The 1,040,000-nt window shown below is 46.2% G+C and overlaps 3 protein-coding genes, 2 long non-coding RNA genes and 1 pseudogene across 13 annotated transcripts in view; 3 read left to right on the top strand and 3 right to left on the bottom strand.

The window, feature by feature from the left end:
- The window catches only part of INPP5F (inositol polyphosphate-5-phosphatase F), a 248,256-nt gene extending 60,509 nt beyond the window's left edge, over nucleotides 1-187,747 (top strand). Inside the window, exons 4-20 of one of the 4 annotated variants that reach the window (XM_073564275.1) lie at nucleotides 24,460-24,588; nucleotides 49,817-49,984; nucleotides 50,755-50,811; nucleotides 63,985-64,180; nucleotides 112,968-113,147; nucleotides 117,631-117,698; nucleotides 117,777-117,901; nucleotides 118,172-118,249; nucleotides 118,321-118,441; nucleotides 162,246-162,374; nucleotides 182,829-182,946; nucleotides 183,320-183,518; nucleotides 183,734-183,805; nucleotides 184,153-184,226; nucleotides 184,399-184,527; nucleotides 185,911-185,998; nucleotides 186,088-187,747. In XM_073564275.1, coding sequence (XP_073420376.1) covers nucleotides 24,460-24,588; nucleotides 49,817-49,984; nucleotides 50,755-50,811; nucleotides 63,985-64,180; nucleotides 112,968-113,147; nucleotides 117,631-117,698; nucleotides 117,777-117,901; nucleotides 118,172-118,249; nucleotides 118,321-118,441; nucleotides 162,246-162,374; nucleotides 182,829-182,946; nucleotides 183,320-183,518; nucleotides 183,734-183,805; nucleotides 184,153-184,226; nucleotides 184,399-184,527; nucleotides 185,911-185,998; nucleotides 186,088-187,144 — 2,988 coding nt within the window. In that variant the 3' untranslated portion in view covers nucleotides 187,145-187,747. Of the gene's footprint in view, nucleotides 1-24,459; nucleotides 24,589-49,816; nucleotides 49,985-50,754; nucleotides 50,812-63,984; nucleotides 64,181-112,967; nucleotides 113,148-117,630; nucleotides 117,699-117,776; nucleotides 117,902-118,171; nucleotides 118,250-118,320; nucleotides 118,442-162,245; nucleotides 162,375-182,828; nucleotides 182,947-183,319; nucleotides 183,519-183,733; nucleotides 183,806-184,152; nucleotides 184,227-184,398; nucleotides 184,528-185,910; nucleotides 185,999-186,087 lie in introns of those variants that run through there. The other 3 variants (XM_073564276.1, XM_073564277.1, XR_012227544.1) reach the window with 3 other exon arrangements.
- A 258,839-nt stretch (nucleotides 187,748-446,586) lies between these two features.
- Nucleotides 446,587-639,522, bottom strand: MCMBP (minichromosome maintenance complex binding protein). 4 transcript variants are annotated; one of them, XM_073564273.1, is made up of 16 exons: nucleotides 639,407-639,522; nucleotides 586,900-586,982; nucleotides 569,147-569,287; nucleotides 567,963-568,004; nucleotides 567,305-567,406; nucleotides 566,693-566,816; nucleotides 566,187-566,326; nucleotides 565,628-565,725; nucleotides 508,285-508,460; nucleotides 508,079-508,202; nucleotides 472,672-472,789; nucleotides 472,402-472,567; nucleotides 472,135-472,268; nucleotides 448,836-449,000; nucleotides 448,562-448,650; nucleotides 446,587-446,880 (listed from the first exon to the last, which is right to left on the bottom strand). In XM_073564273.1, exons 1-16 carry the CDS (start codon nucleotides 639,441-639,443, stop codon nucleotides 446,754-446,756), a joined length of 1,866 nt encoding a protein of 621 aa, XP_073420374.1. In that variant the 5' UTR covers nucleotides 639,444-639,522; the 3' UTR covers nucleotides 446,587-446,753. The 4 variants fall into 4 exon arrangements, with proteins under 4 accessions (XP_073420374.1, XP_073420373.1, XP_073420372.1 ...); XM_073564272.1 differs by having other exon boundaries at nucleotides 566,693-566,810; nucleotides 639,313-639,510; XM_073564271.1 differs by having other exon boundaries at nucleotides 639,313-639,509.
- LOC141077377 (uncharacterized) lies at nucleotides 539,256-580,066 on the top strand. Its single transcript, XR_012227542.1, has 3 exons — nucleotides 539,256-539,297; nucleotides 579,043-579,229; nucleotides 579,671-580,066. It is a non-coding gene; the product is annotated as an uncharacterized lncRNA (long non-coding RNA).
- On the bottom strand, nucleotides 572,748-574,768 carry LOC141077378 (uncharacterized). Its single transcript, XR_012227543.1, has 3 exons — nucleotides 573,397-574,768; nucleotides 573,254-573,309; nucleotides 572,748-573,000 (listed from the first exon to the last, which is right to left on the bottom strand). It is a non-coding gene; the product is annotated as an uncharacterized lncRNA (long non-coding RNA).
- A 132-nt stretch (nucleotides 639,523-639,654) lies between the features above and the next one.
- SEC23IP (SEC23 interacting protein) lies at nucleotides 639,655-974,699 on the top strand. 3 transcript variants are annotated; one of them, XM_073564268.1, is made up of 19 exons: nucleotides 639,655-639,818; nucleotides 674,842-675,371; nucleotides 676,353-676,572; nucleotides 678,444-678,637; nucleotides 709,223-709,312; nucleotides 718,174-718,291; nucleotides 751,618-751,707; nucleotides 753,856-753,997; nucleotides 754,332-754,540; nucleotides 841,546-841,667; nucleotides 841,841-841,984; nucleotides 842,412-842,507; nucleotides 878,993-879,163; nucleotides 919,009-919,164; nucleotides 919,246-919,348; nucleotides 919,439-919,624; nucleotides 919,705-919,864; nucleotides 958,656-958,750; nucleotides 974,425-974,699. In XM_073564268.1, the coding sequence occupies exons 1-18, from the start codon at nucleotides 639,707-639,709 to the stop codon at nucleotides 958,735-958,737; spliced, it is 2,925 nt and encodes a 974-aa protein (XP_073420369.1). In that variant the 5' UTR covers nucleotides 639,655-639,706; the 3' UTR covers nucleotides 958,738-958,750; nucleotides 974,425-974,699. The 3 variants fall into 3 exon arrangements, with proteins under 3 accessions (XP_073420369.1, XP_073420371.1, XP_073420370.1); XM_073564270.1 differs by lacking the exon at nucleotides 878,993-879,163; XM_073564269.1 differs by lacking the exon at nucleotides 958,656-958,750.
- Nucleotides 974,700-1,001,391: 26,692 nt separating this feature from the next.
- Nucleotides 1,001,392-1,001,560, bottom strand: LOC141077382 (U2 spliceosomal RNA; annotated as a pseudogene).
- Nucleotides 1,001,561-1,040,000: the final 38,440 nt, after the last annotated feature.

Genomic DNA, 1,040,000 nt, shown 5'->3' with positions numbered 1-1,040,000 from the left:
CCTTGGGTTTGTCTGGTGAGATGTCACTTGGGCGTGGTAACCGGTGAATCCTATCTATGTTTAGTTCGAGGTTGGTTAGAGAAGGAATAGCTTTCCTAAACATATTTTTCGCATAGTCCATTAGTTCTGACTGAGGGACGCTTTCTGGGATGCCCCTGATTTGCACACAGCATTTTATTTTTCCTGACTGTTTTGTCAAAGCGCATGGTTTTCGAAAATTTTTTAGTTTCAACGTTTTTATTGGGAAGAGAACATCAGTGTCACAACTGCGTACGCAGCCGAGCCGGCACCTCCACGTCGACCGACCACGCCGACCACGCCGACGTGGGGCGAGCCTCCCAGGTGGGGACGGAATGTGGACCCACTGGACCACAGAGTAACCTGCCACAGAGTAACCTGAACCTACCCAGACTAGGGAAGGGTAGCGAGCAGGATCTGTGGCAGCTGAGCATGTGGACAAGGTGGCAGAACGACATGACACCGCACAACTTCAGGTATAAGACATAAAGTTTACTCAAAGACGTAGTACAGGAATGAAACAAATATGCCAGGCTCCCGGTTCCGCACATCAGGGAAGGGTAAACGTCTCAGGATAACAGACGAAGGCAGGAGGACATCACGGGTTGATGCAGTCCAGGGTCATCTGGCACGGGCACACTAGGACGGCCTCTCTCAGGCGTAGCACAGGCTCAGCAGGAGAACATCAGACACCGATCCCAGATAGACGTCATTACCGGGTGGACCTCGGGGAACTGGCAGAACATCGGGACACAGGCAAGACAGGAACAGTAAATCCGGCTTGGCAACACAGGTCATCAGCTGGTTAGGTCCATGCAGAGTCATCACCGGGAAACAAGGTTGGAGACTCTCCAGGAACACAGGCTGGACCGACTCTGGACCACGGGCTGGACAACCTGGACCACGGACCGGACATCGAGACACATCGGGACTCAGGCAGGACATCAGGAACACGGACTGGACACCAGGTCACAGGCAGGAAATCTGGACATAGGAACACCAGGCGGAAATCAGGACATCAGGTCTCGGACAGGACACCAGGCGGACATCAGATCTCAGGAAGGATATCAGGACACCAGGCGGACATCAGGTCTCAGGCAGGACATCGGGACTCGGATCTCAGATAGAACATCAGCACACTGGCATTGGACTCCGGACATCTGACCACGATCGACAGGCTCCAGACATCAGGCCGCAGTCATCAGGCTCTGGACCTCTGGCAGCGATCGCCAGACTCCGGACATCGGGCAAGGAAGCATAGGATCCGGACATCTGGCGGAGGACATCAGGCACAGCACATCTGGAAGAGGTCGTCAGACACCGGACATCAGGCCATGGTCATCAGGCTCCGGACGAGAGGCCATGGTCATCAAGCTCCGGACATCTGGAAGAGACCTAGAAAGGAACTCAAGCGGTCGTGTGCAAACCCCGCCGGATTGGACTGGAACCGGCAGGGAATTGCACCGAATAACCAGCTGTGCACCGAGTAGCAGAAACTCAGCGGACACACCGGACTCCTACTTCCAATATGAACCCAGGTTAAATGACAGCAAGTGGGGTAGCAAAGAGTCACAGTCACTGGGCACAGGGTTCAAGACACGGAAGGACCTCAGGAACATAACACAGAGGACACAGTTCAGACAGGTACAGGAACAGATCCAGGATTCAGGAAACAAGACACCTCAGGAAACAGGTACAAGGCAAGACTCCAAACATTAACACAGGGACCAGGATATTCTGCCTCCTGGAGGGTGGACATGAACAAGCTCCAGGATATTCTGCCTCCTGGAGGGCGGACAGGAACAAGGGCCAGGATATTCTGCCTCCTGGAGGCGGATGCGGACAGGAACAAGGACCAGGATATTCTGCCTCCTGGAGAGCAGCAAGACAGGCATCAGCTCACCTAGAACTGCAGGAAAGCAGGTCAGGTGCTGATCACCACACAGAGACCTAAGGAGAAGCTCTGGCAACACCCCACAGGGCAGGGAACTTTTTTATAGGAGCTGCCTCATAGGGATAGACTGGAGCAGCAATTGTAGCACACACCCATTCCTCATAAAAGCAGGGGAGGTGTGGCTGCGCGCACCCTAAGCACAGCCAGACACTAATCAGCATTGCAAAGGACACCTGGCAGCGGCCGCAAGCCTGAACATGCGTAAGTCATGCACAGTGCAGTGGACCTAAAAACCCACGGATAGCTTTACACAGCGGCAGCTAGGGACCGCACCAGCGGGTGGACATGCTGGGCAGCGGAGCCACACACGCATGTACAGCTACGCAGTGGAGCAGGGAACTGAGCAGCATCCATAGAGGTAACAGACAACAGTATCCCCGCTAGTTAGGGGGAAAGGAGCAAAGGGTTAATGCAGAGACATGCAGAGTAACGCCGGAGAAACAGGATACAAACACCGGCGTTACAATCAGTTACCATGAAAAACATTCATTTTAGAGTACAAGGATCCCCTCGCAGGGGTAAATGCATAAGAAAGAACATGGAAAACCCATATAGTATCCTTTACTTCATAGTCTTAGTTTTAAAAATTTGCAAAACAACAAGTTTTTTGGGGGGGAGGGGGAATAGGGAGTACATGGTGAGTGTCAATAATAAAAGATGAGAGGACGTGAGATAATAGCGTAAAGTTTATAACTGTAGACAATAGCTACTATGAGGATATATAAAGATATCGTCCTGGAAAGGTCCTCGCCATTGTCTCAGGATCCAAGGATCCCACATACCTTAGAAAGCATTGAAAGAATCAGATCTGATGGCTTCTATTTTTTCATAAAGCATTATCAAAATAACCCTGCTTTTCACCTGCGTTATTGATAACGTATTAGTTTTCCATCTGCTAGCTATGGTTTCTGGTTGCCATAGTAATAAAATCAATGAGATGGCAAGACTTATTATTGGTATTGATTGTTCTGTCCCCCAGAAGTAACACTGACGGCGATAGAGAGAAGTTCCTGTTTAGGACAGTGTTGATTAATTATACCACATCTTTCCAGAGAGCCTTCACTATCGGGCATGTCCACCGTATGTGGAGTGTATCCCCACTATCAGTACACCCCCAAAGCAATTGCCTGGGACTGTGTGACAGGTGTTGTGTAAGAAGCTAGGTACATAGTGAGTTCTATGGAACAATCTAAGGGATGTTTCAGTAAGCGAGATTTGATTCCTACCCTTCACTCTATTTTCGTAGCACCTATACCACCTTTGTGGTGTAAGGGAGATTTGTAGATCGGTTTCCCGTTGCTGCATAGCCTCCAGGTTCAAGCATTCCCTAGGTTGGTTAAATATATGGGATATAAGGCCGTTCCCCAATGGGTCGTATAGACAGTTTAATTTGAAAGTTGTAGGCTTTGTATTTGTGGAGTCTACTGTTTTGCAAATAATGAAAAATTTCTACCAGTCTGAAAGCTTCAGACTTCGGTACTTGATATTTTGTGATGAACTCTTGCTTTGACATTAGTTTAAAGTGAGTAGATAGACTTTGCCGTCTAACTAATTTATTCTGTTGCCACCATGCATGATTCCGAGACGTAACTCCTGGAGGAAACATGGGGTTACTAAACACGTTCAAAAGTGGGGAGGGGTGAGATTGTAATGCAAATCTGCAGACAGGTAGAGAATGAAAAGTGCATGGCGAGTGTAGTGCTAAATCTTTCGTTGAAGGTCCTGTAGCCCAAATGAGGCTTTCCAAGGAGTAAGGTGCTATATGGGCGTTTTCTGTTTGCGGCCAGATGAGGGCGTCTTGCTCTGCGTTTACCCCTGCCAGTTGCCTTATAATAAAGATTAAAGTTCGGTAGTGAGACTCCTCCCTGTCTTTTATGACTGAATAGAATTTGCTGGGAGATACGAGACTTTTTATTGTTCCAGATAAAACGTGTTATGTGCGAGTTTATCAGAGGTATTGGAATGGGGAGAGATCGGAACAAATATAGAAATTGAGGCAATGTAACCATTTTTATTGAGTGCACGCTTCCCAGGAAAGAAAGAGACGGAGAGGACCATTTCGATAGGGTTTGCTTTAGTTTTTGAAGTAGGGGGTATGGTTATGCTTAAACAGGGTGGATTTGGACAGCGTAAGGTTGATTCCTAGGTAAGTGATAAATCGCTTTGCATGTCAGAAATGGAAGTTCTCTATTATTGAGGCTTGTTCAACAGGAGGGGTGTTCAGGAACATAATTTCTGATTTATCAACATTGACCTTTAAACCAGAAAAAGGCTTTGAGCTCTTGCTCAATCATTATTCTTGTTTGGGGGTCGGATAGCAAACATTCATTCGACCTCCATGTATATGAGCGCGTGGTTGCTACTTAAACACAAAGTCCACTGTCATGATCAGACCATGAGGAGGGGACATGTCTGGAATACATCAGTGACTGTATATTTTCAGAGATAGTAGGGATCCAATCTATCCTGTAGTACGAATGGTAAACACTAGAGAAATGGGTAGAACCTCTTGCTTGACGGTGGGATTCTCGCCATCTATCAGCTAAATGATGGTCATGGAGGAGATTTTCAAGTATAGTTTTCTCCTTCTTTGACATATCAGGCCTCTTAGGATAATCAAGAGTTGGGTTTATAGTCAAGTTAAAATCGCCGCCCCATATGATGGTATCATAGGAGATGGAATTTAAGGATCTTGCAATAGATTTAATTGTTTTCATTTGTAATGTTGGAGGGGCATAGCAGTTGACAAGACAGATTTGCTTTTCTTGTCCCGTTCCCCATAGACTTATATATCTACCCTCTGTGTCCACAACTACACCCTCTTGTATAAATGGAAACCAGTTATGAAGTAAAATAGCGACTCCCCTCATTTTTTTTATTGTGAGAGGCTAGAAAAAATCTTGTGTAAAGTTTATGAAAATATTTGGGAAATTAATTATTGGAAAAATGGGTTTCCTGTAGGAATAATCAATAAAGGCGCGTTTTCTTTTTGTCGGGGAATTGAACCCCCCTAACATTGTGTGATAGTGTCTAATACATTTGGTTTGTTTAAAGAGGTCCCAATTGAATCACCAAGTAAGGTGACACATGGAGCAGGTTGTTTCACGACGACTAACACTCTGATTACGCATTCAAATCTCATCAACACTCTTTTAGGGAGAGAAGGGGAAGGTAGGGTAGTAAAAACTTAAGACAATAAGAGAAACGGTCACAACCATTGACCAGTGTGCGGGTTAGGGTGTGCCGGCCCAATATCAGTAGGACCAAAAACAACAGGAGCCCAAAATGGAGTGGCATACTTACTCCTGGGCACAGCACTCCACAACTAGAGAAAAGAGACAATATCATTCGTTACTCGTCATGAAAGACATCAAATACTAGTGCTGTCAGAACCACGTCTCAGCATTATGATTGCTCTTTAGAGCTGTTCCAGGACATTCGCTGACAGAAGTCTCAAGGAGCAGACTGCTTATACATTGATCAAAATTATGTTAACTAAATACCCTTATTATTACTATTATTACTACCTCATGCAATTTTTGCAATATATTTTTTTACTTTTTTATTCCAGGATATTTGTTTTGTTTTTGTTTTTTTTTTTTTGCTTATTGGGCCTGGTCCGGCGTGCTTCTATCCATTCTCTGCGAGGCCTCTGTCTCTGAGGTGATGCTCCCGAATCTAAGATCGGGACGCCTGCTTTTTCCAGTGCCCTTCTACCTTCCTCTTTATTTTTTGGGGAATAGGTGGCGTTGCCATGTGATAAGATTAGAGCATGCGGGAATCCCCACCTATATTTGATATTTGCTTTGATTAAGGCCAGTGTTATATCTTTCATGGCTTTTCTCAGTAGCGTTGCTGGGCAGGTGTCTGGGAACAAGGAGACAGTATCTGGAACCCCTGGTAAATTTTTCATTTTACGAGCTGCTGATAAGATCAAGTCTCTGGATTCTTCATGATGCATTTTAAGTACAACGTCCCTTGGTGAGGCATCCGGTTTGGAACCTCCCAGAGCTCTGTGAATTCTGGTTATTTTTAAAGAATTAGGATCTGCGTGAGGCAGAAGGGTGCAAAAGAGGCTTGAGGCAACCTCCATTAAATTGGTACTACTTACTTTCTGGCAGTCCTTTGATTCTGATGTTACCTCGACTTGAGTGATTTTCCAAATCTTCACACTTAAGCTCTAGAAACTCAGTTCTAGCATCTTGTTCCTGTAGTTGTTCTCTATCACATTCAATGGCGTCAGCGGTATCATAGATTCTTTTCTCTAAATCATTGGTTCTTTGGGCAATATCTTGGATTTGTTGTGTGAAATTGTCCACAGCAGATGATGATTCAGCTCTGAACGTTTTCTGAATGGTAGCCAGCAGATCCTCCATCGTCATTGGGATCATGTTTGCTGAAGTAACCGGGTCGGACTGCTGTGTCTAATGAGGGAGGCTCCTGGAGCTCCATGTGGCTGATTGTGAAGTTGACATAACGTGGCTTGTCGGTTTTGTACGTTGAGACAACAATTGTGTGATCGATTGGGTGTTGATTTCAGATGAAATGGATTTTTGGGACGCATTGCTCAGAGACCTCCTGCGTTCTGTAGGTCAGCTCATGACGGTCACTTAAATAATTGAGTGCATATTAGTGCCCACGGTGACAGACCTAGTGCACCATGGTTATAGTCCACCAGGGCTGTCCATGCCCTCCGTGTTTGATTTTAGCAGAATACGGGGTAAATCTTGTGGGACGTAATACGTCTCTAGTTAGGCTCTGTTGTAGGCTCTATGGGCTATGTACCCCTTTAACCCCTTCCCGATCTGTGACAGCGTATGCGTCATGAAAGTCGGTGCCAATCCGACCTGTGATGCATATGCTGTGTCATGGGGGGATCGCGTTCCTGCGGGTCGGGTGACCGGGGTCACTGAAAGGTCACTCAACCCACAGGCACAGGACCCTTTGTACTTCACCCCGGGGGGTGGCTTAGCCCCCCGTGGCTTCGATCGCTCTGGCTGTTAAAAGTGAAACAGCCAATCAGAGCAATTGTAATATTTCATCAATGAAATTTGGTGAAATATTACCATCCAGCCATGGCAGATTCTGCAATAGCATCGGGCATGGCGGGAGACCGAGATCCGACCCCCCCCCCCTCACCGTCTGATGGGGGAGAACTGCCCCCACCACCAACTGACGGCGGCGATCTGCCGCCGCTCCCCCTGCTCCCATCTGCTCCTCCCCTTCCCTCTGCTCCCTCCCCCCGGTACCTTCCAAGGCCCGCTGTCCCTCACGGTGTCCCGCCGCCATCGGTGATGGGCGCCAGCATTTTACAAAATGGCGGGTGCATGCGCAGTGCTCCCGCCGAATCTGCCATTCGGCAGATTCATTCAGGGACATTTTGATCACTCTGATAAACTCTCACACAGTGATCAAAATAAAAAAAAGGAAATTAACCCCCCGTTTATCACCCCCATAGGTAGGGACAAATAATAAAATAAAGAAATTTTTTTTCCGTTAGGGTTGGAATTAGGGTTAAGGTTAGGGGTGTGTTGAGGTTAGGGTTAGGTGTTAGGGTTGAAGTTAAAATTGAGGTGTTTCCAAACGCGACATGGCGCCACCATTAATTCCAGCCAATTTTTTGTTCAAAAAGTCAAACGGTGCTCCCTCCCTTCCGAGCCCCGATGTGTGCCCAAACAGTGGTTCCCCCCCACATATGGGGTACCAGCGTACTCGGGACAAACTTGGCAACCACTTTTGGGGTCCAATTTCTCCTGTTACCCTTACGAAAATAATTTTTTTTTTTTTTATTTTCACTGCGTTATAAACTTCTTTGGGGTTCAGAGTACTCACCACACATCTAGATAAGTTCCTTAAAGGGAATCTGTCACCCTTTTTTTGGCCTTGCAGCTGCCGGCATAGACATCGGGGGCTTATCTACAGCATTCTGTAATGCTGTAGATAAGCCCCCGATGTAACCTGAAAGGGAAGAAAAACACGTTATATTATACTCACTGAGGTGGGCGGTCCGGTCCGATGGGTGTTGCGGTCCGGTCCGGCGCCTCCCTTCTTCATGCGATGACATCCTCTTCTCCCGTCCTGTAATGGCTCCGGCGCAGGCGCATTGCTCTGCCCTGTTGAGGGCAGAGCAGAGTCCTGCAGTGCGCAGGAGAGGTCTGGCGCCTGCGCACTGCAGAATTCTGCTCTGCCCTCAACAGGGCAGAGCAATGCGCCGGAGCCATTACAGGACGGGAGAAGAGGACGTCATCACATGGAGAAGGGAGGGGCCGGACGGGACGGCGTCACCCATCGGACCGGACCGCCCACCTCGGTGAGTATAATATAACGTGTTTTTCTTCCCTTTCAGGTTACATCGGGGGCTTATCTACAGCATTACAGAATGCTGTAGATAAGCCCCCGATGTGTATGCTGGCAGCTGCAAGGCCAAAAAAAGGGTGACAGATTCCCTTTAAGGGGTCTAGTTTCCAAAATGGTGTCACTTGTGGGGGTTTTTCACTGTTTAAGCACACAGGGGCTCTCCAAATGCGACATGGTGTCCGCTAACGATTGGCTCTAATTTTCCATTCAAAAAGTCAAATAGCGCTCCTTCCCTTCTGAGCCCTGCCATGCACCCAAACAGTGGTTTATGACCACATATGAGGTATCGGTGCACTCAGGAGAAATTGCTCAACAAATTGTAGGATCCATTTTATCCTGTTGCCCATGTGAAAATGAAAAAACTGAGGCTAAAAGAAAACTTTTGTGAAAAAAAAAAAAAGTGTTTTCATTTTTACGGATCAATTTGTGAAGCACCTGGAGGTTCAAAGTGCGCACTATGCATGTAGAGAAGTTCCTTGGGGGGGTCTAGTTTCCATAATGGGGTCACTTGTGGGGGAGCTCCAAAGTTTAGGCACACAGGGGCTCGCCATACACGACATGGTGTCCGCTAACGATTGGAGCTAATTTTCCATTCAAAAAGTCAAATTGTGCTCCTTCCCTTCTGAGCCCTGCCGTGCGCCCAAACAGTGGTTCCCCCACACACACACACATATAGGGTTTCAGCATACTCGGGACAAACTGGACAACAACTTTCTCCTTTTACCCTTAGGAAAATAAAAAAATTGTTGCTAAAAGATCATTTTTGTAACTAAAAAGTTAAATGTTCATTTTTTTCTTGCACGTTGCTTCTGCTGCTGTGAAACGCCTGAAGGGTTAATAAACTTGAATGTGGTTTTGCGCACCTTGAGGGGTGCAGTTTTTAGAATGGTGTCACTTTGGGGCATTTTCTGCCATATAGACCGCTCAAAGTGGCTTCAAATTTTGTTGTAAAAACAAGAAATCACTGGTCAACTTTTAACCCTTATAACTTCCTAACAAAAAAAAAATTTGGTTCCAAAATTGTGCTGATGTAAAGTAGACATGTGGGAAATGTTATTTATTAACTATTTTGTGTCACATAACTCTCTGCAAAATGCTGTAGATAAGCCCCTGATGGCGGTGTCGGCAGCTGATAGTCCAAAAATGGGGCGACAGATTCCCTTTAACAGAATAAAAATTAAAAATGTGAAAATTGCAAAATTTTCGCCAAATTTCCAATTTTTTCCCCCACAAATAAGCGCAAAAATTGTTGACCTATATTTACCACTAGCATGAAGCTCAATATGTCACGAAAAAAACAATCTCAGAATCGCTAGGATCCGTTGAAGCGTTCCTCATAAAGGGACACTGGTCAGAATTGCAAAAAATGGCTAAGTCATTAAGGTCAAAATAGGCTTGGTCATGAAGGGGCTAATATTCTAGGAGTGAGGGGGGTGGTTAGTTCAGCAAATCAGAGCAACAGGAGATATTGTAGCACAAAAAAAGAAAAGTCGATGTGGGCAATAACGCCAGGTGGCCAGCAGATGGAGCCCCCAATCTTATATATGCAACGTGAGGCAACAATGAGACCCAACTGGAAATAAGACAAAACAAACCAAAAAAACCCAGTTCTCTGATTCTGGAAGCCAGTAAATAATTCTTTTAGGGTCTCTGTGAATTAGCGAGGTTCCTGCAAGGGAGTTATAATATGGATCCTGTTACACTCCTTTAGTCCGGAGCGGCTTCGGGTACTCCCACAGCCCAGCAAGTCACCCACCTTCGGGCTATAGCTTATTGATGCCCCCTTCTGCGATTCCTTTCCAGCACCACCTTTGCATCCCCCGCCGTCCGCGTTGTCGGCCATCCACCCGCTCCGAGGCGTGGCCTCACCGGAAGTCCAGGCCTCAGAAGGCGCCGCAGCCTCTCCTGATCCACCTAGGGGTCCGCGAAGGGTTACCCCCGCGCCTCAGCTTGGATGATGAATAGGGGTGTCCTGTTCTCTCCGCCATCGGTGGCCCAGGGAAGGGGCCCCCGGCCCGCAGTACAGCAACGGGTGCGAGTCGTCTCCAGCAGGCCTCAGGTGTCAGGAACACCGCATTACACTCGCTCACTGAGCCAGTGCGCATGTCCTGAGTACAAAAAACCGTGCTCAAAGATACCTGTGGAGCAGGGCAGTAGCGGTGGCGATGCGTGCTTCAGACTATCAGGACCTGAAGCACATGACTGCTGGGGGCGTGGCCTAAGCATCACAGAGCTAGCAGCTGCAGGGAAACTCCTAGAAAGGTAACTACGGGACAAGTTACCAAGGGGCATAGACAGGGACGTAAACCAGATCAAGCCGGGGTCAAAGCACGAGATAGCAGGACAGTACCAAAGGGTTAGACAGAACGGATAGTCAGGACGTAGCAATAGATCAGAAAACCAGAACGGGCAATGGACGGTACAATAGGGGCAAACGGTAGCGGAGTAACAATAGCCAAGCCAGGAGGTCAGAACCAGAGAAGACAATAGTACCTAAAACGGAGTTCAGAGTGAGGGGACGGGACGGGTCAAACACAGGAATCAAACAAGCCCGGCAGAACAAACGCACACCAGGGGTCAGACACACAGCCAGAATAACAGTATAGCTGACAGAATGCTAGTCTGGATTAATAATAATAATAATAATAATAATAAATTTTATTTTTATAGCGCCGACATATTCCGCAGCACTTTACATTTCAGAGGGGACTTGTACAGACGATAGACATTACAGCATAACAATAATCACATACAGTAGATTATAACAAATACCAAGAGGAATGAGGGCCCTGCTCGCAAGCTTACAGTCTATGAGGAAAGAGGGAGACACGAAAGGTAGGTGGTAACAGTTGCTCTGATTGTATGGAAAAGCCATAATGTTAAGTGTGTAACAGTACAGACACAGAGGGCTAATGGATGCATAAAGCATGTGGGAACATGATGCTGGGAACCTGGTTATGGTAAAACTTTTGGCTCTGCCACACAGGGATAGGTTAGGTTAATGTGTTGAGGCGATAGGCCAGTCTGAATAAATGCGTTTTCAGGACACGCTTAAAATTGTGGGGATTGGGGACTAATCGTATTGACCAAGGAAGTGCATTCCAAAGAATTGGCGCAGCACGTGTAAAGTCTTGGAGACGGGAGTGGGAGGTTCTGACTATTGAGGATACTAACCTCAGGTCATCAGCAGAACGGAGGGCGCGGGTAGGGTGGTATACTGAAACAAGGGAGGAGATGTAGGGTGGTGCTGAGCCATGGAGGGCTTTGTGGGTGAGGGTAATAAGTTTATACTGAATTCTGGAGTGGATGGGTAGCCAGTGTAATGACTGGCACAAGGTAGAGGCATCGGTGTAACGATTGGTGAGGAATATGATCCTGGCTGCAGCATTCAAGACAGATTGGAGAGGGGAGAGTTTGGTAAGAGGGAGACCGATTAGAAGAGAGTTACAATAGTCGAGACGAGAATGAATAAGAGAAACTGTAAGAGTTTTTGCAGAGTCAAAAGTAAGAAAAGGTCGAATTCTAGAAATGTTTTTGAGGTGCAGATGACAAGAGCGAGCCAGTGATCGAATGTGGGGGGCAAAGGAAAGCTCGGAATCAAGTATGACCCCAAGACAGCGGGCATGTTGCTGGGGAGTAATAGTGGAACCACACACAGAAATAGCAATGTCGGGTATAGGTACATTAGTAGCGGGAGGAAACACCAGGAGTTCAGTCTTTGACAGGTTCAGTTTCAGATATAGTGAGGACATGATATTAGACACAGCATTTAGACAATCGCCGGTGTCTTCTAGAAAGGCTGGCGTGATGTCAGGAGAAGAAGCGTATAATTGGGTGTCATCAGCATAGAGATGGTACTGGAAACCAAATCTACTGATTGTTTGACCAATAGGGGCAGTGTACAAGGAGAAGAGGAGGGGGCCGATCCTTGAGGAACCCCAACAGTAAGGGGAAGGTGAGAGGAGGAGGAACCGGCAAAAGAAACAGTAAAGGAGCGGTCGGAGAGATAGGAGGAGAACCAGGAGAGAACGGTGTCCTTGAGGCCAATGGAATGGAGCATAGTGAGGAGCAGCTGATGATCCACAGTGTCGAATGCTGCAGAGAGATCCAAGAGAATTAGCATGGAGTAATGACCATTTGATTTAGCTGTTAGCAGATCATTAGAGACTTTAGTGAGGGCAGTTTCAGTGGAGTGTAAAGAGCGGAAACCGGATTGGAGAGGGTCGAGAACAGAGTTTTCTGAGAGATAGCGGATAAGACGGGAGTGGACCAGGCGTTCCAGGAGTTTAGAGATGAAGGGAAGATTGGAGACAGGTCTATAGTTAGCGGCACAGTTTTGGTCGAGGGATGGTTTTTTAAGTAGTGGATGTATGATGGCATGCTTAAATGAGGAGGGAAAAATACCAGAAGAGAGAGAGAGGTTAAATATTTTAGTTAGGTGAGGGGTGACAGCAGGGGAAAGGGACTGGAGGAGATGTGACGGAAATGGGTCACTGGTGCAAGTAGTTGGGCGAGAAGATGCAAGGAGCCTGCTTACTTCTTCTTCTGTGACTGGTTCAAAATCAGAGAGTGAGTTAGATGCAGTGGGGGAGGGAGGACAGTGCATGGTATGAGGGGATTTGGAGATAATTTCCTGTCGGATCTGGTCAATTTTTTCTTTGAAGTAATTGGCCAGATCGTCAGCTCGGAGCTCCGTGGTTGGGGCCTATACTCTTGGATTGAGTAGAGAATGAAAAGTGTCAAAGAGACGTTTTGGGTTATTGGACAGTGAGGTGATGAGGGTGTTGAAATAGGTTTGTTTGGAGAGGTGAAGGGCAGTGTTGTATGTTCTAAGCATAAACTTAAAATGGATGAATTTTGGATTGAGTATAAAATATTGATGGATTGAGTATAAATACCCCTCCAGGATCCAAAGAGAGGCCGGCAAAAGTTATCCCTGTGAGAACCGGACATTAACCATGTCCTAACCATGACATCAGGCCTATAGGTAGACTGCGAACACCCGCCCCTCCCCGTGAGTCCGGACGGATCCGCATACTGCAGGAGTCACCTGTCGGGTATCCTCCAGAACCTCACAGCCCTAGGTGAGGGTGGATGGGTCACAGGGGGTTCAGTATCGGGCGGATTATTGCAGCCCTGAGGGGAGCTCAAGTCGGCACGTCCTTCTCCTCCGGTCGCTAGCCACACGCCCCCGTTTTCAAAAATTTATATAACACTAATGCGCCAAAGAAAATAAAGGACAAGAAAACTCCAAAATATTTGAACCACTGAAAATGGAAGAAACAAAGACTTCCGAAACACTCAGTATAGTCCAAAAAAATGTATATTAAAAAAAAAGACACAATACAGTAAAAAAGTTTGCTGATTACCAAAATGCTGGGACCGAGGTCAAACATTTATAATGTGTTCATAAAAAAATATTTAAGCCACACAAAAGTTGGAAAATGACAGCAATACCTATTGTAAAAATACAGAAAATGTGCAAAAATGCAAAATAGATGTGTCACTTTGATCAGTTTACTCTAAATGTGCAGGGAACATACAATCGTGCAAACATTAGTGATTCACACGAAATAAAGTGCACAGTGCAAATGTTTGGTAAGTGTAATTAAACACTAAATATTAGTGTGACACAAAATCCATTAAGAAAAGTACACTATCACACAAGCAATCGAATTGCCTATCGGCATAATTCTGCCAATCCAAAGAGGGTAAATGAAGCCAAAGTGTCATGATGCCAAGGGCTAATGATCAGAGCGGACAGAAACTCAAGCAGAGATAAATACTGCACTTACTGGGTTCAGTGAGTGACCTCGGGTCACAAGTACGCCCATTTTTTCCAACTCCATCGTATCTTGGACTGGCACATTCGCCCTGGAAACATGAACTTTATTATACTCGCGGTCACGTGATCACTCGTTTATGCACGCCCAACCTCACCACCTGTTCCTTTACATCCTGGATATAAATAGCTGGTCTTTTTACCTCTTCCAACTCACGTCTCCTGAGGATGATCAACGAAACGTGCGTTGGGGCGACGGGGTTATCGAGGTCATTTGCTTGTTGACACTGCAGACTACAGCCAGATCCTTTTCATAGTACAGCGTGAAAATCCAGCTATTTTAAACTGAGTGCGCAGAAAATTCTGCCATTTTTGTGGTACTGTAAAAAAATTATACAACTTCTTGACACCATTTTGCTGCCAAAAAAATTGTTAGCTATAGGGCAGATATTTTACACTGGGTTTTGTTCACCACATGGATCACATATCATTGTGGTAAAAAATTTGCCATTTCAGGCATCCATAGACTTGTTTTTGTTGTGTCATAACCTACTTATTGACACAATTTTACTGCCCCCCTCAAAAAAAAAATACAGGCCAGATATTTGAAAGTGTGGTATCTCCGTCACCCGCCTCATGTATCTGTGGGCTAAAAATGGTGGCAATCCAGACCTCCATTCAACTGTTTTTGCTGTGTGCTACCCTAGTTAGTGACACTTTTTCTGTAAAAAGCAAAAAAATACAGGCTGTCATGAACTGGGGGTGTGAGGTTGCCCCCCAGTTGTCAGATTTATTATATCCCACCAATTGTCACAAATTTACTATTTGTTAGTGGTCGTGGGTCCTATAACAACTTTTGTTTCCACCTTCAATTTTGGTTTTGGAAGCTGCAGCTCTCTGGCACCCCCTTTCTCTCAGATCAGTCAGGGACCTACATCTAGGATAACGAGTCACCAGAAAGGCTGCCTTGCCGTGTACTGACTATTGGGCACTCTGCAGTGCAGCGGCTTGTATGTCCCCAGACCCTGGGTGGGTAATACACCCCCAAAACTACCGTTCCGTAACTGTCAATGTCTCCCAAATCCCCAAAACACTGTGCTGCCACCAGCTCCTTGTTCTACATTAATATGAATATCTGGTCAGGAGCCAACCCACTAGGTAGCTTAATTTAGCCCAGAGGACGTGGCGGTACGTTATAGAGCAAGGGGAAACTAAACTAGTAAATTTATAGATTGGCTCCAGAAGGGATAAGCAGTGTTTTCAAAAATATGCAAGATGTTACAAAAGAGCCAAGATACAGTATATACAGGCAGTTGCAAAATAAAATGGATTAATATAAGAATTTACACTTATGAGTCCATGGCACGCTGTGTGGAGGAGGGGGGCACCTTCCCCAAGGGAAAATGGTCCATCAGCACAGCTTCCTAGCTGGCACCCCGGGCAAATGACAACTTCCTCATTGGGCATCCTATCCTTATACTTTCTTCTGGCTGACTTCACTGGGTGGGCATAGCTAGGGAATGTACTCCCTTTTTAAAGTTACTAGAAAACTTATAAATGCCATAACTATGGCTGCGAGGCTCACAGCGTTTTGACAGACGTATGATGTTTTCTCTCACAACTTTTTCTTTCTATTGATACCAAACAAGAACTACTTGCCGGCTATTGGACGCTTTTCTCGGTTCATGATGGTCTCATAAGCCAGGAAACGCCACTGTGGATAGCTCTAACCATGCAGTTTCCAAAAGTATAAGTTTCCCGCCTCTATGAATATTCTGTGTTATTATATTCGATCCTGAATGAACAAAGGAACTTCCAAAACCCTGTGCTGCAGACAGACCAGATTTGCCTGGTCAAAAGCCACATTCCCGCGGGAGGGGGGAAAGAGTGGGGTAGAATTACACAGTGCAGGGGGAGAGAGAGAACTGCAGCTATGTGCCTGTAGAAATGAAATGGGGGAAAGGCAGTAGGTCCTCTTACAAACCAAGGAGATGCAGCAGAAAGCACTGTATGTGTAATCCAAACCATGAAAAATGAGTCATATTTTCCTGACACAGGCTACATATTTTACAGTGTGGCATCTCTGTCACACACCTCATCTATATGTGGGCTACAAATTGTGGCATTTGAGGCCTCCATTCAACTGTTTCTCCTGTGTCTTAGCCTAGTTATTGACCCCAGTTAGCTGAAAAGAAAAATTACCTACAGACCAGATATTTTAAACTGTGGTTTTCCCGCATACGGATCATATATAAGTTCGCTCCAAATTCAGCCATTTGTAGTGAATGTGGAAAATATTGTAGTCCATTTAAAATGGACAAGGCGCGTGGCAAGGGACAGGGAAGTGGACGTGATGATGATGGTGCATGCAGAGGCTGAGGCCGTGGGTAAGCTAAAATTGGGCAACAACAAACACCCACATCTTCTCGCTCGAACTTTCACCTAGTTTCCTCAAAGCATGTTCCATATTCTTAAGAATAAACTCCACAGTCCCCATTCACCCTGGTGTACATCGGCATAGTAGACATCTCCAGCTGCTCTCATATGATTTTTCAGATCCTGCCAATTTCCTGATGAGGGTAAACCCTGAGACGAGGACTCTGTATTCATTTAGCTGGGATAGGGGTCTGTTTCTCCTGCGGGGTCCTCCATATCTTCTCTGATTCCTGGTTTGACCAGGGAAACTCCACAGGTACCCGATGAGAATCAAACTTGTATCCATTGCTTCCAACCCAAGAGTGCTGACCCCCAGCTATGTGGATAGTCACTTGGCAGCCTAGTAAATAGTGTTCTGGGGGGGACAATATTTTGGCTGACCAAGGTGATGGTAGAACCACAGTTTGTTCTGAAGTCCATGGACCCTCCTCATTGATGTAATTTACCTCCCCCAGCTCACGTTCTTTAATGGTAACAGTCGTTGTATTTTGTGCTTTACTCACCACTGGCAGGGTGGTAGTCGGCATGTTGAGATCGCTCCGGCTGACGGAGTGTGAAATGTTCAATTGCTTCGGGTTATGACATTGGCCCAGTGGCACACCAACCCTGTTCCTAGGTTGTTTACCAGCAACACATCTACTGGTAGGGGCCACACTACTCCTACATCCACCATTCCATGACTGTGACCCCAGTTGTTGTGAACTGGCACCGAGGAGGATAGCAGGCCCAAGCTAAGCCACAGAAAACCACAGAGGTTGGTAACTAAGTGGATGCAGACCCCTGATCCTGTCCACACAACTAGCACTAACCGTGGAGCGTACCTACCATGATCCTAGACGCCTCGGCACAGCCGGAGAGCTAACTAAGCCTAAAGCAAGAAAGGGGAAATCTAAACTGCCCCGGAGCAGACCCCAAAGGGATAGATAGCCCCCAAACATATATTGTTGGTGAGACAAGACACAAACGCAGGCAGAAAAATAGACTGAGCAAATGATGGGGCCCACACTGACTAGACAGGACAGGAAAGGAAAGACCCTGTCTGCAGTCACGCAAAAAACCCTGCAAAAAGTCCAACACGTCTGATGCACAAAAACACTGAAGTCGCACGACTTCGCCCCCACTATATCAGCACTCTGGTATATACTGAAAGCAGAACAAAAAAGAGACCAATATAACGGGACAAAGCAAAGTGGCACATGCAGTAACATGGGCGGTGATTCAGCACAGCCCATCCGGAGCTGGCTGACCCGCACAAAGCAGAGATAAACAAAACCAGATCAAATGCAAACAGAATAACAGATGATCCACTTAGCTGAACACTGCAGGGAAAGAGCAGGAGACATCAGACCTCAGCGGGCACAGGAAGAAAATCACCAGCAGGGATAGAGGGAGTCAGCTGTCTTAAATCCCAATCAGAAACCCCAGATCTCCAATCGTCTTCCTCATTATCGGGTGGCAAGCCTCTCTCAATAAGATCAGCTCCACTACCTCCAGTAACCACCAGAGGGAGCCCAAAAGAGAACTCACAACCCCTCTGTCAATCTGACCAGCTCCACTACCTTCAGTAATCACCAGAGGGAAGCCAGAGAGAGAATTCACAGCACCCAGTCTAAATGTAGTTGGGCCCTCCGAATGTTCAGAGATTCTCTTCCGGCTAAGTTGACTAACATCCGGCTGCAGGGAACAATACCCTGGTCCGGTAGTAGATGTTCTTTGATCAATGGAACAGAGCCTCCATGACCTCTACCCAGACCAGCTGCAGGTGCTGGTTCATGGTTGCTGAGGTGTCCCATCTAGTCCGAGACACTTTTCCTTGTACCACATACCACATATGCCTCTTCCGGTCAAGAACAAAATACTCCCATATGTGTAATACCCATGGGAACATGAAGAGATCCTATGCAAACTAGTATTAAAAATCAACTTTATTAAATGTTAATTACAAAATACCATGTAAAAAGCAAAATGCCAAGGGACACCAAGCAGAGAAAAGGGGTAATATTGCAACAAAATTAATATTAGTAACCAAGGGCATGGAATTCAAAAAACAAATGAAAAACAAAAATAGTTTAAATATATTACACAATATGTACACTATCTCCATGTGGTTACCCCTTATAAGTAGGTACAACCAATAACCAGTGTAGAACTACATGTGAACAATATCCCAGTGAAGTTTCCCCTTATAAATAAGTACCGGTAAATAGATGAGACATAATACAGTGTCAATCCCAATTTCATAACACCCAAAAAACAGATGCAGTAATAATGCTAAAGTAGCTGTGAAAGAGATTGTCTATTGTGCCCAGGATAGTTAAACTCTTATTAGTAAAGGTAACATAACCGGTAACAAGAGATCACATAGGTCTGCTCGGTATCCCCTCACCCCAAGTGGGAGTTTTTGTTGTTGAATTTAGTTGAAGTGCCTTCTTTGGCCAAACATTTTTATATAACTCTTCTGGTCAAGGTAGTGGGACCCTCTTTCCCTCGACATTTAAGTCCCATAGCAGCACATTGTTCACCGGCTAGGGACGTGGATGATGTGGGCTAGAACGTTACTGGCATTTCCTGGCATTGTGTCCACAGTTATGGCATCTTAACCCCTCTCGCCCCGATGGTGGTAGAAAAACCTTGAGAAACCTACCCCTACTTGTGATGTCTGAAATCTCCACAATTCCTCCTCTCTTTGGTCCATGGGTCTCACTGGCCTCCCTCTAAGCTCCTGTTGCCGTCTCACTAGGGTTGTAATTCCACGTTGTCCGGGTCAATTAGCAGACTAATTATCAGCCAATCTTGCAGCCTCATGCAGACTGAGTGGGTGCCAGATAGAAAACCATTCTTTTAAGTCACCTGGGAGCTTGGAAAATAAATTGTTCCAGCATGAATATATTCAAGACAATTTGTGCCCCCTAGTCCTTCTATCCACTTCATGCCGTACGTAAAGTGTTAGCAAACTCCCGGTGTGTGTGTGTACCGGTCTGGTCAGTGTTTCGAATCCTCCTCCTGTAGGTTTCAGGCATGAAAGCATACCTCTCTAGTAATGCGCTACGAACAGTGTGGTATCATCTCTGATCCCCTGCTTCTGACTAAGTCGCCGGTCCAGACTGACTAACCTGGCCTTCTGACTTCCCAGTTGTGAAGGAAGCCTGCAATGAGGTCTTACCTGGGAACCCTACCTTTCCTGAGACGGCTCCACCCTCAATTGCATGTTCCCTCTCCTCAGCTATCTACCCCCTGTCTGTGACAACGTAACAGGACTACTGGTTCCAGCATGCCGACTGGTAACACTCTAAGGCATTATTAAAGCTTGCTTGATTGATCTCCTCCCCCCTGAGGGGAGAAGAACACAGTATATTTCCCACCCCGACATCCCCATCAGTAATCATGTTAATCACATTGACATCAACAGGAGTGTACATTACGTTGTCTGGATGATCAGGATTTGGGGGTTCAGTGGCCACATACTGGGATACTAGCCGTCCCAAGCAATACACTCCCAGGAATATTCGAGGCTATCCGCACTCCCTTTCCAGTGCCCCAGCGCAAATACGCCTTGGCAAGAGGCAGTGCCGGTTCAACGTCTCTAAACTCGGAAACGGCAAGTGTTTTTCCGGTTACCAAATTCTGTGGTGAGACCAGCTCAGGCGGCACAAGGGTCATCTCAACTCTGGTGTCCTTGGCCTGGCCTATGGTGATGGGCTGAAGGTTATCAAGGGACCTCCTACTACCCCAACTCACAAAACAGTGGACGGTTTCTTGGCCGTGGATGGGCCCTTCTGGCGCTTGGGACAGATGACTTTGAAGTGTCCGGGCTGTCTGCTGAGATGACAGTTGGGTTTCCCCTACCGACATGGAGAGGGAAACTGTTATGATTGAGTCACTGTAGGAGGCAAAAACAGAAATGCTAGCTAAGTCCTGAAAACCAGAGAAGTTGGCAACTATCAGATTGCAGACCCCTGAACCTATCAACACAACTAGCAGTAGCCGTGGGGGGTTCCTACGATGACCTAGACCCCTCGATCACAGCCGGAGAGATACATAGGCCTAAAGAAGGAAAGGGGAAATCTAACTGCCCCAGAACAGACCCCAAAGCAATAGGCAGCCCCCCACATATAATGACGGTGAAGCAAGATGAAAACACTTACACAGACAGAAAGACAGGCTGAGCAAAGACGGGGCCCAAAAACTACCTAGATAGGAACGGATAGGAAGGCTGATGTCTGCAATCTGCCAAAACCCTATCAGAGACAAAAGCCAACAAGCTGATAAAAAATGGCCCTGAAGCAACTAAGCTTCAAAAACTAAATCAGCACTCAGGTACTTTCAGAAGACAGAGCTCACGGAACACTGCACACTCCAGCAGGGAGTGGCAGAATCCAAAAAGCAAGAAAAACAAAAACAAATCTTAGATGCAAAAAGGCAAAACAGAAAACTTAGCTTTAGGAGAGCAGGAATCAGACTGGTGTCCAAGAGTCCGCAGAGAAATCACCCGCAGGGCAGAAAGGGCGTAGGCTGCCTTAAATCCAGTCAGTGACTCCACTCAGCCAATCGTCTTCATTAGTCCCAGGTGCCTGATAATCAGGCTCACTACCTTCCTTCACTAGAATAGGGAGTTCACCAGGCCTCAGTGACGGAGGGGAAAATGAACTCACAACAGGAAACATGGGCAGGTGCCCGCTTGGGGGCAAGGACAACAAGCACCATGTGTGCCTTGCTCTTTCTCCACCCGGCAGGCTTCTTGTCTTTTTGGAGCCGTGTTGTTTTAGTACTCGTTGGCAAGTGTTGCTGTTGCCAAGGCTTCCAGTCACAGAGATACAGTTGAAGGTCCTCTGGGCAGATTCACAGAAACTGCTCCCTCCCTTTATACTCCTTCAGCTGCTGGACTTTGGTGAGCTCCAATCCTGTGGTCCTTTGGTCGACGGCTCTCAGTAGGGTCTGCATGAGATCGGCCCAGCTGTCTGCAAGACTCTGCTGCATACTCCGGAGCTTCTTCCGGTACATCTCAGGGGTCAAGTTGTACTGCCAGACCAGACCCTTCTTGATGTCCTCATAGATCATGTACCCAAAGATTTCCAGGGTTTTACCCGTGAGGCGAGGGATTAGAAACCGGACCTAATGGTCCTCAGACAGATGTTACTGATGTTTAGCACAAATGTCTCAGATTACATAATAAAGACAAAAAACTCATGAGTACATTGAACCACTATGAAGAGGAAGTGTATAAACCACCACCGGAGATTATAATCCTTTTTTAAAAATATTCAATTTTTATTAAATATATCAGTTAAAATGGACACTAAAAATGAGAGAATGCTGGACTCCAACAAGCAGGGGCAAACGTTACCAATAAAATGTGAAGTGCATAGAAATATTCAATAGACAGATAAGTTGATGTTTTAGCATGCAACCAAAAGCAAACATTAAATTAGCCGAAAAATTCCAAAAAGTGCAATGTGCAAATGGAAGAAAGAATAAATGGAAAGTAAATGATGCCAAAGAACAAAGATGTCTGACATTTGTGATTCTAGTGGAGCAAACCAAAATACAGCTTTGGCAAAAATTAAGGGACCACTTTCAAGTGTTCAGTTTTTCTGATTTTCCTCTTAATATTTTTGAGTAAAATGTAAATTGCTCTTTTATTCTATAAACTTGTGACAACATGTCTCTGAATTTCCAAGCACTAAATTTTGTATTTTTTTTCTGACAAAGAAAATGGTCAAAATTAAAAAGTGTTTTCAGATCACAAAAAATGCAAAGAAAACAAGTTCATAATAATTTAGAAACAACAATACTAATGTTTTAACTCAGGAAGAGTTCAGAGATCAATATTCTGTGGAATCCCCATGATTGTTAATCCCAGCTTTCATGTGTCTTGTCATGCTTTCCACCAGCCTCTCAAACGGCTTCTGGCGCTAAAATTTAAGCCGTTCTTCTTTGTGTGATGGCTTGTGACTGTCCATCATCCTCTTGATTACATTCCGGAGGTTTTCAATGGGGTTCAGGTCTGGAGAATGGGCGGCCATGACAGGGATTGGATGTGGTGGTGTCTTAATTTTAGCCAGAGCTGTATATCAAATGCCAAAATATGCGAGAGGCCGCTAGATGTTTGAGTATATGAGTACATAAATGCATATGTCAGTGACAGTGCTGAGTAGACAAATTATTAGCAGCAAATAAAGTGCAAAGTGTTAGCCAGATGTAGCTGAATAAAGGTGTAATCCTAAGCATAAGAGATGGCTATGGCAAGCCTATCCATGGAATAAGCACAAAATACTAGCAGCACACAGAAAAAAGTGCAAAGTGCTGGCCGGATATACAGTAGCTTAGTAAGAGTGTAATCCTATACATGGGAGATGGCTATGGCAAGCCTATCCATGGAATAAGCACAAAATACAGCGAGTAAACTTACTAGATTGAATGAGGTAACCAGAATGTCCCCGCCGCCCCAACGCACATTTAGTTAAGAACTTCTTCAGGAGGGTGTGTGTTGGGGAGGGATTTCATACTATTTACAGGACACCCATCCAACGGCTGTGGCCGTATATGTGTGGAGAATAGAGAACAGGTGCTCTAACTTGTGGAGAGTAGTGTACGCAGTAATATTAGCCAAGTCCCAGTGGAAGCGGCGCATGCGCACCCGACCTAGCATCAACAAGGATCTTCCAACACACGGAGCTGGACCGCAAACAACCCGCAGCCGCCATGGAGACAGCGCGTACGTCGCGCGATCCTTTGTCCATCCGCCCAAAGATCAGATGCTGGGCCAGTGGCGCATGCGCATCGGGGAGTCAGCAGGAAATGGAAAGATGACTATGTAAATGAGGATCCGTGAATGAGTTAATTGTAAGAGATACATGTGAAACAAAGGTTTTAACACAGCATTTCATGGATGTGGGGAATAGATCTATACTGTGGGGAAGTGCTGAATAAAAGCAAAATTTAAAAGGGGCTGTAGAAGGTTTACACAGTAAAATATCGATATTTGCAGATGATACAAAACTATGTAAAGTAGTCAATACAAGAGAAATAGTATTCTGCTACAGATGGATCTGGATAAGTTGGAAACTTGGGCCGAAAGGTGGCAGATGCGGTTTAACAATGATAAATGTAAGGTTATACACATGGGAAGAAAGAATCAATATCACCATTACACACTGAACGGGAAACCACTGGGTAAATCTGACATGGAGAAGGACTTGGGGATTCTAGTTAATGATAAACTTACCTTGAACAGCCAGTGCCAGGCAGCAGCTGCCAAGGTAAACAGGACCATGGGGTGCATTAAAAGAGGTCTGGATCCACATGATGAGCGCATTATACTGCCTCTGTACAAATCCCTGGTTAGACCGCACATGGAGTACTGTGTACAGTTTTGGACACCGGTGCTCAGGAAGGATATAATGGAACTAGAGCGGGTACAAAGGAGGGCAACAAAATTAATAAAGGGGATGGGGAACTACAATACCCAGAGAGATTAGCAAAACTAGGATTATTTAGTCTAGAAAAAAAGAGGACTGAGGGGCGATCTAATAACCATGTATAAGTATATAAGGGGACAATACAAATATCTCTCCGAGGATCTGTTTATACCAAGGTGACGGTCACAAGGGGGCATTCTCTGTGTCTGGAGGAGAAAAGGTTTCTCCACCAACATAGAAGAGGATTCTTTACTGTTAGAATTCCCTGCCTGAGGAGGTGGTGATGGTGAACTCAGTTGAAGGGTTCAAGAGAGGCCTGGATGACTTCCTGGAGCGTAACAATATTGTATCTTACAGTTATTGTTAGGTTCTTTAGAAGGACGTAGATCTGGGGATTTATTCTCACGGAATATAGACTGAACTGGATGGACACATGGCTTTTTTCAGCCTTGCTAACTATTCTGCTATGTTACTACTTCCTCTTTTTTTTTTAGCTGTGTAAGAAGCACCATTTTGGCATCAACAAACCAGAGAAGATCACGCAATCACCGGATGACTCCAAGTTTCTCCTCAAGACCTTGACACAGATCAAATCCAATGCGTCTGTCCCCAATAAAAAGAAGGTAAGATGCTGCCTGAAGAGCACCACCAGCTGATGATATATGGAGGCTGTGACGAGCGGCATTCTGTAGCCGATACACACTCGCACCATGTCACACAAGTGTAATGACGGTGCAGCACAAATCAGCCGCCCGAGACAACAGCACTTATGGTCCCCATCTCCTGTTTCGATATCCCGTAGTGACCGCCAATACGTCTTTTTACTAACCTGAGATATTAGAGAATAGCCTCCCCATACAGGTGACAATCCAGCAGCCGTCTACTGTCCACTGTAGCTGACAACTTGCTGCATCAGCCACCGTCAGCATTTGGGCACGGTACACATCTGTTTAACCCCTTAGATGCTGCTGTCAATAGTGACTACATCATATAAATGGGTGGGGGCTTCCTCTTTAACCCCATTGACATTCTGTGATCATGATCTTGTGGTCCTGATGTTTGCCATGGCAATTCACGACCAAATAGCAGCATTAGAGTCTGCCGGCTATAGCGGCCTGTTCAGAAGTTACCGACATTTAAGTGGTACAAATACACTCTTTCATTCCTGTCACGCCACTCTGCATTCATTTCTTAACGTCACCTGAAGGGTTAATAAAATACCTAACAGCAGTATTCAATATGTTGAGGGCTTGCTGTTTTTAAACTGGTGTGACTTTTGGAGCTTTTCCAATATATGGGACCCGAAAAGTCACTTCAGACCTGGATAGGTCCTTCAAAAAATAAGTTTTGGAAATTTCCTTGAAAAAATGAAAGATTACTGCTACATTTTTAAACCTACCTCCTAAAAGGCTAACAAAATAAAATAACATTTTACAAATGGTACTGATGTAAAGCTGACATGTGGGAAACCTTATTAATGTTTTTGTGTGGTATGACTATCTGGATTAAAGGGATAATCAATCAAAGTTTGAAAATTGCAATTTTTTTTTTACAATTTTGTCAAATTTCTGATTTTTTTTTTTTATAAATAAACACAAAACAAATATAGAAATAAATTTACCTTTAACATAAAGTACAACATGTCATGAAAAAGCAATCTCAAAATCATTAGGATCTGTTGAAGCATTCCAGAGTTATTACCACTTAAAGGTAAAAATGTGGCCCCGTCACTAAGGGGATATAGATTGTAAGCTTCTATGGTCAGGACTCCTCCTCCTGTATCTACAGAGTGTAAGCTCCTATGGTCAGGACTCCTCCTTCTCCTGTATCTATGGAGTGTAAGCTCCTGTGGTCAGGACTCCTCCTCCTCCAGTATCTATAGAGTGTAAGCTCCTATGGTCAGGACTCCTCCTTCTACTGTATCTATGGAGTGTAAGCTCCTGTGGTCAGGACTCCTCCTCCTGTATCTATAGAGTGTAAGCTCCTATGGTCAGGACTCCTCCTCCTCCTGTATCTATGGAGTGTAAGCTCCTATGGTCAGGACTCCTCCTTCTCCTGTATCTATGGAGTGTAAGCTCCTGTGGTCAAGACTCCTCCTCCAGTATCTATAGAGTGTAAGCTCCTATGGTCAGGACTCCTCCTCCTCCTGTATCTATAGATTGTAAGCTCCTATGGTCAGGACTCCTCCTCCTGTATCTATAGAGTGTAAGCTCCTGTGGTCAGGGCTCCTCCTCCTCCTGTATCTATAGAGTGTAAGCTCCTGTGGTCAGGACTCCTCCTCCTGTATCTATAGAGCAGGGGTGTGGAATCTTTTTTCTGCCAAGGGCCATTTAGATATTTATACCATCCTTTGGGGGCCGTACGAATTCTGCCCACAAAGTACATCCTGACTCTGGCACTGGTTTCATGACTTAATCTTTCATTGCATGCCCCCAATGTTCAGTAGTAAACACTGCGTGTGTGCTAACAGAGCAAGAAGAAATTAATGAGATTGTGGCAATCAAAATAGAGCTCCCTGCCCAAGAATGTGGTCCCTGATAATCTGCTTGGGGCCTGATAAAAGGTCATCGAGGGCCGTAAATGGCCCTGGGGCCTGAGGTTCCCCACCCCTGCTATAGAGTGTAAGCTCCTGTGGTCAGGACTTCTCCTCCTGTATCTACAGAGTGTAAGCTCCTGTGGTCAGGACTCCTCCTCCTCCTGTATCTACAGAGTGTAAGCTCCTGTGGTCAGGACTCCTCCTCCTCCTGTATCTATAGAGTGTAAGCTCCTGTGGTCAGGACTCCTCCTCCTCCTGTATCTATAGAGTGTAAGCTCCTGTGGTCAGGACTCCTCCTCCTCCTGTATCTATAGAGTGTAAGCTCCTGTGGTCAGGACTCCTCCTCCTCCTCCTGTATCTATAGAGTGTAAGCTCCTGTGGTCAGGACTCCTCCTCCTCCTGTATCTATAGAGTGTAAGCTCCTGTGGTCAGGACTCCTCCTGTATCTATAGAGTGTAAGCTCCTGTGGTCAGGACTCCTCCTCCTGTATGTACAGTGTAAGCTCCTGTGGTCAGGACTTCTCCTCCTCCTGTATCTATAGAGTGTAAGCTCCTGTGGTCAGGACTCCTCCTCCTGTATCTATAGAGTGTAAGTGTCAGGAAGACCGCACTGCACTTGCTCACTGAGCCAGTGCGTGTATCCTGAGTACAAAAACAGTGCTCGAAGATACCTGTGGAGCAGGGCAGCAGCGGTGATGATGCATGCTCCAGGACCTGAAGCACGTGACTGCTGGGGGCGTGGCCTAAGCTTCACAGAGCTAGGAGCTGCAGGGAAACTCCTAGAAAGGTAACTACAGGACAATGTTACCAAGGGGCATAGACAGAGGCAGAAACCAGATCAAGCCGGGTCAAAGCACGAGATGGCAGGACAGTACCAAAGGGTTAGACAGAGCGAATAGTCAGGGCTTAGCAATAGATCAGAAAACCAGAACGGGCAATGGACGGTACAATAGGGACAAACTGCAACGGAGTAACAATAGCCAAGCCAGGAGGTCAGAACCGGAGAAGACAATAGTACCAAAACGAGAGACTGAGTACAGAGTGAGGGAACAGACCGGGTCATACACGGGAATCAAACAAGCAATGCTGAATACACGCACACCAGGGGGTCGGTCAGACACACAGCCAGAATAACAGTATAGCTGACAGAGAATGCTAGTCTGGAGTGAGTATAAATACCCCTCCCAGATCCAAAGAGAGGCCGGCAAAAGTTAACACTGTGAGAAAAGGACATTAACCATGTCCTAACAATGACAGTACCACCCTTTTAATGGGGTCCACTGGACCCCCAGGTTTCTCAGGGTATCTGGCATGAAAAGCCCGCACCAGTCGATCAGCGCGCACCGAATTGGCTGGAACCTATGACCGATCCTCAACAGAATATCCCTTACAATGAATAAGGTACTGAAGTCTCCGGCGCACCCACCGTGAATCAGTGATGCGCCCTACCTCATACTCCAGTTGACCCTCTACCAACACTGGATGAGGGATCTTCTCTAACTGTCCCCACAGGTTTTAATAGGGACCTGTGGAAGACGTTAGATATTTTGAAGGAGGTGGGCAACTGTAATCTGTATGCCACCGGGTTGATCACCTCTACAATCTTGTATGGGCCAATAAATTTTGGGCCCAACTTCATAGAGGGTATTTTAAGTTTGATGTTACGGGTGGACAACCAGACTTTTTCTCCCACTGTTAACGCAGGACCCAACCCCCTCCTCCTGTCCGCAAAATGTTTATACTTCTTCTGGGCTTTGGAGATATTCCCCTGCACCTCCCTCCAGAGGGTTTTTAACTGTTGTACCATCCCTTCGGCACCAGGGCAATCCGAATCCATACGGGAAAATTCCCCAAACTGCGGAACAAACCCATAATTGACCTGAAAGGGAGACTTTCCGGTAGACTGATTAATACGACAGTTGAATGCAAATTCTGCCATGGGAAATGGCTTACACAAGTCTTCCTGTCTGGAGGAGGCCAGGCATCTCAGAATCTGCTCCGACGACTGGTTGGTGCGTTCAGTCTGTCTATTGGATTCCGGGTGATAGGCAGAGGAGAATTACAGCGTGACCTCCAACTTCATACAAAACGCTCTCCAAAACCTGGCCACAAATTGCACACCCCTGTCCGACACCACGTTCACGGGCATTCCATGCAATCGAACAATGTGCTGTATAAACAAGCGGGCCAAGGTTTCAGCAGATGGTAACGCAGGTAATGGCACAAAGTGGGCTTGCTTAGAAAATCTATCAACCACTACCCATGCCACTGAGTTGCCCCTGGAAGATGGAAGATTAGTGATAAAGTCCATGGACAGGTGTGTCCATGGTTTATCCGGAATTGGCAAAGGCACCAATTCCCCAGCCGGACCTGAGAGCTTTTAGAGCGCGCGCACACCCCTCAAGAATTTACAAACCTTTTTATATCAGTACCCATAGAGGGCCACCAAAAACCCCTAGCTACTGCCCCCCGGGTAGCTGCAATACCAGGGTGTGCACTTAACACAGAATCATGAAATTCTTGAAGGAGTGTGAGATGGAATTGTTTGGGTACAAACAATTTAGCTATGGGTTTATTCCTGGGAGCTTGTGCTTCCAGAATCTCTCTCTGTAACTCAGAGGAGAATTCAGTTACAACCACTCCTGGTTGAAGAATGGAGGAAGGAGGTTCTGGAGGGGACACAGAATCAAAACTTCGGGATAAGGCATCTGCCTTTACATTTTTAGACCCTGGAAGGAACGTGATGGTAAAATGAAATTGAGAAAAAAAAAGTGCCCACCGAGCCTGTCTGGGGGGTCAATCTGTTATTAGACTCGATATAGGCCAAGTTTTTATGATCAGTGATGACCGTAATGGGATGAGCGGCCCCCTCCAAAAAATGCCTCCATTCTTTGAAGGCCAATTTAACCGCTAACAATTCCCTGTTACCGACATCATAGTTTCTCACTGCCGATGAGAACTTCTTAGAGAAAAAGGCACAGGGTTTGAGGTTAGTTAGGGTAGAGGTATGTGACGAACAGCCCACGGCCGTTCGTCCACTTACGGGCGACTAACGGGGGTCCCGCTGCCACCAAAATGCGACGGACAGCGGACCCTGTGTCACCACTATGTCACAGTCCCACCACTGACACGGGTGTATCAGCGGACGGAGGGACGAGACACACTGCCGGCACATGGCTATCACAGGCACAGTTGGCGCTTATCTTAGTTATCCCACCACTGGCACCATGTGACCAAAATATCCAGCAAGCTACTCTCGCTCTACAATTTGCCGCGGGGGGGGTTTAATTTGGATGCCCCGCCACTGCTATCAATCTTCCAAGTATTGCGGGGATTTATGTATATCCCACTTTCTCAGTTCCACTTTGGAACTCGCAGCTCTCCGGCGCCCCCCTTACCCTCAGGTCAGTCAGGGAACTGCACCTAGGATAATGAGTCGCCGGACGGGCTGCCTGTTGTGAACCGGCAATCAGGCTTCTGCAGTAAGGGAATTATCAATGCTGTGGCCGCAGCCCCTCATTCAGCAATATAAGACCCTTCTAAACTGCAGCAAGCCGCAATAGCCGTACACAACGCGCTGCCACCAGTCACGGTTACTTAATTCACAGTGTAAAATTAAGAGGGTCCGTGGCAAACCCCTTGAATTAGTAGCGATTATCTATCAAAGGCGTATAGTTCGATTCTTAGAGCATGGAGACAGATCTAAATAATTATATCATTTATTTTCCGAAAGAGGACAGTGATTACAGATAAAAGTTGCTATAAAGTTGAGACATAAAATATGTACAGTACAGATATAAAATAAAAGGATTAAAAGGATAGAAAGTCACACTCACATGTGGTCAGTTGGCATCCCATGTGGCTTTAAGGGGGGTGGAGGCGGAGCTGCACGTCTCCGCTCATCTGCGGGTCTTTCTTGCACGACGACTTGAGCTGTTCTGAGCTGGTTTGCCCAGGGAATGCCTTATAAACTTTCCTATGTGACATCACGGAGAGGTGCATTCTGGGTTGATCCCACCTCTCTCTCCAAGTTATGTTTTGGCTACAAAACTTAGATTAGCTATAACTTTATGGGAGAAGCTGGTATGGACTCATCAGTGGTATCATGTTTCCCAGCGTAATGAGCCTATCCAGAAAACATCAAACATCTATGCGATATGACCGTCCATTTGGGCGCAAATCCTATCTCATGTTCTGGACAGGGTAGAACTTCGAAAGATACGCGGTATCGAAGCTGGGACCGCTCAGGTTACAAAAATATGATTTTCATATCTCTACTTGGTACGGTTTTCGCAGGGCAGGCTCTTAAAGGTTTACTACTAACCTTTATTTCAAACAAAGACCTTTTTCCCGCATTTTTTTCCAGCTGAGAGAAGGAAACAAATGGTTGTAACAGCAGGGGGTCTCCTATTACTAGTGCGAACACAGGCTGTAGAGGAGGGGGGTGGCACTGCTCTGTGTGTGTGTGAAGGGAGGAGGGGTGAAGCTGCAGAGCTAGCAGCCTGGATTGTCATATGTGCCGGATCTTTCTGGAAAGTTACAACAGAAAACATCATATTTTGTAGACAAAACTCCATACCTCACAGACATTGTACATCACAGAGGGGCCCTGTGACAATACTGCCCCCACCTCCACCTCCGAAGCGTCGACCTCGACGATAAAAGGTCTTGACGAATCGGGTTGTACCAACACAGGGGCTGTGGTAAAACAGTTCTTTAGTGTAAGGAAGGAATTTTTTGCAGCCACGAACCAACTTTTTACATCTGCCCTTTAAGAGTGAGGTCCGTCAAGGGTTTCACCACCTGCGAGAACCCTTTAATGAACTTCCTATAATAATTAGCAAAGCCCAGAAATCGCTGCAACCTCTTCAGGTCATGAGGCTGCACCCAATCGGTAATGGCCTGAACCTTCCCTGGATCCATGCGGAATCCCTCCCCGGATACAATTACACCCAGAAAAGACCGTTCTTGCATAAAAAATGAGCACTTTTCCAGCTTAGCATGCCAATGGTTCTCCCGGAGTCTCATAAGAACCGTACATAAATGGTGTGTGACTGACTGTCCTCAGAGTGTATCAAGATGTCATCCAAGTAGATGACTACATAACGCCCAATCAAGTCAGAAAAATCAACATTAATGAAGTTCTGAGAAACAGCAGGAGCGTTAGTGAGGCCGAAGGGCATAACCAGGTTTTCAAACAGCCCCTCAGTTGTCAGGAACGCTGTTTTCCATTCGTCCCCCTCCCGTCCCATTATAAGGTTATAAGCCCCTCGTAGATCGAGCTTAGAAAACCATTTGGCCCCCGTGAGTTGGTTGCATAGATCAGGAATCAACGGGAGAGGGTACGTGTTCTTAGCAGTAATTTTGTTCAGTTCCCGAAAGTTGAGGCATGGTCGCAACCCACCATCTTTTTTCTTTACAAAGAAAAACCCCATTGCCACGGGTGAGACCGAGGGCCGAATATGCCTCTTGCGAAGGCTCTCTTTGATGTACTCTTTCATAGCTTGGCGCTCAGGCCCCGACAAATTAAACAAACGAGCCTTTGGTAATTTGGCTCCAGGTACTAAATCGATAGCACAGTCAAATGGTCTATGTGGTGGGAGCTCCTCAGCCTTGTTTTTGGAAAACACGTCTTCAAAGTCTCTCAGGTACTCCGGAATACCCTCCAGACCGTCAGACGGCACAGATACAGATCTTATCGGATTGACAAAAGGAACCGGGTTACAACACAGACCATTATCATTACATCCCCATCGGATGATCTCCCCCTTCACCCAATCAATGAGAGGATTGTGGCGTTGCAGCCAGGGCATCCCCGATACCAGTCCTACAGGCAGATTATTCATAATAAAACAACTTAACTTTTCCACATGAGTGGAACCCATTTTCATAGAAAAAACTTCAGACATAAAGCAAATTCCATCCTGGGTAAGAGGGGATGAATCCACAGCCACAATTTTAACAGGGTCTTTTAACCTGACTGTCCCTATCTTATTAAGAGTCACAACTTGGGCATCAATTAGATTAAAGGAGGAACCACAGTCAACAAAGTCGGTGGTCATAACAGGACCGCCAGCAAGTTCCAATTCAACCTGGAGCACCATCTTTGTACATGAGAAAAAATGTACCTGGGAGTCTGGACAACCTCCTCAATTGTTGCCCAGACTCATCGTTTCTCTGATGGTTTCTCTGAAGAAGGGCAGGAGGGGTGTTATGTGTTACAGAACCACTCAGCACCCAGAATATGTTGTGCAGTTATATGTATGTATAATAGGTTCTATGTGAGATGCATGTCCCTAATGCATCAGCCTACAGGCTGCGCCCCTGGGCAGAGGGGACACGATTTTCTCCTTTTGTCCGCCCTCCCCCCACCTTTGTAATTCCCACAGTAAACATCGGCAGGCTCCGGCCACCTGCGGCTTTTGTAATGCATGTCTGGCCTTCCGCTTTTCTATTGGCCTGCCCTCTGTATCTGTGTGATATATTCTGTGTCCTGTGAGTGAAGTGTTGTTAGACTGGAAATATGTGGAGAAGCAGTGATCTTTTATATGCGCCCATGTAACCAAGGAATTCCAGCCAGCGTCATTCATTTAGACTCCAGCCAACGCAGAGCGGACCTCTGAAAACACGGGGTGGTACTGAAAGAGGTACTCCAGCTTGTGAGACACCGTTACAAGGGGCAATTCCTTTTCCAATGTCCAGAGGCTCCACAGTAAAAGCATAGTAGGTTGTCTCTACGGTGCCTTCTCTCTTTCTCCTTAACCGAGACTGACCCAACCTCCATGGGCTCAGATACATGTGCAGTGTCACACAATTTGGGGTACAAGGGAGACTCTTGTTGCATCATTCCTCTAGCACGGAGTCTCCGGTCCATACGGACCGCCTGCATCATGGCATCCTCCAGGGTATCGGGGAGGATGTAATGCCAGAGCGTCCTGCAGATGGTCAGACAGGCCCCTGCGGAACAACCCTCTCAAGCCAGTGTCGTTCCAGGATACTTCGGCGGTCCAACGTCTAAACTCTGAGCAGAACCATTCAGCAGAGTGCCTCCCCTGTGTCACATTCATCACCATATTCTCTGCCAGACGCACTCTATCAGGCTCATCATAAATGTGCCCCAGAGCCTCAAAGAACAAATTCACAGACATAGATTCAGGAGCAGAGGAAGAGAGAGAGAGAAAGCCCATGCTTGTGGAGCCCCCCGAAGTAGAGAAATGACGACCCCCACCCTCTGGAACTCATCCCAGGAGGAACGGGGCCTCAGAGAAAAAAAAAGCTTGCATCCTTCTCTGAACGACCTGAACTCCCTTTTATCCCCTGAGAAAGGGTCTGGCAATTTGACCGGAGATTCGGGGGAGGCTAATGACACATCTCTATCCCCAGCACTAGGAGCCCATGCATCGACAGCCCCCTGTACAGTATCCACCAACTGTTACTGGGTATGGGCCATCGTGTGCTGTTCCACATTAAGTTTGTGGAACATTTGGGTCAGGTGCTTGACCTGATCAGCCAAAGCTTGTATGGCATCCATGAGGATAACACACTTTTTTTTTTTTTTTCTTCAGAGAAAAAAAAACTGAAAGGGTCAGCTATAACGTCAGGAACACCGCACTGCACTTGCTCACTGAGCCAGAGCACATGTCCTGAGTACAAAAAACCATGCAAAAAAATACCTGTGGAGCGGGCAGCGGCGGTGACTATGCATGCTCCAGGACCTGAAGCACGTGACTGCTGGGGGCGTGGCCTAAGCTCCACAGAGCTAGGAGCTGCAGGGAAACTCCTAGAAAGGTAACCACAGGACAATGTTACCAAGGGGCATAGACAGGGGCGGAAACCAGATCAAGCCGGGTCAAAGCACGAGATAGCAGGACAGTACCAAAGGGTTAGACAGAATGGATAGTCAGGACGCAGCAATAGATCAGAAAACCAGAACGGGCAATGGACGGTACAATAGGGACAAACTGCAACGGAGTAACAATAGCCAAGCCAGGAGGTCAGAACTTGAGAAGACAATAGTACCAAAATGAGAGACTGAGTACAGAGTGAGGGAACAGACCGGGTCATACACTGGAATCAAACAAGCAATGCTGACTACACGCACACCAGGGAGGTCGGTCAGACACACAGCCAGAATAACAGTATAACTGACAGAGAATGCTAGTCTGGAGTGAGTATAAATACCCCTCCCAGATCCAAAGAGAGGCCGGCAAAAGTTAACCCTGTGAGAACAGGACATTAACCATTCGGCGCGCGAATTTTGACTCATATTTCATCGTTTTTAAGAAATCTCAATATGGAAGAGGCCAGGAGCCATTTGGTGAGCTGCATTTCTTGCTACATGTTCACAGACTTACCAGTGGAAAAGCCAAACTTCACATGCCACAAATGCAAGCTTGTGTCCCTGTTGGAGGAAAAGTTGCAAAATCTTGGAGAGGTTAGCTACGTTGAAGATCATTAAGGAAGGTGAAGAGTTCTTGGACAGAGCAGAATTATCTCTTCATGTTACAGAAAAAGAAGAAATTCGAAGTGCACCTGAAGAAACAGAGGAATGGAGACGTGACCCAGAGAACCAGGAGGATCAGGAGGCAGTCAGCACCCATACTTCTCAGGAACAAGTACCAGGCTCTCAGGCAGGAAAACGATGAAGAAATACATCAGGATAAGACTTTGACAACAAACAGCAACCTTGTACGCCTTCAGAGTCCTCCTGGATGGAGGAAGAAAAATGTTGTGAAGAAGAAACGGAGAGTGGTGGTCATGGGGGATTCCCTGTTGAGAGGAACAGAGGCCGCTATTTGCAGACCGGATATAACCTCAAGAGAAATGTGCTGTCTTCCAGGTGCAAAAATTAAAGATATGTCTGACAGGATATCAGGACTCTTCAGACCTACAGAGGACTACCCATTCCTGCTACTACATGTGGGGACAAATGACACCGCAAGAAATGACCTGGAAACCATCTGCAGAGACTTTGAAGACTTAGGCAAGAAAGTGAAAGAACTTGGAGCGCAGGTGGTCTTCTCTTCCATCCTCCCAGTGGATGGCCATGGAACAAGGAGGTGGCATAAGATTCTGCAGGTGAACAACTGGCTACGTCGATGGTGCCCTCAGCAAAGATTTGGATTTCTGGATCACGGAGTGAATTACTTATACGATGGACTACTTGCTAGAGATGGGGTGCACCTTACGAAGACTGGAGAACATGTATTTGGAAGTCGCCTTGCTACACTTGTAAGGAGAGCTTTAAACTAGAACAACATGGGAAGGGAAGCAAGAGACCAGAAAAAGCCATACACCTGACAAATGCTATTGAGAACTCTGCTATTATAAGTGGAAAGGAAGAACAAAGACAAAAGAATCTAATTAATAAAAATATTGGAGAAAGAGGAAACAATCACAAACTAAAATGTTTCTATACTAATGCACAAAGCATGGGCAACAAACAAAGAGAATTGTAACTACTAACACAGGAAAAGAAATATGATGTCATTGGAATCTCTGAAACTTGGTGGGACAATACACATGATTGGAATACAAGACTAGAAGGATACAACTTATTTGCAAGAAACAGACTTGATAAACGAGGAGGAGGTGTCGCATTGTATGTTAGAAACGCGTATATCTGCACAGAGATTGAAGCTTCAGAGACTGGGAGTTCTGTGGAAACTGTTTGGGTAAGACTACAAGGACAGAACAATGGAAAGGACATCATTGTAGGCATTTACTACAGGCCGCCTGTGCAAGCTGAAGATATGGATGAACTCTTTATGCATCAAATGGCCAAGTTCTCCAAAAAATATGACATAGTTGTCATGGGAGATTTCAACTATCCAGACATTTGTTGGGAATCTCTCTCAGGCAAAACTAACAGGTCAAGGAAATTCTTATCTTCTCTTGCTGACAACTTTATCTTCCAAAAGGTAGGGGAGAAAACAAGGGGAACTGCTACCTTGGATCTAATCCTTATAAACAGGGAGGAAATGGTTGAGGAGGTAAAAGTGGCTGGGACCCTAGGAGGTAGCGACCATGCTATTTTAGAATTTTGGATAACTAGAGGAGGAAGACCTCTGAAGACTCAGACTTCAAGGTTAGATTTCAGAAAGGCAGATTTTAAGGGATTCAGAAAGAGAATTGGAGGGATCCAACGGCTGGATATCCTTAAAGACAAAAATGTCTAGGATTTTTACAGGATGAAAATGATGAAATGGTAAGACAGGATGTTGAGAAGGCTGAACTTTTAAATTCCTATTTTGCATCTGTTTTCTCTCAGAAAGGAAATGTAACATCAACTGTTCTTCACTGTCCTATTAAGGGAATAGAAGAATCCAAGATATCTATAAACAGAAAGATAGTGAGGAAACACTTAGCTAACCTAAATGAATTCAAGTCTCCAGGTCCAGATGAATTACACCCCAGAGTAGTGAGGAGATAGCAGAAGAAATTTTTGAACCCCTCTCCATAAACTTTGAAATTCTCGGAGAACAGGAGAAGTGCCAGAAGACTGGCGAAGATCAAATGTTCCTATCTTCAAAAAGGGGAAGAAGGTGGACCCAGGCAACTATAGGCCGGTGAGTCTGACTTCTATACCAGGAAAGATCTTTGAACAAATTTTAAACAACATGTCTGTCAGTACCTGGATAAGAATGAAGTGATTAAACAGAGTCAGCATGGGTTTGTAACTAATAAGTTATGTCAGACTAACTTAATTTCCTTCTATGACGGAATCACTGATTGGGTGGATCAAGGAAATGCTGTAGATATAGTATATCTTGACTTCAGCAAAGCTTTTGACAAAGTCTCTCATACAATCCTTATTGAAAAAATGACTAAGTATGGAATGGACAAGGCAACTGTTAGGTGGATTCATAACTGGCTTAGTGATCGGACGCAAAGAGTGGTCGTAAATGGCTGCACGTCCAGTTGGAAGAATGTCTCAAGTGGGGTACCACAGGGCTCTGTCCTGGGCCCTGTATTGTTCAACATCTTTATCAACGATTTAGATGAAGGAATTGAGGGTAAACTGATTAAATTTGCTGATGACACAAAGCTAGGAGGGATAGCTAATACTAGAGGAGAGAGAAGATTCAAAAAGATATAAATAAACTGGAGAAGTGGGCAGCAACTAACAAAATGGTTTTTAACAGGGAGAAATGCAAAGTTCTACATCTGGGCAATAAAAATGAAAAAAGCATATACAGAATGGGAGGAATAGGGCTAAGCAACAGCACATGTGAAAAAGACTTGGGTATACTAATAGATCACAGACTGAATATGAGTCAACAGTGTGATGCAGCAGCAAAAAAGGCAAATCCAATTCTAGGATGTATTAACAGAAGCATACAGTCTAGATCACGTGAAGTCATTATTTCCCTCTAATCCTCTTTGGTCAGCCCTCATCTGGAATATTGTGTCCAGTTTTGGGCTCCACATTTTAAAAAAGACATCAACAAACTGGAGCAAGTTCAGAAAAGAGCGACCAGAATGGTGACCGGTCTGCAAACCCTGTCTTATGAGGAAAGGTTGCAGGATTTGGGAATGTTTAGTTTGCAAAAGAGAAGACTGAGAGGAGACTTAATAGCTGTCTACAAATATCTAAAGGGCTGTCACATTGTAGAAGGATCACCTTTATTCTCATTTGCACAAGGAAACACTAGAAGCAATGGGATGAAACTGAATGGGAGGAGAGACAGATTAGATATTAGAAAAAACTTTTTGACAGTTAGCGTGATCAATGAGTGGAACAAGCTGCCACGAGAAGTGGTGAGTTCTCCTTCAATGGAAGTCTTCAAACAGAGGCTGGACAGACACCTGACTGGGATGATTTAGCGAATCCTGCTTTGAGCAGGGGGTTGGACCAGATGGCCCAGGAGGTCCCTTCCAACTCTACTATTCTATGTCCTAACCATGACAGTAAGCTCCTGTGGTCAGGACTCCTCCTCCTCCTGTATCTATAGAGTGTAAGCTCCTGTGGTCAGCACTCCTCCTCCTCCTGTATCTATAGAGTGTAAGCTCCTGTGGTCAACACTCCTCCTCCTCCTGTATCTATAGAGTGTAAGCTCCTGTCGTCAGGACTCCTCCTCCTCCTCCTGTATCTATAGAGTGTAAGCTCCTGTGGTCAGGACTCCTCCTCCTCCTCCTGTATCTGTAGAGTGTGAGCTCCTGTGGTCAGGACTCCTCCTTCTCCTGTATCTATAGAGTGTAAGCTCCTATGGTCAGGACTCCTCCTCCTGTATCTATAGAGTGTAAGCTCCTGTGGTCAGGACTCCTCTTCCTGTATCTATAGAGTGTAAGCTCCTGTGGTCAGGACTCCTTCTCCTCCTGTATCTATAGAGTGTAAGCTACTATGGTCAGGACTCCTCCTCCTCCTGTATCTATAGAGTGTAAGCTCCTGTGGTCCGGACTCCTCCTCCTCCTCCTGTATCTATAGAGTGTAAGCTCCTGTGGTCAGGATTCCTCCAGTATCTATAGAGTGTAAGCTCCTGTGGTCAGGACTCCTCCTCCTCCTGTATCTGTAGAGTGTAAGCTCCTATGGTCAGGACTCCTCCTCCTCCTGTATCTATAGAGTGTAAGCTCCTGTGGTCAGGACGACTCCTCCTGTATCTATAGAGTGTAAGCTCCTGTGGTCAGGACGACTCCTCCTGTATCTATAGAGTGTAAGCTCCTGTGGTCAGGACGACGACTCCTCCTGTATCTATAGAGTGTAAGTGCCTGTGGTCAGGACTCCTCCTCCTCCTGTACCTATAGCGTGTAAGCTCCTGTGGTCAGGACTCCTCCTCCTCCTGTATCTATAGAGTGTAAGCTCCTGTGGTCAGCACTCCTCCTCCTGTATCAATAGAGTGTAACCTCCTGTGGTCAGCACTCCTCCTCCTGTATCTATAGAGTGTAAGCTCCTGTGGTCAGGACTCCTCCTCCTCCTGTATCTATAGAGTGTAAGCTCCTGTGGTCAGCACTCCTCCTCCTCCTGTATCTATAGAGTGTAAGCTCCAATGGTCAGGACTCCTCCTCCTCCTGTATCTATAGAGTGTAAGCTCCTGTGGTCACGACGCCTCCTCCTATATCTATAGAGTGTAAGCTCCTGTGGTCAGAAATCCTCCTCCTCCTGTTGAGTGTAATCTCCTGTTGTCAGGACTCCTCCTCCTCCTGTATCTGTAGAGTGTAAGCTACTGTGTTCAGGACTCCTCCTCCTCCTGTATCTATAGAGTGTAAGCTCCTGTGGTCAGGACTCCTCCTCCTCCTGTATCTATAGAGTGTAAGCTCCTGTGGTCAGCACTCCTCCTCCTCCTGTATCTATAGAGTGTAAGCTCCTGTGGTCAGGACTCCTCCTCCTCCTGTATCTATAGAGTGTAAGCTCCTGTGGTCAGGACTCCTCCTCCTCCTGTATCTATAGAGTGTAAGCTCCTGTGGTCAGGACGACTCCTCCTGTATCTATAGAGTGTAAGCTCCTGTGGTCAGGACGACGACTCCTCCTGTATCTATAGCGTGTAAGCTCCTGTGGTCAGGACTCCTCCTCCTCCTGTATCTATAGAGTGTAAGCTCCTGTGGTCAGCACTCCTCCTCCTGTATCAATAGAGTGTAACCTCCTGTGGTCAGGACTCCTCCTCCTCCTGTATCTATAGAGTGTAAGCTCCTGTGGTCAGGACTCCTCCTCCTCCTGTATCTATAGAGTGTAAGCTCCTGTGGTCAGCACTCCTCCTCCTCCTGTATCTATAGAGTGTAAGCTCCAATGGTCAGGACTCCTCCTCCTCCTGTATCTATAGAGTGTAAGCTCCTGTGGTCACGACGCCTCCTCCTATATCTATAGAGTGTAAGCTCCTGTGGTCAGAAATCCTCCTCCTCCTGTTGAGTGTAATCTCCTGTTGTCAGGACTCCTCCTCCTCCTGTATCTGTAGAGTGTAAGCTACTGTGTTCAGGACTCCTCCTCCTCCTGTATCTATAGAGTGTAAGCTCCTGTGGTCAGGACTCCTCCTCCTCCTGTATCTATAGAGTGTAAGCTCCTGTGGTCAGCACTCCTCCTCCTCCTGTATCTATAGAGTGTAAGCTCCTGTGGTCAGGACTCCTCCTCCTCCTGTATCTATAGAGTGTAAGCTCCTGTGGTCAGGACGACTCCTCCTGTATCTATAGAGTGTAAGCTCCTGTGGTCAGGACGACGACTCCTCCTGTATCTATAGTGTAAGCGCCTGTGGTCAGGACTCCTCCTCCTCCTGTACCTATAGAGTGTAATCTCCTGTGGTCAGGACTCCTCCTCCTCCTGTATCTATAGAGTGTAAGCTCCTGTGGTCAGCACTCCTCCTCCTGTATCAATAGAGTGTAACCTCCTGTGGTCAGCACTCCTCCTCCTGTATCTATAGAGTGTAAGCTCCTGTGGTCAGGACTCGTCCTCCTGTATCTATAGAGTGTAAGCTCCTGTGGTCAGGACTCCTCCTCCTGTATCTATAGAGTGTAAGCTCCTGTGGTCAGGACTCCTCCTCCTCCTCCTGTATCTATAGAGTGTAAGCTCCTGTGGTCAGCACTCCTCCTCCTCCTGTATCTATAGAGTGTAAGCTCCTGTGGTCAGCACTCCTCCTCCTCCTGTATCTATAGAGTGTAAGCTCCAATGGTCAGGACTCCTCCTCCTCCTGTATCTATAGAGTGTAAGCTCCTGTGGTCACGACGCCTCCTCCTATATCTATAGAGTGTAAGCTCCTGTGGTCAGGACTCCTCCTCCTCCTGTATCTATAGAGTGTAAGCTCCTGTGGTCAGAAATCCTCCTCCTCCTGTTGAGTGTAATCTCCTGTGGTCAGGACTCCTCCTCCTCCTGTATCTATAGAGTGTAAGCTCCTGTGGTCAGGACTCCTCCTCCAGTATCTATAGAGTGTAAGCTCCTGTGGTCAGGACTCCTCCTCCTCCTGTATCTATAGAGTGTAAGCTCCTATGGTCAGGACTCCTCCTCCTCCTGTATCTATAGAGTGTAAGCTCCTGTGGTCAGCACTCCTCCTCCTCCTGTATCTATAGAGTGTAAGCTCCTATGGTCAGGACTCCTCCTCCTCCTCCAGTATCTATAGAGTGTAAGCTCCTGTGGTCAGCACTCCTCCTCCTCCTGTATCTATAGAGTGTAAGCTCCTATGGTCAGGACTCCTCCTCCTCCTGTATCTATAGAGTGTAAGCTCCTGTGGTCAGGACTCCTCCTCCTCCTGTATCTATAGAGTGTAAGCTCCTGTGGTCAGGACTCCTCCTCCTCCTGTATCTATAGAGTGTAAGCTCCTGTGTTCAGGACTCCCCCTCCTCCTCCTATTGAGTGTAATCTCCTGTGGTCAGGACTCCTCCTCCTCCTGTATCTATAGAGTGTAAGCTCCTGTGGTCAGGACGCCTCCTCCTCCTGTATCTATAGAGTGTAAGCTCCTGTGGTCAGGACTCCCCCTCCTCCTCCTATTGAGTGTAATCTCCTGTGGTCAGGACTCCTCCTCCTCCTGTATCTATAGAGTGTAAGCTCCTGTGGTCAGGACGCCTCCTCCTCCTGTATCTATAGAGTGTAAGCTCCTGTGTTCAGGACTCCTCCTCCTGTATCTATAGAGTGTAAGCTCCTGTGTTCAGGACTCCTCCTCCTCCTGTATCTGTAGAGTGTAAGCTCCTGTGGTCAGGACGCCTCCTCCTCCTGTATCTATAGAGTGTAAGCTCCTGTGTTCAGGACTCCTCCTCCTGTATCTATAGAGTGTAATCTCCTGTGGTCAGGACTCCTCCTCCTCCTGTATCTATAGAGTGTAAGCTCCTGTGTTCAGGACTCCTCCTCCTCCTGTATCTATAGAGTGTAAGCTCCTGTGGTCAGGACTCCTCCTCCTCCTGTATCTATAGAGTGTAAGCTCCTGTGGTCAGGACTCCTCCTCCTCCTGTATCTATAGAGTGTAAGCTCCTGTGGTCAGGACTCCTCCTCCTCCTGTATCTATAGAGTGTAAGCTCCTGTGTTCAGGACTCCTCCTCCTCCTGTATCTATAGAGTGTAAGCTCCTGTGGTCAGGACTCGTCCTCCTGTATCTATAGAGTGTAAGCTCCTGTGGTCAGGACTCCTCCTCCTGTATCTATAGAGTGTAAGCTCCTGTGGTCAGGACTCCTCCTCCTCCTGTATCTATAGAGTGTAAGCTCCTGTGGTCAGCACTCCTCCTCCTCCTGTATCTATAGAGTGTAAGCTCCTATGGTCAGGACTCCTCCTCCTCCTGTATCTATAGAGTGTAAGCTCCTGTGGTCAGGACGACTCCTCCTGTATCTATAGAGTGTAAGCTCCTGTGGTCAGGACGACGACTCCTCCTGTATCTATAGTGTAAGCGCCTGTGGTCAGGACTCCTCCTCCTCCTGTACCTATAGAGTGTAATCTCCTGTGGTCAGGACTCCTCCTCCTCCTGTATCTATAGAGTGTAAGCTCCTGTGGTCAGCACTCCTCCTCCTGTATCAATAGAGTGTAACCTCCTGTGGTCAGCACTCCTCCTCCTGTATCTATAGAGTGTAAGCTCCTGTGGTCAGGACTCGTCCTCCTGTATCTATAGAGTGTAAGCTCCTGTGGTCAGGACTCCTCCTCCTGTATCTATAGAGTGTAAGCTCCTGTGGTCAGGACTCCTCCTCCTCCTCCTGTATCTATAGAGTGTAAGCTCCTGTGGTCAGCACTCCTCCTCCTCCTCCTGTATCTATAGAGTGTAAGCTCCTGTGGTCAGCACTCCTCCTCCTCCTGTATCTATAGAGTGTAAGCTCCAATGGTCAGGACTCCTCCTCCTCCTGTATCTATAGAGTGTAAGCTCCTGTGGTCACGACGCCTCCTCCTATATCTATAGAGTGTAAGCTCCTGTGGTCAGAAATCCTCCTCCTCCTGTTGAGTGTAATCTCCTGTGGTCAGGACTCCTCCTCCTCCTGTATCTATAGAGTGTAAGCTCCTGTGGTCAGGACTCCTCCTCCAGTATCTATAGAGTGTAAGCTCCTGTGGTCAGGACTCCTCCTCCTCCTGTATCTATAGAGTGTAAGCTCCTATGGTCAGGACTCCTCCTCCTCCTGTATCTATAGAGTGTAAGCTCCTGTGGTCAGCACTCCTCCTCCTCCTGTATCTATAGAGTGTAAGCTCCTATGGTCAGGACTCCTCCTCCTCCTCCAGTATCTATAGAGTGTAAGCTCCTGTGGTCAGCACTCCTCCTCCTCCTGTATCTATAGAGTGTAAGCTCCTATGGTCAGGACTCCTCCTCCTCCTGTATCTATAGAGTGTAAGCTCCTGTGGTCAGGACTCCTCCTCCTCCTGTATCTATAGAGTGTAAGCTCCTGTGGTCAGGACTCCTCCTCCTCCTGTATCTATAGAGTGTAAGCTCCTGTGTTCAGGACTCCCCCTCCTCCTCCTATTGAGTGTAATCTCCTGTGGTCAGGACTCCTCCTCCTCCTGTATCTATAGAGTGTAAGCTCCTGTGGTCAGGACGCCTCCTCCTCCTGTATCTATAGAGTGTAAGCTCCTGTGGTCAGGACTCCCCCTCCTCCTCCTATTGAGTGTAATCTCCTGTGGTCAGGACTCCTCCTCCTCCTGTATCTATAGAGTGTAAGCTCCTGTGGTCAGGACGCCTCCTCCTCCTGTATCTATAGAGTGTAAGCTCCTGTGTTCAGGACTCCTCCTCCTGTATCTATAGAGTGTAAGCTCCTGTGTTCAGGACTCCTCCTCCTCCTGTATCTGTAGAGTGTAAGCTCCTGTGGTCAGGACGCCTCCTCCTCCTGTATCTATAGAGTGTAAGCTCCTGTGTTCAGGACTCCTCCTCCTGTATCTATAGAGTGTAATCTCCTGTGGTCAGGACTCCTCCTCCTCCTGTATCTATAGAGTGTAAGCTCCTGTGTTCAGGACTCCTCCTCCTCCTGTATCTATAGAGTGTAAGCTCCTGTGGTCAGGACTCCTCCTCCTCCTGTATCTATAGAGTGTAAGCTCCTGTGGTCAGGACTCCTCCTCCTCCTGTATCTATAGAGTGTAAGCTCCTGTGGTCAGGACTCCTCCTCCTCCTGTATCTATAGAGTGTAAGCTCCTGTGTTCAGGACTCCTCCTCCTCCTGTATCTATAGAGTGTAAGCTCCTGTGGTCAGGACTCGTCCTCCTGTATCTATAGAGTGTAAGCTCCTGTGGTCAGGACTCCTCCTCCTGTATCTATAGAGTGTAAGCTCCTGTGGTCAGGACTCCTCCTCCTCCTGTATCTATAGAGTGTAAGCTCCTCCTCCTCTTTATCTGAAGAGTGTAAGCTCCTATGGTCAGGACTCCTCCTCCTGTATCTATAGAGTGTAAGCTCCTGTGGTCAGGACTCGTCCTCCTGTATCTATAGAGTGTAAGCTCCTGTGGTCAGGACTCCTCCTCCTGTATCTATAGAGTGTAAGCTCCTGTGGTCAGGACTCCTCCTCCTCCTGCTGTATCTATAGAGTGTAAGCTCCTGTGGTCAGCACTCCTCCTCCTCCTGTATCTATAGAGTGTAAGCTCCTGTGGTCAGCACTCCTCCTCCTCCTGTATCTATAGAGTGTAAGCTCCTGTGGTCAGGACTCCTCCTCCTGTATCTATAGAGTGTAAGCTCCTGTGGTCAGGACTCCTCCTCCTCCTGTATCTATAGAGTGTAAGCTCCTGTGGTCAGGACTCCTCCTCCTCCTGTATCTATAGAGTGTAAGCTCCTGTGGTCAGCACTCCTCCTCCTCCTGTATCTATAGAGTGTAAGCTCCTGTGGTCAGCACTCCTCCTCCTCCTGTATCTATAGAGTGTAAGCTCCTGTAGTCAGGACTCCTCCTCCTGTATCTATAGAGTGTAAGCTCCTGTGGTCAGCACTCCTCCTCCTCCTGTATCTATAGAGTGTAAGCTCCTGTGGTCAGGACTCCTCCTCCTGTATCTATAGAATGTAAGCTCCTGTGGTCAGGACTCCTCCTCCTCCTGTATCTATAGATTGTAAGCTCCTGTGGTCAGCACTCCTCCTCCTGTATCTATACAGTGTAAGCTCCTCCTCCTCCTGTATCTATAGAGTGTAAGCTCCTGTGGTCAGCACTCCTCCTCCTCCTGTATCTATAGAGTGTAAGCTCCTGTGGTCAGGACTCCTCCTCCTCCTCCTGTATCTATAGAGTGTAAGCTCCTGTGGTCAGGACTCCTCCTCCTGTATCTATAGAATGTAAGCTCCTGTGGTCAGGACTCCTCCTCCTCCTGTATCTATAGAGTGTAAGCTCCTGTGGTCAGCACTCCTCCTCCTGTATCTATACAGTGTAAGCTCCTCCTCCTCCTGTATCTATAGAGTGTAAGCTCCTATGGTCAGGACTCCTCCTCCTCCTGTATCTGTAGAGTGTAAGCTCCTGTGTTCAGGACTCCTCCTCCTCCTGTATCTATAGAGTGTAAGCTCCTGTGGTCAGGACGACTCCTCCTGTATCTATAGAGTGTAAGCTCCTCCTCCTCCTGTATCTATAGAGTGTAAGCTCCTATGGTCAGGACTCCTCCTCCTCCTGTATCTGTAGAGTGTAAGCTCCTGTGTTCAGGACTCCTCCTCCTCCTGTTTCTATAGAGTGTAAGCTCCTGTGGTCAGGACTCCTCCTCCTGTATCTATACAGTGTAAGCTCCTCCTCCTCCTGTATCCATAGAGTGTAAGCTCCTATGGTCAGGACTCCTCCTCCTCCTGTATCTGTAGAGTGTAAGCTCCTGTGTTCAGGACTCCTCCTCCTCCTGTTTCTATAGAGTGTAAGCTCCTGTGGTCAGGACTCCTCCTCCTGTATCTATAGAGTGTAAGCTCCTGTGGTCAGGACTCCTCCTCCCCCTGTATCTATAGAGTGTAAGCTCCTGTGGTCAGAAATCCTCCTCCTCCTGTATCTATAGAGTGTAAGCTCCAGTGGTCAGGACTCCTCCTCCTCCTCCTCCTCCTGTATCTATAGAGTGTAAGCTCCTATGGTCAGGACTCCTCCTCCTCCTGTATCTATAGAGTGTAAGCTCCTTTGGTCAGGACTCCTCCTCCTCCTGTATCTATAGAGTGTAAGCTCCTATGGTCAGGACTCTTCCTCCTCCTGTATCTATAGAGTGTAAGCTCCTATGGTCAGGACTCCTCCTCCTCCTGTATCTATAGAGTGTAAGCTTCTGTAGTCAGGACTCCTCCTCCTCCTGTATCTATAGAGTGTAAGCTCCTATGGTCAGGACTCCTCCTCCTCCTGTATCTATAGAGTGTAAGCTCCTGTGGTCAGGACTCTTCCTCCTCCTGTATCTATAGAGTGTAAGCTCCTATGGTCAGGACTCCTCCTCCTCCTGTATCTATAGAGTGTAAGCTCCTATGGTCAGGACTCTTCCTCCTCCTGTATCTATAGAGTGTAAGCTCCTATGGTCAGGACTCCTCCTCCTCCTGTATCTATAGAGTGTAAGCTCCTATGGTCAGGACTCTTCCTCCTCCTGTATCTATAGAGTGTAAGCTCCTATGGTCAGGACTCCTCCTCCTCCTGTATCTATAGAGTGTAAGCTTCTGTAGTCAGGACTCCTCCTCCTCCTGTATCTATAGAGTGTAAGCTCCTATGGTCAGGACTCCTCCTCCTCCTGTATCTATAGAGTGTAAGCTCCTGTGGTCAGGACTCTTCCTCCTCCTGTATCTATAGAGTGTAAGCTCCTATGGTCAGGATTCCTCCTCCTCCTGTATCTATAGAGTGTAAGCTCCTATGGTCAGGACTCTTCCTCCTCCTGTATCTATAGAGTGTAAGCTCCTATGGTCAGGACTCCTCCTCCTCCTGTATCTATAGAGTGTAAGCTCCTATGGTCAGGACTCTTCCTCCTCCTGTATCTATAGAGTGTAAGCTTCTGTAGTCAGGACTCCTCCTCCTCCTGTATCTATAGAGTGTGAGCTCCTATGGTCAGGACTCCTCCTCCTCCTGTATCTATAGAGTGTAAGCTCCTATGGTCAGGACTCCTCCTCCTCCTGTATCTATAGAGTGTAAGCTCCTATGGTCAGGACTCCTCCTCCTCCTGTATCTATAGAGTGTAAGCTCCTGTGGTCAGGACTCCTCCTCCTCCTGTATCTATAGAGTGTAAGCTCCTGTGGTCAGGACTCCTCCTCCTGTATCTATAGAGTGTAAGCTCCTGTGGTCAGGACTCGTCTTCCTCCTTTATCTATAGAGTGTAAGCTCCTGTGGTCAGGACTCGTCCTCCTCCTATATCTATAGAGTGTAAGCGCCTGTGGTCAGGACTCCTCCTCCTCCTGTATCTATAGAGTGTAAGCTCCTGTGGTCAGGACTCCTCCTCCTCCTGTATCTGTAGAGTGTAAGCTCCTGTGGTCAGGACTCGTCCTCCTCCTGTATCTATAGAGTGTAAGCTCCTGTGGTCAGGACTCCTCCTCCTCCTGTATCTATAGAGTGTAAGCTCCTGTGGTCAGGACTCCTCCTCCTCCTGTATCTATAGAGTGTAAGCTCCTGTGGTCAGGATTCCTCCTCCTCCTGTATCTATAGAGTGTAAACTCCTGTGGTCAGGACTCCTCCTCCTCCTGTATCTATAGAGTGTAAGCTCCTTTGGTCAGGACTCCTCCTGTATCTATAGAGTGTAAGCTCCTGTGGTCAGGACGACTCCTCCTCCTGTATCTATAGAGTGTAAGCTCCTGTGGTCAGGACTCCTCCTGCTCCTGTATCTATAGAGTGTAAGCTCCTGTGGTCAGGACTCCTCCTCTTCCCGTATCTATAGAGTGTAAGCTCCTGTGGTCAGGACTCCTCCTCCTCCTGTATCTATAGAGTGTAAGCTCCTATGGTCAGGACTCCTCCTCCTATATCTATAGAGTGTAAGCTCCTGTGGTCAGGACTCGTCTTCCTCCTTTATCTATAGAGTGTAAGCTCCTGTGGTCAGGACTCCTCCTCCTCCTATATCTATAGAGTGTAAGCTCCTGTGGTCAGGACTCGTCTTCCTCCTTTATCTATAGAGTGTAAGCTCCTGTGGTCAGGACTCCTCCTCCTGTATCTATAGAGTGTAAGCGCCTGTGGTCAGGACTCCTCCTCCTCCTGTATCTATAGAGTGTAAGCTCCTGTGGTCAGGACTCCTCCTCCTGTATCTATAGAGTGTAAGCGCCTGTGGTCAGGACTCCTCCTCCTCCTGTATCTATAGAGTGTAAGCTCCTGTGGTCAGGACTCCTACTCCTCCTATATCTGTAGAGTGTAAGCTCCTGTGGTCAGGACTCGTCCTCCTCCTGTATCTATAGAGTGTAAGCTCCTGTGTTCAGGACTCCTCCTCCTCCTGTATCTATAGAGTGTAAGCTCCTGTGGTCAGGACTCCTCCTCCTCCTGTATCTATAGAGTGTAAGCTCCTGTGGTCAGGATTCCTCCAGTATCTATAGAGTGTAAACTCCTGTGGTCAGGACTCCTCCTCCTCATGTATCTATAGACTGTAAGCTCCTGTGGTCAGGACTCCTCCTCCTCCTGTATCTATAGAGTGTAAGCTCCTTTGGTCAGGACTCCTCCTGTATCTATAGAGTGTAAGCTCCTGTGGTCAGGACGACTCCTCCTCCTGTATCTATAGAGTGTAAGCTCCTGTGGTCAGGACTCCTCCTCCTCCTGTATCTCTAGAGTGTAAGCTCCTTTGGTCAGGACTCCTCCTCCTCCTGTATCTATAGAGTGTAAGCTCCTGTGGTCAGGACTCCTCCTGCTCCTGTATCTATAGAGTGTAAGCTCCTGTGGTCAGGACTCCTCCTCTTCCCGTATCTATAGAGTGTAAGCTCCTGTGGTCAGGACTCCTCCTCCTCCTGTATCTATAGAGTGTAAGCTCTTTTGGTCAGGACTCCTCCTGTATCTATAGAGTGTAAGCTCCTGTGGTCAGGACTCCTCCTCCTCCTGTATCTATAGAGTGTAAGCTCCTTTGGTCAGGACTCCTCCTGTATCTATAGAGTGTAAGCTCCTGTGGTCAGGACTCCTCCTCCTCCTGTATCTATAGAGTGTAAGCTCCTGTGGTCAGGACTCCTCCTCTTCCCGTATCTATAGAGTGTAAGCTCCTGTGGTCAGGACTCCTCCTCCTCCTGTATCTATAGAGTGTAAGCTCCTGTGGTCAGGACTCCTCCTCCTCCTGTATCTATAGAGTGTAAGCTCCTGTGGTCAGGACTCCTCCTCTTCCCGTATCTATAGAGTGTAAGCTCCTGTGGTCAGGACTCCTCCTCCTGTATCTATAGAGTGTAAGCTCCTGTGGTCAGGACTCCTCCTCCTCCTGTATCTATAGAGTGTAAGCTCCTGTGGTCAGGACTCCTCCTCCTCCTGTATCTATAGAGTGTAAGCTCCTTTGGTCAGGACTCCTCCTCCTCCTGTATCTATAGAGTGTAAGCTCCTGTGGGATTTTATGTTTTAATTTCCTTCTCGTGATTCTTTTTTGTTAGGGTAAGGACGATAAGGAAAAGGAGAGACTTGAGCGTCGCTTACTTGAAGAATTATTTAAGATGTTCATGGACTCTGACTCCTTTTACTACAGCTGGACATATAACCTGACCAACTCTGTGCAGCGGCAGAACACCACTGAGGTTCTGGATCTGCCGCTCTGGAAGAGGGTGAGTGGTTGCTTTGTTCAGAGCGGGCTTCGTTTTGTTTTAGGGGATTTATGGGGACACCAAGATCAGGTACCATACTATGGTGGTGCGCTATCGATACACAAAAATCAAGGAGACTCCGTCCTGAGAAGAGTGATGAAGATGCTGAGGTCAGTTGGGTCTCTGTCCTGGGGAGGAGAGTGGTGGGCACGGTGAGGTCAGGGGCGTTCCATCTTGTGGTGGAGTGTTGGAGAGAAACTGAGATCAGGGGCCTTTTTACCATGGTGGTGTTTTGGAAATGCCGTGATCTCACGGGCTTTGTACCATGTTGAAGTGTTGTGGGAACACTGAAATCACTAGGTCTTGGTAACATTGTGGAGTATTGTGGGAATATTCAGATCTGGGAGACTTTGTACCATGGTGGAGTGTTGTGGGGACGCTGAGATCAGGGGGCTGTGTAACATGGTGGAGTATTGTAGGAACGCTGACATCAAGCTGATTTCTACCATGATGTAATTTTGTGAGAACACTGACAGTAAGGCGGTGAAGTGTTGCAGAAAATGGGGGGGCTCTGTACGATGGTGGCCTTTTATTGGGACTCTCAGGTCATTGTTCCATGGTGGAGTGTGTGGGAACGTTGAGATCAGGGGGTTTTGTACCATGGTGGAGTGTTGTGGAGATGCTGTGGTTAGGGGGGCTTTGTACCATGGTGGAGTGCTGTGGGAACTCTGAGATCAGGAAATCCGTACTTGACCCTGATTTTCTCATTTATTTGATGTGTTACTTTTCAGGTGGATGAGCGCTTCTTCTGGAACAGGCAGATGCTGCAGGATCTCATTGAGCTCGAGGTTAGAGACTAAAAAGGCAGTCGCCCTACTGTCTGTTTATATGGGGTGTGAGTGATTTAATGGTTAATGTCATCATAAAGTTGGGGTGTATAGAAGTACACACTCGGTGACCCAAGAAATTATTTGTGATTTCATGACAATGATTTAATGTGGTTATTCCAAATTTTCACTGGAGAAGTCCATCCATCTTTAGAAGGTCCTGACTCCAGTGAGGGGGGTGACTACTGCTCCATGTATACTGATATATTTCTGCCGCTAACAGGCGATTGATCATATAACTAGATGCACTCACACGGGAAGATAAGAAGAATACAGATCTAACTAATCATGAATATATTGTCCTCATACATCTCGCACATCATACAGCAGCGTGTCCTGTGTACACGGGGGATATACACTGTATGGAGATGAGGGGTCATTAATACGATGGTCCTGTCCTCATACATCATACAGCACCGTGTCCTGTATACACTGGGGATATACACTGTATGGGGATGAGGGGTCATTAATACGATGGTCCTGTCCTCATACATCATACAGCAGCGTGTCCTGTATACACTGGGGATATACACTGTATGGGGATGAGGGGTCATTAATACGATGGTCCTGTCCTCATACATCATACAGCAGCGTGTCCTGTATACACGGGAGATATACACTGTAACGGGGTCTACCAAGCTGGGGTAACTTTCAGTACCACCCCGTGTTTTCGGAGGTCCGCTCTGCGTTGTCTGGAGTCTGAATGAATGACGCTGGCTGGAATTCCTTTGTTACATAGGCGCATATAAAAGATCACTGCTTCTCCACGTATTTCCAGTCTGACAACACTTTACTCACAGGACACAGAGTATATCACACAGATACAGAGGTCCGGCCAATAGAAAAGCGGCAGGCCAGACATACATTACAAAAGCCGCAGGTGGCCGGAGCCTGCTGATGTTTACTGTGGGAATTACAAAGGTGGGGGGAGGGTGGACAAAAGGAGAATATCGTGTCCCCTCTGCCCAGGGGCGAAGCCTGTGAACTGATGCATTAGGGACATGCATCTCACATGGAACCTATTATACATACATATAACTGCACCACATATTCTGGGTGCTGAGTGGTTCTTTAACAAGTAACACGGCTCCCCTTTTCATCGACGCGATCGACATACACAGTCTGATCCTCAACGGATTGGTTTGGGGATGACCGAAGTTTATGGGGTTGATACAAGTTCCGTTTGTCGACTTAGTCCATCGGCGTTACCGTTTAGTTTGCTGGGTCTGTGGTGGATGGTGAAGTCCAGAGGTTGTAGGGCTAAACTCCACCGCAGCGATCTGGCGTTGTCTCCGGAGACCCGATTAAGCCTCACTAGGGGATTATGGTCCGTTAGGAGGGAAAACTGTCGTCCTTACAAATATGGTTGCAACTTCTTGAGTGCCCATACTACTGCCGCCAGGCACTCCTTCTCAATGGTCGCATAGCTTACTTCACGGGGCAGTAGTTTCCGACTCAGGTAAGCTACTGGGTGTTCTTGGCCGCCCGGCCTGACTTGGCTCAGTACTGCCTCCAATCCAAACATAGAAGCTTCTGTGTGAACAAGGAAACGTTTAGTTGGATCGGGTGCGGCCAATACAGGGGTATTGGTGAGGGCGTCCTTTAGTTGGCGGAAGGCTTCCTCACACTCTGAGGTCCAGGCTACCTGGCGGGGTTGGTTCTTACGGGTCAGATCAGTGAGGGGCTTGGCTACGCTGCTGTAATTGGGAGCGAATTTCCTGTAATACCCCGCTGTCCCTAGAAACGGCCTGGTGGATCCTGTCCAATACTGTCTCTAGGTGATTTAGATGCTCTTCCCATGTCGCAGTGTAGATGGCGATGTCGTCCAGGTAGGCACAAGCATAGTCCTGGAGACCATCCAGAAGCCGGTCAGCCAGCCTTTGGAAGTCGCCGGGGCATTCTTCATCCCGAATGGCATAACTCGAAACTGGAATAAGCCGAACGGGGTGACAAATGCCGACTTGGGAATAGCGTCAGGACTAAGGGGAATCTGCCAGTAGCCTTTGCATAGATCGATGGTGGTCAAATAATTTGCCCCCGCCAGCCGGTCTAACAACTCATCCACACGCGGCATGGGTATGCATCCGTCACTGTTTTCTCATTGAGCCTACGATAGTCTATACAAAACCGTGTAGTCCCATCCTTCTTGGGCACTAACACTACGGGGGATGCCCAGGGGACTATCTGACTCTTCAATGACCCCTAAACTCAACATCTCTTGTATCTCTTGTCGCATCCCCTCTCATACAGACTCAGGGACGCGGAAGGGGTTTTGTCGCAGGGGGGTCTGATCCTGGGTCTCAACCTTGTGTTGTGCCAGGCGAGTGTACCCCGCTCTCCCCGAAAACATCCTCTGTCGCAGCCTCAACAACTCCTCAGCCTGCTGTCTCTCCCGGGGGCCTAGGTCTTCACCCAAGTGTACCTGGTCCCATGTTTTAGACTGAGTCCTTTCCCCTAAGACTTCCGGCAAGGGAAGTCCGGCTAAATCCTCTGCTTCAGGTGCACAGATGGCCACTACCTCTTCAGGGCGCTCCCGGTAGGGCTTCAGCATATTCACGTGGAACATGCGGATAACCCTGGGGTCGTCACAGTCGGCAACATTATAGGTTGTGTCGGCTATTTTCCCCACTACCTGGTAGAGCCCACTAAGCAGAATAAGTTTCAAGCTGCATGGCAGGGGCCCTAACACCAGGACCTTCTGTCCTATTTCCAAAGTGCACTCTATGGCCCTCCGATCGTACCATATGCGCTGGCGCCGCTGGGTCGCCTGCATGTTCTCACGTACAGCCTGAGTCAGCTCCTGTAGGCGGTCCCGGAATTCCAGCACATAGGGTACAATAGGTACTCTGTCATGATCCCAGTGCAGGTTTTTGAGCTGCACACTGGGGGTTAATGTCTGGAGCTCTGTGCAGGTTTTGACCTGCACACTTGGGGTTAATGATTGTGGCCTCTTTCTGGGAGAGCTTCTTAAACCCCTGGGAAGCTTCAATCCCTGCCAGTTATACTTTTGGCTTTGGCCTAGTGTGCTGACCTCTGTGTGCCTGTGTGTTGCTATAGCTTGTTTATATGGTTCTGACCCGGTTCTGTTTCCCGTTGTGAGTTTGCCTGTTGATTTTGTACTGCGTTATTATCTGTGAATGACTCATTGCCTGTGACCTGACTACTCTCTGCTCGCCCCTTTGGTACTTTGCAGCTATATCTGTGTGTGACCCATTGGCTACGTCCTGACTATTCTCCCTGTCTATGCCCCTTGGTAACTTTGTCTCGCAGTTACCCTGCTAGGAGTTCTCTTGCAGCTCTTAGCGCTCTGGAGTTTAGGCCACGCCTCTAGCAGTCACGTGCTTCAGGTCCTGCGGCTCTGAAGTACGCATCTACTCGGTTGCTGCCTTCTCCACAGGTATCTTTGAGCACTGTTTCACTTTACTCAGGACACGCGCACTGGCTCAGTGAGCAAGTTCAGTGCGGTGTTCCTGACATTATAACTGGCCTACAATTTTTTTCACTCCTCACTTCTGCAGCATGGACCCAATGTATGCTTTATCTGAGCTGGTGAAATGCTTGACTCAGTCACTGCAGAAGCTTAGTTTGGAACACCAAGCTCTGGCCCAGTCCCATCGGCGGATGGAGGACTCGGTTCAGGGGGTACTTTCCGCAGGCTTCCAGCAGGTGGGGAATAGAGATGTCATTTTAGTCCCACCTGAATCCCCGGTTAAATTGCCAGATATATTTTCTGGTAACAAGGATGATTTCAGGGCATTTAAGGAGGGCTGTAAGCTTTTTTTTTCTTTGTGACTCCGCTCCTCTGGGGATGAGAAACAGAGGGTGGGGGTGGTGATCTCCCTTAGGGGGTCCCCACAAGCCTGGGCATTTTCGCTTTCCTCTTTTGCCCCTGAGAGAATGTCTGTGGATGCGTTTTTTGAAGCCTTAGGGCTTATTTATGATGAGCCTGATAGAGTGCGGTTGGCTGAGGACAAGGTGATGAGTGTCTGTCAGGGGGAGCACTCGGCCGAATGGTTCTGTACTGAATTCAGACGTTGGGCAGGGGAGATTTCCTGGAGTGATGCCGCCCTTTCGGGGGCTTTTCCACAGAGGCCTGTGTGAACGTCTGAAGGATGCTTTGGCACTTCATCCTCAGCCTGACTCCCTGGAGGATGCCATGGTCCAAGCGGTTCGCATGGATCGCAGGCTGCGGGCTAGAGGCATTATGCAACGGGAAACGCCCTTATTCTTCAGTGGAGATGAGACCCCGTACTCTTCCTATGGCTATGGAGGTGAGCGCTGTCACCTGTGAGGGTAAGGAAAGAAGACGCCGCCGTGAAAAGCAGTTGTGCTTCTATTGTGGGAAATCTGGACATTGGAAGAAGGACTGCCCCTCCTGTCCGTCATCCTCCAAGATGGTGGGAAACGACTAGGTCTGGGTAGTAGTCGAGAAGGCTACACAGACCTTCAGGTACAATTTTCCTCATGTGCAAAAATGGTGCTGCAGGTGGAACTGGAACTTGGTTATGGTCCTGTTCAGACTACTGCTTTTATTGACTGCGGTTCTGCTGTGAACCTGATTGCTACCAAGGTTATGACAATAAGATCGGGACAGTCAGGCTTCACGATCCTGTTAAACTTGTGGCAATTGACTCATCTCCTTTAACCCAAGACGGTATCTGTTGCAGGTCTGAACTTTTTTCTCTAACAGTGGGTTCCACTCATGTGGAGAAACTAAGTTGTCTGGTGCTAGATAACTTGCCTGCAGGACTGGTACTGGGGATGCCTTGGCTTCAACGCCATAATCCTACCATTGATTGGGTTACAGGGGAAATCACTCAATGGGGATGCAATAATAAATGTGGTAACGGGGGACATCTTGTTAACGCTGTTAAATCCGTGTCTGTGTCGTCTGTCAATCTGGAAGGTATTCCGGAGTACCTGAAGGATTTCGAAGACGTATTTTCCGAAAGTGAGGCTGAGGCGCTGCCACCACATAGACCCTATGATTGTGCCATTGATTTAGTACCCGGAGCCAAGTTACCTAAGGCTCGATTGTTCAATTTGTCTGGGCCTGAGCGCCAAGCCATGAAGGAGTACATAGCTGAGAGCCTCCGCAAAGGGCATATCAGGCCTTCTGTGTCACCTGTGGCAGCAGGGTTCTTCTTTGTGAAGAAAAAAGATGGTGGTTTGCGGCCGTGCCTCGACTTTCGGGAACTGAGCAAGATAACGGTTAGGAACTCTTCCCCTCTTCCCCTCATCCCAGACTTATGTGACCAGTTAGCTGGGGCCCAATGGTTCTCCAAGTTAGATCTGCGGGGGACCTACAATCTGATAAGGGTTCTGGAAGGGGACGAGTGGAAAACGGCATTCCTCACATCAGAAGGACTCTTTGAGAACCTGGTAATGCCATTTGGGTTAACTAATGCCACCGCTATTTTCCAAAATTTCATCAATGTTGTGTTTTCTGATCTGATAGGCCGTTTTGTTATTATTTATTTGGATGATATTTTGGTGTATTCCCCGGACAGTCAGTCTCACTTGCAACATCTAAAGACAATTCTCCAGAGACTCAGGGAGAACCAATTGTTCGCTAAATTGGAAAAATGTTCATTTTTTGTACAGGAGCTGTCTTTTTTTGGGGTTGATTGTGTCCTGTGAGGGGTTTCGTATGGATCCTAAGAAGGTGCTGGCGATCGCTGACTGGGTTCAGCCTCGAGATCTCAAGGGGCTCCAGCGCTTCTTAGGATTTGCGATCTATTACCGGAGATTCATTAAAAGTTTCTCACAAGTGGTTAAACCACTCACGGATCTTACCCAGAAGGGAGCTGATGTGAAAAATTGGTCTGTACTCACTAAGGAATCCTTCTCAGCGATTAAGAAATGTTTCATGTCTGTCCCGGTGTTGGTACAACCTGACCCGTCCAAACCATTCATTGTGGAGGTGGATGCTTCTGAAGTGGGGGTGGAGGCTTTGCTGTACCAGGGTCCGGCCACCCTTACCAATCTCAAAACCTGTGCCTTCTCCAAGAAGTTCTCTTCAGCTGAGAAAAACTATGATGTAGGCAATAGAGAACTTCTTGCGGTCAAGCTGGCGTTAGAGGAATGGAGGCACTTTTTGGAAGGGGCGGCTCACTCTATCACGGTTGTCACGGATCACAAAAATTTGGCATTCCTTGAATCTGCTAAGAGGCTTACTCCTAGACAGGCCCGTTGGTCACTTTTTTTTTTTTTCACGATTTCAGTTCTCAATTACTTTTCGACCGGGGTCCAAAAATGTCAAAGCGGATGCCCTGTCCAGAAGTTTTGATCCAGTGTCTCCCCCTGAGCCGCCGTCCTCCATTCTTCCCCGAGGGGTGGTTGTGGTGGGGGTCTCAACTGAGTTGGAACAAGAAATCCTAGGGGCTCAGGCCCTAGCTCCGGCAACCAGGCCAGGCGATAAACTGTTTGTTCCAGATTCATTGCGGCCTAGACTTCTGCAGGAGTTTCATGATTCTAGGCTGAGTGCTCATCCAGGTATCACGGCCACTAGAGAGGCAGTAGCCAGGGGTTTTTGGTGGCCTTCTTTAAGGTCCGATGTCAAGGAATTTGTTTCTGCTTGTGACATATGTGCCCGTTCCAAAAGCTCGCATAACCGACCGGCTGAGGAACTCATACCTTTAATGGTTCCTGACAGGCCATGGACTCATCTTTCCATGGATTTTATTACCGGCCTTCCAGGGTCAATACCGTGATCTGGGTGGTGGTGGATAGGTTTTCTAAACAGGCCCATTTCATTCCCTTGGCAGCATTACCTTCAGCAGAAACATTGTCAAGGTTGTTTGTGCAGCATGTGGTCCGATTGCATGGGGTACCCCTGAATGTTGTGTCTGACAGAGGTGTGCAGTTTGTGGCCAAATTTTGGAGGGCGTTCTGTATGAAATTGGGCATCTCACTCTCTTTCTCGTCGGCATATCACCCGGAGAGCAATGGTCAGACAGAACGCACCAATCAATCCCTGGAACAAATTCTCAGGTGTCTGACCTCCGCCAGACAGGAGGATTGGTGTGATGCGTTACCGTTGGCTGAATTTGCTTTTAACAACCGGGTGAGTTAGTCCACCAACATGTCCCCATTCCTGATTAACTATGGCTTTAATCCGCATTTTGGGGAGTTTTCTCGGGTGGATTCCGGTTGTCCAGGAGCAGAGGGGTCCGTTCAACGGTTAAAAAACCTCTGGGCTGAAGTCCAGCGTAATATCTCTCGGGCCCAGGGGAGATACAAATATTTTGCGGACAAAAAGAGAGCCTCGGGAGACATGTTTCAGGTGGGAGAGAAGGTTTGGCTCTCCACACGTAACATCAACTTAAAAGTACCATCAGTTAAGTTGGGACCAAAGTTCATTGGTCCGTACGAGATTATGGAGATAGTCAACCCTGTGGCATATAGGTTGCATCTCCCCTCCTCCTTAAAAATATCTAATGTGTTCCATAAGTCTCTGTTGAAACCCGCAGGATCTGTCAAAGAGAACTCTGAGACTGTTGTTCCTCCAGTGTTGGTGGAGGGTCAATTGGAGTATGAGGTCAGACATATTGTGGACTCTCGGCGGGTGCGCCGCTCTTTGCAGTACCTGGTCCATTGGAAGGGATATGGACCAGAAGAGCGCTCATGGGTCCCTGCTCGCTCGGTACATGCAGATCGCCTGGTTCGGGCTTTCCATGCCAAGTACCCGGGGAAGCCTGGGGGTCCAGAGGCCCCCCGTGGAGAGGGGGGTACTGTCATGATCCCAGTGCAGGTTTTTGAGCTGCATACCGGGGGTTAATGTCTGGAGCTCTGCGCAGGTTTTGACCTGCACACTTGGGGTTAATGATTGTGGCCTCTTTCTGGTTCTGGGAGGCTTCTTAAACCCCTGGGAAGCTTCAATCCCTGCCAGTTATACTTTTGCCTTTGGCCTAGTGTGTTGACCCCCGTGTGCCTGTTTGTTGCTATAGCTTGTTTATATGGTTCTGAACCGGCTCTGTTTCCCGTTCTGAGTTTGCCTGTTGATTTTGTACTGCGTTATTAGCTCTGTGTATGACTCATTGCCTGTGACCTGACTACTCTCTGCTCGCCCCTTTGGTACCTTGCAGCTATATCTGTGTGTGACCCATTGGCTACGTCCTGACTATTCTCCCTGTCTATGCCCCTTGGTAACTTTGTCTCGCAGTTACTCTGCTAGGAATTCTCTTGCAGCTCCTAGCTCTGTGGAGTTTAGGCCACGCCTCTAGCAGTCACGTGCTTCAGGTCCTGCGGCTCTGAAGTACGCATCTACTCGGTTGCTACCTGCTCCACAGGTATCTTTGAGCACTGTTTCACTTTACTCAGGACACGCGTACTGGCTCAGTGAGCAAGTTCAGTGCGGTGTTCCTGACATACCCCTTCTATGAGGCCCTCCCCTTCCCAGTGTTCCAACACTAAGTCTAGGGGTTCCCCTACCCGTCTCCCGTATACCAGCTCGAACGGGGAGAACCCCGTGGATTCTTGGGGCACCTCCCGATAGGCAAACAGGAGGTGTGGCAAGAATTTCTCCCAGACCCTGTATATCCTGGTAAAAGTCCCAATGAGCTGTTTTAATGTCCCGTTAAAGCGTTCGCACAACCCACTGGTTTGCGGGTGGTACGGGGCGCTTCTAATGGACTTTACGCCTGGTTGGTCACCTCTGCTGTAAACTGGGTACCCTGGTCCGAGATAATCTCCCGGGGAAATCCAACCTGTGAGAACACCTGGAGCAGGGCGGCCGCCACCGTCTCTGCCAGTATGTTAGGTAATGCAACCGCCTCTGGATACCGTGTGGCATAATCTACCACTGTCAATATATACTTTTTCCCTGACGGACTGGGTTTGGCTAATGGCCCTATCAGATCGACCGCTACTCGGCTAAATGGTTCCTCCACAAGGGGGAGGGCACGTATTTTGGCCTTGCAACGATCCCCCCTCTTGCCAATGCGCTGGCAACTGTCACAGGTCTGGCAGTACTGACGAACATCATAGGTTACCCCCGGCCAAAAGAAGTTTTGTGTCAGACGATGCCTGGTGCGACTGATGCCGAAGTGCCCGGCTAAGGGTATCTCATGAGAGATTCGCAGTAGCTCCTGCCTATACTTCTTGGGAACTACCAGCTGTCATTTTATAGTGGGGCTCGTCCCTGTGTGGTGCTGCTCTGTGATCCGGTAGAGGAGTCCCTGCTTCCATGCAAACTGTTCCCGTTCCAGTACCCCTCTCCCCTCCTGTGCCTTCCCACGATATCACTCTAATGAAGGATCCTCAAGTAAGTCCCTCTTAAATTCATCTGGGGTGGCCCAAGAAATGTGTCTGGCTATGGGAATACGTGTAGGGCTGGGATGTCTTACCTGGGCCTCCTCTGAGTGTGATTCCGCCTCCTCAGCTCGAGCTTGTCTCCGGGTGGTCACAGTATATGTCTCAGCTAGAGGGGCCACCGAGAATGCAGACAACAAGGGCCCCAAGTCATTTCCCAGCAAGACGTCTGCAGGCAAATCCTCCATCAAGCTGACCTCAACAAGGCCATCCCCGACTCCCTAGTTCAGGTGAATCCTGGCAGTGGGCAGTCGATGTATGGCTCCCCCTGATACACGGACTGCCACTGTCCGGTCCGTCTTCTCTTGGTCCCGGACGAGATAAGGCTTCACAAGGGTCAAAGTTGCTCCGCAATCTCTTAGTCCCTGCATACGTTGCCCATTAACCCACACGACCTGTCGATGCTGTTGTCGATTATCTGCCCGGGCTGCCTGCACGGGGTCTACTTCATGCAGCACTTCCTCCATCTCTTCCCCCCCTTGGTTAGTCGTAGCCCCCAATGCCGGGTCAGCTTCGCCTTGGTAGCAGTGTACAGCAGCCCGGCTGAAGGTACCTGTCCCGCCTTTGGCCACTGGGTATGCTGAGTCCGGTTGGGACATTGTCTTTGCAGGTGGCCCAGCTGACGACAGGTGTGGCATCGCGCCCCAGGGGGACTGGTAGGCCGGGTTTCTAGCTGGTCCCCCTACAATCTTCGGTGGTTTGGGGCCCTCCAGGTCCATGGGCGGGCCCCTAGTGACCATCTTTGATCCGGACGACTGCGGCCTCCTGGCATCATGATGTTCATCGGCCAGACGAGCGGCTTCCTCAAGAGTCGTTGGCCGCCTGTCCTGAAGCCATTCCTGTGTCTCGGGGGTTAGTCCATTAAAGAATCGTTCTAACAAGAAGAGCTGGAGGACGTCCTCCTTAGTGGTTGCTTGGCTCCCTTGTACCCACTGTAGCAGTGACCACCGTAATTTACAGGCCCATTCAGCGTGGGTATCGGTTACGCGTTTTATAAGTCCGCGGAACTTTTGGCGGTATGCCTCTTGTGTCAGCGCATATCGGGCCAAGATCACTTCTTTGATCCGCTCATACTCCATGCAGTCCTCATCAGGTACCGTGCGATAGGCGTCCGCTGCCCGGCCTGTCAGCTTGCTGGCCAGAATCTGAACCCGTTCCTCCGGCTTCACTTGATGAAGGGCACACTGCCGCTCAAAGTCCTGCAGAAAGCCATCAATGTCTTCCTCTGCCTCCCCCAACTGTCGGAAGGCATTATACTGGATCTTTTTGTGGCTTACTGTTAAAGGTACCTGGTCGAAGGCCAGAGCTCCCCCTGCTCGCTGACTCTCCTCTCTCAGCTCTGCCATCTCCATCTTGGCCAGCTCCACTTTGGTCCGCTCTGCCATCTCCATCTTGGCTAGCTCTATCCTGGTCCGCTCGGCCATCTTTTCCTTCAGATCAGTACGCACATCAGCCATCACCTCTCGTATGATCTCTACCACAGGGTTTGGGCCATAGAACGCCAATCTGTTCTTTACCTCCCTCTGGAATTCGGTCTCCTCCACGTTCACATTGGGGGGAGCTGCACTGTTGTGTTCCATGATGGCTGCTATCAAATCCGCTTTTGTTTTGTTGCTGGCGATCAACCCTCGGGCTTCCACCAGATCTTTTAATGTAGTCCTCTTTAACTTCTGGTAGTTGTTTTCCATTCATTCCTTTCCTCCTGTAGAAGGGGCATCATATCCCGCTGCTGCTACCAGTGTAACGGGGTCTACCAAGCTGTGGTACCTCTTTCAGTACCACCCCGTGTTTACGGAGGTCCGCTCTGCGTTGGCTGGAGTCTGAATGAATGACGCTGGCTGGAATTCCTTGGTTACATGGGCGCATATAAAAGATCACTGCTTCTCCACGTATTTCCAGTCTGACAACACTTTACTCACAGGACACAGAATATATCACACAGATACAGAGGGCCGGCCAATAGAAAAGCGGCAGGCCAGACATACATTACAAAAGCCGCAGGTGGCCAGAGCCTGCCGATGTTTACTGTGGGAATTACAAAGGTGGGGGTAGGGCAGACAAAAGGAGAATATTGTGTCCCCTCTGCCCAGGGGTGCAGCCTGTGAACTGATGCATTAGGGACATGCATCTCACATAGAACCTATTATACATACATATAACTGCACAACATATTCTGGGTGCTGAGTGGTTCTGTAACACGTAACATACGCTGTATGATGAGGGATCATTAATACGATGTTCCTGTCCTCATACATCATACAGCAGTGTGTCCTGTAAACACGGGGGATATACACTGTATGGGGATGAGAGGTCATTAATATGATGGTCCTGTCCTCATACATCATGCAGCAGCATGTCCTGTATACACGGGAGATATACACTGTATGGAGATGAGGGATCTGTTGTGAGTTCATTTTCCCCTTCACCATTGAGGTCTGATGAACTCCCTCTTCTGGTGAAGGAAGGTAGTGAGGCTGATTACCAAGCACCTGAGCAGGATGATGATGACTGGGTGACTGGATATAAGGCAGCCGACGCCCTTCTGCCTTGCTGGTGATTTCTCAGAGGGATTCTAGGAGACCAGTCTGATTCCTGCTCCTCAAAAGCTAAGTTTTCTGCTCTGCTTTTTGCATTTGTGTTTTGGTTTTGTTTTGCCTTGTTTTTCTGGATTTCTGCCATACCCTGCTGGGGTGAACTGAATTCCTTTTTGCTCTGTCTTCAGAAAATACCTGAGTACTGATATAGTCTTTTTGAAGCCTAGCGTCTTCAGGGCTTTTTTCCCTATCAGTCTGTTGGCTCTTGTTTTGATAGGGTTTGGGCAGATTGCACACAGCAGCTTTTCTATCCTGTCCTATTTAGTTAGCTTTGGCCCCATCATTTGCTCAGCCTATCTTTCTATCTGTGTGAGTGTTTTTTCATCTTGCTTCACCGTCATTATATGTTGGGGGCTGCCTATTGCTTTGGGGTCTGCTCTGGGGCAGTTTAGATTTCCCTTTCTGTCTTTAGGCTATTTAGTTCTCTGGCTGTGATCGAGGGGTCTAGGGCACCGTAGGAACCCCCCACGGCTACTGCTAGTTGCTGTTGTTAGGTTCAGAGGTCTGCAATCCGATAGCTGCCAACTTCTCTGGTTTTCTGGACTTAGCTAGTATTTCTGTTTTTGCCTCCTGCGGTGACTCATTCATAACAGGGGTCATTAATACGATGGTCCTGTCCTTATACATCATACAGCAGCGTGTCCTGTGTACACGGGAGATATACACTGTATGGGGATGAGGGGTCATTAATACGATGGTCCTGTCCTCATACATCATACAGCAGGCTGTCCTGCATACACGGGAGATATACACTGTATGGGGTTGAGGGGTCGTTAACACGATGGTCCTGTCCTCATACATCATACAGCAGTGTGTCCTGTATACACGGGAGATATACACTGTATGGAGATGAGGGGTCATTAATACGATGGTCCTGTCCTCGTACATCATACAGCAGCGTGTCCTGTATACACGGGAGATATACACTGTATGGAGATGAGGGGTCGTTAATACGATGGTCCTGTCCTCGTACATCATGCAGCAGTGTGTCCTTTATACACGGCCAGACAGTGATGATCTTTTGGGTTACTTTTGCCCCCTTCAGCTGACTTTTGTTGATTAGTGGACCTACCATGGTCCCTTTTGTTTGTTTCCCTTCAATGACTGTCGTTTGGAATAAGTTGCCTTTAGTCCCATGTTTTTGCTACATTTTTCTTGTAATTTTGCTCTCTTCGTCCTGTGGGTCATCTTGTGGCTATGTTGTTCCTAACATTAGTGTTTTTTACAGGAGGACCTCGGCTTCTGGATTCTGCCCATCATTCAGGGCTTTGTGCAGATTGAGGAGCTAGTGGTCAGCTACAATGAGCCTTCGGATGATGAGAAGAGCAGCCCTGAGACTCCCCCGCAAGAGGCCTCCTGTGTGGATGATGTGCACCCCCGATTCTTGGTGGCCCTTATATCTCGAAGGAGCAGACATAGGGCAGGTAAGTCCCAGCTTATCTCTAGCATTGGGTACATGTTTCTGGGATCTAGTGGCTGGATCCATTCGGGGTCGACATGTGGAGACATGGTGTGGATTAACATACACTGCCTGGTTTCAGTGTTTGTGAGGACCCTACATCTTCGACTCAGGTTCTCTTTTGGTGACTGAGAGGAAACTAGAGACCCTGCCTACAAGGCAATGAGCGTAAGAGCTGTAACATGGACCTGGTGTAGTCTTGGAAGGGACTGTGAGGAATAACTCTCAGCCATCTTTGGCCTTGTAGTTTCATTATCTCCAGAGGATTTTTCTCAACAATGAGATAAAGTCTGTTTCCCACCTGGTGATGAATGGATAGATGAGGGTTAGGATATAAAGCAGGGAAGAGCACTCTGTAGAAGGCCTAGTCTCTGCCTGGGCACCGTCCTGTGAATTGTTGTGGATAAGGAGATTTCCATCTAGGTCTTCACCTTTACTCGTGTACTGTTCTGGTTTAGCAGATCTTAAATCTTATTGCCTAATGGAGGGACAACATTTATCAGTTCTTGATGAATTTCATACTCGCCCTTGATCTGCAGTGTGATTTCACTGCGCCCTTATCTGAGATCAGCCTTGAAATTTCCATTAATTGGGCAAATAATATATTGCATCTACCTTTCTGTGTCAGATCTTGGAAAGGAGTGATGTCACTAAGCTTAGATCTGTCTCATAACGTCACTATGATGTGATCTCGATAAAAGTTAGTGCGTCCTCCTAACTCAGTCTGAAACCAAACTGAAGTTGGATCTTTTTTTCTGATTAATGAGTGTTACGTGTTACAGAACCACTAAGCACCCAGAATATGTTGTGCAGTTATATGTATGTATAATAGGTTCCATGTGAGATGCATGTCCCTAATGCATCAGCCCACAGGCTGTGCCCCTGGGCAGAGGGGACACGATATTCTCCTTTTGTCCGCCCTCCCCCCGACCTTTGTAATTTCCACAGTAAACATCGGCAGGCTCCGGCCACCTGCGGCTGTTGTAATATATGTCTGGTCTGCCGCTTTTCTATTGGCCTGCCCTCTGTATCTGTGTGATATATTCTGTGTCCTGTGAGTAAAGTGTTGTCAGACTGGAAATACATGGAGAAGCAGTGATCTTTTATATGCACCTATGTAACCAAGGAATTCCAGCCAGCGTCATTCATTCAGACTCCAGCCAACGCAGAGCGGACCTCCGTAAACACGGGGTGGTACTGAAAGAGTTACCCCAGCTTGGTAGACCCCGTTACACAGGTGGCAGCGGCGGGATATGATACCTCTTCTACAGGAGGAAAAGAATGAATGGAAAATAACAACCAGAAGTTAAAGAGGACTACATTAAAAGATCTGGTGGAAGCCCGAGGGTTGATCGCCAGCAACAAAACAAAAGCGGATTTGATAGCAGCCATCATGGAACATGACAGTGCAGCGCCCCCCAATGTGAACGTGGAGGAGACCGAATTCCAGAGGGAGGTAAAGAACAGATTGGCGTTCTATGACCCAAACCCTGCGGTAGAGATCATACTAGAGGTGATGGCTGATGTGCGTACTGATCTGAAGGAAAAGATGGCCGAGCGGACCAGGATAGAGCTGGCCAAGATGGAGATGGCAGAGCGGAGAGAGGAGAGTCAGCGAGCAGGGGGAGCTCTGGCCTTCGACCAGGTACCTTCAACAGTAAGCCACAAAAAGATCCAGTATAATGCCTTCCGACAGTTGGGGAGGCAGAGGAAGACATTGATGGCTTTCTGCAGGACTTTGAGCGGCAGTGTGCCCTTCATCAAGTGAAGCCGGAGGAATGGGTTCAGATTCTGGCCAGCAAGCTGACAGGCCGGGCAGCGGACGCCTATCGCACGGTACCTGATGAGGACTGTATGAACTATGAGCGGATCAAAGAAGTGATCTTGGCCCGGTATGCGCTGACACCAGAGGCATACAGCCAAAAGTTCCGCGGACTTATAAAACGCGTAACCGATACCCACGCTGAATAGGCCTGTAAATTACGGCGGTCACTGCTACAGTGGGTACAAGCGAGCCAAGCCACCACTAAGGAGGACGTCCTCCAGCTCTTCTTGTTAGAACGATTCTTTAATGGACTAACCCCCGAGACACAGGAATGGCTTCAGGACAGGCGGCCAACGACTCTTGAGGAAGCCGCTCGTCTGGCCGATGAACATCATGATGCCAGGAGGCCGCAGTTGTCCGGATCAAAGGTGGTCACTAGAGGCCCGCCCATGGACCTGGAGGGCCCCAAACCACCAATGATTTTAGGGGGACCAGCTAGAAACCCGGCCTACCACAGTCACCCTGGGGCGCGATGCCACACCTGTCGTCAGCTGGGCCACCTGCAAAGACAATGTCCCAACCGGACTCAGCATACCCAGTGGCCAAAGGTGGGAACAGCTACCTTCAGCCGGGCTGCTGTACACTGCTACCAAGGTGAAGCTGACCCGGCATTGGGGGCTACGACTAACCAAGGGGTCGAAGAGGTGTAAGAAGTGCTGCATGAAGTAGACCCCGTGCAGGCAGCCCGGGCAGATAATCGACAACAGCATCGACAGGTCGTGTGGGTTAATGGGAAACGTATGCAGGGACTAAGAGATTCTGGAGCAACTTTGACCGTTGTGAAGCCTCATCTCGTCCGGGACCAAGAGAAGACGGACCGGACAGTGGCAGTCCGTGTAGCAGGGGGAGCTATACATCGACTGCCCACTGCCAGGATTCACCTGAACTAGGGAGTCGGGGATGGCCTTGTTGAGGTCGGCTTGATGGAGGATTTGCCTGCAGACATCTTGCTGGGAAATGATTTAGGGCCCATGTTGTCTGCATTTTCGGTGGCCCCTCTGGCTGTGACCTATCCTGTGACCACCCGGAGACCAGCTCGAGCTGCGGAGGCGGAATCACACTCAGAGGAGGCCTAGGTAAGACATCCCAGCCCTACACGTATTCCCATAGCCAGACACATTTCTTGGGTCACCCCAGATGAATTTAAGAGGGAGTTACTTGAGGATCCCGCATTAGAGGGATATCGTGGGAAGGCACAGGAGGGGAGAGGGGTACTGGAAGGGGAACAGTTTGTATGGAAGCAGGGACTCCTCTACCGGATCACAGAGCAGCACCACACAGGGACGAGCCCCACTATGAAACGACAGCTGGTAGTTCTCAAGAAGTATAGGCAGGAGCTACTGTGAATCTCTCATGACATACCCTTAGCCGGGCACTTCGGCATCAGTCGCACCAGGCATCGTCTGACACAAAACTTCTTTTGGCCGGGGGTAACCTATGATGTTCGTCAGTACTGCCAGACCTGTGACAGTTGCCAGCGCATTGGCAAGAGGGGGGATCGATGCAAGGCCAAATTACGCCCCCTCCCCCTTGTGGAGGAACCATTTAGCCGAGTAGCGGTCGATCTAATAGGGCCGTAAGCCAAACCCAGTCCGTCAGGGGAAAAAGTATATATTGACAGTGGTAGATTATGCCACACGGTATCCAGAGGCGGTTGCGTTACCTAACATACTGGCAGAGACGGTGGCGGCCGCCCTGCTCCAGGTGTTCTCACGGGTTGGATTTCCCCGGGAGATTATCTCGCACCAGGGTACCCAGTTTACAGCAGAGGTGACCAACCAACTGTGGAAGCTGTGCGGCGTAAAGTCCATTAGAAGCGCCCCGTACCACCCGCAAACCAATTGGGTGTGTGAACGCTTTAACGGGACATTAAAACAGCTCATTGAGACTTTTACCAGGACATACAGGGACTGGGAGAAATTCTTGCCACACCTCCTGTTTGCCTATCGGGAGGTTCCCCAAGAATCCACGGGGTTCTCCCCGTTCGAGCTGGTATACGGGAGACGGGTAAGGGGACCCCTAGACTTAGTGCTGGAACACTGGGAAGGGGAGGGCCTCATAGAAGGGGTACCTATTGTACCCTATGTGCTGGAATTCTGGGACCGCCTACAGGAGCTGACTCAGGCTGTACGTGAGAACATGCAGGCGACCCAGCGGATATGGTACGATCGGAGGGCCAGAGAGCGCACTTTGGAAATAGGACAGAAACATGGGACCAGGTACACTTGGGTGAAGACCTAGGCCCCCGGTATAGACAGCAGGCGGAGGAGTTGTTGAGGCAGCGACAGAGGATGTTTTCGGGGAGACCAGGGTACACTCGCCTGGCACAACACAAGGTTGAGACCCTGGATCAATACCCCCCTGCGACAAACCCCTTCCGCGTCCCTGAGTCTGTACGAGAGGGGATGCGACAAGAGATACAAGAGATGTTGCGTTTAGGGGTCATTGAAGAGTCAGTCCCTGGTCATCCCCCATAGTGTTAGTGCCCAAGAAGGATGGGACTACACGGTTTTGTGTAGACTATCGTAGGCTCAATGAGAAAACAGTGACGGATGCATACCCCATGCCGCGTGTGGATGAGTTGTTAGACCGGCAGGCGGAGGCAAAGTATTTGACCACCATCAATCTATGCAAAGGCTACTGGCAGATTCCCCTTAGTCCTGACGCTATTCCCAAGTCGGCATTTGTCACCCCGTTCGGCATATTCCAGTTTCGAGTTATGCCATTCGGGATGAAGAATGCCCCGGCGACCTTCCAAAGGCTGGCTGACCGGCTTCTGGATGGTCTCCAGGACTATGCTTGTGCCTACCTGGACGACATCACCATCTACAGTGCGACATGGGAAGAGCATCTAAATCACCTAGAGACAGTATTGGACAGGATCCACCAGGCCAGAATCACCCTGAACCCAAACAAGTGTCACGTGGGCAAAGCAGAGGTTCAGTATTTAGGGCATTGGGTGGGAAGTGGGAAACAGCGACCAGAACCAGCCAAGATTGAGGCCATAGCCAAGTGGCCCATCCCACGCACTAAAACCCAGGTCATGGCGTTTCTAGGGACAGCGGGGTTTTACAGGAAATTCGTTCCCAATTACAGCAGCGTAGCCAAGCCCCTCACTGATCTGACCCATAACCTGGACCTCAGAGTGTGAGGAAGCCTTCCGCCAACTAAAGGACGCCCTCACCAATACCCCTGTATTGGCCGCACCCGATCCAACTAAACGTTTCCTTGTTCACACAGACGCTTCTATGTTTGGATTGAGGGCAGTACTGAGCCAAGTCGGGCCGGACGGCCAAGAACACCCGGTAGCTTACCTGAGTCGGAAACTACTGCCCCGTGAAGTAAGCTATGCGGCCATCGAGAAGGAGTGCCTGGCGGTAGTATGGGCACTCAAGAAGTTGCAACCATATTTGTATGGACGACCGTTTTCCCTCCTAACGGACAATAATGCCCTAGTCTGGCTTAATCGGGTCTCCGGAGACAACGCCAGATTGCTGCGGCGGAGTTTAGCCCTTCAACCTCTGGACTTCACCATCCATCACAGACCCGGCAAGCAAAGCGGTAACGCCGATGGACTAAGTCGACAAACGGAACTTGTACCAACCCCATAAACTTCGGTCATCCCGAAACCGATCCGTTGAGGATCAGACACTGTATGCCGATCGCGTCGCTGAAAAATGAAGCCGTGTTACGGGTTACAGAACCACTCAGCACCCAGAATATGTTGTGCAGTTATATGTATGTATAATAGGTTCCATGTGAGATGCATGTCCTTAATGCATCAGTTCACAGGCTGCGCCCCTGGGCAGAGGGGACACGATATTCTCCTTTTGTCCGCCCTCCCCCCACCTTTGTAAATTCCCACAGTAAACATCGGCAGGCTCCGGCCACCTGCGGCTTTTGTAATGCATGTCTGGCCTGCCGCTTTTCTATTGGCCGGCCCTCTGTATCTGTGTGATATATTCTGTGTCCTGTGAGTAAAGTGTTGTCAGACTGGAAATACGTGGAGAAGCAGTGATTTTTTATATGCGCCCATGTAACCAAGGAATTCCAGCCAGCGTCATTTCATTCAGACTCCAGCCAACGCAGAGCGGACCTCCGAAAACACGGGGTGGTACTGAAAGAGGTACCCCAGCTTGGTAGACCCCGTTACAATGAGCAAATGATTTATAATGAAATGTGCAAGAAAACCAAAGGGAAGCTAAGCCCCACCATCACCTGTACGAGAGGCTCCATCACACTCAGATGACTCCTTCTGAAATATGGCTCAGGCAGTCTCAGACATCTCTATGCCAGCAATTGACATAGGACTGCTGTAGCTGTGTGCCAGTGCCACCCCTTGTCTGTTGGCATACACTAACAGGCAGTCAGTCCTCCTCTAGCCTCTCCTGTCTTGCATCTTGTGGGGCCATGTGTGTCTATGTTCCTCTCTGCAGACTGGCCTGTGTCAGGACTTCATTGAACCTCTTCCATGCTTTGTGTTATATGGAAATGATGTGTTAGGGGTGGGTTGTGAGCACCTCTGCCCACCCAGGGGTGGAAAAGACATGTTTGAGGTTCTTGTGTCCTCTGATAGGTGAAGATCTGCTGCTGAGGCCAGATCCTGGTACCACCCTAACCCTGCCACCTCATACTATGTCACTTATTTTGGTTACCCTGCTGGATTTGAGAAACTAATTTAAGGAGCAGTGTTTATTTTTCTTGGCATTGGATTACAGGCTAGTGCCCACAGATTTGTTACTGACCTTGGGGGAAATACATCTAATTGAATATTCTCCAAGTGGCATAGTAAAGTGTGTCTGGTTATTCCCCTGTGTGCACTGTCACAGTGTCACACACCCCATCATTGTCACAGCCTATCCGTGCCTCCTTGGAGCTCATTGTGACAACTGAACATATAAACTATTCCAGCGATTGGACAGAGGATATCAGACGTGGAGGATGCGGTGATCCCTAATGCAGCAGATAAAGGGCAGCAGCTTCGTCATGTAGCAGAAAAATGTGATGATCTCAGAATCCGCAGCCAAGGAAACAATCTACTAACTGGGATTCCTGAATTGGTAAAATACTTTCTACAACTTGGCTCCCAAACGCTCTACAGCTGCCACTTACAATCGAACGAACCCATTGACCAGCAAAACTCCACAGAACGGGCAAGACCAATTATTCTAAGGGTAGCGACCATGCTATTTTAGAATTTTGGATTACTAGAGGTGGAAGACCTGTGAAGACTCAGACGTCAAGGTTAGATTTCAGAAAGGCAGATTTTAAGGGATTCAGAAAGAGAATTGGAGGGATCCAATGGCTGGATATCCTTAAAGACAAAAATGTCCAGGAAGGATGGGAAATCTTGAAAAATGAAATTCTCAAAGCACAGTTGTTAACAATTCCGAAAAGAGGGAAGAATAGGAAGCATTTAAGGAAACCAGGATGGATGAACACAGAACTTAAGCACATGCTAAAAAGGAAGAAAAAAATGTTTATAAAATGGAAAGAGGGAGGCATATCTAAAGAAGAATATAATGCTGTCTGCAGAACCTGCAGGGCACAAATCAGATTAGCTAAAGCTGAAAATGAACTGAGGCTTGCAAGAGATGTCAAAAGCAATAATAAAGGATTTTGGGGATATGTCAAAAGTAAAAGAAAAGTCAAAGATGCTATAGGATTTTTACAGGATGAAAATGATGAAATGGTAAGACAGGATGTTGAGAAGGCTGAACTTTTAAATTCCTATTTTGCATCTGTTTTCTCTCAGAAAGGAAATGCAACATCAACTGTTCTTCACTGTCCTATTAAGGGAATAGAAGAATCCAGGATATCTATAAACAGAAAGATAGTGAGGAAACACTTAGCTAACCTAAATGAATTCAAATCTCCAGGTCCAGATGAATTACACCCCAGAGTACTGAAGGAGATAGCAGAAGAAATTTTTGAACCCCTCTCCATAATCTTTGAAAATTCTTGGAGAACAGGAGAAGTGCCAGAAGACTGGAGAAGAGCAAATGTTGTTCCTATCTTCAAAAAGGGGAAGAAGGTGGACCCAGGCAACTATAGGCCGGTGAGTCTGACTTCTATACCAGGAAAGATCTTTGAACAAATTATTAAACAACATGTATGTCAATACCTGGATAAGAATGAAGTGATTAAACAGAGTCAGCATGGGTTTCTAACTAATAAGTCATGTCAGACTAACTTAATTTCCTTCTATGACGGTATCACTGATTGGGTGGATCAAGGAAATGCTGTAGATATAGTATATCTTGACTTCAGCAAAGCATTTGACAAAGTCTCTCATACAATCCTTATTGAAAAAATGACTAAGTATGGAATGGACAAGGCAACTGTTAGGTGGATTCATAACTGGCTTAGTGATCGGACCCAAAGAGTGGTCGTAAATGGCTGCACATCCAGTTGGAAGAATGTCTCAAGTGGGGTACCACAGGGCTCTGTCCTGGGCCCTGTATTGTTCAACATCTTTATCAACGATTTAGATGAAGGAATTGAGGGTAAACTGATTAAATTTGCTGATGACACAAAGCTAGGAGGGATAGCTAATACTAGAGAAGAGAGAGAGAGGATTCAAAAAGATTTAAATAAACTGGAGAAGTGGGCAGCAACTAACAGAATGGTTTTTAACAGGGAGAAATGCAAAGTACTACATCTGGGCAATAAAAATGAAAAAAGCATATATAGAATGGGAGGAATAGGGCTAAGTGACAGCACATGTGAAAAAGACTTGGGTATACTAATAGATCACAGACTGAATATGAGTCAACAGTGTGATGCAGCAGCAAAAAAGGCAAATGCAATTCTAGGATGTATTAACAGAAGCATACAGTCTAGATCACGTGAAGTCATTATTTCCCTCTACTCCTCTTTGGTCAGACCTCATCTGGAATATTGTGTCCAGTTTTGGGTACCACATTTTAAAAAAGACATCAACAAACTGGAGCAAGTTCAGAAAAGAGCGACCAGAATGGTGACCGGTCTGCAAACCCTGTCTTATGAGGAAAGGTTGCAGGATTTGGGAATGTTTAGTTTGCAAAAGAGAAGACTGAGAGGAGACTTAATAGCTGTCTACAAATATCTAAAGGGCTGTCACATTGTAGAAGGATCAACTTTATTCTCATTTGCACAAGGAAAGACTAGAAGCAATGGGATGAAACTGAATGGGAAGAGACACAGATTAGATATTAGAAAAAACTTTTTGACAGTTAGAGCGATCAATGAGTGGAACAGGCTGCCACGAGAAGTGGTGAGTTCTCCTTCAATGGAAGTCTTCAAACAGAGGCTGGACAGACATCTGACTGGGATGATTTAGCGAATCCTGCTTTGAGCAGGGGGTTGGACCAGATGGCCCAGGAGGTCCCTTCCAACTCGACGATTCTACGATTCTATGTGCACACGTTGCGGATTCGTCTGGCAGCAGTTTTCCATGAGGTGTACAGTACCATGGTATCCTATGGAAAACAAAAACCGCTGTGCACATGCTGCGGAAAAATCCGCGCGGAAACGCAACGGTTTATTTTCCGCAGCATGTCAGTTCCTTGTGCAGATTCCGCAGCATTTATACACCCATTCTATTACAGAAATCCGCAGGCGAATTCCGCACTAAATCCACAGGTAAAACGCAGGTCGTTTTACCTGCGGGTTCTGCAGATTCCGCTCGGAAAAATCCGCACAGGAATCTGCAACGTGTGCACATACCCTAAAGCTACTCAACTACAAAGATAAAATCTAAATTCTGAAGTCTTACAGAAAACGATCCCATATACAATACAATGAACACAATCTCTTAATCTTCCAACCAGAAAAGGAGGAAATAAATGGTTTCTGTGCTTTCCAAAATCTGCTGTCAGACCTGTGCGATCCCGGGGATGGGGGTGGAGAATCACTGACACACTTCTGTGCTTTCCAAAATCTGCTCTCTGCACTGTCAGACCTGTGTGACCCCGGGGATGGGGGTGGAGAGTCACTGACTCACTTCTGTGCCTTCAGGAATCTGTTCCCTGCACTGTCAGACCTCTGTGATCCCGGGGATGGGGGTGGAGAATCACTGACACACATCTGTGCCTTCAGGAATCTGCTCCCTGCACTGTCAGACCTGTGTGATCCTGGGGATGGGGGTGGAGAATCACTGACACACTTCTGTGCCTTCAGGAATCTGTTCCCTGCACTGTCAGACCTGTGTGATCCTGGGGATGGGGGTGGAGAATCACTGACACACTTCTGTGCCTTCAGGAATCTGCTCCCTGTGCTGTCAGACCTGTGCGATCCCGGGGATGGGGGTGGAGAATCACTGACGCACTTCTGTGCCTTCAGGAATCTGCTCTCTGCACTGTCAGACCTGTGTGATCCCGGGCATGGGGATGGATAATCACTGACACACTTCTGTCCCTTCAGGAATCTGCTCTCTGCACTGTCAGACCTGTGTGACCCCGGGGATGGGGGTGGAGAATCACTGACACACTTCTGTCCCTTCAGTAATCTGCTCCCTGTGCTGTCAGACCTGTGCGATCCTGGGGATGGGGGTGGAGAATCACTGACACACTTCTGTGCTTTCCAAAATCTGCTCCCTGCACTGTCAGACCTGTGTGATACCAGGGATGGGGGTGGAGAATCACTGACACACTTCTGTTATGAGCTCATTTTCTGCTCCACCAGTTGGGAGTTCTCCTTTCGTTCTCCCTCTGGTGGTGACAGGAGGTAGTGAGGTTGGTTTAGGTGGTGGTGATCTGCCACCTGATGAGGAAGATAACGATTGGATCTCTGGAGTATCAGACTGGATATAAGACAGCCGACAACCTATGCTGGTGATTCAGTCTGCTTCTCAGGTCTTGGACTTCAGCTCTCTTCCATTCTTCTCAAGTTAAGTTTGTTTTTTGCTAATGTTCACACTTGCGCTTGTTGGTCAATTCAGTTTCTTGTGTGGTCAGCTTGCCCCTGCTGGGGCTATGCTGAACTTCCACTCCTATTTATCTGTATTTGCCAATTTGCCTTTTTGTCCCTTATTAGATTGGCCTCTTTTTGCTCTGTTTCAGAATATTTCAGAGTGCTGATATAGTGGGAGAAGTCTAGTGACTTCAGGGTTAATTTTGCTATCAGACGTGTTGGACATTATTTTGGTAGGGTTTTTTGGCAGATTGCGGCTTTCTTTTCCTGTCCTTTCTAGTTAGTCGGGCCCCATCGTTTGCTCAGCCTATTTTCCTGCCTTTGTTTGTGTTTTCATCTTGCTTCACCGTCAATACATGTGGGGGGGTAGTTTTCCTCTTTTCCTGGTTTAGGCATATTATGTAGCTCTCCGGTTGTGACGAGGCGTCTAGGACCATCGAAGGAACGCTCCACGACTGCTGCTAGTTGTGTGGTTAAGATCAAGGATCTGCAATCTGCAGTTACCAACCTCTCTGGTTTTCTGAGACTTAGCTTGTTGTTTTTTTTCCTCCTCGGTGACCCGTTCATAACTCACTTCTGTCCCTTCAGTAATCTGCTCCCTGTGCTGTCAGACCTGTGCGATCCCGGGGATGGGGGTGGAGAATCACTGACACACTTCTCTGCCTTCAGGAATCTGCTCCCTGCACTGTCAGACCTGTGTGACCCCGGGGATGGGGGTGGAGGATCACTGACACACTTCTGTATCTTCAGGAATCTGCTCCCTGCACTGTCAGACCTGTGTGATCCCGGGGATGGGGGTGAAGTATCACTAACACACTTCTGTGCCTTCAGGAATCTGCTCTCTGCACTGTCAGACCTGTGTGACCCCGGGGATGGGGGTGGAGTATCACTAACACACTTGTGTGCTTTCCAAAATCTGCTCTCTGCACTGTCAGACCTGTGTGATCCTGGGGATGGAGAATAACTGACACACTTCTGTATCTTCAGGAATCTGCTCCCTGCACTGTCAGACCTGTGTGATCCCGGGGATGGGGGTGGAGTATCACTAACACACTTCTGTGCTTTCCAAAATCTGCTCTCTGCACTGTCAGACCTGTGCGATCCCGGGGATGGGGGTGGAGACTCACTGACACACTTCTGTATCTTCAGGAATCTGCTCCCTGCACTGTCAGACCTGTGTGATCCCAGGGATGGGGATGGAGAATCACTGACACACTTCTGTGCTTTCCAAAATCTGCTCCCTGCACTGTCAGACCTGTGTGATCCCGAGGATGGGGATGGAGAATCACTGACACTCTTCTGTGCTTTCCAAAATCTGCTCTCTGCACTGTCAGACCTGTGTGATCCTGGGGATGGGGGTGGAGAATCACTGACACACTTCTGTGCCTTCAGGAATCTGTTCCCTGCACTGTCAGACCTGTGTGATCCTGGGGATGGGGATGGAGAATCACTGACACACTTCTGTGCCTTCAGGAATCTGCTCCCTGCACTGTCAGACCTGTGTGATCCTGGGGATGGGGATGGAGAATCACTGACACACTTCTGTGCCTTCAGGAATCTGCTCCCTGCACTGTCAGACCTGTGTGATCCTGGGGATGGGGATGGAGAATCACTGACACACTTCTGTGCCTTCAGGAATCTGTTCCCTGCACTGTCAGACCTGTGTGATCCTGGGGATGGGGATGGAGAATAACTGACACACTTCTGTATCTTCAGGAATCTGTTCCCTGCACTGTCAGACCTGTGTGATCCTGGGGATGGGGGTGAAGAATCACTGACACACTTCTGTATCTTCAGGAATCTGCTCTCTGCACTGTCAGACCTGTGTGATCCTGGGGATGGGGGTGGAGAATCACTGACACACTTCTGTGCCTTCAGGAATCTGCTCCCTGCGCTGTCAGACCTGTGTGATCCTGGGGATGGGGATGGAGAATCACTGACACACTTCTGTGCCTTCAGGAATCTGCTCCCTGCACTGTCAGACCTGTGTGATCCTGGGGATGGAGAATCACTGACACACTTCTGTGCCTTCAAGAATCTGCTCCCTGCACTGTCAGACCTGTGTGATCCTGGGGATGGAGAATCACTGACACACTTCTGTGCCTTCAGGAATCTGCTCCCTGCACTGTCAGACCTGTGTGATCCTGGGGATGTAGAGTCACTGACACACTTCTGTGCCTTCATGAATCTGTTCCCTGCACTGTCAGACCTGTGTGATCCCGGGGATGGGGGTGGAGAATCACTGACACACTTCTGTGCCTTCAGGAATCTGCTCCCTGCACTGTCAGACCTGTGTGATCCTGGGGATGGGGATGGAGAATCACTGACACACTTCTGTGCCTTCAGTTCTCTGCTCTCTGCACTGTCAGACCTGTGTGATCCTGGGGATGGAGAATCACTGACACACTTCTGTGCCTTCAGTTCTCTGCTCTCTGCACTGTCAGACCTGTGTGATCCTGGGGATGGAGAATCACTGACACACTTCTGTGCCTTCAAGAATCTGCTCTCTGCACTGTCAGACCTGTGTGATCCTGGGGATGGAGAATCACTGACACACTTCTGTGCCTTCAGGAATCTGCTCCCTGCACTGTCAGACCTGTGTGATCCTGGGGATGGGGATGGAGAATCACTGACACACTTCTGTGCCTTCAGTTCTCTGCTCTCTGCACTGTCAGACCTGTGTGATCCTGGGGATGGAGAATCACTGACACACTTCTGTGCCTTCAAGAATCTGCTCCCTGCACTGTCAGACCTGTGTGATCCTGGGGATGTAGAGTCACTGACACACTTCTGTGCCTTCAGGAATCTGCTCCCTGCACTGTCAGACCTGTGTGATCCTGGGGATGTAGAGTCACTGACACACTTCTGTGCCTTCAGGAATCTGTTCCCTGCACTGTCAGACCTGTGTGATCCCGGGGATGGGGGTGGAGAATCACTGACACACTTCTGTGCCTTCAGGAATCTGCTCCCTGCACTGTCAGACCTGTGTGATCCTGGGGATGGGGGTGAAGAATCACTGACACACTTCTGTGCCTTCAGGAATCTGTTCCCTGCACTGTCAGACCTGTGTGACCCCAGGGATGGGGGTGGAGACTCACTGACACACTTCTGTGCCTTCAGGAATCTGCTCCCTGCGCTGTCAGACCTGTGTGATCCTGGGGATGGAGAATCACTGACACACTTCTGTGCCTTCAGGAATCTGCTCCCTGCACTGTCAGACCTGTGTGACCCCGGGGATGGGGGTGGAGACTCACTGACACACTTCTATGCTTTCCAAAATCTGCTCCCTGCACTGTCAGACCTGTGTGATCCCGGAAATGGGAGTGGAGAATCACTGACACACTTCTGACTCTGGAAACCCCCAACAAGTGACCCGATTTTGGAAACTAGATCACTCAAAGGATGTGTTTAGATGTCTGGTGAGCACCTTGAACCCCCAGATGCTTCACAGAAGTTTATAATGTTGAGCTGTGAAAATGAAAAAAATCCCATTTTCCCCACAAAAATGTTATTTTGGCTCCAAATTTTGCATTTTCATAAGGGTAACAGGAAAAATTGCACCATACGACTGGTTGTGCAATTTCTCCTGAGTACGCCGATGCCCCATATATGGGGGAATACTACTTTTGAGGCACAGTGTAGGAAAAAGCAAATGGTTGACAGCACCATCATATGTATATCTTCCAACGCCAATATAACACAGTTACTTACCGTATTTTTCGGTCCATAAGACGCACCGGACTATAAGACATACCCAGGTTTTAGAGGTGGAAAATAGGGGAAAAATATGTTTGAACCAAAAAAGTGGTAAAATATTTAATAACATAAATAACATACTATTATATGTGGTGTTAATAAATATATATTAGTATGTTATTATGTTGGGAGCTACAGGTAGAAGATGGTGCTGCGGGACTAATGTGTTGTCTGTAAAGTACTGTATGAAGACGCTGGAGGGTGAGTATAGAATGGGGGCATAGGGCTTATATTTAAAGCACCACTCCAGCACTGAAAAAATAACACTGGAGTGCTGCTTTAAGATCCCATGGGGGAACTATAACTCCTAGCATGTCCTGCAGATCCTATGGCATGCTGGGAGTTATAGTTCACCACAGGATGTCAGAGTGATTTTTATGTGCTGCAATTACTAACCTTATAATTCATTCTTGTACAGGCTGCCGCTCACTGTGCTCAGTGCAGGTCCTGCAGCTAGGAAGCCACGCTGTAGTGAGGTAATGCAGGCAACATTTTCATGCCTCCTGCGATCCCAGTGCGGTCTCACTCCACCGCTGCCCCCTCTCCACATGCTACATTCTGACCATAAGACGCACCCACACTTTCCTCCCAAATTTGGAGGAAAAAAAGTGTCTTATGGTCAGAAAAATACAGTATGTAATATTTGCTGTTGTGTACTCCCTTTCTCGGATTTCTGAGCCGAAGCTCCCTCTGCTCCCTCTGGTGGTTACTGAGAGTAGTGGAGCTGGCCAGGTTGTTGGCAGTTCCCCACCTGGCGATGATAATTGGGAACCTGGGATTACTGGCTGGGAGCATATAATTGAGCTGGCTGCTCTTGGTAGTTGCTGGTGATTTCCTCTGTGCATTTGAAGTTCTTTTGTTCCCTTCCTGATCTGCATGGTAATCTGGTTGTGCCTTTTTTTTTTTGCTTTCTGCTTTGTTGCTAGGGTTCAGCGTGCTCCCTGCTGGGGGCAGCGCTGGGACCTGCTTCATATGTTACAGCTTGTTCAGTCCCCTGTTATGTTAGTATCTTTTTGCTTTGCTGCCAGTTTATACCAGAGTGCTGATCTAGCGGGGATGAAGTCGTGTGGCCTCAGGTTTTTTGTATATCGGAAGTGTTGGACTTTTTTAGGGTTTTGTGCGTGATTGCAGACAGTATATTTTCTGTCCTGTCCTGTCTAGACAGCTTGTGCCCCACCGTTTGCTCAGTCTGTTCTCTGCCTGTGTTTGTGTCTCATCTTGTCTCACCAACAATATGTTTGGAGGCTGTCTATTCCTTTGGGGATCTGCTCCTGGGCAGTTTAGATTTCACCTTTCTGTCTTTAGGCTTAGTTAGTTCTCCGTCTGTGACGAAGCGTCTAGGGGCATCGTAGGAAGGCTCCACGGCTACTGCTAGTTATGTTGATAGGATCAGGGGTCTGCAATCCGCTTAGTTACCAACCTCTCTGGTCTTCTGGTGGCTTAGCCTGTTCCTGCCATCCTCCTGGGTGACCCATTCATATCAATTTGCTATCAAATGATGGACCATAATGTGGATCAGTCGCTAATGAATAGCTGAAAGCAAGGGAGAGTGTGGAAACCAAGGATCCATAAAATATAAAACAAGTTCTTTTTATTGAGTATTTTTGGACAAACAACGGGGTTCGTGAAGAACGCGTGCAAGACAGGCACAAAGTGCAACAGTGCAAAGAACAAAAGACGCTTTGACCCAAGGCCAACCACAAGTAATATTCAAATATGCATAAGTTGCTAGATTGCATTTTATTCAAACGGTCACCACAATGGTTGCAATAGAAATATATATTGCAAAATATCATAAATAAATAAATATATATATATATATATATATATATATATCATTGCACCTTCGCCAGAGGGCATGGTAATGAATAGAAACCAGGGGTTTAAATTGCCGTCGACCCGGAAGTGACGATGCTGCGGACTGGAAATGGTGCATCCGCATCCATGACAACCCGAGATGCCAGGTGACGTCATGTGGTGCGTGCTGTCAAGTGTGTTACCAAGACAACCAACACCACAGACGCCGAAAGCCGGCAAGTATGCCGGGGCAGGGCGCGCATGCGGCCGCTGTACCGCCAAAACATATGTCATGAACACCGCACTGCACTTGCTCACTGAGCCAGTGCGCGTGTTCTGAGTAAGACAGACTGTACGCAAAGATACCTGTGGAGCGGGGGAGCAGCGGTGAAGATGCGTGCTTCAGGCAAACAGAACCTGAAGCCCGTAACTGCTGGTAACGGAGCTGGCCACAGGTCTCTCAGAGGAAGCAGGAGCAGAGAGAGATTGCTTGAGGCCAGATAGGACCTAAAGCAGCTGGGGGCGTGGCCTAAACTCTGGAGAGCTAGAAGCAGAAGGAAAACTCCTAGAAGGGTAATTACGGGACACATTACCAAGGGGCACATACAGAGACGTAAACCAGATCAAGCCAGGTTCAAAACACGAAATAGCAAAACTGTACCAAAGGATTAGACATAACTGATAGTCAGGACAAAGCAAGAGATCAGTAAACCAGAACGGGCAAATACAGTACCAAGACAGTAGACAAACTCACAACGAAGAGACGGACCGGGTCAAAACCAAACACGAAACAAGATATCTGGCACAGGGCATGCAAGGGGTCAACTAACTCAGCCGAGGGCAGGAGTATAACTGACACCGGACCTAGATCAGTTGGCAACTAAATAGCCGCCCTCTGCCAGAGAGCGGCAGAAACAATTAACCCCTGTCTGACCAGGACGGAACAAAGACAAAACCCTGTCCTGCATCATGACAGTACCCCCTCTCAACGGGGGGCCACCGGTCCCCTGGGTTTCTCAGGATACCTGGCATGAACGGTCCTGACCAACCGATCTGCTTGAACTGATCGGGCAGGAATCCACGACCGGTCCTACGGACCGTAGCCTTTCCAGTGTACAAGATACTGAATAGCACGACGGACCAACCTACAGTCATCAATTAGTTCCGCCTCGTATTCAGACTGCCCATCTACCAAAACCGATGGCGGGGAAGAAAACAATCCGTCCCCACAGGACCCCACAGGTTTCAAAAGGGCCCTAAAGAAAACGTTGGGGAGCCGCAGAGACGGCGGGAGACGCAACCGAAAAGCCACCGGGTTAACTGCTTCCGTAATTTCATAAGGACCAATAAATTTAGGTCCAAGTTTCGCAGAGAGGACCTTGAGCCGTATATTCCTAGTAGACAACCATACCTTATCCCCAACCTGGAACACCGACTCCACGGACCGTTTTTTGTCTGCAAAAAACTTATATTTAGTCTGAGCATTCATAATGTTCCTTTAGACCTCCCGCCATAACTCCCCCAACCGCTGGATTGTCCCATCTGCCCCAGGACACCCGGAGTCCAAATGGGACAACTCCCCAAAATGTGGATGAAACCCATAGTTGCAGAAAAGGGGGATGTGCCTGTAGACTGGTTAGTGCGGTTGTTAAACGCGAACTCTGCCAAAGGTAACGCAGTACACCAATCCTCCTGTCGGGCTGAGGTCAGGCAACTCAGGATTTGCTCCAGAGACTGATTGGTCTGCTCAGTCGGCCCATTAGTCTCTGGATGATAAGCGGATGAAAAAGACAGACCAATACCCAATTTCTTACAAAATGCCCTCCAAAATCTGGAAACAAATTGTACCCCCTATCAGACACCACATTCAAGGGTACCCCATGCAACCGCACAACATGCTCAACAAACAACCTGGACAATGTTTCTGCATTAGGTAAAGCCGCCAAGGGTACAAAATGTGCCTGTTTATTAAACCTGTCCACCACTACCCAAATGACAGTATTACCCTTGGAAGGAGGAAGATGGGTGATAGACCATGGACCCATTTGTCCATGGATTTTATCAGGAATTGGCATTGGCACCAATTCCACGGCCGGACGGTTATGGGGGGTTTTCGCACTGGCACATACCCCTCAAGCAGATACAAATTCCCCAACATCAGAGGCTAAAGAAGACCACCAGAATATCCTAGCGATGGCCCTCCGGATAGCCGAGATCCCTGGTTATCCACCCAGAACTGAGTCGTGGAATTCCTGAAGGAGCCTGAGAGGAAATTGAACTGGTACAAAAAGTTTATCCACCGGCTTAGCCGGAGGGGCAAGAGACTGAGCTTCCCGAAACACCTGCCAAAAGCACCCCAGGCTGAAGAACGGAGGATGGAGGTTCTGGGGAAGACACCGGATCCAGACTGCATGACAAGGCATCAGCCCTGACATTTTTGGATCCTGGCCGAAAAGTGATGGAGAACTGGAATCGGGAAAAAAAGTGACCATCTCGCCTGTCTAGGAGCCAGCCTTTTAGCAGACTCAATGTATGCTAGGTTCTTGTGGTCTGTGACCACGGTGATAGGATGGACAGCCCCCTCCAAAAAATGCCTCCATTCTTCAAAGGCCAACTTCACGGCCAGAAGTTCTCGATTCCCAACATCATAGTTTCTCTCCGCAGGAGAGAACTTCTTAGAGAAAAAGGCACAGGGTCTCAAATTAGTCAACACAGCCCCCGCTTCCACCTCAACAATAAATGGTTCAGACAGGTCCAGTTGAATAAGAACCGGAGCAGACATGAAACATTTTTTAAAAACTGAAATGCCGCCACTGCTGCGGCTGACCAATTCTTGACATCAGCCCCCTTTTGAATCAGATCTGTGAGCGGTTTAACTACCTGCGAGAACCCCCTTATAAACTTACGATAATAATATGTGAATCCTAAGAAACGCTGCAGAGCCTTCAAATCACGAGGTTGAATCCAATCAACAATGGCCTGCACCTTGTTAGGATCCATGCGATACCCCTCAGCAGACACAATGAACCCCAGAAAACACAGTTCCTGAATAAAGAATGAACATTTATCTAGCTTAGCAAAGAGATAATTCTCCCGGCGCCTTTGGAGAACTGCCCGAAGATGACCAATGTGAGCCTGTTTATCAGGGGAGTAGATCAGAATGTCATCCAAATACACAACCATAAAACGCCCAATAAAGTCAGAGAACACATGATTGATGAAATTTTGGAAGACTGCTGGTGCATTGGTCAGACCGAAGGGCATGACCAAGTTATCAAACAACCCTTCAGTAGTGAGAAAAGCAGTTTTCCACTCATCCCCCTCCCAGACCCGGAAAAGGTTATATGTCCCCCCGCAGATCCAATTTCGAAAACCTCTTAGCCCCAGACAGCTGGTTGTACAAATCAGGAATAAGTGGGAGGGGGTAAGTATTTCTCACAGTTATCTTATTTAACTCTCGAAAATCGAGGCATGGCCGTAAACCACCTTCTTTTTTCTTTACGAAAAAGAACCCCACTGCCATGGGAGAAACAGAAGGACGAATGTGTCCTATACGAAGACTATCGGAAATGTATTCTTTCATAGCAGCCCGCTCGGGACCAGAGAGGTTATACAAGCGGGCCTTTGGCAATTTAGCACCTGAAACCAGGTCAATGGCACAATCAAATGAGCGGTGTGGTGGTAAAACTTCAGCCTCTTTTTCAGATAAAACGTCCGTATAGTCCTTCAGGTACTTCCAGACCAACGGACGACACAGACACAGTAGCAAGACATCTTTCAGAACAATTAGATCCCTATTTAACAATATCCCGGGAACCCCAGTCAATAATCGGGTTATGCCGTTGCAACCAGGGAAACCCTAACACCAGGCCAGCAGAGAGGTTATCCAAAACAAAACATGACATGACATACACTTCTGGTAAAGTGCCCCCACCATGAGGGTAAATTCTTCAGAAACAAAATGGAGACCATCCTTGGTGAGGGGTGTAGAATCAATGGCCATTATTTTTATAGGAGTCTCCAACCTAACTGGTCCCTAATCTACAGCTGGCCACCAGCTTAGAGTCAAACAGGTTCAAGGATGACCCACAGTCCACACAAGCCTAAGTAAGGGAAAAGCAGTTATTAACACCAAGTTCCACCTTTAACAGTATCTTAGAAAATGAAGAAAGGGGTACCTGAGAGTCTGAGTGCCCTCCAAGAAGATCACTCAGACTCAGCCGCTTGTTAGTCGGTGGGCAGGAGGGACAGGCCTTTTTCCAATGTACAGGATCACCGCAGTAAAAACACAGCTTTCCTAAGCGTCGCAGTCTCCTTTCTTTCTCTTTGAGGTCGATGGTTCCCATCTCCATGGACTCCAATGTAGGACTGGCTCCCCTTCCACTGGAGAATAACGGGGTCTCAATCTGCATCACACCTCTCACCTGTAGCCTGCGATCCATTCGGACGGCCTGCGTCATAGCATCCTCGAGAGAATCAGGCGGAGGGTTAAGTGCCAAGGCATCTTTCAGACGTTCAGACAGGCCTCTACGGAACAAGCCCCGGAGGGCGGCATCATCCCAAAAGACCTCAGCAGCCCAGCATCTGAACTCTGAGCAAAACCAATCGACTGAGTGCTTCCACTGACATACACTCATCACCATGTCCTCAGCCATACACACCCGATCAGGCTCATCATAAATATGCCCCAGTGCCTCAAAAAATGCATCAGCAGTCATTCGCTCAGGGGCAGTGGTTGGAAGGGAAAAAGCCCAAGCCTGGGGGGCTCCCCTTAACAGAGACATAATGACCCCCACCCTCTGACTGTCATCCCCAGAAGAGTGCGGTCTTAATTAGAAAAAAGCCTACAGCCCTCCTTGAAAACTTTAAATACCTTTTTATCTCCAGAAAAGGTATCCGGCAATTTAACCAGGGACTCAGGGGAAGCTAATGTAACATCTCGAGCCCCAGTCCTGTGAGCACCAGATGATAAAGCCCCCTGCACAGTGTCAGCTATCAGCTGCTGAGACTGAGCCAGAACTCGTTGTTCCTCATTGAGTTTCTGAGTCAGGTGCTTTACCTGCTCAGAAAGAGCTTGCATAGGATCCATCAAACACACAGGTCACTTATAATGTCAGGAACACGGCACCACACTTACTCACTGAGCCAGTGCGTGTGTCCTGAGTAAGACAGACTGTACTCAGATACCTGTGGAGCGGGGTAGCAGCAGTGGAGATACGTGCCACAGGTGTCTCAGAGGAAGCAGGAGCAGAGAGAGATTGAGTCAGGCCAGATAGGACCTGAAGCACCTGACTGCTGGGGCCGTGGCCAGCCACATGTCTCTCAGAGGAAGCAGAAGCCGAGAGACATTGAGTCAGGCCAGATAGGGGACCTGAATCACCTGACTGCTGGGGGCATGGCCTAAACTCAGGAGAGCTAGGAGCTGAAGGAAAACTCCTAGAAGAGTAACTACGGGACAAAGTTACCAAGGGGCATAGACAGGGACGTAAACAGATGAGGCCTGGGTCAAAGCACGAGATAGTACGACAGCACCAATAATATTATAGGTAGATGGTTGACCCAGCTTAGGGGAAGGAATTTTTTTCCCTATGGAGAAAATTGGCTTCTACTCTGTGGGTTTTTTGCTTTCCCCAGGATCAACAATGCAGAACAGCTGCACTAAAAATAGGCTGAACTAGATGGACATAAGGTCTTCCTTCAGCCTTCAAAACTATGTTACTATGTTACCAATGGATTAGACAGAACGGATAGTCAGGACAAAGCAAGAGATCAGTAAACCAGAACGGGCAAATGCACAGTACCAAGACAGTAGACAAAGTCACAACGAGGAGACGGACTGGGTCAAAACCAAACAAGCAACAAGATATCAGGCACAAGGCACGCAAGGGGTCAACTAACTCAGCCGAGGGCAGGAGTATAACTGACACCAGACCTAGGTCAATTGGCAACTAAATAGCCGCCCTCTGCCAGAGAGAGGCAGAGACAATTAACCCATGTCTGACCAGGACGGGACAAAGACAAAACCCCGTCCTGGATCATGACAATATCAAGCTTCCTAACCTTAAGAAGCCTCATAGACCACTTGTAATGAGTCATCGCATATCAAAGAAACCATCAAATATGGCTCCATGATCAGCCAAATGTGCCAACAGGAGATTGTTACAGTCAAAACTGCTCATCTAAGGGTCCCGTCACACTTAGCGATGCACCAGCGATCCCGACAACGATATGACGCGGTCAGGATCGCTGGTGCATCGCTAAGTGGTCGCTAGTGAGCTGCCAAACAGGCAGATCTCACCAGCGACACAGCAGCAGTCGGTGGCCGCTACTTACCTGTCAGATGCGGCGATGAAGACGTCCTCCCGCCCGCGTCCACACGTCGCTCGTCTCCACAGCAGGAAGCCCAGCAGGAAGCAGATGACGAGAAACGGCCCAGGACGTTCTCGCGCGATCAGCGATAACCAGCTGGGGAGCCAGTCGGAGATAAGTATCACACATAGGGATATCGCTGCTGCGTCACAAAATCGGTGACGTTATAGCGATATTGCTAGCGATATTGCTTAGTGTAACGGGCCCTTAAGATGCTAAATACCTGCAGCACCATATCAGCTCATCATACGACCCCATCCTTGATACCCTCGTTTGCACATCATATATAGCTCCACTCCATTATACCCTCAATACTGCTATGTGCCTTATATAAACATTTAGTGATTCAAATTATACAGTACATATATAATGACCACAAATATAAACATCTATATAATGAAAGGATCACTTTATATCCATGGCATGAACATTAGAATTGTACAAAATGCAGATGTATGATTCACCGCATATGACACATAATCCATAGCTTCAATATGGCTATATCCACAAGTGTTGTTACACAAGAGGATAGGAGAACAAACAAATGCTACAAAGCCGACTCCAGTCCGCGTAGAAGTTGAATAGATAAAATCTGAAAAATAAAATTTTTTAAAAAATATGAAAAATAAGCAGAGTAACACCAGTGCGTGTGAATGCACCGCTCAATCCGGGGCGGCAGGGACATCTGTGCTATCCCACATATCCAGTAAGTCTATTTCTAAGCCCTTGTGTATGTGCATTGTACCTTTTTTAAATCCCTTGTGGGTTGTAAACTTGCTCATCATTAACCTGTTAGCGTCTATGTGCAATCAGTATTTAGCACTATAGCACGTCATTTTCTGAAATTTGCACGGTTTGGTGTACTTACTTGCACATTGCACTTTGCTGCTATTCTATAGTATATTGGGACATAAATGGCGCTGTACTTATCTGGTTTGTTGAATTTGTCTTTATTGTTGTAATTTTTGGATAGCCTACTTATCCAGTAAGTCTGGATCAACATGTTAGGGCAAGTTAGGATAGGATATGGGGTGAACTAGATGGACTTAAAGTCTCCCTTCAACCTTAATAACTATGTTACTATGTTATTTTATGTTCTTATGTGTGTGCATTGTATCTTTCCTAACCCCTTGTGGATTTTAAACCTGTCTATCATTAATCTATTAGCACCATATGTGTAATTAGCATTTAGCACTATAGCATTTTATTTTCTGATATTTACAGTCTGGTCTATTTACTAGCACATTGCACTTTTCTTTAATTATTGCTGCTATTCTATACTGTAATTTCAGCTGTAATTACCTGGTTTTCTTACATTTGTCCTTATTGTTGTAATTTTTTGGATTACACTTTGTTCCTCACTAAATGGGTGTCCAGCAGTTTGGCATTGCCTATTTTAATTGTTTATGGATTAATACAATGTTATTTTTATGGATTATACTCTGGTGGCAGTTTATAGACTTCTTTCCTCTTTGTTGTGGTTTAGTTATCATTGTTAATTATGAATCGCTCAAAAGGATTGGGAATGGCAGACAAACTAAAAGAATTTTGCAAGGATTGATCCATCTGATAGTGCACTCTCTCTTAGGAACAATTCTAAGGCTGGAGATCTGCGTAAAAACCGTACCTCTGATAGTGAGGAGGGTGGTGAAAATGAGGATCTAACTCTTAGACAGGCATCCGAGCAGTTAATGCAGGCCATATCCCTAACTAGAACATCTCTGTCTGGGAAAATAGAGGATGTGCACTCAGAGATGGGACGTCTCCGGCAGGACATGCAGGCCATGAGGGGGTGCATCACAGAGGTGGAGTCGAGGGTGTCTCACCTGGAGGACAACCTTCCACCTATGGCCAAGCTCACAAAAATCTCTGGCTCTATAAATGCCTGGAGACAGAAGGTGGATGATCTAGAACAGGGATCCCCAACATGTAGCTCGAGAGCCACATGTAGCTCGCAATCTCATGAATTGTGGCTCGTGGCTGTCTGCTAGCTTGGTGCATTAGCTCCACGTCTAGTAAAGAGCTATGAAGAGCACATCTCAAAATGGTGAATTTTGTGAGTAGTCTGGCACAGAAGAGCAGATCTGGATACACATATACTGGTCTTAGGGGTTTATAGATTATTTAAGGATGGTGTGCTGGAGACAGGATGATACTACTGGTCAGATGGGGAGCTTGAAGCTGGATACAACAGTGTGGTGGGAGTGCTGGATGGTAGAATACTGAAGGGAGGGGATTATGGAAACCCTTGGATCTTGGTATACTGCTTCTGTGAAAAAGCTTTGACTGTCATTATACCCTTAATAGGGGCTTTGGTTGCAACTAATGTGTGGGAGCCGGATGTGGCTCACGACCATCTTTCAGAGCTGGATGTGGCTCTCAAGGTCAGAAAGGTTGTAGACCACTGATCTAGAAAATAGACTACGCCTCAATAACATTCAGATCATTGGGTTGCCGGAGCGCTCTGAAGGCCAGCAGCCTGAGCAATTCCTTGAAAGTTGGCTTAAGGACACTCTGGGGGATGGATTCTCCTCTACATTCTCTGTGGAGAGGGCTCATATGGTCCCTAAAAAACCACTTCCTCTGGGCGGTTCACCTAGACCCTTTCTGGCGAGGCTCCTTGATTGCAAAGACAGAGATGCTATACTGCGCATAGCGCGGCAAAAAACTCCCATCAAATTCAACAACGCAACGTGTTACGAATGAGTCACCGAAGGAGGAAAAAACAAAAATACAAGCTAAGTCCAGAAAATCGGAGAGGTTGGTAGCTATCGGATTGCAGACCCCTGATCCTATTCACACAACTAACAGTAGCCGTGGGGGGTTCCTACGGTGCCCTAGAACCCTCGTTCACAGCCGGAGAACTTAATAAGCCTAAAGAACGAAAGGGGAAATCTAAACTGCCCCAGAGCAGACCCCAAAGCAACAGACAGCCCCCAACATGTATTGTCGGTGAAAAGCAGATGAAAACACAAACACAGACAGAAAGACAGGTTGAGCAAACGATGGGGCCCAACTAACTAAATAGGAAAGGACAGAAAAGTTGCTGGCTGCAATCCGCAAAAATTCTGCCAAAATAATGTCCAACACGTCTGATAGAAAAAAGGCCCTGAAGTCACTAGCCTTCAAAATCACTATATCAACACTCAGGTATATTCTGAAGACAGAGCAAAGAGATCAACTTGACCAGAGACAAAAATGGAGCTCAACCTGTACCAACAAGGGCAGGCAGAACACAAACACTAAGTAAACAGACACAATCTCATGGAAAAATAAGAGAGCAAAAACTTAGCTTTCAGAAGACAGGTACTGAACTGGTTTGCAAGAGCTCAGAGCAGAAAGAATCACCAGCACCCCTGTAGGGCATCGGCTGCCTTATATCCACTCAGTGATTCCGGGTGTCCAATCAGGCTCCACCTGTTCAGATGACAGGTTCTTCCCAACCCAATCAATTTCACTACCTCTCCTCACCAGCAGAGGGAGTTCATCAGACATCAACGGTGAAGGGGAAAATGAACTCATAACAGTACCTCCCCCTTGAGGAGGGGTCACCGAACCCTCATCCACGCCACCAGGACGATCAGGATGGGCCCGATGAAAAGCACGAACCAATCTTTCGGCATGAATATCGGATGCAGGGACCCAAGAATTATCCTCCTGGCCATAACCCTTCCACTTAACCAAATACTGGAGTCTCCGTCTAGCCAGGCGAGAATCCAGTATCTTCTCAAACTCATATTCCACATTACCCTCCACCAATACAGGGTCAGGAGGTGCCACCACAGGAACTACTGGCTCAACAAACCTCTTTAACAGAGACTTATGAAACACGTTATGGATCTTAAATGTAACAGGAAGAGCCAATCGAAAAGAGACAGGATTAAGAATCTCCAAAATCTTGTAAGGTCCAATAAATCTAGGTTTAAACTTTGGAGAAGCCACCTTCATAGAGATATTCTTTGATGACAACCAAACCATATCACCCACCTTAAACTGGGGACCAATGGTCCTATGACGGTTGGAAAACCGCTGGGCCTTTTCCTGGGAGAGAGACAACCTATCCACCACTTGGTCCCAGATCTGGTGCATTCTCTCCACCACAGTGTCAACATCTGGGCAGGCAGAAGACTCCACCTGCCCTGAAGAGAATCGAGGATGAAACCCAAAGTTACAAAAAACAGGTGACATCAAAGTGGCAGAACTAGCTCTATTATTTAAAGCAAATTCGGCCAAGGGCAAAAATGAAACCCAATCATCCTGATGAGCAGAAATAAAACATCTCAAATACGACTCCAAAGTCTGGTTTGTTCTCTCCGTCTGCCCATTGGTCTGAGGGTGAAACGCAGAGGAGAAGGACAACTGAATTCCCAGCTTGGAACAGAAAGTCCTCCAAAATCTAGAAACAAACTGAACTCCTCTGTCAGATACAATGTTCTCAGGAATCCCGTGCAAGCGAACCACCTGTTGCAAAAACAAGGGCACCAACTCTGAGGAAGATGGCAACTTAGGGAGTGGTACAAGATGGACCATCTTAGAGAATCTATCACAAATCACCCAAATAACAGTCATTCTCTGAGAGACAGGCATATCAGAGATAAAATCCATTGAAATATGGGTCCATGGCCTCCTGGGCACCGGCAAAGGCATCAGCAACCCACTAGAGCGAGAACAAGGTTTAGACCGGGAGCAAGTCCCACAGGACTGCACAAAACTCCTGACATCACGAGACAAGGCGGGCCACCAAAAAGACCGACTCACCAAATCTCTAGTACCAAAAATACCTGGATGACCAGCCAATGCAGAGCAATGAACTTCAGACATCACTCTCTTCCTCCACTGGTCAGGAACATACAATTTTCCAATGGGACAACGCTCAGGTTTGTCCTCCTGAAACTCTTCCAGAGCACGTCTCAAATCGGACGAAATGGCAGAAAGAACTACCCCCTCACCTAAGATGGTAGCAGGCTTGGTCACAACAGGAGAATCAGCAAAGAAACTCCTAGAGAGGGCGTCTGCCTTGATATTCTTAGTGCCCGGAAGAAAAGAGACCACAAAATCAAAACGTGTGAAAAACAAGGCCCACCTAGCCTGTCTAGGATTCAAGCATTTGGCTGTCTCCAGGTAAATCAAATTCTTGTGGTCAGTAAGGACCACGACTTGATGTTTAGCTCCCTCCAACCAATGTCTCCACTCCTCAAATGCCCATTTCATGGCTAACAGTTCCCGATTCCCCACATCATAGTTACGTTCAGAAGGGGAGAACTTTCGGGAAAAGAAAGCACAGGGATTCATTTTAGATGTTACCGGATCTTTTTGGGACAAAACAGCTCCTGCACCAATCTCAGAAGCGTCCACCTCTACCTGAAATGGGAGTGAGACATCAGGTTGCCGCAAAACCGGAGCAGAAGTGAACCTTCGCTTCAGCTCCTGAAAGGAAGAAACAGCCTCCGGAGACCAATTCAGCACATCAGCACCTTTCTTAGTCAAATCAGTCAATGGTTTGGCAATACCAGAAAAATTAGCTATAAATTTACGATAAAAATTAGCAAAACCCAAAAACTTCTGGAGGGCCTTCAAAGAAGTGGGCTGAACCCAATCATAAATGGCCTGTACCTTGGCCGGGTCCATTTCAGTAGTTGACGGAGACAAAATAAATCCCAAAAATGAAATCCTCTGTACCCCAAAAAGGCATTTCGATCCCTTTACATACAGGGAATTCTCCCTCAAAATCCGGAACACAGTCCGAACATGTTCCACATGAGTCCCAATCCTTGAAAAAGATCAAAATATCATCCAGATAGATGATCAAAAATTTATCCACAAAGTCTCGGAAAATATCATTCATGAAGCACTGGAAGACAGAAGGGGCATTAGTGAGCCCAAAAGGCATCACCAGGTACTCAAAATGTTCCTCTGGAGTATTAAACGCCGTCTTCCATTCATCCCCATGCTTAATGCGAATAAGATTATACGCCCCCCTGAGGTCAAGCTTGGTAAACCAGCAAGCACCTTTAACTCTAGAGAATAGATCAGAAATCAGGGGTAACGGATACTGATTTTTAACAGTAATTTTGTTGAGGGAACGATAGTCAATACAAAGCCTTAATGAACCATCCTTCTTGGCCACGAAAAAAAACCCAGCACCTAAGGGTGAAGAGGATGGTCTAATATGACCCTTCTCCAACGACTCCTTAATGTAGGATCGCATAGCCTCGTGCTCGGGTACAGATAAATTGAAAAGTTGACCCTTGGGAAATTTACACCCAGGGCTCAGCTCAATTGCACAGTCATAACTCCTATGAGGAGGCAAAGACGCAGACTCATTCTCACTAAATACATCATAAAAATCAGCCAAATAGTCAGGAACATCATGCGACTGGGGAGAGGTGGAGAAAACAGGGGCGTCACTAAGGGCACACCGACAACCTCAACTCACCACAGACACAGATTTCCAATCCAAAACTGGATTATGGATTTGTAACCAGGGAAACCCCAGAACAATAGTATCATGCAGGTTATGCAACACCAAAAATCTGCAATTTTCTTGATGATCTGGGGCGACCCGCATTACCACCTGGGTTCAAAACTGAGGTTTATTCTTCGCCAAAGGAGTAGCATCAATACCCCTCAAAGGGATGGGCGTCCGCAGAGGTGTCATAGGAAATCCACAACGTTTAGCAAAATCCAAGTCCATTAGGTTCAGAGCTGATCCCGAATCCACAAAAGCCTTAGCGGAAAATGTGGACAGGGAGCAGATCAGAGTAATTGCCAGAAGAAACTTAGGTTGAACACCACCCACAGCAAATGTGTGTGCAAAACGTCTCTCTCGCTTAGGGCAGACAGAAATAACATGCAAGGCATCTCCACAGAAAAAAACACAGCTTACTACGCCTTCTGAACTCCTGACGTTGCGCCCTAGACAAAACTCTGTCACATTGCATAGGTTCAGACATTGTTCAACAGGTGGCAACACCTCTCGTGCAGTTTTGCGTTCGCACAAACGCCGATCAACCTGAATGGCTAATGACATAGAATCGTCAAGACCAGAGGGAACAGGAAATCCCACCATAATATCTTTTACGGTTTCTGACAAACCCTTCCGAAAGAGAGCTGCCAAGGCATCATCATTCCAAGTAGTAAGGACCACCCACTTTCGGAATTTTTGACAGTGCAACGCTGCAGAATCCTGACCTTGGCTCAATGCCAACAGGGCCTTTTCAGCCTGATCAATAGCATTAGGTTCATCATACAACAGCCCTAAGGCTTGAAAAAATGCGTTCACATTAGCTAGAATAGGATCATCAGGTTTCAAAGAAAAACGCCAAATCCTGAGGATAGCCACGCAGCAAAGAGATGATAATTTTAACCTGCTGCGCAGAGCTCCCTGATGAGTTAGGCTTCAAGGCAAAAAATAATTTACAATTCTTAAAGTTCAAAAATTTAGACCGATCCCCAAAAAACATATCAGGAGTAGGGATCTTTGGTTCAGCAACATGTGAATGAGCAAGATAGGCGGAAATTCCCCGCACTTCAGCAGCGAGCTGCTCCACACGATCAGACAATTGCTTCATCTCCATTGAGAAGAAAAAAATTCCCCCTACGGCCTCAAAGACATAGAGGAAAAAATATACACAAAAAAAAATTGACCCTTTTTTTTTTTTTTACAATTCTTTTCTGCTTTTGAGTACCCTAGAATCTGCGGTATGGCTGGTGATTCTGTTATGAATGAGTCACCGAAGGAGGAAAAAACAAAAATACAAGCTAAGTCCAGAAAACTGGAGAGGTTGGTAGCTATCGGATTGCAGACCCCTGATCCTATTCACACAACTAACAGTAGCCGTGGGGGGTTCCTACGGTGCCCTAGACCTCTCGTTCACAGCCGGAGAACTAAATAAGCCTAAAGAACGAAAGGGGAAATCTAAACTGCCCCAGAGCAGACCCCAAAGCAACAGACAGCCCCCAACATGTATTGTCGGTGAAAAGCAGATGAAAACACAAACACAGACAGAAAGACAGGTTGAGCAAACGATGGGGCCCAACTAACTAAATAGGAAAGGACAGAAAAGATGCTGGCTGCAATCCGCAAAAATTCTGCCAAAATAATGTCCAACACGTCTGATAGAAAAAAGACCCTGAAGTCACTAGACTTCAAAATCACTATATCAGCACTCAGGTATATTCTGAAGACAGAGCAAAGAGATCAACTTGACCAGAGACAAAAATGGAGCTCAGCCTGTACCAACAAGGGCAGGCAGAACACAAACACTAAATAAACAGACACAATCTCATGGAAAAATAAGAGAGCAAAAACTTAGCTTTCAGAAGACAGGTACTGAACTGGTTTGCAAGAGCTCAGAGCAGAAAGGATCACCAGCGCCAGTGTAGGGCGTCGGCTGCCTTATATCCACTCAGTGATTCCGGGTGTCCAATCAGGCTCCACCTGTTCAGATGACAGGTTCTTCCCAACCCAATCAATATCACTACCTCTCCTCACCAGCAGAGGGAGTTCATCAGACATCAACGGTGAAGGGGAAAATGAACTCACAACAGCCACGATTTTGATGTTCTCTGATTTTTCCATGGAGCTCCAGAAGCAGAGGGCACAATTCACAGAGGTCAAGAAATGGCTTAGAGAAAAGAATGTTCTATATTCCATGATTTATCCAGCCCGACTCCGAATTGTCCATGAAGGTTCTTATGTATTTTTACAGATCCGGCAGAGGCATCTGAATGGCTACAGTCCCATTTGGGATCTCGTGACAAGAAGTCCTGATATGTGTGCTGACATTTGGAATTCTCGTACTAGATATAAGAATGGAGCTCTTTCCACTAGCGTCCAAATCAACAACATATAATTTTAGCCGATGTGAAAATATATATCATATCTAGATGGGTATCATGGGTTCTGATATTATATGCATGACCTGGTACGTAAGGGGTCTTAAGTCCCCCCCTTAAAAGAGTCAAGGTATTTTCCCAAATTAAACGATCCTGTCCTCCTATTATAGCCCAAGTTGAGACACACTTAACCAGAGATTCCGTTCAGTATGTACAGAAGCCATGGGTACAATAGTCCATTCATGCGTTCCATACTAGCTACTCAAGGGGGGTTTCATCACTGAATCACAGGGACGTCAGATGGGAGGTCACAGAGGCTCGGAGGGACCCTGACGGTCGTTTTGTATTCATACACGCATTGATAAACCCTAAAAGATATGTGACACTGTGTATTTATAATCCTCCCCCAGCGAATGTGTCAATTCTTCAGATGGCATTGAGTTTTGCTCTAAATTACCCGGATGCACACATTATATGTATGGGAGACTTTAACCTGGTAATGGACAATGGCGTTGACAGAACTAGATTGGATGGTGGGATCTCTGGGTGACCCCCTCTGTCTTCATCCCAGCTAGCACTGTCATGGAGGGCAGTGGTCGGCTTGATCTATGGAGGATGCGTCACCCCATGACACAGGAGTACACTTGTCACTCGTCCACTAAACGCTCATTATCTCGCATAGATTACATATTTGTCTCCAGCAGTCTGGCGATGTGGGTGGATGACACAGAACATGGCAATAAGGGGATCTCAGATCACAGTCCGATTATACTGACTGAGTTTTGGCCAGTTAAACCGCACTATAGTCTGGAAGTTAAATCCATTCTGGCTTAAGCTGGATGGACGCTAATGATAGAACTGTGGATCAACTAAACAATTTCATCTTATTCCATCCTGAACCCCGAGATATTAACCTGTTTAGAGATGCCTTTAAGGCGTACTTGAGAGGATGCCTATCATCTACAGTTTCCTATATTAAAAGGGTGACTTCGGGGGAGGACAACGACATGGAACAACGACTGAAGGACTCAGAAGCAGCTTACATATCTAGTCAGACTACCGAGAATAGAGTTGCATACTTGACTTCCCATAGGTTATATTCCAAATATATGGACACCAAATCTAAACGCAAACTACTTTTTACCCGTCAGTCCTACTTTGAATTTGGGAAACCAGAGAGGTAAATTTTTGGCCTTCTTGTTGCGCCAACATAATACAGCTAACACTATACTCCAAATTCGGAAACCAGATAATTCAATAGCAACCTCCACTGAGGGTGTACTCCATTGCTTTTCTGTCTATTATAGTACATTATATACTTCTAAGAGTGGTCTTGGTGTCCCAGAATGTCTGGACTAGTTATCAGACATAAAATTCTCCTCGTTGGACTCTACTCAGCTGGCTCTTTTGGACGCTGACTTTACTATAGAAGAAATAGAAGGTGCTATGATGGCTATGGCCTCTGGGAAGGCTCCTGGACCGGATGGGTTCCCTATTGAATTGTTAAGAAGTACAGAGATGTATTAGTGCCACTTTTCTTAGAGGTGTTTCAGGGGATTTGGGGGGGGGGGTGTATGCCGTGCTCCTTCTATGAATCTAATATTATTGTACTTAAAAAAAGAAGGGAAGGACCCCCTTGAATGTGGATCATATCGCCCCATATCACTGGTAAATGTAGATTGCAAAATCTTCACTAAGGTTCTGGCCACCAGACTGAATTTGGTTATACTGGATCTCTTACACCTTGACCAAACTGGTTTCATGCCTCGCAAAAGCACTTCTATTAATATTACGTGGGTCCAGTCAGTGGTTCAGTATAGTTCTTTGGTGTTGGATAATTCTTGGGCTTTGGCGTCATTAGACGCTGCTAAGGCCTTTGACTCCCTTGAATGGCCTTTCCTATTTGCGTGTTTGCGGAAATATGGTTTTGGTGATAGATTTCAAAAGTGGATTGGCACAATTTGCGCAAAACCTAAGGCCCGTATAATTATAAATAATTCGATGTTGGATCCATTTTCCCTGTCTAGGGGGACGCGGCAGGGATGCCTCCTCTCCCCGGCCCTCTTTGCCGTTGCGAAAGAGGTGTTAGCAATACACGTAAGGTCCTCTCTGAATCAATGGCATAAATATAGCAGATCGTCTAGATATTATTGGCCTCTATGCCGATGACATGGTGATATTCATGAATAACACAGAAAAGACGCTGCCATATGTAATTGATACCATTGATAAGAAGTCTGTCCTTCTGATAACCCAGGAGCCCACCTTTATACTTTATCTTTGTTGCCTATACTGTCACATTTTAAATATTTAGGAATTAATATTCCAATAAACAGTGAACTTGACCTACAACGTAACATCCTTCCATTATTGGATCTAGCTAAGCTTAAATTTGCATCTTGGAGTAAACACCCGCTCTCTGTTGCCAGCCATATAAACCTTATTAAGATGATTCTACTCCCTAAGTTTAGTTATTCCCTCCAACACAGTGCGGTGTTGATTCCGAAGTCCTTTTTTGTAAGTTTAAATTCTCTATTACGTCCTTTATATGGGGGGAAAACCAGACCCAAACTTAAATTATCTACTCTGCAGAGACCTAAACAGATGGGTGGGGCGGCATTGCCTGATTTTTATTTATATTATCTTGCCGGGCAGATTAAGGCCTTGAGTAGATGGATGCCTGATAGTCTACTGCCTAACCCTAAGAGTCACCTGGCCCATGCTGCGAGAGTTGACTGCCCGCTGGGCTTTTTGGAAATGAATAAGCCTGGCATCCCCAGAAATCAACAGACCTTTACTCTGTTTAGCAAGGTCAGTTTGGAGACAAATTAAAAAGGTGTTCCATTTTGGGATATCGTAGCTGAAATGCTATTATGGAACAATGCTTATTTCCCGGTGCATATGAACCCACCCGTCCACTGAGTTCTGGATTGTACATGGGGTCTCCCCGGTCAGAGATTTATATGTAAACTAGATGGTGGCCCGATTCTAACGCATAGGGTATTCTAGAATATGTATGTAGTTTATTTATGAAGTTTTAATAATAGTGCAATAATGCACCCCCCAATCCTGATATGCATGGTCCTCTCACCCCCCAATCCTGATATGCATGGTACCCCTACCCCCCCATCCTGGTATTCATGGTCCTCTCACGCCCCAATCCTGATATGCATGGTCCTCTCACCCCCCAATCCTGATATGCATGGTACCCCTCACCCTCCAATCCTGATATGCATGGTACCCCTCACCCTCCAATCCTGGAATGCATGGTCCTCTCACCCCCCAATCCTGGTATGCATGGTCCCCTCACCCCTCTTTCCTGGTAATCATGGTCCCCTCACCCCCCTTTCCTGGCATGCATGGTCCCCCTCACCCCCCTTTCCTGGCATGCATGGTCCCCCTCACCCCCCTTTCCTGGCATGCATGGTCCCGTCACCCCCCTTTACTGGTATGCATGGTCCTCTCGTGCCCCAATCCTGATATGCATGGTCCCCTCACCCCCCAATCCTGATATGCATGGTCCTCTCACCCCCCATTCCTGATATGCATGGTACCCCTTACCCCCCAATCCTGGTATGCATGGTCCCCCTAACCCCCATTTCCCCGTATGCATGGTCCCCTCACCCCCCTTTCCTGGTATGCATGGTCCCCCTAACCCCCCTTTCCTGGTATGCATGGTCCCCTGTTATGAATGAGTCACCGAGGAGGAAAAAAAAAACAAGCGAAGCCACAGAAAACCAGAGAGGTTGGAAACTAAGCAGATTGCAGACCCCTGATCCTATCCACACAACTAGCAGTAGCCGTGGAGCGTACCTACGATGATCCTAGACGCCTCGTCACAGCCGGAGAACTAAATAAACCTAAAGCAAGAAAAGGGGAAATCTAAACTGCCCCAGAGCAGACCCCAAAGCAATAGACAGCCCCCAAACATGTTTTGTCGGTGAGACAAGATGAAAACACAAACACAGATAGAAAAATAGGCTGAGCAAACGATGGGGCCCACACTAACTAGAAAGGACAGGGAAGGAAAGATGCTGTCTGCAATCACGCACAAAATCCTGCCAAAAAATGTCCAACACTTTCTGATAACAAAATCCCTGAAGTCACTAGACTTCAATTCCCTATATCAGCACTCTGGTATATTCTGAAGACAGAGCAAAAAGAGACCAATCTGATCAGGGACAAAAAGCAAACTGGCATAAACAGAGACATAAGAATGGAAATTCAGCACAGCCCCAGCAGGGGCTGGCTAACCACAAAAACTGAGTAAACAAGACCAAATCTCATGTGAAAAAATAGCAGAGCACACTTAGCTTGAGAAGGCAGGAACAGAACTGGAAACCAGAACCTCAGGGCAGGAAAAAATCACCAGCACAAAATTAGGGAGTCGGCTGTCTTAAATCCAGTCAGAGACTCCTGATGTCCACTCACAGTCCTCCTCCTCAGGTGGCAGGTCTCTGCCATTTAGATCAGCTTCATTACCTATTGTTACCACTAGAGGGAGCCCTGATGGAGAACTCACGACTCCTCTATCAACACATCCAGCTCCACCACCCTCACCAGAAGCCAGAGGTAAACCAGAAAATGAGTTCACAGCAGTCCCCCTCACCCCCCTTTCCTGGTATGCATGGTCCCCTCACCCCCCTTTCCTGGTATGCATGGTCCCTATCACCCCCCTTTCCTGTTATGCATGGTCCCCCTTCCCCCCCCTTTCCTGTTAAGCATGGTCCCCCTCCCCCCCTTTCCTGGTATGCATGGTCCCCTCACCTCCCTTTCCTGGTATGTATGGTCCCCCTCACCCCCTTTTCCTGGTATGTATGGTCACTGTTGCGTGTTACAGAACCACTCAGCACCCAGAATATGTTGTGCAGTTATATGTATAATAATAATAATAATAATAATAATAATCTTTATTTATATAGCGCCAACATATTCCGTATGTATAATAGGTTCTATGTGAGATGCATGTCCCTAATGCATCAGCCCACAGGCTGCACCCCTGGGCAGAGGGGACACGATATGCTCCTTTTGTCCGCCCTCCCCCACCTTTGTAATTCCCACAGTAAACATCGGCAGGCTCCGGCCACCTGCGGCTTTTGTAATGCATGTCTAGCCTGCCGCTTTTCTATTGGCCTGCCCTCTGTATCTGTGTGATATATTCTGTGTCCTGTGAGTAAAGTGTTGTCAGACTGGAAATACGTGGAGAAGCAGTGATTTTTTATATGCGCCCATGTAACCAAGGAATTCCAGCCAGTGTCATTCATTCAGACTCCAGCCAACGCAGAGCGGACCTCCGAAAACACAGGGTGGTACTGAAAGAGGTTCCCCAGCCTGGGTAGACCCCGTTACAGTCACCCTCACTCCCCTATCCTGGTATGCATGGTCACCCTCACCCCCCTATCCTGGTATGCATGGTCACCCTCACCCCCCCTATCGTGGTATGCATAGTCACCCTCACCCTCCTATCCTGGTATGCAAGGTGACCCTCATCCCCCTATCGTGGTATGCATAGTCACCCTCACCCTCCTATCCTGGTATGCATGGTCACCCTCACCCCCCTATCCTGGTATGCATAGTCACCCTCACCCTCCTATCCTGATATGCATGGTCACCCTCACCCCCCTATCCTGGCATGCATGGTCCCCTCACCCCCCTATCCTGATATGCATGGTCACCCTCACCCCCCTATCCTGGCATGCATGGTCCCCTCACCCCCCTATCCTGGTATGCATGGTCAACCTCACCCCCCTATCCTGGTATGCATAGTCCCCTCACCCCCCTTTCCTGGTATGCATGGTCACCCTCACCCCCCTATCCTGGTATGCATCGTCATCCTCACCCCCTTTGTTGGTATGCATGGTCCACATCCCCCCCTTTGCTGGTAAGCATGGTTCCCCCCCCTTTGTTGGTATGCATGGTCCCCCTCGCCCCCCTTTGCTGGTATGTATGGTCACCCTCAACCCCCTTTCCTGGTATGCATGGTCCCGTCACCCCCCTTTCCTGGTATGCATGGTCTCTGTTAAAATAAAAAAAGTTATACTCCCCTTCCGACGGCGTCCTATCTCCACTCCACGCACCCGGCCTCGCGGTCCCAGTAATGCATTGCGCGAAACACCGCTGATGACGTTGCGCTCTTGCGAGAGTGACGTCATCTCCGGTCTAAGGCGCAATGCATTACAGGGACTGCAAGGCCGGACGCGTGGAGTGGAGACCGCGGGCCGTCGGAAGGTGAGTATAACCTTTTTTTATTTTAATTCTTTTTTTACAGAGCCCTGCGCCTGATTGAGCGCTGCGCCCGACTACGCCTGGCGGCCGCGTCCTATCAACGCCGTGGGATTTCGGTTACAGACAGACAGACACGATAAGACGATTATATATATATATATAGATAGATGGTGTCTTAATGTCCTTCAAACAAATTCAATCTAAAAACAATATCCCAAGGTCCCAATTTTTTCGCTACCTTCAACTTAGATCAGCTTTCCAGTCACATTTACGCTCCGCGGGTGGGATCCAGACTATCTCATCTTTCCCTTTAATAGGAATCCTTAAGTCGCAGGGGCCCCGGGTCTCATTTCTGCTCTGTACACTTATATGCTGTCTGTGGGAACCGTCTCTGCCATGGTGGCAGTCAGGAGGAGGTGGGAAGGTCTTATTCCTGATGCTCAGGATGAGGATTGGGAGGAGTTTCTTGAGTCTCCGATTGGTGTGTCTCCATCAATCAATATCACGCCTGCCTTTCTAGAAAACACCAGCGATTGTCTAAACGCTGTGTCTAACATCATGTCCTCACTATATCTGAAACTGAACCTGTCAAAGACTGAACTCCTTGTGTTTCCTCCCGCTACTAATGTACCTATACCCGACATTGCCATTTCTGTGTGTGGTTCCGCCATTACTCCCCAGCAACATGCCCGCTGTCTTGGGGTCATACTTGATTCCGAGCTTTCCTTTGCCCCCCACATTCGATCACTGGCTCGCTCTTGTTATCTGCACCTCAAAAACATTTCTACAATTCAACCTTTTCTTACTTTTGACTCCACAAAAACTCTTACTGTTTCTCTTATTCATTCTCGTCTCGACTATTGTAACTCTCTTCTAGTCGGTCTCCCTCTTACCAAACTCTCCCCCCTCCAATCTGTCTTGAATGCTGCAGCCAGGATCATATTCCTCGCCAATCGTTACACCGATGCCTCTACCTTGTGCCAGTCATTACACTGGCTACCCATCCACTCCAGAATTCAGTATAAACTTATTACCCTCACCCACAAAGCCCTCCATGGCTCAGCACTACCCTACATCTCTTCCCTTGTTTCAGACTACCACCCTACCCGTGCCCCCCGTTCTGCTGATGACCTGAGGTTAGCATCCACAATAATCAGAACCTCCCACTCCTGTCTCCAAGACTATACACATGCTGCGCCAATTCTTTGGAATGCACTTCCCAGGTCAATACGATTAGTCCCCAATCCCCACAATTTTAAGCGTGCCCTGAAAACTCATTTATTCAGACTGGCCTACCGCCTCAACACATTAACCTAGAATCATAGAATCATAGAATCGTAGAGTTGGAAGGGACCTCCTGGGCCATCTGGTCCAACCCCCTGCTCAAAGCAGGATTCGCTAAATCATCCCAGTCAGATGTCTGTCCAACCTAATCTATCCCTGTGTGGCAGAGCCAAAAGTTTTTACCATAACCAGGTTCCCCACATCATGTTCCCACATGCTTTATACATCCATTAGCCCTCTGTGTTTGTACTGTTACACACTTAACATTATGGCTGGTCCATACAATCAGGGCAACTGTTACCACCCACCTTTCGTGTCTCCCCTCATAGATTGTAAGCTTGCGAGCAGGGCCCTCATTCCTCTTGGTATCTGTTATGATCTATGTGATTATTGTTATGCTGTAATGTATATTGTCTGTACAAGTCCCCTCTGAAATGTAAAGTGCTGTGGAATATGTCGGCGCTATAGAAATAAAATGTATTATTATTATCAATAATAGAATGATTCAATTATATATGATACACCAGTCATATTTAACCCCGTCACGACTCTTCAGACTGGGTTGACTCCAGTCTTCAGAATGTTTGAGATGTCACTCAGCAGAGGCAGATTTTGCTCATATGGTGTGGAGTTGTCCCTGTGACGAGGTCAGCTTACGCTGAGTCGACTTTTTCTTTAGAGTGGACCCTCTGGGTCGTGGCACCCACCCACCTAGGGCGAGCTGACCTTGTGAGGAACCCCCCCCTATACAGGGAATGTCAGGGGCAAGACCAAGGAGGTGAGCCACCACGACTCCTGGAACCAGACGGCCGGCTCGAGTAGACACTAGGTACGAGTGTCTGACGACAAAGGACGTGCAGGAAACAAGACAAGACAATACGTGAATTCAAGGTATCTTCATTAAGGCAAATTCAGGATAACATTAAGTGCAAAACGTGATAACAGATAAACACAGCAAAGTGCGTGCGTGGCACGCCAAGGTCCATGGCGTAGTACGTGCTAGAAGGCAAGCCCGGTTACCGGCATGGACGATGGCATCGGACTCCGGACAACTGGCAAGGATCAGGGCATCAGGCTGTAGTCTTCATGCTTACGATCTCTGTCAATGATGACAGCTTCCGAGAATCCAGCAGGCAAACCAGGGTACAGGCAAGGAGGCACGACAGATCTCCAGATATGATGCGAGTTAGGGAACACGACGAGGTCCAAGGCAAGATTCCAGGCAGGGTGCGTGCTATAGGCACACCAGGGTCCAGGGCAAGGGGCAAGGTGCGTGTGTAGGGGACACGCCAGGTTCAACGTGCAAAGTACGGTGCGTGTTTAGGGGACACGCCAGGGTTCAAAGTTCAACATACAAGACGGTGCGTGTGTAGAAACACACCAGGGCTCAAGGTCCAAGGCAAGCTCCTGCGCGTGCCGAGGGACACACCAGGGTCAGGGTACAAATCTCCGGGTCCGGATGGCATACACCCACGAGTACTAAGAGAACTAAGTAATGTAATAGACAAACCATTATTTCTTATATTTAGAGACTCTATAGCGACGGGGTCTGTTCCACAGGACTGGTGCATAGCAAATGCGGTACTAATATTCAAAAAGTGCTCTAAAAGTGAATCTGGAAATTATAGGCCAGTAAGTCTACCCTCTATTGTTGGTGAGATATGTGAAGATTTTCTGAGGGATGTTATTCTGGATTATCTCAATGAGAATAACTGTGTAACGCCTTATCAGCATGGATTTATGAGGAATCGCTCCTGTCACACCAATCTAATCAGCTTTTATGAAGAGGTAAGCTATAGACTGGACCAAGGTGAGTCATTGGATGTGGTATATCTTGATTTTTCCAAAGCGTTTGATACCGTGCCACACAAGAGGTTGGTACACAAAATGAGAATGCCGGGTCTGGGGGAAAATGTGTGTAATGGGTAAGTAACTGGCTTAGTGATAGAAAGCAGAGGGTGGTTATAAATGGTATATTCTCTAACCGGGTCGCTGTGACCAGTGGGGACCGCAGGGGTCGGTGTTGTGACCTATTCTCTCCAACACATTTATTAACGATCTGGTAGAAGGTTTGCACAGTAAAATATTGATATTTGCAGATGATAGAAAACTATGTAAAGCAGTCAATACAAGAGAAGATAGTATTCTGCTACAGATGGATCTGGATAAGTTGGGAACTTGGGCCGAAAGGTGGCAGATGCAGTTTAACAATGATAAATGTAAGGTTATACACATAGGAAGAAGGAATCAAAATCACCATTACACATTGACCGGTAAACCACTGGGTAAATCTGACATGGAGGACGTGGGGATCCTAGTTAATGATAAACTTACCTGGAGCAGCCAGTGCCAGGCAGCAGCTGCCAAGGCAAACAGGATCATGGGGTGCATTAAAAGAGGTCTGGATACACATGATGAGAGCATTATACTGCCTCTGTACAAATCCCTGGTTAGACCGCACATGGAGGACTGTGTACAGTTTTGGGTACCGGTGCTCAGGAAGGATATAATGGAACTAGAGCGGGTACAAAGGAGGGCAACAAAATTAATAAAGGGGATGGGAACTACAATACCCAGAGAGATTAGCAAAATTAGGATTATTTAGTCTAGAAAAAAGACGACTGAGGGGCGATCTAATAACCATGTATAAGTATATAAGGGGACAATACAAATATCTCTCCGAGGATCTGTTTATACCAAGGAAGGTGACGGTCACAAGGGGGCATTCTCTGCGTCTGGAGGAGAAAAGGTTTTTGAACTGAATGGACTAATGTCTTTTTTTCGGCCTTACTAACTATGTTACTATGTTACAAGGCAAGGTCCTGCGCGTGCCGAGGGGCACGCCAGGGTCAGGGTTCAAGGCACAGTCCTGCGCGTGCAGAGGGGCACGCCAGGGTCAGGGTTCAAGGCAGAGTCCTGCGCGTGCAGAGAGGCACGTCAGGGTTCAAGGCAGAGTCCTGCGCGTGCAGGGGAGCACGCCAGGGTCAGGGTTCAAGGCAGAGTTCTGCACGTGCAGAGAGGCACGTCAGGGTTCAAGGCAGAGTCCTGCGCGTGCAGAGAGGCACGCCAGGGTACAGGCTAGGGCCTGTGCGTGCGAGAGGGCACGACAGGGTACATGACAAGACCTGCGCGTACTTTTACAGAAGCACGGGGAGGTACGCCAAGGAGCAGGCTAGGGCCTGCGCGTACTATTAGAGGAGCACGCAGAGCACAGTGCAGAGACAGTGTGGGTGCAAGAAAGCACAGAGAGCATGGCTGGGGCACTGGCTAGCTGGTCGGGGTGAAGCACAGACAGACGGGCAATACTCCGGCGAACCCGGCTGGGGCATAACAGGCGACACAGCTGTCACTGACCGATGAGCACGGCTGAGGCACAAGCAGGCGGGCACGGCTAGGGAGGGCACGGCTGAGGCACAGACAGGAGGCTAGGAAGACCAGGCGTATGCAAAGGGCACACGAAGAAACAAGGCAAGAAACAAGGCAAAGCTAGACTAGGTACGGAACAAGGAGCGGAACATAGGCAGAAGCACAGAGCGGGGTCAGAGAGAGTATAGGGCTAGCAGCGGAGCGTAGGCAGAAGCCCAGAGCCGGGCCAAGGGAGAACCTTGAGACTAGCCATGAAATGTGCTAGAGATCACGATAGGACAGAGTCTAGCAGCGGAGAGTAGGCCGAAGCCCAGAGACAGGTCAAGGCAGAACCTTGAGACTAGACATGGAATGTGCAGGAGAGCACCATAGGCAGAGTAAGGAAAACCAGACAGAGAACGTGGAAGTACTACAAGGCAAAGCATAGCAAGGACAAGACATGGCGAAGCAGGCAAAGGCAGAGAACATAGGAAGTACTACAAGTCCAAGGATAGCAGAGACAAAACATGGCACAAAAGACAACACAAGCCATGGCACAAGACGAGGCAGAATACAAGCACAGAGCGTGTGCAGAGAAGCACTACAGGGCAAAGTGCAGGGGCACAGACTACAGGGAGCGACCGAGCAGACCAAGCAGCCATGCAGGGAAGCAACATGATACTCAGGTCCCGACCATAGGAAGGGGCGGTCTGATATAGGGCATTAGCACCTGCACTTCCGGTCAAGGACCAGGGAAGGACTTCTGGTTCAGATCCTCCAGGGTCATAGAGAGCGTTGCTAGATCAGACTGGGCTGGATCATAGAGAAGGTCACATGATCAGGGGCTCCACAAACACTGAGAGGTTAGCTGGGTCAGACAGTGCTGGAACATAGGAAAGGTCACATGATCAGGGGCTCCAGGAACACAGAGAGGATTGAAGAATCAGGGCAGAGACGGATGGTTACCTAGCAACGGCGTGCAGGCATGAGGTAAGGCGCGCGTGCTCACCGCTCCAGTCATCCTGCAGCATAACAGTCACGAGGCGCGTGTGCACATTGCCTCCAGGGATCTTGCAGCATGAGACACAACGGGCATGAGAATTTAGTGCACGTGCACACTGCTCCAGGGGTCATGCGGTATAACAGACATGGCGGGCATGACAGGCCCATTATCCTTTCCTACTGGAGTGAGGTAACATCGCTGCTGACTTCATTACTACAAATCCCGGTTCCCCTTAACCCACTGGTCTGTTTATTTGGGGTGCTGGACTGGGAGATGTGGGGACACTGTTAGAATTTTCTTGCAGGAGACACTCTTTCTGGCTAGAAAGATGCTGGTGCTACGTTGGATGGGTGGTGCACATCCTTCTCTTGGAGCCTTGATTGAATTGGTAAATTCAGTTATACCGTATGAGCGAACATTATATCCGAACCGGGGCTGTCCAGAAAAATTTGACAAACTTTGGCATAGGTGGAACTCTTCTCATCTCACTATTCTAGTACCGTCTTTCCCCGAATATAAGACACCCCCGAATGTAAGACGTACTAGGGGAATAATGGGGGATGCCTAATGTAAGACATCCCCCGTTTATAAGACATAGCGGATCAGCGGTGCCCCGAAAGTAAGACGTTGGGCGGTACCGGTATAATGCATTAGGTTTAACATACCGGTACCGGTGCCTGTGTCCCCCTGTGTCCCCCGGGCAGAAGTCAGGGCCTCTGATTGGCCCAGCGGCTTCTGTGAGCCCGCCCGCCGGCCGCCGCCCTGACGTCACCGCTCATTGGCCAGTGTCCCCCTGCACGAGGAAGAAGAAGCCTGCCCTGCCCTGTCCCGCACCGCAGAGGAATCGCCATCCGGTAAGCAATGGCTGTGGGATACTGTACCATACCGTAATGGCAGGCTGTGGGATACTGTACAATGGCAGGCTGTGGGATACTGTACAATAATGGCAGGCTGTGGGATACTGTACAATGGCAGGCTGTGGGATTTTTTTCTAATATAAGACATACCCCAAAAGTAAGACATAGTGGGACTTTTGGGGGTCAAAAGAATGTAAGACACTGTCTTATATTCGGGGAAACACGGTATGTAGTGGTTCAGTACCACCGTAACTATTATGCTTAAAATAATATTTTGGGTTATCCTATGGCACCAAATGTCTATTAATAATGCATAATTGTGCTTGGCAGTGTGTTAATAGTAGTTGCAGTTTAATTAGATGTGTAGTATCATTTTGAGATCTATATCGCCAAATAGTTATAAAGACAAATTTTCTGCTGACTTGTCAGTTTGGTTTATTATCCCTACAGCATTACATGGACTTATGAATTCAAAAGATGTATTAAGGATCTACTATGCAAGGTTGCTGTTCCTTTATAGTTGTTTGGACAAGTGTATGTGTATTACTTTGGCTATATCCATGGATGTATATGTTGTGTTACGGTTAATAAACGAATTAAAAAAAAACAAACCCAAACCATTCTGTTAGTTGCTGCCCATTGCTCCAGTTTATTAATATTTTTTTTGTATCCTCTCTCTTTTTAGGCTATGTACCGAAGTATGCCGAAAATTTCTGCATAAAAACAGGACTCCTTCCCAGAAAACGCGCTTTTTTGCCATGATTTTTTCCGCGCGCCCCCAGACACATAGAAAATAGCCAGAAATGCGGAATTTTCCGCAAAATTAATGAGCATGCCGCATTTTTTTTACCGCAAAGCGTTTTTTTTCGCAGAAAAAACATCAATATGCACAAAAAGTGCAAAATGCATTAAAATGAATGGGAAGCTTCTTTTAAGCGTTTTTTAAGTGGATTTTTTGGTAAATCCGTGAAAAAAACGCAAAAAAAAACGCTGTGTGTGAACACAGCCTTAGTATTAGCTATCACTCCTAGTTTGTGTCATCAGCAAATTTAATCAGTTTACCCTCAATTCCTTCATCTAAATGATAAAGATGTTGAACAATACAGGGCCCAGGACAGAGCCCTGTGGTACCCCACTTGAGACATTCTTCCAACTGGGTGTGCAGCCATTTACGACCATTCTTTGGGTCCGATCACTAAGCCAGTTATGAATCCACCTAACATTTGCCTTGTCCATTCTATACTTAGTCATTTTTTCAATAAGGATTGTATGAGATACTTTGTCAAATGCTTTGCTGAAGTCAAGATATACTATATCTACAGCATTTCCTTGATCCACCCAATCAGTGATTCCGTCATAGAAGGAAATTAAGTTAGTCTGAAATTAAGGTAGTCTGACATGACTTATTAGTCAAACACATGCTGACCCTGGTTAATCACTTCATTCTTATCCAGGTACTTGCTTACATGTTGTTTATTAATTTGTTCAAAAATCTTTCCTGGTATAGAAGTCAGACTCACCGGCCTATAGTTGCCTGGGTCCACCTTCTTCCCCTTTTTGAAGATAGAAACAACATTTGCTCTTCTCCATTCTTCAGGGACTTCTCCTGTTTTCCAAGAATTTTCAAAGATTATAGAGAGTGGTTCAAAATTTTCTTCTGCTGTCTCCTTCAGTACTCTGGGGTGTAATTCATCTGGACCTAGAGACTTGAATTCATTTATGTTAGCTAAGTATTTCCTCACTATCTTTCTGTTTATAGATATCCTGGATTCTTCTATTTCCTTAATAGGACAGTGAAGAACAGGTGATGTTACATTTCCTTTCTGAGAGAAAACAGATGCAAAATAGGAATTTAAAAGTTCGGCCTTCTCAACATCCTGTCTTACCATTTCATCATTTTCATCCTGTAAAAATCCTACAGCATCTTTGACTTTTCTTTTACTTTTGACATTTTCCCAAAATCCTTTATTATTGCTTTAGACGTCTCTTGCAAGCCTTAATTCATTGTCAGCTTTAACGAATATAATTTGTGCCCTGCAGGTTTTGCACACAATATTATATTCTTCTTTAGATATGCCTCCCTCTTTCCATTTGATAAACATTTATTTCTTCCTTTTTAGCATGTGCTTAAGTTCTGTATTCATCCTTCCTGGTTTCCTTAAATGCTTCCTATTCTTCCCTTTTTTCGGAATTGTTAACAATTGTGCTTTGGGAATCTCATTTTTCAACATTTCCCATCTTTCCTGGACATTTTAGTCCTTATGGATATCCAGCCATTGGATCCCTCCGATTCTCTTTCTTAGTCCCTTAAATCTTAGTCCCTTAAAATCTGCCTTTCTGAAATCTAACCTTGACGTCTGAGTCTTCACATGTCTTCCTGCTCTAGTTATCCAAAATTCTAAAATAGCATGGTTGCTACCTCCTAGGGTCCCAGCCACTTTTACCTCCTCAACCATTTCCTCCCTGTTTATAAGGATTAGATCCAAGGTAGCAGTTCCCCTTGTTTTCTCCCCTACCTTTTGGAAGATAAAGTTGTCAGCAAGAGAGGATAAGAATTTCCTTGACCTGTTCGTTTTGCCTGAGAGAGATTCCCAACAAATGTCTGGATAGTTGAAATCTCCCATGACAACTATGTCCTATTTTTTGGAGAACTTGGCCATTTGATGCATAAAGAGTTCATCCATATCTTCAGCTTGCACAGGCGGCCTGTAGTAAATGCCTACAATGGTGTCCTTTCCATTGTTCTGTCCTTGTATGTTTACCCAAACAGTTTCCACAGAACTCCCAGTCCATGAAGCTTTAATCTCTGTGCAGATATACGCGTTTCTAACATACAATGCGACACCCCCTCCTCGTTTATCAAGTCTGTTTCTTGCAAATAAGTTGTATCCTTCTAGTCTTGTATTCCAATCATGTGTATCGTCCCACCAAGTTTCAGTGATTCCAATGACATCATATTTCTTTTCCTGTGTTAGTAGTTCCAATTCTCCTTGTTTGTTGCCCATGCTTTGTGCATTAGTATAGAAACATTTTAGTTTGTGATTGGCTTCTCTTTCTCCATTATTTTTATTAATTAGATTCTTTCGTCTTTGTTCTTCCTTTCCACTTCTATTAGCAGAGTTCTCAATAGCATTTGTCAGGTGTATGGCTTTTTCTGTCCTTTTGCTTCCCTTCCCACATTGTTCTAGTGTAAAGCTCTCCTGATGAGTGCAGCAAGGCGACTTCCAAATACATGCTTTCCAGTCTTCGTAAGGTGCACCCTATTTCTAGCAAGTAGTCCATCGTATAGGTAATTCACTCCGTGATCCATAAATCCAAATCGTTGCTGACGGCACCATCGACGTAGCCAGTTGTTCACCTGCAGAATCTTATTCCACCTCCTTGTTCCATGGCCATCCACTGGGAGGATGGAAGAGAAGACCACCTGCGCTCCCAGTTCTTTCACTTTCTTGCCTAAGTTTTCAAAGTCTCTGCAGATGATTTCCAGGTCGTTTCTTGCGGTGTCATTTGTCCCCACATGTAGTAGCAGGAATGGGTAGTCATCTGCAGGTCTGAAGAGTCCTGATATTCTGTCAGACACATCTTTAATTTTTGCACCTGGAAGACAGCACATTTCTCTTGAGGTTAAATCCGGTCTGCAGATAGCGGGCAGGACCGCTTTAATTTCTTTGCAACTTGATTGTGGTTGCTTATCCACCATCCGGACTATCCTGCATTGCAACCTTGTAGACTTTGAGCCCTCGCTAGAAGGGTCCTCTCTCCTCTTGTACCAGTCGGTCCCTTGATTTGTTCAAGGTTATTGTGCTTGTTTTTAATATGTATACCACTTTTCACATGTAAAGCGCCATGGAATAAATAGCGCTGTAATAATATTTAATAAATTTTTCTTTGCCGTCGACGTCCAGGGAGATTATATACAGTGCCATTATGGGTTGTAAACCTCATGATTATGTTGCGCACCATGGAGAAATGAACATTAAGATCTCTGGAGATGGACTTGTAACCTTGAGATTGTTATATTTTTAACATTTTTGGTTCTCAAGTCCTCAGATAGTTATCTACTCCTCTTTACGTTCTCCATGCTTAGTGTGACTTACAAAGACACAAAATGCGAAGAATGAGTCAGCCTCCACTTTTTATCTGGTTTCAAGTGTGATTTTTATATTGCCCACACCTGTTACTTGCCACAGGTGAGTGTGAACGAACATCACATGATTGAAAAAGTTGTTAACCCACAATTTTGGAAAGGTGTCAACAGTTTTGTCCAACCCATTTTTGTGTTTTATGTGAAATTATGTCCAATTTGCCTTCTTTTTCCTCTATTTTTTGTGTTGTTCCAATACACACAAAAGAAATAAACATGTGTATAACAAAACATGTGTAACTGCCACAATTTTCTGGGAGAAATACAAGAACAATTTCAAGGGTCTTAAGACTTTAGGCCAAGATTTTAGTGTATACACCTGTATGCAGACTTCAGGCTGGATTTATAGTATTAAAGGATGAGATGTGGCTGCAGCAGCCAAGTCATTTACATCGAAAATTGCTAAACTCTTCTCAGGAATGCGATACAAACGTCGTGGGGTCGATAAGAACGGAAATGTCGCAAACTACGTGGAAACAGAGCAGTTCATCCATGTCCACAACCACACGCTGTCCTTTGTGCAGACCCGGGGCTCAGTGCCCGTGTTTTGGAGCCAAGCTGGATATCGCTACAACCCCCGACCTCGACTCGACAAAGGTAAGAGCCCCGTATATCCACACACATCCCCCATCATGGCCTCTGTACATCATCTACAGCCCCCTACGTCCACACACATCCCCCATCATGGCCTCTGTACATCATCTACAGCCCCGTACATCCACACACATCCCCCATCGTGGCCTCTGTACATCATCTACAGCCCCCTACATCCACACACATTCCCCATCGTGGCCTCTACATCATCTACAGCCCCGTACATCCACACACATCCCCCATCGTGGCCTCTGTACATCATCTACAGCCCCCTACATCCACACACATCCCCCATCATGGCCTCTGTAAATCATCTACAGCCCCGTACATCCACACACATCCCCCATCGTGGCCTCTGTACATCATCTGCAGCCACGTACATCCACACACATCCCCCCATCGTGGCCTCTGTACATCATCTACAGCCCCGTACATCCACACACATCCCCCATCGTGGCCTCTGTACATCATCTACAGCCCCGTACATCCACACACATCCCCCATCGTGGCCTCTGTACATCATCTACAGCCCAGTACATCCACACACATCCCCCATCGTGGCCTCTGTACATCATCTACAGCCCCCTACATCCACACACAACCCCCATCGTGGCCTCTGTACATCATCTACAGCCCCGTATATCCACACACATTCCCCATCGTGGCCTCTGTACATCATCTACAGCCCCGTACATCCACACACATTCCCCATCGTGGCCTCTGTACATCATCTGCAGCCCCGTACATCCACACACAACCCCCATCGTGGCCTCTGTACATGATCTACAGCCCCGTACATCCACACACATCCCCCATCGTGGCCTCTGTACATCATCTACAGCCCCGTACATCCACACACAACCCCCATCGTGGCCTCTGTACATGATCTACAGCCCCGTACATCCACACACATCCCCCATCGTGGCCTCTGTACATGATCTACAGCCCCGTACATCCACACACAACCCCCATCGTGGCCTCTGTACATCATCTACAGCCCAGTACATCCACACACATCCCCCATCGTGGCCTCTGTACATCATCTACAGCCCAGTACATCCACACACATCCCCCATCGTGGCCTCTGTACATCATCTACAGCCCAGTACATCCACACACATCCCCCATCGTGGCCTCTGTACATCATCTACAGCCCCGTACATCCACACACATCCCCCATTGTGGCCTCTTTACATTATCTACAGCCCCGTACATCCACACACATCCCCCATCATGGCCTCTGTACATCATCTACAGCCCAGTACATCCACACACAACCCCCATCGTGGCCTCTGTACATTATCTACAGCCCCGTACATCCACACACATCCCCCATCGTGGCCTCTGTACATTATCTACAGCCCAGTACATCCACACACATCCCCCATCGTGGCCTCTGTACATCATCTACAGCCCCGTACATCCACACACATCCACCATCGTGGCCTCTGTACATTATCTACAGCCCCGTACATCCACACACATCCCCCATCGTGGCCTCTGTACAACATCTACAGCCCAGTACATCCACACACAACCCCCATCGTGGCCTCTGTACATGATCTACAGCCCCGTACATCCACACACATCCCCCATCGTGGCCTCTACATCATCTACAGCCCCGTACATCCACACACAATCCCCATCGTGGCCTCTGTACATCATCTACAGCCCCGTACATCCACACACATCCCCCATCGTGGCCTCTGTACATCATCTACAGCCCCCTACATCCACACACATCCCCCATCGTGGCCTCTGTACATCATCTACAGCCCCGTACATCCACACACATCCCCCATCGTGGCCTCTACATCATCTACAGCCCCGTACATCCACACACAATCCCCATCGTGGCCTCTGTACATCATCTACAGCCCCGTACATCCACACACATCCCCCATCGTGGCCTCTGTACATCATCTACAGCCCCCTACATCCACACACATCCCCCATCATGGCCTCTGTACATCATCTACAGCCCCGTACATCCACACACATCCCCCATCGTGGCCTCTGTACATCATCTACAGCCCCCTACATCCACACACATTCCCCATCGTGGCCTCTGTACATCATCTACAGCCCCGTACATCCACACACATCCCCCATCGTGGCCTCTGTACATCATCTACAGCCCCCTACATCCACACACATCCCCCATCGTGGTCTCTGTACATCATCTACAGCCCCGTACATCCACACACATCCCCCATCGTGGCGTCTGTACATCATCTGCAGCCCCGTACATCCACACACATCCCCCATCGTGGCCTCTGTACATCATCTGCAGCCCCGTACATCCACCCACATCCCCCATCGTGGCCTCTGTACATCATCTACAGCCCTGTACATCCACACATCCCCCATCGTGGCCTCTGTACATCATCTGCAGCCCCGTACATCATCTACAGCCCCGTACATCATCTACAGCCCCGTACAGCCACACATCCCCCATCGTGGCCTCTGTACATCATCTACAGCCCCGTACATCCACACACATCCCCCATCGTGGCCTCTGTACATCATCTGCAGCCCCGTACATCCACACACATCCCCCATCGTGGCCTCTGTACATCATCTGCAGCCCCGTACATCCACACACATCCCCCATCGTGGCATCTGTACATCATCTACAGCCCCGTACATCCACACACATCCCCCATCGTGGCCTCTGTACATCATCTGCAGCCCCGTACATCCACACACATCCCCCATCGTGGCCTCTGTACATCATCTGCAGCCCCGTACATCCACACACATCCCCCATCGTGGCCTCTGTACATCATCTGCAGCCCCGTACATCCACACACATCCCCCATCGTGGCCTCTGTACATCATCTACAGCCCCGTACATCCACACACATCCCCCATCGTGGCCTCTGTACATCATCTGCAGCCCCGTACATCCACACACATCCCCCATCGTGGCCTCTGTACATCATCTACAGCCCCGTACATCCACACACATCCCCCATCGTGGCCTCTGTACATCATCTACAGCCCCGTACATCCACACACATCCCCCATCGTGGCCTCTGTACATCATCTACAGCCCCGTACATCCACACACATCCCCCATCGTGGCCTCTGTACATCATCTGCAGCCCCGTACATCCACACACATCCCCCATCGTGGCCTCTGTACATCATCTACAGCCCCGTACATCCACACACATCCCCCATCGTGGCCTCTACATCATCTACAGCCCCGTACATCCACACACATCCCCCATCGTGGCCTCTGTACATCATCTACAGCCCCGTACATCCACACACATCCCCCATCGTGGCCTCTGTACATCATCTACAGCCCCGTACATCCACACACATCCCCCATCGTGGCCTCTGTACATCATCTGCAGCCCCGTACATCCACACACATCCCCCATCGTGGCCTCTACATCATCTACAGCCCCGTACATCCACACACATCCCCCATCATGGCCTCTACATCATCTACAGCCCCGTACATCCACACACATCCCCCATCATGGCCTCTGTACATCATCTACAGCCCCGTACATCCACACACATCCCCCATCGTGGCCTCTGTACATCATCTACAGCCCCGTACATCCACACACATCCCATCATGGCCTCTACATCATCTACAGCCCCGTACATCCACACACATCCCCCATCATGGCCTCTACATCATCTACAGCCCCGTACATCCACACACATCCCCCATCATGGCCTCTGTACATCATCTACAGCCCCGTACATCCACACACATCCCCCATCATGGCCTCTGTACATCATCTACAGCCCCGTACATCCACACACATCCCCCATCATGGCCTCTGTACATCATCTACAGCCCCGTACATCCACACACATCCCCCATCGTGGCCTCTGTACATCATCTACAGCCCCGTACATCCACACACAAATCTTTGGTTCATTGCCGGGGGTTTGGTAGTTTGTTTTGGGTGCTGCTCCCCTCCTGATGTCTCCTGATTTTACATTACTCTTGAGTCCATCACCGCACACTCTTGGTAGATGCTTGTGAGAATTTTATTGCACAGGTACAGATGCAGCAATATCACAATTCATGAGTATGGAATTGGTGAAGGGATAGAGAATGTGATGAGGCGACAAGAACATAACGTTTCGACCCCCCCCCCCCCAGGGTCTTATTCATATTGTCGCTGTTGGCAAGGTTCACTGAACGGTATAAAGGATATTCTGATTGCAAAGGACACCTGGGTCCCGGGGAGGTCTGGTACACCTGCACCTTGGATTATAGGCTACAACAGGCCATTTTCTCTATCCCTTCCATACTTATGAATTGTGTTTTTGCTGCATCTGTATCTGTACAATAAAATTCTCACAAGGATCTAACAAGAGTGTGCGGTGACTGAAAATTACTCTACTGCGGGGATTGCCTGCCCACTTCACCAGCACCTCGGTACTCTCCAGGCAAGAGTGCTCGCCACACTACCCGCCGTGTTTGTACTCATTCCTGATCTTTTGGTTGCAGGGGAGGTTGAGACTAATCTGTACTTCTGCTCACACTTCAACAAGGAGCTGGAGATCTATAAGAAGCAGGTAAGTATAAGAATGGCGGCAGCAGGCGTTTTAGTACATTTGCTCTTTCTCATGATGACCTCTTCTCTGACCCTGCAGGTTCTCATTAACCTGGTGGACCAGACCGGCCGTGAGAAGATCATTGGTGATGCTTATATGAAGCAGGTTCTGATGTTCAACTGCTCCAACCTGACTTACGTGACCTTTGACTTTCATGAGCACTGGTAAAGTATGCAATGGGTTCTCCATATTCCCTAGAAATTACTGAACGGTGCCCCCTCAGTCAGGTGGTGTCATCCGTGGATGTCCAGGGTCATCTTCCCCATGTTCCTGCTGAGCTCTTTGTCACATCGATTCTTTAATCGAGTCATGGCTTCTGCTGATCTTGTTCTTCCATCTGATGGGTTCACTCATCCCTGGGGTTCTGACCAGACACTGAAGATTAGTGTCTATACATTTACAACTTGTCTGACTCTTTTCTCTATTTCTGGCAGTCGAGGGATGAAGTTTGAAAACGTGCAGACTCTGACAGACGCCATCAGTGACATCATCATGGACATGAAATGGTGCTGGTGAGTGGCGACCCAATGACAGGGAGACAAGCGATGGCGCTGTCTGTTTATGCTGGATTTTATCTTTGCAGGGTGGACCAGGCCGGCGTGATCTGCAAGCAAGACGGTATCTTCAGAGTAAACTGCATGGACTGTTTGGACCGGACCAACGTAGTGCAAGCCGCCATTGCCCGAGTGGTCATGGAGCAGCAGGTGAGACCCTCTTTCATTTAGCCCCCTGTGAGTGGACAGGTTCTTGACAAAGTGAGGGGTGACGGTTCTGTGCCTGGGCACACAGGGATAGTGGGCAGGTGTACACTCAAACAGGCTTTATTTCGTCACTAAGACAATATTGATATAATTCCTGAGTCTTTAAGACTGCAAACGGCAAAAGGAACAAATCTGGTGGTGTCACACGGTAATCCAATACCACGGAGCCTAAAAAACACCGGTCCTCAGAATTGCTCCTGTAATCCAGCTGAATATCCAAAACCATGTGGCAGATACTCCCCAGTCTCCTATAGTCCGTATGCTGGTACCAGGACCTATCTTCAGCAACAGATCCCCTCGCCCTTCACAAGACACAACACACAACAACCCCCAAACTTGTGTCTTTCCCTCCTACTTGGGATTAGCTCCCCACTTCCTTAATCATCAGTTAGATTTCATTCAAGGCATTGAAGAGGAGGCTCCATGAAGTCCTGCCTCTGACCAGTCTGCAGGACTGTATATCATGGAAGCCCCCTGCAGGAAGGAACAAAAAAATCACATGGTCCCACCAGATGCAGGACAGGCAATGCTAATGTAGGCTGATTGTTGCAACCCATTTCCCCCCTCAAAGTATGTACAGATAAGTGACCTCGCTTGTCAAGCACAAGTAGTAATGGCTGACTTGACTCATGGCTTCTCCTGCCAGGACAGTCCATCAGCACTTGGATGTTTGCTTTGGTTTTTATTACAGGTAAAGTTGCATAATTAAAGGGAAGGGCTCCACGTTTGCTTTCTCGTTACCTGAAACTCTGCTTTCTGCACCTACAAATCGGTATTGTAGATCTCCCACATCATTTCCTAGGAGAATATCTGCAGGCATGAATGAATATCCCTCCATTTGTCTCCAGCTATTTCAATGGTAATACTTGTTGCTTGTTGTATCGCCTCCATGCCGAACCACTCAGGGATCAACTATGGTGAGGCTCCAGAGTAACAAAAACTAAGAACTCTCCGTCCATCCAACCCCTTTCCCCCTCAAAGTATGTACAGATAAGTGACCTCAGCAGGTCGCTTGTCAAGTGCATGTAGAAATGGCTGACATGGCTCCTCTTGCATGGGCAGTCCATCAGCATGACCTCCTGTGAGAGCTTTGCTTGGTGATTAGAGGACCTTGTCGCTGTGTCCTGCACCCCATAAACCCCCTGTGTTCAAGCATGGGTGTCTGAGTCATTTGGTAAGCCAACTCTGAGTGTTGACACCTCTTCCTCCATTGTAGTTTACTGTAGGTAATTAATAGACTGATTTTGTGCAGGCTCATTCCTTAATCAGCAGTGCAGGTGTCTTGCAGGTGACCAGGCTGCCCACTGGAGCAGTGAACTCTTGAGGAGTGGGCCAAAATACCTGTCGAGAGGTGCAGCAGTCTCATTGACAGTTACAGGAATCGTTTGATTGCAGTAGTGATTGATTTAAAGGGAATCTGTCACCCCTTTTTTGAGATATCATATAATGATATCATTCAATTGTGTGTCACGTAAGGATTCTCTTAGTACTTTTGCTTCCCCCTGACCCCGCACCTTTCAGGCATAAATACCTTTTTTATAACAGTTCAGATGTATGTAAACTGCCGCTGTCCGCTGGGCGGGGCTTATTCACCTGCTCCTCCCTCCCTGTCTTGCTCTATGCATTTCTTCTTGTCTAGAGCAAGACAGGGAGGGGTGAGCAGGTAAATAAGCCCCGCCCAGCGGACCGGACAGCGGCAGTTTACATACATCTGAACCGATATAAAAAAGGTATTTATGCCTGAAAGGTGCGGGGTCAGGGGGAAGCAAAAGTACTAAGAGAATCCTTACGTGACACACAATTGAATGATATCATTATATGATATCTCAAAAAAGGGGTGACAGATTCCCTTTAAGAGGTTATGCAACAAAATATTGAGTTAAGGGAACCATCCTTTCCGTCCAGACCTTTTTCATGAGTTTTATTTTTTTTTTAAATTCTGTGGAAGCATGGCTGAAAAGCAATGTCTGACTTTCATTTGTTCATTTTCATAGATTTTTTTTTATTTATTATTACATTTGTCAGATTCATGTTATTTCTGTGACCATTGTGGGTTTATATGTCATTAAATGAGGGGTACCAACGACTTTGACCATGTGTGTATGTGTGCTGTGGCACTCCTTCCCATTTTCAGGTAAGAGATCCAGGAGGCTGATATCCATGTGAAGGTGCATGAGTTGGTTGTTGGGGTTGAGTATGACTCCGCCACTGGATAGCTGGGCATGTGGCCTGCAAATGCCCATAACATCTGCGCTCTACTACTTTCTCTCCCAGTTACATTCCGGAGGATGAGGTAGGACTAGCTGGGAGGTGGTTCACATGGGTAGAAGCATGGGTTGGTGGTCTAGTTGGAGGGTGAACATTGTGGATTGAAGGACCGTGGACCAACGATGGTAAGTAGCTCTTCATCCTCCAGCAGCTTTTTCCACTGAGGCTTAATAGTGAGAATGTCATCAGCTAAAGTTGGTTTCCTCTCGCGCACCCATTCCTTTATCTCAGCAGGGCATAAAACTGCTCTTTTAACATGATTCGTAGGACAGTCTCCAGAGTTATGGCCCCTTCTCCCTCCAGCCAGCGATAACATACTTGTTTGATCCTATAGGCATACATTTTAAAAGAGCCTTCCCCATTACAAGCTATTGATCGGAATGGAGTCCTGTAAGTGGAGTTACCGCATAATGTACAAGGACGATGTGCCTAATGTCCTCATACTCGCCGTGGTTATACCAAGGGTCCATAGCTCTACACTTCTGTATCTCAACCCTCTAAGAGCCATACCCATTGCCGGACCCACAACATTTTGGAAACTTCCAATAAATTACATTGGTCTTCAAAGTCCTTGAAGATTCCCTACAGTCTCAATAAATGGCTTAAAGTCTTCACGGGACACTCTTGGAGATTTCCTCATGGTGGGCAGTGATGAGGAACTGGTGGCAGAAAAGCGTCCTGGTGGTATTGGTAAACCATGGCAGTGACGGATCGGAGGTTTATGAGTATATTCCCTGCCTGGGACTAGTGATACACACACCAGTCTCACTGCAGAATGTTTAATAGCCAGTACGCAACAAAACAGCCTTTCCGGCGACTACTTATCCTAGATGCAGTTCCCTGACTGACCTGAGGGTAAGGGGGCGCCAGAGAGCTGCAAGTTCCGGACAGGAACTGAAAGTGTAGACATACAGTGGGGCAAAAAAGTATTTAGTCAGTCAGCAATAGTGCAAGTTCCACCACTTAAAAAGATGAGAGGCGTCTGTAATTTACATCATAGGTAGACCTCAACTATGGGAGACAAACTGAGAAAAAAAAATCCAGAAAATCACATTGTCTGTTTTTTTTTCATTTTATTTGCATATTATGGTGGAAAATAAGTATTTGGTCAGAAACAAAATTTCATCTCAATACTTTGTGATATATCCTTTGTTGGCAATGACAGAGGTCAAACGTTTTCTGTAAGTCTTCACAAGGTTGCCACACACTGTTGTTGGTATGTTGGCCCATTCCTCCATGCAGATCTCCTCTAGAGCAGTGTAGCAGTGGAACTTGCACTATTGCTGACTGACTAAATACTTTTTTGCCCCACTGTAAGTCTTTATATATCACCCGACCTTATATATAATATAAAAATTCCTGACAACTGGGGCAAACCTTCCCCCCCGAGTCCCTGACATATTGGTGGCAGAGCTGTGGGATCATAGAGCATTAGTGATCTGGTTTGAGCAATCATTCCTCTCACTAAAAACTTGCACAGTTCTTGCGAGGACCCTGCACAAAAAGTTTTGAAGATCGAACTCAGTGTTTATTAGATCTGAGACAATACTGTGTTTGTAGCAGTTAACCCCCTCACCTTCTCTTGGTTTTTCTGTCCTATCTTTTATTTGGCAATTGTGGCTGCAAGGGGTGAATCCTAGTACACCCAGCAGAAATAGGATATTCTTGTTGGAATATGTATGTTCCAAGACCTTGACCCCCATGGCAAAACCAAGGACCAAATGATCGCGAAACTGGTGCAACTTGAAGAGGATCAAGCCTGTTCCCAGAGCCCAGCAGAGGCAGGGGTCAGTCAAAGTATGGACGTTGTTAAAACTAAAAGAGAAAGAGCACAATAGGGTCTTACCCAGGTAAAAGAGATTTAGTTCAAGCTGTTATACTCACCAATAACGGGAGAGTTTAAGGCACAAGCTGTTATACTCACCAATAACGGGAGAGTTTAAGGCAGTATGGACGTTACCGGACCAGAGGTCCAACCAATGCAGGCCGGCCCTACACACAACCAGGATAGCGTGGACTACTATCTGCAAATGGCTCTACAACACTGCTCCGCAGATTATCAGGAGAGACGTCTGCAGCTGATCCAGTAATACCAGGAGTGAGCTGAGCAAGAGGCCCAGGCCGAGCGGGAGAACCAGCTGGAGTTAGCCCGAATCCAGGCGCGGAGGTGTTCCCATCCCAGCTGTGAGTCCAGCAACGCCAAGTTTCTTCAGTCCTGGCCAGAGCACTTTCCTGTGATGGGAAAGGATGGGGACTTGGACATTTTTCTGCGGGGATTTGAAAAAATCTGCAGACAGTAGGACCTCAGGGCTCAAAGGAAAAGCTCTGGAGGCATTTGCTTCTCTTCCTCGAGACCAAGAGGGAAACTCTGAGGCCATCAAGCAGGCCCTGATAAAAAAAAGTACCAACTGACTCCTGAGGTTTACCGTAAAAAGTTCCGGAACCTCCAACGTGGCCCACACGACAGCTACAGTGATGTGGTGCATGGGCTCAGAACCAACTTTGACCAGTGGATCCAATGACTGTCAGTGATCACCTTTGAGCAGCTGAAGGATCTGATGATAAAAGACAAGTTCTTGCATCTTTGTCCAGCTGAGATGCGACAGTTCGTGATGGACCGGGAGCCCAAAGACACAGACAAAGCAGCGCAGATCACCGACATCTGCGAGGCCAACCATAAACCGGTGGTGCTTAAGCCGGTCACCACCAGCTGGAAAGGGGGTAAGCCATCAACCAGCCCCAGTACTCCTGCCAGCCAACCCACCGGAGGCCTCGTCCCCTTTGCCAACGCCAGGCCTACATCCTATCCCCGCAAGTGTTATTTCTGCAATCGGACTGGACAAAAAGAGAAAGATCATGCCCATATAACAAGGGAACACCACTATTATATAGAAAGCATAAATGTAACACTTTGACAATTGTAAACAAACAAAAAAGCACAGGATTACAATTAAAAACATTTAAAATACAAAAAGAGGACCTATATGGGTCATACCTTTAATATAGAGGTAATCACACCCACACAAAGAAACCCCAAAGCCAGGTGAATCTTACAATTGCATTAAAGACCAATGTCAGTTCTATATAATGAACTATAACAACCCCATGAAAGAAAACCCATGAATAAATCTTGAATGGCTGTAAGATATAAACAGTACCATATGGGTCCAGGAAAAAGCATACAAATAGTGGCATGTGGGGAAAGAAAGTGTATACCCAATCAATCCGGGCTCCCCATTACATAGCCACAATATTTTAGATGGCAAAGTAACAAATTGAGAAGGACAACAAACCCATTCCTAGGTCCTAAAGTGTGCACATACCAAAATGGGTATGGATCCTGAAATTTGAATAAAAGCCATGAAGCAAGGGGAAGAGAAGTGTGGGATAGCTTCCCACGCATATCGCCACTCAGGTGTGGCTTCCTCAGGGAAAAGAGTACATCTCAGAGCCAATTGTCCGGAGAAGCAGAAGAACACACCAGCCAAGGCCTCTGTGCCTAATGCAGCAATTCTTTTTGTGTGTGGGGCCGGTGGGAGGGCCTGTTAAAATTTGCAGAAAGTCATCGTGGGAAACAAGGTCGCTATAGGCCTCAAGGACACCGGGGCCAAATGAACCCTCATCTGACCTGAACTGGTGGCCCCTGAAGAGATTATCCTGGGGAAAACCTGACTGTCACCGGGATTGGGGGCGTCCGTTGTCCCTTGCCGATGGCCCAGGTTTTTATAGATTGAGGTGCCGAGAGCAGGGTGAAGGAAGTGGGGGTGTCTGAAAATTTGCCCACACACGTTTTGTTGGGAACTGATTTGGGGAGGATATTCGCTTATTATGTACCTGACACCCCTCCCCAATCTGATAGTGAGAGTAATATTACTGTTAATGCTAATAATGTGACTGCATGCTTTACCTGCTACAGGAGTACTCAGCCACCTCACGCTGCGGGGTGCTCTTGCTGAGGAACCCCTAACAGGAGCAAGTGACAGTGATAAGGGAAATTGGGAGAGGCACTGGAACCATGAAGCTGATGATGCCGTGCAATTGACCAGTGCCACAAAGGAAAGTGACCTGGATAAAGGTAACTGTAAAAAAGGGAAAAAATTGGGCAATACGCCCTAGGCAGCTCACCGTCAAGCCATGGATCTCAGAACCCTGTCCAAACAAGACGTGCAGCATCCAAGAAAATGAAGAGTATATGATCCAGCTCCTTAAAATTGCAAATTCTTTATTGATCCATAAAATAGATGAATTCACCAAATTCCTCAATAGTGAAGAGTGCTCATGCAGCATACAGCGACGTGTTTCGTTTTCAAGGAGGTAACTGGTGGATGGGGAGGTAGAACAAGGAAGGTTGTACCAGGAGATGGTTCCCCGTAAATCCCAAAAGGAGTGGTTGAGGGAATGATAGCTGGTCATACCCTACCAATTTAGGGGTGAGTTGCTACGGATTGCCCATGAGATTCCACTCGCTGGACACTTGGGGATCAGCAAAAATAAGGCCCCGCTGTCTCAACACTTCTATTGGCCCAAATTGGGGACAGATAGAGCAAACTAATGCTGCTCCTGTATCACCTGTCAAAGAGTGGGAAAGTCAGGGCCTGCCCCCAAGGCTCCCCTGATCTCTTTTCCAGTGATAGACAAGCCTTTCCAGAGGATTGGTGTGAACCTTGTTGGACCACTGGCCATACCCAGCAGCTCTGGAAAGCGTTATATCATTACTGTGGTAGACTATGCTACCCGGTACCCAGAGGCAGTGGCTCTGTCCTCAACTAGGGCGGATAAGGTAGCGGATGCCCTGTTGGCTATCTTCTCACAAGTAGGATTTCCCAGGGAGATGCTTACCGACCAAGGGACTCAATTCATGTCTCGCCTCATGGAGGCTCTCTGTAAAAAAAAAAAAAATGCAGGTGAAGCGTTTGGTATCGAGCGTGTATCCTGTTCCCCCTGGTCTGGATGATCCTATGTCATTAGCCATTCAAGTTGATCGGCGTTTACGTGAACGTAAAACTACATGGGAGGCGCTGCCACCTTTTGAACAAACGTCTGAACCTATGCAATGTGATGGGGTTTTGTCTAGGGCGCAACGTCAGGAGTTTAGAAGGCGTAATAAGCTGTGTTTTTTCTGTGGAGACGCCACTCGTACTATTTCTGTCTGCCCTAAACGAGAGAAACGTTTTACACACACATTTGCTGTGGGCAGTGTACAAACTAAGTTCCTTTTGGCAATTACTCTGATCTGCTCCTTATCCACGTTTTCCACTAAGGCTTTTGTGGATTCAGGAGCAGCGTTGAATCTGATGGATTTGGACTTTGCTAAACGTTGTGGTTTTTCCATGACGCCTCTGCGGACGCCTATTCCTTTGAGGGGTATTGATGCTACTCCTTTGGCGGAGAATAAACCTCACTTTTGGACCCAGGTGATAATGCGAGTTGCCCCAGACCACCAAGAAAATTGTAAATTTTTGGTGCTGCATAATTTGCATGATACTATTATTCTGGGTTTTCCCTGGTTGCAAACTCATAATCCAGTTTTGGATTGGAAATCTGGGTCTGTGGTGAGTTGGGGTTGTCAGTATGTTCTTAGGGACGCTCCTGTTTTCTCCACCTCTCCTCAGTCTCATGATATTCCTGATAATCTGGCCGATTTTTCTGATATATTTAGTGAGAGTAAGTCTGCATCTTTGCCTCCTCATAGGAGTTGATGCCTGGGTGTAAATTTCCCAAGGGTCGGCTTTTCAACTTATCAGTACCCAAACATGATGCTATGCGATCCTATATTAAGGAGTCGTTGGAGAAGGGTCATATTAGACCATCCACATCACCTTTAGGTGCTGGGGGGTTTTTTGTGGCCAAGAAAGATGGTTCATTAAGACCGTGTATTGATTATCGTTCCCTTAACAAGATGACGGTTAAATATCAGTACCCGTTACCTCTGATGTCTGATTTATTCTCCAGAGTTAAGAGTGCCTGCTGGTTTACTAAGCTTGACCTCAGGGGGGCGTATAATCTTATTCGCATCAAGCATGGGGATGAATGCAAGACGGCGTTTAATACTCCGGAGGGACATTTTGAGTACCTGGTGATGCCTTTTGGGCTCACTAATGCCCCTTCTGTCTTCCAGTCCTTTATGAATGATATTTTCCGAGACTTTGTGCATAAGTTTTTGATCATCTATCTGGATGATATTTTGATCTTTTCTAGTGATTGGGATTCTCATGTGGAACATGTCCGGACTGTGTTCCGGATTTTGAGGGAGAATTCCCTGTTTGTTAAGGGATCGAAATGCCTCTTTGGAGTACAGAGGATTTCATTTTTGGGATTTATCTGGTCTCCGTCGACTATTGAAATGGACCCGGCCTTGGTACAGGCCATTTATGATTGGGTTCAGCCTACTTCTTTGAAGGCTCTCCAGAAGTTTTTGGGTTTTGCTAATTTCTATCGTAAATTTATAGGTAATTTTTCTGGTATTGTCAAACCACTGACTGATCTGACCAAGAAGGGTGCTGATGTGCTGAATTGGTCTCCTGAGGCTGTCTCGGTATTTCAGGAGCTTAAGCGGAGATTTACTTCAGCTCCAGTTTTATGGCAACCTGATGTCTCACTTCCATTTCAGGTGGAGGTAGATGCTTCTGAGATTGGTGCAGGAGTTGTTTTGTCCCAAAAAGACCCTGTGCCGCCTTTTCTCGAAAGTTCTCCCCATCTGACCGCAACTATGACGTGGGGAATCGGGAATTGTTGGCCATGAAATGGGCATTTGAGGAGTGCAGACATTGGTTGGAGGGAGCTAGACATCAAGTTGTGGTCCTCACCGATCACAAGAATTTGATTTATCTGGAGTCGGCCAAACGCTTGAATCCTAGACAGGCTAGATGGGCCTTGTTTTTCACGCGTTTTAATTTTGTGGTCTCTTTTCTTCCGGGCACTAAGAATGTTAAGACAGACGCCCTTTCTAGGAGTTTCTTTGCTGATTCTCTTAATGTGACCGAGCCTACTACCATCCTAGGTGAGGGTGTAGTTCTTTCTGCCATTTCGCCCGATTTGAGACGCGCCCTGGAGGAATTTCAGGAGGATAAACCTGAGCGTTGCCCTATGGGAAAATTGTATGTTCCTGACCAGTGGAGAAAGAGAGTGATGTCTGAAGTTCATTGCTCCGCATTGGCTGGTCATCCAGGTATTTTTGGTACCAGAGATTTGGTGAGTCGGTCTTTTTGGTGGCCTGCCTTATCTCGTGATGTCAGGAATTTTGTACAGTCCTGTGGGACTTGTTCTCGGTCTAAACCCTGTTCTCGTTCTAGTGGATTGCTGATGCCCCTGCCGGTGCCCAAGAGGCCATGGACCCATATCTCAATGGATTTTATTTCTGATCTTCCTGTCTCTCAGAGAATGACTGTTATCTGGGTGATTTGTGATAGATTTTCGAAGATGGTCCATCTTGTACCACTCCCAAAGCTGCCATCTTCCGCTGAGTTGGTGCCCTTGTTTTTACAACAGGTGGTTCGGTTACATGGGATTCCTGAGAACATTGTGTCCGACAGAGGAGTCCAGTTTGTCTCCAGATTCTCTAAAGCCTTTTGTTCCAATGTGGGAATTCAGTTATCCTTCTCATCCCCAGACCAATGTACAGACTGAGAGAACAAACCAGACCTTGGAGTCTTATTTAAGATGTTTTATATCTGCTGATCAGGATGATTGGGTCTCATTTTTGCCCTTGGCCGAATTCGCGCTGAACAATAGAGCTAGTTCTGCCACTTTGATGTCACCCTTTTTCTGTAATTTTGGGTTTCATCCTCGATTCTCTTCAGGGCAAGTGGAATCTTCGTCCTGCCGAGGTGTGGACACTGTGGTTGAGAGAATGCAGCAGATATGGGACCAAGTGGTGGATAAGTTGTCACTCTCTCAGGAAAAGGCCCAGCGATTTTCCAACCGGCATAGGACCATTGGTCCCCGGTTTAAAGTGGGTGATATGGTTTGGTTGTTGCCTAAGAATATTCCTATGAAGGTTGCATCTCCAAAATTTAAGCCAAGATTTATTGGACCTTATAAGATTTTGGAGATTCTTAATCCTGTTTCTTTTCGATTGGCTCTTCCAATTACGTTCAAGATCCAGAACGTATTTCACAAATCACTGTTGAAGAGGTTTGTTGAGCCATTAGTTCCTATGGCAGCACCTCCTGACCCTGTATTGGTTAAAGGCAATGTGGAATATGAGGTAGAGAAAATATTGGATTCTCGTTTGGTTAGACGGAAACTCCAGTATTTGGTCAAATGGAAGGGTTATGGCCAGGAGGATAATTCTTGGGTTTCTGCGTGATATTCATGCCGATAGATTGGTTCGTGCTTTTCACCGGGCCATCCTGATCGGCCTGGTGGCGTGGATGGGGGTTCGGTGACCACTCCTCAAGGGGGGATACTGTTGTGAACTCATTTTCTGGTCTACCAGTTGTGAGTTCTCCTTCCGGGCTCCCTCTGGTGGTAACAGGAGGTAGTGAGGTTGATTTAATTAGTAGATATCTGCCACCTGATGATGAGGATAACGATTGGATCTCTGGAATCTCAGACTGGATTTAAGACAGCCGACGCCCTATTCTGGTGCTGGTGATTCCTTCTGGCTTTTCAGGTCTTGGTTTTCAGCTCTGTTCCAGTCTTCTCAAGCTAAGTGTTTCTGCTAATGTTCACACTTGATTTTGTTGGTCTATTCAGTTTTTTGTGTGGCCAGCCAGCCCCGGCTGGGGTTGTGCTGAATTTCCACTCTTATTTATCTGTATTTGCCAATTTGCTTTTTGTCCCTTATTAGATTGGCCTCTTTTTTGCTCTGTCTCAGAATATTTCAGAGTGCTGATATAGTGGGAGAAGTCTAGTGACTTCAGGGTTAATTTTGTTATCAGAAGTGTTGGACTTTTTTTTTAGGGTTTTTTGGGCAGATTGCAGACAGTGTCTTTCCTTTCCTGTCCTTTCTAGTTAGTTAGGGCCCCATTGTTTGCTCAGCCTATTTTCCTGCCTGTGTTTGTGTTTTCAGCTTGTTTCACCGTCAATACATGTGTGGGGGCTGTCTATTCCTTTGGGGTCTGCTCTGGAGCGGTTAGTTTTCCCCTTTTCTTGCTTTAGGCTTATTTAGTCCTCCGGCTGTGACGAGGCGTCTAGATTCATCGTAGCAACGCTCCACGGCTGCTGCTAGTTATGTGGTTAGGATCAGGGGTCTGCAATCTGCATAGTTACCAACCTCTCTGGTTTTCTGTGACTTTGCTTGTTTAGTTTTCCTCCTCGGTGACCCATTCATAACAGCTCCCCTCCTAAATGAGGTTCAATATCTTATACCCTCGTGTCGTGACATCACTGAGGGGGGCGGAGCTATGTGATATGCTCCCCTTTTTTCAGAGTTACTAAAAACTCATAACCGTCGTAACTCGTTCATTTAAGTCTAAACATGAGGTAGCAGGATTACCCGTGGAGGAGAAATCCATTTCTCAGCTCCCGATAGGCGCTGAGCCCCCAAAACTCACCAGTTGGGAGCTCTTACCCTATGGTTTCAGGAAATATGAGCGTCCTAATTTTGTGAAACTTCTGGGTTAAGATATTTGGGTTTTAAAGGAACAGTCTACCCATACAAAGGACACACGTGTTTCTGAAAAAGGACTGGTTTCTGATCACCAACACATTCTTGGGGGAGGGGGAAGGAGTATAGGATTACACAAGCAGGCAGAGAGAGAAGGAGGGGTGAGGGGAATCACAGCTGCAGCTTTTGTGCTGGGCTGCCTGTCATTTGCAACAACCAAAACGTAGCAGAGCTAGGTGTGCTAGTAAAGCAATGGAAAGTTCTAGAAGGGTACTTTAAATATGAGCATATTCGTAATATCGTTACAAGGCTACACACCGCAACATTTAGCGACTTCTGGGGTAATCAGAAACCGTAAAAACAGTTTCTGCCCCCCTGTGACATGCTGATGTGTCATATTTGGTCTCAAACAAAAGATAATTTTGTAAGAGAAAATATGATACCCCTGGCGTTACTCTGTGAGCCCCCCAGCTAGAGATGTGGCAAGTAGAAGTTTTAATAACTTTTAAAAAAGGGGCGTACATCATGTAACTCAGCCCCCAAGTGAGGTCAGCGAGAGAAAAGCATAAAGTTCATACGCTCAATCAGGGAATTGTTCAGACCTGGGGAAGACAGCTACCATCCATGCTGCGGACTGAATCTTTGTCTTTGGGAACTCCCTCCCCTTTATCAATATGTCATATCTGTGACTGAGATAGAGTAAGTCTCTTATTTTAAACTTTTATTTGCAACTGTCTGTACATACTGTATTTTGTGTCTTTTTTGTAATATCATCGTTTGTATTTTCTCTGGAAGCAATTGCCTATCTTTTTCTGAAGTAAACTTATAAATTTACTAGTTTCGTTCTTTTGGCTCTATGATCACCCAACACATACTCTGCGCCAGATTGCGCTACCTGCGGGTTGGTTCCTGACCCGATTTAGTCTTTAGTATCAAACGAGGAACTGGTGGTATTGGTAAACCATGACCGTGACGGACCGGAGGTTTATGGGTGTATTCCCTCCCCGGGACTGGTGATACACTCACCTCCCTCACTGCAGATTGCCCGATAGCCAGTACACGACAAGGCAGCCTTTCCGGTGACTGACTATCCAAGGTGCAGTTCCCGGATTGACCTGAGGGTAAGGGGAGTGCCATAGAGCTGCAAGTCCCGAATATGAACTGAAAGTGTAGACATAAGTTGTTTGGATTTATATATCATCCGACCATATATATAATATATAAATTCCTCACAACTGGGGGTCAAACCTCCCCCCGAATCCCTGTCAGAGTGTTTACCTCCAGGTCCCGTCTTTCCTTCCATTGCTCTGGGAACCTTTCTCCAGTGTCTTCCTGAAGGTTAACTTCTCCAACACCTGAATTAGTTCCTCCTTTGACAATGCTATGTTTCTGACCCCTAATTCACGAGCCGTTGCTTGTAGGTTCACCACAGTCCAATTCCTGTATCCTAAGGTTCTGATTCCATATGTTGCTGGACTGCTGTTCTCCGTTCCTTGTGCTCTTATGCCTTCACTGCCAACCAGTTTGTGAGTAGGCAGGGTAAGCAGACCAGTGATGTACGATGTGACAGGGTGTGTGACAGAGTGTGCAGGGATAGTAGATTGGTGAGGTACGGTGTGACTGGGTGTGTGACCGAGCAGGCATAGACAGTGGAATAGTGATGTATGGCGTCACGGAGCAGGCAGGGACTGTGAACCAGTTATGTACGGTGTGACGGGGTGTGTGCCACCAGGCAGGGACAGAGGACCAGTGATGTACAGTGTGACTGCATGTGTAACTGAGTAGGCAGAGACAGAGGACCAGTGATGTACGGTGTGACGGGGTGTGTGATAGAGCAGGCAGGGACAGAGGACCAGTGATGTATGGTGTGACGGGGTGTGTGACAGAGCAGGCATAGACAGTGGACCATGTAACGCGTGTCCCTCCCTCGGCCTGTGTTCCTGGACTGTAATTTAATCAGGCCTAGGTCCACATCGCTTGTGGGGGATTCTGTCTTTGTTCTTCTCAGCATGGGACTCATCCAATAGCTTTGGAAGAAAGTTCTCTGGTCAGATGAGACAAAAGTAGAGCTTTTTGGGCAAAGGCATCAACATAGAGTTTACAGGAGAAAAAAAGAGGCATTCAAAGAAAAGAACACGGTCCCTACAGTCAAACAGGGCGGAGGTTCCCTGATGTTTTGGGGTTGCTTTGCTGCCTCTGGCACTGGACTGCTTGACCGTGTGCATGGCATTATGAAGTCTGAAGACTACCAACAAATTTTGCAGCATAATGCTGGGTCTCCCTCAGAGTTTATTGGTCTTCCAGCAGGACAATGACCCAAAACACACTTCAAAAAGCACTAGAAAATGGTTTGAGAGAAAGCACTGGAGACTTCTAAGGTGGCCAGCAATGAGTCCAGGCCTGAATCCCATAGAACACCTGTGGAGAGATCTAAAAATGGCAGTTTGGAGAAGGCCCCCTTCTAATATCAGGGACCTGGAGCAGTTTGCCAAAGAAGAATGGTCTAAAATTCCAGCAGAGCATTGTAAGGAACTCATTGATGGTTACCGGAAGTGGTAGGTCGCAGTTATTTTGGCTAAAGGTTGTGCAACCAAGTATTAGGCTGAGGGTGCTAATACTTTTGTCTGGCCCATTTTTGGAGTTTTGTGTGAAATGATCAATGTTTTGCTTTTTGCTTCATTCTCTTTTGTGTTTTTTCATTTAAGACAAATTAAATGAAGATAATAATACCAAAGAATTTGTGTTTGCAATCATTTTCAGGAAGAAACTGAGTATTATCTGACAGAATTGCAGGGGTGTCAATACTTTTGGCCACAACTGTACCTCCCCCATCGATGAGCTGATCACAGGACAATATACTCATTTGTGGGCTGAGTTCAGTTGTGTGATGAGCTGTGAAGGGCTGGGATCTTATCCTGAGGCAAGATCCCAGTGACCGTGTGTATTGTTAGAAGCTGCCATGTGGGATTGTGTTGTCCCTCATCTGTTTAATTCATTGAATTCACCCAAGGACTATTTCTATTTTCCTGGCGTCGGATTGCCGGGTGGAGGCCCCGGGTCTGCTCCCTTAGTGTGGACTCATTACGGACGCTGCAGAATTACTTTCATTGGTGTTGCTCCAGTTCACTGTTCCAATAAATCTTGCTGGATTGTTTATCGGCCTGGCGTCTCTCCCTGCTCTGTCACATACCCCGTCACAAACTGGTGGCAAGCTGTGGGGTCAGAGCAGAAAGAATGGAGGACAGCGGCCCATCAATGTCTGGAACCGGAACCTCAGGATCCAGAAACTGGACTGTGTTGAGCTTACAAACAAAGGCCCGTGAATATAGGAGTCTGCTACAAAGGGCTGTCCAAGGACCAACTAATTGAGGCTCTGGAAGAAGCTTGCCTGCAAGAGGGCACAGAGGAAGAATTTCCACAGCAAGGGGAGGAAAGATGAGAGCTGGAGGTAAATACCCCAAAAAGTCAGTGGTTTGTGTGGTATGAGGAGGAGATGGCATTGCTTGGGGATGAGACCACCATAGAGGATAAGAGGGAGGCCATTCGCACAGCTAAGGAGAGACAGCGCATGGTGGAAGCAGCTAGAAGCTCCAGACAGACTGTAACCACAGCACCCACCATGAGGGAGTTCCCAAGGGTGTCCCGTAAGGACTTGAAGCCATTTAACGAGGCTGCAGGCGACATTGAGGGTTTCTTCCAGGACTTGAAACACCAATGTCGATTAATGGAAGTCCCGGAAAGGGAGCGAGTCAGACATTTAGGTAAGCTCTTATAGGGTGGAGCTGCTGAAGCCTATAGAGCTATGGACCCTTGGGGGAACTGCAATTATGGGAATATTAAAGAGACCATCTTGTATTGTGAGGAAAGAGGGAGACACAAGCGCAATATAGGGTCTTATCCTACAAATAAAGTAAGCCGTTTGACAAAAAACTGCTCACCTGGTAGTAGGTATTCAAAGCATGTATAAATAAGGGCTGCTTTGTCACCTAGAGTGGCGACACGCGTCGGGTCTCTGGCTCTCCCTGTCCCACTTCACTTCTCATGGGTTTTGTATTGTGCTGATTTGTATGTGTGGTTATCATTTGGTGTGGTTATGGAGATTTTCTCTGTCCACTTAGACCCTCTCTAGCCCCTAATTGTCTGGCTGATCTGGTCCTTGATGTTCCCTATGCCTGATCTTGGGCTGGGGTTCCTCTATGCATATATGAGGTCTATTTAGTGTGCATTTCTATCTTTTTTGCACACCTCATAGTGATCTGCATCTTCTTGGGTTTACATTATGCCTTGTTCTGTGTTTTGTAATTATTGGGTTGGAATTGCATCATTTTTTCATTGTATTTGTATATTATTGGTGTTTCTGACTCCTATGCTCTATATTACCTATGTGTGGGCTTATTAATTCTCCTATTGAGAATCCTGAATACATGGACCTAGGGATATAGGCATCATTCTCGGGGAGGGTGATAGTTGGTAGCAGGTGGGCTGCTCTATTATGAGCATTGTATTATTTGTGTATGTGTCACATTTGTGACCATTTTTAATGTTTTTAAGCATTTTTGCTGTTTGCTGTGTTTAATAAAATTTGTATTATACTTCCGGTTCCGACGCTGCCCTGGAGGACGCAAGGTGAAGGAGCTCCCGCCTGACCCGCCACATACCGGTACATACTTCACCGCCCGCCGCGATCCCAGGCCACAAACAGGAGCAAGTGGTGTGACAGGAGCAGGAGTGATGGATCGCTACGTCCTTAGAAGTGCGGGGAGAGAGGAGGAGGATGGAGGGCAGAGGAGAGAGCGAGATGAAGAAGCGTCTGGCAAGATGGCGCTGACACACGAGGAGAGTGGAGGAGTGCAGGAGGGGGAGGAGGGAGACGGAGCAGCAGTGTGCAACGCTGCAAAGACAGAGGTGAGACGGAGACAGGACATAAAAGGGAGAGGAGGAAAACTACACAAGCCAGGGATATACTAATCGATTATAAATTGCTGGCAAGAGAAGTAGTTACCTCACTAAAAGAAGATGTAATGCTAACAATTAAAGAAGTGGTACACAATTCATTGCTTGAGCTTCAAAATGCCTCACCACAGCAAGAGGTCAGAATTCAGGAATCTGAACAGGGGGTGTCAGGAGCGGAGGATAAGATAGAGGAGATGAAGTCACAGATAAATGACCTGCAAAAACAGTCCACCTATATGGCAGGCAAAATAGATGACTTGGAAAACCGTTCCAGACGGAGCAACTTAAAACTGGTGGGGCTGCCGGAATCACTGGGACCCAGAGCACTTGATGAGATATGTGAAATTGACCTCCTCAAAGCGCTGGGGCTCTCGCACCATTGCAGAGTTGAAAGAGCTCACAGGGTGGGCCCATCTCGTGAACCGGAGACAGTAAACTCTCGGAATGGCATACCACAGCGTCCTAACATCACAAAACCCCGCCAAGTGGTGGTGAAATACCTTGATTTATAAGGATAAGGAAGAGGTGCTTAGAGCATTTAAGAGCAGGCGGCAGCCGCTATTAATACGGGGTCATAAGACACTGGTATACAACGATTACTTCATAGATGTCTCCAGAAGACGTAAAGCGTTCAGCGAAGTGTGTACAATTTTGTTCCGCAAAAACATTCGTTTTCACCTGATGTATCCAGCCATACTCCATTTCAGAGCACAGGACGGTAAAATGAAAATAGTATCTGATCCCAATGAGGCGTTAAACATTATACAAAGAAGTGGAACACAAAACGGACATGAGGAGAAAGACGCTATGAGATCAAACAGTCAACTAGATATGAGAAAACAACGCAAAGACACCAACGTAACAACAAGAGAAGAGGAGCCACGCCAGGAACTTCGCATAAACTCTGATAATGAAGAAATGGACTTGGACAAATCGGATCAGGAACATAACAACCGCTGAAAGATTTCACTCCCCGTTTCATGTCCCAGAAGAGGAGGTGGTCAATCAGTAGGGCGATCCAGAAAAGATGGGATGCGACGACCAGCGGAGAGACGAAATTTCGCCATTAATTTGCTAATTGAATTCTGATATTTTCACTCCCCCACGTACTCTCTTGTGCGTGGCTTTCCGTTTCCTCTTGCTTCCTTTTCGCTTTCTGTTATCCTTCTAGTACCCCCTGCGGGCTCTAGCCCCCCGTCTTTTTTCTCTTTCCCTCTCCCTACCCTTTTTTCACATTATGCACATTCTTATTGTGGGTAAGAGTGACATGTGATCAAACAACCGGGGGAGGTTTGGGAGGGTAGACAGGGTACAACTGAAATTTGTTATAGTTACAGAAGATCACATATGTAAGATATATTGCAGAGAGGTTGGTCATTCTTGTTTATAGGCGGGTCAGTTAAAAGGCTCTGTAGGGGAGGCGGGAAGGGGTTGTCGACGTTTGAGGGGTAGAAAAAATGGAAGTGGAAAATGGGGAAAATAAGTGGAGGAAAATAGAGGAGAAATGTGAGGGGAAGGGTGGGGAATTTTCTTTAAAAGAGGGTTTTTATATGTGGTTCCAAACTGAAAGAAGGTTGGAGATCATGACAAGAATGGGTCGCGAGCTCAGGTCCTCATATGGAGAAAATTATAAATTGAGATATAAAAACAGCGGAGGAGGAAACCCTCCCAGAGCTCAGATATGCCAAAGATAGTAACATGGAATGTGAAAGGCCTAAGGTCCCCTAACAAGAGAAGCATGGTTCTGAGACATTTAAGAAGACTGAAGGCGGATATAGCCCTGCTTCAGGAAACACATTTGGGGGAGAGCGAAGCATTTAGGATGCATAAGGCTGTGTGCACACGCTGCGGATTCCGCTGCGTTTCCGCAGCGGTTTTGGCCGCTGCGGACACGCAGCAGTTTTAGCTGCGGTGTACAGTACCATTCATTTGAATGGGAAAAAAAAAACGCTGTGCCGACGCTGCGGAAAAAACCGCGCGGATTTGCTGCAGTTTTGAATACGCAGGAAGAATTGCATGTCAATTCTTTCTGCGGAAACCGCTGCGGGTTCCTATCTCCACCATTGTGGAGATAGTGAATCCGCAGGACCAAACCGCAGGCAAAACCGCAGATAATCCGCAGGTCTTTGGACCTGCGGATTATCTGCGGTTTTTGCAAAATCCGCAGCGGATTCCGCAGCGTGTGCACGTACCCTTAGATGTGGGTAGGCGCAGTGTTCAGTTCGGGGACCTCAGCTAGAAAGGGGGGAGTAATGATCCTAATAAACAAATCACTTGCTCATAGAATAATACAAAAAGAAGGGGATGAGGAAGGGAGACTCTTACATCTCCTCATCGAGGTATGCGAGGAAAAATTCAGCTTATACAATGTTTATGCACCTAATATATCTCAAAAAGATTTTTTTACAGAGTTACAAAACAGAATCCTGAGGGATGCAGAGCCCAATGTGATATTAGGAGGCGACTTCAATCAGGTTATGAGAGAGGGAGAAGATAGAAAGAGATCATCGTGTAGAGAGGGTAATACTGGGGAACAGGTAGGAATTATCTGGAAGATATGACTTCGCACCTACACATCAAAGACATTTGGAGAGTGTTACATCCGCAGGAGAGAGAATATACCCATTATTCACACGCTCAAAATTCATGGTCTAGAATAGATTTGATATTGGGGTCCGACAACGTGATACAAAGGACACGGCGGGTGACCATAGAAGATATGGTCATATCAGACCACAGCCCAGTAGCGATAGAATTGTCAGAAAAATTTCAGAGGGGGCAGGATTTTTTATGGCGCTTCCCCTCCTTTTTACTAAAAGATGGAGACTTTAGAAAACAACTCAAGGAATGGTGGACAGAATATGCGTTGTTAAATGCCGAACATGAACAGAACGCAAAATTATTCTGGGAAGCAGGGAAAGCGGTAATACGGGGAAGGATCATAGCCTACACGTTAAGGCTGAAGAAGAAGATCAGGGAGCAATATGTATTAGCGAGTAATGAGGTAAGGACTAGGTACACAGCTTTTAAAACTTGTCCAAACGGTTCTAACAAACAGAAATGGGTAGAGGCCAAAAATAAATATGAGGAATGGGCGGAGAGGAGGGAGCAATTGATATGGGGCAAAGAGAAGTGGAATCGAACAGGTATGGTGATAAATCTGGCAAACTCCTGGCTAATCTAGCGAGAGGCATACGCGCGCAAACTCTAATAACAGCTTTAAAGGGGAAAAAAGGGGATATGGTAACTAATCCCAAAGACATTAATGTGATTTTGGGTACACACTTTGCAAAGTTATACAAGGATGAATCTGATAATCTCGCGGGGGGGGGAGGGAATGGCTAGAGAAAATAACATTGACCACACTTACAGAGGAAGACAAATGCTTTCTAAATATGGACATCAAAGAGGATGATGTACAGTCCTCAATAAGACACTTGGGAGCGCATAAAGCCCCCGGCCCGGATGGGATGAATGGGGAATTCTATAAAGAACTTAGATCGCAGGTAACACCCACCCTGACACGAATGTTTAACAACATATTGAAAGGGGAAAGCTTGTCAGAGGACATGAATACGGCTTATATCAAACTGCTCCCAAAAGGGGATAAAGATAAAGATTCACCCTCGGGATACCGGCCAATATCACTAATTAACCAGGATATCAAGATATTATCTAAGATACTGGCTGATCGCTTAGCGATGCTGTTACCAATAATCTCAAATCACCAGACGGGTTTTATCAAAGGTCGATCGGCAGTCACGAACGTGAGAAAAACTCTACTGATCCTGGACGCAATTAGAGCTAGGAAATTAGATCCACGTGCCGGCCCAGCCATGGTCACATTGGATGCAGAAAAAGCATTTGACAATGTGAGGTGGCTGTGGCTGGGTATGGTACTGGACAAAATGGGAATGGTGGGTCCATTCAGAGACTATTTAACGACCTTGTACAAAAACCCCAAAGCCAAAGTATACACACCGGGATTTTTGTCTGACGCTTTCAAATTGTATAAAGGAACCCGTCAGGGATGCCCTTTATCGCCATTGTTATTTAACCTAGCGATAGATCCCCTCTCTAGGTTCCTTAACTCGCAAGATTCACATGAGGGGATTAGAGTAGGATCAATGATAGTTAAGTCGGCGCTTTTCGCTGACGATATTATCCTATACATGAATAACCCAAAAAGAGATTTGCCACGCCTATTAGGGGAAATCGAAAAATTCGGGGCTTTCTCTGGATTTAAATTAAACAGGGCAAAATGTGAAATATTGATGTTAAGGGAAGGGAAAGAAAGTCAGGGAAGAGATAACTTGGTAGGGATCCCGATAATGAAATCCTCACTAAAGTATTTGGGCATACAAATTGGGAGATCCCCAGGTCAGGTATATGCGCTGAATTATAGACCCCTCATAGACAAAATTGAAAAAGAGTTGGAGAGATGGAAAGGGCTACCGCTGTCATTCTTGGGGAGATGCCATCTATTGAAAATGGTGAGTTTTGCCAGACTGTTATATCCCATGCAAACCATACCCCTTCTGATCAAACATGTAGCTTGTAACAGAATTAATAGGGCTTTCTCAAAGTTTATTTGGGGGGGCAAAAAGCCGAGACTACGCTCCAGAATATTGATGGGTCATAAAAATAGAGGGGGGGTAGGTCTACCCAATGTGCGTGGTTATAATTTGGCTTGTCTGACACGCCATATAATTGATTGGATAAAGGGCACATCGAGGTATTCAGATAACGCTCTGGAATCCCAACTGTGCAAACCGTGGGATAAAGTTTCGCTACTGCACGCTTCCTTGAGTGGGGTGCCGAGCGAAGTTAAACACTCATTGATTTTTAGAGACACTCTCATGACCTGGAAGGCGGTGAGGAAGAAATTCAAATTGTCTTGGTCAATTTCTAAACACCTGAACATATGGGCACACACAGATTTCAAGTTAGGACGTGAAAATGCTTTGTTCGAGGAATTGAAGAGGAAGGGGGTGAGAAACGTGGGTGACCTGTTACATGAGACGGAAGGCAGGTGGTTGAAGGGGGCAGAGGTAATAGAGAAATTCAGTCTCAAAGAGTCTCAAATCCTCCAATATAACCAAGTGAAATTTCAAATTATGGGAAAACTTCGGGAGGTGACCAAAGAAATAGGGACTAACGAATTTGACACAATGACCAAATGGGACATACAAGAAGTGAATATCTCAAAAATATATAGTTATGCAAGGGAAATCCTGTTACCATCAGGGTCAGACAAAATGTTTAGCTGTTGGACTCGAGAATTACACTCAGAGGACGTGATGGAATGTGTCTTGGAGGGCTGGGGAAGAGTAAGGAAACACATCATCTCCGAGAAATGGAGAGACAGCCACTTTCGAATTATGCACGGCCTAGTGCTTGGTTTTAACATTCCTCCTTCAGCAAATTGCCCAAACAGAAGAGAGAAATGCCCTAAATGTCAGAAAGAGAGAACTGACATGATCCATGGGATGTGGCACTGTCAGTATACACAGAATTTTTGGGCGATGGTACAGAGGCTCACCGAGGAAATTTGTGGGGTTAAGGTGAAACTTGAACCCATATGTTGGATACTGCACCATACGGGAAATAGAGGGAGGGAAGAGAGTGTTCCTAAATTATTTCATGTTATAGCATTACTGGCCAAACGATTGATCCTGATGAACTGGCTAACGCAGACACTCCCAGACGAAAAAGATATGATACTGGAATTTAAAAAAGCATTGGACATTAATAAAAGAGAGGCGATGAGAAACAAAGACAGGGAAACAGCTAAATTCATGGGAAAATGGAGGAGGTTTATTGAGAACAAAATGACAAAAGACGAAAGGATAGAGGTAATGAACCCATTTATACGCTCGAACTGGTATTTACTCGAGAGCATAGGGGGAACGTTGGGGAATCTGAAGGTCTGAAACAAGGTGAATGAACGCATGCCTGAAATGAGGAGGGGGGACCTGGGCTGCGCGTAAACATGATTTTAATCTCTTCATTATTTTGGGGATTTTGTTATTATGGGGATTCGATCACATACTGCCTTTATCTGTGAGATAATATGTAAGTTTACAGAAATGTTCAACTGTATGAAAAACTTGAAAATGTAATAAAAATGATTTTGGAAAAAAAAAAAATTTGTATTATATATGCTATGTCCCATTCAGGGTGATCCCCTGCTCATGGCCTATTTCTTTCTCTACTTTTTGTCAAATATCCAGACACTTATAGAGTGCAGTTCCGCTCCTTAGCCTGTGAGGGGGAAGTGTCTTTCAAGATATATGCCCACAGGCTCAAACAATTATGTCATCGCTGGCTGGAGGGAGAGGGGGCCTTAACTTTGGATACTTTCTTCCAGGTCATCCTAAAAGAGCAGTTCTACACCAAATGCCCCTCTGAGATTCGGGAATGTGTGCATGAGAGGAAACCAGCGACAGTGGAACGAGCTGCTGCTCTAGCTGATGAGGTTCTCACCATCAAGCCTCACTGGAAAAAAATTACTGGTGGATGGAGTAAAAACTACCTTCCCCCCTCCACCTGTGGTACCTTGTCCTTCAATCCTCAAAGTTTGCTGTCCCACTAGACAACCACCTCATGGTGATACCCATGTTCATCACTTTTCAAAAAGTCCTGCCTCCTCCTCTGAAATGTGACATGGAGAGAAAGTGGTAGAGTGCAGGTGTTATAGATGTGGGCATCTGCATGTACAGTGGAGAAATCAGTCTCAACCCCAACAACCACTTCATGCACCGTCACATGGATATCATCCTCCAAGTTCCATTACCTCCATCCCTAGTGTGCACATGGGAAGGAGTGCGACACAGTTACATGTTACCGTTGTGGGCGGCCTGGGCATCTGCAAGACACCTGCCCTCTGGGTCAATTGAGAAATGACCCCGCACCAAATCAGCCTATCAGTTATTTACGGCCAAATTATAGAATCGTAGAGTTTGAAGGGACCTCCTGGGCCATCTGGTCCAACCCCCTGCTCAAAGCAGGATTCGCTAAATCATCACAGACAGATGTCTGTCCAGCCTCTGTTTGAAGACTTCTATTGAAGGAGAACTCACCACCACTCATTGATCACTCTGTCAAAAAGTTTTTTCTAATATCTAATCTGTGTCTCCTCCCATTCAGTTTCATCCCATTGCTTCTAGTCTTGCCTTGTGCAAATGAGAATAAAGATGATCCGTCTACAGTGTGACAGCCCTTGAGATATTTGTAGACCGCTATTAAGTCTCCTCTCAGTCTTCTCTTCTGCAAGCTAAACATTCCCAAATCCTGCAACCTTTCCTCATAAGACAGGGTTTGCAGAGAGGTCACCATTCTGGTCGCTCTTTTCTGAACTTGCTCCAGTTTGTTGATGACTTTTTTTTAAAGTGTGGCGTCCAAAACTGGACACAATATTCCAGATGAGGTCTGACGAAAGAGGAGTAGAGGGCAATAATGACTTCACGTGATCTAGACTGTATGCTTCTGTTAATACATCCTAGAATTGCATTTGCCTTTTTTGCTGCTGCATCACACTGTTGACTCACTGACCACAAGAATTTGATTTACCTGGAGTCGGCCAAGCGCTTGAACCCTAGACAGTCTGTGATCTATTAGTATACCCAAGTCTTTTTCACATGAGCTGTTGCTTAGCCCTATTCCTCCCAATCTGTATATGCTTTTTTTCATTTTTATTGCCCAGATGTACAGATGTAGTACTTTGCATTTTTCCCTGTTAAAAACCATTCTGTTAGTTGCTGCCCACTTCTCCAGTTTATTTATATCTTTTTGAATCCTCTCTCTCTCTTCTCTAGTATTAGCTATCCCTCCTAGCTTTGTGTCATCAGCAAATTTAATCAGTTTACCCTCAATTCCTTAATCTAAATCGTTAAAGATGTTGAACAATACAGGGCCCAGGACAGAGCCCTGTGGTACCCCACTTAAGACATTCTTCCCACTGGATGTGCAGCCATTTACGACCACTCTTTGGGTCCGATCACTAAGCCAGTTATGAATCCACCTAACAGTTGCCTTGTCCATTCCATACTTAGTCATTTTTTCAATAAGGATTGTGTGAGATACTTTGCCAAATGCTTTGCTGAAGTCAAGATATACTATATCTACAGCATTTCCCTGATCCACCCAATCAATGATTCCGTCATAGAAGGAAATTAAGTTAGTCTGACATGACTTATTAGTTACAAACCCATGCTGACTCTGTTTAATCACTTCATTCTTATCCAGGTACTGACATACATGATGTTTAATAATTTGTTCAAAGATCTTTCCTGGTATAGAAGTCAGACTCGCAGGCCTATAGTTGCCTTGGTCCACCTTCTTCCCATTTTTGAAGATAGGAACAACATTTGCTCTTCTCCAGTCTTCTGGGACTTCTGTTCTCCAAAAATTTTCAAAGATTATGGAGAGGGGTTCAAAAATTTCTTCTGCTATCTCCTTCAGTACTCTGGGGTGTAATTCATCTGGACCTGGAGACTTGAATTCATTTAGGTTAGCTAAGTGTTTCCTCACTATCTTTCTGTTTATAGATATCCTGGATTCTTCTATTCCCTTAATAAGACAGTGAAGAATAGCTGATGTTACATTTCCATTCTGAGAGAAAACAGATGCAAAATAGGAATTTAAAAGTTCGGCCTTCTCAACATCCTGTCTTACCATTTCATCTTTTTCATCCTGTAAAAGTCCTATAGCATCTTTGACTTTTCTTTTACTTTTGACATATCCACAAAATCCTTTATTATTGCTTTTGACGTCTCTTGCAAGCCTCAATTCATTGTCAGCTTTAGACAATGAACACGTGTACTTCACCAGTAACCTGTGGAGGTTACTAATCCGTACACAAATTGAGGGGGGAAGGGGTTGTAACAGAGTGTCCCTCCCCCGGCCTGTGTTCCTGGACTGTAATGTAATCAGGCCTAAGTCCACATCGCTTGTGGGGGATTCTGTCTTTGTTCTTCTCAGCATGGGACTCATCCAATAGCTTCTGGAAACTTCTCAATGTAGCCACATGTTAAAAATTGGTGTGTACCTCCCTCATTGTTGGCTGATCACAGGACACAGGACAATATACTCATGTGTTGGCTGAGTCAGTTGTGTGGTGACCTGTGAATGGCAGGAATCTTATGCTGAGGCGAGATCCCAGTGACCGTGTGTCTTGTTAGAAGCTGCCATGTGGGACTGTGTTGTGTACCTCATCTGCTGGATCCTTTGAATTCACCCAAGGATTATTTCTATTTTCCTGGCGTCGGATTGCCGGGTGGCGCCCCCGGATCTTCTCCCTTTGTGTGGACTCATTATGGACTCCAAGAGACGCTATTGATATTTTATGTTCTATGCTCCCTGTCTCAATAAATCCTGTTGGATTGATCTTCGGCCTGGTGTCCCTTCCTGCTCTTTCGTACACACAGTCACAGATCAGTGATGTATGGTGTCACGGAGCAGGCAGGGACAGAGGACCAGTGATGTACGGTGTGACTGGGTGTGTGACATAGCAGGCATAGACAGTGGACCAGTGATGTACGGTGTGACTGGGTGTGTGACATAGCAGGCATAGACAGTGGACCAGTGATGTACGGTGTGACTGGGTGTGTGACATAGCAGGCATAGACAGTGGACCAGTGATGTACGGTGTGACTGGGTGTGTGACATAGCAGGCAGGGACAGAGGACCAGTGATGTACGGTGTGACTGGGTGTGTGACATAGCAGGCAGGGACAGAGGACCAGTGATGTACGGTGTGACTGGGTGTGTGACATAGCAGGCATAGAGAGTGGACCAGTGATGTACGGTGTGACTGGGTGTGTGACATAGCAGGCAGGGACAGAGGACCAGTGATGTACGGTGTGACTGGGTGTGTGACATAGCAGGCAGGGACAGAGGACCAGTGATGTATGGTGTGACTGGGTGTGTGACATAGCAGGCAGGGACAGAGGACCAGTGATGTACGGTGTGACTGGGTGTGTGACATAGCAGGCATAGACAGTGGACCAGTGATGTACGGTGTGACTGGGTGTGTGACAGAGCAGGCAGGGACAGAGGACCAGTGATGTATGGTGTGACAGGGGCAGTGATGATAGACAAGTGATGTAGTGTTAAATATACTTATTTTATATATTTGTTTATTCAGGACTTCTTACCAGGTGTGATACTCCAAAGAAAGTGTCACGATAATTCTTATAAAAAATGTAGTGGTTTATTGGATTGTTCACCAAAAATAATTATTGCAGTAAAACATAAATTATGTGAAATATTTACCTTATAACGATATTGTCCATTATTATCGCATTAGTGGAAGTTCATCCATCTTTTCCTGGATTTTGAATGGTAGTTTAGTTTGCGTCTGTGTCAATATCATGGCTGAATAGGAACAGGTGTGTCAGGCCTTTATCCATGAGTGAATGTATCAAGCGAGCACATCTCCTCTGTTGCACGTAGCCTCTTCTAATGAATGAAGTGAGTAATGAGCCAAGCGACTCCCCTCTCCATGTGTCACGTGGTTTATTTATATGTCTCACATAGCACCTCTCTCTATATATGGCGCTACCATCTACCCTGAGCTAAGTGTACAGAAATAACCTAAATGTCATATCAGCTAATTTACCTATAATTGACGGTGTGTGACAAAGCAGGCAAAGGCGACAGACCGATGAATCATAGAATGGTAGAGTTGGAAGGGACCTCCTAGGTCATCTTGTCCAACCCCCTGCTCAAACCAGGATTCACTAAATCATCCCACACAAATGTCAGTCCAGCCTCAGTTTTAAAACTTCCATTGAAAGAGAAATCACCACCTCTCGTGGCAGCCTGTTCCACTCATTGATCACCCTTACCGTCAAAAAGTTTTTTCTAATATCTAACCTGTGTCTTCTCCCTTTCAGTTTCATACCATTGCTTCTAGTCTTTCCTTGTGCAAATGAGAATAAAGATGATCCTTCTACAATGTGACAGCCCTTGAGATATTTGTAGACAGCTATTAAGTCTCCTCTCAGTCTCCTTTTTTGCAAGCTAAACATTCACAAATCTTGTAACCTTTCCTCATAAGACAGGGTTTGCAGACCGGTCACCATTCTGGTCGCTCTTCTCTGAACTTGCTCCAGTTTGTTGATGATGTCTTTTTTTAAATTTGGTGCCCAAAACAGGACACAGTATTGCAGATGAGGTCAGACCAAAGAGGAGTAGAGGGCAATAATGACTTCACGTGATCTAGACTGTATGCTTCTGTTAATACATCCTAGAATTGCATTTGCCTTTTTTGCTGCTGCATCACACTGTTGACTCATTTTTAGTTTATGATATATTAGTATACCCAAGTCTTTTTCAAATGTGCTGTTGCTTAGCCCTATTCCTCCCATCCTGTATATCCTTTTTAATTTGTATTGCCCAGATGTAGTACTTTGCATTTTTCCCTGTTAAAAACCATTCTGTTAGTTGCTGCCCACTTCTCCAGTTTATTTATATCTTTTTGAATCCTCTCTCTTCTCTAGTATTAGCTATCCCTCCTAACTTTGTGTCATCAGCAAATTTAATCAGTTTACCTTCAATTCCATCATCTAAATCATTGATAAAGATCTTGAACAATACAGGGCCCAGAACAGAGCCCTGTGGTACCCCACTTGAGACCACCTTCCAACTGGATGTGCAGTCATTTACGACCACCCTTTGGGTCCGATCACTAAGCCAGTTATGAATTCACCTAACCGTTGCCTTGTCCATTCCATACTTAGTCATTTTTTCAATAAGGATGGTGTGGGATATTTTGTCAAATGGTTTTCTAAAGCCAAGATATACTATATCTACAGCATTTCCCTGATCCGCCCAGTCAGTGATTCTGTCACAGAAAGTAATTAAGTTAGTTTGACATGACTTATTAGTTACAAGCCCATGCTGACTCTGGTTAATCACTTCATTCTTATCCAGGTATGTACATACATGTTAAGCAAAGCTATAAAAACTCGCGCTGTAGTGTATAACTAAGGGTTAGGGGGTGACCTGTGTATTTTTTGCAAATATTCCGCAAATGTTCTCCAATCCTAACATGTAGCGGACGTTTAGTGGGTCCTATATACAACTTTTCACAGGGGCATGTAATACAATATATCACACCCTTTGTATCACACGTAATAAAGTCCTTAATCACCACTTCTGTAGATCCGTTGGAAATAGAAAACTGTTTTCTCATACCTAATTTCTTACAGGGAGTACATTTTCTACAAGGAAGGAAACCATGTGGATGTTGTTGCAAATGGAGGCTTGAAGTCATTGTGGGATTTAAAATAGAGGGAGCTATTATGTTGCCCAAATTATTAGCTCTTCTAAAAATGAACCTAGGATGTGCTGGCAATGCTTCCCCAATGACTTTGTCATTCTTCAATATCCTCCAATGTTTAGTTACTAAACGTCCGCTACATGTTAGGATTGGAGAACATTTGTGGAATATTTGCAAAAAATACACAGGTCACCCCCTTTCTAACCATTTTCTGTTACATCATGGAGGCTCAATAAAGGATACTAAATTTACTGGGATTAAAGTGGTTAACAAAAGTTGGAGGAAAGGCAATTTCTTACACCAGATGTCCAGAGAAGAGTGCCGATGGATATTTGAACTGGACACTTTGATCCCGAATGGTCTGAACAGTGAGATCGAACTATTTGCTTTTAATGTATAAAGTTTTTTTTTTTGTTTTTTTTTTTTCTTCCAAGGTGATGCAGGATACAGTCATATGTAAAAGTTTGGGCACCCCTATTAATGTTAACCTTTTTTCTTTATAACAATTTTGGTTTTTGCAACAGGTATTTCAGTTTCATATATCTAATAACTGATGGACTCAGTTATATTTCTGGGTTCAAATGAGGTTTATTGTACTAACAGAAAATGTGCAATCTGCATTTAAACAAAATTTCACCGGTGCAAAAGTATGGGCACCCTTATCATTTTCTTGATTTGAACACTCCTAACTACTTTTTACTGACTTCCTGAAGCACTAAATTGGTTTTGTAACCTCATTGAGCTTTGATCTTCATAGCCAGATGTATCAAATCATGAGAAAAGGTATTTAAGGTGGCCACTTGCAAGTAGTTCTCCTATTTGATTCTCCTATGAAGAGTGGCATCATGGGCTCCTCAAAACAACTCTCAAATGATCTGAAAACAAAGATTATTCCACATAGCTTTTCAGGGGAAGGATACAAAAAGTTGTCTCAGAAATTTAACCTGTCAGTTTCCACTGTGAGGAACATAGTAAGGAAATGGAAGAACACAGGTACAGTTCTTGTTAAGCCCAGAAGTGGCAGGCCAAGAAGAATGGTGAGAACAGTCAAGGACAATCCACAGACCACCTCCAAAGACCTGCAGCTTCATCTTGCTGCAGATGGTGTCACTGTACATCGGTCAACAATACAGCGCATACATAACGCCTTTTTGTATGACCAAACAACTCAATCTTTGTTTCATCAGTCCACAGGACCTTCTTCCAAAATGTAACTGGCTTGTCCCAATGTGCTTTTGCAGACCTCAGGCGACTCTGTTTGTGGCGTGCTTGCAGAAACGGCTTCTTTCTCATCACTCTCCCATACAGCTTCTCCTTGTGCAACGTGCGCTGTATTGTTGACCGATGCACAGTGACACCATCTGCAGCAAGATGATGCTGCAGGTCTTTGGAGGTGGTCTGTGGATTGTCCTTGACTGTTCTCACCATTCTTCTTCTCTGCCTTTCTGATATTTTTCTTGGCCTGCCACTTCTGGGCTTAACAAGAACTGTACCTGTGTTCTTCCATTTCCTTACTATGTTCCTCACAGTGGAAACTGACAGGTTAAATCTCTGAGACAACTTTTTGTATCCTTCCCCTGAAAAGCTATGTTGAATAATCTTTGTTTTCAGATCATTTGAGAGTTGTTTTGAGGAGCCCATGATGCCACTCTTCATAGGAGAATCAAATAGGAGAACTACTTGCAAGTGGCCACCTTAAATACCTTTTCTCATGATTTGATACACCTGGCTATGAAGTTCAAAGCTCAATGAGGTTACAAAACCAATTTAGTGCTTCAGGAAGTCAGTAAAAAGTAGTTAGGAGTGTTCAAATCAAGAAAATGATAAGGGTGCCTATACTTTTGCACCGGTGAAATTTTGTTTAAATGCAGATTGCACATTTTCTGTTAGTACAATAAACCTCATTTGAATCCAGAAATATAACTGAGTCCATCAGTTATTAGATATATGAAACTGAAATAGCTGTTGCAAAAAACAAAATTGTTATAAAGAAAAAAGGTTAACATTAATAGGGGTGCCCAAACTTTTACATATGACTGTATATAAGGAGGATCTGTGCTGTATGGGGCTATCCCTGAGGATGGAATCCGAGATTCTGAAACGCGTAGGATTAGCAATCTAGCCCCCTGAGCGCTCTGTAGTGCTCCTTAGCCTGTCACGTGATTAATCACGTGTCTGTGACGTCACGCAAGGTCCTGCAGCATCTCTGCACCTTGCAGGCTTTCCTAACCCGGCCTCTGTACTCTATGCAGACGGCTGTTACAGATCCACAGATAGACGATAGTCACCGGCCGGGACTACGCCTTCTTTCAACACCTTGCTCACCTTTGATCCAAGATTGTTAATTTTATCTCACTGGAATTTTCATGAGAAGGACCTTCTGACTCCCTGTCTGCTAAACACCGTTCTTGGAATTCCAGCGCCATTATGCCAGTGCGTGCCTGAAAGGTAACACATCCTTTATCTCAGTCTAGTTTGAGACATTAGTCTTGGCATATAAAAACTGGTTTGGTGGAATTTAACCCTTAGTTATACACTACAGCGCGAGTTTTTATAGCTTTGCTTTTTATGGTTTATTATATTGGACAAATCGAGTGGTTTTGTCCTTAAAACTTGCTGCTTGTGTGTGATATATGTAAAGCGTAGCGCCGATTTGTTGTTACTATTGATTTATGTACAGACATGTTGTTTAATAATTTGTTCAAAGATCTTTCCTGGTATAGAAGTCAGACTCACCGGCCTATAGTTGCCTGGGTCCACCTTCTTCCCCTTTTGAAGATAGGAACAACATTTGCTCTTCTCCAGTCATCTACTCCAAAATAAAACTAATAAAATTACAGACTCTATCATTATAGAAGACCTCCCCATCATTACCCAATTCAACGCTAACACTCATATTTTACGGAAAATTGTAGGTAAACAATGGGGAATTTTAAAAGAGGACAAAGCAATAGGAGAAAAACTACCAGCTCACCGCAAATTCACATACAGAAAAGCTAAAAATCTGGGGAATTTAATAGCTCCAACAGCCCTTAACCCCTCAATGAAACCTCCTTTTCATCACTTAGAAAACTGACCTGACTTTTTATCCATGTCTTAAGCTCAAGACATGCAAAGCACTACAAACACGAAAGCAATATAACATCTCCAATGGCAACACAGAATTCAGCATCAAGGATTCAATTACATGAACTACTCCGGGAGTCATTTACTCATTAAAATGCCCTTGTGGCAAATTTTATGTGGGATGTACCAAACACCCACTTAACACTAGAATCGGCGAACATTTGAGAAACATCAAAAACAAATTTGTTAGTCATCCACTTTGCAAACATTATTTAGACTATCATTGGGGTTCATCCCATGATACAACAATTACAGGTCTCCAAATTGTTAGAAGAAATTGGAGAAAAGGGGACTTCATCATACAGATGTCCTATGCAGAGTGCAGGTGGATCTTCGAGTTGGACACTTTAATACCAAAGGTCCTCAACAGTGAAGTCGAAATGTTTGCTTTTACTGACTATTCTCTTATCACATGATGCACCTTAGAGATAAAAGGCAGCTCTACCATCTAATGGACCATCCCTGACGAAGGAATCAGAGTATTCCGAAACGTGTTGGAATTGGTCCATATCGCGCTCTGTACATCATCACGTGACTGCCGACGTTACGCAAGGTCCTGCAGGCCTTACACACACCGCAGGTCCTCATCGTGAGTTATTTATACTTGCGCACCGTTAACTATATGAGTGACAGGAGCATCTGTTACCGGACAGGACACCGCTCCGAAAGATCACGTTTTTTCATCTGCAACTATTGTGAAGCTTGCCGGGAATATCCACCAATGCTTCTACTGCCTTGTCTATAAGAAATTAGAAATTGGACACTGGATATTCCTGCCATCCGCCACTTAGAGGTAATCATTGTGCCAGTAACTCCTATTTACATATGCAATTGATTTTCTATGACTCTGACCTTTCATGAAAATTCTATGAGAATTTTGGATAACTAGAGGCGGAAGACCTGTGAAGACTCAGACGTCAAGGTTAGATTTCAGAAAGGCAGATTTTAAGGGATTCAGAAAGAGAATTGGAGGGATCCAATGGCTGGATATCCTTAAAGACAAAAATGTCCAGGAAGGATGGGAAATCTTGAAAAATGAAATTCTCAAAGCACAGTTGTTAACAATTCCGAAAAGAGGGAAGAATAGGAAGCATTTAAGGAAACCAGGATGGATGAACACAGAACTTAAGCACATGCTAAAAAGGAAGAAAAAAATGTTTATAAAATGGAAAGAGGGAGGCATATCTAAAGAAGAATATAATGCTGTCTGCAGAACCTGCAGGGCACAAATCAGATTAGCTAAAGCTGAAAATGAATTGAGGCTTGCAAGAGATGTCAAAAGCAATAATAAAGGATTTTGGGGATATGTCAAAAGTAAAAGAAAAGTCAAAGATGCTATAGGATTTTTACAGGATGAAAATGATGAAATGATAAGACAGGATGTTGAGAAGGCTGAACTTTTAAATTCCTGTTTTGCATCTGTTTTCTCTCAGAAAGGAAATGTAACATCAACTGTTATTCACTGTCCTATTAAGGGAATAGAAGAATCCAGGATATCTATAAACAGATAGTGAGGAAACACTTAGCTAACCTAAATGAATTCAAGTCTCCAGGTCCAGATGAATTACACCCCAGAGTACTGAAGGAGATAGCAGAAGAAATTTTTGAACCCCTCTCCATAATCTTTGAAAATTCTTGGAGAACAGGAGAAGTGCCAGAAGACTGGAGAAGAGCAAATGTTGTTCCTATCTTCAAAAAGGGGAAGAAGGTGGACCCAGGCAACTATAGGCCGGTGAGTCTGACTTCTATACCAGGAAAGATCTTTGAACAAATTATTAAACAACATGTATGTCAATACCTGGATAAGAATGAAGTGATTAGACAGAGTCAGCATGGGTTTGTAACTAATAAGTCATGTCAGACTAATTTAATTTCCTTCTATGACGGTATCACTGATTGGGTGGATCAAGGAAATGCTGTAGATATAGTATATCTTGACTTCAGCAAAGCATTTGACAAAGTCTCTCATACAATCCTTATTGAAAAAATGACTAAGTATGGAATGGACAAGGCAACTGTTAGGTGGATTCATAACTGGCTTAGTGATCGGACCCAAAGAGTGGTTGTAAATGGCTGCACATCCAGTTGGAAGAATGTCTCAAGTGGGGTACCACAGGGCTCTGTCCTGGGCCCTGTATTGTTCAACATCTTTATCAACGATTTAGATGAAGGAATTGAGGGTAAACTGATTAAATTTGCTGATGACACAAAGCTAGGAGGGATAGCTAATACTAGAGAAGAGAGAGAGAGGATTCAAAAAGATTTAAATAAACTGGAGAAGTGGGCAGCAACTAACAGAATGGTTTTTAACAGGGAGAAATGCAAAGTACTACATCTGGGCAATAAAAATGAAAAAAGCATATATAGAATGGGAGGAATAGGGCTAAGTGACAGCACATGTGAAAAAGACTTGGGTATACTAATAGATCACAGACTGAATATGAGTCAACAGTGTGATGCAGCAGCAAAAAAGGCAAATGCAATTCTAGGATGTATTAACAGAAGCATACAGTCTAGATCACGTGAAGTAATTATTTCCCTCTACTCCTCTTTGGTCAAACCTCATCTGGAATATTGTGTCCAATTTTGGGCACCACATTTTAAAAAAGACATCAACAAACTGGAGCAAGTTCAGAAAAGAGCGACCAGAATGGTGACCGGTCTGCAAACCCTGTCTTATGAGGAAAGGTTGCAGGATTTGGAAATGTTTAGTTTGCAAAAGAGAAGACTAAGAGGAGACTTAATAGCTGTCTACAAATATCTAAAGGGCTGTCACATTGTAGAAGGATCAACTTTATTCTCATTTGCACAAGGAAAGACTAGAAGCAATGGGATGAAGCTGAATGGGAGGAGACAAGATTAGATATTAGAAAAAACTTTTTGACAGAGTGATCAATGAGTGGAACAGGCTGCCACGAGAAGTGGTGAGTTCTCCTTCAATGGAAGTCTTCAAACAGAGGCTGGACAGACATCTAACTGGGATGATTTAGCGAATCCTGCTTTGAGCAGGGGGTTGGACCAGATGGCCCAGGAGGTCCCTTCCAACTCTACGATTCTATGATTCTACATTTAATTGATATTTCTGCATTTTATATGCATCTATATGCATTTATGACATACATGTTATTCTACTAACCAACATAGGGGATATATTCTAGCGCAAACAGATGTATATATATATATATATATATATTTTTGTTTAATAAGTTTTTCAAAGCTCTTTCCTGGTATAGAAGTCATACTCACCGGCCTATAGTTCCCTGGGTCCACCTTCTTCCCCGTTTTGAAGATAGGAACAATATTTGCTCTTCTCCAGTCTTCTGGGACTTCTCCTGTTCTCCAAGACTTTTCAAAGATTATGGAGAGTGGTTCAAAAATTTCTTTTGCTATCTCCTTCAATACACTGGGGTGTACTTCTTCTGGACCTGGAGACTTGAATTCATTTATGTTGGCGAAGTATATCTTTCTGTTTGTAGGTATCCTGGATTCTTCTATTCCTTTAATAGGACAGTGAAGAACAGTTGATGCTACATTTCCTTTCTGAGAGAAAACAGATGCAAAATAGGAATTTAAAAGTTCGGCCTTCTCAACATCCTGTCTTACCATTTCATCATTTTCATCCTGTAAAAATCCTACAGCATCTTTGACTTTTCTTTTACTTTTGACATATTCCCAAAATCCTTTATTATTGCTTTAGACGTCTCTTGCAAGCCTTAATTCATTGTCAGCTTTAGCTAATCTAATTTGTGCCCTGCAGGTTTTGCACACAATATTATATTCTTCTTTAGATATGCCTCCCTCTTCTCATTTGATAAACATTTCTTTCTTCCTTTTTAGCATGTGTTTAATTTCTGTGTTCATCCATTCTGGTTTTCTTAAATGCTTCCTATTCTTCCATCTTTTCGGAATTGTTAACGATTGTGCTTTGAGAATCTCATTTTTCTAAATTTCCCATCCTTCCTAGACATTTTTGATGTACGGTGTGATGTGGTGTGTGATAAAGCAGGCAGGGTTGACAGACCAATATGCGGTATGACAGGGTGTTTAACAGGGCACGTAGGGACGACAAACTGGTGATATACGGAGTGACAGGGTGTGTGACAAAGCAGACAGGGACGACAGACCAGTGATGTGCAGTGTGATGGGGTGTGTGACAAAGCAGGCAGAGAAGACAGACCGATGATGTAGGGATGACAGACGGGTGATGTATGATGTCATTTGGTGTGTGACAGGGCAGTTAGAGATGACAGACTGGTGATGTACGATGTGACGGAGTGTGTTACAGGGCAGGTAGGGTTGACGGACCGGTGATGTGTGGTGTAACGGAGTGTGTTACAGGGCAGGTAGGGTTGACGGACCGGTGATGTGTGGTGTGACGGGGTGTGTGACAGGGCAGGTAGGGGTGACAGACAAACAGACCGGTGATGTGCGGTGTGACGAGGTGTGTGACAGGGCAGGTAGTGATGACAGACCGGTGATGTGCGGTGTGACGAGGTGTGTGACAGGGCAGGTAGGGATGACAGACCGGTGATGTGCGGTGTGATGGGGTGTGTGACAAGGCAGGTGTAGGGATGACAGACCGGTGATGTGCGCTGTGACGGGGTGTGTTACAGGGCAGGTAGGGTTGACGGACCGGTGATGTGCGGTGTGATGGGGTGTGTGACAAGGCAGGTGTAGGGATGACAGACCGGTGATGTGCGGTGTGACGGGGTGTGTTACAGGGCAGGTAGGGTTGACGGACAGGTGATGTGCGGTGTGACGGGGTGTGTAACAGGGCAGGTAGGGATGACGGACCGGTGATGTGCGGTGTGATGGGGTGTGTGACAGGGCAGGTGTATGGATGACAGACCGGTGATGTGCGGTGTGATGGGGTGTGTGACAAGGCAGGTGTAGGGATGACAGACCGGTGATGTGCGGTGTGACGGTGTGTTACAGGGCAGGTAGGGTTGACGGACCGGTGATGTGCGGTGTGGCTGGGTGTGTGACAGGGCAGGTAGGGATGACGGACCGGTGATGTGCGGTGTGACGGGGTGTGTGACAGGGCAGGTAGGGATGACGGACCGGTGATGTGCGGTGTGACGGGGTGTGTAACAGGGCAGGTAGGGATGACGGACCGGTGATGTGCGGTGTGACGGGGTGTGTGACAGGACAGGTAGGAATGACAGACCGGTGATGTGCTGTGTGACGAGGTGTGTGACAGGGCAGGTAGGGATGACAGACCGGTGATGTGCGGTGTGACGAGGTGTGTGACAGGGCAGGTAGGGATGACAGACCGGTGATGTGCGGTGTGATGGGGTGTGTGACAGGGCAGGTGTAGGGATAACAGACTGGTGATGTGCGGCGTGATGGGGTGTGTGACAGGGCAGGTAGGGTTGACGGACCGGTGATGTGCGGTGTGACGGGGTGTGTAACAGGACAGGTAGGGATGACGGACCGGTGATGTGCGGTGTGATGGGGTGTGTGACAGGGCAGGTGTAGGGATGATAGACCGGTGATGTGCGGTGTGACGGGGTGTTACAGGGCAAGTAGAGATGAGAACAAATTCAGGGTGACACAGGATAATCTGACACCAAGAAAATATGACACTGGTCCTTAGAAAAGCGTCTTTAATCCAGCAGGGTGACCAATTCCACGTGTCCCATCATCCCCCGTCTGATAGTCCGAGTAGTAACTGCACTATGATCTGTCCTCAACAGCGGAGGTGCTCACACCCCCTTAACCATTTGCTACAGGTAGCTCAAAGTATGAAGAAGGTTCCAGGAGCCCATTCTCCAGCCTGTCTGCAGGGTGGCATATTAGTGAAGTCCCCTGCAGAGAGGAAGAAAGACATTACTGAACTTGAAAGGGTTCAAAGGCAGGCTACTAAAATGATAAATGGAGTTGGTTCACTACAATACCCAGAAAGGTTATCAAAATTAGGTCTATTTACTCTAGAAAAGAGAAGACTTAGGGGAGACTTAATATATATGTACAAGTATATCAGAGGGCAACACAGAGATCTCTCCAGTGAACTGTTTGTACCAAGGACTGTGACAAGAACAAGGGGGCATTCTCTTCGTTTGGAGGAAAGACAATTTCTGCACCAGCATAGAAGAGGGTTCTTCACGGTAAGAGCAGTGAGGCTCTGGAATTCTCTTCCTGAGGAAGTGGTGATGGCCAACTCACTGAATGAATGTAAGAAAGGAATGGAGGATTTTCTTGTGAGTAACAGTATAGAAGGTTACGAATAACAGAATATTATAGGTAGATGATTGACCCAGCTTAGCGGAAGGAATTTTTTTCCCTATGGAGAAAAGTGGCTTCTACTCTGTGGGGTTTTTTGCCTTCCCCAGGATCAACAATGCAGAACAGGGGGGGCGTGGCCTGCTTGCTAATGGCACCGGTCACTTAGCTGCTGAGCTCCAGCCACTTCGACTCCTAAATCGGCTCATGGGGGAGCTGACAAAGTCACACAATAGCCTCATTGATGCCAATGCAGCACTGGAGGAACAAGTGCAAAAGCTCCATACCAAGGTCTTGGATTTAGAGGACAGGTCCCGCCGAAATAATATAAGAATCAGAGGAATTCCAGAGGCCATACCAGACAAGGGGCTGCAGAGTTTTCTGGGCTCCTTGCTGCAGGAGCTGCTCCCAGACCTGACTGCAACTGATTTCCTGGTGGACAGAACACACAGAGTCCCTAAGCCTAAATCCCTCAGTGCTGATGTCCCTCGGGACACTTTAGCTCGCCTGCACTTTTACAAGACCAAAGAAGCCCTGCTGCAAGCCCTGAGAAAGAGACCCCCTCTGTCTGAGCAATTCCGGCACCTGTCCATTTTTCCAGATCTGTCTGCAGGAACCCTGGCAAAAAGGAGGGAATTTGCTCCTTATACCAAAGTTCTCAGGGATGAAGCTATATCCTATAGATGGGGTTTCCCTGTAAAGATCCTGCTTTTCCGAGCAGGAAATACCCACGCCTGCCATTCCCCACAGCAGTTGGCAAAGCTCCTATCCTCATGGAACTTGGCAAATCTCCCGGCCAGATCTCCAAGAGCTACAGGATCATCCCAACAGGATAAAGTGAATGAAGATTGGTCCGTCGTGTGAGTTATGTGATATGTTTGAGTCGCGGCTGAGACTTAGTTGCTACTTTTAAGGTCCGCTGGTTCTGTTCAACCAGGACCCTGAACCCCCATGGCGGTAAATTTCCACCATACCGCAGGCCCCTTTTTTGGGCTTTTTTCTTTGTGGACTGATGCTCCCTACATCAGTAATGTTAGTGATGTCAATATTGTTAGTGTTATCTCTTTCCTGCCTAACCTTCCTTTTCCCCCTGCAGCTCTAGGCAAGAGACTTTTTTTTCATGTACAATGGTACTGAACTGTATGTCTATAAATGTTAGGGGTCTGAACTCGCCAGCCAAGAGATCCATGTTTTGGCGGGAAGTGGTTAAATCCAAATGTGATGTAATATGTGGTCAGGAGTCTCATCTCCTCCAAGGGGACTCGCACAGGTTAAATAATGCTAAATTTCCTTTCATACTGCTGGCTTGTGGAAAAAAAAAAAGGCTGGAGTATTCATTTGTGTAAAAAATACTGTTGCGTTCACACTACATTCACAACATTTAGACCCTGACGGTAGATACGCCATTATTAATTGCTCCATAAATGGATCTAAGTATACTATTGCAACCGTTTACGCCCCCAACTCTGGTCAGATCAGCTTTTTGCGGAGGTTTCTTTCCAAGCTTTCATCCGTTAAAGAGGGTAAGCAAATAATCTGCGGGGATTTTAACATGGTAATGTCCAGCACTCTGGATTGCTCCAATACTGCTGTAAAGAGGAAGGAGATGAGCACAATAATTTCAGAAAGGCATCTCCATGATATATGGAGATACCAACATGCAAATGAGAGGGACTACACATTCTTCTCGCCTCGGTTCACCTCTTACAGCAGATTGGACTACTTTCTGGTTGATAGCTCACTTATTATGGATTGCTCAGATTCAAAAATTGGACTTATAGCTTGGTCGGACCACGCCCCCATATACCTGACAGTTCAGGAGCAAAACCGCGCGCCTGTTTTTGCCCGGTGGCGCATGAATGACTCCCTCCTAGCCTGTAGACAAATCTCTGAGGAGTTGCAGGCCGACCTCGCAGAGTTTTTTAACTTTAATGATAACAAGGAGGTGACAGAGGAAACGCTTTGGTCTGCACACAAGGCCTATATTAGGGGGTCATTCATCAAAATTGCCACTAGGGAGAAGAGGAGGCGTCAGGCAACTTACAAAGCTCTACTGTCCCACATAGTACTTTTGGAAGCCCACAATAAATCTGCCCCAAACTTGTCGACATCTGATGAACTCAGGAAACTAAGAACACAGCTCCGCCAGGTGTTGATGGCAGACTATGAGAAAAACTTAAGATCCCTCAAACAGCGGTACTATGTGATGGGTGACAGGGCGGGTGCCTTACTAGCCAGGAGGGTTAAAAAACGAGAAATGCAAAATAAAATTGAATACCTCGTGACGGGTTCTAATGCCACAATACGCAACCCAACGGAAATAGCCAACGCATTCGCTGACTTTTACCAGTCTCTCTACAACCTTAAAAATGACCCCACTGCCCCAAAGCCTACCCAAACGGCAATTAATTCCTTCTTAAACAATATTAATCTTCCTCGGTTATCTGCAGTACAGCTGGAGCAACTAAATTCCCCTTTTTCTCTGGAAGAGGTTCGCCAGGCGGTGACCACAGCCAAAAGAAATTCAGCTCCAGGCCCAGACGGCCTCACTAACTCCTATTATAGGCAATTCACTGAAACCCTGTCTCCTTTCCTCCTGAGACTTTTCTCCTCTTGGCGAGCCACAGCAGATATTTCACCAAATAATCTAGAGGCCATTATAACTACCCTGCCAAAACCAGGAAAACCCCCTATTTCACCAGGAAACTTCAGGCCAATATCCCTCCTAAACTGCGACTTAAAATTGTACGCCAAAATAATCTCAGCTAGAATACATAAAGTTCTTCCATCACTGATTTCCCCGGATCAAGTGGGGTTTGTGGCGGGGGGAGGCAGGCGAAAGATGGGACGAGACGTATGCTGGATCTGATTGCGGTGGCTGAGGGGAGGAAAATCCCCAGTGTATTCCTGTCCCTGGAAGCAGAGAAGGCGTTCGACAGGGTGCACTGGGGATATCTGAAATCTGTTCTGGCCAAGTTTGGTTTCAAAGGCCCCATACTTAATGCCATAATGGCGCTGTACTCTAACCCTAACGCCAAAGTTCTGGCATCCGGATTTATATCTCGGAGTTTTGAATTAACCAATGGGACACGCCAGGGGTGTCCGCTCTCCCCTATCATCTATGCCCTTGCTATAGAGCCTCTGGCGCAGACTATCCGTGAATGCCCTCGGATCTCGGGGATTCGAGTGGGGAGTATAAATCATGTGGTCAGTCTATATGCAGATGACGTGATTTTATCTTGCACTAATGTAGAGGTGTCCCTACAACACGTAATGGAGATCCTATCCTCCTTCGCTCAAGTCTCGTATTACAAGCTTAATATTACCAAGTCCTTAATTTTTCCGCTCTTCTTGCCAGCCTCTACCAGAGCCACTCTTTCTCATCTTTACCCTTTCAAATGGGAAGACGAGGGAATCCCCTACCTGGGTATTATACTGGCCCCGCTACACTCCGTGATCCGGAAAAATCTGCTGACCCTGCACACTTCATTGGATAAAGAACTTACTCGCCTTTCTCTTCTCCCGCTCTCTTGGGTGGCGAGAATGCAGACTTTTAAAATGATCAGTCTCCCAAAAATTATCTACTTACTTCGGTGCCTGCCCCTAACAATTCCGCAACGGTATCTCACCAAAATTCATTCGCTAATGAGTAAATTTATATGGGCTGGGAAAAAACCTAGAATAGCCCTGAGATGTATGCATGCCCCGTTCAGTGGTGGAGGAATGGGTATTCCTAATATTCTAACATATCACAGAGCTGCTATCCTGGAACCGGCTCGAGATTGGTGGAAGAATGATTCAGACTTGAGATGGTTACAGATTGAGTACACCTGGGCACAGGCCCACTCCCCTAAACAATTCATAGACTCCCTGCTCCTAACCCCTTCGCCCCCTGGCGATCTTCTACCCACCACAGCAGCTCTAAAGAAAGCTTGGTCCTTATGGAGCAAGCCAGTGTCACAGGCTCTAGGTCCCAGCCTTCCCCTTAGATCGCTGGAAGCCTTCATTCCGAATTTGAATCTTGCCGCCTGGACACGTGGAGGTCCAATTACCCTAGCAGATCTCTATAGAGAAGGCGTCCTACTCCCGTACTCAGAAATGTGTGTTAAATTTAACCTCCCCCGACACAGTTTATTCCAGTTTTTTCAAATACGTCACTTCCTTCAGTCCGCTCCTCACCTACCGGTTCCCACAACAGCCGACCACGCCGCAATTAAAAAATTCTTTCAAAATAGCAAAATCAAAGGCCTTTCATACATCCATAACCTGCTAAACTCCCCGGAACCGGACAAACAATTGCCGTATATGCTCAAATGGGAAAAAGATCTAGCCTCTCAGCTTCCGTCGCAAGAATGGTTTGCGGCCTCAAAATGGATCCACAAATTCTCTTCATGTCTCAATCACATAGAGCAATTAAAAAAGGTTCATCTGCGGTGGTACAACTCCCCTACTAAACTGGCTTCTTTTTCCCCACATATGTCACCTTTGTGCTGGAGGGGATGCAACCACAGGGGCACCTTGTGTCATATGTGGTGGTTTTGGCCTAAGTTATCTAACTTCTGGCAGGAGGTGTTCAATCTAATCCATGAGGTTACTAGTCTCCGTCTTTCCCCAAACCCAACCTTAGCGGTGCTACACATTGGCCTAGATGGGATCCCGGGTCTTTTAAAAAATATCATTTCTCACATTCTCATAGCCGGCAGGTACTGTGTGGCATACAAGTGGAGGTCGGTGAGCCCCCCTACAAAAACAGAACTAATTGAGAGGACCAACCTACACTGGCTATACGAAACCAACTTGACCCCCAATCTAGACAAGAGAACGGTGAGACTTAAACAATGGCATCCGTGGGCCACTTCCCTTTATGCAACGGCCCTCCGCCAGATACAGACACCTACACCATAAATAAATTGATTGTGCCTAAGAATGCCATGCATGTAGAGCTGCTTCCCCTTCCCCCCCCCCCCCTCTCCCCGCTTCTATGTTCAAGTTGTTGTTGGAAGGGGTATTTAATGTCCCAGATTGATATTCTAATAATGGCTCGAGGTTATTCCACCTCTTGCTACTCATTGCTCCTGTTCTTGATGTTTTTGTATGAGAAGTTTGTATTTTTTCTGAAAACTCAATAAAAACCTTTATGATAAAAAAAACAATGCAGAACAGCTGCACTAAAAATAGGCTGAACTAGATGGACATAAGGTCTTCCTTCAGCCTTCAAAACTATGTTACTATGTTACACAAGCCCCCTGATGGCGGCAGGGAATGCTAATGGGGGCTGATTTAAGTGCTGTCCATGGGGGCCACCTACGGTGACATTGTTACAGGTTCTGGTATTTTTTTCAGCTGAAGAAGCTGGGGGTCCTGCCCCCCGAGGAGTCGCTGCCCTTGAAGTGCTACCGACTGTATCAGATGATGTGGGCCAACAATGGTGATGCCATCAGCAGGCAGTACGCCGGGACCGCAGCATTAAAGGTACAGCGCCGCCATCCATCCCTGCATAGATCTCCAGCTGACGCCATTGTGTGATCACGGTGTGAAAAGATAATGGGGGTTATTTCTAGACATACAGAGGTTAACCCTCATTATCTCTATATACACAGAGGATAACCCTCATTATCTCTATATACACAGAGGATAACCCTCATAATCTCTATATACACAGAGGATAACCCTTATTATCTCTATATATAAAGAAGATAACATTCATTATTTCTATATATACACATTTGACTTGATTTGCAAAGAGTATTCACCATATGTATTTGTGCCATTTGTGTTCTGGCTGCTGCAGTCACTGACAGCTACCATCCTTTCACAAACTCTACACTCCATTCATATCAGCCTCTTTCTCCACTCTTCTCCTATGTATGGCTCTCATGCACAGATTCATTCACTCCCACCATACAACAGAAGAGACGCTTTCACAAATCAATCAACTATCTAAATAGAATGTTAGAGTTGGAAGGGACCTCAACTTATCGTGTCCAACTCCCTGCTCAATGCAGGAGTCACTGAACAATCTCAGACAGATGTCTGTCCAACCTCTTTTTGAAGATTTCTATTGAAGGAGAGCTCACGACCTGTCCAACTCATTGATCACCCTCACTGCCAAAAAATTTTTTCGAATATCTAATCTGTATCTTCTCCCTTTCAGTTTCATTTCATTGCTTCTCGTATTTCCATGTGCAAATGAGAATAAGGATTTTCCCTCTAATCTGTGACAACCCTTCAGATATTTGTAGGCGCTATTAAAGTTCCTCTTAGCCTTCTTTTTTACATGCTAAAAATTCTCAGATCCTTTAACTATTCCTCATAGGACATACTTTGCAGTCCGCTCACCATCCTGGCAGCTCTTCTCTGAACTTGCTCCAGTTTTTCATTGTCGTTTTAAAATGTGGTGCCCAGAACTGGACACATTATTCCAGATGAGGCCTGATCAAGGGGGAGTAGAGGGGAATAATTGCTTCACATGATCTAGACTCTGTGTTTCTCTTAGACTAGGTTCACATTAGCGTTTCTGTGCAAAGCGTATGCCTGAATACTCCTTTCCCAAGATTTGCATGCGTATTGCTTACCTATATTTAACATTGTGTACGCAGGGACAAGCGTTGGCATCAGTTTGTATGCAGATGCGTCCCCGGGCGTCGTTTCGCGGTGCACGCCGAACGCAACATGTTGCATTTTTTGAGCCGTCAATATGCGCAGGATGAATGTGTCAAAACAACACATTAATGGCTATGGGAACGCATTAGTATGCAAGGACATGCGTATGGATGTGTTTGATGCGCATGCATACTTCAGACTGAGCATGTCCAGGAACTGATTTCAGCCCCTCCAAAATCCCAGGTGTATAAAAGGGGGTGTGGATCTTAATCAATCTTAATTAAGATTGAAGCTCTCCACGGATCCATCTTGCAGCTGGATATAGCAGCAAAAGAAGAGGATTTCATTTGTGCAGGGTCTATATATGGAAATCCCATGAGCCACGCCCATTGTGTGTGGCTTGTGTCAAGAAAATTCTACTGGAAAAGCATTGTCCGCATACCAAAATTCTGGAAATATCGAACGCATGCGCATAAAAAACGCAAACGCATGCATACACAGCGTTTTTTTGGCGTCATGTGTAAGCTGATGCAGATTTTAAAAAAATGCAGCGTAAGCATGCGTTTAAATGAGTTTTGGCATGCGTTTGCGCATGTAGATGATACGCTGCGCACAGAGAAGCTAATGTGACCCCAGCCTTTATACATCCTAGAATTGTTTGCTTTATTGCTTCTGCATCACACTGTTGACTCATGTGCAGTCTGTGATCTATTAGTATACCCAAGTCTTTCACACGTGTTGTTGCTTAGTTCCATTCCTCTCATTCTGTAGATGTAATTTCCATTTTTCTTTCCTAGATATAAACTCTTTAATTCCTCCGTTAAATGCCATTCTATTAGTCGCTGCCCATTGTTCAAGCTTATCTAGATCCTTCTGAATCCTCTATCTTCTCTAGTGTTAGCTATCCCTCCTAGCTTTGTATCGTCTGCAAATTTAATGAGTTTACCTTTAGTTCACTTATCTAGATCATTAAGAAAAAATGTTGAACAGAGCCTTCTGGTACCCCACTTGTAACACTGGGGCCAGGACAGAGTCTTGTGGTACCCCACTTGAAACACTCTTCCAGTTGGATGTGCAATCATTTATTATCACTCTTTGAGTACAATCACGGAGCCTGTTATGAATCCACCTAACCATAGCCTTCTCAATCCCATGCTTGGTCATTTTTTCAATAAGGATAGTATGAGATACTTTATCAGCTGCTTTGCTGAAGTTGAGATATACTATATCTACCACATTTCTCAGATCCACCCAGTCAGTGATTCCATCATTTAAGGATGTTAGATCAGTCTGGCATGACTTGTTTGCCACAAACCCATGATGCTTTGGTAAATACTGTATTATCCAAGTACTTAAATACATGCTGTTTCATAATTTGTTCAAAGATCTTTCCTGGTATAGAAGTAAGGTTTACTGGCCTGTAATTTCCTGGCTCCGTCTTCTTTCCTTTTTTGAAGATGGGGACAACATTTGCCCTTCTCCAATCTTCTGGGACTTTTCCTGATCTCCAGGATTTTTCAAAGATTCAGGCTATTAGTTCTGCAATTTCCTTTGCTGCGTCTTTCAGTACCATAGGATATAATTCATCTGTACCAGGAGATATAAATTCCCGTAAATTAGCTAAGTGTTCCCTCACCATCTCTCTGATTATAGCTGTTGTAAATTATTTTATTCCTTTGATGGCACCTTCAGTTGATGTTACAATTGCTTTCTTAGAGAACACAGATGCAAAATAGGAATTTAAAAGTTCAGCTTTCTCAACATCATTTTTGACCACTTCACCCTTTTCATCCTGTAAAAATCCTATAGCATCTTTGACTTTTCTTTTGCTTTTGACTTATCCCCAAATCCTTTTTAATTGCTTTTGGTCTAACTTGCAAGCCTGAATTAATTACTGGCTTTAGCTCTTCTAACTCATTCCCTGCAGACAGCATGATATTCTTCTTTATATAGGCCCCCCTTTTTCCATTTAATATACATCTTTTCCTTTTAAACAAGTAATTAAGTTCTGTGTTCATACACCATGTTCTCTTTAAATGCTTCTTTCTTTTCGGCATTATTACAGATTGTGCAGTGAGAATTTCATTTAGTAATCTCCCATTCTTCTTGGACATTTCTGTCCTTTAGAACATCCGGCCATTGGACCTTTCCTACCCTCTTTCTGAGTCCATTAAAATCTGCCTTTCTGAAGTCCAATCTTAAAGTCTGAGTCCTCGCTGGTCTTCTTCCTCTTGTAATCCAAAATTCGAGGATAGCACGATCACTGCCTCCTAAATTCCCAGCCACCTTTACTTCCGCAATCATTTCCTCCCTGTTGGTAAAAATTAGTCTTGAAATTCCAAACAAAGCAAAATGATCCGCACCACTGCAGCACATATGCCAGACTAATTATGCATGTCCAATCCGCTTTATGGCTGCCCAAAACAGACTCCTGGGTGCTCACTCATAGAAAAAACATAACTGTGGTCCATGTAGCTAGTAGAAAGAGAGTGGCACTCACTGTCCTTAAAATTCACTTTATTTCGGCAATTTTAAAAACATCCAGGCCAGGAGAGTAAATTGTGGAGCAGAAAACTGGACAACGATCGTTTCGCGCTCACGCGCTTCAACAGGTCCTATGAGAGGAATGAAGTGACGAGGTATATACCTGTCATAGGTGAAAACACCTCCTACCTCCTCCTGAAACATAACGCATGCTAAATAGAAAATGCCTCAAAGATACATTTACAATAGACGACATTTCCAGAAGGAATAACATAAGACTATTACAAAAAAACTGACTTACCTATTTTGTCATTAAACCCCGTTGGACCCAGTGCGCATGATCCATCTTGCCTCCCTTCTTAATAGCAGCTTATGAAGGTCGTCACCCTGTTCAGGTAACACCACCCTCTCAAGGCCTCTGCATTTCCTCCGTGAACATCTCTCATATGTTTTATCAAGTGTGGGATTCTTTTACCCCTTCGGACCGAATTAAAATGTTCCCTAAATCTGACAAACAAAGTTCGTGTTGTCTTTCCAATGTAAAAGTACTTGCATCGACAAAACAATACATGCACTATATATTTGGTTCTACACGTGATGAAGTCGCAAACATAATGCAAAATTGGCCCAATCTGTAAACGATTACCTGTCATGTAAAAGGAACAGTGTCCACATTTGTGATTGCTTGTTTTCAACCAGTCCCTCTGATCACTCTTAACTCAGTTCCGCACTAGAATGTCCCTCAAACTAGTTAAACGTCTGCATGCAAAAAGAGGACCCCTTGCCACAATTTCCGATATGGCGCCATCGTTTTCAAGTATGTGCCAATTTTACCTAAATATTGAACGTATACTATTGTCCATGGGACCAAATTTAAAGCTGAAAACATCTTTTCTCTTTTTTGCTTACTATTTCTCTGTTGGTTAACTTTGTAATTATCTTTCAAAGGGATCTGCGCAATATTAACTGTTCTGTCCAAAGCTGTATCAAGGATTGATTTTGGGTATCCTCTTTTTTGGAATTCTTGAAAAAGATCCAAAGATTGTCTATTGAAACCATCTGAACTGCTATTGATTCTCTTAAGGCTGCGTTTTGCGTTTTCACGGCGTTTAACGCGCGATTTTGCCACGAAAAAGTGAAAAAAACAGCATCCCGTGCAATCCTATGGGATTCCGCAATGCTGTGCTAATGCTGTGGATTTTCCCGCGGCGGAATCGCATCGTGGAAAAATACACAGCATGCTCATTATTTTGTGGAATCGCGGTGATCCCGCACCCATAGGATTGCATTGTTCCGCTTACTTCCCGCATGTGGCTGTGCCCACCATGCGAAAAGTAAGCAGAACATTTGTGGATGGTACCCACGGTCCGGAGGAGAGGAGACTGTCCTCCGGGCTGTGGGTACCGTATCCCTGTAAAAAATAGAATAAAAAAAAAATTGGGTTATATTCACCTTTCGGCATCCCACGCAGCCTTCCCGGGCCTCAGCGATGCTTCCGTTCCCAGTAATGCCTTGTGAGACCTTTGATAATGTAGCGGTCCCTATTAATCGCGAGACCGCGACGTCATCAAAGGTCTCGCAAGGCATTACTGGGAACGGAAGCATCGCGGAGGCCCGGGAAGGCTGCGCGGGGCGCCGGAAGGTGAATATAAATCGATTTTTTTATAATATTTTTAACATGAGATCTTTTCACTGCTGATGCAGCATAGGCGGCCTCAGTAGTAAAAAGTTTGTCACACTAGTCAAACACTATGTTTAACGAGTGTGACCAACCTGTCAATCAGTTCTCCAAGCGATGCTACGGATCACTTGGAAAACGCTAGCATTCTGCAAGCTACAAACGCTTGAATTTAAAATGCGATTTTCCCGCGGAATGGAATTCCGGAATTCTCGCGGTAACTTCCGCGAGAGTTCCGCTACGTGTGCACATAGCCTTATTCTCAGAAATTGACTGTATGGTAGTGATTGTTTAGTGTAATGAGGATGGGCACTATTGAAATGTAAGGGGGCATTGCTTGAAGACGGTTTACGGAAAACCTCTGTAACAAGGATCCCTCCTGAATCTTAATACTGACTTCTAAAAATTCCAACGACGAATCCCCAAATTTGGATGTAAATTTCATGTTCATGTCGTTGGAACGGTTCAGGTGTTCCACAAAATCCGTGAAAACGTCCTGAGAAACGTCCCGAACCATGAAAACATCATCCACAAAACTTAAATATAGTTTTATATGTTTTAAATATTGGTTACTTAAAGAATACATGTACCTTTCCTCAAAAACTGCGAGGATTAGATTTGCAGAAGTACATGCTACCAGGGTCCCCATCGCGGTACTCATCCTTTGTATATACCTTGTATCACTAAAATTGAAAGCATTATGTTCAATTATAAATTGCAGACCCTCCCCCACAACATTTACAAAATCTGAACCCTTTTCTGTATTAGTTAAAATTGATCTGACAGCCTCCACTCCTTCTTTTTGTGGTATACGAGTATAAAGACTCCTCATCTATGGAGGTCACAAAGAATTTGTCCTGCCAGACAAAGTCATGTAGACAACTTAAAAATTCTTTAGTATCCATTATATATGAGGGAATGTCCCGCAGCAACGGACGCAGCAACCAGTTCATGTACTGTGAGAGGGTTTCCGTGATGGATCCTATCCCAGATACAATGGGACGGCCTGGAGGAGATGTGTGTCCTAGGAATGTAATACCAGTAGGGTTTACGGAGAAATTCAGGTAGAAGTTTTTCTGCCTGCTTTTTGGTTAGAACACCCAATTCTACTTGTCTACTGAGGAGCGATCGCAATTCACCCTTAAACCTGAATGTGGGATCTTGCTGTAATTTACAATACGTGGTTACATCTGACAATTGTTTATTTGCCTCTATTAGATATTGTGTTCCCTCCCTTGTCTGCTGTTCTGACAATGGTATCAGACCAACTTTTTATGTCAGATAAAGCTTGCTTTTCTGAAAACATAGCAAGGATCGGAGATCGATATAGACAACATTATAGAAAAACGAGATACTCTCCAAGAGCTTACAGCCCCATGAGAATCAGTAAAAGTGCATGGAAAACATAAGTGACAAGTCCCTAGCCTCGTTTATGAAAAAAGTGCAAATAGCTCTATTTACTCACATGATCAAACAGGGCATAAACAAATCCATACAAATAATGCCATACACATAAATAGACAGCTGTAAAAACCAGTGGACAATGGTGCAACTATGGTGTTACCAAAGAGGCATCAAACTTATGGTCAAAACAGGGAAAAGGGAAAAATCTAATAACCACACATAGTAAGTGTATATTCAAAAGTTCCCTAGTTATGTATGCGTGGGCAAGAAAGTGACCAGGAAGGGTGTAAAAATGTATTAGGCGGGATAACAATTACAATGCTCACAAAAAGTTCTTACCCATAATGGGATGCCTGTGTGTCACGCCTCGGCGTGACAATTGTGGTTTTTTTTGGCGGGGTCTTTGCTAATATCTGGGGTTACTGGGACTCTGAGTGAATCATACATACTTTGATGATCCCTTTTTAGGACCGGATTGGCTTTGTTATCCCGCCTAATACATTTTTACACCCTTCCTGGTCACTTTCTTGCCCATGTATATATAACTAGGGAACTTTTGTATATACACTGTCACGATAATGTAAATATGACGTATGGTTTTCCTTATTAACACACCTTTCCAGAACTTTCTGCTACATTCATAGCTGCCCAGAGACAAGAGACCCCCCTTCTTCCCCCTTGTCAGCAGGCTGTTCTCCCTAGCTCACTTCATTCCTCTGCCTGTAATCCAACACTAAACCTCTCACCCCCCCCCCCCAGGAATGTGTTAATTAGCAGAGAGAACTTCTTTTGTCTCCAACATGTGCTCTGTGGCTAAAATGGATGGGATTTAGAATCTAACCATTCGGCATAACTCTACGCCAGTTTATGTTATGAAAATGAAAATTACATATTTGGGACCGGCAATACTTAATCTACACCACAGCGACTTTTTCTAAACTCTAGCAACAACAGAATCCGAGAAATGGATTTCTCCTGTTGAATATACAGTCCTTGTTTAGAGTCGATAGGAAGCTAATTCCAAGACAAGATGAGTGATGGTTCTGCCGTTATTCTGCTAGGTTCGCCAGCCCAGTTATGTAGCTTTGAAGTTTTCTTAACCAAGTTGCAACTTAGAGAAAAGGGGAAGGTGTTGGTAACTCAACCCCTTTAGTGATGTTACAAGCCCAGAAGTATAACTTACTGTCACTCAGTCTGCAGTCAGTCTTGCCTGGGGAAAACTGAGATACAGAGCCAACTCTGTGATGCATTGCGACATATGGCTCCTCCCACCTGCCTGGTCTGCTTGAGATGATCTAAGCAATTGTAAGTGTTTTTCTTCTTTAATCCCTGTTATCTTGTAATTGTCTTTTGCATACTTTAATAATTGTCTCATATTGTAAAATCTTTTTATACCTTCAGTAAACACTGCCTACCTTTTTGGAGTAAAATATAAAATTACTAGTTTTGTTCCTCCTTGCTCTATAACGATCTGTACGTTTCCGAAGTGAATTACGCTACTAATTTGGGTTGGCTTCGGACCTCTTTATTAATTTAAAAATATTAATAGAGAAATCGGAGCTGGTGGCAGCTAAGTGTGTTTTGGGCGAGTTGGGTAAGGGTGGCAGTGACGGAACGGGGTTTATAAAGCTCATCGTCTAGCTGCGGCTAGGATTAATTATAATTCCCTCGCTGAAGCGCACCTAACAGCCAGTCCACATTGAAGCAGGCCTATCTGGCGACCAATTATCCTAGGTGCAGTTCTCTGACTGACCCGAGGGTAAGGGAGGCGCCAGAGAGCTTCGAGTTCTAAAGCGGAACCGAAAAGTGGGATATACATAAATCCCTGCAGTTCGTGACATATTGTTGGCAGCAGTGGGATAACTAAAATAAGCCCCTGCGGCAAATTGATTGGTCAATAGACTTGTTTGGGGTTTTTCATCACATTTGGTGGCAGCGGTGGGATAACTAAGATAAGCCCCCCTGCGAATGTGATAGCCGTGTGCTGGCCAAGGTGGGTTTCGTGACATATTGGTGGCAGCAGTGGGATAATAGTGCATTAGTGATCTGGTCTGAAAAATCATTCCGCTCACTAAAACTTGCACGGTTCTTCCAAGGACCCTGCAGCCATAGTTTGGAGAATGAACTCCGTGTTTCGTAGTCCTGAGACAATTGTGTGTACTTGCGATTACCTCCTCCCTTCTCTTTGTTTTTCTATCCTATCTTTTATTTGGCAACCATGGCTACGATGGGAGAAGAGTGGTATAAGTAGCATAAGAAAGACGTTCTTATTGCCCTTTGAAGGTAGAGGCGGATTGACGCCACAAACAAAACCAAAGACCAACTGGTCGCGGCTATGGTGCAACTGGAAAACGCCCAGAGCCCAGCGGGAATGGTTCTGCAGCAGTGGTCCAACCACCGAATGCTGGCCCCCCATGCAACCAGGGTGGATTGGACCCCCACCTGCAGGCGTCCTTGGAAGAACTCCCTGCCGAAGACCGTGATGGACGTTTGAAGCTGATCCAGTAATACCAGCAGGAGGTCCAGAGAGCCGAGCGGGAGGTCCAGCGAGCCGAGCAGCGGGAGGCCCAGGCTCAGAGAGACCATGAACTGGAGATGGCCCGTGGGGGGGGATACCCTCCAGAGCCCGGAGCAGTGAGCCCAACAGCGCTCAGATTCCGAAGCCCCGGCCTGAGCACTTTCCCTTGATGGAAAAAGACGGGGACTTAGACACTTTTCTGCGGGCCTTAGGGTACCAGCAGACAGTACCAGCTGCCTGCGGACCAATGTGCCAGCTAATTGACCCCAGGGCTAAAAAGCAAAGCTCTGGAGGCGTTTGCTTCTCTCCCGCATGACCAAGATGACAACTATGAGGCTATCAAGCAGGCCCTGATCACCAAATACCAGCAAACCCCTGAGGTATACCGCAAGAAGTTACGGAACCTCCAACATGGCCCACACGACAGTTATAACGATGTGGTGAAAGGACTCAGGACCCACTTTGACCAGTGGATCCAAGGACTGTCAGCGACCTCCTTTGAGCAGCTGAGGGACCTGATGATCAAAGACCAGTTCTTACATCTTTGCCCAGCTGAGGTACGACAGTTCGTCCTGGACCGAGAACCAACGGATGGGGACAAAGCGGCGCAGATCGCCGACACCTATGAGGCCAACCGGAGACGCGGAAGCCAGTCACCGCCAGCTGGAGAGGGGGTAAGCCTGCAACCAACCCCAGTGCCCCTGCCAGCCGACAGATCGGAGGCCCTGTCCCCTTTGCTAATGCCAGGCCTACATCAGACCCTCGCCAGTGTTTTGCCTGTAGACGGACTGGTCATATCAGCGCCAACTGTCCGGAGAAGCAGAAGAACCCCCCAGCCAAGGCCTCTGAGCCTAACGCATCCGTTCTTTTGGCGGGTGGGGTGGTTGGGAGGGCCGATGACAATGTGGAGCACGTCCACGTGGGAGCCCGTCTCGCTAGAGGCCTCAAGGAACAAACCCTCATCCGACCCGAACTGGTGGCCCCTGAAGAGATGATTCTGGGAAAAACCCTAACTGTCACTGGAATTGGGGGAGTCCGCTGCCCCTTACCGATGGCCTGGGTTTTCATTGATTGGGGTGCCGGGAGCGGGGTGAATGAAGTAGGGGTGACCGAACACTTGCCCACTAATGTTTTATTGGGGATAGATTTGGGGAGGATGGTTGAATATTACGTCCCTGACACCCCTCCCCAATCTGATAATAAGGGAAATGCTAACACTGATGATATTGATGATGGGAAACTGAATGTGTTACCTGACAATGCTTTATCGAGTAATGATGCATCTGATAACCATTTTTTCCCTAGGAATGATGCTGATAATGATGGTAATGTGCCAGTTGAACCTGATAACCATTTTTCTGCAAAGGCTGATGTGTCCACAGGTGCAGGAGTGGTCAGCCACGTCGCTCTGCAAAGTGAGTCGGCTGAGGAACCCCTAGCAGGGGCAATCGTCGGTGCTAAAGGAAATGGGGAGATGCATGGGAACCGTGAGGAAGGTGATGCCATGCCACTAACCAGTGCCACCGAGGAAGGTAACTGGCCCATAAGTAGCACTGCTCCTGAAATGTTGGGGGTGGATACGAAGGTAGAGCCCATAGCAGCACCGGCTGATGGCTCTGTTGAAATCCCCGGAGAGACAGCCTACGTTGCCGCTGTCACCTGCAGTCAGAGTGCCCGGAACGCAGGGAACGCCCTGCCTTCTGGACCCTCCTCCGCCACAGGAGAACCTGAACCAGAGGTGGACCCAGAGGAGGTCCCAGAGGGTCCCAGTGAGGAGGGCACCTTGACGTCACTTCTGGCTGCCTCCAGCCAGGAGTTCCAGGCCGCTCTGCACTCAGATGCGAACCTGTAGAAATTGAGATACCTCGCCGAGACACCCACCTCCGTGACTGATAAGGAAAGGGTGTTCTGGGAACGAGGAAGGTTGTACTGGGAGACAGTACCCGGAGAATCCCAAAAGGAGTGGTTGAGGGAAAGACAGCTGGTCATCCCCTTTCAATTCAGGGGTGAGCTGTTGCGGATTGCCCATTAGATTCCACTTGCTGGACACTTGAGGGTCAGCAAAACTAAGGCCCGGCTGTCTCAACACTTATATTGGCCCAAGATGGGGACAGATGTAGCCAACTACTGCTGCTCCTGTATCACCTGCCAAAGAGTGGGGAAGGCAGGGCCTGCTCTTAAGGCTCCCCTGATCCCTTTGCCAGTGATAGAGGAGCCTTTCCAGAGAATTGCGGTGGACATTGTGGGCCCGCTGGCCTCCCGGGCAGCTCTGGAAAGCAATATATCCTCACTGTGGTAGACTACACTACCCGGTACCCAGAGGCAGTAGCTCTGTCCTCAACCAGGCCGGATAAGGTGGCGGATGCACTGGTGACCATCTTTTCAAGGGTAGGATTTCCCAGGGAGATGCTTACCGATCAAGAGACCCAATTCATGTCTCGCATAATGGAGGCTCTCTGTAAGAAAATAAAGGTGACGCGTCTGGTATCGAGTGCGTATCACCCACAGACTAATGGCTTGTGTGAGCGCATCAACGGTACCCTCAAACAGATGCTCCGCATGCTGGTTGAAACCCAAGGACGCGACTGGGAGCGGTACCTCCCACACCTGCTATTCGCTTACCGAGAAGTTCCGCAGGCCTCGACGGGTTCTCCCCCTTCGAGCTCCTGTATGGCAGGCGAGTCCGGGGACCCCTTGGGTTGATAAGAGAATCCAGGGAAGATGAGCCGAACCCTTCTGAAGTGTCCATCGTGAATTATGTCATGCGCTTCCGTGACAAGATGCAGACCTTGACACGGTTGGTGCATGACAACATGGCTCAGGCTGACCAGAAGCACTGGTACGACCAGAACTCCCGGGAGCGGACCTACTAGGTGCGGGGGCTACCGGTTTGCAACCTGCCCGAGGACGGGGAGGAAGACCCCCTTTTGGACATGCTGGCCCAAGCCAAGGCCGGTGGGTCCATCAAGGACATGGAGGTAAGCGCCTCGCTATCCGAATCCCAGTGGTCGCAGCTGCAGACCACGCTGGAACCCTTCCGGGCCGTGTTCTCCAACCGACCTGGAAGGACTGAGTTAGTGGTCCACGAGGTGGACACCGGGAATCATGCCCCTCTACGGCGAACACCCTCTGAGGAGGTGCAGCAGGTTATGCGCCAAGAGATCGATGAGATGTTGCAGCTGGGGGTAATTCAACGGTCCAAAAGCACGTGGGCCTCACCTGTAGTTCTTGTGCCCAAAAAGGATCGGACCACCCGGTTCTGCATGGACTACAGGGGGCTCAACGCCATCTGTTGTGAACTCATTTTCTGGTTTACCTCTGGCTTCTGGTGAGGGTGGTGGAGCTGGATGTGTTGACAGAGGAGTCGTGAGTTCTCCATCCGGGATCCCTCTAGTGGTAACAATAGGTAATGAAGCTGATCTAAATGGCAGAGACCTGCCACCTGAGGAGGAGGACTGTGAGTGGACATCAGGAGTCTCTGACTGGATTTAAGACAGCCGACTCCCTAATTTTTTGCTGGTGATTTTTTTCCTGCCCTGAGGTTCTAGTTTCCAGTTCTTTTCCTGCCTTCTCAAGCTAAGTGTGCTCTGCTATTTTTTCACATGAGATTTGGTTTTGTTTACTCAGTTTTTGTGGTCAGCCAGCCCCTGCTGGGGCTGTGCTGAATTTCCATTCTTATGTCTCTGTTTATGCCAGTTTGCTTTTTGTCCCTGATCAGATTGGTCTCTTTTTGCTCTGTCTTCAGAATATACCAGAGTGCTGATAAAGGGAATTGAAGTCTAGTGACTTCAGGGTTTTTTTTATCAGAAAGTGTTGGACATTTTTTGGCAGGGTTTTGTGCGTGATTGCAGACAGCATCTTTCCTTTCCTGTCCTTTCTAGTTAGTGTGGGCCCCATCGTTTGCTCAGCCTATTTTTCTATCTGTGTTTGTGTTTTCATCTTGTCTCACCGACAATACATGTTTGGGGGCTGTCTATTGCTTTGGGGTCTGCTCTGGGGCAGTTTCCCCTTTTCTTGCTTTAGGTTTATATAGTTCTCCGGCTGTGACGAGGCGTCTAGGATCATCGTAGGTACGCTCCACGGCTACTGCTAGTTGTGTGGATAGGATCAGGGGTCTGCAATCCGCTTAGTTACCAACCTCTCTGGTTTTCTGTGGCTTAACTTGTTTTTGTTTTTCCTCCTCGGTGACTCATTCATAACAGCCATCACTACCTCTGCTGCGCACCTTATGCCGCGCATCGAGGATCTGCTTGAGCGGTTAGCAAACGCAAAATACCTATCCATCATGGACTTGAGTCGGGGATACTGACAGATTCCCCTGAACCCCAAGGCGCAGGAGAGATCCGCCTTTATCACCCCCTTTGGACTGTACAAGTCCATGGTCATGCCCTTCTGCATGAAAAATGCCCCTGCCCCTTTCCAGCGGATGGTCAATCACCTGCTTCAGCGACTGGAGAAGTACGCGGTGGCGTACCTGGATGACATTGCCGTCTTCAGTTCCACCTGGGAGTAACACCTTCATCTTCAGGAGGTGCTTAAGCGTATTCACCAAACAGGTCTGACCACAAAGCCGGGAAAGTGCAAGATGGGCATGAGCAAGGTCCACTACCTGGGGCACCGGGTAGGCGGGGGTTCCATGAGTCCAGAGCCTGAGAAAGTGGACGCGATCATGTCCTGGCCCACCCCCAGGACCAAGAAACAGGTGATGTCCTTCTTGGGCACTGCAGGGTACCATAGGCGATTCGTACAGAATTATAGCAGCCTTGCAAAACCCTTGATGCACCTCACCAGTGGAAGCTACCCCAAACAGTCGACTGGACAGACGGCTGTGAGGCGGCCTTCCGTGCTTTGAAAACAGCCCTGTGCAGCACTCCCATGTTGAAAGCAGTCGACAGCAGTCGGCCATTCCTAGTACAGACCGATGCCAGCGAGTTTGGCCTCAGTGCTGTGCTCAGCCAGGTCGACCTAGCCATCGAGAAGGAGTGCTTGGCCATGGTCTGGGCACTGCAACGTTTGCAGCCCTACCTGTACGGGCGCACCTTCACGGTGGTGACCGACCACAACCCTCTGAGCTGGCTGCACACCGTGTACAGAACCAACAGAAGGTTGCTATGCTGGAGCCTTGCTCTCAGCAGTACGACTTTACCGTGCAACACAAAAAGGGTAGTGAGCATGGCAACGCTGATGGGTTGTCCTGCCGGGGCGAACCCGCTGAGGTGCGCATGGAGGAGTACCGAAAGGTCCTGCCTCCGTAGCGCACTCCAGAAGGGTGAGGTGTCACGATAATGTAAATATGATGTATGGTTTACCTTATTAACACACCTTTCCAGAACTTTCTCCTACATTCATAGCTGCCCAGAGACAAGCGACCCCCCCTTCTACTCCCCTGTCAGCAAGCTGTTATCCCTAGCTCACTTCATTCCTCTGCCTGTAATCCATCACTAAACCTCTCACCCCCCTTCCTCAGGATGTGTTAATTAGCAGAGAGAACTTCTTTTGTCTCCAACATATGCTCTGTGGCTACAATGGATGGGATTTAGAATCTAACCATTCGGCATAACTCGACGCCAATTTATGGTATGAGAATGAAATTACATATTCTCTCATCTGGTATCTTTCCCTCCTCATTTAAACATGCCACTATGCATCCATTACTTAAAAAAACATCCCTTGACCAAAAGTTTGCAGCTAACTATAGACCTGTCTCTATTCCCATCATCTCTAAACTCCTGCAACGCTTGATCCACTCCCATCTAATCCGCTTTCCCTCAGATCACTCTCTTCTCAACCTTTTACAATCCAGTTTCTGCTCTTTACTCTCTACTGAAACTGCCCTCACTAAAGTCTTTAATGATCTACTAACAGCTAAATCTAATGGTCACTACTCGATGCTAATTTTCCTGGATCTCTCTGCAACATTCGACACTGGATCACCAGCTCTTCCATAGTGTTCTCTCCTGGTTCGCCTCCTACCTCTCTGACTGCTTTTCACTCTGTCTTTTGTTTGCTCCTCTCCCCTTCCCCTTGCAGTCGGGGTTCCTCAGGGTTCAGTCCTATGCCCCTCCTTTTCTCCTTGTATACCACTCCTATTGGATAAACAATCAGTAGTTTGGATTTTCATTACCATCTTTATGCTGATGACACCAATCATACACATCGTCTCCTTACATCACTCCTGCATTGCTTCAAAATACATGTGATTGTCTGTCTGCGGTCTCTAACATCATGTTCTCCCTCTATCTGAAACAGAACTTGTCAAAAACTGAACTCCTTGTGTTTCCTCCCTCCACTTTCCTACCTATGCCTTTTGTTGCCATTTCTGTGTGTGGTTCCACTATTACTCCTCAGCAACATGCCCACTGTCTTCGTGTCATCTTTGATTCAGAACTTTCCTTCACTCCCCCCACATCCGTTCCCTCACCCGCCCATGTTTTTTACATTTAAAAAACATCTCCAGAAAACGACGTTTTCTTTCCTTTTGACTCAGCAAAAACCCTTACTGTAGCTTTTGTTCATTCAACTCTCCAGCGATCGGTCTCCCTCTAAGGCCTCTTTCACACTTCAGTTATTTGCATCAGTTAAAATCCACCAAAAAGGCAGACAAGCGGATACGTTCTCAACTGATGTGAACGGATGGCACAGGATAGAGAGAGAGAGTCGCCGGCCAAAAAAACATTGCAAGCTCCGTTTTGAAATCTTTGAGGATGTTGACGGACACTAACATTGTGGCGGATCCTCACAAAAACGGATGCAACGGACGGCAATCAGTCAGGATCCGCCAATAATGAAAGTCAATGGGGAAAAAAACGGATCCTCAAAGAAAAATGGCGGATCCGTTTTTTTTCATAATTGGCGGATCTTGACTGATTGTCAAAAACGGAAGTGTGAAAGAGGCCTTACTAAACCAATCCATCTGGAATTTATAGAATGGTAGAGTTTTCAAGAGACCTCCAGTGCCATCGTGTCCAACCCCCTGCTTAAAACCATCTCAGACAGATGTTTGTCCAGCCTCTGTTTGAAGACTTCCATTGAAGGAGAACTCACCATCTCTCGTGGCAGCTTGTTCCACTCATTGATCACCCTCACTGTCAAAAAGTTCTTTCTAATATCTAATCTGTATTTTCTCCCTTTCAGAAAAATACTTGAAAATAGATGTAGTTTACAAGGTTTGAACCTGCGTAGAGACTCCAATGGATTTCAAGTCCATTGCCTTAACCATTCTGCCACAACTACTTAGATGATTCAGCAGAGAGGATCATATTCATTGCCAACTACTACACCAACTCATGTACCCTGTGCCAGTCATTGCACTTGTTACCCATCCACTAGACAGTTCAATATAAACTTAAAGATGAAGGAATTGAGGGTAAAGATGAAGGAATTGAGGGTAAACTGATTAAATTTGCTGATGACACAAAGCTAGGAGGGATAGCTAATACTAGAGAAGAGAGAGAGAGGATTCAAAAAGATTTAAATAAACTGGAGAAGTGGGCAGCAACTAACAGAATGGTTTTTAACAGGGAGAAATGCAAAGTACTACATCTGGGCAATAAAAATGGAAAAAGCATATATAGAATGGGAGGAATAGGGCTAAGTGACAGCACATGTGAAAAAGACTTGGGTATACTAATAGATCACAGACTGAATATGAGTCAACAGTGTGATGCAGCAGCAAAAAAGGCAAATGCAATTCTAGGATGTATTAACAGAAGCATACAGTCTAGATCACGTGAAGTCATTATTTCCCTCTACTCCTCTTTGGTCAGACCTCATCTGGAATATTGTGTCCAATTTTGGGCACCACATTTTAAAAAAGACATCAACAAACTGGAGCAAGTTCAGAAAAGAGCGACCAGAATGGTGACCGGTCTGCAAACCCTGTCTTATGAGGAAAGGTTGCAGGATTTGGGAATGTTTAGTTTGCAAAAGAGAAGACTGAGAGGAGACTTAATAGCTGTCTACAAATATCTAAAGGGCTGTCACATTGTAGAAGGATCAACTTTATTCTCATTTGCACAAGGAAAGACTAGAAGCAATGGGATGAAACTGAATGGGAGGAGACACAGATTAGATATTAGAAAAAACTTTTTGACAGTTAGAGTGATCAATGAGTGGAACAGGCTGCCACGAGAAGTGGTGAGTTCTCCTTCAATGGAAGTCTTCAAACAGAGGCTGGACAGACATCTGACTGGGATGATTTAGCGAATCCTGCTTTGAGCAGGGGGTTGGACCAGATGGCCCAGGAGGTCCCTTCCAACTCTACAATTCTATGATTCTATGATTCTAAAGCTCCACAGTTCAGCACCCCCCCTACATCTCCTGCCTCGTCTCCGTCTACCACCATACCCGTACCCTCCGTTCTGCTAATGACCTAAGACTAATATCCTCAATTATGTGAATATCAGGGCGCTCTCAGCTGATGGAGGGACCCCGCGCCCGACGTCACCACTTCTGGTACCGCAGGCGCACCTCTCACACCTAGTCCCATGGCTGCGCAATGTTGCTAGTGCGCATGCGCGCTCTTCCCGGCTCTTTCTGCAGCCATGTCATCTCTATGGTCCTGGAGGACCTGACCCGGAAGTCTCTGTGCTCTTGCCGTTTATCAGGCTACCTCTTCCTATGGGAGGGGCCTGATTATTGTTGTGCTTCCTGGCTTGGTCTGCTTGGTCCTTTCTTGGCTGCGCACTGTATTCGGGTCCTCTTGTCTTGTGCTCCGCTCCTCCACTCTGCCTTGCCGTGCTTCCTGGCACATGCTCCGTTCCTGTACTGTGCCTTGTGCTCCGTTCCTGTACTCTGCCTTGACGTGCTTCCTGGCACATCCTCCGTTGTCTTCCATGCTGTCGTGACTCTTGGCACACGCTCTGCTCTGTGCTCTGACGTGCTTCTTGGCACACCTGCCTAGCCTGGCACTCAGGCGTGCTTCCCTGCGCGCGCTCTGTCTAACCCTGCACTCAGGTGTGCTTCCCAGCGCGCGCTCTGTCTAAGGCTACTTTCACATTAGCGTTTTTTAGCGCTGCGCTTTGTGCGCAATAGAAATGCATGCAAAAAACTGCATCATGTGTTTTGCATGCGTTTTGCTTTTTTAGGCGCATGCGTTTCTAGCCATGTTAACTCTTAAAATGCATGCGATTTTAAACGCAGGCGTGCGCATGTGCATGCGCACGCCTGCGTTCCCATAGACTATAATGTGTTATTTTGGTGCATTCCGTGCGCATGGGTTTTTTTGACACAGGTTGGATGGACCAAAAATGCAACAGGTTGCGTTCGGTGCGCCTAGGCTCACACTACAAAAAACCGCATGCGCACGAAAATGCATACCAACACATGCAAACGTTAGACCATGTGCCCCCATGTTAAACATAGGGGCGCATGGATGCGCAAAATGCGCTGCGCTAAAAAACGCTAATGTGAAACCAGCCTAACCCTGTACTTCTGCGTGCTCCTTTGCACGTGCCCTGCTTTGCCCGCACCCGGGCATGCTTCTCAGTGCGCGCCATACTCCATACTCGCCTTGCACTATCCAGTAGCTAGCGCACTCCCATGTACACGCCCTGTATTGTCCTGACCCTTCCATACACTCGTCCTGTACTGTCCTATACCCTGCGTGCCCCTGTGTCCACTCTTTGCACACTCCCAGTTGCATCCTGCAGACACAATCATTCGTGTCTCCTGTGAGCCGGCCACCTGGTTCCAGCAGTCGTGGTGCCTCACCCCCTGGGGCTTGCCCCTGACACTCCCTGTATAGGGGGTGGTCCTCACTAGGTCAGCTCGCCCTGGGTTGGTGCCACGACCCGGAGGGTCCACTCCAGGAGTCGTCACTGTGCATTTTTGTAGACTGGCCTATCACCTCACTTATATACACCACGTTTTGCCCATACAAAAATTTTTTCCAAATCATGATCCTCGTATCCTCTGTTCTCACACCCTCCATGCACTTACTAGCCCTCTGTCTGTACTGTGCGCACGCTGGCCGGTGTATTGTATTGATGGCTGCTGCTTAGTAGAAGCTCATTTACCACTCACCTTTCGTGTCCCCCATTTCTTCATAGATTGTAGCTTGTGTAATAATGTGTTTTCCTTTAATGTCTTCACATTTTAGAGGGGACTGCTGCCAAATATTATTATTATTATTATTATTACCTGATGACGTTGCTATTGCAGAATCAGAAAGCACTGTTTTTTTAGATACATTCTTGGGCTATGTTCACATGTGGCGTTTTTGCCTGGTTTTTTGTTCCTGCAGAAAAGAGTCTGCTTTTTACAATACCAGCAAAAGCCCTGAGTTCAGAGATCTCCTGCACACACTTTTCCTGACTGTATTAGAGATCTGCGGCATCAATTCTAACTTCATTACATATATACTGTAAACAAATCACCCATATGATTTGCACCAAAGACCGCAAATAGCTGCTGTTTATATGCAGTGTTTTCTTACTGCCGACAGGGAAGGTTTGAATGTAGAAAAAAACACTGCAAATTGCCTTAGGGTATGTGCACACATTCAGTATTTGTAGCATAAAAATCTACTGGAGTGTTGATAGAAAATGTTAAAAATGCTGCACAAACGCTGAAGAAATTGGCTCTGCAGCTATGAAACGGCTTCAAATCTGCAAGGAAACAATAAGCCGCGCGTGCACCACACTCCAGGAATCTTTCACTGTGCTGGGACTGCAGAACACAGCATTTTTTTCATGACTGCGCGGGATAAAATACGGCAACATATGAACCCTTAGTATGTTTTATTTCAGACTGATTTATAAACATAGAAATTCCTCCAATGTTTTTTAGCTGAGACTGTTCTTAAGAACGAGCACCGGAAACTCTCCTGTTCCATAAAATATTTTTTGACAGAGATTAGACCAGGGTTCCCCAACTCCAGTCCTCAAGAGCCACCAACGGTTCATGCTTTCAGGATTTCCTTAGTATGGCCCAGGTGATGGCATTATTGCCTGTGCAGGTACTGCAATTATCACCTGGGCCATACTAAGGAAATCCTGAAAGCATGAACCGTTGGTGGCTCTTGAGGACTGGAGTTGGGGAACACTGGATTAGACAGTCCCCTGTGGTGGCGGGCAAGGAGAGGTGGCAGAGCTGACAGGGTGAAAGTCTCAATATTTCATATTCTTTGTATATCCATGGCGCCGGATGATGCCACAGAGGGCAAGGCCTGGTTCCCCTCTTTGTTATGGTATCATTGCTGCCCCTTCTAATGCCTCCTCTCCTCTCTGTCAATACATAGGGGGACTTCACACGAACTGGTGAAAGAAAGTTGGCCGGTGTGATGAAAGATGGCGTCAACTCTGCAAACCGTTACTACATTAACCGCTTCAAGGATGCCTACCGGCAGGCTGTCATTGGTGAGGCCTCTGCATCATGCAAGTTCACATTTCAATGTATAATTTCCACATAGGAAAGTCTTAATTCACTTTGTAAGCTATAGAACCTGACCCTATAGAATGGGAGGGGCAATCTGTCCCATGGTCTATAGGGGCAGCATAGGAGTTTCTATCTAGTCTTTCTCATCCTCTGGATCCTCTCAATTTTTAAGTATAAAATGTCAGCCTGCTATCACCCAATGTGAGGTGAGGGACCTGAAGCCACTCCAGTTGTGGCTTCTATGGTGGAGCTTTGGATCAGTTTGTGGCAGAGTTGCATCATGGAGCTGCAAACCCTCTCACAGGAGGGTTATGTCGCAAAAAATAACCAGAGCTGGGGTCTCTCTTTTTGCAGATCTTATGCAGGGCATCCCGGTGACCGAAGATCTTTATTCCATCTTCACAAAAGAGAAGGAGCACGAAGCATTAGAGCGGCAGAGTCAGCGGAACCACCAAGAGCTGATCAATCAGCTCCTCCAGAACTACATGCAGATGCTGCTGCCAGTTGATGAGAAGTTCCATGGAGGATGGGCGCTCATAGATTGCGACCCCAGGTGTCATGTGATCTGCACCAAAACTATCGCTGGATCATCCAGCATGACATCTGTTGTCTTAAACAGTTGCCTCATCCTTGTGGGAATTTATTTAGCCCTGCCCTTGTTATGGCTCTGCGTGGAGATTTGTTTAGACACATCATTTTAGGGCACTAGGTGTGAATCTGTTAAGACTTGCCCTTATTAGTAACGCATTGTTTTTTACTCTCTTATAGTCTGATTGATGCAACTCATAAAGATGTAGATGTCCTGCTGCTGCTCTCTAACTGTGCATATTATGTGGCTTAGTAAGTGACACCAACTGGTATCTAGACCTGACTCATATTCTCTATCTGTGCAATCTCCTGCGTTAGCTGCTTTTCCCTCTCTTGTGTTAGCTGTTAGTCCATCTCTTGCGTTATCGGTTTGTTCGCCTCTTGCGTTAGCTGGTTATTCACCTTTTGTGCTAGCTGGTTGTTCGCCTCTTGCGTTAGCTGTTTGTCCATCTCTTGCGTTACCTGCTTGTTTGCCTCTTGCGTTAGTTGTTTGTTCGCCTCTTGTGTTAATTGTTTGTTTGCCTCTTGCGCTAGCTGTTTGCTCACCTTTCGTGCTAGCTGGTTGTTTGCCTCACTGGTGACACTACCTTCTCTTCCAGTTACGATGATGAGGTCGATAAGGTGAATCAGTACCAGCGCCTCAATCTGGAAGATCTGGAGAAGATCGAGATCGGTGAGTTGTGTTCTTGAATAAGTACAATGTGGCTATCCTTGTACGTTGGGACCTCTGCGCTATGTTGTAGAGGTTCTGGTTGCTGAGGATGTCCATGAGTCATTAATAATGTATAAAAGCTCCGGCTGTAATATTGTTAGCCAGTCTGGTATTACAAGTTCTTGTCACTCAGGACCTGAACCCACCTTTTTTGGGAAGCCGAAGTTTTCATGTATGCGCCTTCACTATAAGTACCAGGGAAATGGAGGCTACTTCCACACCCTGCGAGCCGTGACGCGGAGCCTGGATGAGGATGGGAAAGGTAAAATAGGAATGTTGGTTAAACTTTACAGTCCACCAGAGTGTATAGATTTCACAAACCCTTACTTATCCCTTCACAAAATAAATGGATATTTGGTGATGAAGGATAGCTGTCCCCAACGTTACAGCGGAGGGTAGCGGGCCCCAACGTTACAGCGGAGGGTAGCGGGCCCTAACGTTACAGCGGAGGGTAGCGGGCCCTAACGTTACAGCGGAGGGTAGCGGGCCCTAACGTTACAGCGGAGGGTAGCGGGCCCTAACGTTACAGCGGAGGGTAGCGGGCCCTAACGTTACAGCGGAGGGTAGCGGGCCCTAACGTTACAGCGGAGGGTAGCGGGCCCTAACGTTACAGCGGAGGGTAGCGGGCCCTAACGTTACAGCGGAGGGTAGCGGGCCCTGACGTTACAGCGGAGGGTAGCGGACCCTAACGTTACAGCGGAGGGTAGCGGACCCTAACGTTACAGCGGAGGGTAGCGGGCCCTAACGTTACAGCGGAGGGGTAGCGGGCCCTGACGTTACAGCGGAGGGGTAGCGGGCCCTGACGTTACAGCGGAGGGGTAGCCGGCCCTAACGTTACAGCGGAGGGTAGCGGGCCCTAACGTTACAGCGGAGGGCAGCTGGCCCTAATGCTACTTTTTTGGAGGAGCCTGAATAAAAGCAGATCAGTTCTGTCTGCACTGGGTGACTTGAAGATCCGGTCTTCTGATTGCTTTCATAGTACTCTGCATTACTTCAACATTGCAGTGATTTAAACCTGGCTTAGCTGTACATAGCAGACCCAGGGCCATTGTTAGGCTTTCAGTTCTGTTCCTGACAACTCATTAGCACATTACTATACTATCAGAGTACAGAGTAGGAGACAATGGAGTGACGTTCCCTTGTCTAAAAGCTTAGACAATAGCAACTGAAGAATCAAAAGGGTGAATGCCGGCTCCAGCAGTTGAGACATGAGCCTGGCTATGTCTACTAGACCTGCTTCTACTGCTGACAAGTTACAATGACCGCTCACAATATATCAATAAAACATACTGTATGTCATTATGGAGTGCAAAGTAAGGCATGCTCATGACACACATACATTATGGAGCAATAGGGGTTATATTTAACAGTTAGGATACTAGAAATAAACCTATTTAATTAGAGTATAAAGTAAAACCCTGAGTAAAAAATCCTCTGCGACTTCGCACGTGTGGTTAATAGGGAAAGTTCAATCTCTGGGCAAAACTCCGGAGTGTAGTGCTTACAGTAGGAGTCTGACGTACTAATGTGAACCTCCAGTAGGGCGAGCAAGGGACGCCACCCTGCTGCCCACAGCAAATCTTCACATCACAGGCCCTTACAGAAAGGCTTGACTTTATTACCCGTACTCTTGTCTGATTTGCAGATACGCTGTTGTGTATAGCAGAAATGCTGCGGATCACAAAACAAGCCCTTGGATCAGATGTTTTCATCTTTGAGAAGAAGTTGGAGAGGTGAGAACATTGGCCATAAGGATTTGATGTGTCAGTCACGGAGAACAAAAATAATACATTTTTTGTTATCTTTTTTTTTTTTTTTCTAGGAAAAGCAGCAAACCTCATGTGGAAATAATGGGTATACGCTCCAGAGGGCCAAAGTTGGGGATCAACCCTGTGGGCCTTGCTCAGAGTAAAAACTTCCTGATGAGTAAATTCTCCTCCCTCAACCAGAAGGTCAAACAGACAAACATTGGAAGTTTACGAAAGTTAGGAACCTTAAACAAGGCAGAAGTGAAAGGCTTCCTGAAGCCAAATCTGCAGGTCAGTCTGTGGAAATCCGATAGCAGCTTGGAAAATCCTGGCAGCGATGGTAAAGCACACATCGAATCGGACCTGGACCTTTCTTCAGACAGTGACTCTTACCATTCCGATGACTACATTCCCAAGTCTGACGACGAAGGGCAAATCATTGGCTCTTTGGAGAACATTGGTCAAGTAGATTACATCCTTCCCAGTTGTGGAATCATTGCCTCCGTCCCTCGTCTGGGGAGCCGCTCCCAGTCAATCACCAGTGCTGAGATTAATGTCCACATTCCTACTCAGATCCAGGTCACTAAGTGTGAAGCCTCCCCTGAAGAAAATGTCCTCATAGATTTTGGGACCCCTATTGATGTTTACTGTCATCAGTTTGTTCAAGATGCTCAGACCAAAAACAGCCTTACACAGAGTGACAAGAAAGAGAAGGTGGATCATCTCCCCCTGAGCAATAATCCTGGGCAAGACTCGCCCTCCATGAAGGCATCTGAAGCAGATCTACTTAACCGGCCATCTCAGCTTGATGTGTCTATAAATGACCCTGTTCCACATCTGTTATCTGTAGACCCAGCTCCCGCCTCTCTTTCTGGACGATCAAGTCCTGGCTCCGGTTCTACAGCCTCTCCAGCTGATAGCAGCAGTAGTCGAGCTGTGTCTCCATTCGCAAAGATTCGTAGTTCAGTGGTCCAGGTGGCGAATATAACTCATGCTGGACTGGCTCAAGGAATTAACTTTGCTGTGGCAAAAGTACAGAAGTCTCCAGATCCCGAAACCATTGTGGTTGCACAGAAAAATGATTTTAAAGAAATGTTCACCCAGTGTCAAACACGAATCATCCAGATTTGAGTGAGCATCGGTAACCAGAGGGCATCAGTGTTCTCCTTCCCACGGCCCAGTGTGCAGGGAAGTTTACAGGTTTTAATGGTTTCCCTTTTTTTAAGATCTCTATTTTTGCAAGCAGAATTTGACATTTGTTCGTGAAATTCCTTTACTTGACACATTTTCAGACTGGGACATTTGTTTCATTTTTTTCATCGCAATGTTATTTATTTTTGCTCTTACACTGTACAAATGCACACAGCCACCTGGTACTGATACGTTTTGTTTTGCACAGTCTTCCCTTCTTTTTGCCTTAAAGTATTACAGTCCATTCTATCTATCCGGTCACCTGATCAGCGAGACTTTACACTGGAACAAACTCTGCAATACAAAGACAACTGCTGTTAGCTGTGTGGCTCGGCCATGTCTGTGGTCGCCCATGCCTGACGTCTGTCGTGTGTAGTTGTATGTACATTGGGATGTGCTTGTTGCCTTTGTCATGTATTTATTAATGTTTTTTTTCACCGTTTAGAACTTTGTCTGTCCTTGGTTTGTAGTATTTTAAAAGGAATACATTAAGATATCTATAAGAAAGGGACTTATTTTAATAAAAAAAGATCCGAGACTTCATTTTTCAGTGGAATATTCCAGCTTTGTGTGTCTTCAATACAGGGATTTCTATCTAGCGTACAGTAAGGAGGGAAAAAGGGAAACCAAAATCTGCAACTGACCCAAATCCTGTGCTACACATACGGACCATGTGAAGTTCTTCATAAGAGTGAGCTGAATTCATTCTATATTTCACTATACTCTGAGTATACAGAGCGGCCACTGTAGCCCTGCCCCCAGCCGGGACTGACACTGGCTCTACATTGCGGCCGGCTGTCAGTCAGGGTTGGGGGCATGTATACTCAGAGCATGACTGAATTGGTGCCACCCCCACCCCTGTGATTGAATACCGAATACTGGCAGGGAGAATAGAGATCATTTTCTCCCCACTGAATTCGGCTGCGTGCAGGCGCTGGACGGCATCATAACGTGATCACCTGCAGATTAACTACATATCTTCAAGTTAACAGAGTTAAATTACAGCAGTATGACTGGACATCCAAATGAGATCATCACCAGTAGGAAATACTGTCACAATCCCGCCGCTGCCACGGGTATGTCAGCGTACGGAGGGATGCGACGCACTGCTGACACACGGCTATCACAGGCAGAGTGGGGGCATATGTTAGTTATCCCACCGCTGGCACCATGTGACAAACCTCAGCAAGCCAGTCTTGCCCTAACAATTTATCGCAGGGGGGTTATTTTGAATGCCCCACCACTGCTAACGATCTTCCACGAATTGCGGGGATTTATGGATATCCCACTTTCTCAGTTCCACTTTGGAACTCGCAGCTCTCCGGCGCCCCTCTTATCCCCAGGTCAGTCAGGGAACTACATCTAGGATAATTAGTTGCCGGACGGGCTGCTAGTTGTGAACAGGCGATTAGACCGCAGCAGTATGGGAATTATCAATGCTTTGGCCTCAGCCACCCATTCAGCATATAAGACCCTTCCATACTGCCAGCTAGCCCAACCAACCAAAACACACCACCCTGCCACCAGCTCCCGATTTCTCTGCTTAAGTTATAGACTTAAGAGGGGTTCGAAGCCAACCCAATTCAGTAGCATAATTATCTAAAGGCACGTGTTCATTTCTTAGAGCATGAAGGCAGACTGATAATTTTATGATTTATTCCCCAAAGGCGGGCATTGATTACATTGATAAAAAGTAGTTACAAAGTTGAGACATTAGATATGTACATTGCAAATATAAAATAACAGGGATGAAAAGCAGAAATTAAAACTTACAGTTGCTCAATTGTCTTTAGGCAAGCCATGTGGATGGGCAGCCAGCCAGCCAGACATCTCCGGACATCTGGTGCGTCCTTTCAGCATGAAAACTCCAGCTTAACTGACTGGTTTGTACACTGGCATGCCTTAAGGTCTGCTGTGTGACATCACAGAAGAGGTTGGCTGGGGAGGTTCAGCCCCCCTTTTCTCTAAGTTGCAATTTAACTAAAAACTTATACTAACTATATCTCGACGAGGAATGCTCGTATAAACACGCAGATGGTATCATTTTTCCCAGTTTATTGAATACAATAATTAAAAACCAAACATGTAGTAGTTAGGACACTCCATTTGGGAGTAATCCATATCTCTGTTTCGGGGGGGTTAGAACTTCGCAAGAGCCACCGTAGGGAAGCCGGGTCCGCGCAGATCACAGAAATGTCCGTTTCATTTTTCTGTCGCAACCGGAGCCCGTGCTAGGCTTATTTTAATATCTCTCATAGTTTTATTCAGCCGCATGGTGCTTAAACAAAATATATCCTTTCACTTAGCTAACCAACATTCCTTGCAGGGGAGAATGGACAGGAAATGGCCGGTGTCCTATTACAGCTGCAGGCAGAGCAGATACACACAGCTGCGCTGCTAAGGAGTGAAGGGGGGTGGGGGTCACCTCTGCAGTGTGTGACAAGCAGATTTTCTCATTGAATGGAAGATTCTGGAAGGTTCCAGCAAAATCATACTTTACAGACATATCTTACTTACCCTAACCCTAACATTACAAATACCAAGAGGGGGAAAAAATATAAAGCCGCACCAGGAAGGTGATGGGGCAGACACATGAGCAAATGAAAACCTGTTACCCTAAAAAGACTGCAGCAAGAATAACAAACTAAACACCACAATGCACAGGCTCAGTGGTTCAAACCCAAATGCATAACAGTACCTCCTCTTCTACGAGAGGCCATTGGACCCATTGAGATCCTCAACCGCTGACACAACTCACTGGGCGATTCTCATGCAAATATTCCACATCAATCCAGGATTAATCCTATGGACCAAAACCTTTCCATTTGATGAGATATTGCAGTCGACGTCTCACACGTCTGGAACCCAAAACTCCTTCCACCACATACTCCTTATCCTCCTCCAAATTAACCTCAATGATATCTTGAGGACCTGACTTCCTCTTAAACTTTTTAAGAAGAGAAGAATGTAAGCAATTATTAACCTCTTTCCAACATTGGGCGTAATAGTACGCCTACGTCGGAATCCCTCTCTTTGATGTGGGCTCCGGCGCTGAGCCTACATCTTTCTCCGCACATGTCAGCTGTTTTAACAGGTGATATGTGCCTCTAACAGCCACGGGGGGAATCGAGATCCACCCGCTGCTGTTACCTGTTAAATTCCGCTGTCATCTCTGACAGCAGCATTTAACTCGCGCTTACCAGAAGGGCGCTGGAAATCCCACCCATCAGTCACCCTGTCATGTGATCACAGGTCATGGATGGGTTGGCATGACAACCAGAGGACTCCAGCAGACCTCCATTGTTGTCATAGCTGGATTGCTATGAGCGATGACTGGAGGTCAGCGCTTATAGCAAGTGAGCATTTCTGCTAAACACAGGCAATCTGATTATCGCCTGTATGTAGCACAGGCAATCAGACAACTGCAGCTTCTTGTCTCCCATTGACACTATTGAAGTATGCAAAAAGTAAAAAAAAAAGTTTTTAAAAATATAAAAAAATGAAAGTTCAAATCCACCCCCCTTTTGCACCATTCAAAATAAAGCAATGAATTATAGAATGGTAAAGTTGGAAGGGACCTCTCTGGGCCATCTGGTCCAACCCCCTGCTCAAAGCAGGATTCACTAAATCATCCCAGACAGATGTCTGTCCAGCCTCTGTTTGAAGACTTCTATTGAAGGAGAACTCACCACCTCCCGTGGCAGCCTGTTCCACTCATTGATCACTCTAACTGTCAAAAAGTTTTTTCTAATATCTAATCTGTCTCCTCCCATTCAGTTTCATCCCATTGCTTCTAGTCTTTCTTGTGTGCAAATGAGAATAAAGGTGATCCTTCTACAATGTGACAGCCCTTCAGATATTTGTAGACAGCTATTAAGTCTCCTCTCAGTCTTCTCTTTTGAAAGCTAAACATTCTCAAATCCTGCAACCTTTCCTCATAAGACAGGGTTTGCAGACCGGTCGCCATTCTGGTCACTCTTCTCTGAACTTGATCCAGTTTGTTGATGTCTTTTTTAAAATGTGGCGCCCAAAACTGGACACAGTATTCCAGATGAGGTCTGACCAAAGAGGAGTAGAGGGCAATAAGGACTTCTCGTGATCTAGACAGTATGCTTTTGTTAATACATCCCAGAATTATATTTGCCTTTTTTGCTGCTGCATTACACTGTTGTCTCATGTTTAATTTATGATCTATTAGTATACCAAAGTCTTTTTCACATGTGCTGTTGCTTAGCCCTATTCCTCCTATTCTGTATATCCTTTTTCATTTTTATTGCCCAGATGTAGTACTTTGCATTTTTCTCTGTTAAAAACCATTCTGTTAGTTGCTGCCCACTTCTCCAGTTTATTTATATCTTTTTGAATCCTCTCTCTCTTCTCTAGTATTAGCTATCCCTCCTAGCTTTGTGTCATCAGCAAATTTAATCAGTTTACCCTCAATTCCTTCATCTAAACCATTGATAAAGATGTTGAACAATACAGGGCCCAGGACAGAGCCCTGTGGTACCCCACTTGAGAAATTCTTCCAACTGGATGTGCAGCCATTTACGACCACCCTTTGGGTCCGATTACTAAGCCAGTTATGAATCCACCTAACAGTTGCCTTGTCCATTCCATACTTAGTCATTTTTTCAATAAGGATTGTATGAGAGACTTTGTCAAATGCTTTTCTGAAGTCAAGATATACTATATCTACAGCATTTCCGTGATCCATCCAGTCAGTGATTGTCATAGAAGGAAATTAAGTTAGTCTGACATGACTTTACACACCCTTGCTGACTCTGGTTAATCATTTCATTCTTATCCAGGTACGTACATACATGTTTAATAATTTGTTCAAATATCTTTCCTGGTATACAGTTGTGGCCAAAAGTATTGACACCCCTGCAATTTTGTCAAATAATACTCAGCTTCTTCCTGAAAATTATTGCAAACACATTCTTTGTTATTATCTTCATTTAATTTGTGTTAAATGAAAAAACACAAAAAGAATTGTCCTAAAGCCAAATTGGATATAATTCCACACCAAGCATAAAAAAGAGGGTGGACAAAAGTATTGGCACTATTCGAAAAATTATGTGATGCTTCTCTAATTTGTGTAATTAACAGCACCTGTAACTTACCTGTGGCACCTAACAGGTGTTGGCAATAACTAAATCACACTTGCAGCCAGTTGACATGGATTAAAGTTGACTCAACCTCTTTCCTGTGTCCTTGTGTGCACCACATTGAGCATGGAGAAAATAAAGACCAAAGAACTGTCTGAGGACTTGAGAAATCAAATTGTGAGGAAGCATGAGCAATCTCAAGGCTACAAGTTCATCTCCAAAGACCTGAATGTTCCTGTGTCTACCGTGCACAGTGTCATCAAGAAGTTTAAAGCCCATGGCACTGTGGCTAACCTCCCTAGATGTGGACGGAAAAGAAAAATTGACAAGAGATTTCAACGCAAGATTGTGCGGATGTTGGATAAAGAACCTCGACTAACATCCAAACAAGTTCAAGCTGCCCTGCAGTCTGAGGGTACAACAGTGTCAACCCGTACTATCCGTCGGCGTCTGAATGAAAAGGGACTGTATGGTAGGAGACCCAGGAAGACCCCACTTCTTACCCCGAGACATAAAAAAGCCAGGCTGGAGTTTGCCAAAATTTACCTGAAAAAGCCTAAAACGTTTTGGAAGAATGTTCTCTGGTCAGATGAGACAAAAGTAGAGCTTTTTGGGCAAAGGCATCAACATAGAGTTTACAGGAGAAAAAAAGAGGAATTCAAAGAAAAGAACACGGTCCCTACAGTCAAACATGGCAGAGGTTCCCTGATGTTTTGGGGTTGCTTTGCTGCCTCTGGCACTGGACTGCTTGACTGTGTGCATGGCATTATGAAGTCTGAAGACTACCAACAAATTTTGCAGCATAATGTAGGGCCCAGTGTGAGAAAGCTGGGTCTCCCTCAGAGGTCATGGGTCTTGCAGCAGGACAATGACCCATAACACACTTCAAAAAGCACTAGAAAATGGTTTGAGAGATAGCACTGGAGACTTCTAAGGTGGCCAGCAATGAGTCCAGACCTGAATCCCATAGAACACCTGTGGAGAGATCTAAAAATGGCAGTTTGGAGAAGGCACCCTTCAAATATCAGGGACCTGGAGCAGTTTGCCAAAGAAGAATGGTCTAAAATTCCAGCAGAGCATTGTAAGAAACTCATTGATGGTTACTGGAAGCGGTAGGTCGCAGTTATTTTGGCTAAAGGTTGTGCAACCAAGTATTAGGCTAAGGGTGCCAATACTTTTGTCTGGCCCATTTTTGGAGTTTTGTGTGAAATGATCAATGTTTTGCTTTTTGCTTCATTCTCTTTTGTGTTTTTTCATTTAAGACAAATTAAATGAAGATAATAATACCAAAGAATTTGTGTTTGCAATCATTTTCAGGAAGAAACTATTATCTGACAGAATTGCAGGGGTGTCAATACTTTTGGCCACAACTGTAGAAGTGAGACTCACCGGCCTAAAGTTCCCTGGGTCCACCTTCTTCCCCTTTTGTGAAGATAGGAACAACATTTACTCTTCTCCAGTCTTCTTGGACTTCTCCTGATCTCCAAGAATTTTCCTTTCAAATGATTTTTATTGAAATTTTATCTTTAAAAGGGAAAGAAAGGGGAAACAAAAGGGACAAGGGAAAATAAAAAGCTAGAGAGCTCCACTCTACTTCCAGACACTGGTCATTAAAATACACTTACAGATATTTTTATAATTCAAACTATAGACATATTAAATAAAGATAATGAATAAAGGCAGAATTATCGGAACCTTAAATTGCCCACTTCAAGTAATACTTATTTAAGGTACCTAGGTTGAAAGCATTTTTCTCTTCCATCCAACAAGAGGTCTATGATAGCAGTAAGTTTAGGCACATCAGGTTTTTTCCACCATGTGGCAACGCAATTTTTAACTGACAGGAGGATATGTAAGATCACAAATTTGATGGATGGGCTGACATTCTCAAAGTCCAAGGACAAAAGCGCCATTTGTGGGGTGACCTCAATAGGAGTCTGCGAGTTTACATGAAAGTTGACATGTGACCATAGACTTCGCAGCTTCGGGCAGCACTAGAAATTATGATATACAGCCTCTCCAGCATAAAGGCGAAATATCTGTACTATTATGTGACACACGTAGGCGTGTAATACCACTTAAGCATAACCGTCAAAAAAGTCTCATGTAAACTCATCGATAAAGTGGATTTATATGAGAGTTTGATCGCGTATTCCCATTGGTCCAACTGTATGGATGACTTCAAATCTACCTCCCATCTAGCCATGTAATTGTTTTTTAAAAACTCAGTATCCCTGTTAAAATTGTTAAATGCTTTTAAGAGACCATTTGGTTTTGAGGTTAGGGTTACCCACTAATGCAGAGACAATTTTTAAATAGGAAACTCTATTGCGAAGTAGCTTTTAGATATGATCTTTTAACATCAAATAAGGCATAAACTCTGCCGAAGGAAGATGGTATTTGTCCTTGAGCTCAGAGAAAGAGAGAAGATGACACCCATCCCACACACCCCCGACCTTTGTAACATGAGTCATACCATATACTTGATAGTGGAAAGTTATATATGTGCGAGACAAATTTGAGGGGAAGAGATTTCAGAATGGCAATTGTATCATCAAGTTTTTTAAATTTAGCAAGTTTCCTCCAAGCATCAAAAATTAGGTGACTATGAGTTTTGGACATCCATTCCAGCATAAACTTGAAAAACAGGGTCTGTAGAGAGCTATAATTATTATGGGCCAAGTCCAAATCCATCCATGAAGGACAACCCCCCTCCCTATACCATTGGTGACTATGCTTGATCAAGGTAGCTCGGTAATAAGCCCATATGTTCGGTAAGGCCACTCCGCCATTGTTTTTGCATCTATATAAAATGTTATTTGCTATTCTTTTTTTTTTTTGGCCAAATAAATGAGTTTATCAAGTTTTGTAGCTTGATAATCAGTTTCATGTGCACTTTTAAGGGGATTGTCCTAAAAATTTACAAGATCTTAGGTAAGATAAAGGATTTGACCGCCAATACCCTGCCAAGCTATGTAAGTTCTAAAAGCCCAAAATGGATAAAGTCTTTAGAGATGGTCTTAACCAGAATATCAATATTTTATGGGATAATCGTTTGGAGATCACAGGTAATATTGATGCTTAGGTATGTCAAGCGCCTCTCCTCTAGCTGAAATTTAGTCTGGCCTATAACGTCCTCAATATCCGTTCGTGTTAAGTTAAAAGGTAGAATTTTGGACTTAGCTTAGTTGATTTTAAAAAAAGGAATGTTAGAAAACTGTTTCAAGCGGATTTGTGACTGATATAAAGGGATCATCAGCAAATAGATGAATTTTATGTGAATGGACTTTAGTTTCTATCCCTGATATGGAGACTGATGCCCTAATGGCTTCAGCAAGAGGCTCTATAGCGATTGCGAAAAGCAAGGGGGATAAGAAGGGACACCCCTGCCTGGTGCCATTTGTAATAGCTAAGGGTTTAGAAAGGTGATTATTCATGTATACTCTAGCATTGGGCTCTACATATAAAGAAAAGACACTAGAAATAAATTTATCATTAAATCCAAACTAAGATAAGATATTTTGGAGGTATACCCAATTTTCTCTGTCGAAAGCCTTTTCGGCATCTAGGGACAAGAACAAAGAGGGGACATTAGAAGACCTAATCATGTTCAAAATATTTATTATCCTCCTTGTGCCGTCGGACGCTTGCCTGCCTACAATAAACCCTACTTGATCATCTTTGATCAATTTCGGTAATATGGTCTTAAGCCTATCAGCCAGGATCTTAGCATAAATCTTAACATCTCCATTAATCAGGGAAATAGGCCTAAAATTTTCAACCTTGTCAAGTTCATCCTTCCCTTTGGGTAACATTATGATCGTAGCTTCCAACATATTTTTAGGAAAGGCACCACAAGTCTATACATGACCAAAAAGAGATTGCAATTGTGGGGACAAAAGCTTAGAGAATAGTTGGTAATATTCATTAATAAAGCCGTCCGGGCCTGGGGATTTCAGTGGCTTAAGGTGACTAATAGTGTTGGTTATTTCTTCCGTACTAATAGGGCGATTAAGAATCTCTAACTCCAATTTATCAATTTGCGGAAGGTTCAAGCCAGAGAGAAATGAATCAATAGACAACTGGCTTGGGGCAGGAATTGTGGGATCAAGATTTAAATTATGCAATTTTTCAAAGAATGCAGAAAAGACATTCACAATGTCCTGTGCATGTGTTTTCATGACTCCCGATGAGGAACGAATTTGAGATATTCTTTTACGAATACGATCTTGTTTAAGTTTGTTCATCATATATTTAGTTAGTTGATTCTTTGAGTAAGAAGCGAGTTCTGAGGCTCTGAGAGCCGAGACATACTCAGTCAAAATGTGTGCTGAGCTCTTGTCTCAGTTTCAGAATTTCCATATGAGTAGCGTGAGACGGAGTACTTAATTTAGACTGCTGTTCCTCTTTTATTTTAATACTCGCTTGTAGACTAGATATCTTTTCCCTATTTTCTTTTTATGTCTGGAGGAAAGCTGCATAAGGCATCCCCTGATAACTGCCTTATGAGCTTGCCAAAGAGTAAATGGATCTATGGTTCCAGTAGAGTTTTCATTGAAGTAAAGTAGTTTCTTATAGAGTCTTCTAAAGATTTTTGATATTTTGGGATTTTGAGTATGGTTAGGTTTGTTTTCCACAAAAAGGTGTTATTAACCGGGGGCCATATTACAAATTTAGCCATTAGGGAGTATGGTCAGAAAAGGATTTAATAAGGATTTCAACCTTTTTGAATTTAGGTAAGGAGAAGATATTTGTAAGAAATAAATCTATCCTGGACGAGGAGCCATGAACATCAGAATAGTAGGTATACTCATGGGAGGACGAGTTTAGGCACCTAAAAGCATCAAACAGCTCATTCTTGAGCAACCAGTTACCCAAGGATGAGGCCAATAAGCGTGCAGGAAAGGAGGAGTCCATACGCTTGTCAGGCACCATATTAAAATCTCCCAATATCAACAGTTCACCCTGTTTGATATTATTAATTTTTCAAATTACTTTGTTGAAAAAAGGGAACTGTTTTGTATTAGGTGCATAGATGTTAGCAATGGTGAATATTTTGCCATTAAGTTTACATAACAATATGTGAAATCCAGGGCTGTGGAGTCGGTAAGCCAAACCTGCGACTCCGACTCCTCAATTTCCCTTCCACCGACTCCATGACTCCGACTCCCACACATATTGCTTATATTTAAGTGAAAAATGTATTGTAGTACAATGTGAACATCAGACATTTAATCATTTTTATGATACAATAATCAAGATATTTAGATAGAACATAATATATATTTATTGGAATACAACTTCAGAACACAAAAAACTAATAAATTGTAAATATGTAATACACTACACTATGTAATATCAATATTTTATATATATATATATATATAAAACACTATGTAATAAACTATGTAAGTGGCAAAAAACAGTTTTCAACAAAAACATACTAAACAACATTTGTGCAGTCTATGAATTTGTTCTAAGAAATAGAATTGCCTCCATCAGATCCTCCTTCATAGATGACCTAAAATCTGACCTAATAATTTTAAGGCCAGAGAACAACCTCTCTACAGTAACTTGGGTTGGAGGCAAAGCCGTAACCACATGGGCAACATCTCTTACAATTTCCAAGTATAAAGGAATTGTCTCGTGCACAGTCAGTTTTGATGAACGGTTGAATTTTTCTTTGAGAGCAAGTGAAACATTTTGCTGAAATATGGTCAATCTGCTTGCTATAGGAGACAGAGTGAAATCTTTTTCCTTGCAGCAATGCTTTGCCTGCTCCATATCATCCAAATACTTGTCAAAGTCAAACTCCTCATCTGATGAGGATGAAGATATGGCAGCAGTAGCACTGTCAGGACCCAAGTCCTCTTGCGCCTGGCAGTCCTCCTGTAGGCCACTCATCCTAACTGCTACTTCAGTCAGAGCTTCTTTTCCTTTAGTAAGCTGTTGATCATCAAGCAATATACGATGACTTGGGTCCACATAAACAGCTGCCAGAGAATTTTTATTTTCCAATAGCTGTGTCTCCGTTTCATTGAAGCAGAAATGCCATCTGCGATTAAATCTCCTCTTTGGGACAGGCAAAATAGCAAATTCTTCCACTCCCTTATGAAAATGCCAGGAGTTAAATCCTCAGCTTGTAATTTTTTAGTCACGCTAAATAGGTGTTTAAGCAATTCCTTCAATTCAGCCACCTGTGTCCATTGACCTTCATTTAGGGTTACCAGAGGGTTCGCCATATCTATAAGAAACAGTTTTAGCCAGGATCAAAACTAGGGGCGGGCAGAACCTCATACTGTTCCGCAGAATCTCCTACTGCACACCTCAGCTGCTGCAGAACCTTATACTGCACACCCCTACACTTGAAAATAAAGCCTGCACCTTAAGATGTGATGAATGCAGTCTATTTATTCCAACTATCAATTGATGTTGATGTGTTACTGAAGGCGAGCAATGCCTGTTCTGGGCGTCCTTTTGGGCAGCTATGAGCTGTACCTGACTGGTGCTAAAAAAAAAAGGAGTGCTAGTTTGTGTGCTACCCGACTTTCATTCTTTTTGGTACAGATACGATATGGATAGACAGATATGGATAAATGGATAGATAGAGCAGATTTCTAATTGCTTTTGCTATTGAAAACATTATCTATGAGCTCAAAAACCTTTCAGGTGATGCGGTTTTTTAAAAAGCTGATCTGCTTTTGCAGCTGAAAAACGTATCCTCAAAAAATGCAGCAAAAATGCTGTGTGTGAATGTAGCCTTAGATCAGGAATAGAACAGCCATTTATAGGACATTTCGTAACTTTCCCAAATTCCTATGAAAAAATATTCAGCACATTCTGCATTGACCTACTGTACCCAATTTATTATATATTTTAGGAGTCGGAGTCGGACCATTTTATACCGACTCCGACTCCACCAAAATGAGCTCCGACTCCACGACTCCGACTCCACAGCCCTGGTGAAATCTCCCCCTTGGGTCAACTACCTCGCTGATCAACTGGAATGGTATTTTATTACTGATTATGGTCATAACCCCAGCTTTCCTCTTTTCACCAAATGCTTCAAAGGTATGGGTATAATGTTTGTGTTGAAACACTGGATGGTCATCCCTAGCGAATTTCTTGTAGGCATACGATATCAGCTTGGTATAATTTTATTTCCCTCCATGTAACATGTCGTTTGTATGGGCTGTTAAGACCTCTTACGTTATAGGACAATACATTTATTTCCATCTGTATCTAAAATTCAAACAAGAAGACCAAAGTCTAGAAGAATTCTTATATAGTTTAAAAATCAAGCAAAAACAAGACAAACAATAAAAGGTTTAAAGTAAATTGTGAAACTATGGAGTTCTCCTGGGAAAAACCAACCTTGGTTTCCCTCCTTAGTTTTGGGGTAAAGAAAATGTGGCGAAGGTCCTACGCGACCAGCCAAAACTCTATTAGAATAATTTATACCGTCATTAGAACATAGTTTATATCTTAGATTCCCTATATATAACCTCTAACACGAAAATCATCCTTTATCTTTATGCTCATTTTGAATAAATGCAACAAAATCACGTCCCTCTTCAGTATTAAGTAACGAGACATTGTTTCCCTTGTACCACACTATTAATTTGGTAGGGAAACCCCACCTGTAAGATATTCCCTAGTCTCTCAGTTTAGTGGTCACTTCTTTGAATGATTTCCTAGCCTCCATGGTGTTTCTGGAGAAATCTGAGAAAACCTTAATGTGTTCATAGTGGGCTGGAAAAACACCTCTATCCCTTATGAATTTTAAGATCCCTTCCTTAGTCTCGTAGAAAAGTAGACGTAAGATGATGTCCCGAGGCTTATCCAAAGGGATACCCTTTGGGCGGGGTGATCTGTGAATCCAATCTATAGTTAACTGGATGTCTGAAAGAGAGGGGATTGTCTTCTTAAAGAGGGTGTGACGAACAGCGCGGCCGCTGCCACCAATATAATAATAATAATAAATTTTTTTTCTATAGCGCCTACATATTCTGCAGCACTTTACATTTCAGAGGGGACTTGTACAGACGATAGACATTACAGCATAACAATAATCACATAGATCATAACCGATACCAAGAGGGAAAAAGGGGAGACACGAAAGGTGGGTGGTAACAATTGCCTGAATTGTTTGGACCAGCCATAATGTTAATTGTATAACAGTACAGACACAGAGGGCTAATAGATGCATGTGGGAACATGATGTGGGGAACCTGGTTATGGTAAAAACTTTTGGCTGTGCCACACAGGGATAGATTAGGTTAATGTGTTGAGGCAGTAGGCCAGTCTGAATAAATGAGTTTTCAGGGCATGCTTAAAATTGTAAAGATTGGGGACTACTCGTATTGACCTGGGAAGTGCATTCCAAAGAATTGGCGCAGCACGTGTATAGTCTTGGAGACGGGAGTGGGAGGTTCTGATTATCGAGGATGCTAACCTCAAGTCATCAGCAGAACAGAGAGCACGGGTAGGGTGGTAGACTGAAACAAGGGAGGAGATGTAGGGTGGTGCTGAGCCGTGGAGTGCTTTGTGGGTGAGGGCAGTAAGTTTGTACTGGATTCTGGAGTGGATGGGTAGCCAGTGTAATGACTGGCACAAGGTAGAGGCATCGGTGTAACGATTGGCGAGGAGTATGATCCTGGCTGCAGCATTCAAGACAGATTGGAGGGGGGAAAGTTTGGTAAGAGGGAGACCGATTAGAAGAGAGTTACAATAGTCCAGACGAGAATGATTAAGAGAAACAGTAAGAGTTTTTGCAGAGTCTAAGGTAAGAAAAGGTCGAATTCTAGAAATGTTTTTGAGATGCAGATAACAAGAGCGAGCCAGTGATTGGATGTGGGGTGTGAATGAAAGCTCAGAGTCAAGTATGACCCCAAGACAGCGTGCATGTTGCTGGGGAGTAATAGTGGAACCACACACGGAAATGGCAGTGTTGGGTATAGGTGCATTAGTAGAGGGAGGAAACACAAGGAGTTCAGTCTTTGACAGGTTCAGTTTCAGATATAGTGAGGACATAATGTTAGACACAGCATTTAGACAATCGCCGGTGTTTTCTAGAAAGGCTGGTGTGATGTCAGGAGAAGAAGCGTATAATTGGGTGTCATCAGCATAGAGATGGTACTAGAAACCAAATCTACTGATTGTTTTACCAATAGGGGCAGTGTGCAAGGAGAAGAGGAGGGGGCCTAGAACCGATCGCTGAGGAACCCCAACAGTAAGGGGAAAATGAGAGGAGGAGGAGCCGGCAAAAGATACAGTAAAGGAGCGGTCCGAGAGATAGGAGGAAAACAGGAGAGAACGGTGTCCTTGATACCGATGGAGCGGAGCATAGTGAGGAGGAGCTGATGATCCACCGTGTCGAATGCTGCAGAGAGAACCAAGAGAATTAGCATGGAGTAGTGACCGTTAGATTTAGCTGTTAGTAGATCATTAGAGACTTTAATGAGGGCAGTTTCAGTAGAGTGTAGAGAGCGGAAACCAGATTGGAGAGGGTCGAGAAGAGAGTTATCAGAGAGATAGCGGATCAGACGGGAGTGGACCAGGCGTTCCAGGAGTTTAGAGATGAAGGGAAGATTAGAGACAGGTCTATAGTTAGCGGCACAGTTTTGGTCGAGGGATGGTTTTTTAAGTAGTGGATGTATGATGGCATGCTTAAATAAGGAGGGAAAGATACCAGAAGAGAGAAAGAGGTTAAATATTTTAGTTAGCTGAGGGGTGACAGCAGGGGAAAGGGACTGGAGCAGATGTGACGGAAATGGGTCACTGGTGCAAGTGTTTAGGCGAGAAGATGCAAGGAGCCTGCTTACTTCTGTGACTGGTTCAAACTCAGAGAGTGAGCTAGATGCAGTGGGGGAGGGAGGAAAGTGCATGGTATGAGATGATTGGGAGATAATTTCCTGTTGGATATGATCAATTTTTTCTTTGAAGTAATTTGCCAGATCGTCAGCTCGAAGCTCTGTGGTTGGGGCCTGCACTCTTGGGTTGAGCAGGAAATGAAAAGTGTCAAAGAGACGTTTCGGGTTATTGGACAGTGAGGTGATAAGGGTGTTGAAATAGGTTTGTTTGGAGAGGTGAAGGGCAGTGTTGTATGTTCTAAGCATGAACTTATAATGGATGAAATCTTCGTATAGATTGGATTTTCTCCATAGACGTTCAGCACACCTGGAGCACCGCTGCAGGAAACGTGTTTGCAGGGTGTGCCAGGGTTGTCGCCGTCTGTGTTGTGGTCTATTTATAGGGGGTGCAAAATCATCCAGGGCAGTTTGAAGTGTTTCATTGTAATGCTTCAGCGCAGAATCAGGACATGAGAGGGAGGAGATAGGGGCCAATGAAGACCGCAAGTTAATCGTAAGTTTCTTGGTGTTAATGGCCTGTATATTTCTATAAGTATGGACAGTGGGGGTGACCTGAGCGGCCTGGCAGTTCTTGATAGAGAATGAAAGAAGGTTGTGATCAGAGAGCGGGAGAGGGGAGTTTGTGAAATCATCCACTGCACAAAGCTGAGAGAAGACCAAGTCGAGGGAGTTTCCGTCTTCATGCATTGGAGAATTAGTAAGCTGTGAAAGGCCAAACGAGGAGGTTAGAGATAAAAGGTGAGTAGCAGATGGGGAGAGGGGAAGAGCAATGGGGATGTTGAAATCGCCCATGATGAGGGTAGGGATGTCACAGAAGAGAAAATGTGGAACCCAAGTGGCAAAATGATCCAGGAACTGATGGGAGGGGCTGGGAGGACGATACACTACCGCCACTCGCATGGAGAAGGGGGTTTAGAGTCTGACAGCATAGACCTCAAAAGAAGGGAAGACTAGTGAGGATACTTGAGGGATAACCTGAAAGGTACATTTTGGTGATAGAAGCAGACCAACGCCTCCACCTGCTCTTTTGTCTGATTTTGGGGTATGAGAGAAGTGTAATCCCCCATATGAAAGAGCAGCAGCGGTAGTGTCTGACTTCTGGATCCAGGTTTCAGTAAGAGCCAGGAGGTTAAGAGAATTAGAAAGGAAGAAGTCATGGATGAAGGAGTTTATTACACACTGAGCGAGAATTCCAAAGGGCACAATTAAGAGACAGAAGGCATGCAGGGAATATTAATAAGATTAGAGGGGTTTCTGAGTGTAGCAGTTGGGGGGTTTGACTTTCTATAACATGGGGGACCAGGGGTGGGAGCAATGTCTCCTGCGACTAGCAGAAGGAGGATAGAAAGAGTGAGCAGATGGTTAAGTGATTTGTGAGAGCGTCTCTTATGTTGAATGGTGGGACTGAATGGATATGTGCAATTTAACAATGTGAAAAGAGTGTGAGTGCTATAAATAGGAGAGGAAAGAAGTGAGGGGCCGATATGGATGGAGTGTAGAGAGTTAATGCCAGGGCGGTGGATGTGTGTGAATGCAGCGGCCAGGATATAAATTACAAGGCAACTGTTAGGTGGATTCATAACTGGCTTAGTGATCGGACCCAAAGAGTGGTCGTAAATGGCTGCACATCCAGTTGGAAGAATGTCTCAAGTGGGGTACCACAGGGCTCTGTCCTGGGCCCTGTATTGTTCAACATCTTTATCAACGATTTAGATGAAGGAATTGAGGGTAAACTGATTAAATTTGCTGATGACACAAAGCTAGGAGGGATAGCTAATACTAGAGAAGAGAGAGAGAGGATTCAAAAAGATTTAAATAAACTGGAGAAGTGGGCAGCAACTAACAGAATGGTTTTTAACAGGGAGAAATGCAAAGTACTACATCTGGGCAATAAAAATGAAAAAAGCATATATAGAATGGGAGGAATAGGGCTAAGTGACAGCACATGTGAAAAAGACTTGGGTATACTAATAGATCACAGACTGAATATGAGTCAACAGTGTGATGCAGCAGCAAAAAAGGCAAATGCAATTCTAGGATGTATTAACAGAAGCATACAGTCTAGATCACGTGAAGTCATTATTTCCCTCTACTCCTCTTTAGTCAGACCTCATCTGGAATATTGTGTCCAGTTTTGGGCACCACATTTTAAAAAAGACATCAACAAACTGGAGCAAGTTCAGAAAAGAGCGACCAGAATGGTGACCGGTCTGCAAACCCTGTCTTATGAGGAAAGGTTGCAAGATTTGGGAATGTTTAGTTTGCAAAAGAGAAGACTGAGAGGAGACTTAATAGCTGTCTACAAATATCTAAAGGGCTGTCACATTGTAGAAGGATCAACTTTATTCTCATTTGCACAAGGAAAGACTAGAAGCAATGGGATGAAACTGAATGGGAAGAGACACAGATTAGATATTAGAAAAAACTTTTTGACAGTTAGAGTGATCAATGAGTGGAACAGGCTGCCACGAGAAGTGGTGAGTTCTCCTTCAATGGAAGTCTTCAAACAGAGGCTGGACAGACATCTGACTGGGATGATTTAGCGAATCCTGCTTTGAGCAGGGGGTTGGACCCGATGGCCCAGGAGGTCCCTTCCAACTCTACGATTCTATGATTCTATGATTCTACACAAATGCATATGGTATATATTTGTTGTACCCCAAATGTACAGGGAGTAGATGTATATAAATGTCTTACCTGTCTCCTGCCCTGTCTAACTGCCATGTTATAACTGCCAGTACTTTGATAAACTGTACTTCAATAAAGTGTGCATAAATGCTCCCCCAAGCTAGGTCTGAATATATAGGAATCTAAGGCTTAGATTTTTTTTTCTCTCTCTCTTCTCTCGTTAATCAATCAAACTAAACTAAGACAGCAGGGCACAATAAAGGTAATTATCAGACAAACCAATGTCCAGGCCAACATGCATCATAAACCACTTTGAAAAGTTTCTTGACCTCAGAGCAAAAGGGGACAAGCAGAGTAAGTTGAAATAAATATATACCAGATATAAGCTTGCAGAGTTGAAAAGACATAGAGCATTCAGGATTAACTGCTTGCTGACATTGAATGGAGGAGTTGATTCAGAGCAGAGATTGAAAGAGGTGGTTACCTGTATGAAGAGAATAGAGATGCGTGTCACATTTCATCCATGTTATAACTGCCAGTACTTTGATAAACTGTACTTCGATAAAGTGTGCATAAATGCCCCCTGCAATATGTCACGATCCCACCACTGACACGGGTTTGTCAGCGGATGGAGGGACGTAACGCACTGCCGGCACATGGCTATCACAGGCACAGTGGGGGCTTATCTTAGTTATCCCACCACTGGCACTGTGTGACCAAAACACAGCAAGCTAATCTTGCTCTAACAATTTACCCCAGGGGGTATTTTGGATACACCACCACTGCTAACAACCTTCCAAGAACTGCGGGGATTTATGTATATCCCACTTTCTCAGTTCCACTTTGGAACTCGCAGCTCTCCGGAACCCCCCTTACCCTCAGGTCAGTCAGGGAACTGCACCTAGGGTAATTAGTCGCCGGACAGGCTGCTTGTTGTGCACGGCCAATTAGACTACTGCAGTAAGGGAATTATCAATGCTGTGGCCGCAGCCCCTCATACAGCAATATAAGACCCTTCTGGACTGCCAACAAGCCTAACCAACCGCACACACCACTCTGCCACCAACTCCTGGTTTCTCCACTTAAGTTATAGGCTTAATGGAGGGGTTCGAAGCCAACCCGAACAGTAGCGTAATTATCCAAAAAAGGCGCATAGTTCGTTTCTTAGAGCATGGAGACAGAGCTAATAGATTTTATCATTTATTCCAAAAAGGGCAGTGATTACATAGATAAAGAATTGATACAAAATTGAGACATTAAGTATGTACAATGCAGTATAAAACAAAAGGATTAACAAAGAGTAACACTTACATGTGCTTAGGTGATATTAGGCAGACCATGTGGCTGGGGGGGATGGGCCGCATAGCCAAATGTCCCCACTCATCTGGGGTTCTTGTCAGCACGGACTCTGTAGCTCCAACTGACTGGAATTTGGTAGGGAATACCTTATTGCCTAGGATCTGTGACCTCACGAAATGGGCGGTCTGGTGAGGTCCAACCCCCCTTTCTCTAAGTTATGATTTGGCTACAAAACTTAGAATAACTATATCTAAACAAGAAAAGCCTGTACCAACACACATAGGGCATCATTGTTTGTGATTTATCGAATCCAGCAATACCAAGCATGCCATAATTAAGACACCCCATTTGGGAGCAATCCATATCTCAGTTTCTGGGGGGATTAGGATCATGAAAACTAGGGCTTGGTAAGCTGGTTTCGTTGCCTACTCAATGATATGGTTATTATATCTCTGTCCCATATGGTTTTTGCGATATGACTTGTTTTAATACTACTCATATTGATCCCAGCACATTTCTAGAGAACAAAGGACTTCCTTTCCTGGCTGTGCAAAGAGGGGGGAAGGCTACGAGAGGAAATGGACAGTATCATGTTTCAGATGCAGGCAGAGAGCACACACACAGACAGCTGCTAAGGGGGACAAAAGGAGGGGGCTGCAAAAGCTGACAGGCTACTTTTTCATAGAAGATTACAGAAAACATCATACTTTATAGACATTTTACATTACAGAGGGTTTTAGCATACCCAGCGAGATCATCCTGAATTATGGACTCCGGGATCCCTCCAAGCTTAAGATTGCTGCGATGGCTCCTATCTTCTATGTCCATCAACTTTTATTTCATATACAAAACCTCCTCTTTCAAGTTTTGCTGAATGAGAGTTTCTGTTCTATCCTCCACTTTAGTGATCCTGCCCTCGTTTATTATTTGTCACACACTTCCTGAATGAGATTTCTCTAAGTCTCGAAGCTTATAGTAATAGAGTCTTTGAGCGACTTGCAAGAATTGGCTAATATACCCTCTGACACCTGCTTATTTGAAGAGAGGAATATCTCCTAATTGACTAAGGCTAAGTTCACACGTTGCATTTTTTCGCGTTTCAGCGGCGGTTTTAACCGCGCGATTTTGCCGCGAAAATGCAAAAAATAAGCAATCCATGCATTCCTATGGGATTCCGCAATGCTGTGCTAATGCTGCGGTTTTTAAAAACCGCAGCATGCTCATTAATTTTGCGGAATCGCGGCGATCCCGCACCCATAGGAATGCATTGTTCCGCTTACTTCCCGCATGTGGCTGTGCACACCATGCGGAAAGTAAGCAGAACATTTACGGATGGTACCCACGGTCCGGAGGAGAGGAGACTGTCCTCCGGGCTTTGGGTACCATATCCCGGTAAAAAATAGAATTTAAAATTAAAAATATTGTTATTCTCACCTTCCAATGTCCCGCGCAGCCTTCCCGCCTCTCCACGCTCTCATTCCCAGTAATCCTTCGCGAAAATGCCCGCGATGGCGTCCATTCTCGCGGGATCGCGAAGTTTTGCGGTCATTCACGCGACTTCATCGCGAATTACCGCAAGACGTCGCGATCCCGTGAGAACGCACGTCATCGCGGGCATTTTCGCAAAGGATTACTGGGAACTGCTGGGCGGGACGTCGGAAGGTAAGAATAACACCATTTTTTATTCTTTTTTTACATTTTATCTTTTACTACTGATGCTGCATAGGCGGCCTCAGTAGTGAAAAGTTGGTCACACTTGTCAAACACTATGTTTGACGAGTGTGACCAACCTGTCAATCAGTTCTCCAAGTGATGCTACAGATCGCTTGGAAAATGCTAGCATTTTGCAAGCTAATTACGCTTGCAAATTGCTAGTTTTTCCGTGGGAAAATCGCGGGAATTTAAAATGTGATTTTCCCCCGGAATGGAATTCCGGAATTCTCGCGGTAATTTCCGCTAGAGTTCCGGTACGTGTGAACTTAGCCTTAGTCGAGTGAAGGAGTACTTATGCATGAGGCCCCAGGACGACCCTTCTTGGGAAGAGGTGGATTATCATTACTAGAAAGTTCTTCCGAGGTGCTGTCCAAGTCAATAGTTGTTACCCCTTTACTTCGGTACCCTCCCTCTAAAGTTTTCCTTTTATTTGATTGTGACAAGTCCATCTCATCTAGCTTATCTGTTTTATTGGCCAGATTAGTTTGTTGAGATAAGTCGTGAAAGTCAGGAAGTAGATCTCTTTGAGACTGTCTCCCCTGTGCCAATTTCCCATGGCATGCATTGAAAGTAGTTGGAGAAGACCTATGTTTCTCCTCTGTTCTGTCTATATAGGATACCTTGACTTAGTTGGGCTGACTGAATTAGGGGATTCTCCCAAAGATTTGGGTTTTGTGGCACCCCCATGCCCTCTGAGATCTATTAGTTTGCCCTTTAAATTTGGAATTTCCCGACGCCATATTAGAATTTGACAACAAAGGGCAAGAAACGCACAAATCTGTGGTCGTATGTATAGACCAGTATACAGTTGTGGCCAAAAGTATTGACACCCCTGCAATTCTGTCAGATAATACTCAGTTTCTTCCTGAAAATGATTGCAAACACAAATTCTTTGGTATTATTATCTTCATTTAATTTGTCTTAAATGAAAAACACAAAAGAGAATGAAGCAAAAAGCAAAACATTGATCATTTCACACAAAACTCCAAAAATGGGCCAGACAAAAGTATTGGCACCCTCAGCCTAATACTTAGTTGCACAACCTTTAGCCAAAATAACTGCAACCAACCGCTTCCGATAACCATCAATGAGTTTCTTACAATGCTCTGCTGGAATTTTAGACCATTCTTCTTTGGCAAACTGCTCCAGGTCCCTGATATTTGAAGGGTGCCTACTCCAAACTGCCATTTTTAGATCTCTCCACAGGTGTTCTATGGGATTCAGGTCTAGACTCATTGCTGACCACCTTAGAAGTCTCCAGTGCTTTCTCTCAAACCATTTTCTAGTGCTTTTTGAAGTGTTTTGGGTCATTGTCCTGCTGGAAGACCCATGACCTCTGAGGGAGACCCAGCTTTCTCACACTGGGCCCTACATTATGCTGCAAAATTTGTTGGTAGTCTTCAGACTTCATAATGCCATGCACACGGTCCAGCAGTCCAGTGCCAGAGGCAGCAAAGCAACCCCAAAACATCAGGGAACCTCCGCCATGTTTGACTGTAGGGACCGTGAATGCCTCTTTTTTTCTCCTGTAAACTCTATGTTGGTGCCTTTGCCCAAAAAGCTCTACTTTTGCCTCATCTGACCAGAGAACATTCTTCCAAAACGTTTTAGGCTTTTTCAGGTAAGTTTTGGCAAACTCCAGCCTGGCTTTTTTATGTCTCGGGGTAAGAAGTGGGGTCTTCCTGGGTCTCCTACCATACAGTCCCTTTTCATTCAGACGCCGACGGATAGTACGGGTTGACACTGTTGTGCCCTCGGACTGCAGGGCAGCTTGAACTTGTTTGGATGTTAGTCGAGGTTCTTTATCCAACATCCGCACAATCTTGCGTTGAAATCTCTTGTCAATTTTTCTTTTCCGTCCACATCTAGGGAGGTTAGCCACAGTGCCATGGGCTTTAAACTTCTTGATAACACTGCGCAAGGTAGACACAGGAACATTCAGGTCTTTGGAGATGGACTTGTAGCCTTGAGATTGCTCATGCTTCCTCACAATTTGGTTTCTCAAGTCCTCAGGCCAGTTTCACATTTGCGCTTTATAGCGCAGCGACGGCCTGCGCACGGCCGCCACTAAGCCCCGCCCCCTGCCGGCTCCCTGCCCACCCCATCCGGTCATTGCTGCCTACTAGTGCACATGGACGCTTGCGATCTGCGCACCCTATCTTTAGCATAGGGTTCGCTGGCCGTGCGCTAGCAGGATTTTGCCAGCGCTGCGCACTTTTGAAGGTGCGCCCGTGTGCGCCGAACGCAGCATGTTGCATTTCGGCGCGCACGGCGCACCTTCAAAAGTGCGCAGCGCACGGCAAAATCCTGCTAGCGCATGGCCAGCGCATGATCTACGCACCCTATGCTAAAGATAGGGTGCACAGATCGCAAGCGTCCATGTGCGCTAGTAGGCGGCGATGACTGGATGGGGCGGGCAGGGAGCTGGCAGGAGGCGGGGCTTAGCGGCGGCCGTCGCTGCGCTTTAAAGCGCAAATGTGAAACCGGCCTCAGACAGTTCTTTGGTCTTCTTTCTTTTCTCCATGCTCATTGTGGTACACACAAGGACACAGGACAGAGGTTGAGTCAACTTTAATCCATGTCAACTGGCTGTAAGTGTGATTTAGTTATTGCCAACACCTGTTAGGTGCCACAGGTAAGTTACAGGTGCTGTTAATTACACAAATTAGAGAAGCATCACATGATTTTTCGAACAGTGCCAATACTTTTGTCCACCCTCTTTTTTATGTTTGGCGTGGAATTATATCCAATTTGGCTTTAGGACAATTCTTTTTGTGTTTTTTCATTTAAGACAAATTAAATGAAGGTAATAATAACAAATAATTTGTGATTGCAATCATTTTCAGGAAGAAACTGAGTATTATCTGACAGAATTGCAGGGGTGTCAATATTTTTGGCCACAACTGTAGTTGTTAAAACTATAGGGCAGTTAATAACAATATACAATGCAACCCTGCAATATATGACCGGAAAGAACTAGGTTGTGATATCTTATGTCCTCCCCCGTTTCATTCAGAGCGAGGACCCAGACATGCGCCCCCGAGTTCCAACACCTTACCACTGTATACCAGTGTATGTACAGTACAGGCCAAAAGTTTGGACACACCTCGTTCAAAGAGTTTTCTTTATTTTCATGACTATGAAACTTGTAGATTCACTCTGAAGGCATCAAAACTATGAATTACCACATGTGGAATTATATAATTAACAAAAAAGTGTGAAAAAACTGAAAATATGTTTTATATTCTAGGTTCTTCAAAGTAGCCACCTTTTGCTTTGATTACTGCTTTGCACACTCTTGGCATTCTCTTGATGAGCTTCAGAGAGTAAATTTGCACACAAAAATAAATGTCACCTGCAACTTGAAGAGGTTTTAAAGCTCTTGCTCAGCCCCAGCAGGGCTATTGGTCAGGTTTAAGATAGCAACTCTTGCTTCTGCCACACAGCTGCAATATGTAATGTAGATCCAGCGGCTATTCCCGGTACCTCCGATCCCTCTGCTGCGGCTCCGGTATCTTCCCGCTTTTCTCTGTGTTGTCTTTGTCTTCTCACCATCCTCACCGCTTCTTCTCTCTATCCGCTTCTTTCTTCTTCTTGCTTCTGTCCTGTCGGCGGCTTCCTACGTCCGGCTCCGTCGCAGCTCCTTCTTCACTCCGCCTCTTGTTTACCTCAGAGCACCGGTTTTCACGCCTTTTTGCTTTGCAGGGGCGACTCACTTTGCTGTTCTTGTAATGGCCGCAATGAATCTTCTTTACCTCACAGCAACGGCGGACCTGCTGGACTCTTCAGGATTTTTCAGCACCAGATGCAGCGACGGGATTCTCCCAGCTCCGACTCCCTGGGCCACCACCGGAACTTCACAGAGGAGGGACTCCCGGACTCCTGAATATTTTCCCTCCACCAGCAGCTTCACTCGCCACATCACCGCTGAATCCCCCGCTTGATTACCTCAGAGCAGTGGTTTTCGTGCCTTTTTTCTTTGCAGCGGCGCCTCGCTTACCTGCTCTTCTAATAATAATAATAATAATAATAAATTTTATTTTTATAGCGCCGACATATTCCGCAGCACTTTACATTTCAGAGGGGATTTGTACAGACAATAGACATTACAGCATAACAATAATCACATACAGTAGATTATAACAAATAACAAGAGGAATGAGGGCCCTGCTCGCAAGCTTACAGTCTATGAGGAAAGAGGTAGACACGAAAGGTGGGTGGTAACAGTTGCTCTGATTTTATGGACCAGCCATAATGTTAAGTGTGTAACAGTACAGACACAGAGGGCTAATGGATGCATAAAGCATGTGGGAACATGATGCTGGGAACCTGGTTATGGTAAAACTTTTGGCTCTGCCACACAGGGATAGGTTAGGTTAATGTGCTGAGGCGATAGGCCAGTCTGAATAAATGCGTTTTCAGGACACGCTTAAAATTGTGGGGATTGGGGACTAATCGTATTGACCTGGGAAGTGCATTCCAAAGAATTGGCGCGGCACGTGTAAAGTCTTGGAGACGGGAGTGGGAGGTTCTGACTATTGAGGATACTAACCTCAGGTCATCAGCAGAACGGAGGGCGCGGGTAGGGTGGTATACTGAAACAAGGGAGGAGATGTAGGGTGGTGCTGAGCCATGGAGGGCTTTGTGGGTGAGGGTAATAAGTTTATACTGAATTCTGGAGTGGATGGGTAGCCAGTGTAATGACTGGCACAAGGTAGAGGCATCGGTGTAACGATTGGTGAGGAATATGATCCTGGCTGCAGCATTCAAGACAGATTGGAGAGGGGAGAGTTTGGTAAGAGGGAGACCGATTAGAAGAGAGTTACAATAGTCGAGACGAGAATGAATAAGAGAAACAGTAAGAGTTTTTGCAGAGTCAAAAGTAAGAAAAGGTCGAATTCTAGAAATGTTTTTGAGGTGCAGATGACAAGAGCGAGCCAGTGATCGAATGTGGGGGGCAAAGGAAAGCTCGGAATCAAGTATGACCCCAAGACAGCGGGCATGTTGCTGGGGAGTAATAGTGGAACCACACACAGAAATAGCAATGTCGGGTATAGGTGCATTAGTAGCGGGAGGAAACACCAGGAGTTCAGTCTTTGACAGGTTCAGTTTCAGATATAGTGAGGACATGATATTAGACACAGCATTTAGACAATCGCCGGTGTTTTCTAGAAAGGCTGGCGTGATGTCAGGAGAAGAAGCGTATAATTGGGTGTCATCAGCATAGAGATGGTACTGGAAACCAAATCTACTGATTGTTTGACCAATAGGGGCAGTGTACAAGGAGAAGAGGAGGGGGCCTAGAACCGATCCTTGGGGGACCCCAACAGTAAGGGGAAGGTGAGAGGAGGAGGAACCGGCAAAAGAAACAGTAAAGGAGCGGTCGGAGAGATAGGAGGAGAACCAGGAGAGAACGGTGTCCTTGAGGCCAATGGAACGGAGCATAGTGAGGAGGAGCTGATGATCCACAGTGTCGAATGCTGCAGAGAGATCCAAGAGAATTAGCATGGAGTAATGACCATTTGATTTAGCTGTTTGCAGATCATTAGAGACTTTAGTGAGGGCAGTTTCAGTGGAGTGTAAAGAGCGGAAACCGGATTGGAGAGGGTCGAGAAGAGAGTTTTCTGAGAGATAGCGGATAAGACGGGAGTGGACCAGGCGTTCCAGGAGTTTAGAGATGAAGGGAAGATTAGAGACAGGTGTATAGTTAGCGGCACAGTTTTGGTCGAGGGATGGTTTTTTAAGTAGTGGATGTATGATGGCATGCTTAAATGAGGAGGGAAAAATACCAGTAGAGAGAGAGAGGTTAAATATTTTAGTTAGGTGAGGGGTGACAGCAGGGGAAAGGGACTGGAGGAGATGTGACGGAAATGGGTCACTGGTGCAAGTAGTTGGGCGAGAAGATGCAAGGAGCCTGCTTACTTCTTCTTCTGTGACTGGTTCAAAATCAGAGAGTGAGTTAGATGCAGTGGGGGAGGGAGGACGGTGCATGGTATGAGGGGATTTGGAGATAATTTCCTGTCGGATCTGGTCAATTTTTTCTTTGAAGTAATTGGCCAGATCGTCAGCTCGGAGCTCCGTGGTTGGGGCCTGTACTCTTGGATTGAGTAGAGAATGAAAAGTGTCAAAGAGACGTTTCGGGTTATTGGACAGTGAGGTGATGAGGGTGTTGAAATAGGTTTGTTTGGAGAGGTGAAGGGCAGTGTTGTATGTTCTAAGCATAAACTTAAAATGGATGAAATCTTCGTGTAGATTGGATTTTCTCCACAGACGTTCGGCGCACCTGGAGCACCGCTGCAGGAAACGTGTTTGCACCGTGTGCCAGGGTTGTCGCCGTCTGTGTTGTGGTGTTCTATTTATAGGGGGTGCAAATTCATCCAGGGCAGTTTAAAGTGTTTCATTGTAATGCTTCAATGCAGAATCAGGACATGAGAGGGAGGAGATAGGGGCCAATGAAGACTGCAAGTTCTTCATAAGTTTCTGGGTGTTAATGGCCTGTATGTTTCTATAAGTCTGGACAGTGGGGGTGACCTGAGCAGCCTGGCAGTTCTTTATAGAGAATGAAAGAAGATTGTGGTCAGAGAGCGGGAGAGGGGAGTTTGCAAAATCATCCACTGCACAAAGCCGAGAGAAGACCAAGTCGAGGGAGTTTCCGTCTTCATGCGTTGGAGAATTAGCGAGCTGCGAAAGGCCAAATGAGGAGGTTAGAGATAAAAGATGAGTAGCAGATGGGGAGAGGGGAAGAGCAATGGGGATGTTGAAATCTCCCATGATGAGGGTAGGGATGTCACAGGAGAGAAAATGTGGAAGCCAAGTGGCAAAATGATCCAGGAACTGACGGGAGGGGCCGGGAGGACGATACACCACCGCCACTTGCATGGAGAAGGGGGTGTAGAGTCTGACTGCATGGACCTCAAAAGAAGGGAAGACAAGTGAGGGTACTTGAGGGATAACCTGAAAGGTACATTTTGGTGATAGGAGCAGACCAACGCCTCCTTCTAATGGCCGTGGTGATTCTTCTTTACTTCACAGCAACGTCGGACCTGCCGGGCTCTGCAGGATACTTCAGCTCCAGATGTAGCGACGGATTTTTCCACAGCTCCGACCTCCCAGGCTGCCACCAAAACTTCACAGAGGAGGGACTCCCGGACTCCTGAGCAATTTATCACCAGCAGCTTCTCTCACCACGTCACCGCTGAGTCTTCCAGGGTCCCAGTCACACAGGTATAGTGGCGATAGTCTTTTATTCTCTGCAGATTCAAGTACCCTTGGACAGGCCTGCGGTACCTCACCAAGGAGGGACTCCCAATGCCGGCTTCCCGCCAACAGCTCCGCTCCGTTCCCCGCTACTTGTGGTCAGCTGTAACAGGAGAAATATTAGTCCCACTTTTAGGAAATCGTTCCAGTCGACTTCAGAAGGGTTGTGCACACTTTCAGGGACTTTTTTAATCCAGGTTCCTCATTGGTTTTATATTTTTCGTCACTTCACTGGCTGGTCACACAGGAGCTTAGATCTCACATGACCGCCACCTTGCTGCGCTCAGACCACGCCCCCCATCTCCAAGAATTTTCAAAGATTATGGAGTGGTTCAAAAATTTCTTCTGCTATCTCGTTCAGTACTCTGGGATGTAATTCACCTGGGCCTGGAGACTTGAATTCATTTATGTTAGCTAAGTATTCCCTCACTATCTTTCTGTTTATAGATAACCTGGATTTTTCTATTCCTTTAATAGGACAGTGAAGAACAGTTGATGTTACATTTCCTTTCTGAGAGAAAACATATGCAAAATAGGAATTTAAAAGTTCGGCTTCTTAACATGCTTTCTTACCATTTCATAATTTTCATATTGTAAAAATCCTATAGCATCTTTGGCTTTTCTTTTACTTTTGGCATATCCCCAAAATCCTTTATTATTGCTTTTGATGTCCATTGCAAGCCTTAATTCATTGTCAGCTTTAGATAATCTGATTTGTGCAGGTTCTGCAGACAGCATTACATTATTCTTTAGATATGCCTCCCTCTTTCCATTTGATAAACATTGCTTTCTTTCTTTTTAGCATGTGCTTAAGTTCTGTGTTCATCCATCCTGGTTATCTTAAATGCTTCTTATTCTTCCCTCTTTTCGGAATTGTTAACGATTGTGCTTTGAGAATCTCATTTTTCAACATTTCCCATCCTCCCTGGACATTTTTGTCCTTAAGGATATCCTGCCATTGAATCCCTCCAATTCTCTTTCTGATTCCCTTAAAATCTGCCTTTCTGAAATCTAACCTTGACGTCTGAGTGTTCACAGGTCTTCCTCCTATAGTTATTCAAAATTCTAAAATAGCATGGTCGCTTCCTCCTAGGGTCCCAGCCACACTTGCCTCCTCAACCATTTCCTCCCTGTTTATAAGGATTAGATCCAAAGTACCAGTTCCCCTTGTTTTCTCCCCTACCTTGTGGAAGATAAAGTTGTCAGCAATAGAGGATACAAATTTCCTTGACCTGTTTTGCCTGAGAGAGATTCCCAACAAATGTCTGGATAGTTGAAATCTCCCATGACAACTATGTCCTATTTTTTGGAGAACTTGACCATTTGATGCATAAAGAGTTCATCCATATCTTCAGCTTGCACAGGCGGCCTGTAGTAAATGCCTACAATGGTGTCCTTTCCATTGTTCTGTCCTTGTATTCTTACCCAAACAGTTTCCACAGAACTCCCAGTCTCTGAAGCTTGGATCTCTTTGCAGATATACGCGTTTCTGACATACAATGCAACACCTCCTCCTCGTTTATCAAGTCTGTTTCTCGCAAATAAGTTGTATCCTTCTAGCCTTGTATTCCAATCATGTGTATTGTCCCACCAAGTTTCAGTGATTCCAATGACATCATATTTCTTTTCCTGTGTTAGTAGTTCCAGTTCTCCTTGTTTGTTGCCCATGCTTTGTGCATTTGTATAGAAACATTTTAGTTTGTGATTGGTTTCTCTTTCTCCAATATTTTTATTATTTAGATTCTTTTGTCTTTGTTCTTCCTTTTCACTTCTAATAGCAGAGTTCTCAATAGCATTTTTCAGTTGTATGGCTTTTTCTGGCCTTTTGCTTCCCTTCCCGCATTGTTCTAGTTTAAAGCTCTCCTTACAAGTGTAGCATGTTTTTACATGTTTTCCAGTCTTCGTAAGGTGCACCCCATCTCTAGCAAGTTGTCCATCGTATAGGTAATTCACTCTGTGATCCAGAACTCCAAATCGTTGCTGACAGCACCACCGACGTAGCCAGTTGTTCACCTGCAGAATCTTATTCCACCTCCTTGTTCCATGGCCATCCACTGGGTGGATGGAAGAGAAGACCACCTGCGCTCCTAGTTCTTTCACTTTCTTACCTAAGTCTTCAAAGTCTCTGCAGATGGTTTCCAAGTATTTTCCTGCGGTGTCATTTGTTCCCACATGTATTAGCAGGAATGTAGGTCTGAAGAGTCCTGATATCCTGTCAAACACATCTTTAATTTTTGCACCTGGAAGACAGCACATTTCTCTTGAAGTTATATCCGGTCTGCAGATAGCGGCCTCTGTTCCTCTCAGCAGGGAATCCCCCATGACCACCACTCTCATTTCTTCTTCACAACATTTTTCTTTCTCCATCCAGGAGGATTCTGAAGGCGTACAAGGTTGCTGTTTGTGGGCAGAGTCTTATCCTGATGTATTTCTTCATCGTTCTCCTGCGTGAGAGCCTGGTACTGGTTCCTGAGAAGTATGGGTGCTGACTGCCTCCCTATCCTCCTGCTTCTCTGCGTCACATGCTTCCTTTCCTCTGTTTTTTCAGGTGCACTTCTTTCTGTAACATGAAGAGATAATTCTGCTCTGTCTAAGAATTCTTCACCTTCCTTAATGATCTTCAATGTAGCTAACCTTTCCTAGATTTTGCAACTTTTCCTCCAATAGGGACACAAGCTTGCATTTGTGGCATGTGAAGTTTGGCTTTTCCACTGGTAAGTTTGTGAAGATGTAGCAAGAAATGCAGCTCACCAAATGGCTCCTGGCCTCTTCCATGTTCTTATTGTTAATGATATATGAAAGCGGTGAAAAACGTGCCAAAATTCACGCGCCGGTAGGCGCATGGTTTACCGATGTCCTCCTTTCAGCTGCAACGGCCAAAATCCAGTGTTCCTTGAGCTCGCGGAGACTCTTCACTTATCCCAGAATGCACTGGGAATATGCAAATTATCTCCTCAGGACTCCTCCCCTGGCTTATCGATGTCTTCCTTCCAGCTGCCGAGTAAGATAAATTGGCTTGCACTCTGTCCAAAAGCGAGATGCTGGTGCAATGGGCCCTTGGGACCCTGAATCCGGATGAAGAAAATTCACCGCACACTCAATCCGTGAAGTGATGCCAAGAAGAAATGTATTTATATGTTCACATATGATATTCGTGGAGCAGAGAAGGAAAAAACGTGATATAGCGACTCTGACGTTTCGACCGATCACCGGTCTTATTCAGTATGTCGCCTAGTATTGAGTAATGTCTCTCTCTCTCTCCCCCTCTCTCCCTCTCCCCCTCTCTCCCTCTCTCCCTCTCTCCCCCTCTCCCTCTCCTTTTCCAGGCTGCGATTCCTTTAAAATTCTTCATTTGTCAAAAAAACGGACGGGTGGCATCCGTTGTCATCAGTACTAAAACGGATCCGCCATCCGACCTTTTGGCGGATTTTGACTGAAGTGTGAAAGAGGCCTTAACCCTTGACCTCATTGCTAAATAGTTGTTCAAACAGAGTACTGGGCATGCCATCAAGGCTTGTAACAGAAACACATTTATAATAATAATAATCTTTATTTTTATATAGCGCTAACATATTCCGCAGCACTTTACATTTTGCACACATTATCATCCCTGTCCCAGATGGGGCTCACAATCTAAATTCCCTATCAGTATGTCTTTGGAGTGTGGGAGGAAACCGGAGTGCCCGGAGGAAACCCGCGCAAACACGGGGAGAACATACAAACTCCTTGCAGATGTTGTCCTTGGTGGGATTTGAACCCAGAACCCCAGCTAACCACTGAGCCACCATGCTCCCCCATCTTCCTCTACCTTCTTGATCAGTTTTTGATCTCGCAAAAAAAAATTTTAAACCGTCCTAAAAGCAGAAACATCTGCAGGTAACTATGACATAGTGGAAATAACCGAGACATGGTGAGATGAAAGCTATGACCGGGCAGGTAACTTACAGGGTTACAGTCTGTTTAGAAAGGATCGTAGAAATCGGGGAGGAGGAGGGGTTTGTCTTTATGTAAAGTCTTGTCTAAAGTCCACCTTAAGGGAAGATATTAGCGAAGGGAATGAGGATGTCGAGTCCATATGGGTCAAAATACATGAAGGGAAAAACAGTAACAAAATTCTCTTTGGGGTCTGTTACACCCCCCAAATATAACAGAAATCATGGAAAGTCTACTACTAAGGCAGACAGATGAAGCTGCAACCCATAATGAGGTCCTTGTTATGGGGGACTAACTACCCGGATATTAACTGGGAAACAGAGACCTGCGAAACCCATAAAGGCAACAGGTTTCTGCTAATAACCAAGAATAATTATTATCCTTCACAATTGGTGCAGAATCCAACCAGAGGAGCCGCACTTTACACCTAATACATCTAACAGACCTGACAGAATAACAGATTTGCAGGTCGTCGGCATCTAGGAAATAGCGACCACAATATTGTACAGTGTCACTTGTGTTTCGCTAGGGGGACTTGTCAGGGAGTCACAAAAACACTGAACTTTAGGAAGGTAAAGTCTGACCAGCTTACAGGTGCCCTTAATCTGGGTGACTGGGACAATGTCCTCAGAAATAAGAGTACAGATAATAAATGGGAAATGTTTAAGAACATCCTAAATAGGCGCTGTAAGCGGTTTATACCTTGTGTGAATAAAAGGACCAGAAATAGGAAAAACCCAATGTGGCTAAACAAAGACGTATGTCATGTCCGCCATGTCTGTTATGCTGCAAGTTGCCTGGAGCAGTGTGCACTCGCGCCTTACCTCATGGCTGCACGCTGTTGCTGGGTATCCATCCATCTGTCTGACTCTGCAATCCGCTGTACTCCTGGAACCCCTGATCATGTGACCTTTCCTATGTTCCAGCCCTGCTCTGGTTCTGCAATCCACTGTATTCCTGGAACTCCTGATCACGTGACCTGCTCTATGGTTCTACCCAGGCTGTTCTAGCGATGCACTCTATGATCCTGGAGGATCTGAACCCAAAGTCCCTCCCTGGTCCTGACCCGGAAGTACTGGTGCTATATCAGACCGCCCCTCTCTATGGTCAGGGCCTGAGTATTGTGTTGCTTCCCTGCATGGCTGCTTGGTCTGCTGGGTCGCTCCCTCTATTCTGTGCCCCTGCACTCTACCCTGTCGTGCGTCTCTGCACACGCTCCGTGCTTGTACTCCGTCTCTTATCCCGTGCCTTGTCCTATGTTTGTCCGTTGTGCCATGTTTCGTCCCTGTCCTGCTTGGACTTGTCCTTCCGGTGTTCTCTGCCTTGCCGGTTTCTGCCATGTCTTGCCTTCGCTATGCTCTGCCCTGTGTTCCTTCCTATGTTCTCTGTCTTTGCTTGTTCTGCCTCGCTCTCTTCCTATGGTGCTCTGTAGTGCCTCCTGGCACACGCACCATTCCTCCTCTCTTACCTTTTGTGCTCTCTTGCACATTTCTATGTCTAGTCCCAAGGCTCTCCCTTGGCCCGGCTCTGAGCTTCGGCCTACGCTCCGCTGCTAGCTCTGTTCTCTCTCTGACCTGACTCTGTGTTTCTGCCTATGTTCCGCTCCCTGCCTTGCCTTGTTTCTTGCTTTGCTTTGTCTTGTTGCTTCGTGTGCCCTTTGCATGTACCTGGCTTTTCTAGCCTCCTGTTTGTGCCTCAGCCATGCCCGCTCTAGCCGTGACTGCCTGCTTGTGCCTCAGCCGTGCTCGTCGATCAGTGACAGCTGTGTCGCCTGCTATGCCTCAGCCAGGTTCGCTGGAGTCTTGCCCGTCTATCAGTGCTGCAGCCCGTCCAGCTAGCCAGTGCCCCAGCCGTGCTCTCTGTGCTTCCTTGTACCTTACGCTGTTTCTGCACTGTGTTCTACATGCTCTCTAAAGCACGCGCAGGCCCTCGCCTGCTCCTTGGCATACCTCCCCGTGCTTCTGTAAAAGTACGCACAGGCCTTGCCATGTACCCTGTCGTGCCCTCTTGCACGCACAGGCCCTAACCCTGTTCTTGAACCCTGGCGTGTCTCTCTGCACACGCAGGACTCTGCCTTGAACCCTGACCCTGGCGTGTCTCTCTGCACACGCAGGACTCTGCCTTGAACCTGGGCAGTGCTCTAGAATCACTGCGTTGAGAAACACGTGATGGTGTCTCCGCAGTGTCGGATGTTGATCTCCATGAGTTCATTCATCCTCATTTTTCACAGTCTTTTACTAGGCATTGCTCCTACCAGCCAGTTTCCTACTCCACACTGATGAGGGGCAATACCCCGAAACAGCTGTATGTGGATGGATACCATGTTTTGGCATAGGTGGTTTCCTTCATTGGAGACTGCCCTTCCCGTGGTTGTTCCTTCCCAGGCAAAGACCTGGCTGGTCATTGCTTGCGTTGAGAAACACGTGATGGTGTCTCCGCGGCTTCTGTTTTGCATGTTTTACATATTTCCCATAAGGGATGGGGGCAGTGCTCTAGAATCACTGCGTTGAGAAACACGTGATGGTGTCTCCGCAGTGTCGGATGTTGATCTCCATGAGTTCATTCATCCTCCTCTTCTGCCTGGAACCTGACCCTGGCGTGTCCCTCTGCACGCGCAGGACTCTGCCTCGAACCCTGACCCTGGCTTGCCTCTCTGCACGCGCAGGACTCTGCCTTGAACCTGACCCTGGCGTGTCTCTGCACACGCAAGACTCTGCAGGCCTCCGTCCTTGAACCTGACCCTGGCGTGCCTCCTAGCACGCACCCTGCCTCATATCCTGGTTTGTCTGCCAGATTCCCGAAGCCTGCCAACCGCTGCCAGAGGTCCGGAACCAGATGACTACATCCTGATGCCTGGATCCTATCAGTCCTTGCCAGTCATCCGGAGTCCGATGCCTTCGCACCCGCCTTGGACCCTGGCGCGTCTTCTTGCACGCACTCTGCCTTGGACTCTGGCGTGTCTCTGAGCACGCACCTTGTCTTGGACTCTAGCGTGTCCTAGCACGCATCCCTCCTAGGAACTCTGATGTGACCCCTAACTCGTACCCTGCCCTGGACCCTGGTATGTTTTCGAGCACGTGTTATGTCTGGAACATTTGGCGTGCCCTTGCACGCACCTTGCCATGTTTCTCCATTTGTGCCCTGCACCTGATTCTCTGTTTATGCCTTGTATCTGATTAAAGTGTGTAACCACGTTTGCTGAAGAAACCCTGTGACCTCGCTTATGTTTCATATCCTGTTCGTCCTGTTGCCAGACACAACAGTGTCTCCCTGAGCCGGCCATCTGGTCCAGCTACGGTGGTGGCTCACCCCCTTGGTCTTGCCCCTGACACTCCCTGTACAGAGGGTGGGTTCTCACTAGGTCAGCTCGCCCTAGGTGGGTGGGTGCCACGGCCCAGAGGGTCCATTCTAAGAAGAAAAACAACTCAGTGTAAGCTGACGCTCGTCACAACGTAAGAGGGGCGATTAACAGTAAAAAGAAAGCATCTACACTACTAAAGCAGGATGGCCCTGCTGAAGATCTAAAAACTATAAGGGGAAAAATACTAAAAAAAAAAACTAAAGCTGCCAAAAGGGAAACAGAGAAGCACAAAGGAGAGTAACACTAATCCCAAGCTGTTCTTCCCCTATATCAATAGTAAAAGTGAAATAAGTGAAAGTGTAGGCCCATTAAAAAATTGTGAGGAAAGTATGGTTGTAGATGACGAGGAAAAAGCCAATATATTAAACACCTTCTCCACGGTATTCACGGTGGAAAATGAAATGCCGAGAGACGAAGAAAACCCAATATTAAGGGTCACCAATCTAACCCAAGAAGAGGTGCGAAACCAGCCCAATAAGAGTAAAATAGATAAATCTCCGGGTCCGGATGGCATACACCCACGAGTACTAAGAGAACTAAGTATTGTAAGAGAAAAGCCATTATTTCTTATATTTAGGGACTCTAAAGCAGCAGGGTCTGTTCCACAGGACTGGTGCATAGCAAATGTGGTACCAATATTCAAAAAGGCTCTAAAAGTGACCTGGAAATTATAGGCCAGTAAGTCTAACCTCTATTGTTGGTGAGATATGTGAAGGGTTTCTGAGGGATGTTATTCTGGATTATCTCAATGAGAATAACTGTGTAACTCCATATCAGCATGGGGTTATGAGGAATCGCTCCTGTCACACCAATCTAATCTAAGTTTTTATGAAGAGGTAAGCTATAGACTGGACCAAGGTGAGTCATTGGACATGGTATATCTTGATTTTTCCAAAGCGTTTGATCCCGTGCCACACAAGAGGTTGGTACACAAAATGAGAATGCTGGGTCTGGGGGAAAATGTGTGTAAATAGGTAAGTAACTGGATTAGAGATAGAAAGCAGAGGGGGGTTATAAATGCTATATTCTCTAACTGGGTCGCTATTTATTAACGATCTGGTAGAAGGTTTACACAGTAAAATATCGATATTTGCAGATGATACAAAACTATGTAAATAAAGCATTCAATACAAGAGAAGAAAGTATTCTGCTACAGATGGATCTGGATAAGTTGAAAATGGGCCGAAATGTGGAAGATGCTGATTAACAATGTTAAATGTAAGGTTATACACAGGAAGAAGGAATCAATATCAGCATTACACACTGAACGGGGAACCACTGGGTAAATCTGACATGGAGAAGGACTTGGGGATCCTAGTTAATGATAAACTTACCTGGAGATGCCAATGCCAGGCAGCGGCTGCCAAGGCAAACAGGATCATGGGGTGCATTAAAAGAGGTCTGGATACACATGATGAGAGCATCATACTGCCTCTGTACAAATCCCTGGTTAGACCGCACATGGAGTACTGTGTACAGTTTTGGGCACCGGTGCTCAGGAAGGATGTAATGGAACTAGAGCGAGTACAAAGGAGGGCAACAAAATAAATGGGGGAGCTACAATACCCAGAGAGATTAGAAAAATTAGGCTTATTTAGTCTAGAAAAAAGATGACTGAGGGGCGATCTAATAACCATGTATGAGTATATAAGGGGACAATACAAATATCTCTCCGAGAATCTGTTTATACCACGGAAGGTGATGGTCACAAGGGGGCATTCTCTGTGTCTGGAGGAGCGAAGGTTTTTTCACCAACATAGAAGAGGATTCTTTACTGTTAGGGCAGTGAGAATCTGGAATTCCTTGCCTGAGGAGGTGGTGAAGGCGAACTCAGTCGAGGGGTTCAAGAGAGGCCTGGATGTCTTCCTGGAGCATAACAATACTGTATCTTACAGTCAACTTTTGATCCTGGTCATTTGGATGTTTTGGGTTGTCATTATGATTTAAAAAGAGAAAACACAGTAGTCTGACATTAACTGGCTTCACCGAACCACTAAGCATGAGTGGAGAAAAAGTTTTGGTGTAATCATTCATATTCTCTGAAAAAAGGACAGGAAAGCAAAAAGTTCTGTAGCGGTATGTAAACTTTTTTAGCACAACTTTGTCACACAAAAACAATCTCAGAATCAGTGGGATCCGTTAAAGCATTCCAGAGCTATAACCTCATAAAGTGACAGTGTCGGGGTAGCTATTTAGGGAGGGCTAAATTAACCGTTCACAGTTGAGCCAGTGATTTCCAAATTAATCCACAGAGTGTTGCTAGCAACTCAAATGACCACACAGAGACGGGGGTCTCTGTACGGGAGGATCGAGACAGATCACTAGTCCCCTTTATTTTAGTCACTTCTTTTATAATCTTTTGCTTAATTATGCAAAGTTCTCCACTACCTATAGCATCATGGTTATACTTCACTTTATAAGCCAATAATATTGCAAGAAAACCGGAAACTACATATATGTCCTTATCCAAATAGAAAGTAGTATAATGGCATATTCTTCAGAGTAATACACCCCCTGTTCCCTTATCTTGCACCTGATGGGAACAGTCTGGTTTCATGACAGCCCATCCCAATTACAAAAATTTATCTTACAGCAACAAAAATGGAGAAACGAAACCTTCAGAGAATGGATAAAACGAAACTTCAACTCTGATTTTAGTTTTAACCCTTCACATTCCCCCCAGATAAATTTTTTTTAACACATATGCAGCATCAGAGGTGCTATCCCAAGCTAACAGTTTGAGGATTACTGGTCTTCACATGACTGATGCCGTGTTACCAGTCATGGCTGTCGCGGCGCACCCGTCCCCCCCTGTATACTGCAGTTCACGAATAACAATTTTTGATAACGGTGGTGGAGATCTTTTGTAGGTAGCCATGTGCTTGGCTTCAACATCTTCATCAAGTAGCCTTTTGAGATCGGTGCAGAGAAAAGCAGGGGCAACAACACCTTTGGTATCATCATTAGCTGTCTAAGTGCAGAATTTCCTAATACATACAAAAATACACCAAAGAACAAGTTTTAGTATCACATATGAAACAAGGATACAGGCAGCAATGTGTAACAAGCTTTGCAAGATCCCAGCTACCCAGCCCCCAATTCCCTTAAATCAATTGGCTGGATTGAGTAAAAAGAAAGTGTCTGACCACCAACTGTCCTTATTACGATCATTATCTTTATCGTATTAATCTGAGTCTTTGAATGTCTTCTATCTTTAACTTCTACAAATAATAATATGGAAAATGCGAAAATGCAAAACATTATGCCCCCCCTTTATTTGCTATTGGCTTGTTGGGTGATGAGAACTTGATAGGGACCGTCATACAAGGGTTCTAGTCCATGCTTTCTGACATGCCTTTTCACGACTACCAAATCACCAGGCTTCAGGTTATAACAGGTGTCGGTTTCTGCTGAATCTGGAAGAGAAGAAGAAACTAGAGCATGGGTGTTAGCAAGATTTTTACTAAGCTGAATAACACATTGAACAGCACGTTCAGTTTCTTCTGATAACTGCTGAGGCTGGAAATTTGCAACTGGGGGCCTAGCACCAAACAATATCTCATATGGGGACAGGCCATGTTTTGCAATAGGGGTAGTACGAATGTGGTATAGTACAATGGGTAGGAGCTCTGGCCATGGAGCCATAGTCTCCTGCACCATTTTGGTCAATTGTCCCTTCAGAGTGCCATTAAACCTCTCAACTTTCCCACTGGATTGTGGGTGGTACGGAGGGCTACAGTGGATCCAAGCATTGTCAGAACTTCTTGGTACACATGAGAAGAAAAGGCCGGGCCTTGATCACTTTCAACAACTTCTGGAACCCCATATCTGCATATGACTTCCATCACCAGTTTCTTCGCTGTGGTCTTTGCAGTCATATTGGTAACAGGGAATGCTTCCGGCCAACTGGAGAACCGGAGCCCAGTAGAATTTTTGCACCAGTGCGAGGGCCTGATTCTTTCCTTGATATATAGGTCCATGTGCCCATATGGCAATAGCAGGGTACATCCGCTTAGGGAGACACACAAGTCGGTCCTTTTTCCAGAGACCATTATCCATTTGTGCCCCATCAGTCTTCCACTGCTTCACCTCTTCCTTTGGAGACATTCTCTGCATCGTCATTAAGCGGTCTCGCGGGGTCCAACAGAAAACTTCAGTCTGTTGTAGATCATCAGGTTCTTGTAGGGTCAATGCTTCTTGTAACTGTTTACGCTGAGAGCGTGTGGTCACCATAGTTGGTATGATTGGTTCAACGGCTAAGAGAGCGGCGGCTTTTGCTTGCATGTCTGCAAATATGTTGCCAACAGTCTGTGGACTGTTCCTAGGACTGTGCGACTTCACTTTGATAATAGCCACCTGAGTAGGTAATTTGATCGAGTCCATGAGGGTTTTAACAGCTTCAGCATTTTTCACTGGGGTTCCGGCAGTAGTAATAAACCCTCGATTGGCCCATAGAGCCCCAAAATCATGAGCAATACCAAATGCATACCGTGAGTCCGTGTATATATTAGCCCGTCTGTTCTTGGCCAAAGTACATGCAGTAGACAGAGCCTGGAGTTCTGCTTCTTGTGCTGACTGTGAGGGCGGGAGTGCAGCTGCGTGTACTACAGTGTCCTCTGTGGTAACAGCGTATCCGATGTGGAATCTACCAAACTCATCAGCATATCTTGAACCATCCGTGGATAACACCAGATCAGGATTTGGGAGTGGATTCTCACTGACATTTGGTGGAGTAGCTGTTTCTTCAGTCAAAAGTTGGGAACAATCATATTGGAGGTAATCCTCATCACTGCCATCTTTCCTTATAGTTCATTATACCGTCTTTCAAGGCATTGCAAAGGGGTTGCATTATGCGGGATACATCCGGTATCCACTTACAAAAATAAATGCATAGTCCAAGAAAACGCTGGAGTTCAGTTTCATCTTTTGGGAAAGGAAGGGAGCTGGCAGCTATTTTTCTTCTGCGAGGTGTCTGGCACCCTGAAGGAGACAGTGACCCAAGAATATCACTTGACCAAGGCAGAACTGAAGTCGCAAGGCCGAAACTCGACAGTTCAGTGCTGCCAGATGCTTGAGGAGGCTAACAGTGGCAACAATGGCAAAAGACACCTGCTCATATTTTTTGCAAACTGGTTGGGGCTGTTTTGGGCCCCTTGTGGCATTACTGTCCATGTTAACTGTTGTCCCTGATAAGTGAATGCAAATAGAAACTGGCAGTCTGGGTGTAACGGAATGCTAAAGAAGGCGTTGGTAAGATCAATAACTGTAAGCCAAGCAGCATCCTGGGGTATTTGGGACAAAAGAGTATGAGGATTAGGCACCAGGTTTGAGAAACACTGTTACTGGTTCTACAGGCATTTTCCCTATATCATTTGGCCCTTTTGACCAGAGTTTAGATGGTATCTCTGAGAGGTATGGGGTGAGTCGTTGATCCTCAGGCATTATTGGGGGTGGATAAACACTCATATACAAAAGATATAACACGGAGGACCGTGAGAACTGCACATGGAAAAACACAAAAAAGGGTCCTCCAATGCAAATAAAGGTTTTTAAATTTTATTTAGACATATACCAAAGGCATAAAATGGAGCCAGCAAACCGTACTGGAAAAAATAGTAACAAAACACAACCCCTAGGTGAGACGCATTTGGAGCAAGTAATTACATGTATCACATCCAGAACACAAGAGACTAATACATATATATGAATGTACTAACAGTAAAAAAATTTTAATACATTTCACTTGCATGAAAAAACTGTTTAACATTGCTGGTTTTTCACATTTAATTATTATCCAAACGGGAAATAATCCACCAGAAAAATCTAAACAATAAAAAATTTTTATAAGGAAAATATAACTGTGAAAAAAATATATCACGTGCACACGAAAGTTCTAAACATCATAAATTTCTCACATCTATCCATACTCCACAGGGAAAATATCCCACAGTATAATGAAATAAATAATAATGCATAGGTAGAGGATCAAATGTGAAAAAAACGTGAAAAGAACGCCTCATGGTTCCATAAGTAGCGTGCTAATAAAAGTTGTTACCAGAGCAGAACACCCAGGGTCCCCCTGACGCGCGTTTCGATGCAAATATCTTCCTCAGAAGGGGTGGTAACCTCCCATTTCAAGCGGTCACCTCTATATAATCATTTAAGAATAAATAATGTCATTCACCTGTGGAATCCACTCCCTAGCGTCCTCATGGCTTTACAACAGGGCGGAAGTGTGTTCACATAAAAATACGCCGACGCGCCACCAGCGCGAATACCGGAAGTGCGCCTTCAAGAACAAAGTCTGGCAACAACTCACACATATGCTGGAGGTACCCGCGTCACCTTAATTCCCCGAAATCAGGAAGTACAAATCTGTCTCCTAGGAGACGCGACGTCACCAAACACGTCATCCTATCCACCCTCACAGCAAGGAAGGATCACAACCGTTTCAAAACAAGTTACATAGCGCAATGCATCCGCACTTCTCATAGAAAAAACATCACATGTTCTAAACCCAATCGGATAAAAATGTATAATGATCACTCTGCACATACCAAATACACATCAGATAAATTCCCCCATTCGAAACAAACCCCGAAGGGGTTGAACCACCAAAGTTCATTCATGCAACACCATAAAATCATACACACATACATAATGATGAATGAGTGATTGAACAGGTGGTGTATGCGGGCCCTCATGCACCACACAAATCATCAAAAACATATCTCTCATCTCAAAAAAGAAAGATTTCTTTTATTTTAAAAAACTTATTTTTTTTAAAAATATCTTTAGTGATAAAGTGAAGTTTTATTTGCATAAACAAAAATAAAATGCATAAAAGTACTTGCACCAACATGAAATAATAAATCACGTGAATAATGTGATGGTGATAAATAAATCATAAGTGAGTATAAAAAAAATAAATAAAAAATAAATATACATATAAAAAATAACCACCAAGGTGATAAATGGTGAAGGTGAATATAGTGAAAAAAATATTACTTAGTGATGAAATAAGACACCAACGACGTGGTGAAGAATAATAAATCAATTTAATTTATTACAAATAAAGACCACCACATCATGTTTACATACAAAAACACGAAGTAAAATTCACACATACATCCTACATACACAAGCACAAAAAACAAAAAAATATAAAAAGACAATAATGAATAATAAAAAATAACAAGTGAATGTGTCAAAATAAGAAATAAATGTGAATAAAAAATAGTGCACATTATTGGCTCAATAAGAACCTCCTATATAAAAAAAGTCAGAGTGGGAAGGTGCTCATTATTGGATCCATAAGGAACCCCCATATCCAAAAATAATGTGTAGAGATTGATATAAAAAAGCAAAAAGTAAATATATTAATAAGAAGATGCAACACATACACCCATAATACACATGCATACGTGAAACACCAAACCACAAATACCCATATATATATATATATATCCGACAATTGTGTTAAACCTTTATTCAGAATGAATTCAGCCCCAAACTGCTATACACAAATGAATCTAAAACCCCATACACACATAAATTCACCATTTATAAATAAAGGAATTTATATGTATTAGCATAAAAATATACTCCAGCAATGTCACAAAATACAGAGCTAAATAAATATATTATTATAGCAACAACTTGCAGAGTAAATCCTAAACAAAGGAACAATTCATTACAAAGAGAAGCTCAAAACATCCATCTCAAGGGAGTAGAGACTTCCAAGGGGAGGGATACGGCATTTTGAAGGCTTAGACCAAAAAGGTACAATTCTCCAAGCATATAATTAAGTGAATTGCATCGATGGAAAAATAAAATCCAGATGAATATCACAAAATGTTCTGTATGATAGGATCTCCAAATTGTAAGATAATAATATGATCCCACAAAAAAGAACGTTTCTCTCAGAAGTAAGGGTGACCAAGACTAAAACTAAAAATCACAAATAAGAACAATTACACAAAAAGAATAAAAACATTTAAAACTAATTGTTTCACAAAAAGGGAGCATAGCTCAGAATTTCATTTAGACCCTTGGGGCGTACTGTCTGTAATTTCCAGAGCCATCTGGATTCCATCTGCGAGAGTACCTTACCAACATCTCCTCCACCATGATCCATCGAGACACAGTCAATGCCTATTACCTTCAAAAGTTTTGAGTCACAATTGTGCACCCTTTTAAAATGTTTAGGGATTGGTTTCAAAGATTTCCAATCCGTGATTTTTTCCGCATTGATAATATCCAACACGTTCTCGAATCCTAATATGCAGTTTCCTTGTAGTCAGTCCTACGTAAATAAGATTACACGGACACTTAGCATAATAAATAACTCCTTCCGTGTTGCATGTAATGTGTTTTCTTATTGTAAACTGTCTTTTCCCATCACTTGTATAAAAGACAGTTTCACGTTTCATATTTGGACATGCAATACACGTACTACAGGAAATAAACCTTCCTTTGGATCACTAGCACCAAAAATATTTTTTGGTGCATCACCAGCAAAATTATTCTTTACAAGGTGATCTTTAAGATTTTTCGATCTCCTGTAAGTAATTGAAGGATACGAAGAAATGTGTTCTTGAAGCACAGAATCTGTGGTCAATAGTGGCCAGAACTTTCCAAGCACCAATTTCATGTCATGCCAATTATCGTTGTACTGAGATATAAATCTCACCTGTTCCTTTGTCGTTTTATTCTTCTTCTCTTTACATGGTCGTAATAAAGAACTTCTTTCTGTATTCAAGGCTCTTCTCAAGCCCTTCCTAATAGACCTACGGCTATACCCTCTTTCAAGAAATCTCCGAGAGAGTTCACGTGACTACAAACAGAAGGAGTTGGCATCAGAGCAATTACGTTTTAATCGCAATAATTGCCCCATAGGAATATTGTTAATCAAATGACTTGGATGCGAAGAAGAGGCATAAAGCAAAGAATTCACTGCAGTATTTTTCCTATATATGCTTGTCTGTAGGCAGTTTTTCTGATCCCTATATAACAAAATATCCAGGAATTCGATAGCGTCCTGGCTTTGCCTACTAGTTAGACGAATGTTGTATTTATTTCTATTAAGTTCCCCAACGAACTCCTCTAAATGGTCCTCAGATCCTTGCCACAAAAACAGGACGTCATCTATGAATCTAGTCCAAATTAAGACCTTTTCAGAATGTTTCACTGGATTCGTCAGGAAGCATTCCCTCTCCCACAGCCCCAGGAAAAGGTTAGCATAGGAGGGCGCGAACGCCGCTCCCATGGCCGTTCCCTGGAGCTGTAGGTAGGGGACCCCCTTAAATAAGAAAAAATTGTGACTCAGACAACTCCAAAGTCTCGAGCAGGAATGCCTTGAGTGGAGCTTCCATATCCATGGTAGAAAGAAAAAAGGAAACTGCTCCAATTCCATCTACATGACGGATAGATGTGTAGAGAGCCTCCACATCCATGGAGACCAAACATATCTGACTCCAAATGTATGCCTTCGAATCTCCGAATGCAATCAGTTGAATCTTTCAAGAATGAGGGCAAAGTCTCTACCAAAGGTTTAAAATGCTAGTCCAGAAATTTACAAAGTGGTTCACATAGACTGCCATTTCCAGAGACTATAGGTCTCCCAGGGGGATTTAACTCATTCTTGTGAACCTTAGGGAGTAGATACAGGCATGGTGTCCGAGGGTGCTCCACTGTCAGATATTCCCTCTCTGCTTACTAATGACGCCATTCTCAAAAGCCCTCAATAAGATCTTCTGCAACAAAATACGGAAAGAGTTAGTTGGATTGTACGTTAATCTTTTATAACATTCAAAGTCACGTAATTGCCTAAGGGCTTCTTTTTCGTACATTGCCGTTGGCCAAACAACCACGTTACCGCCCTTATCCGCTGGTTTTATCAGGGCCCCTTTCATTTCTTTAAGCTCTTTAACCCCTTCACTACCAAGGGTGGTTTGCACGTTAACTCCCGGGCCAATTTTTACAATTCTGACCACTGTCCCTTTATGAGGTCATAACTCTGAAACGCTTCCATGGATCCCGGTGATTCTGACACTGTTTTCTCATGACATATTGTACTTCATGTTAGTGGTAAAATTACATTCAAATAACTTGCGTTTATTTGTGAAAAAAATGGAAATTTGGCAAAAATTTTGAAAATTTTGCAATTTTCCAAATTTGAATTTTTATGCCCTTAAATCACAGCGATACGGCACACAAAAAACTTAATAAATAACATTTCCCACATGTTTACTTTACATCAGCACAATTTTGGAACCAAAATTTTTTTTTTGTTAGGAAGTTATAAGGGTTAAAAATTGACCAGCGATTTCTCATTTATGCAACACCATTTTATTTTTAGGGACCACATCACATTTGAAGCCACTTTGAGGGGTCTATATGATAGAAAATACCCAAAAGTGACACCATTCTAAAAACTGCACCCCTTAAGGTGCTTAAAACCACATTCAAGAAGTTTATTAACCCTTTAGGTGCGTCACAGGAATTTTTTGAATATTTAAAAAAATGAACATTTAACTTTTTTTCACAAAAAATACTTCAGGTTCAATTTTCTTTATTTTACCAAGGGTAACAGGAGAAATTGGACTGCAAAAGTTATTGTGCAATTTGTCCTGAGTACGCTGATACCTGATATGTGGGGGGGAACCACTGTTTCGGTGCATGGCAGAGCTCAGAAGGGAAGGAGCGCCGTTTGACTTTTTCAATGCAAAATTGGCTGGAATTCAGATCGGACGCCATGTCGCGTTTGGAGAGCCCCTGATGTACCTAAACAGGGGAAACCCCCCCAAGTGGCCCCATTTTGGAAACTAGACCCCCCAAGGAACTTATCTAGATATGTGGTGAGAACTTTGAACCCACAAGGGCTTCACAGAAGTTTATAACGTACAGCGGTACAATTAAAAAATCATATTTTTTCCACAAAAATGATCTTTTCACCCCCAATTTTTATTTTTCCAAGGGTAACAGGACCCTAAAAGTTATTGTGCAATTTGTCCTGAGTACGCTGATTCCCCATATGTGGGTGTAAATGACTATTTGGGCGCATAGCAGAGCTCGGAAGGGAAGCAGCGCCATTTGACGTTTTTGGCTAGAATTGAGATCGTACACCATGTCGCGATTGGAAAACCCCTGATGTACCAAAACAGTGGAAACCCCCCACAAATGACACCATTTTGGAATCTAGACCCCCCCAGGAACTTATCTAGATGTGTGGTGAGAACTTTGAACCCCCAAGGGCTTCACAGAAGTTTATAACCTACAGCCGTACAATTAAAAAATCATATTTTTTCCACAAAAATGATCTTTTCACCCTCAATTCTTATTTTTCCAAAAGTAACAGGACCCTAAAAGATATTGTGCAATTTATCCTGAGTGCGCTGATACCCCACATGTGGGGGTAAACCACTATTTGGGCACATGGCAGAGCTCGGAAGGGAAGCAGCACCATTTGACGTTTTTGGCTGGAATTGAGATCGGACACCATGTCGTGTTTGGAAAGCCCCTGATGTACCAAAACAGTAGAAACCCCCCACAAATGACACCATTTTGGAAACTAGACCCCCCAAGGAACTTATCTAGATGTGTGGTGAGCACTTTGAACCCCCGAGTGCTTCACTAAAGTTTATAACGCCCGGGCGTGAAAATAAAAAAATCGTATTTTTTCCACAAACATCATCTTTTAGTCCCCATTTTTTTATTTTCCCAAGGGTAACAGGAGAAATTGGACTCCAAAAGTTGTCCTCCTATATAAAAAAAGTCAGAGTGGGAAGGTGCTCATTATTGGATCCATAAGGAACCCCCATATCCAAAAATAATGTGTAGAGATTGATATAAAAAAGCAAAAAGTAAATATATTAATAAGAAGATGCAACACATACACCCATAATACACATGCATACGTGAAACACCAAACCACAAATACCCATATATATATATATATATCCGACAATTGTGTTAAACCTTTATTCAGAATGAATTCAGCCCCAAACTGCTATACACAAATGAATCTAAAACCCCATACACACATAAATTCACCATTTATAAATAAAGGAATTTATATGTATTAGCATAAAAATATACTCCAGCAATGTCACAAAATACAGAGCTAAATAAATATATTATTATAGCAACAACTTGCAGAGTAAATCCTAAACAAAGGAACAATTCATTACAAAGAGAAGCTCAAAACATCCATCTCAAGGGAGTAGAGACTTCCAAGGGGAGGGATACGGCATTTTGAAGGCTTAGACCAAAAAGGTACAATTCTCCAAGCATATAATTAAGTGAATTGCATCGATGGAAAAATAAAATCCAGATGAATATCACAAAATGTTCTGTATGATAGGATCTCCAAATTGTAAGATAATAATATGATCCCACAAAAAAGAACGTTTCTCTCAGAAGTAAGGGTGACCAAGACTAAAACTAAAAATCACAAATAAGAACAATTACACAAAAAGAATAAAAACATTTAAAACTAATTGTTTCACAAAAAGGGAGCATAGCTCAGAATTTCATTTAGACCCTTGGGGCGTACTGTCTGTAATTTCCAGAGCCATCTGGATTCCATCTGCGAGAGTACCTTACCAACATCTCCTCCACCATGATCCATCGAGACACAGTCAATGCCTATTACCTTCAAAAGTTTTGAGTCACAATTGTGCACCCTTTTAAAATGTTTAGGGATTGGTTTCAAAGATTTCCAATCCGTGATTTTTTCCGCATTGATAATATCCAACACGTTCTCGAATCCTAATATGCAGTTTCCTTGTAGTCAGTCCTACGTAAATAAGATTACACGGACACTTAGCATAATAAATAACTCCTTCCGTGTTGCATGTAATGTGTTTTCTTATTGTAAACTGTCTTTTCCCATCACTTGTATAAAAGACAGTTTCACGTTTCATATTTGGACATGCAATACACGTACTACAGGAAATAAACCTTCCTTTGGATCACTAGCACCAAAAATATTTTTTGGTGCATCACCAGCAAAATTATTCTTTACAAGGTGATCTTTAAGATTTTTCGATCTCCTGTAAGTAATTGAAGGATACGAAGAAATGTGTTCTTGAAGCACAGAATCTGTGGTCAATAGTGGCCAGAACTTTCCAAGCACCAATTTCATGTCATGCCAATTATCGTTGTACTGAGATATAAATCTCACCTGTTCCTTTGTCGTTTTATTCTTCTTCTCTTTACATGGTCGTAATAAAGAACTTCTTTCTGTATTCAAGGCTCTTCTCAAGCCCTTCCTAATAGACCTACGGCTATACCCTCTTTCAAGAAATCTCCGAGAGAGTTCACGTGACTACAAACAGAAGGAGTTGGCATCAGAGCAATTACGTTTTAATCGCAATAATTGCCCCATAGGAATATTGTTAATCAAATGACTTGGATGCGAAGAAGAGGCATAAAGCAAAGAATTCACTGCAGTATTTTTCCTATATATGCTTGTCTGTAGGCAGTTTTTCTGATCCCTATATAACAAAATATCCAGGAATTCGATAGCGTCCTGGCTTTGCCTACTAGTTAGACGAATGTTGTATTTATTTCTATTAAGTTCCCCAACGAACTCCTCTAAATGGTCCTCAGATCCTTGCCACAAAAACAGGACGTCATCTATGAATCTAGTCCAAATTAAGACCTTTTCAGAATGTTTCACTGGATTCGTCAGGAAGCATTCCCTCTCCCACAGCCCCAGGAAAAGGTTAGCATAGGAGGGCGCGAACGCCGCTCCCATGGCCGTTCCCTGGAGCTGTAGGTAGGGGACCCCCTTAAATAAGAAAAAATTGTGACTCAGACAACTCCAAAGTCTCGAGCAGGAATGCCTTGAGTGGAGCTTCCATATCCATGGTAGAAAGAAAAAAGGAAACTGCTCCAATTCCATCTACATGACGGATAGATGTGTAGAGAGCCTCCACATCCATGGAGACCAAACATATCTGACTCCAAATGTATGCCTTCGAATCTCCGAATGCAATCAGTTGAATCTTTCAAGAATGAGGGCAAAGTCTCTACCAAAGGTTTAAAATGCTAGTCCAGAAATTTACAAAGTGGTTCACATAGACTGCCATTTCCAGAGACTATAGGTCTCCCAGGGGGATTTAACTCATTCTTGTGAACCTTAGGGAGTAGATACAGGCATGGTGTCCGAGGGTGCTCCACTGTCAGATATTCCCTCTCTGCTTACTAATGACGCCATTCTCAAAAGCCCTCAATAAGATCTTCTGCAACAAAATACGGAAAGAGTTAGTTGGATTGTACGTTAATCTTTTATAACATTCAAAGTCACGTAATTGCCTAAGGGCTTCTTTTTCGTACATTGCCGTTGGCCAAACAACCACGTTACCGCCCTTATCCGCTGGTTTTATCAGGGCCCCTTTCATTTCTTTAAGCTCTTTAACCCCTTCACTACCAAGGGTGGTTTGCACGTTAACTCCCGGGCCAATTTTTACAATTCTGACCACTGTCCCTTTATGAGGTCATAACTCTGAAACGCTTCCATGGATCCCGGTGATTCTGACACTGTTTTCTCATGACATATTGTACTTCATGTTAGTGGTAAAATTACATTCAAATAACTTGCGTTTATTTGTGAAAAAAATGGAAATTTGGCAAAAATTTTGAAAATTTTGCAATTTTCCAAATTTGAATTTTTATGCCCTTAAATCACAGCGATACGGCACACAAAAAACTTAATAAATAACATTTCCCACATGTTTACTTTACATCAGCACAATTTTGGAACCAAAATTTTTTTTTTGTTAGGAAGTTATAAGGGTTAAAAATTGACCAGCGATTTCTCATTTATGCAACACCATTTTATTTTTAGGGACCACATCACATTTGAAGCCACTTTGAGGGGTCTATATGATAGAAAATACCCAAAAGTGACACCATTCTAAAAACTGCACCCCTTAAGGTGCTTAAAACCACATTCAAGAAGTTTATTAACCCTTTAGGTGCGTCACAGGAATTTTTTGAATATTTAAAAAAATGAACATTTAACTTTTTTTCACAAAAAATACTTCAGGTTCAATTTTCTTTATTTTACCAAGGGTAACAGGAGAAATTGGACTGCAAAAGTTATTGTGCAATTTGTCCTGAGTACGCTGATACCTGATATGTGGGGGGGAACCACTGTTTCGGTGCATGGCAGAGCTCAGAAGGGAAGGAGCGCCGTTTGACTTTTTCAATGCAAAATTGGCTGGAATTCAGATCGGACGCCATGTCGCGTTTGGAGAGCCCCTGATGTACCTAAACAGGGGAAACCCCCCCAAGTGGCCCCATTTTGGAAACTAGACCCCCCAAGGAACTTATCTAGATATGTGGTGAGAACTTTGAACCCACAAGGGCTTCACAGAAGTTTATAACGTACAGCGGTACAATTAAAAAATCATATTTTTTCCACAAAAATGATCTTTTCACCCCCAATTTTTATTTTTCCAAGGGTAACAGGACCCTAAAAGTTATTGTGCAATTTGTCCTGAGTACGCTGATTCCCCATATGTGGGTGTAAATGACTATTTGGGCGCATAGCAGAGCTCGGAAGGGAAGCAGCGCCATTTGACGTTTTTGGCTAGAATTGAGATCGTACACCATGTCGCGATTGGAAAACCCCTGATGTACCAAAACAGTGGAAACCCCCCACAAATGACACCATTTTGGAATCTAGACCCCCCCAGGAACTTATCTAGATGTGTGGTGAGAACTTTGAACCCCCAAGGGCTTCACAGAAGTTTATAACCTACAGCCGTACAATTAAAAAATCATATTTTTTCCACAAAAATGATCTTTTCACCCTCAATTCTTATTTTTCCAAAAGTAACAGGACCCTAAAAGATATTGTGCAATTTATCCTGAGTGCGCTGATACCCCACATGTGGGGGTAAACCACTATTTGGGCACATGGCAGAGCTCGGAAGGGAAGCAGCACCATTTGACGTTTTTGGCTGGAATTGAGATCGGACACCATGTCGTGTTTGGAAAGCCCCTGATGTACCAAAACAGTAGAAACCCCCCACAAATGACACCATTTTGGAAACTAGACCCCCCAAGGAACTTATCTAGATGTGTGGTGAGCACTTTGAACCCCCGAGTGCTTCACTAAAGTTTATAACGCCCGGGCGTGAAAATAAAAAAATCGTATTTTTTCCACAAACATCATCTTTTAGTCCCCATTTTTTTATTTTCCCAAGGGTAACAGGAGAAATTGGACTCCAAAAGTTGTTGTCCAATTTGTCCTGAGTATGCTGACACCCCATATGTGGGAGAAAACTACTGTATGGGCACATGTCGGGGCTCGGAAGGGAAGTAGTGACGTTTTGGAATGCAGACTTTGATGGAATGGTCTGTGGGTGTCATGTTGCCTTTGGAGAGCCCCTAATGTACCTAAACAGTGGAAACCCCCCACAAATGACCCCATTTTGGAAACTAGACCCCCTGAGGAACTTATCTAGATGTGTGGTGAGCACTTTGAACCCCCAAGGGCTTCACAGAAATTTATAATGCCCAGGCATGAAAATAAAAAAATCGTATTTTTTCCACAAACATGATCAATTAGTCTCCAATTTTTTTATTTTCCCAAGGGTAACAGGAGAAATTGGACCACAAAAGTAGTTTTCCAATTTGTCCTGAGTACGCTGATACCTCATATGTGGGAGAAAACTACTGTATGGGCACACGTCGGGGCTCGGAAGGGAAGTAGTGACATTTTGGAATGCAGACTTTGATGCCATGGTCTGCGGGTGTCATGTTGCTTTTGGAGAGCCCCTGATGTACCAAAACAGTAGAAACCCCCCACAAATGACACCATTTTGGAAACTAGACCCCCCCCAAGGAACTTATCTAGATGTGTGGTGAGCACTTTGAACCCCCGAGTGCTTCACTGAAGTTTATAACGCCCGGGCGTGAAAATAAAAAAATCGTATTTTTTCCACAAACATCATCTTTTAGTCTCCATTTTTTTATTTTCCCAAGGGTAACAGGAGAAATTGGACCCCAAAAGTTGTCCAATTTGTCCTGAGTACGCTGACACCCCATATGTGGGAGAAAACTACTGTATGGGCACATGTCGGGGCTCGGAAGGGAAGTAGTGACGTTTTGGAATGCAGACCTTGATGGAATGGTCTGCGGGTGTCATGTTGCCTTTGGAGAGCCCCTAATGTACCTAAACAGTGGAAACCCCCCAACAAATGACCCCATTTTGGAAACTAGACCCCCCACGGAACTTATCTAGATGTGTGGTGAGCACATTGAACCCCCAAGTGCTTCACAGAAGTTTATAACGCCTGGGCGTGAAAATAAAAAAATCATTTTTTTCTGCAAAAATTATATTTTTGCCCCCAATTTTTTATTTTCCTAAGGGTAACAGGAGAAATTGGACCCCAAAAGTTGTTTTGCAATTTGTCCTGAGTAGGCTGATACCCTACATGTGGGGGTAAAACACTGTTTGGGCGCATGGCAGAGCTTGGAAGGGAATGAGCACCATTTGACTTTTTCAACGCAGAATTGGCTGGAATTGAGATCAGACGCCATGTTGCCTTTGGAGAGCACCTGATGTGCCCAAACAGTGGAAACCCCCCAATTATAACTCCACCCCTAACCCTAATCTGAGCCCTAACCCTAGCCCTATCCCTAACCCTAGCCCTAACCCCAATGGGAAAATGGAAATAAATACATTTTCTTTTAGTTTTATTATTTTTCCCTAACTAAGGGGGTGATAACGGGGGGTTTGATTTACTATTTATGGCGGTTTTTATGTTTGGCGGCTGTCAGACGCTAAAATACGCTTTTTATTGTAAAAATAGTTTTTGCATCACCACATATTGTGAGCTATAATTTTTCCGTATTTTGACCCACCGAGTCATGTGAGGTCTTATTTTTTGCGGGACGAGTTGATGTTTTCATTGGTACCATTTTCGGGCACGTGACATTTTTTGATCGCTTTTTATTCCGATTTTTGGGACGCAGAATGAACAAAAACCAGCGTTTCATGAATTTCTTTTGGGGGGGGTGCGTTTACACCGTTCCGCGTGCGGTAAAATTGATAAAGTGATTTTATTCTTCGGGTCAGATCGGTTACAGCAATACCTCATTTAGGTCGTTTTTTTAGGTTTTGTCGTTTTTTTGCAATGAAAACAATTTTATATAAAGAATAATTATTTTTGTATCGCTTTATTCTGCGAGCTATAACTTTTTTATTTTTTTGCGAATGATGCTGTATGGCAGCTCGTTTTTTGTGCGACAAGATGACATTTTCAGCGGTACCATGGATATTTGTATACGTCTTTTTGATCGCGCGTTATTGCACTTTTTGTTTGGTGGTATTATAATAAATCATTATTTTTTGCTTCGTTTTTTATTTTTATTTTTTAAGGGGTTCGCTAAAGGGGTTAACTAATGGGACAGTTTTATAGGGCGGGTCGTTACGGACGCGGCGATACCAAATATGTGTACTTTTATTGTTTTGTTTTTTTTTATTTTGAAAAAATGGATTTATTGGGGAATATTTTTTTTTTTTTTACTAATTTATTTAGCGATTTTTTTTAAATTATTTTTAACACTTTTTTTTTTTTTACTTTATTACCTTGTCCCAGGTGGGACATCACTGTCCTGTGACAGATCGCTGATCTGTCACATCACAGATCACTGTGACAGATCAGCAATCTGTCACAGGCAGTTCTGCAGACTTCCTCATGCCTGCGCTTTGCAGGCAATGAGGAAGTCAGCTCCCTACAGGCCCCCGAAGGCCCCCGTCGCCATCTTGGATCCGGGGGCCTGTAGGGAAAGAGCCCCCCGCAGCAGCGCTGCACATTGCGCTGCCGTGGGGGGCTCAGGGAAGCAAGGAGGGAGCCCCCTCCCTGCCGATGCTTCCCTTTAATCCCCGGTACACAGCGATCGCATTTGATCGCGGTGTACAAGGGGTTAACGTGTCGGGGGCGGTCCGTGACCGCCCCTGACACATTGTGCCGGGTGTCAGCTGTGATAATCAGCTGACACCCGGCCGTGATCAGCGGCGCTTACCACGTGGGCGCCGCTGATTGCTGGGACGTAATATTCCGTCCATGGTAATTAGGTCCAGGGTCACATGGACGGAATATTACGTCCATTGTAGGTAAGGGGTTAAGAGCTTGACGTTGGTCTTTAGTGAGATTATCTTTATTTAATCTCCCAGATATTTTATTTAAATATTTTTATTAACGTTTCAGAATTTTTTAACAGGAAAGGAAAAAAAAGTGGGAAAAGGTTAGGTGAGAAAAGGATACCCCCTGTAAGTACAGGGAGACCCCCAGATGGGGGATAGACAGGTATACAAACAAAGTACCATATTACGTCATATGTACAAAAAGCTATAGTTGCATGTTACCTGTCCCGTCCGTAACCACTAAGTGGTCTAGGACCTGTTTGGAGGCTTTACCCCCCCATCCTAAACCACACATGGTGGCTCTAGGACCGATTGGGGTAAATAAGGTTCAAACAAAGCTACAAAGCAGATACCTGCTTATTCTACATAAATATAATATATATATATATAATTATAATTATACTTCTTAATCTTCCTAGTTCTAATCTGTTAAACACAAATAATTTGCCCTGTTAAACGTACTACTATTATTAGTGCCCGAATCTTTGTAGATTTAAAAACATGAATAATTTTACTCCTAAAAAGATAAAATAATATAAAGAAGAACAAGTCTGCCACCATCTTAAAGTTTTGTAATCTTTAGACATCTTCACGGAGGGTTGATGTCTGCTTTAAGAAGTCTCGAGATCCCAGGTGAGTCCGCCGAGGGCAATCTTCCAATATTTTTCAAAAATTTCATACCCTCTTCCAAGGAAGAAATGACAAACATCTTTGCTGCAAACTTTATCTGGAGGGAGGAATTTTGGGTCCAAGTATAAGAAATATTAGCACAACGAAGTTCCTTCGTTATTGATTGGAGTGATCTTCTTTTCTTCCATGTGTCCTTGGAAAAATCTTTATAGAAGGATAGGTGGCTGTAAGATGACGAGAGAAACAGCGGATCTTTAGCAATGTTCAGCAATGTATCTCTAATCCAATTAGGATAAAATGAGACAATGACATCTCTGGGAACGTCAGACGGGAGGGAAGGAGGTCTGCGGACTCTAAAGGCTTTCTCGATCAGGTTTATCTTGCTTGTGTGAGGGATAATTTGATGAATCATTGAGGAGATATAATTGTTTAATTGAAAGACAGGAACTTTCTCTGGGATTCCCCTAATCTTAACGTTGTTTTTCCTCTTAAAGTCTTCATATATAGCCAGATTATTTCTGAAGAAGTCTATGTCTTCTTGAATTTTTTCTACAGATTTTGCAAGTGAAAATAAATTCTTGGTTTCTTCAGGACGTAGAGTTTCGAGTTTCAACTGAGAAATATCATTCGTTCTGAAATTTTGAGTAGGAATAACTGAGGTTGTTGTAGGTTCAGAATTAAGTCCTTCCAGGAAGGAAAGCAGCACTTTTTGGAAGAGTTCTTTTAAGAAAAGCTCTGACGTACAAGTTGCTTCTGAATTTTTCCCTATAATAGAATTCCCCCTTAGTGTTTCAACAGATATTAATAAAGCTTTAACTAATTTAATTAGGAAATCCTCTGTAGGATAACCATCAGATGCAGGTATTGTGTCAATTAATGATGTGATAGGTGTACTATATTTTTCCTTCCTATGGTCATTCCCTTCATAATCAGAGTTAACCTCTTGCCCATCTTCTGAAGAAAAATCTGAAGGATTAAATTCAGAATCTGTACTAACAGATATATCACTACGTCTATGTTCAGGTGACCCCATCTCCGAAATGCCCTCTAAATGTATATCTTGCAAATCCTCTAATGAGTTATACGAATTATTTGCTCGATCAGATAAATCCCCTGAGTGGTCACTGGGCCCAGAAAATTCAAAACTTTGAGTCTCTATTTCTTCCCCTTGCCATGACCCATAAAGTACCTTCTCATCCTTTTTTGGGATAAATATTGGTGCTTCGTGTCTAAGTCTACCATCAATAATTAAAATGGGTGAAAGGGGCCTATGCTGGTTATGTCCTATTAAGGTTGTAGTGTAATCCTGCTGGTCTTCGTCCCCCATCACCACCTTGTCACATAACTTAAAGCTATCCCCTATGCCAAAGCTTATATCATTAGAAACATTTAATTCCTTCCCCCTCCTCTTGGGATCATCTCTATTATTATGTGTCTGTTCCACTGTAATAGAGCTTATCATGTCCATTGCCTCCGTTAATACTAATCTCTCCCTCTTAGCCATCTCGTCCATTATATACAATGCTGTTTCACCCCACCTTTCCTCCATTCCCTTCTCATCTAGCTCCCCCATTGAATTAAGTGTTATTCCAGTAGCTGCTTTAAATTTTGTTATAAATTCTCTTTCAGCTTCTTTCATAATATATGTAATTCTTTCTTCATTTGTAAAGCTCCCATCTGATTCTTCATTAGCCTTTAAATTTACTGTAAAGTCTCCAGATCTTGTATCTGTCACTACTTTCGTGTTTTCCATTGTTCCCACAGCCACTTTTGGAACTGCCGCCATTACTACCGGTTTCACCGCTATTGATGACAACGCTGTCTTCCCCAGTCTCCCAACAGTTCCATCCTCCATTTTTAAATTTCTCGCCAATACCTCCGTTTTTAAATTTCCCGTCATTTCCTCCATTTTTAAATTTGCCGCCATTTCCTCCATTTTTAAATTTCCCGCCATTTCCTCCATTTTAAAATTTCCCGCCATTTTCGCTAATCTTCTGGGTGCTCCGGCAGTCTCTGTAATCGACACCACCACATCCCCTGGGTATCTTGCTGCTCCCGAAGCCCCAGACAGACTCACCTCCACCTCTCCAGCAAAGCCAGTTTCTTCATCAGCCGCGGACACAGTTCCCGCCGCTTTTCCCCGTCTCTTGATAGCTCCCGTCGCTGTCGGCGGAGAGACCGCCGCTTCCTTCAAGTCCCCGGCTGCTCCCGCGGTCACCGACGCGTTCACCGCTGTCAATTCTGGATCCCGGACCTCCTGTGACGCTGCCTCCACGCCGCCGACCGCTCCCGCGGCCGCTGACGCCACCGCCGCCTTCTTCGGAGCCCGACCTGCACCTGCTACCGGCTTGATAGAAGCGGATTCATGCCGGTTTCTTCTTCCCACCGGCGCTGGTGCTTTTACTGATCCCGCCGCTGGTCCTGCTGCTGTACTTGGCCTCTTAGGATTGTCTTCCCTCCCTGCATTAGGCTTTCCTCCTCTCCGGCCCAGTGCCGACCCCGGGGAGGATTTTCCTGTACATCTCCCCGGGATCTCCCAACGCTTCAGCAGGCTTGACCCTTGAAGTACTGGGGTCGCTGTCTGCGATGTTTCTTTAGCGTTTTCAGCCCAGGGAGTCTGCTGGTCAAGCTGAGTCATCTCCTTCCACTTCTCTTGGCCGGGTGCTGTAAATCCAGGCCGCGGCTTTGTTTTGGAAGGCAGGCCTCCTTCAGATCTCTTCAGAGAGCTTTTTAATCCAGTAATAAAGTTGTTTTTCTTCGGATCCGGGTTCTTCTTTATTCCAGGCATTCTTAGAAAGTTTAAGAGTCCAAAGTTCTGCTTTTAAAGTAAGCTTTTGCAGGCTTAAATAGGGGAAATAACAGGAGCTCAGCAAAACACGTCTGCTCCTGTCCCCTGCAAACCACGCCCCCCAATCTCCCAGATATTTTAGAGAATTCATCCGATATATGTCTAAATAAAATTTAAAAACCTTTATTTGCATTGGAGGATCCTTTTATGTGTTTTTCCATATTGGGGGTGGATCTGAGCCTATCAGGGCCATCATAACCATAAGAAGGGCATGCAAAATACAGATTTCTTCACTGTCTTCATCTACATAGGGATTATATAACGTAAGAACCATCTGACCATCATCTTGGAATTGTATTCCGGAGCGGAACTGTGATAATAAATCTGCCCCTAGTAAATTTACTGGACATGTGGGAGAGATTACAAACTGAGCAGCAACCTCGGGGAAGGGTCCCATAGGGATGGGGTTTATAAAAGTATATTAATTGGGTCTGCCATCTACTCCGATTAAAGCAGCAGGGGAATGACAATCTCTGAAAGTGTCCGAGTCGGGCACAGCGCCAGAATTGCTGACGAGAATTAGCAGGGTCCCCAGTCATAGGATTGGAAGAGATATTGGAGAGCGGGAGTTGCAGTTTGAAGGGGAGCTGTGTGTTCACAACTGCAGTGGGGGCGATGGGAGGGGGCTGGAGCAGCTACAGCTGCTAGCTTGTTTTCTTTTTTTCTTTTTCTCTCTCTGCTGAACAGAGCGGGTTAAAGTCTTCTGAAAACTTTTTTTTTCTCTGGATCTGGTAAATGGAAGGGGGTGGATACTCATAACCACTAACAAAATTAGGCATAACAGGGACTAAGGCTGGCGGCAGATGATAATAGGTACCGTCAGCAAAGGTGGGGGCTGCTACTCCCGGTCTCCTTGTACAATTGTCATCTAGCAGGGAGACCTCTTCTTTCAAATCATCACTTTTAACTATTTGTCTGCCTGACACATTAGTATAAATCTTCGTTCCTTCTTAACCAATCACTTTCTCACACCACAGTCACTTTCTTGAACCACAATACATCCAGTCCTTGCCATAATAATAGACCATTTTTCCTTCTTCAACATAGCAGTTACAGAAACAATCAGAATTCACTTCCTCTGTTCTTCCTAACACCTTCGTCACACAATTCTTGTGCCAAGCCACAAAATTCTTCTTTTCCTTCCACGGATTCTCTCATTTAGAGCTACATATCCTTACTTCAGTTGTGCACAGTACTGGCGGCCGTTTCAGTCTCTGTTCCATTGGGTCAATAATCCCCCTCTGGGAAGCCCAAAATTCATTGCAGTACTCAGTGAAAGGAGGAGGGCATCTCAGACTATCCCTCCGGACATCTCTGGTTATATATATCTATCCATATATACCTGAGTTACGTATCCTACCCAGTCTTCAATCACCTCACCACGCCTGACTCTAACAGTGAATTCAGGATAGTTTGACTATAAAGAGAGACACAATCACCGGTCAATCCGGGGTGTCCGTCCCTTATGAGGTACGGTTCGAGCACTGGGCCCCCAACGGGACTGCACCTCTATATGATTCCACCCATGAATCACCCCACCACGAGGACAAACCTCAGATCCTCTTTGCAGCAACAAGCACAGGAAAACCACACCAATGGTCAGTCTGAAGAGTATAACTGCCAACTTACCGTGGTTGTTGTGGAGGATGATCAGTCCCAATTTTCCAGCACCTGTGTGCTTTGTCTTGCTGTCCTCCGGGGGGCAGAGGCATCCCTATTCAAGGGCCCCACGTTGGGCGGCCAGCTGTCGGGGTAGCTATTTAAGGAGGGCTAAATTAACCCTTCACGGTTGAGCCAGTGATTTCCAAATTAATCCACAGAGTGTTGCTAGCAACTCAAATGACCACACGGAGACGGGGGTCTCTGTACGGGAGGATCGAGACAGATCACCAGTCCCCTTTATTTTAGTCACTTCTTTTATAATCTTTTGCATAATTATGCAAAGTTCTCAACTACCTATAGCATCATGGTAATACTTCACTTTATAAGCCAATAATATTGCAAGAAAACCGGAAACTACATATATGTCCGTATCCAAATAGAAAGTAGTATAATGGCATATTCTTCAGAGTAGTACACCCCCGGTTCCCTTATCTTGCACCTGATGGGAACAGTCTGGTTTCATGACAGCCTATCCCAATTACAAAAATGAATCTTACAGCAACAAAAATGAAGAAACGAAACCTTCAGAGAATGGATAAAACGAAACTTCAACTCTGATTTTAGTTTTAACCCTTCACAACAGTGGTCAAAATTGTAAAAATTGACTTGGCCATTAAGTACAAAATTGGCTCTCACTAAGGGGTTAAGTTTGACAATAGCATAAAGGGAAAAGGACCTGCCATGCGTCCAAGATAAATTTCCTGTTCCAGGTTTTTTGAGACTGTCAGGGAATGTTGAAGCTGATCCCAAGTTGTGTAAAAACATTTCAGGGGGGCCAGGTGTAGATGGGATGTTAAACACGCTTTCAAAACTCTCCCACAGCGTTTAAACAGCTTCACTATATGGATATCTGCTTTAAATCCTATGTTCTCTAGGAACTTCACTGGCGTTTCCCCCTTTTGGTTAATCTCAGCTGTTGTAATCTTATTGTGTTTGAAGCATCTTGTGGACCTGTGATTTCTGCTGGAGAGCGTGCAGACATGTATGTACTTGCATGCTTCTAGAAACTTGCAACGGCTATCATTGAACTGCCAGAAGCAGGCCCGGATTGGTAATAATACCAACCGGGCATTTTCCCGCTGGGCCGCTGTCATGTGGGCCGCGGGCGGCAGCGCCCGCTCATCTGGCCGCTTGACAGCTGTCTGTTGTTCCTGCCGCCGGCCCTCTATGGGCACGGCGGTTATAGTTTCCAACCCTCCCACACTGCTGGGAGATAAGCCGCCACACCTCCCCACGCACCCCATCCTCGCCCTAGCTTGAGACCTCCCCCCCAGCGTCGCTTGCCTGCTCTCTTCTCTGTACACAGGACCTGTGATGAGGTCACAGGAGGGGAGGAGTTAGGGGTCACATGATCAGGAGCCTTTGTCCAGACCCCTGATCATGTGACCCCTGACTCCGCCCCTCATGTGACCTCATCACAGGCCCTGTGCACTCAGACTTGCCTCTTGGTGTCTGCCAGACTCTGCTGTGCTGGTTTTCATGGTGCTGGATGAGGTAAGTATGTGTGGGGTCAGGAGGGGTTTACAGGGTAAATGTAGCAGAGCTGTGTGTGTATAAGGTGTATGGAGCGGAACTGTGTGTGTACGAGGTGTACAGAGCATAGCTGAGCCATGTGTGTAAGAGGTGTACGGAGCAGAGCCGTGTGTGTAAGAGGTGTATGGAGCAGAGCCGCGCGTGTATGAGGTGTACGGAAAGGAGCCGCGTGTGTATGAGGTGTACGGAAAGGAGCCGCGTGTGTATGAGGTGTACAGAATGGAGCCGCGCGTGTACGAGGTGTACAGAATGGAGCCGCGCGTGTACGAGGTGAGCGGAGCTGGATGTGTACAAGGTGTGCGGAGCTGGAGGTGTACAGAGTGGAACCGTGTGTGTGTATGAGGTGTACAGAATGGAGCCGCGCATGTACGAGGTGTACGGAGAGGAGCCGTGTGTGTATGAGGTGTACAGAATGGAGCCGCGTGTGTACGAGGTATAAGGAGAGGAGCCGCGTGTGTACGGAGCGGAGCTGGATGTGTACGGAGAGGAGCCGCGCGTGTATGAGGTGTACGGAGAGGAGCCGTGTGTGTATATGAAGTGTACAGAATGGAGCCGCGCGTGTATGGAGAGGAGCCGTGTGTGTATGAGGTGTACAGAATGGAGCTGCGCGTGTACAAGGTGTACGGAGAGCAGCCGCTTGTGTACGTAGCGGAGCCGTGTGTGTACGAGGTGTATGGAGCGGAGCTGTGTGTGTACGGGGTGTACGGAGAGGAGCCGCATGTGTACGTGGTGTACGGAGCAGAGCCGCGTGTGTACAGGGTGTACGGATAGGAGCCGTGTGTGTACGGAGTGGAGCTGGAGGTGTACGTAGCGGAGCCGCATGTGTACGAGGTGTACGGAGAGGAGCCGTGTGTGTGTACGAGGTGTACGGACCGGAGCCGTGTGTGTACTTGGTGTATGGAGCAGAGCCGCATGTTTATGGGGTATTCAGAGCAGAGCAGTGTGTGTATGGAGTGGAGCTATATGTGTACGGGATGTACGGAGCGGAGCCAAGTATGTACGAAGCATACAAAGCGGGCTTTTCCCACGGACACAGGAGTACACGGCGGAGCCCCGTGGAGCATTTTAAAACTCACGCCTTGGAATCAGGGAATTCGGCCATGTGAGCGGATCATGATATGTCCTGCACCGGGAGGCTCAGGTGGGCACTACAATGGGAGCCGGGCTGCTATAGTATCTTTATAGAATCTTTCTTTATTTCTTTCTCTCTTTTTCTTTCTCTGTTTTTTCTTTCTCATTCTCTATTCTGTCTTTCCCTCATTTTCTTTCTCTCTCTCTGTTCTTTCTTTCTCTCTCTAATCTTTCTTTTTTCTTTCTCTCTCTCTCTGTTCTTTCTTTCCCCTCATTTTCTTTCCTCTCTTTCTTTCTCTCTGTTCTTTCTTCCTTTTCTTTACTTCTTTCTTTCTCTCTGTTCTTTCTCTGTTCTTTCTTTCCCCTCTTTCTTTCTCTCTCTGTTCTTTCTTCTTTCTCTCTCTGTTCTTTCTTTCTCTCTCCGTTTTCTTTTTTCTCTCTCTCTCTGGTTTCTCCCTTAGTGCCAGTCAGTGTGCCCATAATGCCAGCCACTGTGCCCTCAGTACCAGTCAGTGTGATCAGCAGTGCTAAATGGGTGCAGTTGGGCGTGGACATGGGTGTGACTAGTTGCAAAATGGATGTGGCTTGGGCGTGGCCTAAAATTTGCAGCGGCGCACGCCGCTGGCTTTCTCCCTCTTTCCCTTCTTCAAAAGTTGTGAGGTATGATAGGGGCGGCTATGACTACATGTTATATAGTCGTGTTAATCTCCTCTCACTTCTTGTAACCTACAAGTGTACAAAGATATGACCATGTGACTAGTGGGCCTGTGTAACTTCAAATGACAGGGCTGAATTTTAGTCCCAATCCGGCCCTGGCCAGAAGCAACCTTGTATGTTTGCTGCCAACAATCCGGTTCATGAGGACTAGGGTATGGACAACTGAACACTGCACTGGGACAAGGAAGTGGACGTGTTTGTTGATGGTGCTATTTGAGTGTGTGCAACAGTATGTATATGCAGGGCAGTAGCCATCTTCACAGACACCATGGACAGGGGATTGGCTTCTATGCACATCGGAAGAAGCAGTGGTGTCACCTGCAGACCGTGTTCCTGGACCCTGGAGTTTAGCCCACAAAGTTGGGTGCTTTGCTGCCATGTGACTTATCATGCTGGTGGTGGTCAGGCTGGTAGTTTTGCTACCCCTGCTGATGCGGGCATGGCAGGTGATGCAAATGGCCTGTTGTACTGGCAACTTCCATTGTGTTGGTGCTGCGAGGAACGGTTGCCCATCTTCTGTCTGCGGCCACCACACTTCTTCCTGCCTGTTGGGGTGCTTCACCTCCCTCTCCCTGTGTGCTGTTGTCCTCGCTCTGCATATCCTCCTGCCAGCTTGGGTCAATTACTATATCATCCATCACCTCCTCTTCCACTTCTGCACCCTGGTCCTCCTCTTGACTTTCAGGCAATTGTGTCTCATCATCATCCACCTCTTGTGACACGTTTCCACTGTCACCTTCGTGTGAACGTGGCTGCTCAAATATTTGGGCATCGCTACATGCGATGTCCTTTTGCCCAACTTCAAGTGCACTGGGAGAGAGGCCCAAATCTCTAAATGAAAAAGTGAGCAGCTCTTCGGAGTGTCCAAGTGTGGGATCAGTTGTCTCTGGGCACTTGGCATGGTGGGAGGAAGGAGGATCTGGGTGAGGAATATGCTGTCCAGACTCACGGCTACTGAGACTTGACTGTTTGGAAGACAGGGTGCTGGTGGTGGCAGCAAAGTGACTGGAAGCATTGTCTGCTATCCAACCAACAACCTTTTGACACTGCTCTGGGTTCAATAGTAGTGTGCTGCTGCAGTCCCCTAAAAATTGTGACAGGAAAGTCGAGCGAAAATATGTGAGTGGCCTGTAGGTAACACCTCTTTTGTAAGCAAACTGGAGTCAATAACTGGCAAAACCAGTTCAATTGAGCCCAAAAAATGCGCCAATTTTTAGCCCATAGAAAGGTGAGGAATGTGACGGAAATCCCCCGCTTTTAATTATCTGGTCTGTATTTTTTTAAACAGCAAAAGAGCGTGAATAACTAGGTTAAGACACAGCAACAACAGTTCAATTGAGTCCAAAAAATGCCCCAGTTTTTAGCCCACAGATAGTTGAGGCCCGTGACGGAGATCCCCCACTTGTAATTATCTGGCCAGTATTTGTTTAAAAACAGCAAAATAGTGTGAATTACTAGGGTAAGACACAACAAAAAAAGTTCAATGGAGCACAAAAAATGACCCAATTTTCAGCACACAGATAGGTCAGGCGTGTGATGGAGATACCAGACTTTAAATTATCTGGCCTGAATTTTTTTTTACAGCAAAATTGTGTCAATAAGTAGGCTAAGTCTCAGCAAAAAATATTCAATGGAGCCCTGAAATGGGACAATTTTGAGCACAATGATATGCGATCCTAGTGTAAAATATCTGCCCTGTAGGTAAAGAATTTTTTTAAGCAAACTGGTGTCAAGAACTTGTATAAGACACTCCAAAATTTTTTTACAGTAACACAAAAATGGAAGAATTTTATGCACACTCAGATGTGATCGCTGTGAGGGCCAAACCCCTGTTTAAAATAGCTGTATTTTAACGCTGTACTATGAAAAGGATCTGGCTGTATTCTGCAGTGTCAACAAGTAAATGCAGAAAAAAAATGTGTGCTCTGGATTGCTTTTAAATAAAATAATCAGGATTAAGATGCAAAAAAATTATTCCTGGCCACTGATACCTGGGGCTATATATACAGTCAATATCTGTAATAGGCAGAAGCAGACGGTAATGGAATGGACCCGCTTGCTGTATGCAAAAAAGTATGCCACATACACTGCCTGCCTACCTATCACTGATATCTATATACCCCGTAATTAGTCCTTGGAAGGACTGTTGGTTTAGCTAGATTTGTGGATTCAGCAATGGTATACCCTCAGTAACTGATACCCCACCTATTCTGTCCCTATCTCTACACTCTCTACTGGAGCTGAGTGGGACGAGCAGGGCGGCGCCAGGTCAAATATAGACCTGATGTTGTTGCGCAGCAGCCAATCACTGTAATGCCACAACCAACATATTATTGTTATTTGACTTTGTCACATAGTCTTATAATGTTTCAAAAACTTCACTTTTGTTCTTTATCAAGTACATGACTGTGTATCTTGAGTAAAAAAGGAAGCACACTGCGGCGCCAAACCATGCAAACATGAAAAATGAATAATGAATTGCATTACTGCATTAGAAGTATGAAAAACTGAGAAAGTTCAGCGCATAAAATGTGTACCTGGAATCCAACGTTAAGGCATATCTATCTATCTATCTATCTATCTATCTATCTATCTATCTATCTATCTATCTATCTATCTATTGTGAGAATCATGTGGGAATAGTGGATGAGGGCAGGTATATCTCGCCCAGATTCCTTTCCTATGTGGCCTAGTCTGGTCAGTATCGCACCTGGTGACTAATGGATAATGGGAGGTGGATATAAAAGGATGCCAGGTGGTTGTGTGAGTGTCTCAGCCTGGGAACACAGAGAGCCTGTCTGTGTGAGAGACACACGTGAGTGGAAGCAGTGCCCACTGCAACTGTGTTTTGGCTGGACAGGAGAAGCCCGCCAGTTGGTAGTTAGGTTGTCCATTGTTTAGTTAGTGCCGGACAGGCAAGGATTTGTTTTATGTTTTATTTCCTTTTGCATTGCTTTCACCGTTAATAAACCTGACCCAGTGTCAGTTAGACCCGAATCCCAGCTCTGCGCCTGAGTTTCATGCTGAATGCACGTGACCTTTGACCCCAGCAAAGGCGATCCCGGAGTGTTTTATCACAATATATATATATAGACTTCAGTCCTAACAGAGGATTTTTCATAGGTTCCCATTCAGATGGAGGCTACAGTCTTAGTGAAGATTGGCATAGAATAGGGACCTGGAAAACGAGAAATGCCTTAACGTTGGCTTCCAGGTACACATAACTTGGCCATTTTATGCGCTGAACTTTCTCATTTCTTCATACTTCTAATGCAGTGATGCAATGCATTATTCATTTTTCATGTTTGCATGGTTTGACGCTGCAGTGTGCTTCCTTTTTTGTTTGAATGTATATGAGTTGGTGACTCTGGGTTAAGCACCTGTTCACACTATGCTTATGCTGGGATGTGACGGTCAGTTTTTGAAATTTGTGTATCTTGAGTCTATTACCTCCTAATATGGTCACTTTCATGGATCCACATACATCAGTGTGTACCAAATCAAATGGTCTTGTGCTTTTTACTTTCTGTTTATTCTCTTTTTGGTGTAATTTCTGATGTTCTGCTTTCCATATAGTACAGTCTTTCTTTAAATGTCCTTTTTTCTTACATCTGAAACATTCTCTTGTTTCTGTATTATGGGGATTCTTATCATTTTGAGAGCATTTTCTCTATCCCTTTCAGAGGAATTGTTTGTTTGCTCTTTCCTTCTATGATATTCATCTATAAGTCTGGTCTTTGCGAACTTTAGTGCAATGTCAGCTTCAGGTCTTGTCTCTAGTGCACTTATCAGAGCAGTATATGAATCTGGTAAACTGCACAATAATATTGGTGTTATATGGCTTTCCTTAACCCCTTTACCCCCAAGGGTGGTCTGCATGTTAATGACGAGGCCAATTTTTACAATTCTGACCACTGTCCCTTTATGAGGTAATAACTCTGAAACTCTTCCATGGATCCCGGTGATTCTGACACTGTTTTCTCATGACATATTGTCCTTCATGATAGTGGTAAAATTTCATTCATGTAACTTGCGTTTATTTGTGAAAAAACGTAAATTTGGCAAAAATGTTGAAAATGTCGCAATTTTCCAGATTTGAATTTTTATGCCCTTAAATCACAGAGATATGGCACACAAAAAACTTAATAAATAACATTTCCCATATGTTTACTTTACATCAGCACAATTTTTGAACCAAAATTTTTTTTTGTTAGGAAGTTATAAGAGTTAAAAGTTGACCAGCGATTTCTCATTTTTAGAACACCATTTTATTTTTAGGGACCACATCACATTTGAAGTCACTTTGAGGGGTCTATATGATAGAAAATACCCAAAAGTGACACCATTCTAAAAACTGCACCCCTCAAGGTGCTCAAAACCACATTCAAGAAGTTTATTAACCCTTCAGGTGCTTCACAGGAATATTTTGAATGTTTAAAAAAAATGAACATTTAACTTTTTTTCACAAAAAAATTACTTCAGGTCCAATTTTTTTTATTTTACCAAGGGTAACAGGAGAAATTGGACTGCAAAAGTTATTGTGCAATTTGTCCTGAGTACGCTGATACCTGATATGTGGGTGGGGAACCACTGTTTCGGCGCATGGCAGAGCTCGGAAGGGAAGCAGCGCCATTTGACTTTTATGGCTGGAATTGAGATCAGACGCCATGTCGCGTTTGGAAACCCCTGATGTGCCAAAACAGTGGAGACTCCTCACACATGATACCATTTTGGAAACTAGACCCCCAAAGAAACTTATCTAGATGTGTGGTGAGAACTTTGAACCTCCCAGGGTTTCACATAAGTTTATAACGTACAGCCGTAAAATTAAAAAAATCATATTTTTTTCCACAAAAATGATCTTTTCACCCCCAATGTTTAATTTCCCAAGGGTAACTGGACCCCAAAAGTTATTTTGCAATTTGTCCTGAGTATGGTGATACTCCAAATGTGGGGGTAAACCACTATTTGGGTGCATGGCAGAGCTCGGAAGGGAAGCAGCGCCATTTGACTTTTTTGGCTGGAATTGGGATTGGATGCCATGCCGCGTTTGAAAAGCCCCTGATGTGCCTAAACAGTGGAAACCCCCCCACAAATGACACCATTTTGGAAACTAGACCTTCCAAGGAACTTATCTAGATGGTGGTGAGCACTTTGAACCCCCCAGTGCTTCACAGAAGTTTAAAGCGCCCGGGCGTGAAAATAAAAAAATCATATTTTTTTTCCATAAAAATATTTTTGCCCCCAATTTTTTATTTTACTTAGGGTAACAGAAGAAATTGGACCCCAAAAGTTGTTTTGAAATTTGTCCTGAGTAGGCTGATACCCCATATGTGGGGGTAAAACACTGTTTGAGCGCATGGCAGAGCTTGGAAGGGAAGGAGCACCATTTGACTTTTTCAACTCAGAATTGGCTGGAATTGAGATCAGACGCCATGTTGCGTTTGGAGAGCACCTGATGTGCCCAAACAGTGGAAACCCCCCAATTATAGCTCCAACCCTAACCCCAACACAGCCCTAACCCTAGCCCTAACCCTAATTGGAAAATGGAAATAAATACATTTTTTTATTTTGTTATTATTCCCTGACTAAGCGGGTGATAACGGGGGGTTTGATTTACTATATATGGCGGGTTTTTATATTTTGCAGCTGTCACACGCTAAAAGACGCTTTATATTGTAAAAATTGTTTTTTGCATCACCACATATTGAGAGCTATAATTTTTCAATATTTTGACCCACCGAGTCACGTGAGGTCTTATTTTTTGCGGGACAAGTTGATGTTTTTATTGGTACCATTTTCGGGCACGTGACATTTTTTGATCGCTTTTTATTCCGATTTTTGGGACGCAGAATGAACAAAAACCAGCATTTCATGAATTTCTTTTGGGGGGTGCGTTTACATCGTTCCATGTGTGGTAAAATTGATAAGGTGGTGTAACGGGGTCTACCAAGCTGGGGTACCTCTTTCAGTACCACCCCGTGTTTTCGGATGTCCGCTCTGCGTTGGCTGGAGTCTGAATGAATGACGCTGGCTGTAATTCCTTGGATACATGGGCGCATATAAAAGATGACTGCTTCTCCATGTATTTCCAGTCTGACAACACTTTACTCACAGGACACAGAATATATCACACAGATACAGAGGGCCGGCCAATAGAAAAGCGGCAGGCCAGACATGCATTACAAAAGCCGCAGGTGGCCGGAGCCTGCCGATGTTTACTGTGGGAATTACAAAGGTGGGGGGAGGGCGGACAAAACGAGAATATCGTGTCCCCTCTGCCCAGGGGCGCAGTCTGTGGGCTGATGCATTAGGGACATGCATCTCACATGGAACCTATTATACATACATATAACTGCACCACATATTCTGGGTGCTGAGTGGTTCTTTAACACGTAACACAGCTCCCCTTTTCAGCGACGCGATCGGCATACACAGTCTGATCCTCAACGGATCGGTTTGGGGATGACCGAAGTTTATGGGGTTGGTACAAGTTCCGTTTGTCGACTTAGTCCATCGGCGTTACCGTTTTGTTTGCCGGGTCTGTGGTGGATGGTGAAGTCCAGAGGTTGTAGGGCTAAACTCCACCGCAGCAATCTGGCATTGTCTCCGGAGACCCGATTAAGCCAGACTAGGGGATTATGGTCCGTTAGGAGGGAAAACTGTCATTCATACAAATATGGTTGCAACTTCTTGAGTGCCCATACTACTGCCAGGAACTCCTTCTCGATGGCCACATAGGTTACTTCACGGGGCAGTAGTTTCCGACTCAGGTAAGCTACCGGGTGTTCTTGGCCGTCTGGCCCGACTTGGCTCAGTACTGCCCCCAATCCAAACATAGAGGCGTCTGTGTGAACAAGGAAACATTTAGTTGGATCGGGTGCGGCCAATACAGGGGTATTTGTGAGGGTGTCCTCTAGTTGCGGGAAGGTTTCCTCACACTCTGAGGTCCAGGTTACCTGGCGGGGTTGGTTCTTACGGGTCAGATCAGTGAGGGGCTTGGCTACGCTGCTGTAATTGGGAATGAATTTCCTGTAATACCCCGCTGTCCCTAGAAACGCCATGACCTGGGTTTTAGTGCGTGGGATGGGCCACTTGGCTATGGCCTCAATCTTGGCTGGTTCTGGTCGCTGTTTCCCACTTTCCACCCAATGCCCTAAATACTGAACCTCTGCTTTGCCCACGTGACACTTGTTTGGGTTCAGGGTGATTCCGGCCTGGTGGATCCTGTCCAATACTGTCTCTAGGTGATTTAGATGCTCTTCCCATGTCACACTGTAGATGGCAATGTCATCCAGGTAGGCACAAGCATAGTCCTGGAGACCATCCAGAAGCCGGTCAGCCAGCCTTTGGAAGGTCGCCGGGGCATTCTTCATCCCGAATGGCATAACTCGAAACTGGAATAAGCCGAACGGGGTGACAAATGACGACTTGGGAATAGCGTCAGGAATAAGGGGAATCTGCAAGTAGCCTTTGCATAGATCGATGGTGGTCAAATACTTTGCCCCCGCCAGCCGGTCTAACAACTCATCCACACGCGGCATGGGGTATGCATCCGTCACTGTTTTCTTTTTCTCATTGAGCCTACGATAGTCTACACAAAACCGTGTAGTCCCATTCTTCTTGGGCACTAACACTACGGGGGATGCCCAGGGACTATCTGACTCTTCAATGACCCCTAAATGCAGCATCTCTTGTATCTCTTGTTGCATCCCCTCTCGTACAGACTCAGGGACGCGGAAGGGGTTTTGTCGCAGGGGGATCTGATCATGGGTCTCAACCTTGTGTTGTGCCAGGCGAGTGTACCCTGGTCTCCCCGAAAACATCCTCTGTCGCTGCCTCAACAACTCCTCCGCCTGCTGTCTCTCCCGGGGGCCTAGGTCTTCACCCAAGTGTACCTGGTCCCATGTTTTAGACTGAGTTCTTTTCCCTAAGACATCCGGCAAGGGAAGTCCGGCTAAATCCTCTGCTTCAGGTGCACAGATGGCCACTACCTCTTCAGGGCGCTCCCGGTAGGGCTTCAGCATATTCACGTGGAACATGCGGATAACCCTGGGGTCGTCACAATTGGCGACATTATAGGTTGTGTCGGCTATTTTCCCCACTACCTGGTAGGGCCCCTGCCATGCAGCTTGCAACTTTTTCTGCTTAGTGGGCTCTAACACCAGGACCTTCTGTCCTATTTCCAAAGTGCGCTCTCTGGCCCTCCGATCATACCATATGCGCTGGCGCCGCTGGGTCGCCTGCATATTCTCACGTACAGCCTGAGTCAGCTCCTGTAGGCGGTCCCGGAATTCCAGCACATAGGGTACAATAGGTACCCCTTCTATGAGGCCCTCCCCTTCCCAGTGTTCCAGCACTAAGTCTAGGGGTCCCCTTACCCGTCTCCCGTATACCAGCTCGAACGGGGAGAACCCCGTGGATTCTTGGGGCACCTCCCGATAGGCAAACAGGAGGTGTGGCAAGAATTTCTCCCAGTCCCCGTATGTCCTGGTAAAAGTCCCAATGAGCTGTTTTAATGTCCTGTTAATGCGTTCACACAACCCATTAGCTTGCGGGTGGTACAGGGCGCTTCTAATGGACTTTACGCCGCACAGCTTCCACAGTTGGTTGGTCACCTCTGCTGTAAACTGGGTACCCTGGTCCGAGATAATCTCCCGGGGAAATCCAACCCGTGAGAACACCTGGAGTAGGGCGGCCGCCACCGTCTCTGCCAGTATGTTAGGTAACGCAACCGCCTCTGGATACCGTGTGGCATAATCTACCAATGTCAATATATACTTTTTCCCTGACGGACTGGGTTTGGCTAACGGCCCTATCAGATCGACCGCTACTCGGCTAAATGGTTCCTCCACAATGCGGAGGGGGCTAATTTGGCCTTGCATCGATCCCCCCTCTTGCCAATGCGCTGGCAACTGTCACAGGTCTGGCAGTACTGACGAACATCATAGGTTACCCCCGGCCAAAAGAAGTTTTGTGTCAGACGATGCCTGGTGCGACTGACGCCGAAGTGCCCGGCTAAGGGTATGTCATGAGAGATTTGCAGTAGCTCCTGCCTATACTAATTGGGAACTACCAGCTGTCGTTTTATAGTGGGGCTCGTCCCTGTGTGGTGCTGCTCTGTGATCCGGTAGAGGAGTCCCTGCTTCCATACAAACTGTTCCCCTTCCAATACCCCTCTCCCCTCCTGTGCCTTTCCACGATATCCCTCAAATGAAGGATCCTCAAGTAACTCCCTCTTAAATTTATCTGGGGTGGCCCAAGAAATGTGTCTAGCTATGGGAATACGTGTAGGGCTGGGATGTTTTACCTGGGCCTCCTCTGAGTGTGATTCCGCCTCCGCAGCTTGAGCTTGTCTCCGGGTGGTCACAGGATTTGTCTCAGCCAGAGGGGCCACCGAGAATGCAGACAACATGGGCTCCAAGTCATTTCCCAGCAAGATGTCTGCAGGCAAATCCTCCATCAAGCCGACCTCAACAAGGCCATCCCCGACTCCCCAGTTCAGGTGATTCCTGGCAGTGGGCAGTCGATGTATGGCTCCCCCTGCTACACGGACTGCCACTGTCCGGTCCTTCTTCTCTTGGTCCCGGACGAGATGAGGATTCACAAGGGTCAAAGTTGCTCCGGAATCTCTTAGTCCCTGCATACGTTTCCCATTAACCCACACGACCTGTCGATGCTGTTGTCGATTATCTGCCCGGGCTGCCTGCACGGGGTCTACTTCATGCAGCACTTCCTCCATCTCTTCCACCCCTTGGTTAGTCGTAGCCCCCAATGCCGGGTCAGCTTCGCCTTGGTAGCAGTGTACAGCAGCCCGGCTGAAGGTAGCTGTTCCCGCCTTTGGCCACTGGGTATGCTGAGTCCGGTTGGTACATTGTCTTTGCAGGTGGCCCAGCTGACGGCAGGTGTGGCATCGTGCCCCAGGGGGACTGTAGTAGGCCGGGTTTCTAGCTGGTCCTCCTACAATCTTCGGTGGTTTGGGGCCCTGCAGGTCCATGGGCGGGCCCCTAGTGACCATCTTTGATCCGGACAACTGTGGCCTCCTTGCATCATGATGTTCATCGGCCAGACGAGCGGCTTCCTCAAGAGTTGTTGGCCGCCTGTCCCGAAGCCATTCCTGTGTCTCTGGGGTTAGTCCATTACAGAATCGTTCTAACAAGAAGAGCTGGAGGATGTCCTCTTTAGTGGTTGCTTGGCTCCCTTGTACCCACTGTAGCAGTGACCGCCGTAATTTACAGGCCCATTCAGCGTGGGTATCGGTTACGCGTTTTATAAGTCCGTGGAACTTTTGGTGGTATGCCTCTGGTGTCAGCGCATACCGGGCCAAGATCACTTCTTTGATCCGCTCATAGTCCATACAGTCCTCATCAGGTACCGTGCGATATGCGTCCGCTGCCCGGCCTGTCAGCTTGCTGGCCAGAATCTGAACCCGTTCCTCCGGCTTCACTTGATGAAGGGCACATTGCCGCTCAAAGTCCTGCAGAAAGCCATCAATGTCTTCCTCTGCCTCTCTCACCTGTCGGAAGGCATTATTGTTGTGAGTTCATTTTCCCCTTCACCATTGAGGTCTGATGAACTCCCTCTTCTGGTGAAGGAAAGTAGTGAGGCTAATTACCAAACAGCTGAGCAGAATGATGATGACTGGGTGACTGGAATTGCTGACTGGATATAAGGCAGCCGACGCCCTTCTGCCTTGCTGGTGATTTCTCTGAGGGATTCTTGGAGACCAGTCTGATTCCTGCTCCTCAAAAGCTAAGTTTTCTGCTCTTCTTTTTGCATTTTTGTTTTGGTTTTGTTTTGCCTTGTTTTGCTGGATTTCTGCCATTCCCTGCTGGGGTGAGCTGAATTCCTTTTTGCTCTGTCTTCAGAAAATACCTGGGTACTGATATAGTCTTTTTGAAGCCTAGCGTCTTCAGGGCTTTTTTCCCTATCAGTCGGGTGGCTCTTGTTTCTATAGGGTTTTGGCGGATTGCAGACAGCAGCTTTTCTATTCTGTCCTATTTAGTTAGCTTGGGCCCCATCATTTGCTCAGCCTATCTTTCTATCTGTGTGAGTATTTTTTCATCTTGCTTCACCGTCATTATATGTTGGGTGCTGCCTATTGCTTTGGGGTCTGCTCTGGGGCAGTTTAGATTTCCCTTTCTGTCTTTAGGCTATGTAGTTCTCCGGCTGTGATCGAGGGGTCTAGGGCACCGTATGAACCCCCCACGGCTACTGCTAGTTGTTGTTGTTGTTAGGTTCAGGGGTCTGCAATCCGATAGCTGCCAACTTCTCTGGTTTTCTGGACTTAGCTAGTATTTCTGTTTTTGCCTCCTACGGTGACTCATTCATAACAGAATCACCCGCCATACCGCAGATCATAGGGTACTCAATAGCAGGAAAGAATTGTAAAAAAAAAAAAAAAGGTGTGTATATTTTTTCCGCTATATCTCTGAGGCCGTAGGGGGAATTTTTTTTTCTCTCAATGGAGATAAAGCAATTGTCTGACCGTGTAGTGCAGCTCACTGCGGAAGTGCGGGGAATTTCCGCCTACCTTGCTCATTCACATGCTGCTGAACCAAAGATCCCTACTCCTGATGTGTTTTTTGGGGATCGGTCTAAATTTTTGCATTTCAAAAATAATTGTAAAATATTTTTTGCCTTGAAGCCTAACTCGTCAGGGAGCTCCGCGCAGCAGGTTAAAATTGTCATCTCTTTGCTGCGTGGCGATCCCCAGGATTGGGCGTTTTCTTTGAAACCAGATGATCCTATTCTGACTAATGTGAATGCATTTTTTCAAGCCTTGGGGTTGTTGTATGACGAACCTAATGCTATTGATCAGGCTGAAAAGACCCTCTTGGCGTTGAGCCAGGGTCGATATTCTGCAGAATTGTACTGTCAAAAATTCTGAAAGTGGGCGGTCCTTACTACCTGGAATGATAATGCCTTGGCAGCTCTCTTTCGGAAGGGTTTGTCAGAAGCCCTAAAAGATACTATGGTGGGATTTCCTGTTCCCTCTGGTCTGGACGATTCTATGTCATTAGCCATTCAGGTTGATCGGCATTTACGTGAACGCAGGACTGCACGAGAGGTGTTGCCACCTGTTGAACAAGTGTCTGAACCTATGCAATGTGATAGAGTTTTGTCCAGGTAGCAACGTCAGGAGTTTAGAAGGCGTAATAAGCTGTGTTTTTTTTTGTGGAGATGCCTCGCATATTATTTCTGTCTGTCCTAAATGAGAGAAACGTTTCGCACACACGTTTTCTGTGGGTGGTGTTCAACCTAAGTTTCTTCTGGCAATTACTCTGATCTGCTCCCTGTCCACATTTTCCGCCAAGGCTTTTGTGGATTTGGGAGCAGCCCTGAACCTAATGGACTTGGATTTTGCTAAACGTTGTGGATTTCCGATGACACCTCTGCGGACGCTTATCCCTTTGAGGGGGATTGATGCTACTCCTTTGGCGAAAAATAAACCTCAGTTTTGGACCCAGGTGGTAATGCGGGTCTCCCCAGACCATCAAGAAAATTGCAGATTTTTGGTGTTGCATAATTTGCATGATACAATTGTTCTGGGGTTTCCCTGGTTGCAAATTCATAATCCAGTTTTGGATTGGAAATCTGTGTCTGTGGTGAGTTGGGGTTGTCGGTGTGCCCTTAGTGAGGCTCCGGTTTTTTCCACCTCTCCTCAGTCGCATGATGTTCCGGACTATTTGGCGGACTTTTATGATGTATTTAGTGAGAATGAGTCTGCGTCTTTGCCTCCTCATAGGAGTTATGACTGTGCAATTGAACTGAGCCCGGGGTGTAAATTTCCCAAGGGTCGGCTCTTCAATTTATCTGTACCCGAGCACGAGGCTATGCGATCCTATATTAAGTAGGCATTGGAGAAGGGTCATATTAGACCATCCTCTTCACCCTTGGGTGCCGGGTTTTTTTTCGTGGCCAAAAAGGATGGTTCATTAAGGCCTTGTATTGATTATCGTGCCCTCAACAAAATTACTATTAAATATCAGTATCCGTTACCCCTGATTTCAGATCTATTCTCCAGAGTTAAAGGTGCTTGCTGGTTTACCAAGCTTGACCTCAGGGGGGCGTATAATCTTATCCGCATTAAGCATGGGGATGAATGGAAGACTGCGTTTAATACTCCAGAGGGACATTTTGAGTACCTGGTGATGACTTTTGGGCTCACTAATGCCCCTTCTGTCTTCCAGTGCTTCATGAACAACATTTTCCGAGACTTTGTGGATAATAATAATAATAATAATAATAATAATAATAATAATAATCTTTATTTATATAGCGCCAACATATTCCGCAGCGCTTTACAGTTGAACAGTTTCAAACACAACAGTCATAAGTAACAACGTTAACAATACAATAATTAAAGCGAAATAAGACGACCCTGCTCGTGGAGCTTACAATCTACAATGAGGTGGGGGAGATACAAAACACAGGTTTGTATTTACAATGATGTATTTACAATGACGGTCCAGCCATCTTCAGGGGGTGGGGGTTAGATGGAGATAGTGAATGGGCTACACACACACAAACATGACTTTGATTACTGAATGTGATAGGCCGCTCTGAACAAATGTGTTTTGAGCGAGCGCCTAAAACTATGCAAATTGTGGATGGTCCTAATATCTTGGGGTAGAGCATTCCAGAGGATTGGCGCAGCACGGGAGAAGTCTTGGAGTCGGGAGTGGGAGGTACGGATTAGGGCAGAGGTTAGTCGAAAGTCATTTGCAGAGCGCAGCGGTCGGTTAGGCCGATAGACAGAAATGAGGGAGGAGATGTAAGGGGGTGCCGCACTGTGGAGAGCTTTGTGGGTGAGAACAAGTACTTTGAATTGTACCCTGTAATGAATTGGCAGCCAGTGTAACGACTGGCGAAGAGCGGACGCGTCTGAGTAACGATTAGCCAGATGGACAACCCTGGCTGCTGCATTAAGGATAGACTGGAGAGGGGAGAGTCGAGTGAGAGGGAGGCCAATTAATAGAGCATTACAGTAGTCCAGGCGGGAGTGGATCAGGGCGACAGTGAGAGTTTTTGTTGTTTCCATGGTGAGAAAAGGGCGGATTCTAGAGATGTTCTTTAGGTGTAAGCGGCATGAGCGGGCAAGAGATTGTATATGGGAGGTGAAGGAGAGGTCGGAGTCGAACATAACACCCAGACAGCGCGCCTGCTGTCGGGGGGTTATTATGGTGCCACCCACAGAGAGGGAAATGTCAGATTTAGGGAGGTTAGTAGATGGTGGGAGCAGAAGAAGTTCAGTTTTGGAGAGGTTGAGTTTCAGATAGAGAGCAGACATGATGTTGGAGACTGCAGACAGACAGTCAGTGGCGTTCTGTAGTACAGCGGAGGTAAGGTCAGGGGATGATGTGTACAGTTGTGTGTCATCAGCATAAAGATGGTACTGAAAGCCAAATCTGCTGATGGTCTGTCCAATTGGGGCCGTATAGAGAGAGAAGAGAATGGGGCCAAGGACTGAGCCCTGAGGTACCCCAACAGTGAGAGGAAGAGGAGATGAAGTGGAGCCAGAAAACAGAACACTGAAGGAGCGGTCGGAAAGATAGGAGGAGAACCAGGAAAGAGCAGTGTCCTTAATGCCTAGTGACTGGAGCCTAGAGAGTAGGAGAGGATGGTCAACAGTGTCGAAAGCTGCAGAAAGGTCGAGAAGAATGAGCAGAGAGTGGTCACCATTACGTTTTGCTGTCAGAAGGTCATTGGTCACTTTGATGAGTGCAGTTTCTGTCGAATGTAGGGGGCGGAAACCGGACTGTGAAGGGTCTAGGAGGGAGTGAGTGAGTGGAGAATCATCTATCTGGATGATATTTTGATCTTCTCCAAGGATTGGGATTCTCATGTGGAACATGTTCAGACTGTGTTCCGGATCTTGAGGGAGAATTCCCTGTATGTCAAAGGATCGAAATGCCTTTTTGGGTACAGAGGATTTCATTTTTGGGATTTATTTTGTCTCCGTCAACTATTGAAATGGACCCGGCCAAGGTGCAGGCCATTTATGATTGGGTTCAACCCACTTCTTTGAAGGCCCTCCAGAAGTTTTTGGGTTTTGCTAATTTTTATTGGAAATTTATAGCAAAATTTTCTAGTATTGCCAAGCCATTGACTGATCTGACTAAGCAGGGTGCTGATGAGTTGAATTGGTCTCCAGAGGCTGTTTCTCCCTTTCAGGAGCTGAAGCGAAGATTCACTTCTGCCCCGCTTTTGCGGCAACCTGATGTCTCACTCCCGTTCCAGGTAGAGGTGGATGCTTCTGAGATTGGTGCAGGAGCTGTTTTGTCCCAAAAGGATCCTGTAACATCTAAAATGAATCCCTGTGCTTTCTTTTCCCGAAAGTTCTCTCCATCTGAACGTAACTATGATGTGGGGAATCGGGAACTGTTAGCCATGAAATGGGCATTTGAGGAGTGGAGACATTGGTTGGAGGGAGCTAAACATCAAGTCGTGGTCCTCACTGACCACAAGAATTTGATTTACCTGGAGTCAGCCAAACGCTTGAACCCTAGACAGGCTAGGTGGGACTTGTTTTTTACACGTTTTGATTTTGTGGTCTCTTTTCTTCCTGGCACTAAGAATGTCAAGGTTGACGGTCTTTCTAGGAGCTTCTTTGCTGATTCTCCTGTGGTGACCAAACCTGCTACCATCTTAGGCGAAGGGGTAGTTCTTTCTGCCATCTCGCCCGATTTGAGACGTGCTCTGGAAGAGTTCCAGGAGGACAAACCTGAGCGTTGTCCCAGTGGAAAATTGTATGTTCCTGACCAGTGGAAGAAGAGTGATGTCTGAAGTTCATTGCTCTGCATTGGCTGGTCATCCAGGTATTCTTGGTACTAGAGATCTGGTGAGTCGGTCTTTTTGGTGGCCCGCCTTGTCTCGTGATGTCAGGAATTTTGTGCAGTCCTGTGGGACTTGCTCCCGGTCTAAACCTTGTTCTCGCTCTAGTGGGTTGTTGATGCCTTTGCCGGTGCCCAGGAGGTCATGGACCCATATTTCAATGGATTTCATCTCTGATATGCCTGTCTCTCAGAGAATGACTGTTATTTGGGTGATTTGTGATAGGTTCTCTAAGATGGTTCATCTTGTACCACTCCCTAAGTTGCCATCTTCCTCTGAGTTGGTGCCCCTGTTTTTGCAACAGGTGGTTCGCTTGCACGGGATTCCTGAGAACATTGTATCTGACAGAGGAGTTCAGTTTGTGTCTAGATTTTGGAGGACTTTCTGTTCCAAGCTGGGAATTCAGTTGTCCTTCTTCTCTGCTTTTCACCCTCAGACCAATGGGCAGACGGAGAGAACAAACCAGACCTTGGAGTCGTATTTGAGATGTTTTATTTCGGCTGATCAGGATGATTGGGTTTCATTGTTGCCCTTGGCTGAATTTGCTTTAAATAATAGAGCTAGTTCTGACACTTTGATGTCACCTTTTTTTTGTAACTTTGGGTTTCATCCTCGATTTTCTTCAGGGCAGGTGGAGCCTTCTGCCTGCCCAGGTGTTGACACTGTGGTGGAGAGAATGCACCAGATCTGGGACCAAGTGGTGGATAAGTTATCTCTCTCCCAGGAAAAGGCCCAGCGGTTTTCCAACCGACATAGGACCATTGGTCCCCAGTTTAAGGTTGGTGATATGGTTTGGTTATCATCAAAAAATATCGCTATGAAGGTGGCTTCTCCTAAGTTTAAGCCTAGATTTATTGGACCTTGCAAGATTTTGGAGATTATTAATCCGGTCTCTTCTCGTTTGGCTCTTCCTGTCACATTTAAAATCCATAATGTGTTTCATAAGTCCTTGTTGAAGAGGTTTGTTGAACCAGTTGTTCCTGGGGTGGCACCTCCGGACCTTGTATTGGTTGAAGGTAACATGGAATATGAGGTAGAGAAGATACTGGATTCCCGTCTGGCTAGACGGAGACTCCAGTATTTGGTTAAGTGGAAGGGTTATGGTCAGGAGGATAATTCCTGGGTCTCTGCCTCTGATATTCATGCCAAAAGATTGGTGCGTGCCTTTCATCGGGCTCACCCTGATCGCCCTGGTGGCGTGGATGAGGGTTCGGTGACCCCTCCTCAAGGGGGAGGTACTGTTGTGAGTTCATTTTCCCCTTCACCATTGAGGTCTGATGAACTCCCTCTTCTGGTGAAGGAAGGTAGTGAGGCTGATTACCAAACAGCTGAGCAGAATGATGATGACTGGGTGACTGGAATTGCTGACTGGATATAAGGCAGCCGACGCCCTTCTGCCTTGCGGGTGATTTCTCTGAGGGATTCTTGGAGACCAGTCTGATTCCTGCTCCTCAAAAGCTAAGTTTTCTGCTCTTCTTTTTGCATTTTTGTTTTGGTTTTGTTTTGCCTTGTTTTGCTGGATTTCTGCCATTGCCTGCTGGGGTGAGCTGAATTCCTTTTTGCTCTGTCTTCAGAAAATACCTGGGTACTGATATAGTCTTTTTGAAGCCTAGCGTCTTCAGGGCTTTTTTCCCTATCAGTCGGGTGGCTCTTGTTTCTATAGGGTTTTGGCGGATTGCAGACAGCAGCTTTTCTATTCTGTCCTATTTAGTTAGCTTGGGCCCCATCATTTGCTCAGCCTATCTTTCTATCTGTGTGAGTATTTTTTCATCTTGCTTCACCGTCATTATATGTTGGGGGCTGCCTATTGCTTTGGGGTCTGCTCTGGGGCAATTTAGATTTCCCTTTCTGTCTTTAGGCTATGTAGTTCTCCGGCTGTGATTGAGGGGTCTAGGGCACCATAGGAACCCCCCACGGCTACTGCTAGTTGTTGTTGTTAGGTTCAGGGGTCTGCAATCCGATAGCTGCCAACTTCTCTGGTTTTCTGGACTAAGCTAGTATTTCTGTTTTTGCCTCCTACGGTGACTCATTCATAACACATTATACTGGATCTTTTTGTGGCTTACTGTTGAAGGTACCTGGTCGAAGGCCAGAGCTCCCCCTGCTCGCTGACTCTCCTCTCTCCGCTCTGCCATCTCCATCTTGGCCAGCTCCACTTTGGTCCGCTCTGCCATCTCCATCTTGGCTAGCTCTATCCTGGTCCGCTCGGCCATCTTTTCCTTCAGATCAGTACGCACATCAGCCATCACCTCTCGTATGATCTCTACTGCAGGGTTTGGGCCATAGAACACTAATCTGTTCTTTACCTCCCTCTGGAATTCGGTCTCCTCCACGTTCACATTGGGGGGCGCTGCACTGTCGTGTTCCATGATGGCTGCTATCAAACCCGCTTTTGTTTTGTTGCTGGCGATCAACCCTCGGGCTTCCAGCAGATCTTTTAATGTAGTCCTCTTTAACTTCTGGTAGTTGTTTTCCATTCATTCCTTTCCTCCTGCAGAAGGGGTATCATATCCCGCCGCTGCCACCAGTGTAACGGGGTCTACCAAGCTGGGGTACCTCTTTCAGTACCAGCCCATGTTTTCGGAGGTCCGCTCTGCGTTGGCTGGAGTCTGAATGAATGACGCTGGCTGGAATTCCTTGGTTACATGGGCGCTTATAAAAGATCACTGCTTCTCCACGTATTTCCAGTCTGACAACACTTTACTCACAGGACACAGAATATATCACACAGATACAGAGGGCCGGCCAATAGAAAAGCAGCAGACCAGACATACATTACAAAAGCCGCAGGTGGCCGGAGCCTGCCGATGTTTACTGTGGGAATTACAAAGGTGGGGGGAGGGTGGAAAAAAGGAGAATATCATGTCCCCTCTGCCCAGGGGCGCAGCCTGTGAACTGATGCATTAGGGACATGCATCTCACATGGAACCTGTTATACATACAAATAAGTGCACAACATATTCTGGGTGCTGAGTGGTTCTGTAACACGTAACAGGCGGTTTTATTCTTTGGGTCAGTACGGTTACAGCGATACCTCATTTAGGTCTTTTTTTATGCTTTGGCGCTTTTATGCAATGAAAACAATTTTATATAAAAAATAATTATTTTTGCATCGCTTTATTCTGCGAGCTATAACTTTTTTTATTTTTTTGCTGATGATGCTGTGTGGCAGCTCGTTTTTTTGTGGGACAAGACGACGTTTTCCGTGGTACCATGGTTATTTATATCTGTCTTTTGGATCGCGCGTTATTGCACTTTTTGTTCGGCGGTATGAGAATAAAGCATTGGTTTTTGCTTTGTTTTTTATTTTTATTTTTTAAGGGGTTCGCTAAAGGGGTTAACTAATGGGACAGTTTTATAGGGCGGGTTGTTACGAACGCGGCGATACTAAATATGTGTACTTTTATTTTATTCCAAAAAATGAATTTATTAGGGAATTTTTTTTTTTTGTATTTAGCGATTTTTTTTTTTTTTTTAACTTTATTACATTGTCCGGGGGGACATCACTGTCATGTCTGAGATCGCTGATCTGACACGTCACACAGGGCTGCGTCAGATCAGCGATCTGACAGGAGCTGCACAGGCTTCCTCACTGCCTGCGCTCTGCAGGCACTGAGGAAGCCGCCTCCCTGAAGGCCCCCGAAGGCCACTACATCCATATTGGATCCGGGGACCTGCAGGGAAGGAGGCGCCTAGAGCAGCGCAGCACATTGCGCTGCGCTGGGGGTCTCAGGGAAGCATGGAGGAAGCCCCTTCCCTGCTGATGCTTCCCTAATCCCCCAGTACACTGTGATCATGTTTGATCGCAGTGTGCCAGGGGTCAACGTGCCGGGGGCGGTCCATGACCGCCCCTGACACATAGTGCCTGGTGTATGCTGTGATAATCAGCTGACACCCGGCTGCGATCAGCATGACATTCCCCCCGGGAGCGCCGCTGATTGCGATGACGTACTATCCCGTCTCCGGTTATAGGGGTCCCTGTACCATGGACGGGATAGTATGTCAGATGTCAGGAAGGGGTTAATGTCTTCACCGACTGATCTCAGCTGTGTTACCACCTCCATCATTTCTTAAGGGTTAAAAGTTGACCAGCGATTTCTAATTTTTACAACACCATTTTATTTTTACAGACCACCTCACATTTGAAGTCACTTTGAGGAGTCTATATGACAGAAAATCCCCAAAAGTGACACCATTCTAAAAACTGCACCCCTCAAGGTGCTCAACACCACATTCAAGAAGTTCATTAACCCTTCAGGTGCTTCACAGTAATTTTTGGAATGTTTAAAAAAATTAACATTTAACTTTTTTTCACAAAAAATTTACTTCATGTCCAATTTGTTTTATTTTACCAAGGGTAACAGGAGAAATTGAACTGCAAAAGTTATTGTGCAATTTGTCCTGAGTTAGGGTTGGTGCATGGCAGAGCTTGGAAGGGAAAGAGCGCCATTTAACTTTTCAATGCAAAATTGGCTGGAATTGAGATCAGACACCATGTCGCGTTTGGAGAGCACCTGATGTGCTTAAATAGTGGAAACCCCCAATTCTAACTCCAACCCTAACCCCAACACACCGTAACCATAATACCAACCCTAACCACAAACCTAACCCTAACCCCTATCCCAACCCTAACCCTAATCCCAACCCTAGCCCAAATTGCATCCTTAACCGTAATCCTAACTTTAGCCCCAACCCTAACTCTAGCCCCAACCCTAGCCCTAACCCTAATGGGAAAATGGAAATACTTTTTTTTATTTTATTATTTTTCCCTAACTAAGGGGGTGATAACGGGGGGTTTGATTTACTATTTATGGCGGTTTTTATGTTTGGCAGCTGTCACACACTAAAAGATGCTTTTTATTGCAAAAATAGTTTTTGCATCACCACATTTTGAGAGCTATAATTTTTCCATATTTTAGCCCAGAGACTCATGTGAAGTTTTTTTGCGGGACGAATTGACGTTTTTATTGGTACCATTTTCGGGCACATGATATTTCTTGATGGCTTTTATTTCGATTTTTGAGAGGCAGAATGAACAAAAACCAGCAATTCATGAATTTCTTTTGGGGGGGCGTTTATACCGTCCCACGTGTGGTAAAATTGATAAAGCAGTTTTATTCTTCGGGTCAGTACTGTTACAGCGATACCTCATTTATATCATTTTGTATGCTTTGGTGCTTTTATACAATAAAAACTATTTTATATAAAAAATAATTATTTTTACATCGCTTTATTCTGAGAGCAATAACTTTTTTATTTTTCTGATGATGGAGCTGTATTGGGGTTTGTTTCTTGCGGGACAAGATGACGTTTTCAGCGGTACCACGTTTATTTATACCTGTCTTTTTGATCGCGTATTCCACTTTTTGTTCGGTGGTATGTTGATAAAGTATTGTTTTTTTGCCTTGTGTTTTCTTTTTTTTTAATGGTGTTCACTAAAGGGGTTTACTAGTGGGACAGTTTTATAGGGCGGGTCGTTATGGACGCGGCGATACTAAATATGTATACTTTTATTGTTTAGATTTTCTATTTAAATATTTATTTATTGATGGAATAAATATTGATTTTTTTATTATTATTTTTTTAAATATTTTTACAAATATTTCAAATTTTTTATTTTATTTAATTCTTACTTTTACACTGTGTCCCACTATGGGACACTCATTTCGTGCAGGTTGATCGCTTCTATAGCATGCAGATCTGCATGCTATAGAAGCTGTCAGCGCTGCAGCTTCTATATCACTAACCTGAAAGCCTTCCTGACATGCTCTGCGCATGACAGTAAGTCTCAGCTCTGGAGACCCGGATGTCATCATGACTACATCGGGTCTCCATGGCAACCATCGGGACCCTGCGTCATGACGCGGGGTCTCCGATCCAAAGGCAGACGGGCTGTCAGCCCCTCTGCTGGCTCCGGAACACTGTGATCATGTTTGATGCAGTGTTCCGGGGGTTAAAGTGCCGGGAGCGATCTGTGACCGCTCCTGGCATTTAGTGCCGGGTGTCAGCTGGCCGCGATCAGCCGCATTCCACCTGTGAGCGCAGCTGATCACACATAACGTACTATACCGTCCATGGGCATTAAGTCCCAGGGCACATGGACGTTATAGTACGTCAAACGTCACACAGGGGTTAAGCTGGATCTTTCATGTAGCTTTCTCAATGCTTCCCACATTCCCTTTGCTGCATTATCATTCCTTATATGCATTAACTGATCATCCTCCACTAATAAGCGGATAGCTTTTGCTTGTCTGTTTTTCTTATCCCATGTCTGATTATTATCATTGGGTCTGTCTGTAGTGATTACCTCCCATAAATCATCTTTAGACAATCACATCTCCACTTTGAACTTCCATAACTGATAGTTCTCATTGGTCATCTTAGCTACTGTGAGTCTCAGCTCTGAACTGCTGCTCATCTTTAACTTATTTGTCTTACTTGTTTGGAGAGAATTGCTCTGAAGTATTCTTTTGCATTCACCAAGTCCTTTTTTGCCTTCTATGCTGGGCCCAGAACCTGTTGTATAGTTTAGTTGCAGAAGAAACTTGTGAGAGTAGATTATATGGTGTAATTTAACTTTTATCTTCACAGAACAAGAGGTACATGCATCAGCTTCTTAATACAGCATAACAGGAAGTCTGAAAGGTCCTTTTACCAGAGAGAAAATGAAGCCATGCAAGTATATGCATACATCCCTGTTGTGAGTTCATTTTTCCCTTCACCAGTGAGGTCTGATGAACTCCCTCTTCTGGCGAAGGAAGGTAGTGAGGCTGAATACCAAACAGCTGAGCAGGTAGATGATGACTGGGTCACAGGAACTGATGACTGGATATAAGGCAGCCGACGCCCTGCTGCCTTGCTGGTGATCTTCCTGCTGGATTCTTGGAGACCAGTCTGATTTCTGCTTCTCAAAGCTATGTTTTGCTTTGCCTTTTGTACACTTTAGTTCTGGTTTTGTTTGCCTTGTTTTTTGGAGTTCAGCCTTCCCCGGCCTGGGGTGAGCTGAATTCCATTTTTGTCTCTGATCTGTTGATCTCTGGCTCTGTCTTCAGAATACACCTGAGTGCTGATATAGTCTTTTTGAAGCCTAGCGACTTCAGGGCCTGTTTTTCCTATCAGTCTGTTGGTTCATTTTTGGATAGGGTTTTTGCGGATTGCAGTCAGCAGCTTTTCTATCCTGTCCTATTTAGTTAGCTTGGGCCCCATCATTTGCTCAACCTATCTTTCTATCTGTGTTAGTGTTTTTCATCTTGCTTCACAGTCATTATATGTTGGGGGCTGCCTATTGCTTTGGGGTCTGGTCTGGGGCAGTTTAGATTTCCCCTTTCTATCTTTAGGCTAATTTAGTTCTCCGGCTGTGATCGAGGGGTCTAGGGCACCGTAGGAACCCCCCACGGCTACTGCTAGTTGTTGTGGATAGGGTCAGGGGTCTGCAGTCCGATAGCTTCCAACATCTCTGGTTTTCTGGACTTAGCTATTATTTTTGTTTTTTCCTCCTTCAGTGACTCATCCATAACACCTCCCAACTTTTGAAGAAGGGAAAGAGGGACAAAGGGTGTGGCATGTGCAGCGCACTGCGGTAAATTTTAGACTACGCCCATGAACACACTCATTCCACAACTAGTCACACCCATGTCCACACCTCGACCACACCCATTTAGTGCTGCTGATCACAATGACTGGCATTGTGGGCACAGTGGCTGGCATTGTGGGCACAGTGACTGGTACTGTGGGCACACTGACTGGTACTGAGGAAAAGAAAGAACAGAGAGAGAAAAAAGAAAACAGAGAGAGAAAGAGAGAGAAAGAAAGAAACAGAGAGAAAGAAAGAGAACAGAGAAAGAGGGGACAGAAAAAAAGAACATAGGGAGAGAGAAAGAAAGAGGGGAAAGAACAGAGAGAAAGAAAGAAAGGGGAGAGAAAGAACAAAGAGAGGAAAGAAAGACAAGAGAGGAAGAAAGAAAGGGAAAAGAAAGAACAGAGAGCGAAAGAAAGAGAGAATGAACAGAGAAAGAAAGAGGAAAGAAAGAAAAGAGATAGAAAGAAACAACAGGGAAAGAAACAACAGAGAGAGAGAAAGAAACAACAGGGAAAGAAACAACAGAGAGAGAGAAAGAAACAACAGGGAAAGAAACAACAGAGAGAGAGAAAGAAACAACAGGGAAAGAAACAACAGAGAGAGAGAAAGAAACAACAGGTAAAGAAGCAACAGAGAGAGAGTAAGAAACAACAGGGAAAGAAAGAACAGAGAGAAAGAAAGGGGAAAGAAAGAAAGAAAGAACAGAGTGATAGAAAGAAAGAACAGAGGGGAAAGAAAGAGAACAGAGAGAGAAAGAAAGAACAGAGAGAAAGGAAGAACAGAGAGAGAGAAAGAAAGATTAGAGCGAGAAAGAAAGAACAGAGCGAAAGAAAGACCAGAGAGAAACAGAAAAAGGGGAAAGAAAGAACAGAGAGAGAGAGAGAAAGAAACAGAGAGAGAAAGAAAGATTCTATAAAGATACTATATACCAGTCCAGCTCACATTGTAATGCCCACCTGAACCTCCTGGTGGAAGATATATCATGATCTGCTCACATGGTCGACATCCGCGAGTCCAAGGCCATCACGCTGTCCGCGTGTCGGAGGAGGACACAGTGATGGATCTGAAGCATTTCCTGAAGTGCCTTCATGGTTCCGTTGCAATCTCATCCCGAAATTACCTAATTTCAGGTCAGCTACCAGGACATCACTTCAGATGGAACATCACGTGCGAGTTTTCAAGTGCTCCTCGGGGCTCCATGGCGTCCATGGGAAAAGTAAGCTCCCAGCCGGGGCAATGGCAGACTCTCAAAATCAGGGCTGTCCAGCTGGATCTGGGACGGTTGGGAGGTATGAATGCTCTCCATCATACACCTTGTACACACATGACTCTGCACTCCTCATACACACATGGTTCCGCTTTGTATGCCTCATACACCCATGGCTCCGCTCCTTACACCTCGCACACACACGGCTCTACTCAGTACACACATGGCTCCACTCCGTAAACCTCGTACACATGCGGCTCTGCTCCGTACACCTTGTACACACAAGGCTCCACTCAGTAAACCTTGTACACATACGGCTTTGCTCCATACACCTCGTACACACGCGGCTCCGCTCCGTACACTTTGTACGCACAGAGCTTTATTCTGTACACCTCGTACACACGTGGCTCCGCTCCGTACACACACACGGCTCCACTCCGTACATCTCGTACACATGTGGCTCTGCTCCGTACACCTCGTACACGCACGGCTCCACTCTGTACACCTCGTACACACGCGGCCACACTCCGTACACCTCGCACACACACGCAGCTACATCCACCCTGTAAACCCCTCCTGACCCCACACATACTTCCCTCATCCAGCACAATGACAACCAGCACAGCAGAATCCTACATACATCGTGTAAAGTATAGCGTGGCACTACTACAGGGTGCACAAGTAGTAGCAGCGGATACTGCGTCCAGGTCTACACGCCAAGGCACTACACCTGCACGCGTCATATGTAACCTTACCCATCAATACAAGCCTAGTAAAAGGCCAACAGTGCTGCATGAAACCTGCTCTTCCAATACAAGCCTGATAAAGCAACAACAGGCATTAACCTGTACTAACCAGGCATATATTCCTACAGGCACAGAGCCTCAGAGATTCAATCTCCATGACCAACATTAATTTCTCCTTGATTTACCAGAGCACAATACGTCTCATAGACGGTGGGATATTGCAGTAGCTTCCAAACCACTGCCTCATAATAGCAGTCAGGTAGGTCGCCATTTCTCATTAATATATCTATTTTTTCTCCCACCTGGTTCTCTTTATGTATCATCACAGGGTTAACGTGTTTCGATTTTTATTTATGGACCTGTGATGAGCTCACAGGGGGAGGAGTCAAGGGTCACATAATCAGGGGTCTCGGGCCGGGGGCCCCTCATCATGTGACCTCCTGACTCCTCCCCTCCTGTGACCTTATGTGGGGGTTTGTTTACTGCAGGACAGGTTGACTTTTTTGTTGCCATTTTCCGACATGACATTCTTTGATCGTTCTCTATTCCGATTTTTGGGAGGAAGAATGAGCAAAAACCAGCAATTCAGGATTTTTTTTGTTAAGAGGGTTTATGTTGTTCCGCTTGTGAAAAAATTGATAAGGCAGTCTTATTCTTCGGGTCAGTACAATTACAGCAACACCTCATTTTTTTAAATGTTTTGGTGCTTTTACACAATAAATACTTTTTTTATTGAAAAAAATAATTATTTTTCCATTGCTTTATTCTGAGAGCTATAACTTTTTTTATTTTTCTGCTGATGGAGCAGTATGTCAGCTTGTGTTTTGCAGGACAAGATGACTTTTTCAATGGTACTATGATTATTTATATCCATCTTTTATCGCTTTTTATTCCACTTTTTGTTCGGCAGTATGCTATGGCATAGTTTTTTGCCTTGTTTTTTTATTTTTTATGGTGTTCACTAGAGGGGTTAACTAATGGGATAGTTTCATAGGTTGAGTCCTTGCGGATGTGGCGATACCAAATATGTGTACTTTTATTGTGTATATGCTTTTTTCATAAAAATTTATTTATGGATACAATTTCTTTTGATTTTTAAAAAAAATATTTTTACAATTTAATTTTTTTTTCACTTTGTCCCACTATGGAAATATCATTTTTTGCAGCTGATCGCTTGTACAGAATGGGGAGTGCAGCAGCATCCCTCTGCTATGCAAACTGTCAGCTCTGCACTGCATCGGATCACCATGGCAATGATCGGGACTCACAATGATGCTGCGGGGTCTCCAATCCAAGGGCAGAGGGTTGGTCTTCCCTCTGACTACTCCCAGAATGCTGTGATAGAGTTTGATCGCAGCAATTAGGGGGTTAAAGTGACAGCAGCAGTGCATGACTGCTCCTGGTGCTTATTGCCAGGTGTCAGCTGTCAGAATCAGCTGAAACCAGACGGTAAGCGCACAGTGTGTGTACGCGCACAATTGCATGGGCGCAATAATCCGTCCCGTGTCCATAAGTACCAGGGCGCAGGGACATATTATTACAGATCACGTTGGAAAGGGGTTAAAATGTGGACAAAATCAAGAAAGCGATTTAGGTCCTTCCCAAATAATCAAAATGTTGTCAATATAATATGCCCAAAGTAATATGTGACTGGTGTGAAACAAAAGATCCTCATTAAACACAAATTGATCCTCCCACCAACCCAGGAATAAATTGGCATTGGAAGGGGTGTAAGGGGTGTGCAGGGACTAGTTGTGCCCACTCTCCCTTGTCTGTGTTTGTACGTCCCTGGATAGCTGGTAAATTTAATGTGAAATGTAATGCCTGCTATATGTGCTGTTGTGTAGTGTAAGATATATATACAGTGCCTTGCGAAAGTATTCGGCCCCCTAGAACTTTTCAACCTTTTCCCACATATCATGCTTGAAACATAAAGATACCAAATGTACATTTTTGGTGAAGAATCAACAAGTGGGACACAATTGTGACATTGGAGGAAATTTATTGGTCATTTTAAATTTTTGTGGAAATTCAAAAACTGAAAAGTGAGGCGTGCAATATTATTCCGCCCCTTTAACTTAATACTTTGTTGCGCCACCTTTTGCTGCGATTACAGCTGCAGTCGCTTGGGGTGTGTGTCTATAAGTTTTGTACATCGAGAGACTGTAATTCTCGCCCATTCTTCCTTGGCAAACAGCTCGAGCTCAGTGAGGTTGGATGGAGGTCGTTTGTGATCAGCAGTTTTCAGCTGTTTCCACAGATTCTCGATTGGATTCAGGTCTGGACTGTGATTTGACCATTCTAACACCTGGATACGTTTATTTGTGAACCATTCCATTGTAGATTTTGCTTTATGTTTAGGATCACTGTCTTGTTGGAAGACAAATTTCCATCCCAGTCTCAGGTCTTTTGCAGACTCCAACAGGTTTTCTTCAAGAATGGTCCTGTATTTAGCTCCATCCATCTTCCCATCAATTTTAACCATCTTCCCTGTCCCTGCTGAAGAAAAGCAGGCCCAAACTATGATGCTGCTACCACCATGTTGGACAGTGGGGATGGTGTGTTCAGGGTGATGAGCTGTGTTGCCTTTACGCCAAACATATATTTTGGCATTGTTGCCAAAAAGTTCAATTTGGTTTCATCTGACCAGAGCACCTTCTTCCACATGTTTGGTGTGTCTCCCAGGTGGCTTGTGTCTCCCCGGTGGCTTGTTGCAAACTTTAAACAACACTTTTTATGGATTTCTTTGTGAAATGGCTTTCTTCTTGCTGTAGGGAAGGTGACCTGACGGACGGACTGACTGGTCAGATTTCAAAAGGGAAAACAGCTAGGAAAGTGTAGGTGACGTGCAGTACCTTGAACTGACATTAGAGTGCAGGGAGGAGTGTGAGCATAGGACTTGACATCAGCTTAGGGCTAAGAAACCGTTGGTCATGGGGGGCGGAGTTACAGGGAACCGGGAAAGCTATAAATTTGACAGGAGGGTTCCAGAAAGTTCCAGTCCCCAAGGGGATTTCAAGTGACGAGGAGACTGTGACAGTTGCTACACTGTGAGGAAAACCCAACCAGGGGGACTTTGGAGAGAGAAAGTCAGGGGGGTGGTATAAAGTACCGCAGTATAGATGAGTTTCCAGGTGTAGGACACCGTATTTGGAACAACGTTTGACCAGTAAAATTACTGTTGGTGCACAGGCCTACGGCGGCCACAGTGACGGAGCTGTCAGAAGCGTCGCAGAGTGTAAAGGGGGACGGTACGTATATATACGTCCCCAGAGAAAGTACGATGTTATAATGTGCAGTGAGGCCGTCTGGCGGACGGCGAGAGAGAGAATAAACTTGGACCTGTTGCACCCGAAACTTGCCTCCAGCTTGTGTCTGTACGTCACTGCGCGGTATACAGAGGGACCACCCCCCAGCCCGGCCTGCGACCCTACACTTGGCGTAGTCGGCAGGATCAACGCCGCTAATACAAAATCTTCTGCGGCAAGCCTGCCTCTGAGGAATGGGAACAGACTTGGACTGCACTGTGTGGATTATAAACACCTGTGGATTACAAATTACCAACCTGTGGATAACAAATTGGGAGCGCTGTGGAGTATCTGCGTTGCCAGCAGAGGATCCGGGGCGGTACCAGGTCCGGAGCAAGATGGCGGTGCTGCTTCAGCGCAGAGGAGATATCCAGTTGTTTGCCGTTGTCCCCAATGGACTGGGGCCCCCTCCTACGTACCCCTGGGGACTGCGATATGTACCAGGAGGCTGATGCTCCCACATACTGGACCCTGTCAAGTGGGTGGAAAGGCCTGCCGTCGCCCCACCCAGCAGAGGGAGTGGCACAAAGGAAAAGGTTGGCTGCGGCTGTCTGGCGCCATTCGATTGCTGCCCACTGGACGGGATGTGACGCTGTGGTTGTAGAGGCAACGGCCGCCTGGAGTGGCGATGGCGGCGGGAGGTCGAGCTTTGCCAGAAGACCTATACCTCGGAGTCACGAACAGCCAGTCCGGTCTCGAGTGGAGGAGCGGAGCCATGGCGGATCCTATGGGAGTGGCCGCCCAAGATACCAGCAGAGAGCACCTCCGCGGAACCTCTGAGCCTGGAGGCCAGCCCCACCAGAAGGTGGAGTGAAGAGCGGAGACTGTGGGAGCAGCCGCGGAGAGATGTGACGGAGACCGCAGCGCCAAGGAAGGTGAGAGTTCCCCCGGCTCTGCCAGCGGTTCCGCAAGCGGCCCCCACCACTCAGCCGTGGCACGTGGCCTCCTGTGACCCCGAAAATCTGGCCACGAAAGACCCCACTGTTGCGGAGCTGAGCGGGGCCTCTACTCCCAGCCCCGAGCTACCCCGCCCGGTGACGCCATGCCCGGTGTCGCCGGTGCGGAGCCTGTTTTCAGAAGACGCTGTTGCGTCCCCTGTTGTGAGTTCATTTTCCCCTTCGTCACTGAGGTCTGGTGAACTCCCTATTCTGGTAAAGGAAGGTAATGAGCCTGATTATCAGGCACCTGAGACTAATGAGGATGACTGGCTGATTGGAGTCACTGACTGGATATAAGGCTGCCGACGCCCTTCTGCCCTGCGGGTGATTTCACTGTGGACTTCTAGGACACCAGTCTGATTCCTGCTTCCCTAAAGCTAAGTTTTCTGCTTTGCCTGTTTGCATTTATGTTTTGTTTTTGTTTTCCTTGCTTTTCTGGATTCTGCCATTCCCTGCTGGGGTGAGCTGAATCTCCTTTTGCCTGTTGCTCTGTCTTCAGAATATTCCTGAGTACTGACATGGCTTTTTTGAAGCCTAGCGTCTTCAGGGCCTTTTTCACTGTCAGTCTGTTGGCTCTTATTTTCATAGGGTTTTTCAGGGATTGCAGACAGCAGCCTTCCTGTCCTTTCATATCTAGGTAGTTTGGGCCCCGTCTTTGCTCAGTCTATCTTTCTATCTGTGTTAGTGTTTTCATTTTGCTTCACCGTCATTATATGTTGGGGGCTGCCTATTGCTTTGGGGTCTGCTCTGGGGCAGTTTAGATTTCCCCTTTCTTTCTGTGGGCCTATTTAATTCTCCGGCTGTGATCGAGGGGTCTAGGGCATCGTAGGAACCCCCCACGGCTACTGTTAGTTGTTGTGATAGGATCAGGGGTCTGCAATCCGATAGCAGCCAACTGCTCTGGTTTTCTGGACTTAGCTAGCATTTCTGTTTTTGCCTCCTACGGTGACTCAATCATAATAGAATCGCCCGCCATACCGCAGATCCTAGGGTACTCAATAGCAGGAAAGAATTGTGTTTAAAAAAAAAAAAAAAAAGGTGTGTGTATATTCTTTCCTCTATATCTCTGAGGCCGTAGGGGGAAATTTTTTTTTTTCCTCTCAATGGAGATAAAGCAATTGTCTGATCGTGTGGAGCAGCTCGCTGCGGAAGTGCGGGGAATTTCCGCCTACCTTGCTCGTTCGCATGCTGTTGAACCAAAGATCCCTACACCTGATGTATTTTTTGGGGATCGATCTAAATTTTTGAGTTTCAAAAATAATTGTAAATTATTTTTTGCCTTGAAGCCTAACTCGTCAGGGAGCTCCGCGCAGCAGGTTAAAATTGTCATCTCTTTGCTGCATGACGATCCCCAGGATTGGGCGTTTTCTTTGAAACCAGATGATCCTATTCTGACTAATGTGAACGCATTCTTTCAAGCTTTGGGGTTGATTTATGACGAACCTAGTTCTATTGATCAGGCTGAAAAGACCCTGTTGGCATTAAACCAGGGTTGAGATTCTGCAGAGTTGTACTGTCAAAAGTTTCGAAAGTGGGCAGTCCTTACTACCTGGAATGATAATGCCTTGGCTGCTCTCTTTCGGAAGGGTTTGTCAGAAGCCGTAAAAGATACTATGGTGGGATTTCCTGTTCCCTCTGGTCTGGACGATTCTATGTCATTAGCCATTCAGGTTGATCGGCGTTTACGTGAACGCAGGATTGCACGAGAGGTGTTGCCACCGGTTGAACAGACGTCTGAACCTATGCAATGTGATAGAGTTTTGTCTAAGGCACAACGTCAGGAGTTCAGAAGGCGTAATAAGCTGTGTTTTTTCTGTGGAGATGCCTCGCATATTATTTCTGTTTGTCCTAAACGAGAGAAACGCTTTGCACACACATTTTCTGTTGGTGGTGATCAACCTAAGTTTCTTCTGGCTATTACTCTGATCTGCTCCCTGTCCACATTTTCCGCCAAGGCTTTTGTGGATTCGGGAGCAGCGCTAAACCTAATGGACTTGGATTTTGCTAAACGTTGTGGATTTCCGATGACACCTCTGCAGACGCCTATCCCTTTGAGGGGGATTGATGCTACTCCTTTGGCTAAAAATAAACCTCAGTTTTGGACCCAGGTGGTCATGCGGGTCGCCCCATACCATCCAAGAAAATTGCAGATTTTTGGTGTTGCATGGTCTGCATGATGCCGTTGTTCTGGGGTTTCCCTGGTTGCAAATTCATAATCCAGTTTTGGATTGGAAATCTTTGTCTGTGGTGAGTTGGGGTTGTCGGTGTGCCTTTAGTGAGGCTCCGGTTTTTTCCACCTCTCCTCAGTCGCATGATGTTCCTGACTATTTGGCGGACTTTTATGATGTATTTAGTGAGAATGAGTCTGCGTCCTTGCCTCCTCATAGGAGTTATGACTGTGCAATTGAACTAAGCCCGGGGTGTAAATTTCCCAAGGGTCGGCTCTTCAATTTATCTGTACCCGAGCACGAGGCTATGCGGTCCTATATTAAGGAGGCGTTGGAGAAGGGTCATATTAGACCATCCTCTTCACCCTTAGGTGCCGTTTTTTTTTGTGGCCAAAAAGGATGGTTCTTTAAGGCCTTGTATTGATTATCGTGCCCTCAATAAAATTACTATTAAATATCAGTATCCGTTACCCCTGATTTCGGCTCTATTCTCTAGAGTTAGAGGTACTTGCTGGTTTACCAAGCTTGACCTCAGGGGGGCGTATAATCTTATCCGCATTAAGCAGGGGGATGAATGGAAGACGGCGTTTAATACTCCGGAGGGACATTTTGAGTACCTGGTGATGCCTTTTGGGCTCACTAATGCCCCTTCTGTCTTCCAGTGCTTCATGAACGATATTTTCCGAGACTTTGTCGATAAATTTTTGATTATCTATCTGGATGATATTTTGATCTTCTCCAAGGATTGGGATTCTCATGTGGAACATATTCGGACTGTGTTCCGGATCTTGAGGGAGAATTCCCTGTATGTCAAAGGATCGAAATGCCTTTTTGGAGTACAGAGGATTTCATTTTTGGGATTTATTTTGTCTCCATCAACTATTGAAATGGACCCGGCCAAGGTACAGGCCATTTATGATTGGGTTCAGCCCACTTCTTTGAAGGCCCTCCAGAAGTTTTTGGGTTTTGCTAATTTTTATCGGAAATTTATAGCAAAATTTTCTAGTATTGCCAAGCCATTGACTGATCTGACTAAGAAGGGTGCTGATGTGTTGAATTGGTCTCTGGAGGCTGTTGCTTCCTTTCAGGAGCTGAAGCAAAGATTTACTTCCGCCCCGGTTTTGCGGCAACCTGATGTCTCACTCCCGTTCCAGGTAGAGGTGGATGCTTCTGAGATTGGTGCAGGAGCTGTTTTGTCCCAAAAGGATCCTGTAACATCTAAAATGAATCCCTGTGCTTTCTTTTCCCGAAAGTTCTCTCCATCTGAACGTAACTATGATGTGGGGAATCGGGAACTGTTGGCCATGAAATGGGCATTTGAGGAGTGGAGACATTGGTTGGAGGGAGCTAAACATCAAGTTGTGGTCCTCACTGACCACAAGAATTTGATTTACCTAGAGTCGGCTAAACGCTTGAACCCTAGACAGGCTAGGTGGGCCTTGTTTTTTACACATTTTGATTTTGTGGTCTCTTTTCTTCCTGGAACTAAGAATGTCAAGGCAGACGCCCTCTCTAGGAGTTTCTTTGCTGATTCTCCTGTGGTGACCAAGCCTGCTACCATCTTAGGCGAAGGGGTAGTTCTTTCTGCCATCTCGCCTGATTTGAGACTTGCTCTGCAAGAGTTCCAGGAGGGCAAACCTGAGCATTGTCCCAGTGGAAAGTTGTATGTTCCTGACCAGTGGAAGAAGAGAGTGATGTCTGAAGTTCATTGCTCTGCATTGGCTGGTCATCCAGGTATTTTTGGTACTAGACATCTGGTGAGTCGCTCTTTTTGGTGGCCCACCTTGTCTCATGATGTCAGGAATTTTGTGCAGTCCTGTGGGACTTGCTCCCGGTCTAAATCTTGTTCTCGCTCTAGTGGGTTGTTGATGTCTTTGCCGGTCCCCAGGAGGCCATGGACCCATATTTCAATGGATTTCATCTCTGATATGCCGGTCTCTCAAAGAATGACTGTTATTTGGGTGATTTGTGATAGGTTCTCTAAGATGGTTCATCTTGTACCACTCCCTAAGTTGCCATCTTCCTCTGAGTTGGTGCCCCTGTTTTTGCAACAGGTGGTCCGCTTGCACGGGATTCCTGAGAACATTGTATCTGACAGAGGAGTTCAGTTTGTGTCTAGATTTTGGAGGACTTTCTGTTCCAAGCTGGGAATTCAGTTGTCCTTCTCCTCTGCTTTTCACCCTCAGACCAATGGGCAGACAGAGCGAACAAACCAGACCTTGGAGTCGTATTTGAGATGTTTTATTTCTGCTGATCAGGATGATTGAGTTTCGTTTTTGCCCTTGGCCGAATTTGCTGTAAATAATAGAGCTAGTTCTGCCACTTTGATGTCACCTTTTTTTTGTAACTTTGGGTTTCATCCTCGATTTTCTTCAGGGCAGGTGGAGCCTTCTGCCTGCCCAGGTGTTGACACTGTGGTGGAGAGAATGCACCAGATCTGGGACCAAGTGGTGGATAAGTTATCTCTCTCCCAGGAAAAGGCCCAGCGGTTTTCCAATCGACATAGGACCATTGGTCCCCAGTTTAAGATTGGTGATATGGTGTGGTTATCAGCAAAAAATATTGCTATGAAGGTGGCTTCTCCTAAGTTTAAGCCTAGATTTATTGGACCTTACAAGATTTTGGAGATTATTAATCCGGTCTCTTTTCGTTTGGCTCTTCCTGTCACATTTAAAATCCATATTGTGTTCCATAAGTCCTTGTTGAAGAGGTTTGTTGAACCAGTTGTTCCTGGGGTGGCACCTCCAGACCCTGTATTGGTTGAAGGTGACATGGAATATGAGGTAGAGAAAATACTGGATTCCCGTCTGGCTAGACGGAGACTCCAGTATTTGGTTAAGTGGAAGGGTTATGGTCAGGAGGATAATTCCTGGGTCTCTGTCTCTGATATTCATGCCAAAAGATTGGTGCGTGCCTTTCATCGGGCTCACCCTGATCGCCCTGGTGGCCTGGTTGAGGGTTCGGTGACCCCTCCTCAAGGGGGAGGTACTGTTGTGAGTTCATTTTCCCCTTCGTCACTGAGGTCTGGTGAACTCCCTATTCTGGTAAAGGAAGGTAATGAGCCTGATTATCAGGCACCTGAGACTAATGAGGATGACTGGCTGATTGGAGTCACTGACTGGATATAAGGCTGCCGACGCCCTTCTGCCCTGCGGGTGATTTCACTGTGGACTTCTAGGACACCAGTCTGATTCCTGCTTCCCTAAAGCTAAGTTTTCTGCTTTGCCTATTTGCATTTATGTTTTGTTTTTGTTTTCCTTGCTTTTCTGGATTCTGCCATTCCCTGCTGGGGTGAGCTGAATCTCCTTTTGCCTGTTGCTCTGTCTTCAGAATATTCCTGAGTACTGACATAGCTTTTTTGAAGCCTAGCGTCTTCAGGGCCTTTTTCACTGTCAGTCTGTTGGCTCTTATTTTCATAGGGTTTTTCACGGATTGCAGACAGCAGCCTTCCTGTCCTTTCCTATCTAGGTAGTTTGGGCCCCGTCTTTGCTCATCTTTCTGTCTGTGTTAGTGTTTTCATTTTGCTTCACCGTCATTATATGTTGGGGGCTGCCTATTGCTTTGGGGTCTGCTCTGGGGCAGTTTAGATTTCTCCTTTCTTTCTGTAGGCCTATTTAATTCTCCGGCTGTGATCGAGGGGTCTAGGGCATCGTAGGAACCCCCCACGGCTACTGTTAGTTGTTGTGATAGGATCAGGGGTCTGCAATCCGATAGCTGCCAACTGCTCTGGTTTTCTGGACTTAGCTAGCATTTCTGTTTTTGCCTCCTACGGTGACTCAATCATAACAGTCCCCCCTGCAAGTGGTGACATCCTCCTCGAAACCAGCGGTTACTCCGGTTTTGCCGGCTCCGGCTGAAGCTCCGGATGCAGTTCACCCTGCGGCCGCGGTTATGCCGGCATTGGAACTGGCTGCAGCCTATTTGTCAGGCCCTGTGGCCCAACATCAGGAAAACCTGTCTGCCCCTATCCGCCACCCGGCCCCAGCGGCTGCTGGGCCGCAGACATCATCAGCTGCCTCTGCCCTGTTTTCATCCCCGGCTAAGTCCCACCCACCGGACTCCCGGGCTCACACCGGACTCTCCGTTTGGGTCGCAGAAGTGGTAAAGAAGAAGAAAGCCAGGGAGCAGGAAGTATGGAATCTGCTTCATGCAAAGGGGGAGGCTGGCATGGCAGTGACACGATCTTTGGGACGGCTCGTGTATACAAATATACCCAGGGGGTATGGGTTCATACGCGATCTGGCTACCGGCCAGAAGGTTTATATTAATGTGGCCTCTATTCGCCACGGCCGGGCTCTACATGAGGGGGACTTGGTGTCGTACTACAAAGAGTACTGTCCCCGCGGCTACTACGCGGTAGCTGTGATTTGCTGAACCAGAGGACCGATAGCCCCCATAGTAAAGACTCCTAGGACACTCCTTACATCCCGGGAGCTCCACGGCTGTGGGGCCCCTCGCTGCCGGCCACTAGGAGGTGGCTTGAACTTTCGAAATTTCGTTGCACCGTTGTGCAAATCACAAGGACAGTTTGCGTCCAAGTTAAAAAAAAAAAAAAAAAAGAGTTTAATATAAAAGTTTAGGTTTTTTTGTATTAAGCCTGGCAAAGCGGGGATGTAATGAGAGAAGGAGTGTCCATGTCAAGGGAAGGGGGAGAAAAAGAAAATCTGTTATGTTTTATTGTTTTTGTGTGTGATGGTTTTAAAGCAATAGTAAAAGAAAAAAATGTAAGAAAATGGGGTACTTGTGATATTATAGTGTTGTTCTGTTGTATGATATGCACAAGAAAATGCAACAGGTCCGGGTAAGGCAAGGTCTGTGTGACCGAAGGAAGCGTGAGACCGAAGGGGTCTATGAGTTGAGAGGGTCTGGGAGACCGAGACGTCGACCATGACTGGTAACCAAAAGAAAGACAAAGAGATGGAAGATGTGAAGCAGACAGTAGTCCTAGGTCAGGTCCCAGACACCACGGACACCCCAGGAAAAGGAAGGCGGGCGCCGGCGATGATCTGGTAGGTGTAAGGCCTCGATCATGGTGTACCAGATTGTGAAAAGTGACAGAAGGGAAGAGTAAGAGAGTAAGATTGTCGGGGAAGACAATAGACAAAGGAAGGGAGAGTGTAGGGAAGGTGACCTGACGGACGGACTGACTGGTCAGATTTCAAAAGGGAAAACAGCTAGGAAAGTGTAGGTGACGTGCAGTACCTTGAACTGACATTAGAGGGCAGGGAGGAGTGTGAGCATAGGACTTGACATCAGCTTAGGGCTAAGAAACTGTTGGTCATGGGGGCGGAGTTACAGGGAACCGGGAAAGCTATAAATTTGACAGGAGGGTTACAGAAAGTTCCAGTCCCCAGGGTTAGCTCAAGTGACGAGGAGCCTGTGACAGTTGCTGCACTGTGAGGAAAACCCAACCAGGGGGACTGAGGAGAGAGAAAGTCAGGGGGGTGGTCCTGACATAAAGTACCGCTGTATAGACGAGGCTCCGGGTGTAGGACACCGTATTTGGAACGATGTTTGACCAGTAAAATTATTGTTGGTGCACAGGCCTACGGCGGCCACAGTGACGGAGCTGTCAGAAGCGTCGCAGAGTGTAAAGGGGGACGGTACGTATATATACGTCCCCGGAGAAAGTACGATGTTATAATGTGTTTTGTAACCGGAGAGCTGTGAAGAGAAGTGCAGTGTGCGGTGAGGCCGTCTGGCGGACGGCGAGAGAGAGAATAAACTTGGACCTGTTGCACCCGAAACTTGCCTCCAGCTTGTCTGTACGTCACTGCACGGTATACAGAGGGACCACCCCCCAGCCCGGCCTGCGACCCTACATTGCCACTCTTCCATAAAGGCCAGATTTGTGCAGTGTACGACTGATTGTTGTCCTATGGACAGACTGTCCCACCTCAGCTGTAGATCTCTGCAGTTCATCTAGAGTGATCATGGGCCTCTTGGCTGCATCTCTGATCAGTCTTCTTCTTGTTTGAGATGAAAGCTTAGAGGGACAGCCGGGTCTTGGTAGATTTGCAGTGGTATGATACTCCTTCCATTTCAATATGATCGCTTGCACAGTGCTCCTTGGGATGTTTAAAGTTTTGGAAATCATTTTGTATCCAAATCCGGCTTTATACTTCTCCACAACAGTATTACGGACCTGCCTTTTGTGTTTCTTGGCCTTCATGATGCTCTCTGTGCTTCAGACAGAACCCTGAGACTATCACAAAGCAGGTGCGTTTATACGGAGACTTGATTACACACAGGTGGATTTATTTATCAACATTAGTCATTTAGGACAACATTGGATCATTCAGAGATCCACAATGAACTTCTGGAGGGAGTTTGCTGCACTGAAAGTAAAAGGGCTGAATAATATTGCACGCCCCACTTTTCAGTTTTTAAATTTCCAAAAAAATTTAAAATAACCAATAAATTTCGTTCAGCTTCACAATTGTGTCCCACTTGTTGATTCTTCACCAAAAATTTACATTTGGTATCTTTATGTTAGAAGCATGATATGTGGGAAAAGGTTGAAAAGTTCCAGGGGCCGAATACTTTTGCAAGGCACTGAATATATATTTATTGTATTAACCCCTTCATGACCAAGCCTATTTTGTGACCTTAATGACCAGGCCATTTTTTGCAATTCTGACTAGTATCCCTTTATGAGGTAATAACTCTGGAATGCTTCAACGCATCCAAGCGATTCTGATAGTTATTTCGTGACATATTGGGCTTCATGTTAGTGGTAAATTTAGGTCGATAATATTTGCGTTTATTTGTGAAAAAAACGGAAATTTGGTGAAAATTTTGCAATTTTCAAATTTTGAATTTTTATTCTGTTAAACCAGAGAGTTATGTGACACAAAGTGGTTACTAAATAACATTTCCCACATGTCTATTTTACATCCGCACAATTTTGGAAACAACATTTTTTTTGTTAGGAAGTTATAAAGGTTAAAAGTTGACCAGTGATTTCTCTTTTACAACAAAATTTACAAAATCATTTTTTTTAGGGAGCACCTCACATTTGAAGTCACTTTGAGGGGTCTATATGGCAGAAAATACCCAAAAGTGACACCATGCTAACAACTGCACCCCTCAAGCTACTCAAAACTACATTCAAGAAGATTATTAACCCTTCAGGTGCTTCACAGGGACTAAAGCAATGTGGAAGGAAAAAATGGACATTTTAATTTTTCCAACAAAAATTTTTTTTTAGCATCAATTTTTTCATTTTCATATGGGCAACAGGATAAAATGGATCCTAAAATTTGTTGGGCAATTTCTCCTGAGTGCACAGATACCTCATATGTGGTCATAAACCACTGTTTGGGCGCACAGCAGGGCTCAGAAGGGAAGGAGAGCCATTTGACTTTTTGAATGGAAAATTAGCTCCAATCGTTAGCGGTTGCCATGTCGCATTTGGAGAGCCCTTGTGTGCCTAAACAATGGAGTACCCCCACAAGTGACCACATTTTGGAAACTAGACCACCCAAGGAACTTATCTAGATGTGTGGTGAGCACTTTGAACCCCCAAGAGCTTCACAGAAGTTTATAACGCGGAGCCGTGAAAATAAAAAGTAATTTTTTTTCCTCAAAAAATGATTTTTTAGCCCGCAATATTTTATTTTCACAAGGCTAACAGGAAAAATTTGACCCTAAAATTTGTTGTCCAGTTTGTCCTGAGTACGCTGGTACCCCATATGTGGGGGAGAACCACTGTTTGGGCACACGTCGGGGCTCGGAAGGGTATTAGTGACGTTTTGAAATGCCGACTTCATGGAATAGTCTGCGGGCGTCAAGTTACATTTGCAGAGCCTCTGATGTGCCTAAACAGTGGAAACCCCCCACAAGTGACACCATTTTGAAAACTAGACCCCCTAAGGAACTTATCTACATAGGTGGTGAGCTCTTTGAACCCCAAAGTACTTCACAGAAGTTTATGACGCAGAGCCGTGACAATAAAAAATCATTTTTTTCATCACAAAATGATTTTTTAGCCCGCAATATTTTACTTTCACCAATGTAACAGGAGAAATTGGACCCCAAAAGTTGTTGTCCAGTTTGTCCTGAGTACGCTGGTACCCCATATGTGGGGGGAAACCACTGTTTGGGCACACGTCGGGGCTCGGAAGGGAAGTAGTGACGTTTTGAAATGCCGACTTGATGGAATGGTCTGCGGGCGTCATGTTACATTTGAAGAGCCTCTGATGTGCCTAAACAGTGGAAAACCCCCCACAAGTGACCCCATTTTGGAAACAAGACCCCCTTAGGAACTTATCTAGATATGTGGTGAGCTCTTTGAACTCCAAAAGTGCTTCACAGAAGTTTATAATGCAGAGCCGTGAAAATAAAAAATAATTTTTTTCCTCAAAAAATGATATTTAGCCCGCAATATTTTATTTTCACAAATGTAACAAGAGAAATTTGACCCCAAAAGTTGTTGTCCAGTTTGTCCTGGGTACGCTGGTACCCCATATGTGGGAGAAAACTACTGTATGGGCACACGTCGGGGCTCGGAAGGGAAAGAGAGCAGTTTGACTTTTTCAATGCAGAATTGGCTGGAGTTAAGATCGGACACCATGTTGCGTTTGCAGAGCCCCTGATGTGCCTAAACAGTGGAAACCCCCACAAGTGACACCATTTTAGAAACTAGACCCTCTAAGGAACTTATCTAGATGTGTGGTGAGCTCTTTGAGTCACCAAGTGCTTCACAGAAGTTTATTACGCAGAGCCATGAAAATAAAAAATCATTTTTTTTCCACAAATATCATTTTTTAGCCCCCAATTTTTTATTTTTCCAAGAGTATCAGGAGAAATTAGACCCCCAAAGTTGTTGTGCAATTTTTCCTGAGTACGCTGATACCCCATATGTTGGAGTAAACCACTGTTTGGATACATGTCGGGGATCAGAAGGGAGGGAGCACTGTTTGACTTTTTGGATGCAAAATTGGCTGGAATCAATGGTGGCACCATGTTGCGTTTGGAGACCCCCTGGTGTGCCTAAATAGTGGAAACCCTCTCAATTCTAACTCAACCCTAACCCCAAAACACCCCCAACACACCCCAGCCCTAATCCCAACCATAACCCTAACCACAAGCCTAACCCTAATCCCAACCCCAACACTCCTCTAACCCTAATCTTAACCCTAATTCCAACCCTAACCCTAATTCCAACCCTAACCCTAATTCTAACCCTAACCCTAATTGCAACCCTAACCCTAATTGCAACCCTAACCCTGATTGCAACCCTAACCCTAACCTTGATTGCAAACCTAACCCTAATTCTAACCCTAACCCTAATGGAAAAATAGTTCGTCCAGGGCCTAGGAGTAACGATTGCTGGTGATGCAAAGGAATACAGGGAAATTTTGTCATGGTGACAGTCAGCTACATAGAAAGACGCCTGCGTGTCCGGGAAGAAATGAACCAAAAACTCCTAAAGATAGTCAGACTGGTTAGACAGAATGCTGCTGTACCGGGGACAACAGTGCGACACTGCGATATTCCTGAAGAGAAGTGAGGGACAGCACAGGAACAGAAAATGTTGTGTCTTGTGAAGTATCTTGTGTTGTACCTAAGTGTGAACTGGACGAGCTGAGAACAGAACTAAGTTGTTTGTGTAATATTGGAACTTGACTCTGCCTGTCTTTACATGGGACTGCAAGAAAGAGATCCCCAGCAGACCAGAGAGGACCCTGATGGACAAGAAAGTGGACAAAAAGGTACGCTGCAGAAGGGACATTGTGTGTATGTGGCGGGAGACCAGGGTGTACCTTGTAGATTGTAAGCTTGCGAGCAGGGACCTCACTCCTAATGTCATTGTTTGAATTGTCTTAACTTGTATTGAATTTATTGTCTGTACATGTCCCCGCTTAATTGTAAAGTGCTGCGGAATATGTTGGCGCTATATAAATAAAAATTATTATTATTATTATTATTACCAGCACTGCCACCCTCAGCCACGACTGCCGCCCTGGTCCCTGTTACAGGGGCACAAAAAACGACCATGTGGAAGTACCTGAATTATTGAAAGATATCCCCCCATTAAAAAGAAAAAAAAAGTGCTCTAATACAAATCTAAGAAGTGTAAAGAGGAAAGAGTTGATCACAGTGATGAGAACCATGTGATCTGAGGAAAAAAATCAACAGCCTGTATGCCAAGATCATGGTTGATGCATTGTGTAGCATCTCTAAGTTTAGACTAGCTATAAATGTCTCCTTAGAGACTGACAGATTTTGTAGTTTTCATATGGTGTCTTTAGTATCTTCTAAATAAGAAAGTGTACAAACTGTTGAATGACAGGGCCACGTACATGCTAGCTCTCTGTTAGGCACTCATTGCAGGAGACTGTTGTTCTCCCTGGAGGATTAACCCTATTTTCATGCACTGTAAGCAGTGCTTAAAAAGTTGCAATTGTAAGATGTTTATTATAGATATACAGTTGTGCCCAAAAGTATTGACACCCCTGCAATTCTGTCAGATAATACTCAGTTTCTTCCTGAAAATGATTGCAAGCACAAATTCTTTTGTATTATTATCTTCATTTAATTTGTCTTAAATGAAAAAACACAAAAAGAATTGCCCTAAAGCCAAATTGGATATAATTCCACACCAAACATAAAAAAGAGGGCGGACAAAAGTATTGGCAGTGTTCGAAAAATCATGTGATGCTTCTCTAATTTGTGTAATTAACAGCACCTGTAACTTACCTGTGGCACCTAACAGGTGTTGGCAATAAGTAAATCACACTTGCAGCCAGTTGACATGGATTAAAGTTGTTGACTCAACCTCTGTCCTGTGTCCTTGTGTGTACCACATTGAGCATGGAGAAAAGAAAGAAGACAAAAGAACTGTCTTGAGGACTTGAGAAACCAAATTGTGAGGAAGCATGAGCAATCTCAAGGATAGAAGTCCATCTCCAAAGACCTGAATGTTGCTGTGTCTAAAGTGCGCAGTGTCATCAAGAAGTTTAAAGCCCATGGCACTGTGGCTAACCTCCCTAGATGTGGACGGAAAAGAAAAATTGACAAGAGATTTCAACGCAAGATTGCGCGGATGTTGGATAAAGAACCTCGACTAACATCCAAACAAGTTAAAGCTGCCCTGCAGTCCGAGGGTACAACAGTGTCAACCTGTACTATCCGTCGGCGTCTGAATGAAAAGGGACTGTATGGTAGGAGACCCAGGAAGACCCCACTTCTTACCCCGAGACATAAAAAAGCCAGGCTGGAGTTTGCCAAAACTTACCTGAAAAAGCCTAAAACGTTTTGGAAGAATGTTCTCTGGTCAGATGAGACAAAAGTAGAGCTTTTTGGGCAAAGGCATTAACATAGAGTTTACAGGAGAAAAAAAGAGGCATTCAAAGAAAAGAACACGGTCCCTACAGTCAAATATGGCGGAGGTTCCCTGATGTTTTGGGGTTGCTTTGCTGCCTCTGGCACTGGACTGCTTGACCGTGTGCATGGCATTATGAAGTCTGAAGACTACCAACAAATTTTGCAGCATAATGTAGGGCCCAGTGTGAGAAAGCTGGGTCTACCTCAGAGGTCATGGGTCTTCCAGCAGGACAATGACCCAAAACACACTTCAAAAAGCACTAAAAAATGGTTTGAGAGAAAGCACTGGAGACTTCTAAGGTGGCCAGCAATGAGTCCAGACCTGAATCCCATAGAACACCTGTGGAGAGATCTAAAAATGGCAGTTTGGAGAAGGCACCCTTCAAATATCAGGGACCTGGAGCAGTTTGCCAAAGAAGAATGGTCTAAAATTCCAGCAGAGCAATGTAAGAAACTCATTGATGGTTACCGGAAGCGGCTGGTCGCAGTTATTCTGGCTAAAGGTTGTGCAACCAAGTATTAGGCTGAGGGTGCCAATACTTTTGTCTGGCCCATTTTTGGAGTTTTGTGTGAAATGATCAATGTTTTGCTTTTTGCTTCATTCTCTTTTGTGTTTTTTCATTTAAGACAAATTAAATGAAGATGATAATACCAAAGAATTTGTGTTTGCAATCATTTTCAGGAAGAAACTGAGTATTATCTGACAGAATTGCAGGGGTGTCAATACTTTTGTCCACAACTGTATTTGTACTCAACCTTGCTAATAAGGTTTCCGCTTTTCCCCTCCTCCATGATGGCTTTCAACTCACTCAAGAAACCTAGTTGGATCTGTTTTCAATTTCTCATAAGTGTCTGAAGCAAGAAGACAACGTTCCACCATATTGACATAGAAGGCTCTATCCATGACATCAATGTTATCCCCCTTTATCCATCGCTTTTATCACAAGATATTTATTCGTCAATTTCTATTTGTTCTTTGGTGGTAACATTGCTGCCATGGTCACCAGAGAAACAATGAATACTTTCTAAATCTCCTGTTACTGAGTCAACAAATTTAGCAATAAAGGGGTATGTAGACAAAAAGTTCAATAAGTACATCCATGCACGCCTGTTCCTTTCTCATGAGCTGATTTAAATCTTTATTGTGAAGTTTATTCAACTTATGACGTGCCAGCTTCCTAGCAAATAAGTTTATATCTTTCACCCAATTAAAAGTGTCCACTTTTGGGGTTATAATAAAGGACAATCCTTTAGATAATAGATCGTTCTTGTTTTCAGTTAGAACAACTAAGGACAGATTGAAAATTTCTATATCATTTTATAGTTGGTGTTTAGCACTTGATATGCCCATTTGTTTATGTCCTGCAGTTATATCTGATATGCCCCTAAAAAAAGAGGAAGTTGGAGGAGTCAGGCACGATTCTAAAGGTGTTGGTAACTTTATCACATTTTCATATTGTGCATATTCCTGTATTTGAAGAAACTACTCTAGAATTTAATACCGGAGCATTTTGGACTTGCACGCTCAAAGGTTGTAGAAAGGAGGAGTCTGAGGGTACAAGTACAGAGGAACCAGGAATGTGGAATATTGCGCTTGTTTGATGTTTGAAAATTATTCCTTGTTCTTCACTCGTAATGGAATTTTCTTGGTGTTTTAGATTATGACCCACAGTGGTAAAAATCCTTCCTCTATGAAATCGCTTCTCTAATAGTATTGGAATTGAAGTTGTTTGTATCTTTTTTTTTTTTTTTTAGAGTTCTTTGGTTTAGGAAAATTTCATGTATTGGTGTTTAATATTAGAGGATAATTTGTTCTCCTTTCAGGAAGATCTATATATTCAGCAGTTCGGCACCGCGAGGGGGACTTGGGTCGCGTCAAGTTTTGCAAACCTGTTCATGGGGCGTTTTGAGTCCCTATTGCCCTTAACATCTTCTAAGTTTGACAAACATATTCAATATTATCGCCGTTACATAGATGACTTGGTCATCATATGGAGCGGTGATATCCATGAGGCGGTTTCATTTGTACAAGAATTAAACCAAAACACGTGGGGACTGTCACCTCGGACATATCGAGGGAAAGGATAGTGTTTTTAGATTTGAAGCCATCTAGTGAGAATGAGACTCATTTTAAACCAGTGGACACGAACGGATATCTGGATTTTTATAGTGCTCACTACCCCAAATGGAAGTGTAACATCCCCTCCAGTCAATTCCGACACATAAGGCGGAACTGTACATCTATGTCTGATTATAAAGAACCATCTAATATTTTAGTTTCCAGATTCAAGGATAAGAGATATCCCGATTGTCTGATAGAAACAGCTTATCATAAAAACCTGGCCCTTTCCCAAAGTGATGGTCTAAAGAAATCTATTACCAAAAATATGACAACAGATGAGACAAATAGAAATTTAGTTTTATCACCACGTATAATAGGGGAAATCAGACAATTCGGGGTATTTTAAATAAATACTGGTACCTCCTCAAAAAAGACCAAATTTTAAAAAAAAAACTTGTCCCCCCCCCCACCCAAACCCATGATTGTTTTCTGAAGAGGTAAAACAATCAAAAACAGTCTGGCACCCAGTTTTGTGCAAACTACAGGGAAAATCAATCAATAGAAAAAAAGAAAAGAAAGAACAAGGAGGAACAAACAAAGGAGGTGTCTTTAGGTGCGGTGCCAAGAATTGTTTATGCTGTAAAATCGTAATTTGTGAGACCAAACAACTAATTTCGCAAAACTCCAAAGTTCAGTTCATCCATGCATAAGAATTATCTTGCGATTCCGATTTTGTTGCATGTGGTCACCTGTATCTGTGGACTTCAATATGTGGGACAACTCAGACATTACGGAGCCGCATGAACGGCCACAGACAAAACGGTAAAAAGGTTTTCTAAAGCAAAGCTTATCCAAACACCTTATGATTGTACATAACAGAGATTTCAATGTGATCAAAGTCACCACTCTAGAACAAATACCCATCACAACGAGAAATAGAAAATCCATTCTCAAAGAGTCATCTTGGATCTATAAATTGGGGAACCTTTATCCAGATGGCTTAAATGAAACACTAGAATCGGTGTGAATAGAGTGCTTTAATTTATTTTTCCCCCTTTGTTTAATTCATTTTTTCATTTATTTATTTACTTTTTTGTTTTATTTTTATCTTATTTTTTGAATTTAAATTTATTTTTTTCTTTTCATTTTTCATATACATTTTCATCTTTATTTGTATTTATTTTTTTCTATATAAATTTTTTTTAATTTTTTTTAAAGTTTTTTTCTCTCCCTCCTTTTTTTTCCTTTCTTTTTCTCTCTTTTTCTTTCTTGTATTGAATGCTCCTTTCAAGACATTCAGAGAAGCTACTTTAATTTACATCTTTATCCTATTCAGATATGTAGACCACAATCTATTATAAACATTAGGTTGTCCCAGTTACTTGACTATGTATTCCCCTATACCAACTGGGACCCTCGTTACCTTGGTTCAGACATTTTGTTGGATCAGGACCGCGCCCATTGCAGAGCGTCTCAGTGAGATAGTGGAGGCTCTGCAGCACGCAGAGACTATTGTCTGGGTTGGACCAACAGAGATCTGGCTTTAGAATCCTTTTCCTCTCTCTCGTGCACAATTTTGTGTGGGAATTGAATCCCTCAATGCTTGAGAAACCACAGATAACACATATAGGAGAGGGTTATGCAAACTGAATATGGGACGAACCATTTTTGTAGGGTTTTACAAAGAAAAAAGTGGCAATGATAGGATATTTATTTATTATTATTATTTTTTCCACCCAGCAATTACATACCTTTTAGAAAAGGATGAAAACCGAAAAAAGAGACCATTAAGGTCAAAGAAGTCAAGAGTAAACAGGATTCTTCTATGGTGAAAGAAAAGAATATATATATCTGTCAAGAGTTATCAATGAAGTCTCATAGATAAATGTCCTTCACCAGTTCATAACCACAAATATAAATGTATAATGGTATTACTCCTTGATATAATAGAGGCTCCATACATAATTAATAATCATCGTAGAAATTTTTTTTTATTAAGCATAATACATAAATAGTGACAACATGAGAGCAAAAAAGACGCGGGACAATGAAAATTATGGGTATGAAATGTCATAAATAACCAAGACAAGGAGAACATACATGTCCTTCATACACAGCAGTGTATTCAAGCACAGCAGATAAATGCATAGAATATTCTCAAAAATATAGGCTTAAATAGCTGAATATACACATGAAGGCGTGCAAGAGCATATGAAAAGGACATATGTCCCCCTATGCAGGGTATATGAACATAAGAAAAGGGAAACTGTCTCACACTGCCTTACATAATCACTGCAGCTGCTCTCAATAGGGTTAAATGCTCCCCTTTAACATATCTAGCATGGCTATTATGAAGATCTCATAAGCAAATGAAGTAATCGCTATGTCATACATTACAAAACGTAAGTAGGAGCAGATGAATAGATATACCCATATACTAAATACCTTCAGTCATGGTTTAGCAGAGAGTAAGTGTAGCAGGCACGTGTGGGACACCGGGAGCCTCGACGCGCGTTTCGCCTATGGCTTCGTCGGGAGGCATGACCAATTAAAAGAGGCATGGGCTTTTTAAATACATAAGCTGGAGCTTCAGCCAATCGTGAATCATCGCGTGTAAGTGTCCGCCCACTACAAGGAGGCAGCAACGCGTGCCCCAACCAACAGGAAGGAGGACAGCGTCATCACTGATCAACGTCACAGCGACGTGCACATCCCCCAACAGGGTGGCGCGAAGGTATACCGCCGCAATGGCACAGGTGTGAGATCAAGTCCGACATGTCGGCGCGCATCCTGTGTGATGCGCCCGTCCGCGGCGCAAGGGGGCGGGCGCACGCCCTAGCAATAGAGGGGAGGACAGACGTCATCCCCATCCATCACCTCAGCAACGCGCACGCCACCCGAACGCCACGGAGCGGGAGCAGCGCACACATAGCGCGCGTCTGCACCAACAAAGTAAAAGTCAGGTGACGGAACTTATATCTATATATCAGATTCTGAAAAGGGGACTGAATAGACGGATATAATATCCATCCTATAGACTCCATAGGATATTGATGTGACATACTATAAAGGCGTATATAAAGAGTAGACTAATAGAGTTATTCAAAATAAAAGGGCAAAAAATGCAGATATATAGCACTTAAGTTTATGAATTTGCTTATACCAGCCCATATCCAAAGTTTCTCTATGCCATAATATTCACCCATATAAATATCAGCAGAGACTAATTCCCGTACTATAATCAGAAGATACCGCGATTACTAAGTGGAGATATAAAATAATATAAAACATTTCTAAATAGATGTCTATACAAATTATATATAGGAATCAGGGATGTCGGCATCCACACAATGACCACGGACGTAGCAAAAAAGTAAATATAACAAAAGAAGATAAAAAAGAAACCACATGCCACGATTAAAATATATTTATAAAAAGGATTTGAAGCTGACGGTTTCATTGAGACCTTTTGGGGCCACCGTATAATTTTATAAATATATTTTAATCGTGGCATGTGGTTTCTTTTTTATCTTCTTTTGTTATATTTACTTTTTTGCTAATTATTTTCTTTTGTATTGTAGATGTTTTTCGTCCTCGTTCCTTTCACCTTGCATTTTCTGGGATCATCTCAGCAATATAATATACTGAGCATATTGCGAAGTTGGATGAAGATCATTTCCGACCGTGGTCATTGTGTGGATGCCGACATCCCTGATTCCTATATATAATTTGTATAGACATCTATTTAGAAATGTTTTATATTATTTTATATCTCCACTTAGTAATCGCGGTATCTTCTTCTGATTATAGTACGGGAATTAGTCTCTGCTGATATTTATATGGGTGAATATTATGGCATAGAGAAACTTTGGATATGGGCTGGTATAAGCAAATTCATAAACTTAAGTGCTATATATCTGCATTTTTTGCCCTTTTATTTTGAATAACTCTATTAGTCTACGCTTTATATACGCCTTTATAGTATGTCACATCAATATCCTATGGAGTCTATAGGATGGATATTATATCCGTCTATTCAGTCCCCTTTTCAGAATCTGATATATAGATATAAGTTCCATCACCTGACTTTTACTTTGTTGGTACAGACGCGCTCTATGTGTGCGCTGCGCCCGCTCCGTGGCGTTCGGGTGGCGTGCGCGTTGCTGAGGTAATGGATGGGGATGACGTCTGTCCTCCCCTCTATTGCTAGGGCATGCGCCCGCCCCCTTGCGCCGCGGACGGGCGCATCACACAGGATGCGCGCCGACATGTCGGACTTGATCTCACACCTGTGCCATTGCGGCGGTATACCTTCACGCCGCCCTGTTGGGGGATGTGCACGTCGCTGTGACGTTGATCAGTGACAACGCTGTCCTCCTTCCTGTTGGCTGGGGCGCGCGTTGCCGCCTCCTTGTAGTGGGCGGACACTTACACGCGATGATTCACGATTGGCTGAAGCTCCAGCTTATGTATATAAAAAGCCCATGCCTCTTTTAATTGGTCATGCCTCCCGACGAAGCCATAGGCGAAACGCGCGTCGAGGCTCCCGGTGTCCCACACGTGCCTGCTACACTTACTCTCTGCTACACCATGACTGAAGATATTTAGTATATGGGTATATCTATTCATCTGCTCCTACTTACGTTTTGTAATGTATGACATAGCGATTACTTCATTTGCTTATGAGATCTTCATAATAGCCATGCTAGATATGTTAAAGGGGAGCATTTAACCCTATTGAGAGCAGCTGCAGTGATTATGTAAGGCAGTGTGAGACAGTTTCCCTTTTCTTATGTTCATATACCCTGCATAGGGGGACATATGTCCTTTTCATATGCTCTTCCACGCCTTCATGTGTATATTCAGCTATTTAAGCCTATATTTTTGAGAATATTCTAAGCATTTATCTGCTGTGCTTGAATACACTGCTGTGTATGAAGGACATGTATGTTCTCCTTGTCTTGGTTATTTATGACATTTCATACCCATAATTTTCACTGTCCCGCGTCTTTTTTGCTCTCATGTTGTCACTATTTATGTATTATGCTTAATAAAAAAAAATTTCTACGTTGATTATTAATTATGTATGGAGCCTCTATTATATCAAGGAGTAATACCATTATACATTTATATTTGTGGTTATGAACTGGTGAAGGACATTTATCTATGAGACTTCATTGATAACTCTTGACAGATATATATATTCTTTTCTTTCACCATAGAAGAATCCTGTTTACTCTTGACTTCTTTGACCTTAATGGTCTCTTTTTTCGGTTTTCATGTTTGTGGTCTAGAGGCTTTTTCCCACCTGACCATGTGGAATTTTGTTTTGGTTATATACTTTTAGAAAAGGAGTTTACTAAATATCCTTTTCAGAAGCTCTGATCAGAACGGATGGGTCCTGTTATGATTAGGTCACCGAGGAGGATAGCTGGGAAATAAGCTAGGCAACCAGAAAACCAGAAAGGTTGGTAACTTAGCGGATTGCAGACCCCTAAACCTAACAGCACAGCTAGAATTAGCCGTGGGACGTACCTACGATGCCCTAGACGCCTCAGCACAGCCAGAGAGTTAACTAAGCCTAAAGCAAGAAAGGGGAATGCTAAACTGCCCCGGAGTAGAACCCCAAAGGAATAGATAGCCCCCAAACATATATTGCCGGTGAGACAAGATGAGGCACAAACACAGGCAGAAAATAGAGTAAGCAAATGATGGGGCCCAAACTGTCTAGATAGAACAGGACAGGAAAGATACTGTCTGCAATCACACAAAAAACCCAATAAAATACAACATGTCTGATATGCAAAAATACTGAGGCCACACGACCTCTCCCCCCCACTAGATCAGCATTCTGGTGTGAACTGGAAGCAAAGCAAAAGATACTGATATAACAGGGGATTAGCAATACTGAACAGACTGACATAAGCTGTGGCATATGGAACGGGGTCCAGCACCGGTCCCAGCAGGGAAGAATGCTGAACCCACACTGCAAAGCAGAAAGCCGAGAAAGGCAAAACTGGATCAAATGCAAAAAGATTCCAGCAAACAAATAACTTATCTGAATGATGCAGGACCAAGCAGGGGACAAGTGGACTTCAAGATGCACAGGAAGAAACCCAAATCACCAGCAGCAACTCAGGGAAGCTTGCTCACTTAAATCTTCCCAGTCTGTAACACCTGACCTCCACTCATCGTCTTCAGGTGATTGACTTCTGTCAACCCGACCAGCTCCACTACCCACTGCAACCACCAGAGGGAGCCCAAACTCAGAAGTCAGGTCAAGAGTGTTCACAACAGGGTCCATTTTGGACACACATGATTTTGCTGCAGGTAAGTGGAAGCACACAAAAGTTTTCACAGTTGTAACTACACCCACATTGGATAGGGGTGTATATAAAACTCCCAACAAGTCATTTTGTTTTATACACCTGAAGAAGGCTCAACGTTGTGATTTTAATACCTATTTAAATCTTTATGCTTTTTTTATTATTGCAAGCATTAAAAAATCTTTAATACTCATGTTTTTAAATAAATTTAATTTGACAAATGCAAAGTGCCTTCACCATTCCGGACATCACCCGAAGGAGTGGTTCACATCTGACATTTGTTTGAGGATTCATTCCACCAGAGGAGAGCGCCTCCGATTTCTTTTTTCCACTTATCCATTGGAGTTTGTGAATGCAGCAGGACAAGCACAACTAAACACCATTCAGAAGGGTTGCATACCACGAGGTTGGATCCCCATTTGTAATCAAATTGCTACAGTATTGTGCCTATCCTGCACAACCACCACAGGAGAGCATATATACATATATATGTATCACGATTGTTTTCTATATGTCATTTATTGCGCTTAGGTAGCATTCTCCAGTTTTCTTTCCCCTCTTCTCAGTCTCCTGCAGTATTGGGATTGAAGTTGTTTGTATTAAATATTTTTTTTATAGTTCTTTGGTTTAGGAAAATTTCACGTATTGGTGTTAGAAAATATTTCTGCACACTCATATAAATCACTCTGAGTAGTCCCTGTAAGACTTTCTTACACTAGGTTCACATTTGTGTATATGTGTGCGCAGCGTATCATCTGCATGCGCAAATGCATGTGAAAATGCATGCAAACACAGCTTCTTTTATCTGCATCATCTTGCACATGATGTAAAAAAAGCTGCATATGCATGCGTTTGCGTTATTTATGTGCATGCGTTTGATAGAACAAAACTTTTCCAGTAGAATTTCCTTGACACAAGCCACGTCCAATGCTGGTGTCTCATGGAAATTCTTTATATAGACCCTTGTACAGATGAGATCCTCATCTTTTTCTACTGTATCCTGCAGCAAGATGGATCTTCACATGGACAGCTTATATCGCAATCTGGATTTGAACTTTGCTTATGCCTTTGCTGTTGCTTGTTATGAAGAAAGGAAAAGAGAAAAATGGAGAAGACGTCGTCGTTGCTACTGGCAACACCCCATCGTTGAAGTCCGAGAGAGCCGTGGAGCCTACCACTCGTTGTATACCGAACTGTGTGCAAACCCTCAGAAGTTTTACGACTACACGAGGATGTCGGAATAGAGCTTTGATGAGTTGCTGCAACATGTGTGAGGATCCATCACCAGGCGCGACACACAGCTATGGCGAGCAATTCCTGCTGAGGAAAGTCTGTTGGTGACCCTAAGGTACATAATTTTGTAGAAGAAAAATCTGTCATTAATATGATTGTTCTAAAAGCCATGTACTGATTTTTTTTTTTCTCCTTCGCCTCATTGGGGGACACAGATACTCTGGGTGTATGCTTCTGCCGCTAGGAGGCTGACACTAAGTGAAAAAAAAGAGGTTAGCTCCTCCTCCGCCGTATACACCCTCGCCCCTATTGAGGGCGGATATCAGTTTTTTGCTTAGTCTGGCTTTTTCTCCAGACTTTTTTCGTCTTTTTTCGTCTTTTTCCCATGAAGATGTGACAGGGGCAACGGATCCTATTGAAAGGGTCCGATTTCCCCAAATCAACAACGGGCGAGCACGTGAGAGTGTCCCTCCACGTATCCTCTCCCGCGTCGTGGGACACAATGCAGGACTTAGCCCTGACCACCCCTAGGTATTGAAACTATGGGCTGTACAGAGGCACAAGACTAGTCCGTGCGGCCCCCACTGCTCCACCAATGCTTAGACTGAGGTGCTCCAAGGTGGCGGTCGGTCCCTCTCCTCACCAATCTGAAGGGGTTAGATGGAGCTAGGGTGCCTGCACCGTCCTATTTTTTATCAAAGACCCCCTCACATACCTGCGCTGCAGGCGGAAGAGGATCATCGAAGGAGAGGGTATGGGAGGGCTCCTGGAAGAATTCGGGCTGGAGCCCACAGCGTCAGGATCCGTCAGGCGGCAGCCTGGGACAGGAACAACGCGCTGGTCAGTAGCGCCATTTTTCTGGCACCGCGCCCACCCCCCGGTCGGGTAGGGGAAAAATTGAGGCCGCGGCTTCGGCCGGAGCTAGGCCGCAGCCGGAAGTCCCGGCCCCAGGGCCACGCGTCACTTCCGCCCGCCGCGCACTGGGCGGCGGTGGAAATTGAGGCCCCGGCTGTGATGTACAATGTGTGTGAGGTATGGGGTTTTGTCCACAAAATATGATGTTTTCTGTTGTAACTTTCCAGAAAGATCCGGCAGATATGACAATCCAGGCTGCTAGCTCTGCAGCTTCATCCCTCCTCCCTTCACACACACACACAGAGCAGTGCCACCCCCCCTCCTCTACAGCCTGTGTTCGCACTAGTAATAGGAGACCCCCCTGCTGTTACAACCATTTGTTTCCTTCTCTCCTCTTCAGAGCGGGAAAAACTTCTTTGTTTGAAACGAATAAAACTATGAGAGACTATACCATAAGAACCAAATACCCTAGAGATATGAAAATCACATTTTTGTAATCCGGGCGGTCACAGCGTCGCTGCCGTGGTTCTGGCGAAGCGTAATCCTTTCAGAACCTGAGATATGTGTTCCAGCTAAACGGTGTATCAGAACTACTGCATATTTGGTCTTGAATTATTGTACTCAACAAATCACAACCAATGATGCCCTATATATGTCTGTGCGGGCTGCCCCCACGGAGTTATGATTAGTATAAGTTTTCTAGTGTAATTCTAAATCCAAAAGGGAGAGGTGGGATTAACCCAGCATGCATCTCTCCGTGATGTCACATAGCAAGTCTATAAAGCATTTCCTGGACAAAACCAGGGCAGAACAGCTCAAGTCGTCGTGCTAGAAAGATCCCCAGATGAGCGGAGAAGTGCAGCTCCGCCTCCACCCACCTTAGCCGCATGGTCTGCCTAAGGAACAATATGGAACTGTGAGTGTACTCTCTTTGTTTTCTCCACTTTTATTTTATACCTGTACTGTACATATTTTATGTCTCAATTTTATAGCAACTTTTATCTGTAATCACTGTCCTCTTTCGGAAAATAAATGAAATAATTATTTAGATCTGTCTCTATGCTCTAAGAATCGAACTATACGCCTTTGTTAGATAATCGCTACTAATTCAAGGGGTTTGCCACGGACCCTCTTAATTTAACACTGTGAATTAAGTAACCGTGACTGGTGGCAGCGCGTTGTGCACGGCTATTGCGGCTTGCTGGCAGTCCAGAAGGGTCTTATATTGCTGAATAAGGGTCTGCGGCCACAGCATTCATAATTCCCTTACTGCAGAAGCCTAATTGCCGGTTCACAGCAAGCAGCCCGTCCGGCGACCAATTATCCTAGGTGCAGTTCCCTGACTGACCTGAGGGTAAGGGGGGCGCCGGAGAGCTGCAAGTTCCAAAGTGGAACTGAGAAAGTGGGATATACATAAATCCCCGCAGTACTTGGAAGATTGATAGCAGTGGTGGGGCATCCAAATTAAACTCCCCCTGCGGCAAATGGTAGAGCGAGATTAGCTTGCTGGATATTTTTGGTCACATGGTGCCAGTGGTGGGATAACTAAGATAAGCCCCAACGGTGCCTGTGATAGCCGTGTGCCGGCAGTGTGTCTCGTCCCTCCGTCCGCTGATACACCCGTGTCAGTGGTGGGACTGTGACATAGTGGTGACACAGGGTCCGCTGTCCGTCGTGTTTTGGTGGCAGCGGGACCCCCGTTAGTCGCCTCCGTAAGTGGACGAACGGCGGTGGGCTGTTCGTCACATATTGGTGGCAGAGCGGTGGGATAATCCTAGAGCATTAGTGATTTTGTTTGAGCAATCATTCCTCTCACTAAAGACCTGCACGGTTCCTGCGGGAATCCTGCATCATAGGTTTTGGAGAACAGACTCAGTGGTTACTAGTCCTGAGACATTAGTGTGTACTTGCAAGTATTCCCTCCCTTTTTCTCCGTTTTTCTTTTCTGTCTTTTATTTGGCAACCCTGGCTACGATGGGAGCAGAGTGGTATAAGCAGCATAACAAGGCATCTCTTATTGCCCTCTGCGGGGTGTGGCGGATCGACACCACAAACAAAAACAAAGCCCAAATGATCGCGGCTCTGGTGCAACGGGAAAACGACCAGAGCCCAGCGAACGCAGAAGCGGGCTCAAGTGGCAATGGGGCTGCAGCAGAGGCTCCACTCATGTGCGCTGGCCCCACATTCAACCATAACGGGGTGGACCCCTATCTGCAAATGGCCTTGGACGAACTCCCCGCCGAAGACAGTGATGGGCGGGTGAGGCTGATCCAGCAAGCTCGAGAGAGAGCAGAGCAGCGAGCCGAGCGCCAAGCTGAGGCTGAGAGAGCCGAGCGCCAGGCGCAGAGGGCCCATGAACTGGAGGTACTCCAGCGGGGTGGGAATGCCCCCACAGCCCGAAGCCGTGAGCCCAGCAGCGTCCAGACTCCTAAACCCCGGCCAGAGCATTTTCCCGTGATGGAAAAGGACGGGGACTTGGACACGTTCCTGCGAGCCTTTGAGAAAGCCTGCAGACAGTACCAGCTGCCTAGAGACCAATGGGCAAGGTACTTGACCCCAGGGCTAAAAGGCAAAGCCCTGGAGGCATTTGCTTCTCTTCCGCCAGAAGCCGATGACGACTATGTCGCCATAAAGCAGGCGCTGATCGCCAAATACCGGCTGACACCTGAGGTATACCGAAAGAAGTTCCGGCACCTCCAACGTGGCCCACATGATAGCTACAGTGATGTGGTGCAAGGACTCAGGACCCACTTTGACCAGTGGATCCATGGACTGTCCGTTGAAACCTTTGAGCATCTACGGGACCTGATGATCAAAGACCAGTTCCTGCATCTCTGCCCAGCTGAGGTCCGACAGTTCATCCTGGACTGCGAACCAACGAACGCGGACAAAGCGGCGCAGATCGCCGACAACCACGAGGCCAATCTGAAGCCCGAGACGCGGAGGCCAGTCGCCACCAGCTGGAAAGGGGGTAAGCCAGCAACCAACCCCAATGCCCCAGCTAGCCGTCCCTCCGGAGGCCCTGTCCCTGTTGCCAACAACAGGCCGGCAACTGACAGTCGCCTGTGTCACCACTGCCAGCGGCCTGGTCACTTCTTTTACGCCTGTCCGAACAGGCCGAAGAACCCCCCAGCCAAGGCCCCCGGGCCCAACGCCTCTGTTCTTTTGGTGGGAGGTGTGGTTGGGAGGGCTGACGACAACGTTCAACCTGTTCAGGTGGGGGCCCGTCTTGCTACAGGCCTCAAGGACACCGGGGCTGAACGAACCCTCATCCGTCCTGGACTGGCGGCCCCTGAAGAGTTTGTTGAGGGGAAAACCCTGACTGTCACCGGGATTGGAGGCACCCGTTGTCCCTTGCCAGTGGCACGAGTTTATCTCGATTGGGGTGCTGGGAGCGGGTTGAGGGAGGTGGGAGTGTCTGAAAACCTGCCCACTGATGTTTTATTGGGGACTGACTTGGGGCGGATGGTTGCATACTACGTCCCTGACACCCTTCCCCAAACTGATAATAAGGGTAACGTTAACCCTGATGATGATGATGATGACGGGAAACTGAATGTGTTACCTGCTAATGCCTTGATGAGTAATGATGCAACTAACAACCATTCTTTCCCCAGGTACGATGCTGATGCTGATGTGAATGTACCAAAGCAAACTGATAACCATTCTTCTCCTAGGAAGGATGATGATGATGTTGATGTATCTGTGCCGACTGAACCCGTTAACCCTTTCTTTGAAGCGGTATATGTGTCCACAGGTACCGAAGTGCTCAGCCCCGTCACTCTGCGGAGTGAGACGGCTGAGGAACCCCTGGCAGGAGTAAGCAACGGTGCTCAAGGAAATGGGGAGGTGCATGGGGACCATGAGGAAGGTAATGCCATGCAGCTGACCAGTGCCACCGAGGAAGGTAACTGGCCCATAAGTAGCACTGCTCCTGAAGTGTTGGGGGTGGATGGGGAGGTAGAGCCCAAGCCAGCACCGGCTGGTGGGTCTGTAGAAATCCCCAGGGAGACAGCATACATAGCAGCTGTCACACGCAGTCAGAGTGCCCAGATCGCAGGTAACGCACTGTCTTCTGGACCCTCTGCTGCTACAGGAGAGACTGAACCAGAGGTGAATCCAGAGCCGGTTCCAGAGGGTCCCAGTAAAGAGGGGACCCTGACGTCACTTCTGGCAGCCTCCAGCATGGAGTTCCAGGCTGCTCTGCACACAGATGCCAGCCTGGAGAAATTGAGAGGTCTCGCCGAGACGCCCACCTCCAAGTCTGATAAGGAGAGGGTGTTCTGGGAACGAGGAAGGTTGTACCGGGAGACAGTACCCGGAGATCCTAAAAAGGAGTGGTTGAGGGAAAGACAGCTGGTCGTCCCCTATCAGTTCAGAACCGAGTTGTTGCGGATTGCCCATGAGATTCCACTCGCTGGACACTTGGGGATCAGCAAAACAAAGGCACGGCTGTCTCAACACTTCTATTGGCCCAAGATGGGGACAGATGTAACACACTACTGCCGCTCCTGCGCCACCTGTCAAAAAGTGGGTAAGGCGGGGCCTGCTCTTAAGGCTCCCCTTATTCCTTTGCCGGTGATAGAGGAGCCTTTCCAGAGAATCGCGGTGGACATTGTAGGACCGCTGTCCGTCCCCAGCAGCTCCGGAAAGCGATACATTCTCACCGTGGTAGACTACGCTACCCGGTACCCAGAGGCAGTAGCTCTGTCTTCAACCAGGGCAGATAAGGTGGCTGACGCACAGGTGACCATCTTTTCAAGAGTAGGATTTCCCAGGGAGATGCTTACCGATCAAGGGCCCCAATTCATGTCTCGCCTAATGGAGGCTCTCTGTGAGAAAATGCAGGTGACGCAGCTGGTATCGAGTCCGTATCACCCACAGACTAATGGTTTGTGTGAACGTTTCAACGGTACCCTCAAACAGATGCTCCGCATACTGGTTGAGACCCAAGGGCGCGACTGGGAGCGGTACCTCCCACACCTGCTGTTCGCTTACAGAGAAGTTCCGCAGGCCTCGACCGGGTTCTCCCCCTTCGAGCTCCTGTATGGCAGGCGAGTCCGGGGACCCCTTGGGTTGATAAGAGAATCCTGGGAAGATGAGCCAAACCCCACAGAAGTGTCCATCGTGGATTATGTCATGCGCTTCCGTGACAAGATGCAGACCTTGACGCAGTTGGTGCATGACAACATGATGCAGGCTCAGGCTGACCAGAAGCGCTGGTACGACCAGAACGCCCGGGAGCGGACCTACCAGGTGGGTCAAAAGGTCTGGGTGCTGGTCCCCGTACCAACGGATAAGCTTCAGGCAGCCTGGGAAGGCCCATACGTCGTCCACCAACAGCTCAACCCGGTCACCTACGTGGTCACGCTTGACCATGCTCGGGGTAGGCGCAAGGCCTTTCACGTCAACATGCTGAAGGCGCACTACGAACGTGAAGCTTGCCTCCTACCGGTCTGCAATCTGCCAGAGGATGGGGAGGAAGATCCCCTCCTGGACATGCTGGCCCAGGCCAAGGCCAATGGGTCCATTGAGGACATGGAGATAAGTGGTTCGCTCACCGTGTCCCAGCGGTTGCAGTTGATGGCCACCCTGAAACTCTTCCGGCCCGTGTTCACCAACCAACCGGGGAGGACGGAGTTAGCGGTTCATGAGGTGGACACCGGGAATCACGCCCCATTACGGCGAACACCCTATCGGATCTCTGAGACGGTGCAACAAGTCATGCGCCAAGAGATCGATGAGATGTTAAGGCTGGGGGTGATTCGACGGTCAAAAAGCACGTGGGCTTCACCTGTAGTCCTCGTGCCTAAAAAGGATCGAACCACCCGGTTCTGCGTGGACTACAGGGGGCTCAACGCCATCACAACCTCTGATGCCCACCCAATGCCGCGCATCGAGGATCTGCTCGAGCGGTTGACAAACGCCAACTACATATCCATCATGGATTTGAGTCGGGGATACTGGCAGATTCCCCTGAGCCCTGAGGCGCAGGAGAAATCTGCCTTTATCACCCCCTTTGGACTGTACGAGTCCACGGTCATGCCCTTCGGCATGAAGAATGCCCCTGCCACTTTCCAGCGGATGGTCAACCACCTGCTTCGGGGACTGGAGGAGTACGCAGTGGCGTACTTAGACGATATTGCCGTCTTCAGTTCCACCTGGGAGGAACACCTTCAGCACCTCCAGGAGGTGCTCAAGCGTCTTCACCAGGCAGGCCTGACCATCAAGCCGGGGAAGTGCCAGATAGGCATGCGCAAGGTCCACTACCTGGGGCACCGGGTAGGCGGGGGTTCCATGAGTCCGGAGCCAGAAAAAGTGGACGCAATCGTGTCCTGGCCCACCCCCAGGACCAAGAAACAGGTGAAATCCTTCTTGGGCACTGCAGGGTACTATAGGCGGTTCGTACAGGACTATAGCACCCTTGCCAAACCCTTGACTGACCTCACCAAGCAGAGGCTACCCCAAACAGTCAACTGGACAGATGACTGTGAGGCGGCTTTCCAAGCTTTGAAAGCAGCCCTGTGCAACTCTCCAGTGTTGAGAGCAGTCGACAGCAGTCGCCCGTTTCTGGTACAGACCGACGCCAGCGAGTTTGGCCTCGGTGCTGTGCTTAGCCAGGTCGACTCGGGGGACCAAGAGCACCCCGTGTTGTACCTGAGCCGGAAACTTTTGCCGAGGGAAGTGGCATACTCGACCATCGAGAAGGAGTGTCTGGCCATGGTGTGGGCACTGCAGCGTTTGCAGCCCTACCTGTACGGGCGTGCCTTCACGGTGGTAACTGACCACAACCCTCTGAGCTGGTTGCACACAGTGTCCGGAACCAATGGAAGATTGCTCCGCTGGAGCCTTGCCCTTCAACAGTATGATTTTACTGTAAAACACAGGAAGGGCAGTGAAAACGGCAATGCCGATGGGTTGTCCCGCCGGGGCGAACCCGCTGAGGTGCGCATGGCCGATTACCGAGAGGTAATGCCTCCTTAGCGCCCTCTTAAGGGGGGAGGTGTGATGTACAATGTCTGTGAGGTATGGGGTTTTGTCCACAAAATATGATGTTTTCTGTTGTAACTTTCCAGAAAGATCCGGCAGATATGACAATCCAGGCTGCTAGCTCTGCAGCTTCATCCCTCCTCCCTTCACACACACACAGAGCAGTGCCACCCCCCTCCTCTACAGCCTGTGTTCGCACTAGTAATAGGAGACCCCCCTGCTGTTACAACCATTTGTTTCCTTCTCTCCTCTTCAGAGCGGGAAAAACTTCTTTGTTTGAAACGAATAAAACTATGAGAGACTATACCATAAGAACCAAATACCCTAGAGATATGAAAATCACATTTTTGTAATCCGGGTGGTCACAGCGTCGCTGCCGTGGTTCTGGCGAAGCGTAATCCTTTCAGAACCTGAGATATGTGTTCCAGCTAAACGGTGTATCAGAACTACTGCATATTTGGTCTTGAATTATTGTACTCAACAAATCACAACCAATGATGCCCTATATATGTCTGTGCGGGCTGCCCCCACGGAGTTATGATTAGTATAAGTTTTCTAGTGTAATTCTAAATCCAAAAGGGAGAGGTGGGATTAACCCAGCATGCATCTCTCCGTGATGTCACATAGCAAGTCTATAAAGCATTTCCTGGACAAAACCAGGGCAGAACAGCTCAAGTCGTCATGCTAGAAAGATCCCCAGATGAGCGGAGAAGTGCAGCTCCGCCTCCACCCACCTTAGCCGCATGGTCTGCCTAAGGAACAATATGGAACTGTGAGTGTACTCTCTTTGTTTTCTCCACTTTTATTTTATACCTGTACTGTACATATTTTATGTCTCAATTTTATAGCAACTTTTATCTGTAATCACTGTCCTCTTTCGGAAAATAAATGAAATAATTATTTAGATCTGTCTCTATGCTCTAAGAATCGAACTATACGCCTTTGTTAGATAATTAATCGCTACTAATTCAAGGGGTTTGCCACGGACCCTCTTAATTTAACACTGTGAATTAAGTAACCGTGACTGGTGGCAGCGCGTTGTGCACGGCTATTGCGGCTTGCTGGCAGTCCAGAAGGGTCTTATATTGCTGAATAAGGGTCTGCGGCCACAGCATTCATAATTCCCTTACTGCAGAAGCCTAATTGCCGGTTCACAACAAGCAGCCCGTCCGGCGACCAATTATCCTAGGTGCAGTTCCCTGACTGACCTGAGGGTAAGGGGGGCGCCGGAGAGCTGCAAGTTCCAAAGTGGAACTGAGAAAGTGGGATATACATAAATCCCCGCAGTACTTGGAAGATTGATAGCAGTGGTGGGGCATCCAAATTAAACTCCCCCTGCGGCAAATGGTAGAGCGAGATTAGCTTGCTGGATATTTTTGGTCACATGGTGCCAGTGGTGGGATAACTAAGATAAGCCCCAACGGTGCCTGTGATAGCCGTGTGCCGGCAGTGTGTCTCGTCCCTCCGTCCGCTGATACACCCGTGTCAGTGGTGGGACTGTGACATAGTGGTGACACAGGGTCCGCTGTCCGTCGCGTTTTGGTGGCAGCAGGACCCCCGTTAGTCGCCTCCGTAAGTGGACGAACGGCGGTGGGCTGTTCGTCACACCGGCGTCGGAGCGCGGCTAGGCCGCAAAGCGGAAGCACCGCCCCTGGACCGGTTTTATACAAGGCATCTGCGGCGCGAAATTTAAAGGAAGGTCCAGGTCGGGGGGATGCAGGCTGGGGTAAGTGCTGCCCGAGAGGCCACGCTACAGGGAAAAATCGAGGCGCTACCTCCTCCCCATATCCTCAGTAGCGGACAGATACAGCATGTCCGAGAAGGCAAAGACGCACACGTTCTTTTACGCTGCATGCATCTCTTGTCGGGCTGCGTTTCTGCGTGCGCAGAGCAAGCATTTATGTGAAGCTTGCGAATCCGAACGCGCCCAGGAGCCCTCCCCTGCGACCGCGACCAATGTGTCAAATCCCCGGAGTGGGCACTATCACAGTCCATGGCGTCGCTTACGAGAGCAATAGAGTCCCTTCAAACCCCAGATAAGGGCAGGGACTGTGGCTCGCCGTCTTTAGAGGGAACCTCCACCTCACTAGAGCTTCCGGTCTGCAGGGGCCGCTCTCACTCCAGGCAGACCCGGAGGAAACAAATCCACACGGTGTCGCCCAGTCCATCTGGTGCCTTGGCATCCGTAATCTCTAATTCTCAGTCCCCGTCACCAGTGGTTGATAGCGAGCAGACCTCAGATTGCGACTCAGATGAGCCCCCTGACCTGGACACTCCAGGGTCACGTGAAACAGTGGATAGTCTCATAGAAGCCGTCAATCAGACTCTGGGGATTGAGGATGATCCCACAGCGGCTACGGGGCATAAGGTTGCATTTAAGCGAGTGAGGCGGCCGCACAGAATTTTTTTCTCTCACCCTGAGTTTGAGGACATAGTGCAGCAGCACAGAGAACGTCCAGACCGGCGTTTCTCGGGTCAAAAGGCACTCGAAGCGAGGTATCCTGTTATGAATGAGTCACCGTAGGAGGCAAAAGCAGAAATACAAGCTAAGTCCAGAAAACCAGAGAAGTTGGCAACTATCAGATTGCAGACCCCTGAACCTATCAACACAACTAGCAGTAGCCGTGGGGGGTTCCTACGATGCCCTAGACCCCTCGATCACAGCCGGAGAATTACACAGGCCTAAAGAAAGAAAGGGGAAATCTAAACTGCCCCAGAGCAGACCCCAAAGCAATAGGCAGCCCCCAACATATAATGACGGTGAAGCAAGATGAAAACACTGTGACGGGAGTATTCTCCAGAGCAAGGAGGGACAACAGGCCTGGGAACGATCCAACATATTTATTGACCAGAAAACAGGAACAACACGAAGGTAATTTGCAGAGTCCCAAAATAAGTCCACAGGAAACTGATTCGGGGGCACCTCCCGACAATCCTTGTGCCAGATCACAAAACCATAGTCCTTTAAGAGTCCCAGAAATCCACCACGATCACACAGAGGCTGAGGCTTCCTCAGACAGCCTCATCCTTCTCTTTTAGCATCCAACTCACATCTGCTGGGTCACACATAAGTCCATTGTCTTGGGCTCCTGGGATCAGCCCAAGTGTAGGGGAGTAGAAGTACCCACCTCCTAGTCAATGGTTTGGTCCATCGCACGGCTCCGAGGTGTCTACAAGGATGTGTATTGTGAGTCCTCCCCCTGCTGAGGAGAACAATGGTGATTCCCCTAGCTGTGTTGACCCAAGCCTGAATTCAATTATGGTCTAGATACACAAGTCTTGTGGAAAGGAGACAGGTTACTTACATGATTACATTATAGTCCCAGAGACACAGGCAATGGGGAAAGGAAACATATTGTTACAGGTATACACAAGACATTGCAAAGTATTGGGGAAAAATACATATCATGACAATCCCTTCCCCTCCTAATTTGTGTACGTACTAGGGACCTCTACAGGTCACTGGTTAAGTACACACAGGCATGGCTTCATGCAGCCACGAATTGGCATCGTAGCTTTCCCACATCATTGCCCAGGAGAACAGCTGCAGGCAGACCACCCATCACCCCAACCAAACATCGCCTGACCCCAAAACCAAAGTTCAGATCCACAGTGGCTGTGGGAATAGTCCTCCATTGTCCACCAGCCAGTTCAATGACAATCCCAGGTCCTCTATGGATTGCCTCAGTGTCATGTCGGACGCTGTTCACACCACAGCGTCCGGCAGGCAGAGGTAGTTCCACCTCCAGCCACTATAGCCTCAGTGGCGCCGGCTTGATCTTCAGGCTCTCGGGGGTTAATCCTGCTGGAGACCAGGTTGGAAGGTTAGTCACGCCCACGGTCTTTAAATAGTCATACTGGCATATGGGCGTCGCCGATTATAGCTTGTGTTTTCATACCAAGTGGTTCCGGTCTGGAGTGGAGGTGTTGCAGAGAGAGATTCGTATCTGGTGTCGTATGATCCGTCGTTATCCTTTCTCCTTCCCATATTTGTGTTTAGTTGTGCCCTGTTCACATTACTGTATATTCCTGTGTGCGTGCGGCGCAGTGCAGTTTAAGTTCTCCCTGTCTGTCTTATTTGTGTGGGAGCTTTGGTGGTGTGTCTCCTCACTGGGTGGAGGGTGGAGGGTTAAGTGCAGGGCTGAGCAGGAGATAAGGAAAGGGTGGAGGCTCAGGCATTTGCACCTTCAGCAAAAACCCTGGGTTGAGGGTCAGACAGGGTTTCCCCTAGTGAAAGGGACACCACAGGGGCCCCGGGTATTTCTGCCTTAGTTGTCCTAAGCCCCGCGTGACATTATAATCGGCCCACATTTTTTCAGGAGTCCATAGATCCCATGGATTCCATAACCCGCCAGTTGGCGGCGCTGTCCTTACTGGTCTCCGAGTTGAAAGGGGCAGTTCAGCAGCAGGGCCTGGTAGTAGCAAAGGTGCAAACGGCATCTGCAGGTATCGGTGCAGAGCCGAAGTTTCCGCTGCCAGAACGATTTTCAGGCGATCGCAGCAAATTTGTCGTATTTCGGGAGGCCTGCAAATTATACTTCTGCATGCGGCCAATCTCCTCAGGTAATGAGGCCCAGCGAGTAGGGCTGGTGTTGTCATTACTGAGTGGTGACCCCCAAGCATGGGCATTTTCCTTACCAGCTGACTCTGCTACATTTCATTCGGTCGATAATGTTTTTTCTGCCCTCGGGCTCATTTACGATGACCCTGACCGACTGGCTCTAGCGGAATCCAAAATCCGCGCCCTCCGCCAGGGGGAGCGCTTGGCAGAGGACTATTGTTCGGAATTTCGCCGCTGGGCTGTAGACACACAGTGGAATGACCCAGCACTGCGGAGCCAGTTTATTCATGGGGTATCAGGGAGGGTGAAACAAGCCCTCCTGATGTATGAGACTCCGGCATCATTGGAGTCTGCCATGAGTTTGGTGATACGTATTGATCGCCGTTTTCGTCAGGGGGCACAGGAGACGCTACCTCTGGGGGAAAGCAGAGGTGCAGGTGTGGTTGAAGTAGATGAGTCCCCTGAACCTATGCAGATTGCTGGCGTGGCACAGGTTCAGCCTCGCGCTCCGAGATTCCGGAAGCCCAGAGCATGTTTCTACTGTGGTAAAAGAGGTCATTATGTTAACGTTTGCCCGGTACTACCTAAGAGGGTCACATCGGCGGAAAACTGTTAAGCTCAGAGGGTATGGAGGAGACCCAACTGAGCGTATGCATATCCTCCATGATGGTATCTCAATGTATGCTCCCTGCCAAGGTTATTATCGCCGGCAGAGAGCTACCTATATCAGTGTTTGTGGATAGCGGTTCCGCTACCAATCTCATAGATGAGGAGTTTGCACACACCGCCGGGTTTAAGATCGAAAAACTTCCTCACCCCATACAGGTGGTGACCATTAATGCTGTTCCCCTCCCTCAAGGGGAGATTACTGAGTTTGTGGCAGAGGTGAAACTCCACATTGGGGTCCTACATTCTGAGTCGGTTACATGTAGGGTCCTCCATAATCTCCCAGCTCAAATGGTCCTGGGTTTTCCATGGCTGTCCAGGCACAACCCGGTAATTGATTGGAAAACTCAGGACATAGTGCAATGGAGTGGTTTCTGCCAAGACAATTGCTTGGCCACATGTGTGTCCGCCGTGACGCCCAGCCTGCCGGAGGCTTTGCAGGATTTCGCGGATGTTTTCTCTGAGAAGGGTTGCTCAGAACTGCCTCCACATAGAGCCTATGACTGTGCGATTAGGTTAAAACCCGGGGCCAAATTACCTAAGGCCAGGATGTTTAATATTTCTGGTCCTGAGAGGCAAGCTCTGAAAGACTACATCGCAGAGAGTCTGAGCAAAGGACACATCCAGCCTTCGTCCTCGCCTGTAGCCGCGGGGTTTTTCTTCATTAAGAAGAAAGATGGGGGGTTACGCCCGTGTCTGGATTTCCGAGAGTTAAACCAGATTACTATCCGTGATCCCTACCCAATGCCGTTGATCCCGGATTTGTTCAACCAGGTAGCGGGGGCGAAATGGTTTTCCAAGCTGGACCTCAGGGGGGCGTATAACCTCATAAGGGTCCGTCAGGGGGATGAGTGGAAGACGGCGTTTAACACTCCTGAGGGTCATTTTGAGAGTCTGGTTATGCCGTTTGGGTTGACCACCGCGCCTGCCGTTTTCCAACATTTTATTAATGATGTATTTGCTCATGTCCTGGGGAGATTTGTGATTGTATACCTGGATGATATCCTCATTTATTCTAGCGATCGGGACACTCATTTGGAGCATGTTAGGCAGGTGTTACAGTTGCTCCGGGAGAACCAGCTCTATGCTAAGCTGGAAAAATGTTTATTTTTTGTCCAGGAGTTGCCCTTTTTGGGATATATTGTGTCCGCAGCCGGTTTTAAAATGGACACCGCTAAGGTGCAAGCGGTGCTGCAATGGGAGAGGCCGGAGAGTCTGAAAGCACTCCAGCGGTTCCTTGGGTTTGCGAATTATTATAGGAAATTTATAAAACACTTTTCGACTGTCGCCAAACCGCTCACGGACATGACAAAAAAGGGTGCCGATCTGGCGAACTGGCCTGAGGTGGCTATACGTGCATTTGAGCGTCTGAAGAATAGTTTTGCTTCAGCCCCCATTCTGGTGCAACCAGACGTGTCTAAACCTTTTGTGGTAGAGGTTGATGCATCGGAGGTGGGAGTGGGGGCAGTACTGTCTCAAGGCTCGTCCTTGAGCGAGATGCATCCATGCGCCTACTTCTCCAAGAAGCTGTCGCCGGCCGAACGGAATTATGATATCGGCAACAGGGAGTTGTTGGCCATCAAACTGGCTTTTGAGGAATGGCGACACTTCTTGGAGGGGGCGGCTCACCAGGTCACAGTTATCACCGACCATAAGAATCTGCTCTATCTGGAGTCGGCCAAGCGTCTGTCTCCTAGGCAGGCTCGCTGGGCATTGTTTTTTACTCGTTTCAATTTTCTTGTGACGTACTGTGCCGGGGCTAAAAACACCAAGGCGGATCCTTTGTCTAGGTGTTTTCCGGGGGGAGAACCTCGGGAAGAGCCGGTACCCATCCTCCAGAAAGGGGTAGTGGTCTCGGCTCTCACGACGGAGGTAGAGGCGGAGATTGCCGAGGCCCAAGAGGAGGTACCACCAGGACTTCCCACCAACAAATCATTTGTACCCCTGCATCTTCGGCTTAAGGTGTTGAAGGAACACCACGATTCGGTACTGGCTGGTCATCCAGGGGTGAAGGGCACCTTAGAGCTGGTATCGCGTCGTTTCTGGTGGCCCAAAATCCGGCAGGACGTGGTCTCGTACGTGGCAGCTTGCATCACGTGCGCTAGGGCTAAGTCACCCCGAACCCGTCCTGCTGGCACGCTACAGCCTCTGGGGATACCCAATAGGCCATGGACAGAAATCTCCATGGATTTTATCACTGACTTGCCAGCCTCAGCAGGGAACACGGTCATCCTGGTGGTGGTTGACCGTTTTTCAAAGATGGCGCATTTTGTGGTGTTGTCTTCTTTGCCCAATGCTAAGACGTTGGCTCAGGTATTTGTGAAGGAGGTGGTCAGACTCCACGGAGTACCATCTGACATAGTATCTGATAGGGGTACGCAATTTGTGGCGAGGTTTTGGAAAGCTTTTTGCTCAAGGTTGGGGATCAAGTTGTCACATTCATCGGCGTTTCATCCACAGTCTAATGGACAAACTGAGCGCATGAACCAAAATCTAGAACAGTATTTACGATGTTTTGTGTCCGACAACCAGGAGGAGTGGTCTACTTTCCTTCCTCTGGCCGAATTCGCGTTAAATAATCACCGCCATGAGGCATCAGGAGAGTCTCCATTCTTTTGTGTGTACGGTCAACATCCTCAGTTTTGTACCTTACGTCAGGGTGACTCCGGGGGTGTCCCGGAGGAGGATCAGCTAGGAGCCCAATTGTCATCAGTCTGGAGGCGGGTGAAACAGCGTTTGTTGAGCATGAGTGCCAGGTACAAACGGGTGGCTGACAGTAGACGCGTGCCAGGTCCGGACCTGTGTGTGGGTGAATGGGTGTGGTTAGCTACGAAGAACATAAAACTCAAAATTCCATCTTTAAAACTGGGTCCAAGGTTTATTGGGCCTTTTAGGATTTCTGCCATCATTAACCCAGTGGCTTATCGGTTGGAACTTCCTGCGGTGTACAAAATACATAACGTTTTTCACAGGGCTTTATTGAAAAAGGTGGTAGGCTTGGTGGACACGACGCCGATGCCACCTCCAGTCATGGTGGATGGCGATTTAGAGTTCGAGGTCGCCAAGGTAGTGGACTCTCGAGTAGTACGCCGTACTCTTCAGTATTTGGTGCACTGGCGGGGGTATGGTCCGGAGGAGAGGACTTGGGTTCCAGCCTCAGACATACATGCGGATCGGCTGGTCAGTTCTTTTCACCGTCGTCATCCGGACAAGCCGGGTCCTATGAGTCTTGAGGGCCCTGGGGTCCCTCGTAGAAGACGGGGTACTGTCATGTCGGACGCTGTTCACACCACAGTGTCCGGCAGGCAGAGGTAGTTCCACCTCCAGCCACTATAGCCTCAGTGGCGCCGGCTTGATCTTCAGGCTCTCGGGGGTTAATCCTGCTGGAGACCAGGTTGGAAGGTTAGTCACGCCCACGGTCTTTAAATAGTCATACTGGCATATGGGTGTCGCCGATTATAGCTTGTGTTTTCATACCAAGTGGTTCCGGTCTGGAGTGGAGGTGTTGCAGAGAGAGAGATTCGTATCTGGTGTCGTATGATCCGTCACTATCCTTTCTCCTTCCCATATTTGTGTTTAGTTGTGCCCTGTTCACATTACTGTATATTCCTGTGTGTATGCGGCGCAGTGCAGTTTAAGTTCTCCCTGTCTGTCTTATTTGTGTGAGAGCTTTGGTGGTGTGTCTCCTCACTGGGTGGAGGGTTAAGTGCAGGGCTGAGCAGGAGATAAGGAAAGGGTGGAGGCTCAGGCATTTGCACCTTCAGCAAAAACCCTGGGTTGAGGGTCAGACAGGGTTTCCCCTAGTGAAAGGGACACCACAGGGGCCCCGGGTATTTCTGCCTTAGTTGTCCTAAGCCCCGCGTGACACTCAGGCCGAACCACTCGGGGATCAGCCAGCGTGAGGAAAGCCCCTGAGTCACAAAATCCAACAAGTCTTTGTCCATCCAGCACGACCTCCTGCAAGTGCTTACCTCGATGAGCTGAAGTCGTCATAGCTGCGGGTCGCACACCATAAACTCCTAGTGGTGCAACATGGGTGGGTGAGGCACTAGGCCAGTCCTCACGTAGTGGTGACACGTCTTCCTCCATGGCACTTGGCTGTACATAATTAATAATATGATTGGGTACAGGATCAATCCTCATTTGAACAGCTGGGCAGGAGGCTTGCAGATGCCCCGGCTGCCCACATCGATAGCATCTGTGCTGTGTCTCACTCCATCCAATGCGTCCTCTTGGGCGAGGAGTAAGGGAACCTGCCGGTCGGCTCCCACCTGAAGGTGCTGTAGGGGTTTGAGGATGATTCCTCCATGAGCTGGCTGGACATGAGGCCTGCAGATGCCCCGGATGCCCACAACCATAACACCTGCGCTCTGCTACTTCCTCGCCTCGTCGTATTCCAGAAAACGCAGTGGAAGCAACAGGAGGCACATTAACACAGGTATCAACACGAGGTGGTGGCTCAGAGGAACGGGGAACAATGGGGACAGAAGAACTGGGGGCCACCGGTGTTGTGGAGCTGGTAGGCCTCTCTCCATCCTCCAACAGAACTCTCCACCGAGGCTTGATGGTGAGAGCCTCATCAGCGAGAGATGCAGCTTCTTCCACTGTAGCAGGTTTCCTCTCACGCACTCATTCCCTGATCTCAGCGGGGCACTGGGCAAAAAATTGTTCTTTTAGGATAACCTGGAGACAGGTGTTCCAGGTTAAGGCCTCCTCTGCCTCCAGCCAGCGATTACATATTTGTTTGAGTCTGTGGGCATACATCTTGAAAGACACTTCCTCATTACAGGCTAAAGTACGAAACTGGGTCCTGTAAGTGTCTGGGGTCCCAGCATAATGTTCTAGAACAGTCCGTTTAATCTCTGCATACTCACAGTTCCACCGAGGGTCCATAGCTCTATAGGCTGCGGCAGCTCCACCCTCTAAGAGCCCCACAAGATGTCGGACGCGCTCCCTTTCCGGGACTTCCATTAATCGACACTGATGCTCAAAGTCCAGGAAGAAGCCCTCAATGTCACCGGAAGCCTCATTAAACGGCTTGAAGTCTTTGCGGGACACTCTGGGGAGTTCCCTCATGGGGGATGCTGTGGGTACAGTCTGTCTGGAGCTTCTCGCTGCCTCCAAAGCGATCTCCCTCTCCAGCATTGCCCTCTCCTCCATCCTGCGCTGCCTCTCCTTGGCTGTGCGCATGACCTCCCTCTTATCTTCTATGGTAGCCTCTTCTCCCAGCAAGGCCATCTCCTCCTCGTACCACACAACCCACTGACTTTTTTGGGTATTTACCTCCGACTGCCGCCTTTCCTCTCTTTGCTGTGAGGATCCTTCCTCAGCATCATCTTGCAGGCGAACTGCTTCCAAAGCTTCAATCAGCTGCTCCTTGGAGAGTCCCTTGCAGCTGACTCCCAGTTCACGGGCCTTTGTTTGTAGGTTCTTTGCAGTCCAATTCTTGTACTCTGAGGCTCTGGTTCCAGAAGTTGATGGGCCGTTGTCCTCCATTTCTTCTGCTCTGATCCCACTGCTGCCACCAGTTTGTGACGGGAGTATTCTCCAGAGCAAGGAGGGACAACAGGCCTGGGAACGATCCAACAGATTTATTGACCAGAAAACAGGAACAACACGAAGGTAATTTGCAGAGTCCCAAAATAAGTCCACAGGAAACTGATTCGGGGGCACCTCCCGACAATCCTTGTGCCAGATCACAAAACCATAGTCCTTTAAGAGTCCCAGAAATCCACCACGATCACACAGAGGCTGAGGCTTCCTCAGACAGCCTCATCCTTCTCTTTTAGCATCCAACTCACATCTGCTGGGTCACACATAAGTCCATTGTCTTGGGCTCCTGGGATCAGCCCAAGTGTAGGGGAGTAGAAGTACCCACCTCCTAGTCAATGGTTTGGTCCATCGCACGGCTCCGAGGTGTCTACAAGGATGTGTATTGTGAGTCCTCCCCCTGCTGAGGAGAACAATGGTGATTCCCCTAGCTGTGTTGACCCAAGCCTGAATTCAATTATGGTCTAGATACACAAGTCTTGTGGAAAGGAGACAGGTTACTTACATAATTACATTATAGTCCCAGAGACACAGGCAATGGGGAAAGGAAACATATTGTTACAGGTATACACAAGACATTGCAAAGTATTGGGGAAAAATACATATCATGACAAACACTAACACAGACAGAAAGATAGACTGAGCAAAGACGGGGCCCCAAAACTACCTAGATAGGAAAGGACAGGAAGGCTGCTGTCTGCAATCTGCCAAAACCCTATCAAAGACATAAGCCAACAAGCTGATATGAAAAAGGCCCTGAAGCAGCCAGGCTTCAAAAACTAAATCAGCACTCAGGTAGTTTCAGAAGACAGAGCTAAATGAATTCAGCACACCCCAGCAGGGAATGGCAGAAATCCAGAAAAACAAAGCAAAACAAAGTCAAAGCACAAAAGCAAAAGGCCGAGCAGCAAACTTAGCTTTGGAGGAGCAGGAATTCAGACTGGTCTCCAAGGATCCCACATAGAAATCACCCGCAGGGCAGAAGGGCGTCGGCAGCCTTATATGCAGTCCGTAACTCCACTCAGCCAGTCATCATCATCAGCCTCAGGTGTTTGACAATCAGGCTCACTACCTTTGTTTACCAGAAGAGGGAGTTCCTCGGGCCTCAGTAATGAAGGGAAAAATGAACTCACAACAGTATCCGTTTGCTCCTGACCTTCGTAAAAAATGGATGGAATCCCAGATAGTGGATCCTCCGGTTTCACGCCTGGCCACTAAGACCCTGTTATCTGTCCCTAGTGTGTCCTCGATTAAGGATCCCACGGACCGCCTTATTGAGAGCCTAGCTCGTTCAGTATATGAAGCGTCAGGGTCTGCACTCACTCCCTCATTCGCAGCAACTTGGGTAGCTAAGGCTATGATATCATGGTCAGAAACATTAAACAAGATCGCGCAGGAGCAGGATTTACCTGCAGAGATTTCGGAGGTCGCAGGTCAGATGGCGATGGCCGGAGACTATGTAATTAATGCGTCTTTGGATGTGGCCAATTGTTCAGCATTTGCTGCCGCTAATGCATTCTCTATCAGAAGAGCCCTGTGGTTGAGGACATGGCGAGCCGATTCAACTTATAAGAGGTCCTTGACTTCCCTGCCTTATCAGTACGGCCGCCTGTTTGGGGAAAAGTTGGACCAACTTATCTCCGACTCCACAGAAGGAAAGAGTGGTTTTCTCCCTCAACAAAAAGTGAAACCGCTTTTTCGACACCCATTTCAGGCACGTTTTCGGGCCTTTTGCAACCCTGGGTGGACTACAGGGCCCAATTCCGCCACCTCAGGCTGCCCAAACCAGGATAGGGAGCGGCAGGTCTCATATAGAGCCAACCCATTGGGGAAAATGCGTGCTCAACAGGCCAGATCGAGGGGATCCAGATCCCAAAGATCATCGGTCAAATGGCTTGAGGCCTTTACCAGATGACACCAGCAAGGTGGGCGGCCGCCTACTCTTGTTTCACCACATCTGGGCCAATATCGCTCACGACGCATGGGTAAAAGAATTGGTGTACTCAGGTTACAAAATAGAATTTGTCAGATGCCCTCCAAGATGGTTTTTTCTTTCTCGGCTTCCCAGGGTAGATACCCAGGCAAGGGCTCTATTGGGAGCCATCAAATCGCTCCAGCACAACGGAGTATTTATTCCAGTGCCGGAACACAAAAGAGCTCAGGGGTTCTATTCCAACCTTTTTGTGGTTCCCAAAAAGGATGGGTCTGTGAGGCGTGTGTTGGATCTGAAGCTTCTGAACAGATTCATCAGGATCAGACATTTCCGGATGGAGTCTCTCCGTTCAGTCATATCGGCCATGGAGCAGGGAGAATACTTGGCCTCAATAGACATCCAAGATGCATATCTGCATATTCCCATTTTTCCTCCTCATCAGAAGTTCCTACGCTTCGCCATCAACGATCAACATTTTCAGTTCGTAGCGCTACCCTTCGGGCTGGCCACGGCTCCCAGAGTATTCACAAAGGTTATGGCAGTTGTCATGGCCATACTGCATTCTCGAGGCATAGTCATCTTGCTTTATCTGGACGACCTCTTGGCCAAGGGCCCGTCAATACGGGCATGCGAGGAAAATTTCAGCATCACGCTGGATACTCTTGCCCGCTTAGGGTGGTTGGTCAATACGAAGAAGTCATCCCTTGTGCCAGTTCAGAAGATCTTCTTAGGAATGATCTTCAACACTTGCCGAGGGTTGGTGATTCTCCCTCAGGAAAAGGTACTGGCGCTCCGGCAGGGAGTCCGGACACTTCGCCAACACTGGTTGATAGCGAGCAGACCTCGAATTGTGACTCAGATGAGCCCCCTGACCTGGACACTCCAGGGTCACGTGAAACAGTGAATAGTCTCATACAAGCCGTCAATCAGACCCTGGGGATTGAGGATGATCTCACAGCGGATATGGGGCCTAAGGTGGCATTTAAGCGAGTGAGGCGGCCGCACAGAATTTTTTCCTCTCACCCTGAGTTTGAGGACATAGTGCAGCAGCACAGAGAACGTCCAGTCATCGCTCACGACGCATGGGTAAAAGAATTGGTGTACTCAGTTTACAAAATAGAATTTGTCAGATGCCCTCCAAGACGGTGTTTTCTTTCTTGTCTTCCCAGGGTAGATGCCCAGGCAAGGGCTCTATTGGGAGCCATCAATCGCTCCAGCACAACGGAGTAATTATTCCAGTGCCGGAACACGAAAGAGCTCAAGGGTTCTATTCCAACCTTTTTGCGGTTCCCAAAAAGGAAGGGTCTGTCAGGCTTGTGTTGGATCTGAAGCTTCTGAACAGATTCATCAGGATCAGACATTTCTGGATGGAGTCTCTCCGTTCAGTCATATCGGTCATGGAGCAGGGAGAATACTTGGCCACAATAGACATGATGTATTTGGTATGACTGCCCTCATACCATCCGATCTGGGATGAGGATTCTAGGGAAAATGGTGGCAGCAATGGAAGCGATACCTTTCGCCCAGTTCCATCTTCGCCCCCCTGCAGCATGCCCTCTTGTCAGCCTGGGACAAGAATCCTTTCATGCTCGAGCGGCGGTGTCGTCTGTCCTCTCAAGTCAGGCAATCGCTCAGATGGTGGATAACCAGTTCCTCTCTGACCCAGGGGAAACCATTTCCCCCAGACAATTGGCTGGTGGTGACAACCGACGCAAGTCTCCTCGGCTGGGGAGCGGTGTTTCACCACCACACAACCCAGGGACGGTGGTCGCCACAGGAGGCATGCCTCCCAATCAATTTATTGGAGATATGAGCAATTTGGCTGGCACTGCAGAAGTTTTGTCACTTTCTAGCAGGCCGCCCTGTCCGAATTCAATCAGACAACGCCACGGCGGTGGCTTACATAAATCATCAAGGGGGCACCCGCAGCAGAGCAACCATGCGGGAGGTAGGGCATGTTCTTCGGTGGGCCAAAGCAAACCACTCGGTGATTTCGGCAGTTCACATCCCCAGCGTGGAAAACTGGGCAGCAGACTTTCTCAGCCGGGAGGGTCTTGCGTCAGGAGAGTGGTAGCTACATCCCGGAGTCTTCCAGCAGATTTGTCAGCTGTGGGGAACACCGGCTGTGGACCTGATGGCTTCCAGAGTGAACGCCAAGGTGCCCACATATGTCGCTCGGGCCAGGGACCCGCAGGCAATCTTGGTGGATGCGTTGGTTCTGCCATGGAACCAATTTCGCCTCCCATATCTATTTCCCTTGCTGCCACTACTTCCGAGAGTCGTCAAGAAGATCAAGACGGAAGGGGGGCCGGCAATTCTGCTGGCCCTGGATTGGCCCCGTCGAGCGTGGGACGCAGATCTAATGCTGCTACTCGCCGACGTCCCTTGGCGTCGACCAGAGCGCCCGGATCTACTTTCTCAAGAGCCGATTTGCCACCCGAACTCAGGGGCCCTGTGTTTCACGGCATGGCCGTTGAATCTTGGATTCTAACCAAGGCAGGGTTCGGGAGCAAGGTGGTCGCTACAATGATTAGCGCACGGTAGCCTGCTTCAGCACGAATTTACCACCACACCTGGAAGGTGCTCTTCGCTTCGTGTCGACGCCGCTGTGTTTCTCCGCTGAGATTCTCGATCCCCAACATCTTGGCTTTTCTCCAGTCGGGCCTAGACTCGGGCCTGGCCCCAAGTTCCCTCAGAAGTAGTGTTGAGCTTTCCGATATCGCAAGTATCGGGTATCGGCCGATATTAGCTGTATCGGAATTCCGATACTGACTTCCAATACTTTTTTCATATCGGATACCGGAATCGGAAGTTCCCATAATGCTATCAGCCCGCTCGCTTTGATTCAGCCAATGGGAATCCTCAGAAGTGTGGGCACATCCTGTTAGGCATCTAGGCATGTTAACTATTGGCATGGCTGTGATTGGCTGCTGAAATTATGTCATGATGCACTATAAAAGCCACTGCCGCCATTTCTGGTCACTCTGCTGTGAATTCAGTTAGGGACAGGCTGCTGTTGAAGACTGTGAGGGACAGTTAGAAATAGCGATTCTCAAAACAATATTGTGCTTTACCCAGGCCACTGTAGCTTGCTTTTCCCTAGCAGCAGTGTTCACAGCTGTCTGCAAGGGCTGTGTGAGTGCAGCTCACGCTGTGGAGTGGGTCCTGCAGCCACATCTGGTTGTAGGCCACCCAGCCTGCCTCACTGCTGCCTCATACATATTTTTCTTTTTGAGCTGCTTATTTTTAAAAAATTCTATCTGGTGTGCTTCCATCCGTATCCATATATGTTGGTTGCAAACACTAGTAGTAGACAGCAGAGCCTTTCTGCAGTCTTCCAGTGCTAGTACCCACTTAGCTGCACTGTTCACGGCTGTCTGAGAGGTCTCTGACTGTGTGAGTGCAGCTCACGCTGAGTAGTGTGTCCTGCAGCTACGTCTGGTTGTAGACCGCTCAGCGTGTCACTGCCTCACACATTTTTCTTTTATTGCAGCTCATTTTTTCTCCTATTAGTGTGCATCCATCCGTATCCATATGCAGTGGTTGCAAACACTCTAGAAGTACACAGCGGAGCCTTTCTGCAGCCAGTCAGTGCTAGTGCCCACTTAGCTGCACTGTTCACGGCTGTCTGAGAGGGTCCTGCAGCCACGTCTGGTTGTAGGCCGCCCAGCCTGCCTCACTGCTGCCTCATACATATTTTTCTTTTTGAGCTGCTTATTTTTAAAAAATTCTATCTGGTGTGCTTCCATCCGTATCCATATACGTTGGTTGCAAACACTAGTAGTAGACAGCGGAGCCTTTCTGCAGCCTTTCAGTGCTAGTGCCCACTTAGCTGCACTGTTCATGGCTGTCTGAGAGGTCTCTGACTGTGGTGAGTGCAGCTCACGCTGAGTAGTGTGTCCTGCAGCTACGTCTGGTTGTAGGTCGCTCAGCGTGCGTCACTGCCTCACACATATTTTTCTTTAATTGCAGCTCATTTTTTCTTCTATTAGTGTGCATCCATCCATATCCATCTACATTGGTTGGTTGCAAACACTATATAGGAGTAGATAGAGGAGCCTTTTTTCTGGCTTGTGCCCTTCAGCTGCAGCCAGATTAGTATTACCCAATTTTTTTGGAGCCTCATCTTTTGCATTGTAGGTTACCTGCCTGCGTTGTAATAGCTCAAGAAAGTTGGTGATACTCTGACTTTCAAATCTTTGGTCACATCCTTTTAGTTTTTTTTTCCCCCCAAAAAAACCAACAAAGTTCACCAAACACTACATTTGAAAGTTGTGTAGGCCACATTAGCTCCCATTAAAGTGTAGTCAACACACACACTTCATAAAATTAGTGTTTCTTATACCTGTAACCAGCTGTTCAGGAATAAGCACACTAAGGCTAAGTGCACACGTACCGGAACTCTCGCGGAAATTACCGCGAGAATTCCGGAATTCCACTCCGCGGGAAAATCGCATTTTAAATTCCCGCGATTTTCCCGCTGAAAAACAAGCATTTTGCAAGCGTATTTGGCTTGCAAAATGCTAGCGTTTTCCAAGCGATCTGTAGCATCGCTTGGACAACTGATTGACAGGTTGGTCACACTTGTCAAGCATAGTGTTTGACGAGTGTGACCAACTTTTTACTACTGAGGCCGCCTATGCAGCATCAGTAGTAAAAGATAGAATGTAAAAAAAAATACAAAAATGGTGTTATTCTTACCTTCCGACGTCCCGCGCATCCGTTCCCAGTAATCCTTTGCGAAAATGCCCGCGATGACGTCCGTTCTCGCGGGATTGCGATGTCTCGCGGTAATTCGCGATGACGTCGCGCGAATGACCGCGAGACTTCGCGATCCCGCGAGAACGGACGCCATCGCGGGCATTTTCGCAAAGGACTACTGGGAACGAGAGCGTGAAGAGAAGCGGGAAGACTGCGCGGGACGTCGGAGGGTGAGAATAACAATATTTTTTATTTTTAAATTCTATTTTTTACAGGGATATGGTACCCAAAGCCCGGAGGACAGTCTCCTCTCCTCCGGACCGTGGGTACCATCCGCAAATGTTCTGCTTACTTTCCGCATGGTGTGCACAGCCACATGCGGGAAGTAAGCGGAACAATGCATTCCTATGGGTGCGGGATCGCCGCGATTCCGCAAATTAATGAGCATGCTGCGGTTTTTACCGCGAAGCGATTCCGCCGCGGTAAAAACCGCAGCATTAGCACAGCATTGCGGAATCCCATAGGAATGCATGGGATGCTTATTTTTCGCGTTTTTGCGGCAAAACTGCCGCGGAAACGTGAAAAAAACGCCACGTGTGAACTCAGCCTAAGGCCCCCCTTTGTACTTTTCTGCCTATCTTTCTCAGTCTAGCAAGATGAAGAAGGCAGGGAGTAAGACACGTGGCCGTGGGCGTGGAGTTTCAGCAGGGAGAGGACGTGGGGATTCTGCAGGGAGAGGACGTGGGGATTCTGCAGGGAGAGGACGTGGGGATTCTGTGCCTGCTGTTGGCACCAGTGAGTCAGCATCCCCCAGTTTTAGCAGGCAACAGTCCTTTATGCGCAGCTTTGTAGGACCTCACCGTACCCCACTGCTGCGGGAGGAACAAATTGAAGCCGTTGTTGGATGGATGGCAGCTAACGCATCGACTTCAATTACTTCCACATCCTCTCAGAGCCAGAGCACCGAAGAGCAACCATCTGTCTCTTCACCACCTGCCAAAGTGCCCAGGCAGTCAGAGAGCCCTGGACAGGAGCCATCACAGTCTCTACTTCTGTTCTCAGAATCTGTTGGTTTGGAAATAGGGGGCCAGCCAAGCAGCATTCCAGAATGTGAAGAAGAGGGAGTATGCAGTGATGCGCAACTTCTTTGTCCCTCTGAATCTGAAGAGGCGGGTGGGCCAGTGCCTATGGTCAGCACACCTCAGTACGCATCAGATGATGACGAGACTCAGTTACCACTTTCTGGTGCATACGGTGCTGGCGAGACAACCCAGGAGAAGCAGGTGTTTGAAGAGGGGAGTGTAGATGATGAGGTCCTTGACCCATCATGGCGTGAGGAACAGGAAGGTGGTGGGAGCAGCTCTGAGGAAGAGATTCCCCGAACGGCCAAAACCGGAGGGAGAGGGAGGGGGCAGACTTGGTTGCCTGTAGCCTCCACTTCGGCACCCGTTAGGAGCATTCCACTTTCAAAAGGCAAAACGGGCGCTCCCAAGACTTGCAGTGCGTGGTCCTTTTTTGACACAGTTGCAGATGACATTTGCTTTGTCAAATGCAAGCTGTGTCATCAGAGAGTCAAAAGAGGGAAAAATGTCAGCAACCTCAATACCACTAATATGTGGAAACATGTGCGGACCAAGCACGAGCTGGAGTTACACAGACACACTGAAGACGTAGGCCAACGCACAGCACCACCTACCACCTCTTCAGCTCGTGTTGGGGCCTCTTCCTCCAGCTCACACACAGCTGGTTCGGCTTCCTCACAGGATCGCCAAGGAAGAACCTCTGGCACTGTAGTCCAGAGATCCTGTGACATTCCACCCACAGCACCACGTTCAAAGTCATCCTCACACTCCCAGGCCACTCGGCAGCCATCGGTAGCACAGGCATGGGAGAAAAGGCGGCCATAATCGGCAAACCATCCCTGAGCACAGGCTCTGAATGCTGGCCCTTGAAATGCTGTCATTCAGGCTGGTGGAGACTGACACCTTCCGGGACTTCATGGCATTGGCAGTTCCACAATACACCGTGCCCAGCCGCTTTTATTTCAGCAGGCGAGCCGTCCCTGCCCTGCAGAAACATGTGGAGGCAAACATAAAACATGCGCTACTAAACGCCGTCAGTAGCAAGGTCCACCTGACCACTGATGCGTGGACCAGTAACCATGGACAGGGACGATACCTTTCCCTCACTGCCCATTGGGTCAATGTTGTGGAGCCGGGTACAGATCTGGAGAGTGGCGCTCTACGTGTTCTGCCAACTCCACGGATTGCAGGAATCCAGTCTGTACATATTGACTCCTCCTCCTACTCCAGTTCCTCTGAAACAGCGCAGCAGGAGCCTGTTACGACCGATATGAGAACAGTCGTGGCCAAACGTCAACAGGCCGCACTGAAATTAATTTCATTGGGGAATCAAAGCCACACAGCGCAGGAGCTCTGGAATGCCATCAAGCAGGAGAGCGACGTGTGGTTTGTGCCAGCGAATCTCCAGCCGGGCTTGGTAGTATGTGACAATGGCCAAAATCTGGTGGCAGCTCTTGGCCTAGGCAACCTCACTCACATTCCATGTCTGGCACATGTGTTCAACTTGGTCGTGCAGAGCTTTCTGAGGGACTATCCGGATCTTGATACACTGCTGCACAAGGTCCGCATAGAGTCGTTCCAGCACGGCAAGATCGCGCCTTGCTGCTCTGCAGCGCCGATTATGCCTTCCGGAACATCGCATCATATGTGACCTACCCACCAGGTGGAATTCAACGTTACATATGTTGGAGCAGTTGTGTGAGCAGCAGGCAGCAGTCATGGAGTACCAGCTGCATCAGGCGCAAACAAGTCGCAATGTGCGCCGGTCACACTTCAGCACCACTGAGTGGGCCTCTATGAAGGACATCTGCTTCGTTTTGCGTGCCTTCGATGATTCCATGCAGATGGCGAGTGCAAATGATGCACTTGTCAGCATGACTGTCCCCCTTATCTGCATGCTTCAAAAAACACTGCAAGCACTAAGGGATGAGGTTTTGGAAGAGGTGGAGGATGAGGAGTCCCAAATGCCATCTGCTTCTGGACAGTCTGCGCTACGTGCTTCCTCACAAAGGCCTAGGCAGGGGACACTTTGTGAAGAGGATGAGGAGTCGATGGAGGAGGAAGACATCTCTCCACAGGAGGGAGGTACACAAAGCTCTAGTCAGTATGTACAGCGAGGGTAGGGTGATGCAGAGCAGGCAGAGATCACACCTCAAGCAGGGGACAGCGATTCTTTGGCAGTTGGGAGTCTGCAGCACATGTTTGACTTCATGCTGCAGTGCCTGAGAAATGACCGCCACATCACCCACATTCTCTACACGGCTGATTATTGGGTGTACACCCTCCTAGATCCTCGCTACCGGGACAACTTGTAAACCCTCATACCAACGTTGAACCGGGAGCGTAAACTGCGGGAGTACCAAGACACACTGGTGCAGTCCATCATGTTTTCCATTCCACCCGACAGCAGTGGTGCTAGTGCTTTACAAAGCACCTCTGTGCGTCGAGCCAGTGGAGGAAACTCGGCACAAAGAGGGAGCAGAGGCAGCGCCTCAGCACAAGGCAAGACCACTATGGCCCAAATGTGGCAAAGTTTTGTGTGTCCGCCACAATTGTCTACACCATCACTGACGGCTCCAGTCAGCAGGAGACAACGTTTCCGTCAGATGGTGACAGACTACATGTCTGTTATGAATGAGTTACCGTAGGAGGCAAAAACAGAAATACTAGCCAAGTCCAGAAAACCAGAGAAGTTGGCAGCTATCGGATTGCAGACCCCTGAACCTATCAACAACAACTAGCAGTAGCCGTGGGGGGTTCCTACGGTGCCCTAGACCCCTCGATCACAGCCGGAGAACTAAATAGCCTAAAGACAGAAAGGGAAATCTAAACTGCCCCAGAGCAGACCCCAAAGCAATAGGCAGCCCCCAACATATAATGACGGTGAAGCAAGATGAAAAAACACTCACACATATAGAAAGATAGGCTGAGCAAATGATTGTGCCCAAGCTAACTAAATAGGAAAGGATAGAAAAGCTGCTGTCTGCAATCCACCAAAACCCTATCAAAACAAGAGCCAACAGACTGATAGGGAAAAAAGCCCTGAAGACGCTAGGCTTCAAAAAGACTATATCAGTACTCAGGTATTTTCTGAAGACAGAGCAAAAAGGAATTCAGCTCACCCCAGCAGGGAATGGCAGAAATCCAGAAAAACAAGGCAAAACAAAACCAAAACACAAATGCAAAAAGCAGAGCAGAAAAACTTAGCTTTTGAGGAGCAGGAATCAGACTGGTCTCTTAGAATCCCTCAGAGAGATCACCAGCAAGGCAGAAGGGCGTCGGCTGCCTTATATCCAGTCAGCAATTCCAGTCACCCAGTCATCATCATCCTGCTCAGGTGCTTGGTAATCAGCCTCACTACCTTCCTTCACCAGAAGAGGGAGTTCATCAGACCTCAATGGTGAAGGGGAAAATGAACTCACAACACATGTCTTGCCCTGTGAGTGTACTCCCAGATGGCTCTTCCCCCTTCAAGTTTTGGGTCTCTAAGCTGGATACATGGCCAGAGCTTAGCCAGTATGCATTGGAGGTGCTGGCTTGCCCTGCTGCCAATGTATTATCGGAACGCGTCTTTAGTGCCGCAGGTGGTGTACTAACAGACCGTCGCACGCAACTTTCTTCCGATAACGTCGATCGGCTTACTTTTCTGAAAATGAACAAGGCCTGGATCTCCCCAGAAATTGCCAGTCCTCTTCCCGACTAAATAATTGGTTGGCAACTGTATCCAGGTCTCCTGCTGTGTTCATGTTTCTACCACCTGAACTATAATCCCTGGGCTTCAACACAGCCAGTTGTCGCTCAGATGTGTTGTCTGCACAGAGAAAAACACTAGCTCCTGTGTTAGTGGGGTTCAGTAATGCCAGCTGCTCCCCTGCTGTGTGGACGGCAAAGTCTCCTGCTCCATCCACATTCAAATTACTACTGATTTTTAACCCTGCTCCACTTAGGCCTCTGGCTCCACTGTCTCTAGTATTTCCCCTGGCCTCCAACCCCGCCATTGACAGCTCTTAAGTGGCGTCTGCATAATCCACACTTGTTCCAGTGTTACTTGGCCTCAGTCACGTCAGTTGATCCCCTGATGTGTGTCCGGCAAGGTCTCCTGCTCTGTCCACATTCCCATTACTAGTAGTGTGAATGAGAACAGAGCAGGAGACCTTGCCAGACACACATCAGGGGATCAACAGATGGGACTGAGCCACAGTTACACAGGAACAAGTGTGGATTGTGCTGATGCCACTTCAGAGCTGTCACTGGCGGGGTTGGAGGCCAGGGGAAATACTAGAGACAGTGGAGCCGGAGGCCATAGTGGAGCACGGTTACAATCAGTTGTAGTCTACTACCTCTATAAAACGTGCTGCAAGTTGGCCTCAGCCAGATGGCAAAGTCTCCTGCTGCCTCCACATGCCAACACCATCAGGCCTCAGCCTTCTCCATGCCTCATCCTGGGCTCCAACAATGCCAGTTGGTGTTCAGAAGTGCCGTTTTCACAGAGAAAAACACACTCGCTCCTGTGTCTGTGGGGTTCAGTAATGCCAGCTGTTCCCCTGCTGTGTAGACGGCAAAGTCTCCTGCTGCCTCCACATGTCAACACCATCAGGCCTCAGCCTGCTCCATGCCTCATCCTGGGCTCCAACAACGCCAGTTGGTGTTCAGAAGTGCTGTCTTCACAGAGAAAAACACACTCGCTCCTGTGTCAGTGGGGTTCAGTAATGCCAGCTGTTCCCCTGCTGTGTAGACGGCAAAGTCACCTACTGCCTCCACATGCCAACACCAGCAGGCCTCAGCCTGCTCCATGCCTCAGCCTGGGCTCCAACAACACCAGTTGGTGTTCAGAAGTGCCGTCTTCACAGAGAAAAACACACTCGCTACTGTGTCTGTGGGGTTCAGTAATGTCAGCTGTTCCCCTGCTGTGTAGACGGCAATGTCTCCTGCTCCATCCACATGCAAACTACTACAGATTTGTAACTTTGGTCAACTTAGGCCTCTGGCCCCACTGTCTCTAGTATTTCCCCTGGCCAACAACCACGCCAGTTACAGCTGTGAAGTGGCGTCTGCACAATCCACACTTGTTCCTGAGTTACTGTGGCTCAGTCCCATCAGTTGATCCCCTGATGTGTGTCCGACAAGGTGTCCTGCTCTGTCCACATTCACATTACTAGTAGTGTGAATGAGGACAGAGCAGGAGACCTTGCCAGACACACATCGGGGGATCAACTGACGGGACTGAGGCCAAGTAACACAGGAACAAGTGTGGATTGTGCTGATGCCACTTCAGAGCTGTCACTGGCGGGGTTGGAGGCCAGGGGAAATACTAGAGACAGTGGAGCCAGAGGCCTAAGTGGAGCACGGTTACAATCAGTAGTAGTCTACAACCTCTATAAAACGTGCTGCAAGTTAACCTCAGCCAACTCCATGCCTCATCCTGGGCTCCAACAATGCCAGTTGGTGTTCAGAAGTGCCGTCTTAACAGAGAAACACACACTAGCTCCTGTGTTAGTAGGGTTCAGTAATGCCAGCTGTTCCCCTGCTGTGCGGATGGCAAAGTCTCCTGCTGCCTCCAACATCACACTACATGTTATTTTCCACTTGCTCCAAGTAGGCCTCAGCCTGCTCGGAGCATTGATCCTGGGCTTCAACACAGCCAGTTGTAGCTTGGAAGAGCCGTCCGCACAGATAGAAACACTCGCTCCTGTGTCTGTGGGGTTCAGTAACGCCAGCTGTTCCCCTGCTGTGCGGATGGCAAAGTCTCCTGCTGCCTCCAACATCACACTACATGTTATTTTCCACTTGCTCCAAGTATGCCTCAGCCTGCTCGGAGCATTGATCCTGGGCTTCAACACAGCCAGTTGTAGCTTGGAAGTGCCGTCCGCACAGATAGAAACACTCGCTCCTGTGTCTGTGGGGTTCAGTAACGCCAGCTGTTCCCCTGCTGTGCGGATGGCAAAGTCTCCTGCTGCCTCCAACATCACACTACATGTTATTTTCCACTTGCTCCAAGTAGGCCTCAGCCTGCTCGGAGCATTGATCCTGGGCTTCAACACAGCCAGTTGTAGCTTGGAAGTGCCGTCCGTACAGATAGAAACACTCGCTCCTGTGTCTGTGGGGTTCAGTAACGCCAGCTGTTCCCCTGCTGTGCGGATGGCAAAGTCTCCTGCTGCCTCCAACATCACACTACTACTGACTTTTAACCGTGGTCCACTTAGGCCTCTGGCTGTACCATCTCTAGTATTTCCCCTGGCCTCCAACCCCGCCAGTCGTTGCTCTGATGTGCCGTCTGCACAATCCACACTTGTTCCTGTGTTACTGGGGCTCAGTCACGTCAATTGATCCCCTGATGTGTGTCCGGCAATGTCTCCTGCTCTGTCCCCATTCCCATTAATAGTTGTGGGACTGTGGACAGAGCAGGACACCTTGCCGGACACACATCAGGGGATCAACTGACGTGACTGAGCCCCAGTAACTCAGGAACAAGTGTGGATTGTGCAGACAACTCTGCAGAGCAGCAACTTCCGTGGTTGGAGGCCAGGGGAAATACTAGAGACAGTAGAGCCAGAGGCCAAAGTGGAGCATGGTTACAATCAGTAGTTGTGTACAACCAATATAAAACTCGCTCCAAGTTGGCCTCAGCGTGCTGCATGATTGACCCCTGGGCTTCAACATCACATGTTGTTGCTCAGAAGTGTGTTTTCCACAGGTACTCCCTCCTGCCCAGCCGGGTTCCAGCACCGTCAGCTGTTTCTCGGCAGAGCCTTTGGCCTAGGTGCCTCCTTCTTGGTATCCGAGTTCCAGCAACGTCTGCTGGTCCTTGGTAGTGCTTTTTAGCACAGGTACCTCCTGCTTAGAAACCGTGTTCCAGCACCATCAGCTGGTTCACGGTTGTGCCATTGGCTCTTGTTCCTTTTGCTGCCCCTCCGGGTTCCAGCACCGTCAGCTGGTTCTCGGTAGTTCCATTGACTCTTGTAGCTAATGCTACCCATCCGGGTTCCAGCACCGTCAGCTGGTTCTCGGAAGTGTCTTTGGCACGGGCACTCCCTCCTGCCCAGCCTGGTTCCAGCACGCCTGCTGTTTCCAGGTAGTGTCAACGTCACTTTGCCACTGATGCGTTGTCCTGTCGTGTTGCGGTCGGGTTAGTCGAGTCTATGGTGCCTGCAGTTTCAGTGCTTCCTATGTGGGCTGCGGGTTCTGGTAACAAAGGCTGGTTCCATAGTGCCAATAGGACAAGCACTCCCTGTAGGACTGTGGGTTTCGGTAACTGCGGCCGGCTCGCGGCCTTGCAACTTTGTTTTTCATGGGTACCTTCTGCTACCCATCCGGGTTCCAGCACAGTCAGCTGGTTCTCGGCAGTGCATTTGGCTGAGGTGCCTCCTTATCGGTATCTGAGTTCAAGCAACGTCTGCTGGTCCTTGGTAGTGCTTTTTAGCACAGGTACCTCCTGCTTTGAAACCGTGTTCCAGCACCGTCAGCTGGTCCACGGTTGTGCCATTGGCTCTTGTTCCTTTTGCTGCCCCTCCGGGTTCCAGCACCGTCAGCTGGTTCTCGGTAGTTCCATTGACTCTTGTAGCTAATGCTACCCATCCGGGTTCCAGCACCGTCAGCTGGTTCTCGGAAGTGTCTTTGGCAAGGGCACTCCCTCCTGCCCAGCCGGTTCCAGCACAACTGCTGTTTCCGGGTAGTGTCAACGTCACTTTGCCACTGATACGTTGTCCTGTCGTGTTGCGGTCGGGTTAGCCGAGTCTATGGTGCCTGCAGTTTCAGTGCTTCCTATGTGGGCTGCGGGTTCTGGTAACAAAGGCTGGTTCCATAGTGCCATTAGGACAAGCACTCCCTGTAGGACTGTGGGTTTCGGTAACTGCGGCCGGCTCGCGGCCTTGCAACTTTGTTTTTCATGGGTACCTTCTGCTACCCATCCGGGTTCCAGCACCGTCAGCTGGTTCTCGGCAGTGCCTTTGGCTGAGGTGCCTCCTTGTCGGTATCCGAGTTCAAGCAACGTCTGCTGGTCCTTGGTAGTGCTTTTTAGCACAGGTACCTCCTGCTTTGAAACCGTGTTCCAGCACCATCAGCTGGTCCACGGTTGTGCCATTGGCTCTTGTTCCTTCTGCTGCCCCTCCGGGTTCCAGCACCATCAGCTAGTTCTCGGTAGTTCCATTGACTCTTGTAGCTAATGCTACCCATCCGGGTTCCAGCACCGTCAGCTGGTTCTCGGAAGTGTCTTTGGCATGGGCACTCCCTCCTGCCCAGCCTGGTTCCAGCACGCCTGCTGTTTCCGGGTAGTGTCAACGTCACTTTGCCACCAATACGTTGTCCTGTCATGTTGCGGTCGGGTTAGCCGAGTCTATGGTGCCTGCAGTTTCGGTGCTTCCTATGTGGGCTGCGGGTTCTGGTAATAAAGGCTGGTTCCGTAGTGCCAATAGGACAAGCAACAAGCACCCCCTGTAGGACTGTGGGTTTCGGTAACTGCGGCCGGCTCACGGCCTTGCAACTTTGTTTTTTTCCTGGGTACCTTCTGCTACCCATCCGAGTTCCAGCACCGTCAGCTGTTTCTCGGCAGAGCCTTTGGCCTAGGTGCCTCCTTCTTGGTATCCGAGTTCCAGCAATGTCTCCTGGTCCTTGGTAGTGCTTTGTAGCACAAGTACCTCCTGCTTAGAAACCGTGTTACAGCACCGTCAGCTGGTCCACGGTTCTCCCATTGGCTCTTGTTCCTTCTGCTGCCCCACCGGGTTCCAGCACCGTCAGCTGGTCCTCGCTAGTGTCATTTGCTCTTGCAGCTTCTGCTACCCATCCGGGTTCCAGCACCGTCAGCTGGTTCTCGGCAGTGCCTTTGGCCTAGGTGCCTCCTTCTTGGTATCCGAGTTCCAGCAACATCTGCTGGTCCTTGGTAGTGCTTTGGAGCACAAGTACCTCCTGCTTAGTAACCGTGTTCCAGCAACGTCAGCTGGTCCACGGTTGTGCCATTGGCTCTTGTTCATTCTGCTGCCCCTCCGGGTTCCAGTACCGTCAGCTGGTTCTCGGCAGTTCCTCAGCCTTCTTGTACCTTCTGCTACTTTTCCTAGTTCAAGCTTGTGGAAATGGTTTTTGATTCTCACTCTGGATCTCCCTGACAATGACCCTGAAGACGACGACCCTGAAGACCACACAGAAGAATACCTAAAAGATGACCCTGAAGAAGATGACCAAGAGGACAAAGAACAGGAAGACAACCACCAAGATGCAGAACAACAAGAGACAGAAGACCAAGAAGCATAAAAACCAAAAGCTGAAGAACATGAAGCCTAAGACTAAAAATCAGAGCAAATGATATTATCTAATTTATAAGCAGAAGAAGACTAAGCAGTGTATGGGGGTGAGTCCATTCCTCTTCATGGTGCCCCTGGAAAAGGCCTGCTGCTGCAGGCCAAACTGAACGTGGACAAATCCTGTTGTAAATCTTTTGTGATAGGCTGAACGGAAGGTGTAATCTTCAAACTTTTATTAGATAACAACTACAGGAATGCCTGACACAAATAAGAATATGATGACGAAGAATAGGAAGAAGATGAAGAAGTAGAATATGAAGAAGAATAAAAGAAGAAGAATAAAAGAAGAAGAATAAAAGAAGAAGAATAAAAGAAGACGAATAAAAGAAGAAGAAAAGAAGAAGAATAAAAGAAGAAGAAGATACTGCTGCTGCTGAAGATGATGAAGGAGAAAGTGTGGGAGAAGTAAAAAAGAAGGTGAAGAGCATGGAAGTAGTGAAACATACATATCTGACAAAAAAATTAAAGACTTTAACAGTCAATATCTTTGTAACTACGAACGTCTTTAAAAAAAAGATCCTGCTATTCCATTTGATTGGGCTAAAGCTCTATGGCTTTAATGTCTCCTACACCTCCCACAATACATTCTACATTATTATTAGTTGTTTTTCTCCATGTAGAATTAACCAACAGGGAAAGAAAGGGGTTTTTTTTAATTCCGATATTTCTGTTCCATTGACTTGAATGGGACTTCCGGGATCGGAATCGGCGATACCCGATACTTTTTTTTAGATCGGCCGATCCATTCCGATACGATATTTTTCAGTATCGGGTGGTATCGCTCAACACTACTCAGGAGACAAATATCGGCCTTATCCGTCCTGTTGCAGCGCAGAATTGCAACTAATCTGCAGGTGAAGACTTTCATCCAGGGAGTCTCCCACTTGGTACCTCCCTATAAGGCACCTATTGATGCTTGGGACATTAACCTGGTCCTAAGTGTTCTGCAGGAAGCCCCATTTGAACCGCATCAGGATATCTCCTTGAGGTACCTTTCCTGGAAAGTGGTGTTCCTAGTGGCCATCACTTTTATCAGGCGGGTTTCAGAACTGGCAGCCCTATCCTGCCAAGCCCCGTTCCTCACTTTCCATAAGGATAAGGTGGTGCTCAGACCAGTCCCTCCTTTTCTGCCAAAAGTCGTGTCCTCTTTTCACATTAATGAAGATGTTGTCTTGCCTTCATTTTGTCCGGCACCGGTGCACAGTGTGGACAAGGCTCTTCACACGTTGGACCTGGTAAGAGCCCTCCGGAGGTACGTGGCGAGGACGACACCCTTTCGTCAGATGGACACACTGTTCGTGCTCTCCGAAGGGCGCAGGAAGGGACTCTGTTATGAATGGGTCACCGAGGAGAAACAATAAACAAGCTAAGTCACAGAAAACCAGAGAGGTTGGTAACTATGCAGATTGCAGATCCCTGATCCTAACCACACAACTAGCAGCAGCCATGGAGCGTTCCTATAATGAGTCTAGACGCCTCGTCACAGCCAGAGGACTAAATAAGCCTAAAGCAAGAAAAGGGGAAAACTAAACTGCCCCAGAGCAGACCCCAAAGGAGAAGACAGCCCCCACACATGTATTGATGGTGAAGCAAGATGAAAACACAAACAAGGTAGGAAAATAGGCTGAGCAAAGGATGGGGCCCAAACTAACTAGAAAGGACAAGAAAGGAAAGACACTGTCTGCAATCTGCCCCAAAAAACCTGCAAAAATAATGTCCAACACTTCTGATAACAAAATTAACCCTGAAGTCACTAGACTTCTCCCACTATATCAGCACTCTGATATATTCTGAGAACAGAGCAAAAAAGAGGCCAATCTATTAAAGGACAAAAAGCAAATTGGCAAATACAGATAAATAAGAGTGGAAATTCAGTACAGCCCCAGCCGGGGCTGGCTGACCACACAAAAACTGAATAGACCAAACAAAAAGCAAGTGTGAACATTAGCAGAAACACTTAGCTTGAGATGACTGGAACAGAGCTGAAAACCAAGATCTGAAAAGCCAGAAAGGAAATCACCAGCACAAGAATAGGGCGTCGGCTGTCTTAAATCCAGTCTGAGAGGTCCAATAGTCATCCTCATTATCAGGTGGCAGATCTCTACTGATTAAATCAGCCTCACTACCTCCTGTTACCACCAGAGGGAGCCTGGAAGGAGAACTCACAACTGGTAGACCAGAAAATGAACTCACAACAGGACTCGCTGCCTCAAAGTCGATCATAGCCAGATGGATTCGTTTGACTATTCAGGAGTCCTACCGCATTAGAGGCACGCTGATTCCAGCAGGGATCAGAGTGCACTCTACTCGGGCTGTGGGCACCTCTTGGGCGCTTCGGCACCAGGCTTTGGCAGAACAGGTTTGGAAGGCAGCAACCTGGTCCAGCCTGCACACAGTTGCCAAACATAATAATATCCATGCTCAGGCCTCGGCGGATGCGAGCCTGGATAGAAGGATTCTCCAAGCAGCGGTGGCGCACCTTTAAGCAAGAGGTGCATGTAGCTTGGATCGGTGAGTCAATCTCCCACCCAGGGACTGCTTTAGGACGTTCCACAGTATCTGTGTCCCCCAATGAGGCGAAGGAGAAACATGGATTTTTGTGATAACTCATCGTAAAATCCTTTTCTCCAAGACGCTCATTGGGGGACACAGCACCCACCCTATTAGCCAGTTGGTTCTTGTTTTGTTTAAATTTATATGCATTTACTAATTTGATATAAGGGTGGTGTTTTTTTTTTTTGGACATGTTGTACCTGTATTAAGGCTGATTTGTTTAACCCTAACCCTCCTACTGCTTTGGCACCAAACTGATTTCCGCCCGCAATAGGGGCGAGGGTGTATACGGCGGAGGAGGAGCTAACCTCTTTTGTTTCACTTAGTGTCAGCCTCCTAGCGGCAGAAGCATACACCCACAGTATCTGTGTCCCCCAATAAGCGTCTCGGAGAAAAGGATTTTATGGTGAGTTATCACAAAAATCCATGTTTCCATTTTCTGTTCTGCAGATTACTGGCTACTGGAGAGACATTATCAGACACCTGCTGTACGTTATGTGATGTTCTGCGTTCAGAATTCCTCCCCAACCCACAACTGAACTGTGGCTGGAAAATGCTGAAAAATTTATGGACATTTGTAATTTTCCTAACTGTTTGGGGGCTGTGGATGGCAAACACATTCGCATTAGGAAACCAGTTGGAAGTGGATCAGAGTTTTTTAAGTATAAAAACTAGTTTTCTGTTGTTCTGATGGCAAATTCGGATGCTGACTGTAGATTTGTCGCCGTTGACTTTGGCTCATTTGGACGAGGAAATGACTCACAGACTTTTAAAAACTCTGACATGGACCAACATTTGTATGGAAATGATTTTTTTTTTTTTTAAATTCGTTTATTAAACTTCAAACAAGAAAAGGATGTAATGTACAACATACATATTTGCTTGTGGTTGTGAACATTGTACAGAGCATACACATTACCGTCTTTTTGTTAAATACTAAACAAAGATTAAACACTTATTAATATACGAGTAATCTATGCATAATTCCACAAGCATATACAAGGAACAATAGGCTATACATTATGAGCATGTGCATCAATCATATCTCACAGGCCTTTATTATATTGTTCATATAACGTAGATTGATTGAGTTTCTAAACTAAACTACAACTACGTCAACTATCTACTAATTCGCAGCCTACTACCATGCACTATATTGTCTCACATGCTATGTCTCCATTCTACAAAGTGAGATGAGAAGAATTCCACTTCTCCCAGATTTTTTCAAATTTACCCGGGCATCCCCTGTTCTGATATAATGTGCGCTCGTATGGGACAATCGTGTTTACCAAATCAATCCAGGTTCTGAGAGAGGGACATGAATTACCCATCCACCGTAATTGCCAATACTTTCCGTGCCATAAACAGTGTCTCACGTAGAAAGATCCCAACATGGCGACCCCAAATCTCCTCCTCCTATACCCCAAACAAGCAGACCAGTGGTTCAAGAGGGACAGGAGCTTGCACCAGTGATGACAAAAATAGCGTCACCTCTTTCCAGTACTGTAGGGTATAGGGACACTGCCATATCATATGAATAAAGTCTGCATCTGGTGAGTGACATCGCAAGCATTCTGATGATTGGAACAGACCCATCCTAAAAAGTCGTATCAGAGTCAAATATGATTGGTTTATTATATACAATTGTATCATTCTATTATTAATTGATGGTGATACTCCGATCGGAGACTCCAGGATCTCTTCCCACTCCTCTCCCTGCATATTAGGGATGAGTCGTTCCCACTTCCCTTTAACAGAACTTATGGCAGACTCCGCTCCCACCGACAGCATGTACGTATATAAAGAGGAGATAAGACCCTGGGGGCCCTGTGAGTTAAGGATTCCTATCAGAGGTAGGGACGAGATGGCACGACCCCCACCTGTACTCCTTATGTGCGACTGAAGAGCAGATCTTAGTTGTAAATAGCGGAAAAATTGAGATCTCGGGACATCATGTTTAGCCTGTATCTGTTCAAAAGACATTAAGGTCCCATGATCATACAAGTCTCCTATCAAGGAGACATTATGCTGAGGCCAAAAATCAGTGAACGGGTGACTTAGTAATACCGAAAAATAGGCATTTTTCCATAGGGGCATTTCAGCTATAATGTCCCTATATCCAATCACTTTCTTAATTTGCCTCCATACTAATCGTGCAAGACGGAGCAGGGGTAGTAAAGGAGGGACAACCAGGCCCCTCCAACTCCAGGAAACCCAGTGGAGAATCAGTTCTTGCAGCGTGAAGCAAGTGACTTTCAGAATTAGGAAGATAATTACCCGGCATCCAGCCAAATAATATAAGAAGAAATCTGGTAGCGTCACCCCACCTCCCTTTTTAGGCCTCTGCAGAGTGGACAACTTAAGTTTAGGTCTGGTTTTCCCCCCATATAAAAGCCGTGACCTGGGAATTAAGGCTCACAAAAAAAGACCTGGGTACCATTACGGCACTGTGCTGAAGGAAATAGCTAAGTTTGGGAAGTAATATCATTTTAATCAGGTTGATGCGTCCGGCCACAGACAGCGGTAATTTGCTCCAGGTTGCAAATTTAACTTTGACCAGTTCCAGCAGTGGGCAGATATTAAGTTGTAAGTCGAGCGTGCTGTTATGGGATACATGACTCCCCAGGTATTTAAAGCTAGATACAATAGACAACGAGGAGAGAGCCTCCAGTCGGGGCATCGGGGCATGGGACAGGGGTAACAAGGCAGACTTTTTATATATAAGCCCGAATATTTACAGAATCAATCTATGGCAGCAATCACTTGAGGCAAAGTTTCCTCCGCCTCGTCCATGAATATCACCATATCATTTGCATATAAACCTATAGTATCTACCCGACCCGCTATATCTATACCTCTAATGCCAGGGGAAGACCTTATGCGTATTGCCAGTGCCTCAATCGCAAGGGCGAAGAGGACCGGGGAAAGGGGGCACCCCTGACGGTTCCCCCTACAGTATATAATAAAAAGGATTCAGATATGGAGTTATTCAATACGGGCTTTATGTTTCATATACTGTAGTTTAACTCATTTTATAAACTTGTCACCAAAGCCATACCTCTGTAGGCATGCAGAGAGGAAAGGCCACTCAAGAGAGTCAAAAGCCTTGGTGGCATCTAACGACGCCTGCGCCCATTTGTTGTCTGGCATTAGAGAACTATATTGGAGTATTGACTGGACCCGTCTGATATTAATTGAAGTACTCTTACCAGGCATAAAGCCCATCTGGTCAGGATGTATAAGGTTCAGTATAATCGAATTTAATCTGGTGGCGGGAATTTTAGTAAAGATTTTATAGTCCACATTTACCAACGATATGGGACGATAGGATACACATTCCAAAGGGTCCTTCCCATCCTTCCTAAGCACTATTGTAGGGTCAAGCAGGTCCTCAGGATGCAGTGATGAGACATGAGACAGAGTATGACTTGTATAATAATCTTTTATAAATTGGAGCCACTAGGGCTATGCTGAACAGGCAAAAAGAGGACAAATCTGTCCTCGCAGGGACTCAGTAAAATAAACAATACTTTTCTAAATAACTGGGAGTAACCCAGCTAGTCTAGGTGTCGAAGACCGGAATATGGCCAAACTATGGTACTTATTGCTATTGTCCACTTATCGTTCCATGTGTCACTCAGGATCACAGATGCGGCCGCTTAGAGATCGTTAATGCGGCGGCCTTGACGCCTCGATATTCCGGGAAGATTTAGGCTCGACAGGCCCTGAAGAAACGATGCCGGTGGGGCGCAGCAGGCCCTGAAGAAATGATGCCGGTGGGGCGCAACAGGCCCTGAAAGAAACGATGCCGGTAGGGCGCAACAGGCCCTGAAGAAGTGACGCCGGTGGGGCGCAACAGGCCCTGAAGAAACGGTGCCGGTGGGGCGCAACAGGCCCTGAAGAAGTGATGCCGGTGGGGCGCAACAGGCCCTGAAGAAACGGTGCCGGTGGGGCGCAACAGGCCCTGAAGAAACGATGCTGGTGGGGCGCGGTAATGACGCAGTTCCCACAAATGGCAGGTGGCCATCCTCCGCTAAGGGTCCCTCTGTAACCGTGACATGCGCCTCTAACGTCGCCTATGGCGAAGTGGCGTCCCATGAGGCTGGTGATGACGGGGTCGCCGCGGTGGGAGGCCGGGGGGCAGTGTCCAGGCCTCTGTGGACGCTTTATGTGAAGTCGCAGCCGCGACCTGAGGTAAAGGATCTCTCCCACAAGGGCGGGGGACAGCGGGCGAGGCTCTCTGAGAAAGTGGGCGGGAAACGGCCTCCGGTAAAAGTCTCTCACGTCTCACTTGTCGGTGAGTGCGCAGTATCCTCCTCACAGGCTCCTGTCGGTGTTCCCTCCAGTCACCCGGCTTCCTGCCTCCTGTCACACTCTCTCCCAACTGCCAACTGAGCGCGCCCCCTGCTCCTTTTATCCTCGCCCCGCCCCCTGTTTCCCTGACAACTTCGGTCATGTCTCTCCCTTTACTATTCTCCCAGTATTGTTCCCTCAGGAACCCTGACGGCGGTCCCCTGGGTACCGGCCCGGTAACTGTCTGGGAGTCCTCCTCCCCACACTATGATATTGGCCTCATAAGGATTCAGGCATAGATTCCCCCTCCCATATTCCCCGAAACACCTTTATCAGAAGTGGCGTTAATATATCTCGTTATTTCCTATACAATTCAATAGGGAATCCGTCCAGCCTAGGGGCCTTCCCAGAGGCCATGTCCGCTATAGCATTCTCTATCTCCTCCACAGTGAATTCAGCTAAAAGCTTGCTGATCAGAATCTACGGTAGGGAATGTTATATTTCTCACAAGTAATCCAAACACTCCAAATTATCAGAGCCACTTTTAGATTCATATAATGACTTATAATAATCATAGAAGCAGCCAAGAATCTCCTCAGTTGAAGACACCAACGAATCATCCGACTCACGGATCTGTAATATTGTATTAGAAGTATTATGTTGGCGCACCAGATAGGCCAAAAGCTTACGTGCTTGGTTTCCCAGTTCAAAATAAGACTGGCGAGCAAAGAATAATTTGCACTTAGACTTAATGTCTATATGCTGAGTGTATAATCGTTGGGCAGCCAACCACTCAATTCTATTGCCATTGGTTTGGTTAGATATGTACGCAGCCTCTGAATCCTTCAATCGCCATTCCATCACATCATCCTCTCTTGAGGTTACCCGTTTAATATAAGAAATTGTGGAGGACAAGCAGCCCCTGAGATATGCCTTAAGGGCATCCCAAAATAAATTAATATCTTGAGGTTCCTGATGGGACAAAATGAAACAATGCAAATGATCAGTTGTTCTATCGGGGGTTACTATTAGTTTCAGCCAGGAAGGGTTCAACTTCCAAACTATCCTATTATTTAATTGCCGGTACTTAAGTTTGAGGATGACCGGGCTATGGTCTGAGATCCTTCTGTTGCCATGTTCCACACTATCCACCCACATTGCCAGACCACTGGTTCCGAATATGTAATCTATGCGCGACAGGTAGCGCCTAGTGGATGAGTGGCAGGTATACTCTTTCAACTCAGGATGCCGCACTCTCCACAAATCTAGCCACCCACTACCCCCCATAAATAGTGACAGTTGGGTTGCCGTCGGCAAAGGAACCCCTCCAGCTACTCCATCATCCAGTCTCAATTTATCAAGATGATTGTTCATAACCATATTAAAGTCCCCCATACAGATAACATCCGCATCTGGATAATTTAGGGCGAAACTCAATGCCTTCTGGAGAATGGACTTATTAGCCGGAGGTGGATTATACACACATAAAATCACATATTTCCTGGTATTTATCAATGCATAGACAAAGACAAAACGACCCTCAGGATCCCTACGGGTCTCCATGGTTTCCCATCTAACATCTCTATGCACCAACAGTGAGACCCCCCTCGAGTAACTAGTATGGAATGCGTGAACAGACCATTGTACCCAAGGCTTCTGCACGCACAGAACTGTATCCCTGGTCACGTGCGTCTCCACCAAGGCCACAATGTGGGGGCGGTAATGTCTAATCTGCGAGAAGACTTTGATCTTTTTCCGGGGGGTTTTTGTACCTCTCACATTCCATGTCAAACATATCATTTCAGACCCCATATTTACTCTGCTGGATATGGCCTACATCATAAAATTTAGAGACACCACACATAAACTGAAATTGCTGTTGGCTGCGAATTATACCTAAAAAACAAATAAAACCAAAACCACTATAAAAAAAAACATCAAAGTGGAGAAACAAACAATACGGGAGCAAAGTCCTGCTCTCCCATCACGGAATAAGCACGGGGATACCATCACTGAGCTCAGTGTCCGGTATTGTTGGTAATCCGGGCGTCCGTGGAAAAGGCTCCAATCAAACCATCAATGGAAAGAATTTTGATTAACAGTAGAAACATTAGGATTCCTTCTCAGCAGACCCTTTACAGGACCGCAGCCACTCAACCGCCTCCGCCGGATCCGTGAAAAATAGAGAAGAGCCTGGAGCCTTGCTGGATAGATCATTGAGTACACGATATTCCACTCCCGGAGTCGCCTCTTGACCTCCATGAATTGTGCTTGTTGTTTCTGAAGTTCCATGGAAAAGTCTGGAAAAATTGAGATCGTGGCATTGTTGAACTTAATGGGACTCTTTTGTCGAGCTAGAAGTAGAATCGCATCCCTGTCCCTGCAGTTGAGGAGACGTGAGAAAAAAGGTCTAGGTGGGGCTCCAGGAGGAAGAGGTCTTGTAGGGACCCTATGGGCCCTTTCCACAGCAAATGTTGGGGAGAATTCGTCTCCCAGAGAAGTTTTGAGCCAATCTTCTAGAAACTGTTCCGGATGTGGACCTTCCGAGTGTTCCGGCAGACCAATAACTTGGACGTTATTCCGGCGCATTCTATTCTCCAGGTCATCTGCTTTTTGCCTCCAAGTGTTTACAGAGCACGCGGCTTTCATAAGTTTGGCTTCCATGGTTACGATGGTGTCCTCCACCTTGGAGACCCTTGTCTCCACCTCCGTAATGTGCCCTCTCATGGCCTGCATATCTTGTTGAAGACGCCCCACCTCGGTATACACGTTCTCTATTTTCCCCATCAGCGATGTTCTGGTTAAAGAGATGGCCTGCATCAGTTACTCAGATGCTTGCTTGAGGGCTAATTCCTCCTACTCACTCCCCTCTCCACCCTCAGAGGGGCGGTTTTTACGCTGAACCTGTGAGGGGTTATTCCTGAGAAACCGTGCAGTGTCAGAATGGTCAGGTCTAGCAAACTCTTTCAATTTTTCGGCTGCTCCTGCCCCCTTGGAGCGGTTCATTTTTAATAGCAATATGGCACAGCCAGGCAACTGAAGTGGTATATCCAGGGGGACTCTCAAGTCCAAGTTATGAGCACAGCAGCGCTATAATGTGATAATGACAAATGTCCTAGGGGCATCACAGATCAAAAGGGTCACCCGGGAAGATAAGATTCGGCTCCGTGTAATAACCGAGAAGCCTTATGGCTGGGGAGGGACCACAGTGCCCACAGAGACAGCAGCCAGGGATGAGTCCAGAGGACCTAAAGTTATAATTGCACTGACCAGCTGGGTGACTTAACAGAGGGGAGCGCGGGGCCCAATCTTCCAGAGCACTTACCGCCTCTCCCTGTCAGATCCACAGAATAGGTGCTCACCGTCCTGTCAGCGCTGTGAGGAGGGGACCAGCTCCGCGTCTCTCACAGCCTGTACCGCTGTCTGCACGCCGAGATTTGGCCTCCCACGGGGTTCCAGAGGTGCTCCACGGTCCAGGGGGTCCAGTACCGGCAGGTATGTCGTGGCACCACGGGTCCGCTGACAAGATTTGTCAGGATACAAGGAGCTCTCCCTGAACGCGTCCTCTCACCGCCGCTACATAGCCATATGGAAATGATTTTAAGTTTCCACAGCCACGACCTCTTCCCAACATTGAAGGACCGCCAATGCCGTTTGTTGTGGTAGGGGATGAAGCGTTCCAAATGTGTGCCAACCTCCTAAAACCTTACTCAAGGTGGGACTTAAATCACACAAAAAAGATTTTCAACTACCACCTGACAAGGGCACAAAGATCTGTGGAGTGTGCCTTTGGATTGCTGGTCTCTAAATGGCGCATTTTGGGAACAGCCATTAATCTAAAAATTGATACTATTGATGAGGTTGTGAAAGCGTGTGTTGTTGTGCACAACTACATCATTTCTAAAGAGCAACCAAACTTAGAACTAGAGGAACCTGTTACTACCACATTGCATGATTACCAAAATCACCCTCTGAGGACTTCAGTGGAAGTTGCCCAAATGAGGGATACATTTGCTGTGTATTTTGCTTCTGATAATGGACGTCTGGCAAGACGAAATGGTTTAAGCAGCTAAAATGTACCTGTAATGTTAAAATTTAACTGTAATGGTAAAATTTACCTGTAATGTTAAATTATTCCTGTAATGTTTGCTAACTTTAATGATAAAAAATCTCTAGTAAACACCTTTTCCAAGTTTCCTCAACAATACACTACACATAAGAGTGTGCTTGCGGCGACGGCGCATAAGTGTGGCTACGGGGCATACAGAGATAAAGATTGTGAATGTGCAAACAAAACTAATTTTTATTTAACAATAAAAAAAATTTAGCTTTTGGGAATAAAACATTAGCTTTGGGGCATGTGGGAGGGTGAAATATTATGGACATGGGGTGTGTGGAGCTGGGATGATTGACTAACGTGTGGATGATGAAGGGGTTCCAGGGGAAGGGCCTACAAAATGCGTGGGGTCTGGGAGGTCAAGAATGGAAGTAGACATATTAGAAGTTGAAGCGTGGGAAGGGAGAAACAATTTTGAAACCAGACACATTGGAAGGTGAGGGTGGAAGTTGTAGGAGAGTTTTGGGGGTACGTTTGCTGGTCCTAGTCTTCTACTTGGTTTGCTGTGCTGAACTGGTACTGGCCTTCTGTTTGCTTCTTTTTTCTTTGGGAGGGTGGGAGTGGTGGCTTGAGGCTGGTGTGCACCAGGACTCGGCATGGTGGTGGCGGTAGACTGGTGCATAGCAGGACTTGGCATGGTTGTGGAGGCAGACTGGTGCGCAGCAATACTCGGCATGATGGTGGAGGTAGACTGGTGTGCAGCATGACTCGGCATGGTGGTGGAGGTAGACTGGTGTGCAGCAGGACTCGATCTGGTGGTGTAAGTAGTCTGGTGTGCAGGACGACTCGGCCTGGTGGTGGAGGAAGACTGGTGTGCAGTAGGGTTCGGCATGGTGGTGGAGGTAGCCAGGCGTGCAGCAGGACTCGGCATGGTGGTGGAGGTAGACTGGTGTGCAGCAGGACTCGGCATGGTGGTTGAGGTAGACTGGTGTGCAGCAGGACTCGGCATGGTGGTGGAGGTAGATAGGCGTGCAGCAGAACTAGGCATGGTGGTGGAGGTAGACTGGTGTGCAGAAGGACTCGGCATGGTGGTGAACCTGGATAGTGGTGAGACAGCCGGAAATGCCATGTATGGCTGTGCTGGAAGTACAGAGTCTGCATAGCCTGGCTGTAAGCAGCATGGCAGGCCTGCATCACATTCAGCTGGAGATCAGGTGTAAGGTTTTCCGAAATGCCCCACTCTATAGCATTAAAAAAAATGTTGTGTCGGTCTCTAAAGGTCGGCTTCCAGGCAGTCAGGCAGTCAAGGCCTAGCTTGACTTCCTTGAAAAGTGAGTTCACATGTGCGAACCCACTTTCCAATCTGTCTCTAACGGTCTTTAGGCTATTCTGGAAGACCGGGCCTATGTGAACAAATTCGGGCATGAGTGGCCTGTCCCAGGCCTTCTGCCGCTGGTGAGAAGAGCAAAAAACAGTGGCAGAGGACTGGAACAGGGGAAAACCTAAAGGACCAACTTCCTGTTCTCCAGCCCGTGAATCATACCCACTTGCTGCATTGCTGGTGGATGACTGGGACTGTTCGGTGGCTGTTCGATGAGTGGCCGCTTCAACAGAGGACGATCCAGGTTCAGCGGTGTTGCTCCAGTTTCTGTTTGAAAATTTAAAGCACCAACATATCCTGTGGAAAAGAAAAATTCAGATGTTATACCATGGACCATGTTATACAACACAAAAATACTTACGTTCAATGACCAACCGCAGGCCTTAGGAAGGAGCGACTATGATGGTACTTGTATTTTGAAATAGTTTGAGCAGCACCACTTCGAAACCAACTCTCCTCATGTCCTTATTGAAGTGATCCTTCATCGAAAGCCACCGGACTTTGACTCTCGTCACTGTGAAGGGGAAAAAAATTGTAAACCAATGCACCACAGGTTCACTGCCGTGTCAGACCACACTGTAATACTTACAAAAATCCTTTCTGACTTGTGGCGTGGCATGGTCCCAATCATCCAACAGCGAACTGGCCACTTCATCCCATAGCCGAAGAATGACCACAGCGTCTGAGTGCAGCCGATCCTGGGTGTCCCACAACGGTACTCGCTCCTGCACCAATGCTATTAGGTGGTCAGTGTCAATGGTGGCTTCATGATGTGGAACCTAGAAATAAAAGAAAAACATGTGGTGTGACTGGTAGTCACGTGGTTAATAGGAGGTATGTATCACAGGGATGGCAGCTCCCTGTGATGTAGCCCGGAGTGTTTTCTTAAGTGTACATAAATTTTTAAGTAATTGTTGCTCACATTTGGGTCTGGGCTACAGGTAGCTATGAGAGTTGGGAGAGTCTGCTACCCATGTGCCTCGCTCCGTGGTGAGGGGGACTTACTGTACCCCGTTTTGCCTGAAAAGGTGTGTGTGGTTGTGAATTTGGAGGACCTGTGATGAGGTCATGAACATGTGACTAGCCATGTGATAGCTGTAACCACTCCCAGTTACCTATCTAAGGAAGGTGTGTTGCACATGTGAGAGAGTGTGTTGGAGTCTGTCAGCCTGGATAGAGCTCCCATGTTCCAGGCTCAGACGTTGTATAGGCTCGGGAAGCAGTGCTGGAATGTCCGAGCCAAAAGGAGTGGACAGTCTTGAAAACTGTGTGATACTGACCGGGGTCAGTGAGAAGGATTTTACAGGATACCTCTGTGGATAAGAGGGATCCGAGAACCTGCATGGCCAACAGGTAACGGTCTTGAAAACCATGTGATACTGACCGGGGTCAGAAAGAGACTGTGTGTGAACTAATATTTATCGGATACCTCTGAGGATAAGAGGGATCCGAGAACCAGTGTGGCGATCCAACAGGTAACGGTCTTGACAACCGTGTGTTATACTGACCGGGGTCAGTGAGAAGTATTTTTTAGTGAGGGACTGTATTCATGTGTTAAAGCTGAATGTTTAAAAGACAGTGTAATGGCTGTTGGAACTGTCTAAATAATAAATCAAATGGACTCGTTTGAACCCTGAGCGTGCCAGTGTTTACCTTAAAGACCTGCAAAGTGAGTAATCCCCGTCAACTCACATGGTGGAATCTTACACACATTAATATAGTTGTAAAGATAAAACGAAACAAAAACAGGCAAGAATACTTACACGCCGTCTTTCCACCTGAACTTGGGCCTGAGTCTGCTCCTGCTCTGCCGCACTGGAACTGTTCTGTAAAAAAATACATGATTATACTACATGTGTCATATTGACAGTCAATACTTACCAATCAGTAACAAATGTACTCACTTCATCAGTCTCCTGTCTGCTCTGGGAGGTATGCTCTTCACTGGAGGACATCTTTGATGAGGAAGGCTGCAAGAGAGACAGAAGTGAGTACAGACTGCAGTGAGAGAAACAGACATTTTCATAGCTTCTATACTCACATATGAGACTGAAATACAGAGTCTTAAATATACAGTATGTGCGCATGACTCATGCGGACCTATGCGGATAAAACGCTGTGCGCACAGACGCAAATGTGAAACCAGCCTTATTTTTCTCTCTTGTCTCCTATATAATTTCTGGTACTCTGTACCTGTCTGGAAATAGTTAAGATCTCTAATAAATGTTTTATGTTTCCTCTATTTGATAATTCTTTTAGAATTTTCAATATTCTTTTGTAATTTGTTCTCTAGATCCCGGAATTATGTTTTAATTTGCTCAATTTCTTTTTCCAATGCTATATTAATTTTAGAAAAATACTCTTTTTCATAATCCAGCTATTATTTTATCATTCGCAAGTAGACGTTCCCAACGCTTTAAAAATTCTGAATCTTCTCTATGCGAGATAGGTTAGGCAAAAATACATAAACCATGATACAAACATGATCAGTTTTAGATGGGATGGAAGACTAACCTCTTCCCACCAAGAGCATTTGGGTTTTGAACGATTTGAATAGATTTTAAAATGCTAAATGAATGTCAATAGATCAGAAGTCCCCGCTTTTGAGTATACCTGTATTGCCTCTGCTGTTTAATTATCAAAATTGATCTAATGTGACAGAAACCCAGCCATACTAATTTAGGGAGTATTTTTAAAAGAGCCTATTGTGCACTAAATAGTAACACGGAGGACTGTGAAAGACTGACAACCGATAAGGGGGAAAAAAAGGATCCTCCAAATGCAAAATAAAGTCTAAAAAGTATTGATTTTTATTTAACAACTAGCTGAAGAGCCCGGCGCTGCCCGGGCATAGTAACTAACTACACTAACTAACTACAAATTATAATGATTATATCTATATATATATATAAAGCTGAGAGTATAGCCCCGCCCACTCCGCATAGTCACATTCACTATAATATCCCACATCGTCCCGTCAGCCAGAGCCACCGGACTACTACCCCTAATATCCCACATCATCCCGTCAGCCAGAGCCACTGGACTACTACCCCTAATATCCCACATCATCCAGTCAGTCAGAGCTACCGGACTACTACCACTAATATCCCACATCAACCCGTCAGCCAGAGCCACCGGACTACTACCCCTAATATCCCACATCATCCCATCAGCCAGGGCCACCGGACTACTACCACTAATATCCCACATCATCCCATCAGCCAGAGCCACTGGACTACTACCCCTAATATCCCACATCATCCCGTCAGCCAGAGCCACTGGACTACTACCCCTAATATCCCACATCATCCCGTCAGCCAGAGCCACCGGACTACTACCCCTAATATCCCACATCATCCCATCAGCCAGGGCCACCGGACTACTACCCCTAATATCCCACATCATCCCGTCAGCCAGAGCCACTGGACTACTACCACTAATATCCCACATCATCCCGTCAGCCAGAGCCACCGGACTACTACCCCTAATATCCCACATCATCCCGTCAGCCAGAGCCACTGGAATACTACCACTAATATCCCACATCATCCCATCAGCCAGAGCTACCGGACTACTACCCCTAATATCCCACATCATCCCATCAGCCAGAGCCACCGGAATACTACCCCTAATATCCCACATCATCCCGTCAGCCAGAGCCACCGGACTACTACCACTAATATCCCACATCATCCCGTCAGCCAGAGCTACCGGACTATTACCCCTAATATCCCACATCATCCCATCAGCCAGAGCCACCGGACTACTACCCCTAATATCCCACATCATCCCGTCAGCCAGAGCCACCGGACTACTACCACTAATATCCCACATCATCCCATCAGCCAGAGCTACCGGACTACTACCCCTAATATCCCACATCATCCCATCAGCCAGAGCCACCGGACTACTACCCCTAATATCCCACAACATCCCGTCAGCCAGAGCCACCGGACTACTACTCCTAATATCCCACATCACCCCGTCAGCCAGAGCCACCGGACTACTACCCGTAATATCCCACATCATCCCGTCAGCCAAAACCACCGGACTACTACCCCTAATATCCCACATCATCCCGTCAGCCAGAGCCACCGGACTACTACCCCTAATATCCCACATCATCCCAGCAGCCAGAGCCCCCGGACTACTACCCCTAATATCCCACTTCATCCCAGCAGCCAGAGCCCCCGGACTACTACCCCTAATATCCCACAACATCCCATCAGCCAGAGCCACCGGACTACTACCCCTAATATCCCACATCATCCCATCAGCCAGAGCCACCGGACTACTACCCCTAATATCCCACATCGTCCCATCAGCCAGAGCCACCGGACTACTACCCCTAATATCCCACAACGTCCCATCAGCCAGAGCCACCGGACTACTACCCCTAATATCCCACATCATCCCATCAGCCAGAGCCACCGGACTACTACCACTAATATCCCACATCATCCCTTCAGCCAGAGCCACCGGACTACTACCCCTAATATCCCACATCATCCCAGCAGCCAGAGCCCCCGGACTACTACCCCTAATATCCCACAACATCCCGTCAGCCAGAGCCACCGGACTACTACCACTAATGTCCCACATCATCCCGTCAGCCAGAGCCACCGGACTACTACCCCTAATGTCCCACATCATCCCGTCAGCCAGAGCCACCGGACTACTATCCCTAATGTCCCACATCATCACATCAGCCAGAGCCACCGGACTACTACCCCTAATATCCCACATCATCCTGTCAAAGCCACCTGACAGCTACCCCTAATATCCCACATCATCCCATCAGCCAGAGCCACCGGACTACTACCCCTAATGTCCCACATCATCCCGTCAGCCAGAGCCACCGGACTACTATCCCTAATGTCCCACATCATCACATCAGCCAGAGCCACCGGACTACTACCACTAATATCCCACATCATCCCATCAGCCAGAGCCACCGGACTACCACCCCTAATATCCCACATCATCCCATCAACCGGAGCCACCGGACTACTACCACTAATATACCACATCATCCCGTCAGCCAGAGCCACCGGACTACCACCCCTAATATCCCACATCATCCCGTCAGCCAGAGTCACCGGACTACTACCACTAATATCCCACATCATCCCGTCAGCCAGAGCCACTGGACTACTACCCCTAATATCCCACATCATCCCATCAGCCAGAGCCACCGGACTACTACCCCTAATATCCCACATCATCCCATCAGCCAGAGACACCGGACTACTACCACTAATATCCCACATCATCCCGTCAGTCAGAGCTACCGGACTACTACTCCTAATATCCCACATCATCCCGTCAGCCAGAGCCACCGGACTACTACCCCTAATATTCCACATCATCCCGTCAGCCAGATCACCGGACTACTACCCCTAATATCCCACATCATCCCATCAGCCAGAGCCACCGGACTACTACCCCTAATATCCTACATCATCCCGTCAGCCAGAGCCACCGGACTACTACCCCTAATATCCCACATCATCCCGTCAGCCAAAGCCGCCTAACTACTACCACTAATATCCCACAACATCCCGTCAGCCAGAGCCACCGGACTACTACCACTAATATCCCACATCATCCCGTCAGCCAGAGCTACCGGACTACTACCCCTAATATCCCACATCATCCCGTCAGCCAGAGCCACCGGACTACTACCACTAATATCCCACATCATCCAGTCAGTCAGAGCTACCGGACTACTACCCCTAATATCCCACATCATCCCGACAGCCAGAGCCACTGGACTACTACCCCTAATATCCCACATCATCCCGTCAGCCAGCGCCACCGGACTACTACCCCTAATATCCCACATCATCCCATCAGCCAGAGCCCCCCGGACTACTACCCCTAATATCCCACATCATCCCATCAGCCAGAGCTACCGGACTACTACCCCTAATATCCCACATCATCCCATCAGCCAGAGCCACCGGACTACTACCCCTAATATCTCACATCATCCCATCAGCCAGAGTCACCGAACAACTACCACTAATATCCCACATCATCCCGTCACAGCTGCCAGACTACTACCCCTAATATCCCACATCATCCCATCAGCCAGAGCCACCGGACTACTACCCCTAATATCCCACATCAGCCAGAGCCACCGGACTACTACCCCTAATATCCCACATCATCCCGTCAGCCAGAGCCACCGGACTACTACCACTAATATCCCACATCATCCCGTCAGTCAGAGCCACCGGACTACTACCCCTAATATCCCACATCATCCCGTCAGTCAGAGCCACGGGACTACTACCACTAATATCCCACATCATCCCGTCAGTCAGAGCTACCGGACTACTACCCCTAATATCCCACATCATCCCGTCAGCCAGAGCCACCGGACTACTACCCCTAATATCCCACATCATCCCGTCAGCCAGAGCCACCGGACTACTACCCCTAATATCCCACATCATCCCGTCAGCCAGAGCCACCGGACTACTACCCCTAATATCCCACATCATCCCGTCAGCCAGACCTACCGGACTACTACCCCTAATATCCCACATCATCCCGTCAGCCAGAGCCACCGGACTACTACCACTAATATCCCACATCATCCTGTCAGTCAGAGCCACCGGACTACTACCACTAATATCCCACATCATCCCGTCAGTCAGAGCTACCGGACTACTACCCCTAATATCCCACATCATCCCGTCAGCCAGAGCCACCGGACTACTACCCCTAATATCCCACATCATCCCGTCAGCCAGAGCCACCGGACTACTACCCCTAATATCCCACATCATCCCGTCAGCCAGAGCCACTGGACTACCACCCCTAATATCCCACGTCATCCCGTCAGCCAGAGCCACCGGACTACTATCCCTAATATTCCACATCATCCCGTCAGCCAGACCACCGGACTACTACCCCTAATATTCCACATCATCCCGTGAGCCAGAGCCACCGGACTACTACCCCTAATATCCTACATCATCCCGTCAGCCAGAGCCACCGGACTACTACCCCTAATATCCCACATCATCCCGTCAGCCAGAGCCACCGGACTACTACCCCTAATATCCCACATCATCCCGTCAGCCAGAGCCACCGGAATACTACCACTAATATCCCACATCATCCCGTCAGTAGTGTTGAGCATTCCGATACCGCAAGTATCGGGTATCGGCCGATATTAGCGGTATCGGAATTCCGATACTTAGTTCCGATACTTTTGTCATATCGGATTCCGGAATCGGAATCGGAAGTTCCCATCATGCTATGAGCCTGCTTGCTTTGATTAAGCCAATGGGAATCCTCCGAAGTGTGGGCACATCCTGTTAGGCATGTAGGCATGTTAACTATTGGCATGGCTGTGATTGGCTGCCGAAATGATGTCATGATGCACTATAAAAGCCACCGCAGCCGCCATTTCTGGTCACTCTGCTGTGAATTCAGTTAGGGACAGGCTGCTGTAGAAGACTGTGAGGGACAGTTAGAAATAGCGATTCCACCAAACATCTAGTGCTTTACCCAGGCTACATAAACCACCACTGTAGCCTTCTTTGCCCTAGCAGCAGTGTTCACAGCTGTCTGCAAGGGCTGTGTGAGTGCAGCTCACGCTGTGGAGTGGGTCTTGCAGCCACGTCAGGCTGTAGGCCACCCAGTGTGATCACTGCTGCCTCATACATCTTTTATTTTTTGAGCTGCATTTTTTACATAATTTCAATCTAGTGTGCTTCCATCCGTATCCATATACGTTGGTTGCAAACACTAGTAGTAGACAGCGGAGCCTTTCTGCAGCCTTTCAGTGCTGGTGTCCACTTTGCTGCACTGTTCACGGCTGTCTGAGAGGTCTCTGACTGTGTGTGAGTGCAGCTCACGCTGAGTAGTGTGTCCTGCAGCTACGTCTGGCTGTAGGACGCTCAGCGTGCGTCAGTGCCTCACACATTTTTATTTGAGTGCAGCTCATTTTTTCTTCTATTAGTGTGCATCCATCCGTCTCCATCTACGGTGGTTGCAAACACTATATAGGAGTACACAGCGGAGCCTTTCTGCAGCCTGTCAGTGCCAGTGCCCACTTAGCTGCACTGTTGACGGCTGTCTGAGAGGTCTCTGACTGTGTGTGAGTGCAGCTCACGCTGAGTAGAGTGTCCTGCAGCTACGTCTGGTTGTAGGACGCTCAACGTGCGTCACTGCCTCACACATATTTGTCTTTGAGTGCAGCTCATTTTTTCTTCTCCTATTAGTGTGCATCCATCCGTATCCATCAACATTGGTTGGTTGCAAACACTATATAGGAGTAGATAGAGGAGCCTTTTTTTCTGGCTTGTGCCCTGCCGGCGCAGCCAGATTAGTATTACCCAATTTTTTTGGAGCCTCATCTTTTGCATTGTAGGTTACCTGCCTGCATTGTAATAGCTCCAAAAAGTTGGTGATACTATCAGTTTCAATTCTTTGTTCACATACTTTGAGTTTGTTTCCAACAAAGAAACCACAAAAAAAGTTCACCAAACACTACATTTGGAACTTGTGTAGGCCACATCAGCTCCTATTAAAGTCTAGTCCACACACACACTTCATAAAATTAGTGTTTCTTGTACCTGTAACCAGCTGTTCAGGAATAAGCACACTAAAGCCCCCCTTTGTACTTTTTTGCCTATCTTAAGCAGTCTTGCAAGATGAAGAAGGCAGGGAGTAAGGCGCGTGGGCGTGGGCGTGGGCGTGGAGTTTCAGCAGGGAGAGGACGTGGGGATTCTGCAGGGAGAGGACGTGGGGATTCTACAGGTAGAGGACGTGGGGATTCTGGGCCTGCTGCAGGCACCAGTGGATCAGCATCCCCCAGTTTTAGCAGGCAACAGTCCTTTATGCGCAGCTTTGTAGGACCTCAACGTACCCCACTGCTGCGGGAGGAACAAATTGAAGCCGTTGTCGGATGGATGGCAGCTAACGCATCGACTTCAATTACTTCCGCATCCTCTCAGGGTCAGAGCACCGAAGAGCAACCATCTGTCTCTTCACCACCTGCCAAAGTGCCCAGGCAGTCAGAGAGACATGGACAGGAGCCATCACAGTTTCTACTTCTGTTCTCGGAATCTGTTGGCTTGGAAAGAGGGGGCAAGCCAAGCAGCATTCCTGAATGTGAAGAAGAGGGAGTATGCAGTGATGCGCAACTTCTTTGTCCCTCTGAATCTGAAGAGGCGAGTGGGCCAGTGCCTATGGTCAGCACACCTCAGTACGCATCAGATGATGACGAGACTCAGTTGCCACTTTCTGGTGCGTACGGTGCTGGCGAGACAACCCCGGAGAAGCAGCTGTTTGAAGAGGGGAGGGAAGATGATGAGGTCCTTGACCCATCATGGCGTGAGCAACAGGAAGGTGGTGGGAGCAGCTCGGAGGAAGAGATTCCCCTACCGGCCAAAACAGGAGGCAGAGGGAGGGGGAAGACTTGGTTGCCTGTACCCTCCACTTCGGCACCCGTTAGGAGCATTCCTCCTTCCAAAGGCAAACCGGGCGCTCACAAGAGTTGCAGTGCGTGGTCCTTTTTTGACACAGTTGCAGATGACATTTGCTTTGTCAAATGCAAGCTGTGTCATCAGAGAGTCAAAAGAGGGAGAAATGTCAGCAACCTCAATACCACAAATATGTGGAAACATGTGCGCACCAAGCACGAGTTGGAGTTGCAGAGACACCCTGAAGACGTAGGCCAACGTACAGCACCACCTACCACCTCTTCAGTTCGTGTTGGGCCCTCTTCCTCCAGCTCACACACTGCTGGTTCGGCTTCCTCACAGGATCGCCAAGGAAGAACCTCTGCCACTGTTGTCCGGAGACCCTGTCAGATTACACCCATAGCAGCACGTTCCCATCCATCACAGCCATCGGTAGCACAGGCATGGGATAAAAGGCGCCCTTACTCGGCAAACCATCCCCGAGCACAGTCTCTGAATGCTGGCATTGCCAAACTTCTGGCAGTTGAAATGCTGTCATTCAGGCTGGTGGACACTGACACCTTCCGGGACTTAATGGCATTGGCAGTCCCCCAATACAACGTGCCCAGCCACTTTTATTTCAGCAGGCGAGCCGTCCCTGCCCTGCAGAAACATGTTGAGGGCAAAATAAAACATGCGCTACTAAACGCCGTTAGTAGCAAGGTCCACCTGACCACCGATGCGTGGACCAGTAACCATGGACAGGGACGATACCTTTCCCTCACTGCCCACTGGGTCAATGTTGTGGAGCCGGGTACGAATCTGGAGAGTGGCGCTGTACGTGTTCTTCCAACGCCACGGATTGCAGGACTCCAGTCTGTACACATAGACTCCTCCTCCTACTCAAGTTCCTCAGAAACAGCAGAGCAGGAGCCTGTTACGACCGATATGAGCACAGCCGTGGCCAAACGTCAACAGGCTGTACTCAAATTAATTTCTTTGGGGAATCGAAGCCACACAGCGCAGGAGCTCTGGAATGCTATCAAGCTGGAGAGCGATGTGTGGTTTGGGCCAGCGAATCTCCAGCCGGGCTTGGTAGTGTGTGACAATGGCCGAAATCTGGTGGCAGCTCTTGGCCTAGGCAACCTCACACACATCCCATGTCTGGCACATGTTCTTAACTTGGTCGTGCAGAGCTTTCTGAGGGACTATCCGGATCTTGCTGCACTGTTGCACAAGGTCCGCATAGAGTGCGCTCACTTGCGACGTTCCAGCACGGCAAGATCGCGCCTCGCTGCTCTGCAGCGACGATTTGGCCTTCCGGAACATCGCATCATATGTGACCTACCCACCCGGTGGAATTCAACGTTACATATGTTGGAGCGGTTGTGTGAGCAGCAGGCAGCAGTCATGGAGTACCAGCTGCATCAGGCGCAAACAAGTCGCACTGTGCGCCGTTCACACTTCAGCACCATTGAGTGGGCCTCTATGAAGGACATCTGCCTCGTTTTGCGTGCCTTCGATGAATCCACGCGGATGGCGAGTGCAGATGATGCACTAGTCAGCATGACTGTCCCCCTTATCTGCCTGCTTCAACAAACACTGCAAGCACTAAGGGATGAGGTTTCAGAAGAGGTGGAGGATGAGGAGTCCCAAATGCCATCTGCTTCTGGACAGTCTGCGCTACGTGTTTCCTCACAAAGGCCTAGGCAGGGGACACTTTGTGAGGAGGATGAGGAGGAGTCGATGGAGGAGGAAGACATCTCTCCAGAGGAGGGAGGTACACAAACCTCTACTCAGTATGTACAGCGAGGGTGGGGTGATGCAGAGCAGGCCGAGGTCACGCCTCAAACAGGGGACAGCGGTTCTTTGGCAGTTGGGAGTCTGCAGCACATGGTTGATTTCATGCTGCAGTGCCTGAGAAACGACCGCCGCATCGCCCACATTCTCGTCTCGGCTGATTATTGGGTGTACACCCTCCTAGATCCTCGCTACCGGGACAGCGTACAAAGGCTCATACCAACGTTGAACCGGGAGCGTAAAATGCGGGAGTACGAAGAGTCACTGGTGCAGTCCATAATGTTTTCCATTCCACCCGACATCATTGTTGCTAGTGCTTTAAAAAGCAGCTCTGTGCGTCGAGGCAGTGGAGGAAACTCTGCACAAAGAGGGAGCAGAGGCAGCGCCGCAGCACAAGGCAAGACCACTATGGCCCAAATGTGGCAAAGTTTTGTGTGTCCACCACAATTGTCTACACCATCAGCGACGCCTCGAGTCAGCAGGAGGCAACGCTTCCGTCAGATGGTGTCAGACTACATGTCTTGCCCTGTCGCTGTACTCCCAGATGGCTCTTCCCCCTTCAAGTTTTGGGTCTCTAAGCTGGATACATGGCCAGAGCTTAGCCAGTATGCATTGGAGGTGCTGGCTTGCCCTGCTGCCAGTGTATTATCGGAACGTGTCTTTAGTGCCGCAGGTGGTGTACTAACAGACCGTCGCACGCGACTATCTTCCGATAATGTTGACCGGCTGACTTTTCTGAAAATGAACAAGGCCTGGATCTCCAAAGACTTTGCCATTCCTCTTACAGACTAAATTAGTGGTTGGCAACTGTATCCAGGTCTGCTGGTGTGTTCATTTTTCTACCACCTGAACTATAATCCCTGTGCTTCAACACAGCCAGTTGTCGCTCAGATGTGTCGTCTGCACAGAGAAACACACTAGCTCCTGTGTTAGTGGGGTTCAGTAATGCCAGCTGATCCCCTGCTGTGTGGACGGCAAAGTCACCAGCTCCATCAACATTCAAACCACTACTGATTTTTAACCGTGCCCAACTTAGGTCTCTGGCTCCACTGTCTCTACTATTTCCCCTGACCTCCAACCCCGCCATCTACATCTCTTAAGTGGCGTCAGCACAATCTACACTTGTTCCTGTGTTCCTGTGGCTCAGTCCCATCAGTTAATCCCCTGATGTGTGTCCGGCAAGGTCTCCTGCTCTGTCCACATTCCCATAACCAGTAGTGGGAATGAGGACAGAGCTGGCGAACTTGCCGGACAAACATCAGGGGATCAACTGACGGGACTGAGCACCAGTAACACAGGAACAAGTGTAGATTGTGCTGACGCCACTTCAGAGATGTAGCTGGCGGGGTTGGAGGCCAGGGTAAATAGTAGAGACAGTGGAGCCAGAGGCCTAAGTGGAGCATGGTTAGAATCAGTAGTAGTCCACAACCTCCATAAAAACCGCTGCCCATTGGCCTCTGCATGCGGCATGCGTAATCCTGGGCTCCAACAGCGTCAGTTGGTGTTCAGAAGTGTCGTCTCCACAGAGCCAAACACATTCGTTCAAGTGTTAGTGGGGTTCAGCACTGCCAGCTGTTCCCCTGCTGTGGAGATGGCAAGTCTCCTGCTGCCTTCACCTGCCAAAATCCAGTAGGCCCCAGCCTGCTCCTCGCCTAATCCTGGGCTCCAACAGCGTCAGTTGGTGTTCAGAAGTGTCGTCTCCACAGAGCCAAACACATTCGTTCAAGTGTTAGTGGGGTTCAGCACTGCCAGCTGTTCCCCTGCTGTGGAGATGGCAAGTCTCCTGCTGCCTTCACCTGCCAAAATCCAGTAGGCCCCAGCCTGCTCCACGCCTAATCCTGGGCTCCAACAGCGTCAGTTGGTGTTCAGAAGTGTCGTCTCCACAGAGCCAAACACATTCGTTAGAGTGTTAGTGGGTTTCAGCACTGCCAGCTGTTCCCCTGCTGTGGAGATGGCAAGTCTCCTGCTGCCTTCACCTGCCAAAATCCAGTAGGCCCCAGCCTGCTCCTCGCCTAATCCTGGGCTCCAACAGCGTCAGTTGGTGTTCAGAAGTGTCGTCTCCACAGAGCCAAACACATTCGTTCAAGTGTTAGTGGGGTTCAGCACTGCCAGCTGTTCCCCTGCTGTGGAGATGGCAAGTCTCCTGCTGCCTTCACCTGCCAAAATCCAGTAGGCCCCAGCCTGCTCCTCGCCTAATCCTGGGCTCCAACAGCGTCAGTTGGTGTTCAGAAGTGTCGTCTCCACAGAGCCAAACACATTCGTTCAAGTGTTAGTGGGGTTCAGCACTGCCAGCTGTTCCCCTGCTGTGGAGATGGCAAGTCTCCTGCTGCCTTCACCTGCCAAAATCCAGTAGGCCCCAGCCTGCTCCTCGCCTAATCCTGGGCTCCAACAGCGTCAGTTGGTGTTCAGAAGTGTCGTCTCCACAGAGCCAAACACATTCGTTCAAGTGTTAGTGGGGTTCAGCACTGCCAGCTGTTCCCCTGCTGTGGAGATGGCAAGTCTCCTGCTGCCTTCACCTGCCAAAATCCAGTAGGCCCCAGCCTGCTCCACGCCTAATCCTGGGCTCCAACAGCGTCAGTTGGTGTTCAGAAGTGTCGTCTCCACAGAGCCAAACACATTCGTTAGAGTGTTAGTGGGTTTCAGCACTGCCAGCTGTTCCCCTGCTGTGGAGATGGCAAGTCTCCTGCTGCCTTCACCTGCCAAAATCCAGTAGGCCCCAGCCTGCTCCTCGCCTAATCCTGGGCTCCAACAGCGTCAGTTGGTGTTCAGAAGTGTCGTCTCCACAGAGCCAAACACATTCGTTCAAGTGTTAGTGGGGTTCAGCACTGCCAGCTGTTCCCCTGCTGTGGAGATGGCAAGTCTCCTGCTGCCTTCACCTGCCAAAATCCAGTAGGCCCCAGCCTGCTCCTCGCCTAATCCTGGGCTCCAACAGCGTCAGTTGGTGTTCAGAAGTGTCGTCTCCACAGAGCCAAACACATTCGTTCAAGTGTTAGTGGGGTTCAGCACTGCCAGCTGTTCCCCTGCTGTGGAGATGGCAAGTCTCCTGCTGCCTTCACCTGCCAAAATCCAGTAGGCCCCAGCCTGCTCCTCGCCTAATCCTGGGCTCCAACAGCGTCAGTTGGTGTTCAGAAGTGTCGTCTCCACAGAGCCAAACACATTCGTTCAAGTGTTAGTGGGGTTCAGCACTGCCAGCTGTTCCCCTGCTCTGGAGATGGCAAGTCTCCTGCTGCCTTCACCTGCCAAAATCCAGTAGGCCCCAGCCTGCTCCACGCCTAATCCTGGGCTCCAACAGCGTCAGTTGGTGTTCAGAAGTGTCGTCTCCACAGAGCCAAACACATTCGTTAGAGTGTTAGTGGGTTTCAGCACTGCCAGCTGTTCCCCTGCTGTGGAGATGGCAAGTCTCCTGCTGCCTTCACCTGCCAAAATCCAGTAGGCCCCAGCCTGCTCCTCGCCTAATCCTGGGCTCCAACAGCGTCAGTTGGTGTTCAGAAGTGTCGTCTCCACAGAGCCAAACACATTCGTTCAAGTGTTAGTGGGGTTCAGCACTGCCAGCTGTTCCCCTGCTGTGGAGATGGCAAGTCTCCTGCTGCCTTCACCTGCCAAAATCCAGTAGGCCCCAGCCTGCTCCTCGCCTAATCCTGGGCTCCAACAGCGTCAGTTGGTGTTCAGAAGTGTCGTCTCCACAGAGCCAAACACATTCGTTAGAGTGTTAGTGGGTTTCAGCACTGCCAGCTGTTCCCCTGCTGTGGAGATGGCAAGTCTCCTGCTGCCTTCACCTGCCAAAATCCAGTAGGCCCCAGCCTGCTCCTCGCCTAATCCTGGGCTCCAACAGCGTCAGTTGGTGTTCAGAAGTGTCGTCTCCACAGAGCCAAACACATTCGTTCAAGTGTTAGTGGGGTTCAGCACTGCCAGCTGTTCCCCTGCTGTGGAGATGGCAAGTCTCCTGCTGCCTTCACCTGCCAAAATCCAGTAGGCCCCAGCCTGCTCCTCGCCTAATCCTGGGCTCCAACAGCGTCAGTTGGTGTTCAGAAGTGTCGTCTCCACAGAGCCAAACACATTCGTTAGAGTGTTAGTGGGTTTCAGCACTGCCAGCTGTTCCCCTGCTGTGGAGATGGCAAGTCTCCTGCTGCCTTCACCTGCCAAAATCCAGTAGGCCCCAGCCTGCTCCTCGCCTAATCCTGGGCTCCAACAGCGTCAGTTGGTGTTCAGAAGTGTCGTCTCCACAGAGCCAAACACATTCGTTCAAGTGTTAGTGGGGTTCAGCACTGCCAGCTGTTCCCCTGCTGTGGAGATGGCAAGTCTCCTGCTGCCTTCACCTGCCAAAATCCAGTAGGCCCCAGCCTGCTCCACGCCTAATCCTGGGCTCCAACAGCGTCAGTTGGTGTTCAGAAGTGTTGTCTCCACAGAGCCAAACACATTCGTTCAAGTGTTAGTGGGGTTCATCATTGCCAGCTGATCCCCTGCTGTGTGGATGGCAGTCTCTCCTGCTGTCACCTCATTCAAAATACAGTAGGCCTCTGCCTACACCCTCCTATTTCCTGGGCTTCAACACAGCCAGTTGTAGTTCGGAAGTGCCGTCCACACGGAAAGAGATACTTGCTCCCGTGTCTCAGTGGGGTTCAGTAACGTCAGCTGATCCCCTGCTGTGTGGATGGCAGTCTCTCCTGCTGTCACCTCATTCCAAATACAGTAGGCCTCTGCCTACACCCTCCTATTTCCTGGGCTTCAACACAGCCAGTTGTAGTTCGGAAGTGCCGTCCACACGGAAAGAGATACTTGCTCCCGTGTCTCAGTGGGGTTCAGTAACGTCAGCTGATCCCCTGCTGTGTGGATGGCAGTCTCTCCTGCTGTCACCTCATTCCAAATACAGTAGGCCTCTGCCTACACCCTCCTATTTCCTGGGCTTCAACACAGCCAGTTGTAGCTCGGAAGTGCCGTCCACACGGAAAGAGATACTTGCTCCCGTGTCTCAGTGGGGTTCAGTAACGTCAGCTGATCCCCTGCTGTGTGGATGGCAGTCTCTCCTGCTGTCACCTCATTCCAAATACAGTAGGCCTCTGCCTACACCCTCCTATTTCATGGGCTTCAACACAGCCAGTTGTAGTTCGGAAGTGCCGTCCACACGGAAAGAGACACTTGCTCCCGTGTCTCAGTGGGGTTCAGTAACGTCAGCTGATCCCCTGCTGTGTGGATGGCAGTCTCTCCTGCTGTCACCTCATTCCAAATACAGTAGGCCTCTGCCTACACCCTCCTATTTCCTGGGCTTCAACACAGCCAGTTGTAGCTCGGAAGTGCCGTCCACACGGAAAGAGATACTTGCTCCCGTGTCTCAGTGGGGTTCAGTAACGTCAGCTGATCCCCTGCTGTGTGGATGGCAGTCTCTCCTGCTGTCACCTCATTCAAAATACAGTAGGCCTCTGCCTACACCCTCCTATTTCCTGGGCTTCAACACAGCCAGTTGTAGTTCGGAAGTGCCGTCCACACGGAAAGAGATACTTGCTCCCGTGTCTCAGTGGGGTTCAGTAACGTCAGCTGAGCCCCTGCTTTGTGGATGGCAGTCTCTCCTGCTGTCACCTCATTCAAAATACAGTAGGCCTCTGCCTACACCCTCCTATTTCCTGGGCTTCAACACAGCCAGTTGTAGTTCGGAAGTGCCGTCCACACGGAAAGAGACACTTGCTCCCGTGTCTCAGTGGGGTTCAGTAACGTCAGCTGATCCCCTGCTGTGTAGATGGCAAAGTCTCCTGCTGCCTACACAGTCGTACCACTACTGATTTTTAACCGTGCTCCAATTAGGCCTGTGGCTCCACTGTCTCTCGTATTTCCCCTGTCCTCCAACCCTGCCAGTTACAGCTCCGAAGTGGCGTCTGCACAATCCACACTTGTTCCTGTGTTACAGGTGTTCAGTCCGGTCAGTTAATCCCCTGATGTGTGTCCGGCAATGTCGCCTGCTCTGTCCACATTCCCATTATGGGAATGTGGACAGAGCAGGCGACATTGCCGGACACACATCAGGGGATTAACTGACCGGACTGAACACCTGTAACACAGGAACAAGTGTGGATTGTGCAGACGCCACTTCGGAGCTGTAACTGGCGGGGTTGGAGGACAGGGGAAATACGAAAATCAGTGAAGCCACAGGCCTAAGTGGAGCTTGGTTCAAATTAGTAGTCTACAACCGATCTTAAAATTTCTTCAATGCAGCCTCAGCCTGCTCCGTGCTTGTCCCTGGGCTTCAACACAGCCAGTTGTTGCTCGGAAGTGCCGTCTTCACAGAGTAAAACACTAGCTCCTGTGTTTGTGGGGTTCAGTAACGTCAGCTGTTCCCCTGCTGTTTTGATGGCAATCTGTCCTGCTGCCTCCCAATTGACAGCACATCAGGCCTCAGCCTGCTAAGTGCTTGTCCTGGGCTCCAACATCGCCAGTTGCTGCTCATAACTGACTTTGGCACGGGTACTCCCTCCTGCCCAGCTTGGTTCCAGCCCTGCCTGCTGTTTCCGGGAAGTGTCAATGTCAGTTTGCCACCCCAAGTTGCCATGTCGTGTTGCGGTTGGGTTAGCCGAGGCTAGGGTGCCAGCAGTTTAGGTGCTTCCTATGTGGACTGCGGGTTATGGTAAGAAAGGCTTGTTCCATAGTGCCAGTAGGACAAGCACCCCCTGTAGGACTGTGTGATTCGGTAACTGCGGCCAGCTTGCGGCATGCCAACTTTGCTTTTCAGGGGTAACTTCTGATACCCCTCCGGGTTCCAGCACCGTCAGCTGGTTCTCGTCAGAGCCTTTGGCCTAGGTGCCTCCATCTCGGTATCCGAGTTCCGGCAACGTCTGCTGGTCCTTGGTAGTGCTTTGTGTTACCTGCTTAGTAACCGGGTTCCAGCACCGTCAGCTGGTCCTCGGTTGTGCCATTGGCTCTTATTCCTTCTGCTGCCCCTCCGGGTGCCAGCACTGTCAGCTGGTCCTCGCTATTTCCATTTGCTCTTGCAGCTTATGCTACCCCTCCGGGTTCCAGCACCGTCAGCTGGTTCTCGTCAGAGCCTTTGGCCTAGGTGCCTCCATCTCGGTATCCGAGTTCCGGCAACGTCTGCTGGTCCTTGGTAGTGCTTTGTAGCACAGGTACCTCCTGCTTAGTAACCGGGTTCCAGCACCGTCAGCTGGTCCTCGGTTGTGCCATTGGCTCTTATTCCTTCTGCTGCCCCTCCGGGTGCCAGCACTGTCAGCTGGTCCTCGCTATTTCCATTTGCTCTAGCAGCTTATGCTACCCCTCCGGGTTCCAGCACCGTCAGCTGGTTCTCGTCAGAGCCTTTGGCCTAGGTGCCTCCATCTCGGTATCCGAGTTCCGGCAACGTCTGCTGGTCCTTGGTAGTGCTTTGTAGCACAGGTACCTCCTGCTTAGTAACCGGGTTCCAGCACCGTCAGCTGGTCCTCGGTTGTGCCATTGGCTCTTATTCCTTCTGCTGCCCCTCCGGGTGCCAGCACTGTCAGCTGGTCCTCGCTATTTCCATTTGCTCTTGCAGCTTATGCTACCCCACCGGGTTCCAGCACCGTCAGCTGGTTCTCGTCAGAGCCTTTGGCCTAGGTGCCTCCATCTCGGTATCCGAGTTCCGGCAACGTCTGCTGGTCCTTGGTAGTGCTTTGTAGCACAGGTACCTCCTGCTTAGTAACCGGGTTCCAGCACCGTCAGCTGGTCCTCGGTAGTGCCATTGGCTCTTGTTCCTTCTGCTGCCCCTCCGGGTGCCAGTACCGTCAGCTGGTTCAAGAGGACAAAGAACAGGAAGACAACCACCAAGATGCAGAACAACAAGAGAGAGAAGACAAAGAAGCATAAAAAAAACAAAGCAGAAGAACATTAAGCATAAGACTAATACTCTGAGCAAATGATATTATCTTATTTATAAGCAGAAGAAGACTAAGCAGTGTATGGGGGTGAGTCCGTTCCTCCTCGTGGTGCCCCTGGAAAAGGCCTGCTGCTGCAGGCCAAACTGAACGCGGACAAATCCTGTTGTAAATCTTTTGTGACAGGCAGAACGGAAGGTGTAAACTTCTAACTTTTCTAGATAACAACTACAGGAATGCCTGACACAAACAAGAATATGATGAAGAAGAATAGGAAGAAGATGAAGAAGTTGAATATGTAGAATAATAATTGTTGAATAAGAAGAATATGAAGAATGTAAGAAAAGGAAGAAGAAGAAGAAGAAGAATGTAAAAAAAGGAAGTAGAAGAATTTAACAAAGGAAGAAGAAGAAGAATGTAAAAAAAGGAATAAGAAGAAGAATGTAAAAAAAGGAAGAAGAAGAAGAATGTAAAAAAAGGAAGAAGAAGAAGAATGTAAAAAAAGGAAGTAGAAGAATGTAAAAAAAGGAATAAGAAGAAGAAGAAGAAGAAGAAGAAGAAGGTAAAAAAGGGAAGAAGAATAAGAAAGAAGAAGAAAGAAGAAGAAGACATACATGTCTGGCAAAATATAAATGAGGCTAACAGTCAATATCTTTGTAACTCCTAACGTCTTTAAAAAAAAAGTTTAATTCCTGCTATTCCTTTTGATTGGGCTAAAACTCTATGGCTTTAATGTCTCCTCCACCTCCCACAATACATTCTACATTATTCTTAGTTGTTTTTCTTCATGTAGAATTAACCTACAAGGAAAGAAAGGGTTTTTTTTAATTCCGATATTTTGGCCCCATTGACTTGCATTGGTTCCCGGTATCGGAATCGTCGATACCGATATTTTTTTTTAAGATCGGCCGATCCATTCCGATCCGATATTTTCAAGTATCGGCTGGTATCGCTCAACTCTACCCGTCAGCCAAAGCCGCCTAACTACTACCACTAATATCCCACATCATCCCGTCAGCCAGAGCCACCGGACTACTACCACTAATATCCCACATCATCCCGTCAGTCAGAGCCACCGGACTACTACCACTAATATCCCACATTATCCCGTCAGTCAGAGCTAATGGACTACTACCCCTAATATCCCACATCATCCCGTCAGCCAGAGCCACCGGACTACCCCTAATATCCCACATCATCCCGTCAGCCAGAGCCACCGGAATACTACCACTAATATCCCACATCATTCCGTCAGCCAGAGCCACTGGACTACTACCCCTAATATCCCACATCATCCCATCAGCCAGAGCCACCGGACTACTACCCCTAATATCCCACATCATCCCGTCAGCCAGAGCCACCGGACTACTACCACTAATATCCCACATCATCCCGTCAGCCAGAGCCACCGGACTACTACCCCTAATATCCCACATCATCCCGTCAGCCAGAGCCACCGGACTACTACCCCTAATATCCCACATCATCCCGTCAGCCAGAGCCACCGGACTACTACCCCTAATATCCCACATCATCCCGTCAGCCAGAGCCACTGGACTACTACCCCTAATATCCCACATCTTCCCGTCAGCCAGGGCCACCGGACTACTACCACTAATATCCCACATCATCCAGTCAGTCAGAGCTACCGGACTACTACCCCTAATATCCCACATCATCCCGTCAGCCAGAGCCACTGGACTACTACCCCTAATATCCCACATCATCCCGTCAGCCAGAGCCACCGGACTACTACCCCTAATATCCCACATCATCCCATCAGCCAGAGCCCCCGGACTACTACCCCTAATATCCCACATCATCCCATCAGCAAGAGCCACCGGACTACTACCACTAATATCCCACATCATCCCATCAGCCAGAGCTACCGGACTACTACCCCTAATATCCCACATCATCCCATCAGCCAGAGCCACCGGACTACTACCACTAATATCCCACATCATCCCATCAGCCAGAGCTACCGGACTACTACCCCTAATATCCCACATCATCCTGTCAAAGCCACCTGACAGCTACCCCTAATATCTCACATCATCCCGTCAGCCAGAGTCACCGAACAACTACCCCTAATATCCCACTTCATCCCGTCACAGCTGCCAGACTACTACCCCTAATATCCCACATCAGCCAGAGCCACCGGATTACTACCCCTAATATCCCACATCATCCCGTCAGCCAAAGCCGCCTAACTACTACCACTAATATCCCACATCATCCCGTCAGCCAGAGCCACCGGACTACTACCACTAATATCCCACATCATCCCGTCAGTCAGAGCCACCGGACTACTACCACTAATATCCCACATCATCCCGTCAGCCAGAGCCACCGGACTACTACCACTAATATCCCACAACATCCCGTCAGTCAGAGCTACCGGACTACTACCACTAATATCCCACATCATCCCGTCAGTCAGAGCTACCGGACTACTACCCCTAATATCCCACATCATCCCGTCAGCCAGAGCCACCGGACTACTACCCCTAATATCCCACATCATCCTGTCAAAGCCACCTGACAGCTACCCCTAATATCTCACATCATCCCGTCAGCCAAAGCCGCCTAACTACTACCCCTAATATCCCACATCATCCCGTCACAGCTGCCAGACTACTACCCCTAATATCCCACATCATCCCATCAGCCAGAGCCACCGGACTACTACCCCTAATATCCCACATCAGCCAGAGCCACCGGACTACTACCCCTAATATCCCACATCATCCCGTCAGCCAAAGCCGCCTAACTACTATCACTAATATCCCACATCATCCCGTCAGCCAGAGCCACCGGACTACTACCACTAATATCCCACATCATCCCGTCAGTCAGAGCCACCGGACTACTACCACTAATATCCCACATCATCCCGTCAGCCAGAGCCACCGGACTACTACCACTAATATCCCACATCATCCCGTCAGTCAGAGCTACCGGACTACTACCCCTAATATCCCACATCATCCCGTCAGCCAGAGCCACCGGACTACTACCCCTAATATCCCACATCATCCCGTCAGCCAGAGCCACTGGACTACCACCCCTATTATCCCACATCATCCCGTCAGCCAGAGCCACCGGACTACTATCACTAATATCCAACATCATCCCGTCAGTCAGAGCTACCGGACTACTACCCCTAATATCCCACATCATCCCGTCAGCCAGAGCCACCGGACTACTACCACTAATATCCCACATCATTCCGTCGGCCAGAGCCACTGGACTACTACCCCTAATATCCCACATCATCCCGTCAGCCAGAGCCACTGGACTACTACCCCTAATATCCCACATCATCCCTTCAGCCAGGGCCACCGGACTACTACCACTAATATCCCACATCATCCAGTCAGTCAGAGCTACCGGACTACTACCCCTAATATCCCACATCATCCCATCAGCCAGAGCCACTGGACTACTACCCCTAATATCCCACATCATCCCGTCAGCCAGAGCCACCGGACTACTACCCCTAATATCCCACATCATCCCATCAGCCAGAGCCCCCGGACTACTACCCCTAATATCCCACATCATCCCATCAGCCAGAGCCACCAGACTACTACCCCTAATATCCCACATCATCCCGTCAGCCAAAGCTGCCGAACTACTGCCACTAATATCCCACATCATCCCGTCAGCCAGAGCCACTGGACTACTACCCCTAATAATATCCCACATCATCCCGTCAGCCAGAGCCACTGGACTACTACCCCTAATATCCCACATCATCCCGTCAGCCAGAGCCACCGGACTACTACCCCTTATATCCAACATCATCCCGTCAGTCAGAGCTACCGGACTACTACCCCTAATATCCCACATCATCCCGTCAGCCAGAGCCACTGGACTACTACCCCTAATATCCCATATCATCCCGTCAGCCAGAGCCACTGGACTACTACCCCTAATATCCCACATCATCCCGTCAGCCAGAGCCACCGGACTACTACCACTAATATCCCACATCATCCCGTCAGCCAGAGCCACTGGACTACTACCCCTAATATCCCACATCATCCCGTCAGTCAGAGCTACCGGACTACTACCCCTAATATCCCACATCATCCCGTCAGCCAGAGCCACTGGACTACTACCCCTAATATCCCACATCATCCCGTCAGCCAGAGCCACCGGACTACTACCACTAATATCCCACATCATCCCTTCAGCCAGAGCCACTGGACTACTACCCCTAATATCCCACATCATCCCGTCAGCCAGAGCCACCGGACTACTACCACTAATATCCAACATCATCCCGTCAGTCAGAGCTACCGGACTACTACCCCTAATATCCCACATCATCCCGTCAGCCAGAGCCACCGGACTACTACCACTAATATCCCACATCATCCTGTCAGTCAGAGCCACCGGACTACTACCACTAATATCCCACATCATCCCGTCAGTCAGAGCTACCGGACTACTACCCCTAATATCCCACATCATCCCGTCAGCCAGAGCCACCGGACTACTACCCCTAATATCCCACATCATCCCGTCAGCCAGAGCCACCGGACTACTACCCCTAATATCCCACATCATCCCGTCAGCCAGAGCCACTGGACTACCACCCCTAATATCCCACATCATCCCATCAGCCAGAGCCACCGGACTACTATCCCTAATATTCCACATCATCCCGTCAGCCAGACCACCGGACTACTACCCCTAATATTCCACATCATCCCGTGAGCCAGAGCCACCGGACTACTACCCCTAATATCCTACATCATCCCGTCAGTCAGAGCCACCGGACTACTACCCCTAATATCCCACATCATCCCGTCAGCCAGAGCCACCGGACTACTACCCCTAATATCCCACATCATCCCGTCAGCCAGAGCCACCGGAATACTACCACTAATATCCCACATCATCCCGTCAGTAGTGTTGAGCATTCCGATACCGCAAGTATCGGGTATCGGCCGATATTAGCGGTATCGGAATTCCGATACTTAGTTCCGATACTTTTGTCATATCGGATTCCGGAATCGGAATCGGAAGTTCCCATCATGCTATGAGCCTGCTTGCTTTGATTAAGCCAATGGGAATCCTCCGAAGTGTGGGCACATCCTGTTAGGCATGTAGGCATGTTAACTATTGGCATGGCTGTGATTGGCTGCCGAAATGATGTCATGATGCACTATAAAAGCCACCGCAGCCGCCATTTCTGGTCACTCTGCTGTGAATTCAGTTAGGGACAGGCTGCTGTAGAAGACTGTGAGGGACAGTTAGAAATAGCGATTCCACCAAACATCTAGTGCTTTACCCAGGCTACATAAACCACCACTGTAGCCTTCTTTGCCCTAGCAGCAGTGTTCACAGCTGTCTGCAAGGGCTGTGTGAGTGCAGCTCACGCTGTGGAGTGGGTCTTGCAGCCACGTCAGGCTGTAGGCCACCCAGTGTGATCACTGCTGCCTCATACATCTTTTATTTTTTGAGCTGCATTTTTTACATAATTTCAATCTAGTGTGCTTCCATCCGTATCCATATACGTTGGTTGCAAACACTAGTAGTAGACAGCGGAGCCTTTCTGCAGCCTTTCAGTGCTGGTGTCCACTTTGCTGCACTGTTCACGGCTGTCTGAGAGGTCTCTGACTGTGTGTGAGTGCAGCTCACGCTGAGTAGTGTGTCCTGCAGCTACGTCTGGCTGTAGGACGCTCAGCGTGCGTCAGTGCCTCACACATTTTTATTTGAGTGCAGCTCTTTTTTCTTCTATTAGTGTGCATCCATCCGTCTCCATCTACGGTGGTTGCAAACACTATATAGGAGTACACAGCGGAGCCTTTCTGCAGCCTGTCAGTGCCAGTGCCCACTTAGCTGCACTGTTGACGGCTGTCTGAGAGGTCTCTGACTGTGTGTGAGTGCAGCTCACGCTGAGTAGAGTGTCCTGCAGCTACGTCTGGTTGTAGGACGCTCAACGTGCGTCACTGCCTCACACATATTTGTCTTTGAGTGCAGCTCATTTTTTCTTCTCCTATTAGTGTGCATCCATCCGTATCCATCAACATTGGTTGGTTGCAAACACTATATAGGAGTAGATAGAGGAGCCTTTTTTTCTGGCTTGTGCCCTGCCGGCGCAGCCAGATTAGTATTACCCAATTTTTTTGGAGCCTCATCTTTTGCATTGTAGGTTACCTGCCTGCATTGTAATAGCTCCAAAAAGTTGGTGATACTATCAGTTTCAATTCTTTGTTCACATACTTTGAGTTTGTTTCCAACAAAGAAACCACAAAAAAAGTTCACCAAACACTACATTTGGAACTTGTGTAGGCCACATCAGCTCCTATTAAAGTCTAGTCCACACACACACACTTCATAAAATTAGTGTTTCTTGTACCTGTAACCAGCTGTTCAGGAATAAGCACACTAAAGCCCCCCTTTGTACTTTTTTGCCTATCTTAAGCAGTCTTGCAAGATGAAGAAGGCAGGGAGTAAGGCGCGTGGGCGTGGGCGTGGGCGTGGAGTTTCAGCAGGGAGAGGACGTGGGGATTCTGCAGGGAGAGGACGTGGGGATTCTACAGGTAGAGGACGTGGGGATTCTGGGCCTGCTGCGGGCACCAGTGGATCAGCATCCCCCAGTTTTAGCAGGCAACAGTCCTTTATGCGCAGCTTTGTAGGACCTCAACGTACCCCACTGCTGCGGGAGGAACAAATTGAAGCCGTTGTCGGATGGATGGCAGCTAACGCATCGACTTCAATTACTTCCGCATCCTCTCAGGGTCAGAGCACCGAAGAGCAACCATCTGTCTCTTCACCACCTGCCAAAGTGCCCAGGCAGTCAGAGAGACATGGACAGGAGCCATCACAGTTTCTACTTCTGTTCTCGGAATCTGTTGGCTTGGAAAGAGGGGGCAAGCCAAGCAGCATTCCTGAATGTGAAGAAGAGGGAGTATGCAGTGATGCGCAACTTCTTTGTCCCTCTGAATCTGAAGAGGCGAGTGGGCCAGTGCCTATGGTCAGCACACCTCAGTACGCATCAGATGATGACGAGACTCAGTTGCCACTTTCTGGTGCGTACGGTGCTGGCGAGACAACCCCGGAGAAGCAGCTGTTTGAAGAGGGGAGGGAAGATGATGAGGTCCTTGACCCATCATGGCGTGAGCAACAGGAAGGTGGTGGGAGCAGCTCGGAGGAAGAGATTCCCCTACCGGCCAAAACAGGAGGCAGAGGGAGGGGGAAGACTTGGTTGCCTGTACCCTCCACTTCGGCACCCGTTAGGAGCATTCCTCATTCCAAAGGCAAACCGGGCGCTCCCAAGAGTTGCAGTGCGTGGTCCTTTTTTGACACAGTTGCAGATGACATTTGCTTTGTCAAATGCAAGCTGTGTCATCAGAGAGTCAAAAGAGGGAGAAATGTCAGCAACCTCAATACCACAAATATGTGGAAACATGTGCGCACCAAGCACGAGTTGGAGTTGCAGAGACACCCTGAAGACGTAGGCCAACGTACAGCACCACCTACCACCTCTTCAGTTCGTGTTGGGCCCTCTTCCTCCAGCTCACACACTGCTGGTTCGGCTTCCTCACAGGATCGCCAAGGAAGAACCTCTGCCACTGTTGTCCGGAGACCCTGTCAGATTACACCCATAGCAGCACGTTCCCATCCATCACAGCCATCGGTAGCACAGGCATGGGATAAAAGGCGCCCTTACTCGGCAAACCATCCCCGAGCACAGTCTCTGAATGCTGGCATTGCCAAACTTCTGGCAGTTGAAATGCTGTCATTCAGGCTGGTGGACACTGACACCTTCCGGGACTTAATGGCATTGGCAGTCCCCCAATACAACGTGCCCAGCCACTTTTATTTCAGCAGGCGAGCCGTCCCTGCCCTGCAGAAACATGTTGAGGGCAAAATAAAACATGCGCTACTAAACGCCGTTAGTAGCAAGGTCCACCTGACCACCGATGCGTGGACCAGTAACCATGGACAGGGACGATACCTTTCCCTCACTGCCCACTGGGTCAATGTTGTGGAGCCGGGTACGAATCTGGAGAGTGGCGCTGTACGTGTTCTTCCAACGCCACGGATTGCAGGACTCCAGTCTGTACACATAGACTCCTCCTCCTACTCAAGTTCCTCAGAAACAGCAGAGCAGGAGCCTGTTACGACCGATATGAGCACAGCCGTGGCCAAACGTCAACAGGCTGTACTCAAATTAATTTCTTTGGGGAATCGAAGCCACACAGCGCAGGAGCTCTGGAATGCTATCAAGCTGGAGAGCGATGTGTGGTTTGGGCCAGCGAATCTCCAGCCGGGCTTGGTAGTGTGTGACAATGGCCGAAATCTGGTGGCAGCTCTTGGCCTAGGCAACCTCACACACATCCCATGTCTGGCACATGTTCTTAACTTGGTCGTGCAGAGCTTTCTGAGGGACTATCCGGATCTTGCTGCACTGTTGCACAAGGTCCGCATAGAGTGCGCTCACTTGCGACGTTCCAGCACGGCAAGATCGCGCCTCGCTGCTCTGCAGCGACGATTTGGCCTTCCGGAACATCGCATCATATGTGACCTACCCACCCGGTGGAATTCAACGTTACATATGTTGGAGCGGTTGTGTGAGCAGCAGGCAGCAGTCATGGAGTACCAGCTGCATCAGGCGCAAACAAGTCGCACTGTGCGCCGTTCACACTTCAGCACCATTGAGTGGGCCTCTATGAAGGACATCTGCCTCGTTTTGCGTGCCTTCGATGAATCCACGCGGATGGCGAGTGCAGATGATGCACTAGTCAGCATGACTGTCCCCCTTATCTGCCTGCTTCAACAAACACTGCAAGCACTAAGGGATGAGGTTTCAGAAGAGGTGGAGGATGAGGAGTCCCAAATGCCATCTGCTTCTGGACAGTCTGCGCTACGTGTTTCCTCACAAAGGCCTAGGCAGGGGACACTTTGTGAGGAGGATGAGGAGGAGTCGATGGAGGAGGAAGACATCTCTCCAGAGGAGGGAGGTACACAAACCTCTACTCAGTATGTACAGCGAGGGTGGGGTGATGCAGAGCAGGCCGAGGTCACGCCTCAAACAGGGGACAGCGGTTCTTTGGCAGTTGGGAGTCTGCAGCACATGGTTGATTTCATGCTGCAGTGCCTGAGAAACGACCGCCGCATCGCCCACATTCTCGTCTCGGCTGATTATTGGGTGTACACCCTCCTAGATCCTCGCTACCGGGACAGCGTACAAAGGCTCATACCAACGTTGAACCGGGAGCGTAAAATGCGGGAGTACGAAGAGTCACTGGTGCAGTCCATAATGTTTTCCATTCCACCCGACATCATTGTTGCTAGTGCTTTAAAAAGCAGCTCTGTGCGTCGAGGCAGTGGAGGAAACTCTGCACAAAGAGGGAGCAGAGGCAGCGCCGCAGCACAAGGCAAGACCACTATGGCCCAAATGTGGCAAAGTTTTGTGTGTCCACCACAATTGTCTACACCATCAGCGACGCCTCGAGTCAGCAGGAGGCAACGCTTCCGTCAGATGGTGTCAGACTACATGTCTTGCCCTGTCGCTGTACTCCCAGATGGCTCTTCCCCCTTCAAGTTTTGGGTCTCTAAGCTGGATACATGGCCAGAGCTTAGCCAGTATGCATTGGAGGTGCTGGCTTGCCCTGCTGCCAGTGTATTATCGGAACGTGTCTTTAGTGCCGCAGGTGGTGTACTAACAGACCGTCGCACGCGACTATCTTCCGATAATGTTGACCGGCTGACTTTTCTGAAAATGAACAAGGCCTGGATCTCCAAAGACTTTGCCATTCCTCTTACAGACTAAATTAGTGGTTGGCAACTGTATCCAGGTCTGCTGGTGTGTTCATTTTTCTACCACCTGAACTATAATCCCTGTGCTTCAACACAGCCAGTTGTCGCTCAGATGTGTCGTCTGCACAGAGAAACACACTAGCTCCTGTGTTAGTGGGGTTCAGTAATGCCAGCTGATCCCCTGCTGTGTGGACGGCAAAGTCACCAGCTCCATCAACATTCAAACCACTACTGATTTTTAACCGTGCCCAACTTAGGTCTCTGGCTCCACTGTCTCTACTATTTCCCCTGACCTCCAACCCCGCCATCTACATCTCTTAAGTGGCGTCAGCACAATCTACACTTGTTCCTGTGTTCCTGTGGCTCAGTCCCATCAGTTAATCCCCTGATGTGTGTCCGGCAAGGTCTCCTGCTCTGTCCACATTCCCATAACCAGTAGTGGGAATGAGGACAGAGCTGGCGAACTTGCCGGACAAACATCAGGGGATCAACTGACGGGACTGAGCACCAGTAACACAGGAACAAGTGTAGATTGTGCTGACGCCACTTCAGAGATGTAGCTGGCGGGGTTGGAGGCCAGGGTAAATAGTAGAGACAGTGGAGCCAGAGGCCTAAGTGGAGCATGGTTAGAATCAGTAGTAGTCCACAACCTCCATAAAAACCGCTGCCCATTGGCCTCTGCATGCGGCATGCGTAATCCTGGGCTCCAACAGCGTCAGTTGGTGTTCAGAAGTGTCGTCTCCACAGAGCCAAACACATTCGTTCAAGTGTTAGTGGGGTTCAGCACTGCCAGCTGTTCCCCTGCTGTGGAGATGGCAAGTCTCCTGCTGCCTTCACCTGCCAAAATCCAGTAGGCCCCAGCCTGCTCCTCGCCTAATCCTGGGCTCCAACAGCGTCAGTTGGTGTTCAGAAGTGTCGTCTCCACAGAGCCAAACACATTCGTTCAAGTGTTAGTGGGGTTCAGCACTGCCAGCTGTTCCCCTGCTGTGGAGATGGCAAGTCTCCTGCTGCCTTCACCTGCCAAAATCCAGTAGGCCCCAGCCTGCTCCACGCCTAATCCTGGGCTCCAACAGCGTCAGTTGGTGTTCAGAAGTGTCGTCTCCACAGAGCCAAACACATTCGTTAGAGTGTTAGTGGGTTTCAGCACTGCCAGCTGTTCCCCTGCTGTGGAGATGGCAAGTCTCCTGCTGCCTTCACCTGCCAAAATCCAGTAGGCCCCAGCCTGCTCCTCGCCTAATCCTGGGCTCCAACAGCGTCAGTTGGTGTTCAGAAGTGTCGTCTCCACAGAGCCAAACACATTCGTTCAAGTGTTAGTGGGGTTCAGCACTGCCAGCTGTTCCCCTGCTGTGGAGATGGCAAGTCTCCTGCTGCCTTCACCTGCCAAAATCCAGTAGGCCCCAGCCTGCTCCTCGCCTAATCCTGGGCTCCAACAGCGTCAGTTGGTGTTCAGAAGTGTCGTCTCCACAGAGCCAAACACATTCGTTCAAGTGTTAGTGGGGTTCAGCACTGCCAGCTGTTCCCCTGCTGTGGAGATGGCAAGTCTCCTGCTGCCTTCACCTGCCAAAATCCAGTAGGCCCCAGCCTGCTCCTCGCCTAATCCTGGGCTCCAACAGCGTCAGTTGGTGTTCAGAAGTGTCGTCTCCACAGAGCCAAACACATTCGTTCAAGTGTTAGTGGGGTTCAGCACTGCCAGCTGTTCCCCTGCTGTGGAGATGGCAAGTCTCCTGCTGCCTTCACCTGCCAAAATCCAGTAGGCCCCAGCCTGCTCCACGCCTAATCCTGGGCTACAACAGCGTCAGTTGGTGTTCAGAAGTGTCGTCTCCACAGAGCCAAACACATTCGTTAGAGTGTTAGTGGGTTTCAGCACTGCCAGCTGTTCCCCTGCTGTGGAGATGGCAAGTCTCCTGCTGCCTTCACCTGCCAAAATCCAGTAGGCCCCAGCCTGCTCCTCGCCTAATCCTGGGCTCCAACAGCGTCAGTTGGTGTTCAGAAGTGTCGTCTCCACAGAGCCAAACACATTCGTTCAAGTGTTAGTGGGGTTCAGCACTGCCAGCTGTTCCCCTGCTGTGGAGATGGCAAGTCTCCTGCTGCCTTCACCTGCCAAAATCCAGTAGGCCCCAGCCTGCTCCTCGCCTAATCCTGGGCTCCAACAGCGTCAGTTGGTGTTCAGAAGTGTCGTCTCCACAGAGCCAAACACATTCGTTCAAGTGTTAGTGGGGTTCAGCACTGCCAGCTGTTCCCCTGCTGTGGAGATGGCAAGTCTCCTGCTGCCTTCACCTGCCAAAATCCAGTAGGCCCCAGCCTGCTCCACGCCTAATCCTGGGCTCCAACAGCGTCAGTTGGTGTTCAGAAGTGTCGTCTCCACAGAGCCAAACACATTCGTTAGAGTGTTAGTGGGTTTCAGCACTGCCAGCTGTTCCCCTGCTGTGGAGATGGCAAGTCTCCTGCTGCCTTCACCTGCCAAAATCCAGTAGGCCCCAGCCTGCTCCTCGCCTAATCCTGGGCTCCAACAGCGTCAGTTGGTGTTCAGAAGTGTCGTCTCCACAGAGCCAAACACATTCGTTCAAGTGTTAGTGGGGTTCAGCACTGCCAGCTGTTCCCCTGCTGTGGAGATGGCAAGTCTCCTGCTGCCTTCACCTGCCAAAATCCAGTAGGCCCCAGCCTGCTCCTCGCCTAATCCTGGGCTCCAACAGCGTCAGTTGGTGTTCAGAAGTGTCGTCTCCACAGAGCCAAACACATTCGTTCAAGTGTTAGTGGGGTTCAGCACTGCCAGCTGTTCCCCTGCTCTGGAGATGGCAAGTCTCCTGCTGCCTTCACCTGCCAAAATCCAGTAGGCCCCAGCCTGCTCCACGCCTAATCCTGGGCTCCAACAGCGTCAGTTGGTGTTCAGAAGTGTCGTCTCCACAGAGCCAAACACATTCGTTAGAGTGTTAGTGGGTTTCAGCACTGCCAGCTGTTCCCCTGCTGTGGAGATGGCAAGTCTCCTGCTGCCTTCACCTGCCAAAATCCAGTAGGCCCCAGCCTGCTCCTCGCCTAATCCTGGGCTCCAACAGCGTCAGTTGGTGTTCAGAAGTGTCGTCTCCACAGAGCCAAACACATTCGTTCAAGTGTTAGTGGGGTTCAGCACTGCCAGCTGTTCCCCTGCTGTGGAGATGGCAAGTCTCCTGCTGCCTTCACCTGCCAAAATCCAGTAGGCCCCAGCCTGCTCCTCGCCTAATCCTGGGCTCCAACAGCGTCAGTTGGTGTTCAGAAGTGTCGTCTCCACAGAGCCAAACACATTCGTTAGAGTGTTAGTGGGTTTCAGCACTGCCAGCTGTTCCCCTGCTGTGGAGATGGCAAGTCTCCTGCTGCCTTCACCTGCCAAAATCCAGTAGGCCCCAGCCTGCTCCTCGCCTAATCCTGGGCTCCAACAGCGTCAGTTGGTGTTCAGAAGTGTCGTCTCCACAGAGCCAAACACATTCGTTCAAGTGTTAGTGGGGTTCAGCACTGCCAGCTGTTCCCCTGCTGTGGAGATGGCAAGTCTCCTGCTGCCTTCACCTGCCAAAATCCAGTAGGCCCCAGCCTGCTCCACGCCTAATCCTGGGCTCCAACAGCGTCAGTTGGTGTTCAGAAGTGTCGTCTCCACAGAGCCAAACACATTCGTTCAAGTGTTAGTGGGGTTCATCATTGCCAGCTGATCCCCTGCTGTGTGGATGGCAGTCTCTCCTGCTGTCACCTCATTCAAAATACAGTAGGCCTCTGCCTACACCCTCCTATTTCCTGGGCTTCAACACAGCCAGTTGTAGTTCGGAAGTGCCGTCCACACGGAAAGAGATACTTGCTCCCGTGTCTCAGTGGGGTTCAGTAACGTCAGCTGATCCCCTGCTGTGTGGATGGCAGTCTCTCCTGCTGTCACCTCATTCCAAATACAGTAGGCCTCTGCCTACACCCTCCTATTTCCTGGGCTTCAACACAGCCAGTTGTAGTTCGGAAGTGCCGTCCACACGGAAAGAGATACTTGCTCCCGTGTCTCAGTGGGGTTCAGTAACGTCAGCTGATCCCCTGCTGTGTGGATGGCAGTCTCTCCTGCTGTCACCTCATTCCAAATACAGTAGGCCTCTGCCTACACCCTCCTATTTCCTGGGCTTCAACACAGCCAGTTGTAGCTCGGAAGTGCCGTCCACACGGAAAGAGATACTTGCTCCCGTGTCTCAGTGGGGTTCAGTAACGTCAGCTGATCCCCTGCTGTGTGGATGGCAGTCTCTCCTGCTGTCACCTCATTCCAAATACAGTAGGCCTCTGCCTACACCCTCCTATTTCCTGGGCTTCAACACAGCCAGTTGTAGCTCGGAAGTGCCGTCCACACGGAAAGAGATACTTGCTCCCGTGTCTCAGTGGGGTTCAGTAACGTCAGCTGATCCCCTGCTGTGTGGATGGCAGTCTCTCCTGCTGTCACCTCATTCCAAATACAGTAGGCCTCTGCCTACACCCTCCTATTTCCTGGGCTTCAACACAGCCAGTTGTAGCTCGGAAGTGCCGTCCACACGGAAAGAGATACTTGCTCCCGTGTCTCAGTGGGGTTCAGTAACGTCAGCTGATCCCCTGCTGTGTGGATGGCAGTCTCTCCTGCTGTCACCTCATTCCAAATACAGTAGGCCTCTGCCTACACCCTCCTATTTCCTGGGCTTCAACACAGCCAGTTGTAGCTCGGAAGTGCCGTCCACACGGAAAGAGATACTTGCTCCCGTGTCTCAGTGGGGTTCAGTAACGTCAGCTGATCCCCTGCTGTGTGGATGGCAGTCTCTCCTGCTGTCACCTCATTCCAAATACAGTAGGCCTCTGCCTACACCCTCCTATTTCCTGGGCTTCAACACAGCCAGTTGTAGCTCGGAAGTGCCGTCCACACGGAAAGAGATACTTGCTCCCGTGTCTCAGTGGGGTTCAGTAACGTCAGCTGATCCCCTGCTGTGTAGATGGCAAAGTCTCCTGCTGCCTACACAGTCGTACCACTACTGATTTTTAACCGTGCTCCAATTAGGCCTGTGGCTCCACTGTCTCTCGTATTTCCCCTGTCCTCCAACCCTGCCAGTTACAGCTCCGAAGTGGCGTCTGCACAATCCACACTTGTTCCTGTGTTACAGGTGTTCAGTCCGGTCAGTTAATCCCCTGATGTGTGTCCGGCAATGTCGCCTGCTCTGTCCACATTCCCATTATGGGAATGTGGACAGAGCAGGCGACATTGCCGGACACACATCAGGGGATTAACTGACCGGACTGAACACCTGTAACACAGGAACAAGTGTGGATTGTGCAGACGCCACTTCGGAGCTGTAACTGGCGGGGTTGGAGGACAGGGGAAATACGAAAATCAGTGAAGCCACAGGCCTAAGTGGAGCTTGGTTCAAATTAGTAGTCTACAACCGATCTTAAAATTTCTTCAATGCAGCCTCAGCCTGCTCCGTGCTTGTCCCTGGGCTTCAACACAGCCAGTTGTTGCTCGGAAGTGCCGTCTTCACAGAGTAAAACACTAGCTCCTGTGTTTGTGGGGTTCAGTAACGTCAGCTGTTCCCCTGCTGTTTTGATGGCAATCTGTCCTGCTGCCTCCCAATTGACAGCACATCAGGCCTCAGCCTGCTAAGTGCTTGTCCTGGGCTCCAACATCGCCAGTTGCTGCTCATAACTGACTTTGGCACGGGTACTCCCTCCTGCCCAGCTTGGTTCCAGCCCTGCCTGCTGTTTCCGGGAAGTGTCAATGTCAGTTTGCCACCCCAAGTTGCCATGTCGTGTTGCGGTTGGGTTAGCCGAGGCTAGGGTGCCAGCAGTTTAGGTGCTTCCTATGTGGACTGCGGGTTATGGTAAGAAAGGCTTGTTCCATAGTGCCAGTAGGACAAGCACCCCCTGTAGGACTGTGTGATTCGGTAACTGCGGCCAGCTTGCGGCATGCCAACTTTGCTTTTCAGGGGTAACTTCTGATACCCCTCCGGGTTCCAGCACCGTCAGCTGGTTCTCGTCAGAGCCTTTGGCCTAGGTGCCTCCATCTCGGTATCCGAGTTCCGGCAACGTCTGCTGGTCCTTGGTAGTGCTTTGTAGCACAGGTACCTCCTGCTTAGTAACCGGGTTCCAGCACCGTCAGCTGGTCCTCGGTTGTGCCATTGGCTCTTATTCCTTCTGCTGCCCCTCCGGGTGCCAGCACTGTCAGCTGGTCCTCGCTATTTCCATTTGCTCTTGCAGCTTATGCTACCCCTCCGGGTTCCAGCACCGTCAGCTGGTTCTCGTCAGAGCCTTTGGCCTAGGTGCCTCCATCTCGGTATCCGAGTTCCGGCAACGTCTGCTGGTCCTTGGTAGTGCTTTGTAGCACAGGTACCTCCTGCTTAGTAACCAGGTTCCAGCACCGTCAGCTGGTCCTCGGTTGTGCCATTGGCTCTTATTCCTTCTGCTGCCCCTCCGGGTGCCAGCACTGTCAGCTGGTCCTCGCTATTTCCATTTGCTCTTGCAGCTTATGCTACCCCTCCGGGTTCCAGCACCGTCAGCTGGTTCTCGTCAGAGCCTTTGGCCTAGGTGCCTCCATCTCGGTATCCGAGTTCCGGCAACGTCTGCTGGTCCTTGGTAGTGCTTTGTAGCACAGGTACCTCCTGCTTAGTAACCGGGTTCCAGCACCGTCAGCTGGTCCTCGGTTGTGCCATTGGCTCTTATTCCTTCTGCTGCCCCTCCGGGTGCCAGCACTGTCAGCTGGTCCTCGCTATTTCCATTTGCTCTTGCAGCTTATGCTACCCCACCGGGTTCCAGCACCGTCAGCTGGTTCTCGTCAGAGCCTTTGGCCTAGGTGCCTCCATCTCGGTATCCGAGTTCCGGCAACGTCTGCTGGTCCTTGGTAGTGCTTTGTAGCACAGGTACCTCCTGCTTAGTAACCGGGTTCCAGCACCGTCAGCTGGTCCTCGGTAGTGCCATTGGCTCTTGTTCCTTCTGCTGCCCCTCCGGGTGCCAGTACCGTCAGCTGGTTCAAGAGGACAAAGAACAGGAAGACAACCACCAAGATGCAGAACAACAAGAGAGAGAAGACAAAGAAGCATAAAAAAAACAAAGCAGAAGAACATTAAGCATAAGACTAATACTCTGAGCAAATGATATTATCTTATTTATAAGCAGAAGAAGACTAAGCAGTGTATGGGGGTGAGTCCGTTCCTCCTCGTGGTGCCCCTGGAAAAGGCCTGCTGCTGCAGGCCAAACTGAACGCGGACAAATCCTGTTGTAAATCTTTTGTGACAGGCAGAACGGAAGGTGTAAACTTCTAACTTTTCTAGATAACAACTACAGGAATGCCTGACACAAACAAGAATATGATGAAGAAGAATAGGAAGAAGATGAAGAAGTTGAATATGTAGAATAATAATTGTTGAATAAGAAGAATATGAAGAATGTAAGAAAAGGAAGAAGAAGAAGAAGAAGAATGTAAAAAAAGGAAGTAGAAGAATTTAACAAAGGAAGAAGAAGAAGAATGTAAAAAAAGGAATAAGAAGAAGAATGTAAAAAAAGGAAGAAGAAGAAGAATGTAAAAAAAGGAAGTAGAAGAATGTAAAAAAAGGAAGAAGAAGAAGAAGAATGTAAAAAAAGGAATAAGAAGAAGAAGAAGAAGAAGAAGGTAAAAAAGGGAAGAAGAATAAGAAAGAAGAAGAAAGAAGAAGAAGACATACATGTCTGGCAAAATATAAATGAGGCTAACAGTCAATATCTTTGTAACTCCTAACGTCTTTAAAAAAAAAGTTTAATTCCTGCTATTCCTTTTGATTGGGCTAAAACTCTATGGCTTTAATGTCTCCTCCACCTCCCACAATACATTCTACATTATTCTTAGTTGTTTTTCTTCATGTAGAATTAACCTACAAGGAAAGAAAGGGTTTTTTTTAATTCCGATATTTTGGCCCCATTGACTTGCATTGGTTCCCGGTATCGGAATCGTCGATACCGATATTTTTTTTTTAAGATCGGCCGATCCATTCCGATCCGATATTTTCAAGTATCGGCTGGTATCGCTCAACTCTACCCGTCAGCCAAAGCCGCCTAACTACTACCACTAATATCCCACATCATCCCGTCAGCCAGAGCCACCGGACTACTACCACTAATATCCCACATCATCCCGTCAGTCAGAGCCACCGGACTACTACCACTAATATCCCACATCATCCCGTCAGTCAGAGCTAATGGACTACTACCCCTAATATCCCACATCATCCCGTCAGCCAGAGCCACCGGACTACCCCTAATATCCCACATCATCCCGTCAGCCAGAGCCACCGGAATACTACCACTAATATCCCACATCATTCCGTCAGCCAGAGCCACTGGACTACTACCCCTAATATCCCACATCATCCCATCAGCCAGAGCCACCGGACTACTACCCCTAATATCCCACATCATCCCGTCAGCCAGAGCCACCGGACTACTACCCCTAATATCCCACATCATCCCGTCAGCCAGAGCCACCGGACTACTACCCCTAATATCCCACATCATCCCGTCAGCCAGAGCCACTGGACTACTACCCCTAATATCCCACATCTTCCCGTCAGCCAGGGCCACCGGACTACTACCACTAATATCCCACATCATCCAGTCAGTCAGAGCTACCGGACTACTACCCCTAATATCCCACATCATCCCGTCAGCCAGAGCCACTGGACTACTACCCCTAATATCCCACATCATCCCGTCAGCCAGAGCCACCGGACTACTACCCCTAATATCCCACATCATCCCATCAGCCAGAGCCCCCGGACTACTACCCCTAATATCCCACATCATCCCATCAGCAAGAGCCACCGGACTACTACCACTAATATCCCACATCATCCCATCAGCCAGAGCTACCGGACTACTACCCCTAATATCCCACATCATCCCATCAGCCAGAGCCACCGGACTACTACCACTAATATCCCACATCATCCCATCAGCCAGAGCTACCGGACTACTACCCCTAATATCCCACATCATCCCATCAGCCAGAGCCACCGGACTACTACCCCTAATATCCCACATCATCCTGTCAAAGCCACCTGACAGCTACCCCTAATATCTCACATCATCCCGTCAGCCAGAGTCACCGAACAACTACCCCTAATATCCCACTTCATCCCGTCACAGCTGCCAGACTACTACCCCTAATATCCCACATCATCCCATCAGCCAGAGCCACCAGACTACTACCCCTAATATCCCACATCAGCCAGAGCCACCGGACTACTACCCCTAATATCCCACATCATCCCGTCAGCCAAAGCCGCCTAACTACTACCACTAATATCCCACATCATCCCGTCAGCCAGAGCCACCGGACTACTACCACTAATATCCCACATCATCCCGTCAGCCAGAGCCACCGGACTACTACCACTAATATCCCACAACATCCCGTCAGTCAGAGCTACCGGACTACTACCACTAATATCCCACATCATCCCGTCAGTCAGAGCTACCGGACTACTACCCCTAATATCCCACATCATCCCGTCAGCCAGAGCCACCGGACTACTACCCCTAATATCCCACATCATCCTGTCAAAGCCACCTGACAGCTACCCCTAATATCTCACATCATCCCGTCAGCCAAAGCCGCCTAACTACTACCCCTAATATCCCACATCATCCCGTCACAGCTGCCAGACTACTACCCCTAATATCCCACATCATCCCATCAGCCAGAGCCACCGGACTACTACCCCTAATATCCCACATCAGCCAGAGCCACCGGACTACTACCCCTAATATCCCACATCATCCCGTCAGCCAAAGCCGCCTAACTACTATCACTAATATCCCACATCATCCCGTCAGCCAGAGCCACCGGACTACTACCACTAATATCCCACATCATCCCGTCAGTCAGAGCCACCGGACTACTACCACTAATATCCCACATCATCCCGTCAGCCAGAGCCACCGGACTACTACCACTAATATCCCACATCATCCCGTCAGTCAGAGCTACCGGACTACTACCCCTAATATCCCACATCATCCCGTCAGCCAGAGCCACCGGACTACTACCCCTAATATCCCACATCATCCCGTCAGCCAGAGCCACTGGACTACCACCCCTATTATCCCACATCATCCCGTCAGCCAGAGCCACCGGACTACTATCACTAATATCCAACATCATCCCGTCAGTCAGAGCTACCGGACTACTACCCCTAATATCCCACATCATCCCGTCAGCCAGAGCCACCGGACTACTACCACTAATATCCCACATCATTCCGTCGGCCAGAGCCACTGGACTACTACCCCTAATATCCCACATCATCCCGTCAGCCAGAGCCACTGGACTACTACCCCTAATATCCCACATCATCCCTTCAGCCAGGGCCACCGGACTACTACCACTAATATCCCACATCATCCAGTCAATCAGAGCTACCGGACTACTACCCCTAATATTCCACATCATCCCATCAGCCAGAGCCACTGGACTACTACCCCTAATATCCCACATCATCCCGTCAGCCAGAGCCACCGGACTACTACCCCTAATATCCCACATCATCCCATCAGCCAGAGCCCCCGGACTACTACCCCTAATATCCCACATCATCCCATCAGCCAGAGCCACCAGACTACTACCCCTAATATCCCACATCATCCCGTCAGCCAAAGCTGCCGAACTACTGCCACTAATATCCCACATCATCCCGTCAGCCAGAGCCACTGGACTACTACCCCTAATAATATCCCACATCATCCCGTCAGCCAGAGCCACTGGACTACTACCCCTAATATCCCACATCATCCCGTCAGCCAGAGCCACCGGACTACTACCCCTTATATCCATCATCCCGTCAGTCAGAGCTACCGGACTACTACCCCTAATATCCCACATCATCCCGTCAGCCAGAGCCACTGGACTACTACCCCTAATATCCCATATCATCCCGTCAGCCAGAGCCACTGGACTACTACCCCTAATATCCCACATCATCCCGTCAGCCAGAGCCACCGGACTACTACCACTAATATCCCACATCATCCCGTCAGCCAGAGCCACTGGACTACTACCCCTAATATCCCACATCATCCCGTCAGTCAGAGCTACCGGACTACTACCCCTAATATCCCACATCATCCCGTCAGCCAGAGCCACTGGACTACTACCCCTAATATCCCACATCATCCCGTCAGCCAGAGCCACCGGACTACTACCACTAATATCCCACATCATCCCTTCAGCCAGAGCCACTGGACTACTACCCCTAATATCCCACATCATCCCGTCAGCCAGAGCCACCGGACTACTACCACTAATATCCAACATCATCCCGTCAGTCAGAGCTACCGGACTACTACCCCTAATATCCCACATCATCCCGTCAGCCAGAGCCACCGGACTACTACCACTAATATCCCACATCATTCCGTCAGCCAGAGCCACTGGACTACTACCCCTAATATCCCACATCATCTCGTCAGCCAGAGCCACCGGACTACTACCCCTAATATCCCACATCATCCCGTCAGCCAGGGCCACCGGACTACTACCACTAATATCCCACATCATCCAGTCAGTCAGAGCTACCGGACTACTACCCCTAATATCCCACATCATCCCATCAGCCAGAGCCACTGGACTACTACCCCTAATATCCCACATCATCCCGTCAGCCAGAGCCACCGGACTACTACCCCTAATATCCCACATCGTCCCATCAGCCAGAGCCCCCGGACTACTACCCCTAATATCCCACATCATCCCATCAGCCAGAGCCACCGGACTACTACCACTAATATCCCACATCATCCCATCAGCCAGAGCTACCGGACTACTACCCCTAATATCCCACATGATCCCATCAGCCAGAGCCACCGGACTACTACCCCTAATATCCAACATCATCCTGTCAAAGCAACCTGACAGCTACCCCTAATATCCCACATCATCCCATCAGCCAGAGTCACCGGACTACTACCCCTAATATACCAAATCAGCCAGAGCCACCGGAATACTACCTCTAATATCTCACATCATCCCATCAGCCAGAGCCACCGGACTACTACCCCTAATATCCCACATCATCCCGTCAGCCAAAGCCGCCTAAATACTACCACTAATATCCCACATCATCCCGTCAGTCAGAGCCACCGGACTACTACCACTAATATCCCACATCATCCCGTCAGCCAGAGCCACCGGACTACTGCCACTAATATCCCACATCATCCCGTCAGTCAGAGCTACCGGACTACTACCCCTAATATCCCACATCATCCCGTCAGTCAGAGCTACCGGACTACTACCCCTAATATCCCACATCATCCCGTCAGCCAGAGCCACTGGACTACTACCCCTAATATCCCACATCATCCCGTCAGCCAGAGCCACCGGACTTCTACCACTAATATCCCACATCATCCCGTCAGCCAGAGCCACCGGACTACTACCCCTAATATTCCACATCATCCCGTCAGCCAGACCACCGGACTACTACCCCTAATATCCCAAATCATCCTATCAGCCAGAGCCACCGGACTACTACCCCTAATATCCTACATCATCCCGTCAGCCAGAGTCACCGGACTACTACCACTAATATCCCATATCATCCCGTCAGTTAGAGCCACCGGACTACTTCCACTAATATCCCACATCATCCCGTCAGTCAGAGCTACCGGACTGCTACCCCTAATATCCCACATCATCCCGTCAGCCAGAGCCACCGGACTACTACCCCTAATATCCCACATCATCCCGTCAGCCAGAGCCACCGGACAACTACCACTAATATCCCACATCATCCCGTCAGCCAGAGCCACTGGACTACTACCCCTAATATCCCACATCATCCTGTCAGCCAAAGACGACTAACTACTACCACTAATATCCCACATCATCCCGTCTGCCAGAGCCGCCGGACTACTACAACTAATATCCCACTTCATCCCGTCAGTCAGAGCCACCGGACTACTACCACTAATATCCCACATCATCCCGTCAGTCAGAGCTACCTGACTACAACCCCTAATATCCCACATCATCCCGTCAGCCAGAGCCACGGGACTACCACCCCTAATATCCCACATCATCCCGTCAGCCAGAGCCACCGGACTACTACCACTAATATCCCACATCATCCCGTCAGCCAGAGCCACCGGACTACTGCCACTAATATCCCACATCATCCCGTCAGTCAGAGCTACCGGACTACTACCCCTAATATCCCACATCATCCCGTCAGTCAGAGCTACCGGACTACTACCCCTAATATCCCACATCATCCCGTCAGCCAAAGCCGCCTAACTACTACCACTAATATTCCACATCATCCCGTCTGCCAGAGCCACCGGACTACTACCACTAATATCCCACTTCATCCCGTCAGTCAGAGCCACCGGACTACTACCACTAATATCCCACATCATCCCGTCAGTCAGAGCTACCTGACTACAACCCCTAATATCCCACATCATCCCGTCAGCCAGAGCCACCGGACTACCACCCCTAATATCCCACATCATCCCGTCAGCCAGAGCCACCGGACTACTACCACTAATATCCCACATCATCCCGTCAGCCAGAGCCACCGGACTACTGCCACTAATATCCCACATCATCCCGTCAGTCAGAGCTACCGGACTACTACCCCTAATATCCCACATCATCCCGTCAGTCAGAGCTACCGGACTACTACCCCTAATATCCCACATCATCCCGTCAGTTAGAGCCACCGGACTACTTCCACTAATATCCCACATCATCCCGTCAGTCAGAGCTACCGGACTGCTACCCCTAATATCCCACATCATCCCGTCAGCCAGAGCCACCGGACTACTACCCCTAATATCCCACATCATCCCGTCAGCCAGAGCCACCGGACTACTACCACTAATATCCCACATCATCCCGTCAGCCAGAGCCACTGGACTACTACCCCTAATATCCCACATCATCCCGTCAGCCAAAGACGCCTAACTACTACCACTAATATCCCACATCATCCCGTCTGCCAGAGCCGCCGGACTACTACAACTAATATCCCACTTCATCCCGTCAGTCAGAGCCACCGGACTACTACCACTAATATCCCACATCATCCCGTCAGTCAGAGCTACCTGACTACAATCCCTAATATCCCACATCATCCCGTCAGCCAGAGCCACCGGACTACCACCCCTAATATCCCACATCATCCCGTCAGCCAGAGCCACCGGACTACTACCACTAATATCCCACATCATCCCGTCAGCCAGAGCCACCGGACTACTGCCACTAATATCCCACATCATCCCGTCAGTCAGAGCTACCGGACTACTACCCCTAATATCCCACATCATCCCGTCAGTCAGAGCTACCGGACTACTACCCCTAATATCCCACATCATCCCGTCAGCCAAAGCCGCCTAACTACTACCACTAATATCCCACATCATCCCGTCTGCCAGAGCCACCGGACTACTACCACTAATATCCCACTTCATCCCGTCAGTCAGAGCCACCGGACTACTACCACTAATATCCCACATCATCCCGTCAGTCAGAGCTACCTGACTACAACCCCTAATATCCCACATCATCCCGTCAGCCAGAGCCACCGGACTACCACCCCTAATATCCCACATCATCCCGTCAGCCAGAGCCACCGGACTACTACCACTAATATCCCACATCATCCCGTCAGCCAGAGCCACCGGACTACTACCCCTAATATCCCACATCATCCCGTCAGCCAGAGCCACCGGACTACTGCCACTAATATCCCACATCATCCCGTCAGTCAGAGCTACCGGACTACTACCCCTAATATCCCACATCATCCCGTCAGTCAGAGCTACCGGACTACTACCCCTAATATCCCACATCATCCCGTCAGCCAAAGCCGCCTAACTACTACCACTAATATCCCACATCATCCCGTCTGCCAGAGCCACCGGACTACTACCACTAATATCCCACATCATCCCGTCAGTCAGAGCTACCGGACTACTACCACTAATATCCCACATCATCCCGTCAGTCAGAGCCACCGGACTACTACCACTAATATCCCACATCATCCCGTCAGCCAGAGCCACCGGACTACTACCACTAATATCCCACATCATCCCGTCAGCCAGAGCCACCGGACTACTGCCACTAATATCCCACATCATCCCGTCAGTCAGAGCTACCGGACTACTACCCCTAATATCCCACATCATCCCGTCAGTCAGAGCTACCGGACTACTACCCCTAATATCCCACATCATCCCGTCAGCCAGAGCCACCGGACTTCTACCACTAATATCCCACATCATCCCGTCAGCCAGAGCCACCGGACTACTACCCCTAATATTCCACATCATCCCGTCAGCCAGACCACCGGACTACTACCCCTAATATCCCAAATCATCCTATCAGCCAGAGCCACCGGACTACTACCCCTAATATCCTACATCATCCCGTCAGCCAGAGTCACCGGACTACTACCCCTAATATCCCACATCATCCCGTCAGCCAGAGCCACCGGACTACTACCACTAATATCCCACTTCATCCCGTCAGTCAGAGCCACCGGACTACTACCACTAATATCCCACATCATCCCGTCAGTCAGAGCTACCGGACTACTACTCCTAATATCCCACATCATCCCGTCAGCCAGAGCCACCGGACTACTACCCCTAATATTCCACAACATCCCGTCAGCCAGACCACCGGACTACTACCCCTAATATCCCACATCATCCCATCAGCCAGAGCCACCGGACTACTACCCCTAATATCCTACATCATCCCGTCAGCCAGAGCCACCGGACTACTACCCCTAATATCCCACATCATCCCGTCAGCCAAAGCCGCCTAACTACTACCACTAATATCCCACATCATCCCGTCAGCCAGAGCCACCGGACTACTACCACTAATATCCCACATCATTCCGTCAGTTAGAGCCACCGGACTACTTCCACTAATATCCCACATCATCCCGTCAGTCAGAGCTACCGGACTGCTACCCCTAATATCCCACATCATCCCGTCAGCCAGAGCAACCGGACTACTACCCCTAATATCCCACATCATCCCGTCAGCCAGAGTCACCGGACTACCACCCCTAATATCCCACATCATCCCGTCAGCCAGAGCCACCGGACTACTACCACTAATATCCCACATCATCCCGTCAGCCAGAGCCACTGGACTACTACCCCTAATATCCCACATCATCCCGTCAGCCAAAGCCGCCTAACTACTACCACTAATATCCCACATCATCCCGTCTGCCAGAGCCACCGGACTACTACCACTAATATCCCACTTCATCCCGTCAGTCAGAGCCACCGGACTACTTCCACTAATATCCCACATCATCCCGTCAGTCAGAGCTACCGGACTACTACCCCTAATATCCCACATCATCCCGTCAGCCAGAGCCACCGGACTACCACCCCTAATATCCCACATCATCCCGTCAGCCAGAGCCACCGGACTACCACCCCTAATATCCCACATCATCCCGTCAGCCAGAGCCACCGGACTACTACCCCTAATATCCCACATCATCCCATCAGCCAGCGCCCCCGTACTACCCCTAATATCCCACATTATCCCATCAGCCAGAGCCACCGGACTACTACCACTAATATCCCACATCATCCCATCAGCCAGAGCTACCGGACTACTACCCCTAATATCCCACATCATCCCATCAGCCAGAGCCACCGGACTACTACCCCTAATATCCCACATCATCCTGTCAAAGCCACCTGACAGCTACCCCTAATATCTCACATCATCCCGTCAGCCAGAGTCACCGAACAACTACCACTAATATCCCACATCATCCCATCACAGCTGCCAGACTACTACCCCTAATATCCCACATCATCCCATCAGCCAGAGCCACCGGACTACTACCCCTAATATCCCACATCAGCCAGAGCCACCGGAATACTACCTCTATTATCTCACATCATCCCATCAGCCAGAGCCACCGGACTACTACCCCTAATATCCCACCTCATCCCGTCAGCCAAAGCCGCCTAACTACTACCACTAATATCCCACATCATCCCGTCAGCCAGAGCCACCGGACTACTGCCACTAATATCCCACTTCATCCCGTCAGTCAGAGCTACCGGACTACTACCCCTAATATCCCACATCATCCCGTCAGCCAGAGCCACCGGACTACTACCACTTATATCCCACATCATCCCGTCAGCCAGAGCCACTGGACTACTACCCCTAATATCCCACATCATCCCGTCAGCCAGAGACACCGGACTACTACCACTAATATCCCACATCATCCCGTCAGTCAGAGCTACCGGACTACTACTCCTAATATCCCACATCATCCCGTCAGCCAGAGCCACCGGACTATTACCCCTAATATTCCACATCATTCCGTCAGCCAGACCACCGGACTACTACCCCTAATATCCCACATCATCCCATCAGCCAGAGCCACCGGACTACTACCCCTAATATCCTACATCATCCTGTCAGCCAGAGCCACCGGACTACTACCCCTAATATCCCACATCATCCCGTCAGCCAAAGCCGCCTAACTACTACCACTAATATCCCACATCATCCCGTCAGCCAGAGCCACCGGACTACTACCCCTAATATCCCACATCATCCTGTCAGCCAGAGCTACCGGACTACTACCACTAATATCCCACATCATCCCGTCAGCCAGAGCCACTTGACTACCACCCCTAATATCCCACATCATCCCGTCAGCCAGAGCCACCGGACTACTACCACTAATATCCCACATCATCCCGTCAGCCAGAGCCACTGGACTACTACCACTAATATCCCACATCATCCCGTCAGCCAGAGCCACTGGACTACTACCACTAATATCCCACTTCATCCCGTCAGTCAGAGCTACCGGACTACTACCCCTAATATCCCACATCATCCCGTCAGCCAGAGCCACCGAACTACTACCACTTATATCCCACATCATCCCGTCAGCCAGAGCCACTGGACTACTACCCCTAATATCCCACATCATCCCGTCAGCCAGAGACACCGGACTACTACCACTAATATCCCACATCATCCCGTCAGTCAGAGCTACCGGACTACTACTCCTAATATCCCACATCATCCCGTCAGCCAGAGCCACCGGACTATTACCCCTAATATTCCACATCATTCCGTCAGCCAGACCACCGGACTACTACCCCTAATATCCCACATCATCCCATCAGCCAGAGCCACCGGACTACTACCCCTAATATCCTACATCATCCTGTCAGCCAGAGCCACCGGACTACTACCCCTAATATCCCACATCATCCCGTCAGCCAAAGCCGCCTAACTACTACCACTAATATCCCACATCATCCCGTCAGCCAGAGCCACCGGACTACTACCCCTAATATCCCACATCATCCTGTCAGCCAGAGCTACCGGACTACTACCACTAATATCCCACATCATCCCGTCAGCCAGAGCCACTTGACTACCACCCCTAATATCCCACATCATCCCGTCAGCCAGAGCCACCGGACTACTACCACTAATATCCCACATCATCCCGTCAGCCGGAGCCACCGGACTACTACCACTAATATCCCACATCATCCCGTCAGCCAGAGCCACTGGACTACCACCCCTAATATCCCACATCATCCCGTCAGCCAGAGCCACCGGACTACTACCACTAATATCCCACATCATCCCGTCAGCCAAAGCCGCCTAACTACTACCACTAATATCCCACATCATCCCGTCAGCCAGAGCCACCGGACTACTACCCCTAATATCCCACATCATCCCGTCAGCCAGAGCCACCGGACTACTACCACTAATATCCCACATCATCCCGTCAGTCAGAGCTACCGGACTACTACCCCTAATATCCCACATCATCCCGTCAGCCAGAGCCACCGGACTACTACCCCTAATATCCCACATCATCCCGTCAGCCAGAGCCACTTGACTACCACCCCTAATATCCCACATCATCCCGTCAGCCAGAGCCACCGGACTACCACTAATATCCCACATCATCCCGTCAGCCAGAGCCACTGGACTACCACCTCTAATATCCCACATCATCCCGTCAGCCGGAGCCACCGAACTACTACCACTAATATCCCACATCATCCCGTCAGCCAGAGCCACTGGACTACCACCCCTAATATCCCACATCATCCCGTCAGCCAGAGCCACTGGACTACTACCACTAATATCCCACATCATCCCGTCAGCCAGAGCCACCGGACTACTACCCCTAATATCCCACATCATCCCGTCAGCCAGAGCCACTGGACTACCACCCCTAATATCCCACATCATCCCGTCAGCCAGAGCCACCGGACTACTACCCCTAATATTCCACATCATCCCGTCAGCCAGAGCCACCGGACTACTACCCCTAATATTCCACATCATCCCGTCAGCCAGACCACCGGACTACTACCCCTAATATCCCACATCATCCCATCAGCCTTAGCCACCGGACTACTACCCCTAATATCCTACATCATCCCGTCAGCCAGAGCCACCGGACTACAACCACTAATATCCCACATCATCCCGTCAGCCAGAGCTGCCGAACTACTGTCACTAATATCCCACATCATCCCGTCAGCCAGAGCTACCGGACTACTACCCCTAATATCCCACATCATCCCGTCAGCCAGAGCCACTGGACTACTACCCCTAATATCCCACATCATCCCGTCAGTCAGAGCTACCGGACTACTACCCCTAATATCCCACATCATCCCGTCAGCCAGAGCCACTGGACTACTACCCCTAATATCCCACATCATCCCGTCAGCCAGAGCCACCGGACTACTACCCCTAATATCCCACATCATCCCGTCAGCCAGAGCTGCCGAACTACTGCCACTAATATCCCACATCATCCCGTCAGTCAGAGCTAACGGACTACTACCCCTAATATCCCACATCATCCCGTCAGCCAGAGCCACTGGACTACCACCCCTAATATCCCACATCATCCCGTCAGCCAGAGCCACCGGACTACTACCACTAATATCCCACATCATCCCGTCAGCCAGAGCCACCGGACTACTACTCCTAATATCCCACATCATCCCGTCAGCCAGAGCCACCGGACCACTACCCCTAATATCCCACATCATCCCATCAGCCAGAGCCACCGGACTTCTACCACTAATATCCCACATCATCCTGTCAGCCAGAGCCACTGGACTACTACCCCTAATATCCCACATCATCCCATCAGCCAGAGACACCGGACTACTACCACTAATATCCCACATCATCCCGTCAGCCAGAGCCACCGGAATACTACCCCTAATATTCCACATCATCCCGTCAGCCAGACCACCGGACTACTACCCCTAATATCCCACATCATCCCGTCAGCCAGAGCCACCGGACTACTACCCCTAATATCCTACATCATCTCGTCAGCCAGAGTCACCGGACTACTACCCCTAATATCCCACATCATCCCGTCAGCCAAAGCCGCCTAACTACTACCACTAATATCCCACATCATCCCGTCAGCCAGAGCCACCGGACTACTACCACTAATATCCCACTTCATCCCGTCAGTCAGAGCCACCGGACTACTACCACTAATATCCCACATCATCCCGTCAGTCAGAGCTACCGGACTACTACCCCTAATATCCCACATCATCCCGTCAGCCAGAGCCACCGGACTACTACCCCTAATATCCCACATCATCCCGTCAGCCAGAGCCACCGGACTACCACCCCTAATATCCCACATCATCCCGTCAGCCAGAGCCACCGGACTACTACCACTAATATCCCACATCATCCCGTCAGCCAGAGCCACTGGACTACTACCCCTAATATCCCACATCATCCCATCAGCCAGAGCTACCGGACTACTACCACTAATATCCCACATCATCCCATCAGCCAGAGACACCGGACTACTACCACTAATATCCCACATCATCCCGTCAGTCAGAGCTACCGGACTACTACTCCTAATATCCCACATCATCCCGTCAGCCAGAGCCACCGGACTACTACCCCTAATATTCCACATCATCCCGTCAGCCAGACCACCGGACTACTACCCCTAATATCCCACATCATCCCATCAGCCAGAGCCACCGGACTACTACCCCTAATATCCCACATCATCCCGTCAGCCAGAGCCACCGGACTACTACCCCTAATATCCCACATCATCCCGTCAGCCAGAGCAACCGGACTACTACCCCTAATATCCCACATCATCCCGTCAGCCAAAGCCGCCTAACTACTACCACTAATATCCCACATCATCCAATCAGTCAGAGCTACCGGACTACTACTCCTAATATCCCACATCATCCCGTCAGCCAGAGCAACCGGACTACTACCCCTAATATTCCACATCATCCCGTCAGCCAGACCACCGGACTACTACCCCTAATATCCCACATCATCCCGTCAGCCAGAGCCACCGGACTACTACCCCTAATATCCCACATCATCCCGTCAGCCAGAGCCACCGGACAACTACCCCTAATATCTCACATCATCCCGTCAGCCAAAGCCGCCTAACTACTACCACTAATATCCCACATCATCCCGTCAGCCAGAGCCACCGGACTACTACCACTAATATCCCACATCATCCCGTCAGTCAGAGCTACCGGACTACTACCCCTAATATCCCACATCATCCCATCAGCCAGAGCCACCGGGCTACCACCCCTAATATCCCACATCATCCCGTCAGCCAGAGCCACTGGACTACCACCCCTAATATCCCACATCACCCCGTCAGCCAGAGCCACCGGACTACTACCTCTAATATCCCACATCATCCCGTCAGTCAGAGCTACCGGACTACTACCCCTAATATCCCACATCATCCCGTCAGCCAGAGCCACCGGACTACTACCACTAATATCCCACATCGTCCCGTCAGCCAGAGCCACTGGACTACTACCCCTAATATCCCACATCATCCCATCAGCCAGAGCTACCGGACTACTACCACTAATATCCCACGTCATCCCATCAGCCAGAGACACCGGACTACTACCACTAATATCCCACATCATCCCGTCAGTCAGAGCTACCGGGCTACTTCTCCTAATATCCCACATCATCCCGTCAGCCAGAGCCACCGGACTACTACCCCTAATATTCCACATCATCCCGTCAGCCAGACCACCGGACTACTACCCCTAATATCCCACATCATCCCATCAGCCAGAGCCACCGGACTACTACCCCTAATATCCCACATCATCCCGTCAGCCAGAGCCACCGGACTACTACCCCTAATATCCCACATCATCCCGTCAGCCAGAGCCACCGGACTACTACCACTAATATCCCATATCATCCCGTCAGCCAGAGCCACCGGACTACTACCCCTAATATTCCACATCATCCCGTCAGCCAGACCACCGGACTACTACCCCTAATATCCCACATCATCCCATCAGCCAGAGCCACCGGACTACTACCCCTAATATCCCACATCATCCCGTCAGCCAGAGCCACCGGACTACTACCCCTAATATCCCACATCATCCCGTCAGCCAGAGCCGCCTAACTACTACCACTAATATCCCACAACATCCCGTCAGCCAGAGCCACCGGACTACTACCACTAATATCCCATATCATCCCGTCTGTCAGAGCCACTGGACTACTACCACTAATATCCCACATCATCCCGTCAGTCAGAGCTACCGGACTACTACCCCTAATATCCCACATCATCCTGTCAGCCAGAGCCACCGGACTACTACCCCTAATATCCCACATCATCCCGTCAGCCAGAGCCACTGGACTACCACCCCTAATATCTCACATCATCCCGTCAGCCAGAGCCACCGGACTACTACCACTAATATCCCACATCATCCCGTCAGTCAGAGCTACCGGACTACTACCCCTAATATCCCACATCATCCCGTCAGCCAGAGACACCGGACTACTACCACTAATATCCCACATCATCCCGTCAGTCAGAGCTACCGGACTACTACCCCTAATATTCCACATCATCCCGTCAGCCAGACCACCAGACTACTACCCCTAATATCCCACATCATCCCATCAGCCAGAGCCACCGGACTACTACCCCTAATATCCCACATCATCCCGTCAGCCAGAGCCACCGGACTACTACCACTAATATCCCACATCATCCCGTCAGCCAGAGCCACCGGACTACTACCTCTAATATCCCACATCATCCCGTCAGCCTGGGGTCAGAACCAGAGCGCTGAGTGGAACGGTCCTAACTTCCATAACGGGGATCCCTTTAAGAGAGGCCTGGTGTCAGAACCAGAGCACTGAATGGATTTTCCCTGACTTCCATACCAGGGATCCCTTTAAGAAAGCCTGGGATCAGAACCACAGAGCTGAGTGGATTTGCCCTGACTTGCATACTAATGATCCCTTTAATAGAACCCTGGGGACAGAATCAGAGCGTTGAGGGATTTACCCTAACTTCCATACCGGAGATCCTTTTAAGAGAGTCCTCGGGTCAGAACCAGAGTGCTGAGTGGATGTGCCCTAACTTCCATACCGGGGATCCCTTTAAGAAAGCCTGGGATCAGAACCACAGAGCTGAGTGGATTTGCCCTGACTTGCATACCAATGATCCATTTAATAGAACCCTGGGGTCAGAATCAGAGCGCTTAGGGATTTGCCCTAACTTCCATACAGGATATTCCTTTAAGAGAGCCTGGGGTCAGTACCAGAGCATTTGAAGGCAAGTGCCCTGACTTCCATACCAGGGATCCCTTTAAGAGAGGCATGGGGTCAGAACCAAAGTGCTGGATGGATTTGCCCTGACTTCCATACCGGAGATCCCTTTAACAAAGGCCTGGGGTCAGTATCAAAATGCAGAGTGGATTTGCCCTAACTTCCATACCAATGAACCCTTTAAGAGACCCTGGGGTCAGAACCACAGCGCTGAGTGGAACGGTCCTAACTTCCATACCGTGGATCCCTTTAAGAGAGGCTTGGGGTCAAAACCAAAGCGCTGGATGGATTTGCCCTGACTTCCATACCGGAGATCCCTTTAAGAGGGAAGATATGCCTATGGGATGAAGGATGTTTGATGGGAATATGGGCACGGGAGGGGTGATTCATTTCTGTCATGTGCTCTCTGCTCCTTTCTAGGGTACAGACAATAGCTGTGAGCTTATGTTCCCTGGGATGCTAGATTTCTCCCTCCATGGCAGCGTCTGCTGAGGTGTTGTCAAGTGGGAAAACTTGCTCCTAGCAACCAATCACAGCTCAGCTTCTTTTAACCAGCTCTGGTGAAATGAGAGATGCTTAGTGATTGGTTGCAAGGAAAACTGTTGCTCATAGCAACCAATCACAGTCCAGCTTCTTTTGAACAGATCTGGTGAAATTAAAGATGCTCCGTGATTGGTTGGTGATACACACACACACACATTCAGTTTTATATATAGAGTTTATTTTAAAAAGGACACAATTTAAAAAGGAGATGGCAACACATACTTAGGCCTCTTTCACACATCAGGTTTTCGCCGTCAGGCGCGATCCGGCGCTTTTGACAGAAACCGGATCCGGCGAAATGCAATGCCGGATCCGGTTTCCCCCCCATTGACTTGCATTTGCGCCGGATCGCGCCGGATGGCCATGCGTTTCATCCGGTTTTCGCCGGATCCGGCAATGTGTCGCGATCCGGCGTCTGGAAAAAACGGCTACTGTAACGTTTTTTGTCTCCGGCGAAAAAGCCGGACACGCCGGATCCGGCGCGTCCGGCTTTTTCACACAATGAAAGCCTATGAGCGCCGCAATGCGCCTGATCCGGCGAAAGCCGGATCCGTTTTTTTTGGTCTGAGCATGCTCAGTAGCTCTGCCCACAAGACATATATAAAAGCAAGACAGTGGGACCCACAGCCACACCCAACATGCCACCCAAGAAAGCAACCAAGCACAGCAGGAGAAGGCAGGAGACCACTGCAGCACCATCAGCACCATCACCACCCCAAATGGAGCAGCAAATGGAACATGCTGAGGAGGGGAGTCCAGCAGCAGATGAGAGACGGTAATTATCAAATCCCCCATTCCTCCAAACTAGGGCCATGGAATATCAAGATATTCATTGGCCCTTTGTTTCTCTTTATTCAACAGCCGCCCAAGAGATGCAGCAGCAGCAGCAGCAGCAGAAATGGCATCACTGGCAGCAGCAACAGCAGCAGCAATACCCACAGCCATGGAGTCTGGCCATCAACAGGACAGCACATCTTCTTCTGGGAGCCCTCCCTCGCATCGTCAGCGTTTGACGGTAAGTTTTTATTTCCAAAATCCATCATCTCTGTAATATATGTCTATTCATTGCCTTTTATTTCAAAACAGGAATCACAAGATGAAGAGGAGCTCCCAGAAGAAGAAGGAAGGGGTGGACAGACACCTGGAGTGGGCTCACAATTGGTAAGTTTTTTGCATCAAACGCAGAAACACAACATCACACTACACACAACACATAGAAAACAATGTTCTGCAGACCACACACAGCAAACAAATGCCTACATCCAAAGACATAACATTTTTTGTTTTCTTCTCTAGTCTTCCCAATCTGGTGCTCGGCCAAGAGGTCCACGCAGTGCCTCCCAGGGTCGTCGGCGACAGCAACGCCGCGGTCACCAGCGTGTAAGTATAAATATTTTTGCTTTGTTTTTTTGCACTTTTTATTTCATTTCTTTTGTGGAGGCTAATTATGTTATTTTTGTCTTTTTCTTTAACAGCCTTCACAGCGTGCTCCCGACTCTGACGGTGAGGATGGAGGACTCGATGTGGACCACCTCATCGATCTCGTCAGAGAAAGGGAGCCGCTCTGGAATATGGCTGACCGCCGCCACGCTGACCTTATCGTTACCCGACGACTCTGGGAGGAAATCTGTTCGCTCCTTGTGGGCCGCTGGGAGGACCTCGATGTTCGGGCCCAGATTAAAGAGCGTAAGTATATACAGTACCGGTTGCTTGATGTAAACCAGTGTTTCCCGAACTCCAGTCCTCGTGGTCCCCACGGATCATGTGTTCAGGATTTCTATTTACTATGGAAATCCTGAAAACATGACCCCTGGGGACCATGAGGACTGGAGTTTGTGAAACACTGATGTTGTATACTAACCACTCCTTTCTCGTTTCAGGGAACAGAATTGTGAATCGGTGGCGGTCTGTGAGGGATCGTTTCAAGAAGGAGTTCAATAAAGAGATGCGGGCCCCGAGTGGATCTGGAGGACGCAGGAGCAAGTACAAGTACGCACAAGCCCTGTCGTTCCTCCGGGAAACAATGGTCACTAGAAGGTAAATATTACACACCACATGTGAAAAAAAATGTTAGATGTAACTTTTTTTTTTCAGCCAGGGCCATACCATGTCAGTATTTTAATTGTTTTTTTTTCTCTTTATTCCACAGCACGGTAAGCAGCACTCGGGAGCCTGCACGATTGGACCCTTCTGAGGCGATCCCTGAGGAGACCGGCACCGAGGGACACTTCGACTGCCCCGGTACATCTGCACCTTCCCAGCCTTCCCACACATTCGACCCATCTGTCCCATCCACCAGCACAGGAGCATCGTGGCCGCCTACATTACATGAAGCTGCTGGTGAGATCGCTTTCCCTTTACCCCACCCTTCTGCCCCTGCCACCTCTAGTACACCTGCGGGTACTGGGCGACAGCGGCAGAGGGGTCAGGAAAAGAGTTATGCGCAAGAGTTCTTGCATCTGAATGCATCTTTCCAGAACTGTCTAAAAGTCTTGTCAGAGCAAATCTCCGCAGGCTTTCAGCAGATCAACTCCAGCATTCTGGAGGTGAAGACACTTCTGCAAACCATGCATTCAGAAGCAAGATCTTCGCCAAACCACACCTTTTTCAGGTCTGTTGTGGAGCGCATGGCAACACTATCTCCTACCCAGCAGATGCATGTAATGCATTCGTGCCACGGTGCTCTACAGCAGGTTACCTCCCAACCTCCACCTCCCACCACTGTAGTTCCTCCACCTGCACCCCCTCCAGCCACTTTCCATCCTCCCCCTCCTATTACATCTGCACCCCCTCCAGCCACTTTCCATCCTCCCCCTCCTATTACATCTGCACCCCCTCCAGCCACTTTCCATCCTCCCCCTCCTATTACATACCAGCAACCTCACCAGTACCAGCAACCTCCCCAGTACCAGACATCTCCCCACTTCCAGCAACCTGCCCCGTACCAAACTCCTTCCCCGTACCAAACTCCTTCCCCATACAACTTTCCATCAACATCATCTGCTCCTACAGTCCCTGCCCAACCCTCCACTCCACCGCCCACCACCTCTTCTGCCTCCCACATGTCCACCCATTCTGTAGCTTTTTCCACACCTTCACCTCTAACTGTTCCTTCCCCACCACGATCCCAGTCCTCTCTCCACACACCCAGTGTCGAAGTGTCCCACAACCCCTCCAGCAGTATTTCCACCCCACACTACACAGATTTGTAATGTGTGTTTTTTAATAAAAATGCCCATTGGGTTTAAAACCTTTATTAAAAAAGTTTTTTGCACTTTAAAAACATTTTACAAAAAAAAAAAATTTTAAATAAAAGTTAAATTATCGTTTCACAATGGTTGTCTGTCATTTCTTTCTGCGGCGAACTATGTTTAAAAAAAAGGTTAAATACAGGGTACTTCAAAGGTAAAAAGGTATTCAAAACCAGGTATATAACTGTGGGTAAATTTGAGCTTTTTGCCACAGTTGTGTTCCTGGTTGTGTTTGAAGCAAAGTATTTCACCTAAAAAGTTGTGTTTATTGTTGAAGATTTCCTAACAATGTACACAACTTTTGTTAAAAGGTGAAATACTTTGCATAAAACACAACCAGGTACACACCTGTGGCCTAAAGGTAAAAATAGTAAGACCATGACAAGATAGCCAACTTTGGTTGGCAAAGGTATATACTGTTGGTCCAGAAGGTACACAAGTTTGGTTAGGGCACAAATCTTTCACACTCTGTCATCCTGCCAGTGTACTCTGCCTTGAGGTGACATAAAGTATAGTGCAAAATTGTCCCTCATTACTGAAACCGTCACAGAACTTCTAGTGGTAATATTTCCAATGACAACATCCATCTTCGCCAGTAACTTGCTCTTCTCTCCAACCTGCACTTTCTTCTCTACAACCTGTCAAAGAAGGGCTGTAGGAACATGCTATATATAGTTTTCCAGTAGCCAATCCCGTTTGGAAGGCCACAAGGGTCAATTTTAAAAACCGGATCCGGCGTAATCCGTCGAAAAACGGATAGAAAAACGGATGAACCGGATGAGACGGATCCGGTTTTGTCTGTCAAGAACAAGACGGATCCGGCAGAAAACCGGATCCGGCACATCAGGTTTTACAAAACATTTGCCGGATCCGGCATTCCGGCACGACGCCGGATCGCGCCTGACGCCGAAAACCTGATGTGTGAAAGTAGCCTTAACAGAAAACGAAAAATACACTGTGCAGAGGTTATATTAAGAATCACTCCATATAGAGCCTGTAAACTAGTAAATACCTAATATTCATGACAGAAATATATGCTGCAGTCCTAATCACACTAAATGCAATATACATCACAATGAACATCCAAGACAGTAAGGGTTAATATGCAAGAAACAAAGTGCTGAGTGCTTAATAAGTATTAACAGAACAATAAATTACATTAGGTCATAATTTAATGAAAGAGTCATAGTGATACTTTGCAATGATGTGCGTCCTACCTTATTACCATAGAAATAAGTAACCTATAGAGGGGATCAATCACCCCAATACTCCAATCAGAATCATATAAGGTGAAAAGCACTAAAAAGAACCGAAAAATATTCAGGATTGAGAGTCCTCAGTAGTTGATACCTTTTAATGGCTAACTGAAAATATGGTAACACATTGCAAGCTTTCGAGACTACTCAGGTCTCTTCATCAGGCTAGACTAATACAAAATCTGAAGTCACATATTTATGCACAATACAGCCTAGAAAAAATGCAATAGATAAGACAAGTGACGTGAAGCAGAACTATCAATATGGGAGAGGGAGAAACATAAATATAAACATTGGACCAGTTCATAGATAAGGAGTCCGGATGTTTTATGGTCCTCTGATTGGGGTCTAGTTCTGTGTTGTGATGCCTCCACAAGGTTTTAAAAGGAAATTCCTTAATTGATGTAAAAAGACATAAATCCATGCGACACATTCATTCCAGCACTGAGAGTGTCAAAGGTCGTCTTAAATTTGTACTCCCAAACTTGTCTCTCTCTCTGAGAATTGAAGTTATCTTTCAATACCAGTAATTTCATATCCACGTTGCTGTGATCAGGGATACAGAAATGTTTTGCCACAGGTAGATCCATTCTTTTTTCTCTTATTGTGTGACGATGAGCATTCATCCTTGTTCTAAGCTTTTGCCCTGTCTCCCCCACATACAGACCCCCAGTTGGACATTTAGTACAAATAATTAAGTACATCACATTAGATGTAATGCAGGTGAAAGTACCTGGGATCTTGTAGTCCTGATGTGAGTTGGGGATCTTTATCTTGTCCGTGGTCATTATAAATGGACAGGTTTTACACTTTTTCTGGTTGCAAGGAAAGGTTCCTGCAGCTGTTGGAGAGGGCAGGGAGCTTCTGACAATGATGCTTCTTAAATTTGGGGGCTGCCTAAAACACAGCAGTGGGGGGTCTGGAAAAGTGGATTTTAATCGGGCATCTTTTTGTAGTAAAGGTTGTAATTTCCATGCAGCTCCCCTTAGCACCTCCAGATTTGGGTTGTAGGTGACTACTAGAGGCACTCGGTTATTTTCTTCTTTTGCTTTGTAATGTAGCAGGTGATTCCTTGACAATCTGGTGGCTCTTGTAATTTGGTTTTCAATTGTTCTTGGATGGTAACCCTGATTCAAAAAGGTCTTTTTGAGGCGACCAAGGTGTTTGTCTCTATCCATGGGGTTGGAACATATACGATTGTATCTGATGGCTTGGCTATAGATAATAGAGTTCTTTATGTGTTTTGGATGGAAACTGTCCCATTTAAGGTATGTTGGACGGTCGATTGGCTTCTGATACAGGGATGTCTCTATTTCATTGGTTTTTAGCTTAATGATGGTGTCCAAAAAAATTAATCTCAGTACTGGAGTAGTTGAGTGTTAAATTGATGGTGGGATGAAATTGATTAAACTGTTCGTGGAACGTCTTTAGCTGTTGCTCAGACTCAGTCCAGATGATTAAAATATCATCAATGAAGCGGTAGTAGGCCAGGGGCCTGATGGGGCATGAGGACAAAAAGTCGCTTTCAAGCTTGGCCATGAAAAGATTTGCATACTGTGGAGCCATTTTACTTCCCATAGCTGTGCCAGTCTCCTGTAGATAGATCCTGTTGTCAAATTCAAAGTAATTGTGGGTGAGGATGAATTTTATAAGTTTCACCACAGCATCAGCATCAGTCCCTGTGTTTTCCATGAAGAATTTGCAGGCATTTAAACCATCTTGGTGTGGGATATTAGAGTACAAAGATTCCACATTCATGGTGGCCAGGATGGTTCCTTCTGGTAGAAGACCTATTGCTGCTAGTTTATTCAATAGGTCAGTTGTGTCCTGAATGTAGCTGGATGTATCCTTCACCAGTGGTTTAAGAATACCCTCTACCCATCCAGATACCTGCTCAGTGAGGGTGCCCACACATGAAATAATTGGTCTTCCTGGATTTCCAGATTTGTGGATTTTGGGAAGCATGTAGAATGTCCCTATTCTTGGAGTTTCTGGTATCAGGTCATCGCCAGCTCTTATGGACTGGTCAGGCAGACAAGAAACCAACTTGTTTAGTTCCTTGTAATAGTCCTGTGTAGGATCCGACTCCAATTTTCTATAGTAGCGTGTGTCCATAAGTTGTCTGTTTGCTTCCTTCATGTAGTCTGATGTATTCATCATGACTATTGCACCTCCCTTGTCAGCAGGTTTAATGATGATTTCTTTGTTGGTTTTTAAAGACTGTATGGCCTTTCTCTCCTGGGCACTGATGTTGGATGCTTGTCTCCTGTTAGTGTCTATGATTGTGGATTTTATCAAATGTCTGAAGGAGTCTATATATTTATCCAAATGAGGGTTGCGTCCAGGTGGAGGTGTCCAGTCTGACCTTTTCCTAGTTGTTACGATCCCTTTTCCTTCGGTCTGAGTGTTTTCTGAATCTTCTGTATCATTGAAATATTCCCTCAGGCGCAGTCTCCTGAAATACTGTTCCATATCACTGCAGAGTTCAGTTTTATCTAGGGTTTTATCTAGAGATCCTTCTGCCACTGAACTGCCAGCGGGGCTTTGCAAAGGGCACACTCTTTATTCTTTGATTTGGCACTAGCTTTCCTTGGCCCCAGATTCAGAGGCTGATCAGGGGTATGAACCACGTCCCTCCTGGATACTGAGGAGTCCTGCGACCTCTGGTCAGGATGGCTGCTACTCCTGCCACTTGATCGTCTGCTCCTCATGGTACGCTGGTGATCAGGGTAAGAGCCTAGTGAGAGCTCCTGCACCCGCTGCATGAGCTACTGTCCCACAAACTCTGCCATGTTCAAGAGCTTCAGATACGAGCACCTCTTCTGTGGTCATCCCTCCTTTTAAAGAAGGATTCACTGCACTCTCCGCCTCCTCCGGTGCCCCTTTATGCCCCTCCCACCTCTGCCCCCCTGCCAGGTTGCTTGTAGAGTCCCCCGTGCCCTGGCCGGCGTTTTCGCCGCCATATTTGATCCAGCACGTTCCCATCGATGTCATTCCTAGCGTGCCTGACGGGTGACGTCAGCGGCGCGCCATCCGGAAGTAAAGCTCCCCTGGATCGACGGACAGCCGGCAGAGGAGTGAGAGCGGCGCGGCAGCCGCAGAAGAATCACTAGACCCCTGATTGCTCTGCCTCATGCCCGCACATACATCGAGGCCCCATAGAACCCGTTGATGGCGCCTCCACCACCGGCATACAGGCGCTCTGCCTGTTCTTCCAGTGCCGGGACTGGCGTTGGTGAGGGAATAGCATAAAAACAAAAAAGGTCTTTCAACCGCTGTCTTTCAGCACAAGGGTCCCTGTCAGGACAGGAAACCCAACTGAAGTGAGGGAGAGGTACCACCCTTTTATTTTCAGTAGGTTTCCTGTCCTGACTGGGTGGATCCCCTCTCTCAGGTGTGCTGTCATGGTATAAACAGATCCTCGGAGAGATATTTGTATTGTCCCCTTATATACTTGTACATGTTTATTAGATCTCCCCTCAGTCTTTTTTCTAGACTATATAATCCTAATTTTGCTAATCTCTCTGGGTATTGTAGTTCCCCCATCCCCTTTATTAATTTTGTTGCCATCCTTTGTATCCGCTCTAGGTCCATTATATCCTTCTTAGCACAAGTGCCCAAAATTGTACACAGTACTCCATGTGTGGTTTAACCAGTGATTTGTACAGAGGCAGTATAATGTTCTCATCATGTGTATCTGTTAGGGAGGATTAAATTAACCCTTCATGGTTGACCAAGTGATTTCCAAATTAATTCACAGGTGTTGCTAGCAACTGAAATGACCAGATGGAGACATGTCTCTGTATGGGAGGATCAAAGGAAATCGCTAAGCCTGTTTATTATATCACCTCTTTTTATAATTTTTTGCTTAATTATGCAAAATACATAGCTACCAATAACATTGTCGTAATACATTTACTTCATAACCCAATAGTATTGCAAGAAAATCGGAAGTGGAAGTGCATTGAGCAGCAAGGTGGTGTGCTGGTAAAAGGGGAAAAAAAAAAAAAAAAAACGTCTTAAATCTTCTGCCTGAGCGAGTGTGAATGAGCTGAGTGTGACCTGAGTGTAAGTGCGAACTGTGGTAAGTGTGTGACTTGAGATTCGGTGAAGAAGTATTTGGAAAACCTATAACAAATACCTGTGTGAGTTGCTGAATTGTAGGTTGCTGAGTGCTTTCTACCTGTTCAATTTTTGGGGGCTTGTTTAACCTATTTTTTCCTCTCTACAGGGTTAATCTCTTATTTTACTATCTGTGTTTTTAAGGGTTAACTATATTGCATTTAAATCTTGAGGTGTAACTATATTCCCAAGGGGTTAATTAAGGGTGGGAGTTCATACAGTAATTAAGGGTTTATAAGAGGCAGATGGTTGGGGCTCAACTCCTTTTGGAAGTGCATTGAGCAGCAAGGTGGTGTGCTGGTAAAAGGGAAAAAAAACCAAAAAAATCTCTTCTTCTGTCTGAGCGAGTGTGAACGAGCTGAGTGTGACCTGAGTGTAAGTGCGAACTGTGGTAAGTGTGTGACTTGAGATTCAGTGACTTTGGATTCAGGGAGTTTCCAAGGGAGGTCTTACTGAATTGCTGTTATATTATATCAATACTTTTTTTTTTTTAATTTATTTTTGCTTATCTTATTGTCTGGTGCAATCCCCATTAGGAAATTGGCTCCACTATTGCCAATGCCATCCAGCGCACGTCTTGCCGCATATATGAAATCCTTGAACAGCCGGCCGAGGGTGCATACTGCTGTGCGAGATGTGAGCACGTTGTGCATTTGGAAGCCCAGATACTGGATCTAAATGTGCAGCTGGCAACACTGAGATCCATAGACAATATGAAAAGAAGTCTTCTGCTCACTGAGCAGACGCTCAATGGGATAGATGAGGGGGGGATGCTAGGTTGGAGCTGCAGGACAATGAAGCAGCTAGCTGGTTGACAGAAGGCGGGGTAGAGGGAAGAGCACCAGGGAGTCTAGTCCTGATCTGGCACACCCCAATAAGTTTGCTAAGTTGGCAGATGAGGGGAGTGTTAGTGCAGGAGTAGCACTGCTGCAGCAAGGCTTGTCCTCTGAAAGCCGGAGGAGGGTCTGCTCCAGTAAGGGGGGAAATAGGAGAGCGGGGCATGTCAGACAGGTTTTGGTAGTGGGAGACTCAATTATTAGGGGAACAGATAGGGCAATCTGTCACAAAGACAGGGATCGTCGAACGGTGTGCTGCCTACCTGGCGCTCGATTCCGACACATCGCTGATCGGATTGACAGATTACTGGGAGGGGCTGGAGAGGATCCAGCGGTTATGGTGCACATTGGCACAAATGACAAAGTTAGAGGTAGGTGGAAGGTCCTTAACACCTTCATGACCCAGCCTATTTTGACCTTAATGACCTGGACATTTTTTGCAATTCTGACCAATGTCCCTTTATGAGGTAATAACTCAGGAACGCTTCAACGCATCCTAGCGATTCCGAGATTGTTTTTTCGTGACATATTGGGCTTCATGTTAGTGGTAAATTTAGGTCGAAAATGTTTGCGTTTATTTGTGAAAAAAATGGAAATTTGGTGAAAATTTTGAAATTTTGAATTTTTATTCTGTTAAACCAGAGAGTTATGTGACACAAAATAGTTAATAAATAACATTTCCCACATGTCTACTTTACATTAGCACAGTTTTGGAAACAACATTTTTTTTCGTTAGGAAGTTATAATGGTTAAAAGTTGACCAGCGATTTCTCATTTTTACAACAAAATTTACAAAACCATTTTTTTAGGGACCACCTCACATTTAAAGTCACTTTAAGGGGTCTATATGGCAGAAAATACCCAAAAGTGACACCATTCTAAAAACTGCACCCCTCAAGCTACATAAAAGATTATTAACCCTTCAGGTGCTTCACAGGAGCTAAAGCAACATGGAATGAAAAAATGGACATTTTAATTTTTCCAACCAAAATTTTCTTTTAGCATCAGTTTTTTCATATTCACATGAGTAACAAGATAAAATGTATCCCAGTATTTGTTGGGCAATTTCTCCTGAGTACACCGATACCTCATATGTGGTCATAAACCACTGTGTGGGCGCATGGCAGGACTCAGAAGGCAAGGAGCGCCATTTGACTTTTTGAATGGAAAATATGCTTGAATAATTAGCGGTTGCCATGTCGCGTTTGGAGAGCCACTGTGCGCCTAAACATTGGAGCTCCCCCACAAGTGACCCCATTTTGGAAACTAGACCCTCCAAGGAACTTATCTAGATGTATAGTGAGCACTTTGAACCCCCAGGTGCTTCACAAATTGATCTGTAAAAAAAAAGTACTTTTTTTTCACAAAAATTTTATTTAGCTTCAGTTTTTTCATTTTCACATGGGCAACAGGATAAAATGGATCCTAAAATTTGTTGGGCAATTTCTCCTGAGTACATCGATATCTCATATGTGGTCATAAACCACTGTTTGGGCGCACGGCAGGGCCCAGAAGGGAAGGAGCGCCATTTGACTTTTTGATTGGAAAATTAGCTCCAATCGTTAGCGGACACCATGTTGCATTTGGCGAGCCCCTGTGTGCCTAAACATTAGAGCTCCCCCACAAGTGACCCCATTTTGGAAACTAGACCCCCGAAGGAACTTATCTAGATGTGTGGTGAGCACTTTGAACCCCCAAGTGCTTCACAGAAGTTTATAAACGCAGAGCCATGAAAATAAAAAAATATTTTTTTTCCCTCAAAAATGATTTTTTTAGCCCGCTATTTTTTATTTTCCCAAGGGTGACAGGATAAATTGGACCCCAAAAGTTGTTGTCCAGTTTGTCCTGAGTACGCTGGTACCCCATATGTGGGGGGAGCCACTGTTTGAGCGCACGGCATGGCTCAGAAGGGAAGGAGCGTCTTGACTTTTTGAATGGAAAATTAGCTCCAATCGTTAGCGGACACAATGCCGTGTTTGCAGAGCCCCTGCGTGCGTAAACTTTGGAGCTCCCCCACAAATGACCCCATTTTGGAAACTAGACCCCCTAAGGAACTTATCTAGATGCATAGTGAGCACTTTGAACCCCCAGGTGCTTCACAGAAGTTTATAACGCAGAGCCGTGAAAATAAAAAAAAAATTTTTCCTCAAAAAATATTTTTTTTAGCCCGCTATTTTTTATTTTCACAAGGGTAACAGGATAAATTGGACCCCAAAAGTTGTTGTCCAGTTTGTCCTGAGTACGCTGGTACCTCATATGTGGGGGGGAGCTACTGTTTGAGCGCACGGCATGGCTCAGAAGGGAAGGAGCGTCTTGACTTTTTGAATGGAAAATTAGCTCCAATCGTTAGCGGACACAATGTCGTGTTTGCAGAGCCCCTGTGTGCGTAAACTTTGGAGCTCCCCCACAAATGACCCCATTTTGGAAACTAGACCCCCTAAGGAACTTATCTAGATGCATAGCGAGCACTTTGAACCCCCAGGTGCTTCACAGAAGTTTATAACGCAGAGCCGTGAAAATAAAAAAATTTTTTTTCCCTCAATAAATATTTTTTTTAGCCTGCTATTTTTTATTTTCACAAGGGTATCAGGATAAATTGGACCCCAAAAGTTGTTGTCCAGCTTGTCCTCAGTACGCTGGTACCCCATAAGTGGGGGGGACCACTGTTTGGGCACACGTTGGGGCTCGGAATGGAAGTAGTGACGTTTTGAAATGCCGACTTGATGGAATGGTCTGTGGGCGTCATGTTACGTTTGCAGAGCCCCTGATGTACCTAAACAGTGGAAACCCCCCACAAGTGACCCCATTTTGGAGACTAGATCACCCAAGGAACTAATCTAGATGTGAGGTGTGCACTTTGAACCCCCAAGTGCTTCACAGAAGTTTATAACGCAGAGCCGTGAAAATAAAAAAAATTTTTTTTCCCTCAAAAAATGATTTTTAGTTCACTTTTTTATTTTCTCAAGGGTAACAGGATAAATTGGACCCCAAAAGTTGTTGTCCAGTTTGTCCTGAGTACGCTGGTACCCCATATGTGAAGAAATATAAGACATTAGACCCCCAAAGATGTTGTGCAATTTTTCCTGAGTACGCTGATACCCCATAAGTGGGGGTACACCACTGTTTGGGCACACATCGGAGCTCGAAATGGAGGGAGCACTGTTTGACTTTTTGAACGCAAAATTGGCTGGAATAAATGGTGGCTCCATGTCGCGTTTGGAGACCCCGTGATGTGCCTAAACAGTGGAAACCCCTCAATTCTATCTCCAACCCTAACACACCCCTAACCCTAATCCCAACCCTAATCATAACCCTAACCACAACCCTAATCCCAACACACCCCTAACGAAATCCCAACTCTAACCCTAACCACAAGCCTAACCCTAAGTCCAACCCTAACCCTAAGTCCAACCCTAGCCTTAGCGGAAAAATAAAAAAAAATATATTTTTTTAATTTTATTATTTGTCCCTACCTATGGGAGTCATAAGGGGGGTGGTGATTTACTTTTTTTTTTTATTTTGATCATTTCATTGGTGAAATATTACAATCGCTCTGATTGGCAGTTTCACTTTTAACAGCCAATCAGAGCGATCGTAGGCACGTGGGGGATAAGCCACGCCCCCCAGGCGTTAACTCTTTGTGTGCGGGTCGGGTGACCTTTCAGTGACCCCGGTCACCCGACCCGCAGGGGGGAAATCAATTCATAACGCCACATAGGCGTCATGGGTCATATTGTCATGACTTTTCATGACGCCTACGTGGCGTCAAAGGTCGTGAAGGGGTTAAAGATGATTTCAGGGAATTAGGCTGTAAGCTTAAAGCAAGGACCTCCAAGGTGGTATTTTCGGAAATGCTTCCTGTACCACGTGCCATGCCAGAGAGGCAACGGGAGATTAGGGAGGTTAATAAGTGGCTCAGGAATTGGTGTAGGAAGGAGGGTTTGGGTTCCTGCAGAACTGGGTCGACTTCTCAGTTGTCTACAGGTTCTACGCTAGGGACGGGCTGCACCTCAATGGGGAGGGTGCAGCTGTGCTGGGGGAGAAAATGGCTAGAAGGTTGGAGGAGTGTTTAAACTAGGGACGGGGAGGGAGGGTATTCCTTTTATAGGAGGGGAAGACAGTGCAGAGAGAGACCTGGGCACAAATAATGATATTGGGGGTGGGGGTGGCATGGGGGGTGGGGTTAGAACAGTTAATAATTTAAGAAAGAATAGAGGTACAGAAAGATACATAAAGTGCATGTATACTAATGCCAGAAGTCTCGCCAACAAAAAGGAGGAATTGGAGTTAATGTCGTTGGAACATAATTCTGACATGGTGGGGATGTCTGAGACATGGCTGGACGAGAGCCACGACTGGGCAGTTAATTTACAGGGCTATAGTCTGTTCGGAAATGACCGAACAAATAAGCGAGGGGGAGGTGTGTGTTTATATGTAAAATCATCCTTAAAACCCATCCTTCGTGAAAATATATATGAATCTAATGAAAATGTAGAGTCCCTGTGGGTAGAGAAAAGGGGAGGGGGGAAAAATAATAAATTACTGATAGGGGTTTGTTATAAGTCTCCAAAAATAATGGAAGCAACAGATAATATCCTCATAAAGCAAATAGATGAAGCTGCGACTCAAGGAGAAGTCATTATTATGGGGGACTTCAACTACCCTGAAATACATTGGGGAACCGAAACCTGCAGTTCCAGCAAAGGTAATAGGTTTTTGACTACTATGAGAGACAATTACCTTTCACAACTGGTTCAGGACCCAACAAGAGGGGGGCACTGCTAGACCTAATATTAACCAACAGGCCGGACCGCAGATCAAATGTAAGGGTTGAGGGTCACTTGAGGGTAATAGTGATCACAAATTAATAAGTTTTCATGTATCCTTTAATAAGATGTGTAGTAGAGGGGTTACAAGGACACTAAACTTCAGGAAGGCAAATTTCCAACGGATGAGAGATGATCTTGGTGCAATTAACTGGGACGATATCCTGAGACATAAAAATACACAAAGACAATGGGAGACGTTTATTAGCATCCTGAATAGGAGCTGTGCACAATATATACCGTATGGGAATAAACCTGCGAGAAATAGGAGGAAACCACTATGGCTAAAAAGAGCTGTAAGGGGCGCAATAAGAGATAAAAATAAAGCATTTAAAGAATTAAAGCAAGTAGGTAGTGATGAGGCATTAACTAAATACAGAAGATTAAATAAATTCTGTAAAAAGCAAATCAAGACAGCAAAGATTGAGACAGAGAGACTCATTGCCAGAGAAAGTAAAAATAATCCCAAAATATTATTTAACTACATAAATAGTAAGAAACTAAAAAATGATAGTGTTGGCCCCCTTAAAAATAGTCTGGGTGAAATGGTGGATGAGGATGAGGAAAAAGCCAATATGCTAAATGACTTTTTTTCATCAGTATTTACACAAGAAAATCTCATGACGGATAACATGATCAGGGATAAAAATTCTCCGTTAAATGTCACCTGCTTAACCCAGCAGGAAGTACGGCGGAGTCTAAAAATCACTAAAATTGACAAATCCCCGGGCCCGGATGGGATACACCCCCCGAGTACTGCAGGAATTAAGCACAGTCATAGATAGACCATTATTTTTAATCTTTAAAGATTCCATAAAATGTGGTGCCAATATTCAAAAAGGGGACAAAAACTGAACTTGGAAATTATAGGCCAGTAAGTTTAACCTCAACTGTGGATAAAATCCTGGAGGGTTTTCTAAGAGATACTATACTGGAGTATCTGGAGAATAACCTTATGACCCAATATCAACATGGGTTTACAAGGGACCGTTCCTGTCAGACTAACCTGATATGCTTTTATGAAGAGGTAAGTTCCGGACTGGACCAAGGGAATGCAGTGGACGTGGTGTACATGGACTTTTCAAAAGCTTTTGATACGGTGCCACACAAAAGGTTGATACATAAAATGAGAACAATGGGGATAGGGGAAAATATGAGTAGGTGGGTTAAGAGCTGGCTCAGGGATAGGAAACAAAGGGTTGTTATTAATGGAGCAAACTCAGACTGGGTCACATTTAGCAGTGGGGTACCACAGGGGTCAGTTTTGGGCCCGCTTCTTTTTAACATATTTATTAATGACCTTGTAGGGGGCATAGAGAGTAGAATTTCAATATTTGCAGATGACACTAAACTCTGCAGGGTAATCAATACAGAGGAGGACAATTTTATATTACAGGAGGATTTATGTAAACTAGAAGCTTGGGCTGATAAATGGCAAATGAGCTTTAATGGGGATAAATGTAAGGTCATGCACTTGGGTAGAACGAACAAGATGTATAATTATGTGCTTAATTGTAAAACACTGGGCAAAACAGTCACTGAAAAAGACCTGGGTGTATGGGTGGACGACAAACTCACATTTAGCAACCAGTGTCAGGCAGCTGCTGCAAAGGCAAATAAAATAATGGGATGCATTAAAAGAGGCATAGATGCTCATGAGGAGAACATAATTTTACCTCTATATAAGTCACTAGTGCGACCACACTTAGAATACTGTGTACAGTTCTGGTCTTCGGTGTATAAGAAAGACATAGCTGAACTGGAGCGGGTGCAGAGAAGAGCGACCAAGGTTATTAGGGAACTAGGGGGTCTGCAATACCAAGACAGGTTATTACACTTGGGGTTATTTAGTTTGGAGAATCGAAGGCTTAGGGGTGATCTTATTACAATGTATAAATATATGCGGGGACAATACCAAGACCTTTCTAATGATCTTTTTACTCTTAGACCTGTGACGGGGACAAGGGGGCATCCTCTACGTTTGGAGGAAAGAAGGTTTAAGCATACTCACAGACGTGGATTCTTTACTGTAAGAGCAGTGAGACTATGGAACTCTCTGCCATATGATATTGTAATGAGTGATTCCCTACTAAAATTTAAGAAGGCACTTGATGGCTTTCTTGAAAAGTATAATATTACAGGGTATATACACTAGTTTCCTTAATATTGCGTTGATCCAGGGAGCTAGTCTGATTGCCGTATGTGGAGTCGGGAAGTAATTTTTTTCCCCAATGTGAAGCTTACTGTTTGCCACATGGGTTTTTATTTGCCTTCCTCTGGATCAACATGTTAGGGCAAGTTAGGATAGGATATGGGTTGAACTAGATGCACTAACCCTAACCCTCCCTTCAACCTTAATAACTATGTTACTATGTTACTATATATGTCCCTAGCTGCGTGACGTAGAAAATAGAATAGCACATTTTTTTTGGCTCATCTTTCATCGTTTTTAAGAAATCTCAAGATGGAAGAGGCCAGGAGCCATTTGGTGAGCTACATTTCTTGCTACATATTCACAGATTTACCAGTGGAAAAGCCAAACTTCACATGCCACAAATGCAAGCTTGTGTCCCTGTTGGAGGAAAAGTTGCAAAATCTCGAAGAGAGGTTAGCTACGTTGAAGATCATTAAGGAAGGTGAAGAGTTCTTGGACAGAGCAGAATTATCTCTTCATGTTACAGAAAGAGAAGAAATTCGAAGTGCACCTGAAGAAACAGAGGAATGGAGACATGTGACCCAGAGAAGCAGGAGGATCAGGAGGCAGTCAGCACCCATACTTCTCAGGAACCAGTACCAGGCTCTCACACAGGAGAACGATGAAGAGATACATCAGGATAAGACTTTGCCCACAAACAGCAACCTTGTACGCCTTCAGAGTCCTCCTGGATGGAGAAAGAAAAATGTTGTGAAGAAGAAACGGAGAGTGGTGGTCATGGGGGATTCCCTGTTGAGAGGAACAGAGGCCGCTATCTGCAGACCGGATATAACTTCAAGAGAAATGTGCTGTCTTGCAGGTGCAAAAATTAAAGATGTGTCTGACAGGATATCAGGACTCTTCAGACCTACAGATGACTACCCATTCCTGCTACTACATGTGGGGACAAATGACACCACAAGAAACGACCTGGAAACCATCTGCAGAGACTTTGAAGACTTAGGCAAGAAAGTGAAAGAACTGGGAGCGCAGGTGGTCTTCTCTTCCATCCTCCCAGTGGATGGCCATGGAACAAGGAGGTGGAATAAGATTCTGCAGGTGAACAACTGGCTACGTCGATGGTGCGTCAGCAACGATTTGGATTTCTGGATCACGGAGTGAGTTACCTTTACGATGGACTACTTGCTAGAGATGGGGTGCACCTTACGAAGACTGGAAAGCATGTATTTGGAAGTCGCCTTGCTACACTTGTAAGGAGAGCTTTAAACTAGAACAACATGGGAAGGGAAGCAAAAGACCAGAAAAAGCCATACACCTGACAAATGCTATTGAGAACTCTGCTATTAGAAGTGGAAAGGAAGAACAAAGATGAAAGAATCTAATTAATAAAAATATTGGAGAAAGAGAAACCAATCACAAACTAAAATGTTTCTATACTAATGCACAAAGCATGGGCAACAAACAAGGAGAATTGGAACTACTAACACAGGAAAAGAAATATGATGTCATTGGAATCACTGAAACTTGGTGGGACGATACACATGATTGGAATACAAGACTAGAAGGATACAACTTATTTGCAAGAAACAGACTTGATAAACGAGGAGGGGGTGTCGCATTGTATGTTAGAAACGCGTATATCTGCACAGAGATTGAAGCTTCAGAGACTGGGAGTTCTGTGGAAACTGTTTGGGTAAGAATACAAGGACAGAACAATGGAAAGGACACCATTGTAGGCATTTACTACAGGCCGCCTGTGCAAGCTGAAGCTATGGATGAACTCTTTATGCATCAAATGGCCAAGTTCTCCAAAAAATATGACATAGTTGTCATGGGAGATTTCAACTATCCAGACATTTGTTGGGAATCTCTCTCAGGCAAAATTAACAGGTCAAGGAAATTCTTATCCTCTCTTGCTGACAACTTTATCTTCCAAAAGGTAAGGGAGAAAACAAGGGGAACTGCTACCTTGGATCTACTCCTTATAAACAGGGAGGAAATGGTTGAGGAGGTAAAAGTGGCTGGGACCCTAGGAGGTAGCGACCATGCTATTTTAGAATTTTGGATAACTAGAGGCGGAAGACCTGTGAAGACTCAGACGTCAAGGTTAGATTTCAGAAAGGCAGATTTTAAGGGATTCAGAAAGAGAATTGGAGGGATCCAATGGCTGGATATCCTTAAAGACAAAAATGTCCAGGAAGGATGGGAAATCTTGAAAAATGAAATTCTCAAAGCACAGTTGTTAACAATTCCGAAAAGAGGGAAGAATAGGAAGCATTTAAGGAAACCAGGATGGATGAACACAGATCTTAAGCACATGCTAAAAAGGAAGAAAAAAATGTCTATAAAATGGAAAGAGGGAGGCATATCTAAAGAAGAATATAATGCTGTCTGCAGAACCTGCAGGGCACAAATCAGATTAGCTAAAGCTGAAAATGAATTGAGGCTTGCAAGAGATGTCAAAAGCAATAATAAAGGATTTTGGGGATATGTCAAAAGTAAAAGAAAAGCCAAAGATGCTATAGGATGTTTACAGGATGAAAATGATGAAATGGTAAGACAGGATGTTGAGAAGGCTGAACTTTTAAATTCCTATTTTGCATCTGTTTTCTCTCAAAAAGGAAATGTAACATCAACTGTTATTCACTGTCCTATTAAGGAAATAGAAGAATCCAGGATATCTATAAACAGAAAGATAGTGAGGAAACACTTAGCTAACCTAAATGAATTCAAGTCTCCAGGTCCAGATGAATTACACTACTGAAGGAGATAGCAGAAGAAATTTTTGAACCCCTCTCCATAATCTTTGAAATTTCTTGGAGAACAGGAGAAGTGCCAGAAGACTGGAGAAGAGCAAATGTTGTTCCTATCTTCAAAAAGGGGAAGAAGGTGGACCCAGGCAACTATAGGCCGGTGAGTCTGACTTCTATACCAGGAAAGATCTTTGAACAAATTATTAAACAACATGTATTTCAGTACCTGGATAAGAATGAAGTGATTAAACAGAGTCAGCATGGGTTTGTAACTAATAAGTCATGTCAGACTAACTTAATTTCCTTCTATGACATTATCACTGATTGGGTGGATCAAGGAAATGCTGTAGATATAGTATATCTTGAATTCAGCAAAGCATTTGACAAAGTCTCTCATACAATCCTTATTGAAAAAATGACTAAGTATAGAATAGACAAGGCAACTGTTAGGTGGATTCATAACTGGCTTAGTGATCGGACCCAAAGAGTGGTCGTAAATGGCTGCACATCCAGTTGGAAGAATGTCTCAAGTGGGGTACCACAGGGCTCTGTCCTGGGCCCTGTATTGTTCAACATCTTTATCAACGATTTAGATGAAGGAATTGAGGGTAAACTGATTAAATTTGCTGATGACACAAAGCTAGGAGGGATAGCTAATACTAGAGAAGAGAGAGAGAGAGGATTCAAAAAGATTTAAATAAACTGGAGAAGTGGGCAGCAACTAACAGAATGGTTTTTAACAGGGAGAAATGCAAAGTACTACATCTGGGCAATAAAAATGAAAAAAGCATATATAGAATGGGAGGAATAGGGCTAAGTGACAGCACATGTGAAAAAGACTTGGGTATACTAATAGATCACAGACTGAATATGAGTCAACAGTGTGATGCAGCAGCAAAAAAGGCAAATGCAATTCTAGGATGTATTAACAGAAGCATACAGTCTAGATCACGTGAAGTCATTTTTTCCCTCTACTCCTCTTTGGTCAGACCTCATCTGGAATATTGTGTCCAGTTTTGGGCACCACATTTTAAAAAAGACATCAACAAACTGGAGCAAGTTCAGAAAAGAGCGACCAGAATGGTGACCGGTCTGCAAACCCTGTCTTATGAGGAAAGGTTGCAGGATTTGGGAATGTTTAGTTTGCAAAAGAGAAGACTGAGAGGAGACTTAATAGCTGTCTACAAATATCTAAAGGGCTGTCACATTGTAGAAGGATCAACTTTATTCTCATTTGCACAAGGAAAGACTAGAGGCAATGGGATGAAACTGAATGGGAGGAGACACAGATTAGATATTAGAAAAAACTTTTTGACAGAGTGATCAATGAGTGGAACAGGCTGCCACGAGAAGTGGTGAGTTCTCCTTCAATGGAAGTCTTCAAACAGAGGCTGGACAGACATCTGACTGGGATGATTTAGCGAATCCTGCTTTGAGCAGGGGGTTGGACCAGATGGCCCAGGAGGTCCCTTCCAACTCTACGATTCTATGATTCTTCAGGGTCTCATATCTCATATCTTGTACAAGCTGGAACAGTCTGGTTTCATAACAACCGTGAACTTTCATCTAGTTAAGTTACAAAATTTAACTCGTAAACAACAAGATGGAGTCGCAAGCACAAAAATGGAGTCTTTGAGAACAAGATGTCCCGTACATCTGAATACTGTACTTCACAATCCACCCTAGATAAATTTTGTTAACACATATGCAGCATCAGAGGTGCTATCTCAAGCCATAAGCTTGAGGGGTACTGGTCTTCACATGGCTGATGCCGTGTTATCAGTCATGGCTGTTGTGGCGCACCCATCCCCCCTGTATGCTGCAATTTACGAATATCAATTTTTGATAACAGTGGTGGAGATCTTTTGAAGGTAGCCGTATGCTTGGCTTCAACATCTTCATCAAGTAGCCTTTTGAGATCGGTGCAGAGAAGAGCAGGGGCAACGACGCCTTTGGTGTCATCATTAACTGTCCTAGTGCAGAATTTCCTAATACATACAGAAATACACCAAAGAACAAGTTTTAGTATCACATATACAAGGATACAGGCAGCAATATGTAACAAGCTTTGTAAGATCCCAGCTATCCAGCCCCCAATTCCCTTAAACCAATTGGCTGGATTGAGAAAGGAGAAGGTGTCTGACCACCAACTGTCCTTATTACGATCATTGTCTTTATCATATTAATCTCTGAGTCTTTGAAATTTTGAATGTCTTCTAACTTTAACTTTATAGTACTGTTAGGATCTATATAATGACAGCAAGCGGGTCCAATAACATGACACATACCGCCTTGTGCTGCTGTTAAGTAGTCCAGCACTATAGTATGTTGATTAGTGACTATAAGTTGATTTTTGACAGCAACAGTAGTGTTAAGTATATCTAATATATCTCAAATTTGATCATCTAGATAGTCTGTGGCGCTAACCAATTTATACCACATTTGTGTAATCATAGGGTAAATGAAAATGAAACTGACAACTTTATTGGCCACACTCATCTGTACTATATGTGGTCTCCCAGAAGGGCGGGATGAATTGTCCGCAGCTCTTTTGTATAATGTACTGTATGTTTGGGTATAGCCTGTGTATCCAACTGTTTGGAATAACAACGGTGGCCGGGGTCAAGCGACCCAGAGTACAAGTACCTCTTACCCCTACTGGCAACCATTTATAAGCATTGTCTCCACATACCCAGAACATATCATCCGGTAAATCCCATAGGGCTGAATGTTGCAGTACCAATCTATGCACTGTCTATGAATGCAGATGCATTCTGCAGCATACACCAAGCTGGAGATTGTCCTAAAGGACTACAATAACCTACATCGGGATTTCCACAAGTGGGGGTTCCTGGTACATATTCAGAGGACTCATTACAAGATATATTGCCAGGAATACTGGCACAGGTTTCGTTAGAACCCTGTGGAAACAGATTAGAAAATTCCCATGACGTATTATGTAACCTTCTTTCTAACAACATTGGTTTGAAGGCATCAGTAGAGTGTGAAGTTCCATTGAAACTGACTTGTAAACCATACGTTGGAACTTGCCCTAGATTGGTTAGAGTAGTCTTATTCTTAGGTACCCAAGTCTTTTCTTTATAGGCCAAATATTGAAGGTGTGTATTGCTTCTTCAAAGGTTACCTTGTCATCAGGGGTATCCCACCTATCCCACAATAGGTATACCAACAGTAATATTCCATAACTTAGCATTATCTGTGGATTATTAGTGAGTGTGTCAGAACAGTTAGTCCAAGCAAATAACGCCTCAGGTGGAACAGGGATAGCCAAAAAGGGGATGCTCGTGGCTGACACTGGTGAATACGTGCAGATCCAAGTCTGCCAGAGACTGGGAATTGTCCAATAAATCTCTCAGTAACTTTTCATAATATTGTATAAACTTATTATTCAAGGATATTGGGGAATTTAGGCTGTTCCATGCGGTTATCAATAATAATATGGAAAATGTGAAAGACCAAAACATGCCCCCTTTATTTCCTATTGGCTTCCTTAACTAGCTTACAGTACGATGCGTGGATCCAAGTAGGCCTTCCTTCTAGTTTTACTGATGTAGGGGTGATGAGGAGGACTTGATAGGGACCGTCATACAAGGGTTCTAGTCTGTGTTTTCTGACATGCCTTTTCACGACTACCAAATCACCAGGCTTCAGGTTATAACAGGTGTCGGTTTCTGCTGAATCTGAAAGACAAGAAGAAACTAGAGCATGGGTGTTAGCAAGATTTTTACTAAGCTGAATAACATATTGAACAGCACGGTCAGTTTCTTTTGATAATTGCTGAGGCTGGAAATTTGCAACTGGGGGCCTAGCACTAAACAATATCTCATATGGGGACAGGCCATGTTTTGCAATAGGGTTAGTACGGATATGGTATAGTACAATGGGTAGGAGCTCTGGCCATGGAGCTGTAGTCTCCTGCATCATTTTGGTTAATTGTCCCTTCAGTGTGCCGTTCAGCCTCTCAACTTTCCCACTGGATTGTGGGTGGTACGGAGTATGGAGGGCTACAGTGGATCCAAGCATTCTCAGAACTTCTTGGTACACATGAGAAAAGGCTGGACCTTGATCATTTTCAACAACTTCTGGAACCCCGAACCTGCATATGATTTCCATCACCAGTTTCTTCGTTGTGGTTTTTGCAGTCATGTTGGTAATAGGGAATGCTTTTGGCCAACTGGAGAACATGTCAACAATAACTAAACAGTATTCATACCTTCCAGACTTAGGTAACATGATATGGTCCACCTGGAGCCTTTGGAAAGGATAGTCGGGCTTAGCAAGATGCTTCTGGGGTACACATTGAAGTTGACTGGGATTGCAAGTCTGACAGATATTACAGGCACGGTTGAGTGCTGTCAAAACTGTGGAAATTCCCGGGGCCCAGTAGAATTTTTGCACCAGTGCGAGGGCCTGATTTTTTCCTCGATGTGTAGATCCATGTGCCCATGTGGCGATAGCAGGGTACATCCGCTTAGGGAGACACAAGAGTTGGTCCTTTTTCCAGAGACTATTATTCATACGTGCCCCATCAGTCATCCATTGCTTCACCTCTTTCTTTGGAGACATTCTCTGCATCGTCATTAAACGGTCTCGCGGGGTTCGATAGAAAACTTCAGTCTGTTGTAGATCATTAGGTTCTTGAAGGGTCAATGCTTCTTGTAACTGTTTACGCTGAGAGCGTGTGGTCACTATAGTTGGTATGGTTGGTTCAACGGGTAAAAGAGTGGCGGCTTTTGCTTGCATATCCGCAAATGCATTGCCAATAGCCTGTAGACTGTTCCTAGGACCGTGCACCTTAACTTTGATAATAACCACCTGAGTAGGTAATTTGATCGAGAACATGAGGGTTTTAACAGCTTCAGCATTTTTCACTGTTGTTCCGGCAGTAGTAATAAACTCTCGATTGGTCAAAAGAGTCCCAAAATCGTGAGCAATACCAAATACGTACCGTGAGTTCGTGTATATATTAGCCCGTCTGTTCTTGGCCAAATTACATGCAGTAGAGAAAGTCTGGAGTTCTGCTTCTTGTGCCGATTGTGAGGGCGGGAGTGCAGCTGCGTGCACTACAGTGTCCTCTGTGGTAACAGCATATCCCGTGTGGAATCTACTAAACTCATCAGTATATCTTGAACCATCCGTGTATAACACCAGATCAGGATTTGGAAGTGGATTCGCACTGACATTTGGTGGAGTAGCTGTTTTTTTAGTCAGAAGTTGGGAACAATCATGTTGGAGATAATCCTTATCATTGCCATCATTCTTGGGGACCGGCAGTAAAGTAGCAGGGTTAATTGTAGTACAGCGATACAACTTGACATAGTCAGGCAAAAGAAGTGAACATTGCAGCCGTAAGTGTCGTTGCAGTCAAATGTCTTGGTTGCTGAAGTGTCAGTATTGCTGCAATGTCATGCGGGGCAAAAATGTCCGTTTCATGTCCAAGAATTATGTCTGCAGTCTTGTCAAGCAACAAGTGAGTGGCGTGAACTGCCCTCATGCAACTTGGTGATGCTCGGGCCACTGGGTCGAGGCGGGCCGAATAATAGCCCACTGGTCGTTGCCTATTGCCATGTGATTGTGTAAGTACTCCTGCTGCGTGTCCTTCATTCTCAGACACATACAAATGGAACGGTCGAGTATAGTCCGGGATGCCCAAGGCAGGGGCGGAGGCAATAAACCGCTTTAACTCAGAGAAAGCGCGATGGAGGCTTTCCATAAAAACTGGTGATCTTTCCTTATCGTTCATTATGCCGTCTTTCAAGGCATTGTAAATGGGTTGCATTATGTGGGATGCATCCGGTATTCATTGACAATAATAAGTACATAGTCCAAGAAAACACTGGAGTTCAGTTTTATCTTTTGGGAAAGAAAGGGAGCGGATGGCCATTTTTCTTTCTTCTCTGAGGTGTTTGACACCCTGAAGGAGACAGTGACCCAAGAATATCATTTGACCAAGGCAGAACTGAAGTTTCGAGGCCGAAACCGGACAGTTCAGTGCTGCCAGATGCTTGAGGAGGCTAACAGTGGCAGCAATGGCTTCCTGCTCAGTCCGTGCACACAACAAAAGATCATCCACATACTGAAGCAGCTTGACCTGGGGGTGATCTAACTTCCAGGACAAGAGACACTCGCTCATGTTTTTTGCAAATTGGTTGGGACTTTAAGGCCGGACATCAAAGCTGCCACAAAAAGGTGTGTATGGGCTTTATTATACAGTGAGAATCCCAGATCTTTAAATACTACCATAAGACGCCCATAGAACTTCTCAGCAGTCTCCCCTTGTCCTGTGTGACATCTGTGAGAGGGGTAGCTTGGTCCGCTAGTCTATCTTGTGCCCAAACCTTTAAAGCATTGCAGAAATCAACACCATTCTTATAGGTTCCCCCATCCAGGTTCACATTATACATTATGCCACCCTTAATAATTGGAAAATACCCCTCCCCAGTTCTTACTTGAAGTATGTGTAATAGATCTTTTCGGGGAGTGGAATAAATCTCTCGATTTGTTGCCATTTGCCTGTAGAAAGCCATGGGGGAAGTATCTGGATCGGGAAATTGATTGCAAAGGATGTCTATTTGTGATGTGGTGAAGGGAGTGTACTTTGACCTGTCCGGAGTGGTTTCCACATTATTTTGTTTAAATTTGGATATTACTGACTCAGGGGCAGGAGGAGGTGGCGATAGTACGGGCACAAGAGGCATCTGCTGTGGGAGTGGGGCAGGAGGCTCTGTTACAGTTAGAGATTGTATTGCTTGATAGGCCGTTAGGCGGCTGTCGAGGACAAATCGGACCTTCTCCAATTTTATGGAGTTTTCCTGTATACACCGCTCTATTGCTGATATTAAGACCATAGCGGCATCCTTTCTGGGATATTGAAAAATACCCGCAGAGATTAATGGTATGGCCACTGTACGTTGAGGCATCACACTGGGGGGGACAGAGGAGGCATACAGGATTGCGTCCTGAACAGCCTCAGTAATTGTTGGGACCTAGGAATGTTGGTAGGGTCATATCGTGGTCCCACTGCATATATTACATATTGACACGGCAGCTGTCCTGCTCTGGTTGCTGCGACCTGTCCTATTTCTACCTGGCCATACGTGTGTATATACGAATCAGATTCTTCCTGTATCATGGGTCCGCCTTTTTGTGAAATTTTTGCGGCCAGTCCTTCAGCATGGCGAAGTTGATTATTCGCGGCATTTATTATGGCCCCAACATGCTGCTTCGTGAGATCCCCTGTCCTTATCCTAAAGTGCACATCATGACGGTGGGGTCCAGGAATAACATTCGAATACATTTCCTGGAAATCTTCTATCTCCTCTGTCTCTGACAGGGTAATTAAAGTAGGAGGGGGTAGATACTTATAACCACTAGCAATATTAGGCATAGCAGGGACTGAGGCTGGCGGCAGATGATAATAGGTACCGTCAGCGTTTAGCAAAGGAAAGGTGGGGGCTGCGACTCCCGGTCTCCTTGTTCCACAATTGTAACAGACCTCTCTCCATTGAGGATTAGTAACTTCGCATATGGCACAAATCCACCCGGCAGGATCATAGGGTGGGGGCGTACTGAGTTTTGGTAGTCCAGGATATATTGGTGCCCTGGGGTTAAGGGGCACAGAGCTTACAGTCGGGAGGAGAGGCTTAATTTTCTGGGGAGGGACCTTATCTAGCAGGGAGACCTCTTTTTTCAGATCATTTTTAACTGTCTGTCTGCCTGACACATTAGTCTCAATCTCATTTCCTTCTTCAATCACGTCCTCAATTCTTTCCTGCACCACAAAACATTCAGTCTTTGTCACAGTGGTAGACAGTTTTCCTTTTTCAACATAGCAATAACAAAAACAATCAGAATTCACTCTCTCTTCAACTTCCACATAATTTTCATCACACAATTTATGTGCCAAGCTACGGAATTCTTCAGCGTCTTTAAGCAAACCATCAATCAACCTCTTGTTCTTCTTAACACCTTCGTCCCATAGCGTAGGCTGTAGCCTCCCGCCCTTAGGAAATCCCAGAATCGAAAATATTTTTTCTGCATTCCTGACAGATTTCTTTCCTCATCTTTGAATCATAAGACTAACAGTATCCGATCCTTCACACAATTCCAAACTTTTCTTTTTCTTCCACGGAAACAATTCTCTCCTTTAGAGCTAAATAGACTTACTTCAGCTGTGTACAGTACTGGAGCGGCCGTTCAGTCTGTTCCACAGGGTCAATCCCCCTCTGGGATACCCAAAATTCAACCCGGTACTCAGTGAAAGGAGGGCGTCTCAGACTATCCCTCCGGACACCTATGGTTTTTTATATATATATATATATATATATATATATATATATATATATATACACACACACACACACACACACACACACACACACACCTGAGTTACGTATCCTACTCAATCTTCGATCACCTCACCACGCCTGACTAAAAGTGATCAGGATTTCAGGATATTTTGACCATAAAGAGTCACAATCACTGGTCAATCCGGGGTGTCCGTCCCTTATGAGGTACGGTTCAGACACTGGACCCCCAACGGGACTGCACCTCTGTATGATTCCACCCAAGAATCACCCCACCATCAAGGACAAAGCTCAGATCCTCTTTGCAGCAACAAGCAAAGGAAAACCACACCAAGCGGTCAGCTTGAACACTATAACTACCAACTTACTGTGGTTGTCGTGGGGGATGATCAGTCCCAATTTTCCAGCACCTGCGTCCGGTCTGAGGGTTTTGTCTTGTTGTCCTCCGGGGGCAGAGGCGTCCCTATTCGAGGACCCCATGTTGGGCAGGATTAGAGGATTAAATTAACCCTTCACGGTCGACCAAGTGATTTCCAAATTAATTCACAGGTGTTGCTAGCAACTGAAATGACCAGATGGAGACGTGTCTCTGTATGGGAGGATCAAAGGAGATCGCTAAGCCCGCTTATTATATCACCTCTTTTATAATTTTTTGCTTAATCATGCAAAATACATAGCTACCAATAACATCATTGTAAAACATTTACTTCATAAGCCAATAGTATTGCAAGAAAATCGGAATATGTACCTAGCTGCGTGATGTAGAAAATAGAACAATAGCACATTCTTCAGGGTCTCATATCTCATATCTTGTACAAGCTGGAACAGTCTGGTTTCATAACAACCGTGAACTTTCATCTAGTTAAGTTACAAAATTTAACTCGTAAACAACAAGATGGCATCGCAAGCGCACAAATGGAGTCTTTGAGAACAAGATGTCACATACATCTGAATACTGTACTTCACATATCCAGACCTCTTTCAATGCACCCCATGATCCGGTTTGCCTTGGCAGCTGCTTCCTGGCACTGGCTGCTTCAGATAAGTTTATCATTAACTAGGATCCCCAAGTCCTTCTCCATGTCAGATTTACCCAGTAGTTTCCTGGTCAGTGTTTAATGGTGATATTGATTCCTTCTGTAATGCCAGTTTGTACTGTTTAACCGGGGTTAATCTGCATATCTCTGCTTTAACCCTTCGCTCCTTTCCCTCTAATGAGCTGTAATGCTGTTGTCAGTTAACTGCATGGATGCTGCTCAGTTCCCGGCTCCGCTGCGTAGCCGTACATATGCGAGTGTCTTCTGCGCTGCATGACCACCCACATGTGCGGTCCCTGCCTGCTGCTGTGGAAGCTACCCGCAGGTTGCTAGGTCCTCTGCAGTTGTGCATGACTTACCATGTGTGTCTAGGCTGCAGCCGCTGCCAGGTGTCCTTTGCTATGGTGATTTGTTTCTGGCTGTGCTTTGGGTGCGCGTGGCCACACCTCCCCTGCTTTTATGAGGAATGAGTGTGCTTGAATTGCTGCTCCCAGCCTATCACTGTGGTGCAGCTCCTATATAAAACTCCCCTGCCCTGTTGGGCATTGCCAGAGCTTCGCATTAAATTTCTGAGATTTGCTATGTGTGTTTGGTGTTCAGCACCTGTTCTGCCTGCCTGCAGTCCTAGGTGAGCTGATGCCTGTTTTCTGCCTGCTCTGGGGGCAGAGTACCCAGATCCATTTCTGTTCAGTCTGTTATCAGCTTTGGGACAGCGGATGTCTGCGTTCCTGAACTTGTCCTGTTTATGTGTTGGCACCAAAGTCCTAGTCCTGATTCCTGCTGTTATGTTCCTAGCACAAGGGAAGGGAAACAATCAAAAAGCCCACTTTTATTTTTTGAACATACACATGGGAGAGACAAAGTGCAATTGTGCATAGACAGAAAATATACCAAAAGGGTACAGATACAGGGCATCAAAGGAAACAAAACATTTGAAAATCCATATAAACGTTTAAAAATCCCTTCAATATACATATCAATATATAGTTAGGTCATGCAGCGTGCTGGCCCACATAAAGGTAAGTATATATACATAATCATAGAAACACCAACGCACAGCTAATCTTACCTAAATAGTAATAGCGATGCCCTGGGACCTTTACTCACCCCAACGTGCGTTTCGCACCCCCTGACCACGGCTAGATTAGATAGAAGGTAAGATTAGCTGTGCGGTGGTGGTTCTATGATCATGTTCCCCTTCCCTTGTGCTAGTTTTGTATGCGATTGGCTCCATATATAGGTCCTATTTTTTGCACCAATATGTGCTATTACTATATATTGATTACTGATTTATCATAATGGTGTGTGATCTATTGCTGTTTGTCTTACTGTGTTATGTTCCTGAAGTCCTTCTGTGTCTTGAACCCTGTACCCAGTGACTCTTTGCTAACTGACTTTCTGTGATCTAACCTGGGTTCATCTTGGAAGTAGGAGTCCGGTGTGTCTGCCGAGTTTCTACTACTCTGTACTCAGCTTGTTATTCGGTACAATCCCCGGCCGGCTCCAGTCCAATCCAGTGGGGCTTGCACCAGACCGCTTTTGTTCCTTTTTAGGTTGCTGCCAGATGTCCGGAGCCTGACGACCGTGGCCTCTTGTCCGGAGCCTGATGACCGCGGCCTGATGTCTGACGACCGCTCCAAGATGTCCGGTGCCTGACGTCCTCTGCCAGATGTCCGATCCTATCCTTTGCTGCCTGATGCCCGGAGCCTGCTGATCGCTGCCAGATGTCCGGAGCCTGATGACCGCAGCCTCATGCCCAGAGCCTGATGTCCGCGACCTGATATCCGAAGCCTGTCGATCGCTGACAGATGTCCGTAGTCCGGTGCCAGTGTTCTGATGTTCTATCTGAGATCCGAGTTCTGATGTCTGGCTTGAGTCCTGATGTCCCGCCTGAGTCCAGATGTCCCATCCGTGTTCCGATGTCCCGTCTGTGGTCCTGGTGGTTCAATTTGTGCTCTTGAGTCGGTCCTGCTCATGTTCCTGGATGGATTTCTCCTCCGTGGTTCCCGGGAGACTCCAGCTCTGTTCCCCGGTGACGATCCCGCCAGTGAGCCCTGAACCTGACCAGCCGATGCCTGATGCTGTAGTGCCAACGTTCCTGGACCTCTGCTATCCGTGTCTTGCTTATGTTCTGATACCCTGCCGGTTCCCTGGGGTCTTACATGTGATGGCTCCTGCCATTGTCTGAAGGCTGTCCGAGGTTGGAGTCTGATGTTCTCCTGGTGTGCTTGTGCCTCTCCAGTGGGCCGAGAGGTCCTTCTAGGATGCCCGTGCCAGAAGTCCCTGGACTGCATGATGACCTCTTGCCATCGTCTGAGGCTAGTCCAAGGTCGGTGTCTGATGTTCTCCTGCTGTGCCTGTGCCAATCCTGAGGCCTAAAAGTACTGTCACACTTAGCGATGTACCAGCGATATGACGCGGTCAGGATCGCTGGTACATCACTAAGTGGTCGCTAGTGAGCTGCCACACAGGCAGATCTCACCAGCGACATCGCTGGGGACGGGGGTCGCTATTTACCTGTCACACTAGGCGTTCCTGACGTCCTCCCACCCGCCTCCACGCTCGTCTCTCCACAGGAAGCTGATGACGAGAAACAGTCCAGGACGTTCTTGCGCGATCAGCGATAACCAGCGGGGGAGCGGGTCGTTGGTAAGTATCAGACACAGCGATATCGCTATAAAGTCACAAGTTATAGCGATATCGCTTAGTGTGACAATACCTGAAGTGTGAAGTCCTCTAGGATACCTGTGCCAGATGACCCTGGACTGTGTCAACCTGTGATGACCTCTTGCTTCGCCTGTCAACCTGAAATGTTTCCTTCGTGATGTGCGTAATCCAGAATTTGGTGTTTTGATGTCTTTTGCTTTCTTTAAGCAAACTTTGTTTCTTCATACCTGAAGTTGTGCGGTGTCTTTTAGTCCTTCATATGGCCATATTGTCCACACGCTCAGCTGCCACAGACCCCGGTCACTACCATTCCCTAGTCTGGGTAGGCCTAGGTCCCCACTGTGGTCCAGTGGGTCCACATTCCACGATCACCTGGGACGCATACCCTGTCGTTATGGTTCGACGACGTGGGAGCGTTGGCTGGGTAAGCCACACTGCGTGTGCGATTGTAACACCTTCTTCCCATGTGTATAACCTTACATTTATCATTGTTAAACCGCATCTGCCACCTTTCGGCCCAAGTTTCCAACTTATCCAGATCCATCTGTAGCAGAATACTATCCTCTCTTGTATTGACTGCTTTACATAGTTTTGTATCATCTGCAAGTATTGATATTTTACTATGTGAACGTTCTACCAGATCGTTAATAAATATGTTGAAGAGAATAGGTCCCAAAACCGACCCCTGCGGTACCCCAGTGGTCACAGCGACCCAGTTAGAGAATATATCATTTATAACCACCTTCTGCTTTCTATCACTAAGCCAATTACTTACCCATTTACACATTTTCCCCCAGACCCAGCATTCTTATTTTGTGTACCAGCCTCTTGTGTGGCATGGTATCAAACGCTTTGGAAAAATCAATATATACCATGTCCAATGACTCACCTTGGTCCAGTCTATAGCTTACCGCTTCATAAAAACTGATTAGATTGGTTTGACAGGAGCGATTCCTCATAAACCCATGCTGATAAGGCACTACAGTTATTCTCATTGAGATAATCCAGAATAACATCCCTCAGAAACCCTTCAAATATTTTACCAACAATAGAGGTTAGACTTACTGGCCTAGAATTTCCAGGTTCACTTTTAGAGCCCTATTCTTGTCATCTACAACCATTCTTTCCTATTTTTAAGGGGCCTACAATTTCACTTATGATTCTTTTACTATTAATATAGCTGAAGAACAGTTTGCTAAGGAGAGTAAAACCAATCCCAATGTGCTTCTCTGTTTCCTTTTTGGCAGCTTTAACCCCTTACTGCCATTGGATGCAATAGTACGTCCAATGGCAGTACCCCCCGCTTTGATGAGGACTCCGGCGGTGAGCCCGCCTCAAAGCCGGGACATGTCAGCTGTTTTCAACTGTAAAAACAAGGGCACAGGAAACTTGGTCAAAGTTGAAGGAAAAATGAATGCAGTACAGTATCAGCAAAAACCGGAGGCAAATTTGCACACATCAGCCCGGAAGCTGCGCATGGGATGTACTTGGACGTTCCAACATGAATAACGATCCAAAACACAAGGCCAACTCGACCTATAATTGGCTACAGAGCAAAGTGAAGGTTTTGGAGTGGCCATCTCAGTCTCCACTCTGGGGAGATCTCAAGCGTGCAGTTCATGCTAGATAGCCCAGGAATTTACAGGAACTGGAGGCTTTTTTCCAAGAGTGGGCAGCTTTACCATCTGAGAAAATAAAGAACCTCATCCATAACTTCCACAAAAGACTTCAAGCGAGTAATACTCAACTACATGATTCATATTCTAGTACTGAACAGGATTATGTAGACATCTGTAAGGTTGGCGCAATGTGGCTGATCCGTGGTCCTGTTTCATTAGTGAGTCAGTTCTCATATAGGTGGAGTAGAGTCAAATGTAACGATTGCGATTGTAAGGCTGGTTTCACATTTGCATATGGGAGGAGCTGCGGACTTCCTCTGTGAAGCTCCACCCACTGCCACATCTCCCCCAGTCAGCTCCGTCTCCATCTGCATACTTCCGCATGCAGCCGATCTGTTTTGACGATGCGGCGACCCGTGTATAACACAACATGTTGGAATTTGATGTGAGCGCCGCATCATCAAAACGATGATGATGGGTACGCAGGCTGCATGCAGAAGTATGTGGACAGAGGCAGAGCTGACCGGAGGTGCGGCAGTGGGCGGAGCTTCACAGAGGAAGTCCGCAGCTCCTCCATATGCAAATGTGAAACTAGCCTAAAATACAGTTCATGCTGATACTTTTCATCCAAATACTAACTGATAACACTTCAGTACATCTTCATTACAGTGATAGTATATCTGCCAAATGCAAAAATCCCAAACTGAGATAAACCAACACCAATTTATCATGCGTCTTTCTCCTTCTTACAATGAGACTGAATAAAATAAGAGTACAATTAGGGTGACCGGATCTCATATGGGGGGGAAAAAATGTCAGAATCTTGTTCGTCTGGACCCCACAAAACGATTCCCCTTTCCAGATATTGAGAGCCAAAATTTGAGCTCGATCAAACGACGTTAACCCGTGCCGCTCGTCGCTCAAAGTTTGAAAAAATCCAAATTGAGGTATTTTAAGATTTAGGTATTTTGCATAATCTGTTAGACTATAAAGAATGTGACAACAACACTGCAGAAATAGCCCTGACCAAATCAAATTTTCAAACCATTTGTGGTATTTGAATGCAGAGTTGGTGGGATTATCGTTTTTTGATCCCACCATTACAGACAATGAAAAGTTGTTAATGGCTAATAAATTGCTCAGTAGCACAGATGAACCATCAGAGCACGCTAACCTACATGAGTTGATAATTTTATATAGTTATCTAATCTATTCTAGAGCTTTTGTTAAAGTAGTTTTTGAAACGTCAGAATATAATGCTCGGCATTTGCTTACAACTTGCAGGACATATTGCTTTTGTTCTTCATCTTTTGTCAGAAGGTCGTTAAAGTCGGTTACTTCCTACCTCTTTTAATTTTTCTTTCCTAACTTTTGGATTTACAACCCTAGCGTGCTGTGATGGTTCATCTGTGCTACTGAGCAATTTATTAGCCATTAACAACTTTTCATTGTCTGTAATGGTGGGATCAAAAAATGATAATCCCACCAACTCTGCATTCAAATACCACAAATGGTTCGAAAATTTGGTCAGGGCTATTTCTGCAATGTTGTTGTCACATTCTTTATAGTCTAACAGACTATGCAACATACCTAAATCTTAAAATACCTCAATTTGGATTTTTTCAAACTTTGAGCGACGAGCGGCACGGGTTAACGTCGTTTGATCTCAATATCTGGAAAGGGGAATCGTTTTGTGGGGTCCAGACGAACAAAATTCCGACATCGATTTTTTGCGGTCACCCTAAAGTACATGAATGGAGTATTGCACAAGTGGGGTAAAAATGACTTGGGAGGGATATATGAATACAGCAATACACGGTGAGAACCCCACATTAGATCCCTAATGTTGAGGAGAGCCTTAAGTTCAAATACTTAATTAACCTCAAGTGTATTATTTCACCTTACATGAGCTTTTTCAGATCAAAATGTGACACTAAAGATGGCTGCCATTTCCTGCTTGCCTCATACCATGTGCTCATGGAACTGGAATCTCCTGTTTGGCCAAACAGCATGTGCTCCATGGATCCACCCATGGCGACGCCCACTGTGATGACTTCAAGGATCAACCCAGCCTGATGACCTCATGGATCCGCCCGGACTAGCTTACTGCCCAACCCACCAACCAATGGAATACATCCGAACACTCCCATTTTAGAGTTAACCAAGCCCTCTTACAGGGAACATAAAAACCTGTGTGTGAATCAATAAAGCTCTCTTATTTTTTCTTGCTCTCTCTTGGAGCTATGCCACAGATTGATCAAAGAGAGATTACATCCGAAAGTGGTGTGGTTCTTTTTGTGTGCACTGATCAATACCCATTGGGCCAGGAGCAGGCAACTATTGATCATTACTTATTGTTCAATCTAACATTTTTGGCTGCCCAATGAGGGGCCAGCAGAGGATGCCCTGAACCCTGAGGACCGGCTGGACTGCTGGATGCCCCGAACCAGGAGACTGATCACCTCCTTATCAGAACACGGTAAGTCTGCTGATTTTTATAATCTGTAATCTTTACTGTGTCCTTCGGGGTATCCTGTGCAGACTGCCTGTGTCCGGTTTTCGTGGTATCTGTAAGAAGGCAGAAGGGTCTCTGCTGCTGGCCATTTAAAGCAAGAACCGTCACGTGTATTAGTTGCCAGCTGCCTGTTATGTGCTGTTTTGAGGGGAAAGGACTGCTAGATATGAGAGCAAATGGAGTTTTTCAGCAGTGTCTAAGAAAAAAAAAAAGGATATTGTCTGTAGTATCTCAGGTTTAAGTAATATCCCCCGTCTTATTGTTTGTTTGGTGTCGTGTAAAACAATGTAAAAAGCATATAAAGTTGTGTGGAATTTTACACATACTAAGTTATCTTTAAAATCTCAGGTTTGTGGTCTTATTGTTTGGTGTCCTGTAAAACAATGTAAAAAGCCTATGAAGTTGTGTGGAATGCTAGAAGGGGGAAGGTTACAGCCCCTTGAGTGGAAGATTCTCTTGAAAGGAAAGGTATCCTATAAGATAATGGATTGTTGTCTACTGCTAAGGCATGGGAAAGAGTATCTGAAAATCTGTAGAGAAAATTGGGTAGAAGAGGAAAGGAATAAAAAGGACAGTTTTGAGTTGTGTATTACAAAAATGTATCCTGTGAGCGGCCACCGCTGTATAATGGTGGTATAGAGCCATGTGTTTCTTCTGATGGCAGCCATTTTTTTGAACAGGGCCATGTGCTAATATTGATGGCAGTCATTTTGTTGGTGAGCCATGTTTCTTCTGGCATCCATCTTGGGAATGGCAAATGTGTTTCTTATGGTAGCCATCTTGGGAATGGCAAATGAGTTCTTCTGGCATCCATCTTGGTGAAGGCATAAATGTGTTTCCTATGGTGGCCATTTTGGGAATGGCAAATGTGTTCTTATGGCAGACATCTTGGGAATGGCAAATGTGTGTTTCTTATGGCAGCCATCTTGGTGAAGGAAAATATGTCTTCCAAACGTTAGTGGTGGGACCGTTCGAGGATACCAACCTAAATACATGTCGCTGCAGCGTCATGAGACTTCAATGTTCCCGGATAGTGTCACACTTATCCGCTGCACCATCCTCAACCCGTCCACGCTGCTTCCTCTTTCCAGAGGGGGATGTGGATGATGAATCTAATGCTCTCGTTGAAAACGCCTTTACACACTCAGAGGATTATGACTGTCTCGAACAGATGCAGGAAGAAGCAGTCTCCAAGAAAAATGTGTCTGAAGACCCATTCCCACATGCTGACATGACGTTCTTTACTGATGGTTCCAGATTTGCAGATGAAACAGGAAGGTTCCATACGGGATATGCTGTGTGTTATGATTAGGTCACCGAGGAGGATAGCCGGGAAATGAGCTAGGCAAGCAGAAAGGTTGGTAACTTAGCGGATTGCAGACCCCTAAACCTATCAACACAACTAGAATTAGCCGTGGGACATACCGATGATGCCCTAGACGCCTCGGCACAGCCAAGAGTTAACTAAGCCTAAAGCAAGAAAGGGGAAAGCTAAACTGCCCTGAAGCAGAACCCCAAAGGAATAGATAGCCCCAAACATATATTGCCGGTGTGACAAGATGAGCCACAAACACAGGCAGAAAATAGAGTAAGCAAATGATGGGGCCCAAACTGTCTAGATAGAACAGGACAGGAAAGTTACTGTCTGCAATCACGCAAAAAACCCTAAAAAATCCAACACGTCTGATATGCAAAAATACTGAGACCACACGACCTCTCCCCCACTAGATCAGCATTCTGGTGTGAACTGGAAGCAAAGCAAAAGATACAGATATAACAGGGGATTAACAATACTGAACAGACTGACATAAGCTGTGGCATATGGAACGGGGTCCAGCACCGGTCCCAGCAGGGAACAATGATGAATCCACACAGCAAAGCAGAAAAAGGCAGAACTGGATCAAATGCAAAAAGATTCCAGAAAACAAATAACTTATCTGAACGATGCAGGACCAAGAAGGGGACAAGCGGATTTCAAGATGCACAGGAAGAAAACCAAATCACAGCAGTAACTGAGGGAAGCTTGCTCACTTAAATCTTCCCAGTCTAACACCTGACCTGCACTCATCGTCTTCAGGTGATTGACTTCTGTCAAACCGACCAGCTCACTACCCGCAGCAACCACCAGACCCGCAGCAACCACCAGAGGGAACCCAAACTAAGAAGTCAGGTCAAGAGTGTTCACATCAGCAGTGGTTACACACGACCAGGTCATCTCAGCTGGATTCCTACCACCACATGTCTGCACAAGAAGTGGAACTTAAGGCTTTGACACTGGCTTGTCAGGAAGCAACGGAGAAGGTGGTCAACATCTACACGGATTCAAGATATGCTTTCGGACTGGCTTATGACTTAGGTATCCTCTGGCTGCCCAGATACTGCCGAACATCCAGTAGAACTCCTGTAAAATATGCTGCTTCCATACAAGAACTTGTGGCCGCTCTAGATCTACCTTCAGAGATTGCAGTGATCAAGATCAAAGCTCATGGGAGATTGGATTCTCCAGAAGCAAGGGGGAACTTCTTCGCTGACAAAACAGCAAAAAAACTTATGCTACAGATCCAATTGGAAAAAAGAAAGTAACGATGTACGTGTCACATAACACTGAAGAAAGGCCTCAAAGCTCCCTTATGAGGTTTATTCATCTACATCAAGACAAGGCACCAGATGATGAAAAGAAGTCATGGAAAGAAGCAGGAGCTGAAAAAAAAGGATGAAGATGGAGTGTGCAGGATGAACAAAAAGATCTGTCTAACCCATAATATGTACCCCTTGGTGACAGAATGGGCACACGGTATCACCCATAGAGACAAGAATCAGATGAATGACCTGATTTGGAAGACTTATATGGCACCTGTGATCTCTACTGTCACCCCAAAAATATTACAAGTCCTGCCTTGTGTTACTCAGAAACATTTGGCTACACCACTATCACCCTCAGAGAATTCAAATCGATCATATTCAAATGTCTAAAGTAGGGAAGTACGTGTATGTACTGGTAGTGACTGACATGTTCTCAGTATGGCCCGAAGCCTATCCAGTAACCTACATGACTGCCAGAGTGACTTAAGAGACTGATGATGAGTGAAGTGGTATGCAGATATGGGATCCCAGAGGTAATTGAGAGTGACCAAGGACCCCTGCATTCATTGCAGCACTGGACTAAGGAACTATGGACATTGGTAGGGGCTGATTTGGGTTTACATATTCCATATCACCCTCAGAGCAGTGGATAGGTAGAAAGACTGAATGCCACCTTGAAAAATAAAATACTGAAAGCCTGTCAGGAGGTCTGACTTCCTTGGACAGACATTTTGCCCATTGCCTTATACTCAGTCAGAAACACTCCAAGAGGTCCCACTAAACTCACACCATATGAGATTCTTTTTGGGGGGCCTCCAAGGTTGGTTCAATATTTTCCACAACAGTTAGCCTTAGGAAGTGATACTCTTGTAAATTATGTCATTGCCTTTAATAAAGAACTGTCACTAACACATGCACGAGTTTAACATCCATTCCAGATCCAGTGAAGGTACTCATACTTTCCAACCTGACGACTACATGCTGGTAAAGAAGTTCATCAGAAAGATATCCCTGGAGTTGAGATGAGGATCCCTACCAAGTGCTTTTGACAACTCCTACTTTGGTCAAACTTAAGGGAGACCGACGTGGATACACGCCTCTCACTGCAAGTAGTTCGGGCCTCCATCATAACCTTCTACATGTTGCTTGTCGTGTTAATTTCTTTGGTCAGCATTGCTGAGCACCTCCTGGATCCATCTCCCATACTGTAAACTTATCAGACAGGTAGGGACAGAGCAGGATCTGACCTGCTTGTCAAAGTCCAGCTACAAAGGGTGGTTTTCCACAAGGGAAAACTTGTCTCAAACTGGTGAAGACTCCAATCCCCCCTCCCAGACAAGATGGTCAGATCTAGGATGTGTACATCTGGGTTAGTCACATGTGTATTCTTTGTAACCATGGTGATGGGAGTTTGGAGAGTAATGGACCCAGCAGGTAGGAAAGTCCCGAGGACGCGGATAGCACATTCCTATATACCTCCTGATATACCCATAATTGATCACACATTCTTTGGTGTCTATAGCATCCGTATTGTCATGCCGCCTGTCATATTGACATTTAACAGTGTTGGGTTAGGGAACCACGGTAGGATCAAGACAAGAAGGTTAATAAAGTATTTAGGGGGGAACTGTTGTGGAGAGCTTTAAGTTCAAATGCTTAATTAACCTTAAGTGTATTATTTCACCTTACATGAGCTTTTTCAGATCAAAGTGTGACACAAAAGATGGCTGCCATTTCCGGCTTGCCTCATACCATGTGCTCATGGAACTGGAATTTCCTGTTTGGCCAAACAGCATGTGCTCCATGGATCCACCCACGACGACGCCCACTGTGATGACCTCATGGACCAACCCAGCCTGATGACCTCATGGATCCACCCAGACTAGCTCACTGCCCAACCTACCAACCAACCAATGGAATACATCCGAACACTCCCATTTTAGAGTTAACCGAGGCCCCTTACAAGGGACATAAAAACCTGTTTGTGTAAAGCTCTCTTATTTTCTCTTGCTCTCTCTTGGAGCTATGCCATAGATTGATCAAAGAGATTACATCCGAAAGTGTGGTGTGGTTCTTTTTGTGCGCACTGATCAATACCCATTGGGCCAGGAGCAGGCAACTATTGAACATTACTTATTGTTCAAACACCTAACAGGTCATAAAATATAACCTTTATCTATATTATTTAAAATAGTCAGGTGACAGTATAAATTTCAGTTTTAAAATGAGTAATTATGTTCCTATTCTGCTTCTAGGAATTTTTGTATTAGAAGGAACATTGCCTGTTTTTCATAAATGGCAACAACCAGGATTGCCATCATTGTCTAGCAGGAAAGGACGTTTCCCAGCAGATGCGGTGTCATCAGGGGATGGGACAATAATATGAATGGTGGCCTTTAAATAGCCTTTTTGTGTGTTTAAGGTAACCAATGCCAGTGATTGGACCTTAGGTGCAGGAAATGACCTTATTAGTAAAGCCACCAGTTACAGCTGACGGTATAACACCCCAATCGCTGGACACATATCCATGATATTTGAGGCGCTGTAATACCTTAAGCTGCCATAGGTCACACACGTGTCATTAGTATCTGCCCAGCGTCTGGAGTCAGATGATGTGGCATTATGTGATTGGAACAGGTGATTGGTATTGGAACAGGTTATTATATACATTGACAATGGGTATAACTGCACACTACATTTAAAGTGCGTTAATGGCAAATTACCCACATATTAACTAATTTTTGTTTATTACATTTCATATTGGGCAATACAGTAGATATTAAATTGATCAAATGGATTACATTTAATTATAATTCTGCTTTAAATCCAGTGGTATGAGAAATAAGGATAACAAAACTAGAGTCTCACATTGATTAGATCAATGGAGATGATTGACAAACAATCAGCAAATATAACCAAATATACAGTACATATACTGTATATATTACTACAAAAACATTCCAATCCATCACTTCGACAGGATTAAGAACTAACACTTGGATGTAAAATTATATTATACATTGATAAATCAAGGCAAATATATTAAAAAATTTAAAAGCAAAAACAAACCTCTGTATGGAACAATTATTACATAATTACATGCTAATTACATGTCCTTTCCCGCTAAACAATGATGGCAATCCTGGTTGTTGCCATTTATGAAAATAGGCAATGTTCCTTCTAATACAAAAATTCCTAGAAGCAGAATAGGGACATAATTACTCATTTTAACACCAATATTTCTACTATCACCTTGCTATTTAAAATATTATAAAGGTTAAGTGTTATAACTTGATAGTGAGGGATCTAATATAGGGTTCTCCCCTTGTAGTCATTGTAAAGAGGACATGAAGCAACTGGTTGTAGCAAAAGTCCTCTCCTACTCCAAACTAATCTACAATAAGAGGCAAAATAAGAGGTGAAAGAGAGGAAAGGAAGGCTCACCATACGGTCTGAAAGCCATTTATTCCGCCCTGGGTTGGTCAGTAGTGATGAGTGAATGTGCTCGGATTTCGTGCTATCGGAGCATGCTCGGGTGGTATCCGTATCTTGGGCGTGCTCAGATAATATGTTTGAGTCCCTGCAGCTGTTAAGACAGCAGCAACACAAGCGTGGATTTCCTAACAAACAGGCAGCAGGGACTCAAACATATTACCGAGCAAGCCCAAGATACTGGGATATTACCGGAGCATGCTCGGATAACACATTCGCTCATCACCATTGGTCAGGCGTGCATGTGCACTAAGTAGGGGAGTTGGTAGAAAGCAGCTGCCAGACAGCATTTTCAGCAAAAAAAAAAAAATCGGTCATGTTTAAATTGAACAGTGTGATCCTCCTCTTCCTATGGACATCTGTTGTGAGTTCATTTTCCGGTCCACCAGTTGTGAGTTCTCCTTCCAGGCTCCCTCTGGTGGTAACTGGAGGTAGTGAGGCTGATTTAATGAGTAGAGATATGCCACCTGATAATGAGGATGACGACTGGACCTCAGGAATCGCAGACTGGATTTAAGACAGCCGACGCCCTAGTCTGGTGCTGGTGATTCCTTCTGGCTTTTCAGGTCCTGGTTTTCAGCTCTGTTCCAGTCATTTCAAGCTAAGTTTTTCTGCTAATGTTCACACTTGATTTTGTTGGTCTATTCAGTTTTTTGTGTTGTCAGCCAGCCCCGGCTGGGGCTGCGCTGAATTTCCACTCTTTTTTATCTGTGTTTGCCAATTTTCTTTTTAGTCCCTTATTAGATTGGCCTCTTTTTGCTCTGTCTCAGAATATTTCAGAGTGCTGATATAGTGGGAGAAGTCTAGTGACTTCAGGGTTAATTTTACTATCAGAAGTGTTGGACATTATTTTTGTAGGGTTTTTGGCAGATTGCAGACAGTGTCTTCCCTTTCCTATCCTTTCTAGTTCGTTTGGGCCCCATCATTTGCTCAGCCTATTTTCCTGCCTGTGTTTCTGCTTTCATCTTGTTTCACCGTCAATACAATACATGTGTGGGGGCTGTCTTTCCTTTGGGGTATGCTCTGGGGCAGTTAGTTTTCCCCTTTTCTTTCTTTAGGCTTATTTAGTCCTCCGGCTGTGACGAAGCGTCTAGGACCATCATAGGTACGCTCCACGGCTGCTGCTAGTTGTTGTGGTTAGGATCAGGGATCTGCAATCTGCATAGCTACCAACCTCTCTGGTTTTCTGTGACTTAGCTTGTTTAGTCTTTTCCTCCTCTGTGACCCATTCATAACAGACATCTGTTTTTATAGGGTAGTTGGCCAAGACCGATAAAATTGTGGGTTCAGCCTACATGTGCATGTATAGCCAGGGTCACCCCGTATTCTCATACAGAGAGCCCACCACCGGGAAATATCACTCGCTTATTTTATCACTTCAAGGGTTTATAGCGTAACTCCATGACCAGGCGATGCAGAATTAAACAATGATCAGTCTGTGAAGAGCATAGGTTTAGCAAAGTTATTTTAATAGCAAAAAAATATCCATAAGAAACATATACAAATATATAAAAAAAAACAGCGACAAGGAGCAACATCAAGACTACATGGGAAAGAGTAGTCCTGGTATGAAAGTCACCAGCATGATTATGGAAGAGTGGATCCTCCCAAATGGTTACATTTCATTCACATGCGTGTGCTTCTGGCCCAGTAGTCTGCTTTTCCTTTGTACTTCCAGCTCTTTAGCTTGTAGCCATGTCTCATTTGACAATGAAGTTTGACCACTACTAAGTGAGAGCAACCTGTACGAAGAAGACGACACATCAGAGATACCCAAATACACCTCTGGCAAAAATTATGAGACCACTGGAAAATTTTCAGTTTGTATGATTTTTCTCTTTATATTTTTGAGTAAGATGTAAATTGCTCTTTTATTCTATAAACTACTGAGAACAGGTCTTTGAATTTCCAGGCACTAAATTTTGTATTTATTTTCAGAAAATGAGAAATGGTCAAAATAACAAAAAACTGCAGTGCTTGTAGACCTCAAATAATGCTAAGAAAACAAGTTCATAATCATTTAGAAACAATAATACTAATGTTTTACCTCAGGAAGAGTTCAGAAATCAATATTTTGTGGAATCCCCATGATTGTTAATCCCAGCTTTCATGTGTCTTGGCTGCTTTCCACCAGTCTCTCACACTGCTTTTGGGTGACCTTATGCCACTCCTGGTACAAAAATTTAAGCCGCTCATTGTTTGATGGCTTGTGACTATCCATCTTCCTCTTCATTACATTCCAGAGGTTTTAGGGTTCAGGTCTGGAGATTGGGCTGGCCATGACAGGGATTGGATGTGGTGGTCCTTCATCCACACATTGATGACGTAGCTGTGTGGCATGGCGCATTGTCCTCAGAGTTGGGGAACATTGTCTGAGCAGAAGGAATCAACTGTTTTTCCAGGATAACCTTGTATGTGGCTTGATTCATACGTCCTTCGCAAAGATTAACCTGACCAATTCCAGCCTTGCTGAAGCATCCCCAGATCATCACTGATCCTCCACCAAATTTCATAGAGGGTACAAGACATTGTGGCTTGTACGCCTCTCCAGGTCTCCGTCTAACCAATAGACAACCAGGTGTTGGGCAAAGCTGAAAATTCGACTCATCAGAGAAGATTACCTTACTCCAGTCCTCTATGGTCCAATCCTTATGGTCTTTGGAAAACTTCAGCCTGGCTCTCCTTTGCTTCTCATTGATGAAAGGCTTTTTTCTAGCTTTACATGATTTGAGCCCTGCCTCTAGGAGCCTATTACGAACTGTTCTTGCTGTGCACTTCATCCCAGCTGCCATTCCTTTTGTAGGTCACTTGATGTCATCCTGCGATTGCTGAGTGACATTCGAATAAGATGACAGTCATCCCGGTCAGTGGAGGGTCATTTTCGCCCTCTGTCGGTCTGTAACTTTGTTGTCCCCAATATCCGCTGCTTGACCCTGTTGTAATGGACTGCCGTCTTAGAAATGTTAAGGATGGAGGCAATTTGACGCTCTAGTAAAGCCAGAATTGCGCCCTTCTTTTCCTCACTCAAGACTTTTCTTTTCAACTCCTTTGGCATGGTTAAAAGTTATTTTTTCATTCCTATCACTTTTGTTTTGCCATACAGCTTTTCCTATTTCAAGAGGATTGTAAACACCACAGCAGGGTTTTTTTTATTCTTTACTTCGTTAAATAAGATTTGGTTTTTGTGATCACCTAATCAGAAGCACATAAAGTAGAATGAGGTGTACTCTGGTTGGAATTCAACTGACACTGGAATGGAATGGCTGTCAGACATGTAGAGAAGTTGATTTTTATAAAACTGTGCAGTTGTCTCTTAATTTTTGCCAGCGCTGTATATAATCAATAGAAACCGTCTCCATACTCCTTACACTTCCAAAAGCTGCATTCAAAAATCACAAACCAAAGTCTGAGGCTCATACTCACCGAGCCACCACCAGTAGGCGGTGCAAGTCGTCAGCACCAATACTCTGTGGGTCACTTTTTCTCATGTCCACAAAATCATCTTCAACAGCCTGAAAAGCAGCAACACACAAATCCTCAGAACAGGCACATTATGACTTCTGATAATTGGCATGTATTCTGTTCAATGCTTAGTAGTTTCATTACTGTTGCCGTTAACCTCCAGATGTAGAAACACCAACAGCATGGATTCTACCTTAAACTATCAGAAGAGAGTGGACCTTGATGGGGTCATTACCTTGATGATCTCGTCAGAGATGGTGTAGTCCATAGCCTGCAGCAGACTCACATACATGCGGAACTTTTTGAGCAAAGATGGGAGGGTGGCAGACAGCAGGGCCTCTGTGTACTGCTCCAAGCTGGGAGGACACAACAAGGGCTTCAGGTAAACCTGACAATCTGACTAAAAGAAAATACAGAATTAGACAATGGAAATCACAAGAGAGAAAACACTGCAAAGCCACCCTCCAGACTCTTCACTTTGATTATTACACCATGGTTTGTATTTTTAGTCTGCTGGCCATCATCTTGCCATGTACAAACTTTGGGCTCATGCTTATACATTGCAGCAACTTTACATACATTATCTTGCTGTGTAAACAGACTACCGATCACTGGGTGAAATTATCTTTTGTATGGCATAAAAGGTCATTGTTTTTGGTTGTATAGTGTCAGAAATTAAAAACCCTTAAAAAAATAAACTTAACTACGGTTAAAATGTACATGGGTGATCAAGTCTAATATCCATATAGAAAGTAGAGGATCAAGAAAAGTATATAAATCCAGGCAAAGGCAAGACTGCCCAATAAGGCTAGGCTAACACACAGAACTGTAGAAGGGAATAAGGGAAAGTATTCACCTTTACTAACCCTACCTGGCTGCGAAGGCTGGCACTCTAAATATTCGACGTGGTGATGACGCTCAAAGTAGGATCTCTCTATGTGATCCTATTAGGAGCTCCCTATGAAAACCACCACCATCACCCAAATAAAGTGCTGAAGTGCTTCTAAAAATATTCACGTCTGGCTCAATATCTTATTTTAGGTAAAATATTGTAGTTTGCATTGATACATAACCAAACTACGTTATAGCGAAAAAATATACAGACTTAAGCACTTTATCTTGAAATAATCTGATAGTGATATGCATATAGATCACAAATGCTATTAGTAAGGTTAATTTCTCTAGCTCAATCCAAATAATGCAATTCGGGAAACAATTGATGAACAGTACCGAGCCTTTGCGAGGCCTCAAGCAGGATGTTCTCAGACGGAAGAGGCCACTGAGTGTAGAGAGTCACAGAGTCATCACCAGGTTGCAACAGAGATACAGAGAGCATGGAAGAGTCACAGAATGTTGTAGTATACAGGAAAAAAAAAAAAAAAGATTTGTCCACCACCAGGAGTAAAACCTTAACACTGTAGTGAGATGAGCTACCAGGATGATGACCCGACTCAAAAGTATGTCCTATGAGGAACAATTAAAGGATCTGGGAATGTTCAGCTTGCAAAAAAGGCGTAGGCTAGTTTCACACTAGCGTATCTACACGCAGCGCACGGCGCCGCTAAGCCCCACCCCATTCCAGACCCCTCCGGTCATCTCCTCCCTACTATCGCACATGGCTGCATGCGATCTTGCGCACCCTATCTTTAGCATAGGGTGTGCAGACCGTGCGCTGGCCGTGCACTAGTAGGATTTTTGCGTGCGCTGCGCACTTTTGAAGGTGCGCCGAGCGCACCAAAATGCAACATGCTGCGTTTGGCACACCTTCAAAAGTGCGCAGCGCACGCAAAAATCATACTAGCGCACGGCTAGCTCATCCTATGCTAAAGATAGGGTGCGCAGATCGCATGCAGCCGTGTGCGATAGTAGGGAGATGACCGGAGGGGGCGGGGCTTATGGGCACCGTGCGCTGTGTGTAGATATGCTAGTGTGAAACTAGCCTAAGAGAAGACTTAATAGCAGTCTACAAATATCTTTTTTTTTTAAACCATGAACTTATTATTGTATAAAGACATGCTTTACAACCAATCATTGTACAACATTACAATATCTTTCTTAATCATTTGACAGCTAAAATATAATTTTATAGTTATTGTGCAATTGTACACTGGGCAGTCACCCCCTCCCGGATTGGGTAGGTGGAGAGTGGCGCTGTTGATCTGGTATTTTGCACCAGGGTTGCTAACATCTTGCTTTATGGGCTGGCTGCACCCTGTAGTGCATTTGTTCCAGGTTCTGGGCAGGTAAGTTGCTGCCTTTTAGTCTGCTGTTTAAAATGAATTTTTGGAGACTTTGAGTCTTCTTTAAGTGGCTTTGCTAAATAGTTTAATTTTAGATATAATTAAATATTATGGGAAAAAGAAAGGGGAAGGGAAGGGGTGCTGACATCAGATTATTATACCGTATACTACCATTAATAGCTCGATTGCATCTCTATGACCACAGTATGTGGTGTGAATGATCGCCAGATGTCCCATCTCCTGAGATATGATGTTGTGATATTGGTGGATGAAGCAATTATCTTTTCTGATAAACAATTGTCATTCACCAATGCCACAATATCAGTTTTGATGGACACTTGGGGATTTTCCAATATCCTGCGATTTTAATTTCCGTAGCTATGAGGATGTGGGCAATCACTGTCCTGAACGCGTACGGAATTAAATCCAGGTCTCCCCCAGACATGTAACATGTGTGTTGGCGTCTCCGCACCTCCAGAACACATCTGAGGAGTTGCCGTAGATCTTGGACAATCTGTATGGTGTGAGGTACCACCTGTACAACAGTTTTCTTGTGTTTTCCAGGTGTTTGGTGCACTCAGAGTGAGTCCCTATGATTGAGAAGGACGTCCTCCATTGCCCCAGGGTGATCCCACATTGCAGATCAGTCTCCCATTTGTGGAGATGAGTCCAGAGAGGGGAACGTCTCCTCCAGCATATGATTGTAGCTTACGGACAGCGCTCACATCTGCTGCTCTGGGGTGAGGAGCATTGTATATAGTTTGGAAGGTTGAGAGAATACTATATCTTTTTTTCAGTGTAGAAAATGTCTTATTTGTAGATATTTATGATGATCTTATGTGGAAGGTAGTATTTCTCTCTGATCATAGAGCAGGAAGACAATATTCCTTCCTCATTCATGCCTCCAAACAGTAGAACTCCCAGGGACTTCCAATTTTGAATCTGGAGGTTTGGAATACACCGCTCCAAAGTCTCTATGGGGGCTTTAAAGAGCGCCAACTTAATAGTATGCAGTTTATTGATTAGAATGCTCCACACTCCCAGCGCCGCTTCCACCGTTGGTGGTAGACAATTTTCTATCATCGACGGGGTTAGGCCCGGTAATGATAGGTGAATAAAAAAACGATGCAACATTTGGGGACTTTACGAGATGTCTCAATCCAGTGTCTGTCATCCTTATCATTCCACATCAGTCTTAATTGTTCGAATATGGCTGCTCTATAATAACTCACTACTGAGGGGCAGCCCAGACCTCCCTCCTTTATTGGGATGTATAATATGGCTGCTCTATAATATCTCACCAATGAGGGGCAGCCCAGTCCTCTCTCCTTTATTGGGATGTATAATATGTCTGTTCTATAATATCTCACCACTGAGGGGCAGCACTGTCCTCCCTCTGTTATTGGGATGTATAATATGACTGCTCTATAGTATCTCACCACTGAGGAGCAGCCCAGACCTCCCTCCTTTATTGGGATGTATAATATGGCTGCTCTATAGTATCTCACCACTGAGGGGCAGCCCAGTCCTCCCTCTGTTATTGGGATGTATAATATGGCTGCTCTATAATATCTCACCACTGAGGTGCAGCACAGTCCTCCCTCCTTTATTGGGATGTATAATATTGCTGCTCTATAATATCTCACCAATGAGGGGCAGCCCAGACCTCCCTCCTTTATTGGGATGTATAATATGTCTGTTCTATAATATCTCACCACTGAGGGGCAGCACAGTCCTCCCTCTGTTATTGGGATGTATAATATGACTGCTCTATAGTATCTCACCACTGAGGAGCAGCCCAGCCCTCCCTCTGTTATTGGGATGTATAATATGGCTGCTCTATAGTATCTCACCACTGAGGGGCAGCCCAGTCCTCCCTCTGTTATTGGGATGTATAATATGGCTGCTCTATAATATCTCACCACTGAGGGGCAGCCCAGACCTCCCTCCTTTATTGGGATGTATAATATGGCTGCTCTATAGTATCTCACCACTGAGGGGCAGCCCAGTCCTCCCTCTGTTATTGAGATGTATAATATGGCTGCTCTATAATATCTCACCACTGAGGGACAGCCCAGACCTCCCTCCTTTATTGGGATGTATAATATGGCTGCTCTATAGTATCTCACCACTGAGGGGCAGCCCAGTCCTCCCTCTGTTATTGGGATGTATAATATGGCTGCTCTATAATATCTCACCACTGAGGTGCAGCCCAGTCCTCCCTCCTTTATTGGGATGTATAATATGGCTTCTCTATAATATCTCACCACTGAGGGGCAGCCCAGTCCTCCCTCCTTTATTGGGATGTATAATATGGCTGCTCTATAGTATCTCACCACTGAGGGGCAGCCCAGTCCTCCCTCCTTTATTGGGATGTATAATATGGCTGCCCTATAATATCTCACCAATGAGGGGCAGCCCAGACCACCCTCTGTTATTGGGATGTATAATATGGCTGCTCTATAGTATCTCACCACTGAGGAGCAGCCCAGTCCTCCCTCTGTTACTGGAATATATAATATATCTGCTCTATAGTATCTCACCACTGAGGGGCAGCCCAGTCCTCCCTCTGTTATTGGGGTGTATAATATGGCTGCTCTATAGTATCTCACCACTGAGGGGCAGCCCAGTCCTCCCTCTGTTATTGGGATGTATAATATGGCTGCTCTATAGTATCTCACCACTGAGGGGCAGCTCAGTCCTCCCTCTGTTATTGGGATGTATAATATGGCTGCTCTATAGTATCTCACCACTGAGGAGCAGCCCAGTCCTCCCTCTGTTACTGGAATATATAATATATCTGCTCTATAGTATCTCACCACTGAGGGGCAGCCCAGTCCTCCCTCTGTTATTGGGGTGTATAATATGGCTGCTCTATAGTATCTCACCACTGAGGGGCAGCCCAGTCCTCCCTCTGTTATTGGGATGTATAATATGGCTGCTCTATAGTATCTCACCACTGAGGGGCAGCTCAGTCCTCCCTCTGTTATTGGGATGTATAATATGGCTGCTCTATAGTATCTCACCACTGAGGTGCAGCCCAGTCCTCCCTCTGTTATTGGGATGTATAATATGGCTGCTCTATAATATCTCACCACTGAGGAGCAGCCCAGTCCTTCCTCTGTTATTGGGATGTATAATATGGCTGCTCTATAGTATCTCACCACTGAGGGGCAGCCCAGACCTCCCTCCTTTATTGGGATGTATAATATGGCTGCCCTATAATATCTCACCAATGAGGGGCAGCCCAGTCCTCCCTCTGTTATTGGGATGTATAATATGGCCGCTCTATAGTATCTCACCACTGAGGAGCAGGCCAGTCCTCCCTCTGTTATTGGGATACATAATATGTCTGCTCTATAATATCTCACCACTGAGGGGCAGCCCAGTCCTCCCTCTGTTATTGGGGTGTATAATATGGCTGCTCTATAGTATCTCACCACTGAGGGGCAGCCCAGACCTCCCTCCTTTATTGGGATGTATAATATGGCTGCCCTATAATATCTCACCAATGAGGGGCAGCCCAGTCCTCCCTCTGTTATTCGGATGTATAATATGGCCGCTCTATAGTATCTCACCACTGAGGAGCAGGCCAGTCCTTCCTCTGTTACTGGAATATATAATATATCTGCTCTATAATATCTCACCACTGAGGGGCAGCCCAGTCCTCCCTCTGTTATTGGGATGTATAATATGGCTTCTCTATATTATCTCACCACTGAGGGGCAGCCCAGTCCTCCCTCTGTTATTGGGGTGTATAATATGGCTGCTCTATAGTATCTCACCACTGAGAGGCAGCCCAGTCCTCCCTCTGTTATTGGGGTGTATAATATGGCCGCTCTATAGTATCTCACCACTGAGGGGCAGCCCAGTCCTCCCTCTGTTATTGGGGTGTATAATATGGCTGCTCTATAATACCTCACCACTGAGGGGCAGCCTAGACCACCCCCTTTTATTGGGATGTATGATAGGTCTGCCTTGACTCGCTGCCGTTTTTCCTGCCATATGTATTTTAATATGATTTGTTTGTAATTCTGAGTATTTTCATGGGGACTGGGAAAGGGAGGTTGCGGAATACGTATAATATTTGGGGGATTATGAACATATTTATGGACGCTATTCTTTCTAGCCAAGACATGTCGTGTTGCTTCATACGCAGCATGTCACCTTTGATCTTTTGTTTCAGAGCCTCATAATTTAGTGTGAGCATTTCATCTACTGAGGGCACCAATAGGATTTCCAGATATATTACAATCTCATTGTCCCATAAAAAGCTTTTAGGGTTACAGGATGGTGTTAGATTTAGAATTTGGGGATATTTAATTTATAGTATGGTACCCGGGTAAACTAGTCCATCACCTCTCTCCCCAACTCTTCGGGATTAGTAAGGGATAAAATAATGTCATCAGCAAATATACTGATTCTATGCTGTACATTGCCAATTTTAATAACGGTTATTCCAGGATGTGATCTGAGTTTTTCAGCTAAGGGTTTAATTAGCGCAAATATTAGGGGAGAGAGTGGACACCCCTGCCTCATGCCATTAGTGATATAAAATGTCTCTTACATCATTCTTGATATGAGAACTGAGGCTGACGGGTTAGAGTATAGAGGGGCAATCGCTTGGAATATATTAACGCCAAACCCAAATTTGGACAGTACTTCAAACGAAACCCCCAATGCATCCGATCAAACCCCTTTCGGCATCTAAGAAAGGAGCATAGAGAGGGTCCACCACCCCCGGCTATATGGATGCCATCAATCATCCTCCACATGCCATCCAAGGTCTGTCTAGATTTAACAAATACCACTTGGGCTTTATGCGCGAAGGCCGGGATTATTTCTGAGATCCTATGACAACCCCTAGCAAAAATTATGTAATCACAGGCCGTGGAGGATGTTCATTCAGTTGTTTAATGTTTCAGAAAAAAAGCAGATCATAGACATGGTACAAAACTAAAGTCACTTCAAATGGCAACTTTCTGGCTTTAAGAAACACTAAAAGAAATCAAGAACAAAAAATGTGGTAGTCAGTAATGGTTACTTTTTTACACCAAGCATAGGGGAAAAATTAGGAAGTCACTCAATTTTGAGGAAAATAATTATGGAATCACCCTGTAAATTTCCATTCCCAAAACTAACACCTGCATCAAATTAGATCTGCATCTAAAAAGGAGTGATCACATCTTGGAGAGCTGTTGCACCAAGTGGACTGACATGAATCATGGCTCCAACACGAGAGATGTCAATTGAAACAGAGGAGAGGATTATCAAACTCTTAAAAGAGGGTAAATCATCACACAATGTGGCAAAAGATGTTGGTTGTTCACAGTCAGCTGTGTCTAAAATCTAGATCAAATACAAACATGGGAAGGTTGTTAAAGGCAAACATACTGGTAGACCAAGGAAGACATCAAAGCGTCAAGACCGGAAACTTAAAGCAATATGTCTCCAAAACAGGAAATGCACAAAACAAATGATCAAGGAATGGGAGGAAATTGGAGTCAACGTCTGTGACCAAACTGTAAGAAACCATCTAAAGGAAATGGGATTTACATACAGAAAAGCTAAACGAAAGCCTTCATTAACACCTAAACAGAAAGAAACAAGGTTACAATGGGCTAAGGAAAAGCAATCACTGACTGTGGATGACTGGATGAAAGTCATTCAGTGAAGAATCGCGAATCTGCATTGGGCAAGGTGATGATGCTGGAACTTTTGTTTGGTGCCGTTCCAATGAGATTTATACAGATAACTGCCTGAAGAGAACATGCAAATTTCCACAGTCATAGAATCGTAGAGTTGGAAGGGACTTCCTGGGCCATCTGGTCCAACCCCCTGCTCAAAGCAGGATTCGCTAAATCATCCCAGTCAGATGTCTGTCCAGCCTCTGTTTGAAGACTTCCATTGAAGGAGAACTCACCACTTCTCGTGGCAGCTTGTTCCACTCATTGATCACTCTAACTGTCAAAAAGTTTTTTCTAATATCTAATCTGTGTCTCCTCCCATTCAGTTTCATCCCATTGCTTCTAGTCTTTCCTTGTGCAAATGAGAATAAAGTTGATCCTTCTACAATGTGACAGCCCTTTAGATATTTGTAGACAGCTATTAAGTCTCCTCTCAGTCTTCTCTTTTGCAAACTAAACATTCCCAAATCCTGCAACCTTTCCTCATAAGATAGGGTTTGCAGACCAGTCACCATTCTGGTCGCTCTTTTCTGAACTTGCTCCAGTTTGTTGATGTCTTTTTTAAAATGTGGTGCCCAAAACTGGACACAATATTCCAGATGAGGTCTGACCAAAGAGGAGTAGAGGGAAATAATGACTTCACGTGATCTAGACTGTGTGCTTCTGTTAATACATCCTAGAATTGCATTTGCCTTTTTTGCTGCTGCATCACACTGTTGACTCATATTCAGTCTGTGATCTATTAGTATACCCCTTTTTCACATGTGCTGTTGCTTAGCCCTATTCCTCCCATTCTGTATATGCTTTTTTCATTTTTATTGCCCAGATGTAGTACTTTGCATTTCTCCCTGTTAAAAACCATTCTGTTAGTTGCTGCCCACTTCTCCAGTTTATTTATATCTTTTTGAATCCTCTCTCTCTCTTCTCTAGTATTAGCTATCCCTCCTAGCTTTGTGTCATCAGCAAATTTAATCAGTTTACCCTCAATTCCTTCATCTAAATCATTGATAAATATGTTGAACAATACAGGGCCCAGGACAGAGCCCTGTGGTACCCCACTTGAGACATTCTTCCAACTGGATGTGCAGCCATTTACGACCACTCTTTGGGTCCGATCACTAAGCCAGTTATGAATCCACCTAACAGTTGCCATGTCCATTCCATACTTAGTCATTTTTTCAATAAGGATTGTATGAGATACTTTGTCAAATGCTTTGCTGAAGTCAAGATATACTATATCTACAGCATTTCCTTGATCCACCAAATCAGTGATTCCGTCATAGAAGGAAATTAAGTTAGTCTGACATGACTTATTAGTTACAAACCCATGCTGACTCTGTTTAATCACTTCATTCTTATCCAGGTACTGACATACATGTTGTTTAATAATTTGTTCAAAGATCTTTCCTGGTATAGAACTCAGACTCACCGGCCTATAGTTGCCTGGGTCCACCTTCTTCCCCTTTTTGAAGATAGGAACAACATTTGCTCTTCTCCAGTCTTCTGGGACTTCTCCTGTTCTCCAAGAATTTTCAAAGATTATGGAGAGGGGTTCAAAAATTTCTTCTGCTATCTCCTTCAGTACTCTGGGGTGTAATTCATCTGGACCTGGAGACTTGAATTCATTTAGGTTAGCTAAGTGTTTCCTCACTATCTTTCTGTTTATAGATATCCTGGATTCTTCTATTCCCTTAATCATTGATGATATGAGGCTGCATGTCAGATAAAGGCACAGGGGAGATGGCTGTCATAACATTTTCAATAAATACACAAGTTTATGTTGTTATTTGGACACTTTTCTTATCCCATCAATTGAAAGAATGTTTGAGGATGATGAAATTATTTTTCAAGATAATGCATCCTGCGATAGAGCAAAAACTGTGAAAACATTCCTTGAAAAAAAGACACAAGGTCAATGTCATGGCCTGCAAATAGTCCGGATCTCAATCCAATTGAAAATCTTTGGTGGAAGTTGAAGAAAATGTTCCATGACAAGGCTCCGACCTGCAAAGCTGATCTGGCGAGCAACAATCAGAGAAAGTTGGAGCCAGATTGATGAAGCGTGCTGTGTGACACTCATTACGTCCATGCCTCAGAGACTGCAAGCTGTTAGACAAGCCAGAGGTGGTGCAACAAAATACTAGTGATGTGTTGGAGTGTTTTTTGTTTGTTTTTTCATGATTCTACAATTTTTTCCTCAGAATGGAGTGACTCCATAATTTTTCCCCCTATGCTTGGTGTAAAAAAGTAACCATTACTGACTACCACATTTTTTGTTCTTGGTTTCTTTAAGTGTTTCTTAAAGCCAGAAAGTTGCCATTTGAATTGACTTTAGTTGTGTGCCAGGTCTGTGATCTGCTTTTATTCTACAAAAATTTAACAACTGAATGATCATCCTCAAAGGCCGGTGATTACACATTTTTTGCCAGGGGTTGTACAGTAGATAGAATTTTAGAGTAAAATTTAAGGTCCATGTTCAATAATGAAATCGGCCTAAAATTGATGGTTTCATCAGGGGTTTTCCGAGGGGTATAATTGTTGCCTGAATTATTTATTTTGGAATTTTCCCGTTTTGCATAAAATTTAGGAAAATTTACATCGTGTGAGGGATTAGTATGTCTTTAAATATTTTAAAGCATTCGCTAGTTACTCCGTCAGGGCCAGGGGACTTGTTGTTTTTCATTCCTCTAATTGTGCGCTGCATTTCTGTTTGGAATATTATGCAATGTCTCGTCTGGTATTTTAGGTTTTTGTACGCTCTCTAAGAACTGATTTATCAGCTGGGGGTGGGTTGTGGTGTAGAGGTATCTTCCTGTAGGTTGTAGAGGGATGAGCACTAATGTGAGAAGGTATTGGTGATCTAAGGCTAGTTTCACACGGTGCGCCGAACTGCGCCAAACGCAACCTGCTGCAGTTTCGTTGCGCCGGCGCACTGTCAAAAAGGCGCATGCGCCGCCAAACGCATACTGCGCACGGCCTGCGCCCCCAGTGATAAAGGCGGAGCTACCGGCAGAGGCGCGGCAGGGGGCGGGGCTTAGCGGCGGCCGTGCGCAGGCCGTCGCTGCGCTCATAAACGCTAGTGTGAAACTAGCCTTAGGGTTATATATTTTGTTTTTTGGGTCGTTACGTATGTGGGATAACTTTTGTTTGGTCATTTTGGCTTTGATTTTGTTGGCTAATATTTTGCCCGCTTTGTTTCCCTGCCAGTAATATTTTGCTTTACTTTTCCGTAGATTGTGCTCATATTTGTATTGGAGCAGTTGGTATAGTTCAGACCTTAGTTTCTGTAATTTTTGGAGAATTGTGTTTGTGGGGCTGATTGTCTCTTCTAGGGCGGCTATGTTTTGATTAATTTCCTCCATTTGGCGTATTCTTGCTTTTTTTTTTTATTTTGGGATGCTATTCGGAGCAGTTTACTCCGGATGTAGACCTTGTGAATGCACCATACTGTTGGTGACGACACATCAGGTGTGTTATTAATTGTGAAATATTCTGAAAATGCTTCCAGCAATTGGGGCCTAATTTTACGGAATGTGATTAAATAATTCTTTACCCTCCATGGGGAATATGTCGGATAGTTATATCCCTCTTTAATTTGGCAAGACATAGGGGCGTGATCCGACCAAGTGTTGTTCCCTATTGTAGCCGTTGGGATATCCTGTAATAAACATTATTCTGAGACCATTAGGTCAGTTATGGAGTCGCCTCTATGTGAGTGTTATCCCGCTCGGAGGCGACAAAACCCTGGAACAGGTACATATACTTGTAGTGAGGCTGAGGCGATATCACTGTGTATGGCGGCTTTATCTCCCCAGCAGGGTCTTTAGTGTGGGCCCTGTGATGGAGTGGAGCTGTGTCCTGTGTCAGGTACATATACTTGTAGTGAGGCTGAGGTGATATCACTGTGTATGGTGGCTTTATCTCCCCAGCAGGGTCTTTAGTGTGGCCCCTGTGATGGAGTGGAGCTGTGTCCTGTGTCAGGTACATATACTTGTAGTGAGGCTGAGGTGATATCACTGTGTATGGAGGCTTTATCTCCCCAGCAGGGTCTTTAGTGTGGTCCCTGTGATGGAGTGGAGCTGTGCCCTGTGTCAGGTACATATACTTGTAGTGAGGCTGAGGTGATATCACTGTGTATGGAGGCTTTATCTCCCCAGCAGGGTCTTTAGTGTGGCCCCTGTGATGGAGTGGAGCTGTGTCCTGTGTCAGGTACATATACTTGTAGTGAGGCTGAGGTGATATCACTGTGTATGGAGGCTTTATCTCCCCAGCAGGGTCTTTAGTGTGGTCCCTGTGATGGAGTGGAGCTGTGCCCTGTGTCAGGTACATATACTTGTAGTGAGGCTGAGGTGATATCACTGTGTATGGAGGCTTTATCTCCCCAGCAGGGTCTTTAGTGTGGCCCCTGTGATGGAGTGGAGCTGTGTCCTGTGTCAGGTACATATACTTGTAGTGAGGCTGAGGTGATATCACTGTGTATGGCGGCTTTATCTCCCCAGCAGGGTCTTTAGTGTGGCCTCTGTGATGGAGTGGAGCTGTGTCCTGTACATATACTTGTAGTGAGGCTGAGGTGATATCACTGTGTATGGCGGTTTATCTCCCCAGCAGCGTCTTTAGTGTGGCCTCTGTGATGGAGTGGAGCTGTGTCCTGTACATATACTTGTAGTGAGGCTGAGGTGATATCACTGTGTATGGCGGTTTATCTCCCCAGCAGCGTCTTTAGTGTGGCCTCTGTGATGGAGTCGTTCTAAGGATTGAAAGAAACAGACAAAATCAGAGGAGCATGGATATTCTCTCTGGGTTTCCATGACCTTTCTTCAGGGCCAAAACCCTTCCAAGCAATTAAGAAAAGAGTTCTCCCTCTTACCCTTTTCATGGCCAGAATGTCGTTTAACTCAAACTCGTCCCCCATGCCAACAGGCTGGGGAGTGTGGCCAGTAGAAAGATGGAACCGGTTCAGTACCACAGTTTTGAGGAGTGACACATGGAAGGAATTGGGAATACGGAGCGAAGGTGGTAATTTCAGTTTGTATGCAACATCATTAATGCGCCTGATGACCTCAAAAGGACCAATTTAACGGGGGCCCAGTTTCTAAGATGGTACCTTAAGGCGAATGTATCTGGAGGAAAGCCACACCTTGTCACCAGGAAGATATGGGGGAACGTCCAGGCGCCTCTTATCAGCGTGTTGTTTCATCCTGTCACAGGCTTTCTCGAGAGCGGTTTTGGTCTCCTGCCATACCCTGGAGAACTCCACGGATAGAGAGTTGGCCACAGGTACCCCCGAGACAGGAAGTTCCTAGAAGAGGCACACTGGGATGCTGTCCGAAAACGATGAAGAAGGGAGACTTGGTGGACGATTCGCTGGAGTGGTTATTGTAGGCAAATTCGACCCAGTCGTTTTGATGGGCATTGGTAAAGTGCCGGAGATAGGATGTAAGGATCTGGTTTGTGCGTTCCACTTGCCCATTGGTTTGGGGGTGATAGGCTGAAGAGAAGTCCAATGTCACCTTCATGAGTCCACAAAGAGCTCTCCAAAACCGGGACGTGAATTGAACCCCTCTGTCAGATACGATGTGCAGCGGGAAACCGTGGATTCTGAAGACGTGGGAAATGAAGATCTTCGCCAATTCAGGAGCTGAGGGTAGGATGGGAAGAGCAACGAAATGAGCCATCTTCGAGAATCGGTCTACAACCACCAGAACCACCGTGCAACCGGAGGAGCGAGGCAAATCGGTAATAAAATCCATGGCTATGTGCTGACATGGAACCGAAGGTACAGGAAGCGGAAGCACAAGACCGGAGGGTGGCTGTCTGGGTACTTTGTTCTGAGCGCAGCAAGGACAAGAGGCCATAAAGTCTTTGACATCCTGGGAAAAGGATGGCCACCAATAGTAACAGGAAATCAAGGAAAGAGTCTTCTTGACACCAACGTGGCCGCCAATCTTGGACGAATGTCCCCAGTTCAACACTCGTCTCTGGTTGTTCTCAGCCACAAAGGTTCTTCCCGGAGGTAACGTGGTCAACCTGATAGGAGCCACGGTAATCACCTTACACGAGTCGATGATATGGGAAGGCTCTTCCTCAGCCTCAGTCGACTGGAAACACCTAGACAATGCATCCGCTTTAACGTTTTTATCGCTTGGACAAAAATGAAGTTCAAAGTCAAAGCGGACGAAGAACAGGGACCACCTAGCTTGCCGGGGGTTGAGTCTCTGAGCGGACTGGATGTACGCCAGGTTCTTATGTTCCGTATAGATCTTGAACGGATGTATGGCGCCTTCCAGTAAGTATCTCCAATCTTCCAAAGCCAATTTAATGGCCAACAGCTCTTTGTCGCCGATGGAGTAGTTTCGTTCAGACGGGGAGAAAATTTTAGAAAAGAAGCCACAGGTGACTAGGTGTCCGGAAGATGACCTCTGCAGAAGGACTGCGCCGACCCCAGCAGGAGATGCGTCCACCTCGAGGGTGAAAGGTCTATTAACCTTGGGACGATGAAGCGCTGGAGCCGAGGCGAAGGCTCGTTTCTAGGCCTGAAAAGCTTCTTCTGTCTCTGAGGACCAAGAATTCGGGTTAGCCACTTTGCGGATTAGGGAAGAGATAGGACGAACCAATGAAGAAAAATGGGGGACGAACTGCCGGTAGTAGTTCGCAAAGCCGAGGAAATGTTGGATTGCCTTCACGCCATGGGGCGGTGGCCAATCGAGAACGGCAGAAACTTTCGCCGGATCCATTCGTAGACCGGAGTCTGAAATAATGTACCCCAGGAATGGCAAGGTTATTTGTTCGAAGATACATTTTTCGAGCTTGGCGTAAAGGCGGTTCTCCCTTAAGCGCAAGAGGACTTGGCTGTCATGAACTCATTTTCTGCTCCACCAGTTGAGAGTTCCCCTTCCGTTCTCCCTCTGGTGGTGACAGGAGGTAGTGCGGTTGGTTTAAGTGGTAGTAATCTGCCACCTGATGAGGAAGATAACGATTGGATCTCTGGAGTATCAGACTGGATATAAGACAGCCGACGCCCTATCCGGGTGCTGGTGAATCAGTCTGCTTCTCAGGTCCTGGACTTCAGCTCTCTTCCAGTCTTCTCAAGTTAAGTTTGTTTTTTGCTAATGTTCACACTTGCGCTTGTTGGTCAATTCAGTTTGTTGTGTAATCAGCCTGCCCTTGCTGGGGCTATGCTGAAATTACACTCCTATTAATCAGTATTTGCCAATCTGCTTTTTGTCCCTTATTAGATTGGCCTCTTTTTGCTCTGTCTCAGAATATTTCAGAGTGCTGATATAGGTTTAGAAGTCTAGTGACTTCAGGGTTAATTTTGCTATCAGAAGTGTTGGACAATATTTTTGTAGGTTGTTTTTTGGCAGATTGCAGACAGTGTCTTTCTTTTCTGTCCTTTTTAGTTATCCGGGCCCCATCGTTTGCTCAGCCTATTTTCCTGCCTTTAAAACAAAACCATATGGAACAAATTGAAAAGTACCCCAAACGAGTCACCATTTGTAAAATTATGACTCAGAGGGGATCGATAATGGACACTCCCACATGACACTCAAAAAAAAATGGAGTAAAAGTCCGTATTGTATTAGAAACGTATGAAATTTATTATACATGAAAATAGTACTGACATATTATAAACAAACACCTACAATGAAGGAATCGGGTAATATCAAAAATATTTTTTGATGAAAAACATACGTGAGATGAATGTTGAAGCTGTTCTGGTTAAGATCACCCACAAAATCATGTAACTCAGAGACAGGGCCTTGCCAGATGAATTGGATATCATCGATATACCTAAACCATCATACAATTTGGGGAGCGGAATGTGCGCCATCCGAGAAAACTTCTCGTTCCCAGTAACCCCCCAAAAAAATTTGCATACGATGAAGCACAGGCCGCCCCCATTGCAGTGCCCTGCCTCTGTAGAAAAAAATCTATCCTTAAAGGTAAAGAAATTGTGGGTGAGTACAAACTCCAACAGCTCCAACACCAGCTCACGCATGTCTGGATCTAAATTGCTTGTTTCAAGGAAAGATCTGGAAGCCATCATTCCATCCACATGCCGAATGCTGGTGTACAGCGATTCGACATCTGCTGTCACCAATGTCATATCAGCATCCACGGACAGACCATCCAGTCTCCTAAGGATATCATTTGTGTCCCTGACATAGGAAGGCAGTGTCTCCACCTGTGGATGTAGATAATATTCAATAAATTTACAGGTTGGATCACACAACCCCCCATGCCAGACACAATAGGGCGTCCAGGAGGAGAAACAGGATCTTTGTGGACCTTGGGGAGAAGATACAGTGTGGGGATCACAGGAGTTTTGACTAATAGTTTCTAAGTTATAATGCTCCTTTCATATGCCATTTCAAGGATATTATGTAGCTTACTCTGGAAAACTATCCGGCTTACTGCAGGAACTTTGGCTCCAGTGCGCATGTCTGCGGTCTGTGCCGTGGAGCATTGACAAGGCGCAGTGGTGACGTTTGCGGTTCAGTGGCGTTATTGAGACGCTTCCTGACACGCGGCGCCATCTTGGTCGCCGGAAACAATGCAACTTCCGGGGCGCAGGACCGGAAACATGCGCCGATTAAGGGCACCTGCTGACAGGGTATATAATCACGATCCCTTATGCGACATACCACCGCACCTTGAGAAAGAGGTGAAACGCGCGTCGGTGGTGGCGCTGCACTTGTCCTGGAGCATATGATGGGTAAGCACTTTAGCATGGGATAAAGGGGTTGTTTCTCAGGATGCGCACCTGGGTTCTCCCGATATTTGTGTCCCGTTTTTATGGCCCATCTTTATAAGAAGCACTTGGCACTTTTTTACTTGATATTATATGGACAGGACAAAAAAGCAGCTGATATTACCCGATTCCTTCATTGTAGATGTTTGTTTATAATATGTCAGTACTATTTTCATGTATAATAAATTTCATACGTTTCTAATACAATACGGACTTTTACTCCATTTTTTGTTTGAATATTTTCCTGCCTTAGTTTGTATTTTCACCTGGTTTCACCGTCAATACATGTGGGGGCCTGTCTTTCCTTTGTGGTCTGCTCTGGGGCAGTTAGTTTTCCTCTTTTCCTTCTTTAGGCTTATGTAGCCCTCCGGTTGTGACGTGGCGTCTAGGACCAACGTAGGCACGGCTCCACGACTGTTACTAGTTGTGCGGTTAAGTTCAGGGATCTGCAATCTGTATAGTTACCAACTTCTCTGGTTTTCTGAGACTTAGCGTGTTTATTTTTTCCTCCTCGGTGACCCATTCATGACACTTGGCGCACGTTTTTTCTGTGAGCAGACAGATTAGCGGAAAACACGAGAATATTGTCTAAGTAGACTACCACGCAGGAGTACAGCATATCCCAGAAGACGTCATTCACGAACTCCTGGAATACCGCTGGGGCGTTGCAAAGGCTGAAGGGCATGACCAAGTACTCAGTGACCGTCTCGGGTGTTAAAGGCGGTCTTCCACTTGTCACCAGAGCGAATGTGGACTAAGTTGTAGGCCCCACGAAGATCCAACTTTGTAAAAATTCGTGCTCCTCTTAGTCGGTTGAAGAGCTCCGGGATTAGTGGTAGTGGGTACTTATTCTTGACTGTGATATCGTTCAGCCCTCGATAGTCTATGCAGGGACGGAGGGAGTCGTCTTTCTTTTTGACAAAGAAGAATCCCGCTCCTGCGGGTGAAGAGGACTTGTGGATGAAACCCCTGGCTAGATTCTCTTGGATATAATCTGACATAACTTGGGTTTCCGCAGGCGAAAGCGGGTAAATTCTGCCCCTACGTGGGGTAGCGCCAGGAACGAGGTCAATCGGGCAGTCATATGGACGATGAGGAGGCAGAGTCTCAGCCTCCCTTTTGTCGAAGACATACGTGAAAGACCAATAAGCCGACGGCAGACCTGCAGGTGCCATGGACGGACGGGTAAAGTTCGTGGGATGGACGGACGACAAGCACTTCTCCTGACAAGATGGTCCCCATCGGAGTATGTCACCCGACCGCCAGTCCAGGGTTGGCTCATGAGTCCGTAACCAAGGGAGACCAAGAAGCAGTCCGTGAGATATAGTCTTGGTTTCCCCAGTGTGCTAGTTTTTTTTATTTGCCATCTTTGATTCTGAGCTTTGCCTGGATTTCTGACTCTGCTCCTGCCTGACGATTTTGTACCACTGCCGCCCTTCCTGGTGTACGACTCTGACCTTGGCTTGATTATACTGTGACTACTGGAGTTGACTCAATGGTTCGTGGCACCAACCCGCCCAGGGTGATCTGGCCTAGTAAGGACCACCCCCTATACAGGGAGTGTTAGGGGCAAGCCCCAGGGGGTTAGGTACCACGACTGCTGGCGGCTGGCTCACAGGAGACACGAGTGAGTGTGTCTGCAGGAACGTGCAAAGCGGGGTGCGTGCAAAGGAGCACGCCAGAATACAGAGCTAGACAGCAGGTGTGCCAGGAGGCACAACAGAGTACTGGAACGGAGTACAGGATAGAGCGAGTGCCAGAAGGCACAACAGAGAACCAGGCAGAGTACAGGATCAGAGCATGTGCCAGGAGGCACAATAGAGTACAAGGCAGAGTACAGGTTCAGAGCGTGTTCCAAGAGGCACAATAGATTACAAGGCAGAGTGCAGGTTCAGAGCGTGTGCCAAGAGGCACAATAGAATACAAGGCAGAGGACCCGAATACAGTGCACAGCCAGGCAGGGACACGGCAGACCAAGCCAGGAAGTACAACAATAATCAGGCACCTCCCATAGGAAGAGGTAGCCTGATATAGTACCCGAGTCCTACTTTAGAACTTCCGGGTCAAGTCCTCCAGTATCATAGAGGACAAGACCAAAGACAGAGCTGGGCAGAGCACGCGTGCACACTGGAACATAGCGCAATCACGGAGCTAGGAGCGAGAGGTGCGCGTGCGAACCCGATGGGACCCTCTGAACGGCCGCGGCACCGGAGGTGGTGACGACGAACCCGAGGTCCCGCCCCCAGGTGGGAGCAGCGTGACAGGTGGCGTGACATCTTCAAACAGAGGCTGGACAAATATTTGCATTGAGCAGGGGGTTGAACGCGATGGTCCTTGAGATCCCTTCCAACTCTGACATTCTGTGAGCTGTCGGAGATGGTTTAGTGACTCCAGCATTGAGCATGATGACCCTTGAGGTCACTTACAAAGCTAACATTCTATGTTAAGAATCTAAATAGATAGTCGTGCCAAATACTGTATTTTTGATACTAATTCTGAATGTAGCTTACTGGGGGTGGGTGGGCGCTGGAGAGGGGTCACAGGAGGCAGGAGCAGGTTATCTATGCTGTGGTTCCTGGGCTGGGAGGAGGGAGGTGTTCAGACAGTGTGAGGCAGGAGCGGAGTCCTCACCGCGCACACCGACCTCGTGGTGGGCTTCATGAAAATGGTTCTGGTGCATGCACAGAATTAGATCTCTGCTCAATGACGAGGTGAGATCAATGTGCACAGCAGGGACTCTGCTCCTGCCTCGCACCGCTGGGACACCCCCTCATCCTAGCCCAGGGCCCACCCCATTCCTGCTGTCAAATGACTTAAATGTGACCCTACTCCTGCGAGCCCGCTTCACAGCTGCCGCCCTCTCGCTACATTCGGACTGTAAAAGCCCTGTCACAGATAGCGACTCACCAGCGATCCCGACAACGATATCAACGCTGCGTGTGACAGGCGGGAGACCAGCGATCAGCTGGTAACTAACGTACACATCAAGTATCTAAGGGACGTGCGTCACTTAGAAACCCGATGTGTACCTTAGTTACCAGCTCCCTGCATCAGCGCGTTGGTAACTAAGGTACACATCGCGTATCTAAGGGACGCACGTCCCTTAGATACGCGATGTGTACCTTAGTTACCAGCTGATCGCTGGTCTCCCACCTGTCACACGCAGCGATGCGTGCTGGCCAGCGGGAGACCAGCGATCAAAGAAATGTCCAAGGCTTTCCAAGAGCGATCAGCGATACCGGCAGGGGGACGGTCGCTGATCGCTGTCACACACAGATCTCGCTGGTGAGATCGCTGGTGTGTCACAAAACTCGCTATGTGTGACGGGGCCCTAAGATGCACCAGTAACATACCTGATCTTGATGACAGGTTAAAATTTGTTATCCCCATTTACCGCCTCTAAACTTGAGGTTGTGTCTTATAATTTGAAAAATACGCCAGCGCAGTGAATATTCATCTCTTTAGCCGCAGCAGCCGGCTCCTGCCTCTTGTGATCCACTGCTCCGTCACTGCCACTATCCCTCCATATTATAATATAATTTTATCTCCCTTCTCACCCCCAATTGTGGTGGTCTTTTTTATGTATATATACAGTACATGTATGCTATTATTCATTGTTTGTTGGTATATGTAGCCGTAAAAGCGTTATTTTATGTTACCCCTAAGTTACTCAGGTCTATATGCAAGGAAAGATGTCTAAGATGTCTATGATTCTACGATTCTATGATAAGAAACCCTGGTTGTGCATTATGGATCACAGACAAGAATCCAGTGTTGTGATACAATTCTAGGCGTTTAGGCAGGGACCTGAGGTTAAGCAGGTAGGAAAGTCCAGGGGAAGTGTAGAAACAGAATTAGGCACCAGTTGATGGAATCAAGCAATGTTCATTGGTTCACACCGCAATGCGCCTCCTTAGGGTGGTGCACGCACATCGGTAACATGAAGGTAAATCATAAGAAATTGAAAGAATTGGAGCAGTAACCCAGATCCTTCTTTATGTGCAATTTTATTCCATGGTGAAACGTGACATCAACCCTTGTTGAGGTGTAGAGTGGAGGTAGCAGGGGAGCTGTGCAGATGAGAGAGCCTGACGCGCTACGGGTCCATGCGAGGATGCGACTAGCGCACTCCTATATACCTACTGAGATGACATAATTGGTCACAAAAGGGGGGAATGTGAGACAACCGAATTTTGAGTACAAGGTCTCCATCCTGTCCTATGTGTGAGTAATCAGAGGTTGCACTGATGGGTGGGGAAGCTTCACATTTCTATTCACGCTCCTATAAGCGAATATTACAGAGGGAACTTTTCCTTAGTCTGTGACCCTCTATTAATGCCTACATGTGCTAATAAAGCAGAAGTCTTATCTAGTACACCATACATGGTTGTGCTCTATTAATTTCCCTCAAAATCTCAAAAACATTTTAATATTTGGAGTTCGGAAGGAGTAGAAGAGAGTATTTTGCTCACAACAGCAATGAATACAAAAAGACCGTGGCCTCTCAGGCGAGCACACATTTGGTCAGGACAAAGTATAACACAATTCAATGGTCGCTCCACTTCAGGTTTATCTTCCACTACTGCACACTGAACTTAGTTTAATAAAAAGTTTGCTCACACAGGGGACGGAGGCCTCTCCTACAGCCCACGGGACGGAGGCCTCTCCTACAGCCCACGGGACGGAGGCCTCTCCTACAGCCCACGGGACGGAGGCCTCTCCTACAGCCCACGGGACGGAGGCCTCTCCTACAGCCCACGGGACGGAGGCCTCTCCTACAGCCCACGGGACGGAGGCCTCTCCTACAGCCCACGGGACGGAGGCCTCTCCTACAGCCCACGGGACGGAGGCCTCTCCTACAGCCCACGGGACGGAGGACTCTCCTACAGCCCACGGGACGGAGGCCTCTCCTACAGCCCACGGGACGGAGGACTCTCCTACAGCCCACGGGACGGAGGACTCTCCTACAGCCCACGGGACGGAGGACTCTCCTACAGCCCACGGGACGGAGGACTCTCCTACAGCCCACGGGACGGAGGACTCTCCTACAGCCCACGGGACGGAGGACTCTCCTACAGCCCACGGGACGGAGGACTCTCCTACAGCCCACGGGACGGAGGCGGCTTTTAACCTCTTGAATTTTTCCCGGTTCTTATTAGGATAGATGGAAAATCTTAGTTGTGCTGTCATGGTGGCATAGTGCAACATCCTGGAGTAATTCTTTAATCTCTTTCCGTACTATTGCTTCCGAGGCAAGAACCCCGGCTTTCGGTGAGCCCGCATCAAAGCTGGGACATGTCAGCTGTTTTGAACAGCTGATATGTGCCCGCAATAGGCGCAGGTGTAATCACGATCCACCCATGCCCATTAACTAGTTAAATGCCACCGTCAAACACTGACAGTAGCATTTAACAAGTGTTTCCGGCCGCCAGGCCAGAAATACGTGATCAGGGGTCAGCGATGCGTTGGCATAGCAACCAGAGGTCTCCTTGAGACCTCTATGGTTGTTGATGCCGGATTGCTATGAGCGCCACCCTGTGGTTGGCGCTCATAGCAATGCTGTCATTCTGCTACATAGAGGCGATCTGAGCATCGCCTCTATGTAGCAGAGCTGATCAGGCTATGACAGCTTCTACTCTCCCATGGAGGATATTGAAGGCATGCCAAAATTTAAAGAAAAGTGTTTTGAAAAATATGAAAAAAAAAATATATAAGTTTAAATCACCTCCCTTTCGCCCCATTCAAAATAAACTTACAAAAACCGGAAAAAAAAAATCATCACACACACAAGGTATCACCGCGTTCAGAATTGCCCGATCATAAAAAAAAAAAAAAAAAAAAAAAAAGGATTAACCTGATCACTAAACGGCGTAGGTGGGAAAAAAAAAAAAGTCAAAACGCCAGAATTTTTTTTTCACGCCGCGACATTGCATTGGTATCCTTAAAAACATTGGCTGGGCATGCAAAATATACAAAAAGAGAAAAAAAAGCCAGCTCACCTGAAGGCATGTGTAGTGGATAGCCCGGACCACGTGCCGTCTTCACGCAGTAAAAAGAAAAAGGGTCCAGCTTTGCAAATTCAAGTCCAATTTATTGTTAAAAACAAGTCCAAAACAGAGCAAAAAATAGTGTGTTCACATGAGTAACAAGTAGTAGATTACGCGTTTCGAACAATAGCTTGTTCTTTCTCAAAAAAAAACTACTTGTTACTCATGTGAACACACTATTTTTTGCTCTGTTTTGGACTTTCTTTTTCCACGCAAAATATAAGCGCTCACCCAACCCCAGAGCACGAAAAACGGAGACGGTCCGGGTATTGCAAAACGGCACAATTTTTTTAGCAAATTTCGGAATTTTTTTCACCACTTGGATAAAAAAGAACCTCGACATGTTTGGTGTCTATGAACTCGTTATGACCTGGAGAATCATAATGGCAGGTCAGTTTTAGCATTTAGTGAACCTAGCAAAAAAGCCAAACAAAAAATATGTGAGATTACACTTTTTCTGCAATTTCACAGCACTTGGAATTTTGTTCCCACTTTAGAATAAACGACATGCTAAAACCAACGATGCGTTTCAAACGTACAACTCGTCCTGCAAAAAATAAACCCTCACATGGCCATATTGACGGACAAATAAAGTTATGGCTCTGGGAAGAAGGGGAGCAAAAAACGAAAACTGAAAAAAGCTGGGGTCATTAAGGGGTTAATGACAGAAGGCACTATACATGGCATGAACATGGGCAAGGCCCATGGAGAGAACAAGTTCACATAAGGTCACAGCATCCACCTAAGACAACAGAATGTGTATTAGTGCCCACAGTACAGGAACAACGGAGGACTAAGTAATACTCACTGGCAGCAGAGAGCGGCCTTCAGAGGTGACCAGCACATTAATATTACAGGGGAACTCCATCAGATGGTAGCTGAAGTCATAGTCCACCTTCTGCCAAGTGATCAGGTTACCTAGTGCAGTCAAATTGTGTACTCCTAATGAACAGAGATGATGGTTAACACTACACATTAAATCACCGATCTAACGCCCCTCCCCTGCCACCCCTTTAGTACTTCCTCCACCGACGTCACCCCTTCTACAGAACTGCTGCCCCCTACCACCACTGACCTGTTGTGTTGAGCTGACCCTGCTCCATGACGGTCTCATCCACCAGCAGTAATGTGTGTGATGGCAGCTGAAGGAGGCCACTCACCAGACGGTTTGCAGAGTAATCTTTACGAGGGATGAAGCGAGAGCAGTTCATGCTTTCTATGGTCATTGGCAGAAAATAAGACTGCAGAGAAAGAAAAACTACTAGGAACTTTGAGTCAGAAGAATCCCACCTGGAATGGCTCTGATAAAACGGCCTGTTATCTCTGACATGGCCCAGAGGCTTACCGCAGGTACAATCTGCTGCAGGATGCCATACAAATGTCGGGAGAAGTCACCACTCCGTGGACAACCACTGAGGTTCAGGGAGAATTTCCCCAGGGGAAGAACATCTCTCCGTGCATATCTGTCAATGAACGCAATCCATAGTTATAGCACTGTTACCATACTGGCAACTGAAATATCAGGGAGGGAGGACGTTAAACACGATGCTAAAGACCAATCACCATCAACATGAAGTATTACCAGAATAAAGAGGTTACAAGACAGTTACAATTCAGTGAGAAAGTCTATAAATCTTCCCACAATTACAAGAAAACAGTTAAATAAGAGGTCTCCACCACTATGCATACTCTACCCAACTCTATGGATATATGGGAATTACAATATTATTTAAAGCAGATAATTTACCATCAAGCACAAGCTATACTTGGAGATTCGTGTGTGACAAGAACTTGGTGAACATACAGTGGTGGACTGTTATAGTCGGTACTGATCCTAGCAGATGGACCACTGACTCCCTGAAATAGTCGGTGCAGAACCAGGAGGACGGACCAGCGATTCCCTATAATAGTCTGTGCAGAACCCGGCAGACAGACCACTGACTCCCTGAAATAGTCGGTGCAGAACCAGGAGGACGGACCAGCGATTCCCTGTGTCTGTGCAGAACCTGGCAAACAGCCCACTGACTCCCTGAAATAGTCGGTGCAGAACCAGGAGGACGGACCAGCGATTCCCTATAATAGTCTGTGCAGAACCCAGCAGACAGACCACTGACTCCCTGAAATAGTCGGCGCAGAACCAGGACGGATGGACCAGCGATTCCCTATAATAGTCTGTGCAGAACCCGGCAGACAGACCACTGACTCCCTGAAATAGTCGGTGCAGAACCAGGAGGACGGACCAGCGATTCCCTGTGTCTGTGCAGAACCCGGCAGACAGACCACTGACTCCCTGAAATAGTCGGTGCAGAACCAGGAGGACGGACCAGCGATTCCCTGTGTCTGTGCAGAACCTGGCAAACAGCCCACTGACTCCCTGAAATAGTCGGTGCAGAACCAGGAGGACGGACCAGCGATTCCCTATAATAGTCTGTGCAGAACCCAGCAGACAGACCACTGACTCCCTGAAATAGTCGGTGCAGAACCAGGACGGATGGACCAGCGATTCCCTATAATAGTCTGTGCAGAACCCGGCAGACAGACCACTGACTCCCTGAAATAGTCGGTGCAGAACCAGGACGGATGGACCAGCGATTCCCTATAATAGTCTGTGCAGAACCCAGCAGACAGACCACTGACTCCCTGAAATAGTCGGTGCAGAACCAGGAGGACGGACCAGCGATTCCCTGTGTCTGTGCAGAACCTGGCAAACAGCCCACTGACTCCCTGAAATAGTCGGTGCAGAACCAGGAGGACGGACCAGAAATTCCCTATAATAGTCTGTGCAGAACCAGGAGGATGGATCAGTGACTCGCTGTAAGGCTATGTGGGCACACTGAGTATTTGCTTGCAGAAATTTCTACATCTCTTGGCAGGAAAACGGCTACAGCAAAAAAGTGCGTTTTTGTACAGCAACGAAGACTTTTTTGAGCTAAAGACATCTTAAAATAAAAAAGTTTTGTGATGTAATTTCTTGGTTTAACACCACCTTTTTCAGGCTGATGCAGTGTCACCAGAGTAATGTGATTAGGGCTTGGTGTCAGCAGCTGTCACTGACACTAAGCGCTAGGCTTAGTAATGAAAAGGTGTCAGCCTAACACCTCATTACTAAGCCGATAAGTAAACACAAACACACACATTATCACCAGCCTATGTAAGGGCCCTGTCACACATAGCGACTCACCAGCGATCCCAACAACGATATGAACGTGTCAGGATCGCTGTCAAGCAGACAGCTTCACCAGCGAACAGGAGCAGCGACGTCGAGGGCGCGGCGTCGCTGTGGTCGTTACTTAACAGCGCGCTGATGCAGGGAGCCCGGGAGCAGCGGACAAGTGTGTGACGGTGGCGGGAGCTGATGTGCAGCCGCTGATACAGGTGCCTGCTGTTCCAGTCCTCCACGAGCAGAGGGCGCGCCTGTATCCCCGAAATCTCCGCGGGCGGCGTCCTGCTGCATCCTGGTCCAGAGCGTGTGGCGGCGGCACCTGTAACTCGCTGGTAACTAAGGTACACATCGGGTATCTAAGGGACGCATGTCCCTTAGATACCCGATGTGTACCTTAGTTACCAGCTGATTGCTGGTCTCCCGCCTGTCACATGCAGCGATGCGTGCTGGCCAGCGGGAGATCAGCAACCAAACAAAAAGTCCTGCACTTTCCTGCAGCGATCAGTGATACCGGCAGGGGGGCCGGTCGCTGATCGCTGTCACACACAGCGATCTCGCTGGTAAGATTGCTGTTGTGTCACTAAACTTGTGACTCAGCTAGCGAGATCGCTATGTGTGACGGGGCCCTAAGGCTAAGTTCACATTAGTGTTCGGGGGGGTTGGGGGCTCTGTGTACGGCTGCATACTTCCTCCCTGAAGCTCCACCCTTCTTCCGTTTAGGTCCGCCCACTTCTGCATGCATCCTGCTTACCTATCTTTAACATTGGGTAAGCAGGACATGGTGATGTATGTGGATGCGTCATTTTGACGCGCCCACCGACCACACGGGAAAACAGAAGTAGGTGGACCTAAACGGAAAAAGTGCGGAAATGGGCGGAGCATCATGGAGTAAGTACACAGCCGTCCGCAGTGCCCCGGTACGCAAGTGTGAACCCAGCCTAAGAGCCTTAGCAGAAAAAACATACATAAGCTGTAACCAAACAGCAACTGTTAATTTTAAAGAAAAAAAAATGTAAAAAAAAAAAAAAATTGTTTGGGCTCACACGTAATTTTCAGAACCAGCAGAGGGAAAGCTGACTCAGCCGGGCTGATGTTAATATTCTGGGAATCACTGATACACACTATAGGAACGGAAAAAAGCGCAAATAGGGTCTTATCTGAGAAACAGGGTAAGAACCGTATTAAAATTCTACTCACCTGATATAGAAGAGGTATAGTGCATGAAATGATCATAACCTTCTCAAAAAAGATGAATAAACCAACAAGAGTCCAGAAATATAAAGACTCAAATAATTTTATTTAATACAAAAAGGAAAAACAGAACAAATGGACATATTGAAATACCATAAAAAGATTTTTTTTTTAAATTACAAGGAGATAGATGCATAGTAAACACATTGGCCACAATAACAAAAGTAATCATATGAGCATAATAGCAATAATAAAGTGCATAGTATAAATAGGCTGAAACCAGCCTATTAAAGTGCTTAAGAAGTATAACTAAATCATAGATAACCGTAATAAGTGGCTCAGTGTGTCTCAAGCTCCCTCCAACGTACGTTTCGACTACCCTGGCTTTTTCAAGGACTCCGTGGCCAATGTGTTTACTATGCATCTATCTCCTTGTAATTTAAAAAAAAAAAAAAAAAAATCTTTTTATGGTATTTCAATATGTCCATTTGTTCTGTTTTTCCTTTTTGTATTAAATAAAATTATTTGAGTCTTTATATTTCTGGACTCTTGTTGGTTTATTCATCTTTTTTGAGGTTATGATGTGAATTATGAATATTCTATTATGCTGTAGAGTTATTGAGTGATTTTGTTTGTCACTTAGCCCTCCATGGCTCAGCACCACCTTACATCTCCTCCCTTGTTTCAGTATACCACCCTACCCGCGCCCTCCGTTCTGCTGATGACCTGAGGTCAGTATCCTCAATAGTCAGAACCTCCCACTCCCATCTCCAAGACTTTACACGTGCCGCGCCAATTCTTTGGAATGCACTTCCCAGGTCAATACGATTAGTCCCCAATCCACACAATTTTAAGCGTGTCCTGAAAACGCATTTATTCAGACTGATCTATCGCCTCAACACATTACCCTAATCTATCCCTGTGTGGCACAGCCAAAAGTTTTACCATAACCAGATTCCCCGCATCATGTTCCCACATGCTTTATGCATCCATTAGCCCTCTGTGTTTGTACTGTTACACACTTAACATTATGGCTGGTCCATACAATCAGGGCAACTGTTACCACCCACCTTTCGTGTCTCCCTCTTTCCTCAGACTGTAAGCTTGCGAGCGGGGCCCTCATTCCTCTTGGTATTTCTTATAATCTACTGTATGTGATTATTGTTATGCTGTGATGTCTATTGTCTGTACAAATCCCCTCTGAAATGTAAAGTGCTGCGGAATATGTCGGCGCTATAAAAATAAAATTTATTATTATTAGTTGTGTGTTATGTTCAGCAGCGCACTGAATCCATAAAAAAAGCTCCATTTAACTATAAATATTCTGGGAATGAGACAGCAGGCATAAAAGGTTCCCAGGCTATCAATATCAGCTCACATCTGTTTGCTTAGCCTTTACTGACTAATTTACAGAGGGACCGCAGAAAAAAAAAATGACATAGGGTCCTCCCTATAAAATCTAACCAGCAAAGGATAGGCAGACAGCTGCGGGCTGATATTAATATCCTAGAAAAGGGCCATGGATATTGGCCCCCTCCCAGACTAAAAACATCAGCTCTCACCTGCCCTAGAAAAGAAACATGTAGAAGATGCGCCAAATCTGGCACTTAGCCTCACTCTTCGGAACTGCCTCTCCATTACTCCACTACCAGGGCTGTGGAGTCGGAGCTCATTTTGGTGGAGTCGGTGTCGGTATAAAATGGTCCCTCCGACTCCTAAAATATATAATAAATTGGGTACAGTAATTCAATGCAGAATGTGCTGAATATTTTTTCATAGGAATTAGGGAAAGTTACGAAATGTCCTATAAATGGCTGTTCTATTCCTGATCTAAGGCTACATTCACACACAGCGTTTTTGCTGCATTTTTTGAGGATACGTTTTTCAGCTGCAAAAGCAGATCAGCTTTTTAAAAAAACCGCATCACCTGAAAGGTTTTTGAGCTCATAGATAATGTTTTCAATAGCAATAGCTCTATCCATTTATCCATATCTGTACCAAAAAGAATGAAAGCCGGGTAGCACACAGACTAACACTTTTTTTTTTTTTTTTTAGCACCAGTCAGGTACACCTCATAGCTGCCCAAAGGACGCCCAGGACAGGCATTGCTCGTCTTCAGTAACACATCAACATCAATTGATAGTTGGAATAAATAGACTGCATTCACCACATCTTAAGGTGCAGGCTTTATTTTCAAGTGTAGGGGTGTGCAGTATAAGGTTCTGCAGCAGCTGAGGTGTGCAGTATGAGATTCTGCGGAACAGCATGAGGTTCTGCCCCCCCCCTAGTTTTGATCCTGGCTAAAACCGTTTCTTATAGATATGGCGAACCCTCAGGTAACCCTAAATGAAGGTCAATGGACACAGGTGGCTGAATTGAAGGGATTGCTTAATTACCTATTTACCGTGACTAAAAAATTACAAGCTGAGGATTTAACTCCTGGTATTTTCATAAGGGAGTGGAAGAACATGCCATTTTGCCTGTCCCAAAGAGGAGATTTAGTCGCAGATGACATTTTTGCTTCAATGAAACGGACACACAGCTATTGGAAAATAAAATTTTTCTGCCAGCTGTTTATGTGGACCCAAGTCATCGTATATTGCTAGATCAACAGCTTACTAAAGGAAAAGAAGCTCTGACTGAGGTAGCAGTTAGGATGAGTGGCCTACAGGAGGACTGCCAGGCACAAGAAGACTTGGGTCCTGCCAGTGCTACTGCTGCCATATTCTTCATCCTCATCAGATGAGGAGTTTGACTTTGACAAGTATTTGGATGATATGGAGCAGGCAAAGCATTGCTGCAAGGAAAAAGATTTTACTCCGTCTCCTATAGCAAGCAGATTGACCATATTTCAGCAAAATGTTTCACTTGCTCTCCAAGAAAAATTCAACCGTTCATCAAAACTGACTGTGCATGAGGCAATTCCTTTACACTTGGAAATTGTTAGAGATGTTGCCCATGTGGTTACGGCTTTGCCTCCAACCCAAGTTAGTGTAGAGAGGTTGTTCTCTGGCCTTAAAATTATTAGGTCAGATTTTAGGTCATCTATGAAGGAGGATCTGATGGAGGCAATTCTATTTCTTAGAACAAATTCATAGACTGCACAAATGTTGTTTAGTATGTTTTTGTTGAAAACTGTTTTTTGCCACTTACATAGTTTATTACATAGTGATACAGTATATATATATATATATATATATATATATATATATATCTATATCTACGTAATCGATATTACATAATGTATTACATATTTACAATTTATTACTTTTTTGTGTTCTAAAGTTGTATTCCAATAAATATATATTATATTCTATCTAAATGTCTTGATTATTGTATCATAAAAATGATTTAATGTCTGATGTTCACATTGTACTACAATAAATTTTTCACTTAAATATAAGCAATATGTGTGGGAGTCGGAGTCGTGGAGTCGGTGGAAGGGAAATTGAGGTGTCGGAGTCGCAGGTTTGGCTTACCGACTCCACAGCCCTGTCCACTACAGTGCATCTATCCATTAGTAACTCCATAATGATATTGTATAAAAGCACAGACACCCAGAATAAAGTCCTGTATATGAAATAATGACAGACTCCTTTAATGAATTTTAATTAAAACATACTCAACGAACGCATAATCCACTGATGCCAACGTCTCCTGCAACAAATATAAAACACCACAATATTCCTCACCTGTCCGCAGAGAAGATAATCCATAATATCCCACGACGATCCTTATCTCTTTGAAAGCAGTCACTGACGTGACTGCTCTCAAAGACAGCCGGCGATACACTGACAGGAGGTAATCGCTTTGGCAATGTAGGTCCATGAGAAAGTTCTCACACAGTGGTGCCGTGAGAGCAACAGAGCTGATCAGCTGATGTACTCTGGTGAACTCTCGCATGGCAGCTCAGTGACACACTGCGAGAGCGATTACCTACTGTCAGTGTATCGCCAGCGGCCCATGTGAGGTCGACATGGGACACTCGGGATTACGTGGACTACGGAAGACAGGTGAGTATATATTGGTTTATTATTTTACATTTTTTCTAGGAGACGTGGGCATCGGGGATTTGGTGTTAAATGAGTATAATGTTTTTTTAATTTCTATTTGAATACGTATATAATTATTTAACTTTTTTTTTTTTTTTTTTTTTTACAGTGAGCACAGTGACAGCAGACGTAGCCTGATGGGAGCAGTCGTCTCATCAGCCCATGCCTGCTGACCTGTGGTACGCTTTTTACCACAGGTCACTGCTGCGGGTCACAGTCACAGCTTCGAGGTCACGCTGACATCTGACAGCGTTATCCCGCAGTGCTCTAACCCACGGTTTTACCGACACAGATAACAGCGTGGGAAACCCCATTGGAAGCAGGTAAAAATGCAAAAAACTCAGCAAATCTGCAAACATTTTTTATACTTGCGGTTTTGACTGACTCAATTGAAGTCAATGGGTGAAAAACGAACGGACATGGTGCAGAAAAAAAATGCACTGCAAAATCTCAAAAGGAAATTTACTGATAATGTGCAGAACACTTCAGGATTGTCATTAAATTACCTTGCAAAAGGTTTCCATAGCGTTTTTAGCCCATTTCCAAGCGGAAAAAACACAGCGAAAACGCATTAAAAACGCACAGTGTGCACACAGCCTAATAGTTGGTGCAGAACCATGAGGACAGACAAGTGACTCCCTGTAATAGTCGGTGCAGTAACAGGATGACGGACCAGTGACTCCCTGTAATAGTTGGTGCAGATAAAATAGCTATAGCACGAATTCTGTATTTAGCAAGGAAACCAAAAGCGCAACACTGGATGGATACCGAGAGCCCAACAAAAAAGGAACATATCAACAAAATAGGAAAATATCAACAAAATAAACTGGTTTATAAGTTTGGAAAAAGGTGTGTACAAAAAAATAGGCAAAATCAATAAATTTGAACAGCTTTGGGCTGCCTGGATTGGTGAAATAAAGAGGATTACAAGAGATATGATCCATATTTATCCGAAGAGCAATAATAATGATTACAAGGCTAGAAACTGCAACAGGAGATGTTTCCTTTCTAGACATTACAATGGTGATGACTTTTTTAGTAGAATGGCAATTTTTTGTTTTTAATTTAATCTGGCCTTTCCCTTACTTCTTCCTGTTCCCAGTTCTTAATTTTCTGTGTTTACCCAAAGGGTACGTGCACACGCTGCGGATTGTAGTGCAGATTTGGCTGAGCGGATTTTGTAAAATCCGCAGGTAAATCTGCAGGTCAAAAGACCTGCGGTTTTACCTGCGGATTGCTCTGCAGTTTTTCATCTCCTCAATGGAGGAGATGGCAAACCGCAGCGGAATCCGCATTAAGAATTGACATGTCAATTCTTTCTGCGGTTTCAAAACCGCAGAAAAATCCGCACCATCTGCACTGCGGTTTTTTATTCCCATAGGGAATAATGGTACTGTACACCGCAGCAAAAACTGCTGCGGACCCGCAGCGGCCAAAACCGCAGCAGAATCCGCAGCGTATGCACACACCCAAAGCGGGTAATATGTTCGTGTAAATATTGTTGGTAAACTTCAATAAAGATATCACTGCAGAACCAGGATGACGGACAAGCGACTCCCTGTAATAGTCAGTTCAGCTTTCCTCAACCACTGACCAGCACTTCTGTGCATACAATTACTGCTGTTGGAAGTGCATGTGATCAGATTTGCCCATTATGTGACCAGACCCGCCCATCAGCCTCCTCTAATAGAAAATCAGCTTTCCAATATGAATCATAGAATGGTAGAGTTGGAAGAGACCTCCTAGGCCATCTGGTCCAACCCCCTGCTCAACGCAGGAGTCACTAAATCATCCCACACAGATGTCTGTGCAGCCTCTGTTTGAAGACTTCCATTGAAGGAGAAATCACCACCTCTCGTGGCAGCCTGTTCCCCTAATTGATCACTCTGTCAAAAAGTTTTTTCTAATATCTAATCTGTGTCTCCTCTCATTCAGTTTCATCTCATTATTCTCATTTTAACAAGGAAAGACTAGAAGCAAAGAAGATGATCCTTCTACAATGTGACAGCTCTTCAGATATTTGTAGACAGCTTTAACGTCTCCTCTCAGTCTTCTTTTTTGCAAGCTAAACATTCCCAAATCCTGTAACTGTTCCTTATAGGACAAATTTTGCAGACCGGTCACCATTCTGGTCGCTCTTCTCTGAACTTGCTCCAGTTTGTTGATGTCTTTTTTAAAATGTGGTGCCCAAAACTCGACACAGTATTCCAGATGAGGTCTGACCAGGAGTAGAGGGCAATAATGACTTCACGTGATCTAGACTGTATGCTTCTGCTAATACATCCTAGAATTGTATTTGCCTTTTTTGCTGCTGCATCACACTGTTGACTCATGTTCAGTCTGATTTATTAGTATACCAAAGTCTTTCACATGTGCTGTTGCTTAGCCCTATTCCTCCCATTCTGTATATGCTTTTTTCATTTTTATTGCCCAGATATAGTACTTTGCATTTTTCCCTGTTAAAAACCATTGTTAGTTGCTGCCCACTTCTCCAGTTTATTTATATCTTTTTGAATTCTCTCTCTCTCTTCTCTAGTATTAGCTATCCCTCCTAGCTTTGTGTCATCAGCAAATTTAATCAGTTTACCCTCAATTCCTTTACCTAAATCATTGATAAAGATGTTGAACAATACAGGGCCCAGGACAGAGCCCTGTGGTACCCCACTTGAGACATTCTTCCAACTGGATGTGCAGCCATTTACGACCACTCTTTGGGTCCGATCACTAAGCCAGTTATGAATCCACCTGACAGTTGCCTTGTCCATTCCATACTTAGTCTTTTTTTTTTTTAAATAAGGATGGTGTGAGATACTTTGTCAAATGCTTTGCTGAAATCAAGATACTATATTTACAGGTGTTTTATAAATGGAGGTGGCTGATGGTCTGGTCACATGCTTCTCCAATAGCAGTTACTGTATGGGCAGAAGTACTGGTAAGTGTGTGAGAAAAGCTGCACCTTGGCCGATACCTTGAAGATGTGATATATTTTCAAACCCTTTAATTATTTTCCATAACTTAACAACATGTGCTGACAAAGGGGATGATGATCATGATAAGGAGGAGCCGCCTGCGCCAACGAGAAGGAATGAGGATAACGGAGGAGCCGCCTGCGCTGACCAGAGGGGATGATGAGGATAATGGAGGAGCTGCCTGCGCTGACCAGAAGGGATGATGAGGAGACGCTTGCGCTGACAAGGGGGGGTGATGATCATGATAATGGAGGAGCCACCTGCGCTGAACAGCGGGAAAGATAAGCATAACGGAGGAACCGCCTGTGCTGAACAGAGGGGATAATAAGGATAACGGAGGAGCTGCCTGCACTGGCAAAGAGGGATGATCATGATAATGGACAAGCTGCTTATGATGATCATGATAATGGAGGAGCCACCTGTACTGACCAGACTGGATGATGAGGATAACGGAGCCGCCTGCGCTGACCAGAGGGGATGATGAGGATAACGGAGGAGCCACCTGAGCGGACATAGTGAGCTGCAACATGTGCTACATGTTCACAGATCGACCAGAAGAATCATCCAACTTCACCTGCCAGAAGTGTAGACTACTGTCCCTTTTAGAAGAAAATGTGCGGGGTCTGGAAGAAAGAATTGTAACTTTGAAATTCAAAGAAAATGAAGACTTCCTAGACAGAACAGAAGCATCTCTACTGGTTACAGAAGATGAAGAAAGTGTCAGAGAACTTCCAAAAGCAGACAAGTGGAAGTATGTGACCAAAAGAAGCAAGAAGACCATGGAGACATCACCAACCACACAACTAAGAAACCGATACCAAGACCTTGTGGAAGACGAACATGGCACAACGAAAGATGAGGCTCTACCAACAAGCAAAGTAGAAAAGGGCACACCGCAACACCCAGAAGTGACAACGAAAAGTACAGTCAAGAAGCGAAAAAGAGTGGTAGTGGTGGGAGACTCACTACTGAGAGGCACAGAAGCAGCCATCTGCAGACCGGACACAACCGCAAGAGAAGTATGCTGCCTCCCAGGTGCGAAGATCAAGGATGTGACCGATAGGATACCAAAGCTCATCAGTTCCAAGGAAGTCCACATATTTCTTCTGTTACATGTTGGCACTAATGACACGGCAAGGAAGGACCCGACAACCTGCAAGGACTTTGAAAAGTTAGGGAAGAAAGTAAAGTAACTGGAAGCACAGGTAGTTTTTTCTTCTAAACTTCCAGTAGACGAGCATGGCACCAGGAGATGGAACAGGATCCTTGATGCGAACAACTGGCTAAGACGATGATTCAGATTCGGATTCCTGGACCACGGTGTGAATTACCTGTACGACACAGACTTCTCACCAGAGACGGACTACACCTCAACAAACCAGGGAAACAAATTCACCAGAAGACTCGCTACACTCATCAGGAGGGCGTAAAACTAGAAGAGGGGACAGGAAGAACATTAGACTCGAACATGAAGCCAGAAAATCTACTGATGAAGGATATGAGGTGCGGAAAAGAAGACCCAAGACACAACATACTCAGAAGGGAGGTAAGAAAATTTCTAAAACAATCCACAGGGAGGAGATTGGAACAAAAGAAAATCCTCTAAACTGCATGCTCGCAAACGCCAGACGCCTGACAAACAAGATGGAAGAACTAGAAGCAGAAATATCTACAGGCAACTATGACATAGTGGGAATAACCGAGACATGGTTAGATGAAAGCTATGACTGGGCAGTTACCTTACAGGGTTACAGTCTGTTTAGAAAGGATTGTAATAATCGGAGAGGAGGAGGAGTTTGTATGTAAAGTCTTGTCTAAAGTCCACTTTAAGGGTGGATATTAGCGAAGGGAATGAGGATGTCGAGTCAATATGGGTCAAAATACATGGAGGTAAAAATAGTAACAAAATTCTCATTGAGTTCTGTTACAAACCCCCAAATATAACAAATCATGGAAAGTCTACTACTAAGGCAGATAGATGGAAGCTGCAACCCATAATGAGGTCCTTGTTATGGGGGACTTTAACTACCCGGATATTAACTGGGAAACAGAGACCTGCGAAACCCATAAAGGCAACAGGTTTCTGCTGATAACCAAGAAAAATTATCTTTCACAATTGGTGCAGAATCCAACCAGAAGTGCAGCACTTATACACCTAATATTATCCAATAAACCTGACAGAATAAAAAAATGTGCAGGTTGGCGGCCATCTAGGAAATAGCGACCACAATATTGTACAGTTTCACTTGTGTTTTGCTAGGGGGACTTGTCAGGGAGTCACAAAACCACTGAACTTTAGGAAGGCAAAGTTTGACCAGCTTACAGTTGCCCTTAGAGGGAACCGATCACCTCTTTTTTGGCCTACAAGCTAAAAAAAATAGAATTAGTCTTACCGGTAATTCTGTTTCTAGGAACCTTCCATGACAGCCATATTGGAGGATGTCTTCCCGCCCTAATGGGGGACACGAAAAGCAGGAAGGTTTGTGATGAAGGAGCAGCAGACATCTTGGATATGGGGCCTAATGCTCGCCTCATGTCTGAGCTTAGCCTGTCCATTTTGGTCTGAGTTCATAAGAATTACAGGCAGCTAACTGCTCCTACCCCCCCCCCCCCAGGGCCTGTAAGCATATTGAAGAAAACAGGATTTAGTGCTCCAATGTTGAATAGCAAGGTCTTTTAGTATGATGAGATAAAGCCAAAGCAGAACTTCAAAGCTTGAATAGGAGCCACACCAGCATGGGGCAGGAAGGTGCCTGGGGGCTTCAATTAGAATATACCTGTCAGCTGGACACCGAAATACACATCCATTGTCTCCCCCAGCCTCTTCAACTCCATCCTAGGATCATGGATTATGAGCACACCTTTCGGGTTATAGACTCATAAAAAAATATCCGCGTGACCCTGAGGAAATCGCGCATCTGGCAGTGCGACTCCTGAGTCGGTGAGGCCTCTGGGACCTGAGATATAGAGATTGGCCCTACACAGTGACCCAATGGTGCCATGTTTGCTCTCCACACGACAGGCAAAACAAACCGCATTCACTGGTACCTCTCGTGTCCTGATCCGATCATGCTGTAGAAAGTTACCCCCTTTCTTAGATATTGGGAATAGTTCTGCAGGGAGCTAAAGGGTGGAGATTATTAGCCCACCCTCTGACACAGGGGGAGGAACCCAGCATGCTTAAGAACTAGCAGCACATGGCAGAGACACTCACTCTCTCACAGAAGAACCAGACGATGATGATCTAAGAAGGAACTGGGGACAGATCTGCCAAGGGGACCAACGGCCCGCGCTTTGGGGTCTGTCCGGCAACTAAGATTCTTGTACCTGTGGACTGCAGAGCTCCCGGCACCCACATGCAACCTACAATCTGGTAAATTGACCTCCAGCTTGATATCTCTAAGTCTTGTACCCTTATTGTTATATTTTACTCTGACTGCAAATCCACTGTAATTCCATTGTATAGCTTACTGCATATTTCTGTAATTATCTAATGCGCCCTTAAGGCAATTAAACCATAAAATTAATCTTGGGCTGATGCTTTTACTCTGATTACGAATCTTAGAATACTCAGCGGGTAACACGACATCCTCCCCGGCGGCCATTTGCTCTAGGTGCAGTTCCCTTACTAACCTGAGAAACAAAGGGGGAGCCGGAGAGCTGTGCCTGTATAGTTACGTCACATTGGTGACGTGGGAGGAACTGGTCTTTCCTCCACAAGGTTAAATAACCCTCCCCTTCCTGCTACCTCCAGTGTTTTTTCTGGACACACTAGCATGTATAGTTACCACCAAAGTGCAGGAATCATCAGATAGGGAGGGAAATTAGTGCTGTCGTGGAAGGTTCTTGGAAACTGAATCACCGGTAAGACATTCTATTTTCTCTAGTCACCTTCCAAGACAGCCATATCGGAGGAATACCAACAACTAATTTCTTAGGGAGGGACAACAGCCTGCAGAATATGTCTGCCAAACGTTAAATCCCTGTTGAAATTTAGTCTATAGTGTCTGGTGAATGTATGGACAGACGACCAGGTGGCAGCTCTGCATATCTGCTCAGAAGATGCGTCCCCTCTTTCTGCCCATGATGTTGATACTGAACGAGTAGAGTGAGCTTTCAGAAATGTAGGAGGATGAACGTTCTGTGACGAGTATGTGTGAGGCTGACAGCTTGCCGGATCCAATTGGCACTTGTTTTTTTTTTTGCCTTTATTCCGACCGGAAAATTGAATGAATAAATTCTGGTCAATCCTCCAACTCTCCGTCTGCTGGAGGTAGAAGAGAACTATCCTACGGACATTGAGGGTGTGGAAGACCTCTTTCGCGTTGGAGGGGTTTGGACACAAGGAAAGCAATACAATGTCCTGGAACCTATGAACGTTCGAGACTACCTTAGGCACAAAGGAGGGATCTAATCTTAGGATGATGCTATCCTCTGTGATCATCAAGTATGGCTCTTGTATTGACGGGGCCTGTAATTCTCCTATGCACCTTGCGGTAGTAATCGCTACCAAAAACAGTATCCAGTGTTAAGCTTTTTAGAGTCATGGATGACAAAGGCTTGACCAAGGAGCCGTTTGAGCCTCTAAGGACTAGGTTCAAGTCCCAGGGGGGACCTGACTACGGAGTTAGGACGGATTCTAGTTGCTGAGGTCATGAATCGTTTTACCCATTGATGGCTCACCAGATCTTGATCGTAAAATGAACTGAGAGCTGACACCTGAACCTTTAGTGTACTAGGTGTGAGTCCTAGATCTAAGCAGTCTTGAAGAGATTCTAAGATCTGTGCGATATATAGGATGGAAGGGGTCTGGAATATCTGGGGAACATCAAGATGAAAATTTTCTCCAAACCTTCCCGTAAATGGCGTTAGTCACTGGATTTCTACTCTTCTGTAGAGTTTGAATCACTTTCTTGGAAAGGCCTTTAGCCTTTAGAATTTCGGCTTCAGTGGCCAGGCCGCAAGGTTCATCTTGTCCGGGTCTGGGTGCAGTAGAGGGCAGTGGTGAAGGAGGCCGACCCTCTGGGGCAGAAGTATTGGGCCTTCCTGAGCCATGTTCCGTACCAGCTTCTCCCTGGCCACATGGGAGCCACCAGGATTGTAGTGACTTGCTCTGCCCGTATCTTCTGCAGCGTTCTTGCCATCATAGGAATCGGTGGGAAGGCGTAAGCCAGACTGAACTATCAAGGATAGGAGAGGGCATCCACTCCTCATGCTTCGTCAGTGGGACTGAGGGAAAAAAAAAAATGTTTCCACCTTTGCGTTTTGGTTGCTGGCAAAAAGGTCCACATCGTGATCTCCCCACCTTGACACCAGAGACAAAAATACTGTTTGGTCTAGACACCATTCCCCGGGATGAACGTCCTTCCTGCTGAGGAAGTCTGCCTCTGCGTTGTCTGATGCCCTTATATTGCTGATATGGACAACAGATGTTTCTCAGCCCAGGAAAAAATTCTTGCAGCCACTAATTTTAGGTTGAAGTATTTCGTGCCTCCTTGGTGTCGGAGGTAGGCCACTGTAGTCACATTGTCTGAGCAGATGCTTACATGATGATTTCGGACAAGGGTTGATGCCGCTTTCAATGCCTCCTCTACTGCTTTCAGTTCTCTCACATTTGAGGAGCTGGCTCTGACGTCTGCGCTCCATACCCCCTGGAAGTGTGATTTCTCCACTATAGCCCCCAGCCTCTCTGACTGGCGTCTGTGGTGGCGATTTTTAGGGGGAGCGTATCCCAGCTGACGCCCCGCTGGAGATTCTGGTAGTCCAGCCACCATAGGAGAGCCTTCACATGACCAGGAAGGGGGGGTTCTCTTGGTCAGAGAATTCCGACACTTCTTTGAACACCTGAGTACATAGGACTGAAGTATCCGAGTATGGGCTTGAGCCCAGGAGACAGCTTGGATGCACGCTGTAAGTGAACCTAGGATAAATACTGAGTCCCTCAGGGTTGGTGCTCTCTGATCCCTGAACCTGGAAATCCTTTGAACAAGGCTGAGCTGTCGCTCCCTGGGTAGAAAGAACGTTCTCTTTCCTGAGTCCAGGAGTATCCCTAAGAACTTCTTCCTTGGTGAAGGGTGAAGGTCTGAAGTTTGGGATCCAACCCAAGGACTGTAAAATCTCCAGGGCCCTCTCTACGTCCTAGTTCAGGAGAGTTATGGATGGAGCCACTATTAGAAGGTCGTCTAGGTACAGGGCAATGCAAATCCCCTGGTGGCGAATGAAGATCATTGCCTCTGCCATTATCTTGGTAAACACCCGAGGGGCTGAGGATAACCCGAATGGCAGGACATTGAATTGGTAGTGGTTGACCTGGTGACCCTGGAAAACTGCAAACCTGAGGAATTTCCTGTGGTTTGGATGAATTGGGATGTGATAGTAGGCGTCCCTCATAACCCAATTCTGACCTATAATAGGGATTGCTGACTTGACTGACTCCATTTTGAATCGTCTTTACTACTTGGTTCAAGGGTTTTAAGTTTATGATGACTCTCTCTGTGCTTCCCTGACGGTTTTACCATTACGAACAGTGACCTCTGCCTATCTCCTGTTGTGGTACTGGGGAGATCGCTCTTGCCTGTAGAAGTGTTTGTAATGTCTGACAGCAAGGATTTTTGGAGGTGCGCCTGCAGGGACGTCACTCTTTGGCATTGAGGGGGAGGACTCTCGAATTCCAGTCTCAGTCCATCGCGAATGGTGCGAAGAACCCACTGGTTTGAGGCTACGGATTGCCAACGATCTATGAAATTCGAGAGTCGGCCCCCGACCAGAGAACAGTCATTGCTTATCAGTGAAATTTTGTTGTTGTTGGGGGGCAAGAATATTTCTGCCCCTACCTCCTTTAGGATAACTCCACTGGCCCGATTTTGCCCTTCCCCCTGAATTCTCTCTGGGAGTACTGGTCACGGGGGGGGGGGAAACAAAAAATCGTTTCCTAGGTCTCTTTTGTTCCGTAAGAGACTTCTTTTTATCAGTGGCTTTCTCTAAGATATCATCCAGAGCGGAGCCAAATACATAATTTCTCTGAAAGGGAATTGCACAGAGTTTCGTTTTTGACGTAAAGTCTTCTCCCCAAGATTTCAGCCACAGTTGGAGAGGACCGCAGATTTTGCTGCTTCCCGGACGGAACCCGCTAGGAACCCTGTCGCTTTTTGTAATATGGGAAGAGAGTCAAGGATTTCTTCCCTGGAGGTCCCGAGTGAGGTGATCCTCCATCGTACGCAACAAGCAGAACAGGGACCTGGCTACACACGTAGAGGCGGTATTGGCCTTAAGCAGGCTTGTGGAGGCGTCCCAGGATTTCCTAAGCAAGCTCTCTATCTTGCGATCCATGGGATCCTTGAGTTGAGACGAATCCTCAAATGGTAGAGTCATTCTTTTAGTTACCCTGGACACCTGCATGCCCACTTTAGGGACTTCCCATAAGGAGCAGTCTCCGTCCAAGGGAAACAGTTTTCTCAATTCTGAGGGGACACCAAGTCCCTTCTCGGGAAGGGCCCATTCTTGCATAACTAGATTCTGGATATTTTCGTGAATGGGAAACCCCCTTTGGGCCTTAGGCCTCAGCCCCCCAAACATTTCATCCCGTATAGAGAATTCCACTTCCTCCTCTTCCAATCCCATAGTGCCCTTCACCATACTAACCCATATCTTCGAAAGAGAAATAGTATTTTTATTTATCGGATTTGGGGGCGGAAGTGGAACCCTCATTTTCCCAAGCATTCTCTGAGAGTTAGAGGTATCAATTTCGCCCGAGTCAGAGTAAGATTCCACAGGTGCCGATTTCCTTTTCCTAGTAGGAAGGGGCTGTGCTGTCAGAGTGGCTGTGGTGTCAGAGTGTGGGAAAATGTCATCATAGAATTTTGGACTTCTTGTCTGATGAGAGTTTTTATACTGTCCAGTAGGGAGGGCTGCTCGGCACTTAATACATCGTCTGTGCAGGGCTGACAAAGCTTCTTCCTATATGAAGAGGGAAGCCAGGAACCACACACACACTCGCGGCTTGGCTTACTCTTTTTAGGGTCAGAGGCCATGTCTCCCTACAAGAGAGAAGGCATACTAAGTCACCTCAGACTACCCGGACAGAAAAAAGGGGGGACCCACCCAGCTACTTACAGTAGGAGGGTGAACGCTGGGCTCTGCAGAAGCAGGCAGTAAGGGTTTGTCGCCATCCATGGTCAGTCTGTCACAGTCGCCTGTACAGATAATGGCCTTACCTGGACACACCCAGACCAGGATTTAAATAACCCAGGTCAATCCAGCGTGTTGTGTGCTCCTCCTCACCTCGGTCCACATGTGGGGGTCATTTCAATGACCCCTCCTCCACAGCTGATTCTCCAGCTGCTCAGTGGCTGCCCCATCCGTTACCCCCGTGGGGATACTGCACACTGACCCCGTCGGGTGACTCCCTGTGGGGGTCGGCGGTGCTCCAGCTATTGTGGTGGGGCCCCGGACAACCGCTCGCGGTACGGTAACTGCAGGCCGCACGTGCGTTCCAGCCTGGCACGCAGGTGGGTGGCAAACCGGAAGTTCGGCGCTGGTTCCGACGCCACTTCCGGTGTGCGCGCAGCCCCGGATCATATGCCACATGGGGAGGACGACTCCGGGGAGCTTCAGGAAGACCCCGGCTGCACAGCACCGACCTGCTTTACCCCGCTGAGGGAGCGTAGGAGGGGCAGGCAAGGGTCCCGAGAACCACCGAAGTGGAGACGGGAGCAGCCTTTCCACGGAGGAGAGCAGAGTCCCCGACCGTTGGCTGTCCGGCGGTTACAGGTATTCTGATGTTGTTGTGCCTCCAGCACTATCAGGACCTCTTCATGCCCTATAGGGGACAGGAAAACAGGGATATTTGTGATAACTCACCGTAAATCCTTTTCTCCGAGACGCTCATTGGGGGACACAGGACTGTGGGTGTATGCTACTGCCGCCAGGAGGATGACACTAAGTGAATGAAAAAAAGGTTAGCTCCTCCTCCGCAGTATACACCCTTGCCCTGGTTGGCGGCAAGACCAGTTTGTTGCAAAAGCAGTAGGAGATGAAAAACAGACAAAATACACTTAATGCAGGTAACCTGTCTGGAAAGACCCACCTTTTTGTCATAAATACATATTAAACAAAAAAGGAGCCAATTGGCTAACAGGGTGGGTGCTGTGTTCCCCAATGAGCGTCTCGGAGAAAAGGATTTTACGGTGAGTTATCACAAAAATCCCTGTTTTCCTGTGAAGGTCAATTTTAGGGGTTCTGGCGGCAATAACAAATTTCCTCAATTTTCCAATCAGATTTCCAGCATGTCTCTCCCTCTTGCAGACTATCTTATTGCCAGCTGCAGCGTGTGCACAACTTTCTCCAGCTCGGGGCCCAGGAATCCGATCCTGTGCAGGGCAGGCACCCCTCCCCCTCCTCTCTCTGGTGAAGACTGCAGAAGACAGGACAGAGGAGGGGAGATTGCCCCCTGCAGTCTGGAGCCGGTGCAGGATGGGAGCACTGCAGCATACAAGTGAGTTTTGATAGGTGCGTGCCCCTGCTTCTAGGGGTGGCAGCTGCCCCTCGCTGGCTACAGCCATGATTCACACACAGCGTTTTTGCGGATCCATTTTTTGCAGTAAAATTCAGTGACTCTGGGCATCCCAACAAAGTAAATGGGTTTCAAGATATGACATTCAGACACATTGTTTTGTGAGGATCCGTTTTTGGGCTGAATGAGCATGTCAGCTTGTGTGGCGTTTTTCTAATCTGCTTTTGCTTATTGAACACATTATCTATGAGCTCAAAAACTTTTCAGGTGGTGCGGTTTTTTAAAAAGCTGATCTGCTTTTGCAGCTGAACGTATCTTCAAAAAAACGCAGCAAAAACGCTGTGTGAATGTAGCCTTAGATCAGGAATAGAACAGCAATTTATAGGACATTTCATAACTTTCCCAAATTCCTATGAAAAAATATTCAGCACATTCTGCATTGAACTACTGTACCCAATTTATTATATATTTTAGGAGTCGGTCCATTTTATACCAACTCCACCAAAATGAGCACTGACTCAGACTCCACAGCCCTGCGGATAAGGCTGAAATCTGTCTCGTGAGGGATCTTGGAGCTAAGCCTGAGTCTAGGCCAGACTAGAGAAGATGATCTAAAAATGTTAGGAATGGAGAATCTCAGTGGAGGATAACCGCGGTCCCTACACCGTGAGAAGAAGATGTCCCGGGCGTGGTGGTAAACACTAGGGCTGTGGAGTCGGTAAGCCAAACCTGCGACTCCGACTTCTCAATTTCCCTTCCACCGACTCCAACATATATTGCTTATATTTAAGTAAAAAATTTATTGTAGGACAATGTGAACATCAGATATTTAATCATTTTTATGATACAATAATCAAGACATTTAGATAGAACATAATATATATTTATTGGAATACAACTTTAGAACACAAAACTAATAAATTGTAAATATGTAATACACTATGTAATATTGATTACACACATATATATATATATATATATATATATATATATACACACATACATACACACAGTATATATGCAGTATATATACACATAATATATATATATAACACTATGTAATAAACTATGTAAGTGGCAAAAAACAGTTTTCAACAAAAACATACTAAACATTTGTGCAGTCTATGAATTTGTTCTAAGAAATAGAATTGCCTCCATCAGATCCTCCTTCATAGATGACCTAAAATCTGACCTAATAATTTTAAGGCCAGAGAACAACCTCTCTACACTAACTTGGGTTGGAGGCAAAGCCGTAACCACATGGGCAACATCTCTAACAATTTCCAAGTATAAAGGAATTGCCTCATGCACAGTCAGTTTTGATGAACGGTTGAATTTTTCTTTGAGAGCAAGTGAAACATTTTGCTGAAATATGGTCAATCTGCTTGCTATAGGAGACGGAGTGAAATCTTTTTCCTTGCGGCAACGCTTTGCCTGCTCCATATCATCCAAATACTTGTCAAAGTCAAACTCCTCATCTGATGAGGATGAAGATATGGCAGCAGTAGCACTGTCAGGACCCAAGTCCTCTTGCACCTGGAAATCCTCCTGTAGGCCACTCATCCTAACTGCTACCTCAGTCAGAGCTTCTTTTCCTTTAGTAAGCTGTTGATCATCAAGCAATATACGATGACTCGGGGCCACATAAACAGCTGCCAGAAAATTTTTATTTTCTAATAGCTGTGCCTCTCTCCGTTTCATTGAAGCAGAAATGCCATCTGCCATTAAATCGCCTCTTTGGGACAGGCAAAATAGCAAGTTCTTCCACTCCCTTATGAAAACGCCAGGAGTTAAATCCTCAGCTTGTAATTTTTTAGTCACGGTAAACAGGTGATTAAGCAATTCCTTCAATTCAGCCACCTGTGTCCATTGACCTTCATTTAGGGTTACCTGAGGGTTCGCCATATATATAAGAAACGGTTTTAGTCAGGATCAAAACTAGGGGGGGCAGAACCTCATACTGCATAACTCAGCTGCTGCAGAACCTTATACTGCACACCCCTACACTTGAAAATAAAGCCTGCACCTTAAGATGTGGTGAATGCAGTTTATTTATTCCAACTATCAATTGATGTGTTACTGAAGACGAGCAATGCCTGTCCTGGGCGTCCTTTTGGGCAGCTATGAGGTGTACCTGACTGGTGCTAAAAAAAAAAAAAAAAAAAAAGGAGTGTTAGTCTGTGTGCTACCTGGCTTTCATTCTTTTTGGTACAGATAAGATATGGATAGACAGATATGGATACATGGATAGAGCAGATTTCTAATCTGCTTTTGCTATTGAAAACATTATAAGCGCAAAAACCTTTCAGGTGATTCGGTTTTTTAAAAAGCTGATCTGCATTTGCAGCTGAATAACGTATCCTCAAAAAACGCAGCAAAAACGCTGTGTGTGAATGTAGCCTTAGATCAGGAATAGAACAGCCATTTATATGACATTTCATAGCTTTCCCAAATTCCTATGAAAAAATATTCAGCACATTCTGCATTGAACTACTGTACCCAATTTATTATATATTTTAGGAGTCTGAGTCGGACCATTTTATACCGCCAAACCCGGCCAGGGTCCAAGATTCAACGGCTAAGCCGCCAAACAGAAGGCCTCTGGGTTCTGATGGTAGAAGCCGCCAAACAGAAGGCCTCTGGGTTCTGATGGTAGATCGGGCCCTGGGAAAGTAGGTCTGGGCGCTCTGGCAGCCGCCAGGGGATGTCGACGAGTAGCAGCACTAAATCTGCGTACCCTGTCCGACGAGGCCAATCAGTATTACTGGAACCCCCTATGCCTTGAACTTTGAGACCTTCGGAAGCAGTGGAAGCGGAGGAAACAGGTATGACAGGTGAAAACTGGTTCCATGTAAGGACCAACGCGACCACGGCGATTGCCTGTGGGTCCCGGGACCGAGCAACAAACCTGGGTACCTTGGCATTTAGCCTGGAGGTCATCAGGTCCACTTCTGGGGTTCCCCAATGTTGGAAAATCTGTTGGAAAAAAAACTCGGGATGGAGTGGCCATACCCCGGACGCGAAACCCTGCCAGCTGAGAAAGATCGCCGCCCAGTTCTCCACGCCCGGAATGTGAACTGCCGAGAACAGAGTGATTTCTCTCGGCCCTGCAAAGGATATGCTTTGCCTCGAGCATGGCTGTCCTGCTGCGGCTGCCCCCCCTGATGATTTATGTAAGCCCATGCCGTGGCATTGTCTGCTTGATTTCGGACAGGGCGTCCTTCCAGGAGGAGATGATGAAAGTGCTGCAAAGCCAGCCGAATCGCCTGAATTTCTAAAAGGTTGATCGGAAGGAGTGATTCCCGAGGTGACCAAACATCCTTGGGCTGTGTGGTGGCGACATACTGCTCCCCATCCGAGGAGACTGGTGTCGGTCGTGACCATCAAACAATGGTTCGGAGGAAAAGGCATACCCTGCAGAAGGGAACATGACAGGTGCGGACAACCGGCCCTGGTGGTCGAGGGAGAACGGGCTTCTTGTACCAAGCTGCCTAGAGGGCGCACTGCAAGGGACAAAGATGTAGCTGGGCAAATGGAACAGCCTCTTTTGCTGCCACCATTTACCCTAAGACCTTCATGCTAAACCGGATGGTACAGAAGACCGGCTGGCGAAGTGTCCATGCTCACTGCCGGAGTGCTAGGGCCTTGTCCCGAAGGAGAATTTCCAACCCTAGGGAAGTGTAAAAGATCATCCCTAGAAAGGAAATTTTGTGAGTTGGAATAGGGGAAAACTTCAGAACGTCAAATTCCCCAGCCACCCTAGGCAAACAAGTGTATCCAGCATGATGTTGACACTCTTCGCAAGACTGAAAAGATGGGCCCTTGACCAGGAGGTCATCCAGATAAGGCCAGATGATTATGCCCTGGGCATGCAGGATGGACATGACGGCCGCCATGACCCTTGTGAATACCCTGTTGGCGCTGGCTAGCCCGGAGGGTAAGGCTGTGATGCAGGTTGCTGATGGCAACTGTAAGAACCTTTGATGCGAGGAAAAAAATGGTGATGTGCCGGTAGGCGCCTTGGATGTCGATAGAGGCCAAATATTCTCCCCTTTTCCATGGTAGATATGACCGAGCGGAGAGACTCCATCCAGAAATGTCTGATCTTGACAAAATCTGTTCAGGAGCCTCAGGTCCAAAATGAGCCTTACGGTTCCGTTCCTTTTTTGGGGACCACAAACAGGTTGAAGAAGAAACCCTGAAATCTCTCTTTTTCCGGTACAGGGATGATCACTCCACTGCGCCTGAGAGACTCGACGGCTTCGAATAAGGTGCGTGCTCGGGTTTCAGATCTGGGAGGACGAGAAAGGAAAAATCGTTTGGGGGTGGCTGATAAATACTATCTTGTACCCAGAAGACACCAGCTCTCCTACCCATGCGTCGTGTACGATGGTGAGCCAGACGTGATGAAACCAGAGCAGGTGCTCGCCTACTCTGCAGGTGTAGACCGGAAGTTCCTCCAGTCATTTGGCCGTGAACCTGTGGGACCTTGATCCCCCTGATTTTGGCTAGTTGGAATGCATCCTCCCCCAATGGGTTGGTTCTATATGAGATCTGACGATCTCTGCCCTGATTGCGCCGGCCTGAACTGGCGGTCGAAACCGTGTTTGAAGCTGGTGACGGAATGGCTGCTTAGCCCTCTGTTGTGGGAGAAAGTTGCTTTTCCCCCATGTGGTGCCGAAGATAAGCTGATCTATCTTCTCACCAAACATTCTGCTGCTCTGATAGGGCAAAGTAGTTAGGGATTTCTTGGAAGTTGGGTAGGCTCGCCATGTTCTCAACCATAGGGCTCCCCTGATGCAAGTCGCATTTGCGTCAGCCAGTGCTGCGCAGTTAAGAACAGTTTCCACTGATACATGTCACTGTATAGAAATACACAAAGGCATTTTTCCACGGACACAAAGAATAAGAACCAGACACTCCAATCAACATGGATCCTACACTTAACAAACGGAGTAATACGTCCAAAAGTATGAAAATATCAAAATGATTTTATTAAAAATATATATCCACATAAAACAAAATATAGTAGTATACAGACTCAAACAAACAAAGCGTACTTCAACTAGCTCATGAATGAAGGACACAAAAATTGAGTAACAGCCTGGGCATAAACAAACAAAACCCACTAGGAATTTGCATGAAAAAGGACCCAATAAGCAAATGAATCCCAAAAAGTGCATAGTGCATGTAAAGTGCAAATAGGGGAATTAGCAGTGCAAAGCTAAGTAGCCATTAAATCAATAGTGCTTTCATATAAATCATTGTGCTAAAGGTCTCAGTGAGGAAAGAAGTCCTACCCATAATTAGCTGTCAATTTGTGTCCTATTGCAGCCCCGACGCGCGTTTCGCGTGCGCTTCCTCGGGGGGCTGTGTCTGTATATTAAAAGAGGGTCTTTATATCCGTATACCAGCTGTGTCTAATAATCAGCGCCATTACCGGCGCATGCGCGGTGACTCGCAGGCCCATATAATGAATCGCCTCCAGCCGTTCACATGACTCGGGAGGAGGAGGGAAATCCCTCATGACGTCAGTACCTCCCCGCGTCACTAATGGTAGCCAAGAAGAGATGCACCATGGGAACTGCCGCATTGGCCATGTGCACATGCTGATTTCGCCATTTTAGATGAGGGCAATAAAGATGCTACAAAAGTATAGACAAATGTGAAGTATAACAATGCCGCCGACACGCCAACAGCATTTTAAGTAAGGGCACATATAGGGGCAATGTAATCATGTAACCAAGCGAGCCCGGCTCTCTATTGAGACGGTCAGTAGGATCCTTATTAGAAGAACCGTTAGGTAGGGATAATCGGGTTCTTGATACGGGTGGATCTATCGATGTGGGCTCTGCCCACCTTTGACGAAGTTCAGAGGCAAATTGATATCTAGAATCCAGTGCCCTCTGTCCTGTGAAGCGTTTGTTTGGCCACTCCCTGTGTCATTGCACTATGTCCTCAAACTCTGGGTGAGTCTATGAGGCCGTTTGACCAGTTTGAATGACACCACATGACCTGAGGTCAAGGTGGATTTATCGTCAATACCCAGGGTTTGGCTGACTGCCTCAATGAGACTCAACTGGTTCCTGGTAACCAGGTGCATCCAAATTGAGGGGCACCTCGGAATCGTAATCTGAGTTTTGCTCGCTGTCACCCCCTGGAGAAGGGGAGCGAAAAGTATAGCTCATAGATGCTGAGGCACCTTCGTTTCCCCCGCGTCTGCCTAGAGTGAGAGCAGCCCCTGCAGGCCGGAGGCTCTTGTAAGGTCAAGGATTTCTCCAAGACAGGCGAGCCGCTGTCCCTGCCCCTATCTGGGGCCTGAAGGGACTCAATTGCCCTCGTTAGTGATGCCATAGACTGCGACACAGACAGAGCCCATTCCAGGGGCTTGGTTGCAGGGGAGAACTCCTGGGCGTGTCGGGAATTGCAGGCTTAGCATAACTCTCTGTGCCTGTGGAAGAGTGGGCTGACAGGAGGTGCATGTGGCAATTAGCACCATATGAGGCTTAGTCCTGCATGCCCGGGTTTCCTGCTGGCTGGCATGGCCTGCGGCAGTGACGCTACTAGTATAGCTGCCCGGCTGGAGAGGGGGGTAGTAGCACTTACCCACAGTCCTGCGACCCTGAGCATCCTGAAGTGCAGTAGGATGTGTCTGGGCTGCTTCCAACTTCAAAATTCGTACCTCGTGAGTGGTATAGCCCCCCAATAGTAGACGTGCCTGGCGGCGTGACGTCTAGTCGTGGCCTAGCAGAGGCCGAACCCGGGGCCTAAATTTACAGCACCGGGCAAAGTACACAGGGGAGGGCCGCCGGAAAATGGTAGTCAGTGGGTGGGACTCCCGCCCGCGGCCTAGGCAGACTAAGAGCCGGGGAAAAAAGTTCCGGCATTGGCCGGCGATGAAGAGACAGCGCCGTGCTGCACGCACCGGGGAACAGCTGCTGGTGCTAGTCTTGCAGCGGAAGCTGCGCCGCACAGGAAGGACGGTCATAGAATCATAGAATGGTAGAGTTGGAAGGGACCTCCTGGGCCATCTGGTCCAACCCCCTGCTCAAAGCAGGATTCGCTAAATCATCCCAGTCAGATGTCTGTCCAGCCTCTGTTTGAAGACTTCCATTGAAGGAGAACTCACCACTTCTCGTGGCAGCTTGTTCCACTCATTGATCACTCTGTCAAAAAGTTTTTTCTAATATCTAATCTGTGTCTCCTCCCATTCAGTTTCATCCCATTGCTTCTAGTCTTTCCTTGTGCAAATGAAAATAAAGTTGATCCTTCTACAATGTGACAGCCCTTGAGATATTTGTAAACCGCTATTAAGTCTCCTCTCAGTCTTCTCTTTTGCAAACTAAACATTCCCAAATCCTGCAACCTTTCCTCATAAGACAGGGCTTGCAGACCGGTCACCATTCTGGTCGCTCTTTTCTGAACTTGCTCCAGTTTGTTGATGTCTTTTTTAAAATGTGGTGCCCAAAACTGGACACAATATTCCAGATGAGGTCTGACCAAAGAGGAGCAGAGGGAAATAATGACTACACGTGATCTAGACTGTATGCTTCTGTTAATACATCCTAGAATTGCATTTGCCTTTTCTGCTGCTGCATCACACTGTTGACTCATTCAGTCTGTGATCTATTAGTATACCCAAGTCTTTTTCACATGTGCTGTCGCTTAGGCCTATTCCTCCCATTCTGTATATGCTTTTTTCATTTTTATTGCCCAGATGTAGTACTTTGCAATTTTCCCTGTTAAAAAACATTCTGTTAGTTGCTACCCACTGCTCGAGTTTATTTATATCTTTTTGAATCCTCTCTCTCTTCTCTAGTATTAGCTATCCCTCCTAGCTTTGTGTCATCAGCAAATTTAATCAGTGTACCCTCAATTACTTCATTTAAATCGTTGATAAAGATGTTGAACAATACAGGGCCCAGGACAGAGCCCTGTGGTACCCCACTTGAGACACTCTTCCAACAGGATGTGCAGCCATTTACGACCACTCTTTGGGTCCAATCACTAAGCCAGTTATGAATCCACCTAACAGTTGCCTTGTCCATTCCATACTTAGTCATTTTTTCAATAAGGATTGTATGAGATACTTTGTCAAATGCTTTGCTGAAGTCAAGATATACTATATCTACAGCATTTCCTTGATCCACCCAATCAGTGATTCCGTCATAGAAGGAAATTAAGTTAGTCTGACATGACTTATTAGTTACAAACCCATGCTGACTCTGGTTAATCACTTCATTCTTATCCAGGTACTGAAATACATGTTGTTTAATAATTTGTTCAAAGATCTTTCCTGGTATAGAAGTCAGACTCACCGGCCTATAGTTGCCTGGGTCCACCTTCTTCCCCTTTTTGAAGATAGGAACAACATTTGCTCTTCTCCAGTCTTCTGGCACTTCTGTTCTCCAAGAATTTTCAAAGATTATGGACAGGGGTTCAAAAATTTCTTCTGCTATCTCCTTCAGTACTCTGGGGTGTAATTCATCTGGACCTGGAGACTTGAATTCATTTAGGTTAGCTAAGTGTTTCCTCACTATCTTTCTGTTTATAGATATCCTGGATTCTTCTATTCCCTTAATAGGACAGTGAAGAACAGTTGATGTTACATTTCCTTTCTGAGAGAAAACAGATGCAAAATAGGAATTTAAAAGTTCAGCCTTCTCAACATCCTGTCTTACCATTTCATCATTTTCATCCTGTAAAAATCCTATAGCATCTTTGACTTTTCTTTTACTTTTGACATATCCCCAAAATCCTTTATTATTGCTTTTGACATCTCTTGCAAGCCTCAATTCATTTTAAGCTTTAGTAATCTGATTTGTGCCCTGCAGGTTCTGCAGACAGCATTATATTCTTCTTTAGATATGCCTCCCTCTTTCCATTTTATAAACATTTTTTTCTTCCTTTTTAGCATGTGCTTAAGTTCTGTGTTCATCCATCCTGGTTTCCTTAAATGCTTCCTATTCTTCCCTCTTTTCGGAATTGTTAACAACTGTGCTTTGAGAATTTCATTTTTCAAGATTTCCCATCCTTCCTGGACATTTTTGTCTTTAAGGATATCCAGCCATTGGATCCCTCCAATTCTCTTTCTGAATCCCTTAAAATCTGCCTTTCTGAAATCTAACCTTGACGTCTGAGTCTTCACAGGTCTTCCGCCTCTAGTTATCCAAAATTCTAAAATAGCATACGAGGGGTGATGGCTGATGTGCGTACTGATCTGAAGGAAAAGATGGCTGAGCGGACCAGGATAGAGCTAGCCAAGATGGAGATGGCAGAGCAGACCAAAGTGGAGCTAGCCAAGATGGAGATGGCAGAGCAGAGAGAGGAGAGTCAGCGAGCAGGTGGAGCTCTGGCCTTCGACCAGGTACCTTCAACAGTAAGCCACAAAAAGATCCAGTAGAATGCCTTCCGACAGTTGGGGAAGGCAGAGGAAGACATTGATGGCTTTCTGCAGGACTTTGAGCGGCAGTGTGCCCTTCATCAAGTGAAGCTGGAGGAACGGGTTCAGATTCGGCCAGCAAGCTGACAGGCCGGGCAGCGGACGCCTATCGCACGGTACCTGATGAGGACTGTATGGACTATGAGCAGATCAAAGAAGTGATCTTGGCCCGGTATGCGCTGACACCAGAGGAATACCGCCAAAAGTTCCGCGGACTTATAAAACGCGTAACCGATACCCACGCTGAATAGGCCTGTAAATTACGGCGGTCACTGCTACAGTGGGTACAAGGGAGCCAAGAAACCACTAAGGAGGACGTCCTCCAGTTCTTCCTGTTAGAACGATTCTTTAATGGACTAAACCCCGAGACACAGGAATGGCTTCAGGACAGGCGGCCAATGACTCTTGAGTTAGCTGCTCGTCTGGCCGATGAACATCATGATGCCAGGAGGCCGCAGTTGTCCGGATCAAAGGTGGTCACTAGGGGCCCGCCCATGGATCTGGAGGGCCCCAAACCACCGAAGATTGTAGGGGGACCAGCTAGAAACCCGGCCTACCACAGTCCCCCTGGGGCGCGATGCCACACCTGTCGTCAGCTGGACCATCTGCAAAGACAATGTCCCAACCGGACTCGGCATACCCAGTGGCCAAAGGCGGTAACAGCTACCTTCACCCGGGCTGCTGTACACTGCTACCAAGGCGAAGCTGACCCGGCATTGGGGGCTATGACTAACCAAGGGGTGGAAGAGATGGACGAAGTGCTGCATGAAGTAGACCCCGTGCAGGCAGCCCGGGAAGATAATCGACAACACCATCGACAGGTCGTGTGGGTTAATGGGAAACGTATGCAGGGACTAAGATTCTGGGGCAACTTTGACCCTTGTGAAGCCTCATCTCGTCCGGGACCAAGAGAAGACGGACCGGACAGTGGCAGAGTCCGTGTAGCAGGGGGAGCTATACATCGACTGCCCACTGCCCGGATTCACCTGAACTGGGGAGTCGGGGATGGCCTTGTTGAGGTCAGCTTGATGGAGGATTTGCCTGCAGACGTCTTGCTGGGAAATGACTTGGGGCCCATGTTGTCTGCATTCTCGGTGGCCCCTCTGGCTGAGACCTATCCTGTGACCACCCGGAGACAAGCTCGAGCTGCGGAATCACACTCAGAGGAGGCTCAGGTAAGACATCCCAGCCCTACACTTATTCCCATAGCCAGACACATTTCTTGGGCCATGCCAGATGAATTTAAGAGGGAGTTACTTGAGGATCCTTCATTAGAGGGATATCGTGGGAAGGCACAGGAGGGGAGGAGTACTGGAAGGGGAACAGTTTGTATGGAAGCAGGGACTCCTCTACCGGATCACAGAGCAGCACCACACAGGGACGAGCCCCACTATAAAACAGCTGGTAGTTCCCAAGAAGTATAGGCAGGAGTTACTGCAAATCTCTCATGATATACCCTTGGCCGGGCACTTTGGCGTCCGTCGCACCAGGCATCGTCTGACACAAAACTTTTTTTGGCCGGGGGTAACCTATGATGTTGGTCAGTACTGCCAGACCTGTGACCGTTGTCAGCGCATTGGCAAGAGGGGGGGGATCGATGCAAGGCCAAATTACGCCCCCTCCCCATTGTGGAGGAACCATTTAGCCGAGTAGCCAAACCCAGTCCGTCAGGGAAAAGGTATATATTGACAGTGGTAGATTATGCCACACGGTATCCAGAGGCGGTTGCGTTACCCAACATACTGGCAGAGACGGTGGCGGCCGCCCTGCTCCAGGTTTTCTCACGGGTTACAGTCATGGCCAAAAGTTTTGAGAATGACACAAATATTATATTTTCACATGATCTGCTGCCCTCTGGTTTTTATGTGTGTCTGTCAGATGTTTTTATCACATACAGAAATATAATTGCAATCATATTATGAGTAACAAAAGGGTATATTGACAGTTAGAATGAGTTAATGCAGCAAGTCAATATTTGCAGTGTTGACCCTTCTTCTTCAGGACCTCAGCAATTCTCCCTGGCATGCTCTCAATCAACTTCTGGAACAAATCCTGACTGATAGCAGTCCATTCTTGCAAAATCAATGCTTTTATTTTGTCTGAATTTGAAGGTTTTTGTTTGTCCACCTGTCTCTTGATGATTGACCACAAGTTCTCAATGGGATTAAGATCTGGGGAGTTTCCAGGCCATGGTCCCAAAATCTCTATGTTTTGTTCCCTGAGCCATTTAGTTATCACCTTTGCTTTATGGCAAGGTGCTCCATTATGTTGAAAAAGGCATTGTTGATCGCCAAACTGCTCTTGGACGGTTGGGAGAAGTTGCTCTTGGAGGACATTCTGGTACCATTCTTTATTCATGGCTGTGTTTTTAGGCAAGACTGAGAGAGAGCCCATTCCCTTGGCTGTGACGCAACCCCACACATGAATGGTTTCAGGATGCTTGACAGTTGGCATAAGACTGGTGGTAGCGCTCACCTGGTCTTCTCCGAATAAGCCGTTTTCCAGATGTCCCAAACAATCGAAAAGGGGATTCATCAGAGAAAATGACTTTACCCCAGTCCTCAGCAGTCCACTCCCTGTACCTCTTGCAGAATATCAGTCTGTCCATGATGTTTTTTCTGGAGAGAAGTGGCTTCTTTGCTGCCCTCCTTGAGACCAGGCCTTGCTCCAAGAGTCTCCGCCTCACAGTGAGTGCAGATGCACTCACACCTGCCTGCTGCCATTCCTGAGCAAGCTCTGCACTGCTGGTAGCCCGATCCGCAGCTGAAACACTTTTAAGAGATGGTCCTGGCGCTTTCTGGTCTTTCTTGGGTGCCCTGGAGCCTTTTTGGCAACAAGGGAACCTCTCTCCTTGAAATTCTTGATGATGCGATAGATTGTAGACTGAGGGTTAGGGTTTCTAGCTGCGATACTCTTCCCTGTGAGGCCATTTTTGTGCAGTGCAATGATGACTGCACGTGTTTCTTTAGAGATAACCATGGTTAACAGAAGAGAAACAATGATGCCAAGCACCAGCCTCCTTTTAAAGTGTCCAGTGGTGTCATTCTTACTTAATCATGACAGATTGATCTCCAGCCCTGTCCTCATCAACACCCACACCTATGTTAATGGAGCAATGACTGAAACGATGTTAGCTGGTCCTTTTAAGGCAGGGCTGCAATGATGTTGAAATGTGTTTTGGGGGATAAAGTTAATTTTCTAGGCAAATATTGACTTTGCAAGTAATTTCTGTTAAGCTGATCACTCTTTATAACATTCTGGAGTATATGCAAATTGCCATTAGAAAAAATGAAGCAGTAGACTTTGTAAAAATTAATATTTGTGTCATTCTCAAAACTTTTGGCCATGACTGTAGATTTCCCTGGGAGATTATCTCGGACCAGGGTACCCAGTTTACAGCAGAGGTGACCAACCAACTGTGGAAGCTGTGCGGCGTAAAGTCCATTAGAAACGCCCCGTACCAACCGCAAACCAATGGGTTGTGTAAACGCTTTAACGGGACATTAAAACCGCTCATTGGGACTTTTACCAGGACATACAGGGACTGGGAGAAATTCTTGCCACACCTCCTGTTTGCCTATCGGGAGGTGCCCCAAGAATCCACGGGGTTCTCCCCGTTCGAACTGGTATACGGGAGACGGGTAAGGGGACCCCTAGACTTAGTGCTGGAACACTGGGAGGGGGAGGGCATCATAGAAGGGCTACCTATTGTACCCTATGTGCTGGAATTCCGGGACCGCCTACAGGAGCTGACCCAGGTTGTACGTGAGAACCTGCAGGCGACCCAGCGGCACCAGTGCGTATGGTACGATCGGAGGGCCAGAGAGCGCTCTTTGGAAATAGGACAGAAGGTCCTGGTCTTAGAGCCCACTAAGCAGAATAAGTTTCAAGCTGCATGGCAGGGGCCCTACCAGGTAGTGGGGAAAACAGCCGACAACCTATAATGTCGCCGATTGTGACGACCCCAGGGTTATCCGCATGTTCCACGTGAATATGCTGAAGCCCTACCGGGAGCGCCCAGAAGAGGTAGTGGCCATCTGTGTACCTGAAGCAGAGGATTTAGCCGGACTTCCCTTGCCGGATGTCTTAGGGGAAAGGACTCAGTTTAAAACATGGGACCAAGTACACTTGGGTGAAGACCTAGGCCCCCGGGAGAGACAGCAGGCGGAGGCGTTGTTGAGACTGTGACAGAGGATGTTTTCAGAGCGATCGGGGTACACTTGCCTGGCAGAACACAAGGTTGAGACCCAGGATCAGACCCCCCTATGAAAAAACCCCTTCTGCATCCCTGAGTCTGTACGAGAGGGGATGCGACAAGAGATACAAGAGATGCTGCGTTTAGGGGTCATTGAAGGATGGGACTACACAGTTTTGTATAGACTATTGTAAGCTCAATGAGAAAACAGTGACGGATGCATACCCCATGCCGCGTGTGGATGAGTTGTTAGACCGACTGGCGGGGGCAAAGTGTTTGACCACCATCGATCTATGCAAAAGCTAATGGCAGATTCCCCTTAGTCCTGACGTTATTCCCAAGTCGGCATTTGTCACCCCGTTCGGCTTATTCCAGTTTTGAGTTATGCCATTCGGGATGAAGAATGCCCCGGCGACCTTCCAAAGGCTGGCTGACCGGCTTCTGGATGGTCTCCAGGACTATGCTTGTGCCTATCTGGACAACATCGCCATCTACAGTGCGACATGGGAAGAGCATCTAAATCACCTAGAGACAGTATTGGACAGGATCCACCAAGCCGGAATCACCCTGAACCCAAACAAGCGTCACGTGGGCAAAGCAGAGGTTCAGTATTTAGGGCATTGGGTGGGAAGTGGGAAACAGCGACCAGAACCAGCCAAGATTGAGGCCATAGCCAAATGGCCCATCCCACACACTAAAACCCAGGTCATGGCGTTTCTAGGGACAGCGGGGTATTACAGGAAATTCGTTCCCAATTACAGCAGCGAAGCCAAGCCCCTCACTGATCTGACCCGTAAGAACCAACCCCGCCAGGTAACCTGGACCTCAGAGTGTGAGGAAGCCTTCCGCCAACTAAAGGACGCCATCACCAATACCCCTGTATTGGCCGCACCCGATTCAACTAAACGTTTCCTGGTTCACACAGACGCTTCTATGTTTGGATTGGGGGTAGTACTGAGCCAATTCAGGCCGGACGGCCAAGAACACCCGGTGGCTTACCTGAGTCGGAAACTACTGCCCCGTGAAGTAAGCTATGCAGCCATCGAGAAGGAGTGCCTGGCGGTAGTATGGGCACTCAAGAAGTTGCAACCATATTTGTATGGACGACAGTTTTCCCTCCTAACGGACCATAATCCCCTAGTCTGGCTTAATCGGGTCTCCGGAGACAACGCCAGATTGCTGCGGTGGAGTTTAGCCCTACAACCTCTGGACTTCACCATCCACCACAGACCCGGCAAACAAAACGGTAATGCCGATGGACTAAGTCGACAAACGGAACTTGTACCAACCCCATAAACTTCGGTCATCCCCAAACCGATCTGTTGAGGATCAGATTGTGTATGCCGATCGCGTCGCTGAAAAGGGGGAGCCGTGCTACAGAACCACTCAGCACCCAGAATATGTTGTGCAGTTATATGTATGTATAATAGGTTCTATGTGAGATGCATGTCCCTAATGCATCAGCCCACAGGCTGCGCCCCTGGGCAGAGGGGACACGATATTCTTTTGTCCGCCCTCCCCCCACCTTTGTAATTCCCACAGTAAACATCAGCAGGCTCTGGCCACCTGCGGCTTTTGTAATGCATGTCTGGCCTGCCGCTTTTCTATTGGCCTGCCCTCTGTATCTGTGTGATATATTCTGTGTCCTGTGAGTAAAGTGTTGTCAGACTGGAAATACGTGGAGAAGCAGTGATCTTTTATATGCGCCCATGTAAGCAAAGGAATTCCAGCCAGAGTCCTTCATTCAGACTCCAGCCAACGCAGAGCGGACCTCCGAAAACACGGGGTGGTACTGAAAGAGGTACTCTAGCTTGGTAGACCCCGTTACAGGGACATTCCAGAAGGTATCATGGACGTACGGTTTCTGTGATGACAAGACCAGAGTATTTCCTTCTCGCTGACACTGTGGTCCCTCCAGTGGAGAAGTGATGTTACAATACTTGGCAATGTATTGATGCATATTTCTCTATGTACTATAATTCATATTAATAGTATGATTCACATGAAATGAATTAACAAAACAGGGTAATATATCTGCCATTCCATAATTCAGCATTATCCTGATGTAATCTTAATTGTTACATTATTTTCTTACCATAAAACTGTATTCAGTGTGCCTAATTTGTATATTAGTGAGTGTTACGGAAGGGCATACCCGCCCTGTCACTTTGACGTGGTAAAACAGCCTCATGTACAACATGCGCAGAGGACATGCTCAGTAATACTCACACAGTGGAGATTAGGTGGAGGACGAGATACTGTGCGGCCAGACTATCACCCATTAGAGCATGCGTCAAGAACCCCAATAGCTCACACCTCACAGATGGCAGCTCAGACATGAAACTGGATACACCTAGAAAAGGAGAAACACATGATACATCTGGTGCAGTGAAGCTGAAGATATAGACAGGGAATGTCAGTCAGCCATTACTTACACTTGATTTCCTCAGTTTCATCCATGGAGTATGGGATTACTGGATTTGTGTGCGTAAGTTTACGGATCAATATGGCGTGAATCCGGGGCACGAGCGATGTGGGGGGACTGTGTGAACGCTGCTCCTCCTGGGTGTCCATACAGACTGCAGGGTCCAGCAGAGAGGACACAATGTCACTGAAAGAAAACAGGCTCCGATGATGGTCACATTCACCTGACAGCCCATTACATCTACGTCCTGGAACTTAAAGTGACCCTATCAGCAGGACTGGGCATAGTAACCTGCAGACAGTGTCAGGTCGGCGCCGTTATACTGATTTCAATGATACCTGGTGATGAAATCAGTCTTGTGGTTGTTGTGTAATCATTTTAATTTGAGTTAATGATATGCTAGTGGATCGGGGTGGGGCTGTGGGCAGGTCTTTATATGGTGCTCTGATTAGCATATTGAAGACTGCTGACAGGTCAATGATCCCTTACTGACCTGCCCCCTATTATACATAATGAATATTTATATTATATATCTCTCCGGAAAAAAAAATTGCATCTATAATGTGTATGTAATTCACTTGTTTGATGTTATCCACAAATACATTAAAAAAAACCAAACCCAAACATTTGAGAATGGTTTGCGCCTGCGCTACAGTAGCAGCTCCTGGATCGCCATTGTCAAACTGATTTTTTTTTTGTTATGAATAGCAAACAAATTAATTACCGTATAGACACATTATAGATGTGATCATGCTGTAGCGCAGCCGCCTGCCTGCAGAAGAGAATTTTTTTTCCTATACATATCCATTATGTAAAATAGGGGGCAGGTCAATGAGGTGTAAGTGACCTGTCAGAAGTCATATTGATGAATAGCTCATCAGAGCACCACATGAAGTCCCCCTTACAGACCCGCCCACAGGCCGCCCCGGAGCAAGAGCAAATCATTAACTCAAAACTGAAAATACAAAATTACACAACAACCACAAGACGGATTTCATCACCAGGTATCTTTGTATTCAGTATAACGGCGCCGACCTGACACTGACTGTAGGTTACTGTGCACAATCCTGCCAACAGGTTCCCTTTAAGGATCTTTCACACGTACAATCATGAGGGTGCCTGATCTTTATCACTAACCTATGTGATCTCGAACGCAATCAGGTGAATAGATTTGCTGAGGGAATGCGAGCATGAACCCCACACAAGCATCCCAGTAGCTAAGCATCTAGAAGAAGCAGTTAATCCAAGGCAGTTATCAGGGAAGGAGACAGGTAACCCACATTTTGTACTCTCTTTTATCCATGTGCTTTATTTCTATCCTCCTGTGTTCCTTCGCCATCCACACTCACCGCCCATTCCTCCTCCATCACGACTCATACACATCAGCCCCTCTATACTTCCCTCTCCCATGTACAGCTCCCATGCAAGTCTCACCTTTCTGAAAAGCCTCAGCTCATCTTGCCCAAACACATCGCACAAAAAAACTTCTCTATCTTCCTACTCCTACTGATTTCAGGGGACAATCTCCCCCAACCCTGGTCCACCATCCCCCAACCCCTACCCTATCTCACATTGAAACTGTACTAACCTTATTAATATTCGTTGCATTCCTTCATCTCCTTTTAATTGTGCCCTCTGGAAACAACGGTCTGTATGTAACAAAACTTCCTTTCCTGCACAATTACTTTCTGATCAACTCTCTGAATCTGTTGGCCTTCACTGAAACCTGGATTCAGGATTCTGACACCGTCTCCCCTGCTGCCATTTCCCATGGTGGCTTACAATTCCCCCATTCCCGAGACCCACAAACAGACCTGGTGGTGGAGTCGGCATACTCCTGTCCCCACAATGCACTTTCCAGGTCATCCCCCCAGTTCCATCACCATCATTCCCTTCTTTTGAGGTTCACACCATCAGGCTTTTCTGTCCCCTCTCCCTCAGTGTAGCAGTCATATACCGGCCCCCAGGCTCACCCACCCACTTCCTTAACCATTTCTCTGCCTGGCTGCCGTACTTAATGTTCTCAGAACTCCCAAACCTTACTTCATTACTTTTTTTTTTTTTTTAAATCAGATAGATTTTTATTAACAATTTTAAACATAATAATAAATTTTATTTCTATAGCGCCGCCATATTCCGCAGCACTTTACATTTCATTAGACAATCTCAATATTGCCAAATTTAACAAGGTCACATATTTCAAAATTACCGCCATTCCCCCCTCATACATATATGAACAGCAAGTGATCAAGGATACAGCATTCATTCGGGATCATCTTCTCTCTTTGGTTTCCAAAATGTTTCAAACCTTTTTCCCCCTTCTTTGATTATAAATATTCTTCTCTATGTTTAAAATAACATCAGATTGTCTAAGAAATTCCCGCAGCGTCGGCAGTTCTTCGTTTATCCAATATCTGGTTTTTAATTTCCAGGCGATATAACAATCTAGCTATTGCCAACCTATATTTATTGTGTACCAACTGATACCCAATATGAGTTCAGTTTTGGGCACTGCCATAACATACGGAGGATCCCAGCCCCTTCAGCTTGACATCAAGGACACTCAGAATTTGGTCTCAGTCCAGTCCTATACAATCGTTCTGGAGTCCTATATATTCTATGGAGCACATATATCTGAGAGTCTGCCCGGCTCACTCAGTGACAGTTGAGGTATGCATTTGTAGTGTCGGTGGTGGGGTGCCGAGCTGGGGGGGGTGGTCCTACTTTTATACCGCGCAGAGATGACAACAGAGACACGATGGAGGCAGATTCTGGGTGCAACAGGTCCAAGTTTATTTCTTCACTTGCCGTCCGACTGACGGCACACCTCGCGGCCCTCCGTTTCCAGAGCCACTTCTCACACCGTACACTGGAGACGTGTCTGCACACACCGTCCCCTCCTTTACTGTCGACGCTCCTGACAGTTCCGTCACTGTGGCCGCCTTAGGCCCATTAACCAACAGCGCTTCTACTGCTCAGTCGTCGTGTCACATACGGTGTCTTACACCCAGTACCTCGTCTCAACTGCGGTCCTTTCCTGTCAGGACCACCCCCCTGACGTCCTCTCTCCTCAGTCCCCCTGGTCTGGATTCTCCTCAGAGTGCACAGACTGTCGTAGTCCTCCTGTCACTTGAGCTCCCCCTGGGGACTGGAACTTTCTGGAACCCTCCCTCAGTATTTATAACTCCCCCGGTTCCTTGAAACTGTCACTCTAACTGTCACCACGCCCCCCATGACCAACGGTTTCTAAAGCCCTAAGCTGCTGTAAAGTCCTTTGCTCACACTCCACCCTGCCATCTAATGGTCATCCCAAGGTACTGCAAGTCCACTACACTTTCCTAGTTGTTTCCCCACTGTAATCACTGACTCCTACCTACACCGTGCAAACCTATCTTTCTTCACTCTGACTAGTCCGTCCGTCCGGTCACCTTCCCTACACTCCCCCTTCCTTTGTCCATTGTCGTCCTTGACAATCGTCATCCCTGCCTTCGTCGTTCTGAATCTACACCTACATTTTGTTGTCGGACCAGAAGTTGAGCCAAACCCACTATCTGCGGGGGCCGAACTATACTGGGAGCACTATGCTCTGAGCAGCCTACTGCTTCTCACCAGCGCGCACGCCACATGACAACATCTTTCAAATTGGGCAAGGTACACCCGTATTCTCTCTACGGCATGTATCTTTCCCCTACTCTCCCCTACTGTTACCTTTCACTATCCGGTACGCCATGATCGAGGCCACTCACCTACCAGATCATTGCCGGTGCCCGCTTTTCCTTCTTCAGGGGTGTCCGTGGTGTTGGGGACCTGACCTAGGACGGCTGTCTTTCTCACGTCTTCCAACTCATTTTCCTTCATTCAATTACATGTCATGGTCGGCGTCCCGGTCTCCCAGACCTCAACTCTTAGATCCCTACCGGATCTCACACTTTCTTTTGGTCCCGCAGACCTTCCCGCACTCGGACCTGTTGCATATTACCTTGGCATATTATACAATAAACAACTTTATAATAGCACAAGTACCCATTTTTATATTATTTTTTTTTTCATTTTCTTTTGCTTTAAAACTCAATGTTCAACAATAAACATCGCCAGTACTCCTTTTCCCTCCCCCTTCCTTGGACATGAACACTCCCTCTTGTCTTCGTATCCCCGTTCTGTCAAGTTTCCAAATCAGTAAAATAACATCCTGTAAGAGGAACATTCTAAAAAAAAACAGCTTAATCACATAAAACATTTTTTTTTTTAAAACTAGAACTGTTCTTTCAGACTCTGACAGTCCAGGCCATCTCCTGATGGCCGGTAGCAAGGGGCCCACAGCCGTGAAACTCCTGGGGTGAAGGGAGTGTCCAATACAGTCCTCTTTACGGGGGTTCGCGTTCCTCAGGTACCGCCAGTACCGCCACCGCATAATACCCGCGGGGGCAGTATTCTTTATAATAAGAGACAAAGTCCCCTATTTCCAGGGCACGGCCGTGGCGTATGGAGGCTACGTTCACGTATACCTTCTGACCAGTCTGATCACATATGAAGCCATACCCCCGAGCCACATTGGTGTACACCAGCCGCCCCCGTGATCTTTCCACCGCCATGCCAGCCTCCCCTTTTGAATGAAGCAGGCTCCATACCTCCTGCTCTCAAACCTTCTTTTGTTTTACCACCTCCGCAACCCAAACGGAGGGTACCGCGCCAGTCCCAGAGTCCGGTGGGCGGGACCTTGCCGAGAAGGGGCGCGGGGCAGAGGCGGTCGATATCTGTGGCCCAGCAGCCGCTGGGGCCGGGTAGTGGATGGGAGCAGCCGTGATTCCGGAGGGCTGGTCCACAGGGCCCGTTAAACAGACCCTAGCCGGTTCCAATACTGGCATTACCGCAGCCGCAGGGTAGACCGCATCCACAACTTCCAGCAAAGCCGGAGTAACGGCCGGTTGGGGTGATGAGGCTGACACCGGCCGAGGGAGCGCAACCGCGCCTTCTGTAAATAAGCTCCGCCCTGGTGACTGCGGGTGGGAAGGCTCGGGAACGGGAGATAGGGCCTTGCTCAATTCCACGTATAGCATAGGGCCCTCCGCAGCCGGGCCTTCCGGTACACTGGAGGCTGCGTGTTGTGGCAAAATGATAGGGGCCGCTTGTGAAGCCGCCGGCAGGGCCGGGGGAACTCTCACCTTCCCCGGCGCCACGGCCTCCGTCACACCACCGCACGGCTCATCCCGCAGCCTCCGCTCTCCAACTCGCTGCTCAGCGGGCCTAGCTTCCAGACTCAGGGGCTCCGCGGGGAGACTCTCCGCCGGTATCAATGGCGACCGCTCCTTCTGGTTCCGCACGGGCTCCGCACAGATTCCTCTTCTTGCCCATGGACCCGAAGATGACGTCTTCTGTCTCAGCTCGTTCTCCTGCCGCCACTGCCATTCTAGGCGGCCGATGCCCCGACACCTGCAGAGTCTCATACCGTCCGTTGGGCAGCACTCGAATGGCATCAGACAGCCGCAGCCAAGTTTTTCTTCTGTGCCACTCCCTCTGTGAGGTGAGGTGTCGGCAGGCCTCTCCACCATCCTGTCAGGGTCCAATATATGGAAGCGTCGATTTCCAGGCACATACTGCTTCCTTTTGGGGTACGATGGAGGGGGTCCCAGTCCATTCAACACGACTGCAAACACCCGGACCTCTCCTCTGCGCTGAAGCAACACCGCCATACTGCACAGTACCTGGTACCGCCCCGGATCCTCTGCTGGCCACACAGATCCGCCACAGCGCTTCCCATTTGTATTCCACAGGTAGGTCATTTGTAATCCACAGGTAATTGTAATCCAAACAGAGTAGTCCAAGTCCTTTTCCATTCTTTGAGGCAGGTCTGCCGCAGAAGATGGGGTATTAGCGGCGGCGATCCTGCCGACTACGCCAAATGTAGTGTCGGTGGTGGGGTGGTCCTACTTTTATACCGCGCAGAGATGACAACAGACACGATGGAGGCAGATTCTGGGTGCAACAGGTCCAAGTTTATTTCTTCACTTGCCGTCCGACTGACGGCACACCTCGCGGCCCTCCGTTTCCAGAGCCACTTCTCACACCGTACACTGGAGACGTGTCTGCACACACCGTCCCCTCCTTTACTGTCGACGCTCCTGACAGTTCCGTCACTGTGGCCGCCTTAGGCCCATTAACCAACAGCGCTTCTACTGCTCAGTCGTCGTGTCACATACGGTGTCTTACACCCAGTACCTCGTCTCAACTGCGGTCCTTTCCTGTCAGGACCACCCCCCTGACGTCCTCTCTCCTCAGTCCCCCTGGTCTGGATTCTCCTCAGAGTGCACAGACTGTCGTAGTCCTCCTGTCACTTGAGCTCCCCCTGGGGACTGGAACTTTCTGGAACCCTCCCTCAGTATTTATAACTCCCCCGGTTCCTTGAAACTGTCACTCTAACTGTCACCACGCCCCCCATGACCAACGGTTTCTAAAGCCCTAAGCTGCTGTAAAGTCCTTTGCTCACACTCCACCCTGCCATCTAATGGTCATCCCAAGGTACTGCAAGTCCACTACACTTTCCTAGTTGTTTCCCCACTGTAATCACTGACTCCTACCTACACCGTGCAAACCTATCTTTCTTCACTCTGACTAGTCCGTCCGTCCGGTCACCTTCCCTACACATTTCATGATCACATCCCATTTATCCACCCCCTACCCTTCCTCTCATTTTTCTTATGCTTTAATCGGGTAATTACTTAAGAAGGTATACATTAAATCCTTATAAATATCTGACACTACTCCTTTTGTTCCCCCTTCAGCGCAAACCAGGGGAAGAGTCTTGAGGAGATCATTTGCATATTCCCAGTGCCTTCTGGGAATATCGGCGCGCGAATTTTGGCTCATCTTTCATGGTTTTTACGAAATCTCAAGATGGAAGAGGCCAGGAGCCATTTGGTGAGCTGCATTTCTTGCTACATGTTCACAGATTTACCAGTGGAAAAGCCAAACTTCACATGCCACAAATGCAAGCTTGTGTCCCTGTTGGAGGAAAAGTTGTAGAAGGTTACAACTTATTTGCAAGAAACAGACTTGATAAACGAGGAGGAGGTGTCGCATTGTATGTTAGAAACGCGTATATCTGCACAGAGATTGAAGCTTCAGAGACTGGGAGTTCTGTAGAAACTGTTTGGGTAAGAATACAAGGACAGAACAATGGAAAGGACACCATTGTAGGCATTTACTACAGGCCGCCTGTGCAAGCTGAAGATATGGATGAACTCTTTATGCATCAGATGGCCAAGTTCTCCAAAAAATATGACATAGTTGTCATGGGAGATTTCAACTATCCAGACAATTGTTGGGAATCTCTCTCAGGCAAAACTAACAGGTCAAGGAAATTCTTATCTTCTCTTGCTGACAACTTTATCTTCCAAAAGGTAGGGGAGAAAACAAGGGGAACTGCTACCTTGGATCTAATCCTTATAAACAGGGAGGAAATGGTGGAGGAGGTAAAAGTGGCTGGGACCCTAGGAGGTAGCGACCATGCCATTTTAGAATTTTGGATAACTAGAGGCGGAAGACCTGTGAAGACTCAGACGTCAAGGTTAGATTTCAGAAAGGCAGATTTTAAGGGATTCAGAAAGAGAATTGGAGGGATCCAATGGCTGGATATCCTTAAAGACAAAAATGTCCAGGAAGGATGGGAAATCTTGAAAAATGAAATTCTCAAAGCACAGTTGTTAACAATTCCAAAAAGAGGGAAGAATAGGAAGCATTTAAGGAAACCAGGATGGATGAACACAGAACTTAAGCACATGCTAAAAAGGAAGAAAAAAATGTTTATAAAATGGAAAGAGGGAGGCATATCTAAAGAAGAATATAATGCTGTCTGCAGAACCTGCAGGGAACAAATCAGATTACTAAAGCTTAAAATGAATTGAGGCTTGCAAGAGATGTCAAAAGCAGTAATAAAGGATTTTGGGGATATGTCAAAAGTAAAAGAAAAGTCAAAGATGCTATAGGATTTTTACAGGATGAAAATGATGAAATGGTAAGACAGGATGTTGAGAAGGCCGAACTTTTAAATTCCTATTTTGCATCTGTTTTCTCTCAGAAAGGAAATGTAACATCAATTGTTATTCACTGTCCTATTAAGGGAATAGAAGAATCCAGGATATCTATAAACAGAAAGATAGTGAGGAAACACTTAGCTAACCTAAATGAATTCAAGTCTCCAGGTCCAGATGAATTACACCCCAGAGTACTGAAGGAGATAGCAGAAAAAATGTTTGAACCCCTCTCCATAATCTTTGAAAACTCTTGGAGAACAGGAGAAGTGCCAGAAGACTGGAGAAGAGCAAATGTTGTTCCTATCTTCAAAAAGGGGAAGAAGGTGGACCCAGGCAACTATAGGCCGGTGAGTCTGACTTCTATACCAGGAAAGATCTTTGAACAAATTATTAAACATGTATGTCAATACCTGGATAAGAATGAAGTGATTAAACAGAGTCAGCATGGGTTTGGAAGAATGTCTCAAGTGGGGTACCACAAGGCTCTGTCCTGGGCCCTGTATTGTTCAACATCTTTATCAATGATTTAGATGAAGGAATTGAGGGTAAACTGATTAAATTTGCTGATGACACAAAGCTATGAGGGATAGCTAATACTAGAGAAGAGAGAGCGGATTCAAAAAGATTTAAATAAACTGGAGAAGTGGGCAGCAACTAACAGAATGGTTTTTAACAGGGAGAAATGCAAAGTACTACATCTGGGCAATAAAAATGAAAAAAGCATATACAGAATGGAAGGAATAGGGCTAAGTGACAGCACATGTGAAAAAGACTTGGGTATACTAATAGATCACAGACTGAATATGAGTCAACAGTGTGATGCAGCAGCAAAAAAAGGCAAATGCAATTCTAGGATGTATTAACAGAAGCACACAGTCTAGATCACGTGAAGTCATTATTTCCCTCTACTCCTCTTTGGTCAGACCTCATCTGGAATATTGTGTCCAGTTTTGGGCACCACATTTTAAAAAAGACATTAACAAACTGAAGCAAGTTCAGAAAAGAGCGACCAGAATGGTGACCGGTCTGCAAACCCTGTCTTATGAGGAAAGGTTGCAGGATTTGGGAATGTTTAGTTTGCAAAAGAGAAGACTGAGAGGAGACTTAATAGCTGTCTACAAATATCTAAAGAGCTGTCACATTGTAGAAGGATCAACTTTATTCTCATTTGCACAAGGAAAGACTAGAAGCAATGGGATGAAACTGAATGGGAGGAGACACAGATTAGATATTAGAAAAAACTTTTTGACAGTTAGAGTGATCAATGAGTGGAACAAGCTGCCACGAGAAGTGGTGAGTTCTCCTTCAATGGAAGTCTTCAAACAGAGGCTGGACAGACATCTGACTGGGATGATTTAGCGAATCCTGCTTTGAGCAGGGGGTTGGACCAGATGGCCCAGGAGGTCCCTTCCAACTCTACGATTCTATGAAACAGTCCACCAGTATATCTTTATGGTTTTCCATATTAACTGTCTTGCTCTGTGTTATGTAGGCATATCTAAGCTGTCTATATTGGAACCTACAGACCTCCGGTAGCCCATAGTCCTCCTGCAATTTTCCAAAATACACTAGTCCTTGTGTGTTCTGTATCTGAACCATCTACTGTATTCCCAGTCTCTCCCAATTTTTAAACTCTCCCATTTTATCAAACTCCGGCAATATTTCATTTTGCCATATCGGGAAAAAATTTGTTAGGTGTTCCACTCCCCTATCTTCTTTATTGCCTCTCTAACCTTATGTACCAGTGCCATAGTGCAGTATAACAATCCCATTTTCCTAAAGCTACCTGCTTCCAGCCCCTGAACCAGTGGATCCTTCCCAACACCTGAGCCAACATCTTTGTACTGAACCCATGCCAACTGCTTCCCTCCAACCCCTCTTCTGTTGGCCCTGAGGTGCTAGATAATAGATCCAAGGGTTCAGAAGCGCCTTGGGCCTCTGCAATATTTCAAGTCTAATCCTCGGCTGTCTCCCCCCCCCCCCCCCCCCACAAGACCCATAAATAAAGAATTAATGGTACGGAGCCATCTTTTGGGAAACCATATGGGGCATTGTGAAGCATGTATAACTGGAGCATCAGAATCATCTTGATCAAACGTATCCTTCCCACCACTGAAAGATGTAATTTACACCATGCCCCTACTTTACTCCTGAACCTACCCAACAATGGAGTCAGGTTCAAGTCCACATAACTTGAGAGTGGAAGTGCCACCTGAATGCCCAAGTGTTTAACCCCTTCATGACCAAGCCTATTTTGACCTTAATGACCAGGCCATTTTTTGCAATTCTGACCAGTGTCCCTTTATGAGGTAATTACTCAGGAACGCTTCAACGCATCCTAGCGATTCTGAGATTGTTTTTTCGTGACATATTGGGCTTCATGTTAGTGGTAAATTAAGGTGGCTAATTTTTGCGTTTGTGAAAAAAAATCAGAAATTTGGCAAAAATGTAGAAAATTTCGCAATTTTCAAATTTTCAATTTTTATTCTGTTAAACCAGAGAGTTATGTGACACAAAGTGGTTACTAAATAACATTTCCCACATGTCTACTTTACATCTACTACTTTGTATTGTTAACGTTGTTACTTATGACTTGTGTTTTGAAACTGTTAAACTGTAAAGCGCTGCGGAATATGTTGGCGCTATATAAAGATGATTATTATTATTATTATTATTATTATTATTTACATAAGCACAATTTTGGAAACAAATTTTTTTTTCTTAGAACGTTATAAGGGTTAAAATTGACCAGTGATTTCTCATTTTTACAACAAAATTTACAAAACCATTTTTCTTTTTAGGGACCACCTCACATTTGAAGTTACTTTGAGGGGGTCTATATTGCAGAAAATACCCAAAAGTGACACCATTCTTGAAACTGCACCCCTCAAGCTACTCAAAACTACATTCAAGAAGATTAATAACCCTTCAGGTGTTTCACAGGAACTAAAGCAAAGTGGAAAGAAAAATTGGACATTTTAATTTTTCCAACAAAAATTTTCTTTTAGCATCAATTTTTTCATTTTCACATGGGTAACAGGATAAAGTGGATCCTACAGTTTGTTGTGCAACTTCTCCTGAGTACACCGATACCTCATATGTGGTCATAAACCACTGTTTGGGTGCATGGCAGGGCTCAGAAGGGAAGGAGCGCCATTTGACTTTTTGAATGGAAAACATTCTGGAATATTTAGCGTTTGCCACGTAGCGTTTGGAGAGCCCCTGTGCGCCTAAATTGGACCCCAAGGGTTGTTGTCCAGTTTGTCCTGAGTACACCAATGCCCCCATATGTGGGGTGGAACCACGGTTTGGGCGCACGGCAGGGCTCAGAAGGGAAGGAGAACCACTTGACTTTATGAAATGAAAATTACCTCTAATCGTTAGCGGACACCATGTCGTGTTTGGAGAGCCCCTGTGTGCCTAAACATTGGAGCACCCCCACAAGTCACCCCATTTTGGAAACTAGACCCCCTAAGGAACTTATCTAGATGCATAGTGAGCACTTTGAACCCCCAATTGGTTCACAAAAGTTTATAACGCAGTGCCGTGAAATTAAAAAATATTTTTTTCCCCTCTAAAAATTATTTAGTGCGCAATTTTTTATTTTCACAAGGGTACCAGGAGAAACTGGACCCCAAAAGTTGTTGTCCAGTTTGTCCTGAGTACGCTGGTACCCCATATGTGGATGGGGACCACTGTTTGGGCACACGTCGGGGCTCGGAAGGGTAGTAGTGACGTTATGAAATGCTGACTTTGATGGAATGGTCTGCGGGCGTCATGTTACATTTGCAGAGCCCCTGATGCGCCTAAACAGTAGAAACCCCCCACAAGTGACCCCATTTTGGAAACTAGACGTTCCAAGGAACTTACCTAGATGTATGGTGAGCACTTTGAACCCCCAAGTGCTTCACAGAAGTTTATAACGCAGAGACGTGAAAATAAAAAAATAATTTTTTTTCCCACAAAAATTTTTTTAGCCCCCAATTTTATACTTTCCCAAGGGTAACAGGAGAAATTAGACCCCCAAAGCTGTTGTGCAATTTTTCCCGAGTACGCTGATACCCCATATGTTGGGGTAAACCACTGTTAGGGCACACGTCGAGGCTTGGAAGGGAGGGAGCACTGTTTGACTTTTTGAACGTAAAATTGGCTGGAATCAATGGTTGCACCATGTCGCGTTTGGAGACCCCCTGATGTGCCTAAATAGTGGAAACCCCTCAATTCTAACTCCAACCCTAACCCCGACACACCCCTAACCACCGCCCTAACCCTAAAACCAACCCCAACACACCCCTATTTCCAACCCTAACCCTATTTCCAACCCTAACCCTAGTCCCATTTCCAACCCTAACCCTATTTCCAACCCTAACCCTAATCCCATTTCCAACCCTAACCCTATTTCCACTTCCAACCCTAATGGAAAAATAAAAATTTCTATATTTAATAGTTGCCTATGAGGGTGATAAACAGGGGGATAATTTACTTTTCATTCTATTTTGATCACTGTGAGAGTTTATCACAGTGATCAAAATGAATGAATGAATCTGTAGCCGGCGGGCGCATTCCGCTCGCCATTTTCCAAGATGGCGGCGCCCATGAAGCAGGACGGCGGGACACTGGGAGCCGGAGAGGGGCATCGGAGGTACCAAAGGGGGGGGGGGGGGGTCGTAAGGTCGGGGGAGCGGAGAGAAGGGGGAGGTGTTATGAATGAGTCACCGAAGGAGGAAAAAACAAAAATACAAGCTATGTCCAGAAAACCGGAGAGGTTGGTAGCTATCGGATTGCAGACCCCTGATCCTATCCACAACAACTAACAGTAGCCGTGGGGGGTTCCTACGATGCCCTAGACCCCTCGAACACAGCCAGAGAACTAAATAGGCCTAAAGAAAGAAAGGGGAAATCTAAACTGCCCCAGAGCAGACCCCAAAGCAATAGGCAGCCCCCAACATATAATGACGGTGAAGCAGGATGAAAACACTAACACAGATAGAAAGATAGGTTGAGCAAACGATGGGGTCCAAGCCAACCAAAAAGGACAGGATAGAAAAACTGCTGTCTGCAATCCGCAAAAAACCCTACCAAAAAATGTCCCAACCGTCTGATAGGAAAAACAGGCCCTGAAGTCGCTAGGACTTCAAAAAGACTCTATCAGCACTCAGGTAAACTCTGAAGACAGAGCAAAGAGACAAACTGATGAGAGACAAAAATGGAACTCAGCACACCCCCGACCGGGGATGACTGAACTCCAAAAAAAACAAGGTAAGCAAAACTAATAAGTTCAATAGCAGAGCAAAAACTTATCTTTGGGAAGCAGGAATCAGACTGGTCTCCAAGAATCCAGCAGAGAAATCACCAGCGACTCAGAAGGGCGTCGGCTGCCTTATATCCAGTCAGAATTTCCTGTTACCCAGTAATCATCTACCAGATCAGGTGTTTGGTAATCAGCCTCACTACCTACCTTCACCAGAAGAGGGAGTTCATCAGACATTGACGGTGAAGGGGAAAATGAACTCACAACAGTACCTCCCCCTTGAGGAGGGGTCACCGAACCCTCATCCACGCCACCAGGGCGATCAGGATGGGCCCGATGAAAGGCACGAACCAATCTTTCGGCATGAATATCGGATGCAGGGACCCAAGAATTATTCTCCTGGCCATAACCCTTTCATTTAACCAAATACTGGAGTCTCCGTCTAGCCAGGCGAGAATTCAGTATCTTCTCAACCTCATATTCCACATTACCTTCAACCAATACCGGGTCAGGAGGTGCCACCACAGGAACTACTGGCTCAACAAACCTCTTTAACAGAGACTTATGAAACACGTTATGGATCTTAAATGTAACAGGAAGAGCCAATCAAAAAGAGACTGGATTAAGAATCTCCAAAATCTTGTAAGGTCCAAAAAATCTAGGTTTAAACTTTGGAGAAGCCACCTTCATAGCGATATTCTTTGATGACAACCAATCCATATCACCCACCTTAAACTGGGGACCAATGGTCCTATGCCGGTTGGAAAACCGCTGGGCCTTTTCCTGGGAGAGAGACAACTTATCCACTACTTGGTCCCAGTTCTGGTGCATTCTCTCCACCACAGTGTCAACACCTGGGCAGGCAGAGGGCTCCACCTGCCCTGAAGAAAATCGAGGGTGAAACCCAAAGTTACAAAAAAAGGTGACATCAAAGTGGCAGAACTAGCTCTATTATTTAAAGCAAATTCGTCCAAGGGCAAAAATGAAACCCAATCATCCTGATCGGCAGAAATAAAACATCTCAAATACAACTCCAAAGTCTGGTTTGTTCTCTCCGTCTGCCCATTGGTCTGAGGGTGAAACGCAGAGGAGAAGGACAACTGAATTCCCAGCTTGGAACAGAAAGTCCTCCAAAATCTAGACACAAACTGAACTCCTCTGTCAGATACAATGTTCTCAGGAATTCCGTGCAAGCGAACCACCTGTTGCTAAAACAAGGGCACCAACTCTGAGGAAGATGGCAACTTAGGGAGTGGTACAAGATGGATCATCTTGGAGAATCTATCACAAATCACCCAAATAACAGTCATTCTCTGAGAGACAGGCATATCAGAGATAAAATCCATTGAAATATGGGTCCATGGCCTCCTGGGCACTGGCAAAGGCATCAACAACCCACTAGAGCGAGAACAAGGTTTAGACCGAGAGCAAGTCCCAAGGGACTGCACAAAATTCCTGACATCATGAGACAAAGCGGGCCACCAAAAAGACCGACTCCCCAAATCTCTAGTACCAAAAATACCTGGATGACCAGCCAATGCAGAGCAATGAACTTCAGACATCTCTCTCTTCCTCCACTGGTCAGGAACATACAATTTTCCAATGGGACAACGCTTAGGTTTGTCCTCCTGAAACTCTTCCAGAGCACGTCTCAAATCGGGCGAGATGGCAGAAAGAACTACCCCCTCACCTAAGATGGTAGCAGGCTTGGTCACAACACGAGAATCAGCAAAGAAACTCCTAGAGAGGGCGTCTGCCTTGACATTCTTAGTGCCCGGAAGAAGAGAGACCACAAAATCAAAACGTGTGAAAAACAAGGCCCACCTAGCCTGTCTAGGATGCAAGCGTTTGGCCGACTCCAGGTAAATCAAATTCTTGTGGTCAGTAAGGACCACGACTTGATGTTTAGCTCCCTCCAACCAATATCTCCACTCCTCAAATGCCCATTTCATGGCTAACAGTTCCCGATTCCCCACATCATAGTTACGTTCGGATGGAGAGAACTTTTGGGAAAAGAAAGCACAGGGATTCATTTTAGATGTTACAGGATCTTTTTGGGACAAAACAGTTCCTGCACCAATCTCAGAAGCGTCCACCTCTACCTGAAACGGGAGTGAGACATCAGGTTGCCGCAAAACCGGAGCAGAAGTGAAACTTCGCTTCAGCTCCTGAAAGGAAGAAACAGCCTCCGGAGACCAATTCAGCACATCAGCACCCTTCTTAGTCAAATTAGTCAATGGTTTGGCAATACCAGAAAAATTAGTTATAAATTTACGATAAAAATTAGCAAAACCCAAAAACTTCTGGAGGGCCTTCAAAGAAGTGGGCTGAACCCAATCATAAATGGCATGTACCTTGGCCGGGTCCATTTCAATAGTTGACGGAGACAAAATAAATCCCAAAAATGAAATCCTCTGTAGACTAAAAAAGGCATTTCGATCCCTTGACATACAGGGAATTCTCCCTCAAAATCCGGAACACAGTCCGAACATGTTCCACATGAGAGTCCCAATTCTTGGAGAAGATCAAAATATCATCTAGATAGATGATCAAAAATTTATCCACCAAGTCTCGGAAAATATCATTCATTAAGCACTGGAAGACAGAAGGGGCATTAGTGAGCCCAAAAGGCATCACCAGGTACTCAAAAAGTCCCTCCGGAGTATTAAACGCCGTCTTCCATTCATCCCCATGCTTAATGCGAATAAGATTATACGCCCCCCTGAGGTCAAGCTTTGTAAACCAGCAAGCACCTTTAACTCTGGAGAATAGATCAGAAATCAGGGGTAACGGATACTGATATTTAACAGTAATTTTGTTGAGGGAACGATAGTCAATACAAGGCCTTAATGACCCATCTTTCTTAGCCACGAAAAAACCGGATTACTTACCGGTAATACTCTTTTGTAGAGTCCACGACAGCACCCACTGAGAGAGGGGATCCGCCCCCGGAACAGGAAACCTACAGAGAGATAAATGGGGCGGTCCCCCTCGCTCCCTCAGTTTGTGTTACCAAGAACAACAGAGGAACCGCCATACATGTTTTAGTCAATTTATTTGGGCAATTCATCTATCTTACCCCTATGTAGTTTTATGTTTACTAAGTTTAATCACATATCTAACTTAAATCACAATCTCCACCACCAAGGAGACCCATGTGTGAAAAATTCTTACGGGAGGGAAGTGAGCGGGTGCTGTCGTGGACTCTACAAAAGAGTATTACCGGTAAGTAATCCGGTTTTTCCTCTTCGCCACGACAGCACCCACTGAGAGATTTCCAGAGATAATCACTTGGGCGGGCACACCGTGTTAAGGACTGATCTACCAAAAGTTAGATCCTCGGTAGAGGACAAATCTAGTCTATAGTGACTATAAAAGGTAGACGGAGAAGACCAGGTTGCAGCCTTACATATTTGTTCAATTGGGACGTTCGCCCTCTCGGCCCAGGAGGATATGGCTCTAGTGGAGTGCGCCTTAATCCCCAGTGGAGGGTCTTCTCCTTTTGTCAGATACGCCATTGTGATCGCATCTCTAATCCATCTGGATATCGTGCCTGATGTAACTGCAGACCCCTTCCTGCTGCCCTGGAATGAGACAAAAAGAGACCTACTCTGCCTCCAGGGACTGGTCCTATCTAGATAGGCTAGCACGGCTCTTTTCACATCTAAGGTGTGATATTTCTCCTCGTCCTGTGTTGACGGGTTCTCATCGAATGAAGGTAGGCATATCTCTTGAGACATATGAAATTTAGTTGCCCGTTTGGGCAGGTAGGATGGGTCCGTCTTTAAAATGAGACTGTCTCGTGTTGTTAACAGGAACGGTGGGTCTACTGAGCATGAAGATCACTCACTCTCCTGGCCGATACTAAGGCCACCAGCATAGCCGTTTTCAATGAGAGGCACTTCACTGATGCTGAGCTTATGGGCTCAAATGGTGCCTGAGTGAAGGCATCCAAAACTAGAGTAAGGTTCCACGCTGGTAGCCGAGGCACATGCACCGGTTCTGCTCGTTGACAAGCCGAGATAAACCGAGTCACCCATTTATTTGCTGCCACGTTATAGTTAAACAGGGCTCCTAGGGCTGACACGTGGACCTTAAGAGTGTTTACTGAGAGTCTCAGTTCTCGGCCTTTTTGTAGAAACTCTAGAATGGCCGTAATGGGTACTTCACCAGCTAGTTTTGTTGGGTGGAAGGCCAGGAACTTCCTCCACACTTTAGCATATATTTTTGTCGTGGACTCCTTCCTGCTTTGTAGCAGGGTATTGATTAGGTTTTTTGAGAAACCCTTCTGCCTCAGTAGCTCCCTTTCAAATTCCAGGCCGCTAGGTGCAGGGCTTTGGCCTGTGGATGGTAGCAGGGTCCCTGCGAGAGAAGATTCTGGTGCAGCGGCAGGATCCACGGGTCGGTTACCGACATGGCTCTCAGCCATGAAAACCACGGTCTTTTTGGCCAAAACAGGGCTATCAAGATGACCCTCGCCCTCTCCTGTCTTATTTTCCTGACTACTGTTGGTAGTAGCACCATTGGAGGGAAGGCATAGGCTAGTTGGAATGCCCAGGGTGCTTGGAGGGCATCTAGAATGTCTGGGTTGTCCGACCTGTAGAGAGAAGCAAACCTTTTTATGCGCCTGTTGGCTCTGGTTGCGAATAGGTCTATCTCCGGTCTGCCCCATTCTGACGCTATCATTTCGAAGACGTCTCTGCTGAGGACCCACTCTCCCTGGTATAGGGCCTGGCGACTGAGATAGTCTGCTCAGGAGTTGTCTACTCCTCTTATATGGAGTGCTGACAAGGAGAGAAGATGGACCTCAGCCATCTCCAGGATCTTTCCCGCGATAGACATCAGTGGCATTGACCGCGTGCCTCCTTGCCGGTTTATATAGGCCACTGCGGTGGTATTGTCTGTCTGGATCTTTACGTGGGTGCCCCTTAACTGCGGGAGAAAGTGAGATATCGCGTAAAAAATCGCTGTCAGCTCCTTTACATTAGAGGAGGCCTCTATTTCATTCTCACGCCACCAGCCTTGTACCATGTGCTCCTCTAGGTGGGCTCCCCAACCTAAGGGGCTGGCATCCGTGGTGAGTACTTTGGAGGGAGTCACCCACCACTGTACTCCCTTCGATAGATTGGAAGGAATTAACCACCATTTTAGGGATTCAACCACCTCGGGCGATAGGGACATCTTCCCTTCCAGCCGCCCCTGCAGTCTGTCTCCTGCAGAATAGCCCACTGTAGTACTCTGGAGTGGAACTGAGCCCATTGCACCGCTGGAATGCACGATATCAGAGACCCCAGCAAGGACATGCCCTGTCTCAATGATATTACAGGTCTTCCTGTAGCATTCTGTATCTTATCGATTATGGCCATTACTTTGGCGTTCGGCAGAAAGCACTCCTCAGTTACGGAGTCCACTTGCAGACCCAAAAACCTTTGACAGGTCACAGGCACTAGTCTGGACTTTTCCCAGTTAATTAGCCAACCCAGTGTTTGTAGGGATGAGATAATCCTAGCTATTCTTGCTTCACACTGTGTAACAGAATTCCCCACTATGAGCAGGTCGTCTAAGTAAGGGACAACTAAGGTGTCATTCAGCCTTACATACGACATTACTTCCAGCATTAATATGGTAAATACCCGAGGAGCCATGGATAGCCCGAATGGCATTGCCGCAAACTGGAAATGCTGAATCCGACCTTTGAACCAGACTGCTACCCGAAGGAACCTCTGGTGCCCTCGATATATGGGGAGATGGTAGTAGGTGTCCTTTAGGTCCAAGACTGCCATATAACACCTGGGAAACAAAAGCTTTATTGCAGACTTAATCGACTCCATCTTAAACGACCTCAGTCTTAGGAAGGTATTAAGTTTCTTTAAATTTATTATAGTCCTGTAAGAGCCATCTGGTTTTGGGACTAAAAATAGAGAATAAAAGCCCACCCCTATTTTGTCGTCTGGGACTTCTACTAGGACCTGTTTAGTTAGCAGTACTGCAATCTCCATCTCCAGTGCTTCCTGCTGTGATCGGGACTTCATAGAAGTCAATAGGAAGGAGTTCGGTGGATACCGAACAAATTCTAATTTTAGGCCTGATGACACAATATCTAAGGCTCACGGGTTTGATGTCACCTTCATCCATTGGCGGCTGAATCTTAATAGCCTGCCACCTACCGGTGTAACGGTTTTATCGGGATCTGTCTCCCCTGAAGGGACGTTTCCCGAATAGGTTGCCTCTCTGCTTGGGGTCCTTATTTCCCCAGCGGTCCTGGGGTCTAAAGTCCTTCTTTTTACCGAACGGCGGCTTCCTGTAGGCCCTCCTGTTGAACGGAACATACGGGTTAGGGAACCCCTTCTTCCTCTCCCCCGCTTTTGTCAAAATCTCATCCAGTTCCGTACCAAACAGGTACTTACCCTGGCAGGGTATAGCACACAATCTAGTTTTTGTTTGTGTGTCTCCTTTCCACCCCTTCAACCATAAGGCCCGCCTGCCTGCATTGGTCAGTCCTGCCGCTCTAGCCGACAACCGGAGAGAATCCGCGGAGGAGTCGGAGAGGAAGGCCGCTGCTCCCTTAATGAGGGGTATAGAGGAAAGAAGTCTACTCCTAGCTACTCCATTTTTAATATTGTCCTCCAAGTCGTTCAGCCACACCAACATTGATCTTGCCGTACAAGTGGCTGCTATTGCGGGCTTAAAGGCTGCCGTACAAGCTTCCCAAGATCTTTTGAGGAATGTATCGGTCTTACGATCCGAAGAATCAGCCAAAGTTCCCGAATCCTCTACCGGCAAGGAGGATCTACGGGAGGTAGAGGCCACTGCCGCATCCACCTTGGGGGCTCTCGACCAGGCTGTTAACTCCTCATCGTCAAAGGGATACTTACGCTTTGACGATAAGGGGAGGAAGGTTCTCTGACCTTGTTTCTCCCATTCCCTCTTAACTAGGTCTTTTACAGCTGGGACCACTGGGAAAGCTCGGACCTTTTTACGGGAAATACCCACAAACATTATGTCCTGAGGGGTCTTGGGGTCCTTACTCTCCGGCAACCCCATGGTATTTCGGACAGACTTCACAAGATTACTGATACTGTCCGTGGGGAAACACGTCTGATCCTCGTCCTCTGAGGAAAGGTATTCCTGGGACTTATCGGAATCTAGCTCTCCGGTATCTGACGGCGACCTTGACGCCAGCGAGACTCCTCCTTTAGGCGAACGTATTTCTCTCACGGAGGAGTGACCCCCTAGACTACTGGAACTGCCTAAGGCCCGTAGTTCCTCTCTTATCATTGCCCGGATATCCTCCTTCTTTCGTGAGGATTCCTCCTGTAAGGCCTCCTCAATACATGATTGGCATAATCTCTTTGGGTGGCCATCCAGGAGGGGCTGCGAACATAAGGCACACTCTCTATGTTTCGCCTTCTCTGTTCTTTTAGCCTAAAGAAGGTATGGACCAGAAAGAGAAGGCTATCAATTATCTATCCTGACCAAAAAAACACTCACCCGTGAATTTCGTCAGCAACTACCGGCTGCGGTGTCCGAGACCCAGGCTGAGGCGAGGCATGGGACGACTTCTTTTCCTTACGTTTCTTCTCTAACGGCTCATCTTGCCTGGAAGGTCCACTGGATTCCTTCCTAGAGCTGCCACTTTTTCTGGTGCTATTGGTTCTCCTTGTAGCACTGCTCTGTCTACTGCCAAGTGGGGATACCACTAGCTGACCTAATGGGAGCGAAGCACCAGCGCTGTGTCTGTGGCTTCCTTTTAAAGCCTTTGCTATAGCTGCTCCTCCTCTCTTTTTTTTTTTGTCCACCATTTTTTTTCTCTCTCTCCCCCTACTGCGCATGCGCGGGCGTTGTCCCGCGGTCTCTGCCTTCAGCCTGATCCCGGAAGTCCTTCTCCACTTCCGGGTTGCCTCTCCTGGAGCGCTGGGTCACCGCAAATAGTGATGCGACCGGCAACACCGCGCGTCTGCGCCCCCCCTCCACGCACGGGGTCCTTCTCCTGCCGCAGGTATGACTCCCAGCGGCGCCACTCAGCACACACGCTCAAGCCCTTCTGCCACTCGGGGGGGGCGCGCGGCCTCAGTACGCCCCGATGGCGTTAGTAATGCGTCTACCCCCTAGGGGGGGGGGGGTGGGGGGGGGGGGGGTTAAGTATAGCCATGCCCCCAGTGAGCTTTGGCACCACTGTCGCCTCCAGCCTCACCTGCATTACACCAGCTCTGGGGGGGGGGGGGGGGGGGGGGGAATACACCTCTCCGCCTGACGCTGCCTCCGGTCCTGGGGCCCCTGCTGCTCATATTCTGCACGCAGGCGGCTACCAGACCAGGCATCCTCTTCTGCGGGTTCCTTTCCAGGAACAGGAAACCAAACTGAGGGAGCGAGGGGAACCGCCCCATTTATCTCTCTGTAGGTTTCCTGTTCCGGGGGCGGATCCCCTCTCTCAGTGGGTGCTGTCGTGGCGAAGAGGAAAAAAACCCAGCACCTAAGGGTGAAGAGGATGGTCTAATATGACCCTTCTCCAACGACTCCTTAATATAGGATCGCATAGCCTCGTGCTCGGGTACAGATAAATTGAAAAGTCGACCCTTGGGAAATTTACACCCAGGGCTCAGCTCAATTGCACAGTCATATCTCCTATGAGGAGGCAAAGACGCAGACTCATTCTCACTAAATACATCATAATAATCAGCCAAATAGTCAGGAACATCATGCGACTGGGGAGAGGTGGAGAAAACAGGAACATCACTAAGGGCACACCGACAACCCCAACTCACCACAGACACAGATTTCCAATCCAAAACTGGATTATGGATTTGCAACCAGGGAAACCCCAGAACAATGGTATCATGCAAATTATGCAACACCAAAAACCCTAACCCTAACCTGGGTCCAAAACTGAGGTTTATTCTTCGCCAAAGGAGTAGCATCAATACCCCTCAAAGGGATAGGCGTCCGCAGAGGTGTCATAGGAAATCCACAACGTTTAGCAAAATTCAAGTCCATCAGGTTCAGAGCTGCTCCCGAATCCACAAAAGCCTTAGTGGAAAATGTGGACAGGGAGCAGATCAGAGTAATTGCCAGAAGAAACTTAGGTTGAACACCACCCACAGCAAAAGTGTGTGCAAAACGTTTCTCTTGTTTAGGGCAGACAGAAATAATATGCGAGGCATCACCACAGAAGAAACACAGCTTATTACGCCTTCTGAACTCCTGACGCTGTGCCCTAGACAAAACTATCACATTGCATAGGTTCAGACATTTGTTCAACAGGTGGCAACACCTCTCGTGCGGTTTTGCGTTTACGCAAACGCCGATCAACCTGAATGGCTAATGACATAGAATCGTCAAGACCAGAGGGAACAGGAAATCCCACCATAGTATCTTTTACGGTTTCTGACAAACCCTTCCGAAAGAGAGCTGCCAAGGCACCATCATTCCAGGTAGTAAGGACCGCCCACTTTCAGAATTTTTGACAGTACAACTCTGCAGAATCCCGACCCTGGCTCAATGCCAACAGGGCCTTTTCAGCCTGATCAATAGCATTAGGTTCATCATACAACAACCCCAAGGCTTCAAAAAATGCGTTAACATTAGTAAGAATAGGATCATCAGGTTTCAAAGAAAACGCCCAATCCTGGGGATCGCCGCGCAGCAAAGAGATGACAATTTTAACCTGCTGCGCGGAGCTCCCCGACGAGTTAGGCTTCAAGGCAAAAAATAATTTACAATTATTCTTAAAATTCAAAAATTTAGACCGATCCCCAAAAAACCCATCAGGAGTAGGGATCTTTGGTTCAGCAGCATGTGAATGAGCAAGATAGGCGGAAATTCCCTGCACTTCAGCAGTGAGCTGCTCCACACGATCAGACAATTGCTCTAAATTGAGAAAGAAAAAAAAAATTCCCCCTACGGCCTCAGAGAGAGGAAAAAATCTACACAAAAAAAAAAAGACACTTTTTTTTTTTTTTACAATTCTTTCCTGCTATTGAGTACCCTAGGATCTGCGGTATGGCTGGTGATTCTGTTATGAATGAGTCACCGAAGGAGGAAAAAACAAAAATACAAGCTAAGTCCAGAAAACCGGAAAGGTTGGTAGCTATCGGATTGCAGACCCCTGATCCTATCCACAACAACCAACAGTAGCCGTGGGGGGTTCCTACGATGCCCTAGACCCCTCGAACACAGCCAGAGAACTAAATAGGCCTAAAGAAAGAAAGGGGAAATCTAAACTGCCCCAGAGCAGACACCCAAAGCAATAGGCAGCCCCCAACATATGACGGTGAAGCAAGATGAAAACACTAACACAGATAGAAAGATAGGTTGAGCAAACGATGGGGACCAAGCCAAACAAAAAGGACAGGATAGAAAAACGGCTGTCTGCAATCCGCAAAAAACCCTACCAAAAAATGTCCCAACCGTCTGATAGGAAAAACAGGCCCTGAAGTCACTAGGACTTCAAAAAGACTATCAGCACTCAGGTAAACTCTGAAGACAAAGCAAAGAGACAAACTGATCAGAGACAAAAATGGAACTCAGCACACCCCCGACCGGGAATGGCTGAACTCCAAAAAACAAGGTAAACAAAACAAAACTAATAAGTTCAATAGCAGAGCAAAAATTTATCTTTGGGAAGCAGGAATCAGACTGGTCTCCAAGAATCCAGCAGAGAAATCACCAGCGACTCAGAAGGAGGTCGGCTGCCTTATATCCAGTCAGAATTTCCTGTTACCCAGTCATCATCTACCAGATCAGGTGTTTGGTAATCAGCCTCACTACCTTCCTTCACCAGAAGAGGGAGTTCATCAGACATCGACGGTGAAGGGGAAAATGAACTCACAACAGGGAGGGGAGCAGATGATGACGGCGTGAATCGGGGGGGGGTGGGTCGGATCTAGGTCTGCAGCCATGTCCGAAGCTATTGTAGCATCGGCCATGGCTGGAATGTAATATTTAATCAATTTTCATAGATGAAATATTACTATCGCTCTGATTGGCTGTTAAAAGTGAAACAGCGAATGAGAGCGATCGTAGCCACGTGGGGGTGAAGCCACGCCACGCCCCCTGTGGTGAAGAACAAAGCCCCCTGTATCTGCGGGTCGGGTGACCTTTTAGTGACCCCTGTCACTCGACCTGCAGGGGGGCTTTAACCCCTTTACCCCCTGCACCCCTCAAGGTGCTCAAAACCTCATTGAAGTTTATTAACCCTTCAGGTGCTTCACAGGAATTTTTTGAATGTTTAAAAAAAAAGGAAAAAAAAAAAAAAAAAGAAAAGAACATTTAACTTTTTTCACAAAAAAAGTTACTTCAGGTCCAATTTTTTTTATTTTATCAAGGGTAACAGGAGAAATTGGACTGCAAAAGTTATTGTGCAATTTGTCCTGAGTACGCTGATACCTGATATGTGGGGGGGAACCACTGTTTCGGCGCATGGCAGAGCTCAGAAGGGAAGGAGCGCCGTTTGACTTTTTCAATGCAAAATTGAATTGGCTGGAATTCAGATCGGATGCCATGTCACGTTTGGAGAGCCCCTGATGTACCAAAACTGTGGAAACCCCCCACAAGTGACCCCATTTTGGATACTAGACCCCCCAAGGAACTTATCTAGATATGTGGTGAGAACTTTGAACTCACAAGGGCTTCACAGAAGTTTATAATGTACAGCCGTACAATTAAAAAAATCATTTTTTTCCACAAAAATGATGTTTTCACCCTCAATTTTTATTTTTCCAAGGGTAACAGGACCCCAAAAGTTATTGTGCAATTTGTCCTGAGTACGCATACGTGGGGGTAAACCACTATTTGGGCGCATGGCAGAGCTCGGAAGGGAAGCAGCGCCATTTGACTTTTTTGGCTGGAATTGAGATCGGACACCATGTCGCGTTTGGAAAGCCCCTCATGTACCAAAACAGTGGAAACCCCCCACAAATGACACCATTTTGGAAACTAGACCTCCCAAGGAACTTATACATATTAGTCCTTAGAACCCAACACCAACTATGGGTACATTCCGCAAGGATAAATGAACACTAAATGCCACTAGAAGGAATAACCAAATGGCACAAGGAAAGTAGAGTACAAAATGTAAACAATTTTATTCTTATTAGAATTCATACATCATACAATCACAAATAGATGCCTCAAATTATCAAAAAGCCGCTGGATACATGGACAGAATAAATCACTACATTATTAAAAATAAACCAATAATGGTGCTACACTATGGCATATAGTACCCGCGTAATTATAAATGAGACCGCTAGAAACCAGATCATAATAAGTGCCCCAAATGACACATTACTCCTAAATTTAGTACCTGGACCTAACAGAAGCGGATCACATTCTTAGCAATTCAAGGGCAAGCCATGACAACTGCTACCAAATGTAGAATTAGTAATACCTGTATATTATATGTCCACGCTATCACCGCGATCTACCCCTTTTGCCGCCAGGCAGTTTCCCTGGCCTTATAATCCATATTCAAAACACGGACTCTCCGTTTCAAAACAGAAAATACAAACATATACATATTAGTCCTTAGAACCCAACACCAACTATGGGTACATTCCGCAAGGATAAATGAATATAGTACCCGCGTAATTATAAATGTATATGTTTGTATTATCCCCAAACCGACAAACTCTGTGAGCGTATTATCAGGACCTTAAAACAAATGCTCAAAATGCTGGTGGAGACTGAAGGAAAAGAATGGGAGCCGTACCTCCCTCATCTGTTCGCATACAGTGGTCGAATGTGAACTGAGACTCAGAAAGAATGCAAAAACTGAGCAACCTGGCCCATGAGAACGTGACCCAGAACCAAATCAACCAGAAGGTCTGGTACGACCATAATGCCAGACTGAGGGCCTATGAGGAGAGGCAGAAGGTTTGGGTGTTGGTCCCTATGTTACAGAATAAATTACAGGCCGCATGGCAGGGACCATACACTGTACACAAGCTGTTAAATGATATTAACTATGTGGTGACCCTAGATGAGCATGACAAGCGTCAGAAAGTGTTCCATGTAAATATTCTGAAGGCTCATCATGACAGGGAGGCCTGTGTCTTACCTGTCTATAGCCTGCCTGAGGAGGGGGAGGCTGATCTGTTAATAGATGTTTGGGCTGGCCCTCAGTATATGGAGTCCCTGGAGTCAGCAGCGTTTAACCCTGCACCCAGCGAGTTCACAGAAATCTTCACCAGGAAGCCACTTGGTATGAAAATGCCCCTGCCACCTTCCAGAGGTTGGATAACCATTTATTGGAAGGATTTGATGGTTTTGCCATTGCTTATCTCGATGATATGGCTATTTTTAGTATTTCTTGGGAGGAACATCTTGTACATATTGCTCAGGTGTTGCAGAGGCTTAACACTGCAGGCCTTAATGTTAAGCCGGGGAAGTGCCACGTAGCCATGCGGGAAGTACAATACCTCGGACACCGGGTGGGACTGCTAAAACCTGAGCCAGGAAAGGGAGAAGCCATTACAGCCTGGCCCACCCCACAACCCAACAAGCACTAATACCCGGCACTGCCACTGGAGTGTGCGGCTGCATATACTTCAACGATGCAAGTTTCTCGCATTGCACACTCAAGTCTGACCCCAGCCTAAGCAGGAAACTTCTGCCCAGAGAAGTGGCTTATGCCACAAATGAAAAATAATGTTTAGGAATTGTGTGGGCTCTGCAGAAACTGCAACCATACCTCTATGGGCGCAACTTCACTGTGATAACAGATCATACCCCACTGAGTTGGCTCAACAGAGTAGTTGGGGACAACGGTAAATTGCTTAGATATAGCCGGATATTACAGCAATATGACTTTACAATTCAACATAAAGGAATTGATCATGGCAATGCTGATGGCTTATCTCGCCAAGGCAGGACGGAACCAAATATGTGCTGGGGAGCTGACCTGCAAGTCAACCACCATGCACATTCATAAGGAGGGAGGTGTAGTGGAAATATGTATTTGTACGTGATGTATGGATGTATGACCGGCAGTAAATCAGCATATGTCCTCAGGCTGCAGCTCTTCATAAAGGTCATAACATATGTTATCCTGAGAAAAGGCAGTTTTCTTGGTCTCAGACCCAAGGGAGACTTCCTGAGAAGGCACAGAATTGGAAACATGTCACACCTCTGATGCCTTTTGAAGGGATACACCAAATTGCAGCCTGACACTATTTACTATGAGAAATAAAGGTTGCACAAACAGTGTTTAGGGAAAAAATAAATGTATTCATTTGTAAAGTAGCCATGGTCCAGTCACAAACCAGGAATTGGAATATAAACATAAAAAGCTGGTCTAGAAATCTGATCTCCAGGCTGAGTCTATAACTTGGGGCCTACACAAAGAAAGTTGCTCACACATTGAGGGGTAGCGAAGCTGATGTGATCCATGTCATGTTCCTCACCCTCACTCAGGGAGTAGAAAACCAGACTGCCAAGTTTACATATTTCTGCTAGTTTCTCCCTTTTATTTTATCACTGTTTTGCATGTCACTAGGTCACTTATTTCCATATTTTTATATATTCTTTTACTGTAAACACTCTACCTTTTTTATTAAAGCTTAACCCCTTAGTACGTCCAATGGCAGTACCCCGCCGCTTTGTTGAGGGTTCCGGTGGTGAGCCTGAATCAAAGTTGGGACATGTCAGCTGTTTTCAACAGCTGACATGTGCCCGCAATAGGCGCAGTTGGAATCGCGATCTACCCGCACCTATTAACTAGTTAAACGCCGCTAGCAGCATTTAGCCAGCACTTCTGGCCGCCGGGACAGAAATACGTGCATCACCGACCCCCGTCACGTGATCGGTGGGTCAGCGATGCACTGCCATCACAACCAGAGGTCTCCTCAAGACCTCTATGGTTGTTGACGAGGCATTGCTATCAGCGCCACCCAGTGGTCAGCGCTCCTAGCAATGCTGTAATTCAGCTCATCATCTATATGTAGCAGAGCCGATCAGGCTATGGCAGCTTCTAACCTCCCATGGAGACTATTGAAGCATGCCAAAATTTAAAAAAAGTTTTAAAAAAGATGAAAAGAATAAAAAAAAAAAAACGTAGAAAGTTTAAATCACCCCCCTTTCGCCCCATTCAAAATAAAATAAAAAATTGACACATACATATAGGGTATCGCCGTGTTCAGAATCGCCTGATCTAGGAAAAAAAAAAAAAAGGATTAACCCGATCGCTAAACTGCGTAGCAGGAAAAAATTGAAATACCAGAATTAAGTTTTTTTGGTTGCAGCGACATTGCATTAAAATGTAATAACGGGCGATCAAAAGAATGGATCTGCATAAAAACGTCAGCTTACCACACAAAAAGTCCTAACCCAAGCCCAGATCACGAAAAATGGAGATGCTACGGGTATCGTAAAATGGCGCAAGGTTGGTTTTTTTTTTTGTTTTGTTTTTTAGCAAACTTCGGAATTTTTTTTTTCACCACTTCAATAAAAAAGAACCTACACGTTTGGTGTCTATGAACTCGTAATGACCTGGAGAATCATAGTGGCAGGGCAGTTTTAGCATTTAGCGAACCTAGCAAAAAAGCCAACAAAAAACAAGTGTGGGATTGCAATTTTTTTGCAATTTCACCACACTTGAAATTTTTTTTCCCCGTGTCAGAGTACGCAACATACTAAAACAAATGATGTCGCTCAAAAGTGCAACTCGTCCCGCAAAAAATAAGACCTCACATGGCCATATTGACGGAAAAATACAAATTTATGGCTCTGGAGAGAAGGGTAGCAAAAAATGAAAATGCAAAACCGGAAAAAAGATCCTGTTATTAAGGGGTTAAAACTAATAAATTTGAACCTTGTATGCGCTAAAAGAATCCATAACCTCAGCGTGTGTGATCTTGATGATTGACAGACAGTAGTAGTACTTCCGGGACTCATCGGCCGTGTGTTCGGTGAGTGGTAGCAGCGTGTAGGAGCGGGGTGTGTGGTCTGTGTCGGGGTGTGATTTATGCTCCCACTGCAGCATAGGACAGAGGGTGAATGCTGGACTGAGTGAGAGGAGATAGATTAACCCTTGCAAGCACAACCTCAAGTCATGTGCGGAGAAGCGGGTATGTGACACCTGCACAAGGCTGGGATGGGCTACAGGACAATAGGCAAGCAGCTTGGTGAGAAGGCAACAACTGTTGGCACAATTATTTAGAAAATGAAAGAAACACAAGAGGACTGTCAATCTCTACCCCCCCCCCGTCTGGGGCTCCATGCAAGATCTCGCCTCGTGGGGTAAGGATGATTCTGAGAAAAGTCAGGAATCGGCTCAGAACTACACGAGAGGACCTGATCAACGACCTAAGGCAAGCTGAGGCCACAGTCTCAAACATTACCGTTGGTAACACATTACACGTCATTGGATTAAAAACCTGCAGGACTCGCAGTCATCAGGGTCTGGTGACCGCCCGACGCCTCAGTCACCAGGGTCTGGTGACCGCCCGTGGCCTCAGTCACTTCTGATTACTTATTAACAGTTCATGGAGGATCTCGGTAGGATGTTATGACAAACATCATGCCCCCAGATCTCCGGTATATGAGGCTTATGCAGATCCTTAGGTCTCTTCTTGTGACCCTAGACAGAGGGGATAATGTGAGATCGGGGCTCCATAGTGCACAGCCCTGGCTGCACTGTATGTCCAAGCTCAGTAGTGACCAGAGCTGTGGAGTCGGAGGTTGGCGCACAGACTGCACAGCCCTGGCTGCACTGTATGTCCATGCTCAGTAGTGACCAGAGCTGTGGAGTCGGAGGTTGGCGCACAGACTGCACAGCCCTGGCTGCACTGTATGTCCATGCTCAGTAGTGACCAGAGCTGTGGAGTCGGAGGTTGGCGCACAGACTGCACAGCCCTGGCTGCACTGTATGTCCATGCTCAGTAGTGACCAGAGCTGTGGAGTCGGAGGTTGGCGCACAGACTGCACAGCCCTGGCTGCACTGTATGTCCATGCTCAGTAGTGACCAGAGCTGTGGAGTCGGAGGTTGGCGCACAGACTGCACAGCCCTGGCTGCACTGTATGTCCATGCTCAGTAGTGACCAGAGCTGTGGAGTCGGAGGTTGGCGCACAGACTGCACAGCCCTGGCTGCACTGTATGTCCATGCTCAGTAGTGACCAGAGCTGTGGAGTCGGAGGTTGGCGCACAGACTGCACAGCCCTGGCTGCACTGTATGTCCATGCTCAGTAGTGACCAGAGCTGTGGAGTCGGAGGTTGGCGCACAGACTGCACAGCCCTGGCTGCACTGTATGTCCATGCTCAGTAGTGACCAGAGCAGTGGAGTCGGAGGTTGGCGTACAGACTGCACGGGAGTCCTGGGTTCGAATCCCATCAAGGACAACATCTGCAAGGAGTTTGTATGTTCTCCCCGTGTTTGCGTGGGTTTCCTCCGGGTACTCAGGTTTCCTCCCACATTGCAAAGACATACTGATAGGGAATTTAGATTGTGAGCCCCATCGGGGACAGTGATGATAATGTGTGCAAAATTGTAAAGCGCTGCGGAATATGTTAGCGCTATATAAAAAAACAAAAAAACAAAAAAAAAAAAAAAAAACATTTCCCACATGTCTACTTTATATCAGAACAATTTTTGAAACTTTTTGTTGGGAGGCTCTAGAAGGGTTAAAAGTTGATCATCAATTTTTAATTTTTACAACAATTTTTTTTTTCTCCAGGGACCACTGTTATGATTCGGTCACCGAGGAGGATTACAGGGGAATAAGCTAGGCAACCAGGAAACCAGAAAGGTTGGTAACTTAGCAGATTGCAGACCCCTAAAACTAACAACACAGCTAGAATTAGCCGTGGGACGTACCTACGATGCCCTAGACGCCTCGGCACAGACAAAGAGTTAACCAAGCGTAAAGCATGAAAGGGGAAAGCTAAACTGTCCCGGAGTAGAACCCCAAAGGAATAGATAGACCCCAAACATATATTGCCGGTGAGACAAGATGAGGCACAAACGCAGGCAGAAAATAGAGTAATCAAATGATGGGGCCTCAAACTGTCTAGATAGGACAGGAAATATACTGTCTGCAATCACGCAAAAACCCTAAAAAATCCAACACATCTGATATACAAATACACTGAGGCCACACGACCTCTCCCCCACTAGATCAGCATTCTGGTGTGAACTGGAAGCAAAGCAAAAGATACTAATATAACAGGGGATTAGAAATACTGAACAGACTGACATAAGCTGTGACATGAGCAGGGTCTAGCACCAATCCCAGCAGGGAATAATGCTGAACCCACACAGCAAAGCAGAAAGCAGAGAAAGGCAAAAACTATATCAAATGCAAAAAGATTCCAGCAAACAAATAACTTATCTGAATGAAATAATGGAATGGACAAGGCAACTGCTAGGTGGATTCATAACTGGCTTAGTGATCAGACCCAAAGAGTGGTCGTAAATGGCTGCACATCCAGTTGGAAGAATGTCTCAAGTGGGGTACCACAGGGCTCTGTCCTGGGCCCTGTATTGTTCAACATCTTTATCAACGATTTAGATGAAGGAATTGAGGGTAAACTGATTAAATTTGCTGATGACACAAAGCTAGGAGGGATAGCTAATACTAGAGAAGAGAGAGAGGATTCAAAAAGATTTAAATAAACTGGAGAAGTGGGCAGCAACTAACAGAATGTTTTTTAACAGGGAAAAATGCAAAGTACTACATCTGGGCAATAAAAATGAAAAAAGCATATGCAGAATGGAAGGAATAGGGCTAAGCAACAGCACATGTGAAAAAGACTTGGGTATACTAATACAGTTGTGGCCAAAAGTATTGACACCCCTGCAATTCTGCCAGATAATACTCAGTTTCTTCCTGAAAATGATCGCAAACAAATTATTTGGTATTATCTTCATTTAATTTGTCTTAACTGAAAAAACTCAAAAGAGAATGAAGCAAAAAGCAAAACATTGATCATTTCACACAAAACTCCAAAAATGGGCAGGACAAAAGTATTGCCACCCTCAGCCTAATACTTGGTTACACAACCTTTAGCCAAAATAACTGCGATCAACCGCTTCCGGTAACCATCAATGAGTTTCTTACAATGCTCTGCTGGAATTTTAGACCATTCTTCTTTGGCAAACTGCTCCAGGTCCCTGATATTAGAAGGGTGCCTTCTCCAAACTGCCATTTTTAGATCTCTCCACAGGTGTTTTATGGGATTCAGGTCTGGACTCATTGCTGGCCACCTTAGAAGTCTCCAGTGCTTTCTCTCAAACCATTATCTAGTGCTTTTTGAAGTGTGTTTTGGGTCATTGTCCTGCTGGAAGACCCATGACCTCTGAGGGAGACCCAGCTTTCTCACACTGGGCCCTACATTATGCTGCAAAATTTGTTGGTAGTCTTCAGACTTCATAATGCCATGGACACGGTCAAGCAGTCCAGTGCCAGAGGCAGCAAAGCAACCCCAAAACATCAGGGAACCTCCGCCATGTTTGACTGTAGGGACAGTGTTCTTTTCTTTGAACGCCTCTTTTCTTCTCCTGTAAACTCTATGTTGATGCCTTTGCCCAAAAAGCTCTACTTTTGTCTCATCTGACCAGAGAACATTCTTACAAAATGTTTGAGGCTTTTTCAGGTAAGTTTTGGCAAACTCCAGCCTGGCTTTTTTATGTCTCGGGGTAAGAAGTGAGGTCTTCCTGGGTCTCCTACCATACAGTCCCTTTTCATTCAGACGCCGACGGATAGTACTGGTTGACACTGTTGTATCCTCGGACTGCAGGGCAGCTTGAACTTGTTTGGATGTTAGTCGAGGTTCTTTATCCAACATCTGCACAATCTTGCGTTGAAATCTCTTGTCAATTTTTCTTTTCCGTCCACATCTAGGGAGGTTAGCCACAGTGCCATGGGCTTTAAACTTCTTGATGAAACTGCGCACGGTAGACACAGGAACATTCAGGTCTTTGGAGATGGACTTGTAGCCTTGAAATTGCTCATGCTTCCTCACAATTTGGTTTCTCAAGTCCTCTGACAGTTCTTTGGTCTTCTTTCTTTTCTCCATGCTCAATGTGGTACACAAAAGGACACAGGACAGAGGTTGAGTCAACTTTAATCCATGTCAACTGGCTGCAAGTGGGATTTAGTTATTGCCAACACCTGTTAGGTGCCACTGGTAAGTTACAGGTGCTGTTAATTACACAAATTACAGAAGCATCACAGGATTTTTCGAACAGTGCCAATACTTTTGTCCGCCCTCTTTTTTATGTTTGGCGTGGAATTATATCCAATTTGCTTTAGGACAATTCTTTTTGTGCTTTTTCATTTAAGACAAATTAAATGAAGGTAATAATAACAAAGAATTTGTGTTTGCAATAATTTTCAGGAAGAAACTGAGTATTATCTGACAGAATAGCAGGGGTGTCAATACTTTTGGCCACAACTGTAGATCACAGACTGAATGAGTCAACAGTGTGATGCAGCAGTAAAAAAGGCAAATGCAATTCTAGGATGTATTAACAGAAGCATGCAGTCTAGATCACGTGAAGTCATTATTGCCCTCTACTCCTCTTTGGTCAGACCTCATCTGGAATACTGTGTCCAGTTTTGGGCACCACATTTTAAAAAAGACATCAACAAACCAGAGCAAGTTCAGAAAAGAGCGATCAGAATAGTGACCGGTCTGCAAACCCTGTCTTATGAGGAAAGGTTGCAGGATTTGGGAATGTTTAGCTTGCAAAAGAGAAGACTGAGAGGAGACTTAATTAATAGCTGTCTACAAATATCTCAAGGGCTGTCACATTGTAGAAGGATCATCTTTATTCTCATTTGCACAAGGAAAGACTAAAAGCAATGGGATTAAACTGAATGGGAGGAGATACAGATTAGATATTAGAAAAAAATTTTTGACGGTTAGAGTGATCATAGAGTGGAACAGGCTGCCACGAGAGGTGGTGAGTTCTCCTTCAATAGAAGTCTTCAAACAGAGGCTGGACAGACATCTGGGATGATTTAGCGAATCCTGCTTTGAGCAGGGGGTTGGGACCAGATGGCCCAGGAGGTCTCTTCCAACTCTATGATTCTATGAATGATGCAAGACCAAGGAGGGGAAAAGCAGACTTCACAATGCACAGGAAGAAAACCATATCACCAGCAGCAACTGAAGGAAGCTTGCTCACTTAAATCCTCCTAATTTAACACCTGACTTCCACTCGTCCTCTTCAGGTGATAGACTTCTGTCAACCCGACCAGCTCCACTACTCGCAGCAACCACCAGAGGGATCAAGAGAGTTCACAACAGACCACATTATATTTGAAGTGACTTTAAACAGACCTACATGAAAGAAAATACCTAAAAGTAACATTTTATAAACTGCACCCCTCAAGGTGCTCAAAACCACATTCAAGAGGTTTATTAACCCCTCAGGTGCTTCACAGGAATTAATGCAGAGTGGAAGTGAAAAAAAAAATAATAATTTTACTTTATTCTCGCAAAAATTTTACTACCTGATACAAGGGGGAAAACTACTGCTTGGGAGCACAGCAAGGTTTAGAAGAGGAGAACCATCTGAATTCTTGAACACAATTTTGGCTGGAACACATTGCGAATGCTCCCGACATGCCAAAGCAGCAGAAACCCCCACAAGTGACCCTATTTCGGAAACTACAAGTCTTGAGGAATTCATCTAGCAGTGTAGTGAACATTTTTAACGCTCATCAATTCACAGAATCGTATAACATTGGGCTGAGTCAATGGAAAATTACCATTTTTGCCACTAAAATGTTACTTTGGCCACAAGTTTTCAATTTTCAAAAGGGATAATAAAAGAAAACGGACCACAAAATACGTTGCACAATTTTTCGTGAGTGCGCCAATGTCTTATATGTGAGCTAAACCTACTTTTGAGACACAATGCAAAGCTCAGAAGAGAAGAAGCACCACAATAAAGTGCACATTTTGCTGGAATGATTTGAGCGTGCCAGGTCACATTGAGAAAGCCCACTGAAGTCTGGTGGCTTAAGGGTTTGACAAAGGAAAGTGAACAATCCATTGAAAATTACACACCAGAGGAGAAAGATAGAAGATATTCTGCCATTTGTAGGTGAATTGGGAGACGTATGGTGGGAACTGCTTTTGTGAATGAAAAAAGGAATCCATTAGGGAGCAGCTTGTTAATAAGTGTCCTGAAAAGAGGGAAGGATTTAAAAGACCTTCTAAAACAGAAAAAGCAGGAGTGGATTCAAACTTTTAGAACAGAGAGTTAGTTTTCCTTTACCATATAGTAAGGTGGCAGGAAGAGAAGAAGCAGCACCCCTGACCCAGTCACATGACAGAAAGGGAGGGTCACGTAAGGTAGCAGCCCCCACTCAGACAGCTGTGAATTACTTTCCCTTCACCCTTATTATTGGCAACCAGTGAATTGCATTCCAGCCATTATAGTTTTTAATTTTGCTGGTTCTACCCCAATGATTAACACTAACTCTGGACAAAATATAGGTTTTTTACTAATAGAAAAGGGGCAGCCAGATCTGTCATGCGTGCAATTAATATTTTTCCTTGGGAAATCAAACCATTTTATGGTAACTTGGAAAATGCATTCTTTAACCCTGTGCATCCAGACGCCCAGTATTTGTTTACAATCATTCATGGTCATCAACAGTATACATGGACAGTGCCATCTCAAGGTGCCCAAAATTCACTGACAATGTCTACTGTTGCAATGGCCTTCATTTTGCAAAACTTTCCTCCTCCATAGGTTGTGTTGGTTTAGTTTATTTTATGTGGATAATTTATTGCTTGCTGTCTTGATCAAACGTCATGTCAGTCGTCATCTCACTTTTGTGTTTCTTAGCAGAACATGGATATAAGCCCTATGAAAACAAACTACAGTTCTGTCAGCAAAATTATTTAGATTATTGTCTGACAAAGTGCGAAGAATATGTGAGATATAATTTCACGTCAATCAATAGGACCCCCATCTAGCATGGGCTTATGAACCCCCCTTGAGGCTATGTGCCCACGAAGCATTTTAATCCAGACACTGAAAACCAGACTCCTTCCCAGAAATCGCACTTTTTTTCCACGCGATTTTACCATGATTATTGCGTGCGATATTCAAGCACTTTCCAAGCGATTTGAAGCATCGCTTGGAAAGTGATTGACAGGTTGGTCACACTCGTCAAACATAGTGTTTGACAAGTGTGACCAGCTTTTTACTATTGAGGCCGCCTATGCGGCATCAATAGTAAAAGATAGAATGTAAAAAAAAAAAAAAAAAAAAAAAAAAAAAAAAAAATCGGGGTATATTTACCTTCCGACGTCCCGCGCAGTCTCAGCGACGCTCCCGTTCCCAGCGATGCCTTGCGAGACATGTGATGACGGTCTCGCGTTGCTATAGCGATATCACGAGACCGCTAGAGTAACGCGAGACTACGTCATCACAGGACCTTGCCGCAAGGCATTACTGGGAACGCTGAGGCCCGGGAATGCAGCGCGGGATGTCGGAAGGTAAATATACCCCGATTTTTTTTTTTTTTTACAGGGGTATGGTACCCAGGGCCTGGAGGACAGTCTCCTCTCCTCCACACCGTGGGTACCAACCGCACATGAGACGCTTAACTTCGCGCATGGTGGGCATAGCCACATGCGGGAAGTAAGCGGTTCCCATGCATTCCTATGGGTGCGGAATCGCGGCAATTCTTTGCGATTTTGCAAAAAAGAATGAGCATGCTGCGCAGCATTAGCACAGCATGTGCGGAATGCCATAGGAATGCATGGGGTGCGTTCTGTACAAGATTTTTAAACGTTTTCGCAGCGTCTTCGTGCCGAAAATAGAGGCAAAAATGCTTAAAAATCGCATCATGGGCACACAGCCTGAGTGTTTAGCTGAAACAGAACACCTAGCACAGCAGGAAAAGGGGGGGGGGGGGAGCCTCAGAAGACTGAGTGACGGATCTCACACCTTGAGCCAGCCAAGATCAGAACAAAAGGCTTGCTTGCCATGTGGATACCATGCAGTGTAACTGCTTTGTTGAGTCCGATATGATTTCATTAGGAGAGTGTGGGCTAACCTGGCCACACATCAGTTACATTTTCAAGATCTCTGGAACAGAAAACGCCTTCCAGGATCTCGATTCATTCTAGCACCACAGGGTCGGGAGATATGTAGAATAGCTATTAGGAACCAGATATCAAAGATATGTTTAATCTCAACACGTAGCATGGGCCCAGCTGAATCCAATGGCACCAAAACCGCCTCTCTAGGACTGTTCATTAAGGCGTATGACTTCTCATAGGTTTTGGAGCTTTTAGCTGCTAAAGGAAAAGGAAGGGGATTTAGGCTCAGCCCAGAGGTTAGGAGGGGACTAACCCAAAAGGGCTAATGTAAAGCATGGCCTATTGCTTTTTCTCTGGGGAGGTCAACATATCTTATGGGAAGAAGTCAAGGAACAGAGGGGACCACAAGCCTCTCATGTGGCAGCCCTTCCCTCGCAAGCCAGACCTTTCATCTACTGGTAGCTGACTCTTGTAGTCTGCACACTTTCCAATAACACAATTGAATTTGCATATCTGACCACTGTATATGTATAATCACTGTGCCTTTAAGGCGAATATATAATTTAACCTTGGGCTGTTCTCAGAGAGAGAGAGACTGAATGCGGTGGCCGGATCAGGGAAAAGACTGATCCGGTGTTGTCCATTGACTTGCATTGTACCACAGAGCCGCCGGATTTGTCCATTGACTTATATCCTGATCATTAAACACTAAGCGAAATTTACCTGCAGGCAGCACAATCCCCTGGAGCCCGGGAGACTTCCGGTACCTAGAGAGGTGCGATACGTGACTCAGTGAGTCAGGCTCTGAAGAGACACAGGTGAGACAGCGGGGCGTGTGGAGGACGGCGGCCATCTTCCACTGTGCGCTCCGACACTGTGGATCCCGGGGGAGCCGTTGGAGCAGTGCATCTTTCTCCTGGAGGTATAGAGGAGGGATGCGTGGTGAGAGCTCTGAAAAAAAGAGCCCCACGCTCCCTTATTCATAACATAGCTGGCCCGTGGGCTCCCGCCATTTTAGGGATCTCTGGTCTCCTGTCGCTGCCACTGCTGTGAGACATTAATTCATCCTGCTGCACAGGACTTGAGCAATAACTTTAAACCTGCTGCAATACTCAACATTTTACCCTATTATACTACCTGAATCTGCTTGCACTTACCCATATTATTGAGTTAACACAAGTATCTATACTCTTGTGGCAGTGCTTTTGCTTCTGGAAACAGAGGAAGGGTAACTCTACATTTATAAATTCATTAAAATTGCCATACTACGCTACTGTTAATTATGATTCGCTCAAAATGGTCAGGGATGGCAGACAAACTAAAAGAATTTGCAAGGATCCATCCGTCTGATAGTGCACGATCTCTTAGGAACAATTCATCGCAGGCTAAGGTTGGAGATAAGCGTAAAAGTCGTGCTTCTGAAAATGAGGAAGGTGGTGACCAGGAAGACCTAACTCTTAGACAGGCATCCGAGCAGTTAATGCAGGCCATATCCCTAACTAGAACATCCCTGACCAAAAAAATAGAGGATGTGCACTCAGAGGTGGGACGTCTCTGTAACGGGGTCTACCAAGCTGGGGTACCTCTTTCAGTACCACCCCATGGTCCGTTAGGAGGGAAAACGGTCGTCCATACAAATATGGTTGCAACTTCTTGAGTGCCCATACTACCGCCAGGCACTCCTTTTCGATGGCCGAATAGCTTACTTCACGGGGCAGTAGTTTCCGACTCAGGTAAGCTACCGGGTGTTCTTGGCCGTCCGGCTCGACTTGGCTCAGTACTGCCCCCCAATCCAAACATAGAAGCGTCTGTGTGCACAAGGAAACGTTTAGTTGGATCAGGTGCGGCCAATACAGGGGTATTGGTGAGGGCGTCCTTTAGTTGGCGGAAGGCTTCCTCACACTCTGAGGTCCAGGTTACCTGGCGGGGTTGGTTCTTACAGGTCAGATCAGTGAGAGGCTTGGCTACGCTGCTGTAATTGGGAACGAATTTCCTGTAATACCCCGCTATCCCTAGAAACGCCATGACTTGGGTTTTAGTGTGTGGGATGGGCCATTTGGCTATGGCCTCAATCTTGGCTGGTTCTGGTCGCTGTTTCCCACTTCCCACCCAATGCCCTAAATACTGAACCTCTGCGTTGTCCACGTGACACTTGTTTGGGTTCAGGGTGATTCCGGCCTGGTTGATCCTGTCCAATACTGTCTCTAGGTGATTTAGATGCTCTTCCCATGCCGCACTGAAGATGGCGATGTCGTCCAGGTAAGCACAAGCATAGTCCTGGAGACCATCCAGAAGCCGATCAGCCAGCCTTTGGAAGGTCGCCGGGGCATTCTTCATCCCGAATGGCATAACTTGAAACTGGAATAAGCCGAACGGGGTGACAAATGCCGACTTGGGAATAGCGTCAGGACTAAGGGGAATCTGCCAGTAGCCTTTGCATAGATCGATGGTGGTCAAAATACTTTGCCCCCGCCAGCCGGTCTAACAACTCATCCACACGCGGCATGGGGTATGCATCCGTCACTGTTTTCTCATTGAGCCTACGATAGCCTACTCAAAACCGTGTAGTCCCATCCTTCTTGGGCACTAACACTACGGGGGATGCCGAGGGACTGACTCTTCAATGACCCCTAAACGCAGCATCTCTTGTCGCATCCCCTCTCGTACAGACTCAGGGACGCGGAAGGGGTTTTGTCGCAGGGGGGTCTGATCCTGGGTCTCAACCTTGTGTTGTGCCAGGCGAGTGTACCCTGGTCTCCCCGAAAACATCCTCTGTCACTGCCTCAACAACTCCTCCGCCTGCTGTCTCTACCGGGGGCCTAGGTCTTCACTCAAGTGTACCTGGTCCCATGTTTTAGACTGAGTTCTTTCCCCCAAGACATCCGGTAAGGGAAGTCCGGCTAAATCCTCTGCTTCAGGTGCACACATGGCCACTACCTCTTCAAGGCGCTCCCGGTAGGGCTTCAGCATATTCACGTGGAACATGCGGATAACCCTGGGGTCGTCACAATCGGCGACATTATAGGTTGTGTCGGCTATTTTCCCCACTACCTGGTAGGGCTCCTGCCATGCAGCTTGAAACTTATTCTGCTTAGTGGGCTCTAACACCAGGACCTTCTGTCCTATTTCCAAAGTACGCTCTCTGGCCTTCTCACATACAGCCTGAGTCAGCTCCTGTAGGCGGTCCCGGAATTCCAGCACATAGGGTACAATAGGTACCCCTTCTATGAGGCCCTCCCCTTCCCAGTGTTACAGTCTAGGGGTCCCCTTACCCGTCTCCCGTATACCAGCTCGAACGGGGAGAACCCCGTGGATTCTTGGGGCACCTCCCGATAGGCAAACAGGAGGTGTGGCAAGAATTTCTCCCAGTCCCTGTATGTCCTGGTAAAAGTCCCAATGAACTGTTTTAATGTCCCGTTAAAGCGTTCACACAACCCATTGGTTTGCGGGTGGTACGGGGCGCTTCTAATGGACTTTACGCCGCACAGCTTCCACAGTTGGTTGGTCACCTCTGCTGTTAACTGGGTACCCTGGTCCGAGATAATCTCCCGGGGAAATCCAACCCGTGAGAACACCTGGAGCAGGGCGGCCGCCACCGTCCCTGCCAGTATGTTAGGTAACGCAACTGCCTCTGGATACCGTGTGGCATAATCTACCACTGTCAATATATACTTTTTCCCTGACAGACTGGGTTTGGCTAACGGCCCTATCATATCGACCGCTACTCGGCTAAATGGTTCCTCCACAATGGGGAGGGGGCGTAATTTGGCCTTGCATCGATCCCCCCTATTGCCAATGCACTGGCAACTGTCACAGGTCTGGCAGTACTGACGAACATCATAGGTTACCCCCGGCCAAAAGAAGTTTTGTGTCAGATGATGCCTGGTGTGACTGACGCCGAAGTGCCCGGCTAAGGGTATGTCATGAGAGATTCGCAGTAGCTCCTGCCTATACTTCTTGGGAACTACCAGCTGTCGTTTTATAGTGGGGCTCGTCCCTGTGTGGTGCTGCTCTGTGATCCGGTAGAGGAGTCCCTGCTTTCATACAAACTGTTCCCCTTCCAGTACCCCTCTCCCCCCCTGTGCCTCTCCACGATATCCCTCTAACGAAGGATCCTCAAGTAACTCCCTCCTAAAATCATCCGGGGTGGCCCAAGAAATGTGTCTGGCTATGGGAATACGTGTAGGGCTGGGATGTCTTACCTGGGCCTCCTCAGTGTGATTCCGCCTCCGCAGCTCGAGCTAGTCTCCGGGTGGTCACAGGATATGTCTTAGCCAGAGGGGCCACCGAGAATGCAGACAACATGGGCCCCAAGTCATTTCCCAGCAAGACGTCTGCAGGCAAATCCTCCATCAAGCCGACATCAACAAGGCCATCCCCGACTCCCCAGTTCAGGTGAATCCTGGCAGTGGGCAGTCGATGTATGGCTCCCCCTGCTAAACGGACTGCCTCTGTCCGGTCCGTCTTCTCTTGGTCCCGGACAAGATGAGGCTTCACAAAAGGTCAAAATTGCTCCGGAATTTTAGTCCCTGCATACGTTTCCCATTAACACACACGACCTGTCGATGCTGTTGTTGATTATCTGCCCGGGCTGCCTGCACGGGGTCTAGTTCATGCAGCACTTCCTCCATCTCTTCCACCCCTTGGCTAGTCGTAGCTCCCAATGCCGGGTCAGCTTCGCCTTGGTAGCAGTGTACAGGAGCCCGGCTGAAGGTAGCTGTTCCCGCCTTTGGCCACTGGGTATGCTGAGTCCGGTTGGGACATTGTCTTTGCAGGTGGCCCAGCTGACGGCAGGTGTGGCATCGCGCCCCAGGGGGACTGTGGTAGGCCGGGTTTCTAGCTGGTCCCCCTACAATCTTCGGTGGTTTGGGGCCCTCCAGGTCCATGGGCGGGCCCCTAGTGACCATCCTTGATCCGGACAACTGCGGCCTCCTGGCATCATGATGTTCATCGGCCAGACAAGCGGCTTTCTCAAGAGTCGTTGGCCGCCTGTCCCGAAGCCATTCCTGTGTCTCGGGGGTTAGTATATTAAAGAATCGTTCTAACAAGAAGAGCTGGAGGACGTCCTCCTTAGTGGTTGCTTGGCTCCCTTGTACCCACTGTAGCAGTGACCGCCGTAATTTACAGGCCCATTCAGCGTGGGTATCGGTTACGCGTTTTATAAGTCCGCGGAACTTTTGGCGGTATGCCTCTGGTGTCAGCGCATACCGGGCCAAGATCAATTCTTTGATCCGCTCATAGTCCATACAGTCATCAGGTACCGTGCAATAGGCATCCGCTGCCCGGCCTGTCAGTTTGCTGGCCAGAATCTGAACCCGTTTCTCCGGCTTCACTTGATGAAGGGCACACTGCCGCTCAAAGTCCTGCAGAAAGCCATCAATGTCTTCCTCTGCCTCCCCCAACTGTCGGAAGGCATTATACTGGATCTTTTTGTGGTTTACTGTTGAAGGTACCTGGTCGAAGGCCAGAGCTCCCCCTGCTCGCTGACTCTCCTCTCTCCGCTCTGCCATCTCGGCCAGCTACACTTTGGTCTGCTCTGCCATCTCCATCTTGGCTAGCTCTATCTTGGTCCGCTCGGCCATCTTTTCCTTCAGATCAGTACGCACATCAGCCATCACCTCTCATATGATCTCTGCCGCAGGGTTTGGGCCATAGAACGCCAATCTGTTCTTTACCTCCCTCTGGAATTCGGTCTCCTCCACGTTCACATTGGGGGGGGCGCTGCACTGTTGTGTTCCATGATGGCTGCTATCAATTCCGCTTTTGTTTTGTTGCTGGCGATCAACCCTCGGGCTTCCACCAGATCTTTTAATGTAGTCCTCTTTAACTTCTGGTAGTTGTTTTCCATTCATTCCTTTCCTCCTGTAGAAGGGGTATCATATCCCGCTGCTGTCACCAGTGTAACGGGGTCTACCAAGCTGGGGTACCTCTTTCAGTACCACCCTGTGTTTTCGGAGGTCCGCTCTGCATTGGCTGGAGTCTGAATGAATGACGCTGGCTGGAATTCCTTGGTTACATGGGCGCATATAAAAGATCACTGCTTCTCCATGTATTTCCAGTCTGACAACACTTTACTCACAGGACACAGAATATATCACACAGATACAGAGGGCCGGCCAATAGAAAAGCGGCAGGCCAGACATACATTACAAAAGCTGCAGGTGGCCGAAGCCTGCCGATGTTTATTGTGGGAATTACAAAGGTGGGGGGAGGGCGGACAAAAGGAGAATATCGTGTCCCCTCTGCCCAGGGGCGCAGCCTGTGAACTGATGCATTAGGGACATGTATCTCACATGGAACCTATTATACATACATATAACTGCACAACATATTCTGGGTGCTGAGTGGTTCTGTAACACGTAACAGTCTCCAGCAGGACATGCAGGCCATGAGGGGGCGCATCACAGAAGTTGAATCAAGGGTGTCTCACTTAGAAGACAATCTTACACCTATAGAGACTAAGCTAACAAAGATGGCTGGCTCTGTATATGCTTGGAGATAAAAGGCAGATCTAGAAAATGGACTACGCCGAAATAACATTCGAATCATTGGTTTACCAGAGCGCTCTGAAGGCCAGCAGCCTGAGCAATTTCTAGAAGGATGGCTTAAGGACACTCTGGGAGATGAATTCTCCTCCACATTTTCTGTGGAAAGGGCTCATAGGGTCCCTACAAAATCACTTCCCCCAGGCAGCCTACCTAGACCCTTTCTGGCACGTCTCCTCAATTGCATAGACAGGGATGCTAAATTGCATTTGGCGCGTCAAAAAAGTCCCATCAAGTTCAACAATGCCACGATTTCAATATTCCTTGATTTCTCAATGGAACTCCAGAAGCAGAGGGCACAATTCATAGAGGTCAAGAAGAAGCTCACAGAAAAGAATGTCCTATATTCCATGATCTATCCAGCCCAACTCAGTTGTCCATGAGGGCTCTTGTCAGGAATAGGGGAAGGTTATATGAACTTTGGCCGCACACGGCTATCACATGTGCAGGGGGGCTTATCTTAGTTATCCCACCACTGCCACAATGTGATGAAAAACAGCAAGCTAGTCTTGACCTAACAATTTACCGCGGGGGGGCTTATTTTAGCTATCCCACCGCTGCCACAATGTGTTACAAACTGCCGAGATTTATGTATATCCCACTTTCCAGTTCCGCTTTGGAACTTGCAGCTCTCCGGCGCCCCCTTTTACCCTCAGGTCAGTCAGGGAACTGCACCTAGGATAGTCGCCGGACGGGCCACTTGTTGGCGCTGGCTATTACGCACGCTGCAGGGAGGGAATTATAAATGCTTTGGCCGCAGCCAATCAGCTTATAACACCCCTTCTGTCACTGCCAGTTAGCCCACTCAGCCCAGAGCACACTTCGCTGCCACCAGCTTCCGATTTTTCTATCAATATTTAAATTGAGGGGTACGAAGCCAACCCAAATTAGTAGCATAAAACATTTTTAGGCACGTGAGTTCGTCATAGAGCAAGGAGATGGAACTAATAACTTTATATTTTACTCCCAAAAGACAGGCAGTGTTTACAGAAGATAAAAAGATTTTACAGTATAAGACTTAAAATATGTACACAGCAATTACAGATAAAAAAAGGATTAACAGAACACAAAAAGAAAAAAAAAAAAAAAAGGCATTCACATGTTACTTAGATCATTTCAGGCAAAACCCTGCTGGTGGTAGGAGCCAAACACCACAATGCATTGAGGAATCTGGATGCAGCTGTTTCCCAGGCTAGAATGAGGGCTGTCCTGTGTGAAAGTGACGTATACCCCTGGGCTTGTGACATCACTAAAGGGGCTGACTTGTGGCGGTCCTCCCCCTGCTATCTGAGTTACAATCTGGCTAGGAAAACTATAATATCTCGCAGAGGGTACCTCGTGTAGAAACGCACATAGTATCATCTTATTCAGATTGTCGCTGGCGTTCATTCAAAACCAAACACGAAGAATTGGGCTGCCCCGGCTGCGCATGAATCCACTTCTTGGATTCCATTTAAGTTAGAACTGGGAAAAACAGGCTAAATAGCCCTGTCGAAGAACGTCCCAGATATGTAGTTTTCATTCTTGTATCACAACCTCACATCGCTTTATGACCAAAAGATTAGATTCTCATTGTCTATATGAAGTCAGAGCACATGGTAAGACAAAGGAGCTCTCGGCTGTGAGGAGGGAAATCACTCACTGGTGCCTCAGGTTACACTGAGCGTGTGTGAAGAAATCTCCCCTGGAGCGGGGGGGGGGGGGGGGTGTCACAACTGCAGCAAATGACAAGGGGGAAGGGAGGGGGCGCTTGTCTGTGCTGCTATGAATCGTTCTAGGAAAGTGTAAAAAGGAAAATCATATATGATAGATACATCGTTACAGCTCTTTCATATTCTTTACGGATCCGGCGGAGGCATTTGAGTGGTTCGGTCCCATATGGGACCTCGTAAAAAGAAGTCCTGATATGCTTGCAGTTAAGGCCTCTTTCACACTTCCGTTTTTTACAATCAGTCAAAATCCGCCAGGTTTTGAAAAAAACGGATCCGCAATTTTTTTTGCGGATCCGTTTTTTTCCCCATTGACTTCCATTATTGGCGGATTTTGACGGATTGTCGTCCATTGCATCCGTTTTTGTGAGGATCCGCCATAATGTTGCTGTCCGTTAACATCCTCAAAGATATCCAAACGGAGCTTGCAACGTTTTTTTGGCCGGCGGATCCTCCAGACATTGATTTAACCCGAAATTCTGTCTGGGTGCTGGACAAAAATCAAATCAATCTCTCTTTCCCGGCCAGCGGTTCCTTTAAATTTCCTCATTTTGCGGATCGGTCAAAAAACGGATCCTGTGGCATCCGTTCACATCAGTTCTCAACCTTTTTAGTGGATTCTAACTGACACATAAAACTGAAGTGTGAAAGAGGCCTAATTGGGTCCATCCTAATAGACTTATGATTGGAGCTCTCTCCATTAGCATCCAATTTAACAACAATACCGACCGGACACTGTATTCAGTGAGGGTATCCCCTCGACTAATTCATGTGGGTAAAACAGGATTCTGCTCCTTTTACCTTTAGGCTGTGTGCCCACGTTGTGTTTTTTTAAGCGTTTCCGCAACATTTGTGCCGGATCAGACGCTGCAGAAACGCTTAAAAGAAGCTTCACATTAAATTGCATGCATTTTTGGCTTTTTGTGCCAATGCATGCGTTTTTAAACGCTCAGGAATCGCTTAACGGCTAAAAAACGTAGCATGCTCATTAATTTCTGCATTGCTGAGCGTTTTTAGCCATTTCCAATGTTGCCCAAAAAACGCGTCAAAAACGAGCAAGAAACACGTGGAAATAAAACGCGTGTTTTCTGGGAAGGAGATCAGTTTCCTGAGCGTTTAAAAACGCTAACGTGGGCACATAGCCTTAAACTTTCTTTTGTTCTGTCATTTGTATTATTTCTGTTTGTTATGTAGATGCAGCTGCTGAAAATTTCTACATGATGCCTAAATTCAGCCGATGTGATAATGTATACCACATTTAGATGAGGCGACATGGGGTCGATACTATATGTATGAGCTGGAATGTGAGGGATCTCAGGTCCCCTCGTAAGAGAATCACGGTATTCTCCCAGATTAGGCGCCATTACCCTCATATTGTAGCTTTGGATGAAACGCACTTAACCAGAGATTCCGCTCGACACAAAGAGGCCTTAGGTACAATGGTTCATTCATACGTTTCATACTAGTTACTCAAAGGGGGTTTCATTGTTGATACATAGAGATGTCAGGTGGGAGATTAGAGAAGCTCGAAGGGATCCTGAAGGTCGTTTTATTTTCATATACGCATTGATAAATTAAGATACGTCATACTGTGTATCTGTAATCCTCCTCCAGCTAATGTGTCAATTGTTCAAATGACATAGAGTTTTGCTTTAAACTACCCAGATGCGCACGTTATATGTACGGGAGACTTTAATCTAGTTATGGATACTGGCCTTGACAGAATTAGAGGAGATGGTGGAATTTCTAGGGGGGACCCCCTCCTCGTCTCCACTAGCATTATTCATGGAGGGCAGTGGTTGGCTTGATTTTTGGAGGATACGTCACCCCACGGTAAAGGAATATACCTCTACTAAACGCACTATATCCCGTATAGACTACATATTTGGTTCCAGCACTCTAGCGATTTGGGTAAATGACGTGGAGCATGGTAATAGAGGGATCTCAGATCACAGTCCGATTATACTCAGACTTAGTTTTGGCTGGTCAAACCACACTATATTCTAGAAGCTAAATCCATTCTGGCTGAAGCTAATAGGTCTAATGATAGAACTGTAGACCAACTGAACTGCTTCATCTCATCCCATCCTGAAGCCCAGAATATTAACCTGTTCTGGGATACCCTTAAAGCGTACTCGAGAGGTTGCCTATCGTCTACAATCTCCCATATTAAAAGGGTGACCTCAAAAGGAGGATAATGAAATGGAACAGCGTCTGAAGACTTCAGAAGCAGCTTCTAGATTTAAAATCAGACTAACGAGAATAGTTGCAGGGTTGACTTCCCATAAGTTATATTCCCAATGTATGGACACCAAATCTAAATGTAAACTTTTTTTTACCCGCCGGTCCTACTTTGAACTGGGAAACCAGGCAAGTAAAATTTTGGCCTTTTTGGTGCGTCAGCACAACACATCTAATACTATACTTCAAATTCGGAAACTAGATAATTCAATAGCGACCTCAACTCAGGATATACTCCACTGCTTCTATGACTATTATAAAACATTATATACCTCAGGGAGTGGTCATGATGTTCTAGAGTGTCTGAATTATTTATCAGACATTAAATTCCCCACGTTGGACTCTACTCAGAGGGCTCTTTTGGACGCTGATTTTTCTATAGAAGAAATAGAGGGTGCCATGATGGATATGGCCTCTGGGAAGGCTCCTGGACCGGATGGGTTCCCTATTGAGCTGTACAGAAAATACAGGGATATATTAGCTCCACTTCTTTTAAAGGTGTTTCAGGGGATTTGGGGGTGGGAATATATGCCTGACTCCTTTTATGAAGCTAATAGTATTGTACTTAAGAGGGGAAAGACCCCCTTGAGTGTGGATCATGCCGCCCCATATCATTGGTAAACGTAGATTATAAAATTTTTACTAAGGTTCTAGCCAATAGACTGAACTCTGTAATATTGGACCTTATACACCCTGAGCAGACTGGTTTTATGCCTGTTAACAGCACTTCTACTCATATCAGATGGGTCCAGACGGTGGTTCAGTACCAGTTCTTTGATACCAGGCAATAACTGGGCTTTTGGCGTTAGACGCTGCTAAGGCCTTTGACTCCCTTGAATGGCCCTTTTTATTTGCATGTCTATGGAAATACGGTTTTGGTGATAAATTCCAGAGGTAGATGAGCGTAATATATGCAAAACCCAAAGCTCATATAATTATAAATAATTCTGTATCAGTACCACTGTCTTTGTCTAGAGGGACGCGACAGGGGTGCCCCTTTTCCCTGGCATTTTTTGCCCTTGTGAGAGAGGCGTTGGCAATACGCGCAAGGTCCTCTCCAAATATTAAGGCTATCAACATAGCGGCTCGTCTAGAAACTATCGGCTTATTCATGGATAAAACAGAATAGACGCTACCATATGTAATCACTACCATTGATAAATTCAGTAAATATTCAGGATTATATATTAACTAGGGAAAATCCGCCTTGTTACCCCTTTCTTGCGGCTCAGGGACCCACCTTGATGCCTTGTCTTCGTTGCCTATAGTGTCCCATTTCAAATATTTAGGAATTAATATACAAAAAAATAGTGAAATGGATCTACAATTTAACATCCTTGCACTATTGGATTTAGTTGAGCTTAAATTTGCATCTTGGAGTAAACGTCCATTGTCTGTCGCCAGCCGTATAAATCTAAGATGATTTTACTTCCTAAGCTTAGTTACTCCCTTCAACATATTACGGTGCTGATCCCTAAATCCTTCTTTACAAATTTAAATTCTCTAATCACGACTTTTATATGGGGAAAACTATACCCAAGCTTAAATTAGATACATTACAGGGGCCCAAACAGATGGGTGGGGCGGCACTGCCGAATTTCTATTTATACTATCTGGCCGGGCAGATTAAGGCTCTGAGAAGATGGATGCTTGATAGTCACTTATCTAACCCCGAAAGTCATTTGGCCCACGCTGCAAAAGTTGACTGCCCGTTGGGTTTTCTAGAAGCGGATAAACTTAAGGCCCTGTCACACTTAGCGATGCACCAGCGATCCCGACAACGATATGACGCGGTCAGGATCGCTGGTGCATTGCTAAGTGGTCGCTAGTGAGCTGCCACACAGGCAGATCTCACCAGCGACATAGCAGCGGTTGCTACTTACCTGTCAGACGAGGCGATCCTGACGTCCTCCGCCCGCGTCCACGCGTCGCTCGTCGGCGCCACAGGAAGCCCAGCAGGAAGCCGACGACGAGAAAAGGTCCAGGACGTTCTCGCGTGATCAGCGATAACCAGTGGGGGAGCCGATCAGAGGTATCACACATAGCGATATCGCTAGCAATATCGCTGCTGCGTCACAAAACCAGTGATATTATAGCGATATTGCTAGCGATATCGCTTAGTGTGACAGGGCCCTTAGTGTCCCTCGACTATTACCTTTACTTCGATTAGCGAAGTCAGTTTGGAGACAAGTTAAGAGGGTAGTCCGCTTTGGGGATATTATAGCTGAAATGCCACTATGGAATAATGCTTATTTCCCGCTGTTGTTGAACCACCTGTCCTCTGAATTCTGGATTTTACACAACGTTTCCTCGGTGAGGGATTTATATGAACGTGGTGTCCTAATGTCCTTCGAACAAATTCAATCTAAAAATAATATCGCGAGGTTTCAATTTTTCCGCTACCTTCAGCTTAGATCAGCTTTCCAGTCACAATTGCGCTCTATGAGTGGGACCCAAGCTATCTCGTCCTTAAGTTACAAGGACCCCAGGGTCTAATTTCTGCTCTATACACTTATATGCTGTGTGCGGGAACTGGCTCTGCGATAGTGGCAGTCAGGAGGAGGTGGGAAGATCTTATTCCTGATGCTCAGGATGAGGATTGGGAGAAGGTTCTTGAATCTCCAATTAAAAGTGTCTCTATCAATCAATAATAGAATGACTCAATTGCATATGATACACCAAACGTATTTAACTCCGTCACGACTCTTCAGAATGGGTTGATTCCAATCTTCGGAATGTTTGAAATGTCATTCATTGGAAGCAGACTTTGCTCACATGATATGGAGTGCCCTATTACCCTTTCATACTGGAGTGAGGCAACATCGTTGGTGACATCCTTTGTACAGACCCCGGTCCCCCTTAGCCCATTAGTCTGTTTGTTAGGGGTGATGGACAAGAAGATGTGGGGACACTTATGATCTTCTTACATGAGACACTCTTTCTAGCTAGAAAGGTGTTAGCACTACGTTAGATGGGTGGTGCACATCCCTCTCTTAGAGCCTGGACTGAATTGGTAAATGCAGTTATACAAGAGCGAACATTATATCAGAACAGGGGTTGCTTGGGGACATTTGACAGGTGGAACTCTTCCCATCTTACTATACTGATGTGTAGTGGTCCAGTACCACCGTGACATTATGGTTAAAATACTCTGAATCATTCTATGGCATCACATGGCTATTAACATTCTATAACTATGCTTGGCAGTGTGTTAGTAGTTTAATTAGGCATGTAGTGTGGTTTTGAGGAGTATATTGCCAAATGATTATAAAGTTAAATAATGTTCCGCTCACTTGATAAGTGGTTTATTGTCCATACAGCAATACATGGACTTATGAAGCTAAAATTGTATTGTCAATCTAATGTGCAAGTTTGCTGTTCCACTATAATTGCTTGGATAAATGCACGTGTATTCATCTGGCTATATGCATATGAATATGTTTTGTGGTTAATAAACTAATTTAAAAAAGAAAGGGGCCTCTCAGGTTGTGAGCGAGTGTGGTGCCACATCAGTGACTGTGTGGGCCATATCCTCTCACTCCCAGGGCCTATGGGGACAGGGGTGTCCGTGTAAAACTGTTCCAAGCTGGTGCGGAACCAGGGCAGGCAGGCCAGGCAGCATCTCAACCCCCCCCCCCCCGCATCGAGCATTGAACTCAATGTCATCAGACACCAATACAGTTGAAAAGCAGTGATAGAGGAGAGAGTGTCAGATAACACTTCCTCTCCCATCACTCCCCCATCTGCCTCAGCAGCTTGTGCCTGCAGTGGGGCTGATGAGACACAGACGCTCTGTACAAGCCAGAGCATATTGTGTTTTATACATTTAGGATTATTATCACTTTATTCGAATAGGATTGGTAGTATTATCCTTGAATCCCATTGGTTACCTTTAGTATACCCCCTCCCCTTGATCTAATTATGTTGCCACCTGATGAAGACGGAGTCTGACCTTCGAAACACGTGGAATAAAGGAACATTTTAGCAATACTCCTTGGCGCTTCTCTGACTGCGTTCATTTGCACCTTGTACAGTCCATACCTCCCAGAGGGTTCACGGCTCAGTGATGACAGCAGGGGAAAGGGACTGGAGGAGATGTGATGGAATAGGGTCACTGGTGCAAGTGGTTGGGCGAGAAGATGCAAGGAGCCTGATTACTTCATCTTCTGTTACTGGTTCAAAATCAGAGAGTGAGCTAGATGCAGTGGAGGAGGGAGGACAGCGCATGGTATGAGGTGATTGGGAGATAATTTCCTGTCGGATATGGTCAATTTTTTCTTTGAAATAATTAGCCAGATCGTCAGCATGGAGATCCGTGGTTGGGGCCTGCACGCTTGGGTTAAGTAGAGAATAGAGTAATAAAGGGAACCTGTCAGCAGGATCGTGCTCAGTATCTACAGACAATGTCAGGTTGGCGCTGTTATACCAATACCTTGTGATGAAATCCGTCTTGTGGTTGATTAATCTGTATTTGTAGTTTTCAGTTAAAGAGATACTCGCCTGTGGGCGGAGCTGTGACTGGTCTGTGGGCGTGGCTTTATGTAGTGATCTTACATATTCATCCTTATGGGCTTATGACAGGTCACTAATTCTTCAGTGACCTGCCTTCTATTTTACAAAATTCCAATAAATTGTAAGCCTAGAGAAAAACAACAACTTTTTAAGTCCAGCAAAATGGCGCCGCCACAGTAGAATCTATCGCCTGCCAATAGATGCTACTGCGCAAGTGCTGCTGCTGCCATTTTGTTGGAGGAGAAAAAATGTGGCTGCAGCAAAATGGTGCTGTCCGGTCATAAGCCATACTGTTGAATATGTAAGCAAAGCATGAGAATCTCATTAACTGAAAACTACAGATACAGATTCCACAACAACCACAAGACAGATTTCCTCACCAGGTTTCACTGTAATCAGAGTATAATGGCACCGACCTAACACTTGTCTGTAGTCACTGAGCACAACCCTGCTGACAGGTTCACTTTAGAGGCAAAAATCCATAAGGAAAAGTGAGGAGACGGAATGTCTTGGACCAAATGATTGCTTTAAGCTCTTTTTTCAATTAGATATACTCCAGGTAGAAAAACGAGTGTCTCCACATGAGAAACTTGTTAGTAAGGCACCTAGAACAGGATTATACTTTCTACAGTGACTTGATACAGGATGATAGTTTGACCAGCAATGAACAAGCATTGCATAATCAATTAAACAGTGTGATTAAAAGGTGAATCCTTCCATTCTAGACCCAGAATCAGTATCAGGAGCTTATGATCTCAAGTCGGGAGACTGCATGGCCCTGATGGCTCGCATGTCGCTCACATGACTTAAGATCTGAAGCCATTCCAGGTTCTCCTAACCACAAAACAACTTCAGTGAAGCTTGCATGAACACCCAAACGGATACATGCAGCCACTGTGAAGAGTCACAAGACCAGCAGAATGATGACTTGGCCTGTCCTAATTGGGGTAACAGCCTCATTGCTGCTAACAAGGACATTAAATGAGGTTATGAATGATGACTGGAATAACAAATTCATCAAACATCAGGTGCTCTTACAAGCCATGGACATCAGTTTGTCATCTAGGGACTGTTGGATTTGTGCTTACAGTCCTGCGAGTTCCAATACTTCAAGGTTCTAAGCGGGGGGCTTTCTGGGATCTTACATACACGTAGCTGTAAAATCACGAATCTGTGTAATACCCAAGTAATCAAGAATAACATTAAAAACTGCACTGGTCAGTGCGGTATAAAAGGGACACAAATAGATCACTGATTGAACTCATGTCCTATATCTACTCAGTGTCCCAATATTGTATTCAATTTACAATATACAATTTCACAGAAATTTATCCTTTTAATAAAAGTTAATTTTTTAGTCTTTAGTTAGGAATTATTTGACTTTTGGCAATTTGTTACTCATATTTGTTACCCTACACTGGCTTTGACAGCATTTTGTGTGTTTATGATACCCAAGTAATCGAGTCCATGTGTAAGAGAAGCCTTGCCAGTTTGTGCCCCCCTCCCTCATCCCCAGCCTGGGTGGGAGGCATGCCCCCCCTCCTCATCCCCAGCATGAGGGGCATGCCCCCCCTCCTCATCCCCAGCATGAGGGGCATGCCCCCCCTCCTCATCTCCAGCATGAGGGGCATGCCCCCCCTCCTCATCTCCAGCATGAGGGGCATGCCCCCCCTCCTCATCCCCAGCATGAGGGGCATGCCCCCCCTCCTCATCCCCAGCATGAGGGGCATGCCCCCCCTCCTCATCCCCAGCATGAGGGGCATGCCCCCCCCTCATCTCCAGCATGAGGGGCATGCCCCCCCCTCATCTCCAGCATGAGAGGCATGCCCCCCCTCCTCATCCCCAGCATGAGAGGCATGCCCCCCCCCTCATCTCCAGCATGAGAGGCATGCCCCCCCTCCTCATCCCCAGCATGAGAGGCATGCCCCCCCTCCTCATCCCCAGCATGAGGCATGCCCCCCCCCTCCTCATCCCCAGCATGAGGCATGCCCCCCCTCCTCATCCCCAGCATGAGGCATGCCCCCCCTCCTCATCCCCAGCATGAGGCATGCCCCCCCCTCCTCATCCCCAGCATGAGGCATGCCCCCCCCTCCTCATCCCCAGCATGAGGCATGCCCCCCCCTCCTCATCCCCAGCATGAGAGGCATGCCCCCCCTCCTCATCCCCAGCATGAGAGGCATGCCCCCCCTCCTCATCCCCAGCATGAGAGGCATGCCCCCCCCTCCTCATCCCCAGCATGAGAGGCATGCCCCCCCCTCCTCATCCCCAGCATGAGAGGCATGCCCCCCCCTCCTCATCCCCAGCATGAGAGGCATGCCCCCCCCTCCTCATCCCCAGCATGAGAGGCATGCCCCCCCTCATCTCCAGCATGAGGCATGCCCCCCTCATCTCCAGCATGAGGCATGCCCCCCCTCATCTCCAGCATGAGAGGCATGCCCCCCCTCATCTCCAGCATGAGAGGCATGCCCCCCCCAGCATGAGAGGCATGCCCCCCCCTCATCCCCAGCATGAGAGGCATGCCCCCCCCTCATCCCCAGCATGAGAGGCATGCCCCCCCCCTCATCCCCAGCATGAGAGGCATGCCCCCCTCCTCATCCCCAGCATGAGAGGCATGCCCCCCCCCTCATCCCCAGCATGAGAGGCATGCCCCCCCCCCCCCTCATCCCCAGCATGAGAGGCATGCCCCCCCCCTCATCCCCAGCATGAGAGGCATGCCCTCCCCCTCATCCCCAGCATGAGAGGCATGCCCTCCCCCTCATCCCCAGCATGAGAGGCATGCCCTCCCCTCATCCCCAGCATGAGAGGCATGCCCTCCCCTCATCCCCAGCATGAGAGGCATGCCCTCCCCTCATCCCCAGCATGAGAGGCATGCCCTCCCCTCATCCCCAGCATGAGAGGCATGCCCTCCCCTCATCCCCAGCATGAGAGGCATGCCCTCCCCTCATCCCCAGCATGAGAGGCATGCCCTCCCCTCATCCCCAGCATGAGAGGCATGCCCCTCCCCTCATCCCCAGCATGAGAGGCATGCCCTCCCCTCATCCCCAGCATGAGAGGCATGCCCTCCCCTCATCCCCAGCATGAGAGGCATGCCCTCCCCTCATCCCCAGCATGAGAGGCATGCCCTCCCCTCATCCCCAGCATGAGAGGCATGCCCCCCCCTCCTCATCCCCAGCATGAGAGGCATGCCCCCCCTCATCTCCAGCATGAGGCATGCCCCCCTCATCTCCAGCATGAGGCATGCCCCCCCTCATCTCCAGCATGAGAGGCATGCCCCCCCTCATCTCCAGCATGAGAGGCATGCCCCCCCCAGCATGAGAGGCATGCCCCCCCCTCATCCCCAGCATGAGAGGCATGCCCCCCCCTCATCCCCAGCATGAGAGGCATGCCCCCCCCCTCATCCCCAGCATGAGAGGCATGCCCCCCTCCTCATCCCCAGCATGAGAGGCATGCCCCCCCCCTCATCCCCAGCATGAGAGGCATGCCCCCCCCCCCTCATCCCCAGCATGAGAGGCATGCCCCCCCCCTCATCCCCAGCATGAGAGGCATGCCCTCCCCCTCATCCCCAGCATGAGAGGCATGCCCTCCCCCTCATCCCCAGCATGAGAGGCATGCCCTCCCCTCATCCCCAGCATGAGGCATGCCCTCCCCTCATCCCCAGCATGAGAGGCATGCCCTCCCCTCATCCCCAGCATGAGAGGCATGCCCTCCCCTCATCCCCAGCATGAGAGGCATGCCCTCCCCTCATCCCCAGCATGAGAGGCATGCCCTCCCCTCATCCCCAGCATGAGAGGCATGCCCTCCCCTCATCCCCAGCATGAGAGGCATGCCCCTCCCCTCATCCCCAGCATGAGAGGCATGCCCTCCCCTCATCCCCAGCATGAGAGGCATGCCCTCCCCTCATCCCCAGCATGAGAGGCATGCCCTCCCCTCATCCCCAGCATGAGAGGCATGCCCTCCCCTCATCCCCAGCATGAGAGGCATGCCCTCCCCTCATCCCCAGCATGAGAGGCATGCCCTCCCCTCATCCCCAGCATGAGAGGCATGCCCTCCCCTCATCCCCAGCATGAGAGGCATGCCCTCCCCTCATCCCCAGCATGAGAGGCATGCCCTCCCCTCATCCCCAGCATGAGAGGCATGCCCTCCCCTCATCCCCAGCATGAGAGGCATGCCCTCCCCTCATCCCCAGCATGAGAGGCATGCCCTCCCCTCATCCCCAGCATGAGAGGCATGCCCTCCCCTCATCCCCAGCATGAGAGGCATGCCCTCCCCTCATCCCCAGCATGAGAGGCATGCCCTCCCCTCATCCCCAGCATGAGAGGCATGCCCTCCCCTCATCCCCAACATGAGAGGCATGCCCTCCCCTCATCCCCAGCATGAGAGGCATGCCCTCCCCTCATCTCCAGCATGAGAGGCATGCCCCTCCCTTCACCCTCAGCCTGGGAGGCATGCCTCCCCCCTCCTCATCCCCAGCCTGGGTGGACGGCATGCCCCCCCCCCTTCATCCTCAGCTTGACAGGCATGCCCCCTCCCTTCATCCTCAGCCTGGGAGGCATGCCTCCCCCCTCCTTCATCCTCAGCTTGACAGGCATGCCCCCTCCCTTCATCCTCAGCCTGGGAGGCATGCCAGACTGTTTTGCGAACTCTGCATTCATAGAGAATCCCCACAGCACGTCTCTCTCCCAGCTACAGCTCACATTTTGGCAGGTCCCACAATGAATCTACTTCTTGCTTCTTAGAGAAAGCATGCTAGCGCTTCTAATCAAACACTGCAGAGCTGGGATCTAACCTTGCCCTTCCCAATTATGCTAGAGTATATAAATGTAATTGTGTGTGTCGCCGTGTGAACATTCACTTGCCCACATCTTTTGCACAGTACAGGACACATTTGTCAGACTTTGTCAGCAGGAGAGGTCAGAATGCCAGACTGAGTACAGCAGGAAACGTCAGCCCATTGTGTGCTCCTAGAGACTACACACTGAGGTTAAGGTCGGGGGTCTTGGACACAGAAGAATGATGTGATGACAGCGTATAAACAGACGACAGCGTAGGGTAGACTCTTACCTGTCCTCGTTGAGGACGCTCAACACCGGCTCCACGGACAAGACACCGTACACATCCAGCACATCGTTCACTTTATAGCTGTCCCAGTTCTCATACACCTAACAGTGAAAAATCATATGTAAAAAGGCAGTTTCTACTCCAGTGTTAACAAGCAGCTGCCATAATAGACCCATAGATTTTCCTGAACCTGTGACAGAAGAGCAATAATGGCCACCACTTCCTGCGCTCACAGAAGGGAAACCTAAAGAAGAAATCCATAAACCCAGAATAAAAAGAGCTGGCTGTCTCATGTGATGCACTCCCTCCAGGAAGGTGCCGGTCAGATAACTTCACAATATCTGATTCCAAGGGAAGGAGAACTGGACAACTATTCAGTAAAAAGGTCTAGGAAGGAAGATCACCCTCAAAAAGCTTTGACTGCTGGAGTACCAAGAAAACAGCCACAGAAACTGGGGCCCCTGCATTTCTCTCTGGTATGTGTCTAATTTGACAGCAGCAGTGACTAGAGAGTATTGCCAAGCAGAGGCCAGTGCTGTCCCCGGGTGTTACACTGCAGTACCTTCACTAGGCAAGCTGGTCCCTTTTCTCCAGGGAGAGGAAAGTACAGGTCTAAAGACTGCGAGCTACTCGGGGCCCCCGTCTCCTGCGGCTTCACCCGATGCTCGGTCTCTAACCTCTTACAAGTGTACTGAGCATCACCTGAAAACACAAGAGACAATTAAAAACGGATATGCAACAGCCATGTCGTAAGTAAAATTTATACACATAAGGCTTGTTCAAAATTGTCAGACTGTGATTACTGAGAATATGGGTTACAGCCTGAGTTACATCCTGTATTATACTCCAGAGCTGCACTCACTATTCTGCTGGTGCAGTCACTGTGTACATACATTACTGATCCTGAGTTACCTCCTGTATTATACCCCAGAGCTGCACTCTCTATTCTGCTGGTGCAGTCACTGTGCACATACATTACTCATCCTGAGTTACATCCTGCATTATACTCCAGAGCTGCACTCACTCTTCTCCTGGTGAGGCAATTACAGCTTAGGAAGCGCCTGTTACCTGCTTGCTGTTGGCAGCCGTGTCCTCTCAGGCCATCGTCTTCCTCTTCGAGGCTTCTCTTCAGGTGGTTTGTGGTGTAAGACGTTGAGGGGCCCCCTCGTGCCTGGAAGGAGCTGCTGTACATGTGCTCTTATTAAGGAGGAGTACAGAACTTCTTTACAGTATCACAGGACATACGCTGGTGGTGGTGAACTCTGCAGTATCTAAAAGAGCTGCAGGATGACAGCGTAGAGCCACCAGTACCTCCAGAAGTCACTAATGTGGGCAGAACATGCTGAGACGGCAGGATTGGCTCACAAGCTAATGACAGCGCCCTACAGATTGTTAGGGAAGAATGAGAACACCTGTAATACAGGTGCAGGCAGAGGAAGGGTGGGAGGCACTCGGCTGAGCAGAGCGCTCCGCTGCTCGAGGGCGCCAGGAGATAACCGTCAACTGCATTGGTATCACATATGTATGGATGTAAGGAAGCCATCGTGCTGTTACAGAGCAGATATGGCAGAAAATGTGAGAGGGTCAGGATTGGCAGCTATTTAGAGGGGTCAGGAGAGCAGCCATTTATCCCTCGTTCTCCCACCACTGTTCTGAAAGGGTTAATACATAGAAGGATATCTCCTTCACCCAAAGCGACTCCCCAGGGACTGGGACGCAGTAGAAGGTTTGTCGTTCCAGAGTCACCGTCCGACTGGAGTGCAAGTCAACGTCCTGATGAGCCTGAAATATTGTGAAAGGGGACTATGAGACGAGGGAAAAAGGGGCCTACGAGACAAGGGAAAAAGGGGCCTACGAGACAAGGGAAAAAGGGGCCTACGAGACAAGGGAAAAAGGGGCCTACGAGAAAAGGGAAAAAGGGGCCTACGAGAAAAGGGAAAAAGGGGCCTACGAGACCAGGGAAAAGGCTCCAACAAAGGGAGGGAGCACCGAGTAACAGAAGTGCGTCTAGAAATGAGAGCTCATGCTGGGAGTTATAGTACCCACCCATAGGGGCTTGCCATGTCCAGGGATGAGTGAGGGCATCACTGCAGACTGTGCAAAAGGAGCAGGGCCTGTGTCCGCCATCAACTCGGCTGATTCAAACACCATGCAATGTTCACTTAGGAGAACTAGAGAACCTTAACTGTAGGACTACAACTCCCAGACATTCATGGCTTATATACAGAACTTAAAAAAAAAAAAAAAAAAAAAAAAAAAGAAATCCAAGAGTTGGCCAATGTGTAGTATGGGACAGTAGTATGGGACAGGGGTTAGGGTTAGGACATGCGGCACTTACTGTACAGTCCACCACGTCTCTGTACTTCCCAGGGTGCAGGCTCTGAAGAGATAAGAGTGATACAAGGTGTCAGCCGGTACCCCAATATCTAAGCCAGGGGGGTGAACCTCAGACCCTCAATGACCCTTTATCCGGGTCCCGGGCACATTTGTGAGGACAGAACCTGGCCCATTCATTTCTTCCCGTTGTGTGAGAGCGCTCGGAGGCGAGTGCAATGAAGCCTGTGCCAGTGTCAGGTGTTGTGAGTTCATTTTCCCCTTCGTCACTGAGGTCTGGTGAACTCCCTATTCTGGTAAAGGAAGGTAATGAGCCTGATTATCAGGCACCTGAGCCTAATGAGGATGACTGGCTGAGTGGAGTCACGGACTGGATATAAGGCTGCCGACGCCCTTCTGCCCTGCGGGTGATTTCTCTGTGGACTTCTAGGACACCAGTCTGATTCCTGCTCCTCTAAAGCTAAGTTTTCTGCTTTGCCTGTTAGCATTTGTGTTTTGTTTTCCTTGCTTTTCTGGATTCTGCCATTCCCTGCAGGGGTGAGCTGAATCTCCTTTTTCCGGTTGCTCTGTCTTCAGAATATTCCTGAGTACTGACATAGCTTTTTTGAAGCCTAGCGTCTTCAGGGCCTTTTTCACTGTCAGTCTGTTGGCTCTTATTTTCATAGGGTTTTTCACGGATTGCAGAAAGCAGCCTTCCTGTCCTTTCCTATCTAGTTAGCTTGGGCCCCGTCTTTGCTCAGTCTTTCTGTCTGTGTTAGTGTTTTCATCTTGCTTCACCGTCATTATATGTTGGGGGCTGCCTATTGCTTTGGGGTCTGCTCTGGGGCAGTTTAGATTTCCCCTTTCTTTCTTTAGGCCTATTTAATTCTCCGGCTGTGATCGAGGGGTCTAGGGCATCGTAGGAACCCCCCACGGCTACTGTTAGTTGTTGTGGATAGGATCAGGGGTCTGCAATCCGATAGCTGCCAACCTCTCTGGTTTTCTGGACTTAGCTAGCATTTCTGTTTTTGCCTCCTACGGTGACTCAATCATAACAGTCAGGACTCTGGGGGCCGAGTTAGTGTGCAATTTGTACGGACCCCGAAGGACTGTATAAATATCCTCACCCCAAATCTAAGTCAATCGCATGGAAGACATCTACCGCTATCAGTTTCATCCCACAGCGTCCCCTCCCCGATTAATACTCACCCTGGCATTGGTACCACGATCAACAGTCTCATAGACGCCCATATAAAACTCTGGATCAAACATGTCCTGGATCATACAGCGGAAGTGGAGGAGCCCCCCAGGCCGTACATAATGCAGGGGGACAGCATTCAGGCTGGGGACCTAAGAGAAAGACCAAGGAGTCACAATGGAGAACCAGAAACCCCAGCAAGCTATTACAGTAGGGGGTGGAGAGGGGACTGTGGGATGGGTACCCAACCTGCAGAGAACTCCCACCCCACATCTCTGTAATGCCGAGACCCCCGAGCTGTGTCTGATAGCAGCTCTTAAAGCTCCCGGACACTGACATCATGTATGGGCGACACTACGCATCTGACGCAAGGATTTTGAAGAACTAAAAAAATAAAATGCTCAGATATTTCTTATGAGGCGACATGCGTGGCTTCTGTACTGTGGTCCTGAGGAGGACATCCGTTCCACCCGGAAAAGTGGAAAGAACAAACTGCGATGGATTCTTCTGCTGCGGACGCCAGCAAGTTCTCCGCCTGCGACACTCGCATTCCTTCTGTGAAATCATCAGGATTTTGAGTAGATTTTTAACACTGCACACGGATTTCAGCAATGTTTTCATGGCTATAACCATGCTGGCAGAATACAAGGGGTGAGGTGTCAGTCACCATCAGGTGAGAATCCCCTCAACCCCATGTGCCACATGTATATGATGTAGGGAGCACCCACAGAAACACACTGCCGGGCCCACACCTGCGACACACACACCCCGCAGGGGCTATCTGTGACACACACACACCGAGGGGGTCAACACCTGTGAAACCCATATATCCCAAAGGCCCACACCTGTGACACCCCCCCCCCCCCCCGCAGGGGCTCATATCTGTGACACACACACACACACACACACACACACACACACACTGAGGGGGTCAACACCTGTGAAACCCATATATCCCAAGGGCCCACACCTGCGACACACACACCATGGGGACCCCCACCTGCGAGACACACACCGCAGGGACCAAAATAGGGGGACCACACCTGTGAAACACACACACCAAGGGGGCCCACACCTGCGACACACACCCCGCAGGGACCCACACACAAACAGCGGGGGCTCACACCTGCGACACACACAGCGGGGGATCACACCTATAACAAACACACCGCAGGGGCTCATACCTGTGACACACACTGAGGGGGTCAACACCTGGGACACATATCCCAAGGACCCACACCTGCGACACACACCGTGGGGACCAACACATAGGGGGCCCACACCTGTCACACACTGTGGGGGTCCACACCTGTGACACACATAAAAGGGGCCCACACCTGCGACACACATAAAGGGGGCCCACACCTGCGACACACACTGCAGGGACCCACACACACAGCGGGGGCTCACACCTGCGACACACCGTGGGGGCCCACACCTGTCACAAACACAGCAGGGACTCAGACCTGTGACACACCGCAGGGGGCCCACACCTGCGACACACACATACACCGCAAGGGCCCACACCTGTGACACACACACCGAGAGGGCCCACACCTGCGACACACACCACAGTGACCCACACATACACACCCACACACCATGGGGCTCACATCTGTGACACACACCGCAGGGGCCCACACCTAAGAGACGCACACACAGTGGGGACCCACACTTATGACACTCGCATTTCTTCTGTGAAATCTTCAGGATTTTGAGTAGATTTTTAAAACTGCACATGGATTTCAGCAATGTTTTCATGGCTATAACCATGCTGGCAGAATACAAGTGGTGAGGTGTCAGTCACCATCCACAGGAGACCATCATCCCCCCATGTGCCACATGTATATGATGTAGGGAGAACACCTGCGGCACACACAGCGGGGGTCACACCTGCGACACGCACACCAAAGGGACCCAACACATGTGACACACGCACACCACAGGGACCCAACACCTGTGACACACACACGCACACCACAGGGACCCAACACCAGTGACACACACACGCACACACCACAGGGACCCAACACCAGTGACACACACACGCACACACCACAGGGACCCAACACCAGTGACACACACACGCACACACCACAGGGACCCAACACCAGTGACACACACACGCACACACCACAGGGACCCAACACCTGTGACACACACACGCACACACCACAGGGACCCAACACCTGTGACACACACGCACACCACAGGGACCCAACACCTGTGACACACACGCGCGCACACCACAGGGACCCAACACCTGTGACACACACACACGCACATACCACAGGGACCCAACACCTGTGACACACACACGCGCACACCACAGGGACCCAACACCTGTGACACACACACACGCACACCACAGGGACCCAACACCTGTGACACACACCACAGGGACCCAACACCTGTGACACACACAGGCACACCCAGCAGGGACCCAACACCTGTGACACACACGCACACCGCAGGGACCCAACACCTGTGACACACACACACACGCACACCACAGGGACCCAACACCTGTGACGCACACCACAGGGACCCAACACCTGTGACGCACACCACAGGGACCCAACACCTGTGACGCACACCACAGGGACCCAACACCTGTGACGCACACCACAGGGACCCAACACCTGTGACGCACACCACAGGGACCCAACACCTGTGACGCACACCACAGGGACCCAACACCTGTGACACACACCACAGGGACCCAACACCTGTGACACACACCACAGGGACCCAACACCTGTGACACACACCACAGGGACCCAACACCTGTGACACACACCACAGGGACCCAACACCTGTGACACACACCACAGGGACCCAACACCTGTGACACACACCACAGGGACCCAACACCTGTGACACACACCACAGGGACCCAACACCTGTGACACACACCACAGGGACCCAACACCTGTGACACACACCACAGGGACCCAACACCTGTGACACACACCACAGGGACCCAACACCTGTGACACACACCACAGGGACCCAACACCTGTGACACACACCACAGGGACCCAACACCTGTGACACACACCACAGGGACCCAACACCTGTGACACACACCACAGGGACCCAACACCTGTGACACACACCACAGGGACCCAACACCTGTGACACACACCACAGGGACCCAACACCTGTGACACACACACACACACACACGCACACCACAGGGACCCAACACCTGTGACACACACCACAGGGACCCAACACCTGTGACACACACAGGCACACCCAGCAGGGACCCAACACCTGTGACACACACAGGCACACCCAGCAGGGACCCAACACCTGTGACACACACACACAGGCACACCCAGCAGGGACCCAACACCTGTGACACACACACACAGGCACACCCAGCAGGGACCCAACACCTGTGACACACACACACACGCACACCACAGGGACCCAACACCTGTGACACACACACGCACACCACAGGGACCCAACACCTGTGACACACACACGCACACCACAGGGACCCAACACCTGTGACACACACACGCACACCACAGGGACCCAACACCTGTGACACACACACGCACACCACAGGGACCCAACACCTGTGACACACACACGCACACCACAGGGACCCAACACCTGTGACACACACACGCACACCACAGGGACCCAACACCTGTGACACACACACGCACACCACAGGGACCCAACACCTGTGACACACACACGCACACCACAGGGACCCAATACCTGTGACAGACACCGTGGAGACCCACACCTTGTGTAAATATAAAAAGACTTGGCACTTAACTTCAGGTATATTTAATGCCGCCAAAAATAAACGTTTCGCACACAAGAGGCCTTCATCAATTTGCTATGGATATACAAAACATAATGTAAGAATAGTAGAAATACTTGTGAGTCCATAGATACAAAAATGTGCATAAAAAAGAAAAGGAATAGAAACAAAGTATATACAAAAGCCATGATGCATGAGGCAATGGTCATCTTAGACAATGACGCAACTGATATTGAGCCAAGAATACACAGTACATTGCAAAAGTAACATTTTGTTTTGTATATATAAAGGTGGTAACTGTCAGAGAGGGAAGATACACAACACCTACCAGACTGCTATAAGGTACTGAATATCTGGTCAAGGAGAGATGTAAAGGAATTTACTCTGTGACGAGAGACAATGAATAAGTTAGTGGATAGGAAGTGGATGGAACGATCCGCAATAAGTGAAAAAAGATCAACAGGTGCTCACCTTCCAGACGTCTGAGTGGGTGTGCGCGGCCTGCAGCGACGTGGTATCCACCATTCATCAGCTGTGCAGGAGGGACGAAACATAAGAAAGGAAGGGGCGGGACTAGTATTACAGCGTTGGCCTATCAATGCCTGGCGGAAGTGATGTCATTGATGACTGTTCCACATGCATTCCAGTGGCCATGTTATAGCGTGTCACAGTGAACGTATGCGTTCCAGAGGACCGGAAATGGTCAGTGCAACAATGTTATTAACGGTGATACCATACACCACCCCTATTCTGGTAAACCGTACAAAATCAATCAGTTTATCTGATCAAGTGTCCCTGTGGTTTAAGGTATATGGGGGAAACTACACAACCTGTTAAAGATCGATATCTAAGCACAAATCCACCATCAGATGCAAAGATCTGCTGCTTCCAATCCCCCATCACTTTTCCACCATGGACCTTAAGATTTCCCAACTGCGTTTCCAAGTCATAGAACAGGTACCCCTACCCAGGAGGGGTGGCGACCGCATTAGATTACTTAAACAGCGGGAGGCATATTGGATACATACACTTGATACGCTGACACCTAGAAGCCTGAGGCTGAGTTCACACGTGGCGTTTTTTTTCGCGTTTCCGCGGCGGTTTTAACCGCGCGATTTTGCCGCCAAAACGCAAAAAATAAGCATCCCATGCATTCCTATGGGATTCCGCAACGCTGTGCAAATGCTGCGGTTTTTACCGCGGCGGAATCGCTTCGCGGTAAAAACCGCAGCATGATCATTATTTTGCAGAATCGCGGCGATCCCGCACCCATAGGAATGCATTGTTCCGCTTACTTCCCGCATGTGGCTGTGCACACCATGCGGAAAGTAAGCAGAACAATTGCGGATGGTACCCACGGTCCGGAGGAGAGGAGACTGTCCTCCGGGCTGTGGGTACCATATCCCTGTAAAAAATAGAATTAAAATAAAAAATATTGTTATTCTTACCTTCCGGCGTCCTGCGCAGTATTCATAGAATCATAGAATCGTAGAGTTGGAAGGGACCTCCTGGGCCATCTGGTCCAACCCCCTGCTCAAAGCAGGATTCGCTAAATCATCCCAGTTAGATGTCTGTCCAGCCTCTGTTTGAAGACTTCCATTGAAGGAGAACTCACTACTTCTCGTGGCAGCCTGTTCCACTCATTGATCACTCTAACTGTCAAAAAGTTTTTTCTAATATCTAATCTGTGTCTCCTCCCATTCAGCTTCATCCCATTGCTTCTAGTCTTTCCTTGTGCAAATGAGAATAAAGTTGATCCTTCTACAATGTGACAGCCCTTTAGATATTTGTAGACAGCTATTAAGTCTCCTCTCAGTCTTCTCTTTTGCAAACTAAACATTCCCAAATCCTGCAACCTTTCCTCATAAGACAGGGTTTGCAGACCGGTCACCATTCTGGTCGCTCTTTTCTGAACTTGCTCCAGTTTGTTGATGTCTTTTTTAAAATGTGGTGCCCAAAATTGGACACAATATTCCAGATGAGGTCTGACCAAAGAGGAGCAGAGGGAAATAATGACTTCACGTGATCTAGACTGTATGCTTCTGTTAATACATCCTAGAATTGCATTTGCCTTTTTTGCTGCTGCATCACACTGTTGACTCATATTCAGTCTGTGATCTATTAGTATACCCAAGTCTTTTTCACATGTGCTGTCACTTAGCCCTATTCCTCCCATTCTGTATATGCTTTTTTCATTTTTATTGCCCAGATGTAGTACTTTGCATTTCTCCCTGTTAAAAACCATTCTGTTAGTTGCTGCCCACTTCTCCAGTTTATTTAAATCTTTTTGAATCCTCTCTCTCTCTTCTCTAGTATTAGCTATCCCTCCTAGCTTTGTGTCATCAGCAAATTTAATCAGTTTACCCTCAATTCCTTCATCTAAATCGTTGATAAAGATGTTGAACAATACAGGGCCCAGGACAGAGCCCTGTGGTACCCCACTTGAGACATTCTTCCAACTGGATGTGCAGCCATTTACGACCACTCTTTGGGTCCGATCACTAAGCCAGTTATGAATCCACCTAACAGTTGCCTTGTCCATTCCATACTTAGTCATTTTTTCAATAAGGATTGTATGAGAGACTTTGTCAAATGCTTTGCTGAAGTCAAGATATACTATATCTACAGCATTTCCTTGATCCACCCAATCAGTAATACCATCATAGAAGGAAATTAAATTAGTCTGACATGACTTATTAGTTACAAACCCATGCTGACTCTGTTTAATCACTTCATTCTTATCCAGGTATTGACATACATGTTGTTTAATAATTTTTTCAAAGATCTTTCCTGGTATAGAAGTCAGACTCACCGGCCTATAGTTGCCTGGGTCCACCTTCTTCCCCTTTTTGAAGATAGGAACAACATTTGCTCTTCTCCAGTCTTCTGGCACTTCTCCTGTTCTCCAAGAATTTTCAAAGATTATGGAGAGGGGTTCAAAAATTTCTTCTGCTATCTCCTTCAGTACTCTGGGGTGTAATTCATCTGGACCTGGAGACTTGAATACATTTAGGTTAGCTAAGTGTTTCCTCACTATCTTTCTGTTTATAGATATCCTGGATTCTTCTATTCCCTTAATAGGACAGTGAATAACAGTTGATGTTACATTTCCTTTCTGAGAGAAAACAGATGCAAAATAGGAATTTAAAAGTTCAGCCTTCTCAACATCCTGTCTTACCATTTCATCATTTTCATCCTGTAAAAATCCTATAGCATCTTTGACTTTTCTTTTACTTTTGACATATCCCCAAAATCCTTTATTATTGCTTTTGACATCTCTTGCAAGCCTCAATTCATTTTCAGCTTTAGCTAATCTGATTTGTGCCTTGCAGGTTCTGCAGACAGCATTATATTCTTCTTTAGATATGCCTCCTTCTTTCCATTTTATAAACATTTTTTGCTTCCTTTTTAGCATGTGCTTAAGTTCTGTGTTCATCCATCCTGGTTTCCTTAAATGCTTCCTATTCTTCCCTCTTTTCGGAATTGTTAACAACTGTGCTTTGAGAATTTCATTTTTCAAGATTTCCCATCCTTCCTGGACATTTTTGTCTTTAAGGATATCCAGCCATTGGATCCCTCCAATTCTCTTTCTGAATCCCTTAAAATCTGCCTTTCTGAAATCTAACCTTGACGTCTGAGTCTTCACAGGTCTTCCGCCTCTAGTTATCCAAAATTCTAAAATAGCATGGTCGCTACCTCCTAGGGTCCCAGCCACTTTTACCTCCTCAACCATTTCCTCCCTGTTTATAAGGATTAGATCCAAGGTAGCAGTTCCCCTTGTTTTCTCCTTTACCTTTTGGAAGATAAAGTTGTCAGCAAGAGAGGATAAGAATTTCCTTGACCTGTTAGTTTTGCCTGAGAGAGATTCCCAACAAATGTCTGGATAGTTGAAATCTCCCATGACAACTATGTCATATTTTTTGGAGAACTTGGCCATTGGTATTCCCGCCTCTCTCCCCGCTCCCAGTAATCCTTTGCGAAAATGCCCGCGATGACGTCCGTTCTCGCGGGATCGCGAAGTCTCGCGGTCATTCGCGTGACGTCATCGCGAATTACCGCGAGATGTCGCGATCCCACGAGAACGGACGCCATTGCGGGCATTTTCGCAAAGGATTACTGGGAACGGCTGCGCAGGACGCCGGAAGGTAAGAATAACACCATTTTTTATTTTTTTTTTTACATTCTATCTTTTACTACTGATGCCGCATAGGCAGCCTCAATAGTAAAAAGTTGGTCACACTCGTCAAACACTATGCTTGATGAGTGTGACAACCTGTCAATCAGTTCTCCAAGCGATGCTACAGATCGCTTGTTAAACGCTAGCATTCTGCAAGCTAATTATGCTTGCAAAACGCTAGTTTTTCCGCGGGAAAAACGCGGGAATTTAAAATGCGATTTTCCCGCGGAATGGAATTCCGGAATTCTCGCGGTAATTTCCGCGAGAGTTCCGGTACGTGTGCACATAGCCTTAAACGGGAGTATGACTTACTAGCTTTCCTTTGAGTTATACTGTAATGTAATTTATACATAGTTTCCCAAAATAACAATCTTTATTTCTATAGCGCCAACATATTCCGCAGCGCTTTACAGTTTAACAGTTTCAAAACACAAGTCCTAAGTAACTACGTTAACAACACAGTAATTAAAGCAAAATAATCCGCCCCTGCTGGTGAGAGCTTACACTCTACAATGAGGTGGGGGAGATACAGAGGACAGGGGTGTATCTACAGTGGTGTATTTACAATGATGTTCCAGCCATCTTGAGGGAGTGAGGGATGGATGGAGATAGTGAATGGGCTACACGCACACTTACACATAGAATGACTGATTAGTGAATGTGATAAGCCGCTCTGGACAAATGTGTTTTGAGGGAGCGCCTGAAACTATGCAAATTGTGGTTAGTCCTAATTTCTTGGGGTAGAGCATTCCAGAGGATTGGCGCAGCACGGGAGAAGTCTTGGAGTCGGGAGTGGGAGGTCCGGATTAGTGCAGAGGTTAGTCGAAAGTCTTGCAGAGCACAGCGGTCGGTTAGGCCGATGGACAGAAATGAGGGAGGAGATGTAGGGGGGTGCTGCTCTGTGGAGAGCTTTGTGGGTGAGAACAAGTACTTTGAATTGGATCCTATAATGAATGGGCAGCCAGTGTAAGGACTGGCGAAGAGCGGACACGTCCGAGTACCGATTAGCCAGATGGACGATCCTGGCCGCTGCATTAAGTATGGACTGGAGAGGGGATAGACGAGTGACGGGGAGGCCAATTAATAGAGCTTTGCAGTAATCCAGGCGGGAGTAGATCAGAGAGACAGTGAGGGTTTTTGTTGTTTCCATGGTGAGAAAAGGGCGGATTCTAGAGATGTTCTTTAGGTGTAAGCGGCAAGAGCGGGCAATAGATTGTATATGGGATGTGAAGGAGAGATTGGTGTCAGACATAACACCCAGACAGCGCGCCTGCTGCCGGGGTGTTATTATGGTGCCACCCACGGAGAGGGAGATGTCAGATTTTGCCTTATATTACCCTCGTGTCCATTTCGATAATTTAATCTTTCATATTGTTTTTACATTGTGATACCTTTCATCATTAATCATTGTGGTCTCAACCGTGATTACCTTTCTTTAAAGGGAATCTGTCACCCCTTTTTTCGAATATTAGCTGCCAGCACCGACATCTGGGGTTCATCTACAGCATTCTACAATGCTGTAGATAAGCCGCCGATGTAACCTGAAAGATAAGAAAAAAAAAAAAAAAAAGTGTTAGATCATACTCACCCCGGGGTTCGGTCCGGTCCGATGGGTGTCGCGGCCGGTGCCTCCCATCCTCATACGATGATGTCCTCCTCCTTGCTTCTCCCTTGGCTCCTGTGCACGCGTGCTTTGCTCTGCTCTCAACAGGGCAGATGGAGTACTGCAGTGCACAGGCGCCGGACCTCTCCCGGCGCTAGCAAACTGCAGGACTCTGCTCTGCCCTCAACAGGGCAGAGCAGTGCGCCTGCGCCACGACAGAAAGGAAAGAAGAGGACGGCATCGTATGATGGGAGGCACCGGACCGCGACACCCATCGGACCGGACCGCCTCCCCCCCCCCCGTGAGTATAACCTAACTATTTTTTCTTATCTTTCAGGTTACATCGGGGGCTTATCAACAGCATTAGGGGAGACCTAATATATATGTACAAGTACATCAGAGGGCAATACAGAGATCTCTCCAATGAACTGTTTGTACCAAGGACTGTGGCAAGAACAAGGGGGCATTCTCTTCGTTTGGAGGAAAGAAAATTTCTGCACCAGTATAGAAGAGGGTTCTTTACGGTAAGAGCAGTGAGGCTTTGGAATTCTCTTCCTGAGGAAGTGGTGATGGCCAACTCACTGAATGAATTTAAGAAAGGAATGGATGCTTTTCTTGTGAGTAACAGTATAGAAGGTTATGAATAACAATATTATAGGTAGATGGTTGACCCAACTTAGGGGAAGGAAATTTTTTCCCCTATGGAGAAAATTGGCTTCTACTCTGGGTTTTTTGCCTTCCCCAGGATCAACAATGCAGAACAGCTGCACTAAAAATAGGCTGAACTAGATGGACATAAGGTCTTCCTTCAGCCTTCAAAACTATGTTACTATGTTAACCCCAGATGTCGATGCCGGCAGCTCATATTCGAAAAAGGGTTGACACATTCCTTTTAACAATAAGTCTTATACCTTAGGGTAGTTTCATTATTTTGCAATACTAATTACTGTTTATTATCATTGCAGAGTCGCTTACACTGAGTGTCCCTCTCTCTCTGGATCCCTGTCCACGCTTCTGTGCCCTCCAGCAACACCCATCCCTATTCTCTGTGTTGCTTCCACCATTTCCGGTCCTCTGGAACGCATACGTTCACTGTGACACACTATAACATGGCCGCTGGAATGCATGTGGAACACAGTCATCAATGACATCACTTCCGCCAGGCATTGATAGGCCAACGCTGTAATACTAGTCCCGCCCCTTCCTTTATGTTTCGTCCCTCCTGCACAGCTGACGAGCGGTGGATACCGCGTCGCTGCAGGCCGCGCACACTCACTCAGACGTCTGGAAGGTGAGCACCTGTCTTGTGACTTCCCTCACATTATCCCATTATAACGCGCTCATTAGTCTCGCTCTCCCCCATTAGGACGGCTCATTTCTTTGCATTCACACGAGTGCTGCATTCCAGCTGCCGTATTTAAAGTGGTATGCCCTTTTTATTAACCTTTTTTCACTTATTGTGGATCGTTCCATCCACTTTCTAACCACTAACTTATTCATTGTTTGTCGTCACAGATATAGTAAATTCCTTTACATCTCTCCTTGACCAGATATTCAGCATCTTATACCAGTCTGGTAGGTGTTGTGTATCTTCCCTCTCTGACACTTACCCCTTTATATACACTGCTCAAAATAAAAATAAAGGGAATACTAAAATACCTTATCTTAGATATCTCTGAATCAAATATTCCAGTTGCAAATGTTTATTTATTGCATAGTGGAATGTGCTCAGAATAATAAAACAATCATCAATGTAAAATCAAAATGAATATCCTATGGAGGTCTGGATTTGGAATGATACTCAAAATCAAAGTGGAAAATCAGATTACTGCCTGATCCAACTTCAGTGGAAACGCCTGATGACAAGAAAAAGATGCTCAGTAGTGTGTGTGGCCTCCATGTGCCTGTATGACCTCCCTACAATGCCTGGGCATGCTCCTGATGAGGCAGCGGATGGTCTCCTCAGAGATCTCCTCCCAGTCCTGAATTAAAGCAACAGACAACTCCTGGACAGTCTGTGGTGCACAGTGGCGTTAGTGGATGGAGTGAGACATGATGTCCCAGATGTGCTCAATCGGATTCAGGTCTGGGGACCGGGCGGGCAAGTCCATAGCTTCAATGCCTTCATCTTGCAGGAACTGCTGACACTCCAGCCACATGAGGTCTGGCATTGTCCTGCATTAGGAGGAATCCAGGGCCAACTGCACCAGCATATGGTCTCACAAGAGGTCTGAGGATCTCACCTCTGCACCTAATGGCAGTCAGGCTACCTCTGGCGAGCACATGGAGGGCTGTGCGGCCCTCCAAAGAAATGCCACCTCACACCATTACTGACCCACTGCCAAACCGGTCATGCTGAAGGATGTTGCTGGCAGCAGATCGCTCTCCACAGCACGTCCAGACTGTCACGTTAATCACAACTGCTCAGTGTGGACCTGCTTTCATCTGTGACGAGCACAAGGCGCCAGTGGCGAATTTGTCAATCCTGGTGTTCTGTGGCAAATGCCAAGCATCCTGCGCGGTGTTGGGCTGTGAGCACAACCCCTATCTGTGGACGTCGGGCACTCAGACCATCCTCATGGAGTCGGTTTCTAACCGTTTGTGCAGACACATGCACATTTATGGCCTGCTGGAAGTCATTTTGCAGGGCTTTGGCAGTGCTCCTCCTGTTCCTCCTTGCAGAGGTGGAGGTAGCGGTCCTGCTGCTGGGTTGTTGCCCTCCTACAGCCCCCTCCACATCTCCTGGTAGTGCCTCCAGCCTCTGGAAACTACGCTAACAGACACAGCAAACCTTCTTGCCACAGCTCGCATTGATGTGCCATCCTGGATGAGCTGCGCTACCTGAGCCACTCGTGTGGGTTGTAGAGTCCATCTCATGCTACCAAGAGTGTCAAAGCACAACCAACATTCAAAAGTGACCAAACCATCAGCCAGAAAGCATTGGTACTGAGATGTGGTCTGTGGTCCCCACCTGCAGAACCACTCCTTTACTGAGGAGGTCTTGATAATTGCCAATAATTTCCATCTGTTGTCTATCCCATTTGCACAACAGCATGTGAAATTGATTCTCAATCATTGTTGCTTCCTAAGTGGACAGTTTGATGTCACACAAGTTTGATTCACTTGGAGTTATATTCTGTTCTTTAAGTGTTCCCTTTATTTTTTTGAGCAGTGTATATAAAATTTTTTTTTTGGGTACTTGCACAATATACTGTGTATTCTTTGCTCAATATTAGTTGCTTCATTGTCTAAGATGACCATTGCCTCAAGCATCATGGCTTTTGTACATACTTTGCTTCTATTCCTTCTCTTTTTTTAATGCACATTTTTGCATCTATGGACTCCCATGTATTTATACTATTCTTACATTGTGTTTTGCTTATATCCATAGCAAACTGATGAAGGCTGCTTGTGGACGAAACGTTTATTTTTGGCTGCATTAAATACACCAGCATTATTCCTGAAGTTGAGTTTTAAGTCTTTTTATGTTCACACCTGCGACACAGACAGACACAGACACCACGGGTGCCCACACCTGCAAAACACACAGCGGGCTTTGAGAACTGATTGTGTTTGGTTTCAGGTCAGTGAAATAAAAATGATAGATTTCTTTAACCCCTTCACTACCAAGGGTGGTTTGCACGTTCATGACCAGGCCAATTTTTACAATTCTGACCACTGTCCCTTTATGAGGTAATAACTCTGAAACACTTCCATGGATCCCGGTGATTCTGACATTGTTTTCTCGTGACATATTGTACTTCATGTTAGTGGTAAAAATTTCATTCATATAACTTGCGTTTATTTGTGAAAAAACGGAAATTTGGCGAAAATTTTTAAAATTTCGCAATTTTTCAACTTTGAATTTTTATGCCCTTAAATCACAGCGATACGGCACACAAAAAACTTAAAAAATAACATTTGCCACATGTTTACTTTACATCAGGGTTAAGAGTTGACCAGCGATTTCTCATTTTTGCAACATCATTTTATTTTTACGGACCACATCACATTTGAAGCCACTACCCAATAGTGACACCATTCTAAAAACTGCACCCCTTAAGGTGCTTAAAACCACATTCAAGAAGTTTATTAACCCTTCAGGTGCGTCACAGGAATTTTTTTGAATATTTAAAAAAAAAAAAATGAACATTTTACTTTTTTTCCACAAAAAAAATACTTCAGGTTCAATTTTTTTTATTTTACCAAGGGTAACAGGAGAAATTGGACTGCAAAAGTTATTGTGCAGTTTGTCCTGAGTACGCTGATACCTGATATGTGGGGGGGGGGGACCACTGTTTCGGCGCATGGCAGAGCTCAGAAGGGAAGGAGCGCCGTGTGACTTTTTCAATGCAAAATTGGCTGGAATTCAGATCGGACGCCATGTCACGTTTGGAGAGCCCCTGATGTACCTAAACAGTAGAAATCCCCCACAAGTGACCCCATTTTGGAAACTAGACCCCCCACGGAACTTATCTATATGTGTGGTGAGAACTTTGAACCCACAAGGGCTTCACAGAAGTTTATAACGTACAGCGGTACAATTAAAAAATCATTTTTTCCACAAAAATGATCTTTTCACCCTCAATTCTTATTTTCCCAGGGGTAACAGGACCCTAAAAGTTGTGTAATTTTTCCTGAGTACACTGATACCCCATATATGGGGGTAAACCACTGTTTGGGCGCATGGCAGAGCTTGGAATGGAAGGAGCACCATTTGACTTTTTCAACGCAGAATTGGCTGGAATTGAGATCAGACGCCATGTTGCGTTTGGAGAGCCCCTGATGTGCCCAAACAGTGGAAACCCCCAATTCTAACTCCAACCCGAACCCCAACACACCCCTAACCCCAACACACCCCTAACCCTAGCCCTAATGGGAAAATGGAAATAAATACATTTTTTAAATTTTATTATTTTTCCCTAACTAAGGGGGTGATAACGGGGGGTTTGATTTACTATTTAAGGCGGTTTTTATGTTTGGCAGCTGTCACACGCTAAAAGACGCTTTTTATTGTAAAAATAGTTTTTGCATCACCACATATTGAGAGCTATAATTTTTTCATATTTTGACCCACCGAGTCATGTGAGGTCTTATTCTTTGCGGGACGAGTTGACGTTTTTATTGGTACCATTTTCGGGCACGTGACAGCTTTTGATCGCTTTTTATTCCGATTTTTGGGACGCAGAATGAACAAAAACCAGCGTTTCATGAATTTCTTTTGGGGGGTGCGTTTACACCGTTCCGTGTGCAGTAAAATTGATAAAGCGGTTTTATTCTTCGGGTCGGTACGGTTACAGCAATACCTCATTTAGGTCTTTTTTATGCTTTGTCGGCTTTATGCAAAGAAAACAATTTTATATAAAACAATTATTTTTGCATCGCTTTATTCTGCGAGCTATAACTTATTTTTTTGCGGATGATGCTGTGTGGCGGCTCGTTTTTTGCGGGACAAGATGACGTTTTCATCGGTACCATGGATATTTATATGCGTCTTTTTGATCGCGCGTTATTGCACTTTGTTCGGTGGTATGATAATAAATCATTTTTTGCGTCGTTTTTCATTTTTATTTAAGGGGTTCGCTAAAGGGGTTAACTAATGGGACAGTTTTATAGGGCAGGTCATTACGGACGCAGCGATACCAAATATGTGTACTTTTGTTTTTTTTATTTCCAAAAAATGAATTTGGGAATATCTTTTTTTTTTATTTAGCGATTTTTTTAAAATTATTTTTACACTTTTTTTTAACTTTATTACATAGTCACAGGTGGGACATCACTGTCCTGTGACAGATTGCTGATCTGTCACATCACAGATCACTGACAGATCAGCGATCTGTCACAGGCATAGACGCAGACTTCCTCATGCCTGCGCTTTGCAGGCACTGAGGAAGCCAGCTCCCTGCAGGCCCCCGTCGCCATCTTGAATTCAGGGGCCTGCAGGGAAAGAGCCTCCCGCAGCAGCACTGCACATTGCGCTGCAGTGGGGGGCTCAAGGAAGCACGGAGGGAGCCCCCTCCCTGCCGATGCTTCCCTTTAACCCCCGGTACACCGCGATCGTGTTTGATAGCGGTGTGCAAGGGGTTAACGTGTCAGGGGTGGTCCGTGACCGCCTCTGACACATTGTGCCGGGTGTCAGCTGTGATAATCAGCTAACACCCGGCCGCGATCAGCGGCGCTCACCACGTGGGCGGCGCTGATCGCTATGACGTAATATTCCGCCCATGGAAATTAGGTCCAGGGTCACATGGACGGAATATTACGTCCATTGTAGGTAAGGGGTTAAAGTACCTCAGTGAACCAGCAGATAAAACAGGGGCAGCTGCTTTCCTGCGAGGGTACTACCATGAATTAGCAGGCGGTCACAGACGGTGGTCCACAGATGCGGAAACTTACAAGGATTTCGATTCTTCTGCTACCAGAACTTCGTCCCACTATTAAGGGAACGCATCTGATAATAAAGTCTTTATAATAACGTTCCGTTATGAAGTTGTTTTATTACAGAAACGAAAGGAAATCGCTTGTAGTCACAATCCTGAGAAATATTAGGGCCATGATTAGGCTGAATGTAAGTTTAAGAAATAATGTACGAGTATGCCAGACTCTCCTTCAGTAGAGCGGCGTGTCTCTGTAGCTATTGTACGAGTATGCCAGACTCTCCTTCAGTAGAGCGGCGTGTCTCTGTAGCTATTGTACGAGTATGCCAGACTCTCCTTCAGTAGAGCGGCGTGTCTCTGTAGCTATTGTACGAGTATGCCAGACTCTCCTTCAGTAGAGCGGCGTGTCTCTGTAGCTATTGTACGAGTATGCCAGACTCTCCTTCAGTAGAGCGGCGTGTCTCTGTAGCTATTGTACGAGTATGCCAGACTCTCCTTCAGTAGAGCGGCGTGTCTCTGTAGCTATTGTACGAGTATGCCAGACTCTCCTTCAGTAGAGCGGCGTGTCTCTGTAGCTATTGTACGAGTATGCCACACTCTCCTTCAGTAGAGCGGCTTGTCTCTGTAGCTATTGTACGAGTATGCCAGACTCTCCTTCAGTAGAGCGGCATGTCTCTGTAGCTATTGTACGAGTATGCCAGACTCTCCTTCAGTAGAGCGGCTTGTCTCTGTAGCTATTGTACGAGTATGCCAGACTCTCCTTCAGTAGAGCGGCATGTCTCTGTAGCTATTGTACGAGTATGCCACACTCTCCTTCAGTAGAGCGGCATGTCTCTGTAGCTATTGTACGAGTATGCCACACTCTCCTTCAGTAGAGCGGCTTGTCTCTGTAGCTATTGTACGAGTATGCCAGACTCTCCTTCAGTAGAGCGGCTTGTCTCTGTAGCTATTGTACGAGTATGCCAGACTCTCCTTCAGTAGAGCGGCATGTCTCTGTAGCTATTGTACGAGTATGCCAGACTCTCCTTCAGTAGAGCGGCGTGTCTCTGTAGCTATTGTACGAGTATGCCAGACTCTCCTTCAGTAGAGCGGCGTGTCTCTGTAGCTATTGTACGAGTATGCCAGACTCTCCTTCAGTAGAGCGGCGTGTCTCTGTAGCTATTGTACGAGTATGCCAGACTCTCCTTCAGTAGAGCGGTGTGTCTCTGTAGCTATTGTACGAGTATGCCAGACTCTCCTTCAGTAGAGCGGTGTGTCTCTGTAGCTATTGTACGAGTATGCCAGACTCTCCTTCAGTAGAGCGGCATGTCTCTGTAGCTATTGTACGAGTATGCCAGACTCTCCTTCAGTAGAGCGGTGTGTCTCTGTAGCTATTGTACGAGTATGCCAGACTCTCCTTCAGTAGAGCGGCGTGTCTCTGTAGCTATTGTATGAGTATGCCAGACTCTCCTTCAGTAGAGCGGCATGTCTCTGTAGCTATTGTACGAGTATACCAGACTCTCCTTCAGTAGAGTGGCATGTCTCTGTAGCTATTGTACGAGTATGCCAGACTCTCCTTCATTAGAGCGGCGTGTCTCTGTAGCTAACTGGTCAGTCCTCCAGAGGACTTCCATCTTCTAATCAGATATCATGGTCACAAGTAGTGCTCTGCTGCGCCCATCAAATGGCAGCGACCCCTCACACAGAGCACACCGTCACTGATCACAGCAGAGCATGCGAGGACATATCCAAGGTAGGGACAAGAGCGAGTGCGGAGCGCCGGATGCGCTCTCACAGCGACCACGTCAGCAGTGACTACAAAATAGCAGGAGTCTCACCCAGCTGCGCTCATCAGACTGTAGCTTCTCACAGAAGAAATCCGTCACCTTCTTCTCCCAGTCTGCACAAGTCTCATCCTGAGCTACAAAAAGATAGAATTCATATTAATATCCAGGACAGGAAGAGAATGCAAAGCTTTACAAATAACAGGACATACACAGGCAACAGCACACAGAGGTGGAGGAGAAGCAGTGTATACAAGCGGAGGATTGCTGCCACCCTGCGGGACGGCCCCGCTACCCTCCGGGTCACGCTGCCACCCTGCAGGTCAGCCCCGTTACCCTCCGGGTCACGCTGCCACCCTGCAGGACAGCCCCGCTACCCCCTGGATCACGCTGCCACCCTGCGGGACAGCCCCGCTACCCCCTGGATCACGCTGCCACCCTGCGGGACAGTCCCGCTACCCCCTGGATCACGCTGCCACCCTGTGGGACAGCCCCGCTACCCCCCTGGATCACGCTGCCACCCTGTGGGACGGCCCCGTTAGCCCCCTGGATCACGCTGCCACCCTGTGGGACGGCCCCGTTACCCCCCTGGATCACGCTACCACCCTGTGGGACGGCCCCGACACCCCATGGGTCACGCTGCCACCTGGCTTCCTCATTATGTGTGTTACATTCCCACTCCGGAAGAAACCAAAATACACCAGATGATGGGGCCTCAAACAGGAAGCAAAAACTAAAAAACTGACCCCTAAAATACAATCTTTAAAATCAATAACATTAAAACTGTCAAAAATACTTAAAATTAGTGTAAAGTATACACAAAAATTTTTTTATCAGTCTTATGAGGGTCACAAAATATTTGACAGGATATAATACAAGGGAACTAACAAACCCTAGAATTTCCTAAAGGTGTCCCTACCTGTAAGCAGAGGCTGGCACCCTAATATACATAATGGCACCCTGGCTCCAGGCCGACTGTCCCTCAAGACCCGAATAAAAAACACAGCTGCGAGTTTTGTTTCGCTGGTTATCAAAAAAATACAGGGGAACCAACGCCTTTTTTTTTTTATTTACAGAGTAGGAGTTAGCTGATGAATAAACCCATCAGCCGCTCTTGCTGTTATAAGCGGCAGCAGGCGCCAACTGATGGGAGCAGTAGTCCCATCAGCAGACAAGTGCCCGAAGGTAAACCTTATACCTCCAATCACAGCTGTGAGATCACGCTGCCTTTTAACAGCGTGGGATTCGCAGCTGTCTGACTGGCGGTGATGATTTTACTGCTGATCAGAAGCGGTGCTTGCCGTGCTGTCATGCACATGACAGAGCAAGAAATCCACTGGCGTTTGGGGGCCGGACCCAAACAGTAACACGGACTTCTTGGTGAAGTCAGTTGTCGACGTCCGTGCCCGAACAGTAGCCTAACTTTACTGTTCGGGTTCGCCCATCTCTAGTGTTAACATCTGGAGCAGCACCAGCAGGCACAGAAGCCCCACTAAAGATATCACAGACTGCAATTACACGAGATCAAGGCAGCACACTAAAAACAACATCGCCTAGTCTGTACAGTCTGCTAATGAGGTGCAAAAGTCCTTTGAGATCCTGGACTTGTTCATCTTGATGAAAGTTAGGCGGTCTACACTTTCAGGGAGGGGACAGCCGGCAGTGCTGAAGACACGTTCTGAGAGAACGCTGGCTGCCAGGAATGATAAAACCTCCAGGGCGTGAGAGGAGAGCTCAGGTCACTCATCCATTTTTGAAGACAAAAATATAAAAAGGTTCCAAACCCTCTCTGATGGTATTGATATTGAGCTCTAGATACTCCAGCATCATCCCCTCCAGTCGCTCACAACGAAGACTTGTAGTTTTGTGCTGGTGCACGAGCTGGTCTTAAACAAAAAAAAAAAAAAAAAAAAGTGTCAAAGGACTCACAGAAATTGCTTCTGCCACTCACTGCTGCTGCTGATGTTTTGACGTTGACAAATTGACGTGCCGGAGGCTGGAAGTCTATAGCATTGCGATGCACACTGTGTGCCTTACTGATGTCTTGGGGAAAACCTATTACCGTTGAGTAAAAGCGTCTTTCGAACCTCCAGCATTCGCGGGTCCCTTTCTAGGGCGGGAAGCATGAGGCAAAAATTTACTCTAACGTGGATCCAATAGAGGCAACCCAGTAGTCAGCACTATTTCGAGTCATTACTATCATACTGCAGATAGTACAGAAAGAAGGCACTCATGTCAGGCTCTTCCATGAGGTCAAAGCCCATGCTGTGTTGGTGACTTGGTAACATGGAAGCTTGTTTCCGCTGTACCTTCCCGCCAACTATGAAGAGAGGATGATCATTATCTTCATTTCCTGACAGTTTCTCACCTTATCACCTCTTCCTCCCCCATTTGTTCTTCGGCTCTTGCACCTTCATTAACAATTTGTCTTGTATCACCAGCCCCCTCGATAGCAGTAATCCACTCTCCCTTGGCATCCACCTGTGTAACATAGTAACAGTTAGCAAGGCCAAAAAAAAGCCATTTGTCCATCCAGTTCAGCCTATATTCCGTCAGAATAAATCCCCAGATCTACGTCCTTCGAAAGAACCTAATCACTGTAAGATACAATATTGTTACGCTCCAGGAAGACATCCAGGCCTCTCTTGAACCCCTCGACTGAGTTCGCCATCACCACCTCCTCAGGCAGGGAATTCCAGCTTCTCACTGCCCTATCAGTATAGAATCCTCTTCTATGTTGGAGGAAAAACCTTCTCTCCTCCAGACGCAGAGAATGCCCCCTTGTGACCGTCACCTTCCTTGGTATACACAGATCCTCGGAGAGATTTGTATAGTCCCCTTATATACTTATACATGGTTATTAGATCGCCCCTCAGTCTTTTTTCCAGACTAAATACTAGTTTTACTAATCCCTCTGGGTATTGTAGTTCCCCATCCCCTTTATTAATTTTGTTGCCCTGCTTTGTACTCGCTCTAGTTCCATTATATCCTTCCTGAGCACCGGTGCCCAAAACTGTACACAGTCCTCCATGTAGGGTCTAACCAGAGATTTGTACAGAGGCAATAGAATGCTCATGTGTATCCAGACCTCATTTAATGCACCCCATGATCCTGTTTGCCTTGGCAGCTGCTGCCTGGCACTGGCTGCTCCAGGTAAGTTCGTCATTAACTAGGATCCCCAAGCCCTTCTCCATGTCAGATTTACCCAGTGGTTTACCGTTCAGTGTGTAATGGTGATATTGATTCTTTCTTCCCATGTGTATAACCTTACATTTATCATTGTTAAACCGCATCTGCCACCTTTCGCCTCAAGTTTCCAACTTATCCAAATCCATCTGTAGCAGAATACTATCTTCTCTTGTATTGACTGCTTTACATAATTTTGTATCATCTGCAAATATCGATATTTTACTGTGTTTACTTCTACCAGATCAAACTTGGCACGGAGAGCTGTCTACAACTCTTCAGCTGCATGACTGCTCTCTCTAAGGCATATCAATTTTTAACACTGCCCGATTGCGATGAGCCCTGGCTACGCAGTACGGAGGTGGTGGAGATTCGCTAGGCACTGTTGGAATGCGGTGTCTCATTAAGGCAGAGGTCGTAGAGGAGGTGGAAGAAGCAGAAACGGTGGTGGACGTGTGAAATAGAGGTTTGTCCTGCAAGCCTTGGGGATACCAAGACTTCTGGAGCAGATCCTTCCCTACTTGACTTCACAGCCGACAGTCACCAATGTCCAATTAGAGGGATGCAGCGCTCTTGGCCATGCTTACTCATTGTGAAATGCACCATGGCAGACAAATTTAATCAAGGAACAGGTGATGTAGTCTGCGACATGCTGGTGTAGCGCAGGCACAGCTTTCTTAGAGAAGTAATGGCGATTGTTTCCGAAACTGATGGCCGTCGCAGTCCCTCAGTACCAGTTGCCCAGTCTACCAGGTGGAAAGGTAAAATTTCCGTGGCCAACAGATTGCAGATGGTGGAGTTCAACCTCTTAGCTTTGTCATGTGTAGGAGGAAACTGTTTTTTACGTGACCACAACTGCGGGACCGTGGGCTGGCTGCAGTGCTGACAGAGGGCGAAGTAAAGAACTCAGCTTTACTGGAGCAGGTAAAGAACTGGAGGTTCTGTGGTCGGAGACCTGCGTGACAATACTTGGCATGGTAGAGGAGGAGGAAGCAGCAGATGCCGTGGCTGATTGTTGCTGAGGTCTGCATTTAAATCTCAGTGGGATTGCCAGAGTAACGCATTTTGACTACTACATGTATGAACCTTCACATGTGCAGTCATATTTTGGCACTTTTTTCCTCAGTTTTTTCCTTCTTCAAAGTTGGCAGATAACGAGAATTGACTCATCATTTGCAGTGTCAATAAAGGCCCAAAGCTAGGCAACCATTGCCACTCCTGCGAGATGCAAACAGTTGTGGCTGAGGCTGCAGTGACTTTCATGCTACATCACTCCGTGAGTGGTAGGGTGCAATGTAACCTCCTAGTCTTCCTCCTACTCCTCAGCTGACCTACTCAGCTGCGTGCCTCTAGGATCACACCAAGTGTATTCCTCACCCTGACAGTCACCCTCCTCCTCTTCCTGCCCACAGTACAGTCTGCGTGAGCCCAAGATACCCGAGTCTCATCAGGATCAATCCCCACGTGTGTGTGAAGGGTTAACGTCTGGTGACAAGAGTCAGGTTGCTGCTCAGACCTCATTTCGTTCTGCCCTGGATACAAGCTATTAAAAAAAAAAATTTGGACATCTGTGCAGATGATTTCCTCTTGACTCTTTCCTCTCGTGGAATGGGCTCTGATGTTGACTGGAGAAGACTTCCCTTCTGCTAAATAGGTCAGGCTGATCACTGACCTAGCCCTTCAAGCCAACGTTGCTTTTGACATCTTTTTACCCCAATTTTCCCCCCAAAACTGTGTGGACAGATTGGGATCTATTCCACAGTTCTTTGTGGCTTCCAAGTATTGCAGGACTACTCTCCTGACGTCTAGGGAATGAAATGACCGTTCTTAACTATTTTTATGGCTCTGGCAGAAAGAAGGCAAGACTACCTCTTGGCTCATATGAAAGGACGTTACTACATTTGCTAGGAACGCAGGATCTAACCTAAGAATAATGCAATCATCCAAGATCCTCAGGTATTGGCTTTTTATGGAAAACACCTGTATTTTCCCAATCTGTCTGGCTGTTATGGCAACCAGGAATGCAGATGTAAGGGAGAGATTTTACATCTGGAATCCTCAAGCGGTTCACATCGTGATCTGCATAATCCATTTAAGACCACGTTCAAATCCCAAGGTGGGAAGTAGGCTAACCGTGGGTCTTATTCTGACTGTGGCCTTAACGAATCGTTAAATCCATGGATGCCCTGCTAGTAGATAGTCCATCAAAACACTCACAGCCAAGATTTGCACTTTCAGACACCATTCTGACTCTGGCACTGAAACCACTGCTCCTGAATCCACCAACTTAACGTCCGCTAGCAGCCTTCTTGCGACCTGGGGGGGACAGGATAGTTGTCAGGTGGAATCTTCCGCCGGGTATCTGCACAAACTGAATTTCAGATCCTTCTGCTACTGTATGCAGCATCCATGGGTTCTTGGATACTTCGGTCCATGCTGAATGAAAGGTTTCGAGTCTTCCCCTCCACTTTCTTGGTGTCATTGCTTAAATAAAACTACAGTGTGTCTGTAAAGTCATGGTGCTCTTTTGACAGGGGATCAAGCCATGACCACAACGATCCCCGGATCAGACACCCTTAGACTTTTACTTTTGGGGTTATGTGAAGCAACATGTGTACATTGAACGTATCAACATTAATCACTTAAAACAGAGAAACACAGACGTTATTCACTCTTACACCAGACGTCCTTACCCGTGTGTGGCAAGAACTTCACTAACGTTTGGATGTGTGTAGGTCAACAAATGGAGCCCACATCGAATTGCACTGAGCAGGTATGAAACTGGAACGTTCTTTCATTTAGAGCAGATTTCACATCTCTATCATTTTTTAGTTCCTTTCCAGTGTATCATGACTTTACAGATACACTATTTGCTGAACTGAAAAATGTATTCCTTCCTTTTTCTTAATATTCCATGAGCGATGCAGAGAACTACTGTGCATGCCCAAGATTCCCAGCCCCGCAGTGTGAATAAATCATAAGCGACTGCGGGGCAGCATCTCTGGCCGCGGGATAGGAAGGCCGGGATGTGATGTGAAAGCACGGGCAGCGCTAACTGCGCATGCCCAAGAAGATACTAGTACAGCGCAGCGCCATGATTTCAAAAGAAGCTGAGGAGGCGGCGCCAAATACTGAAGAAAGAAATGACTGATGGATGCGAGGCATTTGTCAGAGGGGGAAAGACCTGCCCCCCTGTCAAAATTCAGGTATTTTTGACCAATTTTAAAAACAATTATTTCTGCGGTGGAAGGGATGCTAAGTAAAAGAGCCACATTGACAGAATTGACAAGGTGGCTTACTTAAAAACACCTGGGTGGTGACAGGTTCCCTTTAAAGCTATAGGGTTTCCTTGTCATAGGGGCAGATCCTCTCCCTCTTCAATGGTGCTGTCGTGGGGAATGGGAAAAACTACTTATCCCCAGACATGGATTATGGCGTGGGATAGGACGACACACAGCAGAGGAAAATGGTTGTTTTTTATTTTTGGTTTATTACAGGAGATGAGGAATTCAAGGCAAGTGGTAAGAGCCGGGCAAAGCGCCAGAATTGGCGAATCTAATAGATATGCCTTCTCAGGGCTGCTATTTTTAGGCTGGGGGTGGTGGTGGGGGTAATATCCATGGCCCTTTACCAACAAGAGAATATCAGCCCCCAGCTGTCTGTCAAAAATGGGGGAATCCCCACACTTTTTTATTTAAAAGAAAAAAAACAAAAAAAAAAAAAAAAACCCCTCTTATTCTTGATAACCAGTCTTGCTGAAGCTGAGGGTTGTAGCCCAGAGCTGATCATTTTGCCTGGCTGGTTATCAAAAATACAGGGGCACCCGCATTTTTTTTTTTTTTTTTTACACATTTATTTATAGTGCAGGTGGCGGCTGATGTGGCAGAAGGGGCAGGCCGACAAGAGTAATAGTCCCATCAGCTGCTGTTATCAGTTGAAAATAACTCCACATACTCTGCTTGCTGGGAGAACAGGGGAGAATGACGAGCGCACCTGGAGCCCAGGAACAGCACTAATTGTACTGCTGCTTCCCAGGCACTGGTATGTGTGGTACCGATGCGGCACACAGTTGCCACAAATATTACACACTGACATTGATATCCCGAGTAGCAGAAATATCAGGACTTGTGAAAACAGGTCTAAGATAGTCTGCAAGAGGTACAAAGTGAGGAAGTTGGTTATCGATTCCATCTTGAAGAGAGGAGCTGGAAAAGGGGCAATTGTGGATGAAGCCACTCAGTGGGGCAGCACCCATTTAATGATTGAGCCATTGCTTGAGCTAAAAACCCTTTCTTGTAAACATGGCGAAAACTCAGGTAACACTACATGAAGGTCAATGGACACAGGTGGCTGAATTGCAGGAATTGCTTTATCATCCATTTACAGTGACTAAAATTACAAGCTCATGATTTAACTCCTGGCATTTCCATAAAGGATAGGAAGAACTTGCTGTTTTACCGTATATACTTGTGTATAAGCCGAGATTTTTAGCCCATTTTTTTGGGCTGAAAGTCCCTCCCCTCTCGGCTTATACACGAGTCATATACCTGGGGGTCGGTGGGGGAGGGAGCGGGGGTGTCAGATCACACTGATCCCCCCTGCCCCGCGGTCACGCTTATTAAACTCATGAATATGCGCATATTCATGAGTTTAATGAGCGGTACCACGTGACCGCTGAAGGAAGAGCTGCCGATGGCCGTGGGAGTCGGAGAAGCGAGGCTGCAGAGACCACGCCAGGAGGGGGTAAGGATATTCAATATTCACCTGTCCTGGGTCCATCGCTGCTCATCGCTGTCTGCTGCGTCCTGTGTCAGTGACGTTTAGGCAGCAGGAGGTGCGGTGACGTGGTTAGTGCGCGCCGTGCCCTCTGCTGGCTGAACAGTCACTGACACAGGAAGCGGCAGACAGCAGTGAGCAGCGATGGACCCCGGACAGGTTAATATCTCAGGTGCCAGGTCCTGAGCAGGAGAGGAGAGTATGGCATTTTTTTTTTGCAGCAGCATATGGGGGCATAGTCTATGGGGCAGCATATGGGGCATAATCTATGGAGCATCTTATTGGGGCATAATCCATGAAGCATCTTATGGGGCATAATCTATGGAGCATCTTATGGGGGAATAATCTATGGAGCATTTTATGGGGCATATTATTCTATGGAGCATCTTATGGGGGCATAATTAACCTTTGTGCAGCATTATATGGGGTGTATTTTGTATGGAGCATCTCATGGGGCCCATCATGAACTGTATGGAGCATTATATGGGGCTCCTGATTCAATATGGATATTCAAAAACATTTAACCTACTGATGTCTCAATTAATTTTACTTGTATTGGTATCCATTTTTTTTTTTGATATTTACCAGTAGCTGCTGCATTTTCCACACTAGGCTTATACGCGAGTCAATAAGTTTTTCCAGTTTTTTGTGGCAAAATTAAGGGGGTTGTCTTATACACGAGTATATACGGTACTTGTGCAAGAGAGGAGGTTTTATGGCAGATGCTGCTTAAATGAAAAGAGACTGCTAGTAGGAAAAAACATTCTGGCCACTGTTTATGTGGCCCCAAGTCATCGTATATTGCAGGGTACCAACAGCTACTAAGGGTGAAGAAGCTCTGAAGTAGCAGTGCAACTGCCGCCATATCTTCAGCCTCTTCAGATGAGGAGTTTCATATTGAAAAGCATTTGGACAACATTGAGCAGCCAAAGAAAGCATCGCTGCAGGGAATAAGATTCCACTCAGAGCATTCACCAGATTTCAGCTAAATGCTTCACTTCAGACATGACTGTACGAGGCAATTCCTCTATCCCCTTACATTAGTAGAGATGCATTAGGCTATGTGCACACGTTGCGGAATTTCTGCGGGAATTCCGTAATTCCATAATTCCATTCCGTGGGAAATATGCGAAAAAAAACAAAAACATTTTAATTCCCGATTTGCAAGCGTAATTAGCTTGCAGAATGCTAGCGTTTTCAAAGCGATCTGTAGCATCGCTTGGAAAACTGATAGACAGGTTGGTCACACTCGTCAAACATAGTGTTTGACAAGTGTGACCAACTTTTTACTATTGAGGTCGCCTATGCGGCATCAGTAGTAAAAAGATCTAATGTTAAAAAAAATAAACTGAGGACTCTTAATTCTGCATATTTTTAAAAAAATAAATGGTGTTTTTCTCACCTTCCGACGTCCCGTGCAGCGTTCCCGATCATCGTGATGCTATCGGCAGGTCCCGTTCCCAGGGATGCATTGCGGCAATGACTCCAGATGACGTCGCGGTCTCGAGAGACCGTGACGTCAAAGGTCACTGCCGCAATGCATCACTGGGAACGGGACCTGCTGGAGCATTGCGGAGGCCTGGGGACGCTGCGAGGGAGATCGGAAGGTGAGAATATGATGATTTTTTTATTTTAATTCTATTTTTTACAGGGATATGGTACCCAGAGCCCCGAGGAGAGTCTCCTCTCCCCCAGACCGTGGGTACCATCCGCAAATGTTCTGCTTACTTTTTGCATGGTGGGCACAGCCACATGCAGAAAGTAAGCAGAACAATGCATTCCTACGTGGGCGGAATCGCCGCGATTCTGCACAAAGAATGAACATGCTGCATATTTTTCCGCGATGCAATTCCACTGTGGAAAAACCCGCAGCATTAGCACAGCGTGTGCGGAATCACATAGGAATGCATGGGATGCTTTTTTGGTGGCAAAATCACGCGTTTAAAATCGCCGCAAAAACGCTACGTGTGAACACAGCCTTACAACAAACACAAGTTAGTATTGAGAGGTGGTCCTATAGCTCTAAAATAACGAGATCAGATTTGAGGTCATTTATGAGGGAAGATCTGATGGAGGTGATACTACTAGAACAAATACATACACTGCACAAATGATATTCAGTAAGTTTGTGTTGAAAACGGTTTTGTCGCCACTTACTGCATACCGTATTGTAGATTTACTATTAGTTTGTGCTCTAAAGATGTATTCCAATAAACATTGTCATGTACTGGGGGTGTTTGGTTGCCCCCAGTTTGTCAGGGGATCATACCCCACTTTCCAGCTCTGGTTTAGAACCTGCAGCTCTCTGGTGCCCCCCTTACCCTCAGGTCAGTCAGGGATCTACACCTAGGATAAGTAGTCCCCAGAAGGGCCGCCTTGCTCTATACTGGCTGTTGGGCAGTCTGCAGTGAGGGCAATATAACTAATCCCAGTCTCAGGCAGGAAATACACTTACAAAACTCCGTCCGTCACTGCCAGTGTCTCCCCAAAAGCCCAGACCACTTTGCTGCCTCCAGCTCCTGGTTCAGTGACATATCGGGTCAGGAGCCAACCAAATCAGTAGCATTGACTTAGTTCGGAGGACGTGGCAATAAGTTATTAGTGCAAGGAAAACCAAACTAGTAAATATTATAGCTTTTACTCCAAAAAGAAATAGGCAGAGTTTACAAAAATATAAAAAGGTATAACAAACGAGACTCTACAGTATATACAAGCAATTACAAAATAAAGATGGATTAAAGATGAGCTTCCATGTTTCAATGACTGGCACGCCAGGTGGAGATGGTTGGTGGGGTAGGGGAATCGTCCCAATTCATCAGGTCACAATGCACAGCCTCTCATAGCTGGATGCCCGGGCTAAAGACACCATCCTAATTGCGCTTCATAATCTTATACCCGCTGTTCATGACCTCACTGAGTGGGCGGAGCTATGGAATGTACTCCCCTTGTCCAGAAGTTACCAAAACCTTAATACCATATCCCTGGCTGGAAACCTTGAAATTACTCTTGTTCTGGAATTAGTTTTCTATTAAGTCTAAACATGAAGTGGCTGTATGACCCAGTTAAGTAGAAATCCATTTCTCAGATTCTGCTGGTGATGAAGCTTAGAAAAATCACTGCGTGGTGGGTCTACTGATGTAGCTGCCAGAAATGTAAACTGTTCAAATATATCAAAAATTGGTGCCATTATATATGATCTTTAATGAACACTGTACTAGGACAAAGGAGTCTTGGTTTGTGATTTGCTTCAGGCTGCTTTCAACCAGTTTAGGGCCATAAAGCTACACAGTGGGGGCTACTAGCACATTACAGCTGTATAGCAGGGGAGAGGGAGGGGAGCTGGAATCACACACATGCAGCTGTGAAGGGGGGGGGGGGGAAATCATGGCTGGAGTAGGCCAGTAACAAAACCAAGGAGATGTAGCAGAGCTCGGTATGTGTGGCTAGCCCAAATAAAAATACGTCATATTTCCTGACATTTTGTTCTATCTAAATAGCTTGATTATTGTATCATAATGGTGATTAAAAGCTGAAAGTCATCATTTTACTACAGTAAACATATCACCTAAACATGTGCCATGTATGAGGGAGCCATGCACGTCGGCATATTAAAAATCAGTGTTTGTGCAATGATGGCTAAATATGGTATACACCACGTATGAAGTTTTTCTGTGGAGCACAAGAGCGTTCCATACCAGTATATTACTTCAACTTTCGTTCGAAAGGAAGGATGTCACTTCCGGTGTGCACATGAGATCATCATCCTGTGACGCAGGCTGCATTCTCCACCTTCTTTTCAAATCAAGGAACCGTTTGCCATTTGATGGCGGTGCTCATCGCTGCACACCACCTTCTGTGACAAAGACATTGTGCTGCATTGTCAGCGTGCCCGATATGTTCTCATCCCCTAACAAACCCCATTCCCTTAGGGGGAAACGTGTTGGAATGTGGGATACAAGACATCAACCCTTTGGAAACTATGCCTTCATATATAAGATGGAGCACTAATCATTGTAAATCCTGGATGCAGTTTTGATTATATGGAGGTATGAACCCTGTGATTATTTACACCTGAGGAGTACGAATTTAGATGCAATTTTGAAGCAGTGTCGCTAAACAGCTGTGCTCAAAAGTTTACATAACCCCAGCAGAACTCTTGCTTGATTGGCCTTTTTTCGGAGAATATGATTGCCAACACCAAAACTTTTTCTCCACTCATAGTTTGTGGTTGGGTGAAGCCAGGTAATGTCAAACCACTGCGTTTTCTCTTTTTAAATCATAACCCAAAACATCCAAATAACCCAGATCAAAAGTTTACATACCCCATTTCTTAATACTTGTATTGCACCCTCTAACATCAATGACAGCTTGAATTCTTTTGGGGTAGTTGTGGATGAGGTTCTTTATTTTCTTAGATGGTAAAGTTGCCCACTCTTATTGGTAGAAAGCCTCCAGTTCCTGTAAATTCCTGGGTTGTTTAGCATGAACTGCGCGCTTCAGATCTTCCCAGAGTGGCTCAATAATACTGAGGGGTCAGGAGACTGAGATGGCTACTCTAGAACCTTCACTTAGTGCTGCTGTAGCCAATGACAGGTTGACTTGGCCTTGTGTTTTGGATCATTGTCATGTTAAAACGTCCAAGTACGTCCCATGCACAGCTTCGGGGCTGATGATTGCAAATTTGCCTCCAGTATTTGCTGACAATGTGCTGCATTCATCTTTCCTTCAACTTTGACCAAGTTTCCTTTGCCTTTGTAGCTCACACATCCCCAAAACAGCGATCCACCTCCGTGCTTTACAGTAGGAATGGTTTCTTTCATAATAGGCCTTTTTGACCTCTCTCCAAATAGAATGTTTATGGTTGTGGCCAGAAAGTTCAATTTTGGTCCCATCACTCCAAAGTACCTTGTTACAGAAATTTTGAGGCTGGTCTCAGTGCTGTTTTGCGTATTGTAGGAGAGATACTTTGTGGCATTTGCGCAGTAATGGCTTTCTTCTGGTGACTCAACCATGCAGCCCATTTTTCAAGTGCATCTTGAAACAGCCACACCTTTTCTGTGTTACACAGTTCAACCACCTTTTACCGTAGATCCATTGACAATTCTTTGGCTTTCCCCATGACTCATAATCCAGGAATGTAAGTGGCTGGATGAAAGATACAAAAGTCTGTCTGAATCCCAAAAACTCACTCAGCTTTGATGCACACACACTGATTACAAGCAAACAGGTCACAGGTGGGGATGTCACCTTTAGTAGCCATTCAAATCCATTTGTGTCAACTTCTGTGCATGTTATCAGGCCAAAATCACCAGGGTATGTAAACTTTTGATCAGGGTCATTTTGATGTTTTGGGTTGTCATTATGATTTAACCCCTTAATGTCCTTTGACGTGCACAGTCAGTCATAGCCGGGTGTAAGTTCCCGCACCATGACGGACTATGCTGCACGTCATGCATTTAAACTGTCACTGCGTGTAAATATGCAGTGACAGTTCAGTGCCGAGAGCAGTCAGACAGCTGACAGGCATGGTAAGAGGTGCCGGGACCCTTGCAGTCGGTCTCCACACCCAGAGCGCTGGGATTGGTCAGTCAATCTGACTGACCGATCACAGCATGAACGGACAGGAGATGCTGAAATATCAGCATCTCCTGCCCGCTAAGTGCGGGAGCTCAGCACTGCTGGTGGCTGAGCTTCTGGAACAGCCAGGAGCGGAGTCAGTACTGCCCCTGGCTGTTAACCCCCTGAATGCTGTAATCGAGAGCAATCGCAGAGTTGAGGGGAGGCAGAGGGTCGGGGGTTCCCTCTGCTTTCTGATCGGTGTCCCCGCGATATAATCGCGGGGCCCGATCTGTGCCATGATCAGGGCTGTGGAGTCGGTATAAAATGGACCGACTCCTAAAATATATAATAAATTGGGTACAGTAGTTCACTGCAGAATGTGCTGAATATTTTTTTCATAGGAGTTTGGGAAAGTTATGAAATGTCCTATAAATGGCTGTTCTATTCCTGATCTAAGGATACATTCACACACAGCGTTTTTCCTGCATTTTTTGAGGATACGTTTTTCAGCTGCAAAAGCAGATCAGCTTTTAAAAAACCGCATCACATGAAAGGTTTTTGAGCTCATAGATAGCGTTTTTAATAGCAAAAGCAGATTAGAAATCTGCTCTATCCATTTATCCATATGTCTTCATATCTTATCTGTACCAAAAAGAATGAAAGTCGGATAGCACACAGACTAACATTTTTTTTTTTTTTAGCACCAGTCAGGTACACCTCATAGCTGCCCAAAAGGGCACCCAGGACAGGCATTGCTCGTCTTCAGTAACACATCAACATCAATTGATAGTTGGAATAAATAGACTGCATTCATCACCACATCTTATGGTGCAGGCTTTATTTTCAAGTGTAGGGGTGTACAGTATGAGGTTCTGCAGCAGCTGAGGTGTGCAGTATGAGGTTCTGCCCCCCTAGGTTTGATCCTGGCTACGCCCATGGTGTGAATGTAGCCCGAGGATCTAGGGTTTGTCTTAGCTGAGATAAGTCAGTGTTTTTATAAATAATTATAAACACACACACACACACACACACACACACACACACACACACACACACACACACACACACACACACAGTACAGAACAAAAGTTTGGAAACACCTTCTCATTCAAAGAGTTTTCTTCATTTTCATGACTATGAAAATTGTAGATCCACTCTGAAGGCATCAAGACTATGAATTAACACACAATTAACAAAAAAGTGTGAAACAACTGAAAATATGTCTTATATTCTAGGTTCTTCAAAGTAGCCACCTTTTGCTTTGATTAATGCTTTGCACACTCTTGGCATTCTCTTGATGAGCTTCAAGAGGTAGTCACCGGAAATGGTTTTCACTTCACAGGTGTGCCCTGTCAGGTTTAATAAGTGGGATTTCTTGCCTTATAAATGGGGTTGGGACCATCAGTTGTGTTGTGCTTCTAGAAGTCTGGTGGATACACAGCTGATAGTCCTACTGAACAGACTGTTAGAATTTGTATTATGACAAGAAAAAAAAGCAGCTAAGTAAAGAAAAACAAGTGGCCATCATTACTTTAAGAAATGAAGGTCAGTCATTCCGAAAAATTGGGAAAACTTTTAAAGTGCCCCAAGTGCAGTGGCAAAAACCATCAAGCGCTACAAAGAAAATGGCTCACATGAGGACAGCCCCAGGAAAGGAAGACCAAGAGTCACCTCTGCTGCGGAGGATAAGTTCATCCGAGTCACCAGCCTCAGAAATCGCAGGTTAACAGCAGCTCAGATTAGAGACCAGGTCAATGCCACACAGAGTTCTAGCAGCAGACACATCTCTACAACAACTGTTAAGAGGAGACTTTGTGCAGCAGGCCTTCATGGTAAAATAGCTGCTAGGAAACCACTGCTAAGGACAGGCAACAAGCAGAAGAGACTTGTTTGGGCTAAAGAACACAAGGAATGGACATTAGACCAGTGGAAATCTGTGCTTTGGTCTGATGAGTCCACATTTGAGATCTTTGGTTCCAACCACCGTGTCTTTGTGCGATGCAGAAAAGGTGAACGGATGAACTCTACATGCCTGGTTCCCACCGTGAAGCATGGAGGAGGAGGTGTGATGGTGTGGGGGTGCTTTGCTGGTGACACTGTTGGGGATTTATTCAAAATTGAAGGCATACTGAACCAGCATGGCTACCACAGCATCTTACAGCGGCATGCTATTCCATCCGGTTTGCGTTTAGTTGGACCATCATTTATTTTTCAACAGGACAATAACCCCAAACACACCTCCAGGCTGTGTAAGGGCTATCTGACCCAGAAGGAGAGGGATGGGGTGCTACGCCAGATGACCTGGCCTCCACAGTCACCAGACCTGAACCCAATCAATCAAATTTATTATCGCCAAGTACATATTACATATATACAAGGAATTCTTTGAGGCAAAGAGGCAACATAATATATAACAGATACAACAAGTAACATCTAACAAGACAGATACAGTATATAGTCTACACATGACGATTTAATTGTTGAACAGAGAGTGGATAGAAGCTGTTCATATGGCGGTTGGTACTGCATTTGGGGACTCTGAAGCGACGTCCTGAAGGGAGTAGTTGGAATGAGGAGTGTCCCGGGTGAGAGGGATCGGATGAAATTTTCAATGCGTGGGATCGAATACTCTTATCATAAAGATCCTGGATTTTAGGCAAGGGGGAGCCTATAATTCTCTCTGCTGTTCTGAAAGTCCTTTGTAAGCGGAGTTTGTCATGCGCAGTGGCTCCCCCATACCAGACTATCAGAGAGGAACAAATCACAGATCTGATGACAGCATTAAAGAATAAGATCAGCAGATTCTTAGACAAACCATATCTTTTCAGCTGAAGCAGGAAGAACATCCTCTGTTATGCTTTTCTTATAACAGCATCCACGTTTTTCCCCCATTTAAGATCATGAGAGATAACACCAAGGAATTTGGTCTCTGTGACCCTAAGAACCACTTCGTCATGGATGTAGATTGGAAGTATCTCATGTTGATCTTTCCTAAAATCCACAACCATCTCAGCAGTTTTTTTAGTGTTGAGTACAAGATTATTGGCTTTACACCAGTCACATATTCTTTCCACCTCACTCCGATACAAGTCTTCAGCATTTCCCCTGATGAGACCAATCAGTGTCATATCATCGGCAAATTTCAAGATTTTTACTGAGTCTGCTGAAGAGATGCAATCATTCGCATAGAGAGAAAACAGTAAAGGGGACAAAACACACCCCTGAGGTGCCCCGATGTTTGTGACCAAGGTGTCCGAAGTGAATGGTCCAACTTTTACACTCTGTATCCTGGCTGTCAGGAAGTTATAAATCCACAAGCATAAGTTGAGAGGGACTCCAAGAGCTACCATTTTCTTATGAAGTAAATTCGGATCAATGGTATTGAACGCTGAGCTAAAGTCCATGAAAAGAATCCGGACATATGAGTGCCGTTCATCTGTATGATCCAAAATGTACTTCAGTGCCAGATTGACAGTGTTGTTTGCCGAACGATTCTCCTTATAGGCAAACTGAAGCGGGTCCCATAGCTTCTGCGTGAATTTTATCAGGTGGGACATCATAATTCTTTCGAAGACTTTCATAGCTACAGATGTGAGTGCTACTGGTCTATAGTCGTTCAACTCAGAGGATCCCACTTTCTTGGGGACAGGGATAATTGTGGAATTTTTCCAACACTGAGGTACAACGCACTCTTTCAGTGACACATTGTATATATTTGTCAGTATAGGGGCAAGCTGGGTAGCACATACTTTCAGACACATTGGACATACACCATCAGGGCCAGGTGCCTTTTTGACCTTAAGTCTCTTCAGGATGCGTATCACCTCTGCCTCGGAGATCACTACTTGGGTGTTGCACAATGAATGATCTTTATATGAACAGACTGAGGAGCTTAGAGATGAATAGCCACTGTGTGTAGAGCTTGCCTCAAATCTGCAGTAGAATTCATTTAACTCTGCTGCCAGACTTCTGCTGGGGTTCACTATAGTGGGGTGGCTTTTATAATTGGTGACCTCTTAATCCTCTCCATGCAGATCTAGTATCTTTTGATGAGAACCTTTCCTCCAGAATCTTTGCATACTCGTGTTTGGCTAACTTGATCTCTTTAGACATGGCTTGGGGTGAGCTGGATCGCAGACTGAAGGCAAAAGGGCCAACAAGTGCTAAGCATCTCTGGGAACTCCTTCAAGACTGTTGGAAGACCATTTCTGGTGACTACCTCTTTAAGCTCATCAAGAGAATGCCAAGAGTGTGCAAAGCAGTAATCAAAGCAAAAAGGAGGCTACTCTGAAGAATCTAGAATATAAGACATATTTTCAGTTGTTTCACACTTTTTTGTTAATTCTATAATTCCACGTGGTAATTCATAGTCTTGATGCCTTCAGAGTGAATCTACAAGTTTCATAGTCAGGAAAATAAAGAAAACTCTTTGAATGAGAAGGTGTGTCCAAACTTTTGGTCTGTACTATATATGTAATCAATATTACATAGTGTATTACATATTTACAATTTATTACAGTTTTTTGTGTTCCAATAAATATTATGTTCTATCTCAATATCTTGATTATTGTATCATAAAAATGATTAAATATCTGATGTTCACATTGTACTACAATAAATTTTTCACTTAAATATAATATATGTGGGAGTCGGAGTCGTGGAGTCGGTGGAAGGAAAATTGAGGAGTCGGAGTCGCAGGTTTGGCTTACCGACTCCACAGCCCTGGCCATGATGACCTGGGGTTAAGCCACTGAGACCATGCTCACAGCATGGTCTCAGAAGCTTTCTCCATAGAGTATAATACATAGCAATGCTGGAGCATTGCAATGTATTATACCTGCAAATGAAAGTGAAAGTCCCATAAAGTGACAAGGTAAAAAAAAAAAAAAAAAATAAAAAAAAAAACTTTATAAAAAAAAAACCCTAAATACACATTTTTATGTAAAAAAAACACAACACGTTTGGTATCGATGCATCAGTAAAAATCCCATCTATAAAAGTGTCACCCTAGTTAACCCCTTCAGTGAAAAAATACAAACAAAAGTAGCAAATTATACTTTTTTCAAGCGGTATCATCATACCACTTAGAAAAAGTGTAATAAAACGCGAAAAACAAACGAATGGTAATAAATTTAGTATCACTGAAAGCGCCATCTTGTCCCGCAAAAGACAAGCCACCATACAGCTACATCAGCGGAAAAATAAAAAAGTTATAACTCTCAGAATAAAGTGATGCAAACAATTACTTTTTCTATAAAACTTAAGTGTAAAAAAAAAAAAAAAAAAAAGATAAATGAGGTATCGCTGTAATCGTACTGACCCGACGAATAAAGCTGCCTTATCAATTTTACCACATGCGGAACAATGGAAGAAAAAAAAAAAAAATTCCTGAATTGCAGGTTTTTGCTCATTCTGCCTCCACAAAAATCGGGATAGAAAGCGATCAAAAAACGTCATGCCTGAAAACGGTACCAAGAAAAACGTCAGCAAATACCGCAAAAAACAAGACCTCACATGACTATGGCCAAAATATTGAAAAATTTAGCTCTCAAAATACGGCGATGCAAAAATTTCTTACAAAAGAAAGTGTCTTAGTGTGTGACAGAAGCTAAACACGAAAAAAAGGATTTAAATCTGGAATCACCAATCACACCGACCCGAGGAATAAAGTCGCCTAATCACGAATACCGCACGAGGAACGGAGTAAAAAAAAAAATAAAGAAGCAATTCTTCACCTTTTATGGATTTATTCATTCTGCCTCCCAAAGATCGCAGTAAGGCGATCACAGTGGTTTACCCCCACATATGGGGTATCAGCGTACTCAGGACAAATTGCACAACTTTTGTGTTCTAATTTCCCGTTATCCTTGTGAAAATAAAAATTTGGGGGGAAAAAGATAATTTTTGTGGAAAAAAATAAGATTTTTTTTAATTTCACAGCTCTACGTTGTAAACTTCTGTGAAGCACTTGGGAGTTCAGAGTGCTCACCACACATCTAGATAAGCTCCTTGAGGGGGGGAGGGGAGGGGCTCTCTGCAAACGCAACATAACGCCCACAGGCCATTCCAGCAAAGTCTGCATTCCAAAACGGCGCTCCTTCCCTTCCAAGCTCTCCTATGCGCCCAAACAGTGGTTAAACCCCACATATGGGGTATCGGCGTAATCGGGACAAATTGCACAATAACGTTTGTGGTCCTGTTACCCTTGGGAAAATAAAAATTGGGGATGAAAAGATCATTTTTGTGGAAAAGATCATTTTTGTGGAAAAAATATGATTTTTTAATTTTACGGCTCTATGCTATGAACTGTGAAGCCCTTGAGGGTTCAGAGCTCTCCCCACACATCTAGATAAGTTCCTTGGGGGGGGGGTCTAGTTTCCAAAATGTGGTCACTTATGGGGGGGGTTTCCACTGTTTAGGCACATCAGGGGCTCTCCAAACGCGACACGGCGTCCGATCTCAATTCCAGCCAATTGGACATCCAAAATCTCAAATGGTGTTCCTTCCCTTCTCAGCACAGCCGTGCGCCTAATGATTGGTCTTCCTCCACACATGGGGTATCAGTGTACTCAGGAGAAATTGCACAACAAATATTATGGTTCATCTTCTCCTGATACCCTTGACAAAATAAAATATAAATTGTGTCCGAAGAAAAATTTTTGGGAAACAAAGTTAAATGTTCATTTTTTCCTTCCACATTGCTTCAATTCTCGTGAAGTACCTAAAGGGTTAATAAACTGCTTGAATGTGGTTTTGAGCACCTTGAGGGGTGCAGGTTTTAGAATGGTGTCACTTTTGGGTATTTTCTGTTTAATTGACCCAACAATCTCACTTCAAAGGTGAGGTGCTCCATAAAAAAATGGTTTTGTAAATTGTTGGAAAAATGAGAAACCGCTGGTCAACTTTTAACCCTTATAACTTTTTAACAAAAAAAAAAAAATTCAAGTTTGTGCTGATGTAAAGTAGACATATGGGAAATGTTGTTATTTATTAACTATTTTATGTGACATCACTCTCTGATTTAAGGGTACAAAAATTAAAAACTTTGAAATTGCAAAATTTTCAAAACTTGACAAATTTTCGTTATTTTCATAAATAAATGCAAGTCATATCGAATAAATTTTACCACTAACATGAAGTACAATATGTCACAAAAAAAAACAAAGACTCAAATTAGCGGGATCTGTTGAAGCGTTCCAGAGTTATAACCACAAAGTGACAGTGGTCAGATTTCAAAATTAAGGGGTTAAATAGAGAAAACACAGTAGTTTGACTATAAATGGCTTCACCCAACCACTAACCATAAGTGGAGAAAAAGTTTTGGTGTTATCTGTTCTATTTTTTCTAAACACTTTTTCGGTGATTACTTTGTATCTCTGTTCATACTGCACCCACACACAAATGATTTACCATTGAAAGGTAAACTTGCCCCCTTCAGCAAGAATATAGCCAAACAAACCACACATCCACAATTTGATCACAAAATACAGTTTAAACATTAATTGTCATAAACCTGCAGTAAGGAAAAATGACCTGCAGGTGGCACCAAGGTACCCCAAAGCACACTACCACAAAGCTGCGTATAGATATCACAAACAAACCCAAACATTTGCCTTGGGGGCTTTCCAGCTTACCCAGCCTATTTTAGCCAAATTGGAGGACTGCACACTTCACTGCAGGCGAGGCACATATGCAAACACATTGGTAAACGTGCACCGAATATTGAATTGCACACTTGCTCCATTCATACTGCACCCACACAAATGATACACCATTTGAAAGGTCAAATTACGGGGCGTGGCCTGCTTGCTAATGGCACCGGTCACTTAGCTGCTGAGCTCCAGCCACTTCGACTCCTAAATCGGCTCATTGCGGCTCGCCAGCGGCACCAATCTCTCTGCACACGGGGGGGGGGGGGGGGGGGCGGGGAGTGCTGCGGAGGTATCCAGGATCGTAGCATGCCAAGGGGAAAATCCCAGAAGAAGCCGTCCCCGGCGAAAGTTACAGACTTCTTCTCCAGCACGGGGCGAGGGAAAATGGCGGCAGCATCCTCCTCCGCAGCTTCCTCACGCTCATCCAGGAGGGGATCCACAGCAGGCCCAGACTTGGACACAGACGCTGCAGATATACCGCTTACCAAAGGTACAATGCAGAAACTGCTCAGTGCCCTCCGCTCATCACTGCAGCAGGATTGGAAAGATATGGTGGCTGAGCTGAGGGGAGATATCACTGCCATAGGCAGCCGTACAGCACATATTGAATCTAAAATGGGGGAGCTGACAAAGTCACACAATAGCCTCATTAATGCCAATGCAGCACTGGAGGAACAAGTGCAAAAGCTCCATACCAAGGTCTTGGATTTAGAGGACAGGTCCCGCCGAAATAATATAAGAATCAGAGGAATTCCAGAGGCCATACCAGACAAGGGGCTGCAGAGTTTTCTGGGCTCCTTGCTGCAGGAGCTGCTCCCAGACCTGACTGCAACTGATTTCCTGGTGGACAGAATACACAGAGTCCCTAAGCCTAAATCCCTCAGTGCTGATGTCCCTCGGGACACTTTAGCTCGCCTGCACTTTTACAAGACCAAAGAAGCCCTGCTGCAAGCCCTGAGAAAGAGACCCCCTCTGTCTGAGCAATTCCGGCACCTGTCCATTTTTCCAGATCTGTCTGCAGGAACCCTGGCAAAAAGGAGGGAATTTGCTCCTTATACCAAAGTTCTCAGGGATGAAGCTATATCCTATAGATGGGGTTTCCCTGTAAAGATCCTGCTTTTCCGAGCAGGAAATACCCACGCCTGCCATTCCCCACAGCAGTTGGCAAAGCTCCTATCCTCATGGAACTTGGCAAATCTCCCGGCCAGATCTCCAAGAGCTACAGGATCATCCCAACAGGATAAAGTGAATGAAGATTGGTCCGTCGTGTGAGTTATGTGATATGTTTGAGTCGCGGCTGAGACTTAGTTGCTACTTTTAAGGTCCGCTGGTTCTGTTCAACCAGGACCCTGAACCCCCATGGCGGTAAATTTCCACCATACCGCAGGCCCCTTTTTTGGGCTTTTTTCTTTGTGGACTGATGCTCCCTACATCAGTAATGTTAGTGATGTCAATATTGTTAGTGTTATCTCTTTCCTGCCTAACCTTCCTTTTCCCCCTGCAGCTCTAGGCAAGAGACTTTTTTTTCATGTACAATGGTACTGAACTGTATGTCTATAAATGTTAGGGGTCTGAACTCGCCAGCCAAGAGATACATGTTTTGGCGGGAAGTGGTTAAATCCAAATGTGATGTAATATGTGGTCAGGAGTCTCATCTCCTCCAAGGGGACTCGCACAGGTTAAATAATGCTAAATTTCCTTTCATACTGCTGGCTTGTGGAAAAAAAAAAAGGCTGGAGTATTCATTTGTGTAAAAAATACTGTTGCGTTCACACTACATTCACAACATTTAGACCCTGACGGTAGATACGCCATTATTAATTGCTCCATAAATGGATCTAAGTATACTATTGCAACCGTTTACGCCCCCAACTCTGGTCAGATCAGCTTTTTGCGGAGGTTTCTTTCCAAGCTTTCATCCGTTAAAGAGGGTAAGCAAATAATCTGCGGGGATTTTAACATGGTAATGTCCAGCACTCTGGATTGCTCCAATACTGCTGTAAAGAGGAAGGAGATGAGCACAATAATTTCAGAAAGGCATCTCCATGATATATGGAGATACCAACATGCAAATGAGAGGGACTACACATTCTTCTCGCCTCGGTTCACCTCTTACAGCAGATTGGACTACTTTCTGGTTGATAGCTCACTTATTATGGATTGCTCAGATTCAAAAATTGGACTTATAGCTTGGTCGGACCACGCCCCCATATACCTGACAGTTCAGGAGCAAAACCGCACGCCTGTTTTTGCCCGGTGGCGCATGAATGACTCCCTCCTAGCCTGTAGACAAATCTCTGAGGAGTTGCAGGCCGACCTCGCAGAGTTTTTTTTAACTTTAATGATAACAAGGAGGTGACAGAGGAAACGCTTTGGTCTGCACACAAGGCCTATATTAGGGGGTCATTCATCAAAATTGCCACTAGGGAGAAGAGGAGGCGTCAGGCAACTTACAAAGCTCTACTGTCCCACATAGTACTTTTGGAAGCCCACAATAAATCTGCCCCAAACTTGTCGACATCTGATGAACTCAGGAAACTAAGAACACAGCTCCGCCAGGTGTTGATGGCAGACTATGAGAAAAACTTAAGATCCCTCAAACAGCGGTACTATGTGATGGGTGACAGGGCGGGTGCCTTACTAGCCAGGAGGGTTAAAAAACGAGAAATGCAAAATAAAATTGAATACCTCGTGACGGGTTCTAATGCCACAATACGCAACACAACGGAAATAGCCAACGCATTCGCTGACTTTTACCAGTCTCTCTACAACCCTAAAAACGACCCCACTGCCCCAAAGCCTACCCAAACGGCAATTAATTCCTTCTTAAACAATATTAATCTTCCTCGGTTATCTGCAGTACAGCTGGAGCAACTAAATTCCCCTTTTTCTCTGGAAGAGGTTCGCCAGGCGGTGACCACAGCCAAAAGAAATTCAGCTCCAGGCCCAGACGGCCTCACTAATTCCTATTATAGGCAATTCACTGAAACCCTGTCTCCTTTCCTCCTGAGACTTTTCTCCTCTTGGCGAGCCACAGCAGATATTTCACCAAATAATCTAGAGGCCATTATAACTACCCTGCCAAAACCAGGAAAACCCCCTATTTCACCAGGAAACTTCAGGCCAATATCCCTCCTAAACTGCGACTTAAAATTGTACGCCAAAATAATCTCAGCTAGAATACATAAAGTTCTTCCATCACTGATTTCCCCGGATCAAGTGGGGTTTGTGGCGGGGAGGCAGGCGAAAGATGGGACGAGACGTATGCTGGATCTGATTGCGGTGGCTGAGGGGAGGAAAATCCCCAGTGTATTCCTGTCCCTGGAAGCAGAGAAGGCGTTCGACAGGGTGCACTGGGGATATCTGAAATCTGTTCTGGCCAAGTTTGGTTTCAAAGGCCCCATACTTAATGCCATAATGGCGCTGTACTCTAACCCTAACGCCAAAGTTCTGGCATCCGGATTTATATCTCGGAGTTTTGAATTAACCAATGGGACACGCCAGGGGTGTCCGCTCTCCCCTATCATCTATGCCCTTGCTATACAGCCTCTGGCGCAGACTATCCGTGAATGCCCTCGGATCTCGGGGATTCGAGTGGGGAGTATAAATCATGTGGTCAGTCTATATGCAGATGACGTGATTTTATCTTGCACTAATGTAGAGGTGTCCCTACAACACGTAATGGAGATCCTGTCCTCCTTCGCTCAAGTCTCGTATTACAAGCTTAATATTACCAAGTCCTTAATTTTTCCGCTCTTCTTGCCAGCCTCTACCAGAGCCACTCTTTCTCATCTTTACCCTTTCAAATGGGAAGACGAGGGAATCCCCTACCTGGGTATTACTGGCCCCGCTACACTCCGTGATCCGGAAAAATCTGCTGACCCTGCACACCTCATTGGATAAAGAACTTACTCGCCTTTCTCTTCTCCCGCTCTCTTGGGTGGCGAGAATGCAGACTTTTAAAATGATCTGTCTCCCAAAAATTATCTACTTACTTCGGTGCCTGCCCCTAACAATTCCGCAACGGTATCTCACCAAAATTCATTCGCTAATGAGTAAATTTATATGGGCTGGGAAAAAACCTAGAATAGCCCTGAGATGTATGCATGCCCCGTTCAGTGGTGGAGGAATGGGTATTCCTAATATTCTAACATATCACAGAGCTGCTATCCTGGAACCGGCTCGAGATTGGTGGAAGAATGATTCAGACTTGAGATGGTTACAGATTGAGTACACCTGGGCACAGGCCCACTCCCCTAAACAATTCATAGACTCCCTGCTCCTAACCCCTTCGCCCCCCGGCAATCTTCTACCCACCACAGCAGCTCTAAAGAAAGCTTGGTCCTTATGGAGCAAGCCAGTGTCACAGGCTCTAGGTCCCAGCCTTCCCCTTAGATCGCTGGAAGCCTTCATTCCGAATTTGAATCTTGCCGCCTGGACACGTGGAGGTCCAATTACCCTAGCAGATCTCTATAGAGAAGGTGTCCTACTCCCGTACTCAGAAATGTGTGTTAAATTTAACCTCCCCCGACACAGTTTATTACAGTTTTTTCAAATACGTCACTTCCTTCAGTCCGCTCCTCACCTACCGGTTCCCACAACAGCCGACCACGCCGCAATTAAAAAATTCTTTCAAAATAGCAAAATCAAAGGCCTTTCATACATCCATAACCTGCTAAACTCCCCGGAACCGGACAAACAATTGCCGTATATGCTCAAATGGGAAAAGGATCTAGCCTCTCAGCTTCCGTCGCAAGAATGGTTTGCGGCCTCAAAATGGATCCACAAATTCTCTTCATGTCTCAATCACATAGAGCAATTAAAAAAGGTTCATCTGCGGTGGTACAACTCCCCTACTAAACTGGCTTCTTTTTCCCCACATATGTCACCTTTGTGCTGGAGGGGATGCAACCACAGGGGCACCTTGTGTCATATGTGGTGGTTTTGCCCTAAGTTATCTAACTTCTGGCAGGAGGTGTTCAATCTAATCCATGAGGTTACTAGTCTCCGTCTTTCCCCAAACCCAACCTTAGCGGTGCTACACATTGGCCTAGATGGGATCCCGGGTCTTTTAAAAATTATCATTTCTCACATTCTCATAGCCGGCAGGTACTGTGTGGCATACAAGTGGAGGTCGGTGAGCCCCCCTACAAAAACAGAACTAATTGAGAGGACCAACCTACACTGGCTATACGAAACCAACTTGACCCCCAATCTAGAGAAGAGAACGGTGAGACTTAAACAATGGCATCCGTGGGCCACTTCCCTTTATGCAACGGCCCTCCCCCAGATACAGACACCTACACCATAAATAAATTGATTGTGCCTAAGAATGCCATGCATGTAGAGCTGCTTCCCCTTCCCCCTCCCCCCCCCCCTCTCCCCGCTTCTATGTTCAAGTTGTTGTTGTTGGAAGGGGTATTTAATGTCCCAGATTGATATTCTAATAATGGCTCGAGGTTATTCCACCTCTTGCTACTCATTGCTCCTGTTCTTGATGTTTTTGTATGAGAAGTTTGTATTTTTTCTGAAAACTCAATAAAAACCTTTATGATAAAAAAAAAAGGTCAAATTACCTGCAGGTGGCAGCACACTACCACAAAGTTGCTTAAAGACATAATTTGTTTATTATGCCATTTATTCCATGGCGCTTTACATGTGAGGAGGGGTATACATACAAGTACAGTAATCTTAAACAATACAAGTCACGACTGGTACAGGATGAGAGAGGACCCTACCCGCGAGGGCTCACAATCTACAAGGAATGGATGAGGATACAGTAGGCGAGGGTAGAGCTTGTCATGCAGCGGTTTGGTGGATAGGTGGTTAAACATTTGCCTTGGGGGCTTTCTAGCTTGTTCAAGTGCTTGCCCAGCCTATTTCAGGCATATTGGAGGATTCACAGCTGCAGCTGTGAAAAAGATCCATGGTGGATCAAAACGCGTAGCTGTTTCTAGTGCCCCCCAGCGCATCCTTTTGCTGGAGAGGAGAAAACCGATATGCTGTTATTTTAAATTTTCTTCAATAAAGCAAGTTTTTTAATAGCTGGAACGATCCCTTTTTTTTCCTTCAATTAATGCTTCGCTGAAGTCCAGATGAGGTTCCGTGCTCCGGCTGTGTGGTTGGCGAGCTGGCTAGGGCTTTCAGCCCATATCTTTACATTGGAGGATTGCACACTTCACTGCAGGTGAGTCACATATGCAAACATTTGTATACATGCACTGCTTTTTCGCTGATTACTTTGCCCCACACACACACGATAGAAAGGTAAACTCGCTCCCTTCAGCAAGAGCCAAACAAACCACACAGTCACGATTTTATCACTAAATACAGTTTAAACATTAATTTTCATAAACCTGCAGAAAGACAATGACCTGCAGGTGGCGCCTCAACCGGAAGACATTTTTGGCCTCTACTTATCAAACCCATGTATTGTATTACCAATCTACGTATATAAATACCTGTCTGTGCTCATGAGCTCATGAAATACATTTACATTTAACCAGCTTACTTTTTCTGAAATTGCCTGCACCCCGATGACCAGTGTGCGAAAATTTCACACGGACCAAGCTAGCCATTCATATTCTCTGAAAAAAGGCCAAGAAAGCAAAAATTTTACCAGGTATTTAAACTTTTGAGCACAACTGTATGTGTATATATCCCTTCATGTTGCGAGTTCATTTTTCCCTTCACCATTGAGGTCTGATGAATTCCGTCCTCTGGTGAAGGAAGGTAGTGAGGCTGATTACCAAACACCTGGGCAGCTAGATGATGACTGGGTGGCTGGAATTGAGGACTGGATATAAGGCAGCCGACACCCTTCTGCCTTGCTGGTGATCCTGCTGGATTCTTGGAGACCAGTCTGATTCCTGAGTCTCAAAGCTAAGTTTTTCTGCTCTGCTTTGTACTCTTCAGTTTTGTTTTGCCTTGTTTTTTGGGAGTTCCGCCATCCCCGGCCAGGGGTGAGCTGAATTCCATTTTTGTCTCTGATCTGTTTATCTTTTGCTCTGTCTTCAGAATATACCTGAGTGCTGATATAGTCTTTTGAAGCCTAGCGACTTCAGCGCCTGTTTTTCCTATCAGTCGGTTGGCTCATTTTGGATAGGGTTTTTGCGGATGGCAGACAGCAGCTTTCCTATCCTGTCCTATTTAGTTAGCTTGGGCCCCATCATTTGCTCAACCTATCTTTCTGTGTTAGTGTTTTCATCTTGATTCACCGTCATTATATGTTGGGGGCTGCCTATTGCTTTGGGGTCTGCTCTGGGGCTGTTTAGTTTTTCCCCTTTCTGTCTTTAGGCTATGTAGTTCTCCGGCTGTGATCGAGGGGTCTAGGGCACCGTAGGAACCCCCCACGGCTACTGCTAGTTGTTGTGGATAGGTTCAGGGTTCTCCAATCCGATAGCTGCCAACCTCTCTGGTTTCTCTGGACTTGGCTAGTATTTTGGTTTTTCCTCCTTCGGTGACTCATCATAACAGAATCACCAGCCATACCGCAGATCCTAGGGTACTCAATAGCAGGAGAGAATTGTAAAAAAAAAAAAAAAAAAAAAGTGTCAGAATTTTTTTTGTGCATATTTTTTCCTCTATATCTCTGAGGCCATAAGGGGAATTTTTCTCTCAATGGAGATGAAGCAATTGTCTGATCGTGTAGAGCAGCTCGCTGCTGAAGTGCGGGGAATTTCCGCCTATCTTGCTCATTCACATGCTGCTGAACCAAAGATTCCTACTCCTGATGTGTTTTTTGGGGATCGGTCTAAATTCTTGAATTTCAAGAATAATTGTAAATTTTTTGCCTTGAAGCCTAACTAGTCAGGGAACTCCGCGCAGCAGGTTAAGATTGTCATCTCTTTGCTGCGCGGCGATCCCCAGGATTGGGCGTTTTCTTTGAAACCTGATGATGCTATTCTGAATAATGTGAACGCATTTTTTCAAGCCTTGGGGTTGTTGTATGATGAACCTAATGCTATTGATCAGGCTGAAAAGACGCTGTTGGCATTAAGCCAGGGTCGGGATTCGGCAGAGTTGTACTGTCAAAAATTCCGAAAGTGGGCGGTCCTTACTACCTGGAATGATGGTGCCTTGGCAGCCCTCTTTCGGAAGGGTTTGTCAAACTGTAAAAGATACTATGGTGGGATTTCCTGTTCCCTCTGGTTTGACGATTCTATGTCATTAGCCATTCAGGTGGATCGGCGTTTACGTGAACGCAAAACTACACGAGAGATGTGGCCACCTGTTGAACAAATGTCTGAACCTATGCAATGCGATAGTTTTGTCTAGGGCGCAACGTCAGGAGTTCAGAAGGCGTAATAAGCTGTGTTTTTTTTGTGGAGATGCCTCGCATATTATTTCTGTCTGCCCTAAACGAGAGAAACGTTGTGCACACACGTTTTCTATGGGTGGTGTTCAACCTAAGTTTCTTCTGGCAATTACTCTGATCTGCTCCCTGTCCACATTTTCCACCAAGGCTTTTGTGGATTCGGGAGCAGCTCTGAACCTGATGGACTTGGATTTTGCTAAACGTTGTGGATTTCCTATGACACCTCTGTTGACGCCTATCCCTTTGAGGGGTATTGATGCTACTCCTTTGGCGAAGAATAAACCTCAGTTTTGGACCCAGGTGGTAATGCGGGTCGCCCCAGACCAAGAAAATTGCAGATTTTTGATGTTGCATAATTTGCATGATACCATTGTTCTGGGGTTTCCCTGGTTGCAAATCCATAATCCAGTTCTGGATTGGAAATCTTTGTCTGTGGTGAGTTGGGGTTATCGGTGTGCCCTTAGTGATGCTCCTGTTTTCTCCACCTCTCCCCAGTCGCATGATGTTCCTGACTATTTGGCTGACTTTTATGATGTATTTAGTGAGAATGAGTCTGCGTCTTTGCCTCCTCATAGGAGTTATGACTGTGCAATTGAGCTGAACCCGGGGTGTAAATTCCCCAAGGGTCGGCTTTTCAATTTATCTGTACCCGAGCACGAGGCTATGCGATCCTATATTAAGGAGTCATTGGAGAAGGGTCATATTAGACCATCCTCTTCACCCTTAGGTGCTGGTTTTTTTTTCGTGGCTAAAAAGGATGGTTCATTAAGGCCTTGTATTGACTATCGTGCCCGCAACAAAATTACTGTTAAATATCAGTATCCGTTACCCCTGATTTCTGATCTATTCTCCAGAGTTAAAGGTGCTTGCTGGTTTACCAAGCTTGACCTCAGGGGGGCGTATAATCTTATTCGCATTAAGCATGGGGATGAATGGAAGACAGCATTTAATACTCCGGAGGGACATTTTGAGTACCTGGTGATGCCTTTTGGGCTCACTAATGCCCCTTCTGTCTTCCAGTGCTTCATGAACGATATATTCCGAGACTTTGTGGATAAATTTTTGATTATCTATCTGGATGATATTTTGATCTTCTCCAAGAATTGGGACTCTCATGTGGAACATGTTCGGACTGTTACGGATTTTGAGGGAGAATTCCCTGTATGTCAAGGGATCGAAATGCCTTTTTGGGGTACAGAGGATTTCATTTTTGGGATTTATTTTGTCTCCGTCAACTATTGAAATGGACCCGGCCAAGGTACAGGCCATTTATGATTGGGTTCAGCCCACTTCTTTGAAGGCCCTCCAGAAGTTTTTGGGTTTTGCTAATTTTTATCGGAAATTTATAGCTAATTTTTCTGGTATTGCCAAGCCATTGACGGATTTGACTAGGAAGGGTGCTGATTTGGTCTCCGGAGGCTGTTTCTTCCTTTCAGGAGCTGAAGCGAAGATTCACTTCTGCTCCGGTTTTGCAGCAACCTGATGTCTCACTCCAGTTTCAGGTGGAGGTGGACGCTTCTGAGATTGGTGCAGGAGAGGTGTTGTCCCAAAAAGATCCTGTGACATCTAATATGAATCCTTGTGCTTTCTTTTCCCGAAAGTTCTCCCCATCCGAACGCAACTATGGTGTGGGGAATCGGGAACTGTTGGCCATGAAATGGGCATTTGAGGAGTGGATACATTGGTTGAAGGGAGCCAAACACCAAGTCGTGGTCCTTACTGACAACAAGAATTTGATTTACCTGGAGTCGGCCAAGCGCTTGAATCCTAGACAGGCTAGGTGGGCCTTGTTTTTCACACGTTTTGATTTTGTGGTCTCTTTTCTTCCGGGCACTAAGAATGTCAAGGCAGACGCCCTCTCTAGGAGTTTCCTTGCTGATTCTACTGTTGTGACTAAGCCTGCTACCATCTTAGGCGAGGGGGTAGTTCTTTCTGCCATCTCGCCCGATTTGAGACGTGCTCTGGAAGAGTTTCAGGAGGACAAACCTGAGCGTTATCCCAGTGGAAAGTTGTATGTTCCTGACGAGTGGAGGAAGAGAGTGATGTCTGAAGTTCATTGCTCTGCATTGGCTGGTCATCCAGGTATTTTTGGTACTAGAGATCTGGTGAGTCGGTCTTTTTGGTGGCCCTCCTTGTCTCATGATGTCAGGAATTTTGTGCAGTCCTGTGGGACTTGCTCTCGGTCTAAACCTTGTTCTCGCTCTAGTGGCTTGTTGATGCCTTTGCCGGTGCCCAGGAGACCATGGACCCATATTTCAATGGATTTTATCTCCGATATGCCGGTCTCTCAGAGAATGACTTATTTGGGTGATTTGTGATAGATTCTCTAAGATGGTCCATCTTGTACCACTCCCTAAGTTGCCATCTTCCTCTGAGTTGGTGCCCTTGTTTTTGCAACAGGTGGTTCGCTTGCACGGGATTCCTGAGAACATTGTATCTGACAGAGGAGTTCAGTTTGTGTCTAGATTTTGGAGGACTTTCTGTTCCAAGCTGGGAATTCAGTTGTCCTTCTCCTCTGCGTTTCACCCTCAGACCAATGGGCAGACGGAGAGAACAAACCAGACTTTGGAGTCGTATTTGAGATGTTTTATTTCTGCCGATCAGGATGATTGGGTTTCATTTTTGCCCTTGGACGAATTTGCTTTAAATAATAGAGCTAGTTCTGCCACTTTGATGTCACCTTTTTTTGTAACTTTGGGTTTCACCGTCGATTTTCTTCAGGGCAGGTGGAGCCTTCTGCCTGCCCAGGTGTTGACACTGTGGTGGAGAGAATGCACCAGATCTGGGACCAAGTAGTGGATAAGTTGTCTCTCTCCCAGGAAAAGGCCCAGCGGTTTTCCAACCGGCGTAGGACCGTTGGTGCCCAGTTTAAGGTGGGTGATATGGTTTGGTTGTCATCAAAAAATATCGCTATGAAGGTGGCTTCTCCTAAGTTTAAGTCTAGATTTATTGGACCTTACAAGATTTTGGAGATTATTAATCCGGTCTCTTTTCGGTTGGCTCTTCCTGTCACATTTAAAATTCATAATGTGTTTCATAAGTCCTTGTTGAAGAGGTTTGTTGAACCAGTAGTTCCTGTGCTGGCACCTCCTGACCCTATATTGGTTGAAGGTAACATGGAATATGAGGTAGAGAAGATACTGGATTCCCGTCTGGCTAGACGGAGACTCCAGTATTTGGTTAAGTGGAAGCGTTATGGTCAGGAGGATAATTCCTGGGTCTCTGCCTCTGATATTCATGCCGAAAGATTGGTTCGTGCCTTTCATCGGGCTCACCCGGATCGCCCTGGTGGCATGGATGAGGGTTCGGTGACCCCTCCTCAAGGGGGAGGTACTGTTGTGAGTTCATTTTTCCCTTCACCATTGAGGTCTGATGAACTCCCTCCTCTGGTGAAGGAAGGTAGTGAGGCTGATTACCAAACACCTGGGCAGCTAGATGATGACTGGGTGGCTGGAATTGAGGACAGGATATAAGGCAGCCGACGCCCTTCTGCCTTGCTGGTGATCCTGCTGGATTCTTGGAGACCAGTCTGATTCCTGCGTCTCAAAGCTAAGTTTTTCTGCTCTGCTTTGCACTCTTCAGTTTTGTTTTGCCTTGTTCTTTGGCAGTTCTGCCATCCCCGGCCGGGGGTGAGCTGAATTCCATTTTTGTCTCTGATCTGTTGATCTTTTGCTCTGTCTTCAGAATATACCTGAGTGCTGATATAGTCTTTTGAAGCCTAGCGACTTCAGGGCCTGTTTTTCCTATCAGTCGGTTGGCTCATTTTGGATAGGGTTTTTGCAGATGGCAGACAGCAGCTTTCCTATCCTGTCCTATTTAGTTAGCTTGGGCCCCATCATTTGCTCAACCTATCTTTCTGTGTTGATGTTTTCATCTTGCTTTACCGTCATTATATGTTGGGGGCTGCCTATTGCTTTGGGGTCTGCTCTGGGGCAGTTTAGTTTTTCCCCTGTCTTTAGGCTATGTAGTTCTCCGGCTGTGATCGAGGGGTCTAGAGCACCGTAGGAACCCCACACGGCTACTGCTAGTTGTTGTGGATAGGTTCAGGGGTCTGCAATCCGATAGCTGCCAACCTCTCTGGTTTTTCTGGACTTAGCTAGTATTTTGTTTTTTCCTCGTTCGGTGACTCATCATAACACCTTCACCTGTGTGTTCTAGTGTGGTGACTGACGATCACTCCTGCAGTTGCACTAGCTGCAGGGATCTGCACATATAGGCAGATCGCCTATATGTAGCAGAATTACAGCATTGCTATGAGCGCCGACCACCGGGTGGCGCTCATAGCAATACCTCATCAAAAATCATGGAGGTCTTGAGGAGACCTCTGGTTGTGATGGCAACGCATCGCTGACCCCTGAGCACGTGACGGGGGTCGGTGATGCGCTTATTTCCGGCCGCAAGCACTGGTTAAATGCCGCTGTCAGTGTTTGTCTTTCTCCTTTCCCCAAAACGGCACCACGGAGAAAATTGCAGAGATTGTATATTAGGGAGGAACCACTACTTGCGTAACCATTCTCCCAAAGGTAAAGGTCTGAAGAAGCGGCTAGATCCAGATCTACACATTTGTTCTATTGAGGCACCAGCTCTTACTGCCCAGGAGGCTGCCACTGCTCCTTGTCGAATTTTCTCCAAGGTCACCCCAAGCGAGTAGTGTGACAAGGTGATGGCGTCCCTTTATCCATCTTGCCAGCATGTCCTTAGAAGCTTTTTTTACCCCTTTCGAGGACCTTGAAAGCACACAATGGGAGACCTATCCTTCCTACACTCCCGTGTGGCTGCTAGGTAATGAAATAGGCACCTTCTGATGTCTAGTGTGTGTAAGACTTTCCCTTCCCTAATTTCTGGTATTGGGACAACAAAGAGGGAGATCTCCCGAGATCTGTGAACTCGTGATGCCACTTCTGGAAGGTAGGCCAGGTCAGTTTTAAGAATAACCCTATCCTCTAAGATTTGTGTAAATTGAGGGCAGGCTTACAATGTCTGAATGTCACTGACCCTACGAGCTGATGTGAGAGCTACAAGAAGTGATGTTTTAAGAGACAGGATACTCAGCTAAGCCTCTGACAGGAGTTCAAAGGGAGGTTTGGTTAGGGCTGTAAGGACCAAGTTTAAATCCCAGGGAGGAGTACACCGAGAGGAGATGGGTCTAGACCTGGCCAATGCTCTGATGAACCTGGATATTCACCGATTCCCAGCAAGGTCGTAATTATACAGGGCCCTGTTATGAATGGGTCACCGAGGAGAAAAAAGCAAAACAAGCTAAGCCACAGAAAACCAGAGTGGTTGGTAACTATGCAGATCCCTGATCTTACCACACAACTAGCAGTAGCCGTGGAGCGTGCCTTCGATGAACCTAGACGCCTCGTCACGGCTGGAGGACTACATAAGCCTAAAGCAAGAAAAGGGAAAACTGCCCCAGAGCAGACCCCAAAGGAATAGATAGCCCCCACACATGTACTGACGGTGAAACAAGATGAAGGTACAAACACAGGCAGGAAAATAGGCTGAGCAAATGATGGGGCCCAAACTAACTAGACAGGAAAGGAAAGGGAAGACACTGTCTGCAACCTGCAAAAAACCCTACAAAAATAATGTCCAACACTTCTGATAGCAAAATTAACCCTGAAGTCACTAGACATCTCCCACTATACCAGCACTCTGAAATATTCTGAGACAGAGCAAAAAGAGACCGAACTAGTAAGGGACAAAAAGCCAATTGGCAAAATACTGTTAAGAGTGGAAATTCAGCTCAGCCCTCAGCCGGCAGACCACACAAAAAACTGAATAGACCAACAAAATCAAGTGTGAACATTAGCAGAAAAACTTAGCTTTAGATGACTGGAACAGAGCTGAAAACCAAGAGCTGACAAGCCAGAAGGAATCACCAGCAACTGAATAGGGCGTCGGCTGTCTTAAATCCAATCTGAGAATCCTGAGATCCAATAGTCATCCTCATTCTCAGGTGGCAGAATTCCACCGATCAAACCAGCCGCACCACCTGCCGTCACCACCAGAGGGAGTCCAGAAGGGGAACTCAACTGGTGAACCAGAGAATGAACTCACAACAGGGCCCATTAAAGCCATGACTTGAACTTTTAAAGTACTTGTGTTGTGTCTAGCCCGTTCCAATCTCTCCTGCAGAAACTCTAAAGATGGCTGTTAGTGGAACACCCCCCTTCTAACTTGGAACCTGAAAGGAACTTCCTCCATACAGTTTGGTGGTTACCACCTACTTTATAGCAAAGTGGAGACTAGATACGGTGAAAACCCCTTGCTACTCAGGAGAACTCTTTTCAAGTTCCAGGCTGTCATGTGCCAGTTTTTTACCTGAGGATGAAGCACCAGCCCCTGGGACAGAAGGTCTGGAAGCACTGATGGGTCAAAGATGGACATTATCCTGAGCCAAGAAAACCATGTCCTCCTTGGCCAGACAGGGGCTATTAAGATTGCTCTTGCTCTGCCTTCCTGTATTTTCCTCAGAACAACCGGAAACAGGACAATTGGAGGAAAGCATATGCTAGATGGTGGTCTCATGGAATCATGAAGGATTCCCACGTGACTGGGTTTCCAATGGGGTCTATTGAACAGAAAACGTCTAACTTCCTGTTCTGACTGTTGGCGAACAGATCTATGGCCGGCAACCCCAACTTTCTGCAACCCGATTGAACATCACCCGATTCAGTTCCCATTTATCCTGTCTCAGCTGGGTCTGACTCAGGAAATCTGCTCTGCGATTCTCTAGCCCCTTATATGGATTGAAATCAGAAACTCCAAGTTGTCCTCTGCTAACTGGAAAATGGACCTTATCACTTCCATAAGCGGGCGGGGGACAGGATTCCTCCCTGGTGATTTAAATAAGCTACCCAGTTGTCGGAGAATACCTTTTACATGGTGTGAATGAAGAGTGCTCAAGAATTCTAGTAGGACGAACGTCAATGCCAGTAGTTCCTTCATGTTTGAAGATACTGATCTTAATTCCTCTGTCCAGACCCCAAGCTATCTGGTCATTCAAGCGAGCCCCCCTCAACCCTTAGCGCTTGCGTCCGTTGTCAAGACCCGAGATTGGAATTACTCACGGAATGCCCCGGGTTAAGTGGTCTATCTTCACCATTCGAGCGAGAGTACTGTTTTTGATGATATGGTTAACTGAAGTCCCACTGTAACTCTGGTGTGTACCTGAGCCCACTGCATGGATGGAATACAGGATGTCATGGACCCTAGGAGGGACCTTGCTTCCTGCAAAGATGTAGAGGAGAGGTCCCCTGCTCGAGATACCAGGCCTACGATTTTCTGAACCTTCTGTCAGGAGGAGACACTCCTGTTTGCTTGAATCTGATACCCAGGTATTCTTGTACCTGGCTCGGCACAATTTTGGAATTCCCTAGATTCAAAAGCAAGCCCTCTAATTGATTCTTGCAATGTCGTGGGGGGGGGGGGCCTATTCATCAGCAAATCAATTAGTTACGGGACAACCAGGATATCTTGTTCCCTTCAATGTGTCATCACCTCTTGCCACTACGGCTAGACCGAGTAGGAGGGCTGTGAACGGATAGTGTCTTATCACCCCATGTATTGGGACCGCCACCCTGAGGAATTTCCGATGGTCTTTGTGGAAACAGTCATGAAACAGAATGAAAACAGCATTTTCACCAATGTTTTTATTGTTTCCATCTTCAGGGTTTGAACCTTCAGTAGCTTCTTCAGTTTTTTTTTTAAATTTATGATGGTTCTGAACGTTCCATCTGGCTTTCTCCTCAGGACCATTTCCTTGGTGAGGGACCTCTTGAAGGACTGCCTTCCCTACCAGACCCAGAACCTCCTCTTCTAAGGCTAGCTGTTCCTTGCTTGAGGATCTCCAGGGTGTCACTATGAAAAATGGATGGGGAGGAGAGTGAAAAAAAAAAGTCTTATACCAGATTATATCAGGTCCAAGTCCAATATCAAAGAGCTGTTGGATATTTTTTTCCCTCGCCCGGAAAAAAAGATAAGTAATCTTCCCCCTACATGGGAAAAATCCTCATTGGGATGGCTTCTTATTGTCATTGAGGGCCGTGTTGAAGAGGAATACCCTGTTCTTATTCCTATCTTCCCACTTATCCTGGGTTCTTGGGGGCTTCCTCCAAATAAATTTCTTACTCCGAAAGGACTTCTTGTAAGATGGATTGGAGAGGATAGGGAAGCGTTTCTTTTTGTCCCCCGCTTTATCCAGAATATCATCCAGCTTGGGGACAAACAAGAACTCGCCCACACGGGTTGGAGCACAACCTTGACCGTCTGGAGATCTCCAGGCCAACATTTAGCCGGAGGGCTCCCGGGCTGCGTTGGAGAATGCTGATCTGGCAGCCAGCCTGACTGAGTACACTGACACATCTGCCAAAAAGGCAGCTGCCCCCTTCTTTACAACTATGGAACCTAATTTAGTGATTCTAGAGGTTCTCCCTTAGCTGTGATTCTAGCTGGTCCTGCCTGACCATCAGACCTGGCCGTACAGTTGGCAGCTACAGCAGGTTTTAGCCCTCCCCTGGCGGCCTCCAATGAACCCTTCAGGGACATATGATTTTTTTATTTCCATGGGATCCTGTAACACTTCCATGTGCTCAAAGGGAAGGGCAAACATTTTGGAGGCTGGGTCATTCCATACCAAGTGATCCAAAAATAAATATTTTTTTTACCTGATGTCTTTAGCTTTTTTTTATTTTTTGTTTTTATGAAGTACAACTCTAGTTAATTACAAATTAAAAGTTTTGAATTTTTTTCTTCATCAGTTAATTTTTTACAGACTTCTAAAGTTGTGAAAAAGAGCGAATTTTGGCCTGGTATGAAAAGTCTTAGCTTATCACTGCCTCATTCTGTTTGATGCTTTTTTGAGGTGATTGTAGTAGTCAGACTGTTGGCGAGCTATAAATGAGTGTTTCTTAAGGACTATCAGCTGTTCACAAAAAGAATCTACAAAAAGTTCTGCACTTTTAAAAACCGTGTCAAAAGTACATCTGTCAACAGATATCCACTGTTTATAAGTTATATTATCTACCATAGCCTCTTCAAAATAACTTAATATTTTTTCTTTGAGAGCCAATACTGAAGGACATTTTTTGCAAATATTGAGATAACAAATCCAACTCTTTAAAAAGACACAATATTTGAGACAGACATACTTTGTAATCGCCAAGGTTGGACTCGCCAATCTGAATATCTTTCAGCTTACCCCCTTCAATCATGAGCTTAGTGTTCTGGTGTGTTGTACATACGCATACTGAGTGTGTACCACTACCACCAGCCAGGACACAATTCTTCGGTCGCAGGTCATCAAATTTTGAAAATCCTATTTTGGCAGAAGTGGAATTTTTTTCTTTAAAAAGTTCATAGGTTTCTTTCAAATTGGTAAGAACCAGTCTCTTCTGTACAGGAGTTTTCTTACCGTTCACTTTTATAGACACACAATCTTTCTTGCCAGGCATAATTCGGCTCACTTCATCACCATTGTAAAAATCTTTCACTTTACCCACTATAGCTTCATCTAATGTTTTGCCTGGTTTAGGATCAGGACAAGACATGAAACCTTTTTGTTCAACTAGAGATTTGGCTTTTCTAGCCATTCTATTGCTAATGTTAAATTCATTTTCTATACTTTTGCATGTCCAACCCTTCAGTCGTGGAGTCAGTATCATGAACTGTTGACTTCTGCTGTGGGTGAATTTATAGAATGATCTCTGAATCAGTGTCATTTTTTCCTTCACCTTCTACTGTTTCACCTGCCAGCTCAAGGGTCAATTTTTTTGTAACTTTTTCTAATTTTTTTTGGCAATAACCTGGATAATGGATTCTTTTTTTTGCAATGGGTGATTCTTCAATGTTAGAAAGTGATTTATTCAAATACTCTATTGTTAAATCAGGATTGATAAAATCCTCTGTGTTGGAAGTTACAGGTACTTCGAAATTTCCTGCCTGCTGAGCATTTTTCTCTTTTGCTAGTTGCTTTCTACAACTGTCACATATTTTCACGCCTGCATTGATTGATGGATATATATGAAACATCCAGTCTTGTACCGGCCTAAGATTTTTTTCTTGTTGTGTGTCCAGTTTTTTCAAAAGGATTGCAACAGCATATATTATAAAATGCTGTTCTTTGAGAAGTAGCAGCCATTGCTGTGTGAGAAAATTACAGTTAATATTATGTAAGGAAGATGGGTAATAAAGATTTACAGTACACTTGAGATATAACTCACTATAAAGTGAGTATTAGGGCTAAAGCACACAGCTTTTTCTGTCTGCGGATAAACGCTGCGGTTTTGGCACATTTTTCTACCTTGTTTTCACTATATCTGCATTAGTCTTTTTAATCGCTAGTGAAAACGATGGCAGCTTTTTATATAAATAGTGATAAATGCGTTTATTGCAGATCAAAAACTAGTGCAAGCAGTGATTTACTCACTCTGTTTCAAAAAACACTGCATGTGTTAACCCCATTGAAATCAATGAGGGGCATTTTTCTGAACGATGATCACTCAGAATAGCGCTGTGTGTGTATTGGCCCTTAATAAGAAAAGCATTAAACTATTAATATAAGTTTACTCAAACTTTAAACACACTCCCCAATATTGTAGCACACAGACTCCCTTGATGCCGTAGAGACTATTGTTTGTTCAAGAGTGAACATGTCAGGACATGAAAGCTCTGTGTCTTACTTCCTGACTCTGCGGTGGGCAGATACTCAACATGACTGACAGTGCTGCTGGCCTGTCATTCGCTCTGCATTCACTGTCTACACTGTCTGTTCATTCTCAGGTTGAGCCCTATCAAAGCTTTCTCTGTCCTCTCCTGCTTCTAAGCTATAACATAATAAAAAATACAGTAATATCTAAAAATCATGGATTTGGTAAATATAGACCCCACACTTCTAGACCACAGGCTGAACAGATCTGAATTCCAGATTCTGGAATTGACACTGTATAGTTTAATTTTTTAAAATATGATCCCATCATGATCCCAACTTGAATTTTGGTACAGATGTGGCTAGGAGCAGAGCAGGTACATGTGCAGTTTTTGATATTTCTAAATTAAACATTTTTTTCAGAAATGTGTTTTAAACTTTTGCGTTTGCATTCGCATGGTTAATATATTAACAAAGATACTCTTGTGACATATCTGGTCAAAGCCTGTACAGTTCTGGGTAGACTGGCGTTTATTTTGTTTGTCTATCTTTTTTCTAGCCTGAGTTATGAGAAATGTTAAGGCAGGCAACACCGAAATTCGCACTTTTTCTGAACTTTGAAAATCAATAAAAAAAAAAAAATCTCGATTTTTTTTTTCCCTTCACATTTTGCATTCTCTGACACACTATTACCAAATAACAAAATCTCAAAAGAATTAAAAATACAGAGGTAAAAATCATTGGTTCACTTGACATGGAATGACCCGGCTTTGGCAATTGCCACATCTAGTTTTGGCACTTTCTCCCAAAGAACACGCCGGGTCCTCAAATGAATATTTCCTTTCCGGGGATAGAAGGCCCTTTCTTGTTTTTCCCACTCCATTTTAATTAGGGATAGGATTTCCTCATTTAGTCGAAAGGACCCCCTTTTTTTTCCTAGCCTGATTTTTTGAGGCGAGGGTCCACTAGCCTCATGGTGGCTCTGATCGCCTTGATAGGGCTATCTGTTTCCTCTAAAAGAAACCAGCTGCAACCACTTCTACCGCCCCAGAAGATGATGATGAGTCAGGGTTCTGGGGACCTGTCTCTGGTTTTGTGCTGGTTTTTTTCTCTGCATCCTGAAGGCGTTTTCTACCTGTGTTTTAATTAAAGTCCTAAGCTCTGAGGCAAATCCTGGAGTCTCTCCCATACTTTTCCTTCCCCAAAGAGAGAAGAGAACAGGGGCACCCCAATTAAAATGTTAACTTTCACGTAGATTACTTACCACCGGCCAGAAGGAGGGGTACTAAGTTTGGAGGAGGAAACATTCTTGTACTGTAGATGGATTCTCTCTTGCGTTCGATGCCACACTGGAGCCCTTGCTGCGCTGGGATGATCCTGAATGCCCACTTCCACTGTTACCAAGTTTCTGGCCATGGGAAGAGTCCCCTTCCAACGACAATCCTCAGGTATGATCCTTGCGTCGACTATAGGTTCCCCATCAGGGACAGGAAACCAACAGATATGGGAGACCGGTACAGCCTTTTCATCCGTTTTCAGTCCTTGATGGGTGGATCCCCTCTCTCCGTGGTGCCGTCATGGGGGAAGGAGAAAAAGAAAGCCAACTCCAAGCAATGTAGAGAAACAGGAGAATGCAGAGTAGAAAGGTTTAAATAGTCATTTTATTTAGCAAATTTCTTTTAGAATCACAGTTTGTAAATAAATGTATAAGGAAAACAAACCAACACAAAACAGCCATGGATACATCAAAACCACATCAAGTCAAATGACACGTACACACAATGTATTTGTGGGTAAGAACAGCACACACCAGCCCATCAATGCAGATCTCTCTCAGACCAAGCAAAGCTTTTCCATTGATCCATTAAGGATCACATGGCTCACTGTGTGACCCGGTTACCTGGGAGTTAAAAGGTCATGTCTAGTACAATATCCAGCATCCCCTTGAGAAGCCGTATTTTAACATGCGAAATGTGCGTCGGGGGTTTTGCCATCCTTTCCTGCTGACAGCCCGAGTCTCTCCACATTGGTAAGATGTACCCTTCCCAACCCAGTACTAATATACACTTGGACTGAGAGAGATCTGCACTGACGGGCTGGCGTGCTGCTCTAACCCACAAATACATGCGGTGTATACGTGAGTCATTTGACGGTGTGGTTCTGATGTGCCCATGGCTGTCTCGTTTGTTCTATACACTTTTACCTAGGATTCTAAAAGAAATTTGCTAAAATTACTATTAAAACCTTTCTATTCCGCATGCTCCTGCTTCTGTCACATCTCCCCGGATGCCTGACCGCTGCCTCCATCATCTCCATCTATCGGAAACTAAATCTCTCCAAAATTCAACTCCTTAGCCCAGGGTTGGGGAATGTTTTTTCTGCCAAGATGTTATGAGCTCATTTTCTGCTCCACCAGCTGGGAATTCTCCTTCCGTTCTCCCTCTGGTGTTGACATGAGGTAGTGAGGTTGGTTTAATTGGTAATGGTCTGCCACCTGACGAGGAGAATGATTGGATCTCTGGCGTATCAGACTGGATATTAGACAGCCGACGCCCTATCCAGTTGCTGGTGATTCAGTCTGCTTCTAAGGTCTTGGACTTCAGCTCTGCTCCAGTCTTCTCAAGTTAAGTTTGTTTTTGCTAATGTTCACACTTGCTCTTGTTGGTCAACTCGGTTTTTTTGTGGTCAGCCAGCCCGCCTGGGCTGTGCTGAACTTCCACTCTTATTTATCTGTATTTGCAAATTTGCCTTTTTGTTCATTATTGGATTGGCCTCTTTTTTGCTCTGTCTCAGAATATTTTAGAGTGCTGATATAGTGGGAGAAGTCTAGTGACTTCAGGGTTAATTTTGTTATCAGAAGTGTTGGACATTATTTTGGGTAGGGCTTTTTGGCAGATTGCAGACAGTATGTTTCCTTTCCTGTCCTTTCGAGTTAGTTTGGCCCCATCGTTTGCTCAGCCTATTTCTGCCTTTGTTTGTGTTTTCATCTTGCTTCACCGTCAATGCATGTGGGGGGCTGTCTTTCCTTTGGGGTCTGCTCTGGGGGAGTTGGTTTTCCTCTTTTCTTGCTTTAGGCTTATTTAGCTCTCCAGTTGTGACGAGGCGTCCAGGACCATCGTAGGCGCGCTCCATGACTGCTGCTGGTTGTGTGTTGGGATCTGCATGGTTGCCAACCTCTCTGGTTTTCTGAGACTTGGCGTGTTGCTTTTTTTCTCTCCTCAGTGACCCATTCATAACACAAGGGCCATTTGGAGATTCATACCATCCTTCGGGGGCCGTACAAACTCCACCCACAAAGTACATCCTGACTGTCACTGGTGTCAGGACGTAATCTTTCATTGCATGCCCTTCAGTACTGAACACTGCGTGCGCGCTTCACTGAGGAAGAAGAAATTAATGAGCTAGTGGAAATCAAAATGTAACGGCACCACGGAGAGAATTGCAGAGATTGTACATTAGGGAGGAACCACTACTTGTATAACCCTTCTCCCAAAGGTAAAGTCTGAAGAAGTAGCTAGATCCAGATGATAGTGACTGGACTGGAGCAAGGGGGAAAGATTCCTGGGGAGACAAACGCTGCCGCCCATCATGAACTGGAGAAGAGGCCTAAAAGGTAAGCTCCACCGACTGAGGGAGCTGTGCAAGAATGGTATACTCCGTGTCTCTACCACACACACACACACACACACACACACACACACACACACACGTGTCGTCCCCCCCCACAGTCTCCACCACACACGTGTCGTCCCCCCCACAGTCTCCACCACACACGTGTCGTCCCCCCCACAGTCTCCACCACACACGTGTCGTCCCCCCCACACACGTGTCGTCCCCCCCACAGTCTCCACCACACACGTGTCGTCCCCCCCACAGTCTCCACCACACACGTGTCGTCCCCCCCACAGTCTCCACCACACACGTGTCGTCCCCCCCCACAGTCTCCACCACACACGTGTCGTCCCCCCCACAGTCTCCACCACACACGTGTCGTCCCCCCCACAGTCTCCACCACACACGTGTCGTCCCCCCACAGTCTCCACCACACACGTGTCGTCCCCCCCCACAGTCTCCACCACACACGTGTCGTCCCCCCCCACAGTCTCCACCACACACGTGTCGTCCCCCCCCACAGTCTCCACCACACACGTGTCGTCCCCCCCCACAGTCTCCACCACACACGTGTCGTCCCCCCCCACAGTCTCCACCACACACGTGTCGTCCCCCCCCACAGTCTCCACCACACACGTGTCGTCCCCCCCCACAGTCTCCACCACACACGTGTCGTCCCCCCCACAGTCTCCACCACACACACACACGTGTCGTCCCCCCCACAGTCTCCACCACACACACACACACACACACGTGTCGTCCCCCCCACAGTCTCCACCACACACACACACACGTGTCGTCCCCCCCACAGTCTCCACCACACACACACACACACACGTGTCGTCCCCCCCACAGTCTCCACCACACACACACACACACACGTGTCGTCCCCCCCACAGTCTCCACCACACACACACACACACGTGTCGTCCCCCCCACAGTCTCCACCACACACACACACACGTGTCGTCCCCCCCACAGTCTCCACCACACACACACACACGTGTCGTCCCCCCCACAGTCTCCACCACACACACACACACGTGTCGTCCCCCCCCACAGTCTCCACCACACACACACACGTGTCGTCCCCCCCCACAGTCTCCACCACACACACACACACACACGTGTCGTCCCCCCCACAGTCTCCACCACACACACACACGTGTCGTCCCCCCCACAGTCTCCACCACACACACACACACACACACACACACGTGTCGTCCCCCCCACAGTCTCCACCACACACACACACACACGTGTCGTCCCCCCCACAGTCTCCACCACACACACACACACACACGTGTCGTCCCCCCCACAGTCTCCACCACACACACACACACACACACACACACACACACGTGTCGTCCCCCCCACAGTCTCCACCACACACACACACACACACACGTGTCGTCCCCCCCACAGTCTCCACCACACACGTGTCGTCCCCCCCACAGTCTCCACCACACACACACACGTGTCGTCCCCCCCCACAGTCTCCACCACACACACACACACACACACGTGTCGTCCCCCCCCCACAGTCTCCACCACACACACACACACACACGTGTCGTCCCCCCCACAGTCTCCACCACACACACACACACACGTGTCGTCCCCCCCCACAGTCTCCACCACACACACACACGTGTCGTCCCCCCCACAGTCTCCACCACACACACACACACACGTGTCGTCCCCCCCACAGTCTCCACCACACACACACACACGTGTCGTCCCCCCCACAGTCTCCACCACACACACACACACACACGTGTCGTCCCCCCCCACAGTCTCCACCACACACACACACGTGTCGTCCCCCCCACAGTCTCCACCACACACACACACACACACACACGTGTCGTCCCCCCCACAGTCTCCACCACACACACACACACACGTGTCGTCCCCCCCACAGTCTCCACCACACACACACACACACACACACACGTGTCGTCCCCCCCACAGTCTCCACCACACACACACACGTGTCGTCCCCCCCAGTCTCCACCACACACACACACACACGTGTCGTCCCCCCCAGTCTCCACCACACACACACACACACGTGTCGTCCCCCCCACAGTCTCCACCACACACACACACACACACACGTGTCGTCCCCCCCACAGTCTCCACCACACACACGTGTCGTCCCCCCCACAGTCTCCACCACACACACACGTGTCGTCCCCCCCACAGTCTCCACCACACACACGTGTCGTCCCCCCCACAGTCTCCACCACACACACACACGTGTCGTCCCCCCCACAGTCTCCACCACACACACACGTGTCGTCCCCCCCACAGTCTCCACCACACACACACACGTGTCGTCCCCCCCACAGTCTCCACCACACACACACACGTGTCGTCCCCCCCACAGTCTCCACCACACACACACACGTGTCGTCCCCCCCACAGTCTCCACCACACACACACACGTGTCGTCCCCCACAGTCTCCACCACACACACACGTGTCGTCCCCCACAGTCTCCACCACACACACACGTGTCGTCCCCCACAGTCTCCACCACACACACACACACACACACACGTGTCGTCCCCCACAGTCTCCACCACACACACACACACGTGTCGTCCCCCACAGTCTCCACCACACACACACACACACACACACACGTGTGTCGTCCCCCACAGTCTCCACCACACACACGTGTGTCGTCCCCCACAGTCTCCACCACACACACACGTGTCGTCCCCCACAGTCTCCACCACACACACACGTGTCGTCCCCCAGTCTCCACCACACACACACGTGTCGTCCCCCACAGTCTCCACCACACACACACACACACACGTGTCGTCCCCCACAGTCTCCACCACACACACGTGTCGTCCCCCACAGTCTCCACCACACACGTGTCGTCCCCCACAGTCTCCACCACACACGTGTCGTCCCCCACAGTCTCCACCACACACGTGTCGTCCCCCACAGTCTCCACCACACACGTGTCGTCCCCCACAGTCTCCACCACACACGTGTCGTCCCCCACAGTCTCCACCACACACGTGTCGTCCCCCACAGTCTCCACCACACACGTGTCGTCCCCCACAGTCTCCACCACACACGTGTCGTCCCCCACAGTCTCCACCACACACGTGTCGTCCCCCACAGTCTCCACCACACACGTGTCGTCCCCCACAGTCTCCACCACACACACACACACGTGTCGTCCCCCACAGTCTCCACCACACACACACACGTGTCGTCCCCCACAGTCTCCACCACACACACACACGTGTCGTCCCCCACAGTCTCCACCACACACACACACACACACACACACACGTGTCGTCCCCCACAGTCTCCACCACACACACACACACACGTGTCGTCCCCCACAGTCTCCACCACACACACACACACGTGTCGTCCCCCACAGTCTCCACCACACACACACACACGTGTCGTCCCCCACAGTCTCCACCACACACACACGTACGTCGTCCCCCACAGTCTCCACCACACACACACGTGTCGTCCCCCACAGTCTCCACCACACACACACACGTGTCGTCCCCCACAGTCTCCACCACACACACACGTGTCGTCCCCCACAGTCTCCACCACACACACACACACACACGTGTCGTCCCCCACAGTCTCCACCACACACACACACACACACACACGTGTCGTCCCCCACAGTCTCCACCACACACACACACACACACGTGTCGTCCCCCACAGTCTCCACCACACACACACACACGTGTCGTCCCCCACAGTCTCCACCACACACACACACGTGTCGTCCCCCACAGTCTCCACCACACACACACACGTGTCGTCCCCCACAGTCTCCACCACACACACACACACACACACACACACACACACACACGTGTCGTCCCCCACAGTCTCCACCACACACACGTGTCGTCCCCCAGTCTCCACCACACACACACACGTGTCGTCCCCCACAGTCTCCACCACACACACACACACACGTGTCGTCCCCCACAGTCTCCACCACACACACACACACACACGTGTCGTCCCCCACAGTCTCCACCACACACACACACACACACACGTGTCGTCCCCCACAGTCTCCACCACACACACACACACACACACGTGTCGTCCCCCACAGTCTCCACCACACACACACACACACACACGTGTCGTCCCCCACAGTCTCCACCACACACACACACGTGTCGTCCCCCACAGTCTCCACCACACACACACACACACACACACGTGTCGTCCCCCCCACAGTCTCCACCACACACACACACACGTGTCGTCCCCCCCACAGTCTCCACCACACACACACACACGTGTCGTCCCCCCCACAGTCTCCACCACACACACACACGTGTCGTCCCCCCCACAGTCTCCACCACACACACACACACACACACACACACATGTGTCGTCCCCCCCACAGTCTCCACCACACACACACACACACACGTGTCGTCCCCCCCACAGTCTCCACCACACACACACACACACGTGTCGTCCCCCCCACAGTCTCCACCACACACACACACACACACGTGTCGTCCCCCCACAGTCTCCACCACACACACACACACACGTGTCGTCCCCCCCACAGTCTCCACCACACACACACACGTGTCGTCCCCCCCACAGTCTCCACCACACACACACACACACACACGTGTCGTCCCCCCCACAGTCTCCACCACACACACACACACACACACGTGTCGTCCCCCCCACAGTCTCCACCACACACACGTGTCGTCCCCCCCACAGTCTCCACCACACACACACGTGTCGTCCCCCCCACAGTCTCCACCACACACACGTGTCGTCCACCCCACAGTCTCCACCACACACACACACGTGTCGTCCACCCCACAGTCTCCACCACACACGTCGTCCCCCCCACAGTCTCCACCACACACGTGTCGTCCCCCCCACAGTCTCCACCACACACGTGTCGTCCCCCCACAGTCTCCACCACACACACACACACACGTGTCGTCCCCCCCACAGTCTCCACCACACACACACACGTGTCGTCCCCCACAGTCTCCACCACACACACACACGTGTCGTCCCCCACAGTCTCCACCACACACACACACGTGTCGTCCCCCACAGTCTCCACCACACACACACGTGTCGTCCCCCACAGTCTCCACCACACACACACACACACACGTGTCGTCCCCCACAGTCTCCACCACACACACACACACGTGTCGTCCCCCACAGTCTCCACCACACACACACACACGTGTCGTCCCCCACAGTCTCCACCACACACACACACACACACACACACACGTGTCGTCCCCCACAGTCTCCACCACACACACACACACACACACACGTGTGTCGTCCCCCACAGTCTCCACCACACACACACACACACACACGTGTGTCGTCCCCCAGTCTCCACCACACACACACGTGTCGTCCCCCACAGTCTCCACCACACACACACACGTGTCGTCCCCCACAGTCTCCACCACACACACACACACACACACACGTGTCGTCCCCCACAGTCTCCACCACACACACGTGTCGTCCCCCACAGTCTCCACCACACACACACACACACGTGTCGTCCCCCACAGTCTCCACCACACACACACGTGTCGTCCCCCACAGTCTCCACCACACACGTGTCGTCCCCCACAGTCTCCACCACACACGTGTCGTCCCCCACAGTCTCCACCACACACGTGTCGTCCCCCACAGTCTCCACCACACACGTGTCGTCCCCCACAGTCTCCACCACACACGTGTCGTCCCCCACAGTCTCCACCACACACGTGTCGTCCCCCACAGTCTCCACCACACACGTGTCGTCCCCCACAGTCTCCACCACACACGTGTCGTCCCCCACAGTCTCCACCACACACACACACACGTGTCGTCCCCCACAGTCTCCACCACACACACACACACACACGTGTCGTCCCCCACAGTCTCCACCACACACACACACACACACACGTGTCGTCCCCCACAGTCTCCACCACACACACACACACGTGTCGTCCCCCACAGTCTCCACCACACACACACACACACGTGTCGTCCCCCACAGTCTCCACCACACACACACACACGTGTCGTCCCCCACAGTCTCCACCACACACACACACGTGTCGTCCCCCACAGTCTCCACCACACACACACACACGTGTCGTCCCCCACAGTCTCCACCACACACACACGTGTCGTCCCCCACAGTCTCCACCACACACACACACACACACGTCGTCCCCCACAGTCTCCACCACACACACACGTGTCGTCCCCCACAGTCTCCACCACACACACACGTGTCGTCCCCCACAGTCTCCACCACACACACACGTGTCGTCCCCCACAGTCTCCACCACACACACACACACACACGTGTCGTCCCCCACAGTCTCCACCACACACACACACGTGTCGTCCCCCAGTCTCCACCACACACACACACACACACACACGTGTCGTCCCCCACAGTCTCCACCACACACACACACGTGTCGTCCCCCAGTCTCCACCACACACACACACACACGTGTCGTCCCCCACAGTCTCCACCACACACACACGTGTCGTCCCCCACAGTCTCCACCACACACACACGTGTCGTCCCCCACAGTCTCCACCACACACACACGTGTCGTCCCCCACAGTCTCCACCACACACACACGTGTCGTCCCCCACAGTCTCCACCACACACACACACACACACGTGTCGTCCCCCACAGTCTCCACCACACACACACACGTGTCGTCCCCCAGTCTCCACCACACACACACACACACACACACACACACACGTGTCGTCCCCCACAGTCTCCACCACACACACACACGTGTCGTCCCCCAGTCTCCACCACACACACACACACACGTGTCGTCCCCCACAGTCTCCACCACACACACACACACACACACACACACGTGTCGTCCCCCACAGTCTCCACCACACACACACACACACACACACACACGTGTCGTCCCCCACAGTCTCCACCACACACACACACACACACACACACGTGTCGTCCCCCACAGTCTCCACCACACACACACACGTGTCGTCCCCCACAGTCTCCACCACACACACACACGTGTCGTCCCCCACAGTCTCCACCACACACACACACGTGTCGTCCCCCACAGTCTCCACCACACACACACACACACACACACACACACGTGTCGTCCCCCACAGTCTCCACCACACACACACACGTGTCGTCCCCCACAGTCTCCACCACACACACACACACACACGTGTCGTCCCCCACAGTCTCCACCACACACACACACACACACACACACGTGTCGTCCCCCACAGTCTCCACCACACACACACACGTGTCGTCCCCCACAGTCTCCACCACACACACACACACACACAAGTGTCGTCCCCCACAGTCTCCACCACACACACACACACACACACGTGTCGTCCCCCACAGTCTCCACCACACACGTGTCGTCCCCCACAGTCTCCACCACACACGTGTCGTCCCCCACAGTCTCCACCACACGTGTCGTCCCCCACAGTCTCCACCACACGTGTCGTCCCCCACAGTCTCCACCACACACACACACACGTGTCGTCCCCCACAGTCTCCACCACACACACACACGTCGTCCCCCACAGTCTCCACCACACACACACACACGTGTCGTCCCCCACAGTCTCCACCACACACACACACACACACGTGTCGTCCCCCACAGTCTCCACCACACACACACACACACACACACGTGTCGTCCCCCACAGTCTCCACCACACACACACACGTGTCGTCCCCCACAGTCTCCACCACACACACACACACACACGTGTCGTCCCCCACAGTCTCCACCACACACACACGTGTCGTCCCCCACAGTCTCCACCACACACACACGTGTCGTCCCCCACAGTCTCCACCACACACACACGTGTCGTCCCCCACAGTCTCCACCACACACACACACACACACACGTGTCGTCCCCCACAGTCTCCACCACACACACACACACACGTGTCGTCCCCCACAGTCTCCACCACACACACACACACGTGTCGTCCCCCACAGTCTCCACCACACACACACACACGTGTCGTCCCCCACAGTCTCCACCACACACACACACACACACGTGTCGTCCCCCACAGTCTCCACCACACACACACACACACACACGTGTCGTCCCCCACAGTCTCCACCACACACACACGTGTCGTCCCCCAGTCTCCACCACACACACACACACACACGTGTCGTCCCCCTCAGTCTCCACCACACACACCGTCCCCCTCAGTCTCCACCACACACACCGTCCCCCTCAGTCTCCACCACACACACCGTCCCCCTCAGTCTCCACCACACACACCGTCCCCCTCAGTCTCCACCACACACACCGTCCCCCTCAGTCTCCACCACACACACCGTCCCCCTCAGTCTCCACCACACACACCGTCCCCCTCAGTCTCCACCACACACACCGTCCCCCACAGTCTCCACCACACACACACACACACACACACACACACACACACACGTGTCGTCCCCCTCAGTGTCCTTAGTAGACGCAGGAGCACAGTAGTACACTGGCACAGGCGGCCAGTGACAAGCCGCAGCGTTCCAGCCTGTAGCAGAGTCTGCATTGGAGCTAAAGCTTCACGTTCCGCCGCTGAGCACAGACGCATTACCACTGCGACACGTGGAGTGTCACTCACCGAACAAGGCGTGCACCAGGCTGAGAGGAGCGCTGATCCAGGCGCCGGGACCGGGGGGAGCGCTCACGTCGGCGCCGCGCAACATTCTACTCACACACGAGCTTCAGACGATGGCGGGAAAATGCAGTCATCAGAAGGGGCGAACGTGACGTATAACCTCTCTGGTCACGTGTTACGTGTCCGGACCCAGATTGGTCGCCACGCTTACGGACGGGGTAATAATTGTGGGTGTCTATAAGGCGCCTATCAGTACCGGAGACGTATGTCCGCCCCTCTCTGCTATTGGTGTGTGGTTTTGTGGAGGCGGAGCGTGCGGCACAGAGCGCTGTGATTGGACAGTGGGTTGTCAATGTGCAAAGTTCCGGTTCAGGCGACGTGGAGCTTGTGAGGAGTCATGGCGGAAAACAGGACGAGTGCGACGAGTAGGAACTTGCTGTTTTCTCCCTCTGAGCTCAGCTTCTCCGTCCCCTTCATTCCTGTGGGCCGGGCCGGGCCCTTCTCATCCGGTGAGAACATGCGCTCTGAGCTAGAGACGGCAGGGAGGAGGAGGAGGTGTGTGAGACCGTGAGTCAGTGAGTGCGGGACCGTGTGTCTGTGAGTGCGGGACCGTGAGTCAGTGAGTGCGGGACCGTGAGTCAGTGAGTGCGGGACCGTGAGTCAGTGAGTGCGGGACCGTGAGTCAGTGAGTGTCAGTGAGTGCGGGACCGTGAGTCAGTGAGTGTCAGTGAGTGCGGGACCGTGAGTCAGTGAGTGCGGGACCGTGAGTCAGTGAGTGTCAGTGAGTGCGAGACCGTGTCGTGTGCGTGTCAGTGAGTGCGGGACCGTGAGTCAGTGAGTGCGAGACCGTGTCGTGTGCGTGTCAGTGAGTGCGGGACCGTGAGTCAGTGAGTGCGGGACCGTGAGTCAGTGAGTGCGAGACCGTGTCGTGTGCGTGTCAGTGAGTGCGGGACCGTGTCATGCTGCATTGTGTGTCCGTGCTGTGTGTGTGTCCGTGCCGTGTGTGTGTGTGTGTGTGTGTGTGCGCGCGCCCGTGTCGCGTGTGTGGGACCGTGTCGTGCCATGCTGCACTATGTGTCCTTGTCGTGTGTGTGGCCGTTCTGTGTGGGACCGTGTCGTGCCGTGTCATGCTGCATTGTGTGCGCGCGCCCCCGTGTCGCGTGTGTGGGACCGTGTCGTGCCGTGTCGTGTCATGCTGCACTGTGTGTCCTTGTCGTGTGCGTGGCCGTTCTGTGTGTGTCAGTTAGGGCGGGACCGTGTCATGCTGCGCTGTGTGTGTCCGTGTCGTGTGTGTGTGTGTGTGTGTGTGTGTGTGTGTGTGTCAGGTGAGTGCGGGACCGTGTGTGTGTCAGTGAGTGTGGGACCGTGTCGTGCCATGTCATGCTGCACTGTGTGTGTGTGTGTCAGTGAGTGCGGGACCGTGTCGTGCCGTGTCTTGCTGCGCTGTGTGTCCGTGTCGTGTGTGTGCGTGCCGGTTCTGTGTGGGTCAGTGAGTGTGGGACTGTGTCATGCTGCATTGTGTCCGTGCCGTGTGTGTGTGTGTGTGTGTGTGTCAGGTGAGTGCGGGACCGTGTGTGTGTCAGTGAGTGTGGGACCGTGTCGTGCCATGTCATGCTGCACTGTGTGTGTCCGTGTCGTGTGTGTGTGTCAGTGAGTGCGGGACCGTGTCGTGCCGTGTCTTGCTGCGCTGTGTGTCCGTGTCGTGTGTGTGCGTGCCGGTTCTGTGTGGGTCAGTGAGTGTGGGACTGTGTCATGCTGCATTGTGTCCGTGCCGTGTGTGTGCGCGCCCGTGTCATGCTGCATTGTGTGTCCGTGCCGTGTGTGTGCGCGCCCGAGTCATGCTGCATTGTGTGTCCGTGCCGTGTGTGTGCGCCTGTGTCATGCTGCATTGTGTGTCCGTGCCGTGTGTGTGCGCCTGTGTCATGCTGCATTGTGTGTCCGTGCCGTGTGTGCGCGCCCGTGTCATGCTGCATTGTGTGTCCGTGCCGTGTGTGTGTGCGCCTGTGTCATGCTGCATTGTGTGTCCGTGCCGTGTGTGTGCGCGCCCGTGTCATGCTGCATTGTGTGTCCGTGCCGTGTGGGTGCGCGCCCGTGTCATGCTGCATTGTGTGTCCGTGCCGTGTGTGTGTGCGCCTGTGTCATGCTGCATTGTGTGTCCGTGCCATGTGTGTGCGCGCCCGTGTCATGCTGCATTGTGTGTCCGTGCCGTGTGGGTGCGCGCCCGTGTCATGCTGCATTGTGTGTGCGTGGCCGTTCTGTGTGTGTCAGTGAGTGTGGGAATGTGTCATGCTGCACTGTGTGTCCGTGTCATGTGTGTGTCAGTGAGGGCGGGACCGTGTCATGCTGCTCTGTGTGTGTCCGTGTCGTGTGTGCGTGCCTGTTCTGTGTGTGTCAGTGAGTGTGGGACTGTCATGCTGCGCTGTGTGTGTCCGTGTCGTGTGTGTCAGGTGAGTGCGGGATCGTGTCGAGTGTGGGACCATGTTGTGCCATGTCATGCTGCACTGTGTGTGTCCGTGTCGTGTGTGTGTCAGTGAGTGTGGGACCGTGTTGTGCCGTGTCATGCTGCGCTGTGTGTGTGCGTGCCTGTTCTGTGTGTGTCAGTGAGTGTGGGACTGTCATGCTGCATTGTGTGTCCGTGTGTGCGCGCCCGCCCGTGTCGCGTGTGTGGGACCGTGTTGCGCCGTGTCATGCTGCATTGTGTGTGTGCGTGGCCGTTCTGTGTGTGTCAGTGAGTGTGGGACCGTGTCGTGTCATGCTGCATTGTGTGTGTGCGTGCCTGTTGTGTGTGTTAGTGAGTGTGGGACTGTGTCATGCTGCACTGTGTGTGTCCGTGTCGTGTGTCAGTGAGGGCGGGACCGTGTCATGCTGCGCTGTGTGTGTCTGTGTCGTGTGTGCGTGCCTGTTCTGTGTGTGTCAGTGAGTGTGGGACCGTGTCATGCTGCGCTGTGTGTCCGTGTCGTGTGTGCGTGCCTGTTCTGTGTGTGTCAGTGAGTGTGGGACTGTGTCATGCTGCGCTGTGTGTGTCCGTGTCGTGTGTGTGTCAGGTGAGTGCGGGATCGTGTCGTGTGTGTGTGTCAGTGAGGGCGGGACCGTGTCGTGCCATGTCATGCTGCACTGTGTGTGTCCTTGTCGTGTGTGTGCGTGGCCGTTCTGTGTGTGTCCGTGTCGTGTGTGTGTCAGGTGAGTGCGGGATCGTGTGTGTGTCAGTGAGGGCGGGACCGTGTCGTGCCGTGTCATGCTGCACTGTGTGTGTCCTTGTCGTGTGTGTGCGTGGCCGTTCTGTGTGTGTCAGTGAGGGCGGGACCGTGTCGTGCCGTGTCATGCTGCACTGTGTGTGTCCTTGTCGTGTGTGTGCGTGGCCGTTCTGTGTGTGTCAGTGAGGGGGGGACCGTGTCGTGCCGTGTCATGCTGCACTGTGTGTGTCCGTGTCGTGTGTCAGTGAGGGCAGGACCGTGTCGTGCCATGTCATGCTGCACTGTGTGTGTCCTTGTCGTGTGTGTGTGTCAGTGAGGGCGGGACCGTGTCGTGCCATGTCATGCTGCACTGTGTGTGTCCGTGTCGTGTGTGTGTGTCAGTGAGGGCGGGACCGTGTCGTGCCATGTCATGCTGCACTGTGTGTGTCCGTGTCGTGTGTGTGTCAGTGAGGGCGGGACCGTGTCGTGCCATGTCATGCTGCACTGTGTGTGTCCTTGTCGTGTGTGTGTGTCAGTGAGGGCGGGACCGTGTCGTGCCATGTCATGCTGCACTGTGTGTGTCCGTGTCGTGTGTGTGTGTCAGTGAGGGCGGGACCGTGTCGTGCCATGTCATGCTGCACTGTGTGTGTCCGTGTCGTGTGTGTGTCAGTGAGGGCGGGACCGTGTCGTGCCATGTCATGCTGCACTGTGTGTGTCCTTGTCGTGTGTGTGCGTGGCCGTTCTGTGTGTGTCAGTGAGGGCGGGACCGTGTCGTGCCGTGTCATGCTGCATTGTGTGTCCGTATCGTGTGTGTGTGCGTGCCTGTTCTGTGTGTGTCAGTGAGTGTGGGACTGTCATGCTGCATTGTGTGTGTCCGTGTCGTGTGTGTGTACAGTGAGTGTGGGACCGTGTCGTGCTGTGTCATGCTGCACTGTGTGTCCTTGTCGTGTGTGGGACCGTGTCGTGCCGTGTCATGCTGCACTGTGTGTGCGTGCCTGTTCTGTGTGTCAGTGAGTGTGGGACTGTGTCATGCTGCGCTGTGTGTGTCCGTGTCGTGTGTAAGGAGGTGTCGGGGACCCTCACCTGCCTTCTCTCTCCCTTCTCGGGCACGTGTGTCCCATGCGCACCCTGATGGCTCACCAGTGTTGTATATTGATGTGTCGTGTATTAGGCTGTGTGCCCACGGTGCTTTCTTTTAAGTGATTTTGCCGCAGTGGAAATGCTTAAAAAGCGTATCCCCATGCCATCCTATGGGATTCCGCAGTTAACCCCTTCACGACCCATGACTCCTACGTAGGCGTCATGAAAAGCCGTGCCCAAACGACCTATGACGATTATGTAGGCGTCATGCTATAAATAGCCCCCCTGCGGGTCGGGTGACCGAGGTCACTGAAAGGTCACCCGACCCACACACAGAGGACACGCTACAGTTAATCCCTGGGGGCGTGGCTTAGCCCCCACGTGCCTACGATCGCTCTGATTGGCTGTTAAAAGTGAAACAGCCAATCAGAGCGATTTGTAATATTTCACCAATGAAATTTGGTGAAATATTACAATGCAGCCATGGCCGATGCTGCAATAGCATCGGACATGGCTGGACACCGACACCCGACCCCCCCCACACACCGACTGGCGGGGCCGATCGGCCCCCGCCACCGATGGACGGGGGCGATCGGTCGCCGCCGGCATCATCTGCTCCCCTCCCCTTCCTATCGCTCCCTCCCACCTTCCGATCCCCCCGGGACCTCCGATCGTGCTCCCGGTGTCCCGCCGTGGCTCCCGGCGTCCGGATCATGGGCGCCGCCATCTTGCAAAATGGCGGGCGCATGCGCAGTGAGCCTTCCATTGTCCAAGATGGCGGCGCCCATGAATTTGCCGGTTGCCCGTTCATTTTTCATTTTGATCACTGTGATACACTCTCACAGTGATCAAAATGAAAAAAAAAAGTAAATACACCCCCCTTTTATCACCCCCATAGCCAGGCGCAAATAATAAAATAAAAATATTTTTTTTTCCATTTAGGGTTCGAACTAGGGTTAGGGTTGGAATTAGGGTTACAGATAGGGTTAGGGTTGGAATTAGGGTTAGGGTTGGAATTAGGGTTAGGGTTGGAATTAGGGTTAGGGTTGGAATTAGGGTTACAGATGGGGTGAGGGCTGGAATTGGGGTGAGGGCTGGAATTGGGGTGAGGGTTGTGATTAGGGTTATTAGGGTTGGGTTAGGGGTGTGTTGGGGTTAGAGTTGGAGTTAGAATTGAGGGGTTTCCACTGTTTAGGCACATCACGGGGTCTCCGAACGCGACATGGCGCCACGATTTATTCCAGCCAATTTTGCGTTCAAAATGTCAAACAGCACTCTCTCCATTCCGAGCCCCGACGTGTGCCCAAACAGTGGTTTACCCCCACATGTGGGGTATCAGCGTACTCAGGAAAAATTGCACAACAACTTTGGGAGTCTAATTTCTCCTGTTACCCTTGGGAAAATAAAAAATTGGGGGCTAAAAAAATGATTTTTGTGAAAAAAAAATGATTTTTTTTTGTTTTCATGGCTCTGAGTTATAAACTTCGGTGAAGCACTTGGGGGTTCAAAGTGCTCATCAAACATCTAGATAAGCTCCTTGAGGGGTCTAGTTTCCAAAATGGGGTCACTTGTGGGGGGTTTCTACTGTTTAGGCACATCAGGGGCTCTGCAAACGCAACATGATGTCCACAGAACATCCCATCAGTCTGCATTCCAAAATCGCGCTCCTTCCCTTCTGAGCTCTCCCATGCGCCCAAACAGTGGTTTCCCCTGACATATGGGGTATCGGTGTACTCAGGACAAATTACACAACAACTTTTGTGGTCCAATTTCTCCTATTAGCCTTGTGAAAATAAAAAATAGCGGGCTAAAAAATCATTTTTGAGGAGAAAAAAATTATTATTTTATTTTCACTGCTCTGTGTCATAAACTTCTGTGAAGCACTTGGGGGTTCAAAGTCCTCACCACACATCTAGATAAGTTCCTTGGGTGGTCTAGTTTCCAAAATGGGGTGACTTGTGGGGGAGCTCCAATGTTTAAGCGCACAGGGACTCACCAAACGCGACATGGCAACCGCTAAATATTCCAGCATATTTTCCATTCAAAAAGTCAAATGGCGCTCCTTCCCTTCGGGACCCTGTCGTGCGCCCAAACAGTGGTTTATGACCACATATGAGGTATCGGTGTGCTCAGGAGAAATTGCCCAACAAATAAGTTCCTTGGGGTGGTCTAGTTTCCAAAATGGGGTCACTTGTGGGGGAGCTCCAATGTTTAGGCACACAGGGGCTCGCTCTCCAAACGCGACATGGCAACCGCTAAATATCGATGTACTCAGGAGAAATTGCCCAACAAATTTTAGGATCCATTGTATCCTGTTGCCCATGTGAAAATGAAAAAACTGAGGCTAAAATAAAATTTTTGTGAAAAAAAAGTCCTTTTTTTTTTTTTTTTTTTACGGATCAATTTGTGAAACACCTGGCAGTTCAAAGTGCTCACTATGCATCTAAATAAGTTCCTTGGAGGGTCTAGTTTCCAATATGGGGTCACTTGTGGGGGAGCTCCAATGTTTAAGCGCACAGGGACTCGCCAAACGCGACATGGCAACCGCTAAATATTCCAGCATATTTTCCATTCAAAAAGTCAAATGGCGCTCCTTCCCTTCTGAGCCCTGCCGTGCGCCCAAACAGTGGTTTATGACCACATATGAGGTATCGGTGTACTCAGGAGAAATTGCCCAACAAATTTTAGGATCCATTTTATCCTGTTGCCCATGTGAAAATGAAAAAATTGATGCTAAAAGAAAATTTTTAAAATTAAAATGTTCATTTTTTCCTTCCACATTGCTTTAGTTGCTGTGAAGCACCTGAAGGGTTAATAATCTTCTTGAATGTAGTTTTGAGTAGCTTGAGGGGTGCAGTTTTTAGAATGGTGTCACTTTTGGGTATTTTCTGCCATATAGACCCCCTCAAAGTAACTTCAAATGTGAGGTGGTCCCTAAAAAAAATGGTTTTGTAAATTTTGTTGTAAAAATGAGAAATCGCTGGTCAACTTTTAACCCTTATAACTTCCCAACAAAAAAAATTTTTGTTTCCAAAATTGTGCTGATGTAAAGTAGACATGTGGGAAATGTTATTTATTAACTATTTTGTGTCGCATAACTCTCTGGTTTAACGGATTAAAAATTCAAAATGTGAAAATTGCGAAATTTTCAAAATTTTCGCCAAATTTCTGTTTTTTTCACAAATGCAAACATTATTGACCTAAGTTTACCACTAACATGAAGCCAAATATGTCACGAAAAAACAATCTCAGAATCGCTAGGATCCGTTGAAGCGTTCCTGAGTTATTACCTCATAAAGGGACACTGGTCAATATTGCCAAAAATGGCCAGGTCATTAAGGTCAAAATAGGCTGGGTCATGAAGGGGTTAATGTGCCAATGCTGCAGATTTTTCAACTGCAGAATCGCATAGCTGTAAAATCTGCAGCATGTTCATTATTCCTCTGGAATCGCAGCGATTCCGCACCCATAGGATTGCATTGCAACGCTCACGTCACGCATGTGGCTATGTCCACTGTTACGTGTTACAGAACCACTTAGCACCCAGAATATGTGGTGCAGTTATATGTATGTATAATAGGTTCTATGTGAGATGCATGTCCCTAATGCATCAGCCCACAGGCTGCGCCCCTGGGCAGAGGGGACACGATATTCTCCTTTTGTCCGCCCTCCCCCCACCTTTGTAATTCCCACAGTAAACATCGGCAGGCTCCGGCCACCTGCGGCTTTTGTAATGCATGTCTGGCCTGCCGCTTTTCTATTGGCCTGCCCTCTGTATCTGTGTGATATATTCTGTGTCCTGTGAGTAAAGTGTTGTCAGACTGGAAATACATGGAGAAGCAGTGATCTTTTATATGCGCCCATGTAACCAAGGAATTCCAGCCAACGCAGAGCGGACCTCCGAAAACACGGGGTGGTACTGAAAGAGGTACCCCAGCTTGGTAGACCCCGTTACACTGGTGGTAGCGGCAGGATTTGATACCCCTTCCACAGGAGGAAAGGATTGAATGGAAAACAACTACCAGAAGTTGTGTTAGTGCAGGAGTAGCACTGCTGCAGCAAGGCATGTCCTCTGAAAGCCGGAGGAGTGTCTTCTCCAGTAAGGGGGGAAATCGGAGAGCAGGGCAGGCCAGACAGGTTCTGGTAGTGGGAGACTCAATTATTAGGGGAACAGATAGGGCAATCTGTCACAAAGACAGGGATCGTCGAACGGTGTGCTGCCTACCTGGCGCTCGAGTCCGACACATCGCTGATCGGGTTGACAGATTACTGGGAGGGGCTGGTGAGGATCCAGCGGTCATGGTGCACATTGGCACAAATGACAAAGTTAGAGGTAGGTGGAAGGTCCTTAAAGATGATTTCAGGGAATTAGGCTGTAAGCTTAAAGCAAGGACCTCCAAGGTGGTATTTTCGGAAATACTTCCTGTACCACGTGCCACGCCAGAGAGGCAACGGGAGATTAGGGAGGTTAATAAGTGGCTCAGGAATTGGTGTAGGAAGGAGGGGTTTGGGTTCCTGCAGAACTGGGCCGACTTCTCAGTTGGCTACAGGTTCTACGCTAGGGACGGGCTGCACCTCAATGGGGAGGGTGCAGCTGTGCTGGGGGAGAAAATGGCTAGAAGGTTGGAGGAGTGTTTAAACTAGGGACGGGGGGGGGAGGGTATTCCTTTTATAGGAGGGGAAGACAGTGCAGATAGAGACCTGGGCACAAATAATGACATTGGGGGTGGGGGTGGCATGGGGGGTGGGGTTAGAACAGTTAATAATTTAAGAAAGAATAGAGGTACAGAGAGATACATAAAGTGCATGTATACTAATGCCAGAAGTCTCGCCAACAAAATGGAGGAATTGGAGTTAATGTTGTTGGAACATAATTCTGACATGGTGGGGATATCTGAGACATGGCTGGATGAGAGCCATGACTGGGCAGTTAATTTACAGGGCTATAGTCTGTTCAGAAATGACCGTACAAATAAGCGAGGGGGAGGCGTGTGTTTATATGTAAAATCATCCTTACAACCCATCCTTCGTGATAATATATATGAATCTAATGAAAATGTAGAGTCCCTGTGGGTAGAGATAAGGGGAGGGGGGAAAAATAATAAATTACTGATAGGGGTTTGTTATAAATCTCCAAAAATAATGGAAGCAACAGAGAATATCCTCATAAAGCAAATAGATGAAGCAGCGACTCAAGGAGAAGTCATTATTATGGGGGACTTCAACTACCCTGAAATACATTGGGGAACCGGAACCTGCAGTTCCAGCAAAGGTAATAGGTTTTTGACTACTATGAGAGACCATTACCTTTCACAACTGGTTCAGGACCCAACAAGAGGGGGGGCACTGCTAGACCTAATATTAACCAACAGGCCAGACCGCATATCAAATGTAAGGGTTGGGGGTCACTTGGGTAATAGTGATCACAAATTAATAAGTTTTCATGTATCCTTTAATAAGATGTGTAGTAGAGGGGTTACAAGGACACTAAACTTCAGGAAGGCAAATTTCCAACGGATGAGAGATGATCTTGGTGCAATTAACTGGGACGATATCCTGAGACATAAAAATACACAAAGAAAATGGGAGACGTTTATTAGCATCCTGAATAGGATCTGTGCACAATATATACCGTATGGGAATAAACATGCTAGAAATAGGAGGAGACCACTATGGCTAAATAGAGCTGTAAGGGGCGCAATAAGAGATAAAAATAAAGCATTTAGAGAATTAAAGCAAGTAGGTAGTGATGAGGCATTAAATAAATACAGAAGATTAAATAAATTCTGTAAAAAGCAAATCAAGACAGCAAAGATTGAGACAGAGAGACTCATTGCCAGAGAAAGTAAAAATAATCCCAAAATATTCTTTAACTACATAAATAGTAAGAAGCTAAAAAATGATAGTGTTGGTCCCCTTAAAAATAGTCTGGGTGAAATGGTGGATGAGGATGAGGAAAAAGCCAATATGCTAAATGACTTTTTTTCAACAGTATTTACACAAGAAAATCCCATGATGGATAACATGATCAGGGATAAAAATTCTCCATTAAATGTCACCTGCTTAACCCAGCAGGAAGTACGGCGGCCTCTACAAATCACTAAAATTGACAAATCCCCGGGCCCGGATGGGATACACCCCCGAGTACTGCAGGAATTAAGCACAGTCATTGATAGACCACTATTTTTAATCTTTAAAGATTCCATAATAACAGGGTCTGTACCACAGGACTGGCGTATAGCAAATGTGGTGCCAATATTCAAAAAGGGGACAAAAACTGAACTTGGAAATTATAGGCCTGTAAGTTTAACCTCAACTGTGGGTAAAATCCTGGAGGGTTTTCTAAGAGATACTATACTGGAGTATCTGGAGAAGAATAACCTTATGACCCAATATCAACATGGGTTTACAAGAGACCGTTCCTGTCAGACTAATCTGATAAGCTTTTATGAAGTGGTAAGTTCCGGACTGGACCAAGGGAATGCAGTGGACGTGGTGTACATGGACTTTTCAAAAGCTTTTGATACGGTGCCACACAAAAGGTTGATACATAAAATGAGAACAATGGGGATAGGGGAAAATATGTGTAGGTGGGTTAAGAGCTGGCTCAGGGATAGGAAACAAAGGGTGGTTATTAATGGAGCACACTCGGACTGGGTCACGGTTAGCAGTGGGTACCACAGGGGTCAGTTTTGGGCCCGCTTCTTTTTAACATATTTATTAATGACCTTGTAGGGGGCATAGAGAGTAGAATTTCAATATTTGCAGATGACACTAAACTCTGCAGGGTAATTAATACAGAGGAGGACAATTTTATATTACAGGAGGATTTATGTAAACTAGAAGCTTGGGCTGATAAATGGCAAATGAGCTTTAATGGGGATAAATGTAAGGTCATGCACTTGTGTAGAACGAACAAGTTGTATAATTATGTGCTTAATTGTAAAACACTGGGCAAAACAGTCACTGAAAAAGACCTGGGTGTATGGGTGGACGACAAACTCACATTTAGTGGCCAGAGTCAAGCAGCTGCTGCAAAGGCAAATAAAATAATGGGATGCATTAAAAGAGGCATAGATGCTCATGAGGAGAACATAATTTTACCTCTATATAAGTCACTAGTGCGACCACACTTAGAATACTGTGTACAGTTCTGGTCTCCGGTGTATAAGAAAGACATAGCTGAACTGGAGCGGGTGCAGAGAAGAGCGACCAAGGTTATTAGGGAACTAGGGGGTCTGCAATACCAAGACAGGTTATTACACTTGGGGTTATTTAGTTTGGAGAATCGAAGGCTTAGGGGTGATCTTATTACAATGTATAAATATATGTGGGGACAATACAAAGACCTTTCTAATGATCTTTTTACTCTTAGACCTGTGACGGGGACAAGGGGGCATCCTCTACGTCTGGAGGAAAGAAGGTTTAAGCATACTCACAGACGCGGATTCTTTACTGTAAGAGCAGTGAGACTATGGAACTCTCTGCCATATGATGTTGTAATGAGTGATTCACTACTAAAATTTAAGAAGGGACTGGATGCCTTTCTTGAAAAGTATAATATTACAGGGTATATACACTAGTCTCCTTAATATTGCGTTGATCCAGGGAGCTAGTCTGATTGCCGTATGTGGAGTCGGGAAGGAATTTTTTTCCCCAATGTGAAGCTTACTGTTGCCACATGGGTTTTTTTTGCCTTCCTCTGGATCAACATGTTAGGGCAAGTTAGGATAGGATATGGGTTGAACTAGATGGACTTAAAGTCTCCCTTCAACCTTAATTACTATGTTACTAAGTTAAAGAGGACTACATTAAAAGATCTGGTGGAAGCCCGACGGTTGATCGTCAGCAACAAAACAAAAGCGGATTTGATAGCAGCCATCATGGAACACGACAGTGCAGCGCCCCCCAATGTGAACGTGGAGGAGACCGAATTCCAGAGGGAGGTAAAGAACAGAATGGCGTTCTATGGCCCAAACCCTGTGGTAGAGATCATACGAGAGGTGATGGCTGATGTGCGTACTGATCTGAAGGAAAAGATGGCCGAGCGGACCAGGATAGAGCTAGCCAAGATGGAGATGGCAGAGCGGACCAAAGTGGAGCTGGCCAAGATGGAGATGGCAGAGCAGAGAGAGGAGAGTCAGCGAGCAGGGGGAGCTCTGGCCTTCGACCAGGTACCTTCAACAGTAAGCCACAAAAAGATCCAGTATAATGCCTTCCGACAGTTGGGGGAGGCAGAGGAAGACATTGATGGCTTTCTGCAGGACTTTGAGCGGCAGTGTGCCCTTCATCAAGTGAAGCCGGAGGAACGGGTTCAGATTCTGGCCAGCAAGCTGACAGGCCGGGCAGCGGACGCCTATCGCACGGTACCTGATGAGGACTGTATGGACTATGAGCGGATCAAAGAAGTGATCTTGGCCCGGTATGCGCTGACACCAGAGGCCTACCGCCAAAAGTTCCGCGGACTTATAAAACGCGTAACCGATACCCACGCTGAATGGGCCTGTAAATTACGGCGGTCACTGCTACAGAAAAACAAGTGTGGGATTGCAGTTTTTTTGCAGTTTCACTGTACTTGGAATTTTTTTCCTGTTTTCGAGTACACGACATGGTAAAACCAATGGTGTCATTCAAAAGTACAACTCGTCCCGCAAAAATTAAGCCCTCATATGGATGGAAAAATAATGTTATGGCTCTGGAAAGAAGGGGAGTGATAAATGAAAAATCGAAAAAAGCTTCAGTCATTAACCCTTTTCTGACATACTATCCCGTCCACGGTACCCGAGCCCCTATGACCGGGGATGGGATAGTACGTCATCACGATCAGCGGCGCTGATCGCGGCCAGCTGACGCCCGGCACTATATGTCAGGGGTCGTCATGGACTGCCCACGACACGTTAACCCCTGGCACATTGCGATCAAACATGATCACAGTGTACCGGGGGGATTAGGGAAGCATCGGCAGGGAAGGGGCTCCCTCCTTGCTTCCCTGAGACCACCCCAAGCAGCGCGATGTGCTGCGCTCCTCGGAGGGTCCCCACTGCAGGCCCCCGGATCCAATATGGCCGCGGGGGCCTGCAGGGAGGGGGCTTCCTCAGTGCCTGGAGAGAGCAGGCAGTGAGGAAGCCTGTGCAGCTCCTGTCAGATCGTTGATCTGACAGAGTGCTGTACAAACTGTCAGATCAGTGATCTGACACATGACAGTGATGTCCCCCCTGGGACAATAAAATTAAAGAAAAAAAAAAAGTGTAAAAATAACTTATAAAAAATCACTAAATTAAAAAAAATAATTCTGCAAGCTAATTACGCTTGCAAAATGCTAGTTTTTCCGCAGGAAAATCGCGGGAATTTAAAATGTGATTTCCCCGCGGAATGGAATTCTCGCGGTAACTTCCGCGAGAGTTCCGCTACGTGTGAACCCAGCCTAAAAGTGCACACATTTGGTATCGCCGTGTCCATTACGACTCCCCCCCCCATAAAACTGTCCCTTTATGAGGTAATAACTCTGTAACGCTTCTATGGATCTCGGTGATTCTGACTTTGTTTTCTCGTGACATATTGTACTTCATGCTAGTGGTAAAATTTCACTCACATAACTTGCGTTTATTTGTGAAAAAAATGGAAATTTTCAAACTTTGAATTTTTATGCCCTTAAATCACAGAGATACGGCACACAAAAAACTTAATAAGTAACATTTCCCACATGTTTACTTTACATCAGCACAATTTTGGAACCAAAATTTTTTTTTTGTTAGGAAGTTATAAGGGTTAAAAGTTGACCAGCGATTTCTCATTTTTGCAACACCATTTTATTGTTATGGACCACATCACATTTAAAGTCACTTTGAGGGGTCTATATGATAAAAAATACCCAAAAGTGACACAATTCTAAAAACTGCACCACTCAAGGTGCTCAAAACCACATTCAAGAAGTTTATTAACCCTTCAGGTGCTTCACAGGAATTTTTTGAATGTTTAAAAAAAAGAAATGAACATTTAACTTTTTTTTTCACAAAAAAAATTACTTCAGGTCCATTTTTTTATTTTACCAAGGGTAACAGGAGAAATTGGACTGCAAAAGTTATTGTGCAATTTGTCCTGAGTACGCTGATACCCCATATGTGGGGGGAACCACTATTTGGGCGCATGGCAGAGCTCGGAAGGGAAGCAGCGCCGTTTGACTTTTTTGGCTGGAATTGAGATCGGACACCATGTCGTGTTTGGAAAACCCCTGATGTACCAAAACAGTGGAAACCCCCCACAAATGACACCATTTTGGAAACTAGACCCCCCAAGGAACTTATCTAGATGTTTGGTGAGAACTTTGAACCCCCAAGGGCTTCACAGAAGTTTATAACGTACAGCCATACAATTGAAAAATCATTTTTTCCACAAAAATGATCTTTTCACCCTCAATTTTTATTTTTCCAAGGGTAAAAGGACCCCAAAAGTTATTGTGCAATTTGTCCTGAGTACGCTGATACCCCACATGTGGGGGTAAACCACTATTTGGGCGCATGGCAGAGCTCGGAAGGGAAGCAGCACCATTTGACTTTTGTGGCTGGAATTGGACGCCATGCCGCGTTTAGAAAGCCCCTGATGTGCCTAAACAGTGGAAACCCCCCACAAATGACACCATTTTGGAAACTAGACCCCCAAAGGAACTTATCTAGATGTGTGGTGAGCACTTTGAACCCCCAAAGGCTTGACAGAAGTTTATAATGCCCGGGCGTGAAAATAAAAAAAAATCATATTTTTTCCACAAACATTATCTTTTAGTCCCCAATTTTTTTTATTTTCCCAAGGGTAACAAAAGAAATTGGACCCCAAAAGTTGTTGTCCAATTTGTCCTGAGTACGCTGATAACTCATATATGGGAGAAAACTACTGTATGGGCACATGTCGGGGCTCGAAAGGGAAGTAGTAACGTTTTGGAATGCAGACTTTGATGGATTGGTCTGCGGGTGTCATGTTGCTTTTGGAGAGCCCCTGATGTACCTAAACAGTGGAAACCCCCCACAAGTGACCCCATTTTGGAAACTAGACCCCCTAAGGAACTTGTCTAGATGTGTGGTGAGCACTTTGAACCCCCCAGTGCTTCACATAAGTTTATAACGCCCGGGCATGAAAATAACAGTGGAAACCCCCCAATTCTAACTCCAGCCCTAACCCTAGCCCTAATGGGAAAATGGAAATAAATGTATTTATTTTATTTTTCCCTAACTAAGGGGGTGATAACGGGGGGTTTGATTTACTATTTATAGCGGGTTTTTATGTTTGGCGGCTGTCACATGCTAAAAGACGCTTTTTATTGTAAAAATAGTTTTTGCATCACCACATATTGTGAGCTATAATTTTTCCATATTTTGACCCACCGAGTCATGTGAGGTCTTATTTTTTGCGGGACGAGTTGACGTTTTTATTGGTACCATGTTCGGGCACGTGACATTTTTTGATCGCTGTTTATTCTGATTTTTGGGACGCAGAAGGAACAAAAACCAGCGTTTCATGAATTTCTTTTGGGGGGGGCGTTTACACCGTTCCGCGTGCAGTAAAATTGATAAAGCCCTTTTATTCTTCGGATCAGTACGGTTACAGCCAGGGCTGTGGAGTCGGAGTCGGTGCTCATTTTGGTGGAGTCGGAGTTGGAGTCGGTATAAAATGGACCGACTCCGACTCCTAAAATATATAATAAATCGGGTACAGTAATTCAATGCAGGATGTGCTGAATATTTTTTCATAGGAGTTTGGGACAGTTATGAAATGTCCTATAAATGGCTGTTCTATTCCTGATCTAAGGCTACATTCACACACAGCATTTTTCCTGTGTTTTTTGAGGATACGTTTTTCAGCTGCAAAAGCAGATCATCTTTTTAAAAAACCGCATCACCTGAAAGGTTTTTGAGCTCATAGATAATGTTTTCAATAGCAAAAGCAGATTAGAAATCTGCTCTATCTATCCATTTATCCATATCTGTCTATCCATATCGTATCTGTACCAAAAAGAATGAAAACCGGGTAGTACACCAATATATATTCTGTTCTATCTAAATATCTTGATTATGGGATCATAAAAATGATTAAATGTCTGAGGTTCACATTGTACTACAATAAATTTTTCACTTAAATATAAGCAATATGTGTGGGAGTCGGAGTCGTGGAGTTGGAGTTGGAGTCGGTGTAAGGGAAATTGAGGAGTCGGAGTCGCAGGTTTGGCTTACCGACTCCACAGCCATTTAGGTCGTTTTTTTATGTTTTTGTCGGTTTTATGCAATGAAAACAATTTTATATAAAAGAAATAATTATTTTTGCATCGCTTTATTCTGCGAGCTATAACTTTTTTTTATTCTTTCGCTGATGATGCTGTGTGGCGGCTCGTTTTTTGCGGGACAAGATGACGTTTTCAGCGGTACCATGGTTATTTATATCTGTCTTTTTGATCACGCATTATTGCACTTTTTGTTCGGCGGTGTGATAATAAATCATTGTTTTTTGCTTTGTTTTTTTATTTTTTAAGGGGTTCGCAAAAGGGGTTAACTAATGGGACAGTTTTATATAACTTTATTACGCTGTCCCAAGGGGGACATCACTGTCATGTGACAGATCAAGATCTGACACAGGCATTCAAGCAGGCTTCCTCATGCCTACGCTTTGCAGGTAGTGAGGACGCCGGCTCCCTGCAGGCCCCCAAAGGTCCCCACCGCCATATTGGATCCAGGGACTTGCAGGGAAGGAGGCCCCTGGAGCAGCGCAGCACATCGCACTGCTCCAGAAGCACGGAGGGAGCCCCCTCCCTGCCGATGCTTCCCTAAACCCCTGGTACACTGCGATCGTGTTTGAGCGCAGTGTGCCATAGGTTAACGTGTCGGGGGCGGTCCGTGACCGCCCCTGACACATAGTGCCGGGTGTCAGCTGTGATAATCGCTATGACGTACTATCTCGTCCCTGGGAATTAAGTCCCAGGGCACATGGACGGGTTAGTACGTCATAAAAAAACAATGCTTTATTATCATACCGCCGAACAAAAAGTGAGGTAACGGGCGATCATAAAGACGAATATAAATAAACATGGCACCGCTGAAAACGTCATCTTGTCCCGCAAAAAAATGAACCGCCACACAGCGTCATCATCAAAAAAATAAAAGTTAAAGCTCGCAGAATAAAGCGATGCAAAAATAATTATTTTTTATATCAAATTGATTTTATTGCATAAAGTGCGAAAACTTAAAAAAAGACATAAATGAGGTATCGCTATAATTGTACTGACCCAAAGAATAAAACCACCTTATCAATTTTACCACACGTGGAACGGTGTAAACGCACCCTCCAAAAGAAATTCATGAAATGCCGGTTTCTCTCCTACCTTTTGGAAGATAAAGTTGTCAGCAAGAGAGGATAAGAATTTCCTTGACCTGTTAGTTTTGCCTGAGAGAGATTCCCAACAAATGTCTGGATAGTTGAAATCTCCCATGACAACTATGTCATATTTTTTGGAGAACTTGGCCATTTGATGCATAAAGAGTTCATCCATATCTTCAGCTTGCACAGGCGGCCTGTAGTAAATGCCTACAATGGTGTCCTTTCCATTGTTCTGTCCTTGTATTCTTACCCAAACAGTTTCCACAGAACTCCCAGTCTCTGAAGCTTCAATCTCTGTGCAGATATACGCGTTTCTAACATACAATGCAACACCTCCTCCTCGTTTATCAAGTCTGTTTCTTGCAAATAAGTTGTATCCTTCTAGCCTTGTATTCCAATCATGTGTATCGTCCCACCAAGTTTCAGTGATTCCAATGACATCATATTTCTTTTCCTGTGTTAGTAGTTCCAATTCTCCTTGTTTGTTGCCCATGCTTTGTGCATTAGTATAGAAACCTTTTAGTTTGTCATCGGTTTCTTTCTCCAATATTTTTATTAATTAGATTCTTTCGTCTTTGTTCTTCCTTTCCACTTTTAATAGCAGAATTCTCAATAGCATTTGTCAGATGTATGGCTTTTTCTGGCCTTTTGCTTCCCTTCCCACATTGCTCTAGTTTAAAGCACTCCTGATGAGGGGCATGCCCAACATCTGATGATGAAGGTCGCATGCCAGAGAACTCCTCAGGAGATGAGAGACTTTGAGCTTTTTTTTTTTTTTTTTTCATCGACTCATCTGATACCGTGATCGAGCCAGGAGACTGGGGAGGAAAAGCCCTTGTCATAGTAGGAGTCCTTGGGCGGCGACTCCGTGTGTACAGCGCGGCACACGGGGTCTGTGTTCTCCACAGCCACCACCACCATTGCAGGAGTTCATCGGAAGGCAGGCACAGCCCATACCAGCGACGCAGGACGGGGGAGATCGGGCTGCAGCAGGTGTGGCAGCGTGGAAGGTTTGTTGCTCACACCTCCTGGGCGCCTCTGATTGAAGGTAGGAGAGGTCCCTGCGGGTGCCACGGCTTTTGGGGCACAGGGCAGCTCCACTTGTATAATTACCTCCTGGGCTCAGTGTTAGAGGTTCGTGTGCCGGGCTTGACGTGGGCTATGGGGCTGCGGGGGTGAGCGGATTGTGGTGGTGCCAATGTCCGCTGGAGTGCCTGTTGTGTTCCTGGCCCCGGGGGTTTCCCGCCATGGAGGGCTGCCGCCATTTTGGGAAGATCAGAGCCGGAGGAGGAGGCATGTTCTTGCAGTGAGGTGGATCTGCAGTCATTGAATTGAAACGCATAACCCCACTTTCTAAGGAATGTAATTGCTTCCAGGAGGGTGACTTCCTCTTCTAACGACAACATTGAGGAACCTATTGTCAGTATTTTGGTACCTCGGTTAAGGCACAGAGCTGAACTGAGTCGCGCTGTCAAATTGTTTTACACTCAGCTACTATTGTCTCTGGTGACATCTAGAGGTGAAAACTAAAATTGCAATAGCTCTTGAAACCCTCTCTTCCTCATAAAGTTTCCTTACAAGTGCTACTATGGGACTTGGTTCACGCCCTCAAATAGTTAAATAAATACACCAGTAATTTGGAGGAGGCTTGCTGATGATAGGCCTGGACTAATGGCTTAATTACCTCACTACCCCCCCCCCCCCCCCCCCCCCCCGCCAAAAAAGGAAAAAAAATATTTGAGTTATCAATTGTGGACATCTATGGGAAAACCCGTAGCTGTAGCTAAACATGGGGTTTTTCTTTGAGGATATGAAGCGTTTTCTCAACCCTACCCATCGGGCAAAGAACAAGAGATCCTCATTACCACAGGCCATGCTCTGAGGCAGTTCCCCCTCGAGGGAGTCTGACTCCACACAGCTCTCCTGTGAAATCTACTGGGGATTGTGAGGATGATTCAGTTGTCAGTGGTGAAATGAGCATAGTTGAGCTGAGTAAATATACAAGGGCCCTGCCCACCAAAAATGACCTGGAGGGGTTTGCATGCAGACTTGAAAAATCGTATAAAAAAGATAAATGGCTTGAAAGCAGAATTTACTTCTCCAATTGAAGATGTGCAAAAAGCTCAGAATGATATTCATCATGAACTGCAGGCCTACAGAGATGTCATAACTGAGCATACCTTTAACCCCTTTCTGCCATCTGACGTACTATCCCGTCCACGGTACCCAGGGCCCTATGACCGGGGATGGGATAGTACGTCTAGCGCGATCAGCGGCGCTCACGGGGGGAGTGCTGCTGATCACGTCCGGTTGTCAGCTGTTTATCACAGCTGACACCCGGCACTATGTGTCAGGGGCGGTCACGGGCCGCCTCCGACATGTTAACCCCTGGCACACTGCAATCAAACACGATCACAGTGTACCGAGGGTTTAGGGAAGCATCGGCAGGGAGGGGGCTCCCTCCGTGCTTCCTTCCCTGCAGGTCCCCAGATCCAATATGGCTGCAGGTGCCTTCGGGGGGCCTGCAGGGAGGTGGCCTCCTCAGTGCCTGCAGATAGCAGGCATGAGAAAGCCTTGTGCAGCGCCTGTGTCAGATCGCTGATCTGTGATGTGACAGATCAGCGATCTATCACATGACACTGTAATAAAGTTAAAAAAAAGTGTAAAAATCTTAGAAAAAAATCGCTAAATAAATTTAAAAGAAAAAAAAAATTCCTTAATTCATTTTTTGGAAATAATAAAAAAAACAATAAAAGTACACATATTTAGTATCGCCGCGTCCATAACGACCCACCCTAAAAAACTGTCCCATTGGTTAACCCCTTTAGCGAACCTCTTAAAAAATAAAAATACAAAACAAAAAACAATGCTTTATTATCATACCGCCGAACAAAAAGTGCAATAACGCGCGATCAAAAAGACGGATATAAATAACCATGGTACCGCTGAAAACGTCATCTTGTCCCGCAAAAAATGAGCCGCCATACAGCATCATCAGCGAAAGAATAAAAGTTATAGCTCGCAGAATAAAGCAATACAAAAATAATTATTTTTTATTTAAAATTGTTTTCATTGCATAAAAGCGCCAAAACATCCGTACTGTCCCGAAGAATAAAACCGCCTTATCAATTTTACCGCATGCGGAACGGTGTAAACGCACCCCCCAAAAGAAATTCTTGAAACGCTGGTTTTTGTTCTTTCTGCGTTCCAAAAATCGGAATAAAAAGCGATCAAAAAATGTCACGTGCCCGAAAATGGTACCAATAAAAACGTCAACTCGTCCCACAAAAAATAAGATCTCACATGACTCGGTGGGTCAAAATATGGAAAAATTATAGCTCACAATATGTGGTGATGCAAAAACTATTTTTATAATAAAAAGCGTCTTTTAGCGTGTGACAGCCGCCAAACATAAAAACCACCATAAATAGTAAATCAGACCCCCCGTTATCACCCCCTTAGTTGGGGGAAAATAATACAATAAAAAAATGTATTTCCATTTTCCCATTAGGGTTAGGGTTAGGGTTGAGATTAGGGTTAGGGGTGTGTTGGGGTTCGGGTTGGAGTTATAATTGGGGGGTTTCCACTGTTTGGGCACATCAGGGGCTCTCCAAACGCAACATGGCGTCTGATCTCAATTCCAGCCAATTCTGAGTTGAAAAGTCGAACGGCGCTCCTTCTCTTCCAAGCTCTGCCATGCGCCCGAACAGTGTTTTACCCCCACATATGGGGTATCGGTGTACTCTGGACAAATTGCACAATAACTTTTTGGGTCCTGTTACCCTTGGAAAAATAAAAATTGGGGGGTGAAAAGATCATTTTTGTGGAAAAAATATGATTTTTTAATTGTACGGCTGTATGTTATAAACTTCTGTGAAGCCCTTGAAGGTTCAAAGTTCTCACCACATATCTAGATAAGTTCCTTGGGGGGTTTAGTTTCCAAAATGGGGTCACTTGCGGGGGGTTTACACTGTTTTGGCACATCAGGTTCTTTCCAAATGTGACATGGCGTCCGATCTGAATTCCAGCCAATTTTGCATTGAAAAAGTCACACGGCGCTCGTTCCCTTCTGAGCTCTGCCATGCGCCGAAACAGTGGTTCCCCCCAACATATCAGGTATCAGCGTACTCGGGAGAATTTTGCACAATAACTTTTGCAGTCCAATTTCTCCTGTTACCCTTGGTAAAATAAAAAAAAATTGAACCTGAAGTAATTTTTTTGTGAAAAAAAGTTAAATGTTCCTTTTTTTTTTTTTTAAACATTCAAAAAATACCTGTGACGCACCTAAAGGGTTAATAAACTTCTTGAATGTGGTTTTGAGCACCTTAAGGGGTGCAGTTTTTAGAACGATGTCACTTTTGGGAATTTTCCATCATATAGACCCCTCAAAGTGACTTCAAATGTGATTTGGTCCCTAAAAATAAAATGGTGTTGTAAAAATGAGAAATCGCTGGTCAACTTTTAACCCTTATAATTATAACTTCCTAACAAAAAAATGTTGGTTCCAAAATTGTGCTGATGTAAAGTAAACATGTGGGAAATGTTACTTATTAAGTATTTTGTGTGCCATATCTCTGTGATTTAAGGGCATAAAAATTCAAAGTTGGAAAATTGTGAAATTTTCAAAATTTTTGCCAAATTTCTATTTTTTTCACAAGTAAACGCAAGTTATATGAATGAAATTTTACCACTAACAAGAAGTACAATATGTCACGAGAAAACATTGTCAGAATCACCGGGATCCATGGAAGCGTTTCAGAGTTATTACCTCATAAAGGGACGGTGGTCAGAATTGTAAAAATTGGCCCGGTCATGAACGTGCAAACCACCCTTGGGGGTAAAGCGCTTAAGATGGAGGAACTTGCGTCCGGTTTGGAGTACTTCGAGAATCGTAGTAGGAGAAATAACATTTGTGTTTGTGGCCTACCTGAATCAATTGGTTTCTCTGACCTAGATAGCACGGTTCAAAAGAGATAGAGATAGATATATATATAGATAGATAGATATAGATATATATCTCTAATATTTATAAAAAATTTTTTTTTTTTTTTGAATTGTCCTCTGTTACCAAGAACTACAATCTAATTTAATAGAATCCATAGGTCCTTAGGGCCTACGCCCACAGAAACCCCGTCCTCGTGATATTATTTGTAGGGTCCACTACTATAGAGTCAAAGAGGCAATGACCGCTGCAAGAAAAAAAGGAAACAAAGTACGAAGACCACCAAATTCTGATCCTTTCAGACTTATCCAGGCATACTTTGATGCTACGCAGAGCTTTTAGACCTTTATTGGCAAAATTAAAACAGAGACATTTCATACAGATGGGGATATCCTTTCCAACTAATGGCTTTTAAAGGTGGTAAAATGGCCACTTTTCAGGACGTCCCTCCTGACAGCACCACCAGGAGGTTGTCCTTATCCTTGATAGGGACAGGAACACAGAAGAGGTTAAATAGCCCCTCCCTGCTAACACCCTTCAGTGTTTTTCCTGTCCCTATCAGAGACAGACGCAGAGGTGCATGAAAGTACTTGTTGGACTGGCGGCCTTCGGGGCGTCTGGACTCGGTGGAGCAGGAGCTCCCGGGAGAAGCTATACCCCTCTCCTGAGGGTTTGGAGTGGCGGAGTCCGGAGCCGGCATCCACGCCGCAGCAGACGCTGAAACCGAGAGCGGTCCCTCAGCGCACGGTCGAGCTGCATGCTCCCACTCCTGCCGCATCCCCTCCAAAGGGCTCTGCGCAGCAGCTGCTGTTCCAGTTGCGGGGCAGCCGTCGCCTCGTGCCCCTGACTTCCGGCGCGCCGTGTCATCGGGAGGCGCGCCGATGACTACTGGGGGCGGGGCCTGGAAAACATGGCGGCGCCCAGGGAAAGGCGGCCTTCGGTGTGGAAGAATCCACCAAGGCCAGCGTTGATTGAATTCCGGCGCCCTGTGCATAGGGGGCGTCGGGAGTGGTGGGGGCTTCGGATGGGAACTGAGCCAGACGGGTCGGAGCACGTTCCAAGAGGTGCGTGCACACAATGGCCTGCCACGTCATGATCAACAGCAGCTGGGCTCGGAAGGAGGACGAATCAGATGTCTAGAAGCCGGGTAAGACGGACTATTTAAATACACGCAGACTGACAGCACACTTGACTCAGTAAAGATGGAAAGTGTTAGCCATCCAAACGTCCAGTCCCTAGAGCCAGCCCTGGACCATGTGAGTAAAGGGGGTAGTAGGTTCCCTTACAGGTCTCCATATGCAGACATGCAGCCTCTTCCCTATACATGTTTTGCAGGCGGAAGCCTAATAAGTGCCGCCCTATGCTCAGCCAGATTCCCACTGGGACACACAAAGAAACTATGTGAAGACTGCGTATCGGGACTCCTCAAACAGGAGTAGTCCTCTCTCTTGGACAATGTAAAATCTATGATTCGAGAAGAGGTACAGTCTACGGTCGCAGCACTCGTACCATCACAGACCCTGCAGCCTAAGACGCCTAGATGGGAATCAGAAGAGAGTTCGGAAGAAGATGAGGAGTCTGAATACTCCAACCCAGACTCTGTGGAATGTTCTTCAGCAGCTCTTCCGGAAGAAAGGAAGAGATGCCTCTTTTCATCTGACAACACTGACACGCTCTTACAGGCAGTCAGAAACAAGATGAACATAGAAGATTCTGCGGAGCCACAACCAACCCAGGATGAGATGTTCGGGGGGGCTGAGAGCCCGAAGGAATAGAGTATTTCCCGTTAAACACACAAAGGCAATGATATTGGAAGAGTGGGAAGAAGCGGGGGGGAAAAAAACTGGTAGTCCAAAGAGACTTCAAATACCGACTTCCTTTTGATCCGGAGGAGACCAAGGTGTGGGAGACCTTTCCAAGAATCGATATACCTGTAGCCAGGGTATCAAAGAAGACGGCTATCCCCTTTTGATGATTTATCCGGCCTTAAGGATCCTATGGATAAGAGATCAGAAGACCTCAAGAAAGCCTGGGAATAGTCGGCAGCCGTTATGGAGGCTAACATAGCAGCCACCTCGGCAGCCTGATCAATGAGCTTATGGGTGGGCGAGCTAGAGGATCAGATCAGGAAGAAAACCCCCAGAGAAGAGATTCTAAAATCATTACCTCTTTTAAAAATGGCAACTGAGTTCACGAAGGATGTCTAAGCGAAGTCAGTCCTATTCGCAGAAAGGAATAATGCCCTGTCTAACGCCGCAAGACGAGCGCTGTGGCTGAGGTCTTGGTCAGGGGATACCCAGTCAAAGAACAAATTGTGCTCCATACCGTTCTCAGGCCTTCATGTATTGGATGAATTACTTAAAGCCTCCGACAAAAACAAAGGCTTTCTGGAGTAAAGTCCTAAGAGAATGCCATCCTTTCGGAGGACCCACTCCCATCCCAGAAGATACTGCGTAACCCAATCTCAGCTAACCCACCAAAGGCTTTTAAAAGAACATACAGGAGCTATTGGAGGTAGGAGCTGTAACCTGGGTACACCATGTTCAAAGATGTCAGAGTCAGTATTCATCCTTATTCTCCATTAAAAAAAAAACAAAACCAGGAGGAGAATATCGAACTATAATAAACCTGAAGCCACTAAGTCGGTGGGTGACCTATAAGAGATTCAAAATGGAATCTCTAAAAGCAGTCATACCTTTAATAAAGGAGAGCGCAATAATGAGCATTTTAGATTTAAAGAGTGCCTACTACCACGTACCCGTTCATACATCACACCAGGGATTCCTCAGGTTTGCAATTAAAGACCACGGGAAGTTGTATCATTACAAGTTTTGCTGTCTATCGTTCGGACTCTCCTCCTCCCCCCCCCCCCCAAGTCTTCACAAAACCTATGGCGGAGGTCATGGCCTTCCTAAGGGAGAAGAATATTCTCTTTCCATACTTGGACGACTTGCTGCTGGTGGCAGACTCTCCCCAACTATTGGAGAGAGACCTTACAACCACCGTGTCAACCTACAGAGGTTAGGATGGTTAATAAACTGGAAGAGATCAAGTCTCAAGCCAGAGAGTGTTTCTCGGAGTCATCCTGAACAGAGAACAAGAATGCTCCTTTCTTCCCCTGCACAAGCAGCAGACAGTCGTACAGGAGGTCCAAGAGGTCCAAAGACCGAAGTATGTCTCCATAAGGAAGGTCATGAGAGTCCTATCCTGGTGGACCGACACACAAAACCACGGGAAAGGAAGACCTTGGAAAGCGTTGCCATGTATAAACATAACTACCGATGCAAGTCTTCGAGGTTGGGGGGGCTCACAAGTTACCTCCAGGGGATATGGGGCCCATCAATACGCAACCGGTCCTCAAATTACAGAGAGCTCAGGGCAGTTTGGGAGGCCCTGAAGACATGCCAGGGAAAACTGAGGGGTCAGAATGTCAAGATCTTCTCAGACAATTCAACTACAGTTGCCTTCCTTCAACATCAAGGGTGGCGCAGACACTGTCACCTGCAGGACCTAGCTCACACAATCTTCTCCTTGGCAGAGCAGACGATAAAATCAGTTATGGCAGTTCACCTGAAAGGATCAAAGAACCAGGTGGCGGACTTTCTAAGCAGAGAGAAGGTCCACTAAACGAACAACTTTTCATACAGTTATCCCGGCACTGGGGAGCACCAGAGGTTGACTTATATGCCTCCAAGGAGGAACTCAAAAGCAAGAATTTTTTTTCTCTAAATCCAGGAGACAATCCAACAGGGGTAGACGCTCTGGCACAGAACAGGAACATGACTCTCGCCTTTCTACCACTTGCTCTTATATCAAGAGTGTTAAGGAAGATCCAGGAAAACAGAGCACTTTACTGACCCAAAAAGAGCTGGTTCTCCTTACTGAGATGGATGGCGCTGGAAGATCCAATACTTGTACTAGCAAGGCTGGACCTACTAACCCAGGGACCTCTAGTACATCAGAGGCCAGAGATGCTACAGCTATCAGCATGAATCCTGAGACTGAGATCCTAAAGTCCAAAAGGGCTATCCGAACTAGTGATATCTACTTTGCTAAAAAGTAGGAAACCGGTAACCTCAGCCATATATCGGAAAATCTGGAAGAAGTTCTGTTCTCAATGTACAGTACCAGTGTCCATCACCCAATGTCCAAATATTCCCCACATCCTCAACTTCCTCCAAGCATGTTTTGACAAAGGACTGAGGCCTAGTACGCTGAAAGTACAGGTGTCAGCCCTAGGATCATATTTTGATTATCCACTCTCCAATCATCCCTGGGTGGTGAGGTTCATAAAAGCCACACAGCGTATGAGACCCACAATCCGTAGCTAAATACCACCCTGGGATCTCAGCTTAGTTCTAAGTGCACTACACAAGGATTCATATGAACCACTAGAGCAGGCCCTCCTAAGGTCGGTAACGTTCAAGACCCTCTTTCTGGTAGCAATAACCACTGCAAGATGCATAGGGGAGATCCAGGCCATGTCTGTAGAACATCCATATTTAAAGATTCAAGAGGACTACATTGTCTTAAAATTTAAATCCAGCCTTTCTTCCCAAAGTGGTTTCCAATTTCCACAGGAATCAAGAGAGAGTTTTGCCTACGTTCTGTCAGAATTACAGCAACGAGAAGGAACGCTCTCTCGACCTTTTGGACGTTAAAAGGACTGTTCTTCATTGCCTAAAACTCACAGAAGACTGGAGAGTGGACTCTAACCTCTTTGTCCAAATGACAGGACTATCTCTGATAGGGCGACCAGAGAAGGGGTCCCCATGTGCATCTTGTCAATTGACACAGAGAAGGCCTTTGATAGGTTACACTGGGAGTTCATATTTCAGACACTGGAGGGAGTGGGTCTAAAAGAAAATATGCTCTGTAGAATCTCTTACTTGTATACATCACCAAGTGCACAAATTAAAGCTAATGGTGCATTTCCAATTCGGAATGGCACAAGGCAGGGTTGTCCCCTCTCACCCTTACTCTACATATGAACGATGGAACATTTAGCAGCAACAATTTGTACCAATCCTACAATTAAAGGTCCAAAACTTCAATCAGAAGAACACAAACTGGCACTTTTTGCAGATGATATCCTTTTATACATTTCCTCTCCGATCATGAGTTTACCAAATATTTTCCTAGAGCTGCATAGATTTGGTCATTCAAGCAACTTCAAGATTAATTCTCATAAGTCAGATCCTAAACATATCCCTGAAGCCACCCATGATTGAGCAACTGAGTGCCTCGTTTCCTTTTCGATGGCGCTTTGATTCTCTCACCTCTTTGGGGGTTAAAATTACAGCTAAAATATCTCAATTATATGATGCAAATTTCAAGTTAGCCTTACGTAAAGCTGAGTTAGATTTAGAAAGATGGCACAGGTATGCAGCTTTCTTGGTTGGGCAAAGAAAAAAAAAATGGGGGGGGGGGAGGGGGCGACTTAGAAAATGACTTCAACGGTTGGGACTCCCAAATAATCATCTGGTCTCCAAGAAAGGAGGGGGAGGGCAACGTACCATTGCCCTTCCTTACCAGGAACATGGTGGCATTCATTAGACGAGAAGGCTGAAATTTAGGGATTTCTTCATCCCCTTGTCATTTAACTTCTAATTATATGGTAATCCGTCTTTTACAGCTGGATTAAATAAAAAGATTTATCTAATTAAAGATAGAAGCTCTCATCCTATAGGTTGATTACGTGAATAGAACAGGAATAAAGTTGTTACAGGATATTTTCTTAGATGAGAAACCACCGATAGGTTCTTTGGTTCTTTTTTGAACAATTGAAAAGTTTTATAACTAAATTGGTTAAGCAAACTAGTCTCTTTAGAGCATTTGAGACTCTTTGCTTATCCAAGAACCCCCCAGATAACACTGTCTCTCTGTTGTATAAACTTTTTCAAGAGGGAGAAATTCATCTGCAAGAATTTCCATTATTTTTCTCTAAGTGGGAGATCGATCTGGGAAGATTCTTATCAACTGAGGACAGCGCAAAGATTCTCTTTTATATACTTTTTTAGGTCGTCATTATGCTCGACATCACAGGAGAGGCGCTATAAGATTCTAACAAGATGGTACAGATGCCCATCGGCTGTGCACTCTATATTTCTGAAGGTCCCAGATACATGTTGGAGATATTTACACGAGGTGGGCAAATTTACTCACATCTGGTGATATTGCCTGCCTATAAAGAACTTGTGGCTAGCAATCTTTGATCTCCTCTATACTAGATTATCTATCAATGTCGGGACATACAATGAAAGTAGCTTTGCTGTCCTTAAGTGACATATAGGTCCCCAAGTTCAAGAGAGGTCTTCTTGGGCATTTTCTTACAGCTGTTAGAAGCTTGATTCCCAGATATTGGAAGCAGGAGAGGTTCCCTTCACGTTCTGAATTTGTTGCGGATCTTAATATTTATAGAATGGAGCAAATGATAGGTCAAATAGTCAGAAACTCAGACAGAGTATATGACATCTTGGCCTCCCTGGATTGTTTTTAGAGAAACTTCTGAATTGGAATCCTGGGTATCGGGATCTTAATGCATATATTTACTTAGCATGGATGCCCCTGTGATTTAGATAGATGGCACTTAGCCTACCTATAGTCTGAGTTATTAGTCTGGACTCTTGATCCCCTTCTTGAGTGGTCAGAGATTTCACGTTCTTCCTGGTTTAGGGAGCTTGTGCTCCCCGTTCTAATATCCCATAATTCCCTTCCTCTGTTTCACTTTTATTCACTCTTTTTCTTCTCTAGTTTTTTCTTTTTATTTACCTAGACAGACCCCTTTTTCTAGGTATTGTCAGGAACACCGCACTACACTCACTCACTGAGCCATTGCGAGTGTCCTCAGTACAGAAACAGTGCTAAAAGATGCCTGTGGAGCAGGGCAGCAGAGGTGACAATGCGTGCTTCAAACTATCAGTGTCAGGATCCTGTCAGCGCCGGAAAGTAAAGATACACAGGACCTTGGGAAGCTGAAGTTAGAAAGCTGGCACAGGACCTATGGTCATGTGACTGCAAGGGGGCGGGGCATAGCGTCCTGCTTTCAGAGATGACAGGACACAATACAACAGCTCAGAGTCAGGCAAAACGGAGGTCACACACAGTACGGGCAAACGAGACACAGGAGGGACAAACAGACGGGTGGTCAGACCAAGCCAAAGGTCATACACAAGAGGGCGACGCGGTACCAAGGGGACGAGCAGAGAGAAGTCGGGTCACAAGCAGAGAGTCATACACGAGAGAGAGCGGCGGTACAAGAGGGACAGGCAGAACTCTTAACAGGGACAGAACCTGATCAAAACCAAACAAGCAAGATATCGGGCACAAGGTCAACTAACTCAGCCGAGGGCAGGAGTATAACTGACACCGGACCTAGGTCCTGTGGGCATTAAATAGCTGCCCTCTGCCAGAGAGGGCGGAACAATTAACCCCCAGTCTTGATCAGGACGGGCCAAAGCGAAACCCTGTCCTGGATCATGACAGGTATCTTTTATAAATGATTGAATATAACAAGCTAACAGAATATTTAAATATTAGTTTTATTGATTGTTTTGTAAAATTACCAATATACTGATTATAGCTAGTATAAATATAATAGTAGCTGTACAACTGTTAATAACTTACAGTAGATGTCCTTATGTAAATGGTAATTATGTTTTCTTTACTTTTTCATGAATATTCATGGATTCTGTATCTTACAATTTCATTAATAATCTTGATTTACACAACAGCTCTCCTGATGAGTGCAGCAAGGCAGCTTCCAAATACATGTTTTCCAGTCTTCGTAAGGTGCACCCCATCTCTAGCAAGTAGTCCATCGTATAGGAAATTTACTCCGTGATCCGGAAATCCAAATCCTTGCTGACGGCACCATCGACGTAGCCAGTTGTTCACCTGCAGAATCTTAGTCCACCACCTTGTTCCATGGCCATCCACTGGGAGGATGGAAGAGAAGACCACCTGCGCTCCCAGTTCTTTCACTTTCTTACATAAGTTTTCAAAGTCTCTGCAGATGGTTTCCAAGTCTTTTCCTGCGGTGTCATTTGTCCCCACATGTAGTAGCAGGAATGGGTAGTCATCTGTAGGTCTGAAGAGTCCTGATATCCTGTCAGACACATCTTTAATTTTTGCACCTGAAAGACAGCACATTTCTCTTGAGGTTATATCCGGTCTGCAGATAGCGGCCTCTGTTCCTCTCAACAAGGAATCCCCCATGACCACCACTCTGTTTCTTCTTCACAACATTTTTCTTTCTCCATCCAGGAGGACTCTGATTGCGTACAAGGTTGTTCTTTGCGGACAAAGTCTTTTCTTGCTGTATTTCTTCATCATTCTCCTGCGTGAGAGCCTGGTACTGGTTCCTGAGCAGTATGGGTGCTGACTGCCTCCTGATCCTCCTGCTTCTCTGGGTCACATGTCTCCATTCCCCTGTTTCTTCAGGTGCACTTCGAATTTCTTCTCTTTCTGTAACATGAAGAGATAATTCTGCTCTGTCTAAGAACTCTTCACCTTCCTTAATGATCTTCAATATCGCTAACCTCTCTTGTAGACTTTGAAACTTTTCCTCCAACAGGGACACAAGCTTGCATTTGTGGCATGTGAAGTTTGTCTTTTCCACCGTAAGTCTGTGAACATGTAGTAAGAAATGCAGCTCGCCAAATGGCTCCTGGCCTCTTCCATGTTCTTATTGTTAATGATATATGAAAATGGTGAAAAAAAGTGCCAAAATTCCTACCGGTGTGCGGTTTACTGATGTCCTCCTTTCAGCTGCAACGGCCAAAATCCTGCTGCAATGGTCGCAGCTTTTGCAGCTATACAGGAGGAAGCGGTGCTTGGACAGACTGTTGCGGCAGCAGGTGTGTCACTAGAGCAGGCAGCTCTGGGAGCCATTGGGCCACCGCTGGAGGGGGTGCGGAGCAGAAGAAATAGCAGATACTCCTCCTGCAGCGGAACCTTGGCCCATACATATATTGTTGTACAGGGCCCAAATACAGCCCACTATTTTAACCCATGGCTGTGTATTGACTGATGCGACCTCTTTAAGAGAGTTGTGCAGATTGCACTGAAGTGAAAAAATGTTTGTGAAGAGACTGTTCCGCGTCTTTCAAGGGCAGGGAGCCCTGTGTGGCACCAGGACTAAATGTTAGTGTCATGGTCACAGTTGAATGACTTTTGTTTTTATTCCCCCCCCCCCCCCCCCCTTCCAAGTTTCTTTGCGCACCCCCTGCTGGATTTACGGGGCTGAAACCCAACGAGGGTTGGTTGCTATGGACTGTGCGTGCAGCAGCTGTAAAGACTGAACTATTTTAACCTTGAACTTTACCTATTTTTAACCCTGGGCTAGCCCCTGTTAAAAGCAGCATACCAGTGTGTTAATGGGCCCATAATCTAGTAAAAGGAGGGAGGTGGAGAAGCTGTGCAGGAGTACCCGAGGAGCGAGCCGGTTCAGGACTACGTGGACTAGTGTTGAGTGGCTATCGGGCCTCTGTTTGGATGGGTCCCGGGAGCCACTGGACCGTGGGGGGGTCAATCAGACCGGCTTTAAGATAAACTGGAATGCTTTGATTCTGGGGTCTCAACCCAGCAGAGCCGAGGTCACTTTTGACCCATCGCCAGCATCACATAAAGGCTGTGTCGGTTTTATGTACATTTTATAAGCTGTTTCATGTTTACAGGAACCATCATGGTCAGGGACGTCCATATTTTAGGGGAGATGAGTGTAAGGAGGTGGCAGGGACCCTCAACTGCCTTTTCTCTCCTACATATATCGGGCACGTGTGTCCCTTGAGACACACTGATGGCTCACCAATGTTGTATATTAATGTCATGTGCTTTAGATACCGCATTCCGTAGGATGTACTTTGATGTATGAACAGCACCTTTATTATTAAAAGATATGAATCTCTCCACCTCACTTGTATTCATTATCACCGGCATCCCACCTCACTAGTTCTGATCTGACCAACAAGGTACTCCTCTACATAGGACCTGGTCCACTAAAAATTGTAATAATAAGTAGGTGACTTTATTTTAGATCACCACTACTCACCTTTATGGTCCACCACTTTATATTATCCCTTATCTTAATAGGCATTTTTAGGGTCACCACGCTTTGCTCCCTTTCATCATCGTCTTGCCTATACATAGCAGTCGGGTAGGTTATCTTAACCCTAATTTTGCTCTTCACCACTCTTTTTGTTTATTATATTATGATTTATTGTTTCTTATATTTTTCTCGTGCCATGTTTATGGTATTAAAAATGCTTCTGAGGGATTTACATTCCCTATGGAATATATGACCAAGAAGGTCATTTGTATTACTCTGGTTTATTATTTTCTCATATACTTTATCCTTTTGTCAGTACACTGATGGTCAACTTGGACCGAAACATCTGGATTTTGAACCACTGACTATAATAAACACTACCTAATTCATCCACATAAGTTGAGTGCCAAGTTTTCTTTACTATGTGTCATGTGCTGTCTGTTATGCCTGTTCTTATACTGTGTATACTGTGATGTGCTGTGTTTAAGCACACGGTTAGGGATAGAAAGGCAACAGTGTTAAACTGTTGGGGGGAGTTAAGAAAGGGGGACGGTCCAACAGGCTTATAGGAAAAGAATTTCCTGTCCTTGCGGCAGAGCCTGGGCAAGCTTGCCTAGGGCAAGACGCTCTCCATGTCCAGGGACAACCTGCCACGGACTGTTGGGTAGTGTGGACGGGCCTTGGTACTGTGTGAACGTCTCCAGAAGGACTGTTGTGGTTCTCAAATCTGGATGGGAGCCATTGCTGCTGAGCAGCTGCCTGAAGTTGCAGGGACAGAGCAGGAAGCATTGTGGTGTTCACTGTACAGTGAAGATTTCTCGTTGGAACAGAACTGTGGTCTGTGGTGGTTTCCTGATTACTCATCCCCAGTGGCTGAAGTGAGCGTGTGATGAAGGTAACTGACTACCGCAGGACTGGGATTTCACTTCTCTTAACGTGTGCAAGGGGCCGGGGTGCGCGCTGACTGTTTAATGGACTCAGTCATGACTACCACCCCGTGCCCCCTTGTTACATGTGTGGGGCCGTGCAGTGTGTGTCTGTGTCTGTGCATGTATCTATATGTCTTTAGCCATCCTGGGCCTGAGTCTCACCAAGGGAGAAAATGACAGAGGAAGTAAAGGAATTTAGGAGGCAGTGATCGTGCTAGCCTCAAATTTTGGATTACAAGAGGAAGAAGACCAGCGAGGACTCAGACTTTAAGGTTGGACTTCATACAGGCAGGTTTTAATGGACTCAGAGGTTAGAAAAGGTCCAATTGCATGTTCTGAAGGACAAATGTCCAAGAAGGATGGGAGATTTTACTAAATGAAATTCTCACTGCACAATCGGTAACCATCACGAAGTGAAGGAAAAATTGGAAGCATTTAAAGAGGCCTAGATGGATGAACACAGAACTTAGTCACTTGTTGAAAAAGAAAAGAAAAGTGTACATCAAATGGAAAGAGGGGGCATATCTAAAGAATATAATGCTGTCTGCAGGGAATGCAGGGCAAGCGATAGAGCTAAAGCCAGTAATGAAGTGAGGCTTGTCAGGGAGACTAAAAGTAGCAAAAAAGGATTCTGGGGGGTCAGTCAAAAGCAAAAGAAAATTCATAGATGCTGTGAGCACAACCCCATCTGTGGACGTCCGGCACTCAGGCCATCCTCATAGAGTCGGTTTCAAACCGTTTTCACAACAGCATGTGAAATTGCCAATCAGTGTTGCTTCCTAAGTGGACAGTTTGATTTCACATAAGTTTGATTTACTTGGAGTTCTATTCTGTTGTTTAAGTGCTCCCTTTATTTTTTTGAGCCGTGTATATCTAGACTTCAGCAATGCATTTGATAAAGTATCTCTTACTATCCTTATTGAAATAATGAACACGTATGGGATTGACAAGGCTACAGTTAGGTAGATTCATAACTGGCTCAGTGATCATACCCAAAGAGTGGTAATAAATGGTTGTACATCCAATTGGAAAAGTGTTTCAAGTGGGGTACCACAAGGATCTGTCCTGGCCTCAGAGAGATGAGTTCAACATTTTTATAAATGATCTAGGTAAGGGAACTGAAGGTAAACTCATGAAATTTGCAGACGATACAAAGCTAGGATGGCTGACTAACACTAGAGAAGACATTCAGAAGGATCCAGATAAGCTTGAACAATGGGCAGTGACTGATAGAATGGTTTTTAACAGATAAATGCAAGATTCTACATCTAGGCAAGAAAAAAGTTACATCTACAGAATGAGAGGAATGGAACTAAGCAACAACACGTGTGAAAGACTTGGGTATTTAATAGATCACAGAATGCACAGGAGTCAACAGTGTGATGCAGAAGCAAAAAAGGCAAATGCAGTTCTAGACTGTATTAAGAGCAGCATAGAGTCTAGATCACGTGAAGTAATTATCCCCCTCTACTCCTCGGTCAGGCCTAATCTGGAATACTATGTTTGGTTGTGTGCACCACATTTTAGAAAAGGAAGGCTAAAAGGAGACTTAATACCTGTCTACAAATATCTGAAGGGTTATCACCGTGTAGAGAGATCATCATTGTTCTCATTTGCACATGGAGACACTGGAAGCAATGGAATAAAAGTGAAAGGGAGAAGTTACAGATTAGATATTAGAATAAACTTGTTGACAGTGAGTGTGATCAATGAGTGGAACAGGCTTCCATGAGAGGTGGTGAGTCCTCCTTCAATGGAGGTCTTCACACAGAGGCTGGACAGACATCTGTCTGAGATGGTTTAGTGACGCCTGCATTGAGGACACCGGATGTCCCTTCCAGCTCCAACATTCTAGGATTCTATATGTAAATATATATATATATGTGTGTGTGTGTATATATAATATAATTATACACACGTTTGGTTAGTTCTGTAGGGTGGGGGGTACATGTGTGTGAAGTTATTTAGCAGGCAGTGATCTGTGGCTTTTCCCTTCTGCAGATGGCTCCGTGGAGGTCGGGGAGGAGGACAGCTTTCTGGGGCAGACTGCAAGTACTACTAACACGCCACAGACGTTCAGCTACTTCTCACAGACCTCAAGCCTCACCAGCAGCAGTGACCCATTTGCCAGCATAGGGCAGATCCCAGCCACCACTGCACCTCAAGTGCCCGACTCTGTTGCATTTGCGAAACCTCCAGTGTCTGTGGCCTCTGGAGTTCACAATGGACAGAACTCTACGACTATCAGGACTTCATCTCCCTTTCCCACTATTCCTCCAGAAGTTTCCAGTGATACCTCTGGGGTTTTCTTTACCAACACACAGATGTGTCCTCCGCCAATCATGTACTCTACTCCTCCCCCAGTCATCTCTCAGGCCTGTTATAACCCATATCGCCATAACATACAGAGCAGCCGGGCAAATCCCTACCTAACTCCTCCACAGCTGCAGCAGGATCTACCCATGGGCATCAACAGCCAAGGGACACCAGGACCTCCACTGTACCCCAGTTCTTCAGCTTCCCTGCCCCCTGTAAGTTATAGGTCTGGTCTGGTACGGGTGAGACTATGAAAGCAATAATCACATACAAATGCTGATTCTGGTGTTTTTGTGTGGGAGTGGCCTGGATGCACAATATAAATTATATAGAGAAAAGTATTGTTCCACACGTTATATTAGTTGAATTTAGGTTTTCAATTCAATCCTATTGGGCCCTGGTGTATAGCATTCGTCTCCTTGCCCTCCGCGCCCCTTGCTCTCCTCCCTTCCCTGGTGTATAACCTTTGGCCCCTCGCCCTCCCTTTTTTTCCCAGTCCATAACCTCTGGCCCCTCGCCCTCCAACTTCCTGATGTATAACCCCCAGCTCCTCTCTCTCCAGCGCCTCACCCTCCTTTCCTCCACAGTCCATAGCTTCTGGCCCTTTGCCCTCCACCTTCTTGGTGTATAACCTCCTGCCTCTCGCCCCTCCACCTTCCTGGTGTATAACCTCCTGCCCCTCGCCCTCCTTTCCTCCCCAATCCAAAACCTGAGGCCCCTCGCCCCAAGTGGAGTGGTGTCATGGAAATTGAGGAGCTCCATGCACTTTTCTACACATAGTGTACTTAAATATCTGGTTATTTGGCTCCTGTACACTTCTATGAAGGCAGCAATGTCATGACTTTCAGTGCCTCCGCTTCACTAATTTATGGGGTTCAAAATACTTGGCACTTTCCATTGCCCCGTAGACTTGTAAGGATAGCGTCCCAGCCACAGTTTTTCAGTGTGTGGCTGCTCTTGGCTATCTGGCTCCATGGAATGATGGTGGAAGGTACTATAGGATTTCTTTGGTGTTCTGCCCCCGAAATAAATTAATGTCCTCCTGGATAGGGCGCAGAGTTCTGACTGGTACCAGGAGCTGCTCACATGTTTAATGGGGTCCACTACAGCTGGCCTGTGCCCTGAAGCTTTGCTTATCCTAGTTGGTATGTCTGGATTTATTATCCCTCAAACTCACTCTGGGTTTTTCCTTGCAGCCCCCTGCAGCACCAGGTTTTATGCCAGCACCAATGGTTCAGTCCTATTCAAACTCCAAATCGACAGTAACCCCCGTGCCAATCACAGCTCCTTTCTTACCCAACCTGTATGAGCCTGTCCAGCCACATTGGTTCTTCTGCAAGTTAGTGGAAGATCGGGAGATTTGGATGCCGTTCAGCGTTTATGACTCTGCCCACCTTGAAGAAGTCTATAACTCGGGTAAGTGGTGAGTGAGTCATTGAGGGTGGTCATCATCTTCTGTGGTTCAGCAGGTCTTTATGAGGGTCCTCACCTGTGGTACTACTCATTATAAGGGACATCACTTTGTGAGGTTCAGGTGCTTACCCAGGAACTCCTCTTCTGTGTTGGAGCATGTCGTTATGAGGGTGGTCATCTGTGGGGAAGTTAGTCATATGTTAAAGTTTGGGCACCCCTATTAATATTAACCTTTTTTCTTTATAACAATTTTGGTTTTTGCAACAGCTATTTCAGTTTCATATGTCTAATAACTGATGGACTCAGTTATATTTCTGGATTCAAATGAGGTTTATTGTACTAACAGAAAATGTGCAATCTGCATTTAAACTAAATTTGACCGGTGCAAAAGTATGGGCACCTCAACATAAAAGTGACATTAATATTTCGTAGATCCTCCTTTTGCAAAAATAACAGCCTCTAGTCGCGTCCTGTAGCTATTAATTAGTTCCTGGATGAAGGTATTTGTGACCATTCTTGTTTACAAAACCATTCCAGTTCAGTTAAGTTTGATGGTCGCCGAGCATGGACAGCCCGCTTCAAATCATCCCACAGATGTTCAATGATATTCAGGTCTGGGGACTGGGATGGCCATTCCAGAACATTGTAATTGTTCCTCTGCATGAATGCCTGAGTAAATTTGGAGCGGTGTTTTGGATCATTGTCTTGCTGAAATATCCATCCCCTGCGTAACTTCAACTTCGTCACTGATTCTTGCACATTATTGTCTAGAATCTGCTGATACTGAGTTGAATCCATGCGACCCTCAACTTTAACAAGATTCCCGGTGCCGGCATTGGCCACACAGCCCCAAAGCATGATGGAACCTCCACCAAATTTTACTGTGGGTAGCAAGTGTTTTTCTTGGAATGCTGTGTTTTTTAGCCTCCATGCATAACGCCTTTTTGTATGACCAAACAACTCAATCTTTGTTTCATCAGTCCACAGGACCTTCTTCCAAAATGTAACTGGCTTGTCCCAATGTGCTTTTGCAGACCTCAGGCGACTGTTTGTGGTGTGCTTGCAGAAACGGCTTCTTTCTCATCACTCTCCCATACAGCTTCTCCTTGTGCAAAGTGCGCTGTATTGTTGACCGATGCACAGTGACACCATCTGCAGCAAGATGATGCTGCCGGTCTTTGGAGGTGGTCTGTGGATTGTCCTTGACTGTTCTCACCATTCTTCTTCTCTGCCTTTCTGATATTTTTCTTGGCCTGCCACTTCTGGGCTTAACAAGAACTGTACCTGTGTTCTTCCATTTCCTTACTATGTTCCTCACAGTGGAAACTGACAGGTTAAATCTCTGAGACAACTTTTTGTATCCTTCCCCTGAAAAGCTATGTTGAATAATCTTTGTTTTCAGATCATTTGAGAGTTGTTTTGAGGAGCCCATGATGCCACTCTTCATAGGAGAATCAAATAGGAGAACTACTTGCAAGTGGCCACCTTAAATACCTTTTCTCATGATTTGATACACCTGGCTATGAAGTTCAAAGCTCAATGAGGCTACAAAACCAATTTAGTGCTTCCGGAAGTCAGTAAAAAGTAGTTAGGAGTGTTCAAATCAAGAAAATGATAATGGTGCCCATACTTTTGCACCGGTCAAATTTTGTTTAAATGCAGATTGCACATTTTCTGTTAGTACAATAAACCTCATTTGAATCCAGAAATATAACTGAGTCCATCAGTTATTAGATAAATGAAACTGAAACAGCTGTTGCAAAAACCAAAATTGTTATAAAGAAAAAAGGTTCACATTAATAGGGGTGCCCAAACTTTAACATATGACTGTATGAGGGCTCATATTGTTTGACACTCATTTTGCCTTCTTTTAGTTCAGCCAGATCCAGAGAGCGTGGTGGTGAGTACAGCTGGAGGACGCTATGACGTCTGCCTATATGATCGGGAGATGAAGGCTGTATACTGGGAGGAGGAGGACTCTGAAGTCAGACGATGCTCCTGGTTCTATAAAGGAGACGCAGACAGCAGGTTCATTCCCTACAGCGAGGACTTCAGTGAGAAGCTGGAAGTGAGTGTCTAGAAGAGAAGACATCCAGATAAGCGTAGGAGTTTTACTGCAAAATTCTAAAATGATTGCAGTCCCTGCAACTCTAATATTAGTCTGACCCTGTGTGTCTCTTCAGCGTGTGTTGTGTATAGAGATGAGCGGATGTCTTCGGCTCCCTCCTTATTCGGAAAGCTATAGCGATTTCCTAACAAGCTGCCGCGGGAACCTGGATACCTGGAGGGTTCCCGTTGATCAGCTGTAAAACGCTGCAGCTGCATATGTCGCGGCTGTGTGACAGTCACAATACATGGTCACTTGGAAGTGCATTGAACTCTAGGTTGGATTGCTGCTAAAGGGGGAAAAAAAACACTTTTTAAATCTTCTTCCTTAGCGAGTGTGAACGGAGCGTAAGTGCAAACAGAAGTAAGTGTGTGACTTGTGATTCAATGACTTTGGATTCAGGGAATTGACAAGGGAGGAATTACTGAATTGCTGTTATATATTATTAATACTTTATATTTGTTTTTACTAAACATTTCTGTCTGGTGCAATCCCCATTAGGAAATTGGCTCCATAATTGACAATGCCATCCAGTGTACATCTTGCCACATGTATGCAATCCTTGAACAGCCGGTGGAGGGTGCATACTGCTGTGCGAGATGTGAGCACGTTGTGTATTTGGAAGCCCAGATACTGGATCTAAATGTGCAGCTGGCAACACTGAGATCCATAGACAATATGGAAAGAAGTCTCCTGCTTGCTGAGCAGACGCTCAATGGGATAGATGAGGGGGAGGATGGTAGTATGGAGCTGCAGGACAGTGAGGTAGCTAGCTGGGTGATAGAGTGCCAGAGAGGCTAGTCCTGATCTGGCACACCCCAATAAGTTTGCTAAGTTGGCAGATGAGGGGAGTGTCAGTACAGGGGTATCCCTGTTGCAGCAACGCATGTCCTCTGAAATCCGGAGGAGTGTCTGCTCCAGTAAGCGGGGAGATAGGAGGGCAAGCCAGGTCAGACAGATGCTGGTAGTGGGGGACTCCATTATTAGGGGAACTGATAGGGCAATCTGTCACAAAGGCAGGGATCTTCAAACAGCGTGCTGCTTACCTGGCGTTCGAATATGACACACCACTGATTGGGTTGATAGATTACTGGGAGGGGCTGGTGAGGACACAGCAGTCATAGTGAACATTGGCACAAATGGAAAAAAATTGGAGGTAGGTGGAAGGTTGTTAAAGATGATTTCAGGGAATTAGGCTGCAAGCTTAAAGCAAGGACCTCCAAGGTGGTATTCTCTGAAATACTTCCTGTGCCACGCCAGAGAGGCAACGGGAAATAAATAAGTGGCTCGGGAATTGGTGTAAGAAGGAGGGGTTTGGGTTCATGGAGAACTAGGCCGACTTCTCAGTTGGCTACAGGTTCTATGTACCGTATAGCTAATATATAAAGCTCAAAGTGTGTATGTGTGACGACTCCTGGAGTGGACCCTCTGGGTCGTGACACCAACCCTCCCAGGGCGAGCTGACCTAGTGAAGACCACCCCCTATACAGGGAGTGTCAGGGGCAAGCCCCAGGGGGTGAGGCACCACGACTGCTGGCACCAGGCGGCCGGCTCACAGGAGACACGTTGGGTGAGTGTGTCTGCAGGAACGTGTAAAGCGTGGACACGGGAACACGTGGTATACAGAGACTTCGTGCGTCCGGGTGTGAGTGAAGCAGGATGCGTGCAAGGAGCACGTCAGAGCACTGAGTCAGGCAGCAGGTGTGCCAGAAGGTGTAACAGAGTACAGGAGCAGGGTGTGTGCCAGAGGCACAACTGAGCATAAAACAGAGAGCAGGATTGGTACGTGTGCCAGGAGGCACAACAGAGTAAGAGACAAAGTACAGGATCAGAGCATGTGCCAGGAGGCACAACTGAGTATGAGACAAAGTACAGGGTCAGAGCATGTGCCAGGAGGCACAATCGAGTACGAGACAGAGCATGGAATCAGAGCATGTGCCAGGAGGCACAACTGAGTATAAGACAGAGCACGGAATCCGAGTGTGTGCCAGGAGGCACAACCGAGTATGAGACAGAGTACAGGGTGAGAGCATGTGCCAGGAGGCACAATCGAGTACGAGACAGAGCACAGGGTCAGAGCGTGTGCCAGGAGGCACAACCAAGTACAAGGCAGGGGACCTGAATACAGCGCACAGCCAGGCAGGGACACGGCAGACCAAGCCAGGAAGCACAACAATAATCAGGCACCTCCCCTAGGGGGAGGTCGTCTGATATAGCACATGACTACTACTGGTTCCGGGTCAGGTCCTCCATTACCATAAAGAGGACCGAGCCCTATACAGCACTGACAGGAGCGCGTGTTATGATGAGTCACCGAAGGAAAAACAGGCCCTGAAGTCGCTAGGCTTCAAAAGACTATATCCGCACCCAGGTATATTCTGAAGACAGAGCAAAAGATCAACAGATCAGAGACAAAAATGGAATTCAGCTCACCCCCGGCCGGGGATGGCAGAACTCCCAAAAAACAAGGCAAACAAAAACAAAACTGAAGAGTACAAAGCAGAGCAGAAAAACTTAGCTTTGAGACGCAGGAATCAGACTGGTCTCCAAGAATTCAGAAGGAAAGTCACCAGCCAGGAAGAAGGGCGTCGGCTGCCTTATATCCAGTCCTCAATTCCAGCCACCCAGTTATCATCTATCTGCCCAGGTGTTTGGCAATCAGTCTCACTACCTTCCTTCACCAGAGGAGGGAGTTCATCAGACCTCAATGGTGAAGGGAAAAATGAACTCATAACAAGTGCGCAAACGTGACATGTAGGAGGAGACCCGGGGACGAGAGCTGCGCGTGCGCACCCGACGGGACCCCCGGAGTGACCGCGGCTCTGGAAGAGATGACGTCGGGACCGAGGTCCCGCCCCCAGGTGAGCGCGGCGTGACAGTATGTATGTATGTGTGTGTATGTCCGGGATAGGCATCCGCACCGTCGCAGCTACAGCCACAAAATTTAGCACAGTCACACGTCTGGACCCCGAGAGCGTCCTAAGCTATGTTGTGAGGCGAAATTTTAACCCCGGCGTTCCATTTCACCAAACAATTTTGCCCCTATCTACATACTGGGGAAAAAGTGTGCGCGCGTCAAGCCCCGCCCATCGTGATGTCATAATGCCCCTATCTACATACTGGGGAAACAGTGTGTACGTATCAAGCCCCGCCCCTCATTATGATGTCACAATGGCTGCCATGGCGACGCTGATGTAGTCATAGGTTGCAAGCCCCGCCGCTCATTATGATGTCATAATGGTTGACTATGGGATGGAGGATGTGTGATTGGTATATGGTCACTGGACTACGGGATGGAGGATATGTATGACGGGTATATGGGCACTGGACTATGGGATGGAGGATATGTATGACAGGTATATGGGCACGAAACTATGGGATGGAGGATATGTATGATGGTTATATGGGCACGGGACTATGGGATGGAGGATATGTATGATGGTTATATGGGCACGGGACTATGAGATGAAGGATGTGTGATGGATATATGGGCACTCGACTATGGGATGGCGAATATGTATGATGGGTATATGGGCATGGGACTATGGGATGGAGGATATGTGATGGGTATATGGGCACGGGCCTATGGGATGGAGGATGTGTGATGGGTATTTGGGCACGGGCCTATGGGAAGGAGGATATGTATGATGGGTATATGGGCACGGGCCTATGGGATGGTGGATATGTATGATGGGTATATGAGCACGGGACTATGGGATGGAGGATAATTATAATTTGTTATAACTAACTGTGACGAGGTATACGACAGAGCAAGAAGGGACAACAGGCCGAGGGACGATCCAACGAGATTTATTAAGGCAGGGAGCATACAACATCAAATATCCATAATGTCCTTGGAGTCCATGAGAAGTCCACAATAAGTCCACACAATGGAAACAAATCCGGGCACCTCACGATAGTCCTTGTGCCAGATGCGATAACAATAATCCTTGCAATAGTCCACAGGATTCCACACAATCCCACGGACGTCACGAGCTGGCCTCAACTCAGTTCGTGACTCCTTCCACCTCCGCACTCAAATCACAACTGATCTTAAAACAAGAATGTATTGTCAGGGCTCCTAGGATCAGCCCATCTGAAGGGGGGTAGGGGGTCACACCTACTATTCAATGGTTTGGTCCATCAGAAGATTCTAGAAATGTAAGGGCTCCACTTAACCTACAATACATATCCTGTAGACTATCTTCTGCTTAGGAAAACAATAGCCAAAGTTCCACTTAGCTGTTGACACAAGCCTAAATTAGATTATGGTCCAGGTACATCACAAGACATTGCAAAGTATTGGGGGAAGGAGACATGGTTAATTTACAGCAAATACAACCAGAGAAAAGTTAAATGACATATTATACAAAATACAGGACAGGGCAAAACTACAAATCATGACACTAACCACAGTTAGTTACTATAGCCGGGCTCTTCAGCTACGGTAGTACTCGTATATAAGCCGACCCCCCCCCAATTTTGCCACAAAAAACTGGGAAAACTTAGTGACTCGCATATAAGCCTAGGGTGGAAAATGCAGCAGCTACTGGTAAATTTCAAAAATAAAAATAGATACCAATAAAAGTAAAATGAATGAGACATCAGTAAGTTAAATGTTTTTGAATATCCATATTGAATTAGGAGCCCCATATAATGCTTCATACAGTGCTTCACACATGATGGCCCATAAGATGCTCCATACAAAATGCACCCCATATAATGCTGCACAAAGGTTAATAATGGCCTCATAAGATGCTCCGTAGAATAATATTCCCTATATGCTGCTCCATAAAGGTTATGGCCTCATAAGATGCTCCACAAATTATGCCCCATATGCTGCTCCATAGATTATGCCCCCATAAGAAGCTCCATAGATTATACCCCAATAAGATCCATAGTTAAGCCCCCATATGCTGCCTCATATGCTGCTGCCGCTGCAAATAATAAAAAAAAACATACTCCCCTCTCCGTCGCTGGGGGCCAGGTGCCGATGTCGCCGCTGGCTCAGGGTCCTGGCACCTGAGAAATTTCATCTGTCCCCAGTCCACCGCTGCCACTCTCTTCCGGGTCCTCTGTCAGTGACATTCAAGCAGCAGAGGGCGCGGTGCGCACTGACTACATCATCGTGCCCTCTGCTGCCTGAACATCACAGCCAGAGGACTTGGAGGACAGAGCAGCCGTGGGCCGGGGACAAGTGAATATTGCACATACCCCCTCCTGGCGCGGTCTCTGCAGCCCTGCTTCTCCTGGTCTCAGGCTCCTTCCTTCAGCGGTCACGTGGTACCGCTCATTAAAGTCATGAACATGTGCATATTCATGACTTTAATGAGCGGTACCACATGACCGCTGAAGGAAGGAGCCTGAGACCGGGAGAAGCGGGGGTGCTACAGAGACGGGCCGGGGGAGGTAAGTATGATCTGACACCCCCGCCGACCCCCTGGCTCTTATGACTCGCGTATAAGCCGAGAGGGGGGACTTTCAGCCCAAAATATGGGCTGAAAAATCTCGTCTTAAACGCGAGTACGGTATTACAGGAGGATTTATGAAAACTAGAAGCTTGGGCTGATAAATGGCAAATGAGCTTTAATGAGGATAAATGTAAGGTCATGCACTTGGGCAGAGCAAATAAGATGTATAATTATGTGCTTAATTGTAAAACATTGGGCAAAACTGTCACTGAAAAAGACCTGGGGGTATGGGTGAACGACAAACTCACATTTAGTGGCCAGTGTCAGGCAGCTGCTGCAAAGGCAAATAAATTATGGGATGTGTTAAATGAGGCATAGATTCTCATGAGGAGAACATAATGTTACCTCTATATAAGTCACTAGTGCGACCACACTTAGAATACTGTGTACAGTTCTGGTCTCCGGTGTATAAGAAAGACATAGCTGAACTGGAGCGGGTGCAGAGAAGAGCGACAAAGGTTATTAGGGAACTGGGGGGTCTGCAATACCAAGACAGGTTACTACACTTGGGGTTATTAAGGCTACTTTCACACTAGCGTTTTTTTTTGTGCTTCGTTCGGAGCGCACATGAAATGCATGCAAACGCTTGTAAACGCTGCGTTATTTTGTAGCTTTATTGTGCGCATTAGAACAAAAAAAAAAGCAGCGTTTTTCATGCGTTAGCATTTTTTATGCGCAATAAACTGGAGAAAAAATCCTTGAAAAATTCTTGCAACACTCCACCAATGGGACACCAGTGGGCGTGTCTATGGAAATTCTTTATATAGCCACTGTTTACACCTGAATTCTTCACATTTGCTTGCATTTGACTTGAGAAACATGGATCTGCGCTGGAAGAGCTTTTACTTTGACTTGGATCTGGACATGAGGACGGCTCAGGCTTATGCCGTTGCTTGCCATGAACAGAGGGAGAGAGAGAGGCAGCGAAGACGGCAGCAGCTGCGTATGTGGATACGTCCCATTATGGAACTCCGGGAGAGCCGTGGAGCTTACCACACCCTCTACAGCGAGCTACAGGCAAACCCGGAGAAATTTACGGATTATACCCTAATGACCCAAGAAACATTTCACTATTTGCTTGTTCGGGTAAATAGTGGAAACTGAAAGGAAAAGAGCGCAATAGGGTCTTATCTGAGAAAATCGAGAAGTAAAACCATTATACTCACCCTATGTAGGAGAGTAGCAGGCATAAAGGAACAAGGTCAGCTTGCTGCACATCCAAATGACCACGCTGTGGCCATAAATCTTCAGATTCACTAGTAGGATTTTTTATGTACATGTCATCCCCTGAAGAAGAGGTTTAACTTCGAAACGCGTTGGGAAATAAATGTATTAAGCACACAACTTGTGAGGAGTGATGGTCTGGCAGCGCACGTTTAATCCATAAAAAATCCTACTAGTGAATCTTGTTCGGGTAAAAGAAGTCATCCGGAGACAGGACACACAGCTCCGGCGTGCGATTACTCCTGAGGAACGGCTCCTGGTCACATTAAGGTACGTAGTTTTGCTAAACCAATGTCTGCTGAATTTTCTTGCTTGTGACATGTATGCTTCCAAATCTGGCAGAATTACAGTTCTGCCATGTCGGTAACTACAAGCTGCGTTAATTTTTGGATGGCATGTATTGAAACAAAGGCTGCAGAATATTTTTTTTTTTTTTTTTTTTTATGTAACGTGTGTATAAAAAAAAAAAAAAAATTACATTAACAAAAATATTAATTTTTGTTTTCTTTCTGTCACAGATTCCTGGCTACTGGAGAGACCCTCTCATCACTGCACTTCCAGTACCGGATTGGATTCTCCACGTTGTCTGGAATTGTAGCAGACCTCTGCCGTGCTCTCTGGAATGTTCTTTGTCCCGAATTCATGCCCATGCCAACCGTAGAAAAGTGGTTGGACATCGCTGAAAGATTCTGGACTGTCTGCAATTTCCCTAACTGTTTGGGAGCGGTGGATGGGAAACGCATCCGGATTATCAAGCCCAAAAGAACTGGCTCTGAGTTCTATAACTACAAAAAGTACTTTTCTACTGTACTGATGGCCATTGCGGATGCAGACTGTACGTTTATTGCAGTGGACATTGGGGCATTTGGCCGTGGTAATAACTCCCAGGCTTTTAAGACATCGGACATGGGCAGGAGGTTGTATGGCAACAACTTCAATTTCCCCATGCCACGGCCTCTTCCCAACACCAAAGCTCCGCCACAGCCATTTGTAATGGTTGGTGATGAAGCATTCCAGATGTGCCAACACCTCCTCAAACCCTACTCCAGCTGGGACTTGGACCTACAAAAAAGAATTTTCAATTACAGGCTCACCTGGGCCAGGAGAACAGTAGAGTGTGCCTTCGGTATACTTGTATCGAGATGGCGCATTCTTGGCATAGCTATTAATCTGAAACTGGAAACCGTGGATGAGGTGGTCAAGGCTTGTGTTGTTCTACGTAACTTTGTACTTTCTCGAGAGCACCCGAACTTTGATCTTGATGATGTTGATCCTAATCCACTGCCTGAATTTACACAGCACCCTCTCAGGTCATCTGTTGAAGTTGGCCAAATGAGGGACCAATTTGCGGCATACTTCAACTCAGATGTAGGACAGGTGGAATGGCAAGAGCAAATGGCTTAAAAAATTTGTCCTGCATGTTGTTCGTATGTTAATAAAAACAAACGTTTTGATACCTGTACTGAGCGCATTCTCTGTTTTTACACAACCAATACCATTACCAAGTAGCCGTGTGTATCAGTGAATTTATGATGCTGTGTTTTGTGCATCATGAATTCGCTAATACTCCTAAGTTGGTGACTATATAGATTATGTGGTTATTTACAAGGTATATCTATAGTTCCTTGCATTTTTTTAAATGAGAACAATAGATATACCTTGCACTCAACACCATCCTCTATAGCAAGGGTTTTAAAAATTTACTCCTAATGTCCACCAACATATCATGTTTAAATTTTTTTTTTTTTAACTCCAATGTAATTACTAAAAACATGCTATGTTGGTTTGGTTTGAACAAAGTATTTAGGGAAACCAACTCTATTCAGTTTGCAATACACCAGATATCTCGATTACTGACGTTTCTTGTGTCAGTCTTGGAGATTGGTTTCGTTGACAAAACATATCTACATCTTCACCAACTCCACAAGGTTCAACAACAGATCATGTTGTAATGAAATCCATAGCTTCAGTTGCTAAAAATTTTTCAAACAGAGGATTCCATACAACATGATCTTTTGTTGGACCTTGAGGACTGGAGTTGGGGAACCCTGCTGGATGCACTCTGTGCAAAATTCCTAGAATGTAGAAACTGTTCTGGAAAAGGAAAGTCATGTAGATTATACCTATATGACTTGTCTTTTCCACAGCAGTCTCTACATTCTAGTAATACTGAACACACTAGATCCAGCAGGGTTCCCCAACTCCACAAGGTCCACCAACAGATCATGTTGTAATGAAATCCATAGCAGAGGATTCCATAGAATATGATCTTTTGTTGGACCTTGAGGACTGGAGTTTGGGATCCCTGCTGGATGCACTATGTGCAATATTCCTAGAATGTAGAGACTGTTCTGGAAAAGGAAAGTCATGTAGATTTGGTTTGTTGACAACACATATCTCCAAGACTGACACAAGAAACAAGTCTCGCACAAGAAACAGTAATGGAGATATATGTTTTTGCAAAAACCCTAAGTGTACGGCGCAGTGTGTGTACGGCGTAGTGTGTGTGTAGTCGGCGATAGACACAGTAAACCAATACCAATTTTTTGAAAGCACAAGTGCACATTTATTTTGAAACCAAAAATAAACAAGAAAAATTTTATTATGAATGACGTTTGGGGGAAGATTGGGATACTTTGGGTGTGTGGAGAGACGTGGAACGACTGGAGGTAGAGGAAGGGGTTCTAGGAGAAGGGGCGACAAAAGTACTCCGGGAAGGGAGCTCTGGAATGGACTCTGAGGCAGGTTGAGACAGATTAGGAGGAGACGGTGGATAAACAAAGGTGGTTTTTTTTTTTTCTTCTTTTTTGGCACAGGCATATCCTGCCCCCGACCTACTTGCAGCCTGTGACCGCCTTTCTTTTGTAGACCGCCTGGTGACTGTGGACTGTGGCGTTGCCCTGTAAAATAGGGATTGCGGATCACCCCTTTGCTGCTCAGTGGTGGCGGTGCTGCTGAAAGTGGCAGTGGCGGTGCTCCTAGAAGGGGAGCATGTTGGGTCGGTGCTACGTGAAGGAGGCTGCGTATAGGTATCTCAGCCAAAGTTCTTGGGGGACTACGAGGAGGAGAATTGGTGGCGGTGCTCCTTTGATGAGGAGAATTGGTGGCGGTGCTCCTTTGAGGAGTGCTGGCGGTGCTCTGTTGCTGTTGACTGCTGGTGTCGGTGGCCCAAGCAGGTTCTGTGGTGGTTTGGCTCCAAGCTGGTGGTGCTCCATACAGGAGCAGCGCTTGCCATAGTGGTGGTGGCGGAGGAGTGTCCAGCAGCACTCAGACTTGGGGTGGTGTAGTAATGTCCGGCTTCGCTGGGAATGCAGGTGGCCGTGCAGTGGTATGCAGCAGAAGTCGGTAGTGTGGTTAAGCGAGTCAGCGGTGGAACTGTTGGAAATGACACCACTGACTGCTGAACATGCCTATTCTGCATAGCCTGCAAGTAAGCAGTGTTGCAGGCCTGTAACACACTCAGCTGTTGCTCAGGACTAAGGTGTTCCGCCATGCCCAGTTCAATTTTACTGAAAAAATGGTGCGCTGGTCTGTTGAGGTCGGCCTCCAGACTGTCAAAGCGCTGGTCAACAGAGTGGAAGCGGTGTTCCATGTGGTTAAAACCACGCTCCATCAGGGAAAAACCGCTTTCCGTTCTGGCGGCCAGTGCCTTGAGGCTGGCCTTAAAGGCCTCGCTGAAGTACATGAACTCGGGCATGACATTCCTGGCCAAGGCCCTCTGCCGCTGGTGGGTAGTGCCTGCATAACCAGTGACAGAGACCTGAGACAGGGGAACACCTGATGCACCAGCTTCCTGGTCAACAGCTGTCTGTGTTGCTGACCTGCAAGATGCTTCCTGGCTGTCGGATGGCTGGGACGAGTCCGAGGTCGATCCATGAAGGACCGCTCCCGGGACAGGGTCAGGTTGCAGGGTGCTGCTCCAAGTGCTGTGGAAAGAAAGGGAAAACATTAGTATCATGCATTTACAAGAAGCATCACCTGTGGAATAGAAAAGCACATATTAAGAACAAACGGAAAAAAAAAAAAAACTTGCGCTCTGCTGGCAAGGACCGGTCTCAGGAATGCCAACTCGCGATGGTAGAGGTACTATCTTCTGCACCTTGCCGCAGAACCACTCCGAACCTGTCCCTCAGCACGAACATCAGTGTTGAAGGTGTCCTTCATCGAGCGCCAACGTGTGCGGATTTTTTTCACTGTTGGTAAAAAAAAAAAAAAAAAATTGATGCACTAGTTTAACGTCATTCTCACCACACACACCTGATTGAACTTTGAAAACAGTCACTGCTGCAGCACCAATAAAATTCTAGACACAATGCAGTAACTGTTGAGACGGAGGACACTGATGTTTCCTGCTACAATATACACTCACTGGCCACTTTATTAGGTACACCTGTCCAACTGTGTGTTAAGACTTAATTTCTAATCAGCCAATCACATGGCGGCAACTCAGTGCATTTAGGCATGTAGACTTGGTCAAGACAATCTCCTGCAGTTCAAACCGAGCATCAGTATGGGGAAGAAAGGTGATTTGAGTGCCTTTGAACGTGGCATGATTGTTGGTGCCAGAAGGGCTGGTCTGAGAATTTCAGAAACTGCTGATCTACTGGGATTTTCACGCACAACCATCTCTAGGGTTTACAGAGAATGGTCCGAAAAAGAAAAAAAAAACAGTGAGCGGCAGTTCTGTGGCCGGAAATGCCTTGTTGATGCCAGAGGTCAGAGGAGAATGGGCAGACTGGTTCGAGCTGATAGAAAGGCAACAGTGACTCAAATTGCCACCCGTTACAACCAAGGTAGGCAGAAGAGCATCTCTGAACGCACAGTGCGTTGAACTTTGAGGCAGATGGGCTACAGCAGCAGAAGACCACACTGGGTACCACTCCTCTCAGCTAAGAACAGGAAACTGAGGCTACAATTTGCACAAGCTCATCGAAATTGGACAGTAGAAGATTGGAAAAACGTTGCCTGGTCTGATGAGTCTCGATTTCTGCTGCGACATTCGGATGGTAGGGTCAGAATTTGGCGTAAACAACATGAAAGCATGGATCCATCCTGCCTTGTATCAACGGTTCAGGCTGGTGGTGGTGGTGTCATGGTGTGGGGAATTTTTTCTTGCCACTCTTTGGGCCCCTTGGTACCAATTGAGCATCGTTGCAACGCCACAGCCTACCTGAGTATTGTTGCTGACCATGTCCATCCCTTTATGACCACAATGTACCCAACATCTGATGGCTACTTTCAGCAGGATAATGCGCCATGTCATAAAGCTCGAATCATCTCAGATTGGTTTCTTGAACATGACAATGAGTTCACTGTACTCAAATGGCCTCCTCAGTCACCAGATCTCAATCCAATAGAGCATCTTTGGGATGAGGTGGAACGGGAGATTCGCATCAGGGATGTGCAGCCGACAAATCTGCGCCAACTGTGTGATGCCATCATGTCAATATGGTCCAAAATCTCTGAGGAATGCTTCCAGCACCTTGTTGAATCTCTGCCACGAAGAATTGAGGCAGTTCTGAAGGCAAAAGGGGGTCCAACCCCTTACTAGCATGGTGTACCTAATAAAGTGGCCAGTGAGTGTACGTATTTAGCGAAAACAACAGTATCATCAGGAACTAGAGTGAAAACAGGATCAAGACAGCAGTTGAAAAATCAATCACAGTTCTCAACAAGGCATTGGTGCTTTTCATGCAAGAATATATCTTGCCAAAAAAACACCACTGTCCGATCCAAAAAACAATGCAGCAGTTGAAGACACAAATCAATCACAGTTCTCAACAAGGCATTGGTGTGTTTAGTGCAAGAATATATCTTGCAAAAAACACATCAGCACCATCAGGTGCAAAAAACAATGCAGCAGTTCAAGACACAAATCAATGACAGTTTTCCACCATGCATTGGTGTGTTTAATGCAAGAATATATCTTGCAAAAAACATATCAGCACCATCCGGTCCAAAAATAAATGCTGTATCACAGAGCATCTTTATACCTACTGAACGCCCTTTTTGAAGCTGCAGAGGCGCTGTCCCAGCCATCCATCATCGCTGCGGCCACCTCATTCCAGAGCTGCCGGGTCACCACTGTGTCTCTGTACTGCTGGTCACGGCTGTCCCACAACGGGATGCGCTCCTCAACGAGGCGGATGAGGTGCTCGTTGTCTATGTAGACTTCTTCGTCATCCTGCTGTGGAACCAAGAAAAAAATATAGAATGTTTAGAAGTTTGGAAAAGATACCAAAAGAAACAGAAAAGAAGCAAGAGAAAGAAAGACAGAAAGAAAAAATATATACAGTATTTACTCACATTGCGTCTCCTCGCCACGACTTGACTACGCTGCTCCCGCTCAGACCGCTCTGACTTCTCCCGCTCAGACCGCTCCCGCACTCCATCTTCACTGCCTGTGTCTGATGTCTGTAAAGAAACAAAAAATTAAAACACATTTCTAGAGGCAGCTATACTTACCAAAAGGCAGCAAGATTCTCACCTCACGGCCAGTTTTTGCCGAGATGGTGAATAGACCGATCCGGAAGAAGACATGCTGAAAAGAAAACAAAAAATACATTAGTACATAATAAATTGTACAGGACACACAGACATTAGTTTTAAGAATACTCACATTTTGGCTCCTGAAGCTTGAATCCACAGGTAGAAGGCTCTTGTAGAATGCTTGTCTGGTCTCTGCAAGGCTGTATGTAGAGTAATTGTCTGACCCTGAAGACACCTTCTTTTATGTACACTCCTCCAAAACAATGTTGCTTGTTTAGGGGGAGTTCTAGACAAGTGTCTAGACATTGATTTCTCAAATCGCGTGCGTGCACAAGGCGCTAACGTGCACGGTGCCGAGCGCTTTTCAGCGACCACAGACTGTAATGCTCTTTTTGGGCGCGCGCGATTTTTTTAACGATGCTGCCGGAAAAAAAATGCAACATGTAGTGTACGGCGTGTCTGGGCGCACACCTGTAAAATGCGCAGCGCACGCTAAACGCTGAAGAGCGCGTACATTCGCAAGACCCTGCGATCACCATGTTAAAGATAGGGGGACATTGCACGTGCGCACGATGCGCTGCGTGATCCAACGCTAGTGTGAAACCAGCCTTAGCTTGGAAAATCGAAGGCTTAGGGGTGATCTTATTACAATGTATAAATATATGCGGGGACAGAGCAAAGACCTTTCTAATGATCTTTTTACTCTTAGACCTGTGACGGGGACAAGGGGGCATCCTCTACGTTTGGAGGAAAGAAGGTTTAAGCATACTCGCAGACGCGGATTCTTTACTGTAAGAGCAGTGAGACTATGGAACTCTCTGCCGTATGATGTTGTAATGAGTGATTCCCTACTAAAATCTAAGAAGGGCCTGGATGCCTTTCTTGGAAAGTATAATATTACAGGGTATATACACTAGTTTGCTTGATAGGGCTCTTGATCCAGGGAGCTAGTCTGATTGCCGTATGTGGAATCGGGAAGGAATTTTTTTCCTCAATGTGGAGCTTAGTGTTTGCCGCATGTTCTTTGTTTGCCTTCCTCTGGATCAACATGTTAGGCTATGGGTTGAACTAGATGGACTTAAAGTCTCCCTTCAACCTTAACTACTGTGTTACTAAGTTACATGCATGGAGGGCCCAACAAACAACCTCTCATTGCATGGAGGGATGGAGCCAAAGATATTTGCTCATCTCTAGTTGTGCACACAGGAGTGGGGTCAGCAGTGTTACTAGGGGAGACAGACCTGATGTAATGCAAGTAGCTGAGTTCATCCTAGATATCGGAGAATTTGCTGCTGATGCCTCCATAGAAGTCAAAGAGTAACTTACTGGCCCAATGCTTAATAATAATCTTTATTTTTATATCGCCAACATATTCCGCAGCGCTTTACAGTTTAAAAATGGCAAAAGGGAAATGTAGCCTCAATCAACAAACAGTTTTTCCGCTATGTAAAATGTGCAGAAAACCAGAATGCGATCATTTAGAAATCTGTCATTGCCTTATTTTATCCCACAGAACGGAGACACAGCCGTGAAGTTGGTGGACATTTTTTCACTTTATATGAAAAAAATTAACTAATTAGTGATATTGAAGGCAGTAGCACGCCTTTTAAAGTTGTGACCACTGACCAGGCTGTGCCCTCTGCCGTACTCAAGAGATTTCCAGATCATCGCATTCTGGTTTCTTTACGTATTATTACACAGCTGCCAAACTTATTTTGAATTGGGATGGATTGTAGTTTACACACCAGATCGTCCGTCAGATGGAGAGGAGAGATGAGGGTTACACACCAGGCCCTGCCGTCAGATGAAGGCGAGAGATCGGGCCTAAACACCAGATCGTCTGTCGGATGGAGAGGAGAGATGAGGGTTACACACCAGGCCCTGCCGTCAGATGAAGGCGACAGATCGGGCCTAAACACCAGATCGTCCGTCGGATGGAGAGGAGAGATGAGGGTTACACACCAGGCCCTGCCGTCAGATGAAGGCGACAGATCGGGCCTAAACACCAGATCACCTGTCAGAAGAGAGATGAGGGTTACACACCAGATCGTCAGATGGAATGGAGAGATGAGGGTTACACTCCAGATCGTCCGTCAGATGGAGAGGAGAGATGAGGGTTAGGCTGTGTGCCCACGTTACGTTTTCTATGCATTTCGCTGCAGCAGAAACTCTTAAACGCTAATAAAATGCATCCCCATGGAATCCTATGGGATTCCACAGTTGCTGTGCCGCTGCGGAATCGCATAGGCCTGTTTCACACTTCCGTTTTTGTGTCCGCCAAACGGATCCGTTTCCGTTTTTTTGACGGATCCGCGGTAACCGTAATGGAAGTCTATGGGACCAAAAAAAACGGATCCTGCAAAAAATGGCGGATCCGTTTTTTAACAGAAAACAACGGATTTTGACGAATTTGAAAAAACGGAAGTGTGAAACAGGCCATAGCGGTAAAATTCACAGCATATTGATTATTTCTGCGGAATCGCGGCGATTCTGCCGACATAGGATTGCATTGAAGTGCTCACTTTACGCATGTGGCTATGCCCACCATGCATGAAGTAAGTTCTTCATGTGCGAATGGTACCCAGGGTCTGGAGGAGAGGAGGGTTCCGGGGGGACGATTCCAGGGGCTGCCAGAAGGGGAGTATATGACTATTTGTTTTATTCTTTTTTTTTTTTCAATTATTTTTAACATCCTATCTTTTTACTACTGATTCTGCATACTGATACGCTATGCTTGACAAGTGTGACCAGCCTGTCAATCACTTTCCAAGCGATGCTTCAAATTGCTTGGAAAGCGCAAGCATTCTGCAAGCTAAAAACGCTTGCAAAACGCTTGTATTTTGTGGGACAACGCATTCGAATTCCGCATGTGTTTTCCCTGCGGCAGGGAGTTGCGGAAATGCTGCGGACATTTCCGCAGCATTTCTGCAACGTGGGCACATAGCCTTACACACCAGATGGTCCTTCAGATGGAGAGGAGAGATGAGGCTTATGCCAAGTAGGGGACACTGGAGTGGTGTCAGGAAGCTAACAGTGAGCGTATGGTATGTGTCCCTCCAATTCCAGTGAATGGAATATATGTTTATACCCCCAATACAGTCACTGAGAACTCCACGATATCCGCAGACTACCTGCTGCTTTACTAGTCGTTTATACAGGCTGACTGGATGCCTGGTTTTGGTAGCGTTTGACTTCAGGGCGTGACTTACAGAACAAAATGAACATAACTATTAAAGTTTTGCATTTAATCCAAAGCGAGACAGTGTTTATAAAAAAAAATATACAAAATATTTTACAAAGGTGACAAAACGATACAGCATATACAGCACATAAAATAAAAATGAATATCTGAAGAAACTTATGCTGATTTACAGAGATGAGTCAACTTAGCCGAATGAGAACACTTCGTTTGGGGACGTTCAATGAATGGGATTCATGCATACATGATGTGTATCTCTTTTCAAGAACCAAGATCATAATTTGGCTTGATCTTTTATCAGTACCTGAGTTACACCAACCAACCCCCGCTTGATGACCTCACATGATCAGGGCCGTGGGTTGTTCTTGACCCCTCCAGGATTTTATGAAATTCTCAACTTATGCGATAACTTCTCTCAAAGATGTTCCAGATTGCCGGCATATTTTGTATTGTGATTTTATAGTTGCCCAGAGATCGAATGTGACATGGCTGGTGTCAGTTATCTGGCCGCTTTTGATTTGTGGCTTATAGGCAGGTGTCACAGTTGTGAAGAAATATGCATATTCTTCCCCTATTCACCCTGTAGCTGAAATTGTATAAATCTTATAGTGATGGGACAAACAAACGCCAATATTCATAATTTCTCTAATCCCCTCCACGACAGCACACAGGAAGTTGCCTCCCCACCCTAATTAGGGACAGGAAACAAGAGGTTAAATAGCCCTCCCCTTCCTCTAATCCCCAGTGTTTTCCTGTCCCTAGTCGGGATAGAAAAAAACACTAGTACCAGATGTGGTATTATATATAGTGTATATATATGATTCTATATATATTGCTTTATATATAGTGATGACCGATTAAATAAGTTATAATAATGTAAGCTACCACCAGTGTCTAGTGAAGATAGTGATTGAACCACTGATATAAATTTAAAAACAACCAACCATAAGACCTATCAACCAGAAAGTACCAGACAGGATATAGATAATCAATAATCTTTATTGCATTGGTGGTTTCATATAAAAATCAATTAAAAACAATGTGCACGTTTGGGGACAGTTTTTACACACATTTGTAGAAATATAAAATTGGACCCAATTATATTAATATGCATTCCTCATATATTAAAGGGTGAAAAAAAATTTGCATAAAAATTATTTAATAAGCAAAAGTGCATGTGCATGAATAAAAATATATCAATTGAAACAAATGATAAGTAAATAAATCACTGACATATAAAGTGCATTGTGCAAAGAAACAACCATGTGCTAACATATCATATGAAAAAAAGAGCCACAATGCACGCTGCACTTTATATGGCAGTACTTACCATTTGATTCAATTAATATATTTTTATTCATGCACATGCACTTTTTTGCTTATTAAATAATTTTTATGCAAAGTTTTTTTCACCCTTTAATATATGAGGAATGCATATTAATTGGGTCCAATTTTATATTTTTACAAATGTGTGTAAAAACTGTCCCCAAACGTGTACATTGTTTTTAATTGTTTTTTATATGAAACCACCAATACAATAAAGATTATTGACTATTTATATCCTGTCTGGTACTTTCTGGTTGAAATGGTCTTATGGCTGGTGGTTTTTAAATCCCTAGTTCGGATGAAGAGGTTCTGTGCTCCGTGGATGGGGCCGGAAAATCCCGGAGTCCTACCTGGAAGCTGGGCAGCTGGGGTCGATTGTCCCGGAGCTTCCTTCCCGGACGCTACTCCTGCCTCTGGCGGGACCCGCACCGTCCTCCGGCGCCTCGGCAATGCTGGATGGTAGTAACCGGGCTGGGGGCCTCCCAAAGCTCCCCAGCCCAGGATCCGCTCCCCCCCGCGCGCCGCATGCTCGCTTCTAATCGCGCAGCATGCACCGGAAGTGACGTTCACCGCCAGGTCTGAAGGCGAGACGTCACTTCCGCCTTGCGTTCCACAGTGGAACGCACCGCCATCTTGGCGGGAGATTTGAAATTCGGGGGAAAAAAAAAACAGGATGACGCCAGGAACTGAGGGGGAGTGATCTCATCCGATTGGATGAGGTAAAGAAACGCTGGATCTCGGTTCCTATTTAAGGACCCCGATGGAAGACTACATAAGGTAGGACTAACGTCTGCATGATGGATGCGTCTTCCCTGAAAGCTGCTTCTGCAGAGCCCAGCGCAAACCCTAGCCCAGTGAGTACACTTGGAAAAGGGTATACCCCTTTTTTGGTTCAGGACCTATTCTTAGGGGCCCCCCTCCCTTTCTCTCTTTCAAGGAGACAAGGATCCTGCACCAAAAGCGGAAGAAAAGTCTACAAGCCGCAAATGCTCCATCTGTAGGAAAAATCTCCCCTCCAATTACAAAAAACCTTGTGCCAGCAATGAACGGGGAAAAATCATCTGGGAGGAACAACCATTCCTGATGGATGAAGCAAGGGGGATGGTGCGACAGGAGATCCAGTCGTCCCTGGCTACCTTTTCCCAGTCATTCAGGGGGGGCCCTCAAGGAAGAGGAAATATGCCCCTGAGGACATCTCAGATTCTGAACCCGAGTCAGCGGATTGGAGGGAATAGGGTGAATTAACCCCAACCCAGACAGAAGATGATAGGAAATGGTTCTTTTCCTCAGATGATATGGAAGAACTACTCTCGGCTGTCAGGAACACAATGGGAGTAGAAGAATATAGACATTTCGCTCAGTGCAGGATGATCTATTTGGCAGCCTGAAGTCTAGGAAGAAAATGGTTTTCCCTATCCATGATAATGTCCAGAATCTAATCTTGGAAGAAAGGGAATTCCTGGAAAAGAAGCAAAGTATCCCGGGCGAAATGAAAGATCGGTTTCCCCTGGATGAAGAAGCCGCGAAGCCTTGGACTGAGGTTCCGAAAGTAGATATCCACGTAGCTAGAGTAGCTAAAAAAAACTACGCTACCCTTCGAGGACTCCTCTCAGCTCAAGGACCCGCTTGACCAGGAGATGGATTGTCTACTGAGGAAGTCCTGGTAAGCATCAGCTGCTTCCTTAAAAACAAATGTTGCATCGGCCTGTGTAACTAGAACCCTGTACCTCTGGCTTCAGCAGTTAGAGGAACATATCAAAAGTGGAACTCCGAGGGAAGATCTTCTATCCTCTCTACCGCTTCTACAGAAGGCAGCAGGCTTTTTAGCGGACTCCTCGGCAGAATCTGTCCGTATTGCGGGAAGAACATCAGTACTTTTCAACACCACCCGAAGGGCCTTATGGCTGAAAATGTGGAGTGGAGATATTCAAAATCAAAATTGTGCTCTATTCCATTCAAGGGCGAATATGTATTTGGTCCAGCTCTGGATGAACTACTAGAAAAGGTGACCGACAAGAAGAAAAATCTTCCCGAGCTGAAACCACCCAAGAAAATGCCCTTTAGCCCACCCCAGGCTCAAACCCCTCAATACAGTGGGAAAGGGAAAACAGGGCGATGGAGCTACCGAAAAGGCAGGAATATTTTTCACGACTCTCGCTCAGACAGACAGGAAATGACGCCAAGCAGGTAGGGGGCAGAATCGCAAACTACTTCCCGAACTGGCAGAAGATAACCACAGATCGAAGAATCCTAGACTCTGTCAGATGGGGCGTAAAAATAGAATTTTCCTCCAGCCCCCCTCAAAACCTGGAAGTATCACGCCTTCCTTCAGCAAGACTTCAAAAAAAGCTCTGCATTCGGAACTCCAAAAGATGCTATCATCGGCGGTAATCTAACCAGTTCCAGAACCGGAGCAGGGTCAAGGCCACTACTCTCGGCTGTTCTTAGTGAAAAAGCCAAGTGGGAAATACCGGGTCATCATCAACCTAAAGAAACTGAACCAACATGTCCGTTACCAACGCTTCAAGATGGAATTGATAAAGACCACAATACCAGTGATCGGAAAAGATTTTCCCATGGCCACCATAGAGCTCCAAGAGGTGTATTACCACGTACCCATCCATCCGTCTCATTGGCGATATATAATGTTTGCAGTCACTCTAGATGAAGAAATACACCACTTCCAGTTCAAGGTTCTGCCCTTCGGCATATCATCGGCACCCCGAACATTTAAAAAATAATGGTAGAAGTGGTAGCATTCGTCAGAGGAAAGGACATATGTGTCGTCCCTTACCTAGACGACCTTCTGGTTATGTCTCCTTCCAACACCACTCTAAGAGAGCACCTGCAATCAGTCCTGCGGACCCTGGCATCCCTAGGCTGGATGGTAAATTGGAAAAATCAGACCTGAATCCCTCAACCAGGAAGGTTTTTTTTAGGGATCCTCCTAGATTCCCAGAACCAAATATCCTTTCTTCCGCCAACCAAGCAGGTAGGCGTAAGATCAAAAGTTCGGACTCTTAAAAAGTCAAAAACCGGTGACTATAAGGTTTGCCATGTCAACATTAGGGTCAATGACTTCTTGCATCCAGGCGGTCCCCTGGGCCCAGGCCCACTCAAGGATACTTCAGAGATATATCCTATCCCACTGGAACAAAGACCCAGAGACCCTCAATACGAGAATTTCCCTACCCCAACACGTAAAGCTGTCTCAACTGGTGGCTCAACCAGGGAAATCTAGCAAAAGGGACACCCTGGATACAATATCCCATGATGTCAATCACAACAGATGCCAGCAAAGATGCCAGCAATATCATTGCAGGGAGTCTTCCAGGGACTCTGGCCCAAAGACATGGAAAAACAATCATCCAATTACAGAGAACTGAGAGCGGTATAAGAAGCCCTAAAGGCAGCGGAAGCCTCAATCCAGGGAACCCATGTCCTGATTTACTCCGACAATATGACCACCATGGCTCATCTACGTCATTAGGGCAACACAAAATACGGTAGCCTGCAAAACGTTTCGACACGGATATTTGGCTGGGCAGAACGCCATCTCCAGTCCCTATCAGCTCTCCACCTGAAAGGATCCGACAACGTCGAGGCAGACTTCCTAAGCAGGATAGACATAGATCCGGGAGGATGGAGCCTCAATATGAGAGTATTCCACACATAACAAAAAAATGGGGTCTCCCAGAGGTAGACCTATTTGCGAACCGGGAGAACGCCAAAACAAAGCAGTACTTCTCCATAGGTCCAAACGAAAAACATTCAAGGGCGGATGCCTTCGCTCACCCGTGGAACTTCAGACAGGCATACGTCTTTCCACCAATTCCCCTAATACCAAGAACTCTGCAAAAGGTCAGGACAGACGGGGTCAAAACTATCCTGATCGCCTCTCTCTGGCCAAAAGAGCTGATTCGGAGCCCTAAGACTAATGAACTCAGGGGGTCCTCTGATCCTACCTTTGGACCGCGACTTTCTACATCAAGGTCCCATCCTTCACCCGGCTCCCACAGCTTAAGCTTGGCATCCTGGCTTCTGAAACCACAATCCTGAAAGCCAGAGGACTCTCAGATGCAGTGATATCCACTTTACAAAAGAGTAGGAAACCAATCACAAACGCCATATACTCCAAAATATGGAAGACTTTCTCGGCATGGTATGGATCCACTGCCATTGATCCCTTCCACCCAGACTTAGCAAAGATCCTAGATTTCCTAGAAGATGGCTTATCCAAGGGACTAAAACCAAGTACCTTGAGGGTCCAAGTATCAGTCCTGAGTTCTTACTTCGACCAAAACCTAGCAGAGCATCGATGGATCAGGAGATTTGTCAGCAGCTTCCAGAATCCGTCCAAACAAATCCAGCATGGTCCCAGATTGGGACTCGAATATAGTACTAAGGCCATGTGCACACAATGCAGATATCCAGCGGATCCGCAGCAGATTTTACCGCACAGAAACATTGCATATCCGCATTCTGATGTACAGTAGCATGTTAGTCAATAGAAAAAAAAACCGCTGTGCAGACGCTGCTGATTTTTCCGCACGGTTTTCTTGTGGTTCAAAATATGCAGCATGTCACTTCTTTTGTGCGGTTTTCCACCTGCTCCATTCTCCAAATCCGCAGGGGAAAACTGCACAAAAACCGCAAGAAAACTGGAAGAAATCCGCAGGAAAAATGCAGGTCATTTGACCTGCGGATTTCTTCAGCTCTGCGCGGAAAAATCCGCAGGGCTAAGGCTAGTTTCACACTTGCTTTTTTTTGCAGCGCGTTTTTCCCGCAAAAAAACGCATTAAAAAAACGCATACAAAAGCATACAACTGCTGCGTTTTTTTCAAGCATTTTTATGAGCATGCATGAAAAAAACGCAGCGTTTTTATGCGTTTGTAAGCGTTTTTAGTGCGTTTTTACCGCGTTTGCGTTTTTTTCCAACATTAGGTGGCCCCTCACACTAACCCAAACCAAGACTTTACTAACCCTAACCCTGACCCTAACCCTAACTAACCCTAACTAACCCTGACCCTAACCCTTAACCAAACCATACTTAACCCTAACCCAAACCCTAAACCCTAACTAACCCTAACTAACCCTAACCCTGACCCTAACCCTAACTAACCCTAACCCTGACCCTAACCCTGACCCTAACCCTTGACCAAACCATACTTAACCATAAGTATTTTTGGGAATCTCTCTCAGGCAAAACTAACAGGTCAAGGAAATTCTTATCCTCTCTTGCTGACAACTTTATCTTCCAAAAGGTAAGGGAGAAAACAAGGGGAACTGCTACCTTGGATCTAATCCTTATAAACAGGGAGGAAATGGTTGAGGAGGTAAAAGTGGCTGGGACCCTAGGAGGTAGCGACCATGCTATTTTAGAATTTTGGATAACTAGAGGCGGAAGACCTGTGAAGACTCAGACGTCAAGGTTAGATTTCAGAAAGGCAGATTTTAAGGGATTCAGAAAGAGAATTGGAGGGATCCAATGGCTGGATATCCTTAAAGACAAAAATGTCCAGGAAGGATGGGAAATCTTGAAAAATGAAATTCTCAAAGCACAGTTGTTAACAATTCCGAAAAGAGGGAAGAATAGGAAGCAGTTAAGGAAACCAGGATGGATGAACACAGAACTTAAGCACATGCTAAAAAGGAAGAAAAAAATGTTTATAAAATGGAAAGAGGGAGGCATATCTAAAGAAGAATATAATGCTGTCTGCAGAACCTGCAGGGCACAAATCAGATTAGCTAAAGCTGAAAATGAATTGAGGCTTGCAAGAGATGTCAAAAGCAATAATAAAGGATTTTGGGGATATGTCAAAAGTAAAAGAAAAGTCAAAGATGCTATAGGATTTTTACAGGATGAAAATGATGAAATGGTAAGACAGGATGTTGAGAAGGCTGAACTTTTAAATTCCTATTTTGCATCTGTTTTCTCTCAGAAAGGAAATGTAACATCAACTGTTATTCACTGTCCTATTAAGGGAATAGAAGAATCCAGGATATCTATAAACAGAAAGATAGTGAGGAAACACTTAGCTAGCCTAAATGAATTCAAGTCTCCAGGTCCAGATGAATTACACCCCAGAGTACTGAAGGAGATAGCAGAAGAAATTTTTGAACCCCTCTCTATAATCTTTGAAAATTCTTGGAGAACAGGAGAAGTCCCAGAAGACTGGAGAAGAGCAAATGTTGTTCCTATCTTCAAAAAGGGGAAGAAGGTGGACCCAGGTAACTATAGGCCGGTGAGTCTGACTTCTATACCAGGAAAGATCTTTGAACAAATTATTAAACAACATGTATGTCAATACCTGGATAAGAATGAAGTGATTAAACAGAGTCAGCATGGGTTTGTAACTAATAAGTCATGTCAGACTAACTTAATTTCCTTCTATGACGGTATCACTGATTGGGTGGATCAAGGAAATGCTGTAGATATAGTATATCTTGACTTCAGCAAAGCATTTGACAAAGTCTCTCATACAATCCTTATTGAAAAAATGATTAAGTATGGAATGGACAAGGCAACTGTTAGGTGGATTCATAACTGGCTTAGAGATCGGACCCAAAGAGTGGTCGTAAATGGCTGCACATCCAGTTGGAAGAATGTCTCAAGTGGGGTACCACAGGGCTCTGTCCTGGGCCCTGTATTGTTCAACATCTTTATCAACGATTTAGATGAAGGCATTGAGGGTAAACTGATTAAATTTGCAGATGACACAAAGCTAGGAGGGATAGCTAATACTAGAGAAGAGAGAGAGAGGATTCAAAAAGATTTAAATAAACTGGAGAAGTGGGCAGCAACAAACAGAATGGTTTTTAACAGGGAGAAATGCAAAGTACTACATCTGGGCAATAAAAATGGAAAAAGCATATATAGAATGGGAGGAATAGGGCTAAGTGACAGCACATGTGAAAAAGACTTGGGTATACTAATAGATCACAGACTGAATATGAGTCAACAGTGTGATGCAGCAGCAAAAAAGGCAAATGCAATTCTAGGATGTATTAACAGAAGCATACAGTCTAGATCACGTGAAGTCATTATTTCCCTCTACTCCTCTTTGGTCAGACCTCATCTGGAATATTGTGTCCAGTTTTGGGCACCACATTTTAAAAAAGACATCAACAAACTGGAGCAAGTTCAGAAAAGAGCGACCAGAATGGTGACCGGTCTGCAAACCCTGTCTTATGAGGAAAGGTTGCAGGATTTGGGAATGTTTAGTTTGCAAAAGAGAAGACTGAGAGGAGACTTAATAGCTGTCTACAAATATCTAAAGGGCTGTCACATTGCAGAAGGATCAACTTTATTCTCATTTGCACAAGGAAAGACTAGAAGCAATGGGATGAAACTGAATGGGAGGAGACACAGATTAGATATTAGAAAAAACTTTTTGACAGTTAGAGTGATCAATGAGTGGAACAGGCTGCCACGAGAAGTGGTGAGTTCTCCTTCAATGGAAGTCTTCAAACAGAGGCTGGACAGACATCTGACTGGGATGATTTAGCGAATCCTGCTTTGAGCAGGGGGTTGGACCAGATGGCCCAGGAGGTCCCTTCCAACTCTACGATTCTATGATTCTATGATTCTATAACCCTGACCCTAACCCTTAACCAAACCATACTTAACCCTAACCCTGACCCTAACCCTTAACCAAACCATACTTAACCCTAACCCTGACCCTAACCCCAACCCTAACCCTGACCCTAACCCTAACCCTAAACCCCTTTAACTAACCCTAACTCTAACCCAAACCCCTAAATTCCATGGTTAAAAAAAAACAACGCTTGTGCAAAAAAACGCATACATAAGCATGCCAATGCGCACATATGCGCACCCATAGGCTATAATGGCCATTTTTAGCGCAAAACGTGCGCATATGTGCGCATGCGCTTTTTTGCAGGGCCAAAAAATGCAACATGCTGCGTCTGGAAAATACCAACGCATACCCCAAAAAAACGCAGCGCATGAAAATCGCATACATGCGCATGGCAGCGCGCAGGTATGCGCACCCATGTTAAATATAGGGGAAAAAACGCATGCGCAGGTTAGCGTTTTTTTCCAGCGCTAAAAAACGCAAATGTGAAACCAGCCTAAAAAGTACATCTGCACTTAGCCTAAAGGGTCTAACAAGCCCTCCATTTGAACCTATCGACCAGACCCAGATAGATAAACTATCCTGGAAAACAGCACTACTCGTATCCCTTACAACGGCAAGAAGGGTGGGCGAAATTCAGGCTCTGTCCATCAGAGAGTCTTATCTAAGAATTCTGGACGATAGATTAATCTTCCGGCTAGACCCTTCCTTTGTGCCAAAAGTGTCTTTGGATTTCTACAGGTCCCAAGAAATAATACTGCCCTCCTTCTGTGATAACCCGAAGGATGAGAGAAGTGGGATTCCATTCTCTGGATGTCCAGCGAGCAGTCCTGGCCTATTTGGAAGAAACAAAACTCTGGAAGAAACATCAGAATCTTTTTGTTCAGTATGGCGGACCAAACAAAGGGGGGAAAAAGCGTACAAAAGCTCCCTAGCTAACTGGATCAAGAAAGCAATCACGGCTGCTTATAAAAATCACGATCTACCTCTGGAATCCTTGAAGGCCCAATCCACTAGCGCTGTCTTCGTTTCCTGGGCAGAAAAGGCAAATGCATCCATCGAGCAGATCTGCAAGGCTGCGACCTGGTCTTCAGTCCATACCTTCACTAGGCATTATAGATTAGATCTTATGTCAGTACGAGATCTAGCCTTTGGCAGGAAAGTTCAGCAAGCCGTGGTCCCTCCCTAAACCATTATTCTTTGGTATACCTCCTGTGTGCTGTCGTGGAGGGGATTAGAGAACATAGAACTACACTTACCGGTAGTTGAGTTTCTAAGACCCTCCACGACAGCACGGGTAATTCCCCCCCCCTAACAATTTTTGTTCATTTGACTTGTATGAATAAATAATATATCAAGCATTCACTCCATGTGGTCCTTGGAAAACACTGGGGAATAGAGGAAGGGGAGGGCTGTTTAACCTCCTGTTTCCTGTCCCTAATAAGGATGGGGAGGCAACCTTCTGTGTGCTGTCGTGTAGGGTCTTAGAAATCCAACTACCGGTAAGTGTAGTTCTATTTTTCTTTTGGAGACAAAGTCTGGGCTTGCTATTGTAGTATAGAATCATAGAATGGTAGAGTTGGAGGGGACGTCCTGTGTCATCTGGTCCAACCCCCTGCTCAAAGCAGTATTCACTTGGGCTAGGTTCACATTAGCGTCTGAGTCCGCAGCGTATCATCCGCATGCACAAACGCATGCAAAACGCATATTTATGCAGCGTTTATGTGCATCATCTTACGCATGACGGAAAAAACTCTGCGTATGCATGCGTTTGTGTCACGCCGTGTCGACATACTCACCCGGCCTCCACTCCCACACCATCTCTGCATACTCACCTGGCCATCGCTCCCACGCCGCAGCCCCTCGCTGTTCTACAGCCACAGCAGTCACCTCTGACAGGCGCGCGGCCGACGGCGTCTCTGTATGCAATGCGCCATAGGCCGCGGCCGCGCCTCCCTTCTACTTCTTGTGCTCCGGCTATGCCCTGACCCGGAAGCACCCTCTGACCAATGGCAGACCAGACAGAGGCATATCAGGCCGCTTCTCCCTGAGGGAGGCGCCCGATCGTTGTGTTTCCTAGCACACTGGGCCCCGATTCTTCGTGTGCTCTCTGCAGTCTCACAGTCCCGTTCTCTGGTGCTCCCTGCAGCAGCCTCGCAGTCCTGCTATCCGTGTTCCCTGCTGTCCTCCGTCCTGCCTCCGGTGTTCCTGCTCCAGTCCTGCCGTCCTACTCCAGTCCTGCCTCCGGTGTTCCTATTCCATCCTGCTCCAGTCCTGCCGTCCTACTCCAGCCCTGCCTCCGGTGTTCCTCTTCCATCCTGCTCCAGTCCTGCTGTCCTACTCCAGTCCTGGCTCCGGTGTTCCCGTTCCAGCCTGCCCCAGTCCTGCCATCCTACTCCAGACCTGCCTCCGGTGTTCCCGTTCCATCCTGCTCCAGTCCTGCCGTCCTACTCCAGTCCTGCCTCCGGTGTTCCTGTGCCATCCTGCTCCAGTCCTTCTCTCCTACTCCAGTCCTGCCTCTGGTGTTCCTGTTCCATCCTGCTCCAGTCCTTCCGTCCTACTCCAATCCTGTCTCCTGTGTTCCTGCTCCAGCCATCCCTCCACGTTCCAATCTACAGTCTTACTCCACTCCTGTTTCCTGTGTTTCAGCTCTGTCCTATCATTTACACTTCAGTCCCACTCTCCTCCTCCAGTCCATCCTGAGCCGCCCCTCTCAGTACCGGCTACCATGGCACTCGAACCCCTGGGCCTGCTCCTAACGGTCCCTGTATAGGGGTCGCTTCCACCTGGCAACTCGCCCGGGGCCCCACGGTGCCACGGCCCAGAGAGTCCACTCCTGTAGATTCCGGCTCCAGACCAGCCACGCTAACAGTTTGTATGCTTTTTTGCATGCATTTGCGTTGTTTATGTGCATGTGTTGGATATGACACCAGACAAAAATGGGCATGTCTCATGTGATTTCTATATGTATTTTGAATAACGCATGCGTACACGTCCTTGCGTACTCATGCGTTCCCATAGACAGTAATGCGTTTTTTTGATGCTCTCATCCGCATGCCTGTGCATATTTGACGCCTCAAAAAATGCATCATTTGCTCGCTGCGAAATGACGCATGCATACGCAAAAGCATGCAAACGCATGTCCCTGCGTACACCAATGTTAAATATATGTATGCATGATGCATGCGGATCTATGGAGATCAAACGCTGCGCACACAGACGCAAATGTGAAACCAACCTAAATCATCCCAGACAGATGTCTGTCCAGCCTCTGAAGACTTCTATTGAAGGAGAACTCACCAAATCGTGGCAGCCTGTTCACTCATTGATCACTCTAACTGTCAAAAAGTTTTTTCTAATATCTAATCTGTCTCCTCCCATTCAGTTTCTTCCCATTGCTTCAAGTCGTTTCTTGTGCAAATGAGAATAAAGATGATCCTTCTACAGTGTGACAGCCCTTGAGATTGAGATATTTGTAGACAGCATTTCTCCTGCAGTAAGCCACAGTCACATTTGAATTCAATATGTATTTCCTGTTAACAAAGACACTTTCACTTTGCTATCTATGTGTTAACACAGGTACTCTATTGTTGTCCAGCACTCTGTAAAGAGCTCTGTCTCAGTTACCTGTCCAAACTATAACTTTGTCTACACACAACAGAGATCCTCCTTGTTACTGCCATGGACTTTTATTTTAACAGGAGCTTCTTCATGTTAAGATTTCCTGCTCCTTATGTCCATTGTACTAATCTGAGTCTAAGAGATTTAAACTGTCACTCAGATTTCCAGTGATGAAGAAAACAGCTGAGAGGGAAGAAAGGAGGGAGGGAGGCGAACACCACCTTCACTAGGGGCTTAGAGATTTTAATATTTTCTATGACAGGTACAGTGCTGTGCAAATTAATTGGGACAAAGCATTTTTTTTTTAAAATCCTAAGTTGGTTACCAGTCACACCTGTTCAAGGCAGTTAAAACTGGTTTAAATCACTGACTGGTAACCAACTTAGGATTTTACTTAAAAAAAAAAAAAAAAATGCTTTGTCCCAATTAATTTGCACAGCACTGTAGGTCACTCACCAGACCCTGCGTTCTAATGGCGAAGAAAGATAACTGTTACTGACCTGATCCTGCTGTCGGGTGGAGAGGAGAGATGAGGGTTACACACCAAATTCTGCTATCACATGGAGAGGAGAGATGAGGGTTTGGGTACGTTCACACTTGGCGACGCACCAACGATTCCGACAACGATATGACCTGGATCGCTGGTGCGTCGCTACGTGGTCGCTGGTGAGATGTCAAACAGTCAGATCTCACCAGCGACGCAGCAACGATACGGAACGATACGACAGTCGTTGGGACCCTGTCTCTCAGACCTCTAGTATTGAGGTCGTTTGTCGTTGTCCCTGTCAAACACAGTGATGCATGCTGTCCAGCGGGACACCAGCGATCAAAAAATGGCCCAGGACATTCGAGCCCGATCACCGCTATGTGTCACACGTACTATGTGTCACACGTAGCGAGATCTTTGGTGACGCAACAGCGATCTCGCTATGTGAGACGGGGGCTTACCACACGAAATCCTGTTATCACATGGAGACGAGAGAGAAGGTTTACACACCAGGCCCTATCTTCAGATGGAGAGGATAGATGAGGGTTTCACACCACATCCTGCCATCACATGGAGAGGAGAGGTGACGGTTACATACCAGATTCTGTCAGGTGGAGAGGAGAGATCAGGTTCACACACGGGATCCTGCCATCAGATGGAGAGGAGAGATGAAGGTTACATACCAGATCATCCGTCAGATTGAGAGCAGATATCAACCTAATCAAGTAAACCTTAGACACACGTACTAGAGTGTTCCCTTACCAAACTCATGTAGCAGAGGAAAGTCCCCCCCCCCCCCAGAAAGATTAGGTCCTCTATTTAGGACTGTCCAGTTTTCCAGTATTCTTAGTTGGTGGAGGAGCCCCTCTACTAGTCCAGGGCACTGCTCTGTATTCAGCTCTTGTTTTATACAAATGTTGTAACCAAGTTTCAGCCACCATGTCTGCTCCCATAGCAGTTGTCACAGACAATGGCGTATGCATGTAATCCAATATAGGCAATGTATATCTTGATTGTGGCTCTGGTCTTCTGATATGAATGTACAGGATGAGCAGAATTGTTGGAGTTATTCAGAACAGTGATGGCGCGTGATCACCCAGACCATAATAATTGTGGTTGTGTTTTGCACAGATGGAGTACAAGAAAGCGGTGAGCAGTAATCAGTGGCACCGGAGGTTGGAGTTCCCAGGAGGAGAGATTATTATCATGCACAATCCTAAGGTGATTCCTTCCGATCCCTGCACCCATCTCTTCCCATCATGAGTAAACTGACCTGTTACAAAATTGCGCCAATCTCACACGACAGGCGAGCCCCATCGTCCCGTTAAACACATATGATAGGCCAGGGCGATTTAACAATGTTGTCGACTACTGGAGCCATAGTGGCACGCACAGCAGTTGTAGTTCTACCTTGGGTAACTTTCAGGCGGGGTAGACTTATTAAACTGGCAGGCCATATAATGGACAGATATAACTGGTATAGCTCACTTCCGCTATCACATGGATCCTGCACAGGACAGGGCACATACTATGGTAATGGTGGAATCTGAGATGCTGCCGGCACAATCTGTGCTATGACACACTCCATAAGATGAAACCCATGCAGATGGAGTTCAAACCATTCCTCCTCTCTGTACTGAAGTGTCTCGTGTCAGCCATGTATACACTGTGGTGTAGTGACCACTGTGTCCGCTAGGGGGGCGCTGTGTGGGTGTCCTAGGAGAGAAGATGAATGGCAGAATCCTGAATGACCGTTATGTATCTCAAGGTGGGTGGCCTTGAGATGGAGACTTGTGTGTGTGTGTGTTGATCAGCAGTGATACTGCTGATATGCTGTTTCAATGTGTCAGGGAGAAGTCTCCAGGTAGCTGGGGAGACGGGCCGTCCCAGTTACCTACAAACCCACCCAGGGGGTGAGTTTAACCCCTTCACGACCAGTGACACAGCATATGCGTCATGAAAGTCGGTGCCATTCCGACCAATGACGCATACCCTGTGTCATGACTTCAAAGCCCCCATGCGGGTTGGGTGACCTAGGTCACTGAAAGGTCACCCGACCCGCAGATACAGGGGGCTTTGTACTTCACCACGGGGGGCATGGCTTTGCCCCCATGTGGCTACGATCGCTCTGATTGGCTGTTTCACTTTTAACAGCCAATCAGAGCGATAGTAATATTTCATCAATGAAAATTGATGAAATATTACAATAGAGCCGTGTCCGACGCTGCTGTAGCATCGGACATGGCTGGTGACACCTATCCAACCCCCCCACCGGTTAACGGGGGCGATCTACCCCCCGCCACTGAATGACAGCGGCGATGTGATAAACTCTCACAGTGATCAAAATAAAATGAAAAGTAAATAAACCCCCCCGATTATCACCCCCATAGGCAGGAACAACTAATAAAGTAAAGAAATTAGTTTTATTTTTATTTTTCCATTAGGGTTAGGGTTGGAAAGAGGGTTAGGGTTGGAACAAGGGTTAGGGTTGGAATTAGGGTTAGGGTTGGAATTAGAGTTAGAATTAGGGTTCGGGTTGGAATTAGGGTTAGGCTTGTGGTTGGGATTAGGGTTAGGGGTGTGGAAAATTTTTTATTTTTTTATTTTCACGTCTCTGCGTTATAACCTTCTGTGAAGCATTTGGGGGTTCAAAGTGCTCACCAGGCATCTAGATAAGTTCCTTGGGTGGTCTAGTTTCCAAAATGGGGTCACTTGTGGGGGGTTTCTATTGTTTAGGCACATCAGGGGCTCTGCAAATGTAATGACGACTGCAGACCATTCCATCAAAGTCTGCATTTCAAAACATTACTACTTCCATTCTGAGTCCTTACGTGTGCCCAAACAATGGTTTCCCCCCATATATGGGGTACCAGCGTACTCAGGACAAACTGGACAACAACTCTTGGGGTCTAATATATCCTGCTACCCTTGTGAAAATTAAAAATAGCGTGCTAAAAAATCATTTTTGAGGAAAAAAAAATTTTTATTTTCACTGCTCTGTGTTATAAACTTTTGTGAAGCACTTGGGGGTTCAACGTGCTCACTACTCATCTAGATAAGTTCCATAAGGGGTCTAGTTTCCAAAATGAGGTCACTTGGGGGGAGCTCCAATGTTTAGGCACACAGGGGCTCTCCAAACGCGACCTGGTGTCCGTTAACGATTGGAGATAATTTTCCATTCAAAAAGTCAAATGGTGCTCCTTCCCTTCTGGACCCTGCCGTACGCCCAAACAGTGGTTTATGACCACATATGAGGTATCGGTGTGCTCAGGAGAAATTGCCCAACAAATAAGTTCCTTGGGGTGGTCTAGTTTCCAAAATGGGGTCACTTGTGGGGGAGCTCCAATGTTTAGGCACACAGGGGCTCGCTCTCCAAATGCGACATGGCAACCGCTAAATATTCCAGCATATTTTCCATTCAAAAAGTCAAATGGCGCTCCTTCCCTTCTGAGCCCTGCCGTGCACCAAAACAGTGGTTTATGACGACATATGAGGTATCGGTGTACTCAGGAGAAAATGCCCAACAAATTTTAGGATCCATTTTATCCTGTTGCCCATGTGAAAATGAAAAAATTGATGCTGAAAGAAAATTTTTGTTGGAAAAATTAAAATGTCCATTTTTTCTTTCCACGTTGCTTTAGTTCCTGTGAAACACCTGAAGGGTTAATAATCTTCTTGAATGTGGTTTTGCGCACCTTGAGGGGTGCAGTTTTTAAAATGGTGTCACTTTGGGGTATTTTCTGCCATATAGGCCCCTCAAAGTGACTTCAAATGTGAGGTGGTCCCAAAAAAAAATGGTTTTGTACATTTTGTTGTAAAAATGAGAAATCGCTGGTCAACTTTTAACCCTTATAACTTCCTACCAACAAAATATTTTGTTTCCAAAATTGTGCTGATGTAAAGTAGACATGTGGGAAATGTTGTTTAGCAACTATTTTGTGTCGCATAACTCTCTGGTTTAACCCCTTCACCCCCAAGGGTGGTTTGCACTTTCATGACCGGGCCAATTTTTACAATTCTGACCACTGTACCTTTATGAGGTCATAACTCTGGAACGCTTCCATGGATCCCGGTGATTCTGACATTGTTTTCTCGTGACATATTGTACTTCATGTTAGTGGTAAAATTTCATTCAAATAACTTGCGTTTATTTGTGAAAAAAATGGAAATTTGGCAAAAATTTTGAAAATTTCGCAATTTTCCAACTTTGAATTTTTATGCCCTTAAATCACAGAGATACGGCACACAAAAAACTTGATAAGTAACATTTCCCACATGTTTACTTTACATCAGCACAATTTTGGAACCAAAATTTTTTTTTTGTTAGGAAGTTATAAGGGTTAAAAGTTGACCAGCGATTTCTCATTTTTACAACACCATTTTATTTTTAGGACCACATCACATTTGAAGCCACTTTGAGGGGTCTATATGAAAGATAATACCCAAAAGTGACACCATTCTAAAAACTGCACCCCTTAAGGTGCCCAAAACCACATTCAAGAAGTTTATTAACCCTTTAGGTGCGTCACAGGAATTTTTTTGAATATTTAAAAAAAAATGAACATCTAACTTTTTTCATAAAAAAAATAATTCAGGTTCAATTTTTTTTATTTTACCAAGGGTAACAGGAGAAATTGGAATGCAAAAGTTATTGTGCAATTTGTCCTGAGTACGCAGATACCTGATATGTGGGGGGGAACGACTGTTTCGGCGCATGGCAGAGCTCAGAATGGAAGGAGCGCCGTTTGACTTTTTCAATGCAAAATTGGTTGGAATTCAGATTGGACGCCATGTCACGTTTGGAGAGTCCCTGATGTACCTAAACAGTGGAAACCCCCTACAAGTGACCCCATTTTGGAAACTAGACCCCCCAAGGAACTTATCTAGATATGTGGTGAGAACTTTGAACCCACAGGGGCTTTACAAAAGTTTATAACGTACAGCGGTACAATTAAAAAATCATATTTTTTCCACAAAAATGATCTTTTCACCCCAATTTTTATTTTCCCAAGGGTAACAGGACCCTAAAAGTTATTGTGCAATTTGTCCTGAGTACGCTGATACCCCACATGTGGGGGGTAAACCACTATTTGGGCACATGGCAGAGCTCGGAAGGGAAGCAGCGCCATTTGACGTTTTTGGCTGGAATTGAGATCGGACACCATGTCGCGTTTGGAAAACCCCTGATGTACCAAAACAGTGGAAACCCCCCACAAATGACACCATTTTGGAAACTAGACCCCCTAAGGAACTTATCTAGATGTGTGGTGAGAACTTTGAACCCTCATGGGCTTCACAGAAGTTTATAACATAAAGCCATACAATTAAAAAATCATATTTTTTCCACAAAAATGATCTTTTCACCCTCAATTCTTATTTTTCCAAGGGTAACAGGACCCTAAAAGTTATTGTGCAATTTGTCATGAGTACGCTGATGCCCCACATGTGGGGGTAAACCACTATTTGGGCGCATGGCAGAGCTCGGAAGGGAAGCAGCGCCATTTGACGTTTTTGGCTGGAATTGAGATCGGACACCATGTCGCGTTTGGAAAACCCCTGATGTACCAAAACAGTGGAAACCCCCCACAAATGACACCATTTTGGAAACTAGACCCCCCAAGGAACTTATCTAGATGTGTGGTGAGCACTTTGAACCCCCCAGTGCTTCACAGAAGTTTATAACGCCCGGGCGTGAAAATAAAAAATTCGTATTTTTTCCACAAACATGATCTTTTAGTCACCATTTTTTTATTTTCCCAAGGGTACCAGGAGAAATTGGACCCCAAAAGTTGTTGTCCAATTTGTCCTGAGTATGCTGATACCCCATATGTGGGAGAAAACTACTGTATGGGCACACGTCGGGGCTCGGAAAGGAAGTAGTGACGTTTTGGAATGCAGACTTTGATGGAATGGTCTGCGGGTGTCATGTTGCCTTTGGAGAGCCCCTAATGTACCTAAACAGTGGAAACCCCCCACAAATGACCCCATTTTGAAAACTAGACCCACTAAGGAACTTATCTAGATGTGAGGTGAGCACTTTGAACCCCCAAGGGCTTCACTGAAGTTTATAATGCCAGGGCATGAAAATAAAAAAGTCGTATTTTTTCCAGAAACATGATCAATTAGTCCCCAATTTTTTCATTTTCCCAAGGGTAACAGGAGAAATTGGACCCCCAAAAGTTGTTGTCCAATTTGGCCTGAGTACGCTGACACCCCATATGTGGGAGAAAACTACTGTATGGACACACGTCGGGGCTCGGAAGGGAAGCAGTGACGTTTTGGAATGCAGACTTTGATGGAATGGTCTGCGGGTGTCATGTGCGTTTGGAGAGCCCCTGATGTACCTAAACTATTGAAACTCCCCACAAGTGACCCCATTTTGGACACTAGACCCCCCACGGAACTTATCTAGATGTGTGGTGAGCACTTTGAACCCCCAAGTGCTTCACAGAAGTTTATAACACTCGGACGTGAAAATAAAAAAATCATTTTTTTCCACAAAAATGATATTTTTGCCCCCAATTTTTTATTTTCCTAAGGGTAACAGGAGAAATTGGACCCCAAAAATTGTTTTGCAATTTGTCCTGAGTAGGCTGATACCCTACATGTGGGGGTAAAACACTGTTTGGGCGCATGGCAAAGCTTGGAAGGGAAGGAGCACCATTTGACTTTTTCAACTCAGAATTGGCTGGAATTGAGATAAGACGCCATGTTGCATTTGGAGAGCCCCTGATGTGCCCAAACAGTGGAAACCCCCAATTATAACTCCAACCCTAACCCCAACACACCCCTAACCCTAATCTGAGCCCTAACCCTAGCCCTAACCCTAGCCCTAGCCCTAACCCTAGCCCTAACCCTAAGGCTGTGTGCACACGCTGCGGATTTTGCTGCGGTTCCGCAGCAGTTTTGGCCGCTGCGGACCAGCAGCAGTTTTTGCTGCGGTGTACAGTACCATGATTCCCTATGGGAATCAAAAACCGCAGTGCAGACGGTGCGGAATTTTCCGCGCGGATTATCTGCGGTTTTCAATCCGCAGAAAGAATTGACATGTCAATTCTTTCTGCGGATTCTCCTGCGGTTTGCCATCTCCTCTATTGAGGAGATGAAAAACCGCAGGACAAAACCGCAGAGCAATCCGCAGGTAAAACCGCAGGTCTTTTGACCTGCGGTTTCACCTGCGGATTTTACAAAATCCGCGCGGATGAATCCGCACCTAATCCGCAGCGTGTGCACACAGCCTTACCCTAACGGGAAAATGGAGATAAATACTTTTTTTTTTAGTTTTATTATTTTTCCCTAACTAAGGGGGTGATAACGGGGGGTTTGACTTACTATTTATGGCGGTTTTTATGTTTGGCGGCTGTCACACGCTAAAAGACGCTTTTTATTGTAAAATAGTTTTTGCATCACCACATATTGAGAGCTATAATTTTTCCGTATTTTGACCCACTGAGTCATGTGAGGTCTTATTTTTTGCGGGACGAGTTGACGTTTTTATTGGTACCATTTTCGGGCACGTGACATTTTTTGATCGCTTTTTATTCCTATTTTTGGGACGCAGAATGAACAAAAAACAGCATTTCATGAATTTCTTTTGGGGGGTGCGTTTACACCGTTCCGCGTGCGGTAAAATTGATAAAGCGGTTTTATTCTTCGGGTCAGTACGGTTACAGCGATACCTCGTTTAGGTCTTTTTTTATGTTTTTGTCGGTTTTATGCAATGAAAACTATTTTATATAAAACATAATTATTTTTGCATCGCTTTATTCTGTGAGCTATAACTTTTTTATTTTTTCGCTGATGATGCTGTGTGGTGGCTCGTTTTTTGCAGGACAAGATGACGTTTTCAGCGGTACCATGGATATTTATATGCGTCTTTTTGATTGCGCGTTATTACACTTTTTGTTTGGCGGTATGATAATAAATCATTATTTTTTTGCTTCGTTTTTTATTTTTTAAGGGGTTCGCTAAAAGGGTTAACTAATGGGACAGTTTTATAGGGCGGGTCATTACGGACGTGGCGATACCTAATATGTGTACTTTTATTGTTTTTTTTTTTTATTTCCAAAAAATGGATTTATTGAGGGAATATTTTTTTTTTTTCTAATTTATTTGGCGATTTTTTTAAATTTATTTTTACATTTTTTTTTAATTTTTTTTTTTACTTTATTACATAGTCCCAGGTAGGACATCACTGTCCTGTGACAGATCGCTGATCTGTCACATCACAGATCACTGTGACAGATCAGCAATCTGTCACAGGCATTGAAGAAGACTTCCTCTTGCCTGCGCTTTGCAGGCACTGAGGAAGCCAGCTTCCTCAGGTCCCCGAAGGCCCCCGTCGCCATCTTGGATTCGGGGGCCTGGAGGATAGGAGCCCCCCGCAGCAGCGCTGCACATTGCGCTGCCGTGGGGGGCTCAGGGAAGCACGGAGGGAGCCCCCTCCCTCCCGATGCTTCCCTTTAACTCCCGGTACACCGCGATCATGTTTGATCGCGGTGTGCAAGGGGTTAACGTGTCGGGGGCGGTCCGTGACCGCCCCTGACACATAGTGCCGGGTGTCAGCTGTGATAATCAGCTGACACCCGGCCGCGATCAGCGGCGCTCACAACGTGGGCGCCGCTGATCGCGGTAGACGTACTATCCCGTCCACGGTCATACGGGCCCGGGTACCGTGGACGGGATAGTACGTCGGATGTCAGGAAGGGGTTAACAGAATAAAAATTCAAAATTTGAAAATTGCGAAATTTTCTAAATATTCACCAAATATCTGATTTTTTCACAAATAAACGCAAAAATTATCAACCTAAATTTACTACTAACATGAAGCCCACTATGTCACGAAAAAACATTCTCAGAATCGCTAGGATCCGTTGAAGCGTTCCTGATTTATTGCCTCATAAAGGGACAAAAAATTGCCTGGTCATGAAGGTCAAAATAGGCTTGGTCATGAAGGGGTTAAGAACGCTATTGTAAAGTGTGTATGAGTGGTTGAAAAACCTGTGATGAGGTCATAGCCATGTGACCCGGTAGGTGTGGCTACGGACCATATAAGGTGGCCAGGGTAGGTCACATGAGGTGAATGCAGGGACCTGGTTGGTCCGTTTTGGAAGGTCCCGTCTGAGAGAGATGGGGCTGCCTTCTGACAGCAAGTGAACGCTGTGTTGAATGGCTGCACGTGCCTGGTAATTCCCTGGAGGGAATGGACGTCTGCAGCGTGGTGAAGGAACCATGAGTGAACCCTGACGGGTGAGATAACGGAGGCTGAAGAGCCTGTGTGTGCATAACCTGTGTGACCACAGGGATTACAGAGCTGAACTCTTATCATGGACGCTATGCTGAATCTATGAAGTTTATGTTACTGCTTTGGGTTTATGATGCCTAATAAACCGCATGGACTATGATTGTTTTGTGGAAAACCCGTGCCAGATCTGGTTTTGTGGCTGCTAAGCGAGTATCCCCTACTTGAATGAGAGTGCTACCTTACAACACATATACATTTTCTGCCGAACGTGGCTACAAGAACCTTTCTGCTCCGCACATGGCTGCAGCATGTGCACTAGGGGGATATATATGGGGGATTTATATTAGGATATATTCCTTTCCAATAGAGAGAAACAGCTATAAAGCCAAGTTCATTCAAGCGCAAAACAAAAAGTAAATTTTTCATCCAAAAAAGCCCCAAAGATTAATCTGCATTGTCACGCTTATGGCATCTGTTTCCGTTTTTACATAGCAGAAGTTTTTTAAATTCACAAGTCTAAATATCGTTTCCTGAGTTAAAGAATTGCAGTGTGTCCATAACAGTCCGCTGCTATATGGTTGATCCTTGTGGGATTAGAGTTATTCTTGCACCCATACACATGAATAAACGAGTACCGTCAGAATGCGAGAGAGACTAGTGCATGATGCGTTTTTTTTTTTTCTTCTGCTCACTTTCGGTTTGGGGAAAAAAAAAAATTACTGAACAACCCTATTAATTACCATTTGCCCAAGTGTTGTCAGAGGTTTTCACGGACAGCCCTGGCCAAAAATCCTGTTGTTTGAAAGTCGTTGACTCCAGTCCTGTGTCCAATCTGCAGGTGATCGTCCAGTTCCAGCACAGCGCCATTCCGGATGAGTGGGGCACCCCTCAGGATGGTCAGGCCAGACCGCGAGTAGTAAAGAGGGGCGTAGACGACCATGACGACATACCAGACGGTAATCTAGCCCTGCAGACTTTATTCTATATGCACTTAGTAGTCACCTTCACCTTTTGGGTACAGCATTCTCCAATATCATTCTGGGACCACAGGGCAGAAGCGAGCAGAGATATGGGGAAAATTAATGGTTGGATGGTTGTCCACTGAACTGTGTTGACCTTGAGGAAACCTAGTTAGCAAGGCCGAAAAAAGCCATGAGTCCATCCAGTTCAGCCTATATTCCATCAGAATAAATCCCCAGATCTACGTCCTTCTAAAGAATCTAATCACTGTAAGATACAATATTGTTACGCTCCAGGAAGACATCCAGGCCTCTCTTGAACCCCTCGACTGAGTTCGCCATCACCACCTCCTCAGGCAGGGAATTCCAGATTCTCACTGCCCTAACAGTATATAATCCTCTTCTATGTTGGTGGAAAAACCTTCTCTCCTCCAGACGCAGAGAATGCCCCCTTGTGACCGTCACCTTCCTTGGTATAAACAGATCCTCGGAGAGATATTTTGCATTGTCCCCTTATATACTTATACGTCTTTTTTTCTAGACTAAATAATCCTAGTTTTGCTAGTCTCTCTGGCTAATGTAGTTCCCCCACCCCCTTTATTAATTTTGTTGCCCTCCTTTGTACCCGCTCTAGTTCCATTACATCCTTCCTGAGCATCGGTGGCCAAAACTGTACACAGTACTCCATGTGCAGTCTAACCAGGGATTTGTACAGAGGCACATTTTGTTTTTCTCTAATGCATTGGGGGGTTAAAATGACCCTATTGTTTAACAATCACCTTTTGTACTTTTAACTCCTTATTGACCGCCGATACACAAACAAAGGTGGACGCTAAGGGACATTATTCCTTCATTGGCGTTTTAAAACTGCAATTGGCAATAAGGTACCAGTGCCCCCCAGAGTCAGATAATCTGAGGTTTCAACTACTGGCAGTTGCTGAGACTGTGGAGAGCATGATCAGAGTTGGTTTTTCCAATCCCTGATCACGTGATTGCCGTTATTCAATGAATAACGGTGATCACATAAAAACATCCCTGTGATCAGATGTGAAAATAATTTCTCTTCTGACATGATATAACATGCCAGAGGAAAGAGAAATGATCTCCTCAGGCGCCCCACAATACCTTGGTACCGGATCTGCCATCCCCGCCCTCCCTCTTTCTTGTCCTCAAGCAAAATGGTAGGCCCTTGCGCAGTGCACCCATCAAGATCTGCCTGGCTGCACCCGGTAACCTCAGGGATTTTTTTTCTGTTGGCTCCTGACTGTGAATAGACCCTATGACAGTGATCTAAAGCCCCAATAATATTAAATATGGCGGTGCTTGGGCTGTACCTCTGTCTTCTGTCCTTGTAGTTGTTCTGAGAGAGAAGACATGTAACTACGTCTGAGTGCAGAGGAAAAAAAAAAAATCACATTTATAGCTGGATTTCAATAAATCCTTCTCCAATCTTCTAATAATCCCCTTGATTATCCCCAGTGTAATCCCCCTAGTCAGATATTTTTTTTTGTATTTTAGCATTTACATTTCTTCATTCTTTGCCTCTTAGGGTATGTGCACACGTAGTTTTTAGTTGCTGCGGATTTTTCCCCGTGGATTTTGTAAAATCCGCAGGGAAATTTCAGGTCAAAAGACCTTTGGTTTACCTGCGGATTGGTCTACGGTTTTGCCCTGCGGTTTATTACCTCTACAATGGAGGAGATGGTAAACTGCAGCGGAATCCGCAGAAAAGAAGTGACATGTCATTTCTTTCTGCGGATTTGAAACTGCAGCAAAACGCGTGGAAAATTCCACAGCATGTGCACAGCGGTTTCCATTTTACACAGAGTAAAATGGTACTGTACTGTACAATGCAGCAGATTCTGCTGCGGACCCGCAGAGCCAGAAACGCTGTGGATCCGCAGCAAAATCCACAACGTGTGCACATGGCCTTAGGGTGTTTTCAAAAGTTACAAAAAAATATACAGAAGGCAGACACCTTTGATGAGCATGCAACATCTCTTGGTTTTGATGGCCTCCTGCAATTTCTACAGCAGTGAAGCATAGTATGTCCCAGTGATCATGGTACCCTTTGCTATGAAATCCATCAATACTACTCCATGATGGTCCCAAAATACTGTGAGCATGATCTCGCCTGCCGGAGGTTGGGCACGTGCCTTCTTTGGAGGTGGTGAGTCATGATGCTTCCATTGCATTGACTGGACTTTATTCTCAGGATCATAGTGATGGACCAAGCTTTCATCCTATGTGATCAGTCTGGAAAAGACCTCCTGTTTGCCATGGCATATCGTCAATAGATCCTGAGCGCATTTGACTCGTTCCTGCTTCTGGAAAGGTGTGAGCAGCCGAGGAACCCAGCGAGCGGATACCTTATGCATGTGAAGATGGTCTGGAATGATTTTTTTTCCACGGACCCCACACTAAAATTGACATTTTGGGCATGGTGGCAAATGGTTACGCGGCGGTTTTCCAAAATGGCAAATTCCACTTGCTTGATGCTATGTTCATCAACAGCAGAGTGGTGTCGCCCTGGAATTGGAACTGTTTGCACCAAAGTCCGACCACATTGGCATTGACGATGCCAGTTCTTGACTACATCATGATGGGGAATCATCACCATAAACCTCTTTCATCTCATCTCATCGAACGTCTTTTTTGGTGAGCAGCCTTTCAAATTCCTTTACTTGAAATGCCGCTCACCAAAGAAGACGTTCGAGGAGATGAAAGAGGTTTATGGTGATGATTCCCCATCATATGATGTAATCAAGAACTGGCATCGCCAATGCCAATGTGGTCGGACTTTGGTGCAAACTTGATGACTGCTTTGTATTCCACTGGGTCCATTATTAAACTTTGCACCACTTCAGCACCTGTAAAATCAACACCGTTATCAGTTCTGAGCTGCAAATTGGCACATAACCAATAGAGACTTACATCATTACATGTGCCGTTTCAGTGTTCAGTGATAAATAGAAGTGGGTCAGGGGAGATCTTAAATGAACGCCTCTCGTACATGCTGACCACACTGCATGCGGACACCACTGTGATGGTCAGAGACGGGGCGGTCAGAGACTGAGTCACCACCAGGAACAAGGCAAAACCATCACAGGCTGTAATAAAAATATGGGAGACGTTGACCTGTCAGACCAGATGCTGCAACCGTACCTGGTGAAATGGAAGACCAGGTTCGTTAATAAAAAAAAAAAAAAAGTAGCAATCTACCTTATCCAGATTTCTACCCACAGCAGCTTTGTCCTCTATAAAAAGTTACAAGGAGCACTCGCGTTCCTCCAGTTCCAGTAGAAAATTGCTGAGGGTCTCCCATTTGACTCCACGGTCCAGGAGGCATCCCCAAAAAAGATGCCGGGTTTGTAGCAAGCATGATATAGGAGTGATTCTCAGTATTATTGTCCCATGTGCGCATCCCAACCAGGCCTTTGTATCTCCCCATTTTGAAATCTACCTCACAATCTTTTTTTTTTTTTAAATAATTTTATATTAACTGTTTAGTGGCCCCAGTAGAGAGGAATCAAATAATAAAAAGAATATTTTTATGAGTAAAACACATTTTACTCCATTTCACAATTAAGTCTAGAACTTGATCACTCACAAACTAAGCTATTATTCAGACAAATTGTCTTCCACGTGTGTCTGTCTGTATACTCCAGAATGTGGACCCCCCCACCTCTGTATACTCCAGAATGTGGACCCCCCCACCTCTGTATACTCTAGAATGTGGACCCCCCCACCTCTGTATACTCCAGAATGTGGACCCCCCCACATCTGTTTACTCTACAATGTGGACCCCCCCCCCCCACATCTGTTTACTCTAGAATGTGGACCCCCCCCCCCACGTCTGTATACTCCAGAATGTGGACCCCCCCCCACGTCTGTATACTCCAGAATGTGGACCCCCCCACGTCTATACTCCAGAATGTGGACCCCCCCCCACGTCTTTATACTCCAGAATGTGGACCCCCCACGTTTGTATACTCCAGAATGTGGACAACCCCTCACATCTGTATACTCCAGAATGTGGACACCCCCCCACCACGTCTGTATACTCCAGAATGTGGACACCCCACATGTGGATGTTCTACAATGTGATTCTAGATGGAACTATCAATATGCAGTACATACATTATGTCTACAATGGCATGAAAATGTGTTTCCCTTCTCCCATGACAGCACCACCTGAGGGGGTATCCGCCCACCAGGACAGGAAACCTACTTAATAAAAAGGCGGTATCTCTACTTCATATCAGTTTGGTTTCCTGTCCTCGTGGGAACCTGCAGAATGAAGCCGTACACTTTCTCAGGAGGGTGTCCCATAACGAGGGATGTCGTCCGCGGGTGAGGTAACACTAACCGGGGGGGGTTGGTGCAGTGCCATGCAGGCTGAGACCTTTTGGGTAGATGTCTCTAGCTGACAAGGTCCTGGGTCTGTGTGCGCTGGAGGTTCCATGAGCGCCACAGCGATGTGCGCCGGGACTTGCTTCCGGGTCTGGGACGTTGGATGGAGCTGGTGTGTCCTGGGACAGAGTGTGCCGGAAAGTGAGGCCGCCCAGGCGGGACGCAGGATGATATCCGGCGCATCTCGATGACTTAGCACGTCGTGAACTACAGCGGCCATCCGGGACTACGCAGGGCTACATGCATCCCTGCACACAGTGCACCGGATTTGAACTTCAGGGAGATGGAGCCAGAAGTGGGCTGGGCCATCCGGCATAAAGGGGAGGTGCCCAGAAAAATGATGGCATTTCCTGCAGCAATCCGGATCATGGATGAACTGCAGCAGCCACAGCAAATACATGCAAACACATGGGCCATGCACACAGAGAATAAGTCTGTAGGACAGTGTTCACACCACCAAAAGACTGACACATAGAAATGCACAGTAAACAAACGTATAAAAATACTCTGTTGTAAAGAAGTAACAGTAAACAGCAAGTGCTAGTAAAAAGATGATAAAGAAACAGGGTATTTGGCTGATACTTTTTTTGTAAAAAATGTATACTAAGCCGCTCTACCAAACGTCAAGGTAACCTATATCAGAGCCACAGCAGTGCGTTGCCCAATGCCACCACCACCATCTTCGCTGCAGTCGACACAGGAACCATTTCAGCACCGCCAGCAGCATTGGCAAGGACGCAGTGATGGCAGTCATACAAGCAGCAAGACCAGCCTGAAAAGCAAGGCAGGTCACGAGCCCATCTCCAGGGGAAGACGTTCTTCGGAACCAACTCAGCCTTCGTCTCCAGTACCGTAGGTTAATCAGCTGAATGGTGAGTGAGCTAAGTGAAAGTGCGCTGAATTAAAACACATCCCCTTTCTCTGTGTATTCCTTTACTAGGAAAGGCCTCTGAAATGTTCAAAGCAGAACAATAGTGGGTGTGCACTGTGCAAGGGGGATTTACCGTGTGCTTTATAGTAAGAGGCTCTGCCCAGGGTGTATACAGCAGACTGTCTTGGAAGAAACCTCTGGGTTCGCTATGTACCTAAAGGCCATCATTAGATCGGAGGTCCAGGATTCCTTAAAGCACCTGATGGGGCAAAGAGAAGAGGGAAAGCCAGAACTACTGTCGTCAGAGTCTGAAGGATTAGTAGCGTTTAAAGGGGAGGATTCGGACCTGACAAATTCATCCTCCTCTTCCTTCTTTGATGAGGACACGGGGTAGACCCTGCTTCCCTCCTGAGGGTACCGACAGGCTGGTTAGGACAATAAGGTCCACTATGGAAATAACTGATCCCAAGACTAGCAGAACAGTCCAGGACATTATGTTCAGTGACTTGGAGCAGAGGAAGAGGTGTTCTTTTCCAGTTAATGAGAAAATCAAGATGCTTACTGTATTAGTAGAGGGTGGAAGAGGCCGGAAAGGAAAGGTCCACTACCATCTTCAAATAGGAGATATCCTTTTGATGAGGAATAGGCAGGCATATGGGAGAAGACCCCAAAGATCGACGTCGCGGTTACAAAATTGGTCAAAACTTCTACGATGCCCTTTGAGGACCTAGGGATTCTCAGGGATCCCTTGGACAAGAAGGCTGAAGTCTTCCTAAATCAAGCCTGGGTATCATCGACAGGCTCGTTAAAGCAATAGCAGCAACCTGCACGGCAAGGTCTATGATGGTGTGGCTACAGCAGCATGAAGACCATCTTAGAGACAACACCCGGAGAGAAAAGATCCTGGCCAACCTTCTGCTGTTGCAGGGAGCAGCTTCCTTTTTGGCTGACACCTCGACCGATTCTGTTAGATTAGCAGCCAGATCGGCAAACCTGTCCACTGCTGCCCACAGAATCAAAAGCTGGCCGGGAGATGCCCAGTCCAAGTCTAGGCTATGCTCTATCCCATGTGAAGGGAAATACCTTTTCTCTAGTCACCTTCCACGACAGCATAGGAGGTTGTCTCCACACCCTAATGGAGGACAGGAAGCACAAAGAGGTTAAAAAGCCCCTCCTGCTCGCCATTGTCTTTTCTGTCTCCCATGGAGCATGGAGAGGTTACCACGTATGATGTGGGGCTGGTGACTACAGCGTACCTCCTATTAGCCGGGCAGTGGTGGTTGTGAGTTCGGCCCTCCTCCTCTGTTTCTGCTGCCGTCGCCCAGTGTTTGGCCTCGGGACCTTTCCCGGCCCACCTGCGTCCCCACATGGGGGTAAAGCAGGCCGGTGATCCCCGACCGGAGGCCTCCCTGAGCTCTCCGGTCTTTCCTCTTCCCTTTTTGCGCTGTTCGGCGTCCCAGAAGTGACGTCAATAAAGGGCGCGTGTCACTTCCGGGCCTTGCGTTCCACGCTGGAACGCATGTACTTCCGGTTTCAGCCTCCTGTGGCCCCCGGACTACCGAACGGCGTTCTGAGCACACAGAAGTACGCGGAAGCCTGCTCTTGGACCCGGGGAGGAGGAGGGGGGAATATTCAGTCGCGCTGAGGGCAGGGTTTATGGCTATATAAACCTGCCTGAAGACACCTCCAGGTAAGACTGATTACCTCAGTATGGATGGTGCTTCCTGCCCTGGGCCTGCAGAGCCCAGCGCTGCCCCTCCTCCAGTAGGTCGGATGTGGGGTGGGTCTCTGCCTAAGGTCCTGGGAAGTGTAGATTGTCCCTCTACTTACACTACTCTGCCTCTCTCTTTTAGGGAGACAACTCTGCCCATAAGGCCCCTGCCAAAAAGCCTCCCAAATGTGCTATCTGCAACATCCCTCTCTCATCAAGGAAATCCGTACCCTGGCTAAGCAGGAGGTTCAATCCTCCTTAAACGCCTTTACCCCTCCTCCTCCGCCACCATCTTTTCCAGGGCCAACTCCTTCTGAAAAAAGGAAAATTCAGGTGGTGGACTCTGAGTCCGAACACTATTATACTTCGTCCTCAGAAAAATGGGAAGAATCTACATCCCGTAGAACTTTGGAGGCGAGAAAATATTTTTTCTCTTCAGAGTATATAGAAGAGCTGGTGAGCGCAGTACGTAGGACTATGGGGTTGGAAGAGTCAGTCCCTGAGTCCATTCAGGACAAAATGTTTGGGGGCTTAAAACAGGGAGACAGATTGGCTTCCCAGTACATAAAAACATCCTGGATCTGATATCTCAGGAATTGGAGCTTCCAGAAAAACGCTTTACCACCCCCTCAGAATTGAAACATAGGTATCCTTGAAGCATGATTCCCCCTACTTGGGATGTTCCTAAGGTGAACATTCAGGTGGCGAGTGTAGCAAAGAAAACCGCACTCCCCTTTGAGGATTCTTTGCAGCTAAAAGATCCAGTGGATAGAAAATCTGCTGAAGAAATCCTGGGAAACGTGCACCTCTGCGTTAAAATCTAATATCGCTTCCACCTGTGTGACCAGAGCCCTCTTCGGATGGCTGGAAGAGTTGGAACATCCTATATCCCAGCGTACCTCAAGAGAGTATTGGACTCTACCTATTCTCCAAAGGGCCAATAGTCAATTTGGATTGCTGCCAGATCACTGGTTCAATCTACCTCTGCCAGAAGACCTCTCTGGCTCATGTTGTGGAGCAGGAATTTAGTCTCAAAAGGCAAATTATGCTCAATCCCATTTAAAGGCGAATACGTTTTTGGTCCTGCTCTTGATGAAATTTTAGAGAAGGCCACTGATAGGAAAAAAAAGCCCTTCCTGAGTAAAAACCTCCCAGGGACAATTTTTTTCGTGCCTTTGTCTCAGACCCCCCAGACAAAGGGAAAAGGTAAAACTGGGAGATGGAGTTATGCTAAGGGAAAGGGGAAGAACATCCTTGTTCCCCAGCAGCAGCACCAGCAGGATAAACAATGACTCCTACCCGGTGGGGGGGAGGCTCGCAAATTTTTTTCCACCATTGGGAGGCCATTTCCAATTCCCAGTGGGTGATAAATACCATCAAGGAGGGCTTCTTGATAGAGTTCGAGTCCCCCCCCCCCTCGGAGTCTGAAAGTCACCTCCCTTCCATCTCAGGGAGCCCAGACAATGCTGATGACAGGCCTCCAAGATCTCTTAAGGTCAAACACAATCTCCCCAATGGACGATTTGCTAGTCGTAGGCTCCTCTGCTCATATTCTCAGGAGCCATGTGTCAAGAACTCTAGATATTCTGCTATCTCTGGAGTGGCTGCCAAATCTGAAGAAGTCTCAGCTTCAGCCCTCCAAAACAAGGTTTCTGGGGGTCCTGTTAGACTCTGGGAAGCAGATGTCCTTTCTCCCTGAGGATCATCGCCTGACTATGATGGCAAAGATTGCAAACCTCCGAAAGCAAAGGTCTCCCTACCCTTCGGGAAGCCATGTCAATACTAGGCTCCTTGACGGCCTGCATTCAATCAGTGTCCTGGGCGCATGCCCACTCCAGAGTTCTTCAAGCCCACATCCTTGAGAATTGGAACGGGAATCCCAGCACTCTAAAGAGAAAACACACTTCAGGACGCGTAAGGGCCTCCCTAGCGTGGTGGTTGAACCCCAAAAATCTTTGCAGAGGCATGAGTTGGTCACAATCTCCCATGGTTACGATAACATCTAATGCCAGCAAACGAGGCTGGGAGCCATAGTATCTTGTACTCCTTTCCAGGATCTCTGGGATCAGAGGATAAGCACAAGGTCCCCCAACTTCAAAGAGTTGAAGACAGTGGATGAAGCTCTTCTTGCTGCAAGCAATCTAATCTCCAGATGTCACTTCAGAATTTATTCGAGCAACATGACTGCAGTTGCCCACCTCAAACATCAGGGGAGCACAAGGTTCAACAGCTTAAAGGGCCCGTTACACTAAGCGATATCGCTAGCAATATCACTGTAACGTCACTGGTTTTGTGATGCAGCAGCGATATTGCTAGCGATATCGCTATGTCTGATACTTGCCTCCGACCCGCTCCCCCGCTGGTTATCGCTGATCGCGCGATAACGTCCTGGGCCGTTTCTCGTCGACCACTTCCTGCTGGGCTTCCTGTGGCGCCGACGCGTGGACGCGGGCGGGAGGACGTCAGGATCTCCTCGTCTGAAAGGTAAGTAACGACCCCCGACCCCTGCTATGTCTCTGGTGAGATCTGCCTGTGTAGCAGCTCACTAGCGACCACTTAGCGATGCACCAGCGATCCTGACCGCGTCATATCGTGGTCGGGATCGCTGGTGCATCGCTAAGTGTAACGGTACCCTAAGAGGCATTTCAGGCCGAATATTCTGTTGGGCCAAAAAACACCTTCTCTCCCTGACAGCTGTTCATCTAAAGGGATCTTTCAGGCAGATTACCTGAGTCACCAGGACATACAGTCGGGAGAATGGAGCATGAACAGAAGAGTCTACAAAATTTTGGTAGATACATGGGGCCTACCAGAAATCTATTTGCTTGCTTCAGGTCAAAACACCCAGGTCAAAGCCTTTTTTTCCTTGAATCCCAGGGTCAGGGGAGTAGATGCCTTTGCTCAAAAATGGAGCTTTCAGTTGGCCTACGCCTTTCCACCGATTCCAATGTTGGCGAATACTCAGGTCCCAACTATCCTGGTGGCTCCAGAGTGGCCAAAGAGTAGCAGGTTCAACCTCATCGTCGAGCTCCAGAAAAACAGTCCAGTTCATTTACCAGTGGAAGTTGACCTTCTTTCACAAGGACCCCTTCATCATCCAGAACCTCAAATATTGAATCTAGCTGCCTGTTTACTGATGCCCAGGTGCTAAGTGCTAGAGGACTTTCGGACACCGTAATTACTACTTTACAGAGATCCAGAAAGCCAGTTACCAATACCATATACAGTATAATAAGGTGTGGAAGATGTTTTCATCCTTCTGCTTCCCTAATCTTCCTGCTCCATTCCACCCAAATATTTCACAAATATTGGACTTCCTACAGAAAGAGCTAGAATTAGGCCTTAAGCCTAGTACTCTGAAGGTTCAGGTCTCCGCCCTAATTTCCATATTCGATCAGGACTTGGTCAAACCACCGTTGGATTAAGAGATTTTTGATACTGGCTCTCAGATCGCATTCCAGAAAACAGACTGTCGTCCCTTCTTAGTCCTCAAGGGGCTCACTCCCACCGTTTGAACCCCTGTCTTCCTGTACTCCTCAACTCCCCGCATACAAAGCTGCTTTCCTTGTCGCTATAACCACAGCAAGGCGTGTAGGAGAATTACAAGCTTTATCAATAAGAGAACTTTAATAATTAGAGCTGACTCTATAGTCCTCCGTCTTGATCTGTCCTTTCTTCCTAAAGTTGTCTGATTTCCACTGGTCTCAGGAGATCGTCCTCCCCTCCTTTTGCCAGAATCCAGCCTATCCAAAAGAGGAAGAATTCCATACTCTCGATGTTCGGCGTACCAACTTATACCACCTAGAACAAACCAGTTCCTGGAGAAATAGACAACATTTGTTTGTTCATCAACTGGGTCAAAATAAAGGGAAGAAAGTTGCAAAAAGCACCATCTCGAATTGTATCTAGAAGGCTATATCCGAAACGTAGCTGGCTCAGTACATGACAACCCCCCCCTCCAGCTGGGTTCAAGGCACACTCTATGAGATCCACATCAGTCTCCTGGGCAGAAAGAGCAGGTGCATCCACCGAGCAGATCTGCAGGGCCGCAACATGGTCTTCGCTTCATACCATCACAAAACACTATATAGATTGGACTTATTGTCCAATAGGGATCTAGTCAATGGCCGGAAAGTACTCCAGGCTGTGGTCCCCCCTAGTGCTGTATTAGTTGGTATTCCTCCTATGATGTCGTGGAGGGTAACTAGAGAAAATAGAATTAGACTTGCCAGTAATTCGGTTTCTAGGAACCTTCAACGACAGCACTAATTCTTTCCCTATGTTCCTTGGACTATTCCTTGGAGCTTAAAGGTAACCTGTGCTATGGTGTTCGTTATAAGTCACTGGCGAGTAGAAGGTGGGAGGGGCTTTTTAACCTCTTTGTGCTTCCTGTCCCCCATTAGGGTGTGGAGACAAACTCCTATGCTGTCGTGAAGGGTTCCTAGAATCTGAATTACCGGTAAGTCTAATTCTATTTTCGGTCAAGCCCTGGATGATATACTAGACAAGGCAGCAGATAAGAAAAAATGCTTTCCCAATGTGTCCTGTCCTCAGTTCAAGAGCTCCTTTTGAAATAATCATAAACACTCAAAATAACTAATATTCAATCTCTTGCTCAACCGAAACTCTACCACCCATAATCATCCCATTTTCTCCGCCATTGTATACGCATGGAAAAAAACTAACTAAAATCAAGCATGGAACCAACAGGATTAATACATTTTTGAATCTTCCACTATCTGTCCTTTTCTCCCTCCAAAATCTTACACTTCCCTCTTTTTGGCTGGAATACGGAGTTAAAAACCTTAAAGATATTCATGACGGCTGTATTTTCTCCTCTTTTAGTAACTTAAAAACCAACTTCAAACTCCCTTCGTCAGCATTCCTACTTTACTTGATAGTACAAGATCATATCCAGACATTTCTGCTCTATAAACCATTATATTCAGAAGCGACTACTAATCTTTTAAATAATATTAATGATAAATTGTTTTGGAGCAACAAAAACATATACAAATGGTTTAACACAGACATTGTTATGTCAAGACCTCTTTTATGACAAAATGGGAATAAGATCTAAAACTTTCTTTCCAACTTGAAAAATGGGAGAATGCTATATCCTTCACGTACGCTTCTACCATCTCTGTCGCTACAAGAAACATTTTTCAAAATCCTGTCCAGGTGGTGCTATACACCAGCTACACTATCGCATATGAATTTAAATATTTCTTCACTATGTTGGAGGAACTGTGTACAACACGGGGACCTCCTGCATATGTTCTGCAACTGTCCCAAAATTAAACCTTTATGGGCTTTAACTTCCAACCTGGTTAATAAAATATATGGAAGTAATTTCATTATTTCCCTGCATACATCGCTTTTATCATTAGAAATGGAAAACATTAACCCAGCCACGAGACCTATCTTAATTCATATTTTTAGTTTTAAAAAACTCCATAGCATTCCATTTGGAAAGACCAAACTCCACCCGCAGTCACTGACATTGTAGAGAAAATTGATCTCCACAGGTCATAAAAATTTAAATTTGCAATAGCTAACAACAATTTTAATAAATATGCCCATAAATAGGCCAGGTGGCTGGAAATACTCTGTCCCTCCAACCAAGAGTGTTCACTCAGCAGCTACAAATTAATTATTTTGGTGATATATCATGTATATCACTAATATCATATGTAATATTTTTATTGCTTTCTATGCTCCTTTATTATTATTACTATTATACATTTTTATATCGCCATTTATTCCATGGCGCTATTCATGAGAAAGAGGCAAATATAGACAAGTACAACAAACATGAGCAAAACAAGGCACACACAAGTATAGAAGGAGAGCGGACCCTGCCCACGAGGGCTCACAGTCTACAGGGATGGGTGAGGGTAGAGTTGGTTGTGCAGTGGTTCAGTAGACTGAGGATCACTGCAGGTTTTAGGCTTGTCGGAAGAGGTGGGTCTTCAGGTTCCGTTTGAAGGTTTCCGTGGTAGGCGAGAGCCTGATGTGTTGGGGTAGAGAGTTCCAGAGTATAGGAGAAACACGGGAGAAGTCTTGTATGCGGTTATGGGAAGAAGAAGAAATAAAAGGGGAGTAGAGAAGGAGATCTTGAGAGGATCGAAGGTTGTGTATGGGTAAGTACCGGGATACCATGTCACAGATGTATGGAGGAGACAGGTTGTGGATGGCTTTGTATGTCATACTCTAATATATGTTGTCATAATACCCATACCTTCAAAAGAACTGCTATGACTTTTAGTCCTCCTATGTATGTGTTTTCCCATGGTTTTTCTCCATGATGTTTATCCCTCCGTCCCATTACCTTCTCCTCCCCATTACCTTATATACTTGTTTGTTCCAAGAAAATGTTAATAAAAAATTGGAAAACAAAAACTCCTTTTGTAGGAGAAGGTATAGCAGGAATAGACCCTCCAACGAGCAGGGCAACAGGAAGGACAAGAAGCCGAGGAGCAAGGGTTTCATGTTTCCGGGGTTCCTCGGCAAGGAGCCGAAAATCCTCCAATGGGCTGATGGGCTGTCCCGTGTAGGAGGAAAGTTGTCCCACTTCCAACCTGCCTGGGAGGAAATCTCGGCCAATGCCTGGGTTCTCGGTATAATAAGATCAGGGCTGAGACTAGAGTTCATATCCACTCCCAGGCACTGCTTCAGGATCTCGTCCCCTAGATCCTGGAAGGAACAACAGGCCCTAGCAGTGGAAGTGTTACTTTTACTTCAAAAGTGAGTACTGGTGGACCCTAACCGTAAGGGGGTTTTATTCTCCCGTTTCTGATAAGGAAGCCATCCGTTCAGGACAATTATCAACCTGAGAGGTCTCAACAAGTTCCTGGTCTACAGACCGTTCACGATGGAGTCGATAAAAGCAGCAATAAAGATCTTGTTCCGAGGCTGCTACGTGAGTGTCTTCGACGTGAAGGACGCATACTACCATGTCCATATCCATCAGGAAGACCAGCAGTACCTGAGGGTAACGGTGTATATAAACAGACAACTCAAACATTTCCAGTACAGCGCTCTGCCATTTGGTCTGTCCATTGCCCCGAGAGTTTTCACCCAAATAGTTCTGGAGGTGACTGCACATTTGTGGGAAAGGAACTTAATAGTACCATATTTGGACAATTTTTTAGTGATCGTCGGAACCGAACACGACTGCGGTTCTCAACTAAGGCGCATCCAATTCACTATGCCAAGACTCGGTTGTATGGTAAATATCGAAGTCAAGGCTGCAGCCCCTGAAGGGTCAATCATCCTTTAGGAGTTATTTTGTACTCAGAGAGGCAGGTATGTCTCCTGCCAGAAGAGAAGAAAGACAGAATTATAGCCGTGGCATCAGCCGCATTGACCAATCCGATCATGTCCCTGAGGAAAGCTATGTCCCTACTAGGATTAATGATGTGCATTCCAACAGTACAGTGGGCCCAGTGTCCTTCTAGGGCCTTACAGCAGGATGTCCTAAAGGGAGTAAGGAAGCTTACTGGGTGCCTGGAGGGGGAAGACTATGCTCTCCCAGAAAGCGTAGGAGCTAGCGTGTTGCAGGGTGTATAAATCCAATATACTTTATTTGAATTGCTTAATACCAAGGGAGATAAAGTGCACGTGCGAAAGACAAGCAAACATGAATACCAGTGGGTACTACACATCATATAAAATGACCATCCCAAAACAAAAAGAAAAAGACCTTTGAAGGTATATTTGGATGGATGACGTGATGGATCAACAATGCTGTGTTGTGAAGGATATCCAATAAGATAGTATCTATCTGTCATGTATCTGAAACAGCTTAGTCAAACAAGTGTGTGTAGTCCACGCAAGTAGATACGCAAGATATAGTATATCTTGACTTCAGCAAAGCATTTGACAAAGTCTCTCATACAATCCTTATTGAAAAAATGATTAAGTATGGAATGGACAAGGCAACTGTTAGGTGGATTCATAACTGGCTTAGTGATCGGACCCAAAGAGTGGTCGTAAATGGCTGCACATCCAGTTGGAAGAATGTCTCAAGTGGGGTACCACAGGGCTCTGTCCTGGGCCCTGTATTGTTCAACATCTTTATCAACGATTTAGATGAAGGAATTGAGGGTAAACTGATTAAATTTGCTGATGACACAAAGCTAGGAGGGATAGCTAATACTAGAGAAGAGAGAGAGAGGATTCAAAAAGATTTAAATAAACTGGAGAAGTGGGCAGCAACTAACAGAATGGTTTTTAACAGGGAGAAATGCAAAGTACTACATCTGGGCAATAAAAATGGAAAAAGCATATATAGAATGGGAGGAATAGGGCTAAGTGACAGCACATGTGAAAAAGACTTGGGTATACTAATAGATCACAGACTGAATATGAGTCAACAGTGTGATGCAGCAGCAAAAAAGGCAAATGCAATTCTAGGATGTATTAACAGAAGCATACAGTCTAGATCACGTGATGTCATTATTTCCCTCTACTCCTCTTTGGTCAGACCTCATCTGGAATATTGTGTCCAGTTTTGGGCACCACATTTTAAAAAAGACATCAACAAACTGGAGCAAGTTCAGAAAAGAGCGACCAGAATGGTGACCGGTCTGCAAACCCTGTCTTATGAGGAAAGGTTGCAGGATTTGGGAATGTTTAGTTTGCAAAAGAGAAGACTGAGAGGAGACTTAATAGCTGTCTACAAATATCTAAAGGGCTGTCACATTGTAGAAGGATCAACTTTATTCTCATTTGCACAAGGAAAGACTAGAAGCAATGGGATGAAACTGAATGGGAGGAGACACAGATTAGATATTAGAAAAAACTTTTTGACAGTTAGAGTGATCAATGAGTGGAACAGGCTGCCACGAGAAGTGGTGAGTTCTCCTTCAATGGAAGTCTTCAAACAGAGGCTGGACAGACATCTGACTGGGATGATTTAGCGAATCCTGCTTTGAGCAGGGGGTTGGACCAGATGGCCCAGGAGGTCCCTTCCAACTCTACGATTCTATGATTCTAAGTATCAATGCAAAAAAACAACAATTGTGATCACGTCTAAATTCAAAATAAATTCACAAATATGCGTGTGATGATATGTAGAGCATTGGTACTTGAAATAACCTTATGCAATATGAATATACAAAAGCATATGTGTCATATCCAATATTGCACATATATAAGGCCAGGTGTCACAGGGCAGAAGGGAAATAACAGGAGATGTGGAACCTGGGCCCCTGAACTGCCCCTCAGGCTAAGGAGGTGCCCTGACTTTCCTTAACTTGGGGGTACACTTGAAGGTAGTGAGGCCCAAGTCCCCGACCTGTCCCTATCTCTTGTTTAGCCCTGTGATAAACTCCAACCCCCTCTGTTATGAATGGGTCACGGAGGAGGAACAAACAAAACAAGTTAAGTCTCACAAAACCAGAGAGGTTGGTAACTATGCAGATTGCAGATCCCTGATCCTAACCACACAACTAGCAGCAGCCGTGGAGCGTTCCTACGATGAACCTAGACGCTTCGTCACAGCCGGGGGACTAAATAAGCCTAAAGCAAGAAAAGGGGAAAACTAACTGCCCCAGAGCAGACCCCAAAGGAAAGACAGCCCCCACACATGTATTGACGGTGAAACAAGATGAAAACACAAACACAGGCAGGAAAATAGGCTGAGCAAACAATGGGGCCCAAACTAACTAGAAAGGATAGGAAAGGAAAGACACTGTCTGCAATCTGCCAAAAACCCTACAAAAATAATGTCCAACACTTCTGATAACAAAACTAACCCTGAAGTCACTAGACTTCTCCCACTATATCAGCACTCTGAAATTTTCTGAGACAGAGCAAAAAGAGGCCAATCTAATAAGGGTCAAAAAAGCAAATCGGCAAATACAGATAAATAAGAGTGGAAATTCAGCACAGCTCCAGCCGGGGCTGGCTGACCACACAAAAAACTGAATAGACCAACAAAATCAAGTGTGAACATTAGCAGAAAAACTTAGCTTGAGCTGACTGGAACAGAGCTGAGAACCAAGACCTGACAAGCCAGAAGGAATCACCAGCACCAGAATAGTGCGTCGGCTGTCTTAAATCCAGTCTGAGATTCCTGAAGTCCAGTCATCATCCTCCTTATAAGGTGGCAGATCTCTACTGATTAAATCAGCCTCACTACCTCCTGTTACCACCAGAGGGAGCCTGGAAGGAGAACCCGCAACTGGTAGACCAGAAAATGAACTCACAACAGTACCCCCCCCCCCCTTGAGGAGGGGTCATCGAACCTTCATCCACGCCACCAGGCCGATCAGGATGGGCCCGGTGAAAAGCACGAACCAATCTATTAGCATGAATATCAGGCAGAGACCCAAGAGTTATCATCCTGGCCATAACCCTTCCATTTGACCAAATACTGGAGTCTCCCTCTAACCAAACGAGAATCCAATATTTTCTCTACCTCATATTCTACATTGCCTTCAACCCACACAGGGTCAGGAGGTGCTGCCATAGGAACCACTGGCTCAACAAACCTCTTCAACAGAGATTTGTGAAATACGTTATGGATCTTGAATGTAACTGGAAGAGCCAATCGAAAAGAAACAGGATTAAGAATCTCCAAAATCTTATAAGGTCCAATAAATCTTGGCTTAAATTTTGGAGATGCAACCTTCATAGGAATATTCTTTGACGACAACCAAACCATATCACCCACTTTAAACCGGGAACCAATGGTCCTATGCCGGTTGGAAAATCGCAGGGCCTTTTCCTGAGAGTGACAACTTATCCACCACTTGGTCCCATATCTGCTACATTCTCTCAGCCACAGTGTCCACATCTGGGCAGGACGAAGATTCCACTTGCCCTGAAGAGAATCGAGGATGAAACCCAAAATTACAGAAAAAGGGTGACATCAAAATGGCAGAACTAGCTCTATTGTTCAGCGCGAATTCGGCCAAGGGCAAAAATGAGACCCAATCATCCTGATCAGCAGATATAAAACATCTCAAGACTCCAAGGTCTGGTATGTTCTCTCAGTCTGTCCATTGGTCTGGGGATGAAACGCGGAGGAGAAGGATAACTGAATTCCCAGATTGGAACAAAAGGCTTTCCAGAATCTGCAAACAAACTGGACTCCTCTGTCGGACACAGTGTTCTCAGGAATCCCATGTAATCGAATCACCTGTTGTTAAAACAAGGGTAGCAACTCCGCGGAAGATGGCAACTTTGGGAGTGGTACAAGATGGATGTATTAACAGAAGCATACAGTCTAGATCACGTGAAGTCATTATTTCCCTCTACTCCTCTTTGGTCAGACCTCATCTGGAATATTGTGTCCAGTTTTGGGCACCACATTTTAAAAAAGACATCAACAAACTGGAGCAAGTTCAGAAAAGAGCGACCAGAATGGTGACCGGTCTGCAAACCCTGTCTTATGAGGAAAGCTTGCAGGATTTGGGAATGTTTAGTTTGCAAAAGAGAAGACTGAGAGGAGACTTAATAGCTGTCTACAAATATCTGAAGGGCTGTCACATTGTAGAAGGATCATCTTTATTCTCACTTGCACCAGGAAAGACTAGAAGCAATGAGATGAAACTGAATGGGAGGAGACACAGATTAGATATTAGAAAAAACTTTTTGACAGAGTGATCAATGAGTGGAACAAGCTGCCACGAGAAGTGGTAAGTTCTCCTCCAATGGATGTCTTCAAACAGAGGCTGGACAGACATCTGACTGGGATGATTTAGCGAATCCTGCTTTGAGCAGGGGGTTGTACCAAATGGCCCAGGAGGTCCCTTCCAACTCTACGATTCTATGATTCTATGACCATCTTCGAAAATCTTTCACAAATCACCCAGATAACAGTCACTCTCTGAGAGACAGGCATATCAGAGATGAAATCCATTGAAATATGGGTCCATGGCCTCTTGGGCACCGGCAGGGGCATCAGCAACCCACTAGACCGAGAACAGGGTTTAGACCGAGAACAAGTCCCACGGGACTGTGCGAAATTCCTGACGTCACGAGATAAGGCAGGCCACCAAAAAGACCAACTCCCCAGATCTCTGGTACCAAAAATACCTGGATGACCAGCCAATGCAGAACAATGAATTTCAGACATCACTCTTTCTCCACTGGTCAGGAACATACAATTTTCCCATAGGGCAATGCTCAGGTTTATCCTCCTGAAATTCCTCCAGGGCACGTCTCAAATCGGGCGAAATGGCAGAAAGAACTACCCCCTCACCTAGGATGGTAGTAGGCTCTGTCATATTAAGAGAATCTGCAAAGAAACTCCTAGAAAGGGCGTCTGCCTTAACGTTCTTAGTGCCCGGAAGAAAAGAGACCACAAAATTAAAACGCGTGAAAAACAAGGCCCATCTAGCCTGTCTAGGATTCAAGCGTTTGGCCGACTCCAGATAAATCAAATTCTTGTGATCGGTGAGGACCACAACTCTATGTCTAGCTCCCTCCAGCCAATGTCTCCACTCCTCAAATGCCCATTTCATGGCCAACAATTCCCGATTCCCCACGTCATAGTTGCGTTCAGATGGGGAGAACTTTCGAGAAAAGAAGGCACAGGGATTCATCTTAGAAGTCACAGGGTCTTTTTGGGACAAAACAGCTCCTGCACCAATCTCAGAAGCATCTACCTCCACCTGAAATGGAAGTGAGACATCAGTTTTCCGTAAGACTGGAGCTGAAGTAAACCTCCACTTAAGCTCCTGAAATGCTGAGACAGCCTCAGGAGACAAATTCAGCACATCAGCGCCCTTCTTGGTCAGATCAGTCAGTGGCTTGACAATACCAGAAAAATTGCCTATAAATTTACGATAGAAATTAACAAAACCCAAAAACTTCTGGAGGGCCTTCAAAGAAGTAGGCGGAACCCAATCATAAATGGCCTGTACCTTGGCCGGGTCCATTTCAATAGTCGACGGAGACCAGATAAATCCCAAAAATGAAATCCTCTGTACACCAAAGAGGCATTTCGATCCCTTAACAAACAGGGAATTCTCCCTCAAAATCCGGAACACAGTCCGGACGTGTTCCACAAGAGAATCCCAATCACTAGAAAAGATCAAAATATCCAGATAGATGATCAAAACCTTATCCACAAAGTCACGGAAAATATCATTCATAAAGGACTGGAAGACAGAAGGGGCATTAGTGAGCCCAAAAGGCATCACCAGGTACTCAAAATATCCCTCCGAAGTATTAAACGCCATCTTCCATTCATCCCCGTGCTTGATGCGAATAAGATTATACGCCCCCCTGAGGTCAAGCTTAGTAAACCAGCAGGCACTCTTAACTCTGGAGAATAAATCAGACATCAGAGGTAACGGGTACTGATATTCAACCGTCATCTTGTTAAGGGAAAGATAATCAATACATGGTCTTAATGAACCATCTTTCTTGGCCACAAAAAAAAACCCAGCACCTAAAGGTGATGAGGATGGTCTAATATGACCCTTCTCCAACGACTCCTTATTATAGGATCGCATAGCATCATGTTCGGGTACTGATAAGTTGAAAAGCCGACCCTTGGGAAATTTACACCCAGGCATCAACTCAATTGCACAGTCATAACTCCTATGAGGAGGCAAAGATGCAGACTTACTCTCACTAAATACATCAGAAAAATCGGCCAGATAATCAGGAATATCATGAGACTGAGGAGAGGGGGAGAAAACAGGAGCGTCCCTAAGAGCACACTGACAACCCCAACTCACCACAGACCCAGATTTCAATCCAAAACTGGATTATGAGTTTGCAACCAGGGAAAACCCAGAACAATAGTATCATGCAAATTATGCAGCACCAAAAATTTACAATTTTCTTGGTGGTCTGGGGCAACTTGCATTATCACTTGGGTCCAAAACTGAGGTTTATTCTCCGCCAAAGGAGTAGCATCAATACCCCTCAAAGGAATAGGCGTCCGCAGAGGCGTCATAGAAAAACCTTAACGTTTAGCAAAGTCCAAATCCATCAGATTCAACGCTGCTCCTGAATCCACAAAAGCCTTAGTGGAAAACGTGGATAAGGAGCAGATCAGTGTAATTGCCAAAAGGAACTTAGTTTGTACACTGCCAACAGCAAATGTGTGTGCAAAACGTTTCGTTTAGGGCAGGCAGAAATAGTATGAGAGGAGTCTCCACAGAAAAAACACAGCTTGGTACGCCTTCTAAACTCCTGACGTTGCGCCCTAGACAAAACCCCATCACATTGCATAGGTTCAGACGTTTGTTCAAAAGGTGGCAGCACCTCCCGTGTAGTTTAACGTTCACGTAAACGCCAATCAACTTGAATGGCTAATGACATAGAATCATCCAGACCAGAGGGAACAGGAAATCTCACCATAACATCTTTTACGGTCTCTGATAAACCCTTCCGAAAGAGAGCTGCCAATGCACTATCATTCCATGTAGTAAGGACCGCCCACTTCCGGAATTTTTGATAGTATAACTCTGCAGAATCATGACCCTGGTTTAATGCCAACAGGGTTCTCTCAGCTTGATCAACAGCATTAGGTTCATCATACAACAACCCCAAGTGTTGTGAGTTCATTTTCCCCTTCGTCACTGGGGTCTGGTGAACTCCCTATTCTGGTTAAGGAAGGTAATGAGCCTGATTATCAGGCACCTGAGTCTAATGAGGATGACTGGCTGAGTGGAGTCACTGACTGGATATAAGGCTGCCGACGCCCTTCTGCCCTGCGGGTGATTTCTCTGTGGACTTCTAGGACACCAGTCTGATTCCTGCTCCTCTCAAGCTAAGTTTTCTGTTTTGCCTGTTAGCTTTTGGTTTTGTTTTTTGTTTTCCTTGCTTTTCAGTATTGTGCCATTCCCTGCTGGGGTGAGCTGAATCTCCTTTTGCCTGTAGCTCTGTCTTCAGTATATTCCTGAGTACTGACATAGCTTTTTTGAAGCCTAGCGTCTTCAGGGCCTTTTTCACTGTCAGTCTGTTGGCTCTTATTTTCATAGGGTTTTTCACGGATTGCAGACAGCAGCCTTCCTGTCCTTTTCTATCTAGTTAGCTTGGGCCCCTCTTTGCTCAGTCTGTCTTTCTCTCTGTGTTAGTATTTTCATCTTGCTTCACCGTCATTATATGTTTGGGGCTGCCTATTGCTTTGGGGTCTGCTCTGGGGCAGTTTAGATTTCCCCTTTCTTTCTTTAGGCCTATTTAATTCTCCGGCTGTGATCGAGGGGTCTAGGGCATCGTAGGAACCCCCCACGGCTACTGCTAGTTGTGTTGATAGGTTCAGGGGTCTGCAATCCGATAGCTGCCAACTTCTCTGGTTTTCTGGACTTAGCTAGCATTTCTGTTTTTTGCCTCCTACGGTGACTCAATCATAACACCCAAGGCTTGAAAAAATGCATCCACATTAGTCAGAATAGGATTTTCAGGTGTCAGAGAAAAAGCCCAATCCTGGGTATTGCCGCGCAGCAAGGAGATGACAATTTTAACCTGCTGCACAGAGCTCCCCGATGAGTTAGGCTTCAAGGCCAGAAATAATTTAAAATTATTCTTAAAATTCAGAAATTTAGACTGATCCCCAGAAAACACATCAGGAGTAGGGATCTTAGGTTCAGCAGCATGTGACTGAATGAGGTAGGTGGAAATTCCCTGCACTTCAGCAGCAAGTTGCTCCACACGATCAGACAATTGCTTAATCTCCATTAGGAAAAAAAAAAATTCTCCTACGGCCCCAGAAAAAAAAAAGCGGAAAAAATACGTTTAAAAAAAAAAATTCTGACTTTTTTTTTCTTTAACAACTTTTTCCTGCTTTTGAGTACCCTAGAATCTGCGGTATGGCTGGTGATTCTGTTATGAATGGGTCACTGAGGAGGAACAAACAAAACAAGCTAAGTCTCAGAAAACCAGAGAGGTTGGTAACTATGCAGATTGCAGATCCCTGATCCTAACCACACAACTATCAGCAGCCGTGGAGCGTTCCTACGATGAACCTAGACGCTTCGTCACAGCCGGAGGACTAGATAAGCCTAAAGCAAGAAAAGGGGAAAACTAACTGCCCCAGAGCAGACCCCAAAGGAAAGACAGCCCCCACGCATGTATTGATGGTGAAACAAGATGAAAACACAAACACAGGCTGTAAAATAGGCTGAGCAAACGATGGGGCCCAAACTAACTAGAAAGGATAGGAAAGGAAAGACACTGTCTGCAATCTGCCAAAAACCCTACAAAAAAAATGTCCAACACGTCTGATAACAAATTAACCCCGAAGTCACTAGACTTCTCCCACTATATCAGCACTCTGAAATTTTCTGAGACAGAGCAAAAAGAGGCCAATCTAATAAGAGACAAAAAAGCAAATCGGCAAATACAGATAAATAAGAGTGGAAATTCAGCACAGCCCCAGCCGGGGCTGGCTGACCACACAAAAAACTGAATAGACCAACAAAATCAAGTGTGAACATTAGCAGAAAAACTTAGCTTGAGCTGACTGGAACAGAGCTGAGAACCAAGACCTGACAAGCCAGAAGGAATCACCAGCACCAGAATAGGGCGTCGGCTGTCTTAAATCCAGTCTGAGATTCCTGAAGTCCAATCGTCATCCTCCTTATCAGGTGGCAGATCTCTACTGATTAAATCAGCCTCACTACCTCCTGTTACCACCAGAGGGAGCCTGGAAGGAGAACTCACAACTGGTAGACCAGAAAATGAACTCACAGCACCCCTCCCCAGGGGATGTGACAAGGAAAAAACTATACAACACCAAATAACACACGAAAGGAAATAACCCGACACCAAACGGTTAAATCAGCTACTTAAGTAACTTAGCTTTGCTCTGTTGCTATGCTCTCAGCAGCAGAGTACGGCACCCGAATTCAGCTTCGCCTGAAGCCATACACCAGAGCTCTGACTGAGCTCCAGCTTGGTCGGTCTCCCAAGAGCAAGTGTATAACCAACAGTGATTACCAGCATCTGAACTCCTTTTATAGGAAGGAGGGGGAGAAGTCACCACCTGCATAAATAAATACATGCAGTTTCCATGCAGTAACCCCGGTGGCCACCGGGGGCAAAAACTCATTAACCCCGACGACCAAAAACGAAAAAAGGTTTAGATATGAGGAGATCCAGACCTGACAGATCCAAAAAATGGATCATGACACCAGGTGACCAGATTGCCCATAAGTAAAGGGTCTCAGCCCCATATTCAATTGGTCATGGCAAGCCTTTGATTGGACAAAGCATCTACTATATAACTGCTAGGAAGCAGTAGACTCCATGACCTGGTGGCAAGATTCAAGGAATCTGTCACGGGGAATTCCATGGTTCTACAAGATATCGGACGTTATCGCGACGGATACAAGCGCAGAAGGATGGGACGCGCATCTCAAGGACTGCATAGTCCAGGGGATATGGTCAGAGGCAGAAGCTAGTCATCTCTCAAACTACAAGGAGCTGCTGGCAATAAAGATGGCAGTAATAGTTTCTTCCCCATTTAAAAGGAAACCATGTTCACATAATGTCGGAGAACTGAACTTCAGTTGCCTATATCAACCACCAGGGGGGCACAAAATCCCAGCCTCTAATGCGGCTAGCTCGAGCAATTCTCCAGGTTATGGAGGAACATCATCTACAGTGTTCGGCTGTACATGTTTATTAACGATCTGGTAGAAGGTTTACACAGTAAAATATTGAAAAAACACAAAAATTGAGCTTGGTTTGAGTTGGTACACATGCAGCATATAAATGCATGTTCACATGGACAAAAAGCATACAAAACCTACAAAAGACAAAATGAAAAAAACCCTGCTATAATTAAATAAGTAAACAGCAAAAGTGCATTTAAATCATACAGAGTTTTTAGTAATACTGTATTTGATCAAACATAGCATAAAAGCCGTCCCACCATCGACAAGGTGACTCTGTGGTCGGGGCATTTTTTCATTTTGTCTTTTGTAGGTTTTGTACAGCAAAATATTGATATTTGCAGATGATACAAAACTATGTAAAGCAGTCAATACAAGAGAAGATGGTATTCTGGAGAAGTTGGAAACTTGGGCTGAAAGGTGGCAGATGAGGTTTAATAATGATAAATGTAAGGTTATGTATTTATAAAAATATTTTCTTTATTTCGTTATTTTTCCCTAACTAAGGGGGTGGTAAAGGGGGGGGGGGGGGGGGGGATTTTACTATTTTTTTCATTTTGATCACTGATAGAGACCCTATCACAGTGACCAAAATGAACCAATAGGAAAAATCTTCCTATCGTTGCCATGTGCTGGCTGGCATAGTTCGGCGAGCACATGCGCCTGCCAATTTCTTACCGGCAGAAGACGCCGGAGGCCGTGGGGGAGGTCTTGAGACAGATGGACACTGAGAGGTAACGGGGGGGGGGGGATTGGGGACTCTATTTCTCTCTACTCTGATGTACGATCACATATGAGGAGAGAGAAATTAAATGGCACATCGGACTTTTTTTTTTTATTGTTTGCGGTCGCAACGGCGATCGCAAAGTCGGGGTCGGTTAAAACTGACCCAAATCATGTTGTCTGGGGTCTAGCCAAGACCTTTGAGAAAATAGGACTCTTGGGGGCGCTATACCCTTTTTCTACTGGTCTAAGTAAATCTAACTACACACTAAGGTGTATCGGCGGTCGTTAAGGGGTTAAATTTCTGCAGGACAGGCGCTGTCTACTTCTGATTGTCTAGTAGGGCTACAGGACGAAAATGATGCACAACACAGCAAGCGTTCACTCAGCCACCACCATTATAGTCTATGGTTCGTTCGGTGCATATGCCCAAATCCCATTTTCACAGGGGAAGGGGGATTTCAGATGTAAGCCATTATGGGACTAACGAATGGGTGGCAAAATGCAATGTGAAAGCAGCCCAAAGTTTGCACACAAGACCCTGCTGTCAGAGAGGAGAGATGGTTACATACCTGATCCTGTTGTCAGAGAGATGAGTGTTACATATCTGATCCTGCCGTCAGGTGGAGGATAGAGATGAGGGTTATATACCAGACCCTGCCATCAGATGAAGGAGAAAGATGAGGGTTACATACCAGACCCTGTCGTCAGATGGAGGGCAGAGATGAGGGTTACATACCAGACCCTGCCATCAGATGGAGGAGAGAGATGAGGGTTACATACCAGACCCTGCCGTCAGATGGAGGGCAGAGATGAAGGTTACATACCAGACCCTGCCGTCAGATGGAGGAAAGAGATGAGGGTTACATACCAGACCCTGCCGTCAGGTGGAGGGGAGAGATGAGGGTTACATACCAGACCCTGCCGTCAGATGGAGGAGAGAGATGAGGGTTACATACCAGACCCTGCCGCCAGATGGAGGGCAGAGATGAGGGTTACATACCAGACCCTGCCATCAGATGGAGGAGAAAGATGAGGGTTACATACCAGACCCTGTCGTCAGGTGGAGGATAGAGATGAGGGTTACATACCAGACCCTGTCGTCAGGTGGAGGATAGAGATGAGGGTTACATACCAGACCCTGTCGTCAGGTGGAGGATAGAGATGAGGGTTACATACCAGACCCTGCCATCAGATGAAGGAGAAAGATGAGGGTTACATACCAGACCCTGTCGTCAGGTGGAGGATAGAGATGAGGGTTATATACCAGACCCTGCCGTCAGATGGAGGGCAGAGATGAGGGTTACATACCAGACCCTGCCATCAGATGGAGGAGAGAGATGAGGGTTACATACCAGACTCTGCCGTCAGGTGGAGGATAGAGATGAGGGTTATATACCAGACCCTGCCATCAGATGAAGGAGAAAGATGAGGGTTACATACCAGACCCTGTCGTCAGATGGAGGGCAGAGATGAGGGTTACATACCAGACCCTGCCGTCAGATGGAGGGCAGAGATGAAGGTTACATACCAGACCCTGCCATCAGATGGAGGAAAGAGATGAGGGTTACATACCAGACCCTGCCGTCAGATGGAGGGCAGAGATGAGGGTTACATACCAGACCCTGCCGTCAGATGGAGGGCAGAGATGAAGGTTACATACCAGACCCTGCCATCAGATGGAGGAAAGAGATGAGGGTTACATACCAGACCCTGCCGCCAGATGGAGGGCAGAGATGAGGGTTACATACCAGACCCGTCCATCAGATGGAGGAGAAAGATGAGGGTTACATACCAGACCCTGTCGTCAGGTGGAGGATAGAGATGAGGGTTACATACCAGACCCTGTCGTCAGGTGGAGGATAGAGATGAGGGTTATATACCAGACCCTGCCATCAGATGGAGGAGAGAGATGAGGGTTACATACCAGACCCTGCCGTCAGATGGAGGGCAGAGATGAGGGTTACATACCAGACCCTGCCATCTGTTGGAGGAAAGAGATGAGGGTTACATACCAGACCCTGCCGTCAGGTGGAGGGGAGAGATGAGGGTTACGATGAGGGTTACATTCCAGACCCTGCCGTTAGGTGGAGGAGAGAGATGAGGGTTACATACCAGACCCTGCCGTCAGGTGGAGGGGAGAGATGAGGGTTACATACCAGACCCTGCTGTCAGGTGGAGGGGAGATATGAGGGTTACATACCAGACCCTGCCGTCAGGTGGAGGGGAGAGATGAGGGTTACACACCATATCATCCATGAGTTGGAGAGAAGTCAGGGTTGCACATCAGATCATCCGTCAGATGGAGAAGAGAGATGAGGGTTACAAATTAGAGTAGTTATTTGAAGAGGAGAGGCCCTGTGCACACGGTGCGGTTTCTACTGTGGATCCGCAGCGGATTTGCCGCTGCGGATCTGCAGCAAAACTGCAGGTGATGTACAGTAGCATTGTAGCCTATGGAAGAAAAAAAACGCTGTGCACACGCTGCGGATTTTTCCGCGCGGTTTTTATGCAGTAAAAAAAAGCAGCATGTCACTTCTTTTGTGCGGTTTTGCTGCAGTTTTCCACCTGCTCCATTCTACAAATCCGCAGGTGGAAAACCGCAGTGGAAAATCGCACAAAAACAGCAGTAAAACCGCAAAAAAAAGAAGAAATCTGCAGGAAAAATGCAGGTCATTTGACCTGCGGATTTCTTAAAATCCGCTCGGAAAAATCCGCGGGAGGATCCGCACAGTGTGCACATAGCCATAAGGGTATGTGCACACGCTGCTGATTCTGCTGCTGTTCCGCAGCGGATTTGGCCGCTGCGGATGCACAGCAGTTTTTGCTGTGGTGTACAGTACCATAATATCCTATGGATATTAAAAACCGCAGTGCAGACTGTGCGGATTTTTCCGCGCGGTTTTCCTGCGGTTTCAAAACCGCAGAAAGAATTGAAATGTCAATTCTTTCTGCGGATTCCGCTGCGGTTTGCCATCTCCTCCATTGTGGAGATGAAAAACCGCAGGCCAATCCGCAGGTAAAACTGCAGGTCTGCGGATTTTACAAAATCCGCGCGGCCAAATCCGCAGAGCAATCCGCAGCGTGAGCACATACCCTAAGGCTATGTTCAGGTATTTTTATCTGTCTTTACCTTAACCCTCTTCTTGTGCATTATTCTTCTTTTCTTTGTTTATTACCTGTTTGTAAAAAAAAATAAAAAATCTAAACTTGTATTTCCATTGTTATTTAGCATTGGATCATTTAAAAATGGATATGCTCCACTTTTCATCTTTTTGTATGGATTGTTATGTACTTGAATGGCCAAGTCTGATGTATAAAAATGTATGAGAATAGGACATGCACATGAGTTATTGGGTTATGAACTATTTGTTGTTGGTCCAGTTATCATTAAATGAAAAGTTTGGGGAGTGTAACGGGGTCTACCAAGCTGGAGTACCTCTTTCAGTACCACCCCGTGTTTTCGGAGGTCTGCTCTGCATTGGCTGGAGTCTGAATGAATGACGCTGGCTGGAATTCCTTGGTTACATGGGCGCATATAAAAGATCACTGCTTCTCCACGTATTTCCAGTCTGACAACACTTTACTCACAGGACACAGAATATATCACACAGATACAGAGGGCCGGCCAATAGAAAAGCGGCAGGCCAGACATGCATTACAAAAGCCACTGGTGGCCGGAGCCTGCCGATGTTTACTGTGGGAATTTCAAAGGTGGGGGGAGGGCGGACCAAAGGAGAATATCGTGTCCTCTCTGCCCAGGGGCGCAGCCTGTGGGCTGATGCATTAGGGACATGCATCTCACATAGAACCTATTATACATACATATAACTGCACAACATATTCTGGGTGCTGAGTGGTTCTGTAGCATGTAACACGGCTCCCCCTTTTCAGCGACGCGATCGGCATACACAGTCTGATCCTCAACGGATCGGTTTGGGGATGACCGAAGTTTATGGGGTTGGTACAAGTTCCGTTTGTCGACTTAGTCCATCGGCGTTACCGTTTTGTTAGCCGGGTCTGTGGTGTATGGTGAAGTCCAGAGGTTGTAGGGCTAAACTCCACCGCAGCAATCTGGCAATGTCTCCAGAGACCCGATTAAGCCAGACTAGGGGATTATGGTCCGTTAGGAGGGAAAACTGTCGTCCATACAAATATGGTTGCAACTTCTTGAGTGCCCATACTACCGCCAGGCACTCCTTCTCGATGGCCGCATAGCTTACTTCACGGGGCAGTAGGTTCCGACTCAGGTAAGCTACCGGGTGTTCTTGGCCGTCCGGCCCGACTTGGCTCAGTACTGCCCCCAATCCAAACATAGAAGCGTCTGTGTGAACCAGGAAACGTTTAGTTGGATCAGGTGCGGCCAATACAGGGGTATTGGTGAGGGCGTCCTTTAGTTGGCGGAAGACTTCCTCACACTCTGAGGTCCAGGTTACCTGGCGGGGTTGGTTCTTACGGGTCAGATCAGTGAGGGGCTTGGCTACGCTGCTGTAATTGGGAACGAATTTCCTGTAATACCCCGCTGTCCCTAGAAACGCCATGACCTGGGTTTTAGTGCGTGGGATGGGCCACTTGGCTATGGGCTCAGTCTTGGCTGGTTCTGGTCGCTGTTTCCCACTTCCCACCCAATGCCCTAAATACTGAACCTCTGCTTTACCCACGTGACACTTGTTTGGTTTCAGGGTGATTCCGGCCTGGTGGATCCTGTCCAATACTGTCTCTAGGTGATTTAGATGCTCTTCCCATGTCGCACTGTAGATGGCGATGTCGTCCAGGTAGGCACAAGCATAGTCCTGGAGACCATCCAGAAGCCGGTCAGCCAGCCTTTGGAAGGTCGCCGGGGCATTTTTCATCCCGAATGGCATAACTCGAAACTGGAATAAGCCGAACGGGGTGAGAAATGCCGATTTGGGAATAGCGTCAGGACTAAGGGGAATCTGCCAGTAGCCTTTGCATAGATCGATGGTGGTCAAATACTTTGCCCCCGCCAGCCGGTCTAACAACTCATCCACATGCGGCATGGGGTATGCATCCGTCACTGTTTTCTCATTGAGCCTATGATAGTCTACACAAAACCGTGTAGTCCCATCCTTCTTGGGCACTAACACTACGGGGGATGCCCAGGGACTATCTGACTCTTCAATGACCCCTAAACGCAGCATCACTTGTATCTCTTGTCGCATCCCCTCTCGTACAGACTCAGGGACGCGGAAGGGGTTTTGTCGTAGGGTGGTCTGATCCTGGGTCTCAACCTTGTGTTGTGCCAGGCGAGTGTACCCCGGTCTCTCTGAAAACATCCTCTGTCGCAGCCTCAACAACGCCTCCGCCTGCTGTCTCTCCCGAGGGCCTAGGTCTTCACAAGTGTACCTGGTCCCATGTTTTAGACTGAGTCCTTTCCCCTAAGACATCCGGCAAGGGAAGTCCGGCTAAATCCTCTGTCAAGCTGACCTCAACAAGGCCATCCCTGATTACCCAGTTCAGGTGAATCCTGGCAGTGGGTAGTCGATTTATAGCTCCCCCTGCTACACGGATTGCCACTGTCCGGTCTGTCTTCTCTTGGTCCCGGGCAAGATGAGGCTTCACAAGGGTCAAAAGTTGCCCCGGAATCTCTTAGTCCCTGCATACGTTTCCCATTAACCCACACGACCTGTCGATGCTGTTGTCGATTATCTGCCCGGGCTGCCTGCACGGGGTCTACTTCATGCAGCACTTCCTCCATCTCTTCCACCCCTTGGTTAGTCGTAGCCCCCAATGCCGGGTCAGCTTTGCCTTGGTAGCAGTGTACAGCAGCCCGGCTGAAGGTAGCTGTTCCCGCCTTTGGCCACTGGGTATGCTGAGTCTGGTTGGGGCATTGTCTTTGCAGGTGGCCCAGCTGACGACAGGTGTGGCATCGCGCCCCAGGGGGACTGTGGTAGGCCGGGTTTCTAGCTGGTCCCCCTACAATCTTCGGTGGTTTGGGGCCCTCCAGGTCCATGGGCGGGCCCCTAGTGACCACCTTTGATCCGGACAACTGCGGCCTCCTGGCATCATCATGTTCATCGGCCAGACGAGCGGCTTCCTCAAGAGTCGTTGGCCGCCTGTCCCGAAGCCATTCCTGTGTCTCGGGGTTTAGTCCATTAAAGAATTGTTCTAACAGGAAGAGCTGGAGGACGTCCTCCTTAGTGGTTGCTTGGCTCCCTTGTACCCACTGTAGCAGTGACCACCGTAATTTACAGGCCCATTCAGCGTGGGTATCGGTTACGTGTTTTATAAGTCCGCGGAACTTTGGCGTTAGGCCTCTGGTGTCAGCGCATACCGGGCCAAGATCACTTCTTTGATCCGGTCATAGTCCATACAGTCCTCATCAGGTACCGTGCGATAGGCGTCCGCTGCCCGGTCTGTCAGCTTGCTGGCCAGAATCTGAACCCGTTCCTCCGGCTTCACTTGATGAAGGGCACACTGCCGCTCAAAGTCCTGCAGAAAGCCATCAATGTCTTCCTCTGCCTCCCCCAACTGTCGGAAGGCATTATACTGGATCTTTTTGTGGCTTACTGTTGAAGGTACCTGGTCGAAGGCCAGAGCTCCCCCTGCTCGCTGACTCTCCTCTCCGCTCTGCCATCTCCATCTTGGCCAGCTCCACTTTGGTCCGCTCTGCCATCTCCATCTTGGCTAGCTCTATCCTGGTCCGCTCGGCCATCTTTTCCTTCAGATCAGTACGCACATCAGCCATCACCTCTTGTATGATCTCTACCGCAGGGTTTGGGCCATAGAACACCAGTCTGTTCTTTACCTCCCTCTGGAATTCGGTCACCTCCACATTCACATCGGGGGCGCTGCACTGTCGTGTTCCATGATGGCTGCTATCAAATCCGCTTTTGTTTTGTTGCTGGCGATCAACCCTCGGGCTTAAACCAGATCTTTTAATGTAGTCCTCTTTAACTTCTGGTAGTTATTTTCCATTCATTCCTTTCCTCCTGTAGAAGGGGTATCATATCCCGCTGTCTGCCACCAGTGTAACGGGGTCTACCAAGCTGGAGTACCTCTTTCAGTACCACCCCGTGTTTTCGGAGGTCCGCTCTGCTTTGGCTGGAGTCTGAATGAATGACTCTGGCTGGAATTCCTCTGAGTGCATGGGTGCATATAAAAGATCACTGCTTCTCCACGTATTTCCAGTCTGACAACACTTTACTCACAGGACACAGAATATATCACACAGATACCGAGGGCAGGCCAATAGAAAAGCGGCAGACCAGACATGCATTACAAAAGCCGCAGGTTGCCGGAGCCTGCTGATGTTTACTGTGGGAATTACAAAGGTGGGGGGAGGGCAGACAAAAGGAGAATATCGTGTCCCCTCTGCCCAGGGGCGCAGCCTGTGGGCTGATGCATTAGGGACATGCATCTCACTTAGAACCTATTATACATACATATAACCAGCGGGGTTGAGCGCGGTATCCTCCCTGCATTATTATTCCCCTATGGGTAAGTGGCATGAGCATTATGGATATTGGGTATGATCCCAGAATTGATTGATATATTTCCTTGAGCCTGAAATTGCTTACATTATCTTGGCATTATGTTATATATAGCACCCGGATGTTTTAGGTATAAATATAGAGACATTGTCTCTGGATAAGTTGCACAGCACACATTGGTGTCCAGATTAAGCCCTAATTTTATTTGCAGCACTTGGTTCTATTGCTTGCTGTCACCTTATATGTAGGGATGCTTACCTTGCCCTACACTGGGATTATTCCTTCTATATCTACCTCTACTATGTATTTATAAATGTCTGATATTGTTTTAATATGTGATAATAAAGATCTATTTTTAATCTTTTCTACATTCCATTGTGGTTTATGGTTACTCCACTTTCCTCTTTAATTGCATACATATAACTGCACAACATATTCTGGGTGCTGAGTGGTTCTGTAGCATGTAACAGGGAGTTCTCTCTTTTTAAGCATTTCCATTGGTGCTTCGGTTTCTAGTCTCTTGGGGTGCTCCAGTAACTGATTGTGACTCTGTCTTGTGTCTGCAGGAGAGATGCCACAGGCTGATCATCTGGTGTTCATGGTTCATGGTATTGGCCCGGTGTGTGATCTGCGCTTTAGGAGTATCATTGAATGTGGTGAGTGCTCCTCAACCTTTTTTTTTCTGAGCACTGGAGTCCTTATCTAATCTTGCTTACTTGGCTTTTAGGGTACGGTTACACTAAGCGATGCACCAGCGATCCCGACAACGATATGGATCGCTGGTGCATCGCTAAGTGGTCGCTAGTGAGCTGCCACACAGGCAGATCTCACCAGCGACATCGCAGGGGTCGGAGGTCGCTACTTACCTGTCAGACGCGACGATCCTGACGTCCTCCGTCCGCATCCACGCGTCGCTCGTCGGCACAGCATGAAGTGCCCGACGAGAAACGGTCCAGGACGTTCTCGCGCGATCAGCGACAGACAGCGGGGGAGCCGGTCGGAGGTAAGTATCAGACATAGCGATATCGTTAGCAATATCGCTACTACGTCACAAAGCCAGTGACGTTACAGCGATATTGCTAGCGATATCGCTATGTGTAACAGGCCCTTTAGTTTTGTTACAATGTCGCAATGTAGACAATCCTCTGTGAGTTCTAAAGGCCCCGTCACACACAGCGATCTCGCTAGCGAGATTGCTGATTTTGTGACGCCACAGCAATCTCGCCAGCGAGATCGCTGTGTGTGACGGGGATGAGCGAACCCCCCCGCCGGTTATCGCTGATCGTGCACTATCGTCCTGGGCCATTTTTTTCATCGTTGCTCTCCCACTGGCCAGCGCGCATCACTGTGTGTGGCAGCGGGAGCCAACGATCAGTGAGGCTCCCAGCGCTCTAAGCAGACGCTGGGAGCTGGTATCTAAGGTAAATATCGGGTTACTAAGCGGCGCGCGTCACTTAGTTACCCGATGTGTACCTTAGAAACCTGCCAGCTCGCAGCTCTCGGTGCGAGCACTCAGGTTTCTAAGGTACACATCGGGTAACTAAGTGACGCGCGCCGCTTAGTAACCCGATAGTAACCCGATATTTACCTTAGATACCAGCGTCCTCGCTGGTGCTGATCTCTGGTGAAGCTGCCTGTTTGGCAGCTCACCAGTGATCATGTAGCGATGCACCAGCGATCCTGACAAGGTCTGGATCGCTGGTGCATCTTTAAGTGTAACGGTACCCTAAGGCCTTGTGCCCACGATCCGGAAGTAGCAGCGCTTTAGACGCAGCGCATGTTCGCTGCTTCCAAAGCGCTGCCATCTATTGAACTCATGGAAATCCGGATGTGTTCACTGAACCATGCAGATTTACCGCAACCAGTACATTCTATCATTGAGATTTCTTGTTGCGGAGGCTAGTATCCCCGCAAGAGAAATTGACATGCTGAGGTTTGGAAAAACGTGCCACATTAGTCTCTGTGGGCGTCTGTGGATGCATAGAGGTCTTGGGATTTTTTGACATCTTATCCACTATGCTGTCACAGCTGGCCACTGTGCGTGTGATGCTGCATAAATACGCAGCCTCAAACCCGAAGCAGTTACTGATCGTGGGCACATGCCCTAACTGTCCATACTCTTGCACTGATACTCTGTAACAATGTATCAGGTGTGTGAGCACATCCAGGTCAAGACGGGCTCTTGGTACCCTGAAGTTAGTCATGAAGGTCTCTATGGAGCTGTTGAAGTGGTGAAGTGTAAAACACAACTGGCTTGATTCATTAAGACTGGCTTTGTACAACCTAGGATTGTGCAAACGTTTTATAGATTGTAAGCTTGCGAGCAGGGCCCTCACTCCTCTTGGTATCTGTTATGATCTATGTGATTATTGTTATGCTGTAATGTCTATTGTCTGTACAAGTCCCCTCTATAATGTAAAGTGCTGCGGAATATGTCGGCGCTATAGAAATAAAATTATTATTATTATTATTACTACTACGACATTTGAAAGGCTTTTGCACCACAATCAATTAGAATCTCCAAACATCTTTACACTGTATTTAATATTTTTAGGGAGCCACAAGTTCAGGATTCTGAGGGTCTGAACAATGGCACCCAAACATGAAGGCGCTAAGGCCCCTCTAGCATCTCCTCTTCTCACTCCATGTGTTGGAGGACTTGTGACTTGGCTGCGGTGGTTCTTCGTTCTGTGGTCTGACCCCCACAATCATGAGATCATGGCATATTTCAGCAGTAATGTGGAGAGGAGTGAAGGAAGGCGAGGAGTTGTGTATATTCAGTGTTTCCTCTTCTTTTTGGGCAGTCGATGATTTTAGGTCAGTGTCTCTGAAATTGCTGCAGTCTCATTTTAAAAAGTCTCTGGATGAGGGCAAGGTGAATCGTGTGGAGTTTCTGCCAGTCCATTGGCACAGTGCCCTGCATGGAGATGCTACTGGAGTGGACAGGTCAGTAGTATTAGTTTATTCTGCTCATACCGTGTCTTTTTATGAGCACACAGTTGAGATGACCTCTGTGGGAACATAAACCCTAAGGTTAAAGGATCTTAGCCACCACCCTATTGTATTCCTGTATCTACAGAGGATCTCCCCACATAGGTCTCTGCCTCTGAGTCATGGTGGCCGCTGTTGAGTCTTGGCCATTTTCTAGTTTTGATTACCTCTAGTATGCGCTACATTTAGCTGCAGGAATTGGGGCTGAAAGGGGATGTGCTGGCCTTTCCTGATTGACCTCTTGTCCTCTCAATTGATATGCTCAGTCAGTCTCTGTCTTCTTGCACAGACACATCAAGAATATCACGCTGCCCAGTATTGGACGTCTGAGACACTTCACCAACGAGACACTGCTGGATGTCCTGTTCTACAACAGTCCCACCTACTGCCAGACCATCGTGGACAAAGTCAGTCTGGAGGTCAACCGGCTGTATGAGCTCTTCATGAGCCGCAACCCAGACTTCATGGGTGGAGTGTCTGTCGCTGGGCACAGTTTAGGTACGATCCCTTTCCGATGACTGTTAATTATCAATTCTATTGCATACTCCTCTATATCGCAAATTCCCATTGTGGAAAATACACAAGATTTGCAATAAATGCTTTATAGATGAACAATTCACCTTCTGACATGTGCATATAGTGGGAACAGGATGTTTGATGGCAATTGCTGCTTTCCTGCCCTGTGTGCGCCCCCCCCCCGGCATGAGGGCGCCGAGCCCTGTGTGCTTGCACAGGTCCTCCACCTTGCATCTGCAGACCCAAATAGCTGAGGTGATGGCACTTCTACTTCAATACAAGGAATGAACGGCTCAACTGCCGTTTTAAACCGGCTGCATCTCCTGGACTGGAGGGTGGAAATAACACTTTCCGTCCATATCAAGAAATCATTCCTAAAAAACTTGGGTCCATATATTGATCCTATTAGCCCTCTCAGCACCTTCTATCCAAGATTCTGCCAGCAGCTTGTCTACAACATATACAAAATAGTACAAAAAGCCACACCATGTAAAAAAAAGTTGAATTACTTTTTTTCAATAAGATTAATTTACATAATACTGATTACAAAGAGATACCACAGAAAATATAATTGCATACAATAAATGTAGCATATGGTCACGACTCTATTGTCAGATGTCCCAGGACCAGGGGCTCCTTTCTTGTCCTTGACACTAAGAGGCACTGTAGCTCGCGCTGCTCCCTGGGATTACATCTGATGTTGAAGATGCCGGGGCCATGTACCTTGCCTTAGTTCCTGAATCCACCCTCAGTCTGTACCCTTCCCCCACCCAGGAAAGAGGGGAGTAGTAGTATACCGTAGTACACCAGCCAGACTAGCAAAGTAGAACGAACAGGTGTGACGAAAAATACCAAACATACAAAAATAATCAAAAACAAATATAATCACATGTAAGAGAGAAATGCATCGGGGAGTGGAGGAAGTGGGTTAAACTAAAGTAGGAGAAGAAAGGGAAGTATAATACATTCACAACTTAGCAACAATCACCGATAAATCCACCAGGAGAAATCAGACGCTGCGGTCTCCTGGCTCTTTTCTGTCACGATAAACCTGTAACACGTAACTATTTTCTGAATTGGCCCTAATCATTGCAGCCAAATTCAGATATAAAATGGTGAAATATTTCCTGACTGTATCATTGGTCATCCAGGAATCTACCCCAGCATTGTATCAAGAAATAAGATGAATTCCTCCTCTCAAAGTGCTAAAAAATAGGATTGCTGAAGTAGAGGCACAAGGAGTCCCAACAGCCACCCCGGTCTTTTGGAAGAATCAGTTGTGTGACATTGTTTGCCCCCCTTTCTGACTTCTTATTCTTTTGCATGTTTGCCACATTTTAAATGTTTCAGATCACCAAACAAATATAAATATTAGAGAAAGATAGCACAAGTAATCACAAAAAGCAGTTTTTAAATAAAGGCCTTTATTATTAAGGGAAAAAGAAATCCAAACATATAAGGGCCTATTTGAAAAAGTGATTGCCCCCTATCTATAATAATAAATGACCTAAGCAGCTTCCGGTTGTAACAACTTCCGTCCAGTTGTAACCGGTGACGTCACCGCACACCTCTTGCCATGTTAACCCTCAACACACCACTCCTCAACACACACACTCCTCTCACCTTTCACCATCTCCACTCACGTCCACTCACTCTTTCACTCCACATACGACCCTTTCTCTCACTCCGTCTCTCATACTCACGCCGTCATCGCCGCTGATCCACGATCCCCGACATCTTCTTCCGCCGGCGCCATCCTGGATCCAGACGTCCTCCACGCCGGCGACATGTTCTTGCGGCGACGCCATTTTGGATCGGCGAAATCCCGCGATAGTCAAGATGGCGTCGCCGCAAGAACATGTCGCCGGGGTGGAGGACGTCGGGATCCAAAATGGCGTCGGCGAAATCTCGCGAGATTTCGCCGACGCCATTTTGGATCCCGACGGCATCCACGCCGGCGACATGTTCCTGCAGCGACGCTATTTTGGATCGGCGAAATCCCGCGATACTCAAGATGGCGTCGCCGCCGCAAGTACCTAATAACTGGTTGGCCACCCTTAGCAGCAACAGCTGCAATCAAGTGTTGGCAATAACTGGCAATAAGTCTCTTGCAATGCTCTGGAGGACGTTTTGGCCACTCATCTTAGCAGAATTGTTATAATTCAGCCACATTGGAGGGTTTTTGAGCATGAACTGTCTTTTTAAGTTTATGCCACAGTTTCTCGGTAAGAATAAGGTCAGGACATTGACTAGGCCACTCCAAAGTCTTAATTTTGTTTTTCTTAAGCCATTGTGAGGCAGTAGGGGGAAAAACATACAAGGGCCGATTGTGTATCCCCTATAATGCGCATAGAAACATATTGAACCCGCTGGAGTGCGTTTGATTACAGCAACGCCTGTGTTTACAATGCAGAATTAAAGTGAATGTGGATTTAGTCAAACTATTTGACCAAGTCAGTTTGTAGCAAAACCCGACACAGGCTTTTATTTTTGGAGAGGATTGGTAGTGGGGCAAATCTCCCTCCACCTTGGGTTTCGGGAGAGGCTCTATGTCCACGATTCCCATTTAAACTCTGTGTTGGTTTGGGTGTGGCTGTGGTTTGTTTGCAAGCTGCAGAGCAGGAGCTCTATGCAGTACTGGCCTGTGTGAGGTTAACACAGAGCCAAGGACAACAGGGCCTCTGACGCACCCAAGGGTGAGACGGCATACTGTCACCCACGGCAACAGAGTGCCATGTGGTCTATATTTGGATGACCCGGCTGCGATCCGGATTGTAAAGCTGCCTTTCACACTGTGAGTTTTTTTGGATAATGAATGCTTTATTGGGTCACTGCCTGTTAAATTGCACTGTGTGAATACAACCGCACTACACCATTCAGAGGTGGATTTGCTGGTGTGTTAGGTTATGCAGCAGGACAATGATCCAGAGTACGCTTGAGGTCACGAACAGATGGCTGGACTTTCTGCTTCATGATTTTTTGGTAGATAGCAGAATTCATGGTTCCATTTACCACAGCAAGTCTTCCAGGTCTTGAAGCAGCAAACAGCCCCAGACCATCACACTACCACCACCATATTTACTGTTGATATGATGTTCATTTTCTGAAATGCTGTGTTACTTGTACGCCTGATGTAATGGTACATATACCTTCCAAAAAGTCCAACTTTTCTCTTCGCCACGACAGCACCCACTGAGAGGGGATCTGCCCCTAGGAACAGGAAACAGAGATAAAAGGGGCGGTCCCCCTCACTCCCTCAGGTTGTTTCCTGTTCCTAAGGGAATCTGTGGAGAGAAGGTCGCAAGTGGATACCTGAGATGTGATGCCGCCTGAGCGGTCTAAGCAGGAACAGCAGGGGCTCCAGCGCCAGATGCAGCATTGAGGGACTCCTGTATTAAGCTCCCCCCTCAGTTGGAAGGAAAAGTGAAAGGCCGCCCTGGCTCACAAGGAGAGCGCAGTTCGGCAGGATGGGTCGGTACTTACTGCGAGGAGGAGAGCAGGGTGCAGACATCGGCCGCTCTGCTTCCCCCGAAGATTACAGCTGGGTCCGGCGGTGGGAGCCGCATCTTGTACTGCAGCACCTGTTTTGTGAAGCGCTGGGCCGGTCTGATTCCGGTCCCCAGGCGGCGTGCAGCAAGGAGCCGTCACGCGCATGTGCAGATGCCCAAGAGAGCGCTCTCACCCGGAAGTGCTGGCTTTAACTTCCGGGGGTACCGGGGAGGCAGGAGAGTCTGGGCGCCTGTACAGAGCGGCTAAGCTGCGCAGGCGCGCAGAGCAGGAACGCAGGACCCAGAAGTGATGATGGCACTTCGGGTGAAGATTCAGAGAGAGAAAAAAAAATGGTGGATTCCGTCGCTAATGGGGGAAGCTGCATAAAAGCATCGGCTAGAGGCTTACCGGTGTACAGCGATGTCATCCCCAAATGACCCCGCTATGCACCCACTTAAGGAAGTGGTGGTGTCTACGCACAGCAGCAGAAAAAGCTGCAGTGGACACTCCAGACAGAGCGGTTCCACGGACAAAAGTAGAAAAGACAAAAAGTCGAGTCACTCCACATCTCAGCCTGTGCCTCCGCAACCGGTACCATGTTGACAAGCTTCACTGGGTGAGTGTTACTAATCACACCTATTAAGCTGACAGCTACTTTCTTTCTATATACCACTTCAGGCTAAAAAGACCCTAAAGTCTTAGGCTCAGCAAGATGCTTTGGAGTCTGAAATCAAGGGACTGTTATCCAACATGTTCTAGTATAGGTTCTGACAGACCAAAGGGGAAAAGGGTTTTACTCCCCCTTTTTTCTGGCCTCTAAGCCAGATGGCTCTTATAGGACCATCATTAATTTGATCAGCCATAAAACTTTTGTTTCCCAGGTGCTTCATGGCAGTCCTGGATCTCAAGGATGCATATTATCATCTCCCAATACATGTTTTGCATCGACAATACCTCCAAGTGGTGGTCGCGTTAGAAGGTCAAGTCGGTCATCTTCGGTTTGCGGCGATGCCCTTCGTTTTGTCCATGGCGCCCCGGGTCTTCACCAAATTAATGCTGGAGGTGATGTCGCACTTACAGTTAAAGGACGCTTTAATAGTCCCATACCTGGACGATCTTCTGGTGCTAGGAAACTCCGCCTTCCAATATGAGCAGCGGCTGATTGATGTAATTTCATCTTTGCAGGCTTTGGGTTGGTTGATCAACTGGATCAAATCCAGGTTGCTCCCGATAACCTGCCAGACGTTCCTGGGTCTTCATCTGGACTCTAAGTCAGAAATGCCTCCTTCCGAAAGCGAAAAAATTAACAATAGTTAATAAAGTGCGTTCAGCAGTTGACAACCCTAGAATGACCCTGAGGGAGGGTATGTCACTTCTTGGCTCCCTTACATCATGTATTCCTGCAGTACAGTGGGCCCAGTTCCATACTAGACAGTTACAGCGGGCCATCCTACAAGAGGATGACAGGCTGCAGGGACAGTTGGAGGGAGGAATATTCCTATCGACTGAGGTAGTTAGATCCCTGGCTTGGTGGCTAGATCCAAACTACCTCTCGGCAGGAGTTTCGTGGGTAGTAAGATCCTCAAAAATAATTTCTACAGACACTAGTCCTTTCGGGTGGGGAGCACATTTAGGGGAAATCATAGTTCAGGGACAGTGGTCCATGAGTGAAGCAGATGACTCTTCAAATTTGAGGGAGTTAAAAGCTATTTATCACGTCATACGTAAATTTCTTCCAGAGCTGCGAGGAACTCATACAAGAGTTCTATCGGACAACATCACCGCGGTAGCATATTTAAATCATCAATGAGGAACACTATCAGGAACTCTGATGTCTACTGCAGACCGAACCCTAAGAATGACCGAAAAACATCCCTTGTCCCTATCAGCTCTGCACGTCAGGGGAGTAGACAACTCCAGAGCAGACTTTCTCAGTCGCCATACCCTGCATCAAGGGGAATGGGTGCTCAGCCATCGCATTTTCAAGAAGATAACGTACATTTGGGGCATGCCAGAAATAGACCTTTTTGCTACAAGAAGCAACAGGCAGGTCGAAAGGTTCGCTTCGCTATACAGAGCGGACCATCCAGATATATTCGACTCCCTTCAGTCCCAATGGGCCTTTCATCAGACTTATGTCTTTCCCACGATAATTCTGCCGACAGTCATCAGAAAAATAAGGCAGGAAGGAGGGAGAGTGATCCTGATAGCCTTCTTTTGGCCCTAGAGGCCATGGTTTTCATGGCCCAGAGCCATGTCAGTCTCCGACCCGTGGATCCTCCCTTGGGATCAGGACCAGCTCTCTCAAGGGCCCTTCTATCATCCTCAGGTGAAGGGCCTACGTCTGTCGGCATAGAACTTGAGAGGCAGTTACTGAGACTAAGGGGATTCTCGGAGAATTTAATTGATACCCTCCTGCACAGTAGGAAAAAGTCCACGATCAGAATTTACACCAAAGTGTGGAGAAAATTTCTTGGTTTCCATTCAGGGGCCCTTTCTAATGAGGTACTTATCCCTGCTATCTTAGTCCTAACTCACGACCTCTCTGCAGGAATTCTATCAGTAAACACCTTGAAGGTTCAAATATTGGCTCTGGGAGCCTTGTATAGTTACAATGATGCTGGGGACAGATGGGTAGCTTGGATTGTTTCAGCGTGTCAGCGAGCGGACCCAGTACATATTGCTCAGATACCACCTTGGGATCTCAACCTAGTTCTAGATGCATTGACAGGTGCCCCATTTGAATCATTACACTCAGCCTCAATAAAGTACGTGTCATTAAAGACGGCCATATTAGTGGCCTTAGTATCAGCAAGAAGAGTGAGTGATATCCAGGCCTTGTCGGTAGATCCCCCTTTCTGTCAGTATTCTACGACAGGATAGTGTTGAAAACGCTCTTCTTACGGTGTCTGCTATCTCAGGAGATTTATCTTCCCTCCTTTTATGATAACCCGACGACACCGGAGGAGGAAAGATTTCACACCTTAGACGTGAAGAGAGCTGTCTTAGCCTATTTAGATAGGAATAGACCCTGGAGGCAGAGCAGGGCTCTCTTTGTGTCCTTTCAGGGCCACAGGAAGGGGTCTGGAATCACAAAAGGCACACTCTCAATGGATCAGATCAGGGATGCGATTGGTCTGGCATACTCGTCAAAAGGGGAAAACCCGCAGCAGGGTGTGAAAGCACATTCCACACGAGCTATTGCATCCTCCTGGGCTGAAAAAGCAGATGTCCCGATTGACATTATATGTAAGGCCTCAACCTGGTCCTCACCTTCTACCTTGCACAGTCACTACAGGCTTGACTTGTCTTCCTCTGCAGACTTAGTCTTTGAAATACAGGAGGAAGGACAAGAGCATGCGGTAAATTGCATATAAAAATATCGAAACTTTAGTTTAAAAAAAAGTGCTACAGATAATATATATAGGTTATTCATATACTGTATATTATCTGTAGCACTTTTTTTGAATAAAGTTTCGATATTTTTGTATGCAATTTACCGCATGCTTTTGTCCTTCCTCCTGTATTTAACAGCTTATTCTGAGCTTGTGCATCTGGTGCTGGAGTTTGGGTTGCTTTCCCCCATCTCCATTTTGCCATATTATGTTTATGGGGCTTTTGTTGCCAAGGATTTAATCTTTGGTAGATCAATTCTTGACACGGTGGTCCCTCCCAGGTGATTGCCTCTGAAAATCTCTCTGTCGTGCTGTTGTGGCGAAGAGAAAAAAAACGCATTACATACCGGTAATGCTCTTTATAGAGTCCACGACAGCACCCCCTTACTTCTCTCCCTTGGGTTATGGTTGCACACGGTTCACTCCGAATGGTGACGGGCTAGTTGTATGTAGGTAGAGATATACATATATGTATACAGCTGGAGATGTAAATATGTACAATTAACTAAAGCTTGTGTGGCGGTTCCTCTCATTCTCTGTAATCCAACTGAGGGAGCGAGGGGGACCACCCCTTTTATCTCTCTGTAGGTTTGCTGTTCCCTCTCTATGGGTGCTGTCGTGGACTCTATAAAAGAGCATTACCGGTAAGTAATCCGTTTTTTTGTCTTGTAACATAGTAACATAGTAAGGCCGAAAAAAGACATTAGTCCATCCAGTTCAGCCTATAAAATTCTGTCAGAATAAATCCCCACATCTATGTCCTTCTAAAGAACCTAACAATAACTGTAAGATACAATATTGTTACGCTCCAGGAAGACATCCAGGCCTCTCTTGAACCCTTCGACTGAGTTCACCATCACCACCTCCTCAGGCAGGGAATTCCAGATTCTCACTGCCCTAACATTAAAGAATCCTCTTCTATGTTGGTGGAAAAACCTCTCCAGACGCAGAGAATGCCCCCTTTGTGACCGTCACCTTCCTTGGTATAAACAGATCCTCGGAGAGATATTTGTATTGTCCCCTTATATACTTATACATGGTTATTAGATCGCCCCTCTGTCGTCTTTTTTCTAGACTAAATAATCCTAATTTTGCTAATCTCTCTGGGTATTGTTGTTCCCCCATCCCCTTTATTAATTTTGTTGCCCTCCTTTGGACCCGCTCTAGTTCCATTATATCCTTCCTGAGCACCCGTGCCCAAAACTGTACACAGTACTCCATGTGTGGTCTAACCAGGGATTTGTACAGAGGCAGTATAATGCTCTCATCATGTGTATCCAGACCTCTTTTAATGCACCCCATGATCCTGTTTGCCTTGGCAGCCGCTGCCTGGCACTGGCTGCTCCAGGTAAGTTTAACATTAACTAGGATTCCCAAGTCCTTCTCCATGTCATATTTACCCAGAGGTTTCCCGTTCAGTGTGTAATGGTGATATTGATTCCGTCTTCGCATGTGTATAACCTTACATTTATCATTGTTAACCCCTTTGTGACTGGCCAATTTTTTAAATTCTGACCAATGTCACTTTATGTGGTCATAACTCTGGAATGCTTCAACAAATCCCAGTGATTTGGAGACTGTTTTTTCATGGCACATTATAATTTAGGATAGTGGTAAATTTAGATTCTGATATTTTTTATAAATAAACACAAAATATATCAAACTTGACAAATATTTAAAAAAAAGTTGCAATTTTCAAACTTTGAATGATTATCCCTTTAATCCAGATAGTCATACCACAGAAAAACATTAATAAATAACATTTCCCACATGTCTGCTTTACATCAGCACCATTTTTAAAATGCTAATTTATTTTGTTAGACTTTTAGGAGGTTTAAAAATGTAGCAATAATTTTTCATTTTTTCAAGGAAATTTACAAAATTAATTTTTTTGAGGGACCTATCAAGGCTTGAAGTGACTTTGGGGGTGCTATGTATTGGAAACACCAATCATGATACCATTTTAAAAACTGCACCCCCTGACATACTGAAAACTGCGGTCAGGTAGTTTATTAACCCTTCAGGTGATTTTCAGGAATTAATGCAAAGTGGTATAGCTGGAATGAACAAGTGTTTGTTTACCACCTAAATGTCACTAGCTTCTGACCTGGCCGCTGTAGCCAGCAGACTCTAAAGGCCCCGTCTCACTAAGCAATCTCGGTAGCGAGATCGCTGCTGAGTCACAACTTTTGTGACGTAACAGCGATCTCACCAGCGAGATCGCTGTGTGTGACAGCGATCAGCGAGCGGCCCCCCCTGCCGGTATCGCTGATCGCTGCAAGAAACCTCTGGACATTTCTTTGGTCGCTGGTCTCCCGCTGGCCAGCACGCATCGCTGTGTGTGACAGCGGGAGACCAGCGATCAGGTGTAAAAAAATAATAAAAAAAAATAAAAAATATAGTTATTCTCACCTTCCGACGTCCCGTTCAGCCATCCTGCCTCTCTCCATGCTCCGGTCCCAGTGATCCTTTGCACGAATGACCGCGAGACTTTGTTATCCCGCGAGACCGTGACATCTCGCTGTCATTCGTGCAAAGGATCACTGGGACCGGAGCGTGGAGAGAGGCGGGATGGCTAAACGGGACGTCGGAAGGTGAGAATACTATATTTTTTATTTTGATACTATTTTCTACAGCGATAGCCAGCGATGCCGGGCGCTCGGCATCGCTGTGCTGATCGCTGGTGAAGCTGTCTGTGTGACAGCTCACCAGCGATCACATAGCGACTTACCAGCGATCCTGACACCTTGATATCGGTGTCGGGATCGCTGGTGAGTCGCTTAGTGTGACGGGGCCTTAAGGCCGCTATCTGGCCATGAACTGCTATGGCAAACATCAGGACCACACAATCATGATCTCAGTGTGTCAATTAGATTAAAGTGCAAGCCCCCACAATCTATTAACCATTTATTTGATGTAGTCACTTTTGACAGCAGCAACTAAGGGGTTAAACAGATATGGATGGTGCCAACATCGATCATTTGTGATACAGCAAGTTGTCAGATATAGTGGACAGCTGGCAGCTGCTGGATTGTCACCTGTATGGGGAAGATATTCCCTTATATCTCAGTTCAGTAAATATACGTATTGGCTGTCACGAAGGGGTTTAAACCGCATCTGCCACCTTTCAGCCCAAGTTCCCAACTTATCCAGATCCATCTGTAGCAGAATACTCTCTTCTCTTGTATTGACTGCTTTACATAGTTTTGTATCATCTGCAAATATCGATATTTTACTGTGCAAACCTTCTACCAGATCGTTAATAAATATGTTTAAGAAAATAGGTCCCAACACCGACCCCTGCGGTCCCCACTGGTCACAGCGACCCAGTTAGAGAATATACCATTTATAACCCCCCTCTGCTTTCTATCACTAAGGCCGGTTTCACATTAGCGCTTTTTAAGCGCACGCACGGCCGGGGGTAGCTCCGCCCCCGAGCCGGCTCTCTGCCCGGCGTGCCCGCCCCTTGCTTGTAGCGCTGCCTACTAGCGGACAGCGGCGCCTGCGATCGGCGCACCCTATCTTTAGCATAGGGTGCGCAGATCGTGCGCAGGCCGTGCGCTAGTTGCGCTTTGACCTGCGCTGCGCACTTTTGACGGTGCGCCGTGCGAGCCAAAATCCGAAAAGTTTGATTTTGGCGCGCACGGCGCACCGTCAAAAGTGCGCAGCGCAGGTCAAAGCGCAACTAGCGCACGGCCTGCGCACGATCTGCGCACCTTATGCTAAAGATAGGGTGCGCCGATCGCAGGCGCCGCTGTCCGCTAGTAGGCGGCGCTACAAGCAAGGGGCGGGCACGCCGGGCAGAGAGCCGGCTCGGGGGCGGAGCTACCCCCGGCCGTGCGTGCGCTTAAAAAGCGCTAATGTGAAACCGGCCTAAGCCAGTTACTTACCCATTTACACACATTTTCCCCCAGACCCGGCATTCTCATTCTGTGTACCAACCTCTTGTGTGGCACGGGATCAATCGCTTTGGAAAAATCAAGATATACCACGTCCAATGACTCACCTTGGTCCAGTCTATAGCTTACCTCTTCATAAAAGCTGATTTAGATTGGTGTGACAGGAGCGATTCCTCATAAACCCATGCTGATATGGCGTTAAACAGTTATTCTCATTGAGATAATCCAGAATAACATCCCTCAGAAACCCTTCACATATCTCACCAACAATAGAGGTTAGACTTGCTGGCCTATAATTTCCAGGTTCACTTTTAGAGTCCTTTTTGAATATTGGTACCACATTTGCTGTGCGCCAGTCCTGTAGAACAGACCCCGTCGCTATAGAGTCTCTAAATATAAGAAATAATGGTTTGTCTATTACATTACTTAGCTCTCTTAGTACTTGTGGGTGTATGCCATCCGGACCCGGAGATTTATCTATTTTAATCTTATTTAGCCGGATTTGCACCTCTTCTTGGGTTAGATTGGTGACCCTTAATATAGGGTTTTCTTTGTCTCTCGGCATTTCACCTAGCATTTCATTTTCCACCGTGAATACCGTGGAGAAGGTGTTTAATATATTAGCTTTTTCCTCATCTACAACCTTACTTTCTTCACAATTTTTTAATGGGCCTACACTTTCACTTTTGATTCTTTTACTATTGATATAGTTGAAGAACAGCTTGGGATTAGTGTTAGTCTCCTTAGCAATGTGCTTCTGTTTCCTTTTTGGCAGCTTTAATTATTTATTTAGATAAAGAATTTTTATCTTTATAGTTTTTTAGAGCTTCAGCGGGGCCATCCTGCTTTAGTAGTTTAAATGCTTTCTTTTTATTGTTAATCTTTTAGTCTACTTCACGTTATCAGGCAAGTTCCATTTAAGTGATTCCATTTAAGTGAACAGGTGTGGCAGTAATCAGGCCTACGTGTGGCAAGTGAATTTGATCTTCGCTTCCCAAAGATGTGATAAACCACAGAACACTGAAGGTGTCACAACTCTGTCGGGACCAGGGGCTCCTTCCCTGTCCCTTACGCTAGGGTGCACCCTAGCTTGCCCTGTTACCCTGGTTACTTTTGAAGGTGATGAGGTCGGGGCCACGTAACTTAATTGATCTCATGAATCCGCCCTCCATCTGTACCCTTCCCCCACCCAGGGAAAAGGGGAATAGCAGTGCACAGTAGTACACCAACCAGACAAAAAAGGTAAAACGAACTGGGGAAACAGAAAATACCAGGCATACAAATATGCATTTGCATATAACAGAGGAATGCATCGGGGAGTGAAAGATGGGGTAAAACCAAAGTAGGAGAAGGAAGGCAATTATCACAACTTGCTAAACCAAGCAACAGTCATAGAATCGTAGAGTTGGAAGGGATCTCCTGGGTCATCTGATCCAACCCCCTGCTTCAAAGCAGGATTCACTGAATCATTCCAGATAGATGTCTGTCCAGCCTCTGTTTGAAGACTTCTATTGAAGGAGAAATCACCACTTCTCGTGGCAGCCTGTTCCACTAATTTATCACCCTCACTGTCAAAAAGTTTTTTCTAATATCTACAATAATCTGTGTCTCCTATTCAGTTTCATCCCATTGCTTCTAGTCTTTCCTTGTGCAAATGCTAATAAAGATGATCCTTCTACAATGTGACAGCCCTTGAGATATTTGTAGACCGCTAATAAGTCTCCTCTCAGTCTTTTCTTTTGCAAGCTAAACATTCCCAAATCCTGTAACTGTTCCTGATAGGAAATGGTTTGCATACAGGTCACCATTCTGGTCTCTCTTCTCTGAACTTGTTCCACTGATAAATCAACCAAACACCCACTCTTATAACCACCAACTACTATCCTCCCAGCCATGCAGCATAAGCTTGCTATGATGATGTGTGTCAGTCAGGACCCAGATGGTATAGGGGATGGGTGTGGCTAACCGTACTCTGCTGAGAGCCCTAGCTCCCAGAGCTCTCAACATGGCGGATTAACCCCTGTACTGCCATAAGTAATTTACTCTGTTTAAAAGGTGAAATGCTTCTATTCAGCGCAGGAGTAGGAGCAATCGGATGCTTCGATCTTCTTGCTCTTCTCTATTGCAGTAACCCTTTCTACGTTTGGATCTCTGGAGCCTCAGAACCGGGTTTATCAGGATGTGCCACCTGAAAAGTCCGATTCAGTCTGGCCACATGGACATCAGATGCTGGTACCCACATCCTCTCCTTAGGATAATATCCCTTCCAGTGTACCATATACTGAAGCGACTGATGAACTTAAGTGAGAATCCATGATTTTTGCTATCTGAAATTCTAAATTGCCATCCACAATGACTGGAGATGGTGGTAGAGGTGATGGTACAGAAGACGCAACATATTTTTTTTTTTAGATGAAATCTATGAAACACATTATGGATCCTAAAGGTGGGTGGCAAAGCACGGCGAAATGCTATGGGATTGACGACAGCTACGATCTTATAAGGACCGATAAACCTAGGACCCAGTTTCCAAGATGGAACCTTCTACTTAATGTTCCTAGAGGACAACCAAACGAAGTCACAAACACACGTCTGGCCCCTCCAAACGTCTCTGATCAGCCACACTCTTATACTTGGACCCCATCTTTCTCAAATAATCAGTAACCCACTGCCTCACAGATGTAATAGAAGATGAAACCTGGTCTTTTTTAGGTAATCCAGAAGAATGATTCTTATGAAATTGAGCTGATCTGAGGATGAAACATATATGCCCCGAAGAACGGGGAGATACCTCAAGCTGAATTTTCAGTAAATAATCATTGTCATGAGTCTGCTGGTAAGTAGGTAACCCAATCCTCCTGACTCTCAGACACAAAACACCTAAGATAAGTCTCCAGATTCTTTTTAACCTGTTAAGTTTGCCCATTAAACTGTGGGTGAAATGCTGAAGAGAATAACAGTTGGATATCCAAACGCGTGCAAAATGCCCTCCAAAACATGGAAATAAACTGCACCCATTGGTCAGAAACAATATATTTTACCATTTCCATGATGAATTTTGCACTAAGGTCTTGGTGTTAGGTGAAGCTGGTAATGCAAAAAATGACACACCAAAATTATAGTGTTCCCCACCGATACGGGTAAATCTGTGATAAAATCGACCAATAAGTGAGTCAAAGGTTTATTAGGAATCTCCATTGGTTGGAAAGACCCCCGACGGATGAGTATGAGAGGTCTTTAAAAGGCGCCCAGATGCTGCAAGCGGCTACATAGTCCCGGACATCCTGATGACCACCAAAAATGCAGAGTATCAAGATCAGTGGTGACTTTCTTACCAGGATGTCTGACCAAGACCGAATTGTGATGTTTACTAAGGACTCTCAGTTGAAGATTCTCAGGCACCAACAGTTTACCTAACAGGCAGTAGGGGTGTCCACCTGAGCGTCACCAGCCTCTTTTTCAATATTGGAGCATATAGACGCCACAATCACCTTTTTTTGTAATTCACAATTATTTCCACCCCAGGGAAACGAGATAAGGCATCCGCCTTAATGTTTTTGTTCCCCGGCCTATACGTGACAAAAAAGTTAAACCTGGTGAAGAACAATGCCCATCTTACCTGTCGAAGCTTTAAACGTTTTGCAGATTCTAAATATATAATCATTAAGTACCGTTAGAAGGATGAACTGCTCCCTCCAAAAAAAAAAAATAAAAACACAATTCAAAAGCCCACTTGATTGCCAAAAGTTCCCTGTTACCTATGTCATAATTTTTCTCTGCAGTTTTTTTGAAAAAATATGCCCATGGACGCCATTTACTAGGAGACGCACCCATAGACAATACAGGCCCCACTCCCACCTCAGACGCGTTAACTTCGACAATGAGTGACATCCGTTTGTATGAGGATCGTCGCTGATGCAAAACGCTTTTCTTCAAGGTATCGAATGCCTCCCTGGCCTGACTGGACTACTTGGAAAAGTCTGTCCCCATCATGGTCATGTCCGTCAATGGTTTGGCTACCACCAAAAAGTTTTTGATGAACTTACGGTAGTAGTTGGCGAAACCCAAAAACACCTTTGTAACTCCTTCAAATCGTAAGGATGATCTCAATCCAGTACCACCTAGACTTGCGCTGGATCCATGCAAAAACCAGTGGAAGATAACACATATCCTAGAAAAGGAATCTCCTCATAGTAACATAGTTATTAAGGTTGGAGGAAGACTTTAAGTCCATCTACTTCAACCCATATCCTATCCTAGCTTGCCCTAGCATGTTGATCCAGAGGAAGGCAAAAAAAAACCATGTGGCGAACAGTAAGCTTCACATTGGGGGAAAAAATTCCTTCCCGACTCCACATACGGCAATCAGACTAGCTCCCTGGATCAAAGCAATATTAAAATGAGAACATACTTTTTTTTTTTAATTTGTTTACTAAACAACAACAAACAGATGTACACATTTTGTAAATGACCAATGCAATGTATACACAATCATCATAATATCTGTAAAGGGAGAAAACCAACAAGTTTGCATATTGAGTTATTTGTGCAGATCTTAATTTCACAGGTCCTCACTCTCTAACCTAACCCTCACTGTAGCATTGATCCACTCCCGCCTAGATTACTAGTAACATAGTTTTGAAGGCTGAAGGAAGACCTTATGTCCATCTAGTTCAGCCTATTTTTAGTGCAGCTGTTCTGCATTGTTGATCCTGGGGAAGGCAAAAAACCCACAGAGTAGAAGCCAATTTTCTCCATAGAGAAAAAAATTGCTTCCCCTAAGCTGGGTCAACCATCTACCTATAATAATCTGTTATTCGTAACCTTCTATCCTGTTACTCACAAGAAAAGCATCCATTCCTTTCTTACATTCATTCAGTGAGTTGGCCATCACCACTTCCTCAGGAAGAGAATTCCAGAGCCTCACTGCTCTTACCGTGAAGAACCTTCTTCTATGCTGGTGCAGAAATTGTCTTTCCTCCAAACGAAGAGAATGCCCCCTTGTTCTTGCCACAGTTCTTGGTACAAACAGTTCATTGGAGAGATCTCTGTATTGCCCTGTGATATACTTGTACATATATATTAAGTCTCCCCTAAGTCTTCTTTTTTCTAGAGTAAATAGACCTAATTTTGATAACCTTTCTGGGTATTGCAGTGAACCAACTCCATTTATCATTTTAGTAGCCCGCCTTTGAACCCTTTCAAGTTCAGTAATGTCTTTCTTGAGCACCGGCGTCCAAAATTGCACACAATCCTCCAAGTGTGGTCTGACGAGTGATTTGTACAGAGGGAGAATTATGTTTTCATCTCGTGTCCCCAGACCTCTTCTAATGCATCCCATGACCCTATTTGCTTTGGTGGCAGCTGCCTGACACTGGGCACTCCAATTTAGCTTCTTATTGACTAAGATGCCAAAGTCTTTTTCCATGTCTGATTTCCCCAGCAGTTTCCCATTTTAGTAAGTAATTGTAGCATCTGTTTCTCCTTCCCATGTGCATAACCTTACACTTATCTGTGTTAACCCTCATTTGCCATTTTTCAGCCCAATTCTCCAGTTTACTCAAATCTGTCTGTAGTTGTAAACTGTCCTCCTTTGTGTTAACTACATAGTTTTGTATCATCTGCAAATACTGATATTTTACTGTGTAAGCCATCCACTAGATCATTAATAAATATATTAAATAGTAGGGGGCCCAATATTTAATATATTTATTAATGATCTAGTGGATGGCTCTATTAAATGGCCTCCCCGTTACTCGACTATACCCTCTCCAGTCCATACTTAGATGACCCTGGCTGCTGCATTATCTGGCTAATCGGTACTTGGACACGTCTGCTCTTCGCCAGTCTTTACATTGGCTGCCCATTCATTATAGGATCCAATTCAAAGTACTTGTTCTCACCCACAAAGCTCTCCACGGTGCGGCCCCCACTACATCTCCTCCCTCATTTTTGTCTGTCGGCCTAACCGACCGCCGCGCTCTGCAAACGACTTTCAGCTAACCTCTACACTAATCCGTACCTCCCACTCCCAACTCCAAGACTTCTCCAGCGCTGCGCCAATCTTCTGGAATGCTCTACCCCAAGAAATTAGGACTATCCACAATTTGCAGTTTTAGGCGCTCCCTCAAAACACATTTGTTCAGAGCGGCCTATCACGTTCATTAATCACAGTCATTTTATGTGTAAGTGTGCATGAGTAGCCCATTCACTATCTCCATCCATCCCTCACTCCCTCAAGATGGCTGGACCATCATTGTACATACACCATTGTAAATACACCCCTGTCCTCTGTATCTCCCCCACCTCATTGTAGATTGTAAGCTCTCACCAGCAGGGGCGGCTGATTGTGCTTTAATTATTGTATTGTTAACGTTGTTACTTATGGCTTGTGTTTTGAAACTGTTAAACTGTAAAGCACTGCGGAATATGTTGGCACTATAGAAATAAAGATTATTGTTATTAACCCTAACCCTATCCTATCAGGAGTAGTTACAAGAACCCGTTATTCATCTATACAAATGCTTGGCTATGCATAACCCAGAATGATACATTACAACCAACATATCTAACATAATACAAAAAACTATTACTCCTACCCTGCTGCCTAAACAACCTCCATAGCACTAATGACATTATAAACCTATAAAGTATAAGTCAATATATTTTTCACTACAGCTATTATGCTAATAACAGACCACTATCTACGCGTTGTTATAGTAAGGTGAGATGTATTCCATACATCCCAAATTTTATTAAACTTCCCAAAGCAACCCCTATTCTGGTACAGTGTCCGCTCGTAAGGTATAATTGAATTTACTAGTTCAATCCAAGCTTTAAGAGAAGGCTGTTGATTACCCATCCAGCGTAAGGCCAATATTTTCCTGGCTTAAAAAGTGTCTCCCGCAGGAAAATTCTGACGTGGTGTTCCCATATCTCTTCCTCCAGCACACCAAACAGACATACCAATGGAGTGAAAGGAACAGGAGTACCTATAAGGGTTAACAACGAGGTCACCTCACTCCAAAAAGTTAGAATAATTGGGCATCCCTGCACCATATGTGTAAAATCCGCATCCATTGTATGACATCTTAAACATTCTGAGTATTAGGACCGCCCCATCCTAAATAGCCGAGGTGGGGTCAGATATGACTGGTGAAGAGAACATGCATTTCTCCAGTTTGACAAAAATATTTTATTGTCTCTGAGTAGTTCTAAGACCTGCCTGACTTGTACATGATGTGAATCAAGGACAGGTGAATAAATTAATGTAATCAAGATAGATAGATCTCGACCCGATCCCATCCCACTTCATCCCAAACCTCACCACAGTCTTCATCCCAACCCTAACCCATCTCTTCAACCTATCACTAACAACTGGTGTTTTCCCCTCAAGCTTTAAACATGCCTCCATCACACCTATCCTCAAAAAGCCCTCTCTTGACCCATCCTCTGTATCTAGCTATCGCCCTATATCACTTCTCCCATACGCCTCCAAGCTACTGGAACAACACGTCTACCTTGAACTGTCCTCCCATCTCTCTTCTTGCTCCCTCTTCGACCGCTTACAATCTGGCTTCCGGTCACACCACTCCACTGAAACTGCCCTTACTAAGGTCACCAATGACCTCTTAACTGCCAAGAGCAAGCGACACTACTCTGTCCTCCTCCTCCTGGACCTGTCGGCTGCCTTTGACACAGTGGACCATTCCCTATTATTACAGACCCTCTCATCCCTCGGCATCACAGACTTGGCCCTCTCCTGGATCTCATCATACCTAACAGACCGGACATTCAGCGTCTCCCACTCACACACCACCTCCTCACCTCGCCCCCTATCTGTCGGAGTCCCACAAGGTTCAGTCCTAGGGCCCCTGCTGTTCTCTATTTACACCTTTGGCCTGGGACAGCTCATAGAATCTCATGGCTTTCAGTATCATCTTTATGCTGATGACACACAGATCTACATCTCTGGACCAGATATCACCTCCCTACTAACCAGAATCCCTCAATGTCTGTCCACTATTTCATCCTTCTTCTCCACTAGATATCTGAAACTCAACATGGACAAAACAGAATTCATCATCTTTCCCCCATCTCACGTGACCCCCCCCTACGAACCTATCAATTACAGTAAATGACTGCCCACTCTCCCCAGTCCCACAAGCTCGCTGCCTCGGAGTAATCCTTGATGCTGATCTCTCCTTCAAACCACATATCCAAACCCTTTCCACTTCCTGCCGACTTCAACTCAAAAATATTTCACGCATCCGTTCATTCCTCACCCAAGAATCTGCAAAAACCCTAGTCCATGCCCTCATCATCTCTCGCCTTGACTACTGCAACCTCATGCTCTGCGGCCTCCCCTCAAACACTCTCGCACCCCTCCAATCTATTCTAAACTCTGCTGCCCGACTAATCCACCTGTCCCCCCGCTATTCCCCAGCTTCTCCCCTCTGTCAATCCCTTCACTGGCTCCCAATTGCCCAGAGACTCCATTACAAAACCCTAACCATGACATACAAAGCCATCCACAACTTGTCTCCTCCATACATCTGTGACCTCGTCTCCCGGTACTTTCCTGCACGCAACCTCCGATCCTCACAAGATCTCCTTCTCTACTCCCCTCTTATCTCCTCTTCCCACAATCGCATACAAGATTTCTCTCGCGCATCTCCCCTACTCTGGAACTCTCTACCACAACATATCAGACTCTCACCTACCATCGAAACCTTCAAAAAGAGCCTGAAGACCCACCTCTTCCGACAAGCCTATAACCTGCAGTAACCACCGATCGACCAAACCGCTGCACGACCAGCTCTACCCTCGCCTACTGTATTATCACCCATCCCTTGAAGATTGTGAGCCCTCGCGGGCAGGGTCCTCTCTCCTCCTGTACCAGTTATGACTTGTATTGTTTAAGACTATTGTACTTGTTTTTATGTATACCCCCCTCACATGTAAAGCGCCATGGAATAAATGGCGCTATAACAATAAATAATAATAATAATAATAATAATAATAATAATAATAATTAGTCACCTGGTAAGTAGATTTGTGGGAAAGATGTCATTAACAAAGTGCTGAAAGACTTCGGGAGCATTTGTCAACCCAAAGGGCATCACCAGGTTCTCATAGTGTCCCTCAGGTGTTTTGAAAGTTATTTTCCACTCCGCCCACTCTTTAATACAAATGAGATTATACGCCCCCCGGTACAGTTTTGAAATCCATTTTGCTCCTATAATCTGATTTAAAGAGGTTTGGGATGAGAGGGAGAGGATATGGATCCCTGACCGCGATCAAATTGCGTTAGCTGAAATATAGGCATGGTGTAACCCTTTCATCTTTCTTCTTTACAAAGAAAAATCCCGCAGCAATGGGGGAGGAGGATGGTCTGATATGACTTTTCCAAACTTTCCGCTCTATAGGCCTTCATGGCTTGCCTTTCTGGACCAGAGATATTATACAATTTGCTCTTAGGCAGAGTGGCCCCAGGAACAAGATTAATGGTGCAGAAATAAGGACGAGGTAGGGGGAAAAGTTCTTGGCACCCCTGTTCCGAGAACACATCCCCAAAGTCAGACAGGTATTTAGGCACAGATTGGGTATCCACTCTAGCAATTCGGGTGCCCAGCCAGTGTTCTTGACAATACTCATTGTCCACTTTACCACTTCCTTGGTCTGCCAATCTAACACAGGGTTGTGCAGAGTGAGCCAAGGAAGTCCAAGAATCACTGGAGAGAGGAGACCCTTTAGCACATAACTGTCAATAACCTCAGATTGCATGGCCCGACCTGAAGATTTAACCTTTGGACGGCTTGAGTAAAATGCCCATCTCAATGGGGCAGAGTTTGACTATTATGGGTATAGGTCTGGACAGTGTATGTGGATTCTGGACCTGGACGAACCTAGCATCGATCAAGTTAAACTCCGCCCCACTGTCTAGAAATGCAGACATAACCACCTTAATTTCATCCAGATGAATCTCAGCTGGCAGAAAAAATTGTGTCTTACCCTCAGAGGTTATAAGTAGACCTGGGTTACTAAACCCTCCGCAACCCGGGCTTCTTTTCCGGCATCTGTTTACCATGAGACTGGAAAGGACGTGACCATGAAATGTTTTTTTTACCACAGTAAAAACACACTCCTCCTTTGCGCCGAACAACCAGCATCTTTCCGGTATGAGTTGCCGCACCAAACTGCATGGGTTCTTCAGATGACTCAGAGCCAATTTCCCTTTGCCCCGGACCTTCCTCACGTTGTGTTGTCTCCCTATGTCTCTGTCGAAGACGGTGATCAACCCATATAGCCAGGACATGGCTGCCTCAAGAGAAACTGGAGTCTCATACAGAGCTAAGGCATCTTTCACCCTTACTGATAGCCCTCTCAGAATTGGCTATGGAGTGTGGGGTCATTCCACTTAGTGTCTGTAGACGACCTCAGAAACTCTGCTGAAACTGACAGTGTCGACTTAGCCAAGAAGACTCGGTCGGGGATATCGTATATATGACCCAGCACCAGAAAAAATACCTCCACTGTCTGAAGCGACTGGCAGACGGAAGAAAGAATGCCCATGCTTGCGAGTTCCCCTGAAGAAGCAAGATTATTATCCCCACACGTTGCTTCTCTGTTCCTGAGGGTCAAGGGTGTAACCTAAAGTACAGTTTACAGGCCTCCTGGAAACAACAAACTTGTCACGCTCCCCAGAGAAGCTATCAGGCAAAGCGACCCTGGGCTCCACTAAGATTTGCCTGGGAGTCATGGTTCCCAAACCTGATGTGTTAGGGTGCTGCAAAACAGTAGTACGTGAATCTGCCACCTCCAGGCTGAATAAGCTAGCTCTGACGATGTGTGTCAATCAGGACACAGATTATATATGGAATAGGAGTGGCTAAGCATCCTCAGCTAAGAGCCCTAGCTCTCAGAGCTCTCAACATGGCCTATTAACCCCTGTACTTTCAAAATAAATTTACACTGTTTAAAAAGGTGAAGTGCTTCTATTCAGTGTAGTAGGAGCAATCAGATGCTGCGGTCTTCTGACTCCTCTGTCGCGGTAACCTCATGACTGAAGGTTTGGATTCTTTTTCCCTTAATAAAGAACTTCATATAAAAACTGCATTTTGTTTTTACTTGTGTTATATTTGTTTAATTATTATATTTGATCTGAAACATTTAAGTGTGACAAACATGCAAAAGAATAAGAAATCAGGAAGGGGGAAACACATTTTCATACAACTGTATTTTCAAATCGAAGTACATTATGTCCTATGACGAATTCTAGAACCTTGCAAGTATAATCAGTACACCCTGTCTTTTCCTGCTTGTTCTAAAGGTTTTCTTACCACTTTAATACCGCATTAATAGATGCCAATGAACCTCAACTTCCAATGACCACCGTACCAATTGCTTTCTCTTTTATTTTAATACCATTTAAATATGATGGATGCTTTATAGGAGAGGTGTTAAATACCAGTCCAGAAATAAGGGTTCTATAACTGAGTCATTACTGGCAACAATAGGTCATCAAGGACTTATGGATCGTAGGTTAAAAAAATTAACCATTAGAATTTCAGATATGAGCCCTTTGGCCATTTTGCAACTTAAAACACCATTCTCCATCCTTCTTAAGTAGTGAATAGTAAATAATAGTAAGTAGTAAATCACTGTTCGTTATTAGGGAAAGGGGACCTGAACAATCCCTACAACTGGAACCCTAACTATCCCTGTTCCCAAAGGTACCTCTCAGGGTGAGATTTAGGCCACCAGCCTTACTGGTCTGTTATTCCCTAAACTTTCCCCTCCCACTACCCAAGGAGCCCTGGGTCAGAAATACTAGTGTATCAACACGTAAGACAGACAGGGATAACAGAAAGCAGCAAACATACAAACACTCAACAAAGATAAGTTATATTGGGAAGGATAGGAATGTACCAACCAAATAAAAACAGGACAATGAGGAAAGCATACACCCAAAAGCAGCACACAACAATCTCTAATTGCAACAGTAATCTCCAAATCAGCACAGCGTCTCCAAGTAACTAGGAAGTAAAACCTTCACTGGCAAGGAAGAGAAGATCTGGCCACGGTTTATAGGGAGAGGTAATGACCAGATCAGAAGCAGCTGAAATAGAGCTGCATGTTTCTGACCAACATAAAAAGGGTTGTTAATCTTTTCATCACCAAAGGAAACAAAATCCATTTAATGTGTCACAAACGCACAGGCTCAATGGAAGACCTGAGAGTCACAATATGTAGTGATCGTCTAACCCCAGTTCTCCCAGGAGGACGTGATACACTCGTGACATGCATATCCAAATGGAAGAGTTTTTCAAGTGTGGTAACACAAGGCCTGGTCACAGTGTTGTTCAATACTTTTTATTTTTATAAATAAATGATCTAGATAAGTGAATTGAAGCAAAACTAATCAAATTTGCAGATGATGCAAATCTAGGAGGAATAGCTAACACTAGAGAAGACAGAGAAAGGATTAAAAATAATCTGGATAAGATTGAACAATTGGCAGCGACTAATAGAATATTTAACAGAGAAATTTAACAGAAATGCAAGATTCTACAGCTGGGCAAGAAAAACGAAAAATATATCTATAGAATGGGAGGAATAGAGCTAAGCAACAGCATGTGTGAAAAAGACTTAGGTATACTAAGGCTGTATGCTTACTGTGCGTTTTTGCAGTGCTTTTTCTGCACAGAATTAGCCCAAAATCGCTAGGGAATCCTTATGCCAGCAAACTCACTGCGAATCCTGAAGTGTTGTGCAAATGATCGGTAATTTTCCTTTCCGGACTTATGCTGCTTTTATATCCACAGCATGTCAATTCTTTGTGTGTGTTTTTGCCGCATTTTTCACCCATTGACCAAATAAGCAGCAGAAATGCTGTTTACTGATTTGCTGGGTTTTTACTTGAATTTTTACAGATTTCATATTAGGTGTCCTCCACATTGTCATCTGTGTGACAGCACAAGAAACAGTGGCGTGCGGTTCTGATCGATGGTAACTTTACCAGTGGTAAGATTATTACCATCGGTCAGAGCGCTGCGGGTTCATCCGGTCAGATGTCAGCGTGACCTCGCAGATGTGACTGTGACCCCCGGGTAAAAACCTTACCGCAGGTCACAGACTTTCAGCTGTTGAGACTAATACTCCCATCAGCCGACGCCTGCTGTCACTGATTACAGCAAGAGCAGGCGGCGGACGATGGGCGTAGTCAACGGCCGGCCCCTGTGTTCAAAGTAAAAAAAAAAAAAAGTTAAAATAAAGAAATATTGACTGAAAAATAAAAAAGTGATTAACCTAATAACTGAATGGCAGCAACGGCTTTTACAACGCTCTAGAGAAATTTTGGCCACTCAGCTTTGCAGAATTGTTGCAATTCAGCCACATTGGAGGGTTTCCGAGCATGAACCGCCTAGTTAAGATCATGCCACAGCATCTCAATCGGACTAAGGGCAGGACTTTGACTAAGCCACTCCAAAGTATTAGTTTTTTTTCTTAAGACATTCAGAGGTGGATTTGCTGGTGTGTTTTGGATCATTGTCCTGCTGTATAACCTAAGTGCGCTTCAGCTTGAGGTTACGAACAGATGGCTGAACTTTCTGCTTCAGGATTTATTGGCAGACAGCATAATTTATGTTTCCATTTACCACAGCAAGTCTTCCAGGTCCTGAAGCAGTAAAACTGTCAGACCATCACACTACCATCATATTTTACTGTTGGTATGATATTCCTTTTCTGAAATTCTGTGTTACTTCTACGCCAGATGTCATGGGACATACACCTTCCAAAAAGTTCAACTTTTGTTTCGTCGGTCGGTAGCGCATTATCTCAAAAATTTGGGGGATCATCAAGATGTTTTCTTGCAAAACTGAGACAAGCCTTTATGTTCTTATTGCTCAACAGCAAAAAGAGGTCTGGATACACATGGGAGCATTATACTGCCTCTGTACAATCCTTGATTAGACCACACATAGAGTACTGTGTACAGTTTTGGGCACCGGTGCTCAGGAAGGACATAATGGAACTAGAGCGAGTACAAAGCAGGGCAACAAAATTAATAAAAGAATGGGGGAACTATAATACCCAGAGAGATTAGCAAAATTAAAATTTAGTCTAGAAAAAAGACGACGGAGGGGTGATCTAATAACCATGCATAAGTATATAAGAGGATCTGTTTATACCAAGGAAGGTGACGGTCACAAGGGGGCATTCTCTGCGTATGGAGGAGAGAAGGTTTCTCCACCAACATAGAAGAGGATTCTTTACTGTTAGGGCAGTGAGAATCTAGAATTCCTTGCCTGAGAAGGTGGTGATGGCAAACTCAGTCGAGGGGTTCAAGAGAGGCCTGGATGTCTTCCTGGAGAGTAACAATTTTGTATCTTACAGTTATTAGGTTCTTTAGAAGGACGTAGATCTGGGGATTTATTCTGATGGAATATAGGCTGAAATGGATGAACAAATGTCTTTTTTCGGCCTTGCTATCTATGTTACTATGTAACAGTGGTTTTCATCTTGGAACTCTGCCATGCAGGCCATTTTTGCCCAGTCTCTTTCTTATCGTAAAGTCATAAACACTGACTGAGGCAAGTGAAGCCTGCAGTTCTTTGGGTGTTGTTGTAGAATGTTTTGTGACCTCTTGGATGAGTCGTCCCTGCGCTCTTGGGGTAATTTTGGTTTGCCAGCCTGCCACTCCTGGGAAGGTTCACCACTGTTCGATGTTTTCGCCATTTGTGTATAATAGCTCTCACTGTGGTTTGCCGGAGTCCCAAAGCTTGAGAAATGGATTTATAACCTTCTCTAGACTAATAGATCTCAATTACTTTGATTCTCATTGCTTCCACAATTTTTTTGGATCTTGGCATGATCTAGCTTTTGAGGGTCTTTTGGTCTATTTCACTTTCTCAGGCAAGGGTGGGGGGGGGAAGCAATCACTTTTTTCATATAAGGACCTGTAGGTTTTGATTTCTTTTTACTTTAATAATAAATACCATCATATATAAACTGCATTTTGTTTACTTGTGTTATCTTTGTCTAATATTTAAATTTGTTTGGTGATCTGAAACATTTAAGTGTGACAAACATGCAAAAGAATAGGATATCAAGAAGGGGCAAACACTTTTTCACACAGTGGGTATGGAAAGTATTCCAACCCCTTAAAATTTTTCACTTTTTCATTGCAGCCATTTGATAAATTCAAAACGTTCATTTTTTTTCTCATTAAGGTACACTCTGAAAAAAATTGAAATGTAGAAATGTTTGCAAAATTATTAAATAAGAAAAAATGAAATCACATGAGTTGTTCTGAAACCACTCTTTTGTTATTTTAGCTGTGTGCTTAGGGTCATTGTCTTGTTGGAAGGTGAACCTTTGGCCAAGTCTGAGGTCCAGAGAACTCTGGACGAGGTTTTCATCCAGGATATCTCTGTACTTAGCAGCAGTCATGTTTCCTTCAATTGCAACCAGTTGCCCTATCCCTGCAGCTGAAAAAAACACCCCCATAGCATGATGTTGCCACCACCATGTTTCACTGTTGGCATTGTATTGAGCATGTAATGAGCAGTGCCTGGTTTTCTCCACACATACTGGTTAGAATTATCACCAAAATGTTCTATCTTCATCTCATCAGACCAGAGAATCTTATTTTTCATAATCTGGGAGTTCTTAATGTGTTTTTTGGCAAACTCTATGCTTGCTTTCATATGTCTTGCACTGAGGAGAGTTTTTTGTCGGGACACTCTGCCATACAGGTCCGACTGATGGAGGGCTGCAGTGATAGTTGGCTTTGTGGAACTTTCTCCCATCTCCCTACTGCATCTGTGTAGCTCAGCCACAGTGATCTTGGGGTTCATCTTTACCTCGCTCACTAAGGTTCTTCTCCCACGATTGCTCAGTTTGGCTGGAGGGCCTAAGCACACAGATAAAATAACAAAGGAGTGGCTTCAGAACAACTCTGTGACCGTTCTTGACTGGCCCAGCCAGATCCCTGACCTAAACCCAATTGAGCATCTCTGTAGAGACCTGAAAATGGCTGTCCACCAACGTTCACCATCCAACCTGATGAAACTGGAGAGGATCTGCAAGGAAGAATGGCAGAGGATCCCCAAATCCAGGGGTGAAAAACTTGTTGCATCATTCCCAAGAAGACTCATGGCCGTCCAAGCTCAATACTGAGCAAAGGGTCTGAACACTTATGACCATGTGATATTTCAGTTTTTCCTTTTTAATACATTTGCAAAAATTAAAACGTTTGTTTTTTTCTGTCAAGATGGGGTGCAGAGTGTACATTAATGAGAAAATATGAACTTTTTTGAATTTACCAAATGGCTGCAATGAAACAGAGTGAAGAATTTAAAGGGGTCTGAATCCTTTCAGTACCAACTGTAAATCTATTCTATGTGTATATATTATATTCTGACGGGTCACACTGAGATTTTACTGTATGCGGCAGATGAAATGTCGGATTTTCAAGGACACGGGTGTGTAAAAATCGGGTAGCACTCGCAAGGTCTGTGTTGTGATTTTTTTTTTTTTTTTCCCTCACACCCTTTTGACTTGCATTGGCGAATCTCGTCCAATACATGAGGACAATCGCAGCATGCTACAATTTTTTTCTGAGTCCGAATTCAGCTGAGAAAAATTTGCAGATGAGCTGTGACTCATAGCGTAACATTGGTCAGAGTGAAATCCAATTTTTTATCGGATTGCTCTCGTCTGTCTCCAGGTATCCTGGGGCGTGCTGAGTTCTGCCAGTTGTGGTTTGGTGGCAGCCTATGTAGGTTCATTTTGTCAATGCTCCTACATAGGCTGGTGACAATGTGCGACATCGCTTTAACCCTTGGATTACCCTTGGACTGGGGTTAGTATATTGGGGTAATTTAAATTATTAAACAATGTTTCTTTTTTTTTTTAAATAGTTTTATTCTCAGTGTGTGTTTAACTCTTTTCTTACAAGTTTAGTAATGAAGTTGTCTGGCTGACACCTCTTCATTACTAAACCTTAGGGCAGCTGTTGACGAAAACCCCTATTCCCTCTACCCCAATACGACTGCACCCGGGCATTGGGAAGAGCTTGGGCTGAGTGCCATTTCTGGGGCACCTGAGGACTGGTATTTTTAGCATGGGATGGGGCAAATAAGCATGAAAAAGAATGTTTTGAACAAGGAAATTGAACCACAAAACATTTTTTTTCCTTTTTTCACTTATCATTATTTGGTTTCAAAAAGTATTTATTGCTGTACAAAAACATATTAAGAGAAAGATTTCCAGTTTGTCAAGGAGCGCTTCCGGCTGATTCATTAATTACTCCGAGTATTTCAAGGAATATCCAGAAAAAGAAGGGGGGTGCAGATCTAAGTGCAGAGTTTTAATTATGTCAGATAGAAATTAAAAATTCTCACCTTTTTGGTGTCTTGTTGCTCAGCGTATAACCCTGTGTTTGGGTACTGGAGTAATCGTCTGGATCTGCTGGCCTCCAGCTCAAAACAGGTGGAACGAACTACGTTGTAGGAGATTCGTCAGAGAATGCAGAAAAAGATTTCCAGTTTGTCAAGGAGCGCTTCCGGCTGATTCATTAATTACTCCGAATATTTAAAGGAATATCCAGTTTATTATTAGACATAAAAACACAACGTGTTTCGGCTATACATAAAATTAGCCTTCATCAGGTAAAATAAAAAATAAAAAGTCAACAGTGTGATGCAGCAGTAAAAAAGGCAAACACAGTTCTAGGATGTATTAAGAGACGCATAGAGTCTAGATCACGTGAAGCAATTATCCCCCCTCTACTCCTCCTTGGTCAGGCCTCTTCTAGAATACTCTGTCCAGTTCTGGGAACCACATTTTAAAAAAAGACATTGAAAAACTGGAGCAAGTTCAAAGAAGAGCAACCAGGATGGTGAGCGGGGACTGCAAAGTATGTCCTATGAGGATTGGTTAAAGGATGTGGGAATGTTCAGCTTGCAGAAAAGAAGACTAAGAGGAGACTTAATAGCGTCTACATATATCTGAAGAGTTGTCGCAGTGTTGAGGGATGCTCATTATTCTTGTTTGCACATGGAAACACGAGAAGCAATGGGATGAGAGGGAGAAGATGCACATTAGATATTAGAAAATACTTTTTGACAGTGAGGGTGTGACCAATGAGTGGAACAAACTAATCTGAGAGGTTGTGAGTTCTCCTTCAATGGAAGTCTTCAAACAGAGGCTGGACAGACATCTACCTGAGATGGTTTAGTGAATTCTGCAATTGAGCAGGGGGTTGGACATAATGACCCTTGAGGTCCTTAGCAAATAGCGGCCTAAAGGGGGTTTTACACATAGCGATATCGCTAACAATATCGCTAAAGCTTCACCGATTTGGTGACGCAGCAGCGATATCGCTAGCGATATCGCTATGTGTGATACTTACCTCCTACCGCCTCCCCCGCTGTCCATCGCTGACCGCGCGGCTCCATTTCTCGTCGGGTGCTTCCTGCTGGCGCCGACGAGCGACGCTGGACGCGGGCGGAGAACGTCCGGATCGCCGCATCTGAAAGGTAAGTAACGACCGCTAGAACGCTGCTGCATCGCTGTGAGTCTGCCTGTGTGACCGCTCACTAACGACCATTTAGTAATGCACCAGCGATCCTGATCGTTGTCGGGATCGCTGGTGCATCGCTAAATGTAAAGGGGCCTTTAGAGTCTGCCGGCTATAGTGGACTGTTCAGACGTTTTATCAAAATTTAGGTGGTAAAAATAAACACTTCCATTCCTGTCATTCCTCTTTGCATTAATTCCTGAAAAGCACACGAAGGCTTAATTAACTACCTGGAAGCAATTTTAAATACGTTGAGGGGTGTGGTTATTAAAATGGTATCACTTTTGGTGATTTCCAGTATATAACACTCCAAAAGTCATTTCAAAACTGAACATTTTTGGAAATTTCCTTGAAAAAATGAAAAATTACATTGTTAAACTTTCCTCTAAAATGCTTAGAAAATAAAAATGCATTTTACAAACGGTGCTGATGTAAAGCAGACATGAGGGAAATGTAATTTATTAGCCCCTTAGTGACAGAGCCAATTTGGTACTTAAAGGGAATCTGTCACCCCTTTTTTTCAAATATGAGCTGCCGGCACCGACATCACCGATGTAACCTGAAAGATAAGAAAAAAGAGTTAGATTATACTCACCCCGGCGTCCGGATCAGTGGGTGTCGCCGTCCTGTCCGGCGCCTCCCATCTTCATACGATGCCGTCCTCTTGTTTCCTTCCTGTCGTGGCTCCTGCACAGGCGCACTGCTCTGCCATGTTGAGGGCAGAGCAGAGTCCTGCAGTGCGCAGGCTCCGGGAGAGGTCCTTCATATGATGGGAGGCGCCGGACCGCAACACCCATCAGACCAAGACCGGACCACCCCTGGGTCGTGGCAAAACCCAGTGGTGGCGCGGGCACCTAGGAGAGGCCTTTTAGCACAGTCACTGGGCATGGCTGAGGATAAGCAGGATCAACCAGGTAGGATAAAAGGGGGGGAGGGCTCAGTTCCCACCGCCGGCCATCCTGAATAGGAACAGTCACCGGTTAGTGTGTACTCTAATTATGGAGGACACAGCCAAGCCCGAGGGACCGGAACTGAGCCAGGGGCACGTGAGTAAGCTTCTAAGGAAGCCGCACCACAATGCCACATTAAATACTCCACACATACTGAGATAATGCCGAGATCTCTCTGTGTCCGTAGGTAGAGTCATCCAGCCTGTCAGGGGAGAAATAGAAGCCCGCAAAGACTAAATGTCCCATTTGCGCCACAAATTTGCCAGAAAGCCGCTCTGTAAGACCTGTACCTTTTAAAATCGGGGAGAAGCAGGCATCACTGATGACCAATATGAGGTCAGTGATAAGGCAGGAACTGCAGGCTTCCATAGCGGGCCTAAATCTCCCTCATACCAGCCAGCCAGAAACCCAGAGGCCACGTAAAAGGCTTAGGGGATCTAGTCCTTCCTCGGACGAGGATGGCTCGGAGGATTCGCATCAGGAAGAAAGAGGATCCAATAGGGAGAGGGAAAAGATAACTCTTCTCGTCAGTGGACACCGATGAGCTCCTGCAGGCAGTACGGGACACGATGCAGCTACAGGACACTCCGGAAGAAGCATCCATCCAGGATGAAATGTTTGGTGGCCTACGTACCCAGGTCACTGTTCCCAGTAAATAACCACATATCCTAGAGGAGTGGGAAGATGCGGAAAAGAGGCTGGTGGTGCCAAGGTATTTCAGGCTCCGTTTACCCTTCAATCCAGAGGATATAAAGACGAAACACCCAAAATAGATGTACCATTGGCCAAAGTGGCGAACAAGACGGCAATCCCGTTTGAGGACTCCTCCAGCCTGAAGGAGCCGATGGACCGTAAGGCAGATGGTCTACGTCGTGGCCCGGTCGATGCATTTATGGGTGGACGATTTAGAGGAACAACTCAAAGCAAAAACCCCCGGAGATGTTATACTCAAGTCCCTGCCATTACTGAAGCTCGCAACGGGATTCATGGCAGATGCATCGGCGGAGTCCGTACGATTCCACGCCAGGAGGGAGTGTTTATCTGATGCAGCCAGAAGAGCAATCTGGCTAAAGACTTGGTCTGGGGATACCCAGTCCAAAAATAAACTCTGTGCCATTCCTTTTTCCGGGGATAAAGTGTTTGGGCCTCAGATAAGAAGAAAGAGTTCTCCGAGGAAAAAAGAAAGAAGTACCAGCCCTTTCATAGATTCCGTCCTAATCAGAGGACAGACTACAGGGAGAAAGGGAAGACAGGGAGATGGAGCCATCCCAAAGGGGGTAAGGGCAGAGACTCCATTTTCTCTAGACTGGTTCAGGGTCACAAAGAAAATGACGCCATCAGAGTGGGAGGTCGGCTACAACAATTTTTAGAGGGTTGGCAGAAAGTATCACAAAATTCTACGTACAATCAGCCAGGGCTACAGGCTAGAATTCACCGGCCTTCCCCCAGAGAGCTTCATAGTAACCAGATCCCAACCTCCACTAGCCACCACTATGTGGACAGACTAGAAATTAACTCGGTCATCCCAGTTCCCACACCAGAAAAAGGCAGGGGTCATTATTCGAGTCTCTTTTCAATAAAGAAACCATCAGGAGACTCTTGTGCGATCATAAATCTCAAACCACTGAACAAATGTATAGTTTACAAGAGGTTCAAAATGGAGTCCATAAAGCCTACGATTCCACTAATAGACAGGGACATGGTGATGTGCACTTTGGACTTAAAAAGTGCATACTAACGTCCCAATCCACACCGCCTACCAAAAATATTTGAGATTTGCCTTGAGAAACCAGGGTACAATCCATCACTTTTAATTCCGTTGCCTACCCTTTGGCCTTGCCTCGGCCCCAAGAATTTTTACCAAACTAATGGTAGAAGTAGTCGCTTACTTGAGAAACCACGGCGTCACCATAGTACCATATTTGGATTATTTTTTTTTTACTAGTGGCAGGTTCGGTGGAGCAGCTCAAAATCGATTGCCACCTCACAACCTCCACGTTACAGGAATTGGGGTGGGTCATAAATTGGGAAAAGTCAAATTTAATCCCTCAGCCCAGAATAAAATTTCTAGGAGTCATATTAGATTCCCACATCAAAACATCTTTCTTACCAGAAGAAAGACAGGTCACCCTAATAAAGAAGGTCCGCCGGTTCAAGAGGAAACCATGTTCTATAAGGGTGGCAATTAAAATACTGGGCCTAATGACAGCTTGCATCCCCGGAGTGAAGTGGAGTCAGTTCCACTCACAGAAGTTACAGGAGCAGGTTCTTCGAACCTGGAACAGGAGACAGAGTTCATTGGACAAGAAGATGACATTCTCCCATTCAGTAAAGAAGTCACTGGATTGGTGGACCACCCCAGAAAACATGAAGGTGGGGGTACCCTGGGTTCTCTGTCACCGTGACCACAGATGCCAGTCAGTTTGGATGGGGCGGACACATAGAGGGAGAATACGATCAAGGTCAATGGGACCCAGAAATGAAGACCAAGTCATCAAATTTCCGGGAATTATACGCCGTTTGGAAGGTGCTATACCAGGCCTGAATGATGATCAGAGGCAGACATGTGAAGGTTCTTTCTGACAACGTGACCGCAGTGGCATTTCTAAGACACCAGGGAGGCCCGAGACAGCCGTCATTACAACATCTGGCGAATCAGATCTTCAAGTGGGCAGAGAACTCGGTGGAATCCATCTCGGCGGTACACCTGGAGGGAGCCAGGAACCAGCTGGCAGATTACTTAAGCAGGACATCGATAAACCCCATAGAATGGGGATTAAATTTGGAGATATTCCAAATGCTGTTCCAGCGTTGGGGAACACCGCAGGTGAATCTCTTTGCCTCCAGAACCAACGCAAAGGTCAGAACCTTCTATTCGCTAAATCCCCTAGAGGGGGCAGCCAGAGTCGACGCTCTGTCACAACCCTGGGGAGAAGGGCTCCTGTACGCGTTTCCACCCCTTCTACTAATTCCAAGAACACTCAGGAAGATACCAGACGATGGAGCAACAGCAATCGTAGTAGTTCTCTTTTGGCCAAAGCGGAGCTGGTTCTTCTCCCTTCTAAACAGAATGGCGGTGGAAAGACCCATCCTTTTACCAAAGAGACAGGATCTGCTACACCAGGGTCCAGTACTGCACACCAATCCGGACTCACTGCAGTTATCTGCTTGGATCCTGAGCACCAAACCCTGAGATCCAGAGGCCTATCAGACGATGTCATCACCACACTCCAATCAAGTAGGAAGCCAGTGACGTTGGCGATTTATAATAAAATCTGGAAACGGTTCTGTACCTTCTCGGGGGGGAGCTCCGATAGATACTTCAAGTTCGGACATTCCCAGAATCATTGACTTCCTCCAGCTGGGGTTTAGAAAGGGTCTTCGGCCTAGTACGTTAAAAGTACAGATATCGGCCCTTAGTGTCTTCTTTGATTTCTCCCTAGCCACCCATCCCTGGGTAGCGAGGTTTTCTGGAACCACACAGAGATTGAGGCCCCTCGTAAGGAAGTCCTCTCCACCCTGGTACCTTAACCTGATCCTTAATGTGCTGTGTAAATCCCCGTATCTCCTGTCAGAGAATATGGATATAGCCAAACTCTCCTTTATGACAGCCTTTCTCATAGCCATTACATCGGCCAAGAGGTTGGGGGAAATGCAGTCCCTATCTATACAGAACCCGTACAGATTTTTGATGATAGGTTAGTCCTGCGGCTTGACCCAACTTTTCTCCCTAAAGTAGTATCTTCCAAAAATATAAACCAAGAGGTGGTTCTTCCCTCGTTCTGCCTACACCTCAGAAATCCAAATGAGAGGGTCTATCATAATTTAGACGTCAGAGACACAGTGCTGAAATATCTAAAAGCAACCTAGGGTTGGAGGCGAGGCTTGAATCTGTTGATCCAGTACAGGGGACCAAATAAGGGCCGTAAAACGGCAAAAGCGACAATCGCGAGGTGAATTAAAATCACGATATACTTACCTATAGAGCTCAAGGGAAAGATTCCCCAGACAGTCTTAGAGCCCATTCAACTCGAGTCGTAGCTACGTCATGGGCAGAAAGAGGGGGGACCTCAGCAGAACAAATTTGCAGGGCCACAACATGGGCAAACCTTAGTACCTTTGCTAGGCATTACAAACTAGATGTAGTGTCAGAACAGTTAGCCTTCGGCAGGAAGGTCTTACATGCAGTAGTCCCGCCCTAAAATTACCATTCTTTGATACTTCTCCATGGTGCTGTCAGGTGGTGAACTGGAAAACGGTAATTAGACCTACCGGTAATTGTGTTTCCAGGGATCCATCCTGACAGCACTACTAGTTCCCTCCCTACTGCAAGTTTATGTGTTTGCATACTGATGTGAAGTAACATTTGTATAAGCATTGTTAATAAAGTCTCTGATGTCCAGATGTTTTACTTTGGAAAATCACTGATGGGTGGTAAGGGGAGGGTCCTTTTAACCGCTCTTTGTTCCTGTCCCACTGAGGGTAAGAAGGACGTCCTCCATGGTGCTGTCAGGATGGATTCCTGGAAACACAATTACCGGTAGGTCTAATTACCGTTTAGGGAACACCTTACATTTGAAGTAAGTTTGGGGGGGTCAATATAACAGAAAATACCCAAAAGAGACACCATTCTAAAAACTGCACCCCTCAAGGTGCGCAAATCCACATTCAAGAAGTTTATTAACTCTTCAGGTGCTTCACGAGAACTAAAGCAATATGGAAGGAAAATATGAACTTTTTACTTTTTTCACAAAGTTTACCTTGGAACCATTTTTTTTATTTTCACAAGGGTATCAGGAGAAAATGGACCACAAAATTTGTAATGCAATTTCTCCTGAGAACGTCAATTCCCCGTTTCTGTGGGAAAGACACTGTTTGGGTGCATGGCAGGTCTCAGAAGGGAGGGAGCATCGTTTGACTTTTTGAAAGCAAAATTGGCTGGAATCAATGGTGGCGCCATGTCACGTTTGGAGACCCCCTGAATTTACCTAAACAGTGGAACACCCCCAATTCTAACTCCAACCCTAACCATAATCCCAACCACAGACCTGACCCCAATACACCCCTAGCCCTATTCCCAACCATAACTACCACCCTAACCCTAGCCCAACCCTACCCCTAATGGAAAAATGGAAATAAATATATATATTTTTATTTTATTATTTTTACCTCACAAAGGCTGGTTTCACATTAGCGTTTTTTTGCGCAGCGCATCGTGCGCGTATAATATATATATATTTTTTTTTTAACACTGTGGTATCAATAGGAAAAATTCCCTACTGGTGTCGGCTGGCAGGTCTCTGTGGGCGCACTGCACATGCGCCTGCCGTTTTCTTCCCGGAAGAAGACGCTGCCAACTGGGGGACATCACGGGGGGATGCACGATGGTTCAGGGACACCGGAGAGGAATCGGGGGCCCCTATTTCTTTCTCCTCTGGTGTGTGATCACATCAGAGGAGAGAGAAATTAAATGGTAAGTTGGACTTTTTTTTTTTTTGCGGTTGCAATACTAGGTTCAGTAAAAAACAACCTAAGGGCTCATACTCACTTGCGAGAGACTATAGGCCCCGTCACACTAAGCGACTCACCAGCGATCCCGACACCGATATGAAGGTGTCAGGATCGCTAGTAAGTCGCTATGTGATCGCTGGTCTCCCGCTGTCACACACAGCGATGCATGCTGGCCAGCGGGAGACCAGCGACCAAAGAAATGTCCAGAGGTTTCTTGCAGCGATCAGCGATACCGGCAGGGGGGCCGCTCGCTGATCGCTGTCACACACAGCGATCTCGCTGGTGAGATCGCTGTTACGTCACAAAAGTTGTGACTCAGCAGCGATCTCGCTACCGAGATTGCTTAGTGTGACGGGGCCTTATGTAGCCGAACGCTCCAGTCCGAGTGCCTCCGGCAGTGTCGGGTTTTCATGCGAGAGACTCACACGAGAATCGTGCGAGTCTCTTGCAAGTGAGTATGAGCCCTAATTCTCTGGGGTTTCAGCTATCCTTGGTGGCCGAGACCCCAAAGAAATTCCGATGCTGGGGGACGCTATATACTTATTTTTCTGTGCCGTTAAAAGTGGCACTGGGACATAAGTACCTTTATCTGCTGCTGTTAAAAGGAATAACTTTATCTGGAATAAAGAGCTAATCATTCAAAGTTTGAAAATTGCAATTTTTTTTTAACTATTTGTCAAATTTCTGATATTTTTATAAATAAATGCAAAACATATCAGCCTAAATTTACCATTATCATAAAGTATGTTTCACAAAAAATCAATCTCAAAATAAATGGGATATGTTGAAGCATTCCAGAGTTACTACATAAAGTGTAGATTTTAAAAAAATGGCCCTGTGACTAAGGGGTTAGCCCCATTGGTCCTATAATTTATGGCAAGCGGCAGCGTTCCTTACTCCAAACATCTTATTCCAGTTTTGACTAGAGATAGATTTGTGACGAGGTGCATAGAGGCTCCTAATGAATCTGGTGCTTTTGTATTTCTCGCTCCTGTAATGAATTGGAGCCAAGGAGTTCAGTTTTGGAGAGATTCAGTTTCATATCGAGAGAGGATATGATATTGGAGACAAACAATGGTATCTGTAGTAATGCGAAAATGATGTCAGGCGACGATGTGTATAATTGGTGTAATCAGCATAGAGCTGTTACTGGAATCCGAATCTACTGATGGTTTGTACAGTAGGGGCTGAGAGAATAGGAATGGACCTAGGACTGAGCCTTGAGGAACTCGAACAGTAAGGGGACAGAACCTAGGACTGAACTATGAGGAACCCAGACAGTAAGAGGAGTCTTGGACTAAACACTGAGGAATTCCAACAGTAAGAGAAGAGGGCCTAGGACTGAACACTGAGTAACCTCAACAGTAAACGGAAGAGTTCCTAGGACTCAACCATGAGGAACCTTAACAGTAAGGAGAGGGGACCTAAACATGGGGAACCCTCATAGGAAGAGGAGGAGACCTAGGAAAAAACAATTAGGAATCCTGACAATACGATGTACAATACAAAATAATATTGTGGTACTGTGTTAGCCAGAAAAATAGATGTCCCCAAAAAAATTGAGAAAAGTATTCAAGGAGTGATACCTTTATTGGCTAACCAGAGAAATTATATTTGCAAGCAAGCTTTCAGGACTCAGAAGGCCCCTCCATCAGGCTAAATTACAAGTGAATTACTGAGACGAGACAGCAACATTTAAATAGGAATTACAACAGGACATGAGGTGATACAGGCCAAGGAAATCAAATTAAGGTTTTTGTTACACATGCAAATGAGGTGGAAGTGTTTTATTAGAGATCTGAAGACCTTCTTGTGGAGGTGTGAACTGTGTCCATGTAATGAGTCATGAATCCAGGTGTCAAATTCAGTCCTATTGTTAGAGATTGAAACATATTTATGAATTTGAACTCACAAATTTATCTGTCTCTGTCACTATTAAAATGACCTTTCAATATTAGGACTTTTAGATCAGCCAAATTGTGTCCAGGTCTAGAGAAGTGTATTCCTACAGGCGTGGCCAGCTCATTTTTTATCGTATGTCTATGCAGATTCATCCTTGTCTGTAGTTTTTGTTTAGTTTCTCCTATGTATGTCCCTGCATTGCACCTTGTACATTGTCTCATGTACACGACATTGGAGGATGTACATGAAAAATGGTCCATGATCTTATAGTCCTGATTTGTGTTGGGTATGTGGACTTTATCTGTTGGTGATATGTGGGTGCAAGTCTTACATTTCTTACTGTTACAGGGGACTGTGCCTGTCTCTGATGGTGATGCGAGGGTACTTCTGACAAGGATATTGCTTAGGTTGGGAGGCTGTTTGTAGGAGAGCAATGGCAGTTGACAATAAGAGAAGGGGACCTAGACTTAACCCTGAGGATTCCTGACAGTAAGAGGAGGGTGCTAGGACTGAACCTTGAGGAACCCCAACAGTACGTGGAGGAGACTTTGGACTGAATCCTGAGGTACCTGCATAGTAAGAAGAGGGGACTAGGACTGAGCACCAAGGAACACCGACTGTAAGAGGAGGGGACCTAGGACTGAATCCTGAGGAACCCCTATAGAAAGAGGAGGGGACTAATACTGAGCTCTGAGGAACCCTGACAGTAACCTTAAGAGGAGGACTGAATCCTGACGAACCCCATGGTAAGAAGAGGGGCTTAGGACTGAAACTTGAGGAACCCCGGCTGTAAGAGGAGGGAACCTAGAACTGAACCCTGAGGAACCTCTACAGAGTAAGAGGAGGGGATTAGAATTGAGCCCTGAGGAACCCTGACCGTAATAGGAGGGAACCTAGCAGTGAGCTCCGAGGAACCTCCTGACAGTAAGAGGAGATGACTAGGACTGAGTCCAGAGAAGAAAAGATTTTCAGCCTTTATCCAGATTAAAAAGTAAAATTTTATTCCAGCATATTAGTGTAGAAGGTTACGGATAACATAATATTATAGGTAGATGGTTGACCCAGCTTAGGGGAAGGAATTTTTTTCCCTATGTAGAAAATTGGCTTCTACTCTGTGGGTTTTTTGCCTTCCCCAGGATCAACAATTCAGAACAGCTGCACTAAAAATAGGCTGAACTAGATTGACATAAGGTCTTCCTTCAGCCTTCAAAACTATGTTATGTTATATTTAAAATGAGGAAACAAGTTAAAGTATAATCCAATGCATTAAATCTGTTCTTGTCCTACACGTTTCAGACTGTAAGCCAGTTCTTATTCATGAGTAAAAGCAGTGACAGAACCATTCCCCTTTTAAATAGCCAATGTTTCTTCCATTGGGAAGGTGGAGCTTGCAATCAGTAAATGATGAGCATATGTTGCAATAGGCGAAATGCACATCTTCTAAATCATTTGCCCAAAAGTGGAGCATCATAGCGCTTAAAAACCGACAAGTGCAATAAAGAAATGTGTACAGTGATATCCCTGAATAAAGCATTAAAAATAGACCACATAATAACAACTATAATAATAAAGAACATACAGTATATATCCAATGAAAATTGGAGAAAATAAGGTAACAAATTTGAGAATCAAAGAATTTCATAAAAAATATCACACAAAATATAAACATTCCTATAACAAAATAAAATGTATTTGTAGCATGTTCTTTTTCTTTTATATCTGCAAACCACATGCGAATTTTATAATGAGAGCTTCAAAAGAGGCAAAAAAGAATTTCATGGCAAAATCACACACCATAGGTATTGGCCCATTATATTGAAATATGATTATGCATGAAAACTTCCATGACCATAAATGCTGTCTTAGTAAAGACCTGAATGGCTGCCGCAGCTCCACTGTATATGAGCATTGTCCACTATTTTTATTTATTATGCTTTGCTTATACAGTGCTGTCATTTTTCGTAGCGCTTTACGTACATTAATATTCATGTCCTCAGTGTGGCTCACAATCTAAACTCCCTCTAAATTGGAGTGTGGGTGGAAACCAGAGAACTCGGAGGAAACCATTCCCCATTTAAATAACCAATGTTTCTTGCAGATATTGTCCTTGGTGGGATTTGAACCTAGGATTCCAGTGCTGCAACGCAACAGTGCTAACCATTGAGCCACTGTGCTGCCCTGTATATGTAGCAGTAGAAGGTGAAATCTCTCTGGAGATTCAATCCTTGGAGATGTCTATTTTGTAAATTTAAAATTCAAAAGATTTCCCTAGTTAAAGGGAACCTGTCATGTCCTTTGTAGCATGTATACTGTGCTCAGTGCGTTGTTAGTGGTGCAATATGCATCACTAACTTTTTTCAATAAAAATGGCTGTCTAATCATGTGGAAAAAGCACTTTATATAGTTATTTGGTACCTGCTCATTTAGTCATAGGGATGTGTTTCATGGGATTCAGTCACGGTTGTCGCTACCCATGCAATTTGTATGCTGTTTCCGGGGCTGCACCAACGTCACTCAAATCCCTATTTATGCAAGTGCAATCTGATTTTTCACACCTAGCATCCGATTTACGTCCAAATGCAGTGTGATTGCTATCAGATTGCAATGCGACTTTAACATGAGCTTTTACATAGAGAAATGCTCTAAGTCATTTACGCATCATTTTCAAAGGAAATACTCTTCAAAACATAAATTCACTGCAGGAGCCAACGGATAGAAGAAATGGATTACATAGAGTAAACACATATAGAATAGGTAGATATATAGATGTCAGTGACAAATACAGTACAGTGTGTGTAGCTTTCTGTACATGTATTTAATTAATAAAAGATTATTTTTCAGAAAAAAATGGCATGGGCTCCCGTGCAATTTTTGTAACCAGCAGAGGGAATCCGAAGGCTGGGGGACGATGTTTATAGACTGGTAATGCCATGGAGCTTCCCAGGCTATTAATAACAGCTCACAGCTATATACTTAGCCTTTACTGGCAAATAAAATGGGGGACCCTAAAAAAATTGATGTAGGGTCCCCCTATAATTAACAACCAGCAAAGGCTATGCAGACAGCTGCGAGCTGATATTAATAGCCAAAGATCATGGATACTGCCTCCCCCCTCCTGTATTGCCAACTGTTTAGCAATAAGGTTCGGATACAGCTTTAAAGAAGGCACCACTTGGATATGACACAATTTTATTATACAATGATTAATTTAAATGATAAAACACCAAATTAATGGAATGGCAGATATAATATTACCCTGTTTTGTTAATTAATTTCATGTGAATCATACAATTAATATGAATTATAGTACATAGAGAAATAAGCATCAATACTATACATTACCAAGTATTGTAACATCACTTCACCACTGGAGGGACCACAGTGTCAATGAGAAGGAAATACGCTGGTCTTGTCATCACAGAAGCCACGATACCCACGATACCTTCTGGAAATGTCCCTCCCTCGGTGAACCAGGTCCACCTTTTTATACATAACTCCCACATCCTCCCCGATTACATCTGTGCAGTATGTTTAGGCTGAATCATTAGTATCTTGCAATTGAACAGTTGGTTGTTGTCTTGATAACAGCACAAGACTTCAAGGTCTGTTTGTTATAGACTACTACAATCTTAAAGTTTGTTTGCACCAACCCAAGATTTATTTGCCACTAGTATGTCTCTTAACAATAGCACACTGCTTGAAGGTTGTCTGCTACTGATTACAACCCAAGATCTGTTAGCCTCTAACAATCAAGGTTGCACTGTTCAAAGTTCAACATATGTTGTTTGTCACAAAGTTAACTCTTCATGATCATAGCATAACGCTCTAAGATGGTAGCATGTGATCAGCATGACTTCCATAATCGCCTATTCTGAAAACTGGATACCTATTGTAACCCAGTCACACACTCATACTCGTCTCATTTGTATCACAATCGGTCCTCGATTATTGATGTCATGCATGACCATTGCTACATGAGACCATCAAAACATTTTGGTCTCCCTTGTCTCCGAGCATCACACTATTATTGAACACAAGACTTCCTTGTTCAAGCAGCGTAAGTATTCATTAAAGGGAAGGTGCCGCAATTTTATATAATTTGCAAAAAAAGAGTAAGTAACAAAACATGTTGTTTCAGCAAATGTTGTACTAACTAGGATTTATGGTTTGTTTGTAATAATGTTTTAATGTAGCCACTGGGCACTGCCATCTTGATTTGCAGATCTGTGGAGGACTCATACAGTCTGCAAATATGGCCGTCCCTGGACATAGGAGACTGCGGTCGGCTCCCGACCCCACCGTGCAGCCTCATTAGCAGTGACCTGGGCACGCCCCTGTGGGCTGCACCATTCACTGCTGTAGGTGTGGCTGGGTGCCATTTTACTGTAGCCCAGTGCTATCTGCTGAGCTCCACTTTCTGCACCGTGCTTCCTGCACCAGCTCCACTGTCGTCCTGCTCTGTCTCCGCCTCCTCACTCACACACAGCCCCAGTGATCTCTGGTAATCTGACACCTTTGCTTTTATGAGAGCTTTTATGGCTGTCTGAGGACAGTGACATATACAGCCCATAGTCTAGTGTATAATTGGGGGGGGCTGGAAGTTTCACCAGTGTGGGCATATCTGTTATACTGTCTCCTGTGATACTGCCTGCTGAGCCGTGTATCTAATCCTCTCCTGTGTGATACTGACTGCTGATCCGTGTATTTAATCCTATCCTGTGTGATACTGACTGCTAAGCCGTGTATCTAATCCTCTCCTGTGATACTTCCTGCTGAGCCGTGTATCTAATCCTCTCCTGTGTGATGCTGACTGCTGAGCCGTGTATCTAATCCTCTCCTGTGTGATACTGACTGCTGAGCCGTGTATCTAATCCTCTCCTGTGTGATAGTCTGCTGAGCCGTGTATCTAATCCTCTCCTCTGTGATACTGACTGCTGAGCCGTGTATCTAATCCTCTCCTGTGTGATACTGACTGCTGAGCTGTGTATCTAATCCTATCCTGTGTGATACTGACTGCTGAACCGTGTATCTAATCCTCTCCTGTGATACTGACTGCTGAGCCGTGTATCTAATCCTCTCCTGTGTGATACTGACTGCTGAACCATGTATCTAATCCTCTCCTGTGTGATACTGTCTGCTGAGCCGTGTATCTAATCCTCTCCTGTGTGATACTGACTGCTGAGCCGTGTATCTAATCCTCTCCTGTGTGATACTGACTGCTGAACCGTGTATCTAATCCTCTCCTGTGTGATACTGTCGGCTGAGCCGTGTATCTAATCCTCTCCTGTGTGATACTGTCTGCTGAGCCATGTATCTAATTCTCTGCCGTGTGATACTGACTGCTGAAATACTCTGTGCTGCTGTCACACTGCTGGTTTTATGTGTGATCTATATGGTGGTATTGTGTATGATCTATATGGTGGCATTGTGTGTGAAGTATATGGCGGTATTATTTGTGATCTGCTAAAAGGGGACCCATTCTGGGGTGGTTCTGGCTGAGCACCTGCACACGGGTCAGGGGTAATAGGTGCAGTTAGGGGAGGGCTGGGGAGGCAGCTGAAGAGAGGGGTCTCATTTTTATCGTTACAGTATGGCTCCATTCCCCCCCAGCCTGCTTCCCAGCGTCACTCCGGACTGCGCCTGTCGCCTCGCTTTCACACATCGCCAGGACAGAATCTGAGGAGGGGTATGGGGTCTTTGCATGCAAAGTCTGCATCAGAACAGGCCATCAATCAGCAGAAATGTTTCCTGGATTTCTGTGCTGCTGTCTCCCTGCTCCTCCCCCTTATATCTCCCTCTGTGCCCCCATAGACCAGCGCACTGCTCTCCTGAAGTACTCTGTGCTGCTGTCACCCTGCTCCTCCCCCATATATCTCCCTCTGTGCCCCCCATAGACATAAACCAGCACACTGCTCTCCTGAAATACTCTGTGCTGCTGTCACCCTGCTCCTCCCCCATATATCTCCCTCTGTGCCCCCCATAGACCAGCGCACTGCTCTCCTGAAATACTCTGTGCTGCTGTCACCCTGCTCCTCCCCCATATATCTCCCTCTGTGCCCCCATAGACCAGCACACTGCTCTCCTGAAATACTCTGTACTGCTGTCTCCCTGCTCCTCCCCCATACATCTCCCTCTGTGCCCCCCATAGACCAGCACACTGCTCTCCTAAAATACTCAGTGCTGCTGTCACCCTGCTCCTCCCCCATATATCTCCCTCTGTGCCCCCCATAGACCAGCGCACTGCTCTCCTGAAATACTGTGTGCTGCTGTCACCCTGCTCCTCCACCATATATCTCTCTGTGTGCCCCCCATAGACCAGCACACTGCTTTCCTGAAATACTCTGTGCTGCTGTCACCCTGCTCCCAGAATCCTTGCTGCCTGCCATCCTCGGTGACCGAAGACTCCATTCCTCTCCTCAGATCCTGTCCTTGCGATGTGTGAAAGCGAGGCGACAGGGGCCTGATATATGGAGGAAGGAGCAGGGTGACAGCAGCACAGAGTATTTCAGGAGAGCAGTGTGCTGGTCTATGGGGGGCACCCTGTTCGGTGCCAGGGATTGTACATAGAGTGCTGTGTTTTATACACATGGATGGACCATCTTCTTGTCTGCTCCACAGAAATCCAGGAAACATTTCTGCTGATTGATGGCCTGTTCTGATCCAGACTTTACATGAAAAGACAGTCAGTAACTTTGCAGGCCCCATCAAAATGGCTGCTCACTGTGTTCCTAGATGTCATCCTCTCTTTTCCCTTAGCACACACCCAGAAGGGGAGGAGAGGAGTGACACCACACCCATGTCAGCAGATTCCGCCCATACAGTGTCCATTTTAGGGCATGATCATATATCAAAATCAAACATGGACACTGTATGCCCATAATTACTGCAGGACAGTAATGTGAGCTAGTTGTACACTAGGTTTTTGTGCCAAATTTCAGTATCTGCTCCCCCTAGTGTTAACAAGTGGAAATGCCAAACTTTTTAAAATTATTTTTCATATTTTACAAAATTAAAAACAAATGATAATATTTTTTAAGAAAATGTAAACATTAATTCTTTACATTTTTTTCAATTGCTGAAAAAATTTTTTTGGGATGGCACCTTCCCTTTAAAGATATTACACCATAGTATATTGCAATATATAGTGTTTGGATTCAAACAACCATATTTCATATTTGCAATACTTTCCACCCTTTGTCTAGCGACCACACTATATCAAAACATATAAACAATATATTACAATATGTAGGCTAGAAGATATCCATATTTTTATTAGCACCACAATCCACCCTTGGATATCTTATAGCCACACATTATTTATCCAACAACAACAAACCAATCAGGGCCGGCCCGAACATATAGGCGAACTAGGCGGCCACCTAGGGCACCGACCCAAAGGGGGCGCCAGAGAAAAAATAGAAAAAATTATAAAAAATCTTTTCAAAAGGCAAAAAGTTTTAGGGATGGAAAGAAAAGTGTACATATTTAAGGGCAAATATGATGCAAGAGAGGTTGGTTGGGTTGGCAACAATTTCGATAGAATCTGAAGTTGCTAAACAAATTAATCTCGGTGACTTAGGCTATGTGCACACGTAACGGAACTCTTGCGGAAATTACCGCGAGAATTCCGGAATTCCATTCCGCGGGAAAATCGCATTTTAAATTCCCGCGATTTTCCCGCTGAAAAACTAGCATTTTGTAACCGTAATTAGCTTGCAGAATGCTAGCGTTTTCCAAGCGATCTGTAGCATCGCTTGGAGAACTGATTGACAGGTTGGTCACACTCGTCAAACAGTGTTTGACAAGTGTGACCAACTTTTTACTACTGAGGTCGCCTATGCGGCATCAATAGTAAAAGATAGAATGTAAAAAAAAAAGTGTTCTTCTTACCTTCCGACGTTCAGCGCAGCCGTTCCCAGTAATCCTTTGAGAAAATGCCCGCGATGGCGTCCGTTCTTGCGGGATCGCGACGTCTCGCGGTGATTCGCGATGACGTCGCGCGAATGACCGCGAGACTTCGCGATCCCGCGAGAACGGACGCCATCGCGGGCATTTTCGCAAAGGATTACTGGGGCCGGGAGCGTGGAGAGAGGCGGGAAGGCTGCGCGGGACACCGGAAGGTGAGAATATACTAATAGATCACAGACTGAATATGAGTATACTAATAGATCACAGACTGAATATGAGTCAACAGTGTGATGCAGCAGCAAAAAAGGCAAATGCAATTCTAGGATGTATTAACAGAAGCATACAGTCTAGATCACGTGAAGTCATTATTTCCCTCTACTCCTCTTTGGTCAGACCTCATCTGGAATATTGTGTCCAGTTTTGGGCACCACATTTTAAAAAAGACATCAACAAACTGGAGCAAGTTCAGAAAAGAGCGACCAGAATGGTGACCGGTCTGCAAACCCTGTCTTATGAGGAAAGGTTGCAGGATTTGGGAATGTTTAGTTTGCAAAAGAGAAGACTGAGAGGAGACTTAATAGCGGTCTACAAATATCTAAAGGGCTGTCACATTGTAGAAGGATCAACTTTATTCTCATTTGCACAAGGAAAGACTAGAAGCAATGGGATGAAACTGAATGGGAGGAGACACAGATTAGATATTAGAAAAAACTTTTTGACAGTTAGAGTGATCAATGAGTGGAACAGGCTGCCACGAGAAGTGGTGAGTTCTCCTTCAATGGAAGTCTTCAAACAGAGGCTGGACAGGCATCTGACTGGGATGATTTAGCGAATCCTGCTTTGAGCAGGGGGTTGGACCAGATGGCCCAGGAGGTCCCTTTCAACTCTACGATTCTATGATTCTATGATTCTAATAACAATATTTTTTATTTTAAATTCTATTTTTTACAGGGATATGGTACCCAAAGCCCGGAGGACAGTGTCCTCTCCTCCGGACCGTGGGTACTATCCGCAATTGTTCTGCTTACTTTCTGCATGGTGTGCACAGCCACATGCGGGAAGTAAGCGGAACAATGCATTCCTATGGGTGCGGAATCGCAACGATTCCGCAAAATTAATGAGCATGCTGCGTTTTTTACCGCGAAGCGATTCCGCCGCGGTAAAAACCGCAGCATTAGCACAGCATTGCGGAATCCCATAGGAATGCATGGGATGCTTATTTTTCGCGTTTTCGCGGCAAAATCGCGCGGTTAAAACCGCCGCGGAAACGCGAAAAAAACACCACGTGTGAACTCAGCCTTAGTGTCATCCTTTAAAAAAAAAAAAAGGCAAGGAAACAAAAATTTTAATTGCCTATGGTCGTTTTTGTTTTGTGTTATTGATTACTTTGTATATATTTGTCCTATACAACTTCTCAGAAGATTAAAGAGTTAGGAGAGAGTTAATTAATCATTGTTGTTGTGGTTTATTTTGCTCCTAAATTTATATCCCAAGTTTTCATCTACTGCCAAGAATAGTAGGGGCACAACAAAATAGTTTCGCCTAGGGCGCCGTAATCTCTCGGGCCGGCCCTGAAACCAATGCATGCATAATACAAATTACTCCTTAAAGTTTACCTAGAGCTAACACCTGACCCACTAGTTATGTTAGTTGGAATATAACTAAAAGTGATATTTCCAAAGGAAAACAACCCACCTCTAGGCAATCTTCCATGTTCTGTAAATGATGGAGAGATCACTACACTGTGTTCCAAATTATTATGCAAATAATATTTCCTCATATTTTCTCTAAATTACCTCTATGAATTGCAGTCATTGTTATTTTCCAGTCATCTACTATTCTAGTATAATTGCAATGTTTTTGAACAAACTGCCTATGAAAACAGTATATTTTTAAAAATAAGAAACACTCAAAATGCATGTTCCAAATTATTATGCACAGCAGAGTTTTCAACCTTTTTATTTTTATTTTGAACAAAAAAATGGTCAATTGTGAAATTCTAAGCATTGTCAGCTTATTACAAAATGAAATCAAACAGTTTTCAAGTCAAAACTTTCTTCTCGGTGATGTTACATTTGCACATAGGACCCTTGTTGGAAAGAAGCTTCTGAACTCTCTCGTCCATTGAATTTGTCAGTTTTTGGATGGTTTGTGCTTCAATTGTTTTGCATGTGGACAGAATCCCCTCCCAGAGCTGTTGCTTAGAGGTGAACTGCCTCCCGCCATCATAGACACTCCTTTTGATGATGCTCCAGAGGTTCTCAGTGGGGTTGAGGTCAGGGGAAGATGGTGGCCACACCATAAGTTTGTCCTCTTTTATGCCCATAGCAGCCAAAGATGCAGATGTGTTATTTGCAGCATGAGACGGTGCATTATCAGGCATGACAATGATCTTGCTGCGGAAAGCACGGTTCTTCCTCTTGAACCATGGCAGGAAGTGCTGTTTTAGAGACTCCACATAGATTATGGAGTTCATCTTTACCCCTTCAGGGATCCTAAACGGGCCGACAATCTCTCTCCCCATGATTCCAGCCCAAAACATTACTCCACCTCCTCCTTGTTGGTGCCTTAGTCGTGTTTTCATGGGGTGTCCATCAACCAGCCATTCTCCACTCCATCCATTTGGACCATCGAGCGTTGCACGGCACTCATCGGTGAACAAAACAGTTTGGAAGTTAGTCTTCATGTATCGTTTGGCCCACTGGAGCCGTTTCTGCTTGTGTGCAGTGGATAGAGGTGGTGGACAGGATGGCTTACGCACTGCTGCAAACCTCTGAGAACCCTGCATCTTGTTGTTCGGGGGACGTTGGAGGCACCAGCAGCTTCAAAAACTTGTCTGCTGCTATGACAAGGCATTTTTGCAGCTGCTCTTTTAACCTGACGCAATTGCCTGTTGGAAAGAGCCCTCAATTTTTCCTTATCAGCAGGCACACGTGTGTGCTGGGAATCAGCGACATACTTCTTGATTGTGCGATGATCACGATGAAGTGTCTTGGCAATGTTGATTGCAGTCATGCCTTGACCTAAATACTCCACAATTTGTTGCTTCTCAGCAGCCAACACATCCTTTTTCTTTCCCATTTTGGCAAAAAATGTCGGCTGCTTAATAATGTGGAACAGCCTTCTTAAGTAGTCTTGCCTTTATTTGGACTCACCTGCCAAACTAATGTGCACAGGTCTCTGCAATTGCTTTCAGTGATATAAAGAGCCCTGACACACATCACCATCAATGAGTGTAAATGACAAACAAAAAAATTCTAACCTTATCACTCCTAAACTCTTTTTGTATAATAATTTGGAACACAGTGTATACTGTTACACGTCATATTTTTGCCCGCCCTCATACTTTTACACTTTTTATCTGAACTGGAGCCACATATAATAGCCTTCTCCCCATCCCCAGTCTGATACATCATATTTCAATGTTTGCGTCTGTCTATTTTATGTTTATCACAAGTCCATTGACAGCATGGATCAGCTGGCATAATACTTGGAATCCTTCTGTTAATCATTTCTCCCATTAGACATTTTCTTCAGTACAGTTCACACTTTGGGTCATATCTTCTTGGATATACCACCATACACGTTTCTAATATATATTGTGGTAGCAGTGATAGTCTTTGTCCTTCAAAAATGGCTAGTGTCCACTGAGCCAAGTAAATCCATAGATTCTGTTTGGTTTTCAGAAATATACATTTTCCATAGCTGGTATCTGTTTTCTGTCTGCAGATTGCTCGGCTCTTGAAAGCAGTCGCACATGATGAAAGCAATAATGCAACACTTACAGATCAGATTTTGATCTAAAGGGAAAAAAAAACCATTGTCTGAGATCACATTGACTGCTACTTGAGAAATGACTTGCACAGATTCAGGAAACCTAATTGATTCCACCAAATTTTAGAAATCCACTGACTGAGCTATTCTAGCTTCTCTCTGTATTATTGACATGTCACTTTAGTCAATATTCATGCATTTCTCCTGGATAAATCTGATCTATCACATTACCTCCATTCATTGAAATATCAAATGTAACTGTTCAAGATGCAACTTACAAATGGATTTTACAAACCTATTATGTTCCTAATTGAAAATAAAGATTAAGAACATACATAAAACTAAACCACAACTTTTAGCTAAATACAGTCCGATTCATCACAATGGGATGATTACTTATTTAATTGTTTGCAAACAATTATTTTAACCTTTACCTTTGAGCTCATTGTCTAGACACCCCCATGTCTTATATATAACTAAATACATTGAATCCGATTCCTCTGAAAAACTGGTTTGTCCAGTCTGGAAAAAAAAAACACAAAGAAAAAGTTATAATAGGTATAAGTCAAATACTGCACTTTGTCCTTATCCTATCTGGACAAAAATAACAAACAACCTCACTGGATACGTTGTATTGTCTTAAAAAAAAATAACCCAGGAATGATGACTGGTGACCAATGTAAAATCATCCAGCCCCATAGACAGGACACAGGAATAGTAGCACCGTCTTTTTGGGGTCTACAATATGATAAGTTCGGCTCTTTCCCAGCCTCACTCTTATCCACTGTTGGGATCTGCATTTCTTGCGACTTTTGTGCAGTTGTAGCAAAGTCGGCTTTTTTACATGAGTCTGTAAATTCAGTATCGTAGATGGCAAGCCCTTCCTTATTCTCAATGCCATCAATCTTCTGGTGCAATGAATGGCTCTCTGGTCTGGGATTACAATAACTTTTAATGTGGCCCATCTTCCCACATTTAAAGCAATACCTAGGCCTGTAAACAGCAGACACATTCTCTGATAACTTCATCCTGCTCTTTTGACTTAAGACTCCACTCATTTAATAGTTTTACAAATCTTTCATATGAACTAGTATTTCTTAGAGACACTTTTGTGACATAATCAACATTACAATGATTTGCCATTGAAAATAGAAAACTAGGATCACTCTGAGACATATCGGGATGATTGCAAACATTTCTGTACAATTCCAAATAATTACTACAGAACAACATGGGATCATCAGATCGCCTGAATCTGAACCTTGCCGGGGCCTTGCCACCCCTAGTATTTCTTCTACTTGAGGTACATTGCAACTCAAATCTATTAGACACACTGCAATCTTCTACCTCATTCTGGTCTTGCTTCCCTGTAGCTGTCTCTACAACCTGGATCTGGCAAATGCGATGAGCTTTTAATGGGTTAAGAGGATCCATCTCCCCATCAAAATGATCATCCCCCTGTTCTGGGTTGGTGACCGTTTTGGAGTCAGTTGACTCCTGTGCATCACCATCCCACTGATCTGGGTTCCTCTCCATCTCTGCTCTGGCCATGGCCAAAGCTTTCTTCTTGTTCACCTTCCCCCTCTTCTTTCTGCACTTATACTGTTTTACACATACAGCAGCCTGTTCTGCATCATGATGAGTTCCAACACATTTGTCCATTACTAAGTTATTCTGACCCTGTGCTGCCACCAATGCATTCTGGGCCTCACATAGCTGTATTTCCAATTCCTGCACTTTAGTTAACATTCTTTGCTTTTCCTCATGCTGTTTTCTATATGCAGATAGCAGGATCCAGCCACACCTACCAAAAGCACATAATTCTTTCCCTTTTTCTACTTTTACTTTCTGCAAGCATTCTGCTACCTCAGCAGGGCTCTGCATTCTGCAAACAGTTGTCCCAATGTTCACTTGAACCAACACTGTGCGACCACTTAGTCGCCAAAATATGATATGGAGTTTTCCCCCACCCTGGAGTCTCAATAGACTCACAACCACTTTTTGTTCCATTTCCGACAACTTTCTTTGCATATGGGTGTTTTGCTCATGCATATCTCGGTATGCACTGAGTAAAATCCACATACACCGTCCTAAAGACACTACATCACCCGCTTTTGCAGGGACACCCCTGAGTACATAAACAACATCGAGGGGTTAACTGTATCACCTGCCTTTGCAGGGATCCCAATGAGTACACCAACAACATCATGGGGCTCTGAGCCCTTGAGCTTATTCTCCCAGGGTTCTGCCAATCCACAAAAACGCATTTCCTGTGCTATAATATTGTATGGAACCCTGGTCCAGCCGGCGATCTCCACACAGCCATCCTCTTTCTTAAAGACAGGCATGTTCTACACAATATCACACTATCACACAGAGTCCTGTTAATATTAATAAAAAACTTCTGAGCCTTCTGCGTATCCTGCCGACTACGCCAATTATGTATTGCCAAGTTTTTAACACTAAGGTTCGGATACGGCTTTAAAGAAGGCTACTGCTTGCGATATAACGCAATTTTATTTCATGGTACAAAATTAAAGGAATCACCAGGCTAAAAACATCAGCTCTCAACCACCCCAGAAAAGGTGCATCTTAGAGAATCTGGCACTTAGCCTTGCTTTTCCCACTTGCCCTATTTTGGTGGCAAGTGGGGTGATGTCACTTTTGTATTGTCAGGTGACATCAAGCCCCCAGGTTAGAAATGTAATACTCCATTACTAACCTCGGGGCTTACTAGCCCCCCCCCCTTACTATCACCCCACTTGCCACCGCTACAGGGCAAGTGGGAAGAGCGAGGCTAAGTGCCAGAATTGGCCTTTTCTGGGGCGGCTGAGAGCTGATGATTTTAGCCTTGGGGGGAGGGGGCAGTATCCATGGCCCCTTGTTTGGCTAATAATATCAGCCCGCAGCTATCTGTATAGCCTTGTCTAGTTGTTAATTATAAGGGGACCCTACGTCAATTTTTTTTTTTTTTTTTAGGGTCCCCCATTTTAATTGCCAGTAAAGGCTAAGTATACAGCTGTGAGCTGATAATAATAGCTTGGGAAGCTCCATAGGTATTACCCCCTTCCCAGGCTATAAACATCGGACCCAAGCCGTCGGATTTCCCTCTGCTGGTTACGAAAATTGCGCGGGAGCTCACGCCATTTTTTCCGAAAAATAATCTTTTATTAAATACATGTACAATAAGCTGCACACACTGTAATTGTCACTGACATCTATATATATATATATATATATATATATATATATCTATATTATAACGCTGTAAGCGTCACTCTGTCCAAAGCCTTTATAGACTGCGCAAGCGCGATGCACCACAACACACCCTCTCCAGAAATCATGGAACAACAACTTAACAATCAGGTATTGACGCGGGCCCTCTCCTGACATCACCGTGAGACCCCGTGTCAATACCCAATCATTACGTTGTTGGGCCGTGATGTCTGGACAGGGCATGTTGTGGTTCCAGACTCGGTGCCTACGCAGTCCTAGCTTTCCGCCGCCATGTTGTAGAAGACTACAGTGTGTCTTCAAGAAAATGGCGCTGGAAAGCAAGGGCTGCGCAGACTTTACGGCCCAACAACGTAATGATCGGGTGTTGACGCGGGGTCTCGCTGTGATGTCTGGAGAGAGCGAGGTGTTGTGCGCCAGTTTCGGCGCCAGTTTCGGAGGCACAATCCTGCCCTCTCCTGACCTCATGGCATTGGGGGGGTGAGGGGACCATGCATTCCCGGATTGGGGGTGAGGGGACCATGCATAGCAGGATAGGGGGGGTGAGGGGACCATGCATACCAGGATTGGGGGACAAGGGGTACCATGCATACCAGGATAGGGGGACGAGGGGGACCTTGCATACCAGAATTGGAAGGTAAGGGGTGCCATGCATGCCAGGATTGGGTGGTGAGGGAACCATGAATACCAGCATATGGATGAGGAACGGGGTGCCATGCATACCAGGATTAGGGGAAGCATACATACCACAATAGGGATAAGGGGGTCATGAATACCAGGACAGGAGGGGGCAGCACATAACAGGATGGGAGACGATATACCAATAAAAATGCTTGCCACCCGGGCGTAGAACCGGTTCATAGATAGTGTGTGTATGTGTGTGTGTGTGTATATGTATGTGTGTATATATATATATATATATATATAAGACCCACTTCCTGCTACACTGTACCAAATACTCAGCAGTGAGGGACACTCTCCTCAGGAGACTATCCAATCTCTTCGCGGATTTCAGCTCCATGAAGGAGGAAGAGAAAACATATATCCTGCTGGGGGAAGAACAAAGTGCGGTGGAGATAGCAGCGCGGTATGTGAGTGAATGCCATAGGCTGCGAGAAAGAGAACTATGATATGCCATGGACTTCCTTACCCCCATCCTGTACCCCATTCATCATTCCTTCAGTCCCCACCCATTATCCCCACAGTCCCTATTCCCTACTGGACACATGCTTTGGCAAAACTAATGTTTATTTGGTCCTGCCAATAAAGCTTATTTTAATTGAATATATACCTATAATATATATATATATATATATATATACACCTAAATAGAAGTAAGAAGTAAGCAGGCTCCTTGCATCTTCTCGCCCAACCACTTGCACCAGTGACCCATTTCCGTCACATCTTCTCCAGCCCCTTTCCCCTGCTGTCACCCCTCACCTAACTAAAATATTTAACCTCTCTCTCTTCTGGTATCGTTCCCTCCTCATTTAAGCATGCCATCATACATCCACTACTTAAAAAACCATCCCTCGACCAAAACTGTGCCGCTAACTTTAGACATGTTTCTAATCTTCCCTTCATCTCTAAACTCCTGGAACGCCTGGTCCACTCCCGTCTTATCCGCTATCTCTCAGAAACTCTCTTCTTGACCCTCTCCAATCCGGTTTCCGCTTTTTACACTCTACTGAAACTGCCCTCACTAAAGTCTCTAATGATCTACTAACAGCTAAATCATATGGTCATTACTCCATGCTAATTCTCTTGGATCTCTCTGCAGCATTCGACACTGTGGATCATTAGCTCCTCCTCACTATGCTCCGTTCCATTGGCCTCAAGGACACCGTTCTCTCCTGGTTCTCCTATCTCTCTGACCGCTCCTTTACTCTATCTTTTGCTGGCTCCTCCTCTCATCTTCCCTGTCATGATCCCAGTGCAGGTTTTTGAGCTGCACACTGAGGGTTAATGTCTGGAGCTCTGTGCAGGTTTTGACCTGCACACTTGGGGTTAATGATTGTGGCCTCTTTCTGGTTCTGGGAGAGCTTCATAAACCCCTGGGTAGCTTCAATGGCCATGGATGGCCATGGAACAAGGAGGTGGAATAAGATTCTGCAGGTGAACAACTGGCTACGTCGATGGTGCCGTCAGCAACGATTTGGATTTCTGGATCACGGAGTGAATTACTTATACGATGGACTACTTGCTAGAGATGGGGTGCACCTTACGAAGACTGGAGAACATGTATTTGGAAGTCGCCTTGCTACACTTGTAAGGAGAGCTTTAAACTAGAACAACATGGGAAGGGAAGCAAAAGACCAGAAAAAGCAATACACCTGACAAATGCTATTGAGAACTCTGCTATTAGAAGTGGAAAGGAAGAACAAAGACGAAAGAATCTAATTAATAAAAATATTGGAGAAAGAGAAACCAATCACAAACTAAAATGTTTCTATACTAATGCACAAAGCATGGGCAACAAACAAGGAGAATTGGAACTACTAACACAGGAAAAGAAATATGATGTCATTGGAATCACTGAAACTTGGTGGGACAATACACATGATTGGAATACAAGGCTAGAAGGATACAACTTATTTGCAAGAAACAGACTTGATAAACGAGGAGGGGGTGTCGCATTGTATGTTAGAAACGCGTATATCTGCACAGAGATTGAAGCTTCAGAGACTGGGAGTTCTGTGGAAACTGTTTGGGTAAGAATACAAGGACAGAACAATGGAAAGGACACCATTGTAGGCATTTACTACAGGCCGCCTGTGCAAGCTGAAGATATGGATGAACTCTTTATGCATCAAATGGCCAAGTTCTCCAAAAAATATGACATAGTTGTCATGGGAGATTTCAACTATCCAGACATTTGTTGGGAATCTCTCTCAGGCAAAACTAACAGGTCAAGGAAATTCTTATCCTCTCTTGCTGACAACTTTATCTTCCAAAAGGTAGGGGAGAAAACAAGGGGAACTGCTACCTTGGATCTAATCCTTATAAACAGGGAGGAAATGGTTGAGGAGTTAGAAGTGGCTGGAACCCTAGGAGGTAGCGACCATGCTATTTTAGAAATTTGGATAACTAGAGGCGGAAGACCTGTGAAGACTCAGACGTCAAGGTTAGATTTCAGAAAGGCAGATTTTAAGGGATTCAGAAAGATAATTGGAGGGATCCAATGGCTGGATATCCTTAAAGACAAAAATGTCCAGGAAGGATGGGAAATCTTGAAAAATGAAATTCTCAAAGCACAGTTGTTAACAATTCCGAAAAGAGGGAAGAATAGGAAGCATTTAAGGAAACCAGGATGGATGAACACAGAACTTAAGCACATGCTAAAAAGGAAGAAAAAAATGTTTATAAAATGGAAAGAGGGAGGCATATCTAAAGAAGAATATAATGCTGTCTGCAGAACCTGCAGGGCACCAATCAGATTATCTAAAGCTGAAAATGAATTGAGGCTTGCAAGAGATGTCAAAAGCAATAATAAAGGATTTTGGGGATATGTCAAAAGTAAAAGAAAAGTCAAAGATGCTATAGGATTTTTACAGGATGAAAATGATGAAATGGTAAGACAGGATGTTGAGAAGGCTGAACTTTTAAATTCCTATTTTGCATCTGTTTTCTCTCAGAAAGGAAATGTAACATCAACTGTTATTCACTGTCCTATTAAGGGAATAGAAGAATCCAGGATATCTATAAACAGAATGATAGTGAGGAAACACTTAGCTAACCTAAATGAATTCAAGTCTCCAGGTCCAGATGAATTACACCCCAGAGTACTGAAGGAGATAGCAGAAGAAATTTTTGAACCCCTCTCCATAATCTTTGAAAATTCTTGGAGAACAGGAGAAGTGCCAGAAGACTGGAGAAGAGCAAATGTTGTTCCTATCTTCAAAAAGGGGAAGAAGGTGGACCCAGGCAACTATAGGCCGGTGAGTCTGACTTCTATACCAGGAAAGATCTTTGAACAAATTATTAAACAACATGTATGTCAATACCTGGATAAGAATGAAGTGATCAAACAGAGTCAGCATGGGTTTGTAACTAATAAGTCATGTCAGACTAACTTAATTTCCTTCTATGACGGTATCACTGATTGGGTGGATCAGGGAAATGCTGTAGATATAGTATATCTTGACTTCAGCAAAGCATTTGACAAAGTCTCTCATACAATCCTTATTGAAAAAATGACTAAGTATGGAATGGACAAGGCAACTGTTAGGTGGATTCATAACTGGCTTAGTGATCGGACCCAAAGAGTGGTCGTAAATGGCTGCACATCCAGTTGGAAGAATGTCTCAAGTGGGGTACCACAGGGCTCTGTCCTGGGCCCTGTATTGTTCAACATCTTTATCAACGATTTAGATGAAGGAATTGAGGGTAAACTGATTAAATTTGCTGATGACACAAAGCTACCGTGTTTCCCAGAAAGTAAGACCCTGTCTTACATTAATTTTACCCCAAAAAGTCCCACCCTGTCTTACTTTCGGGGGAGGTCTTACATTAGCCGAAAAAAAATGACAATTTCTTTTTAACCAATAAATTAACATTTATTAACATGCTGTTATACCCCATAACAGTGCCGTATCCCACTGCACACAGCCCCACACCCCATAACAGTGCCGTATCCCACTGCACACAGCCCCACACCCCATAACAGTGCCGTATCCCACTGCACACAGCCCCACACCCCATAACAGTGCCGTATCCCACTGCACACAGCCCCACACCCCATAACAGTGCCGTATCCCACTGCACACAGCCCCATACCCTATACAGTACATGTTTCCCTACTTGGTTTTTAAATGCTGGAAGTTTTCCTCTGCGGTGCGGCTGTGGGTGTGGAAGGCCTGTGCTGCAGGGAACGCTGTGCCAATCAGCAGGGAAACAGCGGTGACGTGGGGCTGGGGCGGCCAATTACAGCCCGAGCTGCTGGACCAATCAGTGCTCGAGCCGGGGGCCGGCGGTGACGTGGGGAACAGGGGCGGCCAATGAGCTGTTGAGCTGGGCGGATTGCGGGGTTAACACGGCGAGTTAACCCCATGGGCGCTGGACCCGCCCAGCTGCACCTGAGGACACCTCTTGAGCCTGGGGACCCAATGGGGGACAGCGGCGGCCCAAAGGTAAGGGCCTTACATTTCACAGCGGCCCCCAACCCTGCCTTACATTCGGGGGAGGCCTTACATTGAAGGACCCCCCCGTAACCCCCACCCTGTCTTACTTTCGGGGGGGTCCTACTTTCGGGGAAACACGGTAGGAGGGATAGCTAATACTAGAGAAGAGAGAGGATTCAAAAAGATTTAAATAAACTGGAGAAGTGGGCAGCAACTAACAGAATGGTTTTTAACAGGGACAAATGCAAAGTACTACATCTGGGCAATAAAAATGAAAAAAGCATATATAGAATGGGAGGAATAGGGCTAAGTGACAGCACATGTGAAAAAGACTTGGGTATACTAATAGATCACAGACTGAATATGAGTCAACAGTGTGATGCAGCAGCAAAAAAGGCAAATGCAATTCTAGGATGTATTAACAGAAGCATACAGTCTAGATCACGTGAAGTCATTATTTCCCTCTACTCCTCTTTGGTCAGACCTCATCTGGAATATTGTGTCCAGTTTTGGGCACCACATTTTAAAAAGACATCAACAAACTGGAGCAAGTTCAGAAAAGAGCGACCAGAATGGTGACCGGTCTGCAAACCCTGTCTTATGAGGAAAGGTTGCATGATTTGGGAATGTTTAGTTTGCAAAAGAGAAGACTGAGAGGAGACTTAATAGCTGTCTACAAATATCTAAAGGGTTGTCACATTGTAGAAGGATCAACTTTATTCTCATTTGCACAAGGAAAGACTAGAAGCAATGGGATGAAACTGAATGGGAGGAGACACAGATTAGATATTAGAAAAAACTTTTTGACAGAGTGATCAATGAGTGGAACAGGCTGCCACGAGAAGTGGTGAGTTCTCCTTCAATGGAAGTCTTCAAACAGAGGCTGGACAGACATCTGACTGGGATGATTTAGCGAATCCTGCTTTGAGCAGGGGGTTGGACCAGATGGCCCAGGAGGTCCCTTCCAACTCTACGATTCTATGATTCTATGATAATCCCTGCCAGTTATACTTTTGCCTTTGGCCGAGTGTACTGACCCCCGTGTGCCTGTTTGTTGCTATAGCTTGTTTATATGGTTCTGACCCGATTCTGTTTCCCGTTGTGAGTTTGCCTGTTGATTTTGTACTGCGTTATTATCTGTGTATGACTCATTGCCTGTGACTTGACTACTCTCTGCCCGCCCCTCTTGTACCTTGTAACTATCTGTGTATGACTCATTGCCTGTGACCTGACTACTCTCTGCTCACCCCTCTGGTACCTTGCAGCTATCTCTGTGTGTGTCTCATTGGCTACGTCCTGACTATTCTCACTGTCTATGCCCCTTGGTAACTTTGTCTCGCAGTTACTCTGCTAGGAATTGTCTTGCAGCTCCTAGCTCTGTGGAGTTTAGGCCACGCCTCTAGCAGTCACGTGCTTCAGGTCCTGCGGGTGTGAAGTACACATCTACTTGGTTGCTGCCCGCTCCACAGGTAGCTTTGAGCACTGTTCGCTTTACTCAGGACACGCGCACTGGCTCAGTGAGCAAGTTCAGTGCGGTGTCTCTGACATTATAACTGGCCTACAATTTTTTTTTTTTTTTTTTTTTCTCCACTTCTGCAGCATGGACCCAATGTGTGCTTTATCTGAGCAGGTGAAATGCTTGACTCAGGCACTGCAGAAGCTTAGTTTGGAACACCAAGCTCTGGCCCAGTCCCAACGGCGGGTTGAGGACTCAGTTCAGGGGGTACTTTCCGCAGGCTTCCAGCAGGTGGGGAATAGAGATGTCATTTTAGTCCCACCTGAATCCCCGGTTAAATTGCCAGATATATTTTCTGGTAACAAGGATGATTTCAGGGCATTTAAGGAGGGCTGTAAGCTTTTTTTTTTTCTTTGAGACCCCGCTCCTCTGGGGATGAGAAACAGAGGGTGGGGGTGGTGATGTCCCTGCTTAGGGGGTCCCCACAAGCCTGGGCATTCTCACTTTCCTCTTCTGCCCCTGAGAGAATGTCTGTGGATGCATTTTTTGAAGCCTTAGGGCTTATTTATGATGAGCCTGATAGAGTGCGGTTGGCTGAGGACAAAGTAATGAGTGTCTGTCAGGGGGAGCACTCGGCCGAATGGTTCTGTACTGAATTCAGACGTTGGGCAGCGGAGATTTCCTGGAGTGATGCCTCCCTTCGGGGGCTGTTCCACAGAGGCCTGTGTGAACGTCTGAAGGATGCCCTGGCACTCCATCCTCCGCCTGACTCCCTGGAGGATGCCATGGTCCAAGCGGTTCGCATGGATCGCAGGCTGCGGGCTAGAGGCATTATGCAACGGGAATCGCCCTTATTCTTCAGTGGAGATGAGACCCAGACTCTTCCTATGGCTATGGAGGTGAGCGCTGTCACCTGTGAGGGAAAGGAAAGAAGACGCCGCCGGGAAAAGCAGTTGTGCTTCTATTGTGGGAAATCTGGACATTGGAAGAAGGACTTCCCCTCCTGTCCGTCATCCTCCAAGATGGCGGGAAACGACTAGGTCTGGGTAGTAATCGAGGAGGCTACCCAGACCTTCAGGTACAATTTTCCTCATGTGCAAAGATGGTGCTGCAGGTGGAACTGGAACTTGGTTATGGTCCTGTTCAGACTACTGCTTTTATTGACTGCGGTTCGGCTGTGAACCTGATTGATACCAAGGTTATGACTCTTAATAAGATAGGGACAGTCAGGCTTCATGATCCTGTTAAACTTGTGGCAATTGACTCATCTCCTCTTACCCAAGATGGTATCTGTTGCAGGTCTGAACTTTTTTCTCTGAAAGTGGGTTCCACTCATGTGGAGAAACTAAGTTGTCTGGTGCTAGATAACTTGCCTGCAGGACTGGTACTGGGGATGCCTTGGCTTCAACGCCATAATCCTACCATTGATTGGGTTACAGGGCAAATCACTCAATGGGGATGCAATAATAAATGTGGTAACCGGGGACATCTTGTTAACGCTGTTAAATCCGTGTCTGTGTCGTCTGTCGATCTGGAAGGTATTCCGGAGTACCTGAAAGATTTCGAAGACGTTTTTTCCGAAAGTGAGGCTGAGGCGCTGCCACCACATAGACCCTATGATTGTGCCATTGATTTAGTACCCGGAGCCAAGTTACCTAAGGCTCGATTGTTCAATTTGTCTGGGCCTGAGCGCCAAGCCATGAAGGAGTACATAGCTGAGAGTCTCCGCAAAGGGCATATCAGGCCTTCTGTGTCACCTGTGGCAGCAGGGTTCTTCTTTGTGAAGAAAAAAGATGGTGGTTTGTGGCCGTGCCTCGACTTTCGGGAACTGAACAAGATAACGGTTAGGAACTCTTACCCGCTTCCCCTCATCCCAGACTTATGTAATCAGTTAGCTGGGGCCCAATGGTTCTCCAAGTTAGATCTGCGGGGGGCCTACAATCTGATAAGGGTTCGGGAAGGGGACGAGTGGAAAACGGCATTCCTCACATCACAAAGACTCTTTGAGAACCTGGTAATGCCATTTGGGTTAACTAATGCACCCGCTATTTTCCAAAATTTCATCAATGTTGTGTTTTCTGATCTGATAGGCCGTTTTGTTATTATTTATTTGGATGATATTTTGGTGTATTCCCCGGACAGTCAATCTCACTTGCAACATCTAAAGACCGTTCTCCAGAGACTCAGGGAGAACCAATTGTTCGCCAAATTGGAAAAATGTTCGTTTTTTGTACAGGAGCTGTCTTTTTTGGGGTTGATTGTGTCCTGTGAGGGGTTTCATATGGATCCTAAGAAGGTGCTGGCGATCGCTGACTGGGTTCAGCCTCGAGATCTCAAGGGGCTCCAGCGCTTCTTAGGATTTGCGAACTATTACCGGAGATTCATTAAAGGTTTCTCACAAGTGGTGAAACCACTCACGGATCTTACCCAGAAGGGAGCTGATGTAAAAAATTGGTCTATACTCGCTAAGGAATCCTTCTCAGCGATTAAGAAATGTTTTATGTCTGCCCCGGTGTTGGTGCAACCTGACCCGTCCAAACCATTCATTGTGGAGGTGGATGCTTCTGAAGTGGGGGTGGGGGCTGTGCTGTCCCAGGGTCCGGCCACCCTTACCAATCTCAAACCCTGTGCCTTCTTCTCCAAGAAGTTCTCTTCAGCTGAGAAAAACTATGATGTAGGCAATAGAGAACTTCTTGCTGTCAAGCTGGCGTTTGAGAAATGGAGGCACTTTTTGGAAGGGGCGGCTCACCCTATCACGGTTGTCACGGATCACAAAAATTTGGCATACCTTGAATCTGCTAAGAGGCTTACTCCTAGACAGGCCCGTTGGTCACTTTTTTTTTTCACGATTTCAGTTCTCAATTACTTTTCGACCGGGGTCCAAAAATGTTAAAGCGGATGCCCTGTCCAGAAGTTTTGATCCAGTGTCTCCCCCTGAGCCGCCGTCCTCCATTCTTCCCCCAGGGGTGGTAGTGGCGGGGGTGTCAACTGAGTTGGAGCAAGAAATTCTAAGGGCTCAGGCCCTAGCTCCGGCAACCAGGCCAAGCGATAAACTGTTTGTTCCAGGTTCATTGCGGCCTAGACTTCTGCAGGAGTTTCATGATTCTAGGCTGAGTGCTCATCCAGGTATCACGGCCACTAGAGAGGCAGTAGCCAGGGGTTTTTGGTGGCCTTCATTAAGGTCCGATGTCAAGGAATTTGTTTCTGCTTGTGACATACAGTATGTGCCCGTTCCAAAAGCTTGCATAACCGACCAGCTGGGGAACTCATACCTTTACCGGTTCCTGATAGGCCATGGACTCATCTTTCCATGTATTTTATTACCGGCCTTCCACCTTCCAGGGGCAATACCGTGATCTGGGTGGTGGTGGATAGGTTTTCTAAACAGGCCCATTTCATTCCCTTGGCAGCATTACCTTCAGCAGAAACGTTGTCAAGATTGTTTGTGCAGCATGTGGTCCGATTGCATGGGGTACCCCTGAATGTTGTGTCTGACAGAGGTGTGCAGTTTGTGGCCAAATTTTGGAGGGCGTTCTGTATGAAATTGGGCATCTCACTCTCCTTCTCGTCGGCATATCACCCGGAGAGTAATGGTCAGACAGAACGCACCAATCAATCCCTGGAACAAATTCTCAGGTGTCTGACCTCCGCCAGACAGGAGGATTGGTGTGATGCGTTACCGTTGGCTGAATTCGCTTTTAACAACCGGGTGAGTCAGTCCACCAACATGTCCCCATTCCTGATTAACTATGGCTTTAATCCGCATTTTGGGGAGTTTTCTCGGGTGGATTCCGGTTGTCCAGGAGCAGAGGGGTCCGTTCAACGGTTAAAAAACCTCTGGGCTGAAGTCCAGCGTAATATCTCTCGGGCCCAGGGGAGATACAAATATTTTGCGGACAAAAAGAGAGCCTCGGGAGACATGTTTCAGGTGGGAGAGAAGGTTTGGCTCTCCACACGTAACATCAACTTAAAAGTACCATCAGTTAAGTTGGGACCAAAGTTCATTGGTCCGTACGAGATTATGGAGATAGTCAACCCTGTGGCATATAGGTTGCATCTCCCCGCCTCCTTAAAAATAACTAATGTGTTCCATAAGTCTCTGTTGAAACCAGCAGGATCAGTCAAAGAGAACTCTGAGATTGTTGTTCCTCCAGTGCTGGTGGAGGGTCAATTGGAGTATGAGGTCGGACATATTGTGGACTCTCGGCGGGTGCGCCGCTCTTTGCAGTACCTGGTCCACTGGAATGGATATGGACAAGAAGAGCGCTCATGGGTCCCTGCTCGCTCGGTACATGCAGATCGCCTGGTTCAGGCGTTCCATGCCAAGTACCCGGGGAAGCCTGGGGGTCCAGAGGCCCCCCGTTGAGAGGGGGGTACTGTCATGATCCCAGTGCAGGTTTTTGAGCTGCACACTGGGGGTTAATGTCTGGAGCTCTGTGCAGGTTTTGACCTGCACACTTAGGGGTTAATGATTGTGGCCTCTTTCTGGTTCTGGGAGAGCTTCATAAACCCCTGGGTAGCTTCAATCCCTGCCAGTTATACTTTTGCCTTTGGCCGAGTGTACTGACCCCCGTGTGCCTGTTTGTTGCTATAGCTTGTTTATATGGTTCTGACCCGATTCTGTTTCCCGTTGTGAGTTTGCCTGTTGATTTTGTACTGCGTTATTATCTGTGTATGACTCATTGCCTGTGACTTGACTACTCTCTGCCCGCCCCTCTTGTACCTTGCAACTATCTGTGTATGACTCATTGCCTGTGACCTGACTACTCTCTGCTCGCCCCTCTGGTACCTTGCAGCTATCTCTGTGTGTGACTCATTGGCTACGTCCTGACTATTCTCACTGTCTATGCCCCTTGGTAACTTTGTCTCGCAGTTACTCTGCTAGGAATTGTCTTGCAGCTCCTAGCTCTGTGGAGTTTAGGCCACGCCTCTAGCAGTCACGTGCTTCAGGTCCTGCGGGTGTGAAGTACACATCTACTTGGTTGCTGCCCGCTCCACAGGTAGCTTTGAGCACTGTTCGCTTTACTCAAGACACGCGCACTGGCTCAGTGAGCAAGTTCAGTGCGGTGTCTCTGACATTCCCCTTACTATTGGGGTTCCTCAAGGATCAGTCCTAGGCCCCCTCCTCTTCTCTTTGTATACTGCCCGTATTGGTCAAACAATCAGTAGATTTGGTTTCCAGTACCATCTCTATGCTGACAACACCCAATTATACGCTTCTTCTCCTGACATCACGCCAGCCTTTCTAGAAAATACCGGCAATTGTCTAAACGCTGTGTCTAACATCATGTCCTCACTATATCTGAAACTGAACCTGTCAAAGACTGAACTCCTGGTGTTTCCTCCCTCTACTAATGTACCTATACCCGACATTGCCATTTCTGTGTGTGGTTCCACTATTACTCCCCAGCAACATGCCCGCTGTCTTGGGGTCATACTTGACTCCGAGCTTTCCTTTCTCCCCCACATCCGATCACTGGCTCGCTCTTGTTATCTGCACCTCAAAAACATTTCTAGAATTCGACCTTTTCTTACTTTTGACTCTGCAAAAACTCTGATTGTTTCTCTTATTCATTCTCGTCTCGACTATTGTAACTCCCTTCTAATCGGTCTCCCTCTTACCAAACTCTCCCCCCTCCAATCTGTCTTGAATGCTGCAGCCAGGATCATATTCCTCGCCAATCGTTACATGATGCCTCTACCTTGTGCCAGTCATTACACTGGCTACCCATCCACTCCAGAATGCAGTATAAACTTATTACCCTCACCCACAAAGCACTCCACAGCTCAGCACCACCCTACATCTCCTCCCTTGTTTCAGTCTACCATCCTAACCGCTCCCTTCGTTCTGCTGATGACCTGATGTTAGCATCCTCAATAATCAGAACCTCCCACTCCCGTCTTCAAGACTATACACGTGCTGCGTCAATTCTTTGGAATGCACTTCCCAGGTCAATACAATTAGTCCCCAATCCCCACAATTTTAAGCGTGCCCTGAAAACGCATTTATTCAGACTGACCTACCGCCTCAACACATTTAACCTAAGCTATCCCTATGTGGCACAGCCAAAAGTTTTTTACCATAACCAGGTTCCCCGCATCATGTTCCCACATGCTTTATGCATCCATTAGCCCTCTGTGTCTGTACTGTTACACACTTAACATTATGGCTGGTCCATACAATCAGGGCAACTGTTACCACCCACCTTTCTTGTCCCCCCTTTTTTCCTCATAGATTGTAAGCTTGCGAGCAGGGCCCTCATTCCTCTTGGTATCTGTTATGATCTATGTGATTATTGTTATGCTGTAATGTCTATCGTCTGTACAAGTCCCCTCTGAAATGTAAAGTGCTGCGGAATATGTTGGCGCTATAGAAATAAAATTTATTATTATTATATTATAAATAGGAAAAAATCAGGCAGCACTCCAGTTACAGGAAAAAAGTGGACTTTACTCCAGCGCCAAGTGGTGCACCGTTTCGACCTCACAGCACGGTCTTTGTCCAGCACAGTGTTACCATAGAATAGTGCACTTTTTATACATATCTCTTCAATTTACCAATATACTAAAATTAGCATATATTAAATATAAATCATAATCAAATTGTATGAAAATTACATTGCAGTAAATATGAGAACCATCATAGTGTTTACATATACAGTATAAGGTGCATGTTAGAGTGCAAAACATTATATCCAACCGCACCTCCAATCATTGATCCAGCTAGATTAACAATTATTAAAAGGTGTGAGACCCCTGTGTGACATTTACAATGCATAAACATTATAAATCACCTGGAGCACCCAGACAACATGTTGTAGTTCCACCATAACAGCGTTTGCAGAGCACAACTGAGCATGTCAGGAATCAGATGATCCCGATTGGCCACTCGACAGTGATGTCAGCCGTGATGTCATTGCACATGCTCACTAAGCACGTCCACGTCCTGCTCCACCATTACAAGTGCTGGCAACTGTGCCCACACAGTATTTCATAAGAAAAAACAACATTTATTCACAAAAGAGATAAATCTCAGTACTTAAATGGAATGGAGCACTTATAGCGATCGTATTAAGTGATGAACTGGACACCCAAAACATTCAGACCAATGGCTGTGCTTAAGCCACAAGCACTACGCCACATGCCCCCTAGAGGAGAGAGGTGGAGTACCAGCACACAGCCAGCAATCACAGAGGGGATTAACCCCCTGCGTCACTACTTATGCACTATGGGCTAAATGCACATGCCAACAAACATTCACCATATAAACTGGGTGCCAGATGTCACTAGCAAAATTCGGGCCTTTGGATAAATTTATCTCATATACTTTATACAATATACAAAAAAACATACAACAATTATTAGGAAGAGTTTCTATCCAGGGATTCAACCTTTAAAAATAAAAAAACAATATTTAGTAATTAATAAAAAAAAAAAAAAAATAATGAACCAAAATTGGCTCAAATAAATACAAACAAACTCATATAAGAGTACAATACAAGAAGAGAGATCTAGAAGGGTTTATAGAGAAAAATTTTTATAAAAGGATAACATTTTCAAAAAATCCATCGATATCAATTGATACATGTACTGCATATTAAGACAAAGAATGAATCTTAAAATCAACATTAAGGCCATCCGGTTTTAGGGTTTTTAATCGATATATCCATTGCATCTCTTTACGTTTCAAAATGGCTACCCTGTTCCCACCTCGTCTCAAGGGGGGAACATGATCTATGATACAAAACCTTAGGTCTTTATCCAGATGACCCTTCTCAACAAAATGCTTGGACACTAGTAAATCCATTCTTTTTTTACGTATGGAGTATTTGTGTTGGCTAAACCGTGTTTTAAAGTCGCAGGTTGTTTCGCCAACATACCACATATGACATGGACACTCTAAAAGGTAGACAATAAAGTCAGACTCACAAGTCAAAAATGAATAGATTCTATCGCTAATCTGAGTACGTCTATCAATAAAAAATGACCCTTTAAGCATAGCAGGACAATTGATGCAGTTCGGGAAACATCCCACTCTCTGTAACCCTGTAAGAGAGGTCTGCTTTTGTTTTTTGAATGAACCCACGTCTGAACGTACCAATTGGTCTTTAATGTTTTTATTACGCCTATATGACTTGAGAGGGGGTTCTTTAACCCCTTCACTACCAAGGGTGGTTTGCACGTTAACTCCCGGGCCAATTTTTACAATTCTGACCACTGTCCCTTTATGAGGTAATAACTCTGAAACGCTTCTATGGATCTCGGTGATTCTGACATTGTTTTCTCGTGACATATTGTACTTCATGTTAGTGGTAAAATTTCATTCAAATAGCTTGTGTTTATTTGTGAAAAAAAAAATTTAGCGAAAATTTCGCAATTTTCCAACTTTGAATTTTTATGCTCTTAAATCACAGAGATACGGCACACAAAAAATTTAAGTAACATTTCCCACATATTTACTTTACATCAGCACAATTTTGGCACCAAAATTCTTTTTGTTAGGAAGTAGGGTTAAAAGTTGACCAGTGATTTCTCATTTTTGCAACACCATTTTATTTTTACGGATCACATCACATTTGAAGTCACTTTGAGGGGTATATATGATAGAAGATACCCAAAAGTGATACCATCCTAAAAATTGCACCCCTTAAGGTGCTCAAAACCACATTCAAGAAGTTTATTAACCCTTCAGGTGCTTCACAGGAATTTTTTGAATATTTAAAAAAAAAAATGAACATTTAACTTTTTTTCACAAAAAAAATAATTCAGGTTCAATTTTTTTTATTTTACCAAGGGTAACAGGAGAAATTGGACTACAAAAGTTATTGCGCAATTTGTCCTGAGTACGCTGATACCTGATATGTGGGGGGGAACCACTGTTTCGGTGCATGGCAGAGCTCAGAAGGGAAGGAGCGCCGTTTGACTTTTTCAATGCAAAATTGGCTGGAATTCAGATCGGACGCCATGTCACGTTTGGAGAGCCCCTGATGTACTTAAACAGTGGAAACCCCCAACAAGTGACCCCATTTTGGAAACTAGACCCCCCAAGGAACTTATCTAGATATGTGGTGAGAACTTTGAACCCCCAAGGGCTTCACAGAAGTTTATAACGTACAGCCGTACAATTAAAAAATCATATTTTTTCCACAAAAATGATCTTTTCACCCTCAATTCTTATTTTTCCAAGGGTCACAAGACCCTAAAAGTTATTGTGCAATTTGTCCTGAGTACGCTGATACTCCATGCTTAGGTGTAAACGACTATTTGGGCGCATGGCAGAGCTCGGAAGGGAAGCAGCGCCATTTGACGTTTTTGGCTGGAATTGAGATCGGACACCATGTCGCGTTTGGAAAGCCCCTGATGTACCAAAACAGCGGAAACCCCCCACAAATGACACCATTTTGGAAACTAGACCCCCCAAGGAACTTATCTAGATGTGTGGTGAGCACTTTAAACCCCCCAGTGCTTCACAGAAGTTTATAATGCCCGGGCGTGAAAATAAAAAAATCGTATTTTTTCCACAAACATGATCATTTAGTCCCCAGTTTTTTTATTTTCCCAAGGGTACCAGGAGAAATTGGACCCAAAAAGTTGTTGTCCAATTTGTCCTGAGTACGCTGATACCTCATATGTAGGAGAAAACTACTGTATGGGCACACGTCGGGGCTCGGAAGGGAAGGAGTGACGTTTTGGAATGCAGACTTTGATGGAATGGTCTGCGGGTGTCATGTGCTTTTGGAGAGCCTCTGATGTGCCTAAACTATTCAAACTCCCTACAAGTGACCCCATTTTGGAAACTAGACCCCCCACGGAACTTATCTAGATGTGTGGTGAGCACTTTGAACCCCAAGTTTATAACGCCCAGGCGTGAAAATAAAAAAAATCATTTTTTTCCCACAAAAATAATATTTTTGCCCCGAATTTTTTATTTGCCTAAGGGCAACAGGAGAAATAGGACCCCAAAAGTTGTTTTGCAATTTGTCCTGAGTAGGCTGATACCCCATATGTGGGGGTAAAACACTGTTTGGGTGCATGGCAGAGCTTGGAAGGGAAGGAGCACCATTTGACTTTTTCAACGCAGAATTGGCTGGAATTGAGATCAGATGCCATGTTGCGTTTGGAGAGCACCTGATGTGCCCAAACAGTGGAAACCCCCAATTCTAACTCCAACCCTAACCCCAACACACCCCTAACCCTAATCTCAGCCCTAACCCTAGCCCTAATGGGAAAATAGAAATAAATACATTTTTTTTATTTTATTTTTCCCTAACTAAGGGGGTGATAACGGGGGGTTTGATTTACTATTTATGGCGGGTTTTATGTTTGGCAGCTGTCACACGCTAAAAAACGCTTTTTATTGTAAAAATAGTTTTTGCATCACCACATATTGAGAGCTATAATTTTTCCATATTTTGACCCACCGAGTCATGTGAGGTCTTATTTTTTTGCAGGACGAGTTGACGTTTTTATTGGTATCATTTTCGGCACGTGACATCTTTTGATCGCTTTTTATTCCGATTTTTGGGACGCAGAATGAACAAAAACCAGCGTTTCATGAATTTCTTTTGGGGGGTGCGTTTACACTGTTCCGCGTGCGGTAAAATTGATAAAGCGGTTTTATTCTTCGGGTCAGTACGGTTACAGCGATACCTCATTTATGTCGTTTTTTAAGGTTTTAGCGCTTTTATGCAATGAAAACAATTTTATATAAAAAATAATTATTTTTGCATCGCTTTATTCTGCGAGCTATAACTTTTTAATTTTTTTGCTGATGACGCTGTGTGGCTCGTTTTTTGCGCGACAAGATGACGTTTTCAGCAGTACCATGGATATTTATACAGTTGTGGCCAAAAGTATTGACACCTCTGCAATTCTGTCAGATAATACTCAGTTTCTTCCTGAAAATGATTGCAAACACAAATTCTTTGGTACTATTATCTCAATTTAATTTGTCTTAAATGAAAAAACACAAAAGAGAATGAAGCAAAAAGCAAAGCATTGATCATTTCACACAAAACTCCAAAAATGGGCCAGACAAAAGTATTGGCACCCTCAGCCTAATACTTGGTTGCACAACCTTTAGCCAAAATAACTGCGACCAACCGCTTCCGGTAACCATCAATGAGTTTCTTACAATGCTCTGCTGGAATTTTAGACCATTCTTCTTTGGCAAACTGCTCCAGGTCCCTGATATTTGAAGGGTGCCTTCTCCAAACTGCCATTTTTAGATCTCTCCACAGGTGTTCTATGGGATTCAGGTCTGGACTCATTGCTGGCCACCTTAGAAGTCTCCAGTGCTTTCTCTCAAACCATTTTCTAATGCTTTTTGAAGTGTGTTTTGGGTCATTGTCCTGCTGGAAGACCCATGACCTCTGATGGAGATCCAGCTTTCTCACACTGGGCCCTACATTATGCTGCAAAATTTGTTTGCAGTCTTCATACTTCATAATGCCATGCATACGTTCAAGCAGTCCAGTGCCAGAGGCAGCAAAGCAACCCCAAAACATCAGGGAACCTCCGCCCTGTTTGACTGTAGGGACCGTGTTCTTTTCTTTGAATGCCTCTTTTTTTTTCTCCTGTAAACTCTATGTTGATGCCTTTGCCCAAAAAGCTCTACTTTTGTCTCATCTGACCAGAGAACATTCTTCCAAAACGTTTTAGGCATTTTCAGTTAAGTTTTGGCAAACTCCAGCCTGGCTTTTTTATGTCTCGAGGGTAAGAAGTGGGGTCTTCCTGGGTCTCCTACCATACAGTCCCTTTTCATTCAGATGCCGACGGATAGTACGGGTTGATACTGTGGTACCCTCGGACTGCAGGGCAGCTTGAACTTGTTTGGATGTTAGTCGAGGTTCTTTATCCAACAATCTTGCGTTGAAATCTCTTGTCAATTTTTCCACATCTAGGGAGGTTAGCCACAGTGCCATGGGCTTTAAACTTCTTGATGACACTGCGCACGTTAGACACAGGAACATTCAGGTCTTTGGAGATGGACTTGTAGCCTTGAGATTGCTCATGCTTCCTCACAATTTGGTTTCTCAAGTCCTCAAGACAGTTCTTTGGTCTTCTTTCTTTTCTCCGTGCTCAATGTGGTACACACAAGGACACAGGACAGAGGTTGAGTCAACTTTAATCCATGTCAACTTGCTGCAAGTGGGATTTAGTTATTGCCAACACCTGTTAGGTGCCACAGGTAAGTTACAGGTGCTGTTAATTACACAAATTAGAGAAGCATCACATGATTTTTCGAACAGTGCCAATACTTTTGTCCACCCTCTTTTTTACGTTTGGTGTGGAATTATATCCAATTTGGCTTTAGGACAATTCTTTTTGTGTTTTTTCATTTAAGACAAATTAAATGAAGATAATAATACCAAAGAATTTGTGTTTGCAATCATTTTCAGGAAGAAACTGAGTATTATCTGACAGAATTGCAGGGGTGTCAATACTTTTGGCCACAACTGTATGTGTCTTTTTGATCGCGCTTTGTTGCACTTTTTGTTCGGCAGTATGATAATAAATCATTATTTTTTGCTTCGTTTTTTATTTTTATTTTTTAAGGGGTTTGCTAAAGGGTAACGTTAACTAATGGGACAGTTTTATAGGGCGGGTCGTTACGGATGCGGCGATACCAAATATGTGCATTTTTATTGTTTTGTTTTTTTTTATTTCCAAAAAATGAATTTATTAGGGAATATTTTTTTTTTTAATTTAGCGATTTTTTTTTAAATTATTTTTACTTTTTTTTAATTTTTTTAACTTTATTAGGTTGTCCCAGGTGGGACATCACTGTCCTGTGACAGATCGCTGATCTGTCACATTAGAGATCACTGTGACAGATCAGCGATCTGTCACAGGTATAGACGCAGACTTCATCATGCCTGCGCTTTGCAGGCACTGAGGAAGGCAGCTCCCTGCAGGCCCCCGAAGGTCCCCGTCGCCATCTTGGATCCTAGTCCATGAGCCGGGCCAGATATCGGTACTACCCGGAGTGACTAATTCTCTTTGGTGTTTTTAGGTAGATGCATGTCTATAGTTTATGTTTTGATATGATAGCCCTTGCACATCAGTAGCTTAACCCCTTCAGGCCTATTTGTACCCAAATGCCTAGGCCATTTTTTGTAAATCTGACCTGTCACTTCATGCGGTAATAACTTTGGGACGCTATCACCTACCCACGCCATTCATGAGATTGTTTTCTCGTGACATATTGTACTTCACGGTAGTGCTAATTGTGAGTCAATAGATTTTACCTTTCTGCATAAAAAATTACAAAATACACGAAAATTTGGGAAAAATTCGCTATTTTTGAACTTTGAAATTCTCTACTTTTTACAAAAATGCTGATACCCCCCATAACAGTTATTAGTTTACATTCTCCACATGTCTACTTCACATTGGCATCATTTTGGAAATGAAATTTTATATTTTTCAGATGTGATAAAGCTCATAGTTTTATATGCAATTTTTAAAGTTTACGACTAAATTTCCAAAACCCATTTTTCCAAGGACCAAGTCAGTTCGGACGTCACTTTATGGGTCTTGTATAACAGAACCCACCCATACATTACCCCATTTTGCAAACTACACCCCTCAAGGTGTCCAAACAGATTTTCAAAACTTTGTTAACCCCTTAGGTGTTGCACAGGAATTCAAGCAAAATGACAGTGAAATATCAAAATTTCAATTTTTTGGCAGATATTCCATTGTAATCCAATTTTACCTGCAACCCAGCAAGGGTTAACAGCAAACCCAAACCCAAAATTGGTTACCCCAATTCCGCAGTTTATAGAAACACCCCACATGTACACGTAAACTAAATTATGGGCGCGCAAGAGGGCTCATCACAGAAGGAGAGCTAGGCGGTTTTTGGGATAATAGATTACACTGGAAGAAATCCAGTGGGCCATGTCGTATTGGAGAGACCCTGAGGTACCCCCCAGAGTGGAAACCCCCAAAAGGTTACCGCATTTTGGAAACTACACCCCCTAAGGAATGTTTTAGGGGGTATAGTAACCACTTTGACCCAACATTTTTCATTTTGAAAAGGGGGACCAGGAAAAAGTACACCCCACTTTTTATTCCCCATTGTCTCCCGAACACGGCAATACCACAAGTGTTGTCTAAAACCACAGTATTGGCGCATATGGGAGTGGGAGGGGCGATGTGTAGTGTAGTGTTTTTGTTTTTTTTAACTTTCTTTTACACTTTTTGCCTGCCTGCCCAGACTTGCTGGCACTTATGGTACCACAAGTTCCAGCGAGTGCAGGCAGGTCCGGCCAGCCTGCACAGTGCAGCGATCGTCCCTGTATGAGACCCTGTGCTGACAGGATCTCATACAGGCAGAGGCGACACTGTGTCGGCCCTGCTACATCGCTGCTATGGCTAGAACGATGTTCTAGCCAATCGCAGCACAGGGGGGGGGGAGATCAGACACTGACATCCTCCCCCTGGCCTGTGGAGTGACTGGTAAATGCACCAATCGCTCCACAGGCATGAACCCCTACAGCGAATCACGCCATGTTTTACAAGGCATGCTGCGATTCGCTGGGCTATATAGCCCAGCGAATCACAGTGATTCTAGCTGCAGGGGGTCGGCGCGATGGCCACACACGGCGAGGGGACAAGCCCTGCTGCCGGTAAGTGCGGCCATCTACCCCCGATCCCCGCGCGATTAGCGGCGGGGACGCTAAAGGGGTTGTGCCGTACTGGTACTGCTCTTGTCCTTTGGTCCAGGACGAGAGAGCAGTACTCGTACGGCGCTCGGTGCCAAGGGTTTTAATGTTTTTCTTTGTGTTTGCAGGTGTTTACTGACATATCTAATGGCATGATGGAAGTACCAGCGAGGAAGAAATCACGGATCGACTGTATCATACACTGCTCTAATGATGACAGTGATGATCTGGCGTCCCTACAGGATTTGGACTCCTGGAAAACATTGCTTAGGGCTGCAGAGATCAGACAGCATGAATCCGTCCTGGAAGCAGCTAAGGGCCTTGAATAACGAGAAATACCACACATACAATATCACCGTAAATGTCGTAGTCTCTTTTCAATGAAGAAGTCACTGGATTCTATCCTTGCCAAGGGTGTTAATGTCGAAACAGCAAGCGAAATCCCCAGGAGGAGGCTACCGAGGGGTACCCCCAGTGATAGCAGGGTGTATGCCAAAGTATGTATGTTCTGCGAGAAGTCAAGCAAGTATCTCAAAGGAGAAAAAACAAGGGAGCCAATCGTCCAGTGTGTTGAGCTACGAGCAGATGAGACGATCCGCAGAGCAGCGATAAGGAAAGGCACACAGAGAATCCTTGGTTTACTTAGCAGAGACCTTGTTGCTTCAGAGGGGCACTACCACAAGTCGTGCTACAAACTATTCACAAAAGATGATTCCCAAGTGGCCTGTAGGTCTGGTGCAGCAGAAAATCAGGAAGAAAGCAAGGAAGTACGCTACGGAGATGCAGAGAGAGAAGCCCTTGAGGAACTCTTCTTGTATATAAGGACTGAATTGTTCCCAAACCCAGAAGTACTGCCTATGATAAACCTCACATCTAGGCTTCAGAGATGCATGATGTCCCGTGGTATCATCAAACTGAAACCATCGACAAAGAAACATGTTCGCCGAAAACTTGAAACAGAGTTTGGTGAATCACTCCGCTTTCTCTCCGATGAGAAAGGTAAGCTTCTAGTCTATCCATATAGCCTATCAATGGACAACCTTGCTCGGCAAGCACACAGCATGACAAAAGATCTGCAAGAAGCAAGAGCCGCTAACTCTGGAGATGTCGTAACCAAAGCAGCAATGCAGCTGAGGAATGAGATCAAGAAGCAAGATGTGAGTCAGCCATGGCCTCCCGATACAGATCAGAATGTCGTTCCTGCATTAGTCACTCAATTCCTGCAAACCCTGCTTACAGGAGATTGTGAGTGCCAAACTCCCTCTGAAAGAGCTCAACGTCTTGCCACATCCTTCGGCAGTGACTTGGTTTTTGCTGTTACCAATGGAAAGACAAAGCCACCCAAGCACGTACTGCTGTCCTTTGCAATTAAGTCTTTGACCGGCAATACAGAACTGGTTCGAACTCTGAATCGTCTTGGCCACTGTGTGTCATATTCAACGGCTGAGGAGATCGATACAGCCCTTTGTATCCAGAAGTTGGAATGTTCAACGGATGACATCCCAATGCCAGCAAATATCTACCCTGGTGTGTTCACAACCTTGGCCTGGGATAACATTGACAGACTTGAGGAGACACTAAGTGGAGCAGGTACATCTCATAGAGTCAATGGCATCGCTGTTCAGTCCAATGTTGCATGCTCTGTGACCAAAGTCCTGCCAGATGTAACCAAGTCGAAGAAAAGAAGCATAATTCCGACAGAATTAATGCTACCAATATACAATGTTGGGCGGCGGGGTGGGCCACCCAGGATTGAGACTGCGAATGTTAACACTACCGAGGAGGTCCAGGATTCAAAAACCAAGAACCATATCTGGCTTCTGGCTAGAATGTCAGACCATGAGGATCAGACCATTAGCAGTTGGACTGGGTTCAACATCCAAATCCGCAGCGACATTGTAGTGGCCCAGGACACTGTAAGCTACCTGCCCACTATCAATGCTCCTGCAACAGCCATGTCCACTGTGAATGAAGTCTTGGAGCAAACACATGCCATCATGCAGACCCTGAAGCTTAACAGAATTGTGTGCGTGTTTGATCAAGCACTCTATGCCAAAGCTGCCGAGGTTATCTGGGAACAGGAGAAGTTCAAGAATATTATAATTAGAATGGGTGTCTTCCACACAATCTGTAATCTCCTCTCCATCATAGGTAAGAGATTTCGGGATGCAGGCCTTAGAGATCTGTGTGTTGAATCCGGTGTCATCGCTGAAGGATCAGTGTCTGGAGTGATGGACGGCCGGAGGTACAACAGAGCAGTGAGACTACACAAGCTGGTCTATGAAGCACTTATGAGGCTTGCATGGAAAAACTTCCTTCCATGGCTAGAAGAAAACCATGCAAGGGACCTTCACCATCTGGTTGAAACACTGAAGAACATCACAAACTTTCGCATCAGTGTGTCGCAGGGATCCTTCGAAAAGTTCTTGGATAATGAATCTTGCACACTGAAGCTCTTTCAAGTTTATCTTGAGACCTTCAGAAATGAACAACTCTCAGCATTCTGGATGTCATACTTGGACATGGTCGAGACCATGCTGGCCCTGGTTCGAGCTTCAAGAGAAGGCAACTGGATGTTTCACCTAGGAGCAATCCGACAGATGATACGGTGGTGTTTTGCCTATGACAAGGTCAACTATGCCCGATACCTAACCTATTACTATGCTACGATGTCTCGGCTGCCCAAAGACCACCCAGAGGTCCATGAATACTTCATGAAAGGTGGCTTTTCAGTCCAGATCGGTAGCAAGAATCCTTTTGGATGGATTCCTGTGGACCAGACCATCAAAGAAACAATCAACAAAGACACCCAGACACCAGGGGGCACAAAAGGCTTCAGCCTCAAAGTTGGAGCTGTCGCCAGATTCTACCTGCACTTGAGGCAGCTGAGGGCCCTAGTAGGCCAACAATATACTGACTTCAGTCATTCAGACCTACAGGTGTCCAGGATTAGAAGAGATGAAGCCGATGTCCGATCTTTTGTTGAACTGCTGGAGACTGATTGGTTGAACCCCTTCAACAAAGAGCATAATGGTGAACTTATCAGTTTATCAACAGCGACTGCAGCACCACCAGATGTAGCCAAAGACCTTCTAGGGGCATACAGTATAGGAGAGGATGCATATCACACATTCAAGGATGAGCGTTTGGGTACCGATACGCCAACTACACTGTTTCATGACAAGATGACGAAGAACAATCTTAAAACGTTCTCTAACATCAGAATGAAGACACACAGACAAGGCCTTGGCAAGGAGGTAATTTTGAAGGCTGACAGGAACCTATTTGGCCAGATGATACTTGTAGCTGAGAACAGAAAGCTACAGTGAAGCTGAGTGATGTCTTGACTCATCCCCTGGGGCCATTGCCATGGGCACTTGCCAACGGTGATGGGTCTATCCGCAAGACCAACAAGGCTGCCCTAGCAAGGGAGTTGGAGAGGAATGCTCCTCCTGCAGAGGTGATCCCTGAGCCCTCTGCAACCATCATTGATGGGATGAGCCTGGTTCAGAAACTGAAGGGAAACGATGCAACATTTGCCCAGCTAGCAGGCACAGCAATGAGTTGCGCTATCCATGAGGGTGCTAAGAGCAAGCGCATTGATATTGTCTTTGACGTCTACAAGTAGACATCCATCAAAGATACAGAAAGAGTCAACAGATATGAAGGCACAGGGATCCATTTCAAGAACATTCAACATGGGCACAACATCCAGCAGTGGAGAAAGCTACTAAGTAATTCCTCCAACAAGGCAAGTCTCATAAAGTTTCTGGTAGAAGAATGGAAGGCGAAACACCACAGGGAGAAGCTTGAGGAGAAGGAGATGTATGTCACATGTGAGCAGCTCTGCTTTAAGATAACCAAAGAACAGTGGGAAGAGGCTGCTGACCTTAAGTCAAGTCAAGAAGAAGCAGACACACGCCTCCTTCTCCATGCTCTTCATGCAGCAGAATCTGGTTACAAGTCTGTCATCATCACTTCAGAGGATACTGATGTCATGGTCCTGTGTCTGGGCATGTGCCACAAAATCCCATCCTACCTGTTCCAGAAATGCGGTACACAGAACCGGACAAGATTCCTGGATATCGCCACTCTGAGCAGAACATTGGGAGGCAGCGTGTGTGATTCATTGATTGGTATGCATGCATTTACAGGCTGTGACACAGTCAGTGCATTCGCTGGCCGTGGGAAGATGACGACACTCAAGCAGTTGAAGATGAACAAGACATACCAGGATGCCTTTCAGGAAGTTGGTCGTTCATGGGAAGTGTCTCCCGAACTCTTTGAGAAGTTACAGGAAATCACCTGCCACAGGTACCTGCCAACTACCCAAACAACTGAGGTAAACAGGCTCCGGTATCAGCTGTTCTGTGCCAGACGTGGAGTGGTAGAGTCAAGTCAACTCCCTCCTTGCCAAGACTGCCTTTTCATGCATGCACTGCGTGCAAACTACCAGGCTGCGATCTGGAGGAGAAGTCTGCAGAGCCAGCCATTTGTTGCAAACCCAACAGACTGCGGTTGGATGATAGATAATGACGGAAAGCTTGTTGTCAAGTGGATGCGAGGGGCACCAGCACAAGAAGCTATTATCCAGCTACTGTCCTGCAAGTGTGTGCGGTCATGCGAACTTCCTCAGTGTACTTGCCTCAGCAATGGCCTGAAGTGCACGGACATGTGCAGGTTACAGACATGCCAGAACAAGGGTATTGAAGAAGAGCCAGTAGAACAACAGTCAGATTCAGAGTCTGATGTTGAAGATATTATGGAGTAACGTTATACAATTATACATACACACACAATAAATATATATATATATATATATATATACACACACACACACACACACACACACACACACACACATTAGTATGGACAAGCCCATGACATGTTCAGTGTGTATTTACATAACTTGGATTAAATTTTGTTACAAATACTACATGCATTGTATTGACATTTTGGCATTTCCCCTAAATCGACCTTTAATCATTATTTTTTGGAAATATAGGTAGAATCTATTCAAAAGGTGAAAAATACCATTAACCCCGTCGCGCCGGCCGCCGTAGCGGTACGGCGAATCGTACCCGGATCATATGCCGGGCGATCGCCGCGGGTCGGGAGCCGGTTCCCGGTGCAAAGTGGTTACTGTACCTCCTAAAACATTCCTTAGGGGGTGTAGTTTCAAAAATGGGGTCACTTTTTTGGGGTTTCCACTGTGCGGGACCTCAGTGTGTCTCCAAATGTGACATGGCCCCATAGATTTCTTACAGTGAATTTTGCCGCAGCTTCGCTTACGAAGCCTGCCGTGCGCCAATACTGTGGTTTTAGACAACACTTGTGGTATTGCCGTGTTCGGGAGACAATGGGGAATAAAAAGTGGGGTGTACTTTTTCCTGGTCCCCCTTTTCAAAATGAAAAATGTGGGCCTAAAGCGACATTTTTCGGTAAAAAACGTACTTTTCAATTTCCTCAACCAAGTGCATGAAACTCCAATGGAGCGCTTGTTGGGTCAAAGTGGTTACTATACCCCCTAAAACATTCCTTAGAGGGTGTAGTTTCCAAAATGCGATAACCTTTTGGGGGTTTCCACTCTGGGGGTACCTCAGGGTCTCTCCAATACGACATGGCCCACTGGATTTCTTCCAGTGTAATCTATTATCCCAAAAACCGCCTAGCTCTCCTTCTGTGATGAGCCCTCTTGCGCGCCCATAATTTAGTTTACGTGTACATGTGGGGTGTTTCTATAAACTGCGGAATTGGGGTAACCAATTTTGGGTTTGGGTTTGCTGTTAACCCTTGCTGGGTTGCAGGTAAAATTGGATTACAATGGAATATCTGCCAAAAAAATTGAAATTTTGATATTTCACTGTCATTTTGCTTGAATTCTTGTGCAACACCTAAGGGGTTAACAAAGTTTTGAAAATCCGTTTTGGACACCTTGAGGGGTGTAGTTTGCAAAATGGGGTAATGTATGGGTGGGTTCTGTTATACAAGACCCATAATGTGACGTCCGAACTGACTTGGTCCTTGGAAAAATGGGTTTTGGAAATTTAGTCGTAAACTTTAAAAATAGCGGATAAAACTATGAGCCTTATCACATCCGAAAAATATAAAATTTCATTTCCAAAATGATGCCAATGTGAAGTAGACATGTGGAGAATGTAAACTAATAACTGTTATGGGGGGTATCAGCATTTTTGTAAAAAGTAGAGAATTTCAAAGTTCAAAAATAGCGAATTTTTCCCAAATTTTCGTGTATTTTGTAATTTTTTATGCAGAAAGGTAAAATCTATTGATTCACAATTAGCACTACCGTGAAGTACAATATGTCACGAGAAAACAATCTCAGAATGGCGTGGATAGGTGATAGCGTCCCAAAGTTATTACCGCATGAAGTGACAGGTAAGATTTACAAAAAATGGCCTAGGCATTTGGGTACAAATAGGCCTGAAGGGGTTAAGCTACTGATGTGCAAGGGCTATCATATCAAAACATAAACTACAGACATGCATCTACCTAAAAACACCAAAGAGAATTAGTCACTCCGGGTGGTACCGATATCGTCAAAATTGGCTCTTGTCTCATGGACTATCCAGGGACCTGCAGGGAAAGAGCCCCCCCGCAGCAGCGCTGCACATTGCGCTGCTGTGGGGGGCTCAGGGAAGCACGGAGGGGGCCCCCTCCCTGCCGATGCTTCCCCTTAACTCCCGGTACACCGCGATCGTGAGCGCCGCTGATCGCACTAGACGTACTATTCCGTCCTTGGGACTTAGGTCCCAGGTCACATGGACGGAATAGTACGTCCATTGTAGGAAAGGGGTTAAATTCAACAACCTCAGGCAGGCAATTACTCAGAGTTTTCCAATGTTTTTTAATTATATGTGATAAAGCACCACTCTCTTCGCTAAAATTAGAGACAAAGGGAATCCTACTCAAACTTTCTTTCCTTTGTCTCAAATAAGGAGTCACGTTTTACCTCCTGTAGCCTAGCTCTTTGCGCCTTTAAAAGTCTTTTGGGGTATCCCCTCTGACTTATCTTCTCTGTCATTTTATTCAACGTTTCCTCCAAGTGTATATATATACCTATATATACAGTCCAGACCAAAACTTTGGACACACCTTCTCATTCAAAGAGTTTTGTTTATTTTCATGACTATGTAAATTGTAGATTCACTCTGAAGGCATCAAAACTATGAATTAACACATGGAATTATATAATTAACAAAAAAGTGTGAAACAACTGAAAATATGTTTTATATTCTAGGTTCTTCAAAGTAGCCACCTTTTGCTTTGATTACTGCTTTGCACACTAGGGTGACCGGATCTCATATGGGGGGGAAAAATGTCAGAATCTTGTTCGTCTGGACCCCACAAAACGATTCCCCTTTCCAGATATTGAGATAGCCAAAATTTGAGCTCGATCAAACGACGTTAACCCGTGTCGCTCAAAGTTTGAAAAAATCCAAATTAAGGTATTTTAAGATTTAGGTATTTTGCATAGTCTGTTAGACTATAAAGAATGTGACAACAACATTGCAGAAATAGCCCTGACCAAATTTTCGAACCATTTGTGGTATTTGAATGCAGAGTTGGTGGGATTATCGTTTTTTGATCCCACCATTACAGACAATGAAAAGTTGCTAATGGCTAATAAATTACTCAGTAGCACAGATGAACCATCAGAGCACGCTAACCTACATGAGTTGATAATTTTACATACAGTAGTTATCTAATCTATTCTAGAGCTTTTGTTAAAGTAGTTTTTGAAACGTCAGAATATAATGCTCGGCATTTGCTTACAACTTGCAGGACATATTGCTTTTGTTCTTCATCTTTTGTCAGAAGGTCGTTAAAGTCGGTTACTTCCTACCTCTTTTAATTTTTCTTTCCTAACTTTTGGATTTACAACCCTAGCGTGCTCTGATGGTTCATCTGTGCTACTGAGCAATTTATTAGCCATTAACAACTTTTCATTGTCTGTAATGGTGGGATCAAAAAACGATAATCCCACCAACTCTACATTCAAATACCACAAATGGTTCGAAAATTTGGTCAGGGCTATTTCTGCAATGTTGTTGTCACATTCTTTATAGTCTAACAGACTATGCAAAATACCTAAATCTTAAAATACCTTAATTTGGATTTTTTCAAACTTTGAGCGACACGGGTTAACGTCGTTTGATCGAGCTCAAATTTTGGCTATCTCAATATCTGGAAAGGGGAATCGTTTTGTGGGGTCCAGACGAACAAGATTCTGACATTTTTCCCCCCCATATGAGATCCGGTCACCCTAGTGTGCAAAGCAGTAATCAAAGCAAAAGGTGGCTACTTTGAAGAACCTAGAATATAAAACATATTTTCAGTTGTTTCACACTTTTTTGTTAATTATATAATACCTAAATACCAAAATACCTAAATCTTAAAATACCTCAATTTGGATTTTTTCAAACTTTGAGCGACGAGCGGCACGGGTTAACGTCGTTTGATCGAGCTCAAATTTTGGCTATCTCAATATCTGGAAAGGGGAATCGTTTTGTGGGGTCCAGACGGACAAAATTCCGACATCGATTTTTTGCGGTCACCCTATTGCACACTCTTGGCATTCTCTTGATGAGCTTCAAGAGCTAGTCACCGGAAATGGTCTTCCAACAGTCTTGAAGGCGTTCCCAGAGATGCTTAGCACTTGTTGGCCCTTTTGCCTTTACTCTGTGGTCCAGCTCACCCCAATCCATCTCGATTGGGTTCAGGTCTGGTGACTGTGGAGGCCAGGTCATCTGGCGTAGCACCCCATCACTCTCCTTCTTGGTCAAATAGCCCTTACACAGCCTGGAGGTGTGTTTGGGGTCATTGTCCTGTTGAAAAATAAATGATGGTCCAACTAAACCAGGGTTCCCCAACTCCAGTCCTCAAGGCCCACCAACAGATCATGTTTTGCATTGCACAGGTGAAGCAATTACCGTATTTTTCGGACTATAAGACGCACCGGACCATAAGACGCACCCCAATTTTCAGTAGGAAAATAGGGAAAAAAAAAATAATGTGTCAAATGGGGGTCCGTCTTACAGTCCGAATTCAGCTTACCTGGGAAGGGATCCAGCACAGGTGGAGAAGTAGTCACAGGGGTCATTCTGTGGTCCAGGCTCGTGTGGTGGCGGCTCTGTGCTGGGGCAGGTTGGTTGTGCTGGGGCAGCTGCGCTGGGTTAGGGGCAGCTGTGCTGGGGCAGCTGTGCTGGGGCAGGGGCAGCAGTGGTGGGGCAGCTGTGCTGTGCTGGGGCAGCTGTGCTGAGGCAGGGGCAGCTGTGCTGGGGCAGGGGCAGCTGTGCTGGGGCAGGTGGGCTCTGCGGTGGTGGCAGCTGTGCTGGGGCAGCAGTGCTGGGGCAGCAGTGCTGGGGCAGGGGCAGCAGTGCTGAGGCAGGGGCAGCTGTGCTGGGGCAGGTGGGCTCTGCGGTGGTGGCAGCTGTGCTGAGGCAGGGGCAGCTGTGCTGGGGCAGGGGCAGCAGTGCTGGGGCTGGGGCAGCAGGGCTGGGGCACGTGGGCTCTGCGGTGGTGGCAGCGGGCTGTGCTCCGGTGCAGGGGCGGCGGCTCCGCCGGCATTTCTTCGCAGCCCGGAGGCCCCCGCAGTTCCTTTGCTGGCCGCCGCCATGTTGCGGTGGCCTCCGGGAGCATGGACGCCAGAAAGATGGCCACCGGTCCGGGGACGGCGCATGCGTGGGATCAAATCTCGTCCCGAGATCTCGGGGGACGAGATTCAAATCTCGGCAACGAGATCTCGTCCCCCGAGATCTCGGGACGAGATCTGAAGCTGCGCATGCGCCGTCCCCGGACCGGCGGCCATCTTCCCGGCGTCCATGCTCCCGGAGGCCACCGCAACATGGCGGCGGCCAGCAAGTGAACTGTGGGGGACTCCGGGCTGCGAAGAAATGCCGGCAGAGCCGCCGCCCCTGCACCGGAGCACAGCCCGATGTACCAGATGTATGGGTATGCGATACTTTAGAACGTGCACAAACACTGCAAGCAGTCACCTGTTTAACCACATCCCAATGTAACCCAGGCCACCAAAAACGTTAAGAAAGGGGGTCGGCGATTGCCTTACCACCTATATGACCTGCAAGTTCAGAGTTATGATGTTCCCTAACTACTTTACGGCGGAAATCTTACAGTACAAATAACCTCCCTTAGGGGCAGGAGGCAGGGATGTTCCCCTGAGTCTCCAACACCTCACCCTCCCGGACAGGGTATAAAGCCGAGATGACTACCTCTTCTGCAAAATTTGGGCAGGGTCCTCATGGTCGCCACCACCAGTGAAGCTGCAGGACAAAGCATCCGCTTAGTGATTTTAACTCCTGGACGGAAAGTGACCACAAAATTGAATCTAGTATATAACAGGGACCACCTAGCTTGTCTGTGGTTGAGGCGTTTAGCCAATTGAAGATATGACAGGTTTTCTTGTGGTCCATGATAACAGTAAAAGGATGGACTGCCCCCTCCAACCAATTTAGCCATTCCTCAAACGCCAATTTAGTTGCCCAAAGCTCCCTCGAACCCACATCATAATTTCAGTCGAGGATAATTTTTTGGAAAAGAGTGCACATGGACGGATGCCATTTACCCAGGGACAGACCCTGAGACAACACAACCTCAACCCCAACTCTGATGCATCCTTCCTCGTACGAGGACTCTGACACTCAGGGTTAGCTTGTGGTGAGGGTTGAGACTTGCCCCTACTCCCTGGCAGCACCTCTGCTGCCCTCACTGGCGAAGAAGGGGACGGTTGTAGAATGACGACAGAGACCGTATCCCCCAGGCAGCAGCCCTCACATGACTGATCCCAGCTGACTACTTCCCTAGACCGCCAATCTATGACCGGGTTGTGTTTTTCCAACCAAGGGAGGCCTAAAACGATAGGTGATGGCATTGCCCCCAAGACGTAGCATGACAGGGACTCTACATGATGAGTCCCTACGCGCAGATGTATATTTTCTATGACGTGGGTCAACCTCCCCTGGCTCAGTGGGACAGAGTCAATGGCCTGGACGCTTAGGGGATTGGCTAGCGTCCTGCACCTCAGGCCATGAGTCTGGACAAAGTGGTCGTCCACCAAATTGACTCCTGCTCCACTGTCCCCAATCACCAATATGCCCTCAGGTACCCCGACAACCACCACTTCAGCTGATAAAGTACACTGAGAGGGTAAAATGGAGGAAATATACACTCCCTGGTCGCCTCGCTCCACACGACAAGGGGAACGTGGCTTCTTAGGTTCTACCGAAGCTTTGGCGCGTGCTTGGCAAGCTCTTAAAAAATGGCCAGTCTGCCCACAGAGAAAACATGCCCCCACACCACAGCGAATCACAGGCAACCCTCCTTTGAAATCAACTACTCCAATCTGCATGGGTTCCTCCATCCGCACTGGTGTGTTCTCCTCCCTAGCAAGGACTACAGGGAGCACATTTGGTGTTTGCCTCTCCCTGAGGCGTCTAATAATGTCACGATTTGTCTGGCTCTGCGTAACGCGACCAGATGATCAGTCGGTCACAAAACCACAAGACAGACAAGGGGACACCGGAGAAACAATTACAACGGTGGGCCCTATGATAGGGAACGGGGGAGTGGACACATCCTGCACTCTCCTAAGGAAGAGCCCTGAACTCTCCTCACGTTCCCTATACAGGTTCTTTCAACCTGTCGCTGACCAGGATACCTCAGTCCCTCACTTGCCTTGCACCTATCCCTTACTAGGGAACTGGCAAGTGCGGACACTGGTCCTCACCGCTGTACTAATAAAGCACCAGGGAAAACAAACAACATTTAGCTTGTACTGCGTTCATGCAACGGACCGCATCCGTACACAGCTTCTAGCTGAAACACAAAGGCTCCAGAAGCTGCAACAGCACTGCTCCAGATAGCCCCTCTCTTCAGCAAGGTTGGTTAGTGAATGATCAATATTACCAACAGGGAGCTGCAGCAGGTGACAACCTTTTATAGGAAGGAGGGAGGAGGTCACCACCTGCTGGCTAATTAAACCTGTAGCAACACCAGCTGCAACCGGAGGGGGGGGAACCCAGCAGCCGACCAACTACAGTTGTAGTAACAGCAGCGGCCACCGGGGGCAATACCCATCAGCAGACTAACTAAAATTTTACTAACACCAGCGGCCACCGGGGCAAAAACTGACATTAACCCCCGATGGCTTGAAGGGAAAATAGGTTATATATGAGGATCCAGATCTGACATTGATCCAAAAATGGATCGCGACAGGTATCACCTCTTTTTATATTTAACAAGTGTCCTTCATTCAGTATTTGCAGGTAATGTGATAAGACCAATTCACATTTGTTTTTGATTTTCCTCCTCTGCTTTGAATGTCAACAAACTTGCTGACATGGACAATGTATAATAAGCATATCAGTAAACATCAGTAGTCATCAAGGATAAGAGCACAATATGTTACGCTCAATTACATGTCAATATTACAGACTTACAGAAGCAAAAGTATGTTTTCTTGACCAACCAGAAAGAAAAACATAAATTCAAAAGTCAGCATATAGAGAAGTCTATTCTTCCTGGCTTGCTAAAAATAGACGTCTGGTTAATTCAGAAACAATACTGTTTTACCACATCTCCCATTATTTCTGAAATAGAACTCTGCCCTGTCTCCCATTATCACTGCAATAGGACTTTCTTGAAGATAGGCTGTGACTTCTATTACTGCCTCTGTAGGACTTTTTTTTATGGATTGGCCATGTCTCCCTTTATTACCGGTATAGGATTTTCTTGTAAATTGCCCAGGACTTTTCTTACCGACACTTTAGGACTTTCTTGTAGATCAGGCCTATCTCAGATTTCTTCCATTGTAACACTTTCTCGTGGATTGGCCGTGCCTCCATATTGCCGCTGGTATAGGACTTTCTCGAAAATTGTACGTGTCTCCCATTAATGCCGCTGTAAAAGACTCTATTGGTCAGTCATGTCTTCTGTTACTGCCACTGCAGGACTCTCATAGATCAGATATGTGAGGGGGCAGGCTGGAGGGGGGTAGTTTTCATGGAAGTCTGTAATCCTTTGTCTCTTTCTACCTCTTCCTTTTTTAGGATCTTTGATTCTGTTTGATATGTTGTCTAACCAGACAGACATAACTGCGTCTTCAGCAGCACCAACCCTCTCGACTGACAGCAGTGTTATGACGAAAAGTGAATCCACAGTGGAAAGGCAGGTTAGTCTTAGCTGGTGCAGAACCTCCTCTGCCACTCTCTATACCCTTCACCTCAAAGTTGTAATGCAGCAGTTTACTGGTACCCAAGAAAGGCCCGTACTGCTGTCTGTCTCTCACTTGTCTGTTCTTGGCATCTATCGGGCACAGGACACAGACTCTCCATCTGTCTTCAGATTTCCCTTCTAGAACCCAGAGATTGCAGTGAAGCCTGCTCACCACAAGGAGACCTGCCCTGCCTGCAGGAGTTGCTGGGGTCACTCGGCTTGACAGAGTTTATTTCTTTGCTGGAGAAGGAAAGGATGGACACGGAGTCTCTGGTAAGAGTTCTGTCTGTTCATCCTCAGGTCCTGATGGGGGAGGCGTATTCAGTAATAACATTACACGCCATATTTACAGTCATTTGCAGCTATTCTACATTTTTTCATTGGCCTTCACATACAGACTGAGTGCAGCCCATTGACTGTCATTGATTTGATTTTCTGGCCCTTAGATAAGAAATAATTTACTTAGAGACTTGTGCTTTTTAACCAATGTGATACATATACTCCAGCAAGACTGTTTATAAAATGGTAATTCCAGAAGTTTTGATCTGTGGTGGTCCAGTTCTCAATAGGTGGTCCAGGGATCAATAGAAAGTCTGTAGCATCTTATTCCCATATCTAGGCAATATCCTTATGAGTGATGAGAATGAACATGAAGGAGGCTCTAGTCCTGGGGTTATGACCGCTCTTCTCTCACCCTCAGCTCATGTGTACGGACAATGACCTGAAGGAGATGGGGATTCCTCTTGGGCCCCGGAAGAAGATCTCTAAATTTGTAAACGAACTCTCTGTTTTACAGGTAAGAAGTGTGTCATGTGCATCCCTGATACTTTCATGTGACTGCTCTTCTCTGTGCAGCCCTGTCACGGTTGGGCCTTCACTTTGCCTCCATGATGTATGGTGGGGGTGACTATTTGGGGTCCCTGTCCCTCGACAGCTGAGTCTCACACTTGTCGATCACTTCGGCTCCAGATTGAACGCACAAGCACCTCCAACCAGTCCACATACCCAAGATGTTCCATGCTGCCACCAATTACCCAAAGGTCAGTAAGTCTCAATGTCTTGCACACAATGTGGTTATCAGGATCCTGACAGCGCCGGCGTACAGCCTCCGCTGAGCAGGGACTCACCCGCACTGCAGGGACCCCTGGGGACCAGAAAAGCCAGAAAGTATAGGTGCACAGGACCTTAGTGATGAAGTTTAGCAAGCCGGCACGAGACCTACGGTCATGTGACTGCAAGGGGGCGGGGCTTAGCGTCCTGCTTTCACAGAAGACAGCAAACTCAGAGTTAGTCAAAACGGAGGTCGTTCACAGTACGGACAGCGAGGTACAGAAGGGGTAAACAGACGGGAGGTCAGACAAAGCCAAAGGTCATTCACAAGAGGGTGACGCGGTACCAAGGGGACGAGCAAAGAGAAGTCGGGTCACAAGCAGAGAGTCATACACGAGAGGTAGCGCAGTACAAGAGGGACAGGCAGAACTCGTAACAGGGACAGAACCAAATCAAAAACCAAACAAGCAAGCAAGATATCAGGCACAAGGTACACGTACGCACAAGGTCAACTAACTCAGCTGAGGGCAGGAGTATAACTGACACCGGACCTAGGTCCAGTGAGCATTAAATAGCCGCCCTCTGCCAGGGAGAGGCGGAATAATTAACCCCCAATCAGACCAGGATGGGCCAAAGCGAAACCCCGTCCTGCATCATGACAGTACCCTCCTCTCAATAGGGGGCCACTGGACCCCCAGGTCTCTCAGGGTACTTGGCGTGAAAGGCCCGGACCAACCGGTCTGCATGAACCGATCGAGCAGGAACCCACGAGCGTTCTTCAGGACAGTAGCCTTTCCAATGTATCAGATATTGAAGGGCACGACGGACCAACCTGGAGTCGACAATTCGTTCCACCTCGTACTCCGACTGCCCGCCTACCAAAACCGGTGTTGGGGAAGCTGATGATCCCTCCCCAGCGGACCTCACAGGTTTCAAAAGGGCCTTATGAAAAACATTTGGGATCCGCAGAGATGGCGGGAGACGCAACCGAAAAGCCACCGGCTTAACTGCCTCTGTAATTTCATAAGGACCGATAAACTTGGGTCCAAGCTTCGCAGAGGGGACCTTGAGTCTTATATTCTTGGTGGACAACCATACCTTATCTCCAATCTGCAATACCGGTCCCGCGGATCGTTTTTTGTCCGCAAAAAATTTAAACTTGTCCTGGGCCTTCGTAATATTACTCTGGACCTCTCGCCATACCTCCCCCAACCTCTGGATCGTCTCATCTGCCCCAGGACACCCAGAATTCAAACGGGAAAATTCTCCAAAATGAGGATGAAACCCATAATTGCAAAACATGGATTTTTGTGAGTACTCACCGTAAAATCCTTTTCTCCGAGACGCTCATTGGGGGACACAGAGACTGTGGGTGTGTGCTTCTGCCGTCTGGAGGCTGACACTAAGTATACAAAAAAAGAGTTAGCTCCTCCTCCGCCGCATACACCCTCGCCCCCAGACCGGGCGTAACTCAGTTTAGTGCATAAGCAGTAGGAGAACGCGCCTTAAACTCAGGCAAGAAATTATACGTCTGAAAAAGGGACCACCCTGATCCTTACATAAGGATTTGTATAATTCAAAATAAACAGATGCCAACTGGCTAATAGGGTGGGTGCTGTGTCCCCCAATGAGCGTCTCGGAGAAAAGGATTTTACGGTGAGTACTCACAAAAATCCATGTTTCTCCTTCGTCTCATTGGGGGACACAGAGACTGTGGGACGTTCTAAAGCAGTCCCTGGGCGGGATCTTAGCTCACCCAATCCATGCTATTTTGCGCCCCTGATTAGAGGTGCGCAACTGCTGCCTGGAGAATCTTTCTTCCCAGGCTTGCATCCGAGGATGCCTGGGTATGTACGTTATAATGTTTGACAAACGTATGCAAACTGGACCAGGTAGCTGCTTTGCACACCTGTTCCGCTGAAGCCTGGTGTCGCAGTGCCCATGAGGCACCCACTGCTCGAGCCGAGTGTGCCCTGATCCCTGCCGGAACCGGCGTGCCACTGATTTGATATGATTCTTGGACTGTCAGACGAACCCATCTGGCCAAAGTCGCTCTGGACGCAGCGAGTCCCTTCCGCCGCCCTTCTGGAATCACGAATAGAGAGTCTGTCTGGCGGAATGGCGCTGTCCTTGTCACATATCTCCTAAGGGCTCTTACCAGATCCAGGGTGTGCAATGCCTTTTCTACCCTATGCACCGGTGCCGGGCAAAACGAGGGTAAGACAATGTCTTCGTTGATATGGAATGCAGAGACAACCTTCGGCAAGAAGGGGGGAGCTGGCCTTAAAACTACTTTATCCTTATAAAAAGTCAGGAACGGCGGTTTACAAGATAAAGCCGCCAGTTCCGAAACCCGCCTAATAGATGTTATCGCTACCAGAAAAACGACCTTCCTGGACAGGTAAGGTAAGGAGACTTCTTGTAACGGTTCGAAGGGAGGCTCCTGAAGGGCCCTGAGCACTAAGTTCAGGTCCCATGATTCCATCGGTGCCTTATAGGGGGGTACTAAATGTGCGACCCCTTGCATAAACGTCCTAACCTGCCAGACCGAAGCGACCTTTCGTTGGAAAAGCACCGACAGGGCCGAGACTTGCGTTCTGAGCGAACTCGGAGCCAATCCCGTGTCCAGCCCTGCCTGCAGAAAAGCCAGTACGTTGGGGATCGAAAAAACCAGAGGAGCCACTCCGCGATCCCTACACCAACGGAAAAACACTTCCCAAGTCCGATGATATACCTTCGCCGAGGAAGGCTTTCGGGCACTCACCATCGTGGCCACCACATCGCGCCTGAATCCTGCCTGTGTTAACAGCCAAGATTCAATGGCCACGCCGTCAAACACAGGGCCCCTAAGTTCGGATGGCAGATCGGCCCCTGGGACAGTAAGTCCGGCCGATCTGGGAGACGCCAGGGTACGTCCACCACTAGTTGAACCAGATCTGCATACCAGGCCCGCCGAGGCCAGTCTGGGGCCAGCAGAATTGCTGGAACCTTCTCTCTCCTTATCTTTCTGATGACTCTTGGAAGCAGAGGTAGCGGGGGGAACAAGTACGGGAGCCGAAACTGGCTCCACGGAAGCACCAGAGCGTCTGCTGCGATTGCCTGCGGGTCGAGGGATCGAGCGACGAACCTTTGAATCTTGGCGTTCTCTCTGGATGCCATAAGGTCCACGTCTGGTGTCCCCCACCGTTGGCAGATCTGTTGAAAAACCTCGGGGTGCAGGGACCACTCCCCTGCCGCGACCCCCTGTCGGCTGAGAAAATCCGCCGCCCAGTTTTCGATTCCCGGAATGTGCACCGCTGAAATTACCACGTGGTTTTTCTCGGCCCAACGCAGTACCAGCCCGACCTCGCGCATGGCTGCCTGGCTGCGCGTGCCCCCCTGATGGTTCACATACGCTACCGCTGTAGCATTGTCCGACTGAACGCGCACCGGCCGGTTTGTCAGCCAACGCTGAAAATGTTGCAGGGCCAATCGTATTGCCCGTATCTCCAGAATGTTGATCGGGAGAATTACCTCCCGAAAGGACCACCGCCCCTGGGCTGTGTGACTCTGGAAAACTGCTCCCCAACCCTGCAGGCTTGCATCGGTCGTCACCACCAACCACTGTTCCGGGGGAAAGGGTTTCCCCTGAACCAGAGACGAGTCGCGAGTCCACCACTGGAGTGACCGTCGAACCGGTGGAGACAAACTGCACCGATGATTGAGGGAAAGCAGCCTTCGGTCCCATGCTGACAAGAGCGCATGTTGAAGCGGACGGAGATGGAACTGGGCAAACGGGATTGCCTCCATCGCCGCCACCATTCTGCCCAACACACTCATGCCGTACCGGATGGATCTGGAGCCCGGCTGAAGAAGGTTCCGTACCCCCTGTTTGATCCTTTGCGCCTTGTCCTGAGGGAGGATCACCAGCCCCTGGGAGGTGTCGAAAACCATGCCTAGAAATACGATTCTCTGAGCCGGAACCAAGGACGACTTGTTCCGATTGATCAGCCAACCTAGGCGGGCCAGGGTATCCAGAGTGATACCGACATTCTCCTGGCACGCCTGAAACGACGGCCCCTTTACCAAAAGGTCGTCCAGGTAGGGTAGTACCGTTATGCCCCGAGCATGCAGGATGGCCATAAGCACCGCCATTATCTTTGTAAAGACTCTGGGGGCAGTGGCCAGACCGAAGGGCAGAGCAACAAATTGGAAATGTCGCCCTCCGATCGCAAAACGCAGGAACCTCTGGTGTGGAGGAAAAATCGGGATGTGTAGATATGCATCCTGCACATCGATCGAGGCCAGGAATTCCCCTGGATCCATGGCTGAAATGACCGAACGGAGGGATTCCATCCGGAATCGCCTGACCCTGATAAACTTGTTCAGGATCTTTAAATCCAGTACTGGCCTTACTGTCCCGTCCTTTTTGGGGACTGAAAACAGGTTGGAGTAAAAACCTTGCGTCTCTTCGCTTTTCGGCACTGGGACAATGACCCCGTTGCGCTGTAGCGTCATTATAGCCTGCAACAGACCTTCCGCCTGCGATTCTGTTCCGGAGAGCCGGGAACGGAAGAAACGCCGTGGCGGGAGTCCGACAAACTCTATCTTGTACCCGGACGATATCAGTTCTGCCACCCAAGCGTCGCGTGCCACTGCGACCCAAACGTGGCTGAACCTTAGTAGGCGTCCGCCCACTCTGTCGTCCGTAGGTACGAAGTGCCTCGAGTCATTTTGCTGGAGGCTTTTGTGATCTGGCCCCCCTCGCTCTGGGCAAACGGCCTCGGCCTCTACCCAGCGGATTGGCCCTGTAAGAAACTTGCCTTTCTCTAATCTGACCATCATTTGCGGAGGTGGATGCCCTGGCCGAAGTCCACCTCCAGGAGCTACGAAAGGGCCGAAAACGCCTCTGCGTCTGCCTGAATGCCGGCCAACTCTTCTGCTGCGGTAGAAAACTACTCTTCCCCCCTGTGGCTTCTGAGATAAGCTTATCAAGCTTTTCACCGAACAACCGATTGCCTTGAAAAGGCAATGAGGTCAAGGATTTTTTAGAGATAGAATCCGCTTTCCATAATCTCAGCCATAATGCTCGCCTTACGGCGATCGCATTTGCTGCTGCCACAGCAGAACACTCGGCCGCATCCAGAGCGGCGCCGACGAGATAATCACTCGCTCCTGATATCTGATTTGTCACCTCCAAGATTTCCGCGGGCAGATCCCTGTCTTGGAGGGCCCTATGCAGAGTGTCTGCCCATGAAACCATGGCCTTAGCCACCCAGGTAGCCGCAAAGGAGGGGGCCAGAGCCGACCCTGCTGCCTCATACACTGAGCGGGCAAGCCCCTCTATGAGGCGATCAGTTGGGTCCTTAATAGAAGAACCGCTGGGTATCGACAATAGCGATCTTGATGCTAAACGTGACACCGGTGGGTCCACTACTGGCGACTCCACCCACCCTTTATGGCGTTCAGGAGGAAACGGATACTTTGCTTGCAGCACCTTTTGCATTGCAAAGCGCTTATCCGGGTGTTCCCTATGTTTCTGGACTAGCTCCTCGAACTCCGGATGTGTGGCAAACCTTCTATGCGGACGCCTGGTTTTCTTGAAGGAGACCTTGTGACCTGAGGCCGTGGACACATCATCCTCGATCTCTAAAGTCTGGTTGACCGCCTCAATGAGGCTGTCCACCGAGTCCTGGTATCCCAGGCTTTCTGGATTCCAGGCTTCCTCCTCCTCCTCCTCGCCCTCGTCCTGATCGCTTCCTGAGCTTGGCGACAGGGAACGAGATGCCCTAAAAATCGCCGCCGACTCCCCAGAGGGCCCGGCCGACGGAGAACGAGCTCTCTTACCATGAGCTTGTCTGGTGCTGGAGCGGCCCCTAACGGACGAAGGGTCCTGAGACGTGGACGAGCTGTCTTCCGCTGGCAGACCACCATCCTTGACCCTGCCCGGGCCCCGAAGGGACTCAATTGCCTTCGTAAGGGACATCATAGAATGCGATAAAGACACTGCCCATTCTGGGGGGTCCTGACCCCTGGGCTCTGCAACAATGGGGGGCTCCTGGGCTCGCTCCGACTCACAGGCTTCGCAAAATTTACCCGGCTGCGCCTTAGGCAGCCTGACCCCACAGGAAACGCAAACAGCGTATAGGAAAGAGTGAGCTTTCCCTTTGCCAGACATATTGCAGGGTAGGGTAGGAGGAGGAGGGTAACCCCTTCCTTGACAACCAGTGCGGCACTCGAAACGGGGTTGCACTCACCCACCGGTAACGTCCCACCTCTTCCACGGGGTGCTCTGGACGCAGCGAAAACCCTGAGATGTGGACGAGCTGCTTCATGTGCCGTTACTCGCCGGGGGCACTGCGGTGCACTTTGGAGAGAGGCGGCGGGGCTTCCGACCGCACTCCGGCGAGGAAATGCGAGGAGGGGGAGGGGGGCCGCGCTCCCCGGGCCGCCGGAAGTCAGTGGGCGGGGCTTCCGGCCCCCACCGGAAGCGGCGGGCCTCGCTCGGAACTCGCGGCCCTCCCCATACAGCGGGGACCGCGGCCGCCGGCGGAGCTTCAGCCGTACTCCGGCGGGGACCTGCGAGGAGGGGGAGGAGGGCGCGCGCTCCCCGGTCACTGCACGCCCGCCGCGCCCCCCGGGCTGCCGGAAGTCAGTGGGCGGGGCTTCCAGCTACCACCGGAAGGGGCGGGCAGGCCTCGCGCGGCCTTGCGGATCTCCCCATACCGCGGGGACCGCGGCCGCCGGCGGGACTTCTGGCCGCACTCCGCATGTGGCACTACTCGCACCGGGTTCCACCGGGGAGAGAGTCGGGCCCCGTGAGAAAAAGTAACCCCGTCGGGCGGGGGAACAGACAGCCCCGCGGCGCATTCTGGAGGGTCCCGTACCGGGGGGTGACCCTACAAAAAAAGGTGAGCCTGGCCGCCGGGGGGGCTCTCTTGGGGTGCTCTCAACCCCATCCCTGGGCGGGGAGGGGGAGGCTACTGGGGGTGGATGCTTCGATCCCCTGGCTCACCTGCGCCTCCAACTGCACCCCTGGTGTCACTACCTAGGGGTGGAAGGGGCCAACCTGAAATCCCGCGTTGCAGGAGAGGAACAAAACGTGGAGTCCGTTGGGGATCGCCCATCGCTCACACGTGCTCGCCCGTTGTAGTTCATGGGGAAATCGAATCCTCTCATCAGGATGCGTTGCCCCTCTTTACAAAATAAAAAAGAAAAATGGTTGTCTGGGGAAAAGTCCCAGATGTGTCCCTCGGTGCGGGAGAGAAAACACGTGGAGGACTACTCACACGTGGTCGCCCGTTGATGATTTGGGGAGATCGGACCCTCTCTATAGGATCCGTCGCCCCTGTCTTATCTTCAAAGAAAGGAAAAAAAAACAAAAAAAAAAACCTAGTCTGGAGCTCCAGACTGCGTGTGCCTCCATCAGACACTAAGCAAAAACTGAGTTACGCCCGGTCTGGGGGCGAGGGTGTATGCGGCGGAGGAGGAGCTAACTCTTTTTTTGTATACTTAGTGTCAGCCTCCAGACGGCAGAAGCACACACCCACAGTCTCTGTGTCCCCCAATGAGACGAAGGAGAAAAAAAAAGATGTACCCGTAGACTGGTTAACACGGTTGTTAAATGCAAACTCAGCCACCGGTAACACAGAACACCAATCATATTGTCGGTCTGGAGTCAAGCAACGCAGAATTTGCTCCAGAGACTGATTGGTCCGCTCGGTCTGCCCATTAGTCTCTGGATGATAAGCGGATAAAAAGGACAGACCAATGCCCAACCTTTTACAAAAAGCCCTCCCAAATCTGGAAACAAATTGCACTCCTCTATCAGACACCACATTCAAGGGTACCCCATGCAACCGCACCACATGCTCAACAAACAATCTGGACAATGTTTCTGCATTAGGTAGAGCTGCCAAAGGTACAAAATGTGCCTGCTTACTAAACCTGTCCACCACAACCCAGACGACGGTATTATCCTTGGAGGGGGGAAGGTTGGTGATGAAATCCATGGACAAATGCGTCCATGGTCTCTCAGGAATTGGCAGTGGTACTAATTCCCTGGCCGGCCGGTTATGGGGGGTTTTTGCACGGGCACAAACATCACACGCAGACACATTCCCCAACATCAGAGGCTAAAGCAGACCACCAGAATACTCTAGCAGTGGCCTTCCGGGTAGCTGAGATCCCTGGATGTCCACCCAGAACTGAGTCATGGAACTCCCGGAGGACCTTAAGGCGAAGCTGAGCTGGCACAAAAAGTTTGTCTACCGGCTTAGCCAGCGGTGCAAGAGACTGGTCTTCCCGAATCTCTCGTTCCAACATATTCAAAATACCTGCCACCACCACCCCAGGCTGAAGAATGGAGGTTCCGGGGGGGGACACCGGATCTAGACTGTGTGACAAGGCATCTGCTCTGACATTTTTAGATCCTGGCCGAAAAGTGATTGAGAAGTTGAATCTGGAAAAAAAAAGTGACCATCTAGCCTGTCTAGGTGTCCACCTCTTAGCTGACTCAATATAAGCTAGGTTTTTGCGGTCCGTAATTACGGTTATAGGATGGAAACCCCCCTCCAAAAAATGCCTCCATTCTTCAAAGGCCAACTTAACGGCCAGAAGTTCTCGATTTCCCACATCATAGTTTCTCTCCGCAGGAGAGAATTTCTTTGAGAAAAAGGCACAAGGTCTTAAATTGGTCAAAGTGGCGGGTCCTTGGGACAATACTGCCCTCACCCCCACCTCTGAGGCATCTACCTCAACAATAAATGGTTGAGACGGGTCCGGTTGAACAAGAACCGGGGCCGACATGAAACATGTTTTCAAAAACTGAAATGCCGCTACCGCTGCGGTTGACCAATTCTTGATATCGGCCCCCTTTTGAGTCATGTCTGTGAGGGGTTTAACCACCTGTGAGAACCCCTGTATGAATTTGCGATAGTAATTGGCAAATCCTAGGAAACGCTGCAGAGCCTTCAAATCACAAGATTGAACCCACTCGACAATGGCCTGCACCTTATTAGGATCCATGCGATACCCTTCAGCAGACACGATGAACCCCAGAAACGACAGTTCCTGAACAAAAAACAAACATTTTTCCAGTTTAGGAAAGAGACAGTTCTCCCAGAGCCTTTGGAGAGCTGCCCGAACATGACCAATGTGAATCTGTTTATCAGGAGAATAGATCAATATGTCATCCAAATATACCACCAAAAAACGTCCAATGAAATCAGAGAACACGTGATTTATGAAGTTTTGGATGACCGCTGGAGCATTCGTCAAGCCGAAAGGCATGACCAGATTTTCAAACAACCCTTCAGTAGTGAGAAAAGCGGTTTTCCATTCATCTCCGTCTCGGACTCGGATAAGGTTATACGCTCCCCGTAGATCTAATTTCGAAAACCACTTAGCTCCGGACAATTGGTTGTATAAATCAGGAATAAGTGGAAGGGGATACGTATTCCTCACAGTTATCTTATTTAACTCACGAAAATCAGGCATGGGCGTAAACCACCGACTTTTTTCTTTACAAAAAAGAACCCCGCCGCCACAGGAGAAACAGAAGGACGAATGTGTCCCTTACGGAGGCTCTCGGAAATATACTCCTTCATCGCAGCCCGTTCTGGACCCGAAAGGTTATACAAGCGGGCCTTGGGCAATTTAGCACCTGGAGCCAGGTCAATGGCACAATCAAATGGGCGGTGTGGTGGTAAAACCTCAGCCTCTTTTTCGGAGAAAACGTCTGTATAGTCTATCAGGCACTCCGGAATACCTTCCAGACTCACGGACGACACACAGTATCAAGACATTTCTCAGAACAATAAGGACCCCATTTAACAATGTCCCGACATTCCCAATTAATTACAGGATTATGCAATTGTAACCAGGGGAACCCCAACACCAGTCCCGCTGGCAGGTTGTCCATCACAAAACATGAAATATGTTCCTGGTGCAAGGAACTCACTTTAAGGAGAAACTCTTCAGTACGAAACATAATGTCATTTTTTACCAGTGGTGTTTTGTCAATGGCCACAAGGTGAATAGGAGTCTCCAACCTAACTGTCCCTAACTTACACCTGGATACCAAATCAGAGTCAATAAAGTTAAATGTTGATCCGCAATCCATGAAGGCAGAAGTGGATGTGGGGATCACCCGCACTGTAGGGACCCCTGGGGACCAGAATAGCCATAAGTATAGGTGCACAGGACCTTAGTGATGAAGTTTAGCAAGCCGGCACGGGACCTACGGTCATGTGACTGCAAGGGGGCGGGTCTTAGCGTCCTGCTTTCACAGAAGACAGCAAACTCAGACTCAGGCAAAACGGAGGTCGTTCACAGTACGGACAGCGAGGTACAGAAGGTGTAAACAGACGGGAGGTCAGACAAAGCCAAAGGTCATTCACAAGAGGGCGACGCGGTACCAAGGGGACGAGCAGAGAGAAGTCGGGTCACAAACAGAGAGTCATACACGAGAGGTAGCGCAGTACAAGAGGGACAGGCAGAACTCGTAACAGGGACAGAACCGAATCAAAAACCAAACAAGCAAGCAAGATATCAGGCACAAGGCACACGTACGCACAAGGTCAACTAACTCAGCCGAGGGCAGGAGTATAACTGACACCGGACCTAGGTCCAGTGAGCATTAAATAGCCGCCCTCTGCCAGGGAGAGGTGGAATAATTAACCCCCAATCAGACTAGGACGGGCCAAAGCGAAACCCCGTCCTGGATCATGAAAGTGCTCACTGCCCGCAAGTTGAACCCAGGTCTCAGGCAGAAATTACCACTTAGTCTTTATGGAACCACTTAGGTTCATTGGTGTAACGAGGCAAAGCTATTCATGCTTTAGGATTTAATACACAAAAGACATAGTGAATAATATGTTTAAAAATAGGGAAATAGCAGACATAATAGGTGCAAAAACAGTTTAAAAACAAAAGGTTAAAAAACAGGAAAGTTCTATACTTAGCAGTAATATCTAAGCTAGTCCTTTTGTGTTCATTTGAACATTGGCAGAGTGTGCACAAGTCCAATTGTCCTGGGAAATCACGGAAATAATCCATTCGTTATATACAGTTCACCTATGGGGAGAGTGTTGGTACAGCGCCAGCACATCTGCACTAGACCACTTCCTCATAGTTAGGACGCTGGAGTGTTCACTTACCCTCCTGCGCTCCCTCGGCCTCTGTTTCCTCCCAGAATGTGCGCACGACGTGCAGGTCTCCTGGGAGTGTGCTTAGGGCGTGCCTCTTAAAGGGGCAGTGCGCGTACATGTCTGAAAAATGTTTTCAGCCAAAAGCTGGGGATGTCTGATATTTAAGGCACCCTCCCCTATTGAGAGGTGCCTTAGCAACATTTTTTCCTGATACCTAGTTGTAAGGTCCCAGTACCTGAGCTCCCTGATCCTGTCCGTCCTGCCTGCCCTTTCTGAATTTCTGAACGTGATCCTGTCTGTACTGCTGTAACCTGTTCCTGAGCCCGTCATGCCTTTACCAAGTCCTGTTCTGATCAGTCTTGTCTGCACCTATACCACTACCTTCATCAGTCCAGACTAAATTTGCGCCTGTGATCCTATACCTGTGTCTGTCTATTCCTGAGCTTATCCTATCTGTTCCTGATCCAGTATCAGTCCTGTCCACCAGCCGTGCAGTCTAGATCCGGAATCTGTCCTGTCTCCCAGCTGCTTATCCCCCTGTTAAGGTCTTCCTGGCCGCTCCTGCTTCCCTGCCCCTTTGGGCTCAGCTGCCACTGGTCTTGGGTCTATCATGGAGTGGCACCTGGCATCCACTTGGGTTCAAGTCTGACCACACCATCAAGGTCTATAGTGAAGAACCAGGTAGTCACACCTCTCAAGGCTCTCCCCGGACAGTGGCACAGTGGTTTCACAACCATAACAGTTTGCTAAGGTCATGGAACCCGCTGACTCTCATACCCCTCCAGTCTCTGACCTGTACCACAAAATGACCCGCCAGCAAGACAAGGTTCCTATCCTGTCTATGAAGTGTTAATGTCCGCCTGGACGCCCTGACATCAGTCGCCACATCTGCCACCAATTAAAGTTATGGCAACCTCGACATTGTCTATTCAGTCTGCAAGTCATGCTCCAGGTCCTAGACCGTCTGTCTGTACCATCATGTTTTGACGTGGATCCGAAGCAATGCCGAGGTTTAATCAACAAGTGCTATATGCACTTTGAACTGCTTGCCCACCAGTTATTCTCCGATTGGGTAAAAGTAGCCTTTATAATGTCCCATCTTGGATCAACCCTTGTGTGAAGTGTTCCACAAGGTATTTGAAGAGCCGGGTTAAGTTACCTCAGCTGTCTCATCCCTCCACAGACAACACAAGATCAGTCTGTCAGCAGAACAATATGCTGTTTGTTTCCTCATCCTGGCTTCTGAACTCAGCTGGAACAATGAGGCACTAGTAGCCGACTTCTGGGAACTATTGTGCAAAAGGATCAAGGATGGAGCTAGCAGGTCAAGACATTCCCACTGCATTAGACGATTTAGTTTCCCTGGACATCCGAATCATCCTCCGGTTCCAGGAACACTCCCCGAGAGTCGGTGCGTGAAATAAAACTGCTTTGTCTGACTCCATCCTTCCAAAGGCCTATCATTTCTCAGCCATCCACGACCACAGCATCTCTTTGACACTATGCAAGTCGACGACGTGGAGATGGCTGATCGAGGGCAGGAGATCCGTAGAGCCAAGGGCTTGTGCTTCTATTGTGAAAACACTGAACACCTCGTTCTTTCTTGTTCCAAAAGGCTGGAAAACTGCCAAGCCTTGAGTCGGTAGGAGAGGCTACCCTGGGCGAGAGCAATTCTCTCTGTCATTGATTCTGACCGTATCTGTGACTTGTGGAAGTCCCCATTCTGTTAAGACAGCGTATCTGCAGCAGGGAACTTCATACAGCAAGCAATGGTAGATGGCTACCAGATCCCTGTTTGACTACTCCTTAATCCGTTGTTGGTGTCATCTGTCGATGAGAAGCCCCTAACCGAAGCCATTCTGGTGTTCACTGAGCAAGTAGATCTAGGAATGCTGCACACTGAGACGATTGCCCTTTACGTGCTTCCTAGCCTGTCTCATGTACTTCTCATGGAGCTTCCATGGCTCAGCATGCATGAACCCGTCCTTGACTGGAGAACTGTAGAGGTGCTGCATTGCGTTCTTATCATGAGAAGTGTCTTGTACCTGTACTTACCATAACTGAATAAACTTGGCACACAAATAAGGTGAAAATGAGACTTTTAATGTGGTTCAAAAAGTGGTACAACTCCACTCAACCCAGTACAATTGATATAAACGTTTCGGTCATATAACAGTGACCTTCATCAGTGTACTACAAGAAAATAATTGGTACAATAATAATAATTAATCCCTTTGAAGTTAAATCATGTTCAAAAGAAAGCAAAACAAAACAAATGGAAACAAGGAATATGGGGAAACCATAATTACATGCATACTCTCCATTTTGATATACATTAATTGCAGCAAAAATAAATTAACCCCTTAGTGACAGAGCCAGTTTGCAGCTTAATGACCAGGGCAATTTTTACAATTCTGACCACTGTCACTTTATGAGGTTATAACTCTGGAACGCTTTAACGGATCCTGCTGATTCTGACATTGTTTTTGTGACATATTTTACTTCATGTTATTAGTAAAATTTCTTCGATATGACTTGCGTTTATTTATGAAAAAAACGTAAATTTTGCAATTTTTAAACTTTTAATTTTTATGCCCTGAAATCAGAGAGATATGTCACAAAAAATACCTAATACATAACATTTCCCACGTCTGCTTTACATCAGCACAATTTTGGAAACAAATTTTTTTTTTTGTTAGGAAGTTATAAGGGTTTAAAGTTGACCAGCGATTTCTCATTTTTACAATAAAATTTACAAAACCATTTGAAGTCACTTTGAGAGGTCAATATGACAGAAAATACCCAAAAGTGACACCATTCTAAAAACTATACCCCTCAGGCTATGTCCGCAGCATTTCCGCAACTCCTGCTGCGGGTAAAACGCATGTGAATGCAGCAGCAAAAAAGGCAAATGCAATTCTAGGATGTATTAACAGAAGCATACAGTCTAGATCACGTGAAGTCATTATTTCACTCTCCTCCTCTTTGGTCATACCTCATCTGGAATATTGTGTCCAGTTTTCCGCACCACATTTTAAAAAAGACATAAAAAAACTGGAGCAAGTTCAGAAAAGAGCGACCAGAATGGTGACCGGTCTGCAAACCCTGTCTTATGAGGAAAGGTTGCAGGATTTTGGAATGTTTAGTTTGCAAAAGAGAAGACTGAGAGGAGACTTAATTGCTGTCTACAAATATCTAAAGGGCTGTCACATTGTAGAAGGATCAACTTTATTCTCATTTGCACAAGGAAAGACTAGAAGCAATGGGATGAAACTGAATGGGAGGAGACACAGATTAGATATTAGAAAAAACTTTTTGACAGTTAGAGTGATCAATGAGTGGAACAGGCTGCCACGAGAAGTGGTGAGTTCTCCTTCAATGGAAGTCTTCAAACAGAGGCTGGACAGACATCTGACTGGGATGATTTAGCGAATCCTGCTTTGAGCAGGGGGTTGGACCAGATGGCCCAGGAGGTCCCTTCCAACGCTACGATTCTATGATTCTCCAGTGTCCAGCGGATCCACAGTAAAAGCACAATTGGTTGTTTCTACGGTGTCTCCTCTCTTTTTCCTCCAATGATGTGACACCAACCTCCATGGGCTCAGGACTAGATGCAGAGTCTCTCAGATTGGAGAATAAAGGGGTCTCCTGCAGCATGACCCCTCTTGCAGACAGCCTGGATCATAGCGTCCTCCAAAGAATCCGGTGGAGGATGAAGGGCTAGGGCATCTTTCAAACGTTCGGACAGGCCTCTACAGAACAAACCCTGGAGGGCAGCATCATCCCAGGAGACCTCCGCTGCCCAGCGTCTGAACTCAGAGCAGAACCATTAAGCAGAGTGCCTCCCCTGTGTCACACTCATCAACATATCCTCTGCCAGACGCACTCTATCAGGCTCATCATAAATGTGCCCCAGAGCCTCAAAGAACAAATTCACAGACATACGTTCAGGAGCAGAGGAAGAGAGAGAGAAAGCCCATGCCTGTGGAGCCCCCCGAAATAGGGAAATGACGACCCCCCACCCTCTGGAACTCATCCCCGGAGGAGCGGGGCCTCAGAGAAAAAAAAAGCCTGCATCCTTCTCTGATCGACCTGAACTCCCTTTTATCCCCTGAGAAAGGGTCTGGCAATTTGACCAGAGATTCGGGGGATGCCAATGACACATCTCTATCCCCAGCACTAGGAGCCCCTGCAGCGACAGCCCCCTGCACAGTGTCCACCAACTGTTGCTGGGTATGGGCCATCGTGCTCTGTTCCACATTAAGTTTATGGAACATTTGGGTCAGGTGCTTGACCTGATCAGCCAAAGCTTGTATGCGATCCATGAGGATAACACACTTTTTTTTTTCTTCAAAGGAAAAAAAACCTGAAATGGTCAGCTAATAATATCAGGAACATCGCACTGCACTTGCTCACTGAGCCAGTGCGCGTGTCCTGAGTACAAAAACAGTGCTCAAAGATACCTGTGGAGCAGGGCAGTAGCAGTGACGATGCGTGCTTCAGACTATCAGGACCTGAAGCACGTGACTTCTGGGGGCGTGGCCTAAGCTCCACAGAGTTTGGAGCTGCAGGGAAACTCCTAGAAAGGTAACTACAGGACATTGTTACCAAGGGGCATAGACATAGACAGAAACCAGATCAAGCCGGGTCAAAGCACGAGATAGCAATACAGTATTAAAGGGTTAGACAGAATGGATAGTCAGGACGTAGCAATAGATCAGAAAACCAGAACGGCTATAGACGGTATAATAGGGACAAACTGTAACAGAGTAACGATAGCCAAGCCAGGAGGTCAGAACCAGAAAAGACAATAGTACCAAAACGAGAGACGGAGTACAGAGTGAAGGAACGGACCGGGTCATACACGGGAAGCAAACAAGCAACGCAGAACACACGCACACCAGGGGTCAGACACTCCAGAACAACAGTATAGCTGACAGAGAACCCTGGTAAAGAGTGAGTATATATACCCCTCCCAGATCCAGAAAGAGGCCACGTACACTTAAGCCTGTGAGTGCAGGGCAAGAACCCTGTTCAAACCATGACACCTAATCTCCCGTTGCCTCTCTGGCGTGGCATGTGGTACAGGCAATATTTCAGAAAATACCACCTTGGAGTTCCTTGCTTTAAGCTTGCAGCCTAATTCCCTGAAATCATCTTTAAGGACCTTCCACCTACCTCTAACTTTGTCATTTGTGCCAATGTGCACCATGACCGCTGGGTCCTCACCAGCCCCTCCCAGTAATCTGTCAACCCGATCAGCGATGTGTCAGACTCAAACGCCAGGTAGGCAGCACACCGTTCGACGATCCCTGTCTTTGTGACAGATTGCCCTATCAATTCCCCTAATAATTGAGCCCCCACTACCAGCACCTGTCTGACCTGCCCTGCTCTCCTATTTTCCCCCTTACGGGAGCAGACACTCTGTACTGACATTCCCCTCATCCGCCAACTTGGCAAACTTATTGGGGTGTGCCAGATCAGGACTAGCCTCCCTGGCACTCTTCCCTCTACCCCGCCTTCTATCTGTCACCCAGCTTGCTGCTTCACTGTCCTGCAGCTCCATCCTAGCTTCCCCTCCTTATCTATTCCATTGAACGTCTGCTCAGTGAGCAAAGGACTCCTTTCCATATTGTGTATCGATCTCAGTATTGCCTGCTACACATTTAGATCCAGTATCTGGGCTTCCAAATACACAACTGCTCACATCTTACATCATCAGTATACACCCTTGTTCAAGGATTCCATACATGTGGCAAGATGTACACTGGATGGCATTGTCAATAGTGGAGCACATTTCCAAATGGGGATTGCACCAGCAGAAAAGTTAAATAAAAATTAATGCAAAGTATTAATAAAATACAAATAGCAATTCAGTAATTCCTCCCTTGGAAACTCCCTGAATCCAAAGTCACTGAATACCAAGCCACACACTTGCCACCGTTCGCACTTACGCTCCGGTCACACTCAGCTCGTTCACACTCACTCAGGCAGATGATTTAAAGAGATTTTTTTTTCCCTCAGCAGCAAACCACCCTGCTGTTCAATGCACTTCCAATACACTACCCTAGGCCAGAGTGGACATTGAAACTGTCCCATGAGTCCCATGAGGTTGGTGTCGTTCGGGACTTGTTGCACCCTACTATTATAGGCCAGAACTTTTGTTTATTTTGGGATCTGTGGGGAAAGGATTCTGAGTTTGCTGGCGTGAATAGGGAATAGGGAACCCGTGAACCCTAATAAGGTATCACCACACTCAGAGGCAGACAGATTTCCCTTTTGTGTCCTTGTTGGGGATGAGGAGGAAGTGTCCCCTGAGTCTGACATTGCAGAGTTAGGCGTGACTAGTGAGAATTTTGGGTATGCTCAACATAGGGACCTAACTCTCAAGGAAGCCTTTAATAATGTCACCATTATAAATGGGGTTGCACGGGAACCGGGGGCTGACACAAGGTTTCCCTATTTTATGATGAGTGAGGAGTTGCTGTGTCTGGTCCCGAAAGTGAGGGAGGAGCTGGTGGAACAGTTAATAGTGCCTGGCCCCTATAGATGGAAGATGTTGGACATGGCCCATTCACACATCTTAGGGGAACATCTGGGAGTGGGAAAAAATGCAGGAATGGATCGTGCAGAGGTTTTATTGGCCCAGGTGTCACCGGGACATATTAAACTGTTGCAGGTCCTGCCCCACGTGTCAGTTAACCGCCCCACCTCTCATTTCCAAAGTCCCCTCGTGCCATTGCCCATTATTGAAGAGCCGTTTGAGAGAATTGGTATGGACTTCGTGGGTCCCCTAGTTAAATCTGCTTGTGGGCATATATATTGGTCATCTTGGACTATGCCACACGCTACCCTGAGGCAATTCCCCTAAGAAACTCCTCAGCTAAGAGTATATCAAACGAATTGGTCCATTTGTTTTCCTGGACAGATTTACCAAGGAGATCCTAACTGACCAGAGAAAACCTTTTATGAGTAAGATGATGAGGGAATTGCTAAGGTCTTGCAAATCTCCCAGTTGAGGACTTCAGTGTACCATCCTCAGACAGATGGCCTTGACGAAAGGTTTAATAAAACACTGAAGAGCATTGTGAGAAAAGCCATATTAAAATATGGTAGCGACTGGGACTGTCTCTTACCGTATCTGTTGTTCTCCATCCGTGAGTTTCCACAGGCCTCTGCGGGGTTCTCGCCATTCAAACTTTTGTATTGTCGACATCCGCAAGGTCTCCTGGATATATCCAAGGGAACCTGGGAAGCCAAAGTCACGCCCCTCAGAAGCGTCATTGAGAACGTGGCACTGATGCAGCAGAGGATCGCAAAGGTGATGCCCATCATAAAAGGACATCTCCAGGCACAAGAAGCTCAGGCCAGGGTCTACAACCGGTCAGCCAGAGTGAGGCAGTTCAATGTGGGAGACCGAGTCCTTGTGCTAATTCCTGCGGTGGAGAGCAAGTTCTTGGTCAAATGGCAAGGGCTGTATGAGGTGGGGAAGATTAGTGATGTGAACTATAAGATTCATCCACCCGAAAGACGGAAACCATATCAGATCTACCATATCAACCTCATCAAGCCATGGCAAGACAGAGGGCCGGCTGAGACTCTGTGCTTGCTGGGCAAATTAGAAGGCGAGGGTGGAGGTGTCGCCATAGCGGATACGCTGTTGAAGGCCCAGAAACAGCAGTGCTGGGAGTTGCTCCAGAGGAGCAGGGACCTTTTCTCAGAATTACCCGGGTGCACAAGCGTCGTATAACACGAAATTCTGACTGAGCCACATGTGCGTGTAAATGTAAAGCCCTATCGAATTCCGGAGGCCCTTCGAGAAGTGATCTCTAAGGAGGTGGAGCGTATGTTAAAACTCGGGGTCATTGAGAAGTCCAAGAGCGGTTGGTCAAGCCCGATTGTCCTGGTCCCGAAGCCTGATGGTGAATGGAGGTTCTGCAACGACTATCGGAAATTGAACAAGGTCTCCAAGCTCGACGCATATCCCATGCCACGCGTCGATGAGCTAATCGAGAGACTTGGGCCCGCAAGGTACATAACCACCTTGGATTTGACGAAGGGTTATTGGCAGATCCCCATGGCACAGGAAGCCAAGGGGAAGACATCGTTTTCTATGCCGGACAGATGCTTCCAGTATGTCTGGATGCCGTTTGGACTGCAGGGGGCCCCTGCAACCCTCCAGAGAGCCAAGAATCGAATTCTTGCACCTCATAAGCAATACGCCGTGGTGTTATGAATGGGTCACCAAGGAGAAAAAAAGCAAAACAAGCTAAGCCCCAGAAAACCAGAGAGGTTGGTAACTATGCAGATTGCAGAACCCTGATCTTACCACACAACTAGCAGTAGCCGTGGAGCGTGCCTACGATGTTCCTAGACGCCTCGTCACAGCCGGAGAACTACATGAGCCTAAAGCAAGAAAAGGGAAAACTAACTGCCCCAGAGCAGACCCCAAAGGAATAGATAGCCCCCACACAGGTATTGACGGTGAAACAAGATGAAGGTACAAACACAGGCAGGAAAATAGGCTGAGCAAATGATGGGGCCCAAACTAACTAGACAGGAAAGGAAAGATACTTTCTGCAACCTGCAAAAAAACCCTACAAAAATAATGTCCAACACTTCTGATAGCAAAATTAACCCTGAAGTCACTAGACTTCTCCCACTATATCAGCACTCTGAAATATTCTGAGACAGAGCAAAAAGAGACTGAACTAGTAAGGGACAAAAAAGCCAATTGGCAAAATACTGACAAATAAGAGTGGAAATTCAGCTCAGCCCCCAGCAGGGGCTGGCTGACCACACCAAAAAACTGAATAGACCAACAAAATCAAGTGTGAACATTAGCAGAAAAACTTAGCTTTAGATGACTGGAACAGAGCTGAAAACCAAGAGCTGACAAGCCAGAAGGAATCACCAGCAACTGAATAGGGTGTTGGCTGTCTTAAATCCAATCTGAGAATCCCGAGATCCAATCATCATCCCCATCCTCAGGTGGCAGATCTCCACCGATCAAACCAGCCGCACCACCTCCCGACACCACCAGAGGGAGTTCAGAAGGGGAACCAGAGAATGAACTCACAACAACGTGGCATACATGGACGATATTGTGATGTTTAGCCTGAACTGGGAGTCATCTGGAAAAGGTCCAGGCAATGTTTGATGCTCTAAGGAAAGCGGGGTTTTCAATAAACCTGAAGAATTGTGCCTTGGGGGAAGAAAAAGCCAACTACATTGAATATGTAGTGGGTCGAGGCAAGATTAAACCCCAAATCAGTAAAGTGGAGGCAATTCAAACATAGCTGAGACCGCTGTCCAAGAAACAAGTTAGAGCCTTCCTGGTGATCATTGGATACTACAGGAGGTTCATCCCCAACTTCCCCATGATGGCCACGCCCCTGCTTGACTACCTTAAGGGGACAAAATTGGTAATGGTCAAATGGTCTGAAGAGGCAGAGACAGCCTTTCAAGAAATGAAAGGAGCTATGTGTAAGCAACCGGTTCTAGTGGCCCCTGACTTCAAGGAAGAGTTTATACTCCAAACAGATGCCTCGGATGTCGGTTTAGGAGCAGTCCTTTCCAAGGAGGTACACGGGAAGGAGCACCCTGTTGTCTACCTGAGTAGGAAGCTATCTGTCATGATCCAGTCCAGAGTTTGTTTTCTGCTGTCTTCTCTTTGGAATGGTCATGCGGAGGTTAATCCCCTCTGCCTCGTTCTGGAGCTGGTGGGGCTATTTAAGTCCTCTGCAGCCTGCGGGCCAGTGTCAGCTATAGTTCATGCTTCCTGGCTTGAACCTCTGACCCTATACTGGTGATTCTTCTGCCTCTGACTTCCCGACTTGTGTATGACTTGGCCTGATCTCTGGACTCTACCTCTTGTTTTTCCGTCTCTGATACCTCACTCTCTGACCGATTTTGACCCCGGCTTGTACCCTGACAACGGCTTACGTCTTACGTTTCTGATACTACGTTCCTGGTAGGTCCTGACCTCTCGCTCGCCCCTGACTATGCACTTACTTTCTCCCTTTGTACTTCTGCTCCTGACAGATGCTGACTTCGGCTAGTCTGACTACTCTTTCATCACCTGTGACACCTGTGTTGTGGCTCTATATAACTACGCTGTGTGTGTGCAATCTCTTTCCCTCACCATCACCCCCTGGGGGAGATTGCTCTGTATTACACTGCAGCAGCACGTTACATTATAGCTGACCTAACACATTTAAAGGGGATTTTTTTTCTCTCTTTTCTCTGGTCATGGATCCGCTTGGTAACTTAGCGGATCAGATTTCCAGGTTGACACAAGAGATGCGGGGTTTTTCGGTAGAACATCAGGCCCTTGTCACGTCTCAGACTCTCCTACAGAAAAAAAATGACTGAGACTGTTCAGACTGTGCTGGAAACCACCCATCATGCTGTTAGTTGACCTGGGAATTCAGTTAATGTTGTGCAATCTCCCGAACCTCAGGTTAAGCTTCCTGATACCTTTTCTGGCATAAGAAATAAATTTCATACTTTCAGGGAGAGTTGTAAATTATTTTTTTCTTTAAGACCTTGATCGTCTGGAGATGAGACTCATCGAGTAGGGATTATTATCTCCTTACTTACGGAGGGTCCCCAATCTTGGGCTTTCTCACTGCCCCCTTCTGCCCCTGAACGGATGTCGGTAGATAGGTTCTTTGAGGCCCTAGGACTTATCTATGATGAAACGGACCGTGTCGGGGTGGCAGAGGATACTATTATGGGTCTGGTTCAGGGAAAGCACTCAGCCGAGTGGTACTACTCCGAGTTCCGTCGATGGTCCTCTGAAGTGTCCTGGGATGACTCTGCGCTGAGAGGTCTGGTCCGGTGTGGACTGGCAGATAATCTGAAGGACGCTCTGGCTCTCCATCCGCCTCCCAGCTCATTGGAGGAAGCTATGACTCAGGCTATCCGCATGGATCGGAGGCTACGTGCGAGAGGTATCGCACAGCGAGAGGTTCCATTGCTCTCTGCTGGTCCAATTGCTTTGCCACTGGCTAAACTTATGGAAGTGGGGGTCGCCAACCTCGAGGAGAAGGAGAGGAGACGCCGGCGTGAAGGAAAATTGTGGGTTTTTTTTGTGGAGATCCCGGACATTGGAAAAAGGACTGCTCCTCCTGTCCACCGACCAACAAGCAGCTGAGTCTGAGTGATTGTCGTGGAAGTCACCCAGGCTCTCAGGTACCTTTTTCTCCATTTTCTAAAATTTTGTTGCAAGTGGAACTTTGTTGTGGGAGTGGCTCCACGTCCACTTCTGCCTTCGTGGATTGCGGGTCCTCCTTGAACTTCATTAACTCTGACCTGGTGTCCAGGTGTAAGTTAGGGACAGTCAGGCTGGAGACTCCTATCCATGTTGTTGCCTTTGACAAAACACCACTGGCTAAGAATGGCATCAAATTTGTTTCAGAGGAGTTCCTCATTAAAATGAGTTCCTTGCACCAGGAACGTATTTCATGTTTGGTTATGGACAATCTACCTGCGGGACTGTTGTTGGGGTTCCCCTGGTTGCAATTGCATAATCCTGTGATTAATTGGAAATCTCGGGACATTATTAAATGGGGTCCCAATTGTTCTAAGAAATGTCTTGTATCTGTGTCTGTGTCATCCGTCAGTCTGGAGGGTATTCCGGAGAACCTGAAGGAATTTGAGGATGTGTTCTCTGAAAAGGAGGCTGAGGTTCTACCACCACACCGTCCATTCGACTGTGCTGTTGAACTTACTCCTTGTGCCAAATTGCCCAAAGCCCGTCTGTACAATCTCTCCGCCCCTGAGCGGACCGCTATGAAGGAGTATATCTCTGAAAGCCTACGTAAGGGCCATATGTCTCTCCTGTGGCGGCGGGGTTCTTTTTCGTGAAGAAAAAGGACTGTGGTTTACTTCCATGCCTCGATTTTCGAGAGCTTAATAAAATCACTATAAGAAACACTTATCCCCTTCCACTTATACCCGATTTGTACAATCAGTTGTCGGGGGCCAAGTGGTTCTCTAAGTTGGACCTCCGGGGGGCATGCAATCTCATCCGTATGCGCGAGGGGGATGAGTGGAAAACTGCATTTTTCACCTCTGAGGGCCTGTTTGGCTCTGGAATTCTCTTCCTGAGGAAGTGGTGATGGCCAACTCACTGAATGAATTTAAGAAAGGAATGGATGCTTTTCTTGTGAGTAACAGTATAGAAGGTTACGAATAACATAATATTATAAGTAGATGGTTGACCCAGCTTAGGGGAAGGAAGTTTTTTTCCCTATGGAGAAAATTGGCTTCTACTCTGGGTTTTTTGCCTTCCCCAGGATCAACAATGCAGAACAGCTGCACTAAAAATAGGCTGAACTAGATGGACTTCAGCCTTCAAAACTATGTTACTATGTTTGAGAATTTGGTTATGCCCTTTGGCCTGACTAATGCGCCGGCAGTATTTCAAAATTTCATGAATCATGTTTTCTCAGATTTTATTGGGCGTTTCATGGTTATTTATTTGGATGATATTGTTATATATTCTTCTGACAAGCAGAGTCACATGGGCCACCTCCATGCGGTTCTTCAGAGTCTTGGGGAGAACTCACTATTTGCCAAACCAGAGAAATGTTCATTCTTTGTTCAGGAATTGTCCTTCCTAGGGGTCAATTTGTCTGCTGAGGGGTTTTGTATGGACTCTAGGAAGGTACAGGCTATTGTGGATTGGGTGCAACACAGAGATCTCAAAGGTCTTCATCGTTTTCTGGGTTTCGCCAATTATTATAGAAAATTCATTAAGAGGTTTTCCCAGATTGTCAAACCCCTCACGGATTTAACTCTGAAGGGGGCTGATCTTAAAGACTGGTCAGCTCCATCTGTGGCGGCGTTTTCTTCTTTAAAAAACTGTTTCATGACCGCCCCTATATTGGTTCAACCTGATTTGTCGAAACCATTTATCGTAGAGGTGGACGCCTCGAAGGTGGGAGTGGGGGCTGTGTTGTTCCAGGGGCCATTAAATTGGCGTTTGAAGAATGGAGGCATTTTTTGGAGGGGGCTGCCCATCGTATTATTGTCATTACGGATCACAAGAACCTGTCGTACATAGAATCTGCCAAACGTCTGACTCCGAGACAGGCAAAGTGGTCACTTTTTTTCCATATTTCAGTTTTCTATTACTTTCAGACCATGGTCCAAGAATGTGAAGACTGATGCTTTATCTCGCGGCCTGGATCCAGTTTTACCTCCTGAACCTCTTTCCTCCATTCTTCAACGTGGAGTGGTGGTGGCTGTGGTGTCCTCGGCATTGGAACAAGAGATTCGTGAGGCCCAATCTCTTGCTCCTTTGTCCATACCTGATAATAAGCTCTTTGTGCCTGTTCAGTATCGGTTAAGGGTGCTTCGAGAGTTCCATGACTCAGCTCTGAGTGGGCATCCTGGAATTTCAGCCACAGGTAAAACCATCACTAGGTTGTTTTTGGTGGCCTTCGTTGGCTTCTGATGTCATTGGATTTGTGTCTTCTTGTGAAACGTGTGCTCGTGCTAAATCCTCTCGTAACCGACCGGCTGGGGAAATGATGCCACTGCCAATTCCAGATAGACCATGGACTCATCTGTCCATGGATTTTATCACTGATCTTCCTCCCTCTAATGGTAAAACCGTGATCGGGGTAGTTGTTGATAGGTTCAGCAAACAGGTGCATTTTGTACCTTTGGCAGGCCTCCCTAATGCTGAGACTCTATCTAAACTGTTTATTGAGCATGTGGTCTGATTCCATGGTGTGCTTGTCAGTGTGGTGTCTGATAAAGGGGTGCAATTTGTGGCAAAATTCTGGAGGGCTTTTTGTAAAAGGCTGGGCATCAGTCTGACCTTTTCATCGGCCTACCATCCCGAGACCAACGGTCAGACTGAAAGGACTAATCAGTCATTGGAGCAGATATTGCGATGTCTTGCTATGTCCAGACAGGACGATTGGTACTCTGCGGTACCCATGGCAGAGTTTGCATTCAATAATGGTGTGAATCAGTCCACTGGTACTTCCCCGTTCTTTTGCAACTATGGGTTTCACCCTCACTTAGGTGAGTTTTCCCGGCTGGATTCGGGGTGTCCAGGGGATGATTTGGCCTTTTTGCAGTTGGGGGAGATGTGGGAGGAGGTTCAGAGAAATATTGGGGAGGCTCCGGGCAAGTATAAATTTTTTTTCAGATAAACGACGTTCTGTGGGGCCGGCCTACCAGGTGGGGGGATAAGGTATGGTTATCCACCAAGAATATTAGATTGAGGATTCCTTCTGCTAAGTTGGGTCCTAAGTTGGGTCTGCTAAGTTGGGTCCTGTGGCTCCTCATTGAGAGAGGGGTACTGTCATGATTCAGTCCAGAGTTTTTCTGCTGTCTTCTCTTTGGAATGGTCATGCAGAGGTTAATCCCCTCTGCCTCGTTCTGGAGCTGGTGGGGCTATTTAAGTCCTCTGCAGCCTGCGGGCCAGTGTCAGCTATAGTTCATGCTTCCTGGCTAGAGCCTCTGACCCTATACTGGTGATCCTTCTGCCTCTGACTTATCGACTTGTGTATGACTTGGCCTGATCTCTCGACTCTGCCTCCTGTTTTCCGTCTCTGACACCTCACTCTGACCGGTTTTGACCCTGGCTTGGACCCTGACAACAGCTTACGTCTTACATTTCTGATACCACGTTCCTGCTAGGACCTGACCTCTCGCTCGCCTCTGACTACGCACTTGCTTTCTCCCATTGTACTTCTGCTCCTGACAGGTGCTGACTTTGGCTAGTCTGACTACTCTTTCATCACCTGTGACACCTGTATTGTGGCTCTGTATAACTACACTGTATGTGTGCAGCCTCCTTCCCTCACCATCACCCCCTGGGAGAGGTTGCTCTGTATTACACTGCAGCAGCACATTACACTATCCTCGTGAGAGGAATTATTCAGTCGTAGAGGAGTGCTTGGCAATAAAGTGGGCGGTGAACACATTACAATACTATCTGGTGGGACGTAAGTTTATATTGATATCCGACCATGCCCCACTCAGATGGATGAAGGAAACAAAGGGGAAAAATGCTAGGGTCACCCGTTGGTTCTTAGCCCTACAAGATTTCAACTTACAGGTAGAGCATAGAGCAGGGAAGCTACATGGTAATGCCGATGCCCTCTCGAGAATCCCTTGTCTGGTAGGAGGAAGTGCCAAACACCATGGCTTTAGGCAGAGGAAGAGGTATGTAGTGTGGCTTATGGTCGCGTAGTCGATGGGAGGTATGTGTCGCAGAGATGGCTTGTCTGTGTGATGTAACCTGGAGTATTTTCTCTAGTGCAAGAAAGCAATAAGAGGTTCGTTTGTTGCACCTGGGACTGGGTTGCAGATGGCTGTGAGAGATGGGCGGTTCTAGCTACCAACATACCTCACCTCTGGGTGTGGTTAACAGACTCTATAATGGAAGCTGTTGTTTGGCACATGGTCTGTGTGTTGGGGGGCAGAAGGCCTCCTGTGTGTTTGGCTCCAGATCGAACCTGAGTACTGGACACTATTAAGCCTGTGTGCCCACAGGCCTAGCAGGGTAGAGCCCTGCTATGGACATTGTTACTTTGTTTGCCTGTTCTAAAGGCTGTTTATTTTCTGTTTGTGCTTTTGGGGTTTATGAAGCAATAAACCCACATTAACTTTTAAAGGAACGAGCCTCCTGTTTTCCTCCCATCACACTCAAATGAGAAAACCCTTACAATGTGTATAACAAATCATGTAATTGCAATAATTTCCAGGGAGAAATACTATTCTCACTACAGTCTCTGACACTCTCATGTGACTTGCACATCTCTGTACAACCCACTCTCTCTCTCTCTTTCTCACATGACTGCTTCTCTTTGTACACCCCCACTCTCTTGTGTGGCTGCTCCTCTCTGTACGATCCCCCCACACTCTTTGTCTGCTTCTCTCTCTATACCTCCCTCCACTCTCTCTGATTACTATTCTCTGTACACCCGACACTCTCTCGTGTGGTTTACTCTCTCTGTACGCCCCCCAATTCTCTTGTGTGGCTTATTCTTCCTGTACATCCCCTCCTTTCTTTCTCACGTGACTGCTTTTTGTAAGGCCTCCCACTCTATCGAATGGCTGCTCCACTCTTTATGCTCCCCCACTCTTTATGCTCCCCCACTCTTTATGCTCCCCCCCACCCTCTCTCGCTACTCTTCTATGTATGCCCCCTACTGTTTTGCTTGGCTGCTTCTCTCTGTACGGCCACACCCACTCTCTGACGTGACTGCTCCTCTTCTCTTGAGCCCCCCTATAATCTCAAGGGGCTGCTTCCTTTTGCACCAACACCCCCATACTCTCACGTGGCTGCTTGTCACGGGGTTACCGCGACAGAACAGAGCCAGAAGACCGCAGCGTCTGGTGGCTCTTGCTTTGCCGCTGAGAATTAGCACTTCTCCAGCATATTAAGGCTGTTTGTTTCTTTCAGCAGGACAGGAGTTAATCGGTCATGTGGAAATCCCTGCTTTCAGCTGTGCTTGGTTAACCACTCCTCTCTCCTATAAAAACTAGGTCCACAGGCCAGATCTTTGTCTGAGTTAGCATTTGCTTCAAGGATCTGGCGAGAGAGAGGAGCTGGTGTTAGGAGTGCTGGAGGAGTTTATTGTGCGACGACTGTGTGGTTTGTACGCTTGGAGATTCCTCATCCATTCCTGCTTTGTTTTCTTCCCCCTTCCTTCACACCCTGGTTTATACCTCTGTTGCTTGTGAGAGTATTATTTGTGAGTGGAATTTTCTTTTACCCTTGTCTCGTTCCCCTGTCTGTCGGGTTGGTGTACTTCGGTACACGGTAGCGCCTCTCTTCCCCGGGAAGGGGGACAGACGCAGGGCTATAGCTAGGAGACAGGGCTAGGGCGGAGGCCCCGGCATCCTCGCCATCTGAGGTATCCTGGGGAACAGGGTGAGTTAGGGTGCCCCCTAGTGTCAGGGGCAGAAAAGGTGCCCCTGGTCCCAGTTTACTCGCCAGCCCAATCGTGACATTATCTCAGACCGAAAAACCTTTTTCTGATCCATGATGGATCCCATCACAGCGCTGACAGGGAAGTTGCAGCAGCTCAGTTTGGAGGTGGCGGATTTACGCACGGTGGTTTCACAGCCCCCTTTTACATCTGGTGTGGGGATTGCGTCATCCAGACAAATCATTACTGAACCCAAGGTTGCGCTGCCAGACAGGTTCTCTGGTGGGCGGGACAAGTTTGTTGTGTTCCTTGAGGCCTGTAAACTTTATTTCCAGCTGCGTCCGGTATCCTCCGGTACGGAGGAGCAACGGGTGGGGATTGTTATCTCGCTCCTGCAGGGGAACCCACAAGCTTGGGCATTCTCTCTCCCATCTGACTCACACTCACTCCAGGTAGTAGAGGGTTTCTTTCAGGCTTTGGGCTTGGTGTATGACGACCCTGATCGCGTCTCCTTGGCTAAGCCATCTCTGCGCCAACTTCAGCAAGGAGACTGTCTAGCTGAGGAATACTGCTCCGAGTTCCGGCGGTGGGCCACCGACACTAGGTGGAACGACCCGGCCCTCCGTAGTCAGTTCTGTGAGGGTCTCTCTAAGAGCGTAAGAGATGCCTTAGCGCTCTATGAGACTCCTGACTCCCTAGAGGCTGCCATGTCTCTGGCGATCCGGGTTGATCGCCGTCTTCGCCAGAGAAAAAAGGAGTCACCTCTGGGGATGGGAGGTCCAAGTTTGAGCGTGGTCTGTACAGATCCCACTGTGGAACCCATGCAGGTGGGTGCGGCGTCCCAGCCTAGCAAACGTACAGTAGTTCGGCGTAAGGGGGAGTGTGTTTCTGTTGTGGCAAAGAGGTCATTTTGTGAACACATGTCCTACCCGTCATTTGTTTAAACAACCGCCAGAAAACTAGAGGGCCCGGGTTGCTGGGAGGTTGGCAACTCGGGTGTACTCGTAACCTCGGTGGGAAAGACTCAGTTTTTCCTTCCAGCCATTTTGTATATGGGTGAAAATAAGGTGGACGTATCTGCCTTCTTAGACAGTGGGGCAGGGTTTAATTTTATAGACTCCAAGTTCGTCCGGGACCAAGGTCTTGTCCCACATACCTTGTCCAGACCGATACCCATTATAGCCATCGATTCCGGCCCTCTAAGGCAGGGGCATTACACGCAGGTGGTCCATGACTTGCGACTACAGGTGGGAGCCATACATTCTGAGATGTTAAGCTGTTACGTGCTTGAGGGCCTTCCCTCACCCGTAGTACTGGGACTTCCTTGGCTCGCCGAGCACAATCCGGTAATTGATTGGCAGACACGGGAAGTGATAAAATGAAGTTTATACTGTCAAGGACACTGCTTGGGTATCCGGTTGGCAAGGGTGGATACTCAGTCCATGGCCCATTACCTGTCAAACTTCGAGGATGTGTTTTCAAAGCAGGGGAGCCAAGAGCTTCCTCATCGTCCTTGTGACTGTGCCATTAACCCCTTCCTGACATCCGACGTACTATCCCGTCCACGGTACCCGGGCCCGTATGACCGTGGACGGGATAGTACGTCTACCGCGATCAGCGGCGCCCACGTGGTGAGCGCCGCTGATCGCGGCCGGGTGTCAGCTGATTATCACAGCTGACACCCGGCACTATGTGTCAGGGGCGGTCACGGACCGCCCCCGACACGTTAACCCCTTGCACACCGCGATCAAACATGATCGCGGTGTACCGGGAGTTAAAGGGAAGCATCGGGAGGGAGGGGGCTCCCTCCGTGCTTCCCTGAGCCCCCCACGGCAGCGCAAAGTGCAGCGCTGCTGCGGGGGGCTCCTATCCTCCAGGCCCCCGAATCCAAGATGGCGACGGGGGCCTTCGGGGACCTGAGGAAGCTGGCTTCCTCAGTGCCTGCAAAGCGCAGGCAAGAGGAAGTCTGCTTCAATGCCTGTGACAGATTGCTGATCTGTCACAGTGATCTGTGATGTGACAGATCAGTGATCTGTCACAGGACAGTGATGTCCCACCTGGGACTATGTAATAAAGTAAAAAAAAAATTAAAAAAAAATGTAAAAATAAATTTAAAAAAATCGCCAAATAAATTAGAAAAAAAAAAAAAAATATTCCCCCAATAAATCCATTTTTTGGAAATAATAATAAAAAAAAACAATAAAAGTACACATATAAGGTATCGCCGCGTCCGTAATGACCAGCCCTATAAAACTGTCCCATTAGTTAACCCTTTAAGCGAACCCCTTAAAAAATAAAAATAAAAAACGAAGCAAAAAATAATGATTTATTATCATACCGCCAAACAAAAAGTGTAATAACGCGCGATCAAAAAGACGCATATAAATATCCATGGTACCGCTGAAAACGTCATCTTGTCCCGCAAAAAACGAGCCACAATACAGCATCATCAGCGAAAAAATAAAAAAGTTATAGCTCACAGAATAAAGCGATGCAAAAATAATTATTTTTTATATAAAATAGTTTTCATTGCATAAAACCGACAAAAACATAAAAAAACGACCTAAATGAGGTATCGCTGTAACCGTACTGACCCGAAGAATAAAACCGCTTTATCTATTTTACCGCACGCGGAACGGTGTAAACGCACCCCCCCAAAAGAAATTCATGAAACGCTGGTTTTTGTTCATTCTGCGTCCCAAAAATAGGAATAAAAAGCGATCAAAAAATGTCACGTGCCCGAAAATGGTACCAATAAAAACGTCAACTCGTCCCGCAAAAAATAAGACCTCACATGACTCAGTGGGTCAAAATACGGAAAAATTATAGCTCTCAATATGTGGTGATGCAAAAACTATTTTACAATAAAAAGCGTCTTTTAGCGTGTGACAGCCGCCAAACATAAAAACCGCCATAAATAGTAAGTCAAACCCCCCGTTATCACCCCCTTAGTTAGGGAAAAATAATAAAACTAAAAAAAAAGTATTTATCTCCATTTTCCCGTTAGGGTAAGGCTGTGTGCACACGCTGCGGATTAGGTGCGGATTCACCCGCGCAGATTTTGTAAAATCCGCAGGTGAAACCGCAGGTCAAAAGACCTGCGGTTTTACCTGCGGATTGCTCTGCGGTTTTGTCCTGCGGTTTTTCATCTCCTCAATAGAGGAGATGGCAAACCGCAGGAGAATCCGCAGAAAGAATTGACATGTCAATTCTTTCTGCGGATTGAAAACCGCAGATAATCCGCACGGAAAATTCCGCACCGTCTGCACTGCGGTTTTTGATTCCCATAGGGAATCATGGTACTGTACACCGCAGCAAAAACTGCTGCTGGTCCGCAGCAAAATCCGCAGCGTGTGCACACAGCCTTAGGGTTAGGGCTAGGGTTAGGGCTAGGGTTAGGGCTAGGGTTAGGGTTAGGGCTAGGGTTAGGGCTAGGGTTAGGGCTCAGATTAGGGTTAGGGGTGTGTTGGGGTTAGGGTTGGAGTTATAATTGGGAGTTTCCACTGTTTGGGCACATCAGGGGCTCTCCAAATGCAACATGGCGTCTGATCTCAATTCCAGCCAATTCTGAGTTGAAAAAGTCAAATGGTGCTCCTTCCCTTCCAAGCTCTGCCATGCGCCCAAACAGTGTTTTACCCCCACATGTAGGGTATCAGCCTACTCAGGACAAATTGCAAAACAATTTTTGGGGTCCAATTTCTCCTGTTACCCTTAGGAAAATAAAAAATTGTTGGCAAAAATATAATTTTTGTGGAAAAAAATGATTTTTTTATTTTCACGTCCGAGTGTTATAAACTTCTGTGAAACACTTGGGGGTTCAAAGTGCTCACCACACATCTAGATAAGTTCCATGGGGGGTCTAGTGTCCAAAATGGGGTCACATGTGGGGAGTTTCAGTAGTTTAGGTACATCAGGGGCTCTCCAAACGCACATGACACCCGCAGACCATTCCATCAAAGTCTGCATTCCAAAACGTCACTGCTTCCCTTCCGAGCCCAGACGTGTGTCCATACAGTAGTTTTCTCCCACATATGGGGTGTCAGCGTACTCAGGCCAAATTGGAAAACAACTTTTGGGGTCCAATTTCTCCTGTTACCCTTGGGAAAATGAAAAAATTGGGGACTAATTGATCATGTTTCTGGAAAAAATACGATTTTTTTATTTTCATGCCCTGGCATTATAAACTTCAGTGAAGCCCTTGGGGGTTCAAAGTGCTCACCTCACATCTAGATAAGTTCCTTAGTGGGTCTAGTTTTCAAAATGGGGTCATTTGTGGGGGGTTTCCACTGTTTAGGTACATTAGGGGCTCTCCAAAGGCAACATGACACCCGCAGACCATTCCATCAAAGTCTGCATTCCAAAACGTCACTACTTCCCTTCCGAGCCCCGACGTGTGCCCATACAGTAGTTTTCTCCCACATATGGGGTATCAGCATACTCAGGACAAATTGGACAACAACTTTTGGGGTCCAATTTCTCCTGGTACCCTTGGGAAAATAAAAAAATGGTGACTAAAAGATCATGTTTGTGGAAAAAATACGAATTTTTTATTTTCACGCCCGGGCATTATAAACTTCTGTGAAGCACTGGGGGGTTCAAAGTGCTCACCACACATCTAGATAAGTTCCTTGGGGGGTCTAGTTTACAAAATGGGGTCATTTGTGGGGGGTTTCCACTGTTTAGGTACATTAGGGGCTCTCCAAAGGCAACATGACACCCGCAGACCATTCCATCAAAGTCTGCATTCCAAAACGTCACTACTTCCCTTCTGAGCCCCGACGTGTGCCAATACAGTAGTTTTCTCCCACATATGGGGTATAAGCATACTCAGGACAAATTGGACAACAACTTTTAAGGTCCAATTTCTCCTGGTACCCTTGGGAAAATAAAAAAATGGTGACTAAAAGATCATGTTTGTGGAAAAAAAACGAATTTTTTATTTTCACGCCCGGGCGTTATAAACTTCTGTGAAGCACTGGGGGGTTCAAAGTGCTCACCACACATCTAGATAAGTTCCTTGGGGGGTCTAGTTTCCAAAATGGTGTCATTTGTGGGGGGTTTCCACTGTTTTGGTACATCAGGGGTTTTCCAAACGCGACATGGTGTCCGATCTCAATTCCAGCCAAAAACGTCAAATGGCGCTGCTTCCCTTCCGAGCTCTGCCATTCGCCCAAATAGTGGTTTACCCCCACATGTGGGGTATCAGCGTACACAGGACAAATTGCACAATAACTTTTAGGGTCCTGTTACCCTTGGAAAAATAAGAATTGAGGGTGAAAAGATCATTTTTGTGGAAAAAATATGATTTTTTAATTGTATGGCTTTATGTTATAAACTTCTGTGAAGCCCATGGGGGTTCAAAGTTCTCACCACACATCTAGATAAGTTCCTTAGGGGGTCTAGTTTCCAAAATGGTGTCATTTGTGGGGGGTTTCCACTGTTTTGGTACATCAGGGGTTTTCCAAACGCGACATGGAGTCCGATCTCAATTCCAGCCCAAAACGTCAAATGGCGCTGCTTCCCTTCCGAGCTCTGCCATGCGCCCAAATAGTGGTTTACCCCCACATGTGGGGTATCAGCGTACTCAGGACAAATTGCACAATAACTTTTAGGGTCCTGTTACCCTTGGAAAAATAAGAATTGAGGGTGAAAAGATCATTTTTGTGGAAAAAATATGATTTTTTAATTGTATGGCTTTATGTTATAAACTTCTGTGAAGCCCATGGGGGTTCAAAGTTCTCACCACACATCTAGATAAGTTCCTTAGGGGGTCTAGTTTCCAAAATGGGGTCATTTGTAGGGGGTTTCCACTGTTTAGGTACATCAGGGACTCTCCAAACGTGACATGGCGTCCAATCTGAATTCCAGCCAATTTTGCATTGAAAAAGTCAAACGGCGCTCCTTCCATTCTGAGCTCTGCCATGCGCCGAAACAGTCGTTCCCCCCCACATATCAGGTATCTGCGTACTCAGGACAAATTGCACAATAACTTTTGCAGTCAAATTTCTCCTGTTACCCTTGGTAAAATAAAAAAAATTGAACCTGAATTATTTTTTTTATGAAAAAAAGTTAGATGTTCATTTTTTTTAAATATTCAAAAAAAATTCCTGTGACGCACCTAAAGGGTTAATAAACTTCTTGAATGTGGTTTTGAGCACCTTAAGGGGTGCAGTTTTTAGAATGGTGTCACTTTTGGGTATTTTCTATCATATAGACCCCTCAAAGTGGCTTCAAATGTGATGTGGTCCTAAAAATAAAATGGTGTTGTAAAAATGAGAAATCGCTGGTCAACTTTTAACCCTTATAACTTCCTAACAAAAAAAAATTTTGGTTCCAAAATTGTGCTGATGTAAAGTAAACATGTGGGAAATGTTACTTATCAAGTTTTTTGTGTGCCGTATATCTGTGATTTAAGGGCATAAAACTTCAAAGTTGGAAAATTGCGAAATTTTCAAAATTTTTGCCAAATTTCCATTTTTTTCACAAATAAACGCAAGTTATTTGAATGAAATTTTACCACTAACATGAAGTACAATATGTCACGAGATAACAATGTCAGAATCACCGGGATCCATGGAAGCGTTCCAGAGTTATGACCACATAAAGGTACAGTGGTCAGAATTGTAAAAATTGGCCCGGTCATGAACGTGCAAACCACCCTTGGGGGTGAAGGGGTTAATCTGGTGCCAAGCTGCCCAAGAGCAGACTTTATAACATCTCAGGTCCAGAGAGGCAGGCCATGAAGGACTATATTAAGGAAAGCCTGGCTAAGGGTCATATCAGACCATCCTCTTCCCCCCCCCCCTTTCTGCAGGGTTTTTTTTTGTCAAGAAGAAGGATGGGGGTTACGTCCTTGCCTGGACTTCCGGGAACTGAATGCTATCACTATCCGTGATCCATATCCGCTACTTCTGATCCCCGACCTCTTTAATCAAATTGTGGAAGCAAAATGGTTCTCTAAAATGGACCTCAGGGGGGCATACAACCTCATCCGCGTTAAGGATGGGGATGAGTGGAAGACTGCGTTCAATACGCCAGAGGGGCACTGCGAGTGTCTAGTGATGCCTTTTGGATTGACGAACGTGCCCGCCATATTTCAATACTTTATTAATGACATCTTCAGTCACCTAGTAGGCAGGTTTGTGATTATTTACATGGATGCTATCCTTGTGTATTCACCTGACCTTGAATCACACCACCAACATGTCAGGCAAGTCCTCCACATTCTACGTGACAATAAGTTGTATGTCAAACCGGAGAAGTGTATGTTCTTGGTTGAGGAGATCCCTTTTCTTGGATATGTATTATCCTCCACCGGTTTTCGCATGGATCCAGCGAATGTCCGGGCGGTATTGGAATGGGATCGCCCTGAGGACTTGAAGGCCTTACAAAGGTTTTTAGGTTTCGCCAACTACTACCGAAAATTCAGAAAAAACTTTTTGGTAGTAGCTAAACCACTCACTGATATGACCAAAAAGGGGACAGACTTCTCCAAGTGGTCCAGTCCTGCCAGGGAGGCGTTTGACACACTGAAGGGGTGTTTTGCTTCTGCGCTGATTCTTATTCAGCCTGATGTCACTCAGCCTTTTATCGTAGAGGTGGATACATCCGAGGTGGGAGTGGGGGCTGTATTGTCGCAGGGTGCGTCTCCTGGTAATTGGCAACCATGCGCATACTTCTCTAAAAAACTTTCGCCAGCTGAGAGAAACTAACTCTTGGCTATCAAATGTGCATGATAGCTGCTTATTTTTGTACCACCCCCCACACTTTCGCGTGGCTGCTTCTCTCTGTACCCTCCCCACACTCTTGCATGGCTTTTTCTTTCTGTACCACCCCCCCCCCACACACTTTCGCGTGAATGCATCTCTCTGTAAGACCATGCTGTATTTCACGTGGCTGCTTCTTTTTGTATGGCCATGTCATCTCTTGTGTGGCTTCTTTTCACTGTGTGGCCACCACTATCTCAGAAGGCTGCTCCTCTCTATGGCACCGCCGATTTTTCTCAGCTGGCTTCACTTCACTATCTGGCCCCCCACTTTATCATGTGGCTGATCCTCTCCGTACCACCCACCACATTCTTGTTTAGCTGCTTCTCTCCGTGCGGCCCCCACTTTCTCACATGGCTGCTCTTCTCTGTCAGGTCATGCAGTCTCATGTGGCTGGGGTGATCTAGTTTTTCATTTAATTTTTTTTTCCAGATAAAGGCCAAACAGAGAATCATCCTGGAGGAGTCCACCCTTCATACCCAGCGAGAGGAGCCTCTGCCCCTTCCTGATAGTTTGGAGCCTAATAAACGGAAACTGACGGTCGGTGCTTCTGTATCCTCCATACATGTGGGTTATGAGCGTTTTGAGACTGGGACTGGACAGGTAATGTCATCCAAAGGACTTATTGTGAGGTGTGGGATGTGAGATGTGTTGCAGTGTGCGATATCATGGTCTTTGGGTTGATGTGTGGGGTCTGTGCCATCAGACATAAGCCCAGGCGGTGGCACTGTACTGGACACATTCCTCACACCATTGGAATCTAGGAATGGAATTCGACTTCTCTTTGTTTTTGTGATGTCTCTTCTACAATATCTGAGTGGTCCGCATATATTTCCTCCATGTTTCTATTATTTACAGACAAAGATAATAGTTGCTGCAAGTGACTGAAGCTAGATTAAGAACGTCAATAAACAAAAATTGCAAAGTGCGCTGTTGTCCCCCTTCTATATCTCTGAATATAAGAGCTGAGGATAAAATATCCCACTTACTAGTCTGGATTTCAAATTGTCCAAAATGTGAGTGATCGAATTCTTAGTGAAGAATATGTCAGCACATTCGCTGACAATCATTTGTGGGAACTTGCTGCTATCTGTAAGGAAGAGTATCTCAGCACACTCACTGACAATCGTGCTGTGGGTTGCTGGTATCAGTAATGCAGAGTATCTCAGCACACTCACTGACAATCGTGCTGTGGGTTGCTGGTATCAGTAATGCAGAGTATCTCAGCACACTCACTTACAATCCTGCTGTGGATTGCTGGTATCTGTAATGCAGAGTTTCTCAGCACACTCACTGACAATCCTGCTGTGGGTTGCTGGTATTAGTAATGCAGAGTATCTCCGCACATTCACTGACAATCCTGCTGTTGGTTGCTGGTATTAGTAATGCAGAGTATCTCAGCACACTCACTGACAGTCCTGCTGTGGGTTGCTGGTATTAGTAATGCAGAGTATCTCAGCACACTCACTGACAATCCTACTGTGGATTGCTGGTATCCGTAATGCAGAGTTCCTCAGCACACTCACTGATAATCCTACTGTGGATTGCTGGTATCCGTAATGCAGAGTATCTCAGCACACTCACTGACAATCCTACTGTGGATTGCTGGTATCCGTAATGCAGAGTTTCTCAGCACACTCACTGACAATCCTGCTGTGGGTTGCTGGTATTAGTAATGCAGAGTATCTCAGCACACTCACTGACAGTCCTGCTGTGGGTTGCTGGTATTAGTAATGCAGAGTATCTCAGCACACTCACTGACAATCCTACTGTGGATTGCTGGTATCCGTAATGCAGAGTATCTCAGCACACTCACTGACAGTCCTGCTGTGGGTTGCTGGTATTAGTAATGCAGAGTATCTCAGCACACTCACTGACAATCCTGCTGTGGGTTGCTGGTATTAGTAATGCAGAGTATCTCAGCACACTCACTGACAGTCCTGCTGTGGGTTGCTGGTATTAGTAATGCAGAGTTTCTCAGCACACTCACTGACAATCCTGCTGTGGATTGCTGGTATTAGTAATGCAGAGTATCTCAGCACACTCACTGACAATCCTGCTGTGGGTTGCTGGTATTAGTAATGCAGAGTTTCTCAGCACACTCACTGACAATCCTACTGTGGATTGCTGGTATTAGTAATGCAGAGTATCTCAGCACACTCACTGACAGTCCTGCTGTGGGTTGCTGGTATTAGTAATGCAGAGTTTCTCAGCACACTCACTGACAATCCTGCTGTGGGTTGCTGGTATTAGTAATGCAGAGTTTCTCAGCACACTCACTGACAATCCTACTGTGGATCGCTGGTATCCGTAATGCAGAGTATCTCAGCACACTCACTGACAGTCCTGCTGTGGGTTGCTGGTATTAGTAATGCAGAGTATCTCAGCACACTCACTGACAATCCTGCTGTGGGTTGCTGGTATTAGTAATGCAGAGTATCTCAGCACACTCACTGACAGTCCTGCTGTGGGTTGCTGGTATTAGTAATGCAGAGTTTCTCAGCACACTCACTGACAATCCTGCTGTGGATTGCTGGTATTAGTAATGCAGAGTATCTCAGCACACTCACTGACAATCCTGCTGTGGGTTGCTGGTATTAGTAACGCAGAGTATCTCAGCACACTCACTGACAATCCTACTGTGGATTGCTGGTATTAGTAATGCAGAGTATCTCAGCACACTCACTGACAATCCTACTGTGGATTGCTGGTATCCGTAATGCAGAGTTTCTCAGCACACTCACTGATAGTCCTACTGTGGATTGCTGGTATCCGTAATGCAGAGTTTCTCAGCACACTCACTGACAGTCCTGCTGTGGGTTGCTGGTATTAGTAATGCAGAGTATCTCAGCACACTCACTGACAATCCTGCTGTGGGTTGCTAGTATTAGTAATGCAGAGTATCTCAGCACACTCACTGACAGTCCTGCTGTGGCTTGCTGGTATCCGTAATGCAGAGTTTCTCAGCACACTCACTGACAGTCCTGCTGTGGGTTGCTGGTATCCGTAATGCAGAGTTTCTCAGCACACTCACTGACAGTCCTGCTGTGGGTTGCTGGTATTAGTAATGCAGAGTTTCTCAGCACACTCACTGACAGTCCTGCTGTGGGTTGCTGGTATTAGTAATGCAGAGTATCTCAGCACACTCACTGACAATCCTGCTGTGGGTTGCTAGTATTAGTAATGCAGAGTATCTCATCACACTCACTGACAGTCCTGCTGTGGGTTGCTGGTATCCGTAATGCAGAGTTTCTCAGCACACTCACTGACAGTCCTGCTGTGGGTTGCTGGTATTAGTAATGCAGAGTATCTCAGCACACTCACTGACAGTCCTTCTGTGGGTTGCTGGTATTAGTAATGCAGAGTTTCTCAGCACACTCACTGACAATCCTGCTGTGGATTGCTGGTATTAGTAATGCAGAGTATCTCAGCACACTCACTGACAGTCCTGCTGTGGCTTGCTGGTATCCGTAATGCAGAGTTTCTCAGCACACTCACTGACAGTCCTGCTGTGGGTTGCTGGTATCCGTAATGCAGAGTTTCTCAGCACACTCACTGACAGTCCTGCTGTGGGTTGCTGGTATTAGTAATGCAGAGTTTCTCAGCACACTCACTGACAGTCCTGCTGTGGGTTGCTGGTATTAGTAATGCAGAGTATCTCAGCACACTCACTGACAATCCTGCTGTGGGTTGCTAGTATTAGTAATGCAGAGTATCTCAGCACACTCACTGACAGTCCTGCTGTGGGTTGCTGGTATCCGTAATGCAGAGTTTCTCAGCACACTCACTGACAGTCCTGCTGTGGGTTGCTGGTATTAGTAATGCAGAGTATCTCAGCACACTCACTGACAGTCCTGCTGTGGGTTGCTGGTATTAGTAATGCAGAGTTTCTCAGCACACTCACTGACAATCCTGCTGTGGATTGCTGGTATTAGTAATGCAGAGTATCTCAGCACACTCACTGACAATCCTGCTGTGGGTTGCTGGTATTAGTAATGCAGAGTTTCTCAGCACACTCACTGACAATCCTACTGTGGATTGCTGGTATTAGTAATGCAGAGTATCTCAGCACACTCACTGACAGTCCTGCTGTGGGTTGCTGGTATTAGTAATGCAGAGTATCTCAGCACACTCACTGACAATCCTACTGTGGATTGCTGGTATTAGTAATGCAGAGTATCTCAGCACACTCACTGACAATCCTACTGTGGATTGCTGGTATCCGTAATGCAGAGTTTCTCAGCACACTCACTGATAGTCCTACTGTGGATTGCTGGTATCCGTAATGCAGAGTTTCTCAGCACACTCACTGACAGTCCTGCTGTGGGTTGCTGGTATTAGTAATGCAGAGTATCTCAGCACACTCACTGACAATCCTGCTGTGGGTTGCTAGTATTAGTAATGCAGAGTATCTCAGCACACTCACTGACAGTCCTGCTGTGGCTTGCTGGTATCCGTAATGCAGAGTTTCTCAGCACACTCACTGACAGTCCTGCTGTGGGTTGCTGGTATCCGTAATGCAGAGTTTCTCAGCACACTCACTGACAGTCCTGCTGTGGGTTGCTGGTATTAGTAATGCAGAGTTTCTCAGCACACTCACTGACAGTCCTGCTGTGGGTTGCTGGTATTAGTAATGCAGAGTATCTCAGCACACTCACTGACAATCCTGCTGTGGGTTGCTAGTATTAGTAATGCAGAGTATCTCAGCACACTCACTGACAGTCCTGCTGTGGGTTGCTGGTATCCGTAATGCAGAGTTTCTCAGCACACTCACTGACAGTCCTGCTGTGGGTTTCTGGTATCCGTAATGCAGAGTTTCTCAGCACACTCACTGACAGTCCTGCTGTGGATTGCTGGTATCCGTAATGCAGAGTATCTCAGCACACTCACTGACAATCCTGCTGTGGGTTGCTAGTATTAGTAATGCAGAGTATCTCAGCACACTCACTGACAGTCCTGCTGTGGGTTGCTGGTATCCGTAATGCAGAGTTTCTCAGCACACTCACTGACAGTCCTGCTGTGGATTGCTGGTATCCGTAATGCAGAGTATCTCAGCACACTCACTGACAATCCTGCTGTGGGTTGCTGGTATCCGTAATGCAGAGTTTCTCAGCACACTCACTGACAATCCTGCTGTGGGTTGCTGGTATTAGTAATGCAGAGTATCTCAGCACACTCACTGACAGTCCTGCTGTGGGTTGCTGGTATCCGTAATGCAGAGTTTCTCAGCACACTCACTGACAGTACTGCTGTGGGTTGCTGGTATCCGTAATGCAGAGTATCTCAGCACACTCACTGACAGTCCTGCTGTGGGTTGCTGGTATCCGTAATGCAGAGTATCTCAGCACACTCACTGACAGTCCTGCTGTGGGTTGCTGGTATCCGTAATGCAGAGTTTCTCAGCACACTCACTGACAGTCCTGCTGTGGATTGCTGGTATCCGTAATGCAGAGTATCTCAGCACACTCACTGACAATCCTGCTGTGGGTTGCTGGTATCCGTAATGCAGAGTTTCTCAGCACACTCACTGACAATCCTGCTGTGGGTTGCTAGTATTAGTAATGCAGAGTATCTCAGCACACTCACTGACAGTCCTGCTGTGGGTTGCTGGTATCCGTAATGCAGAGTTTCTCAGCACACTCACTGACAGTCCTGCTGTGGATTGCTGGTATCCGTAATGCAGAGTATCTCAGCACACTCACTGACAATCCTGCTGTGGGTTGCTGGTATCCGTAATGCAGAGTTTCTCAGCACACTCACTGACAATCCTGCTGTGGGTTGCTGGTATTAGTAATGCAGAGTATCTCAGCACACTCACTGACAGTCCTGCTGTGGGTTGCTGGTATCCGTAATGCAGAGTTTCTCAGCACACTCACTGACAGTACTGCTGTGGGTTGCTGGTATCCGTAATGCAGAGTATCTCAGCACACTCACTGACAGTCCTGCTGTGGGTTGCTGGTATCCGTAATGCAGAGTATCTCAGCACACTCACTGACAGTCCTGCTGTGGGTTGCTGGTATCCGTAATGCAGAGTTTCTCAGCACACTCACTGACAGTACTGCTGTGGGTTGCTGGTATCCGTAATGCAGAGTATCTCAGCACACTCACTGACAGTCCTGCTGTGGGTTGCTGGTATCCGTAATGCAGAGTATCTCAGCACACTCACTGACAGTCCTGCTGTGGGTTGCTGGTATCCGTAATGCAGAGTTTCTCAGCACACTCACTGACAGTCCTGCTGTGGGTTGCTGGTATCCGTAATGCAGAGTATCTCAGCACACTCACTGACAGTCCTGCTGAGGGTTGCTGGTATTAGTAATGCAGAGTTTCTCAGCACACTCACTGACAGTCCTGCTGTGGGTTGCTAGTATTAGTAATGCAGAGTATCTCAGCACACTCACTGACAGTCCTGCTGTGGGTTGCTGGTATCCGTAATGCAGAGTATCTCAGCACACTCACTGACAGTCCTGCTGTGGGTTGCTGGTATTAGTAATGCAGAGTATCTCAGCACACTCACTGACAGTCCTGCTGTGGGTTGCTGGTATTAGTAATGCAGAGTATCTCAGCACACTCACTGACAATCCTGCTGTGGGTTGCTGGTATTAGTAATGCAGAGTTTCTCAGCACACTCACTGACAGTCCTGCTGTGGGTTGCTGGTATCCGTAATGCAGAGTTTCTCAGCACACTCACTGACAGTCCTGCTGTGGGTTGCTGGTATCCGTAATGCAGAGTTTCTCAGCACACTCACTGACAGTCCTGCTGTGGGTTGCTGGTATTAGTAATGCAGAGTATCTCGGCACAGAGGGAGGAGCTCTGCCTCTAGCATAGCTGCTCATCCCATCTATATAGAATTGTATCCGTAGCCGCCACCATTTCCCCTCAGTGATGGAAAGTCTTCACTAAGTACAGATTGTCAGTGAGTGTCCTGAGATGCTCTGCATAAGGCCGGAGTCACACACAACGACAAAATAATCAGTCCGTTTTTGACGGACCAAAATCGCACAAATGTTTCATGAACAGTCATCCGTATGTCATCCGATTTTAATGCGAGGATGTGATTTTCTCGCATGTAAGCATCCGTGTGACATCCGTATGGCGAGATTCTCTCGCCTGCTTGCAAAATTGACATATAACGGTTTTTATGCCTGAAAATGATTTAAATCACCATCCAGACCCCTATTTATTGCCTCATCAACATGTGTGAGCCTCCCCACTTTGCAGTAGAGTGGGTGCTTATTTTGTGTTAGTTGATCTTTGTAACAAACATGTCCTACAGACTGACTTTTAACACCACTGAGCGGGTGCTTTACAATTGGGTATTGTCACGACGTTATGGGGAGCCATACCCAGTGATGGCGGATCCGAGGAGGCGGAGAAGAATGTGGGTCCATCCACTTTTGAGGCGCCGTCTCACAACAGGACATTTTCATCAGCTCTATTCCTCTCTGCGTAGCCATCCGGACAAGTTCTTTCAATATTGCCGGATGAGCCTTGGTACTTTTGATCATTTGCTGGAGATTTTGCACCCTGGGATCACCTTTCAGGACACCAGGATGCGCAAAAGTATTTCTGCCGAGGAGCACCTTCTCCTTACTTTACGGTATGTGTTCCAAACATATGTTTACCAAGTTTTACCAAGCCAACTGATTTTCAATCCCTTATCCCTAACTTATTTGATAACATTTTGAATATGTTTGTCCAGCACCATTTAATCTTGTCCATTATATGAATGTTCCCTAAACCCACTAAACCTAGCATGTAATTTTTTGTTGATAATGACTGCCTTTAAATGTGAATATTAGAGATTTGTGTAAAACCTGACCAGATATTTTTGGCCTGGCTTCACATTTGTCTCTTTATTTTTTTTTTTTAGATTCCTTTCCACTGGCCTGTCCTATGCGGCCCTGCGTTTAGCGTTTTTAATAGGAAAATCAACCATCTCTGGCATTGTCCGCTCTACTTGCTCCACAATCTGGTCCAGACTCCATCAAGTCGTAATGCCAGAGCCAAAAATGGAGGACTGGTTACATATAGCCCAGGGATTTCAGGACACGTTTCAGTGTCCAAACTGTATTGGAGCCCTGGGTGGGAGGAGACACAGATTAGATATTAGAAAAAACTTTTTGACAGTTAGAGTGATCAATGAGTGGAACAGGCTGCCACGAGAAGTGGTGAGTTCTCCTTCCATGGAAGTCTTCAAACAGAGGCTGGACAGACATCTAACTGGGATGATTTAGCGAATCCTGCTTTGAGCAGGGGGTTGGACCAGATGGCCCAGGAGGTCCCTTCCAACTCTACGATTCTATGATTCTAAGCACAACCGTGTGCGTAAGCTGCCGAACTCAAGGTCCCAATTCTATAATTACAAGCAGTTTTTCTCTGTAGTGCTGTTGGCCTTGGTTGACAGTCGCTACAGGTTTGTAATTGTAGATATTGGGGCCTATGGAAGAACTGGAGCCTCTAGAGTCTTCAATTCTTCCATTATGGGTCAGCGGCTGCGCAATAATCAATTTGACCTCCCACCACCACATCAGCTCCCAGGGTCTACAATGGATGCAGTGCCTTACGTGATTGTTGGAGATGAGGCCTTCCAATTAACCAGGAACGTTATGAGGCCCTATCCTCGTAGATACCTTATCCACCAGCGCAGGATCTTTAACTTTCGCCTTTCACGTGCCCAACGACTGGTGGAGTGCACCTTTGGTATTCTTTGTGCCAAATGGCGTGTTCTCCAGTCGGCCATTCAGCTAAGTGAAGAGAATGTTAATTTGGTGATACAAGCATGTGTTATCTTGCACAATTTCACCAGAATACATGGCTGCACAGCTTCTGATGGTGATGAACTTGTGGTTCCAAATGTAGTGGCCCCTAGACCCCCTGTTTTTCCACCCCGTCGTCAGCCCTCAGGGCTTAAAGTCCGTGATGTTTTCACAAGGTATTTTGTTTCACCTGTTGGAAGTACTCCCTGGCAAGAGAATGCCTTATTATCTATGTAGTATGTTTTTGATGGCTTTCATTAAAAAATATTTGCTGTATGTATTTTAGTTCGTGTTGATTTTTTGTTGTTCTGATATCATGTTTGTACTTTCCCCCGCTACACATTGCATAACAATTAGTAATGGAAACAATCACTCAGAGATAGTAAACTTTTTTTTACTAAAGATACATTTTTTTTCTTTGAAAAAATAATTGTCTCACCATATTTTAGCCATTTGGCCTAAGTTGCATATATTAGAGGATACAAATTATGTAAAATAATAAAGGTTAAACAATCAAAAAACAATACAAACAATATGCCATGAGTCTTTTGATCAAAAATACAACTTATTACAGGTGATGGTAGGTCGGAGGAGGGGAAGGCGGGAGTCCTGTTTGGTTGTTGGCCCTTGTTTGTTGGCCAGCATCACTGTCACCCTGTATGGTAGCAGATGCTGGTTGGATAGGGGCCATCCTTGAAGGATCTAGTTGTGGGTAGTTGGAGGGGTAATTGGGATATGGTTGTTGGTAGTCATGACTGTATGACTGACCAATTTGACCATATCCCCAATGATGCCCATGTGTACCATAACCATGTTGTGGCCAGCCTCCAACATTGGTTCTGGTATATTGACCATATTGGCCTTGTGTGCTGTGCCCAATATATTGGGCCTGTTGAGACCAAATTTGTGATGTTGGCACGGGTGGAGGAGGTGTAGGCATCCTCTGAGGAGGTGGGTAGCTGGCCAATGCACGGCTTGGCTACCCTGCAGAAATACTTGATTTTCTGAGGAAAACTGCCACCTTTCCAGAAAACCAAATACTGTGCCAGGATGATTTGGTGGTGTGCAAGAGTCAATCACAATTTGTAGGGACCCTCTTGCACGCAGCCTGAACTCCCGAGGAATAGCCCGTACTGTGCCAGACTTCGGCCATAAGCCTCCTCCCCATCATTATGTGCAGCAGAAGACAAATAGTCCAGAACACCTCTGTCCACCTGGCTCCAGGTTCCTGTAGCTGCTCCTTCTCTCCGGCGCCTGCATCGTCGAGGAATGGCTGGAGCCTGAGGAGACGTATCCAGAGGCATGGTGGGGCTGCTACTATTGCCATGCTCTTCTGGGTTCGCTAGCGGGCTGGATGCTGCTGCTGGTGGTGGTGTTGATGGTGGTGGAGGATGGGTGCCGCTTGAAGGTGCTGAAGAAGGGCCAGCCCCTTCAGCAACATCTAACACAGGGTCAATTTGCACTTCGGAGTCGGATGCCGTCTCCCGCTCTGTGATGTTTGACTCGGTGTTGGTGAAAACAAAAAAAAAATCATTAAAGGTTTGGAATCCAAAAATTAAAAGCAAATCTGAGTTTGGCTAGGCATGCACTTACGGTCGCAGATCCATAACTGGTGCAAGGAAGTTGAGGCGGTCATAGTACAGATACTTCCGCTTACTGGGTGCGGATTCTCCACTCCTGGTGCGCAGCTGTCTCTCCCGCCTATATTGGTCCCCACAGCTGCGCCAACGTCTTGTCACATCAGTCACTGCAATAGATCAAAAAAAAAAGGGAACTTTTTTATAAAGGGTTTATGTTGGAGAGTGTGAACACATTTTAATCATCCAAACAAAGCATTACAAAGAGTAGGCAGCCAGTGTTGGATTTAAATATGCAAAAACTGTTAGGCCTAGATAAAGGGACAAATTGGCAATACTAGTAAATAATGATAATTTCATCAAATATGAGGTCTGGATTTTTGAACTATGGGGCACAGCAGATATTATTCACCTAGTCCAAATACCAGTATGCATTTCTTACATAATGTATGTCCCAAATATCTCAAATGTTAGCCCTTTTGTTCGGTTCACAATTTACAAGAAAAGGGCACTTCAGTAAATTCAGGGTGCCAACATTTGGGGATATCACAGATTCATTTAAGGTCAATATACAGACATTGCAATGGGGCCTACAGATTTGCTTTATTTTGAAGTGGGAATGAGGCGACATTTTGGGCATAATATTTGCTGGAGTAAGTGTTAGCAGGGTTTTTTTGGCATTCAATATGAATAAAAATTTTCTGTTTCATTTAACAATATTGTACTTAATAATTTGCTCTTGGACCTCATGAGATTTTTCACCATAATCATGGAACATCTGTGTGCATATTCTTCTTCATGCTGCCTCCCTGGTGCCTGGCCTGCATAGTGGGCATCTCTCTGATCCCATAGTTCTGGCCTTTCCTGGACCAGAACTATGAGCATCTCCACATTTATATGCAGGGCCATGCTGGAGGAATCCGTGGAGGCGTTCTTCCTGTTTTTTTTATTGGTGCCAGTGAAATTTGCATGGCCAAGCTTCCTGACAAGGGTGGATCAGAGAAATACTGTAAATATAGTATATCTTGACTTCAGCAAAGCATTTGACAAAGTATCTCACACAATCCTTATTGAAAAAATGACTAAGTATGGAATGGACAAGGCAACTGTTAGGTGGATTCATAACTGGCTTAGTGATCGGACCCAAAGAGTGGTCGTAAATGGCTGCACATCCAGTTGGAAGAATGTCTCAAGTGGGGTACCACAGGGCTCTGTCCTGGGCCCTGTATTGTTCAACATCTTTATCAACGATTTAGATGAAGGAATTGAGGGTAAACTGATTAAGTTTGCTGATGACACAAAGCTAGGAGGGATAGCTAATACTAGAGAAGAGAGAGGATTCAAAAAGATATAAATAAACTCGAGCAGTGGGTAGCAACTAACAGAATGGTTTTTAACAGGGAAAAATGCAAAGTACTACATCTGGGCAATAAAAATGAAAAAATCATATACAGAATGGGAGGAATAGGGCTAAGCAACAGCACATGTGAAAAAGACTTGAGTATACTAATAGAACACAGACTGAATATGAGTCAACAGTGTGATGCAGCAGCAAAAAAGGGAAATGCAATTCTAGGATGTATTAACAGAACCATCAGAAGCATACAGTCTAGATCACATGAAGTCATTATTGCCCTCTACTCCTCTTTGGTCAGACCTCATCTGGAATACTATGTCCAGTTTTGGGCGCCACATTTTAAAAAAGACATCAACAAACTGGAGCAAGTAGAGAAAAGAGCGACCAGAATGGTGACTGGTCTGCAAACCCTGTCTTATGGGGAAAGGTTGCAGGATGTGAGAATGTTTAGCTTGCAGAAGAGAAGACAGAGAGGAGACTTAATAGCTGTCTACAAATTTCTCAAGGGCTGTCACATTGTAGAAGGATCATCTTTATTCTCATTTGCACAAGGAAAGACTAGAAGCAATGGGATGAAACTGAATGGTAGGAGGCACAGATTAGATATTAGAAAAAACTTTTTGACAGTTACATAGTTATTAAGGTTGAAGGAAGACTTTAAGTCCATCTAGTTCAACCCATATCCTATCCTAACTTGCCCTAACATGTTGATCCAGAGTTAGAGTGATCAATAAGTGGAACAGGCTGCTACGAGAGGTGGTGAGTTCTCCTTCAATAGAAGTCTTCAAACAGAGGCTGGACAGACATCTGTCTGGGATGATTTAGCAAATCCTGCTTTGAGCAGGGGGTTGGACCTGATGGCCCAGGAGGTCCCTTCCAACTCAACCATTCTATGATTCTATGTGCTGAGATACTCTGCATTACTGATACCAGCAACCCACACCATGATTTTCAGTGAAAGTGCTGAGATACTCTGCATTACTGATACTAGCAACCCACAGCAGGAATGTCAGTGAGTGTGCTGAGATACTCTGCATTACCGATACCAGCAACCCACAGCAGGATTGTCAGTGAGTGTGCTGAGATACTCTGCATTAACGATACCAGCAACCCACAGCAGGATTGTCAGTGAGTGTGCTGAGAAACTGAATTACTGATACCAGCATCCAACAGCAGGATTATCAGTGAGTGTGCAGAGATACTCTTAATTACTGATACAAGCAACCCACAGCAGGATTGTCAGTGAGTGTGCTGAGATACTCTATATTACTGATACCAGCAACCAACAGCAGGATTGTCAGTGAGTGTGCTGAGATACTCTATATTACTGATACCAACAACCTGCAGCAGGATTGTCAATGAGTGTTCTGAGATACTCTGAATTACTAATACCAACAACCCACAGCAGGATTGTCAGTGAGTGTGCTGAGATACTCTGAATTACTGATACCAGCAACCAACAGCAGGATTGTCAGTGAGTGTGCTGAGATACTCTATATTACTGATACCCGCAACCCACAGCCGGATTGTCAGTGAGTGTGCTGAGATACTCTATATTACTGATACCAGCAACCAACAGCACGATTGTCAGTGAGTGTGCTGAGATACTCTGAATTACTAATACCAGCAACCCACAGCAAGATTGTCAGTAAGTGTGCTGAGATACTCTGAATTACTGATACCAGCAACCCTCAGCAGGATTGTCAGTGAGTGTGCTGAGATACTCTATATTACTGATACCAGCAACCTACAGCAGGATTCTCAGTGAGTGTTCTGAGATACTCTGAATTACTTATACCAGCAACCAACAGCAGGATTGTCAGTAAATGTGCTGAGATACTCTATATTACTGATACCAGCAACCCACAGCAGGATTGTCAGTGAGTGTGTTCAGATACTCTATATTACTGATACCAGCAACCCACAGCAGGATTGTCAGTGAGTGTGCTGAAATACTCTGAATTACTAATACCAGCATCCAACAGCAGGATTGTCAGTGAGTGTGCTGAGATACTCTGTATTACTGATACCAGCAACCAACAGCACGATTGTCAGTGAGTGTGCTGAGATACTCTGAATTACTAATACCAGCAACCCACAGCAGGATTGCCAGTGAGTGTGCTGAGATACTCTGAATTACTGATACCAGCAACCCACAGCAGGATTGTCAGTGAGTGAGCTGAGATACTCTATATTACTGATACCAGCAACCTACAGCAGGATTCTCAGTGAGTGTTCTGAGATACTCTGAATTACTAATACCAGCAACCAACAGCAGGATGTCATTGAGTGTGCTGAGATACTCTATATTACTGATACGAGCAACCCACAGCAGGATTGTCAGTGAGTGTGCTGAGATACTCTATATTACTGATACCAGCAACCAACAGCAGGATTGTCAGTGAGTGTGCTGAGATACTCTATATTACTGATACCAGCAACCTGCAGCAGGATTGTCAGTGAGTGATCTGAGATACTCTGAATTACTAATACCAGCAATCAACAGCAGGATTGTCAGTGAGTGTGCTGAGATACTCTATATTACTGATACCAGCAACCCACAGCAGGATTGTCAGTGAGTGTGCTGAGATACTCTGCATTACTGATACCAGCAGCTCACAGCAGGATTGTCAGTGAGTGTGCTGAGATACTCTATATTACTGATACCAGCAACCAACAGCAGGATTGTCAGTGAGTGTGCTGAGATACTCTATATTACTGATACCAGCATCCCACAGCAGGATTGTCAGTGAGTGTGCTGAGATACTCTATATTACTGATACCAGCAGCCAACAGCAGGATTGTCAGGGAGTGTGCTGAGATACTCTGAATTACTAATGTTATGATACCAGTGCTAGGTGACCGGCACTGCTGGGGTTAATGTTCTGACCTCAGTGCAGACTCTCACCTGCACACCTGGGACCTATTATTGTGGCCTCTCATTGGTTCTGGGGAGGCTCCTTATAGCCTCAGGAAGCTCCCATCCCCCGTCAGTTATACTTTCACCCTTGGCATTGTGTGGTGACCCCTGAGTGTGTTAGTGCTGTGTTCTGGTTGCATGATTCTCTGTGTATGACTCGGTCTGTTCTCTGGATATTGCTTTGGATTCTGCTTGGTACCTTCTACGTCTGTTTGGTTTTGATCTGTGCTTGGCTCTGACTATCCGTTCTGTCTCATCCCTGGTACTTTACTGAGATCTTGTGTATGACCTTTGGCTTTGTCTGACCTCCCATCTGTTTATCCCTCCTGTACCTCGCTTGCCTGTATTGTGCATGACCCCCGCTTTGCCCGACTTTGAGTTTTCTACCTTCTTTGAAAGCAGGACGCTAAGCCCCGCCCCCTTGTAGTCACATGACCGTAGGTCCTGTGCCTGCTTTCTAAACTTCTACATTCAGGTCCCGTGCATCTTTATTTTCCAGCTGTTCTTGTCCCCAGGGGTCCCTACTGTGAGGGTGAGTCCCTGCTTAGCGGAGGCTGTATGTCGGCGCTGTCAGGACCCTGACATTATAACTGACCATTAAGTTTTTGGGGTTTTTTTATGCAGAGAGTTATGGATCCCTTACAGTCTCTGGCTGACCAGATGAAAAGTCTGAGTCAGATGTTTCAGGGTTTATCTCTGGAGCAGCAAGCTCTGGCTCGTTCTCAGCAGCAGGTTTCTGAGACAGTGCGGGGAGCTCTTGCTGCTGGGTCTCTGGGGGCTGGGGCGAGTGATGTTGTTTTGGTGTCCCCAGAACCACCTGTTAAACTGCCTGACTTTTTTTCTGGAAACAAAAAGGAGTTCAGGGTCTTCATGGAGGGGTGCAAACTTTTTTTTAGTTTGAGACCACGTTCCTCTGGGGACGAAAGTCAGAACGTTGGGGTGATTATGTCTCTGTTAAAAGGGTCCCCACAAGCTTGGGCTTTCTCCCTTCCTCCCACTGCCCGTGAGAGAGTGTCGGTGAATGCATTTTTTGAGGCCCTCGGGCACATTTATGATGAGCCTGACCGAGTGCGATTGGCAGAGGACATGGTGATGAGCGTCTGTCAGGGGAAACACTCAGCTGAGTGGTTTTGTACTGAAGAGATCTCTTGGAACGACGCCGCACTTCGAGGACTCTTTCGCAGAGGCTTGTCCGAGCGGCTGCAGGATGCCTTGGCGTTGCATCCCTCACCTAACTCTCTCGAGGACGCCATGACCCAGGCCGTCCGGATGGACCGCAGGCTGCGGGCCAGAGGTGTGATGCAGGTGGAAACTCCATTGTTCCCCAGTGGAAAAGAGACTGCCCCTGAGCTCATGGATGTAGGCGCCCTCTCCCTGAAGGATACGGAGAGGAAACGCCGGAAGGGCAAGCAGTTACGCTTTTACTGCAGTAAAACGGGACATTGGAAAAGGGAGTGTCCTGATTGCCCGTCTTCAATCCGGTCGGCGGGAAACGACTAGGTCTGGGTAGTCAACGGGGAGACTACTCAGACCCTCAGGTACCCTTTTCCTCGTTTTCTAAAGTCTTACTGCATGTGGAACTGTTTGTGGACGGTAGTTCTTTTTCCTCTACAGCCTTCGAGGACTGCGGATCATCGATTAACCTCATTGACTCACAATTGGTCACACACTGTAAGATAGGGGCAGTTAGTCTCAAGGTTCCGATCAAGGTGATGGCCATTGACTCCTCTCCCCTCACTAAAGAGGGAATTCTCTTTATGTCTGACTTGTTTTCGCTCAGAGTGGGCAAACTCATGTGGAAAACCTAAGTTGTTTTGTTCTGGACAATCTACCTGCAGGGTTGGTGCTGGGCATGCCCTGGTTACAACGTCATAACCCAGTTATTAACTGGAAAACGGGGGAGATTGTTCAATGTGGTTTAATGATTTTAAGTTATGTGATAAATCCCCACTGCTGGTTGAACCTGTTAAATCTGTGTCTGTATCATCTGTCAAGCTGGAAGGTATTCCGGAATGCCTGAAGGACTTCGAAGATGTATTCTCCGAAGGCGAGGCCGAGACGTTACCGCCACATAGACCCTTTGACTGCGCTATTGAGCTGGTCCCGGGGGCTAAATTACCTAAAGCCCGTCTGTTTAATTTGTCCGGTCCTGAGCGCTTGGCTATGAAGGAGTACATTGCTGAAAGTCTGCGCAAAGGACACATACGTCCTTCAGTCTCACCTGTGGCGGCAGGTTTCTTTTTTGTAAAGAAAAAAGATGGCGGATTACGTCCCTGTCTCAATTTTCGGGAGCTTAATCAGATTATGGTACGGAATACGTACTCCCTTAAGTTGATTCCCAACTTGTGTAACCAACTATCAGGGGCAAAGTGGTTTTTGAAACTGGATCTTCGGGGGGCATATAATTTGATAAGGGTCCGAGAGGGAGATGAATGGAAAACCACGTTCCTCACGACCGAGGGACTGTTTGAAAATTTAGTCATGCCATTTGGTCTTACCAATGGCCCCGCCATATTTCAGAATTTCATCAACGTGGTATTCTCAGATCTCAATGGTCGTTTTGTCGTTATCTACTTAGATGATATTTTGATATACTCCTCCGACAAGCATTCTCATTTGGAACATGTACGAACTGTTCTCAAAAGACTGAGAGAAAATCATCTGTATGCCAAATTGGAGAAATGTGTATTCTTTGTGCAAGAATTGTCATTTTTGGGATTAATTGTATCCGGTGAGGGTTTTCGCATGGACCCCAAGAAGGTGCATGCCATTGCGGATTGGGAGCAACCCCGAGATCTTAAGGGTCTTCAGCGCTTCTTGGGGTTCGCCAATTATTACCGCAAATTTATCTGGGGGGTTTCGCAAGTGGTCAAACCTCTCACGGATCTAACATGCAAAGGTGCGTATGTGAGAAATTGGTCTTCGCTTGCAATTGGTCCTCGCTTGAAATTGAGGGGGCCCAGTCGCTGGCTCCTGCGGCCAAGCCAGGGGCAAGTTGTTTGTCCCAGAGCAACTTCGCCTTAAACTCTTGCAAGAGTTCCACGAATCCAAGTTGTGTGCTCACCCTGGTATATCAGCCACGCGACTGGCGGTGGCTAGGATCTTCTGGTGGCCTACTCTTGGTTCTGATATAAAGAAATTCATTTCTGGTTGTGGGGTCTGCGCTCGTTCTAAAAGCTCCCATAGCCGGCCGGCAGGGGAGCTGATTCCCTTGGAAGTTCCCGAAAGACCGTGGACCCATCTGTCCATGGATTTTATTACCAATCTTCCCTCTTCCAGGGATAATACGGTGGTATGGGTAGTGGTGGACAGATTTTCAAAGGAGGCTCATTTTGACCCTTGTCCGCATTACCTTCTGCTGAGACCTTATCCAGATTGTTGGTGCAGCATGTGGTCCGCTTGCATGGGGTACCCCTGAATGTGGTATCTGATCATGGTGTGCAGTTTGTGGCTAAGTTTTGGCGTGCTTTCTGCAAAAAATTAGGGATATCTCTGTCCTTTTCGTCTGCATACCATCCTGAGAGTAATGGTCAGACGGAACGCACTAATCAGTCTCTGGAACAGATCCTCAGATGTCTGACTTCAGCAGGATTGTCAGTGAGTGTGCTGAGATACTCTATATTACTGATACCAGCAACCAACAGCAGGATTGTCAGTGAGTGTGCTGAGATACTGTATATTACTGATACCAGCAACCTATAGCAGGATTGTCAGTGAGTGTTCTGAGATACTCTTCATTACTAATACCAGCAACCCACAGCAGGATTGTCAGTGAGTGTGCTGAGATACTCTGCATTACTGATACCTGTTATGAATGAGTCACCGTAGGAGGAAAAAACAGAAATACTAGCTAAGTCCAGAAAACCAGAGAAGTTGGCAGCTATCGGATTGCAGACCCCTGAACCTATCTACAACAACTAGCAGTAGCCGTGGGGGGTTCCTACGGTGCCCTAGACCCCTCGATCACAGCCGGAGAACTACATAGCCTAAAGACAGAAAGGGAAATCTAAACTGCCCCAGAGCAGACCCCAAAGCAATAGGCAGCCCCCAACATATAATGACTGTGAAGCAAGATGAAAAAACACTAACACAGATAGAAAGATAGCCTGGGCCCCATCATTTGCTCAGCCTAACTAAATAGGACAGGAAAGGAAAGCTGCTGTCTGCAATCCGCCAAAAACCCTATCAAAACAAGGGCCAACAGGCTGATAGGGAAAAAAGGCCCTGAAGACGCTAGGCTTCAAAAAGACTATATCAGCACTCAGGTATTTTCTGAAGACAGAGCAAAAAGGAATTCAACTCACCCCAGCAGGAAATGGCAGAAATTCAGAAAAACAAGGCAAAACAAAACAAAAATGCAAAAAGCAGTGCGGAAAACTTAGCTTTTGAGGAGCAGGAATCAGACTGGTCTCCTAGAATCCCTCAGAGAGATCACCAGCAAGGCAGAAGGGCGTCGGCTGCCTTATATCCAGTCAGCAATTCCCGTCACCCAGTCATCATCATCATACCCAGGTGCTTGGTAATCAGCCTCACTACCCTCCTTCACCAGAAGAGGGAGTTCATCAGACCTCAATCGTGAAGGGGAAAATGTACTCACAACAGATACCAGCAACTAACAGCAGGATTGTCAGTGAGTGTGCTGAGATACTCTGCATTACTGATACCAGCAACCCACAGCAGGATTGCAGTGAGTGTGCTGAGATACTCTATATTACTGATACCAGCAACTAACAGCAGGATTGTCAGTGAGTGTGCTGAGATACTCTGCTGTTGTGAGTTCATTTTCCCCTTCGTCACTGAGGTCTGGTGAACTCCCTATTCTGGTAAAGGAAGGTAATGAGCCTGATTATCAGGCACCTGAGCCTAATGAGGATGACTGGCTGAGTGGAGTCACGGACTGGATATAAGGCTGCCGACGCCCTTCTGCCCTGCGGGTGATTTCTCTGTGGACTTCTAGGACACCAGTCTGATTCCTGCTCCTCTAAAGCTAAGTTTTCTGCTTTGCCTGTTAGCATTTGTGTTTTGTTATTGTTTTTCTTGCTTTTCTGGATTCTGCCATTCCCTGCTGGGGTGAGCTGAATCTCCTTTTGCCAGTTGCTCTGTCTTCAGAATATTCCTGAGTACTGACATAGCTTTTTTGAAGCCTAGCGTCTTCAGGGCCTTTTTCACTGTCAGTCTGTTGGCTCTTATTTTCATAGGGTTTTTTACGGATTGCAGACAGCAGCCTTCCTGTCCTTTCCTATCTAGTTAGCTTGGGCCCCGTCTTTGCTCAGTCTATCTTTCTGTCTGTGTTAGTATTTTCATCTTGCTTCACCGTCATTATATGTTGGGGGCTGCCTATTGCTTTGGGGTCTGCTCTGGGGCAGTTTAGATTTCCCCTTTCTTTCTTTAGGCCTATTTAATTCTCCGGCTGTGATCGAGGGCTCTAGGGCATTGTAGGAACCCCCCACGGCTACTGCTAGTTGTGTTGATAGGTTCAGGGGTCTGCAATCCGATAGCTGCCAACCTCTCTGGTTTTCTGGACTTAGCTAGCATTTCTGTTTTTTCCTCCTACGGTGACTCAATCATAACACTCTGCATTACTGATACCAGCAACCCACAGCAGGATTGTCATGAGTGTGCTGAGATACGCTATATTACTGATACCAGCAACTAACAGCAGGATTGTCAGTGAGTGTGCTGAGATACTCTGAATTACTAATACCAGCAACCAACAGCAGGATTGTCAGTGAGTGTTCTGAGATACTCTGAATTACTGATACCAGCAACCAACAGCAGGATTGTCAGTGAGTGTGCTGCGATACTCTATATTACTGATACCAGCAACCAACAGCAGGATTGTCAGTGAGTGTGCTGAGATACTCTATATTACTGATACCAGCAACCAACAGCAGGATTGTCAGTGAGTGTGCTGAGATACTCTATATTACTGATACCAGCAACCTACAGCAGGATTGTCTGAGTGTTCTGAGATACTCTGAATTACTAATACCAGCAACCAACAGCAGGATTGTCAGTGAGTGTGCTGAGATACTCTATATTACTGATACTAGCAAACCACAACAGGATTGTCAGTGATTGTGGTGAGATACTCTGCATTACTGATACCAGCAACCCACAGCAGGATTGTCAGAGAGTGTGCTGAGATACTCTATATCACCGATACCATCAACCTACAGCAGGATTGTCAGTGAGTGTGCTGAGATACTTTGCATTACTGATACCAGCAACCCACAGCAGGATTGTCAGTGAGTGTGCTGAGAAACTCTATATTACTGATACCAGCAACCTACAGCAGGATTGTCAGTGAGTGTGCTGCAATACTCTATATTACTGATACCAGGAACCAACAGCAGGATTGTCAGTGAATGTGCTGAGATACTCTGCATTACTGTTACCAGCAACCAACAGCAGGATTATCAGTGAGTGTGCTGAGATACTCCGAATTACTAATACCAGCATCCAACAGCAGGATTGTCAGTCAGTGTGCTGAGATTCTCTATATTACTGATACCAGCTGCAGCTGAAAAGAGGAAATTGGAAAACCAGAGGAAGAGTCTTGAGGAGATCATTTGCATATTCCTAGTGCCTTCTGGGATAAGTGTAGAGTCTCCGCGAGCTCAACGATCACTGGGTTTTGGCCGTTGCAGCTGAAAAGAGGAAATCGGAAAACCAGGAGAAGAGTCTTGAGGAGATCATTTGCATATTCCCAGTGCCTTCTGGGATAAGTGAAGAGTATCCGCGAGCTCAACGATCACTGGGTTTTGGCCGTTGCAGCTGAAAAGAGGAAATCGGAAAACCAGGGGAAGAGTCTTGAGATCTTTTGCATATTCCCAGTGCCTTCTGGGATAAGTGAAGAGTATCCTGGTATATATAGAATCGTAGAGTTGGAAGGGACCTCCTGGGCCATCTGGTCCAACCCCCTGCTCAAAGCAGGATTCGCTAAATCATCCCAGTCAGATGTCTGTCCAGCCTCTGTTTGAAGACTTCCATTGAAGGAGAACTCACCACTTCTTGTGGCAGCCTGTTCCACTCATTGATCACTCTAACTGTCAAAAAGTTTTTTCTAATATCTAATCTGTGTCTCCTCCCATTCAGTTTCATCCCATTGCTTCTAGTCTTTCCTTGTGCAAATGAGAATAAAGTTGATCCTTCTACAATGTGACAGCCCTTTAGATATTTGTAGACAGCAATTAAGTCTCCTCTCAGTCTTCTCTTTTGCAAACTAAACATTCCCAAATCCTGCAACCTTTCCTCATAAGACAGGGTTTGCAGACCGGTCACCATTCTGGTCGCTCTTTTCTGAACTTGCTCCAGTTTGTTGATGTCTTTTTTAAAATGTGGTGCCCAAAACTGGACACAATATTCCAGATGAGGTCTGACCAAAGAGGAGTAGAGGGAAATAATGACTTCACGTGATCTAGACTGTATGCTTCTGTTAATACATCCTAGAACTGCATTTGCCTTTTTTGCTGCTGCATCACACTGTTGACTCATATTCAGTCTGTGATCTATTAGTATACCCAAGTCTTTTTCACATGTGCTGTCACTTAGCCCTATTCCTCCCATTCTATATATGCTTTTTTCATTTTTATTGCCCAGATGTAGTACTTTGCATTTCTCCCTGTTAAAAACCATTCTGTTAGTTACTGCCCACTTCTCCAGTTTATTTAAATCTTTTTGAATCCTCTCTCTCTCTTCTCTAGTATTAGCTATCCCTCCTAGCTTTGTGTCATCAGCAAATTTAATCAGTTTACCCTCAATTCCTTCATCTAAATCGTTGATAAAGATGTTGAACAATACAGGGCCCAGGACAGAGCCCTGTGGTACCCCACTTGAGACATTCTTCCAACTGGATGTGCAGCCATTTACGACCACTCTTTGGGTCCGATCACTAAGCCAGCTATGAATCCACCTAACAGTTGCCTTGTCCATTCCATACTTAGTCATTTTTTCAATAAGGATTGTATGAGAGACTTTGTCAAATGCTTTGCTGAAGTCAAGATATACTATATCTACAGCATTTCCTTGATCCACCCAATCAGTGATACCGTCATAGAAGGAAATTAAGTTAGTCTGACATGACTTATTAGTTACAAACCCATGCTGACTCTGTTTGATCACTTCATTCTTATCCAGGTATTGACTTACATGTTGTTTAATAATTTGTTCAAAGATCTTTCCTGGTATAGAAGTCAGACTCACCGGCCTATAGTTGCCTGGGTCCACCTTCTTCCCCTTTTTGAAGATAGGAACAACATTTGCTCTTCTCCAGTCTTCTGGCACTTCTCCTGTTCTCCAAGAATTTTCAAAGATTATGGAGAGTGGTTCAGAAATTTCTTCTGCTATCTCCTTCAGTACTCTGGGGTGTAATTCATCTGGACCTGGAGACTTGAATTCATTTAGGTTAGCTAAGTGTTTCCTCACTATCTTTCTGTTTATAGATATCCTGGATTCTTCTATTCCCTTAATAGGACAGTGAATAACAGTTGGTGTTACATTTCCTTTCTGAGAGAAAACAGATGCAAAATAGGAATTTAAAAGTTCAGCCTTCTCAACATCCTGTCTTACCATTTCATCATTTTCATCCTGTAAAAATCCTATAGCATCTTTGACTTTTCTTTTACTTTTGACATATCCCCAAAATCCTTTATTATTGCTTTTGACATCTCTTGCAAGCCTCAATTCATTTTCAGCTTTAGATAATCTGATTTGTGCCCTGCGGATTCTGCAGACAGCATTATATTCTTCTTTAGATATGCCTCCCTCTTTCCATTTTATAAACATTTTTTTCTTCCTTTTTAGCATGTGCTTAAGTTCTGTGTTCACCCATCCTGGTTTCCTTAAATGCTTCCTATTCTTCCCTCTTTTCGGAATTGTTAACAACTGTGCTTTGAGAATTTCATTTTTCAAGATTTCCCATCCTTCCTGGACATTTTTGTCTTTAAGGATATCCACCATTGGATCCCTCCAATTATCTTTCTGAATCCCTTAAAATCTGCCTTTCTGAAATCTAACCTTGACGTCTGAGTCTTCACAGGTCTTCCGCCTCTAGTTATCCAAAATTCTAAAATAGCATGGTCGCTACCTCCTAGGGTTCCAGCCACTTTTACCTCCTCAACCATTTCCTCCCTGTTTATAAGGATTAGATCCAAGGTAGCAGTTCCCCTTGTTTTCTCCCCTACCTTTTGGAAGATAAAGTTGTCAGCAAGAGAGGATAAGAATTTCCTTGACCTGTTAGTTTTGCCTGAGAGAGATTCCCAACAAATGTCTGGATAGTTGAAATCTCCCATGACAACTATGTCATATTTTTTGGAGAACTTGGCCATTTGATGCATAAAGAGTTCATCCATATCTTCAGCTTGCACAGGCGGCCTGTAGTAAATGCCTACAATGGTGTCCTTTCCATTGTTCTGTCCTTGTATTCTTACCCAAACAGTTTCCACAGAACTCCCAGTCTCTGAAGCTTCAATCTCTGTGCAGATATACGCGTTTCTAACATACAATGCAACACCTCCTCCTCGTTTATCAAGTCTGTTTCTTGCAAATAAGTTGTATCCTTCTAGTCTTGTATTCCAATCATGTGTATCGTCCCACCAAGTTTCAGTGATTCCAATGACATCATATTTCTTTTCCTGTGTTAGTAGTTCCAATTCTCCTTGTTTGTTGCCCATGCTTTGTGCATTAGTATAGAAACATTTTAGTTTGTGATTGGTTTCTCTTTCTCCAATATTTTTATTAATTAGATTCTTTCGTCTTTGTTCTTCCTTTCCACTTCTATTAGCAGAGTTCTCAATAGCATTTGTCAGGTGTATGGCTTTTTCTGGTCTTTTGCTTCCCTTCCCATGTTGTTCTAGTTTAAAGCTCTCCTTACAAGTGTAGCAAGGCGACTTCCAAATACATGCTTTCCAGTCTTCGTAAGGTGCACCCCATCTCTAGCAAGTAGTCCATCGTATAAGTAGTTCACTCCGTGATCCAGAAATCCAAATCGTTGCTGACGGCACCATCGACGTAGCCAGTTGTTCACCTGCAGAATCTTATTCCACCTCCTTGTTCCATGGCCATCCACTGGGAGGATGGAAGAGAAGACCACCTGCGCTCCCAGTTCTTTCACTTTCTTGCCTAAGTCTTCAAAGTCTCTGCAGATGGTTTCCAGGTCGTTTCTTGTGGTGTCATTTGTCCCCACATGTAGTAGCAGGAATGGGTAGTCATCTGTAGGTCTGAAGAGTCCTGATATCCTGTCAGACACATCTTTAATTTTTGCACCTGGAAGACAGCACATTTCTCTTGAAGTTATATCCGGTCTGCAGATAGCGGCCTCTGTTCCTCTCAACAGGGAATCCCCCATGACCACCACTCTCCGTTTCTTCTTCACAACATTTTTCTTTCTCCATCCAGGAGGACTCTGAAGGCGTACAAGGTTGCTGTTTGTTGGCAAAGTCTTATCCTGATGTATTTCTTCATCATTTTCCTGCGTGAGAGCCTGGTACTGGTTTCTGAGCAGTATGGGTGCTGACTGCCTCCTGATCCTCCTGCTTCTCTGGGTCACATGTCTCCATTCCTCTGTTTCTTCAGGTGCACTTCGAATTTCTTCTCTTTCTGTAACATGAAGAGATAATTCTGCTCTGTCCAAGAACTCTTCACCTTCCTTAATGATCTTCAACGTAGCCAACCTCTCTTCGAGATTTTGCAACTTTTCCTCCAACAGGGACACAAGCTCGCGGAGACTCTTCACTTATCCCAGAAGGCACTGGGAATATGCAAATGATCTCCTCAAGACTCTTCCCCTGGTTTTCCGATTTCCTCTTTTCAGCTGCAACGGCCAAAACCCAGTGATCGTAGAGCTCGCGGAGACTCTTCACTTATCCCAGAAGGCACTGGGAATATGCAAATGATCTCCTCAAGACTCTTCCCCTGGTTTTCCGATTTCCTCTTTTCAGCTGCAACGGCCAAAACCCAGTGATCGTAGAGCTCGCGGAGACTCTTCACTTATCCCAGAAGGCACTGGGAATATGCAAATGATCTCCTCAAGACTCTTCCCCTGGTTTTCCGATTTCCTCTTTTCAGCTGCAACGGCCAAAACCCAGTGATCGTAGAGCTCGCGGAGACTCTTCACTTATCCCAGAAGGCACTGGGAATATGCAAATGATCTCCTCAAGACTCTTCCCCTGGTTTTCCGATTTCCTCTTTTCAGCTGCAACGGCCAAAACCCAGTGATCGTAGAGCTCGCGGAGCAACCCACAGCAGGATTGTGAGTGAGTGTGCTGAGATACTCTGAATTACTAATACCAGCATCCAACAGCAGGATTGTCAGTGAGTGTGCTGAGATACTCTATATTACTGATACCAGCAACCCACAGCAGGATTGTCAGTGAGTGTGCTGAGATACTCTATATTACTGATACCAGCAACCCATAGCAGAATTGTCAGTGTGCTGAGATACTCTGCGTTACTAATACCAGCAACCCACAGCAGGATTGTCAGTGAGTGTGCTGAGATACTCTATATTACTGATACCAGCAACCCATAGCAGGATTGTCAGTGAGTGTGCTGAGATACTCTGCATTACTAATACCAGCAACCCTCAGCAGGATTGTCAGTGAGTGTGCTGAGATACTCTGCATTACTAATACCAGCAACCCTCAGCAGGATTGTCAGTGAGTGTGCTGAGATACTCTATATTACTGATACCAGCAACCCACAGCAGGATTGTCAGTGAGTGTGCTGAGATACTCTATATTACTGATACCAGCAACCTACAGCAGGATTGTCAGTAAGTGTTCTGAGATACTCTGCATTACTGATACCAGCAACCCACAGCAGGATTGTTAGTGAGTGTGCTGAGATACTCTATATTACTGATACCAGCAACCAACAGCAGGATTGTGAGTGAGTGTGCTGAGATACTCTATATTACTGATACCAGCAACCCACAGTAGTATTGTCAGTGAGTGTTCAGAGATACTCTATATTACTGATACCAGCAACCAACAGCAGGATTGTCAGTGAGTGTGCTGAGATTCTCATAATTACTAATACCAGCAACCTACTGCAGGATTGTCAGTGAGTGTGCTGAGATACTCTATATTACTGATACCAGCAACCTACAGCAGGATTGTCAGTGAGTGTGCTGAGATACTCTGAATTACTAAGTAATATTCCTCGGGTTATGTGATCTCTTCCAGTCACTTTTTTTATACATTATATTTGTAATTGTTGCATTCTATGTTACGACCACTGCCTATTTTATACCTCGGTTTTTTAGCCTACTTGAGGACTCCTTGTTTAATGAGTTTATGTTTTTAATATCATGAATAAAATTGATTTTATTTATCATGCTTGTGCCTCTGTATCCCTGTTCATGAATAGGGATGATGTATAGAATGTTTAATTGGAGGTGGGTTAATTATTGTAAACGGTCTTTGGTTAGTTATAATTTTACTTTTTATGCCCTTAAATCAGAGTCATATCACACAAAACAGTTAATAAATAACATGTCTACTTTACACCAGCACAATTTTGTAAACATAATTTTTTTGTTAGGACGTTATAAGGGTTTAAAGTTGACCAGCGATTTCTCATTTTTACAACAAAATTTGCAAAACCATTTTTTTTAGGGACCACATCACATTTGAAGTGACTTTGAGGGGCCTATATGACAGAGAAAACTCCAAAATGACTCCATTCTAAAACCTGCACCCCGCAAGGTACTCAAAATCACATTCAAGAAGTTTATTAACCATTCAAGGTGCTTCACAGGAATTTTTGGAATGTGGAAGGAAAAAATAAACATTTACTTTTCTTTCACAAAAATTTTCCTTTAACCCCTTCCCGACATCCGACGGTATATCCCGTCCATGGGACCTGGGCCCCTATGCCCATGGATGGGATAGTACGTCGGGCGCGATCAGCGGCACCCACGTGGTTAGCGCCGCTGATCGCGGCCGGCTGTCAGCTGATTATCACAGCTGACACCCGGCACAATGTGTCAGGGGCGGTCACGGACCACCCCCGACACGTTAACCCCTTGCACACCGCGATCAAACATGATCGCGGTGTACCGGGAGTTAAAGGGAAGCATCGGCAGGGAGGGGGCTCCCTCCGTGCTTCCCTGAGCCCCCCACGGCAGCGCAATGTGCAGCGCTGCTGCGGGGGACTCCTTTCCTCCAGGCCCCCGAATCCAAGATGGCGACGGGGGCCTGAGGAAGCTGGCTTCCTCAGTGCCTGCAAAGCGCAGGCATGAGGAAGCCTTCTGCAGTGCCTGTGTCAGATCGCTGATCTGTCACAGTGATCTGTGATGTGACAGATCAGCGATCTGTCACAGGACAGTGATGTCCCACCTGGGACTATTTAATAAAGTAAAAAAAAATTAAAAAAAGTGTAAAAATAATTTTAAAAAAATCGCCAAATAAATTAGAAAAAAAAAAAAATATTCCCCCAATAAATCCATTTTTTGGAAATAAAAAAAAAAACAAAACAATAAAAGTACACATATTAGGTATCGCCGCGTCCATAACGACCCGCCCTATAAAACTGTCCCATTAGTTAACCCTTTTAGCGAACCCCTTAAAAAATAAAAATAAAAAACGAAGCAAAAAATAATGATTTATTATCATACCGCCAAACAAAAAGTGCAATAATGCGCGATCAAAAAGACGCATATAAATATCCATGGTACCGCTGAAAACGTCATCTTGTCCCGCAAGAAACGAGCCGCCACACAGCATCATCAGCGAAAAAATAAAAAAGTTATAGCTCGCAGAATAAAGCGATGCAAAAATAATTATTTTTTATATAAAATAGTTTTCATTGCATAAAACCGACAAAAACATAAAAAAACGACCTAAATGAGGTATCGCTGTAACCGTACTGACCCGAAGAATAAAACCGCTTTATCAATTTTACTGCACACGGAACGGTGTAAACGCACCCCCCAAAAGAAATTCATGAAACGCTGGTTTTTGTTCATTCTGCGTCCCAAAAATAGGAATAAAAAGCGATCAAAAAATGTCACGTGCCCGAAAATGGTACCGATAAGAACGTCAACTCGTCCCGCAAAAAATAAGACCTCACATGACTCGGTGGGTCAAAATACGGAAAAATTATAGCTCTCAAAATGTGGTGATGCAAAAACTATTTTACAATAAAAAGCGTCTTTTAGCGTGCGACAGCCGCCAAACATAAAAACCGCCATAAATAGTAAGTCAAACCCCCCGATATCACCCCCTTAGGTAGGGAAAAATAATAAAATAAAAAAAAAAGTATTTATCTCCATTTTCCCGTTAGGGTAAGGCTGTGTGCACACGCTGCGGATTAGGTGCGGATTCATCCGCGCGGATTTTGTAAAATCCGCAGGTGAAACCGCAGCTCAAAAGACCTGCGGTTTTACCTGCGGATTGCTCTGCGGTTTTGTCCTGCGGTTTTTCATCTCCTCAATAGAGGAGATGGCAAACCGCAGGAGAATCCGCACAAAGAATTGACATGTCAATTCTTTCTGCGGATTGAAAACCGCAGATAATCCGCGCGGAAAATTCCGCACCGTCTGCACTGCGGTTTTTGATTCCCATAGGGAATCATGGTACTGTACACCGCAGCAGAAAATGCTGCGGGTCCGCAGCAGCCAAAACCGCTGCGGAACCGCAGCAAAATCCGCAGCGTGTGCACACAGCCTTAGGGCTAGGGTTAGGGCTAGGGTTAGGGTTAGGATTAGGGCTAGGGTTAGGGCTAGGGTTAGGGCTAAGATTAGGGTTAGGGGTGTGTTGGGGTTAGGGTTGGAGTTATAATTGGGGGTTTCCACTGTTTGGGCACATCAGGGGCTCTCCAAATGCAACATGGCGTCTGATCTCAATTCCAGCCAATTCTGAGTTGAAAAAGTCAAATGGTGCTCCTTCCCTTCCAAGCTCTGCCATGCGCCCAAACAGTGTTTTACCCCCACATGTAGGGTATCAGCCTACTCAGGACAAATTGCAAAACAATTTTTGGGGTCCAATTTCTCCTGTTACCCTTAGGAAAATAAAAAATTGGGGGCAAAAATATCATTTTTGTGGAAAAAAATGATTTTTTTATTTTCACGTCTGAGTGTTATAAACTTCTGTGAAGCACTTGGGGGTTCAAAGTGCTCACCACACATCTAGATAAGTTCCGGGGGGGGTCTAGTGTCCAAAATGGGGTCACTTGTGGGGAGTTTCAATAGTTTAGGTACATCAGGGGCTCTCCAAACGCACATGACACCCGCAGACCATTCCATCAAAGTCTGCATTCCAAAACGTCACTGCTTCCCTTCCGAGCCCCGACGTGTGTCCATACAGTAGTTTTCTCCCACATATGGGGTGTCAGCGTACTCAGGCCAAATTGGACAACAACTTTTGGGGGTCCAATTTCTCCTGTTACCCTTGGGAAAATGAAAAAATTGGGGACTAATTGATCATGTTTCTGGAAAAAATACGATTTTTTTATTTTCATGCCCTGGCATTATAAACTTCAGTGAAGCCCTTGGGGGTTCAAAGTGCTCACCTCACATCTAGATAAGTTCCTTAGTGGGTCTAGTTTTCAAAATGGGGTCATTTGTGGGGGGTTTCCACTGTTTAGGTACATTAGGGGCTCTCCAAAGGCAACATGACACCCGCAGACCATTCCATCAAAGTCTGCATTCCAAAACGTCACTACTTCCCTTCCGAGCCCCGACGTGTGCCCATACAGTAGTTTTCTCCCACATATGGGGTATCAGCATACTCAGGACAAATTGGACAACAACTTTTGGGGTCCAATTTCTCCTGGTACCCTTGGGAAAATTAAAAAATGGTGACTAAAAGATCATGTTTGTGGAAAAAATACGAATTTTTTATTTTCACGCCCGGGCGTTATAAACTTCTGTGAAGCACTGGGGGGTTCAAAGTGCTCACCACACATCTAGATAAGTTCCTTGGGGGGTCTAGTTTACAAAATGGTGTCATTTGTGGGGGGTTTCCACTGTTTAGGTACATTAGGGGCTCTCCAAAGGCAACATGACACCCGCAGACCATTCCATCAAAGTCTGCATTCCAAAACGTCACTACTTCCCTTCCGAGCCCCGACGTGTGCCCATACAGTAGTTTTCTCCCACATATGGGGTATCAGCATACTCAGGACAAATTGGACAACAACTTTTGGGGTCCAATTTCTCCTGGTACCCTTGGGAAAATAAAAAAATGGTGACTAAAAGATCATGTTTGTGGAAAAAATACAAATTTTTTATTTTCACGCCCGGGCGTTATAAACTTCTGTGAAGCACTGGGGGGTTCAAAGTGCTCACCACACATCTAGATAAGTTCCTTGGGGGGTCTAGTTTACAAAATGGTGAAATTTGTGTGGGGTTTCCACTGTTTAGGTACTTTAGGGGCTCTCCAAAGGCAACATGACACCCGCAGACCATTCCATCAAAGTCTGCATTCCAAAACGTCACTATTTCCCTTCCGAGCCCCGACGTGTGCCCATACAGTAGTTTTCTCCCACATATGGGGTATCAGCATACTCAGGACAAATTGGACAACAACTTTTGGGGTCCAATTTCTCCTGTTACCCTTGGGAAAATAAAAAAATGGTGACTAAAAGATCATGTTTGTGGAAAAAATACGAATTATTTATTTTCACGCCCGGGCATTATAAACTTCTGTGAAGCACTGGGGGGGTCAAAGTGCTCACCACACATCTAGATAAGTTCCTTAGGGGGTCTAGTTTCCAAAATGGTGTCATTTGTGGGGGGTTTCCACTGTTTTGGTACATCGGGAGTTTTCCAAACGCGACATGGTGTCCGATCTCAATTCCAGCCAAAAACGTCAAATGGCGCTGCTTCCCTTCCGAGCTCTGCCATGCGCCTAAATAGTGGTTTACCCCCACATGTGGGGTATCAGCGTACTCAGAACAAATTGTACAATAACTTTTACGGTCCTGTTACCCTTGGAAAAATAAGAATTGAGGGTGAAAAGATAATTTTTGTGGAAAAAATATGATTTTTTAATTGTATGGCTTTATGTTATAAACTTCTGTAAAGCCCTTGTGGGTTCAAAGTTCTCACCACATATCTAGATAAGTTCCTTGGGGGGTCTAGTTTCCAAAATGGGGTCACTTGTAGGGGGTTTCCACTGTTTAGGTACATCAGGGACTCTCCAAACGTGACATGGCGTCCAATCTGAATTCCAGCCAATTTTGCATTGAAAAAGTCAAACGGCGCTCCTTCCATTCTGAGCTCTGCCATGCACCGAAACAGTGGTTCCCCCCCACATATCAGGTATCTGCGTACTCAGGACAAATTGCACAATAACTTTTGCAGTCCAATTTCTCCTGTTACCCTTGGTAAAATAAAAAAAATTGAACCTGAAGTATTTTTTTTTATGAAAAAAAGTTAGATGTTCATTTTTTTTTAAATATTCAAAAAAATTCCTGTGACGCACCTAAAGGGTTAATAAACTTCTTGAATGTGGTTTTGAGCACTTTAAGGGGTGCAGTTTTTAGAATGGTGTCACTTTTGGGTATTTTCTATCATATAGACCCCTCAAAGTGGCTTCAAATGTGATGTGGTCCTAAAAATAAAATGGTGTTGTAAAAATGAGAAATCGCTGGTCAACTTTTAACCCTTATAACTTCCTAACAAAAAAAAATTTTGGTTCCAAACTTGTGCTGATGTAAAGTAAACATGTGGGAAATGTTAGATATCAAGTTTTTTGTGTGCCGTATTTCTGTGATTTAAGGGCATAAAAATTCAAAGTTGGAAAATTGTGAAATTTTCAAAATTTTCGCCAAATTTCCGTTTTTCTCACAAATAAACGCAAGTTATTTGAATGAAATTTTACCACTAACATGAAGTACAATATGTCACGAGAAAACATTGTCAGAATCACCGGGATCCATTGAAGCGTTCCAGAGTTATGACCTCATAAAGGTACAGTGGTCAGAATTGTAAAAATTGGCCCGGACATGAACGTGCAAACCACCCTTGGGGGTGAAGGGGTTAAACCTCATTTTTTTTACTTTCACAAGGGTAACAAGGGAGAAAATGGACCATACATTTTGTTGTGCAATTTCTCTTGAGCGTGCCGATACCCCCCCCCACATGTGGGGGAAATCTATTGTTTGGGCTCACGGCAGGTCTCAGAAGGGTAGGAGAGCCATTTTACTTTTTGAATGTAAATTATGCTGGAATAATTAGCAGTTGTCACGTTGGAGAGCACCTGATGAGCCTAAACAGTGGAAACCCCCATCAAGTGACACCTCTGGAACTTATCTAGATGTGCATTGAGCACCTTGAACTCACAGGTGCTTCACAAGTTTATAACGTAGAGCCATGGAAATGAAAAAAATCACATTTTTCCAAAATAAATCTTTTTTTTAGGCTACTTTCAGATTTGCGTTCGGAGGCGCAGCGCAGGGCCGCCACTAAGCTCCGCCCCCGGCTGCTCCTCCTCCGGTCAGCTCCTCCTCTGATCGCATGACGCTGCATGCAATCAGCATACCCTATAATTAGCGTTGGGTACGCTGGTCGTGCGCTGGTACACTTTTGCCAGCACTTGCGCCCTTTTGGCGCTGTGCCGAGTGCACAAAAACGAGCCGTGTTGAATTTTTATGCACTCGGCTCAGCGCCAAAAGGGTCCCAAAGTTTGTTGTGCAATATCTGCTGAGTTCACCAATAGCTCAGAAGGAAAGTAGCTGTCATGATCTCAGTACGGGTTTGACTCGCACACGTGGGGTTAATGTTTGGAACCAGTGCTGATGACTGGAATTTCTGGGGTTAAAGGTTGTGATCCTGATGCAGGCTTACCTGCACACCTGGGGCTATGATTGTGGCCTCTCCCTGGTTCTGGGGAGGCTTCTTATAGCTTCAGGACGCTCCCATCCCTGTCAGTTATACTCTTGCCCTTGGCATTGTGTGGTGACCCGTGAGTGTGTTAGTGCTGTGTTCTGGTTACTTGATTCTCTGTGTATGACTCGGTCTGTTCCCTGGATATCGCTTTGGATTCTGCCTGGTACCTCCTATGTCTGTTTGGTTTTGATCTCTGCTTGGCCCTGATTATCCGCTCTGTCTCATCCCTGGTACTGTACTGTGATCCTGTGTATGACCTTTGGCTTTGTCTGACCTCCCATCTGTTTGTCCCTCCTGTATTCCGTTTGCCCGTACTGTTGTGACCTCCGTTTTGCCTGACTCTGAGTTGTACTGTCATATCTGAAAGCAGGACGCTAAGCCACGCCCCCTTGCAGTCACATGACCATAGGTCCCGTGCAAGCTTGTTCATTGTCAGTGTCCGCAGGTCCCGTGCCTCCTTACTTTCCAGCGCTGACTGGTCCCTGACACTATTAGCTGGTAGCACGCATTGTCACCTCTGCTGCCCTGCTCCCCAGGTAACTCTTAGCACTGCTTTTGTACTCAGGACACGCGCACTGGCTCTATGAGCAAGTGTAGTGCGGTGTCTCTGACAGTAGCTGCACTTGTTTGAGGATGCCATGTTACATTGACAGAGCCCCTGAGGTGCCAGAACAGCAGAACCCCCCCATAAGTGACCCCATTTTACTAATTAAGCCTCTCAGTCAATTCATCTAGTGGTGCAGTGATTATATTGATACCACAGGAGTGTCACAAACTTTTATACCATTGGGCAGTGAAGAAAAAAATAATTTTACATTTTTACCACCAAGATTGTGTGTTAGCTCCAAGTTTTACATTTTCACATTGGGAAATGGATAAAAATGGCACCATAATTTGACCCCAAATTTCTGCTGAATGTAGAAATACCCCATATGTACAGCTGTACTTTGCCATAGGTAGTGACTTGGGAGGGACAGAGCGCTATTTGCCTCCTGGAGCGCACATTTTCCTAGACTAGTTTGTGGATTCCATATAAAGAGCCCCTAAGTGCTAGAAAAGCAGAATCCCATTCCAGTGACCCCATTTTGGAAATTATAACCCTTTGGGAATTTATCTACAGATGTAGTGACAATTTTGACTCCATGGATGTTTTCCAGAAACAAGCAGCAGTGGATATTGCAGAGTGAAAATTACAAACTGCCGTTGTAGTGACCAGCACATTATACCCAACTCATGGAGACACATACCAGTAAATTAGGTGGGCTCTCATCACTATAGAAATACCAAACATGTGGGTGATAAATGTTGTTTAGGCACACTGGATGAAGCTCAGAAGGAAGGGGGGCATTTGGATTTGGGACGGGAGACTTTGCTGAATTTCTTTTGGAGGGTGAGAAACCATTTAGCTTTTCCAGAGCATTTGTGCTACCAGTAACGTGGAGGCCCCCTACATTTCCGTTAGCAGATGACAGATCTGAGTGGCGTCTTTGTTTTTTTGGGGGATTGAGTGTAAACTTTTATTGGGAACATTTACATAATGTTTGGCATCACATTTATCCAGCGCTCTACACTGAGCACTTACTTTGGGGTTTCCATCTAAATCTCTGAGTGATGGGATTCAGATGAAACCCCCGATGGATCCATTCACTATAGTGAGGCAGCAGAGTTACTTTGGCCTCCATCTGGCCTCTGCTCAGCGTTGTCCTTCTTTTCAGAAGTGCACAAAATTGGCCAGCAGCACTTTTATGCAATCCTAAAAAGACAGACACCCCCGGATCACAGGTCCTTTGGCGACAACAGTGCTCTCCATCTGCGTCATTATATGGAAGTTTCCTCCAGGGGTTCTGTCACGAATTTCAGAGTTTTACATGAAAACCCCGGTGCAAGCACTCAGCGCAGAGCGCAGCATAAATTTGGGAGACAAAATGAAAAAATCAACAGCATGTGAAGAATTGGTTTTATTTAATTTTTACGCCGTTCCTTGTGCGGTATTCGTGATTAGGCGACTTTACTCTTCGGGTCGGTGCGATTACAGCGATACCAGATTTATGTCGGGTTTTTATATTTGGCTGCTGTCACATACTAAAGACTCTTTTATTGCAAAAAATAGTTTTTGAGAGCTCTAATTTTTTCATATTTTGGCTGACAGTCATGTGAGGGCTTGTTTTTTGCAGGACAAGCTGACGTTTCTATTGGTACCATTTTCGGGCACATGACATTTTTTGATCACTTTCTATTCCGATTTTTGGGAGATAGAATGAACAAAAACCAGCAATTCAAGAATTGCTTTTTTTTCTTTAACCCCTTCACCCCCCCAAGGGTGGTTTGCACGTTCATGACCGGGCCAATTTTTACAATTCTGACCACTGTCCCTTTATGAGGTCATAACTCTGGAACGCTTCCATGGATCCCGGTGATTCTGACATTGTTTTCTTGTGACATATTGTACTTCATGATAGTGGTAAAATTTCATTCAAATAACTTGCGTTTATTTGTGAGAAAAACGGAAATTTGGCGAAAATTTTGAAAATTTTGCAATTTTCCAACTTTGAATTTTTATGCCCTTAAATCACAGAGATACGGCACACAAAAAACTTGATAACTAACATTTCCCACATGTTTACTTTACATCAGCACAATTTTGGAACCAAAATTTTTTTTTGTTAGGAAGTTATAAGGGTTAAAAATTGACCAGCGATTTCTCATTTTTGCAACACCATTACATTTTTATGGACCACATCACATTTGAAGCTACTTTGAGTGGTCTATATGATAGAAAATACCCAAAAGTGACACCATTCTAAAAACTGCACCCCTTAAGGTGCTCAAAACCACATTCAAGAAGTTTATTAACCCTTTAGATGCGTCACAGGAATTTTTTTGAATATTTAAAAAAAGAACACCTAACTTTTTTTCACAAAAAAAATACTTCAGGTTCCATTTTTTTTATTTTACCAAGGGTAACAGGAAAAATTAGACTACAAAAGTTATTGTGCAATTTGTCCTGAGTACGCTGATACCTGATATGTGGGGGGGAACGACTGTTTCGGCGCATGGCAGAGCTCAGAATGGAAGGAGCGCCGTTTGACTTTTTCAATGCAAAATTGGCTGGACTTCAGATTGGACGCCATGTCACGTTTGGAGAGTCCCTGATGTACCTAAACAGTGGAAACCCCCTACAAGTGACCCCATTTTGGAAACTAGACCTCCCCAATGAACTTATCTAGATATGTGGTGAGAACTTTGAACCCACAAGGGCTTCACAGAAGTTTATAACGTACAGCGGTACAATTAAAAAATCATAATTTTTACACAAAAATGATCTTTTCACCCCAATTTTTATTTTCCCAAGGGTAACAGGACCCTAAAAGTTATTGTGCAATTTGTCCTGAGTATGCTGATGCCCCACATGTGGGGGTAAACCACTATTTGGGCGCATGGCAGAGCTCGGAATGGAAGCAGCGCCATTTGACGTTTTTGGCTGGAATTGAGATCGGACACCATGTCGCGATTGGAAAACCCTTGATGTACCAAAACAGTGGAAACCCCCCACAAATGACACCATTTTGTAAACTAGACCCCCCAAGGAACTTATCTAGATGTGTGGTGAGCACTTTGAACCCCCCCAGTGCTTCACAGAAGTTTATAACGCCCGGGCGTGAAAATAAAAAATTCGTATTTTTTCCACAAACATGATCTTTTAGTCACCATTTTTTTTTATTTTCCCAAGGGTACCAGGAGAAATTGGACCCCAAAAGTTGTTGTCCAATTTGTCCTGAGTATGCTGACTCCCCATATGTGGGAGAAAACTACTGTATGGGCACACGTCGGGGCTCGGAAGGGAAGTAGTGATGTTTTGGAATGCAGACTTTGATGGAATGGTCTGCGGGTGTCATGTGTGTTTGGAGAGCCCCTGATGTACCTAAACTATTGAATCTCCCCACAAGTGACCCCATTTTGGACACTAGACCCCCACGGAACTTATTTAGATGTGTGGTGAGCACTTTGAGCCCTCAAGTGCTTCACAGAAGTTTATAACGCTCGGACGTAAAAATAAAAAAATCATTTATTTCCACAAAAATGATATTTTTGCCCCCAATTTTTTTTTCCTAAGGGTAACAGGAGAAATTGGACTTCAAAAGTTGTTTTGCAATTTGTCCTGAGTAGGCTGATACCCTACATGTGGGGGGAAAAACACTGTTTGGGCGCATGGCAGAGCTTGGAAGGGAAGGAGCACCATTTCACTTTTTCATCTCAGAATTGGCTGGAATTGAGATCAGACGCCATGTTGCATTTGGAGAGCCCCTGATGTGCCCAAACAGTGGAAACCCCCCAATTATAACTCCAACCCTAACCCCAACACACCCCTAACCCTAATCTCAGCCCTAACCCTAATGGGAAAATGGAAATACATACATTTTTTTTTATTTTATTATTTTTCCCTAACGGGGTGATAATGGGGGGTTTGATTTACTATTTGTGGCGGTTTTTATGTTTGGCAGCTGTCGCACGCTAAAAGACGCTTTTTATTGTAAAAATAGTTTTTGCATCACCACATTTTGAGAGCTATAATTTTTCCATATTTTGACCCACCGAGTCATGTGAGGTCTTATTTTTTGCGGGACGAGTTGATGTTTTTATTGGTACCATTTTCGGGCACGTGACAAATTTTGATCGCTTTTTATTCCGATTTTTGGGACACAGAATGAACAAAAACCAGCGTTTCATGAATTTCTTTTGGGGGGGTGCGTTTACACCGTTCCACGTGCGGTAAAATTGATAAAGTGGTTTTATTCTTCGGGTCGGTACGGTTACAGCAATACCTCATTTAGGTCATTTTTTTATGTTTTTGTCGGTTTTATGCAATGAAAACTATTTTATATAAAAAATAATTATTTTTGCATCGCTTTATTCTGCGAGCTATAACTTTTTTATTTTTTCGCTGATGATGCTGTATGGTGGCTCGTTTTTTGCGGGACAAGATGACGTTTTCAGTGGTACCATGGATATTTATATGCGTCTTTTTGATCGCGCGTTATTACACTTTTTGTTTGGCGGTATGATAATAAATCGTTATTTTTTGCTTCGTTTTTTATTTTTTAAGGGGTTCGTTAAAGGGGTTAACTAATGGGACAGTTTTACAGGGCGAGTCGTTACGGACGCGGCGATACCTAACGTGTACTTTTATTGTTTTTTTTTATTATTTCCAAAAAATGGATTTATTGAGGGAATTTTTATTTTTTTTTCTAATTTATTTGGCGTTTTTTTTTTTTTTTAAATTATTTTAACTTTTTTTTATTTTTTTTTTAACTTTATTACATAGTCCCAGGTGGGACATCACTGTCCTGTGACAGATCGCTGTGACAGATCAGCGATCTGTCACAGGCACTACTGCAGACTTCCTCATGCCTGCGCTTTGCAGGCACTGAGGAAGCCAGCTCCCTGCAGGCCTCCGAAGGCCCCCGTCGCCATCTTGGATTCGGGGGCCTGCAGGGAAAGAGCCCCCCGCAGCAGCACTGCACATTGCGCTGCTGTGGGGGGCTCAGGGAAGCACGGAGGAAGCCCCCTCCCTGCCGATGCTTCCCTTTAACCCCCGGTACACCGCGATCATGTTTGATCACGGTGTGCAAGGGGTTAACGTGTCGGGGGCGGTCCGTGACCACTCCTTACACATTGTGCCGGGTGTCAGCTGTGATAATCAGCTGACACCCGGCCGCGATCAGCGGCGCTCACCACGTGGGCGCCGCTGATCGCGCTAGACGTACTATCCCATCCATGAGCATAGGGGCCCAGGTCCCATGGACGGGATAATACGTCTGATGTCAGAAAGGGGTTAATACCATTCTGCATGTGGTAAAATTGGTAAGACAGCTTTATTCTTCGGATCAGTGCGATTTAAGCAATACCTCATTTATATAGTTTTTTTATGTTTTTGGTACTTTTACACAATAAACTTTTATAGCAAAAATAATTATTTTTGCATCGCTATTGCAGAGCTATAACGTTTTTATTTTTCCAGTGATGGAGCTGTTTGGTGGCTTGTTTTTTTGTGGGACAAGATGATGTTTTCAGCGGTACCATTTTTATTTATATCAGTCTTTTTTATCACGTTTTATTGCACTTTTTGCTTTGCGGTATGATGATAAAGCATTTTTTTTGCCTCGTTTTTTATTATTTTTTTACAGTGTTCACTGATGGGGTTAACTAATGGGACAGTTTTATAGAGCGAGTCGTTACGGACGCAGCGATACCAAATATGTGTACTTTTATTGTTTATTTCTTTATTTACATAAATGTATTTATTGGTAAAAAAAATGTTTTTCTTTATTTGTGGATTTTTAAAAAAGAAATATTTTTCCACTTTTTAATTTTTTTTTTTTTAACTGTTTTACATTGTCCAAGTATGGGACACTACTATATCACATCAGATCGCTGATCGAACACTGCACTGCAGAATATCAGATCAGGATCTGACAGGCAGGGAAGGAGGCATGCCGGCGCCTGTTTTCAGCAGGCGCTTACAAGCCACCAACCCCGGAGGTCCCCGCAGCCATCTTGGTGCCTGGGGTCTCCATGGAGACCACCAGAACAACGCATGCGCGTCGCATTGTTCTGGTGGGAGCTCTCTATGCCGCTGTCACTACTGACAGCGGCATCAGAGGGGATAAATGCCCACGATCGGTGATGGCACCAATCGTGGGTATTACTGCGGGGTGTCAGCTGTCACATACAGCTGACACCCGCACCCGATCGCAGCAGCGCTCATTGTGAGGCCATACTTGTACTTCTTTGTTCACAATCACACCTCCCGCAGAGCAGTACTAGTACAGCGCATGTTCCAAAGGGGTTAAAGGCACAGGATAGCACTTCAGAAGGTAAGATTAAGAGAAACTTCCTTCTCTTTATTTTTAGGATCAGATCCTGCTAAGAATAGTGTTAGATGTGAATTCCCCTTTATGAGGAAACTGTGATGACTCTTTTCTTGCTATCTGTTTTTGGCAGGTGTCTGTGCATTATAACCCTCTGGATTTTGAGCCGGTGAACTTCTTTGCCCTTGGCTCCCCTATTGGCATGTTCCTTACAGTACGAGGCATTGACAGGATTGATGAGAACTATACACTGCCGACCTGTAAAGGATTCTTCAACATTTACCACCCAGTATGTTGTTATGAGTAGGGCTCCTTCCATCATATCTACAGGGATGTTTTAAGACATGATGCCATTGGTTTCTCTCTGCAGCTGGATCCTGTTGCCTATAGGTTGGAACCAATGATTCTGCCAGACCTGGATCTGAAGCCCCTCCTGGTCCCACATCACAAGGGCAGAAAGCGCTTACACCTTGGTATATGACTTGTACTTAATACTTGTAGAAAGTTTTTGGCTTGAGATGGCTCTGCGATGGCCATGATGCACATATTTTTCTGTTTGGCAGAGTTGAAGGAAAGCCTGAGCCGCATGGGATCTGACCTCAAGCATGGCTTCATCAGTTCCCTCCGCTCGGCATGGCAGACCCTGAATGAATTTGCCCGCGCTCACACATCTTCATCTCAGCTCCAGGCAGAGCTGGAAAAGGTCGCTGATCAAATTAAGGAGGAGGAGGATAAACAGGAAGTGGAAGGTAACTGCATGCTGTGTATAAAACCTCAAAAATGCTTTCGGAGCCTAAAATTGAACCTCTCCTTTTTACTTGAATTTCAGCTGACAAGCTGGAGAGCTCTGAGCCCTGGCGTGAAGAGGATCTGTCTGTGAAGATCGGCATGTTGAACGGGGGGCGCAGGATTGACTATGTTCTTCAGGAGAAACCTATTGAGAGCTTTAATGAATATTTGTTTGCGCTACAGAGTCACCTCTGCTACTGGTGAGTGTCGAGGTATGGGGTGTCTACATGAGCGAACCAGAGAGGTCCAAGGAAGAAGTGTAATCCAGATCAGGAAAGATAACATCCTCTATTTATTAGGAACCATTACAAATATATGCAGGAAGTCTAGCACATCCCAAGACAGTAAAAATTACCGACACTTTTCTGGCACCACCAAGCAGCCATAGTCATGGTGTATCTAGATAAAACTATCACAAGCCTGTATCGTGACAAGTCGTTCTTCACCACAAGCCTCTGTCGTGACTAGTCGTTCTCCACCTCCACTAGGAGACTTTATTGTGACAAGCCGTTTTCCACCTCCACCACCACCACCCTCTATCTTGACAAGTTGTTCTCCTCCTCCACCACGAGCCTCTATTGTGACAAGTGGTTCTCCGCCACGAGCCTCTATCTTGACAAGTTGTTCTCCACCTCCACCACAAGCCTCTATTTTGACAAGTCGTTCTCCACCTCCATCACGAGCCTCTATCGTGACAAATCGTTTTCCACCTCTGCCACAAGCCTCTATCGTGACAATTTCTTTCCCACCTCTGCCTCAATTCTCTATTGTGACAAATCATTCTCCTCCGCCATCAAAAGTCTCCAACCTCTGCCACGAGCCTCTATTGTGACAAGTAGTTATGCCCCTCCGCCATGATCCTCTATTGTGAAAAGTCATTCTCTATTTCCATCAGGAAACTATCAAGAGCCTTTATCGTAACAAGTCATTCTCCACCTCCACCACAAGCCTCTATTATGACTAGTCGTTCTCCAACATGAGTCTCTATCGTGACAAGGTGGTTCTCCACCTCCGCTACGACCCTCTTTTTTGACAAGTCATTCTCAGTCACGAGCCTCTATCGTGACCAGTTGTTTTCTACCTCCACGATGAGTGTCTATCTTGACGAGCCATTCTCACCTCCTCCCCTTTTGGAACAGTGACTCTGTTCAGTTGAATATTCCCATACTCTAAGACCCTTTTGGAAATTAATTATCTCCTATCTGGATATAAAACTTTTCTTAGAATGTGGCTTCTTTCTGTTTTTTTTTTTTCGTTTTTGTTTTTTATTTTTTTTTTGTCTTCTTCCAGACTTTGCAAATCAATCAGATATTACTCCATATGGATTACTATTTAATTGCATGGTCTATACAGATTTGTATAATTATTATATTTAAATGGGTCCAGCTCACCGTAATAGACGTCCTTAAGTGTTTGGAGCACAGAAAAGGCTGTGCCAAGGCGTGGAGCAATCACAAAACAGGAGAAAATCCAGCTCAACGAACTTGTGAACAATCTTCTTTCTTTCTTCACTGAAAGTGCTCAGTAGAAGATTAAACAGAATCAGCGATGTAAGTTACATGGTATGAAACATGAATGCATTTCAGGTGACTGCGCACCCTTTATCATGATTTCATGATTAGGGGTGTGCAGTCACCTGAAACGTATCAATGTCGCATACTGATTAATTACGAGTTTTTCTCCAAAAATACTAGATTATAGTTATTAAGGGGGAACTCACCCTGCACCTCTATTGAGGTCCGATATTAACTATTAACACCAAACTCGACTATTAATAATTAATATCCATTTAGTAATGCCTTAACATTATCTGTTTCTTATACTATATGTTAACAGTGTACAATAATACCACACTATATAATTACACCCATAATAACCTAATTATACTTCCCACCCACTTACCTAAAACATGCACACATTAATAATAATCCCCCTGCCTATCACTCTATCCCTAAAGCTTAGGGGGGTTAATGCTGGAGAACAGTGCCTAGTAAGAAAAGAGGTTACAGATACTCAGCCCAGGTGTCCATCATGGTGTCCCCGGAGAAAGAGAGAAAAGCACATGTCTTGTGTGTGTGTGTGTGTGTGTGTGTGTGTGTGTGTGTGTGTGTATATATATATATATATATATATATATATGTGTGTGTGTGTGTGTATATATATATATATATATATATATATATATATATATATATCCAGCTAAAAAAGATGTGTCCCCATCCCCAGGTGTGGGGGATGAAGTCACCAGTATATTGTCCACTGGCTAAGGTACATCCCCTCCGCCCTGATTAAACCTGTTCTACTAGCACATAGCTGGACCTTTCGTTGTCTTTATCTTAAGGCAATTAAGACAGAACATGCTGGAGGAGGGGACTTCTGATTCATGTGGAATACGTGTGGGGGAATTATATTATATTATAGTCAGTTCTGTGAGGGGCTAACAGTAAGGGTGAAGGATGCCTTAGCTCTGTATGAGTCTCCTGATCCCCTTGAGGCAGCCATGTCTCTGGCGATCAAGGATGACATAGGGAGTCAACCCTGTGTGTGGGAGGTCTGGGGTCAAGGGAGGTCAGCACTGAGCCTACTGTGAAACTCATGCAGGTGGGTGCTGCATCTCTCTCTGGAAAATTGTCTGCTGTCTGGCGTAAGGGGGAAGTGTGTTTCTTTTGTGGTAAAAACTGCTATTTCACGGGCACGTGTCTTTCTCAACCACATAGTAAGTAACCGCCGGAAAAGTAGATGGCCCAGGTTGCGTTGACGGTGGCAACCCTGGTGTACTTATCACCTGTGTGGGTAACATAGTAACATAGTTTAGCAAGGCTGAAAAAAGACATTTGTCCATCCAGTTCAGCCTATATTCCGTCAGAATAAATCCCCAGATCTACGTCCTCTAAAGAACCTAATAAATGTAAGATACAATATTGTTATGCTCCAGGAAGCCATCCAGGCCTCTCCTGAACCCCTTGACTGTGTTCGCCATCACCACCTCCTCAGGCAAGGAATTCCAGATTCTCACTGCCCTAACAGTAAAGAATCTTCTTCTATGTTGATGAAAAAAACCTTCTCTCCTCCAGACGCAGAGAATGCCCCCTTGTGACCATCACCTTCCTTGGTTTAAACAGATCCTCGGAGAGATATTTGTATTGTCCCCTTCTTTACTTATACATGGTTATTTAATCGCCCCTCAGTCGTCTTTTTTCTAGACTAAATAATCCTAATTTTGCTAATCTCTCTAAGTATTGTAGTTTCCCCATCCCCTTTATTAATTTTGTTGTCCTCCTTTGTACTCGCTCTAGTTCCATTATATTCTTCCTAAGCATCGGTGCCCAAAACTGTACACAGTACTCCATGTGCGGTCTAACCAGGGATTTGTACAGAGGCAGTATGATGCTCTCATCATGTGTATCCAGACCTCTTTTAATGCACCCCATGATCCTGTTTGCCTTGGCAGCCGCTGCCTGGCATTGGCATCTCCAGGCAAGTTTATCAGTAACTAGGATCCCCAAGTCCTCCTCCATGTCAGATTTACCCAGTGGTTTCCCGTTCAGTGTGTAATGGTGATATTGATTCCGTCTTCCCATGTGTAAACCTTACATTTATCATTGTTAAACCGCATCTGCCACCTTTCGGCCCAAGTTTCCAACTTATCCAGATCCATCTGTAGCAGAATGCTATCTTCTCTTGTATTGACTGCTTTACATAGTTTTGTATCATCTGCAAATATCAATATTTTACTGTGTTAACCTTCTACCAGATCATTAATAAATATCTTGAAGAGAGTAGGTCCCAACACCGACCCCTGTGGTCCCCACTGGTCACAGCGACCCAGTTAGAGAATATACAGTGGGGCAAAAAAGTATTTAGTCAGTCAGCAATAGTGCAAGTTCCACCACTTAAAAAGATGAGAGGCGTCTGTAATTTACATCATAGGTAGACCTCAACTATGGGAGACAAACTGAGAAAAAAAAATCCAGAAAATCACATTGTCTGTTTTTTTTTCATTTTATTTGCATATTATGGTGGAAAATAAGTATTTGGTCAGAAACAAGAAATCAAGATTTCTGGCTCTCACAGACCTATAACTTCTTCTTTAAGAGTCTCCTCTTTCCTCCACTCATTACCTGTAGTAATGGCACCTGTTTAAACTTGTTATCAGTATAAAAAGACACCTGTGCACACCCTCAAACAGTCTGACTCCAAACTCCACTATGGTGAAGACCAAAGAGCTGTCAAAGGACACCAGAAACAAAATTGTAGCCCTGCACCAGGCTGGGAAGACTGAATCTGCAATAGCCAACCAGCTTGGAGTGAAGAAATCAACTGTGGGAGCAATAATTAGAAAATGGAAGACATACAAGACCACTGATAATCTCCCTTGATCTGGTGCTCCACGCAAAATCCCACCCCGTGGGGTCAGAATGATCACAAGAACGGTGAGCAAAAATCCCAGAACCACGCGGGGGGACCTAGTGAATGAACTGCAGAGAGCTGGGACCAATGTAACAAGGCCTACCATAAGTAACACACTACGCCACCATGGACTCAGATCCTGCAGTGCCAGACGTGTCCCACTGCTTAAGCCTGTACATGTCCGGGCCCGTCTGAAGTTTGCTAGAGAGCATTTGGATGATCCAGAGGAGTTTTGGGAGAATGTCCTATGGTCTGATGAAACCAAACTGGAACTGTTTGGTAGAAACACAACTTGTCGTGTTTGGAGGAAAAAGAATACTGAGTTGCATCCATCAAACACCATACCTACTGTAAAGCATGGTGGTGGAAACATCAGGCTTTGGGGCTGTTTCTCTGCAAAGGGGCCAGGACGACTGATCCGGGTACATGAAAGAATGAATGGGGCCATGTATTGTGAGATTTTGAGTGCAAACCTCCTTCCATCAGCAAGGGCATTGATGATGAAATGTGGCTGGGTCTTTCAACATGACAATGATCCAAAGCACACCGCCAGGGCAATGAAGGAGTGGCTTCGTAAGAAGCATTTCAAGGTCCTGGAGTGGCCTAGCCAGTCTCCAGATCTCAACCCTATAGAAGACCTTTGGAGGGAGTTGAAAGTCCGTGTTGCCAAGCAAAAAGCCAAAAACATCACTGCTCTAGAGGAGATCTGCATGGAGGAATGGGCCAACATACCAACAACAGTGTGTGGCAACCTTGTGAAGACTTACAGAAAACATTTGACCTCTGTCATTGCCAACAAAGGATATATCACAAAGTATTGAGATGAAATTTTGTTTCTGACCAAATACTTATTTTCCACCATAATATGCAAATAAAATGAAAAAAAAACCGACAATGTGATTTTCTGGATTTTTTTTTCTCAGTTTGTCTCCCATAGTTGAGGTCTACCTATGATGTAAATTACAGACGCCTCTCATCTTTTTAAGTGGTGGAACTTGCACTATTGCTGACTGACTAAATACTTTTTTGCCCCACTGTACCATTTATAACCATAGCTTTCTATCACTCTGCCAGTTACTTACCCATTTTCACACATTTTTCCCCAGACCCAGTACTCTCGTTTTGTGTACCAGCCTCTTGTGTGACACGGTATCAAACGCTTTGGAAAAATCAAGATATACCACGTCCAATGACTCACCTTGGTCCAGTCTATAGCTTACCTCTTCATAAAAACTGAATAGATGGGTTTCACAGGAGCGGTTCCTCATAAACCCATGCTGATATGGAGTTAAACAGTTAACTCCATTAACTTATCTGTTGTCTTCCACTGGTTTTCGCATGGATCCAGCGAAAGTTCGGGCGGTATTGGACTGGAATCATCTGGTGGATTTGAAGGCGCTACAAAGGTTTTTAAGTTTCACCAACTACTATCATAAGTTCATATAGAACTTTTAAGTGGTAGCCAGTGGTAGCTCTTACAGATATGACCAGGAAGGGGACTGACTTCTCTAAGTGGTCCAGTCCTGCCATGGAGGCATTTGCTACATTGAAAAGGTGTTTTTCTTCTGCGCCAATTCTTATACAGCCTGATATCTCTCAGCCTTTTTCCATTGAGGTAGATGCGTGTGATTTGGGAGTCGGGGCTGTATTGTCACAAGGTGCTTCTCCTGGTAAATGGCAACCATGTGCTTATTTTTCTAACAAACTGTCACCGGCTGAGAAAAATTATGACATTTGTAACAGGAAACGTAGCAATCAAATGGGCTTTTGAAGAGTGGTGTCATTTTTTGGATGGAGCGGTTCACCCAATTATTGTAATCACAGATCATGTGAATCCGATATACTTGAATCGGCGAAACGTCTAACACCTCGACAGGCAAGATGGGCATTGTTCTTTACCGGGTTTAACTTTTTTGTCACATATAGGCCAGGGAACAAAAACAGTAAGGCAAATGCCTTATCCTGTTGCTTTCCTGGGGGAGGAAATAATTGTGACCTGGTACCTATTCTTCAAAAACTGGTGGTTATGGCGTCTATATGCTCCTACCTGGAAAGAGAGGTTATTGACGCTTAGGGTGACACCCCTGCTGCCTGTCCACTTGGTGAACTGTTTGATCCTGTTAATCTCCATCTTAGAGTCCTCAGCAAACATCACGATTCAGTGTTTTCCGGACATCCTGGTAGTAAAGCCACCGCTGATCTGCTTACTCTGTGTTTTTGGTGGCCAGGTGCTCATCAGAATATCCGGGAGGATGTAGCTGCCTGCAGTGTCTGCACACGTTCTAAGACCTCTAATACTCGTCCGTCAGGGCCTTTCCAACCATTAGAGATTCCCAGCAGACCTTGGACTCACTTGTTGGTTGATTTTATCACAGATCTACCCTTGTCAGCGGGCAATACTGGAATGTTCTTGTGGTGGTCAATAGATTCAGTAAAATGTCTCATTTTATCGCTTTACCGAAAGCCAACTCCTTGGCACAAGTTTTCGTCAGGGAAATAATTAGATTACATGGGATCCCGATCGATATTGTTTCAGATCGGGGAGTAGAGTTTGTCTCCAAGTTTTGGAGGGCAATTTGCACCCGTCTGGGGATCCATTTGTCATTTTCTGCCACATTTCACCCACAGTCTAATGGGCAGATGGAACACGTTAACCAGAATCTAGAGACGTATCTCAAGTGTTTGTTTTTTTTTTTCTGAAAATCAGGAGGACTGGGTTACCTATTTACCGTTAGCCGAATTTGCTGTAAATAATCGTCAAGAATCGACTGGTAAGTCCCCATTTTTGGGATCAAAATATACAAGAGTGTGGCTTATCGGAGACGTTTGGTGGGTCTGGACCTGTGTGTTGGTGACTTGGTGTAGCTTCACTTTAGGGTTAGAATTTTCTGTTAGTCCTTGTTTGTGTTGCCTTGTTTTTTGCCTTGATGTACTACAGTGCACAGTAGCGCCCCTCTTCCCTGGGTGGGGGAACAGAACAGACAAAGGGCTAACTCAGGACATAAGGCAAGGGCAGAGGCCCCGGCATCTTCACCTTCGGAAATATCCCGGGGAGTAGGGCGAGCTAAGTTGCCCCCTAGTGTTAGAGACAGGTAAGGAGCCCCTGGTCCCGGGTCACCCGACAGCTGTGACATGACATTAGCTCTGACTGCAATCATTTTCTCTGATCACTGCTCTAACCTGGCAATTGCAGTGGCTCAGTCTGGAGGTGGCGGATTTATGCACGGTGGTTTTGATCATCAACCTCCGGTGAGCTGAAAATTCTTCGTTTTACTTGGCATCACCCAGATGAGTCCGCAGCTTCTTTGACCTGGGCTGGTCTTGATATCCTTTTCTGCCGTGGTAGCACTAATCTACAGATACAAGACTTGCAGATTAATGCCCCTTAAGTCTCTTTGAGCGATGCGGTCATCTTTTAGCAAACCTGTTGCCAGTACACACAGAATAGTGTTAGCTCTGGCTTTTCCGGGATAGTTTGTGCAGATTCTTCACATCCCAGGCATCATCGACCCCGTAGCCAACACACAGTGGTTCCACAGAATGCCACACACAACTAGATCCTTAAGTGTGATTCGAGAGCAGTGGTAATTATTGGCCTCTCAGACGGCTCCCTACCAGGCAGTACGAGTCCCATCCATTCACAACATCGTTGCCGGCTGAGGTCAACTCCTGGGGACTTCGTCAATTGCTGAACCGATTATGACCCACCTCCTGCAGGAGGCTGCCTTGTGATGCTTCTAGTAGTCGCTGACTTCGCTTTTGGAAATGTGATTTTTCTCTGTTCCTGGTGTGGCCTTTATTGCATTTAAATCCAGAAATCTTCTGTTCGATATAGAACGCCCACATGTGCTTTATTTTGGTTCACACTCAGCCTCAGGCTGGAGATGAAGAAGATTTATAATGATTTTTAGTCACAACTGTTTTATAATAAGTCCACTGACCGCTCCCAGCATGTTATAGGGAGTCATTTAAGATACCATATTTTTGACTATAAGACGCACCCCAGATTTAGACAGCAGAAAATAGGAAAAACATTTTTCCGATTCAGCAGATTCTTGCTTCTTCATCTGAGAGTAGCATAATGTAGGCATATTAGACCCCAAATTCAATAGTGTATCACTTAGATTACTGCGTGCCGCAGTTGTGACAGAGTTTTTAGAAGTAACAAGAAGCAGAGATGAGAAAACTGCCACAGCTGACTCCGCATACACCACAGCTGTTCTTGCCCACACCACTAATGACCCCACATCCACCACAGCTGTCCCCGCCCTCATCACTGCTGACACTGCCCCACTACAGCTAATTCCACCCCATCACAGCTGACCCATTCTACACCACTAATAACCGTCCCCCACCACAGCTGCCATTGCCAACACCATTAATGACCTCGCCCCACCACAGCTGTCGCCGCCTACATCACAGCTGATCCCACCCCAACACAGCTGACTCCATCTACACCACACTCTACCCTGCTCACACCACAGCTGACCCCAATTACACCACAACTGGCTGTGCCCCACCACAGCTGAACCAAGCCTACACCACAGCTGTCCTCTCCTCCACCACAGCTGATCCTGCCCCATTACAGCTAATCCTACCCCATCAAAGCTGACCCTGCACACACAGTTGACCCTGCACCCACCACAGTTTACCACATTTACACCAGTTGACCCTCTACATCACAGCTGAACCATGCCTACACCACAGCTGTCCCCGACTTCACCACAGCTGATCCTGCCGCTACCACAGCTGACCCCACCCATACCACAGCTGAACCCAACCACACCAAGCTCTGCATGTATATTGTATATTGATGTCTAGTTATCACAGAATGAGGCAGAGTAGGACCACTGCTCACAGTGCCAGCTAGTCACAGTAATTGTAGTGATAAAAAATTCATTGTACGTAAACAACAGCAGATAACCGCCTGTTAAGTGATACCTCCTTGAATTCAGTATTCATCTCCTATGCTGTCCTCAGATTACATAGAATCATAGAATCGTAGAGTTGGAAGGGACTTCCTGGGCCTTCTGGTCCAACCCCCTGCTCAAAGCAGGATTCGCTAAATCATCCCAGTCAGATGTCTGTCCAGCCTCTGTTTGAAGACTTCCATTGAAGGAGTGCTCACCACTTCTCGTGGCAGCTTGTTCCACTCATTGATCACTCTGTCAAAAAGTTTTTTCTAATATCTAATCTGTGTCTCCTCCCATTCAGTTTCATCCCATTGCTTCTAGTCTTTCCTTGTGGAAATGAGAATAAAGTTGATCCTTCTACAGTGTGACAGCCCTTTAGATATTTGTAGACAGCTATTAAGTCTCCTCTCAGTCTTCTCTTTTGCAAACTAAACAATCCCAAATCCTGCAACCTTTCCTCATAAGACAGGGTTTGCAGACCGGTCACCATTCTGGTCGCTCTTTTCTGAACTTGCTCTAGTTTGTTGATGTCTTTTTTAAAATGTGGTGCCCAAAACTACTGGAAACAATATTCCAGATGAGGTCTGACCAAAGAGGAGTAGAGGGAAATAATGACTTCACGTGATCTAGACTGTATGCTTCTGTTAATACATCCTAGAATTGCATTTGCCTTTTTTGCTGCTGCATCACACTGTTGACGCATATACTGTTAAGGGGAAAATATATGGCATATGAATATATACAAGAATCAAAAATTATACCACTATATGGACGCTTTGCTGAATATTGGGATCATGTTGCTTTAAGATACTTCTGATTTTCTGAGAATTGTTTCTGTATTGTATAACCCACCTAGGCTTCATGCAATACTGGGTGGATTGGGTGGACTAGGGTGGATCGGGCTAGAAGACAATAATTATGTACATAATGATTATGTAGCGATATGGGAACATATGAGATCCCACGAGATCAATACTAATTTGCTATTTGGGGTAAACAGTAATTTGGAAATGCACCCATGATGTAACACAATGAGACAGCGCGATTTCTGTTATAAAAACTGTACACCTTGGATTAAAGATAGAGAAGAATCATTTTGACTTATCTTGTGTATTCTTTTCTCCGTGCATGTATAATCTCTGCCAGAGATCCAATTCGGCCACAGACAATTAAGACGGGCCACACCCTAGTGTGGCAGAATCCATAGAATTCAACAATTCAGTCTGTGATCTATTAGTGTACCCAAGTCTTTTTCACATGTGCTGTTGCTTAGCCCTATTCCTCCCATTCTGTATATGCTTTTTTCATTTTTATTGCCCAGATGTAGTACTTTGCATTTCTCCCTGTTAAAAACCATTCTGTTAGTTGCTGCCCACTTCTCCAGTTTATTTATATCTTTTTGAATCCTCTCTCTCTCTTCTCTAGTATTAGCTATCCCTCCTATCTTTGTGTCATCAGCAAATTTAATCAGTTTACCCTCAATTCCTTCATCTAAATCGTTGATAAAGATGTTGAACAATACAGGGCCCAGGACAGAGACATGTGGTACCCCACTTGAGACATTCTTCCAGCTGGATGTGCAGCCATTTACGACCACTCTTTGGGTCCGATCACTAAGCCAGTTATGAATCCACCTAACAGTTGCCTTGTCCATTCCATACTTAGTCATTTTTTCTATAAGGATTGTATGAGATACTTTGTCAAATGCTTTGCTGAAGTCAAGATATACTATATCTACAGCATTTCCTTGATCCACCCAATCAGTGATTCCGTCATAGAAGGAAATTAAGTTAGTCTGACATGACTTATTAGTTACAAACCCATGCTGACTCTGTTTAATCACGTCATTCTTATCCAGGTACTGACATACATGTTGTTTAATAATTTGCTCAAAGATCTTTCCTGGTATAGAAGTCAGACTCACCGGCCTATAGTTGCCTGGGTCCACCTTCTTCCCCTTTTTGAAGATAGGAACAACATTTGCTCTTCTCCAGTCTTCTGGGACTTCTCCTGTTCTCCAAGAATTTTCACAGATTATGGAGAGGGGTTCAAAAATTTCTTCTGCTATCTCCTTCAGTACTCTGGGGTGTAATTCATCTGGACCTGGAGGCTTGAATTCATTTAGGTTAGCTAAGTGTTTCCTCACTATATTTCTGTTTATAGATATCCTGGATTCTTCTATTCCCTTAATAGGACAGTGAAGAACAGTTGATGTTACATTTCCTTTCTGAGAGAAAACAGATGCAAAATAGGAATTTAAAAGTTCGGCCTTCTCAACATCCTGTCTTACCATTTCATCATTTTCATCCTGTAAAAATCCTATAGATCTTTGACTTTACTTTTGACATATCCCCATAATCCTTTATTATTGCTTTTGACATCTCTTGCAAGCCTCAATTCATTGTCAACTTTAGATAATCTGATTTGTGCCCTGCAGGTTCTGCAGACAGCATTATATTCTTCTTTAGATATGCCTCCCTCTTTCCATTTTATAAATATTTTTTTCTTCCTTTTTAGCATGTGCTTAAGTTCTGTGTTCATCCATCCTGGCTTCCTTAAATGCTTCCTATTCTTCCCTCTTTTCGGAATTGTTAACAATTGTGCTTTGAGAATTTCATTTTTCAAGATTTCCCATCCTTCTTGGACATTTTTGTCTTTAAGGATATCCAGCCATTGGATCCCTCCAATTCTCTTTCTGAATCCCTTAAAATCTGCCTTTCTGAAATCTAACCTTGACGTCTGTGTCTTCACAGGTCTTCCTCCTCTAGTTATCCAAAATTCTAAAATAGTATGGTCGCTACCTCCTAGGGTCCCAGCCACTTTTACCAACTCAACCATTTCCTCCCTGTTTATAAAGATTAGATCCAAGGTAGCAGTTCCCCTTGTTTTCTCCCCTACCTTTTGGAAGATAAAGTTGTCAGCAAGAGAGGATAAGAATTTCCTTGACCTGTTAGTTTTGCCTGAGAGAGATTCCCAACAAATGTCTGGATAGTTGAAATCTCCCATGACAACTATGTCATATTTTTTGGAGAACGTGGCCATTTGATGCATAAACAGTTCATCCATATCTTCAGCTTGCACAGGCGGCCTGTAGTAAATGCCTACAATGGTGTCCTTTCCATTGTTCTGTCCTTGTATTCTTACCCAAACAGTTTCCACAGAACTCCCAGTCTCTGAAGCTTCAATCTCTGTGCAGATATACACGTTTCTAACATACAATGCGACACCCCCTCCTCGTTTATCAAGTCTGTTTCTTGCAAATAAGTTGTATCCTTCTAGTCTTGTATTCCAATCATGTGTATTGTTCCACCAAGTTTCAGTGATTCCAATGACATCATATTTCTTTTCCTGTGTTAGTAGTTCCAATTCTCCTTGTTTGTTGCCCATGCTTTGTGCATTAGTATAGAAACATTTTAGTTTGTGATTGGTTTCTCTTTCTCCAATATTTGTATTAATTAGATTCTTTTGTCTTTGTTCTTCCTTTCCACTTCTAATAGCAGAGTTCTCAATAGCATTTGTCAGGTGTTTGGCTTTTTCTGGTCTTTTGCATCCCTTCCCATGTTGTTCTAGTTTAAAGCTTTCCTTACAAGTGTAGCAAGGCGACTTCCAAATACATGTTTTCCAGTCTTCGTAAGGTGCACCCCATCTCTAGCAAGTAGTCCATCGTAAAGGTAATTCAATCCGTGATCCATAAATCCAAATCGATGCTGACGGCACCATCGACTTAGCCAGTTGTTCACCTGCAGAATCTTATTCCACCTCCTTGTTCCATGGCCATCCACTGGGAGGATGGAAGAGAAGACCACCTGCGCTCCCAGTTCTTTCACTTTCTTGCCTAAGTCTTCAAAGTCTCTGCAGATGGTTTCCAGGTAGTTTCTTGCAGTGTCATTTGTCCCCACGTGTAGTAGCAGGAATGGGTAGTCATCTGTAGTCATCTGTGTTACTGCATTGTGACTATTTATCTATGCAGGTGGAAACCAATCCCACCTTCCTACCTACATAAGCTCACCAGGTGCACCAACTAATTGTTGGTGATATTGTTTCCCTTTGGAGACCAACCAAGCTGGAGTTCAGGAGCTGACAGAGTTCTGCGGTCCTTCAGTTGTATGCTGTTTACAAGTGGCTAATCTGCTGTCCTGGAGCATTGCCGCAGAGCAAGCCAAGTCTAATCCTTTACTTTATTTAACCCCCAAGGTGTCTGTATTACCTTTCCCTGGTTTTTGGTGCAGTTTACGTTATTCCCTGTCTCACCCCCTGGGGAGGGGGTTGGAGTTTAGCTCAGGGCTAAACAGGAGATAGGGACAGATCGGGTGTTGTGAGTTCATTTTCCCCTTCGTCACTGAGGTCTGGTGAACTCCCTATTCTGGTAAAGGAAGGTAAAGAGCCTGATTATCAGGCACCTGAGCCTAATGAGGATGACTGGCTGAGTGGAGTCACGGACTGGATATAAGGCTGCCGACGCCCTTCTGCCCTGCGGGTGATTTCTCTGTGGACTTCTAGGACACCAGTCTGATTCCTGCTCCTCTAAAGCTAAGTTTTCTGCTTTGCCTGTTAGCATTGGTGTTTTGTTTTTGTTTTCCTTGCTTTTCTGGATTCTGCCATTCCCTGCTGGGGTGAACTGTATCTCCTTTTGCCTGTTGCTCTGTCTTCAGAATATTCCTGAGTACTGACATAGCTTTTTTGAAGCCTAGCGTCTTCAGGGCCTTTTTCACTGTCAGTCTGTTGGCTCTTACTTTCATAGGGGTTTTCACGGATTGCAGACAGCAGCCTTCCTGTCCTTTCCTATCTAGTTAGCTTGGGCCCCGTCTTTGCTCAGTCTATCTTTCTGTCTGTGTTTGTGTTTTCATCTTGCTTCACCGTCATTATATGTTGGGGGCTGCCTATTGCTTTGGGGTCTGCTCTGGGGCAGTTTAGATTTCCCCTTTCTTTAGGCCTATTTAATTCTCCGGCTGTGTTCGAGGGGTCTAGGGCATCGTAGGAACCCCCCACGAATACTGTTAGTTGTTGTGGATAGGATCAGGGGTCTGCAATCCGATAGCTGCCAACCTCTCTAGTTTTCTGGACTTAGCTAGCATTTCTGTTTTTGCCTCCTACGGTGACTCAATCATAACAGAATCACCTGCCATACCGCAGATCCTAGGGTACTCAATAGCAGGAAAGAATTGTGTTTAAAAAAAAAAAAAAAAAGGTGTGTGTATATTCTTTCCTCTATATCTCTGAGGCCGTAGGGGGAATTTTTTTTTCTCTCAATGGAGATAAAGCAATTGTCTGAACGTGTGGAGCAGCTCGCTGCGGAAGTGCGGGGAATTTCCGCCTACCTTGCTCGTTCGCATGCTGTTGAACCAAAGATCCCTACACCTGATGTATTTTTTGGGGATCGATCTAAATTTTTGAGTTTCAAAAATAATTGTAAATTATTTTTTGCCTTGAAGCCTAACTCGTCAGGGAGCTCCGCGCAGCAGGTTAAAATTGTCATCTCTTTGCTGCGTGGCGATCCCCAGGATTGGGCGTTTTCTTTGAAACCAGATGATCCTATTCTGACTAATGTGAACGCATTCTTTCAAGCTTTGGGGTTGCTGTATGACGAACCTAATGCTATTGATCAGGCTGAAAAGACCCTGTTGGCATTGAGCCAGGGTTGAGATTCTGCAGAATTGTACTGTCAAAAATTCTGAAAGTGGACGGTCCTTACTACCTGGAATGATAATGCCTTGGCTGCTCTCTTTCGGAAGGGTTTGTCAGAAGCCGTAAAAGATACTATGGTGGGATTTCCTGTTCCCTCTGGTCTGGACGATTCTATGTCATTAGCCATTCAGGTTGATCGGCGTTTACGTGAACGCAGGATTGCACGAGAGGTGTTGCCACCGGTTGAACAGACGTCTGAACCTATGCAATGTGATAGAGTTTTGTCTAAGGCGTAACGTCAGGAGTTCAGAAGGCGTAATAAGCTGTGTTTTTTCTGTGGAGATGCCTCGCATATTATTTCTGTTTGTCCTAAACGAGAGAAACGCTTTGCACACACGTTTTCTGTTGGTGGTGTTCAACCTAAGTTTCTTCTGGCAATTACTCTGATCTGCTCCCTGTCCACATTTTCCGCCAAGGCTTTTGTGGATTCGGGAGCATAACTAAACCTAATGGACTTGGATTTTGCTAAACGTTGTGGATTTCCGATGACACCTCTGCAGACGCCTATCTCTTTGAGGGGGATTGATGCTACTCCTTTGGCTAAAAATAAACCTCAGTTTTGGACCCAGGTGGTCATGCGGGTCGCCCCAGACCATCAAGAAAATTGCAGATTTTTGGTGTTGCATGGTCTGCATGATGCCGTTGTTCTGGGGTTTCCCTGGTTGCAAATTCATAATCCAGTTTTGGATTGGAAATCTGTGTCTGTGGTGAGTTGGGGTTGTCGGTGTGCCTTTAGTGAGGCTCCGGTTTTTTCCACCTCTACTCAGTCGCATGATGTTCCTGACTATTTGGCGGACTTTTATGATGTATTTAGTGAGAATGAGTCTGCGTCCTTGCCTCCTCATAGGAGTTATGACTGTGCAATTGAACTAAGCCCGGGGTATAAATTTCCCAAGGGTCGGCTCTTCAATTTATCTGTACCCGAGCACGAGGCTATGCGGTCCTATATTAAGGAGGCGTTGGAGAAGGGTCATATTAGACCATCCTCTTCACCCTTAGGTGCCGTTTTTTTTTTTGTGGCCAAAAAGGATGGTTCTTTAAGGCCTTGTATTGATTATCGTGCCCTCAATAAAATTACTATTAAATATCAGTATCCGTTACCCCTGATTTCGGATCTATTCTCTAGAGTTAGAGGTGCTTGCTGGTTTACCAAGCTTGACCTCAGGGGGGCGTATAATCTTATCCGCATTAAGCAGGGGGATGAATGGAAGATGGCGTTTAATACTCCGGAGAGACATTTTGAGTACCTGGTGATGCCTTTTGGGCTCACTAATGCCCCTTCTGTCTTCCAGTGCTTCATGAACGATATTTTCCGAGACTTTGTCGATAAATTTTTGATTATCTATCTGGATGATATTTTGATCTTCTCCAAGGATTGGGATTCTCATGTGGAACATATTCGGACTGTGTTCCGGATCTTGAGGGAGAATTCCCTGTATGTCAAAGGATCGAAATGCCTTTTTGGAGTACAGAGGATTTCATTTTTGGGATTTATTTTGTCTCCGTCAACTATTGAAATGGACCCGGCCAAGGTACAGGCCATTTATGATTGGGTTCAGCCCACTTCTTTGAAGGCCCTCCAGAAGTTTTTGGGTTTTGCTAATTTTTATCGGAAATTTATTGCAAAATTTTCTAGTATTGCCAAGCCATTGACTGATCTGACTAAGAAGGGTGCTGATGTGTTGAATTGGTCTCTGGAGGCTGTTGCTTCCTTTCAGGAGCTGAAGCAAAGATTTACCTCCGCCCCGGTTTTGCGGCAACCTGATGTCTCACTCCCGTTCCAGGTAGAGGTGGATGCTTCTGAGATTGGTGCAGGAGCTGTTTTGTCCCAAAAGGATCCTGTAACATCTAAAATGAATCCCTGTTCTTTTTTTTTCCCGAAAGTTCTCTCCATCTGAACGTAACTATGATGTGGGGAATCGGGAACTGTTGGCCATGAAATGGGCATTTGAGGAGTGGAGACATTGGTTGGAGGGAGCTAAACATCAAGTTGTGGTCCTCACTGACCACAAGAATTTGATTTACCTAGAGTCGGCTAAACGCTTGAACCCTAGACAGGCTAGGTGGGCCTTGTTTTTTACACATTTTGATTTTGTGGTCTCTTTTCTTCCTGGAACTAAGAATGTCAAGGCAGACGCCCTCTCTAGGAGTTTCTTTGCTGATTCTCCTGTGGTGACCAAGCTTGCTACCTGTGACATCGGCGGCCGTGCCCGCCGATGCCCCTTTAGCGACGGCGCCCGCCGCAGCTCCCTCTCACCTGCGCCCTCCGGTTCGCGCGTTCCTCCGCGCTGCTTGCCGCTCTGCTGCGGGTGACCGCGGCGGCCTTAGGCCGCGCACGCGCGTTCCCCCGGCTTCTTCCGTTGGCAGGGGGCGTCGCTAGGGGAGGGTCTGTAGGGCGCACTTCCGGTCTCCGCATATATCAGGCGTCCGCTCTATTCTGAGGGCGCCTGATGATTGTTTGTGACTCGCAGCACCCATCGGCCCTACCTTCTTCTGTGTACCCTGCCTACCCTTGCTGTTCCTTTGTCTGCCCTGTTCCTGGTCCGTGTCTGTCTGCCTCCCTCCTTCCTGTGGTCCTCGCTGTACCTTTCCTGTGGGCTTCCAGCCTCTTTCTACTGGCCTCCACTTCGCTACTCCTGCTCTGTCTGCCAGTCCTCCGAGTCGTCCCTGCTGGCTCCGGCTGTCGCGGTTCCGCCCCCTGCGGTCTTGCCCCTAACGATCCCTGTATAGGGGTCGGTCTTCACCAGGTGTGCTCGGCCCAGGGGCTCCGGATCCGCGATCCAGAGGGTCCACTCTTGGACGTAATAGCCAGAGGCGTCACACTACCATCTTAGGCGAAGGGGTAGTTCTTTCTGCCATCTCGCCTGATTTGAGACTTGCTCTGCAAGAGTTCCAGGAGGACAAACCTGAGCGTTGTCCCAGTGGAAAGTTGTATGTTCCTGACCAGTGGAAGAAGAGAGTGATATCTGAAGTTCATTGCTCTGCATTGGCTGGTCATCCAGGTATATTTGGTGCTAGAGATCTGGTGAGTCGCTCTTTTTGGTGGCCCACCTTGTCTCATGATGTCAGGAATTTTGTGCAGTCCTGTGGGACTTGCTCCCGGTCTAAATCTTGTTCTCGCTCTAGTGGGTTGTTGATGCCTTTGCCGGTCCCCAGGAGGCCATGGACCCATATTTCAATGGATTTCATCTCTGATATGCCGGTCTCTCAAAGAATGACTGTTATTTGGGTGATTTGTGATAGGTTCTCTAAGATGGTTCATCTTGTACCACTCCCTAAGTTGCCATCTTCCTCTGAGTTGGTGCCCCTGTTTTTGCAACAGGTGGTTCGCTTACACGGGATTCCTGAGAATATTGTGTCTGACAGAGGAGTTCAGTTTGTGTCTAGATTTTGGAGGACCTTCTGTTCCAAGCTGGGAATTCAGTTGTCCTTCTCCTCTGCTTTTCACCCTCAGACCAATGGGCAGACAGAGAGAACAAACCAGACCTTGGAGTCTTATTTGAGATGTTTTATTTCCGCTGATCAGGATGATTGGGTTTCATTTTTGCCCTTGGCCGAATTTGCTTTAAATAATAGAGCTAGTTCTGCCACTTTGATGTCACCTTTTTTTTGTAACTTTGGGTTTCATCCTCGATTTTCTTCAGGGCAGGTGGAGCCTTCTGCCTGCCCAGGTGTTGACACTGTGGTAGAGAGAATGCACCAGATCTGGGACCAAGTGGTGGATAAGTTATCTCTCTCCCAGGAAAAGGCCCAGCAGTTTTCCAATCGACATAGGACCATTGGTCCCCAGTTTAAGATTGGTGATATGGTGTGGTTATCATCAAAAAATATTGCTATGAAGGTGGCTTCTCCTAAGTTTAAGCCTAGATTTATTGGACCTTACAAGATTTTGGAGATTATTAATCCGGTCTCTTTTCGTTTGGCTCTTCCTGTCACATTTAAAATCCATAATGTGTTCCATAAGTCCTTGTTGAAGAGGTTTGTTGAACCAGTTGTTCCTGGGGTGGCACCTCCAGACCCTGTATTGGTTGAAGGTAACATGGAATATGAGGTAGAGAAAATACTGGATTCCCGTCTGGCTAGACGGAGACTCCAGTATTTGGTTAAGTGGAAGGGTTATGGTCAGGAGGATAATTCCTGGGTCTGCCTCTGATATTCATGCCAAAAGATTGGTGCGTGCCTTTCATCGGGCTCACCCTGATCGCCCTGGTGGCGTGGTTGAGGGTTCAGTGACCCCTCCTCAAGGGGGAGGTACTGTTGTGAGTTCATTTTCCCCTTCGTCAATGAGGTCTGGCGAACTCCCTATTCTGGTAAAGGAAGGTAATGAGCCTGATTATCAGGCACCTGAGCCTAATGAGGATGACTGGCTGAGTGGGGTCACGGACTGGATATAAGGCTGCCGACGCCCTTCTGCCCTGCGGGTGATTTCTCTGTGGACTTCTAGGACACCAGTCTGATTCCTACTCCTCTAAAGCGAAGTTTTCTGCTTTGCCTGTTAGCATTGGTGTTTTGTTTTTGTTTTCCTTGCTTTTCTGGATTCTGCCATTCCCTGCTGGGGTGAGCTGTATCTCCTTTTGCCTGTTGCTCTGTCTTCAGAATATTCCTGAGTACTGACATAGCTTTTTTGAAGCCTAGCGTCTTCAGGGCCTTTTTCACTGTCAGTCTGTTGGCTCTTATTTTCATAGGGTTTTTCACGGATTGCAGACAGCAGCCTTCCTGTCCTTTCCTATCTAGTTAGCTTGGGCCCCGTCTTTGCTCAGTCTATCTTTCTGTCTGTGTTTGTGTTTTCATCTTGCTTCACCGTCATTATATGTTGGGGGCTGCCTATTGCTTTGGGGTCTGCTCTGGGGCAGTTTAGATTTCCCCTTTCTTTCTTTAGGCCTATTTAATTCTCCGGCTGTGTTCGAGGGGTCTAGGGCATCGTAGGAACCCCCCACGGCTACTGTTAGTTGTTGTGGATAGGATCAGGGGTCTGCAATCCGATAGCTGCCAACCTCTCTGGTTTTCTGGACTTAGCTAGCATTTCTGTTTTTGCCTCCTACGGTGACTCAATCATAACAGTCGGGGACTTGGGCCTCACTACCATTAAGTGTACCTCCAAGTTAAGGAAAGTCAGGGCCCCCTTAGTCTTAGGGGCAGTTCAGGGGCTCAGGTGCCACGTCTCCTGTTTTCTCCCTACTGCCCCGTGACATTATCACCAACCTACCCTTTTTTTCCAGGTGAGCCATGACCCAAATACAGGCCTTTGCCCAACTGCTTCAGCCCCTCACTGATGAGGTTAGGGTGCTGTGTGGTGAGATGGTGCAGCAGCTGGTGGGGTTTGGGGCCTTGGTTCAGGTGCAGGCTCAACCAGAACCCAAGATATCTCTCCCTGACAGGTTTTCTCGAGGGAGAGAGAAATTCTTGGTTTTTCAGGAGGACTGCAAGTTATACTTGAGGCTCTGTCCTCGTTCATCAGGGAGTGAGGAACAACGGGTGGGAATCATTATGTCCCTTCATAAGGGTAACATAGTAACATAGGTTTGAAGGCTGAAGGAAGACCTTATGTCTATCTAGTTCAGCCTATTTTTAGTGCAGCTGTTCTGCATTGTTGATCCTGGGGAAGATAAAAAACCCACAGACTAGAAGCCAATTTTTTCTCCATAGGGAAAAAAATTCCTTCCCCTAAGCTGGGTCAACCATCTACCTATAATATTCTGTTATTCGTAACCTTCTATACTGTTACTCACAAGAAAAGCATGCATTCCTTTCTTAAATTCATTCAGTGAGTTGGCCATCACCACTTCCTCAGGAAGAGAATTCCAGAGCCTCACTGCTTTTACCGTGAAGAACCCTCTTCTATGCTGGTGCAGAAATTGTCTTTCCTCCAAACGAAGAGAATGCCCCCTTGTTCTTATCACAGTCCTTGGTACAAACAGTTCATTGGAGAGATCTCTGTATTGCCCTCTGATATACTTGTACATATATATTAAGTCTCCCCTAAGTCTTCTCTTTTCTAGAGTAAATAGACCTAATTTTGATAACCTTTCTGGGTTTTGTAGTGAACCAACTCCATTTATCATTTTAGTAGCCCGCCTTTGAACCCTTTCAAGTTCAGTAATGTCTTTCTTGAGCACCGGCGTCCAAAATTGCACACAATCCTCCAAGTGTGGTCTGACAAGTGATTTGTACAGAGGGAGAATTATGTTTTCATCTTGTGTCCCCAGACCTCTTCTAATACATCCCATGACCCTATTTGCTTTGGTGGCAGCTGCCTGACACTGGGCACTCCAATTTAGCTTCTTATTGACTAAGATGCCTAAGTCTTTTTCCATGTCTGATTTCCCCTGCAGTTTCCCATTTAGTAAGTAATTGTAGCATCTGTTTCTCCTTCCCATGTGCAGAACCTTACACTTCTCTGTGTTAAACCTCATTTGCCATTTTTCAGCCCAATTCTCCAATTTACTCAAATCTGTCTGTAGTTGCAAACTGTCCTCCTTTGTGTTAACTACCTTACATAGTTTTGTATCATCTGCAAATACTGATATTTTACTGTGTAAGCCATCCACTAGATCATTAATAAATATATTAAACAGTAGGGGGCCCAATACAGAACCCTGTGGTACCCCACTAGTAACCCTGGCCCAATCTGAGGATGCCCCCATTAATAGCCACTCTTTGTTTTCCATCACTAAGCCAGCTACCTACCCATCTACACACATTTTCCCCAAGCTTTCTCATCTTACTTACCAATCTTTTATGTGGGACAGTGTCAAATGCTTTAGAGAAGTCGAGATAAATGACATCCAATGATTCTCCTTGGTCCATTTGAGAGCTTACATCCTCATAAAAGCTGATCAGGTTAGTCTGACAGGAGCGATCCTTCATAAATCCATGTTGATATGGAGTTAAACATTTATTAACCTTGAGATATTCCATAATGGTATCCCTTAGAAACCCTTCAAAAATTTTACCCACAACAGATGTTAAGCTTACCGGCCTATAGTTTCCAGGTTCCCTTTTACACCCCTTTTTGAATATTGGTGCCACATTTTCTTGCCGCCAATCAAAAGGAACAGACCCTGTTTCTATAGAGTCTTTAAATATAAGGAATAGAGGCCTGTCTATCACATTACTTAACTCCCTTAATACCCGAGGGTGAATGCCATCAGGGCCTGGTGATTTGTCAATTTTAATCTTACTAAGGCGGTTCTGCACTTCTTCCTGGGTTAGGCAGGTAATACTTAATGGGGAGTTTACATTATCTTTCTGTATTTCCCCTGGCAAATCCTTTTCCTGTGTGAACACTGTTGAGAAAAAAAGTATTTAAAACATTTGCTTTTCTCACATCGCTCTCTATGATTTCATCCTCATTGTTCTTTAAAGGGCCGACACCATCAATTTTAATCTTTTTACTGTTTATATAATTAAAGAATAGTTTGGGGTTTGTTTTACTTTCCTTAGCAATGAGTCTCTCAGTTTCCACTTTTGCTAAATGTATTTGTTTTTTACACATTTTATTTTTTTCTCTATAACTTTTTAATGCTTCTTCATTGCCTTCTTGTTTTAGCTTCCTAAATGCCTTGTTCTTGTTACTTATTGCCCTTTTTACATCCTTATTTAGCCACATTGGTGTTCTCCTGTTCCTAGCCCTTTTATTTCTTACGGTATGGCTGGCTCACAGTGGGTGTGTAAAACTGATTTAAATATTTCCCATTTATTTTCTGTGCTCCTATTTTTGAGGACATTGTCCCAATCAATTCGGCGAAGGTCCTCTCTAAGCTGATCAAACTTTGCTTTCCTGAAATTCAGCGTTTTTGTAACCCCCTTCCAGGGCACCTTACTGAAGGACAAGTGGAATTGTGTTATATTGTGGTCACTGTTCCCTAGGTGCCCATCAACTCGTACTTCTGCTATTCTATCTGGCCTGTTGCTTAAAATTAAATCCAGAAGGGCCGTCCCTCTAGTTGGGCCCTGCACAAGTTGTGACAGATAATTATCCTTGGTTACTGACAGAAATTGGTTTCCTTTCTGAGATACGCAGGTTTCAGTTTCCCAGTCTATGTCGGGGTAGTTGAAGTCCCCCATAATAATCACCTCATTGGGATTTGCTGCTTTGTCTATTTGTTTCAATAATGCATTTTCAGTGGTTTCTGTTATATTTGGTGGCTTATAACAAACCCCTATGAGGATTTTATTACTTTTCTCTCCTTGTATCTCCACCCATAGAGACTCCACCTCTTCATTTCCCTCTTGTATATCTTCTCATAGTGTGGGCTTTAAAGTGGACTTTATATACAGTGGGGCAAAAAAGTATTTAGTCAGTCAGCAATAGTGCAAGTTCCACCACTTAAAAAGTTGAGAGGCGTCTGTAATTTACATCATAGGTAGACCTCAACTATGGGAGACAAACTGAGAAAAAAAAATCCAGAAAATCACATTGTCTGTTTTTTTTTCATTTTATTTGCATATTATGGTGGAAAATAAGTATTTGGTCAGAAACAAGCAATCAAGATTATTTCTGGCTCTCACAGACCTGTAACTTCTTCTTTAAGAGTCTCCTCTTTCCTCCACTCATTACCTGTAGTAATGGCACCTGTTTAAACTTGTTATCAGTATAAAAAGACACCTGTGCACACCCTCAAACAGTCTGACTCCAAACTCCACTATGGTGAAGACCAAAGAGCTGTCAAAGGACACCAGAAACAAAATTGTAGCCCTACACCAGGCTGGGAAGACTGAATCTGCAATAGCCAACCAGCTTGGAGTGAAGAAATCAACTGTGGGAGCAATAATTAGAAAATGGAAGACATACAAGACCACTGATAATCTCCCTCGATCTGGTGCTCCACGCAAAATCCCACCCCGTGGGGTCAGAATGATCACAAGAACGGTGAGCAAAAATCCCAGAACCACGCGGGGGGACCTAGTGAATGAACTGCAGAGAGCTGGGACCAATGTAACAAGGCCTACCATAAGTAACACACTACGCCACCATGGACTCAGATCCTGCAGTGCTAGACGTGTCCCACTGCTTAAGCCTGTACATGTCCGGGCCCGTCTGAAGTTTGCTAGAGAGCATTTGGATGATCCAGAGGAGTTTTGGGAGAATGTCCTATGGTCTGATGAAACCAAACTGGAACTGTTTGGTAGAAACACAACTTGTCGTGTTTGGAGGAAAGAATACTGAGTTGCATCCATCAAACACCATACCTACTGTAAAGCATGGTGGTGGAAACATCATGCTTTGGGGCTGTTTCTCTGCAAAGGGGCCAGGACGACTGATCCGGGTACATGAAAGAATGAATGGGGCCATGTATCGTGAGATTTTGAGTGCAAACCTCCTTCCATCAGCAAGGGCATTGATGATGAAACGTGGCTGGGTCTTTCAACATGACAATGATCCAAAGCACACCGCCAGGGCAACGAAGGAGTGGCTTCGTAAGAAGCATTTCAAGGTCCTGGAGTGGCCTAGCCAGTCTCCAGATCTCAACCCTATAGAAAACCTTTGGAGGGAGTTGAAAGTCCGTGTTGCCAAGCGAAAAGCCAAAAACATCACTGCTCTAGAGGAGATCTGCATGGAGGAATGGGCCAACATACCAACAACAGTGTGTGGCAACCTTGTGAAGACTTACAGAAAACGTTTGACCTCTGTCATTGCCAACAAAGGATATATCACAAAGTATTGAGATGAAATTTTGTTTCTGACCAAATACTTATTTTCCACCATAATATGCAAATAAAATGAAAAAAAAACAGACAATGTGATTTTCTGGATTTTTTTTTCTCAGTTTGTTTCCCATAGTTGAGGTCTACATATGATGTAAATTACAGACGCCTCTCATCTTTTTAAGTGGTGGAACTTGCACTATTGCTGACTGACTAAATACTTTTTTGCCCCACTGTATAGACAGACTCCACCACCTTTCCTTTTTTTACGGTCCCTCCTAAACAAATCATATCCTTGCAAGTTAGCTGCCCAGTCATAGCTGTCGTCTAACCATGTCTCAGTTATTCCTACTATGTCGTATTTTTCCTCATACATTACCAACTCCAGATCTTCAATCTTATTGGTCAGGCTTCTTGCATTGGTCAGCATGCAGGAAAGAAGTTTTGCTACATTTTTCTTAGCTTCCTTCTGAGTACCCTGTCTTGGGTCCTCTTTACCACATCTAGTATCCTTGATTAGTTTGTCCTTCTGCTGCATGTTCTTGTCTGCTGTTTTTACTCCCATCCCCTCTTCTTCTAGTTTAAAGCCCTCCTGATGAGTCTGGCAAGTCTTCTGGCGAATGTCTTCAGGATTGATGCCCAATCCTGGGCCTTCTCCCTGCCGGTCGATTCACCATCTCTGCGATCAGTGGACGAGTTTTTTGTGGCATTGTCGCTGGTGTATGGAGATCCTGATGGCGTCTCCCTGGCGGAAACCCGACTCCGTAACATCAAGCAGGGAGGCCTGCCTGCTGAGGAGTACTGCTCAGAGTTTAGGAGGTGGGCCACTGACACACAGTGGCATGACCCTGTAATTAGGAGTCATTTTGTGCAGGGTCTTTCTCCAAAGTTGCAGGATACTCTGGTGCAGTACGCCGCCCCCAGGTCGTTGGAGGCCGCCATGTCCCTTGCCATCCGGGTGGATAGACGCCTCAGGGAGAGGCATACACCAAATGTGCTCCCTGTAGTCCTTGCTAGGGAGGAGGACACACCAGTGCGGACGGAGGAACCCATGCAGATTGGAGTAGTTGATTTCAAAGGAGGGTTGCCTGTTATTCGCCATGGTGTGGGGGCATGTTTGCTCTGTGGGCAGACTGGTCATTTTTTAAGAGTTTGCTCAGCGCATGCCAAATCTTCGGTAGAACCTATGAAGCCGCGTTCCCCTGGTCGTGTGGAGGGAGGCGACCAGGGAGTGTATATTTCCTCCATTTTGCCCTCTCAGTGTACTTTATCAGCTGAAGTGGTGGTTGGCGGGGTACCTGAGGGCATATCTGTGATTGGACAGTGGAGCAGCCAATCCCCTAAGCGTCCAGGCCATTGACTCTGTCCCACTGTGCCAGGGGAGGTTGACCCAAGTCGTGGATAACATACATCTGCGTATAGGGACTCATCATGAAGAGTCCCTGTCATGCTACGTCTTGGGGGGAATGCCATCACCTATTGTTTTAGGCCTCCCTTAGTTGAAAAGACACTACCCGGTAATAGATTGGCGGTCTAGGGAAGTAGCTGGGGTCAGTCGTGTGAGGACTGCTGCCTGGGGGCTACTGTCTCTGCCATCATTCTACGGGTACATGCACACGCTGTGGATTGGGGTGCGGATTTGGCTGCGCGGATTTTGTAAAATCCGCAGGTAAATCTGCAGGTCAAAAGACCTGCGGTTTTACCTGCTGATTGGCCTGCGGTTCTGCCCTGCGGTTTTTCATCTCCACAATGGAGGAGATGGCAAACTGCAGCGGAATCCGCAGAAAGAATTGACATTTCAGGAGAGGTGAGTATGGCTTTTTTTATTTTTATTTTTTGCAGCAGCATATGGGGGTATAATGCTTATAATATATGGAGCATCTTATGGGGGCAGCTGTTGTGAGCTCATTTTCTTGTCTACCAGTTGTGAGTTCTCCTTCCGGGCTCCCTCTGGTGGTAACAGGAGGTAGTGAGGTTGATTTAATTAGTAGAGATGTGCCACCTGATGATGAGAATAACGATTGGATCTCTGGAATCTCAGACTGGATTTAAGACAGCCAACGCCCAATTCTGGTGCTGGTGATTCCTTCTGGCTTTTCAGGTCTTGGTTTTCAGCTCTGTTCCAGTCATCTCAAGCTAAGTGTTTCTGCTAATGTTCTCACTTGATTTTGTTGGTCTATTCAGTTTTTTGTTTGGTCAGTCAGCCCCGGCTGGGGCTGTGCAGAATTTCCACTCTTATTTATCTGTATTTGCCAATTTGCTTTTTGTCCCTTATTAGATTGGCCTCTTTTTTGCTCTGTCTCAGAATATTTCAGAGTGCTGATATAGTGGGAGAAGTCTAGTGACTTCAGGGTTAATTTTGTTATCAGAAGTGTTGAACATTATTTTTGTAGGGTTTTTTGGCCAGATTGCAGACATTGTCTTTCCTTTCCTGTCCTTTCTAGTTAGTTTGGGCCCCATCGTTTGCTCAGCCTATTTTCCTCCCTGTGTTTGTGTTTTCATCTTGTTTCACCGTCAATACATGTGTGGGGGCTGTCTATTCCTTTGGGGTCTGCTCTGGGGCAGTTAGTTTTCCCCTTTTCTTGCTTTAGGCTTATTTAGTCCTCCGGCTGTGACAAGGCATCTAGATTCATCGTAGGAACGCTCCACGGCTGCTGCTAGTTGTGTGGTTAGGATCAGGGGTCTGCAATCTGCATAGTTACCAACCTCTCTGGTTTTCTGTGACTTAGCTTGTTTAGTTTTCCTCCTCGGTGACCCATTCATAACAGAATCACCAGTCAGAAAATATTGGATTCTCGTTTGGTTAGACAGAGACTCCAGTATTTGGTCAAATGGAAGGGTTATGGCCAGGAGGATAATTCTTTGGTCTCTGCCTCTGATATTCATGCCAATAGATTGGTTTGTGCTTTTCATCGGGCCCATCCTGATCGGCCTGGTGGCGTGGATGAGGGTTCGGTGACCCCTCCTCAAGGGGGGGTACTGTTGTGAACTCATTTTCTGGTCTACTAGTTGTGAGTTCTCCTTCCGGGCTCCCTCTGGTGGTAACAGGAGGTAGTGAGGTTGATTTAATTAGTAGAGATCTGCCACCTGATGATGAGGATAACGATTGGATCTCTGGAATCTCAGACTGCATTTAAGACAGCCGACGCCCTATTCTGGTGCTGGTGATTCCTTCTGGCTTTTCAGGTCTTGGTTTTCAGCTCTGTTCCAGTCATCTCAAGCTAAGTGTTTCTACTAAAGTTCACACTTGATTTTGTTGGTCTATTCAGTTTTTTGTGTGGTCAGCCAGCCCCGGCTGGGGCTGTGCTGAATTTCCACTCTTATTTATCTGTATTTGCCAATTTGCTTTTTGTCCCTTATTAGATTGGCCTCTTTTTTATCTGTCTCAGAATATTTAAGAGTGCTGATATAGTGGGAGAAGTCTAGTGACTTCAGGGTTAATTTTGTTATCAGAAGTGTTGGACATTATTTTTGTAGGGTTTTTTGGGCAGATTGCAGACAGTGTCTTTCCTTTCCTGTCCTTTCTAGTTAGTTTGGGCCCCATCGTTTGCTCAGCCTATTTTCCTGCCTGTATTTGTGTTTTCATCTTGTCTCACTGACAATACATGCTTGGGGGCTGTCTATTGCTTTGGGGTCTGCTCTGGGGCAGTTCAGATTTCCCCTTTTCTTGCTTTAGGCTTATTTAGTTCTCTGGCTGTGACGAGGCGTCTAGGATCATCATAGGAATGCTCCACGGCTGCTGCTAGTTGTGTGGTTAGGATCAGGGGTCTGCAATCTGCATAGTTACCAACCTCTCTGGTTTTCTGTGACTTAGCTTGATTAGTTTTCCTCCTCGGTGACCCATTCATAACAGGCAGCATATGGGGGCATATTCTATGGAGCAGCATATGGGGGCATATTCTATGGAGCAGCATATGGGGGCATATCCTATGGGGCAGCATATGGGGCATAGTCAATGGAGCAGCATATGGGGGCATAGTCTATGGAGCAGCATATGGGGGCATATTCTATGTGACAGCATATGGGGGCATATTCTATGGAGCAGCATATGGGGGCATATTCTATGGGGCAGCATATGGGGGTATAGTCTATGCAGCAGCATATGGGGGCATATTCTATGGAGCAGTATATGGGGGCATATTCTATGAGGCAGCATATGGGGGCATATTCTATGGAGCAGCATATGGGGGCATAGTCTATGGGGCATATTCTATGTTGCAGCATATGGGGGCATATTCTATGGGGCAACATATGGGGGCATAATCTATGGAGCATCATATGGGGCATAATCTATGGAGCATCATATGGGGGCATAAACTATGGAGTAGCATATGGGGGCATATTCTATGGAGCAGCATATGAGGGCATAATCTATGGAGCATCATATGGGGCATAATCTATGGAGCATTTTATGGAGGCATAATCTTTGTAGCATTTTATGGGGGCATAATATATGGAGCATCTTATTGGGGCCTAATCTATCGAGCATTTTATGGGGCATAATCTATGGAGCATCTTATGGGGGAATAATCTATGGAGCATCTTATGGGGCATAATCTATGGAGCATTTTATGGGGCCATAACCTTTATGGAGCATTATATAGGGCACATTATTCTATGGAGCATCTTATGGGGCCATTATTAACCTTTGTGCAGCATTATATGGGGTGTGTTTTGTATGGAGCATCTTATGGGGTCCATCATGAACTGTATGGAGCATTATATGGGGCTCCTGATTCAATATGGATATCCAAAAACATTTAACCTACTGATGTCTCAATTAATTTTACTTTCATTGGTATCTATTTTTATTTTTGAAATTTACCAGTAGCTGCTGCATTTTCCACCCTAGGCTTATACGCTAGTCAATAAGTTTTCCCAGTTTTTTGTGGCAAAATTAGGGTGGTCGGCTTATATACGGGTCGGCTTATACACGAGTATATTCGGTATATGAAGTATTCTCTGCACATTGGAATTGACAGCAGGAAAAGTCGCATTGCGCTTGCCAGTAGATAAAGCATATTCTGCGTTCCAACCTTGGAAGTGTACCTGATTGAGCAGGAAACGGGGTGATACGCCTTTGCATCTCACCAACCGGAAGTACATCCACACATCAGATGTACTACCTAGCGCAGCCAGCACATGATGAATGAACAGGTAACAAAATGATTACTGATGCCCTGTGTCTTCTATTAAGAGAGCTACGGTCACATGGACTTAAATAGCGGCACCTGAAGCTCCCCCCACCCATTTTTTTACCCACTGTGGAGTACTCCTATCCTTGGTCCTCTGACGAGCCTTGACATGAGGAGGATGCGAAATGCGTAGGAGCAAAGAACAAGTGCTATGACTGAGCTAAGTGATCCATTGGGATCATATCTATTTTAGAAAATGGGTCTTTAGCTGTCTATGACCTTATGTTAAAACAGCTGTACGTTTGGTCTGCCATATTGGACCTATGACTCTATATAACCCACTGTACTTTTGGTCAGCCATATTGGACCTATGTTTATATTTCGCCAGTCTGCAATGCTCTATTATGTGACACTTCTGCCTGCTTATTATATTGCTTTTTGAAAATGCCAGGTGCCTGATACAATTTAAGAGGCACTTATGTGTGTTGACTGTGACTTCAGACACAGATTAATTCACTGCTTATTATATCTAGTCTATGAATCTATGTTTGTCATGATACCAGTGCTGGTGGACCTGCACTTCTAGGGTTAATGTTTTGATCTCAGTGCAGACTCTTACCTGCACACCTGGGACTTATTGTGGTGGCCTCTCATTGGTTCTGGGAAAGCTTCTTATAGCCTCAGGAAGATCCCATCCCCGTCAGTTATACTTTCGCCCTTGGCAGAGTTGTTTTGACCCCTGAGTGTGTTTGTGCTGTGTTCTGGTTGCTTGATACTTTGTGTGCGACTCGGTCTGTTCTCTGGATATTGCTTGTTGGATTCTGCTTGGTACCTTCTATGTCTGTTTGGTTTTGACCCCTGCTTGGCCACGACTATCCGTTCTGTCTCATATCTCTGTGTATGACCTCCGTTTTGCCTAACTCTGAGTATTTCTGTATAGTGTCCTGCTGATCTCTAGAAGCAGGATGCTAAGCCCCGCCCCTTGCAGTCACATGACCGTAGGTCCTTCTCTGCTTGCTAAACTTCAGCGTCCCCGGGTCCTGTTTGTTAGTACTTTCCGACCGTACCTGACCCCGGGCCCCCCTATAGTGCGGGTGAGTCCCTGCTCAGCGGAGGCTGCACGCCGGCGCTGACAGGACCCTGACATTATAACTGACCAGTACGTTTTTGGTGTTTTTTTTGTGCAGAGAATTATGGTTTCCATACAGACTCTGGCTGACCAGATGAAAAATCTGAGTCAGATGTTTCAGGGTTTATCTCTGGAGCAGCAAGCTCTTGCTCGTTCTCAGCAGCAGGTTTCTGAGACAGTGCGAGGGGCTTTATCTGCTGGCATTGCTGGGACTCTGGGGGCTAGGGCGAGGGATGTTGTTCTGGTGTCCCCGGAACCACCTGTTAAACTGCCTGACTTCTTTTCTGGGAACAAAAAGGAGTTCAGGATCTTCATGGAGGGTTGCAAACTTTTTTTTAGTTTGAGACCACGTTCCTCTGGGGACGAAAACCAGAAGGTAGGGGTCATTATGTCCTTGTTAAGAGGGTCCCCACAAGCTTGGGCTTTCTCCCTTCCTCCCACCGCCCCTGAGAGAGTGTCCGTGAATGCATTCTTTGAGGCCCTCGGGCACATACAGTGGGGAAAAAAAGTATTTAGTCAGTCAGCAATAGTGCAAGTTCCACCACTTAAAAAGATGAGAGGCGTCTGTAATTTACATCATAGGTAGACCTCAACTATGGGAGACAAACTGAGAAAAAAAAATCCAGAAAATCACATTGTCTGTTTTTTTTTTCATTTTATTTGCATATTATGGTGGAAAATAAGTATTTGGTCAGAAACAAGCAATCAAGATTTCTGGCTCTCACAGACCTGTAACTTCTTCTTTAAGAGTCTCCTCTTTCCTCCACTCATTACCTGTAGTAATGGCACCTGTTTAAACTTGTTATCAGTATAAAAAGACACCTGTGCACACCCTCAAACAGTCTGACTCCAAACTCCACTATGGTGAAGACCAAAGAGCTGTCAAAGGACACCAGAAACAAAATTGTAGCCCTACACCAGGCTGGGAAGACTGAATCTGCAATAGCCAACCAGCTTGGAGTGAAGAAATCAACTGTGGGAGCAATAATTAGAAAATGGAAGACATACAAGACCACTGATAATCTCCCTCGATCTGGTGCTCCACGCAAAATCCCACCCCGTGGGGTCAGAATGATCACAAGAACGGTGAGCAAAAATCCCAGAACCACGCGGGGGGACCTAGTGAATGAACTGCAGAGAGCTGGGACCAATGTAACAAGGCCTACCATAAGTAGCACACTACGCCACCATGGACTCAGATCCTGCAGTTCCAGACGTGTCCCACTGCTTAAGCCTATACATGTCCGGGCCCGTCTGAAGTTTGCTAGAGAGCATTTGGATGATCCAGAGGAGTTTTGGGAGAATGTCCTATGGTCTGATGAAACCAAACTGGAACTGTTTGGTAGAAACACAACTTGTTGTGTTTGGAGGAAAAAGAATACTGAGTTGCATCCATCAAACACCATACCTACTGTAAAGCATGGTGGTGGAAACATCATGCTTTGGGGCTGTTTCTCTGCAAAGGGGCCAGGACGACTGATCCGGGTACATGAAAGAATGAATGGGGCCATGTATCGTGAGATTTTGAGTGCAAACCTCCTTCCATCAGCAAGGGCATTGAAGATGAAACGTGGCTGGGTCTTTCAACATGACAATGATCCAAAGCACACCGCCAGGGCAACGAAGGAGTGGCTTCGTAAGAAGCATTTCAAGGTCCTGGAGTGGCCTAGCCAGTCTCCAGATCTCAACCCTATAGAAAACCTTTGGAGGGAGTTGAAAGTCCGTGTTGCCAAGCGAAAAGCCAAAAACATCACTGCTCTAGAGGAGATCTGCATGGAGGAATGGGCCAACATACCAACAACAGTGTGTGGCAACCTTGTGAAGACTTACAGAAAACGTTTGACCTCTGTCATTGCCAACAAAGGATATATCACAAAGTATTGAGATGAAATTTTGTTTCTGACCAAATACTTATTTTCCACCATAATATGCAAATAAAATGAAAAAAAAACAGACAATGTGATTTTCTGGATTTTTTTTTCTCAGTTTGTCTCCCATAGTTGAGGTCTACCTATGATGTAAATTACAGACGCCTCTCATCTTTTTAAGTGGTGGAACTTGCACTATTGCTGACTGACTAAATACTTTTTTTCCCCACTGTATATGATGAGCCTGACCGAGTGCGATTGGCAGAGGACATGGTAATGAGCGTCTGTCAGGGAAAACACTCGGCTGAGTGGTTTTGCACTGAATTCCGCCGCTGGGCTGCAGAGATCTCTTGGGGCGACCCTGATAAATTAAACAGACGGGCTTTAGGCAATTTAGCCCCCGGGACCAGCTCGATAGCGCAGTCAAAGGGTCTATGTGGCGGTAATGTCTTGGCCTCGCTTTCAGAGAATACATCTTCGAAGTCCTTCAGGTGTTCCGGAATACCTTCCAGATCGACAGATGATACAGACACAGATTTAACAGGTTCAACTAGCAGTGCGGATTTATCACACAACTTAAAATCATTAAACCCCCATTGAACAATCTCCCCCGTTTTCCAGTTAATAACTGGGTTATGGCGTTGTAACCAGGGCATGCCCAACACCAACCCTTCAGGTAGATTGTCCAGAACCAAACAACTTTGGTTTTCCACATGAGTAGCGCCCACTCTGAGCGCAAATAAATCAGACATGAAAAGAATTCCCTCTTTAGTGAGGGGGGAGGAGTCAATAGTCACCACCTTGATCGGAACCTTGAGCCTAATTGTCCCTATCTTGCAGCGTGTGACCAATTAGGAGTCAATGAGATTAATGGATGATCCGCAGTCCACGAAGGCTGTAGAGGGAAAAGAACTACCGTCCACAAACAGTTCCACATGAAGTAAAACTTTAGAAAATCGAGACAGGGACGTAACCCGCCATCTTTTTTCTTTTCAAAAAAGAAACCTGCCACCACAGGTGAGACTGAAGGACGTATGTGTCCTTTGCGAAGACTCTCAGCAATGTAATCTTTCATGGCCAAGCGCTGATCGCTTGGCCATGAAAGATTACATTGCTGAGAGTCTTCGCAAAGGACACATACGTCCTTCAGTCTCACCTGTGGTGGCAGGTTTCTTTTTTGAAAAGAAAAAAGATGGCGGGTTACGTCCCTGTCTCGATTTTCATGAGCTTAATCAGATTACTGTACGGAATACGTACTACCGTTGATTCCCGATTTGAGTAACCAACTATCAGGAGCAACATGGTTCTCTAAACTGGATCTTCGGGGGGGCATATATTTTGATAAGGGTCCGAGAGGGGTTGAATGGAAAACTGCATTACCCGGTTACTGTGATCACTGATCACAAAAATTTGTCATACATTGAGTCTGCTAAAAGACTAACGCCCAGACAGGCCCGTTGGTCGCTTTTTTTTTCTCGTTTCCAGTTTACTATTTACTATTACATTCCGTCCAGGGTCAAAGCCTTATCTCGTAGTTTTCATCCTGTGTCTGCCCCTGAGCCATCGTCCTCCATTCTGCACCCTGGGGTTGTGTTAGCAGGGATCTCATCTGAATTGGAACGAGAAATTGAGGGGGCCCTGTCGCTGGCTCCTGCGGCCAAGCCAGGGGGCAAGTTGATTGTCCCAGAGCAACTTCGCCTTAAACTCTTGCAAGAGTTTCATGAATCCAAGCTGTGTGCTCACCCTGGTATATCAGCCACACGTCTGGCGGTGGCTAGGATCTTCTGGTGGCCTACCCTTGGTTCTGATATAAAGAAATTCATTTCTGGTTGTGGGGTCTGTGCTCGTTCTAAAAGCTCTCATAGCCGGCCGGCGGAGGAGCTGATGCCCTTGACAGTTCCCGAAAGACCATGGACCCACCTGTCCATGGATTTTATTACCAATCTTCCCTCTTCCAGGGATAATACGGTGGTATGGGTAGTGGTGGACAGATTTTCAAAGGAGGCTCATTTTGACCCTTGTCCGCATTACCTTCTGCTGAGACCTTATCCAGATTGTTTGGGCAGCATGTGGTCCGCTTGCATGGGGTACCCCTGAATGTGGTGTCTGATTGTGGTGTGCAGTTTGTGGCTAAGTTTTGGCGTGCTTCCTGCAAAAAATTAGGGATGTCTCTGTCCTTTTCGTCTGCATACCATCCCGAGAGTAATGGTCAGACGGAACGCACTAATCAGTCTCTGGAACAGATCCTCAGATGTCTGACTTCTGCTAGACAGAATGACTTGTGTGATATACTGCCGTTGGCTAAATTTGCCTTCAGTTCTTGCCCCTTTTCTCTTCACACTGTACACTGCGGATTTTAAGTGCAACTCATCTAGCTGCTACTTGCAGAAGTATTCTGATGACTCTGCAATAGTAGGCCTCATCACAGGAGGAGATGAAAGTACAGAGATACTAACCAAGCTTTTGTGGAGTGGTGTCAGAGGAACTACCTTAGGATTAATTCCGGGAAGACCAAGGAATTGGTGGTGGACTTTCGCAAGGGAAAAAATCCACCAGTAGTGGTGAACATTCAGGGAAATGACATTGAGATAGTCGACACCTGTAAGTTCCTTGGTGTGGTCCTCAATAATAAGCTTGACTGGCCCCATCACTTGGATGCAGTGTACAGGAAGGGCCACAGTAGGCTTTATCTGCTCAGAAGGCTTTGAGCCTTCGGAGTTAGGGGGGCACTCCTTGCATCCTTCTTCAACTCTGTTGTGGCATCAGTCATCTTCTTTGGTGTGGCGTGCTGGGGTAGTGGCATATCAACCAGGGACAGGAATAGGTTGGACAAACTGATTAGAAGGGCCAGCTCTGTCCTGGGATGCCCCCTTGATCCAGTTCAGGAAGTAGGCGACAGGAGGATACTGGCTAAGGTGAGCTACATGGTGCAGAATGATTCCCGTCCCATGCATGAGACCGTGACAAAGAGGTGCAGTACTGTCGGTGACCGGATACTTCATCCTAAATGTGAGAGGGAGCGCTATCGAAAGTCCTTCTTTCCTGCTGCAGTTAGGCTGTATAACCAGCACTGTCCAAAACGGAGAACGACCCAGTGAACTGATAGATCCAAAGTTGTGATAGTCCGGTTATATCTTTTTTTTTTTTTCCGTATATGTACCTACCTACTGTCAGTGTAATGCCTTTATGCATCTGTATCTGTACCTGTTCCTGCCTTGCTGCTGTAATGCTCTGAATTTCCCCATGGTGGGACGATTAAAGGATTATCTTATCTAATAGTCGGGTGAGTCAATCCACTGGTATGTCCTCTTTCTTGATCAACTATGGGTTCAGTCCTCATTTTGGTGAGTTTTCTCGTCTGGATTCGGGGTGTCCCGGGGCTGAGGACTCTGTTCAGAGGTTAAAAGATACATGGGCATAAGTCCAGTGGCGTATATCTAGGTCTCAAGGCGGACCCAGTTACCTACAAACCCCAGGGGGTGTGTTTAACGCCTGTAGCAAAAGACTATGAGTGTGTGAAGGACCTGCGATAAGGTCATAGCCATGTGACCCGGTGGGCGTGGCTACGGACCATATAAGGTGGCCAGGGTAGGTCACGGGTGAGTGCAGGGAACCGGTTGGTCCATTGTGGAAGGTCCCACTGGGAGATGGAGCTTCCTGCCTGACAGCACGTAAATGCTGGGAGTAATGGCTGCAAGCGTCTGATAGTTCCCAGGAGGGAATGAACATCTGCAGTAAGCTGCGGCAGCAATGAGGGAACCCTGACTGGTGAGGTAACTTTGAGGCTGAAGAGCCTGAATACTTGACATTGAGTAACCTGTGTGACCACAGGCTTAACAGAGGGAAGCTCTGTAATGGACGCTATGCTGGTGATATGAACTTTGTTATTGGTCACGGTTTATGCTTCGTAATAAACTGCATGGACTGTTATGGTTTTATGGAAAACCTGTGCCGGATGTGATTATTTGGCTGCCAAGCGAGAATCCCCTATCTGAATGACAGCGCTACCTCACAGCATATATATCTTTCATTCAGTAGTTCAGACGGATCAACTATTTTTTGAAATACATAGAGACAGACTTTGAAGTATACTAAGCAGATATTAGACAAACGTTGAAGTATATTGAGAAACACACAGAAATGTGAGACAGACTCTGAAATACATTGAGCAGACAAACAGAATTGTTTATTGAAATAGAGCTAAAATTTATTTTAGCCTTCATAGATAATCCATAATAGAATAGTAGTGCCATAGGCAATCTGTACTGTATGCATGTTGGATTTCTTTACTTATGTCCTTAAAATAGGGGCTGACAGAGACTTAAAGGCAAGCCGACGTTGAGCTGGGGTGCCTTGTCAAACTTATAGAATGCCAAACTCCGCTGTTAGGAAGGTTATCAGCCTAATATGGTCCTATTAGGGCCGTTGTAGGAATACTGTATTTTTTAAAAAATTTTCTGTATAGTTCCCTGCATTCATTTACCATTTGCCTCATTCTTAAGGGCTGAGAGGTACTATTCTTTTAACTAGTTTTTCTATATATTTTTCTTTGGATTGTGAATTTTAATAATATTTAATAAAAGGTTTTTTTTTTTTTTTCTTTTTTGGTAGACACATTAGTTGAGAAGTCCCTAAGGAAACCTGGCTTTGTTGTATCCCTGTACTGGGATACCCATAAGGAATCCAACTCTCAAAAGAAGGGTAATAGTGTGAGGGAGGGACAGGACTGTAGTCGTGACCTGACCATCTATGTCCAGTCCCTCCCCTACAGAAAACTGTACTCTTCTCTTCAGCGTACCTGCATCTTCAAATTAAGCTTCCCCAGGGCACGTCCCAGGCAACAACGGTCCCTCTTCCAGGCGACCCCAGCAATGGAGACACAGTCCAAGTTAACTTTAACATTCTCTTTACTGAATATTTCACACGTTACATCCACAGTTGATACATCATGACATTTACTTGTTTCCTCATCTTTCCCTTTCTGGCTGCCGCTTCTGTGCAGTACACGCCCGGACTGGACCATCTGACACTGCTCCTCAGTTCTTTCCTGGCCTGACCTCGCCATGATGACAGTTCCTTCTGCCTGTTTCGCCCCAGACTCGAAATCATCAGTCACCAGGTTTGGTTGCCTCTGGTAAAGCATCCGACCCATCTGTACCGATCTCGTCGAAGCTCCAACTTTTTTCTTCTCCTCAGTCCATCCGACTCCTGCCCTAAAAGCATCTGCCCAGGCCATGAGTCGCCATATCTTTCCTTTCCTGTTCTGTCCCACTGCTACGATGCACAGTGACCGTGAATAATGTGGGCTGCAGCGCTTTAACGTTACGTGGCTGCCGAGCTGTCCGGGCTTATAGCCCATGTGGACACTTGGGCACCCTGGCCCCATCTGAACTAACTTCCTAAAAACTTCCCTCTTACTACCCAGCAGCCCTTATTACACTTAACCCTCTATAAACATCCTATCAACTATACCTAACAGTGCACACTAGTATGCCCCCATCTAGTGGCCCATAAAGGAACTACATCTATCCTTATCTATAGGAACTATATACTACAGTGCCCTCCTCTAATGTACCCAAAAAGATGCACTTTACTTACTCTAAACCAGTGATGGTGAACCTTTCTGAGACCGAGTGCCCAAACTTCAACCTAAAACCCAATTATTTATGATGAAGTGCCAACACATGCCAAATGCCCCATCATGATCCCCTTCATGCAGAAATATGCCCCATCATGATTCCCTTCATGCAGAAATATACCCCATCATGATCCCCTTCATGCAGAAATATTCCCCATCATGATCCCCTTCATGTAGAAATATGCCCCATCATGATCCCCTTCATGTAGAAATATGCCCCATCATGATCCCCTTCATGCAGAAATATGCCCCATCATGATCCCCTTCATGCAGAAATTGCCCATTCCCCACCTCCATCATTTCCTCCTCCCCATCATTGTCCCTCTCCCCATCACTCCCATCATTGGCCCTCTCCCCATCACTGGCCATCTCCCCATCCCATCACCCCCATCATTGGCCCTCTCCCCATTAGGTCTGGAGAATGGGCTGCCCATGACAGGGTTTTGATATGGTGGTCTCTTAATTTTTGCCAGAGCTGTACATGACCGGTGAACCTAAAGTATTGTACAACCCTATATGTTTTGGCTATGATTCCTGCACATCCTCACACTTATGTCATTTCTAGGGAATCTGAAGACACTGCTCTCCTAATACTGAAAGAAATATACAAGTCCCTGAATGTGACTCCTGATCTGCCTTTACATTAATCCTTTGTGCTAGGTAAGTGCTTCCTGTCAAGTGTATCATCAGAACATTTAGAACAAGATGGAACAGCGTTCCATAATTAGCCTACCACCAAAATATCTTTATTGCATGTTTTTCAGATCCAAACACATCTGATTTAACAATATACTTTCTTTTGAGTACTTCACACAGCACCAAACCACCATTCTAACGCTGGTCTCTACACAGTATTGGAATATCCCACCAAAATAATCCTCCTTTCTGCCCTAGAATCTCCTTCAGGGGCATTTGTAATGGCAGACCTTGTAGCTGCTATGAGGTTTCTAAGTCGTGGAGAACCTAGTGCTGAATTGTGAACCGGCAATGTCACCGCTGTTTGCATTTCAGCATTATTTGCATACTAAGGATATGTCGAATCTAATGGTGGAGAAAAGAGCCGATGTCTCCTTCCTCTGCCATTTAGTGCGTGTGTCTGAGACTGGATGCAAGAGTAGTGATTAGCACACACTGCAGAGACCGCATCAGCTTGTGGATGGAACGCAGCGAGGTGTTTTTTTTAATTTTATGTTTTATCAATCAATGCTTGTGGGGGTCACATACTGTATATAGAAAGCTGTGATAAAATCATAATGCATATAGGGGCGCTATGGAAGCCTTCAAACTATCCCTAACCCTATAGGAGTACTGTGGGGGCTATCATGCTGTATATAGGGGAGCTGTGTGGACATTGTACTGTGTATATGGAGCTGTGGAGACCATCGTACTGTATATAGGAGAGCTCTGGAGGCCATCATACAGCATTGTGGATAATGGCTTGAAGGACAACAGTTGTGTACTATAAAAAGGGGATTTGCCTCTGTAACAAGATATCTAATATATCAGGATATCCAAGACACACTAGAGATTCATAGATCCACAGACCCAGAGATTCTTTACAAAACAACAGCCAGGAACACTCTACAGGAGAACTGCCAGATCATGGATCCATCACAAGGGACACAGATTTGACATTCTACAGGATGCCAGCTTAGGGGAGCATGGTCCCGGCTGAAAGAATACAGATCTGCTCCATTGACCATCACTGAACCCATGGATACATTTGGGGCAGTCAAGATTTGGACCCACCGGTTACCTGAGCCCCATGGATATGTTTGGAAAAGCCATTTTTGGGACCCACCGGTCACCTGGCTCCATGCAGATGTTTGGAGAGGCCAGGCTGGGGTGATCAATGAGTGGAACAGGCTGCCATGAGAGGTGTTGTGTTCTCCTTCAATAGAAGTCTTCAAACAGAGGCGGAACAGACATCTGTCTGGGATGATTTAGTGAATCCCTGCTTTGAGCAGGGGTTGGACCAGATAGCCCAGGAGGTCCCTTCCAACTCTACCATTCAATGATTCTATGGTACCCTTCGATCTCCTGGCCTTGTACCGCAATGGACTGTCAGCTTCCTAAGCTTATCATTACCTCCTCTCTGTGTGCCACAGATTAGGGTTAGGATTAGCCCTGGAGCCTAAAAGTTCGAATTAACAAATAATTAAGAGGATTTCTGATGAACAACACTGTAGATATGAGGCATACAGGTATGACTATTTTAAGTATTGTAGTACCTGTATGCCCATATTAATAGCTTAGTTACGTCCATCCAAGGGTGTGACAGATTCCCTTTAAAGTTGCCTCATATGCTGGCTCAGAAGCTGCGACCTCATTTCTGCCGACAGTTTGAGTTATTCAGTGTTATAGCAAAGAGAGATTCTATTACAACATAATGTTAAATTTATAACCTTAAAACAATTGCAGGGTGTTAGCCAATATGCTAGAAGTAAAATCAACCATGAAGGCACAGTTGCCCAAAGTAGTCCAATGGGTACCTGACACACCATGTAACATATGCAGTAGAAGGTTGAGTGTATATTAGTAACCAATAAGACAACAACTGAAAAGATCTCACCCATGTCAAACCAAAGATGTGGTGGTCCATAGCGTTCCATGGGCATCAGATAAAGCAGGGACTAAGAAGGGCCCTATTAACCCATGTCGTGACTCCTGCCCTGACATGGGCTGTACACAGGTTTGCTGCTAATCTAGGTGACCCCAGGTGGTAGGGATTTTTGTTTTGGGTGTCGCCTAGATTAGTACCACATGAGCACATGTTATGATTCTGGCCCACACTGGTCGGTACCTTTTGCTACATTCCTGAGTTATTCAGCCATAATCTGTCTCTAACAGACGTGCATGCATCCAAGCGGTGTCCGTGGCTGTTAACCTGGTAAATGCTGCTGTCAGTATGTGACAGCACTTACATTTACAGCTCACCGTTCTAACCGTTCATCAACACTCCCATGACACAATTATGGGATGCAGATGGGCTGCTGTGACAGCCAAAGATCTGCTGAAGACCCCGTTATCTGTCATGACTGTATTCCTGTGAAAGATTAACAAATAATAAAATACACATTTGTTATTGCTGCATTCATAAAAGTCTAATCTATGAAAACATAAACATTAAAAAGCGTAACAAGAAAAGGAATAAATTGTGGGCTTTTGTCCACCACAACAGTGTAAAAAGATTTAATAAGGTGATAAAATCAATGTTTTTTTCCCAAAAGTGGTGTCAATAAAGACATTAGCTCAGGGTGGAAAAACGGTCTCGCACAGCTCCATTTCCCAAAAACTGAAAAGGTTCTGACTCTCGGAAAATGTTAACACACAAGCAAAAAAAATTGTTTATTTTAATTATATTGGATTTTTTTTCACCACTTAAATCAAAAGCTATTCATGTTTGATATCACCATAATCGCTCTGGCCTGGAGAATCGTATTGGCAGTGGGTTTTACATTAAAATGCATTGTATGTAAAAAAAAAATTGCAAAATTGCACTTTTTTGGTTATTTTGCCACACTTTGAATTCCAGTGCATCACATGATAGCATGAATTGTGTCATTCTAAAGTACAGCTCGTCCCGCAAAAAAACAAGCCTTCACACGGCTATAGGGACGGAAAAATAGAAAAGTTATGACTTTTGGAATCAGAAGTGGAGAAAAGGAAAATCGCCGTATTGTAAACAGGTTAATGATAATACCTTGGTTTTATATAGATGAAAGGTGGGTCCTCAGAAACAAGTTCTTTGGTGGGCCCAATGTTCTTCATTTTGACACTGCCTCTACATGGTCTGAGACTTCAAATAGGTTGTAATCATAAATTTAAGGCACTTCACCAAACACACCAAAAAATCAAATTTTGTAGTGCCAAATATAGTTATGGACATGTTAATCGGTTTCGTACAATACAACATTATCCGAGAAAAAAATGTACTCAGAAACCAAAATTACAAAAAAGAAGCATATAAACTTTTATTTGATTATCGTGTGCAGTACCTTGCGGTATTCTGGCCAAGTTGTAGGGGTTCTTCCCTACAACTCTCTCTGAATTCCTGCCTTGCCTCAGTCCTGTACTCCTTGTTCAGTTCTGTACTCCTTCCTGTACTCCGTCCTACGTCCTGTACTTCCTACTCAGTCCTGCACTTCGCACTCAGTCCTGTACTCCGTCCTGTACTCCGTTCTCAGTCCTGCACTCCATACTCAGTCCTGTACTCCGCCCTCCGTCCTATACTTCCTACTCAGTCCTGCACTCCGCACTCAGTCCCGTACTCCTCACTCAGTCCTGTACTCTGCCCCGTGTGCCTGACCTGTCCTGTATCTCTGGTTCGTCTTGTGCTCTGGTTCCGCCAGTCCCTCTCTGGTCCTTTGAGTCGCCCCTCTTGGTTCTAGCTGTCGCGGTATCTGTCTTCCGAGGGTCTGCCCCTAACGGTCCCTGTATAGGGGTTTGCTCCACCTGGCGCGCTTGCCCTCGGGAGCTCCAGAGGGTCCACTCTCGGACGTTACCTTCCTGGTCGTCACAGTTGCTATATGAGTATTAATGTAAAAAAAAAAACAACAGTATGGTGTAACTACATAAGCAGCATATAGCTAAGTTCACAAAAAAGACAAAACAGGAGCAAACAGATATTACCTCCTGTCGGTGATGGTGTTAGCCCCAATGCACGTTTCGGCAAATACGCCTTCCTCTGGGGGTGGCATCACACCAAACAGTAGGGTTTTAAAGCCCACAAGGACCAATCGGTGAGTGGGTAACAAACATACCGACACTAATCCCAACTCTAATTGGCCAAGGGGAAGCGGGTATATCCGGAACTACATATTCAAAATATAAGGAGGGGGCATAAGATTTCTAGACCAATAGATCAAAAGGAGGCCTTCTATAACAAAGCCTAAATATTCAGTACTCTAAGTTCCCCAACCTATCACAAGGCAAATGGTCAGGTTTAAGGCGTTTCCAAACCTCCTTTAGTACCGCCCCTACATAACGAAAAAGGAAGAGGTTCCGTTTAATATACAATGATCGCTAGATCCAAATGCCGATCCAATGATCTCCTGCTTTCTCGGCGCAAACCTCACTGACAGGTAACAATGACGTGGATGGGGCTGAGTCACGTGACCATCGCGTCAAGCCAAAAGCTACACACCGAGAGGTCTTCCTGCACAGCAGGATAGGTGGATAGAGCGCAGAAGCACTCACATCAGCAGGGAGTGATATATCTAACAGTGTGAATGAGAGGCACGGAAACCAATCTCCAAACCCAATATTATAGGTCATTCAGAAATACAAAAACTAAGCAGATAAACAATCATTTAACAACTATATAATAAGAATGGCATAATAATACATAGTATAGTATAACAAGTAAGATAAGGTTGCCAACCTCCCAGATAAACAGCCACTATGCAATATAATTTAAACAAAATAAATAGGCTATTAATAACACCTATATAGTATATCAGTCATTACACTCCACATAAAAAATGAACGACATGCAGATATTGTTAAGATATATTATTCGCTCAAACATTAGGCTTAAAAGAAATGTGGATCTTGCTTTGGTATTCATCTGATATAGCATATGATAGAAAATTCCATAATTCCTTTTCATCCGATGAACAGTTGGGGATGTTCTGAGTTAAAATCCAACACCCAATCCGAATCCATGTGGACACCCTAGAACCGTACTCTGAAGTAAAAGTGAGAAAACAAGTTAAAGCCAAAAAAATTTAAAAAGGGGTGTGTGATTAAAAATTGAGACAGACGGGGGGCGTGGCCTAGCTCACTTGCATGTGAGACTTAGGAATAGGGAGCTCCTGAGAAAAACCTCCCAACCTGACTCGCAACTCAACTATTTCGTGCCATTCTGCCTGGATACCTTTTAGGAAGGACCCCTGACCCTATTAGGAACATTTTGACACCAAAACCGACATTTTTGGACCTCCTGGAGCATAGAAACCATCTGAGGCCTTCCACACCACTGGGCCGCAAAGCCTCAGACTAAATTACCACTGTGCAGCCACCCAGACTTCCAGGGCTGAAGCCTCCCTGGTTCCAGAGCCTCAATCAACACTCCACAACCCTTCAGGACCTGCTCCCAGCTCACCCACACTAGTCAGGACCCTCAACCTGCAAGTGGGAATCAGCATTTTATTGTAAGGCTTACCCAGCCTTCCCCTCTGGTTCCATAATCAGGGACGCAGCTGCATCTCCCTTGAGACCCCGGTCCAGACGCTGCAGCCTGCAAAAAGAAGCTCACCACGGGAGATCGTAGGGGCTGTGAGTATTACACGACAGATCGCCCCGACCTCCTCCCCTTAGATTATATAGACTTTCTGGAGAGCCATAACTCTGCCTAGAGTCGGCGCTCTTTATCGGCAGAGACGCGAGATCGCAGCTGCGTTATAAGTGGTGACGTTGCAAAGTCTCAGAACGCATCTCAGTCTCCAATTCCACCACACCTGCGACCTCTCCTGAGCGTCTTCCATTAGGATCGCAGCTGTGATCCCGGCAGAACGCATCCTGAGATAAATAATAACATCGCCCACTGCGACCCCTCTGCGCATCCTTGTTTGGAGTCACAACAGAGATCTCGACCAACTTTATTATCCCTCTGAGATCGCTGGTGAAGTTTTTGCGGTTCAGCATCTAAGTGGATCCTCTTACAGCATCATGAGCGGCATTAAAACCAGGGGGAAAAATTTAACCTCACCCTTAAATAAAGCTCAAAACCCTCTGAAATCTGACAAATCATTTAACAACCGACATCATTCAAGGGACCAAGTCAATGCTCGGAGCCCCATTAGATCTAGGTCTCCTCCAAGAGACCTCTATCACCAAGCCGATCGTGGTAGAAAAGTTACATTTGTACCAGAAGTCCAATTACAAGAAAGCATGGCCTCCTCCATAAACGCCAAACGGAGAATGCCGGGAACCTATGGTGAAAATTACTCAAATACGGCAGGGATATCTGAGTCTGAGGAGGAATCTAGTGACTACTCCCCAAACACAACTCCAGCCAAAAGCAGGTGCAAGATAGAAACACTTGGGTCTAATTTGGATCTCGACATTACTCTTCCAAAATCACAAACCTTGGATAACATGGAGGTCCTATTCAATAAGTTAAGTGCCCTACTTGACAAAAAACTCGACATTCAAAGTCAAAGACTTGACCTGCAGTTTCAAGATTTCCGCGAGACGGTGGAGAAAAAATTAGTAAACCAGGAGGAGAGGATACATAAGCTCGAGCAGAGATCGTCAGAATACTCAGTGGACCTGGAATACCTATCTTCGGAAATACATAAACTCAGGACCAAGATGGCGGATCTCGAAGATAGAGGCCGCAGAAATAATCTAAAGATTAGAGGAATCCCGGAGAGCATTTCCCAAGATGAACTTTCGGGCCATATTCAGGATAACTTTAAGCAGGCCATCCCTGATCTAACACCATCTGACCTTATCATCGACAGAGCCCATTGGCTACCCCGTCTTCCTAAGCTCCCTATAGAGGCCCCTAGAGATACCATTCTCAGGGTGCACTTTTATCAAACTAAAGAGAAGATTTTGAACTATCTGAAATCCAACAAAACTTTCCTGGATCCACACAAGGATCTTAAAGTGTTTCCTGACCTCTCCAAGGAGACTCTGGACCTACGCCGCTCATTCAAAAGCATAACATCAGCACTGAAGGAGAAAGGCATCCTTTACAAATGGGGATTCCCCGTGAAGCTGCTGGTTTTCTACAGAGGGAGGACAATACCTCTGTTCTCACCGGAAGAAGGAGCAGACTTCCTCAGGTCTATTAAAGAAGCTCAACCTAACCACGGCAAATGACTTAGGCCTTCACCATGGAAGATTACCTTTTTTTAACAGGCAGCTTTGGCCTGAATAACCTCGTATTGGAGGTTTTCTCTTTTTTTTTTCCCGTCCACATTCTGGACCCCGTTGTAAGGAGGTAGTTTTGTAATTGAACTACTTGAACAATTTCATTATTGTGTTAAACCTTTCGTTGCAGCTAAATTCAAAGTTGACGACAAGTTAACTAAAGGTTTGGTAGTTAGCAAAGTTCTATAAGTTTTGGTGTTGCTAGTTCAACCTTCTCCTTGAGCATCCAGCGTAACTCCGCTGCAGACTAACCTTAGTCAGTCGCACCGCATTGTAACCATGAGCTTCAAAGTGGCATCGTACAGAGTCAGGGGCTTGAATAGTCCAAGAAAGAGGCATATCATCTGGAGGAACTCATAGATTCTCATGTAGACATTGCCTGTATCCAGGAATCAAAATTCCTACACGAGAATCACGCTTACTTTAATCATCATAAATATCCGCATATTTTCGAGTCCTGTAATTCGAAAAAGAAAGCTGGAGTATTGAAAATGATTGGGAGTTCTATCCCCTTCGAAGCCTTGGAGGAACACAAGGACGAGGGGGGTAGATTCCATATCTTGGTGTGCAGACTGAATGATCTGGTATGTACACTGGTCAATAGCTATGCTCCTAACCGAGATCAAGTGTCATTCCTCAACAAAGTCATGAAAAAGGTGTCTATTATGAAAAGAGGTGATTTATTCCTTTTAGGTGACTTCAACATCACTCCCAACAATATTATGGATTCTTCTTCAAGCTCAAGACCTAATCACGATAACCTCAATGCATGGTTAGATAAAAATGAGTTACTGGATGCTTTCAGGTGTTTAAATTCCACATCAAGGGAGTATTCACATTTCTCTGAGGTGCATCAATCCGCATCCAGGATTGATTTGATTGTTACAAATGTATTTTCTCTCACTAGATTTAAGGAAATCTCCATTGGAAACAGAACCATTTCTGACCACGCTCCGGTTTTTGGCAAACTTTTATTGGGTCCTCCCTTGAAGAATGCCAAACTCTGGAAGTGAGGTGCAAACATTTTACTTAATCCAATCCACAAGACTGTCATCCAGGAAGCTTTAGATAACTTCTTTAGAGAGAATAGAGCTGAAGTGACAAACCCGTTCACTAATTGGTGTGCTCACAAGGCAGTTGTGAGAGGCGTCATTATTAGCATTACATCTAAATTAAAGAAATAGAATAGAGAAAAAATTAACGCCACTCTACTATCAATCCGTAAACTTGAAAGTACCATTGTGAACCTTGCCTCACCATCTCCCACGCTAAGACAAGAACTCAGGACTCAGCTGAATTCCCCCTATGAAGCAATAGTAAAATCTTCTAAGTATAACTTTTACACGTCTCTCAATAAACCCACGAGGTACATGGCCAACCAAATCAAAAACAAAAGAATTCATAATAAAATTAATAGAATTAACTCGATTAATGGTAGCTCTAAACTTTCGCATCCCCAGGAAATAGCAAATGAATTTGCGAACATCTACGCCAAGCTGTATAATTTAAACCCTGACCCTAAGCCTCTTTCCCAAAACCTAGAAAAAATTGATAACTATCTATCAACAATAAATATGCCTTCTTTATCTTCCGATGATATAGTGTTCTTGTCAGCCCCGTTTACTTCTATTGAAATTGAAGACACCATCAAGAAACTTAATCTTCACAAATCCCCAGGTCCCGATGGACTAACCAACGCCTATTAGAAAGCCTTCAACAATTCTCTCTCCCCTCACCTTACCGAGATGTTCAATTATGCCTCAGGAAAGGGAGCGTTTCCATCCGAAATGCTGATGGCTTTGATCTCAGTCATCCCCAAAATGAAAGGGGATCCTGAAGCCATAGAGAACTTCCGCCCTATTTCACTAATTAACACAGACATTAAGTTGTATTCTAAGATCATAGCGAATAGGCTAAGTCTGATAATTCCTAAACTGATAAGCAATGATCAGATGGGCTTTACAAAAGGGAGACAACCAGCCGATGCAACAAGGCGAATCATCAATACCATAAAATAGGCTAACTCTTCGAAAACACCCATGGCTCTGTTGTCACTCGATGCCGAGAAAGCATTCGACAGACTTAGTTGGTGTTTTCTCAAGCAGACACTCAAAAAATTCGGGTTCGATGATAATCTGACATCCTCCATCATGGCCCTATATTCAGACCCAAGAGCCAGTGTAATTTCTAACAACCATGTCTCAGAGCCACTTACCATATCAAATGGCACTAGACAAGGCTGCCCCCTCTCCTCCATTCTATTTAATTTAACTATGGAACCTCTGGCCGAACAAATCAGAAAAAAAAAATAGTAGGATTAAACACCTTAAATCGTCATCATAAGATCAGTCTTTTTGCTGATGATGTTATCCTAACTTTAACCAAACCCGAGATCTCCATCCCTGAGGCTCTCTCAGAAATTAACAAATTCTCATCATTGTCCAATTTTAAAATCAATGAACCCAAGTCTAACATTCTCCCGTTAAACATCAGTAAGGACCAAACCAGATGTATTAAAACTGTAACGTCTCTTAACTGGTGTGACAAGGAATTTGCTTATTTGGGAATCACGGTGAACAGTAACCTCACTGGGTTAGTTAAATCCAACCTTAAAAAACTATCTGAATTAATAAATAAGGATTGCGTGATTTTCAGGGATAGATCTCTATCATGGTGGGGAAGGATCCTTACAATAAAGCTTTTTACTTTGCCAAAAATATTATACATTTTAAGGTGTATACCACTCCCTATCCCTTCTATCCATCTTTCTAACTTACAGGCACAGATTAATTCTTTCATTTGGGGCTATAAGAAGCCCAGAAAGGCCACTCAAACCTTATTTAAGAAAAGATTGAATGGAGGTATAAGCATCCCTAACATCACAGCCCACTATTATTCTTTGTTACTTAAACAAAGTGCCCATTGGTTAATAGATTCAGATCCCCCGGCTTGGCTTGACTTAGAGTCTACACTTAATAACAATAAGCACCCGAGATCCATAATCTATAATGCCATAGCTAACAACCTTCCAAACTCTGTTGCCCATCCAATCTTTCAAGCTGTTGCACTCGCCTGGTTTAAGATCTCTAAACCAAAGAGAGGATCCCATAAAACGACCATCCTTAAGAAACTCCCCCTAACACTCATTTACTCTATGACTAACCATTCATTATCCCCCATCTGGGCAGATTTAAAAATATCAAACTTAGAAGACATTTTTAACGGGACAGAATTTTTATCCTTTCAAACACTAAAAACCAAATATAATATATCCTCGTCCCTGTTTCTCGAATACCTTACTCTTAAGGATAATATAAAATTATTTCTCGACAAGAAACTAAACTTGACTGAGTCATCCATAAAAATACTAAATAATTGTGGTCATCGTATTTTCTGGAGTCATGGCTTTGTTTATGATAACTACAACCAAGATACGGCGTTGACAAAAAGCCCTTCAATGCTGAGTTGGGAGAAAGACTTAAACTCTTCCTTCACTGTAGAAGACTGGGAGGACTCTCTCTTTATCATATCACTCCGTACTCTCCATGTCATTGCAGGAGACCCATTTTAAGGTTGTATCACGTTGGTACTATACCCCCAATAGACTTGCCCATATTGGGACTACGAACTCGCCTCTATGCTGGAGGGACTGCGGTCAGAAGGTAGACATCCTACATGTTTTCTAGAGTTGCCCAACGGTTAATATCTTGTGGTCGCAGATCTCCTCCCGCATCATTAGCAAACTTACAGGCAAAACCACAACCCTCACACCTCACTCGGCCCTACTTTCCCTTAATCTAGAGGAATTGGACCCTGCCTTAAAAGATATAGTCATCCATGTTTGTCTTGTGGTAAAAAATTCCATTGGAAGAACCGTTTCCTTCCCAAAGTTGATGATATCTTACAGTTGATCGCACAACATAGATCCCATGAGTTGCATTGCATTAGCTAATGACCAATTCAGTAACTTCTACAGGAAATGGTCTAAATGGGACCAAACTTTCCCTACTCCTATTGCTTGAATGAATCCTTTAACACTTAGTAATCTCGATATAAGAAAAGCTGTTTTAGTTTTGCCTCTGACATAACTGATCTTGTATCTACTATTTGACATAGGGTTAGATCTGTAATGACACTCATTATGCTCATTTGTGTGTTTTTATGTTCTTTATTGCTATTATCATTCTATTGTACAATCTTGTATTCTACTTATTTAGGCGTTGTTGAGTTCAGAAAACGCCCAATAAATAAGAACTACATCATTAGATACAAAATACACACAGAATAATGTCATGTGCAAAAAGTATGAATATTTTATTAAACTATTATGGTCGGCGACATATATTATATACCATGCCCAGAACAGGACACGGTCCATTGATGGGTGCCGATCTGACAGGAAGAGGTCCCTCTCCCACAGCCCCAGGAACAGGTTGGTGTAGGCGGATGCAAAGGCTGCCCTCATAGCTGTTCCCTGGAGCTGCAGGTAGAGGGACCCCTAAAAAAGAAAAAATTATGTTTCAATGCAAAAGTAAGTAATTCCAAAATGAACTCTACTTCTTCCACATTAATAGTAGACATGAATAGGTAGTAAGCAACCGCTCTGAGACGATCCTTGAGTCGAATGCTCATATACAGAGCTTCGACGTCGCACGTAACCAGTATTGCCTCTTCATCTACACTGAGGGAATCAATTTTTCTTAAAAAATCCCCTGTATCACGAATGTACAATGGTAGGGTTTCTACCAGAGGCTTCAGCTGGGCATCAATATATTTACATATATTTTCAAGAAAATTGCCTACACCTGAGATGATAGGCCTACCAGGGGGGGGTTTACAATCCTTATGGATTTTGGGCAACAGATATAAAGTGGGTACTCTGACTTCAGCCACAATCAATGCATCATGTAGTTGTTTAGAGATGACTTGTTTATCACGTGCTTGATCCAGATACCCATCAATAATTTCAAATATGATGTTAAAGGATTGTAAGTCAACCTCTAGTAGCATTGTCTATCCTGGAGTTGGCGATATGCCTCTGCCTCATAAAGTTTACAGGGCCACACCACAGCGTTTCCACCCTTGTCCGCCGGTTTATAAATGACATCGGGTAGTTGTTTGAGTCTATTAAGGCTATTTCTTTCCTCTGATTTCAAATTATCTTTATATATATTAGTTGGAATCCGTCCCAATTCTTCAGACACTAGATGAACAAATAATTCGACGTTGGGACATACGGACAAGGGTGGAAACTTACATGATTTTTGCTGTAGACAATGTGGTATCTTACACGTTTTAGCTCCTTCATGTTCCCTAGAAAGGTCTTCTAAAATTTGTAAGGCCAATTGTTCTTGATTCGTAGGGAACATCTCATGTAGTTCGTTATTATGGAATCATTTCTTAAATATTAAGGAGCGACCAAAGGTGTGCAGTTCCTTGATTACTGTAAAAATGTCAAAACGTGCACTTGGTGAAAATGTGAGCCCTCTAGACAATAATGATAACTCAAGGGTCGAAAAGACATGGATAGATTAATTACCTTAAGGTCATCAGTGTCCTTTTTCGGTTGTTTTGATTTGTTACCCTTCTCACGACTTTCCCATTGACGTACATTTTTCTTTTTCCCTAACCGGGATGTTCATAGAGATCCCAGAGAGGGTATTGAGACATCAGATTGCCCACTGACTGATGATAGAGATGACATGGATGTGGATCTATTGAATTTTGGATTATTCACTAATTTCCTCAATCTATAGACTCGTTTCTGAGTATAATCCGATGTATCCCTCACAAGTTTCTTAGATTGTGTATCCTGGATTTGTTTCTCCCAATGATCAAGATACTTTTCCATTTCTTCATTGAAAGATGTCAATTTCTCACTAGGCATAGTGTCCTTAAGACATGAATATGAAGTGTCCAATTCCTTTTCTATACTGGAAATCACCGTTTGATTGCATGCAATTAACAGTTCCATAAATTTAAAAGTTGTTATTGCACACCTCCTCGCATTTCTGTACAAAGATTTCGTCATCTACTGGAAGACCTGGACCCTGAGACCATGCGGAATCATACGTTTCCCCAAATAACTTTGACACCATCACCCACGGGAGATAATATCTGTTTGCACCTGTTTTGTCTTTTTTGTGAACTTACAGTTGTGGCCAAAAGTATTGACACCCCTGCAATTTTGTCAGCTAATACTCAGTTTCTTCCTGAAAATGATTGCAAACACAAATTCTTTGGTATTATCTTCATTTAATTTGTCTTAAATGAAAAAACACAAAAGAGAATGAAGCAAAAAGCAAAACATTGAGCATTTCACACAAAACTCCAAAAATGGGCCAGACAAAAGTATTGGCACCTTCAGCCTAATACTTGGTTGCACAGCCTTTAGCCAAAATAACTGCGACCAACCGCTTCCGGTAACCATCAATGAGTTTCTTACAATGCTCTGCTGGAATTTTAGACCTTTCTTCTTTGGCAAACTGCTCCAGGTCCCTGATATTAGACAAAATTGCAGGGGTATCAATACTTTTGGCCACAACTGTATGCTGTATGCTGTTTATGTAGTTACACCACGTTGTTATGGGATTTTTTGACATTAATACACATATAGCAACTATTAGATGTTTATGGTATGTGCAACCTCCTTATGGCGTCTTGTGGGTGGTGGTGCCATTTTGTGGTTTCCCACTTTTTTAAGGCCTTGATGTTGTTTTTTAACATTTTCTATGTGTGTTTATCAAAATAAAGTTTATATGCTTCATTTTTGTAATTTTGGTTTCTGAGTACATTTTTTTCTCGGATAATGGTCTGAGACTTGGTTATAGCACCCACTATGACAAATCAATGAGACCACCATCATCCCCACTTACCAAAGACTGTGACCTGAAATGTCGAGCTCACAAGAAAACATTCATAAATGCTTTGTGTCTTTTTGTATCTGGAAAAAAATGCAATAAAGATATTTTGATCCAAAGCTGCTACTTATGGAGTGCTGCTCCAGCTCTTTCCAGCATAGGCGCTGTGCAACCTGTGCTTGTGTATACAGTCAAGTATATCATCATCATGTCTATGGCCTGTTTCACACTTCAGTTGTTTGACGTCAGTCAAAATCCGCCGATTTTAGAAAAAAACAGAGCCTTTTTTTTTGCGGATCTGTTTTTTTCCCATAGACTTACATTAATGACGGATTACAACGGATGTCATCCATTTTTTGACGGATTTGTTAAAATTTTGGCGTCCGTTGTCTTGAGTGGACGGACAATGAAACGTTTTTTGCCTGCGTTGAAATGGCGGATAGCAACGGATCCATCGCTGTCCGCCATGTGCTATAATGGACGCCTATGGGCGACGGATCCGTTGGAAACCATTAATTGATGGATTCCGCCAACGGATTCCGCTTTTTTAGACTGAGCATGCCCGGAAGGGCTTCCATTCATGTACTTTAAAGGGGTTGTCCGGGCTTTTCACATAATCTGAGTGCATATCTGGGCTGCAGAATGCTGACAATAAGTAATTTACCTTCTGTGGCTAGTTTGCAGGGTTTCCAAGATATGATCTCTTGCTTCTAAGAAAAACATCCAGGTGGGGGGTGTTCTGGCATTGAAATGAGAACTGGTCGTTTCCTCCTGCTCTACTAAAAACATGCCCTCTATAGCAACAACCCCACCCTACATAGCAACAGGCCCTCCCCGACCACATGAACAAGCCTATCCCTCCTCACACAGTAACAAATCCTCCCCCTCTAGCAGCCTCAGTGCAGAGAACAGACCATCCAGCTGCTCCTCCCTCAGACACACGCTTAACACTGATCTATGGAAAGTGAAACTATTGAGGAGGAAACTACCAGTTCTCATTTCAATTCCAGAACACCCCCCCCCTGGACGTTTTTCATAGAAGCAAGAGATCATATCTTGGAAACGCTGCAAACTAGCCACAGAAGGTAAATTACTTATTGTCAACATTCTGCAGCCCAGATATGCACTGAGATTATGTGAAAAGCCCGGATAACCCCTTTAACCCCAAACCCCATTCTGGCACCGAAAAATCTCTCTCTCCTTTTCCAGAGTCCTGTTGCTTTAAATTTCAATTATTAGCGGCTGCAGCGGATCGTCACAAAAATGGATACGGTGCATCCGTTTGTTGCAAAGCGGAAACGGATCCGTTTTTTTCATACTTTGACATTATTCGACTGACGTCAAACAACTGACGTGTGAAACAGGCCTATGCCACAAGATTGGCTCATGTGTCTTGACTAATAACAGTAACGGACTAGGGCTCTATTCCACACCAGTTATACTGTCAGCAGGACCTTGTAGCTACCCCTGACAGATTTCTGCTGCAGGGGGTTTTTCTGATTTCTTTGGTGATCTACACAGTTTCTTCTTTGTGATGTATGTAACTGGTAAAGGGTTATTGTGGTGACTGATACTGTTTTTCTCTTGCAGGTGATGACCATTCTGGACTGTGCTCCCGTGTGGCTAGATTTTTTTATAGACTGAGTTCTACATTGCAAAATATGATCACTTTTATCTGACATTGAGACTTTTGTGTAGTTGAACATTAATTTGAGAAGCTATTAACCATATTGTAGCCAACTTTACGATGATGCTATTTCACAATGGATGCACAGGGTTTTCACACTGCTGATCCTTTGATTTATTGCAGGATTTTATCTTCTGTCCAGATGATGTAAATCCATGAATAAACATATTTATTTATATTTCTTTCCCTTTGTAAAATATCACTTATATTTGAGGATAAAAATGATTAGAATCAGATGCAATATTTCATATGAGAAGAGAAAGATGGCACTTTATAGGCAAGTTCCACAGCTAATAATATAATTTAGTGAAAACTAGTGCTAGTTCGCTTGAGGCGCAACATGTGAAATCTGTCTATAGGGTTCATCCATTCTGATTTTTACTGCAGCACAAAAAATGTGTAAAACTAATACAATTAAATTACTAGAAACACCTACAAAAATGGAAGCAAAAGGTCCAAATAAAAGTAACAAACTTTATTCCTAAGTCATCACAAGACATGAACTAGACATGAATAAAAACATTCAATAACAGTGTGGCACAGAGATCTATATTACTCCCAAAAGCCAAGTCAAAATCACAAATGTATAATACATAATGTGTATATCTAGATAAATGTTATAATGGGCAAAGTGGGAAATTACTGAGTAACTTGTAGGAGAGTAAGTGTAGCCCAACAGTGGCTAAAATAGCAGTGCAAATATTGATCATAAACCATAGGTACAAAAGAGCCCTGAGTGGGAATAAACCAAACCTCTAATGCGTGTTTTGCATTAGCTTCTTCCAGGGGTAGTACTAAATTAATAAAAGGTGCACATATTCTGTGGCCAATATACAGTGGCATGTAAAAGGATGGGCACCCCTGGTCAAAATTACTGTTATTGTGAACAGTTAAGCAAGTTAAAGATAAAGTGATCTCTAAAAGGCCTAAGGTTAAAGATGACACATTTATTTTGTATTTTAGGCAAATATATATATTTTATAATATAAAAACCTCAGTGGTGCTCAAGTATATATACAGGGAAGATGTATATCTTTGTACCGTGTTAGCCAGTAGATAGAAAAATATTCAGGATTGAGAGTCCTCAGTGGTTGATACCTTTTAATGGCTAACTGAAAAGATGGTAACACATTGCAAGCTTTCGAGACTACTCAGGTCTCTACATCTACAGGTCTAGCCTGATGAAGAGACCTGAGTAGTCTCGAAAGCTTGCAATGTGTTACCATCTTTTCAGTTAGCCATTAAAAGGTATCAACTACTGAGGACTCTCAATCCTGAATATTTTTCAAGTATATATAGGGACTCCAGCAGCAAAAGTAGAAAGACACCAGTCACCATAGATGTCAAAGGGAAAGTCTGTAGAGATAAATGAATTACTACTACGCTTAGAGTCACTGGTATCTATTGTCTTACTCAAATGGATTTGAAGAGAAAAAAAAAAAATCAAAGTCTAGAGCACAATAAAAGAAACAGGTTTGGACAGAAAATAACAAGTAACACTAAAAAAGTCATTTATATCCCTTTGGATGCTTAATGCCAATTTGTAGTGCAAGAAACCAAGATTACCTTGTAAACCAGTAGGGGTTAACAGCCACAGAGGGGGAGGGCGGGCTCAGTCTCACAAGTGAACGCTGATTCTGTGTTTGGAGATCCCAAAAGTCCTTCTGTAAATAACACTCCGGTGGGTTGCTTATAAATGCTTCTTGCTTAAGAACTGCAGTAATCCTGTTAGCGATGCTACCCTGGCCGGTGGCAGCAGTCGCTCTAATGGCAGGCTGGGTGGGAAAACACACTGAACTAGGTGCCTGAACTTCACACTATGCTCGTCAGCACAGGACCTGTGTGAAGTCAGAGACACGTGATGCACTTGGGCTGCAGTTTTTGGTCCTCATTGCAATCTTTAGGCTAAAGAAACTACTGCTCTCTTCTCATATTCCTGGCGCTCCTCTGACCGTTTACTCACATCGTCCTAGCTGAAAGAGTATGAAGACTCTTCAGTGCTAAAGACGACTACCCATGACTTTTAATACACATAGGTACTAATGACAGCAAGAAAGGACCTGGAAACTATAGGCAGAGACTTTGAAGACCTAGCCCGGAAAGTGAAGGACCTGGGAATGCAGTTAGTCATAGAATAGTAGAGTTGGAAGGGACCTCCTGGGCCATCTGGTGCAGCCCCCTGCTCAAAGCAGGATTCGCTAAATCATCATCATCAAAGCAAAGCAAATCATCATCAGCAAAGCATTTGACAAAGTCTCTCATACAATCCTTATTGAAAAAATGACTAAGTATGGAATGGACAAGGCAACTGTTAGGTGGATTCATAACTGGCTTAGTGATCGGACCCAAAGAGTGGTCGTAAATGGCTGCACATCCAGTTGGAAGAATGTCTCAAGTGGGGTACCACAGGGCTCTGTCCTGGGCCCTGTATTGTTCAACATCTTTATCAACGATTTAGATGAAGGAATTGAGGGTAAACTGATTAAATTTGCTGATGACACAAAGCTAGGAGGGATAGCCAATACTAGAGAAGAGAGAGAGAGGATTCAAAAAGATTTAAATAAACTGGAGAAGTGGGCAGCAACTAACAGAATGGTTTTTAACAGGGAGAAATGCAAAGTACTACATCTGGGCAATAAAAATGAAAAAAGCATATATAGAATGGGAGGAATAGGGCTAAGTGACAGCACATGTGAAAAAGACTTGGGTATACTAATAGATCACAGACTGAATATGAGTCAACAGTGTGATGCAGCAGCAAAAAAGGCAAATGCAATTCTAGGATGTATTAACAGAAGCATACAGTCTAGATCACGTGAAGTCATTATTTCCCTCTACTCCTCTTTGGTCAGACCTCATCTGGAATATTGTGTCCAGTTTTGGGCACCACATTTTAAAAAAGACATCAACAAACTGGAGCAAGTTCAGAAAAGAGCGACCAGAATGGTGACCGGTCTGCAAACCCTGTCTTATGAGGAAAGGTTGCAGGATTTGGGAATGTTTAGTTTGCAAAAGAGAAGACTGAGAGGAGACTTAATAGCTGTCTACAAATATCTAAAGGGCTGTCACATTGTAGAAGGATCAACTTTATTCTCATTTGCACAAGGAAAGACTAGAAGCAATGGGATGAAACTGAATGGGAAGAGACACAGATTAGATATTAGAAAAAACTTTTTGACAGTTAGAGTGATCAATGAGTGGAACAGGCTGCCACGAGAAGTGGTGAGTTCTCCTTCAATGGAAGTCTTCAAACAGAGGCTGGACAGACATCTGACTGGGATGATTTAGCGAATCCTGCTTTGAGCAGGGGGTTGGACCAGATGGCCCAGGAGGTCCCTTCCAACTCTACGATTCTATGATTCTATCCCAGACAGGTCTCTATCCAGCCACCTGGAAGGAGAACTCGCCACCTCTCATGGCAGCCTGTTCCACTCATTGATCACTCTAACTATCAAAAAGTTTTTTCTAATATCTAATTATTATTATTTATTTATATAGCGTCATTAATTCCATGGTGCTGTACATGAGAAGGGGGGTTACATACAAAGTTATAGATATCGTTAACAGTAAACAAGTTTCCACATCAAATTTACAATGACAGACTGGTACAGAGGGGAGAGGACCCTGTCCTTGCGGACTTGCATTCTACTGGATAGCAGGGAAAAGACAGAAGGTCGAGGGTGCAGCAGCTGTGGTGGTGATGAGGCGGCAGAATGGTTATTACAGTCTGTAAGCTTTCCTGAAAAGATGGGTTTTCAGGTTCCGTTTGAAGGATCCGAGGGTGGTGGATAATCGGATGTGTTGAGGCATGGCATTCCAGAGGATAGGGGATATTCGGGAGAAATCTTGGAGGTGGTTGTGTGAGGAACAAATAAGTGTGGAGGAGAGTAGGAGGTCTTGGGAGGATTGAAGAGTACGTGAGGGAAGATATTGGGCGATTAGTTCAGAGATATAGGGAGGGGAAAGGTTGTGGATGGCTTTGTAGGTCAGTGTTAGTAGTTTGAACTGGATTTGTTGGGGAATTGGGAGCCAATGGAGGGATTTGCAGAGGGGGGAGATGGAATATTGTGTCCAGTTTTGGGCACCACATTTTAAAAAAGACATCAACAAACTGGAGCAAGTTCAGAAAAGAGCGACCAGAATGGTGACCGGTCTGCAAACCCTGTCTTATGAGGAAAGGTTGCAGGATTTGGGAATGTTTAGTTTGCAAAAGAGAAGACTGAGAGGAGACTTAATAGCGGTCTACAAATATCTAAAGGGCTGTCACATTGTAGAAGGATCAACTTTGTTCTCATTTGCACAAGGAAAGACTAGAAGCAATGGGATGAAACTGAATGGGAGGAGACACAGATTTGATATTAGAAAAAACTGGTGGGTTCTCCTTCAATGGAAGTCTTCAAACAGAGGCTGGACAGACATCTGACTGGGATGATTTAGCGAATCCTGCTTTGAGCAGGGGGTTGGACCAGATGGCCCAGGAGGTCCCTTCCAACTCTACGATTCTATGATTCTAGGAGTAGCAAGTAGAGAGGTGGATTAGTCGGGCAGCAGAATTGAGGACAGACTGGACTGGGAATCTGTCTCCTCCCATTCAGTTTCATCCCATTGCTTCTAGTCTTTCCTTTTGCAAATGAGAATAAAGATGATCCTTCTACAATGTGACAGCCCCTTGAGATATTTGTAGACAGCTATTAAGTCTCCTCTCAGTCTTCTCTTCTGCAAGCTAAACATTCCCAAATCCTGCAACCTTTCCTCATAAGACAGGGTTTGCAGACCGGTCACCATTCTGGTCGCTCTTTTCTGAACTTGCTCCAGTTTGTTGATGTCTTTTTTAAAATGTGGAGCCCAAAACTGGACAGTATTCCAGATGAGGTCTGACCAAAGAGGAGTAGCGGGCAATAATGACTTCACGTGATCTAGACTGTATGCTTCTGTTAATACATTCTAGAATTGCATTTGCCTTTTTGCTGCTGCATCACACTGTTGACTCATATTCAGTCTTTGATCTATTAGTATACCCAAGTCTTTTTCACATGTGCTGTTGCTTAGCCCTATTCCTCCCATTCTGTATATGCTTTTTTCATTTTTATTGTCCAGATGTAGTACTTTGTATTTTTCCCTGTTAAAAACCATTCTGCTAGTTGCTGCCAACTTCTCCAGTTTATTTATATCTTTTTGAATTCTCTCTTCTCTAGTATTAGCTATCCCTCCAAGCTTTGTGTCATCAGCAAATTTAATCAGTTTACCCTCAATTCCTTAATCTAAATCGTTGATAAAGATGTTGAACAATACAAGGCCCAGGAGAGAGCCCTGTGGTACCCCACTTGAGACATTCTTCCAACTGGATGTGCAGCCATTTACGACCACTCTTTGTGTCCGATCACTAAGCCAGTTATGAATCCACCTAACAGTTGCCTTGTCCATTCCATACTTAGCCATTTTTTTCTATAAGAAGTGTGTGAGATACTTTGTCAAATGCTTTGCTGAAGTCAAGATATACTATATCTACAGTATTTCCCTGATCCACCCAATCAGTGATTCTGTCATAGAAGGAAATTAAGTTAGTCTGACATGACTTATTAGTTACAAACCCATGCTGACTCTGTTTAATCACTTCATTCTTATCCAGGTACTGAAATACATGTTTAATAATTTGTTCAAAGATCTTTCCTGGTATAGAAGTCAGACTCACCGGTCTATAGTTGCCTGGGTCCACCTTCTTCCCCTTTTTGAAGATAGGAACAACATTTGCTCTTCTCCAGTCTTCTGGGACTTCTCCTGTTCTCAAGGAAATTTCAAAGATTATGGAGAGGGGTTCAAATATTTCTTCTGCTATCTCCTTCAGTACTCTAGGGTGTAATTCATCTGGACCTGGAGACTTGAATTCATTTAGGCTAGCTAAGTGTTTCCTCACTATCTTTCTGTTTATAGATATCCTGGATTCTTCTATTCCCTTAATAGGACAGTGAAGAACAGTTGATGTTACATTTCCTTTCTGAGAGAAAACAGATGCAAAATAGGAATTTAAAAGTTCGGCCTTCTCAACATCCTGTCTAACCATTTCATCATTTTCATCCTGTAAAAATCCTATAGTATCTTTGACTTTTCTTTTACTTTTGACATATCCCCAAAATCCTTTATTATTGCTTTTGACATCTCTTGCATGCCTCAATTCATTGTCAGCTTTAGTAATCTGATTTGTGCCCTGCAAGTTTCTGCAGACAGCATTATATTCTTCTTTAGATATGCCTCCCTCTTTCCATTTTATAAACATTTCTTTCTTCCTTTTTAGCATGTGCTTACGTTCTATGTTCATCCATCCTGGTTTCCTTAAATGCTTCCTATTCTTCCCTCTTTTCGGAATTGTTAACAATTGTGCTTTGAGAATTTCATTTTTCAAGATTTCTCATCCTTCCTGGACATTTTTGTCCTTAAGGATATCCAGCCATTGGATCCCTCCAATTCTCTTTGTGAATCCCTTAAAATCTGCCTTTCTGAAATCTAATCTTGACGTCTGAGTCTTCACAGGTCTTCCTCTAGTTATCCAAAATTCTAAAATAGCATGGTCGCTACCTCCTAGGGTCCCAGCCACTTTTACCTCCTCAACCATTTCCTCCCTGTTTATAAGGATTAGATCCAAGGTAGCAGTTCCCCTTGTTTTCTCCCCTACCTTTTGGAAGATAAAGTTGTCAGCAAGAGAGTGGATGGACCAGTGGTTGGACATGGACCAAGGAGATTGAAAATAGATGGTGCCGTGAGCAACGTTTTGGGTTTGGGTTACACCTTGCAAAAATGGGAAAACACATATTTGGTAGATGCCTTGCTACACTCATCATGAGAGCTTTAAAGTAGAGCAATATGGGATGGGAAATATACGGCCAGGAAGAAATATGTAACTAATGAATTCTTTTGAGAGCCCAACTATTAGAAGTGGAAAGGAAGATCAAAACCAACAAACTCTGAATGAAAATAGAGGAGCAAAAGATTCCGACTACAAACTAAAATGTGTCTATATAAATGCACAGAGCATAGGAAACAAACAAGTAGAACTGGAGCTGCTAACACAGGAAGAGAGATATGATGCCATTGGCATCACTGAAACTTGGTGGGATGATACACATGCTTGGAATGCAAACCTTGAGTGCTGCAACTTATTAAAATCAGGATTAGCAAGAAGGGAGGAGGTGTCATGTATGTTAGGAAAGCGTATATCTCCACAGAGATCTAAGCTTCAGAGACTGGTAGCTCTGTAGAAACTGGGTAAGAATTCAAGGAAAATCTGTAAGAGAGCTCAGCGCAAATATGTTCTTATCTGAGGAATACAGTTAGCATTACGCTCAGATTAAACTTGCCTCTTTAATCTGTAAAAACAGCATATAATGTGAGGTCAGCTGCAGCAGATCCACAGGTCAGCAAGTGACGATCAGACATCAATAGATAAGGAGTTAGTGGATAATCTCCACACTGCTGACATGATTAAGACATATCCCAGTGTATTAAATTGAAATGATGGTTTATTTTGACTCATTTCGAAGTACAAAGTTACTTCTTCAGGAAAGACCACATGTATCCTGTAACGTAGTTTTTCCTGAAGTAACTTTGTACTTCGAAACACATAAAAAAAATCACATGGGAAGGAGAAACAGATGCTACAATTAGTTACTAAATGGGAAACTGCTGGGGAAATCAGACATGGAAAAAGACTTGGGCATCTTAGTCAATAAGAAGCTAAATTGGAGTGCCCAGTGTCAGGCAGCTGCCACCAAAGCAAATAGGGTCATGGGATGCATTAGAAGAGGTCTGGGGACACGAGATGAAAACATAATTCTCCCTCTGACATTACTGAACTTGAAAGGGTTCAAAGGCGGGCTACTAAAATGATAAATGGAGTTGGTTCACTACAATACCCAGAAAGGTTATCAAAATTAGGTCTATTTACTCTAGAAAAGAGAAGACTTAGGGGAGACCTAATATATATGTACAAGTATATCAGAGGGCAATACGGAGATCTCTCCAATGAACTGGTTGTACCAAGGACTGTGATAAGAACAAGGGGGCATTATCTTCGTTTGGAGGAAAGACAATTTCTGTACCAGCATAGAAGAGGGTTCTTCACGGTAAGAGCAGTGAGGCTCTGGAATTCTCTTCCTGAGGAAGTGGTGATGGCCAACTCACTGAATGAATTTAAGAAAGGAATGGATGCTTTTCTTGTGAGTAACAGTATAGAAGGTTACGAATAACATAATATTATAGCTAGATGGTTGACCCAGCTTAGGGGAAGGAATTTTTTTCCCTAGGGAGAAAATTGACTTCTACTCTGTGGGTTTTTTGCCTTCCCCAGGATCAACAATGCAGAACAGCTGCACTAAAAATAGGCTGAACTAGATGGACATAAGGTCTTCCTTCAGCCTTCAAAACTATGTTACTATGTTATTTTAATTTATTACACTGGAATATATGTCTTAATCCTTTCGGCAGCGCGGAGATTATCCTCTAACTCCTTACCTAGTGATGGGTAAGAATTCAAGGAGAGAAGAACAGAAAGGACACTATTGTAGGTGTTTACTGTAGGCCACCTGGACAGACTGAAGATATGAATAAACTCTTTATACATCAGATGTCTCTATTCTCAAAAATGTATGACATAGTGATCATGGGAGATTTTAACTATTCAGATATTTGTTGGGAATCTCTCTGATGCAAAAGTACTGGGTCCAGAAAAGTACCATCTTCTCTTGTTGATAACTTTGAAAAGGTAGAACAGAGAACAAGAGTTTCTGTAATCTTGGACCTACGGTAATTCTTACCAAAAGGGAGGAAATGGTTGAGGAAGTAAAGGTGGCTGGGAATTTAGGAGGCAGTGATCATGCTATTCTCAGATTTTGTATTACAAGCGGGGGAAGACCAGTAAGGACTCAGACTTTTAAGGTATGACTTCAGAAAGGCAGCTTTTAATGGGCTCAGAAAGAGGGTAGGAAAGGTCCAATGGCTGGCTGTTCTAAAGGACAGAAATGTCCAAGAAAGATGGGAGATTTTGCTAAGTGAAATTCTCACTGTGCAATCGGTAACAATCCTGAAAAGAAGGAAGAATTGGACTCATTTAAAGAGAGAGAATGGATGAATACAGAACTTAATCACTTGTTAAAAAGAAAAGAGAAATTAATATCAAATGGAAAAAGGGAGGCATTTCTAAAAAAGATTATAATGCTGTTTGCAGGGAATGCAGGGCAAGAGTTAGAAGAGCTAAATCCGGTAATGAAGTAAGGCTTGCAAGAGAGACCAAAAGCAGTAAAAAAAAAGTGATTTTGGAGGTATGTCAAAAGCAAAAGAAAAGTCAAAGATATTATAGGATTTTTACAGGATGAAAAGGGTGAAGTGATCAAGAATGATGTTGAGAAGGGTGAACTTTAAATTCCTATTTTGCATCTGTGTTCTCTAAGAAATCAAGGGAGAGGGGGAGAGGAACATTCAACGAGCGAGCAGCTGTCTTCCCTTACCTCTCCTGATGCTGGGTCTAGTACCTACCTGTGTGGCTTCTTCAGCACACTAAATATGGCTGCTGCTGCACAGCCAGACAAAGGCCAAGGGCCCATTGTGACATGTCCAAGTGTTCCATAAAAAACATTCTATCTACTGCAGGCAACAGCGCACCTGGCTGCTACAAGCCATTAGAATACTCAGACAAGTGATGATAGGCAATACTTTCAAAGGTCACCCCATACCAATTTTTTTTTAATACATTCTAAATTAAGAAGTCAGTGGTCCACAAGAGGGACAATGTTTTACAAAAAGAAACCATAGCAAAAGGAATGTGCTATCAATAGAATAGCTACACATGGGATACTTGAATTAAAACGGAAAGCACTGATGGCAAGGGGGCTGGTTTTGTAACAGATGTGTGTACAACAAGATTACAACAGCCAAATACTCTATTGCAGCTTATCACACCTGTACCAAGCAGCAAAACCCTAGATCAGGGGTCTCAAACTGTTAGGAATCTGGGTTCTATAATGCCTATGCGGGAATCCAGATTCACACATTTGTCTCCAAAGGCCAAGTCCTTTTTCCCAGCTTCTGAGCATGCCCACGGTACTAGCTCCCGTTGGAGTCCAGGAGTCAGGTGCTCAGGTCCTGATCCTGATTTCATTGGCTTGGCTCAGGGCTCTGGAGATTTCCGGCAGGTCCCGTGCGCTATAAAAAGTGCGCATGGCCGTGAATGAGAACAATGGGGATAGGGGAAAATATGTGTAGGTGGGTTAAGAGCTGGCTCAGGGATAGGAAACAAAGGGTGGTTATTAATGGAGCACACTCGGACTGGGTCACGGTTAGCAGTGGGGTACCACAGGGGTCAGTTTTGGGCCCGCTTCTTTTTAACATATTTATTAATGACCTTGTAGGGGGCATAGAGAGTAGAATTTCAATATTTGCAGATGACACTAAACTCTGCAGGGTAATTAATACAGAGGAGGACAATTTTATATTACAGGAGGATTTATGTAAACTAGAAGCTTGGGCTGATAAATGGCAAATGAGCTTTAATGGGGATAAATGTAAGGTCATGCACTTGGGTAGAACGAACAAGTTGTATAATTATGTGCTTAATTGTAAAACACTGGGCAAAACAGTCACTGAAAAAGACCTGGGTGTATGGGTGGACGACAAACTCACATTTAGTGGCCAGAGTCAAGCAGCTGCTGCAAAGGCAAATAAAATAATGGGATGCATTAAAAGAGGCATAGATGCTCATGAGGAGAACATAATTTTACCTCTATATAAGTCACTGGTGCGACCACACTTAGAATACTGTGTACAGTTCTGGTCTCCGGTGTATAAGAAAGACATAGCTGAACTGGAGCGGGTGCAGAGAAGAGCGACCAAGGTTATTAGGGAACTAGGGGGTCTGCAATACCAAGACAGGTTATTACACTTGGGGTTATTTAGTTTGGAGAATCGAAGGCTTAGGGGTGATCTTATTACAATGTATAAATATATGTGGGGACAATACAAAGACCTTTCTAATGATCTTTTTACTCTTAGACCTGTGATGGGGACAAGGGGGCATCCTCTACGTCTGGAGGAAAGAAGGTTTAAGCATACTCACAGACGCGGATTCTTTACTGTAAGAGCAGTGAGACTATGGAACTCTCTGCCATGGGATGTTGTAATGAGTGATTCACTACTAAAATTTAAGAAGGGACTGGATGCCTTTCTTGAAAAGTATAATATTACAGGGTATATACACTAGTCTCCTTAATATTGCGTTGATCCAGGGAGCTAGTCTGATTGCCGTATGTGGAGTCGGGAAGGAATTTTTTTCCCCAATGTGAAGCTTACTGTTGCCACATGGGGTTTTTTTGCCTTCCTCTGGATCAACATGTTAGGGCAAGTTAGGATAGGATATGGGTTGAACTAGATGGACTTAAAGTCTCCCTTCAACCTTAATTACTATGTTACTATGTTATGCCATGCGCTAGTATTTTTATACTGCTGCTGTGTGTATGGTGACGGATGCTTGGACTGGTGACTGACTCATTAAGAAACCCCTTCCCTCGGTTATTACGTCTGTGTAAGTGCGTGGTTTTCTGTCAGCACCTGCGCTAGCGCCAGCACGCACAAGCTCCATCTTTCCAGCAGCTTAGCGTCCTGCATCACGCTTGCGATATTTGCGGTTGCAGCCTGTCCAGGCGTGCGCAGTTGCGACGCCGAGCACACGTGTACATGGTAAGTCCGCTCGGTTGTAGTGACTATTTAACTGCTCCGGTTTCCGGCTACCGCACGTGTGCCGCTGAGATCCTGTGCTGTTAACAGGCTCAGCGATACTTTATTATTTTTCCTTGCAGTTCTGTGTCAGTTAACAGAGCTTGCCTTTTTGCACCTGGGTGTTAGAACCCTGTGCATATTACCGCTGTAGTGCTCTGTCTCTCTCAGCAGCGGTTTTGTCATCCACTGCACAGTGCCTTCCGCCACTCCTAACACAAACTCACCGTCCGCGGGCCAACTGCGGCCCTCGGGACAATAGTTTGCGGCCCTCACCTCATGGGTCCTCGGGACAATAGTTTACGGCCCTCACCTCGGCCAGGATCACACATGCGAGAAACACAGCCGAGTATCGCATGTGTACCGCTCATTAAGGTCATGAATATGAACGCCACTCCACTCATAGGCATGGCACCCATATTCATGAGCTTATTGAGCAGTACCACTTGACGTGTGACCGCGCGCTCATACAGGAAGAAGTCGGTGCTGGACCATCGGAGCTGCAGCAGGAGGAGGTGAGTATGATGATGGCTAGACAGTCACAGAAGCCTGCTGTCAGCAGGCAAGGTGTATGAGTCACACAAAACATGCAGCAGGAGCTGCCACAGACTCAGGTGCGCCGGGTTCAGAATGAGCGGTGGGGCGGTGCGGTATATTGCTCGGAGGCGGGACATCAGATGGCCTTATTGCGAACTTGCGCCATTACCCTGGGCTCAGAAGCTGAGGTGGCCGCGGAAATTGCTGCTCAGCGGGACATGGGGATGAAGTAGACTGCACCGAGGTATGTTGGCTCAGCAGGGGAAACATATTGAAGAGATTTTTTGAGTTGAGAGCGGAACTGAAAGCCTTCATGGAGAAAGATAGGGCTGCGCTTCCTGTGCTATATGATCCAAAATGGCTCATGGACTTAACTTTTTTGTTGATATCATACATGAGCTTAATGTACTGAACAAGAAGTTACAAGGCCAAGGGCAACTTGTCAGTGCTGCCTATGACAACGTGAGAGCATTCTCCACAAAACTTATGTTATGGAAAGCCCAGCTTTCTCAGACAATCCTTTGCCATTTCCCATCATGCACTCATGGAAGCAAGCACACCATTCAATGGTGAGGAGTATATGGATGTCATTTTGAAGCTACAGGAGGAATTTGATCACAGATTTGCAGACTTCAAGACCCACAGAGCCACATTTCAAAATTTTGTGGACCCCTTCTTTGATGTGCAAGATGCCCCTCCTGTGCTTCAAATGGATCTCATTGACCCGCAGTGCAACTCTGAACTCAAAGCCAAGTTCAGGGAGGTGAGTGGAAAAGCAGACAAGCTCGAGCAATTTTTGAGAGAATTGCCCCCCAGCTTCCCTGAGCTTTCCCGAATGTTCAAGCGGACCATGTGTCTTTTTGGGAGCACATACTTGTGCGAAAAGCTCTTCTCTACCTTGAACTTCAATAAGTCCAAGTACAGGTCCAGACTTACTGATGAGTATCTTCAAGCCCTACTGAGGGTCTCAACTGCTTCCTCCCTTAAGCCAAATGTGGCTCGGCTATGCGAGAGTAAGCTGTTGTGAGTTCATTCTCTGGTTCATCAGTTGTGAGTTCCCCTTCTGGACTCCCTCTGGTGGTGACGGGAGGTGGTGCAGCTGGTTTGATCGATGGAGATCTGCCACCTGAGAATGAGGATGACGATTGGATCTCAGGATTCTCAGATTGGATTTAAGACAGCCGACACCCTATTCAGTTGCTGGTGATTCCTTCTGGCTTGTCAGCTCTTGGTTTTCAGCTCTGTTCCAGTCATCTAAAGCTAAGTTTTTCTGCTAATGTTCACAATTGATTTTGTTGGTCTATTCAGTTTTTTGTGTGGTCAGCCACCCCCGGTTGGGGGCTGAGCTGAATTTCCACTCTTATTAGTATTTTGCCAATTGGCTTTTTGTCCCTTACTAGTTCTGTCTCTTTTTGCTCTGTCTCAGAATATTTTAGAGTGCTGATATAGTGGGAGAAGTCTAGTGACTTCAGGGTTAATTTTGCTATCAGAAGTGTTGGACATTATTTTTGTAGGGTTTTTTGCAGGTTGCAGTGTCTTCCCATTCCTTTCCTGTCAAGTTAGTTTGGGCCCCATCATTTGCTCAGCCTATTTTCCTGCCTGTGTTTGTGCCTTCATCTTGTTTCACTGTCAATACCTGTGTGGGGGCTATCTATTCCTTTGGGGTCTGCTCTGGGGCAGTTAGTTTTTCCTTTTCTTGCTTTAGGCTTATGTAGTCCTCCGGCCGTGACGAGGCGTCTAGGTTCATCGTAGGCACGCTCCACGGCTACTGCTAGTTGTGTGTAACATCAGGGATCTGCAATCTGCATAGTTACCAACCACTCTGGTTTTCTGTGGCTTAGCTTGTTTTGCTTTTTTCTCCTTGGTGACCCATTCATAACAGTAAGCGCTACCAGATCTCTAGCAGCAAGAAGTAGGCAGAAGGGGGGCGTGGCCTGGACTGCAATGGAGTAAGAGGTGCAGCCCGAGAGCTCCTGATACAGCCTATCTAAATCAACAACCATCAACCAGGAAAAACCCATCCTGACCAATTCTTTATTGAAAGAATACTCAACGGCTATCACAGACCTACTTTGAAACCCCCATTGACTGTAATCCAGGAAAAATCAGAACTGCAAGGCCTGACCTCATTTCTGAGGCCTACCAGGCCTACCGGTCCTATCCCTACCAAGACTGTCCCCTCCAAGACTGTCCGTGGACTAATCTATCCCCACAGAATTCCTGATGGGTGCCCATCCTCGGAAGGGCTCATCTGGCCCAGGAAAAAACCATTGTAGCCCCTGTCTCCCTGTGCCTGTCGGCCCACCTCTCCGGCCCGCACCGCGGCTCCTTCAAGATCCACTGCAGCAAAGAACAGCGAAAGAGGGGCCCCCGGTGCTCCCCGAGGAGGTGCCCGGTACTTAAATTTACTCCTACTACTATCCCCGGTAAGAACCGCCGCGGCCGTTTCTTTTATTACACTGCCGCCTCAGCCCCGACGAGTTTCCTTCTTACTGCGCATGTGCAACAGCCCCGCACCCGGGCTGATAACTCCGAGGCGACAGGGACAATAGCGGCAACCGGAGTACTGTGAATAATTCCTCCACAACCTCCGCTGACTTCGGAGAATCCCGTGGCCCCTGCCCGCATTCAAAAACATCCCCTCCCACTAACCGGGACCCCCCACCGGCCATCGGGAGTGAGGAGGAGGTAAGGAGAATCTGCTGCCGCGACCCCGCCTGTCATCCCCGTCTGCCGCGGGTAATTGTAATAAAAAGGAGTCTAAAACATTACCGCCCCCAGCTCCTTCGGATCCCGGGGGGTCCTTCCCTCCTCGCTGGACAGCAGTGGGGAGCCACCCGGGTTGTCTGCAGCCTTCAATGTCCCGACATCAGAGCGGAGATCACTGCTGACAAAGAGGTGTTTCAGTGCGCAGGCGCGCACACTCCTTACGCCAATTGCGTAGCTTACGTTCCCCGGCTACGCAAAAAACGTAGCCTAAGGAAAAAAAAAAAAAAACAGTGCTGCTGAGCCTGTCTGTTTTAATAAAAATTAACAACCCAAGGCTACCCAGCATAAAAGTGGCAACCACAATATCATTGTCACACCAAGCATTAACTCCGACCAGGGCACCATATTCAAATATAAACCGCCTTCTCCCTTAAATTACTAGAATTCACCCTACAAGCGTTCTTTAACTCCCATCCTACAGGAGTGCTCTACACAACCCCCTTCACTAGACAACGGGCACCGAATCTTTCTTTGATATCTCAGTTTGGCAAAATGAGCCAGAATAAATCAAATATTGCTAAACAAACCAAAACACCGGCCTCCTCTGCCTCCTTATCCCCTAAAGGGGGTGGAGACAAGGGGGGAAAATCTCATCCGTCCTCGGACAAAGTCAACACAATCAGCCCCACTAGGTCCAGGACCCCACATAAAATCGCTCCCACTATGGACACTTCTGTCTCCTCAAAAAGAAGGAACCCAGGAGCCCGGAACGAGAGATTCGCACCTCTAATCGACCATAAAGAAGACTCCGATAATGATTCATGGGCCTCAACTCCGAATTCCAGCCCAGCAAAATCCAAACCAAAACTGGACTCCCTTGACAAAACAAACCTTGACTCTATTGAACTATATATGACCTCTTTGGCGGAAAAAATAAATAATAATCTCAAAGTCACCCTGGAAGCCACCCTCGAATCTCAAATGAAAATCTTCCAATCAACATTTGAATCTTTTAACAAAAAATTAGAAACCCTCGAATCCAGGATTGTCACAGTAGAAAAGAAATCCGAGGAGTCAACTAATGAGAGTCACCAAATCAGAACAGAGATTACCCAGTTGAAACACAAGCTGGCAGACCTAGAAGATCGCAGCAGAAGAAACAATATAAAAATCAGAGGGATTCCAGAATCCGTTACCTCTACCAAACTAGAAGACTATGTCCAAAAAGTCTTCAAAAAAATCGAACCGACTCTCTCAGCCCATGATACTATCATTGACAGAATACACAGACTACCAAAACCGGCTCACCTACCTAAAGGCACCCCCAGAGACACAATCCTCCGAATCCATTTTTTCCACACCAAAGAACGGATCCAAAATAACATCAGAGATAATGGAGGCTTCCCAGACCCATATTCCCACCTCAAGATCTTCACAGACCTCTCAAAACATACCATAGAAGGAAGAAAAGCTTTCCAAGATATCACCATCCCCTTGAGAGACAATAATATTCAATACAAATGGGGCTTTCCCCTAAAACTCCTGGTCCTCCACAATGGCAAAACCACAGTCCTTTCCTCCATAGAAGAAGGCCACAGATTTTTGAAATCAATGAACATCAAGCCCAGGAACAGGCCGGCTTCATCCCAAGACTCCGACCAGATCACCCGAGCGGTCTTAACCACCACAAGACTCTTTTCTTTCTTCCTTTTATTTAGCAGGCCACGCAGCATTTCCCTTTTGGGCCGTTAATTTTGTCACCATCGTTAAAATTGCAAAGATGGACTGCAGATTCTTTTTTCCTGTCAAGTGCCCTACTTGGCTGGGATGTTGGTTTATTCCTCTCAGAGGTTGTTTTCGGGATATTCTCCCACGGACTTTCCACCGAGTTAGAGTAGAGTTTGCCTAGGCAACCTTCTCCTGGTGGTCCCCCCTGAGTTGAGCAGAGTTCATCGTAGAAATCTGCTCCTGTTGGTCCATATAAGATTATTCTGACCAAATTTGCTACAAATTTGTCTAATTTGTCTTGTTTTTTCCATTATATTGTTTCAGTTGCAGCCTATACAACCTCAACCTTATCCATCTGTGCCTAAACTTCTACATCAGCCACAATCCAACCGAGTTCAACAGCATCACAAGTACCTCCACAACCACAAAACACCACTCTGACAATGAAAATAAACCTGGCCACGTACAACGTCAGGGGTCTGAACAGCCCTAGGAAGCGCCATGTAATACATTGCGAGGCCAACAGGCTGGGCTCCGATGTTGTATGTCTTCAGGAAACGAAATTTAAAAGAGGCCCACCCCAACTTTTCTCACAAAAACTTTCCCCACATATATGAATCATCGGGAGTAAAGAAAAAGGCAGGAGTCCTTACCATGATAAAAAATTCCATCAACTTTAAATTCATAGAAGAACTAAGAGACGAGAAAGGCCACTACCAGATTCTAGTTTGCAATATCAATAACTCAACTGTCACTATTGTGAACGTCTATGTCCCTACCACAGGTCAAATCAGATTCTTAAACAAACTTCTAAAGAAAATCAACCTAATAAAAAAGGGTTCTTTAATATTCGCGGGAGATTTTAACATGGTCCCAAATGGAAAATTGGACTCCTCAGCCCCCAATAGACACAAGGCAGAAACACTAAACAACTGGATATATTACAATGAATTCTTTGACACATTTCGTTCCATAAACACGACTTCAATTGAGTACACTCACTTTTCGGATGTCCATCACACTGCTTCTCGTATTGACCTAATTTTAACTGATGTCTTTTCACTCCCCAAATTTACTTCCATTTCTATCCTCCCTAAAACGATCTCTGATCACGCTCCAGTAGTAGCTACATTCACTCTCGGCCCTGCTACCAACCAACAATTTTTATGGAAGTGCAACTCTTCTTTAATTAATATCCCACATTATAATGCAGAGATTACTACAGCCCTCCTAAATTACTTCAAAGAGAACAATACTGAACTTTCTAACCCTTTTACCCTTTGGAATGCCCACAAAGCTGTTCTGAGAGGCATCCTAATTAGAATATCCTCGAGACACAAAAGGGCAAACAGAGAGAAAATAACAGATCTCCAGAATCAAATCAAAACTAAAGAAACAATGATAACTGACAATACAAATTCGGGTTGTTATACGCTCGGAACTCCTCAAATTACGACAAGAGCTTAGAGCCTTGATATTCTCGTTTCATGACTCAGCAGTTAAAAACAACCGCTTTAGACTATATCAAAATCTAAATCGCCCATCGCGTTACATGACTAACATCTTGAAAAACCATAGACGGAAAAACAGGATCGACACCATTCTTTCCCCTAAAGCTATCCCCCTGTCCCACCCACAGGATATTGCTAACTCCTTTGCCACATTTTACGAAAATCTCTACAATATCAATCAAAACTTACCCCTCCCCCATCCTAATCCTTCAGATATCACCTCTTTTCTGGCCAAAATTAACCTCCCGAAACTAGATGAGGATGACAAATCTTTTCTGTCATCCCCCTTTTCCGAAAAAGAAACTCTAGAAGCTATAAAACACCTCAAACCCTTCAAGGCCCCTGGCCCTGACGGATTTACGAATAATTACTATAAAACTTTTGCCGAAATCCTCACTCCTCACTTGACGAAAATCTTTAACACAGCCTCTACTTTGGGCTACTTCCCCAAGGAAATGCTTGAGGCCACCCTAATCCTTATTCCCAAACCCAATTCAGATACTACTCTTATGAAAAATTTTAGGCCAATTTCGCTAATAAATACAGATATCAAACTTTATGCAAAACTACTATCAAACAGACTGAATTCCATACTCCCCAAACTAATCAATAAAGATCAAATCGGGTTCATAATCAATAGACAATCTACAGACGGCACCAGAAGATTGATCAATCTTATAAAACTCATCAATACACACAAAACCAAATCCGTCATAGCTTCTCTTGACGCCGAAAAGGCTTTTGACAGATTAAATTGGGATTACCTCTTCGCCACCCTTCATAAATTCGGCTTTCACCACAAACTAATTACAAGCATTAGAGCATTATACACCGACCCAACGGCCAAAGTATATGTTAATAACCACCTTACAAAAGTTTTCCAAATATCCAACGGCACCAGACAAGGGCTGCCCACTTTCCCCTCTTCTCTTTGCCCTAGCAATTGAACCCCTAGCTCACTCTATTAGAGACAACCCGGATATCCAAGGCATCAAAGTAGGGGATAAAGAATATAAAATATGCCTCTTCGCTGACGACGTTATTCTCACTTTGTCAAACCCAATCAAATCAATTGTCAGAGTCCAAGAACTTCTACAGAAGTTTTCGGACATCTCCCATTTCAAAATCAACATAACAAAATCCAAGATGCTAGCACTTAATCTGGACAACACTCAAACCAACTCTATCAGTCGCTCATGCCCATGGAGCTGGACTACAGATTACATCACATATTTGGGAATCAAATTCACAAATAAAGTCCCTTCCCTCATACCTCTAAATTTAAAATCCCTCACAGAGACCATTTCAAAAGACCTAAACACATACGGGGAGAAAAACCTCTCCTGGTGGGGTAAAATTATAATTTTTAAAGCCTATATCCTCCCCAAAATAATCTATTTCTTTAGATCTCTCCCTCTACCCATTTCCACCTCTGCCCTTACCAATCTTCAACTCATGACCAACAATTTCGTTTGGAACGGGAAAAAAGCCAGAATTGCGAAAAATGTTTTATATGGCAACAGGAGATTTGGAGGAGCTGGCCTTCCAAATATCTCGGCTTACTACTCCGCATTCCTTGTCAAAAACAGCCTCCACTGGTGGTCAACTGTAGACCCTCCGGCATGGGCCGACATTGAAAAGGCGTTAAACAACAACAGGTCTCCTTCTTTTCTCGTCCTGGAATCCATCCTTCTCAAAAAGGTTCTCTCCACTACTCATCCAATCTTTCAAGCAACCCTGGAAGCTTGGAGACTCTTAGCTAAACAAAAAAGAAGCGTCACGAATACTGCCCTGTTAGGTTCTCTATCTCTCGACGTTATAGCGTCTCTTTTTGAGTCAGGTCTACCCTCAATCTGGTCTGACCACGGTGTCAAAAAATTCAGAGACATTTGCGGACACAACCACATCTATTCCTTTAGCGATTTGAAACATAAGTTCAGTATTCCATCATCATCATTTTTTGACTATATTCAACTAAAAGAATTAGCAACTAAACTTAGAAAGAAAGACGCAAAACCCTCTGAGCCTTTCTCCAATCTCATTAACAACATAAACCACTGCCTTTTCTGGAGGGTTTCATATATTTATATGTGGCTCAATAAGTGCCACGAATTTACCAAAACAAATAATATAATTAAGTGGGAGACGGAACTTGGGATAAATCCAGGAATAGAGGACTGGGAGCAGGCATGTTCCTCCTCCATGTCCGCCACGTTATCCATGTCTCTCTTGGAAACCCACCAGAAAATTATTTCACGTTGGTACCACACACCAGCCAGACTAGCCAAGATATACCCTGAGATCTCCCCATTATGCTGGAGAGGATGTGGACATCACGGGAATCTTTTACACATATTTTGGCACTGCCCAGCGATCAAACCTCTCTGGAGAAATATTTCTCTCCTAATAAACTCCCTTCTTCAAAAACCCATCACCCTCTCTCCCCAATTGGCCTTGTTATCTATTACTTCACAAGAATCAATCCAAACACTTCCACCTCTAATAATTCTCATCCTCCTTATTACCAAAAGCTCCATAGCTTTTAATTGGAAAAGACAGGATATTCCAACAATTGAAGATATAAAGGAAAAAATCTCCTTACACAAATCTTTCGAACTAAAACTAGCCACTATTAATAATAATATTGGCCTCTTCATTCATAAATGGCTCAGATGGATTACATTATTTCCTACAAGCTAACTCTATAGCAATTGCTGCACTGATATTTTGTTGTTTGTTCTTTGCTCCAGAGACAATCTGGCATGTATTAAACATATTGTTATAGCATGGTTCTGGTTATAAAATAACCCAGTCAATTATATCTCTCAACTATTGTATTATGAATGAAAACTTGTTTGGACCAACTGGTCCTCCCCCCCTTTCTTCCCTTCCCTCCCCATTCCTCCCACCCTCCCCCTGAGCCCTTCCCCTCACTAATGTAAAAACTCTCAATAAAATTGATTTGAAAAAGAAGTAGGCAGAAGAAGCCATGTTCAAAACAGTTTATGTTCAATGTTCCATTCATGTTCAGAAAGTTAAATGTTAAAGAACTGTTAATACAGACATCTGAATCTTAACCCCTTCCCGACCTGTGACACAGCGTATGCGTCATGAAAGTCGGTGCCAATCCGACCTATGACGCATACCCTGTGTCATGAATTCAAAGCCCCCCTGCGGGTCGGGTGACCGGGGTCAATGAAAGGTCACCTGACCCGCAGATACAGGGGGCTTTGTAATTCAACACAGGGGGCGTGGCTTCGCCCCCACGTGGCTACGATCGCTCTGATTGGCTGTTAAAAGTGAAACAGCCAATCAGAGCGATAGTAATATTTCATCAATGAAAATTGATGAAATATTACAATCCAGCCATGGCCGATGCTGCAGTAGCATCGGACATGGCTGGAGACACCGATTTGACCCCCCCACCGGCGATCGCCCCCCTGCCACTGAATGACAGCGGCGATCTGCCGCCACTGTCATCATCTGCCCCCCCTCCCATTCCCTTCGCTCCCCGCCAGCTTTCGATCCCCCCTCACCCCCTCTCACCTCCCCCGGCACCTTCCAAGTCCCCCCGTCGCTCCCGGTGTCCGGCGGCTCCGGTTCATGGGCGCCGCCATCTTAGAAAATGGCGGGCGCATGCGCAGTGCGCCCGCCCGAATCTGCCGGCTGCAGATTCCATTATTTCATTTTGATCACTCTCAGAGTGATCAAAATGAAATAAAAAGTAAATGAACCCCCCGATTATCACCCCCATAGGTAGGCATAACTAATAAAATAAAGAAAATATTTTTATTTTTATTTTTCCATCAGGGTTAGGGTTGGAGAGAGGGTTAGGGTTGGAAAGAGGGTTAGGGTTAGGGTTAGGGTTGGAAAGAGGGTTAGGGTTGGAAAGAGGGTTAGGGTTAGGGTTGGAAAGAGGGTTAGGGTTGGAAAGAGGGTTAGGGTTGAAAAGAGGGTTAGGGTTGGAAAGAGGGTTAGGGTTGGAATTAGGGTTAGGGTTGGAAAGAGGGTTAGGGTTGGAAAGAGGGTTAGGGTTGAAAAGAGGGATAGGGTTGAAAAGAGGGTTAGGGTTAGAATTAGGGTTAGGCTTGTGGTTAGTGTTATGGTTAGTGTTGGGGTTAGGGTGTGTTGGGGTTAGGGTTAGGATTAGGGTTAGGGATGTGTTGGGGTTAGGGTTGTGGTTAGGGGTGTGTTGGGGTTAGGGTTGGAGTTAGAATTGAGGGGTTTCCACTGTTTAGCCACATCAGGGGGTCTCCAAACGCAACATGGTGCAACCTTTGATTCCAGCCAATTTTGCGTTCAAAAAGTCAAATGGTGCTCACTCCCTTCCAAGCCCCGACGTGTGCCCAAACAGTGGTTTACCCCCACATATGGGGTATCAGCGTACTCAGGAAAAATTGCACAACAACTTTTGGGGTCTAATTTCTCCTGTTACCCTTGGGAAAATAAAAAATTGGGGGCTAGAAAATTATTTTTGTGGAAAAAAAATGTTTTTTTCATTTTCATGTCTCTGCATTATAAACTTCTGTGAAGCACTTGGGGGTTGAAAGTGCTCACCATACATCTACATAAGTTCCTTGGAAGGTCTAGTTTCCAAAATGGGGTCACTTGTGGGGGCTTTCCACTGTTTAGGCACATCAGGGGCTCTGCAAACGTAATGACGACTGCAGACTATTCCATCAAAGTCTGCATTTCAAAACGTCACTACTTCCATTCCGAGCCCTGACGTGTGCCCAAACAATGGTTCCCCCACACATATGGGGTATCAGCGTACTCAGGACAAACTGGACAACAACTTTTGGGGTCCAATTTATCCTGTTACCCTTGTGAAAAAAAAAATTGCGGGCTAAAAATCATTTTTTTTGAGGGGAAAAGATGATTTTTTATTTTCACGGCTCTGCGTTATAAACTTCTGTGAAGCACTTGGGGGTTCAAGGTGCTCACCATACATCTAGATAAGTTCCTTGGGGGGTCTAGTTTCCAAAATGGGGTCACTTGTGGGAGGTTTCTACTGTTTAGGCACACAGGGGCTCAGCAAATGTAACATGATGCCCCCAGACCATTCCATCAAAGTCAGCATTTCAAAATGTCACTACTTCCCTGCTGAGACCCAACGTGTGCCCAAACAGTGGTTTCCCCCCACATATGGGGTACCAGCATACTCAGGACAAACTGGACAACAACTTTTGGGGTCGAATTTCTCCTGTGACCCTTGTGAAAATAAAAAATTGCGAGCTAAAAATTCATTTTTTGAGGAAAAAAAAAAGATTTTTTATTTTCATGGCTCTGCGTTACAATCTTCTGTGAAGCACTTCGGGGTTCAAGGTGCTCACCACACATCTAGGCAAGTTCCTTATGGGGTCTAGTTTCCAAAATGGGGTCACTTGTGGGGGGTTTCCACAGTTTAGGAACATCAAGGGCTCTGCAAATGTAACATGATGCCCGCAGACCATTCCATCAAAGTCAGCATACCAAAACGTCACTACTTCCCTTCCGAGCCCTGACGTGTGCCCATACAGTGGTCATCCCCCACATATGGGGTATCAGCGTACTCAGGACAAACTAGACAACAACTTTTGGGGTCCAATTTCTCCTGTTACCCTTGTGAAAAAAAAATTGCGGGCTAAAAATCATTTTTTTGAGGGAAAAAAATGATTTTTTATTTTCACGGCTCTGCGTTACAATGTTCTGTGAAGCACTTGGGGGTTCAAGGTGCTCACCACACATCTAGATAAGTTCCTTGGGGGGTCTTGTTTCCAAAATGGGGTCCCTTGTGGGGGGTTTCTACTGTTTAGGCACACAGGGGCTCAGCAAATGTAACATGATGCCCGCAGACTATTCCATCAAAGTCAGCATTTCAAAATGTCACTACTTCCCTTCCGAGCCCCGACGTGTGCCCAAACAGTGGTCTCCCCCCACATATGGGGTACCAGCGTACTCAGGACAAACTGGAAAACAACTTTTGGGGTCCAATTTATCCTGGTACCCTTGTGAAAATAAAAAATTGCAGACTAAAAAAATTTTTTTTAGGAAAAAAAAAAGATTTTTTATTTTCACTGCTCTGCATTATAAACTTCTGTGAATCACCTGGGGGTTCAAAGTGCTCACTATGCATCTAGATAAGTTCCTTAGGGGGTCTAGTTTCCAAAATGGGGTCATTTGTGGGGGATCTCCAAACACGACATGGTGTCCGCTAACGATTGGAGCCAATTTTCATTTCAAAAAGTCAAATGGCGCTCATTCCCTTCTGCGCCCTGCCGTGCACCCAAACAGTGCCCCCCCCCCACATATGGGGTACCAGCGTACTCAGGACAATCTGGACAACAACTTTTGTGGTCCAATTTCTCCTGTTACCCTTGTGAAAATAAAAAATAGCGTGCTAAAAAATCATTTTTGAGGAAAAAAAAATGATTTTTTATTTTCACTGCTCTATGTTATAAACTTTTGTGAGGCACTTGGGGGTTCAAAGTGCTCACTACACATCTAGATAAGTTCCTTAAGGGGTCTAGTTACCAAAATGGTGTCACTTGTGGGGGAGCTCCAATGTTTAGGCACACAGGGGCTCTCCAAACGCGACATGGTTTCCGATAACGATTGGAGCTAATTTTCCATTCAAAAAGTCAAATGGCGCTCCTTCCCTTCCGGGCCCTGCCCTGCACCCAAACAGTGGTTTATGACCACATATGAGGTATTGGTGTGCTCAGGAGAAATTGCCCAACAAATTTTAGGATCCATTTTATCCTGTTGCCCATGTGAAAATGAAAAAACTGAGGCTAAAAGATAATTTTTGTGAAAAAAAAAAGTACTTTTTTTTTTTACAGATCAATTTGAGAAGCACCTGGGGGTTCAAAGTGATCACTATGCATCTAGATAAGTTCCTTGGGGGGTCTAGTTTCCAAAATGGGGCCACTTGTGGGGGAGCTCCAGTGTTTAGGCACACAGTGACTCTCCAAACGCGACATGGCAACCGCTAAATATTCCAGCATATTTTCCATTCAAAAAGTCAAATGGTGCTCCTTCCCTTCTGAGCCCTGCCGTACGCCCAAACAGTGGTTTATGACCACATATGAGGTATCGGTGTACTCAGGGGAAATTGCCCAACAAATTTTAGGATCCATTTTATCCTGTTGCCCATGTGAAAATGAAAAAATTGATGCTGAAAGGAAATTTGTGTTGGAAAAATTAAAATGTCCATTTTTTCCTTCCACATTGCCTTAGCTGTTATGAAACACCTGAAGGGTTAATAATCTTCTTGAATGTGGTTTTGAGTAGCTTGAGGGGTGCAGTTTTTAGAATGGTGTCACTTTTGGGTATTTTCTGCCATATAGACCCCTCAAAGTGACTTCAAATGTGAGGTGGTCCCTAAAAAAAATGGTTTTGTAAATTTTGTTGTAAAAATGAGAAATCGCTGGTCAACTTTTAACCCTTATAACTTCCTAACAAAAAAATATTTTGCTTCCAAAATTGTGCTGATGTAAAGTAGACATGTGGGAAATGTTATTTAGTAACTATTTTGTGTCACATAACTCTCTAGTTTAACAGAATAAAAATTCAAAATTTGAAAATTGCGAAACTTTCAAAATTTTCACCAAATTTCTGATTTTTTCACAAATAAACGCAAAAATTATCGACCTAAATTTACCACTAACATGAAGCCCAATATGTCACGAAAAAACAATCTCAGAATCGCTAGGATGCGTTGAAGCGTTCCAGAGTTATTACCTCATAAAGGGACACTGGTCAGAATTGCAAAAAATGGCCAGGTCATTAAGGTCAAAATAGGCTGGGTCATGAAGGGGTTAATAATAATAATTACATTTCTCTAGTCAGCAACTATATGTGGTTTCTTCAGTCTTCTATATCTGCTGTATTATTATAATTTTCATTTTATTTATTTATTACTGATTTTGTTAATTTCTTTTTAATTTTTAACACAAAATAAGATGAAAAAATAAAGACATTTGATAACATTGGAATGTTTTTGTAAGAGCTTTTCTTGTGGAAAACCTGATGCGGCCCAGCATAACCCAGATTCTACCTCCAGCGGCCCCCTGGTAAATTGAGTTTGAGACCCCTGCCCTAGATAGATCAATAAATCAAGCGATATGAGATAGAGACAAAAAAAAAAGGCAGCATACCAGCTCAGGATGTAAAAATGTGGCTATTTAATTGCCCAAAATGGCAATTGTGAGCCTTTTTCAACCAACAAACAAGTGGCAGTGTTCAACTTTTATAGGTGTATACATTTACATACTTGATATGTGAGTTAGAAAACCCTTAAGGAACATTTGATAAAGCATAAATAATAATCAATAAATTGTGGTAATATATAATGCATATAATATACAATGTGTGTGCATATAAAGTGCACATAGTGCATACAATAGTATTTTACATTTGATTGCCTTATATAATGTTTGTAATCACTGCTTTAGAGAGTCCAAATTAAGCAAATGTATGACTTTCAATATACTTTGCTATTTGAGATCCTAGATATTTTGCTTGTTTGGAGCTGCAGATCCGGCACAAAGTGTCTGTGCAGTTTCATAAAACATGAAAATAGAATAACAGCTTAGCAACACAACTTGCATTGATTTCATTTCAATCTGTTTTTGGAAACCGGATCAGAAGGAGTGCACCGTTCCTGGAAATACTGCAATACCGGGTCAATCCGTGGAGTGGACAGAGCAAGCTCTTTTTCCATCTCCCGTTTCTAAAAATCCATTTAATATATGGTCCCCAGATAGGGGACAAATCCAATATTAATTTCAGAGACAGAAGCACCTTCTTAAGATATTTCTAAACTTTTACTTCCATGCCTTCTGTAATGGCCACATGAATTACAAAGACTTCAGCAGCATGTCAATATATATATTTTTCAACATTACAAAGTTTTATTAATCAAAGTTCAAAACTAAAAAGTTATTTGAGCAGATACATAAGAAAAAAAACACAAAAAGAGCTTGTTATCAACGTTTTTGGAAAATGTTTCCTCAACCCATACCACGTCCTCTGCCACTTGGGCTTTGAGAATAGCAGCTTTCCCTCTTCCAGCCCCCAAGCCCTGGTTTTTATTCTTCACGCTCTTTAACCCCTTAACCCCCAAGGATGGTTTGCACGTTAATGACCGGGCCAATTTTTACAATTCTGAACACTTCCTTTATGAGGTCATAACTCTGGAACGCTTCCATGGATCCCGGTGATTCTGGCAATGTCTTCTCGTGACATATTGTACTTCATGATAATGGTAAAATTTCTTTATGACTTGTGTTTGTGAAAAAAAACAGAAATTTGGTGAAAATTTTGAAAATGTCACAATTTTCCAACTTTGAATTTTCATGCCCTTAAATTACAGAAATAAATGTCCTACCTATGTTATTTATCTTAGCAGCATATATAATGGTATTTAACTATTTCAAGCTACTGCACTGAATCCTGCATGTGTCCTACCTATGTTATTCATCTTAGCAGCATATATAATGTTATATAGTTATTTTAACTTACTCTGCTTGTCCCCTTATGCTATGAGGTCAAGTAACTTTTCAAAGTGGTTTATGATCCATGTAGGCCTGGACAGTTGTTTATCTGCTCACTACATTTATTGTGTCCTGCTGTCTCAACTTAGTTTGACTGCTAACGAGAGAAAAAAGTAAGAGATCTTAGAACTGGCCTCCTATACAGACAGAGTCTGGTGAAGCATTTATGCAGGGGGGCATTTATGTACATTTAATCGAAGTACATTTGATCAAAGTACTGGCATTTATAACAGGCAGTTAGACAGGGCAGGAGACAGGTAAGACAAATAAATAAATCTATTCTCTGTACATTTTGATTACAACAAATATATATCATATGCATTTGTATAATTTATATCCTAGCTGCTGCATTCACTCACATCCACTGCCTTGCATTAACTGTTTACACTCTGTCAAGAATTGCAGGGGGGATATATTTGGGGATCCCACCGCTGCCAGCAATATGTCAGGATCTGGGGTTGTTTGGTTGCCCCCAGTTTGTCAGGGATCCTATTTTATGATCCCACTCCAGTTCCTGTTTTGGAACTTGCAGCTCTCTGGCGCCCCCTTGCTCTCACGTCAGTTAGGGAACTGCACCTACGGTACTCAGTTGCCAGATGGGCCGCCTGGCTGTACTGACTATTAGGCACGCTGCAGCGAGGGAAATATAACTACTCCCAGCCACAGCCAGGCAATACACATATAAAACCCATTCCGTCAGTGCCAGCTTTGCCCAACAAGCCGAGAACACGGCGCCGCCACCAACTCCTTTTCCTATGATTAGTGACGGGTCAGGAGCAAACCCAATCAGTAGCGTATTTATCCTCAGAATACATTAACATACGTTATAGAGCAAGGAGAAACGGAGCTAGTAATTTTATAGATTTTACTCCAAAAGGCAGTGTTTACAAAAGGTATAAAAAGTTATTATAAAGGGAGACAATTGAAATATGTACAAATGATTACAGAATAAAGGGGACTAAAAAGGAGAAAAACACAGTTGCTTAAGTCATTTCATAGCAGACCATGCGGTGCTGGGGAGGGGTGACACATCACAGTGCATCACAGAGCCTCTCTGTATCAGGGTTCCAGGGCAAAGATGACTGCAAAATGAGCTCCCACTATCTTGTACCCCCTGGTCGTGACATCACTGAGGGGCCTGAGTTATGGAAGCACTCCTCTTTTCTCAGAGGGGCTAACACATACTGAAACCTCATAAGTATCACATCTCGGGGAGAGAACCTCGTAGAGCAGCGACCAAAGTGTCACCCCAGCATGACGTTGGTGTTAATTTGAACCCAAACATGAAGTACCTGTATGAACCGGTTAAGTAGGAATCCATTTCTTGGATTCTGCTGAAGCTGGAGTCTAGAAAACTAAATGGGTGGGTAGCTCTATCGGAGCACATTCCAAATATGTAACTTTCATACTTATAACACCAACTGGGGTCAAGATATCATCAACTCTATCGTAGACAAAAGAGCACGTTTCCCCAACTGCCTTCAGCCAGCTTAAACGAGTATCACGTTACACAGAGTGTAGAACTAGAAGGAGCTTGGAGTGGAGGGGGTTGATAAGCTCACAGTGTGAGTCTTGCACAGACCTAATGGATGTTGAAAAGCTCAGAGTGTGTGACAATGGAAAGTTCTAGAAAGGTACTTTGAATATGAGCATAGTAGTGGGATCATTACACACTCCATCCATATAGGCCCCTCTGTCCTTTCCTGTCCTATGTATATGTCCTATTCACGCTCTTTTCACATTGCTAAACAGCACAGATCCATTCAGTCCCACCATCCAACACACAAGATGCTCTCACAAATCACTTAACCATCTGCTCACTCTTTCTATCCTTCTAGTCGCAGGAGACATCTCTCCCAACCCTGACCCCCCCACGTCATAAGTCAAACCCCACAACTGCTACACTCAGAAACCCCTCTAATCTTATTAATATTCCCTGCATGCCTTCTATCTCTTTTAATTGTGCCCTTTGGAATTTTCGCTCAGTGTGCAATAAACTCTTCCATACTTCTTCCTTTCTGATTCGGATCCCACCGCCGCTGCTGCTCTTTCATCTGGTGGACTACACTTCTTTTATACCCCAAGATCGGACAACAGAGCAGGTGGAGATGTTGGTCTGTTCCTCTCACCCAAATGTATCTTTCAGGTTATCCCTCAAGTACCCTCACTTGTCTTCCTTTCTTTCGAGGTCCATGCTGTCAGACTCTATATCCCCTTCTCCATGCGAGTGGCGGCGGTGTATCGTCCTCCGGACCCCTCCCATCAGTTTCTGGATCACTGCCACCTGGCTTCCACACTATCTCTCCTGTGACATCCCCACCCTCATCATGGGAGACTTCAACATCCCCAGTGCTCTTCCCCTCTCACCATCTGCTTCTCACCTTTTATCTCTAACCTCCTCTTTTGAAGATGGAAACTGCCTTGACTTGGTCTTCTCCCGACTTTGCTCAGTGGATGAACTCACAAACTCCCCTCCCACTTTCTGACCACAACCTTCTATCATTCTCTATCAAGAACTGCCATCCCGCCTAGGTCACCCCCACTTTCGACACTTTTAGAAACACACAGGCCATTAACACCAAGAAACTTAAGAAGAATTGCAGTCATCATTGGCGGTGACCAAAAAATTGCCCACAGGAAAAAATCCCACAGGAAAATTGCCCACAAGAAAATTGTCCACACGAAAAATTGCCCACACGAAAAATTGCCCACACGAAAAATTGCCCACACGAAAAATTGCCCACACGAAAAATTGCCCACACGAAAAATTGCCCACACGAAAAATTGCCCACACGAAAAATTGCCCACACAGAAAATTGCCCATGCGGAAAATTGCCCACACAGAAAATTGCCAATTGCATCATCATGAAGTTTCAGATCTATATTTGAGGTGCAAGGTGAGGATGTTCACATGATTTGTGAAAAATGCCCACAGAAAATTACCAACAGACATGAATACCCACAGGAAAACGTTAGCGAGTTATAGGTGAGATGCTCTGCAGGACAGAGAGTAGCATACAGTTGTGGCCAAAAGTATTGACACCCCTGCAATTTTGTCAGATAATACTCGGTTTCTTCCTGAAAATGATTGCAAACACAAATTCTTTGGTATTATCTTCATTTAATTTGTCTTAAATGAAAAAACACAAAGGAGAATGAAGCAAAAAGCAAAACATTGATCATTTCGCACAAAACTCCAAAAATGGGCCAGACAAAAGTATTGGCACCCTCAGCCTAATACTTGGTTGCACAACCTTTAGCCAAAATAACTGCGACCAACCGCTTCCGATAACCATCAATGAGTTTCTTAGAATGCTCTGCTGGAATTTTAGACCATTCTTCTTTGGCAAACTGCTCCAGGTCCCTGATATTTGAAGGGTGCCTTCTCCAAACTGCCATTTTTAGATCTCTCCACAGGTGTTCTATGGGATTCAGGTCTGGACTCATTGCTGGCCACCTTAGAAGTCTCCAGTGCTTTCTCTCAAACCATTTTCTAGTGCTTTTTGAAGTGTGTTTTGGGTCATTGTCCTGCTGGAAGACCCATGACCTCTGAGGGAGACCCAGCTTTCTCACACTGGGCCCTACATTATGCTGCAGAATTTGTTGGTATTCTTCAGACTTCATAATGCCATGCACACGGTCAAGCAGTCCAGTGCCAGAGGCAGCAAAGCACCCCCAGAACATCAGGGAACCTCCGCCATGTTTGACTGTAGGGACCGTGTTTTTTTCTTTGAATGCCTCTTTTTTCTCCTGTAAACTCTTTGTTGATGCCTTTGCCCAAAAAGCTCTACTTTTGTCTCATCTGACCACAGAACATTCTTCCAAAACGTTTTAGGCTCTTTCAGGTAAGTTTTGACAAACTCCAGCCTGGCTTTTTTATGTCTCGGGGTAAGAAGTGGGGTCTTCCTGGGTCTCCTACCATACAGTCCCTTTTCATTCAGATGCCGACGGATAGTACGGGTTGACACTGTTGCACCCTCGGACTGCAGGGCAGCTTGAACTCGTTTGGATGTTAGTCGAGGTTCTTTATCCAACATCCGCATAATCTTGCATTGAAATCTCTTGTCAATTTTTCTTTTCTGTCCACATCTAGGGAGGTTAGCCACAGTGCCATGGGCTTTAAACTTCTTGATGACACTGCGCACGGTAGACACAGGAACATTCAGGTCTTTGGAGATGGACTTGTAGCCTTGAGATTGCTCATGCTTCCTCACAATTTGGTTTCTCAAGTCCTCAGACAGTTCTTTGGTCTTCTTTCTTTTCTCCATGCTCAATGTGGTACACACAAGGACACAGGACAGAGGTTGAGTCAACTTTAATCCATGTCAACTGGCTGCAAGTGTGATTTAGTTATTGCCAACACCTGTTAGGTGCCACAGGTAAGTTACAGGTGCTGTTAATTACACAAATTAGAGAAGCATCACATGATTTTTTGAACAGTGCCAATACTTTTGTCCACCCTTTTTTATGTTTGGTGTGGAATTATATCCAATTTGGCTTTAGGACAATTCTTTTTGTGTTTTTTCATTTAAGACAAATTAAATGAAGATAATAATACCAAAGAATTTGTATTTGCAATCATTTTCAGGAAGAAACTGAGTATTATCTGACAAAATTGCAGGAGTGTCAATACTTTTGACCACAACTGTAGATCTATAGGTTAAATGCTCTACAGGACAGTGGGATAGTATACAGGTATAGGGGAGATGCTCTGCAGGGCAGAAGAATAATATAGAATTATAGGTGAGATGCTCTGCAGGACAGAATAGTATAGAATTATAGGTTAAATGCTCTGCAGGACAGGGGGATAGTATACAGGTATAGGTGAGATGCTCTGCAGGGCAGGAGAATAATGTAGAATTCTAGGTGAGATGCTCTGCAGCACAGAAGCACATTTGCTTCTATTTTTTGAGGGCAGGAGCCATGATAATGTTCTGTTGGTTCTTGAACTACGTTGTCATCTTTTGTTTTGAGAATTGAATGGCACTTTGAAGAGTGATGCAGTCGGCATTTCCAAGTCACCACTGCATTGATAGTATGAAATGCAAGATATTCAAACCCCCAAGTAAATCTTAACTTTGTTGTTCCACTGGCTAGAATACTTTAGATGAACTCAAAATACACTTTTACTAAAAAGAAATTAAAAAATATGGGGATAGAGCTATTAAAGTACATGCTTTAACCAAAACACAATTGACTGGCACCGCAGGAAAGTCATTGTTCACTGGGGTTGTACCAAAAGGACAGGATTGCCATTTTGAAACAATGGGGGTGGGGAAGCGCTGGAAGGAACATGTGAAATATTGTCAACAAGGAAACCCAGTTGACTTCCATGGGCTCCATTGAAATATAATACAGCAAAACACAGGCAGCAAAGAAAATGCAGAATGGATTTCACTACAGGTCTCTCCGCGCAGCTGACTGCTCCGGGATCTACAGGTTCAGTTTACTCATACCTAGTCCCAGAGTACAGATTCTGTTCTTATGAGCTGTCAGTCCACTGTGCTAAAAATAATTCCATGCTCAGAGTGGTGTGTATAGGCCTAGAGACCCTTAATCAAACCCATTCTGCATTTTCTTTCATCCTATGCCTGCCTACACCTGCAGTATATGTTTATGATACATAACTATGTAGGATCTGTTCACTCTTACTCTTGGTAGTCATAAGTGGACAGGGAAGGAAGTGCAGGCGCCAGATTCACTGCCACTGAAATCAATAGGTGAGCGGTGCTGCTCTGGCACTGCCGGCTCCTCTGCTGGTCAGTGACATCACTATGGAGGCACACCGGTCAGTGGGGGCTCTTGTCTGCTGACCTGGCTGTCTTTCGAGAGCCCACAAAAACCAGGGCTCATAACCATATATACCATCATTGGGACATATAGTATATACCAGGATGCGGACATATTCACCAGGATGATGGGCATATATACCAGGATGGGGGACATTTTACTACATAATGAAAGGGACAATTCATAAGTCTATAGAATTTAGAACACTACAGGGGCCCATACATCTGACCAACGTGTGTGTGTGGGGGCAGGTCCAAATTTGGCACTGGGGCCCATCGGACTCCAGTTACACTACTGCAAAAACATACATTCTCAGCAAGTACACAAGGTGGTACAAGTGGCAGAATTTCACCTTTCTGCTGTGCCTTCTGGGCTTCCAGGAACAACTATCTCTGCCAGCAGCTCCCTGCTTTTGGTGGGCTCCCACTAACCAAACGTCAAGGTTAGATTTCAGAAAGGCAGATTTTGAGGGATTGAGAGAGAGAATTGGAGGAATCCAATGGCTGGATATCCTTAAGGACAAAAATGTCCAGGAAGGATGGGAAATCTTGAAAAATGAAATTCTCAAAGCACAATTGTTAACAATTCAGAAAAGAGGGAAGAATAGGAAGCATTTAAGGAAACCAGGATGGATGAACACAGAACTTAAGCACATGCTAAAAAGGAAGAAAGAAATGTTTATAAAATGGAAAGAGGGAGGCATATCTAAAGAAGAATATAATGCTGTCTGCAGAATTTGCAGGGCACAAATCAGATTATTAAAGCTGACAATGAATTGAGGCTTGCAAGAGATGTCAAAAGCAAAAATAAAAGATTTTGGGGATATGTCAAAAGTAAAAGAAAAGTCAAAGATGCTATAGGATTTTTACAGGATGAAAATGATGAAATGGTAAGACACGATGTTGAGAAGACCAAACTTTTAAATTCCTATTTTGCATCTGTTTTCTCTCAGAAAGGAAATGTAACATCAACTGACTGTTTTTCACTGTCCTATTAAGAGAATAGAAGAATCCAGGATATATATAAACAGAAATATAGTGTGGAAACACTTAGCTAACCTAAGTGAATTCAAGTCTCCAGGTCCAGATGAATTACACCCCAGAGTACTGAAGGAAATAGCAGAAGAAATTTTTGAACCCCTCTCCATAATCTTTGAAAATTCTTGGAGAACAGGAGAAGTGCCAGAAGACTGGAGAAGAGCAAATGTTCCTATCTTCAAAAAGGGGAAGAAGGTGGACCCAGGCAACTATAGGCCAGTGAGTCTCACTTCTATACCAGGAAAGATCTTTCAACAAATTATTAAACAACATGTAGGTAAGTACCTGGATAAGAATGAAGCGATTACAAATTATTAAGCAACATGTGTTGTGAGCTCATCTGTTCATTCACCTTTTGTGTCCGAGGATCTCCCTCTTCTGGTGAAGGAAGGTAGTGAGGCTGACTTGGATGAAAGAAATCAAACACCTGATCAGGTGGCTTGTGACTGGGTAACAGGAACTGCAGACTTGATATAAGGTAGCCGACGCCCTTCTGAGTGGCTGGTGATTTCTCTGCTGGATTCTTGGAGACCAGTCTGATTTCTGCTTCCTAAAGATAAGTTTTTGCTCTGCTATTGAACTTATTAGTTTTGGTTTTGTTTACCTTGTTTTTTGAGTTCAGCCATCCCCGGCCGGGGGTGTGCTGGATTCTTATTCCTTGTTCAGTGTTTTCTTTTGCTCTGCTTTCAGAATATTCTGAGTGCTGATATAGGGTTTGAAGTCTAGTGACTTCAGGGTCCTTTTTGCTTATCAGTTGTGTTGGTAATATTTTTAGCAGGGTTTTCTCGGATTGCAGACAGCAGCTTTTCTGTCCTGTCCTTTTTAGTTAGCTTGGGCCCCATCATTTGCTCAACCTATCTTTCTATCTGTGTTAGTGTTTTATCTTGTTTCACCGTCATTATATGTTGTGGGCTGCCTATTGCTTTGGGGTCTGCTCTGGGGCAGTCAGTTTTTTCCCATTTCTTTCTTTAGGCTTATTTAGATCTCCGGCTGTGATGAGGTGTCTAGGATCACCGTAGGAACAGTCCACGGCTACTGCTAGTTGTGTGATAGGATTAGGGTCTGCAATCCGCTAGTTTCCAACCTCTCTGATTTTCTGGGCTGAGCTTGTGTTTGTTTTTTCCTCCTCGGTGACTCAATCATAACAGAATCACCAGCCATACCGCAGATTCTAGGGTACTCAAAAGCAGGATGGAATTGTTAAAAAAAAGTGTCAATTTTTTTTGTGTGTATATTTTTTCCTCTTTTTCTCTGAGGCCGTAGGAGGAATATTTTTTTTTTCCTGATGGAGTTTAAGCATTTGTCTGATCATGTGGAGCAGCTTGCTGCTGAAGTGCGAGGAATTTCCACCTATCTTGCTCATTCACACGCTGCTGAACCAAAAATCCCCACTCCTGATGTGTTTTTTGGGATCGATCTAAATTTTTGAATTTTAAGAATAATTGTAAATTATTTCTTGCCTTGAAGCCTAACTCATCGGGGAGCTCTGCGCAGCAGGTTAACATTGTCATCTCCTTGCTGCACGTCGATTCCCAAGATTGGGCATTTTCTTTAGTACCAGATGATCCTATTCTAGCTAATGTGGACGCATTTTTTCAGGCCTTGGGGTTGTTGTATGATGAACCTAATGAGATTGATCAAGCTGAAAAGACCCTGTCGGCATTGAGCCAGGGTCAAGATTCTGCAGAACTGTACTGTCAAAAATTCCGAAAGTGGGCGGTCCTCACCACTTGGAATGATGGTGCATTGGCAGCTATCTTTCGGAAGGGTTTGTTAGAAACCATAAAAGATACTATGGTGGGATTTTCTGTTCCCTCTGGTCTTGACGATTCTATGTCATTAGCCATTCAGGTTGATCGGTGTTTACGTGAACGTAAAATTACACGGGAAATGCTGTCACTTGTTGAACAAATGTCTGAACCTATGCAATGTGATAGAGTTTTGTCTAGGGCGCAACATCAGGAGTTTAGAAGGCTTAATAAGCTGTGTTTTTCTGTGGAGATGCCTCTCATATTATTTCTGTCTGCCCTAAATGAAACGTTTTGCACACACACTTGTTGTAGGTGGTGTACAACCTAAGTTTCTTCTGGCAATTACTCTGATCTGCTCCCTGTCCACATTTTCTGCTAAAGCCTTTGTGGATTCAGGAGTGGCCTTGAACCTAATGGACTTGGATTTTGCTAAACGTTGTGGTTTCCCTATGACACCCCTGTGGACGCCTATTCCTTTGAGGGGTATTGATGCTACTCCTTTGGTGAAGAATAAACCTCAGTTTTGGACCCAGGTGGTAATGCGGGTCGCCTCAGACCATCAAGAAAATTGCAGATTTTTGGTGTTGCATAATTTGCATGATACCATCGTGCTGGGGTTCCCCTGGTTGCAAATCCATAATCCAGTTTTGAATTGGAAATCTGTGTATGTGGTGAGTTGGGGTTGTCGGTGTGCTCTTAGTGACACTCCTGTTTTCTCCACCTCTCCCCAGTCGCATGAGGTTCCTGACTAATTAGCTGATTTTTATGATGTGTTTAGTGAGAGTAAGTCTGTGACGTTGCCTCCTCATAGGAGTTATGACTGTGCAATTGAGCTGAGTCCGGGGTGTAAATTTCCCAAGGGTCGACTTTTTAATTTGTCTGTGCCCGAACATGAGGCTATGCGTTCTTATATTAAGGAGTCGTTAGAGAAGGGTCATATAGACCATCCTCTTCACCCTTGGGTGCTGGGTTTTTTTTTTGTGGCCAAGAAGGATGGTTCATTAAGGCCCTGTATTGACTATCGCTCCCTTAACAAAATTACTGTTAAATATCAGGATCCGTTACCCGATTTCTGACCTATTTTCTAGAGTTGAAGGTGCTTGCTGGTTTACCAAGCTTGACCTCAGGGGGGCATATAATCTTATTCGCATTAAGCATGGGGATGAATGGAAGACAGCGTTTAATACTCCGGAGGGACATTTTGAGTACCTGGTGATGCCTTTTGGGCTCACTAACGCCCCTTCTGTCTTCCAGTGCTTCATGAATGATATTTTCCGGGACTTTGTGGATAAGTTTCTGATCATCTATTCGGATGATATTTTGATCTTTTCCAGGGATTGGGACTCTCATGTGGAACATGTTTGGACTGTGTTCCGGATTTTGAGGGAAAACTCCCTGTATGTTAAGGGATCGAAATGTCTTTTTGGTGTACAGAGGATTTCATTTTTGGGATTTATTTTGTCTCCATCAACTATTGAAATGGACCCGGCCAAGGTACAGGCCATTTATGATTGGGTTCAGCCCACTTCTTTGAAGACTCTCCAGAAGTGTTTGGGTTTTGCTAATTTTTATCGTAAGTTTATAGCTAATTTTTCTGTTATTGCCAAACCATTGACTGATTTGACTAAGAAGGGCGCTGATTTGCTGAATTGGTCTCCAGAGGCTGTTTCTTCTTTTCAGGAGCTGAAGCGGAGGTTCACTTCTTCTCCGGTTTTGCGACAACCCGATGTCTCGCTTCCATTTCAGGTGGAGGTGGATGCTTCAGAGACTGGTGCAGGAGCTGTTTTGTCCCAAAAAGATCCTGTAACATCTAAAATGAACCCCTGTGCCTTCTTTTCCCGAAAGTTCTCCTTCGGAACGCAACTATGATGTGTTGAATCGAGAACTGTTGGCCACGAAATGGGCATTTGAGGAGTGGAGACATTGGTTGGAGGGAGCTAGACATCAAGTTGTGGACCTCACTGACCACAAGAATTTGATCTACCTTGAATCGGCTAAACGCTTGAATCCGAGACAGGCCATGTGGGCCTTGTTTTTCACACGTTTTGATTTTGTGGTCTCCTTTCTTCCGGGCACTAAGAACGTTAAGGTTGATGCCCTCTCTAGGAGTTTTTTGGCTGATTCTCCTATTGTGACCAAGCCTGCTACCATCTTAGGTGAGGGGGTGGTTCTTTCTGCCATCTCGCCTGATTTGAGACGTGCTCTGGAGAAGTTTTAGGAGGATAAGCCTGAGCGTTGTCCCAGTGGTAGGTTGTATGTTCCTGACCAGTGGAGGAGGAAAGTGATGTCTGAGGTTCATTGCTCCGCGTTGGCTGGTCGTCCAGGTATTTTTGGTACTAGAGATTTGGTGAGTCGGTCTTTTTGGTGGCCTGCCTTGTCTCGTGATGTCAAAAATTTTGTGCAGTCCTGTGGGACTTGCTCCCGATCTAAGCCTTGTTCTCGTTCTAGTGGGTTGTTGATGCCTTTACCGGTGCCCAGGAGTCCATGGACCCATATTTCAATGGATTTTATTTCTGATCTGCCTGTCTCTCAAAGGATGACTGTTATCTGGGTGATTTGTGATAGATTTTCTAAGATGGTCCATCTTGTACCACTCCCTAAGTTGCCATCTTCCTCAGAGTTGATGCCCTTGTTTTTGCAACAGGTGGTTCGCTTGCACGGGATTCCTGAGAACATTGTGTCGGTCAGAGGAGTTCAGTTTGTCTCTAGATTCTGGAGGACCTTTTGTTCCAAGTTGGGAATTCAGTTGTCCTTCTCCTCTGCATTTCACCCTCAGACCGATGAGCAGATGGAGAGAACAAACCAGACTTTGGAGGCTTATTTGAGATGTTTTATATCTGCTGATCAGGATGATTGGGTCTCATTTTTACCCTTGGCCGAATTTGCTTTAAATAATAGAGCTAGTTCTGCCACTTTGATGTCACCCTTTTTCCAGGGCTGTGGAGTCGGTAAGCCAAACCTGCGACTCCGACTCCTCAATTTCCCTTACACCGACTCCGACTCCAACTCCGACTCCACGACTCCGACTCCCACACATATTGCTTATATTTAAGTGAAAAATTTATTGTAGTACAATGTGAACCTCAGACATTTAATCATTTTTATGATCCAATAATCAAGATATTTAGATAGAACAGAATATATATTGGTGTACTACCCGGTTTTCATTCTTTTTGGTACAGATACGATATGGATAGACAGATATGGATAAATGGATAGATAGAGCAGATTTCTAATCTGCTTTTGCTATTGAAAACATTATCTATGAGCTCAAAAACCTTTCAGGTGATGCAGTTTTTTAAAAAGATGATCTGCTTTTGCAGCTGAAAAACGTATCCTCAAAAAACACAGGAAAAACGCTGTGTGTGAATGTAGCCTTAGATCAGGAATAGAACAGCCATTTATAGGACATTTCATAACTTTCCCAAACTCCTATGAAAAAATATTCAGCACATCCTGCATTGAATTACTGTACCCAATTTATTATATATTTTAGGAGTTGGAGCCAGTCCATTTTATACCGACTCTAACTCCGACTCCACCAAAATGAGCTCCGACTCCGACTCCACAGCCCTGCCTTTTTCTGTAACTTTGGGTTTCATCCTCGATTTTCTTCAGGTCAGGTGGAGTCTTCTGCCTGTTCAGGGGTTGACACTGTGGTGGAAAGAATGCAGCAGATTTGGGACCAAGTGGTGGATAAGTTGTCTCTTTCCCAGGAAAAGGCCCAGCGGTTTTCTAACCAGCATAGGACCATTGGTCCCCGGTTTAAGGTGGGTGATATGGTCTGGTTGTCATCAAAGAATATCTCTATGAAAATGGCTTCTCCAAAGTTTAAACCTAGATTTATTGGACCTTACAAGATTTTGGAGATTATTAATCCGGTCTCTTTTCGATTGGCTCTTCCTGTCACATTTAAGATTCATAATGTGTTTCATAAGTCCTTGTTGAAGAGGTTTGTTGAACCAGTGGTTCCTATGGCGGCACCTCCTGACCCTGTGTTGGTTGAAGGTAACATGGAATATGAGGAAGAGAAGATACTGGATTCCCGTCTGGCTAGACGGAGACTCCAGTATTTGGTTAAGTGGAAGGGTTATGGTCAGGAGGATAATTCTTGGGTCTCTGCCTCTGATATTCATGCCGAAAGATTGGTGCGTGCTTTTCATCAGGCTCATCCTGATGATCGGCCTGGTGGCTTGGATGAGGGTTCGGTGACCCCTCCTCAAGGGGGAGGTACTGTTGTGAGCTCATCTGTTAATTCACCTTTTGTGTCCGTGGATCTCCCTCTTCTGGTGAAGGAAGGTAGTGAGGCTGATTTGGATGAAAGAAATCAAACACCTGATCAGGTGGATTGTGACTGGGTAACAGGAACTGCAGACTGGATATAAGGCAGCCGATGCCCTTCTGAGTGGCTGGTGATTTCTCTGCTGGATTCTTGGAGACCAGTCTGATTCCTGCTTCCTAAAGATAAGTTTTTGCTCTGCTATTGAACTTATTAGTTTTGGTTTTGTTTACCTTGTTTTTTGAGTTCAGCCATCCCCGGCCGGGAGTGTGCTGGATTCTTATTCCTTGTTCAGTGTTCTCTTTTACTCTTCTTTCAGAATATTCTGAGTGCTGATATAAGGTTTGAAGTCTAGTGACTTCAGGGTCCTTTTTGCTTATCAGTTGTGTTGGTAATATTTTTAGCAGGGTTTTCTCGGATTGCAGACAGCAGCTTTTCTGTCCTGTCCTTTTTAGTTAACATGGGCCCCATCGTTTGCTCAACCTATCTTTCTATCTGTGTTAGTGTTTCATCTTGTTTCACCGTCATTATATGTTGGGGCTGCCTATTGCTTTGGGGTCTGCTCTGGGGCAGTCAGTTTTTCCCTTTTCTTTCTTTAGGCTTATTTAGATCTCCGGCTGTGATGAGGTGTCTAGGATCACCGTAGGAACACTCCACGGCTACTGCTAGTTGTGTGATAGGATTAGGAGTCTGCAATCCGCTAGTTTCTAACCTCTCTGATTTTCTGGGCTGAGCTTGTGTTTGTTTTTTCCTCTTCGGTGACTCAATCATAACAAACATGTATGTAAGTACCTGGATAAGAATGAAGTCAGCATGGGTTTGCAACTAATAAGTCATGTCAGACTAACTTAATTTCTTTCTATGACAGAATCACTGATTGGGTGGATCAGGGAAATGCTGTAGATATAGTATATCTTGACTTCAGCAAAGCATTTGACAAAGTAACTCACACAATCCTTATTGAAAAAATGGCTAAGTATGGAATGGACAAGGCAACTGTTAGGTGGATTCATAACTGGCTTAGTGATCGGACCCAAAGAGTGGTCATAAATGGCTGCACATCCAGTAGGATGAATGTCTCAAGTGGGGTACCACAGGGCTCTGTCTTTGGCCCTGTATTGTTCAACATCTTTATCAACAATTTAGATGAAGGAATTGAGGGTAAACTGATCAAATTTGCTGATGACACAAAGCTTGGAGGGATAGCTAATACTAGAGAAGAGAGAGAGCGAGGATTCAAAAAGATATAAGTAAACTGGAACAGTGGGCAGCAACTAACAGAATGGTTTTTAACAGGGAAAAATGCAAAGTACTACATCTGGGCAATAAAAATGAAAAAAGCATATGCAGAATGGGAGGAATAGGGCTAAGCAACAGCACATGTGAAAAAGACTTGGGTATACTTAGGGTAAGTGCACACGTATTTTTTTGGTGGTGCAGGTTAGGGTTAGGGTTAGGGGTTAGGGTTAGGGTTAGGGTTAGGGTACCTTAGGGGTTAGGGGTTAGGGTTAGGGTTAGGGTTAGGGTACCTTAGGGTTAGGGTTAGGGTTAGGGTTAGGGTTAGGGTACCTTAGGGTTAGGGTTAGGGTTAGGGTACGTTAGGGTTAGGGTTAGGGTTAGGGTTAGGGTTAGGGTACCTTAGGGTTAGGGTTAGGGTTAGGGGTTAGGGGTTAGGGGTTAGGGTTAGGGTTAGGGTTTACTCAAGCGAGGGATCCCGAAGGGATCCCGAGTCGTGGGTTAGGGTTTACCCGAGCGAGGGATCCCGAAGGGATCCCGAGGGAGGGATCCCGAGTTAGGGTTTCTATACTTCCCCATTTCCCTGCCCTAAACCTAACCCTTGGGGATTGGGCTGGATCCCCAAGGGTTAGGGTTAGAGTAGGGATTAGGGTTTCTATACTCCCCTATTTCCCTGCCCTAAACCTAACCTTAGGGTTAGGGTTGGATCCCCAAGGGTTAGGGTTAGGGTTAGGGTTAGGGTTTACTCAAGCGAGGGATCCCGAAGGGATCCCGAGTCGTGGGTTAGGGTTTACCCGAGCGAGGGATCCCGAAGGGATCCCGAGCGAGGGATCCCGAGTTAGGGTTTCTATACTTCCCCATTTCCCTGCCCTAAACCTAACCCTTGGGGATTGGGCTGGATCCCCAAGGGTTAGGGTTAGAGTAGGGATTAGGGTTTCTATACTCCCCCATTTCCCTGCCCTAAACCTAACCTTAGGGTTAGGGTTGGATCCCCAAGGGTTAGGGTTAGGGTTAGGGTTTACCCGAGCGAGGGATCCCGAGTTAGGGTTTCTATACTTCCCCATTTCCCTGCCCTAAACCTAACCCTTGGGGATTGGGTTAGGGTTAGGGTTAGGGTTAGGGTTTACTCAAGCGAGGGATCCCGAAGGGATCCCGAGTCGTGGGTTAGGGTTTACCCGAGCGAGGGATCCCGAAGGGATCCCGAGCGAGGGATCCCGAGTTAGGGTTTCTATACTTCCCCATTTCCCTGCCCTAAACCTAACCCTTGGGGATTGGGCTGGATCCCCAAGGGTTAGGGTTAGAGTAGGGATTAGGGTTTCTATACTCCCCCATTTCCCTGCCCTAAACCTAACCTTAGGGTTAGGGTTGGATCCCCAAGGGTTAGGGTTAGGGTTAGGGTTTACTCAAGCGAGGGATCCCGAAGGGATCCCGAGTCGTGGGTTAGGGTTTACCCGAGCGAGGGATCCCGAAGGGATCCCGAGCGAGGGATCCCGAGTTAGGGTTTCTATACTTCCCCATTTCCCTGCCCTAAACCTAACCCTTGGGGATTGGGCTGGATCCCCAAGGGTTAGGGTTAGAGTAGGGATTAGGGTTTCTATACTCCCCCATTTCCCTGCCCTAAACCTAACCTTAGGGTTAGGGTTGGATCCCCAAGGGTTAGGGTTAGGGTTAGGGTTTACCCGAGCGAGGGATCCCGAAGGGATCCCGAGCGAGGGATCCCGAGTTAGGGTTTCTATACTTCCCCATTTCCCTGCCCTAAACCTAACCCTTGGGGATTGGGTTAGGGTTAGGGTTAGGGTTAGGGTTTACTCAAGCGAGGGATCCCGAAGGGATCCCGAGTCGTGGGATAGGGTTTACCCGAGCGAGGGATCCCGAAGGGATCCCGAGCGAGGGATCCCGAGTTAGGGTTTCTATACTTCCCCATTTCCCTGCCCTAAACCTAACCCTTGGGGATTGGGCTGGATCCCCAAGGGTTAGGGTTAGAGAAGGGATTAGGGTTTCTATACTCCCCCATTTCCCTGCCCTAAACCTAACCTTAGGGTTAGGGTTGGATCCCCAAGGGTTAGGGTTAGGGTTAGGGTTAGGGTTTACCCGAGCGAGGGATCCCGAGTTAGGGTTTCTATACTTCCCCATTTCCCTGCCCTAAACCCAACCCTTGGGGATTGGGTTAGGGTTAGGGTTAGGGTTAGGGTTAGGGTACCTTAGGGTTAGGGTTAGGGTTAGGGTTTACTCAAGCGAGGGATCCCGAAGGGATCCCGAGTCGTGGGTTAGGGTTTACCCGAGCGAGGGATCCCGAGTTAGGGTTTCTATACTTCCCCATTTCCCTGCCCTAAACCTAACCCTTGGGGATTGGGCTGGATCCCCAAGGGTTAGGGTTAGAGTAGGGATTAGGGTTTCTATACTCCCCCATTTCCCTGCCCTAAACCTAACCTTAGGGTTAGGGTTGGATCCCCAAGGGTTAGGGTTAGGGTTAGGGTTAGGGTTTACCCGAGCGAGGGATCCCGAAGGGTTAGGGTTAGGGTTAGGGTTAGGGTTAGGGTTTACTCAAGCGAGGGATCCCGAAGGGATCCCGAGTCGTGGGTTAGGGTTTACCCGAGCGAGGGATCCCGAAGGGATCCCGAGCGAGGGATCCCGAGTTAGGGTTTCTATACTTCCCCATTTCCCTGCCCTAAACCTAACCCTTGGGGATTGGGCTGGATCCCCAAGGGTTAGGGTTAGAGTAGGGATTAGGGTTTCTATACTCCACCATTTCCCTGCCCTAAACCTAACCTTAGGGTTAGGGTTGGATCCCCAAGGGTTAGGGTTAGGGTTAGGGTTAGGGTTTACCCGAGCGAGGGATCCCGAGTTAGGGTTTCTATACTTCCCCATTTCCCTGCCCTAAACCTAACCCTTGGGGATTGGGCTGGATCCCCAAGGGTTAGGGTTAGAGTAGGGATTAGGGTTTCTATACTCCCCCATTTCCCTGCCCTAAACCTAACCTTAGGGTTAGGGTTGGATCCCCAAGGGTTAGGGTTAGGGTTAGGGTTAGGGTTAGGGTTTACTCAAGCGAGGGATCCCGAAGGGATCCCGAGTCGTGGGTTAGGGCTTACCCGAGCGAGGGATCCCAAAGGGATCCCGAGCGAGGGATCCCGAGTTAGGGTTTCTATACTTCCCCATTTCCCTGCCCTAAACCTAACCCTTGGGGATTGGGCTAGATACCCAAGGGTTAGGGTTAGAGTAGGGATTAGGGTTTCTATACTCCCCCATTTCCCTGCCCTAAACCTAACCTTAGGGTTAGGGTTGGATCCCCAAGGGTTAGGGTTAGGGTTAGGGTTTACCCGAGCGAGGGATCCCGAAGGGATCCCGAGCGAGGGATCCCGAGTTAGGGTTTCTATACTTCCCCATTTCCCTGCCCTAAACCTAACCCTTGGGGATTGGGCTGGATCCCCAAGGGTTAGGGTTAGAGTAGGGATTAGGGTTTCTATACTCCCCCATTTCCCTGCCCTAAACCTAACCTTAGGGTTAGGGTTGGATCCCCAAGGGTTAGGGTTAGGGTTAGGGTTTACCCGAGCGAGGGATCCCGAAGGGATCCCGAGCGAGGGATCCCGAGTTAGGGTTTCTATACTTCCCCATTTCCCTGCCCTAAACCTAACCCTTGGGGATTGGGCTGGATCCCCAAGGGTTAGGGTTAGAGTAGGGATTAGGGTTTCTATACTCCCCCATTTCCTAGGGTTAGGGTTAGGGTTAGGGTTAGGGTTAGGGTAGGGTTAGGGTTAGGGTTAGGGTTAGGGTACCTTAGGGTTAGGGTTAGGGTTAGGGTTAGGGTTAGGGTTAGGGTTAGGGTTAGGGTTAGGGTTAGGGTTAGGGTTAGGGTTAGGGTTAGGGTTAGGGTTAGGGTTAGGGTTAGGGTTAGGGTTAGGGTTAGGGTTAGGGTTAGGGTTAGGGTTACGTTAGGGTTAGGGTTAGGGTTAGGGTTAGGGTTAGGGTTAGGGTTAGGGTTAGGGTTAGGGTTAGGGTTAGGGTTAGGGTTAGGGTTAGGGTTAGGGTTAGGGTTAGGGTTAGGGTTAGGGTTAGGGTACCTTAGGGTTAGGGTTAGGGTTAGGGTTAGGGTTAGGGTTAGGGTTAGGGTTAGGGTTAGGGTTAGGGTTAGGGTTAGGGTTAGGGTTAGGGTTAGGGTTAGGGTTAGGGTTAGGGTTAGGGTTAGGGTTAGGGTTAGGGTTAGGGGGTTAGGGTTAGGGTTAGGGTTAGGGTTAGGGTTAGGGTTAGGGTTAGGGTTAGGGTTAGGGTTAGGGTTAGGGTTAGGGTACCTTAGGGTTAGGGTTAGGGTTAGGGTTAGGGTTAGGGTTAGGGTTAGGGTTAGGGTTAGGGTTAGGGTTAGGGTTAGGGTTAGGGTACCTTAGGGTTAGGGTTAGGGTTAGGGTTAGGGTTAGGGTTAGGGTTAGGGTTAGGGTTAGGGTTAGGGTTAGGGTTAGGGTTAGGGTTAGGGTTAGGGTTAGGGTTAGGGTTAGGGTACCTTAGGGTTAGGGTTAGGGTTAGGGTTAGGGTTAGGGTTAGGGTTAGGGTTAGGGTTAGGGTTAGGGTTAGGGTTAGGGTTAGGGTTAGGGTTAGGGTTAGGGTACCTTAGGGTTAGGGTACCTTAGGGTTAGGGTTAGGGTTAGGGTTAGGGTTAGGGTTAGGGTTAGGGTTAGGGTTAGGGTTAGGGTTAGGGTTAGGGTTAGGGTTAGGGTTAGGGTTAGGGTTAGGGTTAGGGTTAGGGTTAGGGTTAGGGTTAGGGTTAGGGTTAGGGTTAGGGTTAGGGTTAGGGTTAGGGTTAGGGTTAGGGTTAGGGTTAGGGTTAGGGTTAGGGTTAGGGTTAGGGTTAGGGTTAGGGTTAGGGTTAGGGTTAGGGTTAGGGTTAGGGTTAGGGTTAGGGTTAGGGTTAGGGTTAGGGTTAGGGTTAGGGTTAGGGTTAGGGTTAGGGTTAGGGTTAGGGTTAGGGTTAGGGTTAGGGTTAGGGTTAGGGTTAGGGTTAGGGTTAGGGTTAGGGTTAGGGTTAGGGTTAGGGTTAGGGTTAGGGTTAGGGTTAGGGTTAGGGTTAGGGTTAGGGTTAGGGTTAGGGTTAGGGTTAGGGTTAGGGTTAGGGTTAGGGTTAGGGTTAGGGTTAGGGTTAGGGTTAGGGTTAGGGTTAGGGTTAGGGTTAGGGTTAGGGTTAGGGTTAGGGTTAGGGTTAGGGTTAGGGTTAGGGTTAGGGTTAGGGTTAGGGTTAGGGTTAGGGTTAGGGTTAGGGTTAGGGTTAGGGTTAGGGTTAGGGTTAGGGTTAGGGTTAGGGTTAGGGTTAGGGTTAGGGTTAGGGTTAGGGTTAGGGTTAGGGTTAGGGTTAGGGTTAGGGTTAGGGTTAGGGTTAGGGTTAGGGTTAGGGTTAGGGTTAGGGTTAGGGTTAGGGTTAGGGTTAGGGTTAGGGTTAGGGTTAGGGTTAGGGTTAGGGTTAGGGTTAGGGTTAGGGTTAGGGTTAGGGTTAGGGTTAGGGTTAGGGTTAGGGTTAGGGTTAGGGTTAGGGTTAGGGTTAGGGTTAGGGTTAGGGTTAGGGTTAGGGTTAGGGTTAGGGTTAGGGTTAGGGTTAGGGTTAGGGTTAGGGTTAGGGTTAGGGTTAGGGTTAGGGTTAGGGTTAGGGTTAGGGTTAGGGTTAGGGTTAGGGTTAGGGTTAGGGTTAGGGTTAGGGTTAGGGTTAGGGTTAGGGTTAGGGTTAGGGTTAGGGTTAGGGTTAGGGTTAGGGTTAGGGTTAGGGTTAGGGTTAGGGTTAGGGTTAGGGTTAGGGTTAGGGTTAGGGTTAGGGTTAGGGTTAGGGTTAGGGTTAGGGTTAGGGTTAGGGTTAGGGTTAGGGTTAGGGTTAGGGTTAGGGTTAGGGTTAGGGTTAGGGTTAGGGTTAGGGTTAGGGTTAGGGTTAGGGTTAGGGTTAGGGTTAGGGTTAGGGTTAGGGTTAGGGTTAGGGTTAGGGTTAGGGTTAGGGTTAGGGTTAGGGTTAGGGTTAGGGTTAGGGTTAGGGTTAGGGTTAGGGTTAGGGTTAGGGTTAGGGTTAGGGTTAGGGTTAGGGTTAGGGTTAGGGTTAGGGTTAGGGTTAGGGTTAGGGTTAGGGTTAGGGTTAGGGTTAGGGTTAGGGTTAGGGTTAGGGTTAGGGTTAGGGTTAGGGTTAGGGTTAGGGTTAGGGTTAGGGTTAGGGTTAGGGTTAGGGTTAGGGTTAGGGTTAGGGTTAGGGTTAGGGTTAGGGTTAGGGTTAGGGTTAGGGTTAGGGTTAGGGTTAGGGTTAGGGTTAGGGTTAGGGTTAGGGTTAGGGTTAGGGTTAGGGTTAGGGTTAGGGTTAGGGTTAGGGTTAGGGTTAGGGTTAGGGTTAGGGTTAGGGTTAGGGTTAGGGTTAGGGTTAGGGTTAGGGTTAGGGTTAGGGTTAGGGTTAGGGTTAGGGTTAGGGTTAGGGTTAGGGTTAGGGTTAGGGTTAGGGTTAGGGTTAGGGTTAGGGTTAGGGTTAGGGTTAGGGTTAGGGTTAGGGTTAGGGTTAGGGTTAGGGTTAGGGTTAGGGTTAGGGTTAGGGTTAGGGTTAGGGTTAGGGTTAGGGTTAGGGTTAGGGTTAGGGTTAGGGTTAGGGTTAGGGTTAGGGTTAGGGTTAGGGTTAGGGTTAGGGTTAGGGTTAGGGTTAGGGTTAGGGTTAGGGTTAGGGTTAGGGTTAGGGTTAGGGTTAGGGTTAGGGTTAGGGTTAGGGTTAGGGTTAGGGTTAGGGTTAGGGTTAGGGTTAGGGTTAGGGTTAGGGTTAGGGTTAGGGTTAGGGTTAGGGTTAGGGTTAGGGTTAGGGTTAGGGTTAGGGTTAGGGTTAGGGTTAGGGTTAGGGTTAGGGTTAGGGTTAGGGTTAGGGTTAGGGTTAGGGTTAGGGTTAGGGTTAGGGTTAGGGTTAGGGTTAGGGTTAGGGTTAGGGTTAGGGTTAGGGTTAGGGTTAGGGTTAGGGTTAGGGTTAGGGTTAGGGTTAGGGTTAGGGTTAGGGTTAGGGTTAGGGTTAGGGTTAGGGTTAGGGTTAGGGTTAGGGTTAGGGTTAGGGTTAGGGTTAGGGTTAGGGTTAGGGTTAGGGTTAGGGTTAGGGTTAGGGTTAGGGTTAGGGTTAGGGTTAGGGTTAGGGTTAGGGTTAGGGTTAGGGTTAGGGTTAGGGTTAGGGTTAGGGTTAGGGTTAGGGTTAGGGTTAGGGTTAGGGTTAGGGTTAGGGTTAGGGTTAGGGTTAGGGTTAGGGTTAGGGTTAGGGTTAGGGTTAGGGTTAGGGTTAGGGTTAGGGTTAGGGTTAGGGTTAGGGTTAGGGTTAGGGTTAGGGTTAGGGTTAGGGTTAGGGTTAGGGTTAGGGTTAGGGTTAGGGTTAGGGTTAGGGTTAGGGTTAGGGTTAGGGTTAGGGTTAGGGTTAGGGTTAGGGTTAGGGTTAGGGTTAGGGTTAGGGTTAGGGTTAGGGTTAGGGTTAGGGTTAGGGTTAGGGTTAGGGTTAGGGTTAGGGTTAGGGTTAGGGTTAGGGTTAGGGTTAGGGTTAGGGTTAGGGTTAGGGTTAGGGTTAGGGTTAGGGTTAGGGTTAGGGTTAGGGTTAGGGTTAGGGTTAGGGTTAGGGTTAGGGTTAGGGTTAGGGTTAGGGTTAGGGTTAGGGTTAGGGTTAGGGTTAGGGTTAGGGTTAGGGTTAGGGTTAGGGTTAGGGTTAGGGTTAGGGTTAGGGTTAGGGTTAGGGTTAGGGTTAGGGTTAGGGTTAGGGTTAGGGTTAGGGTTAGGGTTAGGGTTAGGGTTAGGGTTAGGGTTAGGGTTAGGGTTAGGGTTAGGGTTAGGGTTAGGGTTAGGGTTAGGGTTAGGGTTAGGGTTAGGGTTAGGGTTAGGGTTAGGGTTAGGGTTAGGGTTAGGGTTAGGGTTAGGGTTAGGGTTAGGGTTAGGGTTAGGGTTAGGGTTAGGGTTAGGGTTAGGGTTAGGGTTAGGGTTAGGGTTAGGGTTAGGGTTAGGGTTAGGGTTAGGGTTAGGGTTAGGGTTAGGGTTAGGGTTAGGGTTAGGGTTAGGGTTAGGGTTAGGGTTAGGGTTAGGGTTAGGGTTAGGGTTAGGGTTAGGGTTAGGGTTAGGGTTAGGGTTAGGGTTAGGGTTAGGGTTAGGGTTAGGGTTAGGGTTAGGGTTAGGGTTAGGGTTAGGGTTAGGGTTAGGGTTAGGGTTAGGGTTAGGGTTAGGGTTAGGGTTAGGGTTAGGGTTAGGGTTAGGGTTAGGGTTAGGGTTAGGGTTAGGGTTAGGGTTAGGGTTAGGGTTAGGGTTAGGGTTAGGGTTAGGGTTAGGGTTAGGGTTAGGGTTAGGGTTAGGGTTAGGGTTAGGGTTAGGGTTAGGGTTAGGGTTAGGGTTAGGGTTAGGGTTAGGGTTAGGGTTAGGGTTAGGGTTAGGGTTAGGGTTAGGGTTAGGGTTAGGGTTAGGGTTAGGGTTAGGGTTAGGGTTAGGGTTAGGGTTAGGGTTAGGGTTAGGGTTAGGGTTAGGGTTAGGGTTAGGGTTAGGGTTAGGGTTAGGGTTAGGGTTAGGGTTAGGGTTAGGGTTAGGGTTAGGGTTAGGGTTAGGGTTAGGGTTAGGGTTAGGGTTAGGGTTAGGGTTAGGGTTAGGGTTAGGGTTAGGGTTAGGGTTAGGGTTAGGGTTAGGGTTAGGGTTAGGGTTAGGGTTAGGGTTAGGGTTAGGGTTAGGGTTAGGGTTAGGGTTAGGGTTAGGGTTAGGGTTAGGGTTAGGGTTAGGGTTAGGGTTAGGGTTAGGGTTAGGGTTAGGGTTAGGGTTAGGGTTAGGGTTAGGGTTAGGGTTAGGGTTAGGGTTAGGGTTAGGGTTAGGGTTAGGGTTAGGGTTAGGGTTAGGGTTAGGGTTAGGGTTAGGGTTAGGGTTAGGGTTAGGGTTAGGGTTAGGGTTAGGGTTAGGGTTAGGGTTAGGGTTAGGGTTAGGGTTAGGGTTAGGGTTAGGGTTAGGGTTAGGGTTAGGGTTAGGGTTAGGGTTAGGGTTAGGGTTAGGGTTAGGGTTAGGGTTAGGGTTAGGGTTAGGGTTAGGGTTAGGGTTAGGGTTAGGGTTAGGGTTAGGGTTAGGGTTAGGGTTAGGGTTAGGGTTAGGGTTAGGGTTAGGGTTAGGGTTAGGGTTAGGGTTAGGGTTAGGGTTAGGGTTAGGGTTAGGGTTAGGGTTAGGGTTAGGGTTAGGGTTAGGGTTAGGGTTAGGGTTAGGGTTAGGGTTAGGGTTAGGGTTAGGGTTAGGGTTAGGGTTAGGGTTAGGGTTAGGGTTAGGGTTAGGGTTAGGGTTAGGGTTAGGGTTAGGGTTAGGGTTAGGGTTAGGGTTAGGGTTAGGGTTAGGGTTAGGGTTAGGGTTAGGGTTAGGGTTAGGGTTAGGGTTAGGGTTAGGGTTAGGGTTAGGGTTAGGGTTAGGGTTAGGGTTAGGGTTAGGGTTAGGGTTAGGGTTAGGGTTAGGGTTAGGGTTAGGGTTAGGGTTAGGGTTAGGGTTAGGGTTAGGGTTAGGGTTAGGGTTAGGGTTAGGGTTAGGGTTAGGGTTAGGGTTAGGGTTAGGGTTAGGGTTAGGGTTAGGGTTAGGGTTAGGGTTAGGGTTAGGGTTAGGGTTAGGGTTAGGGTTAGGGTTAGGGTTAGGGTTAGGGTTAGGGTTAGGGTTAGGGTTAGGGTTAGGGTTAGGGTTAGGGTTAGGGTTAGGGTTAGGGTTAGGGTTAGGGTTAGGGTTAGGGTTAGGGTTAGGGTTAGGGTTAGGGTTAGGGTTAGGGTTAGGGTTAGGGTTAGGGTTAGGGTTAGGGTTAGGGTTAGGGTTAGGGTTAGGGTTAGGGTTAGGGTTAGGGTTAGGGTTAGGGTTAGGGTTAGGGTTAGGGTTAGGGTTAGGGTTAGGGTTAGGGTTAGGGTTAGGGTTAGGGTTAGGGTTAGGGTTAGGGTTAGGGTTAGGGTTAGGGTTAGGGTTAGGGTTAGGGTTAGGGTTAGGGTTAGGGTTAGGGTTAGGGTTAGGGTTAGGGTTAGGGTTAGGGTTAGGGTTAGGGTTAGGGTTAGGGTTAGGGTTAGGGTTAGGGTTAGGGTTAGGGTTAGGGTTAGGGTTAGGGTTAGGGTTAGGGTTAGGGTTAGGGTTAGGGTTAGGGTTAGGGTTAGGGTTAGGGTTAGGGTTAGGGTTAGGGTTAGGGTTAGGGTTAGGGTTAGGGTTAGGGTTAGGGTTAGGGTTAGGGTTAGGGTTAGGGTTAGGGTTAGGGTTAGGGTTAGGGTTAGGGTTAGGGTTAGGGTTAGGGTTAGGGTTAGGGTTAGGGTTAGGGTTAGGGTTAGGGTTAGGGTTAGGGTTAGGGTTAGGGTTAGGGTTAGGGTTAGGGTTAGGGTTAGGGTTAGGGTTAGGGTTAGGGTTAGGGTTAGGGTTAGGGTTAGGGTTAGGGTTAGGGTTAGGGTTAGGGTTAGGGTTAGGGTTAGGGTTAGGGTTAGGGTTAGGGTTAGGGTTAGGGTTAGGGTTAGGGTTAGGGTTAGGGTTAGGGTTAGGGTTAGGGTTAGGGTTAGGGTTAGGGTTAGGGTTAGGGTTAGGGTTAGGGTTAGGGTTAGGGTTAGGGTTAGGGTTAGGGTTAGGGTTAGGGTTAGGGTTAGGGTTAGGGTTAGGGTTAGGGTTAGGGTTAGGGTTAGGGTTAGGGTTAGGGTTAGGGTTAGGGTTAGGGTTAGGGTTAGGGTTAGGGTTAGGGTTAGGGTTAGGGTTAGGGTTAGGGTTAGGGTTAGGGTTAGGGTTAGGGTTAGGGTTAGGGTTAGGGTTAGGGTTAGGGTTAGGGTTAGGGTTAGGGTTAGGGTTAGGGTTAGGGTTAGGGTTAGGGTTAGGGTTAGGGTTAGGGTTAGGGTTAGGGTTAGGGTTAGGGTTAGGGTTAGGGTTAGGGTTAGGGTTAGGGTTAGGGTTAGGGTTAGGGTTAGGGTTAGGGTTAGGGTTAGGGTTAGGGTTAGGGTTAGGGTTAGGGTTAGGGTTAGGGTTAGGGTTAGGGTTAGGGTTAGGGTTAGGGTTAGGGTTAGGGTTAGGGTTAGGGTTAGGGTTAGGGTTAGGGTTAGGGTTAGGGTTAGGGTTAGGGTTAGGGTTAGGGTTAGGGTTAGGGTTAGGGTTAGGGTTAGGGTTAGGGTTAGGGTTAGGGTTAGGGTTAGGGTTAGGGTTAGGGTTAGGGTTAGGGTTAGGGTTAGGGTTAGGGTTAGGGTTAGGGTTAGGGTTAGGGTTAGGGTTAGGGTTAGGGTTAGGGTTAGGGTTAGGGTTAGGGTTAGGGTTAGGGTTAGGGTTAGGGTTAGGGTTAGGGTTAGGGTTAGGGTTAGGGTTAGGGTTAGGGTTAGGGTTAGGGTTAGGGTTAGGGTTAGGGTTAGGGTTAGGGTTAGGGTTAGGGTTAGGGTTAGGGTTAGGGTTAGGGTTAGGGTTAGGGTTAGGGTTAGGGTTAGGGTTAGGGTTAGGGTTAGGGTTAGGGTTAGGGTTAGGGTTAGGGTTAGGGTTAGGGTTAGGGTTAGGGTTAGGGTTAGGGTTAGGGTTAGGGTTAGGGTTAGGGTTAGGGTTAGGGTTAGGGTTAGGGTTAGGGTTAGGGTTAGGGTTAGGGTTAGGGTTAGGGTTAGGGTTAGGGTTAGGGTTAGGGTTAGGGTTAGGGTTAGGGTTAGGGTTAGGGTTAGGGTTAGGGTTAGGGTTAGGGTTAGGGTTAGGGTTAGGGTTAGGGTTAGGGTTAGGGTTAGGGTTAGGGTTAGGGTTAGGGTTAGGGTTAGGGTTAGGGTTAGGGTTAGGGTTAGGGTTAGGGTTAGGGTTAGGGTTAGGGTTAGGGTTAGGGTTAGGGTTAGGGTTAGGGTTAGGGTTAGGGTTAGGGTTAGGGTTAGGGTTAGGGTTAGGGTTAGGGTTAGGGTTAGGGTTAGGGTTAGGGTTAGGGTTAGGGTTAGGGTTAGGGTTAGGGTTAGGGTTAGGGTTAGGGTTAGGGTTAGGGTTAGGGTTAGGGTTAGGGTTAGGGTTAGGGTTAGGGTTAGGGTTAGGGTTAGGGTTAGGGTTAGGGTTAGGGTTAGGGTTAGGGTTAGGGTTAGGGTTAGGGTTAGGGTTAGGGTTAGGGTTAGGGTTAGGGTTAGGGTTAGGGTTAGGGTTAGGGTTAGGGTTAGGGTTAGGGTTAGGGTTAGGGTTAGGGTTAGGGTTAGGGTTAGGGTTAGGGTTAGGGTTAGGGTTAGGGTTAGGGTTAGGGTTAGGGTTAGGGTTAGGGTTAGGGTTAGGGTTAGGGTTAGGGTTAGGGTTAGGGTTAGGGTTAGGGTTAGGGTTAGGGTTAGGGTTAGGGTTAGGGTTAGGGTTAGGGTTAGGGTTAGGGTTAGGGTTAGGGTTAGGGTTAGGGTTAGGGTTAGGGTTAGGGTTAGGGTTAGGGTTAGGGTTAGGGTTAGGGTTAGGGTTAGGGTTAGGGTTAGGGTTAGGGTTAGGGTTAGGGTTAGGGTTAGGGTTAGGGTTAGGGTTAGGGTTAGGGTTAGGGTTAGGGTTAGGGTTAGGGTTAGGGTTAGGGTTAGGGTTAGGGTTAGGGTTAGGGTTAGGGTTAGGGTTAGGGTTAGGGTTAGGGTTAGGGTTAGGGTTAGGGTTAGGGTTAGGGTTAGGGTTAGGGTTAGGGTTAGGGTTAGGGTTAGGGTTAGGGTTAGGGTTAGGGTTAGGGTTAGGGTTAGGGTTAGGGTTAGGGTTAGGGTTAGGGTTAGGGTTAGGGTTAGGGTTAGGGTTAGGGTTAGGGTTAGGGTTAGGGTTAGGGTTAGGGTTAGGGTTAGGGTTAGGGTTAGGGTTAGGGTTAGGGTTAGGGTTAGGGTTAGGGTTAGGGTTAGGGTTAGGGTTAGGGTTAGGGTTAGGGTTAGGGTTAGGGTTAGGGTTAGGGTTAGGGTTAGGGTTAGGGTTAGGGTTAGGGTTAGGGTTAGGGTTAGGGTTAGGGTTAGGGTTAGGGTTAGGGTTAGGGTTAGGGTTAGGGTTAGGGTTAGGGTTAGGGTTAGGGTTAGGGTTAGGGTTAGGGTTAGGGTTAGGGTTAGGGTTAGGGTTAGGGTTAGGGTTAGGGTTAGGGTTAGGGTTAGGGTTAGGGTTAGGGTTAGGGTTAGGGTTAGGGTTAGGGTTAGGGTTAGGGTTAGGGTTAGGGTTAGGGTTAGGGTTAGGGTTAGGGTTAGGGTTAGGGTTAGGGTTAGGGTTAGGGTTAGGGTTAGGGTTAGGGTTAGGGTTAGGGTTAGGGTTAGGGTTAGGGTTAGGGTTAGGGTTAGGGTTAGGGTTAGGGTTAGGGTTAGGGTTAGGGTTAGGGTTAGGGTTAGGGTTAGGGTTAGGGTTAGGGTTAGGGTTAGGGTTAGGGTTAGGGTTAGGGTTAGGGTTAGGGTTAGGGTTAGGGTTAGGGTTAGGGTTAGGGTTAGGGTTAGGGTTAGGGTTAGGGTTAGGGTTAGGGTTAGGGTTAGGGTTAGGGTTAGGGTTAGGGTTAGGGTTAGGGTTAGGGTTAGGGTTAGGGTTAGGGTTAGGGTTAGGGTTAGGGTTAGGGTTAGGGTTAGGGTTAGGGTTAGGGTTAGGGTTAGGGTTAGGGTTAGGGTTAGGGTTAGGGTTAGGGTTAGGGTTAGGGTTAGGGTTAGGGTTAGGGTTAGGGTTAGGGTTAGGGTTAGGGTTAGGGTTAGGGTTAGGGTTAGGGTTAGGGTTAGGGTTAGGGTTAGGGTTAGGGTTAGGGTTAGGGTTAGGGTTAGGGTTAGGGTTAGGGTTAGGGTTAGGGTTAGGGTTAGGGTTAGGGTTAGGGTTAGGGTTAGGGTTAGGGTTAGGGTTAGGGTTAGGGTTAGGGTTAGGGTTAGGGTTAGGGTTAGGGTTAGGGTTAGGGTTAGGGTTAGGGTTAGGGTTAGGGTTAGGGTTAGGGTTAGGGTTAGGGTTAGGGTTAGGGTTAGGGTTAGGGTTAGGGTTAGGGTTAGGGTTAGGGTTAGGGTTAGGGTTAGGGTTAGGGTTAGGGTTAGGGTTAGGGTTAGGGTTAGGGTTAGGGTTAGGGTTAGGGTTAGGGTTAGGGTTAGGGTTAGGGTTAGGGTTAGGGTTAGGGTTAGGGTTAGGGTTAGGGTTAGGGTTAGGGTTAGGGTTAGGGTTAGGGTTAGGGTTAGGGTTAGGGTTAGGGTTAGGGTTAGGGTTAGGGTTAGGGTTAGGGTTAGGGTTAGGGTTAGGGTTAGGGTTAGGGTTAGGGTTAGGGTTAGGGTTAGGGTTAGGGTTAGGGTTAGGGTTAGGGTTAGGGTTAGGGTTAGGGTTAGGGTTAGGGTTAGGGTTAGGGTTAGGGTTAGGGTTAGGGTTAGGGTTAGGGTTAGGGTTAGGGTTAGGGTTAGGGTTAGGGTTAGGGTTAGGGTTAGGGTTAGGGTTAGGGTTAGGGTTAGGGTTAGGGTTAGGGTTAGGGTTAGGGTTAGGGTTAGGGTTAGGGTTAGGGTTAGGGTTAGGGTTAGGGTTAGGGTTAGGGTTAGGGTTAGGGTTAGGGTTAGGGTTAGGGTTAGGGTTAGGGTTAGGGTTAGGGTTAGGGTTAGGGTTAGGGTTAGGGTTAGGGTTAGGGTTAGGGTTAGGGTTAGGGTTAGGGTTAGGGTTAGGGTTAGGGTTAGGGTTAGGGTTAGGGTTAGGGTTAGGGTTAGGGTTAGGGTTAGGGTTAGGGTTAGGGTTAGGGTTAGGGTTAGGGTTAGGGTTAGGGTTAGGGTTAGGGTTAGGGTTAGGGTTAGGGTTAGGGTTAGGGTTAGGGTTAGGGTTAGGGTTAGGGTTAGGGTTAGGGTTAGGGTTAGGGTTAGGGTTAGGGTTAGGGTTAGGGTTAGGGTTAGGGTTAGGGTTAGGGTTAGGGTTAGGGTTAGGGTTAGGGTTAGGGTTAGGGTTAGGGTTAGGGTTAGGGTTAGGGTTAGGGTTAGGGTTAGGGTTAGGGTTAGGGTTAGGGTTAGGGTTAGGGTTAGGGTTAGGGTTAGGGTTAGGGTTAGGGTTAGGGTTAGGGTTAGGGTTAGGGTTAGGGTTAGGGTTAGGGTTAGGGTTAGGGTTAGGGTTAGGGTTAGGGTTAGGGTTAGGGTTAGGGTTAGGGTTAGGGTTAGGGTTAGGGTTAGGGTTAGGGTTAGGGTTAGGGTTAGGGTTAGGGTTAGGGTTAGGGTTAGGGTTAGGGTTAGGGTTAGGGTTAGGGTTAGGGTTAGGGTTAGGGTTAGGGTTAGGGTTAGGGTTAGGGTTAGGGTTAGGGTTAGGGTTAGGGTTAGGGTTAGGGTTAGGGTTAGGGTTAGGGTTAGGGTTAGGGTTAGGGTTAGGGTTAGGGTTAGGGTTAGGGTTAGGGTTAGGGTTAGGGTTAGGGTTAGGGTTAGGGTTAGGGTTAGGGTTAGGGTTAGGGTTAGGGTTAGGGTTAGGGTTAGGGTTAGGGTTAGGGTTAGGGTTAGGGTTAGGGTTAGGGTTAGGGTTAGGGTTAGGGTTAGGGTTAGGGTTAGGGTTAGGGTTAGGGTTAGGGTTAGGGTTAGGGTTAGGGTTAGGGTTAGGGTTAGGGTTAGGGTTAGGGTTAGGGTTAGGGTTAGGGTTAGGGTTAGGGTTAGGGTTAGGGTTAGGGTTAGGGTTAGGGTTAGGGTTAGGGTTAGGGTTAGGGTTAGGGTTAGGGTTAGGGTTAGGGTTAGGGTTAGGGTTAGGGTTAGGGTTAGGGTTAGGGTTAGGGTTAGGGTTAGGGTTAGGGTTAGGGTTAGGGTTAGGGTTAGGGTTAGGGTTAGGGTTAGGGTTAGGGTTAGGGTTAGGGTTAGGGTTAGGGTTAGGGTTAGGGTTAGGGTTAGGGTTAGGGTTAGGGTTAGGGTTAGGGTTAGGGTTAGGGTTAGGGTTAGGGTTAGGGTTAGGGTTAGGGTTAGGGTTAGGGTTAGGGTTAGGGTTAGGGTTAGGGTTAGGGTTAGGGTTAGGGTTAGGGTTAGGGTTAGGGTTAGGGTTAGGGTTAGGGTTAGGGTTAGGGTTAGGGTTAGGGTTAGGGTTAGGGTTAGGGTTAGGGTTAGGGTTAGGGTTAGGGTTAGGGTTAGGGTTAGGGTTAGGGTTAGGGTTAGGGTTAGGGTTAGGGTTAGGGTTAGGGTTAGGGTTAGGGTTAGGGTTAGGGTTAGGGTTAGGGTTAGGGTTAGGGTTAGGGTTAGGGTTAGGGTTAGGGTTAGGGTTAGGGTTAGGGTTAGGGTTAGGGTTAGGGTTAGGGTTAGGGTTAGGGTTAGGGTTAGGGTTAGGGTTAGGGTTAGGGTTAGGGTTAGGGTTAGGGTTAGGGTTAGGGTTAGGGTTAGGGTTAGGGTTAGGGTTAGGGTTAGGGTTAGGGTTAGGGTTAGGGTTAGGGTTAGGGTTAGGGTTAGGGTTAGGGTTAGGGTTAGGGTTAGGGTTAGGGTTAGGGTTAGGGTTAGGGTTAGGGTTAGGGTTAGGGTTAGGGTTAGGGTTAGGGTTAGGGTTAGGGTTAGGGTTAGGGTTAGGGTTAGGGTTAGGGTTAGGGTTAGGGTTAGGGTTAGGGTTAGGGTTAGGGTTAGGGTTAGGGTTAGGGTTAGGGTTAGGGTTAGGGTTAGGGTTAGGGTTAGGGTTAGGGTTAGGGTTAGGGTTAGGGTTAGGGTTAGGGTTAGGGTTAGGGTTAGGGTTAGGGTTAGGGTTAGGGTTAGGGTTAGGGTTAGGGTTAGGGTTAGGGTTAGGGTTAGGGTTAGGGTTAGGGTTAGGGTTAGGGTTAGGGTTAGGGTTAGGGTTAGGGTTAGGGTTAGGGTTAGGGTTAGGGTTAGGGTTAGGGTTAGGGTTAGGGTTAGGGTTAGGGTTAGGGTTAGGGTTAGGGTTAGGGTTAGGGTTAGGGTTAGGGTTAGGGTTAGGGTTAGGGTTAGGGTTAGGGTTAGGGTTAGGGTTAGGGTTAGGGTTAGGGTTAGGGTTAGGGTTAGGGTTAGGGTTAGGGTTAGGGTTAGGGTTAGGGTTAGGGTTAGGGTTAGGGTTAGGGTTAGGGTTAGGGTTAGGGTTAGGGTTAGGGTTAGGGTTAGGGTTAGGGTTAGGGTTAGGGTTAGGGTTAGGGTTAGGGTTAGGGTTAGGGTTAGGGTTAGGGTTAGGGTTAGGGTTAGGGTTAGGGTTAGGGTTAGGGTTAGGGTTAGGGTTAGGGTTAGGGTTAGGGTTAGGGTTAGGGTTAGGGTTAGGGTTAGGGTTAGGGTTAGGGTTAGGGTTAGGGTTAGGGTTAGGGTTAGGGTTAGGGTTAGGGTTAGGGTTAGGGTTAGGGTTAGGGTTAGGGTTAGGGTTAGGGTTAGGGTTAGGGTTAGGGTTAGGGTTAGGGTTAGGGTTAGGGTTAGGGTTAGGGTTAGGGTTAGGGTTAGGGTTAGGGTTAGGGTTAGGGTTAGGGTTAGGGTTAGGGTTAGGGTTAGGGTTAGGGTTAGGGTTAGGGTTAGGGTTAGGGTTAGGGTTAGGGTTAGGGTTAGGGTTAGGGTTAGGGTTAGGGTTAGGGTTAGGGTTAGGGTTAGGGTTAGGGTTAGGGTTAGGGTTAGGGTTAGGGTTAGGGTTAGGGTTAGGGTTAGGGTTAGGGTTAGGGTTAGGGTTAGGGTTAGGGTTAGGGTTAGGGTTAGGGTTAGGGTTAGGGTTAGGGTTAGGGTTAGGGTTAGGGTTAGGGTTAGGGTTAGGGTTAGGGTTAGGGTTAGGGTTAGGGTTAGGGTTAGGGTTAGGGTTAGGGTTAGGGTTAGGGTTAGGGTTAGGGTTAGGGTTAGGGTTAGGGTTAGGGTTAGGGTTAGGGTTAGGGTTAGGGTTAGGGTTAGGGTTAGGGTTAGGGTTAGGGTTAGGGTTAGGGTTAGGGTTAGGGTTAGGGTTAGGGTTAGGGTTAGGGTTAGGGTTAGGGTTAGGGTTAGGGTTAGGGTTAGGGTTAGGGTTAGGGTTAGGGTTAGGGTTAGGGTTAGGGTTAGGGTTAGGGTTAGGGTTAGGGTTAGGGTTAGGGTTAGGGTTAGGGTTAGGGTTAGGGTTAGGGTTAGGGTTAGGGTTAGGGTTAGGGTTAGGGTTAGGGTTAGGGTTAGGGTTAGGGTTAGGGTTAGGGTTAGGGTTAGGGTTAGGGTTAGGGTTAGGGTTAGGGTTAGGGTTAGGGTTAGGGTTAGGGTTAGGGTTAGGGTTAGGGTTAGGGTTAGGGTTAGGGTTAGGGTTAGGGTTAGGGTTAGGGTTAGGGTTAGGGTTAGGGTTAGGGTTAGGGTTAGGGTTAGGGTTAGGGTTAGGGTTAGGGTTAGGGTTAGGGTTAGGGTTAGGGTTAGGGTTAGGGTTAGGGTTAGGGTTAGGGTTAGGGTTAGGGTTAGGGTTAGGGTTAGGGTTAGGGTTAGGGTTAGGGTTAGGGTTAGGGTTAGGGTTAGGGTTAGGGTTAGGGTTAGGGTTAGGGTTAGGGTTAGGGTTAGGGTTAGGGTTAGGGTTAGGGTTAGGGTTAGGGTTAGGGTTAGGGTTAGGGTTAGGGTTAGGGTTAGGGTTAGGGTTAGGGTTAGGGTTAGGGTTAGGGTTAGGGTTATGGGTTAGGGTTAGGGTTAGGGTTAGGGTTAGGGTTAGGGTTAGGGTTAGGGTTAGGGTTAGGGTTAGGGTTAGGGTTAGGGTTAGGGTTAGGGTTAGGGTTAGGGTTAGGGTTAGGGTTAGGGTTAGGGTTAGGGTTAGGGTTAGGGTTAGGGTTAGGGTTAGGGTTAGGGTTAGGGTTAGGGTTAGGGTTAGGGTTAGGGTTAGGGTTAGGGTTAGGGTTAGGGTTAGGGTTAGGGTTAGGGTTAGGGTTAGGGTTAGGGTTAGGGTTAGGGTTAGGGTTAGGGTTAGGGTTAGGGTTAGGGTTAGGGTTAGGGTTAGGGTTAGGGTTAGGGTTAGGGTTAGGGTTAGGGTTAGGGTTAGGGTTAGGGTTAGGGTTAGGGTTAGGGTTAGGGTTAGGGTTAGGGTTAGGGTTAGGGTTAGGGTTAGGGTTAGGGTTAGGGTTAGGGTTAGGGTTAGGGTTAGGGTTAGGGTTAGGGTTAGGGTTAGGGTTAGGGTTAGGGTTAGGGTTAGGGTTAGGGTTAGGGTTAGGGTTAGGGTTAGGGTTAGGGTTAGGGTTAGGGTTAGGGTTAGGGTTAGGGTTAGGGTTAGGGTTAGGGTTAGGGTTAGGGTTAGGGTTAGGGTTAGGGTTAGGGTTAGGGTTAGGGTTAGGGTTAGGGTTAGGGTTAGGGTTAGGGTTAGGGTTAGGGTTAGGGTTAGGGTTAGGGTTAGGGTTAGGGTTAGGGTTAGGGTTAGGGTTAGGGTTAGGGTTAGGGTTAGGGTTAGGGTTAGGGTTAGGGTTAGGGTTAGGGTTAGGGTTAGGGTTAGGGTTAGGGTTAGGGTTAGGGTTAGGGTTAGGGTTAGGGTTAGGGTTAGGGTTAGGGTTAGGGTTAGGGTTAGGGTTAGGGTTAGGGTTAGGGTTAGGGTTAGGGTTAGGGTTAGGGTTAGGGTTAGGGTTAGGGTTAGGGTTAGGGTTAGGGTTAGGGTTAGGGTTAGGGTTAGGGTTAGGGTTAGGGTTAGGGTTAGGGTTAGGGTTAGGGTTAGGGTTAGGGTTAGGGTTAGGGTTAGGGTTAGGGTTAGGGTTAGGGTTAGGGTTAGGGTTAGGGTTAGGGTTAGGGTTAGGGTTAGGGTTAGGGTTAGGGTTAGGGTTAGGGTTAGGGTTAGGGTTAGGGTTAGGGTTAGGGTTAGGGTTAGGGTTAGGGTTAGGGTTAGGGTTAGGGTTAGGGTTAGGGTTAGGGTTAGGGTTAGGGTTAGGGTTAGGGTTAGGGTTAGGGTTAGGGTTAGGGTTAGGGTTAGGGTTAGGGTTAGGGTTAGGGTTAGGGTTAGGGTTAGGGTTAGGGTTAGGGTTAGGGTTAGGGTTAGGGTTAGGGTTAGGGTTAGGGTTAGGGTTAGGGTTAGGGTTAGGGTTAGGGTTAGGGTTAGGGTTAGGGTTAGGGTTAGGGTTAGGGTTAGGGTTAGGGTTAGGGTTAGGGTTAGGGTTAGGGTTAGGGTTAGGGTTAGGGTTAGGGTTAGGGTTAGGGTTAGGGTTAGGGTTAGGGTTAGGGTTAGGGTTAGGGTTAGGGTTAGGGTTAGGGTTAGGGTTAGGGTTAGGGTTAGGGTTAGGGTTAGGGTTAGGGTTAGGGTTAGGGTTAGGGTTAGGGTTAGGGTTAGGGTTAGGGTTAGGGTTAGGGTTAGGGTTAGGGTTAGGGTTAGGGTTAGGGTTAGGGTTAGGGTTAGGGTTAGGGTTAGGGTTAGGGTTAGGGTTAGGGTTAGGGTTAGGGTTAGGGTTAGGGTTAGGGTTAGGGTTAGGGTTAGGGTTAGGGTTAGGGTTAGGGTTAGGGTTAGGGTTAGGGTTAGGGTTAGGGTTAGGGTTAGGGTTAGGGTTAGGGTTAGGGTTAGGGTTAGGGTTAGGGTTAGGGTTAGGGTTAGGGTTAGGGTTAGGGTTAGGGTTAGGGTTAGGGTTAGGGTTAGGGTTAGGGTTAGGGTTAGGGTTAGGGTTAGGGTTAGGGTTAGGGTTAGGGTTAGGGTTAGGGTTAGGGTTAGGGTTAGGGTTAGGGTTAGGGTTAGGGTTAGGGTTAGGGTTAGGGTTAGGGTTAGGGTTAGGGTTAGGGTTAGGGTTAGGGTTAGGGTTAGGGTTAGGGTTAGGGTTAGGGTTAGGGTTAGGGTTAGGGTTAGGGTTAGGGTTAGGGTTAGGGTTAGGGTTAGGGTTAGGGTTAGGGTTAGGGTTAGGGTTAGGGTTAGGGTTAGGGTTAGGGTTAGGGTTAGGGTTAGGGTTAGGGTTAGGGTTAGGGTTAGGGTTAGGGTTAGGGTTAGGGTTAGGGTTAGGGTTAGGGTTAGGGTTAGGGTTAGGGTTAGGGTTAGGGTTAGGGTTAGGGTTAGGGTTAGGGTTAGGGTTAGGGTTAGGGTTAGGGTTAGGGTTAGGGTTAGGGTTAGGGTTAGGGTTAGGGTTAGGGTTAGGGTTAGGGTTAGGGTTAGGGTTAGGGTTAGGGTTAGGGTTAGGGTTAGGGTTAGGGTTAGGGTTAGGGTTAGGGTTAGGGTTAGGGTTAGGGTTAGGGTTAGGGTTAGGGTTAGGGTTAGGGTTAGGGTTAGGGTTAGGGTTAGGGTTAGGGTTAGGGTTAGGGTTAGGGTTAGGGTTAGGGTTAGGGTTAGGGTTAGGGTTAGGGTTAGGGTTAGGGTTAGGGTTAGGGTTAGGGTTAGGGTTAGGGTTAGGGTTAGGGTTAGGGTTAGGGTTAGGGTTAGGGTTAGGGTTAGGGTTAGGGTTAGGGTTAGGGTTAGGGTTAGGGTTAGGGTTAGGGTTAGGGTTAGGGTTAGGGTTAGGGTTAGGGTTAGGGTTAGGGTTAGGGTTAGGGTTAGGGTTAGGGTTAGGGTTAGGGTTAGGGTTAGGGTTAGGGTTAGGGTTAGGGTTAGGGTTAGGGTTAGGGTTAGGGTTAGGGTTAGGGTTAGGGTTAGGGTTAGGGTTAGGGTTAGGGTTAGGGTTAGGGTTAGGGTTAGGGTTAGGGTTAGGGTTAGGGTTAGGGTTAGGGTTAGGGTTAGGGTTAGGGTTAGGGTTAGGGTTAGGGTTAGGGTTAGGGTTAGGGTTAGGGTTAGGGTTAGGGTTAGGGTTAGGGTTAGGGTTAGGGTTAGGGTTAGGGTTAGGGTTAGGGTTAGGGTTAGGGTTAGGGTTAGGGTTAGGGTTAGGGTTAGGGTTAGGGTTAGGGTTAGGGTTAGGGTTAGGGTTAGGGTTAGGGTTAGGGTTAGGGTTAGGGTTAGGGTTAGGGTTAGGGTTAGGGTTAGGGTTAGGGTTAGGGTTAGGGTTAGGGTTAGGGTTAGGGTTAGGGTTAGGGTTAGGGTTAGGGTTAGGGTTAGGGTTAGGGTTAGGGTTAGGGTTAGGGTTAGGGTTAGGGTTAGGGTTAGGGTTAGGGTTAGGGTTAGGGTTAGGGTTAGGGTTAGGGTTAGGGTTAGGGTTAGGGTTAGGGTTAGGGTTAGGGTTAGGGTTAGGGTTAGGGTTAGGGTTAGGGTTAGGGTTAGGGTTAGGGTTAGGGTTAGGGTTAGGGTTAGGGTTAGGGTTAGGGTTAGGGTTAGGGTTAGGGTTAGGGTTAGGGTTAGGGTTAGGGTTAGGGTTAGGGTTAGGGTTAGGGTTAGGGTTAGGGTTAGGGTTAGGGTTAGGGTTAGGGTTAGGGTTAGGGTTAGGGTTAGGGTTAGGGTTAGGGTTAGGGTTAGGGTTAGGGTTAGGGTTAGGGTTAGGGTTAGGGTTAGGGTTAGGGTTAGGGTTAGGGTTAGGGTTAGGGTTAGGGTTAGGGTTAGGGTTAGGGTTAGGGTTAGGGTTAGGGTTAGGGTTAGGGTTAGGGTTAGGGTTAGGGTTAGGGTTAGGGTTAGGGTTAGGGTTAGGGTTAGGGTTAGGGTTAGGGTTAGGGTTAGGGTTAGGGTTAGGGTTAGGGTTAGGGTTAGGGTTAGGGTTAGGGTTAGGGTTAGGGTTAGGGTTAGGGTTAGGGTTAGGGTTAGGGTTAGGGTTAGGGTTAGGGTTAGGGTTAGGGTTAGGGTTAGGGTTAGGGTTAGGGTTAGGGTTAGGGTTAGGGTTAGGGTTAGGGTTAGGGTTAGGGTTAGGGTTAGGGTTAGGGTTAGGGTTAGGGTTAGGGTTAGGGTTAGGGTTAGGGTTAGGGTTAGGGTTAGGGTTAGGGTTAGGGTTAGGGTTAGGGTTAGGGTTAGGGTTAGGGTTAGGGTTAGGGTTAGGGTTAGGGTTAGGGTTAGGGTTAGGGTTAGGGTTAGGGTTAGGGTTAGGGTTAGGGTTAGGGTTAGGGTTAGGGTTAGGGTTAGGGTTAGGGTTAGGGTTAGGGTTAGGGTTAGGGTTAGGGTTAGGGTTAGGGTTAGGGTTAGGGTTAGGGTTAGGGTTAGGGTTAGGGTTAGGGTTAGGGTTAGGGTTAGGGTTAGGGTTAGGGTTAGGGTTAGGGTTAGGGTTAGGGTTAGGGTTAGGGTTAGGGTTAGGGTTAGGGTTAGGGTTAGGGTTAGGGTTAGGGTTAGGGTTAGGGTTAGGGTTAGGGTTAGGGTTAGGGTTAGGGTTAGGGTTAGGGTTAGGGTTAGGGTTAGGGTTAGGGTTAGGGTTAGGGTTAGGGTTAGGGTTAGGGTTAGGGTTAGGGTTAGGGTTAGGGTTAGGGTTAGGGTTAGGGTTAGGGTTAGGGTTAGGGTTAGGGTTAGGGTTAGGGTTAGGGTTAGGGTTAGGGTTAGGGTTAGGGTTAGGGTTAGGGTTAGGGTTAGGGTTAGGGTTAGGGTTAGGGTTAGGGTTAGGGTTAGGGTTAGGGTTAGGGTTAGGGTTAGGGTTAGGGTTAGGGTTAGGGTTAGGGTTAGGGTTAGGGTTAGGGTTAGGGTTAGGGTTAGGGTTAGGGTTAGGGTTAGGGTTAGGGTTAGGGTTAGGGTTAGGGTTAGGGTTAGGGTTAGGGTTAGGGTTAGGGTTAGGGTTAGGGTTAGGGTTAGGGTTAGGGTTAGGGTTAGGGTTAGGGTTAGGGTTAGGGTTAGGGTTAGGGTTAGGGTTAGGGTTAGGGTTAGGGTTAGGGTTAGGGTTAGGGTTAGGGTTAGGGTTAGGGTTAGGGTTAGGGTTAGGGTTAGGGTTAGGGTTAGGGTTAGGGTTAGGGTTAGGGTTAGGGTTAGGGTTAGGGTTAGGGTTAGGGTTAGGGTTAGGGTTAGGGTTAGGGTTAGGGTTAGGGTTAGGGTTAGGGTTAGGGTTAGGGTTAGGGTTAGGGTTAGGGTTAGGGTTAGGGTTAGGGTTAGGGTTAGGGTTAGGGTTAGGGTTAGGGTT

This window comes from Dendrobates tinctorius, unplaced genomic scaffold (genome assembly GCF_039654945.1).
Source record: "Dendrobates tinctorius isolate UK_male_01 unplaced genomic scaffold, ASM3965494v1 ptg000443l, whole genome shotgun sequence".
NCBI classification, from domain to species: Eukaryota; Metazoa; Chordata; class Amphibia; order Anura; family Dendrobatidae; genus Dendrobates; species Dendrobates tinctorius.
The sequence above is the reverse complement of the archived record's forward strand: the minus strand, read 5'-3'. Positions and strand labels throughout refer to the sequence as shown.

Coding starts and splice junctions, on each gene's coding strand:
- MCMBP (XM_073564271.1), bottom strand. CDS start 639,397: ATGTTGCGCGGCGCCGACGTGAGCGCTCCCCCCGGTCCCGGCGCCTGG. Junction 566,817..567,304: donor AGTCGCTTTGGGTGAAGGAG/ATATCCTTCTAT, acceptor TAATAAGAGCAC/ATGTACAGCAGCTCCTTCCA. Junction 565,726..566,186: donor GACCAGCTTGCCTAGTGAAG/GTACTGCAGTGT, acceptor TTTCACTGTTAG/GTGTATGAGAACTGGGACAG.
- SEC23IP (XM_073564268.1), top strand. CDS start 639,707: ATGGCGGAAAACAGGACGAGTGCGACGAGTAGGAACTTGCTGTTTTCT. Junction 676,573..678,443: donor TGAAGAAGTCTATAACTCGG/GTAAGTGGTGAG, acceptor GCCTTCTTTTAG/TTCAGCCAGATCCAGAGAGC. Junction 841,668..841,840: donor AATCCACAGTGGAAAGGCAG/GTTAGTCTTAGC, acceptor ATCTGTCTTCAG/ATTTCCCTTCTAGAACCCAG.